Source organism: Arvicanthis niloticus, chromosome 6, assembly GCF_011762505.2.
Source record: "Arvicanthis niloticus isolate mArvNil1 chromosome 6, mArvNil1.pat.X, whole genome shotgun sequence".
NCBI lineage: Eukaryota > Metazoa > Chordata > Mammalia > Rodentia > Muridae > Arvicanthis > Arvicanthis niloticus.
In genome coordinates this window covers 27,884,197-28,778,606 of record NC_047663.1, presented here as the reverse complement: position 1 = coordinate 28,778,606, position 894,410 = coordinate 27,884,197, and the positions used below count along the sequence as shown (strand labels likewise).

General features: G+C 44.7%; 14 protein-coding genes, 7 long non-coding RNA genes and 3 pseudogenes across 117 annotated transcripts; 9 read left to right on the top strand and 15 right to left on the bottom strand.

Annotated features, from left to right (window-relative positions):
• Positions 1-233,487: 233,487 nt before the first annotated feature.
• Positions 233,488-259,638, bottom strand: Utp18 (UTP18 small subunit processome component). The gene is made up of 14 exons (XM_034504613.2): positions 259,030-259,638; positions 257,435-257,547; positions 255,777-255,875; positions 253,999-254,069; positions 252,068-252,156; positions 249,609-249,734; positions 249,338-249,512; positions 246,610-246,710; positions 245,946-246,036; positions 244,462-244,585; positions 240,367-240,541; positions 236,259-236,401; positions 234,962-235,005; positions 233,488-234,232 (listed from the first exon to the last, which is right to left on the bottom strand). The coding sequence occupies exons 1-13, from the start codon at positions 259,636-259,638 to the stop codon at positions 234,981-234,983; spliced, it is 1,941 nt and encodes a 646-aa protein (XP_034360504.1). The 3' UTR covers positions 233,488-234,232; positions 234,962-234,980.
• On the top strand, positions 259,616-318,434 carry Mbtd1 (mbt domain containing 1). Of its 32 annotated transcripts, none has more exons than XM_076936016.1 (20): positions 259,616-259,762; positions 260,721-260,781; positions 264,343-264,392; positions 276,866-276,924; positions 278,083-278,282; positions 281,582-281,721; positions 283,045-283,168; positions 285,199-285,281; positions 293,906-294,023; positions 295,735-295,869; positions 296,435-296,523; positions 297,018-297,252; positions 298,061-298,116; positions 298,985-299,089; positions 302,497-302,644; positions 304,395-304,477; positions 304,772-305,006; positions 305,592-305,669; positions 311,114-311,305; positions 315,163-318,434. In XM_076936016.1, the coding sequence occupies exons 5-20, from the start codon at positions 278,129-278,131 to the stop codon at positions 315,279-315,281; spliced, it is 2,094 nt and encodes a 697-aa protein (XP_076792131.1). In that variant the 5' UTR covers positions 259,616-259,762; positions 260,721-260,781; positions 264,343-264,392; positions 276,866-276,924; positions 278,083-278,128; the 3' UTR covers positions 315,282-318,434. The 32 variants fall into 32 exon arrangements, with proteins under 32 accessions (XP_076792131.1, XP_076792133.1, XP_076792121.1 ...); XM_076936010.1 differs by having other exon boundaries at positions 259,681-259,821; XM_076936014.1 differs by lacking the exon at positions 259,616-259,762 and adding an exon at positions 259,862-260,113 and having other exon boundaries at positions 276,869-276,924.
• A 2,803-nt stretch (positions 318,435-321,237) lies between these two features.
• LOC117710483 (nucleoside diphosphate kinase B) lies at positions 321,238-339,781 on the bottom strand. Of its 3 annotated transcripts, XM_076935998.1 has the most exons (8): positions 339,631-339,779; positions 337,210-337,339; positions 333,407-333,508; positions 331,207-331,319; positions 326,193-326,322; positions 323,869-323,970; positions 322,950-323,062; positions 321,238-321,465 (listed from the first exon to the last, which is right to left on the bottom strand). In XM_076935998.1, the coding sequence occupies exons 2-8, from the start codon at positions 337,333-337,335 to the stop codon at positions 321,348-321,350; spliced, it is 804 nt and encodes a 267-aa protein (XP_076792113.1). In that variant the 5' UTR covers positions 337,336-337,339; positions 339,631-339,779; the 3' UTR covers positions 321,238-321,347. The 3 variants fall into 3 exon arrangements, with proteins under 3 accessions (XP_076792113.1, XP_034361195.1, XP_034361196.1); XM_034505304.2 differs by lacking the exons at positions 331,207-331,319; positions 333,407-333,508; positions 337,210-337,339; positions 339,631-339,779 and adding an exon at positions 326,524-326,696; XM_034505305.2 differs by lacking the exons at positions 321,238-321,465; positions 322,950-323,062; positions 323,869-323,970; positions 326,193-326,322 and adding an exon at positions 330,139-330,420 and having other exon boundaries at positions 339,631-339,781.
• An 8,502-nt stretch (positions 339,782-348,283) lies between these two features.
• On the bottom strand, positions 348,284-683,512 carry Luc7l3 (LUC7 like 3 pre-mRNA splicing factor). Of its 5 annotated transcripts, XM_034505321.2 has the most exons (12): positions 683,225-683,510; positions 673,815-673,881; positions 670,241-670,280; positions 668,449-668,593; positions 666,403-666,477; positions 664,773-664,877; positions 662,749-662,910; positions 661,812-662,095; positions 660,535-660,695; positions 657,701-657,841; positions 657,490-657,595; positions 655,695-656,138 (listed from the first exon to the last, which is right to left on the bottom strand). In XM_034505321.2, the coding sequence occupies exons 1-12, from the start codon at positions 683,321-683,323 to the stop codon at positions 656,090-656,092; spliced, it is 1,434 nt and encodes a 477-aa protein (XP_034361212.1). In that variant the 5' UTR covers positions 683,324-683,510; the 3' UTR covers positions 655,695-656,089. The 5 variants fall into 5 exon arrangements, with proteins under 5 accessions (XP_076792110.1, XP_034361212.1, XP_034361211.1 ...); XM_034505320.2 differs by having other exon boundaries at positions 655,695-657,595; XM_034505322.2 differs by lacking the exon at positions 657,490-657,595 and having other exon boundaries at positions 657,648-657,841; positions 683,225-683,508.
• Spag9 (sperm associated antigen 9) lies at positions 363,527-489,069 on the top strand. 13 transcript variants are annotated; one of them, XM_076935990.1, is made up of 32 exons: positions 363,533-363,996; positions 384,740-384,860; positions 404,647-404,717; positions 410,939-411,033; positions 416,473-416,623; positions 426,304-426,345; positions 432,561-432,768; positions 433,627-433,726; positions 436,188-436,309; positions 444,901-444,915; positions 445,509-445,566; positions 446,704-446,856; positions 447,917-447,968; positions 450,814-450,944; positions 452,431-452,487; positions 453,403-453,576; positions 454,720-454,849; positions 455,293-455,382; positions 455,892-456,059; positions 456,382-456,553; positions 459,656-459,874; positions 460,117-460,312; positions 463,235-463,360; positions 464,307-464,387; positions 466,472-466,539; positions 470,898-471,046; positions 472,754-472,925; positions 475,544-475,657; positions 476,755-476,793; positions 477,863-478,039; positions 480,081-480,230; positions 485,684-489,069. In XM_076935990.1, the coding sequence occupies exons 1-32, from the start codon at positions 363,694-363,696 to the stop codon at positions 485,797-485,799; spliced, it is 4,020 nt and encodes a 1,339-aa protein (XP_076792105.1). In that variant the 5' UTR covers positions 363,533-363,693; the 3' UTR covers positions 485,800-489,069. The 13 variants fall into 13 exon arrangements, with proteins under 13 accessions (XP_034361726.1, XP_076792103.1, XP_076792104.1 ...); XM_076935988.1 differs by lacking the exon at positions 444,901-444,915 and having other exon boundaries at positions 363,530-363,996; XM_076935989.1 differs by lacking the exon at positions 476,755-476,793 and having other exon boundaries at positions 363,530-363,996.
• LOC143442701 (large ribosomal subunit protein uL29-like) lies at positions 368,506-369,185 on the top strand (annotated as a pseudogene). The gene is made up of 2 exons (XR_013111104.1): positions 368,506-368,652; positions 368,756-369,185. The product of XR_013111104.1 is annotated as a large ribosomal subunit protein uL29-like (transcript).
• Positions 378,606-379,049, bottom strand: LOC117710703 (large ribosomal subunit protein uL24 pseudogene; annotated as a pseudogene).
• LOC143442698 (uncharacterized) lies at positions 493,205-501,076 on the bottom strand. Its single transcript, XR_013111097.1, has 3 exons — positions 500,937-501,076; positions 493,876-494,051; positions 493,205-493,402 (listed from the first exon to the last, which is right to left on the bottom strand). It is a non-coding gene; the product is annotated as an uncharacterized LOC143442698 (long non-coding RNA).
• On the top strand, positions 500,431-507,948 carry LOC143442697 (uncharacterized). 3 transcript variants are annotated; one of them, XR_013111096.1, is made up of 3 exons: positions 500,431-500,718; positions 500,911-501,086; positions 503,735-507,948. It is a non-coding gene; the product is annotated as an uncharacterized LOC143442697 (long non-coding RNA). The 3 variants fall into 3 exon arrangements; XR_013111094.1 differs by having other exon boundaries at positions 500,432-500,718; positions 503,730-507,948; XR_013111095.1 differs by having other exon boundaries at positions 500,438-500,718; positions 506,732-507,948.
• LOC143442700 (uncharacterized) lies at positions 514,362-524,704 on the bottom strand. 2 transcript variants are annotated; one of them, XR_013111100.1, is made up of 4 exons: positions 524,580-524,704; positions 518,599-518,659; positions 516,186-516,246; positions 514,362-515,489 (listed from the first exon to the last, which is right to left on the bottom strand). It is a non-coding gene; the product is annotated as an uncharacterized LOC143442700 (long non-coding RNA). The 2 variants fall into 2 exon arrangements; XR_013111099.1 differs by having other exon boundaries at positions 514,362-516,246.
• LOC143442699 (uncharacterized) lies at positions 527,847-531,659 on the top strand. Its single transcript, XR_013111098.1, has 2 exons — positions 527,847-528,165; positions 531,354-531,659. It is a non-coding gene; the product is annotated as an uncharacterized LOC143442699 (long non-coding RNA).
• LOC143442696 (uncharacterized) lies at positions 561,252-564,164 on the bottom strand. The gene is made up of 4 exons (XR_013111093.1): positions 564,077-564,164; positions 563,184-563,383; positions 561,717-561,935; positions 561,252-561,456 (listed from the first exon to the last, which is right to left on the bottom strand). It is a non-coding gene; the product is annotated as an uncharacterized LOC143442696 (long non-coding RNA).
• Tob1 (transducer of ERBB2, 1) lies at positions 573,402-577,499 on the top strand. Its single transcript, XM_034507495.2, has 2 exons — positions 573,402-573,708; positions 575,458-577,499. Exon 2 carries the CDS (start codon positions 575,604-575,606, stop codon positions 576,702-576,704), a length of 1,101 nt encoding a protein of 366 aa, XP_034363386.1. The 5' UTR covers positions 573,402-573,708; positions 575,458-575,603; the 3' UTR covers positions 576,705-577,499.
• Positions 599,029-607,420, bottom strand: Wfikkn2 (WAP, follistatin/kazal, immunoglobulin, kunitz and netrin domain containing 2). Of its 2 annotated transcripts, XM_034506481.2 has the most exons (3): positions 607,177-607,420; positions 605,194-605,576; positions 599,029-602,183 (listed from the first exon to the last, which is right to left on the bottom strand). In XM_034506481.2, the coding sequence occupies exons 2-3, from the start codon at positions 605,386-605,388 to the stop codon at positions 600,663-600,665; spliced, it is 1,716 nt and encodes a 571-aa protein (XP_034362372.1). In that variant the 5' UTR covers positions 605,389-605,576; positions 607,177-607,420; the 3' UTR covers positions 599,029-600,662. The 2 variants fall into 2 exon arrangements, with proteins under 2 accessions (XP_034362372.1, XP_034362373.1); XM_034506482.2 differs by lacking the exons at positions 605,194-605,576; positions 607,177-607,420 and adding an exon at positions 604,580-605,170.
• Positions 617,899-618,783, bottom strand: LOC117710240 (large ribosomal subunit protein uL18 pseudogene; annotated as a pseudogene).
• LOC143442702 (uncharacterized) lies at positions 631,358-645,396 on the bottom strand. The gene is made up of 3 exons (XR_013111105.1): positions 645,284-645,396; positions 633,159-633,298; positions 631,358-631,569 (listed from the first exon to the last, which is right to left on the bottom strand). It is a non-coding gene; the product is annotated as an uncharacterized LOC143442702 (long non-coding RNA).
• On the top strand, positions 645,713-652,702 carry Ankrd40cl (ANKRD40 C-terminal like). Of its 2 annotated transcripts, XM_034504396.2 has the most exons (4): positions 645,773-645,847; positions 647,871-647,945; positions 649,240-649,415; positions 650,365-652,702. In XM_034504396.2, exons 1-4 carry the CDS (start codon positions 645,808-645,810, stop codon positions 650,509-650,511), a joined length of 438 nt encoding a protein of 145 aa, XP_034360287.1. In that variant the 5' UTR covers positions 645,773-645,807; the 3' UTR covers positions 650,512-652,702. The 2 variants fall into 2 exon arrangements, with proteins under 2 accessions (XP_076792114.1, XP_034360287.1); XM_076935999.1 differs by lacking the exon at positions 647,871-647,945 and having other exon boundaries at positions 645,713-645,847.
• A 5,609-nt stretch (positions 683,513-689,121) lies between the features above and the next one.
• Ankrd40 (ankyrin repeat domain 40) lies at positions 689,122-702,611 on the top strand. The gene is made up of 5 exons (XM_034505319.2): positions 689,122-689,451; positions 694,709-694,857; positions 695,196-695,675; positions 699,131-699,312; positions 700,331-702,611. Exons 1-5 carry the CDS (start codon positions 689,318-689,320, stop codon positions 700,475-700,477), a joined length of 1,092 nt encoding a protein of 363 aa, XP_034361210.1. The 5' UTR covers positions 689,122-689,317; the 3' UTR covers positions 700,478-702,611.
• Positions 701,365-752,195, bottom strand: Abcc3 (ATP binding cassette subfamily C member 3). Its single transcript, XM_034505317.2, has 31 exons — positions 752,039-752,195; positions 735,144-735,320; positions 734,685-734,810; positions 734,340-734,477; positions 733,526-733,651; positions 733,248-733,309; positions 732,460-732,591; positions 731,196-731,384; positions 728,168-728,345; positions 727,909-728,070; positions 727,279-727,371; positions 725,361-725,564; positions 725,107-725,253; positions 724,687-724,774; positions 724,365-724,431; positions 724,019-724,145; positions 723,754-723,930; positions 722,026-722,193; positions 721,561-721,738; positions 720,456-720,567; positions 720,155-720,302; positions 719,869-720,076; positions 719,390-719,700; positions 717,789-717,988; positions 717,555-717,681; positions 715,659-715,760; positions 711,773-711,919; positions 711,500-711,658; positions 710,646-710,812; positions 706,782-706,976; positions 701,365-704,593 (listed from the first exon to the last, which is right to left on the bottom strand). The coding sequence occupies exons 1-31, from the start codon at positions 752,081-752,083 to the stop codon at positions 704,485-704,487; spliced, it is 4,569 nt and encodes a 1,522-aa protein (XP_034361208.1). The 5' UTR covers positions 752,084-752,195; the 3' UTR covers positions 701,365-704,484.
• A 30-nt stretch (positions 752,196-752,225) lies between these two features.
• LOC117711806 (uncharacterized) lies at positions 752,226-775,215 on the top strand. Of its 4 annotated transcripts, XR_013111101.1 has the most exons (8): positions 752,226-752,377; positions 762,889-762,945; positions 765,676-766,259; positions 767,850-767,989; positions 769,584-769,683; positions 773,114-773,213; positions 773,569-773,702; positions 775,074-775,209. It is a non-coding gene; the product is annotated as an uncharacterized LOC117711806 (long non-coding RNA). The 4 variants fall into 4 exon arrangements; XR_013111102.1 differs by lacking the exon at positions 773,569-773,702 and having other exon boundaries at positions 752,227-752,377; positions 775,074-775,215; XR_013111103.1 differs by lacking the exon at positions 769,584-769,683 and having other exon boundaries at positions 752,227-752,377.
• On the bottom strand, positions 765,944-831,302 carry Cacna1g (calcium voltage-gated channel subunit alpha1 G). 34 transcript variants are annotated; one of them, XM_076935957.1, is made up of 38 exons: positions 830,552-831,302; positions 823,443-823,555; positions 823,147-823,280; positions 822,717-822,814; positions 820,646-820,805; positions 819,399-819,699; positions 819,140-819,232; positions 816,402-817,146; positions 814,217-814,593; positions 801,036-801,187; positions 800,162-800,347; positions 799,960-800,074; positions 799,725-799,880; positions 796,673-796,741; positions 795,090-795,174; positions 794,810-795,006; positions 790,995-791,426; positions 789,982-790,082; positions 789,747-789,870; positions 787,887-787,955; positions 787,525-787,709; positions 786,525-786,651; positions 784,869-784,994; positions 783,923-784,012; positions 783,269-783,482; positions 780,687-780,740; positions 775,860-776,011; positions 775,093-775,202; positions 774,288-774,421; positions 773,984-774,054; positions 773,769-773,847; positions 773,550-773,671; positions 772,892-773,245; positions 772,075-772,218; positions 770,250-770,384; positions 768,608-768,785; positions 768,201-768,370; positions 765,944-767,018 (listed from the first exon to the last, which is right to left on the bottom strand). In XM_076935957.1, exons 1-38 carry the CDS (start codon positions 830,790-830,792, stop codon positions 766,284-766,286), a joined length of 7,128 nt encoding a protein of 2,375 aa, XP_076792072.1. In that variant the 5' UTR covers positions 830,793-831,302; the 3' UTR covers positions 765,944-766,283. The 34 variants fall into 34 exon arrangements, with proteins under 34 accessions (XP_076792072.1, XP_076792068.1, XP_076792070.1 ...); XM_076935953.1 differs by having other exon boundaries at positions 816,402-817,197; positions 830,552-831,301; XM_076935955.1 differs by having other exon boundaries at positions 783,290-783,482; positions 816,402-817,197; positions 830,552-831,301.
• A 4,783-nt stretch (positions 831,303-836,085) lies between these two features.
• On the bottom strand, positions 836,086-843,540 carry Spata20 (spermatogenesis associated 20). Of its 2 annotated transcripts, XM_034506634.2 has the most exons (17): positions 843,312-843,439; positions 842,314-842,450; positions 842,025-842,204; positions 841,860-841,924; positions 841,595-841,749; positions 841,377-841,520; positions 841,060-841,261; positions 840,680-840,810; positions 840,488-840,592; positions 840,197-840,271; positions 839,890-840,099; positions 839,615-839,807; positions 839,229-839,397; positions 838,748-838,959; positions 837,520-837,719; positions 836,618-836,698; positions 836,086-836,444 (listed from the first exon to the last, which is right to left on the bottom strand). In XM_034506634.2, the coding sequence occupies exons 2-17, from the start codon at positions 842,388-842,390 to the stop codon at positions 836,274-836,276; spliced, it is 2,370 nt and encodes a 789-aa protein (XP_034362525.1). In that variant the 5' UTR covers positions 842,391-842,450; positions 843,312-843,439; the 3' UTR covers positions 836,086-836,273. The 2 variants fall into 2 exon arrangements, with proteins under 2 accessions (XP_034362525.1, XP_076792066.1); XM_076935951.1 differs by lacking the exon at positions 842,314-842,450 and having other exon boundaries at positions 843,312-843,540.
• Positions 843,541-848,377: 4,837 nt separating this feature from the next.
• Epn3 (epsin 3) lies at positions 848,378-857,243 on the bottom strand. 3 transcript variants are annotated; one of them, XM_034505545.2, is made up of 10 exons: positions 856,951-857,239; positions 853,342-854,021; positions 852,300-852,418; positions 851,500-851,580; positions 851,192-851,320; positions 850,258-850,345; positions 849,560-849,829; positions 849,297-849,413; positions 848,959-849,192; positions 848,378-848,873 (listed from the first exon to the last, which is right to left on the bottom strand). In XM_034505545.2, the coding sequence occupies exons 2-10, from the start codon at positions 853,880-853,882 to the stop codon at positions 848,545-848,547; spliced, it is 1,908 nt and encodes a 635-aa protein (XP_034361436.1). In that variant the 5' UTR covers positions 853,883-854,021; positions 856,951-857,239; the 3' UTR covers positions 848,378-848,544. The 3 variants fall into 3 exon arrangements, with proteins under 3 accessions (XP_034361436.1, XP_034361437.1, XP_076792065.1); XM_034505546.2 differs by lacking the exon at positions 856,951-857,239 and adding an exon at positions 855,438-855,599; XM_076935950.1 differs by lacking the exon at positions 849,297-849,413 and having other exon boundaries at positions 856,951-857,243.
• A 1,322-nt stretch (positions 857,244-858,565) lies between these two features.
• On the bottom strand, positions 858,566-879,205 carry Mycbpap (MYCBP associated protein). 3 transcript variants are annotated; one of them, XM_076935949.1, is made up of 19 exons: positions 879,043-879,205; positions 871,957-872,084; positions 871,201-871,360; positions 870,961-871,064; positions 869,376-869,559; positions 869,016-869,131; positions 868,377-868,518; positions 866,746-866,861; positions 866,541-866,659; positions 866,026-866,137; positions 864,898-865,087; positions 864,341-864,528; positions 863,505-863,651; positions 862,561-862,956; positions 862,048-862,169; positions 861,198-861,313; positions 860,587-860,726; positions 860,271-860,441; positions 858,566-858,748 (listed from the first exon to the last, which is right to left on the bottom strand). In XM_076935949.1, the coding sequence occupies exons 1-19, from the start codon at positions 879,083-879,085 to the stop codon at positions 858,647-858,649; spliced, it is 2,796 nt and encodes a 931-aa protein (XP_076792064.1). In that variant the 5' UTR covers positions 879,086-879,205; the 3' UTR covers positions 858,566-858,646. The 3 variants fall into 3 exon arrangements, 2 of the variants coding, with proteins under 2 accessions (XP_076792064.1, XP_034361433.2); XM_034505542.2 differs by lacking the exon at positions 879,043-879,205 and adding an exon at positions 878,822-879,041; XR_013111092.1 differs by lacking the exons at positions 860,587-860,726; positions 879,043-879,205 and adding an exon at positions 878,822-878,978 and having other exon boundaries at positions 858,568-858,748.
• Positions 879,206-894,410: the final 15,205 nt, after the last annotated feature.

The following is an 894,410-nucleotide window of genomic DNA, read 5'->3' as shown; positions in this document are numbered from 1 at the left end:
GAGCAAAGAAAGGTATAACGTAAAGCATAATGTAAAGTGCATGGGTAGGGGTGTCTCAAAGGGGTTACACCCAGAAGGGGGAATCTCTCCTATAGGTCTCAGATGCTATCTGATGACACTCTTAGCTTTGGAGTTGGTGGAAGCTCGTAATCTGCTAAGTCGATAAATTCAAAAGGGGTTTTACCTATCTGTCACAAGTTGTTAGTTCTGACACAAAGGTGGGCAGAGAATGGCTTTTTAGGGGGCTAATCCTAGCTCAAGGTAAAGGTAACTGGGCTCTGGACCTGCAACCTTCCAAGCTCTCCACTGCTCAACACCACAGCTGTTCCAATCAGTCCATCAGTCTTCATAGAGACCGCTCTTATATAACTACTCATGACAGCACAATGCTGGCACCTGACTGCCCTGCATGCGATGCCCAGGGAACATTTGTGTGCCCTGCTCACCAGAAGTTTATTAAAAGCATATGATGCTCCCCTTCATAGGAAGGGGTTAGTATTGATCACTGGGAATGCTAGTCTAACATCAAGAGAAACAGGTGCTCTGCAGACTGGACAAAGAGGTGCCGAGGAAGAACACAAGGAAACCGGACTTCAGGGACTTGGCCTCCGAGGTCCTTTCCTGTTACCAGCATCCTCGGAGACCCTGAGCAGGTTGGTTCATCTCCCCAGGGCTGAGGCTGGGACAAAACATCCTCCGTGACCTTCACATAATGACATTCCCCAACCCAGGTCTCTCTCTCAGTCCTTTAGTCAAAGGTGGGGCAGATAAAAGAAAACCCAAGTAACCAGCTGTCCCTGATGTCCCTAGGCCTTGGGAGAATTTCACCTCAACTGACTGAACTTACAATAGGACAGACTGGTCCCTATCTTCTATCTTCCAGACCAATTTCAAAAGGGCCTTCTCCACGTCCCCTAGGGTTTCTAAAGTATAAGGCAAAAGAACAGACACTCCACCTTCAAACAACACGGGCGCAATGAGGATTAGCTAGAAGGTGATGCAGTTCAGTTAGCAGGGTATTTACCTAAACATACACAAATCCCTGGTTTCAATCTCTAGCACCTCATAAACTGGGACAGTGTGGCTCATTCCTGTAATAGCACCAATTAGGGAGGTGGAAGTCAGGGAATCCGTTTATGAGTTTGGGCTACGTGAGTACTTGTATGAAAAAAAAAATCTGCTTTTTATTTCTTCAGATTTAGTTTGCTTTGATGGAAGTAACGCAGGCTGACCTCAAACTCAGAATTCTCCTGCCTTAGCCATCAGGAAGGGGTTAGTATTAATTACTTGGGGATGCTAGACTAACATCAAGAGAATGCTTGATGCTCTGCATCCAGGTGCTCTGCAGACTGGACAAAGAGGTGCCAAGGAGGAACACAAGGAAGCCAGACTGCAGGGACCCAGGGTCCTAGGCTCCTTTCTGTTACCAGTGTCCTCTGAGTGATTAGATTCCAGGCCTGAGACACCACACTGATCTTCAAGAACAAAAGTGTTTGAAGTATAAAAACCTCTAGAACGTGACTTGATAGGGGTGTCAAGAAGCAAGCCTTTTGAACACATTTTACCATCTAGGAAGCTGAGGATGGGTTGAGCACAGTGTGCTGTGTGCTGTGAAATTTGCCCAACATCTGGCTTCAACTGTCAGAGCCCTGGCTGGTATGGATGTCCCTTTCTCCTGGGAGGGATCTGAAACTTGGGGTGCACTATCATTCTCCTTCAGTCAGACAAGGGGAAGGGGTATCCGTGCATATAAGAGCAAGCAGAGAAAATTAAATGACAGAAAGAAAGAAGTGAAAATTTGAAGTTGTCTCTAGAGAACACATTTTGTGTTTCTAAGGCCATTAAGGCCTTGGTCCTATCTCTCTAGGTAACAGTTTGGTTTCCATGGTAACAACAGGACAGCCACAGCTGGATGTACTAAATGTTCCTGTGAGATGGTGACCTGGAATCTAGGCAGGAAAGTTATGCATGGGCTGAAGTCTGATAGACCATGTGGTTAACACAACACCAACATCCCTTGGGTAAACCCTCCATGCTGAAGCCCTAGTTTTCTTGCCCCAGAAAACTTAAGAGTAGGATTCTGGGAGTCCAAACTCATTCTCATGCTGTTCCCATACTGTAAATGCAAAATTGGTTTCTTAAAGACTGAATGACCAAGTCAGGGATGCTTGCTCATCAGTGGGAAAGCCAGCCCTAAGTCTTACAAAACAAATCTCCAATCACCACCAACTGCTGGGACTGGTGAAAACTGCAGTTCATCAGCTCACCAAAGAGCTGGTCACACTGAGGAGGAGGCTGAGCAGGCCTTAGTGAGCCTGATGCCCATTCACCTGAGAACAGCTCCTCTTGCTAACTCCTGCTCTAGAAAGACTCAACTTGCTACAGGTTAGAATTACTTAGGCATAATGCCCTCCACCTTCATCCATGTTACAGAAAGTGCTAGGAGCCCTTCCTTTTATTGTCTTTTAATCTTTTACTTAGCATACGGAACAATGGGTTCATTATGGCATTTCGATGCACATGCCACTATGCTTATTCTTATTCATTTCCTCCCCTCCAATGTCCTCCATTCCCGACTCTTATTGGTCCCTCTCCTCTCCCCAGTTAGTCCTTCCCCATGCTTTCATATCATGTGGGTTCCATAATCCTCTCTTATTCCTCACCACCCTTTATGGTTGTTGTGGTCTTGCTGGAGGAGGTATGTTACTGAGGGTGGTCTTTCCATTCTCAGTATATATGTGTATGTGTATATGTATGTATTGTGTATGTATGTATATATGTATGTGTATATGTATATATATATATGTGTGTGTATTTATATATGTGTGTATATATATGTGTATATTTATATATGTGTATATATGTGTGTATGTATACATCATGAGACATACACACACACATATATATACACACATATATAAATACACACACACACATATATATACACACATATATATGTCTCATGATTGTTGTTTCAAGATGTGAGCTCTAAGCTACTGCGTTAGTGCCTTGCCTGCCTTCCTGTTGCCATGTTCCCTGCCATGGTGGTTAGAGACTCTATTCCTCTGTAAACATGAGTCTCGGATTAAATGTTTTCATTTATAAGTTGCCTTGGTCAGTTTTTGTTTTTGTTTTTGTCACGGCACTAGAAAAGTAAGATTCCTCTCTCCTTAGATCTCTTCCTTCCCTTTTGTTTCTCCATTTCTACTATTGTGATGTGTGTCTGTGTGTAAGTGTCTGTGTGTGTATGTACCTACCACAGATCATCACTCTCAATTATTCAGCTTGCAAGTTTCTTCAAACTGTTTTGAACAAATAAAAACAAGCTGAAAGTCAGGGGTTCGGGAAGATGAGCTATGTACGTAATTGAATAGAAGTCATGAGCACATTACAGCCCTGTCAGCTCTTACTTTATTGTGTCTTTCCCAGGCAACACTACCTCCCCAGATCACTGCAGCCCTGTGTCATGCCCTATCCTGACCCTCCTCATCTCAGGCCCAAACTATGGCAATATCCACCCAGCAGGGCTGCTCTCTCTAGTTTTCAGATAAGGAAAAGTCTCTGGATATCAAGAACTCAAAAGTATCAATATTGTTTGAAACAAGAACTTGTATTCATACTAAAAAGACATTGTAAGAAATGTAGGCTGGGCTGGGGCCTGAGTAGCTAGCCAATTTTCTATTGGCATGAATACAAAACTAAACAGAAAATCTGAAGGATGGCAGTTCAAATTAATTTGGTAGTAAAACAGATTCCAGGTACAGCACACATTGGGCACATTGGATCTAGAGCTTAATTGGAATGAGAAGTCACTCAGAAATTTTCTGGAAGGTCAGAGAGACAGATCCCCACCTAAACATTGCCAACCCACCCCCACGCAATAGCTGGTGCCCATAAGCCAAAACCTTCAACCTGAGAGCATCTTCCAAGACTATCAACTTCAGTGGTCCCTAGTGGTTTTCAAACTAAAAGACCAAGTTTTTTTTAGAAAAGTCTTCATTGACAAGTTCTCAGCAGAGGTAAATAAATGCAAGTTTAGGTCCCGTTATGCAGGAGGCCAAGGATCCCAGATTCTTGGCTGTTTTCCAGACACCTACATTCTCCAGCCACCTGGCCTGTCACCACTGAGATTGCAGTTCCAGTTCTTCTTCATCTGTGAAAACGCTACACAACCTTGACGAGACAGCTCAAATGTCAGATTAAGGGTTTCTTGATCTCTCAAGATGTGCTTTGAAGAATTCTTCCATCATCTGAGCTCATAGCATACAGATTGCATCTTTAACATCTCAATATTAGAAATACATATAATAGGGACTGGAAAGATGGATCAGTGGTTAAGAACACTGGCTGTTCTTTCAGAGAACCCAGGTTCAATTCCCAGTACCCACATGGCACCTCAGGAACTGTCTGTGACTCCAGTTCCAGGGGATCCAACACCCTCACACAGACATACATGCAGGTAAAACACCAGTGCACACAAAATAAAAATAAGTATTTTTAAAAGAGAAAGATTAGATATAGATGTGTATATATATATATATATATATATATATATATATATATATATATTTATAATAAAGAACTACATATGGTCCTATGTTTTTCTGTCTCTGTAGCAATTTGAAGTTTCCCAAAGGCAGAGGTAAGCTCTCTACTCATCTTTGCCTCTCTCATTCCTGTACACAGAGAAATAAATCAGTCACAATGCTCCCCAAATAGTAGATATTGCAGAAGTATAATATACAGATTACCCCTGTAAGAGAGAGAATACTAGCATTTGACTCTTTTCAGTTGAGAACTATGAAGTCCCTATTGTATCGAGCGCAGTGATGGCTCCCTTTACATATTATTAAATACATTATTTTATTCAACGCACCTAGAAGGTATGACAAGCAATTTTGGGCCTTCCTTAACAGATAAAGAAATTAAGGATTGGACAGCTGACAGTGCATACCCAGGTTCACAGAGCTGGAGAGGACTAGAACCAGGAAGTTACAGAAAAGGATGGCTTAGTAGTCTTCCTGCTGAGACTAGAGAAACCTCATGTGAACATGCTCTCAACTGATGCTAGCATGGAAGGATTCTTCCACGTAGACCTATAGTTGTGCAATTAACCCTAGTTAACCCTAGTAGATTAGCTATGATATGAATATTTGGACCCTGCCCTAAATTATATTCTGAAATTCTCAAATTCAAGATATCAGGAGGTAGGACCTTTAGGAAGCAGTTAGGTCACAGGTATGGGTCTTCATGAATGGAATTAGTGCCTGCTCCTATGACACAAGAACAAAACAGACTTCTCGCCATTCCATCATGAAAGACATGGCTAGAAAGAATCATCTATAAGCCAGAAAGTAGGTCTTAGCAAAATTAAATCAACCTTGACCTTGAACTTCCCATCCTCCATAACTATGAAAGATAAACTTCCATAGTTTGTGAAGCATCCAATGTATATGATATTACAGTCCAAACAGTTGGTAGTGGGACTCAGTTGGAACTGTATCAATGGTTCACAGCCAATTAAATCAAAGTCTCTGAATCTAAGCCATCTGGGGAATCTTTAAAGCCACTGGTTAGTCCATGCCACCATCTGCAATGTTGGCCTCAACTGAGTCATCTGGTATGCTTGTAATAGTAGTACCTGGATGGTGTTGCTAGATCTAAATGTTCTCTGGGTAAACCTGATACTGGCTAAGAGTGAAAACCACCATCCCATACTATGATATCTGCCAGTCAGATCCTGGTATGTATAAGCCACCTGACCCCCAAACAAACAAGCACTCCATTAGAATGACAGACTAGTGAACTGGATGATTAAAAACAAAAACAAAACAAACAAACAAACAAACAATAAGCAAATCCCTCATTGGTGTGTGCTGGGAGCTGGTGAGGACACAAAACTCACCCCACAAACTCAGCCTCTTCACCTCCAGGGTTCAGACTCTTCAGGATTCTGAGGATCATGAATAGTTAATTTCAGGCAGGAGTTAAGAGGATTAAAGACTAGCCAAGCCTGTCACTCTATCCAAGCACTCTGTCCAAGTGAGTGGCAGCTTTACCCCATCACCAGACAACAAGACAAGATGCTCCGGCCTCCTGGTCTTCAGGTGCCTCTCAAGTGAAATGGATATAATCATTGCTTTTCATATCCTAGCAGGTTGTGAAAACAAACCCAGAGACAAGGTGAGAAAAAGCTTAGGGAAAGTGTTAAACAAATGTCGGGAAGAGCTAAGAGAAAGAAGGCAGATGATTCTGTAGCTGTGCATAAAGAGGTGTGCACATCTAGAAACACTGATTCTGCAGTCATCCGGTGAGCACCCAGTGTTTTAAGCACAAGCCCCATCCTCTAAGGAGCAGGAATAAAAGAGGAGATGCAGCCACAGCCTATTTTAGGAAATACCTCACTGGTACAAATGTTAGAGATGAAAACTAGCAATGTCTCAAGAAATGCTTTTGAGGGCCAGGGACTGGGGATTAGAGAGAACAGACCTTGTGGGGAATTGTACAAGGGAGAAACTGGTTCCAGTAGAGGCTTCTGGGAGAGAAGGCTGCTGTGACACACTACCCTGAATGCACCCCAGATAAAATTCAAAGTGTGGTCAGGTGAATAAGAAAGAAGCTGGCGTTCCAGAGAGAAAACTGCTTAAAGGAACAGGAGAAATACTGTGCCCAAATCCTGGAGTGGTCTATGTCACCCCAGTTCCCTGTAAAGTCAGCTATCTCTCCTCTACAAGAGTTTTGTTGTGTCCCTTCAGAGCTGAGGACTGACTCAGCCTTTCCCCTAATTTACTTCTTTTGCTGGACTCTGGAGGCTCCGTGCTGAACCCTGGCCCAGGTACAACGGTGAAAAGCTAAAGAGTAAGCCCCAGTTCAGTTCCTGGCCTAAAGAAGTTTAAGGTCCATTTCGGAGTGGTTATGAATGAGCATGGAGCTCCTGCCCTCTAAGTGACGTGGGAACGTCTAAGTCAGAATTGTTTAGGAACCGCCAGGCAAGTTGGCTGAGTGTGACTGTACAGCCTGCACACAGCACAAAAGTGTCCAGCTGAGGGGATGACTAAGGACAGTGTTTTGCAATTCATCAGCCTACAGGGAATGAACACCTTCTTGTAATTCACCACAAGAGGCCACTTGTGCTAGGTGAGGCCCCGGGAGCAGAGACTTTAAGAATGATAGGAAATTCAGAGATGAAGAACAAGGTCTTGATTGAAAAGCTCGGTGGGGAGCTTTAGTAAAAGAAACCAGGTTTCAATAAGATCTGCAGGTAGCAGAATTGGAGTGAGTGGGAGGCCGGAATGGTGAGCCAGCCAGATGAGCAGGAGGGCCAGGCTCAGAGCTGAGCTTACAACCAGCCCAACAGGGATGAGGAGCACTCACTAGTCTCTGTACAGATCACATGAAAGTGGGTGGGTTTCAGGATGGAAGTGGGGGGCAGCAAAGCAGGAGGCATGGCGGTTTGCAAAGCAAGGAGGGTATCGGTGTATACAGCAGCAGTGTGCACAGCAAGGAGGATGGCGGTGTGGCCAGCAGAAGAGCCAAGGATGCCTAGACCTGACCAGCCTGATAAATTCTGAGCTCCACAATTCATGTGTTCGTGGCACCCAGCAATTAACGTTTGCCTTTCAGTCTGAGATTTCTCATTCATTAAAAACTAAAGGTCATAGCCGGGCGGTGGTGGCGCAGGCCTTTAAAGCCTAGCACTTGGGAGGCAGAGGCAGACAAATCTCTGTGAGTTCGAGGCCAGCCTGCTCTACAGGGTGAGTTCCAGGGTAGCCAGGGCTACACAGTGAAACCCTGCCTTAAAAAAAAAACCAAAATAAATAAATTAAAAAGTAAAAGTTATACATGAAGCCACTGCTACAGGTTCTATAGGAGTCAAATGGTAGAAACAGCCCAAATGGCAATTGGCAGACAAATGGTTAACCAAACTGTAGTATGTATGTATGTATGTATAATGGAATAGTATTGATCATAAATAGGAACGAAGTACCAATACACGTTTTAAATCTGATAAACGTATGTGAAAACCACCAGAATCAAAAGGAAGTCCCTTTTTGTCAGGTGACAGGGGAGACAGACAGAAACAACGATGGAGACAGAGAGAACAGAGATGTTATAGATGAGGGGATTCTGTGCCTGTATAGCTGACAGCAAAAGCTGTTTTCAAAAGACTAACTGGAACCATAACTTTCCATGAAGGCCATCATAAACACACACACACACACACACACACACACACACACACACTTCTCCAAGGACACCTGCTCAACAGCAGCCTATTTAATCTTGAGGTCATAGGCCCCTGTTATTGATTCTGTAGCCAATGGTTATTGCTTTTGTTTGTTTCAAAATATCTTACGTGATTCTCCTACTATGGCCTTTAAGTTTTTCCTTTTGCTTCAGCCTCCTTGACTCTGCTAGTAGTTCATGCAACAAATGAATTTCCATTGTGATGTTCTGCTGCTCTCAAATAAAGATTGTTATGACAAAAAAAAAAAAAAAAAAAAAGGAAATTCCCTAACCTGTCTGCAAGCAAATACTCAGAAATACAGTAGTAGAAGAGAACTAACTGCCTGCTCCCTGGGTTCTTAGCCTGACAGACAGTAGGCTATTGTGAGTCTGAGCAGGAAGATGGCATAGCACCTTATATACATGTTGTAGGTTCAGGGGGTCTATAGAAGGAAGAAGAAGCATATGTTGCTTTATGTTATTGCTGGTTCAGAAGTCTACAGTAGGTTAGTCTCTTCTTCCTGTTTCCAAAACCCTGACCATACAAACTCCTGGGACCCCATGTGTTAAAGCAACAGTCCAGTTTCTCAATGTCCTTGCCTAGAGAGAAGCCTCAGCTACTAGCTGCTTCAGGAGATAGACCAGAGACCCTAAAACAATAGCATTCAAAGGAAGACTCCTGGAAAGAAGCAGCATGATGGAGGGGTAACAGAGATTGCTAATATTCATCAGACAGAGGCTGTTCCATGGGGATCAATCCCTTCAACTATATGATCTTCCAATAAGGTGAGAACTGTCATTGTAGGCTCCATTTTACAGAGGTCAATCCTGTTCACCTAGTAATGAAGAAGCCTGTGCTAGCTAGAGCCCTTGCACCTCACCAGTCCATCATGGAAACTTCTGGAAAAATTAACAAACAAACAAAATAAAAAACAGGGCAGAAGTTAATTAAAATAAATAACGACAATATTCTATTCAGATAGTACATGTATAAATAAATGTGTCCATAATAGCAGTGGTCATAAGGGCCAAAGGGTGGAAACAGCCAAGATGCCCAGCAAGGGGATAAATAATCCACAGCATATTTGTGCAATGGGCCATCATATCTCCATAAACAGTAACGAACTGCTGCCATATGATACTGCATGGGTGGACCCAAAACGCACTGTGAAGGGAAGCTAGAAAGGAACTAGACACAAAGGACCACCAAGCCTATGATTCCGTTAATGTGACACTAGAGCATGAAAATCCATAGTGACAGAATGAGGATTCATGGTTGCCAGTGACAGAGAGAGAGAGAGAGAGAGAGAGAGAGAGAGAGAGAGAGAGAGAGGAACCAGGACACCATCTTAACAGGTACATGGTTTCTGTTTTGTTTTTTAATTAGTGTACAAGAAGTAAAGCTTCATTCTATCATTTCTATACATAATATTTTGTAGGTTTGTCTCTACTTCACGTCTTTATTTCCCTACCCCCTAACTTGTACCCTTTCAATTTCATGCCACATGTACCACATGTGTGTGTACAATATATAATATATTTATACATAATAAATATGTAAATTAATGTGAGTAGCTGGAAAGATGACTCAGTTGTTAAAGCACTTCTCACATAAGGATGAGGACCAGAGTTTGGGTCTCCAGGAGCCTCATAAATACCCCATGGCCATGGCTGCTCACCTAATTCCAGTCCACAAAACAGAAAGGATATTTGCAGAGGAAGTTGGCTAGGGAGATTTGCCATATAACAAGCTCCGGGTTTGCTTGCAAGATCCTGCCTCAATGAATAAGGTGATGGAGAATGGTTCCCAGCATCAGTCCTGGTCCTCATTTGCATACACACACTCATGCATATGCACCTACACAAACACACATCCACACATACATGCAAATGTGCATACATACATACAGACACACATGAAAACGAAAAGGGGAAAGGAGTAAATAAATACAAAGCAACTTAGCATTGGCTTGTCTTCGGAGTGATGTGTTAGAACTAGACAGAGGTGGTCATTGTATACTGTTGTGAATTAATCACTTTCAAATGGCTGACTCTATATGATGAGAACTTCACTTTGGTTTAAAAGCTCAAAACTGGCAATGCTACCAATGGAGGGGGCCTGCCTGAGAGGAGGAAATGGTAGAGGAGCATATATAGGGAATGATAGAGAAAAGATATCATCAGACTCTGGCCTATGGCTCAGAGCTTTCCTTAAACCTAATGTTGCTGCATTACTTACTTGGTTAGGGGGGAAACGCAGTAAATGGAAGTATCTTCCTCTCATTGAAAACATCCCATGTTCTAAGCCTTATGAGATAAGCTTCTGGGGCACAATTTATCTAACATTCTAACTGTTTTATGTGACTATGTTATCCCCAAGCACCATGAGCCAACCAGAGGTTGGGAGTGTTTAAATGACTGCTCGATGAGCCTGTTCTCAATGAGCAACAGATCTGGGATTCAAACTCAGAACCCTCAAGCTGTTTGACACTGTACCTCACTACCTTCATTTCTCTGTCCCTGAATTCAGAGTCCCTCCTAACACCAGGGTTGCTTTGAGACCAGAGAACCATTAATTGTCAGCATCCAGCAACACAGCTTGAAGTCCTCTGGAGAGAAGGCAAGCTCAAGCTCAGCAGAAGCTGGCTCTGGAGCTCCCTGGCTGACAGCAACAGTAAGCAAGAGTAGTCCACATCGACATGCTGGTCTTCTCTCCCAACCAGAGAAGGACAAAGAACAGTCGCCAGTGCTCAGAGCATTTGCTTTCTTTCCCGTAAATTAAAACACCTGTCAAATCATGGTGGCCATTTCCAGGACTCTGGCTAGAGAATTATTCAGAAAGAACCTTGCATGATAAATACCCAGACAAAACTATAGCAAGAAGCTGAACATGAGAGAGAGCTCAGACTCCGTCCTGCAGTGTCCAAAGGCTGGAAACAATGAAGGGCAAGGAAGGATCTGCCAAACACCCACATGAGGCTAAGGATGGAAAAGGGATAATGAATCTTTTCAGGAGGAAAGTAGGCACCAAGAGAAAATGGTAGTAATATAGTCTATATCCAGGAACCCATACAGCTCAACTGCTAAAAAACCCAGGTTTGCCCTAGAGAGAGACACTGAAAAATCTTCGAGGTACAGCAGAACCTACTGGGGGTAGGGATGGGGAAGAGAGAGAGAGAGAGAGAGAGAGAGAGAGAGAGAGAGAGAGAGAGAGACTCTAAGAAACCTCAAGAAGGAAATAGTACTTTCTGTAAGCAACCAGCCAGCTCAGCCCATGTTTGAGATCAAAGACTCAGACTGCTACTTGGACTTCTTAAGGACATTCTGCAAACGTTAATGATTTTGAAGAAAGAACAATTATTAAATCTGTAGCTTTCAGAAGCAAAAATATGTAAGTCCTTAATTTGAGTGAAGAGATTTGTCAAAATTGGAAATGTATATGTCAATACCCCACACGCCAGTTATACCCTGAGGTTTGGGTATCCTAATGCTGGGATGTGTCATCATAGCACTGAGGTTCTCTAGAGGAACTGAACCAATGGGGATGTATTAAAATGGCTTCCACAGAATGGTCTGAGAAGCTCAACAATGGCTATCTGCACACTAGACAGATTCAGACCCCAGTTCATGAGGCTGGATACCAGAGCAGTCCCAATCTGTCCCTGAAGACCTAGAAGAATCTCACATAGTCAATCATCTTCCTTCCACAATGGAAGCCCGATGAAGCTAGGTTCAGAGAAGGTTGGATGCAGCAGCAGCAGAGTAGATGATTGTATCAGTAATAGAGTAAGTAGGAAAAAGCAAAGTCTTGCCTTTGGGTCTACTTTTATGAGGACTTCCACAGCTAGGTTCCATCCACACTTAGAGTGTTGTCTTCCCACTTCAAATAACCTGATCAAAATTAGAAAAAAAAAAAAAAAAAAAACGAACAAACAAAACAAACAATCAAAACAAAACCCTCACAGGTGTGTCGGAACACAGTCAAAAGAATGACACACGGTGAACAATGCTTTGGAGAACTGTGAGAGAAAAAAAAAAAAAAAGCAGAGGACCTTTGACCTCGGGTGCATTTTGTTTCCTGAATTGTTCTTGGACATGATTTCATGCCTCCTGTAACAAACATTTACATTCAGTTTATAAGACATGTTTATCCCTGTTGGATACCAGAATACAGCTGTAGAACCCAATCTGGTCAGTAAATCCTGAATCTGGATCTGGCCCTCTGCCTTGCTTTCCTGCTTTCCCAGATACAATCTATAGTACTTACCAGGCAATTGTGTTTAAATTGCTCTGTCCTGGGAAAGCACTAGGAAAGGGCTGCCCTGTTAATATTATGTATGTGCTTACTGGCATTTATTTACATTTTTCAGATCACGTTCAGATTTCTGAACTCAGACAACCTTCTCTGTACCATTGCTTTCTTCAGTACATGTGTGTATAAGGCACACTGAAACTGAAGCAAGGTCCTCTGCAGCATCAGACTACAGTCCACCCTGTTCTTTCAGATCTCAGGTTCAGCAGGTAAGATCGGCACAAGTTGATCACAAGTGTGCCCAATGGCTTGTCTGTTAGTTGATCCCAGATCCAGTCAAGTGGACAACCCAGACTGGCCATCACAGTGTTCCGTTAACAATATAGGGATGTATACATCATCCGTGTAGAGAGATGTATACATCACCAATGTAGAAAACTGAGCAGAAATAGTTGAATAAGGCATAGATAGAGGATGACTACGCTAATGAGACTCCAATTAGAAGTGAAAGAAAGAGAACCAGTTTTAAATGTGGGCTCTTGTCTCAGCTCTTCATCTCACCAGCCAGCTGAGTGAGCATGGCTCTTCATCTCTAAGAGACTCAGGCTTCTCCTGTAAAGGATCAGATACCACCTTCCATTCTCTTTCTAATTTATTTCCATAGAGAACTCTTTTTTTCTCTCTTAAATTCTTAAAAGTCGCTCTTAAACTCTTTACTTAAAAAGAGAGAGATTTTTTTTTATAGTAAACCAAATTTCACAACACACATATTAATTAAGCATCTACCATGCACAAGTGACTCTACAACGTTCTGTGGTTCTCTGAGAACCTGTGCCTGCTTCCAGACAGGTCAGGACTCCGATAGAGGACTAACAAGATATACAAAGGCACATATGCAAAGAGCAGGGGTCCAATCTAGGAATTGGGAAACACACCCAGGAGTCCAGGTCTGCAGTTCTGAGTTTTCTGAGACAGTTGGGACCAGTAATTGCCCACCCATAACAAGCATCTCATTTCACACAGCATCGTGTCTCTGAGCCTGACATTCAGCTCTGCCCTGGGCAAAACATCCATCAGAGTGTAAATGACATTTTTTTTTAATCCTTTTGTATTTTATAAAAAGAAAGAGTGCTGTCTCATGCCTTGAGTTTCTGGCTGCAGAGCTGAACAGAGCTACCTGGTTGAGGGAGCCTCTGGGATGCTCCACTATAGTTCAGAACCTTGTCACCATGGGCAACTCCTCCTGTGCCTTCCTCCCCACCTGTCACTCCCTGGATCACAGTTCCAGAGATTACAACCCATGGCCAGCTGGATCTGTTCCTTTTATCAAACAGCGTGGCAGAGAATGTGGAAAAGTGAGCTGCTCAAATTGTGGCAGTTAGGAAGTAGATTAGAGGAAGGATCCAGGTTTTTCGCTACCCCCTTGAAAGGCACACGCCCACTGATACACCTTCCTCCAGCTAAGCATACCTCTCCACGCTTGCATTGCTTCCCAGTAGGGCTATCAGCTCCCATCCCTCCCTCGTGTGTATCTGTATCATGGATACTTTTGCACTAGTCTGTAATTGCTGAGCTGTCATCCCCTAGGCTGGTAAATCCGCTATGTCTTATTTGTAGTCTGAGTACCAAACATGCCATCAGGTATGTATACATTCCCAACTAATGTAGAATGAATGGATGGAATGACTAAGAGGGGTTGAGGAGGTTCTCAGAAATCACACATGCATGCATGCATGCATGCATCCGGTCCAGTAGTTGTGCAAATTCCCAGGCACTGGTAGTCATGTGCAAGTTGAGTGTGCAAAGAAAGGATGGCACTCTGGAGAGAGGGAAGAACAGCTGGTCTGCAGCTATTGCAAATCACTGCTTCTTAGTGGAGAACGTGCCCATACTCAATCCTCGGTGTCATGGCCTGTCCTATATCCACAATATTTTACACCTTAGGCAACCAAGGCAACCTCCCCAGGGTCTCACTACTGATGGGCAAGCCCTAGTTTCACATGCAGGCAGCGTGGTGTCAGATCCACGATCTCAACCCCTTCAGAATAGCCTTCCAGTTTGTGATCTAGCCATCAATCCTCACACTGTGGGTCCCAAAAGATTTGGCTCTGGTTTTTATCCAGGCCTGGAATTACACACCATTAATTTTACTTTTATAGTCAGTGCCAAAATCTGTGACTCCTGTGAACCAAGAGGCCAGAGGTTCTCTGATAGAGCCGTGGGAACGGGATGTTTGACACAGGAGCAACGGCCCATGTGACACATAGAAGGAACCTAGGTGAGCCTCCCAAAGGACCTATGTGTGCCTCCCAAAGCCTTTTGAAAAAATATGCAGCCTAGAGCCCAAACTGCCTGGAATAAAATGTCTTAGAAAGGCTATGGTAAAGTGTTTTCAAAATTGAGGTTCCACCAACCCACTTAGAATGCTGTCCCCAAAGCCTCTCTAGCTATCTACATGGGGTATGTCTGAATAGGGAATGAACTCAAATTACTTAGTTTCTCAGAGGAACTGTCACCCACAAGCTATCAGCCTGTGTTACAGAGAAGCCCAGACTGAAAATACCAGCAGAACTCTTAGTCTCCGACACTCCTTCAGTATTAGAGTTAGGATAGCAAAAGTAATAAGGAAACCTGTACTTAATTCAAGATGCTTATTGTACACGCATCTACAACCCTACCAACAAAGTCCTGGTTATTATTCTAGTTTGTATGACTGAAAAGCCACTGGACCAGAAAGACTTCCTCTGAGCAAACCCACCACTGTGTAGAGCACATATAAGCCCAAAAGAAATACACAACAAATTGATAGCTATAGTCGCTCTGCTGAGATATAGTACACAAAGACTTTTTCTGCTCTTTGTTTGAATTGACACCTGTTTGCTAATACAGTGAGTATGAGCCACCCAGCAGCATAAAAGACAAGTAAACCAGAGACTTGAATGTCTTCACACTAACAAGTTGCTCTTTTTTCCCATTCTTGAGCTAGAAACCCTCTTCCTGGATGACTTAAGAAACATCAGACTTGCTTGTATAGTTCTGCACCAGCTGCTAAATAAAAAAAAATAAAAATAAATTTAAAAAAAAAAAACCAGGAGAATCACTGGACCCAATGACTGGCAGTGCTCTATGCTCATGGCCTGCTCAACTCTATGGTGTTTGGCTGTCCCTCTTGCTGATAGAGACCCTGACCCAAGCAAAGGGCACCCTGGGATGTCATGGTTGATAGCTCCACTGTGACTCAGCTGGGTTTTACACTTGAGGGCACTCAGAATGTCACAGTCACAAGCAGAGCCTTTGTTCCAGGCTCAGCAACTCTCCTAGCCATATTTTACAGAGCCCCACCCCCCTTCTCTAGTGGGCACATTACCTTGGAACCCATTGCAATGCATCTGGGAGTATCTCCTAACTTAGAACCTCAAAAGGGAAGTGCTGCCCTCTGGATCTTTTTCTCCCCAGTGACTCCTTAGCTCCCATGCAAATGGAGCCCCTTCTTTACAGTGCCAGCTATTCAGATCTAAGGCTACTTCCAGGAAGAGCCTCTTACCTCCCTTCCTGAGGGTGGAAAGTAGCTTCTGCCTTAGTTTGCTTTCATTTGCTGTAATAAAGGCCATGGGGGAAAAAAGCAACTTGAAGAGGAGTGGGTTTATTTGACCTAAAGGTTACAGTCATCAGAGGAAGCCATGGCTAGAACCTAGAACCAGGAACTGAAGCAGAAGCCTTGAAGGAATGCTGCTTGCTGGATTGCTCCTTCTAGCTTGCTCAGCTTGCTTGCTTGCTTGCTTGCTTGCTTGCTTTCCTTCCTTCCTTCCTTCCTTCCTTCCTTCCTTCCTTCTTTCCTTCCTTCCTTCCTTACTTTTTAAAAACATTTTGTAGATTTTCTTATATGAGTATGAGTGTTTTGCCTGCATGTATGTCTGTCACAATGTGCATGCCTGGTGCCCATGGAGGTCAGGAAAGAGCATCGGATCCTCAACTGGAACTAGAGTTATAGGTGATTATGAACCACCATATGGGTTCTGGGAATTGAACCCAAGACTTCTGCAAAAGCAACAAGTGTTCCTAACCACTGAGCAATCTCCCAAAACCCCTCAATTTGGCTTCTTATTCACCTCAGAACGGCCTGCCCAGCTACAGTAGTTTGGGCCCTTTCACATCAATCGAGAACATTCCTTATAGGCTTGCCTATAGGTCAGTCTGATGGGGCCATTTTTCACAGTTGAAGTTCCTTCTTCTTCATTTGATGCTAGTGTGTGCCAAAGTGACAAAAAAAAGAAAAGAAAAGAAAAGAAAAGAAAAGAAAAGAAAAGAAAAGAAAAGAAAGAGAAAAAAAAAAACAACTAACCAATACATCATCAATCTTCCATTTGAGGAACTTTTCCCTAAAGAAAAATCTACTCCAAGTCTGTTTGTCCACACAAACAAGAAAACTACAACTTCAAATACAAACTTCTTAAAATCTGAAAAATACGTACTGTTTTCTATGGTTCGTTTCAAATATGGTTCTTTCCCTATGAAACTTCTACTGGCGTTTAATCCCCATTGTGAGGTATTAAGAGAGCTTAAATTTAATCCAGCTATAGTGTTTAGCCATAGAGCCTCAAGAAGCATTTAGGATTAAATAATGTAATCAGAATAGAGCCCTCATGGTTGAATCCAGATAATTTACTTTGAGAAACAGAAAAACTAAGAGAGCCCACATGCACTGGCTGCAGGCACAGTCGCTGACTCTTGCCATGGTAACACAGTCCAGATTATCCCTGGACTCTGTCAACAGGACGGCTATCAGATTCAACCCCTTAACTGTGAACTTCTAGAAACCACACATTTCTGTTTGTTAAAACTTAACCACTTTGTATTATTATGTTATTAACAATAGAACATTGGTTAATACTCCACTCCAATAATTTTTTACTATGAATGTGCATTACTTTTTTAGTAAGGGAAAAGTTTACTTTCTATGAAGACATAATCTTCATTTTGTCGATCCTCATAGTTGTTTGATCATGGAAAGTATCATGTCCCAAAGAGCAATTCAACAAGCAAAAGCCAAACACACTCATTCACTAGCCTTCCTCTATCTGAATGGGCTCAGAGCACATGCTCCAGAATGGCTACTTCTAAAAGCCTTTCTTTCTACTGCCAGCCATACCCAGCCTCCGACTCTTAGCCTAGCACTGATTTTTTTTTTCTCTCATGCCCTTCTTGATTCCCCAGCAAAACTCATACTAAGACAAGAAAAGAAAGGTGAAGGATGGCCCTTTCATGCTCATAGGTATATATGCATACACATATGGTACTTATAACTATACATAATATATGCACATGTATATACACAAGATTTTACTTAGGAAGCTGGCCTATCTATCTCAGTAGAGTTTGCTTAAACCACAGCTGCCAATGCTGTGTGCAGATGGTGAGAGGGCAGATGGAATTGTGAGAAAGGATCTCCATGGCCAGCCCAGACATGGAATAACAAAGGTGTCTGTCTCTCTTCCCCTTTGATGAACACTCTCTTCCATCAGCACAGTGTGGGGACCACTGTCACCAACCTGAACATCTAATGAAAAAGAGTCAGAGAAATAGGACGATTCTCCAGCCAACACTGTGTGCTTCCCAGGGACACATGAAGGTGTCCCCTTCCACAGAAATCAATGCAGAATGACTAGAGGCTTAGAGGTGCCTTTTAGAGCAGGTGAGATCAGTGTAAGACCTGAAGGAATCATGTTTCCCTGAGGGAAGAAGGATCTATCACAAACAGTTGGAGAATCATCAACAGACCTCCTGTGAGAAGAGACTCAGATCACAGTGGTTCACAACCTGTGGGTCATGACCCCTACAGGGTCACATATCAGATACACCTGGATATCACATATTTACATTATGGTTCATAACAGTAGCTTGATTACAGTTATGAAGCAGAAATAAAATAATGTTATGGTTGGGGGGGTCACCACAACATGAGGAACTATATTATATAGGCTCACAATGTTAGAAAGGTTGAGAACCACTGCTCTAAAAGCTGGCAGCAATGGTATGTCTTCCGGGTCACGTCCAGTAAACATGTATGCCAAATGGTTCTATTACAAAATAAGACTCACTCTTCACAAATCCCCCGTATGTGTGTTAGGGTCTATTGGTTTTATTTTGTTTGGTTTTTATATAAAACTTTATTCCCAGAGATAAATCCTGCAACATATGAATATCTTCCAATTAAGTTATCCTTCGACTGAACCGGAAGCTGGTTATTTGGTTAGGTTGCCCGTCTCTGATCGCCAGCACTGGGGTACAGGTGAGCATGACCATGCCCAGCTTTTACATGGGTGCTGGGAATAAGCAATTTTTAAAGTATTTTTGTAAATAATATCTAATGTCATCTTATTTATTTTGGCCTTTTGAGACAGGATCTCAACATGCAGCCGAGGCTGGCCTCAAACAAGGCAGTCGCCATGCTTCATCCTCAAGGGCAGGATTATAGATATGCCACCGAACTTAGCATTATCACATTTTTTAAAAAGTCCCAGGATCCATCTGTTAGCAGAAGCAAAAGCAGCTCTTAGGCAAATGGATGTTTAAGATGCACCTCTGCTCCTGCTAAACAGCCGGGGCTAACTCATGGCTGAGTCCTGCTCTGCCCATGTGTGCTCCTTTTTGTTGTTGTTGTTGTTTTGTTTTTCGAGACATGGTTTCTCTGTGTAGCCCTGGCTGTCCTGGAACTCACTCTGTAGACCAAGCTGGCCTCAGAAATCCGCCTCTGCTTCCCAAGTGCTAGGATTAAAGGCGTGCGCCACCACTGCCAAAAAATAAATAAATAAATAAAAACAAAACAAAACAAAACAAAAAAAACAACAAAAAAGTTATCCTTCACCAAATTTTTATACATATACATATTCATCACATAAACATAGACATACACATCAGTATCATTCAATTCTTTTAATTTTTTGAGTTAACATATGTTTTTGCTTTTCATTACTAACATTCATATGAATACTGGTATCACTCAAGATTCTAGTCTCTACAATAAGAAAAAACAATATCACTTATAAAATGACTTCTTTAAAATATAATGTGTTTAGCCTTCCATATTAGTTAATCGTCATGCTGCTCTGACAAGAAGCAATTTAAGAGAGGGAGGGTTCATCCTTACAGTGTGAGGGGATGTGTTCCATCATGGCGGGGATGACGTGGCAACAGGAGCAGGAAGCCAGCTAGCTAGTCACATTACATTTGTACTCAGGAAGCAGAGAGAGATGGAGGCTGGTGCTCAGCTGGCTTTCTCCTTTTTACAAAGCCCCAGGACCCCAGCCAGTAGCATGGTCCCACCCCCACATAGGATGGATTGGCCCACCTCAATTTACCTAATCTAGACTATCCCTTACACACATGCACAGAGTTTTGACTCTTTAGTGCTTCCAGAGCCTGTCAGGTTGACAATTAATTCTACCCATTACACCTGCCCATTGTGGAAATTTACTTGTATTATTGTGTAGGAAATGTCTAAGGTAAGATAGAAATCCCAGGTGTGGCTTCAGACATCTATCCATTTCCCATCTCGGGCCACTATATAAATCTGTGTGTGGCAGAACTGTGACAAGATCAAATGCTATATTAACTAGAAGATGAGGAGTTTAATGGTGCATAAATGGAAATTATTAGATAAAATATCCAAGGAAGTTATTTAATATGCTCCTCTTTTGCATTTAACACCTTCTGTGATCTGGTACTTGGGAGATAGATGTGCTGGCTAGAGACAAGCAGCCACATCAAGACTCTGAAGAGACATTAAAGATAAAAAAGAATTATATATCAAGCCTAGGAAAACAGAGACATAGAAAGATTCTGGGTCTCTGTTGATATTATAAAGATAACATATCAGGCTGAGACAATTTGCAAGAAAAACAAGCACCCATATCATAAGTTGTTAATATTTAGATTTTCTGCTACATGTAGACTTCATGATAATTTCTAATCTCCACTATCGTTATGGTATTAAAAGAGGGGCTAGAGAGATGTGCTTAAGAGTTCATACTGCTTTTCCCAGAGGCACCAAGTTCAGTTCCCAACACCTATATTGGGTAGTTCACAACCCAATTCCAGAGAATCCAACGCCCCCTTCTGGCTTCCACAAAGACCTGCACTCATGTGTACATACTCCCCCTAAATACACACAGGCATATCCACACAGACATAATTAAAAATAAAATGAACCTTTAAAAAGGTTCAAAAGATATTAAAAGACAATGCCCTGAAGATATGGCCATGCCAGCGTGGCAGCCCCAAATGCATATGCCAGCAGCCAACTGATACCAGGGTTGTGGCATGAAATTGTGTAGAAGAATAAAGTTAATGATAAAGTAATCATAAACATAATCCCATTTTCAGAAAAGAATATTGAAATCTAAAAGCATGATGTGACTCATGTTCACCCAGTTTCTAAGCAAAATACAAGCATATCTCCCATCTCTCTATTCAAGTTATCACCAACCTGTAACAGCCAGTTTCCCACAGAAAACCTAAATGAAAGTTAATTTGTCAGTGCCACAAACTGCATGTGAAAAACATCTTTCCCCCAAACAGCCCTTTCTAGGACACCCTTTCTTTCTCTCCCAAGGTGACTTCTTGAAGAAGCCCAAGATGGAATGCTGTGCCAATCACACCATGGCAAATGCCTGAGCAAACAGCTTACAGAAGGAAAGACTTAGGTTTACAGCTTCAGCAGCCTCAGCCTAAAGCAGGCTGGACACCATTGTTTTTAAGCCATAAGGCAGAGCCTTATGGTGGTGGGAGTGTGTGGAAGAGGCTTCTCACATTCCATGACCAGGGGGTAGCAAATGAGAGATAGGGGTAAGGTGCCCTTCCAAGGAACACCCACCATGACATGACATCCTCAAACCAAGTTCTAACTCCTAGTGATGCTAGCACTTTGTGAAGCTATCAAAGGATTACCCCACTAAAAGAGGTAGATCCTGCATGACCCAATCACTCCTGAATGATTGGATCCACCAACTGGGAGAAAGACTTCAGCAACTTCTGCACTCTGGGCTGGAGAGGTGGCTGATAAGATAAGAGCGCTTGATATGCAATCATGAGGACCCAGGTTCAAATCCTTAGCACCCATGTAAAAACCCAGTGTCATGGAAGGCACAGGCAAGAGTGTCACTCTAGCTTCCTGGCTGCCAGTCTCATTCCAGGTTTAGTCAGGGGACCCTGTCTCAAAGAATTAAGTTGGAGAATGATAGAGATAGATACCCAACATCCTTTTCCAGCCTCCAAACCTGTGCACAAGCACATGAACCCACACACACATATACCACATACACACTCCACACTCGCAAAAATAAATAATTAATAGCTTTGGGGGGAGGGACTTTATGTTAAAGCACATAACCAACATTAACATTTCCAAAAAGTACCTTGAGATAAATAAGAAGTAAACAAATATATAGGAAAAGATAAGATGGCAGACAGAAAAAAAATGTTAAAAAAAAAAAAAAAAAAAGAACAAAACAGCAACAAACTATTTCAATAAAGTTTTATTGGAACAAGCCACTGCCATATTTTCACATGCTGCCTTTGGTTGCTTTTGTGCTGCAATTGCTGAATTGAATCTCTGCAACAGATGACATGGCTGGAAGAAACTGAAAATCCTTAAAATCTGGCCCTTTATTGAAACGGTTTGCTGACTCATGGTAGAATGATGTGAACTTTTCATTTTGGTGACCTCAATACCAAAGCTATTAACCCATCAAAGAATTCCTCATAAGCTTAAGAGGAAGCCACTGAAAGCCACAAGCCTATGCAAGCCCTACCATCAATGCTCTCAGTCATATAGAAAAGGGGTTACCAGATATGCAAACACTCTCTCACATGGGAATGTTCAGGTTATAGCCGCATGCTTAATTTTGTAATGTTTGAGATATATATATGAATGAAAACCACAGACCCCTAAAATTCAACTACAGTTCAGTAAAATCATTAAGGGAAAGAAAGAACAGGGCAAGAGATGGGAGAAGTGCTGTTGGTGTGATCTGGGAGATTCCCACCCATCATGCAGCCTCAATAAAGAATAGTAGGGCTGAGAAAGGTCAGGGGAGATGAGGTGGAGGCTATGAAAGAAGAAATAAGGAACGCTGGAGAAGGCAGAGGACTCCTAAGTGGGGGAAGGAAAGACAGATGGACTGTCACCCAGGGTAAATTGCTCTGAGGATGAGAAATGTACCGAGCACTAAGAGAAAATCAAATCCTGGTCCCACCACCCGAGATGGGGTAGGGAATAATAAAGACAAGACTGCAAAGAAAATGATGTACAAATGGTATTTTTTCCAGAAATAGACTAATAAAATGCAGATGAAACCCATCAAATTGAAAAATGCTTCTCATCACCTGAGGCACAAGCAGCTCAGTGGGCTAAAAAGTGCGTAGCAGCGATGCAGGGGAGAGAGGGTTCTGAATCCCGAGCCATCACTTCCAAGTACATTTGTGTCGAAATGAACTTTACTAGAAACAAATTCTATCAGCGACCCAGCTTACCTGGTGCGACTCGCTGTAAGCATCAGAACCTTGACTGATTCTGGGATTTTTCAGTGATAGCATTCAAAATACCCAGAAACAGCTGTAGCCATATCATCAACCCCAGTCAGTCAGAGCAGGCACCTGCTGGACAGCCATGCCTGTGTACCACCTGCTCCAACATGAGCCACAACAATGTCTGAGTGGATTTAGGGGAAAGTAGTGTAGTCGAGCCTCAGTCTAGGATAGAACTGCTTTTCTGTGCATACGTGCATTAAATGTGCCAGGGGGAAGGGGCCGGGGGCATGAGTTTCCATATCCATGATCACCAGGAAGAGCCCAGGATGTCTCTGTGCTGGCTTAGGCTGGATCCTCCTTCCTTTGGGTTTGAGAACCATCTGTGGTTTTCTCTATAGGCTCTCATGTCTAACCCCACCTTCCCAAAGAGAAGAAGAGTTTATGTAAATGTCCGGGGCTTTTCTACGCTCACCCTTGCTCTGAAATAATGACACGGAGACCTGGTATATTCATTAACAAGCTTCTTGCACTATAACTGGGCACATACTGAGCTATTCTAACTCAACTATGCTGGCCTGGCCTACTTCCCAGCTGCTCTTGCTCCACAGGTCTCCTCATCAAGACTCTCCCATTCAACCTCACATGGAATTACCTCTCCCTCGGAGTCCCACCAGAGACCCACTCACTGGGATCAGAAGTCCCGCCTCCTCCTCTCCTCCCCAGCTATTGGCTGATCAGCCCTTTATTAACCAATCAGAGGTGACAGAAAACAATTTTTACACAACATTGAAACAGGAGATGCTTGGCAAAGCCAATTGTGGGGACCACAACCAGATCTCTGGGCACAGTAATCAGCATCTGAATACACAGTGTACAAAACCATCCCCCAACCAGGTTAGTCATTTTTCATTAATTTTCACAGAAGGCACCACTTTTCTCCACTATATTCCAGTAAACATCCAGTATTGAGTCTCCGTGTTTCACCGGCCTGATCCCTGTGACTCATCTTTTCCCCAGAATGCAAAGGTTGGCAGCAGCCATTCCCACACTGTGCTAGAAGAAAAGGTTCTCTTCACCTCTAATGAGAAGAGCTGCATGTGGGATAAAGTCTCAAGAAGAATGGACAGAAGCTGTATTCTAACTTTTCTGAAACTCCCTATAGAATGGGTACAACAGCAAAAGAAATCATTGTAGCAGCTGCACTATGGCGTCGGCGGCCCACCAGAGATGATCTACGTCTCTCTTTTCACTGCTGACCAATAGCTAAAACGAAACAAGAATTGGCTTTTAGGCCAGTGTGTTTTGGTGAAAAGAGCCCAGCTGAGTGAGGCATGGTGGTACACACCTAGAACACAGTACACAGGAGGCTGACCGGGCTACAAGTTCAGGGTCAGCTTAGGCTACATAGTGGGAACCTTTCTAAGAAAGAGAAGAGGGAGGAGAAGGAGAGGGAAAAGAAAAGAGAGAGGAGTTAGAGAGGGAGGAAGAGAGGAAGAAGAGATTAAAAAGGAGGAGGAGAAAAGATAAGAGAGGAGGAAGAAGAGAAAAAGGATGCCTGAGAGCCAGCCCCAAACAGCTGATTCATTTCTTCATCCTGGCGTTAATTCCCACACATGGTACCCTTGTGCTTGCTCTGCCCTTCAAGAGCACCGCTCTCCCATCTTACAGATACAAGCTCAAGTTGAGGACACGAGCTTTGGTGTAACTGCAGGGAGACGCATAAGGGACCAGAAATGAGGCCCGAAGACTGTCGGCAAAGTCCCTGTGGGCAAAGTTCATTTCTATCTGAGCAATAGCTCGCCATCTGTTTACATATCTCCTACACAAGTGGCGGTTTTTTTTTTTTTTTTTTTTTTTTTTTTTTTAATAAGAAGGACCATAATTTAAGGAGATAAAAAAAAAAGTGTGAAAACCCTCACCACTATTTCATGCTTCTATAAGTTGAAAATTATTTAAATCACCTTTTAAAAGTCTTTGCCATGAAAATGAAGTACCTGGTATTAAAATCAAAAGAAAGGATCCAGGAAAATATGAAGGTATTCAGTGAAAAATGATAAGAAAAAAAAAGTGTGGCTTTTTTCTCCACTTCAAGATAAAAAACTCTAGTGAGGGTTGGCTTGGTACGGTCCTGTTTGTCATGACTATTTGTGGCCCCACCCATGTTTCTGGAAATGTTCTGAAGTCCTCCTTACCTTGTCATTGGGTCATTAAGTCTAGGCTGATCCTCCAGAAGGCCCATGGCCTGTCTGTGGGGGGCAGGCAGTGGATAATATTAGCTTCCCGTTGCTGATGTAATTGGCTACAATAAATTTAATTTGAAACAACCTGTATTTATCATCAGAAGTTCAGAAAGTATCCCACTCTGCGAAACTCAAACATTGGTAGAAGGAATTTTTTTCTGGAGGTTCAAGGGAGCCATCTCTACTCTCCTTTCCCAGCTCTCTCTTCACAAGCATCACTGTGCCTCCCACTGTCCTGTCAACCTTCCATTTGCCGGAACTTCTAGACTGCCTTTGGCTTCACCATATGATTCAGAATAGTCCTTCTACCAGGGATAACCTTGATTGTCTGCCCTATTCCTTTTATAGTGGTAGGGCCTCTGTACTGTACCACAGCCTAGTCACAGTTTCTGGAAACTATAATCTGAACACACCTGGGGCAGTTTATCAGGAAGGCAACCCCAAACCTTCCAGAGTAAGAGGCGGGGCGGGGGGGGGGGGTGGTAGGTAAGGAAAGAACATCTGTTACCAGGACATGTATGAGCTCTGATTTCAGGGCAGAAGGATAAACTGAAGGGACAGATCAGGAGATAAATGCTCAGGGCTGGTCAAGTGAGCCGGTAACAAAACTGGAAGAACTTAATAGAGGAGAGAATGGGAAGATGGACTGGGGCCAGCATAAGGAGAGGGCCAAAGTCAAGGGGACAGGGCACTGAATCAGGATGGTACAGGGTTGCTGCTAGAACACCTGAGTTTTAAAAGCACCAACCACACCAGCAATGTCTATTATCAAGTGGCTATTCCATGCCAAATACAATCCCGAGAGCTTTCCGATCTCTCTGACCCAATCTTAACAACCTTAGGAGACAAGTAAAGATGATCCCACGATGAAGGTGGAAACTAATGCTTATAAAGATGGAGTAACATGCAGAAGAAGACTCGTGTTAAACCCAAATCAGGTTTGTCTGGCTCCTAAACCCATAAAAACCTTGAGACATCACCCTACCCATCATGCACAGCTTCTCCCACACAACTGAAATGTTTGCCAGCCTGGGAAAAGATGATGCAAAAACCTGCTGCTCAATAACCTCAAACTTTGATGCTAAAATGGAATTTAAGAGCCCATGAGATGGCTTAACAGGTAAAGACATCTTAGCTGCAAAACTGGCACCTGAGTGTGAGCTCCAGAACCCACGAAAGTGGAAGGAGAGAAGAGACTCCACAAAGTTGCTCTCTGACCTCCACATGCTATCATGCTTTGTAGACCCACACATACAAGTATCATGCACTCTCACACACAGTAATAAATATAGTCTTTTAAGTATATTAGCTGGCCTTTGCATCTCTGACTCAGGGAACACAGAAGAGGAGGAGATAAAAAGATTATAAGAACCAGAATAGCAGAAAGTCTGCTGGGAAACAATCTCACCTAGAAATGGCTGCATAAGTGTGACCAGAGCAATGGCTGTATCAGTGGGGGTGGGGCACGTCAATGGGATCCCACTCCTAGACGGAGAAATATAAACAAATAGCAGCTGCTGGGAAAAGGAAAAATTAGTCTTTCCCAGAGATGAACTCCCTTATTGGTTGTCCAATGCAGAATGGTCAGACCTAAAACCATATATACACCACCAACAAAAATAGACTTGTATTATAAATATATCATATTTATATACATTTATACATACATACATGTGTGTAAGTAAATAACAATAATAAAGAAAAAGAAGTTATCAACTTGAGAGTAGGAAGACATAGGAGGGGATCAAGAGTATAACAGGAGGAGGAAAGTGAAATAGTTCTATTTCAACTTAAAATGTATTAATACACACATGGGCACACACACACAAACTGGGGAGACTGCTTATTGCATAAAAGTAGTTCTCACCAAGCCTGATCCGAGTTTGATCCCTGCAACCTATATGAGAGAAGAAAACCAACTCCTACAAGTTGCCCTCTGACCTCCAAACCCACACCTATATGCACATGTGTGCCAAATAAATAAATTTTTAATAAAGTGGAATTAAAGTTTAGAGTAAAAAATAAGTTTCCAAAAAAATAGGTTTCGATTTCTTTCTCAGTCCCAATGTGTTGTTTTATTATTTAAGGGTTTCTAACTGCGCTTTCTAGTAGCTGATAACTGACGAGCATTGTGTAAGGTAGCTTAGGCTACTCACTTGAAAAATGTTGTCCTAACTGGCAAGCAGTTTACAAATGATACACTTCTATGGGCAAAAGCATTGCCTGCAGGGTGGTGCGCAGTGTTCCGAGCCTGCCTGGACCTTGAGAAGTTACAGACAAATCCTCTGCCTCAGGGTTCCCATCACTTTCTGTCACCCCCCAAAGTTTTGTGTTCTTTCCAGGCATTGGAAAGCAAAGCAACAATGTTGGGTTCCCTTTAACTGCTAGGGGGGGAAAGGCCAATAATTAATTTTATTCTGCTTTCTAGAGCTCACTAGGTGAATTCAAATAGGCATCAATTCACCTCTGCAAACAATTCACCCACAGAACATCTTGGCATTTGAGACAGACTTTCTTCTGATCTGAAGAAAAGTAAAATGGCCTTTGAGCATAAGCAATGGGGACTTCCTCTTATGGACTCCATCCAATCTCTGACAGCACCTGTCCTTGATGTATAACCCTCCATACGCAGTGCTGGGTACCACTGAGAAAATCCCAGCCAAACAAGAGAATAAGGTGTTCTCCCCGAGGGAGCTCTCTCTGCATATCTGGACAATAATAGTATGACAGTCAGGTCACAAGCATTAGAGATAATATGCAGGGGAGCAAACTTCTAAAATAAAACCAGGTCCTGTCACTCTTAGTTCTCCAGTGGTCCTCCATCATCTGTGGGACTCATTCCAAACTCCTTACCCAGGAAGAAGACTGTCATCATTTGGCCTTTGCGGACTTATGCCCAAGCCTCCTCCAATCCACAGATGGTTCGTTTATACTAACTCATGATCTTCAAGTACACCAAGTCTTTCAGGATTCATGCTAGCTATTTGTTCTGTCTGGAAAGCAAATCCTTCAACTCAAACTGCACACTGTTGTCAAGGCTAGTCCTTTTGCAATCCTTAAATCTCTAGCTAAATGTAAACCCCATCCATTCATCCGTCCGTCTGTCCATCCATCCATCATTTGCCTACTGTCACCATCACAGTTGTATTATGCATGCACACACGTGTACACACACAGGCATGCATGCATGCATGCACACGCACCCCATCATCATCATCGTCAACAACATCATCATATAAATTTGAATAACCCAGAAGCTGAGAAGGTATTTCAGTTACAGCTTCTTCAGTTTCCCCTAGTCACCCCTAAATCAATGCCAGAGTTACACTTCTAAGATTTGCATCCACGGGAGTAAATAAATCTGCAAAGGCCACCATGTTAGTGTTTGATTTAGGGACCAAACAGACATGGTTTCAAATCCTAGCCCCACCCTTTATTATTATTTCATCTTCCATAAGTTACAAGGATTCTAATCATTATCTACTTCTGCAGAATAGGGGTACTAATAGATACTATGTAGAAATAGTATACAAATTAGTATAATTTATGTAATGTCACTAAGACTGCATGACATACTATGGGTGTTCAATGAATAATACTATACATTTTTTTTATATAGCTTAAAAGCTGGCCCTGATGGCAGGGATGAGAGGAAGAGTGTGAGCTGGCCCCAAGGACATGAGACCAGGATATCCTGGTCCTGCCCCTTGCTGGCTGCAGCATTGGGTAAGCTAGCAGGGGCAGTGCTGGAGAGCTTGCCGTGGTGGTGTGGGTGCAGGAGAGCCAGCAGGTTGACTAACTCAGTTACCTCTTAGGCCCAGATTCAGGGCTTTGAGTTGGCCACCCCAACATCTACCCTATCTATGAACTGCTGGCACATGTGAAGAGACCAGTCCTGCAGATCCAGAGCTGAAGGCTCTCCATGACACAGGGCTGCAACAGGATATCCAAGAGGAGTCATGGTAAGGATCCAGTATTGAGAGAGTCACAGAAGCCAGAGGCTTCAAACCAGACCAATGACTCATTGCAATGAAGATTTTTCAAGTAATAATGTGTGGGCAAAAAGGAGTATTCTGTGGGACATGCTGTGACATGCTACTTTCCACGAGATCTTTGTTTGCTTGTTTGTTTTTGGGTGTGTGTGTGTGTGTGTGTGTGTGTGTGTGTGTGTGTGTGTGTGTTGAGTTGTTTGTTTGTTTGTTTGTTTGTTTATTTGTTTCAAAGCATGTTCATGTTATTTTCAATATTAACATGATGGAAATACTATGAGGCATTGTCTGGATACGGTTTGCGCGTATTTCCCAGAGGTTCACGTGCTGAAAAGCTGGTCCCCAGTACGGCCATATTGAGAGCTCTTTCAAAGGTGGTATCTAGTAGAAGACAATTAGGTCAACAAGATTGAAGTTTTTCCTTAGTGTCATGAAAGTGGCCATTATAAGCAAAATTAGCACTTCTGGCTCTCTTTGGATTCCTGTCTTGCCATGTGGCCACTCTTCTGCACATGGGCCCACCATTGTGACACTGTCCCAGTGATCTCTCCCAAGAGCTGAGCAGATGCCAGCACCATGGTTTGAATCTCCAGAACTGTAAACCACAAAAAAGAAAAAAACAAACAAATTTTAAATATATACATATATATAATGTAATTTTTATTTATTAAGTACCCAGTGTCAGGTATTCTGTTATTACAATATAAAGACAAAGATACCATAAAGATACCTGCTATACAGCATTAGTCAAGAAGTAGCTCCAAGGGTTTCCCCTTGTTCTTACCAATGCATTTTTCCCCAATATATTTAGTCTGTGGTTGTCTGACAGCACAGATGTGAACTTCATTTACATGAAGGAGTGACTACGTATACACCATGTTTTAAAGTGGACATCTCTAAGAAGCACATCTAGACACGATGAAACAAGCACACACTGCAGAAGAAGTGGGTGGGTAAGTAATGGAGAATCCCTAGAAAACTGGTCATTAACTGCCTCTACTCTGAGGGGTGGCTTGAAATGTCACAACTATAAAGGAGCCCAGAGATCATCCACTTCACCCACCCAGCACTGTGATTTTCAAAGAAAGGGAATCAAAGTCCCAGTGATACTGCTGAGAATCCATACAGAGTCTGGAAGCTTCAAAAGACAAGAGTAGAAAGTAATTAAGAGACGTTAGCTGCCTCAAATGGATTTGAGAGGCAGGTGGGGTGTAAATAATACATAAAATAAATAAAAAAGATTAGTACTTCCCCTCTTAACAGTGGCAGAGCCTGAAGTTGGTAAGTCAGAAGCCAAGGGAAAAGAGCCGTGGATGAGAGACAGACACTGGCCTTCTTTCAGTCATAAGGAAGGGTAATATTCACAGGAGGATGGAACAGAGGACAGCTGTCTTCAAAGGAAGAGCATGAGAGACAAATGCACCTTATTTATAAGCGGCAGCTAGAAATTAATGCCTTCTTTTTTTAATAAAGAAAGGCTTCTACAGAAGAGCAAGTGTGAAGAAAGTCAATTTATTATATTACTGCAAACAGAAAGTTCCCAAGTGTTCACACTGTTTCTGAGAATCTGTACCCCCAAGGCTACCATTTCACCCTGCAAATGACATTAGAATGAAATATTTATTAATCCAGCAAATACTGACTGAGTACCTGTTAAGTACCAACCGCTAGGAATGGGACAGCAAATAAAACAAGACAAAACCCCACTCAAAAAGGGAGATGAAAAGCAAAGTATACTGTGTCTTCTTTCCTTCTGATTTCCCGACTTTGTGTGTGTATATGTATAAGTATTATATATATATATATATATATATATATATATATATATATATATATGCCTAGACATCCATGTCATATATGTGTGTGTATGTGTGTGTACACAGATGATGTATCAGTTATGTTGTATTGCTGTGATAAAACACCATGAAAAGCAACTTATGGGAGTAAGTTTATTTTTGACTTATGGTTCCAAAAGGTGACTCTGTAATGGCGGGGATGGGGCATGGCAGTAGACAGCAGAAGCAGGAAACTGAGGGACCACATCTTCAGTGGTAAACATGAAACAGAGAGAACCAAGGAGAAATGCAGCTAAGCTATAAACTCTCAAAGCCTGCCCCAAGTAACAAACTTCCCCCGAGGAGGTTCCATCTCCTAAAGGTTCCATAAAGTCCCCCAAAGAGCATTACCAACCAAGGCCAAGTGTTCAAACCCATGAGCTTTTGGGGCACATTTTCCCTTCAACTCACCACAGGAAACAGGACAAACAGAAGAAGAGAGAGAGAGATGAGAGAAGTGGAAGTTATAGAGAGAAATACACTCAAAATACAGCATCTTAAATGTCTTTAGGTAATGCAGTATCATATACAATGAATATGCACAATGGAAATCTACTATTTTTTATTAAATAAGGAAGATCATTTTAGGTAATAGTACTTATTAGTACTCCAAGGAGGGTGAAAAAATCAAACAGGGTATTGAGAATGAGCAAGACATTGAAGATCAGGACAGAGCTCCCTGGCAAGGTCAAGCTTACACTGGGTAACAAAAATGAAGAGAAACTGGAGCTTCAGACCATGCATGGAGCTGAAGGAGACATCAACTGGGTGCACTAGGAACGAACTAATGGGGAGTGGGTGTTTGCAAGGCAGAAGGAACCCAAATGCAAGCAGAGGAAATAGAATAAAAGCAAAGAGAGTAAAGAGGTCAGAAAAGCAGCAGGAGGAAAAAGGATACGGCCAGAGGAAGAAGCTAGAGTTTTACCCCATATAACAGAAAGTCATTTGGGGCTTTAAGTGTGAAAGTGAGACTTTGACTTATAATTTCAAAGTCAAGTTGTAAAATCATGAACATAATGGAAGTCAGCCCGACAGATGTTCTTAGAGACAATCCTAATGCCAGTAAACACCAGATGTTCCTTTAGAGAGAGACTAAAGCAGGCACCTAGAGAACATGTGTCTGTAACCCAAATAAACCCCAGGGGCCCCTGGACCCATGTCAGTATCACTCATTCATTCACTTGACAAATACTTAGAGAAAGTTCAGTGCTGTGTGTAGCAGAATAAATGGAGCAAAAAATCTGTCTCCTGGAGAATCTTTCATTTTAAGGAGACAATAAACAAAAGCAAATATTTAAAGTTTGGTGCTGAAGAAGAATAACATGGTATGAAGGAGTAAGGACTGTCTGGATATACTTTTGATTTATTTCCTTCTAAAGGAAAATTTCCTCTAAGGAATGGAATTTGGGCAGATGGCTAAGTTTCATGCAAGGGAACAGCGGCCACTGAAGTTTTCTGAGGCGTGAGCATGCTTGTGGCATGCCACACTAAGCCAGACTAGCAATGGGAAAGAGAGGAAGGTGATGCAGTCGGAAGTTAGTTCTGTGTGTTGGAAAGCCATTTTCCTCAACATTGCTCTGCAGGGTCGACTTCATCATCTGTCAAATATCCACAAGCATCCTAGGTCCCTCTGTCCTGCTGCACTGGTCCATCAGCCTGTTCTATGCCAATATTCTGTGTCACTCAGGATAGAGTCAGGAGACAGAAACCACACAGTAATTTAGGCATATATATATATATATATATATATATATATATATATATATATATATGTGTGTGTGTGTGTGTGTGTGTGTGTGTGTGTGTGTGTGTGTGTGTGTGTGTATACATGTATATACGTGTGTATATATACATATATATGTATATGTGTATATATGTATATATGTATATATGTGTATATGTGTATATATACACACATACACACACATATATATGTATGTATATGTAATGTTGTCAACTCTTGTGAGAGTTTGTATGAAAATGCTCCCCCACAGACTCATAGGGAGTGACACTATTAGGAAGTGTGGCTTTGTGGGAGTAGTGTCAATGGGGATGGGTTTTTAGGTTTTAAGTACTCAAGGGAGGCCTGGTGTCACCCTCTTCCTGCTGCCTGCTGATCCAGACTCTCAGCTATCCTTCCAGTACCATGTCTGCCTGTGTACTGTTCTGCTTCCTGCCATGATGATAATGGACTAAAACTCTGAACTGTAAGCCAGCCCCAATTAAATGGTTTCCTTTATAACAGTTGCCATGGCATCTCTTTACAGCAATAGAAACCCTAACTAAGACAACTATGAAAAGGATTTAAAGAAAACTCTAAGGAAGACAGACACAGCATGTCTGAGGGCTGAAGTGGTTCCCAGACTTGGAGCAAACTTGGAAAAGAGTATCTCTAGCAAAGCCACTGAGATCTATGTTGTTAGGTCTATCTGTGGACTCCCAGATGTTCTGACACTTCAGATAAAATGTTGAACATACCACTGTCTGAGCATCCTTCCACTGCTCAAAGGGACGAAGAAGTCCCACAGCAGAGAAACAGGGCTTTGTATTAAGTACACCCTCATCTTTAAAAATGATGGTACCTACTTCTTTGGAATAATATGAGACCCATGTCAAAAAAATAAATAAATAAATAAACATCACAACCTGGTCCTGGTTCTATGAATGTAAGCATGGCTGTAGTGACCTGGGATCATAAAAGATCTGGGGCAATCCATATTCCCAACTCAACCATGAAATGTTAGGGACACCTGTGGATTTGATGATGACTTGCCACCTCAATCTCTTGAACTGCCCTTCTCCCACTGTGCACTAAGACTCAGATAATATTGCTTCCCTATGTGTGTGATTCTCTCACTCGTTCAACATTCCAGAATTTTTAAGTAAGAAATTGTGTGTGTGTATGTGTGTGTTGAGGGGGTGTTATATCTGGATTTGTGTCTGAGAGTGTGTGGGGGTGGGTGTCTGTGTGTTGGAGGGTGTATATGTGTCTGAATATCTAGATGTATCTGTGTGCATATGTGTATATGTGAAGGGGTGTCTGAGTGTATCTGTGTGTATGTGTATATGAGAGGGGGTGTCTGTGTGTTGGTAAGTGTACTTATGTTTGAGTATCTTGGTATATGTGTGTGTGTGTATGTATGTATGTTTGTATATATCTGTGTGTGTATGTGTATATGTGGGGGGACATCTCTGGGTGTATCTGTGTGTATGCGTGTGTGTGTTGGGGGTGTAGAGATTATACCTATGTGTTTGTGTGTTTGTGTGTATGTGTGGTTGGGTGTATCTGTGTGTGAATATCTGTGTATGTGGGGTGTCTATTTGTGGGTGCAGTTATGCTTGTCTGTGTGTGTGTGTGTTTGTGTGTGTGTATGTGTGTGTTGCATGCACACAAGTACCAGTGGATATGCCAGTTCTCAAACCTGCATCATTGTCTTGAAAAGGGGGTCTCTCACTGAACCAGAAGCTCACCTTTTTAGCTAGGTTGGCTGGCCAGTGAACTTCCAGAATCCACCTGTCTTGGCCTTCCAATGCTATAGACTTACTTCATAGCCTTGGCTAGCCTGGAACTCACTATATAGGCCAGGCTAGGCTCCTACTCTCAGATGTATGATTGTGTGTGTGTCTCTCTCCAGTGTTGCTGGGATCAAAGGAACACATATCACCATGCCCGAGGAAAACTTTCAACATAAGCAAGACATTTTATAATCATCTTCCTCCTAAGCCTCAACGAGAATTTGCCTTCACACCGTTCATTTAGCTTCTCCGCTCACATCCATCAATCACCAGGACTTCCATGCAACATTTAAAAATCTGCTCAATTGACACAGCCTAATCTTGCAACATGTACTTTGACATTGTAGAAAAGAAGTTCAACCTAATAGCCCTATCTCCAAAAGTTACCCAAGCAACATCTTATTCTCTAATTTGATCAGCAGCGGCGGCCTCATTCTCCTCTCTGCTTTCTCCTCCTTTTTATCACCTGCCATTGTGTGGCCCATTTTACTGCAAACCTTGGTCTTTTTGTTTGTATTTCCTCTCACACACTACCCACTTAACTTAAGTGCACTCTTTGGGGTCATACATTTGCCTCTGCTGCATACATGATTCCCTAAGCACCAAGTAGCGGGTTGCCCTGTCTACATCCTCCATGGGAGAAGAGCATTACACATGGTCACTCATGTTAGGAATTAAGATGTAATGTAGTTTCTCAACATGTTCATTTCAAAAGCCTCCTCTACCTGACTCCACAGGGTAAGGCTGGACTTCTTGGAAGGTTAGCAACCAAATTCTAAGTGTCTTAGAAGCACACCAAGTAAGAGGCTCGTTATCAGGGGCGGGTTTACAGGAAAACTATAGACCAAGATAGCAAAAGTCCTGAACAGTCACCAAGAGACAAGATCAAAGGTGACCACAGAGCACTGCAAAGCTAAGGTTCTCTAGTCGAAGGGAAAGTTGATAAGAGGAAAGGTAAATACAGAAAGGCTGTGAAGTTTAAGAAATGGTTATAGGTCTCTGTTTACAGTGTTGAGCATGTCCTATACCTGGGCTAGCCCTTGGAAAACAGCTCAAAATTGCCCTTTCTTGGACTCAAGCTTGTTTTGATTAACCATTGGCATCCTGCACTCATATCATTTCTAAGGGTACCCTGCCTGTCTGTGAGGTACACCAGATGGGAGCACACAACTGGGAAATTTTAGTTTTTCCTCTGCTGTTCAATCCTTGAGATGTCAGTTTATTCTCTTCTTATTTTCATCAAGATCTTTCCATCAAATTCTCATCAAAATGCAGGCAGCATAGTACTGCCATGGGGGTGGTTGGCTCTGTGAAAGCCCGCCATCTCCTCTAGTAAAGGAAAGAGCAGCTAAGACAGCCTGGTTTTGTTCTGGGACTTTTGCTTTGTTATTTGGGCTCTTGGTTTTATTTTTTTTTTATTATTTTCTTCTTTACTCAAGTACTAAGCAATATTCAGAGATTGGTTTGGTTCCAGAAATGAAGTCTGACATAAAACAAAGATCAGGAAAAGCCTTCTCCTGAAGTGCAAAAATAGGAACCAAAACAAGCCACACTTTTACCTGCCCATGGCTGCACAGAGAACACAGGTCTGAAGTCACAGGCACAGCTAACATCTAGATTTAGAATTAAGAATGATGTGCATGAAAGAAAAACTAGAAATTCTGCAGAGCAGAAACAAGACAAATTCCTTGACTGGACGGTAAAAGTTAACATCAGTGAGGGGCAGATGGACATTGGGTACCTCCAGATATGATGGCATGAACGGCACACAGAATCAAGCATAGAGTACATAGGGATGGATAACCCAAATTAAACAATAGAAACATAATAAAACTCTAAAAGCAAAGAATATTTTATTAAATACACACAAAATATTGGAATTGTACTTATAAATATGTCAGTGTCACAAATGGCAAAGAAAGATTGCAAGATGTTACAAATTGAAAGAAATTAAAAAGTGACAGCCAAATGAAGTGCTTGGTCCTATATTTGTCCCTGTATTAGAGGATGGAGAGGGAGAGAGAGGAAGAAATGGAGGGAGAAAGGGGTGGGACTAGAAAGAGCATTATTAAGTCAATTGACAAAATTAAAATATGCATGGTTCATAAAAGTATGTTGATACTGAACTACTGATACTGAACTGTTGATACTGAAGTTGACATATAAATAAAGACTCATATTTTATTCTTAGGAAACACATCAACTACAAAGAAAAGGGTGTGATGTGTCTGTAACCCAGTATCAAATAATTCAGTAAACCTTCTAAGCATCTATGTGTGCATGTTTGTGTACATACATGTAGGTGTGCATGGAGAGACGTTATATCATAACATGAATGGTTAAATGACAGCAACAGATAGTGTGGACTTACGGTGCTGCTGAGGGTCTTTGAACTCCTCTGTTTCTCAAAACTCCTCTAAAACTCCAAGTAAAGGGTCCTTCGGAGCTTGCTGGAGAGGAGTTGTCTATGTCTATCCACCAGTATGTATAGATTCAAGCTGCTTTGTCATCCTGAAGTTCACAGATAAGAAGAAACCTTGGAGTTATTTTTCTAGCCCAGTAAATTTCAACATTTGGCAAAGTATGCACATATAAAAGAAGACAGTAAAACCATGGTCTCTTCTGCCCCCTTTGTCAATTAAATGACTTTATTTTGTCATTTAAATAATTTTATTTGTTTATTAACCTAAACAGTCAAGTGCACAAGATATTATCCTGTCCCTAGAGACTTTTGAATTATCTCATTCTTTCTGTCCATGACCAGAGTGAGACCAATAACATTCCCCAGCTATCTAAAACTATTGAACATTCGTATCCTCACCCTAGTCTCATTTATTCAGACATCCCTGGGCCATGAACATTCAGCGCTTAGAAGAGTCCTGAGCAGTCCCTATGCTAGCATCCTATGTTAGGATGCTAGGATGCTGAATTCTGGCTTTGCTCCAGTCCCCCACACTGTTTCTCTTCTCTTTATACCTCCCTGATCGGAACTTATCCTCCTTTTCCTATGGTGATTTTCTTCCACCTGCCCCACAGTGAAAATTTGCAAATCCCTGGAGAACGTGGCATGTGTATATCAGAAGATCCTGAACTAATAAATAAAATGACTAAAATAAAATTTAAAAAATCAAGCAAATGAAATGTTTGCTTGTGCCCCAGAATTGAGCCCCCTCTCTTGGTTCATACACCCCTCCCCCCTCTGACTCCCTCTAAAACTCACTGTCTCTCAGTTTACCATTGCACATACCTCCGGGCAGGAGAGATAGCTCAGTGGTTAATGTGTAGTGTTTTTGCAAAGCACTTGAATTTGGTACTCAGTATCCAGTGTCAGGTGGCTCACAAACACCTGAGGCTCTGGGTCCAGGAAGACCCAGCATCCTTGTCCTCTCTGGGTATCTGCACTCACATGCACACACAATACTTAAAAATTAAATAAATGTTTTTAAAATGAATATTTGCAACTCCCAAACCTTTGTTTGCATAATCCAAACACCTCAATGCATTCGCTGATCAAAACTCAACTCCTATCTTTTACTTTAGAACCTGGAGAGTAGCTTTGATGTGATGTGTCTGTCTAATTTTTCTCTGCCATTTCCTTCTCTCTGTGATACTTATTGTGAACCAGAATACAATCTACCCTGAATAGTTAGAATGCCATGTCTACTCTACTTTATTCTAAGTCTTTGATGCAAGCAGTTCTTGGTTGCCGTGTGTTGATATCATAGCCTCAAACTGTATACTTCAATGCACCTTCAAGACCCACCCCCAAATGCAACAAGCCACGCAATCAGTATACCACCACTGAGCCAGCCTTTGCTAAGTAGTGAACCTTTGTGGCAAAGCAAAAGATTAAAAAGTAATTCAAGCAATTTTAAATGAAGCCAATGCTTAGATGATTAATCTGACTCACCAGATGACAACAGAGCTGGGTCTTTGACTCTAAGCCCCCAGATTTCTGCCATAGTCTATAGCTTCAGCTTCATCCTAGGCCAACTAAAATGTCTAGCAGCGCCAACAGCAGCAATAAAACGTTATTCTGTGTCATGCACTGCATCAGAACATTCACCCAAGATGATAACAATAAAAAGGGGATCAAAACACCATTTATCCCCTCCTCCCTTTAAGAGGGAATATTTTTTGCAGGGGCCTCCAGATACTACCCCCACAGAATATCTATGTCCAAATCAGGGTTTGACTCAGCCCCCAGAAAGCCCATGGTTTTTCTCTGCAACACTGAAGGACATAAAGAGGCTGCCTAGGTCAGATAATATCTCCAGGCCTGAGGCCTCTTGTCTCAGTGGGCCAGTGGGCCACACCAATTCTCCAAGTGACACTCTGGCCACCCTCTGCACAGTTTAATCTACCCTCCCAAAAGGCACACTATTGATTTCGTTGTGTGCTTATGTGTGTCAGCTGCCCTTCATTGTTCAGCTTTGGCAGCCATTCACCCCTCCGATTCTTTCACATAGCAGGCTTCCGACAGAGACAAGATCCCATTTCACCTCTACCACTCAGACAAGCCTGCCCTTCACTGTTCCTAATAGCTTCTGTCTTCACCTCTTTCCCCTGAAGCTGGCTAGAAAAATGGGACAGAATTGCTCTGATAGTCTACTGCTATCTGGGTCCCTTTCTCGGGGCTAGAGTTCAGGCTTAGTGTGGACAATATCCAGTAAGTATAGAGTTCTGGAGTCAGGGGCTTTAATCAGGAGGATTCTCCCTGCCAAAGGTTATTCAGAACAGATGTTGGATGTACGCTAAGAGTCTGTCAAGGGTTTAAACCAATGCCAACATCTTAAAATGGCTTCCTTGACAAACCCAGTCCAAAATAGCCACCTCCTGAGTAGGTCACTCTGTTTTAATTCTCTGTTCTGCTTTTTTTGTACATAATGTTTTTCTGGTGGCTTAATTGTTGTATGCCATCATTTAGCAGAGTGCATGTGTAACCAGGAATCTTCTCCACAAACTGTCTCCAGTCTCATCACATTTTGTCACACATAAATAATAGTGTTTGTTGGTAGATCTTCATTGACTGAATAAAGGAGATGACAGAATAAATGAAGGCTTGAGGTCATTAGGAATCCAGACAGATTAAAAAGGCTGAGCTCTCCATTTCCCCCAAAGAATAAAATGGGATTTTCATTAGTTTGCTTTGAGTCACAGAGATATAATACACAAGTCTCTACGTGACTTTTTTTTTTTTTTTTTTTTGACCTGGCCAACAAAGTAAGACCATTATCTTCTACTTCTTAAGGGAATTGACCATAGTGAAACTTTTTAAAACTACAAAGGAACCTCTGAAGTTGTCTGTGCGTTTTCTGGAAGAAGGCCTTGTTGTGGTTTATAAAAAGATAAGAAAGAAGGAGTATGTTTGGTGTAGGTATGGGTTAAGGGGGTGCCTCTGTGGGCTCATGCTGAGGCATCCCTTCCCTCTGAGGTACCACCCACATGGGGAGTATAGTATAGAGTTTATTCAGAGCATGGGGAGGCGAGTTGAGAGAAAGGCAAAGAGAGGGAGACAGAGACAGAGACAGAGACAGAGACAGAGACAGAGAGAGAGAGAAAGAGAGAGAGAGAGAGAAGTAAAGGCTGACCATGAGAGGCAGAGGAGGGGAATGGGGAGAGGTGGGGAGCAGGAGCAAGAGGGCAAGAAAGAGAAGAGGGAGCCAGCAGCCCCTTTTATAGTGAGTCAGGCATATCTGGCTATTGCTAGGTAACTGTGGGGCAGAGCCTAGACTAAATACCAACAGGCCTGTTGTGCATGAAGTACCAAGGAGCAAATCAAATTCAAATAATTCCAATAGGGCTTGTTCTATAGGTCCAAACAGTCCGTCTGAAACCTAAGGGTTCCCTGAGCTAAGACACAGGTTTCATTTCTCAGGCACTAGATAGGTCTGTTTTCTTTTCTTTTTCTTTTTTGTTATTGGATATTTTATTTATTTACATTTCCGATGCCATCCCCTTTCCCCATTTCCCCTCCCTAGAACCCCCTATCCCATCCCCTCTCCTTTTTGCTTCTATACCATTTGAATTACATGCAAGTATTAAGGTCAGTTCTAGTTTGAGGAACCAGCAATACAATAGATGCAAAGAGTCCAGGAACAAGCAAGACAAACACAAATAGTCAAAGAACAAGCAAGGCAATAAACAAAATTCCGTGATCACTGTTTCTAAGGGCTTATCACTCCTCAGAAAAGAATCTGAAGGAAGGAGTGGGGAGGGGGAGAGCCAAGCTGAAGTAGGCTGTTTCAGGGTATTGATTGGCTGTCGCTAAGTCACCAGTTGTTGAAGAGACTCTTATACAGGAGTACTTACTTCAACATGGACAGGCTCTGTATTAGGCATCAAGATATCACACTGAAACTACAACTTCTGAAACCCAAGAACTGTAAAGCTAAACTGGGCAGAATGAACGTGAAACCTAATTTGTGCTTACCACTGCGATCCAGAGGAATGGGGCAAGGAATGTGAGCTATGGGGAGGGTCAATCTGAAGCGGGAAAGACCCTCCTGAGAAAGAATCTATGTTACAGAAATAGAACCAGGAAAAAAGCCAGCACTGTTGGTGGACCCTTCAATGACTTGCAGAGACAATCTGGGCATCAGTACAAGCTACCTGCAAATTTGAACCAGGTCCCAGCATCCTACCTGCCCAAACCAGATGGTTTTCCTTTTTAAAAAATTGAGATTATATTTATTTATTTTTCTTTAAAATTTTTTTTTGTTCAAAGAAAGGGTGTTTGTGGTGGTGAGAGGCTATAAAGTGAGGAGGTAAGGGTTTTCTTAGAACCCAGAACACCTTCTGCTTGTTACCATCTTGGGTTTTCTTTGGAGGCATTCAGCAAGCTTAAAAACACATTTGCATTGCTCTCTCCGTGTTTGGCTCCCTGAGCAGTCTCCTCCACACTGATAACAGCAGATGGCCATCCCCATCGTGGTGGCAATCTGTCTGTCTTCCACAGCAATTTGTGAGCATAGTATTTTCAACATATCTGTGCTCGGTTTATGGAAAATCACAACTCACATAAAGCAAAACACCAAGACAGCATCTGTGACAACAGCCCAAGCAGACTGACTCACTTAGAAATCACACACAAGTCCCTCTGTAGGAACAAGTGACTGAGAAAGAACGGCAACCTGTCCAGGGTGGGGTATGTGTTACAAGAGGTGTATGAGCCAAACTCTTGAGTATGCTGGGCTTCCAAAAAAGGTACAGACAATGGGACATTCAGGAGAGTGGAGAGGGATCCAGAAGCCAGATGTCAGGAAAGAGGAAAGGGTGTAACAGTGAGAGAGTAGTCCAGAACAGAGGTCGAAAAACTCATCAAAAAGCCAGAGTAGCATCTTGGGCTCTGGGACAGCCCTTTGCCATGGCTTTACAAGTCTTCTACCGTAGCATAAAAGCAGCCATACACAATATGGGAATGAGTGGGCATGACTAGGTCTCAATAAAGATTTATTTAGACATATTGAAATTCCAAATTTATGTACTTTTTGTAAAGTGATATTTTTTAATTATTTCAACAATTTAAAATTTAAAAGTTATTCTTAGGGCATAAGATTCAAAATAGAGAGAGGACAAGATTTGACTCATAAACACATTTACCAAACTCTGGTCTAGAATAGCACCACACAAGAGAAAATGAAAGCCATTCATGAGTTTTAAATTTCTAGTATCCCTGATTCTTAATTTTTCCATACTTTGTGTGTGCATGTTAGAGTACAGAGGTAGCAATACTTGCCTCTGTCTCTCTCTGTCTCTCTCTGCCTCTCTGTTTCTCTCTCTCCCTCTCTCTCCCTCTTCCTCACTCTGTGTGTCTGTGTGTGTGTCTATCTGTGTCTGTGTGTCTGTGTATGTTTGTTTCTCTGTGTCTCTGTCTGTGTGTCTGTGTGTCTGTCTCTGAGTGTGTTTCTGTGTCTATTTGTCTGTATCTGTGTCTGTGTGTCTGTGCCAGTCTATACCTATTTGTACCTGTCTGTGCCTGTCTGTGCCTGTCTGTGCCTGTCTGTGCCTGTCTGTGCCTGTCTGTGTAGGTCTATGTCTGTCTGTGTACATATACATATACATATATGTGTGTGTGTAATATATATATATACATATATCTTTATATATATATCATGATACTAGAAGGGAATTACTGAGAGGAGAACAGATCTTTAGGGAGGGGAGTAAAAGAAACTGTGATGAATACATATGACATGAAAGAGTGGCCAGGTGGGGAGACTACCTGGGGGAAGGAAGAAAATCAGCCAGAGTGGGTGAGATGGGCATCGGAGAGCAATGGAGAATGGGAACAAAGGAGAATAAAATCTAATAATACATGTGTAGAAAAAAGTCATAATAAAACCCATTGTTCTCTGTATTAACATTAAAATTAGTTTTAAAAATGTAAATAAATTAAATAAAATTTAAATAATTACCCTAAGTTCTTTGAGTCCCAGTTTTATGGAAAATTAGGTTAATAATATCAATTCACACTTACTGTTGACTAACCCATAATAATATAAGTTCAGCAAAATTAAATGATCAAAATTGTGAGATGTTCTTAGAAAAGTGTCCCACTCCAAAACAAAAACAAAACGAAACCAAAAAAAAAAAAAAAACCCACTCAGATTCCATTACTGTCCTGGAACAAGAAGAAATAAATGAAATTAATTTTAAGAATATATTTTATTCAATTTAATATAGCCAAATATTATCATGTCTATATATCTGTATAAGTAAATACAAATAGGATAATTTGTGTTCATATTTTCCATGCTGCATCTTTAAAATTCAACATTTGTTTTACAGTTCTATCTCATATTTCAAGTACTGATAGCCTTGTGTAACTTGGGAATACCAACAGGGCCTGAGAGTTCTAGAGCCAAGATAAATGTCAGAAGCAATAGTCTGGGTTCAGCAATCCAGGCAGGCCAGCAAGAGGGAGGCATAAATGCAAAATCCAAAAGCAAGGAGTACATTATAGGCACCTGAGTAAGTTTGGAGCAGTTTGTGGGCAGCAGAGACAGACTTAGAAAGAGCTGCTTCCTGAAGATCCCCTGGGACGGGCACCAGAGAAAGCACTTCACTTCACGTGCACTCTCTTACTGACTGTTGACAATGGCCTTAGGAAGTGAACACTCCTACCCTCAGGTTAGGATGAGACTCTGAAAAAAAAGTAAGTTGGAGGCAGAGAGATGGTTCCTCCACTGTTAAAAGCCCAACTTGCCACGTGAGAGTGTCCATTTGAGTTCAATTCCTGGTGGAAGGAGAGAACTGAGTCTCCAAAGCTATCTTCTAACTGCTGCACATACATTGTGGCATGAACACACACACATTCACACATACACACATTCACACACACAGACATACTCACATATACATAGACATGAACACAGATACAAAAATAACAATTTTTAAGTGGTATATTTAAAACCATGCAGCTGGTAAGTGGGATTGAACCTGTCTGGCTCCAGCATCCACCCTGACTCTTCCTTGGACTACATCATACAAAACTCGGCAATGAGATTACATAAAGGAGTAGATCCTGGGAAAGACACTGAGCAATGATGTCTCCTATATCCCTTTACTTCATCCTTGAAGTTCCATTTTCTCTTTCTCTATTTACCCTTTGGGTCAATTAATGCAGGAGTGCTAGCCTTGGTCTTCAGTCAACTGGATCCAGAATTTAACTGACAAAATGATTTGCTTAAAACTCAATTCTGGACACATCTCTTTCTGACTCAAAGCCCTCCTTTGTTTCCTCCAGCTATACAACAAAATCACATATTCAAGAAACATGGTTCATAGCTCTCTGCAACTTCTTGGCACACCATTCAAGACTCTGAAAGACATGTCCTGCCATGTTGACGTCATTGTCTGTGATCTCCCCTTCAAATAGATGTTCTAGAATCCAAGCTAGGGCTGAGAATGCCCCCATGTCTTTGTTCATGATGCATCTCACAAACAAACCCACCATTACTGATTCATTTATGGTTTATGCTCCCCTCTTTCCACACAGGCTTTCAACAGAATTCCAGACAGCTTCCAATAAGCCCTACCTCAAGTGGCTCTGTACAAGGCATAGACTCAGAAAATGGAAGAAGAAATGTAGAGAAATGCTAGGGCACCAAGAGCCTCCCTGGAAATGACCTTTATACAAACACACACTATAATTCTTATATTCATGAGTTCCACTATTCCTTCGACTTCAAAACATCTTTTCTTCTACTAATCCCTCCCACATCCTCTGGTTACTCAGATCCTGAATGTCTCAACCACATCATTACAAGAACCTTGGTTCTCCCAAGCTGTGTATATGCCCCTTCTGTAGATCTTACTATTTTTTTTCCTTTGCTTCATAAATATAGGATTACACTCTCAGCTCCCTCTCTTACACTCTGAGCTACTTAAAGCAATACACTGTTTCTTCCTATCCCCATAGATTGTGTTATAATGCTCATGCTGTTTCAGACTATGTACTCATAGCTGGCTTAATTAAAAATAAGTTAATGTTGGTTAAGTTAAATTGTCCTATTATGATGCTCAAAATACCACTTAATTTATTCCTTAAGAATAATCAGGAAATCTTAATTGAAATGCACTATATTAACCTAAAGATGTGGAATTAAATAACAGTCATCATGGTCTCAGTTGTGGTACCATTAACCAACAAAAGAGAACCATGCAACTCAGGTTATCATGTATTGCTTTGGCGGTTATAAAACCTCAATAATGTGTTGCTCGAGGACAAAAATATCCTTAACCTAGTCTTCTAGCACTCCTCTCAAGATCCTTCATCCATTTAGCATGTCTATGCCTTGTACAGAACCACTTGAGGTAGGGCTTATTGGAAGCTGTCTAGAATTCTGTTGAAAGCCTGTGTGGAAAGAGGGGAGCATAAGTCATAAATAAATCAGTAATGGTGGGTTTGTTTGTGAGCTGCATCATGAGCAAGGACATGGGGCATTCTCAGCCCTACACCCTGCGGTGGCGACATGTTGAAGAGCTACAGCAAGAAGAGAAAACTAGAAGGGACAGGAACATGTCAGGACAGAGAAAGGATGCTGGAATGGCGGCAGGCAGTCCTTTTATAAGCAGCCCACACCTACCACACCTAGTGCACCAGGCAGCTTCAGGTGCTACCGGCTGATGATGATATAAGCCATTGTTAGGTTCCTGAGATGAACCTAGAGGAAATGCCTGTAAGCTATCAAACAAGCTATGACAAGTCCTCTTTGATAAGGATAAATGAACATAAAATAGAGGTGAAGGGCCAGAGAAGTTCAAAGAGAAGACAGAAATTTATCTCTAACTGCAATGATCATTACTATTATCATGACAAACTTGCTCAAGAAACTTAGTCTCCTCCCACTCAAATAATGGGGGTTTCTATGGCAATGTGGCTACCAGTTTTCCTTTTACATTTTTATGTAAGGACAGGAAATAAAATGGATTACTGTTGTCTAACAATATTCCTGGAGAGACATGAAAAAATGTCACTCTCTCCGGACAGGAAATCACCAAAGTCCAACTTTGTGAACCAATGAGGTTTACTGGAGCTAATTATAAAAATGTGAGTGAAGGGTTCTTTACAAAAGAAAAAAATAACTCAGCAGCAGCTCCATCACCAAGCACGCTTCAGCATGGGTGACAGACAACTCATGAAAGCTGAAAATCTGGAGCTCACTGGATGGACTGCAGGTAGCTCAACAGGTTGGAGAGTGTCTTTTTCCAGTGGCTCATTTGAACTGAGTCCCTTCCAGCAAGTTCAGCTGATCTTTGCTTCTCTTTTCCAGGCTGCTTGGCTAGTCTGTGTTCCCTCCAAGTTGTTCAATATGAGCCTCTACCAAGCATTTGAGGTGTTCTGAGAGTGTTTCTCCTCAGTCTTTATTGCTTACATACCCTTGGGCAGAAAGGGCCCTAGTGAAACTGGTTGGATTCAGGGACTTCCTGTTTTGAGTTGCTTATTTCCTGTCTTACTATTTCACCTTCCCTTAGAACATCCTGTTGTTTCACTGCAAAAGTTGAGTCTCTGACCTAAAACATCCCCTCGTTTCATTTCTGTTTTACATCCTATGTCTTAAGAAGTTTCCCTCCAAGATTTTAACCTTGGAGGAAACCGCTATACAACAACTACAATTCATTGGTCCAGGAAAAGACAAAGTTTTGCCAAGGCGATAATATCATCATTGGATAAAGTCAACTGTCATAACAGTCAGCATAACAGAGAAGATAGAGAAGGGAGGATGGAAGTATGTCCTCCTTGCCCACTATGATGGGCACACTTTCCTTATGAGAAACATTGTTGTCCCCATTTTACAAGTGATGAAAGAGATTCTCAGCATATTCATCTACCCCCATCACCCAGCTATCAGGAGTCAACATTCAAATACACTGAGCTGGTCTGTGTCCTCACTCCACACTGTGATATCATCCAATAAGAATGATTTTTTAAAAAGTAAGCTGTCTTAATCAGGGTTTTATTGCTGAAATGAAAAAGCAAGTTGGGGAGGAAAGGGTTTATTTGGTGACTTACATTTCCAGATGATAGTTCATCATTGGAGGAAGACAGGACAAGAACTCAAGCAAAGCCGGAACCTGGAGGCAGGAGCTGATGCAGAGGCCATGGAGAGAGCTGCTTACTGCCTTGATCACATGGCTTACTCAGCCTGCTTTCTTATAGAACTCAGGATACTAGCTCAGGGATAGCACCACCCATGATGGGCAGGGCCTTCCCTCGTTGATCACGAATTGAGAAAATGCCCTACAGCTGGATCCTATGGAGGCATTTCCTCAACTAAGGCTCCTTCCTCTCATTGATGACTCTAGCTTGTGTCAAGTTGACCTACAAAGCCAGCTGATACAGAAGCCAAACTATCAGGGTTCCATAAAGACCTGTACTAGGGTAGAGAGTCTTCCAGCACTCTCTTCTCTGGAGCTCCAGATCTGGAAGGTTTAGAGAATAGAGAAAGGGTCCCAGAGGAGAATTATACTTACACCTGGAGAGGGAAATCCCAGTACGATCAACGTCCATAGCTCAAAGCAGATTACACCTGCCAGCTCCTTAGGCAGAGGGCTCTGTCACAGAGTGGGAAGGTCAAGAATGTTCTTCAGAGCCCTATGGCTGAACAAAGCTGGCACACAGGGTTCCAATCTGGACAGTGCACCTGCTACGAGTCCAAGATGCCTCTGGCATGCCTCCCCTGTTTTGACATTTTCTCTTTAATTACCAATCCATGCTTTCCACTTCTTTATGGAACTGACTCATCTTTGCAAACCAGATAGCTAGCATTTTATGGTCCCCTGGATCCTCATATCCTGAGAGTTTTTTTGCAAGTACTGGCTAACAGGGGGAAGCTTAAACCTAAATCAGTTGCCTTTGACCTCAGTTTTTTTGTCTAATGTCTCTCTGTGCACCAACAGGTACAGAGGCTTTGTGACAGACCCGTGGTTCTCAATCCAGAGCAAAGGCTGAAATACACACCGTTCACCACATAGTGAACTTGCTGAAGAAACCTAGAGTGTCCTCGGTCTCCACCAGTAGCCCCAGCCCATTTAGCTTCACTTGTTTCAGCATTATGGTGGCAGCAATGGCTGCAGAGGGATTGTGGAGGGAAAATAGAGAGAGGGCAGGTTTGGGGTATTTAAAGATGAACAAGCAAATAAAAAGAAATATGTAGACTCTGTGGTTAAGGGAAAAAAATGATAAAGCAATCCAGTAGGATTGTAATCCCTTACCTGCACAGTGTTTAAGTCTTTTCATCCAGAAGCATCCCCTCATGGCCACAGAAGCCTTCTATCTTGTGTACATTTCTTGTGTGGGGGTAAGAGGATACACATCTGTTCTGCTGAAAGGTATCACCTGACACTGGTGAGACTGGTGTTGCCATCTGGGGGTCTTGAAATAGGTTCATTCTCCTCCCTAAATTAAATAATTCAAAGTCAGGAAGTTTGCAGCCACAGCACTCAATGTGTATTAAAAGACAAAGTATGCAGTGTGCACAGTGCACAGAGAAACACTACTGGCAAGGAGAAGGGATCCCAAAGTCAGAGTCCATGGTCCTTCTAGACGGGCTGAGCTTCTGCTTAGGATATGAGATAAATATCCATTTTCTCCCTCTGGAAAAAAAGAACCTGCTTGTAAGAAACTCAAAAGCCCTTCCTGGAAGTTCCAGCTTTGGGGAAGCCACTCAGTTTTTTAGAGGTGGGAGAGAACCTGAACGTCTGCCCTTTTTTTTTTTTTTTTTTTTTTTCAAATAAAAGTACATTCATTTATCTAGGGCCTCTTTGCCTAACAATCTGACTACTAGGGAGCTTCTGAAGTCCTATGGATCATCACAAGAAGACCCCTCAACTCCCCAAGTTCCTGTCCTTATACTCTTTTGTCCCTACAGGAGACTGATTCTTCTCTTGCCAGGGTAATATGAGAATACTGAACTTCCAAGCAAAAGGCTATTGTGTCCACTCTTCACTAAGACCCAGAGCAAGCTCTGCTCTGAAGCTGGATTGGATGATGATCTGTACCATGCCCAACTATGTCTGTGTTCATAACCAACTGGTATCTCAAGACAGTGCAGGTTTATACTTCAAGGGAAAATTCTATATCATGCCAAGAGCATCTCCGGGGGTAGAAAATACAGCTGAATTCCTCACTATAAAGGCTATATTTCTTGCTTTTCAACTCCAACTGTTTTCTTCGAAGTATTCTTCCAAAATGTCCCAACAAGTCTACAAGATCACCAGGCAAGTAGAACACCATAGACAGGCTCCTTTGATCTAAGACTCGCACTTGAGCAAGTGGATTATGTTCCTCCTGCAAAACCATACTGTGCTTAAATATAGTTACACACACAGTAATGGCCGTGTGTTTATGACTATATAAAGAAAAACTTAAGAGACATCAGGTGATGAGAGACAGTTTCAGAATCAAATCCAGTGATACCAAAATAGTCAAGTGGAACCCTTGGGGAAGATTGTCATCAGGTGGCCGTATGGGGGAGGTGCAGGTGAGGGGGCAGCTCATTGCTACAAGGTGTAGAACCAATGGAGTGGATAATGAGAAGATGCTAGAAGTAAGATGCTCTCACTGAGCAACCCGAAACAGACCCAGTGACCTAAAGTAAAGTGTTACATAATATGGCGGGGGCCAACTGGTCTCCCAAACGATAATAGGTGTGAGGATGAAACATGCTTGCTCGCATGTTTCATCCTCAATGCACCCCCTTTTCATCTCTGCTCTTATGCTTAAGTTTTGTCTCCAAAGTGCCCAGACAGAAGGGAGGACTGGGCAAGAACTGGGGTAGGAGCGCTTGGGATAAGTTGGCCGCTCCTAGCGTTCCTCTTCATTGATGCTAACTGAACTCTAATTGAAACCATATATTTAGGCCCCAAGTGCACCTGAAGGAAAATTTAATATCCGGAAGCCACACCACAGAGCTAAGAAGCACCTCTCTCAGCACACAAGTCTACCAAGTACATTATTTGTCGATTAAACTTTCATATACCTTTGGAGACTCAACAGACCGCCCTGCTCAAGACAAAAAGAGCACAGCCTCTATTTTAGGCTGCCCTACAAAGCTGGGGTTTGACCTGGTAAGACTATTACAGTTCATTTAGCACCGCTGCCATGCACCGTGCTAATTAGAACCCGGGGGCTCTTAAAAACCACTGGGTTAAACAGTGTTTCCTCCCAAGCCATTCTATACTGTGATCCAAATGGTTATGAAATTTATATTCAGTGAATAAAGAGGAGCAAGGAAAGACATGGGGAGTAGGGAGGAGGAGGTCGAGGTAAGCGGGAATTTTATATTGCATTAGAGGGCAAGCAAGTTCTTTGGTCTTTTGTTCACGCATTCCACATGTATTTACTAAACGCCCTGGTGTATGCAAGGTAATAAATATTACAGATCCCAGGGACATAGTGCTCCAGGATTATATATTTTACTGATAGGAAGCCAATCATGTGGAAGGAAATAAATGCAGTGTTTTCGGGCACTAAGTACAATCAAGAAAATAAAATAGGGTAATAAGACAAGAAATGGATTAGAGAACGAAAGCTACCCAGGATGAATGGGGAAGGCCTGTCTCCAAGGAGGTGACATCTGAGTCAAGAGCTGAGTGATGAGGGAAAGATCCATTAGGAGATTTGAGAAGGTCTACACCAGAGGAGGAAGCCCTACCAGCAAATGAAGGCAGCAAAGAGCTTTTAATGCCTCTGAGGGTCTGAAAGAAGCCAGAACCACAGGAAATAGAGACAGGGGAGAGTGGAGAGTTGGACAAGGACTAAATGTTATGGAGCCTGCCATGAAACCATGAAACAGAACAGAGGGGTGGTGTGTGTGTGTGTGTGTGTGTGTGTGTGTGTGTGTGTGTGTGTGTCCTGAAATGGAAACCACCTCACTAAGCAGAGAAGTTATCATCTCATGTCTACTTTGGAAAATCCCTTCTAGCTACTTTATGGAAGATGGGCAGGGGAAGGCTGGAAGAAGAAATGATGATGAAAAGGCCTGTTAGGAGGCTGTTGTGATCATCCTGTAAGGGGCCAGAGTCATATATCAGTGCTTGAGCACTTGCCTAGCATGTCCAAGACCCTAAGTTGTATTTCCAGTGCTGTAAGATGAACTCCAGCAAGGAACAACCATGACATGTGCTGGGTGGCCATAGGAGATATGGACAAACTGAAAACTGAGTTCATAAGTTTATGCTAATACTTTTGAAAGTGTATGAAGGGTTTTTTCTCAGGGTTTGCTCCTGAAAAGTGAGAAAGATGGGGCTGTCTTCCATAAAATGCCTTCTCAATCTTAGCTGCATTGCTCTGCTTCTTTCCAATGCTTACACATTCTTGTTCATAAACTGGAATTATTGTGTTGTCTGTGGCCCTCCCCTCTGTCTTAGGGTTTTCATTGCTGTGAAAAGACACTATGACCAAGACAACTCATCTAAAGGCAACATTTAATTAGGGCTGGCTTATAGGTTTAGAGGTTCAGTCTATTATCATCAAGGCAGGAGCATGGCAGCTTCCAGGCAGGCATGACACAAAAGGAGCTGAGAGTTCTACAGCTTGTTCCAAAGGCAAACAGGAGAAGATTGGCTTCCAGGCAGCTAGAAGGAAAGTCTCATCCACACCCACAGTGGCACACTTCCCCCAACAAGGCCATATCTACTCCAACAAGGTCACACCTCCTAATAGTGCCACTCCCGGGGCCAAGTGTATTTAAACCACCACAGCCTCCAACTAAGCTTTAGAAATGAGCTTGTCAGAGTCAGTCTGACTTTACTCAAGACTGAGACTTCTCTTCAGTCCTTGCATCTTAACCTTCCTTGCTTCTTCAAGTACCCTGCTCCACCAGTTATTCACTTCCCTCTATCTGATTGATGATAGTCTATGTCTATGATTGATACCCACCTGTGTCTATGGGGTCTGATCCATCAGAAAACAAATGTGAGTTTGTCATTCATCTTTGTATCAGGACAAAGACCTCATCTTCCTAGGACCCAAGCATCTTCTTCCAACTCTTAACCCATTCCTTTGTTTCTCTTCATAAGAAGACAGAAGGGTCTCTACACACCATCCCAAAATCTTCACCTTCTGTCTTCTTCTCATTGCTCCTCAACTGGGTGGCTGTCTCTATTTCTCCATGGAAACTCGCTGTGGCAAGTTACTAGGGACAATGGCCAGCTGCAGACAAATGTCAAGTCTCTGAGATAACATTATTATGCCTCCCGGCAGCATTTGACTTACTCCAAATACTAGACGCATTCCAGGTCTCTCTGCAACTCCTCTTGTTCTTTGTCCTTTAAAGCCATTAAGATGTTAGTCACCACATTCCTGTGATATCAATCCGGTTCTTGGTACTTTGGGGTATGGGCCCTCAACTCCAGTTGAGGTGAAAAATAATTTGTGACAATAGTATTTCTCAAGCAACATCCGTCCAATAGATGCTTGATACATGGTCTCCTACTACACCTTATATAATCCTCATGAGAACCCTGTGAGATTAAATTATACTTCTGGTCTATTGGCAGCAATACTGAGGCTTGAGGAACCTAAGAGTCACGCAAGGTCTGGCAGGCAATGATTATCAGAGCTACCCTCTGACCTCACATCTTCCTAATTCCACAGTCAGACACTTTTTAAAATAATCTTCATGCTGCATCTATAATATGGGGATTTGTGTGGGAAGACTTGGGAAAAGTCAAAGGAATCTTCTTGAAGTTTTTTTTTTTTTTTTTTTTTTTTTTTTCTTTTCCAGCTGGAAAATTGCCTGTCCCTGATCCTTCTCCTGAACCAAGTTCCTCTCTGCCTTTTAATTCTAAATTAAAATTTTACCCTCTAGGACATCTCTGGGTTCCTATTGCAATCCTGTTTCTCAGTCTACATGATCTAGGGAAGGGAATGTGATCCTATTTACCCTGTCAGAAGTCATCAGGATGAAATATGAACACGGAGCTCAGTAGGTGCTCGTTATTGCTAGGTTGTTACTGTTATTATCATCACCAAGCCTTTGTTATTATTACTGTGATTAATGGGCACCAGTTGCTAAAGGCTCTCCCAGGCATGCTTTTATGTGGCCCGCTTCTCTTCATCCTAAGATACATAGACCACAACAGAAAAGAAAAACAATGCAGATAGCATTGCTCCTACATAAGTAACCGAATCCGTGCCATAGCTGCAATCTTGTAAAGCTCATTCATAATGCAAAGGTACAACGCATTCCATCCACATCGCAGCTTTCCATTTTCCCTAGCTCATTGCTCCAAGTCACACATTATAAATTGCCTTTTATGTTATCTCTCTATTCCAGTAAACCCTTCCCCTAATCCTTTTACCCTGCCCAGAGCCCATGCTCTAGGGCTGCTTGCAGCCGCCCTCCAGAACCAAATGGGCTGCTCTTTGTAAAGCTATCGATCCCTATAAACTACTTTATTAGTGGTCATTATTATTCTGTTTCTAATCACCACTTTAATTAAAGTTTTATCATCCACATTAAAAAGGGTATACGACTTTTAATGGGCTGGATGGCTTGCTCTCAGCCATGAAGCATTCAGGCAGAATCAGCCAATGGACTCTTCGTTAGCTTCAAGGACTTTTGGAAGCCCAGTTCTCTCCAGGAAACAAGTGTGTGTTGACGAGCAAGAGGGGAAGCATAATGCACCGAGTGTTCTCCTCAGAAGTTTCTTTGTCTCCTGGTCTTGGGAACCTTGAGACACGAGGTGCCAAAGTCAATCATCACAACCTCTAAGTTGCAGTATTGGAAGTACTCACCGTTTTTTGAATGGTCTGTAAATTTAAAGGGAGATATTGAACAAGTCACCAAAGTCTCCTACAAGTCTACATTTCTTATAGTGCCTCCTTGAGCGAAATCTACTTCTATTGGGGGGAATTCTCCACTCACAAGGACTAAAATAATGAACAGTTGTTTCTCTGGCTGACTGTAGACACAGAATCATTTGCTGTTCCCCTATCCTGCCTCCACCTAAGACGAGTTTTTTTTTGGGTTTTTTTTGTTGTTGTTGTTGTTTTTTAAGAAGAAGGGCCTGTCTTAGTATTGTATATGCATTGCCAAACCTAGTGCCTATAAAATACAATGAGTCTTCAGAGTCATATGTGAAGCACCTGACTGCTCCTGAGGAGAAGCTTACGAACAAAGAGTGACATGGAATGAAGTTCTGCCCTGCAAGGTCATCGTCTTCTCTCCTGTCTCTTCGAGAGTAAGTGAGACAGTGCTCAGAGCAACATTTTTACTAACAGCCTAAATATGGAAGCAGCTGAGTGAAGGAGTAAACAACGGAGGTCTGTGCTAGAGTGGAACATAAAAATGGCAGCAATGGGAAGAGAATCTAGACACATGGACAGATGCTAAGTAAAGTGGGACAGCTACAATCTATGTGCTTTCTATAAGTAGAATTATATGGTATAGCTACTTCCACTTACATGAGGTATCTGGAGTACTAGGGTTCATAAAAATGGCACAACGACAATTGCCAGGGGTCAGCATGAAGAAGGAATAAGGAAGCGCGTATTTGGCAAGTTATTGTTTGAGATTCTGGTTGAGAACACAAAAACTTCCTCAAGATGGATGGTGATGGTGGTGATTGGATGATAATGAATGAATTCCATGCCATTCAGTCCCACGAAAGTGTGCTTACAGTGCCTCACCTTAGGTTGAGCGTATTTCACCACAACTTAAAATAGAGTGAGAAAAGCGTTCTTAGTACTTCAGGGACCAGGGGGTGTCAAGTTTTTACAGTAACCAGATCTTTTCTAAATCCCCTCTTTAGGCCCGAGGATGACCAGCTACAGGCAGGACATGTATGAACTGAATCTATCCTCTCGTTCTGGGGACAGTGAGTGCCTATGTGTATGGAGAACTGGAACTACTAAGCTGGATGTACCCATTCACCAGGGCTGTGCTCCAAAGAGGTTGCCAGCCCCAGAACCCCCATAATGCCTTACTTGTTATTGTATGAACTCATTATGAGTTTCCGGAGTCACAGGAGAACAACATCCCTTGCTCAAAGGCTCTGTCACCTTTACCACAGGGCCTATTGTCATTCTGCTTCCCCAAATCCTACTCAAATTATCCCTTGGCCTCTATGGCATCTCTTCCCATCCCAGACAGCCCCAAACAGGCCTAGAGAGCCACTTGGGGAACCAACACTGTCAATCCCCAAAAAGACTGGACTTACATAAATTATAAGGTGTTAGCAAAAAAACTTAATGACCAAGATAAATATTTACATATTATATATCTTATATTATATATTATATATCATGTATTATGTATTGCATATTGTATATTGCATACTATATATTGTATATTACATATTCCTCTTATATATTACATATCATGTATTCTATATCATATATCTTATATTATTTTCACATATTACATATACAATATGGCCCTAATTTTATATATTATATATTTATTATATATTATATATTATATATTATATTATAGTGTATAAATACTATATATTATAATATATAATTTGCTATAATATACCTTAAACCTCCTCTTCTCAAATTATAGTGGTTAGAATAGATATGGCCCCCGGCAGATTCATGTGTCTGAATGCTTGTCTCATAGGGATTGGCACTATTAGGAGGTGTCTCCTTATTTGAGGAGATGTGGCCTTGTTGGAAGAACTATGTCACTGTGTAAGTGGGCTTTGAAGACTCCTATGCTCAGGCTCTGCCCAGTGAGAAAGATAGTCTCCTGGCTGCCTGCAGAAAATAGTCTCCTCCTAGCTGCCTTCAGATCAAGATAAAGAACTCTTGGCTTTTCCAGCATCATGTCTTACTGCATGCTGCCATGCTTCCTACCATGATGATAATGGACTGAACATCTGAATCTATAAGCCAGCCCCAATTAAATATTTGACTTTATAAGAGTTGCCTTGGTCATGGTGTCTATTCACAACAATAAAATTGTAGCTAAGACATGGACCTTTGTGCAGCTTCCCCTAATAGATAACTGGGTCTCACATGCTCATCAGAAAGAGCAGTCTCCTGAATCAGCCCATCCTCCACGGCTCTTAGACCATGGTGATGAGGCAACTGTTATAGACAGGGTATTTGTTCCCTCTTCCTCCCAATACACATCTTAACCTCTGATGTCAGGGTATAAGAAGACAGAGCCTTCAGGAAGGGAGGGCTTCACCCTCGCTAATTAAGAAGAAGTTGCTTGTACCATTTGGGGACATGGCAGGAAGTCAATGGTCCACGACCAGAAACTGACCACGCTGCTGCCCTACTTGGACAGAAACCAGAGAAATAAACGCCAGTTGTCTGTAAGCCACTTACTCCATGCCACTAACCATCTCTGCCACTGACCTGCAGAAACTGTCCTTTCCTCCCCTGGTGGCTGCATCCCTAAGCCTTAACACAATGCCTGAAACAAGACAGTCTCAGGCAGTGTAATCAAACTGGCTTTCATTCCCCTAAGAGTCCCTGGGAGAACACACAAGTGCGGGCACGTTCACTTCAGTCTCTCCTGTGAGGTCGCCCAGTAGCTTTTGTAGTTTGCTTTTGACTTTTCTTCAATCCAGGCTTCTTAGTGAGCTTAAGCTGCTTCTTAATCAAATGCATTTCCCTTGCAACCAGTCTTCACATCTTCTCTACCGACTGGGTTGCAGACTCTCGCATATAATTACCCCCTATTTTCAGCTTTGCCTCCTAAGCCTGCACAGTGGAGTTCATCCTCCCTCCTTCCCTTGGGTGATTTTCCGATGTTTTCTGAGCTCAATCCAATCCCCATCCCAGCCCCCAACATCCTCAAGTAGACATGTCACCATTCACTCTTCTATTTCTTTAATTGGATTTTAATTTGTCTCACTAAACCCAGATTTACTTGGAAATTCCTTGTCCCCTTGCTGAAATTGCACATTGAAATGGCATACTTATCATGGAAGGAAAAGGAAATGGGATGTAGGCCAAGAAAATGACAAAGGACAAAAACAAGGCCAAAAGAAAGAGTCAAAGAGATAGCCTCTGCTTAATTATGAGATATTGTCACACTAGAAAACTCTGCCAAGAAGTCCAGTGTGCCCACTAGTAAGCAGGTGTTCTCCAGTTTACCATGACCACCTAAGATAATAATAAAAGAACACCCATTGACCACTGGCCTGATAAGCAAAGGCCTTGCCTTACAGAATAGCCTCAGTTACCAGGAAACATCACCAGCACCCTGGGAAATATACATCACCTAGGAAGAATCAGATCCTCAAAAAGTGAGCAGCCAGTCTCGGCAGATGGCTCATCCAGCAAAGTGCTTGCTTCACAGTCATGTGGACTTGAGTTTGAAACCTTATCACCCACATAAAAGTCCAAGTTTGGTGATATATACCTATAAGCTCAGTGCTGGAGACAGAAATGGGAGGTGCCTTAGGGTTGCTGGCCAGCAAGGCTAAATGAAGCAATAAGCACTGGGCTCAATAAGAGACCTTCTCTCAAAAATTAATTAATTAATTAAGACAGAGATGCATTGAAGAAGACACCTGACATCAACCCCTGTCTGTCACGCACACCCAGACACACACAGAGTAAGCAGCGGATGACACATCCTCCTGTAGGTGTCTTCAGTGTCATCCGGAAGAATGATGCTGAATGGGTCTTAGTTTGTGTTGGCAGGGTACCCTCTCATGGTGGCTCACCAAGATATTTAACTCTACCTGGTTTGGGGAGTTAGTTTTATTATAATACTTAAGCATTACACACTCTTGGGTTTCCTGATAAATAGGATCGTTCCCATTAAACTGAAGAATGGAACAATGAAACTAACACCACCATTATTTGTCTTAGTTATTCATTGTTTGGATAATTCTAGTCAATGATTGGGAAAAATAAGATAACTCTCATAGGAAAGGAAAGACTGTGTTATCTACTTAGAACTGCCTCCCTGCAAAGGAATTCAATGGCAACTGTAGGATCTAATACAAAGTTAGTAAGCAGGACAATAAATGAAACATAGGAATTAGCACCTCTCCTGGGTACCAGCAGCCCTCTGTGAGCTAAGTATATCAGGTCACTAAGGTTAGGACAATCTGAGTAACATATAGACAGAGAGTTGGAAGAAAGTGGGACACAGTATCATGAGTGCCAAAAGCAGGCAGAGATCTACAAGAAGAGAATTCAGAGAAAAGGGCACAGAGCAAGCACAGTGCTTAAACTGATGATGGGCATTTGGTCTACAGGGCACTATGCAGTGTGATTCTTCCCCTAAACTATTCTGTGAGCCTTTAGGAAAGAGTATAATTGGATTGTTTCTTTGGATGTTTTGATACAGCAGCCTGCATTCTGCTAAACTGGCCACTGCTGAAATCTACAGTGTGGTGGTTGAGATTTACCTGAGTGTAAGCACCAATCGTAAAGAATTAAACATGCAGTGATATGACCAAGGATAATATTCTAGGGGCTGGAAAGATGTCTCAAACAGTTAAGAGCACTAGCTGCTTTTCTAGAGAATGCACATCCAATTCCCAGCACCCACCCGGTAGCTCACTACAGTCTGTAACATCTTGTTCCAGGGGATCCAACACCCTCTTCTGGCCTCCAAGAGTACCAGGCATATAAGTGGTAAACAGATATGCACACAAATTTTTTTTAAATGTAATCTTTTTTTTAATATTAACAATTATAGTGATAAATTCTTAAATAACATTAATAATAAGTCATTCAATGTCCACCAATACTGAAAACATGCAAGATCTCTATGACAGAGCCAATAGATGTTTATTAAGGGACATACAGACTTGAAGGAATAAGATAGTCAGTCAACAGACTCTTGGCTAGACAACTGTCTCACAAAAGATAATAAGTAAACCGAAGGATATCCATGGCCTAGATGCCAATACATCATGTAAAGGATATTGAGTAGACACTGAAGAATCTGTTTCCTTCTGTGCCAAGGCATTAAAATTCTTCACTGAGAGTAAATATTTCCTATATGAAGAAGACATTCAAGGTTGACCATAGCCTGCATATGCACTCACACAAACAAGTTCACAGAGGAAGAAAAGAAAATAAACTCTGCAGAAACACCAGAGCATTCTGGAGCTCATCCTCAAAATGTCATATTAGGGGCTCTGTAGATAACATTTTCAATGTCTTTTCTGAATTTAAACATTTTGGTGGCCTTTTCTTAACTATTTCACTTCATAAAATCACCAAGAGAAGGGCTTCATCACACTCAAGACAGATGATGCAAAACCACATGTCACATCTATCTTGAGGGAACACCAACTGATTTTTCTCCCTGACCTACAACTGGCCAGCGTGTGTGGCCTGGCAAGGGAAGCGGTGGTTGCTGCTGTGTTCACTGACAGGCTCCTCCTCAAATTAGCTCATTTTGAATTGGGTGTTATGCAAATGCAACATTAAGTAACTCACAACTGAGGCAGGCAAAATCATTCTGCACGTGCTTGAAGGCTTTTACTTCCCTCCAACAGCAGTGGGCCCTGTCACTATCCCCATCTTACACACAAAAACAGCAAGTCTGAGCAAGGGACACCAGGGAACATATTCTAACACACGCCACAGCTGAGACTCCAGTGCCAGCAGCCTCCCTTCTATTTTTAAGATGTATTTGTGTTTGTAATTATTTATATGTGGTGTGGGGTGAGGGGTGTCCATGCGTTTAAGTGCCCAGTGAGTTCAGAGTTAACCTGGAGCTGGAGTAACAGGTGCTTACCATCAAGGGAGTGGAGAACTAAACCGGAGTCCTCCGCAAGAATAACGGGTGCTCTTAGCCACCAAGCCATATCCCTAGCCCACCTCTTCTCTTCTTAACACCTTCTAAATCTCAATACTCAAGAGTATAGAATTGATTTAAAATACACACACACACACACACACACACAAAAGCAGAGTTAAAACTGGCCACTGAAAGCAACAGAGAGTGGTTAGGGTCAGAACCCCTCCAGCAGCCTCATCAGGAACCCTTACTTTTCATCTCTGCATATCAGGGTTCACAGTAAGAATGACTAGAAAGGTACATAGGAGAAAACGTTTCAAAAAAGAATTTAAGTATCGGAAAATATACAGGGAGAAAATCTTTTTGAAATAGGACATACACTAAGACCCTAACGTGGTTCATTTGTTTGATTTTTGAAAAGACACATCACATACATGTGGCGTTTTTCAGTGTCTGTGTGTGTGTGTGTGTGTGTGTGTGTGTGTGTGTGTGTGTGTGTGTGTGTGTGTGTAGGTGTTTTGGCTGCATATACATCTGTGTACAATGTTTGCACATAGGCCTGGTGCCCAGAGAGATCAGAAGAAGGGGTCAGTTCCCCTGGGACTAAAGTTACAAAAGTTGTAAGCAAAGGTAGGTGCTGGGAATCGAACTCAGTTCCTCTGCAAAAGCAACAAGTATCCACAACCTCTGAGCCATCTCTGCAGCCCACATGTGACTTTTAATACAAAACACATCACCAGAGCTAAGAAGATGGCACAGCAGGTAAAACACTTGCCAAATATAGGAACCAAAGATTAGATTGCTGGCACTCATGTAAATACCAGGTAGGTACAGGAACCTGCCTGTAATTCTAGCAGGTAGAAGGCAAAGACAAGGGTTCCCCAGAACAAGCTGGCTAGCCAGATTAATAGGCTCTGGGTTTAAGTAAGAGACCCTCCCTCAGCAGATAAAGTTAACAGCAACTGAGGAAGACATCCAATATCAACCTACAGCCTTCACATGCATATAACATACACCCACACGTATGCAAACACATCTACAAAAGTGCACACGCACTGCACACAGCATACACATACATGAAAAATAGCCACATTGGAACATAACCGTATTTATATTTAGATTGTGGAAACACGAGGGTGTTTTTTTTTTTTTATTTACATTTTCTGGATATTTTTAATTTTCTACAATGAATATCTTTAATTTTAAAAATGTAAAACACATAAAAATGCTCAAAACCATTAGTCACTTGGGAAATGCAAATTAAAAACACAATGAGATGGCATTTCATGCCCACTAATGGCCATAATAAAAAAAGACAAGCAATAATGAACACTGGCAAGGATGGGGAAACCAGAGTCCCTCGAGAATTGCCATTAGGGTGTAAAGTGGCACCGTTAGCGAACTCCTTCAAAAGTAAAGCAGAAATTTGCCAGCCCCATGATCTAGCCATTCCACTTTTAAGTGTGTGAAGAAAAGGTAAGATATGCACGTGCACAGACTTGCACACGAATGTTCTTACTAGATCATTCACAATATAAAACGATGAAAATAACATAAATGTCCATCAACTTGCATAGTAAGGACAAAGCGGTAGATTGTACCTTGTGTTTGTAATGCCATAATAAAATGTGAGCACAAGTATCTCCAGGGACAGCTCCCTTGCTGTCTTCACCCCCGCCCTCCACTCCCTCTACAGGCAACAAGATGAAGTCTAGGTCCTGCTGACCATAGGCAGAGGTGACATTTCTCAGTCACAGAGTAACTAGAAACTGAAGCCCGCTTGCTTTAAACCTACAATGAAAGCCCTCTAGAAACCTCTCTTCCTGAGTCCCTCGTGTGTGTGTGTGTGTGTGTGTGTGTGTGTGTGTGTGTCTGTCTGTCTGTCTGTCTGTCTGTCTGTCTCTGTGTGTGTGTCTGTGTGTGTGGCCTCAGATGTCTGTGCATGCACTACCACCTGTAAGCCATAAAATCTACCTCTCATTGTCGTCTCTCCCATCATTGATTGAGTGCTCTAGGTTTTCAAAGTTTAAATTAAAACGCACAGGGAATATGGTGCCCCTCCAGCTAATAGCCAGTCTTGCTGCACTTGTTCAGCTGAAGCTCTCAAAAAGAGTAATTTACAATTGCCCTCTATTTCCTTCTTTCTGTTCTCATTTCAACCCCTTAACACACCTCCTCTCCTCACTCCGTACAAATCACTCCTCCTGGGTCAGACCTCAGATTGCCATAGCCAAGGGACTTTTGGAAGATGTCCTTTCTTTGTGTTCCTGGGCTCTGTGCCTACTTCTAAATCATGTAGCCACCCTGAATGAGGACGCCCTCATGGGCATTCTGTTAAGATTATTTATCTTGGTTTCCTAAGCATCTAGCATATTTTTCTGAACTTGGTGGGCACTTGGTTCTTTTTTTTTTTTTTTTTTTTTTGCTTTTGTGAAGCTGAGAAAGTAGACAGAGAGAAAAATGTATGTGACCAGGGCCTATAAGGTTGTGTTCCAAAAATAATAGCTCAAAAGGCACGTTTATGTTGATGTCTGTCTTCTATTAGCATTTGCATCTCATGTGATAGTTCAAAGGAGTTTTCTCAGACAAAAGAAGAGAGGGAGGAGGAGGAGGAGGAGGAGGAGGAGGAGGAGGAGGAGGAGGAGGAGGAGGAGGAAGAGGAGGAAGAGGAGGAGGAGGAGGAGGAGGAGGAGGAGGAGGAGGAGGAGGAGGAGGAGGAGGAGGAGAAAGAGGTGAGAGGCATCCCTTGCACCTCATCACTCTTGGTACTCATTGGGTCTGAAAAGCCACCACCAACTCACAACTCAAGATACAGTAACATCACAGGAATTCTCCACCTAGAGATTCTGCTCATGGACAACATGTGTTCATACTACATGCATACCTGGTCACTCATACCATTGTGTGGGACCCACGCAGGCAGCATCAGCCTAGACAGCAGCCTATATTGTGATTTTAAGAACCTTAGCAATGTTTCTGTGACTGAGCAATACTCTCTTTCACCTACGAGCTAAAGCCTGACCATCAGGCTTGATGCACTAGACTAGCTTAAGGGTTTGGTTTAGTTTAGTTTTGTTTTGTTTTTCTTTGTTTTGTTGAGAAAACACATTCATCAGAAAGCAGCAAGACTTTCAGCTGTGACACAGCTTCTGTCCCAGTGGAAAGGGCAGCCTTTCCACTTCCCTCAGAGAAGGAGTTGGTAAAGGAAAACTGTGAAATATCTTTACGAAGCAGGAAAAGGAGCTCCCAAAGTGTGACACGGCAGGAGGAAGCTGACAGTGTCATTGAAAATATCCACTTGAAAGGTGTGCCTTGAGTCAGCCTTACAAGGTATTCTGTTTGTGAAGGCTCAGTTCCTTCTTAAATTGCTACCAAAGGGGGGGGGTGCTTAGGGAATGAAAGAGAATTCTCATATAGAAGAAAGTGGGCAGTGCATGCAAGGGGATGGTTGCTATGCTGCCTGGAGTCACACAGCCAATAGGCTGAGCCCCCACACAGAACACAGGCACCTGCATCTCCCTCAGATGCTGAACTGCAGGTGTGGTCTCTGCATACATTTTCTAATAGTTGTAAGGCTTTTGGGTTTTTTTTTTTTTTTTTTCAGGACAGAAATCAAAATGATTAGCATGGCTCTCAGAACTCCAGTATCCATTTCTAGTCTCGTGTAACATTTCCCACATGGTCACTCCATCTTAGAGTCTCAAGAGTGCTACCTCCTGTCTGTGATATTGGGACCTATATAAATAAATGTAGACAGAGACAGAGAGATACAGATAGGTAGGTGATGTGTAGGTAGGTAGATAATAGATACATAATCTATGACCAGGCTTCCTGGTAGTCATGCTAACTTAAGGATAGAGGTGGAAGAACAATCTTGTGCATGAATATTTGGGTCTTTGACACAAGTTTCTGGCAGTGTTCCTAAGTCACTTGAAACTTTCTGGGACCCTTTGTCCTAGTGGTCTGACACTTTGATGGGCTCCTGGCAGAATTAGAATGAAGCTGTGGTCAGGAGAGCCAGCTAGTGGTTAGAAGGCTGTATCTCATTGCCACCCCCCTTTCTTCTTTCCCCTTTTTCTTTTTATGTATTCAACAGCATTTTTGTTTGCTTTTTTATTATATTTTTAATGAAAATATAATTACATCATGTTGGCTCTTCCCTTTCCTCTCTTCAACCTCTCCCATGTCCCAACACTGTCTAGTGATACTTTTTCTTTGATTATTGGTGTGTGTGTGTGTGTGTGTGTGTGTGTGTGTGTATGAACAGAAACAATACAACCTTCTAAGTTGATTTTTACTGTTCGTGTGTATATAGCTTCAGGGCTGATCACTCTGTATTACATAACCATCAGGAAGCTCATCTCTAGGAAAGGCTAACTCTCCCTCTCTCTGCAGTCATTATTTACCTGTGGTTCTTTGTCTAGGACCCACCTCCATTCTTGGCATCTAAGGAGTAGAAAAGAGTCTAAGGATAAATTGATCCCAATGGCCAATTAGTTAGTCAATTAATAATGATTTGTTAATTTTGCCCATGCTATGAAACTTCTGTCAGAAACCCAAAAGAACTGGATCAGAAAAACTCCAAGTAGCTGAAGATGTAGGGGTTTCAGGAAGGCGGGGAATACAGAGAGGATATGGGGGCTCCACCACCCCTCCTACCTGCCTTGCCTTACCCCTCTCTTCCTTTCTTCTTGTGTCCTGTCCTGTCCTATGAAGTCAATGTATAAAGTGTCCCCTGTGTCTGTGAGCCACAAGAAAGTTACTTGAACCTCAAGAAAGGATCATAGGGCTACTCAACTTATACTCAAATCAGAACATGGGGATAAAACATATATTTTATACATTATTTCATTTGAACTCAATTTCATATTTCCTATATGGTATACAATAGGCAAAAAAATAGTCTCCTGGCCCCAGATGATTATTAATGTAGTACCTTCTTTGTCTTCCTGTTTGACCATGATTTCTTTGTGTCTTCCTCCAGCTTATAAATCTAAGGCATATTCACCATAGATAATTTATCAAAATCAGAAGTATAAAGCAGGAAGCATAAAAGGAAAGTCAGAAATTCTAGTTTCAACCAATCATTACGTCGTATCCACTTCCAGTTTGGTTTGTGCTCTGATTTTTTATTTACTGATAGTTTGCTTACCTGTCTCAGTGATTACGTAATCTTTCATCGCACGAGTGTGTCATAACTTATTTAGCCGCGCTCCTCACAGTGTGGGTTTAGGAGTTTTCCAAATCTATACCATAGCTAGTTAAGCTGCAAGGGAACACCTCGTGTTAAGCCGACAGCTTTCTGCATTTCAAATTATCTTCCTAGAATAAATTGTTATAAACGGAACTGCTGTGTCAAGCAACATGATTATTTTTAAAGATCTTGATACATTTGTCCAAACTGCTTCTTGGAAAAGTTTTTACCAAAAGAAGCCCTATTATTTATGAAACCAGACAAAACATCCATGCTTGGTGACAACAGTTTAGAAGTAAGAGGGGACTTCGGGTTTTCAGCTTTGTTCAGGACACTTCTTCCTTCTGCAAGACGGTAGTGTTTCCAAAGTTGGTCATTTTCAATATGATACTTTTTGTTTCTGATTACTTCTGGTCCAACAATCTAAGGTTTCCAACAGATCCTAGGTAGGAGACAACTGAAATGTTAAAAGTTATCAGTCATCCCACGCCTTCTGTCTTAGGGTTTTATTGTTGTGAAGAGACACCATGACCTAGACAGCTTTTATAAGGAAAACATTTAATTGGGAGTGGTTACAGTTTTTGGTGGTTCGCTCCATTATCATCATGGTGGGAAGCAGGGCAGTGCGCAGGCAGACGTGGTGCTGGAGCACCATGAGAGTTCTACATCTTAATTCAAAGGAAGCCAGGAGGAGACTTTGGTTCCACACTGGGCAGAGCTTGAGCATAGGAAAACTTAAAACCTACCCCCACGCTTCCTCCAAGAAAGCCACACCTCTTAAAAGGTTTCTCCCTGAGAGCCAAGTACTGAAACACAGGAATCTGTGGGGGCCAAATCTATTCAAGCCACCACACCTTCCAAGTGATAAAAAGTCTGTGTGTGCTCTATATATCAAGATTGCTCCATAAATGGTCACCAAAGCTTACTGCTCACTTGCTGCTGCTGGAGGACACTGATGTTCAGAGAGGTCGCTGCCCAAGGTCACTAGCCCGGGAGGCCCCAGCAGCCACATCTTAGTTCTTTGCCACTGCACCCCAGCCGCCCCTTCTTTGTCACACTCTATTTAATATGTAATGGAGATACCATTTGTTTCAAAATACACTCTGGTATATGTTGAGTCCTTCCTTGCTCTTGAAATCCAAGTGAGATCTCCTAGCCATTCGTATTCAGCGTCCAGGGAAGACATAAAAATGTCCGGGGAAGAATATCGCAGGCTGGTTTTTAACCAGCACAACACACTCCTCACTGTTACAGAGATCAAAATCCAACAACATGGTACCAGCGGGACTGATTTCTCCTGAGGTCTCTCTTGTGGCCTGAGGATATCTTCTTTCTTAGTGTGTCCATGCAACCCCAATATGGCTTCCTTTCCCTATAAGGATGACAATCCTATGGGGTAGTGCCCCATCTTTTCAATCTTATTGAATATAAATTACCTCTTTAAGTTCCTAGCCCCAATACAGTCACAATCTAAAGATTGACGGATCCAGACTCTAACACTTGACTTCTGAAGAAACCATTCAGTCTACAAAATCCCTTATCTTTCCTCAATGTGAGGCAGGTCCTTGGGGAATGAGGAAAGTGATTAGAGAAACAGCCCTGTTTTCACTAAACTGAATCACTTTATTCAGTGTGTCCCCTTTCCAGCACCTACTCTCTTTGTTCCACTTCTATTAGTATAAAAATAAGAACCAACCATGTGTCTTCCAGGGTGGAATTATTCTCAGAAGCTGCAAGAGTGAATGCTATTGGATGCTACTAAGAGGTCTGGGGTCAGAAAGCACAGAAAAGGAGTCTGGGTGAGCAATTTAAGACATTCTTTTTCTCAGGAGAGCAGTCTTAGCACATTTGACTCTGACTATCTATTCTCAACCACTTAGAGCCCTGGGGGCAGACCAAATGGTACATCATAGCTTATATTTTCAACACAGAAAAGAATGGGTACCACTGCCTCCATGCCTACCTCCCCATAGGCAACTAGATGAAGCCTGTCTGAATGGCTCTGCTCACCTCTGGCTCTGTACCTCGAACAGAGTACAACCTGGAGCTCATGCCTGCTTGCTTTAAACTCACAGGGAGAACTCTGCAGGAAACTTGGACTATGGTTCTCTACTTAAACAAGGCCTAGGCCCATAGATTCTTCTCCTTTCTCTCCCTTTCTCTACCTAGGCTCATTGACCCTCTATGTACCGCCTCAGGTGTGCTGAGACATACCCTAAGATATCCTCAGGCCACAAGAGAGACTGCAGGAGAAACCAAACCCACTGGTACCTTGATGTTGAACTTTTGATCTCTATAACAGTGAGGAGTGTGTTCTACTGGTACTGAGACATATCCTAAGATCTGTAAGCAATAAACTGTGGATCCAGTTTGTGTGTCTCTCATCACTGAAGGAGTTCCCTCAGTGTTAAAGATCCTAAGTTAAAAAAAAAAAAAAAAAAAAAAAAAAAAACACTGGGAAAGAAGTAGAAATGCTTCCCTGGGGATTTTTCACTGACATGAACCCTGAGGTCCCAAGTCTAGTGCCTCATCTCTTGCCTTCCTGCCTGTGTTCTTCCTGGACCACATCCTCTAGGAATGCCCCCTAGGCATTCAGCTTCCCCCTGCTCTCTAAACACAAACTCTATACCAGGCTCTCATACAGCCTCTACACCACTCCCATTAGGGGCTCAGTGGCGTGGACAGCCTTCAGTTTCAGCAGCTTCACTGACCTTTGAGGCCAGTTGTAGTGTCAGTAGGAGTTGTGCCTTCATTGATGGTCTCGATGTTAGTGAAGGTGGATGTTTAACAGCTTGGGACTAGAATTATGAATTTGTTAAATAAAGAATGAGGTCAGCGTTGCTCAGGTGCTTGAGAAGTGCCAGCAGGGATGAGTGACTGAGGAACATTCACAAGAATCTGAGCGAAAGTTGAGCTTGGGAAGCTCCAGTCCTTGGTCCACGTTCAATGACAGTCAATTAGACCGTCTGATCTGAAGCTGTTGCTTTTGACTTAGGAGTTGGAGGGCTGACATTGAGTAGAAATAATTGTCCTGAGAGAAGGGAACTGGCAAGAAAGCTACATATTAGGTGACTGCATCCCCTAACTAGTTACTGAGGCCCAAAGAAAATGGACTTAAACACACTGCCACTGATGACTTATAAGAAAAAAAAATGTAACAGAAAACCAAAGTATAGAGTCAAGACAGAGAAGAAGAAAGAGGAAGTGGGAGAGGTGGAAAGGATGTGAAAGAACTTTCTGGAGGACACCAACTGTAGATTCCCAGTCTTAGCCACCATAACAACTTCATGTGTCTACTGATTACACCTAACTAGGTGAGCTTCTAGAATGGAAAGAGCCCAATGTCACACAAACTGTGATGCAGTCAGTCCATGGAAGAGTACTTGGCAATTAAAGCAGCCAGTTAAGAATGTACAACCTTGGATAGACAAGTTGTGCTTGTTGTGGTGAATGAAAGAAGCCAGTTCCAGAAGACTGAATGGCTCCATTTATTCAAAAATTTTAGGAAGACAAAACTATGGGGATAAAAATAGCTCAGATGTTGCCAGATGTAGGAGTGTAGGGTACGGCTGTAAAGGGGTAATTGATAAAGGTGTATAGTATTTCCACTGTAGTAGTGGTCACACAAATTGACAGGAAGGTATAGTGGTATTCACCTATAATCCTAGCTACTGATGTGTTTATAAAAAGATGAAGAGATATAGAATATGTTCTATGGGTGTGTGGAGAGGTGTGGGGGAGGGGATGTCTCAGTGGGCCTATGCCGAGGCAACCCTTCCCCTTGAGGGATAAGCCACACGATGGTATAGTATAGAACAGAGTTTATTCAGGGCATGGGGAGGGGAGTTAAGAGGGTAGTAGAGGCAGAGAGAGAGAGAGAGAGAGAGAGAGAGAGAGACAGACAGACACAGAGACACAGAGACAGAGACAGACAGAGAGAGAGAGAGACAGACAGACACAGAGACAGACAGACACACAGAGAGAGAGAGAGAGAGAGAGAGAGAGAGAGAGAGAGAGAGAGAGAGAGAGAGAGAAAGGAGAAGTAGAGGAGAAGAAGAGAGGCTGGCAAGGAGCACATGGAGAGAGAAGGGGAGGGGAAGAGCCCAAGAGGGCAAGAGAGAAGCAAGAGGCAAGAGAGCAGGAGATTAAGAGAGACAGAGAGGAGGGGAAAGCAGCTCCTTGTATTCCTTTTATAGTAGGCAAGCCTACCTGGCTGTTGCCAGGTAATTGTGAGGAGGAACATACCTAGTTGTTGCCAGGTAACTGTGAGGGTGGAGTTTAGACAGAATGCTAACAACTACTCTGGAGGCTGAGGCAGGAGAAGTCTCTTGAGCTTATGAGTATGAGGCTAGCCTAGTCAACCTGTCTCAAAAACTGAAACAAACCTATACATATATGAAATATATAAAACTATATACTCTCAATAATATTAATTTTTAAAATAAGTTTTTATTCATCATAAAATTCAAATGTACACAAACATAAATATGTGTGATGTGATTCCTCGTTATGCTTCACTCAGTCCCTAGGTTACCCCAGAAATGCACTAGAAAAGGGTTAGGGTAGAAGTGTGGGAACCAAATGAGACTTCCTGTTTCTCTTAAGCTAGAAAGTTCCACTCTCATCTGTCTTTCATAGTTAATTTTAAAAAATATTTCACTTGTAAAATTGAAGCTTGAGCCACTGATGTAACGAAACCTGGTAAAATTAGTACTCACTGAGATCTCACTATCTGCCAGGCACTGTTCAAAACAGTCTGTATAAGCGTCACACTACTTGTTCCTTCATATGATTTCATAAGATATGAATTATCTTTCTTTAAAACTGAGTAAAGGAAGACTGAGAGAAATCACTTAGCTTGCTTATAATGGCCTAAATCATAGGTGAAACAGATATTTGGTTCAAGGCCTTGACTCTCAGATCTTCTCCTGCTGGGAGGGTAATTGACCCAGAACCCTGATGCTATACTCTGCAATCCACAATGGTGTTCCCATAGTTACACATCCTGTGGGTGGTTTCCACTCTGTGACTGCGTAGCAGGGATCCTTAGGCAGGCCTGTTTACAGCCGATGCAGGGCTCATGGCTCTGGATTCTCCACCAGCATGGCTCTTTTTAGGCATGGTGGCCTTCCTTTATTCCTTCTGTGCCTTCTTTCCTCTGATTCTTCTCTTCTTCTCTTCTTCTTTCTTTCTTGGTACTTCTCCCTCTCAGGGCCAGGACTTCACCACAGTCTGAGGGCTCACCTAGCCCTCTCTGATGTCCTTCTCATTTTCTCCCACTGCCGTTTGCCCTAGTGAGCTCTCATGGTTCCTGGTTCTTGAAGGGCCCTCATTAACACATCTTACTGAAGAAATGAAGTGCTCCCAAGTATAACACAGGAGAACATGGTGGTTTGTATATGCTTCGTCCAAGGAGTGGCACTATTTGGAAGTGTGGCCTTGTTGGAGTAGGTGTGTCACTGTGGGTGTGGGCTTTAAGACCCTCATCCTAGCTGCCTAGAAGCTAGTCTTCTCCTATCACCCTTCAGATGAAGATTGTAGAACTCTCAGATCCCCCTGCGCCATGCTTGCCTGGAAGCTGCCATGCTCCTGCCATGATGATAATGGACTGAATCTCTGAACCTGTAAGCCAGCTCCAACTGAATGTTGTCCTTATAAGAGTTGCCTTGGTCATGGTGTCTGTTCACAACAGTAAAACCCTAACTAGGACAGAGAGCAATGATGGAGATGATGAAGATGTTAATAACTAACATGAATAGTTGTCAGACTTAAGCTCCCTAACATGGCCAAATCACCACTGAATACTCTGGCTTGTGGTATGTATGTAGCAAATACTGAGTACATGAAATGAAATAAAGATTTTATGACCAGTATAGAGACTAGTAGTTTAAAAAGAACAGAGGAAGGAGCAATGAGCAGTTTTCCTGCAGGTATCTAAGAGTCCAGAGGACCACATCATTACCAAACCCTTCTTCCCTCCAAACCCAGCCAAATACAGACAGGACTGGCTGCTTCTTCCCATCAACACCAGATTTTTACACAAAGAAGAATTTTCCAACTGACATCCCAACTTGCCCCCATAGCTTCTGAAAGTCACTTCGAGGCTGGGGGAGAGAAAAAAAGAAACCTCATTCTGAAAGAATTACTCTCATAAAGTACTGTGAATTGAATGTTGACCTGAAGCTGACCAGAGGAATTTTTCAATACCACTTTTATATATAAAATTTGTAACCTTTCTCTTCTCATAGAAACTAGGTAGTATTGATTGAGTAGAAACTTCAGGAAACTGTGTTTGGGACTTAATAGGGGTGAGCCTGTGGTAATCGTGGCTGCCCTGCAGTTCAATTAGGATTCTTAACCAAAAGGAGAAAATAAAATCAAAGTCAATATTCCCGATGGCACACAGCATAAGGACGTCACAGCGATTTAGTAGAGCTTCCGGGAGCCACAAACAATTCTGCTTCTGGCCATGGGGCTGTTTCTGCATCAACTGTCAATAGAAAGACAAAGAAGGAAGACATGGGGGAAGAATAAATGGAAGGTGATTCCAGCAGGGAGACAAGAAATCCATCAAGCAGAAAAAAAGACCAGAGCTAAGAACTTAACCAAAAAGAAAACTAAATGTCTCCATGTAACACCACGGCACCAAGTCTTCCCAGGCAACAGTGGACAAGAATTTGTCTCTAGAATTTGTGGGAGAATTAGAAAACATCAGATCTAGAAGAATCCAGAATTATCTTATGAATTGCAAATAAAACTGAGGCTGGAAACAACAATTTTGAGGGATAGGTTTGAGATCAGGCCTTACTTTGCAGCCCATACTTAACTGGAACTCACTATGCATCCTTGGCTGGTCTCTTAATTCATGAGTCTCCTGAATGTTAGGATTACAGATGTGTGTTACTATGTCCAGCTTAAGACGGAGAATCTGGCCAACTAGATTAATGAAACTGGTTAGTTGGAACTCCTGTTCACACTTCAATCCTGCCACTGGGAGAAAACTCTGGGCTGGTATATCAGTATCCCTCACCTCCACGTTTCTGGCAACCTACCCAAGAATATCCATCCATGGGCTCAACTTTTTTAATATATGAGCAGAATCCCAGCTTCCAGCTGACACATCATCATCTGTCACCTAAGACTACAAAATGCCTTTGCCTTAGCCCCAGGTGCTCTATTTCCTGGGAACTGGTGAACCCACCGTGAACAGCATCTATTTTAATCTGGTCTGATCTGGCCTGTATTGCATTGCATCTGCAGAAAACAGCTAGGGAAGGAACCATGGTCTTAATCAAGCCAAACAACCTCACTTTCTACAAGCTTCCTTGTATTCTTGTGTAAGTTTTCCTGTAGTTGGCTAGGTTCTCTCTCTCTCTCTCTCTCTCTCTCTCTCTCTCTCTCTCTCTCTCTCTCTCATTGGAGTTTTCAAGACAGGATTTCTCTGAATAGCTCTGGCTGTCCTGGAACTAGCTCCATAAACCAGGCTGTCCTTGAACTCAGAGATCTGCCTGCTTCCGCCCCCCTAGGGCTAGAACTAAATGCCTGTGCCAGCATGCCCAGCTTAGGAACTGTTTTCAACTTTAAGTTTCCCAAGGTATGGATGCCCAATAGTTCATCCATTTTCATGTCCACAACTTAATAAGGATTATAGCATTCTGAAAATTCTCTTAGCAACACATGGCTGGCAGTAGCTATAATACTTGGAAAAAAGGAGATGTGTTTGGTACTGAGAGACACTCCTCCATAGGTTGACCCAGAAACTTATGTGCAGCTCCATTCAGAGTTTCCATGTTTGTCTATGAATCAACTTCTCCACTGTCCCATTGTACCCGATCTGGTAAAGCTTAACTAAAATGCTAAAGAAGGAGCTCCCCCGACACGTGATCTATTCTTGTTACACAGAGCCTTACATAGAGACAGGAGACTCCGTGAGTTGATCTTGGGTTGGTCAGAAGAAGCTAATTTTTTAGAGTAACAACTGTCCTACCCATGACCTCCTTCTCCTGTCTCTGGAGTGTTTGGGGTATCTGACGGGCACCACACAGCTCAGCACTCAGTGGGAGGTGCTCAGGAACTACATTCGGATAGATACAACAACAAACAAATGAGCCAACACAGGAATACAGTGACTTAAAAGACTGGGTTTCCTTGTGCTGTGTTAGGGTGGAAGCTAGAACTTCTTTTGACTGCTTTGACAGACAATTATACTTGTAACTACAAAAAGAAAGACAGAAGGAGAATAGACTTCAGAGCTGTCTGAAATCCAGTTTCTCAAAACTCAAGTATCAGACCTCTGTTAACACATTTACCCTTTCCAGACTCCAATTAATTCCTAGAAAAATGGAAACAATGGCTTTGCATAATTTTTCCTGTATTTGGTATGTGGTGGTTAGCATTATTTGTCAGAATCTAAAATCACCAAGGAAGAGAGTCACAATGAGGGATTGTCTGCCTTGGCCTAGTCTATAGATATGTCTGTAAAAGACTATCTTAAGTTAACCATTGTGCAAAGACCTAATCCACTGGAAGTGGCGCCATTCCCTAAGCAGAGGTTCCTGGGTAGTATAAGGATTGAGAAATCAAGCTGAACACAAGCAAGGAACCAAAGGAGTATACATGAATTTATTTTTCTCTGCTCTTGACTGTGGATATAATTTGACTGAAATTCTTTCCATCATTTACTTACAAAGATTAACTGTAACTTGGAATTACAAGACACATAAACTGTTCCTTCCCTATATTGCATTTTGTTGTATTTTATTACAGCAACATAAATAAAACTGGGACATAATGTCAGCATATGTTTAATTTAATTGGGGAAATAATATACTTTAAACCATTTAATTGAATGAATTGAAATTTTCTTGGAGAGGCAAGTCAGTGAGCTTCCCAAGAACAATGTGATCTGGTTTGACCATAAAATTTTTAATAATGTCTAAAGAAACAACAAAAATAGGAATTTAATATTCCAGTTGAAGTAGTTCACACCACATATAACTCCTTCTCTCTAACTATGGCACCTAAGGTTATATATCAACTTTCTTGAGCTAAGAGCTGTCCATTTTGCTAGTGAAAAAATTATTCTGTGGGTGTGTCTGTGGAGTTGTTTTTAGAAAATATTGTTATTTGAATTAAGGAGATGAGTAAAGATGGTCACCCTCACCAAGACAGGTGATCATCCAATACTCTGAGGACAGAAACAAAGCAGGTAAATGGAGAAAGAGCTCTTGGAGTCTAAAGGCATCTATCTTTTCAATCCCCTGAATGTTAGCATTTACAGTTCTTGTGCCTTTCAACTTCATTTGAGGCTTAAATATCTAGACTCCAGCTCTCAGGACTTTATATTCAGTCTGATACCTATGACCCTGACTCGTCTGGCTCTAGGAGTTTGAGATTTGGGCTGGGAACTATAACAGAGAATTTTCTATCCTACAGATTGATGATAGAAGATCACTGGTCTTTTAGTGTTTGGGTCCATGTGAACCAATGCCACATGATAATCGTCTCTCTGTTTATCTATATTGTCTATGCATTTATTGGTTCTGTTTCTCTGAAGAACACTGACTAATACACAATCTTCAGTGTAGCCTGCTGCACATACACAAAAGCCCTTCCTGACGTCAGGTTCAGATTTGGAGCTGACGATGGAGAAAAACTATTTCAAATCTACTTCAATAGAGCTTAAAAGGAAACATGATGGTTCAAACACTCACCTTTTCCAGTATTTAAAAATGTGCTCAGAAAACTTAAGTCCCAAGAAAATTTTTATGTGTTTGGGAACAATTTAGACTTTGAATTTTTCGTGGAATAACATTTTGGATCAATTAAGTCTAGATCTTAAAACAGATGAAAATATGCAGTTGAGTTCAAGTTACATACAAAATACTGGAAAATACAAATCTTTAATAAAGATTAGTTTATATTTCCATCTTAAAGAGACTATTTATAGATTGTGTCTCTTGAATGGCTTCTTCTCTAACCTCCAGCTATTTTGAATAAATTTAAAAACAAGGGTGGGGGGATTGGACAATTTCCACAACAAAAAATATTATTTGTTTCACTTGGCTGCACACATCCAACAAATGGAAGCTCACAGTAGTTGCTTATCAATTTCTGGTGCCACCACACTTTCTAAAAGCTTCTTTGAAAGCCAGATGGCTCCCTAGTACTGAGCTGGTACCTACCTTTCTGGTTCATATAAACAAGCAAAATGCTTAATGGACTAAAAGCAAGGAGAGACCTGAAAATAGAAACATTCATTTCATTTTAATTTTCTTTTGTGTTTTACAATTCCATACATCTACAGAAATAATTATGATCCTATTCTGCTCCCCATTACCATCTCTTACCCCCTTTCTGATGACCCCTTCTTCATGATTAATCCCCCCTCTTACTTTCATGTCTTTTATTGTAACCCATTGAGTTTAGTTGGAGATGTTTGTACGACCATAAGTAGGGGGTTATTTAATGAAATGTAAGCAACTTGCAGTGGGTACACCACTGAGGGTAGGCTGGGGGGTAGGAAATACCACCTTCTGCTTTGGCAATTGTTAAATACCAATAGCACCTAAGAGATGGCTAGAGCTACACAGTCCCCTCCCCTATCTATGATGATAGCGATATTACATCTGATCATAACTCCAAAATAACAGAGCCAGGTGACCACAGACTGAAACCATAAACCAAAATAATTATTTTTTTCTTAAGTTTATTTCTCTCAGCTATTTGTCACAGCACCAGGGAGCTGACTATCACATATGCCCGTGAATGTCACTAGTGAGGGGTAGAACCTAGGAAATGAGGGGAGACTTCTAACAACAACTTCAAGTTACTAAGTGAAATGGTACAGAGTATTTTCTTTCCTATCCTGTGAACTACTGCTCTGGCACTGTTCTGAAGGCTGTCTCCAAGCCAGGTTATTCCTTCTCACATTCCCTCTACTATATATTCATTTATTCTACAAATGTTTGCTAATTGGGCACTTTCTATAAGCCAGAAAGTGTGTTGGGGCTCCAGATGCAAGAACAATCCAAGAAACAGTTACTGAAAACAACAGATGCCCCTTCTCTGAGTTCAATCCCCAAGAAACAACGTGAAAATCAAATCTGAGAAAATTTTAGGCTTCATGAGCAATTGTAATTTCAGCTCTGGGAGGTAGAAGCAGGTGGATTCCTGGGGCTCACTGGACAAAGAGCCTGGTCTACTTGATAAATCCCAGGCTGATGAAAGACCTTGCCTCAAGTTTTAGAAGCTATGCTTTGTGCTTCCCATAATTTCAGTTAACTCAGTCATTCTGGATTTCTGACGAGGTTGAAAACATAAAGTCTCATAGACAATCCTGGCTATTTATTTTGAGAGAAAAGATTTGAGTAGATGGTTTTCAGCTGACATTCATTCTAAAGCCAAGAAAAAAGCCAGGTTCAGAACTAAGTGTTTTAGTTAAGAGAGATGACAGAGGTTCCGGTTAGTCAACAAAATGACAGACTAGGTATTAGGACTATCTTGTACCTCACTGGTACAAATTGGTATAATTATGCTCTAATTGTATTTTTGAGAGAAAAGTTTTATTTTAACCGGAGGAGCTAAGGTGAGAGGAAGAGAAGGAGTAAGGAGAGGAGGAGAAAAAGGAGAGGAGAAGCTAGGTAATGAGAGAGAAAGAGAGAGAAAGAGAGGGAGGGACATGGAGGCAGATGTTCACGTGTCTCCACCAGTCAAAGATAGTTGATACATCTAGGTTGGGTATTGGGTTACACTTCTGTTTGAGCATTACCAAACTTAAAAAGCCTTTGATTAACATTTTTAAAAAATGTATAAAAGCAAAAAGGGAAAGGGGGCATTGGTTTTCTAGGGAGGGGAATTGGTGAAAGGGGATGGCATCTGAAACATAAATAAAATATCCAATTAAAAAAAAAAAAGAAAGAAAGACCTTGCCTCATAAATCAAGGAAGACAACACCAGGAACACCACCAGAAGCTGTTGTCTTCTGGCCTCTATGTGCATATAGACATACTTGTATACTCGCCTACATACACGCCTATACAACCTAAATACACACCTGACACACATACCAAATACACACACACCCTGCTATACATACACATTCCTGCACGCACACATATACATACACAAAAGAGTAAACAGTTGACTGGAGAGATGTTTTTAGACTGTAGCTAACCATAAGTTGCATGTGGGACTTCCTCATACTGTACTTTGAGTCAGCCACACTCCTTAGTAGTCCTAATAAAACTCGTTGCTTCACCAAGCTGATCTCGGATCAAATCCTTTCTTTGGTCTCTCTGTGCCCTATCTTGGATAAACAGGTATTTCCTTATACCTCCACAGAGGACAAAGACAGAACACAAGACGGAAATGAGGAGGAAATTTAGAGGGCACCAAAGTGTCTCTGGGATGACAAAAATACACATGGAACTAGATAGTGCCTAGGATACCACACTGGGAAGGCACTTCTTTTCTTTCTCCCTCAGAAGGAAAAGGGTCACTAAATTCAGACAAAGTTTCTCCTACACATGTCCCAAGTAAACTGGATTTAAATATAAAAGGAGTAACGAATATGATTGGCTCTCTTGAGCTGCATCATCAGGCGCTCCCTGTTGCTGGCATTTATGTGTCTATCGCTATTCCTGTCGTCTAGTGCACTTTTCTCCCTCCTTTTGTACCTTTGATCATTTCCATAAGATTCCTCAGTGGATCCAGATGCTGAAATCACTAACCTACTTTTAAGTCCCCTTTGCCTTTATCTTCTTCCTTTCTTCTCCCCTGCCACACAGAATAGCAATCTATTGCCAAAGCACTCATCAAGGGACAGGTGCCAAAGCACTCATCAAGGGACAGGTTACTATTTCCTTTTTAGTCAGCCACTCATAATTCAAGAATACATAAGTTAAACACATGAGAGGCAACACCATTCCAGAACATGCTCTGCTTAAAAAGTGGGCTTCTGCTGGGCTCCAAATTGCACACCACTCCTTCCAGAACAGCAGATGTCCCTGAGTCACTATGGCTCACTGTCGGTATCGTCTAACATCTGAAAATAAATCCAACATTAGACAGCTGACCACATATGTGCCTCTGCAACTATGACAACGGGAAGTCCTGTTACCTCTGTGTCCCAATTAAAAGTGGTCTGTTTGGCTGTAATTGGGTGCTTGGTCTCCAAAACTAATATATCAAAGCAACCACATAAGCCTCAAATGTCACCATCATACAAATTGACATTTCCCACACAAGCAACTAATGAATAGTCAAGAGCAAAAGGCACGTGCAATTGAGGTCACAGAAAACAACTGGGTAATGCCACTTTTGGACACTTCTCTCCGTGTCCCATCCACATAAGATTTGAGAACTGATTGAATGATGGAGTTGGAGGAGGAAAAATGCTAGCCAGAGGAAGCTAAGTACCCAAGGGGATAGAGGAACTCTAAGGGCTAGGGATGTGGCTCAGTTGTTGAGTGTTTGCTTGCCATGCACAGGCCTTAGGTTCAATCCCCAGTTTCTCCTCTTGCCAGGAAAATGATTTTAAAATGGAAATTTACTAAAAATTTAAAAATTAAAACATAGAAGGACTTTTAGCTGAAATAAGGACAAAATACTGGGAGTTTCATAGAAATAAATGTACAAGGTCAGAAATAAATTCATTCACAACTCCTTGGCCACGGTGGTTGGGTGCCAGGCATTTGACAGATCACATAGTATTTGAGTTTCATGTGTGGTTAAAATGTAGTAATTAATTAGCAATATTAATATTATACTTTTAGATTTGTTCTGTCTTTGGGTTTTTGTTTTGTTTTGTTTTGTTTTGTTTTGTTTTGTTGCTGTTGTTGGTTTTGGTTTTAGTTTTTCAAGACAAGGTTTCTCTGTAAAGAATTACTAGAATGATGTCTTTTGCTTTTGTGTTTGTTTTTATCAGTTCTTGTCTGTCTGTCTGTCTGTCTGTCTGTTTGTTTGTTTAATATATCTGAGTGCTCTATCTGCATGTACACCTGCATGGCCCAGAAGAGGGCATCAGATCATATTATAGATAGTTATGAGCCACCTGTGGTTGCTAGGAATTGAACTCATGACCTCTGGAAGAGCAGCCAGTACTTTTAACCACTGAGCAATCTCTCCAGCTCCCTGTCTTTAGTCTTTAAACAGCAAAAATATGGAGTAACTCATCCTTTGGTTTCTTTGCTGCTGAGTACAAAGTGACCCATAAACAAATGGTTAAAAGATGCAACTGGCAGGATGCAGTGGTCCTTTGCTTGATGTGAGAATTCTCAGGTAATGGTAATCATTCTACCCCTCTGGTGATGTTTGCTAATATATTGCATAATATTTGATAATGGAAATTTCCCAGAGAATTGAAATGCATCCATACAGAATTCCTTGTTTATTAGATCACAGGAAAGTATCTCCAAATAAGAGAAAGCCTAAATCCTAACATTTTAATCTAATTAGAAAAGAGGTGGTTGGGGAAAAAAAAGAAAAAAGAAATTTTTTTTAGAAAATGAGAAGAGGTGGTTGGTGACAGCACTTCATGCCACACATGTAGAAGCTGAAGCTTGTGCAGTTCCCTTGGGCTAATGGGCTAATATGAAATCCAAATTCTATGTGAAAGAATGAATGATAAAATGGCACATTCACTGGCTCTCACCTGCTGGAAGAGAACTGTGATGTTTAGTCTGTAATTGTCAACTGATACAACCAACAATCACCTGGAAGATGGCCCTCTGAAATGTCTATGGGGAGTTATCCAAATTACATTAATTGGTGTGTGGGCACTCCTCACTGTGGGTAGCACCACTCCCTTGGCTTGGGATCCTGGACTGAATAAAAAGGATATTGCAAGCTGAGCCCTGACACACACTATTCCAGCTGTCTACTTTTGACTGTGGATGTAATGTGATCAGATCTTTCAAGTTCCTGCTGCTGTGTCTTCTCTTCCATGATGGACTACAACCTAGAAAGTGAGTCAAATAAACCCTTTCTCCCTTAAGTTGCTTTTGTCATAGTATTATCACAGCGACAGGAAAAAAAAAAAAAAAACAACCCTAAGACAGGAACCTTCTCAGTAGTTCTACCTAGCAAGGTTTACTTTCATCTTACTAGCCAAACTTTATGCCATGTGGTCAGGTTATCTGTGAAGAACTTTTGGAATATTTAGTGGCTACATCATGATCACTTAGCTGGCATTCTGTTGATAATAAAAAAGACAAGCTATCATCATCCTCTCTCCATCCAGCCCACACAGGTCTGGTATTTTTGTGTTAACCAATAGGCAGCCTTCCATCTAGACTTTCAAGAAACAATTCATGCATGATCTATCATTAGAACAAAGAAACTCAAGTCAAAAGGCTTGAGATCCAACTGTGGCTCAACCACTTGCTCTGCAGCCTCCTGCAGGTAAGTCTTCTACTTTTGTTTCTAATGAGCAAAATGAAAGAACGTAAAGCAGTTGTTGGAGAGCTCTATTTTAGAATCTAGTCACTATCTAAGCCATATTATGCTGTGCTCCTGGGCCTGGGCCTGGGCCCGGGCTCCACCCTGTGTTTCTGGTAGACAGGGAAAGTTGCTAGAGTGATCACTTTAGGGGTTTTCTTAACTTGTCAAATAAAAAAAAAAAAAAAAAAAAAAAAAAAAAAAAAAAAACACTTCTCTTCCCTGTAAAGAAAGGGTTGGAAGGCAATGGTAGTTGTGAGACAACGTGCGTGTTTCGATTCAGCAAGGTTCCTGAGCTACGCATGATCAGTATACCTGTGTATTCCCAAGATGAAAGGGTCCCCCATGAGAGTCAAAAGTGTCATGATCAAAGGTGAGACAGATGTCTCCAGGTAGTAGGAATGTCTCCAACCACAACTGCATCCAAACTGCTGGGGGGAATTTGAGAGTGAAGGAAGTAAAGCACATGGGGTGGGGGAGGGGTTAAAAACCTAAGATGAGGAGGTCTTACTCAGATAACACTGTGAAAGCCACAGTGCTTCACTTGGTAAATTTAGACACCCCAAGTAGGAAGGAGTTTCTCCTATTCTCTACCCATTAATTTCATCCTTACTTAGCTAAACCCACTGGGAAAAGGTTTGTACTGTCACAAGTACAATAGGGACAAATTATGCTTTACAGCTGGGACCAGTTACACTAGTAATATTATTGTGACAAAGCCTGTGGAACCTGAGAAATTTCACCCTCTGCCTCTCCACCAACTCATCCTCTCAGGTCTCAAATTTACTGCTGAATAGAGACTTTTAGAAGCTGCCTCCAGTTGGCCAATAAATTGGGCTTTGAAATGCATCTATGACTCTATATCATCCGTTAAATTCTTCTGATATAGTAATGGAGATGCTTGGAATCTGTTGGAAAAGATTCACAAGAGACTGCTGCAGACAGATGAATAAAATGTGCTCCTCTCCCATGGAAATCCCACAGGATAGGGCTGGCTCTACTGAGGAATCTAAGAGATCACTGACATTTCTGAAAAGAAAAAGAGTGAGATGTCAGAGACCTTTAGGGTCACATCAGAGAAGGAGAAACAAGAAAACTTCATCAGGATCCAAAAAGGTTCACAAGAGTAAAGAGAATGCAGAGTTCATACATTTTGCAAATAAATAAATAAATAAATAAATAAATAAATAAATAAACAAAAATTTTAAAAAGCCGTAAATTTTCAGAATAATACATGAAAAAATAAGAATGGTACAAAAACCAAAGAGGTTTGTGTAGGCATATATGTATATGGATATAATCCAATTTCAATACCATAATTTAATAATTTAATGGTAAAGCCTTGAAGATGCTAGCATTTCCAGTCTGACACTAATTAATATGTTACCATGTCAAATAGCTTCAGCTAGAAGATACTTATCAAAGAGATAACTTATCTAATTATTTCTTAAAATGCTTGTATTTATAAAAAGGAATCCATATCCTCTGCATATTAACTACTTTATGCATAAACAATAATTCATAATTCATTTGATGAGCACTTAGAATGATAGTGATATTGTTTCCAGTTGCCATAAAAACCTGATAGTTGGTTGGTTTTTGTTTGGGTTTTCTTTGAGACAGAGTCTCATCATGTAACAATGGCTAGCCTAGAATTTACCTCATAGACCAGGCTGACTAAGAACTCTCAGAGATTTGCCCTTTTTCTGTCTTCAGACTTCTGGGATTAAAAGCATGTACCACAGGCTGGAGAGATGGCTCAGCGGTTAAGAGCTCTGCTCTTCCAGAGGTCCTGAGTTCAATTCCCAGCAACCACATGGTGGCTCACAACCATCTGCAATGGGATCTGATGCCCTCTTCTGATGTGTCTGAAAACATTGACAGTGTACTCATACACATAAATAAATAGATAAATCTAAAAAAACAAAAAAAATGTACTGCCATATGCAGGCAACATAAGTGTTTTGCCTCTAATATCAATCACATTCTTTAAAGTCTCAAAATTTTTGAAATAAGAAAATAAAAGTTGAATTACAAGTTTGGAATTTTTTAAAATTAAATCACAGATACTAAGAGCATAGTCCTTGAATATATAAAGAGTATAATCAATTAAAAAAAAGGGGGGAGTCTAACACAGCAAGCCAAAAATGGTCACTCCTGACTACAGGACTTATTTGACAATGCAAATAAGTAGCAAACATGAGAATCCTCAGATACGGACATCCCAGAAGTTCTAGTAATGCAGAGACTCAGACACAGATTACTTTCCTTCCCTGGACCCAACTCTGGCTTCAGAAAATCAATTTGGATACACTGTCATTTTATAGATAATGTTCACTCACATCCCCCTGCCCCAAATCACACATACAAATATACATCTCAGTTGGTAAGGACTTGCTATTTAAGCATGAGGACCTAAGTTCCAACTCCCAGCATCCACATAAAAAGCTGAGTGTTGTATCCCTGTAGATCACAGGCCATCTAGTCTTGCTGAATTGGTGAGCTCCAGGTTCAGTGAGAGACCCTGTGTCGGAAATTAGAGAGAACAGTAGAGGAAGAACCCAATACTGACCTCTGGTCTACATACACAAACATATGTGTGCACGTGTATACACACAGACATGTGCACAGATACATAGATATGTACCCGACACACACACATGCAATACATACACAAGAAAACTGTGGTGGGACATTAAGTATTTGTTTGATCAGGTTTTTAAGAAGGTCAGAATTGCTTGCCAAGTTGCCTACGTATATTTAAATTCCTGTCATTAGAGAGCTGTTTGTTTGGCTTAGGGACTTCCCAAGACAAAGCAAATCAATGTGTTAAGAAATAACCCTGGATGTCTGTAACTGGTTGTAATTGTGTGTGTGTGTGTGTGTGTGTGTGTGTGTGTGTGTGTGTGTGTGCATGTGTGGATAGATAGATAGATAGATAGATAGATAGATAGATAGATAGATAGATAGATATTATAGATATTATGATATATATCATAATAGCCATCTCTAAGTAATCATAATAGCCTCATACTAAGTTTTGCCACTCCCAAGATACTGTGACAAGATCTGTTTAATTTGTCAATAACTCTTAAAAAGGAATGTGAATCAGATTTTATAGATGCATCTTCCATTAATCAAGTTCAGGTTTTTAAAATCCAAAACCTAAACTCTGTTCGAGAGTGCCAGGCAGGATGGTCTGGAAAGTCCTTTTTTAAGACAGCATTCTGGTGCGGGGGAGAGGAGGAAGAGAATGGGGGTATCAAGGCAAGAGAGTGTTGTGATAAAATGAAACAGCAAATAAATAAAACAAAAGCCACACTGCTACAGGCGTAGTCAAATAAACTAAAGACAGTTTAAATTTGGAAATTACATTTAACATGTTTTTTTATTTTAATGTACTTAATCTAGAAGGTAGGAATATTGAGATAACTCTACACACTTAGCATAGCCAAGATCCACCACATCAACACCAAGAAGCACTGGCAAGGATATGGAATGACGGGAACTCACTTCCTGCTGCTAGGAATGTGAAACGCAAAGCCACCTTGCAAAACAGTTTGGCAGATTCTGATGAAAAAAAAAAAAAATACTCTTACAGATGAGCCAGCAATTGTGCTCCTAGCTCTTTGTCTAAATGAACTGAAAACACACACACACACACACACACACACACACACACACACAATCTGAACTTGCACGTTTGTAACAGCTATTGAGATTGCCAGAATTCAAAAGCAACCAAAATGTTCTTCAGTAAACGTGATCGTTTGAATATGATTGGCCCAAGGAGTGGCACTGTTAGGAAGTGTGACCTGGTTGGAGTAGGTGTGGCCTTGTTATAGAGTAGGTATTGCCTTATTGGAGTAGGTGTGGCCTTGTTGAAGAAGGTGTGTCACTGTGGTGGTGAGCAATGAGACCCTCCTCCTAACCATGTGGGAACCAGTCTTCTCCTATCAGCTTTCAGATGAACTCTCAGCTCCTCCTTCACCATGCCTGCTTGGACGCTGCAACGCTCACACCTTGATGATAACAGACTGAACTTTTGAATCTGTAAGCCACCCCCAGTTAAATGTTGTCCTTATAAGAGCTGCCGTGGTCATGGTGTCTATTCACAGCAACAAACCCTAACTAATACAGAGGTCAGTGAGCTGATGTTGTGGTAAATACAGTCAGTGCTGTGTTATCAATTTCCTAGAAGAAAATGAGTCTACAAGCCATGGAAGACATGGAGGAGCGACCAGTACACACTGTTAAATGAAAGAAGCCAAGCTGAAAACGGAAGTGCTGTATAAGCCTAACTTTTTTTTGACAAAGGAAAAACTGTAATGATAATATGTGTGTGTGAGAGAGAGAGTGTGTGTGTGTGTGTGTGTGTGTGTGTGTGTGTGTGTGTGTGTTTACCAGGAGGATAAATGAGCAGAGAACATGGGGTTTTTAGAACAAGGAAACTATTCTGACACTACAATGGTGGACACACATCATTGTATATTTGTTAAAACGCACATAATACATTAAAGCAAAATGATCCTGTCTTAGTTAGGGTTTCTATTGCTGTGATGAAACACCATGACCAAGGCAACTAGGGAGGAAATGGCTTATTTCAGCTTACACTTCCAGTTGACAGACCATTCCTAAGGAAAGTCAAGGCAGGAACTCAAACAGGGCAGGAACCTGGAGGCAAGACAGGATGCAGAAACCATGGAGGAGTGCTGCATACTGGCTTGCTCCCCATGACTTGTTCAGTCTGTTTTCTTATAGACCCTGTGACCACCAACCCAGGGGTGGTACCACCCTCAAATGGGCTGGGCCTTGCCCTATCAATCACCAATTAAGAAAAACGCTAGGCAAGCCTTCCTGCAGCTGGATCTTATCCAGAGCCCCTAATGTCAATAACTTGGAGTGCCGATGTGTCAACACAAGTCTCTCTCTGTTAAACCAAACATAAGGCTCCAGTGCCAGCAAACCATAACAGAGCCGCTGTATGATGTGGTTCTATGGGCACTCGGATAAAAAATGGCAGCTCTATAGATTGTGAACAGAAGCTACACAAAACTCTAAAAGTTTATTCATTTAAAATTAATTTACTGGTCTATGGATAAATACAGATGTTCCTAGCCCTTTCTCACTCCCAAGAAACTAAACATCTAAATTTTACCAAAGAAAAATCCCAGAAATTCTGACCAGCTTGTTTATGGCCAACAGTTGAGCTTGCTCGGGTTTCTCCCTGTGGTTTTGCCAGGCTTCCTTGGTGTATATTTCAGTGATCACGTTCTCCTTCCTACAGGTTCACTTTGGCTTCTGCTTCAGTGTTTTTCTGTAGTCCCACTTCCTTCTAGCATATCCTTGATGATTTTTAAATATGCGGTAGTCCCTCCCTTGGATCCACAGTTTGGTTTCTATGGTTTCAGTTATCCACTGTTAACACTGGTCTGAACACAAATTCCTGAAAAATTCCAGAAATTAAAAACCTGTAAGTTTCCAGTTGCATGCTATTCTGGTTATTATAATGAATCCTTGTACTTTCTAGCTGCATTTTACTCAGGATGTAAATCATCCCTTAGTCCAGAATATCTACGCTGATATTATTAATTGGTATTCCTTATAGAGAAGGAGAGACTAGGGTACTTATTTCATGGCCTGCATTTAATAGCTCTGTTTTTGGAAGTTCATCAGACTTCAGCCTTGCTGTGTCTTTTGATTATTGAGTCTTAGCTATGCTGGCTGATTTTCTCATTATAATTTTGTGGGGTTTGGGGGGTTTTCTTTGTGTATTTGTTTTTGCTTTTTGTTTTTTTGTTTTTTATTTCGGTACAACTCTAGTGGGGCTCTTTCTATGCACATAGCAAATGGCCTGAGTTAAGGTTGTCTCTTCAGCTCTTGAAAGTAGTTCATTGTTTCTGCACTGTTCTGGAATCCATGACATGTTCATTTGTCATCTTAGAAGGCCTTATATAGGTAGTATAGCTTGGAATCTCAAGCATGTATGGAGAGTTGGATATAAATTGATATGATTTTATAAGCTGAAAGGCAAATGTTCCCACCTAGAACTCAGGAAAAAAAAAAAAAAACATACAGTGACTACCTACAGTGTCCCTGCCATTATGCAGACTCTTTCCATTTCACCTTTTCTCAAAAGTATAAAAGCCTCCTGCATGCCCAGCTTTCTTCAGAGGTCCCAGGTTCAGCACCCTCCCACACAAAGACCTAAGAGCCCACCTTCCGTTTCTACACAAACTTAAAACCAAAACCTCATACTCAACACTATCAAGAAACTTGTGTGAGCTTTCATGGTATGTGTATGGACTTCCTCCAGCTGTGTCCCCATGTTCTGGGTACCAGCTGTGGTATGCATATTGGGAGCCAGCTGTGGGGGGCCATGTTCTCTGTTTCCTCCTTCAGGGTGTTCAAGTGCTGCTGCACACCAGCCTGGAAGGATGAAGCAGAGTCGGGAATGGATGTGGTCTGCAGAATCCTGGCTGAGAGTGAGTGGGGGATGAATTTTAGCAAAACAGCTCTTTTAGACAACACTCAATGAAACAGCTCTCTTAGAGGATCGTCCATGAAACAGCTGGTGTGCAGATACTTTATTCAGAGTGAAGAAAGGCTATATGTGAACCTGGTAGAAGTTTCCAGGGTGAATGCAAATCATTGGCTGGAGTTTAAAGTACTATGAACTCTTCATTTCTTTGGAGAGGCATTCCAGGAATCCCAGATACTTGCTGTAGAGGGTCTAATTGGGAAAGAGGAAGCTGAGGAAGTTGTGTTTGCCAAGGACAATATGACATTCCTCTGGTAGAAGATTGGGATCAGGCTCCTCAGATCAGGCAGAGAAGAGGAGGCCACACCTTCTCCCACCCCACCTCTACCCCACCCCCCACCCCCCCAAGAAGAGAGAGTCCTCCAGTCTACACTAAGATCAGAGCTATCCGAACATAGTCAACTACAACCTCAATAGCAAGGTGCAACAGGCTTTCTGTACTATCAGCTCTGTCCCTGTGATGGGTCCTAGGATTTCCCCTCTAATGTCTAATCATCTAAAAGGATGCTTGTTCCGGTTTTATTTTGTTATTTCATATGATAACTCATAAGAATTACAAATGAAATTAGTAGCAGATATTTTATGAAAACTGCCAGTGAACCTATATTGGTATAAGATAAATGAGCATCTTATGTTATGGTTGCTGAACATAACATGCACTTGAGTTTATCCATAGTGTATCGCAACTGAACACCCTTTTTTCATGCTATTGTAAGAACAGGCACAAAACCTCAAGAATAACAGTTGTTGGTGAAAACACAAAATACAGAGCTACTCATATAGATGGTCTATATAGCATCTCTAGGTATTTTCTAGCATATTGAACTACTGAGGGAGTAGAGATGGGCCAGTGGTCATATTACAGGCATTATTCCTTTTATCCTTTGAATCTTCATCCCAACTCTAATGATAACCATACTCCCATTTCACAAAGGAGTCAGCTGAGACCCAGAGAAGCTAAGCAGTTTTCTCAGAGTCACACATCCAGTGCTGTCTGACCTTGAAAACCACTTTCTTTTATCTCTCCTTACATCTCTAACGAGCCTAGTTCCTCTACTGTGTTTAAAGAGAGCGTAGAGCTTTCGAAGAGTTTACAGTGCGGGTCCCTTTGAGTATCCTCCTTCCAGAGCATCCTAAAAGATCAGTACTTCTGGCAAGGTTCCATTATTAATTATAAGGGTGAATAGTGAGCCAAAAAATTATGAAGGCTGAATGTGGCTTGATATCACCTTTGGGGAAACCGTCAAGAATCCTTGAATAGCCTTGTGTCTGAACCATTCAGAAAGGGAAGGTAGACCTTCCCTCCGCAGGCAGCTGGGCTTATTTATCCAAGGATGGGTCAGCAGAAGGTCCCAAGAATGGGCTGTGCCTGAAGTCTGCAGGAGAATGTGGAGACAGGAGAGGTTAATGTTCACGCTGAGGCATCATGAAACCAACCTAGGTGAGTTAGAAACTGGCCCAAGGCCAAACACAAAATACAGCCATAATTGGAGCCTTCCCAAGTAGAAAAAGGTTATTAGTGGAATCACATTAATCACAATGATTAATGCTGAGACCCAAGCTTTTTTATTAAGTAAAAGACTCAAAAAAATAATAAAGAGTTATATGGACAGGAGGGTAGGTTTCCAATTTTGAAAAATATAGTGAACCAAGAAGGAGAGCAAATATTTAGGATGCACTTTGAAAATCCAAAACGTGCTATCACAAAGATCACACTCAAGCTGTTCATACAAAAATGCTTGCCAGAAAGCACAGGTGCTCACAGGTGCCCATCATGAGGCAGCCCAGAGCCCCTGAGTACTGTAAGGGCAGCCAGGCCAAACTACAACACGGGAGTAGGAAAGGGGAAAATAAGCTGAGAACAGGGATCTTGCTGCCCATGACCCTCCGAGGCTGATGGCCCACCAAGGGCAGTGCCCAGGAGGGATTCTCTAGGAACTCCAAGGCTTTAAAGAAAATCCCCTATACCACTGTGGCAGGGGGACAGTGCTAATAGAAGTTGACAAACTATTATTATACTGTTAAATGAATCAAAGTCAAAATGCATAAAGCAGAGCTTTACCCCTGTGTTCAAGTCAACTTGGATGAGGAATGAGAGGTGATGTAGGAGATGCAGAAGAATGAAGAGATGAAGGAAACTGAGGAAATAAGAAAGCCAGAAAGTGCTCAGGAGGCTTCTGTGGCCTGACCATTACCAAGGGCATGACGTTAAACTAGTGAGTGGCGAATGACCAAGCATGCCCTTGCTCATTTTTGTCCACCCACTAAACAGCTGAAGAACTGTGCCCGGATGTGAAAAGAGTTGTCCAAAAAAACAAACAAAGTGAAAATAAATGGGAAAATATGAACTTTAGGAAAAGCAACTTGTTCCAAAAGAAAATAAACAACACATTCTTAGCCCAGGAATGAAGAATACTGAAATATGTACGCCAAAAGCAGCAAATGTGGGGTTTTCTACAGTTATATAATGCTAGAACTATATGGAGAGGGTACAAGAGATTTAGCATTCTAATCATCTTCCCATACAACCTGTCTAAAAATGATCAATGAAGAGAGAGCTTGGTAGCCATATTTCTTAGAAATCCAGAAGTAAATACTAAGAAAAAAACTCAGGGTGCTTCTGGAGAGATGGAAGAAGGCTATGAAGCAAGAGCAGATTGGGTTTTTAAAAAAAAAAAAAAAAAAAAGTCTTCTAGTACTACTTGACTTTTTAAAGTATAGAAATGTACCTCTTCATATATATATATATATATATATATATATATATATGTGTGTGTGTGTGTGTGTGTGTGTGTGTGTGTGTGTGTGTGTGTGTGTGTGTATGTATATATATATACATATATATACTTAAAAAGTAAGGCTTATTCATAGGCTCTTTTGATTCTGTCTAGTAATTTTAATTATAATAATAAATCTGTGCTAGATGGTGGGAGTCTGTGGTATTAATGAGATGTGAAAGTCGTTATCACCACCCAAAGTCACCGCAATAGACAAAATACCCCCAGCAACCAGAACAAGCAGCTAGGGGCTTATTTTCATAATTTCTGATGCTCAGAACAATTTGACTATCCTGTTCTGGTTCAGAATACACAAGGATACAGTTCTCACCCAGTAGGAATCAGAGCTGGACTGTGTCAGTCTTCAGTGCAGCCAGGGGCATGAGGATTCAGTATAGGAGAAGGAGGCATGAAGTAGACAGCCAGACATAGAGCTAACCCATGCCAGCAGATGGCTGCCAATCAGAGGCAGCAAAGACCTCATCCTTCAGCAGAAGACCTCATACTTTAGCAGAAGACCTCATCCTTCAGCAGAAGACCTCATCCTTCAGCAGAAGACCTCATCCTTTAGCAGAAGACCTCATCCTTCAGCAGAAGATCTCATCCTTTAGCTGAAGACCTCATCCTTTAGCAGAAGACCTCATCCTTTAGCAGAAGACCTCATCCTTCAGCAGAAGACCTCATCCTTCAGCAGAAGACCTCATCCTTTAGCAGAAGACCTCATCCTTTAGCAGAAGACCTCATCCTTTAGCAGAAGACCTCATCCTTTAGCTGAAGACCTCATCCTTTAGCAGAAGACCTCATCCTTTAGCAGAAGACCTCATCCTTTAGCAGAAGACCTCATCCTTTAGCAGAAGACCTCATCCTTCAGCAGAAGACCTCATGCTTTAGCTGAAGACCTCATCCTTTAACAGAAGGCCTCATCCTTTAGCGGAAGACCTCATCCTTCAGCAGAAGACCTCATACTTTAGCTGAAGACCTCATCCTTCAGCTGAAGACCTCATCCTTTAACAGAAGACCTCATCCTTTAGCTGAAGACCTCATCCTTTAACAGAAGACCTCATCCTTTAGCTGAAGGCCTCATCCTTTAGCTGAAGACCTCATCCTTTAGCAGAAGACCTGATCCTTTAACAGAAGGCCTCATCCTTTAACAGGCTAGAGAAGCACTGCAGTTTGAGCCACTTTGCACATGGGCAGCAGTGAAGGGAAGCCTTCGTTCCATAAAGCTGGGCTCTGTCTCTGACTGTGTTACCCCAAGCCTATGCCCCTTCCATGTGACTTTTCGTAAACAGCTTTTCTGCTTACATCATATAGGATAAGTTTTATGGCTTACAATGGAAAAAAATCCTTAACTGATACAAAAAGGGCCACATAGCTGGGAAGTGGTTTAGGGAAGAAACAATTGGGGAATATCAAACTCCAGAGGGAACCTCTTTGCTGCAGCCTGATTAGAAGGAAGGGGAAAGATTGCACAAGTGTGGTAACCGGGGACTGGGTTAACAAACTCTTAGAGACGTCATAAATAGTCCTCTTGAATGTGGCACTGGGAAGTGGCTCAGTCAATAAAGTGTCCATAAGGATCCGAGTTCAATGCCAGAACTTATGTAAAAACAAAGCAGGGCATGATGGCATATAGTTATAATCCCAGCAGTGGGAGACAGACCCAGGAGGATCCCTGGTGCTCACAAGCCAGTCACCCCTAATCAGCAAGCTTCAGATCAATGAGAGACCCTGGGAAGCAGGAAGGATGGACAGAGCCTTATGATACTTCTGGCTGCCACATATGTGTGTGCACATATGCACACATGTACTCATGCATACACACACACACACACACAAGTGAGGTTTTCTGAACTCATTGAGATAACTTCTAAGACAGACTGGGATTCCAGCACATCAGATAAGAGCAGAGCCACAGAAAATGAATTTTATTATTATTGTTGTGAACCTAGGTTCTTCCCCAAACTACTACATTAAGAATTACAGACAAAATTTGAAAGGAAATATGTGTACCACATTCACAATATCCTGCTCATGGCTCTCCTGGGTCAAGTCCTCCAAGGGCTCTGCAGTGTACTACCAAGCCCCTACCCACCGTTAACTCTCTATCCTTACATCCTGCCCTCAACACTCCTTATGCCCCATCCACTGTCATCATAGCTCCTCCCACTCCACACTATGCACTAGCAGGGGCTTCTTCCTAGGACATCTTTCCTCAGAAATCCATGTGCCTCACCATTCCCTTTTATCCAGAGCTTAGATGCAGTCTACCACAGTCACCCTACGTAGATCCTACTCCTCCCAAGCATTCCCCTGGCCCCTTGATTCCACCTTATGGTTCTCCAGAGCATTCAATGCCATCCACCTTACGATATAACCTATTTCGTTTTTTTAGTGTATTAACTGTCCCCTTCAAGTAGACTGAAGGTATGTCTCAAATAAGATGCTTTGTTCTTTTTTCAATTCTGCATCAACAAATGTTCCAGCAAAACAAAGTCTTTTCGGCAATTCTAATATTCTTTCACACTGCTCAATTCCTTCTGTGGTATGCACGGGCCATACTTCATACACACCACTCAGCCCTTCTTTGTTAATCCCGTGTTAACAGTTCTGGATGCTTAATGTCTGCAATCAAGGCATTGTCAAATTCTGTGTTAGGTAAGGGCCTGAACCATAGATCACAGTCTTTTCACTGTGGGCTAAAATCAGAAAGGGGAAGAGAGCACGTATGCCTATTTTATAAAAGGACACCAATCTCATTCTTAACTGCTCCTTCTCCTGACTATATCTCTATCACAGGCTCCACCTGCTAAGATCACCTCACTGAGGGCTGAGCTTCAACTTAGATTTTTGACACACATAAACATTCAGCCCAAAACACAGGCCAAGGACAGTGAACACTCAGAAAACAAGAACTTTCTGAAGTGTGGGGTCTAAGGAAGCAGGCAGAGGCCAGGACAGAGCCATGGCTTGAGGTATCCACCCAGCCAGATAGAAAAGCAAGCTAAGGAGGCAGAGCTGAATTAGACCACAAGTCCAAGACATTGAGGAGGAAATTTATTTACAGAAGTCCTGGGGTCACATTTTCTAAAAGAGGAAGTGCCATGGAGGGTTCTGAATCTCTATAGACCCTGGAGAAAAGAGTCTCTGAAGAAGCAGCTAGCATCATTGTCACTGAGTGGATGGAGGACCTGAGCCTATCTGGTCCATAGTAGGACACCAGCCTGTGACGCAGGATGAACTCAGGGCCTTGGGGGATGTGGGCTAGACTTAACTGGCAAGGTTGTTGTTGTGGTTGCTGTTTTCTGAAAGGAAAAAAAAGTTTGATAATTAATTTTTGATCAAAATATCTTTTCAGTATCTCTCGATGATGGGATTTTTAGAGAAATTTCTTATAATATAAATTAACTCTGAGCTGTGCATGGCACAACTTTAAATAGCTGAGTATTTTAGTTTCTTGAAGCCAGTCAAACAAGTACACAGGTAGGAAGGACTGTATAGCGTGTGTGCCCTGTCTTCTGTGAAAGTCATGTGGAATGGGTACATTACCCAGAAACAACAGGGTAAACCACACAAAGCAGAATTCTGCAGGGAATGGAGATCTTCTTACTTGAGAATTGGAGGACCAATTCTAGACTCTAATGAGAACTTTACCTGCATAAAAGATCCAGATAGATAGGCACACAGAGACAGACAGACAAGCAGACAGACAGATACAAACTAGATAGATAGATAGATAGATAGATAGATAGATAGATAGATAGATAGATGATAGGCAGATAGATGGACAGATGCAGGTAGATAGTAGACCAATGAAATAGGTAGATGAGTGATAGATAATACTATTTTTAATTGTCAAATATTTGTGTATATTTATAAGATATAATGTTTTGATTTACATATACATTGTAGAATGATTAAATCAGTCTAATTAATACCTACAATTTCATATCCTCTTATCACCTACTTGTTTCTTTTTTGATGTTCTATTATCTTAGCAACTTGAAATATATAGTACATTATTATTAACTATCATCACCATGATATCAATAGATCACTCAAGCATACTCTTCTAACAGAAACTAGATATCTTTGGACCCACATTCTTTAACATGAGACTCAGTAAAGACAATAAAACAATTTGCTAAGAATGCATAAGCTCCTTTCCGCCTGTGGGGATAGAAAGGTGGATCATTCCTTCAGCACACCAAACAAGAGAGAATGTGTACGGGACTCATTTCCTACATGGTCACAAAACCAGTGAAAGTCGTCAAGCAAATCTGCCCCCAAATCCTTCTGTTTACATTGTTCAGTGTGAATGCTGCTTTATCGCCTACTTTTTGCCTCTGCTGCCACTCGATGTTTGAGAACTTCACCTGCATAAAAGATCTAGATAGATAGGCACACAGAGACAGACAGACAAGCAGATAGACAGACAGATAATAGATAGATAGATAGATAGATAGATAGATAGATAGATAGATAGATAGATAGACAGACAGATGATAGGCAGACAGACAGACAAATCTATCATCTAGGCGGCCTTTCAGATTTCACATCCAGTTCTGAGCATGGCAGGGCCCACAGCACATGCTGGTTTTCAGTTTCTTGAAAAGCAAGTTTCAGTCTAATTTTCCACAGCATCCTTGGCCTAAGTCAGGTCAACCTTTTCACTAAATTTCCCCAAATTCTCAAATTTGTATTCCTTCAATTGTGGTCCTTGTGTTGTTACTTTAAAAAAAAAAAAAAAAAAAAAAACTTTTTATTGATTCTTTGCTTCATTCACATCATGTACCCAAGTCCCACTCATCTCCCTATCCCTCCACATCCACCTTCCGTCTGCAACCTCTTCCACAAAAAACAAACAAACAACTGCCCCACCTGGGGATCCATCCCATCTGCAGACACCAAACCCAGACACTATTGCTGATGCCAAGAAGGGCATGCTGACAGGAGCCTGATATAGCTGTCTCCTGAGAGGCTCGCCCTGATGAGGATGCATGCAGCCAAACATCGGACTGAGTACGGGAACCCCAGTGGAGTTGGGGGAAGGACTGCAGGAGCTAAAGGGTTTTGCAACCCCATAGGAAGAACAACAATCAACCAACCAGACCTCCCAGAGCTCCCAAGGACTAAACCACCAACCAAAGAGTACACATGGAGGGACCCATGGTTCCAGTTGCATGTGTAGCAGAGGATGGCCTTGTAGGACATCAATGGGAGGAGAGGCCCTTGGTCCTGTGAAGGCTCGATGCCCCAGTGTAGAGGAATGCTAGGGCAGTGAGGCAGGAATGAGTGGGTGGGTAGGGGAGCACCCTCATAGAAGCAGGGGATAGGGGGAATGGGATAGGGGGTTGCAGAGGGGAAACCAGGAAAGGAGATAACATGTAAAATGTAAATAAATAAAATATCCAATAAAAATAAAAAAGAAAGCTATAAAAAAAAAACAAACAAAAAAACCAAAAACGGCAAAAAACAAAGCATAGAAAACATCTCGTCTTGGAAGCTCTAGCATGTCACATAGTGCATCCCACAGTATATACCTTTGTTCACACATCTTCACTTGCAAATGTTTATTACATTTGATCTGGTTCAAGGCTTCTGGGTTCTGTCACACCATCAATACTGGACCCTCACCTGGACTTCTCTCGGTTATCCTGTTGTTGCCCCTGTCATGGAGATCCTGCAGCTCTGGATCAGCAAGACTGTCCTTTTTACATGCTCCAACAGTTCATAGATGAAATAGATTTGGGGGTGGGCCAACTCAAAGCCCTAGGTCTGGGTCTGGGTGGTAGCTGAGCTGGTCAGTCTACTGGCTCTCCTGTATCAGAACCACCAGGGAGAACTCTCCAGCACTGACTGGGCCAGCTCACACTCTCACTTTCATGAAGCAACTGAAGGTGTGTTTCTGTATGCAAGGTGACTCCCAGAAGCTTCAGGACCAGTGATTTAAAAAAAAAAAAAAAAGAAGAAAAACAGCAAAGACATCTGGAGAAGTTGTGGTTCCAACTAGGGGTGCAACGTGCTAACTACATTCAGAGGGAATGTCAAATGTGGCCACATTTATATTCTAGAAGATGCCGCCATGCCTTGAATATAAAAACAACAAAGGCAATTTGTAAAACTGCTTCAGGACATTTTATAGCCCATGTGAAATAAAAACTGCTCATTAAGTGAACAGTAAGTCATTTTTGAAAGAGTCACTTACATTTTTTCAGTTATGCTGATGAGGAAAGGCATACACTATCTTGGTGGAAAGTTCCATAGCTCTGGAGACATCCCTGGACTCAGAAAAGTGTCACTCAACTGTCTATTAGGTCTTTTATCAACTGAAGGCTGTAGGAAGGTTTCTCTCTGAAACCCACTCCCACTCCACTATATGGTAGCCATGTCTATGAGGTGTTCTCTCTCTCTCCTCTCTCTCTCTCTCTCTCTCTCTCTCTCTCTCTCTCTCTCTCTCTCTCTCTCTCTCTCTCTCTCTCTCTCCAACCTGGGGGCTTTGTGTTCACATCTCTCTTATCTATGGTCACCCTCCACATACACAGGCAATAGATGAGGCAGTCCCTGAGTGAGCAGAATTTCTGCAAACAGCTCCATCTCCTGTCTATGTGTGGTGGCAACACTGCAAGACCAAAAAACAGCCAAGACTTAGCATGAGTACAACCATTTTCTTACTCCATGGCTAACAGTTTTTTCTCTGTGCCACTTTTCATCATCTTGAAAAAGCACACCTCTTTTTAACCTGAGCCACAATCATTTGCCTATGTGTACGTTGTCGTTATTCCAGAAGAAGGTAAAATCTTAGACTCTGATAGGCTTAACCTCACTGGGTCTCTCCACAGTACATCACACAGCCCTCAGCCCTCTCCACAGCTTTTCCTCCTTCTTGTTGTCACAGGCTGGGGAGAAGTCACACGACCCTTGATGAAGAGTAAACTTCATACATTTGGCACCTGAATTACACAAAGACCTTGATGTGACAAAATCATTTTTATTAACAATAAAAATGATGCCAGAGAAACATAGATAAGAATCCAATTTTTTCTACTGAATTTCATATAGGTTATGTCAAGCCAGCAAAGTATGAAAAAATAATAAATGTAAAGACAGTAAATAAATAACACAAAAAAGGGGTAATAATTGATTGAAACTTTAAGTTGCCTTATGTCCCTCCCAAACCTGCGCTATCCCAGGGCTGGGAAGACTCAGAGAGAGGCATTAGCGTAAGCAGCTGCTTTTCCAGTACCTGTGATGACTTTGGTATCATTCTTGGTTCAGTTATAAGAAGGCATTAGTTAGATCTAAATGTATTTGTCACACTTAGCTTTTTTGGCTTCATCCAGTGCATCTAATATGCTCAAAGCTGCTTTAGTAAACATATGCCCAAGAGTTCTCCTAGAATAACACAGTGTCCTTCTGGATCTTGCCAGCACTTTTGGTGACATTATTTCAGACTCGTGTCTGGTTCTATAATTGCTCTAGATAATTTCCCAGAACTGAATGACAGATTTTAAACTTTTACTTGTTTTTATATGTGTTAAATTACATCAGCAAAATTAAAATAATAATTTTTATGTTTTAAACGCATTAGTCCTTATTGTGGCTATTTTATCTTTTTTTTTTTTTTTTTTTTTTTGAAACACACCTGTACAAAGACTCTGGTCCTCAAGTCAGAAACCCCATATATAATAATCTTTGATGGGCATATAAGCCTCTGAATTCCTTTCTTTATTCACTTTCAGAGTCTAGGACTTTCATACTAAGTGTTTCCTGAGACTGCTGACATCTTATTTTAGATGAGTTGCCATGCCTGGACAGTCAAATGAGCCTTTAACTGAGTTCCTTTGTAGACATTGACTTTGTCTCTACCCAGTACCAAGCATGGGGAAAACAAAAGTGAACCAAACACAGAACCTGCCTTCAAGACACTTAAGAGTCCAGCTAGGATCCTGACAGCACGTTGTTAGTTACAACGCAGGAGACCTGGTGATGCCTCGGCTCTTTACCATATGACAGCCCCTCTGTGGACTTGGTAAGGATGCCACAAACCAATAGATGCATGCAAATTACAACAGGAAAGTGAATGGGGGCCATGAGTTCCATTGTGTATTTTGTATTTGCTGATTTGTAAGCTCTCTGTGTGAAGGGTTAGACAGGTGGCTCAGCAGGTAAAGGCACTTGCCCCGAGCCTTGAGTTCAATTTCCAGAACCCACAGGGTAGAAGAATGAACTCCTGAAAGTTATCCTCTGGCCCTCCACACATGCTGTAGCATGAATGTGTACACACACACACACACACACACACATACACACACACACAAATATATTAATTAATTAATCAATTAATTAGTTGTTTATACTTAGAAAGTGATATGGCCCCCCATAAGCTCGTGTGTTTGAATACATGGTCCCAGCTAGTGGTGCTGTTTGGGAAGGTACCAGAATATTAGGAGGTGGAGGTGGAGGATGTCACTGGGGTTGAGATTTGAGATATTTCAGCCAAGCCTCACTTCTATCTCTCTGTCTCCTGAATGAGGACACACAGAAAGAAGCTGGCCTCAGGCTTTATCTTCTTGTGTTACTTTTTCTTCTGTGCTTCAGCTCGGCCATCTTTATTTTCCTGTCATAATTTGCGTGCAGTTATTAGCGTGTGGTGTCTTTGTATGAGATGCCATCTCTTGCCTTCCCACCATGATGGATTTTATCCCTCTGGAATCATAAGCAAACGTGACCCTGTCTCTTTAAGTAACACACGTAGAATACACACATTAGAGGAAAATATCAGCAGGGTGGGTGAAAAGATAAAAAAAAGGTTCATAGATAAATTAAAAATCCCAAATCTATGTAACTGAAAAGTAAAATATCAGAGTCAAAAAAAATCATTAGATGAGTTTAACAGACAGCTGGATGCTGAAGAAGAAACAATCAGTGGACTTGAAGTAAAGTCAGAAAGAATCATCAACCTCTGGCCCGGATACCAGTGGCTCGAGCAGTCTCCCAGCTGATCTGCTCCCCTCTGGAAACTGAGTTCGAAGGCACCCTAGGGAGGGCACGGATCGCAGAGCAGGAGAATACACAGCCTTGGTGTATCTACTCATCAAGCATACTGAGCAGACCTGCCCAAACCTCTGATGTCCTGGAATTCCATCTGGATTCAATGAAGACACACCGTCAGAGGCTTATCAGCTTACTCTTCCCCCAACCCCTCTTCTAATATCTCAACGCCCGTAATCAGCTTGAAGAAGTTAAAGAAGAGTCAGCACCCCTATTCCCTGGGCTTGGGGACTAATGTGGTTAATAATGGTCTGTCTTTCTAGGGAAAAGTAGTGGTTTTGTTGGAACAGGGAGGATTAGCTAGGACTTATTGCATAGCCATAACCTATTGGTAGAAATCTGCATAATTATTATCAAGATGAAGTTATAATTTCTTAAATGGTACAAAATTTACTTTGATTTCAAATTTAAGGTTTTCATTGGTACGAGCTTCTTATTAATATAAAAGTGAGATGAATATTGATACTCTCATGGCATTGTGCCTGTATAACACATTTAGGAATACAAGGCCTAGACCCAGTCCTTCTTTAACTTTTTTAACTGATTTGGGAAGGTTAACCTATGAGTTAAGGGACTATAGCAAATTCATGGCTTTGAGTTTATTGTTAAGAGGTTTCCCATATTTTATTTAGAAATAGCTGAGAGGAGTGAACAGACAACAGTCCAGGTTACCTTACATGGATAGTTGGTTTTCAAAACATCAGAAGTCCATAGAATTGACGCTACAAATATTTATATATTAATGTCCATTCTGATTAGAGACCTGTCTGCTCCTGACAGCTTCCTGTCATGGATTCTAAGAAGAAATTGAGCATCCTTGGAGTTACTCCAGTTGTGTGGTGACAGCCACTAGGCAAGAATTGCCTCTTTCCATCTACAGACAAATTACTGTCCAGAAAAGGACACACATGCAGAATAGTCGACTGATTATATCTGCCTAGACAGAGTAATCAGCCCTTAATAATCCTGCATCACTAAGGTCTGTCAGATGACTCTGGGCCAGAAGGCTGAAGATTTGATTCTCCAATGTTCGGTAGTATAGGGGCTTTTCAGGTGTTCAGCGGTCTCTATAAATTGGCTAAGTTTTAGAAGCTATGTTTAGTGCTTCCCAAAATTTCAGTTAACTCAGTCATTCTGGATTTCTGACAGGGTTGAAAACCTATAGTCTCATAGCCAATCCTGGCTATTTACTTTGAGAGAAAAGATCTGAGTAGATGGTTTTCAGCTGACATTCATTCTAAAGCAAAAAAAAAAAAAAAAAAAGCCAGGATCAAAAGTAAGTGTTTTAGTTAGAAGAGATGACAGAGGTTCTGGTTAGTCAACAAAATGTTGGACTGGGTATTAGGACTATCTTGTACCTCACTGGTACAATTAGGAATAAGTATGTTCTAATTGTATTTTGAGAGAAAAGTTTTACTTTAACAGGAAGAGTGATATGTAGGAGGAGCTAAGTGGGAAGGAGTATTGAGAGGAAGAGATGGAGTAAGGAGAGAAGATGAAGGAGAGGAGAAGCTAGGTGATGAGAGAGAGAAAGAGAGAGGGGGCATGGAGGCAGATGTTCACAAGTCTCCACCAGTCAAAGATGGTTTTTATATCTAGGTTGGGTATTGGGTTACGCTTCTGATTGAGCATTACCAAACTTATAAATCCTTTGATTAACATTTTAAAAAAATTGTATAAAAGCAAAAAGGAAAGGGGGGCATGGGACAGGGGTTTTCTAGGGAGGGGAAATGGGGAAAGGGGCTGGCATCTTAAATGTAAAGAAAATATTAAATAAAATTAAAAAATTTTTTAAAAAAAAGAATCATCCAAGCTGAAGCACAGAATTAAAAATAGCACAAGAGGACCAAGATGCAAACGGCACAAACCTCTGGGACACCATCAGGCTTATGACTAAAGTCCCAGAAAGAAATAAAAGATGTTTTAATATCCAAAGAAATAATAGCTAAGAGTTTTCCAAATTCAATTAGTCATCACCCTGAAGAACCGAGAAGTTCAGAAGTCCCTTAAGCAGAGTAAACTCACCTTGTTATCATACTAGGGTGCAAAAGAGCAGATAAAACCTTCAGGGCAGCCATTGATAAGTAAGTAAGTAAATAAATAAATTAGACGGACTGTATCAGTTAAGACCAACGACCAAATTGAGAGCCTACACTCCCAGTCTCAGGAGAGTGTTAGAAATCCTCACCCTCTCTACCAGGGTGGGGCTGATGGAGACACAGAAAGGCAGTTTCATTCCCACAAAGGTGGAGGATGTCATCTAGGAAACCTGGGTTTCCTGGAACACAAGATCACAAGGAACTTCCTCTCACTTCACTCCTGGATGTCCAGGGAGGTATGGACTTTTGCCTCTTGGCCCCATTGGAGCAGTAGTCAGGAAAGCCAACCAAGATGGTATTTTTGAAAGACCTGGGGCTACAGAATACAATTTGGAAAAAAATAGGTGTCAATAGAATAACACTCTTCCTACCAAGAGCCAAGAATTTAAGTGGAATAAAAAGAAAGAGGGAAAAAAGACAGTGGATTCCAGTGCCAAAAATGACAGATATCCAAATAATCTAAAAAAAAAAAAAAAATATCATTAGTATTTTTAAGGAAACGTGATTTCATCCACTCTTGATACAAAAAAGCTCAAAGCTTAGCCAAGAAATAACATCAACAACAAATTGGAAACATAATGTAAATCCAACTTATTATTATTATTATTATTATTATTATTATTATTATTCTCTCATATATTCTCTCTTCTGGGCTGCATATATCATATATTCTTTCCCTCCCTCCCCTTCCCCTAACCTCTACCCATTCCCATCTTCCCTTGTCCACAGATCTACTCTTCCTCTGCTCCCCCACCTCAGACAAGAGCAGGCCTCCCAGGGACATCAAACCAAACACAGCATAACCAGTTACAATAAAGACCAGGCACATACCATTACATCAAGGCCGGACAAGGCAGCCCAGAAGGAGGAAAAGGATCACTGGTAGATGAAAGAGTCAATGACAGTCCCTGCTCCCACTGTTAGGAATCCCACAAGAACTCCAAGCTACTCAGGCATAACATATATGCAGAGAACCTAGGTAAGACCCCTCCAGGCTCTCTGAGCTCTGACAGTCCCAATGAGACCTGGTCAGTTGATTCTGTGGGCTTTGTTCTTGTGGTGAGTCCCTGACCCCTCTGATCACTCCTCATCATCATCTTCCTCTTCCTCATCCTCTTCTTCATCCTTCTCTTCCTCCTCCTATTCCCCCTCTTCCTCCTCTTCCTCCTCTTCCTCCTCTCCCTCTTCCTTCTCCTTCACAGGACTGCCTAGCTCAGCCTAAGGTTGGGTTGTAGGAGTGTGCATCTGCACCCATCAGTTGCTGGATGAAGTCTCTCTGGTCTCTCTCATGACCATTATGCTAGGCTCTGGTCCCACAACACTCTGTAGAATGGACCAACCAGAGGCCAAATGGTGATTTTTATGAGTGAAGACTAGAATAAACATTAAAGGTTTGTTTGATGAGCAACAATGGCAGAGAAAATCAGCAGTGGACAGAAAAGTGCAGCAGAAATTATCCAGTGTGTACGCAGAGCAAACAGAGTGAAGGAAATCAGCAGAACCCTCGAGCCCTGTGGGACTATAACAAAAGGATGCTTTGCTGTCCTGAAGTCTAGAAAGGTTAGGAGGAAGAGGTGGGGCTGAGAGAGTATTTGAAAAACAGCATGGTTGGCACTCCCAAATTTCACCTAGAGAGAGGTGAGCAAATTCTAAACAGAATAAGCCCAGAGAAATCATTTCCACTGGATCTTAATTGTTTGAGGACTGAAAAATAAGGGAGAAATGTCTAGAAACAGTCAAGGCAAACAAAACCTTACCTAAGAAACCCAATTTAAATGATTGCAGTTTCCCTGTCAGACAGTGGTCACATCAGGAATGGTTATCACCTCACAAAGGGAACAAAGAAGCTTCGGTGGCTTCAAAGTGAACTGTCCTCCACAGGTTCATAATTATGCATCATACTGTTAAACTGCTGTGTGCTGTGAAGATTACTTTGAATCTGGCCTTAGAAGCCAAGTAAACCACACACACACACACACACACACACAGGCACACACGCACATGCACGCACGCACATGAACACGTGTGCACACATGCATGCACATACACACTTATGCACGCCATTTCAAACCCAAACATGTTAGTTTCGAAGTGTTCTCAACTTTGGTATTGGACTGGCTCCCTGGCCCTGTGACATGGGGAAAAAAGAACAAACCAAATAGCAAGTAGCTAAAGGTATTTTAAAACATGGTGTCCTTGAGAATCAATAAATAGCTAGTAAGCCGTTTGCAACTGACGTGTCCAATGTTTGTCTCATAGTATGAAAATGTCCATCATGGGAAAGAGCAGGCAGAAATCCATTTGTGAAGACAAACTCCAGCGTAGCTGTTTGCTTCCCCCCAGCAGATTTTAGCCATGAGCATTGATTTAATGGTGTTCCTTCTGTTCCCTCCTCCCTCAATTTGGCATCCCCAGTCATCTCTGCTGGATGTTGTGAGCACCTGGTTTAGTAGGGTTTTGCTACCTAGTCATGGCTTCTCTCTGTCTGCTACTGCTATTTGTTCCTTTGTTTCTGCTTGCTATATGCTTAATAAACTCATTCATTTAAAACCAAAAGTAAGGCTTGACCATCCTCTGGACAGTACAGAGCAGCTTGTGTGCTAAATGCTTGCTCCTTAGTTGGTGATGCTGTCTGGAGAGGATGGACACTTTAGGAGGTGGTCCACAAAGACTTGGGAAGCAGATCACTAGGGACACACCTTTGGAGACTACACTTGAACCCTCATTTCTCCTATCCTATCCTCCTCTTCCTCCCTCTCCCCATACTCCTTCCCCACCCCCCATTCCCATTCTTTCTATGTCCAACACGATATGGAGAAATCTCCTGCACCACACTCTCACTGCCATGATATTCTGCCCTAATACAGGAAGCCAGGTAGTCACAAACCGGACCCTCTGAATTATGAACCAAAGTAATCCTGTCCCCTCTCAACTTGTTCTCTCAGGTATTCGATCACAACAAAGATGAATGGATACAGAGCAATTTCTAGAATTGTATCTACCTGAGTGGTAGTGACGGAATAGAAATTCATCTGGACGTTCACCCAAAATGCATGCTTCTTTTAAATGTGGATTTTTTTTCCCTCTCAATAATTTAAGTGTAGGTGGTCAGGTGGAGGTTTAAAACAAGAAAAGACTGGATAATTAGTCATATTACTACAAGCTCCGATGTACCCTCTGACCTAGAATGGTTTTGCCATGCAATCCCTGTTCCTACCTCTCAGCCTACTGGCAGAATTCAATTGTTGACTGGATATACAGTCATATGGCAGGACCTGGGGCTAGAGTAGTCGGGATAAATTTAGATTGAGCTAGATGAGAGTCTGCCCAGCTAAAAGTCTAAGCTATAATAAAAATTAATAATAATTATTATTTAACCAATGGTGGGTCCAGAAAGTTCTGCTATAGCCTATATTGAAGAGTTTAGCAATGTTTCGAGTGAGTGCCAAGATGGATCTTTTTAACACCTTCCCGGTGACCTATAACTAATGGTTGCCATTGTCAGGACTAAGCCCTAATTTCAGAGCCCAGTAAGTAACCCAGAAATTCTTCGTGAGACTCTAAACCCCAGTGCACATTTGACTACAGTACCAAATGTGTAGGCTCCACCAGAGTCCTTGGTGTTGATCCAGGCATAGGACTGTTTTCTAATGTTCCTCCTGTAATTCTCACAAGCAGTTGAGATTAAGGGTCACTGCTCTTGCAATTAAGCACAGAGACACTGAGACCTGATCCAGGTCCAACGGCAAAGAATGAGACAGAGAGACGAGACAGAGAGGCAGAAAGTGCCTATTCTCAGGGATCAGCATATGGCCCTGGAAAGAGTGGATCTTGTACTAACTGACAATGGTTACAAGAGTATGTCAGGCTACTTAGGTTTCTGAGCAGCTTTATCTCCAACAGTAGGACTTTAATTGAGCCCAGTCCCTAGAGCCATCACAGACAGCCAGGAGAAGAAAACCATAATCAAAACTTGCTATTGGACTCAATCTTCAGACCCAATTCAATCAAAAAAATTTCCCACAAGCTTTATAAGAGATACGCGCCCTCGTTCTTCAGCAGCTCTGAAATAGCCTGTGAGCGACACCTGAGCCCCAACCTCTGGACACTTCTTATTAAGTCTGACTCTCAGAGAGCTAGCTGCAATGCAGGAAGTGTTTGAACATCGGGCTGGATCTCCTTGGTTAATATGCACATGCAATTCTGGGACAGGAATGCCATAAAGTTAAAACACTTACCAAATTGGCCTCAGACCCAGCTTTCCCTAGACACCCCCCTCTGAACTCAATAACAGGTTTAACATCAGGTTTAACATCCCTGCCCTAGGTTCATGCTGGACTAGGAGTCAGCCAGGAGTTCTCTCATTGAGCTTTGACCACTGATCTTCTTGCATTCCCTATCCCAACTCTGGCTGTCACTCAAGCCACTCTTATGAGAGGCTAACACCTTGCATTTGCTAGTTTCTTTTCTCCCAGTAGTCAATGTCACCCTTTGGGTGCCCTCCAAACCCCCACCCCCATTCACTAGTGGGCATCTTATCCTCTTGAGTATCTGGTCTTCTGCTTATGCATCCATTTTCTGCCCCAAATGAGGCTCCCAAATTCCAAAACTTGCAGAAGCAAATTTAAATTGTTCAAGATATTTCAGCATTCAGCATTAAGTGCTGTGTTTCTAAGCCACTCCCACTGAGTCTATTCCATGTGGCTGTGTCAGTGTTTCGAGCCACTGTCCCACTGAGCCCTGACTGACTTACTGCCTTTGCTCAAGATCAAAGGTCCTAAGATTCTAGTACAGACCATTAAGAGTTCTGATGTAAACTGGATGGTGGTAGCACATGCCTTTAATCCTAGCACCTGGGAAGTGGAGGCAGGTAGATCTTTGAGTTCAAGGCTAGCCCAGTCTACAGATCAAGTTCCAGGATGGCCAGAGCTATTACCCAGACAGAGAACTCCTGTCTCAAAAACAAACAAACAAACAAAAGAGTTCTGATATATGGAAATCTATAATTCTTCAGCAAGAAAGAGATAGTATCCTATTTCTACATCTTCTTCCCAAAAGATGGGTATTAATTACACAAGTATTAAACAATAGAATTCTTAACAAAAAAATATTGCTTTGCCCCAGAGTGACAAATAGTTTTCATCTCTAATAATTCTAAGCAATTAGCAGGGACTGCCTAGAGGGCTGTGTAGAGAATAATTCCAAAACTGGTATGAACCTTGTTAGAAATCTTATCTCAAAGGATGCAGACTTGGCCCATTCATTAGGAGTACTTGGTGCATGCACATGAAGATCGGGTTCAGATCCTAGCAGCCACATAACAAGCTGAGTGAATGGTTTCCTATGCATCTGTAACCACAGCACTGTTGATGGGCAGAAATGGGAGCACTGCTGGGGCTAGCTGGCTGACAGCCTAGCTGGAAACCATGAGCCTCAAGTTGAGGAAAAGACCCTCTTTCTTTCTTTCTTTCTTTCTTTCTTTCTTTCTTTCTTTCTTTCTTTCTTTTTGTTTTTTTTTTGTTTGTTTGTTTGTTTTGTTTTGTTTTGTTTTGTTTTTTGTTTTTCGAGACAGGGCTTCTCTGTGTAGTCCTGGCTGTCCTGGAACTCACTCTGTAGACCAGGCTGGCCTTGAACTCAGAAATCTGCCTGCCTCTGCCTCCCAAGTGCTGGGATTAAAGGCGTGTGCCACCACTGCCCAGCTAAGACACTGTTTCAAAGTAGCAAGATAGTGACAGAAAAAGACACCCAGTGTCCTTGCCTGGTATCTGCATCCACAGGCACATACACCCTCTGTGGTAGTTTGAATAAGAATAGGCTCATAAATTTGAATGTTTGGTCACCAGAGAGTGGCACTATTAGGATGTGTGGCCTTGTTGGAATAGGTGTGGCCTTGTTGGAAGAAGCGTGTCACAGGGGGTGGGCTTTGGGGTTTCAAATGCTCAAGCCAGCCTCAGTGTCTCTCTCTTTCTCTTCCTGTTACCAGATCTGGATGTAGAACTCTCAGCTCCTTCTCCAGCACCATGTCTGTTTGCAGGCCGCCATGCTTCCTGCCATGATGATAATAGACTAAACCTCTGAGCCTGTAAGCCAGCCCCAATGAAATACTTTCCTTTATAACAGTTACCATGGTCATAAGTGTCTCCTCACAGCAATAGAACTTTAATTAAGATACCCTCACACACATATGCACATAAATCACAGACACAAATACACACACACAAAAAAAAATAGAAAATACGTTTCTAAAAAAAGAAAAAAAATTGTCTTGATCTATTAGAGATGTCTGTGGCGGGCTGGGGCGGGGCTACCAAGGCACATGTCAATACATATTGATCCCACTACCAATTAGCAACATGACTGAGACTAAAACCCAGGTTCCCTGACCCTGGCTGGAAAGGATTTTACATAGAAAGGCATCTTTTGTAAATTAGAGGGCTGACTTGCAGCTCATAGCTACTTGACAATGTAACCTGAGTCAGTCAGTCATTAGGCGCACAAACCACATGATCATCAGAGAGAAACCAATCTAAAATCCAAGCTCCGCAATGGCCATATGAATGAATGGTGAAATCAGACCCAGTTTATAAGAATTCCATTTATCCTGAGCTTTTCACACACATGACTCCTGAGGAGATAATTATATACACAAGTGGCAAAGGATAAAGAGATACAATACTTTATTTTGGGTGGTCCTTATAAGGCATGAAAATAATCCTCCTTAATAGAGACAATTTATTCTTAAGCACTTATTTAAAAAGGAAAGAGAGAAACCATGTAATGGATGCCCCTGGAGGCAGCAACGTTGCTCAAGTTGGTACATCACCCAGATACTGCACTGAAGAGACAAGCTCACTACCCGTCTCCTAGGAGAAGAAACTCCCAAGCAATTTGTAATGAGTAACTTTAACAGTCAACATGATAAAACCTAGCATCACCTGGGAAGAGGGTTTCAAAAGGGATTGTACACATTGGGTTGACCTGTAGGCTTGTCTATGAGAAAAGGGTCTTGAGTGTCTTAATTGACAGTAAGAATTCACCCTAAATGTGAGCAACACCATTCCCTAGGCTAGGGCTCCTGAACAGGATAAGAGGAGAAAGCTAGCAGAGAGGACAAGCCAGCTTGGAAGTAAGTAGGCCTACAGGCATCTAGTTCTCTTCTGCTTTTGACTGTGATGTGATGTGACCAGCTGCTTGGGTTCTTGCCTTCACTTCCCCAGTGATTCCAGGTGAGAACCTGGAATTGTAATCCGAACAAACGCTTTCTCCCCTAAGTTGCTTTTTGTCCCAGCAACAGAAATAAATTAGAACATCACTCTTCTGATTATAACTGAAGGTTCTTGGGGTATGATGAAATAAACACTGAATCCTGTTGTATTAAATATTTAATCTCAACCAGAGGTATCTACCCCGGCTTTGATCATTTAGTTCCCAGATAAAAGATACAAAACTTTTATATTTTGACTAAGCCTTAATCATCACTAGAGCTGATATCTGTTCTCTACCAGCTATTCTGCCTACCTCCCCGCTAGTCACCACTCAATACAACTTGCTATGTTCTGTCCCAGCTGCTCTTAACTCCAATTGACCAGCCCTCGTGGCCATGTTTCCAAGATTCCTACCCCATGGCACCTTCTCTCTCTATCTTCTCTCTCTCCCCTTAGTCTTGCTCAGACCCCAAACCCAAGAACTGAAACCCAACCTACATCTCTTCTGCCCAGCTATAGGCTGTTGGCATCTTTATTCAACCAATAGTTTTAAATTAAGGAGCAAGGTTACATAGCATCACTTGATGTAATGAGGTAACCAGGGCCAGCTAGTATTTAGCATTACAATACATAGTAGCAGATCAAACCTCAGCAGAACCCTGGGATTGTAGAGCTTGAAGGCTTGAGTGTCCCAAGGGTTAGGATAGGAAAGGAGGATTCTCTGGTGGGGGGCAGGGGCTGCTCAGTGATGTACACTCCTAGTTGATCATTATGTTCAGCAGGCTGGAAGTGGCTATAGGACCCTGGCTGCTGAGGCCAAAGATGTTAGGTAGGACAAATGAAAGTGGCTCTTCATCCAGTGGTTGAGCGAAGATGACAGCTGCCTTTGGACTTGCTGTTTGGCTGTATTTCCTCAATAATATTCTAAGTGTTCTAGGGATCTGCAGTTTCTTCTATTTGACTAAGTTTACAGGCCAGGATTTGGATAGCAGGCTCTTCACACTTGCTCCAGTGAGAACCAGGACCTCATCCGTAAGACCTTTGAATCCACGACATGGTCTGCTGCAGCAGCAGCCTAGAAGGATAAAGAACACCAACGGTAAGTAGACAGGGAGTTCTCCTTCCATATAGTAAAAATGGACCTACAGTCTAAAAAATTAATATTTTATAAGATCCAGGGTTCAGCCAGTATAATACTTAGTAACTACAGGCACTGAGACTCAATTGGGATCTCTGTGTATACCCATTAAAAAGCTCACATTTTTTTTTAGATAAAATCTTACTATGTACTGTCCTAATTTAGTTTCTATTGCTGTAATAAAAATCAGAAGCAACTTGGGAGGAAAAGTTTTAGTCTCAGCTTACACTTTATAGTCCATCATCATGGGAAGCCAGGACAGAAGCTTGAGACAGGAACCAGGAGGCAGGGACTGAAGCAGAATCCATGGAGCTTCCTGACTCGTTCCTTGTGGTTTATTCAGCTCACCTTTTTATACAACCCAGAATCACCTTCCCACAGGTGGCACTATTCAGTGGGATAAGCCCTTCCCATATCAATCTATCAATCACTGACAAAAAAAAAAAAAGAAAGTAACCTCACCCCCCAAGATATGTCTCTGGGCTGATCTGGTGGAAGCATTTTCTCAGTTAAGGTTCCCTTCCCCAAGATGACTCTATCTTGTATCAAGTTGACATTAACCAGCACATGTAAGGTAGGCTGACTTTGGCCTACTATTTAGCTCAGGTTGGCCTTATATTTGTGATACTCTTGCCTCAGCCTCACAGGCTTTAAAAAACACATGCAAGTTGATTGTATGTATATGTGTGTGATATGCATGTATGCAGGATATATGCACATACATGTGTGTACATGCTCATATGTATATGTAAAGGCCAGAGGAGAACACTGTATTCTGCCTTATTTCCTTAAGACAGGTTATCTTACTGAACCTCAAGCTAGGCTAGGTACCAGCTAGCCCTAGCTATCCTCCTGTCTCTTCTCTCAACAGCTCTAGGGGATTTAAGACACACAAACAGCCATGCTCAGCTTTTGACATGGGTGCTGGGATCTACACAGCCAGGACCCTTACCCATTCCAACCCCTAATTTTTCATCTACTTTTTTCAATAAAAAAAATAATAATAACAAGACAAAGCCAGCATGATGATAATGTGACTATAACCTCAGCACTTGAGAGTTCAAAGCCAGCCTCAGTTACATAAGTGAGTTTAAAGCCATCCTAAGCTATATGAGATTGTCTTAAAAATAAAATATAAAAAGGCCAAAAAAATGTATATCAATGACTCTAGTGGGCTAAAAATATGTTTATGTCAAATGACTGCCTTTGGCAATTTTTTTTAACTTCATAATTACAAACCTGCAGAGGCGTGGTGTATAATGAAATCACTGGTACAATCTTAACTGGCTCCATGCTAATAGGAGTCACTGTCAACTGGCAAATTATAACCTGAAAAATGGTGGCATGCCTGGAAAACGGTGACGGGGACTCATGAAGCTTAGCACCAAGAGTCAGAGAATGCCCACGAGAAGCCATCACAGGCAGATTTATTATGACATTAGATAATATGCATATGGCATTAATTATACCCTCTGAGTTTTGCTAGATTGCAGCCCCAGACAAGGTGTCAGGCGGTACACCCCAACCACAGTGTCACATAGCCACTTAGCAGTGACATCTTTGTCATAGGAAGTTTGCAGCACTAGAAAGCCCCAGGCCCCAAGGACAGAGACACTAAGTATTCCATCCTGCTTCCATTTGGTGGCAGCCAGGTGAGCTAACCTAATGATGAGAGAGCCTCTTCCCCCTCCCTCAGAAAAGAAACCAAGCTTTAGAAAAGCTAAATGGCTGAAACAGGACCAGAGAGGACATTTGGTTGTTTGCTAAGACAAGAAAATGCTAGAGATAGAAATAAATAAAGAGACATGGGAGAGGGGATGGATGGTCTGTTTTTTCATCCTTGAATCTTTGACTCTCATGCCCAGGGACAAACAATAAGTTTCCCAGCCCTGATATTAGAACTGATGTAACATCCCACCAAAAAGGGGCCCAGAGGTCCACACACACACACACACAAAAACAAAACCAACAACAACAAACATACAACTCCCATTGAAGCCCATCCTGCTTGGACAGCTCTGATGATTAACAAATTCATTTTCCTGTTGAGCTAAGGTTTGTCTCCTCATAACTGGCAACTGCTAGGGGAAACAGGGAGGCTCACCCTCTCCTTCCAGTGACAGCATGTTAAGTCTTTAGTAAGTCGCCATCTCCACAAGCCGCGTTTTCCTCAGGAGGAATACATCTCTCTCTCTCTGACCTATCGAAATCTCATTATCGAAGAATATTTTTACATATTCATACGATACTGTACAAGAATAAGATGTGTGTGTGTGCAGCGTATCATGACCAAACTGGGGCATAGCATTTTCAACGTGCACGTGAGGAGGTCAGAGAAAGATCCCTGGTGTCTTCCTCCACTGCTCTCCTCCTTATTTGTTTGAGACAAGGTCTCTCAGTGAGCCTGAAGCTCGCTATTTCCAGCCAGCTAGCTCCCGGGATCCATGTGTCTCCACCCCCAACTGGGTTACAAGCATATGAAGCCAAGCTTGGATTTTTTTACTTGAGTGTTAGAGATTTAAACAGAGTTATCTTGATTTAATAGTAAGCACCTCTACTTACTAAGCCATTTCTTAGCCCCAAACATTTACCATTCCTATTTCTTTTAATTTTATGTGCATGAGTGTTTTACCTACATGCATGCCTGTGTACCATGTGTCCCCAGTGCCTACAGAGGTCAGAAAAACAACAGATTCCCTGGAACTGGGATTACAGACAGTTGTGAACCTTCATATGGATCACCAACCCAGGGATGATACCACCCCCAATGGGATGGGCCCTCCCCCCATCAATCACTAATTAAGAAAATGCTTACAGACTTGCCTACGACCTGACCTTATGAAGGCACTTTCTCGATTGAGGCTCCCTTCTCTCTGATAGCTATTCCTTTTGTCAAGTTGACATAAAACTAGCTAGTACATGGATAAATAAATCGGAACATGTTATAAGTTTTACTCGACTCATTATCAAATGTGGGAACAAATAAGATGTTACAATTGGTTCAGAGGACAAAATGAAAGAGCAGACACATTTACAAACAAAGAATATTGAACCAATGTGCAAACAGAACAAATCTGGCCCTGTTCACAGAGGGAAAGGGACTAAACAAACATCTATGCAGACAGGACAAGATGCATATCGCTTTGCATTGCTTTCAGGTACATGGCCTTACAGTGCCATGATCTGGTGACAGAACCCTACTGCTGCTCAGCTGTGAAGATTCAGAGTCCACAGTCGAGGGGCACTTGTGTAGTCCGTGAAGGAGCTTGTGATCTCGCCGCTCTGCTCCATTGATTCCTGGAAGTCTTGGCATCCCTTGGCATCTCAGCATCTGACTGGTGCCTCTGTTTTCATCTAGTTGTTTTCTCCCTGTGTGTGTCTACGTCCAAACGTCCCACTTTCTTGAAAACAACAATTATGTTGAATTAAGCATTCTTCCTATGCCAATATAACCTCATCTCTAATTACATATGCAGTGAGCCTGTTTCCAGACCAAGTCACAATCTAAGATGTAATAGCTAAAGAAACCCCAGAGAATTTGAATAAAATCATCTGAGAGCAAACACTCTAAACTGTGTATAAAATTCTCCACCGAAGCACAAATTCCTTCCTTATAGAGCCTTATAGAGAATGTCCATGAAACAATTCCAAGAAGTATTACAAGAATGATAAGCAATAGCTTGGATCTTTGAGTTTGAACGTACTCTGCTAGGCTGTACTTTCCCTCTGAAATTACAGATATTATGAGGACATCTTTTGGGTAGATTTGCATGTTTAAAGTCAGGTGTGATGGACACTGGGAATGTTTAGAATACTCCATCCTTCACTTGTGAAGATAATTCAGCAGCTTCTATTAAATTTGAGGTCCTGAGCCAGCCCATTGTGATCATCCTCATGCACCCATTAGAATCAGATGAAGACAGAGTTAGTCAGCTCAGTCTGTACAGAAAAGAACCCCAGGTGAGGTAGCTTCCATCCACATTTTCTCACAGATCGCAATGCTTCCTCTGAGGGCCTATGTCTCTGTGGCTTGTGGCAGCTGCCCTCGTTCAGTGACTTCACATGATCTCTGCTTCATGTCTGTGAACTAAATGTGTCTTCTAATGAAGACATTAGCTTGGGGTCACACATGACTTCCTTCTACACTTATATTCGAACAGGTTAAATGCAAGAACTTCATATATGACTTTGGGAAATAAGAAAAGAAAGTTTAAAAAAAACATAACAATTCTACCTATAAAAATAATCCTGCCCTGCATAGGTCCAGCATTGGGATTTCTTTAAAAAGCTCCCAGGTGGGCCAGTGAGATGGTTCGGAAGTTAAGGCACTTGTCGTTGAGCCTGAGTTTACCACCTGGGACTCACATAATAGAATAAGAGAACCAGCAATACAAGCTGACCTCTGACCCACTCACGCAGGCTGTGGCATGTACATTCATCCATGCAGACCCACACACATAAAATAAACAAATAAGTGTAAAATATTGAAAAGCTCCCTGGTGAGTCCAGTGTGTATCCAGTATTAAGAACCACTACCGAGGAGCTGCTGTGATGGCTCAGTAGTTAAGAATGCTGGCTGCTCTTGTAGAGGACCCAGCATCTTTGTGGCAGCTCACAACCCTCTATAACTTCAGTTCCAGAGACTCCAATTCCCTCTTCTGGCCTCGAAGGGCACCAGGCAAATACATGGTGTACATTCATGCATGCAGGCAGACACTCATACAAAGAGATGACAGGTAGATAGATAGATGATAGATAGATAGATAGATAGATAGATAGAGTATTTTTTAAAAGCACAAAGAAGACCCTCAGTGTAGACTTTAGCCTCAGTTCAAGCTACAAGAGTATGCACTGCAATTTCCCAGTTATAAAATGAGCCAGGTGGATGGAACAATTTTAAATCTCAGTATTGAAATTTCAAGACACAGAGAGGAGAAAATAACCCACAGTCTAATTCTTCTTCCATCCTGAACACTGCAACCTTTCATGGCATCCTGATAAGAAATGGTCCATTTGGGGTTCAAGAGGAAATGTAAAGAAAGAGGAAAGTTACCGGAGGATCAACTTCTAACCAATCGGGCGTCCCGCAGTAATACAGTTGGGCAGGATGCTCGTGGCAGTCTGCCTAAGTGCTTTTGCAGCTGAAAGCTATCGGGAAAACATCAAGGGGCACCGTCATTAGCGTCTGCATGCAGCTGCAATGGGACTCCTCTGAGAGCAAATTTGCACAAAGAGTGTGGTATGCTAATTAAAATGGAATTCTGTGTGGACATTTTGCTAGTGGATTAGTTAAATGCAATTAGCATCTGGGGCAGAAAGGCACTCTGGGAAAGAGACTGAGCTAGGTGCATTTTGGGTGGATTGGAAGAGTTAAGCTTCGGCTAGGCTATAGCGCTTAAGGGAGCTGATTCTGCAACTCTCCTTGGGGTTTCTGCTCTCCCTGGTGAGATGAAATTTTGCAAAGCAGTCTAGAAGACTCCCTGCATCAGGCCACACAAGCCTACTGCTTCTTGGCCTTACACTACCTTTCCACTTCCTGCCTTCCTTGCCACCATTCGACACAAAGTGTGATAAAAGGAGGTGAACGCCATAGTCACTGGCAGACAACCAGTTGTTTAAGAAAACAAGTCGTATCTTTATAGGAAATTCCTACACAAACATTCAAAAATTAGGAAAGGAGGCAGGCTCCAAACTTGGGAAGTAAAATGGACTGCATAGACCAGGCAAGATAAATTACAGAAAAGGATGTGTGAGCTAAAAGAATTGATTTTCTTTTTCTTTTGCCAGAAGTAAGATGAAGAAGTAGGAGTTAGGGGGCAAGATAAGAAATAGGGTACAGCGAGTGGCTGGCGGGGCATTTACCCGAGGTGTGAGGTGTGAGACTCTGTGTTTGATCCACTGAAGACTTTGTAATGTTGAAGCGCTAGTGTAGTGGTTCCCAACCTTCCTCAAGGTACCTACTGCTCCGCCAGAATCCACAACCACCAACCCAGGGGTGCCCTCCACACACACAATGGACTGAGCCCTGGATCACTAAGAAAACACCCTGTACCTGTGGTTCTCAACCTTCCTAATGCTACAGCCCCTTAATACAATTTCTCATGTTATGGTGCCCCCCCCCAACCATAAAATTATTTCATTGCTACTTCATAACTATAATTTTGCTACTGTTATGAACAAAAGAGACAAAAATCCACATCTCCATGGGGGTTTAATAAATTCAAAAATTAAAGCTTTTCTCAAGCTAGAGAGAATACTTCCTTACTCTGATAAAGCATTCCAACCAAACATCGCTAATAAATGCTACAACCTTCGAAGTGTTCATACTGAATCCCAGAAGAAATCACTCACTATTTACTTTTTCTACTGGACATTGCAAAACAGACCCTAGTTGATGTCTTAGTTGTGGTTTCTATTGCTGTGAAAAACACCATGACCAAAAGCAACTTGAGGCAGGAAAGGTTTATTTCATCTTACATTTCCAGGAAACAGTCCATCATCCAGAGGAGTCAGGGCAGAAACTCAGGCAGGATAGGAACCTAGAAGCAGGAACTGATGCAAAGGCCACTAAGGATAACTGAATATTAACTTTCTCTCATGGATTGCTCAGTCAGCTTTTATATAGTACCCAACACCACCTGCCCATGATGGTGCTACCACAGAAAGCTGAGCTGTCCCATACCAATCATCAATACAGAAAATGAGCCGCAGGCTTAGTCTGGTGGGGCATTTTCTCAGTTGTGGTTTGAGTTTCCCAAGTGACTCTAGCTTGTGTCAAGCTAACATAAAACGAACCAGTGTGTTGATGAATTTGGAGAAGAGGAAAAAAAAAAAACAAGTACATAAGAAAAGAAAGATGAATTTACAGATTGCTTATGTAAACAAATCCAAATCCAAGGAGAATACAAAGTGTAAGAATAAGAAAACTCTTCAGAACTGCCAATTGCAAAATAAAAATGTTAAAATCAGTGGAGCCTTTAGGCCAAAAATTATTGGTAAGAAATTATAATAGGAACAAGTGCCACTCACAGTAGAAAATTCTGTATATTTGTGAATGAATAAGTTGTGGAAACTTTTTACAGAGAAATTGAAATTCCCCAAAAGGAACTTGAATAATGAAATATATTATGTTTGTGAGTATAAGAACACAATCCCACATAGGTTGCTTTTTCCAAAACAAACCAAAAATTTATGACAGTGATTATATCTCTAGAGAGAACATATGAAGGGCAAATAAAGAGAAGGAAATAAAATCAGTCATGGGATGATGTCATCTGAGTATGAGCCGGCCATTCCAGTTACAAACCCAATGCAGCCCTGCTTGCCTATACTGAGTCTGCACAAGAATGGACCTGTCAACAGCCAACCATGAGTCGGCGAGGGGATCAAGAGGCCCTGCTAAACTCCTACTGAACTAGCGGCCACTGATAGATTCTGGAAAACAAAGAGTCAACATCATCAACTGAGTAACCACTGGCCAGTCTACTAGCTGTCTCACATGGAGAATTTCAAATCCACAGTCATACTGGTGGTCCTAGCTCGACACACTGGCTCTCAAAGCTTTCTGGTTGCGGATGGCCATCATACCCTTACATGGTAAAAAGCTGAGAAAATAAATAAGTTTACTAATCTTTCTAGAAGAGAACTAATCCCACCCATTACCTTATCAAACCAGGGCTACTATTTCAACATACGAAATTGATGGAGACACATATATTCTATCCATATACCCATCCTATAGATCCTTAGTCTGTCTGTCTGTCTATCTATCTATCTATCTATCTATCTATCTATCTCTCCTTTTCCCTCTTAAGAGCTGTCTACACATTTCACCTAACATTCAATCCTCAACACACACAATACCCTCACCCTTCATCGGAATTGACTCTAGTGAGTTCTATTTTCAGAGACGGTTTTCTCTATTCTTCATAATATCAACACCTTGGACCCTCAAGGAGCTACACTAATGGACCATCATCCTCCAGTATATGCTTCCTGATGATGGAAACATTCACCCAAGGACCTCTGGTCTCGAGCCAAGCATGTGACCTGCAGTTGACATTAAGTGATTTATTAACGAAAGAAAGGATGCTTAGAGCAATTTTTCAAATCCTTAATCACCTGGTGAAAACCCATTAGTATTTACATTAATCCCTTAAGTTTCTCTCTCATTCTGTCACCCATTGTGTTCATCTGATAAATTTTTAATTTAGTCTGTGATCTGTATGTTTATGATCTGCCTCCCCAAGTTTATATGTTGAAATCTCAGCCCCCAAGGTGATGTTATCAGGAAGGGTTTGAGTAGTGAAGCAGTAATCAGATCACATAGGCAGAACCCTTGTTAATAGATAGGGTGGTTGTCTTTATAATACAGGTGTGGTCTAACATGCTCTCCGCTTAAACCTTGGAAAACCACAGCAAGAATGATTGTTACAGGAAACAGGTCTTTACAAGACCCCAAGTCTTCCAGTGCCCTGAGCTTAGACACCTCAGGCCTCAGAGCTGTGAAAAATAAACCTTCGTTGTTCATGAATCACCATCTGAGGCATTTTGGTACAGTCATCTGAACAGAATAAGATAAGATATCAGCATTTTCTGTCATTTTACACCATCTTGATGTTGAATGTCTGAGCTCTCAGCCCTGAATTATTTCAGGAACATTAAGTTTAATTTAAAAAAAAAAAAAAAGCCTGCAAATGGTAAGAGGCACTTGTATGAAATTGTATATTTGACCAGTAATTGTCTCCTAAATTGATTTAGCTATTGCATTCAGATGAGGAGTTCTCAGCTACCTGACTTCTTGGGAAGAGCAATTAAACCTGTTGATGAGCTAATTCCCTTGAGAGGGCTCAAAGATGGAAAGAGAGGTGAGTTGGTGAATGCAAAGGCATCTTTCTAGATGACAGCAAATACCTGGGACCAGACCTTTAAAACTGCATAGCAAACACAGCTCCCGGAAGCCATGGTGGTGATAGTGACCCTGTCAGACAAAGAGTTAAGCTTCTCCTTCCTTCCCCAAGTTCATGCAAACATAAATGGGAAGTGCAGAAGTTAATGTAGCAGCTCGTGATTTCTGTCATAAATCACAGGCATGAGCAACAGCCTTTGGTCTGGCCATTTGGGAGCTTATTATGTACTGACTCGTGTAGTGGGGGACAGCCCCAGCATAGTCTCAGCTATGATATATAAGGTGGTGACACCCTGACGGATGCTCACTCTTAGCTTCTCATCTCTGAAAGTCTAAATGTGCCCTTTCTCCCTCCAGATGCAGTAAATTCACATTGACTTAGGAGATGCCCTCCCAAAGATGTCAAGCTGTATTTAAATGCATTTCTTTTTAGGGCACTGGGTACCCAGCCACCTGCTCTGTTCATGTAGAGTTCTGTGTTACTCGGACTTGCAGTCTCTTCTTAGTGATTGCAATTCTTGTTCTAAGAAAGCTTAAAAGTCAAGACAGAAGCCCAGCTGCCAGGTAGTGGAGGAATTTTACCACCTCCCTGTGCCCAAAGGCTGTGGAGCATCCTCTCAAAAATGCCCATGCTCAGGCTGCAGAGATAGTTCAATCAGAAAAGTACTCAACACACAAGCATAAGGATACGAGTTCAATCCCCAGAACCCACATAAAAATGCCAGACATGGTGGCATGCCCTTGTAATCCCAGCATTTGAGAGGGATAGGAAAAGACAGGCTCACCGGCCAGCTAGCCTAGATCTCAACAAGCTCCAGGCCTGTGAGAAACCCTGTCTCAAAAACCAAAAGAAGAGCTACCTTAAAAACAAAACCCAATGTTGACCTCACACACACACACACACACACACACACACACACACACACACAGCCTTTATGCATACGTTGTCCTCCAAGGGGAAGAGCCTATTTCTGGGTGCAGGAATAAGTTAGGAAATGCTTCTCTAGGCAGTGGCTCAGAAGCAAAGCTTACCTTGAGTCTTTCAGGCTGCCGAGTTTCCTCCCGAGAGCCCAGACACATCGCTTCTTCACCCATGACAGAACTTGCCTTAGTAATGCACAATTTTTCTGTCTCCCCAGACTACAAACACCTTGAGCTCAAGCACAAGAGCCGAAAGACAGTGGGCAGTAAAGCACAGTGGCTAACATCTTCTAAATTGTATTTACTTATTCGCATATGTATGAGTGTTTTGCCTGTAGGAATGTCTGTGTGCCACAGTTCCTGCAGAGGTCAAATCTCACTGAATCCTATGAGACCAGAGTTATAGATGGTGGTGAGGTACCCTGTGGGTGCTGGGGACCTAACCCATGTCCTTTGCAGAAACAACAAGTGTTCTTAACTGCTGAGCCATCTCTCCTGCCTCATAAATATTTTTAAGAGAATTCATACACACAAAAATTCGGATGTCCAGGCTGCTTCTCAAGCCTAGTGACTGGGACACACAGCCAGGGGTGAGCACCAGGGCCTTAACCAGAGACACATTCTGAGGCAAGTTCTTGGTCCTGGTCTCCTCCTGACCCACAAGCTCCTCCTGTTATCTCACATCCCTCCCACGCCTTCCTGCCTTCCCTCGGGAATCTCCTTCTGATCTCTCTCCTCTCTTTAACTCCCAGTGTGCATTTCCTCTGCTTCTTGACACTTACTTACATCAGGGTCTCTCACAAAGCACGGCATCCCCAGTGCAAACACAAAAGATATACATAAGTTGTATGCAAACACTACGACAATTTATTTAAAGAACTTGAGCATCCATGGATTCGGGTAGCCAGTGTAATGAAAGGGGTGCTGGAATTTATCCCTGGGGATAGCGAAGGGTTGCTATACAGTGTCACAGAGCCAAATGTACACAATATGAAGCCCAGAGAGTAAGCAAAAGTGGTCCAGCTGAGGAGCTGGAGAGATAGCTTAGCAGTTAAGAGCACTTGCTGCTCTTGCAGAGAGGACTTGAGTTCAGTCCCAGCATTCATGTTGGACCACTTGTAACTGCCTATAATTCCAGCATCAGAAGGACCTGACATCTCTGATCTCCAAGAATACCTGAGATGCAGAAGTGGTGGGATTGTTAAAAATAAAAAATAAAAAATAAATTTAAATCAGCATCTAGAGACACAAGATTTCTTTAAAAGTTAAGGTCTGTATAATACGTGCTTAGAAACTGATGAAAAATTCCCTACTGAGCTCCCACTGAGGCAAAAGCCTGAACAGAATGGATGATAAGACCCAGAAGAAAATCAGCGTGCTAAATTCCCTAGTAGGAGCTACCAAGCACGGGAGCAATCTCTCAAGAAAGGCAGCGCTGTACTGTGTGGTGAGAGGAGCTCTAAAAATGCTGTTCACTGGTCCAGCCTGAGGCTGAGGAGCACAGACTTACAGTGGATCTCCCGGCGCCTGCTTTAGAAGCCAGTGGATGCTTCAAAGCATCAAATACCTTGGTCCCCACAGTCAACAGCCTAACAGCACACACACACATGCACACAGAAAGAGAGAGAGAGAGAGAGAGAGAGAGAGAGAGAGAGAAACAAAGACACACACAGAGAAAACAGAGCTAGAAATGCAGAAAGAAGCTGGGATCTAGACATCAGGGCCTTGGCTCTGTGCTGCAGAAATGGAAAATAATCTCTTCATCCTTCATCTGTGTATCGTGGAGACACAATAGGAACTCTGAGCCAGCCCCAGAGAAAGGCTTAGGCCAGATTGTTTCAGGGACAATGGTCAGACCTCCAGGCCTGGGCCCCTGATGCTCCAAGTTTGGGACATGAGATCTCTCTCACACACACACATACACACACACACACACACACCTGCACACATGCACCTAAGGGTTCCCAGCATAAATGAACCATGCAGGGTCAGTGTCCAACTAATGAGATTAAAAACAAATCAACTCGAGACTCAGAAAAGAAAAGGCACCAGGCAGATTCCAGAAGGAGCTAAGCACCCCAGGCTTGGAGACTTGACGTTCCTGACAGGTGCCAACAGGCACCCTTGGCCATGGAATCTGGGCACTCTAGAACTGGGAATTCCAACTGAGCACCTGAAGCCTGGCAACCAGGACAAGCAAATCAGCACAGCTCTCTCTCCTACCTCCAGGTAAAGTCTGTGTCCCTTAGCATTTCTTGTCACTCGTAAATAACAAAGCATCCTTAGTTGCAAAAGAATGTTTTGAAGCTTTTGTTTTTATGTGTATGTGTGTGCGTGTATATTCCACCAGTGTTCCCAGTGCGTGCAGAGGCCGGAAGAGTGGTTTGGACTCCCTGGAACTTGAGTTATAATCTATTGTGAGTCACTAGTCATGGATCCAAACTTGGGTCCTCTGGAGAAAAAGGAAGCACCACTCTAAATCACTGAAAATATCTCAAGAGCCCCACCAAAAAAAATAATTAATTAATTAATTAAAAGTTTTACTCACTCCCCAGAGCATCTTCTGGAAGCAGGGAATATCAGGGACATGTTAATGGGTGGCTTTCAAGGGACTCAAGCAGGAGTTAGGAAAGGTAGGAAGAAAGGTGTGGAATTCGAACCCAGATCTTCATCCCCACACATCCTCAATGACAGCAGGCTCACCACTATCATGATGCAGCAACAGTTATCATTCGCCTCTGTGGAGCACTAAAGCTCTGGAGCATGTGGCCAGGTGACCTCATTCCCCAATCTTAGGTAGAAATCGGTGAAGCCCACACATTTGTAACATTTAACACCTAAACCATTCTAACTGAACCAACAGTTCAACAACAATCCAAGCAGCCCTGGGGTGGCAACACTTGAATCGGATCATTAATGTCAAAACTGAATGTTTAACACAGTCTTCTCTGCTCCTCACGTGAGGCAGCCATTGCTCTAGTCCACATTGCCAAATCAGGAGGCTGAAATTATACAGCAAGTACCCCCAAAGAACCGAGATTCCAAATGCTATATTCCTTTCTTCTGGTTTGTTGCTGTTGTTGGTTTGTTGTTGGTTTGTTTGACAGGGTCTCCTGCATCCCAGGCTGACCTTATACTTGATTTCTAACCAAAGATGACCTTGAATTTCTGATCCCCGACTCCTGCCCCCAAGGGCTAGGATTGTGGGGCTGCTTTGCTGCACTTGATGTTTGTGGTGATTGGGATGGAACCCAGGGCTTCATGCACACCAGACAGGCACTCTAGCGACAGAGCCATCTCCTCGGCTCCTAAATTGGCATTTTTAACCATTCCTCTGCATTGTCATTTCCTGAACAGAAACAGACAGCAGCTGCCATGTGGTAAGCACGCTTTTAAAGCTGGGCAGACACAAGTGAAGAAAAACATTCTGCCATGGAGAAGCATAAAGTCTCCTGGAGAGAGTTATGCAATGCAAATGACCACACAGTAATTCTAGGCCAGTGGCTTCCCGCATTCTCTACTTACTCTCTGATCAATGACCTTTCTGTCTTCCCTGCTGGACCCTGAGCTCTGTCAACACCATGCCATCAGAGCTCGTGTACTAAGAAGAAACTTACATACTGACTGTGTGTGTTCATTGAGGTGTGAGAACGGAACAGGTGAGCAGGAAAGACAGCAGGAAAGAGGAAGCCCAGCAAGGTGCTCTAACCAAAGGACTCCCCTTCCATTCAGAAGCAAGAGGAAGCACAGGTGGTAGGTGCAGCAGGTATATGTCAGGGTTCCTGGTTAAGCTGGGCACCCAGCAGAGGTGCAGTGAGTAAGCTGTGCCCCAGAGCCCAACTTTCCTACTCCCTAAAATGAGAGAGAGCAGTCTCATCTACTCTGCCTGGTTATCATGGGGAGGGTTACAAACCTCCATGCAGAGATTTCTACACCATCAAGGGCCATACAAGAACCAGGAGCTGCCAGAGCACCCACATTTTCCATCAGATGGGAATGAAGTTCCCAACAGGGATAGAAGAGACGACAGAGCTGACTAAAGCCAGTTAGCCTTTCTCAGCAGCACTGGATTCATGTTGACTCCAAAGAATACCCATAGTGCCCTCCGCCTGGGTCCTGGGCCTCTCAGATACAGCAAAGCAGTTTCCCCAAAGTGAGACCTGGTAGATCCTTCACCTGCAGAGACACACAGCAGCAGTTCTTATATCAGAGAACCCATTCCTCCCCTTCTTGGCCAAGGCCAGTCCATATGAGGAAAGCGTCACTCATCGGGGGTGAGGCAAGTCTGGGCTTTGCCTCACCTAAGCGGTGTTTTCTGGAGGGAGCACAAACCTTGTGGACCCAATCCCCATCCTACATAAATAAGGTATTTCTAGGGTCAGGCTACCTCGGTCTGAGCACTGTTTTTGTTTCACATCAGGTGAGTGTTAGGAGTGTCTGTAGAGTGTAACCTGGACTGTACCCAACAGCTTGATGTTGGGTACATCTGTGTCGTCATCTGTGATGACATCTATGAAAGTCTTCAGGAAAGAACACTAACCCAGATGATTCCTAAGGGCCCCCAACCTGCTTCAGCAGCTCTAACCCCCGCTCTGTGCACTCAGTGCAGTCTCTCCATGCTGGCACACTAGCCCTGCTTCGACCTGAGATGTCCAATGTTGTCCCTGGTTGTATCATCCTTTGTGCTATCAAATACCATCGGTCATCAGAAACAGCACTCATGTCACAGGACCCAGAAGAAGGGACTTCGGTGTGATCCAGCAGCTCTGAATCAGAATTCTGGCTTTCATGTCTTGTGGGGTCCCTTCATGGGGTTGACCTAAGAAGTCACTGCCAACAGAGCCTGTTGGATGGCTCCCCAGTGTGAGGATGGAAATCAGAAGCCTCTTCTAAAAATGTAAGCCAGACAGCCCTTGTGAAAAAAAGACTAGCATTCTCTCCCCTCGGGACAAACCTGCAGACCTCACAAACCTTAAATCTTGTTTTGGGAGAGACAGTGATTGCTCCTACAGATGTGCCAACAGTGAAGATGAATCCCATTCTGACACTGGAACTCGGGGGACAGTGACTGGGCACCATGTTAAGAGAGAAACTATTGTTTAAACCTAAGCTACTCCGAGGGCAGAACAACTCTCAGAACAGAAAGGAATGATTAGTGGAATCCTGAGCTTAGCCTGTCACAGCCCCTCACTGAGAAGCAAGTGCCTTGCACTCTGGCATGTGCTCATCCTCCCTCATTGCTTAAGTGTGTCTGTGGGTAGGACCTCAATGCAAGGTGTCTTCCAGTCCCTTGCCTGCCTCCTCATTCAAACCTATCTACTCCATTTCTATTAGCTGTGCCTATTTGCATCCATGGGGCTCTAGCCAATCTCCCTCTGCCCTCAGTGGTAGATACCTACTCCATGGTGAAGCTTTCTAGAGGAACTCCAGACTCATTGTGCTGGCTAGTTTTATGATCGGAAAGGAGGTGACCTCAATTGAGAAAAACGCCGCCATAAAAATCTGACTGTAAGGCATTTATTTTCTCAGTTGATTGATGGGGATACTCATTAATCAATTCATTGTGGGTGGGGCCATCCCTGGGCTGGGGGTCCTGGGTTCTATAAGAAAGCAGGCTGAGCAAGCTATGATGGACAAGCCAATAAGCAGCATCCCTCCATGGCCTCTGCATCAGCTCCTGCCTCCTGTCTCCAGCCCTGCTTGTCCAGAGTTCTTTCAATCACAGACCATTGCATGGAAGTATAAGCCAAATAAACCCTCTCCTCCCCAACTTGCTTTTGGTCATGGTATTCCATCATAGCAATAGTAACCCTAACCAGGACACCCATCCTCAGGGCAGCAGCCCAAAGTGGAGCAGTTAAGCCCATCTTCATGTCGGCTCAATACATCCAGCTAAACTGCAAGGGCAACACCTCCAGGGGATTCCTCCCTTCCTCAGTCACCTTTTCAGACTCACTGCAACTCCATTGCCACCAGCCCTCCCAAGCCCTCATAGCTCAGAACAGAAAGGACGGCAAATAACCAGGACATGGGGCTGCCTATCTGTCTGGGATAGGCACAGTAAGATCTTACGTCGAGAATAAGTCCAGAAGCACAGCCAGGCTTGAGTCATGCCTGCTGATGAAGCAAGCCCCTCCTTCCTGGCCCCCGCAGCGATGAGGCCTTCCCATAGATCAGGAGCCACATGAAGAGAAAGCACAGCAATTTCATAGGGGGTGTTGTGCTCATGGCCTGTGTGCCCAAGCTTTCCCTCATCAGAATCAGATAGAAACCATCGGCGCCGAGCCAGCACTTTTGGAGAAGCGCTGCAACTGCTTTCTGCCTGGATCGCTCATGCTCTAAGTAGAGTAATAAAAGTGCTGTGCCACGTAAGATGGTTGTGAGGAATAAGTAAGTTAATATGTAAATCACTTAGGACAGCTCCTAAGCCAGAGTAAGCATTGAGCAACATACCCCGATGCTATTACCATCACTCTCAGTTTCTGCTCCTCGTTACGTACAGCCCCTAGAGACAGATGAGACCCAACACAGCTCCATAATGCACACTTTCGTGATTGCAAATGCAATCAAAATGGATGCTTATTGAGAACTTATTACGTGTTTTCTTTAGCCGTTAGTGCCATTCACTGTGGCTGGTCTCATTTCCCTCACTTTATAGACAAGAAAACTGAGGCTTAGAGAGTTTGGGGGAGTTAGCAAGGATATCAATAAACTAAGGGTGTTAACAAAGGGGCCAACTGACATCCTATCTGATCTGGCTGAAGTATGTCTACTCCAAAGCCTAAATATCAGAGGGTGTCGGGACCTTCTAGAAAGATCTGAATCATGGAGAAAATTTAAAAACTCTCACCTCAAATCCACATTTAAGTTTAAGAGGAAATTCTTCAATATTTAGAGATACGTAGTTACAAACTGTACAAGTTTATTTTCCCTAACAGAAGCATAGATGGGGGAAGACTGATGCTCTCACAATCAACTGGAAGCCTGGGCCCTGTGCCTGGACCCTGCTTAGGGCTACAGATAGTTCCTAAGAGGAGAAAGCTCAGGAATGAATGTCCTCACTTCAGAACAGCAGCTGGGTCAAGAGACCACCTGTGGATGGGTTGTCATGAGACACTTGTAGCCTTTTCTGATTTGCTCAGATTACAGGAAGGCTGGTTTGGGTCACAAATTCACTCCTTATTTATAGGTGTTCAGGATATTATCAGACTTGCCCCAGCTGGGAAAGGAATGTGTTCCCCCAGATGGTCTTAGGTGCTGTTAGGAGGGAGAATCAGGGGCTGGATAGACCCAGAGCACACTCACCACAAGTAAGAGTCTTTCCAAAGTTCACACACATAACAAGGAAGAGCCCCGTGGTAAGAAGTGAGTCATGTTCCTGCAGTGAACGAGCGCCTAAGTTCAGCAGTGTGTATGATACTGGCCAATCTGTCCAGTCTTCCCCGCCTCAGACAGAAAACATTAAAGCATGTTTCTTTGTGCATTGCTGAATAAAATATGAATTTCTTATACTTTGAAAGAGCCATGAAATTGTCTCAAGCACCCTCCTCATTTTCTTTTTATGGACACAGAAACTAGACATTAAGTTACCTAAAATCTCACCCTGGGACAGTGTCAATCACGATGAAGACAAAGGTTTCTCCAGCCTCTCTAGTGTATCACACTGGAAAGTCTGCTCACCATGTGTCTTATTCACTCTTCTATTGCTGTGAACAGAAGCCATGACCAAGGCAACTTATAAAAGAAAGCATTTAATTGGGGGCTTGTTCCCATTTCGGGGGGGGGTGAGTCCATTACCATCATGGTAATGGAAACAGGCAGGCAGGCAGACATGGTGCTGGAGCGATATCTGAGAGCTTACATCTTATCCACAAGTTGGAGGCAGAGAGAGGCTGGGCCTGGCGTGAACTTTTGAAACCTCGGGGCCAGTGAACAAAGTTACAGGGTGTGTTTTAGTTACTTCTCTACTATTGTTACAAAATACAATGACCAACCAAGGCAGCATATAGAATATGCTTAATTCGAGGCTCACAGTTATAGGTAGTAGAGTCTACGGTCAGCATGGCTGGGAGCATGATGGCAGAAGGCAGGTAGGCATGGCAACAGAGCAGTAGCTGAGAGCTCACATCCTGCCTGTTCCAGAGCTGAAGAAGCCAATAGTGATTCATATCAGTTAAGATGGTACGAACACAGGTCCCACCTCAGGACAGGTGATCTCTCCCTTTCCTTGTTAGTGAACGGCTTGCCATGTGGGAGACTCTGGATAAATGTAACAAAGGTTTAGGGGATTTGTTTTGTTCATCGAGACAAGGTCTTGCTTTGTGCCCTAAGCTAGCCTTCATCACACAGCTTTAGCTTCCAGAATGTTGGGATCACAGGTACACACCACTTCCACCCAGCAAGAAACTACTTTTTAAATAATCACCGTACTAAAATGAAGATATCAAAATTGCCCCATCCAATTCACTAGAATACAAAATTTAAAAATAATCAAATCTAAGTCATTAGATTTGGTTAGATTTTATTAGATTAGATTAGATTGGATTTGATATTAGATCAGATTAAGTTAGACATTATAACCTGTGTCTTGAAATTACAATGCAAATTTTAATGGATTCTTCGAACAAAAAAAGCATTCTCTAAAAGTGTGGCTTAGGAACTGGGAAGGATCTTTGAGGAGCTGAGGGAGGAGAAAGTGATCAGAATATACTGTATGAAGATATATCCAATGAAAACAAAATAAAAGTATAACATAATAATAACATAAACCTAAAACATCAATTTTCTTCAAATGAACTGATGAGACATAGCCATTACTTAATTTTTGAAATAGAAATATGTTAAAGTATATATTGCACGTTAAGTGTAAACACTGGATAAATAGAAATTCATAGTAGAGCTTCCAGTTCACTGGAAATGGGGTGAAGGAGAATGAGAAAACTTCATCAGGTTACGAAGCGTGATCAGAGGAGAAGGGGGTGCTGAGAGACAGTGTATAAACAGGACATAAATAATTACATCGCAGAGACAACCCTAACATCCTGGTCGCTAGAACATGTGAGAGGGTTGAACTCTACCATGTAAGACCAAGATCCTTAGAACGAGTTTTAAAGAGCAAGGTACAGTTAATTACATGCTATTCATAAAATAAAAATACGTAATGACAGCAGGAAGTTGAAAAATTAATAAGCAAACAAACATACAACAGGCAAATGCAAACAAAAGGAGGTAGGTATAGAGACACCAAGGGCAAAGGGCAGAGTTGAGACTAAACACATAAACATTTTGAAGAAGAGTATCCTAGTGCCTGGTGTAGCAGGACATAGCTATAATCTCAGCACTATGAAGGTCAAACTGAAGACCCCCAAACTCGGGAGGCCCTTCCTCAAGTCTCAGGAAATCACGACCACCCAAAGATCACAAGAAACCATACCTGGATGCAATCAGCAGAAGCTTTATTAGGGAAATTGGCCGGCCAAGGTCAAACCACGAGCTCTCTCAAGAGCAGAGTTTTGACCTCGAGTGGCGGGCTAAGGGGTCTTTTATAGCATGGGGTGGGGAAAGGAAGGCATTTTCTCGAGATTACACATGATTGGTTGTTTTACAAATTTTGAACATAGCACTAGGAAGACCAAGGGAGGGAGGGGTAACCAAGAACAGTGGAACATTTCAGAGGAATCTAGCCCAAATGATCCAGAGTCATGTGAAAATCACTCTGCACACTCATTCTTCTCAAAAATGTGGTTTTACCATGTCACTGCCCTACCCTATCATTTACCAACTATTAACTATTTCTCACTAGCTCCAGCCGTAGAGCCACAGCCCTGTCATTGTGTTTTTACCACCTGAATGACTTTCATTCTTTACAGCCAGTTCCTGAAACTGGCCTGGCTTGTTTCAGAGAAAAGTTTCCATGTATATATTCTATAAAAATGATTTTTATAATTTTTCATTCTTCAAAACAAGGGGACCAGGAGTTCAAGGTCATCCTTGACATTACAGCAAAAATGAGGCCAGCCTGGGTTACATGAGACCTTGTTTCAAAAACAAAAGACAAATGATATTTTTTTATAATGCAAATGAGAAAATGCACTACATCAGAGCATCTTAAACATTTTTAACTCAGAAATCTCTTCTGAGGAAAAAACTTAAGGGTATACAAGGATATAAAAAGTATATAAATCAAAACATTTAGTGATAATTGTAGGGTTGTGTTGGCTCAAGTCCACTCAGCCCCTGAGCACAGTGGCTGGTTGAGGAGGCAGAACACAGGGAGTTTGACTACACTTATCCCCCATTGCTGGGGCGGTTGTTGGGCCAAAGCGCTAAGGCTCGGCTCCTGGGGTGGGAAAGCTGGATCAGGTTCAGGGGCCATGGACAGGGGGATGGGGTTCTCAGACCCTTGGACACCCAAGCACCGCTGGGAGTAGCAGAGAACAGAAATAGGGGCCTTTGGGGGGCTTGGTGGCAGTTGTGGCTGGGAGTGCAGAAAGGCCTTCTGCCGGAGACTAGACTGCGACTCTGTAGGTGACAGCAGATCTCGATGAAAAGAGGCAGTCCATGGTTCTAAACACTTTATATGACAGGTGGAAAATGGATGCATAAAACCATACCCCCACCCACCCAGGGTGGGCCTGAGATTAAATACCTTTTACAGGGAGGAATGTCTGGGAAGGGAAATTTGTTGGCAACACCCTCTGGACCTCTAAGTACCTCATTAGCATGGAGAACTCTGTTTTGAGCCTACTTGACTGTGGCCCTGTCTCTTTTCCTATTGTCTTGGTCTGAGGTGTTAGGGAGGCCTCATCTACATGTGGAAGGGCTTGGGGCATTGTCCTTATGTGACTGATGGCCATAAATCTCTCTATGGGTGAGCTGCTGCTAGAAGCCAGTGACCTGGTGCCGGGAGCAGGCTCAGGGTCTCTTACCAGGCTTCCTCTCATGGTCCATGGCCCTGCAATAATAAATTATAAAGAAGTTTATTTTAAAACAACTATTTGCTATATATATACAATTTTATATATACAATATATAATATGTACAAATATACACACACACACACAATTTTACCATTTGTTAAAAACAAATTGGCATATTAGTGAGATGGATATGTATTTTTATTTTTACATAAAGATCTAAAGTATTGACTAAATATTTTATACTACAGAACATAGAGCATATCCAATATTTTTTCAAAGTCGATCAATATTTTAATTTTATAATCAGAAATGCTAAAAACATCCCTTTGCATAAGCACATACTATAAAATGACAGAAGTGTATTTAGGGTCATTTCAAATATTGTTGGATGTTCTTTCCTAATCCCAAACCAAAATCATTTAATGTTTTATAAAACTCAAGTCAGCAACTCAAACACCAATTTTTTTTTTAAATAATAGATTTATTTATTTATTTAATGCATATGAGTACATCACCATTGCTCTCTTCAGACACACCAGAAGAGGCATCAGATCCCATTACAGATGGTTGTGAGCCATCATGTGGTTTCTGGGAATTGAACTCAGGACCTCTGAAAGAGCAGTCAGTGCTCTTAACCACTGAGCCATCTCTCCAGCCCTCAAACACCAATCTTTAAAAGCAAACATTCTGGCATGATACAATCCAAAGCCATAGTAATTTGATACTTAAACATGCTGAAGAATGACAGTAGAGAAATATTGAAAACCTGTGTTTCCCCTAATTAAACCATTATGTTTCTGGGGGATCAGAAAGCATTGTGGATACAGTAAAAGCACTGCAACTTTTATAACATGTAAGAGCCTCAACTCTGAGCCATCATGCATCTGGAAACATCCACTGGCATTATGGGACATGCCAGCATACACAGTGTAAAGTGGGCACATACTCAAGGCTGCAGTGAAGTCACAGTCACGGGACACAACACAAGCAATTCTGCCAGAAACACCACAAACCCATAGTACCTTTGATTCTGAATTAGTTTTTGGTCCTTTGACTCTGAATTAGTTTTTGGTCGATGCACATTCAAAACCTTTTTGCCAGGTTTTTTTTTTTGTTTTTGTTTTTGTTTTTGGGGTTTTGGGGGTTTTGGGGGTTTTTTGTTTGTTTGTTTGTTTGTTTATGGCCCCTCATTCATTTACACACTCCCCAAGTGGAGTTGTGAGCACAATTTAAGAAGTTGGGTTCTAAGTGAGAAAAAGACATGCAATGAAAATTTGCATCTGAACAATTGACAATATAAGCTAAAATCTCAGCAAAGCAAAATGAGTAAAACGAGGTACCAGAGTGTAGGGGCAACATAAACTGTCAACAGTAATGATCCTGTCACTGGCAGATACACACATTCTCCATCTAAGGTACTTTCACACACATAAGTATGACTAAATTTTACAGCAGTGCAGCACAGACTCCCCAACCCCAGACTCGTTACCTTACTGCCCCTATGAACTCCCAGCCACCCTGCTCCAATACACTTCTCTCTCCATCATTCTAAGCCCTATCCTGACCTGGGATGAGGCATGGATTCTTGTTCAACCCCAAACACATACATATCTACACCTGTGTCTACTTCTGTGAACATATATACTTTTATTGGTGTATGTGCTTCTGTAGGAGTATCCTGTAGCAGAATGTATACAGAAAAACAGACATTTTGTCAAGATTCATTTAGGATAAATGAATAGGACCCAAGATACCCATGCTCAGGCTTAGAAGGTCAGGACTTTTAGGAGAACAAAGAAATCTATGACGTTGTTTTGAATGAAGGTTTCTTGGCACGTTAGTGCTTGTGGGAGCTAGAGATCTCTGATTGGAAAGCAGGCACAGTCCCTATGCAAAGTCTGTCTTTAGTCTTAACCTGATAGCCAGCAGTTCTATCATCACATGCTAGAGAGTCTCAAAGATAGAATAGTGGGGGCTGGAGACAAGGCTCGGTGGTAAAAAGTGCACGTCACTCTTGCAGAGGACCCAAGTTCAATTCCTAGGTTTGGTGGCTCAAAACTTCCTGGTAATTTCAGATCCAGGAAATCCACACTTTCTCCTGACCTCTGCAGAAACCTACACTCACGTGCATGGAGAGTAGCTGTTTGTTTGGGCAGGCATCCATGACACAAGCATTTTCCTTTCTCTCTCACGGCCCATTGTGTTCTTTTAGTGTGATCACTAGTTAACTTCTCCAGTGGCTGTGACAAAGAGCCTGACCAAAGCAACTTAAGAAAATAGGGGTTTACTTTGCCCAATGGTTTGAGAAATATAATCCATCATAGGGAAGCAAGACATCTCTGCGACAGCAGTGGAAGGCAACTGATGACACATCTCCACAATCGGGAAGCAGGGAGTAATGAGCGCTGGTACTCAGCTAACTTTCTTTTTTGTTTTTGCACCTATACTTGGGGTGGATCTTCCCATCTCAGTTAACTCCATCTATAATCCCCTCAGAGACATACCCTGAGGTTTGTTTCCATGGTGATCATAAATCCATCAAGTTGGAGATCAAGATTAATCATCTCAGTGAGCATGAGACAAATGACTCCATTTTGTATACTGGTCACAAACACACACAGAGGGAGGGAGAGAAGAGAGGAAGAGAGGGAAGGAGAAGGGAGGGAGAGAGGGAGGGAAAGACAGAGAGTCCATAGTTATAGATGTGTGGTATATCCCCTCTGGCAAAGTGTAGGTAGGTACTGCAAGTATCAAATTATATTTGCCCTATTTGATATAGAAGGCACTTGAGGCAGGAGAGACAGCTCAGTGGTTAAGAGCGCTAGTTGCTCTTCCAGAAGACCTGAGCTTCAGTCCCAGGCACCCACACGGTAGTTCAAGACCATCTGTTACTCTATTTCCAGACCTGACACCCTCTGATGTCCTCCAAGGGAACCAATTAGGCATGTAGTGCACAGATATATGCAGGCAAAACACCCATACATGTAAAAATTAAATTAAGAGGGTACTTAATGAGTTTTTGTTGTATGAAGGATTGTGATAGGTGCCCTTATAATGGTCCCCTATGATCTGTCCTCCTAGAATATCTGACCTCATATAGTTTCTCTCCTTGAATGTGGGCTGGTCAGAGACTCTAACAAATTGGTCACAGCAAAATGAGTAGATGTAACTTCCAAGAATAATTTGCCAAAAGATATATTTGGAAATACTTATAGACTGTCTTAGGTCAACAACTGAGGACTCTCAGTCAGCATTTAGAGAGCACATACTCACCCTGCTGTGTGGTGAGAAACTACTCCTGACCAAATTCTGGCCACCTAGTATCCATCCATTGAAAGCCTACCCCTCAATGTAACTGTATTTATAGATGTGTCCCCTAAATAGATGAAAAGGCAAACGAAGGTATGAGATCAACCCAAGTCTAATGCAATAGAACTGGGAACTTCATACAGAGAACTCAGCACACTGAGTATACTCAGGTACAGAAGAAAAGGCCATGGGAAGGCACAGCAAGAAGCCACCATGAGGAATACAGAGCAGCCTCAGGAGGAACCAACCCTGCTAACATCTTGGTCTTGGATTCCAAGACTTCAAGCCTGTGATAAGAAATCTTCCTGTTGTTTACGTCTCTGAGTCTGCTGTGGCCACACTGGCTGAATAATAGAGGGAAGAGGAACATGATAGTGAGCTAGAAGATGGTTGAAGCCTTTCAGTTCTGCTGAGCCTTAAAATGACTGCATCTTGGCCACTGCTTGGCTGCAGGCCCCTGAGAGACCCAAGGCCAGTGATATCCAGCTAAGCCCTGCCCAGGTTCCTGATCAGGAGAAAGAGGTACAAAATAAAATATCTGTTGTCCTATGATGCTAAATTTGGTGTGATGATATGACCGTAGGTTCAATGCAATAAGCACATAATTCTTTGAGTTAGATAAAGATAAAATTATCTTTATCCCCTGTTCATGAGCAAGAAAGTTAAGCCTCAAAGATACAGAGTCTTATCTAAGGTCAAATAACCTGGCAGACTCTCTCAAGAGAAAGTGGAAGAAGCCAACGGTCATCTTGACCCACATACAAGTTTGCCTTGAGTCACCTGCCAGGCCTCATCAACTGGGGGGACACTAGGACACATAGAACATTTCTGAAATAAAATATCTCAGTGTCACCCTAATAATGGTCTCCTTGGAGTCTTTACTGCCAAAGTTGGTGTTTTAAACACAATCCACCCTGACACCTGACTTCACGAAATAATGAGGTCCCTCAAACACAGCATGAAAGAAACCCCTTTCTTCTACAAACGTGTGTCATTGAGAGTCAATGTCAGACAGACTCTGATGTGTAGGATCTTATCAGGAATTCCGATAGACGCAACATCAGCTGTAGTCTAGACATTGTTCATATTAGACTCATGTAATTCTCTGAAGTACATCTACCACTGCCTTCCACTCTAGAGATGAGAAACCTGAGGCAGCCACAGGTTGGCTGATTTACTCAAGGTCATACAGTTATCAAGTGGTTGGACCCAGACTGAATGTCAGGTAGTGTAGCTCCAGAGGTACTATGCCAACAAAGTTTCCTCTAGTTCTTCCCACAGCTTAATATCCACAATACCACAGCCAATAGTTGACCACTTCTTTAGTGCAATTCTTCACTAGTTAAAGATCAAAGTGAAAAAAAATTTAGTTACAACACATGGAGGACACCTTGGCAGGACCAGTGGAAAACCGTCATGTGCTCCCCATTCCCCTCCATGTGCTGTATAACCCCACATTCACACCTGACCCCAGCCCAGGCTTGTGCTTTTGCCTGTAGCCTAAACAACCACCCTCTTCCACACTTACAGCCAAATTTCCTCTGCGCTGTAACCCAGCCAGCCACAGTCCCAAGTCTACCTACCTCTCTGCACAAGCTCTCCCATAGAAGTAGCCCTCACTCATGTCTCCTGCTAGCCACCTCTCTGCCTTTACCTCTTTCAGGAGTCTTTACCATCGTAAGGGTCAGCCACCAAGCCTCTGCCTCCGCTGCCTCCAGAGTATCCCTGGCTCGGCTCTTGTGCTCATCCTTCCCTCTCCCACCAGACTCTGGTTTCTGCAAGGACAAAAACAGCATATTTGTCTTTATCCTCCCAGAAATTAGCACAGCACCTGGTGGCTATTAAGCCCCTAGTTTGGTGAATGAACGCAAGGCCTCTAAAGGGTAAGCCACAATGCTTAGTTACTCACCCCACTGTCTCGGCTAGACAGCACTGGGGCAGAAAGCCATACAAACATTTCATGGGAAGAGGCCCAGGAGAGATCCTAGATTAATCCAATATCTTGAATAAACAGATGGAAAAATGAGTTCAGAGGAAAAAATTCACTTGCCTCAGCTAGTCAACAGCACCATGGGACACAGTGGGTGCAGGTTTCCAGGTGGTTAAGCACCTCTTCCAAACTCTCAAAGTCATCTGTAGGCATTTCCTCTGGCAGATGATCACAAATTTGTAGCTTTAAAACAGCACAATTTATTATTTTATGATTCTGGATATCACACCTCTAAGATGGATCTCCTTAGTGAAGATGTTGGCAGGGCTGCTTTCCTTCTGAGGCTAGAAGCTTGATCCTCTTGCATTTCCCACTTTCTAGAGGCCACCTGAATTCCTCATGACCCACTCTTTCTTCAGAATCAACCATGGAACATCTTCAAATGCCCCTCCCTCCAGTCTCCATGCCTCCTCTCCAGACTCCTTTCCTTTATAAGGACCCCCATGGTCCTCCACAAGTCTCTTGACCACACTACCTTTCTTTTGTCATCCACAAACCTCATTATCATAGGAAGTGACACATTTATAGGTTCTGGAAATCAGAAAATGACCACCTCTGAAGAGCCACTTCTATATAGCATCCTTGTGTTCCTAATATGAAAACACTCCAGACCTGATAGCACCTTCCGGGAACAGGATGGCCAACAGAAAGAAATCTTCGCCAATGTGCAGATATATTTTGTTCTTTTCCCATGTCTAATTTTGAAGAACTGGTGGATGAAATTGTTCCTGACCTATTTAAGTAAAATATAATTCTTCTCATATGCGTGTATTTATGGTGTGCATGAATGAGTGTATACATACACATGTATATATGAGCACATGTGTGTAGGTGTGTATGCACATGTGTGTGCATATATATGGAGGTCCAGTCTTTCTCAGTCGTTCTCCATCTTATTCACTGAGGGAGGGTCTATCAACTGAACCTAGAGCTCACCAATAAGCTTGCTCAGATACCACCATCCCGGCCTTCTGAGCACTAGAATTAACAGACCTGCCACACCTACCAAGCATGTATGTGAGCTCTACAGCTCTAACTTCGACCCTTACACTTGCATAGCAAGCATGTTAACACTGAACCATCTCTCCAGCCCAAAATAGCAACTTCTTTTGTGGGGATATTATATTGGCTCATGGGTTAAGGATACATGAAGTCATGATGGTTAGGCATGGTGGCAGGAATGTCTTGCATTGGTGTCAGAAGCATGTGCTTGCTTACTCACATCTCAGTATCAGAAAACAGAGAGGAGATAGAAAATAGAACAAGGTAAACTCCAAGAAGCCTCTTCCTCCTGCTAAGCCTCATCTCCTAGTTTATATAACCTCCTAAAACCACACCATCAGCCGGAGACCAAGAATTCAAACACATCAGCCTATGAGGACATTTTAAATCTAAATCAGAGCATCCTACCCTGGTGCCTACAGGTTCATGGCCATCTCATAAGGCAAAGTGTGTTTAACACAACTCCCGACATCCCTATAGAGTCAATACTTTCAACACCGTTTAAAAGGCTAAAGTCTAAAATCTCTTCTGAGACTTAAGTTGTGCTCTTAAATAAGCCACATGTAAAAAGAAAAAAAAAATAAAGGAATACATTCTTTCATTCAGTGATACAGAGTACATATTCCTATTACAAAGGGGGCAGGGGACTGGAGAAATGGCTCAGTGGTTAAGAGCACTCACTGCTCTTCTGAAGATCCTGAGTTCAATTCCCACCACCCACATGGCAGCCCCAAACTATCTGATGCTGTCTCCTGGTGTGCAGATCTACACAAAGACAAAGTACCCATATTCATAGCTAAATGGATACTTTTTTTTAAAGGGTAGGGGAGTGGGAAGATGTCAAGGAAATATTCAATCAAAACAAGACCAATATCTAGTAAAAGCCAAATTGTGAAGCTCTGTGTCCTGTGTGTTTCTGGGTTCCAGATCCATCAAGTTCAAGTGAATTTGCATTGCTACACGCTAGAACCCCTAATGGATAGTCTTGCCTTTAGCATGCCTTCCTACTGTTCCAGTGTAAACTTCGTGGTTTCCCTTTAATAGCACTGATCTCTAACAATTAGATATGTTTTGTTCCCGACCATCAGCAACTTTAGCAACTTTAAACTTACTCAGATTCCTTTTCTTGCCAAGCTTGCACACATTTTACATCTTTCCGCTCCAATTCTCTCTCTCTCTCTCTCTCTCTCTCTCTCTCTCTCTCTCTCTCTCTCTCTCTCTTCCCTCCTTCCCTCCCTCCCTCCCTCTCTCCCCCCACTCCATAAATGAATAATAATCATGACACAGCCTGAATACTAGGCTATCTTAAAATTCCCCCTGCCAAATAAATTAGTCCATTACCTCTGAATTCATCCTCACTCAATTTTTTAGGATACAGGAATAACATAGCCAGATGCTTTGCCAGAATGTAACACAAATAGCCTCTAGTCTGGTTTCCAGTTGAGCTCTCTCTCTCTCTCTCCTCTGAAACCTCATGAGCATAGTCTTTAACAACTGTCCACATTTCTACTGACATTCTTGTTCTCCATTCTCCAACCAGGATACTCTGTCAAGCTCTACTTAGAGCATTGTAGGGCTTCTCTAGCCTCCAGTTCCAAATCTTTCTCGCAATCCAGTTCTAAATGCCTAGGAACCACATGGTCGGGTTTATTGTAACACCAACTCAACTACTCAGTACTAATTTTCTATATCAGTTACTTTTCTTGTTGCCATGAGCAAAGACATAATATAAGGGGCAACTTGAGGGAGCAGGGATTTATTTTTTTCTTATAGTTGGGGGACATAACTCATCGTGGTAGGAAAGGTATGGCAGCGAGTGTGGCATACAGCAATGGTGACAGTGTGAGGCTGCTTGCTCATGTCAATGGATCAAGATGTCTAAAATATAAAATTACGTATTAATAACCACCATATACTCCTCTGTACTAATTGTATTTTATACTAGTATGTGATTGAGTCCATGAGACAAAGTGTCAATGAGTATCACCATATACCAAACATTTTGAGTCTCATTTATTAAATCCCACAGTAACCCTCTGAGCTCACCTTGTGGGATGGTAGCTGCTAACATGTACACTTTACTGAAGAGAAAATGCAGCTAAGAAATAATAAGTGATGACAATAACTCTCCCGGGGAACTAGATGTTAAGGACAAGACCATGGGACCAAATTCTATCTATGATCTATCTCCAAGTTCATTAAGGAAGACGGTGACTCTTAAGTGATGTCGATTATTTAACTCATTGTGACAGAATGGTTTGGAAACTCAGATTCAATTGGCTGCAGAACTTCTTTCAAGTAGATCTTGCTCTTTCACAGAATATCCAGTTATCTTTTACCTGTGTGCTTTGTTAGTTGGAATTTAAAAAAAGTGGAAGGTAGTGAGGAAGAGATACAACAGAGACAGAGAACATCATAACTTGGTTGAAAGCATTCCGTGAGTAAGCAAACTTGGAGGAAACCCTTTGCCAGGCAGTAGGATGAGGTCAACTAAAATGCTGAGGACTAGGAAAATGCTGGTTGCTAGGAAACGCCTCCGGACCATACTCTGTATCAACACAATTAGCAGGTTTCACCTGAGTTCCAATCATTGCTAGGTAACTCTCAAAGAAAAACCCAGCAAACAACCACAAAATAGCTGGTTACACTGGTGTCTACCTTTAACCTCAGCAATGGGAAGGCAGAGGTGAGCAGATATCTGTGAGTGTGAAACCAGCCTAATCTGTATAGTGAGTGAAAAGCAAGCAAGCAAGCAAAAACCAAAACCAACAATCAACCATAACAACAACACAGGAACTTGCTCCATCTCCTCCAAGCTAATTCCGATCCCAAAGAAGAACAAGGTAGTTTTGAAAACTCCCATTAAAGATATATCTAGATCTAATTCTTCCCATTTTTGTGATTTCACTACATCTACAAAGAGTAAGAAAATCAAGAAGAGTTAGAAAAATATTATTTGCCCCACAGATGTGAGGAACAAAATTTAAACCTCTAGAATCCACAAAATGTTAAACTTGGTTGCATAAGGGTCTGTAATCCCAGCATCCCCAAAAGGGAGATGGGAGAAAACCCATAAGCCAGCTAGCTCAGTGTCTCCACAGAAAAAGCCAACAGGAGACTTTGTCCCGAACAAGATGGAAAATGAGAACTAACACCAAGAGATACACACCATGACCCATGTCTCATTCACATGCACAAATGTGTGCACAGATATCACACACATACACAGAGAGAGAGAGAGAGAGAGAGAGAGAGAGAGAGAGAGAGAGAGAGAGAGAGAGATTATTTCAAAATCAAAATCCAGGACATGTAAGTCAATATTGATGGCATTGTAAAAGAAGGGGTTCCATGAGCCATAAAATTGGTTCTTTAAGAGCAAAAGACATGGTAAAAAGAAAGGCCAGAGGCCAGGGTGAAGCATCTCTGAAAACCCTGGAAACAAGAACTCTCACTGGGATTCTGCAGAGTCTGATCCTTCCACGACCAAGAAGGATGGAAAGGGACTAAGCCAAGAGGAGCGCTGTTAGAATACATGGTGTTGGGCCGGTGCTTCTGTAAGAGCCTCTGGAATTTGCTCTCTGCAATTCCACAGAGGTGGTCGCTACTGCCATTCACATTTTACCCATGAGGAACTGCCGTTCAGAGACAGTAAGAGACGTTGATGATACGACCATGTACCCAAATGCATGATCTTCCCGGTCATCCCAACAGATTCTCTTGTCTCCATGGGGCTCTCCGGAGGATAAGTACTTTCACTTATTCAATATAACCTCAGTCTTAAGGCAAAACACTGGAAATAAAGATGGAAGCAGAAAAAAATGTGGCTTCTCCTTATGCATTGTCAAGGATTTAACATGACTTTACAGCAGAACTCTCAAGCTGTCTAGTCCCAGGACCCCTTTACACTCTTAAAAATCAATTGAAGATTCTCAAGAGCTGTTGTTTATGTAGCTTAAATCTATTAATACTTACATATCAAAAACTAACACTGAGAAATCTCTAAAATATTTAACTCATCTTTAACAACAGTAGACATACGACACATTAATGCAAACAATCTATGTTATGTAAAGTAGCTTTTAAAAAGCAAAATTAAATGGTGAGAATGCATTACTACTTTTTTTTGACAGATATATTTGATGGTTGACTTCCTTTTTCCGTTTGGATTGTTACCACATGCCAGGCAGCTCCTAAAATGTTTCTCTCCCCGCCCCCCTCCACTAGAAAGCTCTTGAAAGGATGAGAATGAAAGAAGAAGACAGACAATGTCTTATTATGAAACTAGTTTTGCTTTGAGGACCCTCTGAAAGAGGCTCAGAATTCCCCATACATCTCTGGGCCACACTCTGGGAATCACTGGCTTGAGGTATGATAGCTTAAATCCCCAGAATGCATTTAGAATATAACTGTGTTCCTTCTGGTTTTTTTTCCCTCCAGTCCACTATTTAAGAATATTCCACCTCTTTCTTGCCTGGAGCATTTTATGGTCTCTGGGAAGCCCAGTCTACCCATCTCATTTGCAATCTTTGCAAGGCAATCTGAGAGAAAAAAGATACACAGGCTCTGTGCTGGGCAGAATAGACAGAAATACCAAAATGAGTAGTCTTCGCCTTCGTGGAAACCTCTGTACGTGTAACTGGTGCAGAAGGAAGCAAGACAACTTCTGCCCTTTGTGATTGGTGAGGGCAATGAGCACCAAATCCCACCCAGCCAATCAGAACCTTTCTCTGATTTTGTTTTTTTCTCTAACTTGCAGTTTCTTTCTCCCCTGCAGTATTGGCATGTTATACTGGATCATTAAATTTTATGATAGTCATCCATCCTATCTTGAACCCCACACTATGACTCCCATCAGCTGACTTCTAATGGTGTTTTGTGTGTCTGTCTTGGGGAGTCACAGGGTAGAACTGTGTCTGTGGAGTGCGTGTACCTTGGTAAAGGCTTGCACTCATGAACCCAGACTTTCCTGGAGCCCATTATGTAGCTCAGACTAGCCTGAAACTCACAATAATCCTCCTGCATCAGTCTCCTAAGTGCTACTATTATAAATAACCACCAAAGCTTGCTTCATAATAGTGCTTTTAACCCTGAGTTTCCGTCCTAGGTTTTTCTGCTAAACGTGTGCCTTGTTTTCCCCTGATAAATCTTACCTTGGTGACCCTACCCATCGATGCCCATGGTGGTTGCCTCCCCTCCCAACTTCCCACATGAAGTAGAAGTTTCTGGTTGTGTCATGTGATGCAGACTCACATGATGTTTTACTGGGACAGATTCATATAGTGTTTTGCTGAGGCAAGACCCATGGGAGGACACATGACATTTGGAGAGAATATAAACAGGACGCAACAGCCAGGGATGGGTGTGTGCATAGCGTCAGGGATGGGTGCGTGCATAGCTACCTTTGCAACAACTCATTGGTCTCGAGTCTTTGCTGATCTTCACTTCGTTGAGAGAGGTACAGCAGAGAACTTCTTCCGGCATCCCGACTGGTTCTGATCTTTCCCTCTGATTCATGCTGATTCAGTGGAGGCCTGGCAGTTTCTGTTGGATCATACTGCCATTGTTAACCATGTTTGGTGAAACTTTTGAACTGGGTTGTTAGTATCCTGACACTACTGAACTGGACTGCTGGTATCTTGACAAACAGAAATTGGAATCCCTATCCCCAAAGAACGACTTCTAAACAGGTCCACATCCCCTTGTCCTATTTGCCATCTTTTCTCCCCTACCTTTGGAGGTGGGCTAGAAGGGGGTTGTTGAAGTGTTTGAGAACCCTAATTAAAGTAGATTTGGGGAAATCTAAGCCTATACACACACATTTGCCCCAACTCCTTTTCCAGGAGCTCAAGCCTTCTCTGCAGCCAACAGAATTGAATGGTTCAGGAAGACCACCACCTTGCAACCAAGCACCATAGAGCAACTAAGCCTGCCAGCCACTCTTTTTGCCCGGAATTCAGTGTAACTCAACAGCATTTCTTCAGCAGCTGCCAGAAATGTGACAGACAATATACTGAGAAGACAGAAATATAAAATGAGTCTTGACTCTCAAAGAACTCACACTTAGTCAGAAAGATGGCACAACCAGTAAAGATAACAAGAGCTAGCTAGTAAGATGTGTGTATCACACAGGAGTCTGGCAGCATGAAACCGAACAACAACCCAACGCTGGCTTGTACAAAAAAAGGAGCTCCGCTGGCTCTCTAAACTGGCAATTCTCAGAGAACATCAAGAGCATCCCTGTGCTGTTTTGTTGTCTCTTCCACCTCGGATTTTCAGGGTTTTTTTTTTTTTTTTTTCTATCCTGCTTCACAGCCAACAGACTAACCTTCATCTCTAGCTTTAGTTCTCTCCATCCATGCCAGCAGAAAACGGGAAAATATGCAAAGGGAAAGTTCAGAGTATTGGCTTCCTGGAAGCCCGTTCCTTTTCCTCCCTGCCTTAAACCCGACTGCCCACATTCCAAGATGGCCAATAGACCTCTCCCACAGCTGGACTCCTGTGTGTCTCTAGTAACACAGATCTCTCCTCTGTGGGTCCGAGGATGCTAATAGCTTCCCACTGCCATTGGTCAGTAGGTGCTTGCCTGTGCAATCTCACCCCTTTCCTCCTCTGTGAATAATCCCCACGTTATCCTTTCTTCAAGTGAGCCTTCTGAGCGCTCCATCTTGTAGAACAGCTGTTTCCTTTAGGCTTAACACGTGATCGACACCGTCCTGAAGCAGAGACCTTTGCCCACAGTCACGGCAACAAAACGAACATAACTAGACAGCAGAGCGCTAAGTCTATGGAAATAAGGCTGTTAACATTCCCTCTTGAAGAAGCAGAGAGAGGGTCACAAAATCTTCACAAGACCTTCCTCTGAGATTTCAATCAGCACTCCTTCCTGCCCCAGCTGAACATGACCGAAACGAAATAAAGGTAAAAACTTGACTAAGAAAAATAGGAATTCTCTGCTGTGCAGCTGCCGTGAGCCACCAGAATCCCTGTAAGAATATCCAATAAACTCATCCGTTCGCTCAGCTGGACTTCACTAACTCTTGCTCTGTGTTGACATCTCCTTCTCGATTTGAAGTGAACAGACCATTGTTTTACATCCCCTCAGGAAAGTCTGGAAACACATCCTGGCTAAGCTTGATGCAGGGCCTCAATTGATGACATCAGAAACTAGTTTCTTCCTCTAGGTTGGTTGGGAGACATTGGTTGGGAGACATCAGTTGGTCTCTTTGTCAAAGTTCTTCCCTCATAGTAGTAAAGCAGAGGATGGTGGTGAGGGTCTCTCATTTTTCCAGTGTCAAAGCCACAGGTGAGAGAGAGAGAGAGAGAGAGAGAGAGAGAGAGAGAGAGAGAGAGAGGAGAGAGACCTTTTCTAGAGCCCTAACAAAACCCCAGTCACATGTCTACCTGTTGCGGCCTGAGCAAAATTGAGGCCCAGGCTGCCCCGCGTTTGTATCTACCAGTGAGTCACTTCCTAGAACTGAGGGATTCAGTGACTCTAGTTGGCCACTTATGATCATATGACCCACTCACTCTTCATCCAAATCTTACAGCTCAAGCGTAAGGGGGAATAGTAAACCGAAGGAAATGCTTCATTCTGTTACCAAAGAAGTAGCTATGGGTTTGTATGACTTCCAAACACAGAAAGCCTACCGGAAAGAGATGTAAATGAAAGACTATGAGGGTTAGACAAGAGAGACGCCATCAGTAGGAGATTGCCTCTCCATTGAGTGTCTTTGCCAGAGAGTTACTGTTTCCCCTCTCACTTCAAAGGCAACTCTCGGGTACTCACTCTCACCAAGAGCGAGTGCAGCCCTTGCTCCTCAATTATTCTCCGTAGACTTCTCTCAGAGCCCTTTACAGGGAAATGCCGGCTGCCATTCTGTTTCCAGATCCTTTGCTAGACTTCCACAGAGGGTTAGCCACCCTTAAAGACTCACAGCCGCTGTAGCTCTCTGTACCCAACCTGCACAAGTCTAAGGGAGCCAGCATCCCGTCATGGATAGGGAGGGGTTCATGACCTACCCCTCCCTCGGATGCTACAGGCGAGTTAATGATTTCTAGGAAGAATGGGTCTTCTTTCTCAGCAGTCTAGCTGCTAGTAAGTTGCCCTTGCTCAAATAAATATCCCCTCACTCCTGCTTATGCAGACAGCCCTAACCAAATGCGGTGAGCAGATTAAAAAAAGACAAAGTAGGAGGAAAACTTGTTGGGATACAGAAGGAGTTCAGCGAGAACAGAAGAGAATTTTTAAAAAAAAAGGATAATGAGAGGATTATGATCAAAGTACATTTTATGTACATATGAAATTGTTAAAACATGAAGAACTTTTTTTTAAAATAAAAAAGGACATAAGCTAACCCAAAAGTTAGGGCGGAATTACATCCCAAACTTTAGCAGAGCCAAAGAGTTCTTCCAAAATGCAATGGTGCACAGGGACATGCGGGAACTTCCAAGTGATAGTTGTGGTAGAGTCCCCTTCCTCTAATGAAATGAAACACCGGAGTCTTTGTTAACTGAGCTGTACCGTGAACACTGCAGACGTAAGGTCATGTTTAAGGCGTGTGATCACCCTATCACACTAGCTTAGCCCTTTCAGAGTGCAGTCTTGCCCCTGTGCCATGCAGCCAGTACCACCATAGATGAAGCCTGGACGTCTCTCCACTCACAACAGCAGAGCTGCCTTGCTCTGTCCACACCACATCCAAGCCTGCTCCAAGATGGCCTTGTGATATTTGTACTCTTTTTGCCTCTCCTAAGTCTTCCAGACAGGACCTTGTCTCCTGTCCTACATTTAAAAACAAAAAACAAAACAAAACAAAAAAAAAAAAAAAAAAAAAAAAAAAAAAAAAAACCTCCCCTGGCTACAGTGTATCACAACACTTCAAAGATATCTCTTTCTCCATCTCAGGACAGCCAAATGCTCCCTTTTAAGATGCATTTTGGCTGGGTAGTGGTGGCGCACACCTTTAGTCCCAGCACTTGGGAAGCAGAGGCAGGCGGATTTCTGAGTTTGAGGCCAGCCTGGTCTACAGAGTGAGTTCCAGGACAGCCAGGGCTATACATAAAAATGCTGTCTCAAAAAAAAAAGAGATGCATTTTGGAGTCAGGTATAATGGTTCACACTTCTCATCCCAACATGTGGAAGGCTGGGTGGAGAGGGAGTCCAAAATCAGTTTGGGCAACAAAGTGAAACTCCATCTCAGATGGACATGCCTTTGGTCCCAGAACTTACAAGGTAGGCACAAGAGAATCAAAGTACTCAAGGGTAGCATTGGATTCACAGTGAGTTTGAGGCAATCATGGGCTGCATGAGAAAAGAGGGGGAGGGGAAACCATGAAAGAGAAGTTAGAGGGGGAAAATCATCATAAGAATATAGGCTGTTTTCTAGGATGCCCATGATGTCACACAACGGGAAAACATGAGATACTGCAAACTCTTAGAGAGAATCCCTTGACCATGAGACTTCCGCTCCCATTTCCACCGGCTCAATCAAAGTGTCTAAAACTGATAATCTCATAATAAACTAAACCAAGACCTTCGCTGGCCAATCTGTTGATTATTTTTTCCCTCGCTGCCCTCAGGCAGCCCCTCTAACCTCCCTGAATCCCAGTAGGAAAATAAAGATGACTACAATCGTATTCTGTCCACCTCTTGGATGCCCAAGGAGTAAGTAAGACCGTGAATAGAATACAACAGGTCCTCTTTTTTAAAAGAAAAAAAAAATAACAAATAACAAAAATAAAAGTATTTTTTTAAAATACTTTTTTAAAAAAAGTAAGCTTTTTGTTATTTTATAACTAGAACTACTGTTAGTTCAACCCTGTGAGTGTAAATTCCATTTTTCTCCCCTTCGTATAACCACAGGACACTCCAGCAAACCAAGCCTCTAACTCCACCCAAGCCTAGGTACCTCCCTGACCACCAGGGGGAGCTGTTTTCCTCGTGCATCCTCCTTTAAAGGATCACCAATAGGATTCCTCTCTCCATAGAAACCCAGAGAATAAATAGAAGCAGTAGGTTTTCAGCGGTTTCCACCCTGACTGTTTCAATTAAGAAAACCCACACGGCTCTTTCATTAGCATGTGGGTGGAGAAGCCGGCGGTGGCACAGCAACCCTCGTTCCATGGTTCACAGGGACCTTCCAATTATTTGCGGCCAATAAATCATCGCCTTGGCTGGTATGGTTGGTTACAAGTCACCTCTACGAGGTTCTCCTGAAGAGATGTACTTGGGAAGAATCTGTCACCTTCATGTCTCTTTCAAACGCTGAAATGAGAAATATGCTTTTCCAAATCCTTTCTCAAGTACTTTTCTTTTTTCGTTTTTTTTCTTCCAGTGAGCCCTCTCCAGTGCTTCCTGTGAGTAGACTGAGCAGTAAGTGAGACAGAATGCGCAGCTTGAAGGCCTGCTCCTGAAGTAACATGTCTGCTCGGGATTTCAGGGGCAGGAGGAAGGGGAAGGGTGGTGCAGACATCAACATGCCCTTTGTAGGAACCGCAAAAACTTCCCCGTGGAGGCCTCCCTCCCTCAGGGATGAGGTGCAGGTTCCAATCTGTTTGCTCTTATAAGTGGGTACCTGTAATCTCAGCATCCAAGAGGCTAAGGGAAGAGAATCATAAATTTACCACCAATGGGGACTACATAAGGAGATTGGGGGGGGGGGGGGGGGGGGGTGTGATGGCTGCCAGGAGGAAGTTAACCTGCATTCAGTGCAAAGGCTGGAGAATAAGAAGGAAGTCCCTGGCTTGAGAGTCAGCAGGAACCTAGAGGGAAATGGGTCTGTGTTTGAATTCAGAACCTTTGCATGTGAGGTAGAAGAAACCAATGCCTGGGAGAGGACTGTGTGGCCCTTTAAAAAAGGATGAATCAGACCAGGCACTGTAACACTGTAAGGTGCACTTGTTGTCCCAGATGCCAGAAGGCCAATTACAAGTGTGAGCCACCACACTCAGCTTCAGTTATACGTAACTCACGCACAGATCACATGCATCTACAAAAGGCAAGCAAGAGAACATAGGCTAAAACTATATGCATCCATAGAATTGTGCACGTGTGCATGTGTGGGGAGGTGTCTGGAGTGCTAAACTCAGTCTATTAGCAATGAAGTCCTGGGAGAAAACTAGATTTGGGAGAAAAGAATTCAAATCCCACCACTTCAGACACTGGTATCAGGTTCATGCTATAACAACCTGAATTCTCTCCTTGGGTCCCAGGTAGTAGAGAGAGCCACGGCATATGTGCCCATACACATACACACATGCATCCACAATACACATATACACATGCATCAACCCTCCCATGCATGCACCCACAAAATAAATAAATGTATGGATGCAATAAAAGTTCTCTAAAATAATTTTAATGGCTCAGTGTAGGCTACAAACATAACTCAGTAAATCACTTGCCTAGAGTGTACAAAGCTCCAGATTCAATCCCCAATACTACATAAAAAACAGTTAAGTGGTGACACCCATCTGAAATCCCAGAACTTGGGAAATAGAGGCAGGAGACTCGGAAGTTCAAAGTCATCTTCAAACACATTCAAGACTAGCCTGGTAACCTAAGACCCTATCCCCCTGTCCAAAAATAAAATAAAAATCACCCAGTGTCTTTAACAGTCTCTTGGCTTCTTCATACAAATTGAACATCTTTCCTTTTACAGCTGACAGCAGTGTCTTTAGTTCTCTGTATGAGCATGCATGCTTAGTCCACACACGCTGTATATGCAGACATCCTGCTAGCTAGTTCTCAGACTTCTGTCTCAATGTTCACTCCCAGATTACTGCTTCTGACTCCGTAGCAGTGTCTCTGCCTCTGGCTTCATTCTTCCGTGGTCAGCTCGTCCTCAACCACCCACGGTATTATTTCAAGAGGCTCCCAAGTGGTCTCTTGCCTTTCTTTATCTTTCCTGCCCTATGTTCTTCTGCTGCAGGGAGAATTGTCTAAAGCCCAGATTCAGCCACTCGAAACTCTTCAATGGCTCTTTATCTCCTTCTGTGGTAGTTCTCAACTTCAGGCACCAGCAGAATCTCCCCCAGGGCTTATTTAAAATGCCAGTGTCCTCTTTCGAAGGCTCCAGTGCAGAATGTCTGAATTTCTAACTGCCACTGCAGGTGGTCGTGATGTAAAGACAGCAGGGATGGAGCTTTGACAAATACTTGTGCTAAAGGTAGCCCTGGTCCCTCAGTGCAGCAGTCAGGACCCTCATCACCAGGCACCTCCCCCTAGCTCCTCATCCACCTCACACATTTCCAGCCAAAACCCAGGCAAGGCTCTCATTTGCCAGTTCCCTGTATTCCATCACTGCTGCTTTCAACCATGCTTACCTTCCACATTATCCCAACATCCTCCTTCTTCGTCTAGCTGATGCCAACACACTAGAAACCATCCAGGTACTAACTCCCCAGCACTCTTCTCAACCCCTCCTAGGCAACATGATCCCTGTCCCTGCCCTGCCCTTCTGGTAAGCAAGGTGAATATCAGGCAAAGCTCTTCCTCCAGTCCATGATCTTTTCTAGATTTTGCTATGGACATCATTACCACAGGCTGATGGCATCCGTCACCTTCCCCCAAGGAGAAAGCACAGAGACAGACACACTAAGTGCAACCACACCAGGACCTGCAGACATCCTGCTGGTGGCTGGATGAGAGACAGCGAGGATAACTTTCACAAGGACAAGTTGGCCAAATGGTGACACACACCATTTGTGTGTGTGTGTGTGTGTGTGTGTGTGTGTGTGTGTGTGTGTCCAACCCTTCCTCAACCACGGGCTGCTGCTTTTCAACACAGAGAGTCTGTGATACATGGAGGTCACACAGAGAGTCTGTGATAAGCTCCCCATTTTTTAAGATCAACTGATTAGTACCTTAATTCCATCTACAACTAAAATCCCCCCACATGTGAGGCAACACAGCCACAGGAGGCAGAGATTAGAGTGTGGACCTTTGGGATGTGGGGAACCTATCCTCACTGTCACAGCTTCTTTTCAATGTCCTTTCTGCCACTGTGCCTACCCTGCAGTCCTCACCAAAGAAGCCTGTTAAAATCCTCAGAGAACAAAATGTATTGGGGGGGGGGGAGGTGGCTTATATTTTCCTCTACCACCAAGTCCTATTTCCACGCTCACCATTGTCACATCTCTCTGGAACATTTCTAGTTATCTGCTGAAGTCACACTCAAGTCACCCTGTCTCTGTGAGCATCCCTCACCCATGGATCCCCAAGCACATCTAGACACTGTGTTTCTTCTAAGGTGCTTAACTCATGACACAAGGATAACACTCATCATGCTACACTGGACTCGTGACAGACCTAGCTGGCACTCTCTAACATGTCCCACACTGGCTGCATGCTGTACCTACACAGTTTCACTTACTCCTCATGGCAGCCCTGTCAGGTAAGTCTCCCTGACCTCCATCTTTCTCCAGCCTCAGCCAATGAGCACTTACATGAACCCTCTGTGTCTTGTTAATCTCATATTGCTGGCTCATCACTCTGACCCCACCCCACCCACCACCCACCCCCCCACACACACACACACACCAGCATGATTCAGGCTCTATTCATTTGGATCAATCTAATTGGACTGTGGGTTCTCTGAGCCAAAACAGTGTTAGTGGCTATTCTTTCAAGTGATGGATCAAAGGTCTCCCAAAAGTTAAACTAGAGGCCATGTGTCTTCTGATCGGTCTCCAGTCTTAGGGTCTGAGTTTGGCAAATGATAGCTCACAGTGCAGCCCAGCTGTTGGAAGGTGATCATGCGAAGCTCCCAGTGGCCAAGAGAGAACAGCTTACAAGGCAAGTGCTGCATCAGAAGCAGGCTCCTGCGGCAGCATCAGCAAGTACCACTGGATGTCCAGCTGGTCACATCCTTGTTCTAAAAGAATGAGCCATTCATCCCTAGCACATGAGTCGGTTCTTAAACCAACTGTGGAATAAATAAATGTGGTGGGAATTCTCCATGATGGATTACTATTAAGTGCATTCACCAAATCAATAAACATATTAACATATCCCATGGCTACAAAGCCCCATGCAATAAACATTTCCTGAGGATATGTCATTATTTCAGACATAAAAGATGAATCAAACCAGGCTCCTGCTTCGGACGAGCTCAGGGGTCCATAGAACAACAGACTAGAAAAAAATTAGTACAGTGGGCTGCTACACAATAACAAAACTCCTTGGACATTTGCTTTATCTCCTAAGCCTCGGGTTCCTCATCTTTGAGTTGGGGAGCAGTGACCTCATAAAGCATCAGCACATGGAAGAGATTAGAATGGCATCTGGCACATGGAAAAATCTGGCCGATGCTAACAATAGACAAAGCACTGTCACACACAGAGGGGAACATGGGCTCTCATGTGACAACAAAATGCCTTCCTAGGCATAGCCTGAAATGATGAGGGAGAGTTTACATACCCAGAAAACCTGAGGGAAAGGAGTGTATGCCGGAAAAAAAAAAAAAAAAAAAAAAAAAAAAACCCAGCCAAGACAAAGGCACAAAGGTGTGAGGATCTGTCCATCAACCAACCACACATCTGTCCTCTTGGGCATACAGCTAACCGTTTCCCGGCCTGCCCTCTAGTTGGCAGCATCACACAATGAACTCAGGTCCAATGAAATGGGCCAATGTGACATAAGATCCAGCCCTAAAATCTCTGAAGCAAGCATCTGTGCATTTTTGTCCCTTCATCCACTGGCCGGGATGAACCTGAACTCACTTTTAGAGATGGAGGGATGTTGAATCCATAAGTCATCACCCAGAGGAGAGATACCCAGGAAAAGCACTCAACCAGAAACATCTCACTGGACTGAGCAAACACAGGATACAAAATGTCATTGCATTAAAGCCCTGAAATTTCAGGGTTTATTTGTTACTATAACACAACCTACTGCCAGTTGTCCTAATATAATGTGAGATCTCATGTGAAGCTTGAGCAAGAATAGTTTGTTGGTTTGTTTTTTCACTAAAATGTAGATAGGTGACAGAAAAGGCAAGGAAGGAAAACGGAAATCAGTTTACAAAGATACTTAAGCTCCTCACTAACAGGGCTTAGAGAAACCTGCAGAACAGGGGGAGGAAGAACTGTAGGGGCCAGAGGGGACTAGGCTAAGTCCTAAGAGAACACCACAGCCCACAGAATCAACTAAGCAGGGCTCCTAGGGGCTCACAGAGGGCTCCACGCAGGAAGCACAGAGTCTGCACGGGTTTGTACTAGATCCTCAACGTATATGTATGTTATGGCTGTTAGCTTGGTGTTCTGTGGGATTCCTAGTTAGGAGAGGGGCTGTCTCTGACTTTTGGGACCCTTTTCCTCCTACTGGATTGCTTCTCCCAGCCCTGATCGGAGAGTTTGTGCCTAGTCTTAGTGTTACTTCCTATGCCATGTTCAGTTGATATCCCTGAGAGGCCTTCTTTTCTGAAGGGAAACAAAGGATGAATGGATCTGGGAGAGAGAGAGAGAGAGAGAGAGAGAGAGAGAGAGAGAGAGAGAGAGAGAGAGAGAGAGAGAGAGAGAGAGAGAGAGAGTTGAGGGAAAATTGGGAGGGGTGGAGGGAGTAGGAAGTGTTTGGGATGTATTGTATGAGAGATTTTAAAAAAAAATCTTCACTGAAGACTTTGGATCCTTTTCTGTAGATGATGAAGAGTTATGAAAAGGCTTCAATCAGGAGACCAGCAGAATCACATGTGTGCTTTTGAAAGATTGCACCTGCCTCCCATACGTGTACCTGCGCACATACTAGCGCACACGTTCACACCGGTAGGAGGGTGTGACCACCCTGCCAAACAGGAAAGTAGAGCCTGGGTAGAGTGAGACTGAAAGTAGAATTCAGCTATGAAAAGCCTTTAGTTAGTGAGGTGAGTCCTCGGAGGCGAAGCCTGCATCCTGCTCAGCTTTGTGTCTCTAGGCTTAGCCCAAAAATAAATGGCGCATGTCAGAGAAACAGTTCAAGTGGGTGAAGAATGGGTGGGGGGATAGGTGGGTAGATAGATGGGTTGATGGGCAAATGGGTAGCTAGTTAGGTAGGCAGATGGATGAACAGCTGGGTGGATGGACACGTGGGTTAGCACTGGTTATTATAGAGGATAAAGTATGAACTAGGATTAAGGATCAAGGCAGTGGAGACAAACAGAAAGGGACAGCCTGGAAGTATATTTAAGGAGTGGGAATAGGCAAAGCTTAGGGACCAAGTGGCCATAGAGGATGATAGATTTTCAAGTAACATCCAGTTCCAGATCTTAAAGTCAGAGCCCAGAGGCATGGAAGACAGATAGTGGCCAAAGCCGTGTCGCCAGCCGGCTTTCAGAAGGACCATCTTGAGACCTGGCCTTTTGCCAGCTATTCCACACATATTTTCTCATAATCTCTGCAAACGGCTTTACATCCCCCACAGAGATAAAGAAATTAAAGGAAGCAGATTTATTGATTTCCTAATACCTCCTGACTCGTCTTTGGGGGTTATCGCCAGGTCTGTGGAAGTCTGTATTCCTCTCTTAGTTCCCTGTTCTCCTTTCCCTAAAAAGGAGCATCATTTTCCCCCAGAGCTCCTCTTCTCTAACCTCCTGGTAGTTCCCTTGCTTTTATGATTCTGTGATTCCCTGCTCTGAGATTCCTCCCATCTGAGTAGGAATTAATGTTCTCCGCCAGGGATCACTAAGCTGTTTCTATAGAGAACCAGGGAGCCGCTCTTTTAGGCTTCACAGTTCATGCAGACTTCCTCAACTCCTCAGCTTTGTTGCCCTAGATAATACATCAGTGGAAGGATGTGGCTGTCTGCCAATAAAACTTTACTTCAAAATTATGGGCAGTGGGCCATATTTGGCCCCTGGGTCATGTTTATCAATCCCTCCTCTAAACAGACACAAAGGCATATTGGAGAAAGCAGGCAATGAGACCAGTGTAATTTTGATTTGTTCCCGTAGTCTCCCTGGACTGTGTCACTCTTGCTTTTCTTGACATTGGGGACAATTAAGGGGAAAGTGCCATCATATAGATAATGCAGGAACTCTTTGCCCTATAGCTTATGTGATCCCTAGAGGACATGATGTTTACTGTGCCCACTATACAGGTAAGAAAGGGAGGTTGAGTCAACAGCTCAGTGTCCATTTGTGAAGGCATGAGAGAGCGAGGATTTGAAGACTGACCACTGACTTCCAAGTTCAAACCCTTTCTAGCACATCACACTATCTCCAAAGGAGAAGTGTCTTGAGGGAAAGGCCAGATAGTCCCTTAGCCTGTTACCACATCCCTGGATCTTATCATTAAAAACCACAGGCTCAAGAGTTGATTGATCCATCACTTTGGAATAGACTCCTATTAACCAAATCCATAAGGAACTCATACATGGATGTCAAAGTGACTATTTCCCACAGATGGCTGAATGGATTTGCCTTGACAAGACTGCCTCCATGTTGAATAGATTCACCGTGGTTATCTGTAGGTAAAAAATGGCTGGGTAACCGCAGGGTTCCTCATGCCACACTGTGGGTAGTTGGCTGGGAACACTCTGGGTTCCTCCAGCTGGAAGTTAGACCCGGCTGCTCACTGAAGGCCTCTCCGCTGCTCCTCACGGCACAGCTCCAACACACAAGGAAGTCCTTGAGTTTCCAAAACGTGTTTATTGACATGGCAGATGGTAGATGAATCTGGATGTGCGCCCCATAAAACCCAGGGCGGACCAGAGTTAAATAGGGAGGGGAATAGAGGGGAGGGGCTGGGGAGGAATGCTTAATTGCTCCACCCTCTGACCTTCAGGTACCTTATTAGTATGTAAATCTCTCTAGGGCTTGGGGCCTGTTTATCACACCCACCTGTGTACATGACTGAAGGGTGAAGGTGGAATGGAGATTAGACCTGACGTCAGGCCCGACAATTATCCAGGAACAACCCTAGCTAGTTTTCTTACACAGTTTCCCTACAAACTATAAATAAGAGTAGTGCATAGCGCCTGGCTCTGAGCAGGTACCTAATTCTTCAATACTAGTTTAAAGCCAACCAAGTATTAAGGATTAAGTATGCCTCCACTTTCTGACCCAAGTTGCACTGATCTAGTTGTTCCCTGGGTCTAGGATGCCATCAGTAAGTACTACAGCAAATTACACTCTGTCTGGTCCTAAATCTGTCTGCTGATCCTTCTGCTGTATCACAGCACCATAAGGCTAGCTCTACACCAAAGCGTATTTGTTCCAAAATAGGGGTACATATTATTTATTGCATAACTAGAATATCCCCAACCGTAAACTAGCACACATATTTTCCCAATGCCAAGACACATAAAGGTCAAGTTAAAATCCCAGTGAGTATAAACTTACAGCCAGGAAGCCAAGGTAAGGCCTAGTTCATGATCCATCTCTAGACACAGCAAAGACAAGAATTCTTCTAGCTCCAAATTCAAAACTTAATGGCCAGGACATTGCAGTAAATAGCTATTTTCTGTTCTCTGTCTCTGTCTCCATCTCCCTCCCTCCCTCCCCCCCTCTCTCTCTGTCTCTCTGTTTCTCTCTCTCTCTCTCTCTCTCTCTCTCTCTCTCTCTCTCTCTCTCTCTGGTTTCTTTATTTTCCTGGAATTGGTATTAAGTGCTTCCTTTTTAATATTTCTTTTTTTTTCTTTAATAAATGTTTATCTGGTTTAAAATTCAGGTATACTACTGAAATTTTTCAAAAGTAAATTCAGTTTTAAAATTCTAAAGCACTCACAGGCCTAGGGAAAACATACTGAATATTTTGAAATATAAACACCCAAGTCATTTTCCATACATAATAGTGCATGAAAAACACAAATAAATATCATGCTTACATGTATATCTGTACTTTTATAAGAATGGCATCACACTGTGCATACTTGGTAGTTGTACTAAATAATATATAGCAAATAACTGTTCCTGTTACCAGATATCCGTCTTTATCATTAATTAATGGTTGCATGGTGGCCTGTCATAAGTAGTTGCCATAATTCATTTAGTCCATTCCCCTGTTGCAAGACTCCTTCTTCCTTTTGCTGCATTAATATCCACCAATTAGACTGCAGCTTGGCTTGGGAACCATTGAGTCTCTTAGTCCCTTGGCTTATTTTTATTAGTCATGCTCCCTGCCTCCCCTATCTGAGCCCATTCTTCCCTCACAGCATGCTCTACAGTCTAAATGAGGTGAGCACATTAGAGCTGTCCCTGTGATACAGACCGTGGTCCCCGAGGAAGAACCTATTCAGTGTGCATGTCGAAGAGCCCGACGGAGAGCCAGAGATTAACATCTGGGAAGAAAGATGGAAGAGTCATGGAGTGCAGAGTGACCTTGAGTCTTTTCTCCTTGTCCGTCCCTTCCAAGACAGCACCAGAGACCCACATTAGAGAGCAAACAGTGGGACTGGGCAGGCCAAGACCAAAGTGACTCAGAATCCAGACTGATAACTGGGGCAACCCACAATGCTCCAGTGCTCACAGCAGCTACCCTCGGACACCCGTGTGCACCCACAGCAGTGTTTGTTGTGTTTACCATGTCAAAAGGAGGGTGCCGTCTTCTTCCCATGGCTGTGGGAGAGCTGGGAGAATTTGAACTCTGGATTCTAATTGTCCAAATTTGAATTCCCAGCTCAACTCCTACCACATGTGTCACCTTCGGGACACTGTTTAACTTCAATCTTCCCTGTTTCCCCAGCCATAAATATGTGATGAAATGATATCCACCTTACAAGACTAATAAACAGCATGAAATAATATATGGTGAGAGTTAACACATGAGCCAGGAACAGAGTAAAAGTTAAGCAGGAGCAGGCTAGTTCATCATCATCATCATCATCATCACTATTCTTGTTGTTGTTTTGTGCAGCTACTCAAAGAGGAACCCGAGCCTTGATAAATTCCAGCTCACCTGGGTCCATAACAACTCCATTATCATAGCCATAAAGCACTAGGGGCACCTTGAGCACACTGGCTGATATAATGCTATACTCTGGGTGACAGAGGCCAGCCCATAAATACATCAGACCAAGCCTCAAAGCCACAGCACTCAGACTCTTAAAAGTCAGCAATCTGTTCTCCTCTCAGTATATATCCTCCTTGCAGACACAGAGTCCCATGGCCTAAATTTCCATACCCCACCAATCCGCACAGATTTAATGCCAAGAGGAGCTGGGAGGGCTGATGACAGAGATAAAGAGTACAAGAAGGAGTGAGACCATCGTGTTATTGTGGTACACATATCTGGAGTAGATGGATTGTAAGACAACCACTATCAAACCCTGAGAAGGTTTAGACTCGCTGCTATCCATCTCTGAAGCAATCGGAATATACAGAAACAGACCAGAACACAGCAAGAGAGATGTGAGTTAGATCTAGAGTAAAACAGGGTGGTAGGTGGGGGCAGGGTGAAGGAGAGAAGGCATCCAGCACAGGCATGCCATGCAACCTGCATCTCTTAGTCGCATTTTCACTCTGCTTTGAAATCAATTGCATAGCGGGTTCATGCGCTCCACAGTCAATCATGACATTAACTCCAAAAAGAGATTTATTTCCTCAGCTAAACTGAAAGTCCCGTATTGACACATGTCTGCTATTTGGCACCTTTGTTGTAAATGAGTGCCTCTTTTCATCGGGGTCTGCATGCTGATTAGAGCAGGTGGTGTTTAGCAGCAGAGTCCGGCTCTGGCTGCATGGTCTGAAATCACACTCTGCGGTGCAGCTGGATTCCAAGATGTTTGCTTGTTCCAACTGACATCACAGCAGCCAGTCTTCCTGGGCTCAACAAGATGGGAGTGATGGCCTTACAGGCTCCCTCACCCTCTTCTTCCCACACTCATCCTTTCCTAAGTGAAGTTCTTAGGGAAGGCAGAATGAGAGGCACTGGGAACAGAAACATCCCAAGTTGCCTTTTAAGGGGTTAATAATACTAGCAAAGTCAGGTTTGGGGTATCACAGAGGTTTTATTCTAAAGACTAGGCAAACATCGAATGCCCAAAATGTGTATGGTGAAGTTCTTCAGGGTAGAGCCATAAGTCTAGGCAGAAGAGAAAACCTCAGAAGATCAAGGGGCTCCCAGATAGGCAGAGGAAAGGACAGTCAGACAGGGTCTCCCCAGCAAGGAGTATTCATCGCACACTGAGGGTTGCCAAGTGAAACAGCAGAAACATGCTTTGATCCCTCCAGCCTTAGTGTACTCTTCTTGGTTGGCTGAGGTTAACTTGCTTTCTGGAAATAGTCTAAGTTACCACATAACTGAAAATGTCATCATCATCATTGCAAAGGTCTGTCCTGTGCTGAGATTGTCTGCCTTTTCCTGAGAGTCCCTGAGAGCTCAAGGACAGGATGACATACTCATATCCATCATCATGACTGTAGCAAAGACGTGTTTAGCTTGCTCTAAAGACTCTACAGATCCTTCTACTCTTCTAGGTGGTCCTCTAACAAACCCAGTGCTTGCCCTTCGTTTTACAAGTGGTAAAGCTCATGAGAAGTTGTGGGATTTGCCAAAGATCATAGAGTCAGTCATACATATGTGAATGAGACTGGGATTCACATCCAGGCTTCTGGTGTTGAGGAAAGACCATGGCCATCACTAAAGAAAGCATGGGAAGGAGGGTTGTGTCACGTCAGGGACCTTGACTGGAGCAGGAAAGAAGATAAAAAGGGAGAGGTCAGGTGCATTGCAGAGAGTGATAAGGATGTCTACAACACCCTTGAGCAGTCTGAGGATTCTGTTAGGGGGCAGATATAAAAAAATCTATGGGGTCTGTGGGGTCTCTAAAAACAGTGTATGAGAGGCAAGAAGACAGTTCAGTTCAACATGACTCAGTATCTGGTGTTGGTTCGGACACTGAGAGTCTGCCTCTGAGTACTTTATTTTAGGTATATTTAAGCAGAGCACAATTTGGTCAAAAAAAAAAAATCCTGTGAAAATTAATTCAGTCCCATATGCACAAAAAAGCTTAGGCTAAGACTACATCGAAATTCTTTGTAAAGTACAAGTGACAACTTCCATAAAGATAGGTTCTATAGATTAACAGGGTAAACAGAGATAAGATCCCCGGAGGACGGGGCTACAAATTGCCTGAAACAAGTTCAAGATAAAGGTCCCAGGTGTGGCCTAAAGAAACAGGTGTGGCCTAGACGCACAGATAATGCAAAGGTCACCAGGCTGTTAACCATGTCCACTCCCAGCCTGCTGGGCATAAAGCAGGTTCTGCATCTCTCCCTTTGAAGAGACAACCCTGTGTATTTAACATTCTTGGTTTTTCTAGCGCTTGTTTGTCCATGAGCACAGGGACCTCCATGCCTTCTATAAAGGAGCATGGATATGGATGGTTTTATCTGACCTGGGTCAGGAGTGGTAGACAAACCATGTAGACAGAACCCACTTCCTTGGGGTTAGATGTTATAGGTTCCCACATTCCCACCTGTATCTTTCTCCACCCACCCACCACCATACAATGAATAAGAGAAGTCCATCAATGGATCACTGAATATTCCAAGAGTCTCCTTCCTATAAGGTACTCACTGTCCCAGGTGTATGTGACACTTAGCCTGGGGCTAAGTGCCCCCCTCATCTTCCTGCATCCAAATGGACCTAGAGGAATCAGTTTGGGGCAAGAAAAGGAGTGAGTGAAGAAGTGAACCCATTATAGATATGCTTTGAAAATAAAGTTCAAATGTTACCCAGAAACAAAATGACATTATACATTCCTTCTTTGCTAGTGTGCAGAGGACATTAGCATTAAGGAAACCCATGTGAATTTTCTTCCAAATAGTAAAGTGAGTCTTTTTAAGTTTTGCTAAACACCAATAATTTGTCCCAATAAACTCATCATAATCAGTCATTTGTATCATCCTTCACGCTGTCTACATTTGTCCCATTTAACCTTTATATGTGAAATTGAATATATTAAGTCCATCATTTGGGATGAAGGAAATAGAAATGACAAGGTGACACCATGACACATACATGTTAGATGTGATGGCTTGGGCCTTCTCCATCCCTCCATAATCAACTTACAAACCAACCAGGCACACAGATACCCACAGACTCACACAGATCTGCACACTATGGGCTGCCCTGTCCCAAGGTTAAACTCCCTAGACCTAGAAGTAGACAACATTCTTGATATTTCTTGAGGTGTGGATGAAGAGACGATGACAGTGGAGCAGAAACAACCTTGAAGTTTGGCTCTTCACTTCCTGATGGTCTACAGATTTTTAAATGATATTTAGATCTTCTTTCTGAATTATAGGACTGTCCCCAAATGCTATCAAAAGTTCATAGTCATTCTCATGACAATAATTGTGTGCTTGCCATTCACTCATTTATATATTCAATAAACAATTATGGAGGGTTTGCTTGCTGCTGGAGACTCATCATGCACTGTTCGCTCTCAAGAAACCATGGCATCAAGAGGCAGGTAACAATAGCACCATGCGATATATACATGGCTCTGCGGGGAATGAGCACCCGGTATAAGAGAGAACCTAGACATAACAGGTAGGAAAAGACTACATAAGGAAGTCAATACCAAAGAGTGTATAAATATCAAACACTCAAAATATATACTCTCTCATTTTTCTCACCATTGTGATAAAATGACCAGCAAAAGCAAGCTAAGGAAGAAAGGACTTAATTTAGCTTGCAGTTTGGGGGTATAGTTCATTATGGCAGAAAATCATGATTGTAGGAGCTTGAGGCAGCTGGTTAAATTGCATCCACAGTCAGCACACAAAGAGAAATGCTAGAGCTAGCGTTTCCACTCCTTTACATCCCAAGAACCCCGTCCACGAGATAGGACCACTCACATTCAGGATGGGTCTTTACACCTCAGTAAGCCTAATCCAAATAACCTAGGCAGACATGCTGAGAGGTCTGTCTCTTGGGTTGCGTCTACGTCTTGTCAAGGTACAATCAGTATTAACTACTATAGATGGTATTGTCAAATATGGTGGGATGCACTTGTAATTCCAGTATTCGTGAAGTGGAAGCAGGAGGATCACAAATTTGAGGCAAGTCTAGGCTATCTATTGAGACTTTAATCTCAAAATAACAACAATAATAATACCATGATCTGAAATTGGAGCTCAACGGTAGAGGGCTTACTTGGCATGTGCAAGACTCTGTGTTTAATCCTCAACACCTTGGGGGAAAAGAGGAAAGAAAAAATACAACTGATACCACTTCTGGAAGGAATAAAATATCCAATGTGGAGAGGTTTTGGGGCTGTTTGGCAGGAATCTGACATGGGCCAAGGACAAGGAAATGGGCTTCAGTCAGGAATCTGACATTGGGCCATGACAAGGAAGTTCAGGGAGGAATTTAATTTTAGGCTAAAACAGGGGAATAATTTCAGTCAGAAATCTAAATCTTAGGCTAGAACAAAGAAGTAGGTGGCAGGAATGACTGTGGACTAGGACAGGGAAGTAGGCTCAGATATTTTGGTCATCCGGACAAGCCCATAGAAACAGTGATCACAGGAGTGATCCTGAGACTTTGCTTATTGCCTTGCTTGTTCCTTGACTATTTACATTTATGGTATTGCTAGTTCCTCAACTTAGAACTGACCTAAATACTTGCATGTAATTAAAATGGTATAAAAGCTGACTGGGAAAAAAATAAACCCGCCTCAGCCTCAGAACTGGCTGGGGTCATGCTACAATGTTGTCTAATTGTCTTTTTTTTTTTCTTTTTAATCCTCACTCTTGCACTGGAGAACCTGTTGGCTGACTGGGCTGGGCTGGTCAATCCAAGGCCAGAAAGTTCTGGGTTTAAATCCTGGGTTAGAGGTTACATTTATTTCCATCATCTATCCGAACCTAGGTTAGCCAACAGATTGGTGAAGCGAGCCTGACAACACTTGAGCTTAGGGATAACTTGTAAGCTGCCTAGCACAGTGCCTGGCATGCTCACTGCATAGAAACCAGTAGTATGATGCTAGTAGAAAGATCAGTCAACTAGCGTTCCTTCATCAGCGTGGGAGGAACCCTGAAAGGAGAGGCACAGCACAGCCAGAAAAAAAAAAAAACACAGTCAAAACATCGCCCTATTTCCCCATTAAAGTCTGACTTTGCTTTGGATACAGGAAGCATTTTCCTCCCTCTTCTCCCATATATTATGATTAAATAACCTACTCCAAAGCAAGAGAAATGCTGCACTCTCTCCAATACATAATAAGGTGAAATTTCCTCACAGGCTCCGGGCCACGCCTGGTCTCATCCTTGTGAGCCAGCGGGAAGCCTCTCTTGAGTGTTTCGGGTGACTGTAATTGAATCATTTTGGCATGAAATTGGGGAATGCTCCATAATAAATCAGACCCACTTCTCCATACCGAAATAAGCGGGCTCCTAAGTGATCCTAAAGCCAGAGCTAGCTGGGAAAGGCCAGCTGTTGCCGCCCTCAGCAGGAAGGTGGGGCTACATGCATTTCTACACAGCTGTGGACAGGAAGGATATTGAAAGGTCACCACGCCTATTCTTATGGCTCCAGATAAGCCACTAGGTTCACACCGAGTCTTTGATGAATTCAAAGATGTGCTAAGGAAGCAGATGCCTTAGGCAGACACAGTCAGGTCACTGGAAAAGCAGAGATTCTGAATCTGACAGTATTGGGCCAAATCTTTGGTCCACCTCTTATCTATATGGCCTCGGACGAGCTAGCCAATCTCACCGAGCTTCCTCCTAAGTAAAAATAGAAAATAAAACGACATTGTATTGGTTTCCAGTTGCTGCTGTAACAAACACTACAAGATATTGGCTTAATATTATGCAACAGGATTTATTCTCTTACGGTTCTAGAGCTCAACAGACTGTATCCAGCCACACTGAGTTAGTTAAGGTCATCACGGATGTTTTCTGCTGGCAGTTCTGACGGGAGAATCCAAGAGCCCACTTCCTTGCTTTCTGCTACTTTTAGTGGATGCCTCATAACCCCTACTTCCCTTCTCAAAGCATGTCACTTCGACTTCTGCTTCATCATGCCAGCTTTCCCCCTGAACCCAACTCTCCTAAAAACCTCCAGGGTTTCACCTGGCCTACCCAAGTAATCCTGGAAAGGCCCCATCTTGGCATCATCAGTTTTCAGAGGAGACAAAGTTTCCTTTGTCATGTAAGGTGACATTCTGAGATGCTAGAGAGTAGGACTTAATACTGGTCACTTTTTTCATCGCTCTGGCAAATATCCGACAGAAGCAACTTCAGGGAAGTTTCTTTAGGCTGCTGGCATCATGAGAAAGAAACATGGCTATATAGGTGAGCCCCCTGAGATGACTGATCACAGTATCCAAAGCACAGAGAGATGAATAAGTACTGCTGTTCAGTTAGTTTCCTCCACTCTCCTTATTCTGTTTTGAACCCTAGTCCATGGTGTGATGCCTCCCACACTCAGGGTTGATCTTTTTGTCTTTTATGTATTCTTGAGCAATTTAGTATAAGTATTCAGTACAACTTGATTATGTCTATCCTCAACTCCCTTCCTGGATCCCTCAGGGTGAATGCCCCCCTTCCCATTCACACACACACACACACACACACACACACACACACACACGCACACAAGCACACAAGCACACAGAGACACATGCATATATGTACACAAGTCTTCTTAGTGATTTCAAATCCAGCAAACTGACAGTGGAGATTGACCACCATAGATGTAAACATATTTGAAGAATCATCACCCAACCTACCAGAATTACTAAATAACAGTGGGGTGTGGGTATCAAGCAGCTAGCGTGCCACCTGGCCCCTAATATCTGCTCATGATTTTCCATCCTTTGTTCTTCAAGCCTCTAGGGTATTTGTGTCCATAGGGACTGTTTGCATGGCTCGCCTTGTCTGGCGTGGCGGAGTGCTCTGGCTCAGGGAAGATTGATTTCTAAGTGAATAGCTCCTCACTTAGACCCGTTCTTCACTTTGTGATGAATCACCTCTAATCTTCACGAGGCCAGTCTTCTTGCTCAGAAACGTTTGCAAGAAAAAGAAACCATCTCAGGCTAGATGGAGTCATTGCACACCAGGCCACAAAGTATTCAAGAGTAGGAAACCCAGACATCACAGATGGAAGATAACCTTACAACCCTCTCTTTGTACCATGTCTCCTTCACCTCTGCTTCTCTCTGTCCATTGCGTCAAAGATCAACCTCTGGGCAAGGCTTTAGTCTACGCACACCTTCTGCATGCCCAAATGGCTGGCTTCCCTCTGCAACAATTCTAGCCTCAAATTTTATGACCTTCCATTGTCCAACCCCACCCCAGCCAGCCAGTGTTTTTATATTTTTCTTTATCAGTAGCTAGAATAAATTCACTCAATCCATCATAAATACTCCTGCACTAGGTGCCCAGTCTGCTTCAGTCAGCTGTGTGTGGGCTTTAGGGGCTGAGCTCTCAAAGCATAGACCTAGGCTCTTAGGTCCACATCCAAGGAAAAGAGCAATAGCCCAAAAGGCAACTTAAAGTAAGCGGTCGCTCAGTGTGGATTTCCAACTACCTAGCTCTAAAAAGGACCTGGAGATTTACTAATATTCAAAAGTAATAATCAGTTTTACTGGGACCTGCAATATCCAACCGTCATCAATAGAAAACTCCCTGATCCTTAAGAGTGAGAATCCCATTGAATTGATAATCATGAATTCCCACTTTCGTCTGGTTTTGTAAGAATAGTAGTTATTACACTCGCCTCACTAAGTCCTATAGCTAGAGACTTCATATGGTAAAAGATACCAGACATGTCTAGAATGTAATGTTAGCAGCTGCTGTGCCTCGAGGGGCAAAGATGTCCATTTCCTCTAAGGGTGTTGAAGGTAACTCCTTCAGAGGACACAGGAACTCTTAAAGCCAATAGAAACCCTTTATTCCCCAGTCAGTGGGCTACACAGGGAACTTGTCCAAATCATGTAGCCACAAGCCTTACCATTCTTTGCTTTAAGGCACAAAAACAATATCCTGGTTGACACACTTCGATTAGCAAGAACAGTTAGCAAAAAGCTGAGCTACAGAAGCCAAAAAGCAAGGTTAGTACATCTGGCAATGGTAGATTATGATGGGTTGGGTCTTTGTTCTTGTTTTGGCAGGTATTGGGGTCTACATGCTGGGCAATTAGGTCAGAATGAGGCCTTTGTGCCTCCAGCATGGTGTTAGTTGTGCTAAGGTCTGGGGCCTGTTATAAGTGTTCAGGTAGCCTGGAGTGCGCATTGAAGAGAATGGCTGACTCAGGACTTTCAGGTGTATTTCTAGCTGTGATGTCTAAGGCAAGTGACTATTCAAAGCAAGTGACACAAGCCCTGTTGTCTGAGCTTTCAATGATTACTGAAAAGTTTAATTCCCCCAAAATTTAATACTTAAAAGGTAGGAAGAAAAAGAAGCCAACAATGACAGATTTCTGCCACATCCTAGAATTATGGGGGTCAGGGTTATCAGGTTCCAGAACTATCCATGTATCTTAGATCTGATAGACATCACAACATCTTGACTATCCTCTTTAAAAAGTTAGGACGCCCCCCTGTGTAGGTAAGCCTTTTCTACCCCAGGGTCTAGGGAAAAGGAGCCAAGCGAATGTGAGCTTACTCCCATCAGGGCTCCTCCAGACATCATCCATCAAATACAAAAAAAAAAAAAAAAAAGTGGGTGGCTTAGAAGAGTCTTCACTCAGATAGTAGGACTCAGGTAGGGGAAAGAAGATCCATCTAGGCCGAGATTGGCTGAGTTCCACCTCCCTGCCAAGCCCAGGTAACAAAACACAGGAGGAGTGGGATTGAGATCCGTGCTATGTATGTTTATCAGGCCATTTCCAATTTTGTAGCTGAAATCAAACAGCCAAGGATCAGCATGCTTTGAATTTTAATCTGTCCCTTAAGGGCAGTCACAGGCTATGAATACAGAGAACTTGCTTCAGGCATGGTGAGCCAGCTCAGTACACGTACTTACCCCGGGTGCTCTTCTTTGCCGTCCACCTCAGCAGAGTAGTCATGATGGTCTTATCTTAGCCAAAATTCTCCTGCCAAAATAAATAGAATCATTTTTATTTCCATCCAATAAGACCACCTGACAGAGCTCTAAAGGCCACAGGGGAGCTGAAGAAGTCTCATTTCCTGTCTTAAACACTCAGTGACTCTGGCATCTCGGCCCTGGGTGATGGTTAGGAAAGGACTTTGTTTATCATTGGAGTTAGGCCACCATGAAAATAATTGTTAGTTTAAAAAACAAAATTTTCCCCATGGTGACAAAAAGACACCAAACACTTTATGATATCTCAAAATTGCAATGGAAGTCAAAAAAATGATCATCAAAACTCAAATACTAGAACCCTGTAAGTAGCCATTTGTTTTAGATATTTTGGATTTATGGATTCCTTTCCTATCAATCAGGGCACCTGATGCCCAACTTGGACTTGAGACTTGATGCTCAGCCAAGCCTAAGTGTACATATTTGACAAGTGTGGGATGAATGGCTGATGAGGATTTAATCCTGTCAACTTGTAGATACAACGAAAATAAATTGAGATAACCTTTTTTTTTTTTTTTTTTGAGACTAATTGGTTTGATTCTGCAGAATCCAATGCCAGCTATCAGTCCCATCTCTGGCTGTATTGGAGATTCCCTAGTGACTCAACCAGAGGCTTCATGCTCAAGAAACATAAAAATGTATCCTGTGTTATTGTTGATGTTATTGTTGTTGTTTGGTTACAAGGGTTGAAACAGGGTCTCTAGTGCAAGCTAGACTCAAACTCACTGTATAGTTGAGCATGATCTTAGACTTATGATCCTCCTGCTCCCACCTCTGGGATGCTGGAATTATAGTCAAGTGCCACCAGTTTCTATGGTACTGAGTATCGAACCCAAGAGAACGTTCTACGTGAAGGGAAAGTATTCCACCACCCACGCTTTACATACCTCAGTCCCAGCTTTGGTCTTAAAGCTCTAGTTAGATAAAGTGATGGGAGAATCTACAAATTTCATGTCAATTATACTTCTTCTGGGAATGGTAACAAAAATAAACCTCTTCGGCAGAGCAAACTCTGGCCCTGAGCCATTTATGTAAACTCGATTGCAAAAAAGATTGCCATTTACACACAGACATCTATCTCCGTACCTTCTCTGCTTTAAATCAGACTCAATGCTAAATGGACCTCTGAAGTTCAATGATGTCTTTCTCTATTGCCTTCAAGGACAAGATTTGCTATAAACAGAGCCATTAGGAGAGTCTGCTCCACCAAATAGACTGAGAAAGCTAAGAAAGGTAGAATCTCAAAGGGGATGGGAAGTAGGGCACAGTGCTAGACTGGGTAGATAGTCTCAGTGGACACAGAGAAACTGACAGCCAAGCCCAGAAGCCTAACATGACAAAGATATATATTTAAGCTCCTCCCTTACTCTGTATCTTGGCTAGTTTTATGTCAACTTGCCACAAGCTGTAGTCAGTCATCTGAAAGGAAGAAATGTCAACTGAGAAAGTGCCTCCATAAGACTGAGCTGTATGCAAGCCTGTAAGGCAATAGTTCTCAACCTGTGGACTGAGACCCTCTCGGGGTTCCCATACAAGATAACCTGTATATTGGATATGTACATCGCAATTCATAACCATAGCAAAATTACAGTTATGAAGTAAATAACAAAATTTATGATTGAGGGTCACCATAACATGAGGAACTGTATTGAAGAGTTGTTAATGGCATTAGGAAGGTTGAGAACCATTATTGTAGGACATTTTCTTAATTAGTGATTAATGTAGGAGGATCCAGCCCATTGTGGGTGGGGCCACCACTGGACTGGTGGTTCTGGGTTCTATAAGAAGGCAGGCTGAGGGAACTATAAGAAAGCCAGAAGGCAGTACTTCTCCATGGTCTCTGCATCAGTCTCTGCCTCCAGGCTCCTGACGTTCTTGAGTTCCTGTCCTGACTTCCTTCAGTGACAGACTGTATAGAGAAGTGTAAGCCAAACAGATCCTTTTCTCCCTAACTTTCTTTTGGTCATGGTGTTTCATCATAGCAATAGTAACTGTAACTAAGACATACTACCTCTAATGCCCTCTTTGAGTCCCCACCCCTATCTTTTATAGTTGAACTAGAAAACTGCACAGCTTTCAAAGCCCAGCCAAATTGGCACCTTCCTTTTATAGCCTATTGCACTTATTGGCCAGATGACTGAAACGTCCTGAGGATGGATGAGAAATGCTTTAAAAGCAGCAGTGAGTTAAGAGGGAACCTAGCATTTGTACTATACTCCCTGGGACAAGACCACTAAACTGTTGTATCTACCCAGGTGCTTTGTATCATGCCATGACGTAATAAATTGTCTCCCCAACCCAATCTGTTCTTCCTCTCTCACCTCTTCAATCTGTTCTTCTCCTCTCGCCTCCACAATATACATGTGATTCCTCCAAGGTCTAGAATCATATTCCCAGGTCTCATATGAAAAGGAGCATAGGACATCATCCGCTTTCAGAAAATGGTAGAGTAGATGGATGCTGAGGGTCATCCTTAATGAGCAAAAAGAATGGGTTTATGTGTTCTCTATATCAGAAGCTCTTGAATATCTCAAGATCTAGGGGATATCTGAAGGCAAGAACCCTTAAGGAAGGAAGTGCTGACTGGCTCCACAATTCCTCCACCATAAAGCATCATTTAACACATAAAGATTTTGTGTCAAACTACCAAGACATTTAGTCTTTCTTTTTCTTTTACCAGTGCTCACCCTCACCTCTCATCTCAAAATTATATATCTAGAGGTCTGCCCACCACTTCACAGCATGGGCAGGTGAAAGATGCCCAGAGGCCTGCCAGCCCGCTGCGAACACCACTATGATGTGAAAGAATGTGTGAAGAGATGGTAGAGAAAGAGAAGTAGTTTGAGCTCTGTGAAGAGAGGTGGAACTGGAGATGTGAGGATGGTGAGAAACAGCCTGACGTGAATGGTCTCTGTTGTCACCCAAAGCCATGGTGAGGCCCTGGCCCATGCTGCTGCTGACGGCCGTGTCTGAGTCCATAGCCATGCAGCAATGGGGTGAGGGGTGGGGGGTTCCTGTATCTATGTCTGTGACTCATATTACCACCAAAGGCCATGCAAACATTCCTGGTCTGGACTGCCATCTGGGACAATGTTGATGTCTAAAGGCAGAACAGAGATGGCCCTGCCCCTTGCTGGCTACAGCACATGGGAGAGCAAGCAGCCCTGCACCTCAACTGAGCAGCACAGTCAAGCTGGTCCTGGTGGCATGAACAGGGGTAAGCTGGCCTAAAGGCATGAGAGCAGGAGGGATGGCTCCACCCATGCCAGTTACAGCATTGGGTTGAGCTAGCTGCAGCAGTGCTGGTGAGCTGGCCCTGGTGGTGTGGGTGCAGGAGAGATGGTAGGCTGAACAACTCAGCTACCACCCAGGCCCAGCATTTTGAGTTGGCCCACCTCAACATCTATCTCAACTGTGAACTGCTAGAGCTCTTGAAGGGGCCCCTCCTACAGATCCAAAGCTGTGGGATCTCCATGGCTATGGGACCAGGGAGTGATAGGACCAGGAGAATCAGGCTGGAAGCAAGAGTGAATGAGGTTGAGGTGTGTCCAAGCCCAGGAAATCTCACCCTGAGATTGGCAGGAGAAGGATCGCTGATTCCTGCCCCAAGTCTGCATGCCTTTAACACCTTAAAGCCCTGTACCCCAACCCTTGCCCACTGGAAGAGGTCATGTAGCCCAGAAGCCAGGTTAAACTTCCTTTCCCCTTATGAGGTCATATCCAGCAGCACCTGGAATTCCTCATTATGCTAATGGGGCATCTCCAGCAGCATGGCCCAGGCCAATGTGTAAACACCCCAAAATACCCTACCAACCCACCAGAGGTTTAAATAGCCTTTGTTCCTCCACCATTAAAATGAACTGTCTCACTGAGGCTGCCTCATGAGGGTCTGTTCTCATAGTGCTCACCTCCACCTGAGGTTTCTCTCACTCCCAGCCATCCTGCCTCAATTCCCCTTGGGTGGATCACACTGCTCAGGGCAGGGAAGGGGAGCCTGAATGGTACATGACCAAGGTAACAATGGGATATCCAAAGAGGAGTCCCAGTAAGGATCCGGTATTGATAGTGTAGCAGATGCCAGAGGTCTCAAGCCAAACCAATGACTAGTGACAATGAATATTTGCAAGTAAAGATATTTGAACAAAAAAAAAACTGTGACACATTGCAGTTTTCCATGGCAAGACAGGGTTTTGTTTACTCTTTGGGGGGGGGGGGTTGATGTTGTTGCTTTGTTTGAGGGAGGATGCAAGGGCAGAGGGCAGATACGAAGAGACAGGGAGATGAGTAGGATTCAGATATGTGATGTGAAATTCACAAAGAATCAGTAAAAAGTTTTTTAAAAAAAGAAAGAAAATACATATCTAAACCAACTACATCCAAATACACCAGTCATAATACAATTACTATAGTTGACATCTACACCATTAAAATCTATTTGAAAATACAGATTCTTGACTTTACCAATGAAACATAAGCAGGTAGTGGTGAGTATCCACCACTTAGACCTTCAATTTTAAGTGTTTCTGGCTAAGCCCCAGATGCTAGGACACCAACATTCCTGTCCTTGGAAAATATTTTTAGGTTTTAAAATACAAAAATTTAAAAATGCATAAAGAAAAGAATGTAGGCATCCACTTGGCATGGGAGGTTGCAGGCTGCTCTCAATGGATCTTGGAAAAGGTGAACTGAGGATGACAGTCCCCACATTTCAGCCCTCAGAACAGCTCTCTGTCCCCAGTAATTCCTCTTCCCAGGTTCTCCAATCAGCAATGTCCACACTCCCCACAACTACCACTGTGGTGCAAGTGTACAAGCACACACATGTACACCTGCACGTACAATCTGTTCTTAGAAGTTCCTTCCAGCCAGAGCTCCAGCTGAACAAGAGTGGTCTGTTGGCTCGGTGGTGTTTCAGCTTCCCTGTGCTGAATGTGATTCGCAAGCTCTCATTCTCCACATGCTTCCTGTCAAAGAAAACCCCAGGAGAGATTTTTATGAATGATTTGGAATGAGAGAAGCAACCATCATATTATGTTTCTACACCTGGAAGGCTGAGAAAGTTACCAGTTGTATTTTACTTTATTTTATTTTATTTTATTTTATCTTATTTTAATCTCAGCAAATTGTCACTTACTTGGCACAGAGGCAGCCTTTGCATCTGTAGCTGCCCTTACCTTCACCTGGATTCTCCATCACATCTCCCTACCCCTGATCAGCATGTGTCTAGGTCTGTGATGACCGTATCATGAAGGTTAGAGGCCATGAGGGCTGGAATGGGTTCCAGTCTGGAATGAATTCTAACACAGACTCATGGGTTCCAGATCAACTTTACTGTCTTCCTACTTCAAGCTCATTTTCTCATCTCCCCTTCTGACTTCTTAGCCCAAGAATTTTGAGTTCTAGCATGTGACATTAAACCCAAAATTAAATAGCCGAACTCAATGGCAAAGCCACTTGCACAATTAAGAGATGTTGAATCCTGCAACTTTATGGACATCTCCAAGGACTCTGGGTCTCTGACTGAATCCTGTCTTGCTTGTTGTTTTCATTTGCTGTGTTTGACAACTCGTCAACATCTTAAAACAACTTTCTGGTTAGATAGGGATTGTTTCTCCTAGAACTCATCATTTCTTAGAGACAACACAATGTTCAACCCTAAATACATCTCTGACAGCAGATTTACCAGTCCAGAACTATACTGAATCTATCTGGTCCACAGACCCCAAAGGCAACAATCATTTATCTTAGACATTCCAGGGCTATGTATCAGATAAACAGAGACCACCCTATACCTTAGAACCCTTTGTAATTATTCAAACTAGCCAATTCCTAGATTCATCCTCTGCCCTGCTTTGCCTTGCCTGGCCTATGGAAATGTCAATCAAGGCATGGTTTAGTCACTCCCTTCCTTCCTGCCTCTCCAGGTCTCTTGTTTTCTCATGTGGCCCTGCATAGTGAGCCATGCATTCTATTTCTAGGGTGAACTTAGCTTTTCTGAGCCTCTACTGTGGCTCCTCTCACAGCCATACTTGATTGGCCATTAGACAAAAAGACACATAAGGCATGGATATTAGAAGACCCTGCCCTTCTGCACCAGCTCAGCATCCCCATGAGATTAAGCCATATGTCTTTCCTCCTTTGCTTTGGGGATCAGAAAGAAAACCAGTCAGCTTGATGGGAAATGAAACAAACAAACAAAAAGGCTCAACAAAGAGATGAAGACGGAAACAGAGATGTGGTGGATAGCCCTAGCCTCTTGTTGTCATGGTAACTCCACTCCTGGGAGGGGCTGCAAAGGAGGAGTGAATCTTGTAAACCTTCTGTCCAATCAAATTTGTTAAATAAAGGCTACAGCCAGTGATTGGGCAGTAGAAGAGGAGTGGGAAGAGCCAGAGGTAGGAAAAGAGGAAGACCAGGGAACCGGTGGAGGGAGAAGCGGCAGAGGGGCAATTGGTCAAAGCAGAGGGCAGTTGGAGAGAGAGAAGATGAAGAAGACCTAGGAAACCACAAGTTGTTAAGAGCTCTCATAGCCGGGGAATAGTGTAGTTTAATGGTAAATCTGCCCAATCTGGGCATGCAGCATTCATTTGATACTTATTGACTTGTGTCTTTTCTTCTATGAACTACCAATGGGTGAGAGATTTACCGCAACACAGAGACACAGAGACTGAGCCCCATCATGCATTTCATATTTCCAGCTTGACATCACTCCACAGAAATGGATAGTCTATGCCCTTTGAGATAAGTCAGTATCTCGTCACAGTTATGAGGTTTTTTTATTATTTGCCAGACACTATTTCCTAAACCACAGATTCCTCACTATTTTAAAGGGCCTCACCAACACCAACATGAGGAAACACTATTATTTATGGGCTAAATTATGTCCCTCTGTAACTCATACTCTGAAATCCCAACTCCCTGGAGCTGAGTGTGATTATACTTGGATAATAATACCTTTAAGATGTGTTAAGTTAAAATGAGTCCTTGGGAACCTTACTAGTGTTCTTTGAAGAAGAAATGTGGACACTCAGGTAGTCATCATAGATGCCTATGTACAATTGTGGAAGGAAGAGAGTCATCTGTGAGCCAAGTAGACAGATCACAGTAAACACCAACACTTATAGAACCCTGGTCTCACACTTCCAGCCTCAAGAACAACAGGAAAATATATTTGTATTAGTTGAGCCATCTAGTATGTAGAAACTCTATTTTTTTACATATATGTGTGTATATATAAATATGTTTTCATGTATATGGTGTGTGGGCATGTGTAGGCACATGTGTATGGAGGTCAGAGGTTGAGAGACATCTCCCTCAATCATTTTCTGCTTTATCTGCTGGTTTGTGATCTCTTACTGAATGTAAAGTTTACCAATCCAGCTAATCCAGCTTGCATGCCTGCCTTGAGAGTCCTCAGCCTCCACCTCCTGAGTGTTGGGATTACAGGAAGTCAGGCCTCCACACTTACTTGGCTTTTACCTGGGTTTTAGTGATCTAAACTTGGTCCCCAGACTTGTACTGTAAGCACTTTCTCCACTGAGCTACTTTCCAGGCCAATGGCACATGTTGATGCTGCCCAACATGGCTCACACGCCAACCATGATGACTTCACCAGCACCACCAGGACACTAACAAGTGGATGGCTCTGTGAAGTCCCATGGTACAGGAGACTGCTGGCTTCACACTAGGATCCCAAGCTCCACATCCAATCCAGGTCCAGAGATGGTGGCATGAAGACTGAGCACAGAAAACAGACCATCTGAAGATCAGGAAAAATCCTGTTCTCATTCCCCAGAAATAAAGAGTTGAATAGATAATTAACAAAAGCCTTCACCAACTCATAAAAGGGGAGCATGTTATAAAAATATACAGGCTCAAGACACCATAAATACTCCAATATTGAAACTCAAGTTCAGATCCATCTCTGCTCTAGACCAGCCAGGAAGCCTTGATCATATCCCTTCCTGTTCTGGCCTCTGTTTCCCCATTTGTAAAAGGTGTGGTCTGACTGATGATTTAAAACAAACAAAATTAAAAAGAAAAAAAAGAAAACAAAACAACTAGGTTTTCTATGACTCATTAAATGTTCACGTAGCAAGATTTCTCAAGGACCTACTTAACCTCCAAGGTTCCTCTTGGCTTCCAGGGGTCAGGCTGGCATTTGCTTGTCATTATTATTTTTTTTTTTTTTTATCTCAAATCACACCTCCTGACTTGATTGCCAGATCCTCCCTGACTCTTCCAGTGTCCCAATTCCTAATGATTTTACTTTACTCTTACAATGGATGGCATTCTGATAAATGACTAATATGCCCCATGTCCACACATTTCCATTCTCTTTTGTTCTTCTTCATCCTTAAATCTGAGAGTTAATTCCACACTAACAAGTGGATGGCTCTGTGAAGTCCCATGGTACAGGAGACTGCTGGCTTCACACTAGGATCCCAAGCTCCCTCTCCCTCTCCCTCTCCCTCTCCCTCTCCCTCTCCCTCTCCCTCTCCCTCTCCCTCTCCCTCTCCCTCTCCCTCTCCCTCTCCCTCTCCCTCTCCCTCTCCCTCTCCCTCTCCCTCTGCCTTCCCCTTCTTCTCTTCTTCCTCCCTCACTCTCTCATCACTAGCTCTATCAAGAAGGAGTTCTCAAGCTGAGGGGATAGCTTGGTCAGGAAGCATGAAGACATGAGTTTGATCCCCGCAGAATGAAATCTACATGCTTACAATCCCAGCATTGAGGTGATAATGAGCACACACACACACGCACATACACACAACTATAAGACTTCTCGTGAGCAACAGTGGAAGATTTTTTTTAAAAGGGGATGAAGCAAAATTCTGACTAAAACTTATTCTCAGTCTTTTAAAAGTTTTCACTGGCCAGATTATCAATCGGGTATGGATCTAGAGTGGTTGGAGGAGAGAGATACTTTCACACTCTTGTATACTCATGAAGTTTGCTTGTGAGCATCCCTGTCTTAGGAGACTGCCAGAAGCCATACTCCACCAACTTGATCAACTTTGTTATGAGAGGGAGAAAAAATGAATAAAACTAAGAGACTGAGAAAGCAAAGTTTCCAACACACAGGAGAATAGGGAGCAACTCTGGGTGAGGCCACACAGCGGGTTAAGCACCAGGACAGATGGACAGGAACACTGAGGGTCCGAATTGAAAGGGGTCCTGGGTGGGTAAAGAAAGATCTGTCTACAGGGAAATCTGTAACCACAAACCGTTTCTCAGATAGGAGGAGACTAAGCCATAAACACAAGAAACAGAAAAGCTAATAACATTTTAGGGGAGTTGGTCAAAAAAAATTATAATGTATTCAAGATGACCAAGAGTAGGAAAAATTGTGATAATGAGCAAACACTTTCGATTGGCCAGACTTGTGATTCAACTGGGTGGGAAAGATGTGAGAGTGGAAAGAGCCAGAGAAAAGGAAGAAATTCTCATCTTCCATTCTAAGAGTTAAGCAGAGACTGTCTGAGGCAAAGAAGTCAAGAGAGAGCTGTGGGCACATATTATTTATGAGCCTGGGGAAACAGCTTTTTAAAAATGGAAGGGGATGGTTCTGAGAAGAGAAGGAGTGGAAGAGAGGGGGGGAGTGGCTCCATTGCTCATTTTTACTACGAGACCTCAAGAACTATTTGTCCTTCATGAACCAATACTCAAATGAGGAGAAGAATGTCTCAGGAACCATGGTAAGGATGGGACCAAGTCCTCCCACCCCAAGACCTTGCATAATGTAAGACACCTAGAATCTGTCCCACCACAGGAGGAGAGAGAGGAGGTCCCCAAGAATATAAAAAACCTCTCACCTAGAATAATAAGAGTCTGAAATAAATACTATATTTACTATATTTTGTTTTTAAAATGAAAAATTATACTTATTGACCACATGTGTCACACCTGCTGGGAACTTTCTGGAATTAGCCAGTGGGATGGCACAGTGAATAAAGGTGCATACCACCAAGCCTGACAACCCAAGTTTGATCTCCAGTACCTACATGGTAGAAGGAGAGAAGCACCACCACCAGGTTGTTCTCTGATTTCCATACCCACTCCATAGTGCAAGCACACACTCAAGTACACACACACACACACACACACTCCAAATAAAAATATTAAGAAGCTGGGAATAGTGACACATGCTTCTAATCCCAGCATTTGGGAGGCATATGCAGGCAGATCTCAGAGTTTAAGGTCAGTCTGGTCCACAAAGTGAATTCCAGGACAGCCAGGACTACACAAAGAAACCCTGTCTCAAAAAACTAACTAACTATATGTATATGTATGTGTATATGATGTATTATGATGTATATGCATATTTAGAAAGAACTTTCTAGAATGGAGAAAATGTTCTGCACTGTCCAATGCAGTGGCAGCGGACAGGCAGCAAAGTGAAGAGACGTGGATTTTCAGGGGTTACCGCAGTGGGATGAAACATTGACACGTAGTACCTTTTTCCAAGCGTCAAGAAGCAGAGGTAGAGTATGTGAGTGCGTCAGTTGTTTGGGGGAAATAAATCAACAGAGTGGTACATGGGATATGGAAGCAAATAGAAAGAGGGATGAAGGCAAATGCTGAGGGGATCATGTGATGGGAAAGACCATGAATTGATCCCTCCAGGGACGTCCTCTGTGAGGAGCACAATCTTGATCACTGGGCTCCATTCTCCATTCAGTCCTGGAAGGAACCAGAGACACAGAGCTCATTTCTTTCAGCTCCTGATGTGTTTGTTCTCCAAGGGTCTTACCTGTTCCGTGCCCTCCACATGAGATCTCCACAAGGAATCTCCACAACTGCATCTCAGGGGGTCCAGCTTCCTCTCCTCTCCCCATCCTGCAGCTGCTTTTCTAATTCCAACCACAGTTTTCACACAGGCCCATATGTTATAGCCAACAGTGGTAACCACTCACATCTCATCTCCTCCTTCATGAGCCTGTCTTGTGCTTACCAAACCAAAGCCTCATTGCTCAAGACAGGGCTGGAGGCTCAGACTGAGGCATTGGCCCAGAGTGGGCTGAATTCAGAGTGGGGCCACCTCAGCGTCCAGGATGACAGGGTGACTGGATACATGAGGAACTGCCATCAACCTGGAGTCCATAACAGAAAGGAGAAAAAATGAAAGGCAGGTGCCAATGAATGGGAAGGAGGCCTGTACTGGCTGGTTTTGTATGTCAACTTGACACAAGCTGCAGTTATCACAGAGAAAAGAGCCTCCCTTGAGGAAAGGCCTTCATAAGATCCAGCTATGAGACATTTTCTCAATTCAAGGGGGGAAGGCCCATTGTGGGTGGTGCCATCCCTGGGCTGGTAGTACTGTGTTCTATAAGAAAGCAAGCTGAGCAAGCCAGGGGAAGCGAGCCAGTAAGTAACATCCCTCCATGGCCTCTGCATCAGCTCCTGCCTCCAGGTTCCAGCCCTGAGTTCCAGTCCTGACTTCCTTTGTTGATGAACAGCAATGTGGAAGTGTAAGCTGAATAAATTCTTTTCTCCCCAACTTGCTTCTTGGTCATGATGCTTTGTGCAGAAATAGAAACCCTGATTAAGACAAGGCCACAGGCACAGCAGCACTTTGAGGGTGGTCCTTGGGCAGACTCCTCGGTTGGTGAAATATGCCTGACTCAGAAGAAAGAGTTCTGAGCTGAAACAGAGACACTAGCTCGGCTCAGAAAAAAACCCTCCTGTTTAACTTGATAAAGCTAGAGTGTTGTGTGTACAGAAAGACACTGCACTCCCAAAACCTCTGCAGTAGGCAACATAGCCTTAGCGTCTGAGCCCTGAATGAGTTCAGCATGCTTGAAACTCCAGGGCTACCCATCCTCAGCTATATCCCTCAGACCCAGTCAGTCAACAGTTGTTGCCTCAAAGAATGCCCAGGGCTCTACAAAGGACCAGCCTCAATCTCTGGTGAATTTATATGGGCCTTTGTTCTTCTCATAACTTATTGGACAGTGGGTTCTTTGGGGGTATACATACTCTCTCCACATAGACAGAAGTCTCAGTCATACCATAACCTTGGAGACTGTGTTGAGAATGCTGTGATTAGAACACTGGAGCTGTTTCCTAGTCTGAGTGGCTCAGAATTTTAAAACTCCTGAGTGGCTAGAAGAGCCACTCCAGTGTGTTCTAACAATAACACCTTGAACACAGTACTCAAGGTGGCATGAGCAAAAGCCTGCCTGCTTTATTACATCCCAGACTTTCCACGAGCCCCAAATAGTACAGGCCACATCCAGAACCCCAGACCAAGTAAAATCTCCTGGAGTATATTCCTTCAAGGTCCTGCACTTTCCTCTCTCCACACCTGTGAAGTCACTAACAACTTCCTATTAGTTACCAATCTCCCCACTGGGATGGAGCCACCATGAGACCAGGGACCATGTATGTTTTGCCCACTGTTGCATAGACAGAAACTGCAGTGGACCTGCCAAATCATAGTATAAGGATAGGGACTTTGGCTATTCAATAAAGGGTCAAGGTATGAGGATGTGATTAGTTGGTAGAGGACAGCTCTGGATTCAGTCTTCAGTACAACATAAACCAGGTGTAGTATAATTCCAGAAAAACTCAAGAGGTAGAAGTAAGATGATTAGACATCAAGGCTGTCACTGCTACATATCAAATTTGAGGCTAGCCTGGACTACATGAGATCTGGTCTCATTTTTTTTTTCAATTTACATTTCTTTATTTATTCATGCAGGTGTATGTGTCAGACACTTTCATGCTGCAACATGTATGTGGAAGTCAGAAGACAATGGACAGGGATCAATTTTCTCCTCCTACTGTATAGGTTTCAGCGATCAAACTCATGGTCAGGATTGGCATCATGGTTCTCTTTATCCTCTGAGCCATCTCAAATAAAAACCTTTTTCAAGCTGAGCAGTGGTGGCACACACCTTTAACCGCAGCACTTGGGAGGCAGCAAGCAGGTGGATCTCTTATTTCAAGGCCAGCCTGGTCTACAGAGTGAGTTCCAGAATAGCCAGGGCTATACAGAGAAGCTCTGTCTCTGAAGAAAAGGGGGTGGGGAGCAAGTTCTTTTCTCGGGGAGACACATTTGGCAGTCACTGCTGTCCTACACCAGGGACCTCACTGAATAACAACCGGCAGGAGCTCAAAGGCAGCTACAGTCTCCATGGCTCTTCGAGCAGGTATAAATGCAATGAAAGTTGGCATTCGTGTGTCTGATGTTCCTGAACCAGACCAAGCTAGGAGACTGCACACATTTGAGCATCCTAAGGCAAGGCAGTCAGCGTCCATGTCCTTCCCTCTGCAGGCTAAATGAGTGTGCACTAAAGAGGGGGGCAGGCAGACGAGGTCGGCAGTGGCAACACTGCCTAAGCTTCACATGCTGTTACGTGTCACTTTGGTATTCATTGTCTTTCCTCCAGACTTAATGCATTCCCTCTGCCACAAGTCTACAATGTGACGTACAGCTATCAGAGAGAATAACAGACACTCGATGCTTCAAGCTTGAACCCTAAAATAAGATAATAATTCTTCTGACATCTCAGAGAACATTCCATCAGTTGGTCAAAAACGAATGAAGGCATCCTAATATATATCTAGGACTTACCAAGAGTTGAATTAAGCACATCTGCTTTTTTTTTTTTTAAAGGGGGGATGGAGATTGCTGATTCTTAAGTGCAAAGAAGTCATGGATTTACTGCTTGACCGCAGGCTAAAACCATATTAATTTTATTTCAGATGTATGTATCCAAGCTAAAAGAGGTTGACATGAAAGGTTTAACTCTTAAATCATATGTTCTTTTCAATAAGGTCATTAATGACAGGCTGAAATGTTGCAAGGGATGTATTACATGATGAATGTTTGTCATTTATTCAAAGGAAAAATGCCATGGTGAGCCTAAAGAGTCCTTTTCCTCCCACTACAAGGTAGTCACAAGGGGCAGAGCTCCAAATGATGGAATCCAAATTGCTCGCCTTCTCTCCACCATGTTAATTACTCTTGAACTGTGCAAGGACAAGTGCCTCCCACACTGCCTAAGCAACTGGAGCCAGCACGGCTGATCACCAAACTCTGAAAAGGGGAGAAGAGAGAGACCTAGAAGCTGGTCCTGAGCACAGTGATATGGACATTTCTAGATTCTTGTGTGCGGGAATAACCAAGGATAGCACTAAGCCAGAAGTGGGCATGATTCAAGTTCCTCCAGGTGGGATGAGACTGTGAAGTGAGGACCCTGCTGTTATACTCCCAGCATCGTCACAGTGATCATCAGACATCTGCTGAATCCCTCTAGTTACTTCCCACAATCTAAGGTCCTACAGAATGTTCAAGGTTGTTGAGGAATGTGTGTATAGAATGTTCAAGGTTGTTGAGGAATGTGTTTACATAGCTATAGATGGGTTAAGGCTTGCCCCTCCACTTCCTAGGGAATGAGGCCATGTAAAACGTATAAGAAGGAGCTGGAGAGGCAGCCCAGCAGTCTAGAGCACTCACCGCTCTTGCAGAGAACCCAGGTTTGGGTACCAGCACCCACACAGTAGCTTTACAATCATCTGTATCTTCAGTGCCAGGGATCCAGGCATGCACATGGTACACGTACTTATATGCAGACAAATATGCATAGACTTAATTTTTTAAATAAATCTTTTTCTAAAGATATAACAAAGTATAAAGACCCTTTCCTTAGTGCCCCCTCAGCACTGATGGCATGTGTATCTTCATTGATCACTGGTTATTATTAACTATAATACTCAACTAGCAAACCTGGGTGCAATGACCAAAATACTTCCTATATCCAGGGAGGCAGCTACACTGCTCACACACATTTTAAACTTACAGTGTCTCAACCTTCTTCCTGGTAGTCTTGCATAGAAAAGAAAGAACACAGGGATGGATACTTTCCTATGTTACAAACCAGAAAGTTGACACTCAGGGATAAAAACACGAAGTCCAAACCCACACAGCTCCAAGTGAGATGTGCCAGGATTGAACCTGGAAGTTCCCATTTCTAAATCCATTGTTCTATCCTCTACACACATTGCTGACCTTCTTAGCACCCGGCAGTAACTGCGTGCCACTGTGAACTCCAAGAGACCCACAGGAAGCCTGAGGTCCCGGAAGAAAACGACTGAGCATGCTCTCCCAGGAAAACCATGCTCTCTCTCTGCTTAGCTGTCAACAGAGCCTGCAGCCGATACTATAGACAGTCTGAGATGCTAAAGCCGTTCTTCAGAGCCTTTCTAAGAAGGTGGCTTTTTCACATAGCATCAACAAGAGTCTCCACCATTAGCCTGCCACTGCCATCCACACCTTAGCGTCTTTTCTCTGACTTTAAGAAGCCAGCCAATTTCAAAGACTTTTGTTTGGAAAGTGGAAAAGAAAATCTCTTGAGACAGAATATGGGACAAAGATCTAAGCGCACGAGACTCAAATCCATGTGACTCCAACTGGCACAAACACCCCTCCAAAACCAGACTGCCTGCCTCCCCTGGACCTCAGGTACAAATGCTTCAGGAGCCTGCTCACTCGGAGAAACCGCCGACTTCTTCTGTGTGCTGGGGGAGAGGAAAGCAATTGATTTTGTTAGGAAGAATTTTATGGTAGTCCTTTTTATTATCTCAAGAAGGGCCATGAAATCCTGTAAAGCAAAATCAATGACAGCTACGCTCAGGGAGGCCGGAGCAGCCCTCTGGCTTATGAGCAAAAGGCAGGTCTCCAGAGATGCCCCAGGCTTGGAGTTGCTGCTGGTCCTGCTCCCTGCTGGCTTAGATCCATGTCATCCTCTGCTGTTGATCCTAAAGCTCCTTCATCAACTTTCAGAGGCAGGGAGAGGCACTAGTCAAGCTGGACCAATTGATTTACTCTCCCACAAGTTGGGAAGTAGGACCCAGGGCCAGTTAGCCTCTGAATGTGGAAAAACAGAAGGGACATTTCCCTGCTCATGAGAGAGAAGGCACTTCTGCCATATGTCCTGAAACACTAGAAAACCCTACTTGAGCAGAGAAAGAAGCATCCAGCGGGTGGAAACAAGTAGAAATGGAAGACTGTATTCTGGTAAGTCTTCAGAATGTGGTACCAAATTACCCAGCCGGGTATGGCGTCTAGAAAGAACTCAGGTAGATCCCTGTCAATTATTTTCTCGGTCAGGCCAGCTCAAGCTTGTATGTGTTGTTTACAACCAAATATGAGGGGCTTGCTGTGTGTTTTTTCTGTTTGTTGATAAGTGCCAGACAAAAAAATATCCACTGAATTTAATTGCTTTTATTAAGGAATGGCAAGGTATAGAAAATATAGGTAAATCATAAAGACAGAAGCATACTGATGGTTGCCAGGAGATCAGGAAGAGAGAAATAAAAGGCAGCTGCCTAAGAGGGTGAGGCAGTCGTTCTTGGAGATTATGCAGATGTTTTGCGAATTGAAATAAGAGCCATTTGCAAAGCAGTGTGAATACGCGAGATACTATTGAGTTGTGTACCTACAGATAATTCATTTTAGTTATGTGGATTTCACCCCAATTTTAAAATAATAATAATAATACTTAACCCCCATAAACACCAGGAAGCTCCAGTAGAGATGCAGAAATTGCCAGTGAACTCAATGAAGTAGTATCAATGGGAACACACACGCATACACACACATCCCAGGCGCTGTGCTAAAGGTGGGATGGTGAAAAAGAAAGACAGTTCTCGACTTAGAAAACTAAATGTAGACAGTTAACACTGAAATTCTACAACTTTCCAACACCCATGCCTATCTTCTAACAAAGACCAGAGTCCTAACAAAGTTCAGAGCGGAAGCCAAGTCTTCCCCCTCATCCCAAGAACGATGTTTTCATCTTTCTAATTGGTTAAAAATGAGCACATGACCAAAGGTGAACCAATGAGGTTGCTGAACAAAAGGATATGGGTAGTGGTAGCCATTTTAGGGAAGCAACTAGAGGCAGAGAGAAGGGGGGTAGGGGGAGGAGAGGGATCGAGCAAACACTCGGAGCTCAATCCAAGAAATTACCCTCCCTTTTGTTAAAGCTTCTTTGACGTTTGATGTGCATTCTGTTGTTGCATTATGAAATTCTTTCACTTCAAGGACCAAGCACCATCTACCATGGATATCTATAACAGGCAAACCTATTAGAAGATGGCAGGGTCCATAATATTAGCTTTATTATGTAATATGAGATTTCAATGTTGAGTGACTACGGGACATTTGTACCCAAACTGTTGTTGCTGAATATCATGGATCATGATTTCTAAAATGTCTCATAGTCATTGCTTAGGAAAATACTACACCACAACATATTGTCTTAAAGCCTTAGAGGGAAGAGCAGATTGCTGGTACCCATTGGTGGTGTTTGGGCTGGTGAACCCCCACCCTCACCCCACCCCCAGTAGTTTGCAACTCAGTTAAGCCTGGATTGCGTGTGTGCATTTGCATCCTACATCGCATCCTTCATCCCTGCAGGCCTGTAGCTGGTTCCCTAGCAACTCTGTTGCCTTCCTGTCCACCCACTCAGATCTGTTGTCTATACTTTCTCCCTAGGCTATGGGATCACTGCCTGATGGTCGGATTCTCCTTTCTTCATCATCCACCAGGAAAGGAGTTCTCACAATACACACCCACAGTGTTTTTATAGAGACCACAGTTTAAAGCATGCTACCACTTAACTTTGTTCTGTCATATGTCTGCTGCTGCCCTGTGAGGTAGGAATTATTCTCTCCATTTTATAGATGAGGGAACTAAAGCTCAGAAAGTCCAGGTAACTTGTCTGTAGTCATATAGCTAGGGAATTAAAGAACTATGGTAGATTAGCTGAAATTAAAAAAAAAAAAATACCTTAAACCATCAGACTGCTGTCTACATGAATACTCAGAAATCAAACACTCCTGTTTGTGGAGTTTATCAGATCATCCTATTCTCAGGCTCAGTAACACTTCGTACTGAGAGAAAAAGTGTGTGTGTGTGTGTGTGTGTGTGTGTGTGTGTGTGTGTGTGTGTGTGAGAGAGAGAGAGAGAGAGAGAGAGAGAGAGAGAGAGAGAGAGAGAGATTTCGTGCATGGGGAGGCCAGAAGTTGACAATGGATGTCTTCCTCAGTCTCTACGTTATCTTTTGAGACAGGATCTCCCACTGAGCCTGACTCAGTTAGACTGGTTAGCCACCAACCCTCTGAGAACCTCTTGTCTCTGCCTTCTCAGTTCTGGGATTTCTGGCAAACACTTCTGTGTCCAGCTTTTTGACGATGCACTGGGGATCTAAATTTACGTCCTCACACTTGCCCAGCAAACACTACAGACTGAGCCATCTCCCCAACCTCGTGCTTTCTATTTCTAACTAGTATAAAAGATCTGACTCCGTTTCACCTTTCTAGATGTGACTTCTACAAGGAGCCCACTCTCTTGAAGCTGACTCGCCTTTCCTACTCTACTTATCACCCATCTCAGAAAACCACATGGTTTGATGCTTAACCTGACTGTCAACTTACAGAAACCTAGAATTGCCTGCAAAGGGAGTCCCAGTGAGAAACATTGGGTTAGCTTAAGGGCATGTATGGGTGGGATTGTCTTAAGTTAATTGACGTTCCCTAACCTACTGTGGGCGGCACCATTCCCTAGACTGGAGGTCCTTAACTACATAAGAGGGGAAAAATCGGAGTGAGCACTACCAAGTAAGTGAGCATACATACATTCATTTCTCTCTGCTCTTGTCTGTGGAGGTAATGTGCCCAACTGCTTCAATTTCCTACTGCCCTAACTTTCCCACATGATGGTGTAACCCAGAATTGTTAGCCAAATAAACCCTTTTCCCCCTATGTTGCTTTTGTCTTGGTATTTTATCACAGCAACAGAAGTGAAATTAAGACACATGATGGTTAAAAAGCATTAAAGCCAAGAAGGCCGTTGACAATCAGAAGGTTTACATGTCCCACAGACGGTTATAGCTATTATATAAGGTGATAGCAGTAATATTTATTCAGAATGATTCAGTATGGCTGGTGTTTTCAAAACTAATTTGTGTTTTGCAACAAAGAGAACATGATCCCAGCAGGACTCTGGCCCGGCTTTCTGGGGTGTGCCAAGGGTGCTTGAAGTGCCACCAAGGCTTGGGAAGGAATCTTCAAAGAGGCGTAGAGAAGACTCTAGAATAAAGTACTAAGCAAACAAGAGAAAGTGGGAACTTCTTCAGTTTGGTTTTTAAAATCCTGAGAAAATTTCAGAAGATGCTCTCACGGCAGCTCAGCTACAGCCATTGTCTGTGACAAGGCTGGCCACAGTAAGCCAGGTCACCAGCCACTTATAACAGTGTCTGCATACAGCACTGTGTGTTTGCACACCTCGTCTCTCGGTGTGTTTGCTATATGCCTGTTTCATAAGCCCAAAGCAGCGAGGTGTTGGCCATATCATTTGATTCGACCTAATGTTTTGAAATGTGGAAGATTCCATATTCACAAACGATTTATTCAGCAACCTTCAGTGAAAACGTGCTTTTCAAAACCAACAAGCTGCACAGAGAAAGCATTTGGATTTCAGTCGACAAGTGGAAGAGGCAGAGGATGAGAGAGTGGGGCTCCCTCTGATTACACCTGGCTCCTGGCGGCTCCTGCAGGCAAGCTCACCCTGTGACTATCAGCGGTGTCATCTTCTGGAACCAATGTCAGCCCTTTGTGTTCTGTTCTGAACCTGTTTGCCTCATTCCCTGGGAAGATAATCCTGTTCTCCACTTCTGTTTGCCTGTGGACTTAAGCACTTCTGACTCCCACCATGAAGGCTCAGGGCTCAGCCTGCCCCTCCACCCCTAGCTTCCCAGACCCCATTGTCTCTTCCTTCCTGCTCCATGATACTCTTTTCTCCCCAGTTTGTTTGCTATGCTCCTACTCAGTCCCAACCCAAGGCAGAGTAGCTTTTGCACATGTGTTTTGTTTTGTTTGTGTTTGTTTGTTTGTTTGTTTAATATCTAGAAAATGTATTACCAGGAAGAGGCTGGGAACCAATGACCTTGTTGAGGTCCTAGAAGTCAGGTATGGTGGCACATACCTTTAGTCCCAGAACTCAAGAGGCTGGGACAGGAGGATTGTCATGAGTTTGAGGCCAGCCAAGGCTACATAGAGAGTTCTAGGCCAACTTTGGCTACAGTGTAAAATTCAATCTCAAAAACACAGCAGAACAAGACAGGACAAGCCTCCAGGGAGAGCGTAACAAGAGCAGAGAGTTAGTCAGAAAAGGTAGGATCCTATCCAGGATAGAAAGACCCTGAGAAGCCACCTACATGAATTTGAAGGGTCTGATCCACCCTGAGTAGGCTTCTCCAGGAGAAACTCTTCAGAAACCATTCTAAGACTGGCAGAACAGCCCCAGGTAGGAAAGCACTGTTGTCAGGCCTGTGAGAGGGAGAGAAGTGGGCAGCAGAGTCTAAGCCTTAGGGTACAGACTGTGCAGCTCCATTAGTCACCAAGTATTTCACCAACGCCAAGCCCTTCCCTGTGTTAGTGTTACAACAGTGCAGGATCCGTGACCCAGTTATCCTATAATTATTACAAGTTATTCATCTAAAATTTAAATTTAACTGGTGTCTTAGAATTTAGGATTGCCAAGTCTTAGAGAAGGGTAGAGAAGCTCCCAGAAGAATTAGAGAGTCTATTGCTCAGCCTGTGCTGCAGCTATCCTGTCTCCCCAAATAGGACACCAACATCAACTAGGCAAAGAAGTTATACCATGCAAGTATAACTTGGTAAACATGGGGAAAGGGTTACTCACAGGAGCAGAAATGATTGTTGCTGCAGCAGGCAAAAACTCAATCCTTCTAATAAAAAACAACTACAATCCCTGAATCCTCCCAACCCAGCTCACAGGCAGCTCCACTAAGAAGGAGCCTCCTCTTTGCCCCAGCAATTGCTCACTGCTGCGATGCCTCATGAGGCTGGTAATTTTCTGAGCTTCTTGTATCTTTTTTGTTCATTTGAGTTGTTAGTGTGGTGGTAGCAGTGGCGGTGGCGGTGGCGGTGGCGGTGGGTTGCAGGAGTGTGTGTGTTGTATGTGTGTATTTTGAGACAGAGTCTTACTATGTAGCCTTAGCTGTCCTGGACCTTGCTATTATAGACTAGGATGTCCTCAAACTACTAGAGATCTGCCTGCCTTTGCCTCCCTAGTGCTGGGATTAAAGGTGTGCACTACCACACCCATCCAACTTCCTGTATCTTATGAGTCTCCTTCCTTCAGAGGAAATGTTTTCATTTAGAGGGAATGGCTACCCTATACCTATTGGTAAGGAGAAGAGACATGTTTACATCCTGTGAGCATTGTCAGAAACCCTCCCTGCTGGACCCCTGAATCCCCCACATCCAGTGTGTCCCCATTCTCAGACAAGGGTCTGAGCATAGGTGAGCGCAGAAGTTGGTCCACCCTGTCCATTACTACCAGGGTCTGCCCCTTTTCTCAAATTCATTCCCCAAGGCACAGGATCAAAATCATTTTCTAGTCCTTACAGCAGCCTTGCCTAAGTATGACTTTTTCTTTTAATCTTGACTGCATATGATAGCTGCAAATGATTATGCAAATGATTCACTGTAGACAAAATGGAAGACTGAGAAAATTTTGAATAAAAGAGCATGACAGGATTCTGTCATGCTGAGATGTTCTCTTACAGTCTTTTGAAGGGCCTATGTGAACTTCTCACACAACAGCCATCATCTCGGTGTGTGTGTGTGTGTGTGTGTGTGTGTGTGTGTGTGTGTGTGTGTTTGTATTTAGCCCTTACTTTTCTCATTCTTGTTTTTACATTCGACATTATTGGGCTCAATTTAACTTGAGTTGATAAATATTTACCAAGTGTCTACTCTGGATTTCACACTGCATAAAACAGGTAAAGATGCCTAGGACAGCCCTTGTCCTGTGATGCTGCGGTTCAGGGTAGGAGTCAGACATTGAGCCAGTGAGATAAAACGTGAATTAAACAGTCACCAACAAGGCCTGCAGTATAATTCAATCATAGACTTTGCTTTTGGGGAAATGTTTCCTAAAAATACAGAGAGACTATTTCATGGGGTTATATTCAAACTAAATGTGTTGTGCATGGTCCTAGGTGGTAGAATATTTAAATGAAAATAGATAATGCCCCTGTGTTCTTTTTTCCTGGTTCACATAAACCCTGGAAGTGCCTGTGATTACAATTAATATATCACCTTAATAAATAATAAAAATACTAGATGCCTTAATAAAGCACAATCATGACTTAATAAAACACCATGGTAACTTAATAAAGCATCACAGTGACTGACTAAAGCACCACGATGACTTAATAAAAAACGATGATAACTCAATAAAGCACAGTGGTGACTTCATAAAGCATCACAGAGATTTAATAAAGCATGATGACTTAATAAAACAAGAATGATGACTCAATAGAGTGCCATGATGACTTAATAAAACACCATGGTGACTTAATAAAGACCAGTGAGGACTTAATTAAGCAACAATACTGACTTATGAAGGCACATGATGACCGTGAAGCCGAAACATTCTTTTACCACACAACTTTTGGTAGCTGTATAGTATGCCTTTGTGCAAATAGACCACACAATCGTTAATCCATACTCACCAAGCATCCTATTCTAAATATTGGCTTTTGTAATAACAGCAGCAAAGACCTTTGTGCATGAACACAGATGTACACGCAAATCTGATTCTTTCTTCAGGATAAGTTCCATGGTTGACTTAAATGATGAGTCTAGAAACAGAGACTATCTAGTCATTACACAAAGGCTGTTTTCTTACTCTCTTGGCCATATACTAAACTACATTTCTCAGCCTCCTTTGTAGTTAGGTGATCATCTCTGGCCAGTGGGACAGAGTGGCCCTTGCTCAGCAAACCTCCCATGTGTGCTTCTACTTTTGTGTTGTCTCTCAGGGTTCTCCCAATCTGTGAGTTAAAATTAAAAAATGGAGGAGACTCTAAAGTGGTGTCCGTGATTTAGTTGCCCTATGGAAAAGAGCTTCCTTCTTGCTGTGTCAGATCGTCCAGTTCAAGTGTTAGAGAAGGAGCAAATGAACTATGGTGTTCCACCATGCCACACCACTGTGGTTGACACCCCATCTATTCTAGTAGTCAGTGATAAGTGACACAGGAGTCCCTCCCTCAGCCCCCCACTGAGCACCGTGAGGGGTGAGAATGCAGTCAGGGCCCCCTGGTGTTCCACCCCATTCATCCTTCACCTACCAAGTTTCACCACAACAGCCTGGACCAAGCCTTATTCTTGACTGGCCTTCTTCTCTAGAAGCTGAGTCCAAACACCAGGCCTCAGTTGAAGCTGTCCTACCCAGCAACTCACCCAGCAATACCCCCAAGGAAAGCTCTCGGTTGCCCATCCTAGATTCACCTTGTGGCCTTTGTACCTGGAAAGACAATATCATTTTCCCCCCATACAGCAAAACAAATCTACACAAGTCACAGGATAAAGAACTTCATAGGTCACAGATAACCCACTGCCCAGGCACTGTGGCACTCATTCTTTCCTTCGAAACCTCTGCACCGTTTTGTCTGTGTGTCATCCTTCAGGAAGAAATATGTGCAATGCTTCCCTACTCTAAGAAGAGCCATGAGTCATCCAAATGCAAAGGTCCAAATATGGCGGTCCAACTGCCTGAGCATTGGATCAGAGGGCATGTGGGTTTGGAGGTACTCTAAAAAACCCCTTCTTACCCTGAAGCAATGGAGAACCTTCTCTGTATTTGGGAGACCGATGATCAACAATCCTCTTGGAGAGCACAGGCTGATTCATCATTGTGGCGTGATTGCCATCTTGTGGCAGAGATGGGACAAAGCAGCAGACATCTCCAGTAAACAAACCAGAACTCCAAGACACCTCAGAAGTACCTTGAGAACACATCAGAAGTACTCCAGCAAACGACTGGCCTCTGAAGTGTGCCAGGAGATGATGGACAGGTCTAATGGCTTCCTCCCACTACTTCTCAGAGCTCTTTCCTTTGCCCGCCAAAAAAAAATAAAAGTAATTAAAATTCCTGCTTGCTGTTTTGCATGGTGCAAATTATATGCTTTGGGGGTTATGTGCAAATAACGCTTTTATTTCATTATAAAAATGATGCATGTAAGTTGTTTAAAAATTAAAACACCATTGAAAACTTTAAATCAGCCACAAATCACCCCAAATACTGGAACTCTGAGCCAGTCAGCATGAGTGCTTAGTCACTCCACTAGCAGGGTACAAGTCTCTCTGTGCCATCCGCAAGCTGAGAAGAAATGTTGGTTTTGGTGGTAGCGTGACATTAGGGTTCCTTCAGGATTTTCACTTCCTACTTCATCTGAGACAAGGTAAAACTCCATGTTTCTGCGTTTTTTAATCCTAGAAACAGGGAGAGAGGAAAGAGACAAGAATAATGCAGGCTAAATACAGACAACGATAATATAGAATAAACCACTCTTCTTGTGATGTCATGAAGATGAATTCATCTGTAACGACTGCCTACTGCCTGGTACATGGGAACTGTTTGTTCCCCATGTATGTCCCCATGTGTGTTCATCACACTATGATAATGAATGGGTGAATAGACATGTTTAGATAGAGGATATTTAACTATGCATGTTACATTTTTCAAAAGCACTCATGAGAAGAACAGGGAGAGGGAATCGACAGTTGTGAAGATGCAGGATTGAGTGGGGGGGCCTTCTGGATTCCCAGGTGATCAGCAGTATGTCTCCTGAATGGTTCTGACTTTCCTTCTGTTTTCCTCTTGCCATCAGAACATTGCCAAGGAGCCCACTGTGGTCATTCTCACTGGTCCCCACTCAGGAGGAACAAGAATGCTAACCACCAACCAGAAAAGAATTGAGCGAGAAGAAAAACTCATCCCATTGAAAACAGATCGCTCTCTGAGAGACAGTGCTGGCTTTCACATCACACTGCCCCAGCTCCTCTTCCTCCTCTGTCGTCTGTAGATACTGAGTCACATATACCAAAGAAAACAGTGACCAGTAGATGGAGTTGAAAGGCTTAGATCTAGACCGCCACTCCCAGCAGATGCCCACACTGAGAAGCCAGTCAGGAAGACTTCCTGCTACTATCAACAGATAGCATGGTCCACAAGAAAGCACTTCCTCTCTTGACCACGCTCACAGGAAGTACCTTAAGTGGACTTGTCAGCTCATCTTCTAGGTAGGTGCTATGATCCTCATGTTGCAGTAGGGAAACTTAGACTTAGGAAGTCAAACACTTATCCAGAGGCATTCAGCTGATAAGCACCTGAACTGGGGTTTAGATTCCAGTTTCAGGAATCTGACCAAAGTTCCTTCATCCTCACAGCAAACATGAGGCAATTCAGCCACTTGTTTGTCACTTCCAAAACCCTTCAAGAAAATTTCACATCTGGCCCCAACCTTCGTTGACTCTAGCCAAGGAGTGCCAGACAGGAAGTCAGAAGTCCGAAGTTGACTTTAGAATGTCTACATCCTATAATAAACAGGAAGTAGCATAGACCCTTGGCCGTCTAGAATCCTCAGAAAACTGAGGGATTCAGTAGGTAGGATGGGTGTTGGGTCAGTCAGCTGGTCAGTTGGTCCCTTGACTCTAAAAAGGCAACCCAATTTTCCCAAAGAGTAGTCATATTTTCAAAATCATCATCACAGATCGTCCAGGAAGCACACGATGCGAAGCACACGACGCGAGAGTGGAAGAGAAAGTGATTCCTTCCCTCTACAAGCTGTTGTCAGCGCATCCTCCGAAGTCTGAACTTAAATAAACAGGTCGTTAGCCTGAGTCCTTCTAATGTAACAAACCATTACCTGCACTTGAACACAAACAAAATGAATCCCAGCTCTGGAGTACCTGGCTTGCTACAAATAGACAAGTTTCAGTCAATTACAAACAGCCAAGCTTTAGCCAGTCGCTGACAGCCAATTGCTCAGACAAGGCCTGTCATAGCCAATCAGATTCGCTCTCTAATGTACTTCCGCAATTAGCTTATAAAAGCTCTCTGCGCACACTGCTGGGCAGAGTTCTGAGTTGCTTCTGGTTCTGAGTGCTGTCCAATTCATGAGTAGTTCTTTGATCAAATAACTTCTATTCAATTTGATTTTCTTCAAGTCTTTCTTTGAAGTGACTAACCCCTCTAAAACAAAGCCAGCCTTGGCTGGTTTCTCCGCTAACGCAGTCGTGCGACACTATCCGTGAAGAAGGAAGTCTAGGGCTCCTGGCATAGCAAAAGAACCTGGCCACCACTCCTTTTCGGGATAAGTCCACACTTTTGGTCATCTGTTCCTTCTACCTAAAGGTCCCTTTTTATTTTATTTTATATTATATTATTGTATTTTATTTTTTTTAGGACAAGAATTTGTTGAGATGCCTGGCAAAGTGACTCATACCTGTATTCTCAGTACTCTGGAGGCTAAGGCAGGAGCCTTAGCACCACATGTTGGAAAGTAGCTTTGGCTAGATACTGAGTTTCAAGCCAAGCTGGTTTATAGAGTTGGGCACCATATCAAGACAAAATGAAAAAGGACAGGAAGAACTGGAAAGATGGCTCATGGATTAAGAGAGTTTGGTTCCCAGCAAACATGTCACATCCAGGCTCACAGCTTCCTGTTACTCCTGTTTCAGGGCATCACACACACACACACACACATACACACACACACACAGCCTCTAGAAGAACAACATTCACATAAACATACCCATGTACATACACACACAATTAAAAATAAAACCTATCTTTTTTGAAAAAAAAAAATTAGGTCTAGAGAGATGGCTCAGTAATTCAAGTGTTTGCTGTATAAGCATGAGGTCCAGAGTTCAAATCCCCATCACTCACTTAAAAGCAGCACAGTGGCACATATCTGAAACTCAGACACTGGGGGGTTGGGTGGGGAGGAAAGACAAGAAGCTCCCTCGAGCTCATTGGCCAGCCAGCTTCTCCAAGTGAGAGACTCTGTCCCAAAAAACAAACTAAAGAGCAAGTGATGAAGAAAGATATCTAATATTGACCTTTGGCCTCCATAGGCACATGTGCACATGCACACATTCAAACATACACACACACACACACACACACACACACACACACACATTTTTTTTAAAGTCACAGGCCTGTAATTCTAGCTTTCAGGAAGATGAGGCAGGAGGATCGGATCGGGGGCTTTTAAAATACTCCCCATTGAAGAGGGAACAGAGACTGGGGACTAGCCAACCAGGATCTGACCCAATTTGAGACCCATCCCATAGACAAGCCCCAATCCCTGACACTATTAATGATGCTTTGTTATGCTTGCAGACAGAAGCATGTTGTCCTCTGAGAGGCTCCACCCAGCAGCTGACTCAGACAGATACAGACACCCACAGCCAAACAGTGCATGGAACTTGGGGACTCTATGGAAGAATAGGAGAAAGGTTTGAAGACTCCAAAGGGGATAGGAAGAAGACCAACACAGTCAACTAATATGGACCTTTGGGGCTCTCAGAGACTGAACCACCAACCAAAGAGCATACATGGGCTGGATCTAGGCCTCCCTGCTCATATGTAGCAGATGTGAAGGTTGGCCTTCATGTAGGTCCCAAAAGCTGTTGACTGTATGTGAGATATGTCCTACTAGCTGGTCTGCCTTGTCTGGCCTCAGAGGGAGAGGAAGTGCCTAGCCTTACAGAGACTTGAACGAAGCACGGGAGTGAGGGATGGTGGAGTGTCCAGGGGGGAGCTCTAACTGCTCATAGAAGAAGGGGGGAGGGAGGAAGGACTGTGCAAGGGGGTGACCTGGAGGGAGGCAGCGATCAGGATGTAAAATGAATAAATAAAAAAATATATAATTAAAAAAAAAAAAAAAACTCCCCAGTGATTCTAATAGCCAACAGAGTTAAGAATTGTTAGTTTAGGTACAGAGAACTAGGAAAACAGAGTCAGAGAAGACACCAAGATGCTCATCCATCTTCCCTCCCTGAGAAGTTAGCTCTGGAGCAGTGTGGGTTACTTATCTTTCCTGTTGTGGGTATCCAATGCCTAAGACCCAGGGACCTGCCTTGTGTTTATCAGGAGAGGGCAATGACAGGAGCCATCACCTTGGGTGGCCACCTTTCTTCCTTCATTGGTAGAAGCTTGACCTCTAGATATAAAGTCCATCACATAACCCTGACTTCCCATCTCTCTGTCTCCCCCCACAAAGAAGAGAATACTTCCAAGGAAGGAGAAGAGAACAAGAGAACTGATAGCATTTGCCGGGCAGTGGTGGCGCACGCCTTTAATCCCAGCACTTGGGAGGCAGAGGCAGGCGGATTTCTGAGTTCGAAGCCAGCCTGGTCTACAGAGTGAGTTCCAGGACAGCCGGGCTACACAGAGAAACCCTGTCTCAAAAAACCAAAAAAAAAAAAAAAAAAAAAAAGACTGATAGCATTTTCATCTTGTTTCTCTCTCCCTACTTGCTATCACTGCAGTGTGGCAGGGGTGGCCTGCAGGAATCGTCTCATAGCCAAGCGTCCGAATCTTTACCAACTCAGAGACAAGGTGATCATGAAGGTTTAGATGGGTAGTCAGATAAATGGCTAATCAGTGGGCAGATGAACTGGTAACAAAGAATGCTGTAAGGAGAGAGGTGACAGAGGTACAGAGACTGGTTTCAACTGTCAACCCTGAGGTCAGCCCTGGAACCAACACAGCCAGGAAGAAGAGCATGACTCCTGATAGCCTACCGAGGTGTTTGGGGAAGAATGTTCAAGCTGACAGAAGACTGAGCATAGCAGTCACCCACGTACGAAAGGGCCAAGAGAATAATTATGAGCTTCAATAATGAGAAATAGGGGAAGAAATAAAATGAAAAGAGAGACCTATAAGAAGCCCCAGCACCTCTGTTTACTCTCGGGTTCAAGGTAAAGTTCAAACTAATCAGCAAAACTCTTTCGAGGAGCCTGCGGCTGCAACCAATCCTGCCTAGGTCACAAAGCCCCTGCCCTGCCTACCCTAGGCAGAGCTGCTCAAAACCTACCTCCTCTACACTGAGGCTCCCCATGGCTTGGCTCCCAGAGGCCAGTTGCTACAAATTAGAGAAATGCACACGGGAGCTAGGGGTGGGTTGGTGGTTCCTTTAACTTCTCTTGTCCAGTTAAACCTTACCCAAAGGAAGATCGGCTACAACGGTAGGATCCAGTAACTCCACCCTTAGTCTAAGAAGGAGCTCAGGTGTGCCCTTGAACACCCACTTCCTCATCTCCCAAAGCAGACAGCAGTGCCTACCTTTGGATATTGTTTCGAGATTAAAGAAGATAGTGAAGGAGTCTGTGCTGCAAACAATAAGGTTGGCACTGGGCTGCCAGCCCCTGCCTGGGTCTCAGTCTCTGAGACCAAAGCCCAGCTCCAAACCTTACCTTAATAACAGATGTTCTGTTATCCCAAGAAAGATCTCCACCAACAGAATTCCAAGCAACCCCAGGCCTGGGTCTCTCTTGTTGGAATCTGCCCACTTGAACCCCTACCATGTCCTTCCTTGGTTTTAGGCTACCTGTCAGAGGTTTTCAGACAACTCACACCTTCCCGCCAAGTCTTTCTCCTTCTGCAGAATGTGATTTTGGAGAGTAATCGTGATAAAGCGAATTGCATCTCTTGTATGACTTTAGGGGAGCTTCATCATCTCTCCAAGCTTCATCTATAAAATGAGAGTAACCATAGCCCCCACAGAGGAATGCCAAGGAATAAAGTATGTTGGGGGCCTAGCACAGTACCTGGCATACAACAGAGTCCCACCTCCACCCCCAAAGAGCCCGGTCTCCTCCCAGCCCAGATGGCTTTCAACTCAATCCAGTGTTGTGACAGTGGTCATTAAAACAAATGTGTCACTTGGTTCTCTAGCCAGGTGGCACATGACAGCCATTAATTTTTCTCATGAAAAACGACTTTGCTAATTGAAAAAAACATCAAAAAGATTGAGGTTTACACAAATGTTCAGCTCTGTTTATTTTTTCTAACTTACTTTTCAGCAGTCGGTGAGGGCTTAATGAGCTCTCATTTACGGCTCCCTCCCTTTTTATAGATACCAGCGCCTGTGGCGTTCCAGACGTATGGATTGAGAGCATTCAGCCTGAGCTATGTGGTCAGCAGGGGAAAGTTACCATAGCCAGGTGGGTTCCAGATGGGAACTGCCACGTCTCAAAAGCTGGCACAGTACTCTGTAGGACCTTGGCGGGTGCCATGTGTCAATTGGATTCTGTTGTCCTCCTCTGGGGGTAGATTATTTGTACTTGAAGTTTGGGGCTTTGGGGGTTTTTCTGTTTGTTTGTTTGTTTGTTTTCATTTGGTATGAAGCTAAAACAGGTAACATTCAGTAAGTAGAGCAGCATACCAGCCCTCTCTCCAGATGAAAGAGGGAGATGTAGAGAGATTTTAAATGCGGGAAGATGCTAAGATGATTCAGTCAGTAAAATGCTTTCCTTGCACTCTTGAGGATCTGAATCCAATCACCAGAACCAACATTAAAAAGGCCAGGAAGAGATACCCCCTACCCCTAACACTTACCCCTAGTAGGCAGGCAGAACGGCTGGCCCCACCCCTCACCAGCTGCAGCACTAGGAAATGCAGGCCCCAAAGCTTGCCTAGGCAGCACAGTAGAGATGGCTGTGGGGATATGGGTGGGAATGAGGTGGCCTCCAGAGTGTAAGGGCAGGAGAGCTAGCCTTGCTCCTCACCTGGGCAGCATAGGAGAGCTGGCCCTGGTGTGTAGGCACAGAAGATCTGGAAGGCTGAACAATCCAGCTACCAACCAGGCCCAGATCCAAGGTTCTGAGTTGGCCCAACCCAAACATCTACCCAATCTATGAACTGCTGGAGTTCACAAAGGGGCCAGTCCTACAGAACCAAAGGCATAGGATCTCCGTGACACAGGGCAATAACAGGATATCCGAGAGGAGTCCCAGTGAGGATCCAGTATTGATGGTGTAGCAGAAGCCAGAAGCCTTGAACCAGACCAATGGCTCATTGCAATGAACATTTGCAAGTAAAGATGTTTGGGCAAAGAAGTTAAACAAGAAGAAAGGCCCAAATTAGGATGTTAAATCTCACTTAAAAGAGGAAACAAAATAGCCATGGGAGGCAGAGGGAGAGAGAGACCTGGGTGGTAGAGGGGAGGAGGAAGGAAATAGAGAGGCAGGATCAGATATGAGAAGAGACAGGAAAAAGGTCCAAAGGGGTCAAGAGAATGAATGGAAATATGTAGCTGCCCGGAGTGGTCTAGGAAATCCCAGAGACCTGGGATGGGGGAGGCTCCCAGGACTCAGTGTGGTTGACCTTAGCCAAAATGCTCAACAGTGGGGATATGAAACCTGAAGAGATCACCTCCAGTAGCCAGATAGGACCCCCAATGGAGGGATGGGGACACCAACTCACCTACAAAACTTTCAACCCCAAATTGCTCCTGTCTAAAAGAAATGTAGGAATAAAAATGGAGCAGAGACTAAAGGAATGGCCAACCAGTGACCAGCCCAACTTGGGATCCATCCCATGGGCAAGCACTAATTTCTAACACTATTACTGATATGTCGTGCTTGCAGACAGGAGCCTAGCATGACTGTCCTCTGAGAGACTCTACCCAACAGCTGACTGACACAGATGCTGATACTCACAGATGCATACTGGACTGAAGTCTGAGATGCCTATGGTAGAGTTAGGGGGAGGATTGAAGAAAGAGAACAGGATGGCAACCCCACAGGAAGACCAACAGTGTCAACTAACCCAGACCCCTGGGAGCTCCAAGAGGCTGGGCTACCGACTAAAGAGTATACACGGACCTGGCACATGTGTAGCAGAGGACTGTCTTGTCTGGACTCGGTGGGAGAGGCTGTGTCTAATCCTGTAGAGACTTGATGCCCCAGGGTAGCGGTATAGGGAAGGGGGGCACCCTCTCAGAAATGAAGGGAAGGGGGAAGAAATCTGTAAGAGGAGCCATGAGGGGGGCAACATTTGGGATATAGATTGAAAAATAATTTAATTTTTTTAAAAAGATGATTGGGCAAAGGGGTATATTGTGTGACTCACTGACATGCTTCCGCATCAAGATGGTTTTGGATTTGTTTGTTTCTTTGATTTGTTTTGGGCAGGGGAGGTTGTAAGGGCAGAGGGGAGATATGGAGAGGCAGGAAAATGAGTGGGACGAGGGTGCATAGTGTGAAATTCTTATAGAATCGATAAAAACACCCAAGGTTGTTTTCTGGCAAGCACTACCTCTCCCTGCCCCCACACACACACACACAAAGACACACACACACACACACACACACAAATTTAGACATTCTCTTCATCCTGGATCAAGAACCCTGTGTCCTCATCATTGCATTCATCCAGCCATCTGTTCTTTTAACAGGCCTTGTTCTAACTGGTGAATTCTGCCCACTTGAGGAAGAGAGAGCAGTGAAGAAGAAGGGCACCAGACCAAGAGGCAAGATGCCCAGACTCAAAGTTCTGCATCTCCCACAAGTCCCTGTGATAGGAGCAAGCCCCTCACCTACCCCACCTCGGAGCTAAAATATCAGTGTGAGCTTCAAGTCAGAACACTAGCAATTGCCCTTCTGCTCCGGCTGATGAGCTCACAGCAAACACAGTGAAAATTAAAAGACAGCATTGATTAACAGCCAGTTGTAGACCCAATTATCCCCAGAAAGTAAGGCGCCCTAACAAAGCTTCGGTCGCTAATGAAGCTTGGCCTTCAGCGAAAAGAAGAAAGAGACGCCTAAAGTCTAACCCCTTCACCAAATCCACCCCATAGAACCCATAGGACCGGGAAATGCTGCATGGTCAAGCATGGTGTGCTAGGCAGTTCTTTCAGTCTAGGAGTAAACAAACTACTGTGTGTGTGTGTGTGTGTGTGTGTGTGTGTGTGTGTGTGTGTGTACCATGAGATAGCATCCTCATATATATGGAGAGAGAGAATCCCATCAAAGAATCAAGAACCCTGCCGTGTTAGTCAGCTTTCTGTCCTTAAGCTAATCAACCACAAAGAGGAATTGTTTATTTTGGCTCAGTTTCAAAAGTTTCAAACCACAGGCCATTGGCCTGTGGCTTTGGGACCTATGACAACAGAGTAGACCATGTGGCCTCATGTGGAAGAGAAAGCTATTTACCTCATGGTGACCAGAAAGCAAAGAAAGAGAACTTGTGGCAACAACATATACCATGTGGCCACACATAGAAGAGGAAGCTATATACCTCAGGATGACCAGGACACAGAGAGAGAGGAGGAGGAGAAGCCAGAGTCTCACTAGTTCCTTTGAGGGGATACCTGCAGTGTCCTGACTTCCTTTTGCTTAGACCGAATTTTCTAAAGTCTCCACCATTTTTCAACAGTGACAAACCTTTAACATCTGAGGCGTCTAGGAGATGTTTACCCCACCCATAGCAACAGTTCACAAGAACAAATCAACTGGACCAGTCCTCTGGTGAGGAGGAAATAAGTGGGAAGCAGGGAGGATGAGCTGGCATGTATCACAGCAGTTCTCTGAGCAGGAGACATTGGAGCAACCCTTCTGCAAGCCAAGGGGTACCTTGGAGAAAAGAAGAGAAAGATGCTCCCTAAAGGTCTTCGTCTGTTAAAGAGCTGGAGGAGACACAGAAGAACTAGCAGGCATGTTCACCCCATGTCCCACAGTCTCTGCATATCCCAGGTTAGCTATGAATGAGACCCAATACCTTTATAGATAACAAGATGGTGTCATGATGTCAAATCGTTGGACTTCCCTGAAAGCAATAGCTGCAGCTATAGAAAGGGAATAGACTCAGAAAATGCAGCTTCTAATGTGCACCTGCACAGTTTCTAATTGGGGAACAAAGGATGGCTCCCTGGCATACAGCCCTTGTCTTATCCACTCTGTATCCCTTGCATCCAGCACAGATGGGAGCCTAGCTCAAGGCCAGACTCCATCAGCATCTGTTGAATGGATACAAGGATGGCTAAAAGGTTGTGGCTTAGCATCACCCTGAGACAGCAGGCTACCAGGGCTGCTCTGAGCCTTGATTAAAAAACCTGACAGTGCTTCAGGGATGTTAGCTCATGCTATACTCATTCATTTTGACTTGTAATCACATATTTAATAGCCAGGGTGGTGGCAGCTTCTATAATAGCCTTTGTAATATGTCATAGAAATGGAAACAACTTACTCAAGAGATGAGCATCTTGCGGTCCTGCATAATCGCAGACCACAGGACTTTTAACCTGAGCTACTGATCCTCATTCTAAAGGATGAGTAGGTGGAGTTAGTTCAGGGAACAGGGGTGGACGGAAGCCCCTTTGGGGATAAAAGGCGGCACTTCCAAGTCCTGGACATGAGAGATCCACAGTGTTCCCAGCAAACCCTACTGCCTCTCAAAAGCCCATTTCATGAATGGAAAGTGGAACCTCTACAGAACAGTGCTACAGGGTCACATCAATGGAAAGGTCACATCAATCGAGAGGAGGAAGGGAAGGGAGAGGGAGGAGTAAGCAAAGAACAGAGGAGAAAAGATGGAAAGGGCAAAGGGAGGAGGGGAAAAAACAGCTAACTCTCCTGTTTTCCAATATTCTAATGCCCTTTGCACTAGAACACCACCTCTAGGAGATGCTCCATAAAAACCAACCTGAGGCATGCCATATCCTCCTCTTGGCAGTTTCCACAGCTCATTAACAAGGTAAAAAACCTTGAAAAGTCCTGCAGAAAATAATAGGAGTCCTCCAACTTATTTGACCACTTTTTCCAATCAGCATCTACTTAGCATTCAACAGAACGTGCATCAGGGGAAGGCTCCCATAAATTAAGTTCAGTATCTACGAGGCAAGCACCAACTCCAACATCAACCCCAGGGAGCAAAAGCTCTTTAATATGACGGTCTATCGTTAGGTGTGCTCCTCACAGTCCCATGAGCATCGCAAATACCCTGGCTAAGCCCTGGGTTAAGGCAACCACCCCCAAGACAAGGAACAGGTGGAATGAAGCACACGCTCACCATTTGATCCCTCAGAAAAAAAAGTGAAGGAGGCATGACTGGGGCTGGCTTAGCAGAGATTTACTTCCCAGGCATCCTTTGGAATGGATATCCTGCATGATTGAGCCGAGCTTTGTTCAATTCTCAAAGCAATTTGCCAGGAGTGAGAAAGGGGCGCTTAGTAAAGCAAGTTGGTCAGTCCTGGATGATTACTTCTTATTCCAAAACAATTACTATAAAGGTAAAATGGGTTATGTTGCTGTAAAAAAATATATGACTTTCTCCAAACAGTAGCACATGAATTCCAGACCAGAGCTATGAGACCATGGCCAAGAGCAGGCCAGACGTAGGACCTGTGGGGAAGATGTTTCTGCGCACACTTAAAATAGAATTAAAACAAGCTGGAGGAATGGGGGTAGGGGGAGGCTGGGAAAGGGGTGATGAAGTGCTCCAAGACAAGGACCTATTCATCAATGGAAGCCCATCTATAAAGAGTATCTGCAAGGAATAACAATGACAATACCCAGCTGGCTTCTTCTATCTGGACTCCACACCCGTGGAATCTCCTAAAAGATAAAGGCTCAGTAGGATTGCCCAGTCTTAGCAACAGTAACATCATATATCCAGTAAATCTTTGTGGTAAGGGGATATTCTGTTCCTTGTAGGACAGTTAGCAGCAACTCTGTCTACTACCCTTGGAATGACAATGGAAATATTTCCTCTGTGCCAAGTTCTAACAATTCAGACTGTTGCCAAACATTGGCAGAAGGTCCTCAGTCACTGGGAAGTAGAGGCAGGAAATCACAGGAAATCAGCCCCAGCTGAGAATCCCTGGACTAGAGCAACATGGAAGTGAGAGAAGAGACCCCATCAGGCCTCTGAATCCATTCTGTCTCCAAGAGAAAACTGCTTGAGACTGGCCTCTCTCGGAGAGCAGGGAGAAGGGATTGAGAAGCTTAGGTCACTGGTGTTTTCAAAACACCATAGGATCAGAATCTAGCTGAGTCCCCAGACAAGCTACCCCATAGCCAGCCTCACAGCCTGCTCTGTGGAGAAGCCAGCATAAGATACAGGAGTCAACAGACATCAGAAGCCATCCCTCCAAAACCAAGAAGCCATCTCCTCTCTACTGCCTGACTACTATCATTCCCATGCCCTTTGTAAAAGGCAAGTAAAAAATTGAGGCTATCATTCAAGGCTCAGAGTGTCCCAGCAGGAAGAACTCTTTCACCTATTGAAGATAGTCACTCTCCCCAGTAGCAGCCAGCACCGGATGTAGACACGCAATGGCCTGGATCCAAGCACCATGATTCATGAATAGTCTTCCCTTGATATCTGCCACCTGTGGGTGATAGCAGGCAGAGCTCAGCTTGGGGTCCTCACACTGGCTCTGATCTGGTCACTTCACTTCAGCTGATCTAGTGAGCTGACCACTGGGAAATGAAGAGAAGTTCGGTGCTCACTTTCACCAAGTTGTTGCAAGATTCAAATGAGAAACTGAATGTCTGTGAAAGTACTTTGCAAATATAGAGCACCAGGCAGCTGTCGGCCTGTTTTTATTAACTCAAGAGGCATCATGAAAGTCAAAAAGCAAATCAATTTTAATTTGCTTAAAAGAAGACACCAGGCAACCCATTTGCAGAGAAGCAAACTGGGGAAGATTTCCTGCGGCGAATGCAGTGATGAAGAAGAGTTACGTTGGAAAAAAAAGAAATAGACTGTTTTTAAGATGTAAGAGTGGACAGGGCTGGAGAGATGGCTCAGTGTTTAAGAGCACTTTTTGCTCTTTTATGGGACCCAAATTCCAAGCACCTATGTCAAGCTGCTTACAGCTGCCTGCAATGCCAGCTCCCGGAGATCCAATTACCTTCTTTTGGCCTTCAAGAATATCGTCATTCATGGGCACATACACACACAGAGACACACTCACACACGCGCGCGCACACACACACACACACACACACACACACACACAAATAAATAACATAAAGTCTTTTTTTTTTCACAATGTAAGGAATGTATATTAAAACACCCTCAAATCTCTTAGATCCACAAAAAAACAAAACATCATTGCTTTTCAAAGTGGTCTTTCCTGCGTCCTTGTTTTCACTTTATTCTGAGACCTTTATTCTCTCCCCCACCCCTCCATTTACCTCATTTCCTTGGTCACTCTGGCCTCTGAGGTGCACTTAATTGTCATCATCAGCCTGATCTGGCATCATTATGAAGCATCTGACTGCTCCTGGCACCATCCCAGGTATTGTACTTAGGAAATGGTTGTTTGCGAAGAGAAAAGGAAGGCAGGAGAAGAGCACAAGAAGATAGAAACTGAATGGAGAGGAGCGAGAACCCCCAACTCCATCCCAACCCCCAGAGGCTTTGCCTCTCAGCCTATATTCCCGAATCTGGAATTGGGAGAATGCTGACCTTGACCAGGGACTTGGCATGTGCTGGGGGCCATGTTAGTGTGCCACATGGGTGACTGCATTGAACCATTGCAACATTCCCAACTTTGGCAAGTTGTCCCAGAGCCAGCACCCTGAAACTCAAGTCCTCTCCTCAAGACGTTTTCTAAGCCAGTACTTCACTTGCTGTCTCTATGTGCCAGACACTGGCCCAGGTATTAATAGAAGCAGATGTGTATTTAGTGCCCAATATTTGCCAGATACTGTTTGATATACATTGATTTAATCATGACATCCTTATAAGAAGATGTTATCATAAAGTTAGAGATGAGAAAAGTGAAGTGATGCACACATCACAGCTGATCCCTGTAGCAGGATATTTTCTTGCTACATTGTATTTGCAGTGGAGCTCAGTGATTGGTCAGTAGAAGAGGAGGTGGAGTAAGGAGTTGGGAGGAGAAGGAGGGGAAGGAAGAAAGAGGGAGAGAGAGGAAGCAACATGGAGGAAGAACCATGGATCTCTAGCAATTTCTATCAAAAGGTTAGATATTGGGTAACAATTCTAATTGGGTATCTTATGTATTGAGCATTTCCAAATATATAAACATATAAATCCACTGGATAATCTTTAAGCATTAAGAGTCTTCTTTCTACTGGGAATCTCGAGCAAGGTGGGTATTGTCTGGGGCTTAGCAGAGAACCATGAGGTTGACTGAGTTGGCCCAAGAGCCATGCTTTGGGACATGGTCTCCATGGAGATGATCAGTGGAACCAGCAGCCTCAGTAGCGTCTCAGGGTCGATGACATAGTCGACCTGCTCCGAGGCTTTTCTAAATATCACCCCTTTCAGATCCCTGTGCCCTGGTGGCTACAAACTAGTCTCTTCCCTTTGGGTGTGAGCTGGCCTAAGTGACTACTTCCAGCCAATAGAATAAGTGACAGATTGCCACACTGTCATTGTGTCACAGTGATTAAGATGCATAAGAGCTGGCTTTTAGAAAAGCTCAGTGGGTAAAAGTACTTGTTAAGCAAGCCTGATGACCCAAGTTCAAGTCCCAGCACCCACATGAAAGGCAAGATGCAGTGGTGCACATCTGTAATACCAGTGCTCCTACAGCAAGATAGGAAGTATGAAGAGAAAATCCAGGAAATGCTCAGGAGCAAACAGCACATCAGAAACAAGAAACTAATAATAATAAATACGTTTTTTTTTTTATTAAAAAATAAATAAGAGCCAGGCAGTGGTGGTACACGCCTTTAATCCCAGCACTTGGGAGGCAGAGGCAGGAGGATTTCTGAGTTCGAGGCCAGCCTGGTCTACAGAGTGAGTTCCAGGACAGCCAGGGCTACACAGAGAAACCTTGTCTCGAAAAAACCAAAAAATAAATAAATAAATAAATAAATAAAATAATTAAATAAATAAATAAGAGTATGGCTTTCATCTTGCTAGCAGATTCTCTCTTCCTGGCTTTAATGGAGTGGGCAACTGGAGGGCCCCACATAGCAAGAAACAAAGAATGTTCTACCAACAACCCACAAGGAACTGCTTTACACTGACACTCTAGTAGGCTCAGGAGCAGCCCCTGACTTGATAGAAATTGTAGATGAGACCAAATCCTGGCCATGCAGTCACTAAGGCCTTCTGAGAGACACTGCAAAGACCCAAATCAGCTCTCCCAATTCCAGACCAACAGGAGCTTCCAGAGAGCCAACAGTCCTTGTTTCTCAAACACCATTGTCTCAGTTAGGCTTTTCAGTGCTGTGAAGAGACACCATGACCAAGGCAACTCTTATAAAGGAAAACATTAATTGGGGCAAGCTTACAGTTTCAGGGATTGAGTCCATTGTCCTCATAGCAGGAAGCATGGCAGCATCCAGGCAGGCATGGTGCTAGAGAAGATGCTGGGAGTTCTACATCTTGATCGAAAGGCAGCCAGGAGAAGACTGGCTTCCAGGCAACTAGGAGGAAGGTCTCCAAGCCCACTCCCACAGTGTCACAATTCCTTCAACAAGGTCACACCTACTCCAGCAAGGCAACACTTCCTAATAGTGCCACTCCCTAGGCCAAACATATTCAAACCACCACAAGTATGTATATGGTCATTTACTATGCAACACACTTTATGGTGTTCTGAGTGAGAGTAGAGATAACAATTTCTATCTAACACAATACTAAGCACCAAAGCAGGGCTTGTATGTAAGGCATCTGCTCCCAAATCTTAGTGGTATCCTTAACCACTAGATGATGTCATCTTTCATATCTCAGTGGATATTCTGGGGAGAAAAAAATGAGTTTGAAAATGGTAAAGATGCATGTTGTAAGAAGCAAAGCCCTAGAGTAAAAAGATACTTGAGATGGCTCGGTGAGTAAAAATACCCACTGCCAAGCCCGATGACCTGAGTCTTAAGAAGTGTCATTTTTTTTAAAACAAAAATTAAAATAAGTATCTTTCTCCTTGCCTGACCCATAGCTACCTACCCTTATCTGATTATCATATAACTGTCCTTGAGGCTTCCCATAACCCAAGACTCACAGAAGACGGGTTGGGAAACAAAGATTGGTATAACTCCTTATTCTACAGTGCAAATGTCTAACACACACTCAAGGCCCTGAGTTCAACTCCCAGTGCTTCCAGAAGAAGCGAAGTCATCACACCTGAAGTTCTGAGCATGCAGCTTCCTGGTAGAGCTCTAGCCTAGCATGCACAGGCCCTGCATTCAAGCTCCAGCACAAAAAAAAAAAAAAAAAAAAAAAAAAAAAAGCCGTACATGAAGGTGTTGAGCAGGAAGCTGTGGCCTATCTAGGCAACCTATACTCCACACTTCTCCCATTTAGCCACTCTCAGGCTAAGGGCAGACAAAGTGACCTGGAAAGTAAGGTCAAAATCACCTAACACTGCTCAGGCCTCAGTCACTCAGAAAGAAGCCAACCCATACCTGGAGGCTCTCAGTGACCAGAGGATGTCACATGCACACTGGGAGAGAAGGCTTACCTGACGAAGCCACCGACTGCAAAAAAAAATGCCAACTGAGAAGGGGCACAAGACATAGCCAAGTGAGCTAATGAAAACCCACCTGAGACCTGGGCCCAGGGCATTTGCAAGCCCCCTTCCTTTATACCTTCCTTTGCTTATGCAGACAGTTGTCAAGCCCTTAAAACGCTGCCTCCAAGTGACCTAGAGACTTGCTGGGGTCACTCCAGATGACCATCTACAATGATTCCGTTTGAGACAGCTTAGCAGTATCACGCCTAATTAACTCACCCTTTAAACAAACCTCAGAGAAAATAGCAGGAAGGAGGGAAGGACATTGCCAAGTGGCTCCGCTGTTTCAGGCCAGATGCTGAGCCAACACTACGGTGTCTCATTCTATCAACCTTCTGAGGCACAGCGACTTTCCTCCTGCTCTGAAGATGACGAGGACAGAGAATTCAAAAGATCAGGGTGTCTCTTCCAGGTAAGTAAATGTCAAAACCGTGTGCATCTGACTCCAATGCCCAGGATTCATTTAAATTCAATTTAGAGGAGACAGGAGTGTGGTAAGAACCTTCCCACTCTCTACCTTTCACACAGAGGGTGATGAAAGTTGAGTCCGCTGGGCACTTCTGGACTACAGGCAATGTGCAGAAAGGTCCCCATCTGTTCATGAATGGAGCGCCCGGCCCTTCCATGTCCCCATGCGCTAAGGACAAAGCTAAACAGGAACACATTACTTCGTATGTAGACAAATTTAAGAAACACCCTCCAGGGAAGACCAGGATGTGAGGCTTAGGCTTTTAATGGACGTCTTTATAAATGAAGTACCAGGAGCTACACCTGCCTGACACAACAGAGGGAATGTTTTGTCATGCAGGATGTCTGGGGATCTGCGTGGCTCAGACAAAGCCAGAGAGTCTTTTGGCAAGAAAGGTTCCGCCCCGTACAAAAGCCGCAGTTTGGCACGCCACTGGCATACCAACCCAGGCATGAGCCCAAGCAGCCCTCTGTACAGACAAGCTATGAAAGCAGATGTCTTCGTTAATATTCTTCAGGGCTACTCCTGGGCTCACATTTTCTTCTGAAAGGGGGGCAGGGGGGAGACGATGCTTTGTAAAACTCAATCCCTTGTCGAGGCTCGAAAAACTGAGCAGCTCCATCAAGCCACAAACAGAGACGGCATAGAAAACCTGCCTACTTGAATTCACCCTCCACTCTGTACTGGGTACTGTCCAAACATTATCCTGTGTGATTACCAACTTTTGAGCTGGTCCATTCTCCACCACTAGCCCCTGTTTACCATTGGCAAAAGAGAAAGTCCGAGAGGTACTTGAGGTAGACTCCACACACGGCCATGGCTGAGGGGGGAATCTGACATAGGCCAGACTGGCTGGAAATTATGTGCCTATCTTCCGTACCATGCTACTTGCTAAAGGAGAGACAGGAGAGAAAAAGAAGCAAATCCTAATGGGTCCTCACAGATGTCCAGTGTCTGCCCTGGCTACCTTACATGTTCAGTCTTTCTAACAATCCTTCCAGGGAGCTCTCTCTTACCCTTCCTCACAAATGAGACCATGATGGCTGAGAGCGGAGTACATTACTACGATCAGCTGTGACCGGAACCTGGACTTCAGCGCCTGGCATCCTTCCCCTGCCCCATCTGTGCCAAGCGACATAGCTCTCCCCTTCCCTTCTGCCCAAGTGTGCTCTGGAAAGAATGACAGGGGCGTAAGAACAGGAACGGGAGCACACCGAGTGACTGTGGAGACCAAATGCTGGTCTCATCCTGCTGTGGCAAATAGGGGGATGAGGGCAGAATTCAAGCAGCTAAGAAAATCGGAGTGTGGAGCACATGTGTGCGCTGGGAGGAAGCACATGGTGCACTGTGCTAGGACATGTGTGTCATGTCATCCCTTCCTCCTTACTGTGCTTACCTCACTGGCCCCATCCACAAGGTGGGGTTCATTCTATTGCCCCAGAAGGTACCACACCCTACAGATGCAAAGAAACAGGGAGAAGTTTGCAGAGAAAACACTCCGAGACAGGTAACTTTGGTTCAAACTCACAAACTTACTGAGTGGACCAGAGAAGCTCCTATTCCATGGTGCAGACCCATGCTTGCTGTTCCCTCTTTGTTCTGAAAGCTCCCCAAATGTTGCAATATCTAGGGTTTTTTTGTTGTTGGTGGTCTTTCTTTCTTTCTTTCTTTCTTTCTTTCTTTCTTTCTTTCTTTTTCCTGCTCTTGTTTGCTTTTGTTTGGCATGAGAACTGGAAGGGGGTAGGGGGGAATCATCTCACTATGTAGCCATTGGGGGCCTAGAACCTGCTACAAAGACAGTTGCAGGATATTTGATCACACTGTGAACCAGGAAATTGTGTTGTTTACTGGAAAAACCTGTTTCTAGTTGTGGGGTGGCTCAGCCTTAACACACACTTTTAATCCCTCTGACTGGAACACAGACACCCCCTTAGGACACGCCTTTAATCCCAAACAATAAAGGTAAAATTAATTTGTAGAAGGAAGCAGCCATGTTTGAAACTGATGTTTAATTGAGTGGCAGACAAAGAGACAAATCAGAGAAAGACAGAATAGAATATGCCCAACTCTCACGAGAATGGAAAGGAAAGAGGCTACTTAAGAGAGCATCGAAGAGAGGGAAGAGAAGAGAGAGGGCAATTTTACTGGGACAGTTGTACAGAGACAGGTTGCAAAGAAAGAACAAAGCTAGACACAGGCGAAGATAGAATGAGCCAGACAATAAGAAGCCAGAAGATTAGAACAGATTCCTAGAGTTAGTTTGAGGCCAAACAGAACAATTCAGTCAGAGACTGAGAGAGAAGTCAGATTAAATCAGTCAGTTTAGAGAGGTGTTTGAGCCAGAACAGCTGAGTTGACCAGGCAGCCAGAGTTCAGAAAGAGCTAGAAAGAATGAGCTTATTCAGCAGTGAATATCAGAAGCTGAAAACATTCTAGGGCTAGATAAAATTGGACCGAGGCTAGAAGCTTCCAGAACTAGGTCTAGGTTACCAGATGAAGGCAGCAAGCCTTGGAAATGACAATTATATCAGGTGAATAAAAGATTATTTTTACAGTGGATCAAGCAGGCCATGTCACAGAGATCCACCTGCCTTCCCCCAAAGGTGTGTGTGTGTGTGTGTGTGTGTGTGTGTGTGTGTGTGTGTGTGTGTGTTGGGTGAATCCCAGTTTTGTCCACTACACCTGCCTGAGGAAACATTTTGGAATAACAGACATAGGGAAGTGAGGAGTGGGGGTGTGCACGTTAGTGTAAGAGTTCTCAGCTGTGCTCATGTGTGAAGGCCAGAGGAGGATGCCGGGATGTCTTCTATCACCCTTCATCTTATTTCCTTGAGAGGGGTCTCTGGATGAGCCAATCTCACCATTTCAGCTAAGATGGCTAGCCAGCTAGCTTTTGGGATCCGCCTGTGTCTGTCTCTCCCTCTGACTGATGCTGGGGTTACAGGTACATTCAGACATTTCCTTTTGTGTGCCAATACTATAAATCCAAGCCCAGCTCCTCATGCTTACAGAACAAGTGCTCTTACCCATTGCAGAAGCAACTTGGAGAGGAAAGGGTTTTATTTCCCATCCTGATCACTAGTGGGGTCAAAACAGGAACTCAAGGCAGGAGCCTGGAGGCAAAAACTACAGCAGGAGTCACGGAGGAAGGATTCAGACTGGCTTTCTCCTCATGGCTTGCTCATCCTGCTTTCTTATACAATTCAGGACCACCTTCCCAGGGGTAGCATCACCTGCAATGGTCTGTCCCTTCCATATCAATCATTAATCAATAAAATGTCTCCCATAGATATGCCCACAGACCAACCAGATGGGGACATTTTCTCGGCTGAGGGTCCCTCTTCCCAGATGACTTTATGACAAAGAAAAAGAAATAAAAACCTAGCTAGTTTACCCACTGAGCCATCTCCCCAGCCACTACAAGGTATTTTAAGTTCAAAACTGAGTCTCTATGCTCTGACAGGAGGCAAGAGGTCTCAACCTGGGGTTCTGTCTTGCTCTGTATTTCCTTCCATCCATAAACCCAAGTAACTTGTTATTGCCTGCCATTGACTTGCCAAGTCTTTCATTCACTAAAATGGATGTATTTGGTTTTTTTTTGTTTTTTTGTTTGTTTGTTTGTTTTTTGTTTTGTTTTCCTTGTTTGCCAGGTACCACGTTAGAAGTTGTCTTGGTTGCTTAGGAAACATGGTCATGGGTGAGCAAAAAATAGACACTGTCCTTTTCCTCATGGAATTTAGAGCCTGGTGAACAGAAGGAAATTAATCTATTAATCGCATGCAAGAATCACATAATTTAAACCATGAGAATTGCTTGGAAGGAACAGTACATGATGCTTTGATAGTAAACAACAGAAGGGCCTGACCTGATTGGGGGAAAAAAATGTTTAGGGTGAAATCGAAAGTTGGAGCCTGGGGACACACTGGATCTGCATTTGAAAAGATCTCTGGGTGCTGTATGGAGAACAGGCTAGGCATGGTAGCAGTGGGGGAAGTGTGGACTCCAGGGAATTGTGAGAGAGCAGACTAGAAGCTGTTACAGGATCCCAGGGAAAGGAGATGTATTGGTCTAGGGTAGGGATTATGAAGAATGAACCAAAAACCAGAGCTAGTCCAGTTGCATCCCTGGCAGCTTTGATGACCCGAGGAGAGCAGAAGTAGGTGCCAACACTGACTCTTGGCTTTGGGGCTAAGGATGACTGGTGATTCCATTCACTAAATTTGACACTTGCTGTGTGCACAGCACAGGGCAGTGTTCCATCCTGTGAGTGACATGCTACAGAGGGAGGAAGAACTGGGTCCACTCATTCCTGGCATTCATGTCAGAAAAAAAGCTACCTTCTACAGTCTCATACACACCCCACCCATTCCTTCAGGTCATGCAGATGTTATGGCTGCTCCCTGAGTGTGCACTGACTATACTAAGTGCCACACCCAGAAATAGCTACACCCCATTCTAGATTCAGTCGTATAGGGGCCGACTTTCTCTCCTACTCAAAGATCTACCCTGATTCACAGATCTGCTTTCATCCACCATCTTGGAATAATCTTGGTATCATTCTCTCCCCATTTCCAGAAGCTTCTCGTGTACTGCACTTGGCCCCATATCAGCCACACCTCGTATCTGGACCTGGGGAACTAATTTGGCCCCTTCTGATTTTAATCCTTGCATACTCTAAGGTCAGTTCTATTTCTTCCACCCTGTATGGTGGGCCTGTGGGGACTGAGATTGAAGTTCTGTGTACCTTGAGTATTTGCAAGACCCTGGGTTCAACTTCCTGCACTAGAAAAACATTAAAATAAAAGAATAGGGCCAGTGAGATGGATCCTCAGGTAAAGGCACTTGGTACCCAAAGATGCAAGTCTGGTGGCTTTGAATTCAGTCCCAAGAATAGGCATAAAGGCAAGGACCATTGCATCATGCACTAGCGCGCTCTCTCTCTCTCTATCTCTCTCTCTCTCTCATGAAAAAGAAGAAGAAGAAGAAGAAGAAGAAGAAGAAGAAGAAGAAGAAGAGGAGGAGGAGGAGGAGGAGGAGGAGGAGGAGGAGGAGGAGGAGGAGGAGGAGGAGGAGGAGGAGGAGGAGGAGGAGGAAGAGGAGGAAGAAGAGGAGGAAGAAGAGGAAAAAGAGGAAGAAGAAGAAGAGGAGGAGGAAATCCATGAAAGCCCTATAGCAGAAAGCAGGAGTATGCTGGTTTCTGGTTTTACTGAGAGGGATTGGAAAGCATGTGAGAATATGATCATTTCCTAGACAGTCTGAACTGCCAGGATACAGGAATGAAAATTATCTGAACTTTCTGTGAGGTTACCATTATTAAAAAAAAAAGAAAAAGAAAAAGGTAGATTTTTCTCCTGGAAGAATACTTACAAGGTGATAGAGAAAGGGCCAGGTTTGAAGTCCCACTTCGTTGTTGATTCAAGTGAATCATAAGGTTAGCTTGTATGTGTTTTATTATCCCTGTAAACAGAAGTGCCCTCTTCCTCACACACCACTCTGCCATGACCCCACATACATAGGTAGTCCTTGTCAGGAGCAGCAGAGATGTGTCTCCTCTTATTGAAGTAGAAACTTCTAGTTTCTTTGGAAAGTCAGTTGTGCCAAATGATGGTTTGCACACAGGTAAAAGGATATTTTGCTGGAGCAGACACAGGTGAAATAGCAAACACGTGAAAGGACGCTTGATGAAGGAGTATAAATATGACCCCACAGACAGTGGGAGATGAGCACTGAGCCTTGGTTTGGTTTGTTCCACTTCACTACTCACTGCCAAGGACACGCATGTGTTGGTTCGCCTTACATAGTGTTGTTGAGCTCAACTTGTGGTAATGCAGCCATTGAGAGAAACTCGCCCAAGAACTGCTTGTGATGGTCCTGCAGCAGTTTGCCCTTGCCACGGCCTCGCCTCTGGCTGGTTGGTGAGCCTGGCAGTTTCTTCAAGATTGAACTACAGCTGCTGGTTCCTGCCTGGTATCTGCTTGCCAAAAGAACAGGACTGTAGCTGCCAGTTCATGCGTAGTATCTGCCTGTCTAGAGAACTGGCCTGCAGCTGCTGAGTCATATTTGGTCTTTGCTACAGGAGCGAACTGCTGAGAAAGATGGAGCTTGCCCCCAAAGAACGATTGCTGAGCAGGTGCACTTCCCCCATATCCTTACTTTTCTCTTCCACTACCTCTGCTGGGTGGCCTCTGCTGGGTGGTTGAACTCTTATAAAAAAGTAGGTTGCAAAAATTTATGCCTACATATCATTTGTTTGTTTTGAGAAAGGTCTTGTATAGCCCAGGCTGACCCATTTTAAAAATTTTTTGACAGTTTCACACATGTATGTAGTATATAGTGAACTTTAGTCACTTTTACCCTCATTACCTTCTCCTCCCTCCCTCTTACCCTTCTTCCTAAGATGTCCTTCTCCTATTTTTATGTCTCTTTGTACACGTGGCACACTGGCTTTTCTTAGTTGCCTGTATAAGCCTATTTGGGTGGTCATTTACTAGAGCAAGGTCTATACCATTGAAGAAAATGGTACAATCTCCCCAGCTGCTGAGAGTCTCGAGGGGAGAGCCACGTGAGTCCTTTCTCTGTCCCTGATGAATTGTTGACAGGCCCAATCTTGTGCAGGTAAATACAGATGCAGTGAGTTCCTGAGTTCAAAGGTCATTTCATGCCCAGATGGTGTGGTCCTTCAGCACACCTTCTCATAACTCCAGCTCTTCCATCCCTTCTGCCCCCTTTCCCATGTCACTCCCTGAACCTCGGAAAGGGTTCTATAGACATCACATTTAGGTCCTTGCATGCAAGGATCTCCTACTGTTGGCACATTGACCATTGAAGAGGCTCCATGTTAATCACTACCACAGCTACCAGAAGCTTCTCTGACAAAGGATGATACCAGCACTAATCTAGGAGTATCAACATGAATATTTAGAGCATATCCACTTAGCAAAAAAGGATACAAATAGACCCCCCTTCTAAGGTCTATATGACCCTCCCATCCATTAGATTTTGATCAGGTTTATACTGGGCCCAGGCTCTCCTATGAAGGGGCTTCAAGTCCAATCAGAAAACTACCTTCATCATAAATTATGTCACTGATGCACCAGTGGGCACATCTTGGCTGGCTGGCTTTGAACTTGCAATCCTCCTGCCTCAGCCCCTCCAAGTGATAAATTTACAGGCATGAACCACCCTGCTCTGAGTCCTTTTAAAGCTTCAACCCCTGCAGCTTGGGATGTGGCTCAGTTGGTACCATGGGTGAGGCACTGGTTTGATCTTCGGCATCGTATGAACCATGAATGATAAAGGCACATTCTCCTAATCTCAGCATTTGGAAGGGGAGGCAGGAGGATCATGAGTTCAAGATCATCCTGGCTACACTGCAAGTATGAGACCACCCTGGGCTGCAAGAGAGCTTGTCTCAAAAATATAACAGTAGGGGCTAGAGAGATGGCACCGCACTTAAGGTAGCTCGGCATTTAAGAGGACCTGGGTTCAAGTCTTAGCACCCACATGGCAGGTCACAATCATCTGTGACTCCAGTTCCAGGAGATCAAACACCTTCTTCTGGCCTCTGCCTGCACTGCACACATGTCCTACAGTGACATACTTGCAGGCAAAACACTAATAAACAAAAAATAAAAATATTTTAAATGCATAAATACCTCCAATCCTCACATTTACTTTCTCCTGACATGTTTCTCTCTCTATAGTGCTTTCCTGTGCCTACTTCCCCAACGGCCACCAAAGATACTGTCTCCTCTAACTTACCCATAAGAGAAAGGAATGCCTTCAGCTCAGGGGGAAAGGTGTTTTCCTTGACAAGGCCCCATAGCCTTATGCATCTATACATCACCCATCCATTCATTCAATAACTATTTAGAGAGCATCGGTTGTGGGGAAGGCACAGTTCTGAATAGATAGATAGATAGATAGATAGATAGATAGATAGATAGATAGATATAGATATGAATGAAAAAGCAAGACAGAGGCCCTTGGGGCTAGGGACTACCTAGCATACATGGATTTGATCTTCAGTGTCATATAAACCATGAGTCAGAATGTCACCTGCCTGTAATCCCAGCACTTGAAAGGTGAGGCAGGGCAATACTAGAAGTATAGTCATTCAAAATCGAGACAGCACCAGTGGACAGAAGGAAATGGCCACACAAACTGACATTGAACTTCTTCATGGGCCAAAAAGAACACTGAGAAACAGACGCTTCCTTCCCCTTCTTCCATTCTCTGTGTAGTTTCTTGTCAGGTCAGAGAACTTTCATCACAGAAAATCAAATATTCTTGAATTAAAAATTTAATGCAGCTGTGTGTGTGCGTGTGTGTATGTATGTGTGTGTGTGTGTATTCCAGCAAAAGTATTCTTCAATAAAAAACCAGTGGCCTAGCCACCATCCACACATGTAACTTCCTTTGCCTCTGTTTACCTGAAAGGAACAAACGCGCTCTGTTCCACCACCAATAAATCAAACGCCCACAAATTCTGAACTGAGCAACCCTGGGGATAGTCATCATTCTGTTCTCTTTTTTACAGTAATTATGCACATGATAATCAAGAGACAAAGAAATTAGCAAGCTATTCAAGAATATCCCAAATGCCATCCTTGGTGTTTTCTTGAAAATATTAAGTACCTGGGAGGCAAGTTGTTGATGTGGCTGAACAATGTCTCCTGCAGCACAGAGCAAATGCTGATAGATGCCAGAACCCTATGGGACCATCCTTGAGTGGTGGTGGGAACAGCATTTGATGTTTCTAAAATCGTGTATACTTAATTATATCTAGCAAAGTTGTTTATCAATAAAATGTGCATCCATGTCTGCACTCGGCCAGCTTTTCCTGTCATTCAGGATAACCAGGTGTTAGCTTGAATAAGAGTGGCAAAGTTTTTCTCTAAAAGCCTGGAAATAAACGTCTAGGTGTCTTGGCTACGGTGCAACTATTCAGCTCCATCTTAATGGGGCCAAAACTCAACCCTAGTTAACCCGTGAGTGAGTGAGCAGGTCTGTGTGTCCCAATCAAACTCTCCTGATAGACAGCGAAGTTCGAGTTTCATCTCATCATGAAAACTAATTGTTGCCATAATTCTTTAAAGCACTAAATCAGTAAAGAAAACAAATCTAGGCTGCACGCCATGAAGGGGACGGGGCACTTAGCCTGTAGGTCATAATTCACTGAGCCCCAATTTTGAGGGATGTGTTTGGTAGATGTTAGAAGAATTAAAAGAACACAAAGTTTACCTTCTCACAATGCTTAATCCCAGCAGCCAGGCAAGACCCAGAACCTCAGCAGGTCTCCCTTTCTCCCCTCCCCCACTCAAAAGTGAAGATAATCACAGAACCCATGCTAAGACACTCTGGAAGAATCCAGATTGACTCAATTCAGGAAAACTTCAAGTGTTCCATCAACACTATCTTTCTTTCCCTTGTTTTCCAGTTGCCTTTACCTCTTAGATTATTTTTTTTGCTCATTTCTCTTTCTTTTTTAGTTACTCTTCCCATGTTACAACTGATAATGAAGCATGAGAAGGGACCTGCTCCAGAAAGAAGAAAAACCAGCTCCCCTCCACATTCCCTCGTGGAGTGAACCCTCCCTCCCACCCAATCTGACCCTTCTCCTCCCAGTGCATCTGGCCTAAGTAGCTTCTGGAGGCCTTGGGAGTCAGAAATTATTGATATCAAGGAGGGACAAATGAAGCCTCAATTGGTTGTCTGGGATGGATGCCATCTCCCTAGATGATCTCTTGAGGGGATTTAGAGTGACAGAAAATGCCAGTGGCAATTATATTCATTGCATCTTTCTAAGTAGGACTGCCACGTACTCTTCTCCTCTCATGAGCACCCCAGGGTTTATCAGTCACAAACTTCTTGGATCATAGCACCTCCAACCAAGCTCAGCTGCCCCACTGGCTGACTGGGGACAGGCGAATACTTCCTCATCATGGGAAGAGAAGCGAGTGATGGGACCCAGGAAGAAGTGAGGAGACCTGGGCTTCCTGGAAACTGAGTAGGCATTTGGTGGGTCTTCAGAACTCCCCAGATGAACTCTGTCCAACTTTGAAAATATTCAGAAGTTGCTGAAAGGAATTTTCCCCCATACTTTAAAGATGATGTGTGCTGAAATTTACTGCATCCTGAGGATCAGGACCTGGACTTCTCACAGTAAAAACTTGATGTCAGAGCTTTAGATGGTCCACGGAAGTTTGTTCCCATTGGCTACTATGCCAAGGCTGGCGGATGCCATCAGAAGGAGCTGACACACTGCGCAGAGACAATGGAGAATTGTATTCAGGAACCATTGTCCGTTTCACTGTTTTCTGCTGTGAACCCTTGCCTCCCCGGGCTTCATTATCCAAGTCTCTAAAACTAGGGGAAGATGCAGTGGGAAATCCAGTGAGATGTGCTACGAGACAGCCCCTGCACAGCTGCTGTTTCTCATGAGTCAGGAGTTCTGGGGTTTGCAGTGCATGCAACCTAGGGCCCTGCACATGCTAGGCAAGCCCTGCATCACTGAGCTCCAAACCCAGCCCAATTCTGACCATAAGTGGATCTCAATAAATGTTTCTAACACTTCTATGTTTAGAATCTACTTAAGGAAGAAAGTAATGACCACGACCACTGTGTGTAGTTTGCTAAGGTTATCTCTATAAAATACCAGACTTAGTGGCTTAAACCACAGATTTTTTTTCTCACAGTGCTGGATGAGGAAAGTCAATCAAGGTGATTGCAGAATTGATTTCATCCAAGTTCTCCCTTTGTGGCTGCGTCTCATGAGATCACCTCGTGTGTGTTTGTGTCCAGATCTCTTCTTATATAGTCCCAGTCATCAGGACCCACACACATGATCTCATTTAATTATCTTTTTAAAGACCTCATGTCCAAACCCATTCACGTTCCAGGATTCTAGGGATTAAGATTTTGCCCTTCTCTTTTTCCTTCAATCCAGTGCTGGGCTCCTTTCTTTTGGTGGGAAGAGAGGAAGGTAGAGAATCCAGAATAAACAGGGAGTAAGGGAAAGTTTTAAAAGTCAGGACTGACCACACATATGAGTCTTAATTTCTGAGCTCCTCTCCGTCTCTCACATTCATCGTGGACTGATTGTGTCCCATCCTCAAGTTAATATGCTGAAGTTCCAACCTCCAATGTGATAGTACTAAGAGAGTCCCTGAGAGCACTGTGGGTGGAGCTAAAGCAAATGAGATGAAGTGTCCTTAAAGGGGAGGGGGATGTGGGGACTGTAGCTCAGTGGTAGGCTGCTTGCCTAACATGATGAGATTCTGGGTTTAATCTCCAGCACAACAAATTTTTTCCTTTTTTTTTCTTTTATTGAAAATAGATTCTTATATAATATATCCTGATTATAGTCCCCCCTCACTCCTCCTGATTCCTCCCCACCTCCACTCCCCTTTTCTGTCTCTCATATATATATATATATATATATATATATATAAAAAAAAAAAAAAAAAAAAAAAACCAGAACAAGCACAAGCTTCTAAGAAATAACAACCAAACCAGGCAGTGGTGGCACATGCCTTTAATCCCAGCACTTGGGAGGCAGAGACAGGCAGATTTCTGAGTTCTAGGCCACCCTGGTCTACAGAGTGAGTTCCAAGACAGCCAGGGCTACACAGAGGAACACTGTCTCGAAAAACCAAAAAAAAAAAAAAAAAAAAAAAGAACCAACCAAATATGACAAAATAAAATATAATGATCAGAAGCAAAAACTTTCATATTGAAGTTGGACATGGAAACCAACAGGAAGAAAAGAATCCCAAGAGCAGGTAAGAGTCAGAGACCCACTCATTCTCACACTCAAAACTCCCATAACAATTCTAAGCTAATAGCTATATTATATACACAGAGGACTAGATGGGGACCCATTTAGGCCCTGTGATTGCTGCTTCAGTCTCTGTGAGCACATACATTCCCTGCTTAGTTGTTTCAGAGACCTATGTTTTTCTGGTATCCTCCATCCCCTTTGGCTTTACAATCTTTCTGCCTCCTCTTCTACACGCTTCCCTGAGTTCTGAAGGGAGGGATTTGATGGAGACCTCCACTTTAGACTCTCTATCCATATAATGTCTGGCTGTGGGCCTCTTCATCTGTTGCCAGAGGAAGCCTTTTATGATGCTGACTGGATAAGGCACTGATCTATGAGTGTAGCAGCATCTCATTAGCATCATTCTACTGGTTGTTTTTTTTTTTTTTTTTTTTTTTTTTTTTAAGGCCAGTTGTGTTTGGTTCTTCCCTAGGTTTCTGGGCTATCTAGTCTCTGGTTCTGGGTTATCCAAGCACCAAAGAGGAACTTGAATTTAATCCACAATTACAGGAAATAGCACATTTTCTCAATGGCACAATGATGCTGTCCTAGGGGGATGTAAGTCTGCTGCTGTCTGAGCTGGGGAGGGAAACACTGCTATTCTGCCTGGAATACTGGGGAGCCAAGCATGTACACCGGGAGAGGCATGCTTTGAGGACACTTACCTTGGTTCAGTCTCATCTCTTAGTCTTAGAAGCTGTAACCACAAGATTACTTTTGTCCTTAAACATCAAGAAACATAGAAAGGATGGTCCCTTGTTAAATGTGTTGGCCTTCGCCAGCACCAGACTCCTATGTGGGTCTGTGGAAAGGGCCGAGGATTGCCTTCTAGGATTTGATCCCACTCCGGAGAGGAACAATATATCAGAAAGTTACATCCATACAACAAAATGATACCTGTTTGAAACCAAGCTGATACACATTCTTATAGCCACAAAACCTCAAAGAACATAAATCAAAATTAGAAAAACTCAGAAGTGAGGGGACAGAACCTGAAAAAAAAAAAAAAAAAAAAAACGGAGAAGAAGAAAATATTTCAGAAATGAGAACTAAGCTAGAAAAAAGTTTAAATACCTTTTCTTAGAAGAAATAAAAGATAAAAATCAGGGTGGAAGACAAGCAAAATAAAAATGTAGCGAGAGATCAAAAGACTTGGTAGAAACTGACAAGCAGTGAAGTTAAAGAAGACAGTGCACTGTGCTAATGAAATCCCTCAAGAAAGCCAGGGCTGGGGATGCGGCTCAGTGGGAATGTTTGCCTGGCCCAGGCAAGGACCTTGGTGCCAGCTTTAGCACGACAAAGAGAAACCAAAGCAACGAAACAGAATAGTAGCAATGCAAGAAAATTCCCCTGCCTTAAGACCTGTGCCAAGAAGAAGAGGAGGAGGAGGAGGAAGAGGAAGAGGAGGACAAAAACAGGGAAGAGGGGGAAGTGGAAGGGGGAGGATGGGGAGAGGAGGAAGAAGAAGAGAAAGAAGAAGGAGAAGAAGAAAGAGGAGGAGGAAGAAAGAGAGAGAGAGAGAGACAGAGAGACAGAGAAACAGAGAGAGAGACAGAGACAGAGAGACAGAGAGAAGAACAGAGGTAGGATAGGATGAGAAATTTATGGGACGAAGGGAGTGAGCCAAGTAGGAGGGCTATGAGAACGTAACAGAGGTGAGCAAGATCACAGCACACGCTATACGCGGATGATGAAATAAAGTCAAAAAAAAAAAATCCCTGAAATTAAAAAGAGATTTGAAACTTCCATACTGAAAGAAAGGATGTATATGACTATTGACCCACAATGGCCAAGAGATAAATGGGACATATCCCTGTAGTCCCAGCACTTGAGATTTGGAGACAAAAGAATCAGAAGTTCAATATCACCAATCATATAGTGAGTTTAAGGCTAGCCTATGGTACATGAGACCCAATCTAAAAAACAAAGATACATCTTCCTTTTCAAATGGATAAGATTAAACTATAGTAACTTGGGATACCCATCTGAATTTTTAAGAACCTGATTTTGGGAGCTGGAGAGATGGCTCAGAGGTTAAGAGCACTGTCTGTTCTTCCAAAGGCCCTGAGTTCAATTCCCAGCAATCACATGGTGGCTCACAAGCATCTGTAATGAGATCTTGTGCCCTCTTCTGGCCTTCAGGCATACATGCAGACAGAAAGCTGTACACATAATAAATAAATAAACAAATAAATCTTAAGAAAAAAAACCTGATTTTTGTTTAGTCAATTAGTTGGGTGGATGGGTGAGTGGTTTTTATTTGTTTGGTTTGGTTTAGCTGTTTTGTTTTGTTTAGAAAATCACATGTATAGACCAGATTGGCCTTGAGTTTACAATTCTCTTGCCCCAACCTCCCAATCACTGGGATTAGAAGCATGAGCCACCACAGCTACTTTTAGAAACTCTGAAGATCAAAAAAGAGAACCCAATAAGTCATGAGAGTGATCAATTATAGGGAAAGAAAAGGCATTGTACTATGCTCAGCATGCAATATATACTTGTCTGAAACTATCCTTATATAACATGGTACCATGTACAATAAATACATCCACTTAAACTCTTTTTTAAAAGGTGCTGGACTGGGACAGACATGTGGCCAGTTTCAAGGGTGAGTGACAAAATCAGCCCCTCATTTTGGGTTCTCATCTTAGGATAATACAGTAACTTATATACATGCCATATGTGGGGTTTTATATGTTTCATTTTTTTTTAATTTAAAAATGTAAGGTGTGCGTAAGTGTGCTATGACACTTTGGAGCACTCCACACAGAGTAGATGAGAACAGAAACCGGTAAGACTTTTTGTCAGCCAATTTAGCCATATCTGTCTACAGTTCAAGTTATACCAGGTTCATGTGTCACACAAATTAAAGAGCAGATAAAATAAGAAATATGATGAAAATTGGATAAGTATGATGATGGTTGGGTAGAAACATGGTATTTAAAACATTTTTTTCAAGGGCCAGTAATTCTTGCTTAGCATATGCAAGGCCCAAGCTTAAACTGTCAGCACTTCAAAATAAATAGATAAAGCCAGGCTGGTAAAGCATTTACCAAAGGTAGGCGGACCATATTATGCAAGACCCTTCACATCTCAGTGAGTGCCTTATACGTATGAGGTAATTATCACCATATCAGATGTAGTGATGGAGACTCAGAAGCATACCCAGAGTCACCCAGCCACACAGACAAAAGATCCCTTCACTTACAAAAATTAATATTCCAGAGAGAAGATAATAAGAAACTAGCAACTACCTGCCATTCATTAGACAGCAAAGAGAATGAAACTTAGTGTTTTTATTGAACAAAATGGACTGCTCTTGGTAACATCTAAAAGCAAGAAGCCCAGGGACATGCATGAGAAGTTATCTTTTGTATTGGGTTCAATAGTGCAAAACCTCATTAATATCTTTTCAATAGTAGTGTATACATTATAATACCTTTTATAAAATTAAATCACTCTTCAGTTTTCAAATGCATAAACATATGACTGGTTTTCGTTCAAGTTGAAGGGATACAAAGTTAATTCTGCTCAATAGACAACTAAGTTAACTACCAATTGACGGATCAGAGCGGTATGAATGGAGCCCACCAAGCTAACAATGGCTGAGTGGCTCTCTTGAGCCTGGCTGGCAGGCCTGTTCACATCCTAACCTCACAGCAACAGGTAGAGGGTTCCTATAGACCAAGACCAGGCAGAATTCTCACAAAAGGAGCTGCAGCTAAAAGGAGAATGAACTCACAAACGTGAAAGTCAAGCAGTCAGGTTCCCAGGGGAAATATCATTCATTTCAGAGATCAGAGAGAGAGAGAGAGAAAGAGAGAGAGAGACAGAGAGGAAAGGATCACTGGGCTCAGAGGCCACCTGGGGTCCTGACTGCCATTTGCTGGCTTTGTGACCTCAGATCAAGTCATTTAACATTTCTGAAATCCGTACCTCCCAGGGGTATAAAAGGGTTAATAGCATCCACTCCCTCCCACTCCCAAGGCTGCAATAAGTATTAGAGGAGCAAATAATAATAGCTGACAGCCACCAAAGGATTGTGATATGCCACTCAGTGGGCTGTGTGCTTTATGTGGTGTCTGTTGTTCTCCCATTCTCCAGGGGAGACGCTGGACTTGCAGAGATTAAATGATTTTCCCAAGTTAAGGCTGATAGGAAACCCAAGTCAGCTGTCTCTAGATTCTGTGTCCTCAGCTCTGGTATGCCTCCTAAGCTCATCTGTAGAATCACCGTATCTATGTACTAAAGGTTACGTGTGCAATGAGTACCAACTGATACCTAGAGGACAATTGTCCCATATGCAAATCAAATGAGATGCTTCAAGAACACCTTCAAAGACTGAGAGATGCAGGGAGACCCAAGGATATAGGTCTATATTACTCAGGGTTCCCTAAAAGACCAGAACTGATTGTGTGTGTGTGTGTGTGTGTGTGTGTGTGTGTGTGTGTGTGTGTGTATGTGTGTGTGTGTGTGTGTGTGTATGTGTGTATGTGTGTGTGTGTATGTGTATGTGTGTGTGTGTATGTGTGTGTGTGTATGTGTGTGTGTGTGTGTGTGTGTGTGTGTGTGTGTGTTTATAGAAAAAGTCTATGTGTGCCTCAAAATCTAACAATGGCTATCTCATTCTAGAGAGGGCAATCTGGTAGTTGCCCAGTCTGCAAAACTAAATATGTCAATGATCCCACTCTGGTGCTGAAGGAATGGAGCTCTGGAGGATCTCTGGGGGCTGCTGGTCTTCAGTGGCTGTCGGAAGGCTGGAGAAGCTGCTTTTATTATCAGTAAAAGAATACCACAACAGGATAAATGACCTCATCAGCAAGAGTTAAGGCAAGCGTGCAAACGCAGTCTCTCCCATAGCCTTTTATCTAGGCTGCCAATGGAAGAGGCCCACCCACATTTAGGGTGGGTCTTCCTGCTTCAAATAACCTAATAGAGTAAATCTTTCAATGCCCAAGATGACCCCTACCTGCTGCCACACAGTATGGGTGAGACAGAAGACACCCAGATACCTGGCTGCCACTCAGATAAGCAAGTAAATAGTGGAGAGATGGGAAAGGAAGAGAATCACAGTGAAGAGAGGCAAAACTAGAGACACCAGGATAGTAAGGAACAGCCTGATGTGAGCAGCCTGTGCTAGCACCTGAGATCATGGTCCCACCAAGAATCATGTCTGGGTCCATGGCCAGGTGCATGGCCCTGCAGCAGTGGGAGCCCTTGTCATTATCTGTGGCCCATGTTACCAACCAAACAGATGTCCCTAGTCTGGGCTGCCACCTGGGGCCATGTTGATGTCCAAAGGTTGTGCAGAGCTGGCTCCACCCCTCACCTGGGCAGCATGGGAGAGTGGCAGGCGGCATGAGAGTGGGAGAGCCAGCGATGGTGGCCATGCCACAGGAGGGCGCATAGGCTGAGCAACTCAGCTACTACCCACACCTAGATCCAGGGCTTTGAGTTGGCCCACTCCAACATCTACGCCATCTATGAACTGTTGGACATGAAGGGGCCAGTCCTGCAGAGCCAAAGCTGCAGGGTCTCCATGACACAGAGCCACAACAGGATATCAAGAGGAGTCCTGGTGAGGATCCAGTATTGATAGAGTAGCAGAAGCCAGAGGCCTCAAACCACACCAATGACTCACTGCAGTGAACATTTGCAAGTAAAGGTGTATGGACAAAAGGGTGTACTGTGGGACACAGTGTGACACATTACAGCTTCCATGGTGAGAAATTAGTTTGGTTTTTTTTGGGGGGGGGTGGCTTATTAGGTTTTTATTGTTGTCATGGTTCTTCTGTTTGGTCTCTTTGGGGAAGAGAATTCAAAGGGTAGACGGCAGATATGGAGGACAGGAGATGAATGGGATGGGGGTGCATGATGTGAAATTCACAGAGAATCAGTAAAAAGTTTAAACAAAGAAATTGAGAAGAACATTTACCGACAATATGATCCTCCATTGGTGTTCAATTTTCCTAACCCTCCCCCCAAAATATTATTGCTAATGTAACAGTTAAATAGTAAGTGTAACTTCATGTACATTATAAGCAATTTCTGCTTATGAGACATAAGGTTACAAAAAAAAAAAAATCTACATAGGCCGGTATATTTTGTAAGCATTGTGGAACTTTTTCTGTCTTTAATTTTATGTGTTATACATTAGATAAATATTTTTAATGAGAAGTTTACTTTTTTTCTTCTTCTTTTTTTACTGATTGGGGAGAGCTATAATATACCATGATGGGAATTTTATTTGGGAGGAAGTAAAAATTAATTTGACATACTTGGTTTAATTCTCCTGAAGAATGCAAAGCAAGTGAGATGCTTCAAGAACATCTCCAAAGAATGAGAAATGAGAATGAGAAATATATATATCCATATCCAGTGGCTTGTGTTTTAGTTGACTCTCAATATAGAAAACTTGACAATCAAGATTAGCTATCACAATGTCCAAACCCTCAGGACAGGGCAGACTCTGGGAAAGACCAGAAGCATGGTGCTCTGCCCAGCCTCACCCCTAAGAGACAACCAGCAATAGTGCTTTACAAGAGAGTGCTGGGACCTCCTAAGACCGAGGGAGACAGTGTACTTTTGTAGGGAAAAGAAGAAGAACTGTTTAAGTGCCGAGGCTCAAGGTATTTGTTGCCTGCTCGTGATGAAAACCAGTGAGCCTCACAGAGAGAATGGAAGAGTACTGGATACTATAATAAAGGATCTACAGGCAACTTAAGACTCTTAAGTTTGAGTATCAAGACCTGGATCCCACGTGTAGCTCTGTTGTTCAAAGCCATGTAACCTTGAAGAATGCATCCCTACAGTCAGGCCAGAGGACCTTCAAGGTTCTTAGCAGCATTGCTCCAGCCTTGCCCAATCAAAGGGCATGGAGGAAGGGCTCTAACATTTATGCAGCACTTATTATGTGTGATATGCTGCCAGAGTCTTTTGCAAATCATCACCACTATTGACACAAACACAAAGGTCTCACTCTGTACTGGACCCAGTACCTTATAACTGTGGCAACGTTGTAGTGAGAACAGTATCCCAGACTTGGAAAGAAAGCAATTATTTATCCCATGCCCTTTCAAAGCCTTATTCCAGTTCTGTGTAAAAGTGCAGAAAGGGCTGCAGACGCAGCTCAGTGAAAGGGCATTTGTCTGTGGGCAACTCTCTCTGCTTAATCCCCAAGAACCAGTCAAGTAAACCAGTCAAGGTAGAATTCTCTGTCACCAATTCAGTGGGGTAGGGAAGCCATGAGAGATGAAGCAGGTTCCTTGCAGATCCAGGGCTACAGGGCAGACCCTGAACTCTAGATGAAGAGCAGCAATAAAAATAAAATGTGTGGAAGTCTCACATTATACAAAAGGGAGTCCAGAGAGCACATAGAGCAAGCCGCTGGGAATGCAGAGGTGACAAGGACACGGTTAAACACTTCTCTGTCCCCAAGCCAATACTCACACTTCCAAAACTGTCGTATGATGTAAGGAAATGTTGTTTTTTCACTTGATATGTTTAAGGCTCTATGTTCTCATTCATAAAAACATGTATTGACTGTTGAGCTAAGGATTGTAGATTACCACAGCCTCTTCAAGTGCATGACCCTGTGATAGGGACAAATGTGTGCATGTATCTCTGTTTGTGAGGTAAGTCATCATAGGTACAGTTGAGACAGTGTGGCACTTGGTTGGTTTTTGTAGTTGTCAGTGGTGGTGTTTTTATTTGTTTGGAGGCTTTTTCCTTTTTTTTTCCTTAAAATAAATCTTAAGATTTATTTTATGAGTACACTGTAGCTGTCTTCAGACACAGCAGAAGAGGGCGTTGGCTCCCATTACAGAATACAGATGGTTGTGAGCCACCATGTGGTTGCTGGGAATTGAACTCAGGACCTCTAGAAGAACAGTCGGTGCTCTTCAACCACTGAGCCATCTGAGCCTGGGGTGGTGGTTGTTGTTGCTGGTGGCGGTTTGTTTGTTTGTTTTTTAATTAACAATGGTGAGAGTTGTTATAATTGAACATCTGAAAATGTGCCTTTGGAAATAAATGGCATTTCTAAGGGTCAGGCTTAAACATTTGCTTGAGGTATCTTTCAGAACCCCACACACTTCAACCCCCACTCACCAAGCTCTCTCTCACTCCATGTTCTCAGAGGCTTCTGCCCTTCACCATTCCCCATCCTCATCCAACTTATACACTGTCTAGCAGTATTCCTTCCTCTCACAAGTGCTTGGGGTCAAGCAAGGGAAACAGTGCCTGACATAAACAGGTGCTCAATAGATGCTCACTGGATGGGTGGATGGGTGGATGGGTGGATGGATGGATGGATGGATGGATGGATGGATGGATGGATGGATGGTCTAAAAATCCAAATGAGAGCACGAAACACAGGGTAATGCATTAAAGACAACACGGACATTTATATTAGTTTCTTAGGGAAGGCAGGAACCTGTCTCCCATGTTGATGTTATGGTTTTAACATATTTTTCTTTTGCTAGAATTTTATACAACTTGGTGTCTCAAGAATCTAACACCACACTTTGGTCCATGTGTTAAATGTTTATTTTTATGAGCTCAGAAATTGACTTTATTCCACATAGAACAAAAGACAGGTAAAGGGGCATATATGACTAAGGGCACATTTTCTGAATATAAAAATCAAGAATCCTGGCTGACACCAGAGTTTTGTTCTACTTCCAGATGTGGGTACCATCTTGGAGATGTGTGTGTGGAAGCAATGAAGCCTCTGAGATGTTTTGATGGGTTATACAGACAGCAGGATGGAGTGCTTGGAACTGGGCTAAGTTGTAGAAAAGAGCTTCAGAAAGAATGTCAAGGCATGGGAAGAGAGAGGGACTGTGTTGTAGGTAGCTGGAGGCAAAACTCAAGTCAGTTTTAAAAATAGACAAGTTGAAAATAAACAGTGAAACTCTGAGTCAGCCAGCAGCTGGTAAATGCCTTTTCTTACTGACATGCAGGCAGCAATAAAATTCCTTCATCGTTGGACCTGTCTCCTTTTCAGAAAACTGAAATTGGCATAGTAAAGCCAAATTCCCAGAAATTCCATTGAGGTTGTTTGCTGTTGTTTTTATATACGCCTGTGTTGTTGTTTTTTTTTTTTAATGCATTACCCTCTGTTTTGTGCTCTCATTTGGATTTTTAGATCATCCATCCATCCATCCATCCATCCATCCATCCACCCATCCATCCATCAACCCATTCACCTATCCATCCATCCACCCATCCACCCATCCATCAACCCACTCACCTATCCATCCATCCATCCATCCATCCATCCATCCATCCATCCATCCATCCAGGAAACATCTATTGAGTGCCTGTTTATGTCAGGCACTGTTTCCCTTGCTTGACCCCAAGCACGTGTGAGAGGAAGGAATACTGCTAGACAGTGTATAAGTTGGATGAGGATGGGGAATGGTGAAGGGCTTTGTTTTCATTTTAATTATGTGGTGGGAGATTGGATGCCAGGTGCCCTTAGAGGCTAGAGGTATTAGATCCATGAAGCTGGTGTTAGGCGGGGCTAGCCATGGGTGGTTGGAACTGAATTTGGGTCTTCTAAGAGAGCAGTAGGTGCTCTTAATCGCTGAGCTATCTCTTCAGTCCTAGGTATAAACTTCATAGAGACAACATGAATCACATCTTCTGTCCTTTTTTCAGTAGAAAGCAGTAAAATCACAGCTCAGAGTAGAGCACTAGATAGCATTTTCCCACTCATTCAATTATGAACAGTAATATCCAGTGGTAACCAATACATGCAATAAAAGGTAAGGGTATTATACAGTAGATGCCCATCTAGGTTATCATTTGGACGAAAGGATTTAGATGAGGGATTCCTACTGAGTCTTTCTGTATGGGTATTTAAAAAGCAGGTAAAGAAAATGCCAGAATAGATGGACCACAACAAAGGCACAGGGGGGTTACAAAGTAGCTCAAGACTCACACAGAGCACACAGAGAGAAAGCTGGATAGGAAAAGACCTGAGTCACATGCTCCTACAAAGCTTAGGAGCAGACTATCACCTTGCATCTACATCACTATGGAGATGGTGGCTGACATTCACTGAGAGCTTGCTACGGTCTAATGCTTACACAGTATAGAGCCATTGCATGACTTGTGGACCGTGTTTCTTTATGTTCTTTCTAGAGGGCAACTAAAGGCTGCATGGAAGAGACGTGCTACTGAAGGATTTTGAGCTAGAGTACTGTGCATGTATGTATAAAGGTTCTTTTCCTCAAAGTCTCTCTGTAACCTGAACTGGCAATCCTCCTCCCTCAACCTCCTGAATGTGAGATTACAGGAATGCACTACCAACCTAGTTTGAGATTTATTTTTGTTTCCCCTTCCCTTCTCCCTCTTGTTCCGCCCCACTTGATCCAGCCCAAAGGTTTTTTATTTATTTATTATATGATGTAAGTACACTGTAGCTGTCTTCAGACACCCATATGAGGGCATCAGATCCCATTACAGATGGTTGTGACCCACCCTGGGGTTGGAGGGATTCGAACTCATGATCCCCGGAAGAGCAGTCAGTGCTTTTAACCGCTGAGCCATCTCACCAGCCCGAGACTTGTATTTTTAAAATACATTTCTTCACAGACTGAGGAGTATTTGCTGATGAAATAATTTTCCCTTTGCTTCAAAATAACCAGTTCAATTGTTATGAGCTGTTACTTACTGAAGCTGTGAAGACACATGTCCCTTATCTTAGTTTTGTATGTTTCAAGTTTTCTAACATATACATTTTCTTAAATCTCTGACTGCAATGTGGAGACCTGATGCAAGAGTGTAAAGAAAAGACGCAGTAGGGAACTGCTCAACTTCAGAGCCGATGAGAACTGAGAACGTGCCCATAGACTGGAGAGAATATTTTAAGAGGAGGGAAAAAGCTCAGTTAATTAGGCGTGACAAAGAGAAAAATCTCGCTTAAAGCCTACCTAGCTCAAGTGATTGGGGCAATAGAGCTGTTAACATTATAGGTTACAGAGAATTTGAGAGAAGAGGGCACGCACAGAAACTATACACCATCAGGGGTTGCCTTTTAAATAAGGCACATTAAACGCAACCTCAATGCAAACATGTATGTTTATAAACTACCTATGCCATTTACAGTGCAAACACATTATGAAACAAAACTCTTTCGAGACAGGGTTTCTCTGTATAGCCCTGGCTGTCCTGGAACTCACTCTGTAGACCAGGCTGGCCTCGAACTCAGAAATCCGCCTGCCTCTGCCTCCCAAGTGCTGGGGTTAAAGGCGTGCGCCACCACCACCCGGCGAAACAAAACTCTTTAGCAAAGCACACACACTCCATTGCTTCGGTAGCTCACACTCAGGGTACGCATGCCCTGCTGTAAGGACTGCTCACACTAATCTGTGTAGATGATGGTTGTACAAATGCTGGAAACCTCCTAACTGCCCTATAAAATCAGAGTACTACTTCTCTTACAGCACTGAGAATTACATGAAACCCAATACACAGAATGATGTCAGTCAGCACAGTTCCAGGGAGTTTTCACCTCACCTTGTGACCTTTTCCCTACATCTGTTCGGCATCCATTTCCTCCAGTTCAGGGTAACAACGTTTTGTTCGTGTGATAAAGATACGGAGAGGCATTTGAGTTGATTCCAAGTAGTAGCCTCAGAGTTCTTTAGAGGATTGTGTAAGCATTTATACTTGCTTCTGTCCACAAGGGGACAGAAATGCAAGTCACAGAACCTGCAGCTCATCCATTCATTCTATGTAGCTTTGAGGGGGTTACGTGCCCTCACCAAAAGCACATTTAACATTCACACTTATTTCTAGCAAGGCACACAACTTTCACCTGTCATTTAGGTGTCTTTAAAAGATTAGTAATTCCACACAGCAAATCACTTCACGGCAAAAAATGGTTGTCGCCAAGCAGGGACTGACTTTCAGTCATGCTAGCATAGCACCTTCAAACAGAGACTAGTGTGAAAAAATTCTTACATGCATCTGCAATCTCCTTGAACAACTAGCTCTAGTGGTAAGAAAAGGAAAAATGAGAGCCTGACTCAAAATCCCTAACGTCCATTGAAGGAAACAAAACAAAAAAACAGGTTCAGTAATGTGTCTGCAGAAAAACCTCTGCCTTGGAGGTTAAAACAGTGCCGGTGTTGAACTCCCTTAGTGTTGTATAAAATCGATCTAGCGCTTTTAATGAAATACAATTAAAATGTAAACTCTACTCTCTTCTCCTCTTCTCTATAAAAATAAATTCCCATTAAAATCCCTGGTACCTGAAAAACCACACACAAAGTAAACACATACATAGCTTGGTTTTCATTTCTAAGACAAGCTATAATTTAACTGAAGCTAGCAACAAGGTGATGGAGAAAGGCTACAAAATGCCTGGTCTTTCAAACTCACAGAATCCACTGCTGTCCTCTAGCGGCTGAAAAAATAACACTCACAAGCCACTAGTTTCAAGAATTTGAAGCACTTAGCACACTATGAAGTTCCTTGCTAAAAGGGAATTAGGGAGAAACACAACCAGATAAGAACTCACAGAACATGTAGTTTGAGAAAGATGCTAAAACCAGACAAGATTCTACCGAGAGAGGTGAGACTGTAGCTCAGTGGTAGAATGCTTATCTAACCTGCATGAGACCCCCAGCACTAGTCTCTAGAAAAACATTTAAAGCTGACTCCATGAAGCCACGTGACATTGAAACCCTAAAACACATCTCAGCTGGATGTGAACCCCATATGGAGTCGTGTAACTGATTATAGGAAGACTGAAAAATATTTGGCAAGAGTAAAAGGTTTCTGAATGTACAGCAACCAAAAAAAAATTTTTTTTTTAAATTCAATATACAGCAAATCAGGCAGTGTTTCTGGCAGTGTTCATTTCTATTGTATTACACAACTTCCCTGTAGCTTTAGTCCCAAACACACGTGCACCTGGCCAAGTGTAACCATGCTGTCCCATATAATGTTGCCCAAATGTTGGCTCAGTCAATTTGGTGTTTTTACTGTATATACAAATTTTTCTGCTCTTACAGAAATGTAATGACTTAATTAGGGAAAACAAAAACCTATTATTTTTTAGTATGAGTTCATTTATTTTGTCTTTGGATTGTACTACTTACAATGAGTGTTTTAATAACTGAATTGCTGACTCAATTTATAAAGAAACCATTCAACAATTGGCATTTTCCTTCTGGCTAAGGATGTTGAACATCTTTGAAATATTTGTCTGCTATTTGGGTGTCACCTTTTGAAAACTCATTTAGTCCCATGTCCTATTTTTAATTGGGTTTTCTTGACAATTTCTTAGTTTCTTGAGTTCTCTGTATATTCTAGAAGCTAACCCTATCAGATGGCTAGCTGGTATTTCCCCCATTCTGTAGACTGTCCCTTGCTGTAGTGGAGATTTCACAAGGCCCATTTATTGTTGGTCTTAATGCCTGTACTATTGAGGTGCTGTTCAAAACCCTTTCCTTGACCAATGAGTCCAAATATAATCCCTGCAGCATTTGGTCTTAAGTCCTTCTTCATGTGTCTAGAGTTGAGTTCTGTGCACTTGTTGGTCTTAATGCTTATGCTTATCCGGGGGTCCTGTTCAGAAAGCCCTTTCTTGTGCCAAAAAATTCCAATGTATTCTCTAGGGCAGTGATTCCCAACCTTCTTAATACTGCAATGCTTTAATACAGTTGCTTGCATTATGGTAACCCAAGCATAAAACTATTTTCGCTATTACTTCCTAACTATAATTGTTAGAGTCATAATGTAAAATGCCTGACAGGCACTTAAAGGGTTACAACCCAAAAGCTGAGAATCACTGCTCAATGGTCTTAGTTCTTCAATCATTTGGAGTTGACTTTTATGCAAGGTGAAAGATCATTTTGTTCTTCCATGTGTAGCTATCCAGTTTGACCTTTACTGTTAAGAGGCTCTTTCCTCAAGTGTTTACTATATTCTAAATGCACTGCATGCTAAATGAACTTTGTATGAAACTGACTCCTAATGACTCAACATCCTAACCATAGATTAAGCTTCAGCCCACATCAGAGAAGCTTCTATTTACTGTAGATGGCAATTTACAAAAACCCATAACTAGTCAAGGTACGGAGAACAAGGGAATGCAGACTGTTCCCTCAACGGAACATATATACCACATATATTCCTCCCAAGGCTAGAGGACGACTGCAGGGGGTGGGAGGACAGAAAGTGTAGTGTGGAGAGCTATTGGCAAGAATTTGACATTGGGCCAGGACACAGAAGTTGGCTTGGGCAGGAATTTGACATTGGGCTAGGACAAGGAAGCAGGTTCAAGATTGTGATCATCTTGGTAAGTCCCTGAATACCGTGGGACTTTGTTTATTGCCTTGTTTGTTCCTTTGTGGGGAGCCAACAGAAGGTGGCTATCATCCTTGCAGCCATCTTGAGCCATATACCCTGACAAGAGACTTGTTTACAACAGTCTACAACAGCTGAGCGCACTCTGATAACATCTGGTTTTAGATACCCAGGATCTTCCCTTGGGTGTGTGAGACTTAAAGGCGTGACTTAGAAGTGAGACATATAAAAGGCGAGAGGTAGACAGAAGACAGACACTTGGAAAAAGTACTTGAGACTTGGAGCAGGAACTTGCACTTGGAACTTGGAAGTGGGAAAGAGACTAGCAACTTAGAACTAGGAGAAGGACTTGAGACTTATTATAGCTGGAAGAACTAAGACAAGGACTTAGCTGAAACTTGGAACTTGGGACTAGGAACCAGGGACTTGGAGAGAAGAAGAGAGACTGAAGAATAAACGGGATTGAATCACACACTCTGTCTGGTCTCCATTCTTCGAGTCTGTCCTCACTCTCTCTCTTGCTGAAGCCCGTCCGGGGGACCGGAGCAGCTTGGGGGCAGTGCAGGCTCTAACAACTCAGCCCTCAAGGCTTTTGGCAGTGCAGGTCCCAACATTGACAGAGTGGTCTGTGACATTTTGGCCCCCAAGCGTGGGGTAGTGCGGTTCTCAACATTCCTTGACTATTTTTGCTTATTGTTTTATTTGTTCCTTGACCGAGAACTGACCTTATTCTTTGCATGTACTTAGAATGGGATAAAAGCAGACTAGAGAAAAATAAACTTGTTTCAGCCACAGCACTGACTGGAGTCATGTTATAATGTTGTCTAATTGTCTTTTTCTTTTCAATCCTTGATCCCTCCCTTGAGATCCTATTGACTGGCCTGGCTTGGTCAGTAGAGGCAGTGAACAATTACAAAGAAATCATATCTTTTGGACATAGAAGGGCAGCTGCATGTTATAAACTCACAGCAGTTAAAGAGCATGCACACCACCTGTAAAAGCTCAAGTCAGATCAAATCCCTTCATGGAGTAAGGAGGTGGGCACCAAGTCCCACTACTACTAGAGCTGTTTGCAACTGAAAGCTACTGGGGGAGGAAGAGGCCATTTTTTATTAGAAGTGTAGCTCCTGGTAAGTCAACCACACTCCAGTGAAAAGCCACACATGAGCAGCATCAACTGGCCTTGATGGAGTCTGGTTTTGAAGACAAAAGACACCAAGTTGAGTGGGTAAGAAAGAGAAATGGATTTGGGAAAGTTGAGAGGGAGTGAGTTTAATCAAAGCATGTACAGATTTCTTTACAATAAAAAAAAAGTTTTAATAATTAGTTTAATTAGAACAGAATTTCTAATTTATGAAAGTCTTAAATATACCTTTGCCACTTCTATAATGTATTAAGGTACAACATTCTCATCAGTGATTACAAAATCAAAATATTAACCCTGAAAAAAATTAAAATGTACTGTCATGCAGTATCAAATATTTAGCTAAGAAATAATTCTTTATGTAATAAATATATACATCCATCTCTTTAGTATACAAACTTGTTTTTACCCTTACTAAGTGATAAAATTATATACATAAATGCTTATATACCAACTCTAAATACCTATATACACAAGACTGGATAAAAAAAACTTGAGTAAAGTATCAGTGGAGTAACATTTATAATTTAATAAGTTTATTATTTAGTATTAGCATTTTGGAGACAGAAGGGGGAATCTCTGTGAAGCTAGCCTGGACTACATTAGTTCCAAGATAGCCAGAATTACAGAGAGAGGTTGTCTCAAAAAAAAAAAAAAAATCACCTATATTATTTTTTATTAGACAGGTTTCCATTTCTCACATTTAGTTTTAAAGAAAATGCATACAAACCACGTTCTTGACTGTGAGATTAAAAAGAATCATGTACACTTATTGTCAAACAAAGTTATAATACATTTATTAAGACACTGCTGCTAATTTAAGCAGATTCCACAATTCATTATTCATATACTAACACACACACTTGGAAACTTCTGGGAAGATATACTGAAATGGGGTTTTTCAACTGGATCTGAAAAAGAATAGAAGTTATACAAGGTCACCAAGAACTGCTAGCTATCACAAGCAACATGTGCCACCACTGTATTTTTTGAGAGGCAAGATAGCTAGAATGCTTTCTTTACTTTGCTCAAGATCCTTCTATCTTTACAAATCCTCTTCTCTGATCAAAACTTGTCAGTACTCTCAAAGGCTCTCTTCAACATTCATAAATCTAAGGCCAAACAGTCAGCTGGGGTAAAAAGATTAATTGCAAAGTTCAGTATGAGGATCACCTCTGTGTCAGGCCCAAGATGTAGCCATACAGAAAACATACCCTGTTTTAAACAGTGGCCAGCAAAAATCTATTTCATTCTTGAGCTCTGTGCAACAAGGTAAGCCACTTAATAATCACCAAGTGAAAGAGTTTGAGTTCACACAAGCTGTAGCACTGTTAATCCTTCTCTCTTTGCAGGTTACATGTTCATAACTACAGTTTTGATGACAATCACTGAATACGGTATTAGAAATGTGACTTCAGAAGAAGGCAGGCCATTATGACTGGGATTAGAAATTCCCAAGGAAGGTTCAGGTCAGTTAGACAGCTCCTGATCTATTTGCACCCCACTCCCTAAACTGAAGATGTTAAGCTGACCTGGGGGCAAAGAGACAGAGCTAAGTCAATAAGGTACCTCTAACCAAATGACATCAATGGTACAACCCTAAAACCCATGGTATTTATTTTAAAAAAGAATTTTCTTACTTCCAAAAAAGAAAAATCTTCAGAAGTCTGAGTAATGATGCAACCTGAAAAAGCAAAAGATAACTGTTTAATTACCCAGAGTAGTTAAATCTGATCATGGAGCAGCAATTAGAAAGATGGCAGTAAGGGTTTGGGGGTGATTCCAGTCATTCTCAACAAGCAGATGTGTTTAGATTCTTACATCATAAAATGCTATGATGGCTCCAAAGGATCAAAGTAGGACTGACAAAATACCTCTCATCAGCCACACTAACTCCAAGTGGTGTCAATCTAAATCCCTAGCACACCGAGGACAGTTTCAAGTTTCATTCTAGAGTACAGTGTGAAAAATACAATGCTTCTGGGGCTTAAAGAACAGTTCAGTTCTAAAAACAAAAAAACAAAGCTCTCACAGAGTTCCTCTTTTTAGTAAAATCTGCCCTTGATTCCAAACTAATCTGAAGTGAGACTGACAAAATGACCCTGGCATAACTCATTCTCATTTCATAATAGGTAGCAATTTAACCCACAGTCTGTTGCATTTTCATCCCATAACTATCTTTAAAACCAATTTCTACTCCTCCTTTCCTTCAGCCTGCAGCATTCCCTGAAGCATGCACACACAAACATATGGTTCTGTGCAACACTTATAACCGACACAAGGGAAAGGGACTGTCATTTCAGGACAGGCTCCTACTGAAAGTTTCAGTTCTCCCTGAAGATCTACCTGTCAGCCTGTCTATTTTAGCAATGGTGCAATTAAATTTTGCTTATGCCTGTTTTAAAGACAAGTATTTGGGTAAAAAAGAGAAACACAGATGGATGACCTAATTTTTGGATCTCTTTGTGACTAACACCCTTATTTATAGCTTACAGCTCCAAGGACAGAAACATCCTTTAAAAAAAAAAAAATTACTTAAATCCAATAGATTAAAACATGACTGTCAACTCAGCAAAAGTCAATCTCTCAAACTACCAAAAAAAAGTAATAGTATTGTTAAAGTGGCTACTTTTCCTTGATTGGCATTCTAAAAAAAAATAAAAAAAAAATAAAAAAAATCAAAGCTTCTAGGGAAAAACAATAATTATACAACACACACACAAACACACACATACACTTTTTATTCGTTATGTGAATTTTTCTGCCAGTGACACATTTGTGGCAGAATAATGCAGTTAGATAATGAGAGTCAGGCTTGAACATGCAATAAATTAAAAAAATTCTTTATGTAACTGCATAATTGAGGATATATATTCTCTTCACACTTTCAAAAGCAGTTTATTAGAGATCTGACTTTTAAATATAAACACTACTTACCTATACATCAGAGCCCTGCCCTGCTCATTCCCTAAGGCAAAGTATCCACCTCTGGGAGAAAAATCCATGGTTTGAACACGAGAAACAGCGCTCTTTTTAAAAACTGGAAAGTTAGAAAATACTGTACAGGAAGGAAGATGAACCTGCAGGAGATCATAAAATGCCTTAAATTATAAAAACTAGAAACTTATTTTTCCTAGGTTTTTTTTCATTTTATCTTGATTAAAAAAAAAAAAAAAAAAAAAAACTCAGAGGTACTTGACTATGGCATACATGAAAGCACGGCTCCACAAATATAGCCAAATTGCCTATAACTAGAATGTGTGTGTGTCTGTGTATGCATGCATGTACACACACACACACACGTACGTATGTACACGTTCATGTATGTAAATGTAGGTGAGCAGTTTGCATGGAGGTCTGTGTCAGTCCTTGCCTTCTACCTTGTTTGAGACAAAAGCTCTTACACCAGGTTCTCCTGCATCCACTTCCCATCTCACAGAGTTTGGAACAGGCTCTGGGGATTTGAATTCAGGGCTTTAATGGCAAAGACTTTACCTATCATGTCATCTCTAACTTTGTTTCTTGCAAGGGTTTTACCCACTGAGACACCTCTAACTTTGTTTACTTAAATTTTTCATCACTAGAAAATTTCTGGTTTTTTGGGTTTTATTCCAGCTTGTTAAAACGTGACAGCACTCTACAGTTCCTGTTTTATGACCATTGGGGATTTGTCAGTGGTCTTCAAATCATTTTAAATCTACTTGTACATTTTTCAACTTGGTGTAACTATTACAACAGCAGTTATCTCTCAGTGATACTACGTAGATTCTAAGTCCTCAAGAATACACTACTCAATAAGATCCCTAAATAAAACAGCAGAGACATCCAAAGCACAGAGGTACAAATAACAGCACAGAAGTATGAACACGAGAAGAGATGGCAACATGACTCAGACTGTAAAGCTGACAGCTGCTCCAGGCCTCTTCAACTCAAGACACCAAACCGGTATCTTGAAATTTCAGAAGCTTACTAGACAAAAACTGAACAGAGAGCCAGCCAGGCACAGTAGAGCACGCCTTTAACTGTAGAAAGCAGAGGCAGGCAGATCTCCTTGAGTTTGAAGCCAGACTAACATGGTTAGTTCCAGGCCAGCCAGTGGTACATGGTAAAATACTGTCTTAAAAAAAAAAAAAAAATCAGTAACAGATTTGACCAAGAAAAAATATCAATAAGTACAACAATAACACTCAAGAACTCAGATACAGGGGCCAGAGAGCTGGTTCAATGGTAAAAAGCACTGGCTGCCCTAAGAGGGCTGGGGTTCAGCTCCCAGCACCAACATGGTGGCTCATTACAATCAGTAAGGGGATCTGCCACTCTCTGCTGACCCTCATGGGCACCAGGCATGCAGATGGAACATATATGCAGGCAAAACACTCATCACATAATTTTTTTTTAGAAAAGCATTAAGATATGATCAAGAGGGCAATCATCAGGCATGGTGTTATATGCCTTCAATCCCAATACTCTGGAGGTAAAGGCAAGCAGATCTTGGGAGTTTGAGGCCAGGCTGGTCTACAGAGCAAGTTACTGGACAGCCTGGGCTTTACAAAAAAACCTTGTCTAGAAAAAACGAAAACAAAACAAAATAGAAAGGAAAGAGACAATCCTAAAAACCCAGGGAAGGAGAAAGAATCAAACTCAACACAAGGAATCTATGCAGTAGACAAGAGGTGAAAAGAGTACTAGCTGAAAAGAAAGGATTCCCTGTAGGGAAGCAAGACCAAGGAGGTATGAGGGTGTGATTAGGATCAAAAATATAAATGCAGGAAATCGTGATCTGAAAAAAAAAAAACTACACACAGAGGAAGAAGAAAGCCTCAAATGAGAGCCCAGAAAAGAATATATTTGAGAAAAACGGGTGAATAAAAGAAATCAGAGAAGGAATTTATCCGTCACATCCAACACAGGAAACCAGCAAATCAGTGACAATAATGAGGGAAAAAACAAAGATCAAACAACAACTACAATCAAATAACAAGTCACAAGAATTAGTAAGTGGCTCTGAGAATCATTTAACAAGACAAACTCACAACCAAATTCTATTATACCCCACAGCCAACAGTGACAATGCAATGCGACTTGGAGTGTCCAACCATCTACAAATGTGTTGGGCCTCACTAGCAGGTATCATTGGACACACATGGCCCATGGGCTCTAGACAGGAGCTTAGCTGCTTCTTTGCCCAGTCATATTGCTTTATACAACTGTGTTACAAAGAGTATAGAATCTAAACAAGGCAATGGTGATGCATGCTTATAATCCCTACCTATGAGACATGGAGCCAAGAAGATCAGGAAATCAAGGTTAGCCTGTGCTACCTACAACCTTGTATCAACAAACCAGTAAGAGTATAAAGTCTAAAATCACAATTCTGCCCTTTACTAATTATTTACTTTGGAGGAATAAATCCTCTGAAAGGCTGTTACCAACATAGAATTGTTTGAGTTCTTTGTAAATCTTCATAAGATACACACTATCATCTAAGTTCATACTTAATGAAGTGTAAAATTAAGTCACTGCCAGTATTCATATTACAGTAACATAACACAAAATTGCTACTCAAAGTTGGACAGAACCTGTATACCTGAGTCTAAGAGCAAATAATTGTTAAATGAAGAAACTGGTTCTGAGGAATAGGACACTTACAGAGGGTCCCATTTAAATTGAACTCTAAGGCTGAACCATAAACAGTTAATGTGGTCCTGAGGCCAGTATTTTTAGGAACACCTTGTAAGAATGACCCTTGGATGGTAAACAGTACTCTGCTTGCTACAGATGAACAGTACACTTGGGCCCAGTAGCCCAATCAGTTGTGTAAATGAACTGACTTATGCCTAATACCTGGTTTTACTCCTGGGCACCAAGAATTCCGCAAACGCTAGGCCCATATGAACACTCAACCAGAACTCTGGCCATTGGATCTCTAATGAGCCTCAGAGGAGAGAAATACTCAGTGTGCGGCCACACCTCATAGCTGGAGGTTATTACATGCATCCTGAACAACTCTGCTGAGAGGAGACTCCCGGGTTGCACCACACTTTATCTGTGAAGCTCTTCCCTTTGGTGATCCTGCTTAGCAGCCTATGGTATAATAAATCTTACTGTAAATATAGCCAAATACTGGGTCCTGTGCCTTTCCATCAAATCATAAGAACTGGGGTGGCCTGAGGCCCAAGGTACTCAAAATCCATCTAGCTAGCTATGTGAATTGCAGTACCTTTACCTATGGCAACTCAACTTACTTTCAAAATCTAAGAATTGCCTCCACTTCATTATAGCCACAACAAACCTTTAGAAAATAAGTAAAGAAATTACCAAGTAAGTGCTTGCCTTAAATATGTTCCTTAATTTATATGTTAGAAGAAACCTCTGAAAATGAGGACTGTAACTTTAGAAATTCTGACACTAGCCCAGGCGGTGGTGGCGCACGCCTTTAATCCCAGCACTTGGGAGGCAGAGGCAGGCGGATATCTGAGGCCAGCCTGGTCTACAGAGTGAGTTCCAGGACAGCCAGGGCTATACAGAGAAACCCTGTCTCAAAAAAAAAAAAAAAAAAAAAAAAAAAAAAAAAAAAAAACAAACAACAACAACAACAACAAAAAAAACCAAAGAAATTCTGACACTAGACAGCTCAGAATTTCCAATAGAATAGATACTGCAAAATTTGGTGGCCATATGCACTAATGCAATGACTAGTTGAACCCAAAAGCTCCCAATTACTATCTCTGCGAAACGTCTTAGTGTTTTGTTGCTGTTTGTCTGGGCTTTTTAAAACAGGATTTTTATATATACTAGGCCAACTTTCAACTCACTACATAGCCAAGGGTAGCCTTGATTATGGGCATATGTCATCATTCCCAATTTGTTTTGGTCCTGGGGATTGAATCCAGGGCCTTATAGGCAAGCACTCTACCAACCAAACCCCATCTCCAGGCCATAAGTCACTTCTTAGAATAAGCCACACACTACTTTTCTGTTACCACTCATTGTTTCAACATGAAATTTTAAATTACAAAGATAAAAGGGTAAAAGGAGTTATTACCAATCTGACAGCTTCTTTAATTTTTCTTGAAGCCACTGCCAAGATTTCTGTGGTAGGATTGAAGGCCAAGGAAGTAACACCAGTAACCAGGTTCATTATTGCTTTTATTGGCTTTGGGTTTGTTTGTTGGAGACAGGAATCTTGATTGTATATATTTACCACTCCACTCTTAGAACTGCAAAAAGGAAAGGAAATAAAACAGATTTAAAACAAAAACCTCTGCAACCTAGATGAACACGCACTGGTGACTGTGGAAATAACATGCTGCAAGAGCACAATGGCTGAAGAATTCAAAGCAACACAGAGATATTCTATCAGCGCAGCTTCAGTCTGGCCGAGCAGCTTTTCAATGTAGGTCTAGCTACAAATCTGAAGAAAGCACAGAATCTTCACTTTACTTTCATAAATCAAGAATGTATCAAACATCCGCTCAGCCATGTTCTACTTGTGGAACAAGGTAACCTCAGAAACTAAGACAAGCACTCTCCCACAGCACCTATTGCCTAACTTCCAATACTTGCTACTGCTTGGCTTCTGTCATTTAGTAGTGCTGGGGACTGAACCTAAGGCCATCCTTACATACATTCACATAGATGCTGAAAGTGTACCTCCAGCCCTTTTGCTTTTCTTTTTTCTATGTTTTTTTGTTCTTAATATAAGGTCTGTACTGGCTGGTTTTGTGTCAACTTGACACAAGCTGGAGTTATCACAGAGAAAGGAGCTTCAAGTAGAGAAAATGCCTCCATGATATCCAGCTGTAAGACATTTTCTTAATTAGTGGTCAGGGGGGAGGGCCCCTTGACGGTGGTGCCATCCCTGGGCTGGTAGTCTTGGGTTCTATAAGAAAGCAAGCTGAGCAAGCCAGGGGAAGCAAGCCAGTAAGTAACATCCCTCCATGGCCTCTGCATCAGCTCCTGCTTCCTGACCTGCTTGAGTTCCAGTCCTGACTTCCTTTGGTGATCATCAGCAATGTGGAAATGTAAGCTGAATAAACCCTTTCCTCCCCAACTTGCTTCTTGGTCATGACGTTTGTGCAGGAATAGAAACCCTAAGACAGGGTCTCACTGTTGCCAGGATGGCCTTGGAACTTTGGACTCTCCAGCTTCAGCTTTCTGAGTATCTGGGATTAAAAGCCAGTTCCAGCAAGCCTGGACACTGCCTAACATGTAAAAGATCATCAGGCACTTACACTGAGCGCTGCCTGTCAATATCCTAGCACCTAAGGCACATCCAACCCATGCTGCAGTCGTTTTCGGGTTTTCCAGCTCAGTTCCACCTGACTTCCCAAGCCCCAAACTTGCCGGGAATATTTATAAGAAGCTTCCCAATCTTTTTTTTTTTTTTTTTTTTTTTTTTGGTTTTTCGAGACAGGGTTTCTCTGTGTAGTCCTGGCTGTCCTGGAACTCACTCTGTAGACCAGGCTGGCCTCGAACTCAGAAATCCGCCTGCCTCTGCCTCCCAAGTGCTGGGATTAAAGGCGTGAGACACCACCGCCCCTCCCCACCCCCACTAACTGTCAGAAGATATAATAGGACAAGCTAATAATTAGCAGGTGATCATCCTGAAATGCTTGCCTTGGATTATTATATTATCTGCAACAAGCAAGCCCTCATCCAGCAAGGCTGTGGGGGACTTATTTTAGGAAAGATTCCTGCTATTAATATGCTTTTCCTATTATTATTATTATTATTATTATTATTATTATTATTATTATTATACACATGTAACAATCACTAAGCATAGCACACCCCTTTGGAGCAGATCTCTGCAGATCCATAAAGATACACTGTCTTGTAGTGATGCTATATAGACAAATAGATGACTTCTTAAGTCTTAATGATGATCCTATAAGAATTCCTAAAATTATATCAATGATTACTAAGCTCTTTTACGACGGGACAGCTATTAGGCCCCTCTCTGATAGTCAAAACTGCAATGAGAACTCTGCCAGTCTCATCGGTTAATTGCCCTTAGACAGTAACCAGACTTTTTCCTACTCAGAGCACATTCCAAGAGGTCATAAAACAATTAATCAAAGGTCACTAAAAGGGAACTCACAATTTATTATAGGTACTAGGACAGAAGAGAAAATATTGCCTGGGTTTATCTATACAAAACTTCACTAATTTCTTAGTTATAGTTTTAAACCTTCAGTGAACCTGTGGAGCGAGACAGGTGATGAATGTTTAGCTAGATAATTACTCCTAATGAATATACATGTAAACATTCTCTGTTGTAAACTTCTATTTCAATTTATGATTTGAATTTTGGTGTGAACTTGTGATGAACTTTGTAACGTGACTATGTACTCTGTAAGATGTATAAGTACTGAGGACAAAGAAATGAGAGTTAGTTAGAATAGTTAGATATGGAATAGAGTTAGAATAGTTAGACATGGAATAGAGTTAGAATAGAAGATAGAACTTGGGAGGCAGAGGCAGGCGGATTTCTGAGTTCGAGGCCAGCCTGGTCTACAGAGTGAGTTCCAGGACAGCCAGGACTACACAGAGAAACCCTGTCTCAAAAAACAAAAAAACAAAAACAAAAAAAGAATACAAGATAGAATAGAGATAGAATACAGTTTTTCCCTTTTCCCAGATTGAAGTTTTCCTTTTTCCCCACTTAGGACACTTCCACTTTTCCCCTTAGATAGCTTTCATAGGAAACTTTTAACAACTTAGTAATAAATGCTATAACCACATCTCTAAGTGTCTTTTTCTTCCTGAGACCTCAGACTAGCAGGCATAAGTTAGGGCCCAGCAGCTCCTGCTGACAGTACAAAGGCTATTTGCCTGATCCTCTGCTGTTTTGGGGCTGAGGTGCTAAGTGGCAAGAAACTGAAAGTTTCTGGTCTCAGAGGATCAAACAGATAGCAGGTCAGCTACAGTAGCCTAGGAAGTAAACTTTAGTAATGTAGATAAGTAAGATTTTATTAAACAGCAACCCTAATTATCTTATAAGACCAAAGCTCTTCCCATCCCCCTCGGCTGCCTCAAGAAGAATGAGGAGGAGGAGAAGAAAGATCTCTTCTCCTCCCACCAAGCTGGGGCTGACCCCCTCCCCCGTCCACTGCAGCTAAAGTCTCACTCCAGGGCAGGAAATACCTAACTGTAATTTCTTTACTGCTCAATTATTGTTTGGACTGAAGTCAAATGTAACATCCTGTACCAACAAAACTAGACATGCTAACATGATCATGTAAGTTAGTTTGGAACTACCACTAACTATGCAATTGGTCCTCCTTCCACCTACATATGTAGAAATCAGGTAGGGAGATAAGGTCATTTCTGAAGCATAAACCATTTTTCTTCTACTAATAACCCAATAACAGGTTTTAGAAAATATTTTTAAGTGCCTACTGTGGTGGTTTAAATAAGAATGGCCCCCACAGGCTCATATATTTGAATGCCTAGTCATCGGGATCAGTACTATTTGAGAAGACTTAGAAGGTGTGGAGGAATGGTGTCACTGTGTGTGGGCTTTAAAGTTTCAAAAACCCCGGACAGGCCCTCCCTCCTGCTGCCTGTGGATCCAGATGGAGAACTCTTAGCTAATTCTCCAGCATCACAGCTGCCTGTCTGCCTGCCTGCCTGCCTGCTACCACTGCTCCCTGCCATAATAACAGACTAAATTGTAAAACCACAAGCAAGTCCCAATTTAATGCTTTCTTTTATAAGAGTTGCCAAAGTCTCTTCACAGCAAAAGAACAATGACTAAGACACCTATCAAACTAACAAATGGTATCTCCAAAGATTATACTACATATAGCTAAAGAACTTATAAAATTAAACCCAGAGCTGTATTTAACTGTACCACCTCAATGGCAAGAAACTAAATAAACTGATGGAAACCTTGCCGTGATGAGTATTCTAAATTCAGGAAAATATATTACAATTTAAGGTAGTCTAGCACTTTTTTGCCAAAAAGTTGACCAACTGCCAATATTAATTATACATCAAGACAATTTTACAAAACAAAAGGCTCAGCTAGGATTGCTGATTTCACATTTCTAAGCTGTCAGTAAAGTCACGTACTATCTACTGTATTTAACTGCTAAGCACATTCTCATTAGCCAACGTGATTCTCCTCACTCACCCACAAGCCACATATTGTCCGTTCTTTGACGCAGCAATGCTTAATCCACATAAACTGCCTTCATCAAGAAACCTGTTAATGCACTTCCTCGAATTCACGTCCCACACATAAACTTCTCCAGTCCCTGGAAGTGAAAGCCAAAGAGGGGTTCAGCTAATCTTGCTTAAATTTAAAACACAAGTAAACTTACCATTTTTAGTCACTCTTTAATAGCACAAGGAACTAAGCCCTATTTCCAGAAAACTAAAACCATTTCAAATACACGTAAAAGTTCATCAGTCATTCAAAAAAAAAAACAGTATCCTTAGGTTTAAATTTTTTTTAAATCAAAAATTTGAGTTGAACAAAGGTGCTATATTCCACTCAAATAAATAACTGGAGCAAAAGTATGAAAAGGAAAGTAATACAAACAAGCATTAGTATGACTATTATATAAGGCTATACAATATAAATAATCAGACTTTTACTGATGATAAAGAAAGTAAATGAACTGACTCAGACCACAAAAGTTTGTGATTCAACTACAGTTTGTTTCCAGTCATTGACAATTAAGAATATAAGGTGAGCAATGAGCACATACTAATTTGGAGAACCAGTATGTCAGCAAGTGTACTGGCTGGTTTTATGTGTCAATTTGACACAAGCTGGAGTCAACGAGAAAAGAAGCCTCAGCTGAGGAATGGCTTCCATGAGATCCAGCAGTAGGGTATTTTCTCACCCAGCCCATCATGGGTGGTATCATCCCTGGGCTGGAGGTCCTGGGTTCTGTAAGAAAGCAGACTGAGCAAGCCAGGGAAGCAAGCCAGTAAGCAGCACGCCTCCGTGGCCTCTGCATCAGCTCCTGCCTTCAGGTTCCAGCCCTGCACTGCACTGATTTCCTCCAGTGATGGACTGTGATCTGGAAGTGTAAGTCAAATAAATCCTTTCCTTCCCAAGTTACTTTTTGGTCTTGGGTGTTTCATCACAGCAACAGAAACCCTAACTAAGACAACAAGATAAAAAAAGACATTAAATACAGAGACCACAACTGTTTCCATGATGGAAAAGGCATCTAATTCCCCAAACTGATAGATCCCTTTCCTTGTTCCCACAGCACCTTCTCATCCTATTACCCATGTAACACCTCACATTCACCTCAAAGATGGCTCCTCACTCCCTCTTATCCATTCCATTTCTGTAGATGCTGTCCCAAGGTCTGACCTTCTACATACTACCTCGTGTTCCCAATGAGAATTCAGTGAAGCTCTTGTTTTAACTATCTCCTGGAAACTTTTCCCACACTGAAGTAAGGGTACATGTAGCAAGTACAATAGTACTCCTATCAAATGGTTAACCCTTCACCATTTATTAGTTCTTAACTGACCTGGCAATGACAGAAACGAATACTAAGTATATCTCTGATTTTCTTACTAAAATAATACATAGAAAACTATGCAACTTTTTTTTTTAAATAAAACTTGAAACATAAATACATTCAAACTTACCAGAGGAGGTATATATCCTCTTACTGTCTGAAGAGAATGTGGATGCTGCAATTCGTCCATTAATCTTCATGCTACCTATCAGTTCTTTGGTCTAAAAGAGTAATTATTTACGATGCATTAGAAGGCTGATATGTGCCAAAAATATTTCACTCTAATTTTTATTAATTTTATGTATATAGCTGTACTATCTGCAACGTCTATGCACATTTGTATCTGTTGTGCACAGAAACCAAAAGAGGGCAACAAATCCTGTAAAATTAGAGCTACAGATAATTGAAAACCAGCATGTGGGTACTGAGAACTGAACAGAACTGAACTCTGCAAGAGTGGCCAGTGCTCTTAACCACTAAGCCATCTCTCCAGCCCTGAGCATATTTTTCTTAGTTGAAAGTTTTCCACCAACTGCCCATAACTTCTCCCAAAGTTCTACTTGACTAGATTTAAGAACACACTGAGTGCCATCTGTCCTAGTGCAAGCCTTTAGTCCTATTAGTCTGAGGGCACAGATAAGTGGCTCTCTATAAACTGAAGGCCAGCCAGGGCTATACAGCAAAAACCCTGTCTCAAAAACAAAAACAAAACCTCACACTGAGTTAAAGTTCAAGGCTGTTCTTAACCCTAGCCCTACTACCAACTGGAAAACAACAAGAGACTCATGTTTCACCTTCATTAATAGCAAATGAGAAAAGCCAGCAATGCCACTTATGAGCAAGAAGGATCCATCTGGGGAGACTTCAAATCGCTTCACTATTTTTTCTTTCAAACCTAAGAAATGAGATGAAACAATCGGGATTTAATGACTTTTAAGAACTCTCCCTACCCTCTAATAACAATTCCCCTCTTTTAAAACATCTACAAAATACAAAGTAAGCAAAACACAAGCTCTAAATAAATCTGATTGCATGTAACATCAAAAAGACCCCAAAGGGAAGTTCATTTCAAAATGGCTGACAAACTTCATCTTGGTTAGCATTCAACTGTTCAGCCCATAGGTCAGAGAATCAGTTCTCCAAACAGTAAACAAAGAAGCTTCGAATATTCAACAGTGAAATAGAGTAAGGAGAATAAATACAGTAAATGCCAGTTGCTGAGTGAAGGGCAGTACTCTGATATGCAAGAACAACAGATCTGGGGCTGGAGAGATGGCTCAGTGGTTAAGAGCACTGGCTGTTCTAGAGGTCCTGAGTTCAAGTTCCAGCAACCACATGGTGGCTCACAACCACTACAGTCAAATCTGGTGCCCTTCTCTGGCCTGCAGGCATGCAGACAGGCAGAATGCTATATACATAATAAATCTTAAAAAAAAAAAAAAAAAGAAGAAGAAGAAGAAGAACAGATTCAATTTGATGGCAATAATATGGAACAATGTCGCTTAACTGCTTTAAGAGCGTGGAACAAAGCTGAGGAAAACTCCACCTCAATTACAAAGATTATATAAAGCTCTGGAAAAGCCTTCACTGATTTTTTTTTTTTTTAAAACAAAGATTAGTCTCAGCCTTGAACAAAGGCTAATCAGACCCTGATGCAAGGCAGGTGTTGATAGAAACCTTGGCATTTCAGTATGCAAATACCAAATATAAAAAAGTTATTAAGACCATTAAAGCCAGGCAAGGGCATTGCCCACGGATAATACAGAGGCAGATAGTTTCTGCCATTGTGTGGTATCTGAAATTCTGGGAGACTTTTCAAGGGGTATAAATGCTAGGGCCCTGAGAGGTTGATGGGTTGTTGGTTGCTGTGGTTGGAATTTGTTAAGTAGTTGTGCACAAAGAAGGAAAAAGAAGAAATTAGATATTCTGCTGGTGAAGATCAAAAGGAGCTCAATGTTCCTACTCAGCAAGAAATAGTTTAAGGATAACTTCACCCCTTTTTCTATCCTTTTTTTGCTCTCCTAGTGTTAGGGAATTGAAAGGGTGGAAAAGAGTGGGAAAAAAAAGAACCCAGAAAGTAGTCAAGAACAGCTACAAATGTTCATTCTACCACCTCAACTGCTAAAATTAAAACTAAGTATCGGAGGCTCAAGAGATGATGGCACAGCTGTTAAGAGCACTGGCTAATCTTCCAAAGAACCCAGGTTCAGTTCCCAGTACCCACATGGTGACTCACAACAATGTATAACTTCAGTCCCAGGGAATCAGACATCCTCGTCTAGCATTCAAAGCCAACAGGCTATACGAGTGGTATTCAGATACATACAGAGGAAAACAAGAGAGAAAGGAAGGAAGGAAGTGGGAGAAAGATGGGAACAAAGGAAGGGAGAATGAGAGATAAAGAGAGAGGGAAGGAGGGAGGGAGGGAGGGAGGGAAGAAAAAAAAGGAAAAGAATTCTAAATAAAAGGGAGGGGTTATGACAGAAGGTGCAGCCAGACAGTGGTGGCACACGCCTTTAATCCCAGCACTTGGGAGGCAGAGGCAGGCGGATTTCTGAATTCGAGGCCAGCCTGATCTACAGAGTGAGTTCCAGGACAGCCAGGGCTACACAGAAAAACCCTGTCTCGAAAAACCAAAAAAAGAGAAAAAAAAAGAGAGAAAGAGAACATGCAGCAATTAAGAGCACTTGTTCTTACAGAAGTCCCAAGTTCAGTTCCCAACACCTACATGAAGGATCACAACCGTTTATATCACTCCAGCTCCAGGGGATCCAAAATCCAGGGATGTATATGGGGTATATACATACAGGCAAGAAAACACTCATATATATAAAGTAAAAAATAGAAGATATTTTTTTCTAAGGCAGAGTTTCTGTGTAGCCTTGGCTACCCTGGACTGCTTTGTAGACCAAGCTAGATCCACCTGCTTCTGCCTCCCAAGCTCTGTGATCAAAGGTGTGCACCACCACACCCAGCCCCCTTAAAAAAATTTTTAATAGAGTATCAGGGCAAAGGCTTCAAGGAGATTCCTAGCCTACAAGCATTAAAGCCTAGGTTTGGTCCCACACAAAATAAATAAAAACAATAAGCAAAGAAAGAAAAATCGATTAATTAACAAGTACAAATATAGCCAAGTGGTCTAGAAAAAAAAATGTGTGCATGTAAATTATGAACTTGCCCTAGGTGTTTAACTAGTCAGTTCACTGGCCTCATTCAAGCATAATTCCTCAACACAAGACAAATTGTCAAATACTGTTAGCTAAACAAATGCTTACTTTAAGGAGAGCTGGGTGTGATGCCACTGGCACATGCCTTAATCCCAGGGCTTAGGAGGCAGAGGCAGGTGAATCTGTGAATCTGAGGGCAATGAGGGATACACAATGAAACTCTGTCTGCCTGTCTGTCACACACACACACACACACACCTGAGATTGAAAATACTTATAAATACTGGTAAATTCAGGTTGAGAGAAGGGGCAAGATAAAGATGACCAACTGTGTCTTCAACAGAAGAAGTCTTACCTCTCACTTGATGTACAGGAATTAACTTCCCAGCTAGCATATCATAGACATAAAGAACCTTGCTGTGCATACTTGTGGCTAAAACCTCTTCTCCATTAGCACTGAAACAAGCCTTATAGATTGGAAACTTTTCCAAATAGATGCTCTGAATTTTAGGGTTTGTTTTGCCATCAACCTGTAAGGAATACAAATGTTTCTTTTGATTATTTCCATGGACCCTGTATTCTGGCAGTGAATACTTCACTACAAGACTCCATTTAGAAATCCATACCTGAAACAGTGAGATAGCATTATCTACCCCAGAGACCATCACCACCTGTGCACCAGGATGGAACTGTACTGATGAGATCCGAGCAGTGGTAGGCCGTTCAGCATTGGCAGGCCGGCAGTTCTTCATCTGTGGAAATAAAAAGCTGGAATTTTATCAAACCAAGAGGGTTAACATCACTTAAAGCAGTATTCTATACCTGTGGGTCATGACTTTGAGGGTGAACAACCCTTTAACAGTGGTCATGTAGCAGATATTTACATCACAATAGCAAAATTACAGTTATGAAGTAGCAACAAAAATAATTTTAGGGTTGGGAGGTACTTGCAACATGAGCAACTGTATTAAAAGTTCACAGCATTATAAAAGTTGAGAACTGCTAGGTTAAAAAAAAACAACGTTGTTTACAATGCAGAACTGAACAGTAATCAGAGGACTGTGCTCTGGCACCAGTTAAGTCACTACTACACAGAATCCATCTGCATTGTCTCTGAAGTGAAGGGTTACGTCCACTTGTTAAACTCTGAACAAGAAACACCTTCCACAGACTTATGTGTGAAGATAAGGGAAGGGGCTGGAAACCTCTGAGAGGCCTAGCTGCAGGAAAGGTCTCTGAATGTCCCTGAAACTATACTTTTTCCTGACCTCCTCTGTATTCATTCTCTCTACTTCCTGCCACTTAACTCCTCTACGCCCCCAGTGATGTTCTGCCTTACCAAAGCCCAGATGCAAACATACCAACAGACCATGGACTCAAAAGTATGAAACTGGACTTGGGTGTGGTGACCCACACCTTTAACCCAAGCACAGAGGCAGGTATATCTTTGAGCTCAAAGCCAGCCTCTAGAGGTAACTCCAGAACAGTCAGGGCTACACAGAAAAACCCTGTCTCAAAAAAAGAAGTCTGAAACGCAACCACAAAGTAAATGTTCCCTTTTTTTGTCACAGTAATCAACAATCTGATACACCTTTCTACATGTGAAAGTCTAAATATACTAAGTATTTTTTAAGTACTAGTATACAGTACTGCCCCAAAGACATATCAACTTTGGTTAAGAGACTGGCACTTGTAGAGAAATGTTAGTTAAATGTCTACTTTGACCTAAGTACAATAGGATCTCTGTCACTGGCCCTATAGTTCTACAATCCAATTACTATGTAACCCTCAAGAACATGTGTGGCTAGTTTAAAATGATTGGTGATCTCTTACATCACTTGGACTTTCTCAGATGCCTCTTTGTTTTTAGAGGTACACACACATATTAAAATTTCATTTAGGAACAAAGTACACATTGCCTATGTTCAGAATTACTGAAATTAAATTTTGTTACTTTTTTAAAAAATGTGGCTTCATTCATTTCTCATGTTTACTTATCATTTTTATTGTGTATGTGAATGATGTGTGAGCATGGACATGTGTGTCATAGTACAAGTGTGGCACTCAGAGGCAGAGTACGAGCCTTTACAGTAGAGGTGCTTCAACTTCAAGGAGCACAACAATGGGGAAGGGAGCGGGGACAGCATCACTCTTGTCTAACTGTTAACTTACCACACTACTACTGCCCCATCTTCATAAATACATTTTACAAAAAGGAAAACATTTATTACATAGGTCTGTTAACTGGACAATTAGCTGATGCACTGAGCTAGGGAAACACAGGTTACTACAGTTAATGAATGTAAACAAAGCACTGGAGGTAAATGTCCTTTCAAAGTGCCTAAAGAAGGCACAGACAGAAGAAAGCAAGGTACAGGTTCAAAGGCAAGCAAGGACCCAGTTTGTGTAAGAAACACAAAGGCCTGTGTGGACCTGAGTAACAACTAAGATAAAAGAGGTCTCCTATGAAGCTGATGAGAAAGACCATGAAAGACACTGTAGACTATGACAGAAATACAGATTTCAAGAAGTAAAAGTGATAGAACCTGAAACTATTTTTAAAAGCTACTCCTAGGGCCTGGAGAAATGGCTCAGTGGTTAAGAGTACAGTGTTCTTACAGAGGACCCAAGTTCAAGTCCCAGTACCCATATCAAATAGTACACAGCTGCCTGTAACTCCAGCTCCAGTGATCTAATGCCCCTTTGGGCTGAAAGTATCTGCGCTCATATTCACATACACACCGATGATTACATTAAAGCTCCCTCTAGTATTACTATGCCAAGAGTAGTTTACAGAATAAGGTACAGTAGACATGAAGAGCCCAGTCACCGAAGCAGGCTGACTGAGACGGAAGCAGAAAGAGAAGAGATGAAAAGAAACCTATAGGGCCCCTATTAAGTACTTAAGTGGGGCATACTTAAATAGCTCTCTATCATTTCTGCAAAAGAAAAGAAAAACCGAAGAAATATTTATTAAAGCAAGATGACAGGAAAAACACTAACCCCACATACCCATACTTATATAGAAGCAGATCAGATGTCACAGGTCAGCAACTGGATAAGTCCCAATTTCAACAACTCTCACCTTCAAGATTCCTCTTGGAAGAGAAGTGGATGTGGATATGAAATTCCCAGTCCTTTGCAACAAATCATCTTCATCCTCTTCGCTTTCATCTGAGTCAGACAAACCCAACAAGGCTAATCTTTAGAATCAATCAGAAGGCCCTTTACTACCCCCAAACTTCTCTATTTCCAAACACAACCTCCATCCTAGCTTCACAACCTCAACTACTTTTTGAGCTGAAAATGGTAAAAGCAAAACACAATTTTAAAAAAAAGATAAAGATGACACTGCACTTATATTTTTGTGTGCACACACACACACACACACTCTCTCTCACACTCTCTCTCTCTCTCTCACACACACACACCCCACACAACTAAAGCCTGACTGTGAAGATATAAAAATGATTACTAAAAGAAAATCAAGTTTAAATAAAGCCAGCATTTCATTTAAAAAGAGCAACTCATAATCATAACAAAATCAGCAACAGCATAGACAGAGATATAGCTTAACACACATGGAAAAAAAAAAGCAAGGCCAGCCAACTGTGTATAAGCACTTCAGTGAGGGATAACAAGATGGCTCAGTGGGTAAAGGAACTTGCCATCAAACCTAACTACCAGTTTGATGCCCAGGACCCACACTGTGGAAGAAGAGAATGGGCTGCCACAAGCCATCTGAATTCAGGGCCAGAATAAGCTACATGAAACCCTACCCCCCCCCCAAAAAAAAAAAAAACCCAAAAACATAATCAGTGGAAATTCTAGAACACAGTACTTAAAATTTAGCCTCCACTGGATGTTTTTCAGTGTCCCCAAATTAGTTGACAGATCCAAAAAAAAAACCATCCATAATATAGTACAGGAAAACTACAAGTGCCTGAGCCTTTAATCCCAGCATTCCAGAGACAGGGGCATCGAGATCTCTTTAAACTCAAGGACAGTTTGGTCTGCATAGAGTCTGGTCACTCAGAGTTTCCTGGCAAATCCTGTTTGAAGCATGCATGAAAACCATCTATCACTTCCTGGTGAAGCCAATAAAAAGATGTTAAGTGCTTCCTATGTAAGTCTGAGAATATATAACAGATTTTAAATGTTAATTCTAAGCTTTATAACTCTTCAGACAAATCAGATCTTGACTAAGCCATCTGTATTTATAGTGTCTAAACTCAGAGAGTTTAAAGTAAAAAAAATATTTAATAACACAAGCTAATCTTAAAACCTGCAGTTTTTATGTAATCATCTGGGCTTGGTCTGACATCTGCTCTGCTGACAGACATTCCATTTCTGGGTAGAGAGCTACAACATTTAGAGGTATCCTCAGAAGGAGCTCTGAATCAAGTACCACTTATTTTTTCTTAATACTAAGCCATAAAGCAACACAGTATTGTCCAAACAGAAACAAAATTGATATATCCTCTATTTTCCTTACAGTAAGATGCTACAGGTTGACTATCTCTTGTCTGAAATGCTTAGGACCAGAATTGTTCTGGAGCACAGATTCCAAGTACCTGCACATACATGATAAAGTAATTCACAGATGACCTTTCAAAGCTAAACATGAAATCCATTTTTTTCATATATACATTGTACATGTTCCCTGAAAGTGATTTTAATGATACTTCTGATAATTCTGTGCATGAAACATTTCCTTAGTATATAATTTCCCACTCCTGGCTTCAAAAAGCCAGTGTTCCAGATGTTTCAGACTTGAGAGCTCTAAAAGGTTCAGATTCTAGAACATTTCAAGTACCAGACTAAGTATGCTCGACCTGTATTAAATAAGTCCATGTTATCAAAAACAGGGACTTTACTCAAAGAAATGTCAGACTTTAAAATCAACATAAATGAGGAAGGTTCATCTAAAACACTTCACTTTTAAAAGCTTGGAAAAATTCCAATAAAAACAATACATGGAAAGGGACCGACTAGCTTAGAAACATCAACACTCACCATCTGAAGATGTCCTCCGCTTGCTCCCAGTCTCTGCCCAATCAGGTACTCCTCCCATGGCATGCTGGAATCTAAGAAGAAAAACCAAGTGTTGCAGTAACACCACTCACTGTACCTTTGGCACCCTTTAGAGTATATATAAAGTCTCTTCTGAAATCAGTATCTTTGAAAACAAAGAAACACAAAATGTCCGCAAGCTCTCTGTACTGGAAACTCGGGAACCTCTGCCTATAGAAACCAGCACTGGATACAGTACACCTCAATCTATATTTGTTGTTAAATTTATGTTCGATTATATGGCTATATTTGTTCTTATCAGCTCATCCTAGATATTTGGAACTATGTGGTCTCTTTGTAGTTATAAACCAATGCCAGAATACAGAGATACACAAAATACATATCTGAAAAGAAGATGTCTGAAAACAAATGATTAGAACATACAAAAATTCACCAGTCTTATTCAGGCCCAGCAGCACAGGCCAACTGCTTGGAAGGCTTAGAGAAGAAGATACTAAGTCTGAAACCTGCCAGAACTACAAAGGGAATTCAAGGTGCCATCTTGGTCAACTAAGGTGAAGCTCTCAAAATGGAAGAGTGGGGCCAGAAACATAATTCAAAGTATAATGCTTACTTACCATGCCCTTAAGTTTCAATCCCCATAAGGGTTTTTATAAAACACTAACTAGGCCAGACATGGTGGCATACACTAATCCCAGCACCAGGAAGGCAGAGGCAGGAGTTTGAGAGCAGCCTGATCTACATAGCAAGCTCTAAGAATGCTAGGACTACATAGAGAAACTCTGTCTCAAAAAGCAAAAGAAATAAAAATGAGGCCAGCCCAGGCAATAAGAGACTGGGAGAAGGAGTGGTAAGAGTCCTTTGGGCTACCAGCAAGTAATAACAGTACTTGTCACCAAGCCTAATGACCTAAATTCAATCCCTGGAACCCATATGGTGAAAAGAGAAAACTTTCTGACTCCAGAAAGTTGTCTGTTGACCTCTTATACACAATAAAGAGTGAATGTTTTTAAAAACAAACAAAAACAAATAGTGAAATTATTATCATGCTTTTAAAAAAAGTAATGAAGGTAAGTTTGTTGGTAGATTGTGAGAGTCAAGGGAACTTGATAATATTAATTGGTCAGCTACTAGTTTCTTAAATTGGATACTGACCATGATCTTGATCTTCCGGTTACTGAGTCCACTGAGGAATTCAGGCATAAAGTGTCCATTATTTACATCTTAGTCTCACGGATCATAAAAACACAAATGCTCAAATAAATAAAGCTAATGGGGTAAAAGCTTTGATTGTTTTTAAATTGAACCCATCTATAATGGGCACTTCCATTTTTGTAATTTTTCATATCCTGGTGGAAGACAAGCATGGTGGTGCTTACCAATAACTCCAGTACTCAGTAGGCTAAGGCAGGAGAATCTAGAATTTCGAGGTTAGACTGGGTTACACAGTAAGATCTGTCTCAGGGGGAAAAGGGTTTTAATAGAGTGGACTCACTACATATAAATGAATGACCATGTACCAGTATTTCTGACTATATTTAAGTGATAGCATTTCAAGTTTTGCATTTTTTTTCTTCAAATTATCTTTATTTGTTGTAATCGCTGCCCCAAATACTTACATGAAGTCACCAGGCAAGCAATGCCTACTTTTCATGGAATATGTGACTATCCAGAAAGCCATTACAGCCAAAAGCAAAGCAAAGAAAACCAAATGGCTGTTTGTATTCCTCTTGGTAAATCACAGGAAAAAGGATACTTACTCTTCTTTAAGTCTCTTTTGAAGTTTATCCTTTGAAAGTTTACTTTCGCTGGCATTTTTCATTATATCCTTCCGAAACCGATTGTTCATCATGTCAACTCTATGAAGAACAAACATATTCTAAATGATTTGTAAAGAGCTGCCTTTAGTATTCTGAAAAAACATTTTCTAAAACACTAAAGTAAATAGTGTAGGATATGGCATGTTTGATATAGTTCTTTCCCATTCCTCCTCCAGAGCCTCTCATACATTCTGCAGATATCTGAGAAAATTCATCCTGAATTACCTAGACACTATTCAAGTCTCTCCAAAATATCCTGGGCAAGTCAAACACACAAAAAGCAAACAATCAAATATTGCCTGTATTTTATTGGCAAGCGAGAGTCTTTCTAATAAATGGCATTTTACTTTTAAAAAACAAGTAAAAACAAAAACTCAAGAGATTTAAAGATCTGACTATCTAAAACTTGAAAATCTCTGCGCACAAGAAAGGTGAAAGAAACTCGATGAAAAAAAAGCATGGTGGTACTGCCTTTGATCCGGGCACTTAAGAGGCAGAAGCAGACCGACCTCTGAGTCTGAGGCCAGCCTAGTCTACAGAGTGAGTTCCAGAACAGCCAGGGCTACCCAGCGAGACCCTGGCTTGAAAAGTAAAACAAAACAACAACAACAAAAAGCCAGAAAAAGTAAAGAAAACACGCAATGAACATGGGCTTCAAGAAGGAATACAGCTCAATAGCACACACATACCTGGGTTCAGTCTATAGCAAATAAATGATTGACATTCTTAATATGGAAGAAATCTGAGACACTAAGATCTCTAATAAACAAAGATAATAAAAAGCATATATAATACACACATGTAACTACCATCAATTTTCCTCAACACAATTTAAGAAGACTTGTTTTCCTACTGTCAAATTAAGAAAGTCTACAAAACACCAAAATAAACAAAAAACCCTCACTGATCATAAGACTGAAATTCATACTTTCCATGGGAAGAATACGTCCTCACTCTCTGATCAACTAATACTGCACCCAAAGAACCTTTAAGAAATTAGAAATCCAAAAAAGCTTATTCATAAAATGTTTGTTCACATTCTTAAAGTGGAAAAATAGAAAAATTCTTTTGTTCAGTAAATTTTATTTAATTCATAAGAAACAATTTCCCTTGCTTCCAATATAACTTTACATGGAAAAAGTAAAACTATTAAAGTGGACATGTAGCAAGCATATACTCAAAGAGTGTGCTAGGAAATGCTGAAGCCTTTCCTCAGGTCCAGACAGCATGCGAGAGATGTACACGCAGCATTTAGTCCAATGGCCTTCTGCTACAACTACTGTTCTGACAGGCATTTTACAAAGAGGTAGATTCCAAACTTGCCCTTGGTGGTCAGGAACCATCGTGAGGAAGGAAGCTAAGATATAACTGAAACGATTATTTAAGCAGTCCATCCTGCACAGGAGACAGGGAATGACCTGTGCAATGTAACAGTACCTTTCTCTCAGACACAGAGTTATGAACCACCTTTTTCCTGTGCTGCCAAATGTTTTGGTTCTTCATATAATCATACTTTCCAAGGCAGTGATTCATAAAAATCTACAAGTTAACTTTTATTAAAGTGTCCTGAGGGATTCTGAACAGAATGGCCAACTTACATTTCATCATCTTCATCATCTTCATCCACCCAAACTGGCTTCTTCTTCTGAGAAAGACTGCCCTTTGCTTCATTTTCCACTTCCGAGTCATCTGAGCTTCCATGTAGCTGACCCTACAGAGACACACCATCTTCAAACCACTTCGATTTCCTACAAGGTGCCAGCACACGCCCACCCCTTATACTCAGCCTGGAGAATGCTTTTGCTCTCCTGGGCCACTGATGAAATAATGGGATGGAATACAACCACAGCACATGCTGAAGCAGAAAGCAGGAAAGGACATCAGAACCACCAGGACAGGAAGAGGCAGGATGGAACAGCCAAGGATGGGGGGGGGGGGGGGAGGAGCTCACTGAAAGCTAAAGACCGAAGTAGACAATGGTAAGAGGTAAGTGGACAAGCAAAGAACAAACATCAAAGCTCAACAATTACAGAACCCAGAGCCTGCTAGAATCCCACACAACATAATCTGTGTCATATACTCTCATATGGAGAATCATTTGTTCTATACGCTCCGTCTCCACCTTCTTCAAACTTTATACTACACTCAAAACCTAAACCCAGCACTCAAAAACAAAACAAACAAAAAAAGTCTCCTTCAAATGATCTGAGCTTCCCCCCAACCCACAGGACAGTGTCCAAGGAGCCAACTGCAGGATCCACCTGCACGACTGACTTAAGATCTTTCAAAGCCCAGCAAAGGATTCCTTTGGGCACAGAACTGTCCCACAGCTCCTAACATAACTGTTCTCCACCTCCCAAAGGAGGCTGCTGCAGCTCTCCATCAAAGCACCCACACAGAGGGTTGATTAAGCAAATGCTGATAATCCCACTGAGGCGGTCTGCTTACCCTATCTAAAAGACGCCTTCACATACGCATTCACATCCCTTTCTCCAATGTTTTAACTTTTCTCTCCACCAACATACCTTAGCTTCACTAGTCTTGTTTTTCTACCACTACTAACACAAGCTCCAAGAGAGGGGCTCTTGTTGGAGTTCTCCATTGCTGTGTCTCTACCCTTAGTCCAAAGACCAGGTATAGAGCAAAATAGTGCAAAAATTATCAATCACGAAGGATGTGCAATTGAGACAAAGAGTAAGCATCCAAAGAAATGTTAGAGATGAATGAATACACTGCGGATTCTCAAAAGTTGGGCGTGGGTATCTCTCAGTGCTGTTAAAATGCAGCTTTAAGCCTTCTGCCCATGTATTGGTTCCATCCACTACACGGGAGTCGCGACAGGTGATCAAACGGCCACCCCTGTGGTTCCAGCAGAGGGTGTAAGAGCCCAAAGCTGTGCGACTCTCCTTTGCAGACAACCTTGGGCGAACCAAGCCAGCAGTTGAGCGCCTGCTGGATGCTAAGTGCGGCAGCCCCTTTGGGGCGGAGAAAGACAGCGTCCCCGCCCTCGCCAGCTCGCATCCCCGAACCAGAGGCGGAGAGCGCAACGGCGCCCCTCGGCGCCCGCGGTCGCCGGTCCCTCCCACCTGAACACTCGCCGCCACAGGTCCCCCAGGCTCCGCCCCCGGGGTCTCGCCTCCCGCCGCGCGCCCCGCCGGAGCGTGTGCCCGCTCAGCAAGCAGGCCTTCCTCACCCGCGAGCTCCGCAGCCGCTGCAGCAGCGCGTCCTCGTCGTCCTCGACGTCGCCGAAGACAAGCTGCTCCAGGCAACGCTCGGCGGCCGGCTTGTCGTCCTCTAACGTCAGGCGGTTCCGCTGCCGGAGCCGGCTCTCCTCCTCCGCCGCCGCCGCCGCCGCCGCTGCGGATACCGCGCTAGGGGCCGCCCTCGGCCCGGCAGGCGGTGTCCGTTGGGATGAACGGGCGGCCTTTCCGGGCGTGCTGCCGCTCCTGGGTCTGGCTTTCCTCCCCGGCATTGCGCCGGCTCTCCGATCTCGTTTCGTCCGGCTCCTGCGTTCAGGCGGCATCCTCAGGTCTGAGGAGAAACGCAGACGTTCACGTGGAGCACCACTGCGCATGTGCCAGGGCGTCTCGCTCCTCGTCGCGGCCGGGCCCCGGGGAGCCGGAAGGAGCCTGCGCCGCCTCGAGCCACGTGACCGACACTCACGCGCTACGTCACTCCCACTCAGCTCGGCAGCCCCTCCCCGTGTGGGAGTTCCTCTGGGAAGGCCAATCTTCCGGGTGTAGGGGGAAGCGGCGTGACTGGAGTGGAAATTTTTCCCAACACAACTTCTCAGAGGCAACATCTTGGAAGGGACTCAGGAAGGCCAGAGTACAAATGAAAGTGGCTGAAAGAAACTTCTCTTCCTGCTGACTCTGAGCCCCGCGTTTTACCGCGAGCCCTCATTACCTCATCGACTTCTGGTCTTGGTACGGTCCTTAGAGTACGGAGCCTGCAGAGGGTCCCACGCTGGAGGGGAGAGAGGAGGGTACGTGGGGAAGTGGGCCAATCGGGGCGCGGGTCACGGCGCAGGCGCGCTGGGGAGGGAGGGCTATGCTAATGTTGTTGATATCCTGGGGCCACCCGAGTTAAAGGGGGGAAATCCGGGGGCTGCCACTGCTGCCACTGGCCCTGGCCCAACCGGGGATCCCCCCCCTGTAGTCGCTGCAGTCCCGGGGAGAGGAGCCCGCCCCCTGCTCTGGGGGAAGGGGGCGCCGCGGGCTCGGGGAGCACGGACGGCCCCTACCCATGAGGCCCTGATGGAAAACACAAAGGATCTGGTGAGAGCCGAGCGCAGCAGCCGCTTTGTGTGCCAGGTGGGGGGGACGCCTGCAGCTGCCCGGCCCCCGGAACGCCGCAGCTCCGGGACCCCGCTCGCGGGCCTGCTTCTTCATCCCACGCCCCCTCCATCTCCGGAGCTCCCCTCCCCCTACTGGCCGTTAAACGTTCAGGGGTTCCCCTCCCCCCAACCCCTGACTTAGGGTTCGCTCTACTCTTAGGGACTAAAAAACAAGAGAAGAAAGTTTTTCTTCTGCTCCCCACAACCCGTTCTGCTTGAAGGGAAAGACTAGATAGGAGACTTTTCCTTTTTTAGCTGCCAAGGGTGGGAGAGTGGTGTCCTCTCTTCTCTGGGGTGTGGGGGCAGGAGCATACAGAGTTTCAGGGATTGGCAGGGGAAGGAGCCCACTATTGTAGAGCAGTGCCGGGAGGCATTTTGCACGTGGAGGTGCTGATACTGAAAGGGGGCGGGGTGGGCACGTGTGGGAGGGAGACGTAGGAGTGGTGTCGGGGAGTCAGCCGCCCAGGCTGCTACTTCAAGGTTCTAAGTCAGTGGGCTTCCATCGTCTTTACGTTCTCCTTTGTAAAAAAGAAATCCTAACGTTTCAGAGTCGGAAGAGACACTAGAAGTCACCCAAAGCAGCCGCCCCTGTCCAGCTTCTGACGAGTGGTAGGTAGTCTGACCTCTACTTAACCCTACATCCATGTAACACGCACTGCAGCCCAGGAAAGCACCTTCGGTTTCTTTCAGTCTCTGATACTCTCTTGCCTGCCCTTATTAGACCCTTCAGTCTCATTCATGTCATGTCCTGGTTAAGTTGCTCCCTTTTTTACTTCTCAAATTTGTTCTCACATCCTCCTCACCCACCCACTGCTCATTGGCCTATATTTTGTGTGCCAGGAAAGACATCAGGGAAGTGGAGGGAGGGGGATGGGGAGAGTAAAGAGCCTCCGGTGAAGACCAACTGAAAACTTTGCTGGGTCCCTATCCAGTGTGCTGCTTCCATGACTATTCCCTGGGAAGCTAGGAGGTGCTACGCGGGGGTTTCATGACTGTTTCGCAGGTATTCCTCTTTGAGATTAGGACATCTTTAACACCATATCCTTGCTACTGTCAATGCACATTACTTGCCTTTCGACTAAATCACTTTTACTAAAAACGCCTAAAATTGGGCGGGGGGGGGGCGAGGAAGACACATGATCAAAACTATTCCTTCTCATCATTTTGCTTGAGGTCTTTGCAAACCCACGCCCCCTCCAAAAGAAAAGCCCTAACTCACAAATGCTTCTTGTAAGGTTTATTTATAAGATAGGACATGCTGCTGTGACTGGTGGGGGGCGGGTCAGAGAACAGGTGGAGGTAATCATCTTACCTTATGCTCAGTGGGAACTAGTAATCAAACCCAGGTCATCAAGATTGGCAGCAGGCCCCTTTACCTACTGAGAGTTTGCTCGAGCCCTCCCGTCCTCCCCCCTCCCCACCTGTGTGTGTGTGTGTGTGTGTTTAAGAATTCTATCATAAGTCAGACTTGAAATGTTTATTACAATTTAATGTGTACTTTTGACTTTTTAAATATCTTTGATCCCCCTTACATTAATATATGCACCAGAACTTAGCACTTAGTGGTTAACTTGCAAATATATATTGGCAACCCCTGATGTGCTTAACTCCCTGTAGTAACTCCTGATACTACTGGTAAAGCATACTTCTTCCTGTTCCCCACTCTGTGGTAAAGGCTGTGGCTTGCTCTTGTGTGTTTCAGACTGTTTACCTCAACACCAAGGAGTGTTTAGAAAGAAAATAGCTGGTTTTTGCACCACCTCCTCTGAATAACAAATAGCTTCTATTTATATGGAAGCCCATATTCAAGTATTGCAAATGCCTTGCAGATTAGAGCAGAAGCTGTCTCAAATAAGTGACTATTTGTAATGTCTTCTGGTGAGCCAGGTTTCTAACCATTTTTGTAACTTTATGTGAACTAAAGCATCCATTTTCTCTCAGGGCTATTCACTAGGGCTTTACCATGTATTTGAATCCTAGCTGTGAAACTTACAGAGTTCTTCATGCACATTTTCAAAGTTTCAGTCAGTCTGGCCTTCCAAAGGTTTTTCCTGCTAACTTTAAACATGAACTGTCATGACATAATTTGACTGACTTTAAAAGCATTTGCATGCTAACCATACTAGAACAGGAACAACTGGTTTTATTTTAAAGAGGTCATTATTGTGTTTTTTTATGGTTAGCTATACAGGGATCTTACTATCTCATCTTCCCAGATATTCTTGTGTTCCTCTCATCCCTTACTTTTGTAAATAAAAACAAAGCAGATTATTTTAAATTGTGTTATAATACAGTATTTGAACTCAGGCAAAATTGCAGTAAACAGCATGTTAATGTTATAACCATTAAAGTACTAAATAACTGAAAGCCAGAACTGCTCAGGTGATTTGAATAACCACATCCTAAAACCGTGGAGAAGTCAGCTGTTTTAACTTGCTCATTACTTCTCAGCTTTCATCTTTACAATTGTATCCATGTCTGCCTAGGCCAGACATAGTGGTGCATGCCTCTAATTCTACCACCCAAGCTGCAGAAGATACAGCTTTGCTTGGACTATATAGTAAAGCCCCCATTTCACAAAAACAACAGGAGATTTAACCTTCCCCATAAAATTCAAAAGGCAAGTTGTCTTTAGTCTTTTGAGTTTCAAATACATAACCAGTAAATGGATAAAGCCAAAAGATTTTTAAGTAGTTCCACCCTTAGATTTATCTTCTAGTAGGTCCTAATAAGTTATCCTAAAAGGTTCCAGATAACTTTTATTTTTACCAAAAAAAAAAAAAAAAAATGCATGTTTTACTGGCCTGGCATTCATTGTGGTTCATAGACATGTACCACTTATAGAGTGATGGTGACTGAGTCTAGGGCTTGTGGGTGCTAGATATTTCTTATTAACCGACACTGCATCCCCAGACAAGACCTTACTGTTTCTTAATCTTTTATTAAAAACCCTCCTTTCCCCTGCATGAATATAGTTTCTTTCCTGGCTTTACTAAAAAGCATATTGAAGGGTGAAAAGTCCACTTGACTTGACTCTGAATGGAAGAAAGGACTGCAGTGGTATTTGGGGAACACTGTCAGAAGCAGCTTGAGCTGTACTTCTGACGTTGTCGAGCTCGTGGCCTTGTTGGATAGCATCAGATACCTTGATTTTTCTCCTCATAGTTGAAGGACTGGTATAGAATCAGTTGTCTAATAGAACTTTCTTCTGTACTGGAAATGTCTGTTATCTGTATGGAGGCCACCAGCCACAGTGGCTGTTGAGCACTTAAAATGTAGCTAATGGACTGAAGCATTCAGTATTTTATACTGTTTTTATTTGACGGCAATTTAAACAGTCCTATCTCTTCCAAATTGGGTATGCAGGTATTGGTACAGAGTAATCACTAGGTTCATCTCTTAAAGACTATAGTTTAAAATATGCCTTTCCTGGAGGTGGTTATTCAGTAGACCTACAGTAAGGTCTGATAACCTGTTGGTCTTGTTTGGTTTCTTTGTCTCTGTGTGTGTGTCTCAATGTGTCTCACACACAGATGCATGTATGTAGAAGCCAAAGGTTAGCATTGGGTGTTTTCTTCTTATGTATCATTGTCTACTTACTTTGTGAAACAGCCTTTCTAACTAGAGACTTCGGGGATCTGCCGGTCTCCCCTTCAGCAGCTGTGAGAGTACACTACTACTGTTGTGCCTATCTGTTATGTGCTGCAGGAGAGTCTAAACTGGGGTCCTAGTACTTGGGCAGCAAGTACTCTACCAACTTCCCAATCTAGTTTGGTTTTTTAAAACAAAGTTCTCATTCCATAGCCCAGTCTGCCTTTGAACTTGTGTAAGCTTCCACTTCCATATTGCTGGAGTTTTAGGTGTGTGCACCAAGCCCTGCCCAGAGGGTATTTAATGTGTGTCCAAAAAGTTTTTCTTACCAAATCAGTAATTAGAGAAATGCTGTTTGATTTTGAGCTCCTTCCTGCTTTTCACTCTGACTTGAGTGTTAATTTAGAATTTAGTGTAGTAAAAACAAGGTCTAAACAAAGTGAGCAAACTGGTTGGGATCTAGCTCTGGCTCTGAATTCATTGTTCATTTTATTCTTAAGGCAAGTTGCCTACTGTCTTAGATCTTTGATCTCTTCATCTGAAATATGAGGTGAGAATCAAGTCTTACTCTTTTCATAGGGTTTCTGTAAGCCTCCACTCAGAGATGTGATGATCACTGCAATTAAAAAGTGAGTAGCACTGTCAATGTCTTTCCAGATGTCCTTTTCACTGTATAATTGCCACCCCATTTAAAGCTACTTATATATAATAGTTTATTTAAAGCATTGTAGCCCAATTATTTGACCCTACTTTGTAGCTTAATCATAGAGCAGACATACTAAGTCTAGTAGATTTTTATATTTCTGGTGTTTGGCATTGTAACTTACAGACTAATATTTATTACTTAAATTTTTAATGTCCAGTTGTGTTACACATGGGAGAAGTACCCCTTGTATACGTATATCTAACTTTGTACTGGTTATCTTCTATTCAGTAATTATATGACTTTTTATTCCATCTGTATTTATTTTGTGTTTGTACATATGTGGGCTTGTGCATGCCACAGAATGGATGAAGGTCAGAAGACAGCTTGCAGCCTTCCCCACATCCAGATCCCAGGGATTGAACTCAGGTCATCAGGCTTTGTGACAAGATGACAACACCAGAGATATAGCAGTGTAGCTCAATGACAGTACTTGCCTAACATTTGCAAGATTCTGGGTTCAATCTCCAACACATGCACACATACATACATACACACACACACAATTAAACAACAATAATAATCTTTAAGACCTTTTAGGCCACTGTATGTTTCCTAATTACTTGTAAGATGTCTCATCATAGCCAGCCTTTGGAGTGAGTTATATTTCCTTAGAAAAGAAGGAAAGTGAGACCTAAGTAATTGTGGCATCCAAATTGTAACACTGACAGAACCAGAAATTGGACTCAGAAGTATAGAAATTTGGACCCAGTCATTCATCAGACTGTGTATTTGATCCTGATGGTAAGATGAGACAGAAACCAGCAGGAGCTAAGTAGCTTTCTAGATCCTAAATCTCATCTCTTGTTTTCTCATCTGAACTTTGTGATCTCACACAAGATTAAGATTTAAGAAAAACAGCCACATGGTAATGGTTTACACCTTTATTCCCAGTACTCAGGAGGCAGAGGCAGGCACATCTCTGAGCTTGAGGCCAGCCTGGTCTACAGATCAAGTTCCAAGACAGCCAGGGCTACACAGAGAAGCCCTATCTAAAAAGAAAAAGAAAAAAATTGAAGAAATATCCAGTGTCTCACACCCTCTCAGATAGTTATGTCTGTTTCCAGTTTCTCCATGGTCTGCACTCTCCATATCCCAACTATTCTTATGCATCTTGACTAGACTGTTAAAGTGTCGCAAGCTTGTGTTCAAACATCTTTATGTATATAGTACCCTAAATCTGTATTGCGCCCCCCCCCCCCATCTCATTGCATGGGCAGTGTCATCACTGAATCTCCGTATTGCCCCCCCCACCCCCAATCTCATTGCACAGGCAGTGTCATCACCAGAAGAGGAAGCACAGTAAGAGTTTTGTGAATGTACATTCACATAACTTTTATTATATTGTATTGCTATAATATTTTAGTAGTGATAGATAATGTATATCTAGTATATAAGTTAAACTTCATAGGTATTTATATATACGAGTACACATTATCTACATAGGGTTCCCAACTATCCTTGGTTTCTACTATTCTCTAGGGAGTCTTAGAAGAAATCCCCATAAAGAGATATACCATGTATGTTCACAGAAAACCTACAAAAAATTTAATGACAATTATTCATAGGCAAGTCTAGGAAGAGAACAGATAAACTGTAAAACGTGGATAAAATGGATAGTACTTAGTATAAAAGGCAAGGGACCATTTGTATATGTAGTAACAGATGGGTCTCAACATGCTATCCTGAGTGAAAGAAATTAGGTGCAGAAATGTTCATAATTTTCAGTCTTTTCCTTGAGCTAGTATCTCTGTGTAGCATAAGATGACCTTGTAGTTTCAGTCTCTGGAATGCTGAGCTTACAGGTAAGTATACTGCCAGCTCTAAGATCTAAAATCTTAAGTACAAGTTGACCTTCCCGGATCCAAAAATCTAAAATCTGAAGTGTTCAAAAAACTCAAAACATTTTGAGCACCAAAGCACACAAGTAGAATATTTGACCTGACTGACCTGAAGTTATGTCCACAGTGAGAACATAGTGAAGAGCTAGAGAGATGGCTTACTAGTCAAGAGCACACTGGTGCTCTTTTCAGGACCTAGGTTTGATTCCCAGCACCTCACAAGCCATCTGTCTGCCCCAAGCCTGGGTATCCAACACCCTCTTCTTGACTCTGTAGACACCAGACACACAAGTAGTGCATAGACATACATTCAAGCAAAACACTCTAATAAATTTTCAAAAAGGGGACCCAGGCATGGTGGCATATACATTTAATTCCCTGCATACAAGGCAGAGGCAGGGGGATCTCTGAGTTCAAGACTAGCCTGGTCTACATAAGCAAATCAAGGCTATATAGTGAGACGCTATCTCAAAAAAAAAAAAAAAAAAAGAAAAGAAAAGAAAAGAAAGAAAGACAGACAGACAGAGAGACTTTGTCTTTAAAATTAAAAAAAAAAAAAAAAAATTAACCTAGGTGTTTACACCCAAATGCTAGGAAGATTGCTACAAGTTCAAGGCCAGGCTAAACTACAAAATGAAACCATGTCTGAAGCAAATAATATGAAAAAGCAGGAATAGTAGAACAGGGCTATAATCCCAGCTATTCTAGAAACTAGCAGTTCAAAAATCCCAATGCCTATCTGACCTACAAAATAAGTTTAAGACTTAGTGAGTCTTAAACAATAATACTATCTATCGATAATACTAATAGAAGCCAGGCTTGGTAACTCATACCTGTAGTCCACCTTAGGAACTTTGAGACAAGAAGATTGCCACAAAATTGAAATGGCCATGGTGGGCTCAGAGCGAAACAAAAGACAAATGATTTTTTAAAAATATAATAATACTTATGCATATGAAACATATATTAACTCTTGTGTGCTTAGATTTGGATCTCCCAAAGAAAACTGATTTTTATATCTGAAAGTTAAGCATTTTACATGAAGATATTTAACCTGTGCTATATGGTACATTCCCTTTCAAGAATTGAAACACTTCTCATTTAATTAAGCAGTTCACGCCTTTGCCTTTAATCCCAGCATTTAGGAGTCAGAAGAAGGTGAATATCTGAGTTCAAGGCCAGCCTGGTCTACAAAGCAAATTCCAGGACAGCCAGTGCTACACAGAGAAACCCTTTCTTGAAAAACAAAAAAATAAAACAAAACAAAAAAAAAAAGAGAGAGAGAGAGAGAGAGAGAGAGAGAGAGATATAAAGATAAAGGATACTCAACCAGTATTTGTAAGGTATTTATAAAAACTGATAGATTCCTCTCTGCAAGAGGAGGAGTGGACCTGTTCATGTATACTGTGGCATGTGCATGCTCATTCCCTCTCAAACTTGTTTTAATAATCGTCAAGGATAGAGAGATGGCTCAGCACACACTGCTTTAGCAAAGGACCCAATTTCAGTTCTCAACGCCCACAACAGATGGCTCACTGTTGCCTGTAACTCCAGTTCCCAGGGGATGTGACTTCTCAGCTTTCACTGGCACTCACACTCACATGCACATACCTATACACATGGTATACTTAATTTAAAATAATATCATTTTAGGAAAGAATTGTTCCTGAGTATGGTGGCACTCAGGAAGCAGAGACAAATAGATCTCTGAGTTTGAGTTTAAACTAGTCTAAAAAATGGGACCCTCTCTCTAAGAAAGGGGAAAAAATGTGACAAATGTATGTGAAGCAAGCTATAAAACATTACAGTTAAGACATCATCTCAATATCAAGCTGTCCTTTCTAAGTTAATAAAATCTCTATTGTTGCTTTTGAGACAGAGTCTTGTGTAACTCAAGTTGTTGTCCTCAAACAGGCTAGGTTACCAGAAATGGCCTTGAATTTCTGAACCTCCTGACACCTCTGGAAAGCTGATGATACTGGCTTTTGTGGACATGCTTAGTTTGTCAAGTGTTAGGAATAGAACCTAGGTTTTGTTTATTTTAAGCTGAATTACATCCTCGGCCCTTAGTTAATAAATTTACATGAATTCTCAATTAAAATAACACTAATATTTTGGCATAAATCAGACATAATATTTAAAAATCACTTGGGCAGGAGATGGAGGAAGAAAAAATATCAAAACATGAAAATATCGAAATGTGAAAATCTCAAAGGTAGATCTAGACTTACCAGACATCAGAATACCCTAGAAAGTCTCTAAAATGTACAAAGGTAGAACCTTGCCACATGCAAAACAAATGAAACATAGCCATATGTGCCATAACTGTATAAGGCACACTGCCTTGTTATACAGCAGCAGCCTACAGTTCTTAGGTTTGCTCCAGCTGTGGACTATGTAATGGTCTGTTGAACTTGACTTTCTGCCTTTCGTGACCACTAACCATTTAGAATCCACTGCCATATTCCCAGTAGGAATGATGGATCTGGGCCCAGTGTGGTGGTGCACACCTTTAGTCCAACACTTGAGAAGCAAACAGATCTGTATGAGTTTCAGGCCAGCCAAGGTGACATACTAAGACCCTGTCTCAAATTTTGTTTTGTTTTTTAAAAAGAATGGTGGACCTAGAAACAAAATTAGAAGTGATAAAGGACTATGAAAGTGAAAAATGAGCAGTGGGTATTAAGCTCATCTGTCAGGAATGTCCTGTTCTGTAATTATAAGCTTGAAGAACAAGAACAGAGATGCTGAAGAATCTCCTGTGTTGAAGGCAGTAAGACCAAACTCAGGAAAGCCTGGTCTCAGGAATGATCGCAGTGGAAGATGAGACAGAAACCCATATTCTTGGTCACCATGATGGTGAAAGCCAAATAAAAAGGTTTTTAATGGTGAAAAGGCTAGACTTGACCAGAGTAGAACTAATGATTGGCTTGAGGAAGTAAGTGGTGAGTCTGAGAACTGATGTAAAGACAGCAGAAGACTTCAGGGAAAATGCTGTAGCACCCCAGTGGTCTGTGATACACCTGACGTACATAGTAGGTTAGCTGGTCCAAGTTTGTATAAATAAACACAATTACCTATGTTGGAATTTCCATGATATATCCATATCACTAGTGATAAATGACTACAGGGTAAAGTTCAGAAATCACAGAAGACATAATACAAGCATAGTACTTAAAGTAGTATTTCAAATCAGAGGTAAGAGTTAAAAAAGGATAGTATAGCAACTAGGTAGCCATTTAAACAGACATTAGATCCTTCTTACCATTCATGAGAATAAAATCTAAATGGCTCAGAGAGTTAAAGATAAAAACAAACTGTACAAACTCAAGAAGAAAATGTAGGTATATTTTGGTTTCTGTGGCACAATTTAGGGAAATTTTTCTAATGTTGACTCATAAAGGTAAATGGAAATGCTGGTCCTTAGTGCACACTCTGCTAGAGTGTGTGCTCAGCATGCCCTGGTCCTAAGTTTGATCTCCAACATTAAAAAAATAAACTTGATTCATTTTATCATACCACCCACCAAAAGAGGGTCTCGACTATGCAATTTCTACTGGTCTAAAGCTTACTATGTTAGACCAGGTTGGCCTTGAACTTACAGAAATGTACCTGTTTTTGCCTCCTTAGTGTTAGAGTTAATCATATATTTTTAATTGCATACTAAAAAGTTTCATAAGCAAAAACAAAATACTCAGACAGATCCATACTAACTACAAACAGCTATGGGAAAAAAAGTTGTGGACTTAAAGTTCAAAAGAGAAAGGTCAAAAGAAGCATAACCAAAAGTTCTGGCATGATGGTACATGCCTTTAATCCCAGCTCTTGGTAGGCAGGCAGATCTTCATGAGTTCAAGGCCAGCCTGGGTCTACCTGAGTTACCAGAGCTACATAGAAAACCTATTTCCAAAAAAAGAAAAAAAAAAAATGAGGAGGGAATGGATAGTGTAAAGCTATCCTATGCTGAGATACTGGGTTTTAATACTGATTGATAGAGAGGATAGATCTCCCTAAAGGAATTAATTTCAGGGCTAAAGTGCAATGTCAGTGTAAAGTGAGCCTGGGATATACTAATAGGCTAGAAAGTAAGAAATTACCCAAACATCACAGTAGCATATCAAATGGATGTGGGAACTAGTTCAGGAAGTCCTTAGCAGCCAAATTGAATATTGTGAACCCCAAAATGAGTAAGGATGGTGAAGAAGGGGAGCAGAAGTTAATTCAGACTGAGAATGAAAAATGATAAGAATGATAAGATTTATTTCTGGCTAGTGACGTACTAGAATTGGAAAGTGAACTTTACAGCTAGCATAAAGTTTTGTCATGTGCTAAATTAGATATGAGATTACTATAAAGAACAATATCTGCACATTAGTGTCCTAGAGAAAGGATGAGAAAACTAGACTAGACCATTACCAGGTAATCAGAACTAATGTTACCAGGGACAAGTAGGCATCCTGTGCCTCTAGATACAGTATTCTGTAAAGAGAATATCACTTACTGCTGTGGGCAGTGTATGACATTAATTAATGAAGAAACATGAGCTAAACCCCCAAACTGGAAAGAAAACCCTATTAAGAAAGGAAAAACCTGCATTCTCAAAAATAAAATTCTAAAGACTTTAGAAGATGGTAGATTAGAAATTAGTAGCCCTAATTGTTTTTGGATTGTTTCAGGGGAAGAAAGGAGTAGATATAGTTGCTTGCTTTTGTTAGTTGAGTTACTTTGTTATTTGACTTTTCTATGTAACTCAAGCCAGTGTGGAACTTGCAATGTAGCCTATGCTGGCTTCAAACTCAGAATCCCCCTGCCTCGGCTTCGCACAGCTAACTAAGATTACAGGCAAACTTCACCTGCCTAGCAGAAAACTATATTACTATTAAATTTCTTGAAGCTGGTCTGGTGAGATTGCTCAGTGGTTAAGAGCACTGAGTGCTCTTCCAGAGGTCCTGAATTCAGTTCCCAGCAACAACACGGTGGCTCACAACCATCTGCAATGGGATTTGATGCTCTTTTTGGTGTGTCTGAAGAGAGTGACAGTGTATTCACATACATAAAATAAATCTTTAAAAAAATTTTTTCTGAAGCTGATAACTGTGGTATAGATATGAAAGACAATTTTAATTGTTAGGGTTGGTGTATATGGTTTAAGTAAACCATGTATTTAGAGAGAAGACAGATAAATGGGACAAGATGTTACTCATGCCAAAGTGTGAGTGCATGGGCGTTTGTTGTGCAATTCTTCCAGCCTTCCTGGAAGGGTGACATTATTTCTTTCCAAGGAAGTGAAAAGAAAGGCTATACTGACTGATTGTTACATTGGTTGTTTTTAACAAAAAATTAAAAATGGGAGTATATTCCCCTAGGTAAGTCTAATACTGCTAGGGCAGAAACACAGCTGGTAGAATTTCTTTAGAAAATACTTTGTATATAACAAAATTGTATGTCAAATGCCCTTCTGCTCAAGCTTTTATCTTCTGAAACTGGAGATTTACCTACCATAATATAAAACACATACACCTAAGTTTATTAGAGCATACAAAATATTGAAAAGTAGTTATTTTTACAGAGAAAGGAGTGGTATAGTCTATGTGATTTATCAGTTAAGATAAATTAAGATAAATCCTTTCTATCTTAAACACTCTGGTGTTTAAACACTCTGGTGTTTAAGATAGAAAGGAGGGACTGAAGAGATGCCCCTGTTGGTAAAGTATTTGAATTGCAGGCATGAGGACCAGAGTTTGGATCCCCACATCTAGGTTAAACATGGCAGTGACATCTGTAATCCCAGCCCTGGGGAAGGCAAAGACCAGCAGGTTACTGAAGCTCTCTGGGATAGGGACTGAGCCAATAAGCTCCAGATTCAATGAATCATTGGTTCAAATAAGGTGGAAAGAGATTGAAGAAAACACCTGAAGTTGACCACTGATACGTACATGATTACGTGCATGCACACAAATGATCATGTGTATCACGTGTATGCCACATACAAATGAAAAACATATAAAAGTCTTGAATAGATAAGTTGTCTTTTTTTTTTTTTTTTTTTTTTTTTTTTTTTTTTTTTTTTTTTTTTTTTTGTCTAGGAACAGCATTCTCACTTGGGAAGGAAAATACAGACTGAAGTGAGAAGGAAAAAGCTCTTTGGGAGTAGATTAGGATTAGAAGTAAAAGTATGGATTCATGATTTCCTGAAGTATGTATGTATAGTATGTGTGTGTTTTATTGTTTCTCTAAAGGGGCTCAGAAGTTGGTTGTGGTTGAGACAGGGTCTGTAATTCATCCTTAAGGATAATGATGTACTTCTGATATTTTTTGCCTCCCAAATGCTGAGTTTACAGACATATGACACAACACCCAGTTTATGCTTTGCTGAGGATTAGTCAAGCCCAGGGCTTCTAAGCAAGCACCTCTGCCAACTGAGCTATAGCTCCCTTCCTCACTTCCTTTTTTTTTTTTTTCTTTTTATTGGATATTTATTTACATTTCAGATGACATCCCCACTTCCCCTCCCTAGAAATCCCCTTTCCTATCCCCGACCCATCCTTTTTGGTTTTATACCAGTTTAATTAAACGTGCAAGTATTAAGGTCAGTTCTAGGTTGAGGAACTAGCAATATAATAGATGCAAATAGTCAAGGAACAAGCAAGGCAACAAACAAAATTCCGGGAACACTCCCTCGATCACTGTTTCTAAAGGCTTATCAGGATGACCAAAATACCTGAGCTAACTTCCCTGTCCTAGCCCAAAGTCATTTTCATGTCTGAAGCCTACATCCTTGTTCTAGCCTAATATTTAGATTCCTGCCTGAAATTACTTCTTTGTTCTAGCCTAATGTCAGATTCCTGCCTGAAACCCACTTCCTGATCCTTGGCCCATGCCAGATTCTTGCCAAGCACCCCAAATAGCTCTCTGCCTTTCCCCTTTTTTAAATTTATAAATAAGACTGAGCCTAAGACAGGGTTTTTCTGTCTTGTAGTCATGGCTGTCTTGGAATTCACTTTGTAGGCAACACTGACCTGGAACTCAAGAATCTGCCTGCCTCTGCAGGGATTAAAAGCATATGCCACCACACCTGCCTAAAATAGATCTTGTTCATTTTATGTATATTTTTACCTGCATGTATGCATGTTTGGTGCCTACAGAGATCAGAAGACAGCATTAAATACTCTGGAACTAGAGTTAACAGATGGCCATGAACCACCACGTGGGTGCTAAGAATTGAACCCAATCCATATTCAAGAGTAGCCAGTAGTCTTAACCACTGAGACCATCTCTGGCCCTTTGACACAAAATCTTGCTATATAGTCCAGATTAGCTTTAAGAACTGTTCTTCCTCTGCCTTTTAAGTATTGGATTTAAAGAGATAAATGCTAGGATTACAGGCTTACAGTTACCCAACCAGTCAATCTCATGGTTTTTATTTACATTTTATAATGGCTAAAAATATTAAGCTGTTTCCATGAACTTATTTGCCATCTTGAGTATATTTGAAATGTCTTTTTTAATATTTTGCATCACTTTTAAAATTATATTATTTCATTCTCTGAAGTGATTTTGCTTTTTCCTTGTTTTGGGAGTTTTGTAGGGTTTTTTTATCTTTTTTGAGATAAGTTCACTTGCAACCTAGGCTGATCTGAAGCTCATTACTTACCAGAGGGTAACTTTGAATTCCTGATGCATCCAACCTAAGTGCTGGGAGTGGCACCAAACTGATCTGTTTTTGTTTGGTTTTTCAGTGTTAAGGCCTAGTGCATGCTAGGCAAGTACTGTATCACATAGCTGTATTAGTCCTTTTGTGTTCTTTTATCTGAGGCAAGGTCTTGGTAAGTTGCCCAGGCTGGCTTCAGACTTGGAGTGTTCTGTCTTAGCCTCTCAAGTAACTCAGGATTATAAACTTATATATCACCACACCAAGTAATCATTGAAGGAATTTGGGGAGGGGTGTTTTGTTTTTGTTATAGGGTCTCATTTAGTCCAGGATGGCCTCAAATTGGGTTGTAGCCCAAGATGACCTTGAACTCCTTGTCTTCTTGACTTCACTTCAATGTAACAATAAGTGTCCAGGATCAAACCTAGGATTTGTGCATACTCTAAGCACTCCACCAACTGCCTCTGACCTCTCTTGAGTTTTGATACTTTGTTGTTGTTGTTGTTATCTAAGTACATGATTTGCCCGAATTTCTTTCCAGTCTTGTCATTATCTTATTCTCTTATCTTTTTTATTATATGAGCGTGACCCTTGGAGGTCTGAGAATAGTGTTCAGGAATTGGTCTGCTACTTATAGCATGTGGATTCTAGGAATTAAATTCAGTCTTGGCAACAAGTGCCTTTATCTCTAGGAGCCATTTTGCCAGCCCCAGCAGTATCTTCAGGAGAAAAAATTAAGACTTTTAATCAAATCCAGTTTTATTATATTTTTTTCTTTTATGGATATTTTTAGTGTACACCTTAAACCTTAATCAGAAGTGCTGTTTTTTTTTTCTCTTTGAAGTTGACAGTTTAAGGTCTTCCCATTTATGTCTATGACCATTTGAATTAATTTAGAATATGACCATTTTGGATTGATTTAGAATATGGATAAAAGTATCTGATTTTTATTGACTACATGTTTATTTCTAGGCCATTCTACTGTATGCATTGATCTCTCATCCTGTTCAAAATCCCACTTTGTACATTACTGTAACATTGTAATATCATACTGGCAGTCTGTTACTCTGAGAAGACTGGTATTTTGTTAAATCAGTTTTTGAAAGAACTAACATTTTAGTGCAAGATATAAAGGCTTAGCCTGGAGTCCCAGCACTCAGGAGGCTAAGGCAGGGGATTGTCATGAGTTCTCAGGCTAACAAGAATGACCCTACCTCAGAAATCCAAAAGAAAAAGAATTGGCTTTTTAATGACATTAATGTTCATGAATGTGATCCTCTTCTCCATTTAGAACTTTTTTCCCCCATTATTTTCTCATTTTTAAAGCTTCTGTCTCTTTTGCCACATTTATCCTCAAGAATTTCATTGCTTTTGCTGGTATTATAAGTAGTGTTTTTGCATTTCAGTTTCTAATTTTGTACCAGTCTTTTCCTGTGGTATAGAACAGGCTGGGCTTACAGGCCCTTTTAGAGTACAGAAATGGTATTTTGTCCTGCAGAAGAGGATTATTATGGTCTTAAGCAATTTTGTCTATCTGTTTTCTTATTTGAATGTCTATTAATTGGATTTTGGATCTTCTGTCTTGAACTCTTTAGGGAAGAGGGAATGAATGGTATGCATGCCTCAGTATGTGTGGAAATCTAAGGATTTGATCCTCATAGTTAATCTCTGGTCAGTCCTACGAATCTATTTCAGGTGGTCAGCCTTGGAGGCAAGTGCCTTAACACACTGAGCTGTGTCACTAACCCTGGATTGAACATGTTGTCCACAGTGGGGTTAAGAGGTTCTTGCAGAGGGCCCAACCCAGTTAGTTACTAGCACCTACTTGATGGCTTATAACTGCCTGTAATTCCAATTTTAGGGGATTCAACAACCTCTTCTGACCTGATAGTTGGTAGTTGCATAGTCTGATACTTGATTATGTGGTAGTATATGATAAATCTGAAAGTGTCGACTGTCTGAATTTGGAGATCACTGTTACCTGAAATTTACAGTAGTTTCAACTTTGTGTGGAGATACTGGTAGACTGCAGCCACTTTATTTTTCTTGCCATGGGAGATTTTTCAGTCCATAGAAAATAGGGTAAATTACAGCCTCAGATATAATCAGGATAGACCTATAGTTATATATTTTTTTTAATAGGAATTCTGTGGGTGGAGAGATGATTTAGTGGTTAAGAGTACGGGCTGCTCTTCCAGAGGACAATTCCTAGCACCCAACCATCTGTAATTCCAGTTACAGGAGATTCATGCTCTCTTCTGGACTAACTCCCAAGTGCTGGCATTAAAGGCTTTTGCCACTACCACCTGGCATGTTTGTTTGTTTTTGTTTGTTACCAGTAGACTATTTTAATGGAAGAAAAAGTACATATAGAACAGTTCTTCCAAAAAATACAGCTTCCCAAAAAGTGTCATAAATTATGATGATGTTGGACTAACGAGATGGCTGAACAATTAAGAACACTTGCTGTGCTTAGAAAAGACCCAAGTTCGGGTCACAGCCACCTGAAATTCCAGCTATAGGAGATCTGACATCTGGCCTCCATGGCATCTACCCTCATACAGTATAGTTAATAACTAAAAATAATAAAATCTTGTTTTTGCTTTTGTTGTAATAAATCAGATACTATATGAGTATACAGTATGTCAGCATATCCAGATTTCTTAGCCTGTGTGTGTATATGTAGGGACATACTCTCCTACATGTTATAAAGATTATCTTTTCTGTGTGTAGTAGAACCATGGAAAAGGTCAGAGAACATTCCTCTAAAGCATCAGCCCTTCAGATAAATTAAAAGATATTATTGTACGCTGTATATTCCTCTTTAATAATGTCCATAAGCATATTAAAAGCTCTAAAGAACTTGAAAGCACAAATTTTCCTAAATACTCATGTTACTTTATGCAGCAGGTGCTAACCTTGAACATGTGATACTCCCGCCCCAGCCTGCAGTGTTGGGATTACAGGTGTGTCCTGCTTAGCTTTTATTGTCAATTTTATATTAGCAAAGCTAGAGTCAGCTTGGGAGAAGGAACCTCAATTGAAGAATTGCCCTGGTCAGATTGGTCTGTGGGTATGTCTGTGGAACATTTTTTTATTCATTATTGATATAGGAGGGCCCAGCCCACTTACTGTAGGGGAGACCATTCATCGGCAGGTGTATATGAGCTCTGTAAGAAAACTAATAGAATAAGCCAGAGAGCAAGTCAGTGAGGGGTGAGTGTTCCTCCATGGACTCTGCTTCAGTTTGCACCTTGAGTTCCTACCCTCACTTCTCTCAGTGATAGACTGTTACCTGAAGGATAAGATGAAGTAAACTCATTCCAAGTTGCTTTTAGTCATGGTGTTTATCACAGCAACAGAAAGCAAACTAAAACAAGATGTGTGCTATCATGTCTGGCATTAACTCTTAAAAAATATTAACAGCCTGTAGTGTACCATCTGTAATCATTAATTTTCTGAAATGTCAAGATGATACTTTCTTGAAAACAGGGTTAGAATAAGCTATTTTGAGGTAACATATATTACTTGCTAAATGAACTAGCTGTGTAGTAGGCAAGCATATTTGAAAAATTTGGAAGACTTTGTTTGGGGGAGGTAATTTTTTTGATGGGGGATTGCCTTAAGCAATCCTGTCTCAGAATAAGAAAGAGGGCTGGAAAGATGGCTCTGGTTGATGCTCTTCCAGAGGACACAGGTTCAGTATGCCATGTGACAGTTCACACCTGTCTATAACTCCAGTTCCAGAGGATCTAGTGACCTCCTCTGGCCTTTATGGGTACCAGGCACACAAGTAGTGCATAGACATACATGCAGGCAGAATACCCATATGCTTTTTTTTTTTTTTTTTTAAAGAAACTTAGAATATTTGAAAAGGATACAGTGTTGTCTGCTAAGCCTGCACCTATAATCCTAGTAGCTTGGGAGACTGAGTGGGAGGATCACCTGAGTTTGAGGCCAACCCAAGCTGTAACAGACTCCCTATCATATTAAACAAACAAAAATGATCAGTTCTCTACTAGATTTTCACTTGTCAGATCTCACTTTGCAGAATTTGTGTTAAGAAATTATAAAGGAGATGTGTATGTGCACTATGTCATATGTCACTGGTTTCTTCTACAAAGACAGAACATTCTTCACAATCCAAAAGAAAAAGCAGACTCGTTCGGGATGTTTGACGGCTATGATAGCTGCAGTGAGGACACAAGTAGCAGCTCCAGCTCTGAGGAGAGTGAAGAAGAAGTTGCTCCTTTACCTTCCAATCTCCCAATTATCAAAAATAATGGACAAGTCTACACATACCCAGATGGTAAATCTGGCATGGGTGAGTGTCTGTACTTTGACCTGTTGTGTGACTTTATGTTTGAGCTTGTGTTTTCATTGGACCTTTTTGTTCAGATTCCTTTTATTTTATTTTGAGATAGTGTGTTGATGTGTAGCTCAGATGGGTCTAGAACTCAAAACCACCCTGTCTTTGCCTCCGAAGTACTGAGATTATAAGCAATGGCACCATGTCTTGCCTCTCACTTAGAATATTTAAAGGACTGAAAGAGACTGAGCCTGAAAGTCGGGAGTTCCAGATAAGGTCAGTGAGTTTGTGTTTCATTTGTTTATCCTACCTTCCAGGGAGAAGCAAGTAGAACAAAATTATAAACAACATAATAGTACACAATAAATTCAGTTATGACTATCTCTTGAACTGAATGTAGGAGTGCTCATACAGTTTTTAAAAACAATCAGCTAGGGCTTACTCTGTGATAATTTATTCCAAGTTTTAGGGCAGAGGTGGTGGGGCATTATGTTTCAGTGTTTTGAGGAAGAGTTGGTTGGTTTTCAGAAGAGGTTACACTATAAATCACAGGCTGACCTGAAACTCAGATAGTACTCCTGCCTCAGCTTGCACCACTGGGCTTGGTGCATAAGTTATCACTTCTAGTAATAAGGTGCTATCTAGTTTACACAGAAAGTGGTCTCATTTTTAGTAGTTCTTAGTGCTAAAATATGCTTAAGATTGACCCAAAATGAACCTGTTTTGACTTCTTTTCCTTTGGTAGTAATGTTATTTTGAAGACTAAACTAGGGGCCAAGAGATAGTGCTTTCCTAGCATGCACAAGGCCCTGGGTTCTGTCATTGGGACCACAAATTTAAAAAGTGTACATATGTATGGACTACACAGGGAAGCCATCCCAGAAACAATTTTTTCTATAAAAATCAACTTCATTATTTGAGGCAGTTGCTCAGTTAGTAAAGCAACATGGGGGCCTGTGTTTGATCCCCAGATAGCACATAAAAAGCCAAGTGTTGACTCATAATTCCAACCAGAACTAGGGTGGTGGAGACAGGAATCCATGGAGCTCCATAGAAACCTAACCTGCTTGGCAAACTTTGAACCAGACTGTCTCAAGAAAACAAGACAGAAGGCACCTAAGGAACAACAGCTGAAGTTGACCCCTGGCTCTCATGCACACACGCATGTGTGGTCTGCTGTGTATACACTGTCACAGAGCTTCATTTATCAAACCCCACTAGAATCATATGTGGTAGTGCATTTACTAATCCCAGCAGCAGAACTGAAAGTTTGAGGCCAGCCTAGGCTACATGAGACTTTGTCTGGGGAACAAAACAAAAAGATAACACAATTAATTAAAATGTTCATAGGACCAGGCATTATAGTGCATTCTTTTGATCCCAGAGACTCTGGAGACAGAGGCAAGAGGATCTATCTAAGTTCAAGGCTGCCCTGGTCTACATAGCAAGTTCCACAACAGGCAAGGCTTCATAGAGATACTGTCTCTCCAAAAAAAAAAAAGTACATACAGAAAGATAGGTGTGTAGCTCAGTAGTAGAGCTCTTTCTTGCATGGAAAGATGCTGTGTTACCTAGCACGACAAACCAGAAAAAAAGAATGTCAACTGATATTTCTCCGTCATGGTTGACAAAACTGTTTGAAAACTCACCTCAGAAATATTGAACTTAGTGTGATGGTGGACGCCTTTAATCCCAGCACTTGGAAAACGGAGGCAGGCAGGCAGAGCTCTGTGAGTTCAAGGACAGCCTAGACTACATAGTGAATTCCAGAATTTCAGACCAACCAGGGATACATAGTGAGTTTCTATGCTAAATATTCTTGCTGTAGTTTGGTGATGTCACACCAGTGTAGAAAATCTTATCACAAAGTAGCAGTGCAGTTTGACATTGTATAATTCTTGTCAAGGATTCATTGTCCCCTTGACTGATTTTGTTTTGTTGGAGACAGGATCTCACTGTGGAAACCAGGCCTGCTTTTTCTCCCAAGTGCTAGGATTAAAACTATACACACCACTATGGTGGCCACCCCCCCCCCTTTTTTTTTAATGAAGATAATTAGAAATCTTTTAAAGTCTAGAATTTGTACAAGGAACTATTCCTTTTTTTTTTTTTTTCTTTTCTTTTTCTTTTCTTTTTTTTTTTCTTTTTGTTCTTTACTGGACACAAAGCCTTAGATCTTAGATTTTGGATATTCTGTCTTGTTTCCATTTTTTATGTATTTGTAAGTACTGGTTATGTTACAGGTGTCTTTAGCCTAACCATTTGTGTGAGACATTAACCTATTAACCTGTTGGGTTTCTCCCCCAGCTCCCCTTAGGTCATACTAAGGATTAAACCTAGAGCCTCATGAACGCTAGTTTTCTGCCACTAAACTCTATATCCCAGCCCACTTTTTAGTGAGACAGGATTTTACAGAGTTACCCATATTGGCCTTGAATTCACTCTGCAGCCTAGGTAGACCTTCAACCTCTCAGCCTTTCTGCCCCAGGCTGCCTGCACAGACCCAGCTCTGTCATTCTTGAATTACAGCTTTTTGTGACATTTATTTATGTAATTCTGCCTTTCAAACTATTAGTCATTATGTAATACCTACCAGAAACGTAGCTGTCTCTTGCTCTAACTAGTTACTAGTAGACTTCTACCTCAAAATTGAAGCTTGCCTCATCCTTCCATGTCCCCTGGACATAATTTGACAGAATCCTCTTAATTTTTCTAAATTCTTGGGGTTTTTTGGTTTTAACCTTTGCAGTGTTTTAAAGGCTTTTGCTATCATTTTGCTAATCCCCAACTATGTTGTAGTCCTCGTATGAGTCTTTTGCTCATAACCCATTTAAAAGCTAAAATTCAAAACATGTAACAAATATATCTATCTATCTATCTCTGTGTGTGTATGTATGTATGTGTGTATATGTGTGTGTGTGTGTGTGTATGTATGTATATATATGTGTGTGTGTATACGTATATGTATGAATGAAAATGCCTGTTAGCAGATGATAAGCATTAGGAGAAATCTTAGTTGAAAACAGGGTCTGTCTCTGTACACAAACACCCTCATACCCTCAGTGTTGGGTTACAAACATGCATCACCATACTCTCTCAACCTTTTTAAAGGCTTTAGGCCTTCAGGAAATTGCTAGACTTTGGAGACACCACTACCACCATGGCATCAATTCCTATCTAACGTTTCTCTATAATTTGTGTAAGAGATAGGGAAAAATAATTCATTGCATATATTTAAATACCACTAAACAGGTAGAGAGACATTATATTTTATTATATGATGTTCATGCTGATGTTTTTATCTTATTGATTAGCTACCTGCGAGATGTGTGGGATGGTCGGTGTACGAGATGCTTTTTACTCTAAAACGAAACGTTTCTGTAGTGTTTCTTGTTCAAGAAGTTATTCATCAAACTCTAAGAAGGCAAGCATTCTGGCCAGACTTCAGGTAACGGTACAGAAACCTTCTTCTTCTTCCTGTTTCCCATGGCTTTCACTCCCTGGTCATCTGACTGTGATTCACTGCACTCCACCTTTGCCTACGGGCTAGTGGTTTACAGCCTACACTGTTAGGAATGTATGAGCCATGAGTAGTGTAAACTGGAGCATCTTACACAGTGAAACATGCTATCCACAATAGCTATAAATTATCTGTATAAATAAGGCCTTTAACACATAAGTACAATTAAATACCTTGTTCTATGTAGAACATAAAGCTATTCTCTAGTGCTCCTCTCCAGTTTATCCTTTAGTTCCTATCAAGGCAGAGAATGATTCGTTTTGGGGTTTTTTTTGTTTTGTTTTCTTCCCTCAACTTTGCTCTGTACTTTGAATTTTGTTTTTTGTTCTTAAGGTTTTTATTGCTGGGGTGAACCCCAACTTTGTTCATAGTAGGCAAGTTCAGCTTTGTACTTTTGAATATATCCAGCTTGATGCCTTAACCAAATATGTTTGGTTAATATAACTCAACTCTTTTAAAACATCCATGAAATAAAAAGAAAATCATCTTCTTTTAAATATATGTTAGTGCTGACCAAGTACTGGTGTCTTGACTTCCTTGACTCAGTTGTTAATATACCATCTAAAAATTTCTGAAGGTATTATAGTACTGATTTTTGTAATTCTCTTTTGTATGATCACAGTTTTTCTCTTTTTTAGTGTATTGTGATCATTACATAGCACTGAGTTATTTAAATCCCCCAGATGAAGGAAATACATCACTTAGATGTATTTCTATATTTCAGATAGACAGTTCCCAAAGATCCTGAGCAGTGGTCTGTACCCAAATGGATGCAGTTTGTCACACTGAATTTGGCCATGATCATTATGTCATTGACCTTTTGCGTTAGCACTAAAGGTATAAACCTCAGTCACCTGCTCTTTGAACACTCAGTTGACTTCTCTTACCACATCAGTAGCATTGCTCTGCCGCTGCATGATGAATAACCCTGATTCTTTCTACTCTAAGAGGAAGTGGAGTGTCCACCACATCCTATATTTTAACACTTTATGGGATATAATTTTTATTAACATATTAATTCGCATATTGCTGTTTTAGTCTGCACCAGCTCTACTGCCCATATTAGATAATTACATTGTAGCAAAACTCAAAAAGAAAAAAAAACTCTAATGTTAAAATTCCTTGTATGTTTTCTCTGCTTTAATAATTTTCTAAACCCCTCAGTATTTAAGCAGAATGAGTAGTGTGCAGTCATGTCAGATTTTGGTTATGAAGGGATGAAGAAGAATCCTATTTACTTAACTTTTCTTGTTTCAGGGTAAGCCTCCAACAAAGAAAGCAAAAGTCCTTCAAAAACAACCTTTAGTTGCTAAATTAGCTGCCTATGCTCAGTATCAAGCTACCTTGCAAAATCAAGCAAAGACAAAAGCAGGTAATTCTGGTAAGTGTAATAAAAATGAAATATTATTTATTCGCCTAGTTTCAAGTAACAGCATTTTAACCTTGGGTTGTGTTTGAGTTGTGTGTGTGTTTTCTATTGGCACATTTAGACTTGTGTGCTTCCTGGTATCAGATGGTTGGTTGGTTAACTGTTGCAAAGGGGAATAATTGACACATAAAGACGTTGGTACAATACTGATGGTATTGTATTTATAAATACAAGTGGGACATTCCTAACAGAAAATACGAACTCTGATCTGGGAGAAGGCACTTGTTAAGTGATAGTCTTCACCTAGTACGTAAGGTCCTCATTCAGTTCACAGCACAACCAAAAGGAAGATCTGAAATCCAAATGTTTTGAAATATTTAAGCACCAATAAAGTACATGTAGATGCCTAAAAATCCATGAAACTCTGAAATCTGACATACTTTTAGTAGCAAGTACTTAAAACGGGCTTAACTAATAAAAGCTTGTATTATTTAGCTACTTTATTCTTCTGGTGAGAGTTTTACTATACAGCCCTAGTTGACTGTGATCCTCCTGCCATCATCTATTAAGTGCTTTGAGTACACGCATGTGTCATCATCACATCTCACTGAAGGTTTTCTTTCCAAAATATTAATTTTATTTCTTTTCAAGTTTTTAAAAAAAAAAAAAAAAAAAGATAATTTTCAAAGCCAGGCAATGGTGGTACACACCTTTAATCCCAGCACTTGGAAGGCAGAGGCAAGTAGATCTCTGAATTTGAGCCCAACATGGTCTACAGAGTGAGTTCCAGGACAGCCAGGGCTAGAACAGAGAAACTCGGTCTCAAAAACCAAAGCAACAACAACAATAATAATAAAAAACAGTAGCAACTTTCAGACTAGCGAAATGGCTCAGCAGGTAAGAGTACTTGAGACCAAGCCTAGAAACCTGAATGTAGTCCCTAGAACCCACATACTATAAGGAGAGAACCAACTCCCAGAAGCTATCCTGTGACCTCCACGTGCTTTTGCATCCACATGCTCCCTAACACACAATAAATAAGTGTTCGGATTCAGGAATTACTTCACAAACCACACAAACATGATCTTAGTCAGACACAGCTAGTTTATTTAGCATATGCTCCCGGACTGGTCGACTAAGCCCATGGTCCAGATTTGGGAACTGAACCATGACCCCGAGTTAGATCCTACAGGGTTTTTAAGCTCAAAATGTACAAACATCAGTGCCCAATTATTTCACCAATCAGGATTTAGGGATAAGGGATTTCCTTAGGAGCATGTCTTTGTACATTTATCTTGCTCCTTTTGGGTGGGGTATTCAGCTGTGTCAGGGGACTTCCCTTGTCTAATAACCATGTCCTGACTTGTCTACTGGGATGTCAGTTACCCACATATATGTCTCCATATTTCTGCCAAGTAGAATATCAGTTTCCAGGGAAGTCTTGGGAACTTAAAACACTAGGCCACTACTCACTATGGAAGTCTTATTCCAAATAGTTTATTAATTTGTTGCAGGTGTCTCTCTTATGTTAAATCTATCCCAGGGGTAGCTTATACCATAAAAGCTTATACAGAGGTGCAGGAAGTGCTTCTGGGTGGTTGGTTTGGCTCCAAGCTTATTGTAGGTAAATATATAAAATAGTTTTACTGACTTCTATCGTGGTTGGTTTTCAGGGGCACAGAACATAACAAAATATGTAATCAATCTTGGTATTAGAAAGTTTCCTAGTTTGGGGGATGGGGTGGGAAAGGGAGGGATATCCTTGTGGAGATGGGGCCAGTGGAAAGGTATGGGATATCGAACAGTCAGAGGGTAGACCAGGAGGGGGATAAAATCTGGACTGTAAAAAAAGATTAAATACAATTTTTAAAAAAGAAAGAAAGAAAAAAAAAACAGTAAGTTTCCTAGTAACAGTAGAAACATATGAGAAAGTTTTCTTATAATGGCAGACTAGCCATATAACTGTTACCTAGGCCTTAACAATAAATAAATTTTTGTAAATAAAATGTTAGAGAATTATATCTAAATTTATTTTATTTCAGCAATCTCCGTGGAAGGCTTCAGCTGGGGTAACTACATCAACAGCAATAGCTTCATAGCAGCTCCAGTTGCCTGTTTTAAGCATGTGAGTATGGAATTTCTTTCATGCCATGAAATATTTGATCTTTAAATCTGAATGTACAATAACATCTCATCATCTTATCCTTAGAAAGTGTTTGCTTATACCAAAAGAGAAAATGTTTGTCCTTTATTATTATACTTAATAGCTAAAAATAACTTCTTATGTTTTGTAGTAAAATCTTCACATTAAAAAAAAAAAAAAAAAAAAAAAAAACCCCTTTTGAGGGCTTTTGAAGTATTAGAGTTCAGGGACAGGTGGTTGCTAACACACCTGGCTTGCTGCTAGCATGTCACATGGTCAGCCTAAGACCTTTATCTCAAGAACTTTGGGATTTGATCAAGTAATTTCTAAAAGAGGTGTTTTTCCTTGGTCCTGTTTTGCCTTCAAATGTTAAAAAAAAAAAAAATCACACCCTAAGGAATTAGCATGAATGTTTTCTTGTAAGCTGAAATAAGTGACCTGTGAAATAAGTTTCTTAAAAACACTTTGAAAGATATTCTTTTCAGAGCATTTAATGTTTAAAAAATGTATCAGATATCATTTCACTTTAATCTTAAGATAATTTGCTCTAATATTTCTTTACATGACATGATTAACTTATATTTAAAGACTGTTTCTGTGCATACATGAACAGGAAAAAAGTTAGAAATTAATGAAGTTTTGTTCACACTTAGCATTCTGCTAAGGGCTTTATTAAATAACAACATGTGAACAAAACCACACATGCTTTCTTACCATGAAATTCAAATGAGTTCTCACTTATTCTGCCAGTGAAGAAGGATTTTTTTTGACAGACTCATGCATATTAATTCACTGGTATAAATATATTAAATCCCGGTGCATGAATTTGTTGGTTTTCTTCCTTTAATGTACAAATGTTAAGCCCTTTGTAACATGCCATCTAAGAGAGCCTAAAATGCAACCTTTCGGTGTTTACCTGTGTCAAGTGAGTGACTCATGCTGTGCTATTGGCAAATAATGTCAAGCTAGAAAATAGGTGATGTGTGTGGCCGTGCCATGTCCAAGTAGAAAGAGAAGTGCAGAGCTGGATAGCACTCACTGACAGGACACCTACACAGCCACTGGCAGGAGAGCCCATTCCTACCACTGCAGAGCATAGGTCACAAGCTCAGTCCTCAGTGGTGCTCTGTGGTGCTTAGGTGCTCAGAATTCCATAGTAAGTCTTCATCCCAGATTCCTGATACATCTGTCTGTTGTCTCTTTTTAAATGGCTTTCATCTTTCTTCAGATCTTCTTTTTAATGTTTTATGTCATGAATTAGGTCATGCCTTTTTATATAAGTAGCCAGGATATTTTAAAAATAGCATTTCGAAGTCCTGAAACTGTGTTTCATTTCCTGTCCATATCTTTGAACAGTTATATGAAAATAAAGTTCTTTGTGAGTATATCTCTTACAGTAATTAAGTTGGTTGGTTTTGCTTAAAGCTTTGCTATTTTAAAACTGATAAGGTCATAGAACAAGAAATTGTACCCTGGAAATAAGTGTGATTCTAGAAAGGACTGGAAAGCTGTATACTAAACTGATAGTTGTGTTTCTGTGCAGGGGAGCTGTTTGAATGGGGATAGAGATGGTAAGAAAGGGCCTTTAGACTTGTAACAATTTGCTTCTTTTTTTTTAAACAAGAAGAATATAATTTAAAATTTAGTTTCAGGATCTAGGTGTGATAGCATATACCTATAATCCCAGCACTTGGAAGGTAGAAGCAAGTGCATTCATCAAGAGTTCAAGGCTAGTCTCAGCTACAAAGAGAGTTGAAGACTAGCAATAGAGGCTGTTCTGTGGTGTAGATTGGACAGCTAACTTACTCAGTAAGGATAACATGGGACCTTCACTTTTTCGTTCAGAACCAGTTCCTATTCCACTCACCTTTCTTTACTGTTTTCTTTTTATTAGAGAGGAAACACTTTGTCTTAGTACAGTGAATTCACTTTGTTGCTTTAATAAACATTTTCTGGGGGCTGGAGAGATGGCTCAGCGGTTAAGAGCACTGACTGCTCTTCCAGGGGTCCTGAGTTCAATTCCCAGCAACCACATGGTGGCTCACAACCATCTGTAATGGAGTCTATGTGTCTGAAGAGAGCAATTGTGGTATACTCATATGCATAAAATAAATAAAAAATAAACATTTCCATTGAAGCCATTTGATTTGAGAGGTAGACCATATGCTAAACTCAGTTTTAATCTTCAGTTGACTCTCCAATATTCCCCACCCCCACCCCGAGATCATTTGATATCTTTCTAAGAAAAGTTACTGGTTTGGGCTATAGGAAGGCTTTACCAGGAATTGCTGGAAGCAGAGACCCTGTCTCATACCAGTATCCTTCTAAGACTTAACACATTCTCTAGTAGGGTTTTCTTCTTAGAGACTCAACATCTGCCCTCTTGCGCACTCAGGTACCAGATAGGCACCTTCACATTGGTAGAAATTATTTTTCAAACCTAACTGCAAATACACATCTCTAATGTGAGATGCAAAACCAAAGCTGTCTGGTTGAAACAAAAATTGGTATGAGTGTGCTGTCCAAATCCTGAGCCTGGATTGGATTCTCTGCTTAACTAACCTCCTCCAGATACCCTATCTTAGCACTTAACAGTCAGGCATTTTCAAGTGAGAAATTCTTTAAATTTCTAGAAACAAAGTTCCTACAAAGTATATTATAAGGCTAGAGAGATGGCTCAGCAAATAAAGTGCATATATTGCTCTTGCATGGGATCCAACTTCTATTCCCAGCACCCATGTTAAGTGGTTCAGAACTGCCTAGAACTCCAGCAACACAGAGATCTGATGCCTATGGCCTCTATGACCATCAGTTCACGTGCATAAAGACACATATACAAAAACATAATTTAAAATAAAAATAAAATTTAGAAAAATAAAGATATCTACCTTAGAGGCAAGCATGGTGTTATATAGCTGTAATCCCAGCATTCAAGAGGCTAAGCCAAGTATCCTGCCTTTGTGTTTGCAGCCAGCCTAAGATACTTTGAGTGCTAGGCCAACAAAGTGATATGCCATGGCTTTGACTAGTAAATAAGTAAATAAATAAACAATCTTTGGAACCAATCCTGCTGCTATATCGAAGTCTTGGCTATAAAATGTTCACAAGTTTAAGGCCAGCATGAGCAAGTTGATGTGACCTCAGTGCCACCAAAAAGATAAGTCTGCAGTGAAAATTGACTCCTTTTTGTCCTTTCATATATTATTTCTTACCTAATTAAATCTGACTTAGACCTCAGTCACAGCAAGAAACCACACTTACTGGTTTAACAGAGTAAATTCTGTCAGAGCTTTGGTCTCCAATCCTTGGCCTTTCCTTGACAAATCCTAAGTTGGAAATCACTGAAATGGGTATATTTTTACTTAATCCTCAATCAGCCAGATATGGTGACAAATATTTGTTATCCCAGCGGTCAGGAAGCTGAGGTAAGAGCATTGTGAACTTCAGCCCCACCTGGCTGCAGAATCAGACCTTTATCAAAAACCTTAAAACAAAAGAGAAGAAAAACGGTCTATAATATAGTAGCATAGTCACAGAGCTGGCAACTTCTTCAAAGCTTCCCATCACCTAGACCATCTCTTCAATAAAGCTTTGACCACTTTTTTGAGAAGCTGGATTATAATTTTAAACTTTACAATTTAAAGTCTTCAGTTCTTTTTCAGATTACTTTTAATTATGTATATGCCTACATGTGGGCATGCATACCTAGTACAGATGCCCATGATGGCCAAAGATGTCAGATCCCCTGGAGCAGGAATTCAAGTGGTATGAACTCCCTGACATGGATGTCAGAAAACAAAGTTCTCTACAAGAGCAGTTTGCACTGAGTCATTTCTTTGGCTCTTTTTTAGTTTTTGGTTAGTAGTATCCATACAAGGAAAAAAAATCTACATAGTACTAATACAACCATATACCACTTAGATATGTTATATGGATTCATCAGAGTCACAGCTATTTATTTATCGTGTGTGTGTGTGTGTGTGTGTGTGTGTGTGTGTGTGTGTGCGCGCGCGCGCTCGAGATGTTTGCAGAGAACTGAAATAGAATCTCTCCCTACATAGCCCAGACTGACCTGGAATTAAAAATGTTTTTGCCTCAGCCTTGCAAGAGGGACTGTGCAGATGTGCCATCATATGTAGCTAGCTGCCCTGTGACTTGGGATTTGGGGAACGGCGCTGGGTTTTGTGATATGGGTTGTGGGATGATTTGTTGACTGGTTGCTTTTCAAAACAGGATCTCTGTAAACCAAACTACTCCGGAACTCATAGCAGGCCTCCTGCCTCAGCTTCTTATATGTTAGGATTGGAGGCATGATCTACCACAACTTGAAAGCAGAGTTTATTTGACCTTTTCATTCGGCCTCCATGAGTATACCTGGTATCATTAACATAATATAGTCTTTCTGTTGTTTTTGTTTCTAACCTGGGTGTAGTTTTCTTGAAGAAATAAGTTTTTTCTTATTTGCACTGTGTATCATACATACTTGTTTTAATGATAGAAAAACAGAAGCCCTCTTGTTTTTGTATATGAGTGATATCAATAGCTTAGCTTCAAAGTAAAATTCATGATATAATTTCTTAGACACATGTTTATGAGAAATACTTTTCCTACTGAAGTTACCTTTTAGAGTATATCGCACTCTGTCTTTGACCCATGCAGAGAGAACTCTGGAAAATACATAATATAACTTTATTATAAATACAGATAAGACCTCTGTGTATTATCTTAGATTATAAAATGTCTTTCTAATGAAAATAAACATTGAGTTGGTTTCCTCCCACACTAACAGAAGCATAAAGTGTATTCTCTGCAAAGGTAGCAAGCCCCACCCTGAAAGTTGCCTGCCTGCCTGCCTGCCTGCCTGCCGTGGGTTTACAGGGAAATCTAAATTAAAAGGAAGCCTAAACAAACCTATGTTACTGTCTTAACTTCGTACTCTTTTCCCAGAGTGGATTTTGTTTTTTGCTTTGTTTGTTTGTTTTATGGTGGGGAGGTCTCCTGGTGATTAACCTGTGTTTTGTTTTATTTTAATTAAGGAGTTTTAAACCCAAGTGTAGTAGTGCATAACTGTAATCTTACCACTTAGAAGGCTTCCTTGTTTGAGAAGCTGAGGCAGGAGGATCACAGCAAGTATAAGGCTAACTTAGTCTACATAGTGAGTTTCAGGCTAACCTAGGCTACAGAGTAAGACTTTGTCTCAAAAAGGGGGTGGAAAGCTTTAAATTAGTGACCTCTTCTTCCTTTTTTAAAAAACATATATATAGCATTTTTTCTCAGACATTTTCATGCATTCCATTTTCCTTGTGCCCTACATCTCTGTGCTAGTATTATCCCCACCCCATAGATTCTTGTGTCTGATCAAAAGGTGAGTATACTTTCTAGAGAGAATGAGATGATAGTAAACTTTTGTTCTGTTTTGTTTTGTTTGGTTTGGTCATGGTGGAAGTTGAGAAAGGGCCTTGCTATGTATCCCAAGCTAGCTTCAAACCCAGAGTTCCTGCATCAGCCTCCCAAGTACTGCTATTACAGATGTGCGGCACTGTGCCCAGCTTCTTTTCTTGTCTTTTATGACCAAATTTATTTAATCTTTTTCTAATAGATACACATTAATAACCATATACTATTTTTTGTTCTGAAGAATTATAATGATGGGAGTTTGCTTTATCATGGGGATAATTGCTTTCTTGGTTTCCTACCTGCAATTTCAAGTCTAACCTCTGCCCATTTATACTCTCTGAAGGTTGGTCGTGGTTATCAAAAGTTACAGGTTAGCAGTACTGTAGAAGTGAATCTTTGTCTCTGTTCGCATTATGTGTGCCCTCTGAGAATCTGAGTACCAGTCATCTGGGCTACTTGGAGTACCTGAGAATGTTCTTGCAGTAAGGAAATAAGACTTCTTGCCAGATTATTTTCTTTCAGATAGATAGATGAAGGTTATCATACATTTGTGTTGGGGACCCCTCAGCATTTGGATTTGGCCATCTCTACAGGACCTGATGACAGCTTACTTTGCAGGGAAGGAGAGTCGCTCCCAGATAGCTCTCACGAGAGGCCCTGGAGCAGGAAGTGGTGGAGCAGATCTTCCTTGTTTGGGAGGAGCCTGAGGTAGACCTCGCATCCTGAGTCTGGAAGGTAAATTTGTTGTTACCTGTAAATGATGGTTCTGCTAGTTCATGCTATGCCAATCCAGACTTTGAAGGTGTCCCTCCTGCCAGCAAGAGAAGGCAGATGACTTGGATGAAGATGGCTGTCAAGCCCTGGGTCATTCAGTCTTCCACACTTAAAAGAATATTCATTTAAAACAAAAGGGCAGATTTATCTATGAAATCACTATTATTTCAACACATCGAGCACATACTATGTTGTAACTGTAGTGCTCTATCTTGTTGATTTTTGTTTCTTCATTTTTTTTTAATAGAGTGAACTATATGGATTGGTTTAAGAGGGCCTAGCAGAACCACAACCTTACAGGCAAGAACAAATGTCACTTTCTGCTACTTTCTCCTATACCAATCCAGACTATAGGGACCAAACCAAAGATCTCCCACTCAAGTGAACATTACCTTTTTTTGTTGTTGTTTGTTTTTAAGTAAACACTGATACGTCTTTTCTTTAATAAATAGCATTAAAAGATATTTTCTCCAAAAATAATATTGAAGCTTTAAAAGGGAATCAGCACCATAAATTGTCAAGTCTAGCTGAGAAAGGAGTCCTGTATGCAAATTTCATTTTTTAGTATTATTTTTTAGTATTGTGCCCACCTAATCTGTAGCATGTCAGCAGTCATGCCTCTTCTCAATAAAAGTCAAATTCACAGATTTGGCAGTCCAGTAAAGAGTAGCTACCCTACTATAGTTTAATGCAGCTTTATGCATGCATTTACCTATCTTCTCTGGTTGTTAATCATCACAAGAAACAAATATATGGTCTTTGTATTAATATATGTTAGCTTAGTTTATACTATCTGTCTTCCTTCTAGCCACTCCTTTTCTAATCTTATCTGCTGGCATTAGGGATGGCCCTACAGTCTAGAGTGATGTAGGGAGAGGTAGCAGAACCTGAAGGGTCTAGTCTTCCTGTTTCAAAAGGAAAAGCAGGTATGATGGCACACACACCTGTAAGGCTAGCACTTGGGATGTGGGGAGGCTGTGGCAGGAGGATTTCAAATTTAAGGCCAGTGTGATGTACATGGCAAATTCCAGGCCAGCCTGAACTACATAGCAAAACCCTGTGTCAAGTGGGGGATGGGAGTAGTTTTATTTTTTACTCTTCTCTTGGGAAGATATATGTGTGTTTCCTCCCCATAGTTACAAACAGTTGAGATTGGGCATGTCTCCAAGTGAGTAAGGTATATTCATTGCTTGCTACTCAAAGTGTTAGCCATTACTGCTATGTCTTTGGCTTCTAGATCTATCTTAATTCACTATTTTTTTTGACATTCTGTTTCCTTCAGAGATTTATTAACTGTTTAGAGGACAGGAATTAAATGTTGTTTTAGACTGACTGACTGGGTTTACCATCACAGTATTAGGGGCTTTTCCTTTGACAGAATATATTTTCTTTCCCAATGTCCATATTTGCTAGTTGATGTCCTTGCTTGCTTATCTTTTAGTTTTGAGGCTGTTTTATTTTTACCTAATTTATCCCTATTATCAGGTCTTCAAGAACCTCGCCCTTTTTATTTATGTCCAGTGTTCTACATTTCATGAAAATGTTGGTTATCCAGGGCCACAGAGACTAGAATTTTCAGCCCTAATGAATAATTATAAACTCATGTGCTTGACTTAATTTACTATTCCATAAAATCCAAGTAATTGTATATTGCCTTGTAGTTTAGGGATTCGTAGAAATGGTTCGGGAACATGTTACCTTTTGGGGAATGCAGTTGTTATACTCTTAAGTACTTTTCTCAGTTGCCATCCTAACCAGTGGTGTGGAGGCCTGTGGTCAGCAGCTGGAAGTTTTCTTTTCATAGTAATTGTTGCATAAGAAATTTTGAAATAATAAATTAACTGTTTTCTGTGGGCCTTATTTCCCAGATCGCTTCAAGTCCCTCTTTAATTACCCTTTCACTGCTTTTTCCTGTCTGTCTTAATAGTCTGTATTTACCTTATGTGGATTTAATTTACATTTCAAATATAGATACCTGTTCTATTTCTCTGGATCATGTTGAATAATGCCTGTTAATTGAGATTATTTTCCTCTATTCTTGGGCAAGATTTTTAGAAATTAAGGGGTAAAGTATTTTTCACTCAGTGCACATTAAAAACACTTAAGTTCCTCAAGTCAGCTTGATATTATGATGTCCGCCAAGTTTGTGATTCAGGTTTTAGAATAATTGTCACTTAAGTGTTGCATTTAGTCTGTTGAATTTCAAAGTCAACATGGATCTAATATTTGTAGATTCTGTCTTCTGTCTTGAATTTGATCCTGACTCTGGCTTTCTCCGAATAAAATTCTTTACAACATGGAATAGAAACTATGCATTAAGAAAAAAATGAGTGGATAACTTTATTTGAATATTCCATTACTGATGATACTTAATTTTGAATGATGTTTCATGCTTATGTTACTAAGATGGTAATTTAATAATTTTTGTATGACAGGCACCTATGGGGACCTGCTGGGGTGATATCTCAGAAAATGTAAGGATAGAAGTTCCCAATACAGACTGCAGTCTACCTACCAAAGTCTTCTGGATTGCTGGAATTATAAAATTAGCAGGTGAAAAGCATACATGGTGATTTACTAAAAAAAATGCCAGTGACGCAAACTTTGTTTTAAAAAATGTATAAAAAATTTGCAAGTATTACAAAATAAATAATATATATGTAGGAGTTGGCAGATTTTTTTTAATAATTAGCCAGACAATATTCTTGGATTTGTATCATTTGCAGTTTATTACACTCCTGTCTCTATTCATTTTAACTTGTGAACAACTATATCAGCATATAAACAAATGTATATAGCTGTAGAGTCTTATTTGTGGAATTTGAGTCTATCTCATAAAGCTGTCACAACTTTATCTGAAGGAAATACTGTCCTTCAGTTCTTTCAGCCATTTAAAAAAAAAAAAAAATCAAACAGTATTCCAAGCCAGCCAGATGGACTTAATCTCCAACTTGTCTCTCAATTAACAACACTAAATCACTAAATATTGCTTTACTGTTCACTGTCCATAGAGTTACCTAAAGGTGGCTTTGATGCCAGGTGTAGTGGCCCACACTTTAATCCCAGCACTCAGGAGGCAGAGGCAGGTGGGTCTCTGAGTTCAAGGCTAGCCCCAGCTATGTAGCATGATTCAGATCAGCCTGGCCTACATTACAGAAAGAAAGACCTGGGGGGGGGGGGGGGGCGGTATCCTGGAGCGCTGAGGGGATGAATTCAAGGCCTGAGTATGCTGGGTAAGGCCTCTCCTAGTAAACTACATCTGTGCCTTTGATCACTCTGGCAAGAGTCCTAAACTCTGTATTTTCTCCTGTCCTCAGACCATGCCTTTTCCTTGAGACATCTGTCTACATAAGATTCTTTAATGTTTCTGTTATTTGTTGTACTAGTAAAGACAGCACTTATGTCCCAGGTGTTTGAATCACTTGCATGTAAATAGTTCACAAGATCAGCACATTTCCTATCCAAAAATCACTCCTAATTACTGATTCTAGTTTTATATTTCTGGTTTGTCTTTTTGCCTCCTTTGTCTTCCAGTTATATTCTTTCCTATTTTGGTAGTAAGCCTTGGAGAGGCAGTGCCTACTACTACAGCAAAGTGAGAGACAGAGTCAAGAAAAATTCACCAAAAACTCATACACTAGCAGGCAACAAAGAGATCCTTTCTCAAATACAGTGAAAGGAGAGGACCAGTACCTGGGATTGCCCTCTGACCTGCATGCATGTACACACACACCCCAAAAACAAAACTCTTAAGAACTATTTCAGAAATGTTAATTGTACTTAATCACCTTAGCACTTAGAAGGTGGAGAAAGAGTTTTCAGCCCTGTAGTCAGTTTGATGCCAGTTTCATCTATATGAGACCCTACCTCCAAAGAAAACTACCCATTCTCAAGAAACTATCCTCCTCCCACGTTCTTCCACTGTAGTGTTCTCCATCCCGAGCATTTGAGAAATTATGAGTAAAATTGAAATACAGAGAAAAAAGCCATGCTCTGAAGAATTGTCTTTGTATTAACAAAGGATTCTCAAAGTTGAACAATAGTCCAACAGAATCAGTATTGGCAAGGGACTCACAGATTTTCCACACCATCCCATTCCCTAGCACGGGAATCCTTAGAAGGGGCTAACCTCTGTTAATAAACGGAGATGATTCTGCTACAAGGGGACAGCAAAGCTTGACAGCCATTACCTTAAGAGCGGTATCATTTTAATTTTGTTTAATTTTAATTTTGTTTTTTACTATGATTGATTTGTTGGCTTTAGGTTATAATGCCCTTTTGAGATATGAAGGATTTGAAAATGATTCTTCTCTGGACTTCTGGTGCAATATATGTGGGTCTGATATTCATCCAGTTGGTTGGTGTGCAGCCAGTGGAAAACCTCTCGTTCCTCCTAGAAGTGAGTGGCCTCATGGTCATTTAATTCTATTTTAAACTCCAGATTCATTTATCTTAGTAGGTATGAATATTTTGCGTGTGTGTGTGTGTGTGTGTGTGTGTGTGTGTGTGTGTGTGTGTGTGTATGTATGTATGTATGAATAAATGCATGCCTGAACCCACAGAGGGCATTGGATCCCCTCAGAGCTATAGTTCTAGGCAGTTGTGAGCTGCCATGTTGGCTCTGGGAATCAAACCCTAGTCCTGCAAGAGCAGCAACAAGTGCTCTAAACCACTGAGCCAGCTCTCCAGCCCACGGTCATTTAAAACATATGTCTAAGTGGTGTTTTATGCATAATATTCTAAAGTAATACAGAAATTAAAATGGACATTTTTTGTGTCAGATAGTTCTTATGCTAGCAAGACATATACTCATTTTCTCCATGCTTGCTACCGTCAATCACCTTAATACTCATAACTTGTTGCTAACCTTGTTTCTTTGTTTTGGGTTTTTTTTTTTTTATTATTATTAATTTGTGAAACAGTTTTGTCTGCTAAAGGATAACTACTTATTTCTTTTATTTTAGCTGTTCAACATAAATATACAAACTGGAAAGCTTTTCTAGTAAAAAGACTTACTGGTGCCAAAACGCTTCCTCCTGATTTCTCACAAAAGGTAAAAGTAGGATCCTTAAAGAATTGAAGAGCTCTTTTAAAAGAATGATTTAGAAAGGCTTTTAAAGAATTGTAGCTTCTGAACGGTTAAATACCAAATACATTTTCAGAGAGGATGACTCATACCCATAATCTCAATACTGAGGGGACTGGGACAGAAGGGTGGCTAGAAGTTTCCTCTAGGCTAAAGAGTGAAACCCTGTCCCCCAAAACAAAACAAGAGCCAGGCATGGTGGTTCCTACATTTAATCCTTGCACTTAGGAAGCAGAGGCTGGTAGGTATCTGTAAATTCAAGGTAAGCTTTATCTATATAGCAGGTTCCAAAACAGCCTGGGCTACCTTGTCGCTCATAGATCAGATTGATGAGGGGGGGGGGGTTGGGGCAGGCAGGCAGACAGATAGACAGACAGACAAGAAGGGAGGACAATATTAAAGCTGCATATAGACCTTTGTCATGAGTCTCCAACAAGATTTTTTTCTGCTTTTGTTTGAAGGTTTCTGAGAGTATGCAATATCCTTTCAAACCTTGCATGAGAGTAGAAGTTGTTGACAAGAGGCATTTATGTCGAACAAGAGTAGCAGTGGTAGAAAGTGTAATTGGGGGAAGACTACGGCTGGTGTATGAAGAGAGTGAAGATAGAACGGATGACTTCTGGTGCCACATGCACAGCCCCTTAATCCATCATATTGGGTGGTCTCGAAGCATAGGCCATCGATTCAAGAGATCTGGTAAGCAACTGTCACAAAACCTTTCGATAATATTAGTGAGGCTGAGTAACGACTTGGTTGTTTCTCTTACCTACAAAGTGTAGATCCTGATGTTCCTTCTACTTCCTATCTATTTATGATAGTGTACATTCATGCATGAGACCATGGGTTTTATTTCTGGCACAAAAAGACAATTTTCATCTCTTTTTCTCACAACTACAGTTGTACTCTTTTTTTTTTTTTTTTTTTTTTTTACAGACCATTTGAAAGCTATAAGGAGATGTCCTTTCCACCTAATTTTAATGTAAATGGCAAGATTGAATTTAACTAGACATGCTATGAAACACAAAAACATTGTTCTAGAAAGGCCTTGTGGTGCAGGGCTGTAGTCCCAGCTATGCAGGAGGGTCAGGCATGATCATTCATCATAAGTTCAAGAACAGCCTCAGCATCTTAGTGAGCCCCTCCTTCAAAACAAAAAGTGAAAAGAGCTGTGGAGATAGTTCAGTATTAGAGTGTTTGGCATTTATGAGGCCCTCTCTTCAATCTCCCAACACCACACCAAAAGCAAAAAAAGCTGCTGATACTGTAATTCCCTTATTGTGGAATTGGCAGCATTGTAATTAATATAAATGTAATAGCATATATGCATGTGTTCTGGAAACCAAAAGGGCTATTATTATTTCACCACCATAAATGCAGAAAACATGGGAGGTTTTTTTTGCCATGCTTTAGAATATTACTACCTTGTGAGTTTGAGTCCTTCAAAGAGGTGTGGTTTTTGGTCTTCTCAAGAATGCTGACAGACTAGTCTAACTTTTCCTTGTAGATATTACAAAGAAACAGGATGGACATTTCGATACACCGCCACACTTATTTGCTAAGGTAAGTTTCTGCAAGCCCTCATTTGTAAGTCAGGTTGAAAGGGCTTGTAGCATTTCCTAAAATTATGGATATCACCCACACTCACTTAAAAATTAAAATTTACATAGTTCTCAGGTTTCACAAATCCTGAATAGACCCATTCCTAAACTATGTGTATTTATATATTCTTTCTGTTCCTCAAGGAAACTGTGAGCTATAATATAACATTAGGTAGGAAAAGGCATCTAGTAAATGTTTGCAAGTTGGGAATATTTTCATCATTAAAGTAAAAACATTTAGGACGCTGAAAGAGGAGGATCAGCACAAAGCCAGCCTGGGCATAGTTTAGCAGCTTCAAGTACTACTGCATGTCCTATTACTCTGAACATCTGTAAAAAGCCTGGTTGAGATACTGTGGAGTGCATGTGTAATCCCAGCACTCCTACAGCACAATAGGAGGCACAGATCGGAGTATCACCTGGAAGCACGCAGCTCATACAGCCTATGGTACACAGTGCAGTGGACACGAGAAAGACCCGACCTCAACAAGTGGGAAAGAAGAAGTGACTCTCAAAAGTTATCCTCTGACCTCCATGTGCTTGGTGGCATGCACACACACACATACATATATACACACATACACACATACATACACACACACTAAATAAATAAATAATCCTAAAAGACATGTGTGGCTGGAGGGGATGGCTCAGTGGTTAAGAGCACTGATTGTTCTTCCATAGGTCCTGAGTTCAATTCCCAGCAACCACATGGTGGCTCACAACCATCTGTGATGGGATCCTATGCCCTGTTCTGAAGACAGCTACAATGCACATACATACAATAAATAAATAAAAGACATGTGTAATAGTGTATATACTTCCTGTAGGTAAAAGAAGTAGACCAGAGTGGAGAATGGTTCAAAGAAGGAATGAAATTGGAAGCTATAGACCCATTAAATCTTTCTACAATATGTGTTGCAACCATTAGAAAGGTAAGAGAATATATTCTAAATTAGAAAAATTCTATCAGAGGAACCGGGATTAAAATCAGAACGGGGCCTCAAGCAGGTTTATATTAAAAAACCTTAAGTATGTCTGGATCTTCATTGGGAAGAACTTTCTAAATAAACTTGAGTTCTGTTGTCAGATCTGTTTTATTTTTTAATGTATTACAGTCCAAGACTTTTTTCACTCAGAACTTTAATGCAACCCATGACATACAGGTTTGAGGAATACTTGTTCAAATCAAACACAAATACATCACAAATTTATTTTAAAACTTTTTTGGAGCTAGCCATGGTGGTGCACGCCTTTAATCTCAGCATATTTCTGTGAGTTCAAGGCCAGCCCAGTCTACAAAGCAAGTTTCAAGACAGCCAGGGCTCTGTTACACAGAGAAACCCTGTCACAGAGGAGGAAAAAAAGAAAAAAAAAATCACCATGGCATGTGTATAATTTTACCCTTTATTATTAAAAAACATAAATCAAATTTACATACTAATGAAATTGATATGTTTGTTGCCCAATAGGACAATCCAAATATAGGTTAGTTTGGTATTTACGCATTGAAGAATAAGGTAAGAAGAAATAGTCCTAAGTTCAGATGTGAGCTAGAGTATTGCAGCTTCCGTTATAACGGCATCTACAGTACAATGTGGGGAAGAAAGAATTTAGCTTAACCTCTATAAGCCATCAGTGCAGAACTTAATGTAATGAAACAGACCACAGAGCAGTGCTATTCACTTGACTTCCTCAGCTACCTCTTTTTTCCTATGAGCTAGGGTCTCCCTATTTAGCCTTGGGTGGCCAAGAACTCATAGGAATTCACCTGCCTCTACTTAATGAGTTCTGGCATTAAGGGTTTATGCTACCACTCCTAGCCATCTGGGACCTACCTGCCTAGGGATGGAACTACTCACAAGGGGTTGGTCTTTACTAAGGGGTTTGTCAGTTAACAATCAAGAAAACATCCCACTGACATGCCCACAGGCCAGTTTGATAGAGATCATTCCTCAGTTGAGTTTCCCTTTTTCCTGGTGACTCTAGTTTGAGCCGTTAAGTCGTTAACAGAGACTAATCACCGCATTAATGAAATGGCAAGTGTTTAACATGGATACAGTATGCATTCAAAAAAGTTGGGGCTGTGGCTGTAGCTCAGTGATAGAGTGCTTGCCTAACAGGTGCAAGGCTCTGGGGTTGATAGCTGTACCCGCACACACATACACCACCACCACCCAAAATAGTCAGGCTTTAGAGTGGTTCCACAGTTAAAAGCACTTGTTACTCTTGCAAGAGGATCTGGGGTTTGCTTCCCACCACCCGCACAGTGACTCACGACAATCTGTAACCCTAGTTCCAGGCACTCTGATTCCATTTTCTGGCATGCATGAGCACCAGGGACACATGGTACACAGACATACATACAGGCAAAATACTTTTTAAAAAATTTAATGAGTACTTTAAATTTTTTTACAAAAACAAGATCCAGATGTTTGAGATAAGAGTTGTGAACTAAGTGATATTTTCTAAAGGACTGAAGAAGGAGCTGTTGGCTTGAGGCAATGAACTAGCTCTCTGAGAATGTATTCAGCATGGAGATCAAATGGATACTGAGGCTCTGCAAGGGAGACAAACACCCTTAGTAGTGAAGTTGATAGTGTCTGAAGTCATTGAAATGAAGCAAAGAGCTAAAATCAGAAATCTAAGGGTTAGAAGTGAAAAGCCAGCTGCCGATGACTTACAGGAATAATGGAGACGGGACTATTAATCAGTAGACTAGAACCTGACAGTCTGGGGTATAGAAGGACAAAAAGTAAGTCATTAATCAAGTGTCATATAAAATAAGATTTAAGAGTGGGCATAAATAGTTATAATCTCAGCATTCAGGAGCCTGAGGCTGCAAATCTCTTGAGTTTGAGGCCAGCCTAATCTATATAGTGAGTTCCTTGCCAGCCAGGCTACATAGTGACATCTTATCTTACTAATTAAGGTTATATTTAAGGAGATTAGGGTTGCGGAAAACAGACCACTGAACTGAGAAAACAAGGTTGTTGGTGAATTTTGTAGGCTAAATAAGGATAGAAAAGGGACAACAACAAATTGTATAGTATGTACCTTAAACTAGGTCTCAGAGTGCAGTCTACAGAATTCAGTGCAATAATACCTTTATGCCTTTTGTGTTTTGAACCTATCTCAATTTTTTTTGCTTTTTTTTCTTTCTTGGTTATTGAACAGGGTATAAGTTACTTTTCATGTAATGGAATTAGGAAATTAAGAGCATAAAACATCATGTGTTTGGACAAGGTCTTGTGATAATTGAGCAAGATACAGACATTTATTGTGTTAAAAATAAATGTGGGAAAAACTAGACATGGTTCTACAAGTCTGTAATTCCAGACTTGAGAATTTGGAGCAAGAGGATTTCAAGTTCAAGGTCTAGTATTGGGAGACAGGAATGCTACTTATTAACTGGAGTGTAAGGCATGATTACAGAGTTAAGAGGACTCTTGGTTGGGCCCAATCAGTCTTAGTGTCATAGAAGAATATGGTAAAAGACAGCAAGTTGAAGCTTGAAGAAGGTGGAGGATTAGCAAAAGGTTTTTTTCTATGTAAAAAGTCAGAAGAGGGGAGCTGAAGAGATGGCTCAGTGGTTAAGAGCACTGACTGTTCTTCCAGAGGTCCTGAGTTCAATTCCCAGCAACCACATGGTGGCTCACAGCCATCTGTAATGGGGTCTGATGCCCTCTTCTGGTATGTCTGAAGACAGCGACAGTGTACTCACATATAGTAGACAGATGGATGGATAGATGGATGATAGATAGATAAGATAGATAGATAGGTAGGTAGGTAGGTAGATCGATCGATCTTTTTTTAAAAGTCAGAAGAGAAGGAAAACACTACCATGTTAGGACTAACAACCTGACACTTAACCACTAAATGGTTATTTTTATCCTGTTTTATTTTTTTGTGTTTGTGTAGAAATTAATCGATCTCTTCACTCTGTGAGTCCTGTGAATTGAACTTTGGTTATCAGACTTGGCAGCCAAGCATTTCACACACTGGCCACTAGGTGGCTTAATCATAAAAAAGTATTTCAGTCAGTAATTGGCCAAAAACATTCATTTTTCCAAGCATCTTAAGTCATCTCTTTGTAAACTTTGCTTTCCTGAAATCAGTTCTGTATGATGTTTGTTTGTTTGTTTGTTTCTAGTATTCATTAACAATCTATATCAGTTTCTCATTATTGTATCTATTAAACATCAATGAGGAAGTGTTTTTTTTTTAACTTGTAAAGCATCTTTATGTAATAGATTTTCCTTTTAGAATGTTGTTTAAAATACCATTTTTTGTAATAGTGGAATTCATGTTCAAGTACTTGGGATTTTTCTTGATTTTGAAGGTGCTGGCTGATGGCTTCCTGATGATTGGGATCGATGGCTCAGAAGCAGCAGATGGCTCGGACTGGTTTTGTTATCATGCAACCTCTCCTTCTATTTTCCCTGTGGGTTTCTGTGAAATTAACATGATAGAACTGACTCCACCCAGAGGTACTCCATGCTGGTATAAACACTCAGTTTTTAGCCTTGCTTTGTTTTTGTGTGTTATCTGCTTACATTTAACACAGCCCTAATCTTGGTTGTTATATGTGAGATATTCTGAAAACAAGCCTGGTAGTACATATCTGAAATCCCAGCACTTGGGAGTAAAACCAGGAGGATCACCCACAAGTTAGAAACCTGCCTGTTCTATATAGTGAGTATAGGCCAGCCAGGGCTGTACAGTAAGACTCTGCTTCAATGTTAACACATTAAGTAAAGTAAAAATAGAATCTTTGGGGGCTAGAGAGATGGCTTGCATTAATAAGAGCACTGACTGTTCTTCCAGAGGACCTGGGTTCAGATGCCAGCACCCACATGGCAGCTCACATATGTCTGTGACTCCAGGATCTGACATTCTCACACAGAAATACAGGCAAAACATCAATAAAAAAAATTTAAAACCCACAACTTTTGTATTCTAGTTTATTTTAATAAGTTACAATGGAAGTTTTTCCTGAATTTGTGTTTCAGTGTGTGTCAATATTTATTGACCCTCTAATATCTTAGTACGTTCCTGTACACATAAGCTTTTTTTTTTTTTTTTTTTTTTTTTTTTTTTTTTTTTTTTTTTTTTTTTTTTTTTGGTATGGGTGTTTTGCCTTTGTGTATGCCTGTGCCTCTTGTGTGCCTGGTGCCTGAGGAGGCAAGAAGAGAGTGTCAGATCCCTTGAAACCATAGCTAAAGACAATTAATAGCTGCCAGTGCTGGAAAATGGGCCCTGTTCTTCTGGAAGAGCAACCACTGGTCTTAGCTCCTACAGGAACATTTTTAGTATTTTAAGTATCCACTTAATGGATACTTAGCCTTCAAGGGAAAAACAAAAGGCTCTCTCTTTTTAGATTATCATATGCCTTTTAAAATTTTTGTTTTATTAAGACATGATCTCTGTATTCGTACCTGGTCTGGAACATATATGTATGTATATGTGTGTGTGTATATATATATATCAATCACAGATATTTTCCTGCTTCTACCTCCAGAGTGCTAGGATTACAGGTGTGCACAACCACGCCCAGCTATCCATCCTTTAAAACAAACTTAGGTCTTTAGCAACTCTCATGGTTTTACCAGTGACCTTTAATTTTTGACCTTTACCTTGGATTTATGGGGTCAAGGCAAAAAAGATTTGTCGAAAGTATAATTCAGCTAATTTAGTTTCCTGAAGAAAAAAAAGAGTATTAAATGTTAGACTGTTGTAAAACCTAGTGTTGCAGGAGTTGTAGCTCTGGGTTGCGAGAGCACTTACCTAGCATGTTGAGGCCCTCCATTAGACCCCAGTGAGACACACATACACAGACAGCAGATGTCTATCCTTGAAGTAACAAAAAAAGAATCACTTTTGCATTATGATAAGGAGGCATTCACATGTGTCTACAAAGGGGGGACATCTTCATAATATGGTACTAGAAGTTCTTCATATCACCAAGTAAATTAGTATCTCTTCAATCCCTTACTTGGCAGTGGAGACAAAAGAAATAAGAAGAAAGCATTTACCTTCTACTGCATAGCATATTTTAGGCTAGCCTGGGCTATTTGGGACCCCAACCTCAAAAATAAATATATATATTTTTAAAAAATAGAATGAAAAGAAATTACCATTACCACCTAAAAATCTGAGATTTCATGTACTGAGTTACTGACATTTTAAAGTTATGCTAATTTTAAATATACTGTTACCTAAACCAGTTGTATTTTTTAGGTTACACAAAACTTCCTTTTAAATGGTTTGACTACCTCAGGGAAACCGGCTCCATTGCAGCACCAGTAAAACTATTTAATAAGGTAAATCTGAATGGTAGCATGATCATGACATAAAAATGGAAGTTATTCTTGAGTTAAAGTTCTTTGGCTTATATTAGAATTTCTCAATGAAACTTTTAAAAAAGTGAGTTTTTAGGGAAAGAAGCAAGTTTATAAACTGTGTGTGTGTGTGTGTGTGTGTAAGTGTAAGGGAGGGTGCTTTGTACCATATGGTGGCATAACTGAGGAACTGTTGTGAGCTTTGGGAAATGATTTCAGATGATTTGTTTGTGTCCTTCTGAGCACCAGTGTTGATACTTTATTTCTCTGTGTTAGGATGTTCCAAACCACGGATTCCGTGTAGGAATGAAATTAGAAGCTGTAGATCTCATGGAGCCACGGTTAATATGTGTAGCCACAGTTACTCGAATTATTCATCGTCTCTTGAGGATACATTTTGATGGATGGGAAGAAGAATATGATCAGTGGGTAGACTGTGAGTCCCCTGACCTCTATCCTGTAGGGTGGTGTCAGTTAACTGGATATCAACTACAGCCTCCAGCATCACAGTGTAAGTTACTGTACAGAAAGCATGTTCTTTTATTTAAAAAAAAAAAAAAGCTAGTTCTCATATCTCAGAAGGCAAGGACAAGAATAGATCAATATCAGATGAGTTGCCAGGTAAAATACTAAGACCCACCAATATCACAGAATTAGACAGTGTATGCCATGGCAGTGTGAACTCCCTATCAGTTATATAGTAGTAAAATAGAGAAAACTAGAAGTCACCAAATTACACTATTATTGAACTGCATATTACAGACCGGAAATGCATTTTTCATAAATGCTGTTGAGTAAATAGTGAGCCACATGAATTTCTTAGGTTTTGGTTTTTGTGACAGAGTTTGTCTAAGTATCCTTGGCTGTTCTGAAACTCACTCTGTAGACCAGGGTGGCCACAAACTCAGAGATCCACCTGCCTCTGCCTCAGGAGTGCTGGGATTAAAAGCATGCTCCACCTCCACCAGCCAAGGGTCATGGTTTTGTATGACCAAATATACCCTTTAAAAGCAGTGTGTACTTCTTCAAGGATGATGATCTTCATAAAGAATTGCCTAACTGTTCTCTGTTACCAATTTTCCCTTTTATTTTTCAGCATCAAGAGAAAGCCAGTCAGCTTCTTCAAAACAGAAGAAAAAGGCTAAGTCTCAGCAATACAAAGGACATAAGAAAAGTGGGTCACCATGTGTTTGCATATATTTTCTAATTGTTAAGCAATTAAGGTCACATTATTCTTGCACAGAAAATTACATCCCTGTGAGAACCTATGTTTGTTCACTATGTATTATGCTTAAAGGTGCAGTATGACATAAAAGGCAAACCTTCTTGATACTAAGAAACAGTTTTAATTAACAGGGGAAACAATCAGATATTCTTTATCTGTGTTTCAAGCACACAGATAAAGAATAGAGCCTTAGAATGATTCTTGAAATAATTCTAGACCTACTTACAAGTTAATCCCCTTTTTTAAAACTTTATTTAATGAAGCAAAAACACAGTACTTGATAGCTTACAGTAGCTATCAATCCTCTATCTGGAATTATAATCCTGAGAAATTCAAGTGTTGCTGTTTAGAGTAATAAACTGTATTCAAAAAAAAAAAAAAGAGAAAAAGAGAGAGCAAGACAGCTCAGGTAAAATGACAAAGTAGAGGCTTAATGTGGTGGCACACTCCTTTGGTCCTAGCACTCAGAATGCAGAACCATTTCATTGCTTAAATTTGAGGCCAGTCTAGTCTACAGAGCAAGTTATAGGACAGCCAGAGCTACACAAAGAAAACCCTGTCTCAAAAAACAAACCCAGTAAGGTGAAGAATGCTGTCTCCAAATGAAGAACACATTCCCACATACACACATGGATATATCACAGACACACAACAGAATGAAAAAAAGACCTGAGTTGATGTCTAACAAAGTCAACTTTATAATGCTTTGTATAACAGTAAATTATGGCTGTTATTATTAGCCGCAATAATAATAATAGTATAAAACATTTTTCACTACCGTAATAAGCCATGGGTTTTTCTATTCGTGAAATGATTGTAGAGTATTTTATTCTAAGACTTCTTAAAAAGAAACTTTTAAGGTACTTTTTATAGTATAATGTATCTAAGGCCAAACCAAGGATTCTGTGAGTTCTTCCTGATTCCAGTTATTTATAATTTTTTTAAAAACCTATCAAGCTTCAGCTGATGGTGACCTGCATAGGCAATACCTCCCACAGAGTCAGGAGTACTTTGCCCATCTGGAGCTTGGTGATACAGTTGTTCACCTACAAGAGCTTAGAGAGCACTGCTAGACCATGATTGGAACATGCTTAGGAATTCACATGTGAATTTTGTGTCCCTAAATTAACTGGCAGGTATGCCTACTCAACTTTCTGTAAAGAGAATTTAACAGGCTTTAAACTGTCTTATTTTGTGTTGGACAAGAATGTGAGTAAGCTTTCATAAGTTTCTCAGACATTGAAGTCAAACAGTGGTTTTTAGCCAGGCATGGAGACACATGGCTGTAATCCCAGCATTCAACAAGCAGAGGAAAAAAAGATCAGGAATTCAAGGTTATTCTCAGTTCAATAGCAAGTTCCAGGCTTACCTGGGCTACATGAGACCCTGTCTTGAGGGCGGGAATGGGGAGTAAGGGGATACATAGACAAAAATATGTGGGGTTTTTTTTTTGCATAATATAAACATGATATTAATATATATACATATGTATAGGCACATATATGTGTGTATGTATAATATATAGTCCCTCCCAGTGGTTTGTACTGGGCTGGTCTTGTTGGCTCACACTTGTAATTTTAGAACTTAAGAAGCTAAGGCAGAAGGATGGCCACAAGTTTCAGGCCAACATGGGATATAAGACTGTCTTCAAAAGCAGAAAGGAAGGGGCTAGAGAGATGTCTCCGCTATTAGGAGCTCTTGCTGCCCTAGCAGATGGCTAGGTTCAGGTCCCAAACCTACATCAGGTAATTCACAAATGGCCTGTATGTAACTGGTTCTAGGGATCCAGATTCTCTTATTGGCCCAGAGATCACCTGCACATGTACTTAGATGCACATGTATATACATAGGATCTTTTTTTTTTTTTTTTTCCAAGAAACAATCTTTTTGACTGACTAGTGAGCATTATCTGCACAATTCACTTGGCTCCCCCTTTGTGACCCTTGCAGGGTTTGTTTCTGGCTTAAATGTTTGGATCTTTGAATTCCTGGGCTAGGAATATGGGAATAAATGAATGAATTGATGAAGTAAGAATAATAGTTACCCAAATTTCAGTGCTATTTAACATTGCCAGATTTCTGAATTAACTAAACTCTAGCTATAGATGGATCATATACCTTAACTCTGACATTTTGATCTTAATACTGTGCCATCATCTCTAGCACCTTAAAATTACTTGACATAGAAAAGAAAAACATAAATCCATGGGTCTTTACTAAAAACACCTGGGACCAGGTATGTTTTCGTCTTAGGATTGGAAATTTTGTCCATTTCAGAAAATAAATGTTATGGCATATACTATGTAACAGACTGCAAACTCTGGGGTGTTTTCTGAAGCAAAATATAGATGTTTACAGTAAGTGGACCAAGTAAAGATAATAAATATGTCACCAAGTGAGTATTATTTTATTGCCAAGATTTTATAGAAAAATACTTTTGAATGTTGGAATTGAAGAGCAAAGATTAATAAGCAGTAGCTTTACATTATTAAGGTGCTGTCCACTTCTCACTGCTTAGGTTTGGTTTTCCTACTACACAAACATTCATTGGAAATCTTTCCCACAAGGCTAAGTGTGGTGGATCAGGCTTTTAATTCCAGTCTTCAGGGGACAGAACAGGAGGATTACTGCAAAATAAAGGCCAGCCTGAGCTACATAATGAGTTCTAGGTCAGGCTAAATTACAGAGTTGAAAGTCTGTCTCAGAGAGGTGATTAGGACTGTAGAGTGGCTCTGGGAGCTTCCTCGGTAAAGTACTTGTCACGGTCGTGAAGATCAGGATTTGCTTTTCAGAACCTACATTAAAAAAAAAATGTGATATGTGCTGGAGATCTCAGTGCTCATGGGATAGGATCCCATGGCTCTCCGGCTAACCATCCTAATTGGCACGTTCCAGAAGTATATGACTCCTGAAATGGGCCTCTGGCCACACACACACACACACCTTAATAAACATATATACACAGACACGCAAAAAAAATTCGTCCTACAAAACGTGTTATTAAAACTTGGGGTTTAAAAAAACAAAGTTGCCGGGCAGTGGTGGCGCACGCCCTTAATCCCAGTACTTGGGAGGCAAAGGCAGGCAGATTTCTGAGTTCGAGGCCAGCCTGGTCTACAGAGTGAGTTCCAGGACAGCCAGAGCTACACAGAGAAACCCTGTCTTGGAAAAAACAAAAACAAAAAACAAAACACAGTTGTCTGGGAGCTGGAGAAAGTACTAACTGCTCTGGAAGAAGACCCAAGTTGGAATCCAGCACCCACATTGGGTAGTTCATGACTACCTATAACTCCAGCTCCAGTAGATACAACAGCCGCTTGCCTCTAAAGGGTACCTACATGTATGTGCATATTGACACACAGACACACACATACACATAAATAAAAATTAAAGCTCTTAAGTTCTCCATTATAGCAGTCTTGACCGTATCAGATGAGTTTCACAACCTGGTGTTTGTCTATAAGTTGCTCTAGAGTGTTGTACTCCAGCTCTGTTGTCTTCTTCGTGCTAATGTGGTTGAGGTAGTCCTGTTATCCACCAGGATGGGGAGGTGATTGTCTAGCATGGTGAGCAATGCCCAGTTGTGCCATAGTTGTGTTGTGTAGGGATAGTTGTTAACTAGCACTTGGAAAATAAGAGGACTATTTGACCAGGAGGGTATTATAAATGTTCAGCCTCAGAAAAATGTCTTTCTCAAACCATAGTAATTCTGGAGTAGTTTCAGATGTCACCACTTTGAGGTGCTACATATATATTCATATATATATGAATGACTGACTTGGTGGTTTTGCCTGGTATTTTACTTGTGAACGTGTTAAGTAATCACTGCACATGATACTGGCCTGGCAGTTGCGAGCTGAGTGTGGACCACTTAGCTTTCAGATTCATTTTATATGGGAATACTGTTGACTTAGATTTCATTTTGATTATCTGAAATTTAGCTGGTTATTGGGTTAGGAGGAAAACAAAGTGCACATCTATAAAGATACGTGAATATATTTCACTTTGCACCCTTATTTTTGCACTATGCTTGGCGGTTTAGTGTTTACAAAATTCCAAGCATATTTTAGTTTGGTAAAAAGCATTTTGTAAGTTCTATAGTATGTTTGATTATAAAACTATAAAAAGTGGTATATGCCTTTAATTCTAGCACATAGGAGGTAGAGACAGGAGGATCGGAACCTCAAGATAATTCCTCTACCTACTGAGTTTGAAGGCAGCCTAGTCTATGTGAGGCCTTATCTTGAAAACAAATTAAGAAAGGTGAGCATAGTGGCACACACTTGTGATTCCTGAATTAGAGAGATGAGGACAGGATGAGCAGGAGTCTTTCAAGTCCAGCCTTATCTACGTAGTGAGTTTAAAATTAGCCTGGACAGGGGGTTGGACAGATGGCTCAGGAGTTAAGAACACTGACTGCTCTTCTAGATATCCTAAGTTCAATCCCCAGCAACCACATGGTGGTTCACACCATCTGTATGGGATCTGATGCCCTCTTTAGCTGTGTCTGAAGACAACAGCAGTATACTTATTTACATAAAAAATAAATTAATCTCTTTTTAAAAATTAGCCTGGGCTACCTGAGACCGTGTCCTACTCTGTGAGCTTAAGAACCTTATAAGCAATACATAATAATAAGCTTTGAGTTTTAGAAGTTCATTTCTGGGTCAGAATTCCAAATACTATCTGAGTGAGTACACTGCTGACAGAAGCTTAGGGAGCACACTGTAGAACAATGCCACCTGGAAGCTATTTTTATTTGATTTCTCCCCTGAAGGGCCATAATTAGGCTTATATAGCCAGGGAAATGTTGTCTTAAAAGTCATGTTCAGAAATGGTCTCTTGGGATTGGTGTATAGATCACTGTAGCACTTGCCTAGTATGCATGAGAGCCTGTTGGTCCCTGGTACTAGCAACTACCACATAAATAAATAAATAAATAAATAAATAAATAGATAGATAAAGCTTTTCATCCCATATTTAAGCTGAGGGTTTTTGGTTTTTGTTTGTTTGTTTGTTTGTTTTTTGTTTTTTGTTTTTGTTTTTTTTAAAGGACATCAACCTAGCATTTCTCTACCCTAACTACTGTCTGGTTTATTTTACCTCATTTATTTTAAACTTGAGAGTCAAGACCGGAATTATCAGGCCTGAGAGACTAGAGCAACCTCCCTTGCACCTGCCCCCAGCATGTTCATATGCTGTGCTTGCATATGCACGCGCGCACACACACACACACAAACACACACACACGTGTATGCACACATTTGCAGAAGTTGACCTTTGCACAGTCAGTTCTTTGCAGTGTCCTATACAACCTAACCTCCCTAGTAATACAATGCACTTTTTTACCACACACTTAAGTCAAAGCTTACTTCAGTCTGACTTGATGTTTAGAGAGGAAGATGCCAGTTGGGAAGAAGCCTGTCAGTTTGTCGAGCCTGCCCATGACAGGCGGGGTGCGGAGGAGCTTCTCTGGGGACGAAGAGTTGACTCCTCCTCCATATCGAACCCTGCCAGCACAGACAGCCCTGGAGGCCTTCCCACCTCCCAGCACTAGCCGAGAGTTCAGGCCCAGCCTCAAAACAGGTAACTAGTCACAGCAGCACCACAGGTACTATAGAGGGTCAGGTACTGGGCAGGGTGGTGGGAGACAGAGCATGGGCTGGCGGGACAGGTGCCCACTCATCCAAATCCTCCTTTTTCTTCTTTTTCTTTATTTTTTTTTAAACTAAAAATATTCATTTTCACTGGTTCTCGGCAGCCATTTCACTAAGATGAGTCATGAGGAAAGGATTGGTTGTTACGGAGCATCTGTGAAAACATCATTTTAGTTTTTGGGATTAGGAGGCAACTTCCAGTATTTCTTTCATGCTTTGGTTAGAATGGTTGAACATACTACATTGTAGATGTCCATGGACTTGACTTGAGGGAGAGAAAGTTACGCTGAAGAACTCATCTGATAATCAGACCTAAAAGTGAGACTTTGTTCATTACATTCCATAGTAGGTCATTCATGGAAAAGGTGTGTTGAGTTCAAGTAATTTTTATTTTAGTAGTAACATTTACCATAAACTAAGCTGAACATCATCACAGATTTGAAAATGCATTACTTACATATCATGGTATTGAATTTATTTCCATAATTCCATGTTTCAGTATGCATGGTGATTAAGTGACATTTCTTGGTGTTTAGGTGAGTGTGTCTGAGGGAAGGAAAACTGCTTAGAGTTTTCCCCATTGTAATTGCTAAGAACAAAGCTTACTGTAGATGTGCAGAGTCCTGATGTGGTAGCTTCAAATCCAGAGTGCATGTTTGATTAGCATGTATCCTACCATGGTTTAAGGATTTCAACTGATTTGTTCTAGCTGATCAGCATTTCCTAAATGACTTTGTAGTTTAAAAACTTAAATAGAATTTAGGACTTTGTTGTTCCCTGTTTACTGTTCAACAGGATGTTTGTACCTGACATCATCAGCCCTTTTTTTAACTTACAGTTAAGATGTGCTTCTGCCCCTCACAGCTCTGATAACGTGTGTGCCATCTTGAGCTTTCCACAAGGCCATTGTTTGATGACCATTCTGATAACCATACATCAAGGGGAATTTCCAAGTTTCCTTTCCTATGAAAGGCAGGTTAGGATTACAAATCCCAAACCTCATCTGCTGTGGTCAGGCATGGTGGTGTGACCTGTACACCCCAGGAGGAAGACTGGGAATTCAGGCATCTTTCTGAGAGACTCTGTCTTAACAAAGCCAACAGTGTTAGCTACTCTTTTAATGTGTCAACCTCTAAGGACTAAGAGCATTCCAAGTCATTGTTAAGTTTTTCTTTTTATACATACTGTTTCTGAAATAGTATTTTACATGATTAAATATGAATATCCTTTTTAAAATTTTTGTTTGAGGTTCTGGTTCATGTAAAACTGAACTAGTCTTGTGAGATGTTAGACGGAAAACCTCATGGCTTCTGACTTCCTCATTCCTCTAGTGCCTGTCATGTCTTCTGAGCTGGGGTGTGTCTTGTGGGCTGTAGTATGATCTGCTTAGTGAAGCGCTGTGGGAACTGCACTGCTGCCTTCATGCCTCAAAGCCACTGTTGCCTGGTTGTTTGACAAATTTATTATTGTTGATTTTACACCTGCAAAGATGTCACTTCCATTTGCTTCTCTTGTGAAAATTTCATGATTAGTGTCACTTAAATGGTTCATTTTAAAAGCAGAGCTTAGAAAGTGCTTTGGTGTAGAATGTGACATTGAGCGCTTGATCTATTGCATTCATCCGTCATTGTTTGAGATTAAAGGTTGGGAAAGAGGGATGGTAGCAGACAGGCTTTATTTTAGTTTCTATGGAAACTAAAGTTTACATTAAAACATTCCATACCTGAGTGAATTTTTCTCACCTTTATCTTGAGTGATTTTTAAGTACATCATTCCCATATTTTAACATGACTCTTCTCAAGATACTTGTTTTGAGCACAAATGGATGCAGCTTCAGGATGTGCTTTAGAACCTTAGGTTATCTTTCTTACACAAAAACACATCCGTCTGAGTAAAACGTCTTTGATCTTGAAGCATGGTACTTCCCATTCATTTAGCCATTTAATCATCATAGAACAAGATAACTTTCAACCTTTTATTGTGGGTACTGCACCTTTAATGAAATGTGGGTTTTGTTTCCATGTTTATCCTTGTGATAGTCCTAAATGTCCCTAATACTTCCTGCATGTTGGTTAGATCGGAAGGATGCCTATATGCATATTTGCCACTATTTGTTAAGCAAAGGAAGAACTATATACAGTTGCATGTGCTTTGCCTTTCAACAGTATGTTGTTTCATCTGCTCTTATTATACATAGTATATTCACTTTTTTGTCTATGAGCTATTGAGTTTTTCAACGTCAATGTCAAAACAAGAACCAAAGTAAGATGAAGTGCCATCTCTCAAAAGATTATTCATTAAAATTTGTAAATAAGGTATCAGAAGTGCTAGCTGAATATTCAGGAGTCAGATCTTTGTGAGTTCAAGGCTAGCTTAGTCTATATAAATAAGTTCCAGACCAACCAGAGCTACAAAATGAAACCCAGTCTCCAAAATACAGATAAATAGATAAGAATAATAAAAGTTATCCTACGGCTGGATTTGCTGTGTATTTGTTAATCTTCTTACATAGTATATACTCTATGCTGGCCTCAGACTGAAGATCCTCTTACTTCAGCCTCTAGAATGCTGGGACTATAGGTATGAGCTAACATGCTTGGACTGGGAGAGGAGTCGGTAATTTTTGAAGAAATCTTTATAACTAGAATCAGTGTACAGAGGCTGGAAGTGTAGCCCAGCAATAGAGTGCTGACTTAGCATAAGCAAAACTAAATTCAGACCCTAACACCATAAAAAAATAAATAATAATGCTAGCCATGATGGTTCCCACTCTGTAATCTTAGCACTTGTGAGGCTAGACGAGAAGATGGAAAATTTACCAGTTTGGGGAGCCTAGCAAAGAACCTAAGAATTTAAAAGTGGTGCTGGGAGTGAGAGCTTATAGCTCATGGGGTAGAGCATTTGCCTAGTGTGCCCAAGGCCTAGGGTCCAATTCCAGCACAAGGAGTGAAAGAGGAGCAGAGGAAAAGAGGGAAATAAAGTAATTATTTCAGGAGTTTGGGGTACAATTAGTTTTATATTTCACATGCAGTCCTCCTTCATGCGAATATATATTCTAAAACATTCATCCAAATGTATGTTTCAAGCCCCACCTTGGATGCCGCAAACCATATATGTTTACACACACACGCACAACATATATACTATGGAGGAGCTATATATACGCTACAATCCCAGCCCTCTGGATGTAGGAGTAGGAAAATCACAAATTCAAGGCCATATTGAGCAGAGTCTGTCAGGTTGAGTATTATACCTCAAAATGTACAAGAAATATGTTCATTTCTATAGGCATTGACATAAAAGTGAATATTTAATTCCAAGAAAACTTGCAGTTATTTTAGTGGAATTGATGCACACTGTTACTTGAGTATTCCATTGGAGATCATCCACTCTGCAGTGTGCAGCTTTGTTTCTTTCTAAGCCATTCCTCAATGAACAGTAGACTTTAAAAATTGAATTTAGGATTGAGGGGTGTATCCCAGTGGTAGAATATGTGCCTAACATATGCAAGGCCCTAGAACCGTACACACCAGAGCAGTTCATCTTTTTCAGGCCTCTGTTATTACCATTGTCGTCTGTCTTACAGTGCTGGGGTCCGCCACCTCACTTTTGTGCTAGGCAAGCATTCCACCCTTGAGTTCCACCCAGCCTTCCATTGGTTTCATCTTTATAGGTACTGAAGAAATGACGGTGTCTTAGCTGTAAAGTTGCTAGAACATGAAGATGAACAGCCAGTGCGTTCCAGAAGACTTGGTAACAGCGTGCATTTCTGTCTGTCTCATGCAGTGACCACATCCCAGCTAAAGGAGGAGCTGCTGGATGGAGAGGAGTATAGCTTCCTTCAAGGAGCGTCTGACCAAGAGAGCAATGGCTCTGCCACCGTCTACATCAAACAAGAGCCATGAGGCAACTCAGAAACTATGGGTGGAAGGGGCTGTTTACAGGACTGATTTGTAGTCAGCCAGCTGCACAGCAGGCTATTCTACTGGGACATTTTGCTAAACACAGAAAAGTTCAGTTCCAGATTTTTCAGGTGGGGGGGAACTATTTTGGTGGGGGGGCAATTTTTCAATTTATAAAGACAGACAATTTTTGTGTTGTATTTGAAGCTTTTGAAAGAATTTTGTAATATTTTCCAAGTTTGGATTTATGTGCATTGTTAACAAGAACTGAAATTATAACTTTTTTGGTAAGATAAAGTTTAGGTAGCAGGATTGAAGGAAATGATTAAGAAGGGTATAGTTGTAAATGCAAATGAACTGTCATTACAAATGAACCTTCTTGGTACCTGTTGGGAGATTTTTGGATTTTAGAGTTAGGCCAGTCACATCTCCAGCTTCCTTTGCTGCGAAAATATGCAACTGAACCCCTCACAGAGGGCTCATCACCATGTAGATCACGGAAGGGGTCATTAATTGTGCTCGCTGACATTTTATTGCAGCCCGTTTAACTATTTGTACAGAAATTTTTTCATTCTGCTAAAATTTATTTGGAGTTGTATATGAAACTAGGAGAACTCTGGATACTTTTATATGCTCTCCTCCACAGAAAAGTGATTAAAACTTCGTAACACTAAAGTGTTAAACTGGAATGGTTGACAAAATATACAGGATCTCAGTCTACATAAAGGGTAAGGGGAAATTAGTATTTTCCTAAGTTTATTCTGTTTTCCTTGCTAGAAAACATCCCACAAAAGGGATATTTTTATCAGACCTCTGCCATTTCCTCCATCCATGAGAGAGCAACTTGATGTAACCATACGTGAAAGCAGATACTGTTCTGTATTACCAAAAGAATCAGATGAAACAATTGTTAACCAAAATGAGTGTAGATTTCAGAATCATTCCAGCTCTACTCTTAACTGTCCTGGATTTGTTAGAAACTGATTTGAAAGAAAATTTTCTTAAAATTCCATACACAGACATACACACACACACACACATTATGAATTGTCTTTAACTGTAGTCAGAACATTGTAACGGTAACTGATTTGGACCATTTTAAACATTCCCTATTTTAAAATTCATGCGGTTTCCTTTAAGAAGTAGGATGAAAAGCTAAATTGGTGACAGGTTTGCTCTCTGCGTTTTCTAACTTTGTACCAAATTGTGACTGAATCAGAGAGCTCTAGCATTTACCAGTGAGGTTCATAAACTAAACTCTCAGGAATTCATTGCATCTGTTCTAGAAGTGCTTCTGGGTCTGAGCCTGGCCTCTTCAGAGTGGTAATACTGCCCGTTTCCTCTGGAAAATAGGCAGGGCTAAGGAGAAATTAATCAAAATGATTAACTCTGCAGCTCTTCAGCCTATGGAATGCTTTAAAAAAAAAAAAAAGAAAGAAAGAAAGAAAGAAAGAAAGAAAGAAAGAAAGAAAGAAAGAAAGAAAAATGCTGAAGGAAAACCCCAGGAGACATTTTAGGTAAGGTTTTTGTTTGATTTTTAAATGCATAGAACATTAAAAACCAGCAATTTATTTTCTAAAATATTGCTCTACTTTTGGGAATAATAGCATTGGTAATATGCACAGGTTTACCTCATTCTATGCAAGAGGGGTTAATAACATAAGGTTTTGTAGTAGCTACTGGAAGTAAAATGTTTTACTTTTTAGTGTAAAAATGTATGGAATCGCATGTCACCATTTTTTAATACTGACTCTGGGGGCTAAATGCAGATCACATCAATGCAGGTTGATTCTTGTGTCAAATATATGTGAATTCAGCTGTAAAATTACTGGATATTTATCTTAAACATGAGTGCTGAGAGGGACCTACTGTAAATGTGACATCCTCACACTTCCCAAATGTTTGACTTTGAAGGATCTTCCTTCCCAGTAGCTTAAAGCCTAGAAGAGGTCCAAAGCGAAGGTCATAGCGAAGGTCATAGCAGGCTTCATTCTCAGGCTCAGCGGGTGAAGCCCAGGGCTGTGCTTCCATGGTGCCAGTGCAAGAAGCCTGTTGTATGGAGTGCTCTCATTCCTTGGGGGAGAGGCTCTCCAGGGGACTAACTATAAGCCAGGAAGGATGTGATTCCAAGCCAGCCAGTCCTGGTAATTAGTTCTGTGAAATGCTCATTTCTAGCCAGGTTTTACAAGCTTCCAATTCTACACCAAAACCAGGCTTGGCGTGTTTAGAATTCCCCTCCTACATTCATAAAGTGTTTATGTTCACTAACAGTGAAGGGTTGGTGAGGACTTGGTAGAGTCCAAACAGAACCCGAAGCCCTCTTCTTTGTTAAGACCCTCACTCCTGCTGCTAACACAGAAGGTTAACCAGAGGAGGCTTCCATCGCAGCCATAGTTCCTGTCGTCGTGCAACTCAGTAGCCCGTTCTCTTTCACAGTCCAACACGTACTGCTGACCTTGGGTTTGTTTTTGTTTCCTGTTAGAAGCCTGGGAACTTTTAGTAGTTTGATCGTTTTAACCTTTTTCCTTGCAGTGTATGAGGAAAGCTAAAGCTGTTATCAATTTCTTATTCTGCGGATACTAACACGGGTTTTCAGTGTTTGTTTGTTTTTATTATTAATTAATTTTGTGTGATGTGAATACCCTCGCCCATCAATATTTGTATTATGGTGCTATATATTTGGTAATGATCCTTTAATATTGGGGAGGGATTTTAAAAATACTGTGATTAAACTGGGTATCTTCCTTTGATTTTCATATTTTAAATAAAGCCACAGTCATTTATACAAAAACAAAAAAAAAAAGCATCTGTCCCTGGGCAAACCTTTCAAGGACAGAGGCCAAAGTAAAGTACATAAGGTTTTTACATCGTTTCTGTGTGCATTTGATATATAGATCAATATCTGGACAAATTTAATCTTTTATTTTCTGGTAACTTGTGATTATTGAGGAAGTGTTTGAAGCTTTCTCATGGAATGTATATAATGACGTGAAAAACTCCTTCAGAGAAATTTATGTTCCTTTCATTTTTACCAAAATGCAAATTTTCAGCATGGATGTGAAAAGCATTAAAATTATAACTTTGTGTACAAGATGAAAATAATTCACTAAATTTGCCCCTTTTTTACACAAAATAAAATGTTAAAGTTAAGCTTTATTTTATCAATTTTTCAATATTGATTTTGTTTCCTAGGTAATGTGGGTGGATGTTCCATGGCACACATGTCGAGGTTAACTAGCAGACATCAGTTTCCTTATTCCACGGGTGGGTCCTACTGTGGGTCCTGGGGTAGAATTCGGGTTGTGGCTGTGTGAGTCTGTGTGTGTCTGTGTAGTTCAGAGTACAGCTTTTCTTTCACTGTGGAATTAGGATTGAACTAGTCAGCCTACCTTAGGCCTCTCCCACATGCAATTAAGACAGTTGTATAACAGGTAGTAGACAGCGTACTCAGGGGACCTTCTCACCCCTCCAGGGTGTGTGTGTGTGTGTGTGTGTGTGTGTGTGTGTGTGTGTGTGTGTGTGTGTGATCAGCACTAGATCTGGAGGAATTCTTTTGCAAGAGGGCACAACAGAACTCCCCAAGCTGACAGTTTCTCTGCTCAAAGAATAGTCACAAATACAAAGTAAAGCAAGAGTGAGCATGTGAGAAGTGTCTTAGTACTGTCTGGCAGGGAACAAGCGGTTACAGGTGAATGAGCATCTGAGCCTAGAGCTTATGGCTAGGCAGGCATAGGGCAACAACACAGCAGAAGCAAAGATAAGTATGTGCCACTTGTGGAGAAAGTCACTTTGTCTAGAATATTGTGTTTTAGGGTCCATGTCCAGAGGTTGACTGTTTGTGTAGAGTGCTGGGAATCCAACCCAGGGCTTGGAACAGCAGGCCAGTATTTTACCAGAGCCATGTCCCCAGCCCTGATTGAACACTTCCTACTAGATGTGTGGAGGTTTTCCCCACAGCATCAGCTGGGTATCTTCTAAATTAGGTCAGGTTTGATAGAGAGGAGGTTAACTGACAGCTGCACCTGGAAAGTAGCATTAGACCTCAAACAAAACTTCAGAACTCTAGAATGGGCAATTTAGTGAGACTCTGCCTCTTAAAAAAGGAAAATGGGTCAGGGTTGGGGTGAGGGGTCCCAGGGAGATGGCTTAGCAGGTAAAGGCACTTGCCACCTAGCCTAATAATTGAGTTTGGTCCCCAGGACCCACCCACACAATGAAAGGAGAGAACCAGTTCTGAAAGCTGCCCTATGGCTCCTACACCTTCAAGATGAGGCATATGTGTGCCTTCACACAATAAAGGGTCTGAACTGTAGAGAGGCAATGGATTGGAAGATACCCGGTAAAACATGCAGGCAGAAATAATATGGATGGCCACCAAACCCTATCCTTTGGGTTTTCTCAGAATGTCATCATTACCTAGACATGATTGGTCTCATTCATTCTTTAGTTCGTGTCCCCCTCCCCCTTTTAGGATGACCAGGGCCTCCACTCTGGCTCCTTTCAGCATACAAAGACTTCATCAAAGGAACTAGTGGTGTTTAGAAACTATGCACAGACACGCAAGAGACAAGATCATGCGTTGGTTACATCATTGTCAGCTTTTCAGTATAGCAATACACAAAGAATATTGGGGACTAGAGAGATTGGTCAGTGGTAATAGGTTCAACTAAGGGCCGGGATCCAGATCCTAGCACCACACAAGCTGCAGCTCACAATGTGAAAGGATCCAGGATTCAATGCCATCTTTGGTGTACTTTAGACAAAGCATCTATATGCATTAAATATCTTCTTAGCTAGAATGAGAGTTTTCATCAGCTTTTGTTTGAAAGTCTCAGGTGGCCCAGGTTAGTCTCAAAAAAACAAAACTCTCCTGCCTCAGCCTCATGAGTTCGAGACTACAGATGGGAGCCACCAAGCCCTAGGTTTTCTCAATTTCTAAATAGTCCACACACACACCTGCTTGTGTTAAGCTCAGAGAGAAGTGACAGCTATACCAATCTAGGAAGATTAGCCCTAAAAGTGGAACTACAGACTGTGCCCTTAGCCTCCCAAAAAAGCATACCAAATAGCCCATGCTTGTGGGCTATGGGGCTCCACAATCTTTTCCAGGGCTGGTTGGTGTACATCTTTAATTCCAGCACTTGGGAGGCAGAAGGTGGGTCCTTCTGAATTCGAGGCCAGCCTGACCTACAAAACAAGTTCCAGAACAGTGAGGGCTAACTAAGCACAAAAAAACCCTGTGGGGGGGGGGGGGCCAGGGGGGGCAGTCTACCTAATAGCCCAAGCTGATGATGAGCCTAGAAAAAGTCTCTCACCCCAAAAGGCTGGAGTGGTGGCTTATCAGTTAAGTGTACAAACTGTTCTTCCAGAGGACCCAAAGTGGGCAGTGTCTCCACCAGTGTCTCCAGCTTGAGACCACCCACACCAATGTACACAATTCTACCACAGGGGAATGTGTTAAGGGAAGAGATAGTTGGTGACTGAGTGCACTAGCTGCTTCTGCAAAAGACCCAGGTTCGGTACCCAGCACTCATGTGGCAGCTAACATACATAAATCCAGTTCCAGGTAATCAGGCACCACTTCTGACCACTGCATACCAGACCCACACGTGCATGCAAGCAAAACACTCCACTACATGCCACATACGGCTACAGGAATACCTGAGTACAAGTTTCAGGCCGGAAGGACATCAGCTGCTGCTCAAACTCTTCATTCCAACAGTATCCTTGCAGAAATACACATTCCTCTGTCAGCTAGTGTAGAAATGTTTATTTCCCTGAACAGCCAGTATCACACTCTGACTCTTCCCCCTGCTACCTCCCCTTGTCTTGATCTGGTTTCTGAGAAGATCCACACTGATTCTTCACAGTAAATAGAACTACTTCATTTAATGCCGTCATAGCCTCCGAGCAAAACGACTTCATTTAGTTCTAGCAAATGAGCACAGGACACTGCATACCCAATTCCAGAGTCTTTATTGTTTTACAAAAGATCCATCCAGTCAGTGGGATAAAGAGCTGTGTCCAGGAACCCATCAGTAGTGCTGAAAAGGACTGGTTTCTCCATGTCTACTCATACACCCAGTCGTGGGCACAAGGCTTGTAGTCAATCAGTTCTTCCGGCTTAAACCACAGACGGATCTCTTTCTCAGCACTCTCCACTGAATCACTGCCATGAATGATGTTCCTAAAAAAGAAAGCTCAGAGTTCATCCCTAGATAACAGCATAAAGCAGACACCACAGACCTTTTAACCTGACAATAATTACATTCCCGCCGGGCGGTGGTAGCGCACACCTTTAATCCCAGCGCTTGGGAGGCAGAGGCAGAGGCAGACGGATTTCTGAGTTCGAGGCCAACCTGGTCTACAGAGTGAGTTCCAGGACAGCCAGGGCTACACAGAGAAACCCTGTCTCGAAAAACCGAAAGAAAAAAAAAAAAAAAAAAAAAATTACATTCCCCCAACCCCAAGTAAACCAAAACTGACTGTAGTACTGACACAATACTAGAATGCTTGCCTGGACTATATGAGGCCCTACCCTGAATCTTCAGTAAGGCAAATAGTAAAACATTTAACTAAAATCCATTAGGATGGGACTGGAGACTGCTCAACAGTTAAGAGCACTTGTTGCTCTTGGAGAGAACCCAAGTTCACAACCATGTGTACCTACAGTTGCAGAGCATCTGATAACCTTCTGACCTCTGCAGACTGGGCACTCATACATGCAAGCAAAACACTAGGAAAAAAAACTTTGCTATTCTTTTAATACCAAAAAAGTACAAAGTTATAAAGGTACTCAAATTAAAAAAAAGAACATAGTATTTATAACCCAAGACTGCTACTGATTAAAAAAAAAAAACAAAACAAAACAAAAAAGAAGTGGGCAAGGCTCCAAATGCCAGTTTAGAGCCAGTCCTGCTGCTGTGGAGAGTGGGGAGGGCTAGTCTCAAATTTCCTATACTGATAAAACTAACCTTGAACTTTCTGGTCATCCTACCCTCCACCTCTTATCTGGTTGGTTTGGGTTTTGGAGGAGGTGTGTCTCTTTTGGAGACAAGGTTTCTTTGTGTATGCCTGAGTGTCCTGAAACTCCCTCTGTAGACCAGGCTAGCCTCAAATTCAGAAGTGCCTAGGATGTGCTGGGATTAAGGTGTACACCACCCACACTGAGATAGTTTTTAGGAGTTTTGTTTCTTTAGTTTTTCAAGACCGGCCTTACTCTGCAGCTCTGGCTGTCCCAGACCTCACTATATACATGCCTGTGCCTCTGGCTCTCCAAAGCCGGGAATAAAGGTGTGGGCCACCAGGCCTGCATTTTCTTAGAAGGGATTTACAAATCAAACCATACCATCCATGCTTATTAGGAACAATCCCTTTATCCCATTTGAATCTACAAAGTTTGAGTACAAATTACAGTTGGGCTAAAGGAATCAAAGGGTTAGGTGTCATACCCATACATCCAGTAACAAATTGGATTGAGGTTAAACCCTTTGTTTCCCCACACAGGAAGCATCACGTGCGGCTCTCTGCAGTGTCTCAATTACAATTTTCAAGCAATCATTCTTTTTTCAGGTTTGCCAAAATTCTAGGATATGCCCAAAGTGTTATACACTCCACTTAAGAGTTAAAAGTTCACTATCTCACATGCACGCGAGCGCACACACCCCTTACCTGCCAACTTGAATGCAGAAATCCCCACGAATGGTGCCTGGTTTAGAATCAGCTGGATTGGTCTCTCCCAGCATCACTCGGCCTGTTTTCACCACATTGAGCCCCTCCCAGACCTTAACCAGACAAAAGACAGTTACTGAGACAGAACCATCAAGAACACTCCTACTCATTCATCTTTAAAATCAATGTATGGCATTGTGGTCAGATAACACCTGCCTAGGGCAAGGGCCTATGTTTTAAATTCATAAGTAGAACATTGGAAAAGACTACTCGCCAAAAAAAATAAAAATAAAAATAAAAAAAAAAAAAGGACAAACTCTGGGGACAGATGGGGGAACAGTGGAAAGGCCCTAAGAGCCTACCTGAGAAGGCAAGAGATGACAAGGGTTAGTCAGAAAAGAGAAACTTAAGGACTAGTCTGGGAACAGGACGTGCTCTGTGACAGTTTCAGTGAATTTTCCTTGCACTCTGCCATCATTCCCACAGGACACTGCACTGGTAGTACAAGGCCAGAGAACTTGGGCATCTCTAAAATCTAGGAAACAAATGTGGTCAAAAGTACTTGTGGCAAACAGGGCTCCTCTGAAAGCAAACTAGCCCTACCGAGATTTGCCTTAAGCTCTTTTCTTGTGTGTGTACACACATGTACATGGGAGTACTGGCACCTACGGAAGCCAGATTCCTGCAGCTGGAGTGATGGGAGGTCAGCCTGTGTGGGTGCCAGAAACCCAACTCCCAGCCTTCTCTAAAATCTGATTTCCTTTTCTTTTACCTTCCGAACACATAGTTGCTGACTCCTGCTGGTCTTATAACCCCAGTACAAAAGAGGTAGACAGACTAGAGTCCCAGGCCAGTCTGGGCCACAAGAAAAAAGCCAGTCCCAAATACCCAGACCCCTCAGTCCTTCACAAGCACTCACCATGGCCACCACGGGCCCTGAGTTCATGTACTTCACCAGCCCCGGGAAGAAAGGACGGTCTTTCAGGTCAATGTAGTGCTGCTTTAGATGCTCCTCAGAAGCCTAGCAGAGAGAGGATCCTATTATCGAACAGACCAGAAAGGCTTAGACATGGTTGTATCCCACCCTGGGGGTGGGGGTGGACTTTCCAACACAGCAGGTACTTAATTCCAGGTTTGGTATTTCAGTAAATTCACAAGGTTCCATATCACAAAACCAACACTATTGTGGCAGGGGGGGAAAAAAAAAGAAGAAAAATCCCTATACTGATCATAAAGACAACTTAAGCTGGGAATATTAATTCCGTGGTCAAGTGCATGCCTAAGGTGTGAAAGGCCTTGTGTTCAGTCTCCAGCACCAGGTTTTAAGAGGATGACAACTCCATGTAGAAAGCATATGAGGATCAAGTACAGGCATGCAGACCTGAATCCCCAGAACTTCCCACCCAGAGATGAAAGGTACAGACAGACAAGACCCTGGAGACTCACTGGCCAGCTGGCCTATAGTATGTATGCAGCAATGACCAGGAGACCATCTCAAGATGGTAGGATCAGCACTCACACATAAACACACCATGCACAAGACAAGAATTACAGGTGTTTAGGGAATGAGCTGAGGGTGATGGCTCATGCTCACAATCCCAGCACTTGGGAGACAGAGGCAAGGAGAACCCCAAGTTTTAAGGCCAGCCTGAGATCGAGACCTTGTCTTACAAAATAAAAGACATTGGTGGCACACACCTTTGATCCTAGCCCTTGGGAGGCAGAGGCAGGTGAATCTAATTTCGAGGATAGCCTGGTCTATAGAGCAGGTTCCAAGACAAGACAGCCAGGGCTACAGAGAAACCCAGTCTAGAAAGACCAAAATAAAGACTTACATAGTAATGTTAAGGATTTAACACTGTAGAAGTGGTTTGAAGCAAGATTTGGAAAAGGAAATGTTGGCTGGATGTGTCAGTAACCTCAGGTTCCCCTGGTCAACTGAACCTTTTAAACATTCCAGACAACAAACTTTTAAGATTTATGTGTGTAACTGTTTTGCCTGCATTTGTGCCTGGTGCCCAGGAGCCAGAAGATATCGGGTCCCCTGGAACCGAAATCAGAGATGGTTGTGAGCCACCACACAGTGCTGGGAACCGAACGCCCGGCCTCAACAGTAAGTACTCAACTGCTGAGCCCTCTCTCCAACCCCAAGAACACCTTTTTCTGTTTTGTTTTTGAGACAGAGTCTGTACGGCCATGGTTGACCTGGAATTCACTCTGTAGACCAAGCTAGCCTCAAACTCAGAGATTTGCCTGCCTCTGCCGCCGCTGAGATTAAAGGTATAAGTCACTATGCCCTGCTTTTTCGTGTTTAAAAGCAATTGCGTGAATGGGTGTTTGGCCAGCATGCATTATCTGTGCATCCTGTGTATGTCTCTCGCTCGGAAGCCAGAAAAGGGTGTCGGATCCCCTAAGACTGGAGTTTCAGGTCTGAGCTATCCTGTGAGTAATGGGAACTGAACCCATCCTCTGGAAGACAGAAGTGCTTTTCACCAAGAGCCTTTTACTCCAGCCCCAAGAACAAAACTGATGACTTATATTTCAGTAGCTATTTAAAGTTTAAAAGTAACTTTGGTTTTTAAAGACTGGGTCTCATGGAGTCCAGGCCTGGCCTTAAACTCCAGGTGTAGCCAAAGGTGACCCAGATTCTCTTATCTCCACCTTCCACGTGCTGAGATTAGAGAATGTGCCACCACACCCTACTGTTTATAAGAGGCTGGGGATCCGACTCTAGACCTCGTGAACTACACCTTCAGCTGGTGGCCACATAACACGGAAAATAGTTATGCCACGGAGAGATGAAGCCTCGGTGATCTGAAAGTTTCGGCCAAAGCACAAAAGAATTGCAAGACCCCACCCATTGTACAGGGTGAGTTCCAGGCCCTCTCCAATCCTTGCTGCCCCCACAAGACACACAAGCAGACTGGAGGCCCTTTGCAAGACAGGCAGGACCTGGACAGGGCCAGGACGCACAGCGGGAGGGAAGCCAGGCCTGGGCACCGCCAACAGTCACGTTACCTCCACTTAACCTTCCCAAGGGCGTCTGTCCTCCCCGGCCTGGGAAAGGGCCAGCGGGCCACCAACGTCTGGTGAGGGGCGGAGGTCAAAAGGATTCTCGTGGGAGTGAAATCAGCCAGGAGGCCTGGCTCTGACTCCAAAAGGCGACGTGGACAAACTACTGGCGGGAGAACCAAACTCCCGCAACCCAGCAGCAAAGGGGTAGGGGGCGAAGGGCGTTGTTACCCGAAGGAACTTCATGGCCACCAGGCGGAACCCCTTCTGCTCGAATCGCTTGATGATCTCCCCGATCAGACCGCGCTGCACGCCATCTGGCTTGATGGCAATGAAGGTACGCTCGAGGTTGGCCATGGTCCTGCGGAGGCAAGAAGTGTAGTCGATGAGGCCCCGTGAACCCAAGCCAGCCCAGGAAGCCACGTGGGTTCCTGCCACCGCCGCCGCTGCGGAGGACACGTGGCTTTCCAGATACTTCTGCCCCACCCAGGAGGCCCAGAAAGGGGACCGCGGGAGCCTGAGGTGGGCTTATGTTGGGACGAAGAGTACATCTTAGCCTTACCGAAAGCCGGTGGGTCGGCTGGTGTCTGCGATGAGCGACGGAAGCAAAAAGATTAGAACGACCACCAGCCGGCGCGGGAAGAGGAGGGGCGCGGGGCGGGATGAGAGACGCCACACCCCGGAGGACCCCGCTGCCCAACCCGGGACGCTCAGTCTGCCTGATCTTGCCAGTCGTCTCTGTCCCCGCCCAAAGGCTCGAGGTGCACGCCCTCTCCTTGCAGGGATAGGGAGGGCTGCGAGGCAGGAAGTGATTTGCTCCCCACCCGAGTCTGCTTGCTCTTTGCTGCCACAGGCTTCAACCTCAGAGATCTGGTCCTGATTTCTTTATTCCAGGAGACATCTGCATTCACCCTTCCCTGGGATATCCGCGCCCAGCTGGACTCTCCCTGCTCTGGGGTACCCCGAGTCTTTCCTGTCTCTAAAATTCAGCCCTCTGTTCTTTCCTGTCTGCTTGAGCTCTTAGACTTTCTCATCCAAAATGACGACTTCCTTAGGAATCAAGTTAGTCTTCAGCCCCGTACTCAGAAGGCCATCTGATCCTGTGTCAGAACGACTTTCAAATTCCTAAGATAACGCATGCCTTTTGACACTAGGGCCAGCTCCCTGCTGTCTGTCTCCTCGCCTCGGCCTCGCCTACTTTTCCAGCTTCTGGAGGCTCTCTGTTGCCACCCGGAGACTGGGGTTCCTGCCGCAGAGCACTACCGGGTGTCAGGCTACCCACTTCAACCTGAGACTCCCCTGGCAAGATTCTAGATTTTGTAGAAGTTGACGGCCTGCCTAAACTTAAGAGGAAATTCAAGGCCAGCCTGGTCAATTGAGTACATGAGACTATCTCAAACTAAGAAGCAAAGCCAGGTATGAGAGATGACGCCTGCCTGTAATGCTAGCCTTTGGGTGGTGGAAGCAGGAGAATCAGGAAAGAACAGCCACTGCTACAGTTCAAAGTCAGCCTGGCCTGTCTCAAAATATACAAAAATGAGGGTGGAGAGCTAGCTTTGCAGTTAAGAGCACTTGCTGCTCTTCCAGAGGCCAGAGTTCAATTCCCAGCAACCACACACTTCAGTTGACTCACGACTGTAAATCCAGTTCCAGGGGATCTGATGCCTCTCATCTCCGAGGACATGTCCTTATGTACACATACTCACATGCAACACACACACACACCTACACATAATATGATTTTAAAAATATTTAAGAAATATATACAAAGAGAGGGGCTGGAGTGGGTTTGACCATAAACTAGATATGGTGGTACATCCTTAGCTACGCTGGAAGTGAAGACCAGCCTCGACTACTTGAGGGTAGGGAGGATTGGAGACTGAGCTCTGTGGTAGGCCCACTTGTGTAGCACAAGGCCTTGGTCCAGCCTCCAGTACTCCAGATTCTGTATTCTCAGAAGCCAGGGCTATCAACTTGCAATCAGTCTTTACCTCCTGTCTTCTTAGCAAGCCACCAGTTCCCCCAAAGGTTCCCCCCTCCCCCCCCCCCCCCTGCTCACATCTGCTTCATTTCTATGTCCAGATCACCCTCCCCCCACCCCCAATCCTCCTGCAAAATTGCATTGCCTTAAGCACTCTGTGAACCAGCTGCTGCTTCTCCCAGCAGGCTTAGAGCTTGAGCTGGGACCCTAAACATCCCTGGAAAGAGGTTTATGGCGTTGCTCAAAGCTCTGAGACTTGCCCAGATGAGTCAAAAATGCCTAAAACCTCCTCCAACTCCATTCCATCAGTGCTGGCTAAAGACCTGCATAGATGAGACAGCTCTCTGCGCTCTGACTATTAGGATGGGGGAACTATAAATTCCCTGGTACAGGTTTTACGCCCGGGCACTTGGGCCTACATTTATTATTATTTTTTTCCAATTCCCAGCAAACACTGATTTCAAGTGACTCAAGCCCCGGTCTCATCAAGAGGATATACCCTGCTTTCGACAGTTCCCTTCGTCTCTGAGTCTCTGAAGAGACGGGCAAGCTCTCTCTGTGTTCTCTATGACACCAATACAGAACCACTCATGACCCAAGATGGGATGAGGTCAGGTTATCACCATTGTGGCTCCAGCCCACCTGATCGCCTATAACCACTCAGGTGGGTAACAGCCCATCTCACCACTGTCCTAAACCTCAATTAAGAGCATCAGCCTAGGATGCACTGGCAATGACTGCCATTTGCCCTCACTCTGGAGCCATTTCCTTCATTCTCAGTCTGAAGCACCAGCTCTCGTTTCCCCAGCTAGCTGGTTGGTTTTCTTTTGAGATGATCTCAATGCATAGCCCTGGCTAGACAGCACCAGTCTGGCCTCAAGCTTGCTGCATGCCTGTCTCTTCCTCCTAAATGCTAGGATGACACGAATGTGCAGCCACACTCTCCGTTGTTTTGGAGTTATTAAATGTCAACTGTCCCGAGAGGCCACAAATTTCACTGAACTTACCTGTTCAGTTAAGAGTCATTTACCCCTTTATCAGGTTACTGAACTCCCTACCCTGCAGTAGGACCCTTCATTTGACACCAGCTGAGGGTCCCAGAGCCTCAGAAGACACAGATTTTCTGATCTGACAATAGCTACAACTTCTCACGATTTTTTTTTGGTTTGTTGTTACTGGGTTTTTTGTTTTTGGAGCGGGGAGGTTCAAGACGGGGTTCCTCTGTGTAGAATTGCTCTATGGACCAAACTGGCCTTGAACTCACAGAGATCCACCTGCCTCTCCTCTGCCTCCCAAAAGCTGGGAATTAAAGGCTTGAGCCACAGCCATCCACCCTTTTTGTTTTGTTTTGTTTTGTTTTTCAAGACAGGGTTTCTTTGTCTTTCCCTTGTCTTGGAACTCACTCTGTAGACCAGGCTGACCTCAAACGCAGAGAACTACCTACCCCTGCCTCCTGAGTGCTAGGATTAAAGACATGAGCCACCACCACCCAGCTTTTCTTTTTTTTTTTTTTTAAGACAAGTTCTTGTATAGGCCAGGCTGCTCTCAAACTATAAAGCTAAGGACAACTTTGAACTTATCCTTTCTCCTGAGTGCTGGATTACAGTACTACCATGGCATTGTGTGGTGCTGGGGATAGAACCCAAGGCTTCGTGTATTTGTTGTTGTTTGTTTTCCTGTTTTGGTTTTTTGAGGCAGGGTCTCACTATCTAGACTAAGCTGACCTTGAACTCCCAGAGATCCAGGTGCTGGGATTAAAAAGTGTGCTCCATTACATCCAGCTGTTCTGATTTGTTTTAACAAGGCTTCACTACGTTGTCCAGACTGGCCTGGAACTCAGAATCCTCCTGCCTCTGTCTCCTGAGTGTTGGAATTACAGGCCTGGGCCAACAGGCTTGGTTTGGCATCTTTATTTCTAATGAATTCTCTGTTCCCAAAACAGTTTTAACAACCTCACACATCCTCCTCAGAAATTGCAGTCTAGAGCGAATAGGATGCAGGTGATGGGAAGGGAGGTAGACAAAGAAATGCCTGTGTGTCCCAGGGTGGTGGCTCAAACCACAAGGACAATGAAAAGCATCTGTGTGCACATGAGGCCAAAATAAGTAATTTGCATAACATTTGCATTCTGTCCACTCAGGTTATCCAGAAGCCTAGAGGAGGTAAGGAGTGCAGAGCGATACAGCAATACAAAAGGACAGATGAAAGGCTTTAATCTACCAGTGGCATTTAACACTGCACCGGGAGTCACAGCTCCCAGAGGTTCCTTCCAGGTCAAAGAAGTTCCAGAAATATCTAGAGATGCTGATCCCCTGCCTGTGAGGACAAGAGTAAGCAGGTTGGAAGGCAGGGCCCTCCTGTCACTCGTAGATCCAGTCGTGCGCACAGCTCTTGTAATCCACCAGCTCCTCAGGCTGAAACCACAAGCTAATCTCCTTTTCTGCACTCTTCACAGAATCACTGCCGTGAATGATGTTCCTGTGGGCAGAGAGGTGACGTCATTACCAAACCGGAAAGATGAACCTGCCCACGACCCTTGCACTCGCACTATGGATAGCCAAAGGCCATGGCAGCAGAAAAGCCAGAGTCCCAAGTACTTCAGAACAACATGGAAAGAAGGACTTCCTGTGAACAGCCTTCAGGGAAGATGCTGGCCAGGCTCTCTGTTCAAGAAAGGCACAGCCAAGCAAACAAGTCAGCTTCCACCTTCAGAGGCAGGAAGACAAAATCCATATTTAAAAGTGACCTGAAACCCAGTGGAGTGGCCAATGCCTCTAATCCCAGCATTTGAGAGAGGGGTAGGAGTTGGGGACATCAAAAATTCAAGAATAGCCTCAGCTACATAGCATTTTGAGGCCAGCCAGCCTACTTTAGACACTGTCTCAAAAAACACCTAAACTAGTGGTGGAAGAGACAGCTCGGTTTTAAGAGTACTGGCTAGACCTCCGGAGAACTCTGGTTTAGTTCCCAGGATCCACATGGGCTCACAACTACCTGTAACTCCAGTTCAGGGGAACACAATGCCCTCTTCTTGCCTCCCTGGGCACAAAAGTGGTACACACATGCAGGCAAACTATCCATACACATAAAGTTAAAAAAACAAAAAAACAAAACAAAACAAAAACAAACCTTTAAAAGCTAAAATAAAACAAAGAAAATGAATTGACTTGCAGATGGTATCATGTTCATTTCTAGACTCAGAGGCTCAAATTCTTGTGGCAACTAGCTTGAATTTGGGAAAGGGGTGAAAGTATCAATTCTTACCTGCCAACTTGGATGCAAAAGTCTCCTCGTATGGTCCCAGGCTTAGAGTCTGCAGGGTTAGTCTCTCCAAGCATCACCCGGCCTGTCTTCACAACATTCAGTCCCTCCCAGACCTCCAAGGACAACAGAAGATACAGTCAAGGAAGAAAAACTCAGTAGAAAACCTGGCACATGGAATTGCAAAACAAATGGCTCCAGGACCCCCTCATTCAACTACTTGTTCCAGTACTAAGGATGCTGGTCACCTGTCCCTACTTTTATCCTCCTAAGATCAATTCAGATCCATCCATGTGGCAGCCAGCAACCTTTTTTAATAGTAAATATTGCCACTGTGGTTATCCCACCACCCTAGAGGTAGAGGCATGTGGATCTCAGTAAAGCCAGCCTGATCTACATAGAGTGTTCCAATACATCCAGGGCTTCATAGAAAGACCCTATGCTGGAAACACCAAGATACTGGAGATGCCAGAGTCGTGGAATACCTGCCAAGGAAACCTGCATATGGGGTGTAGAACCAGCTCAAGACAGAGAAGTGTGTCACAGTCAATAATCCTGAAAGGAGTAGGGGATCAAAGATCGCGTTGGCATCAGCCGTGGGGATGCAGAGTCTAGAGTTTGTCCTACTGGGCTGAGGTCTTGCTTTGGTTCAGGATTTCCTCACAATGCTCCCTTTCCCCTTCCCAGAATGTATATTCTATGTCACTGCATGTTCAAAGTATGTGATCTGTCTTCTCATTTTTATTTTACAGGAGTGACAGACTGCCTTGAGTCTCAGAAGAGACTCTAAACTTTGGACTTATGAACACTGCTGAGACTGATAGACTCTGGGGACTTTTGAAGCTGGACAGAATGCATTTTTGCACTAGGATAGGGCAACAAGTATATGGGGCAGAAAGTGAAATGTGGTAGTTTGAGTAAAAATGGTCCTAAAGGCTTATATAGATTTGAATGCTTCATCACCATGGAGTGGCACTTCTTAAGGAGGATTAGTAGGTATAGCCTTGTTGGAAGACGTGTGTCACTTGGGGTGAGCTTTGAGTTTTAAAAGCCGGAGCCAGACCCATGGCTCCCTTTTCCTGCTGCCTTCACATCTAACTCTTCAACTTCTCCAACACCATGTCTGCCCACATGCAGACAGGTATGCCTGTCATGACGGTGATGGACTAAACCACTGAAACTGTAAGCGAGCTCTAATGACATGCTTTTTTTTATAAGAGTTGCCTTGGCCATGGTGTCTCTTCACAATAGAACAATGACTAAGACTGACCCTGTCTCAAAAAGCCAAAACAAATAAATAAAATGCTAAATATGGTACCTCCCATATCTCCCCAGCCCTGGGAACATAACAGCACAGTCCTGACAATATGCAGTCCCTGAGCACCTCTCACCCATCCTCCTTACCATCCACCCCAGCCTTCTTTCTGTACTTTAAAAAGCAAAGTCATGTCTGCTGTGGTTATCCCAATACACTCTAAGTGGAAGAATCAAAAGCTCCAGGACAGCCTAGAGTACCTGAGGCCAGCCTAAGCTACATGGTGAATTCCAGGACACAAAGCTGGCCTACATATTAAGACTCTGTCTCAATAAACCATTTTTAGAAAGAATGAAAACAGATACCTATCTTGTCTCAAAACTGTATCTAAACTATCTAGGAAGGAACTTGACATACATAGAGCAATCACATTCTTGAATAAATCAGTGGTTCTCACCCTTCCTAATGCTGCCACCCTTTAAAATACACTTCCTCAGATGGTGACTCCTCCCCCAAATATAAAATTTTTTGTTGCTACTTCATAACTGTAATGTTGCTACTATTATAAATCATAATATAAATATCTGTGTTTTCTGATCATCTTTGGTGACCCCTGTAAAGGGTCATTAAAACCCAAAGGGGTCTTGACCCACAGGTTGAGAACCAATGAACTAAATGTTATTAAATAAACCAAGTTTCCTGTGTTCCATGGGAATTCAGTCAAACCGATCTCTCCTGATTTCTCCCAGTCCTGAGTCTTTAGCTTGGCAAGGAAATGTACATTTTCTTTGGTGGATCAGACAGCCAATTCTCATCCTATGTGGCTATCCCACCAGCCTGTTTCCTCTACAATAAAGAGGACCTGGCACCCAAACAGTAACTGCAACACTAGCTCTGCTCTACTCCCAAATGAGTCATTCCATCTAGATCCCACACAGACTCACTTACCATAGCAACCACTGGTCCTGAGTGCATGTATTTCACCAGGCCAGTAAAGAAGGGACGGTCCTTCAGGTCAACATAGTGCTCCTTGAGAAGGTCCTCTGAAGCCTGTTACAAAACAGACGGTGAGAGCTGGCCCCAGGCCCCTAGGACCCAGAAGGCTAATTTCTTCCCTAATCCTTCCCACTGCTTGAAACATAATCTCACAGCTTGGTGACCAGATATAACCAGATTCATCCTCCACATCACAAGAGGGGAACAGTGATAGCCACAAAGCACTTCTGAATTTCTAATGCAGCAGAATAAAATAGCTTGAATCCAGGGCTGGAGAGACGGCTCAGCGGTTAGGAGCACCGACTGTTCTTCCAGAGGTCCTGAGTTCAATTCCCAGCAACCACATGGTGGCTCACAACCATGTGTAATGGGATCCGATGCCCTCTGCTGGTGTGTCTGAAGATAGCAATGGTGGTGTACTCATGTGCTTAATAAATCTTCAAAAAAAACCAAAAAAAAAAAAAACAAAAACAACAACAAAAAAGAACCTGAATCCAACCAGTTAAGAGTAGTGCTACACCTATAATCTCAACACTGGAAGACAAACACAGGATGACCACAAGTGTTGAGACCAGCCTAGGTACTGAGTCAGACCCTGCCTCTAATAACAACAACTTACTGTAAGGAAGGAAAGAAAAAGTAACAGTAGGGTGACTTTTGGTTCCCAGAAAGCACTTCAACCAAAATATTAGATGGAAACAGGAGGACAGTCTCTGTATTAGATGAACAGTAGCTGAACCTGGCCATCTCCCAAGAACACCAGACATTTATTCACAGGATAAAGGCCCAATGCAGTGACCATGTCATTGCCAGAGGTTCCTACCTATGAACTACCTAAAAGTCCATGACATCTAGCAGTAAATAATTCCGCTAAAGAATGAATTAGGTCAGCTGCTCCTCAAGAGGAACCAGGTTCAATTCCCAGTATCCACATGGCAGTTTATAACCATCTGCAACCAGTTCTGAGGGACCCAATGCCTACTGACCTCCACAGGCACCAGGCACAAAGTGGTGCACAAATATACACGCAGGGAAATGCATGAGATGTTTAAATTGTATACATAAAATGTTTTTAAAAGTATTTTCAAGACAATGAGTCAGAGCAGGATGTGGTGCCATACGCCTGTAATCACAGCACTCTGCAGTCAGAAGCAGCAAGATCAAGAAATTCAAAGCCATCTCAGTCACATAATGAATTTGAGGCTAGCCTTGGCGATGTAAGACCCTATCTCAGTGAGAATGATTGAAGTCTGAGGAACAAAAGAGAGAAGAATAGAGAGAGAGAAAAGGAGACAATTAGATACTCATATTACAAGGCTAGTATGTGGTGTGGTATGTGAGCTGCCACATCAAGAGCAGGTTTGTCACAGTTCCAGTCCAACCCAGCCGGGCATTCTCTTTGCCCCCACATCTACATAGCCTTGCAAGGGCCTGCCTAGCAGTTGCCTTGGATCTTACACTTCCGCACCACTACATGAGACAAAGCATGTTGCCACTTTAGGAATACACATAGGACAGGACTAGCTGCCAAAAAGCATATTAGCCAGGCGGTGGTGGCGAATGCCTTAATTTCAATACTTGGGAGGCAGAGACAGGTAGATCTCTTCTAAGTTTGAGGCCAGTCTGGTCTACAAAGTAAGTTCCAGAACAGCCAGGGATACTCAGACACAAAGAAACCCTACCTGAAAAGAAAAACCAAACAAAAGCACACACTATCCTATTCTTCAGCCACTGGTCAGTCATCACCTGCCAAAGCAAACCTGCAGAAAACAGGGATGCAGTCTGACCCTGCCTATTCTACGGAGAGCTGGTAGACGTGCCAGCTAACACACATAGACCTGACTTTCCCTTCCCACGACACTCAATTCTGCTAACTGGTTCCAACAACCTTTAGCCTACAAGACTGAGCACATTTTATTGGCGTGGGGAAAGCTCAGGCTCCCTTTGTCTCTCAAGTCCATTGTTGATGGAACAGCCCTTTAGAGACATGGCAGATATCTCTTCTTCCATTCTTCACCAAACCCATATCCTCAACAGAAATTTGAGGGTAAGAGAGAAAAATATTCTTACGGGCCAGAGAGACTCAAGTTACAATGGCGGCCATTTCACTGTCTGTGTTACCAGACGCATCGTCTGACCTCCTTAAGCTTTGGTCTCCTCCTAACTAGTGTGAGGACAGGAATAAGTACCTCTCAGAGCTGTCATGAGAGATGGAGAAGAAAGCATGTACTTACCATAGACTACTGTGCTTGATAAATGACTGGGTCACTTCATTGCACCCCCGGGACCTAATTTACCACGGAAGCCCTCATCTGGCTCTCATTATTCCACCATGTTCTCTCTTAGCATTAACAATAGTCTACTCCTTATACTAAAAAACCATGTAATAAAACTGGTGGCTGGAGAGATGGCTCAGGGGTCTGCCCTTGCTGAGGTCCTAAGTTTGGTTCCCAGCACCCATATCAGGTGTCTCACAACTTAACTGCAGTTCCCGGGGTTCTGGTACCATTTTCTGATCACATGCCCCTATACATACATGGTGCACATTTCAACAGATAGGCGCACATACATACACATTAATACAATTTTTAAAGTTGTTTTAAATTTTATGTACAAGCGTTCTGCCGCATGTATACCTGCAAGCCAGAAGAGGGCATCAGATCCCTTTATAGATGGTCATAAACCTATAAACCCATAAATTATATGGGTGCTGAAAATTGAACTCAGGACATCTGGAAGATGCTAAGCCATCTCTGCAGCCCCTAAATACAATTTAAAAAAAAAAAAATTAACACTGCATCTGGACATGGTGGTATGCCCTTTAATCCTGACTCTCTGGAGCCAGAGGCAGAGGCAGCACTCTGAGTTTGTGGCCAGTCTGGTCTATAGAGCAGGTTCCAAGCTAGCCAGGGCTACACATAAAAATAACAGGAAAATGATAATACTACTACTAATAATAACAATAAGAACAACAACTCAATATTGCAAATCAAATTTAAAATGTACAAGGAACCAACATTGTATTACTTTAATAGGAAAGAAATATTGTTCCCCTAACACATTTGCATTGCGAATTAGAATTCATACTTCGTAGATTGTCTGAAGAAGGGTTCTTGGTCAATCAATCTTTGGTATTTACTGGAATATTGTTATCTGAGTGGATGGTATGCACATCACCACAGCACTTAGGATGATTAGGAAGGATCCTAAGAATTCCAGACCAGTTGCACCAAATATATATGTATCAATCCCATAGGTGTGTTAGAATTATTTCTCTTCTCTGTTCCGTCAGAAGCACCCACAAGCAAAACTGCAGATTTCTCCCCCAAAGCCCAATGTACCGTGCCTGACTCACGTTAGGCACTATCAGATAGTAAAGCAAAGACTTTCTTCCTGACAACCTACTTTGAGGGTGAGGTGTAGGAGTTAGAAGGATGGTCTCTAAAATTATCTGCTTAGGAGGCTAAAGACCAAGAGCTCTAAAACACCCAGAGCTGAGTCAGAAATTACAGCTGTGCAGTAATATGAGGGACTTCATGTTGTTATGGGGAAAGAGAGACTATTTTTGAAAGCTCTAAATGACTTGGTTTGTTCCAAGATTCAGCTAGCAATGCTTAGTCACTGAGAGGGTTTCAGGCTCCAAGACACCCTACCATAGAGATGTCTAGACAGGAAGCAAGACAAACTCGGAAGTTACTCTGCCGCGTTCCGCTATGCGCCAAAGAGTCAAAGCAGGAAGATCGAGGTCCACTCACCTGCAGAAATTTCAAACCAACAAGGCGGAACCCCTTCTGTTCAAACCGCTTCATGATCTCTCCCACAAGCCCCCGCTGGACCCCATCAGGCTTGATGGCAATGAAGGTACGCTCAGTGTTGGCCATGGTCCTGGGGACAGGCAAGCAGGGAAATGATATAGGACCGAAAGGATTATTCTCGTCATGATCATTTTCAAGTGGATTACTCCCATAAAACTGCTATTATGTCTACCCTAAGTCTCTCTTGTAAAATCCCAATCCCTGCCCACTTCACTCACCAATGAATTAATACCCTAAAGTGGGGAAGGGCTCAAAAACAGAAACTGTAATGTCTATTCCATTTGATTTAGTAACCTCCTGTTGAGCTTCTACTGTGATGGAACTAAGGAGGGAGATGTAAAACTAAGACCTACACACACCAAGAGGACAGCACTTTTTTCAGTAATGCAAATTAGGGGAAGCTGCACTGGTATGGTTTTCCTAGGGAAAGTTACATCTGGAACAAGACAGTCTGGCCTACAACATTAAAGCCAGCAAGAATTTTACAGAATGCCGGCCGGTGGTGGCGCACCCATTTAATCCCAGCACTTGGGAGGCAGAGGCCAGCCTGGTCTACAGAGTGAGTTCCAGGACAGCCAGGGCTATACAGAGAAACCCTGTCTCGAAAAACAAAAACAAACAAACAAAAAAAGGAATTTTACAGAATATGTCATGATAACCATCGTTGTTTTTTTTTTTTTTTTTACAAAGAATGAGATCTCCCAGCCCTGTGCAAGTTGGAAGTAATGAGAAAAGCCAAGCTTGAGGACACATGCCATAATTCCACCTCTAGGAAGGCTAAGGCAAGGGGGGGAAAAATCCAGACCAGACTGGGCAACGTAAGACCTTGACTCAAAAAACAAACAAACAAACAATGACTAATGTTCTATCATAGATTGGGGTAGATTGGGGAGGGGCTCAGAAGGCCCTAGGCCTTATCCCTTGCCTTGGGAGCTACTGGCAATTAATGGTTGGGGGGTTGGGGGGTGGTCATTTTCTTCAGTGGTGTAGCCATGGGTAAACTGTCCATGCTATAGCAAATAACTCCTCTATTCAAGCAAGCAACTCCAATCAAACTCAGTGAAACACACACAGAAAAAATATAAGACATGAAAGGAGGGAACTTGGAAGGAATTCAGGCAAGATGAGAGTGTAATGGGGGGGGGGGTAGTGAAATGGCTAAATATATCACATACATGCAGAAAACTGTCAGAGAATAAGAAGATAAAAATTTGAAAGGCCATTATGTAAGAACAGCAATGAACGTTTATTAAACTATGTATTATGGGAAAGGGGCAATGAGTGTTGTGACCAACCAGTGAACTGTGGATTATGAGAGACCCACAGCACGACACCTAACACAGGACATCATCCAGGAAAGAAGACATTTGGAAAGCATCCATTCTAGAATGTTCCATTTCCAGGGAACACTGTCTCACAAGCTGAAAGGAGACTCCACCTTGAAAGACAATACCTAAGAGGATGGCAGCACCAGCTCCTGGCTCTGTCTTTCTAAACTTAGGTTCTTAACCTCTAATTTTATACCTTAAGAATGCGGCCTGAGCCAGCTAGATGGCTGAGTGGACCGTGAGTTGAATACCACAAGCATGAGTTTGAACCCATGAACCCGCTCCACAAAGTTATCTTCTGGTGTTCACATGTGAGCTAACAAGAGCTCACAAATAATAATAACCTTTTAATGATCATTTTTGTTGGTGTCATCCTTCCCCTCCCACCTCCTTGGTCTGTAACCTGCATAGTTGATCTAAGCCAGTACACCTAGCTTTTGATACCAAGCCACAGGGCCTCGCAGTCAATAAGAGAAAAGAGCATGCCTTAAACGGCAATCGCGCCTTCCAAAAAGAGAAAAATAGAACCCACAGACTAGCTAGAGAATGTCTGAAGGAACGTAGAGCAAGCATTGATTATTCAGAAATGGCCTACCATGCCAGAAACAGCCTCTATAAAACCCTCTGCATACCGAGCTCTCTCTCTTCAGAGAGAGAGAGAGAGAGAGAGAGAGAGAGAGAGAGAGAGAGAGAGAGAGAGAGAGAGAGAGAGAGAGAGAGAGAGGGAGAGAGATATTGAGATTCATTCATTCTTTCATTCAGCAAGCACCCCTGGAGTACCAGCTCTGTACCCAACACCAGACTGGAAAGAGAATAAGGCATAGCCTTGCCGCTCAGCCTGACAGAAACTGCAGCCACGGACAAAGGCGAGCCCACGTGGCGTGTCAAGATGACAGATCGGTACCTGTCCACAGCCTGCCATCTCCCTCCACCCCTTTCAGAGAGAGCATCCTTTATTTAACGCCCACCTCCCTCCCAGTCACCTAGACCCTCAACCTGTCTCCTTTCCCCTCAGCACCCGAACGCCTCTCACCCCTTCAGACGCCAGATCTTTAACTCCCGCTGCGCCTGCCCGCACCGGAAACGCGCCCCGATCTCACGTGGTTCCCCGCAGCTGCTCGCACGGAACCTTCTCTTACAGTTCCGATTCAGGGGAGCCCTTTTAGCGGTACGCCGCCGGTCCCCGCTTCCTCTGGGGAGTAGGATGTCATTCTAGGGAGCACTCTCCCAGGGTTTAACTTCCGTCTCTGGGTGTGGTGTTTTGTAATTTTTTTTCCCCCGGCTGGCGGCCATCTTTTGTTTCTCCCCTGCCGCCGTGTGACTCACTTCCTCCGTTCCCGAGAAAATTTGGTTTCCCGAGAGGTGGCGCTCACATTACATGAAGTCACAGCTAGAGCTTCGGTAGCCGCGTCATTCCACCTTCCCGTCGTCCTGTCAAGCAATGAATGTACCGAATTCTATGTGCCTGGCAGGCACTAGGGTTGAAGCAGTAAGCTTACTTGGTGCTTACTGGTAGGATTGAGAATTGCGACAATAAAAAGAAAATTGATAGTGAATACACATTGACAGCAAGTGCTGTGAAGAAAGAGCAGAGCAGGGAAAAAATAAGGCTGGGAAATCTCTGCAGAAGTGATAATTAAATAGACCTATATGAAGGGAGGAAGCCTATTATTACCTGAGAGCCAAGAATTATAGTGAATACCTGATGGTAGGAAACGCAGGAAGAGGGTTTTATTATTGTTGTTATTATTGTATGCAGGGTCTCATTATGTAACTCTGGCTTTCCTGGAACTCACTATGTAGACCAGGCTGGCTGTGACCTCGCAGAGATTCCCTCTGCGTCTGCCTCCTGAGTGCTGGGATTAAAGGCGTGAGCATCCACATCTGGCATTATTTATTTATTTGTTTATGAGTTTATTTATTTTTTATTATGAGTGCTCTATCTGCATGTACACTTGCAGGCCAGAAGAGGGCATCAGCTCCCATTACAGATGGTTGTGAGCCAGTATGTGGTTGCTGGGGACTGAACTCAGGACCTCTGGAAGAACAGACACTGCTCTTAACCTCTGACCCATTCTGCAGCCTCTTGTTATTTATTTAGGTGTACACGTGTATGTCTACGTGTGAAGTGGTCAGTTCCCCTGGAGCTGAAGTTACAAACAGTTGCAAGCAATCAGGTGTGCGTGCTAGGAATGGAACTTGGGCCCTCTGCAAGAACAGTATGTGCTCTATAGCCACTGGACCAGCTCTCCAGCCCAGATAAGTTTTTGTTGCTTATTGTTTTTTGTCTTTTGTTTTTAGTGAAACGGGGGGACTGGGGTGTTGGTCAATGAAAAGGGCTCTGCCTTGATGGATTCACAGCGCTGGGAAGGCTGAAGCAGGAGCATCAAGACTTACAGGCCACCTGGATGACATAGAATATGTCTCTCAAAAAACAAACCCTTGGGAGCACAAGGCAGGCAGAACAGCTTTGTGATTTCAAGGCAAGCCTGATCTATATACTGAATTCCAGGCTAGCCAGCCAGCACAGCATAGTAAAAGCTTATCTCAAAAAAAAAAAAAAAAATGAGTCAAACGCACACAGTCTAATTACAAAGTGGACAAAAGACAAGAATAGACATTTCACAGGCAGAATATACAGATGACAGAAAAAAAGAGGAAAGAAAGGGTATTGTCCTAGCTCGGTGGGTAGAATGTTTGCTTAGCATGCACAGAGCCTTGGGTTCAATCCCCAACATTACCTAGATTGGGTATAGTTTCACTATATTAATACAGGCCTGTAATCTCAGCACATCCAAGGTAGGTCAGAAAATCAAAGTTCAAGGTCATCCCTACGTTACACAATGAGTTTGAAGTCACCCAGACTATATAAGACTGATTCAAGAAGAAAAAAAGGAAAAAACAAAAAAACAAAAAACAGACATGGTGGCTCATACCTGCAATCCCAGAACCTTCAGAATGAAAGAACGGATCACCTTGAATTCAATGGCTAGTTTTGCTTATGTATGGGTTTCCAGACTATGCACTCGTGCACACACACAGACAAACACACACACACACACACACACACACACACACACACACACACATACACATACACTTTTAACTTCATTAGCCATTAGAGAAGTATGAATTAAATCCATGATGAAATATCAGTACAGTTATAAAAACAGTAAAATAAAATATAACAAATGCTTTCAGCTTTTGGGATGCTAAATGGAGAGGGTTTAAGGCCAGCCTGAACTACAGCAGCAAGAAGTTCCCTTAAAGCTGGGTATGATAAGGGCAGGAAAATTGAGGTCAAGGTCATCCTAGCTTACTTAACACATTTGAAATCAGCTTGGATTACATAGCACCCTATCTTTAAAAATCAATTTTTTAAAAAAGGAGGGGCCAGTAATGATAACACTAAATGTAGCCTGTAGCCGCCTTCGGCCACAAGTCAACTGGGTTCACCTAAAAGGGAGGCTGGAAATTAAAGGGGGAAGGAGGACGAGAAGAGATGAGGCCAAGACAAAGTTCTCTGATCAAGGCCCCAAGCTTTAATGTTCAGCTCTCAATTTAAAGGGGAAGACCCAACCCACAACCCCTCCTGGTTTCAGATGGGTGGGATAATCCTTAGTCTGTTCCAGGTCACGGCCAGAGATGTCTCAAGGCAAGCCCAGGGGCAGTTCTGCTTCTGTGTTCTGGGCAGCCAAGGTGGGTAACTCCACCTAGATCCTGTCACTTGACCTTGTTGTGGTAAACAAGGTCTCTCAGGCCTGCTCATGGGGGGGGGGGGGGCGAGAGTACAACTAAATATTATTGATGAGGTGAAAGAGGATCTAGATTCTTCATTGGAATTTAAATTATTCAGGCTGAAAAAAAATTCACTTGCTGGTTGAGGATACAGAACATTAGTAGAGCATATACAGAACCCTCAATCTTAAACTGAAAAAAAATTGATCTGTAGATAGGACAAGGTGGGCATGTCCTTAGTCCCAGGTACTCTGCATGCTGAAGCAAAAGAGTCACTTTAGCTCAGGAGTGCAGGGCCAGCCTAGGAAATACAGTGATACCCTCATCTCTGGGGAAAAAAAAAGACCTAGATTGTAGCAAAAATCAAATACTGTATTATTTCATTCATGTAAATTCTTTCAGTGTGGTGGATCAGATCTAGGGTCTCACAAATATTAAGTATATACGCTACCACTAAGCTACATATATCTTTAGCCTGTATAAAACATTGTTAAATAACAGGAAATTGGGAATGAATTAGTGGTTACCAGGAGTTAGGGATAGATACAGGGTAGAAATATGTCTCCATAAAGAGGTACGATAAGAAAATCCTGGAGTAAATGATTCTGTGCTGGCAGACTGAGACTATGGGGCCCAAGCTAATTCCATCTCTTAAGGGCTAGAACTACTGGTGTGAACTACTATACCTAGTTTATTTCAGAAAACATTAGTTGTTGCTTTTGTTTTTTTTTTTGGTTAGTTAGCTAGTTAATTGTTGGTTTTGTTTATTTGTGGTTTGCTTGGAAATGGCCTCCTGTAGATCAGGCTGGCCTCAAATGTATTACGTTGCAGGCCTAGTTCTGTATTTTGAATGTGACGGCAATTGCTCAAATGCACACATATAACAAAGCTCTGAGAAATCATAAACATGTGATTTAAATGAGCATGGGGGAAACTGACAAGAGCAGATCCGTGTGGGTAACAAGGATGACGATTTTCTGATTTGTCTTTGTTTTACTTAGTTGGGGTTTTGGTTTTCCTTGTTGTTATATGGAAGTAGTCGTTCTATGTAGTATTTCATTCAGGATATAGCCCAAGCTGGCTTCCAATTTACAGCATTTCTTCCTTATCCCTAGCTAGCCTGGAATTTGTCATGTACACAAGGCTGGTCTTGAACTCAGCGATCTATCTGCTTCTGCCTCTTGCATGCTGGGATTAAAAGCCTATGCCTTCACTGCTTGACTTTAAGTTGCCTCTTTAAGGTTATTTGGTCACAGTAACAGTAACTAAAATTAATATACATGGTCTTTCTTAGTTGCCTCATAAAAGAAAATATTTAATTTGGGGCTCACTGTTGTAGAAGGTTAGGGTGGGAGCATGGCAGCAGACAGGCAGGTGTGAAGCTGGAGCAGCTGCTGAGAGCTCACATCCTGATGTGCAAGTGGAAGAGAGAGCACTAACTGGGAATGCATGTGCTTGTGAAACCTCAAAGCCCAATGACACACCTCCTCCAAGGCCATGCCTCCAAACCCTTCCCAGGTAGTTCCAAGTGTGAATTGAGCATTCAAAAATATGAGCCTGTGAAGGGCTGTTCTCAACTCAAACTGCCACTTTGTCTCAAACAGCAGCAACAAAACAAAAAGGTGGATCAGCCTTTCAAACCCAGGAACTTGGCAGGCTGAGACAAAAGGATTACAAGTTCAAGGCACACCAGTACTACAAAGTGACTTTAAGCCAGCCCAGGCAATTGTGTGAGATGCTATTTCAAAATATAAAGCACATAGACAACTCAGGATATAAGTAAGCTTTGGAGTAGAGCACTGTGGCATATGCGAGCCTCTGGGTTCAGTCACCAGGACAACAAACTGCTCTGACTTTTCTCTACAGTGTTTCATCTTGAAAACCTTTCCTGTAAGCAATATCCTGCTGAATCTGTGTAGAGGTCCCTGAGGAGAGCGCCTCAGGCTGCTGCCCAGCCCACAGTGAGTCCCATCACCCTCTGCCAGTGACAGAAAAAAATTAGTTGTGACTAAAACAGTAGTCCAAGTGATAAACAAAGATGGTTTTTGAACAGTGCTGACTGAAGAGCAAGATATACTCAGTTTCAGAATATACATTTACACTGATTGAGCCCAGATCTGGGTGGTGGTTACAATGTAGAACATGAGAGAAAGAAGGAATGGGCCTTCCTGGGTTTTTATCCATTTTTGGAAAGGGGCTGTGCCTGTGCAGTCTTGGTCCCGGAAGTAGGAGGATGGAGCTCAAGGTCATCTTTAGCTACATAGTAAGTTCAAAGCCAATCTAGGATCCATAAGAACCTGTCTCAAAAAAAGAACAACGAACTAAAATCACCTTCTTAGTGGTTGGGGTGTACTTCCCTTGTGCTTTTACAAGATCTGCATACAAAAAGGCCACCTGGGCATTCACTAAAACTCAGGGTTCCATTCAGAAGGTCTGTCATGAAGAGAGTTTGAGGTTTCCAGACCTGTTGGTCGGTAGACTCTTAAAAGGCCCTTTCAGAACTGGAGTTTTGTTTTGTTTACCTTTCTTTGTGTGTGCTGTTATTTTATATTTGCTTTTGTTTTTAATTATTAAAAAAAAAAACAAAATGCATTTGGGGTGAAGGGACATGCACCTTGGTATGTACGTAGAGACGAGAGGACAATTTGAAGGAGCCCGTGTGATCCCTCCATGTTGTGCATTCTGGGTCAAACTGAGGTCAGAAGGCTTGGCGAGAAGAGCCTTTACCTGCTGAGCCATCTCACTGGCTTGTTTTGGTTTTCATCCAGGTTCTTTTGAAGTATCTAAGCTTTTAGGAGTTGGGAGGCTCACTGGACAGATGCTAGGGAAAGAGGATAGGAAGCGGAAGGCCTCACCACAGCTTCCTGGAAGCATGCTAATTCTATGACTCTCCTTCACCTTCCTTCCCAGCCCTGCACAACCCTGGTAAATGTTCCATGGCTCAACTCAGAACACTCTAAGACTTTAAAGTTAAAAGAAAGTTTTATGGCTATGGTATTAGTCAGGGTTCTCTAAAGGAACAGAACTGATAGAATGAATATATGTATATAGAATGTATACATATGATTTATTACAGTGGCTACAGGCTCTGGCCCACCTACTGCAACTACCACTGTCTCCTGACACAAGGGCCAGGAATCTGGTAGTTGTTCAGTCCTGGAGACTGGTTATCTAACCTGGTCTTCTCTCTATGTTGGAATCTGAAAAAGTAGGTTCTCATACCAGCAAAGGAATGCCTCTGCAGCAGGATAAATGAACTGGCCAGTGAGAGAAAAAGCTGGCAGACAAAAAGCTAAAAAGTTCTTTCTCCCCTGTCTTTGTATGTGGGGCACTGGCATCATCAATAATCAAAGTGTGGTATGCCAGATTTAGGGTGGGTCTTCTCACCTCAAGCAACCCACTAGCTAAACATGTTGTTTGAATATATTAAAAATATAGTAAAAATAATAGAGGAAGCAATATTTAATGAACTTCACCAATGATATCAACTATTATCAAAGGGAAAAGAATGGGCCAGTGAGTAGAGTGCTTGCCGCCAAGGCTGACGGCCTCAGTTTGATCCCTAGAATTCACATACTGGAAAGAGAGCGCCAACTCCACAGAGTGATCTTCTGACCTTCACGTGGGTGCCACCTCCCCCCAATAAAGAACCATAAAAAATAAAAATAGCAAAAAGGAAAGATTAGGCAAGTGTAGTGGCTTATGACTGTGATCCCAATAACTTGGGAGACTAAGGTAGGGTATCAAGAGTTCAAGACCAGCCTCAGCTACATAGCAAGTGCAGATAAGCCTAGGGTACATGACACACTGTCCCCCAAAATAAAAAAAAAAAAAAAAAAAAACTCAAAAGCTCAAATATAACAACACAAAACATGAACTAATGAGGGTTTATTTTTCTTCCACTCGTTAACAGAGAAAAAGACCAAAAGGCATGGCCCTGCTTGTTCATGTTTACACTGGTACCAGAGAGCTGTGGGTAGATCTTCACCAGCTCAGCTAATATCTGGAGGGTAGATTGGACAGAGAGACTGGAAGAAAAGAGGTCTAAGAGGCAACAGTGGGCACCATCAATAATCAAAGGGTGATGTGTCATAACTTCTGGATCAATACAGTCGAACGTGGTTTTGAAGGATTCCTAGGATACATGACCAGATTTGCGCCTGATTAGAACAGCGAGTCTTAGATGTGCACTTAAGATAATGACAGTGCATAAGGGCATGGGTGTGTTTTCAAAACATATAGGTGTGGCTTATGGCTCTGTAGCCACTTTAGAAATGTGGCCTTGGACAAGTTACTCAACATTTCTAAGCATCAATTTCTAGAATTGCTAAATGAGGATAATAGCCCAAGGTTGTTGTATGAACTATATAAGGTCATCGATGAAGACTTAACAGACTGTTTGATACACTGTAGCAAATGTCAGCCTTGGAAACTGACAAAACCATAGTAATGAGAATAGGAGGCACAGAGGGGCTGTTCTGCCAATCATGTTCAGTCTGGACCCTTCCAGATGCCTCTGGCTGAACTCTCTCTCATATCCACAAAAAAAAAAAAAAAAAAAAAAAAAAAAAAAAACCTTCTCCACCATGCTAGGAAACACCACGTAATCAACATTACTCCTAGGTTGGGCTGGGCAATGAATCAAGATTAGTAGGATCTTATCTCAAAAAAAGGATATGCCCAGGGAGCCTCCACCCTCTCAGAGAAGGGGAGGGGGAATGGGAGGAGTGACTGTACGAGGGGGGACCAGAAGTGGGGCAGCAATCCGGATGTAAAGTCAGTAAATAAATTTTAAAAAATAAAGTAGACATTTTTAATATAAAAAAGGTAGGGGGGATATGTATGCTAATTACCATTTATTTGTTGTGGGTTTTGTCGTGAGGGAAGTGGTGTTTTTGTGTTTTGAGGCAGGATCTTGCTTTGTAGCCCAGGCTAACCTCAACCTCAAGTTGATCTTCCTGCTTTAGCCTTCATAGTGTTGGAATTACTAGCTTGTGCTACCACATCTGGCTTAGCCTGTATTTATCAAAGTTGTACCATGCCAAACACAAAATATTTTGGTTTTTTTTTTTTTTTTAGTTTGTTTTGTGTTTGTTTTTGAGACAAGGTCTCAAGCTTACTTTGAACTGAGACTGGTCTCACAGCCCTGTTCTTTGCCCACCTCCTAGGTGCTGGGGCATGCACCATGATACCTGTCTATCTACTCCATTTGTATTAGCTAATTTAATCACACAGCTGCATGACCTAGTTATTACTGCGCGTGCCTGTTAGGAGAACACTGTCCGAGCATATGGGATGCCTTGAGCACCGTCACCAGCACTGCAAAAACAGGAACAACAACAACAGGAAACTGATGTCCTTGCTTTTCAGGTGAGGAAACCTAAAACCTCGTGTGGCTCAGGAGGGAAGAATTACTGGGTCACATTGGATACCTGGAAGAGGAAGGACCAGTGTCAAGCCTGTCCCTGCACTGCCAGATTCTGGACCCTTAACCTCTTTTGTGTTGCTTCATAGTTACACAAGGCTTCATTCCTGGGAGTTACTTCTGGAGAAGGTCACTGTGGTGTGCTAATAAATCATAACGGGACAATGAGAAGATGGCATGATTGTTCTTAAATGCAATTTGAGGCAAACAATTCAGCTAGCTGTAACACTGTACTGAGAATGGAATTGATCCAGGCCACGGAGGTCTGGTTATTAATGATTTAAAGAATCAGAGCAACTAATATATTATACCCATGCACGAGAAAAGTATTCTGGGAGGCAGGGCAAAGACAGGACATTTATAATACTAATTGAGAATGAGCCCCTGGGGAACTTTCACTGCCAGTAATCGAGAATAAAGTATGAACCTGCCTACCTTTGACTCCAGGGGCAAACTACAAATCAAACAGCAGGATCTTCCAGTGAAGGGGATTGCCTGAGCTTCATAAGAACCACATAGTTCATCTGCCTTTGCTTCCTCAGCATCCTCCCGCCCCTTCTCTCCTGAAAGAGGAGGCAGATGGCTTTGAGAGATTCTGCATTATTTGCTGATTGGAGGAAGAGGTGAGAGACTGGGACTGTTTATCATACAGTCTACTGCAACAACCATAGGAAGTAATGACTTCTTTTCCTTCTTCCTTTCCTTCCTTCTTTCCTTCCTTCTTTCCTTCCTTCTTTTCTTTCTTAACCCTGGGTGAGTTGGTACTCAGTTTATGGCCAGGCTGCCCTTGAACTCACAACAATCCTCCTGTCTTAGCCTCTAGAGTACTGAGATCCTCGTATGAGTCCCTTTTTGGCCTGTTTGGGGTATTTGAGATAGTCTTGCCAAGAAACTCTGGCTAGCCTAGAACTCACAGTAATCCTCCTACCTTAACCTCTGGAGTACTGGCATTACATACATGTACCACCATGACTGGTTTTTCGACACTACTCTTAATCCTGTTTTACAGAGAGAAAAAGTAAGATGTATGAAGGTTAAATAATTTCCCCAAATCTCAAGTGTCTGGTCTTCTCCAGAAAGATTGTGGTGCATGAGTGAGAGAGAGAGAGAGAGAGAGAGAGAGAGAGAGAGAGAGAGAGAGAGAGAGAGAGAGAGAGAGATTGAGATTTGAGGTAGGTAATTGAAGCAGGCTCTCAGGTATTCTAATTCATTATGTAGCTCAGACTGACCTTGAACTCTGACCCCTTGCCTCAGTTTCCCCAGTGCTGAGATTACAGGTATATATCAACACAGAAGTTTATTTCCACTTTCTAAGCATAGATTCAAAAAGCCTTTAGCAAAACTATGAGCTTTTGGCTTGTAACAGTCTCTGTACTTGCCCTGGCCTTGATACTGGCTTTCAGGTTAAGACTCTCTGGGGAAAAAGATTATGTAGCTAAAGAGGTTCAACATTCGTGCCAGTGACTTGGTATTCATTTCCTTCCTGCTTTCATGTGGTTTAACTCTCCAGGACGCCCACTGGAGTCTCTGTAAATTTTTGTCTTCCCCAAGGGCAAGTCTAGAGTGGTTTAACTCTTCTTCCTCTTAGCCTGTCTAGTGTGAGGTCTCAATGGCATGGGATCTATTCTTTCTGGAAACCCATCTCTCTGTAGTACCTCTTCTATTTGTCCTGTTAGGTGACGTTCTGTGGCAACAACAAAAAAGAAATCCCAGTGTCTGGGACTAAATAAAAACAAATGCTTTCCCTCATCTTGAGTCGGCTTCAGGGCCAACACCTTTCTCCCTATAGTGACCACGGGAGCCCAGTTATTCCTATATGTGGCTTCACTATATCAGTACAGGACACGGGACACTATAGCCGGGTAGAGAGAGAAAACAAGTCACACGGTAGTTCTCATGGCCTTGCCCTGGAGGTGACACTCACCAATTCTTTCCAGCCCATCAACCAAAGTAAACCAAAGTCCTGCAGAACCAGATATCATTACTGAGTAGGGCCAGTCCTAGGCCCAACAGCCAGCCCCCAGCACGGAGCTCCTGCAGCTGTAGCCTGGGACGCTTGCTCTGCTAAAAGATGGTGAGCAAGGGGTAGTGGTGCTGCCTGCAGGCTACAAGCATAATAGTCGAACCTGCCAAGCCTCAGCGACAGACATCGAGGGTGGGGATGTGTGCAGCAACCTGGAGCTGACACAGAACCTGCCTCCGGTTCACAGGGGCACTCTGACTCTGGCTAGGATATCCAAAACGAGTCTCGATGATGGTCCAGTATTTATGGTGTGTCAGAAATCAGAAACTTTGAACCAGACCAACAACTTGTTGCTATGAATATTTGCATGTAAAGCTATTTAGGCAAAAATATATACTGTGTCACACACTGCAGTTTTCAATGCAGTGGAGAAGTGGGGAAGATGGAGGAGTGGAACTGTGCATGCGCAGTGGAGAGCAGGGGAACTAAAGACTCAATGGCAGTGACAGGCGTGAGAGAAGGCTGCAGTGAACAGAGGGACAGATCCGCAGGGGGTGTGCAGCAGCTGGAAACTTGAGAGGATCCATTATCCTCTCCCTCCTTCCCCCCTTCCCTCCACCCCCACCCTCCCACCCCCACCTCCCATCCCCTTCCCCCAACCCTTCCCCTCCACCCCTTCCCTCCCTACCCCCACCCCTTCTCCCCCACCTCCCCCCACCCACTATTCCCTACCCCCCAACTCCCACCCACCACACACTCCCACCCCACCTCCCCACCAGTGCGCTGCCCAGATGCATGATTGCCTTGACTCTGAGCAATGACAGGATGCTCAAGCTGAAGAACACTTCATTGTCTGGACAGGAACTCTTCGTAAGTCCTCCACGATCCATGTTGCCCCTCGAGGCCATGTTGGTATTCATGGTCCATGCTGTTGCCCTACGCCATGTTGAAGCCCAAGGTTTATGTGGGTGTCTGTGGTCTGGGTTGCTGCCGGAGGTCAATGTCCGAGGCCTGGGCTACTGATAAAGGTCAGGTGGACGTTTGTTGTTTGTGCTACAGCCGGAGGCCATGTTATCGTCTGTGGTCCAGCAGAGGCCAGGAAGGCTATGTTGATGTACATGGACCAGCGGCCATGTTGGAGTCTGTGGTCCCGCTGCAGTAGGGTCCGTGTTGATGTCCATGGCCTGTGTTCCCACTGAAGGCCATTTGGAGGTTCATGATCTGTGCTGCCACCTGAAACCATGTCGATGCTTGTGGCCTGTGCTGCCACCGAGGACTAAGCGGATGTCTGTAGTCTGTGCTGCAGCTAAAGGAGCCTGGTGATGTCCATGGTCTCACCTGTAGTCTGAGACCATGTTGAGCTACAGATGGAGGCCATGTTGACGTCTGTAGTCTGTGATTCCATAGAAGGCTATGTTAATGTTTGCTGTCTATGTTACTACCAAGGCCATCAAGGATGTCTGTGCAGCTACCTGAAACCTTGTTGATATCCATGGCCTGGCCAGATTGTTGCCAGGGACCATGTTGGTGTCAGTGACCCATGCTGTAGCAGAGGGCCATGTTGATATTTGTGGTCCATGTTGTTTCAAGAAACCATGTGGAAGTCCATGATCTGTGCTCCCGTTGACAGTAAAGGGGAAGGAAGCTACTTTTGCAGTGATATCGATGACTGTAGCCTCACAGCTGAGAAAGAGAGTCTTAGAAGCTTCTGTGACAACCCCCTACCCACACCCCAAAAGAGCAACAGCCTAGACACGAAGCCTTTGAGGAGAAATCTTAAAAGTTTCAGTAAAGGGTGCTAAAGTGTAGCTCTCTACAACTGAAGGCTTCTGGTGGGTGTGTCAGTAGGAAAGGATTCAGTTTTCTCTAAGGGCTACTACCACTGGGCTTTTAACCATGGCCTACTCAGTATATGGGCAACACAAATTGGACTTGTTTGTGGGGGGCGGGGGGGGGGAGCTTTTTGTTTTATTTTTTGTTTCTTCTTTTCTTTCTTTCTTTCTTTTTTTTTGGGGGGGTGGGGAAGGATGTCATGAGGGTGGGGGGTGGGGCTAGGAGGTCTGGGAAGTAAATGTAATCAGGGTGTGGTCTGTGAAATTACCATATAATCAATAGAAATAGTATGTTGGGGAAAAAGCAAACAAACCAAACCAAACAAACAAACACCCAAAGACCTCTGGGAAACTGACCTCATGATCGCTGGTAGGAATGGGGATGGCTCCTCCATAGTACATATACATTCGGATCTGACAAACAGTAGTATGCTTTTTATTATTTTGCATTATTGGGGAAAACTAAGGCTGATCGATGCTAAGTGAGCCCTCCACCACTAGCTACATCCTCAGCTCCCAGCGTTTGCTTTTGTTTTATTTATGTTTTGCTTTGTTGATATTGTGTCTCCGTAGCCCAGGCTGTCCTCAAATTCAGCACATATCTGAGTCTGGTCTCCTGATCCTCCTGCTTCCATTTTCTAACTAGTAGGATTATAGACATGGTACCAGAGCTGGCCTTTATTATTTTTGTTTGTTTGCTTTTGGGTTTGTTTGTTTGTGGTTTGGGTTATTGTGATAGGACCTCTCTATACAGTCTTGGATGGGTAGATACTTAGATTGTGACCCAGGTAAAATTATAAGCAAGTAGCACAAATGCTTTGTGTATGTGACACATATTCACACACATACTGGCACAGTCAATATCTAGCCCAGGCTAGTCCAGAATTTACTATGTACATGAGGTTAGCCACCTCTTGGCTCCACCTCCAAAGTGCTGAGACTATAAGCATGTATAACCACAGCCAGTATCAAATGCATTATTGTAACCATTCATACAATTAGCAAATCAAGAAGTTCCTTCTGAGCATGTGTGTCCCTGAGAACACATAAAAGCTAATAACAAGGACTAGCTTGTAGAGATTTATTTTTTCTTTAATAATTACTTGAAGTCAGTACAATGAATGTTAGGCATACAAAGAGGAGAGGTAGGGGGAGCCATAGGTCATTCAGTCTTACGAGAATCCTGAAAGACATTTGTAGTCTCTCATGACAGGAAATAGTCATTAAGTCTTTGTGAATAAGGACCCACGGGAATCAAATGTTAAAATTAGGAAAAGTAGGCCAAGTGATGGTGGTGCATGCCTTTGATCCTAGCACTTGGGAGGCAGAGACAGGCAGGTCTCTAAGTTCCAGACCAGCCTGGTCTACAGAGTGAATTCCAGGATAACCAGAGCTATGCAGAAAAAAAAAAAAACCCAGCCTGTCTTGCCTCCCCCAAATAATAAAATAAAAATATATAAATAAGTAAAAATAGAGAAAGGAGCAGAAAAGGGAAGTGGCTAGCTTGAAGAACAAATTTTGCCATCCTTAGAATTCTAAGATAACAGATTTATGGAATGAGACTTTTGTTTTTCAAGATTCTAGTATAGACAAATGAGGAAGTCTGTTGCGTTTCAGTTTGTTCACAGCCAAAGGAGGGGAAGGGTCTGTTTTAGTGTCTCTGCCTCCTTTGTCTGTGATGGTGAGGGTAGAAAGGTATCTGCTGCAGTGAGCTTGACTTCACATAATGCTTGATGTTCTTGATCTGATGGACTTGGTGTCCTTTTGCCTGGCTGTGATCAGAAAGTTCTTCAGTGTTCTGCAGTGTGAGAGCCCAGGGCTTGTGGCTGGCACCTGGTGAAAACTCAAGACTTTATTTTGTCTTTTGAGACAGGGTCTTATTATATAGTCTTAGCTGGTCTGCTTCTCACTCTGTAGACCAGGCTGTCCTTGAATTCATAGAGATCTGCCTGCCTCTGCCTCCTGTGTGCTGGGGTCAAAGGCAGGTGCCACTAGGTCTGGAACCCAGGACTTTTGTTTTGTTTTTTAAAAAGATAGGATCTTATTATGTAGTTCTGGCTGTCCTGGAGCTCACTACATAGATCCAGATGGTCTTAAGTTTTGGATGACCCTCCTGCCTCTGCCTCCCAAATGCAGGGATGATAGGTATGAGCTGCCCCATTTACACTTTAGAGAATAAGATCTTAAAATTGAGTATTCCGACTCCCATTTTATGAACATGGGCCACATCACATCCTTATGTGCTGTTCATGCTGCTCTTTCTATTATTATTATTATTATTATTATTATTATTATTATTATTACCATTTCCTGTGATTGAGTGTTTTTGTATGCATATCTGTCTGTACACCATGTGCATGCCTGGAGCTAGAAGAGAGCAGCATCCCCTGGAACTGACTTACAGTTGTGAGCTGCTATCTGGACGCTGGGAACGGAACCCTGTCCTCTGGAAAAGCAGCCAGTGCTCCTAACTGCTGAGCCATCTCTCCAGCCCTCATGCTATTCTTGAACAGCTGCAAGTGTGAGACTCCAGTATTCCTGAAGCTCCCATGACCGTTTTTAAACAATACTTTTTTCTTTCTTTTCTCTTTTTTCCTTCTTGCTTTGAGACACAGTCTTATATACCCCATGCTGGCTTAGAATTCAATAATTTAGTCTACATGATTAAAATTACAACCCTTTGTCCCCAGGGTGAACATGGTCTTTCTTTACATATAAAATTCTTGTTGCATTGGAAGGGATGTCTACAGGGATGAATTCTCCTTGTTCACACCCATGGTCTCATGCTCAATGTGATATTGTTTTTGACTTAGGAACATGAAAGTAGTGCTCGCTTCTGCCGCACATATATTAAAACAGGAACTTGAAGGCTTAGTGTGTGGGTGTATAGGTGTATGTGCACACATGTGTGCGCATACATGTACTTGTGAGAGGGAGAGTATTAAACTTGGGTCATCAGGCTTGCCTGATGGGCACTTTTTTGTAAGTGTGTCAGGGTTTCTCTATATATAGCCCTGCTGGTTTAGAACTTGGTATGTGGACCAGGCTGGCCTCAAACTCACAGAGATCGACCTGTCTCTGCCTCCTGAGTGCTGGAACCAAATGTATCTGCCAAAGTGCCTGACACTGTGTCCAGTGTGTCAAGTACTTTTACCTGCTCAGTTGGGCCTTTGACTTGGCAACTTGAAGCAATAGAAGTGTGATGGGGCTCTGAGCTGACAGTCAGTAGTTCAGGACACTGGTTCCAACATGACCATAAACTTCGGATGGTCCCTCCATTGTAAAATGATGGGCTTGGGTGCCACTCAGTGCTGACTAACAAACCTCAGAAAGCGGAAATCTCTCATAGAGCAAGAAGAGACTGTCCTGCAGAGAATGCCTGGCCCTCTGGGGAAACACAAAGCAAAGGTAGATGGTGGTGGCTGCAGACTCTCTGCTGCCCCTTGTTACACTGAACTAGATAAATGAGTATTTCCTCCCTGCTTCTGATGTGTGAGGCTGTTGGCTGGCAAATGGAGAGTACGCTTAGGTTCTCATCTGGCCGTTGTCCCTGCTAAAAATAAGCCACTGGTGTCAGACAAGCTGAGTCATTTTCATACATGGCTTCGTGGAAGAAAAGTGACAAAGGTCACTAAGGCTCTGTTGGACTATTTCCTTTCTGACCAGACACCACCCTTGTTCCAATCATCCCCTCTTTTTCTGTTTTCTTTTTCTTCCAGATAAGCCGTATATCTTAAATAGAAACTGTTTTCGACAGCAAGGTACTGTGATTCAGTTTGCTCACATCCTGTTTCTGCTCATGGACTGACCTCGTCTTAGATTTCGTTTCTTCATTTATTTAGTTTTACTTTCTTGAGGAATAGAAGTTGATTCTCACTTTTGTAACTGCACTTTACCGTTTGTGGACTGATTCATATACAGTCATCCCCTGGTGATGTGGCAGCACGAGGACAGGTTCTAGCTAGTTTACTAGTGTTGTCTTTCGTCTCCCTTCCCCCAAATAGGATCTTACTCTACAGCTCTGAGCCCAGGCTGTACTGGAACTCACTGTGTAGCCTAGGCTGGCTTCTCATTTATGCTAACCTTCCACCTCAGCCTCTGGAGTCCTAGGATTACAGGGATGAGCAACTATGCCTGGTAGAAGTTAACTCTTAACAAGAATGGATCTGCAAGGTCATCCCCATGAAATCTGTTTAAAGAATTTGGGGGCGGGTGGACAGGTGCAGTTCAGCAGCACTTACCTAGCATGTCCATGGCACTGCCAACAAGAGCAGCAAGGCTTTCAAAAGAAAAAGGCATGGAGCACTCTGAAAAATACTGGCACTTTCCAAGCGCCCAACATTCCATAAGCAACTGCCTCTCTCTCCAAACATGTTGCAGTCCGTATGGAGTGATGAGTCACTTGGTTTGCACTCAGCCAGCAGGCTTGAGACCTGAGAGTTCTCTTTCTCTTTCAGTGACTTTCTCTCTCTTCCTAGGTGGGAAAACACATGTGTGAAGCGAGAAAGGCTTAGTGTCAGATAGAAATAACTATAGCAGTTTCATAAGGCTGACTACACAACTGGACTGCTAATTCCAGCCTTCCCCTGATTTTAACTATTGTGCTTAGGAAGAAACTCCTCCCTTCCTTCCCTCATCAACTCACCACCCCCATCTCCTCGCCTTACAGTCTCCTCAATTTCTGCAAGGGTAAGGAATCTCTTGGAATGGAATTTCCTTCCCTTCAGGAATCAAAAGTAAACACTCCAAAGTTCACACTGAGACTTGTTTTTCCCCCGATAATTCTTGGTCTTTATGAGAATCTCCATCCTTGGGAGTTAGAGATGAGTTCTGGGAATCAGAGCTCTACTATTGCCTATATAATTAGGAACTCGCTGCCAGGCTCCTGTTACTGCTACTAAAAACAGAGTCAGAATTTTACTACTAATCTGCGTGTGTGTGTGTGTGTGTGTGTTGTGTATGATGTACATTAAAGATGTGTGAGCACCAGCATGTGTGTGGTCCGGTACACATGTGGATCGAGGTCAGAGGACAACTTCCTGAGGTCAAACATCCACCATAGTTTCCAGGAGTCAACCTCGGCACATAAAGCTCTTGCAAGAGCTTTATGTGCCTACTTTATTTTTATTTTAAGAATTTTTAACTTTTTGTTCTCTTTGAGACAGGGACTCTGACAGGTTTTTCTCTGCCAGTGAAATGAGCCAATTCAAGCCAGATTACTACACATCACACACACACACACACACACACACACACACACACACACACACACACACACACAGGTTTATTGGGAGGCTGGTTTTGCCAGAAGGAGGCCAGGGAAGTTGTCATGGGGAAGAAGAGAGGGAAGGAGAATGAGAGAGAAACAGTAGCAACACAAAGAGAAAGGAGAGAAGGAGACAGACTATCCTAGAGATGCAAGAGACCCTCACCCAGGAATCAGCAAGAAGAGGGAAACTGGTATCAACACACTGTCTATGCTAAACCATGAGCACAGAGTGAAGTTTCTTACAGCTACTGGCAACTTGCTATTTATGTGCTACCTATTCCCAGGGATGTGGGAGTCTCCTCCCTCTCCTCCTGGAGTCTCTAAGTGATCATATCTCACGTCACCTGTGCAGGTTAAAGATGGCCCTGCTTATGAGACATCTGTGCTCTGAAAAGAAGGTGTTAAGGAACAAGTTCTCACATCTCTTGAAGTGTCTTCCATAGTTGGTCACTGTTGTACACTCCTGATTGGACTTACTGGATTGTCTGTGAAGATTCAAAGTGGGTCGGAGCAAATCAAATGCCGAGTTAAGACCCTCATGGTCACCTTGGGAAAATCTGGTCATGCTGAAGCTGCAACACACCTACCCACCAAGTGTTCCCATTGATTGGCTCAACTCCCAATTCTGCCCTTGCTGTGTGGATTCTTTTTTTTTTTTTTTTTTTAAGATTTATTTATTTATTTATTTTATGCATATGAGTACACCACTATTGCTCTCTTCAGACACACCAGAAGAGGGCACCAGACCCCATTACAGATGGTTGTTAGCCACCATGTGGTTGCTGGGAATTGAACTCAAGACCTCTGGAAGAGCAGTCAGTGTTCTTAACCACTGAGCCATTTCTCCAGCCCCCTGCTGTGTGGATTCTTGTCAACTAAATTCCGGTTCGCTGGAAAGGAGATCATGGACCAGATTCGGATGGTAGCATCATATGCCCAAATGACTACATAGGTGCCAATCAAACAATATTCAGAACAGTGCATGGATAGGACAATTACTCTACTGCAAGTCTCTTTTGAGATACCTCTTTTCCTGTCCATGGAGAAAAATCTCAAGAAGCGCCTTGTGAATGGTTTGAGTTCACAGGTGCTCTGCGGCATAATGACTCCATCAAACTTGCTTCGCGAGCATTTTTGAAGCTTTTGTCAGCAGCACTTTTTTGAAGCAAGTGCAAGAGAGTGCAATGATGACAGCATCAAAATACCAGTAATTCAACCTGTTCAACTTTGACGGAGCCTTACTACTTAGGGCTAGAGAGCGCCAAATCATACCATCAGGAATAGGTGGAGAAATGGGTCCCAGGGTCCAGGCTGTTCTCAAGGTTATTGGTATCACTGGCTTCACAATGGAAAAGTGAACCAATGCTATTGAAAGGAAGGCAGGCAGGCAGGCAGGCAGGCAGGCAGGCAGGCAGGCAGGCAGGAAACAGTCATATATTTCTGTGTTTTTTAAGAAACCAAAATTGTAGAATAATCACTACACCTCCAATTGTTTATTTACTTATTACTTCCTTCCTTCACTCATTTATTCACTCATTTTTGATGTAGTCTTATGTAGCCCGAGCTGATCTGGAACTTATTGTGTAGCTGAGGTTAGCCTTGAACTTCTGCTCCTCCTGCTTCAAAATTCCCAAGGGTTGGGAATACACTTCTGTGCTATTGTACCTGACCAAAACCATAATTTTATTATTTATTTATTTATTTATTTATTTATTTATTTATTGGTTTTTCAAAATAGGGTTTTTCTGTATAACAGCTCTGGCTGATCTGGAAATTGCTTTGTAGACCAGGCTCGTTTCAAACTCATAGAGATCCACTAGCCTCTGCCTCACAAGTGCTGAGATTAAAGGCAGGCACTACCACACCTGGCTTCATAATTTTAATTTACAATCACATTTATAAATATTAATTTATAAATATATTTAATTTCTAATTATGTTATTGTAACTTATTTCTTATACATTACATTTATAAATTACATGTGGAAACGCCACGGTATGTGTGTAGGGGTCAGAAGACAGCTTGTGGAGGAGCCCTGCTGCTTCTGTGTGTGTACTAGGAATTGATGCACAGCACCGAGCTTGGCAGAAATGGCTTTACTCACGGAACCATCTTGCTGGCCCTCAGTAGTAGAATTTTAGAATAAAAACCCTGGTCTTTAACAAATCGCAAAATTCTACAAGTAAACTAAGGCTCACTAGTCTTTGCTGTGGTCACGCGCACCTAACAGGTAGGTACTTAGTAATTATTAGTTGGTTCTCACCCCCACCAAAGTTGTTTGCAATGACAGGACATTGGAGACTACAAAGGTCTCAACTTCAAAACCATTCTCTTTCTTACACCAGGTTATTTTGTTCCACTGGATCTACTTGTACCTAAATTCACAGTATTGTTTCACTTATTTATTGAAGTGCTGGCAACTGAATCTAGCCTGGTGTATGTTAAGTAAGCACCATGTTCTATCCCTCCCCGTCTGTCTGTCTATCTATCTATCTATCTATCTATCTATCTATCTATCTATCTATCTCTGTATGTGTTTGTATGTTTTGACACACAGCTTTATTCTGTATCCCAAGCATACCTGGTACTCACTAACTACTAAATAACACAGGTTGACTTCCAATTCACTATCCTTCTGTCTTAGCTTCCCCAGTGCTGGTACTACAGATGTGAACCACCACACATGGCTTTGTTTATTAGCTCTATTGAGATATAACTCATATCCCATACAATTTAAGTGCAGAATAGAATGCCTTTTACTATAGTGACAGAGTTGTGCATCACTTCAATGTTCGAACATTTTCATTACCTCAAGGAAATTCCACACTCATTATTGATCACTCCCATCTATCATTGTCATGCACTTTAGGTAACCACTAACTTACTGTGTCTCTAGATTCAACAATTATGGACATTTCATATGAGTGGGACCATATATTTCATTTAGTGTATGTTTTTGATATTTATCCATGTTGCAGTACGTACTTTATTACTGAATACTATTCCATTACACACTTCATTACATGTAGCACAGATACACTCTGAGCAACCACATGGTGGCTCACAACCATCTGTAATGGGATCTGATTCCCTCTTCTGGTATGCATGAAGACAGAGCACAAATGTATACATGTCTGCATGTGGTTGCTGGGAATTGAACTCAGGACCTCTGGAAGAGCAGCCAGTGCTCTTAACCACTGAACCATCTCTTCAGCCCCAAGTTCATTTTTTTTTTAAAGATTGATGTGGATTCGTGTTTTGCTGCATGCACATACATGCATTACAAGTGTGTCTGGTGCCTGAAGAGGTCAGAAGAAGACACTAGATCACCTAAAACTAATGTAGAAATGGTTGTGAGCCACCATGTGGGTGCTGGGAACTGAATCTGGGTCCTCTGGAAGAGAAACCAGTGCAAATAGCTGCTGAGCCTTTTCTCCAGCCCCCATTCATCAGTTTTTCTTTTTTTAAAAAAAAGATTTGTGTGTGGGTGTGCTGAGTGGATGTACCACATGGATGTAGGTGCCCACAGAGGCCAGGAGTCAGGTCTTCTGGAGCTGAGTTACAGGTGGATGCGAGCTATTGGATGTGAGTGCTGGGAACCTAACTGGTTCTCTGCAAGAGCAGGGACACTCTTAACTGCTAGGCTATCTCTCTCAGCCCTTACTGTAATGAAAAACTTTTCATTGTAACCACACGGTGGTGGTGCACACCTTTCATTCTAATACTGGGGAGAGAGGCAGGCAGATCTCTGTGAGTTTGAGATCAGCTTGCACTAAAGAGATAGTTCCAGAACAGCCAGCACTACATACAGAAACCCTGTTTCAAAAAAAATGTATTTTAAGTTGTATTTATTTGGGGAGGGGACACATGAGGTCTCAGAAGGAATTTCAAGAGCTGTTTTTCTCCTATCATGTGTGTCTGGTGATCAAACTCAAGGTTGTCAGGCTTGGTGGTATGGGCCTTTACTCACGCTGTTTATTTTTCCCATTATGTGTGTATGTATTTGTGGAGGGTATGCATGTATATGCATGTGTGGATGCAATGCAGTGCTTCTTAGTGGCCAGAAGTGATTATTGGATTCCCTGGAGCTGGAGTTACAGGTGGTTGTGAGTTGCCTGAACCTGGCTTCTCAGTAGGAGCAGTGCTTGTTTGCTTTTTGCCAGAGATCAATATCTGTCTTAACCACTGAGGAATCTCTCCACTCTACCCTTATAGTAATAGAACAACCTAAATTTCCGTTTTATTTATGTATGTGCTGCATCGGGTGAGTGAAGGTTAGAGGACAACTGTGGGAGGTGGTTCTCTCTCTCTTCCCTGCAAGGCATGGGACTGAACTCAGGCTGCCAGAATGTGGTGGCAGGCACCCTTACCTGCTGAGCCATTTCACTGACCCCTACATTTTAGCAATTTTTTTTCTTGTGGTCCAGGTTAGCCTGGAGCTTACGATTTCCCTGTCTTGGACTGCTGACCTGAATTGAATGCCTTGGATTTACATGGTGGAAGGAAAAGAACTGACTCTGGCCTCCATTTGGCCTCCACTAACAAAATGTAATAATTAAAAAAAAATAGTGGCACATGCCTTTAGTCCCAGCACTCAGGAGACAGAGACAGGTAGATGTCTGTATGTTTAAAGTCTGCCTGGTCTAGAAGTGAGTTCCAGGACAGCCAGGGCTAAAACAAAAAAACCCTGTCTTAAAAAACAAAACAAGGGCTGGAGAGATGGCTCAGTGGTTAAGAGCACTGACTGCTCTTCCAAAGGTCCTGAGTTCAATTCCCAGCAACCACATGGTGGCTCACAGCCATCTGTAATGGGATCTGATGCCCTCTTCTGGTGTGTCTGAAGAGACAGCTACAGTGTACTTGTCATATATATAAAATAAATAAAATCTTAAAAAAAACAAACACAAAGAAACAAAAAACATTTTTCTTTAAACATTCTTAAGTGTACAATAATATTGTAGACAGACTAAAAATAACTCTTGCTCTAAGTCTTCCATCTCTGACTCCCAGGAAAATAGAGGTACCAAGGAAGACTGAGCGGCATAACTCATGAAGGGGTAGGAAGGGAGAGAGAATAGTCATAGCAAGATTTCCTCTGTTTTCAAGGTGAGATTAAGAAGTGATATGCAGCCCGAAGAAATAGACTCAGCAGTTAAGAGGGTTGGCTGCTCTTGCAGAAGACCAGGGTTTGGTTCCTACCACACACACAGGGGCTCACAAACAGCTAAAACTCCAGTTCTAGTTGATAGGACATTGCACACAGGCAAAATATTAGTTCACGTAAAAAAAACCAATAAAGTTTTTTTTAAAAAAAGGGGGATAGGGTATTTTGGGCTCATACTCAACTAGCTGGGCAGCATTCCTATAACCCAGACATACATACAAATAAGGGTGAGAAAGGGAGTCGGGAGACCACAAGCTAAGGGTAGTGGCGCAGTGGTAAGGCAAACTGACAGAACACACACTGAGTTAGTTTTGACAGTTTTCATCTTTGTCCTTTTGCTTTTATATGTTGGCACTGGCTCAACTTCCACAGTGCTTTTGGTGGTTTCCAGGAAGATCGAAATGTAGATTTTGGGGATGATCTGAAACGTCTAAATACCACACAGGGCATTTAGGACCCCAGGAGGTAGCTGATTTTCTCCCTAATAACTTGTCTATTTAAATCCTGTTTGTTCTTCCCTTATTTTTAGATGAGTCGGAGTCAGTGTACTTCTGAGTCACCTATGGCAAAGAGAAGGGGCTTTTGAGAGTGTCTTCCGACAAACTTGAGAAAGGAAGATGAGAATACACGGAAGTAATCTCTGACTCAGCCTGCCCAAGGCTAGGGTGTTGTGGCATTCCCCACAAGTGACGCACTCCCAGGAGAGGTGACCTCATGTATCACGGGATTTATTCCCACCACTAACTCCACCCCATATCCTCCTCTGCTTCTTCTCTCACTTCACAACCCCGCCTCCCTTTCAAGATCAGAGAGGGGCGGGTGGTAGTAGCTGCAGCCTAGAACTGTCTTTCGGAGGCAAGCAGCAGAGACACCCAGTTTTTGGAAAAATGCAAGAAGTGGTATTCATTTTCCCCTTCTCCAAATGCTTTGCTCTTCTGGTTAAGGCTATCTTTACTCTTCCTTAATACCAAACAGTACTCTCTTACTCGAGGCAACCTTATCCTGTAGACAGTCATTCAAGTTACAGCTGTTTCCCTCATCCTTTTTTTCTTTTTTTTTTTTTCTTTTCCGTTTTTCTCTGAGTCCGGAATTCTCAGTAGGAAGTAGTTCGAGTCTCGCCTCTTTCCAGTTCTAGCTGTATGACATTGACTAACCCGTAACTTCCCTGGGCCTAGTTTCTTTGTCTGTTAAACAGGGGCCAAACGTCTGGCGCACCACGAAGGCGCTGGATGAGCTGTAGAAAGGCGAAGAAGACGCTTGCAGTCTCCTCGGGAAAGTTGTCACCCGCCAGAGCCCCTCCCTTTCCTCTGGGAACGCCCAGCAAACGCAGCCTCAGGCTGTCACTTCCTCCACCTCTCACCTCTCAGACCGCGCGGCGCTGGGTGTTGGCGTCACAGCCGGCGCACGCCGCCGCAAAGCTCCGCCCCCGGCCGCGCCTGGCCTCCCGCGGGGCCCCGCCCACCGGGGCGACGCGGCGCTGGCCCCGCCCCACGGGTGACGCGTAGCGCGCGCGGCCCGGCTGCCCCGGCAGTTGGTGCTGCGGCGGTTGGGGCGAGTGCGCTCACCCCACCCCTCCCTTCCTTGGCCCGGGCCCCGGCCCCCACCCCGCGGGGCCCAGCCCCAGCCCCAGTCTCCGCGGGCCCCGTCCCGTGCGGGCCCGTGCCACCCCTCAGCCGGCGACGCCCGGGGCCACCCGCCCGCCACCATGGAGCTGGAGGACGGTGTGGTTTACCAGGAGGAGCCCGGAGGCTCCGGGGCCGTGATGTCAGAGCGGGTGTCCGGCCTGGCCGGCTCTATCTACCGCGAGTTCGAGCGGCTCATCGGGCGCTACGATGAGGAGGTGGTCAAGGAGCTGATGCCACTGGTGGTGGCCGTGCTGGAGAACCTGGACTCGGTGTTCGCGCAGGACCAGGAGCACCAGGTGGAGCTGGAGCTGCTGCGGGACGACAACGAGCAGCTCATCACCCAGTACGAGCGGGAGAAGGCGCTGCGCAAGCACGCCGAGGAGGTGAGGGCCGGCGGGGGCGGGGGTCGCAGCCCTGTTGGGGACGCTGGGCGCGCCTGGCGCACAAGCGCGCCAGGGTGGACTCTTGAAGGGCAGGCCTGACTCCAGGGCCCGGGACAGTGCACCACAGCGTCTCGGGATCCCGGGACACTGGCTGGTGCTGGAAGCCTAGGCAGGCCAGTGAGTGTCCAGGAGAGGGGTGAAGTGGGAGGGAAGGCCCGGGGAGGAAGCGACACCCTGGCATGAGGGCACCTGGGACTGCCCGAGGGCGGAGACTTGAGGGTGTCTGGTTGCTTCTTGTTTAGGGAAGTTTCCGACCACCGTAGGATAGTCGGGTGTGGGTTCAAACTTTTAGCATGGGGAGGGGCAGTACTGTCCTGCCAGTGTCAGTTCCGCTGGCTTCGGGATCTTTCCAGGGGGCTGCTGCTGCTTTGGGAAGTTAGAGATCTCCCTCTTTCGGTCAGTTTCTTCTTGACATTTAAATCCTCTTGAGAAAGAAGTCTACCTCATGTACCTTTTTTTTTTTTTTTTTTTTTTTTAATTTGACACTTTTTCAACCACTTAGAAGTCGAATAGCAGGGCCCAGTAAGTCCATAAAGCACATTGATTTACTTTATTAGTGTTCCTCACCAAGGCATTCCTTCGTATCAGGTGGTAACCTTGGACAGTTCCCATACAGCAGCCTCTATTTATAAAGACTGGGGGGCGGGGTTGAGTAGGTGTGGGTGAGTGTTACAACACTTTTCCTGTCTGCGTTTGCTTTGCATACATACTGCAGTTTATAAGTACACTTGGCTGGCTCTTAGCTTGAACACCTGAGCAGTGACCTTTGTACTCTTCACCTGAGTGTGTGAGCCTTTTGGAATACTGGGCTGTAAATGATCCTCTAGCTTTTTGAGCCAGTTAAGGATTTTAGCCTTCAGGCTGAGTGCCTTGGCATTGTTTCTGAAGAACCTTTCTTTGGCAGTCAAAACGCACTCCTTGTTTTTGTACCATCTAGCGCACCTAGCTAAATACATGGTGATTGAAGGAGACTAATTATCGAAGGAACCACGTGTTGTTTTTCAAAAATACGTGACGCGCGCGGCAGAAGAATGTGAGATTTGTTTGGCAGCTCATTTCCTAGCGTTAAGTAGGCAGCAGCATTTAAAGGTTTATTTTGTTATATGTGCCTCTGCATTCAGGTAAATGATTTTTTTAAAATCATGATTATAGTGGTGCTTTGTAATTGAGATTTTGCAGTCCACCTATCTTAAAGGAATGGCATTGAATTTGCCAAACAACAAAATTGACATTATTTCAAGAGTATGTGTACAAATATACATGGAGGGAAGGGTTGAAAAAAAGACGAGACCACAATTTCTGTTAGTTTCTTGGTACTGTTTATAAAACAGATGGAGGCCTTTAAGGTGGCTTTCCACTTGTTTGTGCCGATACAGGCTTTTGTCATGATATGGATACAGTGGAAGAGAGTGGGACCAAATAAATATACACAGATTAGGAATTACCCCAATGTAACCTATCACCTCTGGTAAAAAGAAATGTTCCCTCCAGCCTTAAACTACTGACAGAATGAAATGCCAGGGTCACACATTCCAAGAATACCATCTGCCACAGGTTGCAGAATCAGAAAATAAAACTGCTAGGCTCAGTTTGTTTGTTTGTTTGTTTGTTTGTTTGTTTTGGATTTTCACAGCAGGTTTTCAGTGTGTGGCCATGGCTATCCTGGAGCTTGCTCTGTAGACCAGGCTGACTCCTGGCAGATCCAGGTAGATCCTTCTGCCACTGCCTATGGAGTGCTGGGACCAAAGGCGTGCACCACTTCTATCCGGCTTATATTTATTTATCAAGTAAATGACTTTAAAAACAGGCTATTCACTAAGTTTCTTTAACGTTTATACTTTCTTTGTTACATCTGTCAAATCTCCATAATGAAACGTTTGGGTAGACTCCTGACCTGAGAACTGAGAACACTGATGAGATGCTAGATGAACCCCTGCCCTAACCACAGACATCAAACTCCAGCAGCGGCAGCAGCACTCATGGAAGATGATAAGCTGTTTTGCCTGTACCCAGAAGCTCAGTCTTCCAGGCCAGTGTACAGAGTGGATTCTGTTTAATGCTCTCCCTGAATGCTCAGTGTCTTTAACCCAGAGATTAAGAGCATGCTCTTATAGCAGAAGTGCTCCAGGGAGGATATTTACACCAAAGTAATTTGAAAGCATGGTAATTGTTCATCTCTGGAGCGTAAAGTTAATTCTGGGTACCTTTGTGGGAGTTTAGGAAGGTATGGGAATGGTGAAGATGTTAAGGAACCGGTGAGGTGCTGTAATCTCTTGCTTGCAGAAATTGCCAGGGAGAAGATAGAAATGTAATTTCTATTTTAATGGTTGTACTTAATTTGAATGTACTCCACTTTTTTTTTTCTTTTACTTGAATTGTGTATGTGTGTAGTTGGTTTGTTGTTTTAGTGACTCCTTTTAGAACTGTTTTGGGAACTGGAATATAGATCAGTGGTAGAGTGCCTGCCTAGCGTTCTATCTGGGTTCAATCCCCAGCACTGCAGAAAGTTACCTCCAGCACCAAACAGCAGCAAATAAAAAAACATAGAAAGAGAAAGGCAGAGTTTTACGTAGTTCTGATCCTTTCCCTGGACACTCTTGCCTCTGGGTCCCCTGCCACATGTCTTTCCTTTAACCCATGCCTAGCAGGTACTTTGTTCATGTTGCTCCCTTACCATGCAATGTCTTCCTCCAGAGTTTAACCTGGCGAGCTCCTCTCTTCTCTTCCTCTCTCTCTCTCTCTCTCTCTCTCTCTCTCTCTCTCTCTCTTCTCTTCCTTCCCTCCTTTCCCACCATCTTCCTTCTTTTTTAAGTGTTAGCCTGTGCTTTCTTTCCACATAAATGTGCTCTGTAACCACATCAGCCTTGAACTTGAAGTTCTTTTGCCTTAGCCTTCCAAGTCTTGAAATTACAGGCTTGTACTGCCATTCCCAGCCAGTTCTGTCAACTATATGCTCAGTTTAAAAATGGCTTTCATGTCTGTTGTGGACTGAAATACTGTGTGGGCCTAGTGAATTCATTTATTTGCTTTTTGGGGGGTTGTGGGGAGAGACTGAGTTACTCTTGGTGCTGGGATTATAGTTGTTTGCTACCATGCCTGGCTCATTCCTTCTAAAAAATCATTTATTCATTTATTCATTTATTTATTTAAGCATGCTTGATGATGAGTTTTCCATGGCTCGTGGGCAGAGGTAAGAGGAGAACTTAGAGAGGTCAGTTTTTTTATTCTACCAAATTGTTCTTGGGGATTAAACTCAGGTCGTCAAGGGTTGAAGAGATGGTTCATCAGCAGTTAAAGGGCTGGTACTGGTCTTGCAGAGAACCCAAGTTCTGTTCCCAGAACCCACATCAAGCAGCTCACATTTGACTGTACCTCCAGCTCCAGCGGGATCCGAGGCCTAAGCACTCTGTGGGCACCTGCACTCCCGTACATACTCACAAGCAAACACACACACACACACACACACACACACACTAAAATATAGAAATAATTCTTAGGAGCTGGAGAGATGACTCAGTGGTCAAGAGCACATGCTAATATTGAGAGAACTGAGTTCACTTCCTAGTGCCCATACAGGCAGCTGGCAATTGCTTGTAATTCCAGCTCCAGGATATCCATGCCATCTACCTCCCTGAGTACTGCACTCATGTGTACAAACCAACATCCGGACAGTACATAGACATGTAATGATTAAAACCTTAAAGAATGGATCTGGAGAGGTAGCTCAGTGGTTTAGAGCACTGGTTGCTTGTCTAGAGAACTACTGTTTTATTCCCAGCACCCACATGGCAGCCAACAACCTTGTTCTAGACCAAGGGATCTGACACCTTTTTCTGGACTCTCTAGGCACGACATGTATATACATACATACATACATACATACATACACCAATGACACAAAAACATAAAATCTTGAACATTTTTAATTAAACAAATAACACACCCCAATACCCTTAGGCCCTCAAGCTTGGAGATAAGTGCCTTTAGCAGCTACATTATCTCACCAGCCCAAAGTCTGGTCTTTTTATATTTTTTTATTTATTTGTTTTGAGGAGGATTTCATAAGTTTTCTGCCTCTCAAGTGCTGAGTTTACAGATCTGTACCACCACTGTTAATTAGTCATAAAAAAAAAAAGTCTGAGCAAGGCATGATAGTGCATACCTTTAATCTCAGCACTCTGGAGGACAGCCAGAGCAGCTCAGTAAGACCTTGACTGAAAACAAAACAAAAACTTTAAAAAGTGTTTTTAATTTTTTAAAATGTGGTATATGTTATATGTATATGTATGGTTTCCATAGTCATCAGGGATGTATTCACATGTGTGTGTGTAAAGAAGTCAGAGTTGATGCTAGATGTTACCCTCAGCTTCTCTCACCTTGTTTGTTTATAAAGAGAGTTTTAGTGACCCTGAATGTTTCTTTTCTTGTTTGTCAGTGTGAAAAGGTAGTTGGAAAGATAATTCAGAAGTTAAGGGCACATGTTGCTCTTACATGGGACCCAGATTTGATTTCCAGCACCCACATGATGGTTCACAACTATCTGTAACTCCAGTTCCAGGGAATCTGATACTTTCTTCTAACCTCCATGGATACCAGGTACACACACACTACATACATACATACATACATACATACATACATGCATGCATGCAGGCAAAACATTCATACATATAAAATAAATAAATCGCTCTTGAACCAGGCGGTCTCAACTGTGAACGACGCAGCAATGGCCAAGATTAAGGCTCCGGACCTGCGCGGCAAGAAGGAGGAGCTGTTGAAACAGCTGGACGACCTGAAGGTGGAACTCTCCCAGCTTCGTGTCGCCAAAGTGACAGCCGGCGGGCGCCGCATCCAAGCTCTCCAAGATACGAGTCGTATGCAAGTCTATCGCCTGTGTCCTCACTGTCATTAACCAGACTCAAAAAGAAAACCTCAGGAAATTCTACAAGGGCAAGCAGTACAAGCCCCGGGACCTGCGACCCAGGAAGACTAGAGCCATGCGACGCCGGCTCACCAAGCACGAAGAGAAGCTGAAGACCAAGAAGCAGCAGCGGAAGGAGCGGCTGTACCCACTGCGCAAGTATGCAGTCAAGGCCTGAGACGACAATGACAATAAAGTACAAGACTGACTGGCAAAAAATAAAATAAAATAAAATAAAATAAAATAAAATAAAATAAATAAATCTTTACAAGAAAAAGCAACCCAAGGGAAAAAGAGCTTATTTTAGCTCACAGTTCAAAGTCTAGTCCATCATGGCAGGGAAGTCAAGACAGCAGGAGTTTAACACAGCTGCTCACACTGCAATGCACAGTCAGAAACAGAAGGAGAGATACATGTTTGTAAGTTTCAGTTTACTCTATTCTATGTAGTCTAGAACCTTGCCTAGGGAATGTTTTTTACCTCCAGTAAGATGGGTCTTCCTACATCAGTTAACAATGCAGTCTAAATAATCCCCCAGAAATATGCCCAGAGGTCCATCTCTCAGGTGATTGAGTCTAAGGTTTCTCAATTTCATAGATTTCTGACACCCACAAGGCAGCTTATAACAGCTTGTAACTCCAGTTTTGGAGGATGTAACAACCTCTTCTGACATCCTTAGGCTCTTGTACACATGTGGTACATATACACACACTCAGACACATATACAAATAAAAATAAAATACATAAATTAAATCTTGTATCTGGGTACATCTTTCTTGAGGAACCTGTACCTCTGGTTGGGTATGTATCACTTGCTATGACTGTCTTAGAGAAGCCCACACTTTTGCTCTTGGGTGTGTCTTACTTTCTCAGATATGTCTTTATCTCTTTACCTTCATGCTTAAGACTGTGTTAAAATATCTTTATTAACCCTGAACTTTGCTTTCTAGAATGAATGTTGTGGTGTGTATCGTCAGCGGAACAGCAGCTTCTCTCTTTTTCAATAATCAACTTTGGTGCTGACCTCTTCATTAATTCTCTTAGGGAAAAGGTCAGCAGTCTGGGTGTGGTAGCACATGACTCTGATCCCAGCATTGGGGAAGAATAGGCAGGTGAATCTCTGAGTTCAAGGCCAGCCTGGTCTAGTTTCAGGACAACCAGGGCTACATAGAGAAACCTGTGGGGAAAAGATAACAAAACAAAAAAACACAAAACAAAACAAAAAAAAAAAAAAACAAAAAAAAACAAAAAAAAAGAAAAAGAAAAAAGATGAGCATTATTCTAGAAACAGCTTTGTAGTCTAGGCTAGCCTAGGAACTCACTGTGTAGTCAAGAATAACCTTGAATTACTGATCTTCCTGTCCTTCTCCAGTTCTAGGATTATTGGCATACACCACCAGCTCAGAATTGGTTGCTTTTTGCTTTTTTTTTAAAAAAAGACTGGTCTATGTATTTGTGTGTGTGAGTGCATGTGCCTATGCATGAATGGGGGCTAGAAGAAGACACTGGCTGGCTTCTGTCACTTTATTTATTTGTATTTTCTTTTTATTTTTGAGACTGGGTTTCTCTGTGTATCCCCGGCTGCTCTGTGTATCCCTGGCTGTACTGGAGCTTACTCTGTAGACTAGGCTAGCCTCAAACTCACAGAGATCCACTTGCCTCTGCCTCCCATGCATCACCACCATTTGCTAGACTGAGAATATTTAAAAGTAAAGGTTGGTAAACTTTTTTTTTTTTTTGAAGGCCTTCTTGAAATGTCTTTGCTTGTCTGCATTTAGTGTTTGAACCACTTAGGTGCTTGATGTCCAAAGATGGCAAAGAAAGAAGATCCCCTAGTACTAGAGTTGTGGGTGGTAGGTTCTGAAAACCAAACCTGAGTCCTCTGCAAAAGTAGCAAGTGCTCTTATCTACTGAACCATCTCTCCAGCACCCCCCCTTAATGTTTTTTAGGATTTAATTTTTAAAAACTTTTTGTTTGTTTGTTTGTTTTATATATGTGAGTACACTGTCGCTCTCTTCAGACATAGCAGAAGAGGGCATTGAATCCCATTACAGATGGTTGTGAGCCACCATGTGGTTGCTGGGAATTGAACTCAAGATCTCTGGAAGAGCAGTCAGTGCTCTTAACCACTGAGCCATCTCTTCAGCCCCAAGATTTAGTTTTTAAGTAGTATGTATGTGTGTCATATGTGGGAATGTGTATTGGATCCCCTGGAGCTGGAGTTAACATGTGGCTATGAGCTGCCTAACATGGGTGGCTGTGAACTGCAGTTGTGAGAGAGAACAAGAGTAGCAGTACATGTATGTTCTCTCCAGCCCATAGTCAGTCCAGTGTTATGATCAACTAGCTCACTTGTTTATTATTAGGAAAAAGCACACACACACACATATGTTGAAAAGCCACTCACTGAATATTTGTATACTCACTATCAAGAATCAGTAGTTTTATTCATCTGTATATGTGACTGTCAGAGTGTTGATGCACATCTTATTAGTACGAGTGTTTGTATGTATATTAAAGGGCCATATGGTGGAGTTGGTTCTGTCCTTTCACCTTTATGTGGGTTCAAATGATCAAACTTCGGCTACCAGGCTTGCATGGTAAGTGCCTTTCTTTTCCTGTTGAGCTATCTTGGCTTATATACACATATTTCTTTTATTCTTGCTAAACTATTTGAAAGTAAATTGACATTCTGACACTTTCCTCAGTACAACAACATATTTAGATGTGAGAATAGTTCCTAGTGTCACCTAAGTTCTATTTGAATTAATTTTAAAAATTTGAAGCGCCAGGCAGTAGTGGCATACACCTTTAATCCCAGCACTTGGGAGGCAGAGGCAGGTGGATTTCTGAGTTCGAGGACAGCCTAGTCTACAGAGTGAGTTCCAGGACAGCCAGGGCTACACAGAGAAACCCTGTCTTGAAAAACAAAACAAACAAACAAACAAACAAATAGAAGCAAGGTTTTACCATATATCTCATTCTGGTCTCAAACTTGAGATTTCTGCCTCTCCCTCAAAAGTGCTGAAATATAAGTAGAGTGTCATTGCCACACTTGCCTTGAGTTAAGTTTTTGTTGTTTTGTTGAGACAGTGTTTCATGTAGCCTAGGCTATCCTCAAACTTGCTATGTTGTGGTGGTTAGCCATGGACTCCTGTTCTCCACCCTTCAGTTGTTTGCATTACAGATGTAGTCAACCAAGCCTGGCTTTGCTTTAACTTAGGGTCATGATATATGTCAGTTACAGAGATGAACAAGTCACTATGTTTTAAAATTATTGTATGTGAGTGTATGGTGTCCATGTGTGCTTGTGTGTGTGTGTGCACATGCGTGTGTGTGTGGACAACTTTGTGGTGTTGGTTCTCTCCTACATTTTTGTGGATTCCAAGGCTTGAACTCCTGTCCTAGGTGTACTAGGCAAGCACCTTTACTTTACCTGCTGATTTGCTCATCAGCCCAAGTCACTAATATAAGCACAAGGAAAAGAGGAAATTATTATAATTTAGCTATTTCTATAAGAAATTTAAATTTGTCCAGGTGTAGTGGTGCATACCTTTAATCTCAGCACTCAGGAGCTAGAGACAAGCTTATTTCTGTGAGTTCAAAGTCAGCCAGGTCTACAAGGTGAGTCCAAGGATGCCTAGAGCTACATAGTGAGACCCTGCCTTGAAAAAAACAAGGAAAAAAAATCGATATTTATAAAACAATATTATTTTGACATTAAGAGTTATCTGGCCATGGTGATACACTCTTGTACTATATACTTGGGGAGGTAGAGGCAAGAGGGTCAGGTTAGGAGTTCAAGGTCACCTTCATCTCCACAATGGGTTGAAGGCCAGTCTGGGTGCAAAAGGTCAAAGGTAGGTGTACATGCTTTTAATCCCAACACTAGGGAGGGAGGCTGAGGCAGAGGCAGGTGGATCTCTTTGAATTCAAAAAGGACAGCTAGCTGAGTGTGTTTCAGGGAAGGGAGGGAGGGGAGGAAGGAAGGAGGGAGGGAGGGAGGGAGAGAGAGAGAGAGAGAGAGAGAAACAGAGAGAAACAGAGAGAAACAGAGAGAAACAGAGAGAAACAGAGAGAAACAGAGAGAAACAGAAATAGGGAGAGATCAGCTAGCTTGTACTACTCAGTGAGTAGTAGTGATTGAGGGTTTGATTAATATGCATAGTGCACAGGACTGGGCCATGGGCTTGTTTGATTCCCAGTATGACAGAGAGAGGAGAAAATAAGGAGGGAAAGAGGGAGGGGGAGTTTCACTAGTATGGTAGCTGCCTGCACTCAGGCTAGAGAATCATGGGTTCCAGGCTATGAGATAGAAGCTATGTAGTTAGACCCCACCCACCACCTTAAAAAGGAGGAGAAAGTAAATGAAACCAGTAGATTGCAGATTATTGTAGACGCTGTTCAGGAAGTAAGTAGGAGGATAGAATAAAGACTCAGGCATGGTAAATAGAAAAAGCTTACAAAAAAGGTTAAGTTGATGCAGGAGGCAACTAGATTCAGAAGAATAAATATTTAGGTCTGAAACTTTTAACATTTACATTTAGAATTTCTCTTCCTGATTCTAGAAAAAAATTGAAAAGTATATTATTTTTATAAATGGATTTCTTCTATTTTTAGCCATATTTCTTTTCAAACTTGACTTCCCAGCAATGTGTAACTTTCGGCAACTCTTTCCAATAAAATGTTTTGCAGAGCTGAGAATTGAATTGAGGGCTTATATGCAGGCTGTGTGATTTGGAGAGATTCTATATTCCACCCCTACCCCCCAATTTGGTATCTGACCACTGAATTTCCCATAGTTTTCCCACGGTAATATTTGCTTCCTTTAATTTTCTCTTATTTTTTTTTTTATTTGTCACTCTGCATACCTGTAGCTGATATTCTCCATTCCCATGGGTTTAATTACCGTTGTTCATTTTTCCATATGGATATGTCTTTGATTTAACAAATACTTATCTTGATACTTATATTCTTGGTAGGGATACAGTGATATATTCATTCTCTCTCTCTCTCTCTCTCTCTCTCTCTCTCTCTCTCTCTTTCTCTCTTTCTCTCTCCCTCCCTCCCTCCCTCCCTCCCTCCCTCCCTCCCTCTCTCTCTCTCTCTTTCTAGAGATTTGGATTCAGTCACATTATCTATTGGACCTGAATGTTTTCTGACATGTTTAAAAATGAACTTACCCACAAAGTCGGCTTCCCTTGTTCTCTGACCATCTTACCTGTTCTTTCTCACTTCTAGTTATGAGCATTATCTTTTTTTGAAGTTAACATATTAGTTTTATTATTTTTTTTGACAAGGTTGTAGCAGCAGACCTGGAACTCTGCCTTCATTCTCCATGCATTTGTACTTTCTTTCCCTGTCGTGGGGAAGGAGGAGGGGTGGCATGTTGCCCAAGCTGGTCTTCAATTACTGAGCTCATTAACCTGCTTTAGCCTCCCAAATAGCTACAAGCACGCATGCTGCTGACTTTCCTTTGTCTAGTATCTGAGTCTCTTTCTATCACCATGGTACAGGCCGTCCATCTCTCACTGTACATCACTCCTTAGAAAGGAAACTTTGTGGTGTCCATCACTGTCCACAGCTAGCACATAGCAAGTGCTGAGCATTTCTGAATGAAGGACTAATTTTTCTTTCCATTATTGGCTGGACCTGCTGTGTAGCTTAGAGGTCATGTGCCATATCCTGGGATCAATTGCAGTCCCGAAGAAAGAAAGGCAAGGGCATATGATCAGATGTCTTCACACTTAGTGTCTCTTGCTAAGTTTCTTGTTCTTTTTTTCTTTTTTCTTTTCTTTTCTTTTCTTTTCTTTTCTTTTCTTTTCTTTTCTTTTCTTTTCTTTTCTTTTCTTTTCTTTCTTTCTTTCTTTCTTTCTTTCTTTCTTTCTTTCTTTCTTTCTTTCTTTCTTTCTTTTTGAGACAGGGTTTCTCTGTGTAGTTCCTGGCTGTCCTGGAACTCACTCTGTCACTCTGTAGACCAGGATGGCCTCGAGCTCAGAAATCCGCCTGCCTCTGCCTCCCAAGTGCTGGGATTAAAGGCGTGCGCCACCACTGCCCGGCTTCTAGCTAAGTTCCTTGAAATGGCTTGTTTCTAAGTAGAAGGCTTTGAGTGTAGATGTCCCTATCTTGTGAGTTTCAGCTGTCCATTTTGAGCCACACTAAACATTTTGTATTGTCTCCTGGCCTTCATAAATGCACACTTCTTTTAATTTTTTAAAAATTATATTTATTTATTGTTGAGAGGGGGCATGCACACGCTGTCAGTGTGCATGTGGCAGTAAGAAGACAACTTTTGGGTATCTGTTCTCTCCTTCCACCACCTGGGATTGAACACAATCAGACTTAGAGCAGCAGGCAACTTTACCCACTGAGTTACCCTGCTCACCCATACCTATCGACTGATTGATTTGTTATTTCAGATGCAATTTTGGATTTCCTTTTATGAAACCCAAGTATGGATTATGGTGTTTCATATCCTCCCACAACCAAGTGTCCTTCCCTTTTCTTAACACCTCACCTATCATAGTGGACTAACCTGTTGCTTTTATTCTTCCACCAAACCGGGGATTCAGCGGGCACTTAATAAGTGTTTGTTGGCTAAATGGATAAGTTGCTAAAGGTCAAATTGCTAAGCCTAAGCTCATTTAAAGTTCTCTTTGTGCATTCAAATTTTTGTCCCTTACTGTTGGTGCCAAGTTATGCTAAAACTTCCAAAAAGATTTCCCATAAATCTTTTGACTTTCTCTCCAGTAATTCTAATTCTAAGGGTATCTAACATTCTCTGGCATCAGAAACACACAGTGCACAAACATACATGTATACAAAACATACACCCACATAAAATAATACAAACATTTGTAAAAAGTTTGGTAGAGTTCTTATTTCCCTCCATCTTTGCCCACATTTGTCACTATCAGACTTTGGTTTCTGTTGCTATCTGTTGTATATTAAGTACTTCTTGCTTGATTTGCTTTCTCCAAGTCCCTACTTTAGTTGACTATGTTTTCTCACATTTACCAATAAATTCCATTTTTTCAGTGAATTTTTTTATTCAGTTTTATATGCTCAGTTGGTAGCAACCATACCTGAATGTACATGGCTAGTTTTGAATTTCAGAGATCATTTTTGGTGGTGGTGGGGTGGTTGAGATAGGTCTCTCTATGTTAGCCTGGGCTTGCTTGGAGTTAGTGATGTAGACCAGGCTGATCTTGAACTCCCAGAGATCCACCTGCCTCTGAGTGCTGAAACTAAAGCTGTATGATGATATTTCTGACTTTTTTTTAAAGTGAGCTAGTAATCAAGTTTTACATTCTTTTATCTTATCTGTCTTTATCTGTTTTTGTCTATATATATCTGTCTGCCTCTCTCTCCCTCTCCCTCCCCCCTGTCTTTTTTAACAACCTGAATTATGCTTGTTAATGATCTTTATAATAGTCTATTAATATTATCATTCAGGTGCAAGGCATTGGAAAGTATGGTTTAAAAGATTGGTTGTAAAAGTATTCATGAGACAGCCAGCAAAATCTGAATACTAACTAAGTATTTCCTATTAGTTTATTGAGAGTTGGGAAATGGTGCTATTTCTAATTTATTTTCTTTGAGTGTATGACAGCTAGGTTTTCTTAAATCTACTGGTGGACCCTAAGGTATAGTTTATAAAAAAGAAAATGTTTGGTACTTCTTTATAGTTTTAGATTTTCGGGAGTCTATACTTATTTTTAAAATGTTTTCTCTCCCTTTTCTTTCTTAAAAATAACTCATTATTGTGGCTCTGTGGGAGCAGTGACTTTTCTCTGACTTTGACTATACTAATTATAGTTTTCATTTACTCCTGCTTTGTCTGTTTTCCTCAGAATCTCCTCTTCCCCCTTCTAATAGTTTTGCTCTCTCTTTTTTTCAGGTTATAGTTTCAAGTGTCTGAAAACTGTTAATTATCTCTATCTCTTTCTTTCCTTGTTTTGTTTTTGTTTGTTTTTGCTTTTTTCTTTTAGGCAGGGTCTCACCATACAGCCTCAGCTGTCCTGGATCTTACTATGTAGACCAGTTTATGTTGTCCTTAAACTCAGAGATCTATTTGGGTCTGCCTCCAGAGTGCTGGGATTAAAGGCATGTGCACCAGGCCTGGCTAAGTTCAACATAATTTTTGTTTGGTTTGGTTTGGTTTTGGTTTTTCAAGATAAGGTTTCTCTGTGTAGCCATGGCTATCCTAGAACTTACTCTGTAGACCAGGCTGGCCTCAAACTCAGAGATCTATCTGTCTCTGCCTTCTGAACACTGGGAGTAAAGGTGTGCACCACCACTACCTGCTTTTTTTTCCTTAATTTTTTGTTATTGCATTTATCATGATATGTATATATGTACGAGTGTGCACATGCTAGGTACACGTGGAGGTCAGGGCACAACTCTCAGGGGCTGATTTTCTCCTTTCCCCTTGTGAGTCCTAGGGATTGGGGGTTCAGTTGTTAGGGCTTAGAACATATGACTTTCCTGTCTTTGCCTCCTAAATCCTGGGATTACAGGTGTATAGCACCACAGCCAGCCAGCTATTTTGACATTGTGTGTGTGTGTGTGTGTGTGTGTGTGTGTGTGTGTGTGTGTGTGAAACAGTAGGAAGAGGGAGAGATAGATAGGATGTCTCCTGGTGTGGAAAGTACTTTGTAGCTGAGAATGACTGAATTTCTAATCTTCTGTTAGAATTATAGATGTAAACCACTATGTCTAGGATAAACCTTATTTTTTTTTACACTAATTTTTGAGGTAAGCAACTTATTAACAATTTTTTTTTACATTTAGACTTGAGGTGTCCTTTCTATGTTACTTATGACCTTGAGTCCTTATTTCATAAAACAAGCTGCATTGAAAAGTTAAGTACATTTAACTAAAAATAAATAATGATTATATAATGAAAATAATTTTTTTCTCTTCAGAATAAGTAAGGGTGTTTATCTTGGAGGATGTCTGGCAGCAAGGAAGCCTGTTATTTGGTGGTGCTAAGTTTTTAGACAATTGCTATACTCAAAATTCTATTTAAAGGGCTTTCCAACCTTTGTTGGCCTCCTGTGTCTTACTCCAGAGAGCAGCAGTCTCTGAGGAGCTTGCTTTTTCAAAGAATCCATTTGTTTTTATCTAGAACAGTAGGGCAAAACAGTCCCATAAGCCATCTGGACTTAGAGGCATTTTGCTTCATCAGAGAGCTGATTCTTTTTTAGATCCTGACATAAGTTGGTATTGTCCACTACTTTTTTTTTTTTTTTTTTTTTTTTTTAAGCAGTGTCTAGTTGTTCCCAGGAGATTTCGGTCTGAAGTTTCATCAATGTTGTTGCCGACCTGGTAGCTGTTATGATGAAGAGTATCTAGTGAGGATTTATTTACTTTACATATTGAGAATTTCCATTCACAGACTTTTACTGTCGCTTAAAAGAGTGTATGAGAGAGACCTAGGTAGAGAGGACTAGGGAGAGGGATTTATGCTATAACATTTTGGAAGTATTCAACCAACTCTATTATGTTATAGTGGGAGTAAATAGCCAGAATTTCCAGAGGAGAAGTCATTTAGTACTTAGAAAAACTGCTTTTTTTTTTTTTTAACTTAAGCAGTCTTTAATGAAAGCTGTGTATAATATGTCTCTATTCCTGCATCTTCTCGATTGTTTCTTCCTTGTATTTGCCCTTTTCCTTTTCCTTTTCCATTTGTCGAGACTTGGCTTTCCTCTCCAGGATCTTCTTGCAGTCTTGTCCAGCTTCAGCCTGGTGATAACCACTTTGCTGGGGTGGATGCCCACATGAACAGTTGTGTCATTAGCCTTCTCTCGCTGGACTCGTTCAGTGTAGGTGACATATTTCTTCCTGTACACTCGGACGACTTTGCCAGTCTGCTGGCCTTTGTAGTGTCCTCAAACAACCTGAACCTTGTCATCCTTTCGCATGGGCATAGACCGAACATTACACTTCTGTCTCAGTTCTCTGGAAAGAGGGGAAGACATGATCTTCCTCCAAATGTGAGAAGGTGCATTGAAATGCTGTTTGTGGTTCTTGGCTCTGGTCAGAAGTCACGAAGGGATTGAATTTCATTTTGGCGGTTGTGATCCACTGATGGCCACAAAAGGAAAGAGATCTACACCCAACTTCCCAAAACTACATTTTAAAAATCTTACTATTTTAATAGTAATAAAAAAAAAAATCCCACCATAATTTTGTTAATTCTCTAACTTCACCATGATTGTTCTGATGCTATTAGCCAAGTATACTTCAGGGTGACCAACTCTATAAAATCATGTCAGTATAAAGGTAATAAGTCATATTAAATCAGTTATGAAGGTCCTTTACATAAGTATTAATTTAGGTTTTTTTTTTTTAAATTCTCTGGCTGCCAGGCATGGTGGCATGTACTTATAATACCAAGAGTCCAAAGATGCAGATCACAAATTCCAGGACAGCCTGGGCTACATAGTGAGCTCCTATTTCTAAATAACAACAAAAAGCCTGGATTTTACAGTAATGGTTCTAAAATCTTATTTTGCACACAAATGCTGTTATATACAAATTATAGTAAAAAGAACCACAGGGTTGGTAAGATGGCTTATCACTTGCTGCCTAAGCCTTCTAACCTGAATTTGATCTCTATAATCTATGAAAAGGTAGAAGGAAAGAATTGATTCCACAAAGTTTTTTTTGCCTCTCCATTTTGTGATGCATTTGAGCACCCTCTCCAATACATCACACACACATGCATGTACACACATATGCACGCGTGCGCGCACACACACACACACACACACACACACACACACACACACTACCACCACCACCAATAATATTTTAAAAAACAAATCAGGTAGTATTTTTCCTAATAATTGGCCAGTATCCCAGAAAGGACTCTGAGCAGTCTGGTTCATCTCCCCACAGGGAGATGGAGTCACCACCCATCAGATTACATAGATTGAAGAGTATTAGCATGAAATAGGAAGAGAAAATTTCCCACAGGAAGACTTTGTGTGTAGACAGAAATAGTGTTTTCTGTAGTGATTAGAAAGCTTGGGTTAGGTGTGGTGCTTTGTGTTTAAAGTCCTGGCACTTGTAATGCTAAAGCAATAGAACTGCCTCAAATTTGAGGCCAGCTTGAACTATACAGTAGTTCTGTATCATCAAGGGCTATATAGTGAGTCTTGTCTCAAACAAACAAAATAAGAAATAAGAAATAAGAAAAGAACTCTAAGGATTAATAAATAGTAAAGGATTAAAAAATTGCACTTTAAAATAATGACTTTTTTGTTTGTTTGTTTGTTTGTTTGTTTGTTTTTCAAGACAGGGTTTCTCTGTGTAGTCCTGGCTGTCACTCTGTAGACTAGGCTGGCCTCAAACTCAGAAATCCTCCTGCCTCTGCCTCCCAAGTGCTGGGATTAAAGGCGTGCGCCACCACTGCCCGGCAGAATGACTGTTTTTTATTGTGCTGGTTGTGCTAGTTATAATAACCAAGCTATGGAATCCGCCAAGATGCCCCTTTAGCAGTTGAAAAGACAAGGAAAGTGTGTGTGTGTAATATATATATATGTGTGTGTGTGTGTGTGTGTGTGTGTGTGTGTGTGTGTGTATATATATGTCATATATATCATTATATATAATGTGTATATATTATGCATATAATATATGTATATATATTATGTAGTTTTTTTAGCCATAAAGAAGAATGAAATTATGTCATTTGCAGAAAATTGTATGGAAGTGAAGATCATGTTAAGTGTAATAAGACCCCTGTTATACATGTTATACATGAAAATATAAGGGGGACTATGAGGGAAGAAGAGACATTCAGAGGGAGAGGAGATGGGGAAACAAGGGATGGTAGTGGGAAGAAAAAACTTAGACTCCTGCATTCTCTCTGCAGCAGAATGTGGCCTGACCTGCACACATGAGGATGTGGCAGCAGAGCAGGAGGGAAGTGCTGGGGACCGTGGGAGGACGGGAACAGGGTATTCGGTGAAGATTCATTCTCCCCTGCCCCAGTTTTGTGGTTCTTTGGCTTTTTTGTTTTGTTTTTGGTCAGTTCTGTGGAAAGTGCTCTACCATCAAACTATACTCTTCAGCTAGTATATCATAAGGCTTCTCTTTGTAATTTATAAAGTTTTCTACATAAATTTCAGCTTTTACTTTGAAACTTTAGTTACTGATTTCTTTGTATTACAAACATTTTAGAACTTTTTTCTACTAGGGTTACATCAGTACATAAAACAATGTGTTTATGATGCCTGCATTGTGGCAATAATGATACACATAGTAAATAAGATAAATTCTTAAAATAGTCAGTATGGGGCATGGGAATAATTGCTCTGAAAAAGAGTAAGGAGGGAAGATAGGAGAATAAGGAAGGTCTCTCACTAGGAAGGTGATGTTTGAACAAAGGCATGAAGGCAAGTGAAGAGGGAGCAAGCCGTTGGTTATCCAGGGAAGAGAATTTTAAATAGCAGGAAACACGTGCCAAGGATTACTTTTCAAGCCTCAGAGTACTATAGTCTCTCAAAAGGAGCTTGATATCAAACAAGTAGTAGGATGGTGGGAAAAGATTGTGTGAGTTCTAGGATGCCCATTGTAAGGACTGTGGTAGATAAAATATCAGGTCTTGAGCAGAAGAGAAAACCTGACTTCCTTTAAAACGATCCTCCTAACTATTTTGCACTTTAGAGGATCAGGGTGAAAGGAAAGAGATCATTTAGGAGGGTGAATTCTATAGCAATATTCATACAATAGATAATGACGGCACAGATCAGAGTGGTGATGGAGATGATAAAAGGTGGTCAGACATGAGATAGATTCGCTGATAGATCTGATAAGAGCTAGTAGAGAAGAGTCAAAGTTGATTCCAAAGTTTTAGACATGAATATAGTCATTTCATGAGCCAGAGACCAGCAGAGGATCAGGTTTCAACAAGCTTAGTTTAAGGTGTTTATTAGAATCCAAATTACGTTGCCCAGTAAGTAGACTGTGGACATGCAAATTTGAAGTTCAGGTTTGGACTAGAGATAGAAAGTTGGAAGTTGTCAGCATAGTTATTATTTAAAGCAATAAAAATAGATGAGCTCACAAAGAGTAAATTGAGGGGTGGGGAGATGGCTGACTGACAAAGAGCTTGCTGAACAATCGTGAGGACCTGGGTTTGAGTCCCAAGAGCCCACTTAAGACCTGGGTAAGGGGCCCGGCGGTGGTGGCGCACGCCTTTAACCCAGCGCTTGGGAGGCAGAGGCAGGCGGATTTCTGAGTTCCAGGCCAGCCTCGTCTACAGAGTGAGTTCCAGGACAGCCAGGACTACACAGAGAAACCCTGTCTCAAAAAACAAAACAAAACAAAACGACCTGTAATCCTGTAATCCCAGTGAGATGGGTGTCCACACAGGAGAACCCCTGGAGGCTTGTGGTCCAGCTAGCTGGTCATAAGCAGTAGTGAACAACAAAAAGACATTGTCCTGAACCAATACCTGAAGTTGCCCTGTGACTTCCACAGGTACACCTGCCCTCACATATATGAACACAAACGCACACACAAGCACACACCTACAGAGTGAACAAGGAGGAAGTCAATTGCTATGGCATTTTAATCCTACCTATTTGCAGGGGAGGCTGAGACAGGGGGATTATAACTTTAGGCTACCTTGACAACATAGTAAGGTCTTCCTTAAAAAAACAATATAAAGGGCTATTAAGATAGCTAAGTGTGTATAGGGTTGGGTGGGACCAGAGACTGGAGAGAAAGATTCCTCAGTGGTTAAGAGCACTGACTGTTCTTCCAAAGGTCCTGAGTTCAATTCCCAGTACACACATGGCAGTTCATAACTGTCTCTCACTCCAGTTCCAGGGGGTCTGACACCCTCACACACACATACAAGCAGGTAGAACACCAATGTACATAAAAATAAATCATAAAAAAAAAGAGAGAGAGAGTAGGGCTGGAGAGATGGCTCAGTGGTTAAGAGCACTGATTGCTCTTTCAGAGGTCTTGAGTTCATTTCCCAGCAACTACACGGTAGCTCACAACCATCTGTAATGCCCTCTTCTGGTGTATCTGAAGAAAGCAATGATGTATTCATATACATAAAATAAATCAGAGAGAGAGAGAGAGAGAGAGAGAGAGAGAGAGAGAGAGAGAAGAAGAAGAAGAAGAAGAAGAGGAGGAGGAGGAGGAGGAGGAGGAGGAGGAGGAGGAGGAGGAGGAGGAGGAGGAAGAGGAGGAGGAGGAGGAGAGGGAGAGAAGTGAGAAAGAAGTGAGAAAGAAGAGAGAGAAGAGGTGTAAAGGCTTTGCTTCCTAGCAGTGCATTTCTAAAACCCATTTTTTTTTTTTTTTGGTTTTGGTTTTTTGAGACAGGGTTTCTCTGTATAGCCCTGGCTGTCCTGGAACTCACTCTGTAGACCAGGCTGGCCACGAACTCAGAAATCCGCCCAACCTCTGCCTCCCAAGTGCTGGGACTAAAGGCATGTGCCACCACTGCCAGGCAAACCCATCTAAAAGTGGAAGGAGAGAACAGTCTCCACAGTATTGTCTTCAAACCTCCAACATGCATGTAGTGAGTGACACATGTATGCACATACATGAATAAGTTTTTAAAAATTCAACAAAGAAACAAACAAGAAGTTCTGAAAATGTGTCCAAGGATGGAGTACTGCAGTGTGAAGAACCCTGAGGAGTAGCTACTAAAGAGTGGCCAGAAACCAGGAGGGAGATGAGGAGAGCCAGAGAGAGGCAGGAAGCATCAGTGGATGCTGCTGATGGACTGATGGAGACTAAGACTGAATTTCATTTGATTTCATTTAACCAGCCTTTTTAAAATTATATTTGGTTGGTAGTAATATTCGTAGCCCAGGTTCTTTCTTGAATTTAAGCCTACATCATTAGGTAAATTCACAACATTACTTATTGCTGATCTTCTTTATTTATTTATATATTTATTTACTTATCAGAACCCCTGCCTCCTACATGCTAGGCAAGCACAATTCCACGGGACTGCACACACTCCAACTCCAGTATCACTTGTTAAATAATCACTCAACAAATATTATTTTGTTATGTTTTTGTCTCTTCTGTATATACTATGGATTAAAGATTTGTTTTCAACTCAAAATGAATTTGCAAGTATGCTAGAAGATTTAATTATAGTGGGATATATATATTCTCTTTGGAGAATGTAAAGTGCTAACACCTTACTAAATTCTGTATTTGAGGTTTTTTGTATAATATTAGAGAAGCTTAAAATTAACCCAATTTTGTAGATTTCTTAGATACTATATATTTAATATATGTTAAATGTATATAATTTTAAAAAATAACTTTTTTTTTTATGTGGTGGCATGCATGGACAGGGCAAAGGAGTTAGTTTTGAGAGTTAGTTTTCTCCTTCTACCTTGTGTGTCCTGGGAATCAAATTCAGGTCATCAAGCTTGGTGGTGACAGATGTCTTTATTGAGCCATATTGTCAGCTCTTGTTTGTTGTCGGTTTTGTTGAGATTTTTGCATGCAAATGTGTCTGTGTACCACATGTGCTCCTGGTATCTTTGGTAGCTAGGAGAGGGTGTCAGATGCCCTGGGACTGAAGTTTACAGAAGATGTGAGCTGCCATGTGGGTGCTAGAACCAGAACTGGGATGCTCTGGAAGAGCAGCCAGTGCTCTTAACCTTGAGGCAGCTCTCCAGCCCCTGATTATTGTCTTTGAAAAACAGGTGTTGAAAAATGTAAACGCGTTCATTTCAATAGTGAAAATGTATATTCTTCTTTATTAGAAATTCATTGAATTTGAAGACTCTCAAGAACAGGAAAAAAAGGATTTACAGACGCGAGTGGAGTCTCTAGAATCTCAAACAAGACAACTTGAACTCAAAGCAAAAAACTATGCTGACCAGAGTAAGTAAAATGCTTTTCTCCTCATTAAAGAGTGAACTCCTACAGGGAGTGATTGGCCTGAATATGTTCTTGGAATTGTTTTCACAGAATAGAGTGTGAGATCTGGGTGCTTGGAATAATATTAATTTCTTTTTGCTCCCATTGTACATGACACCTACACATGCAGAAATGGCTGAGCCAGAGATACCTGCTAGACTTACTTCTTTCGTTGAGCTGTCAGCCTGTTTGTAGTTCCCTATACTGTCTTTGTTACACACATACATATATGTGGAGCAGTTGTGATGCTGATGAAGTATACACAGTTCCGTTGTTTCTGTATTGCTTTAAAGTTTACCAATATAAAAGAAACTAGCCTTGAAGTGTGTATAAAAAAGGACTGTTTTGTTACTTTTTGATGAAAAGGTAAAGTTAATTTAGGGTAACAGAAGTTCATTTTTCAGATTTGGTTTTAAAACTTTTTAAAAGTTTTTAGGTTTATTTTTTTATGTGTGCCAGTGTTTGCCTGTTTCTGTATATGTGTATGTACTGTGTGCATGCCTGGTGCCTTTCCTTGCAGGTCAGAAGAGGGCATCAGATTCCTTGGAACTGGAATTAGAGAAGGCAGTAAGATACTAGGTGGGTGCTGGGAATCCAACTCCGGCAAGAGCAACAGGTGCTCTTAATTGTTGAGTCACTTCTTCAGTCCCCCCAGGTTCATTTTAAATGCAATTACATGCTATTTCTGACTTTTACAATTATTTCAAATCTCATGGATTATTTTTTCTTTTGCTAATGAAAATGGACAAAAAAATTTTTTTTAAATTTATTTATTCATTATGTATACAGCAGTCTCCTTACATGTATGCCCAAAGACCAGAAGAGGGCACTAGATTTCATTAAAGATGGTTATGAGCCACCATGTGTTTGCTGGGAATTGAACTCAGGACAGAGCAGTCAATGCTCTTAACCTCTGAACCACCTTTCCAGCCCGGAAAATGGACAAATTTTAAAAAGTGAAATTAATAAAAAGAACTGGTAAAAATTATAAAAGGAATTGATGAGAAACTTCATGATCTCTTTTTTTCTTTAAATTTAAATTAAATTTATTATTTGGGGGGCAGGGCACATATGGCATGGTGTCCACGTGGATGTCAGAGGACAACTCAGAGAAATACACTATCTTTTTCTACCATGTGGGTCCTAGGGATTGCACTTGGCTCATCAGCCATGTCCCATATCATGTTATGCTTCTCACACCACTCCTTAGGAGTTTATACCAACACCTGCTGTTGGGCTTTGCTTTTTGAGATGGGGTCTCATTATGTATGTAGCTAGTCTGGTATCAAGCACCGTCCTTCGTAGTACTGGATTATATGTGTATGCTTCCATACCCAGATGGGATAGCCTGTTAAGGAACTGCTGGTTGTCAGGGAGACTTCCAACACCAGAAAGTGATGTGTATTTGAGAATGGAACTAAGTGCATTCTCTAGAACTCTAGAAGGTCCTACTTGAGCTAAATGCAAAACAGTAGGAATTTTGAGCTCAAGCACTAGAATTCAAGAATTCACAGGTTGTTTAGCATATATTATGGATTTTTCAGTCGATTTTTGGTTACAGAAGCTAATGAGCAAAACACTGAGCTATTTCCTATGACTTTGTTTTTAGGCTTGATGACATAAGAGTTATGCAGTCTCCTTTTGTTAATTAAGAAATCAGTGGTTTCTCTAATTTTTGTTGTAGACTCTTCTATAGAAGTCTAAGCACTTAAGAGCTTATGAGGGAGATGCTTGTAAATTGAGCATCTTAAATTCAAATAAGAAAATTTGGCCCTTTTTTTGAGACAGTCTTACTTTGTTTCTGGAACTTATGTAGTCAATGCTGGCCTTGAACTCACAGCAGTCCTTTCAGCCTTCCAAGTGCTGAGAATACAGATGTGAACTATATAACTATGTAGTTATTGAAGATAATATTTTAATCCTAAATTGATTATACTTTTGTATCAAGGATTATATAGTGTCTTAGTTTGGGTTTCATTGCTATGAAGAGATACCATGATCAAGACAACTCTTAACAATCTTACAATTACAAGGACAACATTTAATTGGGGCTGGCTTACAGTTTCAGAGGTTCAGTCCATTATCATCATGGCAGAAAGTATGGCAGTGTCCAGGCAGACATGGTGCTGGAGAAGGAGCTGACAGTTCTGCATCTTGATCCTACTGCAGCCAGGAGAGACTGTCTCTTCCGAATTGGGTGGAGCTTGAGCACTAGGAGCTCTCAAAGCCTGCCTACAACAGTGACACACTTTCTCCAGCAAGGCCACACCTAATAGTGCCACTTCTCATGGGCCAAGCATATTCAAACCACCACACACAGTATTCTAGAACCACACAATAAAGACATAACAGAACCAAACAAATTTTTATTATTTTGCTGAGTGGTGGTGCTTTAATCCTAGCACTCAGGAGGCAGAGGCAGGTGGATCTTTGAGAGTTCAAGACCAGCCTAGTCTACAGAGCAAATGCCAGGGTTGTTACAAAACAAAACAAAACAAAACAAAAACCTCTGTCTCAAAAAAACAAAAAGTAACAACAAAAACAATTTTTTTTGGGGGGGGGGGTTCTCTGTGTAGCCCTGGCTGTCCTGGAACTCACTCTGTAGACCAGGCTGGCCTCAAACTCAGAAATCCGCCTGCCTCTGCCTCATAAGTGCTGGGATTAAAGGCGTGCGCCACCACTGCCTGGCGACAAAAACAATTTTTTTTCATTATTTTAATGATCCTTTTTCTTTGTACAAAATTCTGTTTTCAGTAAAACTTCCTTTTTGACTTGAAAAAGAATTGCTTATCTAAAATCTTTTTAGACATAAAGTGATCTGTTTGTGTTATAAGAATTTGAGCAAAACTCGTTTTATACTTAAAATTGCAATAAATGTTTCTTTATGTGCATCTCTGAGTACGTACATACATGTATATGCAGCCCCTTTGTTCCTGGTGTCTGAGGAGGTGTCAGATAACTACAGTCATGTAGGTGCTAAGAACCAGCTTTGCTCCTCCACAAGAGCAGCTGCTGCTCTTAACCTTTGAACTGAAGTCAAATTTGTTATTTGATAATTTCACATTAAGAGGAGATACTGTTGCTTTCCCTACAAAAGGTAGATCCAGTGGATAACGCCCCTAACCCTCCACCTCAGGTACATTATTAGCCTTCTTAATATCACACACACATATACACACACACACACACACACACACACACAACTGTTTTTCTTCTTTCTAATGAATGGAAACAAAGCATACTTTGTTTGGCTTTTTGTTATTCAAGACAGGGTTTCTCTGTGTAGCCCTGGCTGTCCTGGAACTAGCACTGTAGACCAGGCTGGCCAAGAAATCAGATATCAACCTGCCTCTGCCTCCCAATTGCTGGGATTAAAGGCATGAACCACCACTGGTGGAATAAGCTTTTTAAGAGATGAAAATAAATTTTTGTAGACTATGTCACACTGCTTTATTTTATTTACACAGGCTCTACTGATACAATCAGTGCTGGCCTCAAACTCTCCATCCCTCTAGCCTCAGTCTGCAGAATGCTGAGATCAGAGCTGTGCAGTACTGCATTGTTTCCATTTCTAAGATTTTTGTCTGTACAGTGGAAAGTCTCTAGTTGTAAATTACTGAGTTTGTCAGTCTTGGTTGATTCATTTCAAAGTATACATGCTTTTAAAAGTAGTCTTTAGAAGTCCAAGTTCTTTGAAGACCATTTCCTATTTTAAAAGGGGAAATTTTAGTTGTGGTTTTCTCCATGAAAGCAATAAAAGGTAAAAAAAAAAAAAAAAAAAAAAAAAAAAAGAACTGAATTAAGGGTATTGTTCACAGCTTACTATTTTTTAACAGTTATTTGGGTTGAGGGAGTGTGCATGTGTGCCACGGTGCTTCTGTGGTAATCAGGAGAAAGCAAGCATGTCTGGACCTTCTCTCCATCTTACCCTGTGGGTTCTGGGAATTGAAAGCAGGCCGGCAGACCTGATGGAAATCACCTGTGCCCACTAAGCTACCTCACCCACCCCTCTTTACAGCTTTTGATAGTGTATGGGTTTTATCAGATAGTGATATGACTTAACTATGAGGAAAAGCTAAGTCTATTAAAAAGTTTGTCACAACTTTGTGGTAATGCTTAAGTTTGGAGGTTTCTGGTTGTTCTTCTCTCAGGCTTTGAACTAACATGAAATATCTTTGATTTATTCAATGTAAGCAAAGCATTTTAAAAAGCTTTGTATTCTTTTCCAAAAGTAACCGTGATACTCCTGCTAATATCTCATGATTCTTTAAGAAGAATCTGAAATAGATATGATGTTTGGTAAGAAATATATAATTTGAAGAAGTCCAATTTAGAACATTATAGCTAATCAATTTTGCCAATCATAGTGTGGCAGTAATTTTTTATATCAGTTCTACACTCATTGTTTCTGTTTTATTTTACATTTATATTGCTTCTATTTTATCTTATAAGCCACATATCAAGTAAATATAGACAATTAAGCACAATTAAACATGAACTACAGTACCTTTCGCATTCCACAATGATTATGTTCTGGTTATAGTACGGAAGAATAAGATGAGGCACTTGCGTTCAAGGAAATCATACTATTGAGGAGGTAGGAGGAAAGAAGGCCAGGGTCATAGCTGTCTAGTTATTTCATTTGTTTTTACAACACTTAACTTTGTGCCTTAAGTATTTCTCCATTGTATAAATTTTATTCTTTTATATGTATTATGTTATATATATATATATATATTATATATACACACACACATATGTTTATCTTAATTTTTATTTGTTATGGGCAAATAGAACACATTTGGTTGTTAGAGGACAACTTTGTTGAATGAGTTCTCTCCTTGCAACCTTTACATGGGTTCTGGGGATCTAACTCGGTTGCTAGGCTAACCAGGCAACTATCTTTACCCTCAAGATATTTTGGCAGTCCGGATCAGTTTTTAAAAGTTTTAAAAATTATATTTATTTAGCATGTGTGCATGTGGAGGTCATAGAACAATTTGGAAGAGTTACTTCTTCATTCCACCTTGTGGGTTCCAGGGATTTAACTCGGAGGTCCTCAGGCCTGGCAAAGCAAGTGCCTCTACTCACTGAGCCGTCTCACTTTGTCCCCTGACCAATTGTTTAAATGTGTGGATACTCTGAACACCTAGAAGCCGTGCCATCTGTTAATAAGTCTTGTTTCTCCTGAAGAACTACTCATTTTCCCTCTAATGAGAATTATTTAATAGCCATTTCTTTTTCCTTTTTGAGACATAGTCTTTTATGGAGTCCAGGCTGGTCTCAGACTCAGAAGTTTGCCTTCCCAAGTGCTGTGAATGCGCTCCTCTCCTCTCTCTCCTCTCTCTCCTCTCTCTCCTCTCTCTCCTCTCTCTCCTCTCTCTCCTCTCTCTTCCCTCTCTCCCCTCTCTCCCCCCCTCTCCCCCTCTCCCCCTCTCCCCTCCTCTCTCTCTCTCTCTCTCTCTCTCTCTCTCTCCTGCCTCCCCCTCCCTCTCTTCCTTCCTCCCTCCCTGCTTCCCTCCCTCCCTGCCTCTCTGCCTCCCCGCCTCCCCGCCTCCCCGCCTCCCTGCCTTCCTAAATTTTGGCTGTTCAGAAACTTGAGGCAGATGTTATAACAATATTTTGACTTGATTATCACATTTATATTTTCTGGACCAAAATCTAGTAACAATATTGAATGCTACTTCAAATCTTTCATTGAATAAAGGAATGAATCAAGGTGCAAATAGGCTGGTATAAAGTAGAAGCAGGAAAATCAGGAGTTCAGGACTAGTCTGGTCTGGAGAGAGAGTTTAAGGCCATTATGGGCTTTATGAAACACTGTTGAGAGTTGGGGTACAGAGAGACAGAGACAGAGAGAACACAACAATCAAGGTAAAGGTAAATGTGAGCCAGGTAGGAATTTAGTTCACTGGTTGGGGAGCTTTACAGGGGCATCAGAACAAATGGAACTCAAAGCTTCTTTTACCATCTGGCTGGCTGATTGGTTGGTTGGTTGGATGGACATTTTTTTCTAATATAATGAAGCATATTAACGGTAAATACTGCTTCACATCTATAGGTTTTCTCTCTTGTCATAATCTTCTTAGAATATATTTAAGGAAGCTGGTCAAGGAGTATGAACATCTTTTAGTACTTCATAGTATTTGTGTGCTGTCATAGTTTCTGAATTTGGAACTTTGTTAACAGCACATTAGTACTCAGAGTAGATACAAACTTCTTGTTAGGCTACTTGCTCTAGAACTGATTGCCTTCCACTCAGCTCCTGAGTTTAGATTACTTTCCCTAAGGTAGGATGTTAATTGCCTTTCTGATAACAAAAACAGAGATTTAGTGAGCATTGATATCTATCTGTCTGTCTATCTATCCATCCATCTATCTATCTATCTATCTATCTATCTATCTAATAAACATTAGTGTTTTGCATGCATACTTGCCTTTGTGAGGGTGTCAGATCTTTTGGAAGTGGGGTTACAGACATTTGTGAGCTGCTATGTGGTTGCTGGAAATTGAACCGGGCTCCTCTGGAAGAGCAGCCAGTGCTCTTAACCTCTGAACCATCTCTCCAGCCCCAAGATGGCATTGATTTTTAAGCTGTTTGAAAATTGTTCTTTCACTTTGCCTTGTTTCCTTTTGAGTGGAAATTCTTTGTTTTGTTTAATGTTAATTCCAACTTGGTGGATGTTTGCCTGCATGTATGACTATGTACCACTTGTCTGCCTAGTGACAGAGGAAGTCATAAGAGATTATCAGATCTTCTGGAACTTGAGTTACAGATGCCTGTGAGCTGCCGTGTATCCATTAGAAGAGCAGTCAGTATTTTATTGGCTGAGCCATCTCTCCAGCTCTGTTTTTGAGACAGAATCTCCCTATATGAACCAGGCTAGACTTAAACTCACAAAGATCTGTCTGCTTCTACCTCTGCAGGGCTGGGATTAAAGGCTTATGCTACCATGTTTGCCTTGAAAATTCATTTTAAAAAATTAAATGGAAGATATTGAAGATTAAAAACATGTATTCGAGACTGTTGACCTTTCTACCCTTTCTGTACCTCAAGGAGACATCCATTTACCTTTTCAATTTGATAAAGACCCTAGTCTAGTAAAATGCTCAGTCTAAGCCTTTATCTTGAAACTTTGCTATTGGAAGGAAAATACCTCTTGTTTCTTTTTCAAAGGAATAGTCACTTTATTAGTTGGAAACTATGTAAAAGTAGTGTTGTCATTAACACACTGTGTTTTAAAAGAATAAATGGCTCCAAGCAGACCTTCCAAAGCAAGATCTATTACTGAATTGATTGATGATTGAGAGTTTTCACACCTCAGAAGGAAGAGAGATAGTTTTAAGTTTACAAGGTCTGTTTTCATGCCTAAATGTTCTTTTTTGTTTTGTTGTGCTTTTCAGTAAATGTTAATATTCTGAGAGGAGGGCAGGGATGTTGCTAGGTGGTAGCTTGCTTATGCACTGAGACAGACCTTAGCTTCAGTCTCCAGCACTGCAAAGGAAAAGAAATCTGAAAAAGCTTGAATAATCCTGTAATAAGTCATCTTACCCATGTTAGTTTTATCTTGTCAATAGAAAAGTCTACATAATTCTTAAAGCTATAAAATTAGATAACTGATGATTTGTGGGTTTCTTTAAAAACCTATTTTTTTTTTAAAAAAAGGTAACTTTAGAAGTTTCAGAATTGTATTTTATTACTGAAAAAAAAAAGACCATGGAATTAATTGCACATAAGGATATTTTTAATTCATTTTAATTTGAGTCTAGTTCTTTTAGGTTTGGAAATCTGTGTATTTAATAAACTTTACTTGATGTATTTTTTTCTTTTTTTAAAAAAAGCTTGTATATAAAAAGCAAAGCAGAAAATCAGTATAGTAGAATTATGAAAATGGTGGTAGTCATTGCTTCTGTATCATTTGATGACACTGTCTTCTGCTGTCTTTTGTTTATTGTCTGTATTTGGACTTTTCTACTTTTATAGTCTAGTGTTTTCTATTGAGAATATTAAAGGTGTAACTTATAATTAATATCTAGAAGTACAGGTATTTAATTTTTATGAGTAAAGATCAAAGAATTTCTGGCCGTTTAATTTAGAAAACATGAAAAAATGAATTAATTGATTTCCCCTTCAAATATATAAAGGGATGAATGGATAAGGCAGATACCAAGCTGTCTTCCTATAAGTTCAGAAGATAAAAATTAAAGGAAGTCATTTTGTTGGTTTTGGTACATTAGAAGGAAGTATTTTGTGATCATGTGGATGATAACAAAGGTATATGTGCTGAGGTAGAACAGGGCCCATAGATAGATAGATAGATAGATAGATAGATAGATAGATAGATAGATAGAGACTCTAGGTTGGAAAGAAGCCAACTTTCTGTTGTGGCTGCTCTGGGAGACATCTTGAAGGCAGTGACATAGATTGTTAGAAGTCTCTAACACTGGAAGTTGTTGAAGTTATCACCCTTTTAAGGATTCATGAGAGTTTTAAGATATCATTGAACATTGTGTTTTTTATTAATGACACGTAATACCTTTCTGAAAATCTTTTGACAGATGTGGTGAAGGCCTTTGTCAGGGACAGGTTTCTATCACTGTTTTGATGCGTTGTCTGAGATGGTTTGCTCTTAAGTCAGCACTTGGTTCGTGTTTACTTTTTGGACTTCTGATGGTAAATTGTTGAAGGAGAATCTCTGAAAGGCCAATGTTAATCCTCTGAGGTCCAATAACAATTAGATTATCTGCCTTCCATGAACAGTAAGAACTAATGATTTCTTTTGAGAAGGCAAATAATAGTTGGATGTGGCATTCTAGCGGGTCTGTTTCTCTTTCTTCCCCCCATAGGCCTATCAGCAGTCTGATGGGGCAGAAGACAACAGAGATGGAAGGTGTTCCAAACTTGGCAAAGGCCACCAATCTGAGGAGGTAAGCTCTACCTGTGAGCCGGCAGAGCAGGTGGCTCTTGCTGCCTCAGTCCTCTCCTTGTGCTCTTTGGAAAGCTGGATAGAAAGAGCATCCAAAATGAGCTAAAGCATCTCCATCAGCTTTGGTTAGAGGGGGAAGGTGGAGATTTTTTTTTTAATGTTCTATTTCTTGCTCTTCCCCCCCACCTTCCCTTTTAGACCCCGTGGTTTTATTTTGTTTTTCTTCCCAAAAAATTAGCAGTTAAAAACAGGCAGATTGGCTGTCTGTTGTTTGGGGATAATCATAAACAGATTCTTGTTGATCAGTTTCCAGTTGATGCTAGGTTATATATAGCTAGTCTTGATGAGTATAATAACCACAAGAGTTTAAGGTTTTTCCTGAGATCTTTTTAAAGTTTGGGTTTGCTCATTAACAAGAAATGCTCCTTTACTGTATCTTAGATGTACTGTAGCGTAGGTGTTGGTTAATGCTATGGAATTTGAGGCTGTGGGGATATGGACAGTTGTTGCCGAGATGGGGTTTTCCTTCCTACTTTCCCTTTTCTTCTTCCCTATCTTTTTCCCCTTCAATGGTTTCTTAACGGCACTCAGGACTCTCAAGGTGGCTTTTCCTGTGTTAATAGGTATTTTCAGAAACGGTTATACTATTTACTGTTACTTAGTCCTTAAGTTATGTTTACTGGATATGTTGTTGTATGGAATCATTATCTTCAGAAAAGAATGAGTACTTCTGAAGTTGTATTATTGATCTTGGCATATATTGGAGCATATGTATATAGTGCATAATTACTGTATTTATATGATATTATATGATATTTTTATGATTTGGAGTATATGTGCCTATAAAGGTAATGCTGGTATTTAAATTATACTTCAAGTAAAGAAAACATGAAACACAGAAAGTTATCAACTGTTTCTGTCTAGATTTTTTTTGTAGGCATTAGGAAGGAGAAAATAACCATTAGAGGCACACTCCCAGTAACACAGACATAAACTTTTCTTACACCATGGCTCTATGATCTAGAATGCCTTTTATGAGGACTTTATTACATGTTTATAAGCTAAAGTACATTGAAACTTAACTTTGGTTGCTGTAGTGCCTAAGCCATGAAAATTATCTAGCTGAAGACTGAATAATAATGTTTCAGCCTGGTGGACTGCATTTATTACAGAAGTTCTGTGAAGTGTTGTCACCTAGTGCCATCATAGCTGAGCTTGTGTGTGTACATTGTATGCTTGCACAGTGATGGAACTGGATAGTGAAGCAATTCTGAGGATATATCCCTATGTTAAGACTGTATAATGAAGGGCTGGTGAGATGGCTCAGTGGTTAAGAGCACTGACTGCTCTTCCAGAGGTCATGAGTTCAAATCCCAGCAACCACATGGTGGCTCACAACCATCCATAATGAGATCTGATGCCCTCATATGGGTGTCTGAAGACAGCTACAGTGTATTTACATAAAATAAATAAATAAATTCTATTAAAAAAAAAGACTGTATAATGACTTATGTTTTTTCTTGTTTGTATACATTTTTATTTATTAACTTGTTTGTTTGTTTGAGACAGGGTTTTCATTGTGTGGCCTTGGCTGTCCTAAAACTAGCTCTGTAGACCAGGCTGGCCTCAAATTCACAGAAATCCACTTCCCTCTGCTTCCCAATGCTGGGATTAAAAGCATACAACACTACCTCCTGGCTTCATGTAAAAATTTAAAAATTAAGTGTTTCTGATAAATCACTAGCATCTTTGGAAACACAGACATTTTATAAGTTATGGCTTCTAAGTTTATTATATTCATGTGCATTAAGCTGGAAGACTAGAAGCAGAAATGGAGGATTGGTTAGGTCTGTTTATAATGGGTCAGGCATAGGTGTAGGATACATAACTAGAGTGGTGGCATGCAATAGGAGACTACTTTAGGTCACATTTAGGTGCCTTTGCCTCAGCTTAGCTTTCATTAGGTGATGCTTTTGGTTATGTGTTAAGGTTAAATGGATTTAGAGCTTAGCAACTATCTGTGTATTCTTTCTATTGTGAATTGGGGATTTTTTTGTTTGTTTTATTTTTGGGGCAGATCAAAAGTATCCCAGACAGATCTTGAACTTAGCTGAGGATATAGCTGAGGATGGCCTCCTAATTCTCCTATCTTTGTTTCCCAAGTGCCACCAAGTTCAACCTAGTTGAAAATGTATTAAAACACATTTTTAAGTTAAGAAAATGAACTTTTGAGCTTTAATGGAAATGATATTTGTGGCATTTAGCTCTTATAAGAATAACTGATAAAATAAACTGGCAATCTATATAATGGATATAATCCAGCCACAAAAAGTTAGGAACTGACCTTAAATACATATTCCTAAGTGAAAAAAGTAGTTTGAAAAGACTGCATACTGTGTGATTCCCAATTCTAGGACACTCTGGAAAAGAAAAACTATGAAGACAGTACAGAGATCAAAGACAGTGTGTCACTCATAGTATGAATAATGAGACTGGGGCAAGCGATGGGGTTCAATTTCATATCTATTTTTAAAAGCCCATTAAAACATTAAAACCAGATGCACCATACACACCTACAGTCATGCTCTTCAAGATTCTGTGGAGGATTACTGTGAGTTTTAAGGCCAGCCTGGGATTCACAGTGGGTAAGACCCTGCCTCAAAAACAAATAAACGAAACAAAAGACAACAACAAAAAACTTAACACATGTGGGCTCCAGGTCAGCTGCTAAGGCCACATAGTAAGATCTTGTCTCCAAACCAAAACAAAAAAACCAACGAACACATAACGTAAGGTGCAAGTAGTCTGTAATGCCTATTTATTTAACACCTATGTGTATCTGTACATATGTATGTATCTATTTATCTATCTGTCTAATCAGTATATCCATCCATACCTTTCCTTCCATCTATCCACCTACTCACCCACCTATTAGTCAGTCAACAAAGTCTCTTTGCCAGGCTGATTTCAAGCTGCCTTGCCTCACTTTTCTAAGTGCTGGGATATAGGTATTTGGTATCTCACCTAGCTTCAAATGTTGTTTTAGGAAAAAAATAAGAAAATGGTGCCACATGGAGATAATTGAAGCAGAAAGTAATCTTAATGACTAGAAAGATGTGAATGGGAGCTGAAGGAATTATAAGTAATGATAATCTGAAATGTTTAGAAAACTAAACAGCCAGGTGATGGATAAAGGGGTACCTTTATCCCAGCACTTGGGAGGCAGAGGCAGGTGGATGGATCTCTGAGTTTGTGGCTAGCTTGGTCTACAGAATGAGTTCCAGGACAGCCAAGACTACACAGAGAAACCTTGTCTCAAAAAATAAAAGCAAAACAAAACAAAAAAAGGAATATTTGTGGATAAACTTAATCCAATCTTAGTGATGATAAATATTCAGATAAATTTGGAAACAAAGAAATCAATCATATACTGGGGTTATAATGGTTAATTTTTTCATAGTTTTGTAAAGTAGCACATTTCAATGAAGCTATGTAAGCCAAACTTAATTAGCAAGCTAATATAAAATCAATCAGGCCAGGCAGTGGTGGCGCACACCTTTAATCCCAGCACTTGGGAGGGGAGGCAGAGGCAGGCGGATTTCTGAGTTCGAGGCCAGCCTGGTCTACAGAGTGAGTTCCAGGACAGCCAGGGCTACACAGAGAAACCCTGTCTCGAAAAACCAAAATAAATAAATAAACAAATAAATAAATAAACAAACAAACAAATAAATAAATAAATAAAATAAAATCAATCAGGACCTGTTTCTGTAAACTATAGGCTCTGGTCAACTCTTAAGGAAACACCATGCATATCTAAGCATTTGTAAGGCATACTTTCTCATATTTAGTTGTCACAGTCTGGAAGTTAGGGGTCAAAGTCAAGAATAGCCATGTTGCTATTTTATTTTATTTGTCCTGAAGCCCTTCTTTTTGGCTTGCAGGTCATTGTCTTTTTTTCTATATGTCCACATGGCTATTGCTGTGTGTGTATAGAATGAGAGCTCTAGTGTTTCTTACAAGGATACCAGTCCTGGTGGGTCAGTGCGCTCGATGTCTGTTAATTATACTCCTAAAGACTATTGCCAAGCATGGTTGCATTGGGAGTTAGGGACCTCCGACTTTGAGTTTGTGCGATGAGGGCCCAATTTAGTCCTTAACAAGACATCAGCATTCTCCATGGGGTTTGGGAGCAAAAGGTGATGTGACTTGACACATTGGATTCTGTAAAGTCTTGTGGACCATTGTAAGAATGTTTCCTTATTTTAAACAAAACAGGGGGATCATTGAAGAATTTCAAGCATGGTATTTTACCCAGACTTTTGTTTTAAAACAAAAGCTAAGAAGATAGACTAGTAGGGAGATAATTGTAATAGTAGTACAAGCATTAGATGATATGCTAGAATAAAATTTGATGGCACAGATGGAAAAAGTAGTCAGAATCTAGATTTATGTATTATTGTTTTTGTTATTGTTGTTTTTGAGACAGGATCTTACAAAGTAACTCTCATTGGTTGGAACTCACTATGTAGACTAGGCTGGCCTTGAACTCACAGAGATCCTCCTGCCTCTTTAATCTCTACTGAGATTAAAGCTACCACTACTACACATGGCTTAGATTTATTTTTAAAATTAGATACATTGAATTTACTGATAGATGGTGTGCTAAGTCTTTTCACTGATTTGACAAAATAACTTGAATGGACAACTTGAGGGAGGAAAGATATATTTTGGCTCAATGTATCAGAGATTTTAATCCTTTGTGTAGGGAGGCTATGACAGGAAACAGATGGAGGGAAGGAGTAGAGACCAGGTGTAACATTCAGAGTTATGGTCCAGAAACCTACCTCCTCTGCTAGTCTCTGTCATACCATTTCTGTCACCTCCCAAAATAGAACTATCAGTTTGGGACCAAGTGCCTACCGTCTGAGCTTGTGGGAGCTATTTCAGATAACAGGTGGAGTTATGGTGAGGAAGGAGGGATGAAGAGAGAGACAGGGGTTAGGGAAGGGAGGATGGTTACAGGACTTTTGCCTGAGTAAGGTTATAGGAATAAGCTGCTTCGAGAGACAGTTTTTGTTTTGTAAATATCTTACAGTTCATATTGTTTGTTTTTAGTATATTTTTTTTGTATTTGCTTTTTGTTTGTTTTGTTTTTTTGAGATAAGGTCTTACTCTATAGCACTGGTTAGCCTGGAACTCTACTACGTAGACCATCTGGCCTCAAATTCATGGAGATACACCTATCTCTGCCTCCCTAGGACTGGAATTAAAGGCATATATCATCATGCTTGGTTATAGATTCTATCTATCTATCTATCTATCTATCTATCTATCTATCTATCTATCTATCTATCTACCTATCCATCCTATCTATCTATCTATCTATCTATCCATCTATTTCTACTTAACTATTTATTTATTTCCAGACAGAGTTTCTCTATGTAGTCTTGGCTGTCCTGGAACTTATTCTGTAGACCAGACTAGTTTTGAACTCAAAAATCCCTCTTCCTCTGCTTCCTGAGTACTGGAATTAAAGGTGTGCACCACCACTGCCTGGCTTTTATTTTTACTTCTAATGCATGCATGTGTGCATGTGTGTATGTGTGTGTCTGCCTGTGTGCGTGAGTGCGTGAGTGCGTGAGTGTGTGTGTGTGTGTATACACACATGCATGTGGAGGCCAGAATAGGGCATCAGTTCTCTTGGAGCTAGGGTTACAAGCACTTGTGAGGTACTCAGTGTTGGTATTAGGGTGCAAATTTGGGTGATCCAGCCCATTTATTTGTTGAGATAAGAGTTAATTATATAACTCTGGCTGGTGCAGAACTCACTATTATTTAGAACTTTTGATCTTCATGCCTTCACCCTCCAGGGGCCAAGATTATATGCACCACCATTCTTGGCCTAGTCTTGTATTTTTATTTTCTATGAAATACTTTCAGCACCTGTCCATTTCCATAGGCATAATTCTGTATTGGTGTTTTCAGATAGACAGCATTCCTTGTAAGAAGCACCTTTAATTAATATATTTTGTGTGGAAATCATATGTGTGCCAGCATTACTCTTTGTCCATTGCAAATATTCACTCCCTTAATCCTAATGTGAACTATTATTATTAAACAAGGAAATAAGCCCAGAGAGGTTAATTTACTGAAGTCACATGACAGTAAGATAGCAAAGCATTATATTCTGTTATAGGACTTTCATTTCATAATTTCCTATATTTCTCTATGATGGTGTAGCATGCTTGCATTCTCACTGTAAATTCTGAGCAGTTTATTTAAATCTTCTGATATGTGCTATTCATATAGCAATTGTTAAAGGACATACCAAATGAATTGAATATTCGAGCTAAAGGGAGTCCCTAGGTGAATAGATAGATACAAATTGTGTTTGAACTGAAGTGGGATGGTTAATAGGCTACTAAATCCATCTCAAAGGTAATTAGTGTAATTTCTTTAACAATTTATGTGTTAGTTTTGTATTTCTTAGTTTCTGCTTTTTCTTGCTATTTTACTTCTGCAAGTAAAATAGCAAACTTGTGCAAACTCCATGATGAGTTTGAAAATAATTTATTCATTCTTGTATAGTATTCCTGATTCGGGAATGTAAATATTTTCTCAACTTTGCTATGGGTTGACAAGTAGGCTCTTTTCAGCTTTGGATGATTAAACACCATTTTAATGCCTCTAGGTGTGTGGTAGTAAGCTTTTCATCACTGACAAAAACACCTGATAAAAACAGTTCAGTGGAGATAAGGGAGGTCTGTATCAAATCATCATCACAGAGGTTTGAGTTTGGCTTGATGGGGGTGTGTGTGTGTGGTTGTGTGTGTGTGTGTTTTGCTCCTATTGATGATATCAGTCACCTTTTCAGAGAGCCTATAACACACAGGCCTTTAAGGTACATTTCATATTCAAATGATAATATTGGGTACATATATGTATTTTTTAGCAATAAAATATTTTGTCATAGGGTTGGCAAACCTTCTCCTTGTTAATTCTTGCCAAACTTTTCAATCTGATTTTTTGTTTTGTTTTTGTTTTTCAAGACAGGGTTTCTCTGTCCTGGTACTCACTTCCTAGACTAGGCTGGCCTCAAACTCACAGAGATCATCTGCGTCTGCCTCCTGAGTGCTAGGATTAAAGGCATGCACCACCACTGCTCAGCTTGTTTTAAAATTGAATGTAACATTTTACTCCTACCAGCAATGTAGATGTAGAAAAGTTTCTATTTTTTTCCATTTTCAGCAATCATTTGTTGTCTTATATTTCTTATTTTTGCCAACTTGATCTGTAGTATGCTGATTATTCATTTTAATCCATATGTCAATGGGTTTTTCATTCCTACTAACAAAGTACCTGAAGCAGGCCAACTTTATAAAGAAAGATTTATTTAGTTCATAGTTCTAGAGGTCCAAAGTGGAAGAGAAGGATTTGGGACTTATTGGGCCTCTGGTGGCCTGGTGACCAATGGCAACACAATGTTGGGAACATCTTCAAACAGTAAGCCAGAAGGCAACTAGGGATGAGGTTCTTTCTTCCAACAATGTGCTTTTATGAGAATTCAGAAATCTGATAAGATTTAATCTCTTCCAAGGACAGTCTCTCTAATCACCCAGGGATCTCACCATGCCTTATCTCTTGATGTTTTCATACTACCTCCCAACACTGCCACCATAGGGACCAAGCCTGCAACATACTAACCCTCCGGGACAAACCATATCCAAACAAGAATAGTCTCCCTAATGATTCATAAGCTGAGTATGCATTTTCACTTGGCAATTTGATGCTTTCTTAAGTTTCTGAGACTGGGTTATCTTATAAGAAAATGGAATTGTTTGAATTTCATCCCCTGACAGTGAAAATTTTTTAATGATTATTTTTGTTTTCTGTGTATGAGTGTCTTGCCTGCATTTTGTGTCTGTGTACAATGTATGTGCCTGGTGCCTGTGGAGGCCTGAAGAGAGTGATGGATCTCCAGGAACTGGAGTTAAAGATGGTTGCAAGCCACTGTGTGGATGCTGGGGACTGAACCTGGGTCCTTTACAAAAGCAGTTAATGTTCTTAACCATGAGCCATTTTTTTCAGCCCCCCCCCCCCCCCACACACACACACACTCAGGGTGGATAGGTTCTATCATGTAAAACATTAAAAGGAGTATTTCTCTTTTGCTTTTTTGGAGATTGGGTTTATAGTCCAGGGTGACCTGGAATTCACTGTAACCAGGCTGATGGCAAACTCATAGCAAACATCCTGCCTCACTGCCCAAATGCTAGGATTCTAAGTATGATCTAACATGCCTGGCTAAAAGTGCATTTCTTGAGGCAATATAGAGTGGTACCCAGATGCCTATATTAGGAAAGAATCATCTTTGTGACCTTTAGTAAGTTAGCCATATTGCCATAATATTCTTCTCTCTAAATTGAATATAAAGTGATGCTTCTATCATAATATGATAATGAAATGATTTTATATCCAGTTTGTAGGGCAGTTCACAGTATGCTATAAGCAGTATGTCAGTGCAGTATTAATATAAATTTTATGAATTTATTTCAAGTGGGTTGACAGAATCATGGGGCTCTAATCTGTAAAGCATTTGAAGCTGAGATTTATAAATGATATTGGCTTTTATTCTAGCCTTAGTCTGTCTTTCTTCTTTCTTTTTTTGCACATTATCAAGAAAACATTGATTAATAGGGCTAGAGAGGTGGCTTAGTTAGTATAATGGCACTTGCTACCAATCCTGAGATGTCATAGAACCCATATGGTGGAAGGAGAGAACCAGTTGCAGGAGGATGTCCTCTGACCTTCACACAAGACTGTGGCATACATGCCAACCCTCCCAGTATACACAAAACATAACTGAATGTAATAAGAATTATAAAAATATGAATTGACAAAGATGAATAATTAAAAATGTTTGTCTAGTAGTCTTGGGATTTCCTTAACTTTTAAATAAGCTTAGTTAATAAGTAGTGAACAATGTTTAGTACATTTTTAAGGTTTAATTTTATTCACTTATTTATTTGTGTATCAGTGTTTATGTCTGTGTGTTTGTGTGTGTGTTTACATACACATGAGCTCCTGAGTAAATTTCATGCATGCAAGTTCCTTTGGAGGCCAGCAGATCAGATCCCCTGGAACTGGACTTAATGCCAGGTGTGGGTGCTGGAAACGAACCTTGGGTCCTATGCAAAAGAAGCAAGTGCTTTTTACTGCTGAGTGGTCTTCTTCATATAAATAAATAACATTGTACTTTTTTCTTATTAATCCTTCAAAAAATTTTAGTTTGAAATTGTTACTAAATATCTACAATTTGCATAGATTTCCTGGGTTTTTTCCTTATGTATTTTTGTTTTAAATGAGCAGCACCACAAATTTTCAGATTTCAGCATCTGTTGTGTTATTCTAGTGCATCTATATTATTAGTGGCTTGTTGTTGTTGTTATTCTAGTGCATCTATATTATTAGTGGCTTATTATTGTTGTTGTTGTTATTCTAGTGCATCTATATTATTAGTGGCTTATTATTGCCTTAGGTCACAACATAATGTCAAAAGCATATGTGCTTATTACTTGTCTATGTAATAAAGTACACTCCACAAATACTGTGGACCATGGTGTAAATTTAATGAGCCAAAGACATACAGGCATGAGTTATGAACAAATTATAACAAAAAGAATTTGAGGTCTCCTAAATAATGACATATTTCTAAGACATTCCAACAAATTCTGAGAGGTAAATGTATATAAACCCCAAATTGGGCAGCACATTAATAGTTTCGGTGCTTCACATATAAACATGCAGCATATAAAAATGTGTATGTGCTTTTAGAGTTGACAGTAGTTGTGTTTGAAGCTCACTGGTTGGCCTTACATAGAGAATGTTCCCAATTAATCCTGACTTTGCAGCAGACTTAAATGAGTCTCTTAACAATGTCACTAACACTGTGGCTTCTGCTGCCTTTAGCCATGGTGGGCTTCTTCAGCTGCCTACCCAGTCTGCCTCTGCCTCGTAGCTAATGATTTACTGTAGTAGCAATGTATCTGGAACTTGCTCATTAAAGGTCAGCCCAGTGTTGTTTTTTTCTTCTTGGGTTTCCTGGAACCCCTCTGTTCTGAATCATTCTATTTTCTGTCAGTCTCCTTTAAAATTCTATCCTGACTTTTTGTCGCTCTCTCGCTCTGTCTCTCTCTCTGTCTCTCTCTCTGTCTCTGTCTCTGTCTCTCTCTGTCTCTCTCTGTCTCTCTCTGTCTCTCTCTCTCTCTCTCTCTCTCTCACACACACACACACACACACACACACACACACACACCACCCCACACCCCACACCCCACCCCGGCCAACTCTACATCAGTGCACTTCACAAAATCCACCTGCAGAGGGAGCTAAATAAAAAAAGATGAGACCCTGAACTCAAGAAGACTCAAAGCAGAGAATGTTTACAGTGAGATGTCATCCTGCTAGTACTGAAAAAAGAACTTAATACTTGAAATGGCTGAGTTGAAATCAACCATCTGGGATCTAACACAAGGATAAGACTTGTGTGATTTTTGTTTCTGAATTCTCTATCATATAAAAGCTGTAGAAGGATGATCTGATACATATGTATATGTTAGAGAACCAATCTGACATTTTGCTCTCTTCTCTGAAGATGGTATTTAAGGATAATGAAATGTGGTCACTTTGTGCAGAATTTCACATAAAATACTGGCCAAGGCTAAAGTTGCTAAAGCTTGTGGATAACATATAATACTTTAAAGACAGACTTCCAAGTAAGTTTCTTGTATGTGTTTGATTAAGTCTATGTATCTTGATTGCAGTCAGCAGACTTGAAGAGAGAGAAGCAGAACTGAAGAAGGAATATAATGCACTGCATCAGAGACACACTGAGGTGGGTGTCTGTCCTTACTAGTTAGTACTAGAGCACAGAGATGGCCTTTATAAGTCTACATTTTCCTTGAGAAGTTAGAATAATTCATAGGCATCATTTCCAGAAAGTGTGTCATGTGGCATTTACCAAAGTTGACTTTTATTCTTTTTAAATCTGGAATTAAGTTTTTCTGTAGGAAATTTATATGCCTCAGAATAATTTTAGTTATTTAAGACAGTTACTTAGTCAGCTAGTAAAACCTTTATGCATATAATAAAATGTTGACATGATGCTGAGAAAATTGATTTGCTACCAGTTAGGAAAATGCTGCATTGGTAAGATATTGGTATAGATCTCTACATATATAATTTAGTTGTAAAGGACTTATATTATTTATAATTTATATTGTTATGTTTTACATTAAATGATATTAAATTTATAATGCAAATTTATAATACATTAAAATGTGTTTAAATGATTCCAATTTTCAGCATTTTAGGTTTTTTTGAGATTTATTTATTAATTTTTAGATTGTGTGTGTGTGTGTGTGTGTGTGTGTGTGTGTGTGTGTGTGTATAAGTGTCCTGCCTCTTTGTAAGTGCAGTGGCTACAGAGCCCAGAAGAGGGCATCAGATCCTCCAGACCTGAATTACAGATGGTTGTGAACTTCCACATGAATGCTGGCAAGTGAACTTAGGTCCATAACTGCCGAGACACTTCTCCAGCCTTCTTAAGTATTTTAAATTAGTGTTTACAGCATATAATCCCTTTATAACCCTTGTTTTTAAGAGTCCGTTAGTCTTTAATATATTGTATTTGTTTCTGTCTTGTTAATGTGTTCCTGTGTGTTATGGTCAGTCTGGGATTCACATGCCTAAATGAATTTTACAGTCCTTTTCCCTCTCCTTCCTCTTTCTGTAGCCCTGGTTTGCCTGGAATATACTATGCAAACCAGGCTGGCCTTGAACTCACACATACCTCTGCCTCCAATTCTGGGATTAAAGTGTGTGCCACCTTTCTTGGCCGTTTTCTCTTTACTAATTCTGTCTTATGTTATACCTAATTCTAGGTTTGTTTGATTGGTTGTTTGTTTGGTTGTTTGTTTGTTTGTTTGTTTGGTTTGGTTGGTTTGGGTTTTTTGAGACACGGTCTCTCTGTGTAGCCCTAGCTGTCCTGGAACTCCTTTGTAGACCAGGCAGGCCTAGAATTCAGAGATCTGCCTTCCTCTGCCTCCTGGGTGCTGGGATCAAAGGTGTACACTACCACTGCCTGGCTTGATTCTAGTTTTTTATCTACCTACTTATTTAGGTGATGGTTACTGAGTCTGGGCCCTTGCTCATGCTCCCACAGTCCTATTTGTAGACTTCTGTTCCTGTTTTTCTTCCATTGCTGTGTAACCTATCCTGCCTATGGTAGGGACCAATGGTGCTCTTTAAGCATCGTAAAATCACATTATACTCAATTTCATTTGCTTTGAATAATGCAGAATTTCTTTCCCACTCATGGGATTGAGGTTAAGCATTACTACCCTGGAACACAAATTGTCACAGAATTAATATAGGTAAAAGGAAAAGTTTGGTCATAAAGGGTCATAAGGCCCTGGAAAGATGAAAGTAGGTTAAATAATAGTTTTTTTTTTTTATTAAGTTAAAAATACTCATGTTTTAATAATATATTGCTTATGAGATATTAAGGGTATTTTTAGAAACTTGGTAGTTAAAAGCCTATTGTTGTTGCTTTTTACACTTGATTTCTATATCAGAGTAAGGTCCTGTATGTATAGTATTTACTTGCTTTGCTTATTTATTAATGATGATAATTACAAAATATATTTGGAAAAGTGTGTTTAAATGTAGTAAGTAATAGTAATGAATGATGATGTTTTTAAAATAAAGGTATAACTTTTATAGTAATTGGAGATTATTAAATTGTGATATAGTATTAAAATATATTTAAATTACTTATATTCTTTTTAAATATATACATTCTTTAAAGAGCAAATATAAAGATTTTATTTTCCTAATATCTATTTAATAATAATGAAGATACATTTCTATAGAAATTTTAAAACCTGCCATCTATTTCCTGTGAAAAGGTATAATAAGTTTTCTGTCTGTTTCCATGCCTTCAGAGATGTACACTATTGGGGAAAAAATGGTCTCAAGAAAGCATAGTTACCAAGCCAGAGGCCTGGGCCTGTACAGTCATCAGGCAGCTTTTCCTTTTCTGACTGACAGATCTTTCATAGGACCCTCTCCTGCAGTTACAAGAGGCATCTGTCTTTTGTCCTGATAGACTCTATTTTATTTGCTTCAAAGTAGGCTTATATAACACAGATAAGTCTGCTTTAAAATGTGAGTCTGTTCACTATAACCTACAATTTTCTGTTTATCCATTTGCTCTAGAAACTCCATTCAATTAGCAAGAATAAATAGCTCTGTAATCCCTTAGGGTACTTTTTAAAGGTAAACTCCAGAGAAAGGGACTCTGTAGCCTATTGTTATTTTCAAGGAAGGATGGCATTTTTTTTACAGATACAGAATTATTTAGATATTACTTTGAAAAAACACGTTGTTTACTGCTAACAGTGGGAAATTTATTCTGCTTTTTGAAAATGTGAATGACCAGTCTTTAATCAAATAGTAAATTTGTATTAGTGATTTTACTTAAAGGAAAACCTATCATGCTGTATGTGGTATATTTTTATAAGCTACCTTATCAGCACATAGGGGTTGAGGAGCCAGCCTGGAGTAGTGAGTTCTAAGTCAGTCTAGATATTCAATAAGACCCTTTATCATAAAACTAACTAACTAACTAGCTAGCTAGCTAACTAACTAACTAACTAACTGTTAGTTTCCCAACAAAGCCATGTAGGTAAGAACATGTTTCTTTTGGTTCACTGTTGAGGCACAGGGATCATGGCAGGGAAGACACTGTGGCAGGCTCATGAAGCAGCTGGTCATTCGTACATGGTCAGGAAGCACAAAGCATACATATGCTCTGCAACCTTTTCCCATTTATGCAGTGTGAGATCCAAGTGCATGGAATGGTGCCACCTTCATTTAGGGTAGTTCTTTCCACCTCAGTTAATCTGTTCAATGCTTCACAGATGTGCCAGTGGCTCCCGAGCCCAGTGATTCTAGATTCTGTGAAGTTGATGGTGTTAACTTGACACTGACTGCTACTGACTAAAAGACATACCTTAAAGACAGCACAGGGGTGAGGAGTGGTTATTTTAAAGCATTGGGACCGCATGACTAGTTTTCTTATTCTAACCACTACACGTGTGAACTTTGTACAGGCCTGGGAGAGTTTCATATTGCGACCATTTAAGTACATTCTTAGTGTTTTCTTTGGCCAACTTATCATTTCTCCCTATTTTACACTTAGAAAGATATTCTAGGGTGATGTACCTCAAATCCTATGCTAGTTAGTGACTACTTATGAAATCTTCCTGATTCTATGATTTTAGGTTTTTTTTTCTATGCTGTGTGTGTATGTATCTGTGGTATGTGTTATGTGTATGGATATATTGCCTGCATGTGTTTCTGTGTATCGTTTGTATATCTGGTGCCCATGGAGGCCAGAAAATGGTGTCAGATCCCCTGGAGCTGAAAGCTGACAGTGCCATGTGAATGCTGGGACTTAAACCAGGTCTTCTGGAAGAGCATCCAGCACTCTTCAACCACTGAGCTGTCTTTGCTGTTGTTTAAGACAGCATGTCATATAGTTCAGGCTGGTCTCAAACTAGCTGATGATGGACCTTTAAACTACTCATTTTTACTTCCAATTCCAAGTACTAGCATTACAAGCTGAATGCTCTAGATGTTTTTCTGAGCCTTTATGTTTCATGAAATCCCACTGGTTTTAAGACAATAGCTTTGAGAACTCTATGGAGAAAGATTCAGGGTGACTATGCTCCAGTCTATGGAGAGTCTATGCTCCAGTCCAGTTGTTTTGCTTTTTGGTTTTGTCAGTATGGAGTCAGCCTTTGCTGTAAGGACAACTCAACTAAGAGCAGTCTGTGCCTGTCGCAAACAACAGTTTTTCAGATAATACAGTTGAATCCTCAATGAGTCCAGCTGTTAGAGAATTTACTTCTAGCTATGTGAATTAATTTGCTTACTGGGAAATTAATAGCTTATCTGAGATAGAGGAGGACTAAAACTGGTAGACTTGGTAGTACCTTGTATAAACATGCCCTGGTCCACCCTCACATCTTTTTTCTATCTGGAGTGTTGGTCTCCTCTCCTTCCATCACCCCCTTCCTTTTTAAAATCATAACAATAATGTGAATTATTCTTAAAATTTTTATGTGCAGTGTATTTTTATTCTGTTTGTTTGTGATATATAGCTTGTTATTTTAAATATATCAGGAAATGCCTTAGGGTGTGGGATTTTCTTGTGGGTGTGAGGAAGAAAAGACAATGAGTTCATTGCTTGCCTGGAGAGTTAACTAAAAAGGTCAGATGCATCCTGGGTCCTGCAGTGTTTTCACTACTCCAGTAGCTGCATCAGACTGATTTGAGTCCCAGCTTTAAAGCTAATGGTGGAGAACAGTTTCCTGTTAACTGTTTAACTTAGGAGAGTTATTTTCTCCTGTACCTGGGGATTATCTGTAAAACTGTGATACAGGGAGGGTTAAATTAAAAATATTTCTGTTAAAGTGGTTGGCATTCAGTATGATAGCTGCTGTTTTGCTGTCCTCTGTCCTAGTAAGGGCCACTTTAGTGTGGTCTGTGGTTTCATATTAGATCATTTTGGAATGCCAGGATATTATCTCTGTAATCGGTCATTTGAAGGTTTCCAATATAGTGTTTTCTAAATTTTAAATATTTAAGTGTTTAAGATAATAAAGAATCAATCTATCTGGATGTAAAATTGGTTTTATCTTTATATTTTGCTTATTAATGAATTACTTATAAAGGCAATCTGAAGGAAGTTTCTTTTTCTTTCTTTTTTTTTTTTTTTTAACATTCTTCCATTTGAACAAATCACCTCTATATGATTACTATCCGGATGTGAGAACTCAACTAACACTTCCTAGGACCTTTTTGATATTTTTATTTACATATATTAGGTCCAACATTCATTTTGCTATATTAGTCTTAGTTTGGTTTTTTTTCTTGAAGTTACTTCTTGATACAAGAAAGCAGCTCATTATTCCTGATTTGCTGACAGAACCAAAAACTTTTTATGCAAAATTCCTAAAATGGTATGGAAGGGAAAATAGACATTTATATAAAACATGTAAATACCCTTGTGATTCTGTATTCATTTTTCTTTACTGTTAACAGTTCTCATTTTGACTAGCCTCCTTTTTTAAGTTTTATTTTTATTTGTGTCATGTATATGTGGAGGCCAGGTGTATGTGAGTTCACTTAGAATTTTTCAGACCTTGAACTAATGTTTTTAAAAAACTATTTTTAAAACTGCCCTTCTCTCTCTCTCTCTCTCTCTCTCTCTCTCTCTCTCTCTCTCTCTCTCTCTGTGTGTGTGTGTGTGTGTGTTATATGTCAAGGTCAGAGTACAGCTTGTGACTTTTCCTTCTACCATGTGAGTCCTGAAGATCAAACCCCATCCATATTTAGCTTTTCTATCATATGGCTCCTTATCTATGACTCAGAATCAAAGTAATTTTTGATTTTTATTTTCTAATTTTAATTTCTATCAATTTGTTGCTATTATAGCTGATTTTATTAAATACTGATGTTAGTAAATTAGCACAGGAGAAAGTACTTTGAAATTCTTTCAACTATATAAATCTACAGAAATAATTAGAAATACTGTCTTTAAATTGAAATTTATTTTTATTCTGGTAATTACTATTAATATGGAAAGATGAATATACAAAATTTTTTCTCAAGTTTGGCATTAATTTTGTTGTTTTGCATTTAAGTGCATATTTTTAATCAGCAGTCTCTTAGAACTTCCTACCAAAGTCTGTGTACTAATTTGTATTTATACCGATATTTTTCACCTACTAACATCACATATTTTACAAAACTGCTATGCCATGCAAAGGAAGGTATTAGCCATGCTACTGATCTCTAGTATCTTAACCGTGAGAATTGCTGTTCCTCTGCTACCACAAGTCTTTATCCTTAGGACCTATTTCTTTACAGGAAATTGAGTTATCTTGTAAGAAAGTTGTGCCAAAATGTTTCCTTTGTTATAATTCTGTCTTTTATTTTAGGTGATAGCCTTAAATTTTGTTTCTATTTTTTTCTTCCTTAAAATAGATGATCCATAATTATATGGAACACTTAGAAAGAACCAAACTTCATCAGCTCTCAGGGAGTGATCAACTAGAGGCTACAGCTCATAGTAGAATTAGGTAAGCTTTGTTATATACACTTTTGCCTAAAAAAAAAATGTAAAATCAATACGCCACCTTTTTGTTTTCATTTTTCCTGTTTTTCTGTCTGAGAACAATATTTAGTTGGCTTCCCCCAGATCTCTACAGGAAAGGGAAAGAATAGCATGCAAAAATAGAAATACCACTTAAAAAGTTAAATTATGAACTTTATAAATTATATGCAACATAGTGCAGGGTTTTAATTATTTTTCTTGATACTTGATGGAAAGTCAGAGTAGGTTTGAAATTTTTTAGTTTGTGGGTATGCTGAAATTTTTCATTTCTCCCATATAATTGGTCCTTTCTGTTGCACAGAGGCATGTTTAAAAGGATTAGCCAGCCATCTGTTTGATGTAGGAGTGTGAATAAATTATGTAGATCGCTAGGTATTGTAGCCAATGAGCTAAGCCAAGACTCTGAGTGGAGAGGAACATAGTTAATAGGTTGGCTGTCCTCTGGGTTGCTGCATAAATGCTAGGAGCTGCAGCTCTATGGTTATGAGGTGGGGGGAGCGGAATGACGTCATCGCTTGGGAGCCGCTGCAGGATGGAGTGGAAAGCTGCTGTTGATGGCATTGTTTTTGTGGCAGCAGCTGAATGACAGATCCTCACTACAAAGATACCCTTTTGGCCCCCGTGTAGGCCTCCTGGTTCGGACATTTCACCATGCCAGCACAGCGCCATGAATCCTGGATGCATGCTGCTGTTTGTGTTTGGCTTTGTTGGCGGGGCGGTGGTCATTAATTCTGCTATCTTAGTCTCTCTCTCTGTTTTGCTGCTTGTGCACTTTTCTATTTCTACCGGTGTGCCAGCGCTGACGCAGAACCTACCAAGGATACTCAGGTACTCCGTCCAGTCTCTCTTGGAAGCTCCTGCTTCACTGGTGGTTTTTTGGTTTTTTTGTTTTTAAATTCTTAGCACCATGAGTCTGCTTTGTAAGGATTTCTGTTGCGGAGTCAAACAATGGAAAACGGCCTCAAGCTGGGGGTCTGTGATTTTGTAGGTTCCTAGATGGAACTCTGTTTTGTGTTTGGAAATTACAGAGAGAAAAAAAAAGATTCTCTGTTGTACTTGTACATAAATATAAGGTCAGCGTGGTTTGAATGCTGAAAAGTAAGGAAGATGAAGAGCCGAGTACCAGGTCCAAGTTTGTGTATAGCTCTGGATTCAGCTTCTCGGACAAATAGCTTTTATGCTTTGTGTTGCAAATGGTTAGCCACAGAATGTAGGCTTATTTTGTTTGAGTTATCCTTTGCCTGATGTAAGGTTTGATATCAGTTTTATAGATTTGAATAACAGCTTATGGAAACTGATATTTTCCTGCTACTATAAAATACATTTTAAACTAAAAAAAAAAAAAAATCTAAATTCTTAAGACAAGAATAGAATGCCTTCCCCCAGTTATTTGCACATCAAAGTTGTGAAAGCTTTACAAGGCCTATTCACTATTGTTTGGTCAGATGTCGCCCTTGCTTTTCTTTGTACTCCTGGGTGACAAATCCCCATGCCTGCCTGTGGGGGTGGCCATGGGTCTGTAGCTTTGCTGCTGTTCCCTACTTGCAGCCTGTGTGAACCTCTTTCCACATCTTAATGCTTATGGATTTGCTTTCTTCTTTTCTAACTCATGAACTCAAAGAATCTGATTGGTTCAGATTTCTCTTTTGTATATGACTTGAAATGAAGATAACTAGTTAGTATCTAAGTGATTATAAAAATACTTAAATACTAATTTAGATTTAGGCAAGAGGAATGGAAGTAGCTCCTTCCATGTGGTTCTTTTTACTCCTAGGCCAGCCCACATTTAATTTTTAACACTCAGAAATTAGTTTTCTTGTATGGTCTAAAACTAGGTACTTGATCATTTATTTTCTTTCCTAATTTATTTGTTTTTCAGACAAGTCATGTAGCTTAGGCTAGCTTTGAATCCCACAGGGAACAGTCTCCCCAGTGCTGGGATTACAGTTTTCTGCTGGGTTCTTTCCTGATGTATAAAATTGAGGAACACTCTATTTTATATATGTTAGTACATGAAAGAGTTATATACAGATATATGTATATTTAGGATATAAGGAAACTAAAACGTGTAGGCTCGAAAATATGTATAATATTAATATAAGACTAATATTAAGGGCTGGTTTAGGCTCTGCTGAAGAAGTATTGCCATGCAGTGGCTAAGACTTTGGAGTTGTACTGTCCCGTGCATGCAACCTTGGGGCCTTTGGCAATTTGTTTAATCTCTTAGGTTCCTTCTCTTAAGGTATTTTAATTTTAAAGATCAAGTGAGCTATTTTTTTGCACTTCATTACAGTTGCAGAATATATGGCCTATTGTATGAGTAAGTCAACTTCATAGTCATTTGTGTATCTCACATTTTTAAAAAATATTTATTTCCTTAATGTATATGAGTACACTGTAGCTGTCTTCAGACACACCAGAAGAGGGCATTAGATTCCGTTACAGATGTTGTGAGCCACCATCTATCTGGTTGCTGGGAATTGAACTCAAGACCTCTGGAAGAGCAGTCTATACTCTTAACCACAGAGCCACCTCTCTAGCCCCTATATCTCACATTTTTAATAGAAGTAACTTTTAGTCTTAGTCCTGCTGGTTACTAGTATAGAAAGTCTTAGAACATCATTTTCCCTATTCTAAAATCTGCAAAACCAGTACTGTTTCCTGGTTAGTTAGATCAGGTAAAGTACATCAATTATCTGGCTCAGTACCTTTGAGTATAGCCAAGAGGCTATTTGAAATACATATTTTCAAAAATCATTTATATACATAAGCTGATATTTAAATAACCAACTAAAAATCAATATATACAACTAAAGCTACTAGCTAGAGAATATTGCAAAGATTCTGATACTTGCCAGGTTTGCTTCTGTTAGGGAGTAAAATGGCTGAACAGTGATAGCAAGTGTTTTAGTTTAGGGATTTATATCTGCCACTTAGTATTTTTCTACAGGCTCTCCATTTTTTGGTTAACTTTTCTATGACTTTTGAAGCATTTAATACATACAGTACCAAACATGCATGACAACAAAGTTTGACTAGTGTTTGTCTTTAAAGAACTTTGTTTTGAGAGTAGAATACTGTCAGACTTATATAACTGGATATATTGCCCCCATCAGTTATCTAATTGGTCAGTCTACAGAGAAAGAAGCATATGGTGATACTAATTTTCTAGATCTGGAGCAGAGAGGCCCAAGGCATCTTTGACCCATTTGACCCCTTCCTAGAGATCTGTTTTCTCAAAAAGTGACAAAAGCAAAATAGAGAGTTGTGAATTTTCCTTGTAGTTTGGAGTATAGATGGAATAGGAAAGGAAAACGTGGGTTTAAAGAGGACTCTTGGCTTCAGCTGTTTAAAGCATGTTCAGTCTTCCAGATGTTTAGAAAGGAGTTTATATGAAGGGAAGAGGATTCCAGTGACTGGCTCATGTCTCGGGAAGTCTCTGCTAACTTCTTAGCTTTAGATTAGATAGGCTCTGATTAAATTCCTACTTTTCCCTTAAGGCATGAAGGTTTGTTAGAAAATAAAGTCAAATAGTACTTTGGGAATCTCTGTTCCCAAAGTATGTTTTCCACAATTGGGAATAGACACCAGGCTAGCAACTTTTCATTCGGTTAAGTAAAGAAAAACAAAGCACTTGCTATCATTTAATGAGAAAAAAGAGGAGTGAAGTTTAAGAACAGAGAGGCAGAAATGATGTAAAGTAAAAGCTAATAAGTCTCAAGAAGCAACGAGTTCTGCTGCCTGGAAGTACAAACATGTGATGTGTAGTGTACTGTCTGTTAGGGTACAGACATGTGATGTGCAGTGTACTGTCTGTTAGGGTACAGACATGTGATGTGCAGTGTACTGTCTGTTAGGGTACAGACATGTGATGTGCAGTGTACTGTCTGTTAGGGTACAGACATGTGATGTGCAGTGTACTGTCTGTTAGGGTACAGACATGTGATGTGCAGTGTACTGTCTGTTAGGGTACAGACATGTGATGTGCAGTGTACTGTCTGTTAGGGTACAGACATGTGATGTGTAGTGTACTGTCTGTTAGGATACAGACATGTGATGTGCAGTGTACTGTCTGTTAGGGTACAGACATGTGATGTGCAGTATACTGTCTGTTAGGGTACAGACATGTGATGTGCAGTGTACTGTCTGTTAGGATACAGACATGTGATGTGCAGTGTACTGTCTTGTTAGGATACAGACATGTGATGTGCAGTGTACTGTCTGTTAGGGTACAGACATGTGATGTGCAGTGTACTGTCTGTTAGGGGGAAAACTTTCTTTTGTCATTGACTTGTAAAATAGCTGACTAGCATTTATATTGTTTCAATTTTTATTAATTAATTAATTAATTAATTATTGGAGTGTGAATGTGGAGGTCAGAGGACAACCTGTAGGAGCTGGTTCTCTCCTTCTGAACTCAGTTTGTCAGGCTTGGTGGCAATTGCCTTTGTCCACTGAGTCATCCCTCCACCCTTTTTAAAAAATTTTTTTGGAGACAGGCTCTAATGTAAAACAGGCCGGTCCCTATTTTGGTTTGTAGTACAAGAATGACCTTGAACTCCTTATCCTCCTCCTCCTGTCTCTATCTCCTACATGCTAGGACTCCATCATTCCCAGTAGAGAAAGACTTGGTAAAGAGCTGCTCTTTTTTTCCTGACAGAAATTTTCTCGTCTGCACTCTGCCTAAAAGAACTATTGTAGTATGATTTGTAGAAAACCAAGATTTTCATTAAAAACCTTTTGGATTTTTACTATTGAATAGTATCCCTGTTTCAAAGAGGATATTCATTTTCCTCTAGGCAGAAAAAGCCTACTCTAAAAACACTGTAGCTTGGGGAAGTGGGAAAACTAGGAACAGGGACTGGGGAGGCTGCCTTCGCTGGTCCCTGTGACCGCCAACCTACACGGTTACAACTCGGCAGCTCTTGATGTTTGCCACACCACACCACCACCGACTTCCTGGTGGAGGCAGGTGTGTTAATGCTCGCCTGTAGTCTCAGCATGCAGCAGGCTAAGGCGGACGATGTCAGCTCAGGGTCAGACTAGGCTAAGGTCTGAGACCTCATCTCTGAACAACTCCAAACTTGCCAGCCGAAAACAGTGTCTAAACAGTTTTTCCACACTTTTCTTAACTTTCAGAGCTGATGTAACTTTTTAGACTGTCTTTTCTCTTTGGTATATACTTACTTAGCTAAGTGTGCATATAGTACATGTAGGAGAGCTGATTGAAGAATAATGAGACTAAGCTTTCCACAGCCTGGGTAGACTTCGACCTTGTTGTTCCCCTGCCTCAACTTCCAAATAGCTAGGATTATTCTATTCACAGCCCAGGCTTCTAACTTACAATCATGACAAATAAAAAACTAAAGTGACTGTTTAATTTTTTTCTCCCCTTTTCCAATAGAAAAGAACGTCCTATATCATTAGGGATTTTCCCTCTACCTGCCGGAGATGGATTGCTTACACCTGACACTCAGAAAGGAGGTGAGACCCCAGGATCAGAACAATGGAAATTTCAAGAATTAAGTCAACCACGTTCTCATACCAGCCTGAAGGTAAGCTTTGTTTTACCAGAACATTTTATGAGCATTTTTATTCAAATAGAAGTTGCAGAAAACCAAAGGATAATCTAATAGTTTAGGGCTGCCCTGATAGTTTACTGGATGAAAGTGCTTGTCATCAACCCTGACAGTCTCCATCCTCAGGACCTACATGATAGAAGAGAGAACCAACTCCTGATTATCCTCTGACCTCTACAGAACCACCATGGCTGTAGTTCACACCTCATTCTACCGCACACAAATAAGTAAATAAATCTAAATTTAAAAACATAGTTTATATATTTTTTAGTTTGAAAAGTATCTTAAAGACAAACAAATGGAAATAAGTTTTTTCCCAGGAGTGTATGCTTTTGCTAGTTAATTTTAAGTTACAAAGGAAAACAAAACCAAATACTGTTCCATCTTTACCTTAGTTAAGGTTATTGGTGCTGTGGTGAAACCCCAGCTTGGGAGGAAAGTTTTGTTTGTTTGTTTGTTTGTTTGTTTGCCTTATGCATCACTGTCCATAATTGTAGGAAGTCGGGGCAGGAACCTGGAGGCAGGAACTGATGCAGAGGCCATGGTGGGGTGTTGCTTACTAGCTTGCTCCATATGGCTTGCTCAACCTGCTTTTTTATAGAACCCAGGACCACAGCCCGGGGTGGCCCCACCCACAAGGGGCTGAGCCCGTCCCCATCAATCACTAATTAAAGAAAATGCCCTACAGGATTGCCTACAGCCCAGTCTTAATGGAAGCATTTTCTCAATTTAGGTACCCTCCTTTCTGATGACTCTAACTTTGTCAAGTTGATATTAAAACTAGCCAACATAATGTTACTTAGTAGTCTAATGACAAGAATTTCTTTTATATTTAGTGTATCTAATATGAATCTAGAATTTAGGGTCTAGTGACGTGTGGAACTAATTGGGATTTTGTTTTGTTTGTATTTGTTTTTTTATTTTTGTTTTTATGGGCACTGGGGATCAACTTAGGGTCTTATTACTACTTTTGGAACCCTATATTCAGAAATTCTAACTTTATTTATTTTATGTATTGCTGATGGGGCACATTTGTGGAAGTCAGGAAACAACTTTTGGGAATTGTTCTTCCACTGTAGGTCCTAGGAATAGAATTCAGGGAGTCAGGCTTATGCTGAAAGCACTTCTGCCTACTGAGCCATCTTGCCAATCCTCAGCTCTGGGCCATGGGCATGATAAGCAAGCACTCTGTTACTGAGATATATTCCTTTTTAGTTTGAAATAGTGTGTCACTAAGTTGCTCCAGCCAGCTTTGAATTCATGTAGCCGTAGTTCAAGCTAGCTTTGAGCTTGATGATTTTTTTTCCTCATCCTCAGAGTACCTATATACCATCTGGCCTCATTGATGTCCTTTTCTTATCAAAATTTTATATTTGTCTGTGTACCTGCTTGTTGTCTATCCATGTCCCACCTGGGGGCAATGCCTGTGGAGGCTAGACGAGGACACTGGATTCCCTGTGGGGCTTCACTTCATTATATTTCTTATTCATTCGTTTGATTCAGGCAGTTCTCCTGCCTCAGCCTTCCAAGGATTGCAGGGATACTCATCATGCTCAATTATAATTCCACTTGAAAGGCACAGTGCATTTTTCCTTCCTTAAAGCTTCTTTATGAAAGTGAGATATGAAATGCATTCTGTTTAGCCCAAAAGACCTGCTGTTAATTCTTTAAAGAATATACACTGGGTGTTAATATTTTAGAGAAAAATTTAGTAAATAACAGATAAATGTAATTAATAAGGTACTCTAAAAAGAGATAAATTAATAATACTCAAAAATGTTTTAAAGTTAGTCATGGTTGCATGCGACTATAATTCTACTAGAAAGGCTGAAGCAGGAGGTTTGCAATCAGTGTAGCGTAGGCTCCATATTAAGTAGCATGACAACCTATGCTATAGAGTAAGATACTATCTCACCACCAGAGAGACAAGGGGAGAGGAAGAGAGAGCTGCCATTTGAACTCAGCCTGGACGACATAGACCTTATCTGAAGAAACAAACACATGAAAATTTAAAGTTATGTTCTATATCTTATAAAATAGAATATTCATAAAGGGACTATTAATTAATAAAATGAAAGCAAGCCAGTCACAGGGAGCACACCCTTAATCCAATCCCAGTTTTCTGAGTTAGAGGTCAGCCTGGTCTACATAGTAAGTTTCAAAACAGAAAGAGCTAGATACTGAGACCTGTCTCTAAAAGTAAAAAAAGTTTAAAAGCCCTAGTATATTGTAAAATTACTGAATCATTAAACAGGTTGCTTATTTATATATAGATGATTTTTTTCTCCTCCGCTTTTTTGGTGAAACATGGTCTCAGATATCCCAGGCTAGCTTCCAATTTACTATGTAGTCAAGGATGACCTTGAACTTCTCATGTGAGTCTACTTCCTGAGTGTTAGGGTTATAGTAGGCATGTGTGAATATATCTGGTAATATGGTGCTAGAAACTGAACAAAGCCTTCATAAATACAAGATACGCACTCTGCCAACTGAGCTATATCCTTAGTTCCTTATAGCTTTTCTTCCCTTTTCCCTATAATATTTATCACTATCTAAGTACCTGTTGTCGGAACTCAGCACTTGTTTTGTTGTTGTTGAGACAGGGTCACACTATGTATCCCAGTTTGGTGTCACACTTGTAATCCTCCTGCCTCAACCTCCTAAGTGCTAGGATTATAGACATGCACCACCATACTCAGCTAGAATATTTTTTATGAACTGTTTGATCTTTATGTGTACTTATGAATGTATGCACAGGTGGCATACATTCATAAGTGTGCAGGTGCTCAAGGAGGCCAGGAGAGGGTGTCAGATACCCTGGAGCTGAAGTTACAGTTGTATGCTAACTGGATGTGGGTATTGAGAACCAAACTAGGATCCTTTGGAAGAGCATCAGTGTGTCTCTCTAGGTCCAAATTATCTGTTTAGATGTTAGAGTCTTCTGAGATAATATGAATGATCTTTCAGCTGTAGATGGTAGAGATATTCAGAACCTTTCCGTTGATTTTTTTTGGTATGTATTCAAAGCAATAGGCAGTCACTAAATATTTGAAAGTTCTCCTCTCAAAAGTATCTTGGACACTAAGTTTGCCTGTCCCACTTCCTGTATAATTTTTCAGAAGCTACATGTGCTCAGAACATGCCCGTGGTGATGTCACTATGAAGTGTTTGCTCTTTCTTCTGTACCCACAGACTTTTATATATTTGTAGGTTTAGCAGATCTTCCAATATACCTCTCTCAGTTCTCACTTCCTGTGCTCTCTCTTCTAAAACAAACTTTAAGTAGGAAGGATACTTAAAACATGTATATATACCATATGGCAGCCATGCCTTAATTACTATCCAGACTGAATAGTAAGATTATCATAGTTCTTTTATTTAATCCAGTAATAAGCTATGTCAAAATCTTATTGGCAAGTTATAAACCAATTAAGAAATAATTAATAATGATGGATTTTATCTACTGTGGAAATTCAAAGATAACATTATTCCCCAAAAAGTTTATAAAGCAAAATCCAGTCTGTTTCTTGATGTCCGGAAAGGCTCAGCAGGTAACAGTTTTCAAGGTGGTACATTGTAGAATGTAAAGTATGTTTTGTAAATTATGCCTGCTTACTAGAATCCATGTTATTACTGAGTCCATGCAATCAACCAGATGCCTCTCTAACTTTGTCAAGAGCTGGGAGTCAGGGCTTGATTTCCCACAAGGACAATGGGAAATGGCCTCTCACCTTGAGTTTTCATATGGGACAGGAATTGAAATAGGCTGGTGTGTGTGTGTTTGTGTGCTTGTGTGCATTTGCGTGTGTGCACATGTTCATGTGCTGGATGTTGCTGGTATACACCACTCACTGTTCCCAACTGTTACATGGTCGCTGCAACTCTCATTTTTCCTGAGAACTTTGATAAAGACCTAGCTATGTTTGGTGCATGGTTTGAATTCATTATGAAAAGAAAAAGCAAAAGGTCACAATTATAAGTGACTTTAATTTTCCTAGCACAGCTTGTTTTTGAAGTAAGATTAATATGAGAATTTTCCATGAGAAAAAAAAAATCACATGATGAGTTTTAAACAGTGTAACAGGAGGAAATGGAAAACTTTGATGTAAGAATGCTATAAAGGAGATTTGCCAATAGTGGTGAAGTTATGAATCGTCATTTTTGATTAGTTGAAAATTTCCTGGTGTGAGAGATCTGTTAGTGATGTTATAAGAACTCTGAGGGTGATGCACCTAAAAACTGTTGAAGCCTTTTCTTTACATATTTCCTAGAACATTTTTTCAGAGGTAGACAAGTAAATAAATGATAGAATTTCAAGTATCATTATGTGCCATTAAGAAAGCAAAATAAAACTGGAGTACGATAGTGCTTGCCTTTGATCCTAGCACTCAGGAGGCAGAGGAGATGGGTCTTTGTGAGTTCAAGGCCAGGCTGATTGTAGAGGGGTTGACTCCAGCCAGAGCTATACAGTAAGAACCTTGCCTTTTTTTTTTTTTTTAAAAAAAAAAAAAAAAAAAAAAAAGCATCCAATATCGTGGTGCATGCCTTTGATCCCAGGACTCAGGAGGCAGAGGTAGGTAGGTCAATGAGAGTATGAGGCTACCTAGTCTACAGAGGGAGTTTGAGGACTACCATAGAGAAGTCTGTCTGAAAAAAGCAAACAAAAAGCAAAGTGAGGGTCAGTCAGGAAGATAGACTATCAGATAAAGGCACCTTCCACCAAGCCGGACAGAGGGAGAAACCTGAGACCCATGTAGTGCAGGAGAGAATGGAGTCCTCCTGTAAGTTGTCTTCTGACTGCTGCATGCATGCATTTGCCAGACGTGCTCACACAGATTTATGGAAGAAAAAAAAAAAAGCATGGATCTTACTGATCCATGCAAGATATATACAGGTATAAGGATATTACTGTGAAATCTTCACTATTATGTGATAATCATGGTAAATAATAGACAGAAAGCAAGGTAAGCCAGAGAATAATTTGTAGGGAAAGAGGCTATTTTGGAGTAACTGTGAGAATGGCAAGTGGAAATATTTACAGGAATAGTTTTGTGAGGAACGAAGACACAGTAGCAACACCCAGGCTTTGTACTGGGGCCACGCTCGGGGATACTTGAGGAGCAGTTTCTCTTCATCCTGTTCCTCTCATCCCTTCTTAAGAGCACTGACATACCTTTGGTTGAGCTGGCCCCAAACATCGTTCTTTGCAAACCCAGTGGGAAGGTCTGAGTCCTCACCTTGCCTTTTTCTCATCGTTTCCCAGGCTGAGTGCATCCAGGTTGGTGAAGGCTTCCTTCCTTGGCAGGCAGGATGGCCTCACCTCCCACTTGCTCTTGCTTCTCTGATGTTTTTGCTTCTTTTTAGTCGTCTAATTCCTGGATTGCCAATACTTAAATCTCTGCACTTCTCCTAGTTTAGTTGGTTCAAGTTCCATGTCTGCACATGTTGTCTGAACATTGCTGTTCACAAATTTCTCTCCAGCCATGACTCCTTTCCTGAACTCTAGGTTTCTGCATCCAGGTGCATTTCTTCCAGATTTCCCTGCATTGGAGTTTTGCCCTGCCTTAGTTACACACACAAGCATACTCTTTCTAGATGGATCCCAGGTACTACAATTTACATGACGCCGTACTCCTGACTCTTCTCTTATCCCCTGCCCCTTTTCTTTCTCATCTTCCTGCCCCTCCAGGGTTCTTGCCCAGGCTGGCCTTGAATCCATTCCTTCTGCTTCAGCACTCCTCCACACCATTGCTGACTCTGGATTAACATCCTCAAATCAAAATTTACAGACCAGTTCAAGGAGGGAAATTTAAAAGTTTTCTATTTTTCATTAACTAAAATCTCTTACTGTAGAACTTCAAATGAATTGTTAAAAATAAACATTAAATATGTTATTAAATATATTAAATAAAAATAAATATATTAAAAATAATAATGGGTAAAGCTGTCCTTCCTTCCTTCCTTTTTTAAATGTGCCATAGAAGTGCCAAGTATGAGAATGATGAAAATGTTCAAGTTCAAAGTGAGAAGCCTCCTACCCTGAATGGTTCTGGGGATTGATCCAGGCTCTCATCTGTGTTAAGCAAATTCATTACCATTGATCTATATTTCAAACCCAAGGTCAGCCTTTTTCATCTAACTGAATGATAGGACCAAATAAAGGAGGAATTTGTATACAAAAGGCAGTTCCTAGATGATAACCATAGTCTCAGCACTGTAGTGGAACACTGTTTTATCTTGTCTGTCTTTCTCTGCACAGGTCAGACTCAGTCACTAGAGAGGGCTGAACAAGCAGACTTAGTCTTCTGGGTGGTGATAGTCTGGTATAGTGTCAGAGCTGCAGTAGCATAAGGATCTCCTGTTAGCAGGGCAGTCTGACTTGCATGCTAATTCCTAAAACAATGACAATGCCTACCCAAGTAGAGATAGCAGACATAGGTATCTGAGCCTTAGCCAGTGAGGAGAGCATGGAGGAGGGGCCAATTTGGAAATGTATAGGTGTAGATTCAAGGAGTGTAAGTTGCAGAGCTAACAATAGGACTTATAAAAGGAGGCTAGCTTATTCAAGAAAGGTAGCCTGGTGGTGGCAGGGTTAGAAAAAAGGACAGAGGTGGTGGTGGCAGGGGAGGAGGAAAAGCAAACCTGAAAGACTAGTTTTATTGGGTACTTAGAAAACTGAAGTAGAATTGACAGACAAAAGAGACAAATGGATATACCTAGCAATGGGCCAGGGAAGGGAGTCACGTTCTCAACTGCAATTCCAGCCTTCCTTGAGTGGATGAATGGGACTCCTTAGTTTTCCTAGGTTTTGCTGTTATAAGCAATGCTGTAGTGAGTAACCAGCCAAGGTCTAAAAATGAGCATGAAAAGCCTGTGACTAGGACAATATGTTTGTTTATAACTGCCCCTATGTGTATGCATATGTTCCCAAAAAAGTATTTGGGATAGTAGTTGAATAGTATTCTGGGATGTTGATTGCTAGCAGGATATGACTTTTAGAACTGAGAAAAACAATTTTAAATAATTAAAAGGACTGGGTTGTACCTACTTAGTAATTTTTTGAAGAATCTCTTATAAAATTATGATGTGAATACTATAGACCCACTGTGAGAAGCTCGTGTCGGCAGGTTTTGGTGTATCAGGGCAGTGGTCAGTGTGTGCTGCGTTCTTCAGGGGATGTGCTTAGCATACAGAGCAGGAAACTGAACAGAGCCAGCATTCTTGCTGAGAGTTTTCTGTCCTCTTCTGTGTGTGGTAAAGTTCAGGAACTGTTCCTGTTTCCCTAGTCTTTATAAGTAGTTAATCTCAATAGTTGAGTCCCTATATCATATTTTTGCTGTCTATTTCTCCTAGGAAATAAAATATTAAGTTTTAAAATAGCAAAGTTTTTTTTTAAACTTTTGAGATAATTTTATACTATAGCAGAAATTAAAAATAAAAATGCAATTTTAAGAGAAAATGGATTGTATATTGTGATTCCGTAGTCTTCTTGCTGTGATAGAACATAAGAAGTTTGTTCTATACTTGCAGTTTTTGTCTGTACATTTTCCCCCACACATGTATCCTCATTTGATAGACTCAGAAAAAAAAAAAAGCCACACTCTGTGATGGTATGAAATCATAAAAGGATAGACTTGATCTTGTCACTCATTTTAAACTTTTGGGGAAAAGAAGATAGTATTATTTCTTTGTGGAAATTTGTTTTCTTTTGTTTTTGGAGACAGGTCTCACACTAGTCCAGGCTGGTCTAGAGCTCACTGTGTATCTGAGGCTGACCTTGAACTTAAAGCAGCTCTCCCATCTATCCACATGAGACACCAGGACTGGCTTTTGTTGCACATTCATTGTGTTGTATGTTGCTGAGATGCTTACATATGGTGAGAATTAAAATTAATGAAAAACCCAAATAACAAACACCATTTGAAAATGGCGGTGTGTAAAGTGTATCTATATAGATATCTTCTTTTAAGTTATTTACACATAGGTATTTATTAATACTCACTGATATTTAAATATTCAAATAAACTTTCAGAATAAGGAAAAAGAAAGGACCTTGTTTCAGCCTCCTGAGTAGCTGGAATTACAAGCTTTTTCATCATGCTAAGACAGGCCTTAACTTTTACCAGTGCATACTGATGGCTCTGTGTGTGTGTGTGTCCCTGTGTCCGAGTGTCTATGGTGCCCATGTGTGTTCTTTAAGACAAATAGGCTTGTGCTCTAGATAATTTCTTTGCAGCTTACTTTTTTTCATTTAACACAATTTTAATTTAATATATATGAATGCTTTGCACACTCGTATGTATGTCAGCTATCAGTGTGCCTGGTGCCTACAGAGGTCAGAAGAGGTTGATACTGGATCCCACAAAACTGGAGTTATAAAATGTGTCACCATGTGGATGCTGGGAACCAAATCCTTGTCCTCTGGAAGAGCAGCCAGGTCTCTTTTAATAATTGAACCATCTCTTCAGCCCTTAACAGTATTTGTTGATAGTGTTTATTGTTTGTTTATTCTTAAATAGGCGTTTCACTGTGTTGCTCTAGCCAGTCTGTAATGACTTATGTAAATCAGGTTGGCCTTGAACTCAGATCTGCTAGATTCTGCCTCCTCAGAACTGGGATTAGAGGCATGTGCCACCACACCTAGCCTTTATACTTATGTAGAAAGAACACCCTTTTTAAAAATGGGTGTAGAAATAATTATTAAATAAATCCCGACAATGGGTTCCCTACCTGCCCCAATGGTTTATGTTTCCAAATGAAAGACATGCACACAGCCTTTATATTTTAATGCCTTAAGCAGCTCAATAGCCGGGCCACTGCCTAACCTCCATATGGTTAATCTTGAATTATTACTTACTAATGTTATGTTCTATCTTGGCTGCTTTAGACCCAGTTGGGTAGCCCTCTGGGCCACACTCTCCCAGCTCCTTCACATGGCAGCTTCACTATATCATAAAATTGAATTTTTAGCAGTAGTGGGTTGTTTAGTTTAGTTTTGATTTGGTTTTTTGAGACAGGGTTTCTCTGTGTAGCCCTGGATGTCTGGAACTCTCTCTGTAGACCAGGCTTCCCTTGAACTTACAGAGATCTGCCTGCCCCTGCCTCCCAAGTGCTGGAATTAAAGGCATAAACCACTACTGCCTGACTATAATTTTTGTTTTTTGAGATAAAGTCTTAATGTCTTTTACATTAAAAAAAATGTGTGTATGTGTGTGTGTGTGTGTGTGTGTGTGTGTGTGTGTGTGTGTGTGTGTGTAATTGTGCACATGGGGGTCAGAGGCAACTTTCAAGAGTTGGTTCTATCCTTCTACCATGTGGTTCTAGGACTGAACTCAGATTGTCAGGTTTAGCAGTAAGCACCTTTTCTTCGTAAACCATTCCACCTTAGAAAAGGACTCACTGTATTTCAAGGCTGGACCAGAAATCACCATGAAGCCCATTTCACCATTCAGCCTTCAGTCTTCCTGCCTTAGCTGTCCAGAGCTGAGATGACAGGCAAGAGCCACTATACCTGATTTTCAAAACCCTCATTTTACACACAGGAAGTAATAGATGGAACTATAGCCTAAGAAGTATTATATAAACCAAAAATATAGATTTGTTAACACCGAGTAAATACCTATTTTTCTTTTTTTATAATCTTTCCCTCTACCTAGGTCAGCCATAGCCCTGAACCTCTGAAGGCTGTAGAACAGGAGGTGAGAATGGTGATTCAGAACATTTTGCAAAAAGTAAAGAGAAGAGATTAACTATTGGTTACTTTCTCAAACTGCTATTCTCCAGATATCACATGCTCTATTTGGAAGATTATTGATGTTATTCTCTGAAATACAGAAGAAAGTAACTTACAGTGGTTGCCAGGGCTTTACTGTGACTATAATTTGCTCTTCCTTCAGAGTAAGCATTTTGAAACTTAAAATGTAAGTGCATTCTGTGAAAAATTCAGTCTGTTTCCATTAATCCAATTCTGGGTAAGAAATTTTGTGCACCTTCTTTGCCTAGGGCAGAGTATGCATAGCTTGTCCAGCCTTGGGGACAGCCAGGGTGTCATTTTTACCAAGGACTCCTTCCCCAGCTTAACAGTGTTCTTCAGTTCTACATAGGCCCCATTCAACTTTGTCCCCAGAAGAACTGTGAAGAGTCTGCTGCATGTCAGACTTGCTATGCTAAGTACTCAGGAAGACTGCAGTGGTCCAGGTCAGCAGTTAACCCAGGTCCATGGCAGCAGCCTCGGCATTGAAGTGCAACAGGGTGGTCCTCTTTCAGAAATATCCTCGAGGTTAGGCCATTCCTATCTTTCCATTAATCTCCTAAATTTATACCAGATATATTTTACCTACCTGTGTCTAAAATTTTGATGTTCTTTGAGTCACAGACTCTTGTGGGACTGTTGTTACAAAAACTCTTTAAGCCGGGTGGTGGTGGCGCACACCTTTGATCCCAGCACTCGGGAGGCAGAGGCAGGCGGATTTCCGAGTTCGAGGCCAGCCTGGTCTACAGAGTGAGTTCCAGGACAACCAGGGCTATACAGAGAAACCCTGTCTCGAAAAACAAACAAAAAAAAAAAAACCAGCGCATGTACTCTCAGAACCTTGTCACTGTGTGCTGTACTGCTGTGAACCAAAAGTCTATACCAGTCACTTTCAAGGCTGAGTTTTATTTGGGGAGAAAGTAACATCAACATAAAATTACAAGGTGATATGTGTTATAACTGAGAGTTTATATGGGTGGGGCTGGTTACTTGTTTGTCTTCATCTGATTTAAACATTTTACATTTAAAAAGCAGAGAGATTGGGGAGATAGCTGGTGGATATTTGTAATTCTAGTGCTGGGGAGGCATAGGCAGACAGATTCATCCCTAGGGCTCACTGGCCAGCTCGCTTATTTGATATATATCAGACCAACGAGCTACAGTGTCTTTAAGAAAACAAAAACGATGAACAGTGTAGCCACCTGAGCTTGTTCTCTGCACACATACAAACACATGCATCCATACTTTACAGAGAATAAAAGGCAGACAAAAGCTATGTTTTTCCCCTTGGTTAGTTTCTCTTTCTCTTGTAGAAATTATTTAATCCCAACCCAGGGGTTCTACCCTGCCTTTAACCATTTAGTTCTGGATAAAAGGCACACACAACTTTTATATTTACAATAAGCCTTAAACAGCACAAGAGCTGGGCAGATATCTACCCTCTATGCTATTAGAATGTAGTTTCCTACTATGTTTCATCTGGGCTGCTCTTAATTCCAGTTGGCCAGCCCTCAGGGCCATGTGTTCATAACTCACCTAACCCAGGGCAATTTCTCCTTCCTCTTCCACCACCACCTTCTGGTTCTTAGACTTCTTGCCTGGAAAACCTAAACCCTACCCCTGCCCAGCTATTGGCATCTTTACTTACCAATCAGAAATAACTTGGAGGCAGGGTCACTTGGGTTGCAAACTCCAGGTCTTAGGGGCTGCACTTAGCATTGCAATAGACAGCAAGACCAAACCTCAAGTCAGTGTCTGTCTCTGTCTCTGTCTCTGTCTCTGTCTCTGTCTCTGTCTCTGTCTCTCTCTCTCTCTCTCTCTCTCTCTCTCTCTCTCGTAGCCTTTCCTGGCCTGGAAGTTGCTATGTTGACCCATTTGACCTCAAACTCAAGGATATCTGCCTGCTTTATATTTTGAGTTTTGAGGCAAGGTTTTTCTCTGTAGTTCACACTGATGTTCAGCTCATTACCCTGCCTCAGCTTTCTAGTATGAGCCACCATCCCAACCTCCATGTTTAAGGATGGAATTTTATGTATATTGTTAGATATGTTTTTATTAATATAAAACATCTCAGAATTTTGTCTTGCCAATCTAAAGCTCTAGGGTTGGACATGGTAGCTCTACTGTGATCGGAGCACTCCATCACGGACAGCAGGAGGCTCTCTGCTGCATCAGACTTTGCGGTATTGCTTTCTCATCCAAGTACCAAAGCCCAGGAAAAAAGGGCTCCTTTGAAAATGTTTCCCCTCACATTTAGAGCAAAGGCCTTATTGGAGCTCATGCTGCATCTCTGAGATTCAGCCGACAGAGAAGTAAAGCCCACACAGTGAGCTATTTTAAAGAGTGTAAAATATTCTTCTGTGGCGAAAGTATGGAGTGGAAGTTACAGATCTCAGGTTATTGGATAAGCCCAAGGCAACTCTGAGGCGGGGTTTCCTTCTAAGGCAGTTTGATTCATTACTCTCCTGAGCCATGATGTGTCAGGCTCCTTTCTTTTGGGTTTGGTTCTTCCCTAGTTCTTTGATTCCATGCTTTAAGGTACACAAATGTTTTTAGGAGGTGGATTTTTGCCAAACTGTTTATATTATGAACTCTTTACTTATTAAATAGAGAAATCTTAAGATGAAAATAATCAGACATTTGGGCTGGTGGTTTTAGTAGCTACAGTGATGGAAAAATCCAACTCCTCATCTTGATTTTTTTTCCCCAAATAACTTGACCAATATAATTTCTTTCTCTGCACAGATGAACTTGGTTAAGACTTCTCTAGAGCAGTGATTCTCCATCTGTTGGTCACAACCCCTTTGGGGGTCAAATGACTCTTTCACAGGAGTCACATATTAGATATTCTGTATATCAGATATTTATATTATAATTCATAACATTAGTAGCAAAATTATAATAATGAAGTATCAATTAAAGTAATTTTATAGTTGAGGGTCACCACAGCATGAGGAACTATATTAGAGGGTTGCAGTATTAGGAAGATTGAGAACCATGGCTGTAGAGCCTTTTGAATCTACAGTATTAATTCATTTGAGGGCTCCATTAGAAACACAGATTATTACATTTTTAAAAGGTGTATTATATTTTAAACCTTAATATAAGTTAAACAGATATTTTATTTTTTAATGGAGTGTACATCAAGGCAAAGACAAAGACTTCATGCTGAAAGGATGGTGGTTCATATTTTTTGTGTTGTGTCTTTGGGTTCCATTGCTGTGAAGAGACACTATGACCAAGGCAGTTCTTAAAAAAGCAAACATCGCCAGGCGGTGGTGGCGCACGCCTTTGATCCCAGCACTTGGGAGGCAGAGGCAGGCGGATTTCTGAGTTCAAGGCCAGCCTGGTCTACAGAGTGAGTTCCAGGACAGCCAGGACTACACAGAGAAACCCTGTCTTTAAAAAAAAAAAAAAAACAAAAAAACAAAAAAAACCAAAAACAAACAAACAAACAAAAAAGGCAAACATCTAATTTGGGCAGGCTTGCAGTTTCAGAGGTTTAGTCCATTATCATCATGGCAGGAAGTATAACACTGCAGACAGTAATGGTGCTGGAGAAAGAGCTGAGAGTTCTATATCTTCATCCAAAGGCAGCAGAAGCAGAAGGAGACTGTCTCTTCTACAGTCAGCCAGGAGGAAGATCTCTTTAGCACTGGGCAGAGTTTGATCATAGGACCCCCAAAGCCCACCCCCACAGCGATACACTTCCTTTGACAAGGCCACACCTATTCAAACAAGAGCACACCTCCTAATAGTGTCATTGTGGGCCAAGCATTCAAACACAGGAGTCTATGGGGCCAAACAGGTTCAAACCACCACATGCTGTATCTGGATCCAGACACATGACAGGCAGTTTTCCTGACTCCCTCCAACCAGCTAATGTGCTTGACTTAGCAGAACTGTCAGATGCTTTCTGACACCACGCCAAGAAATTAGGGATTATTTTATTTTGTGTAGGTAGGAGGTAATGGGGAGAATTTATTTGTTCCTTTCATTTGTTTCATTGGAAATGAGTCCTGCACTTGAGATCCACAGAAGAAAATAATTAGCACAATTTAGCTAATTTTATTACACGTGATTTGTATTACACTGGGTCATATCAAACAGTTTAATAAAAGTATGTATAGCCTTGAGTTACTAAGAAGTGTGAATGGTTTAAATTTGTTTAGAATTTACCCTTCATTTCCTTTCCTTTGTCATAAAAGTTAACACTTACTCATCATTAAGAAATTTGGGGACTGGAGAGATGGCTCAGTGGTTAAGAGCACTGACTGCTCTTCCAAAGGTCCTGAGTTCAATTCCCAGCAACCACATGGTGGCTCATAACCATCTGTAATGGGGTCTGGTGCCTCTTCTGGTGTGTCTGAAGAAAGCAATGGTGGTGTACTCATATGCATTAAATAAATAAATAAATCTTTAAAAAAAAAAGATAAAAAGAAATTTGGAAAGAATAACAAGATATCATAAGCAAGGAAAATTATATGCCACCTTAAGTCATTCTACATGCTTTCTTAAAAAAACGAAAACAAAAAACTTGGGGGTTGGGTACCATGCCCTATTCTTAGAATAACAGCATTCTGGTGGCTGAGTTAAGAGAACTATCCCAAGTTCGAGGCCTGCCTAAGCTATATAGAATCAGGCCAGCTGGCATTATAGAGTGAATCCATGTGTCACAAAACTAAAATGAAAAATCAAGCAATGAAAAGAAAACATATAACAAAACTAACCTTCAGACTTAATACAGCCACTATTTTTAACGTTATTTTTGGTGTTACTGGGAATTGAATTGAAAATATACATCTTAGACAAGCACTCTTGCACCAGGCTACACTCTAGCCGTCTAACGCATGGCTCTCCCTCTCCTTTTTTCTCTTTCTCTTTCTCTCCCCCTTCTCCTTTCTCCTCCCCTCTCTCTTTGAGACATGTGTGGCAGGCCTTGAATTTACAATAGTTTTTTTGGCCCCAGTCTCTTGAGTGGTGTGATTGCAGGCTGAGCCACACTATACTTAGATACTACAACACAATTTTTAAGTGTTGCATAGTATTTTGTTGTATGGAGTTACTAAAAATAGCTTGTTGTCTTTTGTTTTGGTGCACCCAAATTACGTGTGTGGTGCTAGGGATTAAAGCTGGGATTTTATGTGTTTCAGCTAAGCATTGATATACACATCCTACAAATAAGTTCTATCTTTATTTCAAATGTTCTATCTAGAAAAATCTCAGCTGGGCAGTAGTGGCACCCACCTTTAATCCTAGCACGTGGGAGGTAGAGGCAGGGGAATCTGCCTCATTTACAAGAGTGAATTCCAGGACAGCCTAGGTTACACAGAGAGACCCTGTGTCTAAAAACTAAAAAGAAAACAAAAATCTCATGCTTGAAAAAAAATTGATTTAAAAAAAAACCAATTGTATTTATTATTATTTAGTGTACATGATGTCTGCGTGGAATTACACACACGCCACAGTGTGTGTATGTGGTGTTGAAAGACAACCGTGGAGTCATTCTGTCTTTCTTCCTTGGCTTACATACCAAAGGTGGAACTCAGGTGGTCAGGCTTATTTACACAGTAAGCACTTAAGTCCACTAAGCCAGTGGTTCTCAACTTCCTAATGCTGTGGCCCTTTAATACAGTTTCTCATATTGTAGTGATCCCCAATCATAAAATTATTTTTTGTTCCTACTTAAGTGTGGTTTTGCTGCTATTAAGGATCATAATGTAAAATTCAAGATCTTGGATATGCACAGGTTGAGAACAACTGCACTAAGCCATCTCACTGCCTTAGTAGGATTTATTTACATATTACTTATTAATTTATACATAATCTACTATCAGTGATTCTTCTTTTCTTTCTCTGACACTTTTAATACAACTGGGGCAAATTTATTTCTTTTTTCTTTTCTTTTCTTTTTTTTTTTTTTTTTTTTTTGGTTTTTCGAGACAGGGTTTCTCTGTGTAGCCCTGGCTGTCCTGGAACTCACTCTGTAGACCAGGCTGGCCTCGAACTCAGAAATCCTCCTGCCTCTGCCTCCCAAGTGCTGGGATTAAATGAGTGCACCACCACTGCCCGGCGCAAATTTATTTCTTAACTCATATTTGAGGTATCAGAGAATAAATTACTTGCTTTACAATTTTCTTCTTAATTACCTTTTATCTATAGGATGAACTTTCTGATATTAGTCAAGGTGGATCGAAAGCTACTACTCCAGCTTCAACAGCAAACTCAGATGTCTCAGCAATTCCTCCTGATACCCCGACAAAGGAAGATAATGAAGGATTTGTAAAAGGCACAGACACACCGCATAAGTCAGAGATAAGCAAACACATAGAAGTACAGGTTGTCCAAGAGACTAGGAATGTCTCTACAGGTAAGTGACTCCAAGTTCTTACTAGCAAAATTTTCAGTCAACCCACCTAATATGAGTATAAGAAAATACAACTCTAGAGGTGTTACTTGCTCTAAATATATAAATAGATGATCTCTTGTGTACAATTTGTAAATAAATTTAAAAGAAGTAATGGTTACACAAAGTTTTGGAGAGAGCTCCTTACTTAGGGGCTAAGAAGAGAGCTTTAAGACAGTAAGATAGCCCTTTTCTGTCCTTTACCTTAATATGATAGTCTATTGTGTTCCATCCTCTTATGTAGGTTTGTTTGCTTATGATAGGGTCTCACTATGTTGTAGCTTTGAACTAAGTGTTCCTCATGCCTTAGCTGAGTATCTGGGGCTATAAGCATGTACAACCATGCCAGTACCACACATACTTGTTTGTTTGTTTGTTTGTTTGTTTGTTTGTTTGTTTGTTTGAGATAGTATCAAATATCCTAGGCGGGCCTCAAGCTTACTATGTGGCCACATGTGACTTTCAACTCCTGAACCCTCTTGCCTCTACTTCCCAACTTCCCATGTGCTGAGATTACAGGAGTAATCCATGCTGGACAGTTAGCATCCCCCTTAAACAGGAATAAAATCAGTCCCTGTGATGTGTTGTACTGTGTGTACCACAAATACAAGTGAAAACACTTACTTGCTAGTAAGGTTACTTACTAATTTTGGAGATTGACTGTTAACTCAATATGTGACATTGTCTAACCTCATATTTCCTAAACACAGCCTTGAGAGTTTCCAAAAATGTTCATTCAGTAGCTATTTTAAAACCTTAAAGGCAAGAGTTTTCATAGATACATATATTATATGCCTTTATTTTATCATATTCTACCCTAAGACTCTGCTGAAAATGAAGAGAAATCAGAAGTTCAAGCAATCATTGAATCTACTCCTGAATTGGATATGGACAAAGACCTTAGTGGATATAAAGGTTCAAGGTACTGAAAATACCACATTCCATGATTATCTTTCTTTTTCTCATTCTCATTAACATTTTGATCTTGTGCTAGAGAAATACTGTTAATGTAATTCAGGTTTTTTACCTTAGAATCTGTGCATTGCTTGTATTTTAAATTTTGGAGGAAATTCCTCTGCCAGGATTAGGGATTGGGACATAAGGGCGGATAGGGTTTTTGTCTGTGTTGCTGCAGCAGTAGCTAATACTTCATCGTTTATAAAGAAGAGAGGCTTGTTTACTGAGAATTCTCAAGCTAGGCAATAAATGTCCTCTTGCTGGATCCTTCAGAGGAGAGGATGCAGTATCCTTTCATGGTATAGGCAAACTAGCTTAATGCTGTATGAGAAGTATCTCTTCCAAAGGACCTTAAAGAGGACCTTACCTTAGTCTCACAAGGGAGGAGCCCTTAATGACAGAGCCCACCACTTAATGGTCACCTGGCTCTGGAGGAGATACAGTCACTTGATAGCAGATGAAGGAGGAAAGAGCCAGGATACTTCTTCTTATGGCCTGAGGAAACCAAGAGAAGACTGGAGGCGGTAAACATGTGAACAAACTTCATTTTCTTCACAAATGAGGAAGAAGAGAATATATTCTGTTTAGAAGTACAATAATCTCATTATTAGGGAATTTAGTCTCATTTTACAGGGGAAGCTTGTTTATAGATAGCAGAAGAATGGCTAGGTATTGCTTTTTTGGTTTTTTGTTTTGTTTTGTTTTTCGAGGCAGGGTTTCTCTGTGTAGCCCTGGCTGTCCTGGAACTCACTCTGTAGACCAGGCTGGCCTCGAACTCAGAAATCCGCCTGCCTCTGCCTCCCGAGTGCTGGGATTAAAGGCGTGCGCCACCACTGCCCAGCTAGGTATTGTTTTAATCAAAGTTATCCAAAAATATATTGATTAGAATTGAGCTTTGAGTTTCCTCCACAGATTTACCTTTAATAAATAATGGTTATAAGCACAAATCATTTATTCATAACCAAATTCCTACTGAGTATTGAGTAGTCAGCAATGAGGTAATAGTAAAATGCTTGGGCCCCAGGATAAGCGTAACCTCTAACAGAGTAAGACTTATATGGTTTCAAATCTTGATTCTCTATTCTTTTCTATTACAACAGGGCTAGGGATTACACCTGGCAACATCCATCTTTTCATTCTCTAAATTTCATTATATCTTAATTTTAGTTCAATTAGAATTTATTATTGACATTAATTAGTATGTCTATACAAGTATTCAAATTTAACCATAAATTTTCTTTTGATGCTTTGTGTTTTCCTGGAATTGGTGAAGTCTTAAGTCATTAAATTAGTTTCCTTTTTTAGTGTTCCATGCACTTACAACTAACATTAACAGACACTGCATTTCCCAAGTATAAGATCCTCAGTTCGACCAAACCCCAAATCTAGCTATTTTCAGAACTCTGCCTTTGGCCTTCTAGTTTCTTTCTTGTGCAGACTGTGGTGTTTACCTTGTTCTGCTGTTTCAGGCCTTCTCTACAGAGAGACAGGACACCAAGACTCTTTATTATATGCTAGGACAGGCTCTATGGGAATTTCCTGAAAGCAGAGTCCCAAGTACAATGACTTTGAGTCTTTTCATAAGTTTTGGGAGAGGAACAAAGAGATTCAGGGAGCCCTCAAAACCTTCTTTATAGTCCTGAAGTGAGATCACAGTTTAAATAAAGGGACAAGTGTGGTCTGGCCCACCATAGACCCATCATTATCTAGGTTTCAGTCTCATCCTGTAAGGTGGTTAGAACTATGTGACATCTCTTTCAGGAAAGCAAATTGCCCCTCTGCTGATATCTCTTCCTTTTCCCAGCATGAGATTCCTGTGAAATTTCCCATTTCTCTGGGGTCTGTTGTTTGAATAGTCTGATAGGTTGGGGGACATAGAGTGTCTCTTTAGAGTGTCTTCATCTTTGTCAAGTTGGTTGCACAAGCCTGTCCCTGGAGGATCAGAAGTCCAAGGTCATCCTGAACTACATAGCAAATTTGGGGACAACCTGAGTGACATGAAACCCCGTCTTAAAAATAAAATAAAATAACCAAAGATCATGGATTCTGAAACAAGATTGCCTTAGTTTGAATTCTTTTTCACCTAATTGCTGAATGATTTTTGTCAAGTTCCCTAAGCTCTTTAGTTTCCTTCTTTGTAAAATTGGGGTAATACAGCATCTGCTTTGTGGTGTAGCTGTGTATGATACAGACCAAAGTAGCTGCTGTTATTTTGTGTTTGCTAAGACTTCACAGAAGAAGCATAATTCTCTGTACTCTCTGTGGGAAATTCTTAGAAAACCCAAGAAATCTTTTTATATTGATATTTTATAGTAAATGTAAATTTAAGTAAGAAATTTCTATGCTGTTTAATCATTATATTAAACATACACTGTCAGAAAGTCTTTGTCATTTATTGATTTGGCTTTATTATCTTTGTTGCCTAGCACTCCCACCAAAGGCATAGAGAACAAAGCTTTTGATCGCAATACAGAGTCTCTCTTTGAAGAACTGTCTTCAGCTGGCTCAGGCCTTATTGGAGATGTGGACGAAGGAGCAGATTTACTAGGTATGACAGCTTCTCTAGAGAAGCACCTTACTGTTTAAAAATAGATCTCATTAATGACTTGATTGAAAAATCATTTAAGATGTCCCTAACTGCCTGATGGTACAAGGTTATTATACTTTAGGAATTACTTAGAGCATATTATTTGATATCATAAAAGTTTAATAAAATGTATTTTTATATGTGGAAATGACAAAAAATGAATTCACATTTAAATTTATGTTTTTAATTCACAGTTTATTGATTTGCTATATTCTAAAAATAGATTTTACACATAAGGAACATAGTGCAGGGTGTGTGTGTGTGTGTGTGTGTGTGTGTGTATGTATGTGTATGATTGGTAGTCAGATAGTTACTGGCTTATATAAATCTCATTGGGGTCTGTTGACCTTAATTAATTAAGCAATTATAACACTTGAAATTTATAATTTACCTCCGTGGAAAATATAGTCATTTTAAAGTTTGTGTTGAATTAGGATTATATTCCAATTTCTAGCCACTGCTGCTGTGTCGTTCCCCTCTCCAAGAAACAAAAATACACAAAACAAAAAAAGTTTGTGTCATTGAGCACATACCTGGCCTGGGGTGGGGGTGGGGAACTGGGGTACTGTATTTAACTCTTTCTGGGTGATCCTTGTCAAATTGATCAGCCCTTTTGTCTGTTATGTCATCTTACTGCATTTAAAAGAAGGAGTTGGCCTCTGTCCAAGGGTCTGCTAGACAGGTTAGTGGAGTAAAGCAGCCAGCCTCATCTGTGTTACGTTTGACTGAAACCGCCTTCCTTAGCTGGGTGTGGTGCTGCACCCATGCCTTGAATCTGTGCCCTTGAGAGGCAGAGGCAGATAGGCCTTTGCAAAGCTAACCTGGTCTACAGAGTAAGTTCCAGGACAGCCAAAGCTGCTATACAGAAACTGTGTCTCAAAAAACCAAACAAACAAGAAGGAAAAAAGAAAGAAAGAAAAAAGAAAAAGAAGAAAAGGAAAAGGAAAAGAAAAAAAAAAGAAGAAGGAAAAAAGAAAGAAAGAAAAGAGAAAAAGAAAGAAAAACAGGAAAAAAAAAAAACCCTGGCCTCTTCTACATTTTGTTTGTTTGCTTGCTGTCTCTGGTGGCTTGTACTCAACATAACTGGAGTTGAATAGTTTCTAGAAGATATGTATGACACACAAAAATGTAAAATAATCATTGGTCCCTTTAAAGTAAAAGTTTTCTGACCTGTCCTCTGGAAATCTCTTAAGGTTCCTTTCCGCCAGAACTCTGTGATTCCAGCTCATGTGAATTACTTTTAACATATCTTACTTGTAGTTGAAGTCTGTAGAAACTGAAAGCCAAAGAATTTTCAACAGCAATAATAAAGGTTCTTTTACTGTCATTATACTAAATGACTACCCTGTTCTCAAAAATCTGTGCTTCTTGGGTATCATAAATATGGTATAGAGTGAATTGATTACACTCGACATTGTGAAGATTTTTTTTGTTTTTAGTTTAAATTATAAGTTTAGCCAGGCATGGTTGCACATACTTCTAATTCCAGCTCTCACAATGTAGAGAGAGGTGAACTGTGAAAGGGTAGCCTAAGCTACATAGAAGACTGTGTGATAGTATATGTATGCCTTTAATCCTGTACTCAACATAACTAGATACCCAGGGGTTTTTTTCCTGTTTTTCTTTCTTTTTCTCTTTTCTTTCTTTCTTTTTTCCTTCTTGTTTGTTTGGTTTTTTGAGACACAGTTTCTGTATAGCAGCTTTGGCTGTCCTGGAACTTACTCTGTAGACCAACAACCCTGATACCCAGGAGGCAGAGGCAGGGATCTCTGTGAGTTGAAGGTGAGCCTTCAGTACATAGTTAGTTCCAGACTAGCCACAGGTCTACAGCAAGACCCTATGTCAAACAAACTACACAGCTGGAGAAACAACCAGCTGGGTAAGAGCAGTGGCTGCTCCTAGAGCACCTGCAAGGCAACTCACAGTCACCTGGAACTCCACTTCCACAGGATCTAATGCCCTCTGCTGTCCTATAGGCATTAGCTGCCCACAGACAGACAGACAGACAGGCACAATACCTGTGTAATAGTAATAGTAATAATAATAATGCCTAAACCATGCCTCCCCACACAAAAGTCCTATGTAAACATATATACCTAGTAATAGAGACTTAAAAATCTGTCAATTTAACTGTTTATAGTTAAACATAGACTCCCACCTTAAAAATCTTAGTAAAACTTTAGATGAATTAAATGAATTCATTTTCTGAGGAAGATTCAGAAAGAATATTCTTGAGGAAGCTTTGTGTTTCAGTTTATACCTTCGTTTTCAGTTTCACATAGGGAAGCTCTTTGGAATTTTGGCTGATTGGGATGGCAAGATGGCTCAGTGGACAAAGACACTCAGCACCAAGCTTGCCAACCAAGTTCAGTTTCAGAACCCATAGGATGGAAGGAGAGCATGACTCCTTCAAGGTGTCATCTGGTTTCACTGCCACACCATGGCATGCACACATATATGTACACAGATGTGCACACACACATATACAATAAAAAGTTAATAAATAAAAATATACAATATTTTTTATTGTAAACATATACAATAAAAAGGTAATAAAAAGTTGATTGGCTTAGAAAACTTGACTCCCCAGCAAATTTAAGGACAAATTCAAAAAATACTAGGAAAATTTATTTTAAACATTCATATTGAGATTTATACATAATAAAATTCACTGTATTTTTGAGTACAAGCCTTTTTTAATAATCTTCTAAAACCTTTTATTTTTGAAAATTTCATAGATGTGTATATGTTGATGATGTGTACTTCATTGCCCTTCTTCATGTCCCCTCTTCTTTTAATTGAAATTCTTTTTTTAAGAAGCTCCTCTTTCGACTTCCACATCTTTTGTGAGTTGCTTGTCTGAGCATGGGCTACTTTTCAGTAGGTATGACACACACACACACACACACACACACACACACACACACACACACACCGCACTCAGCAACCATTACCTGCCAGTAATCCTTCTGGGGTAGACTCTCGTGCTTATGCTCTCACTATGAGGAAACCCTAGGCTACAATTTTAAAGGTCTTACTTGGACAACCACAGCTGCAGTGAGTTCTGGAGTGAAATGTCATGGCACATCCAGGAAACATCTTTTGGCAGCAGATCACCTTGTCCTCCAGCCCTTACATTCTTGCCATCCTCTTACCCCTTGTTCCCAGTCTTAGAGGGGGTGGTATAGACGTTCCAGTTAGGGCTGAACATTCCACCGTTACTTATTATAACTTTGACAAGTTAGTATCCTTCCTTCCTGCAGCTATTAGAGGCGTCTCTTTTTAAGAGCTGGGAACACTGATGCAGTGAACTCTGAGCCAGAATACCTTCTTCCTTCTTAATGTTGCCTTTGTCAAGTATTAGTGTTAGGCTATAATCCATCATTGCAAGGAGATCACAGTGGTAAGAGCTTGAAGCCACTGGCTATGTTGCATCCCCACTCAGTGAACAGGAGATAAATGCGTGCTTGCTGGGTACATCTTAAGTTTTTGACAGATACTTAGAATTATGTAACAGCCACCAGAATCACTTATCACTGTGTCCTTCCTGTGATGCCTTTGAATGAAGTACCTAGATGGTTGGTGTACATTGCTTTATAAAGCCCAGCAATGAGTATTCCAAAATTTAAAGTCAATGACTACACAACTTTCTTTTCCTGTAAAGAATTAGGCCACATAGTAGAGAGAAATAATAGTGGTCTTTTAGTTGAGTCAGGTATTTTCTGAAAGTCAGAAAATTAATTATAGTTAAAAGCAAAATTCTTTGGTTTCCTTTCCATGCTGACAATAAGGGACTATCTTAAGCTGTTGTTTCCTGCTTTGCAGATGTTGACATATATAGCTCTAGAACATTCCAGATTATAATGTTATAATAGATTAAAGTGAGTGACTTAACACCTACATAAATTTTTTAATCAAAGTTGATAAATGTGAGCCAGGGATGGAGTCCAGTCAGCAGAGTGCTTCCCTGGCATACGAGCGGCCCTGCGCTCAATCCCTACCCTGCTAAACCAGCTGCAGTAGAACATGTAATCCCAGCACTGTGGAGGTAAAGACAGGGTGATCAAAGTTCGAGTTTGTCTTCAGGATACATGAAGTCCCACTTTTAAAAACATGGTAAATGGTTTGTGTGCAGTTCAAGGATAACAGTAAAGCTCACAGCAGGGTGTATTTGTGCTAGCCCAAATGCTCCCTAATTATATCTGGGTTGATGAGCAACCATGGTCTGTTTCTTTATATCATGTTCATTTTGCTAGGTTTTGTTCTCAAGCTTTTGTTCTAGAATTAACTTTCCATTTATTTATTTATTTATTTATTTACTTATTTATTTATTTATTTATTCTTTTTTTTTTTTCCGGTTTTTTGAGACAGGGTTTTTCTGTGTAGCCCTGGCTGTCCTGGAACTCACTCCGTAGACCAGGCTGGTCTCGAACTCAGAAATCTGCCTGCCTCTGCCTCCCAAGTGCTGGGAGTAAAGGCGTGCGCCACCACTGAATTAAGTTTCCTTTAATCACTGTATATATGTTTAACATGCAGATTATCTTTCTTAGTATTTTAATAATTGAAAAATATAATCTCAAATTGTTTTTATTCCTTTTTCATTTTGTTTTTTTGTCTTTGTTTTTGAGACAGGGTTTCTCTGTGTAACCTTGGCTGTCCTAGAACTCACTCTGTAAAACACGCTGGCCTAGAACTCATAGATCTGCCTGCCTTTGCTGGGATTAAAGGCATATGCAACTACTACCTGGCTTCCTTTTCCTTTCTTTTTTTGATGTCTTATTCTTTAACTTTCTTATTTTGGATGACCCTTTAAAAATTTACTTTCTCTTTAACTGCTGTCTATTACTTGGAAGTCATACACTTGGTTATCCATCTCCCAAATATTCTTTCTCTTTATTCATGTGGATTTTTCAACCTCACTGTCTTTTACTAAGAGTACCCCAAACCCTGGCTCTCTTTAGAACTATCGGAATCCTTTCGCTTCCACCTCTTACTGTGTGAGTTGAGGGTGTGTATCACTATGCCCTGCTTTAGGTCCCTTCCTTTTTTTCTTTTTAGGTTTATTTATTTAATATATGTGAGTACACTATTACTGTTCTCAGACACACCAGAAGGGGGCATCAGAACTCACTAGAGATGGTTGTGAGCTACCATGTGGGTGCTGGGAATTTAATTCAGCAGTTAAAAGCTGAACAATCTTTCCAGCCCAGGTCTCTTCCTTTTTTACCTTTATTTTTATTTTTTATTCTTTTAAAGTAAAACAAGGCAGGTTTATTGGGATGCTGTTCACAGACAAGTTCAATGGCTCCAAGGACAGAGGCCAGAGAAGTTGCCATGGGGGCATAGGGGAGAAAGAGAGAAAGAGGGTACATGCAGAGAGAGAAGAGAAGGAAAAGAAGAGAGAGGAGAGAGAGAGTCATCCTTTCCTTTTTAAAAGTGAAAACTATTTTCTGCAAGTCCAGAAGCTCCTGTTACCGTCCTCCCAATTCTTGTCCTGCTTTTTTATTCCTGGATGAGACATACCTGTTATGTGCTATAAACCATTCTAGATACTGGACATAGCAGAGCAGCATACAGACTTCTCCAGGCTGTCCTCGCTGCTCTGCTGCCACCGCCATTCTCCTCCACCCCTGCCTTGTTTCCAGTCTTCTGATTTGCTGTGCCCAGGGGTTTCTTCTGGTAGTTCACAGGACTTCTAAAAAGCTGTTGACTTGAAAACCATCCTTGTTGGGTTTTCATATTATCAGATTTGACTCCATCCATCTTTGTCTTTTACTGTGGTGCACTTTCTCTGCTCTTCTTTCACATGTCTCTAGGTTTGCTTGAGTTGTTTTTTTGGGGGGGCGGGGGGAAAGAATGATGTATTTACTCTTGTTTCTAGCTTTTTCAAGACAAGGTTATACATATACATATGCACATGCATTTGTATATAAATTACTTTAATTTTATGTTTGCTGGTGTTTTGCTTGCACATGTGTCTGAGTGTGTAAGCTCCCAGGCAAGTCCACAGCTCTAGACTACTATTTCTAAACTGACCACTAGACCCCCCAAGATGTGAGACGTCACCATGGGGGATGTGGGGGAGAAAGAGAGGAAGGGCCTGCATGCAGAGTTCAAACATCCCTTGCATATATCTGCCTGCATCTGACATGCAGAGTTCACTGAATCATCTCCATTGTCTGCTCTCTGAGACTCTCTGTCTAACAATACTTCTGTCTCAGTGAGTGAACATCTTTGCTGTCATTGAACTGATGGACTCTGACTTTTCCTTCACAACCAGTCTTTAGGTCCTATTTGTCCGGTCTCCTAGATATTTGTATATATTCATCTTTTTTGTCTCTGCTTAAGTGGCACATCCTCCAAAAATTCTTCTTTGATCCCCAATTAAAGCATAATCATCCTTGAAGTGTGTGCCCACAGCAGTGAATTTCATGATGCTATCTATTATTCCTCATGTTTCCCTGTTGTCTATGTACCACTCTCCCTAGATAGACTAGCAGGTCACTGTGTTGGGCACAGCTGTGCCTTTTTTCCCTGGTTTTGCATATTTAGCACAGCACAACATTTAAGTGAATGAATGGGATTGTGAAATTGTCCTAACAGTTTTGCTTCACTTTAAAATCTGTGATTTACCTTTTGAATAGAGTTTTTTAACAGGAGGATTTTTTTTTAAAAGAGTGTGTACCTTTGTAAGAATGTATACTTCTAGATAAAATGACACACACATTCTCACAGAACTGCAGATAACTCAGATGTCATATGCACATGTCCTTCTGTGGACCTAGCTTAACAGTTTTAAATACATACCACAGAATAAGGTCTTTTTCTTGGTTTTTGCTTACTTTTTGTAGGCAAAATTTATGTATATTTTATATCATTTAGACTTTAAATGTTGAATAGAGATAGCTTACTTCAAGCCATATAATTAATTACTTTTACTGGTACATTTCAAAATAATAATTTTAGATAATCCCACTTATACACTAAGAGAATTCTTCATTTAGTGTATATAAGTTTAACTTTTAGAATTATAAGATGTTCTCAGGAATTCCCAATATTTCCCTTTATAATATTTGTACTTTTATATATAGTTGATGGTGTTTCTATATTGATTCAAGTTCTTAGTTAGCTCTTTCTCATTTTAAAGTAAATGGGTTTAATTCTTGCTTTCTAAAAAACAATCTAATTGAGTTTCTTATTCATTTTTCTCTTGGGCTGCTAACCCAGGGGAATATTCTGGTGTGTATGTTTTAAATACTTTTCCATTACTGCTTTCTAAGCTAGGTGTTCTTGGCTGCTGTTCTCATTTGATGCTTTCTCATCGTTTTTTGTTTTTTTGTTTCCTGCCTGACTATTTTTCCTTGCATACATTTTTAGCTTTTAATGCTGCTCTAAATGTTTGAAAGTTCCTTACAGTTGTTATATAAGTGTTTTGAGCAAGTCTGATCTATGTTTCTTTTGTCTCTGTACCTTTACTAAACAGTTAGCACTAGTGTTTAAGAAAAATATCTTGGCATCATTTTGGAGGTAGAATTTGGAAGCTTTCAGATTCACACCCTTGTTTGGTGAATACAATATGATTGAATGTACTATATGTGATGTTTGAGAATATTTGAAAAATTGTAGTACAAAATAAGAATCCACATATTAGCATTAATTTGTTTAACATTCCCAGTTGGTTTTGTTTTAAATAATTAAAAAAATTTTAAGAATATTAACCTTATAGGCTTCTTTTTTCTTTTTTCTCTTTTTTTTTTGGGGGGGGGAGTGAGGTGGGGTGGTTTTTCAGGACAGGCTGTAGTCCTGGCTGTCCTGGAATTCACTGTAGACCAGCCTGCTCTCAAACTCAGAGATCTGCCTGCCCCAGTCTCCTGACTGGGAGATTAAAGGTGTGCACCACCTCTGCCCAACAGTAATAGCTTTAGAAATACTTTCTTTTTGTTTTTCTGAATTATAAATATTACTTCTTCTGTTGTGTCATTCTCTAGCATTATCTCAGGAAGCTTGGGCAAGTAGTAGGGAGGTCTTGGTTTTGTTCTGTTGTGGGTGTTTGGTTTTAGTTTTGGGTTTGTTTTTGGTCTCCACTCTTCTCCAATGAACTGTTTTATTTCTTCAGTCTTTTTGAAAAGCAAATGGCTTTATTTTTCTAAATATAACTTGGATCTTACATTAAATACTTAAATATCCTATACTATTTATTAAATATTGAGCACAGTTTTATAAAGTAACAACTGAAAATTATTTCATATGTGGCACTTTGTAGTGTTAATTTAGAGTTTTCATTGTAATTAAATTCAATTTATTGTGAGGAAGAATTGGTGAGGCATTTTTAAGTATATCAGAAAGCATTCTTGAGAGGAAAGGAGATGGATCGATCATCTTTATTTCTGCCTTTTGCACATCATTATGCATTGAGTCATGACACTGTGAGTCCAGATGTTTTTCTATCATGCATAGAACTTTATAGATTAATAATATGTGTCCTGCTGTTCCTTACATAAAACATTTCTTGTTCTTTGTTTTTGCTTTACATGGAATGCATGGGCTTTAAGACCATAATTTCTTTGGTAAGGTTTCATCTGCATCGGGGTTCTGTCTTCAGCCTTACTTCTGCTTATCTTCTTTCTATTAGTCTTCTATATAAGTTTTTAGGCAGAAGCCTACAATAGCACCTATGATTTAGAAATAATTTTGCCTATCAATGTTCATTTTTTCCCTAAATAATAATACTTTTTAAGACTATCTGGCAGAAAAATCTTGATCCTCCTGAAATACTATCTATGAAAAACAAAATATCTGTAAAGAATTGGCCAAGAAGAGCTGGGGATTGTGGCTTGCATCTGCAACGCCAGCTGTGGGGACCTGAGGGGAGAAAATCACTTGAGCTGAGGAAACTGAAACAGTCTGAACAATGTAACAGAACAAGCAAGATCCGTCTAAAAACCACACAGCAGCAAAGAGATTTAGCTAACAAAATCCTCAGCTTTGGTCTGGGATGACTAGTTATTTATAATTTTATAATCCATTCAGTAAATACATCAAATCAAATACACAAAATAAGATTAAAGAAAAGCCAGAAATAATAAATCTTAGGACCATAGGTTCTATATAATTTTTGATAAATTTATTTTCAAAGTTTCTATCATTTTTCTTTTGATAGGAATGGGTCGTGAAGTGGAGAATCTCATACTAGAGAACACACAGCTGCTGGAAACCAAGTAAGTATGAAATCTTAACACGGAATCAAAACAGATGACTCTTCTGTTCACGACACTGCTTTATGTTAATCTGACAGAGCACTGCGCTGTTTCCCTACTCCCCTGTTGTTCTCATCTCAGCACCTGTGCACACATAGAGACACATAGGTTTTATTGCTCTGGTATTTTTGTAAAAATACAGTTTTCATTTCTTTTCCACCACACAGGTATCAGTATTCTAGATGTATCATGCACCTCTTTTTCCTTCTAAGATGTGTCGTTTTCTTACTTTCTTTTCTTTGGGTTTTTTACATTTCTGTATGAATGTTTTGGCCTTTACCCTGAGCTCTCCTTTGTAGTTTCATATTTTGAGGTAGTTTGTGGAGTGTGAAGGCCCTCAAGTAGCATGTTGGGGTACTATTTAAGAGAACAGGTCCTTTGTCATATGAAGATACATGTAGAGTCCACTTGTCAGTTTGCTGTGTCAGAGCAATTTTGGAACAACTGTGTCTGTCCACACAGCATACCACTACCTGTAAATGAGGTTACACCCAATATATCAGAATGGACTGTATCTCATACTTTTTCTTTTCAGCTTATTTCTAATTTAAATTACATTCTCAGGAGTTACTAATGGCAAAAACAAAGAGAATTTGACAACAACAAAGAGAATTTGACTGTTATTGAGTAACACCTTTGCTGAAACTTCAGTACTCACAGCCTTAGAGAAAGCTGGGTTTGTTTTCTTGTTTGTTTGTTTTGTTTGTTTTTGTTTTTAATACAGGATTTCTCTGTGTAGCTCTGGCTGTCCTGAACTTGCTTTATAGACCAGGCTAGCCTCAAACTCAGAGATAGTTTGGGGCTAGAAGAGATAGAAGAGATAGCATCTTCCTCTCAGGTGCTAAGATTAAAGGTGTGTGCCCCTACTGCCTGACTAGAAAGCTGTTTTTTAAGTTTAATCTCTCTTAATATTGATTTTGTTTATTAGTGGCATGTCTTGTATTATTAGGTTGGCAAGTATGAAGAGCAAACATTAAAACTATTATTTTATGGCCTTTGTCTATAAAAACATTAGGAAGAATATATTGTAGTGCACAGTTTAGTTTTATGATTTGGAAGGACATTTGTAATGATGCACTTGAAATATGTATTTTTTAGAAATGCTTTGAATGTAGTGAAGAATGACTTAATAGCAAAAGTGGATGAGCTGACCTGTGAGAAAGATGTGCTGCAGGGAGAACTGGAGGCTGTGAAGCAAGCCAAGCTGAAACTGGAGGAAAAGAACAGAGAACTGGAGGAGGAGCTCAGGAAGTACGTCTCACAGTTGTTGGAAGCCAGGCTCCAGCTTTGGACACTACAGCTTGAGGCTCTCATCACCATGTATGGGCTGTGATCATTGCTCCCTTGGGACACACGCCTCCTCTGAACTAAACGCCTTGCCAGGGTGCCACAAAAATTATAAGTATAACCCTGAGACTGAGACCTTCAGCACACTCAAACCAGGAATGGCCGAGAGCTACCTGAAGAAAGTAAAGGGTCTCAGCCATTTGCCTCTGCTATGAGCTGGCATCTGTTTACCAGTCTCTTAACCAAAAAGCCCTGTTTTATGTTTTGTTTTGTTTTTCTTTTTCCTATCCATCTTGGTGTCAAAAGTTATAATTGTGGGCTGAAGACATGGCTCAGCAGTTAAGAGCACTTCCTTGCTTGCTCTTCCAGAGGACCAGAGATCACCCACACTAGTTCTCAATTGCCTTTAACTCCAGCTTCAGGACATCTACACCCTTTTTCGACCTTTTCAAGCATGCACTCGTGGGTGCTGACATACACACACACACAGAGGATAAGGTAAAAAACAAAAGCAAAAACACCCTTAGGGGCTCAGTGTTTTAAGAGCACATGCTGCTTTTCTAGAGGGCATGAGTTCAGTCTCTAACATCCACATTAGTCATCTCACAACTGTCTGCTGTGTGCATACTACCTGGTGTACACTCATGTGCTCACACACAAATATAAACAAGTCTTTAAAACACAAACAAAAAACTTTTGATTTTCAATTTAAAATAATGTCTTATTTTCCTCTATGTAGTTTGCTTTTGTTATTGCTTTCTGTTTTTTAGATAGTCTTATATGACTCAGACTGGCTTCTAAGTCACTGAGTATAACAGAGGATGGCTTTGAACACCTGTCCTCTGTCTTCAGCCCAAGAAGTGATAACATTTTTCCAAGTTAAAGGCAGCATTCTGCTACCCTTTAGGCAAAAGTAAAGTAATCTTTTAGTGGTAAATAAACTTGTTTACCTATTCTTTCATTATCATTGAAGAAAAGTTCAATTTTAATAACTTTTTTTGTTTTTATTTTTTCCCCCTACTAGAGCTCGTGCAGAAGCTGAAGATGCAAGGCAAAAAGCAAAAGATGATGATGATGTAAGTTTATGTCTGGGGACTGGTTTTTTTTTTTTATAACTTTTTGATATTTTGGGAGTACCTTAACTAATATTTAGTTAATTTATAATATTTAGTATTATATTTACATAAACAAATTATAAGTAAATTATTTTAAAATTATATATACATATGTATATATATATACATATACAAATATATATATATGATATAAAATAAAAGATAGATAAATAGATGTCTTTAAGAGAAGACATGGTTCTGGGTCATGAATAAGCTGGCCTATGTTTCCACATGGTATCTACATGCTGTATTTGCTAGTGCTATATGTTCACTTTTCCTCAGTGGTTCAGTGCTCTGACCTGTGTGAGCATGCTATTCTGATTTTTATAAACTAAGGTTTTGTTAGGTAGCCCAGACAGGACACACACATACACATTAATTAATTAATTAATTAATTAATTAATTAATTAATTTTATTGGTTTTGTCTGCCTGTTTGTGTGCCACATATGCCTGTTCCTTAATTAATAAAACAATTAATTGAATTATTTAGATGAGCTTGCAAGATGGTTCAGCATGTAAAGGTGCTTGTTACCAAGCTTGATGACCTGAGTTGAATCCCCAGGACCACATAGTAGAAAGAGAAAACAGACTCTCACAAGTTGTCTTCTGGACTCCACATGGGTGTTTTGTAATGTGTGCATCCAGACACATACATAAATATGTATTGTTTATTTAAGTAAAAAAGAATTTCTTCATGTAAATATGTACTCATTGTTCTAATTATCAACTTTTCTCAGACTACAATCAGTCATCTCAAAAAAAGAGTCTCACTTGAGTGGTTGTCTTCATTGGACATAACTATGAGGGAATGTCTTAATTGCCAGTTGATAAAGGAGAGCCAAGCCTATTATGGGTGGCACCATCCCTATGCAGACGATTCTGGGCGCTATCAGAAAGCTTACCAAGCATGGGCAAGAGAACTTGCCAGCAAGTATCATTGCTCCATGGTGTCTGCTTCAACTTGTACTTAGGTTTCTGCTTTGACGTCCCTTGATGGATTCTGACCTGGAAGTATAAGCTAAATTAAGTCTTTTCCTCCCCTAAGTTACTTTTGGTCACTGTTTTATCAATGCACAGGAAAGAACTAGGACACGGACACACACACACACACACACACACACACACACACACACACACACATACACACAGATGATCTCCATGAAGATCTTAGAATAGTATATCAAGTTTATATAAATGACAGCTAAGTTTTTTATACTTTTCCCAAAATATGCACCAATTTTTCTTTCTGAAACAATCATACTTTGTAGCCTCCACTTGCCTTAAAACTTATTATGTAGATCAGATTAGCTTCAGACTCATGGAGATCTCCCTGCTTCTGTCTGCTGAGTGCTGAGATTAAAGGCCTACCCCCTCATACCCAGCATCATAATATTCTCTCTCACCTTCTCCCTCTCCTCTCCTCTACAGACACACACACACACACACACACTTCTGTTTTCACATACACCAGAACAGAATCAGATCCTATTACAGAAGGTTGTGAGCCGCTTTGTGGTTACTGAGAATTGAACTCAAGACCTCTGAAAGGTCAGCCAGTACTCTTAACCACTGAGCCATCTCTCCAGCCTCAAATCACAATTTTTTTTAATAAAATATTAAAATAATGTTTGTATTTGGAAATTAAATTTTCTACTTCTGTATTATTCCTACAAAGTATGTTTTTTTTTTTTTTCATACTCCCTTTAGGGGCAGAGGGCTTGGCTCAGTGCTCAAGCATATTTGAGGCCCTGGTTCAATCCCTCATATCACAGAGACACTGTATTCTATCTTAGAGACTTGTTGTTTTCACTTAGTAGTATAGTTTGAGATTCACTTGTGTTGTAATAACTGGTGTAGTTTATTTTTATCATCCTATTATGTGAATGTGCTATAGTTTTTTTGTTTTCTTGTTAATGAATATTTAAGGTAGGTATTTCATCTTTTTCTTACAACAAACAATGTTGTTGTTAAAAGCATTATAGTAAACTAGATGTGGTGATGATCACTTGTAATCCCAGCATTTAAAAAGACCAAAGTAGGAGGATGGCACATTTGGGCTGTGTGTGTACTAGCCTAGATTACATAGTGAGATCTGTCTAAAACAAAAACCAGCCAGGTGTAATGGTGTATTCCTTTAATTCCAGCACTCAACGCAGGAGGATTTCTGTGACTTTGAGGCCAGTCTGTTCTACGTAGGGAGTTCCAGGTCAGCCAGGGCTATGCAGTAAGAACTTGTCTTAATACCAACAGCCCCCATCCCAAAAGAAAACAAAGAAATAACAATAACAACAAAATCCAGAACATTGTAGCATAAGCCTTCTGGAATGAAGACGTGTGGATTGGGGGGGGGGGGGGTGTTGGGTTTTTTATTTTTATTTTTTATTTTTTCAGAATATCTACCTAGTCATGAATGGTATTACTGTGTTGCAGAATTCAGACCTTTTGTTGTTATTGTTGTTGTTTACTTTTTTGCTTTTTGAGACAGGATTTCTTTGTAGCCTTAGTTATCTTACAACTAGCTCTGTAGACCAGGCTGGCCTCAAACACTTGCTTCTGCCTCCCTAGCCCAGGTATTAAAGGCCTGTGCAGCCCTCACTATTACCTACCACCCAGCAGAATTCAGGACTTTTGTTATTTGTAGATGGGTTTTGTTTGAAGAGGTAAGCTAAATTTTGAGGCAGGAGGGCAAAGTAGGTCTGCTAAGGTCTGACTGAAGCCTAAAAACTTCAGATTTGGTTTAAGTGTGAGTCTTAACAGCAAATCACGTGTAAACTCTCAGAGTGATTTACCATCCTCTTATTACAGAGCGACATTCCTACAGCCCAGAGGAAGCGGTTTACCAGAGTAGAAATGGCCCGAGTTCTCATGGAGAGAAACCAGTACAAAGAGAGGCTGATGGAGCTTCAGGAAGCTGTTCGATGGACAGAGATGATCCGGTCTGTATGAGAAGTGCTCTGAGGTTCCTGCTGTTTCATTAGATGCTGCATGTGTTCCTTCACTGCCAACCAAACCCTGCCTGAGCGTTTACTGCAAGAAACTTTCTCAGTTAGCATTTAGATTAATAACAGAACAAAATCATGGATATCCCACAGCCTAGATGTCTTGAGATAGTACAGGACCTTGGAGGATAATCTCATAAATTTGTAAGAGATAATTGTTGTTACTTAGGGATAATGGTCTTTTTTTTTTTTTAAAGGAAACAATATTCTTAATGTCAATTTCACATGCAGTATGTGAAAAATATATAGTATCTTCCTATTAAATATACTTATTTGACTGCCCCTTCCATTCTTTTCATGCAAAATATATTTTCCTTTGGCATCTTTTAGTCAATCGGATCTTTGTTTTTATCATTAATATGTTTTAGTGGTTTCTATTCATGGATTTAAGCGCCAGTGTATGCATACGATGCAGTACAGTCAGATCCAGCATCCATAGAGTTACTCACTCTCCATACCTGCTAATCTCTGGTAACCACTGAGTCAAGCTGAGGACACATAGTTGTCCTTTATTGGCTCTTAAATCTCAGAGTGTTGCCATCTAGTGGTCATGGTCTCAGTAAGTGTTCCCTCCTTGAATTCAGAAACAGCTACTGAAGTTTGTCAACTGACTTTCCATTAATTTACTCATACTCTTGAGTTTAGATTATCACGTCAGATTTATACATTGTTTAAGTCTGTAAGCCTAGCCTCCAGCCCTTACCTCCTTATAGGTACGTCACTTTTACCAACGCTTACTTATTAAATGGAGTACCAGAACAGCATAGTTGCAAGGTTTTTTGTAAAAGTTTAGAGTGCAGATAGAAGAAACCTTAAGGTAAGAACAGGAATTTATAAGGCAGTATTTCAATGAGGGAGCTAGAGTATATCCTTTTAATTTTTCCCTTGCTTCGATATTATTTGTTATTTTGTTCTTTGAGAGAAGGTCTTATTCCAAACTGACTCCAAACTTGACAATCCTTCCACCTCAGTCTCTGAGTGCTGGGATTAGAGTTCTGTGCCATTACACCCAGTCTGAATACTTTAATGTTGTTTGTCAGAGCCCTGCTCTTGTTGTCTAGCCACTTGAAGGATGGAGACAAGCAGGGTTCTTGAGACCAAGAGTTCAGGGCTCGTGGAGCAACAGAGTGACTTCTTGTTTCTTAATAACAACAATAACAAGAAATGGGGAAACCTTAAATATCAATATTAAGATTTATTGGCTATTTGTCTAACACAGGAATGCTCTGACAAGGGTTTTAGCTCTTTAAGAAGGTCTGGTATTCTATCTAAGCAGGGTTCGACTTAACAGGCTGTCTCATGAAAGGTCAGAGTAACTGCTTGCTAAATGAGTTAATGTGAGCTAACTTGGTTTGCTCTCTTCTGTCTATTTTGTGACTTTTCTAGAACACCTGCCCATTAATATGTTTGTTTGTTTGTTTAGGGCTTCACGAGAAAATCCAGCTATGCAAGAAAAAAAAAGATCAAGCATCTGGCAATTGTGAGTATAGTAAGGACCAGAATCAGAGGTGATACTTGGAGACAAGAACATTATACTGACTTTTGCAAGTTGGGAGGAAATAGCTAAACTGAAATTCTTCTCTTTAATATACAGCATGCCAGCTCGGTAAGGCTGTGCTTCAGGACCCAAAGTAGGTTATCGTAAGCTGCACTGAATTGCTCATGCATTTGGTGGAGTCTTCTGATGATTTACATAAACTATGGGGAATTATTTGTAAACCTGACAGTTACATGAGTCCCCATCAAAGAGATGATGAGAAATACAGCCTTTGTACTGCTTGGTTAGTCGTGTGTGTTAAACTCAACTACGTTTGTTCCAGAAGTGCTGTGTGTTTACTGCAGTTAAAACCTACCCTTTAGGGTTAATCTGTTCACTGGAACCATAAATGTTTTAAAACTGTGGACATGAAAATAGTTTCTTAAGTTGAGCTTAGAAAATTCATGCTATGAGTTAACTTGTGATATGTGTTCCTAGTGTAGCAGAACTTTCTATGCGCTGCACACTAAGCTCTGGCTGTCATCACACTCATCCCCCTGCTGCTCACTGACCACTGTGACCTTGTCCCACATAGGACCCACCCAGCCAAGGAGCGTTTGTCTCGCCATTGTTTGCTAGAAGCTTTCTGTACGCAAGAGCATCTCTTTCATTATGGAACTTGCTTATACCTGGCATCCTAAGTTACTTTCCCCTGAATGTCCAAGTTTGGTTGTGACTGACTGCTGAGGCTGTAGTATAACTATAAAACTGGTTTTGCTAATGTCTAACTCAGTGCCTTGTAAAGTTTTGAAATTTTCTTGATCATAAAAATTTATGGGAAATTGGGGCTTGGTTTTCACAGCGCATGTAATAGACATATCTGTGGGTTTTGTTTGTTTTCTTCTTTTATTTTGTTAGTTTCAGCCGACTTTTTAGCTCTTCAAGTAATGCAACAAAGAAGCCTGAACCCCCTGTTAATCTGAAGTATAATGCCCCCACCTCTCATGTGACTCCCTCTGTGAAGAAAAGGAGCAGCACTTTATCTCAGCTCCCTGGTGATAAGTCCAAGGCATTTGATTTCCTTAGTGAGGAGTAAGTATTTCAAACAAGCGCACAGAGTGCTAGAACCTGTCACCCTTACTAACTAGTCCTCAGTAATTCAGATGACTCAAAAGAGACTATAACCAGACATAATAGTTTATGTTAATCCAGTATTGCTACAGGATACAGGTATAGATACAAGAGAATCATCACTAGTTCATTGCCAGCCTAGTCTGTATAGACAGTTCAAGGCTAGCATCAGCTACACACAAACCCTGTCTTGAGAACAAAGGCGACTATTTTGTCTGTTGGGGTTATGGATAGATGTGGGAAGAAAAAAAGAAGGATGGGGTTCTATAATGCAGAGGGATGCTTTAAGTAAATTACCTGTAGAACTTAGCAATGTATTTCTAAACCTGTGAAGGCTGAGACAGGAGGATTGTATTTTGAGGTTGTCCTGGGCCAAAGAGTGCACGACTTTGCCCCAAAATGAGTGAGTGAATGGATGAGCGAGTGAATGAATGAATAAATGAATGAATAACTTGTACCCAGGGTTTCTTATGAAAATTGCACTTCAGGACTAGTGATCTGGCTCAGCAGGTAAGGGTGCTGCCAACCTTGATAAACTGAGACCCATTCCTAGGACCTGTATGTTGGAAGGAGAATGGACTCTCTGGCCTCTGATGACACCAGGCATGCATATACACAGCCATCCATGCAGGCAAAGCACTCAAAACACATAAAATTAAAATAATTAAATCTAAATTTTAAAAAAATGAAAAGAGGGTGTAGAATCTAAGAGTTGAACTTAACCACTTTCCACAATAGCATTAGAAAATGCTCCGTATGTGTTAAGCAAAGGAAGATCCCAAATTACTTCAGAAGTTTATGATTTTAAAAAATATAACATCTGAAACTTCATAAGTTTGATGACTAATAACTCAGTTTAATACAACATGCTGCTTATTCCCTGTTGAAGGCTTGTTTCACAAACATGGAAAAATCAGCTTTGGTATAATCCTGTGTGTGTGTGTGCGTGTGCGTGTGCGTGTGCGTGTGCGTGTGCGTGTGCGTGTGCGTGTGTGTGTGTGTCTTATGCACAAGGCTCCAGGGTAGAGTCAAGGATGACTCAAATGCTGGGATTAGAGGTTTTGTTGCATTCTCTTAACTAAAACTGCAAATGTCTCCTTTTAGAACTGAGGCTAGTTTAGCCTCCCGAAGAGAGCAAAAGAGAGAACAGTATCGGCAGGTGAAGGCTCATGTTCAGAAAGAAGATGGCCGAGTGCAAGCTTTCGGCTGGAGTCTGCCTCAGAAGTACAAACAGGTACTTGAGGGTGCAATAAGCTTGTCTAGTAGGAAGTGCAGGTTGAGAAGAGTCTGCTTGGAAAATGTGAACTGGGAGCAATATCCTAAATTTCTCGTCTCAGCCTGCCTCAGTTTGGTGTATTTAGGCAAATATAAAGGACGTGAGCTTTGGGCTGTTTTCTAGAGCCCCAGAATGTAAATAAACTCCTAAAAGACAAGCACTTCTGTGTGCAAACATGCACTCGTGTGCACATGTATTTTTGTGAATTTCTACCTCCTGCTGAGCTCTTGTATTTACTATATGCAATTGCTGCTTGAGTTTTTGCTTATTTTTCAAGTAAGAATGACAGACTCAAGCTTGAACTTGATTTCAGAAACAAGTATGTAATAGCCATGCTTGCTTATGTCTCAATGGTCCTGTAATTTCAATGTTAATGGGACTTACTGATGTGTCCCTATTAGGTAGCCAACGGTCAAGGGGAAAATAAGATGAAAAATTTACCTGTGCCTGTCTATCTCAGACCACTAGACGAAAAAGATGCATCTATGAAGGTAAGCTAACTGTGACATTGAAGGAGAGACTCTCAAACCCCAGTTAGATTTCCCACCCCTAAAAAACTATTTAAACACTGCTTTCTTTTTTTTTTTTTTTTTTTTTTTTTTTTGAGACAGGGTTTCTCTGTGTAGCCCTGGCTGTCCTGGAACTCACTCTGTAGACCAGGCTGGCCTTGAACTCAGAAATCCACCTGCCTCTGTCTCCCAAGTGCTGGGATCAAAGGCATGCACCATCACCGCTCGGCTGAATTCTGCTTTTGTAGTGAAATGATTGCTCACTTTAACACTTAGCTATTTTTGTATTTTGAGACAAAGACACTCTATAATCCAGGCAGGCCTTGAGCTCTTTCACTCTGCCTCATCCTCCTAAGTGCATGTGCTACTACAGCTCATGAATAGTACTAGAGTATACTGAAATACCCGTGCCTCTACCTTTAGCTATCTTACTATTTGTAGAGAAAAAAAATGACATAATAGCTTTCTCCCCACCCCCTGCCTCCGAGAAGCTGTGGTGTGCTGTAGGAGTCAATTTATCTGGTGGCAAGACCAGAGATGGCGGGTCTGTTGTTGGAGCAAGTGTATTTTACAAGGATGTTGCTGGTCTGGACACCGAAGGCAGTAAACAGCGGAGTGCGTCTCAGAGTAGTTTAGATAAGTTGGATCAAGAACTCAAGGTAAGAACGCACTGACACTTGACTTCTTGATTTATGAGTATATATGATGTCCCTTTAGCATTCATTATATTAAGGTATTATTTACATATATTCAAGTGACTACAATTCCAAATGTATATAACCACTACTGCAAAGAAGACCAAATTATTTTTTAATCACTGATCTGCTTTCACTACTAAGTTTTAATCCAGAAATACATATAAACAATTGTATTTTGACCCTTGCAGATAATCTTGAAAAAATACTGTTTTAGTATAAGAACACAGTCTTAAGAATATTTGTACATTTATATAATTTTAAACATTTTTCTCTGCCTACACAGGAACAGCAGAAAGAATTAAAAAATCAAGAAGAATTGTCCAGTCAAGTCTGGATCTGTACCAGCACCCACTCAACCACAAAGGTTATCATCATTGATGCTGTTCAGCCTGGCAACATCCTAGATAGTTTCACTGTTTGCAATTCTCATGTTCTGTGCATTGCCAGTGTCCCAGGTAAAGCAAGACTCTGCCTCCTCCCTCCCTGTGTCCCCTGCACCTCCTTTGGCTATGGAGTTGTGGAAATTGATAAGAGTTGTGTTCCTGTGCTTGTGGATACAGACTTTACATTCTAGTAAGAGAGGATTCAAAATAGACTAGAAGCCATTGAGTAACAATATATTTTTAGTGTGAATTTTAAAATAGTGTGAAGAGTATTTTAAAAAATGAGTCTGGGTGGTGGTGGCGGCACACACCTTTAATTCCAGCACTCAGGAGGCAGAGGCAGGATCTCAGCTCAAGTCCAGCCTGGTCTACAAAGTGAGTTCCAGGATAACCAGGGATACACAGAGAAACCCTGTCTCAAAAAACAAATGGCAATGTGTGAGGATAGCTGGTTGATAGAGGATGAGGAGCTCCCTAGATTAATTGGTACAGGAAGGCCAGCTGAAGTTCTAAAATCAATGTGTAAAGTTAAAACAATAATTCAGAAATATTAGCCATAAAAGAAATGACACTCTTTTTTTCCCTGTTACGTAATTGTGGTTGAAACACCTTTTTTGTTTGTTTGTTTGTTTGTTTGTTTGTTTTGTTGTTGTTGTTTTTCAAGACAGGGTTTCTCTGTGTAGCCCTGGGCTGTCCTGGAACTCACTCACTCTGTAGACCAGGCTGGCCTCAACTCAGAAATCCACCTGCCTCTGCCTCCCAAGTGCTGGGATTAAAGGCATGCACCACCACTGCCCGGCTTTCTTTCTTTCTTTCTTTCTTTCTTTCTTTCTTTCTTTCTTTCTTTCTTTTTTTTTTTTTTTGTGTGTGTGTGTGTGTGTGTGTGTGTGTGTGTGTGTGTGTGTGTGTGTTTGTTTGTTTTGTTTTTTTCAGAAACACTTTTTTTTCATTGAGACAAAGTCAGCCTGAACCACATAGTAAGATTGTGTCTCCAAACAAAAAGGCTAAGCAGACAACTTTTATACCATTTAAAAAAAAAAAACCTAAGGTAAATGTTAAAGCTGGGTGATGGTGCCACATTTAATCCAGCACTTGGAAGGAAGGGGCACATGTGGATCTTTGCAGCCAGACTGGGCTCTAGATCTTTCAGGCCAGGGCTACATAAAGAAACCCTGTCTCTAAATAAATAAATAAATTAATTAATTAAAAAAAACATTAAGCAAACAAAACCAATAAATAAAGTAATATATTTTAAAGTGATAAAAATAATTTTCCATTGTAAATGCTTAAATTTTTATGTCTTACTAATATTTTAAGCCACTGTATGTCTTTTAATGCTAGTATATAGAAGCCCATCTTAGTAATAATAATAGCAGTAGTCATAAGAAGTTAAAAATGACTTGTTTTTCTTTTGTTCTTTTCTATTTGTTTTGTTTGTTTTTTGAGACAGGGTTTCTCTGTGTAGCCTGGCTGTTTGTTCTGAAATTCACTAGGTAGACCAGGTTGGCCTTGAACTTACAGAGATCTGCCTGCTTCTGCCTCCTGAGTACTAGGATTAAATGTGTGTGCTACCACCAACCAGCTAAAAATGATTTTCAATGTATTTTTTATTTTCTGTATATCAGTTTTTGGCTGTATGTATATTTTGTGCATGTCTGCTGTCTGTGGAGGTCAAAAAAAAGCTACTAGATGCCCTGGAACTGGGTTAGAGATAGTTATGAGCTGCCATATGGATTCTGGGAATTGAACTGTGGTCCTCTCTGCAAGTGCTTCCGTTAACCATCTCTCTAGCACTCCACCCCCTCTACATTTTTAAAGAAGAAAAGTTTTATTACAGTTCACTTATTTTGTGTAATAGTAGAAATGCTATCATATCACAGTGCCCATTTTGAAGATCAAAAAATAACTCTCAGGAGTTGGTTCTCTCCTTCCATGTGGAGTCTCCTTCCATATTCAAGTGGAAGGTCAGGTGTGCCTGTCATCTCAGCCCTTAGGAAGCAGAGGCAGGTAGATTAACAGTTGAAGGCCAGCCTGACCCTAGAAAGCAGAATTCTGTCTCAACCCCTGTCTCAAAAAAGGATAAAAAAAATCTGATAAAAGTATAAGTTAATAGATATAGTTAATAGAGTTAACTTGAATCAATTTGTTTTTGTGTTTGTAGGGAGTAAATTTTTTTGGCCCCATTTTTTAACACATTTAATTATATATTGTTTATTTGACCACTGATCAGTTTTCTTCTTTACTTACTGTATAAATAGTTGTTAATTCCTGAAATGGTACCCTTTTCAGTTTTTAAACATTTTAGTTATTTTTATTGTGTACCTGTGTGGTGTATGAAGAGGCTGCACGTGCCATGTCACATGGATGGAAGTCAGAGAACTTGGTGAAATTGATTTCTTCCACCTTAAACAAGCTCCAGGGATCAGACTTGGGGAATCAGGTTTATGCAGCAGGTGCTTTGCCAACTGAGCATCTCACTATCGACTTTTCTGTTTTGTGTTATTGTGGCTTAGCCAGAAGTGATGGACACCTGTATTCCCTGCTTTTGGGAGGTGGAGACAGAAGGATTAAGACCTTTAAGTTCAGCCTTGATTACATACAGTCCAAGGCCAACATGGACCAAGTGAGACCTTGTCTCCAAAAATTACACACCCATGTTGTTGTCTAACATTAATAGATCCATATTATAGATGCCTTTAAAATGTTTTAAATAATTTGCTGTTGTGTGTGGAAGTGCACATATGCCACAATTCATGTACAGAAACCAGAGGAAAACTTGTGGGAGTTGGTTTTAATCTTCCCACTGTGGCTTATAAGGACCAAACTCAAGTCATCAGGTTTGTGCAGTAAATACTTTTTACATCCTGAGCAATGTTGCCTGCCATGTCTCTTACCAAAAAAAAATAAAAAAAATAAAAAAAATAAAAAAAAATAAAAATGTTTTTCTTGTTTTTCATTAGAATATGAACTAATAGAAATATTATTTTAACTCTCAGTTACTTTTTTGTTTTTATCAAGATTGATTTAACATTGCCTTCTTGATGGTATATTTTAATAGCTGTATGGCTTATCTCTATATTCTTACTTCAAACTTAGAGTAGCTTTAATAGAAAGAAGCTGCTGCTTATTTACTGGGTGTTCAAAGAAAGTTGTTTTGTTTTGTTTTGTTTTCAGGAGCTCGGGAAACAGACTACCCTGCAGGAGAAGAACTTTCTGAATCTGGACAGGTAGACAAAGCATCATTGTGTGGAAGCATGACCAGTAACAGCTCTGCAGAGATGGACAGCTTGCTGGGAGGTATCACAGTGGTTGGATGCTCCACAGAAGGAGTGACAGGAGCTGCCACTTCCCCAAGTACCAACGGCGCATCTCCTGTGATTGAAAAGCCACCAGGTACACCTTTGGAGAGTCTAAGGCTCCTTTGAGAGTGCCACATTACAGACTCGTCAGTCTTAAAGTAGCCATGGTGAAAGCTGGAAGAAGATGCTGTAGTGACCATGTTAGCAAAAACACTGTCCATGTCATTATGCAATGCCGAGGAGGGTCAGTGGAGTGCAGCTCCAGAGTGGGGTGGTGGAGTAGAAGCATTGGAATAGAAAAACTCATTCAGCATAGAGTGGTTTTTGTTTTTACAGAAATGGAAGCTGAAAATAGTGAGGTTGATGAGAATATTCCAACAGCAGAAGAAGCAACTGAAGCCACAGAGGGCAATGCAGGGTCCACTGAAGATGCTGTGGACATCTCCCAGCCTGGTGTGTACACAGAGCATGTGTTTACAGATCCTCTGGGAGTTCAGATCCCAGAAGACCTCTCCCCAGTGTTTCAGTCAAGGTATGCATCCTAAATCAGTAACTTGGGGGAATCTGTACAAATATAAAGAATCAAAATCATGTCATACAGCCAAAATACCCACTAATTGACATCCTTAGAGGGAGCTGAAACATGTTTTATTCTCTCCTATTTATTCTCTCTGGAGACTTTTCCATCCATTTCTTAACTCTATTTTCTAACTTTTAAAAACCGGGACAAATACATACCCTTGTACATATAGATACTAGTCTACGTCTTCCTGGCCATTTTCCCTTCTGGTATTCTGTCTCCATTGTGGTGTTCTACCTTCCATCCTTTTGATGATTCTGGTTGTTCTCTCTGTACTTACTCCCACTCCACTTATCAGAATTAGTCACTGTTGAAATTTGTCATTGTTTGATTTTTTCCCAGAATGGACTTGAATTTAGTTCTCATGCACATTTTGTTGGTTGAGGCTTCTACTTTAAAGGACTGTTTAATCCAGAGCCATTTAGTATATTTTTTCCATCCCCTTAGATACAACTCTTGGTAAACTGGCTTCTTTCTAAGTTTGTTTTTCTTAGTATATAGAGCAGCCAAGAGTTTATTAGCATTTATAATTACTGTCAGAATGAAGTTGTTTTGAATTTGATAACCCGGTTTTTTTTTTTTTAATGTTAATCAAGGGCTTTATAAGTTTGGTAATGCTCAATAACAAGATGCTCATACAATCAGAAGTGTAACCCAATACCCAACCTAGGTGTATCAACTATCTTTGGTTGGTGGAGATACACAAACATCTGCCTCTCCATGTTCATCTCTCTCTCTCTCTTTCTCTCTCTCTCTCTCTTTCTTCTCCTAGCTCCTCCTCTCCTTACTTCTCCTCTCCCTCTCCTTACTCCTCCCACCTTAGCTCCTCCTACATATCACGCTTCTTGTTAAAATAAAACTTTTCTCTCAAAATACAATTAGATAGAGCATAACTATACCAATTTGTGTCAGTAAGGTACAAGATAGACCTAATACCCAGTCCATCATTTTGTTGACTAACCAGAACCTCTGTCATCTCTCCTAACTAAAAGACTTAGTTTTGAACCTGGCTTTTTTCTTGGCTTTAGAATGAATGTCAGCTGAAAACCATCCTCTCAAATCTTTTTTCTCAAAGTAAATAACCGGGATTGGCTATGAGACTATAAGTCTTCAACCCCATCAGAAATCCAGAATGACTGAGTTAAGTGAAATTATGGGAAGCACAAAGCATAGCTTCTAAAACTTAGCCAATTTATAGAAACCGCTGAACACCTGGACAGTCCCTATACTACAAAATGTTGGAGCATCCAATCTTCAGCCTTCTGGCCTAGGATCATCTGACAGACCTAGTGATGCAGAATTATTAAGGCAGATTACTCTGTCTTGGCAGATATAATCAGTCGACTATTCCACAAGTGTGTCCTTTTCTGGACAGTAATTTGTCTGTAGATGAAAAGAGGCAATTCTTGCCTAGTGGCTGTTTCACCACAACTGGAGTAACTCCAAAGATGCTTAATTTCTTTTTAGAATATAAGACAGGAAGCCGTCAGGAGCAGACAGGTCTCTAATCAAAATGAACATTAATACAGAAATGTTTGTAATATCACTTCTGTGGACTTCTGATGTTTTGAAAACCAACTATCCATGTAAGGCAATCTGGACTCTTGTCTGTTAACTCCTCTCAGCTATTTCTAAATAAAATATAGAAAACACCCTAACAATAAACCCAGAGCCATGAATTTGCTATAGGCCCTTAATTCACAGGCTAACCATCTCAAATCAGTTTAAAAAGTTAAAGAAGGACTGGGTCTAAGCCTTGTATTCCTAAATGTGTTATATAGGAGAGTAACGATATTGATCTCACTTTTATATCAATAAAAACTCATACCAATGAAAACCTTAAATTCGAAATCAAAGTAAATTTTGTACCATTTAAGAAATTATAAGTTCATTTTAATGACAATTATACGTATTTCTACCAATAGGTTATGGCTATGCAATAAATCCTAGCTAATCCTCCCTGTTCCAACAAAACCACTACTTTTCCCAGCTCAATATTAATCACCTCAGTCCCCAAGCCCAGGGAATAGGGACGCCGACTCTTCATTAACTTCTTCAAGCTGATTACGAGCGTTGAGATATTAGAAGAGGGGCAGGGGAAAGAGTAAATTGATAAGCCTCTGACGCTGTCTTCACTGTATCCAGCTGGAATTCCAGGACATCAGAGGTTTGAGCAGGTCTGCTCAGCTTGCTTGATGAGTAGATACACCAAGGCTGTATATTCTAAGATACTGCCCAGGTTAAAGCTCCTGGGAGGCCTGCTTCCTCTGGGTTCTGTGAAATTGGGGACAGAGCTGCCGCCCAGTATCTGCTCAGTGTTCGGGCCCAGACTGGAAGCGATAACCCAGTTTTATATCATCCACCTACTATGCCCTGACAATCCAAAAGAAGAGGTTTATGATGGAATATAAACATTTTACTGCAATTTATTTTATAAAATTAAATATATATTAAAAATTGTACATCTGCTCTGGGTGTGCGTGGTTTTAAAACAAAACATCTCTCCCTTCTCTGTCCTACCTACTCCAGAAAAAACTATTATAAACTTTAAAATAATGACAGGGCCATGCATTTTTCTATCTTGTTATAGTTTTGGGGTTTTCTCCTTTTTAAGAGCCATAATTAAAGTCTTGAATGTTAACTGATGAAGTTTATTACTATATCTTATTCCCCTTTCTCCCCTTTGAGCTTCCTGGTTTGTTAGTATTTCTGGTAAAGTTATTGAACTACTTAATGTGTAAGCAATTAACACTGACTTTTCTGGAATCTTAGTGTGTGTTCATGTAGTAAGCTTAAGTGTAGAACTGTTCAATTCTTGAAAACTAAAGCTGAATATACTTAGTGTGGGCTTTCCCTTGTTTCTCATTTTTCCAGTAATGACTCAGATGTGTACAAAGATCAAATATCAGTATTGCCAAATGAACAAGACCTTGTGAGAGAAGAAGCTCAGAAAATGAGTAGTCTTTTACCAACCATGTGGCTTGGAGCTCAGAATGGCTGGTAAGTACCAACGTCCTAACATGACATATTTTTAGTCCTGTCTTCTACAGTTGAAAGCAGAAAATGAGCCAAACATGATAGTGCAGCCTATAATCTCAGCACGTGGGAGGTTGAGGCAGGAGGCTTGCAAGTTGAAGGTCAGCTTGGGCCACGGAACCTTCCATGTTAGCCTTGGCTGTACGTACACCTTCACAAAAACAAGAACCCTAAGTAAGTGATAAATGAAGTGTAGTAAGCATAAATATAAACAAAAAGTGTAGATTAATACAAAAACTTTTATACCCACAGAAAACTAGACTTTCATTGTTTTAAATGGTAAACTTTTTCTTTGTCACAGTGTGTTCTCTTTCTGTAATAGTCATAGGAGGAAAGGCCAGTAGGCTGTTTAAGTCTGAGTCAGACGTGGTAGTTCATGCCTATAATCTCAGCACACAATGAGACAGATTATATAAAGTTTAGACTACCCTGTCTCAGAAAGATGTGAGTTTGTGTGTGTATGTCTTTTCCATAGCTTCTGTCTTAGCCTGCAGGCCACAGTCAGCCACTGATGTGAATCACTGACATTCAATAGTTCTATGTAATAGAGATCTAAGATTATTCATGAAATGGGTTTTATGCAGATAAGGCATGGGGAAACCCAGAGTCACCTGGTGTCATTGGTAATCAATAGTGGTTGTAGCTTTTGGGTATTCATATGCTTCTGTTTGCATAAATAGCCCATTTCTCTGTCTTAGGCACTCATTCTGTCTCCTCCATTCTCCCTCCTCTCTGTCTTTCTGTCTCCCTTCCTTTTCCCACCCTTCTTCTTTCTCTTTTCATACAAAAGTATTAAGCTCTTTTCCTAAAAATTGAATGTTGTTCTGCTTTTTTTCTTGGGGATGCCTGTAGTCTTAAATAGAAACATTGATGTTTTTGTGCCTTAACATTCCTGACTTTACTCCTGCAGTTTGTATGTCCATTCATCTGTAGCCCAGTGGAGGAAATGTCTCCATTCCATTAAGCTCAAAGACTCAATTCTCAGTATTGTGTAAGTTTTGCTTTTCAAATTATTCCTTTTAAAAGTTTTGATTTTGATGTAAAATAGAGTTAAGACTATTAAGCTAATATGTATCTCATGACAAATCAGTATACAAGCTTGAGTTTTTTGCTTGTTGGTTTTAACCATCACCTTAGTTTTTTTCTATTGCTGTGATAAAACACCACAACCAAGGAAACTCACAGAAGGAAGGATCTGTTTGGGCTATGGGTCCAGAGGGATAAGAGTTGACTTCATCATGACAGGGAAGCATGGCAAGCAAGCAGGCTGGACCAGGGTGGTGCGCTCACATCTAGGACTGCAAGTAGAAAGAAAGAGAACAAGCTAGCAATGATGCCAGTCTTTTAAGCTCTGAAACCCATCACCACCAACTGGGGACCAAGTATTCAAATACCCATGACTATAGGAGACAACTCTTTCAAACCACCATAAATAACCATCTTAATGGAACTAGAGAAACTGAATGGGAATGACTTCTAAAGTGGGAAGTATCATTACAAAATGTTTAAGTAGAAGAGAACTTTCTAGATTGAATCTTCACTTTAGAATTCTGTGTTTATTTCAGACTATCCCTTATAGCTCAGGAATACAGTGATGGAGTCATTGGTTTGCTAGTTCCTTTTTCATAGGTTGACTAGCAAAGTTCCAACAGTTTGTTCCTAAATCTACAGGTATATTAATCTGCTCTGAGCTTCTGGCAGGTTGCACCTGCTATGCACCCACCCACTACCCAAGAGCTTTGGATTCACGAATGGAACACACACACACACACACACACACACACACACACACACACCCTTTATATTTTTTGATATGCCTTGATTAGCTCAATGGCTGGGCACTTCCAAACCTCCCCCTGGATAGCACACACTCCCCTCCAGTATTCTTGAATAAATACTTGCTAAACCTGTATTTTATCTCTGCTACCCCAGACCCAATCTGGGGAGTGACCCCTGGGGCCACTTTCCCAGATTCTTACATGTCAGTGAACTTTAATTTTGATCTTTCTGCTTCTCTATCATGGTGAATCTGTCCTACACCCCTCTCATGGCAGAATCCCTTCTCCTCTCCCCTTTGTTTCTTGCCTAGGAATCCTAAAAGCCCTGCCTCTCACCCTGCTTAGCCATTGCCCATTGGCATCTTTATTTCCCAATTAGAGCCAACTTGGGACAGGCTTCCTTTAGCCTATGTGCAGGACATTGTAAACAGGTTTTTTTTTTGTGTGTGTGTGTAGTGAGTGATATTATGGTAGCATTCAATCTGGCTTTCCTCAATCAGCCACCATGTTCCTGACTAGCCTAGGCCTATGGCCACGAGGAGTGATGACTTACTGCCACTGCTCAGGCCGTCCACTCAGGCAACTGGAGACACTGGCCCTGCCACCCACAAGACGCCAGCATGGGAGATGGCTCTGCCAATCTTCCACGCTGTCTCTATAAGGCTGGGCAGTGCTCAGACCATCCCGCCATCCACTCGGGCCTGGTAGGAATGAGACTCTAATGTTTAGATTATCCAAAGACTTTATATATTTGGTAATGCTCAATAACAAGATGTCCATACATCAGAGGTGCAACCCAATACCCAACCTAGATATATCAACTACCTTTGACTGCTAGAGATAGGCACACATCCTCTTCCATGTTCCCCTCTCATTCTCTCTCCCCTAGCTCCTCCTCTTCCTCTCCTTACTCCTCCCACCTTAGCTCCTCCCAACTTTCCAGGAAAAATATCCCCCTACATTTTTGAGTAACACCATTAGCATGAGAACTCAAGCTGCTACATACAGAACTAACTCTGTTCCAGTCATGGTGTGTGTCTGCTCTGTAGAGTTACATTGAGGTGTGATAAAAGGAGAAGCCTTGGGCTAGAAAGCAACACCTTGAGATGACCACATGTGCTGTGCATTAGTTTCTGTGGCGTGTTTCCATAACAAGATGCTCACAGTGAGCAGACATATGTTCAAAAGTAGTGTTAGCCACAGACTGGCCCTTTGAGAGGTCTGCACCAGCTCAGTAACACACGGTCCATTCTATACTCCTTAAGGGTGGTTCTGAAATTCTTTTTCTTATTTGCAGACACGTGAAAGGAATTGTACTAGTAGCCCTGGCTGATGGCACCCTTGCAATCTTCCACAGAGGAGTTGGTAAGTTTTTATAATATCATACACCAAAATGTTGCTTTGCAGAGCATTTTCAAGTAAATTGGCTTACTGCATTTGAAAGAAATGATACCCAAAAAGAGAAGGAAATTTTTTGTTTTGTTTTGTTTTGTTTTGCTTTGTTTTGTTTTGTTGGTTTTTTGAGACAGGGTTTCTCTGTGTAATCCTGGCTGTCCTGGAACTCACTCTGTAGACCAGGCTGGCCTCAAACTCAGAAATCCGCCTGCCTCTGCCTCCTGAGTGCTGGGATTAAAGGTGTGCACCACCACTGCCCGGTTGAGAATGAAGTTTTAAGTGAAATATTTGACATATATTAGTAAATATATGGATGCGTTTGTGGAGATATGTATTAGGTATTCCTGATGGACAAGTGTGTTTATCACAATGAACAAAGAGTTTAGCTTTTTCTCTGTCCATATATTCTATATACATTATCTTTGTGTGTATGCTTATGATGTATGTATGTAGATGTCCTGTAAGTGAATATGGGCATTCATTTGCCTTGGAGTGTGTGTGTGTGTGTGTGTGTGTGTGTGTTGTGACAGAACAGCTTTGTGTTAGTTGTTATCTCCTTACCTTGCTCTAGATAGGGTCTTTGGTTATTTACTGATGGGTATGTCAGGCTAGCTGGCCTCCAACTTTCCAGACATTCTCCTGTTTTCGTCTCCTAGGAGAACTGGGATAACAGATGCATGCTATTATCCCATTTTACATAGATTCTGGGATATAAGCTCAGTTTTTTACCCTTGCCCAACAAGCACTCTATATACTGCGGCATCTCCCCAGCTCTCTGATGCCCTTATGTAGTATAATACAACATTTTTTTCATATGTTTAATTAGAAAACATTTGGCAAGTATAATTTTTATCCCTTTTTTGATTGTTTGTTTGTTTGTTTGTTTGTTTTGAGGCAGGGTTTCTCTGAGTAGCCCTGGTTGTCCTGGAACTCGCTCTGTAAACCAGGCTGGCCTCAGATTCACAGAGGTTCACCTGCCTCTGCCCTCTGCCCTCTGCCCTCTGCCCTCTGCCCTCTGCCCTCTGCCCTCTGCCCTCTGCCCTCTCCCCTCTCCCCTCTCCCCTCTCCCCTCTCCCCTCTGCAGTGCTGGGATTAAATGTCTGCACTACCGTGTCCAGCATTTTTGTTTGATTTTAAAGATAGGCTCTCAATATGTAACCCTGGCTAGCCTGGAACTTGTTATGTAGACCAGGCTGGCCTTAAACTCACAGAGATCCACCTGGTTCTGCCTCCTGAGTGCTGGGATTAAAAGTATATGCTATCACATGGAGCCTTATCACTTCTTTAAAAAATTATTTATTTTTATTTTATAAGCATTGATTGGTATTCTACCTGCATGCATGTCTATGTAAGAGTGTTGGATCCCTTAGAACTGGAGTTAAAGACAGTTGTGTGAACTGCCATGTGGGTGCCAGGAGTTGAACCCAGGTCCTTTGTAAGAGCAGCCAGTACTCTTAACCTCTGGACCATCTCTTCAGCCTTGCCCTATACTATTATTAAGAATTTTTATCTACTTCATTTAAGAAAAATTTTGTTTTTTTTGAGAAAGGGTCTCACTCTGTAGCCCAGATTGGCCTAGAGTTAACAGTCTTTTTATCTTAGCCTCCCATTACTGAAAATGTAAATATGTGCCACCAAGCCTGGCTTAAAAGCAATTTTTTAAAGATTTATTTACTTTTTAAAAAAAATCTGTGTGTATGCATGTGTCTCTATGAGTTTACATGCAGTACAAATATGCATGTTCCCACAGAAGCTAAAGGGCATCGGATTTATTAGAACTGTAGTTATAGGCAGTTGTGTCATCTGTTGTGGATGCTGGGAACTAAAGATGGTTTGCAAGAGCAGAAAGTGCTCTTAATTGCTTCTAATTCATAAGCCCCCAGTTATCTTTCAATCGAGTATAGTTTAATCATTTTTCCTGTTGTGCTATGTCTACAACCAAACTTGAGAAACTTGAGAAAGTCTGTCTCAAACAGTGCGAATTAAAGAAAATATGTATTATTATAACTAACCTTGCTATATTTGTCATCCAAAAATAATTATCCACTAGGTTGAAGGTCAAGCAAGTATCAAAAGAGGATAAACTAATTGGGTTTTAGTTTTCAAACTAATTGAAATCTCCTGTCCTTATTGGCATACAGATGTGTTAGGTAGATTATGCTTAGGCTGCTGGGATGGATTTATATGTGGAGATTGCTTGTTAATGACTGTGTTATCACAGAAAGAAGGCTGTATGTTGCTTTGCTGTGGTGTTTTTTGGGTTTTGTTTTGTTTTGTTTTTTGTTTTTTTTGTTTTGTTTTGTTTTGTTTTGTTTTGTTTTGTTTTGTTTTGTTTTTTTGGTTTTGGTTTTGGTTTTTCGAGACAGGGTTTCTCTGTGTAGCCCTGACTGTCCTGGAACTCACTCTGTAGACCAGGTTGGCCTCGAACTCAGAAATCCGCCTGCCTCTGCCTCCCAAGTGCTGGGATTAAAGGCGTGCGCCACCATGGCCCGGCTTTGCTGTGGTCTTATCTAGAATTTTCTGTGTTTAAACTTCACAAACTCTGTCTTAGTTAGGGTTTTACTTTTGTGAACAGACACCATGACCACGGCAACTCTTATAAAGGACACATTTAATTGAGGCTGGCTTACAGATTCAGAGGCTTAGTCCACTATTATCAAGGTGGGAGAATGGCAGAGTCCAGGCAGGCACGGAACAGGAGGAACTGAGAGTTCTACATCTTCATCTAAAGGACGCTAGGATCAGACTGAATTTCAGGTAGCTAGGAGGAGGATCTCAAAACCCACCTCCACAGTGACACACTTCCTCCAACAAGGCCACACCTCCTTAACAGTGCTACTCCCTGGGCCAAGCATCTTCAAATCACCACAAGCTCTTATGAGGAATTCTCTTGTCATCTTCCTTTCTTGACAGTAATAAAGGAAACTGAGGCCAACATTTTAATCACTTACTTACAGACCCTTAGTTAGTGAAAGACTAGAAAAGTGAAATAATAGAAGTTGGGATTTTTTAAATTTAATTTTTTTAGAAGCTTTGATAAGTAGAATAAAAATTATATTTACAGAATATATATATATTCTGTATATATACATATATATATGTATATATATGGATCAATATCAGGTGTTACTATTGGGTTCAAAAGAGCAAGAGATTTCTAAGGAGTCAGAATTACCTAAAGGTTGACTATCAGCTCACTAAGATGTAATTAATGCTAAAGCCTCCAGAAATAGAGCTATCACAGGGCTGGTGATGATCCTACTAAAGTTTATGCAATGGGATTCAATAAGGTGGAATTAGCATGAAGGATTTATAAAGGATGATAGGTATAACATACATAAAAATGCTTGGTTTGAAAAGACATAGAAAGCCAGGTGATGGTGGTGGTGCACACCTTTAATCTCAGTACTCAGAAGGCACAGGCAGGCAGATCTCTTAAGTTCAAGGCCAGCTTGGTCTACTGAGCGAGTTCCAGAATAGCCAGGGCTACACAGAGTAGTCCTGTGTCAAAAAACAACAACAACAAAAACCAATAACAACAAAAACATAGAAATGTAACAAAGTCAGGGTTATATTTATTTATTGTCTTTCCACTAAGCAAAACTATAGACTAATGGGTGATTACATGCACATGCCATGTCAGCCCTCGGTGTTTTTAATTTCTTAGCATTTTGGATTTCAGATTTATAAATTATAGATGCTCAGATTATATGAGTAGTTCCTAACATGTTAGCAATGAGTTGCCTTCAATTTCTACCTAAGAATCCATCAAAATGCAAGTAAAAGAAATATAATCCCCCACGTGACTATCTGTTCTTGTGCATGTTGTGTGCGGGTACATGCTACTAGAGATTGGACCTAGAGCCTTGCATGTGTGACACAAGTACTCTATTTCTAAGTCATCCCCAAGCTCTAAGTCCATTCTAATTCCAAAAAGACTTACCATGTTAAAAATAAACTATGACTGACTTGTCACAAAACTTCTCTTTGTTTTAAAACTAAATCTCACTAAGTATCCTTGGTTAGCCTGGAACTTAACTATATAAACCAGAATGACCTTGAATTCAAAGAAATCTGCTTGCCTGTGACTCCCAGTGGTGAGATTAAAGGTGTGCACCACAATACCAAACTATATCATCACTTTGGAAACATGCTCTAAAGGGAACCCAGTTAGTGGGCGGTAGGTTATTGCAGATGTGTGTGATCTCTTCCAGCTCTGGAGCTTATACAGATAAAGGAGCTTATACAGATACTTAACATATGGTGCTTTGAGGACCTCATCAATCAAAAGTGGGAAGATTAACTATAATCTACTTCTTGTTTTAAAGATGGACAGTGGGACCTGTCAAACTATCACCTTTTAGACCTTGGACGTCCTCATCATTCCATACGGTGCATGACTGTTGTGCATGACAAAGTCTGGTGTGGCTATAGGAACAAAATCTATGTGGTTCAGCCAAAGGCTATGAAGATAGAGGCAAGTTAACCTATATTTTGTGTACATACTGAATTGGAATTCCCAGAGAGACTCTTTCTCAGATCTGTGTTTAAAGGGCACTTCAAATAAACCTTTGGATGTCTTAGCTTTCTCTCGTCATTTTGGGCTATGAGGTTAGGTGATGATGGGTTTTGTTTTTATTTTTTGGTTGTTGGTTCCATTTTATTTTGTTTTTAAGGACAGAGGATTCACACATAAAGGTTTGTATGTATTTGTGTATGTATTATATTTGAGTATATGTTTTTTGAGACAAAGTCTATCTACATAGCCCTGGCTATCCTGGAACTCACTATGTAGACCAGGCTGACCTTAGAGATCCACTTGCTTCTGCCTCCTGAGTGCTGGGATTATGTGTGCAACATCGTGATGACTGAATATGTAGTTCTTGATATGCCTAGTCATACAAGGTTGGTTGAGAGGATTTATAAGTTCCTTTGCCTCTACCTCATATGCATTCATGTTCATCTACATATGCATCACAAATTGAGAAATAACATTACAGTGACAAGTTTTATAAAAACAAGATTTTAAATTTCGGCCACAATGTATCCATTCTTACTGTCTTAAAAAAAATTACAATAGGAAAGTTTTAAGGTGAGACTTGTATTTCTTCCTGCCCCATGTCTCATTTTCTTCCTTAGGAAGTTAAAGCTAGATATGATAGCACACCCCTATAATTCTAGCACTTGTGAAGCTACAGTTAGGATCGTCACAAATCTGAGATTAACCTAGGCTACATAGCAAGACCTCCACAGCCACCCCTTCTGCCAAATTCATCCCACAGGTAACCATCTGGTGTTTATTTTTCATGGCTGCTCCTTAAACAACAGTGTGGGTTCCTTTTAGTTTAGTTACCCATAGGATCTTACTTCTCATTGCTCTGTAGCAATGCCAAACCCTGACATCACCTCTCTGAACACTATACATCGTCTGCATGGCCAGCATTGTTTATTTAAGGTAATCCCCTGGACAGTGCTGAAGCCCAGCACCACTTGCTTCTGTTGTCATTGTTGTTGTCTCACTAGTTAGCCACAGTCTCACTCTGGCCATGAACCCACACAGGTCTCCTGTCTCAGACTTCCAAGTGCTAGGATTACAGGTGTTAGCTACCATGCCCAACTACTATTTGGTCCTCTGTTTTTATTTACATGGTGGTGGAGTGGGTTTGCATTCTGTGCTGGAAGAACTGATGGGAGAGCAGTTGTACAAGATAAGCAAATTTAGGCTCCTTTAATAAACAGTCTTCAGATTGTTGTGCAGATTAGCAGTTGTTTAAAAAAACATTTTTACATGCTTTGGTGTTTTGCTTCCATGTATGTCTGTATTAAGCATGTTGGATCCCCTGGATCTCCAGAGTTACAGACAGTTGTAACCTGCCATGTAGGTGCTAGGAATTGAACCCATGTCCTCTGGAAGGGCAGACAGTGCTCTTAACCTCTGAGTCATCTCCAGCCTCAGATTAGTAGGTTTTAAACAACTTCCTAATTTCATTAATTTCATTAGTCAGGCATGGTGGTGCATGCCTTTAGTCCCAGTACTTGGGAGAAAGAACTAGGCAGATCTCTGAGTTCAGGCTCAGCCTGGTCTACATACAGTACAAGTTCTAAAACAGCCAGGGCTACACAAGGAAACCTTGTCCTGAAAAACAAGACAAACAATAATTTCATTATTTAACATCTCTTCTAGAAATCATTTGATGCACACCCCAGGAAGGAGAGCCAAGTACGGCAGCTTGCATGGGTGGGTGATGGTGTTTGGGTCTCCATTCGTCTGGATTCCACGCTCCGCCTCTATCATGCACACACATACCAACATCTCCAGGATGTGGACATTGAGCCTTATGTAAGCAAAATGTTAGGTAAGCTTCCAAATGTTTTCTTTTTGAAAATCAGTGGGAGTGCTTTATTTTGGTTTGTTATGCAGTGTTGTGGTACTAACTTGGGGCCTTGTGTATACTGAGCAGATGGTCTACAACTACAGTATACCTTTACTCTCCTCTAATGCTCTGAGAGAGTCACTGAATACACTACCACATGAATAGTTAACTTTTATCACTGCAGGTATTCGACAGATATGCCAGTGAATAGCATGGTTCTTGACTAGAATTTGTTTCTGGTTTTTTGTTTTTTTCTTTCTCTCCTCCTTATTCCTTACATCTTTTGGTGACCTAGAACTCAGTCAAATTTGAAACTACTTAAAGTCAAATACTTTATCTTGATCACTATCACCTTAGGCCTGGTTACTCTCCTTTTCCCCATTTGATAGCCTTGTGTTTCCTAACTTCTTTCTAAACTATTTTGTTTTCTACATAGTAAATACTGTGTAAACATATCTTGATGCACTTTGACTTTGACACTAGCTTTTAGGCTAAGTGATCACCACAAGGAGACCTTACATGGTCTAGACTAGTTCACCTTCTCAGTCTACCCATATTGACAAGTTCTTTCCATTTCAGGTCCCTCACATGTACTGTGTATCCTCACATGTACTGTGTACCCTGTCATGTACTGTGTACCCTCTCATGTAGCGTGTGCCTTCGCATGTACTGTGTATCCTCTACCTTGAAAGTTTTTCTTGGTCGTGGTTTACTTACTCTCAGGTTCTTTGTCATATTGAAGAGGGACATTTATTTAGGTCCTATATTTAAAGAAAACAAGACAAAAAAGGAAAGACAGGGTCTTACTGTAGCCCAGGTTGGCCTCAAATTCACAGGGACCTTTCTATCTCTATCTGCCTCTGCCTCTTGAGAGCTGGCACGAACCACACCCAGCTGTCCTTTGTCATAGGTTTAACAGTAGTGTGATTGCATCCATATTATGTGATTTTTGTTTGTAACCTATAGACAAAACCCCAGGAAAGGCAGGGGCAGTCTCTGTTCTTATTCTCTACTGTACTTTTTTAATTTTTAACATTGAATGCAGTGCTCTGTAACTACTCAATTTCTCTCAATAATTTTTACCCTTTTTTGGTCATTGACCACAGAGAAGCTGACTAGTCCATAGAATCAAGCATGCTAGAAAGCATGCATACATGAATTTTAGAGTGGTACTTTGACTCTTGATTAAAGATTCCTACCTTAAAGCTGGAGAGATGGTTCAGTATTTAAGAACATTTGAACATTTGCTGCTCTTGCAGAGGACCTGGGTTTGGTTCCTAGTAACACCCACATGGCAGTTCAGCAAACATCAGTTTGCTGTAACTTCAGTTCTAGGGCATCTTGACACCAGTTTCTGACTTCAGCTGTACCAGGCGTGTGAGTGATGTACATACATAAACACAGGCAAAACACTCAGACATAAAATAAATCATTACAGACATTTTAGAGACATTTTTCTTTTTTTTTTTCTTCCTTTCTTTTTTTTTTTCTTCCTTCCTTCCTTTCTTTCTTTTTCTTTTTCTTTTTTTTTTTTTTTTGGTTTTTCGAGACAGGGTTTCTCTGGCTGGCCTCGAACTCAGAAATCCGCCTGCCTCTGCCTCCCAAGTGCTGAGAGACATTTTTCTTTAAAAATTGCTAGTTTAAGCTGAATGGGAGTTAAGATTGCTTCTTACATTGCTCGTGTGTGTGGTCAGGGATGCAATTTGTTGAGTCACTGATGTTTGTCTCAAATGTTTCCTGAATATGAAAGCAATTACAAAAATTCTCTTAAAATATAAAAACTTGGAGCTGAAGAGATGGCTCAGCGGTTAAGAGCACTGACTGCTCTTCCAGAGGTCCTGAGTTCAGTTCCCAGCAAACACATGGTGGCTCACAACCATCTGCAATGGGATCTGATGCCCTCTTCTGGTGTGTCTGAAGACAGCTACAGTGTACTCATACATAAAATAAATACATAAATATTTTTTTAAAAAAGGCACACACACACGTTTGTGCTTCCTACGTTTTATACGATACCCCAATACTCACAAACTGATTTAGAGCCTAAGTCTGTAAACAAGAAAAAAGGTATGTTCTGTTAGCAAAGATTGACTTTTATACATGTAAAGAAATTTAAAGCACATTGGGAACCTTTTCCATTTATAAAATCAAATGACATTTGATTTCCCAATCTAGCAAACCTCAACTTTTGGTTTGTTGTTGCTTCCCTTTGTCTAATTTTTGGGTTTGATTTGGGTTTGTAGATCCCTTAATTGAGTTTTTTTTTTCCTTTGTATTTTCTTTCTGGTTGATAAAGTAATGCTAGCCATGTGTAGAATTTTCTTTTTCCATTAGCCTTGACTTGTCAAACAATATAACCAATAAGAGTTTGCTTTGAGCTGAACATGGTGGTGCCTACCCACAACCCCACTACTCCATTACAGTCACACCATTTGTGAGGGAAAGGCAGAAGGATCCCAAGTTCAATGTTATCCTTGCACCCCTACCTTTCTAGTACACTTTTTTCTTAGTTTTCTTTGTTCTTTTTAAGCCAGAGACTCCTGGAGTTTAGAATGTTGCTCTAGTTTCTCAGTAACTGTCCTTCCTCTCCTGCCCTACAGGTACTGGGAAACTGGGCTTCTCTTTCGTGAGGATAACAGCTCTTATGGTGTCTTGCAATCGTTTATGGGTGGGGACTGGAAATGGTGTCATTATCTCCATCCCATTGACAGAAAGTAAGTATACTTTAACTGTCAAAAGTAAAATAATTGCAGGGAATAATTGTATCCAAAATTCAGATTGAAGGAATTGTTTAGAGTTTGACAAATCTGTGACAACGCTGAAATCAGTTTACAAACTACAGACTCAGCTTGTAAGTATCCAGACTATTGCCCATATTTCAGTGTTTTCATTGTAGGAATCCCTTTGTCTCAATTCAGGAGTCATGGCCCTGTTTCATCTGTGATAGAAAGGGCCCATTTCTCTTGCGCTTTATTATGCCACTATTCAGAAACACAGCATTCCATTCATTATAGTTTTAACTCACTTGCTAATGGTTGTGGCTGTCCCATTTGTTGTATTTGAGATTTTTTAAAAAACAATCATGTGGGAGAAATCTCAGATCACTGACTCTTTCTTCATACTGAAGACAGGCTGTCTGTTTGAAAGGAATTGACTTTACTATTTTAGAGAACAAAATGTATCTTGTATGTTCCTCGTATGTATTCCATTACACTGATCATCCACTAAGTGGTTTTGTGTTATAAAATGCACAAGCAAGGAATAGTTTGGGGTAGGAGGGATGCCCTGAGTCCATCAAATAAGTTAGCAAATTCCTTTGTTCAATGGAAGGAAGGAAAGAACACCAGAAGGTGGATTTGGAGCCCTTAAAGACTCTATGTTCTCAGTTCCTCCTTGGTTTTGTTCAGTTACTTACAGGTCTACATGTTCAAAGTACTTCTTAAACCTAAGAAATTCGAAGATGTCTAAATTACCTTTTCTCCTTAAAAGAGGGTTGCATTTAGCATAATTATTTAAAGGTGGTTTCTTTTGGGTAGACTGAGAAAGAGAGAATTTTAGTATGTACTTCACATCAGTTCTTAGGGTTTGATTCTGTCTCACTGGAATGGTTTCATGAAATCATAATCAAATCATCGTTTTTGAGCAAAGGTGTTTGTAGAGGCCTTGGTAAGAATGGGCCATTATTTGGCGCTCTGCCAGGCTGGCATGATTCAGTAGGGCCACATAGAAGAGGCTTAGTGCGGCTCATAGTAATGCTTCTCCTTCCTGTCGTGCACCTCCCCATGTCCCCTTTCCTCCTCTCTCACTTTAGCCGTAATCCTCCACCAGGGACGTTTACTGGGGCTGAGGGGTAAGTGCAGATCCAGAACCCAACTTCTTCCTGGCTTCTTGGAGCCACTCTGAGGCTGTCTCCTCGTCTCTAGAGCACCCTCTTGAATGCTGTTCAGTGTCACCTACTCGCAGTCACTGCATTGCAGCAGAATTTGTTTTTGTTTTTGTTTTTACTTTAAACGTTTGTTACATAGCCACCAACTGCTCAGCAGCTTAGTCTACTGATCGTCTTTTGTTGCAGCTAAACTTTCTTTCAGACTTGGTTTTCCTTCCAATAAAAACATGAAACATCTCTTAAAACTGTCATTAATCTACATTATTTACTCTATTATCAATCATGTTTTTCTCATTCACTTACCCATGGAATCAGGGGTATTTTGTAAGTCTGGCCATTCTATAGGAATCCGGCAAACTGTCAGGCAGGCATAAGTGCAGCATCTACATTTGTAGGATTCTTTTTAAGCAAAGCTTTCCCGCTCCTTACCATGGGGGAGAAATCAGAAGATGAGCTATAAAGATCTTATTTAAGAACATACCTTTGGGGGGCTGGAGAGATGGCTCAGTGGTTAAGAGCACTGACTGCTCTTCCAGAGGTCCTGAGTTCAGTTCCCAGCAAACACATGGTGGCTCACAACCATCTGTAATGGGTGGGATCTGATGCCCTTTTCTGGCGTGTCTAACGAGTGGACAGTGTACTCAAATACGTAAAATAAATAAATTAATTTTAAAAACATACCTTTATACTGTAGTCTATATAATACTTAGTTTCCTTTTAATAAGGACTAAAAGCAAAACTAAGCAGATTTAACTATGATTCAATTTTGTTTTGTTTACTATAATGGTTTCCCTAAATTTAATAGAATCTTAGTCGTTGCTAGACTGGCAAAATCCCCTACTCCATTACTGAAGTACTTAAAAATAACTAGCATGCTGTATCTCTCTCCAGCTTTGCCTTGAGCTGGCGTTGCTGCACTTCTGTTATCTCAACCGGCTGTAGCTCTTAGATAATATCATAAGGATTAACCAGTAACCTCTTGCATCAGCACTAGTTTCTAGAGGAAAACACTGGTATTTGGTTTCTGTTGCAGCAAATAAAACCTCAGGGACTCCAGGTAACCGTCCTGGGAGTGTAATCCGTGTATATGGTGATGAGAACAGTGATAAAGTGACCCCGGGGACATTTATACCCTACTGTTCAATGGCGCATGCACAGCTTTGTTTCCACGGGCACCGGGATGCTGTGAAGTTCTTTGTGGCAGTCCCAGGTGAGTTCTATCATTCTGTTGAGGTATCCATGTAATTACGTCTGTCTTCCTTGTGTGTCACCACCCCTCCAAACTCTAAATTACTAGGATTACCCACAATACAATAAACCTAAGGACGCTCCATAAAGGAGATTCGATTGGACTAAAATAGATTACTTGGATGAAGTTATTTCGCAACCTTTCCTCTACTCCCTAAAACAGATATTGGGGGGGGGGGGTATTGCTTAGTTTTGAAAATCAATGCATTCGGTTACATAGTGAGTTCAAGTCAGCTGGAAACACCACAGTCTACCTAGATAACAGTCTAGTTTGGAGCTCACTGTATAGCCCATGTTGCCTTTGAACTCTCAATACCTCTAATCAGCCTCCTGGGTGCTGGAATTACAGATGTGCTTCACCCAGGTGCCTTCCTCAGTTGCTCTCCACCATATTTTTTAGAGTCCTGTACTGAATCCAGAACTCACTGATTAGCTAGTCTGGCTGGTCAGTGAGTTCCAGGGCTCGCCTGTCTCCACACTTGCACCTGCACACTAGCACCAGTATGCACATGCCCACCTTGTCCATCTTTTTATGTATGTGCTGGAGATCCAAGCTCACGTCTTCAGTTGTTTATCAAGGCACTTTACCAACTGAGCCACCCCATCCCCCACCCCAGTGTTGAGCCCTTTTATTGTATATGTGGACTTTTCTTTTGGAGTATAAATCTAAAAATGGAATTAGTAATGTTGTTATTTGGCATAGGCCAGTTAGCCCGAAGGATGAAGTTGTTGTGTTAGCTTCACTGTGACGGCTTCACCTTCTATTGCAAACTCTACTATAGAAGTTGTTTCTAGCAGGCTTGATGGATTCCAGAGCAAGCTTGAGTAGTGCAGTAATGAAGCCTCATGAGAATCCATCACACTACCCCATCCACTTGCAATTAAAGACATAAATTTATAGTGCATTACATCATAGGACAGTGTCCTGCTAGTTCCTAGAGGCATGCAGTCTGTGAGATTTGACCAAAAGACAGCAGATTCTGAAAAGGAAAAAAGTATCTCCCAGTAAGAGCTTTCTTTGTCCATCTCTCTCACACATTCACACCACCCACAGTTCTGGGGATTGGACATTGTCCCTCACACATGCTAGGCAAACACTCTGCTTCTGCGCTATATCCCCAGCCCACAGTCAGAGCTCTCTAAGAGGAATGTCTTAGAGATTGTTCAGTTGTTCATATTGTGAATAATACGTAAAGGTTTCTTTCTCTCTTCTATGACATTTCATACTTAAAGATTCTATCTTAGAATTTGAACTTTAGAACAATGACACATTTAGCAGCAATTTTATTTGCATACTCTTAAGTTAAAAATAAGACATACTTTTCTTAACTATGAAGAAAAGGGCATAAATTTGAAATATATTTAAAATATTATGATATTATTTACTTTTCTATTATTATAATAAAATATCGTGATCAAGGCAACTTAGAGAAGAGTTCCAGAGAATTGGAGTCCATAATAATAGGGACAGTGTGACATCAGGAAGCTGAGAATCACATATCTCAATAGGAGATAAGTGTCTCCCACTGAACTTTGAAGATTATCTATTCCTATTTACTTTATAATTGGTTTACTCAAGGTACCAGTGTTCCTAGTACCTTGACGTATGCTTTGTGTGTTTTGTGTGTATGTGTGTATATATTAAATATTTTCATTTTTTGAGGCAGGATTTCACTGTGCATCATCTTTGGCCAGCCTCAACCTCATTACCTTGAGCAGGCTAGCCTTCAACTCTCAGAGATCCTCCTGCCTCTGCCCCCTGAGCTCTTAGACTAAAGACAGTCAGGATGCTGTTGAGTTTAACTTTATTTTTGAATCAAGATTTCTGTAGCCTACACTGCCTTGAACTCAGGACCATCCTCCTACACCCTTCCTAGTGCTTCAGTTGCATTCAGGAATCAACCATGAGATTTATTTAACTTTGAAAAGGTATAGAAAAAATAGCTTTCCCTACTTGCATCTGTGATGAGTGATATTCGCTGTTCTGTTTTTGTATAAAATAGGTCAGGTCATTAGCCCACAAAGTAACAGTAGTGGAGCAGATCTAACAGCTGACAAAGCAGGGTCATCTGCACAGGAGCCCAGTAGCCAGACGCCCTTGAAGTCTATGCTTGTCATCAGTGGAGGAGAAGGCTACATTGACTTCCGGATGGGTAAGTCTTTGGTTCTGGGAGGTCAGTTTCCACTGTGCTCTGATAATGACTTATAAGTTCTCTTTGAATCTTTTACTTGGAGAAGGATCTTACATGTTTTTCTGCCTCTACATGTATATGTGTTTCTTTCATACAAAAATAATCATTTGAAAGCATTATAAATTGCAAATGGCACCGGGCAGTGGTGGCGCATGCCTTTAATCCCAGCACTTGGGAGGCAGAGGCAGGCAGATTTCTGAGTTGAGGCCAGCCTGGCCTACAGAGTGAGTTCTAGGACAGCCAGGACTACACAGAGAAACCCTGTCTCAAAAAAATACAAATCAATCAATCAATTGCAAATGGCCCATGTTAAGGTTTGTGTGAAGAACTGAAGAATTGTAATTATATGGCCTTGAGCAAACTATCCACCCTCACAGAACCTTTTTTTCTCACCCACAAAAAAAAAAAAAAAAAAAAAAAAAAATACTAAATAAAACTTAATGTCAAAATTATTTTATCTGTTCACTTTCTTACCTTGTGCCTGTCAGCCTTAAAATTAATATGTGGAAACAAATCAGTCACTCATTCCCTTTTAATAGGTTTTCTTTAGATGAGGTATCTCTATCATGCTGTCCTGGAACTGGCTGAGACCAGGCTGGCCTCAAATCCAGAGATCTGCCTGCCTCTGCCTTCGAAGCACTGGGGTTAAACACTTCCTCCCAGTGCAGAGCTAATGTTGTTAAAAGTTAAAACTACTGTAAATATTGTGGTGGAGACTTGTTGGATCTTCCCGTGGTGGGAAGATAAGGTAGAGAAGAAATGATACCTGAGGAGAGTCAGTGTCAGATGGCAGGAAGCTAAAGGCCTCATTAGGGAACAAGCTGGTTAGGGGGCAAGATTGGCACTTCCTGATTTAAAAAAAAAGGCTCTGCTGAGGTGCTTCTGTTTCATTTGCTTGTTGTGTAGGTTTGTTTTCCAATGTTGGGTATTGAAACTAGGATTTCATACATGTTAGACGAATGTTTTACCACTGAACATATTATCATATACCCCCAGTTTGACTAAAGATTTTAAAAAGATGAAAGCAGAGAATATAAATTTCTATCTAGAAAGAAAGGTGAGATGACTTATGGAAGGCCTTCATATACTGTATATACGTGTGTGTTTAGACTGAAAGAGGGAAAAGGAAATAAAAAGTCTTCCCCAAGTGTCTTAGTTAGGGTTTCTAGTGCTGTGATGAGACACCATGACCACAGCAACTGTTATAAAAGAAAGCATTTAATTGAGGCTGGTTTACTGTTCAGAGATTTAGTCCATTGGCATCATGGTGCAAGCATGCTGGCCCACTAACAGACTTCTGCTGTGGAGGAGCCGAGAGTTCTGATCCATAGACAGCAGCTGCTGGAGCTGGCTTAAGCATTTAAAACCTCAAACAAGACCATATCTCTAATAAGGCCACTCCCTGTGAATCTAGGAGGCCATTTTCATTCAAAGTACCACAAGTAAAGTTTGCATTTATCTTTTAAGCAAAGGAGAATTGCAGAACTTCAAATGGAGGAGCAATGTGGTTAGATTCAGGTAGAAGATACTTAGGTTCAAAACAAGAGATATGGAAATGAGTGAGGAAAATGGATGTCTGAGTCAGCTGGTAACGGCAGAGGCGGAGTAGCATGATGAGGAATCCTTAGCCCATAGAGAGCCATGTGTTCACTCAGAGCACTGTCTAAATGGAAGCAGCCTAAAAATGGGGGAGGAAAAAAGTACAAATGTTTGCTTGCTAAAAAGAAACACACTAGTCTAATAAAAGTCTTAGTAACTTAAGGACTTCTCAAACAGAAGTTATTAAATGCTTATAGAGAATACACTAAGGAGGTCTGTCATAGTAGAAAATGCAGGTCCTATCAGTGGCAGTGGACCACATGTGGTCAGTATAAATGAGAACGTGAAAGCTGAAGGGTCATGGCATACTTCTGTGGGACAGAGATAGTAATGAAAAGTTCAGAGATTAATGCTAGCAAGAACAGGAGAGCTGTAAAGCATTTCAAGTAATCAACTACTGGCCCAGGGATATTTTAAGGAATGGAATTGTAGGGACTCTCCATAGCTAGGGTGGTGGTAGCTTTTTCTTGGAGTGCAGTGTGGCATTGGAATCATACTAAAGAATATGCTAGTCGGAGCTCTGCAGTTTTCTACTTCCACTGAATGTTTTCCATTGCAGATTCTGCAAAGAGCATAAAAATTGCTTAACCGGGTTTGATAATATCTCTAGTAATTCAGCCTGTACACTTGTTTCTTAAGCAGATGCTAATTTTAATAGTGAGTATGTTGTTTTTAAAAACAAAACATGGTAGTAAATGCTTTTAAATCTCAGCACCCTGAGAGGCAGAGACAGATGGAGCCTGGTCTGAGTAGTGAGTTCCAAGACACAAGAGGTACAAAATGAAACACTCTCTCAAAAAAACCAGAGAAATAACAACAAAACACCTTGAATTTAATCTTGTTGGTGTTCTTATTTATTTTCTGTAATGTTTTAGCAATAAGGAATTTATCTCTGAAGTCCCATATTTGTAAGGGCTCAGCTTGGATATAGAGACCCTGGGAAACAAGATATTAACAGTCTTCAAAATAGTTTAGAAGGCAAGTAACCAGCAACTTTTGTCTCAGCCACTTAGTCTTCACCATTGTAGCTTGCTGTTGTTTTTTACAATAGGGTCTTGTTGTGTGGCCCTGCTGGCTTGCAATTGACTCTCTAGACCAGACTGGTCTAGAACTCACCAAAAGTTTGCCCACCTTTGCCTGAGTGCCAGGATTAAGGGTGTGCTTCACAACACCATTGTACATTTCTAAAATTTCAGAGCCAGACTTGGAGCTGGAGAGATGGCTCAGTGGTTAAGAGCCTAGGTCCTAGGGGACCCTTGTTCTATCCGCAGTATACACTTAGAGGATTATTCCAATTGTATGGGATCTGATCCCCTCTTCTGGCTTTCTTGAGCACTGCATACACATGGTGCATAGATATGCAGGCAAAATACTCATATACGTAAAAATAAAAAAACCTTTAAAAATAAAAACAGCTGGGGGCTGGAGAGAAAATTCAGTGGTTAAGAGCACTGTCTGCTTTTGCAGAGGTCCTAAGTTCAATCCCCAGCAACTACATGGTGGCTCACAACCATCTGTAATGGGATTCGATGCCTTCTTCTGTCTGATGCAGGCATAGTTGCAAATAGAGTACTCATACATATCAATAAATCTTTAAAAAAAATGCAGCTGTGTGGTGATGGTATATGCCTTTGATCCTAGGCAGAGGCCAACAGATCTGTGTGATTTCGAGGTTAGCTTGGTCTACAAAGTGAGTTCCAGAACAGCTAGAGATATTGCACAGAGAAACCCCGTCTTGAAAAAACCAAAACCAAATAAGCAAAAAAAAGAGCCAAACTTACTTTTTTTCTGAAATATTTGGTTATATTTTAGTTGGAGGAACTTGACTTCTGACCTGAGCATGTTTACTCTGTATTTTGACATTAACATGAAAAAGCTGTTCGTATGGGGGGAATGTGGGGGAAAATGGCTTGCAGAGAAAAGTGCATATATTCTACTGCTCCCTTCTCTCTATTTTTAATCAATGGTGTCATTCTCTTCTGCTAAACTCAAAATTCCAGTACATCAGTGGAATATCTTTGTTTCTTAGTATGCACATTTTTAGGATTCTGCTGAAGAATTCATCCCACTAAACAAGTTGTCAGCTAGATTGTACCAGAATAACCTTGCTCTGCACAGCAGAGCTGACTGCTGCGAGCTTGTGGAGAGGAGCAGTGGTACCTGTTCAGTACTCATTGTCTTCTTTGGAGAATTTGCTCCAGGTCACCAAGAATCAGGGGAATTTTCTTGGCTGTAGAGGAATTTTAATCCAGCAATGTGGCTGCTCTGACAAGGGATCACATCCAAAGATATGATCCAGCAGGAATATACACATTCAATCCATCTGGCTGGCTTACAGACAAGCACTTAGTACACACCTTTAATCCCAAACAATGATGTCAAATTGTGGGGCAGGCAGTGATGAATCAGAGAAAGATTTGATAGAATGAGTCAGAGATAGGGTATGCCCAAATCTCACAACAGTCAGGAAAGAGAGACTACTTAAAGACCAGAGAGGGAGAGAGAGTCAACTGAATTCAATTTAGTTTAGAACAGTTCAGTTTGTGGAGTTCAGAGGCAGTCTTTCCAAGCAGAACAGTTCTGTCAGAAGCTCAGAGAAGCCAACTTGAATCAGTCAGCTTGGAGAGGAGTTTGACCCAGAAGAGCTGAATTGAACCAGCTAGCCAGAGTTCAGAAAACGCTAGAAAGAGTGAGTTTATTTCATAGTAAGTCTCAGAAGCTGAAACATTCTAGGCCTAGGTTAGCAGATGGAGGCTGGAAGCTGAAGCCTTCAAGGCCCAGGCTTGGAGAAGATTAGATTGCATGGAGGCTAGAAGATTCCAGGCATAGGGATAGTTAGGACAGAGAAGGAAATTCTCTGGGCTCCACCCAAGCCATGTAGTTGCACAGCTTGAGTACGTCTCTTAACACTTCATGTGAGGAAATAAAAGCAACATTTACACTGGGCCTAATTTAATATGCTCCATATTTATATAAATAAACAATTTGAAATAAACAAGAGTAGAATGTTTGTTTTGGACAAACATAACTGAATATATTTGCTTTTTTCATCTGCCATTTCTGTTATCATCATTCAACAGACACTGTGGTGGTTTGAATAGGTTTGGTCCCCACAGACTCACGTGTTTGAATGCTTGGCCATAGGGAATGGCAGTATTAAGATGTGGCATTGTTAGAGTGGGTGTGGCCTTGTTAAAGGAAGTGTGTCACTGTGAAGGTAGGGCTTTGAGGTCTCCTGTGCTCAGGCTCTGCCAAGTGTAGAATCCAGTCTCCTGGTTGCCTTCGTATCAAGATGTAGAACTCTCAGCTCCTCTGGCACTGTGTCTGCGTGTATGCTGCCGTGATGATAATGAACCGAACCTCTGAACTGTAAGCCAGTCCCAATTAAATGTTTGCCTTTATAAGAGTTTCCTTTGTCATGATATTTCTTTACAGCAATAAGATAAAACCCCAAGACAGACATGTTGTAATGACTATCCAGCATAGTATTGTAAACTAGCTTTCATTTTTGTATGTGTATGTGTGTCTTGGAGACCAAAAGAGGGAGTCAGATCCCCTAGAACTGTAGTTACAGATGGTTATAGAGCTACCTAACAGGGGTGCTGGGAATCAAACTCAGGCCCTCTGCTCTTGATCGCTGAGCCATATCTCGTCTTTCCAGGCCCCTGGTATTCTTTACTATGTTTTCTACAGTGGAAATCAAACATGCTTTGTGCCATCCTGGGCATCATATGTATCGTATTCACAGGCCAACTGTGAGTCCAGTTCACGTCATCTGTGTTCCACCTAACTTCAGTTTCCTTATGATCCATTAGGTGATGAAGGTGGAGAATCTGAACTTCTTGGAGAGGATCTTCCACTGGAACCTTCGGTCACCAAAGCCGAAAGGAGTCACCTGATAGTATGGCAAGTGATGTGTGGCACTGAATGAAATTGTAAGAGACACGTGGAGATGAGGAAGTTGCCTCTTCTGCATGGTTTATTTTCCCCTTTCCCTTTATTTAATGCTCTTTTTGTGAAAGACATTTCACCACATAATATGTGAGCATTTTTTCCCTGTTACCTTTATATTACAAAATCTGTTCTATGGTAACAATACAGAGGAGTGAGCTAGTTTACTGCACCAGTGTTAATAGGAAATTTCAGTATATCATGAACAAATCAAAGAAGGTTTACTTTCTGCAAACTGGTGAATTACAGAAAGCAATCCAGATGTGGTTTGCTCTGCCACAGTCTAATGTCACTCACTTAATTGACGAGGTCATGTTTTACCTGTCACTAATAATGGAACTAATGGAAAAGACTTATTAATAAGTGAAATTGTACCATGAGGTACAATAGTTTTCCCCAATGTATTATAGAATTGACACACTAATAACAGATGGGTTATCAGGATTTACTGGAGTGTCCCAAGAGGGCTAAGAGCTAACTGTAAATTACTTTCACTTTAAACTCTGACAAATCTTGTTTATATGGTATATAAAACTTGGTTTTCATCAGACTTGGGGGGGTTTTATATTAAAGAAATTAAGGCTACACTATTTAAATAAAATTTCTTGTTCCTATCTCATTAGAATTCTAAAGTTTATGAAGCCTGCTTCTCTGAATAGTCTCATTTTTTTTAGATTAATTTCACCCATTTTCATACTGACATTTAAGAAATGTCTTATCTGAAGTTAGGAAATACTCTGGGAAGTGTAGAGGACACTTCCTTCAATTCTGGAAGGATGCTCTAAAAGGAAACTGTGCTTTGTATTCCTTGTCCTAGAGGATGGTGGTAGTGGATTCAGTTTTTTCCATGGAAAAAAAAATGTACCTGTTAGCCACATGTCCCTAGGCTGCTCTTAACCTGTCAAGGAGGGGACACTGTGGTGGCTGTTGATTCTGCCTCGTTTGCTGAATGCTGAATGATTAGGAAAGTTGATTTGTTTTATTCTATATAAAACTACCAAACACCTAGTGCTTGCTTGGTAGAATTAGTCTTCAGCATTTGTCCCCTGCTTAAATGCCGTCTCCAAGGGAAGTGCTGTGAAGCGGGCAGAGCTGGCACTCATCTCCATCCGTGGCATCCATCAGAGAAAGTGGGGTCACATCTAGCTTTAACCCGTAACCTTAGGAGGTTTCAAAAACCATGAGCTATAGGCTTGCTTTCCTCTCTCAAGCTTCCTGAAAATACATGATTTACCATTTCTTACCCACTGCTGCAAGCAAAGTTAAACATAATTTTATCTTTAAAACATACAGGAAACAGGTCTTCTGGTCATAGACAAAAAATCAAATACAGGTCTCTAATTGTCTAGGCATTGTTGAGTACCGGGGATTTTCCCCCAGACTGTGATACAAAAATACCTGTAAGAGAAATGCCAGGGTTTTTCCCCCATGTATATGATTAGGCTAGATCCTAAACTACAGAGGACCTAGTGAGCATGGGAGGCTTCTGTGTCATTAAGCACACTGGGCACACACTAAAATTGTGGCCCTGTATATTTAAAAAGAAAAACACATCTTGATAAAGCTGTATAAAGGATAATTAATATTTTGTTTGATCTACTTATTCATTTTTCTTTGGAACAGATCACTTTTCCTTAGCTTGTTTGCTATGTCTTTATTTTAAATCTGAGTCATTTGGGGCAAATACTTTTAAAAGCATTATTAACATTTATTGGAAATGTATAAATTCATAAGGAGACACAAAAGTTTTGGAAAGTTTTAATCCCAAGAAGTGTCCCAGAGTCAGACCCCCTCATCATTGTTCAGAAGCGCTTTACATGTTTGTGTGGTCCAGAGTAACTCAGGGAATCAGAGCTAAAGAAGAAACATGCAAATGTGTTACCCTGATTATAATTATTTCTTTAAAATTTAATGATGTTGACTTCACTTGCAGACTGTAGGTGCACAGTGATTTTTAGCTAAAGATCTCACATTGCTGTGGCCCTGTGAATTACTTTGAGGACTAGAGAAAGCAGAAGCACCCATACAGCTTTATACAGAAGCACAGTTTTAAGGGCTGTGCTTCTATTTGTAATTCTGCTTCTCTTCCTCTTCCCCCATAGTACATATATTCTTGTGATGTTTATTTTGGTCAAGGGGATGATCTTTGGAAGAAATACCAGGATAAGTTGCTTGCAAACAGTGACAGAGTCTAAGATGCTGTTGTCACCACAGGGCCCAGAAGGCTTGAGTGCCTCTAGACAGCCTCCCATGCAAAAAACTGACTTTTAAAGGAAGAAGGCAGAGCACTGAGAGTTCTCATTTTGTTAAATCTGAGTTATATGGGTTATATATGAGGCTGAACTGTATGAATTACCAGTATACAGCCATTGCTGGTCTATAAAAACAGCAACATTGCATGTCTCAACCTAACACCCAATAGGAAGTGCAGGTTAAAATCTCTGTGAGGCAAAACGAGGGACACTGCTTTTTAGAACTCAGTTTTGATAATATCTTTCTCCAACTGGTGTAGATCCAAACTTGTATCTCTTACAAGTTGCAAATTGCAGGGAGTGAAAAACATTTCAGCACAGAGCAATACAGTGCATCACTATCCAGATAGAATGTGTTTCCTGTGGAAAGTAAAATACACTCTCAGCTGTAGCATCGTTCACTTTCTGTGGAGTTGAGAAGAGACCACTTAACCTGCAGCCTTTGTAACAAAATGCCTCATATTAACCTTAAAAGACTGTGTGTTTTGCAAATGTCATAGAAATGGATATTTATTTCCTCGTAAGTATTATGACTATTACCAAAGGACTCGACCAGATTTAGGGTTCTTCTTAATTGATCATGTTGGGAAAGGGACTGATTGCATCCCACTTTATAAGATGGGAAGAGAAGGAAAATAAATGTTGAAATCATAAATGCTTTTCTAACAGGGTTGTGCTATTCTGTAACACTAATTGTTTTTCTCTTAAAATGAAGTTTATTAATAATTCTATCATATATTTCTCAATATTTGGATATGTTTTAACTGTTTGTGTCCTAAATTTGTTTTCGTTCTAGAAATCCAGAACTTTACTTGCCTCATAAAATTGGGTTCTAGAATATCCCATTTGCTGTCTTTAGAGGCCAAGGCTTCGTTTCTATGCGTAAAAAGCTCACTTAGCAATGTAGTTATTTCAGTATTTATTTCTATTATGGAATCCCTGGGGTTCGGAATGTAACTTTGTACATGAAATATATATAAATATGTATATGAAACATGTGTGAAGTCTCATGTGCTTTGTTTTTATCTTTCTTGGGGTTCTAGACTTGGTTTTTATCAGAAAGTCCAATCATATGTTCCATAAAACATGTCATATCCGAAAACCAAGATTATGGTTGTTTGGCACTGGCTAAATGTGAGCAGAGGGGACATTTAGACCTGTCTGTGGCTCCTGAGTGCACACATGGCCCTGGTCAGGAGGGCATTTAGTTGACAGGTAGGAGTGCTGAGTAAGACCTGCCCTCAGCCTCCTGCAGTTGATCACTCAGTAGTAAGAGACATGTGCAATATGGCTTTCTGACACGGCTGACAGACACACTTGTTCAGAGTTGTGAGAGAATAAATGATTACAGGGGTTGCCATGGCAGCACAGTGTAAGTACAGGGTTTAGTGCAATGGCATTTACTGTTATACCAACATGATTTGATAGTTTTCAAGATGAGTGAAGTTTGGTGAGTGCTGAGCTCTGGTGCCAGTGAGTTGGCACAGTAGATGAAGGTGCGTAAGGTCAATCCCTAGTACCTGTGTGATAGAGGGAGAAAAGTGACTCCTGCAAGTCATCTTCTGACCTTGGCATGTATGCTGGTTCACACACACACACACACACACACACACACACACACACACACACACGGGGATAATTTTAAAAATCAAAATGTAGGAAAAGTAGGGCTCTTCCTTTTTCCTTTTCCCTTCTCTTCCTCTCCTCCTTCTTGCCTCAAGCTCTAGAGGTCCACATTCTTTTCCCCCTTAATTCGAGGATTTAAAGTGTGCACTGTCATACCTAGCAGAGGCTGCTACCACTTATAATAATAATAATCTTTGTTTTTATTTTTTGTTTTATTCTGTTAAAACAAGCTCTCACTTATTGGTCTGGGCTTACCTGGAGCTTGCTGTACAGACTAGGTTAGCCTTGAACTCACAGGGTAAGAGACATGCCTGTTAGCAGGTTCCTGGCCATGCAGTGGGCTTTGGTTAAGGAGGGTTGGGATACTTAAAGAATTTCTAGCTTATCTATGGAGACATGAAGCCAGATAGTTTAGCACTTTGGTTTGGTTTTTTTTGTTTGTTTGTTTGTTTTTTGTTTTTTTGTTTTTGTTTTGTTTTTTTTGGCCAGCTAAAAGCAACATAATAGCTTCTACCCACAGAAATGAAGAGTTGAGATTTGAGTTTAGTCCCTAAAATAGAGGGGACAAACTATGCCCAGACTCTGGGTACAGTAGTCTCACCCATAAGATGCAGTTCTCAGTCAGGCCAGAAGAGGGAGGTGTGGCCATGATCTGCCCTGGGAGCTATTGTACAACAGGGTTGTTTCTGCTTTCATCTCAGAGTTACCCGGGCGATTCGGATCCTCAAGTTGGTAACATTTGCTTATGAGAATGAGAGCAGCCTAGCTGGAGCCCCAAACATCTTGTTTCCTAGGAGACAAAGCTTCTTCATTCTCTGCCAGTTATGCCCTTTGTGCGGTTAACTTTGTGAGGTTCCCCCACCTCAACTTCACAGTCATTTTCTGATTCAAGGGCAGTTGAGGATTAGGGTACTGTAAACCTGATGTTACCTTAAAGGGGTAAACAATATTTTCCCCTCATGAAGCCTGTATTGCTTGGCAAGACAATTTCTTAGTTTTTATAGGAAGAGCTCATTAGCTTCATGCCTACTGTCATTTTCATGAGATGAGATCTAGTTCTTCCACGTACATGCCCATAAATTCATAGGTGATCTGCAGAGAACCCTCCCACCTCCGTTGAGAGCATTGATGACCCTATGTAATCCAGAGGTCTGGCCTTAGAAAGTGCCCTGCATTTTGATAGACCGGTCTGATAGATGGGAAGGCACCTCAGTGGCTGGTGGAACCACATTAACTGTGCGTGGAGCTTCAGCACCTGTAGGGTGAGATCTGCATTTAAGTCCTGGTCAAATGTTTAGTCTGAAAATTAGACACAGGAAGACTGCAGTTTACATCTAAGAGCTAGTTTCATTCCTATGCAGACAGAGAAATGCATGGAAACAGTGGTAAAGGTGACATATTTAGATACCATTCAAGGATACTTGACACCTGTTGCTCATAATGCTTTATAACAAGAACCAAACTCAGTACGTGAGTGGAGAACAGACACCGAACTAAGGAAAATTAGCATCCTAAGCAAAGCAGGGAATGTGGGCAATAGAGTCCAGAAGATTCCTGTGCTTTTGACAGGATTGTAAAGCATAGCATCGCTCTTCCCAAGCAAGGAGGCAGAACTGCATCTTTGGAGATATCAGCAGGACACCTCAGGCACAGACACCCCAAAGTAGAGGACTGTTCAGAATACCAGGCGCTCCTCCTTGCCACCACAGTGATGATCTCAAGATTCTTTGTTGCAAAGCTCCTGACATCACTGATCACTCAGCAGTTAACAAGACACCTGTATCCTCCTCAGTCTCTTCTTCCTATTGCTCTGTCAACAAGCCTACCTTCTTATACCTTTGACTTATCCAAGACAATGGTATCTGTGGTTTGAGTTCCAAATTCGGAAGTGAATTTTCAGCTACTGGTTTTTCATGCTCTGGTTTGGTCTACATCTGTGGAAGCAGGCGTGCGTGCGTGCGTGCGTGCGTGCGTGCGTGCAGGTGTACATGCGAGCACACACGCCATCCATGCTGCTGCTTTGGAGAAGCGCCCCCCCCCCCCCCCGCAAGAGGTTTCACAAAGAACTAGGAGCAGCAGCGTAAGGCATTCTTCATCAAGAGGTGGCTTTACTGACTCAAGGGCATCTTAAGCACTTGTGTTTCCTGGAGGATCTTGGAGACAGGCAGAAACTGGGCAAGCATCAACACCTTTAGAAGCCTTCTTCCTAGGCCCCTTTAATTGAGATGATTGCTGAGAGATGAAATTTAAGGAAGGAGAATCCTTGGATTACAAGAGCTTCCAGAGCAGGGAAGGAATGCGTAAAAATAAATGATAAAGAAAATAAAATGATAAAGAAGACCCACTGTGCTATGAAGAAATAAGGCTATTCTCCCTTTTCAGCACAAGGTGGCGCCATACTGGTATTAACCTTCCAAGTGCTAGTGAGCCAGAAGTCAAGAGCAGCAACAGCAGAGATAAGCCTAGAACTCTTGACTCTTATTAGCTTAGGGTCTTCCTTGCCCCCACGGTGTTTTGCTTTCTCACTGCCATGGCTCTCCCCCTCACCCCTTTACTGGGGGCAAGAAAACACCTTTGCTCAGCTCCACTATGCTCAGCCTATAGCCTAGGCATCCAAGCGTGGGGCTGGTTCAGAGGTAAGCAGGTTTTGAGATGGGTACAAAAAAAACATTGGCTTAAGGGATTTTTGGAAGCGTCCACACCACAATTTCTGGTCTTTGAAGTTGCAGAGGAATTTCTGCTGCCGCCTCTAAGCACACTAAAGGAGATGTCATGGAATCAGCTTAGTGGGTTGCTCCAATGGAGACTTTATCCAAGCAGATAACAAACAGGAGTTACGTAACTCAGCAGGTCACAGCACTAACTAAGCCCATTACGGGCCATCAATCCACATCTATTTCCTGGCTTTTATAGCAGCTGCTGCTGTTGCTGCTGCTGGGAAAGAAAGGAGGGGTAAAGATTAGAGGGAGAGCATCTGTGTGCCTGGAATAAACCCCCCAAAGCCACACTCTTCTCTCCACTCACTCACAGGTACCTGCTAGTCCACTGCCCTTGCCACTAAGAGGGTCACAACCGCCTCCCAAGCTGCTCTGTGTGGCCAGAGCTTTAGCCTGGCCTTTTTTCTCTCTGAGCCTTGGTTTTCAGTTCTCAAACACAACAGTGCTGGGCCAGATGGCTTGTAGGATAGCTTTCTGCCTCAAGATTCTCAACAGCCGGGGAGCTGGGGGTTGGGGGGGAGTCCTCCATCTGTAATAGGTGTTACATGTTAGTAGATCTTCCTGAGGGTAAAAAAAAATGAGGCAGGCATCACCAGAAGGCTGGGGCAGGTGAGGTTTTGACTGTCAGCCCCATGGAGAGGGGAGAGCTTGATCAACATTCCCTATCCAGGATGCTAACACAAGGAGAGGCTGAGGTCTCACCACAGGCCAGCCAAGTGAGAGCTTACTGGGTTACACACCTGGCTAAAGCAAGCATAGGCTGAAGAAGAATGGAGCATCTCACCAGCAGTGACTGGCAGCCTCGAGCTTAGGGAGTTTAATGGTTCAGAGGATTCACAGTTATTCCAGAAGAATGGAAATGAATGCCCCAAATGCCAGTCGAAGCGCCCGTAGGGCGGCAACTCCTCCTGTCATCCTGCTGCTGTAAGCTCCATCTTGGACTGACTCCTGTGCAGTACTGCAGTCCAGATCCCGGCAGCTGACATGACTAGACAACACAGGTAGAAAAGGGGAAGATGTGTCAGGCAATGACAGAGAAGCTGGGGAGAGACTACATTTGCTGGAGAGTTGAGGGTCCATGCAAAGACCCCTTTCAGGCGGAAGTCAAATTCCCAGCCCTCCTCTGGGGGTCCTGACACAGTTCAGAATGGCAGGAACATGCGTTTGGTAGGAAGGCTGGTCCTTCGCTGCCCCTCCCCAGCTTCCGGGTGCTACAGGTAGGAGACTGCTAGAAGGTGAGGATGGCCCGCTGGGCTGCAGCGCTGGGGCAGGCTGCTAGCCACACCCCCATGCCTCCTCCTTGCCCCTGGCACACGAAGAGTGACAACGTGCTGGAAAGAAAAGTAAAGATTAAGTACCATGGAGTAGGGATTTCCATACGATGGATGTGAACCCCAAGCAGAAGTGACCCCTGAGGCAAGTGGTGGCTTTTCTGGAACCCCAGATCCCTCAGAGCCTCACCTGCACTCAGGAACTCGGGGCTTCTTCTTCCTTTAGGGCTGGGCTCTGCAGCTATTTTATTTTGGAAAAACTTCCTGCCTGGACTCACCAGAGGCTCTAGCTGGGGTCCAGAGCCAGGCCCATTGCCACAGCCCAGCAGCTTGACATTATCACCATGGTGGGACAGGTGGTGTCCTCTGTTGAGATGAGACAGAGGGTGATCGTGTGTGAGTGCCCAGCTCCACAAGGTAAGCAGTCCCAGAATGGGGTCTCAGGGTCACTTGCTGTCAGTTAACTCAGAGAAGACACCTGGGTTATGTGAGAGGCTCTGATGCCAGAACTTCATAAAGCACCCTAGCAGAGTTCTAGCAGTTAGGTGGAGACCCTAGAGACCATTTAGGGTCACCAGGGAGTCCCAGGGCACTGTATTATATTGGAATGGTGTTTGTAGAGGCCAAAGGAGAACATGTGACCACTAGACTGTGTGGCAGAAGCTTCCTTGCCTTGCTAAGGTCCTGCCTCTGCTCCTCAACAAGTCCACCTCCCCTCCCGGGGTTGAAGGCTAGATCTGAAGAGAGCTGAGAGAGCCATTTTGCACCTCACTGCCCTCGGCTTCTCCCTAATGGATTCAGTGCCCAGGACTACATGCAGATCCAGTGGACAGCAAGGCTCATGAAACGCGAATGGTGAGTGCCCAGGCCTCAGTGTCCTTCCAGGGCTTGTTTGTCCTTGTTGAAAGAGTTGAAAAGTCAGCATGGACTATTCTAGAAACTTCCCTGGGCTGGGCAGGGGGACAAGAACACAAAGATCATTACAAAAACTGAAGGTCGGGCCTGTGCCTGTCAGCTGGCTGTCCTGTCTTCAGTTCTGTCCTGAGCCCTAAGAGGCTGAGAACATCATTTTGGTCCTGAGCCACTAAAAACATCTAGCGTATCTACTCTTCATTTGTGACAACAGAAACTGTTTCTAGATGCTGCTGGATGTCCCCTGGGAACGAAAGCATCCATCCACTTGAAAGCCATGGTCTTCAAGGACAGGTGACTAAGGACTCCAGGACGGTCCATCCACCTTATTCTAAAAGCCTTTCCACCAGATGTTCTTGCTGTAGCCTCTTCAGGGAATCTGGATTCCCTGAATAATTCAGGATTATGACCTCTTCCCTAGGCATGTCTCCTATCATTCATTTGAGGGGAGTGTATTGAATTCAGGTCCTTATCCACAGGATGGATGAAGGAAACATCTCACAGGGAAGCAGACCTGGATAACAGTGAGCTGGGGAAGTCTGTACTTCACTTCCTGACCCTAAGACGTACATGGACACTAGGGTAGGAGTGGCTGGGGAAGAGGACAGGGGAGGACAAGGGACCTCTACCCCTTTGAACATCTGAAATGAGGCCTTGCCCCTCGGGCAGGCGGTTGTGTACTCAACCCTACTTGAAACCTTGCACATGGGACGCCCTGACTCAGACTGTTGTATGTGACCTGTGCTTGTCACATCTCAAGATTATTTCCTATGGCTAATGACCTCAACACCCCGCCACGTGTACCAGCCCCCTGAAGGCAGGGGATGGGCTTAATGAAGCCAGAGGCAGCTTTTAATTGTGGGTTCTAGAGTGGAATGATGGGAGAAGGAGACATACTAAAACTTCCAGGAGCTTCCATGGTCTTGGCTGGCTCTAAAGTGTATTGTAAAGACACTTGGTATTCAGTGCCCCTATCGGCCCTCACCCTGGCTCTCTGGGTCTCAGTTTCCTTGTTTGTAAAATAGAGGCTTTGGAGGACATGATGTGTAACGTTTTCCTGTGCTTAGAAACATCCTACATGTTAGGGTTTTCGGGTACATTCTGTCACTTGGGTCACACAATATCCTATAAAATGACTGTTCTCACATTATAGCCAAGGAGACTTGCCCCAGGTTACAAAGTCAGCAGGTGTTGGGTCATGTGATCAGGCCTGACCCCTGGGTGGCGCTGTTGAGCACACCAGTGGCTCTGTGAAAGGCCAACTAGCTGGAGGACAGAAGGGTGGCCTGCATACTGAAGAGGGGCAGGGCGGGTGCCCAGTCCAGAGAGGAGAGGTTGATGATGACAAGGTTTAGAGCTCCAGGGACTGGGTGGTGGCAGTGCTATTAATGGAAACAGGGAAGTCCATAGGAGGAGCAGGTTTGGGGCCAGGAGACGGTGAGTTCATCCTTAGACATGCTGACCCTAATCTGCCAACAGTGGGAGATTTCGGCTGAGGTCTAGCCACAATTCAATGAGGAAAAATTAAAGCCTAGGAAGTATCCTTGACCAAAGCCAAATCCCCAAGTTGTTCTTGCTATGTCCCAGGTTCCCTGGCCTGGGCCTCAGGCTGCAGCGGCAGGATGGTAGGAGCCTAGCTAGCCTCAGGCCCAAGTTCAAGCCCTACACTAACCGCTGGGGGTCGCCACTGTGCACAGACTGATAGAGCTGCCAAAGTGTGCCAAACAAGAAGACGGTCTGGAGTCAGGGTTCCCCTCGCTGGAGACAAGAGGTCTTTTCCCTCTTTGTAGACGGTAGCAGAGGCACACAAGAGCAGAATCGAGTATCAGGCAGAAGGTTAAGCTTTCCCCAAGAGTCTGATTAACGTTCTCCATTAGGTTCCGGTGACCTTAGAGCCAGGAGAGAAAAGCCACAGAGCCCCCTCACATCGGGTGCTTTGAGAGCAGCTCTCCCAGGGGGACATAGTGTTCAGGGCTCTAGTGACCTCGCTGGGAGCAGGATCCCAGCTGTTTCAAACCTCCACACGTCTCCCTTGACATTTGCGTCAGCAACTCTGCCCTTTGACCTTTCACTCCCCAGAGAGGACAGTGGAGGCAATCAGGACTAATTATTTGCAGTTTGGTTTGTCCAGCAGTTTATTGGGGCTTGACCTGGCTTTCTGGTCTCCCCCACCCCAGCTTTATGGTCTTGGTCTCCTGGAGAAGCTAAAGAACCAAGGACAGGAGTGGCTCCTCCTGGCCTCCTGGTGTCGAGCCCTGTGGGAAGGTACGCTTGTAAAAAGGCTTGGAGAGGTGTCCCCACGCTCAGGCCCAGCTCAAACTCTGCCCCACCCCCACCCTTGGGCCAGCCTCCTGCTGTGCTTGGACTTGTTGGGACATGTCCCCAAGTGGGCTAGGGCCAGGAGAAGGGGATGCCAGTCTCCTGGCTGCTTGCCCAGGCTGGAAGGGGGCGGGGTAGAGCTCCAAAAGAGCTGGGGGGTGGGGCAGGTGCCGTGGAGTCCATGGGGCTCCCTAGGCCTTGGGCCCATGAGGTATCTGATTCCCTCTATATTTGGCCTTGACATTACTAACATGCCCTCTCAGAGGGGCAGACAGCCAGCTGTACCCATGATGTCTCCTCGCAGGGACTGGATTATTTGAGGGCTCTGGGAGAGGCAGCTGTAGCCCAGGAGGGCTGAGAGGTTTAAGAGGACATTTCCTCACAGCTCCTGGTCAGACAGGAGTCAAGAGCAGATGGCATAGAGAACTGGCCCTGAAACTTTTCTAAGAATTCCCAGTACACTTACGAGAGGATGTTCCTTTTGCTCAGGTTTCCCAAGGAAGCCTAGGCTCTGTGGCAGGGGTGACTTGGGGCATGATCCCACCTCTTCCCCAGGAGAAGTTTTCTAGGTGTTCCAGTACCCTCAATTTAAAACAAACAAACAAACAACAACAACAAAAAACAAACCACAAATCCTTTTATGCAGTAGGCAACTATAATCCCCACATTGCAGAGACTGATATAGGAGGATCACAAGGTCCAGGCCAGCCAGTGCTACCTGATGAGACTGCCTCAGAAAAGGAAATGAAAAGGGGACCCCCTCTACAGACAGACACAAAACAACTGCATTATAGATTTACCCAGAGGTCCGTAAAGGAAAAGGTTGCTGGTTGGTCCTCAATGTTAGTGGGATCTCTGATTACTGTCCCCCAAAAAGCAAGTGGGAGCTGCCAGCAACACCAGCTTTTCATTTTGCTGAGTGCACTCAAGTGGGCCAGAGGACTATCAGTGCACCACCCCACCCCACCCCACCCCGAGGAAAGTATCTTTCAGACCCTATGTCACTTTGGGAAAACCTCACACTTCACTATACTATTCCCTTCTTTCTCCTCCTGCTAAAGGCAGAGCCACACACGGTCTGTAGACTCTTGTTCCAGGAAATGTTGGTCCTTCCCCTCCTTGGCCAGATCCCAGCACCAACGGCAGCCAGCCCTGTTCTGGGAGACCCTCCCGAACTCTCCACAACTAGCTCTGGTCACCTTTGTGGTCTCAGTGCTTGTCACCTTTGCTTCCTGTTAACTCCTTCCTGTGCACCCCCCTGCCCCAGCCTCCCCAGGACATGCAGGTAGCAGGTAAGCTTCACATCTTCCAAGTGGGAAATGCAGAAGGCCACGGCACCGCTCACTTGGCTACAGGACCCAGTCTGTCCTCTGAGAAGTCACATGGCTGCCCACATTCCCTGAGAAGGCTGCTGCTGTGGCAGGTGTCTGGGCCAGAGAGGCCTGAGCGCCAGCCGCTTCCTGGCCCTGGGATCTGAGACTCATCCTGAACCTCTCTCTTTGACTTCAGTTTCTTAGTCTATAAAATGGGTGTATGAATAGCTTGTCACGGGGCCTCGAGTAAGCACTAAACCAGAGGATGTTTGTGAAAGTCTTTTGTGGACTACAAAGCTTATGGAGGGTAGTTATTATTCTTATGAGAAACTAGTAAATGGCGAAAGAAAGAACACCCCCAAAGCTGATCTCAGCTTGTAGGTACAAAGGCCAGGCTCACACCCACCAGGTCTGTGATCTGGGGTCCCTCAAGCCCTGCCGAGGAGCCAGTCTGAGCCAGTAGTCTGTGATGCACTGGCTAGAAATCAGCCTTCTGCTGGAGTAGAAGCCAGCCTCTGGTCTGTGGAGGAGAGGAAGGCCAAGCTTCTATCTACAGTGATGGGGGTACACAGCTATTGGTGTTGATTGCCCCCCAATAGTAGGAAAGTGTATGGAGGCACTCCCCAAGAAGACGCTCCCTTAGATGGGTTTGAGAGCCATAATGCCTAGGTGTCCAGAGAAGGCCCAAGGCTCACACACCAGGCATTCAGTGGCTAAATGCCCGCTGTGTGGAGCACAGTAGGGAACTTGCTATGCCCCGCCCCAATTCCTATTCTCACCACTTTAGTGGGCCTCAGTTCCGTCATCTGTAAAGCAGGGATGGGGTCCTCCCCTAGGATGGCTGGGTGTGCAGCAGAGGAGGCCCCCCCCCCCCCCAGAAGCCTCAGGAAAGAAACTGAGGCCAAGTCGCCTCTCCCTGTCTGGAAAGGAACAACAGCCTTGGCCTTGACCAGTGGCCAAAGGGGCAGGTCTCCTGGCCCAGTAAGGCTCCAGGTCCCCACCCCCTAAGCCAGCTGCTCAGCAACCAGTTGTCATGAAGTCATTACTACCTCCCCAGCCTGGTCTGCCTGCAGGCATCCCCCTTCCCTCTCTTGCCCTGCCCCGCCCCAGTGCTGACATCCCATTTGGCAAAAAAGGTTGGAAAAGCCGCTGACTCTTCCAGACCCTGAGTTCATTGACTGGTCAGGGCCCACTGGCCCTGTACAGACTGATCATGAGGGAGAGGCCCTTACCAGGGCCTGAAGTCCCCCAGCCCGACCTACCAAAACACCCCTGTAACTCTTACCCACACCCCACACTCCAACACTGTTAGCCATACAAAGATCCTACACACAGCCTCCATGTACACTACCTCTCACAAGGACACACACACACACACCTTTATACTGTGGGATGAGTTCTTGGTCATCAATGACAGTCACAGCCACCCACACACCTATTCTTGATCTGTCCCCTTGAACCTCGATAGATCACCAGGGCTGAGCCAGAGAGGGATAGGAAATGGAGTAGTGGGAGTGGGGTAGGGATGTGGGAGGTGGGGGGTGTCAGTCCTCTGGTCCAGAAGGTGTCTAGGAAACAGGCAGCAAGCGCTGAGACCGCTCTTCACAAGCAACAGACGCCGCCCTGCTCACTGGTGGAACCAGGCCTCAGAGGGTGAGCAAGGAGGGTTAAGTCACACAGCCAAAGTGCTGTCCAGTGTTTCGAAGTGTGCCAGACTGAAGCAGAGGCTGCATGTGGTGACATGTTCCTTTATCCACTCAGTGAGCAGAGGCAGAGACCAATCTGAGTTTGAGGCCAGCCTGGTCTACATAGAGTTCCAAGCCAACCCAGAGCCATACAGTAAGATCCTGTCTCAACCAAACAGTGTACCCTGTCTTCCTACCACACTGTGCCCAAACCTCTCAGAACAGGCAGAACCAGCTTCAGCTGGCCTGTTCAGAGCCTTCTCCATGTCTGCCACCCAGATGGGCACTGGGTGAGACTTTCACCCTCTGTGCTGGAGGCAAGGTCGTTGGAATCTACCCAGGGGAGGCCCTGCTTCTGAGCCACAGCCTTCACTGGATCAGAATGTGACGTGGAGCTTAGCCTTGCCTGTCCTTGGCAAACACTCAGCCAAGGCCTCCATCTCCCAAGGCTCCCTCCCTCCCTCCCTCCCTCCCTTCCTCCCTCCCTCCTCACCCTCCTCCCTGTTTTGCTGACCGTCTCCAAGTCTCACATATATACATAGAAACCCTGAGGTGCCGTTGCCCCACCTCAGGCTTCTCTGTGGACTTTCCACTGACAGCCCCAAAGCAATAACTTCTGCGAGGTTCCTAGTAGAGGTCCAACCAAATTGTTGAATGAATGACTAAACTGGGTGTCTGCCCCTTGCCCTGCTCTGCCCTCCCCAAGACCACAGGTGGGAGTTCTGGGGTCCAGTGGGAAAAGCCATCAACCAGGAGCTGGGAGATCAGTGTGATGGTTGGGACCTGCCTCCATTGTGCAACCTGGTAAGGATGGCATCTGCACAGTTCCTCCAGGTTGCCCGCTCTTCTTTCTCTCTGGCTCGGGATGGGCACCCGTTGGAGCAGGCCCAGGTTGGGGAGTCCTATATTGTAAATAAAACTGCTACCCAGAATAGTCCGGAACATTTGCATCCCGGGAAGCAAGGCAACAGGAGTAACTATGGTACCTTCCCCTAGCCGCACCCCACCTCCCCCCAACTCACATGGGACTGGATCCACCCTGAGGATCCACGGTCAACATCCTGTTTCCAGCGAGCCTGCCTGGAGGCCACACAGAGGGGTGTTTGTTCGCAGTGGACTGCGGGAGAGATGCTAATCACGTTGGATGGTTGGTCCCAGCTGAAGGTCAGGAGGTAAGGCGACCCACGGTTATAAATAACTGTGCCAGGCTGCTGAGGGCAGCTTGCTGGATCTGCGCCCCTCTCCGGCAGACCGGCCCGGATTGATTTCTGGCCTCCCGGCTGCCACGGGAACTTGAACCCCAGAGAGCTGAGCGCCATGACCTTTGGGAGTGGTGCGCAAGGTCAGGCCAGGCCGTCTGGGCTTCCCTGACTCCTAAATTCAGACAGCTGCACCTTTGCCACTCTGCAGAGGCCAGAGGTGAAGGTGGTTGTGCATGCGACACCCCCTCCACACACACACCCCCAACACAGGTACCTGTACCTCTCTAACACACACACACACCCAAGCCCTAGTCTTCAGCCTGCTCAGGTTGAAACTGGAATTCCTAGCCTTCTGAGACTGGCCCTGCCTCCAGATACCTGATCTGATATGGGGTTGATTCCAGAGCCATTTGTTCTCTGCTAGATGGAAACAGTCCCCCGTGTCACTTTGGAAGACTAAGTGAAGTGATTCTGGTGGCAGCAAGCTGGTTGTGTACCAGGGAGACAGGCACCTCTCTTTATTCCATGTGGACAGAAAGAGGGGGTGGATTTATCCTGCGTGGGATGGGTATGCCTTTTATTTTTAAAAACAAAACTTTTGGGGGAGAGGCATTAAGTACACAGGTTAACCATTATGCAAAAATGTACAGCTGAGGAACACGACGCAAGTTACACATACCCATGTGGCCAGACCAAGAACCAGCAGCAGGCAGGGGGTGTAGCTCAGCAGGTAGAGCCTTTGCCTAGCTTGTTAGGCTTTGAGTTCCATCTCTCCTGCACCTGGGATAGAATTTGCCTGTAATCCTAGAGCTCAGAAAGTAGAGGCAGGAGGATCAGAGTTCAAGGTCATCCTTGACTATATATCAAATTTGAGGCTACCTGGATTACATGAAATCCTGCCTAAAAAAAAAAAAAAAAAAGAAAGACAGAAAGAAAGAAAGAAAGAAAGAAAGAAAGAAAGAAAGGAGGAAAGAAAAAGACATGTTCAAATCAACACCGAAAGTTTATCAGGACCCTCCGACTGACTGACAGCTCTAAGGGTAATCCCCTCACCTCTGCCAGCCTCTAGCCCTACAGGCTGCATGGCCAGTTTATGACAAAGCCTGCATGTAGCATGGAGTTATGCTATACTTACTGTGCAGTATGGGTTTCTTGCCATGCTGTCTTAGGCAGTCTCGGGCCAGTCGTCTTGCTGGGAACTTGTCACTGTGTGACTCTCGTAATTTAGTCACCCTTTTTACTGTTGACGGACATTGGGGTGGGTTCCAGTTGCTGGCAACAGTACAGAGCGTCACTGGGCCCACTCCAGCCTCTGCCCAAGAATCCATAGTACAGGCATGTCTCCTCAGCTCAGAAGGTGCAGAGTGCTAACTTCTCACCAACATGCTAGCAGAGTGGCCCAATGCTTTTGGTTTTTTCTTCTAAAAAACAGAGCTTTCTTCTTCCTCTTCCTCCCCCTCTTCTTCCTCTACTTCTCCTCCTCTTTTCTCTTCCTCCTCCTCTTCTTCTTCCCCTCCTCACCTTTTCCCATTTCTCCTCACTCTCCCCTCCTCCTCCTCCTTGTTTTCTTTTACTGGAAAATGCAGAAATATGAAAAAGAAAGAAACATCACTGATACTACTGTTTCGAGTCGTCCATTTGATGACAGTCAGTGGCTGTTTTCTGAATCTCTTGTAGGTCAAACTCGGGACTGTTTCCCCTCAGGCAGCATAGAAGCTGGGCTAAATCTAGCCAGCAGTGGCATCTTCCAGGGAGAGCCCAGGCACCCTCTGCTTGCTCTATAACTTCTTGCCTCTGTGGTCTCCATCTTGCTCCCAGGCCTAGAACTCGGGCTCACAATGTGCCTCCAGCTCAAGGCAGAGCCAGGCCTTGGGTCAGCCAGCATCCCAGATTCAGCACTGGTTATGAGTCTTATGGCCCGAATGGTTTACTGTGATGGGGAGATGGGCGAGTGTAGAAGACTGCATGAGAGGCAATAGGGAGGGGTGGAGCCGCTGCGGGGAGGTGGGGTGAGAGTCAGCCCTCTGGAGGAGAAAGCCTGACTCGTAGGCCTCACAGGCCTGACCTTTGCCCTCCATATCAAGGGTTAAGGAGAACTGGACTTTTTACTTATTGGCTTATTGTAGTGCTTGGGGCCTCACAGATACAAGGCAGGCAATCTGCCTATGAAGTATATAGTGTCAGCTAAGTTGCCCAGGCTGGCTTTGAACTTGCTATGTAGGCTAGGCAGGCCTTGAACTTTTGGTCTTTCTGCATCAGCCTCTAGGATGCTGGTCTCACTGACCTGTGCCACAGTCAGCCAGCCAACCATGTGTTTTTTCCTAGCTCTCTGGGTGCATATCAAAGGCCCAGGATATGAACAAGGGGTAGAGGTCTCTGCCTTAGATGGGGAAGGAGGGTAGACTCGCAGACCTGGGTTGGAGGTGTGATCGCCTGAGATCTGGGGGAGTTCCTTCCCTTCTTTCATGCACATGAATCTACTTTTGTTTGAGAATTTCTGGAAGCCAAGCCAGTTAGACTTGAGAACTGAGCCAGTCCTGGGAGCCTTAAGAGGGAAGAGATGTTCATTCATTCATTCATTCATTCATCCATCCTTTTATCTCTTCATTCAAGTGTAGGTGGACCTGCCCTGACACATACTTCCCTTAGAAGATCTAGCACAGTACATCTCCATGCCTGAGCCCCCAGTGTTCACACAAAACCCTGTTAAAGCATGAAGCAAAGTCAAGGTGAGGAGCAGCTCCTATAGGCCTAAAGCCTGTAGCCAGAAGATACCCAGGACAGCAGTACAGAATTTCAGCCCCACCCTCTCCTCCTCAGACTGGGCCAGCTCCGCCCCCCTGCTAACTCACCATCTCCACTTGGGTTAGTAATGGGACAGTCAAGCGTAGTACGCTCAGAGTCAGCCCCAACCTGCCACTCCTCTAGTCTCCTCCCTAGTTGGCTAACCACAACCACCTCCTTCCACATAGTTAGGCAAAACCCTGATTGTCACCATTGCTCATCAAGTATGTATGCCAGAAAATGGGGGAGTGGGGGAGGAAGAAAAAAGTAAAAAGCAAGAAAAAAAATGAAAAGAAATAACAAAAAAGCGCGTTCACATGGAAGAATGTGTGTTTTTTAGATTCTTTATTAATTTAATTATATACAGGTCCCCAGAGGCCAGAGAAATCGGATGTGCAGGGAGCTAGAGTTACAGGCGTGACACCTCTGATCCCAGACAGCATCAGTGCTCACTGGATGCCTAACAATACCATCTGCCCCATCCTAGCATCTGCCCCATCCTAGCATCTACCCCTATCCTAGCATCTGCCCCCATCCTAACATCTGCCCCCATCCTAGCATCTGCCCCCATCCTAGCATCTGCCCCATCCTAGCATCTGCCCCCATCCTAGCATCTGCCCCATCCTAGCATCTGCCCCCATCCTGGCATCTGCCTCATCCTGGCATCTGCCCCCATCCTAGCATCTGCCCCCATCCTAGCATCTGCCCCATCCTAGCATCTGCCCCATCCTAGCATCTGCCCCATCCTGGCATCTGCCCCATCCTAGCATCTACCCCTATCCTAGCATCTGCCCCCATCCTAACATCTGCCCCCATCCTAGCATCTGCCCCATCCTAGCATCTGCCCCATCCTAGCATCTGCCCCCATCCTAGCATCTGCCCCATCCTAGCATCTGCCCCCATCCTGGCATCTGCCCCATCCTAGCATCTGCCCCATCCTAACATCTGCCCCATCCTAACATCTGCCCCATCCTAGCATCTGCCCCATCCTAACATCTGCCCCCATCCTAGCATCTGCCCCCATCCTAGCATCTGCCCCCATCCTAGCATCTGCCCCATCCTAGCATCTGCCCCATCCTAGCATCTGCCCCCATCCTGGCATCTGCCTGGCATCTGCCCCCATCCTAGCATCTGCCCCCATCCTAGCATCTGCCCCATCCTAGCATCTGCCCCATCCTAGCATCTGCCCCATCCTGGCATCTGCCCCATCCTGGCATCTGCCTCATCCTGGCATCTGCCCCACCCTAGCATCTGCCCCATCCTAGCATCTGCCCCATCCTAGCATCTGCCCCATCCTAACATCTGCCCCATCCTGGCATCTGCCCCCATCCTAGCATCTGCCCCACTCTAGCATCTGCCCCCATCCTGGCATCTGCCCCCATCCTAGCATCTGCCCCATTCTAGCATCTGCCCCATCCTAGCATCTGCCCCATCCTAGCATCTGCCCCCATCCTAGCATCTGCCCCCATCCTTTCCTGCTGTTCCTAGCACCCTAGCCAGAGTGATTTTATTAAGACAGGACTCTGACGGTTCCATTTGCCTGGTTTCCCTGTTCTTGTCCTTCTGAAGGAAAGCTGAAGTCTTTGTGATGGCTTTTTGTTATTTTGGTTTTGATTGTTTTGTTTGTTGTTGTGGTGGTGGTGGTTGTGGTGGTGGTGATTGGCCTCTTACCATCTCCACTGCCCCACCTCATCGCCTATATCATTGTTTGGTTTAGCTGCTGGCTTTGTTCTTTGAGTACACAACCCATGCACCTGCCTCAGGGCCTTTGTACCATCATCTCCATGCTTTGCTCCTCGGGTCTTCATTAGGGTTCTGCCTTATCCAGGAGCCTTCAGGACCTTCATATTGAACACCAAAGATCAGTTCTGTGCTTTCTAATACCATTCTGTAATGAAAAGACACATGGCTTCTTCTTGTGAGTCACAAGAAGACCCACAGAGTCAACTAACCTGGTGTCATGGGCGCTCACAGAGCCTGGGCCACCAACCAGGGAGCATGAAGGAGCTGGGCCTGGACCCCCTATACATTTGTAGCAAATGTCTAACAAGTGGAGCAGGGGCAGCTTTGGTCTCTGTTCCCTGCCAGTTGGATCCCCTCCCTAGCTAGACTGCCTGGTTGGGCCTCAGTGGCAGAGAATGTGCCTAGACCTGTTTGGACTAGATACCCCAGGGTGGGATGGTACTCAAGGAGGGCTCTCCTTTTCTAAGGGGAAGAGGGGACAATAGGGGGGAGAGATTTGTAAGGGTGGGACTGGGAAGAGAGGAGGGGGGGGGCCATGATCGGGAAGTAAAGTGAATGAAAGGAAGGGAGGGAGGAAGGAAAGGAGAGATAAAGAGAGGGAGGGAGGACTGCTCCTTGGAGTAGGGTGGGATGAGGGGGATGAGCCTGGAGTATCTCAAAGCATCAGAAAGGAAGGAAGGAAGAAAGGAAGGACTGAGCAAGAGCCCTGGGAATGTGGCTGTGTCACACCATGCTGGAGCAACTGCTCGAACAGCAAATAGGACTGGATTATAGCCCAGAGGTAAAAACACATTTACCAGCCTGTGACAAATAAGTGATTGAATAAACCAATCAGTGGGAGAGAAGAGCCAAGGTGTCAGGGGGCATGGAATGTCAGGAGCTCCCTCAGCAGAGGCCTCCCAGTGTGCTCCAGCCAGGGGCCAGGCCATCAGCTGCTCCATCAAGTTAGCAGTGCGGACCCAAGTCATAAAGAAAATGGCACTGCCCCTTTGTTACCTGGCTCCCCAGGACTCACAACCTCAATTAAGTTGTGTGAGGAAGCAGCAGACTGTTTGTTTGTTTGTTTGTTTGTTTGTATTTTGACACAGGTTTTTAATGTATCCCTGGCTGGCTTTGAACGTACTATATAACTAAGGATCTGAGGATGGCCTTAAATTCTGATTCTCCTGCCTCCACCTTTGGGATGCTGGAATTATTGGGGGTGTACTATACCATCCCCAGCAGGCAAATTCTAATTTAAGGATATCTACGAAATACCTGACCAGGACCCCTCAAAACTACTAGAGTCATCAAGAATGCAGGATGTTTGGGATGTGTGGCAGCTGCTGAGGCCAAGAGAAGCCTCCAGAGAGAAGACAATGGGTGGAATGCCGCTGCAGAGGGGTCCTGGAGCAGAAAGGGATTAGATGAACAAAGAAGTCTGGTGAAACAACTGTAGAACAATTACCGTGGGTGTGGCCACACTCACTGGAACCCTGACACCAGGGAGACTGAGGCAGAAGGATGTTAAGTTTGTGACCAGCTTGGGCTACATAGTCTCTGGCTCAAAACACAACAGGAACAACCATTCACGGCAATAAATGTCACTGATAGAGAAACTGATGGAGAAGTCTTTGTACTATTCTTCATTTTTGTATGAATCTACAACCACTCTTAAAGTACGTTCTGTTGTTTGTATGTTTTTAAATCACATTCTCTAACGTGGTCATAGTGAAGCTTACCAGTAATCCGGCCCTCAAGAGGCAAATACCAAAAGATCATGAATTTGAGGCCAGCTTAACCTACATAGTGAGAGCCCATCTCCCAAAAAAGGTCCATAAGAGGCAGCTAGAGGACTCAGAGGGTGAAGCATTTAGGACTGCCTGCCAGGCCGAGTTCCTTCCCTGGAGCTCCTGTAAAGCTGCAAGGACAGAATTAACTCTCTTTCTCTGACCTTCAAGGAATGGGCATGCCCCCCGTACCCCGCACACACATACAAGAATGATAAAGCAAATCTTTTAAAAGCGAGTAAATAAAAGCAAATAGAAAGCACCGTCGCCGGGCTGCCACGCCCCTCCCTGGTTTTTTTCCATTCGTACCTTTCCCCATTTAAACTGCTGTACATTGACCTCACAAAGCCTGTGACCCGTACCCCCTCTCTATAAAGGCTTCTGCCTGTCCACTGCGGTGTGCCCAGAACCTCAATCAGCCTGACAATAAATATTTGTTGAATGATAAATTTCCACAGATAGACTGTTAGCTTTTCCAAGTGCCGGATGCCTAAATACATTTTCTGTTTTAAAATAAACATGCGATTAACGCTGCAGTGCTCGGCTCTCTGTCGGCTCCTGGTCGCTTTTGCCTGTTTTCCATGGTCCTTTTTCCAGCCTATGCTGTTATTTGCAGGCTAGCAAATGGTTGAGATTCAAGAGGCAAAGGCTTTGGGGACGTCTCTTCCTCTGTGTCAGCTCTGCCAGGCTGCCACATGGGCAAGAGGGCTGGAGTGACGCCAGGGCCAGTGGAGGCCACTCCCTCCCTCTGACATCAGATCCGTGGGCACCAGATCCTGCTTGGTGGTGAGCGGCATGCGTCAGAACCCAGGGATTAAATAGATTTTGAAATCCACTGGCTTGTCTTTCACCGAGCAGAAGGCACATGCTTAGACCTTCTGACAGCTCAGGCACTGTGGAAAACACTGTGTGCATACCAGGGCAGCTTCACCCACAATGGGTCACAACCAGGCACAGAAAGATGTCCCTGGACCATGGGGCTCTGAGAAGCTGAGCCCCAAGAAAAGGGGCTGGGAGCAGTAAGCTTCTCTCTCCACGGCCAGTCAGCCGTTTCTCTGCCACTGTTGTCTGGTTTTCATAAGATGGGACCCAGGGCCTTGCATAGAACAGACAGGCACTCCACCCAACCTGCTCTGCTGGTGATCTGGCTAGGCCTCCAGGGGACCCGATATGTTAGAGGGGTGGGTGTATGTGTGTGATGGGGCAAACAAGGGGTACCCTACTTTTGCACTTAAGGAGCCATCTGCTTTCAAATCCTGCCACTCTGTCTCCCTTCACGGTAACAACACTAAAGCTACCCGGAGGCTGTGTGACATTCGAGTGCCAAGGATAAAAATACTTAAAGGATATATGCCTCTGGAAAGTGCTCCACGTGCTCCTGGGTCCTTCCTTTCAGCTTCCCTAGAAACCAAGACTCCACTCCCGCCCCACAGATCCATTTCCATAGCCTTAGTCGTGTGGTGAGGATGAAGTCGTGTTATCTGAGTGTCCACCCGGGTCCCCTTGCTCCAGCATCTGGAAGGAGCCCCAGTGTGCACAAGTTGGTGTTGCGTGCAGTGAGCCCGTCTGTGCTTGTTTGGGCTCCAAAGTACAGCCATGTATGTCCATGTGTGCTGCTTTGTGCTTCGCCTCACCTGTCCATTTGACTGCTTTGGGCTTCGCTTCCTTGCCGTGTTGAGTGTGAGCATGTGTGGTGCCAGGGTCTGTGTGGATGGAGTATGTGTGTGAGGCTCCTCCATTGGCGTGGGTGAGAGGATGCTAGGAGAGGCTGCCACAAGATGTGCGCATGTTCCCGCAGATATGCCGAGCAGGCATGTGTGTGTGTGTGTGTGTGTGAGAGAGAGAGAGAGAGAGAGAGCTTACGTGTGTGGCTCTGTGGGTAGGTGCCTAGGCATGTGTACATGTGTGCAATGCCCACAATCAAGGAGGCCCCACACACCAGCTCTGGTGAGTCTGCCGCCCTACCCAAATGTCCACATCTTTTTGGCAGAATGGCTGGGTCCTTTCCTATCTCACAGGTGAGCTGGCCTCTGCTTTTCTCATACCTTGAATTTCTCGTGCTCACCTGAAGTTTTCCAGAATTCTCACCCGTGTCCCATAACCCTCGCTCACTGTTTTGAAGCTCCTCAAAAGAACCAGGCTCCTGGGTACGTTTGCTGAAGGTCGTATCTAACTCCCCTTCATGGAAAGAGGAATAGTAAAGGTCCTTCGAAGGTCGGAAGTGAAGAGACCAGAAGGAGTCAGCTCAACAAGGGACTTCACCGTGTGTAGCCACGGGAGCATGCGCATGCGCACATCGTATGGATACCTCTTCCAGAATCCTCTCACCCACAAAAAACGGTGTTGCAACAAGATCTGAAATGGTAACCTTGGTGGAATAGGGGCGTCTGCAGTGTCATGGGAAACGCCTTCCTGTGAGCTTCTGTCCCGATCATGTCTGGTTGGTCAGTGCTGTCTGTAGATAAGCGCCAGTCCGCAGTGGAGACCCCTGGCTTGGGAAGCTCATGTATCTGAGACAGCAGGTCCCCCTGGCTATATCCTGGGGAATCACATCGGGGTACCGTCCAGTTCCCACCCCCAAGCTTCCAAGAAGCTCAGAAGTGACATGGCCCGACCAGGCTGTCAGGGCAGGTGATGCTCTGGGCACAAGGAGGAAGTGCCATGGCTCTTGGCTCCAAGACTGAGAACTGCCTGTAGGAGGGAGACTGAGGCACTCGAGCGCCCGCACCTTCTCCAAGACTACAAGCTCTGCCCCTCAACATTGCACCCACCAATTCAGACACTAACCTACCTCAGTCCCAGGATCCCAGGCAGCCTCTTGGTGGTCGGGGAGACCTCTAAGCATCCCCTCGAGTGGGGGTGGGGTAGGGAGAGCCTTCCTACCAGTCTTTTTATTTAGGGTGGGGATCAAGACATGTTTTCTCTGTGTAGCCCTGGCCATCCTGGAACTCCCTCTGTCTCAGAGGTCCGCCTGCCTCTGCCTCCCGAGTGCTGGAATTAAAGGCGTGCGATACCACTGCCTGGCATTAATCAGGCCACTCTTGATCTAACCGCTGCTTTGGGAGAAAAAGATGGTTGGGATGGCGAGGTGCTCTCTCTTCTCCAGTAAAAACAGTAAAGACAAATCCTTAAAAATAGGCAGACATCACACAAACACAGGCCCTTGGTATGATGAAAATCACACAAAGAGTAAAAATCGATTTATTACATCCTCCCACCCCCACCTTAGTCCCAGAGCATAATTTACCATGTTCATAATTCACTATGTCTTGCTGGGCATGGTGGTGCACACCTTTAATCCCAGCACTCAGGAGGCAGAGGCAGATGGATCTCTATGGGCTCTAGGCCAGCCTGATCTACAGGGTGCATTCTAGGACAGACAGACACAGCTATGTAGAGAGACCCTGTCTCAAAAAAAAAAAAAAATCACTATATCTCTCTTGAAGGGGACACTGGAGTGAGACGCAAGGCCTTGGGACTGCTATACAAGCAGTCTCCTCGGGTTTGTTTGTCTGTTTGTCTGTTTGTCTGTCTGTTTGTTTTTAAGGTTTGTTTTTGTTTTCATTTTAAGACAAAGTCTTGGTGAATTGCCTAGACTTTTCCCTTGAGCTCACCAAGTAGCTCAGGCGGGCCTCAGCTGCTCTTCTCGGTAGCTGGGAAGCCATGCTTCATTGGCAGACTTTATTTATCTATTTATTTATTTATTTTTAAACGGTGCGTGTGGGGTGATGGCTCAGCCAGTATAGGTACTTGTGGACAATCATGAGAGAACTGACTCCTGAATGCTGACCTTGGACCTCCACATGAATGCTTAGTGCATGGCAGTGCAAGCTCCCCCCACATACACACACAACCCCCACTCCCATTCTCGGGAAGAGAGAAAGGGGAGAGGGGAGGAGAGGGGAGAGGGGAGGAGAGGGGAGAGGGGAGAGGAAAGGAGAGGGGAAAGAGAGAGAGAGAGAGAGAGAGAGAGAGATAAGATAAACCTAAAAAAAAAAAAAAGACAGACTTGTTTTAGGCTTATTGGAGGTTGGACATGCACAGGCCACAAGACCTATATGGAGGTTAAATTTTGGCAGCAAGTCCAGTTACTAGATGAGCCATCTTAATGCCACTCACCCACCCCTCACCCTCACCCCGTCTTTTTTTTTTTTTTTTTTTCCATTTTGAGACGGGTTCTCATGTAGCCCAGGCAGGCCTCGAACTCACTAGGTAGCTGAAGCTAACTCTGGATGCCTGATTCTTCTGCCCCCTCCTCCTCCAGCCGGGATCCCAGGTGTGCACGCTAAGTCCAGTTTATGTGGTGCTAGGAATATAACCCCGGTCTCCATGCACTAATGCCTGGACTGTATATCTCCAACACCGTTACAGATTTAAATTTAAAAAAAGAAACCACATATACAGATACAACCATATTTTCTATATTTCCTCGGCTTGCTTTTTTTTTTTTTTTTTTTTTATAAATAACAATTGGATCCACGTCAACGCATCTCAGACTACCCTACTTTCTATTAAATCAGCAACTCGGTATTCCTGCCTGCTCCATCCCTCCCTTGGTGAGAGGCGTGCTGCTTTCCTTCCCTTCTTTTCTTCTTCCTTTTCTCCCTATTTCCAAACGCACAATGGTGCAACGCACGTCTTTCAGCAGGTGTTGGGGGTGGGGCACGCGGGTGAAAGATGGACCCCGCGCCCGCGCCGCGCACGCAGGGATCGGCGGGCAGTGGAAATCACGAGGAGGCTGGGGACCACCGAGCACCGCGAGTCCCACGTCTACAGGCGCCTGGCTCCGCCCTCGTCGCCCCCGCCTCCCCAGCCCGGCGCTGCCGTTTTTAGCGCGCCTGGAGCGGGGAGTACAGACTCCATCACCCCCGGGAAACGCGGCCATCATATTTTTGGTTGCATAAGCAAACGAAATTAGAAATCTGGAACGCGCTCAAGACCTTCGGAGGGGAGCGCGGGCCCCAGGGCAGAGACAGATAGGGATTAGGCGAGTCGAGCGGTTGGAGGATGGTTTCCTCTTTTAATTTGGGTTCCGTGGGCTCGGTTACGTAAGCTCGGTTACACAGCGGTGACTGCGGGTGGGTCGGGGCCTGGGGCCCCGGTCTCCACCCGCTCGCGGAGGGCTCCGGGCTGCGGGCGAACAGCACTAGCCCCTCCCCGCTGCACAGAACAGGAAAGCAGCCAGGGACACATGGCCCTCCACTCTCACTGCCCTAGAATAACAAGCCATCAGAAGCCACCAAAATGTGTGGCATTGTGTGTAGAACAGTCTAGTGAACCATGAGGGAGTCGTATGGCATATTATAGAGCAGGGGGAAAATGAATGGGGAAGAGGCAGCAAGAAATGAAGGATGCACAAATAGTCACAAAAGCCAGTTTAAGAACAGCAAGAACGCATGCTGTCATTGGTGCTAAAAGACAACACAAAGAAGCCTGCCCAGCAAAGCTGGCGAGCAGAGAGGCAGGCAAACAGGCCCCGGGCAATCCCTTGAGCGGTCCCCACAGCACTGAAGCACACTACCCCGCTGCTGAGGGCTACAAATTTTGTTTGGGGCGGGGGGGGGGGGGGAGGGGGGTCGAGACAGTTTTTTTCTGTGTAGCCCTGGCTGTCCTGGAACTCACTTTGTAGACCAGGCTGGCCTCAAACTCAGAAATCTACCTGCCTCTGCCTCCCAAGTGCTGGGATTAAAGGCATGCGCCACCACTGCCTGGCTACAAATTTTTAAATACCTGTCCAAATTGGTTCTCTGCTTTTGAATCTGGACTGACCTTAGGGACTTGCTTGTCACCCTCTGAATTCAGAGGAGGTGACACTGCCTGGCTCATGAGACCAGGTGAAACTGTGTTCTGACTTCCTTCTAGCTATCGTGGAAGGTACAACTGGGTTTGGGGGACAGTCTGTAAGAAATCCAAGTACCCTGAGGTTGCTTAGCCAGGAGGCAGGTTACAGCACTTCAGTGGCAAGCCCAGGTGACTCTAGCCATATTACATTTTTGGAATATGATAGCCCATTGTAGACCCCAGGTGAGACGTGCAGAGCCTTCTCAAACTCTGCCTCCACAAAACCACCAATAAAGTGAGATAGTACACTTAAGACACAAAACAAAAGAGTGATTTCACAAAGCAGAAGTATTTGTGTGTGTGTTGGAGGAGGGGGGCATACAGCAATGAGTAAGGATGGTCTCTGCCCCCAATAAACTAAATAATTTAATGGAGAAGCCAGACACAGAGCAAATAATTATAAAATAACATGGCAGGCTGAGCAAGGGAGTCACGCCCAGGTAATAGGGGACGAGGCTGAAGAGTCTGTAATCTAGGCTGGGTGGGTGGCTTTCCTGGAGCAGGTGACCTTGGACTGGCTTTGAAAGGTGAGTAAGAGTTGACTAGGTTAAGGGATGAAGGAAAGGTATCTGGGGAGGAGGAGGAAGCGAGAGAGTTGAGTCCCAGAATGATGGCGGGGGAGCAGGCGTTATGGGATCTGGAAAAGAAAACCGGGTGGATGGCCGGACCTGGAATCATGGAACAGTCAAGAGCTTTGATTGAGAGCAGCTGGGAGGCATCAGGGCTGAGGGGGTGGAGCTTCCTGGGAGCAGCAGGAGGATGGGGGTGGGGGTGGGGTGAATGTGGTGTAGGAGGAAGGTGGACCAGTGCAGGGTAGAAACCAGAAGGGGATGTGGATTCCAGAACAGGGGTTGGGAGGGATAAGGCGTGAAGAGCAGTCATGGAATCGTCAAGCCCGCGTGCCTGGCTGCGGCGTGGTGGGTAGCGCTCAGCTTTGGGTTTCTTTCTCAGGCGCAGAAAATGGCGGGATGCACCAGCCACTTAGAAGCCAGTGTGAGTTCAGGAGGGTTGACCCCGCAGCAGTAACATTGACGTGGTCCAGTAGGAAGTATCCCAGTGCCATGCTGAGAGGGAGGTGCTGGGATCCTGCGGTGGGGGGCGGGGTGGGGGAGAGCTGTGTCGGTGAGTGAACCATGGGGCGACTGCATGAGCGTAGGTGGCTGTTGAGCTCATCTGGATAGATGAAGCAGTTGCGATGTGGGATAGGCCCTGGGGCGGAGGACTCTGGTGCTGCAATTGTCCCGGGAGGTTAGGGTGGCAGCCAAGGGTGATGACAAAAGGCCTGATAACTCCTGGTCACAATTTCCTGGGGTGTGTCCCCACAGGTAGGCCACAAGAGAGCACAAGAACAAAACAGAAACATCCAGAGAATCAGATCCAAGAAACAGCACAGTGGCCACCGTATCCCGACACTGTCTCATTCGATCGAATCCTCAGGCCACCCCACTCATTGACTCTGTGCCAGGCATTGTTCTTGATGCCGGGATTGAAGTGGACCCTGTCCATGTAGAGCTCAGATTAGACCCTGTGGAGGTCTTCCCTTTACCACAACTCAGAGAGATTAACTTAGTCAATGTCATGGGGGAGGGGGGCACTTTCTGTGTGACTCAAAGCTCAGGGGTACGAGACCGCCTGATCAAGGGGAACAAGTTTGTGTGGAGTCTGAGAAACATTCAGTAAAATCAGGTTAGGCCAGTCTCCCCTTTTCAGAGAACCTGGACTCCATTGGGACTTCAGAAGGCAGCAGGGTTCTTGTTACCAAGATGTACACCCAGGGCTGGGCTGAGACTTGGCAACTTAATGTCCCCTCTTCACAGTGACTGTTGGGATAGTCCCCACCAAGCAGCTCAACTCACAGGGCTCTTCATCCTGAGCCTTCCAGGATGAAGCTCAGCTGTGTGCTATAGCCATTACCAGCCCATTGTACACATGGGAACACTGAGACCCAGTGGGGGTGATTATCTGCCTGAACTATACTGCCAAGGAAGACAAAAATCCACAGGACTGGGTCCATTGAACTCCAGAACTTGAGGGCATAGCCACGTCCCACAGTGCTGCCACCAGAGTGGGTATGGGAACCTGTGGATGGGGACTCGGAAGCCAGGTCTGACTGGGGAGTGTCACAGGCCTGTGATCAGAATAGGCACAAGCCGTAGTTCCTCTTCAGTGTACCCCAGGGCCCAGACTTCTCCTGCCCAGGACTTGGGACCTTCCTTCTAACCTTCAGCGTATCCTCCTAAAATAGGAAAACTTAATCTCAGCACACGCAACTCTTTACCTTGCACACTTGGAAACAGGCACAGAGAGGGAGAGAGCTATTCAGCCCCACCCCTTAAGTCTGTGACAGACCCTAGGTTAGATAACAGATAATGGAGGTCCACTTCCTTCTGTGGGCTCCACAGGGCATGACCTCATTGCTCTCCCTAATACACACACACACACACACCATATACAAACACACACATATGCATCCATTTGTACACATGGGAACACTGTGTACACATCGACACATGTGTATGAACCTATAGCACATACAGACACACATATGTGCATATGTATCACACACATGCAATACACAAACACATACACACGCATGCATTTGTATACACATGCATACATGTATACACACATATACCACATACGGACACATATGTACACACACATCACACACCCACACCATACACATACACATGTGTGCATTTGTGCACATGGGAACACTGTGTACACTTGCCTACATGTGTGCACACCTATACCACATTCAGACACATATATGTTGATATGTATCACACACACACTCAGGCACACACTACACATTAGCTATGCATATACACATAGCACAAAGCAGCCAAAAACAGGACCACCCTGGACAGTGCAGCGGAGGGTGTTGGTATCCTAGGCAATGGTAAGGGACCATGACAAGGTGTGTGCCTACCTGAGGAGGTGGCCATGCTTGACTGCAGCTTACAGAAGCCTCCACAGCTGTGGTCTTCAACCTGGGGTCATGACCCCACAGGGGTCAAATATCAGATATCCGGCACATCAGATATTTACATTACGATTCATAACAGTCGCAAAATTACAGTTGTGAAGTAGCAACGATATAATTTTATGGTTGGGGGTCACCACAACATGGGGAACTGTATTAAAGGGTTGCAGCGTGAGGGAGGTTGAGACCCACTGCTCTACAGGGAAAGCTTGTCTAGAGATACCAGCTGCCCAGTAAGATGCCTAATTGGAACCATGGCAGGTCCACACACCTCCCCCTCAAATTAGCAAACAGCTTTGTTTGGTAGCAAAGACACAGGCCCAGGAAAAAGGTCAGGTGGCTCAAGGACTCTAACCTTAGCACTGGAGAGGGAGAGGCAGGAAGGTCAGGAGTTCAAATTCATCTTTAGCTACATAAAGAGTTCTAGACTAGCCTGGGCTACATGACCATTTCTAGACAGATTAAATACAATCAAGTCACGGTGTGGAAGGATGGCTGAGCAAGGCATCCCTGCATTCTGAGATACACCGTCTGGCAGGCCCCTGGAGAGAAAGACTAAGGAGGCTGTGAATTCTACTGGACCCTGATCCTGTGTGCCTCTCCCTGTAAACCTTAGGGTTCTTGAGCTGGCCTGCACATTCAGGAATCCTGATGCTCCACCTACGCCAGGCTCAGTAAGCCTGGGCAGGAGCTAAGTTCCAGCCTTCTTAAGAGAGCCACATGGGTTAATCCAAGGCGCACAGCAGCACCAACATCGTTGGGGCAGCTGGTTAGAAATGACCGACTGAATCAGAGTCCCCAGGGTGGGGCTGAGCCGGGTTTTGACAGCCTCTGGGAGGTTGGGCAGCTGCTACCATTTGAGCAAGCGCTTGTCTCTGACCCAGGAGGTGTGAGGCTAGATAGGAACTCCAGACATCTGACCAGAGGTATTTCATAGGAGATGTTCGATTTAGACACTTTTTAAAGTTAATTAATTAATTAGTAATTAATATAATTAATTACTTATTAATTATAAAGTGTCAAGAAGCAAATAGGTACAAGCTGGGTTTTCTTTTTTTTTTTTTTTTTTTTTTTTTTTTGTGGTTTTTCGAGACAGGGTTTCTCTGTGTAGCCCTGGCTGTCCTGGAACTCACTCTGTAGACCAGGACCAGGCTGGCCTGGAACTCAGAAATTCGCCTGCCTCTGCCTCCCAAGTGCTGGGATTAAAGGCGTGCGCCACTACCGCCCGGCGGTTGTTTTCTCTTGTTCACTTGGAAACCCTCTCTCCTTGAATTCAGAGCTGTGAAACCTAACACCACACCAACCCCCCTCATTATTATTTTGAGGGGGACAAGGTCACAGTGTCCACCCCACACAGGTGGGCAACACTCCTGTGTTGCCCAGGCTGGCCTGATCTGGGCTCAAGCACTCCCCTTATCTGAGAATGCAGCTGTGACCACTGTGCTCTCTCTCTCTTTCCCTTGTTTCTCCTTTATTTTATTTTATTTTACTTTTTTATTTTTTCTCTTCTTCCTCTCCTTCTCTCCTTCGTCTTTTGAAACAGGGTTTTGCTATGTAGACCCGGCTAGCTCGCAACTTATTGTGTAGCACAGGCTGGCCCAAAGCCCATTATAGTCCTCCTGTCTCAGTGCTGGGATTACAGCTGTACCCCTCCACACCCAGGTTTTAGACTCTCCTTTCAATCTGGGATCTTGAGTCCTGATACACAAGACTGGCATTAGTAAGTGCTCATGAAACACCCTCTTCTCTTCCCTTTCCTCTTAGAATGTCTGGCTACTAGCAATGGCTACTGCTGTTTTGGTTTGTATTCAAGCTAGACTCATGGTCCAGCTATGCTCTATGGGAGTGGCCAGCTGCCAGGGATTATGAATTATTGTGGCTCATCCTAGGGCAGCCTATTGTCCTTACTGAGAAGCCTGTTCCATAGCCAGAGACAGAAAAGGCAGTGCATGATGTCCGAGGGGAACCATGCTGGTGATTTGGTTCCTCTTGGTGGTGTGTCCTGTTCTATCTCCTTAATTTTAGGACCCACCGTTTACTTACCAAGATAAGATCCTCACTTACCACGTAAGATCCCCATGTGCATGGAAAAATAAAAGTAGTCCTCATATGTGCATAGGTCAATTAAAAGATGTCTCTATCTTTTAGAAAATGTGAACGATGCAGGTAGCTGAAGGGTTCACTCAGTAGCTAAAAGTGATTGCTACACAGGCCCGGCAGTCTGAATTCAGAACCCAAGATCCATGCAAAGCAGGAAGGAGATGACCAGTTGCATGGTTATCTTCTGACTCCCCACGCATGCTGTGACCCACACCCACACCAATAAATACATTTTTATTTTATGCGTATGAATGCTTACCTACTCCTATGCCACAGCACGATGTGCACGCCCGTGCCTTCAGAAAAGCATGTCAAATCTCCTGGAATTACAGTTATATACAGAGCTGCCGCTTGGATACTGGCAATCGAACCGAGGTCTCCTAGAAGAGCAGCCATTGCTCTTAACCACTAAGCCAACGCTTAAGTTCCTAATAAGATTTTTGAAGACAAAGACGTGAAGCCTGTGCCTCAGGAACAAGGAAACTAGGTTTTCCTACAGGTGATGATGAAAGGCAATATGGAAAATTATAGCGAGTAATATTCATGGCTTACAGATTATTTTGTAGGTTTCTTGTCATAGGAATGTCATGGAATGTGTGTGACAGTTAAAAAAAATTTTTAAGCCGGGTAGAGGGGGCATATGCTTTTAATCCTAGCACTAGGAAGGCAGAGGATGGAGGATCTCTGAATTCCAGGCCAGCCTGATACACACACACACACACACACACACACACACACACACACACACATATAGTCTGATGGTTCAGGCTTGTAATCCCAGCTGCTTGGGAAGATGGTGTAGGAGGATGAGAAGTTCAAAGCTAGCCTAGGAGCTACATGAGTCTGGACAAGAGCCAAAATGAATAAAAAGGAGGAAGGGGGGGGGGGCTGGGAGATGGCTCTGGTAAAGGCTTGCCCTGCAAGCATGAAAACCCAAATTCAATGCCCAGAACCCATGTGAATAAAGGTGCCAGGCTGGGTATTTCAGTTTGTAATCCCAGGGCTCGAGAGGAAGAGGTAGGTGAACCCCTGGGGCTTGCTGCAGGCCTGCCTCAGAATTCACTGTGGTGCTAGGTGTATAAATGTATTGTTATTGGAGAACAATTTAGCCATATCCACAAATATTAAAACTGCACTTGTCATGTGAGCTATATAGCAAGGTGACCTTTGAAAGCAAACAAGCAAAAAAGAAAATTTACAGAAAATGTATTCATAATAGCTGACAGCCTCCTCAGAGAGACTAGCACGAGAGGCAGCCCTTTGGAAAACCTGCTTCACAGTGATCTCAGCTCTTAGGGGTGGAATCTAGTCTCCGTGGGATCTAGACTAAGTTACTTATGAAACCTTGGTTCCAGATCTTGCAAAATGGAAAACCGTGATCCTATCTCCTGCTCTGGCTCCTGTTTGGTTAAAGACTCAAATGCAAGGATTGTGGAAGGGAGTGGAAACCCTAATTACCTTAGGCCTTCCCTTGGAGGGCATATTTTGAAGATAACCCCACATATACTCCTCATCCCCAGACGCAAGGCTGTAAGCAGGTGTTTATCGTGCTCGCCCAGGGCCCAGTGGGTGCCCTTTGCCTCCTACAAGGCTTTCTCCTTGTTGTTGGCAAGACTCCATGTTTCAGATAGTAGCCAAAGTCTCAGATAGATCCACTGGGACCTGAGAAGGCCTCTGTGGGCACATCCAGCTGGTGCCACCTGCCTGGTGTCACCTAGGGTCACCCAGAGGGCCCCAGATTCCCACCATTAAACTCTGGGTTTTCCCTTTGAAGAAACGAGCCCGCAGAAAGGTTCATAAGAGAAATTGCAAAGGTTATTTCATCAAGGTCAATGTTAGCATTCAGACGGGAAAGCGCAACCCACATGGGTCTCATTTGACCTTCACAGGCTTTGTACGCGTCTGATTCCCCCACAAAGCCATCATCCATCTTGCTCCAGCAGGGCTGCTGCTTGGCTATGCCAGGACAGGTTGTGGCAGTTTCCATAGCCTAAGACCTGAGGGATCCTCACAAGCCAAAATCCAGAACAATGCCTCCGGCTTCCAGTGCCAGAGCCTCCAGCTGCAGCTTGGATCAGGAAGCCTGGGAGCAGAGAGAGCTTCTTGCTCAGATTTTCGACACAGGGAGATTTTTCAGCTCCCATTGGTGTGGAGGAGGATTCCCCAGTCAGTAAGAGCCATGGCTGGGCAGTTATCTGGTTTTCCAAAGCGTTTTCTGCATCCTCTGTCTGTATAGGGACTTAAGGGGACTTAAGCCATTCAGTCCCCTCAACAGAGCCAGATGTCCTGGTCTATGTCTATAATCCCAACATTCAGGAGGCTGAGGCGGGAGGATTGAAAGTTTAATGCCAGCTGAGGCTACAGAGTGAGTTCCAGATTAATCCAGGTTATATAATGAGACCCTTTAAAAAAAAAAAAAAAACCAAAACCAAAAACATAAAAAAAATAATAAATTAATTAAAAAAAAATATCCTCCCAGCTGCCTGTGTAAAAAGTATCCTGTCCTCAATCTATGGATGACTAAACTGAGGGGTTTGGCTAAGCCAGCTCACAGAGCTACCCCACCCTTGCGGACAATCTGTACCATCATTTCTTCTCTGCTTTCCAGGCTTATTGAGCCAAAGAGGAAGTTGGAAGGCCTGTGGAAGACTCTCTGTTTGTTACCCTTGGCTTATTGGTCACCCTGGACTTTCTCACTGGGGTCTGAGTCTCCAGGGGGTGCCCCTGACCCCGGCCAGGACTCTGAGCTCTGGCAGCCTCACTGAGGCACTTTTCACTGGTCTTGGGCATGCACCTGTGGGGAGGGGAGGTCCCGAAGCTGACCTCCGCCCCAGCCTCCCTTCCTGCAGTCTAGAAGCCATGTGCTCTCAATCGCAGAGCTAGCATTCTTTGGGATTCTCTTGTTACCAAAACACGGTCTTAAAGGACAAGAAATTTGGAAAATGGAACAAAGGTGTTTGTCACAGTGTCATGGACTGGGCTAGTGCTGACCACTGTTGCTGATGGCACAGTTTTCCTCGCTGCTCTGTGGGCAGAAGTCCTGGTGAATTGCCTAGTTTTCATACATTTTTCCTTCATCCTTTTTGGCTTGTTTGGGACCCTTGGAAGCAGGGGAAAGACCTTCATAGTACAAAGCACAGATGTCAGGGAATAGTTGCTTCATCAAAGAATGACAGGCAGAGGTGGGTCATGGTTGGTCTAGATGCTGTCTGGTGGCTGTAGGCAGGTGCGCCTAGTACAGTCTGAGAACCCCATAGCCATTCACCCCACAATCATTCCTGACAGCATACCACGCGACTTGGTAGGCCTTCAACAGAGATACACAGGTGGAGAAGGGGGAGCCCAGGCTCAGGGCAGCAGGTCATCCAGAGTCTCTGTCTCCTCTCAGTCTGAACAAGTAGCCTAGCCCACAGGATTGAAGAGCCAGATTCCGCCCCTTCAGCCCTCTGGGAAGTTAAGGAGGAAGGTGGCCAAGAAAGCAGGAAGGCTCAGGGTGAACCCAGGAAGGCCATGGTCTTCCGCTCTAAGCACGAGACTCTGCTGTTGGCCAGCAAAGGTCATGAAGTTTCTTCCTGGAGATTTCTAAGAACAGGGGCACAGAGGAGATTTTATGCACCAAGTCAAGGGCCTGGAACAGGAACCTTTACATGAGCTAGGAGCAAAGAGGCCCTTGCAGCTTCTAGGACAAAAGAGGGTGTGGCTTGGAGCTGCGATGGAGGTGGCCCTGTAGACATTGGCCAGGACACTGGCTTTTCTTACTAGCCAATAGCTTTTGAAGCCTCTGTAGGCTGCCGGGAGGGAGGGGCAGACTCTGTGACAATCCCTTGGCTTAGATCCGGGTGTTGGAGGGCCTGGTAGGCAGAGCCCTCTTACTTACTCTATAAAAGTAGAGTAGTATTGTTTCTGTAAAACCAATAGATTCCAGGCTGTGGGGTCAACCTGGACTGAAGAGGCCTTAGGATAGGACCTTGGGCCCCGCCCCACCCCCATTTGGACTCTAAACTGTGTTAGGCTCAAACGGGTAACCAGGAGCAAGCAATAAGAAATACAAAGAAGTAAATAGTAGCACACGCCTGTAATCTCAGCACTCTGGAGGCTGAGACAGGGGGATTTCAAATTCAAGGTTAACAAGCTATATAGTGTTTGAAAGAAACCTGAATCCCATGTTATACCACCAATAACAGAACTCGAAGTACAAAAGGCACCTTGTTTCTTCTGTCCCCTTCCCCAGAGCTGCTGTGAGGATTCTGATACTACAGGGAGCAACAGCTAATGTACGCCATGGGGGCGTCTTTGTTCAGCAATGATTCTCAGAATGACTTGCACTCAAACTGCCAAACCACCAATTCCTCTTCACCCCCTGCCAAGCTTGTCCGCCCTTTCACAAGGTCCAGACCCCTCAGATCCAGAGGACAGGATCTCTCTAATCATGCCCAAAGGCCATTGGCATTAGGGGTCCTGAACAGGTCTCCATCCCCCCCTTAACTGCCATACCCCTCCCCCCAGACCAGAGATTGCAGAGTACAGCCCCTGTCTCTCCTGTTGTGTTGTGAGTGGTGGTTTCTGGGATGCAGTGTGGGGTTTTGTCTGCCTTCCCTGCCCTGTGCCAACTCACCCAGCAGGCCTCACTGCCTTGGCAACGCATTGCAAAGTCCACACAAAGGGAAATTGCACAGGGGAGGTTGGTCCTGCCTGATGCCTGGGGAGAGTCTCCATGGCAACGATGACATCACTAGACTCGTTTGGCTACAGAGCCAGGCTCTGAATGGAGGCGCCTGGGTGTTCACACTGCAGAGATGTGGAGAAACGCTTGTCAGGGACTCGGCAGTGATGCTGGAGTAGATGGGCCTGTCGAGAATTCCATATGGAGCCCTGCCCTTGACTTGCATGAGGGCTTGTCAATCCTCACCTACAAAGGGAACCTGCAGTCTATTTACGTGAGGGTGGATGGAAACTATGCACACTCTGCAGGCCTGGGGTGGGGGTGGGGCACACTGGGACATCTCCTGTGCTGGCAACTTTAAATGATTTCCAGGGAAATGTGGGAGCAGCTTGAGCTCTTGACCACAAGGGTGTTCTATTCCTTGTTGAGCCTGGGCTTGCATGGAGAGAAGTCACAATCAATTATCAGTGGACTAATTCTTGCCTCTGCTTTAGCAGGGAGGGAGGGGTGAGATGTGATGTGGAGAGATAACGAAGGAAGACTTTAGGGGCTGGATGGTGGCTCAGAGCCTTTTCTAGGTTTTCACCCTTAGCTCCAGACCCAGAAGGATGGTGTGCCAGGCACAGGTGCCTCCCTTGCACCAGGAGGGGTCTGGGATGCAGACTAGAGTATCCTGTGGCTTCTGGGTGGGCCCCCTGGGTGGAGCTGCCTTTGCTTTCTCCATAGTGGGCAAAACCCTGAGTCTTCTGCAGGAAATAAATAGTCAGAAGCACAAGGCTAGAGGGTGGGGCTTTTTGAGGTCAGCGAGTCTGGAGTCAGCCTGCTGTGTGTGTGTGCCCGGCAAAAGGGAAACCAGGCTACAGGGAACAGAATGTCTAAGCAGGCTTCCTCTTTACGTGTGGATTCAGGTTTCCTAGGCCATATACCTTCCCAAACTCTGACTAGAGCCCCCATCCCTCCCTACCTTAGTATATATTGTGGTGAGGGCCCCAAGTCCTTAGTCACACAGCTGAGGCCAATTCTAGCCGGAGTCAAATGTCCACTGAGCTATCTGCTGCCCAGCTAGCTCCTGCCACCAGATTTCGTCCCTTAGGGCTATCCTCATAAGGTCTAGAACCTTCTCAAATTATCCATCTGCAAAAAAGATCAGTTGCTGCCTTTCTATTTTATGTAACTTAAAGCTCAGGGCGGCCTTGAACTCACTATGTAGCCAAGGGTAGTGTGACCTTGAATTCTGGATCCCCCTGCTTCTACCTCTAGAGTAGTGGGATTTCAGCTGTCACCATGGCCCAGTTTATGCAGTGCTAGGAATCGAACCCAGGGCTTCTTGCATGTTAGGCAAGCAGTCTACCAAATCTGGGCTTGACTCTTTTCTGTCATTCTACTCAATTCCCACTCAGAGCCACACCCTCTAGATGCCCACTTCCCACTCCTCAGCTACTTCTGAGGGAAGAGGATTCCTGGGTTGAAGGCAGCCATGCTTATCTTGAATAGCCCCACCCCAACACAGTTCAGAAGGTTGTAAACCCTTGTTCTGTTTCCCTCCACCCAACCTACCGGGGAGTCCCTTCTTTTACCTCCAAGATGAGGAGAGATATCTACGTGCTCCCTGGGCCGGGCCGGCCCCATCGGTCTCCTGGTAGCTCCCTGGTAGGCAAGGGTGAGCTCCCTGGATAAGTACCGTGGTCTGCTCTGGTCCCTCAGCCTTTGCCCCTTTGGCCTATGGACACCTCTGGCTCAGCTGGCTTGTGTATCATGGCATTGTTTGATTTCAAACCGGTTCTATAAAGGTGGCTCCAGTCCAGTGTCCTGGACGTGGCACCGTCACCCATTGGGTGCCCTGGAAGAAACAGGCATGGAAGGACAGGAAAACTAGAAGCCTTGTGGAAAGTCACATGCCTTCTGAGACAGAGGCACAAGGACCCCCAGAAGCAAACTTTGTGTGCCTGCAACACACTCTCTTTCTCAAAGCAGAAGGGAGTGTTGGCTGTCTCGTGGAGTTCTCTGGACTCATGAAAAGATGGCGGTCAGCCTTGGGTCCTGAAAACCAGCCACACTCTGTCCCTTTGCCTCAGAGACGGAAGAATTGGGTCAAAGGTGGCAGGAGGCTCCCCACTCATTAGCGTAATAGGACCTTGTGTCTCCACCCTCGGACAGATGGCCCCAGGTGTATGGGGCCTGGTATCCCTCCTCATGAAGACATCTGGGGAAAAGCCCAGCGTATCTCACCCAGACCACCTGATCTGCCCTTAATACACACCCAGAGCTGAGAGAATGCCGTGGGGTGGGGCTCAATTCCTATTTCTTTGACCTGAGAGAGCATACTCCACTGGTGATTTACATAACAAGGTTTCACGTGGCAACCAAATCAGCTCTCAGGATAGCAGAGCCCAGGCTGTGGCCTGCTGTGGGCATCTGTCCTTGGTTCAACCTCCCCATGGCCCTGGATCCACCGCCTACCGGCTTTTGAAAATTCTTCAGTAAAGACACCATCACCCCAGCATGGCATCAAGGGGCCCCATGAAAGGTGGGCCCGCCCTGTCTCTCATGGGGAATCCTATGATTTCCCTGCTCCTCTGAGGCTGACAGAGAGCCATGGGCGGGACTTTCCGAGGGCCCACTGTGTGCCAGGCCCCACCCAAGGCTCTTTCACACACATTAAAACATCGCTCCTTCACAAGTCCTGCTGAGGAAGGTAGTCTCGGTCATTGCCAGGGAAGCAAGAAAGCAAATGAGTCACAGCCAGGACTCTGTGGGGACAGAGGTAACCCAGGCCTAGCTCAGGAGCATGTTATCTTTGAGAAGGAGCACTACCCTCCCAGGTGCTCATCGTCTGGGAGGGTGGGATCAGCACCGACATCTCTAAGTCTCAAGGTCCCGTGGATGCTGTCCTCTGCTTAGCCGCCATGGCAGGCCTCTTTCTCTCCCTTTCGTCTCCTTCTAATGTTGGCATCCGCTGAGGCTGGGCAGGTAGGTATGTGGTGAAAGGACCTATCTACCAGAGAAATGCTGCCTGAAAACAGCCATCAGGGCTGATACTGGAGAGTGCAAACCCTCCCAGGATCCGACAGGCTGTTTACTCTCCAAGTGGCTATCATGTCAAGAGAAACCATTCCACGCCTAGTAAAGGAGCACCTACCTATAACCTCAGCTTTGGAGAGGAGAGGCCAAGGCAGGAGGGTCTCAAGGTGGTCCCCAAGCTGAGATATATGGGATTGAGAAAGAAAAAAGGGGAAGGGAGGTGGGTAGGAGAGATGGCTCAGCAAGTAAAAGTGCCTGATACAGAGCCTGATGATTTGAGTTGGATCTTCGGGATGAGTTTGAACCCTGTGCCCAACATGGCAGAGGGAGAGCACCAACTCCCAGAAAATGTCCTCTTGACTTTCACAAGCGCACTGTGGCCCACACATGCCCACCCCCACACAGATTAAAATGCAATTAAAAGAGAAGAAGGAAAAGAGGAGAGAAGAAGAAAGAGGCTGTCAAAAGGGAACAGACTCAGTCTGTCCATAGAGTGTGTGTCTAGCAAGCATGAGGCCCTGGGTTCAATCCTCAGCACCAGATAACTCGTGATTCACTCTGTGGAGGTGGAAGCAGGAGAAAACTTAGTTCAGAATCATCCTCAACTACAGAGAGTTCCAAGACAGCATGAGATCCTGTCTCAAAAACGGACTCCACAAAGTTGTTCTCTGAGTACCAAATATGTGTCATGATGTTCACGAGCCCACACAAACACACACATATATAAAACAAAGATAAAAACATACACACACACACACACACATATGTATTTCTCTCTGCCCTGGTTGTTCTGGAGCTCACTCTGTAGACCAGGCTGGCCTCGAACTCAGAGATCTGCCTGTCTCTGCCTCCCAAGCACTGGGACTAAAGGTGTGCGCCACCATGCCTGGCTAAATATAATTGTAAAAATAAAAACCTTTCACTGAGACATTGACACTTGCCACCAAGTCCCCCATATTGTCTTTTCTTGTCTACTGAAGGATATCCTGCCTATTAAAACATTGTGTAGGAGGGGATGAGGCCCTGGGACATAAAACAGAGGGAGAGGCCTCTCTTGCCTGGCACATGGCTGTAGCCCAGGCCCATCAAGAACATTGGATGTTTGAGAACCAGACCTTCTCTCCAATTCTGGGGGAAGCCTCTACCCTTGCCCTAACCTGCTCAACTTCTGGCTCAGCAAATGCTTGGCCAGGCCTGAATGACTCAGAAGTGAGCTCACAACCTTCTGCCTCAGTTGTACCACCTGTAAAATGGGCATAGCAGCTCTCGGTTATGAAACCCACACAATGAAAGGTCCTTTGGTGGTTGTGCTCTGTCATTAAATGGTCAGTCTCCCTAGCTCTTACTCATCTGGCTAGGAAGGCATATGAAAGGGAAGGATCTGAGGAAGGGATGAAAGAGAGAAATGCCAGGCCTGGGGGTTCACACCTGTCACCCCAGGACTCGGAGGGACTGAGGGTCCAGGATCACTAACAGTTCAGAGCCAACCTGGGCTACACAGTGAGCTCCAGGTCACCCTGAACTACTGAGTGAGACTGTTTCAAATAAAGAAGAGAAGAGAAGGGACAGGTGAGATGGATCAGCCGGTGTGTGTGTGTGTGTGTGTGTGTGTGTGTGTGTGTGTGTCAGCTTGCAGTACAAGCCTGGGTTGGAAACCCCAGAGCCCATGTTTAAAAACAAAAACAAACCTCTATTGTTGGGTTCAGTGAGGGACTCTGTCTCAAGGGAATGAAACAGAGAGCCACAGAGCAGGCATGAAACATCTTCCTTTAGCCTCCATACGTGTGAGGATGGGCACACGGATGCACACACAGATGCACAGACCACAAAAAAGTGCGGGGCGGGGCGGTGGGGGGAGGAGAGAGAGAGAAGAGAAAGAAACTTATCTGAACTCGAAGCTCAGTGTGAGCTGGTGCTAATGAACTCCTCAGTCCAAACTGGTGGTGAATTCCTTGTCACCAAGACAAGTTACCATTTAACCAACCTGTGGGAACTGGGGCCAAACTCTCCAAATGACAAAACAACAGGGCCTGTTTGCTGGGGTTAAATAGCCCAGTGGAGCCTGGTGTATGACTCTCCTCCCACAACCTCCCAGCTGCCTCCTGCCCTGCCCAGTCCTGCATGGCGACCTTGGCCTCCAAGGTAGTAGGGGGGTGGGGGAGAGTCGACTTGGAGGGGCAGAATTAAGGCTTAAGGGAAACAGACATTTAAATAGAGGTGAGCTGGGCTAGCTGTGTCTCCGTTAGTAAGTGATTGCTTGGTGTTCTTGAAGCCCTGGGTTCAATCCCCAGCGCCACTTAAGTCTGCGATGAAGCAATCCAATGGTACATTGCTTTTAGTCCTAGCACACACCCGAGGTGGAGGTGTGAGAATCAGAAATTCAAGGTCATCTGTGTCTACATAGGAAGTTTAGACAGTGTGGATTACAGATGAAGACTGAGGTGGAGAGAGAAGGAGCTGCCTCTACCTGGAGTTCGGAGCTGTGGGGCTGGGAAACAGGGATGAACTGATGGACCGGTACCAGGCAGGGAAGTTGTGGGGACAGTTGCTCTGTCAGGCCTCCCTTGCACCATAGTTGTGGTTAGTCCCACAGGGACCCCTCATCTCTGATTTCCTAGGGTCCAGCATTTACTGTTGGGCTTTGGCTCTTCTCTCCAGGAACCCTAAAAGGGTGAAGGAACTCAAGGTTTATCAAGTGTTTGTGTGGGATTATATTTTGCTATATTTAAGGGGAAAAAAAATCCATGCCTGCAGTAGGACCATATTATATTTGTCCTCCTTAAAGTTTAAAGTACGTCTACATGGTAAAGTATCTTACATTTAGAGGAAGCTGCAGGGGAATCCACCAGGAGCCAAATACCCATTGCTAAGCTTAAACAAATGGCAACGTTTGGCCGTGTTCCCTTAAGGTCTCTTTCAGTGAATTTTAAATATTAACCACGGAACTTAAGCCACCTCCTAGTCCTCACCTCTTCTCTTCAGAGGAGACTGCGACTGGGGAACTGGTTGCTGGGGTCTCACGCTTCAAATAGCTCTGTGCTCTACTGTTGCCGTGGGTCTGCATGTTCAGAATGTGATGGGTGAACACTCAGGCTGCAGAGCAGGTACCTCAGTGGGTAGAACGCTTGCTTAGCGTGTTGAAGCCCTGGCTTCAACCCCCCCAGCGCTTCATTTAACTGGACATGACGACACAGAGCTGTAGTCCCTGCACTGAGGATGGCAAAACCATCAGGAGAATCAGGAGTTCAAGGTTATAGTTGGCTACAGAGAGTTTGAGGTCAGCCTGGGTTATGTGAGACCATGTCAGGGGGAAGGCAGGCAGGCTGGCTGCCTGGCTAACTGGAGTTGAGATGTGTGTCCATACTATAGGTCTACCCTGAGAGTTTTCTATAGAACAGGAGCTGAGATGGCTACAAGACCCCTCTCTCAATGCCGCAGGCTCCCCGCTCTGGGATTTATGCCTTTTGGAATCTGGGACTCACTGCTTGAAAGTAGTGATCTAATGGAAACCCTCACCTGACAGACATTGAGACTAGCTCCCAGGGAGAGGAAGCAGCTTCCCCTAGACCACACAGCCAGCAGAATGGCTGGGCCTTCTGATGCCCTGTGGCTCCAACCATTCTTCCAGGCCAATAAAGAAAGAGACATGGTCACCCAAGCCCAAGGGATGACTTACTTGCTCCTGCTTCTGGCAAAGGCAAATAGGTCAGAGGAGGCAGAATAGCTTCCTCTATGAGGAGTGGCAGGCTACAATAAGAAGTTCTAGATTACTGCTGTCCTGTGTGGCTGCCCTGAGTCATGTGTGGATGTTGGGGTTGGGGAAGGAGTTAGTGTAAGCGGAGGTTTGCTGAGAGAATAGGGTTTGGCTCACAGTTGTTCATTTGTTGTGGTGCCTGGAATTGAACCCAAAGTTTCCCATGCATTAGGCAAATGCTCTACCACTAGCCTGTGGCCCTGGCCCAAGAATACTGCATACAGGTTTGGAAGACTTCATACAAAAAAATATATATATCTAAAGGTGTTCTTTATTTTTATATGGATTGTCTTGAGAAACAAAATTCTAGATATGTTAAGTAAAATACATCCCTAAAATTAATTTTACCTGGTTTTGTTTTTACTTAAAAAAAAAAAAAAAAACAGCTATTAACAAATTCCCCACTCTCCGAGTAGTTTTCATTAGATAAATAGAGTTGCCCTCCACCTTACATACAGTGGCCAGAAGACTTGGGGGGGTCGTGGGGGGGGGAGGTGATGTCCACTGCATCTCCATCTTCTGGCCCATGGCCTGTATAGACCTGGGGAATCTGGATCATGCTAGAACCCCTCTCAGACCAGGCCACTTTCTTTTTTAGGTGTCTGAGAGGGGTGTCTGTTGATCCACACTTCTTCATTCAAAGTTGAATGTTGAATCTGGGCTTCCTCCTGGGCCTGTACACCGCTTGGTCTTGTAGGTGATCCTCCACGGGTGCAGGGGTGTCCCCAGGGAAGGCGTACATGAGTGCTCCTGCAGGGACAGGTGGCTGCTGCAAGACCTGAGTCTCTGGGGACAGTGACTCTGCATTAATATCGTGGGAGATGCCCACCCTGGTGGACCAATTGTGTGCCTGCTTTCTGACAGGCACCATTGCCCAGGCTCTGCTGTTCCAGCCAATTCTTTTCTTCCCCGGAGCCGGCAAGACATGACACTTCCCTATTGAAAATGTTCTTCTGTCATCTCCCTGAACAGCTGGGAGTTGTCAGCTGTCCACTTCTCCCACTTCAGGCAGGTGGGGAGGGTGTGGGGAGCGTGGAGGGTGTGGGGGTGTGGGGGGGCACACATATGATCAGGAGAAAAAAATACCGTGCTGCTCAGTGCACGTGGCACGTAGGAACTGTTTCTCCCTCTAGGGAAAAATAGAATTCACATAGAAACAATTGGTGAGGGAGTCAGTCTATTGGGGGCAAAAATAAAAATAACACAACAGAGCCAGGCGGTGGCACACACTTTTAATTTCAACACTTGGGAGGCAGAGGCAGGCAAATCTCTGTGAGTTCAAGGCCAGCCTGGACTACAGAGTGAGTTCTAGGACAGCCAGGGCTACACAGTAAAACTCTGTCTTGAAAAAAAAGAAAAAAAAAAAAAAACAGAACAAAACAAACAAACAAATAAAAACCACTTAAACCACAACGGGTACCCTCCCTAGAGGGTGTTTATGAATGTGTGTATGTGCGCACCCGTGTGTCACAAAAATAATACAGACGTACATAGATACTCAAGTAATCCTAAAGTTGTTTGTTTTTTAAAGATTGACACCTGATCTATCTTTTGTCCTTGGCTTCAAACTGGTCAGCCGTCCTGGAACCCTCCCTGCAACCTGGCCAGTCTCAAGATAACTGAATTTCACAAAAACACCTCCCTGGCCATCTGCTTTCTAATTGCGGAAGATCAGACAACTTTGCTCTGGGGATCAACGGCAAGGAAGAGTGCGCATCAGTGTGGAGAGGCCACTTCTTCACCACATAGCACATCTGACAGAGTTCACCAGACGCATAGCTAATGAGATGCACGTCCCTGTGCGTGGTGGGAATCAGACAGGAACTTGGAGCTGTTTTCTATAAATGATGGCAATTATATTGTTGCCTTTAGTCAGCCGAAATTGAGAAGTTTTTCTCTTGTCGTTGTGTTACTTCCGTGGGGCTCTGATGAAGTTTCCTGTGGGTTTCTGTGTTGTTTCTCCATCATTGCCACCCCACCCTCCCCAACCATCCCCGCCCAGACCACAGGCCAACAACAAGCCCTCATTGTCTGCCTGCCCTGCATAACTATGCAGAAGTCTGTGTTCTGATGAGTGGCTACCCCTCATCAGAATCCCCAAGAATGGAGGGGCAACCCCAAATCAAACCAAACAAACAATGACTCCAATGGGTGGCGGCACATTCCTGTAATCCTAGTACCTGCGAGGTGGAGGAGGGACTGGTAGGAGTCAGAGGCCAGCCTCAGTTACATCTTACATCGGGTTCAAAGCCAGCCCAGGCCATGTATGGTCCAGGCTCAAACAAAGACAGGGAAGATAGTTCAGGATCCGAGTGCTGTCCCCAATGACAGATTAGGACGAAGCTGTGGCTGAGTGCCCTGCCTCTTGCCATGTCCCTGGCTGGCATATATTCTCTATACTCTGGGGACACCCTAGTGCCAGGCAGTTAAGGACAGCAAGGAGTTAGGCTGTAGGCTTGCCTAGAGGCCTAGAGGGATGTGGGCTGTAGAGGCTGGAGAGGAATTTTGCAGTAACAAGGACCAAAGGTCAAACACCGGTGGCTCACTCACACTCTGAGCGCTGGACCTCCAATCCTGTGGTTTATGAAAGGAGAAGGAGAAGCATTCAGATCCTTCTAAGAATCAAGCAAGCTGATGTCAGTGACAGTGTGATGCAGGGGGGTAAGCTCCTGTCCCCTTTCTAGAAGGGAGCAAGAATAGAGGCAGAGATGACAAGTTTGGTAGCCCATGCATCTGGGTCAAGGACCTGGTTCATGAGAAGAAAAGAGGCAAAGGGACCTAGCTTTGTAATGAGGCCTCTTGTTTCATTTGCCTTAGAGGCAGAGTCTCACTATCCAGTCCTGGCTCGGATGAGGTCTTCAGCTGGCTTCTAGATACACATCTGAAACTCCCAGCAATCCTTCTGCCTCAGCTCCCTGAAGGCTGGGGTTACAAGTCAGTTCCAGCTCCCAGTGAGTTGTTTGTTTTGAGGTAGGGTCTCACTGTGTCATCCTGGCTGTTCCTGGAACATGCCATGTAGATCAGGCTAGCCTTCAACTCACAGAGCTCCACCTGCCTCTGCCTTTGAAGTGCTGGGATCAAAGGTGTGTGCCACCACAACCGGTTTCAATCAGTCTTGATTAATGGACACTTGAGAGCAAAACCCCACAAATTCTTCTGATGACTTGCTGTAGGGAACCCAAATTTCCAGAGCAAGGAGAACCCCAGAGTTGTCCCAAATTTCCTCACAAAGTTCCATGTTGCCCTTCCATGTTTCTTTGGGTTAAAAAAAAAAGTGTCACACCCCTGTCTGGTCTACAGCCTCGGGGCTAGGGTGCCACTAGGAAGCCCCAAGTGAAAGGGAACAGAACACAGAAGAAAGACAAAATCCTGCCGCCTTAGCGCCTTGCTCTCGCCTGTCTTCTCTGCTGTCACTAGCAGGGGACAAAGAGAGGTTGTGTGTGAAGGTACTTTGTGTTCCTGTGGCAGGTGGCCAGCTGGGGACACTTGTCACCTGGCCATGCTGGGATTGCAAACTAGCAGGGCAGCCTCTGGATGAGGCAGAGCCCTGGAGGGGACTCATCCTTGGGCTCTGGGACACAGGGTCAGTTGGGCTGGAAGAGCCATCAGGGCCCCTAATGTGCTCCTCAGCTGCCTTTCAGGTACACAGAGGTCGCTCAGCTCTACTGGATTGAGCTCTAGCTCTGGCCTCCTCTAGACACAGGGGGCTAGCTGAAGCTTTCCTCTGTGCTTGCCCGCCTGCTTCCTCACCTCTGAAACGGGGCCAGTGTTCAGCTCGAAATGCTACAAAGCCGCTGAACATGGCGGCTGACTCTAGAGACAGCCCATCAACCCAGGACAGTATACACACAATAACAATTCTCACCAGACCTACCTGCTGAACATCTGAGACAGGCTAAGCATGGTGCAGGGTGCTTTTGGAGATCGGAGCCCTGCCTTCCTGAAGGAGGCACACAAGGGTAATTCTAACCCAGCCAAGGCTACGGGAAGGTCGGTGCAGAGGGGAGTGTTCAGAGAGGGCATACTTGGAGGAGGTGGCATTTGAGCTGGGTCTGGGCAGCATCAGGGACTGTGGGGGCAGGTGAGGTGAAGATGACTGTGGCCACACAGAGAAAGATGCAGAAGTGTGAAAGGGGGTGCAAGTTTAGCCCAAGGGGGCTCCATGTGGCCCCAATGCAGTGTCCAGGGGGCATAAGTGGAGAGGGAGAGTATTATTGTCCCCAAAACATGCCACTCGATTCTACCAATTGGATGACCTTGAGAAAGGTACTTTCTAGTCCTGAGTCTCGATTTTTTAATGTGTCATGAATGGCCTGGTGGAAGGTCCCTATCTTTTCCCCCTGGTCCTTAGGTAATCCTCTATTTATTCTCCAGTCTGCTTCCCACACACTTGATGTTTTCTATGAGACTGTGGTGGAGCCCCCTCTGGCTCGAGGGCAGTGGGATGGTTAAACAGGAGGGCTAACCTGGGGTCCAGGAGGCTGTGCAGCCCTAAGTGGAAGGGCTGAGGAGGAAGTAGATAGGTGGAGGTGACAAGAGTCGCTCTAAAGACTTGGAATCTCACCTGTGAGGGGCTTGTGGGTTTGTATTTGAGCCCTGGGTCAGACACAGAGCCTGGGCGACTGATGGTCAAGATGCAAGGCTGGGGACTCCACCCAGAGGGAAAAGATGCATTGGTTTGGAATGACTGCCCCAGGCCACCCAATGTGATATGGTGACGGTGACAGGACACAAGCCACAGATCTGGGAGTTTCTAGGCTGAAGAGAGACTAGACACCCAGCTCTGCCTTGTCCTACCTAAGACATTTGCTCTAATCCAATGAGACCCAGGGTTGCCAAGGAACAAACAGACAGAATGGTAGGGAAGTCACTATCCAGGGCCTCAGTGTACCGGTCTGTGGAATGGAAGGATGTCTTGAGGAGTGGACTAAGCGACTTTCACATTACACTTCTCACACCATTGGCAGCCCTGTCTGTTTCCCCGCTGGTTTCCTTGCCTGCTTCAGTCCCCAGCACTCAGATTGAGTTACCTCCTGCTCCTACAGTCATTAGCTCTGAATTCCCCGCCCCCATCCCCCCTGTTAACTCTGGCTGAGGAGCACAGAGGCTTGGAGATTGGATCATCTGGGTAGGCCATTTTCTACCCTAGCAGCAGAGGAGGGAGGCCTGATGGTGATTGATGTGTTAGCCAGAGGGCCTGCTATCCCCACTCAAGACAGGAGATCATTTTTATATTTCAGTTCAGCTTCCAAGGCTCCGCCCCACGAGGGATCTTAAAGCCCACCCATTTGTAAATTCCCACTCCCTACCCCAGACCAGCAGCAAGGAGGAGGAGCCCGGAGCTGCCTTCATCTGTGTAAGAGCCTAACAGAAATTGAATATTTATTTATGTTAAGGCTCTGCAGGTTTAACTAAATGTCAAGTTCTTTGCTGGGATTTTAACCGGGTAAACAGAGGTGGTAACTATCCATCGATTCAGCAGTTCATTCAGGATTCTGTTTCCTGGGCTATGAGACTCTGACAGCTGAAGGAAGCCCTGACTGGACGGCTTTCCTACCAAACCAGCCTCGCCAATGTTGATTACCGGATGGCGTTATCTGATGGCCCTGAAATTTTCAGACGTGGAGTCAGCTGGCGGTGGCGGTGTGTATGAGCGTGTGTGCCTGTGTGTGTGTGTGCCTGTGTGTGTGTGTGCCTGTGTGTGTGTGCCTGTGTGTGTGTGTGTGTGCCTGTGTGTGTGTACCTGTGTGTGTGTGTGCCTGTGTGTGTGTGTGTGTGCCTGTGTGTGTGTGTGTGCCTGTGTGTGTGTGTGTGCCTGTGTGTGTGTGTGCCTGTGTGTGTGTGTGCCTGTGTGTGTGCGTGTGTGTGTGTGTGCCTGTGTGTGTGTGTGCCTGTGTGTGTGTGTGCCTGTGTGTGTGTGTGTGCCTGTGTGTGTGTGTGTGCCTGTGTGTGTGTGTGTGTGCGTGCCTGTGTGTGTGTGTGTGTGCCTGTGTGTGTGCCTGTGTGTGTGTGTGTGTGTGTGCCTGTGTGTGTGTGTGTGCCTGTGTGTGTGCCTGTGTGTGTGCCTGTGTGTGTGTGTGTGTGCCTGTGTGTGTGTGCCTGTGTGCCTGTGTGTGTGTGTGTGTGTGTGCCTGTGTGTGTGCCTGTGTGCCTGTGTGTGTGTGTGTGTGTGTGCCTGTGTGTGTGTGTGTGTGCCTGTGTGTGTGTGTGTGTGTGTGCGCCTGTGTGTGTGTGTGTGTGTGCCTGTGTGTGTGTGTGCCTGTGTGTGTGCCTGTGTGTGTGTGTGTGCCTGTGTGTGTGTGTGTGCCTGTGTGTGTGTGTGTGCCTGTGTGTGTGTGTGTGTGCCTGTGTGTGTGTGTGTGCCTGTGTGTGTGTGCCTGTGTGTGTGTGTGTGTGCCTGTGTGTGTGTGCCTGTGTGCCTGTGTGTGTGTGTGTGTGTGCCTGTGTGTGTGCCTGTGTGTGTGCCTGTGTGTGTGTGTGTGTGCCTGTGTGTGTGTGTGTGTGTGTGCGCCTGTGTGTGTGTGTGTGTGTGCCTGTGTGTGTGTGTGCCTGTGTGTGTGCCTGTGTGTGTGTGTGTGCCTGTGTGTGTGTGTGTGCCTGTGTGTGTGTGTGTGCCTGTGTGTGTGTGTGTGTGCCTGTGTGTGTGTGTGTGCCTGTGTGTGTGTGTGTGCCTGTGTGTGTGTGTGTGTGCCTGTGTGTGTGTGCCTGTGTGCCTGTGTGTGTGTGTGTGTGCCTGTGTGTGTGCCTGTGTGTGTGCCTGTGTGTGTGTGTGTGTGTGCCTGTGTGTGTGCCTGTGTGCCTGTGTGTGTGTGTGTGTGTGTGCCTGTGTGTGTGCCTGTGTGTGTGTGTGTGTGTGTGCCTGTGTGTGTGCCTGTGTTTGTGCCTGTGTGTGCCTGTGTGCCTGTGTTCGTGTGTGCCTGTGTGTGTGTGTGTGTGTGTGTGTGTGTGTGTGTGTGTGTGTGTGTGTGTGTAGAGGAAGAGGAGATATAGTGAGCTGGGATAACACAAAAGTCAGAATGTGACAAGACCTGATGGCAAAGTCCTGTAGTCCCAACTGCTCAGGAAGCTGAGGCAGGAGAATTTCGGGATCAAAGCCTGACTGGGCAACTTAGTGAGATCCTGTCTCAAAACGAAAAAATAAAATAAAAAGAGAGCCAAAGAGATGTGTGTTGGGTGACTCCATTAAGCCCAGCATTTGGGGGCAGGATGATCAGAAGTTCAAGGTTACCCTATCGTATACAACCAGTTGGGGGTTAGCCTAGGCTACATTAAGACCCTGTCTCCAAAGCAAGCAAGCAAGCAAGCAAGCAAGAAAAGCACAACAAAACAGTAGCAAACCAAGAGGGCTGAGATACAGATCTTTGGTAGAGCGCTTGCCTAACAAGTTCAAGGCCATTGGTTAAGTGTCTAGTACAGGGAAGGAGTGGGGTAGTAAAATTGATCTTTCTTTTTTTTTTTTTTTTTTTTAAAATAAAAGAGATCCCATGCAAGTGACAAAGTTAGGCAGGGGTAACCCCAGCAAAAATGGGCCAGACCCTCAGAGGTTCTGAGCCCCAGCTCTGGGCAGCTGGTGGTCCTTCCAGAGTGGGGAAGAGGAGGAATTAATTAATTTTGTATGTTGGAACTGGGACCAACATCCGCCTAGGAGATAAGACAGGGGATCCCTGGGAACACACAACCTGTGAATGGAGAGATTGAGCAAGGCAGGAAAACAGGTGCAGGTGACAGGGAAGGGGGTGGGGGGGCTGCTGACACAGAGTGATAACCAAACCAGACAGGAGAGAGGGGGCTCCTGGGAACCCGGAGGACCCGGAGGGTGGCCAGACACCTGCTGAGCCACACCCGACAGGGCCCAGTGGTCTCTGCTGGTCTCTCTGCCACTCAGATGAGTCCTGGCAGGCGGAAACAGAGAGGTCTGAAGGGAGAAGCTTGGCTTTAGCTGGCTCTGGCGCATACCTGGGGTCAGGGCTGCCTCTTGCCAAGCCTTCAGCCTTTCTTCACTTTCCCCACTCACTCCCTGTCCACATGGGCTTTTCCTGTTTCTTCAGAACCAGCCCTGTTAACAATCCTGCCCAACAGCTGGGAGCCTGACAGTGTAGAGGAAAGAGCACTGGGCTGAGGGTTCAAAGTCCAGGGCCCGGCGCTGGCCTGATGCTGCCTTCCTGGCCCCTTCTGGAGGCTGCAAAGCGAGCCCCACTCAGAGTAAAGGTCTCCGAGACTATCCAGGCTAGAGCCTCATTTCTGTCTGTCATAAGCTGATTTACCAGCTCCTGCCTGAGGATGGGATGGCTCAGGGCTGCCTCTCTCGGCCACCTTCCTCTGCTGTCCCAGCTGGATCATGGGCACCTTTCCCCAGGCCCTCTAGTCTTGTTAGGCAGTGAGCTGCCACCTGTGTGAGGGGTGGCTGGGCCTGCTGCCCAGAGCCGAGGAGAACCTGCCCCTGGGGAAATGGCCCAGACCTTCTTGTTCAGCCAGAAATTCCAGCCTTTGAAGGATCCGGGTGGAGAGGGGCCTTTTCTAGGCCGCCCTTCTAGAGTTCTTTTTTCAGCCTGGCATTATCGCCCAGCCTTAAAGAAGACTTCCCTGGTCTTTTATTGGATTTTCTGGAAAGGTGTTGACCTGAGCCACACTGATTTAGGGAGGTTCTGTCCCCCTCACCCAAGATTTTGGGAAGAAAAGATCTCTGGTTGGTTGGGCACTTGCTATGTAGTCCCAGGTGGCCTTGAACTTGTGGCAGTCCTTCTGATGTGTCTATAAAGATGAAGAGATAAAGAGAGTAGGTTCTGTGGGTGTGTGGAGAGGTATGGGGGAAGGGGACGTCTCAGCGGGCCTATGCAAAGGCATCTCCTTCCCCTGAGGGACCAGTCACACACCGGTATAGTATAGAATAGAGTTTATTCAGGGCATGGGGAGGGGAGCCAGGAGGGTAGTAGAGGCAGAGGAGGGGTGGGGAAGAGAAGTAGAGGCCGGCCATGATCACGTGGAGAGAGGGGGAAGGGAAGGGGAGAGGGGAGGGGACAGAGAGAAGCTAGAGGCAAGAGATCAAGAGATCAAGAAAGAGAGGAGGGGGCAGCCCCTTTTATAGTGGGCCAGGCCTACCTGGCTGTTGCCAGGTAACTGTGGAGGTGGAGTTTAGACACCTCCTGTCTCAGCTTCCCAAGGGCTGGAATTACAGGTATGTGCTACCATCACCTGTTTAGAAATACTTTTTAAAAATCAGCTTTATTGAGGTCTATCTACGCATCTGTATCCATTTGAGGCACACTGGCCAGTGATAGATACATGTGTTTGTGTACGTGCCATGCGAGTCAAGTTGTAGAGCATTTTCAACACCTTACAAGCTTCCCTTATGGCTGCTCCTCATTCACTAGGCCCCCACTGCATCCAGGCAACCAGGTTCACTACAGATTGGCTCAGCATGTGTCTTGTTCATCACAGTGTACCTGCGAGCCATCACAACAGTGCATACATCAGGAGTTCTTTAATGGTAGGCTACTACTTCACTTTATGGGTCTACCTTGTTTGTTTATCCATCCATTCACCTGGGTTTAGACAGTCAGGCTATTTCTGGCTTGAAGTGTTATGAATAAAATGCCTATGAACTTTTGCATTTGAGCATTTGTGTGTGGCTGTGTTATGGTTGTAACAAAAGTAAGGTAGCTAAGTCCTATGGTATGTTTGTGGTCTCTCTCTGTCTCTCTGTCTTTCTCTGTCTCTCTGTCTGTCTCTGTTTCTCTCTCTCTTTTCCAGGATCAAACCCAGCCCTCACACAGACTGAGCAAGTGGTCAGCCCTTGGTGGGTCTAAGCAGATAGAGTGTTGCCTGGAACTGTTGTTATTTCTCCTTGGTACTCTATTTTTTTTCTTTAGATTTATGACAGCACTTATAATAATAGCAGATCTATTAAATTTTTCCATACGGTATATTTTGATAATATTTTTTCCCTTTTCTTCAACTCCTTTCAAATCCTCCCCACTGTTCTGTTTCTCTCTTTCAAAAAAAAAGGAAGAAAAAGAAAAAAAGAAAGCAACAAAAAGACTCCACAAAAATGAAAATCAAACCACACAAGCCAAAGACCAATAGGAGAAGAAGAAGAAGAAGAAGAAGAAGAAGAAGAAGAAGAAGAAGAAGAAGAAGAAGAAGAAGAAGAAGAAGAAGAAGAACCAAAAAGTCCACAGAAGTACCACTGAATTCGTTATGTGTTGGTTAACGACTGTTGGGCAAGGGACTTGCCCTAGAGTGTGTTTGATATACTCAGTGACACTCCATCAGGAAAAAAAAAAAAAAAAGACTTTCCCTTTGGTAGCAGGTATCAATGGCAGGTAGCTTCTTGGTTAGGGGTGAGATCCTGTGTCCACCTCCCTCGCTCAGTGCCGGGACCTGTCTTGAGCCTGTGCAGGTCTCATGTGTGCTGCCGTGGCCTCTGTGGATCCATGTATACACCAGTTCTGTCATGTCTGGAAGACAGTTTCTTTGGAGTTATCCATCACAGCTCAGCCCTTGGTTTTTTGAGACAAGGTCTTGCTGTGTAGCTCCAGCTGGCCTGTAACTATCCAGCCTCCTGCTTCAGCCTCCTGACTGCTGGGATATATGTTTCATTTCCTAAAAAACTACACAACTGTTTCCCAAAGTGATTGTACCACCTACAAGTGGGAAGGGATTATGACTGTAACATTCCTGCCCAAATCCTGACCTTTTCTCTGCCTGAGCCCAAGCAGGGAGTTTTGGTAAGGTGGTGTGGTAGTTCCAGTCGGGGTGGGGTGGGGGAGCTTTCCTTCCCCAGAAACAGTCTCTCTGCCTCCTCAGAGTCCCTGAATGAGGTTATGGTGGCCTAGCTCAGCAGAAGAAAGCGTACACATCTATTTATACCTGAGTTTAAGCAGATACAGTGTCAGCTGGAACTGTCATTATTTCCCCTCTGCTCCCTCCTGCCACCCAGAGAGTGTTCTTAAACAGAGCTGCTGCTGAGACAGCAGCACCACCCTGCTCCTGCCTGCTGCCACCCCCACCCCCACGGAAAAAAAAAAAAAAAAAACACAGGATACTCAATGCCTGTATTCCAAGTGTTCCTTCCCAACGGCTCAGGCCGAGAACTGGGGTTGACCACATGCAGCCGGAGAACTTTGTGTTAGGTTTGTCGGTGTCCCATCTCTAGCTCTCTGTGAGACCCATCAGTCCACCTCACTGTCAATCACCAAGGAGCTCCGCTTCCCTAACCCAAGATGGCGTCGCTGCTCATAGAGAAGGGCTGAGGCCTTGGCGAGTGTTCAGACACCTTGCTAATGTCTCAAAGGTGGGAAAGCACAGGGGGCAGGAAGAGGCTGCTGCTGAGACAACAGCTAAGGCCCCTTTAATTCCAGCTCTGAGGACAGTTAAGGAAATGGGACAGCTAGTTCTGCACACCTGCTGAGCTTGTGTTAGTCCCTCAGCATACACACACATGCGCACACATGTGCACACACAGACATACACGTCACACACATATACACACCTCAAACATACGCAGTATACATCACAAACATGCCCCATACACACACACACCACATAGACCATAAAACACACACACACACACACACACACAATATACCACCCTAATACATACTCATTTATCATACATACACCATGTATAAACATCACACACATACATACCACACATACATCACACACATACATACCATACACACAACACACACATACATACCATACACACAACACACACATACATACCATACACACAACACACACATACATTACCATACACACAGCACACACATACATACCAATACACAGGTACACACACACACACACACACACACACACACGCACGCACGCATGCCATCTTCACCTATCACACAACTCCCACCTTAAAGTTTGAGGGCCAGGCTAACAGATGGCTTCAGTAAGAACAATCCAATGTTCTAAGACTTGGGGTGTTCTCACTTTCTCTCTCTCTCTGTCTCCCTGTCTCCCTGCCTTCCCACCCCCCTCAGGTTTTAAGAGAGTTAATTGTTTTCCACCTGGGAAGACAATTGCATCCAGGTAGCATGCCCAGATGCTCTAGGGCTCTGTCTTCTGGAAGGCACTCGCTGGGCAGCAGGAAACCAAGGCATGAATTCTAACATGGGAAAACATATGCAGGAGGGACCAACCTCAAAATGCAGCAAAAGCACTTGCAGCCAGACCTCTAGGCCCACATGCTTCATTGCTACGCTTTATGTGAGACAAGATCTAACTATGTAGCCCAGGCTAACTTCTAGCTTATTTTGATCCTTCTGTTCTAGCTTGTAAGGGCTGGGATTGCAGAGGACAATCATGTTTCAAACAGATGATGTTATCCAAGGTTTGACTGGGACAGTGAGCCTGGGATGCTGTCCCCCTGTGAAGTGTCGAAATGTTTACCGCTATTTGTTATATTCAAAGATTAGTGCCAGGCATCGTGCACACACCTTTAATCCTAGCACTCAGGAGGCAGAAGCAGGTGAATCTGTGAGTTCCAGGCCAGCCAGGGCTATACAGTGAGTCTATGTCTGGAAACAAACAAACAAACAAAAACCAAACAAACCCCTTTATTATTAACTATCTCATTAGCTAACCCTTCCCTCAAATTGGCTTAATGTAAACCTAAGTAGTTCACAGTAGCTTCAGCCGTACATGGGTATTTTCATTAGAGTTTGTAAATTAGCTAGGTGTGGGAGTAACGCTTGCAAGTCCAGTACTGGGATAGAAGCAGGGGGATCAGGAATTCTAACTCACCCTTGAATATATAGAATTTGAGGCAGCCTGGGCTACATGAAACCCTGTTTATAAAAATGAATAAATAAATAAATAGCAAGTATGTAAGTTAAAATTAGACAAAATTGTCCATTAACTCTTTGTTGTCATCTTCTACATTTCAAATGCTCAGTTCCAACACGTGATACATATACCCCACAAGATGCAGCCGCCCTGAGGTATTCCTGCCACAGTAGACGTTCCACTGGAAATGGCAGGTCTAAACACCCCCATGTATGCAGTTCCAGCTTCATCATTTAGAACATTCTGTACATCGTCTATACATGGGCTTGATCTTGGCTGGGCCTCAAAGAACAAAATACCGCAGAGATACGATCTCTGCCCCCAGAGATCTGCAAACCCAGGACAGCACATTGGCAGGCAAGACTGAAAAGAGAGTAGAGGGCAAAGATTACATTGTGTGGTGAGGGGCCCGTGAGGGCAAGAGAGAGAAGTAGAGGGGACCCAGGGACAATGAAAGGAGGGTGCAGACCCCCATGGAGTGCTGAGACATGGGGCTGCTGCTCAAAAAGTCACAGAGAATCACTAAGGACTTATTTAACTGGACCCTGGGGGTAGATAAAAGTTTTTCATGCAAAAGCCAAAGGGGGGGGGAGAGAGAGAGAGAGAGAGAGAGAGAGAGAGAGAGAGAGAGAAACAGAGACAGAGACAGAGACAGAGACAGAGACAGAGACAGAGACAGAGAGACCTGCCCACATAGTGGCCATGAGACACAAGGGACTGGCTGTGTTTGGGAACATTCTAGGGTCAGGAACATGGCACATGAGACAAGTCAGATTTTAGGAGGCTTTATTTATTTGTTTATTATTATTATTATTATTATTATTATTATTATTATTTAGACAGGGTCTTATGCAATGGAGGCTTTCTCAAACTCCCTATGTGGTGGAGGATAGCCTTAAACTCCTAATACTCCTGCCCGAACATCTGAGTACTGGAATTACAGGCACACACCACTATGCTCTGCAGGGGGGTGGGGGGGATTGTGCGGTGCTAAGGGGCATCTTATTGACCCTGTAGAGACCTGAAAGTTTTATAAACAGGGGCATTTGCACCTAGGGAAGCCACTTTTGTTAAAGAGGCACTGCAGTCATTTGTCCCAGGGTTTGACATGCAACAAGTCTCAATAAGATAGGCAACCCTGGGGGGGGGGGGGGAGGAGCAGCTGGGAGGATCACATAAGAATCCAGAAAAAAAAAAAAAAAGTCATTCTGAACACACTCCTGGACAGTGAGGGTAGAGACAGCAAACAAAGGGAAGAGGGGCTTATGGTCTAGCCTGGGCTAGTTGGGTCGAGCCGAGCATGTGTTGTTATACCTGAGACTTGTAGACTTCATTTCACAACCCCCAATTGTTCTCAATACAAAAGCTCCCTGTAATGCTTCCACTGGTGGTTCTTTAGATCAAGGCTACCAACACCAAGTTCCTCCAAACTGTGAAGTGCCCTTCCTGAGACATCAGCTTCCCCTTGAGTCAACGAGGCCACAAACCTCCTGGTACAGAATCGTGTCTTCAGGGAAGGTTCTGGGACCTGTGGCTCACTACTCACAGACAGCTTAGTCGTAGGTCTCTGAACCTGCCTCCTGTGTCTATTATAATCTTTAATTCACCCTACGGGAAGAACAGCCCACTACAAATTAAAGTTAATGAAATGAAAAGATGGCCACCACCGAGTGACGCAAATACCACTAAACGCAAAGATCTCTGGCGAGATGAGCCTGCGGCTGATCACAGCTCCAGCTGTCTCTGTCATCTTTAAGAAGCTTGCCCCACCCCTTGTGGCACCTGTCTTTCCTTCAGTGGCTCAGCAGCCTATTGTCCTTACCAGTCACAATTCAAGTTCCTCGGGTTCAGAAAGCATGCCATAGCCAGCCAACCCCGCCCCCAGCCTCCTCCTGGCCACCTCTGCCCTTTGGTGGGGCCAACTCTGTACCATTGTGCCCTTAACAGAGCAGCTAGAACCCAGCCACCAGGAACAGGGCCTCCCTCCCACCAGGAGCAGGGCCTCCCTCCCACCAGGAACAGGGCCTCCCTCCCACCAGGAACAGGGCCTCCCTCCCACCAGGAGCAGGGCCTCCCTCCCATGCCCCTTTCCTCCTGAATTCTCCTCTGAGCCCCTCCCTTTTTACTCAGGGTCTCTCTTCTCTTGTGATATCTCCTCCTCCCCACAACCTCGCCCTTTGACTGTCTTTGTACATATGACACCAATATTCTGAGAAGGGCCCAGTTGGGCACTTGGACACTGGGGTGAGACTCCCATCATGATTGGAAGCTTCCAGAGACTTTGGGTTTTGTTTACCCTGGTCATTCTTTTTCTTTCTCCTTCCTTTTTTCTTTCTTTCTTTCTTTCTTTCTTTCTTTCTTTCTTTCCTTCCTTCCTTCCTTCCTTTTCTCTCTTCTTTCTTTCTTTCTTTATTTCTTTCTTTCTTTCTTTCTTTCTGTCTTTCTTCCTCTCTTTCTTCCTCTCTTCTAAAGACAGGACACTAGATTGAGATAGCAGGACAGGCCCGCCTTTACAGGTCCTGCTGTCTGTCTGCCCTTGGCTCCCCTGCCCTACCCCCATCTCCAACAACGTGCCATCATAGAACGATTAAAGTTGGACTTGGTTCCTGGCAATCCACCCACAGAATTGACCTGGTGTGAGTCCCTGGCAGGCAGAAAGGCATCCGCTGGTGTGAGGGAAGGTGCTTACTCTTACTGTAGTCTACCTTTGACCTTTAGCTGTTCCTCAGAACCCTCACATCTCTACAGGGCAGTTCCAGAAGATGGAGAGCTCCCTTGAGGGCTGAGGTAATCGCATCACTGTGTTCTGACTGCTCTGTACTCAGCAGTGAACTCCAGGCTTGCCCTCCCATTGGACCAAGGGTTCCCATTTAGTTCTGGTAGTATCCAGCTCTCTGACTTCCAAAATGGGCACCAAGATGGTTCATCCACTGGGGTGCTACTGTCCTGCCAACACCGAGTGTCCTCACAAGGCTCTTGGCCTGCTCCCCAGGGAAGCCAGGCTGGAAGCCCAGTGAAAGAATGGAAGAAACCAGCCACCCCCCACCAGGGCTGGCCAAGCCAACAAGGGCAGATGTCACAATGTTATCATCAAGCCTCTGGGGACTCTGGTTCCATAGGGGGTCTACCCACCCAGTGTTTACAGGACTGCCTCACCCACTAGACTGCCAGTCCTGTGTGGGCAGGCCTGCTGAGACACTGCTGTGCTGTGCCCTCTGTACCGAGAGCACACTGGCTCCCCAAAGCGTGTATATTAAATAAAGAAACAGAGAAGGAACAATCCCTTTTTATTTATTGCCCTGGTTTCCGTCATCTTCTATTACATAGGCCCAAGTAGGAGACTTTAGGGTTCACAGGTCTAGAGAAATCTTTTTGTTTTGTTTTTGTGGTGCTGGGGCATGCTAAGGCAAGTAATCTAACAGCAGGCTAGACCTTCCAAGAGCACATGGCCCTTTTGGGAACTACACTGAGTTGCCACAGCTGTCGTTGAACTCTCTCTGTGGCCCAGGCAGACCTTTGCCACAAAATCCTCCTGCCTTGGCACTCAGAGCATCAGAGATCACAGCTTGTCTCACTAGTCCTAAGTCTAATTAATTCTCTCTCTCTTTTAAAAATTATTTATTTGGCTTATATGTGTTGGGGTGGGGGTGGGGGTTAGAGGTCAGAGGACAACTTGCAGGAGTCAGAACTTCGGGTTCTAGAAACTGAACTCAGGTTGTCAGGCTTAGGGACAAGCACCTATCTCCTTGGTCCTGAATCTACTTCTCAAAATACTTCTTCAATATTGATTTAAGGGACTATGTGCCTCTCTCTGGGTTAATTCTGCCTTTCAGTTGACTTTGTGACATTGGGTGATTATTTTTGGCTGTGTTTAGGTTTTGGTTCTTTGTTTTTGTTTTGTTTTGTTGACAGGGTCTTGCTATGTAGATCTTGTTGGTTCACATTTTGTACACAGAGTGGCCTTGAACTCACAACTCCCTTCTCCCAGCCTCTGCAGTGCTAAGATTACAACCAGCCTGTGCTATCTTGCCTGGTCAAATCTTCAGGTTTTAATTCTCTTCTCTGCTACCTGACCATCGTCCTTGTTGCTCACAGGAGTCATGCACTTTTCTAATCAATCTAATCTCCTATGTAAACATCTCCGATTACCCTCCATTTCTCACAGATGATCTGCGATTTTTTTTTTTTTTTCAGCTTTTCTGGGAACTGTCCCAGTCCACTGTGCAGCCTAGTTCTGGATGTTTTCACCTTGTGGACCCTGTGAGCCACTCAGAATTGCTCTCTGTGCCTCTGTAATCATTTATTTCCTTCCATACCGTGCATACCCTTGCTTTCCCTGGTGAAAGCCACTCCCAACCATCGACCAAACTCCGATCTGTCCTTTAGGATTCAACTAACCATCACCTCCTCTAAGACTCCAGCAAAAGGCATAAGCTCGGCGTTAAACATCCCTTTCCTAGGCTTCTGTCTTATAATTGATTTTCTGTCATTATGGCAAAATACCCAAGACTGGGTCATTTATGGATAAAAGAGATTAATTTGTGATCATAGTTTTGGAGTCTTGGAAGTCCAAGATTAGGCCACTGGATGTAAGAGCTCCTTTCTGCTTCAAATATGGCAGAAAGTAGAATGGCATGTGGGTGTGAATTAAAGAGAAAAAGCCACACTAAACCCCTTTGGAAGTAAATTTATTCCCATGAGATGAACATCAACACCTTAATAAACAATCTACAACCCGAAGACTTCTCACTTAGGCCCATACCAACACTGCCATATTGAGGAAACAAGATTTCAACCCAGGAAGTACACAGACACCTCAGGCAGCACCTTGTCACCCTGAATGCATCCCTGGCACCTGGAGGATTCATCTTAGAGACTCGCCAGTCTTCACTCCATCCACATCACGAGCATGTGAGCTTCATAGGGACAATGTCTTTGTCATATGCACAGTCATACATTCACCTGGCCAAGAGCTTCGTTTGTGCTGGTGAGAGAGGTGGCACACTATACTGTAGGCTGTGTTGCTTTGGACAAGAGACAACCCTCTCTGGCTCTGTTGCTCACCTCCAACTCTGAGGCAACAGTCACTCCACTGATGCTGATGGAGATGAAATCAATTCTTCTAAAATAGGAGAAGCTGTGCTCTCTCAGCTCAAGCCCTCAGCAGATGTCACCAGCTATCGTGAGAGTGATCAGTAGGCCTATGTAAGTGTTTTCTGAGTGGAGAGCAAGTGGGAGCCTGCAGAGGTGAACACAGTGATTCCCAGTCATAAGAGACATTCAGTATTTGAATCCCTGGTTTGGGATCTTCAAGACAGGTCCTTGAACCTATCCCCTGGACCCACCAGACACTGTCTTGTTTGTGGGTGATGACAAGCAACTGAATTCTCAGGTTGAACAGAAAGTGTTTGGCTGAGAAAAGATGACTTCGGGAGAGGGGAAGCAGGGGTTAGCCTGGGGTAACATGCTCGCAGGAAGAAGGGCAGCAATTCATCCCTATGAGAAGCTGGGGAACCTGAGATTATTCAGCTGCTAAATTACAGAGAACCCAACAATGAAGGAGCCAATCTGAGGGCATCCCTTAAGTACAAACAACTTTCTGTAACCAAAAGGCTAATTTCATGACACTGGAATACCGGGGCCAGGGAGAGGCTCAGCTGAAGGTATTTGCCTGAGTTTCACCCCAGAACCCATGTAAAGAACTGGATGCAGCAGCACACACATCTGTAACATGACACCCCAGGTCTGGCACACAGTACACTGGCACAGATAAGAGAGACCCGGCCTAGGAGAGAAAAATTGTTCTCTGCCTACACGTGTGCCATGATGGTGTGGCCCTCTTCTTCCTCCTCTCTGACACACCACACCACACACACACAGACACACACAGACACACACACACACACACACACAGAGACAGACAGAGAGACAGAGAGACAGAGACAGACAGACAGACAGACAGACAGACAGCGACAGAAGCGACAGAGATTTAAAATACAAAATACACTTGAGCCAGGCATGGCAATGCTGGTCTTTAATTCCAGCACTCAGGAGACAGAGGTAGGTGAATCTCTCTGAGTTCGAGGCTAGTCTGGTATGCAGAGTGAGTTCCAAGGAGCCTTGGCCATACAGAGAGATCCCATCTTGAAAACAACAACAACAACAACATTATAATTAAAAGATAAAGAAACTGGAATGCCAGTCTCCTCTGTAGAGCTCATGACTTTGACCTTCACTCCAGCTCTGGACATGTTATTTACAATATTTGAGATCCAGATGCAATTCCCCAATCCTGTTGATCTACAAGATGGCAGTAACTCTGGCCTCACGTGGCTGTTGTCAGGTTGGAATGAGGTGACATCATTTGTCCTGGGAAGCACCGTGATGACTGGCAAGGACAAACAGTGTCTGAGTTGTCTGAAACCTGTGTTGTGCTTACAGCTAATAATAAAAACGCCCACCTCATTGGCAAAGGCAGCAGGCAGTTCTGAGTCTCTCATCAGTTCTGAGCTCAAATGAGTAAGGTGGGGTCTGGAGAGCCGGCTCCATGGTTAAGAGCGTGTACCACTCTGACGGAGGATCTGAGTTCAGTTCCCAGCACCTATGTCTGGCCGCTCACAATCACCAGGGACTCCAGCTCTGCAGACTCTAGTTCCCCTTCTGTCCTCCAGGGGCACCTGAGCTCACATGGACATACTCCTCCACAGACGCATAATTTCAAATAAGAAAAAATAAATCTCTTTTAAAAAATAAATATCGTGAGCCAAACATTGTGTTAATGGCTGGGGAAACAATTCAAACTTGAAAAATTCAAAGCTGTGGTGACATATACCCAGCACCCAGGAAGCAGAGGCAGGTGGATCATTGTGAGTTCCAGGCCAGCCTGATCTAAATATTTAGTCCCTGGCTAGTAAAGGCTACATAGTTAAACCTTGTCTCAAAAAAGAACAAACAAAGAAACAAAGCCCTCCAGACCAGAGTTAATTAAAAACACAACCATTGTCTTGAAGTAGTAATAGTCTAGGGAAACAGTAACAGATTTTTTTTTTTTCTGTGTAGCCCTGGCTGCCCTGGACCTCGCTCTGTAGACCAAGCTGGCCTCAAACTCCAAGATCTGCCTGTCTCTTCTTCCCGAGTGCTGAGATTAAAGGCCTGTGCCACCATGCCTTGGCCCACAATAACAGATTTTAGATTTATTTTATTATCGTGTATGTGTATAATGTGTGTGTGCCTGAGCATGTGTGCCCTGTACTCTTGCCGTGGTGCATGTGAGGACATAGGAGGACGACTCTCAGGATCTGGTTGTCTCCTTTCTGTGTAGAACACAGGTCAACAGGTTTAGGAGGCAAGCAGCTGTACTTGCTTCCCCTTCTCTCTTGTCTTTCTTTAAGATTGGGTCCAGTTCTACAGGTGGCCTGCCATGCCCCCAAAGAGGAGAGATGCTTCAAGGAGATGAGACGGGGTGAAGCTGTGCCCAGAGACGCTCCTGGGAGCGGTGCTTAAAGGAAGGCTTGAAGGCAGACAAAGGAAGGCGAGGAGAACGCATTCCAGGTCAACAGGGGACTGTGTGCAAAGATTCTGGGGTACCCGCCGTAGTCTCATTCTAGAAAAAGCAAATTGTCTGACAAGGATGTAAATTGTGAGGTGGAAAAGTAAGTATCTTGGTTTGGTGCTTCTGTAACAGAGACTGCAGATTAGGAAATGTCTTTCTTACAGTTCCTCAGGCTGGGACGTCATACCAGGGATCCTTATTTCTCTGTCATCACATGATGTGGGTGGAGGAGCAAGGGACAACAGTTTGGACGTACCTTCTTGTTTCTTTGGGTTTTGTTTGTTTGATTGGTTTGTTTTGTTTTGTTTTTCGAGACAGGGTTTCTCTGTGTAGTTCTGGCTGTCCTGGAATTCACTCTGTAGACCAGGCTAGCCTTGAACTCAGAAATCCGCCTGCCTCTGCCTCTCAAGTGCTGGGATTAAAGGCATGTGCCACCACTGCCCGGCGTTTCTTTGTTTTTTTAAAATCTGAGAATGGAAGCCAGGCCTCTCACATGCTAGGCAATCACTCTACCACTGAGCTGTGTTCACAGATGGTTTTACGTTTTTTCTTTTTTTTTTTTTTTAGGCTTATTTTATGCATATGAATGTTCGACTTCATGTATATATGTGAACTATGTGCATACCTGATGCCTGTGGAGGTCAGAAGACAACATTAGATCCCCTTACAGTTACAGATGGTTGTGAGCCACCATGTGGGTGCTGGGAATTGAACCTGGGTCCTTTGGAAGGGCAGCCAGTGCTGTTAATCACTGAGCCATCTTCCCAGCCACAAAGAATTGTTTTCTTGTGTTTTTTACTTTGAAAGAGTGGGCTAGCTTGAACTCACTCTATAACCCAGATGGGCCTTAAATTGTCATCCTCCTGCCTCAGCCTCCTGTGTATTAGGATTTCGTTCAGGTTTGCTCCATGAGGCTCTTTTACTACAAGGAACCAATCTTACACAATGGTAACCATCCCTCTAGGCTTAGGCCCTGTAACCCAGAACTCTGGAAGCAGAGGCAGCTGTTCAAGGTCATCCTCAGGTACATAGTGAGGCTAGCCTGAGCTAGAGACCCTGTCTTAAAGAGAAAAAAAAAAATTAACTAAACAAACAAAAAAGTTTTAAATAAACAAAACCACCTAGGAATTTACATTGGAATCAGAAGAACCAGGCCAGAAATTAAGAGGGTAATTCAGACTTCTAGATCCAGTTTGAAGGTTCAAAGCTGAAGCAAGGAGACTTCTGACCTTTGAGGACAGAGGAGGTGAAGAGATGCCTCATGTCATGGGATCCATACCTGTACAGTGTGGTCCCCATCACAGCTGGCGATGACATGCCAGCCAGGCATCCAGTAGAAGCCTACAGCAGAGCTGCTCAGCTCAGCAACCTTGTCAGTATCATGGCTGAGAGACAATGTGTAACCAGGTGTGGGGAAGGAGAGTAGTGTCCTATCGACAGAGACCTATCTGATAAACACTGAGAGCATTCATCCTGGGGGTGTGAGACTAAAATAAGTTCCAAGACAGCTTAATGACCCATCCCAGCCTTCTCCCGGGTGTGAGTCACCAGCATTGTATTTACCCTGATCAGCCTTCAGTGCTCTGGCGCCCACGACAAAGCCATCGAGATACCACATGGGCTGTGCTGCTTCCGGATAAAGCTTTGGGTCTTTACCGAGAGGAAGATAACACTAGCCAGCCTCATCAATCATTCCCAGGCAGGCTGCACTCTTCCCTCATTTCTTGCATTCAGGGTTTGTATAAGCAAGCACTGTGTAGAGGTGAATTTCTCTGTAGTTCTGCAGGGCTCTGTGGCCAGGGTGGATGTGGCCCATCACTGAGGCTACCCGGGCCTGCTCCTACCTACAGTACTGCTTGCTAGAGGAGTCCCACTTTACAGCAGAGTATTAATGAGACTTGATATGAGTGGTCTGGTGCCCAATTCAACTGCAGTCCTATCAGAAATGGAAATGGGAAAACAAGCAGGGCTGTGATTCCAGCTATTCAGGAGGTTGAAGTAGGAGGATTGTAAATTCAAGGTCACCCTGGTCTGAAAATCAAGTTCCAGGACAGCCAGGGTTACAACATAATGAGACACTATCTCAAAACAAAAACAACACAGAAACAGAAAACAAAAGCCAGCCAAACAAAGGAACAGGAGAGCTGGCCAGACTCGAACTCGGGCTTTGAATTTCCATTCTGGGTCCACTGTGCAGAAGCTGTGTGAAACCAACTGGTCCTTCAATCTCTTGGAGACTGTCCTTCACTGCTGATTAGTGGCGACCTATCAGTTGCTGCTCTTCTGGAGACTGGTTGACATTTTGAGAGCTTAGGGTGTGCTCTGGGGACTGTTCAAAGACCATTGCATATCCGTGTCACCTTCAGTGTTAGTGGTAAGGCAAGGGACACGTGCTGTTATTATGAACACCTCGCTCAATCCCAGACTGGAGAACAGTGACGTGGGGGAGCTAAAGGGCTTGCCTGTAGTCGCACACAGCTACAGAGCCCGGATTTGGACCTGGGAGACTGACCTGTGTAATCCATGCTTCACTGGATTCTTTTCTGGTTTTGTTTGTTTGCTTGCTGCAGCACTAGGTTGGAGCCAGCTCCCTGGGAACACTAGGCAAGGCTGTGTGTACCTCCTGGTCCTTGGAGTTCAGGTTTCCAATTACTCCAGGTAGCACACAGAACACTGGCGCATGGGACGTGCTCCATGGTTGTTGGTGTTTGACTCAATGTTTGCCTTAACCAGGCATGGTAAACACACCTGTTACCCCAGCACTTTGGCACCCGAGGCATGAGGAGAGCAAAGCAAGCTCAACGCTAGCTTGGGTTGCACCTTAAGTTCCAGAATAGTGTGGAATAGATATTAAGATCTTGTCTTTTTTTTAAAGTACCCCGGTGGTGGTAGTGGTACACGCCTTTACTCCCAGCACTCAGGAGGCAGACTCAAGCAGATCTCTGAGTTCCAGGCTGTCTTGAAAAGCCAAAGGTGTGCCAGGCAGTGGTGGTGCACGCCTTTAATCCCAGCACATGGGAGGCAGAGGCAGGTGGATTTCTGAGTTCGAGGCCAGCCTGGTCTACAGAGTGAGTTCCAGGACAGCCAGGGCTACCCAGAGTAAACCCTGTCTCGAAAAAACAAACAAACAAGAAAAGGTGGTGGGGGGTGGGGGTGGAGGTGGGGGTGGGGGTGAGGGAGAGACACAGAGTCACAGAGACACAAAGTTAGCTAGAGTCTGGGGAGTGTGTGTGTGTGTGTGTATGTATGTATGAGTGTGTACATGTGAGTACACATGTGAGTGTGTGTGTGTGAGTGCGTGTTTATGCGTGTATGTGTGTGTATGTATGTGTGTGAATGTGTGTGTGAGAGATGTATGAGTTTGTATGAATGTGTGTGTGGGCATGTGTGAGGTGTGTACTTGTGTGTGTATGTGTGAGTGTGCTTGTGTGTGTGCATGTGCATGTGTGTGTATGTGTATGAGAATGTGTGTGTGAAAGAAAGAAGAAACAGAGAGAAAGAGAGACAGAGAGACAGAGAGGAGTTTGTCATTTTTAGTATATTTAGAGAAATATGATACCCAGGGGGAAAAAACAGAAGATTTTACAGAGGTGAAGTATTAATTCAGAAAAGATTCAAGTTGGAAGCCTGCGGGAGGTTGAACCCACAGAAATGGGAGGAAGATAGACCCGCCGGCCAGTGCTAGGCAGCAGGCTCTCCTCCAGGAGTCACATGGACAGTTTAAAGCCTGATAGTGTTGGGAGGAGCCCAGCCAGGCAATCCGTGGAAATCCTTGGTAAGGACTGGGCAATGGGGAGTGGAGACACAGGCAGTGGCCTGCATTTGAAGCAGGAGACTCTGCTTCCCGGTGGATGAGACTGGGGAAGAAGGCACATTGACTAATAGGCCGGCACATCCACAAGCTGATCTAAGAGTCAGCTGCATGGGAAGGAGGTGGAGCTTGACACTAGAAAAATCTCCTTATGTCTTTGTAGATGTAATTGGACCACAGAGCGTGAGGGAGACACTTGGCCCAACCTCAGAATTTAAAGGAGGCCTCCAAACTCAATAATCAAGAAAAATAATATTTTTAAAGATTTATTTTATGTGTATGAGTGTTTTGCCTGCATGTATGTATATGCGCCATATATGTGTCTGGTGCCTGTGTAGGTCACAGAAGGCATCAGATTCCTTGAAACTGGAGTTATAGATGGTTACAAACTATCATACAGGTGCTGGGATCCGAACCTAGGTCCTCTGCAAAAGCAGCAAGTGTTCTTAATTACTAAGCCATCTCTCTAGCCCTTAAAATTTTTGATTTTGAGACAAGATCTTGCTAATTCATCCAGGCTGACCTTGAACTCACACTGTAGCCCCAACTGGTCTCCAACTTCTCTTGCCTCCGCCTCTTGATTAGCTGGAACAACAGGTATAAGGCACAAGGCCTGGCTTGTCTAGGGTTTCATGTACCAGGCTTAGGTGGGCCCTGGAGACAATATTGGGCACACACATGAGGTGGCTCTGTGGACTAGACAAGAGTCATGCATGCCTTAAGAGTTCTCAAATCTCAAATGCAGGACCCATACTCTGAGCCATAAGCAGGCTGGCTGTTCCAGTGGGGCCAGGAAAGAATGCAATAAGCAATTGTTATCAGTAGGAATGAGATCCTGGAAGTGAGATGCCTGTCCGGTTCCAAGTAAAATCAGGCCTTAGCTAGTTAGCTAGAGTCTGGGATGTGTGTATGTGTGGTGTGTGTGTGTGTGTGTGTGTGTGTGTGTGTGTATGAGTGTGTGCATATGCATGTGAGTGTGTGTCATGTTTATGTGTGTGAGTGTGTATGTGTGAATGTGTACATGTGAATGTGTGTGTATCTCTGTGTGTATGTGAATGTGTGCCTGTGTGTGTATGTGAGTGTGTGTGTATCTGTGTGTGTGCATGTGTATGTATGTGAGTGTGTGTACTTGTGTGTATCTGTGTGTATGTATGTATGTGTGTGTGAGTGTGTGTGTGAGATGTATATGAGTGTGTGAATGTGTGTGTGTATCTGTGTGTGTGCATGTGGATGTGAGGTGTGTGCTTTTGTGTGTATGTGTGCTTGTGCATGTGTATATGTGTGAGTGTGCTTGTGTGTGTGAGTGTGTGAGTGTGTGTATGTGGGATGTGTATGAGAGTATGTGTGTGAATGTGCATGAGTGTGTATCTGTGTGTGTGCATGTGTATGTGAGTGTGTGTGCCTGTGTGTGTGTATGTGTGTGCATGTGTGTATATATGTGAGTGTGTATGTGAGTGTGTGAATGTGTGTGTGTGTTTCTCCCCCACAAAGGTTAACAGAAGCAATGGGTCAGGCTGGCGGCAGCTGGTGGGAATGGGACTTCTGACACAATGACAGAGTCTGGGACAGAGACTCCTTCAACCATGGGCAAGAAGCACTGTCCTGAGCTTCCATTTGTGACAGTGACTAATCTCATGATATGGCATTATCACATGTGAATGGCTTGGGGCAGGTCAGGCAGGGAGGGACATCTGGAGTACAAGTGAGATACACATATCAGGAAGTTGGGATGGGGAGGAGGTGATTGTTGGCAGAGATGGAGGGCAGGGCTCTGCTCAAAGGGCATTCGAGCCAGCACTGCTGGTGATGGTGAGGAGGGCATTAGTTTGGCAGCTAGGGTCTGGCCTTCAGGAACCAGGTTCTGACTTCTCATGAAAGAAGTGAGCAGAGTGAAACTTGATGTCTTATTACTATCCCCCCATAAGTCTGTGGCCCAATGTCATCAACATCTTTCTAATGTCTTATACCTATTTATTATTTATTTACTTATTTTGTGTGCATGTGTGCATGTGTGCATACAGGCCTGGTTAAAGTCACACACCGCCACTGGCTGGCAACATCTGAACTTTCTGTCTCCAGTTTGACCTTTGGCTACATCTTGTCTTCTCACCTGCCTTTCAATGTATCCCTTGTTCCACCCCCTCCCTTATCCCTTCACAATGATTCCAGTTTCCAAGCACCTGCACAGGATGTTAGGAATTATAGCCACAGTGACTGGGTCTAAGTACTTCTTCTCTGGCCCTGTGGGAGACAGGAAGGGGAAGGCTGGGTTTCAAGTTGAAATACTACCTGTAGACAGTAATGGGCCCCCAGCAAGTTGCTAAATGGATAAAAATACCTAGAAAAGCATGTCTCTTAATGAATAAGCTCTCCGAAGCAGGGCTACATCTCCTGACCATCTTAGGAGCCCTTATTTCCTATGAACCCCTAATTCTCAGTGCTCACCCTCATCTTACTTTCTGGCACCTCAACATCTTGAGGTCCTTTTGCAACTTACAGGTACCTTTGCAAAGGAGGCTTTCCTTCAGGCCACTGGTTGCCATGGTAAAGTGCTGAGATAGGCATCCAGAGAGACATTAAGACAAAAGAGTTGGGGTGCTACATTCCTGGGCACACACACCCAAAGAACTAGAAAGAAAGCAGGCACTGATGTTCTGAGAGCACACTGTGTGGAAGACCTGGGCTAGCTTGGTCTCCAAGTCCCTGGATGCTTTGGTCCCTCTGTGGGCTGGAAATGAAAGCTCACCATGGCAATCCAGGGGGAGTCATTGAACTCTGCCTGATGAAGGAGGCGCAGCATCTCAGTTGATTTGTTTTGATTTTTAAAACCCATTGATAAGGGACTAGAGAGCACAGTGTCTAAGAGCACAGGCTGCTATTGCAGGAGACCTGGGTTCAGTTTCCAGCACCCACGTGGCAGCTCACAACTGTCTGTCACTCCAGTTCCAAAGGATTTGTCTTCTGTTCTCCATGAGCTCTGCACACAAATGGCATACATACAGAGAAGCACACACACACACAGACACACACACACACACAGACACAGACACACACACACACACTAAAAATCGACAAATGAAACACACAGATCTGCTGGTACCCTGTTCCCTGGCCCTCCTCCCGTACTCATCCTGACTAAGACTAGGCTTTTCTGACCTCCTGCCCCCATGACAAGGAAGATTGCCCTGTGTGATGTCATCCCCATCTACTGAGGCTTACTTTGATGGTCCTCAGAGGAATCCAAGTTTATGTAAATGAAAGGGCACATACCCAAGAAAGGGAAAACCAAACTAAAGAAGCACCATTTAAAATATTACTTACATGTATATGATTTTACTTGTAGGAGGTTTTCAAGACCCAGTCTCACCATGTAATTCTGGATGGCCAGGAACTCTATCTAAACCAAGCTGGCCTTGAACCAACAGAGGTCCATCTGCCTTTGCCTCCTGAGTACTGGGATTAAAGGGATGAGCCATATGCCTATCCTTTAATGGAGTTTTTGAGAAACTGCCTGGTGCCAGTAGAGGCCCAAGGAGTATTTAGATCTCCCAGAACTGAAGTTATAGATGGCTTTGAGCCATCATATGAATGCTGGGAATCAAACCTGAGTCCTCTGGAAGAGCAGCCAGTGCTCTTATCCACTGAGCTATCTTTCTCTCCACCCCCTTGCTATTATTAATTTATTTTGGAGACAAACTTTTGGGGAGTTGGCTGTCTCTTTCCTCCTCATGGGTTGCCAGGAATTGAACCCATTAGATTTGTGATGGGCAACTGTACTCATTGAGTTATCTTACCAATGCCTCCTCCAAGTAATTTTTAATGATTTGGTTTAGTATCAGTGATGGAGTTTCCCAAGCTGAGAGACGAGAAAGGATGGTGAAGAGACCAGAGATTTTCAAGATCTGCTCGATTTTACTGCCAATATCACTAACACTGCTAAACCTGCCCATGGAGGCAAGGGATGCCCCCCATGAGGTCTGGCATGTTGTCTTTGGTGACTAGCCAACCTTGTGTTCCTGTGAGGGTTTGCCCTCTGGTCTGGGCCTGATCTTTAGGGTGTTTTCCCAACTTTCCACATGCATTTATGGAGAGAGTCATCACTTTCTTTCCCCCATGGGAAGCTGGAAGGAGACAAGGCAGTCTGGCAGCTAAGGGTTTGGGGGTGGGGTAGGGGAACAGGGGGAGTCCTGAATTCAAAGTCCACATCTGCACCCGAGACCTGGCTGTGCTCCTGACCAGGGCAAACTTCCCTAATATATCTAAGATTATGTTTTCCTGAGTCAGGCGATCTGTCAAGATCACTGAGTCTATGTGTACTTATTAGTTTTAGTTAATTATAAGTGCACGTGTAGAATATGTAATTCACCATATGGAGATGGAGATTGTAGAGAAACATGCCAAGAAAGCTTCCTCTTCCCCGAGCTCACCCTCCCCCGACTGTCTGTCACACATGGCCATCACCATGTGTCCACTGAGCCCCCCAGCTCCCATGCTGCGGACTAGCCATGTGATTCCATGGCTCAAGACAAGGCTGTGAATTCTCATCACATCTCATTCACTTGCCACCAACAAAGGTTTCCTTAATTATTTATTACTGAACCCAGACCCTCGCAGAACTACACCCTGCAGCTGTAGATTCTTGCTATGTTTCCCAGGGTGGCCTTGAACTTGTGATCCTCTTGCCTTAGCCTCTCAAGTAGATTCGATAACAGGAGTGTATTACCATGGCAGGCCAGTTTCATTTAGTTCTAAAAATATCCACTCTCCCCCTGCCCCTTCCTACAAGTGATAAGGAAAGGATGTGGAGACAGTTTGTGTAGACACAAAAGACAATTGTGTATGACAATCCTGAACTCCTGGTTCATGGGTCTTGCAGCCTCTTCAGCTTGACATTAGTGGATAGAGGAGTATTTTTACCACAGACATTGACAAATGCCACAAACCAGGGCTTCTGCCCCCAGATAGTTGTTCAGCACACTGCTGTGTCCTATGAAAAGCATGGTCATACAACCTGGAGGGCAGCTGATATCAGGTATGGTGGCACAGGCCTGTGATCCCAACATTCCAGATGTGGAGACAGGAGGATGGTGAGTTGGAAGCCAGCCTCAGATGCATAGTGAGACCCAACTTTCATGTGGGGTAGGCAGCTAAACAACATCTGGATTGTTTGATTCTTGAGTTGAGGGGACTGGATTTGTCAGCTATGGCCCTGCTAGTGGAGTTAACAGAGCCCTGGGTGAGAGCCTACGGTCAGAATCTGGCAGAAGCAGGGCTTTCCTGCTCCTCTGTCCTGAGCCTGCTGCCTCATACTTCACTCTTAGACATGGTGGCAATAGCAATTCAACATGAACTCTGCCTCCTGGGTTTATAACCCCCTTCACAATGTAAAGTAGCATTGGCCTTATGGTCTTCTAAATGTTTTTTTTTTTTTATTTATTTTTATGTGTATGGATATTTTGCCTGCACATACATCTGTTATGTTATGCATGCAGTACTTGCAGAGGACAGGAAAGGGTTTTGGATTCCTTGGTACTGGAGTTATAGACAGTTGTAAGTTGTTGTGTTGGTGCTGAGAATCAAACCTGGGTCCTCTGGAAGAGCAGCCAGTGCTCTTAACATCTCTCCAGCCCATTTGTGGCATTAAAAAAACCCATAGGAAAAAAATATATTTTAACTTCAGGATGAGTATATATACATATATATACATATACACATATACATATACACATACACATACACATACACATATATATATATATATATATATATATATATTATATATAAGTTCCTGAAGTTTAAATCTGAAAGGGTCTTCCAGCTTCTACTGTGGCCCTTTCACAACCTGAAAACCTTGTTCTTTCATGAAACTCAATCAACCACTTGAGGGTTGGGGTGGGGGTGAGAAGCCACTTAGAGGGGTGGTTACCAGCACTAAGTGTCCCAGATCAATGAATGACATCATGTTGGACCCTCCAGCCCAAGAGACGAGCCTAGATGAGACCAACAAAACTTCCCAAGTGGCCGGTCCGCAGTATCAGGGCTGGACTGCTCGTGATACACATGTTCTCTTAATAGCAGTTCTATAAAGATAACAGACTCCAGTGGAATTGGACCACTTTGCCCTCTACTCTAGAAGTTCCCATTTGTTCCCATTCCTCTCTCCAGACCATCAGGCGGGGTCATAAGTGATCTAGCCTCACAACCCAAGAGCCTAGCACAGAGCTTATAGTCAGGCTGCAAGGAATGCAACTGACTCAGGATCCCAGATTCAATCCTCCCAGAGCAGGACACGAAGCACCCAGGGCAGATAGCCTCTGCAGTTTTGAAATTGTGAAAGATAGAAAACACAGGCAGCAGAGCCAGGAGGCGCTGGCTGAGCCCATGGGAACCTGCTGGCCTGGCCAGACCTGCACCAGCCTTCCACAGCCTTACCTTTAACCCAGCCCCTCTCCATGGCGCTGCAAACTTCAAGGTAAGGTTGGACTCTTGATTGCTACCTGGAATTCCACCACTCAGCAGCCTCTCTTCCAGTGACTTATGGGGCTGAGAAACAGCTCATCTAGGAGAGAACGTGTCTAGCATGCATGGAGCCCAGTTGCTATCTTCAGTACCACAGAAGCTAGGCTTGGTGGTGGAGTCACACGCCTGTCATCCTAGTTCTGGGGAGGCAGCCGGAGGAGGATCCTGAATTCCAGGCTGGCTTGAGCTACATAGAGAGACCATATCACAAAAATGAAATAACAGAGACCAGAGAGGTGTCTTCTTTCTAGGACTCTGGTTCTGCTTTGGAAGGCGGAGCCAGGAAAAGGGGTTCAGTGGGTCACCTTGACTCCCTTTGGCTGGCACTTGGAAATTATCCTTCTCCAGGAGGAAGGGGAGCAGGAAAGAAAGGGTGGAGACGGGTGAGGAATAGGGATAAGATTGCCTGACACTCTTGCCCAGATTCCCCCCTGACCTACAGATTAAAGTTCAACCTTTTTTTTTTTTTTGCTATGCAGGGCCCTTCCCATTGGGTTCACCCATGGTCAGAGCCTTATCTCCACCTTTCACTGCTCTGCCCTGACAACCCTAGCGTTGGGGTTGAGACCTGTAGCTGACTTGTGACAAAACGAAGGCTCCAAGTCTGTAATGGCCGGCTCAACACCACCCCTGTCCATGCGCAATACCCTCCCTGAAAAGCCCGGTTTTTCTCCAGCAACAACTGCTGCCCCTACTGCAGTCAGTCTGGTAAGATAGTAGGACCACTCACTCATTCAGTTGTTCATGCATGCATGCATGCATCCATTCATTCCTGTACTTATTCAGTGAGCACCTGCAGGAGCCAGCAAGTGTTGGTTCCAAAGACCCTACAGGTCAGATTTGTTTATTAAAAGACTCATCCTACCAGGAGGCGGGTGGTGGTGGATACCTTTAATCCCAAGCACTCAGGAGGCAGGGGCAGGTGGATCTCTTGGGTTCAAAGGCTTTGTCTACAGAGTGAGTTCCAGAACAGCCATCCAGGTCTACACAGAAAAACCATATCTAAAAAAAAAAAAAAAAAAAAAAACCCAAGACAAAACAAAATGAAAGAACACCATCCTTCCAGCTGTGGGCTGCAGAATGGATTAGATTCAGGGGTAGAAATGAGGCAGGGAGGCCAGGGGAAGGCTGGGCCTCGGAGTGGTTCAAGGAAAGGGAGCACCTGGCCAGATCCACAGGTGAGGGGGCTAACAGACAAGCCCACTGTAGGTTACAGATAGGGACAAAGAGAGCAAAAGAGGGGATTCTGACTTGGTCCTCACATTTTTGGCTTGAAGACTGTGTCTTTTCCATTAGCAGGAGGCTGCTATCTTCTCGCCCAGAAGGGTAACTCAAACAGGAGGAGCCCTGTAGACAAGGCCTACTGGAGACCCATAGCAGGGGAGAGAACCTGGGAGAGGCCAGGAGAACCTTGCAGAGGGTGGGTTTGCAGGGGCCAGAGATGTTGAATGAAGCCATTGTAGCCATCTGTTCAGAGAATTCTTGAAACAAACAGAAACATTATTTCAAAATACACACAAATCAGATCTCCTCCAAAGTGATAAGTTAATTGCTTGGGGATAGAGCACAGAGGTGGGTGTGACAGTCTGTTTTCACTTATGTAAAAGAGAGAGAATAGTTTGAACCAAAGGAAGCTTTTGGAACCAAACGTTCTTGTAAATGAAGTAAGGCCTCAAATATAAAGATTATATACATAGACAGGTTATATGAAATAATTGAACATAGGGAATACAACACCCTATTTATTTATTTTATGTATTATATTTTATGGTGTGTACATGTGTGTACACCAAATACATGTGTGTAACATGCCATGGCACATCTGTGAAGGTCAGAGGTAAGTTTGTGTTGATCCATTCTCTTACTCTGCCGTGTGAGAACCAGGGATCAAACTTGGGTCATCAGGCTTGGCAGCAAGTGCCTTTATCTCTGAGCCATCTCTCCAGGCTCTTAGCATTTTATTTTTAATTGAAAAGGTAACTGCTCATTGAGAAACACTTAAGTAATGTACAAACAATGGAAGCTGGGCATGGTTGCCCAGGCCTGTAAGCATAGCACTTAAGAACTGAAAGCAGGCCAGGCAGTGGTGGCACACACCTTTAATCCTAGCACTTGGGAGGCAGAGGCAGGTGGGTTTCTGAGTTCGAGGCCAGCCTGGTCTACAGAGTGAGTTCCAGGACAGCCAGGGCTACACAGAGAAACCCTGTCTCAAAACAAACAAACAAACAAACAAGAAAAGAACCAACTGAAAGCAGAAGAGACAGTAATATAAGGTTATTTTCAGCTACATATGGAGTTCCAGGCCAGCCTGGGCTACATGACAGCCCATCTCAAACAACAACAAACCCTACCCCTCATGAAATGCAACTACCTTTTCTCTAAACAACAAACCAAACCATGGGACCATTTTACTTTTTGGTAGCTTTCTTGTCTCCCCAGGGAATTACAGAATTGTTGAAGAATGGATTGAGGTCATAATTAACCCAGGGGTTCCCAAATTGAATAGTTGAGGAGCAAAACTCAGGGGTGCCACAGCTCACAGCTCACAGCTACATGATCTTTTATTGTACACCCTCCCCCCATGGTGCCCCAGTGTAAGGTTGTGTGTACAATTAGGTGTCTTTCTTTCCTGTTTTCTTTACTTTCTCTCTTTTGAAGACAGAATCTTGCAATATCACCCTAAGTAGCTTAGGACAAGATCTGTAGCCCAGGGTGGCCTCAAAACTTGCCTTGCAGCCGGGATCCATAGAAATGAAAAGGAGGGCAGGGTGGAGAGGTGGAGAACTCTGGTATATAGTAACTACTTCTCTGATCTGTAAGGTTCCCACTCATCAACAGTTACAAAGTTTAAGATGTGTCAAAATCCTCCAGCCTGGCCTCTGTCTTAGCAGTAAAAGCATGGGCTGAGCAAAACTCAAGAGCATGCAACCTAGGGAACAAAGAGAAGACACTCAAAAATTGTCCTTTGACCACACACACACCATGGCACAGGACTGCCTACTAAGTTTTTAAAAATTAAGTCATCTGGTGGCCCTCTGTCGGATATTTAAACTGTTCCCGTTTTCTTCGAAATTCTGCATGATTCTGAAGATAATCACCTGGGGAGTGGGGAGGGGGCAGGGAATCTGTCCTTCTACATACCTGTGAGCACATCTTCATTCTCTTACAAAACAGTATAAGTTCCTGCCCCTGCCCCACACACAGGCTCTGTGAAGTCCTGTGGATGAGTCCTTCCCCAGTTCCTTTGGCCAGCACTAGTCATTAGCAGTTTTAAAGAACCAAGTTCTAGCAAACCTGTGTGTTTTCTCTACAGGCTTGCCTACAGCTTAATCTTATGGAGACATTTACTTAACTGGGGGTTCCCTCCTCCCAGATGACTCTAGTCTGTGTCAAGTTGACATAAAACTAGCCAGTACTAAGCAACAACAACAAACAAAACTCTCCAATAGTTTCCCATCTTTTAGGAGCCCAAAAAAAAAAAAAAAAAAAAACAAAAAAAAAACAAAAAAACTCCATTTCCTAATATAGGGCCCTCAGTAATCTGACTTCTGAGCAATGGCTGGCATCCTTACTAGATTCTTACTTCTGAATCCTTCATCCCAAGCCACCCTGGGCCACTTACATTGTCCAAATAGTCTGTGTTCCTCCATTGGATTAGGCAGTGACACAGCAAAGCCACCAACTAGTCAGTATTGATTGACAAGCAAGGCCCTAGAACGCTCATGTGCAAAGGTCAAGAAAAGCAAAAGAAACAAAACAAACAAAACGTCTGTGATCCATCACAGGAGAAAGGACAGTTAAACCAAGAACTAAAGAACACTCTAAGATGCAGAAGCCTGAGACAGAGGAACAACTGGAAGATGGAAATGGCATGAGCCACTGAGTGTGACCAAGGACAGTGTCAATATTTGCTTGACGTTTAAAAGCAATTTCACTTATCTTTGTTCCCTGAGCTGACCCAAATGGAACTTGAGTTTCTGACTTATCTAAGAAGCAAAGATAGAAAACAGGGGGTTGGGGCGGGGGGTGGGGGGGAAGAAGGGAGAGTGAAAAGGCAGAAAGAGGCAGAAAAGGAGAAAATATTATGGCTTACAGAGTGGTTTTCCGGGTACCTCCCCACTTGCCTTTCACATAGCGCCAAAGGCTTGGGCTATTGCAGGAGGACTGAGGCTCCTGGCAGCCACACTGCACCGGGGCAGCCACACCCAGCTAATGCCTAGAAGTGCAACAACGGCTCCAAACACAAACCTTTTTACTTCAGGTTGGTACTTCTCTACTATGCTTCACTGCAACTTAGATGGCAAGGAAGTGGGAGCCCATGGGGACAGCCTATATTGATCCAAGAACAGATGTAAACCCCTGAAAGTCAAGAGAGTTTTCTCAAGTTCATTCTCAGGGAGCGGCATGACAGGTGGCAAAGGTCAGAGAGGAAACGGCCTGACTAAATAGCAGTAGAACTTAAAAAAAAAAAATTTAAAAAATCCACAGTGTGTGTGTGTGTGTGTGTGTGTGTGTGTGTGTGTGTGTGTGTGACACATGTGGCGGTCTCAGGACAAACTGTGGGAGTGAGTCACCCCCTTTCACTCAGTGGATCCCAGCAATTGAAGTTGGATCACCAGGCTCGGCAGCTCACCAGGCTTGAATGGTTTGTGTTTGCTTTTATTTAAAAGCTACATTACTTGCCTTGGTGAGGCAGTGAACAGTTTTAATCCTACCACCCAGGAGGCAGAGGCAGGCAGGTCTCTGTGAGTTCCAGGTCAGTCTGGCCTACATGGTGAATTTGAAGAGGGCAAAGACATCGTAGTGAGACTTCGTCTGAAAACACCAAACCAAAGCAATCAGACAGACAAAGCAACCCCTCATTACTTGATAACCTTTGAGTCAGTCAGAATGCTATAAACAGAGCAGAAACCAACCTTAACAGTTTGAGCACCCAAATCACAGGTTTGTGATGCTTGGGCAAATTCTAGATCAATGTTTATGATTGGGGTCGTGTTCCGTCATGTAATTAGTCTGCGATAGGCAACATTTTCACCAAGTTGAAAAGCAAGCACCATGGTCGCCACAGAAATTCAGAGAAGAGGCAGAGATTTAAAAATTTATACAAACATGGCTCAGTGGGTCACGTGCTTGTTGGGAAAGCCTAACAACTGAGCTCAGTCCCTAAAACTCATGAAAGAAAAGGCTCCACAAAGCTGTCCCTGGCCATTGCGTGTGCACTGAGGCATTCATGCACCCATGCTCACACACAGATACATTGTAGTAGTAATACAGATGATGATGATGATGATGATATAAGTAAATACCTGGAACATTTAAAACTTGCCTAACCTTCATAAACAACAAAACATAAATTAAAACAACAAAAATATAATCATATTAACCAAAAACTTGGAAAAATATTTAATAAAAAAATATTGGCTAGGAATGTATTGAGACTGAATTAGGCCTCAACTGGGAGTGCAAGATGGTATAGTATTTCTGGACAGTGGTCACTCTTATGTGTTAAAAGCCTTGAAAATATCCTCTTGAAGCCGGGCAGTGGTGGCACATGCCTTTAATTCTAGCACTTGGGAGGCAGAGGCAAGCAGATTTCTTAGTTCGAGGCCAGCCTGGTCTACAGAGTGAGTTCTAGGATAGCCAGGGCTACATAGAGAAACCCTGTCTCAGAAAAAATCTATCTATATAGATATAGATATAGATATAGATATAGATATAGATATAGATATAGATATAGATATAGATATAGATATATCTCCTATATCCTCTTGAGTAGAGACTATGGCCCAGGAGCAGAGTGCTGTTCTAACATACACTAAGCTCTGTGTTTAGTCGTTAGTCACAGGGCAGGGGGTAGAGTGAGAAGAAGCAGTTTCCCTTTTGACTAGGTAATTACCCAAGGAAATAATCAGAGCTATAGCTGAAGATTTCTACCTAAAAATGTTTAGTATAGAGTGTCAACACATATCCAACAATGGTTAAACGAGTTCTCGAAAATGCACGAAAGATGATATAGTAGTCGCTCATTTAAAAAAAAAAAAAAAATAGAGTCAGGGAAAACGAGAAGGACCTGACATGGAGTGAACCTCAGGCAGAGGCTGCAGAGAAGACTCCGTGGGTAAGCGCCTGTGTGTGAGCTCGAGGCCCTGAATCCAGGGGATCCCAGCACACAGGGAAAAAAATATTAGGAGTGGCTGTTTGTACACCTGTAACCACAGCATTGTAAGAGGCAGAGACAGGAGGATCACGGGACCATGTTGGCTGCCAACCTAGTTTCATATTCAGTGACAGAGACCATCTCAAAAGAAGGCAGAGAGTGACAGAGAAGAACACTCGATGTCCTCTGGCTGCTGTGTTTGTGTGTGGGTTCTCTCTAACACAGAGAAATGGAACAGGATGTTCCACGTGGTCATCACTGTGCGAAGAAAGATAAGTTTCTTCTCACACTTTTATTTGTAGTTTTTGAGACAGGGTCCTCTTTGGTTAGTTCAGGATGATCTTGAATCTGTTAGGTGACCCGAACTGGGTTTCAATTTGTGATCCTCCAGCCTAAGCTTCCAATCACGCATAACTCTACCTAGTTCCACCCTCCCCCCCCCCACCCAAACCCCATATGACGATCCAAATTTCTGTGATACAAATTTCCTAAAACAAAGATTTCTGGGTTTGAGACCCCAGTTTTTTAGTTGTTGTTGTTTTTGGTTTTTGTTGTTTTGTTTTTTCGTTTTGTTTTACAAATTTATTATTCAATGGAAATCTTCAAGCCATGTCTTATGTGGAGGTCAAAGGACAACTTTGTGGAATTGCTTCTCTCTTTCACCTCGATGTGAGTTCCAGGGACACAACTCAGGTCATCAGACTTGCATGGCAAGCACCTGCAGCCACAGAACCACCTCACCCACCCAGATACTTTCTACTTGATCATTTAAGAATTGAGTTCAGGTTTTCTTTTTCTTTCTTTCTTTTTTTTTCTTTTTCTTTTTTTTTTTTTTTAAAAAAAAAAAGGTTACTGGTGGTGATAATTTTGTTTGGTTTTTTTTGTGGTTTGCTCACTTGACCCGTGCTGAGTAGAGTTTGTTTCGCTGTGAGTTGCAGAACACTTCAGGAGGTTTAAAGAGTGAAGCAGACCTAGACGGTTACTAGCACTGCTCGGAGGTCCTATTTCTGTGGTCACCTTGCGTTTCCTTTTTCCTGTTTATAAGAAAAGCTGGTGAGGCTTTCCAGCAGATCCATGTTCAAAGGCAGGAAGACAGTAACAGAGCCACCATGGTTTATTAACTTATTATTTATAAGTGCTGGAGATTCAACCCAGGTCCTTGTGTATGTCGAAAGTGCTGAAGTCTGCCCACCAGCTGATAGGTGTGGAGACAAGGTCTTACTATGTAGTCTAGGCGAGTCTTGCATTCTCTTTCCTCCTACTAAGGTCACGGCCATCCACCACTATGCCTGGCTACTGTTCCCCGGACAGGGAAGACTCAGCTCCTCCCTCCCATGGAATCTAGCCTGTGGTTACTTCAGTGTTCACGGTGTGGTAGTGGTGGTGTTTTGACTTCAGAAGCTGGGTCATTGAGGCCACTTGGCCTCCACGTGGCTCTCTCTGTATGTTCATTCTTTAGAAACTCCCTCTTGGAATGTTTCTTCTTAGAACCAGTGGCTAAACCATGAGAAGTCCAGGCCCTGTAGCAACAGTGCCAACTGAGCCTGGTGTTAGAGTCCTGTCAGCCTGGGCATCAGCATGGCAGTCTCCAGACTTATGCTGTCTAACTCAGGAATCACTGACCACATGTGGTTGTTTAAAGTTTAACCTAATTAAAATCCAGTTCCTCAGCCACCCAGGCCACAGTTCCTGGGCTTTGTAGCTCATGTGGCCAGCATGGTAGATGGCACACATCTATCCTCTTTCTATCTTTAGAGGCAGTTCCATTGTACAGATCTGTTCCATTTGACTCGCAGTCCAGTGTCTTCCCAGTAGAGAGGTTCTAGTCACTGTAGAGACAAGGCATGCATGCGCACATGCCCTTCTGAATTCCTGACCAGCAAGAGCCACAGGCACAGTACAATGGGTGCTTTCTACCATGACAGATGGGGTTTGGGAATAGCTTGTTATGTGCTAATAGTGACTGGAGCAAACCCCTTTGAAAAGAAATGCTTCCCCTAAATTCATCCCAGCTGACTTTTGTGTGACATTGGTAAACCAGTGTCTCAGTGCTCGTGCCCACCACAGTGAAGCCTGGGAGAGAACACACTTAGCTCCTGCATAGCCTCTTCAGTTCAGGAAGACTAGGAAGAGGGAGGGGGCGTGGGAATCCACTGAACTTGCACCAGAGTCGGCCACAATTGTTTGTATATAATTTTAGTAAGCCTGGCTACATAATAGCATATGCAAGCCATGCTTTAAAATGTATTTAAAGTACTCTAATAAGATTCGCTCTTGGAGAACTTTTAAATAAATGTTCTTTGTGTTCAGGATGTCTTCAGCACAATATCGCTCCTGGAATCTGCTCTATAATCTCTCGCCAAAATCAAAATCTTCATCTTTGGCTACTGGAGAGTCACTTCAAGATGAGGGGCTGGTTAGATGGTCAGTCTCCTCTTGACCTGAGTTGCCTCTGTGGGATTGTTTGTTCCAAAGATGAGTAGGCTTGCTCAGAGTTACCTGGTTATCTTTTAGTTACACTTAACCGAATCTGCTCTGGAGAAGGTATGGCCCTCTTCTACAAACTCCGGTAGAAGCTCCAGGAAACCACACTGGCATTTCCTCAGCCACAACAGCATTGCCATCCTTTGAGAAAGAATTAGGAAAGAACTAGTTTCGTTGGTAAGAAACTCAATGATTACTTTGTAAGTTGGATTTGTGGAGATAGGGTCTCCATATATAACCCAAGCTTTCAACTTGAGATCTTCATGCCTAGCCACCATCAGAACTGGGATTACGGGTAGGTATGTATCTGCCACCTCGCCTAGCAGAAAGTATGTATGGGGTTGTTTTGAGATAAAGTTTTGTGAAGCCCAGGCTGGCCTCTAACCCACTGTGTTGCTTAGAATTACCTCAAACTCCTGGTCCTCCTGCCTCTATTTCCCGAGTACTAGACTTACAGGCACAAACCACCATAGTGATTAGTAAATAATCCTAGTAAAGAATCTGTTTGCGGCAGAATCTCACCAAGACTGACTCAGAACCCAAAACTCTTCTGCCTCAGTTTCTGCTAGGATTAGAGCAAAATACAACCACACCCAACGTATTTTTTTTATTCATTTTAAAATGTATATCTATGGTTTGTGCTGTGCAACTATTTAAGAAGAAACGAGTAACAAATAACAACATACTTACATGTTGTCTTACTTTCTAACAAAGGTCAGCTCTCAAGTGCACTGGCCCTTAGAAAATACTCTGGGTAGGCTGGTGGTGGTTCTCTAGTAATCTTCTGTTTACAGGGAAGCATAAGATGGTTTCCTCTCAGAAATAAGGATGAGGGGTGTGTGTGTACAGTTCAAGACACTTTAAATTACAAGTGTTTTTATTTATTTATTTATTTATTTATTTATTTATTTATTTATTTATTTATTTGGTTTTTGAGACAGGGTTTCTCTGTGTAGCCCTGGCTGTCCTGGAACTCACTCTGTAGACCAGGCTGGCCTCGAACTCAGAAATCCGCCTGCCTCTGCCTCCCAAATGCTGGGATTAATTAAAGGTGTGTGCCACCCCCGCTCGGCTGTTATTTTTATTACGATGTGCCCCCTCAGGATTCCTTAAGGATGCAAGGCTGTGAGAGGAAGGACTGTACTTTCTAGGGAGAACTAGTTCTTTTCTTTCTTGACTTTGGGATAACAGGAATTGAATCTAGTAGGGTCTTTAGGCATGCTAGGCAAAGGGAAAGCAAATTCTTATGCCAGTCACAAGGTATGCAATTATCTTTCGTTTATTTATTTATTGTAGAGATAGGGGGCTGGAGTGCTGGCTCTGCCATTAAAGGCTAGGCTCACAGCCAAAGTACTGTAGAGATAGGGTCTTAGTATGTAGTCCAAGCTAGCTTCAAATTTGCCATCCTCCTGCCTCAGACTCTTAGGTGTGCTGGGGTTACAGGCTTGTACTACTGAGCTACAGCCCCCAATCTTTTTTATTTCTTGAGACATGGTCTCACTGTTGCCCAAACTGACCCTGAACTCATTTTGTCACCCAGACAAGCACTGAATGAACTTCGATCCCCCTGCCTCAGCCTTCTGAGTACATGTCATTACAGGCCTGAATCATCAGTTTCTGAGGAGATTTTTCTTGATTGCGACATCACCTGGAGCCCGAGTTCAATATTTTTATCTCTATAAATTTATATAAATTTAAATGATGATTTAGCAGTCTTCACTGCTGTAGAATTCTAAAGCAAGATGGTAATTAGCTGGGAGGTATCCTTTAAAGTGCAAGACTTGAATAAAATAGCATTATAGTTGGCCTTTGGGTTGAGACCCTCTCATATTCCCTACCCCCACCCTCAAGAGTTCTGGAATTAACCCATAATTTTGTCTGTTTTTATTTTATTTTTATTTTTTGAAACATGCACCCCAGGCTAGCCTGGAACTTGCCTGGTAGCCCAGACAGGCTGTTCTCAAGCTGAGTGCTAGGATTTACAGGTGTGTGTCACCATGCCCAGCTAACTCACACATTACTGACGTTTACTGTCCCTAGGAGGTAAGCACTTCAGTACTTTATATCTGGGACTGTAGATAGGAGAAATTCAGAAGGGGGGAAGTCAGAGAAAGGGACCTGTTCGTTTCCTCTAGAGAATTCTTGAAAAGTACACACAAGCTTAACAAAATTATGATCCATCTATTTTTAGTTAGACATTTTAATCTCAGCCAAGCCTAATATGCTCCCTAATTATAGTGATATATTTTCCAAATTACAAATCAAGACACATGGCCCAGCACATGTGTCTGTAATTCGGAGCGTTTGGTACAGTAACATTTGCCTAATGGTTATAAATTATGCTTCTAGGGCACATGAAAGATAAAGTGTTTCTCTTGGTAAGCCAGTCCCAAAATATCTTACCTAGATTCTTGCAATTTCTGTGCTCAACTAACTATAGAGTTTAAAATGCCTTATTTCTGTGACAAATTAACGTTCACACTAGAAAAGCAAAATCACACAACGGAGGAAAACAATGGAATAATTTATATTAAAATATTTTGCTGCCAGATGCTTCCATTTTAAACACCGTGCTCTCACAATCTAATCCCACTCTGCATCTAAAAAGCCGAAATACTAAAGAATAAAACCGAATTTAAAGCGTTTCTGAGTAAAACTTCTACGTTCTTAAGAAGGGGGGGGGCGCTACCCAAGTTTTAGGAACCTGTGCAATAAACAAGAAATGGGTCACCTGACCGGTCCCCACCCCACCCCTCAGCCCATTCCACAAACCCTCCCTTTCTCACACGTTGTGAGTCTTTAGAAATATCTTTTTCTCAAAGCTGTTCCTTCTAAAAGAGGAGGTGGAAACCCACGCAAGCAGGTCCGAGTGCAAAATAATAAGCTACGTCCAGACTTTTGCATCCATAAAACGCAAAGTCTCTTGGCGGGTCGCGCAGATAAGGGTTTGTGCCCTGGGTGGTACAGATGGTCTACGCAGACGGTGAGCTGCGGTTTAACCTCTAGACAGAGGCGTAGAAATGCCCGCCCGGCAGTGTTAAAGGGCAAGGCAGCACCGGGGCCGGTTTTTTTCCAGGAAGCATGCCCCGAATGCCCAGGACAGGGAAGGGGAAGGCCAGGCCCTGGGCGTTTCATTCACTGCTGCGCTTTCTCCCCCTCCTCTCCGTGGCTCCCCCTCGACTTTCTCTCGCCTTTACCCAGTCCGAGTTTGACGTCGGTCTCCTGGAGACCAGACAGCCAATCGCCTGGCCGCTGAGGTCCAGCGCGACCAATCAGGCATCGTTGCTACCTGTGAGTAATTATTTTTAGCCGTGAGGAACGCCCAGTTCCACTCCGACGTTAACTAGGATTTCTGGGCTGCAGGTTGAGGAAACGGCGCCTATCCGCGCCCCTGGAGTCCCCATTCCCTAGACACCCGTGCACAGTTCAGAAACTCTCGTAGGTTCCTCAGCAAGGCATCGTGTTTATTTTGTGGACCCGGGTGAAAGCTCTCAAAATGCACGCGTGGGCGCACACACAGTCACATAGGCAGTTTGGCAGCGTGGCGCTCTCTGGGACCTTTGCTATAAGACAATTTTTTTCTTACGCTCTCAAGCAACCCTCATGTCCGAGCTGCTGCCAGGTGACCCGGAGAGATCCGGCCGGGGGGCTGCAGAGGCAGTTAAACTGTCACCTGGGCGGGAGGTGCAGCGACGTGGCCTCCCTTCCCCGCCCCCAGGTTCTGCAGTTGTCACTCTCGGGGTGGCAGTTGGCCTAGGCCCTGAGAGGATTAATACTCAATGAATCGGGAGCACGAGTCCAGGTCACCCGGGTGGGCTGGAGACCCATAGGATAGCTCGCCCAAGATTGGGGTTTTCCCCCGGCCACAGTCGCACTCGGAAGCAGCCTTTTCCGTGTACTCCGCCCTCCCTCCCCACCCCCAGACTCGGCCAGCTCTCCCGGCCGGCCCCCGCCGCGTCGCCACCTGCTCCCCCACTCTCCCCTTCCCCCTTAGGCCCGGGCGCCCTGCCGCCCTACCCCTACCGCCCTCCACCAATCCGGTTCCAAGGCTTCCCTTGACCCGGCCCCCAGCCTCTCGGGACTGTCAGATCATTGGTCGTAGCGGCGTTCAGGAGGCGTGACCATCCATCAGCGGCCGTCTGGACGTGGGCAGGCGGGACTTGGCCAATGGCGTCGGGGGGCAGGGCAGGGGCGGAGTCGGCGCGGCCCGGGGGTGCCGGGTGGGGAGGGCGGGACTGTGACGCGAGCGGCGCGCACCCCCGCGGAGGCTGGGGGGCGGGGAGGAGGCTATAAAACGAGAGGCGGGGCGCGCGCCGCGGCAGAAGGAGCGAAGCTCTGGCCCGGCGCGCAGAGGGCGCTGTACGGGGACGCAGGGCCGGGCCGCCGGGCTGTGTAGAGAAGCGAGCGCGCTCGTGTAAGCCTGCGGTCCCCGCCACCCCTGAGCCAGAGCAGCGAGCTCCCGGGCCCGCCCGAGGCGTCCTTCGCGCGTCCGGCGGTGGCGACGTCTTGCACCCGGCCGCCTCGCCGCTCCCGACCCACCCGCGCCCCCGCCCGCCGCCCCTTCTCCCCCGCCCAGCCGCGGCTCGGCGGCGGCCGCAGCTCCGGAGCAGCCTGTAAGTACGGCGGGGCGGCGGCTAGGGGCTGGGGGAGTGGCTGCAGTGTCCTGCGAGCCCGGGTGCGGAGGGGCAGCCTCGGGGACCCAAGGGAATGGAGTGACTCCGGGGGCCCTGTCCCGAGGCTGGGCGGCCAGCGGGCAGCCGGGAGGTGGGAGCACCCGGGGTGGGAGCAGCGGCGCCCAGGCAGGGGGAGGGGGCGCCGGGATACTGGGATCGGGCCCGGACCGGTGCTCCGGGATGCTGGCTAGGTCCCAGGAGCCTCGAGCGGGGAGCAGAGGGGGGGACGGCAGGGTCAGGTTACGGCGGGGGAGGGGAAGGCAGGGCGGCCCGCGCCGCGACCTGCCGGTGCCCCGGGCCGCGTCCCTGGGGCGGCTAGAGAGCCTGCTCTCCTTTTCCCCGGGCCGAGCTCCTCCCGGAGCAAAGCTAGTAGTCTTCCTCCTCTTTCTCCTCCTCCTCCTCCTCCTCCTCCACCTCCGGCTGTTGCTGTTGCTGCTGCTGTAGCGCTCCGGCTCCCGGCGCTGTGAGCAGAAATCTAATGAGACCCAACTGGCTGTTTATGTAATTCTTCACAGTCCTGTGTTAAGGCGTTGCTTTAAAAACCACCTTCCACCCAGCCTGTCTGGGCTCGGCTGCACCTTTAAGCAATCCAGCTGAATCTGCTTTCTCTGCCGGCTCTTGGGTTTCGGCTTGGAAAGTGTAGTTTGGGGGCTACACGAAAGATTCTTTGCCCTTTGTCACCAAGAATATGGAAAATGAAACAGATGGATTAACTAACACCAGTTTGATTATTTTCAATGCCCTTTTTCATCAACCTCGTTGTACAAACAGCTCTCCCTTGGAGATACCTCTGTTTGCCCTTGATCTTTTCTTATCCCCACCCAGTGCTGATCCAGCAAACGTTTAAAGGTCGACCTTATCGCTCCAACCTCTCCAGGGACTGTCCGTTTATCCAAAGAGAGAAGGAGATGGTTTTTAAAAATTAGAATAAAACTGAGAAACCCTGCCCTTTAAACAGAGTAATCAATAAGAGTTTTAAGCTGCTTGGTTTTTTTTTATGCTTGCAGCTGAGAGGAATTTCAGAATGTAGGGGGAGGCAGTACACAATAAAATAGAAAAAGGCTCCCAGAAGAATAAGTTGTGTGAGAGCCCTTGGCATGGTTAAAACTAAAGGGGATAATTTGGTTTCATTTACCAAGGTAACAGTTCATTTAGTACCTTTAATTTTAGTACTTTAGTATTTTGAAATTTTAAAATAATTTTGTAACGTACATTTCCAAATATTTGACATAAAGCAGATTTAAACGTGATGATTCCAAAAGGAACTAAGGATTCACTCCTAAAATGGTGACTAGCAAGGAAACTAATGACCAACTTGTAAAAGTGGAGCGGGTGGGTGGGTGGATGAGTGTGCAGTACACAGTTAGTAAACACTGTGCCAAGAAGAGAAAGAAAGGATACATATTCTGGAGGTTCCTTACATCCTGCTCCGAAACGGTATGTAGTAGCTTAGAATGCTGTTTTAAGTGTAAATCTCTCTTGAACTTTAGCAAGAGTTGTTTTTTTTGTTTGTTTGTTTGTTTGTTTGTTTGTTTTTTTAATGGTCTCTTCCTTTATTTTGTAGCGGTATTTTCCAGTCTTTCTAGCCAGTAGACATTTTCAAAAATAAAGTTGCTTCAGGTGAAAAGCTTTGGAGCTGTTCCATTGATCTTACTTGGATGTGTTTGCTTATGTTTTGTTTTCTTAAAGGAACAAGACCACGGAAGGTTGAAGGATAATCTAATACCAGCACTTTGAATGAGAATTTGTTTCTCTGTCACAAACTGATTTTTTTTTAAATTTTATTTTTCTGGTGGAGGAGTTGAAACAAAGCTAACTTTTGTGGCATCGCAGCTATGCAGCTGGAAATCCAAGTAGCACTAAATTTTATCATTTCCTACTTGTACAATAAGCTTCCCAGGAGACGTGTCAACATTTTTGGTGAAGAGCTTGAAAGACTTCTTAAGAAGAAATATGAAGGGCACTGGTATCCTGAAAAGCCATACCGAGGCTCAGGGTTTAGATGTATACACGTAGGGGAGAAAGTGGACCCAGTGATTGAGCAAGCATCCAAAGAGAGCGGTTTGGACATTGACGACGTTCGCGGCAACCTGCCTCAGGATCTGAGCGTTTGGATCGACCCGTTTGAGGTTTCCTACCAAATTGGTGAAAAGGGACCAGTGAAGGTGCTGTACGTGGATGACAGTAATGAAAACGGATGCGAGCTGGATAAGGAGATCAAAAACAGCTTTAACCCGGAGGCCCAGGTTTTCATGCCTATAAGTGACCCAGCCTCCTCTGTGTCCAGCTCTCCCTCGCCGCCCTTCGGCCACTCTGCTGCTGTCAGCCCCACCTTCATGCCCCGGTCCACTCAGCCTTTAACCTTTACCACTGCCACTTTTGCTGCCACCAAGTTTGGCTCCACCAAAATGAAGAACAGTGGCCGTAGCAGCAAGGTAGCACGCACGTCTCCCATCAACCTGGGCCTGAATGTGAATGTGAACGACCTCCTGAAGCAGAAAGCCATCTCTTCCTCAATGCACTCTCTGTATGGGCTGGGCCTGGGCAGCCAGCAGCCGCCTCCACCGCCACAACAGCAGCAGCAGCAGCAGCAGCAGCCGCCGTCCCAGCCACCGCCTCCACCTCCACCTCCACAGCAGCAGCAGCAGCAGCAGCAGCAGCAGCAGCAGCAGCAGCAGCAGCAGCAAACCTCTGCTCTCTCTCCCAATGCCAAGGAGTTTATTTTTCCTAACATGCAGGGTCAAGGTAGTAGTACCAATGGAATGTTCCCGGGTGACAGCCCCCTTAACCTCAGCCCCCTCCAGTACAGTAATGCCTTTGATGTGTTTGCGGCCTATGGCGGCCTCAACGAGAAGTCTTTCGTAGACGGCTTGAATTTTAGCTTAAATAACATGCAGTATTCTAACCAGCAATTCCAGCCTGTTATGGCTAACTAAAAAAAAACAAAAAAAACAAAAAACAAAAAGAGAGAACATGTATCGTACAAGTTAAAGTGCATCGGCCCAAGGGGGAAAATTTTTTTTTTTTTTTTTTTTTTTTGCCTCCTTGAGATTTTTTTTTAAGCTTATAGTAAGGATACATTCAAGCTTGGTTACAAAATAAAACATGCATCATTTTTCATTTGCCAACCAAGCACAAAGTTATTTTATACTGACTGTATATTTTAAAGTATACTTTCAGATATGGCCTCTTACATACAGTATTTAAGATATAGCAAGGACATGGCTGATTTTTTTTTTTTTTTATAAAAAATTGGCACTAATAAGTGGGTTTATTGGTCTTTTCTAATTGTATAATTTAATTTAGTACAAAGTTTGTAAAATATCAGAGGATATATATATATTGTTTCTACGACACGGTATTGCATTTCTATCTTTTTACTACAGTGATCTGTGACAGCAGCTTCATGTTGTATTTTTTTTACTGAAATTGTAAAATATCCATCTTAAAGACATCAACTATTCTGAAAATTGTGTACAGGATATTCCTTTAGTGGTGGAATTAAAATGTACGAATATTTGCTTTTTCAAAAAAAATGTATTTTCTGTTAAAGGTTTAAAGATTTTTGCTATATATTATGGAAGAAAATGTAATCGTAAATATTAATTTTGTACCTATATTGTGCAATACTTGAAAAAAACGGTAAAGTATTTTGAGTCAGTGTCTTACATGTTAAGAGGGACTGAAATAGTTTATATTAAGTTTGTATTAAAATTCTTTAAAATTAAAAATGCCTATCCTGTGGTCTTTGTTTTAAGTCTTTGCTAAAAGTCTATGCTCATGAAGAAGAAGAAAGATGCAACTTACTGAGTCACAAAGGAATAATGGAAGGCAGGGCTCTGCTCTTTGTCAGAGCTGGGGTGGTGCTTGGTAGAGTGTTTGTCTCAAAAGCAGAAAGCCATGGGTTTGATCCCCAGCATCCTATAAATATAAGTGGTTCATGGATGCCTCTACGCCCAGCATCCATCTAGGAGAGAGCTAGGTGATAGGAGGAAGTCATGTAATCTGTCAGCATCTGTTTGAAATGTGAGAAGGAACTCAGAGATGCTAAAAAACCCTTCACCTTTTAAGTTCAGCCATTGTCTGTAGCTAGAATTTAGGATTAAACCCAACCATAGTTGGGAAAGTTGCTAAAATATTAGTTTCTTTTCCCAGTAAAACATTTACATACTATTATTTTTTGGGGGGATGGTATCCAGCCTAGTTAGGGGCTTTAATAGATTAGTTACTGATAATGCCTGAAATTGTAAAGAGGGTTTTTAAAAATACTTAATTATAATTGGCTTTCTTCTTCTTCTTCTTTTTTTTTTTTTTTTCTTTTTTGCCTGATGAGTTAAAACACCATTAAAATGGCAGGTGTGGTGACAAATGCCTTTAATCCCAGCACTTGAGGCAGACTTAGTTAGTTCCAGGCCAGCTGGAGCTACATAAATAAGACCCTGTCTTTTAAAGCAAAACAAAACCTTTAAGACAAGTCATTTTCCTGTTTAAATGTTTGCTGCTATGTGATAGAATATTGGTGAGAAAATTGTCTTGAACTGAAATGAACGGCCTCGCTTTTATAGTGAGACACCAGCACTGTCTGGGTTACAAGTGAAATGAGAGTTTTAGACACAAGTCTACAAAAGCCTTTTGTCACCCAAGCTGTCTAGAGCAATAAAAGTTTTAAGGCAACAGGCACTGAAATAACAGAAGGAAGCTGCCCCCTTGTACTCCATGGTGAGGCCTTTGTCCCTTAGACAGAATGAGGTTCTGAAGTGTTGGAGTATAAAGTGAAGCCTCACACTGCCCAGGTCACCCATTCTGAGCTGTTGGGAATCACAGTTTGGATAGCAACAGTAATTAAAACACCAGGTGACAGAAATCCATAAAGTTTTCATAGCTTCAACTTGGAACAAAAAGCTAGCGTTAACACATTTTTCAAAACATCAGGATAAGGCAGCTTAACAACAAAGACAAAAGAATTTGTAAAGACTACATGAATTGTTCAGCTCTTAGAGAAAGGTCATCTTGGTACATTTATGTTGATTTGAAACAGATTGATTTTTTTATCTTGATTGTTTTCAGAAAAAAAAACTTGATTTGGTTTTTATTTTATTTTAAGAGAATGAACAAAGGCCCTGTTTCTGCATGCTTTAATTTTTTCCTCACTAGGAATGGAAATTCTCTTAAAGGAACTTGTGTCTAGCACATTTAGAAAAGCTCACGTCTTAATCCTGGATCCGTTTTCTCCCCGCTGTCATCTGCTTGGGGTCTTCTGTGGGAAGACTGTCTGGCTTCCAGTTTGAGAAGTTATTTTCCTAAGTCTAGTCCATCTTTTCAGCTCCAGTAACTATAGCTCTTGTAACAGCCTCTGCATGCCCAGCCCTAATGTAGGACAAGCTTTTCAGGTTGCATTCTGCCTGGGAGGGGAAATGGTAGCTTCAGAGTTGAGTGCACCCCACTACCAGTGCCTAACATCCGGGGGAAAAATTTTTTTTTTTGAAGCAAGATCTTAAATAGCTCAGACTGGCCTCCACTTCATTTATAGCTCATGATCACCTTGAACCCCCTGACCCTCCTGCCTCTGCCTCCCAAGTGCTGGGGTTATGGGTAACTACCACCACACAAGGCACAGACCTTCTGCAGTCAAGACACATCTGATGTGGCCAGCAACGTTCCTTTCTTGGGATAAGTTAACTTGCCTTTGGAGGGGAAAGTTAAGGTTACCCTGGAGTTGAAGATGTTTTTTAAATGTTGGTGCATTTCATTCACAGAGATGCTCAGATACCTCCATCTTAAAAAATATATATATATTTTTATATATGAATACACAGCCACTATCTTCAGACACACCAGAAGACGGTATTGGATCCCATTATAGATGGTTATGAGCCACCATGTGGTTGCTGGAAATTGAACTCAGGACCTCTGGAAGGACAGTCAGTGCTCTTAACCTCTGAGCCATCTCTCCAGCCCAAGTACCTCCATCTTAACTGAGAGATTTTAATGGAACCTTCAGGACTTGGGTTATTTGGTAATGAATGCCTTTTATCCCAGCACTCAGGAGGCAGAAGCAGAGTGATCTCTGAGTCTGAGGCCAGAGAGTTCCAGGACAGCCATGTCTACTCAGGGAAACCCTGTCTAAATAAATAAATAAATAAATAAATAAATAAATAAATAAAGTCACATACAGTTACTATAACATAGAAAATGAAATATATTTTTTGGTCATACTTAGAATGATGAAGTTAAAATGCTTGTTGGAGACTTCCTTTATACTTGCTCCCTATACAAACAAACTATCATGGTCATGAAATATAAATTATACAGTTGTCACTTGGTATCCCTGAGGGATTGGCTTCAGGACCTCAGCAGATACCAAAATCTGGGGATGCCCAAAGCCCTAATATAGGTTGTGTGATATTTGCATATGCCCCATGCACACCGTCCCATATACTTTAAATAATCTCTAGATTGTTTATAATATCTAATACAATGCAAATGCTATATAGATATCTGTTATGCTATATTGTTTAGGGAAAATGACAAAAATATACATATTGAATAAAGACAAAGGTTTTCAAGTATTTTCTGCTTGTAGGTGGTAAATTCATGGGTGCAAAAGCCACAGATAAAGAAGTCTTTCAGCCAGGCAGTGGTGGCTCACGCCTTTAATCCCAGCACTTTGGAGGCAGAGGCAGGCAGATTTCTGAGTTCGAGGCCAGCCTGGTCTACAGAGTGAGTTCCGGGACAGCCAGGGCTACACAGAGAAACCTTGTCTCAAAAAAAAAAAAAAAGTCTTTCTACCCTTGGCTGACTGGAATATGTGCCTTTGACAGAAGCTGGGAACAGTATAGGAACAGATGAGGGAAACATCCTCCTTAGAAGGCTGCATGAAATTGTCACTCCTGAGTAAGAGCCAGGACATTGCTCAGTGTGCTGGGAGGTCACCTGAGATCAGATTTCTTTAGTTTCTGTAGTTTATACTTGGAAAGTCTTTTCCTCTTTTGGAAAGATCTAGAATCAATATCGGGGCATGCAACTGGAAAAGACAAGCACTTGTGTTTGTTGAAGGCAGTTTAAAAAACCCTTTTAAATGATGCAGTTAAATACTTTTTTTTTTTTTTTTTTTTTTTTTGGTTTTTCGAGACAGGGTTTCTCTGTGTAGCCCTGGCTGTCCTGGAACTGACTCTGTAGACCAGGCTGGCCTTGAACTCAGAAATTCGCCTGTCTCTGCCTCCCAAGTGCTGGGATTAAAGGCATGCGCCGCCACTGCCCGGCGCAGTTAAATACTTTGATAGTACTTTCTGTGTGCCAAGCATGGTTCTAACTCAGTTTAGGAACCATGTGGGGTGGGGGTGGGGGTGAAGAAGAGACTGAAGCACAGAAAGCTTAGCCCAGGATTGCGTGGCTAGTCAGTGACACACCTGGGACTCAGACTCAGGTGGTCGTGGCAGGGTTCATGCCTTTAAATACTAAGCTGTATTCCCTCAGATTCATTGATACTGTGATTTGAAGTCAAGAGAATAACCTGACTTCAAATAACAGTACCAGATACATGACTTGTAGTTCTTACAAAAGTGTTAAAACGAAGAATCTAGCAGAAGGCATTTAACTGTGTGTGTCCACATCAGGGTTTTTTTTGTTTGTTTGTTTGTTTGTTTTTTTTTTTAATTAAGGCTATTAACTGAGAAACAATTTAATTGGGCATGGTGGCACATGCCTGTAATATCAGCATTTGGGAGGCATAGGCAGGGGAATCCGGAGTTAACAGAGTCCCATGAGCCCTTGGGTTCAGCTCCAAGGATCTAAGAACCTCCCAATGCACTCCACCTCCTAAAGACACACAGAACCTCCCATATGGGCTGCACTGAAGACCAACGCTTTTAACAGATGGACTTTGGAGAGATACTGTATTCAGATGGTAGCACCATACTTAGAGGTCCAGATGATGCTTTGTGAAAGATACAAAGTATTTTAAAACTGCAGAGCATAAACTCTCAACTTCTGCTCCATCTCTCCCGCCCCTCTTCTCTCAATTTAGAAGCATTGTATGATTTCCCTGTGCTTAAAGCCTAGATTTACTGTGATGCTACTTCTAAAACACACTGGCCTCTGAGGCTATTTTCTTTTCTTTCATTTTTTTGGGGGGGATGGAGTTTCTCTGTGTAATAGTCCTGGTTGTGCTGGACTTGCTTTGTAGACCAGACTGGCCTCGAACTCACAGAACTCTGCCTGCCTCCACCTCCTGATGATGGTATTACAGGTGTGTGCCACTATGCCCAGTTCTCAGTGGCTGATTTCATTCCTTGTTGGGGTCCACACTAGCCCCATGTTGGGGCGGCCAAAATAATGTTGGGGTCCACACTAGCCCCACATTGGGGCGGCCAAAAAACGTCGCAGCCCAGGCAAAATGTTGAGGCCCGGGCCGACCCACGTTTGGGCGGCCACTGTATCCCAGCCCAAGCTGCCGCTCCGGTCCGCGGGTCGGGGTTCAGCAAGAGCGAGGGTGAGGGCAGAGTCGAAGAATGGAGACCAGACAGGGTGTGATTCAATCCCGTTTATTCTTCAGTCTCTCTTCCTCTAAGTGTCTCCTTCTCTGTCTCCTCTGTCTGCTGTGTCTGATTCTGCCTGGAGCCAAGTGTCTTCTACCTAATGTCTGATGTGTCTGATTCTCTGATCTCAGTCTGATTCTGATCTGTTCTGTCTCTGCCTTTTATATGTCTCACTTCTAAGCCACGCCTCTAAGTTACACCTTTAATCATGCCCTTAGGTCTTGTCTCTAACTCTGATCTCTATACTTCTAAGTCATACTCTTAAATCACAGACCTTTAATCTCACACACCTTTAATCTCACGCACCTTTAATCTCAAGGTATCTAAACCAAGATTATCGGAGTGTGCTCAACTGTTGTAGGCTATTGTAATCCAAGTCTCATGTCAGGGTATATGGCTCAAGATGTCTGCAAAGCTGATAGCCGCTTTCTGCTAAAAGTCGGCCCCCAACAATCCCTTACCTGTGCTTATTGATAAATACTCTGAGGAGTGGCAAAATAACTTTCCAAAGTAATCTTCAATAATACGTACTAGCACCTGTCATTCATTGGTTTATAAATTACCATTACTATTAATTATTATCATTACAGAGCTTCCTTTAGCAAACCTTTGTAAGACATGACTGTGTGTGTGTGTGTAAGATGGTGTGTGTGTGTGTGATGGTGCATGTGTAATGGTGTGCATGTGTGATGGTGTGTGTCTGTGTCTGATGATGTCTGTGGTGGTATGTGTGTGTGTGTGTGGAGGTCAGAGGACAGCTTTGTGGAGTCAGATGCCTCCTCCTACCTTTATGTAGGCTCCGGGGATCAAACTCAGGTCATCATTTTACCCTTTGAGCCATCTCACCAACCTAGATTTGGGTTCTGTCTATGTAGCCCCAGGCTAAACTCAAACTCCCGTTCCTCTTGCTTCAGCCTCTTGGGTGCTGGGGATTGCAGAAGACTTTATATTTTAGAAGGAACTGTAAGATGATCTCACAGTTGAGCAACCATTCAAAAGAAACATTCAATTCAGGAGGCAGTTTGGGTCTAAAGACTACTTGAAGTCTAATTACTTAATCCCCTTGAGTCACTTAGCATACATGGCTGTGCGAAAGGGGGCACAGTGACTGGAGCATGATTGGGGAATGTGAGAACTCATCACTTTACCAATAGAAGAGCTGAGGGCACTGGTGCACACCTGCAGCCTAAGCACTTTGGAAAGGTGGCACAGGAAGCTCATCCTTGGCTGCACAGCAAGGTTAAGACTGATCTATATTACATGACATCATAGCTTTAAAGAAAACAAAAGTCAGAAAATCGATTGTAGATGGCATGCACTTGCAATCTACAGTGCTCCGGCACTTAGGCCACTGGAGCTGAAGGATCTTGGTGTCAGGGCTACAGTTGAGTAGCCCAAGATACCAAGAGACTAGACAGGCAGACTGCAGTTGGTGAACTATAGACCATATGTACTTAAAGGTTCTCCTATTTTTAGAAGCCACGAAGTCCATAACTTTAGTCATGTTTGCTTCCCCGTGGAATCAGAGAACCAAATTAAAACCTGCCTTGTTAGCTAGTTGCTTGGCAGTTGGTTTGGTTTTTGGGGTTTCTGAGACAGGGTGTCACTTCACTGCTCTGGCTGACCTGGAACTCATGGTAGAATAGGTTGACTTTGAACTTGTGGTGATTTTTCTGCCTCCACCTACATCCCAAATGCTGGGATTATGAGCATGAGGTCACCATGCTTGGCTCTCTTCTTAACATCAGCACCTTGTATAGTCAGTTACTGGCAAAGAATCAAAAGCCTCTCAACACCCAAAGTGCTATTCTATTCACATCTTAATAAGCATTGTGGGAGTCTGTGTTTTCAGTTTGGAAACACAGAGGGGAACCCATGTTTAGCACTCCTTGGTTGATAAGCTGATTTAAACTCAGGACTCTGGGTGATGTGCCTTCTAAAATGGTTGCTAAATCAAAGTGTCCATGCTGCCATGAAAAGAAAATGATGGTAGTTGTCCCTGTTTAAACCATGCTGGGCAGAGATAGGAGTGGTTAGAAACAGCTCTAGTGATGGGCACACCAGATGGATAACAGTTCTCGCTGTATCGTAGTGCAGGTAGGAAAGGCAGGAGGTTTGCTTTCCAGAAGGGAAAAAACATTGAGAACTTGGAAGGAAAGACACATTCCTCCAGGCGTTATGAGGACTTACTTCACTGACAAAATATGACCAGTGTGCAGAACACAGAACAGGTGTACAATATTTTTAGACAAACCTTGGCACATACTGTGGGTCGCATCCCTTCTGCCCATATACTCCTCAAATGTTGCAAAAATAATTGTGGGAAAGCCACTTAGAAAGAACTATACATTACTTTTATATCTAAAAAGAAAAAAAGAAACAAAATAACAACAAAAAACTAACCACCACAATCTTAAAGTAAAATATAACCTTCCTTTTCAGCCGGAATGTTGCAGTAGTCTCTCCACACCAGGGCTCCAGATGTCCTGCTGTGGTTCTTGAGGGTCATTTTCTTCCTCAGCACTGTTGGGAGGGCCGAGAAAAGTGCTACCATAGCCTCTTCTGGAGTGTGAAGGATGGATTGTGTTATCCCTCTAAAACCAGATTCTGACTAAAACAATTTCCCGGGGCTGGAGACATAGCTTAATGGATAAGAGCTTGAGTTACATAAACAGAAGGACCTGGATTCAAATTCCAGAAGCCACATAAGCCTGACACATGGCCACATACACCGTATGTCACCAACACTGTAGGGTCAGAGTCAGGAGGATCGCTGGTGCTTGCTGGCCACCAGCCTAGCCTTAGGTTTAGTGAGAGACTCTGTCTCAAAGGACACCTGATGGGGCTGGAGAGATGGCTCAGTGGTTAGGAGCACTGGTTGCTCTTCCAGAGGTCCCGAGTTCAATTCCCAGCAACTACATGGTGGCTCACAACCATCTGTAATGGAATCCAATGCCCTCTTCTGGTGTGTCTGAAGACAGCTACAGTGTCCTCACATGCATAAAATAAATAAATCTTTAAAAACGAAAAAAAAAAAAAAAAAAAAAAAAAAAAAAAAGGACACCTGATATCCTTCTTGGGCTCAGCATACACAGGTGTGTATATATACACAAGTATATGTTCATCACACACACTACACACATCTATATATGCCATACATGTATGTACAGCAAATACAAATACATTAATTCACAATTCCTTTAGACCACACAGTGTCACAAGCATGGAGATGTACCAGTCTAGTCTGGTCCCTGTATTAATGAGAGAAAGGAATACTATCTTTATTGTACCAATAAAGACGTAAGAAATGGGATCACTGGGAGGGGCAGTGAGTGGTATGTAAAGTGAATAAGTAAAAAAATTAATTAATTAAAAACAAAAATAAATGGTATCATAGTGGGCATGATGACACGCCTTTGGTAGGTGGAAGCTGGAGGATCAGGCCTTCAAGAACAGCCTCAGCTGTGTCCCACACACATGCTTGCATGCGCACATGCGTGTGCCCAAAACCACACACGTGTGCTCATACCCACACATGCACATACCCACACACATGCATACACATACACACATACACACACACATACCCGCACACACATGCACATACACACACACACACACACACACACACACGGAATCATAAGCCCATACATATATTACCCATGTTAGCCCAGGGTCCAGATTCAGATTCCCGGTGGGTGACACAGGATCAGCATACTAGAACTAGCGTTTTTTTTTTTTTTTTACTTTTTTGCAGCAAACAAATGCCCTTCCAGATGGTTCTTTGCCAATCTCCTACCACTCATCCCTTCATTTCGAGTAACAATTTGCCTCATTGTGGAATGAGCATGCCTGTTCTTCCTCACCTCGATTTTCCACATATGACACACCATTTGTCTACATCTTCCCCAGGGCCTACATCTTCTCCTCCTTGCTTTGTCAGCTACCCACTGTTCTGGGGTTCTGTGTAGCCCCAGCGACTTTCTGCTAATTCCTTCCTCCTTCCAGGAAATGCCACAGGGATGCTGAGCCATTTCCCTATCACTTAAGATAGCTCCAGGGCCCCAGCCTTTCTAGAAAGTAAGGTGACACCAGGGGCTCCTTAACTGAAGACCAAGAACAACATAGTTTTCATCGGAGGAAACTCAGAAATACCATGTTTTTCTGAGTCTTCCACAAGATCGGAAGAAGAGAAGAAAGCATGTGTGAGTATGTGGTGGAAAGGGAGGTGGGAATAACTCGAAGAAATCTGTGGCTTTTTTGGTTTGTTTCTTGTTTTGTTTTTTTAGAAGATTTTTATTGTTTGATTTCATTTTGTTTTTTGAGGTCGGCTGGCCTCAAATTTGCTAGAAGGCCAAAGCTGGCCTTAAACTCTTGATCCAATCTTCCAGCCTCCACATCCTACGTGCTGAAGGCACTGGTGTGTGCTGCCGTGCGCAGACTTTAGGGTTTTATATAAAAGAGACAGAGCATCCTTCAGGCCAAGTGACGGGTGTGTATCCTGTTTCTGACCTCCAGGGAGAAACTGAAGCAAACTGAAGTCTGAGAGCAATGAAAGGTCGCCTGAGAAAAGTGTTGTCCACACTGCCCTGGGACCTGCCTGGAGATCCCTTATAATAGAGGCTTTTTGGAAGGTCTGAGACACACGTGTGGATGTCTCCCTTTCCTCTCCCCCAGTTTGAAGGACAGTAAGCAGGGACATGTCACGAAGTCTTTGAGGTTCCAGAGGAAACACTGTCTTGACCCTGCTCTAAGCCCTGTGTGTTTTAACTCATCTCAATCTCTATAGAACATGCCTGTGGACTTGTACCATTTCTCCCTCTCAGATGAAGAAATGGAGACAAAGAGCTTGTGACAGAGCCACAAGAGAGCTGGCTTTGAGATGTGGGATTCTATTTTGCAACCCTTTCTTACAGTGGTTGCCCTCAATAGGTCAACTCTATCTGTCTGTCTACCCATCTATCTATCCATCCATCCACCCCTTCACATACCCATCTACCTACCTACCTACCTACCTACCTACCTACCTACTTACCAGTTTTTCGAGACAGAGTTTTTCTATGTATCTGTGGCTGTCTTGGAACTCACTCTGTAGACCAGGCTGATCTCGAACTCACAAATCCACCTGCCTCTGCCTCCCAAGTGCTGGGATTAAAGTTGTGTGCCACCACACCCAGCTAATAGGTCAACTTTATAGTGAACTACCCTTTACAGGAGGACACCTCATGTCCTTCTCTGGTTTCTGTGGGAACACACAGATGTACACACACATAGCACACATGTGTGTATACCCATATACCCAAATACAATAAAAAAATAAAACCCATCCAAGCTGAAGTAGAGTGTGTGCCTAACTCACATATGGGGAGTCCAAGATCAAAGTGCCACATAAACTGGGCATGGTGCCACATGCTTATAACCCTAGCACTTGGGAGGTGAAGACAGTAGTCACAAAGCTGGAGTAGTATCTTCAGCTACATGGAGAGTTTGAAGGCCACATGAGTCCCTGTCTCAAAAAGCAAAAGAACTCCACAAAACAGAACAAAAACAAACAAAAAAATCCACCACTATCACTACAACAAAAACCACCAATGCCCACAAACAACAATAAAAACTTAGGTTGAAGGTCATATAAAATAGGCTTCCGATGAGTGGTGGTGGCACACGCCTTTAATCCCAGCACTTGGGAGGCAGAGGCAGGTGGATTTCTGAGTTCGAGGCCAGCCTGGTCTACAGAGTGAGTTCCAGGATAGCCAGCACTACACAGAGAAACCCTGTCTCAAAAAAAAAAAAAAAAAGGCTTCCCCAGATTTCCCTCTCTCGTACATGTCAGGCAACCCCAAACTGGTTTTCACATCAGCCTTTGCCAGGCATTGCTTACAAGCCAGGAGCTAGTCATGCTTGATGCTGTCACTCCCGGTCGCTGGCCAATCAGCTTGAGAAGCAGTAACAAGCTTTACATTTTGAAGTCTTTGGTCCTGGTCTTCACTAGGAAATGTATGTGGCTCCTGTAGGCTCAGAATTTCACTCTGGTTTCTAAATTCTTGCTTAGACAAGAAACCATGGGACAGTCAGTCAATGTATCCACTGGAGAAATGGATTCTGGGAGCCACCCGGCGGGTCAGGACCTGCTGGCGACACAATACACACAGAACATTTGCCTCCTTTCAGGAAACTGTCATCTAGCAGAAGTTAGTGCACAAAGCCCAGTCATTGTCCCAGGTCACACTGGAAGTGTGACACACACAGAGAGACCGTGCAGCTCTGAGAAGCTGTAAACCAGGAGGAGTAGTTAAGTCATACTGAAGGGGTCACCAAGTGTTCGCTGGGGAAGCTTGGGCCCCCTCCATTACCCATCTCCCACAGAGGGACGAGAGGAACAGAAAAGGACTTGGACACAGCTCCTTGTCACCTGGTGTGTGGGCAATAGGAAGAATGCATGCTGCTGACCTTGGGAGAGAGGAGGAGGGAGTCAAAACACAAAATTCTATAGCTCCTTGAAGACGCTGCCTTTGAACTTAGAAACTTTTAACCTCCTTCACACACACACACACACACACATAGACACACACACACACACACACACACACACACACACACACACACACACAGTGTTCCAAGCTTTGTATGGAATCCCTGTAAAAAGAAAGATGGTTTAGAACTTTCTTATTTAGCAAACCCGGAGATGGAAAGCAGAGGGCAGGTTTGGAGGTTCAAGGACAGAGCAGCAGTAACAAGGGCGGGATTGGGTTGTGTAAGAGCTGAGGCTCTGATTCCAGCCTTTCAAGATGGGTTTTCTGTTTCTGAGGAGCCTGGAAACCTCCTCAGGCAAGAGGCTCCCTCTAGGGGTCATCTCCCTTGATTCCTACCTTTTGTATGAGTTTTGTGACATCAGTGTTTGTACAAGGTTCCACCCTTCCAGAAGTCCACGTTAGTGGAAAGTGTGTCCATTGCACAAACTCAGAACCTCCCCCCACCCCCGCACCCTCAGCACCACGCCCTGCCCCCAGTGTAGGAAGCAAATCTTTATGAAGCTCAATTGTTTTGCCCTGTCCAGGTTGGTTGCTGGGTGCCTGAAGTAGTTTTCAGTTGGGGCACAAATCAAAGAATGAGACTTTGAGGGCGGAGGAGACAGATGAGTAGAGCGCTCGCCTTGCATGTGTGAGGCTCTCTGGCCTCGATTCCTGGCATCTCATCAATCCAGGCCTAGTAACACAGGTCTGTACATCCAGCATGGGTTAGGCAGGAGTTCAAGGTCATCCTCAGCTACGTGAGAATTTTGAAGTTAGCCAGGGTTATGTGAGTCACTGTAAAAAAGAACAAGAAAAAGAGGAGGAGGAGGAGAAGGAAAAATGAGAAGGAAGAGAAAAGAAGGAGAAGAAAAAAAAGGAAGAAGAGAAAGAATGAAAGAACAAATGAAAGGGAAAGAATGAGAGAGAGAGAGAGAGAGAGAGAGAGAGAGAGAGAGAGAGAGAGAATGAGGTTGGGGGCTGGACATGGCGGAGCCTGTCTATCATCTCTGGAAAAGCCTGATGATACATGGTGACACTGTGTCAAAAATAAGAAACACCAGGCAGTGGTGGCACATGCCTTTAATTCCAGCACTTGGGAGGCAGAGGCAGGTGGATTTCTGAGTTCAAGGCCAGCCTGGTCTACAGAGCGAGTTCCAGGACAGCCAGGATTACTCAGAGAAACCCTGTCTCGAAAAAAACAAAACAACAACAACAACAACAACAACAACAAAAACCCAAAGCCCCCACAGCTTTGGAGGCAGCATTTTATATAAATTTTTACAGAAATTAGCCCCGTGTAACTCTTCTCCCTTGGATAACTTCTACAGGCTTTCCCTAACATCTTCTGTGGTCTGCCGAAAATACCATCACAAGCTGGCCGTGCTCTCCCATGCACCTGAGACACTGTGGAGAACGTGGCTACTTTGACCACACGGAGCCTGCATTGGCATAGACAGGACAAGGGTCTGCTCCAGGTCTCAGGCCAAACTTACAGGAAGGGATGGGTGTCCGGGTCTTCCTAGTAACACTAAAGCTCTTGGCAGAGTGTTCTGTAAGAATGCAAGCAGCACCTGGCGGCAGCCGTGGTGGTGCACACCTTTAATCCCAGCACTTGGGAGGCAGAGGCAGGTGGATCTCTGAGTTCGAGGCCAGCCTGGACTACACAAGGAAACCCTGTCTCAAAAAACCAAAAATGCAAAATGCTTGAGGAAGCCTCCAGATTACATTACTGCTAGTGTTCTCGGACAAGCTGCGAGGGGGATGCGGGGGTTAGACTGGAGACTGCACCCCAAACTCATCCCTACTGTCAGTCAAGTCTATTTAGACCTACACTTACTCTCTAGAGGAGTATTGGAAATGTTACTTGTCAGGGTTGGTACAATGAGTGTATTCAATATATAAGTATCAGGCAATATAACTTAAACCCATACGGGAGGTCAAGCTAACCTTGGTTTCTCCTGAGAAACCTGGGGGGAACGGCTTATGATCAGAGAGGTAGCCAAGGCTAGATGGAGTCATCCATCTCTATTCCTGATCTATGGTGAAGGCTCTTATGCATGTGGCTAAATGCATAGGCTTCAGACTCATGTGGGCCTAGCCAGGCTTGGTCCCTGTTCTCTCAGGGACCTGGGCAGATCGTTCCACCTCCCTGAACATGCTTCATCATCTCTGAAATGAGGAGACGATTAGGTGGAGGTGACTAACACACACCTCACAGGGCTACAAACACTTAATGACGTAATGCACGTGGAGCACACATTAAGTGCTGTTCGAGCTCAGTCACGGAAACAAATCTGTCACCAAGGCATTTAATTGGTCAAAGGGATCCACCTCAGCAGAGGCCCAGGACAGAGCTGGGTCACCTTCTGTGTATCACTGGTGGTGGGTTCTGCTCATCCACCAACACCAGCTTCTCTTATTAGAACCATATTGTGTCCTGAAGAGAGGGAAAGATAGTTTTGAGTCTGTTCTTGATTATAGCAGGACTGTGAGCCTCATGCTACATTTACTCCATGGCTTCATGTGTACTGGGATAAAGAGAGAAGGTGTATGGTCCTTGAAAGGAGTCAGTGAGAGCTGGGCTCCCTGATCCTAGGCACTGGGGCTGGGAATGGAGGGTACAGAAATGGACTAAGGGGTCCCCCTAAAGGCCCAGGGCTTCCCGGCTTTGCTCGTCTTGCTGCTCCATCTCCGATTATCAGGGCATCAGCTGCCCAAGCCAGTGTTCATAGCCAGATAAGGGGTGGGGTTTTCTCTATTTCTTTTCTTTCCCCCACCCTTCCCCCTTCCCTTCTTTCCCCAGCCACCCTCCTCCTGGACCCTTCCCTGCCAACAAAGGAGATGGCATTTACTCTCCCTTTGTTCTCCAAGGTAACTGTGGGCAGGGAGCCATTCTCCTCTGTTCTCTGTTCTGGCCATCAGCAGAAGCATGCAAAAGCAATTATTCCCAACCAACTGGAGCAACCGGCCCCAGGACAGCCAGCTTTTGCAGGGCAGTTCGGCTCCTATTATTATGCTGTTTACAGACAAAGATGCTGAGGCAGAGGGGCCCACTTACCCAGAGCCACAAAGCTGAGGCCAGTCCATCTGTCCCAGGAACAAATGCTCCCTCCTAACCTTGACCTTTTCTTGCTAGTAGCCACTGTGGGCAGCAAGGGGGCTTGAAGACCCTAAAGCTCAAATATCTTGTTTGTTTGTTTGTTTATTCTTTTGCTAATTCATGACAAATGCTGAGAAGCCTCACGTGTGTTACTCCTTTTTTATGTTTTTTTTTTTTTTTTTAAACTAGATTCTAATTTATTTTGTAAGGGACACGCATATAGAAGTCAGAGGACAATTGTAAGGTGTCTTTTCTCCCTGTCTACCGTGTGGCTCCCAGGGATCAGGTTTGGTCGCAAGTGCCTTTACCCACTGAGCCATTTTGCTGGCCCCCTTTTCCTTTTTTATATTGAGACATGGTCTTGCTAAGCTGTCCCAGCAAGCTTTGAACTCACTCTATCCCAGGCAGGCTTTGAACTTGTAGTCCTGCCTGGACCTCACGAGTAGCTGTGATTCCAGGCCAGTATCTGCAAGCCTGGCTTGGTACCTCTTTAAAGTCAAGCAATACAATTACAAAAGCAACGACTGCAAATAAAGCAATTCTTAGACTTTAGTCAGGATGTCTCCACAAGAAACAAAATGACAGGGCAGCATGCGTGTCTCTGAAAGTATGCCCAGAACAGACCTGCTGTCAACCTGCTTGGGAGGTGGCAGCTGTCACAGGCATGGTGGCATTCCCTGGGAGGGCTGAGTCTCTAGTTCCTACCCATCAGCAGTCTCTCTCTGCTATAATTAGCTCACATTTTGGTAGACTCACTTTCACCTGACATGTGTGTATGTGTGGTGTGTGGTGTGTGTGTGTGTGTGTGTGTGTGTGTGTGTGTGTGTGTTCCCACATGTACAAGTATGTGTATATGTACTGACTTTTCTACCTCTTCAAGAACTCTGGGATACTGAATCTCATTTGCCTGAAGGTTTGTAAACCTTCTGGGAGAAAAGACGTGAGGCTGAAGTTAGGGCCTACTTACAGTGACTGGAAAGTCTATAGTATTGTTGGCTCTAAGATCATAGGACCACATACCAGCAGATGGCTAAAAATAGAAACCCCTACAGTCTTTGGCAAGACAAACGCATAGCATTAAGGAACACGAGAGATGCCCACACCCCCTACGTGAGTCCTCTGCCAGAGAAAATGATTCTGCTTTTTAGCTTAGGACAGGGCTGTGCTGGGTAGGTAGATCACCCTGGAGGATTTTGTCTGTGTCACACAATATGGTAGTGCCACTCCCATAGCACCTGAGATGCGCTCAACACGGCTGAAGAACTACATTCTAAACGGTGTTCCTTCTGAGTTCATTCATGTGTGCTCAGTACTCTGGGTACTGAAGAATGAGCTTTGGCAATCCTGCTATAAGGCTCAGTCCCCTCAGAGGCCAGCCAGGACCAGATGGAAATATTGGGTAAGCATAGTCAAGAGGGGAGCTACCACTGAGGGCCTCAGCATCTAAGCAAAGTGATTCAAATATGTGTACCACCCTGGAAAGGGCATAGCTAAAGTCAGACCAACCCTGGTTTAGTATTGGCTCTTCCATTCCTTAACCCTAGGACTTGGGGGGAAGTTGCCTTAAACATTTAGTGTCTCAAATTCAGCATATGTAAGGAAGGAGAAATGTAACCTGTGAGGCAGCTTCTGTAAGGCCCAGAAGACTTACTTTATTCACTCAGCTACTGAACAACTACTTACCAACATCCTGAGTGACCTGGCCTTGGGTTAGTGAATCCAAGAGGCATTTCATCTTTCCCTTCCGGTGACTCTAGATTAGGGTGGGGTCTGCAAACAGCAAAGTCATTAAATAATGCCAGCTTAAAGAAGACTGGACATTAGCTACCCATCTGCTGTGAGAAAAAAAAAAATATCTGACTAGAGCAACTTGAGTCCACCTCAGTCCACCTCAGTCCACCTCAGTCCACCTCAGTCCACCTCAGTCCACCTCAGGATTTGAAGGGACAGAGTTCAACATGGCTGGGATGGTGGCAGCCCCTGCAATGGCGGCAGCAGGGGTGTAAGGTGATGAGTTGCATTGTATCTGCGGTGAAGAAGCAGAAAGAAATGAATGCTAGTGTTCAGTTGGCTTTCTCCTCCTTATAAACTCTGTGTGTGTGTGTGTGTGTGTGTGTGTGTGTGTGTGTGTGTGTGTGTGTGTGAGATATGTGTGTGTGTGTGTGATATGTGTGTGTCATGTACATGTGAAAGCCAGACATCAACCTCAGATGTTAGTCTTCAGAAGGTAAATCTCTCACTGGCTTCGAGTCATCAAGTAGTCTAGACCGGAATGCCAGCAAGCCCCAAAGGTGCACCTGTGTCTAGCTCCTCCATGCTGGAATGATTTGTACTGGGGGTTGGGGGACAGTTCTGGGCATCGAACTGAGGTCCTCATATTGCAAGATAAACACTGTGCCAACTGAACCATCTCCCCAGGGCTTCTTTTTTCTCTTTTTCATATTAGTCTGGGATTCCAGTTCATGGAATGTTGCCACCCTCATTCAGGCTGAGTCTTTCTTCCTCAGTTTAACTTCTATGGAAACATCCCCCGACTCCCAAGACAGGCCTAGAGCTGTGACCTAGGTGCTTCCACGTCTAGTCAACTGGACAATGAAGACAGACCTTCAAGAGCGGTGAGGGGTGGAATGGTCAGGGTATGTGAAGGACACGACTCAGCATTGTTGACGGGCAAGCATCTGCCCCTCTCTGTGTAAGGTACTTCTCTCACTCAGGCCCTGACTTGTGGCAAAGGACCCACCACCCTCAGCTGTCTGTTAGACAGAGCTGCGTAGGCCCCTTCCCATAAACCAGAAAACAAAAATCAAGATGGTGACAACTTCATCCTGCCGGAGCTCTGAAGTTTCCTCAAGACTCAGAAGGAGCAGTAACACTGGTGTGTTGGGATACCCAGCACCTTGCCAACAATGTGCTGGGAAAAGCTCCCACCTATGGGCTAGCCTGGGCTGGTACACACTGAGACAGAGTCCCATATTCCCTTCATGTGAGTGAGCTTAAAGGCGACCATTATTGTTAGACGTCTGGATGTCGGGGTTCTCTGTCCTTGGTTAACTTGGGATATGAAGAGAGACTCCAACTTGACCTTGAAGCAGAAAGGTTGAGGGGCTTGAGAGCTTAAGATGAGGGGGTGAGGGGCAGGGGAAGGAGAGGTTGGTACAGCATGGCCACCAGACTGCCCACACTCTTCCTTGGGAGGTACCCCTGGAAGCTTATTCTTCCTTCCTCCTGACAGCCTGAGAGAGCAGTGTCAATTGACCTCAGGGCACATTCCAGAATGAGGGCACAGCCAAGAATAGGACCCAGGAGCCCTGCCACTACCCGCCTGCACTACTCACACATTCCCTAGAGAGGAGGAGACACCCTAGTTCCTTGGGAAGGTGGGATGAGAAGAGGAGAAGGAGCTACAGGAATGGGGCTGAGGAGAAGACCGACCCCAGAGGAACCATTCTTGGCACATGGTAGTCAAAATATGCAGTGGCCCCTCATGGCCCTCCTCCCAGATCCTGCATTCATCCAGCCAGTCCCCCTTGTGAGCGCTGAGCTGGGCCACAGTGTTCCTGGAGCCCCTGGCCATTACTCTGATTTGGGTCAGCACCAGCCTAGAGGCATGCCAGACTTGAAGAGGCTGAAGCAGCCCAGGGACAGCAGAGGCTTCCCCCAAGGAGCTGCCTCCTGAAGGATGAGGAGGCATAAGGCTGACGTTGGCCTCAGGAATCTAGGCCATGACTGCAGTTGTGTGTGCTGGAAGCTCGTCACGTGTCTAGGATGTAAACAGACCTTGGGTGATGCACCGGAGGCTGGCCAGCTGGAACCAGACACTGCCAGTGCAGGCACGTGAGCGTGTGTGTGTGTGTGTGTGTGTGTGTGTGTGTGTGTGTTTTATACATTAGTAGAAACAGCATAACACAAGCATTCAAAGATCTCTATAGCAGTACACAACCCTTGACTTTGCCATTTAGCAGCTGGAAGTTTTGTGTGTGTGTGTGTGTGTGTGTGTGTGTGTGTGTGTGTGTGTACAGCTTGTGGGGATAGGTTTTCTTTATTCTACTATGTGGGTACCTAAGGATTGAACTTGGGTCATCAGGCTTGGCATCAAGTCCCTTTACTCACTGAACCATCTCTTTCCACCTATATTTTTGGAACAGGATTTCTCCCTGAACCCAGAGCTCACATATTCAGCTAGTCTGGCTGGCTGGGCAAGGCCCCAGTCTCCTGAATTCACCTCCCCTGCACAGGGCTTACAGGTTGTACCCAGCTTTTTTACATGGGTTCTGGGGATCCGAACTCAGGTCTTCATACTTGAACTGAGACATAGCCCCAAACTCTTTGTCTTTATTTTTCTTTTGTTTTAACTTTGTTTTTGAGATGGAGCTTTCTTTGCCTAGTCTGGCCTTATACTTGGAATCCTCCTGCCTCTGGCTCCCAAGTGCTGCAACTGTAGCCCTGCGCTTTGGCCATGGCGAAGTAAATTTCCCGTTACTCTTGCTTTATTTTTCCTCACCTAGAAAATGTCATTGTGCCCCATAGGCTCTCAGTGTGGACCACAGGAGACAGCGCTTGGTGCCGCCACACAGTAAACTGTTGGTCCGATTTATCATAACGGAGCAGTTGGAGATCACAGCTGAAAGAAACAGCCACATGCCCGTGGGTTACTACTGTCCCCTTCCCTAGTTAGGTTTTGTCCTAGCACTAGGATGGCTTTCTGGTGCTGTTGTCCAGAGGGTGACATCAGACTAGTGAGCAGCTGGCTAGACAATAGAGCAGAGTGTCCTAGGAGGCTGGGGGTGGGGGGAGGGTAAACAAAGCTACAGTGCCTTGCTTAGGGGTGGTGGGGACAGTTCTGGTCTAGTGTCAGCCAAGCCTGAATAGATTAAAAAGAAAAGGCCTGGGGAGTGGGCTAGTGGTAGGGAGAGCCATACAGCCTTGAGACAGCAAGGGGAGAGCTCCACCCCACTCAGGGAAGTATGAGACTGGCCTTGCTGCAGGTGGCCTTGGGTTTCTTGTGTCCTAAAGCAGGATTGAGGGCACATCTAGCAGACTGAGCCAGGTGACTGCCACAGGCTGGGAACCCTGCTTTGGGAACTCAGGTTAGCCCAGCCTGGTAGCCTGCTTGGTGTTGGCCATTGCATGAAGGCTCAGGAGGACGAGGCTGAAAAGACAAGGTGGTATTTCCAGAGAGAAATCAACCTCACACAGCAGGTCAGAGGTGGCTATAGATTCTCATGCAGTCATCTCCTAGTGATCCCCAAAGCTTCTGAGCCCAAAATCAGCCCACAAAAGGGGCTTGTTTCAGTTGTTCTCTGATCATCAGGAGCCTGCCAAGGCCCAAATCCCAGAACAATGAGGTATAGTGTTTGGTCCTGGGACCCATCCCTGCCTGGGGAGCTTCAGAGGGTAAACGCACTACTCTAGGCCAGGTTGTAGTTCTTACAAGGGTAATGGGTTAAATCCCAGGTTTCTCTAAGTGCTATGACTACCTACAAACTATAGTGGAGCAAACCTGTAATCTCAGGACTTGAGAGACTGAAATAGAAGAATCGTGCGTTTGAGACGGATCTGGACTGCAGAGTGAGGCTCGGTTGAGTTTGTGCTACACTGAGAGACTCTGTCTAGAACAAAACAACAAATCCAGGGCTGAGGAGGCAGCTCAGTGGTGATGAACACTTGCCTCTAAGCACAAGGACCTCAGTGTGAGTGTCTAGAACTCACATCAAGCCAGGCACAGGGTAGCGAGTTTCTGCAATCCGTGTCCCTGTGATGAGCTAGGAGATGGGAGAGTCTCTGGAAGCTTCCAGGCCAGCTGTGTGGTGTATGCAAGTCCCAGGTGGAAGGGGAGGGCAGACACCTAAGGCTGTCCTTTGACAGCCACACATGCACTGTGGCATGAGTGTCCCTGCATTCACACACAGGAGCATGCATGTGAGTGTGTCTGTACACACACACACAACAGCAGACCAGCAACATGATGTGAGTCCATGTTCTTACTACTCTTTGTACGGTTAGGTGTGAAGAGGTTCAGATAGTGACGGAGGTTGGATTCAGGTCTTGGTGAGCAGAACTAGGGAGATGAATCAGCAGGTAAGAGTGCTTGCAATCACAAGGACCTGAGTTCAAATCCCCAGAAGTCATATTAAAAACAACAGCAACAGCTAGGCATAACTGCATGCCTGTAGAAGGAGGAAGGGTAGAGACAGGCAGATCCAGATCTTGGTGTTCCCTGGTCTCATGGGCTAGGTAGTTTCTATGATGTCAACCTCCCCTTAATTTCCCTCTCCACCAGGGTGTGTGTGTGTGTGTGTGTGTGTGTGTGTGTGTGTGTGTGTGTGTGCAGAACAGCAAACTGGACCTAACTGGGGTTTAGACTCTTCTTTGTATAAGTGAACTGAAGTGGCAGTCAAGGCACTTGTCCTTGGGCTCTGAGAGCATTTGTTTGACATTGTGGTCTAGAAGCAGGTTCAGGCAATGTCCCAGGCCTCTATGGACAGGGTGAGGTGACAAACCTCACCCTCACTGGATGCCTGACTAGGTTAGGAAATGACCATCACTCATGTCATCCCGATAGCTAAGTTCCTTGCTCAGTGTCCTTCAGTGATGGTGTGGCCTTCCCACTACCTGCCCCCCACTTCTCTTAGAAATTGAAGCTCCTCACCCCCTTCTCAGTCCTTTACTATAGGTGAAAGGGGTTTCTCTAAGCTAGGCTGTGTCTGGCTCGGAGTCCTCCTTTGAGTATGGCCCAGAGAACCCCATGGAACTGCAAGAGAGGGGTGCCTCTGTTGAGGGTCAGACAGGCTATGGGTTCTTCACTCTTGACTGGGTCTGGGGAGCAGCAGTAAGTCTCCCTGGGGCCAAATGCACTACTGCCAACGTTGTCAGAACTGGGGCACCCTGAGGATGCTGGAAAGCAGGCCTCTTCCTGATGTCCCTAGAAGTCACAGCTGAGCGTCTGCCTGCCCTGCTCTTGACCTGAAAATCTACTGTGTCCCTCCACTGCCCAAATATGGTGCCATCGGCCAGACTTCCCTTCTAAGAGGTCACCAGAATCAGTGCCGTGGTCACAGCCTCTTCCTCACCTTCCCAAAAGAGCCACACATGTAGAGCAGTTGACACTATGAAATTTTATTTAGTATTGTCCTCCATATATTTGAGGAAGCCATTAGGGCATCCCACAGTGCTCCCTTTGAAGAGGTGTGGGCAGAATGAAGGGCTGGGGAGGGAACAGGGCAGATGCAGAGGTGACAGAGGGGTTCCAAATCCTCTACCCCAGTGCCTGTGTGGCTGGGACCAGAAGAAACAAGTGATCTCATAGCTGCCATTGCCAAGAGGCCCCTCCCAGGCCCCACCCAGATAGATCTTTCCTCCTGATCCCTGCAGGTGTCCATATGCACCACCAGATGGCAGCATCAAGCAATATTCATTCTCCCTGGGCCCACCTCCGCTCTGATGCCTCGGCTGTCCCCTGTTCCTCCTGCCTTTGTCTTCTTTATTTCTCTTGCTACCAAAAACAGATCTTTGGACTTCTCCTAGGAAGTCCACGGCACAGGAAAGTACCTGCCCTATCGGATGGAAATGCCTGACTGCTGACAATCACCCAGTGGCTCCTGGGAGAGCCGAGAATCAGGACTGCCTTCCAACTCGGCCTGTAGAGCAATAGCGGTTCTCTATGGTCCTAGCACCTGGCACCCAGGAAGTGTCCACTGAGCTGAAATGAACAGAAGCAAACCAACAAACCAACGCAGCTAAGGAGAGAAGACATGGATTCTCCTGGTGTGGTGACACAAACTGACCCCACCAAAGGCAGGCGTCCCTGCAGCCTCCATTAGGATAAGTTAGAGCCTAGGTTGAATGCTCTGATTTCCCTCTGCTCTCAGCCTTTGATATGGGTGGTCTCTGACTACAGCAATGTAGTGGGGCAGGAGGCAGGAGGGCAGTTGTGTTAAGTTATCTCTCACCACGTACCTCCTATACAAGCTAAACCATTTGACAATAAAGATGACATCTCCTGACCCCAGGCTAGGAGACTGGGCAGAGGGGCATAGATCAGCAGAGAGGGTTGAGGCTGCCCAAGGGAACTATCCACAGGAAACAACTTACCTGTGCCCTTTCTTCTCTTTCCCAACCCTTCTCAGCTAAAAAAAAAAAAAAAAAAAAAAAAAAAAAGATTCGGACCTTTTAGCCAGACGTAGTGGTGCACACTTTTAATCCCAGCACTTGGGAGGCAGAGGCAGGCAGCTCTCTGAGTTCATGGCCAACCTGGTCTACAGAGTGAATTCCAGGACAGCCAGGGCTACACAGAGAAACCTTGTCTCTGTTGGGGTTGGAGGGTGGGGTGAGGAGGGAAGATGCAGACATTGTATTGAACCCCAAGAACCTGTCAGGCTCCCGGACTTCCTTTAGCTTACTGCTCTCTTCTAAGCCTGGGGTTACAACCACTATTCCCACTTTGTATACAATAATCTAAGGCACAGAGAGGTTAAACAACTTGCCCAAGGTCACGGGGCTGGGCCACAGACCTCTAAAGGGGGCTATGTGCTCACTACCATTTTCAAAGTGAGAACATGGAGAGGCAAAGGGAACATACAGGTGGCACTAAAACTTCGGTGGCTTTAGGACATCGGCGGCTTCTTCTCAGAACCTGCTAGCTGATGTTTCTTCCCTAGCCAAGGCTGTCTAACCTGATCTCACCTGGATGGCTGACTGAGGGCAGGGGTGGGTGGGCGGAGGGGGGTCAGGGTAGCCGGGCTAGCTTCATTGCAAGCCCAGGAAGTCCTTCAGGACGTCACAGGTTTTCTTGTACATGACCTCACGAAGCTTCCTGACCCGCCGTGTGCTTGACGCTCCCACAAAGCTGTCAGGTCTCAGCATGGCCATACCACCCTCTACCTCCCCCATGATGATGAGCGGTGTCTCGCCCACTGACACGTTGGGGCAAGGACAGGCCCAGTCTACATGAAGCAGGGTGACTTCCAGCGGCTCTCGGCCCAGAAACTTGAGGCCCATCTTCTCGTCTTTCAGGACCTCATCCACTGTCACCAGGGCACGACCCGAGTCAGGCTCCTCAGTGAGCTCAGAGACCCTGCCCAGGATGACAAAGTCACTCCGACAGAAGCTGGTAACAAGCTTTTGCCGTGGCTTGCAGGCCCGGCAATGCTGGTTGCCCCTTGGGAAGGGACACGACTCCTCACAGGCCTCACGACTTTCAAAATTGTTACCGTTGCCCTCACAGCCGCCATAGACGAAGGACTGGCATAGGCCTGTCTGGCTGTTGTAGGCCCAGCGTGGCACATAGGCTTTGCAGGGACCCTGCAGGGCAGGCAGGCTGCAGGTGGCCAATGGCCCACTCATACAAGCCAGCATGCAGGCCTCATAGGTCTCAAAGTGGTTGAGATTACGGTGGCAGTGGCCAAAGGTGAAGGTGAGGCAATTGTTAGCCTGGGCGTCGAAGTGCCAGCGCGTCTGCTCTTCTCCACAGTCCTCACTGTCTGGGGGCTTCAGGCACTCAGTTGCTGGGAAGGCCGTGCCGTTGAGACTGCTCTCTGAGGTGGCCCTGGCCTGACCACCCCTGACCACTGACAACGGGAAGTCAGCCCTCAGGACCCCAGCAACATTCCGAGCTGTACAGGTGTATATACCAGCATCTTGGGGCTGGGCGTTATAGATGACCAGCTGGGCAATGTTGGTGACCACCACATTACCACGCACGTGGTTGGGCCTCATGACCACATTCTCTCGGTCCTCCAGCTGTTTCTCCCAAGTGAGCTCTGGCCGAGGCCGGCCTACCACGTCACAGAGGAAACTGACCGTCTCACCCACGGTGACTGACTGATGGACAGGGTGGTTGAGCAGGGCCGGGGCTGCCATGTCCAGCCCGAGAGTCTCCGGAGAGGCTGTGGTGGGATGTACCGTGGTCTCAGGCGGCGGGGGGCTGGTATTTGGCCAGGTGAAGTGATAACGGCAGGTGACCACAGACAGTGTGATGCCCTTGGAGCAGGCCTCCGCATCCATATAGCAGCGGTTGTAGTAGGTGAGGCCATCAGAGGCACAGGTGAAACTGGGCTCCTTCTCACATCGATCTCTACACTTACACACGGGCTGGCCGTCCCAGATGTCACACTCAGAGCCCTGCTGCAGACACATGAAATGGTCACATGTGGCCTCCTTGGGCATGCCCACAGGGCCCTTCTTCCCTTTCACATCCATGTAGCGGGCTGCCACACAACTCTTGGTCCCACACACATTGGGGCAGCACTTCTCATAAGTCTCACATTCCTGAAAGAGCCAGAGAAAGAAAGAGAGTTCTGAACATGGAGGAAGGAAGGACAGATTCCTACATCTCCCCCAGAGGCTGTAACATGGGGACTTATACCTGCGAATACACAAAGCACTTGATATATAGATAATATCTCACAGAGACCCACCACCCTCAGCTTACCACTTCGTACACAATAATCCAAGGCACAGAGACGTTAAGCAACTTGTCCAAGGTCACAGGGCTGGCAGTATGGGAAGAGATGGGCCACGGACCTCTAAAGAGGGCTACGTGCTCACTACTGTTTTCAAAGTGAGAACATGGCAGAGAGGTGACAGCCCCAGGGAGGAGAGGTGGCAAAAAAAGGCTTCAAGCTCTCTCAAGTGGGATCCTGGAACGGAACATCATCTGGTTACCCAGATGAAGCATCATGAGGCTGACTGTCTTTCTCCCACTGGGATAAGGATGTGCTGGCTAACTTGAAGAGGTCTCGTCTTGAATCCATGTTCAAGGCTAATTATACCTATCTTTTCCCCTGGGAGACACTAACATACACAAAGGTGTCAGAGACCCGTGTGACCAGGAAAAAAAAAAAAGTCCTCCTGTGTGGTGTCAGCAAACCTTGGCAGTCTGTAATCCCTCTCCGACTTCTGTGGAGTCATGGAAGGTTTTACTCTAATTCTTCGAAATTAGCGCATGCCAACTGGAGCCGACACAAATGCGGATTGCATGTGGTGCTTTGCACAATGTCACACCGTGTGGCTAGGCAGCTGGCTGGGCTGCTAATCCTTCACCAGGTAGTGACTGTGTGAATTAGTCCCCACCACACTGGCCTCTTGTCCTTCCCACTTTGATTCCAGCCTTTCTGACATTCCACATGGGCTAAGAGGGGGAAAACACCCCCCACCCGGCTGTGTGGAGCCTGCTGCTCGACTTGTTTACTCTTCTCACCCCCCTTCAGCTCAGAATAAGGACTTTGTTTTGAAGCCCTTGTTTGGCATAGGCTTCTGGGCCACAACAGGGGAAGCTTGGGGACAGAGATGGGTCACATCCAGAGATCAGTTCAAGGGAGAGAGAGAACTTTAGAATGGAGGGTGGACAAGAACACACAGCAACCTGTGAACAGGAAGCCTGCTCTTTGACCTGATGGCTATTATTCTGTTCCAGTGTGGCTAGGCAATTCCATCAGGGCCCAGAGGTCCAGGAGTGACTGGACACTCGGGAACCAGAGCCCTTGGGGATCAGGTGAAGGAACTCTGGGAGCAACACTCAGAGTAATTCCACTTAAGGAGTTACAATGAAGCTAGGTTACTTGGATCTTTAGCTGCCTTCAGGTGCCTTCTCTGGGCAGTATGCAAAGCAAGCCAGAGTCCCACTGGCTCTGAGTCCCACCTGATTTCAGGCTAGCTAGTATCAGTGCAAAAGATTCTCCAAAGGCAGCAGTCTGATGGCATGAGCTCTTGGATGGGAGGATTGCCACTTTCCCTCTTCCTTTATCCCCATACTACCACTGTGTGCCTCTGGAGATCCTATCACTGTGTACCACTGCAGTATCTTACCTCTGTGTGCCACTGCAGCATCCTACCACTGTGTACCACTGCAGCATCCTACCACTGTGTGCCACTAGAGCATCCTACCACTGTGTACCACTGCAGCATCCTACCACTGTGTACCACTGCAGCATCCTACCACTGTGTGCCACTAGAGCATCCTACCACTGTGTACCACTGCAGCATCCTACCACTGTGTACCACTGCAGCATCCCACCACTGTGTACCACTGCAGCATCCTACCACTGTGTACCACTGCAGCATCCTACCACTGTGTGCCACTAGAGCATCCTACCACTGTGTACCACTCCAGCATCCTACCACTGTGTGCCACTAGAGCATCCTACCACTGTGTACCACTGCAGCATCCTACCACTGTGTACCACTGCAGCATCCCACCACTGTGTGCCTCTGGAGATCCTACCACTGTGTACCACTGCAGTATCTTACCTCTGTGTGCCACTGCAGCATCCTACCACTGTGTACCACTGCAGCATCCTACCACTGTGTACCACTGCAGCATCCCACCACTGTGTACCACTGCAGCATCCTACCACTGTGTGCCAGTAGAAAGCATCCTACCACTGTGTGCCACTAGAGAGCATCCTACCTCTCTGTATCACTGGAGCATCTGTCGTGAGAGGCTTGAGAATGGTCCCCAGAGAATGTGAGGTAGCAGCCACTCTCTCTCCATGGGAAGACCCATGCTTTCTCAATGAGACCAGCTACTTCTAGAAGCACCAGAGTCTCCCACGTTCATTAGTGATGCCTAACCCAGACCTAAAGCCCTGGGAGTAGACCAGGCATGAGAACTATGATAAATCAACGGGCAGGAGTTGACAAGGGTGGCTCTTAGAAGAACCCACCTGGAAGCCAGGGAAGAACTGTCTGGAGGTGGCTCTCGACTACAGCAGCATCCATGAGGGAGGAGCATGTGGAAACACTGAAGAGCCAGAGAGGTGGGAACTCAGTTCGTTTCTCTCCCAGGACACTTAGAGTATTTGTACAGACAGATTGGCTCCTGCTCCGTCTGCCCAGAAGCCTCATTACCCAATGGCTGAGTTCAAACCTGAGAAAGGGTCTAGAAGCCTGGTGAAACTAATTGCAACAATGTGTCAAACAGACATGTTTCCAAGCCAACCTGTCCCTCCCTGGCTCTGGCTTCACTGTGTGAGCATCCATCGTCTACCTGTGAGTGGGCAGCTGAACATCCACTATGTTGTCCTGTTATCCCATGCTATGTGCCTCGTCCTGGCCCACGGCATCCCTCAACAAACACAGAGGAGTGCAGGGACATGAATCTGGGCACTGTACCCTCAGCAGTAACAGGCCGGCTCAAGCCCTGTTTGTCTCTAGGTTGGCAGCATCTGTGTCCCTTTAAGTTCCTGGAGGCACTCCTGAGCCGTCCAGGCACCATACCTCCCACACCATCACCGACCCTCTCACGTGGTCCATCTTAGGCTTAGGGAATCCCACTCACCTGGTCTGTTTCACACTCTCGCTTGCAGGTGCTCTGGGCATCCACCCAGAGGTTGGGGTTCATGTCGTTGGGGCAGATGCCCGCATGGGAGTATCGGATGGGTGGCAGCGCTAGGCCTCGAAGGGGAGCCCCGAGGAGCAGCAGCAACAGCAGCCCCCAATGGAACCAGAACCGATGATCCCCTGGGGCCCACATGGTGCGGTCTGCAGCAGCCAGAGGGTTTCCCTGTGATGACACCGAGGGCTGAGGCCCACGGGGGCCTTCTTCTCCAGGGCTGGCAACACCTGCCCTCCTCACCCCCGGCAAGTCTCCTTGCTGAGGCTGCTTGCTGGCTTCGGCTTCTGTGACTGGCTCCACCAAGTGCAGCCTGCTGGGCTGTGAGGCTTCAGATAAAAGAAAGGTCTTTGGAAGGAAACTCTGTTCCCCCCACCCCACCCCGGGTGCGCAGGGAGAGGAACACAGCAGGGGCTCGAGCCTGGATTTATATCCTGGGCACACCACCCGAGTGGGAGCGAGCTAACCCGATGCCTGTCAGAGGCAGGCTGCTGGCGCCTCTGTCCCGTGGCCGATCACAGACGTATTGCAGAAGGGGGGAAAAGCTGGAAGCAGTTTAGGCAGCGGTCTCTGGCACGGTGGGACACCTGCTTGTTTTTGACTCCAGGAGGCCTTTAACCCCTTCCAGGGACAGAAATGGCATGTGCTTTGGGGGGAGCTGGCCCCAGGACACGCACGCTCACTGTGAGGCAGGTTTGTTTCCCTTTCCCCACCTCCTTGGGGCCAGGCCCCCTCCTCCCCTTCAGCCACCTCTAAAGAACACACAATCGCTTGTTACGAGGAAGGACCTGAGCCGCTGTGTTAGCGTCGCCCAGCTCGATAGTACATTTGAGAGCAAATGACGTGGAAAAACAAGTTCACGGCCATTCAAGGGCGGGCCCAGGCAGCCGGCGCTGTGCCGTGTAAGCTGACTCCCACCCCGGGCACCAGGTCCCCTTCTGGGGGGTACGCACAAGGGCAGCGCCACATCCCTGTGTTACGGGTTTACCGGCAGTCCACGTCTTAAGTTCCAACTTTGGTGAATTCCCCCAAAATCATTCCAGAGAGACATACCAGATACCAGATATGGTCTGGCTCCCCCCCCGGGCTGCTGGGACGGATCACATTCCTCGCTCCTGTCTCTACACACTTGTGGAGGAGTCCAAGAAACCCGTGCAGCTACAGTGTCCCAGGATTCTACTACACCAGCGCTGAGCTGCCCTCGCCGGAGGCCACGGTGGCCCCTGCTTGGTGGGCCCTTGGGTGCAAGGCACGCTATGGACATGTGGTTTTTTTCATTGTCCCACCACAGAGTGAAAGGTTTCCGGTGGAAGAACCCAAGCAATTTGCCTGGGGTCCTCAGAACCACCAATCATATCCGTTAATCCTTACATGCTCCTGACTCCCTAATGCATCGTTCCGTTTAATCCTCACAGCAAGCTGTACATCCAGTTTAGGCTTAAGTGAAGGATGGATGCAGCACAGTGAGGCTAAGCAACTCACCCCATGTCACACAGCTCGATTAATATAAGAGGCAAGGGCAGCAGCTTGCTTGCTGGGTGTGGGCAGAGCCTTTTGAAGCCACCCCTCCCCCACCCATCTGCCAGAAGTGTTGTCAAGGTACAGCCTAAAGTCTGGCTTTTACAAAATGGTTAGGAAAAAATTTTGAAAGTCAGGGGTTGTATGTGCGGAAGGCCTAGGAAGAGAGCTGTAAGTAGCCAGGAGGTTAGGAGCAATTTCTATGTCATTAGTTGCTTACGATGACACGGAAAGGAACACTTGAAAGACAGAGGTGCCTTTTTAAGGATAAGCCAACAAGGATTGGAGGGTAGATTGAGTTGCAGTGGGTAGAGAACAGGGAAGTGGCTGGAAGGCGGGGAGAGGGCCAAGGCCCCCAGCTGCTCTCTTGCTAACCATGGCTTCCTATTCAAGAGGACTGTGAAAAATCACCTGCAAGAACATCTTCTACAGACTTTTTCCTCCTCCTAGCATAGCGAGGTGCTGGTTTTTCTCCCTCTGAGCCAATTCCTTCCCGTCACGCGCTTCTAGGATCCGTCTTCTCCGTCAATGTCGAAGTGCTAATGAAGGGTGTCGGGGCTTGATCTGCTAAGTTATCAGAACAAACCTCCCTCAGAGGAGGCCATTTCCAGTAATGAAACCAGACAGCGGGCGATGCCGGCTGCTTTGAATTCCCTGTAATTTCATAAGCCGTGCTCCTGCTGCTCGAAGCAGGAGCCTTTACACAGCCCTGCCCTGCCCTGCCCTGCCCGGCCCTGCCCGTGGCTTGCTTGGTCCGGCTTCCTGCGATGCCACAGAAGGAAACAGACAGTGACAGGTTTCTAGGCAGCATTTAGAGAAAGTGTCACAAGACATTATGCCAGGACAAATGTCTGAAGGGAAGATGCTGTGTGTCTGAGGGGTCTGCTGAGGCCATGAGAGATTCTGGTCCCCATTTCCCGTTTTCATGGTTGGTGGGAAAAGCCTTCCACCCAGTTTTCAATGGCGACTCTTCTTCCAGTCCCAGGAGATACCTATACAGAAAAAGAAGCTGAGCAGGAAAGTTAGGCTGGGCCTGTAGTCTCACAGTCAGGAGAACCTAAGAGTGGCCTAAGCTCCCTCTGCTGTGTGAGCCACACCTATACTTACTGTATCAGGAAGTCCAGCAAGCCTTCCCCCCACTCCTAGCCGAGATCGTCTCATCTCTGCCTCTGGCCTAAAGCTTGTTTCTAAACTATTCTGAAGTTCCCACTACTCCACGCCTTTCTGAGACCCCCTCACACCCAGTCTTGAGCTGCACCAAGTCCCTCACTAGGAATGGGATGTCTGGCTAAGCTGCTGGGCAGACGCCTGGCCACTGGGTGTCTCCTAGCTGTCATCACTCTTTCCCAAGGACATGGGGTCCAGCTTTGTTTCTCCACCACTGAGTATGAGAGGTGAGAGTTAGCACTGGGTACCAGTCTATGCTAGAAAAGCCTTAGCACAATGCCCTTCACGCTCCTGCCGGTGCTCAAAGGTCCTGTTGCCAGGCGGCCACCCTCGCTCTGATAGTGAACTCTGGGTGATCCTTGACCTCAGGTTCACCCTGAGCTTCCTGAGCCAGTGGGGTCTTGACAGGACAACACAGCTGACCCTATTACCCAAATTAGCCAGCCCCACCCTACAACCCAGCAACAGCACACACCACCGCAGGCCACCCAGAGACCCAGAGAAGCCTCGCAGACATGATACTCTCACACAAGTCAAGCTTCGTTGTGTCTGTTCCCTCTTTCCCTAGCTCATTTCGCTCCTCAAATGGTTCTTAAAGCCCCTACTATGTGCCGGGTTCTGCACACACCCAAATCCACAACACCATCTTCACAGTCTGCACCAGAAAACAAACATGTCAAAATGATGTCGATAAGCCCAGAGAATATGGGGTTGGGGGGAGGTGGTCCTCACCCTGCTGAGTGGTAGCAAAAGGGGCTGGGCTTGGGGTTGATGCTACAAGATGACATTGGGTGGGGCTTGAGACTGAGCATCTATCTGCAAGGGGAAGGAAGACAACAGCTCCCTATACCCGGTTCAGTGAGGCCTGGCCTACAGCTCTGGCCTCCCCGGCCAAGCCTCCACCCCCACCCCTCTGTGGGGCCCAGGCTCCAGGAAAGGGAGCTGAGGGCAACTCAGCAGGTTTAGGAGAAGTGGGGGTGGGAGCTGCCCCACTCCTTTAGAAAGTCAATCCCAGCAAAGACAGACCAGCAGCCCATTCTTCTCCACCATGCCTAGGCTCTACGTAAGATGTCCACACTGTCCCACGTGGGAAGCCAGTCCAAGGCAGCCAGCCCTCTGGCCCTGTGTTTGGAAGGACTTGGGAAACAGAAATGGGGATGCAAAGAAGATGCTGTCCTCCATGAGGTGCTCAGATAGACTGACTTAGGCCACCTCAGCGAAAGGCTCATTACCCAGCTGGGGACCCCCTGCCCGAGCGGCCTCAGGCCTGGCTTACATTACAAGGCTGCATGAGCTCTTCCCTCCAAGTGAGGCTGCACGGAGCCTTGGAATAATTATGGGGCCTCAGCAGATGGTGGAGGTGGATGGGGGAGGCCTTCAGCTGGGGGACACGTGACCCATCAGCATCTGTGTGGAACAGGACCTGGGAGTGTCCAGGCTGAGCTGATGGTGGTAGGGGGTTGGCACTGAATCAAGATCAGGAATTACAGGCTTGGGAGGGGTGGGGCACAGTCTAGGGAGGCCTAGGGCTGTTATCAGAGCCCCTGGACACCAGAAAGCTCAGTGTGTGTCCTCCAGCACAGAGGCATACCCCAGGCACACAGGGCTGGGGTGGCTTTGAGAACTTGCATGTCCTGGAGGGTTTTAGCTCACTCAAATCCTGCTCCTCTGTGGTTCTTGGGCCTGATGGGCAATTCATTCGCATCTTCCAAGGGAGGACCACCTCCAGTTCCCCATCTGAGGCCCCTTTAGCTCCTCTGTGATCCATGTCCTGATTCCTCCAGATTTGCACTGATGGAACCAGCTTCAAAAAGCCCCGTGAAGCCCTCAGCCAAAATAAACACGGGCAGGCAGGCCTGAAGGTGTCTGCTCCTGACTCTGCTCTGCCTGAGGAAGTCAAGTTCCAGCTTTCCCACGCCTCAGGGGCCAGAAGGAACACTGCATGAAGGAGCCTGGCCTTCCTCCCAGTTAGGGCCCGCCACCCATTTTAAAAGCACCCCCAGATGATTGCGGCCTACGATCCCCACTCCTGCCATGTTTCTGCTCCTTGTTCCTTGGGATGTCCTGAGGCCAGGGGGCTTCCTGACACTCCATGCTGTCCTGCAAAGTGGCTCATGTTCTCTAAAGCCATCTGCACCTCTGAAGTGCATCTTGTCATCAGTGTGTACCCTGTTTTCTGTGCACCTGCATGTGTACATGGTGTGGAGGGGGTGGGGCCAGAATAAGAAAAAGTCCTTCCTTGCCATTGACAGCTATTGCATGATTCTGGATTAACAAGGGTCTCTGCAGGTTGAGGATGAAGACAAAAGCAGTCTGGACCACCAGGAACTGCTGTCTCAGCCGAAGTTAGCATCGCTGTTCTTTCCCTAACCCGCCTGAGCAGCCATATTTCACTTGGGTCTTCCTGGCTCTTCTCTCCAGCCTTGCACAGACCGTGTTCTCTGGCAGGGACTGTCATCTCCAAGGCAGCAGCTTTCTGACCCATCTCTGAAGCCATACCAGAAAGGAAGCTCTCCTGATCCCGGAGGACCAGGACAGCTACTTCCCGGCCAGAAGTTCCCAGTACAGTTTATAAGTAATAAAGCAAAACCAAGTTGAACAACAGCTTACAAGGTCACATATTTGGTAGAGCTGGGTTGAAGGGTGACTCTCAAATGTCTCAACCTCAGAACCTGGGAATGAAACCATATTTGGGGAAAAGTTCTCTGCAGGTGATAAGGATCTTGGGATGAGATCATTCTGGATTGTCTGGGAGGAAATGGCACCGTGGCAGGTGTCTTCCCAGGAGATCTGGAACACAGGAAACAGGAGAGGGACTGCCACAGACTTGGGGAAGCCACAGCCAAATGTTGGAGAGGCAAAGAGTTGTCACCCAGAGCTTTATCGGGGAGCAACCATCTGAGGACATTTTGATTTTGCCTCTCCAGCTTTTAGAACTGTGAGATGAAGCAGGCGCCGTGTCTTAAACCAGCAAGTATGTGGTACATTGTCGAGGCAGCTACACAAAACAAACACACCTGTCTGGCACCGTTCAAGGGCCCTTTCTGGTGACAGTTAAATGGCACAGCAGGACCCATCTCTCTCGGTCCCTCCAGTTCTCCTCAGCAAATTGCTTCTCTGGAGCGTATTCCCACTTCTGACAGGTTTATATTCTTTCTGCTTTTATTTCCATTCAGTCAGGAGCCATAACTTCACTAATAATAGAAGGAGCACAAACTTCAAACCAAGCTTCAGCTCCCCTTTTGAAACACCAAAAAAAATAACTAGGTCCTCGTTTTCAGATGGCTCTGCTGCTAGCTCCAGTGCGGCACCTTTGTCACTACATCCTCATGCGTCTGCTTCTGACAAGGCCGGTCCTATGCCTTTAACTCACACTTCTGTCACATCGGCCCCTCCCTCTCCTCTTTCCTCTTGTGCAGCTGGAGTCTGTGTTTTCTTGAATGTCTGAGTCAACTTCACCTTGAACTTGGAATTTCACAGCAGGGATGGACTGTGCCTGCTCACACAAGTCCTCAAACTCCGGTCTGCTGCAAATGACGTCAGAATCTGAAGTTGGGTCCTTGCAGTCTCTGGCTTGGAGACCGTGAAGATGTTGCTGGATGGTGCCCCTAGTCTCTCCTAGTCAGTCAAAGACCCTGGATCCAGTTCCACCAGCCTCCTTTCCACTCCAAGTCTGCTTACTTACCTGATTGGTTCTTTTCCATTTACCAAGACAGGGTCTCACTCTAGGCAGTCCAGGCTGGCCCAGAACTTGTGACTATTCTGTCTCAGCTCTTTGAGTACTGGGTTTGCACCACTTTGTCCAGCTAGGTTTGACTCACCCTCCTTGCTCTTGTGTTATCCCCCTGAACACACACCTCATCCTCCCTCCCTTCCTTCTTTCTCTTTTTACACATCTCTCTATAAAGCCTAGGCTGGACTGGAACCCTCTGTATAGCCCAGGATTACAGTGTGAACAACCTGTACTTTCTCTCTCTTGAACCTATTCCCACCATGATGCTACCTGCCCACCATATGTGTAGTCAAGGAGGCTCTCACTGGAGGTTGAACAAACAGAACAGCCCTACTTCCAGCCCCTAATAATACGAAATAAATAAGCCTTATTTTTTTGTAAAGTACCAAATTTCAGGTATTTTCTTAGAGCAACAAAAAAATGGACTATTCTATCAGGTATAAACATCAACAGTAGATTCAGGGTCTACATGCAAGAAACTATAAAACTAAGGACTGGAAATATGGCTCTGTGGTTAAGATCACTGTCTGCTCTCCCGAAAGACCCAGGTTCGATTCCCAGCACCTACCTGATGGCTCACAGCCATCTGTAACTCCAGTTCTAGGGGATCCAATGCCCTCTTCTGACCTCTTAGGTACTAGGTACACACATGATTCACAGATATATGTGAAGGCAAAGCACTCATAACATAGAAAATAAACTAAAAACAGAAACATTTTCAAAAGAAGCTACAGACTGTGTTTAAAGAAACCAAAGAAAAGCTAAAGAGGCAATGTTGACAGAAATGGGAAGATTTTTGTTGAAACAGCACTTCTCAACATAATCTATCAAGTCAACAAAGTCCTAGGAAACCACTATATGGCACCAACAAAGTGACTCTGAGTCGACATGGGAGGGAAAAGCTCACCCTAAAACAGAACACTGGAGAGTAAGCTTGGATGGCTGACACTACTTAATTTGAAAGCTTAAGACGAAGCTACAGTAGCCAAGATAATACAGTCCTGGAGAAGACTAAACAGATCAATGGAATACAACGGAGGGCCCAGAAATAGACTCAGACAAAAGCAACTGGTTGATCTTTTTCAAAGGAACAAAACAGACGGAACAAAGACAAGATAGCCTTGTCAACTGATGGTGCACAGTCAATTGGACATCGCATGCAAAATAAAGGAGTGAATTAGAGAACCCATACCAAATAAACATTATGCTTTCCCCAAAAATTAATTAAAATCATGTCAAAGAGCTAAATGTAAAACACAAAATTATTCCATTTCTGTAATCTAAGAAGAAGTTAAAATGCTGCATTTGGCAGTATGGTTTTAGATATAATACCCAAAGCTTGATCTGCGGAGGAAAAATTACAATGAATTTCTTCCTGCCCTGCTAAAGACAGCATCAGGAGGATGAAAAAAAGAAGTCCCAGAATGAGAGGAAAGGGCAGCATCCCTCAGGATCCTTGCTAGCTTTATTTCTGTTGCTGTGACAAAACACCCCGAGCAAAACCAACTCAGTCAGACGGTGGTGGCGCACACCTTTAATCCCAGCACTTGGGAGGCAGAGGCAGGCAGATCTCTGACTTTGAGGCCAATCTGGTCTACAGAATGAGTTCCAGAACAGCCAGGACTACATAGAGAATCCCTGTTTTCAAAAAAGGAAGGAAGGAAGGAAGACAGACAGACAGACAGACAGACAGACAGACAGAGCAAGCAATTTACGGGAGCTTACAATTCCAAGTTATAGTCCATCATGGAAGGGAATTCAAGCCAGGAACTTCAAATAGCTATTTACATCCAATCCACAGTCAAGCGGAGGAAGAAATGACTGTACACATGTACTCCTTTGCTTGTTTGTCCACTCATACCCACTCAGGACCTCCTGCCGCAGCCACAGTGCTGGCCCAGCAGCCAAACACCACCAGGGCTTTCCCTCACTCTTCTGTGAGTCTATGAACCTTCTCCTCACAGTCACAAAATTGCTATGGTCACTCCAAAGTCCTGGTGATGACATGCAAAGACAGAAAGAAGTGCAAGGTGTGGTAGAGGATATCCACGCACAGCCTTTCTTAAAGTTAGGTTGACGTGACGTGGGCACTCTCTGCAGGTGTTCTCCGTCTCCGTGTCCCTCAAGAGCAAGTTGTTTCATGGCATGTGTAGGTGTCGCTATGTTGCAGGATGAATAGGAGGAAGAGCATGATAAGCTACGTTTCATCCAGTATTCTTCCAACCATGAAGTCTGGCCTGCAAGGTGACAAGTTACACTGGCAATGTTCCCAAGGGAAAGGCCTTCAAGTTGTGGCCCATGGCTCTCTCTCACTTCCAGTTCAACAGGCCAAGCTCAACATGATGGTGGTGAATTCTTTGCTACTCTTTCCACAGAGAGATAAGATAGAGACATTTTCCTTTCCATTTCGTCTGGCTGTAGTTGATGCTGACAAATAGAATGTGCTAGAATACAACAACTTCCAAGTCAAGCCTTAAAGAGCAGTGTTTGTGTTTGCACCTCTTAGCAGGCTCCTTTGAGGAAGCCTATACTTTGTGAGAATTCCTCCATCCTTAGACTACCTTGGCACAGAGAAGCCCCAACAAGGCACTCAGAGTGCCTCAGTGGAGCATTGCACAAGAGAGGATTTTTTTTTCTCTCAAATCTTCCACAAAAGAACAAAAGAACAGCCCAGGAGAACTACTACTCACTACCACCACGCCCCACCAAATCTCTCCTCCACAGGATCCCAAGAAAGTCACTGTCTTTGGTCATAGTTGGTTAAAGAGAATGTTCAGCCAAAATGGTGGGGGGAAAGGAGGGTGTAGAGGCCAGTCCAAATAATCATCCAGGAGCCTAAACCTGGGTCAGGAGCTTACAGTGTCCCCTGCAGGTATGAGAGAGAATACTTGGAGATGGGTTTGAAGTGGGCGCTTTTGCCTACGCTCATCACAGGAGCTGGGAGAAGGCGTGATGGTAAGCACCATCCACAGAATGTTAAGCCCCACCCTTGGTCCAAGGGAATGCCTTGCTTGTAGGGAGGGTTAAATGGTCAGTTGTCTGCTCTGCACATAAGCTTGAACTGCTTTGCCCTGCCTGGCATTGAGAAGATGTCAGACAGTAAGAAGCACTGGAAGGTGTGTGGTTTACAGATACTCAGCAGACCCACATGCAGCTAGAATATTCCGGAAGGCTCTTGGCAACTGTCTGTGTTCCCGTCCCTATTTTTTTTCTTTGTTTGTTTGTTTGTTTGTTTGTTTGTTTGTTTTTTGAGACAGGGTTTCTCTGTGTAGTCCTGGCTGTCCTGGAACTCACTTTGTAGACCAGGATGTCCTCGAACTCAGAAATCCACCTGCCTCTGCCTCCCAAGTGCTGGGATTAAAGGTGTGCACCACTACCACCCGGCCCCATCCCTATTTCTCTACTTGGGAATGGTGGTAGGGTGGCTGGAGTAGATTTTGAACAGCAGCTCAGAAAACAAAGAAGAACATTGGCAAGTGGAGCCCTGCTTTCAACTTAGGGCAGAAGTCAGGGGAGGCATCCGGAGGAAGCGCTGTTACCACTGAGACATCAGAGAACTGTGTATATAAAACCTGAGAGGTGCCAGGGGGCTGGTGGCACAGAACATTCGGGAAACTGCAAGGTGGCCACATTAGCTGGAAAGGAAATAGAATTGACCCAGGCTGGCCCCATGATGAGGAAGGAGGCCCTGGCTTACCTTCATTTTCCTTTTCACTTTGAAATCTGTTTTACGAGGATGTTAGGAGATGGAGATTCAAAGGGAAGGGCCCTCTATGCAAGCTGGGAAGCAATAGACCCCAGTCATTGCGCTGCCTTGCAGCTTGACTACAAACATATGATCCGTGATTGACTGTCTTCAGCTCTGCTTCTAACCCTGACTGAACAGGAAGGATGGCATCGAACTGTTGGGCAAGGGAGGAGCCCACCTCCCTGCATGTCCATAGAGGCTTCTACCAGGGGCAGTGGTCCTGACTCTGCCTACCAGCCCAGTGTGGGCCCCAACACATGAGGCTCAGAAAGCAAACCCTACTGAAGTTGTGGTATTGGGCATGGATGAGGGCTTAGCATTCAGTCTGATGACTAACAACCCTTCTTTGGATTCCCAAGGAGAAAAATGTCAAAACTCAAGACCTGAGGGACTTACATGGGGCAGAGTGGTCAATTCTCAATGATTTGGGATCTGGAGTCTACTCAGAACAGGAGATTGAGGCCAGACTCTAGCCTCCCGGTTTTCTTTTAGGATCTGCAATGGCTCGTCTCTGTTGTGAACTTGACTACATCTGGAATTAACTAAAACCCAAACTGCTGGGTACACTTGTAAGGGATTTTTTTTTTTTATTTCTTTTTGATTGGATCATTTGAAATAGGAAGACCTACCCTAAGTCTTGACTATTTGAGGTTTGCAGACCCATCTTAAATCTGGGCCACACCTTCTGGTGGCATCCTGGCATGGAAGAAGGAAGCTTTTGTTCTTGGCCTGCTTGGTCTCACTCTCTCTAGTGAGTTCATTCCTTCACCCATATTACAGCCTACTTCTTTGGGATTCCAACATACACTTAAGACCAGCTGAGCCATCCCACCTCATGGACCAAACGACTAGTGTATTCTTAGACCTTCTGTTGGAAGGCAGCCATTGCTGGAATAGTTGGACCAACAGGATAAGCCACTCTAATAAATCATATATCATTTGATTATATTCATCCGATTAGCTCAACTCCTCTAGAGAGTCATCACTAACGCAGGGTCCAAGCTGTGGGGAAAACACTGGCTAATTCACAGGATACCAGTAGAGAACGTAATCCAGGAGTGGAGGTCGCTGGGACCCCAGTAGCAAATTCTCCTCAGGCTGGTGGCTCCGGATGGCCACCGTGTGGAGGAGGAGAGGAGAAAGAAAAGGGAGCCTGGCGACTATGCTGAGGCCCCATGTGCTTGAAGATGTACAGAGACCCCTGTATGTGAAGAGATGCTCTTGGCACCCTCACCACTGTCTCACCCCCTCCTCCCACCCTGTTACACTGCCTTCCTACAGAAGGCCAACACTGTGCAGAATGGGTGGGTCCAGTCCTCCCCTTCTCTTCCTCCTTAGAACTTCTGACCATCCATCATGCTTTCTAGCCCCTCTGCTGCCTCTCAGCTGGATCAGTGCTGCTAGCATTTGGATACACTGTAGCCTCTCCCAACCCAAATCCCCAAATCTCTCCCTGCAGCCTACACTCTGAGGCCACCCAGAGCCCTGGCCCCTCCTTGCCTTCCAAGCCCATCTGCCGGCTCTGAAGCCCCAGACACATCTCATACTCCTTAACTGAGCAGCCTCCCACACCGCTCCACCTCTGTGTACCACCTTCTGCTAAAGTCGCAGGAGACCACTACATCCCTAAGCACCTAACCACCTAACCACCCTCAGCTCAGAGGTGTGTGTGTGTGTGAGTGTGTGTACTCCCTCCCTCCCTTCCCCCCTCTCCTTTCCTGACTACTTTTCTGTCACCCAGACCTTGTCCCTGGGGTACATAAAGGCTGAGTGCTTCTTTTCTTGCCCCTCCTGACCTCCTATCACAAGCAGAAGCTCCAGACAGCATTTGCTGTATGTTAGAATCTACAGGAAAAGTTATTTAGAAAAACAAAAACAGAAACAGCACCTGAGTGCCCTGCCCCCTCCAATTAAATCAGAGCCCTGGAGTATTGGCCAGATGTGGCCGACCTGAAAAGGCCCCAGATGAATCTTGTATTCGGCCAGCATTTTGAGCCATTGTAGGAAGCCGCTGTTAGCGGTGGTATAATTCGCCATTCCAAGATGGCTCGGACATCGTGTCCTTCCCACTAGTAAACAATTAACTGCGCAGCTGCAAAGGCAAAAGCCCGCCAAAGTCACTGGCCAATCCCGAGGCATAATATTGGGTGATGAGTGAACAGCCAATCAGAAGTGAACACGTCACTCTAGGGTGTATTTAAGCTGTGCCTCTTCCTGTCTTTAGCCCTTCCACATCCTTTCTGCTTCTGCTGATACAGAGTAAAGCCTCGCTGTGGTGATACCCGAATATTGCCTCTCGTGTCCTTGTTCGCGGGCGGAGGGGACACGGGAGGCACGCGCAACAAGCCATTGCCTTTAAAGTCACATGTGCAGATCCGGAGACATTGCTATTTTTATTTATTTTATTTTATTTTATTTTGGCTTTTTTTTCTTGATCAATGCGTTTATTGTCTTATGGAAAAAAAAATCTTCATAGAAGATTGCTTTAGCCTCCAGCAGCCCGTTCCTGAGCACTGAGGAAACTTGCCTTCTTTTGAACAACCCAGTCTTCTGAGCAAGAGACATTTTAGGACGATTCCACCTCTACTTCTTCACTTCTCTCTTAAGCTTCTTCTCATAGACTGGATTCTCTCAGCATCGTGAGCTTTCTCATACATCTCCTCCATCATGTCTGGAGTGACGTTGTTCTTGATGTACTTCGAGAACTGTTTCTTATATGCATCTTCATCTTCATCTTCCTCCATTAGGTAGCCCATGTAGGTAGCCACATTCTGACCCATGATGTGCTTCCGATGTACCTCTGCATGGAACTCCTTGCTTTCAGTCATAACCAGAGAATCGTTTGGTCCTATGAGGGATAGACAAGCCTCCATCCACAGCTCCGTTCAGGGCCCCCAAAACTTTATTGCTAATTGTAGTTCGGGCATGACCTGCATCCAAATAGCAAGTGAAGGCACCAGGCTGACCGTCAATGCTCTCCACATTGTATTCACCCCCATTCACCTCCACTTGGCCTTCATAGATCTCGTCCATGCCAAACCTACTCAGAAGTCTGCAGGCCAGCAGCAGGCCAGTGCAACAGGCTGTAGCATAATTTGTCAGGCCAACTTTCACACCGTATTTTGGAAGTTCATGTGCATATGCTACGCAGACAATCATATCCCCTTCTGAACAGGCATATGCGATCTGCCAGATGATATCTCTGTTAGTTGCACCAACTATCAGCCTATATTTGGGTGCGTTGTACTTATTCTTGTCCTGGATCAACAATCCGTACATAGTAGTCAGTTTTACCCTCTCGCTGCCTTCTAAATCTCACTTGGTATCTTTTAAAGTAGACCTTATCCTTGACAACTTTCACCAACCCCATCCTGCGGAACAGAGACCTGCAACCTCGGCTCCACACAGACCTGCAGAGTTGGCCATGCTAGGGGGAAAGGAAGCTTTATTTTGGTTTTTTTTGACAGAGCATTTCTCTGTGTAACAGCCCTGGCTGTCCTGGACTCAATGTGTAGACCAGACTGGCCTCAAACTCACAGAGATCGACCTGTCTCTGCCTCCCCAGTGCCAGGATTAAAGACATGCACCACCACATCCAGACTGCTATTTTTATTTTTTAATCTCTCTGGAATGCTGAACCACCTTGGCACTGGCTGTTTTCTCACTAAGTCTTCCTCACTCAAAACATATACCAAGCTGACTGAGGAAGGAAGCGTTGCAACAAGGTAGAGAGTCACAAGGTAACTCAGTAGAAGATGGACCAGATTTACCCAGGCATCTGTGGCTGGGTAGCAGGGAAGTTCTCTGACATCACAGACAGATGTGCTATGGATGAAGATTCCAGGCTCTTCGGCTCTGCAGAACCTCCCTTGCTGGATGAGGAATCCATTTTCCCCTGGGAGGTTTTAAAGAAGCCACTTGATTGGTACCAAGGTCCAGATGGTGGATAATCTCACCCATAATGAGCAGTGGCTGCCAGCCCTGCCCAGTGCCCTGCCAGTGTCTCACTTCTGTGGTAACTGGAAGTTTCACCATGGGTTTTGGAAAACACAAGGATATAACAGATGTTTCCAGATCTGCAGCACCATCATTTGTATTAGATGTCCTAACAGACACCTGCCTGCTGCAGAGACTGGTACTGCCTTCCAGCTTATTCATAAACAGACATGGTGTCTTAGTTAGGGTTTTATTGCTGTAAAGGGACACCATGACCAAGGTAACTCTTATAAAGGACAACATTTAATTGGGGCTGGCTTACAGTTTCAGAGATCTAGTCCATTATCATCATGGTGGGGATGATGGCAGGGTCCAGGCAAACGGTGCTCTAGAAGAAGCTGAATGTTGTACATCTTGATCCAAAGGCAGCCAGGAGACTCTCTTCTGCACTGGGTGGAACACTAGGAGCCCTCAAAGCCTATCTACACAGTGACACACTTCCTCCAACAAGGCCATACCTATTCCAACAAGGCCACGTCTCCTAATAGTGCCACTTCCCATGGGCCAAGCATATTCAAACCACCACACAAGGAAATGTGGAACAGCCACACAAATGAAAGGTTATTGAGCTATGAAAAGAATAAAAATCATGACCCAAAGATGCAACATGAATGAGCTTTGAAAACATGCTGAGTGATAACCACCATGTTCCATCTGCTTGCTTTTGGTTGAAATGCCTCGTAGAGGGTAAATCCACAGAAAACAGAAAGAGAGGGGTGGATATTAGGCCCCGTGAGGAAGAAGTTGGATGCCTGCTAAGGGGGGGGGGGCAGGTTTCCTTTTGAGGCTTTCTTATGGCCACCAGAAGTATAACCTTACCCAAGGGATCAACCACAGGACCTGCCCCACCGTCTCCCTTTATCTTTTTCATAGTGGGTTGCCGGGGGAGGATGGACGTGACCAGGCAGCTGTGGGAAGTCACTCCCTCACCTGTGCATTGACTCTCGATGCACTGAACATCTCCACCTCCATCAGAGACCCCCACCATGGAGAGGGGAGTCCAGGTTTGCCTTAGCAGCCCTTTCAGAAGAGGAGGAAGCCTTTCTCAAGGGCTCCCTCTATAGACTCCCACCAAGCCTTCTTCCTTGTTCATACTCAGCTCTCTCAGCCTGGAGGAACCTCAAAGCTTGAGTCTGCTGGTCTCAAGTTTAATCAGCAAAGAAGCAAACAACAAACTTATTGGTTATTACGTGAATTCTGCGTTCTACTTACAAATCCCCATTCCCTGTCCAGAACAATATGTGTGCCGGCTGCCTTGGTCACACAGATCCCAAGTGTGGACCACCTCACCCAATACTGCTGGAGAAGGATCTGGGCCTAGACAGGCTCTGGGCAGCAAGTCTTGACCCTTGGGGGACTACAATATCTGTTTTGAATGCTACATGTTCCTCTCTGAGAAAGTGAGCCATTCCAGGTGCTCTCCCGCTTCCGCCCCTCAGTTTCCTCCTCGAAGTTTCATTCTGCCCAGACAGGACCATGAGGAGCTTCTTGGCTCCACTCTAATGACCAACCACTGTGACTCAAGTGCCACTCGACGGTGTCGTACTTCAATGCCAACAACCACCTCTCCCCAAATCTAACTTGTACTGGAAAGGGGGAGTGGCGTTTTTCTTGTTTAATAAACAACTTTGGTGTTGGCGGAGAGAAAAAAAAAAAAACCTCAGGGAGACCAGGATGATGTGCAGAGTGAGACTTGAGTTCGTCTTTCTGCCTCTGCTGTGGTATTTGTGTTTAACCATCGGTTCTTCTCACAAGTGTCTCTCATTCTGTCTTCACCTGTGGTGAACTTTACCCTGGTAAAGATAATAAATGGTCAAGACTCACGACTTACCTAATTATTTTCCTACACACTGAGAATGAAAAATGAAAGTCAAGGATCTGTGATTGGAAATAACGTCCCCACTGGCAGATGTTAGCACAACCCTGAGGGCCTTTGAGGCTGCTCAGGTACCTTCTGATGCCTTCCTTCCCACCCCACTCTCCTGGAGCAGAGTTCTAAGCTATCCTGGAAGCTTTCAGTCCCTGGCAAGTGCCATACTGTAGGGAGAATTTGAGTTTCTTTAAAAACCCAGTTCTGCTATGTGAATATGTTTACGTACCCCAGGTGTGTGATATGGGGCTGCTTCAGATTTTCCACAGCTGTTAACTATGATTTGTCTCATGCTTTAGGCGGGGTGGGATTTTTGCCAGCTGCAGATAGTTCTGGGACTCTGGAGAGGGTATAAATGATGGAGTCCCAGGGCCTGTGGTGACTGCTGCTTCCTCTGCTGCTGCTGCTGCTGCTGCTGCTGCTGCTGCTGCTTTTGCTATTACTAAATTGTTGTTTTTGCTGGATTGCCGATTGAAGATGTCTTGATGATGGAGATTGGATTTGCCCCTAGGAACCCGATGCCCCTGAGCATCAGGAAGTCGTCTAGAGAGGTCTATGTTCCCTTTCCCCTCTAACCTTTCTCTCTTACCTAGTGTGTGTGTGTGTGGGGGGGGGGGGGGTTGGAAGGGATTAGCGTGGAATAAGGGTTGGAAAGGTGGTAGAGAGTAGAACTCAATAAAGTAGCCCAAAATGTACGCCAACACTGTACCACGCCCATGTCGGCCACGTGTTGCTCTTCTGCTCTCACTAACTTGCTCCTTCTGGTCCCCTGCTGTGTCTTGACACAGATACCCCTTGCAGGAAGCCGTGTCTGTCTCTCTGTAGGATTCTTCAAAATGACTTACTTGATTATTTTTACGTGTATATGCGTTTTGCATGCATGTACATATGTGCACCGAGTGCATGCGTGGTGCCGGAGGAGGCACAAGAGGGCATCAGATCCCACGGAACCGGAATCGCAGATGATTATGAGCCATCACATGGAACCTAACTCAGGTCTCAGGCCTTCTGCAAGAGCAGCCGGTGCTCTCGACCATTGAACCACCTCTCCAGGCCCTCTCTGCGGGTATTCTGCACACTGTCGCGAGGTACGCTGACTCTCGCCTGTAACCCCAGCACTGGGAGGACGAGAGGATCCCATGTTGAAGGCTATCCTGGAAGATAGATGATGATAGATGATAGATCAGATATAGATGATATATAGATATAGATACATCCATCCTTTGTCAAAACAAATGTTTGAGACTTAGTTAGTGCTCTATGGCTGTGAAGAGACACCATGACCATCACTACACCATTAAAAGCAATGTGTTTAATTGGGGCTGGCTCACAGTTTCAGAAGATTAGTCCATTATCCTCATGGTGAGAAGCATGGCAGATGTGGTGTTGGAGACGGAGCAGAACTACATCAGGCTCCGCAGGCAGCAGGAAGAGAGAGACCCTGAGCTTAGCTTGGGCTTTTGAAAGCCCATCTCCAGTGACACACTTCCTCCAACAATGCCACACTTCCTAGACCTTTCAAATGTGCCACTTCCCAGTGGCTAAGCACTTGCAGCCTATGGAGGCCATTCTTATTCAAACCATGACACCATTGTTCAATTCTGGAGATCATCATCACCCCAGAAGGAAGCTTACTCCCCCTCTTTCTCTTGCTGGTCTCTGGCAATCTCCGATTGACTGTAAAGTTGTTTTTGTTTTTTGAGTGTTTTGGTTTGGTTTTTAAAACAGAGTCTCATTTAAACTCTGGCTGGTTGGACTCACTCTGTAGTCGTGGATGGCTTTGAACTCCTGATCCTCCTGCCTTCACATCCTGTGTTCTGGGGTTGCAAATATATACCACAAGGACTGGCTCTGTTTATTTATTTAGGAGTTGATATGATATTTTGTGCTGTAGCCCAAGTTGGTCATTATCCTCCTGCCTCAGCTTCCCTAGTGCTGAGATTATAAGCATGTGCTAGCTACCATACTCTGTCAGTTTTCTTGTTGTTTGTTTGTTTGTTTGTTTGTTTTGAAATAGGATTTCTTTGTATAGCCCTAGCTGTCCTAGAACTTGCTCTGTAGACCAGGCCTGCCTCTGCCTCTGCCTCTGCCTCTGCCTCTGCCTCTGCCTCTGCCTCTGCCTCTGCCTCTGCCTCTGCCTCTGCCTCTGCCTCTGCCTCTGCAGTGCTGGGATTAATGGCATGCACCACCACCGGACTCAGTTTCCTTTAAGTAAAAAATTGTAAATAAACATAATTAATCTGCTTGTGGATCTGTAGCAAAGCAGGGACCTGATAAAAAGTGAGGGACAGAGGGTGTGGGCAGGATACTCCCACTGTCCTTCCAGTCCTCTGAAGACTCTGAGGGGTATTTATTCTCTTAAAAGTCCACAGAATGGAATTCTAAAACAAGTCTCCCAGGGCCAAAGTCAAGGGTGGGCTGTGCCTTCCAGGGACTCTAAAGGAACTTAGTGAGATTGTACGGTGGCCAGCCTGGACTCATGGGGCCTTGCCTCAAAACAAGAGTTATGCTCTTCCCTCCTAAAATGTTGGTCTTCCCTCCATCTCCTACTCTGGGAAGGAGCCTAGAACATTCAACTAAAGTTGCAGGCCAGCAAAGGCCCCTCAGCCTTCTCTGCTGCTCTCTCGTGTACCTCCTCTGCAGCCTGCCCCTACCTTCACTATCCATTCTGATTTCCCAAACTACAGCCATCTCCAAAGTCCTTCAGATCTTAGACATTTTGAAGGCCATGGCCCAATTCAGAGCTCCCTCAGAACCACCAGGGCAGCAATAACAGACATGGCCCATATAATCTTAGGCCACAGTCGGCTGGGATGCAACAGAGCAAAGGAGGTGTCAGTGCCTGCAGATTGTGCTCCTTCCTGCTGGCTGGAGCTCAGGCTTCCCTTCGGCCATGATCTTCTGGCACAGCCTGGGCCTAATGCAATGGAGTTTATTTCAATTTGTCCAGAGCCATCACAGATGATCTTGCCTCTGGCTAGATGACCTGTCAGGCATGAACAGAGTTAGCAATTGCAGTCAATGCATTCTGAGGGGGACGGGCAGCTTTGCTTTGAACAGAGATGAAGGTGAAGTCTTAATGCTGCCTTCGGTCTTCTTTCTGATACCTGGAACAGACAGGGCCTGTCACTGAGCCAGGGAGTCTGTCACGGCAGAGAGGGCACAGCACAGCATCCACGTCCTTGGAGACACCATAGAGCTGCCATCTTGCCTTCACCCTGCCTCCCTCTGGGCTTCTCCATTAGCAAGTTCACCTGAGCAATCTGTGCAGTCTGTCCAAAGCAAGCACCCCTGGGACACACACATTCTACGACACGTGCTCGGCTGCCATTTCACGTGGCTGCTTGAATCAGGCCCCGCCCCACCCTCACTGGTGTGGGTACTTCACTCCCACCCCAAGTTGGTCAGCTCTGATAGGATGGAAGCCACCAGCAGGAGCCACAGAAAAGAGCGGGGTCTGAACACGTGGTGAAAAGGTTGAACTTGGACAAGCCAGGGAGGAGAGTTAACTTGGGTTGCTAGTTCCCAGTACAATGGGGAGTGTGCTTTAGCTGCAACTGGACAGAAAAGTGGCTCCTTCCTTCCCTCCTTCCTTCCCTCCCTCCTTCCTTCCCTCCCTCCTTCCCTCCCTTCCTTCTTCCCTCCCTCCCTCATGTCAGAATAGTTTTCATGGTCCCTCCTACGAACAAGAGTGGTGCAAGACTGAGCTGAGACACAAGCAGTCATTTTCCTCAGTGTCAAAAGCATTCTCCCACACCTCGGGTGGGTTAGGAAGAGCAAAGAGTATCCTGAAAGGAAAACCCAGACTCGTTACAACCCAGACTCCTTAGTGTTTGTTCCTGGCAACCTCAAACCTGCTTTCTGTCTCTACGGATTTTTCTGACCTGGGTGCCTCACATCAATGGAATGTATCAGCCTTGGCCTTCTAGGTCTGGCTTCTTTTATTCAGTGGGATGTTTTCAGGGTTTAGCCACAGGAGATTGTGAATGGGTACTTTGTGCCCTTTTGTGGATGAATGGTATTATACTTTGTATCATCCACTCATTAGCTGCTGGAGCCCGGGTTGTCTCTTCCTTGAACCGTTTCTCACTGGAGCCCACAGCCCCATCTCCAGACCTGACACTCACCATGTAAGTGCATCTTGCTCTGTACAACAGAGTATGTGGCATGGTAGCAGCCTGCCTTCTATCCAGAGGGAGAGTGCCCTGGAGCAAAGGTGCTCTTAAATCTCCATCATTGTATCTGGCTCAGGATCGGTCTGCAAGACATATTCTGTCTCTGAATTTTTTGGGGGGTTTTGTGTGATTTAATCTTTCCCTCCATCTCCCCCCGCCCCCAACACACACACCTCACTTTTGAGATAGGGTCTCACTTTGCAGACTTGGGTGGCCTGGAACTCACTATGTAGTCCAGGCTGGCCTGGAACTTTCTGAGATCTGCATGCCTTTGCCTCCTGAGTACTGGGATTTAAAGTGAATGCCACCCAGACCATGTCTGGATCCACGGGCCCTGCAGCAGCAGGGGTCTGTTACCTACTACCAAAGGCCAGGCAGAGTCCCTGGCCTGGGCTGCCACCTAGGGACATATCAATGTCTGAGGGCTGTGCAGAACAGGTCCCACCCCTCACCTGGGCATTGTGGGATAGCTGGTCCTGGATGCATGACAGCAGAAGAACTGATCTCCTCTCCAGCCGAGAGCACATAGATGTGGGTGTGAGCTAGCCTGAGGATCTGAGTGTGGGAGAGCTGGTCTTGGAAGAGATACTCTCCTACCCCCTCCAGCTCCTCACCAACTGCAGCAGTAGGGAGACCTGACCCTGGGGGTCATAAGACTGGGAGAACTGGCCCTATCCTTCCTTGATTGCAGCAGTCAGGAGAAAGCTCTGCACCTTGTCTGGGCAGCTGAGTAGTGCTGGTGCTAATGGCAAGGGATTCAGGTAAGCTGGCCCCAAGGGTGTGAAAGCTGGAGAGCCACCTAGCTGACCAGCTCAGAGAGCTCTCAGGTCTGAATCCAGGGCTTTGAATTGGACTACCCAACATCTACCTCACTGATGAACTGCTGGAGTGCTGGTCCTACAGATTCAAAACTACTGGATCTCCATGACATAGGGTAATAACAGGATATTTGGAGGAAATCCCCAGTGAGGTTCCAGTATCGACAGCAGAAACCAGAGTCCTTGAACCAGACCAGTGAGTTACTGCAGCGAACACTTGCAAACAAAGTGTGGACAAAAGGGAATTCGGTGGGACACACTGGGACACACTGGGACACACTGCAGCTTCCACAATGAATTTTTTTTTCTCTGTTTTGGGAGAGGTTGCAAGGGTGGAGAGTGGACAGGAGGGGAGGGACAGATGAGTGGGATTGAGGTGCATGATGTGAAATTTACAAAAAACTAGTAAAATATTAGAGAGATAAAGAGAGAAATAGAGAATGAAAGAGAAATAGAAAGAGGGAGAGAGAGACAGAGAGAGAGAGAAAATGAATATCACCACCCATGACTCGGTTTGTTTTTTTAAAACAAATTCTCTTTGTTGTCTCAAACCCATGAACAATCCTCCTGCCTCAGTTTCCCAAGTAGCTGAGATCATAGTTTGCACAGCCACTATGCAGACTAGATTATTTGTGCAGACTAGATTATTTTAAATGGCTATTTTGCATCTTTTAAAAAATTTCTGTGTATGGGGGATGCTCCAGTGCCATGGTAGAGTTTGGAGGTTAGAGGGCAGCTTGTATGAGATGGTTCTCTCCTTCCACCATGTGGGTGTCAAGTCTCGAACTTGGGTCCTTAGAATCTCTAGCCAGTGCTGTTATGTGAGCCAGCTTGTCATCTCACAAAATAGATTCGCCAGAGTGTTCTTACTATTTGCCCTTTGTCCAGCTTGCAAAATGTCCTCACCGTTCCCTGCAGGCAAGATTTCAACAGACTCCACCTAGTGGAACACACTGCGCAAACCACGATGTTTACATTTCAGAGGTCTGCTGGGAAAAAAGACCACTTAAGATAGGAGGGTCTGAGAGTGTTCCTGGGAAAGGACCTCCCAGGATTTTCAGAAAATCAAAACAGATCCTCTGGTTAGGAACAAAATAAGGGAGGAGCTGGAGCAGTGCCACAGTGGGAGAGTGGGCATCCGGAGCCACTCTGCTAATTGCGCTGTAAGCCACAGGGAGGGGAGGGAGCGGCGGGGAGAACTGGGCGATCTCATTCCCCCCACTTGATAAGAACTCCCCTGCAGATCTGCCCAGTGCTTCCCGGTAGAAGAATGTCAAGGGCCCTTAGAAAATGCACAAATAAAATCCAAAGCAGAGAAAATAAAGTTAATTAAATTAAGTAAGCTTTTTGTTTTTAAATTGCTTACATTCTCATTCCCTCAATAAGCAGTTGTTTTGATGTTTCCTTTGACTAACAGTAGATAGACAAATAGTAGATATTAGTTTTCTCTGTAACTGCCAAATACCTCTGCTTCCTGAATCCCATTCTTTGTCTATCTATCTATCTATCTATCTATCTATCTATCTATCTATCAATCTAAGATAAGGTATGGTAGTTTTGTCAACTTGACACAACCTACAAAAACTTGGGAAGAGTTTTCAATAAGAGGTTGTATACATTGGGTTGGCCAGTGGGAGGTTGTCTTAATTAACTTAACTGATATTAGAAGAGTCAGCCTACTATGAGCGGCATCACTCCCTAGGTACAGGGTCCCGAACAGTCTAAGAGTGGAGACATCAAGCTGACCACAAGCAAGCAAGAACGCAAGCAAGCTAAACATGCATGCCCTTGTTTCTCTCTGGCCCTGACCCTGGATATGATTTAACTAGCTATTTTAACTTCCTGCCACCTGTACTTCCCTGCTTTGATGGACTAAAACTTAGAGTTGTGAACTAAAATAAACGTTTTCTCCCCTAAAGTTTTTTTTTTAATCAAAGTATTTTATCGATGGAACAGAAATTAATCTAGGACTCAAAGTCTTGAATGGCACTCCTCAGATAGCTGAGGATGGCCTTGAACTAACTCCAGATGCTCCTGCCTCCACATCAAAGCAATAGGATCACAGGCTTGGACCAACACACCCAGTTCTATACAGTGCTGAGGCTTAAACCCCGAGTTCTGAGCATCATAAACAAGCACTGTACCATCCAAGCCACCCCCTCACCCCTGCATCCTACCCCTATCTCCTCACCCTCCTTTGCTGCAACACCACCCCTGCCGCCGACTGACACATCCCTGTCAGTGTCTATGCTCCCAGCATCTGTTCTCCTCCTCTTACAACTGTTCTGTTCTTGTAGCTTTCTCTGTGTAGCTCTGGCTGTCCTGGAACTCATTCTGTAGTCCAGGTTAGCCTCTAACTCAAGAGATCTGCCTGTGTCTGCCTTCCAAGTGCTTAGATTAAAGGTGTTCGCCACCCCCATCCAGATAAAGTCTATTCAACTGGTCTGTGTTTCACAATCAGGACAGGACATCTTTGACATGGCTTCCACAAAGGCCTTGGGCAGCTATGCCACCCAGCCACCGGGAATGGCCACGGTGAAAACTATGTACAGTGGGTTTCAGGAAAGACACGTGCTTTATTTCCACATTGCTCCCCTGGTGGGACACTGGTTATCTTTGGTGAGCAACTTGGCAACTTCTGGCACAGGCAGTCTGAGGTCACCAGAGACCCTCTCACACAGGGAACATGCTCACCATCCCACAGAGGAGTCCCTCCCCATCCTGTCTTCTGGCACCTCCATTACAGACTAGGCCCTCCAGCAGATTGGTGATTCTCCTATGGGCCTCCCATGGAGCCTTGAAATCTGTAGCTGAGTACACACACACACACACACATCAGAGAGGTGAAAGCCCCTATCATCTCCAGAAGAGAGAAAAAGGCTGAGCTCTGGGGCTATTTCCTCTGCTGGGAATCTCACCATCCCATTCTCTGTGGCTCCTAGCCCCACCCTCCAGGTCTCCATCCCCCCCCCCCACTCCTTTCAAGGCTACCCATGGGGTGGGTGCCCTTCACGACTACTGTTCAGCTCATCCTTTACAGACCACAGTTCTGCCAACAGACATTTCAAGGCCTGAAGGTGATCTGAAGGCCTAGTGGGTCAAATAGATTTTTCTGTTTTTAGTTCTGGCTTACTTGATGGCACAGCTCCCTTGAAACCTGAAAAGGCGCCTTATCTATTTGTTTCCAGTCCATTCCAGATGCCAGCAACCACACACAAATGCATTTTTAGAAATAATTTTTCAGCTTGTCTCTTGCTTCCTTTTCCATGGGAGAACACTAAGTGGGCAGCACTAAGCTTCTAGGCCCAGGGAACAAATCGAGCTATTCTGACCTTGGGCAAAGCTCAGGCTTAATGGCCCTTTGCTGCTTAAGAGTTATTTTTTTTAATTCTTTTTTTTTTCTTTTGGTTTTTCGAGACAGGGTTTCTCTGTGTTGCCCTGGTTGTCCTGGAACTCACTCTGTAGACCAGGCTGGCCTCGAACTCAGAAATCCGCCTGCCTCTGCCTCCCAAGTGCAGGGATTAAAGGTGTGCACCACGACTGCCCTTGAATTCTTTTAAAAATATTGTGTGTGTGTGTGTGTGTGTGTGTGTGTGTGTGTGTGTGTGTGTGTGTGACATGTGTGCTGATATCTGAAAAGACTACAGAGGGAGTCAGATCCCTGAGAGCTAAAGTTACAGTTCTGAGTTGCCTGACCTGGGTCCTGGGTGTTGGAGTCAGAACTCCAGTCCTCTGGAAGAATAGCAGGTGCTTTTATCACTGAGCCATTTCTTCAGCCCTGATTATTCTTATTTCCGTTCTTCTTTCCGTGCAAGGAATTGAACTCAAAATCCCAAATATTCTAAGTGTGGGGTCTATCACTGAGCCACACCCCACCTCTGGGTTCTAAAGCTTACTTAATATGGTTTCCTCACGGTTAGCATCTAGAAAGAGTTCCTCTTCCCAACCAGGACCCCTGGTTTTGTGTGAAGTCCTTCTGTCATTTCTGTTTTCCTTGCAAGTCAGTAAGTTCTTGCCCAAGCCAGTCTGATCCTTGTGAGGTCTTGTCAAACATTGTCAGTAACTCCTACCTTGGGTAGATGAGTGATTCTCCAGTTGGACCCAGGGAGCAGGTCTAAAGCATGTGGATACCTTACTGGCTCAGCCTTTGATGTGCTCAAAACTAAACAAGCCCAGTAAAGATGATTTCAGTCTTCATCCAGTTCCCAATGTTAGTGCTTTAAAAGGCCACTGGGCACGGTGACACAGGAGGGTTTCTCCCCTGAAGCCCTTCCCACTCTGGGAAGTTCTTTCTCACTTCCCTTCAATACATGTGCATTTGATCTATACATGTGCAGTTGAAATACCAACTTCTTGTTGGTATTTCCTTCTCCTTCTCAGGCATGAGACAGCAAGCTCACTGGCCTTGTTGGCCATCGAGTGTCTGTCTTAGTCAGTGTTCTAACTATGGCAACTCCTATAAAGGAATGGTTTTTGTGTTTTGTATTGGTTTTTCCAGACAGGGTTTTTTTGCTTAGCAATGGCTGTCCTGGAACTAGATCTGTAGATCAGGCTGGCCTTGAACTCACAGAGATTCACCTGTCTCTGCCTCTCGCGTGCTGGGATTAAATGTATGTGCCACCACCAACCAGCTGGGATACACTTAATTGGGGCTAGACGTAGGGGTGGGTCTGATGCTAAGGTCCTGTTCCCTGATTGGTTCTTGATCTGTCAGTAAAGAAGCCATGGGCTAATTGCTGGGTGGAGGAAACAGGCATGACTTCTGGTCCCCACGGGCAGGAGACAGTCACAGGAGAAAGAGAAAAGGAGAGTTTACCATATTTCTGAGGGAGAAAAGGTGACGAGCCATGTGAGATTTTGGGTGGGATGGTGACTTGTGACTGCTCCTACAGGCTACAGGTGGGAGGTTGGAAGTGTTTAGCAGGGACTAGGTGTAACTGAGCAAGTAAACTTTAGGGCAGGTGGAGAGGTACGGAGCTAAGAATATTGATAAGGGCACACTTCTCCAGGCAGGAGATAAGTAGTGCCTAACAATTGTGCCAAAAGACAAGTTGAAATTGAGCAATATGTGTGTCTGTGTTTTTTAATCTGTAGATTCAAGGGAATCTGGGTGGGGGCTGGTAGCACAGCCCATTCCCGGAGTTTAGCCAGGGTAGCAAAAGCTACACACACAACAGCTGGTTTACAGTTCAGAGGTTTAGTTCATTATCATCACTGTGAGAAGCTTGGCCACAGGCAGGCAGGCAGGCAGGCATGGCATGGCACTGGAGAAGTAGCTGAGAGCTCTATGGCTCCATCTGCAGGAAGAGAGAGACAAAGAGCTGGGACTGAGCATTTGAAACCCCAAATCCACCTCCAGTGACATACTTCCTCCATCGAAGCCACACCCACTCTGACGAGCCCACACCCCCTAATCCCTCTCAAGTAGTGCCATGCCCTAATGACCAAGCATTTAAATATTTGAGCCTATGAAGGCCGCTCCTATATGAACAACCACACAGTCTGATCATAGCACTCCTGGCTAAGGTTATCAAGATCCAAGAAAGAATCCACAGGTGTTCAGAGGTCTCTATAAATTGGCTAAGTTTTAGAAACTATGATTTGTGCTTCCCACAATTATAGTTAACTCAGTCATTCTGGATTTCTGATGGGGCTGAAAACATATAGCTATTGACCTTAAGAGAAAAGACTTGAGTGGATGGTCGTCAGCTGACATTCATCCTAAAGCCAGGTTCAGAACTACATGTTTTAGTTAGAATAGATGACAGAGGAGCTGGTTAGTCAACAAAAGGATGGACTGGGTATTAGGACTATCCTGTACCTCACTGGTACAAATTGGCATAATTATGTTCTAATTGTATTTTGAGAGAAAAGTTTCATTTTAACAGGAAGGGTGATGTGTAAGAGGAGCTAAGGTAGGAGGAGTACTGAGAGGAAGAAAAGGAGTAAGAAGAGGAGAAGAAGAAAGAGAGGAGAGAGGAGTACTGAGAGGAAGAAAAGGAGTAAGAAGAGGAGAAGAAGAAAGAGAGGAGAAGCTAGGTGAAGAAAGAGAGAAAGAGGGGGGAGACAGGGAGGCAGAGGTTCAAGTATCTCCACCAGTCAAAGATAGTTGTTATACCTAGGTTGGTCAGTGGGTTATACCTCTGATTGAACAATTCCAAACTTATAAAGCCTATGATTAACATTATTTTTAAAAAATGTATAAATGCAAAAAGGAAAAGGGGGCATGGGATAGGGGTTTCCTAAGGGGGGTGGGAGGGAATGGGGAAAGGGGATGCCATCTGAAGTGTAAATAAAATATCTAATAAAAAAAAAATTAAAAAAAAAAAGAATCCACTGGTCTCAAAGAACCCACATAACTGATGCTAACTTTTGATCTGAGTTAAAGTGACATGAACTTATATAAAAGAGAAGTTCCCAAATTGCTGTTGCCAGAAACAATGTGAGTTTATTTCTTACTTTGAAAAGGGAGACCCAGCCAGATGGTTCATCAGTTAAGAGATGCACTGCCAAATCTGAAGCCTGAGTCCCACCCCCGGGACCCACATGGTGAACAGAGAGCACCCTCACAGGCTTTCCTCCCCATCCGTAGTCACAAAATCAAAATAAGTAAAATGTAATGTTCTAAAATGGTGGATAAGAAAAGCTGAGAAGCGCCGGGCGGTGGTGGCGCATGCCTTTAATCCCAGCACTTGGGAGGCAGAGGCAGGCGGATTTCTGAGTTCAAGGCCAGCCTGGTCTACCGAGTGAGTTCCAGGACAGCCAAGGCTATACAGAGAAACCTTGTCTCGGAAAAAAAAAAAAAAAAAAAAAAAAATATTAGAAGCTTTATTACTTCAACCACTGGGGCAGTCCAGATCTACTGAGGCTTTGCCATTGTCAATACCTGGCCTGTGAATGAGATCCGGACACAAAACTCCAGACGACTGAAAGAAACAAGAATACAAAGCTGGGCATGGTGGCCAGACACAGTGACATCAGCCTCAGCTTCATGGTGAATTCAAGCCAATATGGGCATGTTAGACCCTGTTGTAAGAAAAGAAAGAAGGGCTGGAGAGATGGCTCAGTGGTTAAGACTGCTCTTTCAGAGGACCCAGGTTCAATTCCGAGCACCCACATGGCAGTTCACAACTGTCTTATCTGTAACTCCAAGATCTGACACCCTCAGCTGGACAGTGGTGGCACATATCTTTAATCCCGGCACTTGGGAGGCAGAGGCAGGCGGATTTCTGAGTTTGAGGCCAACCTGGTCTACAGAGTGAGTGAGTTCAAGGACAGCCAGGGCTACACAGAGAAACCCTGACTCAAAAAAACAAAACAAAACAAAACCTGACACCCTCACTTAGAGACATACAAACAGGCTAAACACCAATGCACATTTTAAAAGAAGAGAAGGAAAGAGAGAAAGAAAGAAAGAAAGAAAGAAAGAAAGAAAGAAAGAAAGAAAGAAAGAAAGGCAGGCATGATGTTCATGGCTCCCATCTCTCAGGAGGGTGAAATAGAAGGATAGTCACAAGTTCAAGGCCACCCTGGGCTACAGAGAGAGTACTAGCCCAGCATGACCTATAGAGTAAGACTGTACAGATGAGAGAGAGAGAGAGAGAGAGAGAGAGAGAGAGAGAGAGAGAGAGAGAGAGAGAGAGAGAAAACAAACCAAGGTCCTGCTATGCAGCCAAGCATGACCTTAAACTTCTAGTCCTCCCTCCATCTCTTTCATCTTTGTTCTTATTTTGGTTGAGTTTTTTGTTTTTTTGTTTTTTTGTTTTGTTTTTTGTTTTGGTTGGTTTTTTGTTGTTGTTTTGTTTTGTTTTGTTTTGTTTTGAGACAGGGTTCCTCTGTGTAGTCTTGGCTGTCCTGGTACTCGCTCTAGACCAGGCTGACTTCGAATTCACAGAGATCCACATAAAGGCATGAGCTACCAAGCCCAGCAGCCTCCATCTCTTGAGTGCCACCATCATGATAGGCATTCCCCACCATGTCTGGTTTTTATTCATTTGCAGAATCCTGTAGTGGGTTGAGCTTATCGCTGGCCTTGGATTGCATTAGCACTGTGACAGTTGCCTGGCTCACAAAGTTTCAGGACATGACTTCCTGGTCCATTACAGAAGAAATCTGCCGAACCCTGGAGAGGAGGATTGGTGGGCTGGGACTAGAGTTTCATGAGCCAGACCTAAAAGGAACGTTATCATGCTCCTTCCATTCCATTGGCTGGAACTCAGCCATCAGTCTTTGTCCTCCTGGTGTTCCCAGGACACTTGCTGCCACTCTCTTATTCTTCCTCATAATAGGGCTTCCATTCCATACACTCTGTTGCAAACCCCACCCCGGCTCCAGTGGCCTATGGTTCAGCATATTTAGATCCGATGTGTTGTTCCCCAAACCTTCCATCTGTATTTCTAGCAGTGGGTGGGACCTCTCACACTGCAGGATGAGGTATAATTTGATCCCACCCACCAAACCTGATTTTCCTTCTCTGGCTCGTGATTTAGGGAACAGTTCATTCTGTCAAGTGCCCAATCTATAAAGGCCAGAGATGGCCCTTGGCTGTCACCAGTTCCTCCACGCATGCTCCTTGAATCACTTCCACTTCACAAATCATTCTCCTCCACCCTGTACGGGCTCAGCCCAGCTCAGAGTCTTGTGTTATAACCTCCTCTCTAGCACCAATGACCCTCATCTCTCCTGGAGCCGTCCCACAATTGCTTGAAGCTGCGTCTTCCAAATTTGGTCTGATGAAATCACTGTGCTGAACATGTGCTGCTCTCTGTCCTGAAGGGACATAAACATATTGCTTGAGGTTACCCATCTGTGCCGTGGCAGGACTGAGGTGGGGACTCTGGCGTATGAGCCTTCTGAGACCTGTGATTCCACTCCTCATTCCTTGCAGGATAAAGAACCAGAAAGCACAAAGAAAATTCTTCGCATAGCAGAAACCCTCAAACGGAGCAGAGACAGCCACCCCCTTTGCACATACTCAGAATCCTGCAGTGGGTCAAACAGCTTTACTCTGAGGGGCCTACTGTCCCCCCCTTTGCCACCCCACACCTGTTCTATTCCACTGAGATTCCTAATCCCCAGATCTTGGTAACCCAGCAGTTTTCACAAGGGCAGCCTTGTCTCAGGAGATTGTTCTTGCAAGACAAAAACCTTTCCGAAAGGCTCCCGAGGGTCACAGTGGTCCACTCTGCCTTTCTTACCTTCCTAAGGAGAGGGAGCCACTTTGTGGAAAACAAATTGGGTTTAGAGGGGTCTGGGATTTGGTCTTTGAGTCTGTCTTTGTTTCTGCCCAATCTTGTCTCCCCATAGGCACTCACCCACCTTCATATAAGATGTGTTTCTTTCTATGCTCGTTTTAAGACAAGGTATTGTCTTACTACACAGTCCAGGCTGGTCTTGAACTCTTGATCTCTCTGCCTCTATTTTCTGTAGTGGGTTGATAGGTATACAGCACCACGCTGGCCTTTTTTGTTTTTTGTTTTTTGTTTGTTTGTTTGTTTGTTTCGAGACAAGGTTTCTCTGTGTAGTCCTGGCTGTCCTGGAACTCACTCTGTAGACCAGGCTAGCCTTGAACTCAGAAATCCGCCTGCCTCTGCCTCCCAAGTGCTGGGATTAAAGGCCACCCAGCAGGGACTGGACTCCATGCTGGCCTTAAAGTAGTCCCTTTTACATGTATTAGCTTCCTGGTTACCTGTCTCCTGACCAAAAAGTCAAAAAACAACTTAGAAAGTAGAAAAGTGTGGCTACTGTGTTTGGAGGCACTGTCTCTAGCCAGCAAAGCAACACTGTCTCCAGCCCGCAACACTGTCTTTTTGGGGGTTCTCTTCTTTCCATGGAATCCAGGCAAGTGTCTGGCTTATTACCTCTGAGGCTCACATCAAGTCTTACTGAATGAACGAATGAGCACAGTGATGGAGACGAACTTGTGACGTAGACAGTGGTACTCTGCTTCCTCTTCTTCCCCAAACACTACAGCAGGCAGGGCTCCCCAAAGCCCTGTGGTCACTTGCTCGCAAACCAACCTCTGTGTCTAGGGTCTAGAAGTCCTTTCCTCTCAGCAGAACTAGTGGATCTAAAACAGTGCCTACCCGATCTACAGGTAGCAATTCTGTTTGCCCACATGTTCAGGTTCAAACTATCAGTTACAACCCATTCCTGTCTCTTGTCCTCCACAGCATGGGCAAACACCAGGATCATAGAGTCAAAGTGTTTCCTGAGCATGACCACCTCCCGTGGCATCACTAGTACCAGCTTTACCTGATGACGGCAACATTTCCTAACTGGGCCCTTGCTTTCCTTCTCCCCCACCCTGATCCATTCTCCCCTTACAGACGGGAACCTTCTGACAGACTCAGGTTGCTTCTCCATGCCCTACTGACTGCTTCTGACAACTATTCTTCTACATGGAATAGAGTCCGGAGTCCTCATTAGATACGACAATACGAATGCGCACAGGCACGCACACATCCACATCACTCTGGTCTAGCCATCTGTTTCTCAAACACAGGCTACAGTTCCAGGACTTTGGCTCTTTGCCCTACTCTGGAACTTTCTTTCCCACCTGTGTGCTTGGCTCCCTCTCCTTCATGAGAGCTCAGTTCTAACATGCCAGCAAGCCCTTTCCTGTCTCCCTCCCCGACGAAGGAACAGCACCTTCTTCGGAACATTTTTTTGTAGCCCTTCCCAGTGTTGGTTCCTGTTTGTGAGTTAACATTATCTCTAAAATGTAAGTGCTGCAAGCACAGATCCTACTGGATGCTGGCATACTCCAGGGACTAGAACGGGGCCTGGCACATGGCGAGCATGGCATACACGCTATCAGGGCAAAAATGAGAGGGCATCCAACAGAAACACTTGCTGAGGCAAATCTACTAGGCAAGAGAGAAGAACCCAGAGCCCAGGCTCATAGATCTTCATGGTAAGCTCAAGGTCTCTAATCCCCTGTCTCAGAGTATACCACCAATTTCTGCTGTCTCCCAGTATGGACTCTGGCCTCAGCCATGGGTTTCCTTTGACCAGGAAAATGTTCACAGAGTTCAGGGAGATAAGCTGAGGCCTTATCAGCTCTGGCCCTCTGCCTCACTGAGAACATGCCTGGGCATGCCTGTATCTGTGATGTACAAGACTGTTCCCAGGATGGAACAGCCAGGGCAAAGGTCTTACCAGCAGGTGCAGGGGGCCAAGGACCAGCATGACTGTAGCCCAGGGAAAGGTAGCCAAGCTGTATCTGCAGAAGCCCAGATCTAGAAGGCATGGGAGCCAGACCGTGCAGGCAAGACTGAGCAGTGTATCATGAGACTCATATTGTCTTGATTCCCAAGGAGATATTAACACAGGGCCCGAGGAAGTGGGGAGGCCAGTGAAGGGGGACAGGAAGAAGACACAGACTGCAGTGTGAGGTCACAGCTCCTAAGGTGGTCTAAGTTAGTGATGGTAGCCCAGGCATTCCAAGTCACTCAGATCCTACCTCCCCCCCCAAACCCCCTCACCCCCTCCCCATTCAGATCCATCTCTCACACGCCCCTTTTCTCTCCTCAGACATTCAGTGCTTCTTACTTCCTGCTACAATTTACCTGTCTAATCCTCGACATTCCTGCCAAACTTTAAAAGTAATCTCAAGGGCCAGAGAGATGGCTCAGTGGGTGAGAGTACTTGCCGGGCAAGCACAAGAATCTGAGTTTGGACACCCAGCTCCCCGGCAAGGGGATGGCTCTGCTCTAATGGCAACTGGTGAGGACAGGTGGATCCCCAGAGACCATATCAAAAAAATAAAGCAGAGAGCAATTAAACAAGCAATCGGTGTGCTCCTCTGGCCTCTATGTGTGTGAGCATTGGCATTTGTGTGCTCGTGCGCGCGCACACACACACAAATAAATATAATTCAAACGAAACAGATATAAGACCCAATGCAATCATCTACATAAAGATTTAAACCATGCCTGAGACAGAGTTCAATGACCCTAGCCATGGGGAGAAGGCTGCCATAGGAATTCTCTAGAAGCACTCAACTTGTCTGGGCAGCTTCACTGAGCTTGGTGAGGTCTCTGACCCACATCTGCAAGCGGCACTTCAGGTAGCCAGCTGCCTACGGGAGGCAGGTTGGAGACTGCCTCTTGGCAACTGCAAATTCAGGGAAATTACAGAGGTTGGTGTTTGTTGGTTTTGGTTGCTTAGCAGCTACACACCACGGTGGAGGTGGGGCTAATCCTGAGTGGGAAACCCCTACAGGGCAAAGTTCCCTCACAACATCCCTACAAAGTGCATGGGTACCAAACCTGGGCCCATTGGGAAGCCAGGGCCATCAGAGATGCCGTTCATCATATGTCCAGGGGCAACTTGACCCTGGGGGAAGCAGGACGGTCCTCTAGAACCCTTCCCCGTGGCTCTACCTCAGTCTTATGGGTTCCTGGACAATTTAAGAGATGGGTCTTCTAGTTTACCTTGATTCTGTAGACTGCCCAGTCACCCTTCGAGAAAATTCTCACTGGGCAGAATTAACCAGCCTGGTTTTCTGTTGTGTGTAACCAGTAGCTCTTCTTAGTCTACCTTCCATCCTACCCCATCCCTTAGAAACCTCATCCATCAGCCCTGTCTCCACCCTACGTGTTACCAGGAGCACAAACAACCCTGAGGTGCTGGAGAAGATGAGTCAACCTGTACCCAGAATACCTAGAAAACAGAGTAGAAGGTGTGACGGGCTAATGTTGGAATTGTTAACCAGGCTTCCTTCTTGGTGCATCATACCTCCTGCCGCAATGTATCATAACACCTTAGTTTATCATACCAGCAGTGGTGTGTTGCAGGACCTAGGTCTTCACTGCTGAGCTTCAGAGTCTCGAGTCTGGCCTCAGTAAAACCCCAACCATGGGAGGCATTCTCCTGCCCTACCCCAGCCTCAGCATCTGAGTGCCAAAGAACTTAGGGGACAGAGATACCAACATCCCTGAACACACTATATGTATCTCCACATAAACTGGACATGGTGGGTTGTATGGTTTGTCTGGAAAGAGGGACTGAGATAGCCCAGTCCTCCATTTCCTCCTCAAGAGGCTGAGAGAAGGTTTTGGGGGTCAGAAGACACTGACGGTCAATCAGTCTGAGGCTGGGATGGGCCATGGACTCCTCCGATGTCCACAGCAACGGCAGACATTGGCAACAATGTATCTGAAATAGAAAGACATCTGCAAAAGATTTTGAGTGAGGCCAGGGGCCATCTTTGTAGATGTCCACTAAGAAAGATGAGCATCCAAAATCAGGAGTATCTCGATAGCTCCGACCCCAAGGAGAAGGAAGAGGGAAACTTAGAATTTACCAAGGCAACCCTGAATTTTTCAGAAAAATGCTTTCATGTCATGCAATGTGGGAAAAGGAGATGGAGGTTTAAATTTCCATGGAGTAAAAGTGCTGGCGCATCTGCCTTGAGGGCCTGAAGTCTGCATCCACTATAGAGATCTCACTCAGGAAACCTTGCTGCCCTGGTGCCTATGAAGACGAAAGCCAAGGATAGTATGGGGAGTTTTACAGGGACAGTTATTGAAAGAGAGTTTGACGTCTTGGTAAAGTGACTTGCTTTTAGTAGGCACCTAGGGTATATCAGGCACCTGGGATATCCTGGACACCATGCTCAAAATGAGATGCTGCTTCTCACTCACTTGGACAGTGCTCAGTGCAGTGGGAATTATCATTTATTTTGCTGATGAGGAAATCGCAGTATAGGGTATTGAACGAAGGAGTCAGACTGCGTGCTTCTCACAGGTCAGTTCAAATCACGCAAGGAGGAGGCAAGAATAGGTTTCTGGGACAACCAGAAACACAGCTCTGGAACTTTAAACCCGAACGTGGTGTTGGGAGAGATGGGAGGTTCCGGAGGGACGGGATTAACTGAGACGCTGGTTCTTGGGGGAGAACTCTGGAAGGCGTGGTGCGACCCCTCGTGGATGTGAGAGGAATGGCATGTGGCACTCCCCTGCGCATGCGTGAGTCGGAGGGATGCGTTCACCTGCTGCTCAGAAAAGGTGAGGTGAGAGGAGGGTGCATGTCGTGTAGGGTTGAAACCCAACTCAGTTCTGTGACTATTCCAGGGGATCCGGGGCTGGTGAGGGGGCATTCTGGGAAGATAGGGAGAAAGGACTAGATCTTCACTAAGTGTTGACTATCCACGTGGAAATAAGATACAAAAGTGAAAGATGAGAGATTTAACACAGATAATTGCGCACAAGCCTGGTGTCCTGAATCTGAGTCAGGGTAGGAAAGGACTCCAGAAAGTTGTCCTCTGACCTCCACAGTCAAAACTAAAACGAGATACTCCTTCACACCCACTTGGAGGCTAGAATTAAGACAGCCTACGCACTAATCAGACACTCTCAAATTGGAAGCCAGTGGAGGACTAAGGTCTCTCTGACCTTTGCAGAGCTTCAAACTATTGCAAGCAGAATGACTGCAAAGACACCCACGGTGTCACTGTGCCTGCTGGAGGCATTCCTCCAGGGATCCAGGTCCTCAGCTGTCCTCTGAGGACCATGGTGGTGAAGTTCACAGAAGAAAGCCTTCAAACACACTTTTTTTTCCCCTTTCTTCCCTATTTGTGTGTGTGTGTGTGTGTGTGTGTGTGTGTGTGTGTGTGTGTGTGTGTGTGTGTAAGCGCGCACCTGCTTGTCTTCATACAATATGTAAAGCATGCTGGAGCCCTTGGAAGCCAGAAGAGGGCATCAAATCCCTTGGAAGTGGACTTAGAGGCATTTGTGAGCCACCATGTAGGTGCTGGGAACAGAACGCAGGTTCCTCTGGAAGAGCAGAAGTGTCCTTAAACTGCTGAGCCATTTCTCCAGCCACCTCTTAAAAACCGACTCTCATGTAGCCTGAACTCACTATGTAACCAAGGATGACCTTATACTTCTAATCCTCCTGCCTCCACTTAACTCTGCGTACTGTGGGGGGTCAGGGACAAGGGGAGGACGGCATCTATCTTTTATATACTACATAATTAAATTTTAGAAAGAAAAACATTTTTGTTTATTTAAAAATTGAGTATTTATAATTTGATGCTCCCAGAATTTTTATCCTATAATAAAATGTGTTCTTTTTCTCACAAATTTACAAGTGTGAAGTGCATTGGTTAATACTGTCAGTTTACCAGGAACTAGAATCACCAAGGGGACAAATTTCTGAGCATGCTAGTGACAAAGTTTCTAGACCGGATTAAACTAGGGTGTGAAGACCCACCCTAAGTGTAGGTGTAGATCCCAGAGTGAATAAACAGGAGAAAGAACACTGAACAGCCAGCCGTCTGTTTGCTGACTGTGGACACAGTGTGATGTCTGCTCTCTGCTCCTGCCGTGCCTTCTCTACCATGATGGACATTATCTTCAACTCGTGAGCTGAAATAAATCCTTTCCTTCCTTATGTTGCTTTTGCCAGGTTGTTGTTGTTTGCCAGGAGCCAAACCCAGCTTCCCTAGGGACTCCTCAAATCCCTGCAGGCCTGAGCAGTTGTTGTTGTTGAGATAGCTCTGGCTGTCCTGGAGTTGACAATGTAGACCAGACTGGCTCTAACTCAGAGAGACCTAGCTACCTCTGCCTCTACTGGGATTAAAGGGGTGTGCCATATCTGGCTAAGAATTGTTTTATTTTTTAAAAAGATTTGTGAAGCTGGACAGATGGCTCAGTGGTTAAGGGCATGTGATGCTCTTGCAGAGGTCCCAAGTTTGAGCCTCACAGAGCCAAGGGATCCAATGCCGCTAGCCTCTGTGGACACCTATAATCACATAGTTAAAAATAAAAATAAAGTTTAAAAAGGTGCATCCGTGCTTCCATGTACATGTATGGAGATTATAGAGGGTGTGAGTATCTTCCTGCCCTCCTTTATAATCTCTGCATATTCCTTTGAGGCAGGATCTCTCCCTGAACCTGAGACTCAGTTTTCTCCAGCAAGGCTCAGCAGTCCACCTGTCTCTGCCTCCTCAGAGCTGGGATTACAAGCATGCAGAATGCTTGTCTTGCTCTATGGATGCTGAAGCTTAAACTCTGGTCGCCAAAACTGTGCAGCAAGTGTTCTTAACCACTGAGCCGTCTCTTCAGTCCTTGGGGTGAAGGTGGGGGAGTGGAACTGTATGGGACTTTTTTTTTTAACTGCGTGGAAAGAAAGACAAGTAAAAACTCTCAAAAAGAACAAGTAGACAGAGGGGAAAAGAAAACAAGATACAGAAACAGCTTCCATAATGTCCCACCAGCATGGGGACCAGTGTGCCCGTCCTTTAGCCCAGCAATCTTGTGCCTAAGAATTTCCCTGTAGAGACTGACACAGGTGTTTAGGTAGACAAGGGTCTGGAAGTGTGGGCTTCAATGAGAAATCGGGCAGAAAACATCAGAGCCACACCCTGAAATACTCTGGTGCAGTCCATAAAAGAACCTATGATTCTCTATTAGGGCTGGCTGAGTGTCCCTCCTCGGAGGGAACTTGACCAGCCTGTATAGGGGTTTTTGGGTGAGCCTATTGTTTTTTGTGAGGGCTGGCAAACATTCAGATACTGTTTAGTTGCTTCAGTCTCATATGCTAAGAGCTGGGTTTTTGTTTTTCCTTTATCTTTTCTTGTCGTCATGGTGACAAGATACCTGAGATGAACAACTGAGGAAAGATTTCTTTTGGCTTCCGGTTCCAGAGGTCACAGTCCATGTTCATACGGCACCGTTGCTGTAGACTGATTCAGCACCGGGTGTTCTGCCTCAACAGAGGCAGTGTTGAGACTGTGTTGAGGCAGAACACCCTGTTCTCATGGCAGCCCAGAAGGAAGCTTGAAGATGAAAGGAGGGATCCCCCACTCCCATTCCCCACGTTATCTCAGTATTCTACTTCCTCCAACTGGGCTCACCTCCTAGTTAGCACTCCAGCTGGAACAATGGGCCTTTTGTGGGGAGACTTCCCATCCAAACCAGAACAGGCTAGTATTTTCTGGAGCAAGTAGCCATGTTTCTCAACTCACCCCTCTTTATACTGTTTATCAGATAGGAAACTGTGTTGGCTTCAGACTCACTGAAGAGGCCTTTGGGGCACAGTGGTTTCACCATACCACTGGATCTGTCAGGGCCACAAGACTCCCCAGTTATCTTTCCCACTCTGAATGGGTATGCAGAATGCTTGGTGAGGCTGCTCACTGAGCCACTCTTTTCCATATTGACCTCAGTCAGTAAAAAGACATTCCCCCAGATACCACGTACCAACAGTTAGAACAAGAATGGGGCTGAGGGCACAGCTCCCTTGTGCTTGCCTAGTGTGCACAAAGCCATGGGTTCGATCCCCAGCACCACGTAACACAGGTGTGCTGCACTCCTGTAATCCTAGCACTTGGTGGAGGCAAGGGGGTCATCCTCAACTACATAAGGAGGTGGAGGTCAGCCTGGGATACAGAAGACTTCGTCTCTAAGTAAATAATTAACAGAGGCAGAATCTTGGGTATGAGAGAACAGTCTTGAAAAAGGTTTATTATTGTTCCTATGAGCAGGATGTGTGGAGGTCAGAGGGCAACTTAGAGCAGTCAGTCCTTCCACATGTACGTGAGTTCCAAGGTCACAGGTTTGCACAGTAAACATCTATATTGTTAAAGTCACCTTGCTGCCTCATTCCTGAGAGCACGCTCACCCCCCCCCACTTTATACACGCATGCATGCATGCGTGCGCAAGCGCAAACACACACACACACACACACACACACACACACGTCTCTACATGGGTGCACAAGTAATGTGGGTTTTTTTTTTTCCTTTATTATATACCACACTACACTATACTACCTGTCCTTGGCTGGAAGAGGGGTCGGTAGAGCATTTTCCACTTTCCAAGGCAAATTGGTACAAAACAGTGTGGAAAGAGGGCGGTGCGGCCACTGTTTGTGTGCTGCTGAAATGCCTTTGAAGACCCATAAAGAATTGTCTCCTAGGCTGGAAGTATACACATGAAAACAAGGGGGTAATGTTGGTTCTCTCCTCTCATCCTTAGCTGGGTTCAGGAACCCAGGTTGTAAAGCTTGGTGGCACCTTTAGCTACTGATCCATCTCACCTGCCATGGACCACTTTAAAAAAAAAACAAAAAACAAAAACAAAAGCAATAATGGCTAAGGAAAAAAAAATGTCAGAAGATAGAAGCTATGAAGGAGATCTAGGTCTCCTGGCTGTGAAAATTATAATCCTCTATAATTAAACCCATGATGTCTTAGCATGAGTTAGACAAGACACCAATGCGCAGATGAGATACAGGGAAAACAGTAAAGGTGGATCTCAAATCATCAGGCAGTTGGGGACAGAACAAAGGCAGTGGGCGTTGCTGTGTGCTGAGCGCATGCGTGGGCAGTGGGTAACTGGGCTTCGAGAACAGTGAGGGCTTAGTGGAGGCTTCCCTCAGTTGCAGCCCCTGACCCACTGAGCTGGTCTCAACAGGTGGGGTGATTCAGGGTGCTTGTTTATGGCTCACCACACCCTGCCAGCCCTGCCGGCCAAAGTCCATTTCCATTCAGATCAGGCCAGGCAAACCTACCTCCTCCCATCACCCCTACCTTCCTCCACTCCTGACAGGACGTCATCAGCATAGCCTGGTGGGTAGGCAGACATGTCACCCAAGTCTATTGCCAGCATGTACCTAATTGGCCACATGATTGACAGCACTGTATTTCCTTGGACCTGTTTCCTCATTTGCTCCTTAAGCAACACGGCCAAATCAGTGCTTCCCCGCTGTACGCTGTTCATTACACTCAGGGGGCTTTAACCACTCCAGTACCTGCACAGCACTCTATCTAACGCAGGTTTCCTGTAGCATGGCCAGGCAGCCGGTTTCATGAAGTTAGGTATGTATGTGATCTAAAACCAGCTCATTGGATCTATCACCCATTTGCTGTTCTCTGCCACAGGAATGCTAAACCCGAACCAGAACCATTCGTAGGTATGATCCCAGTCCTCCTGCTTTCCAGCCTGCTTTTGGGAGAGCAGACCCACCCACTCTTCACCAATTGTCCTGTGCCAGCCTACCTCTAGCACTTCGGTGCTTGCAATCAGGGGATCACATTCCCAAGACAGCCGCCCAGGGGCTTCCGGCTTCTTTCCAGTCGTGCATAACAACCAAGGAAGGGTCTGGGAGACGGAATGTCCAATCCTAGGAGTTAAGGGTTAGACATTTCTTACCCCCTGTGTAGATCAACAAATTTTTTCCAAAGAAAGCCTGACGCTGGTGGAGGGTCCCCAGGTGCCTGTCTGGTCATTGGTACTCAGACCAGAGCAAAGGGCTCCGTTCCCACCATGAATGGTATCCAGGGGTCAGAGCCTAGGAGGGAGTGAGAAGCCTTGAACTTCAGTCTCTGCCGGCACTTACAGCACACTATACAAGTCACATGGCACACCTAAGCCTGTGTACTTAGCAATAAATAAACCTTGCCCATTTTACAGGGCCCGTACCAGAACATACTTATCTTATTGCACAAACTTGTGCTAAGGCATTAGGAAACACTATTTGGTTGGACTCTAATATATAACGTGAGAGGGGACACTGATCTGTCATGGACGAGCCTGAACAGGATATCAAGGAGAAGCTGGCAGGTGAGTCTGGATTCTGTCTCCAACATGGTGCTCAAGGGGAGCTGTGGCAGAGGGTAGTGGGGAAGGGCGTGGCTACTGCCTTGCCCAAGGTATAGAACTGTCAAAGGAAGCATTCAGACCCCAGTTTGTTGCCATCCAGTTAGATTTGGGAAAGTTCCTGGATGACTTAGCAGGAATTCACAAACCTATTGCTCCACTCACAAACTCATGTGGGAGACGTCGCTTGAGACAGACTTCAGTCTCTGGACAGATGGCTGAGTCATGTCCACGGCAGAGGTTGGAAGGGCAAAGGCGACCTCACAATCCCTTTGTGCTGAGTGAGAAGGGGGCTGTGCTGGGCAGGGCTGTCTCCCCACTGGGTGCATTTGACACAGCTGTACAAGCAGGGCTTGCATTTGGAGAGATCCAAGGCATTGCTGGCTTGAAATTATTCATTTCAACTTCTACCCTGGCAAGTGTTGTGCCAAGTGTGTACCTACACGTCACCTTGGTGCCCTTTACTGTCATCTGCCTCTTCTGTTCTGCACAAGCTCATTCAACTCGAAAGACTCATTCATCTTTGGAGTTTTGTCATCACTCTTGTGTTGGCAATCAAACCCTGGGCCTCAGGCATGACAGGCAAGCACCGTACCACTGAACGATATCCTCAGCCCTACAAGTGTTTGTTTTAAAGATTTATTTATTGAATGTATGTGAGTACACTGCCACTGTCTTCAGACACACCGGAAGAGGGCACTGGATCCATTACAGATGGTTGTGAGCCACCATGTGGTTGCTGAGAACTGAACCCACACCCTCTGGAAGAGCAGTCAGTGCTCTTAACTGCTGAGCCATCTTTCCAGCCTCTGTGGTGCACACTTTTAATCTCAATACTCAGAGACAGAGTCAGGTGGATTTTTGAGTTTGAAATCAGCCCAGAAGCCGGGTGGTGGTGGCGCACGCCTTTAATCCCAGCACTTGGGAGGCAGAGACAGGCGGATTTCTGAGTTCGAGGACAGCCAGGGCTACACAGAGAAACCCTGTCTCGAACCCTCCCCCCCCCCCCAAAAAAAAAAAATCAGCCCAGAGTAACGAGCGAATTCCAGGACAGCCAGAACCACACAGAGAATCCCTTTGTCCAAAAGAAGCAGCCCAACCTACAAGGGTTTTTTTTTGTTGTTTTTTTTTTTTTTTTTGTTTTGTTTTTGTTTTGTTTTTTCTTGGAGACAGGGTTTCTCTGTGTAGCACTGGCTGTCCTGGAACTCACTCTGTAGACCAGGCTAGCCTCGAACTCAGAAATCCGCCTGCCTCTGCCTCCCAAGTGCTGGGATTAAAGGCGTGCGCCACCACCGCCCGGCTACAAGGTTTTTAAGAAAGATTTTTAAATACTTTTTTTCTTGGTCTATGGGTCAGAAAGCTCTGTATAACTAGGCCTTTCTACTATGTAGCTTCACTAGAGGCCTGGAAACACAAAACAGGGCATACCAAAAATACTAACAGAAATGTAAGGGCATAGATTATAAATATTCCTTTCCCAGATTAGGCACCACTTTATAGACTTGGCTACCTTTCATGACTTGGTAATTAGAAAAAAAAAAAAAAAAGAATCACTCAAGGTTAAAACTAGGGCCCCTGGGATGGCCAGTTGCCACTTAAGCCTAAGACCTGAGTCCAATCCCCAGAGTCCACTTAAAAGATTTCACACATGCTCCATGGCATGCCCCAGCCAGAAATAAACCTTTATTATTTCTTTAAGATTAAAACTAGTCGGGCTAGAGAGATGATGGCTCTGTGGCTAAGAGTACTTGACTGCTCTACCAGAGGTCCTGAGTTCAATTCTCAGCAACTACACGGCGGCTCACAACCATCTGTAATGGGATCTGGTGCCCTCTAGTCACTGTCCTTTTTCTGGCCTACAAGTGAAGGGAGAATAGGCTTGGGGTGGGGGAGTGGGAAGCAGACCCTTTCTCAACTGAGCAGGCACAGCCAAGCTCCGGAACTACCGCTTCTCAGACCATTTATCTCTTTCCTAATTATCTCCCAGGTCAAAGTCAACAAGACATGAACCCACACTTGCCAACTGAGCCACGCGATGGCAGACCTGTCAGCATCGGTCTAGGCAAGGACTAGGCTCTTCGACCATGTTGTATAACTGTGCTCGCCAGTGGCCTGCGCAGCACCACTTTAGTGCATGCAGTCCTTGAGATAGTAAATTGTCAAGACTCACATTCGATGCCATAGTCCCACAAAATATTGAAGTATCAGCTCTTAAGGGATGCTGTAAGAATCACACCCAGTGATTGGTACCTGGCCCACAAATAAGTATTTCATAGTAACTTTTCTTTTTTCTTTTTTTTTTTTTTTTTTTTCTTTTTTTTTTTTCTTTTTGGTTTTTTTGAGGTTTCTCTGTGTAGCCCTGGCTGTCCTGGAACTCACTCTGTAGACCAGGCTGGCCTCGAACTCAGAAATCCGCCTGCCTCTGCCTCCCAAGTGCTGGGATTAAAGGCATGCGCCACCACCGCCCGGCGTAACTTTTCAAACTGCTAACCAAATATTACAACCGCTACACTGCCAATGCCTTAAAATATCCACTGTGTACTTTCCTTTCTTATGTATGGGTGACTTTCTGCATGTATGTGCACTATATATGCCTGGTACCCTCAGAGTCCGGAAGAGGGCATCCGGTCCCTTGGAACTGGAGTTACAGATAGTTATCAGCCATCATGTGGGTGCTGAGAATGGAACCCAGGTCCTCTGGATGAGCTGCTAGTGGTCTTAACTGCTGAGGCATCTCTCCAGTCCTCCATTGCATATTTTAAATCTCTTATTAAGAGCTAAAAATATCACTCAGGGTATACTTGCCCTACATGTATTTAACCCCCAGTCCTGAGACAGAAGCTAGGTGTGGTGTGCATGCCTGTCATTCTAAGGCTGAGGGTAGGAGAGCCCTGAGTTTAAGGTCTATTTGGGCTATATAGTGAGACCTGCTTTCAAAGACAGAGAGGGGCTGGAGAGGTGACTCAGGAAGCTGGGTGCTTACAGCAATTCCAGGGGTCCAGTTTGGTTCTCATCTGGCAACTCACAACTGCTAACTCCAGGTCCAGAGGATCCAACACTTTTTGGCACACACACAGCATTCAAAAAAACATCTAAGTCTTTTTCAAATTAAACAAAAACACACCTTGGAAAGACTGGCTGGCATTAAACTGCAAGCTTTCTGTTAGTAGTAGGCCAGATGAGCACAGATCTCAGTCAGCAAAGCACTCTGAAGTCTCAGCTCACAATCTACAAAAGCTTTAAGTCTACGTATCGTTCAATTCTTAGGATCATCTTTGCTGTAATAACTGATGTCAACAATCTTTAAAGTGGCTATTTTATCTCTTAAAAACTATATTGAATTTATGGGTGATCAGAGCTGGTGCTTAAAGTAAGAATTCAGGACTCCAAAGAAAATGACTTCATTGAAATTGAACTGCACAGACAAGAGTTAAGTTACCAGAACCTACTCCAGGTGAGCTGCTCTGAACTGGGGATTCCCTCAGAACAAGTGGAGAAGATAAGGAAGCTGCCGAACACACTGCTCCGGAAGGTAGGTCACGCATCACCGAATGCATGATTCTGGTGGGTGAAGGCAATCATTCAGCTTTTATGTTCCAAGCAAAGCTTAAGGTGCTGGAACTTACAGGAGAGCCACAAAGCAACTGGGTCACTTTTCTCTTTTTCTAAATATTTATATGAATACACTGTAGCTTCAGACACACCAGAAAAGGGCAGGATCCCATTACAGATGGTTGTGAGCCACCATGCGGTTGCTAGGAATTGAACTCAGAACCTCTGGAACAGCAGTCAGTGCTCTTAATCACTGAGTTGGGTCACTTTCAACCAGGCATTTCTGCTCATTTTACAAACCTCCTTCAGACATTTCTTAAGGACCCAAGTGGCAAGTGACACTCCACTTGAGACTTATTTTTAGCTAGGCCCATCTCTGGCTAATAGAGACGTTGGCCTCAGATATGGTCTGTATTGCTTAGCAATCCACAGAAATGTTTCTTGGAACTTTTCTGCCCGGAATGAAAATGTAGATCAAGTTTTAATACCAGGTTTCATGCCTTATGATTTTTTTCTTTCTCTCCAAGCGGCCAGTGGTGGCACACACCTTTAATAATCCCAGCAATTGGGAGGTGGGTGGATCTGTGGTGGTTATTTTAAGTTCTGGCCTTTTTATTGATGTCAGTCCTTAATAATGGATTCTTTATAAATTATCATTAAGTCACAAGATAATCATACTTTCCAGACAGTGTTAACATAAATTAAGCTGGGCATGGTAGTACACACCTTGATGATCCCAGCACTTGGGAGAAGCAGAGGCAGACATATCTCTGAATTCCAGGCAGAGATTCTGTGTCAGAAAGATAAAGTAATTCAACTGCTAACAGTTCGCATGGAGAGAGGAGGAAATCTGAAGTAGCTTCCAGCAATAGTCCACCTTATTTCAGTGACCAGTATTCTTAAATCACTCAATCTTTCCGGTCATGTAGGACAAAGACATTCAAAGGCTCCAGGACTTTCAGGAGATAGAACTCCTCTTGGTGAAGAGTGGAAGCCCCGAATGGACTCAACACACAGCATCACCTCGGACAGAGACATCATGCTATAATAGCAACGCTGCAAAAATGACTTACTAGGTCCAGAAGGGTCTGGAGTCATTTTGCCAATGAGGCCAGGAGCATGTGACAATCTGGCTAACCACAATGAATTTTGGAAATTGTCCTCTACAGCTTCTGAGTAGGAATTGTTTGACAAGCAAGCACAGCTACAGCACCCTTGAGGCCAAATTTATTTTGACTGAGCTACATATATGCCCAGCTTCACTGACATATACATTGGAATTACTTATGATCTGAGTAGATTAACTTCTCCAGACTGAGACAACTTGTGAAGACAGCTCATTGTCACTACAACTGGTGGCAGCTTTACCAGCTTAACTCAAAGGCTGGCAGTCATCATATCCCAAGCTGGTCTTCAAGCCCACTTTTGGGGAGTATTAAATAGCTGTCACTCCTCCATTCCTCTACATAGCCACTGCTCCCCGAGTAGCTTCACCTGATCCTTATGAACTGAGTTTAGTTAAAACACCAGGGCTCCTCAGAGACCAAGAAACTCTTTGCATTCTTAGCCACTGAGATTAGAAGTAAGGTTAAGGGCACACAGTAGGAATTACCGTGGTTGGGAGGGCTTTTAAACCGTGTTGGCTCCAGTGGCTCAACAGCAGCTGACTGTGACCAGGCAGGATGGGTCCTCGAGTGACAACTCCTTTAACTGTGTTTCACTTTCAATAGGAAAATTTAGTCAGCTCAAGGTTGCTTAGGTTAATAGCTAGAAATAATTATTTTCAAAGTGAAGATTGTTTTCAATTAGTCAATTTTAATTGAAAAACAAATTAGGAGGCTAATGTTACCCTCCATCCTAATGGCAGAACCTAGTAGGTGCTATCCAGTGGCTACAGTGCACAGTAATCCAATCATAAAGCTAACGAACAAATTCTTACCTGCTCTAATAAGCATACTCCACAAAGAGAATGGGGCGGGGAGGTGGGGCTGGGGATCTATTAACCCAGAGAGCTTAGACTTTCTGTGTGTAGTGGAGTACTGACCCCACATGCTGGCATTACAGATGCACAGACCCTTTTCTTTGTCCCAAGACAAATCCTGGGGGTTTTAGAGACACTCGGTGAGGTTTACTTCATATCGTAGATGTATGTACAATCCCTGCACAGGGAACAACTCCATTAAGCAATTCCCAGATTGTCTTAGGTGGAATGAACCAGGCAGCACAATGAAAGTTAGGCTAAGATGCCCGAGAAGCTAACTGGGTTAGAATAGAGAATCAACACTCTTAACTCCTAGCTGCTTACAGCTTGCTGACTGACAACAGAGACTGGAGTAATGCACTTCCTTGGTACTGTCAGCACTGGAGGACTTCCAGGGCAGCTCACAGCTGCAGTGGTGCACTGAGGAGAGGGCAGCAGGCAATGGGGGAGGGAGCTGCACCTCTTCTTTTTATGGACCAACTCCAATATCAAGACCTGTGCCTGCATACACGCTGAACTCATAGCTCACCTCAAAGGGACCGAGTCTTACTGAGCCTTACTGAGCATGGCATGGTGGAAAAGGACGATAGGAACTAATGCTTGCCTATGTGAGCCCCACACATCTGCTGGGGCTTTTCAAGTCCTGATCAATTTTTCATAGAGTAAATGTTTTCGTTAACCTTCCTTGGAAAGCTGCTTACAAGTAACAATTCCCTGGCTGCCATCTAAATGAAAAAGATACCGTGTGTGTGTGTGTGTGTGTGTGTGTGTGTGTGTGTGTGTGTGTGTGTGTGTGTGTGTGTGCGCGCGCGCGCGCGCGCGCTATAGTGTTCAGGAGTCTAAATCTGGCCAAGTATGATAGTGTACTCATAACCCAAGCAATTGATGAAAAGCTTCCCAAGTTCCAGACTAGGCTGGGTGACACCATGAGACCATCAAGAATAAAAGGGAAAGCGTACTTTTAAAATCTGTCATATATTGAGGTCAGCTAATATGTTTATCAGTCACTACCTACACCAAGATCTTTTCCCACTTAAAAAAAATGTTTATTAAGAAATAGCATATACACAAAAGCACACAAACATACAGTTCAAAGAGAAAAAAGCCCATCCAGTTTGAGAAAGTGCAGTGGCCATTCCTCTAAAAACCCCTTTGCCTTGCAAGGTCCTTCTCAAAGTAGCTGCTAACATGATGTGTAGTATGTCAACTGTTTCACTTTCATTTACCATGTATTGTCAACAGCCTGTTTTGACCTTTACCAAAGTGAATCATAATGGATAAATCCTTCTGTGGCTTGATTTTTGGGGACATTATTACATCCTGTGTCATCCATGGTCACAGGTGGAGCTGACGTTCATCTTCATGCCTGTGGAACTCCATGGTGGGGATGGGTCATGCTAGTTATCCAACACAAATGCTGATGGGATCCTCCCAGGCTGTTGGTGGTTTAGGTTTTCTTTTCTTCATTACACAGATGACATTAAGATATTTGTTCATCCTTTTCCTGGCAACATGTAAGTTTCTTGAGTATATGTACCTAGGGCTGACACTTAACTGTGCTGAACTATTTCCAAAGTTGTTCCTAAACAAACCTGTTGACAGATAACTAATCTATACTTGAGATGGCTGAGGGAAAGAAATAGATCACTGTGAAACTTGGGAAATGCATTTTAATAGAAAATCCATCATTCTGACACAATGAAAATGCCATTTACCCTGTTTCAGCTTACTTGAAAAGCACTTTTTAAAAGCAACACGTTCAACTTCAAAGTGCTGTGTCCTGTATCTCAAGATAAATGTTTCCAAGTATGGTAACTGAAAATGGCAAATTCAGAACATATATGATGGACACCATCATGTATAAAAAGACATCTATATATATTGTACATTCCCACCTCCTACTTCCTGCCCCCTTCCCTAGTACTTGGAAGGAAGAATAGGCAGTACCAGGATTGTGATCCTGGATCTAGAAAGGAGCAGACAGTCAGGGGTAAGGGAAGACAGATCACCGAATACTTCACTGTTGTTTTTAAACCAAGAACAAGCATTACAATTACAGTTATCAACAAATTAAAATGCATAGCCATCCAGGAGGGTTCTTTCACAAGGAAATAGAAACCAGTCTTAACAAAGCTTGAAAGCCAACCCTGAATGAACTGTCACCCCACAGAATGTTTCATGCACCTAGACGGTAACTAAAACAAAACATACTCAAACCACTCATCAACAATGCATCTATCTACCACCTAGATGGGAAGTCAAAAAACTTTCTGATTGTACAGAAAATCTTTAATTGGGTGGCTCAGTTCAAAGGGTATGTGTTCTTAGACCCTGGAATGGCCTCTGGTCTTCTGTGATAGTGCTTGCATTCAAGGTGAGAATTGATGTAGAAGAATTTATCTAAGCAGAACACCATGAACAGTTTAACAGCTCATGATTACAGAGGTATACAAGTGGTTTCAAATCCAACTGAAGTGCAGCTGGAATGTACTGCAGAGGCTTGGCTGTGTAGTTTGACTACACTCTACAGGAGAGGCCTAAGAGCAGGCTCCAGTTCTCCACCCTCTTGAGAAATACAAAGTAAAGAGCTATTAGTCTGAGAACTACTGAGTAAAAGCTCGGATTTTACAAAGGGAACCTCCTCTTTCAGAGACATAAGTTACACAGCATAACTGAGACTTGAGAATACATTGAGTGAGACATGCACACACACAAATACACACATATACACTTGTGTAAGCCCCCCCCCCCCCGTACACACTAAAAACATGCACACACATGAAACTAGCTATAGCTATGAGTATTACCGGAGATAGTTTAACAGAGATTGATTATACTGTTATACTTTCATGTGGTAAAAAGTTCCAAAAAGGCATTAAAAAGATCAACTAACTGCTTGCCCTGATTTCAAAATTAAGACCAGCTTTCCAAAAGACATGACACATAGACAACACACTCTCTCTCTCTCTCTCTCTCTCTCTCTCTCTCTCTCTCTCTCTCTCTCTCTCTCTCTCTCTCACACACACACACACACACACACACACACACACACCCCAAATGACAGTCAGCTATTTGGTCTACAAAATAGCAATGCATTTCTTATGGTAAGTTTCCAAGTCTATGCTGGGCAGCCTAAGGAGCAAACTCTCTCAAATCCTTCACCTGCATCTAAATGTCCGAAAAACACCTTTTCACAGGAGCCCAATTTGCTGTACTTCATTCATATTCACTCTTGAGTCTAGATGAGGCAGAGGAGAGCAGTCTGGCACTTTACTGCTTGAGCAACAATGTCATCAAGCAACAAAACATAGCTTAGAGCTGGATGACCTGGTGTTTGCCAGACCGTGGCTGACAATTGACTTCATCTTCACTTGTCGCATCTCTCCATCTTCAGAGACAGCCTCCCCACCTACTGCTGCATCTCTAGATAAGCGGGAGAAGCCAGAAGGGCTCTGTCCCCCTTAACATGTTCTCATATAGTTTCCAAAAGTGATGGCTTCATGATTTGTCCAAGTTTAGTAGAGAGTATTTTACTTAATAAATTCTGCAAAGAGTCCTAACACATACTAGATAGAAGGAGCACAGTGGCACTACAGTTAGAAAAGACAGCAGAGACCCACTGATCGACACGAGGCCATTTCCTAGATAACAACTTGCTCAGTTTCTTCACCTATAAACTGATGGCAGTATTGAGAAACTAAGTCACAAGGAACTGCTGTGACATGTCATCACTTGTGGTAGGGAGAGAACCTTACAGTCGACATGCTGCTAGTTGCCTGTGAAATGCCTGCTTTTTTCCTCAAATATGCTTATTACATATACTATATACTACATACACAGAAATATATACATTTATAATCAAACAAGACTAGATTAAAAAAAATATTGGTATAGGATTTAAAGGAAAAGAAATAGCTGGAAGTTTCTGAATGTCCGCCTAAATCCTTTTCATAGGTTGCCAGAGGAAGACACTGTGAGGTTATTCAGAACCTTTTATTACTAAAGAAACCTCATGGGTGTAAAAATATATTCTAGTTCACTGTACACCTTTGCTATTGAAAGTAAATCCAAATTTATTCATAACCACCCAAGACTGAAGCACCATTAAAACATCAAACAGGAAGTTGTATGATAAAACTTCCCTTCACCAGGTTAGGAAGGTGTTCACTACACCTCATTCCTAGTGCGCCTCACAGTTAAAAACAGGGATTAGTTGGAGTTGGTCACTTTATTAGAAAAGAGCAACACTAAAGCCTTTCAATGACACAGACAATCAACTTTGTAACAGAAAGTCAGAGATACTTTATTTTCACTTCTAAATCCAAAGGCTAAGTATAGCAGAAGTGTAAAAATGGAATCCCAGTCTGCTTCACATGAATACTAACGTTTAATCCTGTTTTCAAAGTCCAAGACTGAAAACTTGCAAGTAAACACTGAGCAAGCCACATGTTTAGGTAATATTTCTTAAAAAGTCTTAAAGAAAAAATATGATACAGGACCTAAGTTTTCAAAGTGGCATATGTGCTATTAACACATGTTCTGAAATCTGGTAGGTCACAACAGTCCTGAATTAATTTTTAATAATAATAATTAAAAAAAAACAAATAACTAACTGACTTTATACTTTTTCTACGCCACTATAGCTTTCTTTCACCTCATTTTAATGTTGATCTTCACTTTATTCCGTTTTCAGTATTCTTCAAAAACTCTTCAACAGTAGTCCTACAATGCAAAATTTGGGGAAAATTGATAATTAGACAGCATATAAAAGGTAAAATTTTATGACTAAGTGTTGGCCCAGTCGCTAACTGCTAAGCATGATACATGTGTATATAAAATGTCTGCATTGGTTTTACATCAAGGCATCGGTGTGGTTCTTAGAGCCATGAGCCTGTGTGTGCTGCCTATGTGTGAATGCTTCACACAGACAACTATACTGCTTTCCTAAAACAGGAATGCCACCAATACGTCACCTAATTGGTACTTCCTTTCATTAGGAATATTTCCCACGCCACTAACCCAAAGATTGAACAGTTAGAGGTCTTAAGAGCACCTATAAAACCTAGCTTTAAACAGTTCTTTAAGAACCCAACCTCATCTGATAGTCAGTCAGTTCTTTGTGTCACTGATCCAAGTGTCTGTCCTTGCTAGATGCTGCTGCTCTCAATGTCTCAGCCAGTGATTATTCCTCCATACTATGGCTGACTGCAAATTCTCCTACACAGTAGGAAACGTTAAGCACATACCTCTTAAAGACTTGAGAATTGCACTGAATGTAACAAGGCGGGTAATATGAAGTGTTTATTGTATTTAAAATTCTTTAAAGATATCTAATTCTGGGCACCACTGCATCCCTACACACAGTTGAAAAAAAATTCCATTCTGTTAACATATGATTTGTAAGATTTCACGCAATACACAAAAAACCCCTCTATGCTTCTTGTAAAGAACAAAAAGGATACACAACAGTTAAGCGTAAAGGTCACAGGCAATAGCATTCAAACACGGATGTGGGTAGAGAAAGGAGTACCTGGCATGAATACCTGCTTAGTTTGACTGAATCCTTGATTTCTAATTTGGCTTTTCATGGGCCGCTCACAACACCAACGCTGTGTGAGGTATGGTAGTCAGCTGCAATAATTCATAAACCCTACACTTCCATCAATCCAATGCTACTGGCTCTCGAGTTACAGAACAAACTGCATTAGAATGCAAGGCAATAAAGCAAAAAACTAGAAACATCCTGGACAAATAAATACTAGCAGTTTAATTAAAACAAAGTAGTCCAACATGTGCCTCAGAAATAGTTAAGTTTTAAAGCATATGTTTCTGCCAATGTACCAACACAAGATGGACTTAATACCAAAAAGAAAAAAAAAAAAAAAACAGTTCAACCTTTTTACTAAAAAAAAAAAAAAAAAAAAAAAAAAAGAAATGACAGCAAAATCCCTAAAAAAAGGATAATTAACTTTTCAATGGCGACTATATTACATACGTGGACAGTAATTTCCAAAGAGGCACACTAATGGGGGCACGAAGTCTGCTACAAAATAGCTGAGACAAAACAATGTACCTCAAAATGTTTTGCAGGACTACACTGTCTTTTCCTTCAGAAGAGGCTTTTGTATGTCTTCTTACTCGGCTTAGCTCCATCTTCATCTGTGCATACTTACGCTGCACTGTCAAACAGTAACAAAAAGCCCTAATCAAAGTGAGAAACAATACACTTACCTCTGTCTGATCTGAGGTCTTATCAGATCAGTTTTAATTGGACTGAGTGTCACCTTCAGATTTAATGTCTTCACTGGTCCCATTGACCTCATTCTTAGTGTCACTTTCCTTCGAGTCAGGGTTTGTGTCTTCACTTTGTTTTTCTCGACTACTGGACTTCACACTACTCTTTTTGTCATCAGATCCCTTCTTTTCTGCCATAAAAGAAGACATTGACCATGGAATTTAGAGTGAAACACAATAAATCCATTGCGATTTAAAAAGGGAAGCACTGAGAGCAAAGACAGAACCATTTCCCACGGCCTGTAAGGAAAAGTCTGCAGTCAGTGATGTCGGCCTGAGAAACAGACAGAAAGGAAACACAAAATTCTCCCAAACTCGCTAAAGTCACCCTAGAATTTACAATTTCAGTAAATTTCATTCTAGACCAGCCAAAGGCAACAAGAACGGTACAAAAGGCAATAAATACACAAAACATGGGTTAAGTTGCAAAGGCAAATGGCACCCAGAAAGAAATTTAACATTTAAATGACACATTTATTAAAAGAATGTGTGTATTTAAATATCCAAGAGGGATCACACCTAGTAAGAAAATGGGATCTTCAATACAAAAACCCAAATTTCTATTTTCTGTAATGAAATCTAGGAGTTTTTTTCCCCTAAAGGAAAGGAAAAATTAAAACTCAGTTTGGGAAGGGGGAGGGGGAGGGGGAGAGGGAGGAGAGAGAGAAGAGAGGGAGAGGGAGAGAGGGAGAGAGGGAGAAGGAAGCAGTTTCCAGTAGTTTCCAGTCTTCCTATAATTGCATTAGGAAGGTAAAAAGCCCACTTGAAGAAGTGTCTATCTGCCTTTCAGCTGTACATGTCCCTCTAAAAAAGGATTCTGCAGAAAATATTAAACACACTTTCCATAAAAGCTATTTCCCCCCTTAAAACTAAGAATAACTAGTCTGGCAAAATAGGTAAGAGGAAGCTATCTGCATAGCAAACCCCTGGAAGGAGGATGGCGCTCAAACAGTGCTGTGGACTTGCATCTTATGTAATGGAATGTGTGTCAGGTCCAACATCTGTACAACAAGCAGAGCCATGTCAAAGTGGTTAACCGTAAGACTTGTCTCACATCTGTCTGTCCACCTGTGGGAACTATGCTCTAACTGACCTTGTGGGAAAGTCCTCCCTTTGAGCCTTATGGGCTTCTCCGGTGCACAGGTAGCTTCAATGAGGAAGAGTCGTCTTGTTGCTCCGTAGAGGACTAGTAGTCCAAAAATCTTATCTTCTGGCCTATGTAAATATGGTAGATCTTAATAGTCCTAAGAATATCCGTAATGTGTGTTGGATTTTAGAGTTATGGATCAAACAGAAACTCTCTAAACAGAGTATAGATAGCTCTGAAATTACTTCCCCTTTGTGGAGTCCTGTTTGGTACTTCTGTTCTGATTATAACACATGGAGCAGTGAACAGTCTTATTCATCTGCCATTATTAAATGTTTGTTAGTACAGATGTCTGACGCCCACAGGCCAGAATGCTATCATTTATATACTCAGAAGTGTCCACAACTTCAATAAGCCAATAGATCCATCATTATCTAGAAGTCACCTTAGAGTTTAAGTTAATGCTATAATGGCATGTCCAGCCAAAATAAGCCTGGTCAAGTGTTTCAGTATCCGGTCTTCTCTTTTCCCAAGTCTCACCAAGAAACTTGGGAGTTTTACTAAATTTATCTTATCACAAGTCAGTAACCCAGGACATGTTTTTGGTTCAATACAAAATTATACAAATGTGTCAAGTGGCAAGACTGGAAAAGAACAATTAATAAAACAGTAATATGTGATCAAGTCTCACAAAACATGGGTATTGATTTGATCTGACGTAAGAGTCATCAGGTGACTCTTCAAAATTGATCTCACTTAAAATATACCAAAGCCTTTCTAAATAAAACAGGACAAAGGGGACTTCTCAAATAAGTGCATTAGCCCTCTAACAACACCTGCATTTTAAATCACAGAAACAATGTCTGAGTTTTAATATGCAGAGGGGGAAAAAAAAGGCCTGTCTCTACTGTCCCAATCTAGAAAAAGCCTACATTTACTGAAATAGCTCTAAGAAGTCTGAGATGGTGAGGTGGTGAGCACCACACATGGTCAGCTGTAACCCAGCAGCCAAGAACAGGCATATGGAAAGGACAGGATGGAATCAGGAACAAGGAGCCCAAGCCCTTCCTCTTATCCTTAAAAACCATACAAAGCAAAACAGCCCAAATAATATAAAAAACCGAAGATGCTAAAATAACTCCAAAATAAAATTAAGTTTTAAAAGGAGACCTTGATGATTAAAAACATTATCCTCCAATAAAGGCTAAAAGAGAATTTTTATGAAAACAGGCCAAGGGCCAACTTTACAGTCCATTAATACCACTAACATAGTAACGCAGCAAGCAGCTACTGACAGCAACACCCCAGAAAAAAGCAGACAAGAATAGCATATGGATACAACACAAAGGCTGCTAAGGCACAGTGAGGTGTGAGACAGTGAGGTGTCCACCTTCTGGGAACACAAAGGCTGAGTTAATGACTGCTGCACAGTAGGAACAACGGATGATGTGCATACACTTTGAGAGACATGGAATATTCCAGTTTAAAACAAATGTAGCCAAATAAAGTTAAAAAATTCTACAGCCTCATCGTCCTCAAAGGTAACACAAACTCAGAACAATCTATACAAACTCCCTACAGGCCACCAACTGACTAATGAAGCCAACCTCCACTTTCACACATCAGAGCAGGACGAGAAAGAAAGAGAGCTTGCGACTGAGCTGAGCTGACTGTTGTGGAGCACACACAGCAAGCAGGAGCACGGGCTACTGACAGCGCCTCTCAGAGGAAACCGACCTTTCTCCTTGGACTTTCTATCTTGCTCTCTGTCCCGACTTTTGCTCCTGTGTTTATACGACTTCCGATCTCGGCTTTTTGACCGTCTTCGATCCCGACTGCGAGATCTATGTTTTCTTTCTGATCTGTCATGGCTTCTGCTTCTCCGTCGATCTCTACTTCTTAATAATTTAAAGAAAAAGGAAACAATTTCAGCTGATATTCTAAAAGGGCTCAGAGAATCACATATTTACTACTCAATAATTTAAAATATTTAACTAAAGTTTCCCTTAAGAAACAAACAGGCAGCCTGGTCTACAGAGTGAGTTCCAAGGACATCCAGGGATACACAGAGAAACCCCGTCTTGAAAAAAAAAAATGTTTTTAGATGTATTTATTTTATGAATGAGTATACTGTCACTGCTTTCAGACACACCAGAAGAAGGCACTGGATCCCATTACAGATGATTTTGAGTCACCCTGTGGTTGCTGGGAATTGAACTCAGGGCCTCTGGAAGAGCAGTCAGTGCTCTTAACCTCTGAGCCATCTCTCCAACCCTGAAAAAATTTTTTAAAGGAAAAAAAAGAAGAAAGGAAAAGAATACCTAGCAAAGCACTTTACATTAGACATCTCAAAAATGAAAATTATTGAAAATCTTGCTGTTAATCCCAGCAATCTGGAAGCAGAGGCAGGCAAATGACGGTGAGTTTGATACCAGCCTGATCTACACAGCCAGTCACAGATACAGAGAGACTCTCTTTTGAAATAAAACAAATCAAAACCAAACAAAACAGAGATATACTATCTGGTAGACTGAGTCCTTGGAAAGATTATCTCAAACCCAAAACAGAAGGGCTTCCCTAAAGATGGAAGCTCACCTTTCAACCCTTACAAATCTATCTAGCACATAAGCATTGTCTTTTGTTAGTAGTTCAACAAAATAATCTGATTTTATGACAGCACAGAAGTAATACACATCCATCAATCATTTTATTTCAAATTTAGAATTTTAATTACTACTGAGGCTAGCAACACATGCTCTCTCTATAGACATCCTAATCCTGGGTGGCAACAATCACTCAGTTCTGCATCAGCTATGTGTTCAATAAGGAGAAGCAACCATCTCTGCAGAGCACTATGCCAGTATGAGATTCATGAAATGACTTAATGCATTTTCTTCAACTTACAACAGTTTCAATTATGACACTATATGAGAGCCCCACCATATGAGTTTTTTGCTCATAACTGTGCACTATGGTGTTATCATGAACTAGACACTGTCAGCAGATTTACACACCTGCTTCGCCTTCTGTCTCTACTCCGTGATCTTTTGTGGTCCCGAGACCTGCTGCATCTCCGGTCAGAAGTTCGGCTTGAGTGTCTACTCCGTGAACGACTTCTCTTTCTCCTCTCCCTGTCACGAGCTCTTTCTTTTTCTCTTTCTTCCTCTTCTCTTCGCCTTTTTCTTTCCCGTTCTTCCCTTTCTCTCTCCCGCTCTTTTTCTCTTTCCTCTCTCTCTTGCTTCTCTTTTTTGAGACGTTCATCCCGATCAGGTTCCTCTGTTCTTTTTCTTAACTTTTCCTAAGGAAATCAAATGGGGTTTTTAATTGTAGTACTGGACCAGCCAGCCAGAAGGCCTTGAAAATCCTAGGCAAGTGATCTCTCACTGAGATCACTCAATCGCTAGAGTTTTATACGACTTTAAGACATTTTCAAGCAATTTATAGACTAATTTGTCTATAAATTATGGAGTTCCATAGTCTCAGGGGAAATGTAGAAATTCTGCATCGTGTGTGTGTGTGGGGTGTGTGTGTGTGTGTGTGTGTGTGTGTGTGTGTGTGTGTGTGTAAAACCATTATTTGAGTAATTCTTTAGGTAAAGTTTCAATTTCTGGTATTTGAAAACAAAGTTAGTAAAATATTTTGATATTTTGGCGAACAACAAATTGTCACAGGAATCATCTCTGTGGTTTTTTTTTTTTTTACTTTCAGCACTAGGGGTCAAACCCAGAGCTGGGGTCATGCTAGACAAGCTACAGTCTCAACACACCACTGCTTTAAAGAAATATAAACACCAACAAAATGCCACTCAAGGTTTCTACTGTTGTTTGACCAAATTTTAGCTATATAAAATACAGCATTTTTAGTGATAGTTATCGTTAGAAATTAGTATGTGTGTATGTGAGAGAGATAGACGCTTAGAGAGAGAGAGACACACACTTATAAAAACCTTACTTTTAGTTCTTCCACAGTGGCTTTAATTTTGGCATAGCCCATGTGTTGCTTTCCCATCAAATGGTCATCTACCCGGGACTGGGCATCTCCTACTATCAGAAAGGCTCCACACACTTCACAAACTTCCATTTGTTTTTCTTGGGCAGCAAAACTTTCTATAGTCTGAAATGAGAAGCCAGTTGCTATGAGAGTATCTGAGAAAGAGAAAATAAACAAACTCCAAAAGGAACTTAACATCTACCTTCCATCTCTTCAACCATAACTGAACACCAACTGCTCAACTTTTAAAAAGAAAAGGCTGGAAAAGAGCAACCAACCTGCCTCTTTCAGGAAAGGGGCAGAGCCACTGCTCACCTGACCTAACTGCTGAACACCAAATCACCTTGAAAAAGGTAAATGGTCAGAAAGTTATTTTAGTCTTTGCTTCATATAGATACAGTAACTCAATCATTAAGAAATTAACCTTATGGTGAACAATCTGAGCTCACTACAATGAGGCAACAGAAGCAGTGACCAGAACATCTCATCAGCAGCACCTAAAGCACACACTGCACTCTTCACAGTAAGGTGGGGACACTATGAAACTAAATAGAAGGACAGAATAAATGGAATACATATAACTCAAGCTCACATGGGCATTTATGATTTAAGGAAGGGCTCAGCAAATATGGACTCTTGCCACCAAGCTAGATGACACAAAAATTCCACATGGAAGGAGAGAACTAAGGCTTCAAGTTGTCCTCTGATCTCAACACACATGCTATGACAGGTCTACAGTCATTAAGTAAATAAATGTAAAAATTACAGAATGCAGCCTGCTTGTAGTGAGATAACATGCGATTAATTCTATCCATTGCTCCTTAGCTTCTAACGTCCTCCTAAGAGAAGTCTCAAAAACTAACCTCCCTTCACCTTTGAGACTTGAGTAGACCAAGAAATTCACTGATCTACTTGTCTGATCACAAGGTCCCTAATAAAGGGATTCTGCACAACAGACAGGGTAAAGGATGCTGGGGCAGGGAGGGGGGATGGGAGGGTGTCACAAAAAGATCTGGACAGGGAGGCTGCTGGGTTCTCCCACTTGCTCTATTGCATTAGATCATATTCTTTTTTTCTAATTACATTTCTACCCAGTTGTCCATGTTTCCATAATGCTTATAGAATTAAGTCTCCAATACAACCCAGAAAAGGGCCTGAGAGCTTCCAGATACCTGAATACATGGAGGTTCCTAGAAGGTGGTGAACCTGAAGAGGAGATGGAAGCTTCGCAACCCTTCTCCCAAACCTATGCATCTCTTCTTCATCTGCATCCTTTGTAATATCCTTTATAATAAGCTGGTAAACGTGTTTCAGAGATCTGTGAGGTACGGGAGCAAATGAATTGAACCCGCGGTGAGGGTTTGTGAAAGCTCTAATTGTTAACGTTAGTCAGAAGCACAGGTAAAACCTGGGGCGTGAGTGGCATCTGACATACATGTGCCCGGGACTGTATGTGCACATAGGATGGGGAGAAGGGAAAAGGAAAAGGAGGAAGCTAGAGCAAACATAAGCTCCCAACTTGTGAACGCTAACACTATCTTCAGAAAAACTGCCAGCAGTAAACTGCAGACACTTGGCTAGTCTCTGGTACTGAACTACAGTTCTTGCTTGGTACCGGAGTGCAATCACTAGCTGGGGAATAGCTCAGAGGTAGAGTACTTGCCTGACATGCACAACACCCTGTTTGGTCCTCAGCACTGCATGTGTGCTGGGGGTGGGGGTGGGGAAACAGCGAGCACATCAGTGCAAGCTCATTTTGAGGGGGTTTTATTGTTGTTGTCTGTATCTTCATGTTGTCTGAGGATGCCTTCGATGTAAGGAAGGGCATGGCCTTGTGACCTGCCAACCCAACACACATGGCCTTTTAAGAAAATGCTTGATCCAAACTAAATTATGGACAACAGAAAAAGGTATTCCAAGATTCTCTAAGAACAGATTCCATGTAACTAACAGGCTTCCTGAGAATGCAACAGGTTAAAACTCACCGAGGTTGTAGATCTGAGCAATTCTCTCTCTTCCTTTAACTGTTCAACCAATTTCATCATTCCTTGGGCTTCTTCTACCTTTCCTTCAGATCCTAACTCTTCAATCTAAGACAGAAACACAAAGTCAAGATTCCTTCCCAATCAAGCAAAGAACTTTACAGCCACCATGTTTCATTAGCTTCAGTAGACTGATGTCATTTTGCTTGCTAATATCTGACCCTTGATGTTTATTTTATAACTTAGATGATGCAGATTTTAAGTTCACTAAGTTTTTAAGTATGGACGCAGGCTTATCCACGAAAATCACCATCACCAGTTAGATGTTCCCTCCCTACTCCAAAAGGTTTCCTGTTCACTTATGCACCTCCTTCAGCCTCAATCTTATATAGGTAACCAGGCAGGCAGGCAATCAATAATCTGCTGTCACCATAGATTAGACTGTATCTTCCCAAGTTTTTTTTTTTTTTTTTTTTAAAGATTTGTGTATTTTCTGTATATGAGTACACTGTTGCTGTCTTCAGACACACCAGAAGAGGGCATCAGATCCCATTACAAATGGTTGTGAGCCACCATGTGGTTGCTGGGATTTGAACTCAGGACCTCTGAAAGATCAGTCAGGGCTCTTAACCACTGAGCCATATCACCAGTCCCAACCCCCAAGTTTTATATAAATGTTATGTGGCTTATAGCCCTCGCTCAGTCTTCTTTCAGATGGTTTAAACATTTATCAGTATTACTGCAAACAGTTAATTCCTTTACACTGCAGAATCTTATGTCACTATACATAATTTTGGTTTTCTTAAGACAGTATCCTGTCTCCCCAGCCTTGGCTACCCTGCTACTTACTAGAGCCAAACCTTGCCTTGAACTCAAGGCATTCCCCCTGCCCTAGTTCTGAGCTTAGGGCTACCGACTTTCCCACGGAATTGTTGATGAACACTTGAATGTGGTGGGATAGGGGTATGAGTGATTTTAAATAAAATTATGACCAGTAGTGTGCCAAGTTGTATAGACACATTTATGTTTTGCATAAAGGAACAGGTTACATTTTTAACCTTTTAAGAAGCAAACTACAGACACACACACATACCCACAGACACCCACACCAGATTAAACTCTTCTAGACGGCTTGTACCTGATCATTTTACACACCCATCAGCAGCAACGTCTGAAAACTCTAAAGAGCCCAAATCCTTCACAACACTCGAGTACTTTATACAGTCGGGTTTGTTGCTGCTGCTGCTGCTGCTGGATTTTTGTTTTTTTGAGACAGGGCTTCTCTGTTTAGCTCTGGCTATCTTGGAACTTGATTTGTAAACCAGACTAGACTGGCCCGGAACCCTACACAGAGCTAGGATTAAATGTGTGTGCCACAATGCCTGGCTAGTTAACCTTTTTAATTGACACCAATAAAACATTGTTAAATATATCCCCCCCTGTTGAGTATTCAGTTTGTATTTCCCTTATGATCAATCAAAATCTTTTCATGTTTATTTTCTAACCTTATTAATCATGTATCAGTCATTGTTTAAGACAGGGTCTTATTATTTCCATCAATGCTAGGATTAACAATGTTTGCCACAGCACCTAGCTCCATGGACTTTCTCATACTTCTGCAAGCAACTCTCACCTGCTGTAGAAGCACATCAATTTTATCTGTCAGAACCTGAATTTTTTCTTCATTTTTGCCTGTTGGACCAGCAGCCTGTTAAAAACAATAAAGTATGTTAATACTGTCACTGAGAGTAAAATACCAAAGAAACTTATTTCAAACCCTTGAGTCCAGGACAGTGGTAATATGCACTAGGCCTTGGGTTTGATCCAAACACTACCCCTCAAGTAACAGCATGTTCAGGTTCTCATGGACACTTTAAAAAAGAGAAGAGAAAGCTCCCCTGCCTTAACCTCCCAGTGCTAAGAACATGGGATTATGCCACCATGCCCGTGAGTGTTTCTAGTTAGTAATTAAAGGAAGGGAGGAGCTGAGCATCATGGTACACCTCTACAAACTTTTTGCAAAGTGGAAGCAAAAGCAGCCTGATAACAAAGTGAGTTCCAGGGCTACAAAGAGAAACCCTGTCTGGGAAAAACAAACAAGATTTCAAGATCATCCTCAACTACACAAATTTAAGGCCAGTCTTCACCACAGGAGACCCTGTCTCAGCAGAACAATAATAGTGCTTAATCACCTGATACTAACCCAATTATCTTTCATCTTTGGTAGCCAATTATAGTTACTGACACTTGAAGAGAAAAATCTTCAACTAGACATGGCAGTGAATGCCTGCCATTCACTACTCAGGAAGTTGAAGCACGAGTATTGCTGAGTTCCAGGCTAGTCAGGGCTATATAGCAAAACCCATCTCAAAGAAAGAATAATGAAGACTATCTAAGAACTACAAAGAAGCCCAGTAATTGGTTTCTATGGACAAAAAAAAAAAAAAAAAAAAGAAAAGAAAAGAAAAAAAAGGGGGGTAGGGGACAGAGGCTAACTTGTGTCAGCCACACACCATCTACACAAGAAGGTCCAAGGCCTGTATGTCTATTTCTGAGCATTTCCATGAGCTCCAGACTCAGCTAGCTAACATCTGCCAGGCATTTAGCCATGTGTGTTACCATTGCTCAAAAAACCTGACTTTATTACTTCCATTTAATAGAGACAAAACCAAGGCACTAGGCCAAGGTTAGTAATTTTCAGAAAGTAATACAGTGGGAAGACTTTGGTTTCATGCCTGACTTGCAACTGCAAGCTTATATCATGTCTCACCTCCTACTAAATGTCTCTACTTGGGTATTTAAGGCATTTCAAATCTGACATTTCTAAGATAGAAACTTGAACAGAATTTCCTCCAGTTCCAATCTACATTAAATTCTGTTAGTCACCTGGATGCTCAAACCAAGAACCATGCAGGAAGACTGAATTTCTCCTCTCCCTGCTCACCCAAATCCTCACCCCAGTAAGCTGTTGGTTTTTTCAACCATCTTCACCCAGCCCACCATAATCATTACACAACCCCAGGTAACGTGCTGCTTCCATTGTACACATTCCGACCAGTCTCCATTCTAAAGCCAGAGTGAGCCTTTAAGAAACATACTTAAGATCTTTCTAACTGCACCCTAGCTTTGCCATGGCTCTGCTTGAAGAAGTAACCTCCTCTCTCTGTCTTCATGCTTACTGCACCCCAACCCCAACACAACTTCCTTTTGATTCTGCTGGCTAGCTAGTTCCTTGCTTGCCTTCAAAGGTCACTGTTAGGAGTCTTTTCTACCCATGTTCTCCTTCGACAGTCTTGGCCCCTTTGATTATCCTATTCTCATCACGGAGGAAATGAGTCACCGTTTTGGGGTTAGTTACTAGGATGACGACCCATCCTGGTCTTCTTTGAATGAAGCAGTGGCTAGAGAACTGACATGTAGTTTAGAGGTGGAGCATGTGCTAGGACATGCAAAGTCCATGGTGTAACCGACCTTCAGCAGCACCACCACCAAAACAACAAACAAAAGCGTAAGAGGGGGAAGATGCTTCCCTATGCCTAACAGAAAGAAAGATGCCTCTCAAACTTTATGTGATTTTAAAGGACAAAGTAATGAATGGAAGACAAGTTTAAAATAATAGAGATGATCGATCGACAGAGAACAAGAGTTCTTTACGAGTCAAAGTTCATTTCATACTTACCCCTGAAGACTGCTGATTTTGAGATAATGCCAAACGAGCATGACCTCGTCTAATTCTACGCTCTACCTCGGCAAGTAAACTCTGTAAGTATCGCAAAAAATCTCTCTCATAGCCAACTTTCATAAAACGAGAACTCTTCTCATACCTGATAAAATGAAAACAAATAAACTTCTAAACATTACGAGCCACATATTCTCTATCACCCCATCTCAAAGCCTGAAAAACAAACCATGAAATGAGGTAAATTTTTAGATGTTATCTCATCAAAGGGAAAGGCACTATATAGTTCATTGCAATTGGTTAATAATCAGTTGGTTGTTTGATTTGGTGATACTATACATTGAACCCAGGGCCTTACACGTTAGCAAAGTGAGCTACATTAATTACCCAGCCCTGTGTTTTGTGATAAAGCCCTCCATTAAGTGCACAGACTGATCTTGAACACTGATTTTACTGTCTCAGTTTCTCAAATAGCTGGTTTTACAGGTCTCATTACTAGGCCCAGATAAAAACACAAGCTATAAACACAGGTTTAAGCCATGGCTCTACCACTGCTTTGCATACATGCATGCTCTGGAATCCAGGACAAATCATATCTATAAAATAGGAGTCAGGACCAATGAGGCAGTTCAGTCGGTAAACATACTCACTGCTAAGCCTGACAACCTGAGTTTGAGTTCCAGGCCAGCTAGGCTACATAGTAAGACATCTTCTCAAATAATAATAAATTTTTAATAAGAAGAAAATAAGCCAGGCTTGGTGGTTCATGACTTTACTCCCAGCACCAGCAAGTCTCTGAGTTCAAAGCCAGCTGTGACTAACTACATAATGGTTCCAAGACAGCCAAGGCTACACAGTAAGACCTTATCTCAAAAAAAGAGAAAAAGAAGAAAAAAGAAAAAAATATCCAAGATAGCTAAGGCAATACAGAGTAACTGTGTCTGTTAAAACCATTAACAGAAAAATGAAAGTGGAGCTGGAGGGAGGCTGAGGAAATGGATCAGTGGATAAACTGCCTGCCATGCAAGCACGAAGGTAGAGGCTTGGCTCCCTAGAACTCATACAAACTGGCAGACACTGTAGTCACTTAGACTTTTGGTGCTTGAGGGACAGAGAAAGGAGATTCCTGGAGCAAGATGGCTAGGTAGACTAGTCAAAACTAGCTAACAGGAGACTCTGCCTCAATAAATAAAGTGGACAGTGATCAACAAGAAGCCCCAATGTCTACTTTGGGTCTTCACATCCTCATCATGCTCAAAGACTCCTACTCCATGGGAGCTGGAGAAATGGCTCAGTGGCTTAGTTTGCTTACTGTCTATGCATGAGGATCTGAGTCTGGATCTGTGCAAAGCCAGATACAGCAATACAGGTTTGTAAACTCAGTATTCCTATAGTGACACTGAGAGGCAAAGACAGGAAAATCCCCAGAAGCTTTTGGGTCAGTTAGCCTGTGACATCAGTATTGAACAAGAGACCCCATCTTAAACAAGATGTAAGGCAAGAACAGACCATCAAAGTTGTCTTCTGATGCAAGGTTACAAAACGACCATAAAATAAACTTTATAAAGGATAAACAGGGGAGAAATAAATATAATATTAAAAATGCATAAAATATGCATTCATATGGCAGCTAGTGCTATTGAAGCTATTAAACCTTACCATGCCAAGCCAGTGTCTAAATTTATATGCAATGTTATTTTATATTAATTTCAATTATGTCTTCAATGCTTGTTTCTTTAAACTAAGTAACTAGAAGGGGAGAGTAACAAAAAAAGAAAATAGTACAACTCACTGTTTTCTTAGATTTTCATCATGAATTTTTTCACATGGACCTTAAAGAGAGAAAAGAGCATGCATAAATTATTTGTGACATTAAAATCCCTTCTCTAGTCATAAAGGTTTTTTTGTTTTTGTTTTGTTTTGAAACAGCATCTTACTATATAGCCCAGGCTGGTCTAGAACTTAGGATCCTCCCACCTCTGCCTCCTAGGTGATAAGGGATTTTAAAAAGGGCAGACCACTACACCTGTCTGTCTGTCTTCCTTTTTAAAAAGGTCAAAGCCCCTTGAATATTTTCACTCATGTGGTCTGAAGTCAACCTGGTCAGTGTATCCCTCTAGTATAGCTTTGTTCAAAATAAAGTTCCACTGCTACATTGTGTTGTTGTAGGGGGTAGGGAAGAACAAGTACAGCATAGAAAGCCCTTAATAAATAATAAAAATATAAAGGAAAAGCAGCTCATCTCATTACTGAGTAAACTGCAGACTCCAAAACTGAGACTACTGAATCCGGAAACATGATGAAAATTGATCTCTTTAGTCACCAAGGTCAACAAAGGGGACAGGGAACAAAAGTGAAGAGAAAGAAGAAACTATTCCCTACTACCATTAAACAAAATTTGGATGCTGTAGACCACTGATCTGAACTAACATTGACATTAGCTTCACATACTTGTACATAGAGTTAAGTCACACAAAAGTCCCATTCTCAACTCCAAATGTAACCATTTTTAACTTTTAGATATTTCTTCTGAAATTTAACTCCATTATTTTAGAACTTTATGCTCATTTTTTATTTATATATCAAAAATTTAGGTTGGGTATGATGGCATACCTTTAATCCTAGCACTCCAGAGTTTCAGTAACTCTTGAGTTTGCAGTTAGCCTGGTCTACATAGCAAGTTCCAGGACAGCTACGACTACATGGAAACCCTGTCTTAAGTTAAAAAGTTAAACAGCCTTTTAGTATTTACATTTTGACCAGCAAATAGCATTCTCTGTAGACCAAACAAAAGATATTAGATGGTATTTCTACTGGTCTTTCCTTGGGATTTATTTTCCACATATACATGGTATTTATTTATTTATACACACACATATTATATATAATATACTATAATATATATATAATAATTTCTTATTTCCTGAACATTTCCACCAAGCCAAAGAAAGTATCTCTGTATTAATTTCTCTAAAGACTACTAAGGCAGCAATTTATCAGTTTTGCTCTCTTCATGGAGCCTTGCCTTACTTCCATTTGGGATACATATTTTCCAAGCTTACTAGTGTTGCCATCCTAAAGAGTTCTATGGCCTCACTGTATTGATATAGAACCAGATCTATTTTTCTTTATTCTTTTCAGATCAATATAGATCATCCCGGATAACTGAGAAAGGATACATGGGAAACATGCTTGTTGAGACTTGCATCTCAAAACATTTTTCTTCACCACCATACTTTGATGTTTTCTATACTAACTCTGGCATTAATATAAACCATAAATGCATTTCTCTAGTGTCTTCAAACTTCTTGCTTGCTACTCACAAGTTGTAGGCTATTTTGAATCATAATTGTATAACCTATACATTCCTATGCTTGCTGTTCTCAAATTCACCATGGAGTGCCAGGGAGGATATGGATCCTTTTTATTTGCTCGGCCTATTACTCGTATAATATTACTCGGACTTGTATAGTGTATGTGGTACATATATAGGAGTATACAACACTTTTGTGTGCCCACATGCCAGCTTGCAGGAGTGGTCAAAGCAAGACTATGGTGCCTTCCTCTATTTGCTATTCAACTAGGCTGACTGACCAGCAAGCTCTAGGGGAGATCCACCTGACTTTCACCCCATAATGCTGCATGACAGCTTTTCATGTGGGTGCCAGAGTTTGAATTCAGATCCTCATGCTGGTAGAGCAGGCACTAAGTCAATCCCTAGCACACTCCAGTGGCTTTTATTTCACATTTCTCTAGTTCTAAAGGCTTCAATTAAAAAAAAAAAAAAAAGTGTAGCTTAACTGCAATCTATTCTTTCTAAATGTTCAGATACCGTTTTTTTTTTTTTTGAAGATAGCAAAGTTAGGTAAGATTTCTAAACAATTTCCTTCTGTATTTCCCATCATCTCTTACCATCATACCTCTTCCCCTACCCATTTTATTAATTTAAGTTGAAGGTACTCTTCAAATGTCTGCCTGGTTAGTGTTCCCTGACCAGCAACTTAAGTTTTAAAGACTGTTCTCCAAAAAAAGACATTGGATCCCCAAAACTGGAGGAGTCACATAAGGCTGTGAGCAACAGTGCTCTAAAACACTGAACCAGCTCTACAGCCTTGGCAACTCATTTTTAAAGAATAATTTCAAATTCTGACTGAAAATTATAGAGTGGATACCCACAAGGCCCTTTACCAAAAATAAGAAAGAAAAAAAGAAAGAAAGAAATTAATTCTCAGGGGGGGGGGGGGCAGGATGCAGCCAAATCATTTCTCTGAAGTATTCTCCTGCTCCCTGTAACTGGAGGAAATATCTGGCTATACCCTTCTAGATGCCTGTAAAAGACCACCACTATTATGAACTCATTTAAAACATTTTACAATCTTATTTTTGTTCAGAATTGCCCTGTGCTGTGCTTAAAATTTCAAAATTCAGACTCTTCCATCCATCATACACAGTAATGAGAACTCACAATTCACCAATTATGTTTGTATTTTATACTTCAGAGAGTCTCCCTAGTCAATTTCTCAAAAACAAAACAAAGCAAAACAAAACAAAACTAAACTTTCTGGAGCATTAGAGTAGAAAAGTTAGTACCAAGAAATGTGTAATACCTAAACTAGTGGTTCTTTACTGGGAGCTGTATTTAGAGCCCAGAAGACGTTTATCAATGTATGATGACTATTTTGGTTGTTATGGTGGTATATGTTACTGGAAATACTGGGTAAGGGATGAGAAAATTGCCAACACTCTCAAATATACAAAGGCCATGAAAACTGCTTCAAAATGTTAATAGTGTCAAGGTTTAAAAATCTCTTACATTTTTAGTCTCATGACTTAGCCCTGACTTTTATGGTATCCTGGTGCCCCAAATCCTGGACTAGCCAAGACTCTTAAGCTTTAACATGTATTTTCTCAGTCCCCTCTGTAGACTTTTTAATGTGGTGTCTCTGATCTATTGACAATTATGCTGATACTTGATGTTACTGCCTAGTCCACGAATTTAGCGTATTTTCCATTTAGCCAGGCATGGTTGCTTAAACCTATGATCCTAGTATTCAGCAGACAGAAGGAGGAGGACTGCTGTTTCAGGCCAGCTTGTGCCCCATAAGTGCATTTCAGGATACCCTGGGCTATATTAGAGAAAGTGAGTGTGTACATGAATAACTTTCACTTTAATATTGTTTTGAAGGGAAAAAAACTTCAGGATTACAAAGAAAGTTTCAATTTTGTTTGGATACAAGTCTTACTATATAACCTGGGCTAGCCTTCAACTCAGGATCCCCTTGCCTCATATTGAGATTGTGGGCTCATGTCACTATACATGGTGAAAGAAGTTTAATCCTAAGTGTGATATCAGAAAAATAACTTACCAAGATCAGAACGGGTATTTGTGAACAATTCCGCAGGACAAAAACCACAGAGATAATATTTACAAACCTATTGAGAGAGAGAGAAAAAAAAAGGTACTTAACTTTTAAAAACTGCTTAGTTCTAAAAATCCTATTAGAAAGGATGCCAAATAGTATTCTTTTCTTTAATACACGGATGTTGAAAATTTAATGAGATTGATATATCAAGCCTAAATAACAGATTGAGTTTTGTAACAACATTAACATGATATTACTTAATGTCTTTGTGTGTGCACATGTGTGTTTCTGAAGGTGCTAGTGTGAACCTCCTGTCTTGTTTTGCACCATTCTCTTTAGAAATATCAATGCTTGACTTTCTCTGCAACTTAAGGCCCCTGCCACCTTTTCTTTTGAGACAAGATCTTAGGCTTTATCCCAGAGCAGCTTGGAACTAATTATACAGTACATGTTGGCTTTGAACTCTTAAGTACCCTAAGTACCAACTATAGGTATGAGCTACCATGCCCAGCTTCCAAACTTAAATATCATTCTTAAAAAAAAAAAAAAAAAACAATTTATTGATTGATTGATTATACACACAGCATTCTACCTGCATATATCCTGAAGGCCAGAAGAGGGCATCAGATCCCATTACAGATGGTTGTGAGCTATCATGTGGTTGCTGGGAATTGAACCTGGGACCTCTGGAAGAGCAGACAGTGAGTGCTCTTAATAGCTGAGCCATCTCTCTAGCCCCCCAAACATTATTCTTATAGGTTGTCTATTTTTAATGAAGACTAAATGCTTTGGACGTCAAAAATTATTTAAGATTTATTTTTATGGGTATCAGTGTTTTGTCTGCATCCCTGGTGTCCACAGGTCAGAAGAGAAGATCAGATCCCTTAGAACTGGAATTACTGGAATTACAGGGCTGGAGAGATGGCTCAGCAGTTAAGAGCACTGACTACTCTTCTAGAGGTCCTAGAGTTCAATTTCCAGCAACCACATAGTGGCTACAACCATCTGTAATGGGATCTGATGCCCTCTTCTGGTGTGTCTGAAGACAGCTGCAGTGTACTCACATACATACATCTTAAGTGCTAAGCCATCCCTCCAGCTCCCAGGCTTTAGAAACTTAGTCTTTCTTTAAGGAACTTCTTGGCTGGATATAGTAGCACATTTCTATAATCACAGAACTAAGAAAGCAAGGCAGAAGCTCTAAGCTCAGAGTCTATAGCAATGTGCCTTGCAAAATGACAATAATAGCCAGTCGTGGTAGCTTATGTCTGTAACCAAGCACCTGGGAAACTAAGGCCGGATAGCTGGGACTTTGAAACCAGGGCTACAGAGAAAAAGAAGCCTGTCCAAAAAAATTCAATCCAGGGCTGGCAAGATGGCTCAGCAAGTAAATGTGCTTGCTACCAAGACTAAAGCCTGAGTTTGACTCCAACAATCCATGTGGTGGAATGAGAGCCAACTTCCACTAGTTGTCCTCTGACCTACACCCACACACACCAATTTCTCTAATCATACATTTTTTTGAAAAATCAAATGATACCAAACCAAACCACTGCCATTTAGCAATACATCAAAACTATATTACTCTATCTTGCATGTTCTCCCTACTTATACTTGTGCCTCCTCCCCCCACTATGCTAGAATAAAACCCAGAAACTAGCATGTAGCTGGCAATCTAACCACTGGGCTATACTTCCAGCCTCTAAACTGCTTCTGATTCTCCCCAGAAATTGGAGAGCTTAAAAACCAAACACATTAGAACACAAAAAACTGATAGCACATATTTGGGTATTTCAAATGAAGTTATTAATGCCAATAATACAAATAAATCCACATATCTCTATTTCATTCATGTTTACTGTATGCATGCAAGTGTGTGCAAATGCATGATAAAGTCAGAAGTGAATGGAGGGTGTCTTCCTCAAACAACTCCTAGCCATTTTTATTTGTACATGTAAAGGCTGCTAACATCAGCTGTCTCTTGCAGTTGCTCTCCACCTTAGTTTTTGGGACAGTGTCCTTTGCTGAACTTAGAGCTTGCTGATTGGCTAGTCTGGCTGGTCAGTAATCCCCAGGGATCGGTCCATCTGTCACTGGCTACCCAGCACTAGGGTAATAGGTACTATGGTAGCTTATTTGGTATCTTCCTTTAGGATATAACTGTAACAACTACTGGAAATTTAAGATATTAGCCTCTGGCATTTAGTATCAATCACTGAAAAACAAACACTTATCACAAATTAAATCTGTGCAGTCCTTTCGAGGCCTACTAATTAACTCACTTGGTGTTCTCCTTAACTCACTCCATGTCCACCTTGGACCCAGCAATGCAATAACAGAAAGCAGAGATGGGAGAAGTAGCAATTCTCACAGTGCAATGATTATCTAGCTTCTTGATAAGCTTAAGGCAGTTTCAACTGTTACGGAAACAGAAGATACCTACTAAGTGTACACTGTACCACTACCACTGAGTTATGCTCTCTTCAAGTTCTACTTTATAAGCAAATCATACAGGAAATAAATGAATTTAACATTTACTTTTGATAATGTAGGTACTATTGAGATTAACTCCTGTTGGCAACGGTCAATTTGAGAATGTGGATGCTAATTAATAAAGTCTGCACTATGGCCAGAAATTGCATGCCTATAATCCCAGCTACTTGGGCTTAGGTAGATTTTGAGTTTGGGATAAGCATGAACAACATAGCCGGGCAGTGGTGGCGCACGCCTTTAATCCCAGCACTTGGGAGGCAGAGGCAGGCGGATTTCCGAGTTCGAGGTCAAGGCCAGCCTGGTCTATAGAGTGAGTTCCAAGACAGCCAGGGCTACACAAGAGAAACCCTGTCTTGAAACGCCCCCCACAAAAAAAAAAAAAAAAAAAAAAAAAAAAAAAAAAAGACTTCAACTGGGCAGAAGAGAAGCTCAGAAGAGCACTGAGTGAGTTCAGTTCCCAGCAACCACATGGTGGGTGGCTCATAACCACCTATAATGAATGGTGGCCTCTTCTGGCCTGCAGGAATACAGGCAGGCAGACTGCTGTATACTTAATATATTTATTACCAATAAATCCTTAAAAAAAAACTTCAACTCTTGTACATGTATCAATTTAAAATCCAGAAACGCCAAAAAATTTTACTGTCATTTTTTAATCTATCATTAATACTTTATTCTAGATCCAAACAGGTTTTAACAGCCTCGTTCAACAACCCTAGAATTTGAGTTCTTCCTGCCTTGGCCTTTTGAGTACTCTAAGGGTTGTGCCACTAAGCCTAGTTAAATTTTAGATTCAGAAATTTATATAAGGGGAAAAGCAGAAGAAATGTCTCAAAGACAGTTTTGAAAAGGTGTGTAAGAGTCGGTTTTCAAGCTATGGTTTTGCTCTAGCTATACCTTAATCATACTTTCAAGTATTATATACTCCTCTGCTAGCCATGGCTCACATGCTTCTTCTTACTGTTTACGTATTTTGAATGATAAAATTTCAATCGATCTTCCACAGCAGCCAGGCAGTGAACATCTCTATTGCTTAAATGTCTTCAAACTGTTTCCCAATGTAATGACTTATTTCTTGCTTAGCTCACTCCCCACCCAAGATACCAAAACAAAGGCTTCTTCAGTTGTAAAAAAAAATTTCCCAACCACACTCATTTCTTCAGCCTGCCATTTATAGTAATGTGTCTTCTCTTTAGCCCTTCTTCCTCAGGCTACTTCTGACCATCCCATTACGTCCTAGTATTTAAAGGCCACTTTGTTTGAAAAACCCTTCTTGAGTCTGGATTAGATGCTCTGGGCTCTTTGCACCTTTGGCTTTTTTCATTGTGGTATTCTTACTGTGTCACTGAAGTACACTTACCAATTTCTATTTGTCACTCACTACACTGATAGTTCTCTACGGCTGGACGTTGCGCACACTCAATTCTGCTATTTATGGTAAGTGAAATGCATTTCTGTAGAAAGGAGCACAGGAATTCCACTAACCTAAGCAGCCATCTCCCTTGGTGAAAATCAAATCTAAGAACAAAGCTGTGTCTGTGTGTGTTATGTGCCAAATATATCCACATATACTTTTCCTAAGTCAACTGCTGAGGCTAGAATGAAATGACCCCCTTAGCTCATGTCTGTGAACATTTGGTCTCCATGTGTTGGCACTGTCTAGGGAGATAGATTATGAAATCTTTAGAAGGCTGAGCCTTATAGGATGTCTCTGAAGGTAGGCTATGAGGTTTTACAACCTGGGTCCATTTCCGGCTCTCTATCTTCTTCTTGACGGCCAGTAAAGAAAACGTGGCTGGCCAGACTCATGCTCCTTCTACTATGGAAAACAAGACAGACTGTGTATTCCTTCTGCAACTGTAAGCCAAAATAAACCCTTTCTTTCCTTTGTTTGTTTGTTTGTTTTTCTCTGTATAGCCCTGGCTGTCCTGGAACTCAACTCTGTAGACCAGGCTAGCCTCAAACTCAGAAATCCGCCTGCCTCTGCCTCCCAAGTGCTGCGATCAAAGGCGTGCGCCACCACCACCCAGCTCCTTTCTTTCCTTAATTGCTTTTGTTATGGTGCTTTATCACAAGACAGAAATCAAACAAAAACAGTACAGTAATATAATTTTTTTTCAGTATGTATTCATTATATTATGCCTACATATTTGCAGTTTGGTGATACAGGACATCTTCAAACTTATAAAACTGCCTGAAAACATGGTGTGCCCCTGAAACCAATCAGATACACTAATGAATACATACATACCCAACCCACACCAGCAATAAAATTTGAGGGGCCCTTTCAGACCAGGGTTGAGTTGCAAATAATACTCTCAGACAAAAGACAAACAGCAAAGATGATTCGCTGACCAGTCAGTCAAGCAGTCTGAATGAAGCAAAAACAAAAAACAAAACACAGGCAAGCTGACTGAGTCACCTGGAAAGGACACTCTCCTATCTGTTGAGCTGCCTGCAGGCATTTAATATTTAGTAGTAGGTACCATGAACTACAAAGAGTTTGGTTGGTTGTTTTTGTGTGTGGGCATGCTTATGTTATAGCACACATGTGGAGTTCAGGAAGCAACTTGTAAGAGTTGGTTCTCTCTTCCAAATGAAATGGCTCAGCTGTTGTTAAGAGTACTTCCTGCTGCTCTAAAAGGAGCACTAACACCACTGTTACTAGTCAAGGCTCAACAGGAGTGGGCTTGTTTGCCATCCCCCACAAAAGCAAACACCGGCTTTTAAGATGGCTCAGAATGTAAAGGTGTTTGCAGCTAAGCCTGAAGACCCAAGTTCAATCTCTGAAGCCACATGGAAGGAGAGAACCAAATCTCAAATGTCCTCCGACCTTCACACAAATTCCCACTCTAGATCCATATTCATATATTTATTCTCATTCTCTCTCCCCCCCCCCTCTCTCTCTCACACACACACACACATGTAAAGTAATAGTAACAGTAGCCTAGAAAAGGCTTGACATGCTTAGGAGCCAGCATTAGGAAGCTGGAAGGAAGATCAAGAACGGACGGGCTCAAGGTTGCTGTTCCATAGGACCTCATCTCTAAAAAACAAGTTATAAAGCAACACTTACAAAGTACAGACAAAATTAGTTTTTTTGTTTGTTTGTTTGTTTTGTTTTTTGAGATAGGTTTCTCTGTAGCCCTGGCTGTCCTGGAACTCACTCTGTAGACCAGGCTGGCCTCCAACTCAGAAATCCGCCTGCCTCTGCCTCCCAAGTGCTAGGATTAAAGGTGTGCGCCACCACTGCCCGGGTGACAAAATTAGTTTTAACAATGCAATCTACAATGCAAGAGGATCAGGCATTCAAGGTCATCTTGAGCTATATATCAATAAAGCAAAGATAACACACACACACCACAATAGGAGAGCCCTAGATGGTTCTTGTTACCAAACCTGATAATCAAATCCCTGGAACCCTCAAGACAGAAAGAATCAACTTTCCTAAACTGTCATCTGCCTGCCCCACACCTCAACAACAATAAATGTAAAGAAACTTTTTGAAAAGCTACTGTCCTGGAACACAAAAAATTACTGTGTGTGGAGGGATACAAAAATATGCACTTAAAATAAATTACCCAGGCCAGTCAAATAAAGGTATCTTACAAGTTAGCTCAAGAGATAGCTTAATAATAGAGTATTTGCTGTTTGGGTCTCAGCACCTACATGGTAGGTCATAACCATCTGTGCTCAATTCCAGTGAGACACCTCTTCTGGTGTCTACATGGTGAATAAACATATGCAGACACTCACTCATCCACCACATAAGAAAAATGCATTTATGTGTACAAATACACAAATATGTTTTAGAAAGCGTACCATAGAACTGCTATTAACGCTAAGGTTTCCTTCCAGAGGTCCAGGTTTCAGTTCCCAGCATCCACATACACATTCATGCAAGCAAAGCATGCATACTTTAAAAAAGGCCAATCGGTGGTGGCGCACGCCTTTGATCGCAGCACTTGGGAGGCAGAGGCAGGCGGATTTCTGAGTTCGAGGCCAGCCTGCTCTACAGAGTGAGTTCCAGGACAGCCAGGGCTACATAGAGAAACCCTGTCTCAAAAAAGAAAAGAAAGTGGCAATAAGACGAACCCTTTATATTCAGATGCTGGATTCCCCTATCTTTGGGGAGTTTTATTAGCAACCAAAAAAGGCAACATCTAACTGACTTAAAGTAAGACCAAGGGCTTCTTCCCCATGCTTACTAAACCCTACAGTATCTGCACTATTTAGAAAGAAAAGCCACATTTTTGTCTCTGGTCATGCCCACCAGCGCTGCCCCCTTAACCCTTCAGACTTGCAACTTCACCATTAAAGGCATGATGACAATCATTAAACGTTCTATCAGTAGAAAGCATTAGAACTGAAAGAAAATTAAAGCCTCAATTGTTACTTTCATCATTGAGAAATCATAAACATACATTATTATGTGTCATTCTTCACAAGACCTGTTCAAAACTAAGAGATGTAAGGAATGAAATCACATTTCTCTTTAATCCAAAACACAAATGTCCTATTTGTGTATCAGGGAAAATTACATCCCCCCCCCCCAACCTTTGTTTATTTTTGAGACAGTCTCAAGATAATAGTTCTCTGGCTAGCCTGAAATTCACCAAGATCCACCTGCCCCTGCCTCCTCAGTGCTGGCATAATCAATAGGTGTGCATCACCAAGCCCAGCTATTTTTTCCTAACCTTTTTACAAGTTTAGATTGACTGATCCCTGGCTCAGAAGACTGAGGCAGAGGATCTCTTTGCGTTTGAGGCCAGCCCTTACTAGAGCAAGTTCAAGGACACCAGGACTAAACAGAGACCCTGACTGGAAAAACAAATCAATGCTAGGCAGGGATGGTCCAAACCTTTAATTCTAGCACTTGGAGGCAGAGGCAGGAGGATATCATTGTGTTCCAAGGCCAACCTGGTCTTCAGAGTGAGTTCCAGGACAGCCAGGAAAAACACCAAACCAACAAACAAAAAACAAGACAAAACAAAAAAGCAAAGCTTAGGTTGAAGAGTTGAAACAAGTGAAAAAGTAAGTTCACTGTGACAGACCAAAAAACCCAGCAGAAGGTCACGATGTAAGAGTCTACACTAGGGCTGGAGAGATGGCTCAGCGGTTAAGAGCACCACTGACTGCTCTTCCAGAGGTCCTGAGTTCAATTCCCAGCAACCACAGGGTGGCTCACAACCATCTGTAATGGGATCTGCTGCCCTCTTCTGTGTGTCTGAAGACAGCTACAGTGTACTCATATACTTTAATAAATAAATCTTTTTTTTTAAATGAGTCTAGACTATACTGTCTGTACTGTGACAATCGAAAGGACAATGAACATCAGGAGATTCAGATGTTTCAATGAATCGCAAATACATGAATCAATGTAACTAGGAACACCATAAATTATACCCTAAGAACATTTTTGAAGTCAGGTACCACTTCCATACAACTTTAGCCATATACTTTTTTGATGGGTTTTGTTTTTGAGATAGTGTTTTCTCTGTGTAGCCCTAACTGGTGGCCTGGAATTTACAGGGTCATCTGCCTCCCAAGTGTTAGGACTGAAAGCTCCTGTCTCCAGCTACTATCACCACACACTTTTTTAACATAAAGAAACCATGTACCCCACCTTATTTTTCTACATTTCAAAAGAGAAATTGTTACTTTACTCAAACCCTGTGTTTAAAAACAATGCATAATTTACTAAAAAGCCTGTTAGCCAATCGTGGCAAGGGCTGTAATCCCAGCACTCTGAAAGCTGAGTGAGAATTTCAAGTTCAAGAACCACCTGACCAAAGTTGAGGATTTAGCTCAGTGGTAGAGAGCTTGCCTAGCAAGTGCAAGGCCCTGGGCTCGGTCCTCAGCTCTGAAAAAAACAAGAAAGAAAGACAGACAGACAGACAAAACAAAACAAAAAACAAAAACAAACAACACCTGACCTACAAAGTAAAGCACTGCCTCAAAAAAAAAAAAAAAAATCAAAACTTGTGAGCCATTTTCTCATATTTTATTAGCAAGTGATTTAAAACTGTTTAATTATAGCTCCAAGGTAAAATCAAGTGTACCTATCCTCCAGTTCAGATCTAAAACAGTGTGCTCCATGTACAAAACTAGATGAAAAGTACTTGAAATACAGTACAGTATACGCCCGAGGCCAGCTTCACAGACGGTGCAACCTGAGCAGTGCTACAAAAACTAGACTTAGCTTTGCCGATTACCAAAGACCTCGGGTGAGCTGGCTCCGGTCTCACCTGTGACCCTGGAGCTATATTTAACCCTTCTAAGAGAGTAAAAGGATCGAATGAGTTTATGCGAAAACAAAAACCTTGACAACCGCCTATCTGAGGGACTACTGCCATCAAACACGGGTCAAACTGCCAGCAAACCGCAGTGGCAAACACTGTTTACGACAAACTGTACCGAGTTACCCGTTTCAAACGTCTACCTTCCCAAAGGAGTGTCGAAATGGAACCACCCCTAAATAATGCACGACTACGATTTTCTTCCCCACTACTACTGGTCAGAAGTCAAGTCTAAATTTGACGGCTGCACCCAAATAACGGAAGACTTTGCCTTTCGTTTTCATACGGTAAAAACCCGGCGAACCGGTGTGATACAACGAGCCCTTCTTTCCTTTTTCCCGCGTTTCCCGGCCTCACCAAGGTGCTTCTTCTGCCCCGCCAAGTGCAATCCCGGACTTCCTCCCGAGAACAACAAATCACCCTATCCCCGGGGTTCGCGCGGAATCCTCCCTCCAGGGCCACTCTCCCGCCTCCCTCAGCCGTCAGGTGCTTCAGTCTGCGCGACCAGGACCCCAAATCGCACCGCGACCCACCCGGGCCATCCTCGGCCCGCGCCTTCCCTTCCCTTCGGTTCCCCTCCCCCAGGCGCTTGGGCACAGGCCCAAGGCCCACGGGACTTACGCTCTCGTGGTCCCACCGCACGTTGCTGCGCTTCTCATCCGGGGCGAGGTTTCGGTCCCGGCCCATTAACTCATCCAACAATTGCGCGGCAGAAATCATGGTGCTTCCTCCGGGCGGCTGCTCACACCAGCCCTAGCACCCACCAACGAAAAACACCAGCCACTCGGCCGCCGACCTAAACCCCTCGGCCCACTCTCAAGGCGAAAAGCCTCTTCCAAAGAGCAGCCGATAAGACAAAATGGCCGCCGCCCGGGCACCTTCCCAGCATGCCGTGCGCCCGCGGAGACACGCCTAGGCCCGGGCGGCGATGGCGGCGCGGCTTCGCCGGCGAGGGGGCGGGACCTCCGGCCCAGGCGGGGGCAAGCCAGGGCCAGGCGCTGACTCCGCCCCGCCGTGCCTTTCCCCCCCAGCGGAGCCTTAAACATTCTAACGGCCGCGGGTGTCGGCCTTTTTTTTTTTTTTTTTTTTTTTTTTTTTTTTTAACTTGGAGAAACAGCAAGCTAGCTCTGGGGCCTTTGACACTGCCCCGAAATGGAGAAGATGTCCTTTTGTCCACGTGGTGCCCAGGGTGCCATCTTCCAGTGAGAGAAACAAGAGCAAGCTGCGTTCGTGCTCAGACTCCATTTTCCTAGTCGCTGTAGTTACTGCCTCCTCTACCAGGCTTTATTTCTGTCTGCACCCTCCACCCCTCCCCCACCCAGTTCGATGCTGGGGATTGAACCGAGGACCTTAACGCTCTACCAGTGAGCTAAATCCTCAACTCTTCTACCTGCTTTTGTCCGCATTTCCTTGATTTTTAGGGAGGAAAATCGAGGAATAGTCTATATGCGGTGGAGGAATTATGTCGTGATACCTCTCATCCAGGAATTTATCCTCGTTCGTTTTTGTGTCAAGTGTGAGTGTTACTGTGTGTTCAGGGAAACAGAGAAGACCAAAAGTCTAGAGTCCATTACTCAGGAACTATCCACTTTTGTTTGCTTGTTTTGTTTTTTGGGGACAGGGTTTCTTTGTAGCCTTAGCTGTCCTAGAACTCAGGCTGGCCTCGAACTCCCAGAGATTCCCTTGTCTCAGCCTAATGAGCAGCGCTGGGATTAAAGGCTAAAGGCGCGCTGCACCACTGCTCCTCACTCTAAGCTTTTAAAAGGTTAGGAAAATTTAGCCGGGCTTGGTGTTACAGTACACCTTTTATCTGGGAATGCAGAGTCAGGTGGATTTTGGTGAATTCAGGAATTCTACCTGCTTCTGCCTCGTGAGTGCTGGGATTAAAGATTAAAAGTCTCAGCCCTATGTGATGGTGCACCTTTTTATCCCAACACTTGGGGGCAAAGGCAAGTGTATATCTGAGTTCGAGGCCAGCCTGGTCTACAAAGCAAGTTTTTGTATAAGGCCATGGCTGTTATACAGAGAAACCCTATCTCAAAAAGAAAAAGAAAAAAGAATGTCTCATTGGGACCTGAGCTCTCTGTCAGCCTGAAAGCCCCAAGAAGCCTTTTATTTCTGCTTCCCTAGTACTGCAATTATAAACGACTGTTTTACATGTATGTGCAACTCTGGTCTTCGTGCTGAGTGGTGAACTCTCTGGAATTTCTTTAAAAGTATTAATCCCTAGCAACTCAGAGGCAAATTGATCAAGGCCAGCCTGGCTCAAGAACGGAGTTTGAGGCCAGCCAGGACTACATAGTGAGACATTGTCTCTAAAACAAAATACATACTTAGATGGGACTAGTGGAACAAGCTGGTAATCCCCTCACTGGGGAGGCTTGGCCAGAAGGATAATTGTTCCAGACCAGCATGGGTTGCCGTGTGAGTCCCTGTCTAAAACAATTTTTTAAAAATAAAAAACAAAAACCGGGGGCTAGTGAGATGACTAAGCTGAGTGACATCTGTGGACTTGTTTGATGAACCTAACAACAGAGTTTCCATCCTCCAGACTCAAAGAGAAAGGAGAGAACCAACTCATGAAAGTTGTCCTCTGACTTCCACATGCTTATCCACACACACTGACACTGGCACATAAAATAGAATATAATAAAAAAAAAAATTAAGGGCTGGAGAGATGCCTCAGCAGTTACTGTCATTGGCTGCTCTTGCAGAGAACCCTGTTTCAATTCCCAGCAACCACATGGCAGCTCACAGCTGCCTAACTCCACGGTTAGACCCCCTCAGACAGACATTCATGCAGGCAAAACACCAATGCACATAAGTAAATTATATTTTAAAACTTAAGGTTAAAAATTGGAGGCCTAAAGTTGGTGGCTCACACCTTTAATCCTCAGGAGGCAGAGGCAGGCAAATCTCCAGGACAGCCAGGTTACACAGAGAAACCTCAACAAAACTCTTTCTGTTATGTGTCCTCAGTGTTAGTGTGAAGATTAAATGAATTGATACACTCTGTACACTGATGGAGGAGACTCAACAGGGTCTCAATTCCTTTATTAGCAAGAGGGAATGAACCTTTCATTGTCAAAGTGGAGGAGTCAGCTCCTCCCTGTGGAATTGACTGAGGAGTATGACAAAGCTCCAACCAGGCAAGGTGGAAAAAAAAGGCCCCAAGCTCAAGACAGATGATCCTCCTACCTCAGCCTCCCAGTGTGTTAGCATATATTCCCCAAACAGAAATCTGAAGAGTTTATAGCCAAGAAAAGTAAGAAAGTTTTAAAAAAAAAATCATGAAATTGATAACAATGAAGAAAACTGTTAGTCTGGTAGAAGAGGAACTTTTAAAAGTATTCTTTGAGTCTTATGAATGGAAGTTAAACTAGAATGGGTTGGTTGGAAAATTAGAAGCAAATCCAAAAGGCTGAAACACAACACTTGGGAAACTGAGGAAGGATCAGAAATTAAAGGTCATTCTTGGCTACACAGTTAAAGACCAGCCTTGGCAGAATGAGGAAAATCAAGGCTCCCTCCCCTACTCCACTGTAACTTTCCAAGGTCACAAAGGATCTTAAGGTTGAACTTAACACCTTTCAGCCATTATCCATTCTTGAGCCTGTGTGTTACTCATCACTAGTCCCGCCCACTCCATTGCTCTTCCTCCCACCGATTTCTCAGCCTCAAGCTCTTTTGTAACTTTCTCTCCTTTCCCTCATTAGAATTTTGAGAGTTCTTCAGCGTTCTTTCTGGATGTCTTCTCCCAGTACTCACCAATTCCCTTGGGATTATCTCTTCTGTTTTCAAAACCTCAGCTAGCACCTTTTGCTGGTGACTGCTAGATCCCAACCTCCAGCTCAGATCTCCTTTCTGAATTTAGTATTCATGCCTACCCCCTTTACTGGGCCGCTCTACTTATATGAAAGTCAAAAGCAAACAGAAACATAGTACAAAGCAAAACAGAAAAACAGCTTCTTGGGCCAGAAGTATAGCTCCAAGCAGAGAGCTCCCCTGGCGTGTGCAAAGCTATAGTTTGAATCCTCAGCACAGAAAGAGATACATAAAAACAAAACCACACATGGGTCCACTAACAGTTTCCAGAGATAAAAAAGTGAATTCAGGACTAAGGAGATAGCTCAGTCAGTAAGGTGCTTGCCAAGAATGTTTGAGGACCTAAGTTTAGATCCTTAGTTCACTTTTTTTTTTTTTTTTGGAAACAGGGTTTCTCTGTGTAGCCTTTGCTGTGTAGCCAGGCTGGCCTCAAACTCTCTGCCTCCCGTGTGCCGGAATTAAAGGCATGCGCCATCACCATCCCGCTCTTAATTATTTCATTTTTTTTTTCCCCAGCTTATATAGTCTATCATCAAGTGAAGCCAGGACAGGAAGTCAAACAGGGCAGGAACCTAGAGGCAGGGCTGTTGAGCAGGCCCTGGAGAGGGCTGCTTACTGCCTTACTCTTCTGGCTCACATTCGGTTGGTTGCCTTTCTTTCCTTTTTACGTTTTTTTTGTTGTTGTTGTTGTTTTCTTTTCTTTTCTTTTTTCCCCCTTCCCCTTCCTCTCCACCCTGCTAGATCCAGCCCAAAGGTTTTATCTATTTATTTATTATATGTAAGTACACTGTAGCTGTCTTCAGACACCCCACAAGAGGGCATCCCATCAGATCTCATTACGGATGGTTGTGAGCCACCCCGTGGTTGCTAGGATTTGAACTCAGGACCTAAGAGCAGTCAGTGCTCTTAACTACTGAGCCATCTCACCAGTCTTTTGTTTTGTTTTCCATGTGCATGTGTTTTTCCAGCATGTATGCATGTGCACATGTGTATGCTTAAATCTGAAGAAGTCAAAAGAGGGCATCTGATGTCCTGGAACTGGAGTTACATATGGTTGTGAGACACCATGTTGGTCCTAAGAATCAAATCCTGAGTCTTTTTACAAGGGCAACAAGTGCTCTTAACTGTTGGCTCATCTCTCCAGCCCTGATATAATTCTTTTAAGGAAAGAAAATTTAATAAACAAACAAAAAAAACCCTCATGAATTTTGGAGTGCACCTAATTTATGTCATTGCTGCTGCTGTTGACTTTGTTTTTTTACAGTTCTGAGGATGAAACCTGGTTCCTTGTCTGGGTAACTACTCTTCCATTAAGCTATCTCATCAGCCTGCTACAATCTTTTTAAATTGCCTTTTTTTTTTTTTTTTTTTTAAAGACTGCTATTTCTTGTCCCTCAGATTGTGTGAAAAGACCAAGTTTCAATGCCATTCCCATCAGCCTCAGACGGAGTACTATGTTGGATCTGAGAATTAAATTTTAAATTGGGAAAACAAATACAAGCATAAGCTCAAGCAGCGTTCTAATTTGCCACTGCAGTCAATTTAAGTGTTTAGTCAGTTGATATTCATCACTCCTGGTGTGCAGTGTGTACTGTGTGAATTACTGTATCGGAATAAGCAGACATTGCTTTTTCTTAAAGAGTAACAAGACACAGGCATGCTGTGTGCCCTTGGCAGCCCAGAAAAATGGAAATAAAGACTCTATACCTAAATGTATCTCTTCGTGTTTCATCTCCTCTTTGTTCAGGCCCTCCTCCCTGCCTCCCCAGGGCGTTTTCCCTTAATCTTCTCACCCCATCTGCAAAGTTCTCACCAGTGCCACATCAGGGATCTCCCCAAGGCACCTGGGTTCAGCAAAACAGTATTTTTCTGTTTCTCCCATTGGGCAGTAAACAGTGCCAACCAAGGCTCTGAGCCTCATTAACTAGATTGGGCAAGGAGTACTGCACAGGGCTGATTATGACCACACCATAGCTCTACCCTCAGTGTCTAGGATCAGGATCTGGATGACTAAGCACTCCCCCCTCCCCACCCCCGTCTTTTCTTACATGACTATCAGAATAATTAATTATAGTTTATAAGCTATAATGAGTTGCATTTCATAAACTAGAATCAATATTACCTTTCATGAAAGTCAAGTTGGAAGAATTTCTGTCTAAAAACGATAAAGGGTAAAATAAAACAATAACAACTGAAATAAATATTCTAGCTGAATAGTCCCAAGCACTGACAAAAATAAGAAAGAACAGTGTCATCTATCTCTGCAAATAATGGGCATATTATAGTAGGATCGGTTTCAGCCCATTTCCCGTCCTGCTGGGTAAAAATGGGCTCAGATAGAAAAAGAGCTAACCAAACTTGGGGCAGTGGGGGTGGAAACCCACCAATTATTTTTAATGCCTGCTCAACAGCCTGCTCCCTAGGATAAGGCTTTTTTGGCTCTCAAACATGTCGGATCCCTCCGCCCCCCAACTATTCCTGTGTCAGTCCTCCTCGCTGGAGGCTGCCGGGTGGGAGGTCTAAAAATAGCCAATGAATCACAGCAGATAATCCAGTGCAGTGGTTACATAAACAGCCGGCCGGGGCGGCGGGGCCGCGGGTGGGAACGAAAAGTATCTGGGTCAATGTTGTCACACCGAATAGGGTCCCCCGGAGCCGGCCTTCGGAGGCGCGGCGGGGGAGGAGGCCTGGGCCTGCGGGCCGGGAGCAGCTGGGGATCTGCCGGTGGGCGGGCGGGAGCACGAGGCCCCGGGCGGGGCGCGGGCGGAGGCGCGAGTGGGGCGGGCGAGCCCGGAGCTCCCTCCCCATGGCCGGGAGCGGGCCGCGGAGGCGGCGGCGGCGCTGACAGGCTCAGGGCGGGGCGGCCGGGGGCCCGGGGCCCTGGGGAAGATGAGCGCCCTCCTAGAGCAGAAGGAGCAGCAGGAGAGGCTGCGGGAGGCAGCGGCCTTGGGGGACATTCGGGAGGTGCAGAAACTGGTGGAGAGCGGGGTGGATGTGAACTCCCAAAATGAGGTCAACGGCTGGTAAGTGGCGAGCGGGGGAGGCCTAGGGTTCAGGGCTGCTAGCTCGGGGCGTGGAGCAGTCAGCCGTGACCTAGGACGCAGGCTAAGGTGAAACCTGGTGCCTCCGGCCTCTCAGGTTGTGCCCTTTCGAGTCCAGCCCTGACCCCATTGCCTCGTGCAGTCAGGAGCGCATCCTCCCCAAATCATACCTTCTGTGGTTCACCGCGGCCAGCGCCCTCCGGGACACTGGAGCCCACGCCATCCCCCGCGCCCCCTGGCTAACTTGGCCCAAATGGTGATGCTTAGAGGCTTTGATTCTCAGCGACTCTGCTCTGGATTTCATCAAGCTTGAATTATTTTGCCATGGGCGCTTCTGAAGAACACTTCGTGCAGAGATGAAAGCATAAGCAACCGAGCAAATGCCAATCTTAAAAGCAGCACGATTTCTTTAGCCAAAACCAGGAGAAAAGAAACAACTTCAAAACCCTCACCACTTGCATAATAATTTTGCCTCTGTTGTTTCAATCCCACAGTGATTGGCTGTTGCCTACAGCTGCCTGTTGAGGAGAGACTCATTTGTTTGCCCTGTAGAGTGTTTTGTTTTCTTAATACAATTTCCAATGGAGAAATTCACCCAAGGCTTTAGATGCCTGCTTGCAGATTTGCCTCCTTCCCAATACGGAGTCTGTCTCATTGTAGGACGTGAACAAGTCTTTAGTTTCAAGTTACTGAATGTGGCATTTTTTTCCCGAACCTTTTTGACATTTTACATTTAATTTTTACTTTTTTTAATCTAGGTAATGCTTATCTAGCCTCTTTTTGCTAGTTTAAAGTTAAAATGAGTTTTTAAACCCCAACCCTACTCCCCTGTAAACCGACTCTTCATGCAATTTGGAATGGAAAGGGCACTGGAGACCATTTGAATCCCAGAGAGTGTCTTGCCCTGGTTGTACAATTGTCAATATGATAACAGGGTCAGAAATGAGGTTTCCTAATTTCTTAAGAAACCCACCTGATTCCTTTTCCTAAAGAAACTAGATCAGATAGCTGTCCACAGCCAGAAGACAGTGGACACTGATTTGTAGCCTTTTTTTGAAGCGTTTGCAGTCAAAACACTTGTAGTTGCGTTTGCCTTGCCCTGGCATCCAAAAGCTGTGAGTTACTGTTTTGGCACTGGGAGGCAGTGTTTTACAGAATACCCAGCCTGGTCTTGCTGCAGGTTCTGCCTGCCTAGCTGTGTGGTCTTGCCTGAGTTACTCTGTTTTCCAGTTATTTCAGAAGGATTGTTAGTATTTATTGAGATGAAGGATAGTAAGTAGCTACCGTGTACTGAACTTGCTCTGTTGAACAGAAGTGGTTCTAAACACTTAGCATATCTCAGGATCCTCAGGAGACATTGTTATTTTTCTCCATCTTAAAGATGATGAAACTGAGACCCCAGGAAAATTAAGTAAACCACTGAATTTTCAAAATGCTCCTAAATTACTAAATTTGGGATTTAGTAAGTCTACATGAGTGTTAGCCTTGACAGGACTGTTAGAGCTGACAAAGGAATCCAGCATCTGACTCCCTCAGCACAATGCCGGCTGTGTGCTAATATACAGTATATGTCAGGGGAGTTTGAAGTAACATGATGAGGCTTCCTATAGATTTAATTCCAACTCCAATCAATTCAATCCAAGAGTGAATTCCTAGATTCCCTTTATCCTGCCTTATACTCTTAGCCTAATGCTTTCAGTTCTTCTCATCCCGCCCTCTTATATGACCAGACCACAAAGCTTGGCACTATCCCTGGTCCATGTCTTTCCTTCACAAACCACATACCAGTTCTGCCTCTATGTTCAGACAGGATCTGACTACTTCTCACAAGCTCTACACTGTGATACAAAGCCAGCACCGTTTGAGATGCAGGATAGTTCACAGTCTCCTTTCCAGCATCTTTACAGTCTACTTGCTTATACTACAGCCGTACCCTGACCTGGAACAGTTGGATCACCTCACTCAAGTCCTCTAGAGTCTCCCATGTTAACTGTAAGAAGAAGTCAATTTGCACTCTTGCCCTGACTTTGGGCCTCATCTCTTGAGACTTGCTTCCTTGTTCACTTCTTCCCTAGCCTCCTTGCTTTTCCTAGAACAACAGCACATCCCAGATTCTAGACTTTTGCACTTTGCCTTCCCTCTTGTCTAGGAAGCCTTTCTCCTATATACCTCATGGTTTGCTCTCTGTCCTCATTTGGACATGCTAAGGCTTTTCCTTGCCTGACAGTTAAAAATTGCGCAACTCTCCTCCCAACCCTGCCAGTCCCTCATCTCTTACTCTGCTTTATTGTCACACAACACTTAATATCCACCTAGCCCACTATATAATTTGCTTATTTGCTTGCTAATTACCTCAGCTTCATTGACTGTAAAATAAGTGAAGAATGTTCGCAGTAGTAGGTTTTTCTTTGCCCTCCCCCCCCCGCCCCCCTTTACTTTTCTTCTTAGACTTGGCCTTGCTGTGTTGCCTGGGCTGGTCTTAACCCTTGTCTTCAAAGTTACCTTCTTACCTTCTTCCTACCCTGGTCTACTGAGAGCTGAGGCTACAGGCAAATCCCACTGTACCCAGCTCCTCAGGGGATATTTTGAAGATTTAAATAGAGCTTTTAGAACAGTGTCCAAATATGTAAAATATTATGCTTGTGTTAACTATTGTTATTTTCTTATTATTAGGCAACATGTGGAGACATATAAAGTTACCCTGAAAGAGAAAAAAAAAAAAAAAACCCAATTCTTTTCAACATTGAAAAGTAGACTGGTGACTGCTTTCAATTCTTGGTTGCTCAGTAACCACAGTTTCAGCAATGATGAATGATACCCAGTTGATGAATGATGCCCAAAGCCTCTGGTCTAAAACACTTCCCAGCCTTAATGGGATATGCTGACTGCAAATATAAAGTTTAAAGAGTTGAAGTTCAAAAATAGAGTTTCCACATCAATTGTAATCCAACGTCCCCTCTGGCTTTAGAAATAAGTATAATGCTTTATGAAGAAATTACAGATGCTGCCTGGCTGCAATGGTTCTGAGTTATAGCTGCCCATAGTCACCCGGCTCCAGTCTGCAAATGGTGGTTGCTGGGGTGGCCAGGACACTGTGTTCACTTAATCCCATTTACATGGTGGGACTCTAAACCAGTTGTTTTGTCTCAGAGTCTCTCTTACCCACTCACGGTAAATGAACTCTTTCACTCTCTAGTAAAAACTTCTTTCCAAAAGGAGCCTATTTTTTCCTCAGCCTGATCCATGCATTTTTGAGTGCTCACTTAATGTGATTGTTCACTTTTCAAGCCTTTGCCACAGACAGCTCCACACAAACACATTCTGAGCTACAATTTGCTCAAAATCAAGGAAAATTTGGATCCCCCTATGTTAAGCAATGTCCATTTTATCCTAGGTTCACTCATTAAATTATTACTAGATGGTAAGAAGTAAGCACATGAGTTGGATACGTAGCTCAATGGTAGGGTGTTTGCCTAACATGTGGAAGACATCAATTCAATCGATGGAACCACACACATATGCATATACACACAGGCATAGACACAAGTGCGTGTGTACACATACACACACACACACACACACACACACACACCTGTATATGTCAGGTAGATACTTCCTTCTGTTTATTCTCCACTGGGGATGTAGCTCAGTGATCAAGCACTTGCCTAGCATGTGAGGCCCTGGGATGCAGCATCACAAAATGATTTTAAAAGCCTCTTCTCTGTTTTTCTCACATGGGCAGTCTTTTTTTTTTTTTTTTTTTTTTTTTTTTTTTTTTAGTGTCAAAGAGTACACTAAAGGTACCTGGATGGTGAATGATGGTGTAGACTGTCGTTCTGATGGGTTAGTCATTCAGGCTAGCATTCTCTAAGTCATTAATGTCAAAGCAAATTACCTTTTCTTTGAAATCAAATAAATGTTACAGATGGTTTTCCAGTTTGGTGGCCTCTCTGTTGAGCCTCTGCTCTGTTCATTATTTTATCTGGGTTTGGTTGTAAGCTCTGGAGATGCTTGTCTTGTTTAAATTAGAGAGTTGGTGAATGAGGACGTTCAAAATGGGGAAGGAATGAGAAGTGAATGAGCTCATAATGGGAAGGAAGTATTTTCCTTCCATAATACGCACTCTGCTTTGCACCCGAAGATGCAATCTTTTGAGACGGCATGCTTGAGGGATGCTGATTAAATTTCTATACAGTGTTAAAGGAGTAGTCCATTGGACTGTGTAGTACAGCACCTCTGTGTACACAATATTAAATACTTTTGCGAAAGTGAGGCTGTTATGTTAGAAGGGTCTGGTTTTGAACCACTTGGTTGTTCATACCTTCTTTTTCAGCGCCTTGGGAGTAAAATGTTGAGTGCAGTATTTCATTTGAGCAGATGTGGGTATGTTTGTAGCCTTCTGGAGAGATTGAGGACGGCTAGCATTTTGAAAAATGGAGATTTGGAAATCATGTATGTGTGGGTGTATGTGGGAAAAGGGAGTAAGCAGCTAAGATTGATGTAGTTCCCCTGCTGTAGTAATGGCCGACCCGGCAGAGGAGCTGCAGATAGGAGATGGTTATTAGCCTGGCAGTATTTACTCTTTGATTGTCACTTGGTACATATAGTTTTCATAGTTTCTAAAATAGAAGAAGTAACATAGACATATCTTTTAAAGAGCCCAAGATCTAATGGATGTTCCTGATAGAGTAGCATCTGAAAGTGTCATTGCAGTCTGCAGCCAGTAGTCTCTGGAACCTTGGAAATTGAAGCTCCTGGGATAAACTGATGTTTCCTATGGACTAGAAATGACAACTTTCTTTATTTTACAGTGCTAGGATTGAACCCAGGTAGGCTTTGCACATTCTAGGCAAGTACTCAATCATTGAGTTAACAGCTTCAGACTCAAGAATGAAGCTTAACACTAAAAGTTAAGAATATTAGAATATGATTACTGATGGGGGTCTTACTATAGAACTCTCTCTGGCCTGGAACTCATTCTGTATATCAGGCTGCCCTTAAATTCACAGATTTCCACTTGCTCTTGCCCCCCAAGTGCTGGGATTAAAGGTGTACACCACCATGCCTGGCTATGTTCATGTATTGATCACCTACTCTGAAATGAAAAGTCAAATTGCTGGCCTGGCTTCTGGCTCCTGCTGAAGTCTAACATGCTTTTGTGTATGTATTTACTGATGTTTACCATTTGAAATCTCGAATCACTTTTTTCTAGTCATTCTCTCTCCTTTCTTTGGGACAGGACCTGTTTGCATTGGGCATGTAAACGCAACCATGGACAGGTGGTGTCCTACTTGCTACAATCAGGAGCCGACAGAGAGATTCTTACAACAAAAGGAGAAATGCCAGTACAATTAACATCAAGGAGAGAAATCAGGAAGATTATGGGAGGTGAGTCTGTTTGGGGAGCCTTTAAGATATGCTATAATTGGCCACATTGATATTGATCAGATAATTGGTCCTAATTTTTTATAAATTAATTACTATGCCAAGGTTGTGATTGCATTTTTTTCTAGGAGGCCAATATTATATGGTATTTTTTTTTTAATTTGTAAAATTGACAATAGAAAAATGGTAGTCAAAAGCCTAATGAAATGTTCTTTCTCTTCTGACCTGAAGAGGTAGTCAATCCTGACCAAAGTGTGGGTCACATCTCAGGTGACAATACTACCTTCCACCATGTTCCTTTATTTAGTAAATTTTATGTTCTGTATTTTTCTATTTTCAAGTGGAAGAAGCTGATGATGATGACGAGATCCCCCAGCTGAAGAAGGAGTCAGAAATGCCCTTTGTTCCCAACTATCTGGCTAACCCAGCCTTCCCTTTTATCTATACCCCTGCAGCAGAAGACTCCACCCAGTTGCAGAATGGGGGCCCCTCCCCACCTCCAGTGTCACCCCCTGCAGATAGCTCACCTCCATTGCATCCCCCCACAGACCCCCCTTTGCTAGGGGCCTTTCCTAGGGACCACACCTCTTTGGCACTGGTCCAGAATGGTGATATTTCTGCCCCCTCTGCCATACTTAGAACACCAGAAAGCACAAAACCTGGTCCTGTCTGTCAGCCACCAGTGAGTCAGAACCGCTCCCTGTTCTCTGTCCCATCCAAGCCACCGGTGTCTCTGGAGCCTCAAAATGGAACATATCCAGGACCAGCGCCAGCATTCCAGCCATTTTTCTTCACTGGAGCATTTCCATTTAATATGCAAGGTAACAGCATACAGCCTCTGCAGCAGGAGAGTGATATTTATTTGTTTACTTAGTTGGGGTATACTTACAAAATTAGGGGAAAGTTCCAAGACCTGTCTAATGAAGGAACTCTTTATACTCAAGTTCAAAAGCTATATACTTTTTACCTTAAAACATGAAAGTATTATTCCTTTTCTATCATTCCTAGGAACAAGAATTTTCTCTTATATAACTATAGTACAAGTATTAAATTTAGGAAATGCAGTTTTGATTTAATACTAATCTAAACTGATAGTCCATATTTAAATTCCACCAGTTGTCTTAATAATAGCTATTGTACTTAGGTATTATGCAATTTTATTATTCTTTAATCTGAAACATTCTCCATCTCTTTATACACATACATGTGCTCTTCTCTCCTTCTCTCCCTTTCCTCCCTCTCTCCCTCTCTCCTTCCCTCCTCCCTCTCTCTCTCTCTCTCTCTCTCTATCTCTCTCGTTTTGTTGAGACAGGGTTTCTCTGTGTAGCCCTGGCTGTCCTGGAACTTACTTTGTTCACCAGGCTGGCCTTGAACTCAGAGATTTGCCTACCTGTGCCTCTCAAGTGTAATTTATTATTTATTTATTATTTATCTATTTTATATTATTGTTTATTTTATTATTTATATTATTTTAAAAGGAAGATTTATTCAGGCCAGGCTTGGTGGCATATGCCTTTAATCCTAGTACTTTAATCCGAGTGAGGCAAAGACAGGCAGATCTCAGTGACTTCACTGAACCGTCAGTAGATCAGTGTCCTAGAAGTGAGGTCCAGGACATCCAGGGCTGTCACACAGAGAAACTCTGTCCTGAAAAACAAACAAACAAGCAAAACAAGCAAAAAGACAAAACCAGAAGAAATAGAAAAAAAAAAGTATTATGGGTCTTGGCAGTTTTAGACTACTGCTGCTTTTGCAGAGGACTCTGGTTTCATTCTCTGTATCTGCACTCACAACTGTCTGTAACTTCAGTTCCAGGAGGTCCAATGCCCTCTTCTGCACTGAATACACATTACACACACACACACACACACATAGGCATAGCACATATAAAATAATTTTGAAAACAGAATTAATTTAAATTTTTTCTTATATATAGGAGTGTTTGGCCTTTGTGTATGTCATGAATATGCAAACTCAGAGGCTGAAGCGGGTATCAGATCTCCTGGAACAGGAGATGTAGGCAGTGTGATCCATGGTATGGGTACTGGGAACTAAATTCTGGTCCTCTGGAAAAACAGCAAGTGTTCTTAAAAGTCGAGAGGCATCTCTCTAGGCCCATCTTTTCCCCTGTCATCCTTGACCTCTATAGTTTTGAGGGGTTCAGAGCAGTTATTTGGTGACATATGGCTTACTGGCATTCTCTGTTTATTACTTGGTGTTATGCTATAAAAAAGAACTTTGAGGGGCTGGAGAGATAGTTTAGTGGTTAAGAGGACTGGCTGCTCTTCTAGAAGACCTGAGTTCAATTTCCTGCACCCACATGGCAGCTCACAATGTTACGTAATTCCACTCCGGGGGAATAAAATAAAATAAAAACAAATGTCAGTAGAGAAGGACTTTCCTTCTCATTTATCACTGTGTGAACGTACGATCCTTTCTTTTTGGGTTTTTCATTTTTCCTTTTGGGTGTTTTGCCTGCATGTATGTCTGTATGCCATATATATGTCTGGTGTCCTCAGAGGCCAGAAGACGGCATTGGATCTCCTGGAATGAATTACAGACAGTTGTGAACCACCCTGTGGATTCTGGGAATTGAACCTAGGTCTCCAGGAAGATCGACCAGTGTTCTTAACTGCTGAGCAGTCTCACCAGCCTGGACTCATGATTCATATTACACTCAGTGTGTTGTAATTTGATGCAGTCATCCTTTTGATATTCAGATTATTCCTGATTTAGCCTGTGGGAACCCCTTTCAGCTAGTTCTGTCCTGTGGGCACATCCCCCTTATTCTAGTGCAACAAGATGGTCCTCATTTATAGTGTCATTTCCCCAGGCCAGCACTACAATCACCATTTCTCCTGGGAGTTGTGGGGGTTTTGTTGGGGGAGGGTAGAAAATTAGATTTAGAAGCCAGGATGTGGGCACGAGGTGTCATCATTGTTATAGGTGTGACAGTTCTAGGCTTAAGTAGAGACTAAGAGAAGGGAAAAGGAGGGTCGTGGAGAGGGAACAGGACAGGAGAAGAGGCAAGTATTTGTATACATATGTCTGCATGTATATAAATCTATTATTCATATACACTCATATGTATATTTCTTTGTGTGTATGTGTTTGTTTGGGGGCAGAATCTTATTATGTCCCTGCCTGGTCCAAGGCTCACTATATAGAATAAACTAGTATTGAATTCATAGAGATCTGCTTGCTTCTACCTCCCAAATGCTAGGATTAAAGAGTATACCACCATGCCTGGCTGTCAGTATCACTTTGAGAACATTAAAAACCAGATGTTCATACAGACAGTTCTAATTCCAGTAAAATCCATAGAGTTTAGTATATACTTACTTTTAATTTTTCTTTATAGTTAACTTACTTTCTAGTTTTGAAAACCTAGTACTATACCTGCTAGTATTGGTGACCCATGCGATCCTGTGAGGAGTCCATACTTCAAGAGCAAGACAGAATTACCAAATATATGTAAATAGGTGCCTCAAATCATCTTGACTCCTGGGTTTGGAATATGAGGGCAAATCACTTTTAACTCGAATTTATGAATAGTAAGTGGTGTTATCTGCTCCCAAGCAAGAACTACTCACTTATTAAGGAGCAATATGTCAAGTCAGGCTTAAATGCAACTATTTGTTGTTCCTTTGCTTTTTTGTTTTGATTTGGTGATTTATTTGTTTGTTTGTTTTGTTTTTGTTGATTTGGATATGTATCCTAATCTGGCCTAGAACTCACTCTGTAGACCAAGTTGGCCTGGAACTCACAGAGATCTGCTTGCTTCTACCTCCTGACTTACAAAGATGAATTGGTTTAGTGTTTTGAGACAGTGTCTCATTATGTAGTCCAGGATATCCTAAAACCTCTGGTCCTTCTCTCCACCTCCTGTTGCTGGGATTGTAAGTGTGAGTTGCAATCCATGTCTGCCTTCTTTACTCTCTGTATTTCAAGGAGTGTTATTTAGTTCCTATAACTTTAGATACGTAACTGTTGGATCCTGTCAGTTCTTCATGTAGCATGTCTTGCCTTTGCCATCTTTTTAACTCTCGTCTTTTCTCCTCATGTGTAACTGGTACTCAGAGATGAGTGACACTGGATAGCACCTGCACCTTTGTGCTTGGGGAACCAGAGCAGAGAAGACAGTGCAGGAAACTGCCCCAGCAGAGCCACAGAAGGCTATAAACAAACCCTGATTGGACTAGGTTTTCTAGTGAGTGCTGCAGACCTTAAATCACAGCTCTATGCTGCATTACCATTTCTCTTTCACTTTTTCTAGAGCTGGTACTCAAGGTGAGGATTCAGAATCCATCTCTTCGTGAAAATGATTTCATTGAAATTGAACTGGATCGACAGGAACTCACCTACCAAGAACTGCTCAGAGTGAGTTGCTGTGAGCTGGGTGTTAATCCAGACCAAGTGGAAAAGATAAGAAAGTTACCCAACACACTGTTAAGAAAGGTAAGGAAAGTCTATTCAGTATGAGTGATTGCTGTTTACATCTCAAACGCAGCTAACTTCTTCCTTGGTTATTGAGTCATAGCTTAGGGGGAAGCCAGTAAACAGGACTAAGGAGAGCCGAGGCTATGGCTCAGGTTAAAGCATGCGCTTGTTATGTGCAAGGCTCTGAGCTCCAGCTCCAGCCTAACTAATCCGTAAGCTTTCTTTCCCTTCATCTGAGTCCACAGAGAGGCCCCCAGTTTTATTTATTTATTTTGAGACAGAGTCTTGATGTGTAGCCTTAGCTTGATTTGTTGTGTGTCCCAGGCCAGCCTCGGATTTATGGCAGTCCTCTTGCCTCTGCTTCTTGCCTGCTCAGATTAAAGGTGTGAACTATCATACACTGGCACTTTTGAAGGTTGGAAGATAGCAGGATGTTGCATGGACCTGTTTCAGTTGTTCCCATAGTGACCTGTGGGGCTTGCCTTATGCCATATGATGATATGTGGCCCACCTGGCATCTTTGTGATGCTCCAGCCAGCTATGGGCTCTCCAGCATCAAGCGTCTGGCTTCTCTAGGTTCCTGAGGAAACCTGACACTCACCTGCCTGTCCCTGTAGGGCATTCTTATCCTGCAGCAGAGACTGTTAGAACTTTTTCCATCTTGTCCAGGTTAAATGTAGGGCTAATCACTACTTAGCTGTCGCAGGGATTTGATTTTTCTTCTAGATTAAAGATGAACCAAGACCCTGGAATTGATACAACCAACTAAGCATAGACGCAAGCTGCTGCTATTACTTTGTTGCCTTGGGCTGGCAAGATGGCTCAGTGGGTAAAGGCACCTGCTGCCAAGTCTGAGGACCTGAGTTCTGTCCCAGGGCCCCACATGGTAGAAGAAGAGAACCAATTCCTACAGGTTGCCCTCTGATCTCCACATGTGCATTATGACACAAATGTGTACACACAAAATAAACAAATGTAATAAAAGAGTTAACTAAATGGAAGGAAAATTTTAATCCATTGCCCTGTTTTGTTTTAGGACAAAGATGTTGCTCGACTACAGGACTTCCAGGAGCTGGAGCTGGTTCTGATGATCAGTGAGAATAATTTCCTGTTCAGAAATGCTGCATCCACACTGACTGAGAGGCCTTGCTACAACCGGAGAGCTTCAAAACTGACATACTAATGTAGCAGGGACTTTATCACTGAGTATTGTGACAGTACGTGTCACCTCTGGGCCAAAGGACAAGCCATTGATCCCAAAGCCTCGGATGCCCACCAGGGCCCCTGGTGCCACTGCATAGTGTTCACTAACATCCTGCCTCAGCAGGCAGGAACCCTGACCCCCCAGCAGCGGTGCCACTCTTCCAAGCCTCTTGGTGCACAATAAACCTACTGCTGAACCTTTGAACAGCTGGAAAGTAGTCTTGAGAGGCAGAAGCTGGAGGTACGAGAGCCAGTGTTTAATGTGCAGAATCTAGAGAGTTGTCGACGCAGAAACTGAGAGTGCAGACCTATTTCTAGCCACTCCTGTTGACAGTGCGCCTGAAGGGCCGGGCGCGCTTCTCTTGATGTTGCATGCTCATGACACTCATGAAATTTTGAACTGACTAGGGAGGTAGACTGGGGAAAGCAAGCAAGCACAGGTACAGGACAAAGGGATTCTGGTGTGACCTGTGGCTGTGAGGTCCTATATAGCATATTTATAAATGTTACTCAGGTTTAAAGTATTTAAAAATATAGTTACCTAATTGTAAATAGGCTGTTAACCAAAAGAGCTTCCCCTCCTCCAGTTTTCTTTTACAACCACTCATGACTGCGGTGTCTCTACAGTCACCTTCGCATCTCCTCCCCTCCATAGTCACTAGAGGGCTCTCTAATGCTTTCTAAAGGAGCCACCACCCCGCTCTGAGGCGGCTCCTGTCACCCTGTTTAATTGCGCCATTCAAGAAGAGCACAAGCGCTGCTGGAGCAACCAGGCGTCCACCACTCTCACTCCCACCAGGACAGGACAAGAGCAGCTCTGGAGCCTGGGTTTGGTGCCGTTTTAAAGGTTATGGTGGGAAACTGAACTAAAGGAGTTAGCATCTTTATTTTTGTATCAAAGATAAAGGTTATTTTGGAAATTATTAGGGTTTTTACATAACTCTGAAATCTGTTGCTTTTGTAAACAAATTGTTCAATCTTAGGAATTCCCCGTTTACCTCCACAGTCAGTTGTGAGGGCCTGATTAGACTCTGGAGCGTGGTGTACGAATCTTCTCCAAGAGTTCATTCTCGAGTCTTCCCTCCTCAGCATCGTCAAAGATGAAAAGCCTCCATTTGCTGAACTTTAGATAGGACCTGGCCCACAGAGGAGCAGGAGAGCAGGGCAGGAGCAGCTGCTGACAGGATCCCTGCTGTCTTAAGCTTTTTCCCCATAGTGCCTATAGTTTCCAAAGAAACTTAACTTCCTGGGTATTAACTTAATTTTATTAGAACACTGCGGTTGACTGAAAACATGCAGATGTACTGGAAGAGAACCTTGTGCTGAGGTAATGGCCTCCCACTGCCGCCGAGTGCTGAAATGAGCTTGACGTGTTCCTCAAAGCCAGTGTCATGGGGTCACTGTGGGGTGACTGCATGGTACCCGCCCCTGGTACGGCTGGTGACTTCCCTTGTAGAGTGTTTGCATAGCAGAGTGGCGGCTGCTCATCACCCCGTTCCCAAGTGCTTTAATGAAGAAACCTCCCTTGTGTTTCAACCAATCAGAAACTACTTTATCTAAATGTACTAACCTTTTTTTTTCCTAATTTGCTTTGAAAAAGTTTAGTAATTCAATTAAGTGTGACTCCATCTTAGAAGAAATAAACTCAGTATTAATTCATGTCTAAATTACTGGGGTTCAGACTCCTTCAACCATCCTAGTTGATTAGAGATTCTGAGAAGCAGTGGGATCTGGCTGGGAGGTGGGCTACAGAGGAACAAGCGAGCACTTCAGATTGACCAAAGGTCATGGTGTTCCACATGGCTCTGCCCAGTGTTCTGTCCTTTGTTACAGTCCTTTGGGGCCAGTGTCTCAGGCAGTGGGATGAAACTGCATGGTTGCTCTGAGGTGAGTTCTGAGTCTTAATCTATGCATTCAGAGAAATATTTTTATATGTGTTGTGTAATTTATAACAAGGGATTTTCTTTTAAGCTTTGTTAACTGAATGCACCTCTCCTCCTCCACTGCATATTTAAAGCATGTGTTCACACTGTGTAAACATTCACAGAAGACTTCCTCGTGTGTTGTTGACTCTTTAAACATAACAGGTATTATTAAAATTAAATGTTAACTGACCAAGCCCATTTTCTCTCATGTTGCCCTGGTACACAGTACTGGTCTTCTAATCATAGAGGGTCCAGATTGTCGTGACATCCCATGGGGCTGGCGCTGTGGGGGAAAAAGAGGACCAGCTCCCCAGCTGAGCGTCTGCCACCCCACTGCTGCCTCTGTTCTGGCAGCACTCATGCCCTGTTGTGTCGCTGTCTCACCCTGTGGGTAGCATCTGGAGATGGATTCTGTGTGACGTCTTCCCTCCCAGTTCACAGCAGTCACTTGGTTTCCCCAGAGTCGCTGAGCCAGCTAGATAGAGGCCATCCCCTATTAACCACAGTTTTTGATTATCCTATTTACTTGACAAAACCGAGCCTCCCCTTGGGGCTGTCAGCACCTGTCATGGCCTCAATGAGTTCAGAAGCAAACTCCCAAGACAGGAGAGGAAGCACAGCCTCACACCTTCAGGTCTTTAGCTGGGAAGGATGCTGAATGAATCTCCTGTTTGGTTTAGGCCTCCTAGCACCTCACAAAGCAGACGTCATGCCAAATTGGCCTAATAAATCAGAGCACAGCAGAGACCTTTTCTTAGCACCAAGGAGAAGCAGAATAATTTGGGCATTTGTGCTCTCATACTTGCTCTATCAGAAGGATGGAAGTCGCCTTCCATACACTCATAAACATCCTGGGCAGAAATAGCCTGCCCCCACCCCCCCAAAAAGTGATTAACCTTTAACAAATGGTCTTGCAGCATAGGCCAATCCGGAGCATATAGAAAAAGCAGATCAAAGGCGCCATCTCCTTGGTGACTGCCAAGCACTTAGTGTGGGGAAAGAAAAATAGCCACCACTTGCAGACAGTCACTTCTCACCAACAGTAAGGGTACAGATGAGGGTGAGCTTGAAGGCTGAGGAGGTGACAGAAAGGTTCTTCTCAAGTGCAGTCCTTGGACCAGATGGACTGTGCAGAAAAGTCTTTTGTTGTCTTGTTCAAAATGGCTCCCAGGCCTGAGGAGGCAGGGACTTAGGATACTTTTGGCCTTCCTGCTCACCAGCTTGGCCGGAGAAGAAGGAAAGACCAATGATCTCCCTAGTGAACAGGCATCTAACGGAGCCAGGAGGGAGAGCTCACATTCACTCCAGCCCCCGGTGAGTGTGCTCAGCAGCTCTTCCACGAGGCCCGGGTCTCACTCCGGTCAAGTTCCAGAACCTTCATTTTCCTACCTTCTCATGGCATCTGCCCTGTCTGTATAGTGGAAAGCACTGTAATTTTGCTGTGAATTTTGGCTATGAAGATGGTATTTACAGCCAAAGGTTTTGGGTCTGAAGGTTTCGGATAACTGCAGCCACACAGAAGTATAGGAGGGCCTTGGCATGCCCTGGTTCTTCACGAAGGTTCTGACCCCCAGACTTTGCAAACAGGCAGAAGAAGGTAACATGTGGTCCAAATGCTGTTGACTACAGCTTTATTTCATCAGTGGATTCAGACAGCACCATTACAGGGACTCTGTTCCCAGGACAGACTGACCTAGCAGTTCCTGGTCCAGGAAGAGAAAGGTTCATTTAAAGAAAAAAAAAAAAAAAAAGAATTGGAAAATGTGAATATGTAGAGACAGGAACAAGGTCTCTTAAAAACTGCAGTACTGGAATAATGGTAGACTAGAACCAAGAGACCCAGGCACGGGTCGGAACTTGGCTTTGAACTGGTGTGATCTCCAACTCACGTCCTCATTCCACTGTTAAGTGTGGCTAATCTGTGAGGCAATTTGCAGAATTTAAAAAAAAAAAAAAAAAAAAAAAAAAAGGACTCAAAATGTCCCCACTCATTGCCATCAAGTCCACTCTGCAGATACTTGCTGTCAATTCAGACTAGGAAGAAACCCTTGGAATGCGTATTCTAGGCGAGTCCTGCATCCTTGGCCATCCCATAGAAGATGCCTCCAGCTGCAATGAGGTTGACTGGAGAATCAAATTCAGCTACTACTCCTTTGTCCAAGACCAGGACCCTAGCCAAAATAAAGAAAAAGTAGTCAAGTCTCCTAGCCCTGGAGGCCTGCCCTGCCCTTTGGGTACTGCTCAGGCTCCTCAGTGACATGGCGGCCCACCCACTTCAGTCAACCTACTCAGCCCAACTGATAGGCCCCGTATGCACACTTGCAAGGCTGGTTATTTTCGCTATTTTGTTAGCTCAGTGCACGAAGAGGTTTCTGGGATCAAACACAAAGTCCTATTCATCTCTGCCAGTCTGGGCTTAGAAAGCCTTCCCTAATGAGCCGAGCCTCTTGCTGGGGTCGCAGGGCTTCAGCAGGCTGTGTGCAGGGAGCCACAGACTTGCACGCTGGGTCCTGTGTACATCTATCTGCTTTGTGCCAGCTCACAAAGGCACACGGCAGGAAACCAGGCTGCAGACAGGCCAACGCTGCAATCCCGGGACTTGGGTTGCTGCTGCTGCTGCTGCTGCTGCTGCTGCTGCATGAATCAACTGCCCCACCCCAGACAAGCCTGAACCTGGAGTTAGAGTCTCCTAGCAACCACACACAGGATGCACCTGGCATAAGACCATAGGCAGCTGCACCAGGGTAAGGTGGGAGGGGTAGCCCCCCCCACCCCAAGCCTGGAGAGAGACTCTCCTTTAGTGAGACAAGCAGGTTACTTTCTGAACCCCACCTGCTGGGCTCCTAGATCTCTGTGCTGGGAAGGAGTGACCATTACTTCCTGGCCACTGTAAACTTGCCCAGGAGGCTGTGTCATCCAAACTCAGTCTCTAATAGCTTCTCCTGGCCCTTAACATGAAGAACAATGGAATCTGCATGATCTTCAAGTTAGCTTTTTGGACCTGTTCCTCTCTCTGACTCTGACCTCCAGCCTCAGTGCTCCCTGCCTTGGGGGCTATGCTGCCTTCAGTTCTGAGGTATACAGCCCCCCTCCCTTCCTCATTCCCCTCTCACTCCTTTCTTATCCTTTGGGTCTAGCTGACACACTTTCTTAGCAGAGAGGGTCTTGCTAGCTTGTGTAGACTGACTCTTCTGCCTGCATACAGGGACCCCTGCTTCCTTCCCGTGGGCTCTAATTGCAGGCTCTGTCACCTGACTCATAATTTCAGCCTGCTCTTTTAGAAGGTGTGACCTCCCAACCCCCATGATGGGGCCCATGCCTCCCACCCGAGGGCTGCTGGGGAATGAGTCTGTCTGGCCTCCGGATGCAGAGCCCAGCGCTTCCAGCTACTGGCACTCTGCTCCCAGTGGGGTTCTGAGTGGGAGTGGAGGATAGTCATGGAGGGATGGGTCAGACACAGGAAAGCATCAGGCATGCACGCACGTGCACACACACACACACACACACACACACACACACCCAGAAGATCCTGCTGGCTGCATGGGGAGACTTCCAAGAGAAAGCATAACCCATCACCCTGCCCAAGGAAGCCAAGAGATTCTGAGAGCAATCCTTGGAGTGCTAGGGAGAATCACAATAAAGGGCTTTAAGGGGGCTAGGGAGCAAAGTGACATTTCTCAGCATTGCCCTCATTATTAAACAGCACTACATCAACTCCTTAACAGCAGTTCTGAGAGATCTGGAGCAGGCCCAGAGAAGCTTCGCAAGTTGCCCGTAGTCACACAGCAATCGGGCTCTGTGCTCTGGCTCAGACACAAAGCCTTCCCCCACAAGCATCAGCTCTTTCTGGCACTGTTAGGGTCTAGTCACCAGGGATGGGACTCAGGAACCTGTCATGTACCTCCCAAGCAGCTTTACATACCCCCTGTGGCCTGCTGTACTTCCCTGTCCCAGGCGGGAGTCGTGAAGTACGTAGGGCAGGCGAGGTGATGGACAAGCAAACACTCTCTCAACAAGCTTGGAAGTGACATGAGGGGCCATTCTCATCCCCTTACCCATCAACAGTAAGGAGCACTGGCTCCTCTATGGTGGTCTGCGCGGTTTCCAGTGTCTAGGGAGCCTGGTGCACCGTTCCTCAGGTTAGTCATTCCGAAAGGACCCTGTGTCTTTCTTTGCATGTGTTGTACCCAGTTAACCCTGCTCTATTCAACCTTGTAAGCAGAGCATGGGAATCCCGCTCTGTGGCCCCATACCATAGCCAATTCCAAGAGTCTTGCACTCAGATACTTTAATTGGTCCTGCCTCTTCCTGACTCCCAGGTGACAGCTACAGATCCCCCTCGTGGCTTCTGGGGCTCACCTGTTGTAGTCCATGATTGTGTTGAGCCGGTGGGCGATGGTCAGTACAGTGCAGTCTTCAAACTGGGTACGAATGGTGCCCTGGATGAGGTCATCAGTCTCCAGGTCAATGGCAGCAGTGGCCTCGTCTAAAACCAGGACTCGGCTCTTTCGGAGCAGGGCTCGGGCCAGGCACACGAGCTGCCTCTGGCCAACACTGAGAAAGAAGGCAGGTGTTTCCAGCTAGGTGCCCAAGCTACCTTCCTCCTCTCCAAAATGTCTGTCTCCACTCCTTCTCAACAGCCTGGGACTGGTTGTCTATCTTTCCTGGTTCTGCCACAGATCTCCAGGAGCAGGGACAAGGGCTTGTACCATAATGAGGCACCTAGAGGGCTAGAGTCAGAGCCAAACACCACTGTGACGGCTCTGTTGTAAATATCCTCAGGTTTTTTCTTCCTGTGCTTCCTTCCCGACCACTTTACAACTAGTGCCACTGTGTGCCTTCAGTGCATGATATCAGCCAATCACACTTAGTAAGAACATATTGGTATTGCTCTTCCTAGATATTTACATACAAGCCACTCACGCCATCTCGCTAAAACTATGATTATACCATTCTGACAGTCATCTCCTACCCACACAGGGAATAGAGACTATGGCTCTATTTGGGAGACATGTAAGGGAAGAACCTGGGGACTCCCGGACTGTGAACCAGGAGAGCTAATTCTTATCTTTCACCTCTGGCCTTGAAAGCCAGAACCAGTAAACAAAGGAAGGCTGTGTTCCCAACCACAGAGGCCACAGCAATGCACCCCCCCCCACACACACACACACTTACATACACACACCCAAGGACAAATACCTCAACCCTTCCCAGAGGGGTGAGTCACAGCCAGAGTAAAGACCGGCCTCCCTCCCTGGCCTCTTCCCGCAACTAATGAAGGTTTTGGCAGCAGCATGAGCTGCCAGATAGAACTCAGGGCTGATTAATGGTGGGCCTGGCACAGGATGCAGGTTATACTTAAAGTGACCACAATCTCACTGAGGGAGAAGGAGGGACCATTTCTGTCTCTGATCCTGGTGTAAAGGGCTACAAACATTCTGGGGGAAGTGCTGGGGACCAACAGACAGCCAAGAGCTCTAGAGGCAGGGATTGGAGAACCCCTACTGCCACCAGCCACGCCCCCATGTGCTTATGTAAGTAAAAGCCAATTAAAGGTACACATTTACCCTTACGGATTTTTTGGAGGGGAAAAGAAGGTGCTGTACTGGGAATTGAACCCAGACCTCACATTCACTAAGCAAGAGCTGTATCTCCAGCCAAGGCTGGACTTGAACTTTGAATTCTTTTGGGGTGACTAGTTGGGATTACAGGCGTGTGTCATCAGACCCACACCACACGTTTTCGATTGGAGGATTGGAGAGAGCCTTGTGATGAAGCAAGGACAGTAATGGGGACAAGTCTCACATTTCCCTGAGTCCCTTGCCCTGTGTCTGGCTGCTCATGCAATTTTGGGCAAGTAATTCCATTTCTATTTCCGGTCCATGGGGCAACAGTAAAGATTAAATGGGATGGTGGAGGCCAAAGTACTTTGAATACTGCAAAACACTAAGCACTGGTCAGATGTGACCTTTTGTTTGTTTGTTTCAGGTTTTGAAACATGAGTATGTGCTGAATATCAAGATGGGGGGAAAAGGGTTAGAAATGTAGGTCACGGCAGAGTGTTTCTGAGCATGTGCAAGGTCTTGGGTTCCACCCCAGCACCAAAAGGAAAGAGTAAGAAAGGAAGAGAGGGCAAAAAGGGGACAGAACTTGTTGACACTTCACAGGAGTGCATGTAGGCTAAGTGCTTCTCAGCAGAAAAGACCCAAGACTACTTCCTTCAAAGTGTAGCCGCTGACTGGCCGCATCTGGCTCTCTCAGACTTGAAATTTTAGCTACTTTGGACAGAGCTGTACTTAAAGTGGAAAATACAACCAGGTGTGGTATCTCAGGAGGTAGAGGCAGGGAGAGAAGGAAAGAGGGAGGGAGGGGGAGGGGGAAGGGGAGAAAAAGAGGGAGAGAGAGAGGAAGAAGAAGAGGGAGAGAGGGAAAGGGAGAGGGAGATAAGTTAGGGAGAGGGAGATAAGTTAGGGAGAGGGAGAGGGGAGGGGAGGGGGAGGGGGAGGGGGAGGGGGAGGGGGAGAGGGAGAGGGAGAGGGAGAGGGAGAGGGAGAGGGAGAGGGAGAGGGAGAGGGAGAGGGAGGGGGAGAGGGAGAGGGAGAGAAGCAGAGAGAGAGGCAGAGGCAAGATCTCTCTGTGAGTTTTAGTCTAGCCTGGTCTACATAGCAAATTCTAGGACAGCCAGGGCTACTTACATAGAGAGATCTTATCTAAAAAAATCAAACAAAACCAACAACAACAAAACAAAACAGGAAAATGGAAAATACATACAGGATTCTAAACTGTAAAAAAAAAAAAAAAAAAAAACAGCAAAATGCAAAATATCATAACGACTTCCTTCTTTTTTTTTTTTTTGACAAAGACTCATCATGTAGCCCAGAGTAGCTTTACATTTAAGATAATCTCCCTGTTTCAGCCTCCCAAGGTCTGGGATGAGAAGCACAAATCACCTAATAGCTTTTATACTGATGGGTAAATGAATGTTATTTTAGATACATTATCCTGAATCAAATGTGCTCTTAGAATTTATTCCAGGGCCTGTTTAGTCAGGTCAGTGTTCTCAACCTGTGAGTTGCAATCCCTTTGGGGGCCGCATATCAGTTATCCTTCATATCAGACATTTACATTTTGATTTATAATAACAAGGGTTTGTGAAGTAGCAACAAAAATAATTTTATGATTGGGGGCCACCACAATGTGAGGAACTATATTAAAGGGTGGTATCGTTAGGAGGGCTGAGAACGCGTGAGTCAGATGGTTCAGTGAATAAAGGTGCTGGCCACTGGAACTGACGATCTGACTTTGATCTCCATAACCCACATCTTAGAAGGAGAGAACCAGCTCCTGTAAGTGATACACATGAGTACCACTACACAAATACTTACAATTTTAAAAATATTTTATTCTATTGGGTATGGTGGTGCAGCCCTATAATTCTGAGCTCTAGGCTAGTCTGAACTACGTTGTGAGTCTGTCTCAAAAAAAAAAAATACCTTTTTGAGAAGGGGTATCACCATTGTGGTGGTTTGAATAGGCATGGCCCCCACAAGTCTATGTGTTTAAATGGTAGCCCATAGGGAGGGGCATTGTTAGGAGGTGTGGCCTTGTTGGAGTAAGTGAGTCACTGTTGGGGCAGAATTTGAGCTTATAAATGCTCAAACCATGCCCAGTGTAGAGGGCAGTCTTCCTTCTGGCTGCCTGTAGATCAAGATGTAGAACTCTTGGCTCCTCCACCACCGTGCCTGCCTGCACGCTGCCATGCTTCCTGCCGTGTGACAATGGACTAAACCTCTGAAACTGGAAACCAGCCCTAATTAAATGTTGGCCGGGTGGTGGTGGCGCACACCTTTAATCCCAGCTCGTGGGAGGCAGAAACAGGAAGAATTCTGAGTTCGAGGACAGTCTGGTCTACAGAGTGAGTTCCAGGACAGCCAGGACTACACAGAGAAACTCTGTCTCGAAAAACCAAAAAAAAAGAGTTGTCGTGGTCATGGTGTCTCTTCACAGCAATAGAAACTGTAACTAAGACAACTATGCTGCCCGTTAATGTGGTTACTAAAAAAATATATGTGCCAGCTGAGAATATACCTCAGACAAAACAACACCCCTGTGCAACTCTGGCTGAAGGGCCTGCCTGTGTGGATCAGTGGTCATCTGGTTTCTCTCCAGCACCCACAGGGTCCCCAGGGGCAGCATTCCTGACAGGTCCCCTCCCACACCTACCTGAGGTTATCCCCACCCTCGGCGCACTGGAAATCCAGGCCTGCTGGCTGAGTGCTCACAAATGTGCTCAGATGGGCTAGCTCCAGGGCCCTCCAGATGTCCTCCTCTGAATAACGGCCAAAGGGATCTAGGTTCATGCGCAGGGTGCCCGAGAACAGGATAGGGTCCTGGAGACATGAGAAGATCAGAGAGAAGTAGCTTAGATCCTATAAGGAGTCCCGGGAGCGTGAAGAAGAAGAAAAAAAAAACTCAAGCGGCTGCTCTCTGCTCTGCCCCAAGTTCTCCAGAAAGAGGACTTTACCAGGGTGATAAAAACCTGTGGGGGAGACATAAACCTCAGCTTGGCCAGTTACTAAGTCCCCTGCTAAAGCAGGAACCAGTGCCACTAATCTGACTGAAGTGTCTATTCAGAAAAAAACAAACAAACAAACAAACAAACAAAAACCCACTAAGGAGGCAGAAAAGGCTGTGCCATTTGGAACAATGAAACCAGGAGAGAAAGACAGGACACTTTAGCATTGCGGTGCTTGGGAGGAGCCTGTGGTCCTTCTCAGTTGCTAGTCCAGGAGCCCAGGGGCAATCCTGACTGGCCAAGGTGTCTGCCCTTCTAGATTTATGCCTGGGTAGCGCTTGTGTTGACTGTGCTCCCGATGTGGAGGCATTTCCTTAATCAGGCCCCAAGGTCCAGTTCTTAAGTTCCCGAAGGGTTTTGTTGGGGGGGGGGGGGCGGGGCGGGTACAACTGAGGACAGGACAGAGGGAGTTGGCGGAGAGCACGTGGGGGCGGGATGGACGGACAAGGGTTCAACACCATGGAAGACACAGGGATACACCGGGCTCAGCAGGCTTCTCTACCTGAGGGATGATGGTGAGCTGAGAACGCAGGTCATGGAGGCCAATGTGTGCCACATTGAGCCCATCGATGAAGATCTCACCCTTTGCGGCCTCCAGAATTCGGAATAGGCAGAGAGTCATGGAAGATTTGCCAGCCCCAGTGCGACCCACAATGCCTACCTGTGAGGCAAGGGAAAGAAAGGTTGTCAGGGGCACCTCCAGGTTTCCATCAGCAGCCAATAGATATCCCGGTCCTCCCCACAAGGGCTTGATAGTGTCCCCAGGCACAAGTACCTTCTCCCCACCCTGCACATGCAGAGTCAAGTTCTTCAGCACCAACTCGAGGCCGGGGCGGTACCGAACTGAATAGTCCCGGAACTCCACCACCCCTCGCGTGGGCCAGCCTTCCGGAGCACGGTTGTTCTCTACCACCCAGGGAGCCTAGCGGGAGACAATTGGGTTCTCCTGTTCACATCAGGGTGATAGCATCCAAGCCCTCCCCTACTGTTCAGCCCCACCTCTTTCTAGACACCTCAATCTTCACCCACCGTGGTCCCTTGGGGGAGGCCTGGCACCCTGTAGTTCAGTGAATCATTACATCCTTTGACTTTTTTCATAAAAGAAACCCAGGGACTCAGGCAAACATGTTAGCCCTTTGATTTCGCTCCCCTAAGTGCTTCCTCAAAATCTTGCAGTCCTGCCCCTGATGTTCTGAGGGTCTCTCCCTGCCTGCATTAGCTGCCCCCCCCTTTTGTCATATTTATTTATTCTTTATTCCTAAGTGTCACCAGTGAGACACAGCTCTTGTTCTGGAAGGCTTTTGTTCCAGCTTGCACAGGAGCACATATGATCTATACATAAGCCAGTCTATAGTGAAACAAGTGAGCTCTTGGGCCCAGATAAATCTGGTGTTGCTGGTCTATGCATTATTCAAGATATGACAGAGGTAACCTGAAGGAGTTGAGGGAAAAGGCAGGTGGCTATCTGGAGGAAGCACGCACGACTGACAGGAATAGCTTTGGCTGTTTGTGTTCTGAGTACAGGGACAGGTACTCTGTCACCTCCCAAGTGCTGGTATTATAGGTTTGAGCCACCACACCAGGGTTATTTAGCAGCAGGGATAGAACCAGGGCTTGGTGCGTGGGGCTCTTCCAAGAATGGGAACCTATGTGGCTGGCTCAGGCTGCACACCCATGAAGCCAACCTAGCTTCTGGATAGGGAAGCCAGACAGTAGGCAATGAAAGCTGCAGAGGAATGTGGGCACGGTGGCACACACCCAGAATGACAATCCTCAGGAGACAGGAGTAGGATTTCGAGTTTGAGCTAAATAGTAAGACTGTTTCCAAAAACCCAAGGGTTAGGGATGTAACTCAGTGGCAGAATGCTTGTCTAGCATCTGTGAGGTCCTGGGTTCCAGGGCCAGCACTGGGAAAGGAGGAAAAGAGGAAGAGGAGAGGAGAAGGAGAAGAAAGGGAGATCTGGAATGGAAGGGGGAGAGAGAAAGAAGAGAGAGTGGAGAAGGGGAGGGGAAAGGAGAAGGAAGGAAGGGGATGGGGAGGAAGGGGGAGGGAGTAGGGAGCAGCGAAACCAACAACAGCAGTTCATACAGATAGCTCTGTCCAGGAGATGCCAAAGGCAGACGTGGACATGAGGACTGAGAGCAGCCTCCTTTGGAATAAAGCAACTAGTTGTGTGCATACGCAGGACATGTTGGCTGTAGAGAGACACAGAGACATGGATAGCTCAGGAATCAGGTGTAGGGTGGGGGAGGTAGAGTTAGCATGGAGGCCAGGTTGTTACGGGAAGGGGAGCAAGTAAGTGTGTGTGTGTGTGTGTGTGTGTGTGTGTGTGTGTGTGTGTCGGGGGGGGGGGGGGTTGTCGGTGAAGGTCTACCAACACACCCTAGCCCTGGATCACAGAAAATCCCAAATGGAAGAGCGGGTGGTTTCATCTGGATGTAGTTGATGTTCAGTCAGAATAAGGGTTCTTGAAAGAGAGCAGCGGTCTCTTAGACTGGAGACAGGTAGGCTATGAGCAAGATGTTTTCCTGGAAAGCAGGCTGCAGCAGGTAAGATCTAGGATAAGGAGGGAGTAGAACGTGTATAGATCACAGCTTTAAATGAATTCATGGGGCTGGAGAGATGGCTCAGTGGTTAAGAGCACTGACTGCTCTTCCAGAGGTTCTGAGTTCAATTCCCAGCAACCACATGGTGGCTCACAACCATCTGTAATGGGATCTGATGCCTTCTTTTGGTGTGTGACAGTGACAGTGTACTCATATACATAAATCTTGTTTGTTTGTTTGTTTGTTTGTTTTTCGAGACAGGGTTTCTCTGGGTAGCCCTGGCTGTCCTGGGACTCACTCTGTAGACCAGGCTGGCCTCGAACTCAGAAATCCGCCTGCCTCTGCCTCCCGAGTGCTAGGATTAAAGGCGTGCGCCACCACTGCCTGGCCATAAAACAAATCTTAAAGAAAGGAAGGAAGCAAGCAGGAGCACATACTTCTTGGGACATGAAGCAGGGATACCAGGGGGAGAGGGTGGTGAGGAACTTGAAGGAACAGTAGTGATTTTGTTCACAACATACATGCAGGTATGTTGTGGACAGGTGGGCTCAGATGGGGTGGGGATCTGTAGGCGAGGATGGGCAGGGGTTGAGAGCATCCCCTGGTGGAGCAAAGATAGAATCTAGACTATCTACGGGAGGTGAAAAGACAGGAGTTGATGGGAAGCAAAGGGAGATCAGAGGGCTGGAATCTCATACAGGGCAGAGCACTGTGAGCAAGCGTGGACCACACACCATCGGGGGTTGAAAAATGGGCTACCTGACACTAAGGGCTTGGGGACGGTGCAGCTTCTGGGCATAAAGAGGTCTGGAACTATGACCTCTTTGGAGAAAAATCTATACCCACCTAGGAGAGAACAATTCTTTTTTCCCTAGAAAAGGGCACGCTACCCTGCCTCTGTTCCTTTGGCTGGCCTCTTTGGCTGGAATGTGATTTCCCAGCCCCGCCCCTACATCACCTCATCTGTCAAAGTGTGCACATCCTCTGATTGTCACTTACTCCGGGATATCCCAGCTGAACCACCTCTTCTAGCTGCCCTGTGTGCAGCCCCAGAGCCTTGACATCTATATGCCATGTGCCCACCCACCCCTGGCTTAGAGTCTCTTGCTCAACTCTGAGCTCTCTACTCCTAGTATCAACCATGGCCTGATACTCTGAGAGTTGGATAGATGGGTGGATGGATGGATGGATGGATGGATGGGTGGGTGGGTGGATGGATGGATGGATGGATGGGTGGGTGGATGGATGAATGGGTTGGTGGATGGATGGATGGATGGGTGGGTGGATGGATGAATGGGTTGGTGGATGGATGGATGGATGGGTGGGTGGATGGATGAATGGGTTGGTGGATGGATGGATGGATGGATGGATGGGTGGATGGATGGGTGGATGGATGAATGGGTTGGTGGGTGGGTGGATGGATGGGTGGGTGGGTGGATGGATGGATGGATGGGTGGGTAGGTGGATGGATGGATGGATGGATGGATGGATGGATGAATGGGTTGGTGGATGGATGGATGGATGGATGGATGGATGGATGAATGGGTGGATGGATGAATGGGTTGGTGGGTGGGTGGATGGATGGGTGGGTGGGTGGATGGATGGATGGATGGGTGGGTAGGTGGATGGATGGATGGATGGATGGATGGATGGATGGATAGATGGGTAGATGGATGGGTGGATGGATGGATGGATGGATGGATAGATGGGTGGATGGATGAATGGGTGGGTGGGTGGGTGGGTGGGTGGGTGGGTGGGTGGATGGGTGGATGGATGGATGGATAGATGGGTGGATGGATGAATGGGTGGGTGGGTGGGTGGGTGGATGGGTGGATGGATGGATGGATAGATGGGTGGATGGATGAATGGGTGGGTGGGTGGGTGGATGGATGGATGGGTGGGTAGGTGGATGGATGGATGGATGGATGGATGGGTGGATGGGTGGATGGATAGATGGGTAGATGGATGGGTGGATGGATAGATGGGTAGATGGATGGGTGGATGGATGTCACTTAAACAGCTAGCCTTGTAATGCAGTGATTACAGGCCACTAAGCATCCTTCCTCCAGTCATCCAGCACCCTCTGCTGCAGGGCTCCTCCTCTTGGAACTCACCTCAGTCTCTGTCTTAGAGTATTCCTTGACTCTCTCCACGGCTATGATATTAGACTCCAAGTCAGATATCATCCGTATCATCCAGTTCAAAGCCATGGTCACCTGAGCAGAGGAACTGTGTTATAGGAGAAGCCCAGCACTAGCTTTCTCTCTCTTTTTTTTCTCCCTTCTACTTTGGTTTTTCGAGACAGGATTTCCCTGTGTAGCCCTGGCTGTTCTGGAATTTACTCTGTAGACCAGGCTGGCCTCGAACTCAGGAGTGTGCCTGCTTCTGCCTTCCGAATGCTGGGACTAAAGGCGTGCACCACCATACTTTATCTGCTCCTGACTTTATCTCTTGATCAGTGGAATCCCATTCCATCTACAGGTGTATGCTGACTCGGCGTCTCATCACAACTGTGCCTCAGGCAGTGACAATGCAGACCTGGAGAAGGACAGTCGCTCTCAGTGCTTCTCAAACGTTAATATGTATTAGTCTTTCTCTGAGCATACGGTCAAAACGCAGTGTGTGAGTCAGTAGCTCTGAGACTCTTCATTCCGAACATGCTCCCGGAATATGTCAGTGTGGCCAGTCCAAGGACTATCGTGTGTTACCAAGAAGCCTTGACAGAAATGCAGAGTTCAAGCTGGGGCTCAGAACTGAACCTCGTGAATGAGGATGAACATTTTAACAAGATCTCCAAATGAGTCACATGCACATTAAGGTTTGAGCAGATGGGCCTGTCAGCCCCGGTTTTGTTTACCGATGCATTCAGATCTGAGCCACCTGAGACCTCGACAATGTGATTTGCTTTACAAAAATCCCATTTGCAGATTGTATAACTCTTTGACCATGCAGGCTGGTGTCAGGGTGACCTCCAATTCCAGGCTCCAGTCACCTGATCTGCTTACAGTCATCCCTTCTATCTCCACATCCACGGGGCATTGGTTCTGGGACCCTGACATATACCTAAATCCTCCTATGTTCCAGCCCTTGGCATAAAATTGTGTATGATTCACAGGGGAGCCACTAAGAGCCTCCTGATGCGGTAAATGGTCTCTAGATCACTTAAGGTGCCTAACACAATGCTTTCCTGTCACTTCCCTTGCATGGATTCAGAGCAACAATAAAGTCATCTTCGTTTTTGTTTGTATTCTGGTTGTTTTTTTTTTTTTTTTTTTTTTCAGAAGCTTCAGGAATTTTTTTTTTTTCAGATTGTTTTGGGAGAGGTTTTGTTTTATTTTGTTTTGAGAAAGGATCTCACTCTGTAGGCCAGACTGGCATTGAATTCACAGTAATCCTCCTGCCTCTGCTTCCTCCCAAGTGCCAGGATTCCAGGCACACACCATGGTTCCCAGCCTTTTCAGGGGTTTTCTACCTGCAGTTGGTTGATTCTTCAGTGAGGAGGCCAAGGACATATAGAGTTGGCTGGAGCTTCCCTGAAGGCGTGCACCACATCATGTAGTCTGGCCACACACGTCCTGTGTTCACACCTCAGTCAGGTTGACCCACATCTTACCTGGACGTGACAGTTCTGTGTGGCCCAGGCTCCCAAGATCATTTCTTCAAGATCTCAGACAGAAATTTCTTAAGAGTCTGGGTACCTTCTCGCCCTCCCTTCTTTTCCTTCCTTCCTTCTTTCCTGTACTTGGGTTTGAACCTAGGGCCTTGCACATGCTAGGCAAATGTTCTCCCAATGGACTACATCTCCCTGCCTCTTGCCACCCTTTCTTCCTCCTGCCAGGAAGGCCTCCCCAGCCTCCTTTGCTGGCAGTGCCTGGCTGAGAGAGCCAGGGCTTGGAGAACCAAGCTGGGGCTGACCTGCCTGTGGAGGAGAGGAGGATACTCAGCCAGCCAATGCCGGTGAGCCTCTGTCTCAGTGGTGGCCCTGCCTAGAGTTCCAGACCCTGCCTTACCTGTAAGGCATAGGACACAGAAAGACCCACAAGCCCCGGATTCAAGTTGTTTCTCCCGATCACTGCAAACAGTGCGGCAAAGAGCACCACGCAGTTCCCCACGAACTCCACGTGGACACCCAGCCATCTGTAGGGACCAATAGGGAAGAAATGAACAAGAACGGGGATTGCCCGAGCCCACCCAGAACCAAAGAGTGCCCGTGGGCACCTGTAAAGGAAAGGGAGGTTCCTGACCGGTTGGAGGCGATGTAGGGGTAGCTGCTCTTCTGGTTGTTGTCCACCTTAGTATCACTGAGGACCTTGAAGTCTTGGACTCGGCCATAGGCCCGAATGACACTGCTGCCCGCTACTGTCTCCGAAAAGTGGGAGAAGATGGGCGAGCGGCTGATGGATTCCAGACGCTTTAGCTGCCGTGATGTTGCCACATAGAAGCGCTGGCCGGGGATGGGAAGAGAACTCCAGTCAGGAATGTCATCTAGCCACTAACTCAGCCCTGCATGTCCTCCAAACAATCTCCTGTGCTTCTTCCTCCTGGCCCTGTTCTTCCCAGAAGCCTTGCTGTCTTTTCCTAAGCTCCTTTGGAGAACAGATTCCAGACATACATTATTCACGTCTCCTCTGATCAGCTTTGCTAAGTCAGTCAGCCAGGCCACCTCTTCCGTGAAGCTCTCTCTGATTCCCTATGCCCTCCTGTCTCATAATCATTTACAGCCCATGATGCCATCTTGTTTCACCTCCAAGCAAAGAGATTTCTTGTTCTACTTAAAGATCCTAGATATGTGATCATATTCAGATTACTTTGCAGAGATAATTTTGTATCTTTTTTTTTCCCCCTGAAAGTGTGCCACTTACCCTACCTAGTTGTTTAAGGGCTAATCCCACAAAACTATGGTTCTGCCTTTATCTTCCAGCCTGTGTTCTGTGGGTCCCAAGACAGCCAGGCCCACACAGGATGGGTCTGCAGGAGGCTCTTTACCCAGAGGCTGCACTTCTGGCTCCTTGTAGGAACAGATCACCTCCCCAAGAGAAAGACTCCGGTGATCGCAAGCTGTCTCTGAACTCTAAGTGGCTCCAGTGACACAAATACATGTTAGTAGCATGCATACAAAGAACAGGGTCTCCCAAATCATTAACGGTGATTTACTCAAATAATACCAATAGGTATAAAAGACACTGAGGAGAAAGCTCACTCAGTAGAATGCATGTCACACAAGCATGGACACCTGAATTAAGATTCCCAGCACCCACAAGAAAAATCCAGGCATGGCAGTGCACACCTGTAACCCCTGCCCTGGGGAGGTGGGGAAGGCAGATCCTTGAAGTTCACTGGTCAGTCAGCCTAGTTTGGATAGATGGAGCTCTACATCCAGTGAGATATTCTGTCTCAGAAAATAGTGGGACATGATTGAGGAAGACACCTGACATCGACACCTCTGGCCTTCACAAATGCACACTTATGCGCACACACAGACATGTATGTGCACATATACATGCCCCCCCCACACACACATCCTACACATAAATAAATAAGACACAGCCAATCGGAAAGAGCCCCAGGGCTGCCAGTTTATGAACTCACATTTCATCCTCACATTATCCCTATGAAGTAGATGCTAAGAGTCTATTTTTCAAATTAGATAAGTGGATTTCAAGGATGTAAACCAACTGACTACAGTCCCTGATCCAATCCACGGACAACCCCGCCTACAAAAGTGCCTGACCCACATCAGAGGCTCCACCAACGCTCCCCAACCCCAACACCACCACACTCCCTACCCACTCCAGAGCTCCACCTGCCCCACTGGCTTCAGCACCCCATCCATCCACGCTCGCACCTGCACAAAGCCATAGAGCACAGCCAGAGGCAGGACAACCACGATGAAGAGTGGTGTGCTGGCCACGATGACCACAATGGTGGAGATGGATGTGAAGAAGGCATTGAACAGCATGAGGATGGTGGGGGCTAGAACCTCGTCGATGACATATATGTCCTTGGAGAATCGGTTGAGGATGCGGCCCGAGGGCGTCGTGTCAAAGAAGGACTGAGGCGAACGAATCTTGTTGTGCAACAGAGCTGCGTGCAGCACGCGGGCAGCCTGGATAGCGCCAACCACCATGGTGAAGGCTGAGAGCATGACCAGGAGTCCTTATTGGGAGAGAGACAGAGGGTGAGTCACTCACCCCAGAGGAGGAGGCCAGGATAGAAGGGAAGAATGAGACAGGGGATGGCCAGGTGGAATTATGGAGGTGCTGAGACATGGGTATGATATTGTGGCTAGGGGAGAGGAAGGGATGAGCACCCCGATGTGTTCACCTTGCAGTATTCCTAGGGCAGCGTAGACACCTAGCCTCACAGAGGTGTTGTTCTGCTGACCGTGTTCCACTGCATCGTTGCTCCAGGCACTGAGCCACACATTGGCTCCGATAGCAGCCGCGTTTTGGCCAGCATACAGGAGGCAGATAGATAGTGTGGTGCAGAGCCCCACAGACTTGGCATAATCCCAGTACACACTCAGCTTCACCTGTAAAGAGTGGCCACACCATCCTCACGAGCCCCAGGGACCCAATCATCTTCCCAGGCCCACGTCTGCCCAGCTCACATTGCCTGTCTCCACGGTCTCCTCTTGGATTAATGCACCAGTCTCCTTAGTCTTTGTCACAGGCATCTCCTTCTCCAATGAATTCATGTGTCTCCTGGGCACAGGCCGGTTCTGGCCCTCCCCTTCAGAAGACATGGAGCTCATCTCTCTGTGGAGACAACTGGTCAGACCCAGGCAGGAGACTACGGATACTCTCCCAGGACACGAGTAACAGGGAGAATGTCTACTTGTAGTCTCCCTGCCGGTGTTCGGGGGGCCCTGAGGTAGCCTGCTGGGGCCTTGAGAACTCTTGGAAATCTACCTCATGAACTGCTTGCGGACCTCGTATATGGCTGGCTCATTGTCCGTCAGGTCTGTGTGGGTGCTGAGTGTGTCTTCAAGCAGAAGCACCTCCTCATTTGCATTTTGCAAGGCTGCAGCAGGAAAGGAAAAGCACAGAGGCTGACTGACTGTTCTTTTGGGCAGCCCTTGAGAGCCCATCCTCCATGCTGGTCGGGGGGTCTGGATGGACAGGCAGGGAGCAGGAGAGGGTTTGAAAGGCTAGCTAGAAAAAAATGGGTCTAGGCAATGCAAACCAAACCAAACCAAACCAAACCACACCACAATAACAAACAAAAAACAAACAAAAACCTTCCCTTTGGAGATTGTAGAGGAGGGGTCTCAAAAGCCTGAAAACTTGGCTCCAAAGTCAGTCTGGCTGACTTTAAATCCTACTTTCTTGATGGCAGCAGGACCTCAGGCAGCCATAGTCAAGAGTAATAATCATAGATAGCTCATGGCTCTGCCAGCCATAGGATTAAAGAAAGGATGTGTGTCCTTGGTTTATCACGGGGCGTGGCACTTGGAAGATGCTCATGCAGGTTGCTGTCTATCTGGTATTAGTCAGGGACCAAGAGAAGGCCTGAGAGCTAGCTCAGAGGATGGAGGCAGGGAATTCTGCCTGGGTAACCTAGAGGGGAGACGGTGCCTTTGGAGAGCTCAGACACTGCCCTGGGGCTTCGTGGTGATAGACTCTACTAGCTGAAATAGTTTCAGGTCATAGCAATTATTTAACAAATCTTGTTGGTAAATAAACTATTTTGTCAAGTATATATACACTTGCAACACAATTTAACCATAAGACAGCTTCAGTATATATTCTGGGTCTGAGCTCGTGTGTCGGTTTCACACGACACGTGGGAAAATAGACTCTGAGACCCGTGCTGCTAATGCAGTTAGAGGGCAGAAGGTAGGATCTGAGAGCATCAGGTTCACCTATCACACACATGGCTCCCGTTTCCCAGAACAAGGTCCCCAGTACCACACTAGGCCAGCCCAGGGATACTTGGAAACCCCAGATGAGGTAGATGCTGGGAGAGGATGAGGGTTGGGAAGGCCAGGGATGGTGGGTAATAATTTTTGGCCACCTTCATGGTCCTCCTGGCCTTCATCTGGTGCATAGTTTCGGAGGAAGTTGGCAAAGGAGCCGTCATGCTGCAGGAGGGCCGAGTAGTGGCCCATCTCAGACACCTGTCCGTTAGCAAGCACAATGATAAAGTCCGTCTGGGGCAGGAAGCTGATGCCATGGGTTACCAGCACCCGAGTCTGTGGAGAAGGCAGCAAGCAGGCTTTGAGCTACAGCACCCTTGGGTATACCTCAAGCATTGACACAGAGCCATGAGGAGTCATAGGCCAGGCATATCCACAATGTATCCTACCCCAGCCAGCGCCTACTCAGCATCTCAGGGGTGTGTATCCCTATGGAATCCCGGTGATTCTACCCTGCTTCTCAGGTTCCTACATCTCCAGGTCTTCCCCACCCCCTTTAGCCTCCTATCTGTTCTCTCCCAGGACCAGATCTCATCTTAGCTGCTAGCCTCCTGTGTCCTCACCTTGCCTGCCAGCACACCTTCGGGTCCAATCACTTGGTCGAAGATATGCTTAGCCACATGAGAGTCCACAGCCGACAGTGGGTCATCCAGCAAAAAAATGTTGGCATCACTATAAACAGCTCGGGCCAAACTCACTCGTTGTCGCTGGCCCCCAGATAGGTTAATGCCCTAAAGGGAGGAGAAAGTGGGTGATCTGTGGTAGTAGAAGGGGTCAATTGGGCCCACGGGAGACAGAGACTGCTCATCATCACTCAGCAAGGCAGACTCCTGTACACATATTTCACAAGACACTTGCTCTCCACAAATCTGTAGCCCGTACAAAGCTGTAGCCCACGGAGGAACTGATGTTGGCTCTTAGAATCCTCTGGGGCACATGAGCCCAGTCAGTACCCTGCCCAGTTGGCTGCCCTGCCCAATGACAGTTTTCATGATAGACGTATGGACAAACTACAGGTCTATCCATAGACTGGAATCTTATTTCTTATTTAGCCTTAGAAGGAAAGAAATGCCGGCACATGCTACAGCAGGGATGAACTCTGAGCTCATTGGATCAACTGAAATAAACTGGACACAGAAAGGTAAATACAACACAACTGCACTCCCAGTGGTGTCTAGGGGAGCCAGATTCTGAAAAACAAAGTGATGGTTGCAGGTCTGGAGAAGGAAGAAGGATTGAGAGCTGTTCAATAAGCAGCAACGAGACAACAAGGTCTGAGTGACATTTGGAATGGCCAGGTTCTGGCAAGCATTGCCTAACACTGTGAATGTACACAACAGGGACTGAACTGGGCATGGAAACGATGATAAAGGTAGGTATATTTAATGTTAGGAGACCTTTAACTGAACTCTTTTAAGATTTCTTTCTTTCTTTCTTTCTTTCTTTCTTTATGTTATTTATATGATTACTCTGTAGCTGTCTTCAGACACACCAAGAGGCATCGGATCCCATTGCAGATGGTTATGAGCCACCATGTGGTTGCTGGGAATTGAACTCAGGACCTCTGGAAGAGCAGTCAGTGCTCTTAACCACCGAGCCATCTCTCCAGCCTCTTAACCAAACTCTTAAAAAGGAAATACTTTAAAAATAAAAACAAGGCATGGCAAGAGAGTGCAACAGAGAAAAAGGTACTTGCCACCAAAACTGTGAGGACCCGAGTTCGATTCCTGGTACCCAAAAGTAGAAGGAGAAAATGGACTCCATACACATGGTGTGGCACTTGTTTGTTCTCCCATGCACCTCTCTCAGTCATTAAGAGTCAGCTCAAGGGGCTGGTGATATAGCTCAAAGGTTAAGAGCACTGGCTGCTCTTCCAGAGGTCCTGAGTTCAATTCCCAGCAATGACATGGTGGCTTACAACTGTCTGTAATTGGATCTGATGCCATCTTCTGGAGTGTATAAAGACACATACTCATATACATAAAATAAGTAAGCAAATCTTAAAAAATAGAGTCAGCTCAAAAGTGATGCTTCTCCTTATACAGACCCTCTGCCTCCTGCCCTTCTTCTACCCTGCATAGACCTTTCCTTTGACCTTGGGAAATTCTGTGGTCTCTGTCTGTTCATGAGTTGTCCTCCCAGGAATAGAGAGAGATGCTTCCCCAGTTCCTGGCACAGAGCTGGGTATGATGGTTTACACAAACCCGTGTGTGCCTAAGGGAATCTGAGATTGGGCTCTGGCTAGCAGCCTCCTGAGCTGGCCCTTTGGGGATGAGAAGTTGGCTCCGTACCTTCTCTCCAATCTCTGTCTGGTCCCCACCAGGAAGCACATCTAGGTCAGCTAGCAGGGCACATGTCTCCAGAGCCTGTTGGTAGCGCTTGGGGTTCATGGGTTGGCCAAATAGCACATTTTCCTGAAGTGTGCAGTTCTGGATCCATGCCTGCTGGGGCACATAGGCCACAGAACCCTGGCCAATGAGGAGGGAGAAGGTATCTTAGGGTTTGCCTGAGGCTGGCCAGACTTTATGGCTTTCTAGGAAACCCTCCCCCTCTCACCTTTACAGACACCGCACCTTCCAGCTTCTCCATCTCTCCGAGTAAGGCAGACACCAGAGAAGACTTCCCGCAGCCTACAGGTCCCACCACAGCCACCAATGCCCCCTTTGGGATTTGAATGTTTAGGCTAGAAGCAAGGAGCCGCGGTCAGTGGTGAGGCTTGGGTTTGATCCAAGCCTTCCATCTGCAGACCCAAGGCCTCCTCCTTCCCGACACCACCCTGACAAAAGCAGGTTCTTTTTGCATTCCCTATCAAAGCCAGTGACAAGGAGAGAAAGGACTATGTTTGATCTGACCTCTGCCTGCTTTGGATAGCTGGCAAGTGAGTGAGAGAAGACAATGCTACCTGTGCAGGGTGGGTGGCAGGTCCCGGGCCCAGGTGAAGGTGCCGTTGTGTATGGTGATGGCGTAGCCTAGGAGGACCAAGATGCATAGGGGTCAATGAGTCTAGGACATCATCAGAAGAAGTCAGGGAGGCCTGGGAGGAGCTTGGGCAAGGGAGGGGATCCCTGGAGCACCGGCAGAGGGAGGAGCATGAGGAGCCCTCGGGGAGGGGTAAAGGAGAAGAACTGATTAACAGAGGGGCTACAGAGTTCAGAGAAGAGAGGGGGTCAGAGGAGTCTTAGAAAGCTTGGAGCAGGATTGCCCTGGAGTAAGAGTGTTGGGACCTGGGGAGATGGTCTTTCTTTCCACACACTGGGGGTCAAGTTCATCTTGGTTCAGGAAATCCTGGATCCGTTTCAGAGACACGCTGGTCTGCAGGAGGGCATGGATTAGCCTCACCATTGCTCCGTGGGTCCCCAACTTCTGGGGCTAAGCAGGGCTCTCTGGGGACCGACTTTACTAATGCTGGGACCCCCTCCTGTATCCAAGCCTTGCATGGCTCCCACTGCCTGAAGAGAAGGTCTAGTTTGCTAAAAGGAGGCTGTGTCTGAAACTCACTCCCCGTGACTCCAAACCACCCAGGTAATTTTCATGACTTTCCCTGATGCCCTCCCCCACTTGATTATCCATTGATCCTAGGTGAATCTTGCTTGATTTCCCCACATATCCTAAGTCCAACAGACACCCCGCTTGCCTTGTGTTACCTGGGTCAGGCCACTGATTAACTGAGGCAGCATGTTGAGGGGGATCTTTATGATGTTGAACAAAGACAGGGACACAAAGGCCTTCTCGGCATCCAGCACATTGTTCTCATCCACCCACATGTACACTCCGAGGGTGATCAGGGTCACCTGGTTAAGATGGGAATGAGTGTCCTGTTGGAGTTCCCCTCGGAACCCCAAGACCTGGGATGGCCTACCAACTGCCAGATGTCCCCCATTCCAGTGGAGAGCCTCACCAGAAACGGGGTGCAGACCCAGATGAAGGTGGAGATAGCCTGCAGGTAAGCACCCTTCCGCAGCAGCTGGAGTTCACTCTGCCTGATACCTTCTACCTGCTCCAAGAAGCTGGGCTCCCAAGCATACAGCTTCAGCACTTTGATGCCATTCAGGATCTCGTTCATCAGCTTGATGCGGGAGTCCTTGAACTTCATTTGCTGTACCTGTGAGGAGAGGAACAGTGGTTCACCCTTTCCCCTCCCCACACCTCCTACCCACTGGGCTCACACCTCCTGTACCATACCATCTATTTTAGCTATTACATGTTTCCCAACATGCCTCCCCACCCCACCTCAAATGCCCAACCCCCCATCCCTGCACAGCCTGTGTGCCCTGACACAGAAGGGCAGCTCCATGTTCAATGACACCACCACTAACCTTACCAGGCAGCATTCTTTGCCCTTGACTTTCATTCCCCGTCCCTACCTATTCACACAATGCCTCCAGTCAGACTATGATCCTCCCATGGGCAGGGATTGTTTTTCTAATTCGCACAAATCCTAATCTAAGGCCTAACATAACCACAGTGATTTATCAACTCAGCTCTTGTTTGCTCAGTGGCTATGGGCCAAGCCATGTGCCAGATGCAGGATATCACGAGGAGCAATTCAGAGGAGACCCTGGCCATCATACAGTTGACAGTCTTATGGCAGAGACAGGCAGATCTCTGTAAGCTTAAGGCTAGCCTGGTCAACAGAGTGAGTGCCAGGACTATAAGTAGAAACCCCATCTCAAAACAAACTGGGCTCACACTTCCTATACCATCTCATCTATTGTAGCTATTGCATGTTGCTCAACAAATATTTACCAGAATAGATACTCAATTGGAAATCATTGTGTGTGATCCAAACAGAAGGAACAGAATGCAGGTAGGGGATAAACAGATGAGGGCAGGGGAATGACCTTGCGGCAATCAAGGCGGTTCTCTGAAGGACGTGATGCTTATGCTGAGGGATAAAGGAAGGGGAGGAGTTAAAGAGGCAAGGAAAGTGAGAAATATACTGGGAAGAGAGAATAGTCTATGTAGTGACCCAGATGTACACACATCTAGAATGTGGTCATCCCATGAGGATTAGAAATGGAGACATGTAAGGACCAAGGGAGCCCAGAGGGTGATCATGGTGGTTTGAAGGATAATAGTCCCCTCTCTTCATAGAGAATGAATGGTTAGTCACCAGAGAGTAGCACTATTTGAAAGGATTAGAAGGATTAGGAGGCATAGCCTTGTTGGAGGAAGTATGTCCCTTGGGGTGGGCTTTGAGGTTTCAAAAGCCCATACCAAGCCCAGGATCTCTCTCTCTCCCCCTCTGGATGAGGATATAGCCCTCAACTACTTTTCTAACACCATGTCTGCCAAGCCTACTGCCATGCTTTCTACCATGATGATAATGGACTACATCAAGCCCCTAGTTAAATGCTTTCTTTTCTAAGAGTTGACTTGGTCATGGTGTCTCTTCCCAGCAACAGGACAATGACTAAGACAGCCGTCTCAGGTCATTTGTCATTTGTCATCTATTCTTGTGTGTAGAGAGAGCTGCTGAAGCTCCAGTAATCATTTGCAGGTGGGTAATTTATTGTCAGATTAACTCTTGTCACCATAAAGTGAGAACACATTTGAGTCCCTGCTCTATGCTCTACCTGTCTCTGGACTGCCTCAATTACTCTGGGCCTTGGTCTCACAGCTGTGAAATCGGATTGTCACTACAAACTATAAAGATTGAGGAGGTAATGTTTGTACAAGGGGCTGTGGCTGTCCACATTCAGTAGAGGGAGTGGAGAAGCCGGGAGATAGGGAGATAGAAGGTAAACACTGGTTCTTGGCTCCGTCACCCACAGCTGGTATTCCCATCTAAAGCAGGTGCCTTTAACCTCACCTACCTGGTAGGTCTTCATCTTCATGGACACAGCTCCATTGAGTGGTATCAGCAAGACTATCACAGCCACTCCAGCCAGGACTGATGGACCCAGGATCTGAGGAGGCACAGACAAGTGGAGGGTCAGGTAAGACAGCGCTCAGCAGAGACTGGCTGATGTGAAGTATGATGGGTAGGAGACAAAAGACATCAGTCAGGTAAGGAGACAGAAAGCCGCAGCCACATCAATAGAAGCAGCCACCTATCAGATGATGATCACAGATGGTCAGTGGGACCCATGGAGAGAGATTTCCAAACTGGTTGTGCTGGCATAGGTCTGGGATTCTATTACTTAGATTGTTTGAGGTCTGCCTGGGCTACACAGTGATTTTGAGATCAGCCCAAGCAACTTAGCGAGACACAACCCCCCATCTTGAAATAAAAATTCAAAGGGCAGAGGTGTTAGTAGCAAAATGTGTGTCTCCATGTACCCCCTGCCCCTGGCTTTTGAGGACTAAATCTCAGCCTAGAATAGGAAGAGTGAGTGACCAAGTTCTCCTACCTAGGGATGGTCTTATGGGCATGACACAGTTCATCTAGAAGCATAGATAGATGTGGTCAGGGGAAGGGGCAGAACTCAAGATTCAGGACTTACCTGCCAAAGGAAGTATATTGCCAGAATGACCTGCAAAGGTGCAGACCACAGCAGGTTGATGAAGGGGTAGACATCCATGAAGCGCTGGGCATCCACTGACATGAGGTTGACCATTTCTCCCACAGTGGACTTACGTTTGACTGAGTTGGTGATGACCAGAGCCTGTAGATGAAGAGTTGGGGGGATGGACCAAGCTCAGGAGCTTCTCCCAAGCAGCCCAGAAATGACCTCTCCCAGTATGTGTCCCACTCTGGCTGACCTTCCTGTAGACGACACCTATGATAGCAGTCCGTAGCCTCAAGGCCATCACAAAGATGCAGTGGTAATATTGGTGTAAGATCAACGTCTGCATGGTGGAGCTCACGAACATCAGCCCGGCCAGCAAGAAACCCCACCAGGTGGGGGCCGTGGGGTCAGAAATAAATCTGATGAGTATGCTGCGGGGGGAGGGGGGGAACAGGTATGAGGCTGGTTTGCTCTTCTCAGCCTGTCTCTCATGCAATAGCTCTTATCATCAGCCTTGCCTGCTTGTCTTCACCTCCTTGAGTGACATGGCAGGCAGAAGAGGCACACTGTCACTGGCTAGATCTTCTTACTCATTCTCCAGGGCTGCTTGAGTTTCTAGAACCCACCACAGGGCCACAGGAACTTTTCATTGCACAAATCCTTCCAACACGTGACCCCCTCAGTGCTATCTGCTGTCTTTGCTGGGGCTCTTGTCCACCTCTCCTATGGCTGCCTTCATCTTTCTCCTCCTACTTCCTGGCTTGCCCCCACTCCTAACAGCTGCCCCTATCTTTCCACTTAACTGCCCATTGAGAATTCCCTGCTGTTCCCAAAATCTCCCAAGCTTCTTCAAGCTCATCCTTCACTCCCGTCTTGTAAAAGGAGTTGTTCTTCTGATTTTTCAAGTCCTATCTTGTCTCCCTGAGCCCAGGATCCAATCTTCCTGTAGGGGAAGATCCAACAAGAAGACTGGATTCCCATTGTTGCACGACATTCAATATCGTCACCTCTTCGGTGCCTTCACCTAGGTACACGAGCAAGACTCATCAAGTTATAGCACAGGCTTCCTCTTGTCCTCATGGAGCTTTCCAACCACCATCAGAATCAAGCCTGCCGTTCTCCTGGGGACTAATTTGTGTCTTGACCCTCTGGCACCTACAAATGTGACCGCATGTGGACATGGAATCTTTGTAGCTATTATTGGTTAAGATGAGGTAATGGGGAAGTAATTCAAGTACTGTTGTCTTTATCAGAAGAGAAGGAAATTTGCACATGGACAGACACACACTCACACAGACACACACATACAGGCACACAGATACACACACAGAGGAGGTGTGTGGTGAAGGCATAGATCTGATTAATGAATTAATGAATTTTCATGTTAGGAACACCAGGGACTGATGACAACCACTAAAGCTAAAAGACACGATCAGGAAAGACTCTCTCAGTCAGAGTCTTTGGCAAAAACCAAGTCTGCATCAGAACATGGAAACAAATGTCTGGATCCCAGCACTGAGAAGACAGAAGGAAGCAGGACTGTCAGTCAAGGCTAGCCTGGGCGCCAGAGCAAGACTCAGTTTCAAAACAAACAAAAATACTGATCCAGGTGTGTTGGTGCATACTTTCAATCCCAGCACTCAGGAGGCAGAGGCGGGAAGACTGCGTGTGTGTTTGAGGCCAGCTTGGTCTGACAGAGAGTTCCAGACCAGTGAGATCATGTCAAACCAAACCAAAGCAACCAACCAATTAATCAATCAATCAAACAAACAAAATCCATCACCAATCCAGTCTACACATCTTGATTTTGAACAGTAGGGCAGACATGAAGGAATAATTTCTATGATTTCAGGTTGCCCACATGATGAAAACTTGTTAGTAAACCGTAAAGGGCATTTTGAGACTTTGGTTACATTGCAGACACGCTCTGCTGCTCTGAGGCCTTCCCCCTCTGTCCCAGGTCCCAGGCTTTACAAAGCTGCTAACCAACTTATTGCTGCCTTCCCAGGATAAAGTTAGCTGGTTAATTTTCTGGAAGCCACTCTTTCCTCCAGAAGCACTCTCTTGGGTTCAACTTGTGTCCCCAGCTCTGGACCTTTAATCTAATCAGTGCTATCTGTTAGGACTGCTAAGGCTCTGCTGAGGTCCTCAGGCCTGTCTTCTCACAGACTGTCTAGGAGAGCTGAGCCCCCAGACACCCGGACCTCCTCCAGGGACTCCTGAAAGGCATCTCCTCTCAGAGGGCCCACCTAGCTAGCACTTAGCCCTGTGCCTGCCCCTTTTCTCCCTCTGAACTCATCAATCAGGGAAAGGTTCATAGTCCCTCAGAGGCATAAGCTGCCCTTGACAGAGTAGCTCCCGAATCCTTGCTTGCCCTACTCCTGGCTTGTGCAATCCTCTGACTGGCTAGCCTAGCCTAGCCTTGCCACTTTGCCCCACCTATGCTGCAGGGCCAGCCTTTGAAATGTAAACAAGGTGCCTCCTCCTGGCTTTCCCTTTCCACATCTTTACCTCACCCTTGGGTAGCTTTCTCAAGCAGTCCCAAGCTGCAGCTCGGGAGTCATGCTGTCTCAGCCCTAGGTGACTCAGCTGGTTGCACTTCCCCTCCTTCCTCATTCACTCAGTTCTTCAGAGATAACCTCTTGAGCCGGGCACAGGTTCTCAGACGTGGCAGGCTGACTTCCTGGCCTTCCCGGCATTCCTGTGACTCACTGTATTCTTCCTGAATTACCTTTGGTTTCTCCCACAAGACCCTAAGACTCTAATTTATCCTCACGTCTAGTGGAGGCTGCTCGAGGCGCTCTGTGAACGTTTGTATTGATGGATATGTACAAAGCAGGAGGGAACGGATGCAGGGCTTAGAGCTGGGTCTCACCCTGTCATCCGAGTGCTCCCTCCAGTCCAAACCTCTCCCGTGACAGATAGCAGAGGCTGCCAGAAGTGGAAAGAGTTCTGTAGTTGGACTTCAGAGCCCTGAACTCACATTTGCCTTGTCTTACCAGCTGTGTGCTTCACCTGAGTGTGTGTCTGCTTTCGAATTTGTAAAAAGAGGAAATATGGGTACTTCCCTAGGGGACTCCTGAACAAGGTTAAGGGGGGCACTTATTACTGACAAACACATAAAATGGGAATGGGAAATTGAGATACAGAGGCAATGCCCCTGGCCAAGAGAGCAGACAAAGCCAGAGAGCAGACAAAGCCTCTTCAGTTCCTAGTCTAGGGCAGTCACCCATCCCTCCTCCCTCAAGAGAGGGCTGCAGCAAGAGGGAGTGTGGTCAGACCTGAGCAGCTGTGGGTTGATGAAGGAGAGCAGGTCCTGGATCAGATTGAAGCAGACACCCATGAGCAAGCTGGAGGTGAAGGTTCTCACCAAAGCCATCAGAAAGGAAGGCTTCTTAGACTTGGGTCGGTGTTTCAGTAGGACCTCATCCTCACCTGGGATCTTTGGCTCAACTGCTGTAGTCTGGGGCCTGTTTGGGAATAATGGGTAGGAATGGTACCTGGCTCCAGGAGACCAAGGGCCAATCTAGGATGGGTAGGTAGGAGGGGGATGGAGAGGAGGAGGCAGCAGAGGTGGGAGTGGGGGAGGGGCTGGGACAGCAGTGGCAGCTTTTCTTGGCTTTCAGAACTGGAAGGGAGACAGACAACATCATCCCCCAGATGACAGTCTCCAGGTGCTTACTGAAGAGAGAACTAAGTACCTAGCTCTGTGGTCTCTTCCTGCCTCCCAGAGCTGATTTTAGTAGGGATACTGAGACAGGGGAGGTCAGGGTAGCATGTAGACATGGTATCAGGGAACAGAGACAGGGTAGAGCTGGCAGCTGGGGGGTCTATTGGCCTCTCCAGAGGCCCCAAGGTAGGGAAGCTACAACACTGGTATCTAAGCCCTGTCCCTTTTCTACTAACGGCTGGCATTCCAGTGGCCCTGGGATGACCAAGCATTGACTTCTAAACTCCAGGCTGTGGGCGAGAGGGAAAAGGGCTTGGTTGTGGGTCCTGGATGGGAGGCTGCCAGCTCAAAGGCTCTCATTCTGGCCTGCCTCCAGGCAAGAGAGACAGAATTGAGAGGGCTGGTCCTGCCCTCCCACGGAAAACCTCTGCAATTTCATATTCAGATCAGGCACAGTAGAACAGAGATCTGATTAGGCCTCAGGGCCAGCTGGGTGTGGAGTATTGCTCTGTCAGGAGACCTTGGCTGTGTCATTAAACCTCTAAGCTTCATTGCCCCCTCTCTGGGTCAAGGAACAAATAGAATATTTGTTGGGCTGCTGAGAAAGTGAATGAGGCACTCTATACGCTAGAGCTGTGCCTACTATACATTGAGTGGGACACAAGTATCAGTATCCCCTGGTCCTTAGGCAACCCAGGGAGGACAGGTCCCCACCCAGGCTTTGCTCCCACCTGCAGCATCCTAAGGCTGCTGAGACATCCCCTACTTTGCTGTTCTTCCCACTCCTGCCTGTGCATCCGAGTCTTTGAGCAATACTACAGGTGCCTGGGGACTGAGAAGTTGGGTAAGGACCTGAAGGCACAGGGAGAACTCACCCTGATGCTTGGTTCTGCTGTTTTTGCCATGCTTCCAGCAGCCGTTGAACTATCTTATGAGAGCAGTCCTCCTCAGACAGAGACCAGAGGTCACGGTCCTCCAGGGGACGTCGGTAGCCAAGGATGGCAAGCCTGGAGGAGGGAGGCGGAATCCCCACACAGGGTCAGAAGCCCAGAGCAGGGGCTGATAGTTCTAGGGCCTCAGGTTAGGTGAGGTCCTCCTTAACTGCAGGACTAAAGTCATTCCCATGGCAAGAAGGGTCCCTCTTGATTTGTACCTCTCTCTGCTTCTCTCTTATATATCCCCAGATGCTCTATTTGTCTAAGGGTCCCTGGCAATAAAACCCACACTGACTAGGCCTGGGTGTGCATAAGGCAGGAGGGATTCAGGCCAGCCTCAGGTGTATGTGGTTAATGAGTTGTCACCCAGGTCACAGACACAATTATCCTGCTCAAGCCACTCTGAGGAGCAGCCAAGGAGATGACAAGCTTGAAGCTTATCCCAAATGAAAAAGCTTAGAGCTAATTATGGTCTCCTTCCAGCCTTCTGCATCTGTCCCTGTGGCCTGCCAGATGCAAGGATGGCCTGTAGCCTGGGACCAAGACTGGGTCAGGCTCAGCCTCTGGACTCAACTCTTAGCCCAAACAGTCACTTTTGCTCACCCTGACCTTCCCACCTAGTTACTGGGGTGGTAGTATGGGGGAAGGGACAAGTCAGGCCAATTCCTGGGGTTCCAGGACTTCCTATCCCACTCCTCAGGTCTAAGCTAGAGCAAGAGCCAACTCACTTTGTGAACCACCAGAAAGACAAGCGGGAGAAGAAGCCAGCGGTGGTCTCTGGGCAAGGATTCTAGGAGAGAGAAGGAAACAAGGAGATGGAAGTGTCCCACACATCTTAACACCTAGAGGCAGGGGGCCCACTGTTCCTTCGTGTGCTCAGCCTGTTCACAAGCTGTGGTGGTGGCAGTCCCTGCTTTGGGTGAGACTGGAGGAATGGGGCTGCTGGTACCATTTGGGCTGAGACACAAACTGCTGAAGCCCCTGCACCCTACTGAGGCAAACTTACAGTGTCAAGATTCTCCGGGGAGAACAGAGGCGGCTTCTCTTTGAAGCAGGACAGGATGAAGGCACAGAGCACCAGGGCGAAGTAGACATAGAAAGTGGTGAATCGGAATGGATCCGAGATTTTACCCTGGAGGAGAGTGGAGAGGGACCTCAGAAGCTTTTGGGAAGGCTGGCATGCAGCTCAGCACCCTGGGGAATCAGGCTCACCTGGAGCACCCCGAGGAGGCCCAGTGGTTGAGAGAAAGTGTGTGGTGCTGGGGGCAGTGACATGGAGAGGACTTGCCTTGGACTAGGCATTGTGCTGACATGAAATTCAGCAGCTGGCTCCTTGCCTGTGTCCTCCCCAGAGAGGGAGATGGGGGGCCATCATCTCTGTGTTCCATCCCACCCACCAAAGAGCAAGGCCAGACTGAAGCAGGCGGGAAGAAACAGGACGAATGAGTGGGTCTTCACACACATCTGCACATGTGTTCATGACAGACACTGGTGCCCACACCAGGTGGATGGCCCTGCCTTCCCTCAGTTATTGAACTTGGGGGTGGCAGTTACAGAATTGTCTTCCCCTTCCCCCACCCCAGCACCCCCAGGAGCATCTAACCCCATGGTTGGATCTTTGACCTATTTCTATTCGCATTGCTCAGATCTCCCGCTTCCTGCCACCAGGCAGAGATGTAGCAGGTAGAGGAACAGCATAAAAGATGCTGAACAGAGGAAACCCTGAAACCGGAATTGAGAAAGCCTGGAATCAGCAGTAACCTTGAGTTTGAAGCCATGCCCCTGAACAGGGCTAGACTGGAAAGGGCTGGACTTCTTACCTCGGCCATAACTGAGAGGATCTTGGAACGGAAGGGGATGATGGCACAGATCACGCACAGGAGCCAGAATACGATGAGTACTCCTGAAGACTGCACCCCCCGAAGCCGCTCATACTGGATTAGCAATGTGGCCAGCAGCTATGCAGGAAGGGTAGGGAACACTTGGCTAAAGCACACACATCTAAGCCTGCTCTAACCTCTTCTTGTGTGCCCAGATGTTTTTGGAGTCATTTCACCCTCTGACAACTGTCATGTGTCCACCCTCTTCTTCAGAGCCCATGGTCATAGGACACCCCACAGCCCGCCAGAGACCCCACCCCACAACATCCTGGTGCCCACACTAACCATGGTGATCCCCACCACCAAGGGTGTGACAAAGAAGACAGGAGCAGGGGATGAGCCGTGGATCAGGCCATGGAAGGAGTAGAACAGGTCCACCCATGAGACACACCACAGCAGAACACCGAGGGCCTGTGGAGAGTGTACAGGTTGGAGTCTCCATTTTAATGGCAGTACTAGTCCCTGCTGGGGAGAGATCTTTTTTCATGTAGCCAGTGTAAGCTACCAGACCTGTCTGGGCCCACTCAGAAGTTTTTAGGGAGATGGTAAATTCTGTTGTTGAACATTCTACAACTTTCAATACAGGGAAGGCCTGTAGACCCAGTTGATAGGCTTCTATAACTCAGAACTATGGGGCAGGGACAGGCTAGAAACACTGATTTAGCTGCCAGTTGGGGCAAGGAGTTCATTAGAAGCAGAATCCTTTAGATCACCCCACTCAGAGGACAACCCCGGGCCACTGACCGTCTTGAGCCTGGATAAGCATGAGAGGACTATGTAGCCAAGATGATGGTGCCTCAGGTAGAACAGGTAGAAGGGCAAGGCAGCCCACAGATAGATGCAGGGCACCCAGGCCAACAAGGAGTTCTGGAAACAGGGTGTGAGGTCCGGAGTGTTGGTATATATAGACAGGTTGGAGTCCTGGGGGCAGAAACACAACAGTTTGGCATTGTGATAAGCTTGTGCAGGCATAGCTAGCCTTCAGGGAGATGGCTGGACTAGGCAGCCACTCCATCCACCCAGGGTGATGTGGGCATGGGGTGGAGGATAGGTGAGGGCAAGAGAGTGAGCATGCCTGTGAATAGGTGAGCAGGGATAGCCTGGGGTGAACTCTTAGGGAGCCTGAGGCTGCCTCATTTCCTTATATTGTCTCTAACTGAGGGGTAATTCAAGTGCAGTATAAAAACTGCACCCATGTAAAGTGTACAGTTTAATGAGTTTGACAGTTGCATAACCCTCAAAGCCATTGCCACAATAAAGACATGGTATTTCCATTATCTCACAAGGTCACTTACGGCTCTTTGAATTTCACCCTTCCAAGGCCAGCCATGCTCTCCAATATTCCCAATCTTTGTTTCCCATTTTTCCCCAAAATCAAAACAAAGCAAAACCTCTTTCTCTCTAGACCTCTCCCAGGCAGGGAGAGAGCTTCCTGGGTCCTTAGGTGCTTTAAGATGGGGTGGCTAAGACTAGGTGGATGGTTTTGTTGTATACGCATAGGGACCTGAGTTCGGATCCCCAGAACCCAAGTTTGTTTAGTTTCTTCTCTTTTTAAATCAACCCGGCATGCTGGTCCACACGTGTAACCTCAGTACTGGGGTGGCAGGCATGAAGGTGGGGGGGACAAGGGCTGAGAAGGGGGAGACAGGTGGTTCCCTAGGCTCTTTGGCCAGCCAGTCTGCTGGAATCGATGATGCTTAAGTTTACTGAGAGATTCTGTCTCAAAAGATAAAGGTGGAGGATCAGCAAGATGGCTCAGCAAAGGCATGAGCCACCCATCCAGACTGACAAACTGAGTTCCATTCCCAGATCTACATGGGAAGGGGAGAACCAACTTCCTTCCTGCAAGCTGTCCTCTGACCTCCACAAAATGCACTGTGACACTTGCACATACCCCTCAAAATAAATTAAAACAATAAATGTACATAGCGATCAACCCTGGATCTCCGAATGCACACACAATAACGTGTATAATATAATGTATGTGCAATATACATTATATAAATATATGTGTGTGTATATTTCTCCATCTCATTTCAAAGCCAGGACAGTGCCAGCCACCCCTACAGAGACCCTCTACCTCCTCCTCTCTTCTTCTTCCTCTTCTTTCTTTTATCTTTCTCCTTCTACACATGTAAAAGTGTGTGTACATGCAAATGCCCATGTTCATGTGTGTGAAGGTCTACATGTATGTACATACATACGAGCCAGAAGACAATCTAATGTCATTCCTCAAAACAGTTCCTAAGATAATATCCACCTTTTTTGAGATAGGATCTCCTAGTGGCCTAAAGCTCACCAAGTAAGCCTTTCTTCACTTCTCAGCCTTAGCATATATATATATATATATATATAGGTGTCTGTGTGTATGTATACATATATATATATGTATACATGTATACATACACACATATACACATATATACACACATATATACATATATATATACATACACACACATATATATATGTGTATATATATATATACACACACACACACACACATATTATAGAAAAAAAGATGGAGTGGCCATCTTCTGCCTCTACCTACCTTATAGAGTGATGTGAGATTCATAGGTGTTGGGAATTGGTTCTAATACTTTGTCTTAATTCAGTTCTCAAAATCATATGGCAATCTACATGTTCAGACTCGGAGGGTCCCTGGTTTTTGATTAATCAATAAAAAGCCAATGGTCAAGGAGGGAACACTTGTCTAAACAATGGCCAATGGCTGGGCAGGTTAAAAGAGGAAGGATTTTTAGGCTTCCCAGGCAAGAAACGAGGGAGAAGAGGCAGAATTGCCATGACGCAGAAGCAGAGAGATTTAAGAGCTACAGAAGAGAAGTCATTCAGCAATGTAGGTGCAAAGGGAAAGTGGCCCCATGGGAGGGCTCCCCAGAAGGAAACAAGACAACAAAGATAAAATAAGAGATTTAGCAAGTGTTAACTCAGGAATACTATGGGGGAGTGTGTGCTAGCCATGGGGAACGTTTGGAAGCTCACAGCCATGAGCTAGTCAAGGCATATCAAAATATAAAGGTTGTGTGCGTGTGTGTGCGTGTGTGTGTTTGTGTGTGTGTGTGTGTGTGTGTGTGTTTCATTTGTAAATCTAGAGCCACGCATGCACCCACCCAGGGCCCTGGTGTATTAACATTTTTCCACTACACATAGGAGCAAAGGTATTAGCAGGGCACTGCAGTTTACAAAGTGAAGGGTAAGCAACTGTCCCTGTTCACCTAGGAAGTGCCCTGAGTAGGTACTGCAGGCCACTCGGGGTGGTTGGTCACCCTGGTGTTACAGCTCTTCCTTGGACTGCACCTATACTTCCATACCTTTTGAGGCTGGATGAGGTAATAAATCCATGCACTAACGCTTTGCGTTCAGATTGCTTCCTCCAAGGTAGCTAATGTACTCATCGCTCCTTCTCACAAAGTAGTGGATGTCATTTACAAAAGGCCCCCCAAATACAAACAAACAATGAGAAACCCGCCTCCATCCCATCCACCTAGAGACAACTGTTGCCTGAGGAAATTCCGCCCACCTTCTAACTACCATTTCATTTTTATCCGAGTTAAACATGCATATAAAATCTGCTTTTCCGGGAGCAGATTAGTTTTCTGTTACTGGAATTGGAAGATTCTCGCAAATGTGTGTGGCTCCAGGGGCTTGGCTGCTTCAGTACTCTCAAATGAGACAAGAAAGCGCTAAGGAGTGCCCTAGGGTTTTGGGGTGGAGATTGATGGGTCTGGGGAAGCTCAGTTGTTTTTTGTTTTTCTTTTTTAAACCAGGTACTCTGGCCTCCGCTTAAAATGGCAGGGCTGGAAGGTGAAGAAAGGCTTACTTGGTGAGCTTTAGGCCACTAAGAGACCCTATTCCAAGAAAGATGGAAGGTATCTAAGGCATGGCACCTTTGGAACGGTACCTCTTGAATGATATTGTAGGTTGTCTTCTGGCTTGCATGCATACATACATGCATGTGGACCTGCACACACACATGTAAAAGAAGAAAAGGAGGAAGAGAAGGGAAAGGGGAGAAGAACAGGGGACAAGGAAGAGAAGGAGGAGGAGGAAGAAAAAGAGGAGGAAGGGGAGGGTCTCTATAGGGATGGCTGGCACTGGCCTGTTTTTGAAAGGAGATGGAGAAGCAACCTGGGTATCTAAGTTTCCCTTACATCCTCTCCTCCAGCCCATCCCCTCCCCCATCCGCCTGCAACCACCCAGTCCCTGAACTTTCTCAGACTCTGCAGGGAAAATGGCTTCAGCCATTCTCATGCTTCAGTATTCTCACCTCTTGGAAATGGCTCTTTCCTGGTCTCCTCAATTCCTGGAAAGCACTTTTTACTGGCGTTTTTTTCTCTTTGTTCTGGCGAACTTTATGTGCACAACCTCGGCCCTTGGGTCATTGGGCATCATTGTTTACAGACTGCACTGAGGAGCCTCAAAACCAAGTCACTAGCTCCAGTCTCCTAGGCCAGTGGTTCTCAACCTTCCTAATACTGCGACCCTTCAATACAGTTCCTCATGCCGTGGTGACCCCCCAACTATAAAATTATTTTTGTTGCTACTTTATAACTTCAGTTTTGCTACTCTTATGAATCGTAATGTAAATATCTGACATGCAGGGTCTAGTGAAAGGATCATTTGAGACATTGCAACTCACAGGCTGAGAACTCACTGTCCTAGGGCCTATGTGGCCTCTTCCCCATTGACTCTCACATGACATCCTCATCTGTCCTCAGCTACCTCATAGTCAACACCTTTTAAGATAAACTTATTTTCTGAAAGGAACAGCAAACCCCACTGGTGCTTCCTGTCTCTGTCAAAGCCACCACCACGCTTCTACTTCCCCAAAAAGCACCTCAACTGGACCCTTGCTGGGAGGAGAAAGTGAATAGGCAGGTATCTATCTGACTCTGGCTTTCACCTCTTTTAAGCCCTGTGAGCTGAGGGCCTCGGCTTCTTCACGGTTGAAGCTGGAATGATAATACCTCCAAGTTGGCCACTCCCACCTGGTCCTCCCACTTACCCACCAGCCACCACACCAGCCACTCCCACCTGGTCCCGCCCACTTACCCACCAGCCACTCCCACCTTGTCCCCTCCCACTTACCCACCAGCCACTCCCACCTGGTCCCTCCCACTTACCCACCAGCCACTCCCACATGGTCCCTCCCACTTTCCACCCTCCCCCCCAACCCCCCACCCCAACCAACACACCAGCTCTGCCTCTCAGAGCCTGCCAAGGGCCTCTGCTCTCTTTTCTTTTGGCACCTCAAGGATGTGGATGCTGCTGGCCCTCCTCTTTCTTCACAGCCATGTTTCATGGTCTCTTAGCTGGCCCCTTCTCTTGATGTGAGAGTGCCCAGGCTCAGTCCTTTCTCTTCTCTACCTGGGCTCACCCACTGCTGATCTCTTTGGTCTCATAGTTCCAGGTCATGTAGATATCAATGACTTTTGGGCCCATCTCTCTAGCCCATTGTTCCTTAATTGCCAATGCTATAATCGGTTCTTAACTAGATACCTCCATTCTACACTGTAGCCTGTCCCATGTCCCATCCCTCTGACCTGACTTCTAGTGCCGTTTCTCCTGCCTCATGGCAGCCACTGACCTTTTTGCTGTTCCTGAGCACATGCTAAGAGATTCCTGCCTCAGCGTCTTGGCACATACCATCCTCTTTTTTCCAGAGTGTTCTTCCTTACATGCTTAAGTCTTTCCTTTTCAACGAGGCCTGTCATGACTCCCCCTGCTTAACACTAGCCCTCACCAGACTCCAAACACACACACACACACACACACACACACACACACACGCATGCACGCACGCACGCACGCACGCACGCACGCATGAAAGCATTAACAAAGAAGAGAGTATGATACATTCCTTCTAAACCTTCAGTGGCTGTCTCCCCATTACCTGGAAGACAAAGTTAAAGTGTCTTCCTATAGCATGTAAAACCTCAGCTGGCCTTGACTGATCTAAGGAACTTTCTAGGAGCCTGGGTTCTCTATCTGTGTTTCTAGGGAAGGCTATTACACCCAGCTTCCTTTTCTGTAGCCTGTCTTTCCCATAATCAGCTCTAGGTAGCCCTTTGCCTCCAATGCCCTGGGCACTGCTGCTTTTTCCTGAAATACAGCTTTGTCCCCTGTCACGAGCCAGCGAAGCTGCAGTGGCTCCTGCTGTTTATAGAGCCCAACCCACCCTGTGGGCAGGTCCTGCAGGATTCTCCTCCCACCTTCTTCCCTCCTAGTCCCTTCACTCTCTCCACTTTGAGTCTCCTCTGAGGTTCCCACTTGGGCACCTTGGCTGTGCCTGGTCTCTCTTTGTTTCAACTCTGCAAATCCCAGCACCTCCGCTGAGCAGTGCCGGGCAGGCTTGGGAGCAGCCTCTTTCTTCCCTGAGCATCTAGAATCATCGCTTGTTGTGAGTGACACTTCTTAGAGCCGCTTTCCTGCCTTGGAGGATGTTTTGGAGAAAGTCCAGTGCTGCAGACACAGCAGCCTGGCCAGGACATTCAGCTTAGAGGCTCCTCCCTCAAGCCGTGTGTGTTCATGTTGGGGAACTGTGGCACATGCATGTCACATCCAAATCCCTATACAGGACGTAGCTGGTACCCATTTATCCTTTATATTTCCCTTCCTCCCTCTCTCCTGTCCTTCTTTCCTTTCTCCCTTATTAGGAAATCAACCCCAGGGGCTTGCACATGCCAGGCAGATGCTCTACCACTGAGCTATAGTTCAAGATACAGGATTCTTTTGAGACAAGATTTTGCTATGTAGTTCAGGGTGGCCTCAAACTCATGATCCTCCTGGTTTCAGCCTCCCATGAGCTGGGATCACACACATGTAACACCAAGTCTGGCCCATTTCACGTCTTCACTCAGACTATATATGCCAAAACCCCACACACTTCGCTGAGCTTCTGCCTTGTCAATCACGAGCCAGATCTAACACTCGTCTTCCTGAACAGGGAGATGACTGAAGAGGAAGGGAAGGCAGACTGTCTAGCCTGGGCTTTGTCTTTTCCTCTCCACCTCTCCCACCCACCACTTTCTTGAATTATTTTCCTTTTGAGGTAGGGTCTCTAATAACCCAGGCTGGCTTTACATTCCTGATCATTCTGTCTCCACCTCCCAAATACTGGGATTATGAGTGTGTACCACCATTCCTGCCAAAAACTATTTTAAAAACATTTTTTTTAAAAAATTCAAGTGTGACATAATTATAGAAAAACACACATATCCCTGAAATAGAAACCTCCACAATCCCCCACCCCTACACACCTGTATTTATCTGTATAAACAGCATTCACATCAAGAGATAAAGCACCAGTGGCAGGGGATGCCCTGGGCCCTCCTCACCACTGTCCACCACAGAGACCCCACCCTAATCTCTCATGCGATAGATTTTCACTCAATGGGCGATCCAAGCCCGGATTGGAGCTTGCCATAAATGAAACTGTACAGTATCTGTCTGGGTTTTTCAGTCAACAAAGTGTGGCGGTATACTATTCTGGAGGGGTCCACCTTTAATTCTGTGTGTTCCATGATGTGAACTTTCCACTGAGAACACATCCCATCTGTCTCCAGGTAGCTCCTCACTGAGACAAGCAGATCTCTGGATCACATATTTTATACTAAGCCTCTAGGTATTTAAGCTGTGACTTTTGTCTTTGATTCTGGTCCTAGGGATTGAGCCGAGCATGCTAAACCAAGGACCCTGACTCCAAGTCAAGTTATGAGTTTTTGAAAGATACTTATTGGGGACTAGGGAGATGGCTTAGTTGTTACAGCACTTGCCACATAGGTATGAGGACCAGAGCTCAAATTCTAGAATCCAGGTAAATCGAGGCATAGAAGCCACATCTGTAATCTTGGTGCTTCTATGGCCAGATGGGAGGTGGAAGCAGAGAATCCCCCAAAACATGTGAGCCAGCTAAGCCTGACATATACTGCTGCAAACAAAAGACATTGTCTCTAACAAGATGGAAGATGAAGGCCGGGCAGTGGTGGTGCACGCCTTTAGTCCCAGCACTTGGGAGGCAGAGACAGGCGGATTTCTGAGTTCAAGGCCAGCCTGGTTTACAGAGTGAGTTCTAGTTATACAGAGAAATCCTGTCTCACAAACAAACAAGCAAACAAACAAACAAATAAAAGATGGGAGATGAAGACCAACACACCAGGTTGTCCTCATATCTCCACATATGCTCCATGGTATACACACACACACACACACACACACACACACACACACACACACACAATCTCCATAGCTACAAGAAAGCAAGAAAGCAAATGTTCTCCCTGCTACAGTTGTAACATACAGATATGAAAATGAGGACCTTCTTTCAGTTCAGTATATACAAAGCTTTCAAGACTGCGTATTGAGGGTTGGGGAGATGGCTCAGCAGGTAACAGCACATGCTACCAAGCCTGACAACCTAAGTTCAATTCCCAAACATACACATGGTGGGAAAAGGGAACCAAGTCCTCTGACTTCCACACAGGTACCATGGCCTGTACACACACACACACACACACACAAGAAAAGAGAAAAGAGAAAAGAGAAAAGAGAAGAGAAGAGAAGAGAAGAGAAGAAAAGAAAGAAAAATGTCCTATATGTCCTATATGTCCTATATGTTGAGTGAGTCTTCCCCATTTCGGTGGCAAAGGATCTGGAGCCTGGGATCTCACCCAGGCAAGGCAAGCACTCTATCTACCACTGGGCTATATCTTCATCTTTGATTTATTGTTTATCTTGAGGCTCGCTAAGTTGGCCTTGAATTTTGGGCCATCCTGCCCCTACTGTTTCAGTACCTGGATTACACCACACTGATGTTCTGACTTTGCTAAATCATGTGTAGCTTCAGAGACCAGCTAGGTGAGAGGAACAAGGTGACACAAAGCTTTTCCAGCATGGTGTTGCTGTCCTCATAAAGCTAAGATCCAGGGGGCTAACTCAAAACAAACTCCTGAGATATAAAATAGAGGTGTTGTTGGGTTCAGTTTATAGAGGAAAAGTGACCACCACCAGCTTTGGCCACAGCTTCAGGGACAGTTGACACTTCGAAGCCAGGACAAAAACCTGGCTTTGGAGATGCCATGTGATTTTTTTCCAATCCATTTTCACTGGGCACATGTATCAGAAACACTTTCCCCCTGAGCCTTGCAGACGTTTAGTGGGGTACCCCAGGCCCTCCTCTTGTTCTCTCTTGATGTTGTATCCCCCTCCATTCAACTCCCAGCACAGGGCTAGGTGCCCTGGAGCAGACCAGAAGCTGTTACACAAGTGATAAAGGAGCATGGGGTGAGAGAACCTACGTACATGTCCATAGTAGCTAGGACCCATCACTGACTTTAAGGCCACCAGAGGAACCAACCTTGTGTTGTCAATATAGTATAGCTCTATCAGTTTGTCTCTTGATCTGAGGCCAAGTTCTTGTGTAAGGCAGGCTAGCCTTGCACTCACTATGTAGCCCAGGCTGGCTTTGAACTCTTCATCCTGATACCTTCACCTCCCAAGTGTCATCCTTACAGGTATATACCACTAATCTCAGTTCTGCCACTTTTGAGTCATGAAGTGGTGGCTGGTTCCTGCAACCCTCTGAACTTTGGATGCAAATAATGGCAGACCCACAGCCACCTTACCTGAAGGGGTAATGAATGGGAAAATGCCTAGCTGTTACCTGGTCACACGTCGGAAAGTGAGTGATAGGACATCGAGCTGTTGGGGACGTGTTTTGTAATGTAAACACTGACGTTGTAGACACAACCAAGTAACCTTGGGGATTGAGGGTTGGATGGTTGCTCTGAGCTCATGAAGGTCCTATCTGGGTGACTATCCTTGTGGGAGATGTGCTCTGATTGGATATAATCTCCTTGGAGACAGCAGGTACCTGTTCATTCCTGCATCCCAAATTATCCCCCAGAGCTATCGCTAGACCATCTATGGGACATATCAAACACCACAGGTCTGGAACTGGGGTACCTCTTCTTCTGCCGCCTGCCTACCTTGGTGACTGGCAATGGCTTCCTCCCTCCCTCCATCCCTCCTGATCTCTCCTCTACTCACTTCCTGAATACTATCCATCAGTAAACCCTGTCCACTCTGTCCAAAAAAGATCAGGTGGCAATTCAGGTGTAGTACGATATATAACCTACACTACCCTAGCTCCGTAACAACCCTCTCCTAGGCTACAGAACAAGATCCTGTCTCAAACAAAAACAGCCCCTCTCACGCACACACGAAGGTTAAGCAGAACTCTGTGGTGATGCTATATTTGATCAACCTTATTCACAGACAGGGAACCTCATCTGCTTCCCCTGATCTCTCTTGAATCCAGCCTCTTCTTTACTCCCTGCTCTCCCAACTGGATTATTTCCAGGGCCCTCCCTCTGGTTTTCTGCTTTTGGCTCAGCCACTTGTCCCTACATTCTCTCTCCTAGAACAGCGAGAAGAACCTATTGGAAGCTGAGCCAAACCACACGCCCATTGCACCGCTCTGCCTTTCCAGCGTTAAGGAAAGAGCAGGAAATGCTACACAACCCTCACCATTGGCAGCTTCCTGACCTGTGTGATCTTCCAGCCTCAGGCTGCCTTAGGACCCTGGCCTGGGACCTCGTCACCTTCAGCTGTTCCTTCTTCTCTCTGAACCCCCGTTGCCCGGATGCAGGTTTAGCTCGGATTATATTGTCTCATCAACGCTCATCTTGACTTCCTAATTAGAACTGTGACCCACCCAGGCCTTGTCCTAACCCTGCAGCCGTCCCTTACCCATTTTATTTTCTCCACAGCCCTTACAGCCTTCTCTCATTTGACATAAATGAGTTGTGTTTCAGTTATGGCTTTTCTAATTTCTCCTACTACAGTAGGTGTTCCCCGAGGACGGGTTTGCTAAAGGACGGCTTTTGTTGACCTCGGTGCTCCTCGCTGCCTAGAGTTTGCAGCCTGCCCACCTCAGCCAAATGAGGTGGTCCCTCTCTCAAGGAAATGCACCCAGGCAGACCTTCCAGAGCTCAGCTTCACTTTCCTACCTGCCTGCCCATTGCTTCTGGGCACTTAGCCCAGAAGGCACATACTCTCTATACACTGACTGAACAAAACACACGAGTGAATGAACTAATGTGCTCTCCTAGGCCCCAGCTTCTGTGGCTGAACACCAAGACAACATCATGCTGTTTCTCTGGCACTAAGGCACCATCCTGACAACCAAAGCAGCCTCAAGCCTAAGGTACTAAAGTATAAATGACAGAGAGGGCAGAATCAGTTGTGGTCATTTCCTGGATTCCCTCAGGCAGGGTGGAGGGTGGTTCCTTAAGATTCCTCTTCCTTTCCTGGTCTGAAGAGCACCAGCTGGGAGTCAGCCCAGGCCCACAGCCCCGCCTGCCGCCATCCACTTGGTTTCCACAGCAACAGAAGCTTCCTTAATACCTCGATTAAACAGCTGGATGGAGCTGATAAGGCGGAAGGTCCGGCACCCAGAATGGACCACAGGGCAGATGCCCCTTAATGGGCACCGAGGCTGAGATCCCTGTAGACTCAAACCAGTGGCAGGGGGAGGGGTGTGAGGACTTCAGTGTTCTCTGTCCCACTTCTGCCAGCAATCTCCCAGGCCTCAGGCTGCTGACAAGCTCTGTCTAAAGAAGATTCATTACTTCCTCAATCCCGTATGGTGGGGGGCTTGGGGAGGGGCATCTGTGCTAGACAGCTCCTGAGGTTACTGTGAAGGGACCGATTGGCAAGATCACGTATGTCAGCTGAAACTGGAGGGAAGGGAAGCAGGCACCTTCTGATTCCCCTCCACCCACGATGAGCTACTAAGACAATAACAGGAAGCCCTAGAGGCCACAGAGGGTTATTCTGGGCCAGCCTATAGCTTGAAGGTCGAACACAACTCTCACTCTTGTAAAAAACCTGGCATCCCAGAAGGACTTCGGTCATTGAGTGCTGCTGTGTGCCAGGGCTTCCGGGACCCACGGTTAACGTGGGACTTGAGCTCCAGCAATGTAATCCCAGTCCTAGGCCCCGCCCTTGGGTTCGATTCTGCCTCCCTAGTGTCCTGTCAGCGCCACTGTGACATCCACTAGCATCAGCCCGGCACTCAAATCACCAGAAATCCTTGACCCACGCTGCCCGCTCTTCCTCTTGCCGTTCCTTCGTTCCTTCGTTCATGCACCTGAGGCGTAGGGATTGCCAATATCAGGCAATGGACCAGCTGAGTTCTGAGAGCAAACTGGATTAGAAACTGGAATGTCTGGTTTGGAAGAGAAATTTAATCTAGGCTTGAGACCCCATTCCCACCCACACCCTGTCCCACACCACAGCTCCCTGCAACAACTGCAGAAAAAAAAAATAGTTCCAGGTGGGCAGGAGGAGAGCACAGCAGGGTGTCCTGACCCCAAGGTAACCTATGCGGGGGAGTGAGAGGGGGCAAAGGCGCAGACTCTCAGCTTTTGCCTCCAAATTAGGCCGTTTGTACTCCAGAGCCCTTTGGTTTGCTACTGTTTTAAGATTTGTTTTCATACTTTTTTTTTTCCCCCAGACAAGTTTTTTTTTCTGTGTAGCTCTGGCCATTCTGGAACTCACTCTGTAGACCAGGCTGGCCTCAGAGATTGGCCTACCTCTGCTTCCCAGGTGCTGGTATTAAAGGCATGTGCCACTATCGCCTGGCCTTATTGCTGTAATTTTTAATTATGTAGAGGCGTGTCTGAGCATCCATCTGTGCATGAGACTGCAGGTGCCCAAGAAGGCCGGAAGTTGGATTCCCTAGGGCTGGAGTTACAGGTGGTCATGAAGCACCTGGTGTGGGTTCTGGAAATTGAATTCCAGTCCTTTGGAAGAAGGATTTGTAATCACTGGGGCATCTCTCTGGCCCCTGTTTGGTTTGTTAGGTGGGTTTTACATAGACCAGGTTGACCTCAAAGTAAATATGTACCTGAGAAAGACCTTGAATTCCTGATCCTCCTGCCTCCGAAAGCCAAGTGCCAGGATTTATAGGTGCGGTGTTTGTAATCAAACACCAGTTTTATGCATGCATTCCTCCAACTGAGGTGCATCTTTGGCTCTTGGTTTTGAAACAAGATCTTACTATCTATGGCCAAGGATAGCCTCAGATCACGGCAATTTTTCTGCTTCAACTTTCTGAACACTGGGATTACAGGTGTGGCTACAAAACCATTTGGTGGAGTAGGGTTCGGATGGAAGCCAGTTGGTTTCGCAAAGCTTCCTCTCCCGGATTACATCCCTGGCTCACTTCCTTTCCTAAGTTTCTCCCTTTAGCTCAGGCCCAGGGAACAGGAGGAGACAGTCCAGGACCACAAGGGACCAAATCTCCCACCCAGAAGCCAAGAACTCAGAGACCAAAGTGAATAAGCCTGAGGTTTGATATCTCCAGCTTTAATGAAAAAGGATTTTCATTAGGGAAAGGTCCCTAAGAAGATTAGGTCCCTGGAAGGAGATGGTATCTAGCAGGCTTACAAGTGGGCATCTTCAACCCATCTGTCCACTCAGCAGCCATTCTGATCCCAGCTTCCTTGTATGCTTCCTTATTGTCTTCATGTGGGAACCCAAATACATTGTAACTTGAACCTTGTTCCATTACTTGTGCCTCTTGATGGTTGCCTATTGTGTTGGGTAACAATTCAAGCATAAGCCTTGGAATCTATAATACCTACAGCCTTAAGGTTTAGAGCACCTTGGGCTGGAGAGATGGCTCAGAGGTTAAGAACATTGACTATTCTTCTAGAAGTCCTGAGTTCAATTCCCAGCAACCACATGGTGGCTCACAACCATCTGTAATGGGATTCGATGCTCTCTTCTGGTGTGTCTAAAGACAGCGACAGTGTACTCACACACATAAAGTAAATAAAACTTTAAAAAAAAAAAAAAAAAAAAAGGTTTAGAGTACCTTATTTAGGCCCTGGACCACAAGCTCATCCTCCCAGAGTCATCACCAGGCAGCTGCAGCCCTGCTTTCTGAGGTCCTTGAATCAAGATTATTTATGCAAACAGACTAAACGTTTTGAGAACAAACAGTCCAGGCCTCTCTATGCGTTCCCTTCACCCCAGTGAGGTCTGTGTAACCTGGCTCAAAACAAACAGTGATCCGCTGGGGCATGGGGCATCAAATCAAAACAGAGATAAACCCTAACCTCCTCTGCCCTTGGTCTCTTGTGTCTGAACTCTCTCTCCATTTTTTTTTTTTAATGTGTTTTCTTGTTTTGTTTTTGCTTTTTCCCAGACAGGGTTTCTCTGTGTAACTCTGGCTGTCCTGGAACTCTCTGTAGATCAGGCTGGCCTTGAACTCACAGAGATCCATCTGCCTCTGCCTCCAGAGTGCTAGGATTAAAGGTGTGTGCTATCACCTCCAGGCTTTGTTTTTGAGATGGGATCTCATATAACCCAGGCTGACCTCAAATTTACTGCTGTCCTGATTCTCCTGCCTCTACTTCCCAAGTATGGTATAAGCGTATGCTATCAAGACAGGGTTTCTCTGTGTAGCCCTGGCTGTCCTGGAACTCACTTTGTAGACCAGGCTGGCCTTGAACTAAAAAACCAGCCTGCCTCTGCCTCCCAAGTGTTGGGATTAAAGGCGTGGGCCACCACTGCCCAGCTTCCTCTGGCCTTCTTTTGGAACTTATTTCCACACAAATTTAAGGTAGACTCTGAGATGTTGATAATAGGAGACTGAAGGAGACACGTCATGGCACCTAGCATGTAGTTTGTGTGAACATACAGGTGTGGGTGTGTCTAGAAGATCACAGGTCCCCAGATTCCTACCCTTAGGGGGAATGGAGCTGAACCTGTAGCAGGCATGAGTTTCCTGCTCTCCAAAAAAACAGCTGAACCTGGAGCCTCTGTCCCAGCAGTCTGTCAGTCCCTTTTTCACAGGACCATGGCTTTAGCACACATTCTGACCTCATTCCTCTCTGTCTTCCCACCAGTCATTAGGATTATGCAGGCCTGCCCACAGAGCTTCTTGTTTCTCAACTTAATTTCACATTCTCTATTTCATTTGATCTCCATAAAAACCTTGCAAGGTAAGCAGCAGGTGGCTCACATTTTCATCTCCCAGGCAGAGAAAGGCAGGTCATCAGAAGCTAGGAAGAGTCTAGGTAAACAAGTGGCCCAGTCTCGTTTCTTCTCTGTTGGGGGAGGGTGGGGGTGGGGCTTCCCTGGCTCCTCCCATTTACTTCTCACCGTAGCTCCTAAGGTTCAAGGGTAGAGCTGAATTACATATGATACAAATGAGATGCAAAGTAGCATTAAAAAAAAAAAAAAAAAAAAAAAAAAGGAGTAGCCCAGAAAGTCAGCCTTTTGAGTAACTGAGCTATAGCTTAGGGTCCAGCCTCCAGGCCAGAGACCCTTCCACATCTTGGCTCTGCAACACCCCCCAGGGCTGAACTATGAGAAGCTTCCTGCTTTCCCATAACCCAACATGAAGCCACTGACAAGTGCAGCCAGGAATGGTCTTCAGAGGCCAAGATCACCTAGAAGATGGAGGATGTTTTCAGTCTGGGGTGGGCAGAGGAGCAGTCAGTTGCCTGTCATCGTAGACATTTAAGCAGAGAGACCGCCCCACCCCCATCAAGTGGGTCACATTAGAGATGAGGTCAACCCACAGGGCCTCATGCACAGTATTATGTTCCAGGGCCAGGGTGCCTGAGGCTCAAAGGTGCAGCCAGGCAGTGGGAAGGTTGGCACTATGACACAGGCATCTTGCCTCTTAGCCCAGCACTCTGGAAAAATATGGTGATCTTGCCATGGCTATACCAGTCAGGTGTCCATTTCTCTCCAAGTTTCTACCTTGAAAGGTTGGGTTAACTAAGCCCCTGTGTCACATATCTCTGAGCTTGGGACAGGAGGGAATCCTGAGGTTTCTATCTCCAGCCTTTGGGGGACAATTCCTTGGGAAGTTCTAATTACTCACGGCTTCATTGCCGCCTAGGGACCAGGAAGCTTGGCACACCCTCTCTCCTGACTGTCAACTTTTTTTTTGCCTAGTCATTGTGATCATTACCATGCCGTAATCATACTGGGCAAGTCCAAGGGAACAGAGAAAGGAAGTGGGCCTATAAGACAGTGTATCCCTCTGGACCTCAGAGAAGAGTGGCCGTTCAGTCTAGTTGATAGGGGCACTCCTCATGGTTTGAGTTAGAACCAGTTAGTGACCCAAAGAAAAGGGGTGGTCTCCAGAGGCACTTTTTAGTGTTTTTTTGTTTAGAGATAAAGCCTCATGTGTTTCTGGCTGGCCTTGGCACTCGTCCCATCCCATAGCCAAAGATAACCTTGAATTTCTGGTTCTACTTCCAGCTCCCAAATGACTACTGGATGACAGGCTGTTGGAGACACATCCTGCTTCTTGACATTGGAGGGGAGAGAGGGAGGGAAGAAGGAGGACTTAGGACCTTTCACTTCTCCCAAGTGACATTATACTTTGTGCTCAGTCCAGTCTGAGATACCTTAAATGACAACACTAGAGGATGGCTCTTGACTTTTACATGCATATCTGTTCACACACAGGCACATAGCACACATCTGTGCAAAAGAACTCACCTCTACCCCTACACACACACACACACACACACATATCTGCACACACCAGATGCACATACACAAATACAATGGAAGAAATACAGACCAGGATTCTGAGTCTAGATTTGAAACCAGCCTAGGGTGGGCAGCCCCTGGGTAATCAGAGAGTAGCCCCCTACGCAGTCTGCATGTGAAGCTGAGATTATATCCTCAGTTGCCTTGCCTGGTAGAGGAGCAAGTGCTGAGGCCGCACACAGACACTTAAGATGACTGATTTGATGGCAGTCACAGAAAGTTACCTTTTGTGCATGTGTGCACTGTTACTGTACCCATACGGTACTGAGTTTTGAGCCCAGAGTTTCCTGCGTGCCAGGCAAGCACCACACCCCTGAGTTATAACCCCAGTAGAAAAGGCCTGCTTTAATTTACTTTATTTTCATCTGGTTTCATGGAATTGGGTGCTTGAACCCCTTTCCCCTCTATCTAACAATGGAAAGGTTTGGGCTAGGAGACCTCAGTCCCTCCTCTCTCTCTCTTATGTCCTGGGTGTAGATAGCACCTCTTCACAGACCTGCAGGTGGATCTTGTTCACAGAAACAGCAGCCTCCCAAAACAGGGCTTGGAAGGTCTTGCTGTACCAAGTCCTGACTGAGCAGGGTTCTGGATGCCCTAGGGTATAGGGAAGGAAGACTGGGTGAACAACCAAGCCATAGGTCGGGTGCTGGAGGGTTTCATTCATTAGGGATGCAGGCAAAATGCAGTGTTCCTTCTATACCCTGGGATCAACCAGAGAGACTTACACCAACAGGCAAGTGCCTGTGCTTCCCTATTCTTGCGCCCTGCAACTACAGATTTCAGAAGCCTCCTTTCTGCCCAACTCCTCCACGTGGTAGGGCAAGGCACGGCAGTACCCCTTCTGTGCCCACTCTTCCCTCTTTGGAGCCTAGACCCTCCTAGGTCTAACTATGCACATCCGCCTTTCCAGGGCATCAGCTGCTGCTTCCGCACTCCCCTGCCTCCCCCGAAGGTTGTGCTGGGGCAGGAGACCAGACTTCCCACGGTTGACACCTACTTCCTCCGTAGCACGAATCCTAAGAGACGCTTCTTACCCAGAACTTGGAGCCCAGCTCCCCGGAGCCGCACAGGCGCTCCATGTGGCTCTGGTGCACGGTAGGACTTGGGATCTCAGTTCAGCTTAGCCCCAGCAGCTCTGCCCCGGAACCGCCTCTGACTCCCAGCTCCATCGACACTCCTCCCCGCCCCGCCCTCAGGCTCTCTGGGTCAAGTTCTCCCCGTCCCAGAGATTGCGACAGCCTCGGTAAAACTGCTGGTACCTAAAGGGACTGTAAGAAAGGGACTGTAGAGAACGGAGGAGTAGTTGAGCTTCTAGACCCGGAAGCTGATGGACCTGGGAATAAGTCTCACTGTAAAAGAAGTCCTTTATAAAGGTAGGGTCTCTTCTGACTTTATAAATAAATACGAGATCGTCATCTATAGTATGTGAAGTGCTTGTGAACCCAGTCTCTGTCTTCATACGTTTACCAGAGAGTGGACACCAGCACATTTATGTGATGTGTCCAGGTGCGTGTGTAAAGCAGGAGAGTGAAGCATGAAGTTGGTCCCGGTACCAAATAGATGGATATGTGACGGATCTCTGTGTCATTTACTTGGGAGTTAAACGGGCTAAGTGGGCATAGAAATGCCCTGCATATATCTGGGAGCAAAAGGGGGTATAGAATCCTCCTCCATAAAATGACTACTATAATAGTGTTTTGATTGCGTGTCTCACCCAAGCAGGAGAGCTCAGGCCTTGGGACCTCCCATAGCTTGTCCAGGGCCTCAGAGCTCCATCTGGTACAGGTGCCAAGAGCCTTCTGTATGCACCTTCTGCACATGGCTGCTCTAGGCAGTTCCCTGGACAGAATGTATTTCCAGGACCCTTGGCTATTGTACCCCTACTCCTAGCCCACCTCCTAAGCTGCCCAGAAGACCGTCTCCTAACTCCCCTGACCCCCCTGTACCCACCAAACTCTGTTTATCCTTCAAGATCTCTGTCAGTACTGGGCATGGTAATGCATAACTGTAATCTCAGCATTTGGGAGATGGAGGTAAAAGATCACAAGTTCAAGGCCAGCCTCAGCTACCCAGTGAGTGGGAGACTAGTCTAAGCTATATGAGATCCTGTGTAAATCAACAAGAAGTCTCTTCCCTATATCACAACTGCTGCCTCCCCAGAGTCTGTGAACATAGAATAAAGGGACTAAATCTTTTTTTAATCATAGTATTCTTCAGCACCCAGGGTAGTGCTTGGCTGAGTCCTCAAGGAGTGTTTGTCGACTGACTAACCAGTTACTCTCATGAAAGAAGAAAGACCAATTCCTGGTGCATTCCTTCAGTTCCAATGGTTCTGTGGAAAAGGTGGTAAAGGCAGGAAGAGTGTTTCAAGCAGGAGGCGAATGAGCAAGGCCACAACTGGATATGAAATTCAATAGAATTTGTCAGGCTGCTCTCTTTTGGTAGCGGCTCATAGTCTGACTTTAACACTAGGATCAAGAGAGGTCCTGTAGGAGAAAACACATGTGGAGCTGGGCTCTGATTAATGGGATATGGGGAGGGTCTGACTAATTGGGAAGGGGGAGCATCAGCTATTGGTTGGATTCTTGAGGGAGTTTATATAAAGCCATTACTTTTTGTAAAAATCTCTTGCTTCTTAAGATGTTTTTTCTGTAGTTTGGGGGAGGAAAATTGAGAGGAATAATTTAAAAATTTAAAGCTCATTGTCGGAGTTGCTCCTGAGCAGCCGACCCCCTTATGCCTACCTTTTTGTTTATGTACTTGATTAATGAATAGGCTTGTTCAGTTATGGCTTGACCTTGGGGATTATAGAGAATGCCACAGGATAGGTGAATTTTGCAAAATGGTTAAGAAGAGAGGAGTTTGGGATGTATAACTGGGACCGTTGTATTTGTTTTGGGATGCACATTATAGGGAGGGCAGTTAACAAGTGACTACAGACAGCTTGAACAGTGTTTGAGAGGTAGCAAGGACAATGCCTGAAAAAGCATCAATATAAGCATGGACAATTTGTTAATGAACAGAGATATTTATATGAATTATACCCATTTGCCAAAGATCATTAGGTCAAAGATCCCAGGGATTGATTGTTCTCTGCTGGGGGATGGAGGAACCCAACAATTGATAGGAGAAGGCTTTGAGAGAGCCAAACACTTATAACAAGAAATCTGAGGTGGCTTTCTGATGGCTAAAGAAACTCCATTTTATGCCAGGCATCCATCTTGCTACCCACTAGATGTTTGCCTCTGACTCTAGTCCCCGGAGGATAAGTTCCCAGTAGCCCTCACTCAGTGGCTCAGGCCCAGAAATGTACAGCCGTGATCATCTACTTGTTATGACTAACTGCTTTTTTGGCTTCTGTAACTTGTTTACACAGACACCAAGGAATACTGTGGGTCGCTTTGACCACTTAACTTAACAGGACAGACCATTTCTGCTTTCTCATGTAGATATTAAAGGTCTTCTTATGGATTTTGCCAAAAACAAAAACAAAAACAAAAACCTTCCTTTCTGGGCAGTGGTATGCATGCCTTTAATCTCAGCAGTCAAGAGGCAGATGCTGGCGATCTCTGAGTTCAAGGCCAGTCTGGTCAACAAAGCAAGTTCTAGGACAGCCAAGGTTACAAAGAGAAACCCTGTCTGACAAAAAACAAACAAACAAAATAAATGAATAAATAAATAAAATAAAAAATAGCCAGATGATAGTGGCACACGCCTTTAATCTTAGCACTTGGGAGGCAGAAGCAGGTGGATCCCTGTGGGTGGATATCTGAGATTGAGGCCAGCCTGGTTTACAGAATGGGTTCCAGGACAACCAGGGCTACGCAAAGAAACCTTGCTTTGAAAAACCAAACCAAAAAGCCAAAACAATACAAAACAACAACAACAAAAACAACCAACTAGCCAAACAAAAAACCCAAACCTAGACAAGTCCCCCCCCCAAAAAAAAAAACCAGACAAACAAAAACCTAAAAACCTTTCCTTCACGACATACCTGAGATTTGGCTCTAAGGCTGCCACCCTGCAGGCAACCAATCAATAACTCCTTTAATTATAATTTGGATTAAGTCTATGGTCTTTCCAGAGGGGTCACGACCTCCATAACAGCTAGAAGAGTGGGATGGCTTGAGCCCATTAGTGAGAATTGGTCCATAAATGGAAAGACTGAGCAGGGATTTGTATGAAGGCAGAAAGGGCAGGAAAAGTTCTGCCTATGGGGGACGGGGCTGTTCTGGGAGGGTAAGAGCCATGTTCCAGCATCATCACACCACGGGATGCCTCCTTTGCCCAGTTTATTGGCTCCATCTGAGAAATGATCAATGCATTAGAAATAGGATGTGCACTTATGGGAGAACAGGCTTTAAGGGATGTACTGTAATTCCACAGGGTCTTCATAGGAGGAAGATGAAATGATATTTGTGTCCCTCCTCCCCCCAAGCCAGTCAAAGCTATTTCCCATTCTTCTCGGGTCTGCTAGAGAAAGTTGAATTCGTCTTGAATTATAGAAGGATAAAGAACATCAGGGTTGGAGCTGGAGAGATGGCTCTGTGGTTAAGAACACTGACTGTCTGCTCTTAAAGGTCCTGAGTTCAATTCCCAGCAACCACATGGTGGCTCACAACCATCTGTAATGGGATCCGATGCCCTCTTCTGGTGTGTCTAAAGAGAGTGACAGTGTACTCATACACATAAAATAAATAAGTAAATAAATATTTAAAAAGAGAAAAAGAATATCGGGGTCTTGTCCAGTGAGTTAGGGGCTTCTGCTTCTGCCTTGTTGAGTAAGAGTGATTTTTTTTTTTCTGAGCAAACATTTTTTTCAATAAAAAATTGTTTTGGTTAGGTGTACGGGGAAGAAACAACGGTTTTAAAATGCCAATAGGGCAAGTTGAATCTAAGTGCCTGTGAAAAGTTGTCTTTGATTCAGAGGTGGAATGTCTTACTGTGATTGCTGCAATGCAAGGAGTTAGCCTGTCAGTGAGTTTCAGTCAGCTTCTCCTTTAAGAGAACAAAGAAGGTGAGAAGGCTGAGAGCTGGTGAGGAGAAGTTAACATTGGCTTTCTTGGAACAGACGATTGTAATCAGTTTAATAGAAGGCAGAAAGGGCGGCGAAAGCTCTGTCCAGTGGGTGGGAGCTGCTCAGAGGGAGTGACGGCGTGCCCACCACAGCTGCATGGAATGCTTGTTCTACTAGGGTATATTGCCTTCTTAACCCACCATTGGCAGAAGGTGGAGCTATTGGTCACACTTGGGGAAGAGTATCCCATTGAAAGCAAGACATAGATGCTTGATTATAAAGAGTGGGTATGAAAAAAGCAAATTTTTAGCATCAGAGTGTAAAGGGATAGTAAAAACAAAACCTTAAAACCAATACTAATATTTTTACTACTACTAATAATGTGATGGTTTGTATATGCTCAGCCCAGGGAGGGGCACTATTAGAAGGTGTGGCCCTATTGGAATAGGTGTGGCCTTGTTGAAGTAGGTGTGGCACTGTGGGTGTGGGCTTTATAAGACCCTCATCCTAGCTGCCTGGAAACCAGTATTCTGCTAGCAGCCTTCAGAAGAAGATGTAGAACTCTCAGCTCCTCCTGCACCATGCCTGCATGGATGCTGCCCTGTTCCCACCTTGGTGATAATGAACCTGTAAGCCAGCCCCAATTAAATGTTGTCCTTATAAGAGTTGCCTTGGGCCGGGCAGTGGTGGCGCACGCCTTTGATCCCAGCACTTGGGAGGCAGAGGCAGGCGGATTTCTGAGTTTGAGGCCAGCCTGGTCTACAGAGTGAGTTCCAGGACAGCCAGGACTACACAGAGAAACCCTGTCTCAAAACAAAAACAAAAACAAAAACAAAAACAAAAACAAAACAAAAGAGTTGCCTTGGTCATGGTGTCTGTTTACAGCAGTAAAACCCTAACTGAGACAAATTATTATTATTATCATTATCATTATCATTATCATCATCATCATCATCTGGGGCCAAGATGTGATGTCACACGCCTTTAATCCCAGGGCACAAGAGGCAGAGACAGGTAGATATTTGAGTTTGAGGCCAGCCTAGTCTACAAAGGGAATTCCAGGACAGCCAGGGCTACACTGAGAAACCCTGTCTTTAAAACAACCAAAATAATAATAATAACATTGTAGTTTGAGGGACTGTGGTAGGACAGGGAACTCCTGACGGCAGAACACCAGACGGATGGCAGTGGATGCTAACAGCATGGAGATGACATAAAAGCCTTCATTTATCTGATTTCTGGGAACTATAGAAGATAGGAGTAATTCAGGCCCTAAAAGATGGTTCTGTATGGTCAGCCTCAAGTGTTCTTGAATTAAATGTTTAAGTCTGTCCCCTCAAATGGGTCACTGATTTACCCAAACTGGGGGCACCTTTTAGCCAAGAAAGTTTGAGTAGGTGTTTTTTAGTGGCCTTTAGGAAAAAGAATGTCCAGGTATAGAGCAGTTTCAACCCCAGTGAAGAAGGAGGTCTTGTCTCTAAAGGGAAGAGGGTTAAGGGTTGCAAGATGCACTTGCATTCCGGGAAGCAGCACACAAGCCTCCTACACCTGATGTCTGCATCTGGAGACTTGAGCATACAGGAATCAAGTCTTTGATTTTGTAATAATCATCACAAGCTCAGGGATGTTAGATAAGGTATTATAATCAATTGCTCCGATTGAATTAATGTTGAGATTTCTTGGAGCCAGCTGGGAATGAACCATAATATGAATTTGACCTGTATAACTTGAATCAGCAACATCTGGGTAAACAAAAACACTTCCTATCATTCAATCTGCTTTACCTAAAATTTAGCCAAATCGTTTTGTAGGAAGGAATCCCCATATGTCTGTGGGGAACCTCGTTGCTAATTTTATATCTTCAACTAAAGGTACATCTAATGTAGAATTATTTTTATTACTGGTGAGTAATTCTCTTATAGTCTTAGAGTTAGGGGTGGAACCAGAGGGAGTGTTTCAAAAGGCCTAAAGGAGTAAGACCAGCAGTGGCTACAGTTGGCTGTGCTCCTGGCATCTGGGAGACACTGCAGGGGAGGAGACTCTGAGCTTCTAAACTCAGGCTGCAGGAGGGCTGGTTTATGTCTTTCATATATTAACCACCCTTAGTACTCATTTTTCCATTTCCAAGATTGGATCACCTTCGTTTTCAAATTTAGAATGACATTTATTGGCCTACAGAAATCTCCCATTATATTTTGGACATATTTTAAAGGTGGGTTTACCAGGCTGAGACTTATTTGTATCTGTTTGTCTGCGTTGTTTTTGCAAATGCTCTTTTTTTTTTATCCCATGTTTAAAGCATGCAGGAGGTTGCAGAGCTACTTCCAGAACTTGGGCTTTGTGCTCCTTGGTGTCAACATCCTGACATGCTTTAACCACTACAGCATGCTGCCTCAGTCAGGGTTACTATTCCTGTGATGAAACACCATGGCCAAAACCAACTCGGGGAAGAAAGGGTTTATTTAGCTTACACTTCCACATCACTATTTGTCATAGAAGAAAGTTAGGATAAGAACTTAAGATAGAAACCTGGAGGGCAGGAAAGCTGCTTGCTGGCTTGCTCCTTATGGCTTGCTCAGCCTCCTTTCTTATAGAATCCAGGACACCAGCCCAGGGTGTAGCTTCACCCATAATGACTGGCACCTCCCCCATCAATCACTAATTGAGAAACAGGCTTGGTGACAGTCCAATCATATGGAGACATTTTCTCAATTGAGGCTCCTTCTCTGATGCCTCTAGCTTGTGTCAAACTGACATAAAACTTGCCAGTGTAAAGCACTGACTGCAGTTACTATGGAATGAAGAAGGGTTTTTTTTTGTTTTGTTTTGTTTTGTTTTTTCAGTCAGAATTTTCATTTTCATAAATTAATGAAAGAGGTACAATGTGAACAGCCCGTTTATTGTCTGTGGTTCTGTAGCTTGTTGTAGACAAGGCTCATATAATGTCCGATAGTAGTAAAAGGCTCCGAAGGGTTGTTGTGATTAGAGAAATTATTCCTAGCCTTTGCAGTCGCTCTACTGATCTGTTTATAACCACAGTCTTGGCAGAGCTGTAGAGCCACTGTTTCCTTGAATCTGATTAGCCAATCCTAGATAATATTCTAAGAGGGTTGCTGCCTTTGACTGGAAGCAGCAACAGGCCGGCATGTATCCATCCATCCCTGGAACTACACACTGTATTGATCAGTGCTTAAGTACTGTTTTCATAAGGGCTTGCCAGCTAAAAGGTGATATTTTATAATATTTGCTATAACATCTATTTATTCCCTGGGGAAATGGCCTTGGGCCCCTCATTCTCTTTAATGCTCTCTTTTAAAAAACATTTTTAAGCAGGGAAACAAGAACCCTTCATGACTGGGAATTGTCTTCTCTAAAGATAGGATATGAGGTTAAAAATTCTCCTGCTTGGGCAGCCTCTTCAAGACATTTTTGGAAGTCATTTTGTGGATACAGATTACCAACTGGCAGAAAATTAGGCTGAGGGAATGCAAAAATTTAAGTAGGTAATGATTTTCCCAGAAGTTCCTCTCTTTTCCGTTGATAATATTTTATAGCTCATCTAATTTGGTTCCAAAGAGTTAGGTGTCTCCATCGAACCTGTCCTGTGCACAGCACAACTGGCTACTAAGCCCAACCTGCCCCGCCCAAGCCTCTATCGGGATACCAAGGGCAACACTTCTGAATAAAGCTTAAAGTTCATAAATTTGTTCTAAAGACATCTTAGCTCTGACTCTTAAAAGCAGAGTCATTAATTGCTGTGTGTGAGCTCAAAATCCAGGGGACAGAGAGGTCCCCAGAATGAAAGCCAAAGCTTTGCCCAGACTAGATCAGGCTGACAAAAAGGAGGCCGATTTGCTCATTACCTGTCAGAAAGGCCCTGTGCTTGTTGCTCACTTGCCAGCTCAAGTGGGTGGCTGGGACTGCTGGCTTTTGCCTTTGCCTCCAGACTTTCCCAGCAGTAGGAAGAACGCTTCCTCCTGCAAGGCTTCCAGATGTGGCCCTGCCATATAAAAGATTAAAAGACTAGCTCTTGGTGCCCTTTACCCAAGAGTGGGCCTCATATTTCGGTTTCTCCTGGCCTGATCTAATTGCAGCCTAAATCTAAAAGAAGACGAGTCCAAAAGAGGGTAACCTAGTCTAAGAGAGTCTAAAAAGAATTGGAGCAAAGGCTGTCCCCTCTATGGAACAGCATAATAAATCCAGTAATGCAAAAGAGCGAGGAGCCTTCGTCTTCGTCTTTTACAGGATTCTCATAGGGAGAAAACTGTCCTTCTGGCCCTACCGATTCAGAACAGCCCACAAAGCCACAATCAGATATCATGAATCCATACCCACAAATTTCCGCGGGAGAAGGAGGAAGCGATGTTGTTTTCAATGCTTCGCGGCTTCCAGCGAATGGTCGTCGACCTGGTTACCACATCGTCCACACACATACATTGTTCTGAGTCAGGGACATGAAAGAGTCCCAAAGGGGACATAGGGAACAATGGTACATCGGGATGTCCAAAACCTGGAAAGAGTGATCACAGTCTTAGAAGGTAATTCTGAACAGGTTGAATGCACAGCCTGTAGCGGAGTGAATACACAGCTATAAATAATCTCAGAGAATATGGTTAACTTGTTACAGGTTGGGTGAAAGTTTGATTTGCAAAGGGAAATTTTAAAAAGCATTTCTCAGAATGCCATTTCCCCAGGAGGTAGGTAGTGAGGCCACCCACCATGTCTTAAAGAACAGTCCCCAAAGCGAGCAAGGCCCACTCTGCTTTTGAGTGTTCAGAACCAAGATATTTCTAGCCAAAGGGCTGATGAGAGGAGCAACAAGGGCTGTGTGGTTTGAGTTGAGGCATAGAGGGGAACACTGTCTGGTGACCAGTGCCTCTCCCTGCTTTTCCACTTGGCTGTGATTCCAAACTAAATGGGCGAGGCATGTGCTATGCCTCCCCCGCCAGTGAGCATCTCAAGGCAGTCCACCATCAGGGATTTCCTGGCAAGAAAATGGCAAAAGAAGATCGCTGCAAATCCAGAGTGGGCATAACAGCAGGAGCTAGAAAGAAGAGCAAAGGAGACAGGGAGACCTAAGGCACAGGAAGTGCTGCCTGTGGGCAGGGCGGGTTGGAGCGAACAAAAGGGACAGTATAGAACCAGTAATGTGACCCCTGCCCCCGCCCGCCCATCTCACTGAATGGTTCCTTTACAGACCCTTGAGTTTGGGAACACCCCTAAATTATGCTCCGACCGCACACCCTGCCTCCCACTTCTGGCTACCCAAGTAGCAGGTCTATTTCCTCCAGACTTCAGCCCAGCTGGAGCCACCTGGTCTCCTCCCAGTCTCAGCAAGGTTGCCCTCTGGCCCAGCCTGCTTGCCTATCTAATTGGCATGCAGGCGAAGGCTTGGCTACTGCACCTGATTCCAGAGTTTTCAAAGTAATAATTAATAGGATCTGTGGGCCTCAGCCAAGCTCATATATTGGGATAGTGGCTAAGGCATGCGGAGTGTGGGGTTTGTAGCAGACTTCCATCCTGGAGTTTACTTGACAGCGCATTCCTTGGTACACTTTAGCATGCCTACAGGTGGGACCAGTCTACAACTAAGTTTGCTTTGAGAGTTAAGTCCTCTATCTAACATGCCATCTGTGTCTGGGATTAGTTCAGTGGCCTTAGGGGGCATCATTGGCACCAGGGGCTCATCCTCCCTTTCTACCCAGCTGTGGCTCCCCAGCGCTCAGATGGTGTATTCTAGTCCAAGGTTCCACACAGACAAATTCTTCACTGTGAGCTGCTTCCTCCTTGGGGCTATACAGTGCTTCTGTCTGTGGAAGGATCCAGTAGGGTTGATATCTTCTTCCTAGATTTATCCCTCTTCAGAAGAAACCCCAGGTGGCACCAGCTGAAAGTGCTCTGTGCTGCCACCTGGTGTCTAATGCCCTCGCTATATGGCTGTCACAGAGATGGGGCAAGTTGGCCGCTCAGCGGGGGTGGGGGGGGGGGTGGGGGGGGGTGGGGGGGGTGGGGGGGGGTGGGGGGGTGGGGGGGGGTGGGGGGGGTGGGGGGGCATAGGGCACCAGGCGGTGGTGGGAAAGCATGTGAAGGTGAGGCCAAAGCCTATTTGGAAAGTGGGCGGAGACCCAGATGGGAACAGGAAAGAAGGGTGGAGACAGTGGTGATTGAGGCTGGCAGGTACCAGGGTTTCAAAGGGCAGAGCCATTCTAGGGAAGGGTGTTGCCTGGAAACCTGGAGACTACAGAGCCTGTATCAGCTTGGAGTTCCTGGAAATCACCCAGTATCAAAGAACACCACCACAATCCCTGTGTCTGGGATCATATTAGAGGCTGGGAATTGGGAGTCTGTGGACCCCTCTAGCTCACTGACTATGCCACACAGAGAACACATGTACATTTCTACAAACCCAATGTGACTGCTTCAAGAAAGGGTCCCCTAGCCTCCTTTCAAATTCTTTTCATCTTGTAAGCATAGATCTTCCCACCACTTCCCGTCCCCTCCTCAGTGAGAACAGACTGAGGTGGCATAGGCTGCAGAAAGCCAGTCCTAGAGTCAAGTCCTAACTCAGCCCAATTCCTGCTGTGTGACCTCAGACAAGTACCTTAACCTATACGAACCCGCCGAACCCGCCGCCGTACGGGGAAAAATGCTAGCCGGGTGCTTCCCTGGTTTCCGCACTTGGAGGAGCGAGAGACTGCGTGTGAGCCTCAGGTTTGTTTTTAGCACCAGCTCAGATCACTCCTTTTCCCCAGTTCCCCACCCCCAGACAGGCCTTTTCCTGGAGCCTTGGGGGTGGAGGAAACTGAAGCAGCCAAGTCCGAGGTGGAGGCCTGGTGCTCTTGGCACAGTTTCTTCTTTGAACCCCAGGAAGAAGACTGAATGAAGGCAATGCACCCAGGGAGAGAGATGCTCTTGCTTCCAAAGGTACACCCCACTACCCTTGTCTCAGAAGCCCCTGCGTTGGAGGCCCTAACCAAAGCCCTGCTGTCTCCCCAGCCCCACTTCCCCAAGATCTTCATGCCCTGTTCAGACTCGGCAGCTGCTTCTTCTCTACTTTCAAACCTGTGCAATGAGACACGCCAGTTTCTTTCCATCACCGATGTTATTGTTTCGTTGGTAGATTTTTGTTCGGTTGGGTTTGACAGGGAGTATCTTGTAGCCCAGGCTGGTTTCCAACTCACTATGTGGTGGAGGATGATCTCCAAATTCTGATCTAACCCCCACCCCCAGCCCCCAACCCCCACTTCCATCTCCCAAGGGCTGAGATTACAGAGATGGCATCACTGAGCCTGGCCACAGAGACTTTACAATGTTGGAAGAGTTAACCACAATACTCCCCGCCCCCTAAATATCCACCTTCATTCTGTTATTAATATGTCCAAAGTACCACCCATATGGTACCAACTGTGTAGGCACTGTTCCCTGCCAGAGAAGTGCTCTCCGGTCCATACATGGTGTGGGGCAGGGAGCAGGAGAAGGGGCTTTGCCTTCTCACCAGGTGGATCACAGTAGCTCCCTGGAGAGCAACCCTAAAGCATATTCAGTGAAGCCCTCATCAAGCTTCTTTAGTCATTACTGGGAAGAGAGAAGCAGGAGAACGGGACTATGGAAAGAATTAGGCATGCTATGCATTACCTCAAGTGACACCACAACCTTACTGCACTGCTGTGTGTTTACAGAGTCAGGGATGGTAATGAAGAAGTCCTGGGTGAAGGAGAGGGTTCAGCCTTCTGCTTCACCTTGACACAGAATCTTCTTACCACTAGAAGAAGAAGGGGGGATCTCTCAGACTCCCCCTTCCCAAACCTCCCACCCATAAGGGACAGACAGCTACAGAATTTTACAAAAATATAAAAGCTTTATCTCTAGATCCAGGTGACAAAACTCTAGGAATTTTGTACAGCTTCCTTTAAAAGAAAGAAAGAAAGAAAGAAAGCAAAGAAAGAAAAGCCGGCTTGTACAAGCACCCCCTTTCTCCAGCTGAGAGGGCTAGAGGGATCAGAGCTTGGCACCATCAAACACCCTAGGGAGATCAAACCAGGTGTTTGCTTCCACGAGTGGTATCATTTCTGCCCAAAAGAGCAATCAGAAAAGCTCTCTCAGCTTAGGAAATAGGCCAGAGGATGGACGCCTGCAAGTCCAGCCTCCCAGCAGCCAGCAGCCTGGCACTGTGGGCTCCCAGCTGTCTGTGCAGATGGGGGCCATGAGTGAAGAATGTCACTGAGGTTTCAAGACACCAATCCAGGGGTGGTGCAGCTTAGTGGTAGAGTACTGCCTCCAATACATATAAACCCTGGGTTTGATTTCTATGCCAAAGCATGAGTACACACATACACACACATACACACACACACACACACACACACACACACACACACACACACCTGGCTTAGAAAGGGCGGGGATGTTCAAGGGAATAGAAATGGGACAGGACAGATGTTTGCAATGGCTGATGGGTGAACAGGCTGGCTGAGTCTATGGTTACTCCTTTTTGGCATGAGGACTTCAACCAAGAGACTATTGCCAGCCACGGCAGCAGAAAAGTGACTCTAGGTCAGGTGGTTCACTGGACTCCTGGCCCCCCTGAACTGGTGGCCTTCCCCCCCCCTTCCCTCTCCTCTGGCTCCCTCCCACTGGGCAAGCAGCAGCAGACCATGTAAGCACCTTGATTGTATCATTTATCACCCCTCAGGGAGCCAGCTTCCTAGCTCCACATTGTGACTACCACCAACCCATCAGCTTCATCAGGAGGTCTCCTCTGGACTCCAGTCCAGGTTCCTTGCATTCTCATCCTGGGGGGTGGGGGGGTGTGACCTGCTCTGTTTACACAGATTAATCTCAGTGTCAGCAGGCAGACAGATGAAGTTCAAGGCAAGAGGCTTTAGCCCAGACACCTCAGGTCACCACCCAGTCAGGAGTGTGGCAAATGCTGGGGTGGGAAGAATAGGGCAGGGAAAACCCGGAAGCATTTGCCCCTCCCCCACTAGCCCCTTGATTTAGATCTGCAGCAGCTGAGGCTGCCTCCCAGCCTCCACTGGCCCCATTAACCAAAACAGCTTCATTATGCCAATTTCTAGCTTTCAGTGTGCTGCTGATAGCTGTCAGCAGAAATAAGAATTAATCTGGAATTACTCACATTCTCTGAGCTGCTTGGCTCAGAGGATGCAATAAAGCTGTGGTAGAAAAACAGAAGCCCCTGTCTTCCAGCCCTCCCAGGCACAGGGGTCTCTTCTCCTCTGTGCTTGCAGGGGAGTTGCAAGGATGGAGCCCTCCAGGGTTGGGCATTTGAGCTCTTCCTCTCTCAAACACGAAGCTCATACATGCCAATGCTCCGGTGCACGCGCGCGCGCGCACACACACACACACACACACACACACACACACACACACACACACACACGGAACCCCGAATCTTCCCTCCCCCCACCCACTTCCCATCTCCAGGACTCTCCTGGTCATCTAAACACGCCTATCTTTCCATCCCCTCTGTTTTTACTCTGGACTGTGATTAACTGTGATTATTTTGGAAAATTACTTTATTTTATATAGATATATAGATATATAGATATGTATGTATGTATATATAAAAAGGTTCCATTTCATTTGTAAAATCTTCATTTTTTTTTCTCTTTTTCTCTTTTTTTCCCCCTACAGAAAACGATGACGAAGTTAAAGGAGAAAATAAGTTACACGACAGTTTCCAAAATGGTTCTTGCTTTCTGCTGAAGATGGGCCGCCGCTGGGTTGTAATACACTCACGGCCCCAGCTTGTGCTTTACAAGAAGAGGGAATATAACTAGACTGGTTATTTTAGGTTAAAATAGCCAAGAGACAGACGCTTTCGCCTCAAAAATATTCTGAGACACATAAAAGTAGAAGGAACCAAGTCTCTTCAGTCACAAAATGTCTTACATCCAGCACATACTAGATTCAATTAATTTAATAAAATAGAATATACATAGAGATTCTGCACAAACGTATTGCTTTCTCCCAACAGCTCCTGGTGTTGGGAGCCTTGGCCACACTGGGCTTCTTCTCCTTCCCGGAGGTGGGGGCTTCAGGGCTGTGCTCTCCTCAGACCCTCAGACTGACTCTCCGGAAGTCCTCCTTGTCATCCCCCAGCCACTGAAGAAGGCAGGCGGTGCCTCATGGCTGCTCTCGCTGTTTGCTGCTTGCATGGGACTTTTCAGAAATACTGCCCAGGAGGCAGAGCTAGGATCTGCACCCAGTGGAGAAAGGTGATGGGGGAGAGTGGGTAGAACTCAGGGGTCCAGGTCTGTTGGGTCAGAAGACAAACCAGAGAGACTCAGCGCATCTTTCTTTGGGGAAGGTGAGGCAGCCGTGCTGTCAAGGGGGCTGGAGGCCGAGGGATCCTTGGAGTCACTGGCCGGCGCCCTCCTCCTGAGGCAGACACCAGGACTGCATGGGGGTCGAGGGTTCTGGCTCTCCGGGGGATCTATAGAGATACTGGGTGGGCTGAGTTTTTTCTTAGGCCGGCTCCCAGGGCCCCCAAGAGGTTGGCCCCCGAGGCTTGAGGGACTTGGACATAGGCGGGGTTGGGAGCCGCTGTCCAGGCAGCTGACAGCAATGGAGTGTCTCCTCTGTTCATCTAGCCAGGACCCAGGCCTGCGCCGGCAGCTCTGGGCCTCTACACTGTAGCACTTCTTCAGGTCCCGTGGGGACAGGGGTTCTTCCTGGCTGCTGGGCAGGAGGTCTCCTGAAATCCAGCTCAGCTCCGTGTCCAGCTCTAAGCTGCTTCTGGTCTCTGGAGGGTCCTTGGCCCAGCTGGGTTCCAGGCCTGGGCAAGGGGCTGGCGGGCGGATGTGCTTGGAGACTTGGCTCTGGCTGCTGAACCGCTGCTGCTGCACCTGGATGCTCGACCCGCCCCAGAAGGATGAGGACCGGGTCAGAGGGCAAGAGGGCCCACTCACCTCTGACAACAGGTCTTCCCGGCTACCCAGGCCCTGAACGTCCAGGGAGTCAGTCCTTATTGCTGCCTGTAAGGAGTGGAAACAGGCTCAGCCCAGGGATTTCCTTTCCAACATGGATTATCCTTTATCCTTTCTGTCACGCTGACTGTCCCTAATCACCACAGAGCTGCAGGACCACCCAATTTGCTTCTCTTATTGGGGGTTATGAGCCCTCTGAGCTCTGTGGACCACACCTCTCCTTCAGCCACCAAACCTTTCTTTTGTCCTCCCTGCTCCACTTCGCCAAATACTGCAGGAGGAACTCTCTGCAGTCTTCCGGACCTAGGAGGTCAGAAAGAATTCATGCCGGCTCTGCTTCCCAAACTGGCCTCTTTGTGCCTCTAACCTTTAGGGAGAGTGAGCAAGGCAACAATTCCCCTGGCCTTGAATACCCTTCCCAATAACAAGTATCCCTTGCTCTGCTGAACATGGGTTTTCTGTGACGAGTCCCTGGCAATCCGCTTCAAGTAAACTAGCCCTTGTCCCCTCTGGGCTCCCCGCTACCACTCACAAAAGCACCATGAGGCTCTAACCTGTGGCTGCTGTAATCTGATAGCATGTGTGTCTCTGTTCTTACTGAGCTCAGAGAGCAGCAACTGTGTCCCAATGCCTAGCAGCAGGAAGCTGCTTGGGGGGTGGGTGGGTGGGGGAACCATGCCTGCTTGGAAGAGGAACCATGCCTGGTCCCCGAGAGCACGATGCTGACAGATATTCCTATATCTGTGGTCAGGAGACACAGACATCAACACAAGGCACATAAGCACCATTTGGCTCTTTAGTCTCTCTCTGGTTCATGGACCGTGGACCCCAGGCTTGACTTGAAGTAAAGACACTCAAACCCTGCCTTGTGTCCTTCAGTTTAGCCCAAAGTATGGAGAAGTGGTGCTAACTCTGGACCTAGGATTGGGAGCCTTGATACCTGGATACCACCTCCAATGGATGTCGGTTGCCCTGGCAACAACTGTACCTTGGACCCCAGGCCTCCTCAGTGAAACAAGGTGTGTATACATGAGGTGGGGGGCAAACTCCAACTACTTCTCCTTTACCCAGTACTGTGTCTCTCGTACCTAGAGCTGCTCTATCATTGACAGGCAGTATACATTGGCTGGAAGAATAAAATTGTCAACTCTGGTCATTACCAACAGCATAGGAATTCCAATTAGAGAGCCCCACCCCAGGACCTAGGTCTAGCCCTCCACACTTGCTTACCTGGCGCCTGAGAGGCCTTTGAGCCAGAGGGGAGCGGCCAGGTGGGGGTAGTTTAGGGATGGCACCCCAAGTGGGGACCCCATGAGGCTGGAGCAGATAGTGTGCATCTTTGGGAAGTTGTAGGATGCAGCTGGTGTCTGCTGGTTGGGAGTGAACAGACAAGATGGAGCCTGTGGGGAAGGGACATGGAGGGGTGAGTAGAGATAGCCTTTGCTGCTTCCCTTCAGACCCACCTCCCCATCAGGGCCTTTACCCCTCACTGCCCTGGATGAAAGCTACTTCCTCCAGTCTGGGTATTTCCCTTTAGCTTAGGGTTTCTTCAAAATAAGAGACACTGCTTTTGTTGGTCTGAGGCAAGGCTGGCTTTCCTTGTGTGAGCTAAGCTGTTTCTACCCCAGTCTTGGTACCTGACTGGGCTTTGGGGAGCCCCCAGCCCCTGTGTCCTAGGGATCTCTCGGCAGTGCTCCCATTACGGCACATGTAGCTGTCATTGGGCAGAGAGTGTGTCCGGCTGACACCAGACTTCCTCACAGTCAGCAGGTCTGGTCCTAGGGGGACTGGCACCTCCTCAGGGTGGGGTACCATCTGCAAAAGGATCAGGGGATGGGGTAAAGAGCGTGCAGATGGAGTTGGTAGCTGAGGAAAAGCTAGACAGCAGGAACTAAGCTCCCTCCCACCAGGCCCACAGTCCTCCCCCCACCTACCCACACCCACCTCCACACCCTCCTAGGCCAAGGTAACGGGCATGAGCAAGGTAGGAAATAGGAAGACATACAATGAGTCTCTACATACAGGGAGGAAGGAGTGGAAAGGCCCCACCCTGAGAGCATGCTCACAGGATCACCTATGAGCCTCTGGGCTGGGGATGGTGGAAGAGGAGGAGGGGTGAGCGGGGAGAGAGAGCAGCCCCCAGCACTGCATGTGGTCCTCTTAGAGAGTCTGAAAATTACCCCAGGGATCAACAGGGGACAGGCCTGAGCTAGATCCACACAGGTTAAGTAACAGGTAAACACAAGGGACATGCTCCCATTCTAGTCGGCAGATCTACTTTAACCACACAAGAGACTCTGGAGGGTGGAGGTGGGTAGCAAGTCCTGGCACTGGAGTACCACAGTACTCGCTCAGGGGACAGACTGAGGTGGGAGAGGGTCTGGGAAACCTGTTTCAAAGAAAGGCAGTAGTCAGCCAGGGACCCCGGAAGAGGAAACCAAGGCCAGATCCCAAGAGTTTCTGTCTTTCGAATCCCTTTCTCTTAGGCTGCTTGGTCTCAGGGAGGCTGCAAAGCCCCTCCCACCCGTGGGCTCAGCTGGTCTCAGTCCCAGCAAATGGAAGATGGCTATGCTGAGTAGAGTCTCAGCCTTTCCCTTCTATTCTCAATCCCAGGACCCACTCCTTCCAACCGGCCACACCCTCTAGAGTCCTTCCCAGACTTTGATCAAAATTCTGCCTCAGCTGGCCCAACTCTCACACCAGAAGGCAATCGGTGAGAGGAGGGGGGCTGCTCACTGTTGTGGGGGTGGGGCAGAGGGAAACTGAGGAAGGGTAGAAAGGTCAAAGGCCTCAGAGCTTGTTGGGGACAGGACACAAAGACACACAGGGACAGCAAAAGGAAACAGGAACAATTCCCCAGGGGGAAAGGTATGGTGGTGACAGCAAAGATATGGGTCTCACCCAGGATACTAGTGGGTCTCATGAGAGAGGCAGGAGGAGGGAGCAGGGAGGGAGGGTTGGCTGGTACAGGGCTCCAAACACAGAAGCTGGCTCCCAAGCCACTTCTGTTTTGGGCTGTCATTCCTGGAATAACCCTGTCACCATGGACGGCGGCTCATGTGACCCCCTCTGAGCAGGGTCTTGGTTTTTATCTTATCTATTTCCTTTATTCCCCTCAGGGGGTACAAGGAAAAATTCATGCCAGCAAAGGCTGGGGCACTTTGTGCCCACAAGTGAACGCCTCTGGGCAGGACCTGGGCACAGAGTGGGAGGAAGATCTGGAGCCCTGCAGCCAGTCGAGCCCAGGCTGGGGGAGCAGCAAGGAATGTGTGCATGTACATTGCTCTCCAGGGCACTAAGTAAGAGTGTGTGAGTGTCATCAGGCAAAGAGTCATCCGTCAGAGCTAGAGAGCAGGACGGTTCAGACACAATCTCTGACGTCAGAGACAGAGCCTCCATCTCAGCTAGAGGGATCTAGACAGGAGAGAGATGAGCAGGCATGAGAAACCAGGACGCACACTCGGCACACTCACAGCCCCCACTTCCCCTTTCCACAAAGCGGTGAGGAAGGCATCCCCGTTTCACTCCCCACCCCTCTCCCAATATACCCACAGCCCCTCCCCTCTCCCACTTCAACCCCCCTGTGCTGATCAGAGAGTCTGCAGCAGGCACCAAAGAGACAGAGCAAACACTGGCAAAGCAGAGAGACCAAGAGATGCAGAAACACATTCTAAAGATACCCCAGGCATCTTAGCAGCCCCCTCCCACACTACCAGCACCCAGGGAGAGAGCGGAGGAGAGGGCTTCCACTCTCATACAGATGATACCAAACACACAAAATAAAAAGAAGAAAGGCCAGCAAAGCCCCGTCTCCCCTCTGCAGACAGAGCAGCATGGCAGCGGGGGATGGTGGGGCACGCTGGGGACAATGCCACCAGTCTGACTGCTGTTTTCTGCCTATTCTCTTCGCTTCCAAAAGCCTAGCAGGACTTGGCCTGCCCCCAGATTCTGGCTTCTCCCCTCATGGGCCCTCCTCCGCCTGCCTGCAACCTGCTCCCCTTTCTCCAATGTGGGCTTTGAGGAATGCTCTCCCCAGCTAGTGTGAAGGGGGCCACCATATCATCTAGCTGGCTCACCTAGGAGCTTCAGCACCTGTAAGATATTGGGGGCAGGGTGAGTGGTGTTTGGGTGAGTGGGCTGTTCTGATCACTGTCCTATCCCATCTTCCCTCCCCCCACCTTTCCTGTGGGCTTAGCTTAGAACTGGGGAGCCTGGAGAAAGGACTAGCTAGATTTCCTTTCTAGGTCATTGCCAGGTCTGAGACTGGATTCTAACAAGAGGCACGGGACTTTACCATGTGAATATCACTACCAGGCTAAAGACTACCTAGAAACCTGTGAGCCTACCCCTTCTCCCAGCAGATTGTGTGTCACTAGGCTTCAGTTGTAGTTTACACCCCTGACCTGGGGTGAGGGTGGGGTATTGGGGGGGTATTGAGCCAATGGGAGGAGAGCAGGCCTGGAGGGACCAAGAAAACATCAGCCCAGGATAAGCTGGGCCTGTGAAAGGAAGAGCACCCTAGGTGCTCTGGGAAGGGACTGCTTTTGGTGAGGAAACCAAGACCTACTTCACATTTATGTCCCAGAATTCACTTCTATTCCCTCAGGATAGAAAACTGACTATGACAGCCCTCATTATGTCCAGTGGACTTGGTGCTTACAAGGCCACCAGAGGAGTGTGGATGGGTGCTGGACACTACAGAAGAAACAGACTAGCTAAAACAGGTCCCTCTATGGGTCCCATGGCCACTTGCACTAACCTCAGAGAATCTTCTCGCCTGGACCTGATTCCTAGCCTCCTTTACCCCTTGAGTCCCACTGCCCCATCTCTGCACTCTCTTCCAGCATCTTTCTTATGAATTTCTCCAAGCCCCTCCTCCATCCCCCTCTCTCCCTTGACAGGGTGATTTCCCTACTTTCCAGAGCCTGGGTATCCTCCCCACTGCCTCTTGCCAGGTGCAGTGTTCAACTATGTGGTCCTATAGCTTCTCCTTCTCTAAATACTCAGTGGGCAGGCCACACCCCCCAGCCACCCCAGAAGCACAGCACAGCATGGCACAACTTGGCAGGGTCAGAGGAAGGAGCACGTGACAGAGTACAGTAACCTGTGGGTCGGAGTCGCCCGTGCTGGGGGCGGAAGGGAAGGCAGAGGGCTGGCCCCCTGGGCCTGCCAGCTCGTCCATCAGCTTCAGCTCCCCCTCCAGGGAGCCCTGGATCAGCAGGGAGATGGTGTCAAACAGCTGTCTGTCCTGGGAGGACCAGCCCATAAGGGGAGCCGGGAGAGCCAGGGGAGCAGGGATCAGAGGGGTAACAATGAGAAGTGTCAGGGCCAGGACAGGGGGATTGGAAAGGGGTAGAAAGAGTGGGAGTGGAACCCATGTGACATACACACAAACACACACACACACAGAAACACACACACATACACAAACACACGGCAACAGAGATATGAGAGAGGAGCATGGGGAAGGTGCAGGATGAAGGAGAGGTGGGGGATGACGATAGTCAGGGTCCACAGGGGAGAGAGAGAGATAAAGAGGAAAGGATAGGGAGAAGGAAGGGAGTCAGGAAGGTAAGAGAGCATGTAGGAGAGAGGTTTGACAATCGGGTAAGGGTAAAAAAGAAACAGGAAGGAAACAGAGAACTTAGCCTTGAACCTAGGAGCCTAGAAGGGGAAGCCATACCAGGCTAGAGGAGCTAGCAAGACTGCTAGAGGGTGGCCGGCCGTAAACAGAGAATATGGGCAGTCATTCCGGGGAGGGGTACTTGAGAGCTAGCTCCATCAACATGGAGGTAAGAGGTGCAGAAGGATGGCGGAGAAGCCCTGGGGCCTGCTGGGCTCCTGACCGCCTTCACTGAGCTGCTGTTTCCCTGCCCTCCCTGCTCCTCTCCTGTCCCTTTAGAAGGGGCGCTGTTGCTCACCGTGGGGTGCTCAAGGGAGAAGCCCGAGGCTGCTCCAATGTGGGCGGTGGTGTGTGGAACCCCAGGCTTAGGGCTGTCAGGGCTATTGACACCCTCCACCCCAGGCCAGAGGAAGGGGCTGCCCAGCGGGGAATGGGGCTGCGGGCTGAGTGTCTTCATCTCCAGCTCCAGCTCGGCCTCCAGCTCGGCTTCCTCCTTGGCCTCTTTGTTGCTTTCTTCCAGGTGTTTCATCAGCACGGCTATGACCACGTTGACCAGCACAAACTGGGCCGTCAGCACGAAGGACACGAAGTAGATAGGGGAGATGACGGTGTTATAGCAGGTGGACTCCTGGTCACAATCCCGGAGGGTGTCCTGTGGGAGGTGTCAAGGGCAGAGGCATGAGGGTGGGGAGGGCAGCCGATGGAGCCACATGGGATATCAGAGTGCTGAGGGAGAAGGCCCTGGGTAAGAAGGGACATCAGTGTCCTGGTGCTGTGAATTATGAGTGAATCAGAGCATGTCCTGAGGAGAGTCTAGAGCATTTTGACACGGGCAACATGGGGGACATGCTTTTATTCATGGCTAATGTATCCTTTCCAAGAATCTTACATCAGAGGCTAGGTGTTCCCCCCCGTGTTGTTCCAGCAGCCCTGGCAAGGGGTCCTCGGGTTCTCACCTTCATAATACCATTCCAGTTGTCACCAGTGGAGACTCGGAAGAGGGTCAGAAAGGCCATACCAAAGTTCCTAAAGGTGGCATGCCGGCCCAAGCCCTCACAAGGGTGTGTCTCATCACACTCTGGAGGAAGAGGGGAAAGGGGGAAAGCCAGGTTAGTTTCATGGTCCTTCTTGGTCTCCATCCCTGGCTCCTCCACCATCCCCAAACCTCAACTCACCCAGGTCTCCAAAGAGCTCCACGCCCAGAGCTGCAAAGATGAAAAATAATAGCATGAAGAGAAGTCCCAGGTTCCCCACCTGGAGAAGAGGAAAAGAAACGGAAAAGACGCTGCTGGCTCTCCAGCCAGCTTCCCTGAGGCCCCTGCCCTTTTGGAGGGCACCTCTTCCTCCCCAGGAGGACCCTTCCCTTCTGCCCACCCCACCTCCCAGCTACCTGGGGCAGGGCCTGCATCACCGTGTCCAGCAGTGCCCGCATGCCCACAGCCATCTTCAACAGCTTCAGAACTGCAGAACAGGATAGTGTCATGAGCTGGCCCCTCCAGGTCCCCCATCCCATAGCTGGGAGAACCAGGCTGGGCTGGAGCTGGTGGGATGGTCCACCCATACCCCAGCCCACTCATGCTGGACAAGCCTTTTATACAGAGGCTGGGAGAAAGCCCCTGGAAACCCAGAGCCATCCGCATAACCAACTCTTTCCATCTCCCTCTGGGGAAGGCGGGTCCAAGTGTTGAACCTACCTCGAGCAATGCGGAGCACCCTCATGATACGGATGATGGTGGGGTTGATGGGCAGCGAGGCATTAACCTCAATCTCCTCCAGTGTGATGCCCATGATGGACAGAAGCACAATAGCCAGGTCCAGCTGGTTCCATCTGGAAAATCGGAAATGCAGCTCTCTGAGCAGGGGAAGGGAGCATGGAGGAGGGTGCCATGGTGGCAGAGAAAGTTAGATCTGGGAAGGGCCTGTGCTTTTCATTTTTAATCATTATCCCTGCTCCCCCCCCCCCCCATATGGTGTTTTGCTATGTTTCTCAAACTGAACTCAAACTCTCCTCCTGTCAGCCTTGCAGTATGCAAAGACTCCAAGCATGAGCCATGGCACCTGGCCTCATCTGTCTTGGCTTTCAGTATTTAGATGTTTACTTTGAGCAGAGTGCTGTCTTAAGAGTTTAATATCTATACCACAACTCTGACATGGACAGTGTCAGCTTTCATTTCACAGATGAGGGAATCGAGGCACACCCAAAGTCACCAGTCACTAAGTGACTAGGATTCAAATCCAACAGGCAGTCCAGCTCCAAGCTCAGTGACATTAGTGCGATCCTAGGCTACAGTGATTTTTTCACTGCCAAAGCCCTCTAAGTCTTACCTTGTCAAATGCCAAAATCCCTTCCATCCCTTAAATCCTGGCTCTGGGACCACCATCATCATTAGTTCTAGGGTGGCAGCTGGACTCCCAGGTTCAAAAGCCTTCTGGATATTTTCCCCAGGAGACACACCTCTACTTACTCTCTACTCTCCCAGACCCCTTTCTCTGCATTACCTGTCCTGGAAGAATCGGCGGAAGCCAAAGGCCACAAGTTTGAAAACTGACTCCAAGACAAAGATGACGGTGAAGATGTAATTGCAGATCTTCAGAGCCTCGTCCAGGATCTGGCAGGGGTAGAGGCCAGATGCAGGGTTTCCTTAGGCCCAAGCCTGAAGCCTGCCCAACCCCTCCATCACAATACCTCCCAGAGCTGGGAAGTAAGGTGAAGCTGAGGGAGCCCATTTTCCCCATTTCCTACCATGATGGCTGACTACTATCCGGTACCTAGTCAAACCTGGCACTTAATTTCTCCTTGAGACACACATGAGACTGTGCCAGAAGGCACAGAACACCGAAAAGAGGCTTGTCCATTATCAGTTCAACCTCCGCCCTGTCCAGTTGGAGAGACTGACAGGGAAGGTGGATGAGAGGGATGACTGGAAACAGATGAGTCTAGGGGCTGAGAACTTACTAGAATCTGAGTCTTGAAGGGCAAACAAACATCAGTCTGTCTCCTTCACCTTCCAAGGCCCAGAGTCACACATACTAGATGCTCAATAAAAATCTTGTTTCCCCTCTTCCTAGCTGTGTGATCCTGGTCAAGCCAACTAAGCTACTGAGACTTAGAGTCCTCCTGTATAAAACAAAGGTGATACCCACCTCTAAGGAGACCGTGGCAGGTACGAGGACCCATGTAGTGCCCCCAACACTTGCCTGGCACCCAGAGGCTATACTTCAGCCTGGGAAGGTCCCGAGGCTGCTGACCCATCTCTTGTTCTCACCTGGGGCTGCTGGTAATGTTCCATGGCCATAGTGACCACATTCAGCCCAATGACACCAGTGATGAAGAGGTCCAGGTAGTGGCTGGTACACAGGTGGTGGACAAGGAGTCGGAAGCGGGAGTAGTCAGAGTAGTAGGGCTTGCACTGGGCTTCTGGTGGGGGCAGGAAAAGAGAGTAGAGCAAACATCAGGCACTGTCCCCCACACCCCTCCACCCACATCCCCACCCTGCCGCCAGCCTCTACGCCAGTGCTGAAACATTCCGGGTCACCAGCATCCCGATACCAGTTCAATCCCCACCCCCACCCCCGCTGCTCTACGCAGGAGCCGGCCATTTTGGCCTGTCTCCTGTCAAGCATCTGTTCTACCGCCTGCAGTCAGGGTGGAATGGGACAGAGACATGCAAAGCCCCTCCTCTACATTAGACACTGGGTGAGCCTATATCCTGTGGCAGCCTCTAAATTACACCAGGTCCTTATAACCTTTGATTCCATGTTCAGCAGCAAGGTAGATCAATGAAAGACCCTATCTAATCAGGCTCAGAGGGAGCTCCAACCACCGAAGTGAAGGCTCCAGTGCCTTTTCCAAACTCAGCCCCTGGGGCCGCCGAAGGAATTACACAGAGCTGGGATTTGTGATAGGACCAGAGATTGGAAATTGGACATCTTGGCTGTCTGCTGACCTACCACAGAGTCCACAGAGGAGAGTGCCCCAGACTTCCCACAGCTTCATGTGGGGAGGGTAGAGGCGGAGGCCCAGGCCTCTGCCCTGTCCCATTACCCAAGCTAGGAAGGTGGCACCCACAGACTCACCCAGTTTCTAATGAGTACCCAGCCTACCCTGGGTATTGGGGCGGTCTGACACCGCAGACTGGGCCGGAAGCGCTGTCTGAGATCTGTCACAGGCATAGTGTTTTTCTTGTAGTTAGCCGACCACTTAGAAAAGTCACAGTACCGGAAGGTAATTCTGCCAAGCAGGCAAGAGAAATGTAGGGGCAGATTTCAGGGGACCCTCCTTTGGGTGCTGGAGTAAGGGCCAGGCCAAGGTGAGGGACACGCTATCTGGAAATATGCTACCAGATGGGTCTCACAGAAAGCCACACAGAGGGAAGAGCACCTTCACCAGGAAAGCCTGGGCAGCCTCAGGTCCCAGACAGCCTTCCCCCTCTTAGGAGGTTTTGGCAGAAGCCAGCCAGGAAGGCCTACAGCCTCTAGGACCATGCCAGGGACCAACTGGCCCAGGGGTGGCAGAAAGCTTTGGGCCCAGGCCAGCTCAAATACAACTATCTTTTCCCATGCAGAGGATTCCTTCACAAAGAGGTAAACTGAGGCAGGGACTGGCCTGGTGGGGGGTGAGTCCCCACCAAAAGCCAAAGGAAGAAGAGTGCCCAGAAGTGGCAGGCTTGGCTTTGCAACTAATCTGCAAGCCCACCTAACCCCGCTCCACATCGGCCTTGAGGTGTGGATAACCAGGGCACAGACCCAACAGGGCCAGGTGCACCTCAGAGGTGCCTGAGGTCATCTCCTTGTTTCAGAGTGGGGCAGCCAAGTGTGGCTTTGTTTGCTCAGGCAGCCTTCCTGACACCCAAGAATGTGGGGAGTGGAGATGCCAGAGGCAAGGGATGCCATGAGCCCACAGGTCATCCACACCCGATGGTGGAGGGTGGCTAGGCCAGCCAAGGCCTCTTTCTTCCTTCCTTCCTTCAGTACCATGAGAACCAGAGGGCGCTAGTCGCCCTGTTTTGCCTCAGCAGCCGGAACGCTTTCTCTGCATTAATCTCCATAAATGCCGAGAACACCCGATCCCATTATGCTAAAATATGAATGGAGAATTAACTAAAATGTTTGAATACAATTAGGTTAGAAGAAGCCGTTCCTTATTAGCCCCGTGATTAGTTGAAACAATGTTGAGGGGAGGCTGGAAGGGAGAAGTCCCCTTGTCTCCCATCCCCCACCCCCCTTATCCCAACCTGACTATTGTAGGTACATCAGGGCCAAATAGAGGCATCACCAACAACAACTCTGCCTTCCAGCCTTGCTTCAGGAGTCTGGGTGATGGTGGTGGGGCTGCATTCAGCCAAGGACCCTCCAGGCAACTCAGGGGAGGGGGGAGGCACGGATGAGGCAGGGCATCTGTTCATAGCTCCAGGTCCCAAATACCCTTCTGACTGCAGCCCCCAGCCCAGATCAGCAGGCATCAAGGAAACATTAGAGACACAAGTCCAAAGAGCACCAAACCAACTAGACAGCCTGTCCTCCAGCAGTCGCTCTGCCATCCAGAGAGACCCAGAAAGCCCGTGACCCAGCACCAGAATGAGACAGCAAGACTCCAGCCTCCCTCCTGATCACGGCTTCCTTTCTACCAGTTATCAGCTGTCTTTGGTAGAGCTCAGAGTGAGACAGTGGGGGAAAGGCCCTGGGTCCCTAGGGAGGCCCAGAGGCAAATAAGAAGAGCTGGAGGGGCCTGTGGGTGACAGTAACAGGCACAGTGAGTTAGGAGAGGTCACAGGGAGCCCAAGACACAGCTGGGGCGGAAGGTTTGCAAGAGACAATGGTAGGAAATCTGCTTTTAGCAGGGTTACAGGCCCCCACAGCCAAAGCCATGCTGCTGGGCTCCTCCTGGCCTGGTGGGGGGTGGGGAAGAGGAGGTTAGTGGAGATGGAGGCCAGAGGTGGCTGAGGACATGAAGCTGGTGCTGGAGGTCAAGTGTCACAGGACTGGTCTTGTCACCTAGCAGCCCCAATCTCGCCCTTCAGACCTAAGCATTTAGGCCTAGGGTCTCTCGATAATCCAACTTTTTCTTTTTTCATTTCTGTGGCCAGGTGATACCTCCTGCTGGCCACAGAAGGGTGGATGAAGGTATGTTAGCAGGAAGTGGGGTTTACACATTTGACTCCTAGAAAACCCAGATAACAGACTTGGCTTCACGCCTGTCACCGTGGTAAGTAGACTGGCATGCTAGTACCCCAGCATCTGGAAGTCTATTAGAAATTCAAGACCAAGACCCTCTGTGGGAGACCTTTAGGGTGAGTCCCAGGATGTCTTGTCCTGTCTCTCCATGTAAGTCTTACTCAGTGAAGTTTGGCAAACTCTGGTATAGACCCTGAAGAACCCCAGGCTCTGAGAAGAGGGATAGAAGATGTTTTGAGGACTTGTTTAGAGTCTGGGTCATTGTTACAACCTAAGAGAATAATCCGTGTGCGAGCAGGAGCAGGCCAGGGTCCCTGGGTAAAAGTATAGGACGAGATGGCCAGTGTGTGCTGCAGCGTAGACATGGTGTGCCTTGGTGGCTGTGCCTACATGTGCTGATTAATGAGACAGTCCCCTGGGTGGAGGAGCCTGTGTGGGCCAGCTATGTGTTTGGGCAATGCTTAGGGGTAAAGGTGAGCATATGTATTCTTCAGTCTCCACTCGAATCTGTTGTTCAATACCTCAGAAAGGCTAAGCTGAAGAGAATGTTCTCCCAGCTTCCCCTCATCCCCTAATGTCAGAAATTTGGAAAACAGTCCCACACAGAGACATGGGGATCCTAGCAACAGAGACACAAACCAGCCAGAGACTCCTGAGACCCCAGAGAGAAGCTACTCAATGTCAAATACCATAGCTCAGGACCATGGATATAGATGTGGATCTGTCAAGGCTCAGAGAACCCCTTGAGTGGGTCTCTGAGTCCTTGCAGACCTGGCAGTCCATCCCCCAGGATGGTGCCTGTCTGAATTGGGAAGTGAGGAATGGTTCAGTCAGGGGTTCCCAGGCTGAAACCCCAAGCCCTCCGCAGTGGAGAAAGCAGCTGAGTGGAAGGCCTTTCATTCTTAATAAAAATTTCTCAAGGCTTAAAAGAAAGTATACATCTACTCAGGTGAAGACCCCACGGACAAACGGCAACACAGTTTCTCTTCAGCATCAGTTACAGTGTGACCTTCTGCCAGCTCAGAAGCTCTGATCAGCAATTAAATGTGCCTTTGATTAGTGAAAAAATCGGGAAGCACAGCCGTTCCCCACATGCTGCCACTTCAAATCTTCCGAACTGCAGGAGGAGGCCAGAAGGGGGATCCTGGGATAAACAGCCTGGGAACCGCCAGGTGGAGATGTGGGGGGGCTGGGATAGGGCCCCACAGCCCTGCCATCCACTTTGATCCTCCTAACCTCCATCTGGGGGGCAGTATAAGGGGACTAGGAGACAGAGTGAGGCAGGCACTGGGAAGTCTTCCCAGAGTCACAGAATTTTAGGAGGTAAGGACTCAACTTGTTCTCAAGCCTCTGGTTTTTGGGGTGTGTGTGTGGGGGGGGAGCTTGTAGCTAACTCAGTCTTTCAATTCCCAATTTCTGCTGTTCTGCCGTTTGTAGTGACAATGCGGCCACTGTGGTGACTTGACTATTAATGAGTTGGTTCAATTATTCATTGCTACATTGTTAAAACAAATCCTTCCCCTCGCTGCTCCTCTCATCCTTTCACTTGGATCAAAGACTCCCCTTCAGACTGGAGAAGGCAGAGAGATTTGTAGCTTAATCAGATGGTGAGGAACAAGGAACAGGGGGCAGGGGGGGGGTAGGTGCCAAGACAGCAGAAGCCCAAGACCTTTGTAAAAGACCTGATCCTCCAAGAACTGTTGAGCCAGAGGGTGCAAGACCCACCACATCTCCATCCAACTTATCATGTGCCTATGGGGCTAGGGGTGCAGATGCAGACTTAATACATCAGGCCCTGCCTTCCTGGGGGCCTCAAGGACCCTCAGCCCTTCACCCCTAGAGGATAGAACCAATGAGCCACGGAGAGGGAGCAAAGAGCATGTCCCCACACGCATGAACCCGCACCCCAGACGCAGTACCTGACGCAGCGCTGGCTGAGCTGCCGGAAGCAATTACATCGTCCAACATTAGATCTAAAAGAACGAAACACGACATTGGTCATTGACCGGACCAGGTGTGCTGGGCAGGGCCCCTCAGCCGCTTGCTCCCCCTCAGCTCCAACCCTCACTCTGCCTACACGTGGGGTGCGCCAAGCACCAGCAGCTGGCTCTCAATGCCCAAGCCCAGACTTGGGGCAGCCGAAGAAGACAAATGTTTCAGCCAATTCGCCAGGGTCACAGGGGGTAGGAAGGTACTGGAAGGGGGACGGGCAGACTGTCATTAGAACAGATGTCCATTCCTAACCCCGCTGTGGCTTCAGCTGCACCTGAATAGCTACAGACCCCAGAAGAGGAGCCAGCTGATCGGGCAGGGGCCACAGTGCCTCCTGCCAACCCCCCCCCCCCCCATGCATGTGCAGATGCCTTGTTGAGACAGCTCACTGTAAGGGGTAGGCAGTGAGTGGAGCAGAAGTGGGAGTGTGGCTCTGGGGACAGGGTACCTGCTCAGCTGTAGAGTCTAAGGGAAGCCCAAGCCAGACCCTAACCCAGAACTGGGAAGAGGCGGGGCCTATGGAAGGTAATGGGTGCCTGTGAGAGGCAGGTAGCTGCTCCTGCTCTGGCCACCTGGGAGCCAGAGTCCCCCTCCACATCCTCCTGGAGCAGCTCTGGCTCTGTCCCCGCTCTCATCCTGTCTGTGACTCCTCCACACTCTCCCCATCCTCCAAGCACCTGCTACAGGCAAGTGGGAGATGCAGCCAAGGGGACAAGGGGCTGGAGACATGGAGCCCCTAACTCATTTGGTGGTACTCACATTTCCACACACCAAGGGGAAACTCAGAGCATGGCACACATCCGATCGGCGGAAGGCAGACTGGTTTGTGAGCGGGTGGAGAGGAGGAAAACCCACAGACCAAACAGGGAGAGACACAGGGAGACACACGGAGGCTTTGAAACCCACACAGACAGACACGTGGAGGAACGTGGGCTGTGACTGAGAGAGGCTCGGAGATGACAGAGCACCAGACAGATAGGAACTCTGAACGAGAGGGAGCCAGGTGCACACACACCTGCACACATGCCAGAAACAAAGCAGCGACTGCGCTGCTCTCCTTTGGTCCCAGCTCTGTGTCTTTCCCGGGTGTCTCAGCCTGTCCCTGGCAGAGCTTGAAGGTGAGAGGCATGGAGCCACGCACACTGTGTGCAAGAGATGCTGGGAGCATAGGTGAGGGCCTGGAGGGGTCTTGGGCCACAGAGTGCGATTATTTAGCTTTCCTGGGAGCATAAAACTTTCCAGAGGCCTCTCTCCATTTGGGTTTCGGCTTTTTGAGATGGAGTTTCACTGTTTAGCCCAAGCTGGCCTAAAACTCACTATGTAGTCCAGGCTAGCTTTAAACCTGCGATCCTGCTGTTTCTGCTTTCTGGGAGCTCTGATCATATGTAGGCTTGTGCCACCACACCTGAGTTTGTTTGTTTCCTTCCTTCTTTCCTTCCTTTCTTTCTTCCTTCTTCCTTCCTCCCTCTTCCCTTCCTTCCTTCCTTCCTTCCTTCTTCCTTTCCTCCCTCCCTCCTTCTTCCCTCCCTCCCTCCCTCCCTCCTTCCTTCCTTCCTCCCTCCCTCTTTCCTCCTTCCCTCCCTTCCTTCTTCCTTCCTTCCTTCCTTCCTTCCTTCCTTCCTTCCTCCCTCCCTCTTTCCTCTTTCCCTCCCTTCCTTCTTCCTTCCTTCCTTCCTTCTTCCTTCCTTCCTTCCTCCTTCCTTCCTCCTTCCTTCCTTCCTTCTTCTTTCCTCCCTCTTCCCTTCCTTCCTTCTTCCCTCCCTCCCTCCCTCCTTCCTCCCTTCCTCCCTCCCTCTTTCCTCCTTCCCTCCCTTCCTTCTTCCCTCCCTCCCTCCCTCCCTTCCTCCTTCCTTCCTTCCTTCCTTCTTCCCTCCCTCCCTCCCTCCCTCCCTTCCTTCCTCCCTCCCTTCCTCCTTCCTTCCTTCCTTCCTTCCTTCCTGTCTTTCTTTCTTTTTTCTTCTTCAGCAAGAAACCATCAACCATCAGAGAGCCAGGTAGTTTTGTTGGAGAAAGGGAAAAGGGTGTGGTCCTGAAGTTCAATCTCAATTTATCGACTCTTTGTAGGTCCACCTGAGCCCTGGGTGAGCAACTATGGCCTCTGAGCAATTTACAGAGGTTAGAATACAACCTGGGTTGATCTGAGTTAGCACCTAGGCTAATCCCTAGGTCACTGGACACACCAGTATTGGGAGGTGTGATGTCAGGTCAGGTTGCTTTCCTTCCTTTGAGGGATGCTGAGAAGCTGAGTGTCAAAGTGTCAATTTCTACCTGGTATCCTCTGGGGAGTATGAGGCCAAGACCTAGGGAGCCTCCTGGGGGGCAGCTCCTTCCCCATGGGGGCTAACCTGGTCTGCTTCATGCAGGCTCTAAAGGCGGACATGCTGTTGAGGAAAGGAGATGGGGAGAGGGCAGGAGCACTTCTCCCAGCCCCGGGCCCCAGCTCCTAACCCCCTGCAGTCGCAAGGCCAAGGTCAAGCATGACCCAGAGAGATGTGGAAAGACTACCGACCGGCCATCTGCTTCTCCTTACTCCTTCTCTTTTTTTCCAGCCTCCGTAGTCGCTTCTCCTCACGCCGCCGTGCCTCCTCCTCCTCCTGGTGCTGCCTGCACTTATGGAAGTTCTCCACCACCACGCCCACAAACATGTTCAGGACAAAGAAGGCCACGATGAGGAGGAAGGAGATGAAGTACAGCAACATCCAGGGGTTGTGGTTCATGATGGGCTGGTGGGGAGCAGGAAGACCACGGGGCCACATCAGCCTGACGGGGAACCGTCTCAGGTGCTGCCCACCTTGGCTGCACTGGTACAAAGTTAAATAACCCCAGGGAGCTGACAGGTGAAGGCTGGAATGAGTTGGCATCAGGCAAGGATGGCTATCTTTTATCTAGTGGCTGTTTCTTTGTTCCTCTGACTCCTGCCCTAAAGGAATGGGAGCCCAGTGTTCTCAGTCCCTCAGACTTTTCATGCCACGTTTAACAATTTTTACGTGTTCCCCCATCGTTTGAAAAAAATTTTTTTTTAAAAACGTATTTGCAGGCTTACAGACACAGCCCTGCAGTAAACTGCAGCATGTTCTTCTGAAGCATGCTTGCCTGGTTACACTTGGTAACCAGCCCAGGCTGAATGACCTGAACCCAGAAATGGTCCTTCTCACCACCTTACCTGCTGGTCCACACCCACAGCATCCAGCCCATCATACATGATGTCAACCCAACCATCCTTGGAGGCCAGCACAAACAGGGACATCAGAGCCTGGGGGTGGGGGTGGGGGTGGGGTGGGAGACGAGAGGAGATAACAGACTGTTTGAAACCTAGAATGTGTGGCCAAACTACCCACTACATTCCCTCAAAGCATCTCCTGACAACAACTTGGGGTTCCTACTCTAGGTCCTCAGGGAACAACACTCTGTCTCAGGACCCTATGGTTGGTCAGACGCTAGGAGAGATGACTAAGTCTCTGACCTCATCTAGGGTGGGAATATCCTAAGGCCCTACGAGTCTAGAAACCAAAACAAACCAGCAAGAAACAGCTACTTTTTTTTTTTAAAGACCTCAAGTCCCCATGAATGGTAGGCAAGTAAGTACACCAGTCTGCACTGCTCAGCTATTTCACTGTCTACATATTTGTTTCCACAAAATCGGGAGGAAAAATACAAACCCTCACCATGTAAGCAAATACGTATTTCATACATTATACATGCACAAACCCCAAGAAAATAGTAGCATTAACCTATTTTCCTGATGAGAAAATAGAGGCCCCTGTAGTTCAACTGCCCAACATTACTGAACTGACAGTGATAGTGACAGGGTTCATATCTAAAGCAGCCTGCTCCTAACCTCACATGGGCTCTACTGTGTGGCACTGTGGCCCTGGGCCACCCCGCCCCCCTTCTGTGATCCTCTATCCCTTCATCTTTGGAGAGGGACAAGCCTCTGTGGTCTGTTCACTGGGGTTTGCAGGTACACTAGCTCTGGGACATGGTGACAATGAGCTGGCAGAAGGCCAATCTCTGTGGTTGCCCACCTCTAGCTGTCTTGGTATACATTACTTGGGATGGAAAGGTGTTCCCACCTTTAAGCTCCTCCCCATCCCAAACCTGTCACTCACCTGGCCCAGGTTGTCAAAGTTGTACTTGTGCCGGACCCACCGGTAACTGGCCTCAGCACAGTCAGATTTGTTAGTGATGTTCCTGGTGTCCTCACCCTGACACACGAAGAACTTCCCTTTGAAGAGCTGGCACACATGTGGGAGACAGAGAGTAAGCCCAGGGCTCCCAATTCCATGCAAGCTCTGGGTCCAGGGATATAGCACACCTTGGGTGACTGGGATGTTCACCTCTGGTGTCAGCCAGCAACCCTGACTGGAACCTCCCCTATAGGTACCCTCTTCCTGTTCCCAGAGAGGAAGGACAAGGATGGAAGGAGGGAATTAGCCATTCCCCTTCTATCAAGAACATAGTCGATGACACTCCAAATGTGGGGAAGAAAAGACCAAAAACATCACCAGAGAGCAATGCTCCTTTAGCCCACCCCAACTTCCTGGATCTGACAGATGTGTTAGCGCTGGCCCCACCGTCTTGTAACAAGGAGCCTGAGTGGCTCTGATGGATGCTCAAGTTTGAGGGTCACACCGAGCCAGGCCTTTAACTCTCATAGTAACTATGAAGAGCATAGGTTATCAGTCCCACTTTAGAGAAAGAAAAACGGAGGCTCAGAGACTCACTAAGGCCATAGTTGGCAGAAAAGATCTTAAATATGGGTCTGTCTAGAAAGTTTACTCTTGTTCCAGGATAGCCCAGGCCCTGACTACTGGGGGTGGTGGGAAAGGGGTCTGAAGGACAGGAGGATTGGGGACAAGGGTGAGGGAACCATTTAGGACCAACCTAAATCCATGGGACTGGATTCAACAATCACTCACTGTCTCAAGCCAAGGGAAGTGGAGAAGGGGTGGGCACCAGACCACATGTGGGATGGGGGCGGGGCCGAGAGGCCCACAGCTTTGGCAAATGTAGCCTGGTCCTTGAGGCTAGAGAATTTCTAGGAAACCAAGGAACAGCCCCTCCCCAGGGCACAGTGGGCATTCTAGAAGCAGGAGGAGGAAGGGGGGAGAGAGTAGCAGCAGCCACCCAGGAGTTCCCACACTGCTCAGCAGCCAGCTGTCTACCCTGCAGCTGGAGTGGGGACACTAGAAGACGAAAATGGGCCTGAGGGGCTCCCCAGTCCCTCGAGATGTCTGCTGAACCCTGCAGGCTGCTGTGGCTCTTTTTCCTCCAAAGCCAAGCTCCTTCTCTGGGCCAGAAGCCAGGTTTCCCCAGCAGCCCCCACTTCCTGCCTTGTCTGGGGTCTGCACCCGCCTGCCTGCCAGCACTCTGTTAACCTGGCCCAGCTGTCTGGGCTTTGGATCCCCAGGCCTGGCACTCAGCCCACCCTGCTCGGAGAGGCAGAGAAGGGAGGAGATCCCGGAGCAAGCAGACGGAGATGGATGATTAAGTACACCACTGGGTAGGGACAACAAGCTGCAGTTACCAATGGACCTGATGCGCCTGTGAAACTGGGTCCCTTAGAGAAGAGTCACCCCAAAAGGTTCCCAGCTTTCTGTAAAACATCAATCAGGCAAAAAGGTCTGAAGCCTAGGCCCTGGAGTGAAGGGATGCTGTTTATTTTCATTTGGAACAACGGTGGCAGTAGCATGATGACCCAGGGCCAAGATGAGAGAGGAGATTCCTCAGATACCTCCAGCCATCAACCCCCCTCCTCCACACACCTGCACCCCAAGAATTCCAAAAATGATGAAGAAGGCACAGCAGATGACCACAATGTTGCCGATGGGTTTGAGGGATGACATCAGAGTCTCCACCACCAGCTTCAGCCCCTGGGCCCGGCTGATGACCCTGGAGAGCACAGGGAAGGATGGTGAACACTCAGACACGCCCACCCATAGCCTTTGCCCTGCTAGGCCCCTCCCCCACCACCTTAGCTTCCTGTCCTTCCACCACATGCTATGGAAAAGTCCCCTTTTCACAGAGCCCCCACCGAGAGGACTTCCCCCTTTCCCTAGTCTCCAAACGGGCACTTGCAGTGCCAAAATCTCCGCCTCCACTCTCAGGCTATCAAGTGTATTTCCTAATCAGGCTTGGAGTAGAGAGGGTTCCACACAAGGCATCACCCAGGGACGGGACTCAGCGTGACAGGGTGGGGGTGGTGACAACCAGGAGACAGTAGTAGGGGCACACAGGGAGGAACAAGCAAAAGGAGATGGATCATTACAGACCGAGAAGCAGCTCTATTATTTTGGCATCATCCTCACTGGGGAGAAATTCTGAGTTGGGAGGTTGGGGCTGCCTGACTGGAAAAGGCCTATCCCCTGCTAGGAGAAGTGTTATAGCAGTGGGTGATGCCGGAGGGGTGCAGAAGGTGAGGAAAGACAGTAGGAGGATGTGTCGCTCACAGGGAGGGCAAGAACATCACCCTGAGGGGACTCTATGGGAGAGCTTCAGCTGGAGGCCATGAGGGCCCTATGAACCGTTATATTGTGCTCCTAACAGAGCTAGTCACAGCAGGGTAGAACGGGAAAGCGCCTCACGCTGGGAAGGGGTGTACAGAGTTGACAGTAACTTGGAAGGAAGTAACCAGAGCAGGAACTTGAATGTCGGCTGGAGTACATCACAGAATTACCTATGAGGTCATAGCCAGGAGGTAAGGTGCACAAGGGATTTTGTTCCCTTGTGGGGGTGCCGGTTGTTAGAGGTGTGTGGGGGGTTCACCTGAGTGGACGTAGGGTCCGCAGCAGTCGCAGCACCCTCAGCATCCCGAGGATCTTGGTGCCGCTGTCAGAGACCATGGATACCAGGATGTCGATGACGGAGATGAGCACCAGCAAGCCATCCAGCACATTCCAGCTGCTGCGCAGGTAGGCCTGCTCCCCAAAGCACCAGCCCAGTGCCACCACCTGGGGACCACCACCACATTGTTGGCTCTAGCTGCTCTCCCATCAGTCCCCAGCCCTGCCTTCCACCCTGGCCAACCTTCCTACCCTCTACTGGTTCCATATTCCCCACCCCCATCAGAGGTCAGAGGCTCCAAACCAGTGCTTCTCCCTACCCCCACCCCCCATCCTGCTCCTTACCTTCACTGTCATTTCAGCCAGAAAAACTGCCGTGAAGATGTAGTTGGAGAGGGTCAGAAAGATGCGCTCCTGAGAGAGAGAGAGAGAGAGAGAGAGAGAGAGAGAGAGAGAGAGAGAGATATCGTGGGAAGGAGGCCCATCCGTGGGCCAGACCTGCTCTGCACGACGTCAAAACAGCTTCAGATATTTGATAAAGAGTTGTTGTTTCCTGCCCCTCCCCAGGCCCCCACTCACAATGCCATCTCCGGCCTCACTTGGTAAATTTTGCCCTGGCCCTGAAGAGAAGAACCTCTGCCAGGTGTTGTAGAGGGGATACTGTCTGAGCCCCCAGTTCCTTGATTTTTTTTTCCTTGAAACTGGAGCAGGATTTAACTTGATCTCCATCCTGCCTGCCATTCTAGCCAGCTCACTCGCCTGCCTCCCTGCTGTGAGCCCCAGAAATGGTGCAGTAGGCAGGCTGAGGGACATAGGGACAGACTGTGCCGCTTCAGGTGTCATATTTATGCTGAGTGTTGGTGACCCAGTGCCCTGGTACTTATGGGTTAAGGTCATCCCTGAGGGCCGAGGGAGGAGATCTTGAGGGGTGGCCAGCAGTATTGAACATGTGTGTGTGTGTGTGCTAAAGAGAATGGAGGGACAAAGTGGGAGACAGAGAACCTGAGTGGGAAGGTGGAGAGACAATGTCAGGGTGTATGGGGGTGAACAGCAGGTAGTCATAGGGGGTGCACCAGCCCAGGAAGGAGGTCCTCAGTGCTGTCTCTCACTCACCCACCAAGTCCTGGGAGGTAGGCCCCTCCAATTGTCAGACTTTCTCAACTTCTCCTAGTCTGTCTGGAGACACCCTAATGGAAAATGGAAGCCCCAGCAGCTCTGAAATCCAAATATTGATGGGAAAAGTAAAAAGAGGAGGGGACCTCTGATCACCTCCAAGCAATTGGTACCGAGTACCAACAAGAGAAACAGGGCCATACCTGCTACCATCCTTCTAGAATCTGAGCTGTTCTCAGTGGGAGGGGCTCTGATGTCAGGCTGGGAGAGAAGGTACCTAGAACTAGTTGGGTCCATCCAAAGAACTGAGGTCCTTGGGAATCTAATACTAAATAATAATATCTAATTCTAAAACCTTTGGTTTATGCTGTTCTCATACTGAAAGATTCATAGTCAAGCAGAAGTGACCAACATACCTCCTAACCTCCTAGCCGCCCCTTAAAGCCTAGTTGTTTGTGACCTGGTAGGATCTCCAGGAGCAGAGAACAGTTTCTCCACCCAGTTCTGCATTACCTTTGGTGTGTGCGTGTGTGTGTGTGTGTGTGTGTGTGTGTGTGTGTGTGTGTGTGTTTGAGAGAGAGAGAGAGAGAGAGAGAGAGAGAGAGAGAGAGAGAGAGAGAAATGTACCCTGGCAATGTACCAGTCACAATGACACTGAGACTCCTGGCCAGACACAGGGAAAACAGTACTGTTCAGCCCACACAGGATCAATCTTAGGTGTCATCTCATCTCAGGAAGGCTCAGAAGAATATATATATATATATATATATATATATATATATATATATATATATGTAGCTAAGAAGTTAATGAAGTATCCAGCTGGGGTGTTATGTCAGTAGAAGGGAAACTGAGGCAGGAGAGGACACAGAAGGCATCTTAGAGATGAGACAAGACCCAGGGCTAGGGTGCAGGAGACCTAAAGGGAGCTCTGGTTTGTCCCTTTGCCTTGTCTGTGATGTGTGACCTTGCACAGACTGGAGACAGTTTGAGCCTTCTCACCTCCTTTGCTTGACCTGAGTGCTAGCTAACCCAGGAGGAACCTGGCTCTCAGCAGAACTCAACAGAAGTGCTTATATTCTGGTGACTCACAGCGCTGTGGGGGTCAATTTTGGGGCGCTCCATGGCGATGGTGATACAGTTGAGGAAGATGATGACGAGGACCACATGGTCAAACATCTTGTGGGTAATGATCCGGTGACACAGGAGACGAAACCTGCCCCAGGGATAGAGGTAAAGGCTGGGAAGGAGAGGTTCCCACAGACCACCCCTGCTGCCTCGCGCCAGGAGCCCATTGCCAGCATGCCCAGATAGCAACATCACAGACCTTGACTGAGGAGGGAAGATATAGGCAGACCAGGAATCTCGCTCTCGGCAACAGGCAGGGAGCCGGGCTCTGACCCAGGCTCGTATGCGCTCCCCTTTGCTCTATGAAAGGAACACACGGAGGTGTTAGTGGGACCAGTCCCCCGAGGCATCAAAGTCTGTCTCTTCCTGAGCAGCATCTTTCCCAAGCTCAGGACCAGCCCTCTGCCCTGTTCTTTTACCTTTAAAGTCACCTCTTGGCTCCCTACACGCCAACCCCTCAGCATCTCCCCTCCTTCATCTCCACCCTCCCGCCCTGCATCCTCAGCCTCTTGTCTCTTCCCTCCTCGGTGTTCCTCCCATCCAGCCTCCAGCCCAGCTCCCTGCCTTTCTTCCCTTCTCTCCCTGCTGGGTTTGGAAACTGCATCAATAATCAAACATTGTACTTATCACAGCTGTCTGCTCAGATACACCTGGGCAGGGCAGACAGAGACCCTGCTTGTGTGCTAACCCTGCATCCTGTGTCCCTGTCCTTGTGCTCATCTTCAGGGCAAAGGAGGTGGTGGAGGAGGTGGGGGGGGGGGGAGTAAGTGGCTGAGGACATGCTGTAAGTCAAAGCTGGTGATGAGGTTCAGATGAGAAAGGGGGACAGGAGGGGAGGGGAGACATCATTTTAGAAAGATGAGTGATGGGTCTTCCTGAGTCACAGGGGGAGGGCCATGAAAGATTCATACACATCTGCCTGAAACCATTCATATCCACCAAGGACAGCAGAGCACAGCCCAGGACACAAGCACCAGGGCTTGAGGCTCTGCAGGGTGGCAGAGAGAGAAAGAGAGAGAGAGAGAGAAAGAGAGAGAGAGAGAGAGAGAGAGAGAGAGAGAGAGAGAGAGAGAGAGAGAGAGAGAGACTGCTCACAGGACAGATTACAGGATGGACATCCCTTGAGACAACTCCCTTATACTGCTGCCTGGCCAAGGCTGCCCTCTCTGGAGATCTGAGGTGAGGGGTCACAGGGCCCCACGGGAATCTTACCAGGTTGCCCTCATCATCACCATCGTCCCCATCCAGTGGGGGGTCATCAGTCCCCTGGGTACGGGCCAAACGCCCTGAAGTCGACTTGCCATTACAGTCTTGGTGTTCAGAGGCAGAGCTCCGGCCACTGGCTGTGCGGTGCAGCCCCGGCACCTGAAGGGTGTCAGGCAGGTCAAAGGAACTCTTGGCCTCCCGTTCCAAGGAACCCCTGTGGCGATGATCACTGCCTGCTGGGCTGGCCCGGTCCTCTTCTGAACTTTCCTCCTCATCCTGGCTCTCTTGACCCTCTCCAGACAGCAGGGACCTCCGCTCCCCACTCGGGCTCCTACGCTTTAGGCTGGGGGCCCGGCCCAGGCTGTTCCGGCTGGAGCGCCTGCTGGTCCAGCTGCTTGCTGCACTCCAGGGACTGTGTGGGGAGCTTCGGGCACTTGGCTGCAGGGTGAGCAGAGGAGAAATGATCTCAGCAGAGGCTGCAAAGACCTTCATTTCTCATGTTGTACCCCCATCCTATGAGCCTCCCTGGAACGGAATTGGGAGAAGAGATGTTAATTGGAGGTGTCTGGAATCCAGTGCCTCAGTTCAGATCCGGCTTCAGTCTATTAAACTGTGTGGACAGAGGCCAGTTACTAAGCCTCTCTGAGTCTCCATTTTCTCATCTTTAAAGTGGATTCAGCAATACCACCTGTTCTTCATTTAGCTGGTGAGATGAGTCTTGTCGTCACTTACAGGCAATATAAAATAACGACATGAAAGAATTCAACTTAATAGGAAGAAAGCCAGTGGTTCTCAACCTGTGGGTTTCGACCCTTTCAGGGGTCGAATGACCCTTTCACAGGGGTCACCTGAAGCCCTAGGAAAACACAGATATTTGCATTATGCTTCATGACAGCAGCAGGAATATGCTTGTGAAGTATCAATGAGAATAATATTATGCGTGGGGGTCGCCCCAACATGAGCTGAATTAAAGGGTTGCAGCATTAGGAAGGCTGAGAACTGCTGAAGAAATCAATCCAATTGAGAGCGGGGTGTGGTGTTGTCAGCCTGTGATCCCAGCGCTTTGGAGGGAAGCAGAAGCATAAAGGGCAGCAGTTCAAGATCATCCTTGGCTACACACCAAGCTCGATGCCAGCCTGAGCCTGAGACTCTGCCTCAAAAACAAAACAACAAAAGCAAACGGAACTCTAGTAGACATACCTCAGAAGAAGAGAAAAACCACAAGCAAATACATATATGTGGGGAATGTCCAGTATTGCTAATCTCTCTCTCTCTCTCTCTCTCTCTCTCTCTCTCTCTCTCTCTCTCTCTCTCTCTGTGTGTGTGTGTGTGTGATAGCACACCTCAGGTGTTGATCCTCAACTTCCACCACATCTTGAGATAGGATCATTCATTCGTTGTCACTGTGTACCCAGCTAGCCTATGAACGTCCACGATTCTCCTGCCTCTGCCTTCCATCTCGCCACAGGAGCCCTGGGATACTACAGATAAATGCTCTCGTGCCCAGTTGTATGTGTGTCATGGGTTCAAATTCGGGTCCTCGTATTTGTGTGGCAAGCGCTTTGCCTACGAACCATCTCCAAACTCCCGAAATACAACTTAAACAGTAAGTACCTCGCACCTGTTGGAATAACTATTGTCCCAGTCAACGTGGAGAGAAGGGAACATGTGCACACCGTTGGCGTGACTATAAACTAGTACGGCTACCATGGAAAACTATATGGAGGATCTTCAGAAAAGCCTAAAAATAGGATGACCGTCTAATTCAGCAACCCTACTACTAGGTATACACAGACAAGGTTTGAAATCAGTAGGCAAAAGAAACAGATGTACTCTCACGCTCACTGCATCGCTGTGCACAATAGCAAAGTGTCCAGCAACCAAACAGACTTTAAAAATGGGGTTACACAGATGGCTCAGTGGTTAAGAGCATGCAATACTCTTTTAAAGAACCCTAGCTCAGTTCTCATCTTCTGCATAGGGTGGCTCACAACTGCCCGTAACTCTGGTTCCAGCAGGGATATTACAAGTTCTTCTGAACTCTTAAAGGCATCTCTCTCTCTCTCTCTCTCTCTCTCTCTCTCTCTTCTCTCTTCTCTCTCTCTCTTTCTCAGTCTGTCTTTCACACATGTCTGCGCACACATGCAAGCAAATATTTATAAGTAAAAATAGAAATAAAATATTTTTTAAAGAAATAGAGCACACGGAACACACTCACAGCATTCAGCCTTTAAAAAGAGGGAAGCTAGGAGACGGCTCAGTGGTAAACTCCTTGCCACACAGGTATGAGGGCCTGGCTTTGGATAGATAGTCAGCACCCATGCACAAAAGCCAGGTATGGCTGTGCATACCTGTCACTCTAGCACTGAGGTCAGAAGTGGAGACAAATATATCCCCCAAGTTTGCTGACAAGCCAGTCTAGACCATCAGTAAGCCCCAATTTCAGTCAGAGACCCTAGCTCCAAAGATAAGGTGGTGAACAATAGAGAAGGCAATCTACAGGGACCTCTGGCCTACACACCCATACCCACACACACACACAGAGACCCCTCTGGTCTACACACACACACACACACACACACACACACAGAGAGAGAGAGACCCCTCTGGTCTACACACACACACACACACACACACACACACACACACACACATTTACATGTACATGCACACACACTTAAATAAAAATAGTAAAAAATGGAAAAAAGGAAATCCTGTCACTGCCAACATCATGAGTGGCCTGGAACTCACAGATCTGCCTGCGTCTGCCTCCCTGAATGCTGGGATAAAAGGTGTGTGCCAACCCCCCCCCCACCTAATGTGTTTTTTTAATTTGCAGAATAGACTTTAAATGTTATGACATAGAAAGGATGTGAGGTTCTGTACATGTCAATTAGCTTAATAACACCATTCCATATTTGCATGCACCAAACACCACATTTTACTACATAAATGTATACAATAATCTGACCACTAAAACCAAAGCCTTAGCCGGCCGATGTGGCGGTGCACCACTTTAATCCTACCACTCTGGAGTCAGAGGCAGGTCAAGCCCTGTGACTTCAAGGCTAACCTGGTCTACATAGTGAATTCCAGAAAGTGAGAGTTACATAATGAGACTCTTTTATCTCTGAAAACCAACGTAAATACATCCTTGGCTCAGGGATGGTGTACATCTCTTATCCCAGTACTCGGGGAGACTAAGGCAGGAGGATCATGTGTTCAAAACTAGCATGGGCTATGTAGTGAGACTCTTTGGAAATGTCAAATAAAATAGTAACACATTCAAGATAAAGATCAGAAATAAGCAGTAAGGAAAGGACAGTGCAAGCACAGGCTGACCCCAGGCTCCCACGGGAGAAGCTGGCTCTGTTGGCTGTGCCGTTCATTTCAGTCATCTGAGACTGAGGTCCTCATTTCTAAAATGGACGCCATGATGGCTCCTCTCGCACGGTAGTGGGGCAGTAAAGACCAGTTACATTTGCCATACCTGTAGAAGAATCTAGCATGGTACCAGGAGCTAAAGTAGGGTCTGATTAAACACAAAGGAGAAACGTGCACCCCACCCTTGCTCTACCGAGGAGATCCAGAAAGGCTAAATCCTGCCTGAGGTCACAAGAGAACAGTAGAGGCTGGTTTAGAATTTTTTTTTTTAACCTCCAAGGCTAAGACTTTCTGTCACATATCTGTTTCACTAGCACTGACCATGTCCCAATGGCTGTCTCCTTGGGTCTGCCTGCCTTCAGCCCCTCATCCTGCTGTCCTGCTAATCTCTCACAATGCCCACCCCCCCCCCCACACACACACACGCATTCCCTTACCGGCGATTTCATCTCGTGATGGGCAGCTCCAGGCTCAGCGGACCCACTGCTACTGGTGCGACGAGAGCCAGAGCCCAATGCTTCCCCCACACCTGTGCTGGAGCTCTTGGGCAGTGACATTGGTGTAGCAGCTGTGTGGATGATGAGAGGTGGCAAAAGGCTCTTTCGTAGTTCCGCGTGCTCTCCCAAGGCCACCACTGCAAGGGGAGAGGGGATTGTGAGTCTATCTGGGATGGTCCAAGGACCAGAGAGAGGCTGCACCCTCAGGACCACTACTCACGGGCCAAGCGCTTCTTTCTGTCCCCATCACCATCCATGCTGGGCGAAAAGAAATCAGGCTCTGACTCAGACTTGGTGGCATCTCCCTAGGGTCAGGGAACAGTGGGCCATTAGGACCCTGGCCAGGTAGGTGTCATCAGCATGGACCGAGGTCTCCCTCTCTTCACATGAACACACCACATACAGACCACAAGAACCAGCGACCACGATATGAGGCATGCATGGCGACAGGCCAGACCACCCAGGCTGGGGGCCTGGGGCTTCCCATGGCTGATGCCTCTACCTCCCACCAGCCAAACCTTAGGAAAGGCCATGGATAACCCAAGCCCACAGCACAGGCAGCCTGGCTGGACTGGCACCAAGACTAGCTCAGGGACGAAGGGGTGGCTGGAGGGGTTGAAAACTGGGGTGAGGTGGCCACTACGGCCTCAATTCTAAAAGCCTACTTAAGGCCCTTTCCTTTCTCCTCAGGCTGTCCCTCCCTGAACCTCAAACCTATGGATCAGTGAAGGAAACAGGAAGACCCAAGCCAGAGCAACTTAGCCCAAAGATGCCACTTTAGTCCCTTGACCTCTGACCTTTGACCTCTGACCTCTACCTTCCCAAACCCTAGCTCCTTCCTGGCCCCATTTCTACTTCTCTCTCTTGTCTCTGGGACAGATTTTTTTTTTTTTACCTCCTTCTTAGCAGGTCAGTAGGTTTCCCAGTAATTATACGCTTCTCCTTAAGAAGTTATTAAAAAAAATACTTGATTGCTACTTTTGATAAGGGCATAAATATTGGATAATTGGCATCTCAGGGGATCACTTTCATTAACTCAGTTTACATCCCTAACGAGGTCTTTAATTATCAAGTGGGATCTCCAGGGGACGGCTAGGGAGGCACAGCACTACAAGGTCCCATGGGAAGCCTGGATTCGCCCCAAATTCTAGTGTCAGTGCAGGAAACATCAGAGTACAGGTTTGGCATGAGGGGCCAAAAAGAGGGACATGCTCCGAGACGGCTGGTGGGATTTAATTCAAGGACTGGTGGTCAGACGCTCAGAGGTACACTTAAAATTTGGTTGCATTATGGCAAGAGCTATGCCCCATCCTTACATCCTCCAAGGACTTACACTGAGCTGCATTGTCTGTGGGGTCTCCAGTGGGGACCCAGGGCAAGGAACAGAGGGCAAAAGAGTAAAGGGAGCATGTTCTATGACCACAGGTCTTAACTCCACTGAGGCTGGATGTTTCCACTCCTCCTTCGGGACCCGGAGGCAGGCAGGCACGCATGCGGTGCCCACATACATGTGCACACAGAGGATTCTAAGTCCCTTCCTTCTCTGGCCCATCCACAGGCCTGGCAGAGATGGGAATGTGCCCTGTGTGGGTTGACGTGGGCAGAGGCAAAGAAGCTCCTCCCTTCCGTGTCCTCAAGCAGGGGAAGGGACTTAAAATCAAAGCAAACCCCACAACACCAATGACCACCACGGCGACCACAGGTTGCACAACAGCTGGGCATGAGCGGGAACACAGAGACACAGGGGTAGAGTGGAGGAGGCGCTGGGCACAGGGGCATGCCGACTCATGATCGCATACCTACCCCCTGGGAGTTGACAGGCAGCTGAATACAGCTTAACTGTCCACTCGTATCTTCCCGTTTGCCGATTTCCTACAGGGAGAGGGGGAAGGCAGGGGAGGGCTGCTCTTCACAGGCTCTCACGCCTTCAAAGATCAGCAATGTCTCGAGAAGACGAAGAAAAGGAATTGAGAGACACAGGGCAGGGAGAGCGGGACAGACAGCCTTCCAGAATTCAGTCTCGGGCCCCCAGGCCCAAATGAATCCGAAGGGTGAAGGCAAAGGCCACAGAGATGAGACCAGGTCAGGGAGGATCGAGTCCTCCAGTAGTGTTCGTAAGAGTAGTCACTGTGCTTTTCTGTGGAACTACGACTCACAACCATGGCCTTGACTGCGCCAGGCAAGTGGCCTACCATTGAATTATATCCATAGTTCTTGCCTTTTTGAGACAGGGTTTTTCACTACATGGCTCAGACTGGAATGGAACTCAGGATCCTCTTGCCTCTGCCCTCTAAGCACCAGGATTATAGGTGTGTGCCACCATGCCCAGCCTGAAACTGCTTATGAACATCGCTCACTTCCTTGCAGGGTGGAAGAGGGCACCATGACAAGCATCTCCCAGGGCAGGCACCTGAGGTCAGAGAAATTAACGCAAGCGCCCCACACTGTGCAGGGTCAGAGACAGAGTGGGCTGTGCCCTGCATCTCCAGCTGAGAACATAGCCCCCCCTCTCTCTGTTCTGAGGCATTTGTGTGGGAATGGGCAGCGAGGGTAAGGAAAGGTAGAGAGGGTAGCAAGAAGTGGAGTGTTCCTTGATGAGGAACAAAGTCAGACCTCCTCAAGTCTAATCCTCTCAGCCCAAGTCCTTTCGAGTCAGAGCGGATGCATATGCCCAGAGTGGGATGCGACGTGACAAGGAACAGTGGGATAGCCACCATAATGTTGTTTCGTATCCATTAATGGCTACACACAGGGCCAGCAGCCTGCTCATCTAATTAAGTGCATGGATGACAAATATACAGGAATTCGGGGCACTACTCCCTGGGAATCAGGAAATCAGCAGCCAAGCAGGTTCTGCCCTCAAGCCACCCCCTACCCACCCCTGGTAGGAGGTTGAGGCCAGCAGGAGAGCTATCCCTTGAGGTCTCCTGCTGAGGTTCCCTAATGGGGCAGCTACTTCTTCCACTGAGGTGGGTTGTCTTATTCATAGAAACAAAACAGTATTTCAGGCCATCACAACCCCCAAACCGGACCTTGGGGCCTTACTGAAACCCTGAAACCCCAAGAGTGGTAAGGACAGGTGGCTAATGACATCCCGCACAGGACAGTGGGGCAGCTGGTCCGGCCCCTCAGGGTCACAGCTTCAGCCCACCCTATGGAGGAGGATTAACCTTAAAATCCTTTCTCCACTGCATGCCATACCTAAAGCAATCCAGCCCTTGAAGGCACCAGGCCCTAGTAGGTGACACTCTCCAGCAAGGACACTTACTTACACTATAAAGGTTTAGGAAGGGATCTCCTGCGAAGCCCTTGTCAATCCTTCCCATGCTGGCAGAGCTCTCAGGCCCCCGCAGGGCCAGGGTGACCAGGCCAGACATAAGGGCCTGGCAGCTCTGTTCCCACACTCAGGCATTGCTGCTGCCTAGCAACCAGGACAGCTCAGCTGCACTCAATTTAACAAGGTGTTTGTGAAAGCTGGTTAGTGGGGAAGGGGCTGCCTACACTGGACAACGCTAGGTCCACCAGGGTAGCTAGATAAGGGAATATAGGTCCAGGATATTTCCACTTCCCTCAGGAACTTATTTATTTATTTATTTATTTATTTATTTATTTATTTATTGCTTAAGAGTAAACTCGGCCATCACAAATTGCCTTTGGAAGGGGCTGAAGAGACCCATGCCCGCTCAACTCTCCACTCCAGCAGGCAGCTAAGTGCCAATCATGAAGCTCTTGGGAAAGCCCTGTGGTACCTCTCAACTCTTCAGGTCCAAGGGAAACCTTAAAAAAGTGTCCTATTGCAAGGTGAGTGCCAACAAGCCTCTGCCATTGAGAGAGACCCACCCATCCCTAAAGCCTCCCCCTGGAGCACACACTTCAGGCTGCCCTTGCTGCCACCCAGCAGGAAGGAAATGTGATAATGGATAACTATACAATTAAAATGAAAGCTGAGAAAGGCCAGTGCGGGGCAGATTCTTCTTTAGCCACTAGTGCCCAACACCCACCCCCCTCAGCCCAACCCGGCCCAGGGGGAACAGCCCTCCCTTGCAAGGCTGGGAAAGAGTCGGAAAATAGATTTTTGTTTTTCCACCGTGTGCTGGGTATTTATAGACAGGGCCGCAGCGGGAGTTTCCATCCGGGTCACCCATCGAGAACTGAACCAAGAGCTTCTCTGGGCCCAACCTGGTGCATTTCTAGGTTGGGTCAACCTGCCCTGTTTGAGGTGTTGGGATGACGGGAGCTTGGGTGGGAAGCCAGGCAGAGCTGAAGGAGAAGCAGGTAGGATTTGGGAACAGAAAGTGTGCCCTGGCACAGCCGGGGCAGGATCAATGTGAATCAATATTAATTGATGACGCTGCCTGTGACGGAGGTGATGGAGTCTGGGCTGGAAATAGGACGCTCATCTCTGCCATGCTTGCAGCTAATTGGGTTCATTTCTCACCCTGGGCAGCTCAGCCCTGCCTGGGGCCCTGGTGGCATCTTCATCGGCTTAGCCTGCTCTCAGATGACTTGCGCGAAAACCTCCCACATCCCTCAGCCCAGATGGGTCCTCCCCAGATGTCCCATAAAAACCCATGCTCTAGGGTCCAGCTACATAGGTCTCCAAATTTGGCTTGTCTTTCTGGGAAAGGGCCTAGCTGACTGAAAGAGCATCTTATAAGCTACCAATGTATAACCCACACAGCTTTCTCACCCCTGATGACAGGTTTCATGAGGCCGCCCCACCCCACCCCAGGCCCACCCTGGCTTCATCCAATGGTTACTGCCTGCAAGATCTTTCAGGCCTCATAGTCAGTAGCGGAGGGAAGAAGAGGCAGGCATCCCTCAGCAGGGTGAGATAGACAGGGCAGGGGGTTACCTCTGCCTGGAAGCCCTCCACAAGAATGGCGACAAGCAGGTTAAAGAGCACGTAGTTGCCAAAGGTCATGAGGGCGATGAAGTAAAGAGCAGCCCAAGATGATGTGGAGGCCATGCCGTTGTAGAGGACTTTATTCCAGTCTTCCTGAGTCAGAATCTGCGGGCAGGGGACAGGAGTCAGGACTTGACTGGACACCCAACCTCCCCGATTCACCCCTGCCCTGTGACCCTCAAACCTGAAAGACAGTGACGATGGCCCAGAGCAGGGAGTCAAAATTCTTCCGGTCTGGCAACGTGTCCCCATCCCGTTCAGATGCAAACTTGCAACCAAAGAGATGCATGCCCAGGATGCTGGAGACACAGGGAGGCCCAGACAGGGTCAGCGTCCTGTGATCCTGCCCCTAGCCCCACCCCACTCGTGGCCAGCCGTGTGCTCACCTGAAGATGAAGATGAAGAGCATGAGAAGCATGCAGAAGGTGGCCACGTTGTCCATGGTCTTCATGAGCACCACGAGCTGCCGCTGCAGTGCCGGCAGGAAGCGAACTAGCTTCAGCACCCGCATCAGGCGGAAGGTCCGCAGCACTGACAGGCCACCTCCCTGCTGGCCCACAATCTCCCACACGCTGTGGGAAGCAGGCAGCCTGAGTCCCTGCACCCGTTATCCCTGACTTCCCTTTCTGAGGACCCACTGGCGACATCTGAGACCCAGCTGCCTAGCCCAGCTTGGAGAAGGGTCATGCATAGCCAGCCCTTCCTGGCTTCAAAGGGGCTGAAGATCCAGGTGACAGACAGTTCCAGTTCGCTTGACCCTCCGCTCCCAGCCAGAGATCATCACATCCTGGCATCAGGCAGCCCTCTCCCTAAATCCTGCCATCGGTAGAGCAACGAGTTATGGAATATTTGCTTTGTTCTCGTCTAATGAAATCTAAAGCTAATTCCAGAAACCAATAAAGGAGTTCTGGCCCTGGGCCGGGGTGGGGTGGGGGATGGAATTCTTTTCAGGTCTTGGAAACCCTAAAGTAAGTTGCTGGGCAGGCGTCTGAGCTGGTTTCCAAGCACTTTGCAAGAGGGAAAGCTGTCTGTACCTCTTCCTCCACTTGAGAGCCAGCTCTCAGAGCCTCCTCCACCCCAGGCCGGGGTGGGGTTAAGAATAAGAGGTAGATGCAGGGAAAGCAGATGGGAAAGGGGCCCAGGCTCCAGAAGAGCAAGGTAAGGTTCATCGAGAAGAAAAAGGGATGGAGGCCATGTCTCTCACTCAGAGCCATCCCTGCCGGCACTCTCTCAGACAGAAGCAGGAAGGGGCAGCCATACCTGATGACCACAATGACGCCATCAAAGATGTTGTAGGGATTCTTAATGTAGCCAAAGGGACCATAGACGAGCAGCTTCAGCAGCATCTCCAAGGCAAAGAGGCTGGTGAAGACGATGTTGCTGATTTCCAGGGCGTTGGTGAGCTCTTCGGGCTGGAGGGCAGCGGGGCATGTAGCAGCAGACTCAACCCCAAGCCCCACATCCCAGTCATCCTGAACATGGGGCCCCAGGGAGAGCTGGTGCAGAAATGGCAACCTTAGGGAGTATCTAGGAAGAAAGGCACTCAGAGACAGCCATCCTGGGAAAGGAGCACACACATGGACCCCACAGGCCCCCTCATTCCCAAGGCTGGATCTCAGGTCCTGAGACTACAGATGTCTTTAGGGGCTGCCGTATAAGTTCTGCTGTTTCTCTTGGGAGGTCTAAAACTTTTCAGTCCCTACACTGAGGCCCAGGTCACCCAAGGTAACGCTAAATGACATCAGAGGGCTGTGGCCAAGGCTTTACATGCACACCCAGCCCTGTAGCTCCACATAGGCATACAGACACCACAGCTACTCCGTGCACCTGACAGCTACTCCGTGCACCTGACAGCTACTCCGTGCACCTGACAGCTACTCCATGCACCTGACAGCCTGCTTCAAATGTCAAAAGCTATGCTTGCTTCCTTCCAGACATGTTGCAGATGTACACACTCCTGGGCACATGTGTTAATAAGCAGAAGGACGAGCTCTAGAATGAGGATGCATCTGCAGCGTGTGCCTTATGGTATCTAGACTAATCCTCAGCCTCATTCTGTGACCTTCAGTAAGATTCCCAACTTCTCTGGCCAACTGTAAAACACCGGAGGTAATTCCTTTTATGTTCCTACCCAAGGTCTGGGATGGGAGCAGGGATGCATCCTAGCGAGGCCCTCAGAAGAGCAGATGACAAAAGCCATCTCATCTGTTTGTTCCAGCCCAGTAGTCTCCTCCTTCCAGTACAAAGTGCCTGCTGTATGCCTAGCAATGTACCAAGCATTGAAAGAGCTGTAAAAACTTGCCTCCCAGGAGCCCTGTGTCTAGCTAGAAACAAGTTGTATACTCACTAAACAGCTGAATAACCACAAGAGACCTTAGAACCTGCCTTGGTGCCAAAATAAATGATCCAGACAGAGAATGTGAAAGTTCAGGACAAGAAGATGGGGTTGGGGGTGGAGGATGGTGCCGAGAAAGGCTTGAGAGAAAGAACACTTGTAATAAACTCTGAAGGGTGAGTGGGTCTCCCAGGAGAGCCCTGGGGAGGGAGGGAGGTGAGAAAGAGGAGCTATTATTCTGGCTGGGGAAGGAGAAAAATGCATGGCCTGGCTGAAGGATGGAGGCCAGGTAGGGATGTGATTAGCTCAATGGAGTCACTGCCCACCTGACAGGTGAGCTACAACCTGAAAGCCCAAGGTGCATATAGTAGCTGCCCAAGAAGCTGAGTTAAAAGAAACAGCCAAGCGAGGCTCTTGTTCCATCAGACAGACACCTCCTCCTGTTTACCCAGATGCCTCGTCTGGCTGTTCAAGCATGGAGCCAGGTCCTGGGAGCAACCAAATGTAGCTTAATGGCCCCCGATCTGTGTGACCAGGTGGGGGCGGGGTGGGGAGGGGGAGGTTAGAGAGCTGGAAGGAAAGGGCCTCTCACTAGTGGGCTGGAACATGGGTGGGTGAGGGGAAATCACCGTACATACTCTCACCTCATGATGGGGTTCTTCCTAAAGGCAGGTCTGAGTGTCTAAAGCAGCTATTGGGGTAATTCTTTTGACCCTCCATTGCGCTGGCAGATCTTGAGTAAGTATTTGATACAGAAACTCTGAGTGGAGGCACAAGAGGATGCTACCACCAGATCTAGTTAATAAGGCCACACTGAGACAAGACCTTTAGCCCTTCCAGTATTGGCACAGTGCAGAAGGCAGGGAAGAGGCTATTGTAAGTACAGATAAAGCCCAGGGCTCAGACCTCCTCTGACCTTACTCTCTACTCCAAAATCCAGTTACCAAGGAGCCCTTGTCAGTGAGCCTGCCCCACTTATGCAGCAACCTTACCCAGCCTTCCACCCTGGGCTCTGAACACACAGCTACTGTGCCTCACAGGTCGATGGCTCTTGGTAGGCTTCTCCTGCCATTCACCTAAAAACCTTCTTCTGCCTATGCTACAGGGGAACAGTAAAAGGTAAGAGATAGTAGGAATGTGCTCTAAGGCAGAGGGCAGGAAGAACCAGAGAAGGAGGCCAATTTCACATCACCATGATCCCAATAACACTAAGCAATAAGGATTCAGATCAAAGCCACTGAGACAGTAAGGGACCCATGAATCCAGACATCTGATGTGACACATCTCCTAGATACTCATAGAGACTTGTGGATTTGGGTGTAAACATAAGCCAACATGAAAGCAACATGAGACACACTTACAATGGGTGGATTTTATGTCACAGCAAGTATTGAGTATCTCTCTGAGTAGCAACACGATGCCTTGAGTGGACATTCTCTCTTGGCCAATGTGATAGGTCATAGTCAAAACAAGTGTACTAGCTAGGCATGGTGCTATACTCCTTCAACTCCAGCAGAGGCAGAGGGGCAGAGGGGCAGAGGGGCAGAGGGGCAGAGGGGCAGAGGGGCAGAGGGGCAGAGGGGCAGAGGGGCAGAGGGGCAGAGGGGCAGAGGGGCAGAGGGGCAGAGGGGCAGAGGGGCAGAGGGGCAGAGGGGCAGAGGGGCAGAGGGGCAGAGGGGCAGAGGGGCAGAGGGGCAGAGGGGCAGAGGGGCAGAGGGGCAGAGGGGCAGAGGGGCAGAGGGGCAGAGGGGCAGAGGGGCAGAGGGGCAGAGGGGCAGAGGGGTAGAGGGGCAGAGGGGCAGAGAGGCAGAGAGGCAGAGAGGCAGAGAGGCAGAGGCAGGTAGATTCGAGGCCAGCCTGGTCTACATAGTCTTGTTTCAGGCTATCCAGGGCTATATAATAAGCCTCTGTTACAAAAACAAAACCACAAATTGAGACAAAACCAAAGCACAAGTATACTGAAAATATTACATAATTTCTAACCCAGGCAGTGTGTGTAAGGAGTATGTATGAACCATCAATGAACTCAGACACAAACTCCTGCCTAAAGTATCTTACTATACACATAGAAATACTCCCAAATCTAAAACAGTTCTGATCTCAAACATTTTAAGTGAATATAAGACAATTCAATCTATACTTCAAAAAAAAAAAAATAATTCAATTTATACTACTAAGAATCTAAATGTACAAACCTTTTTTGCAAGCAGAGTAGCTTTCAAGAGCTTTTTTGAGAATTAGAAAAAAAATGGGGGGAGGTCTCCCTATATAGCTCAGGTTGGCCTTGAACTGACAAACCTCGAGCCTCAATCTCCTGAGTACTGGGCCACAGCATGTCCTACCAGCACCACATCATTGATATGGGTTTGCCTCAACAGTGGTCCCTAACAGAACAGCTACTGTGTGTGCACAGGTTTCATTCAGCTGGAAGTTATCCTTGGAGCGCTAGGCAATCTACATAGGCAATAGGCTAGGGGCACATACAAATGTAGCTTATCAATACATAGCAAAGGGCCCAGGCAGAAGGCAGGTGCAGGGGACCCCTAGAGGGCTGTACCGTTGATCTCACCAAAGGGAGAGGCAGAAAAGGCTGAAGACCCCAACCCACTCTGCCCAGCGTCTTTGGAGAAGCTGGGGGGCCTGGTGTAGGTAGATTGTTGACTAGGCACTTTGTCTCAGACTTGCTATTGTCCTGCATACACATAAGGGGCTAGCTAGGCCTCTGTTTCTTCCAGAACAAAATATTCCATCCCCCGGTGATCCTTGGAAGAAGAAGAGGAGGTGGAGGTAGAGGAGGAGGAAGAGGAGAAAGAAGAACATAAGAAATGGAAGGAGGAGGAGAGGAAGAAGAGGAAGAGGAAGAGGAAGAGGAAGAGGAAGAGGAAGAGGAAGAGGAAGAAGAAGAAGAAGAAGAAGAAGAAGAAGAAGAAGAAGAAGAAGAAGAAGAAGAAGAAGAAGAAGAAGAAGAAGAAGAAGAAGAAGAAGAAGAAGAATTAAAAGCCAGAAAGCCAGGTCTGTCCAAGTTACTAAATCAGAGGCTGGGAATGTTTTGCCAACACAAGGCAACACAGGGACACAATCTTAGTAACAAGGTTGCCCAAGGGACTGCAGTTGCAATTCTGACCACTCGAATGGGCAGAGGTGGAGACATGTTCTACTATAACCCAGCACTGTGCCAGTGGCCTAAGGACAACCTAGAGTTCATTTCTTCTCTATTCAAAACCTCTCTACTCAACGCTTATTCAACCAAACAAGGGATGGAGGGATAGGAGATGACCTGGAGAAACTGAGGCTTGGAGACGTGGAAATTTGATGGAGGGTGTGTGGCTTCTTTGGAGAGGGCTTTGAGCACACCTCTCACGATACCACTCCCTCCCGCTACACTCTGAGAGAAAGCCCACACAGAACACATATGGCCCCTGTGACAGGGTTCCAGATTCCAGATCTCCTGCCCATAGACTTCCCGGCTTCAAATCCCTTTTCTCAGGTCTCTGGCCAGGCACTCACTGCCATTCCTAGATGTCAGAGGCCAATAGATACATGTGTGAGAGGTGGCAGGCAGCCCGAGCCTCTGCCTCTGAGGCCCAGGCCTCTGCTCTGTGCTGACGCCAGCTGTCGTCCTTCCTTCCTCATCACCCAACCTGCTCTCCTCTTGATCATCACTTTGTAGCAGCTATAACCCTAGGTCAGCTGCTTGCTACTATAGCATCTCCCTTGATTGTGTTTTAAAGTACCCTCAGTGGACAGAACACTCTTGATATAAAAGTGGGTCTCAATCCGAAGACAGTAGGCCTGCCAACTCTGAGTCTTTCTACCTATGCAACCTTGGGCAACATCCCTCAGCAGCTTGGACCTCCTAGAATCTCTTGTGTTAGACAGAGAGCTACCACCTTGTGATGACACAATTCTACAGACTGGGTGAGTTCAGGCCCATGAAGACTTGAAGCTCAGGCCCAAGCTCATGTGGCCCTGTGGGTGCAGACAGCTCTCAAAACATGGCAGGACAGACCATCTGCAAGCTACAGCTCAGTTGGAAAAAAAGCTAGGATCAACACGGACCTCCAAGCCAACTTCAGTCAATGGGCCAGGGCAGGCGGGAGCACTCGGAAAGAGTAGCCATGGAAAACACCCCCATCTGCATGCATCAGTAGCACAAGGGGCAGAGGAAGGAGTGTGTGTGTGTGTGTGTGTGTGTGTGTGTGTGTGTGTGTGTGTTTGGGTGGGTGTGGGGGATCATACTTGAGACCCAAAACCTAGTGAGTAAGATGATAAAGAATGAGACTGTGAGGCCCCCAGGGAGAGTGGCCTCCAGCCACAACCCAAGCCGGACTAGCCTTGGCCCACCAAGGCTGCCCTTGGCCATCAACCCTGCCATTGAGGCTTCTGAAGGGAGAGAGGAGATGTGCAGGGCTGTATATTAAGGAGATTAATCTGCCTGCAGTGGTGGCAGCATGCAGATGGCTTGAAGGGGAGATGAAGACCAATTAAGAGATACTGCAGCTGTCCCGGCAGGAGGCCTGAGAGCCGGTTCTGACAGACAGTGATGTGCTTTTCCCAGGGAAAGGTGGAAAAGCCAGAGCAGAGCTAAGAGGAGGCTGGGTCAAGCCACTCCAGGCTTCCTGTGTCCCATGCCCCATCTTCTCAGCACCTGGCAGGTCCCCCTGATCCTAAAGGATTCCACTCACCAATCTGGACTCCTCAGCTAACCTCAACCCTGCCTTGGCTGTTCCCAGCTCATGCTCCCAGGAGCTGGGGTCTAAGCAGGCTGCAGGGATGGAGCGGGTGCCTGTGTTAGGAGAAGGCAAATGTTCTGGAGGATATGAGAAGCCAGGGAGACAGTAGAGTGGCAATGAATTCTCAAGCAATCTCGAAGGCCACATATAGATTATGGCTTTGCCCCTCCCCTCTCAGTCTCTCTGACAGCACCTCTCTGCATGCCTCACCCCCAGCACCCTCACTGTATTCCCCCTGTGCCTCTTAACTATCGGAGCCAGCAGCTAGCCTTATCCTCTCCACCGTCTCTCCAGCTACTAGAAGTTTCCCAAGTGCATACAAGCCAGGTAGGTCTAGCCTTGCCAGTTCTGGCTCAGCTTCAAGACAGACATCTCAGGCCCCTACCACTTAAAATTCTGGAGCCTCAAGCCTGGCACGCTGGCCCATGCCTGTAATCTCAGTACTTAGGAAGTAGGGGATAAAGGAGTTCAAGGTCACTGTCAGCCACAGCTACATTTTCAGTTCTATGCCAGCCCAGGCTACAAGGTAACCCAACTTTTACCAAAAAAGGAAGAAAGAAAAAAAGGCGGTGGGGGATGGGAGGGCTGAGAACAGACAGTGCTTGGCAGCATGTGTGGAGCCGGGGTTTGATCCCCAGCACATAACACATGATGATAGACACTTGTAACCTCAGTCCTCAAGAGGCTGAGGCAGGAGTATTGCCATAAAGAGGCCAACCTGCACGCTATACAGTGAGTTTAGGCCAGCCTGGGCTACATAGTGAGATTCTCAACAAGAAGGGAAAAGGGATGGGAAAGAAAGAAAAAAAAAAAAACAGGGAACAAGAGAGGGGGAACTCTGTTCTGCTCCTCGTTCTCCTGGCCAACCTCTGGCCTGGAGCCCACGGTAGGTCATTGAAGCCACTCTCATGCTATGGACTTTAGAAGACTCCTGCTGGTGAGGTCCCTGGTTCGGGTGAGTCCCGGTGTTCCTGCCTCTCTGCTGTATCCTGAATTGTTGAGTGAAGTGGTCAGAGTCATGAACAAGGCTGTGTTGACCCAACAGTTCACGCCTGCTGGGTAGCCCCAGGGCTGTGTCATGCCTGACCCACGGTTTCCTGTTCCCATGTGGATCTTCATTTCTGTCTCAAACTTGGCCACCCTTTGGTTCTTTCTACCCTCAGCCTGCACCTTCATCTTCCTCCCTCTTTCACTCACACTAGGATCCCCGCCACCTGTGGGCCCGTCACTTCTCATAAGTCTCTCATAAGTCCAGCTCTGCCCACATACAGGAGCTCTCTGCACATTCACCTATAAGCCCTGGCCCCACCTCTCAAGGATCCTTCTAGTCCTTCTGGTAGTCACTGCCTTGACAGCACCCAGCCAGGACTGGCCCCTCCTGCCCTGCACCTAGCTTCCTTGGCCCTAGGCAGCCATCTACTGTCTCTCTAGGGGCCCCCCTCCATCGGTCTCCTTCCCCTTAGCCAACATATTATAGAATTCATTCTAGGTCCACACCCTCTCCTTGCTGTGTTCCTGCCACCATCACCCCACTCCCCACCCTCCAGCTGTCACCCGAGTGTAGAGGACACTAACCAAGTGCCCTCCAACTCCCTGGCTCCTCATGCAGACAGCCAGCGCCTGCCTGATAGCCCTCTCCGCATGGCCCACAGCCATCTCAAACTCAACACATCCAAAACAAACCCTTCACCTTCTCTTCGAACATGCTCCTTCCCCCTCTCCCACTCCACTGCGCCTGGAGACTCTGTCTTGGAACCTCAGAGTTATCTGGGAGTCACGCTTGCCTGTCATCCATCCCGACAGTCAGGTGCCAGGGCTAAAGACCCGGCCAGTAGGCTTGCAGACCTGCCCACTATTGTCCTCTTTCACCTATTGCCTTGGCATGAGGCTCTCCTTGCCTGTCATCTGAGTGACAGAGACAGCTCCCTTCTTCCTCCCCCACCAGGCCTGCACCTACTGGCAATTCAGGCTCCCTTAGTCCTTGTCACATGCCTGTGACTCCCCCTTGATCACCTTGTGCCTATATGCCACCCAGGACATTTTCAAGTTAGGCTGGCTGGATGGCCCCTCAGCCTGCCCCTTTTTAATACGACCTCCCTCACCTGTTGTAGAGGTGCAAGCGCTTCTCCTTTGTCCCCTGGAGTTCAGCTCCTGGGATTGGGCATGAACTGACATTGAAACAGAACAAGGACAGACACTGCCTGGGTGTTCTGGTTCTGTCCCATCCTCTGACATTCTAGAATTCTCCCAGTGGGTCGACCCCAAGATGTGTACCCATGTGGAACTGGGGAGGCTTACAGCTAGGGAATCCCTGAAAGGACACAAGCACCCCAGCCTACTAGCTCCAGATTGGTACCTCCTTACTTCCCTCATCCAAGACCCCTTGAAAATATGGGAGCAGGTTAGTCAGCAAAAAATTTTCATCCAATGTCTTGCTAGGCAGACATCCCCTGGCCCACTATCTAGAGACCAAAGACCAGGCCCAAGTAGAAGGCACCCATGAAGCTTTGCCCTCAAATACCACATTTGGAATAGTTATGCGGCATGTCTGTGTCTGAAGAGAGAGTGTTCCCCAGCTTTCAACAGAGCTGAAAAGGAGAGAGTGACCCCCTTCAAAAGTCCAGGCATGCCACACGTGGGCCCCACCCCCATCTCACCGTCACTTCCCTTACTGTGAGCCAACCTCCATCACTTATAAATAGAAACCTTCTCTGGACATACATCTGCAGTGACAAGATGGGTCCAGACACTGGTGACAAGCAAGATTGTTCCTATCCTGTTCTCTCTTGGCCTAAAAGACCAACTAGCCCAGACTTTCTCTGTTCTTCTTCTCCAACCCTTGGTCATCTTGACCCTTAAACAAGACATTAGCACCTGCCCTTACTGGGACGCATAACCAAGAAAGAACAATTAGTCTATGAATGATTCCAAGACCCTAACTCATAGAGAAGCCTCAGGTGGGACAACAGGGCACAGGGCTACTTCGTTTTAGAGAGATGAGAGTGGCCCCCAGTTACATCTTCTCAAGGCCCTGCTTCCCCTAGAAGCATGGTGTCATCCTTGCTGCCCTCTCTCCTATTTGCTCTCTGTTATGGAGTCTGAAGATTCAGAGACCTGTGGGCTCTCCCTCTCTCCCCAGCCCCTTCCTCTGTCTCCAGGAACAAAAAGAGAGCATGGAGCAACCCCTCCTGTCTTTTTCACTTTTACTCCATCCTGACATCATGACTTCCAGGAAGCTTTTGATGAAACAGAAAGCTGATTATTAAAAACAAAAAACAAAAAACAAACAAACAACCTTTGCTAAGAACTTATCAACATAAGGCAAACACCTTCCCATGCCTCTCAGGATCGGGCCTGAGTTTTCCCAACCTAATGTCTTGCCACTTGTTCATTCAGCCCATATCTAGTGACTCACTTATTCTGAACGCCAGCATTTAGTGTCTGGTACCTCTGTCCCTCACCCTCAATGCAGCTTTAGATGACTACACTGGGCACCCAGACTCAGGTCAGAGTCCCTTCCCTACTCCACGTGGCTATGGTGAAAGCATTTACCCCATAGAAACTGACCAATCAGGTTGGGCTTGTTTGTTTCTGTGGTGTCAGAGTTTGAACCTAGGATCTAGGGCATGCTGGGCAAACACTCACTATAACTGGGGTTATATTCTCAGCAATCCTTTACTTAAAAAAAATGTTTTTGAAGGCTAGAGAGACATCTCAGCAGTTAAGAGCACTTACTGCTCTTGCAAAGGCACAAGATTGGTTCCTAGCCCCCACATGGCAGCTCAAAATCATCTGTAACTCCAGTTCCAAGGGCTCTTCTGACCTCATGAGCCCCTGAACATACATGGTGTGCAAACATCCACCCAACCACACACATATACATAAAATAAAATAATTACGTGTTTACTTTTTGTTGTTGTTGTTACAGAATCTCAGTAAATAGACCAGGCTAGTGTTAAACTTTCAGTCTTCCTGCTTCAGCTGGGATGGTTAGCACCATTAGGCCTGGCTTATTTTGTTTTATTGAGGGAAACTTGTTAAACATTTATTAGCACCACTGTGTAAACCCAACTCTGAACAAAGGATTTGGGTGTGGGATGGATGGATGGATGATGGGTGGATGGATGGATGGATAGATGGATGGATGGATGGATGGATGATGGATGGATGGATAGATAGATGGATGGATGATGGATGAATGGATGGATAGATGGATGGATGGATGACAGATGGATGGATAGATGGCTGGATGGATGGATGATAGATGAATGGATGGATAGATGGATGATGGATAGATGGATAGATGGATGGATGGATGGATGATGGATGGATGATGGATGAATGGATAGATGGGAGGATGGATAGATGTATAGGTAGTGAGAAGACAGGTGGGTGGATACGTGGGTGGGTAGATGGATGGGTGGTAGATGGATGGATGGGTAGTGGGAGGATGGATGATGGATGGATGGGAATTTGGTAAGTGGATGGATGGAATAGAATGGGAGAGATGGATGGATGGTTAGATGGATAGATGGGTAGGAGGATGGATGGCTAATTCACCATTCTGTACTCCCTGTACCACCCCCTCCCCCCACCCTCACCCCCTGGTGGTGAGAACAGAATCCTTTGCTTGTCCTATAGTCACAATATCATTTTCTTGCTCAGGGCCTCCTCTTGTGTCCTTGCCCCTCTCGCCAATCTTTCTGGCTTTTGCACCAGTACTGCTGGCTAGTGGTTAAGGGGTAGAGGAATCAGAAGAGGGTCTGGGGTATAACAAGATGAAGTTCCCTCGGTAGGTGAAGCAGAAGGCAACATCTCCAGCAACAAACCTGAACAACAAGCAGAGTAGACAGCAGAGGGAGCCTGGGGACGACGGTGGGAGGACTGGGACTGAGCTTACCAACCCCTTCTCCAGGGCTCCCCAAACTGATCAATACCAGAATTGATGGATACAATCGCTTCATTAAGAGCCCCGTGGGAAAAGCAGGAGCCTGGGGCCCAAGAGCCACCGCAGTAGCATCTGCGGTGCCTTCCTTCCAATCAGCTCCACTTCCCCTGCAGTCAGCTCCATCTGAGTCCTGCGCTCCCCCTCCCTGCCCCGTCCTCCTTTGCATCTGGACCTCTGTTTATGTCTTCAGTGTCCTCTCTGCCTTCCTCTGTCTCTCTGTCCTTCCACACCTATCCCCGCCTTTTCTGTCCCCTTCTTTCTGGGTCTCCAGTTTGCCCTCGCTGCATCTGCCCCATTCCTGTTTAACCCTCTAGGCCCCTCTGCATCACTCAGTTCTGCATCAATCCTCACCCTCCTTCCCAGCACCCCTTCAGACTGCTCAGGGGCCCAGATGGCGGGACATTCACGCCACAGTGCCTGCAAGCACAGGACCATGGCAGCTTCTGGAGTTTTATGACACCCTCCCTATCCTCTGAGCTTGCCAGGCGGCAACCAGTCATCTGCCCAGCCTGTTGGGGACTCCTACTCACCCCCATGGGGCCTTCAGCAACCAGGTTCTAGGACAAACTTATCCCCTACAGCAGATGCTGCCAGCTTAGAATGAGGGCTTCCTATTACTGAGGGTTAAGGGGGAGCTAGGGTTGTCTCTTCTTTCCTCTGGTACGTGGCTAAGGAGATGCTAGAAGCACTTCAACTAATGGATTTTCTTTCCCTTCCAAAGGGGCATCCTTCTTGACATCTAACTGAAAGCCCTCTTGCTGCAGCTTCATCTGCCTTCAGCCTGTCTGACTCAGCTTCTTCCCAGTGCAATCAAAGCCTCCACTAGCAGCATCTGGCCAGGCAGGGACTGCTGGATGATCCCCCCGGGGGGAGGAGAGGGCATCAAAAATGTGTTCCCTTGGGAGAGAAGGACTTAACCAAAACCAGTGCTGAGTGAAACAGAGGAGGTGGCAGTCCAGGCTGGGGGATCCAAGGAGGTAGAGTTTAGGGGTTTCCATCTCTTGAGTCAGAGAAGGGGAAGATGTTGTCCTCACCCTCCCTCAGCCACCTGGCAGAGTAGAGCACCTCTCTGCGGGAGGTTGGCAGAGCTGGCGTGTGCATACATGCCCACGCCCCACGCGGCCCAGACACAACACGCCCACCCAGTGCCATGCGTGGCCACCCGTTGGCACTGCAGCTGGTGTGTGGTTCCACACACACCTCGCTGACACTGGGGAAGAACAGTGCAAGGCATAGCTGTTCCACACTGGGTTATTTAAGCAAGAGAGAATGGAGCCATTGAATGTGAAAAATGAGGGGTGTGGGGTGTGCCTGGCCAGACAGGGCAGTTCAAGGAAGAGCCAGATGCTCATCACCTTTCCAGGGCAGAGGTTGGTGGGGTAAGGGTACAGGGGGCGGGGTTTCAAAATCCTCTGAAAAGTGAACATTTTGCTGGTTTCATACCCCACCCCCACCCCCGGCTCAGCCCATACTGGTTGAGACACTCCTCCACTCCTGTGCGACTGTCACAAGCTCTCAATGCCTCTAGGGGTGGGGGGTGTCTGGTGGGAGGGGTATACATGCTCACTTCCCAACTAGCAAGGGTGAGATTCTGGTGGTCAGTTCCCTCCCTGCTACCTCAGGGTGGCAAGACAGCCCAGGTAAACAGCCTAAGAGACAGTAACACAGACGGACGTACATCCAGCGCTACTGGTCAACGTCTTCAGACAGCCCCGCGTATGTGCGCAGCCCAGCGGGGTTCCCCTGACTTGACACACATTCCACTTGCACAGCTTAGATCTCTAAGCTTCCTCTCACAGCCCAGGCTCTGTAGCTGGCAGCCATCAACCCACAGAACAAGCTTCCCTCTTCCACATGACAGTCCTCCAAATATTTGAAGACAGCTCACGGTCCCTGCTGAGCCTCCTCTTCTCCTGACTAAACACCCGTCCTCCTTGGAGCAGCTCCTCAGACTCACTGATTTCAAGCTGCCTGGCTAGAGCCACCCTGGTTTACAGCAAGGTTCTGCACCCTGATATTCTCCCAAGCACAGCCACTCAGTGCCATCCATTCTTCACTTCTGTCTGCATGGCCCTCCTGCCTGTCAGTCATCCTCTACTTACTGAGATAACTCATCCCTTGCCTGCCTTGCCTTCTTCAAGAGAAGAGACCAAGAAACCCAAGTCTTCTGGCAGCTTGTGTTACCCCATGTGCTCATTATGTATGCACATAAAGCCTCCCTGTTCTGAGAAGCCTTCCCAGACAGGACATACCTGTGCCTGCCTGGGCAACCTCCACATTCAGAAAGCAAGTAACCATCATTGTGCTCTCCCTCTAGAGACCCCACCCATCACTTCGTCTCTCCATCCCCTTCTCCCAGCCACAAAGTGCAACCAACCCTAGAGAAGAAGCAGTTGTCCAGAGCTAGTCTGGGCTGCATCCCTACCTGCTCGTGGTACTCGATGCCCATGCTGAGGGTATTGACCAGGATAGCGATCATGATTCCCCGACCAAAGTATTTGCTATCTACGATCTTCCGGAACGTATCACAGATCAGCCTCCAGAAGGCCAGCACAGAACTAGGCTCTGCATCTGGGCCCAGGCTCCGCCGTCGCCGGCTGTGGGGATCCCGGAGGTCACTGTGTTGAGCATCCTGTGTGAACTCATACACGGCCTCACTGTCTGAGTCAGGCATTTCATGATCAGCGGACTCTGGCTCCCCTGCTCCTGTCCGGGCGCAGTAGGGACAACTGTCCGGCCCACAGGCTCCACTGTCTGCCTTGGAGCAAGGGCTGGAGATTTTGCAGGAGCTATGGCAGGCTCCTGGAACAAAAAAGTAGGTAGGTGTTAAGAGGCTCATTGGGAGTTCCCCATCCTAGGAGGATGTAGACCCTGCAGGAGGAAGGATGGGGTTCCAGTGAGAGTGTGCTAAGCACTTAATGAATGGGACGTTTCTGAAAAACAAAATACCCCAATGCCAATAGCATCCCATCAATGATCATTTCTAAGGATCCTGGGATCGAGATAGAGAGGTAGCCACCATGTCCTCTGTGATCCTGTACAGTTATGTCTTAGGAGCTTTCTGCCAGGAACCTAGACCATCTCCCCTTCCTTGCAGTGTAGCTCTGCACCCACACAGTGCTGAGTAGCATTTCCCAGGGGAGCTTTGGGACCCACCCACACATGCGCATGTCTTATCACACATACCAGACACACACACACACACACACACACACACACACACACACACACACACTACGTGCACATACTGTGCACACGTAGAGTGGGCACATGCTATTTGTACACCACGATAAGCATACACCAAACATGTGTACCCAAAAACATTTGTGCCACCCAATGTTATTATACCAATCCCACGCACATATGGGCATATGCACACACCAGGGAGGAGCACCATACCCAAATGCATGTAAATCAGACATTTGTACCCTCATATACACATACACACATGGAGTTCCCTGCTCCTTCCTTCATGTACATTAGAACACATACATATACCAAGTGTGTTCTGAATACACTCAGAGAGATGCCCCAAGTCCCCTGTCCATCTAAATCCTGTTTTGGTCACAGAATATAAGAAATGAGTTGCATCTCTGAAACCACACAGTCAAAGTGTAAGGAGATCCTTGGCTCAAGGCCTGACCCCTGGTAGGCACAAAATGACACGTCCCCCTCTGGAATGCATCTCTATAGCACAAGACATCAGTAAGCTCCCTCGGTAGTGACGGGTCTCAATCCCACCTACTATGGAAATGCACCTACAGTGGAAAATGCAAACCTGTGTGTGGGATGTGACCGGCCCATGACCCAGGGCAGGGCAGTGGGGGATCTAGCATAAGAACCTTTCACTCTTCGTTCTGCGGTGACATTTTCTGGTCCCAGGGGACATCTCACTTTTCCCATTGCTTTCTGTCACCACATCCTCCCTGAAACACAAGGCCCCAGGCTGTGTCTGCATGGGTAGCCCGCCCACATGTGGGAAGCATCACGACTCCCCCAGGTCACCGAAGTTCTACCCACAGGCTGGCTGCTTTCAGCACTGACTGCCCCTGCTCCAGGTTCTCTCTGTTTACAGCAGTCACCTTGTGAGGCACCAGACTGCCACAGTCACACACCAATTCCCCCCTGATGAGCCTTGGGACAAAGGACACAGAGTGGGCTGCAGAGTCAGATGGTCTTGAGGTCACACTCGCCAACACTCCTCGACAGCAACTTTTATCTTGTGCATATGGCGAGGGTGCCTGTAAGCTTATTACCAACCTGTCCAGAGGACTCAAGCAGATCCTCGCCTGCAAAGCATGTGGCAGGCACTCCATCTGGTAGCCGTGGTTAGATGCTATGGCCAGAGGCATAGAGTGCAGCCCATGATAGGTATGCATGTGTGACCACTCTCATTATTCCTAATATATACAATAATTATAATTCCCAATTGAACGGATGAAATTAGTAGAGCTCAAAAGAAGTAATGGGATTTGCCGAAGGTGCCAGGGCTACAAGAGGCATCGTGAGAACCTGGAAACTGGGTCCTAGGCCCTGGGTCCTCAGACTCCAGACTCCTAGTCTTCTAAATTACCACCCAGCCTCCAACTGTGGGGTCCCAGCACACGCACCCACGCTCTCACCCGTACTCTGTGTCTCCAGGAGCTTGTGCATGGAGCTGAAGGGCCCAGGTGGGATGTTGAAGCTGGTGAGGGTGGGGGGCCCAGGGCTGGGGGCCACCTCCATTAGTGCCTTATCCTTCAGCATCTCTGGTGGAGGGCTGGTATGCACAGTGGGGTATACCTTCCCACTACCCACAGTCCTGCCAGATGCCTCCGATGGGGACCTGGGAGGGGGTGCCTGGCAACGGACTGGCTCCAAGTGGCAGTCAGCATGGTAGAAGCTGTGTACAGACTCCGCACCCCTCGGAGGGCCTCCAGAGGGAGTGGGGGTAGAGGGTGGTGGTAGCATGAGCCGGCGGGACCCATTGGCATCCCTGTCCTGGATCTCTGGGCTGGCCCGGGGAACTCTGAGCGTCCCATTACCCAGGTGGTAGTGGTGATGGTGGTGGTGATGGTGGTGTACCAGGTGGTGGACAGACAGACGACGGTGTGAACGAGAGCAGCTGCCACTGGGCTGGGGCTCCTGCCCACCACGGGCCACTGGGCTGCTGAGCAACCCAGCCCGCACGCCTACAGCCCTAGAGACCTGGGCCAGCCTGCGGGCTGCTTTGCGGAGGATGTACACCAGGTACTTGAGTAGCTCCTCATAGCAGCTGCCGGGCTCAGAGAAGCTTGCCAGGGTGCTAGCATTGGACAGGAATCGTACACGTTGCTCCCGCATCAGCTGACTCTCTCGCTGCTTGGTCTCGGAGAACTGCGTGGCAATCACCACCAGGCACAGGTTGATCATGAAGAAGGAGCCCACCTGCAGGGGTGGGGACAGAAAGAGGAGATGTCCTGAAGAAAGGAGAAACTGCAGGCCAGCTGCCACAATCCATGGTGTCCTTAGGGGCCAGGCGTGGGGTTTGCAACAGTCCAGGCCTTATCCCACGACTGCTGGTGATACCGTAGTTTGCAGACATCCTCCAGTTCCCTGCCTTTAAATGTGTATGCATGGAGACCCTGAGGCATCTCCCCAGTTTCTACTAGGAGACAAAGCTGCAGAAATGGACACAATACTGGGAACACATAACCTTCAACCTGGATTTACCCTTTGAGATTTACTGATAATCCTCCCACTCGTATCCATTCTCAGTTCATAACCTTGGGTAAGACTCCTACCCACAGGACGTCAATCTGAAAAGAGGGACCCCACAGAGTAACAAACCTGTCTTCTGATTTGCCCATCCTTCCCCAATCTCCATCCCTATGCCTCAGTTTCCCCAGGACCCTGGGTAACCTATTGTTTAGACAACAAGCCTAAATGATGGAAATAAATATTTGTGCTAACGAAGAGGACTTTTTTTTTTTCCCTCCCTCTAGCTCATGTCCTAGTAATTATGATAATTAGCTTCACTAGTGTGATTCCAGAGAGCTGTTTGGGAAGAATTTTCAGGAGGTGTGTGGGAGGGTGGAAACTAGGCCCCTGATGTCCCTGTCTACCCCTCCCCCACCCAAGCACTCCTGAGGATGGCAACAATTTATCAGATGAAGAACAATTTTCTCTCCTGAAGTACCTGCTTCACCCTGTGGTAATGGTCAGGGATGGTACAGGTCCCGGGCTAAGCTTTGCTCCAAGCCCGGTCATTCTCTCACACCAGGGAAAGTTGTTGCAGCCTAATTGCCCTTCCTCAGAGCCTACAGGCTGTCGCTGTCCCCAGGAGTAGCCTCACTCTGTCCTCAGCTCTCAGAACAATCTTAGTTTCGTCCTTCTTAATCTCTTTCTCTCAGTGGCTGACCCTCCACCTGGTTCTGCATTGGCCTCTCGGTGACAGGGATTTGGAGTTGGGAACCTGGAGCTGACATCTCAACTCTAGCTCCAACTTCCGACATAATCTCGAACCAGAAGCCAGAGTCCTTGAAGCCCCCATCTCACAGGAGCATCCAAGGAAGAACAGTCACAACAGTGTTGACAACCCTTCCTGGCAAGACTGATCCATAGCTTAGACAAAGCACATGGTGGGGGCAGATAAAGGGAAAAGGTGGTTTTCCTTGCTTGAAAAAACAAAGGTGGCAACAGAGATCATGGTGAGGATGAAATGCCCCACCCCCAGGAAGTGCAGAGAGCATCGGCTGGCACACAGTAAGTGCTCAATAAATATCAGCTGTAAGTGGTAGCCATGAACGCATCTACTATGACTGGTAGTGATTAAAATGATTAAAAGATGCTGCTTTGGTCTGTCTGCTGCGTTCATAAAGCCCTGGAATTTCAGAGCTGGAAGGACTGAGAGATCACTCAGTATTTCTCAATACTGATTGGGGATTTGGGGTGCATGGTTCTTTGCTTGTAAGTGTTTTAGGATGTCAAATATCTTTCTCTTTTCCAATCGAACACTGGCAGTGCTCCCGTGGGGCTCACAAAGACAGAACTATACTTGGTCATTTCCGAACACCCCTAGGGAAGGTGATGATACCGTTGTGGGTTCAAAACCACTCCCCATTTTACCGGTGAAGAATCTGAAGCCACTAGTGGGAATGGGGTCTCAAAAAAAAAAAAAAATGGCTTGCTAACGGTCCTAACAGTAGCAGGTGGTGGAGTCTGGCTTTTGGTCTTAGATTTCTCCTGACTCACCCGTTATCCTTCCCACAGTATGGCAGACACTGCCACCCCTATGGGACTTGAGAGCTAAGAGCTTCCCATCTATTCTCCGCCTCCACCTGTGTCCCCATAATCCCCCACTCCCATGAAGGCTGGAGGAGTCACTCACGATGATGAGAAGAATGAAGTAGATGAAGTTGTAGAAGGAGTGAGCATCCATTACAAAGTACATGATGTCGACCCAGCCCTCCAGTGTGATAACCTGCGGCGGCAAGAGAGACGGCTGACTCTGGCTGGCACCACTAAAGCCTCCTCCCATCTGTTCCCCTACCCTAGCCACCACCCTAACCCCAAGGATGAGCACTCCCAAGTTGTGCAGCGTCCTGTGACTATTCTGGGCAAACATCCCAGGGCCCACGTGGCCCCACCTGGAAGATGGCGATCCAGGCGTAGCCAATGTTGTCAAAGTTGATGGCGCCTTTGAAGGGGTTGTGCTCGCCTGCAGAGCAGTTGGTATAGTATTGGTTCCAGTTGACGCAGGTGGTATTGCTGGAACTGTTATAGGCCTCGTAGTCCAGACCGCAGGGTGGGCCACCGCCGCCTTCCCCACGCAGTGTGGGCACGCTCCTGCAGGATCGCATACCATTCTCCCGAGGCTGAGAGCAGATGAAGGGGCTCTCGTCCTCATTCTCTGTCTGGTAGTAAGGCTCCAGGTCCACGCTCAGGGGGCTGCAGGGGGAGGGGTGATAGAGATAAGGCTGGGGTGTAAGATCTTCCACAGAGAAGCCAAAGAAGAAGAAGCTGTTGTAAGTGCACCAAGGCACACAGAGAGTAGGCCAGACCTACCGTGTGCGAGGGGATTGGGCAGAGCAGGGGTTTGTGGGTAGGGAGGACATGAGGGCTTGCTTAGGAACTCCAGAGACCAGAGATCCACCGTTCTAGGGAGGTGGTTTCCAACTTTGTTGCAAGTCAAAATCACAGGGGAGTTTATTTTTCCATCCACTCCTTCCTTCCTTGTCAGGTAGACTCGTGTATCCCCAGGCTGGCCTCAAACTCTATATAGCCAAATGATTGTGGCTTTCTGGTCCTCCTGTCTTTGCCTCCTGAGTTCTGGGACTACAGAACCACAGCACCCAGTTTATGTCTTGCTAGGGACCAAACTCAGGGCTTCATGTGTACAAGGTAAGCACCCTACCAACTGAGTTATATTCTCAGCACTCAGGGAACCTGCTGCTTGCCTTCCTTCCTTCCTTTCTTCCTTCCTTCCTTCTTTTTTTCCTTCTTTCTTTCTTCTGCTCTTTCTTTTAAGGCAAGGTCTCACTATATATCTTTGGCTGGCCCTGACCTATGTAAACTAAGCCAGCCCAAAACCCACAGAGATCCACCCAACTCTGTCTCCAGAGTTCTGAGATTAAAGCTGTGTACCATGTGGCTGGCTTCTGGGGCTTTTTAAATGCCTAAATCCGAGTTGAACCCCAGGTCAATGCAATGAGAATCTCTAGAAAGGGTACCTGGGCATCAGGACTTTAAAATGCCCCAGGTTGTTCCAATGTGTAACTAGGTTTGAGAGCCAAATACTGGATATGAGACCATGTATATCCATGGCAACAGGAAGCCAGGGACTGAGAGAGGTCCACAGCTCCCCAACCCATCACCCACCGGCTCCACCACTCACAGGCTGAAATTCTCAGGGAGGAAGCATCGGTTTCGAAGCAGCCCTGCCCACAGCTGGACACCAACGATGCCAAAGATGAAAAAGACGAAGAAACAGAGCAGCAGGACATTGCCCAGCATAGGCAAGGTATCCAGCAGTAATGTGACAAGGATGCGCATGCCTGTGGGGACAGAAGAGCCATGCTGGGGGCTCCTGTGTGTCCCAGCTAGGCTATGTGACACAGGCTGGCAGTTTTCCCCAAGAGGTTCCCACTGGGTATGATGTGAAGGACCAATTTAAGCTGGAGGGGAGACAGGCAGACAACCCTAACTCTTGGGGATCCCTTGACACCCCATTGGTCCGCCCATATTAATTGTTGTTTGGTACTACCACCTATCTGGAAAAAAACAGTGGTTTCCAAAGCCCTTTCAAGTTCTGAGTCCCATCTCACTCTCCCTGTGTCACCATGGGGCTGATGATATCACCCCCAATTTACAGATGAGAAGTCTGAGGCTCACAGAAGTGATGTGAGCTGCTCAGGATGGGATCTGCTAAATGTAGGCGCCAGGACTTAAATTTAGGTTTTTATGCTTCCAAATCCTGCTCCCTAAGGCATTGGCGCGCGCGCGCGCACACACACACACACACACACACACCCCTCCCACTTCCTTCTCTCACCAGACACAGTCACCTGACCTTCCTAAATGCTGGCCCCAGAGGGCCACTGGGGGAACAAAGCTGGACCTAGAGAAAGGCTAGCAGCAAACAAGATAACCAGTACTTAACCAGGTTTCTGAGCTTACTCCTACCTCCTAGTCCTGTATCTGTGTCTCTATTTCCTGCTGGGTCCAGATCTTGAAGTCAGGGTCTGAAGAGACACAGCTCTATCTTTTGGGGAGTATCTCCTCCCTCCAGGGTCAAGGCCACTACATACTCCCGACCCCAGACAAAAGCCCTGTTAGGGACCCACTCACCTTCCTCATTCCAGGTCCAAGACCCAAATACTTGAACTAGCCTTCAGAAGACCCAGAGTTTCTAAGCCCTTGTCAAACTGATGGATCTCTGGTGGCCCATTTGACCCCTAAAGTGCCCTGTGTGGGCCCTGCTCTCTCTAGGGCAAAGGTTCTCAACAACAGCCAACCAGCAACTGATTAACCTTCCTGATGGCTACAGCCACCTTGCTGTAGTTGGTCCTAATCCCCCTCAGTTCCCCCCCCCCCCCCAATCAGTTACTCAGAGCTCCAACTGAGATCAATTCCTCAGGGCATGCATTAAGGGAATTACAGCAGTGGTTAGTCTGAGGTCTATAAATCTAGTAGCTGTCACCTGGGAGAGGAGGCCAGCCATGCCCCTCTTCTGAATAGCCGTTAGCACCAAGCATCATGCCCCACCCCGGACTCACTCAGCAGTTCTGCCCTCCCAGAGATAACTGCATCACACACACACACACACACACACACACACACACACACACACACGCGCGCGGCTACTGCAACATCAGGCATAAAGTCAGGCACAATGCCCCCCTTCTGAGGCCCAGTGGGGACCATCTGCATCATGTATAGGTTGAGGAATTGCAAAGGGGGCCTGCAAAGGAGGAGGGGCAGAACAGCAAGGGAGCTGGAGCTGCCAAACCTTTGCTGGCTCCAGAAACCAATGCGGTTTAATTTAGATAATGGTCCCAGCAGTCACTGCAAGAATTGGAAAGGGGTGGGGGGTGGGGGTGGGGGTGGGGGACTGCAACCAGGGCCGGAGGGTAAGGCATGGAGTGGCCTTGTCTTGAGAGAGGGCCACTAGCACTTTGTGTCCCCTCCTGTGGGTCTGACAGTCACTTCACTGGTCCCCACCCACCTTTATTCCCCTAGAAAGGGGTCATCTGAGGTGTTTCTAAGATTCTGTCTAAAGCCTGGCTGAAATGAATGAGAGATTTTCCCAGGTAGCTTTGCTAGTGATACCACCAGGGCTAGGGGCTCGGACTGAATCCTTACTGAACCCTTCTCTGTCTCAGCTTCAAATGGTCAGGTCATCATGCCTGTGCCACATTTCCTCTGAGGGCCCTCTGTCCAGGGGTGAGGGCTAAGGGGTCACTCACTGGGCACCCGGTTAATGGCCCTGAGCGGTCGCAGCACACGGACTGTCCTGACTGCGGAGAAGCTGACGTTCTGCAGGTCCAGCGAATACTCCAGCATCCTGTGGGGAGGGGCCAGGAAGGAGGCCCTTTGAGTTTGAGGCCAACTCCATGTGAAAGAGGCCAGTGAAGAATCCTACTGTGAGGTGACAGAATGACCTAGGACTCTCCCCTCTCCTCTACCAAGGAAGGCTGAAGATCAGCTCTGTATCTGGGAGGCAGGGACAACATCCCCCCCCCCCCCCCAAGCAATGACTGTCTCCTCCAACCCAAAAGGAAGACTGAGATTCAGAGGACAGGCCAGAGCACTGCAAACAGGCAGCCTGGGCTGAGTGGACAGCCAGAGAGGCAGGAGATCTGCCCACTACTCCCCTGCCCTAGCCCAAGTCTTCACCCTGCAATGACGATGAAAAAGTCAAGCCGGTTCCAAGTGTCTCCCAGGTAACATTTCTTCCCAAAGATGCCCAAGGCCACCATCTTCACCACCATTTCCACAGCAAAGAAGGCAAAGATGAAGTCATCAAAGGCCTAAAGTGGAAAGGAGGAGCTAAAGAAACTGAGGAGATTGAGGGACACACTCACCCCAGTCAGAGCCCACCAGTTGGATCTGGTAGAACAGAGTTCAGGGTATTAAGATCCAAGAACCACTAACACACACACACACACACACACACACACACACACACTCACCTGCAGGATCCGGCAGCGCTGGGAGTCACAGGCAATGTCCTCACACGGCCTGAACATACCCAGAGTCACACAGTTGAGAAGAATGACCAGCATACTGACTCGCTCGAACCAAGTATCAGGTGTCAAGGAAATAGCTATCCAGAGCCTGAGCTGACGGAGCCTCCCATTGGCATACCTGATGCTTGCTACCTGTCAATTACCTCCCCACCCACACCCTCAAGGGATTTTGGAAACACAAAAGGTGAGACGGAAGGTCTTTTATCTCTCCAACCCCATCTTCCTCATTTGTAAGGAAGGGAAAGCCATGACTACCCTGGCTATTTGCACAAGCCGTGTAGGGAATAGCATTGATTGTGCGTGTGGAAATGCCAGGCTCCATGAGTTTGCTGTGAATCTCATGCTCCTCACTCACTGGATAGATGTGAGAAGCAAGTGAGATAATGTATGCGAATGTGTTACACAAACCTACAGGCGGATTAAGCCTGCCTTACAGTTTACCACGCACTTTCACACAATGCCACCACGACGATAGAGGCTGCTCACAACAGCCCCGTGAAGCATCCAAGGTGGATCATTCTATTCCCCCCCGCAACCCAAGGACAGCAAGACCCAGACAGCTGAAGCCAAGTCATGTGCCGGAGTTGCTCAAGGCGCCAGGATGAGACTGAGGCTTCCAAGCTTGTGGTCTACTCTCGCCTACCCTGAACTACAAATGCTCAGGCAGGCAGGGACTCATGAGAGCCTTAGTACCAGACAGGGAGAGACGAGAAAGCCTACATCTTAATTCCCCTCCCCGCCCTCGACCCTTCAGAGGAACCCTGGGCTCTCTCTCCAACCACCAGTTCCCTGGCTTCTCAAAGTCCTCAGCTGGTGGTCACATCCATGCCTTTTGAATCAAAACTACTCCCTGTGCCAGGGCCTGTGCTGGGTACAAGCTTCAGCTATGCCAAGTGGACAGTAGTGTCATACATAAGGCCAGGCTGTCACCATTTCTCTTGTATCTTCTAAACCCTAACATCTAGGAGCAGAGGGAAGTCTTTCTAAATCCCGAGCCTTTCTCCATGAGTTCTGCTGAGTAGTTGACCTTCAGCCTGTTGGCGTATACAAGATCCTTCTGGATAAAGAAGGTTCCAGGCCCTGGATCCCACAGATATACAGCCAGACAGTCTAGTTTACTCGTGGAAAAATAGGAGTGAAGCAGAAAGAGCAAAGAAACCAGAAACAAGCAGAGTCTAGAGAAGAAGGAGGAAGGGGTTATGGCTGCCTGTTGTCTGCCCTACCGGTCCACTCAGGGCTAGGAGCCCATGGGCTGTTCCTGTCTTAGCTTTGCTTCTGGAATGGGAATGCTTTTGCCAGGCATCAGGGAGGATCAGAGGACCAAACCCCAGCCTCCCAGCTGCCTCTACCATACCCCACCTCTGTGATGAATCTCCAACCCTGACTTCTCCCTCAGCCACCTTGATGCCTCCCCCATTCTTTTTGGCCAGACTCTTTCTTCTTGTGTACACATCCCTGTCACCACCCGTGCCTAGCACCCTAGAAATCCCAAGATGTTTCAGTTCTCCTAATATCCATCTCTTAAAAGAATGAGAGTATGGTGTGCGCCTTTAATCCCAGCACTTGATGGATTTCAGAGTTCGAAGCCAGCCTGGTCTACAGAGCGAGTTCCAGGACAGCCAGGGCTGCACCCTATCTCAAAAAAACAAAAGAAAAAAAAGTAAAAAATAAAATAAAATCCTAGGTTTAAAGCGGCTTAATAGGTGAGAGGGGTAAATGAAAGGCTGTTTTCCTGACTGTAGCCGATGGATCTCTCTCCAGAATGGGGGTCAGCCAGGGGTCACTCTGGAAAAGAGGAGAAAGGGAGGAAGCCACCACTTGGAAAGGAAAGGAGACAATTACCCTTAACAACTGGTCTGTCCCCCCCACACCCCCAAGCTAGCCCATTCTCCTCTGCAGGAGAGACAGGGCCACAGAGGGGCCCTTGAGAGCAATGCTGGGGGAGAAAGGCTCCAGGACATCTATTGGACATCCAATGACAGTGACTCTACTTAGTTAAGTCATCCATGTGCTTGGCTCTTCTCCGTTGCTGGCTATGGGCTCCTGGCAGGTAAGAATACGACGCTACATCTTTAACAGCAGCCACACTACAAAGTCCAGTGTAATATGCAGTTCAGAGCAAATGATCAGCACACAGCAAGAACAAATGAATGAGCCACGGTGCCAATCAGTCAGTCATCTGCCTATCTAGAAGCCGGATGTGCCTTCCCATTCATGTTTTCCTGATGTTTCTCTCAACAGTGACAAATTCATGACAGTGATGTAAGGAGGAACAGAATTGACCTATGGAGGAACTGGGTCCCTCTTCTGTCCGAGACAGACTTAGTCTGGGGCCTCCGATAGTCAGAACCTGCCCCCAGACAACCCCATATCAGGCTCTTAACCAAAATCCCCTTCTCCGGGCCCATTGGCAATCCAGCCTGCACCCAGGCACATCCCTTGCAGTCTGGCTTTCCCATCACTGTAGATAAGTTTAAAAGGACAGGCAAATCTAGAACAATCTGAGCAGAGGAATATCTAAGGGGGGGGGGGTCTTTCACCCTTCTCAGGGTGGGGTTTGTTTCCTTGGCAACATGGCAGTATGTCACTGTGTGATGTTCTTCTGTTGCCATAACAACAGGAGAATATGTCACCAGGTGGTGTGGATTTGTTACTATGGTAACTGAAGAGACACCCCCCCACCCCCTTACACATTCTCTCCCCTTGCCCAGACTGCTCTTTTGCCCTTATGCAAGGAAAGAGAAGCAAGGAGACCCACAGGTTATCAGGTTGGGGGGGGGGGAACCATGTGACAGATCCCCATGGTAACTAAGGGAACGGGGGACACTGGTTGCCATAGTGACTATGAGAGACCTGTGCAGTCACATGTCTACTGTTGCTATGGTGACTGTCCGGGCTGGAGTGGATCCCAAAGGGTGGGAGCAGGAGAGGGGAGGATCTTTCTCCTCCCCACAACCCACCATCAAAAGCAGAGAAAGAGAGAATGGCAGAAGCAGACCTCTCTACCATCCCTCCCCCTCCTCTCTTTCCTGGGAGAGGGAAATAGAGCATGTTATATCCACAAATGAGTCTTCTCCATAGGTTTTTATCTAGATAGAGCTTTTGCCCAGATTATTGGCAACTAGAGATCTAAGGCCCTGGGCCCAGGGTGTGAACCCAGACGGCAAGCAGGCCTTCTAAGCTGCCTCTCTCCCTCCCAGAAGTCTGGAAATGTGAGACTAAGGAACACTGAGGAGGAAATTGGCCTGGAACCAGGAATTCTGGCCTTCTAGTAAGAGTTGGGGGATGGGACACAGGTTCTTGCCTCACCCATCCCACCAAGAGGTTGGTAGTCTACAGGATCCGATGCTTCCCAGGGTGGAAGCCGATTCAGGGATTTAGTTGGATGGCCTGCACTCATTTATTTTTCTTCAGAAAAGGGGAATCCCCAACAATGGCCTCATCCCACTAACTACCCTTTTTCCCTATGCGCCCCCCAGCTCCGGTGTGTGGGTGTGTGGGGAGAGAGGTTTCCAACTAAACTGAAAAGTGAAGCTTGCCCGAAAGGCAGCCAGCCCCACCCAGAGACAGAGACAGGAGACACAGAGACACATGAGAGAGGGCCACTGGAATCTTTGGGAGGGGAAATAGGCCAGAAATCTGATTCAAACTCTGTGACTGGGGTGTGTGTGTGTGTATGTGTGTGTGCTCGCAGTGTCTGTCACCATCCCAGCTAAGGCAGGCTGGGCGGGGTGAAAGCCGGGGCGGGAGCAGCAGAAGGGGGGCCAGGGTGGAGGGGTAATCCCAGGAATGGCTCCAACTGGCACTAGGGGTGATGGGGAGTCCCCCAGCAGTGGAACGGAGTACATGCAGAGGAGTCTATATGACCCAGAAGAAAGGAGAATCTGGGACAGATTACCCAAGATCCTCTGCCCCCACCCCAGTTCCACTCAATTCTCTGCCCCAGCTCTTCTCCCCAGAATCTTCTCTGGACGGTTTAGAATTTGGAAATGGGATGAGGGAACATATGAGAATCAAGCAACCCCCTTATGATGCATATTCTCTCTCTCTCTCTCTCTCTCTCTCTTCCTCTCTTCTGAGGACCCAATGGAGAATCTTCCCTTGGGAAGAATAGGAAGCCTTGGGGCACTGGGACAATGGCAAGGAAGACTACAGAAATTCCTAGGGCCTCCTCCCTTCTAGAGACACACACTTGAACACACACAGTGACGCACAGTCCCACACTCACATTCACTTCTGGAAGCCATTAGGACTCCTGTCTCTCAGACCTCCCCCCCTCCTCCCCTCAACTCCTGGCAGGCTCCCCTCTCCTTCTCTGGCCCCCCTCCCACTCCTCCATCCCAAATGCCAGCCTGTGATTTCCAAATGAGAAAAAGCTGTGCTGGGCTCTGAGCTTGGAGAAACTCCTACACAAACTTCCAGATGTGACACAACAACCCGAGAGGGAATGCTCAGGAGCTCCTTCCCGGGAGGGGAAATGCACGCCCTCACACTGTAAGAAACACACTGCAAAGGCCAGCGTGCCCCTGTTAACCTGGGAAGCAGCGGCCTGCCAGGGAGCTGGTTGGACCCATATCTCTGATCTCCCCAGTACAGGAACATATATTTTGTGTCCTTCCTCCTTCCTCCCTACACACACACACACACACACACACACACACACACACACTTCCTACCTACACTTAGATCTCCACTCTAGGAAATCTGGCCTTTTAATGAGACTGCAAGAGGAAGGGACCAGGAAAAAGTATGTCAAGTTAAAGGCTAACTAGCTTCACTCAACTGGGAGGGAAAGCCTGTCAGGCCCCTCAGGACCAACGTCTTCATGACCTACATTGGGGACTCCCGAAGCCAACAGAAGCCTTGCAGACACCAAAAAGAGAGAAGGGAGAGGGTTAAGGCTCAGGGGGCAGTTCAGAGTCTTCTCTGTCTGTGGAAATACACTTGTCCTTGTGAGTTGGGTCTGATGGGAAAGTGAAGGTGAAAGTCCAGGCAGCCCCCTTTACAAAGAAACTGTTCTCAGCACCTTCAGGTAGCTAGTCTAGATCTAGGGACATAGGTGCTACACACCAAGATCACACATGACTCCCCAGATTGGGCCTGCGACCCTAATCTCAAGATTAGCACTAGACTCTCACCCCCTTTCCCTTCTGCAAGCCTGGTCACTTATTTCCTTCCAGGAAAGTATTTACCTCCAGAGCCTCCACCTGGAGATAGGGCAAGTGAACAGAGATGCTTGCCAAAAGGTCTGTTTTTAGGAGCTGTTTGATGGGAGAGGTGACAAGATGTTCCAGTCACCCCTAGGACTCCTGAGAAAGAGAAGATAGGGACTGCTGGGGGTTCCCTATTCATAACGTGGTTAGGAGTGGAGATGAGGGTTTCCTTTCTCACCTCCATCTCTGCCACAGAGAAGGAGACATAGGGATGGAGACTCATAATTCAAGATAGCAATTAGGGAGACCACAGTCCTCAGATCCCCTACTCTCCTTTCTTCGGTTCAGAGAGAAAGGAAGGAGGGGGCAAAGGATTGGGAGAGGACTGATGAGGGGAGCTTCTCAAAGACTCAAGGAGTGTAGAGCAGGGGGTGGGGGGACTCAGCTTATATCCTGCTTTGCGCACTAGAGGCAGCGGCTGCAGAGGCCAGCATTAAGCTTTCCGCTGCCCCTGTGCTCCAAAGGAGAGCCCTCCTTGGACTCTCAGGGGCGACTGGGTAAACCTGGGGTCTCCCAGCCTGACTCCCAGAGAACCTCTGGGCTAGAAGAGAATCAGAAGAGGCTACCGGTTACTGAGATAGCCATACAGCTAGCCCCCCACCCCCTTTCCAGTACCCCAGAAATGGGCATCAGTCAAACCAGTGAGTTCTTTGTGCTAAGGGTTTTTAGAGGACCAGGGGTTCCCTGACCACACCAGGCTAAGCAGAGGTGAGGGTGAGGATCAAAATTCATCTGTCTGGAATGTTGGGCATGTGCTCCCAAAACCCATCCACAGAGTAGGCTAGGAGAGCTCGCCCTCAGTCCTTCTTAATGAACACACTGGCAGTTTCCTGGTCCCCCCAACACTTTCAGACGACTGCGGTTTCCCATACCTGGTCTGCCATGAGCCGGAACACTCTGATTTGTGAAAGGGAAGGCGTAGTGTGGACCAGCTTAATCCCATCCCCCACTTGCCGGAGCGTTTGTCAGTCCCCCCCTCCCCCCCATTAGAAAAAACCCAGCACAAAACTCCCCAACCCAACCTTAGCACTCAACATCAGATAAAGAATTGAGGTGGAGAGGGCGCTGGCCGCATTGGGCTTTCTCTGGAAGGGGCTCCAGTCCAGCTCTAGGGGCAGACAGCTCCCCCTTCACCACATCTTGCTCTCATTCTGCACCCCTGACATCAGCCGCCGCCGAAATCTCCTTGTTGTGCCTCCAACCCGCGGATTGGGAGGGTGTTGGGGGGACAGGACCTGCCCCCACCCCCGATTCCCCGCTAGGTCAGTAAAAACCTCAGCCTTAAGGACTAGGTCGGGGCACTGGACCCTAGAATCCGCCGCAAACTTTGGGGCGGGGGCATAAGGAAACCCCAGGAGATTGCGGTCTCCCCTCCTCCGTCCCCGCAGCTTCCTTTCCACCCCTGCCCCCAAACTCGAAAACCAAACCCAGCTCGCTAACCCGCGGCAGGCGGGCTGGCGGAGTAGAAAGCCCAGGCTCCTGAAGCTGCCCACATCTGGAGGATGACGACCCTCCTCTGCCCACATCTGTAGAGCATCAGCTGCTTACCAGAGGGTCACCTCTCCTCTCTTTTCCTAGCTTGGATTTCAACCCTCCACCCCTCACCCCCGCCCAAGGAAGACTGAGGTGTGTGTATTCGGAGGTGGGGCTCGTCTGGGGTACCCACCAGTCTCCGCTTCTACTCGGACGCCCCCTCCCCTCTAAACAGTCCCCCACTCAACTGTTCACAGTCCAAGCCCACTTCTCCAACTCACCTGGCTTTCGGTCCCCTCTGGCAACACGGCCCGCCCCCCTGTGGACCCCCCTAGTCCGGCCCATCGCGGTGCCCCGAAGGATATGGGTTACAGACCGTGCGGAGACACCAGCTCCGCGGGCGGCTGTCCTGGCTCAAGTAGAAGAAAACCACCGGGGCCAGCGCCGGGTACGGCAGCCCCTCCGCCTCGGAGTCCGCGCTGCCCGGGTCCTTTTCCGTCGACCCCGGCCCCTGCCGTCCCCCGGCCCCGGACAGGTCGTTGAGCCGCGTGAAGCTCCGGGGCTGTCCCGACTCCTCGGCGCCCGCTCCATCATCCTCCTCGTCCATCCTCTGGCCAGCCGGGGCCCCGGGGGGTCCGAAGAGGGGCGAGCGGAGCCCCTCAGAGGAGGTGTCCTCACGCAACCGGGGGACCTCGGTGGGGGAGCATGTGTGGGGCTCTAGAAAGCTTGCTGAGCCCCCAGGAGGGCCAGTTCAGCTCAGCTCCCCCTGCCCTCAGGGGCATGCTGCCCGCGGGGCGCCGGGTCGCAGGGAAGCCCCGCCTGGCGAGAGTCCCGCTTCCCCTGGGTTCCCGGGGGCTCCCCGACTAGCCAGCCGGCTTCCCCTCACTTTGTTCCGGCTTCTTCGATTCGCGCCCAGGCTCCGGTTGCCCGAATAGGCGCTACCTTCGGTGAAGCAGCCCCCAAGAGGAGGAGGAAAAAAGGGGCCACCCGGTGGAGGGCGGGGGTCCAGGGAGGGGCACCCCCTCTTCCCTCGGCGCAGCTGGAGCAGGATCTAAGGGGTCAGCATCGTCCCGGCTACGCGCCAGAGACGCTGGGGGGGAGGGGAGGAGGGATCTCTTTGGGGGTGGGTTTGGAGGGGGTGGGGGCCGGCTCCTTCCTCCGCCCCGCGGCGGGCTAGAGGACCGGGAGGGGCGGGGAGACCGTGGGGGGCCGTCCCGGGCGGGGGTGGAGGCGGAGATGTAGCCGCCGCCGCCGCCGTGGCTGCCGTTGCCGTAGCTATCGCCGGCGCCACTGCCTCCTCCTCCGGCCGAGGCCGAGACGCGGAGCGAGAGAACGAGCGAAAGCGGCGGCGAGGAGCCCGGCGCACACCACAGCTGGATCCCTCACTCCAACTTCAAGCCTCGGCCCCGCCTTTCCCCAGCCAACCTCACAGCCAATCGCCGTGCGTCACCGGTCCAAAGCCGCCCTTCCATTGGTCGGCCGCCGTGCCAGTGCGGGAGGGGATACCGGGGGAGAGAACCACAGCTGGAATCCGGTTCCCACCCCAAAACCAGGACCGCCTTTCTACCCTCCTCTTGCCCCTGGGTTCGCTCTCGAAGGCTGGGGCCAATCAGACGACTGTCCAGACCGAACCCACTTTCCTATTGGCCTCTGGGGTCTTTGGGACTCCCCTGGGAGGGAACCTCGAGACATCAAAGGATTTGTCATCAAGTTCTAGGGTAGCCCTACGGGCCTCTGACATTTTTTTGTCCGGGACCCCCAAATTGGACAGCAGACAGAAGTCAGAGCTTAGGTCTAAGCAGGACTGAAAAAGAAGGGTGACAGGGATCACAGGAGTTTGGGGTGTTACCAGGATCCCACAGCTAAATCCGATTCTTCACCTGGTTAATAACCTACCTTCTGCTTGAACCTGGGAGTCAGACTGGGGAAAGGGAAGAAAAGTCTGGTGTTTCAGGCTAGAAGGGGTCTGTTTGGGAAAAATAGGTGTAGCTAGAAAGGTAGAAGTGGGCGTGGTCTGGAAATGTTTCCCACCAGCCTCTTACTTTTGCTGGTCCAGATCTCCTATCCACTTCTAAGAAGTTAACCCTGGTCTAACCCTAACCCTCAGGTCTTCTTACTGATGCTCTGAGTGACATCTCCTGCTTCTAGAGATCTTTGAAGGTTGGAGACTCCTTTCAGGGGTTTCATGCTGGAAAAGCATAGCCTCCAGGCGTGGTAGCACCAGACTGCAGAGCCTGGATCACCAGCGGCCCCCAAGTGGGAACAGCCTGCAAAGGCCACTGTGGGCCTCGAGTGTTGTTTCTAAGGAATGACACCTAGAGCTGAGCTTTACCAATTTCATCCTGCAAAACTCCACTCCGTGCCTCAGTTTCTCCCCTTGATTCCCAATATGACTTAATCGAGAAGTGTCTGAGAGATAAATGCTTCCTGGAGTTACTCTTCTCCACCACTGTATTGGCAGTGGTGCTGGCGCTTGTGTGCTTCCAAGGCATGTACACTCAAATGGAGACCCGGCTTTCGCCCAGCCCCATCTCCCTATATTCAGGGGCTCAGTCGATTCTATTTCTCTCACAGCCTCCAAAAGGCTGTGGGTGCCAGAGAACCAAGTGGCACCGGAATTCTGAACGTGATTGGGGAGGGGAGAGGGGAAGCGTTTGTGTTAGACGCAGGGAAGACGTCTCTACAATCTGCATAGGATGTATACGATGGAACGGCAGGATTTGTAGTCCTGGTAGACTCAGGAATGGCACAAGCCACTGCGGAAAAGCTGAGGAATGGACTGGATCACCTCCTGCAGCCCCTGATTCCCAGGCGTTCTTCCCTGACAAAGTTGCACCACCCACACATCCTCCAGAGGCCTCCTGGCACCATGACATGGGTTTGGGGCCGTGTCAGCTCCCACTCCGGCCGGTTGCCAAGCTGGGGTGAAGAGGGCAGAGCTGCTGCTGTGCCTTCACCTTCCTGGTTGCCCTTTTGCCAAATCCTAGCATTGAGTTGTGCAAATGAGGCCAGACCTATTTGCATTTTATGCTAATGAGCATATCCCCTAAGTGCCTGTTTCTCCTGGAGGGAGTCTCTGCTCTCATTCTGAGTGTGAGGCGCCAGTCTTGAACTCAGGGCCCTCTTCAGGGATAGAGGAACTATTTATGGCTTGCTTTTAGAGTCTGACATCTTTCCTCCCTCCTGCATATCCTCAGTCAAGCAGGTGGGCTTGCCCTTCTGACCACCATCTTGAAGCCTTAGGGTTGGCAGCCAAGGTGAGAACTCTCATAACCCAGTCTATAAAGCAGAGAACTCTGTGAGGCCAGAGGCTTGGCCAGCCTCACAGATCTCCAGTGGTCAAAAGCATCATCTCTTCCTTCTCTGGCTGCCCTGTTCTGGAACATACCAAGAAAAGAGGCAAGCAGGCATCAGCTGGAGAAGTTGAGACCTACTTCCCTGGGTTTGCATCCTGAGGTAGAACTGCCATCTAGGACAGCCTAGGGCATCAGGGGAGCCTATGTGCTACCTGAGGTGGGGGAGGGAGGACAAAAGCAAGAGAAGATAGGACACTTTGCACTCCAATGCCCCATTGCTAGGTTCTGGCACCACCCCTTCCTCCTGGCTTCCTTTCTGGAGGTATTTAGCAGTGGCCGATAGATAGGTAAGAAATACTGAAGACACAGTACTGAGCCAGTAAAAGGTGGGAAGCCTCACAGTACAAAGCATTATCCCTGGGCAGGGATAATGGGTGGAAACTTCTCTCTCTCCCTAGGCTGTATTCCTTGCGCATGTCCTAGTCTAGTGTTTGATACATAGTGGGCACTTATTTAAAAAAAAATTTTTTTTAGATGATTTCAGACCAGGAAGTGGAAGATGAAAGAAAAAAAAAATCCCTTATTTGTGCCTCTGTTTCCCACCAAGTTAGACCTATATGGTCCAACTCTCTTACGAGTTTGCTAGAGTATCTTCAATGTGCCTTGCTCAGCAAGCTCCTCCAGGGCCCTGCAGCTTTCTGGCCTTTACCCCTCCCATGCTGGTTCCCTTAAGAACAAAATGAATCACCCATTTGTGGTACTCTTTACTTGGGGTTGCTACAACCACCCCATTTGGTCATCTCCATATCTCTGGGAACTGAATGACATTGCTATTTCTCAGTTAAAGAATCTGGGGCTCAGGGAAATGAAATGATAATTCTCAAATCAAGAAGTCATGAGAACTTGTGACCCTAGGCCCTTAGCTGCCCCAATATGGTCCTGCTGACAGAAGAGGGACATAGAGGATGGTAAGGTGGCACTTGTCAAGAGGAAGAGATGTGGGACTTTTAAATCAATTCCATATCCAGTAAGGGTCATGTTCAGTCTGTATGTTGGAAAGCCCAGCCTTCCTGGGAGAAGTAATTTCTTCCTCTGAATCAATTTACAAGATGCCACAGCCCTGTTCCTGCCTGATAGCGGAGGGGAAATGAGAGATGCAAAAGGCAGGCAGGTGGAGGAAAACACCAAATGCACACTCCTTCATAGCCGTGTCTCCCCCTCCTGGCAAGAAGCATCTTTGTTGTCATTCTGAAGACCCCAGGGAGAAGCTGGTATGCTCAGGGGTGTCAGGCTAGATTCCTACCAACTCTGGCCTTCCAACAGCCATCCCTAGAAGGCTAAAGGTCCCTGCTTCACCATCTCCTTCATGGGGGTCGGTGGGACCACAGAGGCAAGAGGGCTACATGAACTGCTCAGACTGTTCCAAATCCAGTGCTAGGGTTGCCAAAAAGGCCACCTGTGTCTCACCATGCCGTACTTTCTCTTCCTGCTGCCCCCAAGCTAGGCTCTGCGTGTCCAGTCTTTGACTTGCTGGCAAGGCTGAGTGGGCTCCAGTAAGAAAGAGGCCAGCTGACCTCATTGGCCAGAGTGCTAATCCCCTCCAGATGGGCTGGTGGCTTGCACCAAGGGCCCGCTGCCCAGACTGAGACAACTCTGGTCTCAGTGACCATGGGTAGGTGTGTATGTGTGACAATCTTGTGTCTCTAGTTTCTTACCTGCTCCCTTCCTCCCTGCTCCCCACATCTCCCTAGCAGCAGCCCCCGCCCATCCATTTTTCTTTTCCTCTCTGGCAGCTTCTTCCAGCTCTCTGTGATGTTTGGCCTGGAGGTTAGGACGATATTCAAGCTCAGTAGACCTCAAAGAAACAGTTTCTACGCAATCCCACAACCCAATTCTACACCTTCTCATTCCAAGCGTGTCTCGAGGCTGTCTACCTGGAGGGCAACTATGCGGGGTCTTCTGTGAAGATGCATTTGCCAAGGATGAGATTTAAGAGCATCTTCCAACATTCAGAGGACAGGTGCCAGCTTCCTCTGTAGCAGGAGTCAGATGGATCTGGGGAAGGACTTCCAACACAACAGACGTTCCACATTCAAGAGAGCCCTTTCCCAGACCATCCTGCAGGAAGAGGCAGAGCATGACCTCCTTCAGTGATGCTGGGATTGGGTGGGTACCCTCAAAGAAAAGTCTTGGCCCTGCTACTTGCAGTTTCCACAGTGCACTACATTGCATGGAAATGTTAATTAATGTTAATTAAATATCTTTCTGTTAAATATTAAGATCAATACTGAGCCCCAGTCCCCTCCCTAGCTTGAAGTAAAGGGACAAGAGAGAGGATGGCAGGCCATTTCCTAGCAAGGGCCTTTACCTGAGCTAGTACCTACCTTGTCCTCACCCTGCTTCTTATACTTGGTTTTGGTCCATTGACGGTTTTATTCAAACTTACTAATTGTGGACAAAGGCAAGATCAGTCTGGTGACCCAGTGGCAGGTGAGGGGCAAGGAAAGAAGGGGAAAGAGTCATCTGTGGACTCTAGAGGAAAGGCTGCTGTTCCCAGGCTAGACCCGGACCCTCCCTCACAAAAGAGGCTAAGATCCCAAAGTTACCACGGGACACTGTTAGGTTTATTTCATGGTGAGTAGGTGCCCATGGGGGAGCCACAGGTTGGCTGTGATCACCTGGAGGCAGGGTTCCCAGGGGTAGCTATAAGTTTGGCATAGCCTCTCAAGGCCTGAATCTCTGGTCAGTTGGAAAATCCTGCCTTCTGGCCCAGCTCAAAGGGTTCTGGGCAGTCATTGGTGTAGCAGCTTTCGTAACTCACAGGGATCAGTGATAGGCATGGAACAGGCTTGGTTCTCAAATATGTAGACTGTGGCTCTGTCTTCTACTCGTCGGAGGCTACCCAGGAAGGGAAGCTGACGGGACAGGAAGCTCGATGGGTCTCCATCAGCCAGAATGAGCACCTGGGATAGTTGGCAAAGCACAAAGTGTCACCTGGGAGAGGGTACTGGTCATTGCAGAGCCAAATGGGAAATGACCTCTCCCCCAAATTTCCAAAAGGAAGGATGTTGGGAGCTGAGTAAAGAGATGCAATGAGGGAGGTAGAGAGTGAAAGCGAGTTTGCAGGGATGTGCACCTTGTTAGGGACGTAGATGGAGTGGACACATTGCAACAGGGCCTTGGTGTCTTTGGCCTGGGGGTCTCCACAGATCACGATCTGGCCAGTACAGAAAAATCATCCAGTGTCAGGAAGGGAGAAGCTAGGCCCCAAATCTGCCAGAGCTTCTCCATCCTACCTCCACCCACCCAGAATTCCTAAAAAGGGAAAGGACTCATCTCAGCCATCAGGAAGTTTCATCAGATTTAATGGTTGGTAAGTGCAAACACACACACACACACACCAGGAATGCACATTAGTAGTAATGTCCTACATTGTGGTAGACATACAAATACAGGGAAGGGTGTCCAGAAGACTTGCTACACTGGATGGCACACAACACACAAATAGTTACATACACACATGGTAGATACCCATAGAAGTAGATGCCATGCATATAAACACACACACAAACATACACCCACAGAGGCACACACAAATATTCATAGGCAAACCCTGAGGCAAATACTCTAGCCCACACCAGCACACAAACCAGAAAAATATTGTGGGGTGTGTGTGTGTGTGTGTGTGTGTACAAAAGAGTTGGCATAGCAATGAAGCACAAAGGAACAGACATAATCAGATTGACATGCAGAACCTTACAGAGAAACATTTCACCAGCCATCAGACCACTGGAACCCTTTAACCTCTTCATTTTACATTTATATGCAAATAGCCCAGTGACAAGCCCTCACAGGCTGTCTCCTCTGACACCACCTTCACACAGACACATCCGTTCCACAGAGCAGAGACCCCTACCCCTGCATATGTCTAAGAGCTTTGGTGGCCATCCTGGAACTCCATTCATGGCTTATACACTGATACACCACCGGCTTTCCCTCTTGGCCTGGGTCTCAGTTCACATATTACCACCTCCCTACCTGCTTCAGAGTCTGCTGTTGAGCTGAGAGGGTACGGACCATCTCAGGCAAGGCCACTGGGACTCGGCGCATGCGCTCGGAGAAGGCTGTCAACAGGCACACACACTTGTCCATCCAATCCTTGTGGCCAGTGAAGCCGTGCAACCGAAGGAGGTTGTGGGCCGACACAGAGTTGGCACTGGGCTCTGCGCCATCCTGGTCTGCAAGGGATAGGAGGAGGTATAAGAGGGGTTCTCATTGCGTTTCAGGGCCCTGCTCTGAGACTGAATCTGGGTTATGGGATCCAGGAATAAGTTCATGGGCTGCTGGTCTGATTTTTTTTTTTTACAAGCCCTTCTCTCTTCTGCTGAGCTGTGGGTATCCAGGTTCCCTACCTCACTGCTGAAGCCTTTGTCTAGCTGACTACCAGGGCCAAAGAGGCATCACCCAAGTTCCTCACCTTTTCTGATCCATCTACACAGCTGCTGGCCTACTACCTGAGCAACCCCCAATTCTCCCCTGTCCCCCGTCTCATGGGTTACTCCTGGCTGCTTTCAACAGTACCTCCAAGACTAAAAACCAGCATCCTCTTAATGGGTGACCCTGGTTCCCTGTTTCCATTCATGTCTACGATGGGCAGAATGGTTGCTTTACATTTCAGCAAGGGTAGGTCAGACCCTCTCAGCATCCTGAGCCCCCACTTCCTCTTCCCAGCATCCAGACCTCCTCTCAAGCCACTCCTGGTCTCTGTCTTCCACACTCAGCCTAATCCCTGGGGCTCTCTCATCATCAAACTGTCTCCTTTGCCTAAATCTCTCCCAAGTGCCTCCTTGACAACACAGATCCTCTTGGTTGACACCTCTGTCACCGGTTTACTGTAATCTGAAAGCTCTGGTGGTGATATATTCTGCACCATCTCCACCACATGTTGCAAACTTCCTTCAGGCAAAGATTAAGTCATTCTTGTTTAACAAATGAAACCAGTGGATCCCAGATGCCCCTACATGCTCACGGGAAAGCTAGAACGACCTCTTCATCAACTCTTAGGGCCTATGGATGCTACTAACACCCATTGCTACATTGAGAGGCAGGTTCAGGAGTATCAGGAGACCTCTAAGGTCACACGAATCCAGCAGCCCCACATGAAATGTTTACTGCAAACTGTTTACTTACACTGTTACATAAATATCTTTCTCTGGAATGCCCTGCCCCGCCCTGCCCGAACCCAGGTCCCAAGGCCAGCACTGACCATCCTTCAGGCGAAGAGGCAGGTCTGTCCCCAGCTCGGCCTCACTGCAGAAGTAGCCACCACCTCGGGGGTCCCAGAAGAGCTTGTCCTGTATGTCCTGCAGGCGCAGAGCCCACTCAAGCCAAGAGCTCTCCTGTGAGGCCTCATACAGGTCCAGCAGGCCCCGCACCACGAAGGCATAGTCCTCCAGGAAACCCCAGCATGGTGGGTTGCTAAGGGTACAGGAGAGAAGGAAGTCTGAGGACAGGCCCCCCCCGGAATGCAGAGAAAACTTCTCATGGTTAATCCTCCACACTTTCTTTCAGTTCATCCTCCACACTTACTTCTCCGGTGGCTACATTACCCATTTCCCAAAAGAATCAATGGGCCCAAGAGTTTTGAGAGTGCACTGTAGTGAGTGACCAGTTCATTGAAGGGGCAGTACAGGGCTAGAACCACACAAGGAAATGGCCTCTCGGTCTGCCCATCCCCCCTCGCCCACCTTTGCTCCACAGTTCCTCCAGTGCCAGCATAGCATGTCCTCTTCAGACGGCCACTGGACACATCAAACATGTGCCGCTTGAGAAATTTGGCACCGTTGGTGGCCTGGGCGACTAACTTTTCCATACCCAGGACAGCCCCCGTCACAGCAAAGCCAGACACCATCAAGCCTAGAGGAAAGAGAGGTCAGAGGTCAACCAGAGCTCTCCTGGGACAACCTATACCACCCCAGCCCAAGGCTCCAAGTGCCAAGCCCAGGCAGATTACGTAAACTCCCTGGATCTCCGTTTATTCATTTCTAAATCAAAAATTAAAAGGCCTATGAAGAAATGGGCAGACAGAAGAGACTTGGCAAATAGAATTAATGTCCAGAGAGGGGCATCCCACCGTTCCAGGCAGCCAGCATCTTGTTGTCCAGGTGTGCTTTCGGCCGATGTTTCCGGGCCTGGAAGAGCTTCTCCAGCCCTGTGTTGAGCAACGCCCTCACAGCCTCTACCTCCAGGCCATAGCGGGCTGCAGTCAGCTCCAGTGAATAACGCACCGTCAGAACATTCTGGCCGTGCAGCTCCCCGTTGGCATCCTGAGGAAAACAGCCTTGGTCAGAAGGACCCCATGTACATGGTGGGCCTGGGGTGGTCCTCTGTGTCTGCAAAAGTCCTCACCTGTGTGGAATTGATATTGCCTGCTTCACTGAGTCCATAATGCTTCATCAGGAGCTGGCCCGAGGTCAGCGGCTCACTGGCGCCTCCCACAGGCTCTGGGAGCAGCTGTTGGACCTCTTTGACTGTCCAGACATAAAAAGCACCCTCTTGAGGCTTCTTGCCTCGTTCTGGGGGAGAATCAGCATCCTCTGCACTGTAGAAGCCTCCAGACTGTGGGGATAAAAGAGTTGGGTGGTCGCCATCCAAAAGGCAATGGAGATCTCAAGCCCTCCCGCACCCAGGTATGCCTGGCTCAGTGGACACATACCCGATGGCTCAGACTCCGGGTCACATACTGCAAAATGCCTTTGGCGACATCAGAGTAGAATTCATCACCAGAGATCTGCAGGGAGGCGTGGGGATGGAGGTTGTAAATAAAGGTCACTGGGGGGTGGCTCAGATTCTAGAGGATATTCTCCTAGGAAGTGGGTGGGTGATAGGTGAAGCCCAGGTGTTTAGAGTGTGAAAAGGAAATATGGGTTGAAACTAAGAGGAAGCCACAGTTACCTGGAAGGCCTTGTGACTGGCAGCCAGGGTTGGGATAAAAGACAAAAGTCACCTGGAAGGCCTGGCAGTAGACCACTGAGAGTTGGGCCTGGTCATACAGCATCTTCTCAAAGTGAGGAATGTGCCACTGTCGGTCCGTGGAGTATCGGTGAAAGCCCTGTGACAGGCAGGGTGTTAGGTTAGACTGATCTCAGCCTCAGTCACTAGACCTGCTGCCCAGGCACAGAACCTGGCCTGCCCTCACCTGCCCCACATGATCCCGGATGCCTCCGTTGGCCATCATCTTCAGGGTGTGCAGAGCCATCTGCTGAGCTCGGGAGCCATCCTGGGTGAGCCGGTGACTGAGCCAATAGGAGAACAGGAAGTTCAGGATCACTGCGGAGCAGGAAGAAAAGGGTGAGAGGGCCAGGTAGTCTCTGCCCAGTCAGTCTCTGTCAGGCTGGAAGACAGGAGCGCCTACCATCCATTTAGAGGACACAGGCCATTGCCCAGGTCAGAAGTCAGAATATCATTATCCTGCAGGGGACGGGAAAGCTACACAGCCATACAAGAGAGGCCAAAGATACTGGGTCACTTAATTAAGTCGGATGGTCGCTATATAGGTCAGGGTCAGAGGTCACTGACCAGGTGTGGGAAACTTGGGGGCCTCAGCAAAGCCACCGTATTCCTCATCATAGCCCTCGTCCAGCTGCTGGAAGCAGCGGCTGTTCATGGTGGCTGCGGAGGGTGGAAGCTGCCTGTCACCCACGCTGATCTCAGATCGGGCCAGCAGGGCCGTGGTGACACGCTGACTGTTCTCCAGAAGGGTGTTCTTGTTCTGTTTCCACTACAGGAAGTGAGCACACATGTGGAAGTCAGTATACACAGGGCAGTGGGGCGGGGGGAGCCCTGTGGTCCCTCATCCTGCACTCTGGCACCTCCCCTCCCTGACATCCACCCACCTGATCACAGATTCTCATTAACACGGTTCGGAAGCCAACTCGAGTCAAACCGTCCTCAGGCGGGAAGTAGGTGCCCCCAACAAATGGCTGGAGGCTGGGGGTCAGCCACACATTCATTGGCCAGCCTCCTCCACTACTGGTGGCCTGAAAGAGGGCAGGCTGGGGTCAGGGGAGCTGCCATGCGCTGGCATGACGAGACTGCCATAGAGATGGCTCACCTGCACAAATGTCATGTACACTTTGTCCACATCTGGCCGCTCCTCTCGATCCACCATCACACAGACAAAGTTCTCGTTGAGCAGGTGCCCTATCTCTTCATTCTGGAAGGATTCCTCCTCCATCATATGGCACCAGTGACAGGTAGAGTACCCCACTAGAAGAGAAGAGGGACAGGAGGGCAGAAAGAGGTCCCCGGGACCCAGAGGACCTTCCCCAACCCTCTGCCTGTCACTGAACCCCATTCTGAGAACAGTGGTTGTATACCTGAAAGAAAAATTGGCTTGTTTTCTTTTTTGGCCTTGTCGAAGGCTTCCTGTCCCCAGGGGTACCTAGACCCAACAGGAAGAGAGTCACTCAGTAGCCTAGGGAGTCTCAGAGGATTAGGGACCCCAGATGCTGCTTCAAGGGAAACCCTGGGGCAGTGCTCACCAATCCACAGGGTTGTAGGCATGCTGTAAGAGGTACGGAGACTTCTCATTGATCAGGCGATTGGCAATCTTCTGCGGTGCAGGTGGAGGACAGTTAGTCCGGCTTGCCTTTCCTCCAACAGGCATGGGCACTGAATTACTAATTGTAGCACTTCGGTCCTTGTCCCGGGAGGAGCTGCCCCTGATGTGGGCAGAGGGGTCACACAAATGAAGACCAGATCCCTTAGCCCACCCAGATCAGCTCAATGGTCACCCAGGCCTCAAAGACTTCCACTCCCAGTCTAGCCCACCTTTCTGAACCACGGGGGAGACCGTGGCCTTTGTGCTCCCCCTTATGTTTTGGGGGCGGTGAGGAATGGTGGCTCATTGGGGGCTCCCTGCCAGGTTAGTCTCCCCCAGCTTCTCGGACCTGGCGTAGGAAGAGTGTCTGTGAGGTCAGAGAGGGTCATAATGAGTAGAATGGTCCATCCTGCTCTGTTCTATCACCCATGGAGGGCCCCTCCCTGAGGTGGTGGCACTGCAGGCATCCCTAGCATGCATGTGGGTGACCTGGAAAGGCAGTGGCTACTGCCAGTGTCTAGACAGGTCAAGAGGAATTGGGCCTGGGACTGGACCAGGTGAGGGACAGCCAGAAGAAGTAGGCAGGGACTACTTAGCCAAGAGCTCCAAAGAGAGGACTTCGAAAGACCAAGTCTTATGCTATACACACACACACACACACACACACACACACACAGAGGGGGAGAGGGAGAGGAGAGAGAAGGAAAGAGAGGAAACGAGATGAGAAAGAAGGAGAGGGAGGAAAGGGAGAAGAAGGAGAAGGAGAGGGAGAGGGAGAGGGAGAGGGAGAGGGAGAGGGAGAGGGAGAGGGAGAGGGAGAGGGAGAGGGAGAGGGAGAGGGAGAGGGAGAGGGAGAGGGAGAAGGAGAGGGAGAGGGAGAGGGAGAGAGGGACCACTCAAGAGCATCAAATAGGCCTATCTTAGGGATAACCTGGGAACACAGCTAAATAGTAACAGGCCACTGCATCGACATGAGTTTATGATAGGATGCAGGGTGCTTCAAGAGAGGGCTTTGTGGACAACACATCATTCTAGAAAGGCTTCCTGGAGGTGGTATTAAGGTAGTCAAAGAGCTAGCCTGAGCTAACCCTGCAGCAGATAAGAAGGGAGGGGGGAAGAAAAGGAGCCTTCATGCAGGTGGATCCGAGCAGAGCAGACATCCGCAGACCAGAAAGACCTGAGGGGCCACCCCGCAGGAGCCAGGCGTATTTTAATGACTTGCTCATACCTGTGGCTAGAGGCAAGGCCCAGCCCCAAAGTGGGGCTACCGGAAATTGGGGTCCAGACAGTCCCACACTCTCAGTATAGCTGCTCCAATTCGGGCGGTAGGCTGCGAAGGGCGGACCCGGAGCCGGGTCCTCGCCTAGTCTCTGGCCCTGTGGCTGGTCTCCGAGCGCCGCCCGGCGGTAGAGTGCGGAAATACAGCCCTACCGTGCCTTTGAAGATCCAACCGTCTCAGCGCCTAAAATTCGAGTAAAATAAGCTGGGTTCCATTTAAAGTGCTGGCAGGTGGCGTGACCCCCGGAGCATCCGATACTTTTGCCTAGCTCTTTCCCCTTTTACAAGCGAGAAATGAGGCTCCCGTCGAAGGATTTTCTCGGCCAGCAAAATTTGCTTGATTCAACCTACCTATCCTCCTTAGAACCCACCCTCTCCAGGAAGCCTTCCCTGAATAATAACCCTGAGCCAATATGTCCTTACTGCATGCTCTATTTGCTTGGTTCATTCACTTTATTCAGCCAATGACAAGTGTCCTCTGCTGTCTACTACTATGCCAATCATTGACCACCGGTGTGTACTCGCTACCCTTTATTCACAGACTGTAGCTAGTGAATAGTCAGCTACACACTTCGACAAGTACCGTGAGTGGGTATAATCTAGCAAGAGACTCAATCCAGTAGAAGGGACATGGAGGGAAGCTCTGCTGAGGAAATTCTACTTGAGTGGTAGCTATAAAGAATGAGAGAGAACTTGCAGGAAGTGAGAGAAGTAGAAGAAGGAACAGCATGTGTAAAGGTCCTGTGGCAGGTGAGGGAGTCGGGACTGAAGAACAGTAGAAAGCTGGAGGGCAGAGGGAAAGAATAGGTAACAAACGTAGATGGCTCACTTAGCTCACTATTGCTGCAATGAAACACCATGACCAAAAGCAACTTGAGGAGAAAGCGATTTATTTCATCTTATATTTCCACATCACGGTCCTGTGTCTGTCATCAAAGAGAAGTCAGGGCTGAAATTCAAGGCAGGAATCTGGAGACAGGAACTGAAGCAGCAGCTACAGAGGAACGCTGCTTACTGCTTTGCTCTTCATGGCTTGCTCAGCTTGCCTCCATCTAGCAACGAGGACCACCAACCCAGGGGTGGCAGGCACTCATCACAACAGTGATCCGGGCCCTCAGACATCAATCATCAATGAAGAACATGCATCACAGGCTCACCCACAAGCCAGTATGGCGGGGGCGCATTTTCTCAGTTGAGGTCCCTGCTTCCAGATCAGTCTGGCTCGTGTCAAGTTGACATAAAACTAGCCAGGAAGGGAAGTTAAGAAAGTGAGCAGGACTAGGTCTGGGGCAGGGGGTGAATGCTGAGGAGGAGGCATTGCTGGGGAGAGAATCCAGGGTCTTATACAGGCTACACACGCCTCAGCAGGAGTCGCATCTTCATTAGAGACAGGAAATTCCTAATGACATAAGAAAGCTACTACCAGGCAGTGGTGGCGCACACCTTTAATCCCAACACTTGAGAAGCAGAGGCAGGCAGATTTCTGAGTTCGAGGCCAGCCTGGTCTACAGAGTGAGTTCCAGGACAGCCAGCCAGGGCTATACAGAGAAACCCTGTCTTGAAAAACAAAACAAGAAGGAGGAGGAGGAGGAGGAAGAAGAAGAGAAGGAGGAGGAAGAGGAGGAGGAGGAGAAAGAGGAGGAGGAGGAAGAAAAGAAGAAGAAGAAAGCTTCTGAAGAGCTTGCCTACCTTGTTTATTTATTTATTTACTATTTTGGCTTCCCCACCCCCCAACTCCCAAGACAGGTTTTCTCTGTGTAGCCCTAGCTGTTCTGGAACCTGCTCTGTAGACCAGGCTGGCCTTGAACTCACAAAGATCCACTGTCTCTGCCTCCCGAGTGCTGGGATCAAAGGCATGCGCGCGCGCACACACACACACCCCTCCCCTCCCTCCCCCCCCCCCCCCCCCTGCTGTCCAGCCTGTTTTAATCATGAGAGCAGCCTCTTAGGTCTGAAAAGGGAAAAGAATGGAAGCAAGGTTAATGAGGGAGTCTTGGCAGCACACAGGGGAGACAGGAGGTTTACCAGGGGTTAGGGGTAAAGCTGCAGAGGAAGGGACTTTGAGGAGAGGGGTGTTAGGAGTCAACATAAAAGGGTAAGCCCTTGCTCTAAAGAGGGTGGAGCCAGCCATAGGAGGTTAAGGAGTCTTTTTTGGACCTATTGGTCTGAATACCTTTGAGATGTACATGTAGAATGCAGGGAGTAAGGGCTTGATGAACAGAAGGGAGGGGTTGGGAAAGAGGAAGAGATTTTCTATGTGGAGAGCTATGGAGAAAATAGCACCCTGAGAGCAGAGAGCTCAGGTCCATACATCTTGAATCTTGACAACACAGGCAGGCAGGACCCATGTATAAATTCAGACATTGTAGCATCCTGGAAGCAGAGCCACAGGGATCTTAAGAGCAGCTAGGCATGGTGACACACACCTGTACATCTCAGTGCTTAGGAAGCTAAGGAGAGATGAGGATGGAGGCTGAGGCCGAAAGAGCATGAGTCCCAGGCCAACTTAAGCTGCCAAGAAAGACCTCATCAAAAATAAGGTTGAGGAGGGGCAGGAGGTTAGCTCAGCCAATGAGACAGGAGGCAGAGCTAGACCAGATGCCCGGAGTTCAGTGGCTTTCTAGCCTTGTCTACTTGGCAAAGTTCCAGGCCAAGAAGAAGCCCTGTTCATGGCTACAGAGATGGCCTGTTGGTTGAGAGCACTGTTCTTCCAGAGGACTTGCTAAATCCCCAATGGTGGTCACAACTGTAACTTGTGCGTGTGGTGCATAAACATATACAGGCACAACACCAAAACACATAAAATAAAAAAAAAAAAATTAAGACAACAAAAAAAAAGCCTTGTCTCAAAATGTGAAAAGTACCTGAGGAATGACATATGAAGTTGTCCTCTGAACTCCACCTACAGACAGGTACACACACACACACACACACACACACACACACACACAATTCAGGTTCCTACAGAGAAGTCAAATGTCCTTTGGCTTTAGCAAGCTGGACCCTAGGCTGAACCTGGCGAGCGTGTAGTCCTAGTGACATCAGGCTGAGAGCAGGCAGCTCACCAGCCAGAAATGGGAAAGAAGTAAATGATGGCTTTGATTTCACGACAGATGAAGAGAAGGCTGTACATTGGCAGGCAGGGTCTGTCTGGGAGAAAGTGAATTGAAGGCCTAGAGGAGAGATGGGATTCCTGACACTGAGGATGAGGGTAACAGGCTTGGAGGTTGTGTTTGCCCAATAAAACATGCTCCAGTGCCAGGAGAGCAGTTCCCAGGGAAGACCAAGAATCCTGTTGTGAGTGCCAAGGATTTGGGGTGATGGTAGAGACATGGATGAAGGCGGATGAGAGGTCTGGGATCAGGAAGTTAATATGGAACTAGGGTAAGAGCTGAGCCATGAGGAAAGCATGCTGGGAATGGGGAGTGGTTGCCCCAGACGGGGCAGAGCAGAGTGCCAACCTTGGGGAGGAAGGTGAGCCTCATAACTTCAGGAAGTAAGGCCACCAACCAGTTCTTCCGGGCTGGGGGGGGAGGGGCAGAGGTATGGGGCAGCAGAGCCCTGGGGCCAAGGAGCATTGAACCTTCTGGGTTTCGGAGGAGCAGAAGGGGGGGGAAGGCGGGGGGGGGGGAGTGCCGTGGGAGTTTGCACATAGCAACCCCACAAGGAAGGAACTCTTGCAAAGAAGGAGACAGAGGCATAGTCACAGAGAGGGGAAGTCATTTACTCAAGAGGACTAACCACTCATTACCAAGCGATTACCATTAAGTTCAGCCCTGGAGCAGAGTTTGCCAGGGCCAGCTTCTAAGCAGCTGCCCTTGTCCCGCCTACCTGCAGCAGCCCTGTGGCTGCCTTCGGTTACAACCAGAACCCCTCCTGCCCATGTACCTAGGAAGGACAGTGACATTGGGCCACCTCTCCTAACTATAGTTATAGCAAAGCCAGATCCAGGCTGCCTGCCAGGTCAGACCCTGGGTCCTGAACACACATGGGTAACCATGGTAACTTTCAAGGCAGAAGTCCAAGTGCCCGTCTATGTTTGGTTTCCTAAACCCTGCAGCACCCTCCAGAGGTCCAGACCTCTGATGGTCAAGGTGGCTCTCTTCAGCCCTGGTGAAAGGGGCTGGGGCAGAGTTGGATTTAAGATGATTAAGTCAGACATGAGATGTTTCTTGTGCCTGATTCTTCTGCAGCTATATCCACTGCTACTGGCTTGTCTGCTACCTTTCTCTCCTCCTAGCTCCTGGAAGGTGTGGGTTCAGCCATCCTGGGTTCCTCCTGGGTGAGCCCAGCATTTTGTTCAAGATAGCAGTCAGTGTCTGCTGAATTAAACCTGGCCCTCCCTGGGGAGCCAGACCGTCTGCCTTTGAATCCTAGCCCCATGTTCCTCCAGCTTTGTGATTTAGAACATGTCACTGTACCTCTCGAAAGCCTCTGTTGGCTATTAAACAGGAGTAGTAAGAAAGGCCCGTGCTACCTCACTTGGACGGTCTGGACCTTTAGTTTATTGTTCTCCTGCCTTATCCTTAAAAAAAAAAAAAAAAAAGTTGAGCCCAGGCTGACCTTGAACTCAGGATTCTCTTACCTCCACCCCATTAAGTGCTGGGATTACTCGTATGTGTCACCATGTTCATCAACTCTGTTTTGAAATTCTTAACCCAGTTTTGGATAGAGAGCACTGCATATTCAGCTTAGGTAGGGCCTTACAAAGTCTGAAGTAACGCCGAGACTCCTTGCAATATGATTAAGTGAAATTCTCTGCCTACGGTGCGTAGCGCATCAAAGAATGAGCAGATGCTGTCCCACTTACTTTAGGAGTATCCTGTGTGTGATGGACGAATGCCTGAATGAGTGAGAGCATGGAAGGGAGGCACCAGGCCTGCAGGAGAGGGGAATGGGAGTTGAGAGGGCTATGAGGGAATACAGATTGTCAAGGAGTTTCCGCCTCAGCAGGTAATAGGAGCTGTGGTCCTGATCCACTTGCCACACCCCTCAAAAAGTCCACTTGGTAAGAGCTGAGGACGTAGATTCCAGTCTTTATTAGGCAGGTGTAGTCTTTGTCCCCAAGATGTGGTCAGTCCCTCGCTCTGTTTTGGGATAAGTCAGGAGTCCACAGATCAGTGTTCAACCTGCACGATCCGCCCTCGAGGAGGCGGGGCCTCGCGCGCAGGCGCTGAAGCGTCTCAGAGGAAGGGATTCGTGCCAGCCTGCGGGGGCAGTGGTCCCATCGGGCCGGACGTGGGTAGCAGTGGCTGAGGCAGGCTCACCGGCGGCGGGGCGAAGGCTCCCGCTTGCGGGAAGACGCTGACCGAGGCGGGGAGGGTCGCGCCGACCGGCACGCTGCTGAGCGGGAGGGGCAGGGAGGCGCTGTAGGTCATAGAGCCCAAGGGCGCCCCTACGGGTCCCCCCGGCGGCAGGCCCAGCGCAGGGGAGCCGGTGCGCATCTGGTTCAGGGTCGGCCTGCCCTGTTCGCTCGCACCAAACGGGTTAGTGGGGGACGGAGCACCCAGACCTGCAGACGAGAGAACAGAGGGACTTGGCAATGGCGGGAGGGGGTGGCCCCATGGGGTCCCAGACATCAGGCCAGAGTGTTCTACCTGTCAGGAAGGGGTTCCGGGTCCTCGCAGCCATGGGTGCCTTGACTAGTGAGTCCAAGTTGACCAAAGAGGAAGCAGAGGGGCCCAGGAAGGACTCAGGAGTCCGGCAGGGGCGCACTTCCTTTCCTGGCTGCTGTGTTAGCGCCTCTCCTAGCACACCCAGGTCAAGGACTTCAGGCTCCTTCATGCCATTTTGCTTGCAACTGGGGCTGGGGTCTCCAAATGGGTCTAGCTCTAAAAGAGAGGTGATCAGTTCAGTGGTGGGGAAGGAAGAGGGCAGAGGCGCCCCTGAAGGCTCTCCAAGACCAAGCAGCTGTATCCCCTGGCCTCTTGCTCACCCACAGGGCTGGGGGACTTCCCCGTGGGCAGGGCCTGGGCATTGTCCTGGCTCTCCTTGGGTTCTGTGGATTCTAGAGGTTTGGCAAATGGGTCGAAGGGCGAGGCACCACCTAGAGCTAGCCAGAAGAAAGAGGGAAATGGAGTGAGCTAGAAGAAAGGGTAAGGATGAGTCTGGGAAATGGTCTCGCCATAGACCGTGGTCGGGTTGGAGACAAAGGGACCTAGAAGTCCCCAGCTTCTTACCCCTGTGCTCTCCACTTACCAGCGGTGTCAGAGGTCTCCACAGAGGCCCCCCAAGGATCTGCTCCAGCGCCAGGGAGTTTTCGGGTAGGGGAGCTTGGTGCCCAGGGGTCTGCGATGGGGGGTCCAGAAGACAGCACTGGGGTCCTGCCCCAGGGCTCAGAGGAAGAAAGAGTAGGAAGCAAATCCCAAGGCTGGCTTCGGGACAGAGCATTTCCAGAGGGAACTGGAGACCAGGGGTCTGCAGAAGGTCCCCAAGAGGAGCCACTTGGCTCAGTGTTCGGCCTGAGACCTGGAAAGGAGTGGGAGAGAGCACAAGTATTATCCTAACACTCCCCACCCTTTGTTCAAGGTCCTTCCCAGTTGCCCAGCCCAGGTTGGGTGATGTGGTACCCACTTCACAAGTGGGATGCTGCCTTGGAGCAAGCAGTACTCTCGAGCCCATATTTAACAAGCCCAGGAGCCTGGATCTGCAATCCTGGCAGTGGAGCTTCAGTCAGGGCTTGCCTAGCCAGTGAGGACAGCTAGGCCTTCTGCTGAGCCTCCAGTGAGCTAAGATCTTCAGGTGTGCTTCCCTGGCCCTTACTTCAGAAGTCCCATCCTAGAGGCAGCGCAGTGATCCTCAGTTATGGAGAGGAGGTATTTTGCCAGCAAGTGGCTGGAAGGAAGCAGGGCTCTTAGGGGGTAATCTGGGAGCCTCCTGAAACCCTGCATGCCCACCTGGGATGTCCCATGGGTCAGCAGAGCAGTGTGTGGAAGGCAGGGCCGGGGCAGGTGCGAAGATGTCAGCCAAGTCCAGGATGGAGGACTGTGGAGGGGAGAGGCAGCCATGGCTCAGAAGTGGGTGGGGCCCGGAGGGAGGGGAGACCTGACCCGTGGCCAGAAGCCAGCTCATTCCCCTCCTTTGTTCATTCCACAAGCATCTTTTAATGACCCCTCACCTCTGATCAGCATTTCCTATTTATAAAATGTTTCCTTATCCATCCAGTGCATCCATTACTCCATCTCTGTGAGGGAGTAATGTACCTATTTTACAGATGAACCAACTAGTTGAAGCCCAGATAGGGGAGGCCATTTGCCTGAGGTTATATAGCCAGGAAAAGACAGAACTGGGATAGATCCCAGGCCAACAGAAAGGGGTAGTCAAAACAGATTTTTTTTCAATGACTCTACTTCCCTAGCTAGTACCTAAGAGAAAATGGCCACCGCAGACACAGAGAGGAGGGATGGAGAAGTACCCCAGGGGCAGCATGAATAGCATGCAAGGTTATCGCGTTTTCAGTGACCACCTGCTCCCCTTCCCAGGGAACTTGAGATATTTTTAGCACCATGTGTTTGAACCAGCTCCTAGGCCAGACCCACGGCATCATATGATTCTACAAGGTGAGAGCTGGAAATGTCCAAAACACCTATTGTGCAAAAAGGGAAACAGAGGCCAGTAGTGTTCCAAGTCACTAAGTGGCAGAAGGACCAAGGAGTCTCCATCGTGACTCTGATGTGCCACTTTGCTCCAGCTCAGTCACCAGCCCCTGCTGTGCTCCACCACCTTCATTTCTCAGTTAGTGCTTGTAGCGTGCTGTGCTCTGCACGCTGCGCAGATGCCAACTCGGATACGACCAGTCCTGGGCAGCCCACACTCCCCAGCCCACTCTACCTGACTAGTTTTCAGCTTCTCCTCCTCTTTTCTCTCTTCTCTCTCGGGCTCTCTGTCCCGTCGACGTTGGCCAGCAGGTTCTGTGCCATTGGTCACTGGAGAGTCATCTCCCTTCCAGGATCTCACCCCCTGCAGAACCACAGGTAGGGCATGAGCCGCTGACTAAGGTCAGCAGAGAGCAGGCGGGAGGCACCCAGGTTAGCACAGCAGAGAAGCGATTAGTGCCCCCTAGAACTGCCACCAATGCCTTCACCAGCACCAAATCATGGTCAGCACCTATGGCCTAGGTGACTCGGCCCCTATACTACCTTCTCATGTTCTTGCCGGCTCAGGCTCAGAGCCAGCTGCAGTTGCAGGTCCTCGTCCCTGTGGGAGGCTGGGGGGACTGGCTGTGAGGGAGGAAGAGAGGAGTGAACTTGGCCCAGTGACCTCATCCAAGGGCCAGCGCAGTCCTGCCCAGGCACGGCATGGTGATGGAAATGTCCCTTTGCTCAAGGGGATGGACTTTGAAAGGGTGGCTGTCTCCCTTCCTGGGTCTGAAATGTAGCTTAAGGATGAGCCTCCCAAGTAGAGGCTCAAGAGCACCAGAGCCCTTTCCTTCCTCCAACAGCCACCCTGTCCAGTCTCAGGTCTCACCTATCTTTTTCTTCTGGGTACCCTGAGAACTTCCATAGCCCATACACATGTAAGAGGCATAAATGTTTCCTGCCTGCTCTATCTGGATCCATAGAGGTAATTGCAATGGTGAGGTCTCAGAGATGTTGTCCCTGTCCTTCCAAAAGGACAGCTGATAAGAGGGAGCAGTAGACCCAGTATTTTCTCAGAATGTGTTGTCTTGTCAGGCCACACCTCTCCCTAACCAAGAGACAGCAGACCCCTAAGATACACCACAGACCCCCAACTACACACCGCCCTTTCGTGGTCCTGCTTGAGAACACCAAAGGTTGAGGTCCATGACTGGGACAGACCAGGAACACCAACAAATTCCGTGCTATCTTGGGAGCTAGATTGGGTTTCCAGGTCCAGGGTGGAAAGCCCAAATGGACACTAGTGAACACCAGGCCCCTTTCCTTCCTCCAGAGGCGCCCTGTCCAGTCTCAGATCTCACCTTCTCAGCCTCTTCACGGCTCATGGCCAGGGCCAGCTGCAACTGGAGCTCTTCTTCTCCAGAAGTCTGGGGCCGTGCCTGCTCCAGGTCTGAGGCATAGCGCGGCGACGAAGATGCAGCTGCAACAAGTGTGGGTTCTGTGAGCGCAGCAGTACACAGGGTCCCCGCACTCCTCTGCCTGCCACAAAGCTGGAGCTCAGAGAGTAAGCCAGAGGAGCCTGGCTTCTCAGGCACCTGTGAGCCAGGCAGTACACTGGACGCCCCTTTGTGGGTTTTCCACTGCATTGCTAGATGTCAGGGCCACCTTGACAAGGAGTAGACATCACCGAAGGGGGCCTGGCAATAGTCCTAAGTCAGGACTTAATGCAGGTCCCTGACTTCACCTCTTGAACTCTTCCAATAGGACCCTAGCCTATTTGGGGCCACAGGGATTAGGAGGAAGGGATCTACCAATCAAACAAAATCACAGCCTCGGAGCCCCAAGCAGGCCCTCAAGGGCTTTATGGAAGGAGGGCTGTTCTGGTGTTCCTCAGGTCACAAAGGCCTCTACCACTTTGGGAAGTCATCAGGGCGGATGTTTCAAGGACAATACTCTTGAGTGGCAGGGGTTTGCAGAATGTCAGGTGTCTGAGTAAAAAGGCCCAGGGTACTCGGGCTGTTTCTCATTCATTTCTCAGATCAAACAGTACAGGGAGGGAGGTGGACCTCTGTTTTACAGAGCTGGTTGCCCAAGCCACTCAGCTTGGAAGGAACAGAATGAATGGTATGCAACTCCAGAGCCTGCATTTTGACCTCCAAGCCACCCTCTCAACAGCTAACTAATAACAAGGACCAGCAGTCGATGACATCATGATTTCACCTGAATTGCTGAGCAACTACTATGTGCTTTTCACATAGATGATTTTTCTGAATGGATCCTCCCAATGGCCTTTTGAGGTAGGAACTATTTCATGGCTCCTGGTTGCAGAGCCATGACTGTGGCTGGCCTACCACCATCCCCCATCCCCACCCCCTCCAAGCTGTACAATCAGGGCCTACTCACACGTGTAAGAAGAGGGGGAACCCCGAGATCTGCGGCTGAAGCCCAGCTGCCCGCTGCCAATACCCATGCCTTCCAGGGCCATTCGCTCTTTGGTCTTAAGAGCATGGGTTCGCTCTTGCCGCAGACGCTCCTCGTCTTTGAGAAGGGACATCACCTGTTTGACCTTCTCACGAACATTGACACCCTGGTCCTTGCCATCGCGGTCAATATACTGGAAGTCCTTGAGAGTCTGGATGGTGTAGAGGTTCTCACGGCACTGGTGGGCCACGCGCTCCGAGCCCGTCTTGAGCAGGTAGTCCAACAGTGTCAGAGCCTTGTATACATGTCGCCAGTTCTTGCCGCTGTCATTAAGCCGCCGCCACACCATACCCATAACCTCGGCAAAGGCCACTGTGTTGAAGGTCAGGTCAGCAATCTCTGACATGAGTGAACTGGGTGGGCCCCAGGGGTCATTGCTGGTGGCCTCACGCACCTTGATCTCGGCCTCAGAGTAGTTGTGGACAATGTTCTTCACCTGGCGTCGGAGCGCCGAGGTTGTCATAGTTGGGGACTTGGAGGTGGGTGGCCCCCGCCCCCGTCGGAGGTAGAGGGCCGAACGCCACCGTCTTGAGGTCACGGTCTCGAAGGATGGGCCGCCTCGCTTTCAGCAGGGCGGCTGTGTCTTTGGGTTCCACATGGGGCTGTGAAAAAGAGAATCTGGAATTCAGATCAGTGGCCTCTTCACTATCCACTCAGTCAAGAAAGGCACAGCCAAAGCGTGCCTACTACCGAGGACAGCTTTTGGCCAACGCTTACTTTTGTTTCTCTTATTTTGCTCACTATCCAATGGACACTGTTTGTTTGGTACACTCATCTTATACAAGTACCAGACCAAGAAGTTGAAATCCTTCTCTCTTGTCACATATGGGGACAATCCGTCACCGATGTCCCTGAGATCACAGAGCTGCTAAGTGGGGGCATTCCTCCCCCTACCTGAGTGTGTGGCTTCGAGGACCATGGACTGACCACCAGGGCTGTCACTTTCCCTCCCACTCGTGCTCGTCTCCCCCTCCACGTGTGCTGCAGCCTTTGTCCTTTTTTTCTCAGATGGCCACTTTTATAATTTAATTCATTCAACACCCATTTCCTGGGAGTCCTTTCTGACCCCCACAATCTGCTTGTAGAGCACCACATCCGAGAGAAAGGACACAGATGCTCAGGAGTAATGAAGACACAAGCAAGGGACATAATAGGAGGCCTCCTCAAGGGGGTGGCATTCAGGGGAAGGCACAAGGGGAAAATCAAGAAGATGGAGAGGACCAACAAGGAGAAGAATCTGTCCCCTGATCAGACAGGCAGGGGAAGGAGCTTGCCTGGAAGGCTGCTTCTCTCCAGAGACTCAGCCACCACCTATTGGCATGCAGACAGGACTGCTGTGACCCGCCTATGTCACAGGCCACGTAGGTGGCAGGGCTGAGACTTGACAACACCTAGGTCTCCTTGAGACTAATTCAATACTTATTGTTGATGTCACCTAGTTTGCTAATTCATTAATTACTTGTCTCAGAGCCACCTTTTCGGGCAGAATGGAAGTGCCCTGAGGACAGGGGCAGTCCAAGCAAACTACTAAGGCCTTAGGCATACAGAAGACCTCTGATAACCTAATAAGAGGCAGACTCAGGGAGAATCAGCCACAAGTCTTTCCACAGCCTCAGAAAGCAGAGAAGAGTACCCCCCTGGGGGGGGGGGATTACCAGAAACCCAAAGTGGGAGCCCTCTGCCATCACATGGCACTAATATAGTTTTGCACATTAATACATGTACACACACAGAGAGAAGCTGGATCATCAAAGACTCCTCTTTCTCCATGACCTCCTCACCTCCTGCCAGTCATAGATATCATACCCTCCCCCAGATCACCCTCCAGCCCCTACCCTGTTGAGCTTTAACTGTCCCAGCCTCCTGAGCAGAGGGTGGAATAGAAAGTTTGTCCTTACAGCACCCACAAGTGAAAGATCAACTCAGTTCAAAGTACCCACAAGTCTCCACAGGTCCGTCTTGAGCCGAATGATGGGACTGTGTGGAAATCGCATCCCCACTGGCCCAGTGTCACCTACCTTACGTCTTTCTGTCCAGCTGGCCTTCTGTGGGAATGCCACAGCCACAACTTGTTAAACTCCTGCCCTCCCCCTCGCTAATGACTCAGGCCTGTGTTCGCCTCCCCAGTGGGAGGGCGGGCTGCCAGTGGCAGAGTCAAGATGGGGAATAATTGTGCATGAAGCCCGCCCTGGTGTACAGGCTCCTCCCTACTGGAATTGGCAGAACCAGTCAGATCAGACATCCTGACTCCACCAGAGCCCTACCTGAGCCTGGCTTCCTAGGCCTTTCTACTTTGCCAGGGTGGATACAACCAGCCTCCATGGAAAAGGGACCTTTTGTGTAGGCTCCACGGCCTTTACCTGGATTTTTCTCCTAAGAGCAAGGTGGACATTATAAGGACACCTTCGCTGGAGCTGGGGGAAGGAAGGGATCAGAAACACAAGGAGATGTCTGAGCCTCCACCCTAGCCACTCATAGACTCTCATTGAGTTTAAACCAGTAGGGACACGGTAAGGAGGAAGAAAGCCAGGGTGAGGTCCCAGAGCATGCATGAAGCCGAAGTTGAGAGGGAAGGAAGGCAAGGCGGGAGGCGCGGCTGGGAGCCCTGCCAGCGGTGTTACAAGCAGAAGGTTTTATTGAACACAATATGCCCAGGAATAAAAAGGAGTGAAACACAAACCCAGCTGCCGATAAGGCAGTGCGGCAGCGGCAGCCCTGGGCAGCCGGTATGGAATTACTGCAGTGACCTTGAGTCAGACCCTGCCAGGTAGAGGGAAGGACACCGAGAAGCCAGGACCTGGGGAGGCTACTTCAGAGATGGAAAGAAGGCAGGAGGGTACTAGCAGTGGAGTGCACAGGCTGGTCTGAAAGTAGGGGTTGGGGGGCATAGAGTATAGACTCCCACCTACACACAGGTTCCCAGAGAGATTCGGAGCAGTGGGATTTCTCAGGACACAAATCCAGGAGGGTGACAGAGTGGGGGATGGAAAGATTCCTAAAAGTCAGCACTGAGGAAGCAGATGGCATCCCCAGGGTGGAGGTTCAGAGAGATGGAAAGAACCAATCACATGCATGAATTTGCCAAAGTATGTGTGCACCCCATCAGCCGGCACCCCTCCCCATCTTCTATCCCCATCGGGTTCAGAGTAAGCAATGGGGGAGTGGCAGTGTCCTTCCTGCTGCTAGAGGGAATGGGGGACTGGATATTAGCTAGCCCTAGGCTGTCTGGCTTCATCAAACCTGAGTTGGCTGTGTCCTGGGGAGGTGGACTAAAGGGTCATTCTGAGGTTAAAGGTGCAAATATAGAGATGTGCCAGGACCTGGGAGAAACGCCACCAGGAATCTCCAGATGGCCCTGCATCCCTTTTCTGGGGATAACAGGAAGGTAGAGAAGTTGCAGGTTAGAAGCCTCCAGGTTCCTCCACAGCCCTGCCTTACTCTCTTTGGAGGTTGGGAAAGAGACTAAGTCCTGAGCCCACTCTAGCCCCCGCCTTCATGCAGGGCGCCACCGCGGCGCGGGAGGGAGCTTACCTCCAGAGTGGGCTCCCTCGCCCCAGCCCCCGCAGCCTCTGCAGTGACCCTCTGACTTGTAGGGGGATGACACAGCTTCAGGAGCAGCTCCAGAGCCATCCACCATAGACCCTGGTCGCGGGAGCCCCACCCTCGACCGAGAGGCTCTCTGAAGGACCGCAGGGTCCCCCAGCGGGTTGCAGCTCAGCCTCTGGCGGCTGCCTCCTTGACTCCTGCCGGCCAGCACTCTCGGGAGGAAAGTTGTTCAGCTGGCCAGGCAGGTCTGCCTCAGCAGTAACAGGACACAGGATGACGGGCGGGCGGGCGTGTTTAACCCCTTCCTGCAGTCTGCCGGGCGGTGCCTTCAGGGGAGGAGGCTGGCCTGTTTGTCAGCCAGTGACCCCAGGGGGTACAGAGCTGGATCGCATCCACTCCCAACCTGCAGTGAGTTAACCTTTCCCCTACCTCCTCAGTAGAAGTGCATGTGGGTAGGAATGGAGGCGACTCCAGTACCCATACATGCCCTAACCCTCCTAGCCAGGACATTAAAGCTAAAGACAGAACATTCCCTGGGGCTGGTCTTTACCTGCTCGCAGCTGGCTGCCCCAGCCTCTCCAAGGGGCCTGAGGACTCTGCCTTTCCAACTCCGGAGGATCCTGCCTGTCCTGAACCTCTTTTCCATATCTTACCCGCAAAGTGCTTAGGAGCTCACTATGAAATCTGGCTTTTGGCTACTCCCAAGCTACTGGCTGCCCTTACCCCTCCATTGCTCCCAGAGACCCTCAGCCTACCAGCTGTTTGCAGCCGTTACAACAGAAACCCCAGGATGATCTGAGCAGGCATGCTTCTTCCCCAGCTGTTACCCTTCACCTACTCACAGTCCTCACATTCCTTTGTTCCAGGAAGGAGTAGGAATTCTTCACACTATTTGTGTTGTTTTAAAACGTTGCAGTTCCCCACCCCCCTCCCACTGCATAGGCTAGCCTCAAAGTCATTATGTAGCTCAGGTTGGTTTTGAACCCACAACCTTGCTGCTTCAGTGTCCCATAACAGAAATTGGGCTCAGGGCCAGATGAGTTGACTGGAGGGAAGGATGTAGCAGACCAGAGCCTCAAATATTAACTTCTAGCTTAGGACAAGGGTCCAAAAAGAGAATGGATGGGGAGAGGAAAATTGTACTTGTGAGAGTTTCTTGGAACACTACAAATAGTTGTGTTTCTTCAGACCTGGGGTGGGTGTGAGCTCGGCCCCAGTTCCTCCCGGGTTTAAAAAGCTTGGCAAGTGCCACCCACCCTTGCCATCCTGAAGCATCAATGAGGAAGGTGCTGAAGTAGAAGGCCTCAGATAGCCAGGTCCTGCCAGCTCTGCTTCTCTCCCTAGTCTCTCCCTTGAATTGGCTCCAGGAAGCAAGACCCTGCCGCCTGAGGCAGGGAGCTGCTACAAAGGCCATCTGTCCTGTCACCTGACTTCCTTGCCCTGCCACCCACTGGCTCTTCTGCTTGTCCCTTAATCATCACCTCTCTACTCGTGGGTGGCTCTGAGAACCATACATGTGGGCGGGTGGGATACAGGAGGACCTAGATGGTCACCTGACACAGTTGAGATCCAGCATTTCCAGAGGCACAACGGAAATGGTAGGAACCTAAAGATTCTTTATTGACTTTTTTTTTTTTTTTTCTCCAAACCATCTTTCCAGGAGGAAGCTTGGGTGCAAGAATCAGGTACAAAAACGTAAAGGCTCTTCAACATTCTTTATGGAGTTGAGCTCATCGGCCAGGACCATCACATCTGTCACCAGGTTGTCCAGCAACCCATAGACCTGGAAGAATGGGATAGATGTGAGGCCAAGGTTTACTCTGTAGCAGGCACCAATGTATCAGCCTTGCTAAGAGGGGAGAGATGGAGAAACGGCAAAGTTCTCCAGTGTCCTACTGCATGTAATTGTTTTCAGATTTGGAGTGGGCCTGGGCTCAGTCCCAGTTCTGTATTGGTTTTCCGGAAGCCACTCTCCTTCCTCTAAGATCATAGATCAACATAAGCTTCCAAGACTGAGCTCTCTACTGCAGCTAGACCACACAGCCTAAGAAAATGGACTCTTAGTATCATGGATTGAAGGAGGGGTTTATACCCCAGAGTCCCCAGAGCCCTATAATTACTTTCTGGGCCCCATCAGCCATCAGAAAGCTCAGTGATGTCACCAGCAGCACCAAACAGAACTTCTGGTCAAATGAGACCTGGGGGTATGATGGTCCCACAATGTACAGCAATATAAGCCCAGATCTACAAATGCCTTATCAGTGAAAGATGAAACATCCCTGTTAGATATGCTGACATACTGAGCATGCTTTTGTTAGACCTCCCCACACCTCAAAGAAACCCATAGTAACAAAACACCAAGATGACCTGCCCTGTGGGCGTCTCTAAGGACCCATTGCATAAGTCCAGATCCTGACTACTGCCTCTCAGCAGATTCACACTTGCTATCCTTTGGGAGTTTCCAGAACTCATGTTAAAATCTGCTTCCAGTGTGAGTGCTGACAAGTCTGAGGCCTTTAAAGAGGTGTTTGAATCATGAGGGCCCCACCCTCACAGATCACTTAATGTCTTCACAACCATGAGTCCTAGCGGTTGTCAGAAATCATGACTTTGCCTTTCTTGCACCTTCCACACATGCCCAGTTGCCCTTGGCATCTTTCTACCATGAGTTGAAGCAATACAAGGCTCTCCCCGGAGCCCCACTCCTGGGCTTTCTGGCTTGCAGAACCGTGAGCCAAAATAAACTTTCCTTACAAATCATCTGGTGTGTTGTATTTTGTTATAGCAACAGAAAGAGGACTAAGACAATCCTACTTGGCATTCTCCCAAGAAATACACCTGCCAGTGTGTGCCTGAGGGGAGGTACAAGCAGCTTTAGAAGGGGAAGGACTTCACCCTATTCTCTTCCCAGGAGTCTGTTTTCCAAAGGACAGCTAGAACCACCCTCAAGAGCCCAAGTCAGACCGTGTTGCTTTCAATGCAGAATTCTGCGTGACTTCTGGGGTCACTCAGAGAAAACTCCATGGGCCAGCAAAAATCTCTCTTAACCTCTCACTTGCATGCCCTGTCTGCTGCTTTTCTTCCTTGCCACTCTGCTGGCCTGTTCCCTCTTATGCTTCAGCTGCTTCCTCTGCTTAAGACACCCTTCTCTGCCAACCCTCATTTCTCCCCCCCCACCTCTCTCTCTCTCTCTCTCTCTCTCTCTCTCTCTCTCTCTCTCTCTCTCTCATAAAAGCTCTTTGTCAGAATATAGAAGAATGATCGATGCAGGTATGAGAGGTATGGCTGCCCCTTCTTCCTTTCACCTCAGCATGCAACCGCTGGGTATATTTCTCCATGACCAGGGGGTCTATGGGCTCCTGTGACTGTGCCGAACTGTCAGGGGGAGGATCTTCTGAGAGCAGCCTGTCCCGGCTTGCAGACTTCACCACTTTCTTGTCATCTTTTGCCTTCTGTTTTTTGCTGTTCAGGCGGTCCTGCTTGGAGAAATGGAGACACACATGACCTCACTGGCTCCAAAGGGAGGTCTGATGCTCTCTCTAGAGCAGCTCAGCAACTGCCCCCTTCCCATGACTCCTCCCCCCAGCCCCATCCAGGGTGCCGACCACGCCCCTACGTAACCTCTTTCCCTGGTGTCTTGGAACCCTTTTTATCATCTTTGTCTCTGGTACCCAGTTGTTTCCTCTCCTGGGCTCTCCGATCCTCCTTCCCAAGTTTCCCGCCTGTCACCTTCACCTCTGCGACTGGAGGGGATTTTTGACCTAAGGGGAGTGGGGGAGTGTGAGACATGCACAAGGCCTATGGCCTGGCCTATACCACAGGCCTATGCAAAGGTAAACTGTGGGTACGAAGAAAACTGTTGTTCTCAGAGGCTTTAGGAGAATCCCTGCAAAGGTTTCTCTGATAGCAGAAAGAGCTATGGAGAGGAGAACTTTCTCGAGTTCTGGATTTTATGGAACAGGAAGTGAGACGAGGGTTTGAGACAGTCCAGTCCTGGCTCCGCTATGTTAAAGTCTCTGGAACTCAACATCCTAAGCAAGGGAACTGCACCAAGGTCCAATTTGAGTCTCAAATCCCAGCCACACAGAAGGATGCATGAGCTCCACCACCACCACCACCACCACGAGCTTAGTCAAGTACCTATCATAAGCGGACAAACAACCAAAGTACTACTGCCATCAGGGCCGAGCCCGGGAAAGGCTACACAGAGGTGAGACCTCCCAGTGTCTGACCTTGTTCGTCTGGAAGATCCAAATAAACCGTCTCCTTCTCAGGCAGGCCCAGAAGATTTCTTAGCCACAGGGACTGGCTTACTAGGCTGTCAATCACATCTCGCCACAGCTGCAAACTAGAGGAAAAGACACACTGGAGAAAAGCCATCACTCTTCCTTTGTCCTTGAACCTCCAGAGGCTCAGATGCCTCCCTTTAAAAACTCTAGTGCTAGGAACTACCATGAGAACTCCATGTCATGAGGAAGCAGCCCTCCCTGACGCTATATAAGTGTTTGAGTTGGAATCTGGTTTCCCTGTGGTGAAGAGACAAGATCTAGGACTATTGTAAAGGAGCCCGGATGAACTCAGTCTTGCTTGAGTTCTAAATTCCAGCTTGGAGTGATGGTTAGGCTTGGGTCCAGCTCCATGGGAAGGGCTGAACCTTGCACAGGATTCCTGGCATGAGGCTCCTGAGACTGTGCTCTGGGCCTGATGAAAATGTATCCACACAAGTCCCAAACAGGCAATGGCCAGGTGACAACAGAGAAGTGAAGCTTTTCATGAGGCTCCCTCTCTTCTCAAGTGTCCTGCTTTCTCCCACCCCCACCCCACCCCAATTCTTCAACTCATTGAGAAGGAACAAGACCAGGGGAAGAGGGAAAAAAGACAAACTGTTTGTTCTGCTGTGGCTGCCTCCCCAGAGAAGCACCTGGCAGCTGTTGGGCTGCTGTAGCAGCTTCTAGAGTGTTATATGTGTACACTGTTTCTTAATATCCTGAGCTCAAGGGCTGAGCCTCATGAGTCCTGGAACCCCTGGCCAGGTGCCACCAAGGGATGGAGATCTGGGGTGGTCTCCTAGAAGGTACTTACCACATCTGGTGTAGGAGGTCGGACTGCAGTGGCTTATGTTCCTGACACAGCTCCATCGCTGCCTTGTTGATCTGGATGAGGGCATCCTCTCTCTGGAGCTCCTCAGGGAAAGTCATCACTGCCTAGTTAGGGGTCATGGGACACCATGGTCAACCATTCTGTGCCAGAACTCCAAGAGTCCCTGTGTTCTCTAAGCAATGGGCCTAGTTACATGGCACAGGGCCAGGAACCAGAAGCAACGGAGTCTACAGACAATGCCTTCTATGGGAGCCTGTGACCGCCCTCAAAAATCTATTCTCATGAACCTCATTCTTCAAGGTTTTCACAGAAGCCCCTTGTTAAAAAAAAAAAAAAATTAAAATGGTTTTGACTCAAGATTGCTTTTTTAGGGCCCTTAGGTTTTATCTATATGCCCATGGGACAAGGGGTGAGTTGTTGAAGCCTCCCTGAAGGGTTCCGGGCAGAAGCTCAGATACTCAGGGACATTCTCTACCAATCCCTTAAGAGTCACACCTGTCTGAAGTCCTCCAGGCACAAGTTCCATTTAGGCGGGGGAAGGCTTTCCAGATCCCAGGGGCTCCTGGCGTTCTCCCTGTCCAGGCCCTCCTCCACCAGAAGCTCTTCCATGATGCTCTTCCGTGGCCCACTCTTGATGCTTATACCAGACTTCTGAGACAGGAAGGAATCTCGGGGATCCCTGAGGGTGTCCGTCTCCTGCTGAGGTTGCAGTTGTGGGTACTCTGAGAGCAGGCTCCTGGCACTCATCAGGCGATTTGGGGCCTTCTCAACAAACAGTAACGGCACTGGCACGATCGGATTTCTGAGGGCTTCCTCCTGGGCCGCCTTGGCCTCTGTGTACTGTTGCCACAGCTGGTGCAAGTTTTGCACCACTTGATGCTGGTAATGCAACTGAGGCCAAGGTGAGGGAGATACAAGTGAGAGGGAGCATCGCAAACCCATGCCCATGCTGTCACTGTGACTTCTCCCTTTGCCTTGAGGACAATGACTAAGAGTCAGAGCCGCTGCCAGCGGAGGACAGAGGAGCTCCTACTTCCTCTTCAACTTGCACTTAAATTTAAATCTCTCTCTCTCTCTCTCTCTCTCTCTCTCTCTCTCTCTCTCTGTGTGTGTGTGTGTGTGTGTGTGTGTGTGTGTGTGTGTGTTCGTCATCGTGCTTGCACGTGCATCTGGACCTTCTAAGAAAGGCTAGGTTTAAATGAAGAAGTATGTGGTACTCTGACTCCACTAAGTAACCGCCCACTGATAAACTATCTTGGGCTCATTCCTTAACTTCTCTGGGCCTTTATTAGGAAATAAATATGGATGTAAATCACACTCTTTCTCTATTAGGATTGCCGTGAGAAGGTGATCTACTCGAGGAAGGTGTTCAGCACAGCCTCCAGCGAATAAGGGTTTGCTACTACCAGGTACCCAGAGTTCACGGGGCCAGCCCATACCCTAGGATTCCTGTAGTGGAACAAATCCTCCTCGGTGACATAGGCATCTACAGGGGATGGTGTACGCTCTGGAGTGGAGATGCCCCTCAGTAGCTCCTGCAGCACGCTCTGGGCAATGGTGATGGCCTCGTGGGCAGCCAGCTTACTCTGGGAAAGGAAAGATGGCGCAAGATGGTAACCTAGGCTCTCAACTGCCCATGTATTATCAAGGAGAGAGTCAGAACATTATTGTGTAGTCCTGCCTGGATGCTAGTCCTTGGGACAGGCAGCTGTGTGTAGGGTACCACATAAAAGTCCAGCTTTGCACAGAGTCCCACAAAGCATGGCCCAAGAGAGCCACACTGAGATTGAACAGGGACAAAGAGCCCCCAGCTCTCAAGCAACACTCTCCTGGGAGCTGCTTATGGTGAAGGATAGTGAGGCTGGTTATTTACATCTAAGTCTCTGGCTTGGAAGTCTTGTCAGGTCAGCCCCACACCACTACACAGTAGCAGACAGCAGCAAACAAGAACAAGATACAGCCCCACAGTAAAGTCTCTGGTTTCTCCCTGGGACTCCTGGCCTTGGTGCAAAAGCTCCACTTGGGACTCCCAGGGCTTCATCCCCTTCTAACTGGGGGCTCCAAGGTATGGTGACTTGCTGTCCTGACTTCTCATCTTCTTACATCATAAAGGCCTGGGTGGTATTTGCTAAGCAAGAGTAGTTATCAGTTTGTGTAGTGAGAAAAGTCACCTCTTAAGATAGGAGGCTCCACTCCAGAGCACCCATTATCTACCCCAGAGGAACCCGTGCTCTGGGTTTCTCTGTCCACATGGTGGAGGTTCTGAGTCTCTTACCTCCAACAACTTCCTCTCGTCCATAAAAATGTCCTGTGTCAGTGAAATGGCATGGAGGGTGACCTGAAGGACGGCACCTCCCAGGAGTGTAGGATGGGTCCCAAACTCCCAAGATTCCCTGAAGATGCCAGCATTCAGAGACTTGAAGAAGAAGGTAAAGTGTTTGGTTTCCCCGGGTAGAATCACACCTGGGAGAGACAGAGGCAGAGGTAGAGGCTGCTGAGGAGCTGGTTGAGCTACCAGTCTGGTTATAGAAAATATACCACAGTGGCCCACATCTGGCGACCAGCATCCTGGTTTCTCAGGACCATAAGGTTTCTAGGAATGTGTGACTTTTGAGTGCTAGAGCTGGGGAAACTCAGGTCAATCAAGGGATGGCTGGTCATCCTCATTCCAGGCCTATGCTCCCTGAGGCTACTCCCTCTTGGCACTCTCAAGAGTTCATCAGACATAGGGGACTACACACATAATGAGACAAGGAGGGGTTGGGTCAGAAGGTACTATCTAAACATGGGGATGCCCCAGTCACTGAGCTGCTGAGGATAATTTCAGGGTACCTTCTCGATTGTTAAAGTAAAACCTCTGCGTCCTGTTTTGCTTTAGATCTTGGAAAAAATCCTGCTGGGGCCGCCTTCGCCAATCGTACCAAATGGCCACAGTACCGTTATTGACCACAGTTAGTTCTGAAGATGTTCTCTCCCCTTCAAGGGTTTCAAATGTCAGGCGGACACCAATTCCAATGTTTTTCTGTGGGAGGAAGAGGGTCTAAGCAGTGTCTTGGCTAGAGGTCTTGCCCTGGGGTGACCAACTCATCCCTGTTTCCTGTGACTTCTCTGAAAGTCCACTGTTCACTCTGGTCCTCTGGGCTTGGTCACCTTGAGTGATGTCAGACTCTCCTAATAATTGTCTCTGAGGCTATCATCAATACTAAGAACAGAAATATTTTACACCCGGTATTCGTTTCTGCTCCTTAGCATTTGAAGAATGTTCTAGAACTGGTATTGGAGCAATGACTCAGAGGTTAGTTTTCAAGCCTCAAAACTGGATGGAGATCTGATCTCCAGAAGCCAGTTGAGTGTGACAGCCTGCCTGTAACCCCTGCACACAGGAGGTGGCGACAGCATCCCTGAAGGGAGCTGACTAGCTAGACTTGCCCAAACATTAGCTCTAGGTTCAGTAAAAGACCCTACTCAGGTGAAAAGTGAAAGAGGAAGACACCCTATTCAACCACAGGCCTACACATACATGTTCACAGGAGTGCATGTGCACTGGTACCCACACATGTGCTCACACACATTTGGACATGCCCACATATGACTGCACACATACATATTACATACATATACATGGTTTTTCAAGATGGGGGTGGATGGGTTGTGTGTGTCACCCTGGCTGTCCTGGAACTCACTCTGTAGATCAGGCTGGCCTCGAACACACAGAGACCCTCCTGCCTCTGCCTCCCTAGTTTTGGGATTCAAAGCATGTGCCACTACTGCCCAGCCAATGATCTTTTGAGCCTTGTGATCTCACTTCTGCTTGAGTTAGTGCTGCCGTTACCATTTTCAGGCATGCGGAATGTGCAATCAGATAAAAACACGAATCAGAAGCTGTGGACTCCTTGTGACTCTCTCGGTCACCTTGGGGCCGCACCCATGCAAGTGCGTAAGGCTGAAAAGGCAGCTTACCTTGTCCTCTGGGTTACTGCCTCTGATCCAGCAAGCTGGCTTCCCACAGAACAGCAGTGAAGGGCCAAGGATAGGCATAGGAACCATGTCGGAGAGGTTGGTCAGCGAATCTCTGTAGGAAAAGCCAGTTATTTATTTTCCTGGAGGCTGAGCAGTCACATTCCTTGGGACCGTGGACACACAGATTCACTCAGTCTTGCTGAGTCTCCTCAAAGTCTCCCTCTGGGGCAATTCTCTAGGCATAGCTGTGAAGAGCTCTAGGGGTTGGAGACATTAAGTAGCATAGTAATGTCTGGGTAATCCCCACTAGAATCCAGTTGTGGGGACGAAGAATATGACAGCAGACAGCTGGCAGAGATGTAGGAATGGGCTAGAGGAAAAGGGAACAGCAACTGGCCAGGCTGGGATGAAGCCACCCTGATTTTGATTTCAGAGAGAAAAGTCCACCCTTTGACACTAGTAAGGATAAAGCCAGCGTGTTCTCTCCAGCCTTTCCCCCTGGGGCTCAGACTCACAGAAAAGACTCCGTGTCTTCCGAGGAGCAATTCTGGCTCTTTTCGGGTGGTGAATGTTCTTCCACTGTGACAGATGAGAAGGGCTTCCCATGGCCCACCACCTCCAGGCCATCGATCTCCTAAGAGGAGTAGTGGGAGGGAATATGAGCTGGCAGGCAGGTGTCACCTAAGGCACCTCAGGATCAGGTGCGAAGGCGTTAGCAACCTGCTGGCTGAAATCCAGTTCTGCCATGATACTCCGTAGCTCCTTGCGACGGTAGATCAGAAACAGACTCCGGTCCCAGGTATAGCGGTACGAGGCATCCTTCTGGGCTGGTAATCCTAGAGTGGAGTTAGAGGAGCCTCAGCACAGGAAGCCGTCATGCTTGCCCAAGGGTCCTGAGAACACCAATCCCAATGGCACTTCTGAGAAGGACACAGTTTCTGAGGGGCACCTCCACTTCACTTCTCTGGTCCTAAACCTCCTTAGTAACGCTATATAGGAATCCCACAAGATCAGGTACCAGATGGCCAGACCTTCGGATTACCTTCTGTTGAGTCTTAGCAAGGAGTCAGAATCCCTGAATGCAAATAATGTCTCCTTTAACCCTCTCACCATGCTTATGCTTTAAAATCAAGGACAACCGGAGCCAAATACCTCACAGAAATTCAGAAAGGCAGCACAGCTGGGATGTGAATCCAAGCAGCAGACTGGCAGGCTCTAAAGTATGGCTACCCTACGGAAGTATAATATAAACCCCAAATGCAAGCTATGTGTGTCCTTTCAAATTTTCCAGATGCGTGTTGAAATGGTAGAATGGTGGCTCTAGGTGAGATTCATTTTAATATCGTTTATTGAATTCCATATATGAAGACTATTACTCCAATATGCACTCAACACAAAAATGGTTACTAAAATAAAATTTTCTCCGCAAACTGGTCTATACTGTCAGCTCATTTCTACACAGACTAAGTCATGTTCCAGGGACTCAGTAGGTGCAAGGGGCTGGTGTAAAGCTCTATGCCCAGGATCATAGTTAACCAGCCTCCCCTGTTACTTCTATCAGTTTCACTGAGGTATGAACTAGAACCCAGGTAAACTCTGAGACCTGCTCAAAGCCAAGCGAACCAGGATTTGGGCCAGAGTCATGCTGACCACCACTATACTACCCTGTCCCCAGCACCAGACACAAGAAGCTAATAGATTTGGCCCCTTGAAGTGGAAATTTCTAGTTTCTTTGGAGACACGGTTGTGTCATTTGATGTTATTCCGGAAACTGTCTTCTGAGAGGATGTTTTTGCTGAAGCAGATACATATGAGGATGTTTTGCTGAGAACAGACATGCAGTGTTTCTCTGGAAGCAGCCTGGAGAAAGGACATGTGATGTTTTTGCTAGAGCAGCTGCTTGAGGGAACACATGATGTTTGGAAAGGGATAAATATAACCCAACAGACAGTGGACGATGATGCTGTGTGGTTTGCCTTACCACTCCTTGCTGGTCATCGTTTGTCATGATTTTATAGAAACACCACTAAAGAACTTCCAGTGGTCTCTTGTCAAAGAGCCTCATGGTTTCCTCTGGATAGAACTGTCATTGCTGATTTGTGAATGGTATTTTTGAGTGTATGAAGCTATCACTGCTGATATGTGTAACTGAACTGCTGATAACCTGACAAGACCAATTGTATTCGCTCCAAACAACAATTTCTAAACAGGTCCACATCCTCTTTTGCCCTATGAATCTTTCCTTTCCACTACCTCTGGTGGATGGTGGGCTAAAAGGCAGGTTAAAGCATTTAAGTCCATTTATTAAAGTAGGTTTTGAAAAATACAGGCCTACAGGTCCTGCTTCTCACCAGTCTCCACTTGGATGGAGAGGGGCTTCCCAATGTGTGTGATGGGTTCCAGCAGACCACGCTGAGATTTCCTTTTGGTCATGAGAAGACCTGACATCTCATCACCCAGGTATTCCAGTGGACTCCAGAACCAACTGGTCGCCTTAAAGCCAAGATGAGGAAGGACAGAGCAGTGAGGTCACCCCCTCAGTAGCAAAGTCAGAGACTCACTGGGGCATCTACTGGGACCCACTGGCAGAAGAATAGGCATTCAACAATGTTTTTGTTTTCAAGATCCCAGAAAGATGAGGTGAGCTGGTCCCAGCCCAGGCACTCACTGATGTACCAAAACACAGCACAATTCTTTGGCCTTGATTAGACCAAAGATTGGAGTCTAAGCCTTTAGGAGACAAACATGAAGACTCTTATGATAAACTAACTACCAGAAACCACCACAGGCTGAATTATTAAAGTGAGCAGTCCTGGAACATGATAAAATCCCGGAGGCTTAAGAATGGTTGGTAGTGGACAGGCTATTTTCTCCCCAACTATGTAACCAGAGACAAGCCGGCACTGCTCACCATGTGCATTCTGTGTGGTCCCCCCTTCCCTCCTCTCCCTCTCTCATCCTCTCTCTGTGCTTGGGAACAGTGTCCTCACTTTTCCGTCATGCTGGGTAGGAAGTGCACGGTCAATGACCTCACGTTCCTCCTGGATCTTCCTGTAGGTCTCCCCAGTGTGCATCAACAGCTCATTTGCTGGCTTCTTCAGGTGCTCTAGAGAGGGAGAGAAGGAAGCCTGTGATCACAGCCCCCAAAGCAAAACACACAGGCTCTGGCACTCTCAATTGGGTGGCCCACTCCTGGGCTCATTTCACAATCCACTGAGGCCTGAAAGTCAGAAGCTTTCATGGTGCAAATGCTAGTCAATGGGAGTCCGGGTGGGTGACAGAGAAGACAAGAAAGGGCCTCTGTGCCAGATGGAGGGGACCCTGGCAGATCCCTTGTCAGCTCAGCTCACCACTGAGAGCTTCCTGCTGCTTCTTCCTCAAGGCAATGTGCCGTCTCCAGTTCTTTAGGAAGTTGTGCTGAAGAGGTGGGGCCCATGGAGGTCTCTTCTCCTCCTTTGGAGGCTTTGGTTTTGGCTCTTCTTTAGCTGAGATGAGGGTCATCAGGCAGGGCTTGATGTTTATTAGCTTAGCCAGCTGGAAAGAACAAGGTAGAGGAGAAGGGGCTGACCCAGGTCCTGGCTTCTGTCCTGCTCTAAGAACCCCTCCTCTTCAGGACCATAGGGTGGCAAGTGACAGAAAAGAAGCCAGGGCCCGAGGAATGCTGACAGTCCCCTCTGTCTAGAAAGCTCAGCATCCTTTAGGGTATGTGGGGAGCCGACAGAAGGCAGCTATCAACCTTGCAGCCATCTTGAGCCACATACCCTGACAAGAGACTTGTTTACAATAGTCTACAACAGCTGAACACACTCTGATAACATCTTGTTTTAGATACCCAGGATTTTCCCTTGGGTGTGTGAGACTTAAAGGCATGACTTAAAGGTGTGACTTAAAGGTGTAATTTAGAGATAAGACTTAAAGGTGTGACTTAAAGGCGTGACTTAAAGGTGTGGCTTAGAAATGAGACATATAAAAGGCAAGAGGCAGACAGAAGAAATTAGTAGGCACTTGAGACTCAAGACAAGCAACTAGAATATAGACACTTGTACTAGGATGAGACTCGAGACTAGAACTTGGAACTGGAGACTTGGAACTTGGAGACACTAGGGACTAGGAACTAGGGACTAGGAACTCAAGACTTGGGACTTGGAGAGAAGAAGGGAGACTGAAGAATAAACGGGATTGAATCACACTCTGTCTGGTCTCCATTCTTCGCATCCGTCCTCTCTCTCTTGCTGAACCCCGACCCGAGGACTGGAGCAGCTTGGGGCAGTGCAGGATCTAACAATTTAGCCCCCAAGGCTTTTGGCAGTGTGGGTTCCAACATTGACAGAGCAGTCTGTGACATTTTGGCCCCCTAGTGTGGGGCAGAGAGGTCTTCAACATTTTTGGCGCCCAATGTGAGGCAGAGTGGTTCTCAACAAGGGTAACCATCCCCTCCACAATTGATGGCTTCTTTCTGAGTATCTGAGCTGGGTCCTTAGTACCCTGCCTAATTGAAGTGAAGGCCTCTGAGGCAGAAGAGATATATGGCAGGAAGAAAGGTAGCACAGGGAACTGTGGGGGACATCTCCCTCCAGCCTGTACCTCAGCAATCCAGTCTCTGGAGAAGGAGACTGAGGAGCTGAGTCCGGAGCTCTGCTTCCTTGTAGGGCTGCGTCTATCCAGAGTTTCACAAGGCAGGCTCTGAGTTCCTTCTAGTAAATCCCCACTTCAGCTAAAGCTGTTAGCAACGGCTTCTATGACTTACAACTGCCTACCAAAAGGTCCCTTATCATCTAGGCCCAGAGACCAACCTAGCTCCACAACCCTATCCTGTACCCCCAGCTTCACACACACACACACACACACACATACACACACACACACCCCTTTGACTTTACAGAGAGTAAATGGCTTTAGCAACTTCTCTCACCAGGTAGATCTGTACAAACAAACCTGGGTGTTCCCCCGAGCAACTGCAATTCTTTTAAAGTCCTGGAGACTCCCCAAGATCTGGTGAGGTAGGATCTGGCCACTGCTTATGAAGCTGTCATGAGGACCTGGGGGAGGGGAGGGGAGGGGAGGAAGGATTGAGAAACAGAAGCTGTGAGCCACACCCAGAGCAACTGTTTGATGGACAGAGGGCTTTCTTTCAAGACTCATCCAGGAATGCAAAGTCTACAACAGAACCCTTACCGGAGTAGTCCAGAGGCTTTGTGGCGGCATCTGGAGTAGCAGGATGTGCTACCAAGTGGTAGACCCTTTTGCTAGAATCTTTTGGTCTGAGCTTACGGATGATAAATTTCTGTGTGATCACAGGCTTTTCTCCTGTTTCTTCAAACTGAGGAACGTGTTGCTAAAAACGAAACAAAGCTGAGGAGAATGCTACCTGGGGAGAAGAGGAAACACACACACACACACACACACACACACACACACACACACACATCTCTGATCTTGGTAGAATTCCTGAGGGATGACTACTTTGCTTCCCCAGATCCATCCATATATCTGTCCTGTCCTGGAAATGCCTGACTGACAGACCTGAGATTTAGGAGTAACCTGGAGGAGAAAAAAATGACACCTGGACACCTGACATGTCCAGACAGATTAAGTAAGAGTGACTGACAGGTAAGGGGAAGGGTTACAATTCAGCAGCCTTGTGCTCACTTCTATCCATGATGCTTGAACTTACTTGCCCATCTGTGGAATGGGCATGATGGCAATTTCCCCAAGGTATCTCACTATTTTGTGGCTCTTGTAGAACCTCAGAAATGTGAAAACCTAACTTCCCAGGAATTCTTTCAGATGCTAAAGTGAAAGAATTTATATTTGGTGAATTTGGGAGTGGGGGGCATGGTATTACTGACTCCTTGGGATCAGGAAACCAATGGAGGGATGAACCGTGAACATGACTGGATGCTCTAAGAGAGCCTTGGCCCTTGGCCTTACCTTCTTCAAGTCTTCCTTTTTAATGGCCAAGGCAAGAATGTCATCTCCTTGTAAGACATTGCTGACAGGCTCGGGCTCTTCCTGAATTGGGGGAGTGGGCTGTTCAGGTGCCTTTGCCCGCTTCTTTTCTGGAGAGAAGCAGAGAGATATGTTCTAAGAGCTCTGTGCATATCTTAATACAGAATAAGATAGATTGAGAACTCAGGATGCAGCTCATTGGTAGAGCGCTTGCCTAGCAAGCATGTGTAGGTTAGTGACACCCTGGGTGCATTTCCCAACAACATAACAAACAATAGTGAGACCTTGGTTCAAGTGAATAAATCTATATTAAACTGCGCAGTGGGGGGAGGGGCCAAGACAGCCACCTGGACAGAACAGAAGAGCAGAGGCTGTCACAGTGGTCTAAAGTGATGGACCTACCAACTGTCCTCACCTAAAACTGCCCCTGGACTTCCATAGTGATTGGATGTCTACAGTCAGAGCTGACACAGAAATGTGGTCCATTTCACACTGTGGGATTCTCAAGTCAGACAACCTTACCTTACATTACATCGATTCCTGGCCCTGCCTTCCACTTAACAAAAAAAAAAAGAAAAGAAGAAGAAGAAAAGAAGAAGAAGAAGAAGAAGAAGAAGAAGAAGAAGAAGAAGAAGAAGAAGAAGAAGAAGAAGAAGAAGAAGAAGGAAGAAGAAGAAGAAGAAGAAGAAGAAGAAGAAGAAGAAGAAGAAGAAGAAGAAGAAGAAGAAGAAGAAGAAGAAGAAGAAGAAGAAGCTGGACTAAAAGAATTGCTCCCAGCTGTTATGTCAACATTATCTCCACAGTCTTCTTGGCATAGTCAAACAAATAGAGTGTCCTTATCAGTGGGTCGAACTAGGAAATTCATAAAACAAACCAAACACCCAAGACCTGAGATGGAGGTACGACTAGATGGCATGTTTCCTTACCCTCCCGATGAAGACATCAGATTTCTTTCATCTAATTTTTACTTTTGTGTTTTTTTGGGGGGGTCAAGGGAATTGAGACAAAGCCTCCTGCATCTTCCTGGCTGGCCTCGCAGTGCAGACTACACTCCCTTGAAATCACAGAAATCCACTTGCCTCTGAGTGTTAGACTTAAAGGTATGCACCACCATACAAAGTTCTACTTTGTTTTTTCTAAAAACAGGGTTTCTCTGTGTAGCCCAGGCTGTCTTGGAGTGGGCTCACTCCATTGATGAGGCTAGCCTCAAACTCAGAGATCTGCCTGCCTCTGCCTCTTCCTCCCAAGTGCTGGATTTAAAGTTGTGCGTTGCCACTACCACCTGGCTAATTTTGATTTCTTTTTTTTTCTGAGATAAGGTTTTTATGTAGCCCAGGCTGGCCTCAGATTCACTACATGGTCCAGGATAACCTTGATGACCCTCCTAACTCTGTCTCTCAAGTACTGAGATTATAGGTGTGTGTCATTACACACAATGGCTTGGTATTGGGCTTTTTCTTTTTAATTTTTTTTGAGACAGGGTCTCACTTTGTCATCCAGGATAGTCTAAAACTTACTGTATAGATCAGGATGGCCTTGAACTCACAGAAATCCACCTGCCTCTGCCACCAGGCAAGTTTCAACCTTAAAATGCCTTAAAACCTGATTTTTGGCACTTGTTATATTTGCAGAGGAGCGGGGTTTCAATTCCTAACACCTTCATGCCAGCTCAAAACCATTCCTAACACCAATCCCAGGGAATCGGATGCCCTCTGCATTCACATACATAAATCTTTTTGAAAAGAAAGAGACCTTTAATCCTAACACTTGGGAAGCAGAGGCAGGAGAATTTCTGTTTCAGGCCAGCCTGATCTATACAATGAAATCAGGCCAACCAGGTCTTCCCAAGTGAGGTTCTGAGAAAACAGCTTCAGTTGGGCGCAAAAACAGCGGCTGGAGACCAAAGGTCAGGTAGACTGAGTTTGGAACAATAATTGGGCCCCAGTCCAGACTAAGGGGTGGTTGTGGGAAATTCCTTAAAGAGGCGATATTCCTACTGAGAGTGGAAGGGGAAGAGAGAAACCCCACAAAGAACCAAACTTTCCAGAGGGAACAGCATGGAGAGTCCTGGAGTCAACAGAGAAGGGAGAGCCTCTGGAACTCCAAGCATGCATTGTGAAATCACTGGAGTGGAGTAAGGTGGGGGTGGGAGGCAGACAGGTAGGAGGAAGGAGTCATGTCACCAAGGGAGAGCTTAGTGATCCATGCAAGAGGTTTCAGCCTATCCCTGGGGCAATATCAGGGCTGGGGACAGCCTACAGGGCCAAGATTGAAGACAAGATTATTTAAGGGTCTACTGCAGCTGGAGATGCCAGAAGTGGCCCATGCCTTGTAGAAAACTGCAGACATGAGACTTTATGCTATGTAAGTGGCAGCCATGGGCCCTTTCACCAGGTCACATTCTGCCTGCCTCCAGAGTCGTGGCTCAACTCTTTCAGACGTACACTTTATTTCTCTGGTTAGTAATTTCATTTTTTCCTCCCCCGGATGAGAAGGGTTTGATGTAAACATCTATACAAAATAATCAGAAGAGAACCTAATCACAGACGCCAGGGTGTTTCGAACAACGTGTTGGTTTTATCTAGTGCTTCTCAAAGTACTGTAATCTTTGAGAGAACACACCACAGCAACATCAAGGCAGGTGCTTTGGTGTACACAATCAAACTGTATATTATTTTTAAAGGAAATGTCTACATTGCAGGTGGTTTAAAAAAAGAAGAAGAAGAAATAATAAGAAATAATAAGAAGAAAGAAGAAGAGGAAGAGGAAGAGGAAGAAGAATCGTTTCAAACATAACTCTAAATCCATCTCCTCCACAGAAGCAGCTCAGGGGTGTCTCTGCACAAAGTGCACACACAGAAACACGCACAGAGCTAAGCAGTCTGACCCCATTTCGGTCTGATCTTTCATCACGCCTGGCAGCCTTGGGTTTTGATTTAGCTCTCTTTCTTCCTATTGAAGCCCAGGCTGGCCTGGAATTTGCCATCCTCCTGCCTCAGCCTCTTGAGTGCTAACATTATTGGCCCCCATCTAGGTGGGCATGGGTTCTGATTTTTACTTCTCTCCCTTCCTATACAAACATCAAAGCAGGTGGCAGCCCAGATGAAGATCTGCTTTTAAAAATGTTTTCATGCAGGGTGGTGGTGGTGCAGGCCTTTAATCTCTGCATTCAGGAGACAGAGCCAAACACATCTTTGTGAGTTTAAAGCCAGTCTAGTCTACAGAGCAAGTTCCAGGACAGCCATGGCTACACAAAAAAAAAGAAAGAAAGAAAGAAAGAAAGAAAGAAAGAAAGAAAGAAAGAAAGAAAGAAAGAAAGAAAGGAGACAGAGGAAGAAAGAAGGGGAAGAAAGAAAAAGGGGAGAGAGGGAAGAAGGGAGACAGGGAGACAGAGAGAGGAAAGAGAGAAGGAGAGAGAGGGGAAGAGGAGAGAGAGAATGTTTATGCTTTCCAGGACATCTGTTTCTTCTGCCCATCACCTTGGTTGGTCTACATCTTCCCCAGGGACTAAACAGCTCCAGATGCGCTTTTCACTGATGGGTATAGAATTACTGGAAGATACATATAAACATTCAACACTGCTGAAGACTCTTGTGGCCAAAGCTCCCACCATGCTCAAGGAGCAACACAGACCCTGATTGGTTGAGACTGAAGGAGCCCTTGAGAGCTCTGGCCTCCAGTTTGAACTACCTTGAGCCCATCAACATAAACGTCAGTCACTCTGCACAGTTGAGGGACGGTATGTGTTTGATTAACTAAATATTCATTAAACTAACACATGCGTTTTAAAGTGAGGTCCATCCTCGAGACTATCCACCAAGTTCCTTTTGTTGTTTTGCTTTCTTTTCAGACAAGGCCTCCTTCTAGCTCAGGCTGCCCTGGAACTAAGTATCTAGACTAGGCTTGCCTTATACTCTTGGTAAGTCTCCTGCCTTGGCTTTCTCAGTTTTTCAGCTCTCTGGTTTTTTAGGTGTGAGTTACTAATGCTCACCAAGCACCGTCTACGATGTTGAAAAAGACAGAGGAGACAGTACAAAGGGTTGCAATATGGTTCTTCTAGAAGGAAACACACACACAGTGGTAATGTTAATGCCATCTGAAAATCACACATAATAGGTCAGATTGGATGTTCAAAGCACAACCATGCCAGTCAACAGAGTTGGAAGATCCTAAAGAGAGTTCTCAGGATAGCTGCAGTGACAGCTTTCCAGCCTGGAGGAGGAGTTGGAAGGAGACAAGTGCTTTGCAGAGGTGGACCTGCAAACAGGGGTATTACAGGTAAGGCCGTAGCGTGAGCAAGGTTGAATATGGCAGGTGTGTAGCTACATGACCTGGAAAAGCTTGCTGGGGAGTGAGGAGGCTGGACTGCTGATCCAGATGAGGGAAAACAGAGCATGGTGGCTTTGAGATTTGAGATCCCAAAACAAAACTACAATAACAAAAAAAGTGTGTGTGTGTGTGTACATATATATGTGTGTGTATTTTTAATGTATATATATATGTATATCATTAAGTTTATGTGAGGGATAATTCACTGAGCGCCATATATATGTATAATCTTCAAAATGGATATGAAATGAAGTCCAGATCAGGCATCTGATTCCTAGTTCAGGAGAGTGGAGTGCTCACAGTGGCATTTCAGAATGACCTATCCAGTGACTGAGATAGACTGGAGGCAGACCAAGCAGGAAGGACCAGTCCTCAGGCGGAGGGCAGTTCTGGGTATCCTGGAGGACCCACACAGGATAAAGGAGGGCCTCACTGAACCTGAAGCCCACTTTGTGCTTTGTTCTGGAAACCCAAACTGAGCAGGGCTGTTGGTGAACCACAGAGCTGGCATTTCTGTCCTGACAGCTGAGGGGGTCAGACACAGCCCCTTTGAATGGGATAGTCAGGCAACACTTGTGTTAGGACTAAGGCAGGAATTGTTGTGAAGGAGGTCAGAAAGACGGGGAGCCACAGACAGGGTAGAAATGAGATCAGATTTTTTTCTTCTTACACAAATGTCATTCCTTCTCAGTGTTGCTGAAAGTCTTTGGGAAGCTGACTTCAGGATTGAGCTGGGGAACCAAGGCAGGAAGAGCGGAGCTCTCCTTGGAGTCTTGGAGCGCAGGGGGCATCTGATGTTACTGGTTGCTTAACAACCGGGCCAAAGGGCACCACAGGACTCAGTGGGAAGTTCAGGCCTCTTAAACAGGTTCCTAGACATGTTTGCTTGCCTTTATAAAGCCCACAAATCAGAGACTCAGAGACACACAGCACAAAGCTACAAGGTCACACTTGTGGACTGGACACGTGACATTGGGGAGTCGGGTACACGACACTGGAAATTTCTAAAAAGTTCAAGGGACCTTGCACGTTAAACACTTTGATTTTTTTTTTTCCTCTGTGTACTCTGGTGTACGCTCTTAACTCAAAGCCTACTTAACAAATGGACTCCTTGCCTTATTAAAAACAAACACTCGGCGAAAAATCCTTCCTTGATCTGTTTACAGCAGAAAGTTCAAATCTGATTAAGATCGCCCTGAAAGTAGGTGAGCACGAGGTAGTGGCCAGGAGAGCCCTTGGCTGCCCTTGGGAAAGGGAACCAACTTTTTTTTTCCTCTCTCTCTCCTTCTCAACTATTAAAAGTATGTCATGAAACAGCACCAGCTTTTTATACTATGAAGAGACATAAAAGAAAGCTAAATTCAAAAAAAAAAAAAAAAAAAAAAAAAAAAAAAAAACCCACTAGAGTCTTGTTAGTTCTCTGGTCCTCCCAGGGGATTCTACTGTGTCTAGGCCGGCCCTCTCTTCACAGTGTGCTGCACTAGGCATAGGAGGCTGGGTCCCCTCAGGCCCTTCAAGGTCACACACCAAGACTTTCTGACTTTGCACTGGAAACCCTTTCATGGTCTGGCCCCTGCCCACCTGCACCGAATTCTCTGGATCCTAGGTTCATTGATCCATGAATTCACACTGCTCTCCGAGGCCAGAGAAGCAAGCCCTTCCTTTTTTCTAATTTGTCTTTTTCTTTAATGCTATCTACTTCAGAAAACCCCTCTAAGCCTACCAACCAAGGTCTAATTCAGAAGCCCTGAGTACCCATAACTTCCAATAGACGTCCATATTTGCTTTTCTAAGTTTTTTTGGTATTCCTCTGGGTCTTGGTTGTGTTTCTTTAGGGTTTGGAATCACAAAACTGATACCTTTGTGTCTACCAGTGTCCACACATGACAGACCTCCGTAAATAAAGCAAGGGAGAGCTCAGTACCAGAATGCTTGCTTAGCATACACAGGGCCCCTGGGTTCCATCCCCAGCAGGAAACTTTCAATAAATGAAATGGTTGCCAATGGAAACAATCACGGTAGTAGCCCATGTTAAACTGGATATCTGTCACGAGGCTAGAAAGGCCAAGTGGAGAGAAATAAATAGCACTCTGAAACCAGTGGGATTAGAGTTTTTGGTGTTATTTTTACTTGTGGATTTTCCCTTGGCACGACTCTTAGGTGACCCCTTCTTCAATTCCCAAGAACCTCATCAGGTGTTCCCTGGTTCTTGAGCATCTTATCCAGGGAGTCTGCCACCTGCACCACCCTAATACAGGATTTGAGTTGGAGGTCTCTTACTCCTCCTGTCCAAGGCTGTCCCCTGCCACTGACACCGGAAGCTCCTCTGTTAGTCCCTCACTTGCCATATTACTACCACCAAATACCAGGGCACTGTGCCTCCCTTCTGAGATTTCTGCCTGTGTCTTGTACTCCAAGGCTCCAGTGACCCTCCCTGGCATCTGTAGCGTCCTAATCCCAACCCAAGCATCCCTGTAGCGTTTGGTTTTCCTGAGCACCCAAGGCCTTCAGGGCCAACCTTTGACGCTCTCTGCGGCCTCCACGAACTTGCTGGTTGGCATTTTGATACGGGATTCCTTCTTGAGGGCCTTCATGGTGACACCCCGGGTTACCAGCTTGGCCCTGCGCTCCCCGCCCCAAAGATGACTGCGCAGCACGGCAGCCCCCCGCGATCCCGCCCGCAAGCGGCCGCCGTAGCGTCCATAGCAACCAGCGCCCCGCGCCGGGGCGCGCACCCACCAAGCAACTTGGGCGGGGACTGCCTGTCATTAGCCTTCTTCATGAGGACGCGCCCCCGCACCGCAAGCAGCTCCTCAAGCTTGTGCGCAGACCCCGAGAATGCCGGGTCAGACTCTTGACGTCACAGGAGGCGCTAGAGAGCTCCAAGGCGTCATCAGCTGGGCCTGACAAAGGGTAGCCTAGAAGCTGGCCGAGGATGAGTGGCTTGAATGGGGACAGTACCAACCTCAGCCACCCCGGTAGGATCTCTCACCCAGACTCCCCAGATGTTTCTGTCCTGGGTCACAGCTTGTTGACCAGCCTTCAGGTTTCCCGCACCCTCATTTCACACCAGGCTGACCATGCCTTTTACCGCTTCTCCTAGTTATTTAAGTGCCCCAGACTCCGCCCACTAATCAGCCACTGGGACTTCACTTCCTAGGCCAGCCAGACTTTTCCCTTATTTGGGGTCTTTGCATAGACATGCTGCCTTTGGTTCTCCAGTAAAGATGTTCTTTCCTGTTATCTCAAATGTCTGTTCACACTTCATTCATTCATTCATTCATTCATTTTTACCCGGAGTTCTAAAGCATTCAGGAATTAATCAGGTTTGTTCCTGAGGCTAGACCTCTCTCCAGGGCCCAGCCAGAACCACTACAAACTCCTCTAGACCTTGCTCCCCATGACAGACACATGCTCCAAGGGCAGCCTCCCTTCTTGGACACAAGCACCAGCAGCTTGCCTTCACCCTCACAGCGTCTCCAGTTCAGTTCACATCACTTCAGGGGCACTTAATGGGCATTTGGGGGACACCAAGGGTTACGACAATGAGGTATGGGGGTTAGGTTGGTGGATTTACTGCTTCTGTAGAAAAGGTGAGGTCCATGAATGAAAGACTGTAATAGAGAAGCAGAGAGCTTCTAGCAACAAAATGGCAGACTCACCAGTGTGAGTGACAACCTGACCAAGAAAGTCTCATGGTTTTTATTTTTCCCTTTTTCTTTTTAAAGACATGATTTCTTTTAACCTTTGTTATCCTCAGACTTTACTGCTACAGCTGAGGCTGGGGTTAATCCAGATCCTTCCATCTCTAACTCCCAAACACTGAGCCTACAGATGTACCACATCTCCAAGCTTGGGTAAAGGATGTTTTTTGTTTTCCAACACTGGAAATTGAACTCAGGGCCTTGCACACACTAGGCAAGTGTTCTGTCACGGAGCTATTCCCTAGCCAGCCCCGTGTGGTTTTTCAATGGAAGGTCTGTAGGTGCCAGGCAAGTAGTCATTTCAATTGTGCAATGTTTTAAAACAACCCTTCTGGAATGTGGTGGCTTCTACATCTTATCTCATGCTGGGGGCGGGGGGTGGGGGTGGGATGGGTAGTGAGAGCTACAGACTAGTGTATATCTAAAGAAGACAGAGCCTCCCCCATTGGGGGGTAAACAAAAGAGGAACAGAAGTTCAAGGTCATCCTCCGCTACACAGTGGATTTTACACTAGCCTGGACTATATAAAATCATGTCAAGAAAAAAAAAAAAAAAAAAAAAGAGGAAAAGAAAGAAAAGAAGGCAAAAGCAACCGAAGTGTCTGTGTTGGTTAAAGTGACTGGTATATGGATGCTGCTGTGGTCAGCATTTCTGACAAACACTCTTCCGTGTGTGTCTTTTTCTCATAACTTGGGACTAGGGAGTGCTCTAGAAGGGAGGATTTGTGCATTCCTAGCTATTTTTATTGCGCATTAATCTGTAAGAAACAGAGCGGACAGGAACCAACAGAAGTTTCAGAGAATGGGTCTCAGTGTTTGGGGGTTCATGCATTTTCAGTAAAGCTAATGAAGGAAAAAAGGGGAGGGTATCAAAACATCACGTTGTACCCTATAAACATATACAAGCACTACTCATCAGTTAAAAACAAATGTTAGCAGGACTGCCCGTGCATGTCTGGAATAACCCTGGTGAGTAACAGGCAAGAGAGTATTGAGTTCGAGGCCACCCTAGTCTATATAGTGAGTTCCAGGGCAGCCTAGGTAACATAGTGTGACCCTGTCTATCTCAAAAAGAATAAAATAACTTAAAAAAAAAATATGAACGTGTCAGCTAAGAACACTTCAAAATTCTTACAGATCTAACAGTCTAGGCCAACCCAGAATGTCCTCTGGATAAAGAATATTCCTCAGACGCAGCCAGTGGAGTAACTTCCTTCCAAGTGAATGGCATGCTCTTTCTTAAAGGAAGATGGGACCATTAACTCCCAAGGAATACACCAGTACTTCAGGAGCTCTATACAAAATGGGGAAAGGGGAGAAATGCCTCCTCCTGCTCTCAGGATGCTTGGGAGTCCACAAGAGAAAGACAAACATTCTTGTAACTGCAATCTTCTTAGCTTCCAGAGGCCTTTTAAGCTTGTTACACAGCTTGTGGGCAGCCCAGCTGGGACAGACACTTCAGTGGGATCAAAGGACAAGGGAAGGCAGGGTGCGTGATCAGACAGTTAGGCAGCCAGGATAACTCAGCCACCAGCCCAAGTGACCTCCCTCTGCTACAGGGCTCCCTGCCTCTGTGCCTCAGGAAAGTATTGGACCAGACCAGGACATCTTAACTTTTTTGAGAATCTAGTCAAAGTTAAAACTCTTCCCGTTGGAAATGTGCATTTGATTTTCTTTAATGTGACTGAACAGGGGTGATAATACAATTTGCCATTTTAACCTGTACGGCTTGGTGGCATTTAGTGACCATCACTACATCTGGCTCTAAAATATTTTCACTCTTCAGAAGAAAACATGTACACACTACCCATTTTCTTCTCTTCCAGGCCCTAGTAACTATAGAGTGACCATATAGTTGTCCTTTTTTGGATATTGTTTGTAAACTACATGCTCTTTGGTTTTGTTTTGATGGTTCCTTCATTTTCATGTCTGAACAATGTTCCATCAGATACCACATTTTGATTATGCATTTATCTACATATTTTATTTATTTAGATTAAACTGTTTTAAACTTTATTATGTCTATTCTGAACTTGCTTTGTAAATTATCTTTTCTTGTTTTTTTTTTAAATTGTTCTCTCATACCATACATCCTAACTATATAGCTTCCCTTCCTTCCATTCCTCCCAGTCGCCTCCACCTCCCCTTTCCACCAGATCAACTTCTCCCCTTTCTCTCCTCCCCAGAAAGATCAGGCCTCCCAGGGACATCAACCAAACATGGCACAACAAGATACAATAATACCAGGCACAAACCCTCACATCAAGGCTAGGTGAGGCAACCCAGTAAGAGGAAAGGGGTCCCAAGAGCAAGCAAAGGAGTCAGAGACACTTCCACTATCAAGAGTTCCCCCACCAAAATTTAAAAAAAAAAAAAAAAAAAAAAAAGCCAACGAACATAAGATATATGCAGAGGACCTGGCACAGACCCACGGAGCCTCCAAGACTGCTGCTTCAGTCTTTGTGAGGCCTCATGAGCTCCGCTTAGATGATTCTGAGGGCCATGCTCTCCCGGTGTTCTCACCTCCCACAGTTCCCAGGTGTTCCCTGAGTGCTGAGGGGAGAAGCCTGAAGGAGACCTCCAACCAGGCTCTCTCTCCACTGAAGGTTTGCCTGGGTGTCTCTGCCCTCACTCTTGTCAGCTTCCAGCGGAAAGCGCTCTGCCGACAGACGGGGCTAAGTACTTATCTTGGAGTGGAGCAGAACAGTGTTGGGAATCATTTCTCATCCTCGTCGTCATTGTGGTTGTTGTCATTGTTTTAATTCATTCATCTGCACATTAATTTTTAAGTTTTGGTTTGGTTTGGTTTGGTTTTTCGAGACAGGGTTTCACTGTGCAGCCTATCCTGGCTATCCTGGGACTCATTCTGTAGACCAGGCTGGCTTCAAACTCACAGAGATCCACTTGCTTCTGCCTCCTGAGTGTTGGGATTAAAGGTGTCCACCCTATCCAGCTTTATTTTTAACATTTTATTGTGTGTGTTTGTTTGTTTGTTTATATAGTTTTTCAAGATATGGTTCCTTTGTATAGTCCTGGCTGTCCTGGAACTTGCTCTGTAGACCAGGCTCAAACTCCTGTTGCAAAGCCTCCTGTGTGCTGGGATTAAAGCAATGTGTCAACACCACCCAGTTCGTTTATTTCTTGTGTGTATGCATGTGTGTGGGCGAGTGTACCACAGTGCATGTGTAGAGGTTCAGAGGAAAACTCACAGGAGTCAGTGCTCTGCTTCCACCATGTGGGACCCTGGGACTAAACTCAGGGCATCAGGCGCTGTGACAATGGCTTTCACCCCTTGCAGCCATCCCATAGGCCCTATGTTTCATTTTGCATATTATTTCCCATTCAACCACAGGGATTCCCTGAAACTCATTCACGTACTCTCGGGTGGGGGTAGGACAAGGTCAGTGTGCCTTGGAGCTAGAACCGGGTGTCCTAAAAGCAGATTGTACATGCTGGGAAGTGCGGCAGACATGACCAAGTGCATCTTGGGAACTGCAGGAGCAGAGCAACTGAGGCTTAGAGGACACAGAGTTTGAGGTGGGCCACCCAGGTAAGAGTGCAGTAGACAGGACTGGTGACAGGCACTCCAGACAAAGACACAACAGGTACCAGAAGGAAGAGGTGAGGAAGTGCCAGTTAAAGGCATGGCAGTATCATTTAGCCAGTGAGATTCCTCCAGCCCAGGGAAGAGCAGCTGGTGGTTGGGTTATGATTTAAGGGCCTGCTTCATGTTCCTATTTATTTTTACCCAGCAAAGCATAAAGTATCTTGTCAGCTACTCTTTCCAGAGATTAAACAGCCTCCCTGGATAAAAGCTTACCCAACTGTATCATTAATTTCTCAGGGGACAGTCACCTCCCAAAGCTGGAGACAGGGTCACTTGACCTCAAGCCTTTCACAGATGGCTCGCCACTTCTTTTGCACCTCTAAGGACATTTGCCCCACGCCCTGGTTATGCCCATGTCTCCTTATAACTGGCCACACACACACAAAGCCTATTTGTTCTCCACAGCTGGCCTCACATCTGGTTGCCACCCTTATTAAAGGTGACATCAGGCCATTGTCTCCTTACAGTACTCTTGCTTAGCTGACACTCAGTGGGACCTTACATTATTCTCAGCCCTGAAGACAGCTGGACGCCATTTCCAGAGTGGACTCACTCTGTTATCAGAGGTGACACACAGACTTCTCCTAGCCTCAAACTCCTTCCCACCACCCCCCTCCTTTTTTTTCAATTCCTTGAGTCAGGTCTTACTATGTGGCTCCAGGATGGTTCTGAACTTCCCTTGTAGCCCAGGCTGGCCTCAGACCACACTGTCTCTGGCTTTGCTTCTTCAGGACTAGGATTGCAGATGACTGCCACCATGCCAGGATTCCTCTCCCATTCTTGAGCAGGAAGGATCTAAGGAATCCTTCCCGGGCCACCGAGAGTGAATGTGAGGCTTCCGGACAACCCAGAGCAAAGCCTGTGCTTATGTGTCACTTCTGCCCCAACCTGGGCTGTCATCTTTAGGGCAGGACATTGCCTACCACAAGGTTGCTGTCACCTTCTGTCCTGCCCTCACAGTGCAGTTCTGACTTCTTATCGCATGGGTTCCATCTTTTTCCATGAGGAGGATGCTCCAGGGAACAGGGCCTTGCTTTCCGATAGAGTATTCTTGAAATGGGATGACACACAAAGGCCATCGTGGTGGGTAGGGTGGGGGAGAGGGGCTCAGAGAAGCATCAGCATCCTCTGTGGCAGCTACCCCCTCCCCACCCAGCATCTGTGGGGCTGGGAGAACTCTCCTCCTCAGCATTGCACCCAAGGCAAAACCATAAACCACACTGGAGTGATTATAAGAGATTCTTATTAAGACTTTTCTAAGAACAAGAGTCCTCCAGGCAAACAGAGCTTCAGCCTCAGCTACTATGGAGGACATGGCCCAGACATATGGACACTAAGTTCTGGGGCTCTGTGCCAAGGGTATCCAAAAAAAAAAAAAAAAAAAAAAAACAAACCAACCAAATGAAAAAAAACAAAAACAAACAAACAAACAAAAAAACCAAAACAACTTCTCTGCCCAATACCAGGGTTCCAGTCACAGAACTGTCTGCTGAGGACACATCCAGGCCATGGGAGCAGGCTCATCTTGGGGAGCTCTATCCTATAGGTTATCAGGTACCCAAGGAGACACCTAGATGCACCAGGACCACGTTGTTCTGGAAGTGAAGGGCTGGGTACCATGGGAGAAGGAACGGAATGAAACCCTCTGAAATCCTTCTAGGTTAGAGTGTTTGCCTAGCATGCACTAGGCTCTAAGTTCTAACTCCAGTAATGAAAGGAAAAAGAAAGAGGCATCATTAATTTGGGGGCTGAGGGTGAGGCTCAGTTGATGGAATGCTTGCTCAGCATGCATGAAGTCCTGGCTTCACTCCTGACACCTCAAAACTGGTGTGCCTGTAATCTCAGCGTTGTCATTTCCTGCTATGTAGTGAGTTTGAGACTAACCTGGACTGCATGAGACCCTGTCTGTCTCAAATGTGAATAAATTACAAAAACTTGAGATGGCTCAGTGGGTAAAGGGTCATGCTGCCAAACCCAAAGGCTTGAGCTCATTCCCAGGAATCCATATGGTGAAAGGAGAGACTGGCTACTGCAGACTGCCCTCTGGTCTGATGTGTAAACACACATACACACACACACTAAATAAATGCAATGTATAAAATGTGTTTTCCAGAAATAAAATAAATTAGCCAAGCATGGAGCCATACACCTTTTAATCCTAGTACTTGGAAGGCAGAGGCAAGTGAATCTCTGTGAGTTCCAGGCCAGCCTGACCTATGTAGTGAGACCCTGTTTCAAAATAAATAAGTAAATGTTTTTTTAAAGAACAAAATAATAAAAGCTCCAGACCTGAGTCTCTTCGAGTCTGTGCGACCTGGCTCAGTGCCTCTCCTGAGTGCTACACTGTCTCTTACAGTGTGGGCTCAGTGCTTACTACATCGATTTTCCAGGATCAATTCAAGGAGAAAAAAAAGTGTCATACAGAAGGATTCTAAACCCTGTACAGATGAAAGGGATTACAGTTAAGGCCCAGAACACTCAAATCCACTAGATAGCTTCTCTTTTAAGCAGCTTGGTAGACTTCCCAGAGATGTGCCCGTTGTAATTTCAGGAAGCTGTGAAATGCGTTTCCTTATATGGCAAGAGGGACTTGTCAGATGTGATTAAGAATCTTGAGATCTGAAGATTATCTCAGATTATCCATTGACCCCTTTAATCAGAGACTCACTAAAGAGGGAGGGAGAAGAGCCAGAGGGGGGCTGTGGTGGGGCCAGCCCACTGTGGCAGCCCAGGGCCAGGAAAAGCCACAGATTGAAGTTGAAACAGGCCAGAACAGATTCTTCCTAAAGCCCCAAGAACACAAAGGAACACAACTTTGTGACAACTTGAGTTAACCACTCCAGACCTCTGACCTCTGGTTGTTAGAGGAGACATCGAGTGGTCCTTTGTTATGGCAATAACAAGAACTATCACAAGAAGCCAGGCACGGTGCTGCCGGCCTGTGATCTCTGAATTTGGAAGCTATCGATGAAAGAATCAGGATTTCATGGTCATTCTTAACTAAATAATCAGGTCAAAGCCAGCTCAGGCCCCCTGTCTCAAAATAAAGAAGATAAATAATCTTAGGCCTGGAGAGATGGGCTAGCATTTAAGAGCACATGCTGGTGTTGCAGAGGACCTGGTGCCTAGCATCCACGTGGCAGCTCACAACAGACTGTAACTTCACTTCCAGGGGATCTGCTTCCCTCTTCTGGCTTCTGCTGGCTTCTGCACACACATAGTACACCAACTTATGTAGGCTTGCATACACACACACACACAAATCAAAATTAAATAAATCTTTAAAAAAATAATAAGGAGCTGGAGCGACAGCCCAGAAGTTAAGAGCACTGGCTGCTCTTCCAGAGGACCCAGGTTCAATTCCCAGCACCCACATGGTGGCTCACACCATCTTTAACTCCAGTTCCAGAGAATCTGATGGTCTCTTTTGGCTTCCAAAGACACCAGGCACACATGAAGCATAGACATATATGCAGGCAAAACACCCATACACATAAAATATATACATAAAAAGTTTTTAAAAAAAACAAAAAATAATATCTCGGGGCCACACCCTGTTAGGATGATGTTTTCTTTTTATATGACATAGAAGTCATCATTTTAAAGTGTATAGTTCAGTGTTTGTTAGTTTGTTCACAAGGCTGTACAATCCTCACGGCTGTTCAATTCTAGAACATTCCTATCGCCTTAGAAGAAACCTTATACCTGTCCGTCATTCCCTAGTCCCACCTCCAGCCTACTACCCACAAACCACCAATTTTTTTGTCTTTGCAAATATGTCTATTTTGGACATTTCATGTATATGAAATCATACAATATATAACCTTTTATGTCTTTATAATGGGCTCAAGGTCCTTCCACAAAGTATGTACCTCGTTATCTTTTTAAAAATTGCATTTAAGCCGGGCGGTGGTGGCGCACGCCTTTAACCCCAGCACCTGGGAAGCAGAGGCAGGCAGATCTCTGAGTTGGAGGTCAGCCTGGTCTACAGAGTGAGTTCCAGGACAGCCAGGACTACACAGAGAAACCCTGTCTCAAAAAAAAACAAAAAAAAAAAAAACAAAACTTGCATTTAGTGTGTGTGTGTGTGTGTGTGTGTGTGTGTGTGTGTGTGTGTGTGTACATTCCACAGCCACATGAAGAGGTCAAAGGGCAACTTGCAGGAGTTAGTTTTCTCTTCTACCAGGGCTTGAGCTCAGGTCGTCAGGCTTGGTGGCAAGTGCCTCTCCTGACTGACCCATCTCAATGCCCCCTCCCCCCCCTTTAAAATCTCCTTTTAATGTCGAATGGTATTCCACTGTGTGGATATACTACATTTTATTATGTATCCATTCATCTGTTGATGGGCGTGGCTACTACTCTAATACTGCTGTGAACTTTGTACACAAGCCGTTGTGTGATCATATGTTTGCATCCTCTTGGGTATACAACCCCAAATAAAATTGCTAGTTTGTATGGTAACTATAAGTTTAACTTCACTCATTCATTCATTCATTCATTCATTTTGAGATAAGTACTCAAATGTAGTATAGAGTGGATTGAACTCATTATGTGGCTATGAATGACCTTAAACGTCTGCTCCTCCTGTCTGCAGCTCCCCAGAGCTTGGATTACAGGTGCTAGGATTTGAACCCAGGGCTCCAAGCATAACAGGTATGCACTCTGTGGACTGAGCCACATCCCCAGCCCTACGCTTAACTCTCCAAGGAACTGCAAGACTGCTCCCCACAGCCGCCACTTCATTGTGCCTTCTCCAGTGGCAGCGTGTGTCAAGTCTGGTTTCCTCATGTCCCATATGGCTTTCTAACACTAAGCTGTGGCCTCATCCCTTGCTTTTTGTTTTTGTTTTCAAGACAAGGCTTCTCTGTGTTTCCCTGGCTGTCCCAGTATTCTCCGTGTAGTCCAGGCTGCCTCAGATTCTTACCTGTCTTGGCCACCTATCTGTTTGTTTGTTTGTTTGTTTGTTTGTTTTCAATTATGTTTTTGAGTGGGGTGTGTGCATGTGAGTGCAGGTGCCTGTAGAGAACAGGAGAGTGTGTCAGATTTCCCTGGAGCTGGAATTATAGGCAGTTATGAGTTACTTGATATGGGTGCTGGGAACGAAATTCAGGCCCTCTGGAAGGGCAGCATGCACACCTAACATATGAGCCGTATCTCTGGTCCCTACTGTTTATTATTATTAATCGGAGGGAGGCTGGAAGAAGGGGCATTTCCATGGTGACGTCCTTAATGACCAAAAGCTGAGACCATGCCTACCTTTAAGCTCTCTTCAGTGCTGCCAAACCTCAGGATTCGAACTTCTCCCTGGGGTCTTAATTACAAGAAAGTTCAGCAAAGCACTTGAGGCCTGTGTAAGTTGGTCAGGTTTGAGGGTAGCCCCAGGCTGAGTTAGAATGGCCTGAAGTCTCTAGAAGGGAACCAAATGAGAGAAAATCCAGAGACTCTGGTAAAGGGCACCTTAGGTATCAGGGGTCTGGGAGCAGATGGGGTTGGTGCCTGCCTGGATAGATCTGCCACCTGAGAAATCAGGCCATTCCTGTCAGACCTGTTGGGGGAAGGGAAGGAACATACATATGAGGAGTCACGGGTGCCTGAGGCCTGGAGGCTGCAGGTCACCTGGTGGCATACGCCCTCTCAGCTACCCAGGAGACGACAAGTTCTCCACTGAGCCAGGAAGAAAAATTTTCCAGGAGCCCTGGGCTCCCTGGTGACAGGGAGACGTGTGTTGTTCGATCCGTGTGTTGTCAGACGCCAGGAATTCTAGCAGTAGGGCTGCATTCCCTTGGGCTAGCACGCTTAGTGTACAGTGAATGAGTTATTAACATGCTGCCCCCAAATCTATTCCTCTGGCATCTTGAGGCCTTTGAAAAACAGCAAGTGCAAGAAGAGCATTTTGACCTTCCTTGTTCTTACAAGTAGCCTGTGACGGATTAGGGGGATAGCTCAGTGGTAGAATGTTTGTCTAGCTAGCATCCTGAGGCTGCTCAATCTCGGCACATGTGAGCCTGTGTGAGCCAGGCATAGAGACATATACCTGCAATCCCAACACTCTAGAGACTGAGGCAGGGGGATTGATCATTCAAGGCCACTCAAGGCTATATAAGGAGACCTTGTCTTTAACGAAAAATCTCATTTGAAAAAATGTCCCCTTTGCCCCAGAAGGGCAGCGACATTCTCACGGCCTAAGATGGGACTGTGAGGCCCAAGGAAACCTGGACAAAGCTCCCCCAGCTCACCGTTATCAAACCCCACCCAGCTCACCCTGCCAACCCATGGCTCTTTGCCTTATGACATTTTCCTAATTCACTACTTCAGTCCAATTCAATGCTGTGTCTTCGGGCCTTCGGATCCTTACACACTCTCCTGTGCTGCACTCAGCTGGCATTACTTTGCATGCCTTCTCCTAATAAGCCACCTTATGTCCCTGTAATTCTCAGCCCCAGCCCACAAACCTCAGGACAGCGGAGGTAAACCCTTTTCTCCCCTACAGCTGTAATGACAATGGAAACACTGCCGGTGATGTCCTCCACACATGAGCTGTGCCCACTGACAAAAAAAAAAAAAACAAAAACAAAAAAAAAACAAACAAACAAACAAAAAAAAAAAAACAGCTCTGGGCTCTTTGTACCCACGCATCCGTCATTGTCATCCTTAAAACAGCTTTGTAGGAAGGCCCTACCCCTGCTCTCAGCAGTGAGCACATCCAGACTCACGGGATGAGTGGCTTCACTGAGAGGATGCAGCTGCTAAGTAACTGGCCTCCTCCTGGGAATAGGCTGTGGCTGTCACCAGGATTGCCAAGGAGGCAGTGACCTGGAGTGCTTCTCCATTCGAAGCTCTAAGCAAGAAGAGATAGGGCTACGAGCTCCTGGGCTGGACAGGGCTGGAGGCCAGCAGTCATTACTGACTACTCCTAGCCTGATTCTGGGAGCCACTAAAGATCTTGGCTTCCCGTGACTCTAAAGCAGGTCTGAACAGGAGCTTTCATGGGTTGGGTGGCGTGGGAAGGAACGGAGAACCATGTTCTTAGATTTGGAGAGCTGGAATCTTGCGGTCTGATGGAGCAGTCAGGAAAGTGCAACTTATGGTGCCCCAATGTATAGGCAAATTGGATACCTGGGGCTGGTCCAACTCCTTCACCAGCTAGGAAACCCAGAACTCAGGGGGAGTGCAGACAGAGTCCTCCCTAGTCAAAAAGGTGAGCAACAGACGGGCATTCGGACCCAAGGGGAACCTCCCCATCAACAGAAGCCTTTCCTGGGAGGACAGAGCCAGCTTATATACTGCCATACCTCGGGAGTTTGGAAAGGACACATGAGCCTGAGACGAGCAGAAAAAAAGTCACAGGGAAACAACAGATGGACTGAGCTATATAAATATAGTTGAAATTTCTAGAAAACTCCCTTCCAAAAGAGTAAAAATGTATGCGGGATAAAAGGATGGCATCGAGACAAGCAGGACTATAAATTCCAGCTCATGGGAGGCAGAAGCGGGAGGATTTTGAGTCTAATGTCAGCCTAAGCAACACCGTGAGGCTCTGCCTCCAAACAAACAAACAAAACAATATTGGTAGCATATCGGAAGCGCTATTTCCAACGAGTAAGGCAGAGTTAGCATAACTGTAATTATCTATCTGCCTGGTATTGTTTGGCCAGCTAGATATCCTATGCAACTTCATCAAGAAAGCACTGCTTAGGGCCGAGGGTGGGGTTGAATAGCTGGTGTGCTCGTCCAGCATATTCAAAGCCTTGGGCTTCAGACGATCTCTAGCGCCACACAAATCAGGCATGGTGGCCACACCTTTAATCCCAGCACTGGGGAGGTGGAAACAGAAGACTCAGAAATCCAAGACCATCCTCAGCAACACAGCTTGTTGATGCGACACTGGGTTACATGAGACCCTGTCTCAAAACCAACAACCCCAAACAATCCAATCCCAGTAGGAGTTGCAAAGGTCCAGTTCTTCTGTTGTTCTCTTTGTCTTTCTCTCTTTCTTTCTTTCTTTCTTTCTTTCTTTCTTTCTTTCTTTCTTTCTTTCTTTCTTTCTTTCACTTGCAGAAATGCAGCCACGTGTGTGGCTGTCTCTGATGTGTTATTCAAGTGTTCAGTGATGCGATGAGGGACAAGCCATCAGCACCAGAGGAGAGTACAGAAACATAAGAAAGCAGTGTTCTGCCGGAGTCGGAGCAAGAATACTGTTCTGGAGGAGGGTCCAGAGACCCTAACAGATGACACAGGAAGGACTGTGGCCAACCCCTACAACACCTTTGTCAAGATGCAGCCAGACCAGTGTGCCACCATGCTCTCCATGATGCAACCTTCAAGATTAAGAGCAAAGAGGAGGACTTGGTGTTTACCTTCTAGACCCCCCTGAGAATGTACCCCTAAAGACCAAAATGATCTCTGAAGCTCTGAGAATGCTGACAAAAAGGAACTGACAGGAGGTTTCAGAGGTGGCTCAGCGGTTAAGAGCAAGGACTGTTCTTGCTGAGGACCCAAGTTCGGTTCCCAGCGCTCATGTCAGGTGGCTCCTAACTACCTGTAACTCCAGCTCCAGGGGATCCAAAGCCTCTGTCCTCCCAGGGCATCTGCACTCAGGAGCATACACTCACACACACACACACACACACACACACACACACACACACACACACACACACACGGACACAATTGAAAAGAAATATAAAGGAAAAGGAAGAGGGGGAGGGGGAGGAGGAGGAAGAGGAAGAGAAGGAAGAAGAGGAGAAGAAAGAAGTGATAGTGGCAGTCAGCAACAACACACAGGGCTCAAGCATGGACTACATGTGAGCTGCCTCCAGCCCCTGTCTGGAGCATGGGTAGCCCCAGACCTGCCCCCTTCCCACCAGATCAGAGAGGCTGGGAAGAGGGGATCCTATAGGTGATTTGGGAGTGGTCCTTTGATCCCAGTTGCCGAGCAGTCTATCTTCCAATTCTAATACCTCTTGGTTTGGAGCTGACCATGTGTCCCCCTCCCAAGACCCCAGCGCAAGGTGGCTGGATTTTTTAATGGTACCCGACTCCCCATCATCTGTCCTTCCTTGTCCTATATTGTCACCTAAGCTCGATGATGACTTGGAGCCTGTCTGTTTAGTTTTATGTGTAAGTCGATGCTGTGGAAACCACCCCTTCCTGCTCCTCCTCCTCTTCTTCCTCTTCCTCCTTCCCCCTCCTCCTCCTCCTTCCTGGCTCTTGTGGGAACTCAGAAGCAAGGCCAGTAAAGGATCTTCACTTAAAAAAAAAAAAAAAGATACAATAAAAAAGCTAATTAAAAACAAACAAGCATTCTTAAAATATGTCCTTGTGCTACTTAATATGAGCATCTGTTTTGGGACTCAAAGAATTTGGCTGGAGCAGCGGTCCCCAGCTCTGGTTAGCCATATGACCTTGGGCAATCTCTTTTGAGTCTGTGACTTTGTCTGTGAAAGAGGCACAGTCTCTCACTGGGTCTTGTTGCACCTCAACAAACTAACCTCAGATAAAAATCTTCAGTACAGCTTCAGGCTCACGGCAATGACCCCACTCTACCATTCCAGCACCCAGACACACCTAGAGAAAGAACCAATTAGAAACCCCCAAAACATCTTGAGTTGAAAAGAAAAGAAAAACACCAGGCTGCAAAACTGGCATAGAAATGTGATCCCTTTTGTGAAAAAAAAAATTTATTTTTATCTCTCCATGTACGTATCTATGCATCACGAGTTGTCTGGAACAACCATTGTCTGGATGTTGTGGAAATTGCTGTAGTATAATTTTTTTGCTTTTCTTTTATGTGGTTGCAAAAGAGATGTGTATTTTCTTTTAGCAGATTTTTTTTTTTAAGGAAAACCCATTGAAAAACAATATAGTAATTCATACCAAGGATCATTAAAGCATAATCCCACTATCTCCTACTGGGGCACAGACCTGAGGAGACAGTCCACAGGAAGGAAGCAAAGACAGCCATAAAAACGCATGCCGAGGCATTATTCATCATGAGTAGCCATGTAGGCGACTTACATTAGGGCGATGATTATTCCACAATCCACTCACTGAAACACTGTTCAACAATTAAGAAGAGAAAGACGAGGACCGAGATGCTCAGTGGAGAACGGCTCGTGAAAAATGAGAACGGAAAGAGACACAGTACAAAATTAGACCTGCGCCTGGGCACTCAGCAAAAATATGGCTTGTGCTGGACACGCACAGGAAGGAAACACGAGCAGATAAAAACAGTGTGAATATTACCGTGTTCCCCCCTCCCCTTTTATGATTCTGCCTAATGTTTCCAGTGTTGCTTGTCTACAGTGGTTTAAAAGTTGCCTTTAAAATTACCCTCAGGGAAAAGAAGGTAGGAAGAAGAAAAAAAAAAAAAAAAGACAGGAGATCTAAAGATCTGGGATTCTTCTGCCGGGTTCTAGGTAACTATGTGTGCGTGTGTGTAAGTGTAATATTTATATGAGGTATACTATAAACACTGGTTAAGGAAATCAGAGAGTCCAACCAATGGAGAGACTGATGCCCAGAGTTTAGGAAGATTCAACGTTGTCACGAAGTCAGTTCTGTTTTAGTGTGGCGTTTTGGTCTCATGTAGCCCAGGCTATCCTCCAAAATGCTATGTAGCTGAAGCTGACCTTGAACTCCTGAAGTTCCCACCTTCATTTCCTCAGTGCAAGGATTGCAGATGTTGGACACCTGGCAGGTTCACTCAGTATTAGGGAATCACACCAGTGTATGCTCAGCAAGCCTCTGATACCTGAGCTACATCCTCATCCTATCCAGAGCATCGCAACAGTGGTA

Coding starts and splice junctions, on each gene's coding strand:
- Utp18 (XM_034504613.2), bottom strand. CDS start 259,638: ATGTTGCCTCTGAGAAGTTGTGTTGGGAAAAATTTCCACTCCAGTCAC. Junction 257,548..259,029: donor AGCGGCTGCGGAGCTCGCGG/GTGAGGAAGGCC, acceptor GTGTCTCTGTAG/GGTCAGCTACATGGAAGCTC. Junction 249,513..249,608: donor ATGCTATCTCACTGTTTCAG/GTATGGATTTCT, acceptor TATTCCTTACAG/GTTGATGGCAAAACAAACCC.
- Mbtd1 (XM_076936000.1), top strand. CDS start 260,093: ATGGAAAACACAAAGGATCTG. Junction 264,393..278,082: donor ATGATCACTGCAATTAAAAA/GTGAGTAGCACT, acceptor TCTTCTACAAAG/ACAGAACATTCTTCACAATC. Junction 285,282..293,905: donor CAGTTGCCTGTTTTAAGCAT/GTGAGTATGGAA, acceptor TTTGTATGACAG/GCACCTATGGGGACCTGCTG.
- LOC117710483 (XM_076935998.1), bottom strand. CDS start 337,335: ATGGCCAACACTGAGCGTACCTTCATTGCCATCAAGCCTGATGGGGTC. Junction 323,063..323,868: donor CAGGGCCCGTGGTGGCCATG/GTGAGTGCTTGT, acceptor TGTCTGGTTAAG/GTCTGGGAGGGGCTCAATGT. Junction 321,466..322,949: donor TTCTGCATTCAAGTTGGCAG/GTAAGGGGTGTG, acceptor TTTCTTTTTTAG/GAACATCATTCATGGCAGTG.
- Spag9 (XM_076935990.1), top strand. CDS start 363,694: ATGGAGCTGGAGGACGGTGTGGTTTACCAGGAGGAGCCCGGAGGCTCC. Junction 426,346..432,560: donor TGAAGGCTGTAGAACAGGAG/GTGAGAATGGTG, acceptor TTTTATCTATAG/GATGAACTTTCTGATATTAG. Junction 466,540..470,897: donor AATCTTCCACAGAGGAGTTG/GTAAGTTTTTAT, acceptor CTTGTTTTAAAG/ATGGACAGTGGGACCTGTCA.
- Tob1 (XM_034507495.2), top strand. CDS start 575,604: ATGCAGCTGGAAATCCAAGTAGCACTAAATTTTATCATTTCCTACTTG.
- Wfikkn2 (XM_034506481.2), bottom strand. CDS start 605,388: ATGTGGGCCCCAGGGGATCATCGGTTCTGGTTCCATTGGGGGCTGCTG. Junction 602,184..605,193: donor GAGAGTGTGAAACAGACCAG/GTGAGTGGGATT, acceptor TGGCTCTTTCAG/GAATGTGAGACTTATGAGAA.
- Ankrd40cl (XM_034504396.2), top strand. CDS start 645,808: ATGGACGAGCCTGAACAGGATATCAAGGAGAAGCTGGCAG. Junction 647,946..649,239: donor ACCTGTCAGCATCGGTCTAG/GCAAGGACTAGG, acceptor ATGGGTGATCAG/AGCTGGTGCTTAAAGTAAGA. Junction 649,416..650,364: donor CGAACACACTGCTCCGGAAG/GTAGGTCACGCA, acceptor CCGGTCATGTAG/GACAAAGACATTCAAAGGCT.
- Luc7l3 (XM_034505320.2), bottom strand. CDS start 683,323: ATGATTTCTGCCGCGCAATTGTTGGATGAGTTAATGGGCCGGGACCGA. Junction 670,281..673,814: donor AAATACCCGTTCTGATCTTG/GTAAGTTATTTT, acceptor TCTCTCTTTAAG/GTCCATGTGAAAAAATTCAT. Junction 668,594..670,240: donor GATGAAAATCTAAGAAAACA/GTGAGTTGTACT, acceptor TCATTTTATCAG/GTATGAGAAGAGTTCTCGTT.
- Ankrd40 (XM_034505319.2), top strand. CDS start 689,318: ATGAGCGCCCTCCTAGAGCAGAAGGAGCAGCAGGAGAGGCTGCGGGAG. Junction 695,676..699,130: donor ATTTCCATTTAATATGCAAG/GTAACAGCATAC, acceptor CACTTTTTCTAG/AGCTGGTACTCAAGGTGAGG. Junction 699,313..700,330: donor CCAACACACTGTTAAGAAAG/GTAAGGAAAGTC, acceptor GTTTTGTTTTAG/GACAAAGATGTTGCTCGACT.
- Abcc3 (XM_034505317.2), bottom strand. CDS start 752,083: ATGGAGCGCCTGTGCGGCTCCGGGGAGCTGGGCTCCAAGTTCTGG. Junction 733,310..733,525: donor CCCCGGAGAATCTTGACACT/GTAAGTTTGCCT, acceptor TCTCTCTCCTAG/AATCCTTGCCCAGAGACCAC. Junction 722,194..723,753: donor AGACAGAGATTGGAGAGAAG/GTACGGAGCCAA, acceptor TCCTCCCTTTAG/GGCATTAACCTATCTGGGGG.
- Cacna1g (XM_076935953.1), bottom strand. CDS start 830,792: ATGGACGAGGAGGATGATGGAGCGGGCGCCGAGGAGTCGGGACAGCCC. Junction 823,281..823,442: donor AGCGCTGCCGGATCCTGCAG/GTGAGTGTGTGT, acceptor TTTCCACTTTAG/GCCTTTGATGACTTCATCTT. Junction 774,055..774,287: donor GGTGCTCCGCATTGCTCGAG/GTAGGTTCAACA, acceptor CCTGTTCTGCAG/TTCTGAAGCTGTTGAAGATG.
- Spata20 (XM_034506634.2), bottom strand. CDS start 842,390: ATGAGCCACCATTCCTCACCGCCCCCAAAACATAAGGGGGAGCACAAA. Junction 840,811..841,059: donor CCCCAAGTTTCCCACACCTG/GTCAGTGACCTC, acceptor CCTGCTCCGCAG/TGATCCTGAACTTCCTGTTC. Junction 839,808..839,889: donor GCAATATCAATTCCACACAG/GTGAGGACTTTT, acceptor TGTTTTCCTCAG/GATGCCAACGGGGAGCTGCA.
- Epn3 (XM_034505545.2), bottom strand. CDS start 853,882: ATGACAACCTCGGCGCTCCGACGCCAGGTGAAGAACATTGTCCACAAC. Junction 850,346..851,191: donor AGAAGCTGAAAACTAGTCAG/GTAGAGTGGGCT, acceptor TCCCCTCCACAG/TCCTCCATCCTGGACTTGGC. Junction 848,874..848,958: donor CCGGAACCCCTTCCTGACAG/GTAGAACACTCT, acceptor TCTCGTCTGCAG/GTCTGGGTGCTCCGTCCCCC.
- Mycbpap (XM_034505542.2), bottom strand. CDS start 878,897: ATGAAGGCCCTCAAGAAGGAATCCCGTATCAAAATGCCAACCAGCAAG. Junction 871,065..871,200: donor AAAGCCTCTGGACTACTCCG/GTAAGGGTTCTG, acceptor CCCCTCCCCCAG/GTCCTCATGACAGCTTCATA. Junction 869,132..869,375: donor GCAGCAGGAAGCTCTCAGTG/GTGAGCTGAGCT, acceptor CTCCCTCTCTAG/AGCACCTGAAGAAGCCAGCA.